Source organism: Pelophylax lessonae (assembly GCF_965119305.1).
Source record: "Pelophylax lessonae genome assembly, chromosome: 5".
Lineage (NCBI taxonomy): Eukaryota > Metazoa > Chordata > Amphibia > Anura > Ranidae > Pelophylax > Pelophylax lessonae.
This window is the reverse complement of record NC_138772.1, coordinates 233,764,007-234,901,339: the sequence shown is the minus strand read 5'-3', so window position 1 is coordinate 234,901,339 and position 1,137,333 is coordinate 233,764,007. Positions and strand designations below refer to the sequence as shown.

The following is a 1,137,333-nucleotide window of genomic DNA, read 5'->3' as shown; positions in this document are numbered from 1 at the left end:
ATCGGGACTCCATCCAGCCGGCGGACGTGCCGGCTGGGTGCTCGGGGCTCCCGGTGGGATGGGAGCCCCGAGCAAAGCCACGGAAGGCGGCGGGACGGGGGGGACGCCCCCAACCCGCTCACCCGGGTAACGATCGAGCGGCTCCCGAGCCGCATTGGTCATTACCGACGGAAAGCCCACGGTACCGCGGTACCGGGATGATGCCTCTAGCTAGAGGCATCATTCTGGTATAACCCCGCAAAGTTACCCGACGTATGGGTACGTTAGTATGCGGTAAGTGGTTAACTATCCATTAATATGCTTGAATACAGCACTCTGTGAACAGCCAGCTTCTTTAGCAATGACCTTTTGTGACTTACCCTTCTTGTGGAGGTTGTCAACGATTGTCTTCTGGACAGCTGTCAAGTCAGCAGTCTTCATCATGATTGTGTAACCTACTGAACCAGACTGAGAGACAATTTAAAGGCTCAGGAAACCTTTACAGGTGTTTTGAGTTAAATACTCCTGGACCGCCTGTAATGATATCCTGCACTGGATATACTAAAAGCTGTCGCAAGCAACCATTTTGTCACGGGCAACCATGTTGTTCAGTAACACAGTCTAGCAGGCCAAATGTGTACTCAGTGATATTTTTCTCCCTCCCTACCTCAATTAACTTAAGGAATGCAGGAGGCTGGCACTTCAAAGAAACCGTTATCTCAGCACAGACAGGAAACCTGGCCAGATGTTGTTCTTCCAGATCAGGCCGGTCGTAAAACTGAGCAAATCCATTAAGGCTGACCAGAACTGTCTCATAAATACCACGCAACCAAGCTGTTCATTAGAAAATGTAAAAATACACACACGATTCATAAATGCAGACAAGAACAAGACACTTTAACAATAAGTATATATTTGGATCGAATTAAGACCCTGCATGACCACCCTATCACATATAGAATAGAAGATAGCGATAAGATATTCCCTGTGTGATAATGTTATTACATGCTGAATGATAAGCTAGCAGTTTAAAGAATTTAACCATTACATATTTCGAGATATTAAGAGTGGTATGACTCTGTCCACAAAGGAGGTCTTGATATTTGTCGTAAACCCAGGACAGCCCATTGGGCCTCTGTTTTAATTGGTCTGGGGTACCCGTCAAAGCCCCTTTGATCCTAGAGAAAAGCTTGCTCAAACTTTGTTATAGGGGTTCTCATGGTAACATCAAGAAGGAACATCTATCAAGTTTGAGAACCGATCACAACTGGCTCAGCTATTGAACTCTGAACTTTGAAAACACTCAGGACATTGAATGCAAGTATTCTTACTTCTCAATTCTACCTTAATTTTCTAATTGCTGAATTGTGTCTTTATTTCTTTGAAACACTTTTTCCTGTAAATATTTTATTTGCACCAATTTCAACCTTTTTATTATTAAACTTTATTTTGAAAAGTTATAAAGAAAAGCCGCGCTAAATTGAGGTGTTGATTATGAAAAGGGATGATCGAACTTTTGAAAAGTTCGGTTCGACCCGAACACCCGAACTTCCCGAAAGTTTGGCCCGGATTTCAGAACCCTATTGAAATCAATGGGACCCGAACTTCAGTAATCAAAAAAACACCATTTTGAAGCCCTAAAACCCAATAAATGCCCCTAAAAAGGGCCTAGGGTTCTGGGTCATGCCCCAGGGACTATTAATCACACAAAAAAAGTTCTTAAAAATTGTCATTTTTGATAGAGAGACAATTATTGAAAAAATTATTGAAAAAAAAAATTAATTTCTTTGGATTTAGTGTCTGGGGGTCTAAAAAGTGTACCTGTGAAGTTTCAGCTCTGTAGCATGTCCAGAACCAGAAAAAAAGTTTGTTTGTATTAGAATTGCAGTAGAGCAGGATAGTGGCTTCGCTATTTTCACACCCGGCTTTTTGTTGTAGGCGTTAATAGGGCTTTTTTGTGGACGTGTTTGGAGGCAGGCATGACATCTGAACTTCTGTGTAGGGGTATATATACACACACATGTATGTATATATACACATACACATTTATAGGTGAGAAAGTAGCAGAACACTATGCCTGCGCTAATGAAATAATTAACAGGCATAGGACTTCGCTCCTATCACACCTATATGTGTGTATGTGTATAAATACATATAAGTGTGTGTGTATATATACCCCTATACAGAAGTTCAGATGTTATGCCTGCCTCCAAAGACGCCCAAAAAATGCCCAAAAAAAACGCCTGCAACAACACACCTGGTCGTTTTTGTAGCAGGCGTTTTTTTGGGCATTTTTTGGGCGTCTTTGGAGGCAGGCATAACATCTGAACCTCTGTATAGGGGTATATATACACACACACTTATATGTATTTATACACATACACACATATAGGTGTGATAGGAGCGTAGTCCTATGCCTGTTAATTCATTAGCGCAGGCATAGGGTTCTGCTACTTTCACGCCTATGTGTATATATACATACATGTGTGTGTGTGTATATATACCCCTACACAGAAGTTCTGATGTCATGCCTGCCTCCAAACACGTCCACAAAAAAGCCCAATAAAACGCCTGCAACAAAAAGCCAGGTGTGACAGGGGCAAAGCCACTATCCTGCTCTATTGCAATTCTAATAGAAACAATCTTTTTTCTATGGCTTTCTATAGCGGTCACCCTGACATGGAAGGGTTTTGTCACCCTGCCATAGCAGTCAGAGTCAGTTAACCCTACACTGCACTACGGTCCCCTGACACTTAACACTTTCCCTACAGAAACTAGATTATTAAATCTAACTATAGTGGAAAATAGTACCCTAACTACACTAGATATCACTTTCCTCACACTAATAATTGCTAAATACCACTTTGAAGCAGGAGTAACAGAACTGCTTCAATCTCTCTTCCACGTCCCTGTATTACAATGTGTAACGGACCGTTTCAGCAGACAAGGGGTTAAAATCCGTTTAGGCGATATGCCCCTTTCTGAGAGACAGGCACAGCTACTTGCAGGACACCAAACTCCCGAACTGCATACAAAATAGCACTCCAACCTGGAACCTCACGAATAGCTGCTAGCAGCTGAACAGGAAAAGCATACATCAGCTTACATTCCTAGCAATCAGTCTCCAACAGCATACAGTGAATCCCCCCAAGAACAAGACAAAGCTCAGTGTGGAAGGTCAAGCAGTGGTCTGTTTATTGAGGGCTACCTGCCCCGGTATTTATGCAGGTCTCCCACCTGGTGGACACTCCCCTAGGGGACCAAATGGAAGACTGTAACACAAACAGACATGTATCACATTACAGACTCACAGAAGCAAAGCATCCCCACTCTAGACAAAAGCACTCAGTTAATCAGTAGACATTTCTCAGGAGGGGGCTGCTGGAAACAATCCCCCCCCTCTCTCTCTGCAGCTAGAACTAGTTTTCACAGCGATCTCTATCCTGGAGACAATGGAAGATATAATTAGGTTTAGCTTCCAGGTGGTCATGTAATCGTTAGTTTGTTCGGTAGATAAAATCTACCGAACACCCCGACAGAAAAGGCACGAATAAGCCTTTCTGTAGGGAAAATAAGTCTTTTAAAGTCTGGTCCATAGTCCAAAGGCAGCAGGCGGGCAACCAGGCTCCTCCAATGCAATGTGGCGAGGTTGGTCTCGTCACACAATGCTAGAGATTTGGCGGGGCTATGTTATATACTGGGGGGCGTATTCACTACTGATTGGCCTCTGGACCCCCTAGTCACTCCAATCACATTCCTAGCATCCTCCTGCCCCCTCAATTGGCTTTTACTGATGGTTCTGGTCCAATTACAGGCTTTTAAAGCCCAGTTCCTGTCCCATTGCATTTTGGTCGGTTCTGGTTGCTGAATTCTGAACTTTTTCAGCAAAAAGTTTGAAATTTGGCCGAATTTCGAACAGTCAATGTACGGGTCGAAGCGATGGTCGACCCGAACCGTTCGATCATCCCTAATTATGAATCAAACTAACAATAAAAAACTGCAGGTGATATAATGATGGTTACTAATCAATGAACTTAAATAGTGAATGTACAAATGATAAATTAATATAAGATGAATGTCCCAATATATTAACGCTAAAGCGTTGAATGGATAATATAAACAAATGTCCAAACAAACTTCCTCTGCTGTCAGTGTCTAGAGATACACTAAGCGCTTACCAGATTACATATAAATGTAAGCATCCAACAAAGAGTGAAGGCATCTTGGATGGATTCTACAGGTGACGTAGTGCCTCTCTCATGGTGGTCCACACAGTCTGCAGAGAGCCACGATATCCACCAAACACCATATAAAGCCAAACCTCATCACGAGCTTGGTATACCCAAGAGGATATGCAAGAGAAAGGGGGCCACAATATAGTAGTATGCAAGGACACTTTATTTCAAAACAAGGTTAAAAAACTCACATTTCAGAAGATTTAATAGCGTTACACAGAGTTCGTTCAATAGCACGCCGCCGCCCGACTTCCGGGTATAACGTGGCGACGTCAGCACGCCCTCATGGCGCGTTTCGTCATAGATGGCGTCTTTCCAGGAAGTCGGGCGGCGGCGTTCTATTGAACGAACTCTTTATAGCGCTATTGATTCTTCTGAAATGTGAGTTTTTTAACCTTGTTTTGAAATAAAGTGTCCTTGCATACTACGCTATTGTGGCCCCCCTTTCTCTTGCATATCCTCTTGGGTATACCGAGCTCTGGATGAGGTTTGGCTTTATATGGTGTTTGGTGGATATCGCGGCTCTCTGCAAAATGTGTGGACCACCTTGAGAGAGGCTAAATGAATATAGTGAAAAAACTATCAGCGCAAGACTAAGTGAAATTCAAATGTGTATAAAATGTGCTAGAATAAATCAATATATAAATCCGGCTGCATACACAAATTGTGTCCACACCTCACAACAAAAACATAAAAATCAAAAAACGTGCTGCGCCAGAAGTGCACAAAAATAATTAGTGATTACATGAATCAACAAGTGTTATCAACAAAATATGGTGTCCATCATATGTGCTCTGATGAAACATAAATGTTCATATAAAGTGCTCCAAAGTAATGATTAGTATATCCAGGTGATGACAGGACAGCCTCAATCCCTTGTGAATCAAGCAGGAACCACCAGTGTGTGAACTCCCTCCACCAGTAAGATTGGCCTCTCACCTTGATACCAGACCCAAACGGGCCAGCATGAGCATATCAGGGGATAAACAGACTATCACAGGTAACCTCTCCAGCCTTCACCTCCGGGGGTCGCCAGGACATAAAATAAAGATAAAGCAAAGATCTAGTGCTCTCTGAATGTAAATAATGAGCTTTTATTGAGCATAAAGGGGTAACTCACATTTGTTGGGCACTCAGCCGTGCCTGCTATTATGGCATTCAGTGTTGGAGAGTAGCACCCGAGCGATCGGCGTCAGGCACGCAGGCTCCGCCTCCCTATACGCGTTACGCCTGGAGCGTGGGCTCCGTTTGGCTTCTTCGGTAGGGGTGAAGTTTGCGTGTCCAGCCTCACCTATTTACCAATGCTGCTAACGGTGGATTGGCCAGCGGTCACATGTCCTCCTCACTCTGAGCTATGCACAGGACACCGGAACCAAAAGATACACTTCCTGTGATCTTCAGTGTCACTAGCTATTATATCGAGGGGGCAATTTAAAACATATATAGATCTACTAAATCACTACCAGAGACCGCGTGACTGCGCCGCCATCCCCCGGGTGTTTCTCCTAAAATCATCGCATAAAAACATCTTTATTACATAAAATCGCATCATAAAATCGCATTAAATCAAATTATTGCCATAATGTTAAAAACTCACAAAATATATTATTGTTAAAAGTGGAATACCTCTAATATATTGCTAATTCTATAAAATGACACAAAAATATAAAAAATATATAAAAAAATATAAAAAAAAAATATATGTATATAAAAATATATAAAAATTAAAAATCTGTATAAAAACTATGACAAAATGTCTATATATTAAAATGATGAATAGTGAGTGAATCTACAGATATTTCAGGGAGGGGGGGCTATCTATCACTAATGAAGCAGTTGAGGTCAAAATCCTTATTTAACCCCCTGGGTGCCAGTACTTTCGTCTCATACACCCAGAAGGACTCTCTTCTGCTTAATTGTCGAATGTAGTTTCCCCCCCTCCAATGTGGCTGGACATGTTCAATTCCCCAAAACTTTAGAGAATGAGGGTTTCTATCATGGACTTCTCTAAAGTGCTTGGAGACGCTGTGTGACACCTCACCCTTTTTTATATTTTTGATGTGTTCTCCTATTCTTATGTTCAGGGGTCGTGATGTGCGACCCACATATTGGAGTCCACAGCCACACTCCATCATGTAGACCACCCCAATGGTGGTACATGTAATTAAATCTTTAATATGGTATTCGTTGCCTGTGCTGTTAGATTTAAACGATTTTCTTTTCTTTATGTTTTTCCTCGTTTGTCGACAGACACCGCATTTCCCACATGCAAAAAATCCGGATAGAAACTGGAAAATAGTATTTTTCATACGCTTAGGGGGATCTACCACTCCCGGTGCTAACCTATCTTTCAACACAGGTGCTCGCCTGTATATGAAACCAGGTTTCTCCGGAAGGTGGGGTCCCAAAACTTTATCTTGTTTGAGGACACTCCAGTGTTTTTTAATGATGCGTTCAACATAGCTACGCCTTTGGTTTGTAAAAAATATTCTCCCGCATACCAAAAATAATTGTGATTGAGGCAAAATTCCAAACTTTCTAAAAGAAATTCTACATGTTCCCCATCTAAATCTGATTCATCTAAGGCCCATGCCGCTGCCTCCATTGCAGCCTCATGGCCGATGATAGTGTAAAGAGAACCTACATCCGCCGTAGCAAGGATGCAGTTCTCTGATATGGGTAAATCCTGTAGCAATTGTATCACATTTTTGGTATCTTTGATATATGCTTGTGTTCGGGTAACCAATGGTTGTAAATAAAAATCGATGTATTGGCCCAATCTTGAACTGAGGGAGTCAATGCCATTTATAATGGGCCTCCCCGGAGGTTTCTCTACACATTTGTGAACTTTAGGGAGGAAATAAATAATAGGGGTTCTACAGGCAATGGGATTCAAATAAAGTGCTTCTTTCTTATTTAAAATAGCATTAGTCAATCCATTTTTGATTTTTTATGCTCAATAAAAGCTCATTATTTACATTCAGAGAGCACTAGATCTTTGCTTTATCTTTATTTTATGTCCTGGCGACCCCCGGAGGTGAAGGCTGGAGAGGTTACCTGGGATAGTCTGTTTATCCCCTGATATGCTCATGCTGGCCCGTTTGGGTCTGGTATCAAGGTGAGAGGCCAATCTTACTGGTGGAGGGAGTTCACACACTGGTGGTTCCTGCTTGATTCACAAGGGATTGAGGCTGTCCTGTCATCACCTGGATATACTAATCATTACTTTGGAGCACTTTATATGAACATTTATGTTTCATCAGAGCACATATGATGGACACCATATTTTGTTGATAACACTTGTTGATTCATGTAATCACTAATTATTTTTGTGCACTTCTGGCGCAGCACGTTTTTTGATTTTTACACCTTGAGAGAGGCACTACGTCACCTGTAGAATCCATTGATGCCTTCACTCTTTGTTGGATGCTGACATTTATATGCGATCTGGTAAGCGCTTAGTGTATCTCTAGCATGCAACACTGACAGCGGAGGAAGTCACAATTAATGGTGGTGGATTCCTTTTCCTGCACTCAGCACCCTGCACTGGATCTTTGCTGTTTGTTTGGACATTTGTTTATATTATCCATTCAACGCTTTAGCGTTAATATATTGGGACATTCATCTTATATTAATTTATCATTTATTATTTGTACATTCACTATTTAAGTTCATTGATTAGTAACCATCATTATATCACCTGCAGTTTTTTATTGTTAGTTTGATTCATTATCAACACCTCAATTTAGCGCGGCTTTTCTTTATAATTTTTCCTTTAGTGATTCCCACTACAGCTGCTGCTTATTAAACAAGTCATTTATTTATTTATTCATTTAATTTTTCACACGATCCTGTGCTTAGCGCGGTTATATTTTTTACATTATTTTGAAAAGTGTTAACCTTGTCCCTAAGCTCTTAACCACTTAAGCCCCGGAAGATTTTACCCCCTTCCTGACCAGGGGGTATTTTGCGATTCGGCACTGCGTGACTTTAACGGACAATTGCGCGGTCGTGCGACGCTGTATCTAAACTAATTTGGCGTCCTTTTTTTCCCACAAACAGAGCTTTCTTTTGGTGGTATTTGATCACCTGTGCGATTTTTTGATCATGCGCTATAAACAAAAAAGAGCGTAAATTTTGCAAAAATAGCAATATTTTTCACATTTTTTTATATGAAATTCCCCCCCAAAAAAAATGTAAAAATCTAAATTTTTTAACATTTTCGGCCAATTTGTTTTATGCTACCTATGTTTGGTAAAAAAATCGCAAAAAGCGTATTTTGATTGGTTTGTGCAAAAGTTATCACGTTTACTAACAAAGGGAAAGATTTTTGTCATTTTTGTTGTTTTTTTTTTTTAACGCGTAATGGCGGCGATCTGCGATTTTTTTTGCGGTACTGCGACATTGCGGCGGACAGATCGGACCCTTGACTGACATTTTTGACACTTTTGGGGTTACCAGTGACATTTCTACAGTAATCAGTGCTATACATATGCACTGTTACTGTAAAAATACACTGGCAGTGAAGGGGTTAACTTTTTTTGAAAGGGAGGGGCTATGTGTGTCCCTAGGGGTGTGCTTTCTACTGTGATTGGCTGTGGCTTCAGATGTATGAACAGTGATCAACGGTTCTACATAGTAGAACCGTATGATCATCCTTCATACACAGGGGAGAATGACAGCCGCCTGACTTTCTCCCTCTCCCCCGACGATCGCAGAGTGACCGGCGGACATCGGGTCCGCCGGTCACACGCGCGCGGGGGGGGGGTGTGACTGCGCGGGAGCGATAGCGCGCCTCTGGCGGCGCGCGCTTGCTCCCTAGACCCTCACAGGCTAGCGACGTAGACCTACGTCGCTTTGCCTGTGAGGGGCTGACTGCCGACGTAGATCTGCGTTAGGCAGTCGGCAAGTGGTTAAATGCAAGCTAACAACGAACCTGTCTCTTGAAGAGTGCTACTGTATAGAATAAATCCTCTGAACATTTATGTCGGTGGTGACAGTGTGTGTTACAGATGATTATTCTAAAATCATAGTTGGTATTTCTAAAATTACGAGCGTCCTCTGGGCTCATAACATAGAGGTGGTGGCAGTGAAAGGGTTAATTGCTTAATTAGCCCGGTGACAATCGCTCTCAGCCTGCTGGCATCTAGATTGTGATCCCGCGAGCTGAAAAAATAGCTGCCATAACCCTGGTATTTTCTTACAGGGCCTGCGGCCCTCTTTCACATAAAAGGGTCCCAGGAGCAGATTCGCCACAGGATCACTTTTATGGGCGTTGGGAGAGGTGCCCACCCCCTCCCGCCGCTTCCTGGTCGTTTTCCAGACTTACCAGGGCTGTCGGTAGCGGGGAAAACAATCCGATCCCCTGTTCTGCTGGGCATGAAGTTGAGCGAGGACAAGATCGCCCCCACTCGACTCTATGCCCTTGGAGGACCAGATCGACATCACTTCCAGCCAACCGCCTTAAAGAGTCAAAAAAAAATTTGAATTAAAAAAATTTCTTTTTTTTATTTTATTGCTTTTAAGTGTAAATGTGAGATCTGAGGTCTTTTTGACCCCAGATCTCACAATAAAGAGGACCTTTCATGCTTATTTAATTTACAAGGTATGTTTACATTTCTTTTAATAGGAATAAAAATGATCAAAAACATTTTTTTTTAAAGGGACAGTGTAAAAATAAAAAGTAAAATAAATAATTGTAGCACCCTCCTAGGTAGGTGCTAGTGAGAAAGTATAGTTTGAGCTCTGTCTGCTTACCAGAAGAGCTGCAGGTAAATCTATATTGTTCTCTACCTACCAGACAGCAGGATCTGTTACTGAGGTCTGCTCATTGTGCTCAGGATACAACTCATTCTGTCTGGAGAGTGTTTCACACTGGTCTAATAGGGAGGCATGTTGGACATTGGAAGGAAACCTGACGAATGGGTGCATGGGCTTTTGATACAGTCCTGATGATTGGCAGAGGGAAAGTGCCTTAGTGCATACTGGGATGCTGTATAAAAGCCAGAAGCACATGTGCTCTGGGTCTTTCGTCTGGATAGCGGAGTCCCGAGGGGAAGGGGGGCGGCTGCCTTCTCCTCTGTAGAGGGGCCATGCGGCCTCAGGGGGTCATCCTGAGGGCCTGGAGAGTAGCAGTGAGGAACTGAACCCAGAGGTCCAGAGAAGCTGACTGACAGGGAGACACTGGAGGATCTGTCTTTGCAGTACAGTGAGTACAGAATCTCATGTCAAGGGGCCTGACCTGAGGGGGGCCACCCCTGCTCCTAGGATAGTCAGTGGACGGGTGTCAGTTGAAAAGGGATGCTAGTGAGAGTATCCTGAAGATAAGTTATCATCCACCAAGTCGTCTTGTCAGAGAGTGAAAAAAGCAAGAGACTTAACCCTTTCTACACTTGTGGCAGCGTGGATTAACAGCCTGGCTGTTTCTAATTGATATGAAAGTCCTGAAGATAGAAGTCCTCAACCAATGTGAATAGTTCAGTTGGAGTATCCCACTCATCCCTTCTCCTATCCCAATTACAAGTAAACACCAAAAAAACCAACACACCTAGACTGTTTATTTGTGTGAAGAGCCAGCAGGAGCAAGGAGGGATCCAGGGACTATATCTAAAGGTAACCATGTGCTGATAATCATGGGACCCCGTCATGACACTATTCAGAAGGCCCTTTGGGGACAGTGCTACATTAGAAAAAAAAAAGCGAACGCATACGCAAGTCTAGCCCACATATGTGAACAGTGTTCAAACCACACGTGAGGCATCGCCACGATCGTTGGAGCAAGAGCAATAATTCTAGCTCTAGACCACCTCTGTAATTCTAAACTGATAACCTGTAGAAAGTTTTAAAGCATCGCATTGGAGATTTTTAAGTACCAAAGTTTGTTGCCATTCCACAAGCATGTGCATTTTTGAAGCATGTTATGCTAGGTATCATTTACCCGGCGTAACTTTATCTTTCACATTTTAGAAAAAAATTGAGCTAACTTTACTGTTGTCTTACTTTCTAATTAAAAAAAGTATATTTTTTCCAAAAAAATTGCATTTGTAAGACCGCTGCGCGAATATGATGTGACATAAACTATTGCAATGATCGCCATTTTATTCTCTAGGGTCTCTGCTAAAAATAAATATAATGTTTAGGGGTTCTAAATAATTTTCTATCAAAAAATACTGATTTTAACCACTTGCCTACTGTGCACTTAAACCACCTTCCCATCCAGGCCAATTTTCAGCTTTCAGCGCTCTCACACTTTGAATGACAATTGCGCGGTCATGCTACACTGTACCCATATGAAATTTTTATCATTTTTTTCACACAAATAGAGCTTTCTTTTGGTGGTATTTAATCATCTCTGGGTGTTTTATTTTTTACAAAAAAAAAAAGAAAAAAAAGTTTTTCTTATTTTCTGCGAGTAAATTTTGAAAATAAATACATTTTTCTCCTTCACTGATGTGTGCTGATGAGGCGGCACTGATGGGCACTGATAGGCTGCACTGATGGGCACTGATGAGGAAGCACTTATGGGCACTGATGAGGTGGCACTTATGGGCACTGATGAGGAGGTACTAATATGCCGCACTGATGAGCACTGATAGGCGGCACTGATAGGCGGCACTGATGAGCACTGATAGGCGGCACTGATGAGCACTGATAGGCGGCACTGATGGGCACTGGGAGGTGGCGCTGCTGGGCACTGAGAGGTGGCACTGAGAGGTGGCACTGCTGGGCACTGAGAGGCGGCACTGATGGGTGGCACTGATGGGCACTGGTGGGTGGCACTGATGGGCACTGGCGGATGGCACTGATGGGCACTGGCGGGTGGCACTGATGAGAACTGATGGGCGGCACTGATGAGCACTGATGGGCAGCAACATCAGTGCCCACACTCAGTGCCCATAGTGCTGCCAGTCAGTGCTCATCAGTGCCTAGATGAGCAGGCACTGATGGGCACTGACTGGCAGCACTATGGGCACTGATTGTGGGCACTGATGGGGGGCACTGATGGCGGGCACTGTGGGCACTGTGTGTATGTTTTTTTACCTTGTGTAATCAGGGCACGGGTGATCGGTGCCCTGATTACATTCTTCTGTGTCCCCCGCGCTGGGCAGCTCTCCCTCCTTCCTCACACTGCAGTCTCCGTGTGAGGAAGGAGCGCTGGCGATGAGAGATGATCTCATATGTTTACATATGAGATCATCTCTCATTGGACGGTCCGATCACGTGGTGAATGACCGCTGTGATTGGCCATTCACCACGATCTGTGATCGGCTGTGTCCAAGGGACACGGCCGACACAGATTTTCCCTGATGCGCGCTCGCGGGAGCGCGCGGGGAGACTGTTTCTGGGAGGCCGTTTAAAAACGGCCTCCCGAAAATGTGAGTCCGCGCTGCAGCCGTACATAGGCTGTAGCGCGGATGGGAGGAAGTTAACTTGTAAACAACAAATGTCAGAAATAGGCCTGGTCCTTAAAGCGAAGTTCCGGCCTCAGGGGTGAAATTTAGCTAAAAATACCCCCGGGACAGTCAGGGCTAGTACATTCCATAATGGATAGCCTCTGAACTGTCCCGGGTCGCACTTACATTTTAGAAGAAATACTTACCTTGAAAACTTCTTCTCCAGCGCTGCCATCTCAGGTGTGGGCAGCTTAAGCCAGTGTGTCCTCTTCTGCGTCCTCTTCTGTGTCCTCTTCATCCCAGAATGCTCTGCAGCTGCCCCGCTCGTCAATTCCAGGGCAGTCGCGTCATCCCTGCACAGCTTCTGGGCATGCAATGCAATGACGTTCAGCAATGACGTTTAGCTCCTAGAAGTCATCGCAAACAGGAAGAGACAGCGCAGGGCGCGGGCGCAGAGGGACGAAGTAGAAGGAAGGTAAGTATACTTTCTTCTATAACAAGGTAAGTAAAGGAAAAAAAAATTTGGGAGCATTCATTTGTTTTTCAGGGCAATCAAAGCAAGCGGATAGGCCAAAGTTGTTTTTGTGCCCGAAACTCAGTTTTAAGTGGTTAATTAGCTGATTAGAGTGTGACACCATGAGTCTACAATATTGCACTTTTTCACAATATTCTAATTTTCTGAAATACTGAATTTTGGGTTTTCACTAGCTGTAAGCCATGATAACCAAAATTAACCACTTCACCTCCAGAAGGTTTACCCCCTTTCTGACCAGGCCATTTTTTGCGATATGGCACTGTGTTGCTTTAACTGACAATTGCGCAGGCATGCGACACTGTACCCAAATAAAATGTATGTACTTTTTTCCCACAAATAGAGCATTCTTTTGGTGGTATTTGATCACCTCTGCATTTTTTTTTTGCGCTAGAAGCAAAGAACGACCAACAATTTGCACTTGCGCTCAAAACCCGGAAGTACAGAAGTACGTATATATATATGTGATTCTGCACAGCGCGGCCGCCCTGTAGGAGTAAATCTATTATGGGGCAGTCAGCAAAATAAAGAGATGCTTGAAATATACTGTATCACTCAGTGAATCTATATAATATATGATTTTCACTTTCTGAATTGAATTACTGAAATAAATGAACTTTTTGATGATATTCTAATTTTTTGAGACACACCTGTAATGGAGGATTTTCTCAAAACAGCATTAAATAAGACATCATTGGCTCTAGACACCATTAACACTGGAACTGACAAGCCTGTGTTTATTGGGGTTTAGGGGACATTTCTGAATGCATTTTTCAAAGGCTAAGTTCACCTTTAGGCTTTATTTAGATGTGCGGTTGAGGGAGCAATAAAAATGCACAGTTGAGCAGCCTTTTTGCAGCTCGGCAACCGCCTCACCTTAAGCTGCAATAGGCAGCAGATGGGGGTGTTTGCATGCCACAGCCTAATGCTTCCATCCGTGGCAAATTTCACCCCACTTGTAGTGATCAGCATTACACATGCGAGTAAATGTTTGTCGGCATAAATGGGGTAAAACAGGCAATGAGGAGGCACCACATTGCTTCCAGAAAAAAAAATGAGGTTGAAGGATTGTAAGAGGTGCATGAAAGTCAGCCAGCCCCCAGTCTGATGTACTCACCCTCCAGTCTGTCACCAACCAAATAAACCTGTCTCTTGGTACAAAGAACAGGGGTTTAGTTGACACACATTTGCAAACGCATGTGAAAGCTGCAGAGCCACTTCACGGCACCCTGTTAAATCTGCAGTCCTAAAACTCTTAATTTAGTGTCCTCACACTGGAGGCACATGGCCGCTAATGGATGGATGGGGGAACAGGTGAGAGGGAGACAGCCCAACCTCCCCCAACCCACCCTCATCCACGACTGGCTGTTGTCTCAAAGACTCAAATAATTAGGTTATAACCATGGTGCAAACTGGAAGAGACCAGCTGAAAAGCATTACACCTCCATCCCCTTGGTGGATGCAGTATATAGATAGGAAGGGATTTTATGTATGGGGCATGGCCTGTAAGGCACACTGCCTTTGAAATCCCTAATTTCCTATTTGGGACTTTATGTGAGACAAGCAGGTCATGCTATTGGTCTCCATCCCTGTATACGGAAAACACTAAGGTCAAATCAAAACTGCATCCACCAAAAACGCACGAAAATCGCACGGTGGGACTTTATATGAGGCATCAAGCTGTAAGCAAGGCGTCTCCATCCCTGGTTGCTTAAACATATTGGACTAGGTGGGACTTTAAATGAGACCCAAGTTGGTGTTGCCCGGCGTCTCCATCCCTATAACAAGAAAAAATCAGGGCACATAGCACTGTTTGCTATACGTGGACCGGGTGGAGGTCCGCCACCCAGATGGATCAGGCCAGGCTTGGTTGATCCGAGTTTGAGACAATCAGGGAAACCTTGTCAAGGTTCCCCACCCAGAGTACAAAATCTAATGGAACTAATGTCCAGGGAAAATTCCTATTATAAAGTACAAAGTATGGCTGGCTAGCCGTCACCAAGAGATGTAATGCTGAAGGTAAAAAGTTTGCAGTTGAGTTTGAGTTGTTATTCTTCATCTGCACAAGTTCACCATTTACAGACCCCTTGGGCCATCGGGCCAGGGTCCTGAAGAGGAACTTCAACCTCTCAGATCCCTTGGGCCATCGGGCCAGGACCTTTGGATTACAAAACAATTGCTTGGGGGAAACTTTCCTGAAGCTATCAGGCAAAGTAAAAGGAACTGAACCAAACAGGTGGCAATTGCGGAGATGGACGGTGCATCTGGGAAGTCTGGGGGGTGCTCTAAGGGCCCCCAATGTTTCCCTGATTTAGCAGGACTATAAGCCACTCAGGCTCCAGTGGTTTATCCTGTTTCCACACAAGGAGAAGTGTCAGCAGGTGACAGCAGGAAGATGCTGTGCATGCATTTCTCCAGAGGACTCTGAAAAAAAAAAAAGGTAGCCAGTGACAGGGCACAGATTCCCTTAGGAGAAAGTGCAATTGGATAGCAGAGGAGTCAGGGACTGGAGTGAGAAGGTCGCCCCTGCGGGGAGGGTCTTCTCATTCAACTTGTAAAATAGACAGAAATGTTATGTACATGTGTAAAGTGTGGTTAACCCCTGCTTTTCTCTACAGGGGGGCTCAGCTTTAGAGATAGTCCGTTAGAATGTATTGTGACAGGAAGTCAGGTAAATCTGTGGGTGTTGTCACAGACAGGAGATACATTTCCACCTGGTTTAGAAAAGTCACCAATTACTATAGGGTGTCGGCTGCAGAGGTAGCAGAAAGGTATAAGGACGTTGAAAAGGCTTCAGCTGTTCAGGATGAGGCAATTAAGGCCTCTATAAGTTATCCAGAGGATTATTACTGATTGCTGCCTCCTGAAGCGATGCGCGCTGAGGAGAGCAGTCAGCTGAAGACTTCTCAAGGTGAGGTCATGGACTTTTTCTGTGTGAAAGGAAAACAAATGGACTATTGATTGCCTGCTGTATGACCAGCAGTGTCTGTTCAGCAGTAGGTTGGGACAGACTCCCTAGGTAGGTTCCTGTGTGTGAAGGTAGACGCCCACAGTGGCCAGGGTTTATTTTATTTTATGTTTGTTTTGAATTATGCTGTTTTTGATGCTTGCACTTGTGTGAAGAAAATTGCAAGTATAAACCATAGACTGTTGTTTTCAACTACTCCTCGGTTATCTCTCTGTGCAATGAACCCCCCCAAGGGGTCACCCTCTCTCGCTACCGAGCTAACCCCTCACAGTATGTAATTTGTTTAAATCTTCACCAAACAAAGTTTGTTTGGTGGGGGTCATCTTTTTCATGCACCTTAAAGTGTATATGTGTACAGTACATGGAGATATATATTTTTGCATTTAATTTAATCAACTGACTGCGACTGACTGTGCTCTGCGACTGACGTGCTCTGCGGCTGACTGTGCTCTGCGGCTGACTGTGCTCTGAAACTGACGTGCTCTGCGACTGACTGCGACTGACGTGCTCTGCGACTGACATGCTCTGCGACTGACTGAGACTGACTGTGCTCTGTGACTGACTGCAACTGACTGTGCTCTGCGACTGACCGTGCTCTGCGACTGACTGTGCTCTGCGACTGACTGGGACTGACTGTGCTCTGCGACTGACTGTGCTCTGCGACTGACTTGCTCTGTGACTGACTGTAACTGACTGTGCTCTGCGACTGACTGTGCTCTGCGACTGACTGCGACTGACTGTGCTCTGTGACTGACTGTGCTCTGCGACTGACTGTGCTCAGCGACTGACTGCGAATTACTGTGCTCTGCGACTGACCGTGCTCTGCGACTGACTGCGACTGACAGTGCTCTGAGACTGACCGTGCTCTGCGACTGACTGTGACTGACTGCGACTGACTGCGAATGAATGTGCTCTGCGACTGACCGTGCTCTGCGACTGACAGTGCTCTGAGACTGACCGTGCTCTGCGACTGAGTACCTGGGAGGACTAGTAAGTATCTTAGCGACTGGTGAGTATCTTAGCGACTGGTGAGTACCTTCGGGTTAGTACCAGGGGAGATAGAGGTAGAGTAGGTAAGGAATAGCAGGTTGTTACTAATTATCCCCATAGAGTAGAGGGTAATAATGTCTGACAGGATTGGGGATGCCACTCAGTGCACTTCTTGCTGCATGTATGTGTTCCTTGATGAACCAATCGAGAGCGAATACTGCTGTGCAAGATGTATGCGACTTGTTTCTCTGGAAGCCCAGATCCTGGATCTAGAAAACAAAGTGGCAGCACTGCGTAGCATCAACAACCTGGAAAGGAGTTGGACATTACCCATCAGGCGATGGCAGGGGCCGGCATAGAGGAGGGAGGAGTAGAGGAGACGCAGGCATCAGAGGTAGGCAGTTGGGTGACCGTTAGGAAGGTTAGAGGGAAGAGTGCCAGGGAGGCCAGTCCTGAGTTGGTACACCCTAACAAATTTGCCAAGTTGCATGTTGATGGGGATATCAGCTCAGGGGTGGCAGTGCTGGAGCAGGCGCCCTCCCCCAGCTGCCAGGGGAGTGGTGGCTCCAGGAAGGGGGGGGGGGCGAGACTCAGGAAAGGTTAAACAGGTTGTGGTAGTGAAGGACTCGATTATCAAGAGAACAGAGAGGGCAATCTGTCGAAAAGATCGCGGTAGCCGGACAGTATGTTGTTTACCGGGCGCTCGAGTTCGGTACATCGCGGATCGGGTAGACAGATTATTGGGCGGGACTGGGGACAACCCAGCGGTCATGGTGCATGTGGGCACTAATGACAAAGTAAGAGGAAGGTGTAGGATCCTAAAGAACGATTTTAGGGATTTAGGGAATAGATTGAGGAATAGGACCTCCAAGGTGGTTTTCTCTGAAATGCTGCCGGTACTTCGAGCCACACCAGAGAGGCAGAAGGAGATTAGGGAACTTAACAAGTGGCTGAGGAACTGGTGTAGGAAGGAGGTGTTTGGGTTTCCAGGAGAAATGGGCTGACTTCTCAGTCGGCTACCGACTCTTTAGTAAGGATGGGCTGCACCTTAATGGGGATGGTACAGCTCTTTTGGGGAGAAAGATGGCCACCAAGTTGGAGGGGCTTTTAAACTAGGAGACGGGGGGGGGGGGGAGGGCTCAGAAGTAGAGTCAGGAGGGAGGGAGCAAAGGACATAAGGCAGTATTAGAGTCAGCAGCGACAGTAGTTCCATAACGTCAATTGGGGGGTCTGTGCGGGAAAACCTCAGACCAAACAGGAATAAAAATAATCACCATTCACTATCAATTTCCACAAAACTAAGAGGGGTATATGCAAATGCCAGGAGCCTAGCTAATAAAATGGATGAGTTGGAAATGTTAGTACATGAGGAGGACATAGACCTTGTGGGAATAACGGAAACTTGGTTCGACCCCTCACATGACTGGCTGGCCAATATCCAAGGGTATTCGGTGTATCGGAAGGACAGGGTAGGAAAAAGAGGGGGAGGGGTATGTCTCTACGTCAAGAATAATGTAAGGATGATAGAGAGGAGTGATATTACGGAAGGGATGAGTATGGAGTTAGAATACGTGTGGGTAGAACTCCATAGGGAAGAAGTAAAGAGAAAAGTAATTGTGGGGGTTTGCTATAGGCCACCCAACCAAAGGGAGAAGGTAGAGCTGGAATTGATATCACTGTTGGGTAAAGTGGCAAAACTGGGATCATTCATCATATTGGGGGACTTCAATTATCCTGACATTGACTGGGAAGATGGGAATACACACTCACAGAAGGCCCGTCTATTCATGGAAACCTTACAGGACAACTACATGTCTCAGTTGTTGGATTCTCCTACTAGAGAAAATGCAGTGCTGGATCTATTGCTCACTAATGACCCAGACCTAATCTCGGAGGTAGGAGTCCAGGACAACCTGGGCTCTAGCGATCACAGAATGATCACATTTTGCGTAAATAACAATATAACAAGGCAAGTGGGGAACATAAGAACCCTAAACTTCAGAAGGGCAAACTTTCCCAAATTGTGCTCAATGATGGAAAGGGTAAACTGGGACCAAACCCTAGGAACACTGACCACAGAGGAAAAATGGAAATGCTTTAGGAACATATTAAACAAATGCATCTCGCAGTGCATTTCTATGGGAAATAAAAAAATGGCCTTCAAGAAATATAAATCAGAGGACACAGTATCGGCTTTCGAGCAATACAAGGAGGCAAATACGACAAGTAAATACGAAATCAAAAATGGCTAAAATCAACTTTGAGAGACAAATAGCGGAGGATAGTAAAAAGAACCCAAAGAAATTCTTTAAATATATCAACAGCAAAAAAACTAGGGCAGAGCATATTGCACACATAATTAACGATGATGGGAAGATGGTTACAGAGGACACTGAAAAAGCAACCGTGCTGAACGCTTTTTTCTCGTCAGTCTTTACACAGGAAAAGGAGGGGTACACTGACCATGACTGTATGGTTAGCAGTAATTCACAGGACTTGCCGCTATGGCTAACAGAGGGTGAAATCAGGGAAAGGCTGGATAAAAATAACACAAATAAATCACCAAGCCAGGATGGCGTACATCCGAGAGTACTCAAAGAACTTAGTAAGACTATATGTAGACCACTGTTCCTGATCTTTGCTGACAGTATTATGACAGGAAATGTACCAGGGGATTTGAGGAAAGCTAACGTGATACCGATATTCAAAAAAGGGCAGAGGCATGTCCCAGGAAATTATAGGCCTGTCAGTCTGACGTCGATAGTATGTAAACTTCTGGAGGGGATGATAAGGGACTATATCGTAGAGTTTGCTAAAGACAACAACATTATCAGCAGTAATCAGCACGGGTTTACAAATGGGCGTTCTTGTCAAACCAATCTCTTAACATTCTACGAGGAGTTGAGCTGTCTACAAGACTCTGGTCCGGCCACATCTGGAGTATTCTGTCCAGTTCTGGGCAACGGTCCTCAGGAAGGATGTGCGGGAACTGCAGAGAGTCCAGAGAAGGGCAACAAAAATAATTAGGGGAATGGAGGACATCAGCTATGAGGAAAGACTATAAGCACTGAACTTATTCTCTTTGAAGAAGAGACGATTGAGGGGGGATATGATATCAATGTAGAAATACTGTACTGGCGACCCTAGAATAAGGAACAAACTATTCAGGGAAAGGGAATACAATAAGACACGTGGCCACTCACTAAAACTAGATGAAAGGCGGTTTAACCTTAAAATACGTAGGGAGTTCTTCACTGTAAGAGCAGTAAAGATGTGGAATTCTCTTCCGCAAACAGTTGTATCAGCAGGGAGCATTGATAGTTTAAAAAAAACTATTAGATGGGCACCTTAAAGACCACAACATACAGGGGTATACAATGTACGATTAACAGCAAACACACACACACATCATAGGTTGAACTGGATGGACTGATGTCTTTTTTCAACCTCACTAACTATGTAACTATGTAAGCTGTGAGCTAGATAGGGAGAGACCAGTGGATGTGGTGTACCTGGATTTCGCTAAGGCGTTTGATACAGTTCCCCACAAGCGCCTAATTTATAAAATAAGGTCTGCAGGCATCGACCGCAAGGTTTGCTCTTGGATACGGAACTGGCTAAAAGGGCGTGTCCAAAGGGTGGTAATAAATAGCGCATACTCAGACCGGTCTGAGGTGGTAAGTGGGGTCCCCCAAGGCTCAGTCCTGGGACCAACCCTGTTCAATTTATTCATAAACAGCATTGAGGACGGAATCAGTAGTTCTATATCAGTTTTTGCTGATGACACAAAATTGGGCAGGGCAATAACTGCACGGCATGAAGCAGACATCCTACAGAATGACCTGGACAAAAAAATAGAGTGGGCAACAGTGGCGGCCGGCCGATAGGGGGCGCAGGGGCGCCGCCCCCCCCCCCCCCCCCGAAAAAAGAAGGAAAAAAAAAGGTTAAAAAAAAAAAAAGTCAATTTTTAGCCCACTAGGGGCGCCGGCCTACTGGTGGGTATGGGGGGGTGGGGTTTTGCCTCCCACATGAGGCAGACAGAAGGCCCGATTGGCGGCCTTCTGGGGGTCATCGGGGCGCAGAGCAATGCGCCCCAACACTCCCCACTTTCCTGGGCTCCTGGCTGTGATTGGTCCAGACTCCAGCCTGGACCAATCACAGGAGGACATGCCTGGGACTGTCCTGTTGTCACGTGACGCGTGGGGGCGGTGCACCGCCCCAGGGTCATGTGACCGTTCTTCCCACCCGCCCTTCTTCACGTGTCGGGCCGTCGGGGTGTCAGGCCGATGTTATGTGCAGAGCGGCCAGCCCAGCCCGCATCGCTGTGTGAAGCAGCTGCGGCAGCTCCTTCAGTCCGGGGCCGGGCTGCTCGCAGGGGGGGGTGGAAGAAGGTAAGTGCCTGCAGTCACAGTGCTGTGCACTTGTGCAGCCCCGTGTCACCGACATCCCTCTGCCTCATGCCCTCAATCCATCCCTCCCACCGCCTTCCCTCTGCCTCATGCCCTCAATCCATCCCTCCCACCGCCATCCCTCTGCCTCATGCCATCAATCCATCCCTCCCACTGCCATCCCTCTGCCTCATGCCCTCAATCCATCCCTCCCACCGCCATCCCTCTGCCTCATGCCCTCAATCCCTCCCTCCCACCGCCATCCCTCTGCCTCATGCCCTCAATCCATCCCTCCCACCACCATCCCTCTGCTCTGCCTCATCCCATGACCATCCCTCCCACCACCATCCCTCTGCCTCATGCCGTCAATCCATCCCTCTGCTCTGCCTCATCCCATGACCATCCCTCCCACCACCATCCCTCTGCCTCATCCCATGACCATCCCTCCCACCGCCATCCCTCTGCCTCATGCCGTCAATCCATCCCTCTGCTCTGCCTCATCCCATGACCATCCCTCTCACCGCCATCCCTCTGCCTCATCCCTTGACCATCCCTCTCACCGCCATCCCTCTGCCTCATCCCATGACCATCCCTCCCACCGCCATCCCTCTGCATCATCCCATGACCATCCCTCCCACCGCCATCCCTCTGCCTCATCCCATGACCATCCCTCCCACCGCCATCCCTCTGCTCTGCCTCATCCCATGATCATCCCTCCCACCGCCATCCCTCTGCCTCATCCCATGACCATCCCTCCAGCCGCCATCCCTCTGCCTCATCCCATGACCATCCCTCTCACCGCCATCCCTCTGCCTCATGCCGTCAATCCATCCCTCTGCTCTGCCTCATCCCATGACCATCCCTCCCACCGCCATCCCTCTGCCTCATCCCATGACCATCCCTCCCACCACCATCCCTCTGCCTCATCCCATGACCATCCCTCCCACCGCCATCCCTCTGCCTCATCCCATGACCATCCCTCCCACCGCCATCCCTCTGCCTCATCCCATGACCATCCCTCCCACCGCCATCCCTCTGCCTCATCCCATGACCATGCCTCCCACCGCCATCCCTCTGCTCTGCCTCATCCCATGACCATCCCTCCCACCGCCATCCCTCTCTGCCTCATCCCATGACCATCCCTCCCACCGCCATCCCTCTCTGCCTCATGCCCTCATCCCATCCCTCCCACCGCCATCCCTCTGCCTGATCCCATCTCTCCCACCGCCATCCCTCTGCCTGATCCCATCTCTCCCACTGCCATCCCTCTGCCTGATCCCATCTCTCCCACCGCCATCCCTCTGCCTGATCCCATCTCTCTCACCTCAATCCCTCTGCCTGATCCCATCTCTCCCACCACCATCCCTCTGCCTGATCCCATCTCTCCCACCACCATCCCTCTACCTGATCCCATCTCTCCCACCACCATCCCTCTGCCTGATCCCATCTCTCCCACTGCCATACCTCTGCAGGGGGCCTGTACGCTTGTCACTGCATTGAAAGGGGGCCTGTATACTAGTCACTACATTGAAAGGGGAATGTACGCTGGTCACTACATTGAAAGGGGGCCTGTATACCCTAATAACATAATTATTTTTACTATAATCACGAGTTTTATCTACAAAAAACGGGCGTTGCAATGGGGGCCAAGTTTGCTCCAAGCTTGGCCAACTTGTTTATGGCCTTATGGGAAGATCGCAATATTTTTTCAGAAAAAGTGAAGGAACTAGTGATATGGAGAAGATATATTGACGACACACTGTTAATATGGCGGGGGGATGAAGAATCCCTTGAGAAGTTTATGAAGAACCTCAACTGTAACAGCTGGGGAATCCGATTCTCATATCAATACAGTAAAAGTTCCATTAATTTTTTAGATCTAACCATTTTTAGAAAAGGTAATAGATTTGCCACCCGTTCTTATTTTAAACCGACAGATAAAAATGGCTTCATTGCCCTAGACAGTTGCCACCACCCTACATGGCTCAACGCAGTCCCTAAAGGGCAATTCAGACGTATAAGAAGGAATTGCACAGAAAAAACAGACTTTCAGGAACAAGCATTGATTTTAAAAGGAAGATTCGTGGAAAAAGGGTATGACCCACAAGAGATGGATGAGGAAATACAGAAAATGAGCCTCATTGAACAATCTGCATTGACAGAACCAGTTAAGAAAACAAAACTAGAAGAAACTCGGTCCCATCACGAGTTCGCCTTCGTTACGAAGTTTTCTTCAGGTTATAAATGGCTCAATCATGTATTTCGAAAATATTGGGGAGTACTACAGAATGATAAGGTCCTAGGACCTGTGATACCCCAAAAACCGAAAATCATCTTTAAAAAAGCGGCGAACATAAAGAATTTAGTAGCCCAAAATCCCGTGGAGAAACCAACAATAACGAAAATCTTCCCAGACATGAATGGGTTTTACCCATGTGGCAAATGCAGGATATGCAAAGAAGCCAATACGGTCAGAACAAAGAAATTTTCATCCTGTGTGACTGGAAAAGAATATCCGATTAAGGATTTCATATCGTGTCATACTAAAGGAGTCATCTATTTGTTACAGTGTGAGTGTAACAAACAGTACGTAGGAAGAACCATTCGCACAGCTAGTATTAGGATAGGAGAACACTTGACTAATATTTACAAAGCCTTCCCAGGACACAGTGTTTCAAAACATTATGCCCAATGCCACCGTAAAAATCCTAAAAAAATGAAGATCACCGTTATAGAAAAATACACCCCACATTGGAGGGGGAGTAATCTAAAAAGGACGATTTCAAAGAGGGAAACTTTTTGGATTTTTGAATTAAAATGTTTCCAACCTAGAGGACATAACATAGAATGGGATATTAATGCCCACATTAACAACAGCTAATATAAATTCCCGAAGCTCTAAAACTTTCATACCCACCTTTATATTATCAAATGATATGATTTTAAGAATTTAAATAAATAAAATGATTTTTATGAAATTTTAATAAATTTTAACATTTTAAATTTTTAGTATACATTTTAATATAGGTTTTTATCTTTTTAGGCACATAATTCAGTATTAAATATATAATTTTATTTTTAATTTTTAATTTTACTGACATTGATTTCAAACATTATTCACTGAATATTTGTGACCGTTTATAATTATGCATACTAAGATGTTTCAATTCTTATACATACTCATTAATTTGTTAATTATAGAAAAGGTTTAATGAAATGGAAACAGGAAGTAGTTGATACCCTCCTCCGGTGTCACATCCCCTTATAAATGCAGGAAAACTGAAGTCCAAGCGCCAAATATCACTTTAATTACAAACATCCCTTGTAGAATACTGTAAGAGTGAAAATATAAGTGATCTTTATAGTATATATACTATCCGTGAAATAAAAGAGACACTTCCGGCGCTCGGGACATTCTCTGCAGACACCGGAAGAGGAGGACAACACTAACCTGTATAAATTGGCGGAAATGACGGCGCGCGCCTATCTCCCATCTCAAGTTGAAGCCCTATTGGAGGAAACGCGTCAGGAGGGAGGCGTGCCGTCATTGCGTCATCGGCGGTCCGTGCTGCAGCCGGACCCGATGCACCTAGAGATCCTCAGCCTGTCAATATATGATTTTCTGCCCGAACTCTCAACCTAACTGTAAGTGCAAATCTGTATATCAATAAATTGCATATAAAAGGTAATGCACTATTAGTCCCATCTATTCTTTTATGTACTTTGGAACATCGCGGGGAGTCTATCACCCCAAAAGGATAGGAGACACACGTTGGTTTATACAGAGGGAAGAAAGTGTGAATGATTTCATCCATCCATGGTGTTAAAGAAGCATCCTCATGATCAGGATATTTAGAGGCTTGATTGTCTCTTACATCTGGTAAGAGGCTTGTATTTATTTATCACCTGGGTGACCTTGCACGTGTGCAGGTGGAAATAGAACACTGGTTTCCATATTAGAATATCATTATCAGGCACTTACCTTCTTTCCGCCAGGTAAGGAGGCATTTCACCCGGTGGAGGGAACACTACATCATCACCTTGATTTTTAATTGGACTCCCTTCACCATTTTTCACATTTTGGATCACATTATTCAATGGACTTTTATTTTAATGTTTATTTGTATAGTCACATTGAGTGTTATTTGACAATTTTGTTTGTTTATTTTACACCTACTCACCCATCACTGTGATTTTGATTGGGTTTTTTTCCCATTTTTGTTATATATTGTTCAATATATGATTTTTCACATTTAAGAAAAGCGCACCATCACTTTTAAACTGTATACTGGTCACTACATTGAAAGGGGGAATGTACACTGGTCACTACATTGAAAGGGGGCCTGTATACTGGTCTCTACATTGAAAGGGGGTATGTACGCTGGTCACTACATTGAAAAGGGGCATGTACGCTGGTCACTACATTGAAAGGGGGCATGTACGCTGGTCACTACATTGAAAGGGGGCATGTGCTGTGTGATTTGTGCTAGGGGGTCTGTACTGTGGGGTTTGTGCTAGGGGGCTTGTACTGTGGGGTTTGTGCTAGGGGGTCTGTACTGTGGGATTAGTGCTTGGGGGTCTGTACTGTGGGGTTTGTGCTAGGGGGTCTGTACTGTGGGGTTTGTGCTAGGGGGTCTGTACTGTGGGGTTTGTGCTAAGGGGCCTGTACTGTGGGGTTTGTGCTAGGGGGTCTGTACTGTGGGGTTTGTGCCACTCTCAGTCAGTGTATCCCATAATAGGGTGTCTCTGACAGTATATCCCATAATAGGGCCCCTGCTCCCTATTATGGGATATACTAGTACTGATGGACCCCTTAATATTTGATATATTGGGAGAATTTGTTCACGCAAGCAAAATACAGGGGACAAAATGGGTGGGGTCTATAAGGGGTGGGGCTTCTGAGAAATGAGAGGGGTCAAAATAGAAGGGCGGGGTCTTGCGCCCCCCCATCTTAAAACTTCACCAGCCACCACTGGTGGGCAGCTACATGGCAAATGAGGTTTAATGTGGAGAAGTGTAAGGTTTTGCACTTGGGGACTAAAAACATAAAAGCACAATACACTTTAGGGGGGAAACTTTGGGGGAATCAAAAATGGAGAAAGATCTGGGAGTCTTGGTAGAGGATAGACTAAGCAATAGCATGCAATGTCAAGCGGCAGCTGCCAAAGCTGGCAGAATATTAGCATGCATAAAGAAAGGGATGTATTCCAGAGATAAAACTATAATCCTACCACTTTATAAAACTCTGGTCCGACCGCATCTAGAGTATTCTGTCCAGTTCTGTACGCCAATCCTCAGGAGGGATGTGTTGGAGCTGGAGAGAGTCCAGGGAAGGGCAACTAAACTAATTAGGGGATTGGAGGACCTTAATTATAAAGAGCGTCTGCAATCGCTTGATTTATTCTCCCTGGAGAAGAGACGCCTGAGAGGGGACATGATAGCAATTTATAAATGCCTCAATGGTGATCTCAGCATAGAAAAAAGGCTATTCAGTCGAAAGGATTGCATGAGGACTCGAGGGCATACAATGCGATTAGAGGAGAAGCGTTTTAACCTCGGGCAACGCAGGGGGTTCTTTACTGTTAGGGATACAGGATTGTGGAATTCTCTACCACAAGAGGTGGTTTCTGCTGGAAGTATGGTGGCTTTCAAAAGACTCTTGGACGTACATCTCAATGATCAGAACATTCAGGGGTATGAGAGATGATTACAGCCACACACACCTACACAGGTTGAACTGGATGGACTATTGTCTTTATTCAACCTCAACTACTATGTAACTATGTAATTTATTTGTACATTTGTTTCTTTTTCTTTTCCCCTTTCCATGTTTGTGGGATAATCCTGATTTTGGTAGATTATTGTAGGGACGGCTGCCCCAGAGCTAATGGGGACATGGCTCATATTTGGTGGGGGGTGAATGTAGCACCCTCCTAGGTAGGTGCTAGGAAAATGCATATGTGGCCCTGTCTACTTATCAGGGGGGCCTGAATTGTTAGCTAGCTGTCACATGTTTCCAGGTGTGTCTATTGAGTCTGGGGAGTCTCCCCACTGTGTCCAATGAGGGATCCTGTTGGTCAGTGGAGGAAACCTAGCCAATGGCACACCAGGGTTTATGACTGTCTCAGTGGGCGGGGGTTTACCGCAATGCATCCTGGGATTGGATATAAATCTGTGGGGAGCATGTGACAGAGCGTCTTTTGGCAGGAGCATCCCAAGAGGAGGTGACGGCTGTCTCTCCTCCTGTCAGAGAGTGAAGGTGGTCCTGGCAGTCAGCCTCAGGGGACCAGAGGTTGAGCTGTGCTGCAGAGAGGGATCCAGTGTGTTGCTGACTGAGTGGGCTGCTGGGCAGAAGTCTTCAGGAAAAACAGTATCGTGAGTACTCAAGATCTGCCCAGGGGTCTGCCTAGGAAAGGGGACCACTCCAGAAGGTCAAGGGGGTCCATGAGCCAGCTAACCAGTAGTATTGGCAGTGAAAGGGTGTGCCAAGTGTTCAAAGCCCTGAAGATAGGGAAGTGAAAGGGGGGCGCCAGTGTGGGCCCTGAAGCGTTTAGCAGTGCAGCAAAGGTGTACAAGTAGCTACCTCAGACGAGAGTACCTCAGGGAGCTAAAAAGGGACTTCCACAGTAAAAAGGGAAGTCATAGCATCAAGTCAGCGTTAACTGGCATCCGGCCAGCATTAACCAGCATCAAGCCAGCGCTAATCAGCGTTAAGCAGCATTTATTCAGAGTCCCTGTCAAGTTGTGTATAGTTCAGGAGTATCTCACTCATCCCTTCTCCCATCAAAGTTCCTAAATAAAACAAAAATACTGGACTGGTCCTTGTCTCAGTGCTCACACTTGGAGAAACATGTTCAAAAGTACTTTTGTTGCACTCAGTGACCCAGGGGCACCCACAGCCAGCACCTATGCTGGGAATTGTGCTACAACTATGTGATGTTTTCAGGCTGAGAAAGTATTTTTATCTTTTTCTCTTTTTGCACTCTATGTTTGTAGCATTTTTCTTTTATCTCACATACTTTTATATGCTTGCACTTTGGCACAGGTGTATTATATCCTTTTGGATGCTTATAGAGTCTCCACAGGCTGGTTGATTCATAAGCAGCAATTGATGATATTGATTTTATATTTTATTCATGGTGTTTTCCACATGAGCCAGCTACAGTTCTGACTGTCTCCACCTGCTGGATTTTCAGGCATTTTTTGCCTACAACTGAAGGTAGATAATAGGATTAACAAATGATAATCTAAATGAAAAAGTGCTAATAATTAATAGTGCAAAGTGATGCGATTCCAAAGTCGCATGAAAGAACAGGAACAGAAGTGAATAAGCTCCAATCAATAGAGCAAGCCCCAAAGAGGGGCAGGTGCAAGTGGATACTAGTAATCTAAGTAAAAAATGCTAATAATTGATAGTGTAAGGTGATGCAATTCCAAAAAATCACATGATACACAAAAACAAAGGTGAATAAATTCAAGTATAAAAAGGGATAAATAATGAGTGTTTAGGGTGGAGAGGTTAGCCTCTTTGGGGCTTGCTCTATTGATTGGAGCTTATTTACTTCTGTTCCTGTTCTTTCATGCGACTTTGGAATCGCATCACTTTGCACTATTAATTATTAGAACTTTTTAATTTAGATTATCATTTGTGAGACTACTCAGTATCTATTTGCACCTGCCCCTTTTAGGCTTGCTCCATTGATTGGAGCGTATTCACAATCAGTCACTATAGCACGTTTTCCCCCCTTTCAATATCTCTTTTATTGTAATTTTCCAAAAAAATAATAATACACATACACAAAAAACAAAACAACAAAATATCAACATAAAATGTTGCAATAAAATTATTGATCATAACATTTTGCCTCAGAAAAAAAAAAAAGAGGGGGGGAAGAGGAAAGGAGGAAAGGACAGAGAAAGAAATAGGAAAGGGGAACCTTCCATCCAACTCAGTTTAACCGTCAAACAATGGGGTTTCCATATATATATATATATATATATATATATATATATATATATATGCTCATTGTCTTCAATCTATCGTCACTAGACATGGATCTTATAATAAAAGAGAAACCTGTTTCCCATAGCCCATTCACGTTTTACCTCATGATCAATAAATTCATTCCTACTAAGCAATCCTTACATTAACACACATACCTTATCTAATCCATTGTCACCATACATCTTAGATTGTTTAGCCATGGATTCCATCCAACTACAAATATTTTCTTCGCCGAACTTATAGTAGCCATCATTTTTTCCATCTCACATTGCTGAATAAGTAATGTAACAATATCAGATGGAGATGGTATCTCCTGAGATTTCCATCATCTTGTGATTAAGAGTTTTGCCGCTAATAAAAGAGGTAAGACCACTACTCGATACTTTATAAGTATCTCATGGATATTTAGATGCAAGATCGCCATCTCAGGACTTGGAATTATGTTTTTTTCCACAACTTCTGAGATCATAGAGAATATTTTGTTCCAAAATGCTCTAATCGATTTACATTCCCAAACTATATGGAATAGCATCCCTTGTTCACCATACTCTCTCCAACATAATGCTGGAGTTAAGGGGTAAAATTTGGAAAGTTTAGTGGGGGTCAAATACCAAAAATTTAAAGTCTTTTGATATAATTCCCAATGATTAGCACATTTTGAGGAAGCATATGTGGCAGCAAAAGCTTTTAGCCAGTTAGTTTCCGGGAAATATTTCCCCAGTAATCGTTCCCATTTAAGAACAGTAGTGGCTTTAGAATAGGTGTTATGCTTGTTCAATATATCATAAATAAATGAAATACCGTTGGCAGTAGCCAAGGGTGCTTGATACAACTTGTATATAGAAATTGGTAATTTAACATATGAAGGAAGGCTATTTTTCCGTAGAAAGGAAAATATTTGATAATAGCTCAAAAAAGCTGACGGTGGTATTCTATACTGGTGAACAAAATATTCAAAGGGATGAATCCCTGTTTCATTATACAGATCTTTCAAGCAATTAACCCCCTTTCTCAACCACAATTTTATATCAACATTTGGGATGAAGTACGTGAGAACTGACAGGGGAGTAGGGAATTCACATGTCGCTCCATATTCGGGAGGCGAACAAAATACTTCTGCCCACATTGTATAGGCAGTTTGCACTGTAATAGATTGGATTTTGGGCACAACAGCTCCAACGATTACAGCTATCATTGTGGTCCTAAGATTTTCTTGATTACAATCATTCGCCGCTAATCCCAGCCACAATTTGTGCTGCACAGGCGTCCACCAATATTTCAATTGATCTAATACAGATGCTTTATAATATGCAGAAACCATGAAGTGGTAAGGGAATTGCCAACATACGAAACAAAGAAAGTAGTTTGGGAAGTATAATCATTTTTAACATAGCCACTCTGCCTGCTACAGTCAAATCTTGAAACTTAAGTTCTCCAATTTGTCGTGACAAAGTGTCCAGAAAGGGTTTATAATTATAATCATAAAGTTGGGAAATAGATGAAGTTAAATTAATCCCCAAAAATGGTATATACAAAGACCATGTAAAGGAGAATTTTCCGGTTATATATTTCTGTACTGACGTGTCTTAATTTCTATTTGAACTTTTACTTGGTTCACAAAGTATATTTGAATTATCAACTAAAGGCACTTAGTCACTTTATATTCTTGCGGAAGGATCACTTGTGTTTATCACTATTGGTTATTTGTTAAACCTGCATTTATTTGATGTTTTATTGATACATTTTATACTAAGTGTTTATAAGTTTTCACCAGCACACTTATCTACTTGGGACAGTGCAATCATAATTTATCAAATTTGTACACCTTCAGACACTTGACAGTGCCATCAAACCCTAAATTTTTTGCGTGTGCTTGCACGTGCAAACACGCACATGATTTATTTATTTATTTATTTTTTGTTCTGGTTGTTCCCAGTTTCCACTTCCATTGTACTTATCTGGTTATTTAGTTTTTTTATAATGTGATGGATGTTATATTATGATCTGTGTAGATTGATGCTGGAATTCATATCATATATTTATCTGTATGATGTTTCTCATAATTATATTTTTACGTTTTAGTGGTGTTAATTCATATCTTGGATCCTGAGGAAGCCCCTAGTTCTGGGTGAAAAGCGTAGATCCGAAATTACCCACACGTGCTCCAACTACTACTTTTTTGCCCAGCAAGGCACACCATGTATTGTTATTGCACCTATATATGTTAATGACTTTTAATGATGACATATTAATAAATTGTATTGTTTTTATAACTATTGTCTACATGTGTATTTATTTCGGGCACCTCTTAGTGTTTCCATCCCTCTTTCTCCCCAAAGGGAGAGAAAGGGGTTGGAATCTCCTCCCCTTTTTTCTACTTTACTTTTTGAGGGATAGGGCCTTGACATGTAATCTTGATTTTTGTCTGATAAGGTGTCAAAACAGAATCTCCCCCACCTTCTCCCCTTTCACTTCATTCACCTTTATTCTGTATATTTTTGGACCATATCAATTTTGAGCCATTGTGGATTATTTGGGATTGTGTCAATACCATCCCCATTATAGACATAAGCTCCCCCATGCTCCTTTTTATACACAGACCTGAAGAATGTATGTAATAAATTTGCCTTCTCTCTTTGTACCCAGTTACCCACCCTAGATTATTTTGTAAAGGGCCTACCTCAAAGATGAGCCACACTGTCCATAGGTTAGCCTTTTCTGGTTTCCCCTACAGGCATATCACATAACAATACCCAGGCAGAGCCTATGAATGGAAAACACTTATACTGGAGGAGCCGCTTAAGTATGATTGGTTCCGTACTCTGCCTCTCACAAAAACACACACGCTATTATAAAACACAGAAATGTCTTTACGATAAGGTTTCTGTGTTATAAAACAGGGGTGGGGAACCTGCGGCCCGCACGATCGTGATGTCCGGCCCGCATGATCGTTACGTCCGCCCCCCCTCCCCGTGCCGCTGTGTCAGAAGGAGCCGATGGCTCCTTCCTGACACTGAGTCACCGAAAAGGGTGGACCCGAGGCGCAGAGCAGTGTGCCTCAGGCCGCCCATTTGTGTGACAATAGCTAATGAAAATTCGCTATTGTCTCACGGATCCTCCTCTTCCTCGGCCAATGCCATTGGCTGAGGAGGAGGCGGGATGCGGGAGGACTCGAAAAGACGCAGGGACTGAAGAGAGGAAGCCGCCGATACAAAGGGTAAGTCAAGTGCACTGGTCTGGGGGGCTTGGCACGCTGTTCACTCTGCATTGTAAGGGGGCACGCTGTTCACTCTGCATTGTGGTCAGTCTGCATTGAAGGGGGCATGCTTTGGTCAGTCTGCGTTGTAAGGGGGCACGCTGTGGTCAGTCTGCGTTGTAAGGGGGCATGCTTTGGTCAGTCTGCATTGTAAGGGTGCACGCTGTCGTCTCTCTGCATTGTAAGGGGGCACGTTGTGGTCAGTCTGCATTGTAAGGGGGCACGCAGTGGTCAGTCTGCATTGTAAGGGGGCACGCAGTGGTCAGTCTGCATTGTATCACTTCCGGGTATTCGGCGCCAGGTTAAAAAAAATTACAGCATTCAAAACAGCCAAACTTGGCTGTTTTGAATGCTTTTTAAGTGCAGAGGAGGGGTTTAACGATAAAACGATAAACAATATCCATCGAACACTAGTACTGAGTGTCTGTGAACTCCTCGCACTCACTGCACAGTGAGAGGAGGAGAAAGAGGGGGGAAAATTCCCTCACAGCTGCTAGCAGGCTCTGTCTCCCTTCAGTGAGAGCCTCGGTCAGCTTGGCATGGCTGTAGGAGATGTGAGGCACCCGCTACACTTGTCCTAGGACAGGGGAGAAACTGAGCACATAAGCCCTGGCTGTACACACACACACACAGCCCACTTCAGTGATAAGTACCATTGTCTCTCATTTAACCGCCCGCCCTCCTGTGCGCGCAGGCAGCTAGGGGAAGCCATGGGGCAGGCTCCAATTGCCCGCTGAGAGAGAAGAACGGTTCGCTGTTGTAAACTCAGCTAATTGTTCTTCTCCCTGGAGTGATCACAGGGCCCATGTGATCCTTCTATATAGGTTTACAGGTCTCTAGGATCATTTAACAAGCCACGCCCCCCCCACAGTTAGAATCACTCCCCTAGGCTCACATTTAACCCCTTGATCACCCACAATGTTAACCCCTTCCCTGCCAGTGTCATTATTAGAGGAACAGTGCATATATTTAACACTGATTACTGTAGTGTCACTGGTCCCCCCAAAAGTGTCAAAAATGTCAGTTAGGGGTCCGATCTGTCTGCCGCAATGTTGCAGTCCTGCTAAAAATCGCAGATCGCCGCCATTACTAGTAAAAAAAAAAACAATAAAAATGACATAAATCCCGTAGTTAGTAGACGCGATAACTTTTGCGCAAACCAATCAAAATACGCTTATTGCAATTTTTTTTACCAAAAATATGTAGCAGAAAACAAATTGGCCTAAAATGTTAAAAAAATTTTGATTCTTAAATTTTTTTTAGAATGTTATATAGCAGGAAGTGAAAAATATTGTTTTTTTTTTTTTTTTTTTTACAGAATTATCGCTCTTTTTTTGTTTATAACACAAAAAATAAAAATCGCAGAGGTGATCAAATCCCACCAAAAGAAAGCTCGGTTTATGGGGAAAAAAGGACATCAATTTTATTTGGGTACAGCATCGCACAACCGTGCAATTGTCGGTTAAAATAACGAAGTGCCAAATCGCAAAATATGGCCTGGTCATTAAGGGGGAAAATCTTCCGGGCCAGAAGTGATTAAGCCCGAAAAAAAGAAGAATACCCTGTCAGCTTCAGATCCAAGAAACGTTAGGCATTCCTTTACAATAGAATAAACATGTCAGTCCTTCCAATTTTAAACAGAATATTTTCCCTCACAGGGACTTTATACTTAGGGTGTCTAAGGGGATCATATATTGTCTCCCAGGGAGGTTACAGGTAATTCTACCTTTCTGTTTCAATATTTTCCTTCAAAGGGATAATCACATAAGGTTTCAAAGTCCTTGTTTCCTGGCTCCCAAAAGCTACATTCAAATGAGTGATTGATTATACACCTTGCGATTACCAGCAGCAAGAATCCACAAATTCCTGCAGCTGGAATGGACACGTGTGTGAATTCAGCCACAACCACCACAGGTAATCACTGGCTGTGCAGAAAGTCGTCCCAAATAGCTGCAGCTGTCGACAGCCTGTCAGTGCATTCGATTTGCTGAATGGCCACAGCTATTTGCACACATCAGTCAGTTCCAGCTGCAGGGATCCACAGACTCCTACCGCTGAAAATCAGAGTGTAAAATACCAGAATGTGTAATCGTCTGTGTGAATGTATCCTAAAAGAATTGTTTCCACTGGGAACACAGCACTTAGGCCATGTTCCCACTGGAGAGGATCCTCTTTTTTGCTCAAATGGTGACAATTTGGCGAAGTTTTGAAAAATGCCACTAGATGTCCCCACAGGACTTTTCCTCTTCCAAGCGAGCTCCTAACTGAATGGTGTTTATTTTGTTGTTCCCCTAAATCAGTGGTGGACAACTTTTAAAGGGGGCTTCAATTGCTGCCCTTGACATTGGCAAAGGGTCATACATAATATTCAGTGGATGTGATGATACAAACATCCTCAGGTTCCTCCTTACCTCTGATGTATTATTTCACATGCATGGGGGGGGGGGGGGGGGGCCTGGGAGGAACAACATATCCTGTGCCAAGCTGTATCTGGGGTCTGTAAGTTCAGGGAGGGAGGGGCCATTATACAGGGGGCAGAATGACCTGATGGGATAACTAAGATTGGTGCTGGGAATGAGAAGATTAGTGCTAAGAGGGGGGATTTGGGAGAGGAGAGATCTTGTTCTGGCGTGGGGTTGTGCTAAGAGGGGTGTGGAGAGTCAGCCTGGGGCAGGTTTAGGAGGGGTTAAATGTAGAGTGCAGGTACTTTCTCTTCAGGCCTGTTTATTAGGCAGCTGGTCAGAGAGGCTGATTGGTGGTGGTTTTGCTGGCTGTAGTGATGAGACCTGGATGCTGCCTGAAAGTCTACTTAATCTGAATTTGTCCTGCTGGGTTTACCTTTACCAGAGACTTTGAAATACTGTGTATGCTGTGGCTGGGACCACATGTAAGACTGTGTTGTACTGATAGGAAGATTTACCTGTCGTGTTTAAACTGAATTTGAAGGCAAAGCCTGTCAGTTTTCTGTTTGGTGATAAACCGCATTTTAAGTTTATTGAACTATATGCAAAAAGCCTGTTTACCCCTCGGGTCCTGGCAAGAAAAAATTAGGCGGAACATGATTTGTGCTTGGGGGGGGGGGGGGGGGGAGGAGTTGGGGGAACAGGATTACTGCTGGGAAAGAATATGTGCTGGGGAGCTGGAACATGGGGAAGAGGTAAATGGATTTTTTCTAGAAGGGAAGGGTGTGGAGGATATGTGCTGAGGAGGTAAATTTAGTGTTGGGAGGGCTAGAGGAGGGGATTTTTACTGGGGGAGAGGATATGTGCTGAGGAGGGGAGATTTGTAGGGGAAGACAATTTGTGCTGGGAGGAGGGTTTTGGGGTGAATAGGGTGAAGGATGTGTGCTGGAGGTGGGGAGGATGTGTGTTGGAGAGAAGGAAATATACTGGGGAGATGGAGTTTGGGGGTAGGGAGATGATTTTTGCTAGAAAGCAGGATTAGGGGTAGAGGATTCATGCTGGGAGGATGATTTGAGTTGGAAGGGTAAGATTTAGATAGGGGACATCAGGAATGGGGGGGGGGAGTTTAGGGGAGAGTATAATGCTAGGGTGAAAGATATGTGCTGGGGGGTGAAATTTTGGGGATAGAAAGGATATGTGCTGGGGAGGTGGAAATGTTTTTTTTTTTTTTGTGGGGGGGGGGGGTAGGGATTTATGCTAGGAGTGGGAAGTTGGGGGGGGGGGGATTTATAATTTATGGGCTAAGAAGAAGGATTGGGCGGGGGGAGGTTTAGTGTTGGGGTAGATTTGGGAGAGGAGAGGATTTCTGCTGGGGGAGAGGATTTGTTCTGGGGAGGGGGGGTATCTGTGCAACCACAACCATTTTATTCTCCAGAGTCTTTTAACTAGTTATCAAGGCCAAAATGTCCAATTTAAACACTTCAAGTCCAGACACTTTCACCCCCTTTCAGTCCAGGCCAATTATTCGTTTTCAGCGTTGTCACACTCTACCCAAATTAATTTTTTGTCAGGTTTTTGAGACAGATAGAGCTTTATTTTGGTGATATTTAATCACCCCTGGATTTATTTATCTTTTGCTATATAAATGAAAAAAATACTTAAGATTTTGTAGAAAATTACTTTCCAAATTTAGGCAAAAATGTATTCTGCTACATTAGTTTAGTAAAAATAACCCAACCTAATGCGATTTATGTAGTCTGTGTGAAAGTTATAGAGTCTACAAACTATGATATATATATATATATATACTGATCAGTCCTGATGAACTGATTGCATCCAAACTCTTGAGACTCTAAAATGCAGGGACAGTACAAATACTCCCCAAATTTTGTCTTTCAGATAATACCTTTGAGTGTTTGCTTTCCAAAACACGGTCATTTTGTGGGTGTTTCCGCTGTTCTGGTGCTCCAAAAATGTGATAGGTAGTCAGGAAATTAGATGTGTAATTTATGTATAATCCATGCCCCTGGAATACTTGAAGGTGCTCCTTGGATTTCAGACCCTTCTATGCATCTAGGCTGTGAAAAAGTCTTACACATGTGGTATCCACATACTCAGGATATGGCATAGCAGAATGTGTTTTGGCATGTAATTGCAACTATGCCTATGCTGTGTGCAATAAATAGCTTGTTAAAATGACAACTTTGTGAAAAAAAAAAATTTCTTGCCACATGTTTTTTGAAAATGTAGGAAAGAAAATGAAAATCTATATTTTTTTACACAAAGTTGTCAATTAATAAGATATTTCTAACAAACAGCATTGACATACTTGAAAATACACCCCAAAACACATTCTGCTACTCCTCATGTGTGACACATTTTCATAGCCTATGCACACAGAGGGCCTAAAATCCAAGGAGCACTTTCAGGCTTTCTAGGAGCATAAATTATGCATCTAATTTCCTGACTACCTCCTACATTTTCGGAGGCTCTGGAGCACCAGGACTTAAGAAACACCTGCCAAATGACCGCATTTTGGAAAGTAAACACCCCAAGGTTTTTTTTTTTTAAGAGACCTGGGGAGTCTTTTAAAGACTTCATTTTTTTGTCACAAGATTTTAGAAAATGAGAAAAACTTTCTTTTGGCACTCCTGGCCTACATCTGTATTGTGTACATTTATAGAAAAAAAAGGGGGTAGGGGAAAAAACTGAATTTGGACTATAGAGGACAAACATGGAGTCACAAAATTATATATAAAATCATAACTTTTTAATTGTAAAACAAAGTTAAAAAAGCTTGTACAATAAGTATGTATCTTAATGATTAAGAACAATTGTAAAGTGATGCTAAATGGGATCAATACCGATCAATATAGCTATGCATTGCAAATTGCAATATTAATAAAGAAGTCTTTATGTGTCAACGCGTTTGAGAACATTATAGTAATCATCTAGGAAGAGATGATCATCTTCCTAGGTGATTACTATAATGTTTTTATGAGTCCTGGTGAAGCTGTCTGGCGAAACGCGTCAACACATGAAGACCTCTTTTTTTAGTATTGCAATTTGCAAAGCATAGCAATATTGATCAGTATATACAACTGATCTTATTTAGCAGCACTTTACAATTGTTCTTAAAGTGATTGTAAAGTCAAATTTTTTTCCTATAAAAGTAAAAAACATATTATACTTACCTGCTCTGTGCAGTTGGTTTTGCATAAAGTGGCCCAGATCCTTTTCTCGGGTCCCTCTTCTGTGATCCTGGCCCCTCCCTCCTGTTCAGTGCCCCCACAGCAAGCAGCTTGCAATGGGGTACCCGAACTGAGTCACAGCTCCCTGTGTCCATTCAGATACAGAGCCCCGCCCTGGCCTGGCCCCCCTTTCTCCTGGTTGGCTAGCTGACTTTGATTGACACCAGTGGCAGCCAATAGCGCTGCTGCTGTGTATCAGCCAATCAGGAGGGAGAATCTCGGACGGCTGAGACACTAGTGGACATCGCTGGGCCGAGGAGGGCTGCTGCACACAGGAGGTTTTTTATCCGAATGCATAGAATGCATTAGGATAAAAAACCTTCTGACTTTACAACCCTTTTAATTATTAAAGGAGTTGTAAAGTCAGAAGGTTTTCTTTTTTATCTTACTGCATTGTATGCAGTAAGATAAAAAACCTTCTGTGTGAAGCACCCTCCCCAGCACCCTCTAAAACTTACCTGAGCCCCACCTCTATCCAGCGATGTCCACGAGTCCCTCAGCCATCTGGGGCTCTCCCTCCTTATTGGCTGAGACACAGCTGCGGTGCCATTGGCTCCAGCGGCTCTCATTCAAAGTTAGTTTGCCAATTAGGAGAGATAGGGGCGAGGCTATAACTACAGCTCCGTGTCTGAACGGACTCTCGACAGGAGGGAGCAGTAATGAGGGACCCGAGAAGAGGAGGATCCAGGCTCCTCTGTGCAAAACCAACTGCACAGTGGAGGTAAGTATAACGTATGGGTAGGCTCCGCCTCCTCTCCTACCCTATAGAACCCCACTCCCATAAATCTTTGCTCCATGCCAGGAGCCGTGTTCCATGATTACTTCAGCAGATGGGAGGGGACTCCTGCTGCCATGGATACCATCAGGAAAGGAAAATTGCGGTAAGTATTGATAGGAAATTTCCAGTTTTCCTGAAAGATTCCATGGCAGCACACGTATGGGAAATAACTAGCCATACACACCTGGGCGGGCAACTGCTGGTCAAACAGAAAACAGGTTTAATTTGCACCGTCAACAGACAAAACTTTTAAACCAAAATAAACTGAGGATAAAGAAGCCGGTTCAACACAATAATGCGACATAAAGGTATTAATCGAAGACCATGAGGCCGCTCTGCAAAAGACATCAGGTGCGACTTAAAGGGAAGCCGCCCACGACCTAGAAATCCCTCTGGTGGAATGAGCCATCACCACCTCCTGAGGAGCCAATCCCTTGGCTCTATATGCCCACTGGATGGTCTGAACTATCCAACTTGCTATAGATCTAGGAGAAGCACGTTTGCCTTTTTTTTTCCCGTAAAAGAGAATGAATAGGTGGTCCGATTGGCAAAAGGGAGCCATGATCCTCAGGTACAACTGAAGGGTTTCACCCACATACAACGGATATGGGCACTCAGGTCATCCTGAGATCTGACTGTAGGTAAAACAATTTTCTGGTTAACGTGAAAAACTGACGTTACCTTTGGATTGTAACCCAGCATCCGAGGAACGGTTCTTTAAATCCCAAGGCACCGATTTCAGAAACACATTTAGCTGATGTAATTGCCACCAGAAACGCTGTGTTCATGGAAAGATTTTTAAGGAAGAACGGATCCTCATGCTCCAAAATCGTTGAAGAAAGAAAATCCAGGACTAGCGGGAGGCCCCATTTGGGGAACCTGGGCTTCCTAGGAGGTCTCAGCCTAGTAGCACCTCTGAAAAATTGGGGAACCAGAGGATGTTTTGTCCATGCAGTCCCTGTGAAGGCAGAGGTGGCTGAGACTTGGACTCGGAGAGAGCAGACCGCTAGGGATAGGTCCAGTCCTGACTGGAGAAAACCAAGGATATTATAAATCTTTGGATCAGTAATGGAGCCAGACACTTTAGCCATGTAATCCTTGAATTTAGACCAAATTCTCTCATAGATTTTGTTGGTGCCTGGTCTTCTAGTGTTCATCATCGTGTGAATTGCGATTCAAGGACAATATCCCCCCGGACAATATCCCCCCTGGACAACATCCCCCGGACAATATCCCCCCTGGACAACATCCCCCCGGACAATATCCTCCCTGGACAATATCCCCCCTCTAACCCTAACCCTCTAACCCTAACCCTAACTCTATGTCCAGGGGGATGTTTTCCGGGGGGATATTGTCCCGGGGAATATTGCCCAGGGGATGTTGTCCCGGGGGCTATATTATCCGGGGGGGATGTTGTCCCGGGGGGATTATGTCCAGGGGGATGTTTTGAGGGGGGATATTGTCCCGGGGGATATTGCCCGGGGGATAATGTCCGGGGGGATATTGTCCTGATACCGGGAATTGCTTTGCTTGGACAACCAAGAGCCTTCAGTCTTTCCCTCTCAAGAACCAGACCATGAGATGTAGTTGTGCTGGGCAGGGATGCAGCACAGGACCTTGAGACAGAAGGTCCGGCCTGAACGGCAGAGGAACAGGGTCCGGAGAGCTCAGCTGAAGCAACAGAGGAAACCAAGGTATCCTCAGCCAGAATGGAAGGATCGCTATGATCTCTACTCTCTCTCCTGAGTCTCTGCAGGAATTTGAATATGACTGGTATTGGGGGAAAAGCATATGCTTTGTGGAACTTCCAGTGGTCCGTCAGAGCATCCACTCCGCAGGCCTGGGGATAACGCCATCTCGTGTAAAACTTCCTCAGTTTGGCATTGTTTGGAGAGGCAAACAGATCTACCCCCAGGAGGATCCCCAGCGAAGTGACCCACCTGAAGGTCTCCGGATGAAGGGACCACTCGTTGTCTAGATCGGTCCTTGACAGGAAAACTTCCTGGACGTTATGGGCTCCAGGAAGCTAGCTAGCTGACAGGTTGGATAGATTCCATTGGGCCCATGACATAATTGGTTTAACTTCTCTCAGAAGGGAGGAACTGCTGGTGCCCCCTTGTCTCTTTACATACGCAACAGCCATCGTATTGTCCAGCCTTAGGAGAACCGAGACTCCGACCACCAGATGACAAAAAGCCCGGAGGGCGCAGAATGCCGCCTGAAGCTCCAAGACATTTGGGACCACCACTAGAGTGGGGAAGTCCCACCTGCCCTGGGCCACCTCAGGCAAGCAGTGCGTGCCCCAACCCATCCTGCTGGCGTCCAATGTCACGACCACCCAAGGAACAGGAACAATCAAGTGGCAATTTAGAAGATTTTCTCATTGGAGCCACCAAGTCAGGCTGTCCCTCATGGAGGACGTTATACGGATAGGAGCACTGGGCTCCCGGGACTCCACTGTTGGAGAAAACCTGTTTGAAAGGGCCTCATCCTCCACTGTGCCCACTTCACCATGGGAGCTGTGGAGGCCAGAGTTCCTATTATTCTTAGGCACTGAGAAGCTTGGAGATGAGAGGCTGACAGCGATGGGTGTATCCTGCTGTGAATCACTGTAATCTTCTCCAATGGTAGGGAGATGGTGCCTCTGGAGGTGTCAAAGAGAGTCCCCAGGAAGAACAAGGATTTTGTGGGCTCTAAATGGCTCTTTTCCATGTTCAAGAGCCATCCAAACTCCTGAAGGGTGGAGATCACTTGAGACCTGTGTCGCAGAATCTGATCTTGGTGTTGCGAAAAAAGAAGCAGATCGTCCAGGTAGTGATAAAGCCGGATCCCTTTTGATCTGATCAGGGCTACTACAGCCAGTAAGATCTTTGAAAAGATTTGAGGTGATGTGGTAAGCCCGAAAGGGAGACAAGTAAATTGAAGATGCACTTGACCCACCACGAAGCGAAGAAACTTTTGAAGTTCTGTTGCTACTGGGACGTGAAAATAGGCATCTTTCAAATCTATGGACACCATCCAATCCTCTGGCTGCACCACCTGGCGAATGGTAAAAAGTGTCTTCATCCTGTACCTCTCTTTTCTTATAAAGGAGTTTAGGTGAGTCAAATCTATGACTAACCTCCAGGGGCTGCTTTTCTTCAATAACATAAATAGAGGAGGATAAAGGCCTTGAAACCTTTCTTCGACCGGAACCGGGATGGCTGCGCCCTGGGCAATCAGGGAATCTACATATGACAGAAGGATTAACTTCTTTTCTTCCGATCGAGGTAGAGTTGTAGGGACAAAACAAAGAACAGGGGGTTTGTCGAAGGACCAAATGTGACCGTGTGAAACGGTTTTGATGGTCCACTGATCTTTGATTGAGGCTGCCCAAACGTGTGCAAACAGAAGTAGGCGAGCGCCTACTCGCACTGTCTGGACAGGCCTGATATCAAAAAGACTTCATAGCCTTCCGGCCACCCGAAGATGTCCCCTTGGCGAACTTTTGACCTGTAGGTTGAGTCCGTTTCCAGTTCTTTCTGAACTCGCGACCAGGCCTGTAAAAACATGCTTCTCTAGATCGCTCCAAGCTCTGATTGTGCTGAAATCTTCTATGGTCTAGCAGACGGCGATCCTGAGGAAGGAACACCGATTTGCCACCAGTGGCACGGGTAATGGCACTGTCCTACTTGTTGCCAAAAAGGGACGAACCCTCGAAGGGAATCCTACACCAAGCCTGCTTGGAGGCAGGGTAAGCCAACCAAGGGCGCAACCATAGGGCGCATTTGGCCATGACAGAGGACAGCATGACCCGCGCCACCAGGTGGATTATATCAATGGAGGCCTCCCAAAAAAAGCCGTCGCCAGCCTTAATTCTTGAACAGCCGAGCCTCTAGCCACTTCCTCAGAGACACTCTGCAGTATGGCCTCCACATTGTCCACCCAGGCCTCCATAGCCTTGGACGTGGCTGCTAGAGCCAAGGCTGGCTTACAGGCCATGCATGCTGACAAATAGATCTTCTTAAGATCTGTATCAATCCATCTGTCCAGACCATCCTAGAAGGAAACTGAATCTTCCAACAGCAAGGTGACATGTTTTACTAACCTCATTAAGGCCGCATCTACTATAGGGGCAGAATCAGGATGTTTTACCTTCTCACCATTGAAGGGATACATCCTGGAGACTTTGGACAACAAGGAGTTCTTCCTCTCAACTCCTTCCCATTCGTCTCTAATAATTTCTCCCAGCTCACCCAGAAAAGGGAAGTGAGCTCCTTCTTTTTTGAGGTGTTTGAAATACTTCCTCTGTTTCGCTGGAGAATCCGCTGGATCTTCCCATTTTAGTGCCTCTTTTACCACCTTAACTACCGGTGGGACCATGGCAAACTCAAACCCCGTGCTTTGGTCCTCCAGGTCATCTTAGCTTCCCGAGGAATCCTCTGAGTAGCGACTCGGTTGGGAAGTACCCGGCTCTAATTCCTCCCTTGGGATGAGACCTGACGCATCAGACACGTGACCAGACAACCATCTAGGATCCCAATCCCTGAGGGTTTCCTGAACAATCCGCCTGACCAGGGTTTCCACTGGCTGGTCTGTGCCCTGTTTCTCCTTTATCGCCCGAGAATAGCAGGCATCACATAAGGACCTGTCCTCAGGAACATGAGCCCAGCAGCCCCAGCAAGACTTTCCTGTGGATTGGTCAGAATGGCGGGAAGGCCAGAGGATAACTGAGCCTGGATTATCCTCATGGCGCCTGGATCTGGACCTGGACCTATGGCGCAGAGATTTAGAAGATCAATGATGGTGGATTGAAGGTAATCGATCCTTTGATCCAGAGACAGGACGTTGATCAGACCTAAATGGGCTGAAAGAAAGAACAGGGGAAAGAAAAACTCAGGCTACAGTAGACCAGCCGGCAGACAGGCAAGGGTTAAATAACTAACTTACCTGTTGCTCAGGGACTGGCCACCCGGGGGCGGAGAAGAATCAATTGCAGATCAGATCAATAGCCTGCAATAGGAAGAGAGTAAGAACCTAATCCTACCTTCCTCCCCTTCTCCACTGCCCCCCCCCACTTTTCCCATCAAGGACTGACCCAGCACAGGCAGAGACACAGCGTGGGGAGGCCACCGCAAAGCCCACAGACATCCCGAGAATAACAGCTCTGACAGCTGTTTAAATTTCCCGGGAGCCGCGAAACCATGCCCCAATGATGCCATCGCGCCATAGAGGACCAGAAATACGGCGTGCGCGCATGCGCGAACCACTGCGGGAGCCAAGCCTCGCCCTAGGCACCCAATCGGAAGCCAGGAGATGCGGGGGAGGAGCCCCCATACCACACCAGGAAGCAACAAAAAGGAATAATCAGAAAATGAAAATGATCATATACATTACTACCAGCACAGCAGCAGGACCTGGAACGCTCCTCAACAGGAGACCGGCGTGCACATCAGGACATCAGGGCCTCCCGCTAGTAGCAAGGACGTTTGGCCAGAGATGCAGCCCACCTCTCATTCAGGATTTACGGCATCTTCCAAGCATCATTTACTATTTCCCGGGCCCACCCAGTTAATACTGGGATTTCTGGACTGACATAGAAGAGGCACGCACCATCATGAAACAAGCTACACGCCAACAGGTTGAAAAATGCATCCTATAAGGTAAGACTTCTCTTGCAGGAGGAGAACAAAAAGGAACACGACTCCTGGCATGAAGCAAAATTTTATAGAAGTGGGGTCCTATAGGGTAGGAGAGGAGGCGGAGCCACTTTCAGTGTGTCTGGGCGGCCTCAATCTCAGACTTCTGGACCATCAAGACAGTGTCTACAGGACACACATGGACTTTCTCAACAGATACCGTTCCCAAGTTCATTCCCACCCGCTTGCCTTATCAAGACTAGAAAAGAGATGTTTTGCTCGACTATGTAAGCACTTTGGTTGCTCAGGGCGCAATAGTTCCGGTGCCCGATCAGGAAAGGTTCCAGGGCATGTATTCGCCTCTCTTTCTGGTACAGAAAAAGAATGGATCATGGAGGCCCATGATAGACCTCACCTATCTGAACAAATTTATAAAGAACGAAAAGTTCAAGATGGAAACTTTATCTACCATCCAGAAAGCAGTACTTCCAGGAGATTGGCTAGCGTCAACAGATCTAAAAGACGCATATTTCCATGTGCCTGTGGCAGTAAACTTCCACAAATACCTCCGCTTCACGATAGAGCATCAGCACTTCCAATTCACTTGCCTCCCTTTCGGGCTGTCCACATCCCCAAGGGTGTTTTCCAAGGTCCTTCTGGCTGTGGTAGCTCTAATCAGGACAAAAGGTGTACGTCTACATCACTACCTAGACGACCTCCTCCTGTTGTCCCAAGACAAAGATCAACTTTTGTCCCACAGGGATCAAGTCACTGCGACTCTCACTGAGTTCGGCTGGTTGCTGAATCTACAAAAGAGCCATCTAGAACCTACTCAACACCTGGTCTATCTAGGGGCTCAATTCAACACCGTTCAAGGTACAATTTCTTTACCTTTACCAATTCCGGTGGTACGAGAGAGGATCCTACCAGCCCTCTCCTCCTCCTTTCTGAGGGCATCTCAGTGTCTCAAGATCATCGGCACTATGGTTTCAACGGCCCCTATAGTCAAGTGGGCGTTATGGCGCACACGGCCTTTTCAAAGAGGCTTCCTTCTTCAATAGAATCCAGAAGAACACGAGCAGCGTATCTTTATCTCCCACAACATGAGAAACAGTCTGTTATGGTGGCTACAATGCAAGAACCTGCTCAACTGTCATTCCTTATTCCCCATCTCCTGGACCATTATCACAACGGACGCCACCAATTCTGGTTGGGGAGCCCATTGTATGGCAGAATTGGCTCAGGGGAAGTGGCCTCCACAAACCCACTCCCGGTCTCCAATAGCCAAGAGCTTCGTGCGGCCTTCTTAGCACTTCAAGCTTTTCATCATCTGGTAGAAGGCAAATCCGTGCTTCTCCGAATGGACAACACCACGGCAGTGACTTACGTGAAGAGACAGGGTGGTACCAGAAGTCTCTCCCTTCTTCAAGAAGTAGACCCAATCATGACATGGGCCCAGACCCATCTGTCCAATATCTCGGCTGTCTACATTCCCGGGCCACAGAATGTTCAGGCAGACTTTCTCTCCAGAGTCCAGTTGAATCACAACGAGTGGTCTCTCCACATCGACTCTTTCAAATGGATTTTGTCTGTAGGGGTCTCACCCGAAGTAGATCTGTTTGCATCTCCCTGCAACCACAAATTGTAACGGTACTTCACACGCAGCAGGTGTCACCAAGCCTGCGGAATAGATGCTCTGACCGACAGATGGGAATTCAGCAAGGCATATGCCTTTCCCCCCATTCCCATTATCCTCAGGTTTCTGCAAAGACTCCAAGCAGAAGATGTGGAGATCGTCATGGTGGCCGCACACTGGCTGAACAGGCTGTGGTTCCCACTTCTCCTGCAGCTCAGTTATCGGAGCCCGATTCCCCTTCCTCCCAGACCAGACCTCCTCTCGCAGGGAACGACATTACCCTCCTGCCCTGCTCTGCTCCGGCTGACGGTCTGGTTCTTGAGAGGGAGAGGTTGGAATCCCTCGGGTGCCCTCCTGGGGCAATCACTACCTTGATAAATTCTAGAAGACCAAGCACGAACAAGGTTTACTGCAGAGTCTGGGCCAGATTCCTAAAATTCACATACCCGGAGGGAAATTAATCCTCGGAGTTTGGAGTACAAGAAGTACTGAAGTTCCTCCAAGCAGTTCTGGATAAGTCTCTCTCAGTTAGCACTCTCAGGGTTCAAATATCAGCCTTGTCTGTGTTTTCCGGTTTTCATTGGGCCAAGCATCCACTTGTCCAACAATTCTTCAAGGGAGAGGTCAGACTCAGAAACCAAGATTCCCGAAATGGGACCTTCCTCTTGTTCTTCTTCTCAAGAACTAGTCCGACAGACTCCGTCTCTATCAGGGATCTTACCAGTAAGACAGCCTTTTTGGTGGCAATCACTTCAGCCAAGAGGGTCTCTGAGATCAGTTCCCTTGGTTACAAAGAACCATTCCTCACGTTCTTTCCAGATCGTGTGGTCCTCATTCCGATGCTCAATTCCAATTCCAGAGATTGTTCTTCCTACCTTTCGGTCCTCTGATGGGAGAGAGGAGGAGGAGAGAGCGTTCCCCGAAGCAGTGTGTGGGCGGAGCAGCAGCAAGCAGCGAGGGGAGCAGCGAGGGGAGCTGTGTGGAGCGAGGGAGCTGGTGGAGGAAGAGCCAGCCGAGACGCGTTCGGGGGAGCCGCACTAGGAAACGGGGTGCGGGGTGCAGAGGACCTCAGGGACCGGGACAAAGAGCGGCGGTAGCGGCCGCGGCGGCGGAGGACGGACACTGCATGGTACTGTGGAGAGAGGAGGTGACCGGAGGTGAGAGGAGGTGACCAGAGGTGACCGGAAGCAGAGGAGGAGGAGGAGGAGGAGGAGACTGCTCCTGGAAGCAGAGACAGTGTGCGAGGCAGCAGCTGCGAGCAAGGCGGGGGGAGAGAGCTGTCTGACTATACTCTGCGACGGATAGTGATCTGAGACTGACTTACCGTGCTTTGCGATTGTCTGACCGTACTCTGTGACTGACTGCTCTGTGACTGTCTGACTGTGCTCTGCGACTGACCGTGCTCTGCGACTGACCGTGCTTTGTGACTGGCCGTGCTCTGCGACTGACAGCACTCTGTGACTGACCGTGCTCTGCGACTGACAGCGGTCTGCGACCGACCGTGCTCTGCGACTGACAGCGGTCTGCGACCGACCGTGCTCTGGGACTGACAGCGCTCTGCGACTGACCGTGTTCTGCGACTGACAGCGCTCTGCGACTGACCGTGCTCTGTGACTGACAGTGCTCTGCGACCGACAGTGCTCTGCGACTGACAGTGCTCTGTGACTGACAGTGCTCTGCGACTGATGGTGCTCTGCGACTGATGGTGCTCTGTGACTGATGGTGCTCTGTGACTGACCGTCCTCTGCGACTGACCGTGCCCTGTGACTGACCGTGCTCTGTGACTGACAGCGCTTTGGTACCGACCATGCCCTGCGACTGACCATGCCCTGCGACTGACCGTGCCTAACTGCGACTGACCGCGCCCGACTGCGGCTGACTGTGCCTGACTGCGACTGACTGTGCCTGACTGCGACTGATGGTGCTCTGTGACTGACCGCTCTGCGACTGACAGTCCTCTGCAACTGACCGTGCCCTGTGACTGACCGTGCTCTGTGACTGACAGCGCTTTGTGACCGACCATGCCCTGCGACTGACCGTGCCCTGCCAATGACCGTGCCTGACTGCAACTGACCGTGCCTGACTGTGACTGACCATGCCTGACTGCGACTGACTGTGCCTGATTGCGACTGACTGTGCCTGACTGCGAATGACAGTGCCCCACAACTGACTGCGCCCTGTGACTGACTGCGCCCTGCGACTGACTGCGCCCTGCGACTGACCGGGCCCTGCGACTGACCGTGCCCTGCGACCGACCATGCCTGACTGCGACTGACCATACCTGATTGCGACTGACCGTGCCTGACTGTGACTGACCGTGCCTGACTGCGACTGACCGCGCCCGACTGCGACTGACCATACCTGATTGCGACTGACCGCGACTGACTGCGACTGACCGTGCCTGACTGCGACTGACCATGCCCGACTGCGACTGACTGTGCCTGACTGCGACTGACTGTGCCCTGCGACTGACTGTGCCCCCCGAGTGCCTGGGAGGACTGGTAAGTATCTTAGCGACTGGTGAGTATCTTAGCGACTGGTGAGTACCCCAGGTTTAGTACCAGGGGAGATAGAGAGAGAGTGTAGGTAAGGAATAGCAGGTCGTTACTAATTATGACCATAGAGTAAAGGGTAATAATGTCCACAAGGATTGGGGATGCCACTCAGTGCACTTCTTGCTCCATGTATGCTTTCCTTGATGAACCAATCGAGGGTGAATACTGCTGTGCAGGATGTGTGCGACTTGTTTATCTGGAAGCCCAGATCCTGGATCTAGAAAACATAGTGGCAACACTGCGTAGCATCAACAACCTGGAAAGGAGCTTGGACATTACCCATCAGGCGCTGGCAGGGGCCAGCATAGAGGTTGGAGGAGTTGAGGAGATGCAGGCATCAGAGGTAAGCAGTTGGGTGACCGTTAGGAAGGGTAGAGGGATGAGTGCCAGGGAGGCCAGTCCTGAGTTGATACACCCTAACAAATTTGCCATGTTGCAGGTTGAAGGGGATATCAGCTCAGGGGTGGCAGTGCTGGAGCAGGCGCCCTCCCCCAGCTGCCAGGGGAGTGGCGGCTCCAGGAAGAAGGGGGGCCGATAGGTTAGACAGGTTGTGGTAGTGGGGGACTCAATCATCAAGAGGACAGAGAGGGTAATCCGTCGAAAAGATTGCGGTAGCCGGACAGTATGTTGTTTACCGGGCGCTTGAGTACGGCACATCGCGGATCGGGTAGACAGATTATTGGGCGGGGCTGGGGATGACCCAGCGGTCATGGTGCATGTGGGCACTAATGACCAAGTAAGATGAAGGTGGAGGATTCTAAAGAACGATTTCAGGGACTTAGGGAATAGATTGAGGAAAAGGACCTCCAAGGTGGTTTTCTCTGAAATACTGCCGGTACCTCAAGCCACACCAGAGAGGCAGAAGGAGATTAGGGAACTTAACAAGTGGCTGAGGAATTGGTGTAGGAAGGAGGGGTTTGGGTTCCTGGAGAACTGGGCTGACTTCTCAGCCGGCTACCGGCTCTTTAGTAAGGATGGGCTGCACCTTAATGGGGATGGTACAGCTCTTTTGGGGAGAAAGATGGCCACAAAGTTGGAGGGGCTTTTAAACTAGGAGACTGGGGGGGAGGGCTCAGAAGTAGAGTCAGGAGGGAGGGAGCAAAGGACAGAAGGTAGTAGTAGAGTCAGCAGCGACAGTAGTTCCATAACATCAATTGGGGGGTCTGTGCGGGAAAACCCCAGACCAAACAGGAATAACAAAAATATCCTGTAATTCTATAAAAGTAGCCATTGGCCGAGCGGTCTGTCACATGATATCCGGTCGGTGAAGCGCACACTGCGGGAGCAGCTAACCACCGAGCCGAGTGTACATTTACATGTCCTTTGTTTTTAACATGTTTGTAAGTATCCCATCGTCTGTATACCTCAATAAATTACAATTTTAAACGGTCTTCACTATGGAAAGCCTTTTGTTTTTATGAGGAAATCTGGGATCACTTAAAAGGAAAAGGAATCTTACGGATTTACAGCAATTACCAAGGAATTTAAGGATTACCATGACCATCACTTTCTGCTTTGTTGAAACCACACTGTGGTAAGTAGATCTACAAAGGGGGTAACCCCACAAGCAAAAACGGATTAAGCACCAGCACTTTTTCTAATTTGAAGAAAAGATTATTACATGGACTTTAGCACAGCACTATTATAATAAATTATTTGCACAAGTTATTTTGCACAGCACAGATATTTGCACTTTATGAAAATATTGTAACATCAATTTTAATTTTAAATTATCATTTTTTATACATATATATCTTTTAAGTATTGTATGCATTTGAGAATTACAGGATATTTTTGTTATTTATGCACGTAAACACTTTTGTAGCAGCGCTGCAATCACTGACCAACACAATTCAAAAAAGCACTTGCACTTTTTTCTTGCAGCAGGCAGCTCACATATATATACATATTTATTTAGAGATCTATTCACCATAAGCGCGAGGATTTTCAGTCCTACAAACAGGAATAGAAACAATCACTATTCACTATCAACTTCCACAAAACTAAGAGGGGTATATGCAAATGCCAGGAGCCTAGCTAAAAAAATGGATGAGTTGGAAATGTTAGTACATGAGGAGGACATAGACCTTGTGGGAATAACGGAAACTTGGTTCGACCCCTCACATGACTGGCTGGCCAATATCCAAGGGTATTCGGTGTACCTGAAGGACAGGGTAGGAAAAAGAGGGGGTGGGGTATGTCTCTATGTCAAGAATAATGTAAGGGTGATAGAGAGGAGTGATATTATGGAAGGGATGAGTATGGAGTTAGAATCCGTATGGGTAGAACTCCATAGGGAAGAAGTAAAGGGAAAAGTAATTGTGGGGGTTTGCTATAGGCCACCCAACCAAAGGGAGGAGGTAGAGCTGGAATTTATATCACTGTTGGGTAAAGTGGCAAAACTGGGATCAGTTATCATATTGGGGGACTTCAATTATCCCGACATTGACTGGGAAGAGGGGACTACACACTCACAGAAGCCCCGTCTACGTTACAGGACAACTACATGTCTCAGTTAGTGCATTCTCTTACTAGAGAAAATGCAGTCCTGGATCTATTGATCACTAATAGCCCAGACCTAATCTCGGAGGTAGGAGTCCAGGACAACCTGGGCTCTAGCGATCACAGGATGATCACATTTAGAGTAAATACCAATATAACAAGGCAAGAGGGGAACATAAGAACCCTAAATTTCAGAAGGGCAAACTTTCCCAAATTGTGCTCAATGATGGAAAGGGTAAACTGGGACCAAACCCTGGGAACACTGACCACGGAGGAAAAATGGGAATGCTTTAGGAACATATTAAACAAATGTATCTCGCAATGCATTCCTATGGGAAATAAATTTAGAAGAGACAAAGCCAAACCTGGCTGGCTAAACCGTAATGTTAAAAAACCTATTAGGGGAAAAAAAATGGCCTTCAAGAAATATAAATCAGAGGGCACAGTGTCGGCTTTCCAGCAATACAAGGAGGCAAATACGAAAAGTAAATACGAAATCAAAATGGCTAAAATCAACTTTGAGAGACAAATAGCGGAGGATAGTAAAAAGAACCCAAAGAAATTCTTTAAATATATCAACAGCAAAAAACTAAGGCAGAGCATGTTGCACACATAATTAACGATGATGGGAGGATGGTTACAGAGGACACTGAAAAAGCAACCGTGCTGAACGCTTTTTTCTCGTCAGTCTTTACACATGAAAAAGAGGGGTACACTGACCATGACTATGGTTAGTAGTAATACACAGGACTTGCCGCTAGGGCTAACAGAGGGTTGTAAGATTCTGGTACCTCCGGTACCCTTAATCACCACTTTCCTCTGTAATGCGTCCCACCTTTCTCTTCAGGTGGTACGCATATACCTTTAAGAACGATGATGTCACTGCTGAGCGCCGCAGAGCGGCTATTTCAACCGCCGGCGGTCTCACTCACATTGTTCGTTCAACCTGCCTTGTTATCCACATGCTTTCAAGCCTGTCTCTCGATCGGAACCTCCAGCTATTCCCTTTACCTGGAGCAGACCGGAACCTCGCTACTGATCCCTGTATCTCGCTACCGGATCATTCCTATCTACTGGACCTCTCTAAACTACTAACATTACAAGTGATAAGTACCCCGCAGGTGAACCCTCCATAACCTTATTGCACTATCTACCTATGCATATTAAGGACTGTTACTACCTATCCATACTATCCTATCATCTGCACTGTTACATAGATTGCTAGCTCTTGAGCCTACTACCATCTATCATCTGCACTGCTGCTTAGATTGCTAGCTCTCCTGTCTACTACTATCTATCCTTGCACTGGGTTACTCTATCCTGTATTTGTCATCTGCTGTCCTCACCACCTGTTAGCATACTCGATATTAACCTATCTGCATTCCTAAATACCATCTTGAACTCTCCTATACAAACCTATCAAGTGATTACCATACTTGTCACTGTTCACACCTGTCCCTTCAGCACATCACCTTCATACTATCATATACATCCTATCACTCCAGGAACATCTCATTGAGTGTGTATATATCTGTATGTTGAAGCTGACAGGCCCACGGTGATGAGTCCTGGAGAGTTGGATCTGGTATTCAACACATCTCTACATGACTACTGAGTGGAGATTTTGCAGCTGCAAATCCAGCCTATACTAAAAACGCAGGAGCGTTACATGGGTGAAATCAGGAAAAGGCTGGATAAAATTAACACAAATAAATCACCAGGCCCGGATGGCGTACATCCAAGTGTACTCAAAGAACTTAGTAAGGTTATATCTAGACCACTGTTCGTGATCTTTGCTGACAGTATTATGACAGGAAATGTACCAGGGGATTGGAAGAAAGCAAACGTTATACCGATATTCAAAAAAGGGCAGAGGCATGTCCCGGGAAATTATAGGCCTGTCAGTCTGACATCGATAGTATGTAAACTTCTGGAGGGGATGATAAGGGACTATATCGTGGAGTTTGCTAAAGAAAACAACATCATCAGCAGTAATCAGCACGGGTTTACAAATGGGCGTTCTTGTCAAACCAATCTCTTAACATTCTACGAGGAGGTGAGCTGTCTACAAGACTCTGGTCCGGCCACATCTGGAGTATTCTGTCCAGTTCTGTGCAACGGTCCTCAGGAAGGATGTGCTGGAACTGAAGAGAGTCCAGAGAAGGGCAACAAAAATAATTAGGAAAAAAAGAGGTTTGAAGGATTGTAAGAGGTGCATGAAAGTCAGCCAGCCCCCAGTCTGATGTACTCACCCTCCAGTCTGTCACCAACCAAATAAAACCTGTCTCTTGGTACAAAGAACAGGGGTTTAGTTGACACACATTTGCAAACGCATGTGAAAGCTGCAGAGCCACTTCACGGCACCCTGTTTCAATCTGCAGTCCTACACTCTTAATTTAGTGTCCTCACACTGGAGGCACATGGCCGCTAATGGGTGGATGGGGGAACAGGTGAGAGGGAGACAGCCCAACCTCCCCCAACCCCTCCCCATGCACGACTGGCTGTTGTCTCAAAGACTCAAATAATTAGGTTATAACAATGGTGCAAACTGGATGAGATCAGCTGAAAAGCATTACACCTCCATCCTCTTGGTGGATGCAGTATATAGATAAGAAGGGATTTTATGTATGGGGCATGGCCTGTAAAGCTCACTGCCTTTAAAATCCCTAATTTCCTATTTGGGACTTTATGTGAGACAAGCAGGTCATGCTATTGGTCTCCATCCCTGTATACGGAAAACACTAAGGTCAAGTCAAAACTGCATCCACCAAAAAACGCACGAAAATCGCACGGTGTTACTTTATATGAGGCACCAAGCTGTAAGCAAGGCATCTCCATCCCTGGTTGCTTCAACATATTGGACTAGGTGGGACTTTAGATGAGACCCAAGCTGGTGTTGCCCGGCGTCTCCATCCCTATAACAAAGAAAAAAAGAGGTTTGAGGGATTGTAAGAGGTGCATGAAAGTCAGCCAGCCCCCAGTCTGATGTACTCACCCTCCAGTCTGTCACCAACCAAATAAAACCTGTCTCTTGGTACAAAGAACAGGGGTTTAGTTGACACACATTTGCAAACGCATGTGAAAGCTGCAGAGCCACTTCACGGCTCACGGTTCAATCTGCAGTCCTACACTCTTAATTTAGTGTCCTCACACTGGAGGCACATGGCCGCTAATGGGTGGATGGGGGAACAGGTGAGAGGGAGACAGCCAAACCTCCCCCAACCCCTCCCCATGCACGACTGGCTGTTGTCTCAAAGACTCAAATAATTAGGTTATAACCATGGTGTGAGCCTTTGAAATCCCTAATTTCCTTTGGGACTTTATGTGAGACAAGCAGGTCATGCTATTGGTCTCCATCCCTGTGTACGAAAAACACTAAGGTCAAATCAAAACTGCATCCACCAAAAAACGCACGAAAATCGCACGGTGGGACTTTATATGAGGCACCAAGCTGTAAGCAAGGCGTCTCCATCCCTGGTTGCTTCAACATATTGGACTAGGTGGGACTTTAGATGAGACCCAAGCTGGTGTAAAAATAATTAGGGGAATGGAGGACATCAGCTATGAGAAAAGACTACAAGCACTGAACTTATTCTCTTTGAAGAAGAGACGATTGAGGGGGGATATAATATCAATGTAGAAATACTGTACTGGCGACCCTAGAATAAGGAACAAATTATTCAGAGAAAGGGAATACACTAAGACACGTGGCCACTCACTAAAACTAGAGGAAAGGCGGTTTAACCTTAAAATACGTAGGGGGTTCTTCACTGTAAAAGCAGTAAAGATGTGGAATTCTCTTCCGCAAACAGTTGGATGTGGTGTACCTAGATTTCGCTAAGGCGTTTGATACAGTTCCCCACAAGTGCTTAATTTATAAAATAAGGTCTGCCGGCATCGACCGCAGGGTTTGCTCTTGGATACAGAACTGGCTAAAAGGGCTTGTCCAAAGGGTGGTAATACATAGCGCATACTCAGACTGGTCTGAGGTGGTAAGTGGGGTCCCCCAAGGCTCAGTCCTGGGACCAACTTTGTTCAATTTATTCATAAACAGCATTGAGGACGGGATCAGTAGTTCTATATCAGTTTTTGCAGATGACACAAAATTGGGCAGGGCAATAACTGCACAGCATGAAGCAGATATCTTACAGAATGACCTTGACAAAATAACAGAGTGGGCGACGACATGGCAAATGAGGTTTAATGTGGAGAAGTGTAAGGTTTTGCACTTGGGGACTAAAAACATAAAAGCACAATACACTTTAGGGGGGGAACATTTGGGGGAATCAAAAATGGAGAAAGATCTGGAAGTCTTGGTAGAGTATAGGGAAAATGAAAGAAGTGATTGGCGCTGCCCAGTGGGGTATTTGGGAAATCAATCTATGGTTGCTGCGCTCCTAAATTGAGTTTTATATAAAAGTCTGTGCAATATATATTAAGACCTGTGTATAGCCTTATAAAATCATAAAACAAGTAACTAAACTGTGTAAAATCAGAGGTGGTCTATACGCATAATCCAAGCATGAAGTAAAAAACCATTAAAATTAGGTAAACATATACATACAATATGTGCAATTGGTGAATATAAAGTGCAAAACAGTGAATATCAGGAGTGGAGTGATAAATACTTAAATAATTAAATAACTAATCATAAATTAGCAACCATGGAATCACAATCAATAAATATAGCCGTAAAAATCGAATAAATATAAGTGCAAAAAATTATATATATATATATATGTAGCTGCAAGTGAATAAGTGCAAAAGTGCAAAGGTGAAAAAAATTTTTTCTTATATATAGCTGTGCAAAAACGGCAGCACAAAAGGTAAAGGTGTCCGTATAGCTTATCAAACAAATAGATCCAAAGACATGTGCAATCTCGGTGATTTGATAGATCCAAAAAAGTCCTATATATTTATATAGTCCGTATATGGTGGTTAAGGTGCTCTTTTCTCTATGCCCAGAGTGTGGTGAGTGGGCGGAAGGAAAAAGTGTTCCCCTGAGCCTTGGGTCCTGCGCTTACCAGATTCCCTTACCCCTACAGGGGTAAACAGCGGGTCGATAATAAGGGATCGCTCCCATACACTGGCAATCAGGATATCCCTAGACCTCGATCTCTCTCCGTTATTGGTAATCAGATGTCAGCTCAGTAGGTATAATAAACTCCAGTGCAGTACCCGGGTATGGAGAAGAAAAGGGAAGGAGCCTCCGATAGTGTGTTATCGTTTTAAAATCAGTGATGGGTTCTCTGTGTTCCAGACCCTCTGATGGGACTCCACGGGGCCTCTCTGCTCCTAGGGTTTCTTGGTAGAGTATAGACTAGGCAATAGCATGCAATGTCAAGCGGCAGCTGCCAAAGCCGGCAGAATATTAGCATGCATAAAGAAAGGGATGTATTCCAGAGATAAGACTATAATCCTTCCACTTTATAAAACTCTGGTCCGACCGCATATCGAGTATTCTGTCCAGTTTTGGTCACCAGTCCTCAGGAGGGATGTGTTGGAGCTGGAGAGAGTCCAGAGAAGGGCAACTGAACTAATTAGGGGATTGGAGGACCTTAATTATGAAGAGCGTCTGCAATCACTTGATTTATTCTCCCCGGAGAAGAGACGCCTGAGAGGGGACATGATAGCAATTTATAAATATCTCAATGGTGATCTCAGCATAGAAAAAAAGCTATTCAGTCGAAATGATTGCATGAGGACTCGGGGGCATACAATGCGATTGGAGGAGAAGCATTTTGACCTCAGGCAACGTGGGGGGTTCTTTACTGTTAGGGCTACAAGATTGTGGAATTCTCTACCACAAGAGGTGGTTTCTGCGGGAAGTATGGTGGCTTTCAAACGACTCTTAGAGGTACATCTCAAGGAGAAAAACATTCAGGGGTATGAGAGATGATTACGGCCACACACACCTACACAGGTTGAACTGGATAGACTATTGTCTTTATTCAACCTCACCTACTATGTAACTATGATGATATTGAACCTCATCCCCTGGATGTAGGTAGAACTCTAAGGGACTACCTTCAGGCAACAGCTCCTTTCAGGCAATCTGACAACCTCTTCATTCTCTTCTCAGGCAGGAACAGAGGGAAGCGGGCCTCGTCGAGGTCTTTCCCAGCCTGGATCTGCTATTCAACAGGCTTACAGTTTAGAGGGTTTGGCTCCTCCAGAGGCGGTGACAGCCCACTCAATGAGAAGCATCTCGACGTCCTGGGCGGCTTCACATCACGTGGCTTCAGAAGTAGTCTGCAGAGCAGCTTCTTGGTCTTCTGTTAATACGTTTATGACACATTATTGTGTGGAGCCAGCCTCTTTGTCTTCAGTTAAATTTGGCTTGACTGTTTTGTCTGCTAATAATTTGAATTAAAATTTCCTTGTTTGAAGCATTCCTACCCGTGTGGTTTGGGCTACTTATTTCCCACACGTAGGCTGCCATGGAGACTGTCAGGAAAACGGAAAATTTGTAACGCTCCTGCGTTTTTAGTATAGGCTGGATTTGCAGCTGCAAAATCTCCACTCAGTAGTCATGTAGAGATGTGTTGAATACCAGATCCAACTCTCCAGGACTCATCACCGTGGGCCTGTCAGCTTCAACATACAGATATATACACACTCAATGAGATGTTCCTGGAGTGATAGGATGTATATGATAGTATGAAGGTGATGTGCTGAAGGGACAGGTGTGAACAGTGACAAGGATGGTAATCACTTGATAGGTTTGTATAGAAGAGTTCAAGATGGTATTTAGGAATGCAGATAGGTTAATATCGAGTATGCTAACAGGTGGTGAGGACAGCAGATGGCAAATACAGGATAGAGTAACCCAGTGCAAGGATAGATAGTAGTAGACAGGAGAGCTAGCAATCTAAGCAGCAGTGCAGATGATAGATGGTAGTAGGCTCAAGAGCTAGCAATCTATGTAACAGTGCAGATGATAGGATAGTATGGATAGGTAGTAACAGTCCTTAATGTGCATAGTGCAATAAGGTTATGGAGGGTTCCCCTGCAGGGTACTTATCACTTGTAATGTTAGTAGTTTAGAGAGGTCCAGTAGATAAGGAATGATCCGGTAGCGAGATACAGGGATCAGTAGCGAGGTTCCGGTCTGCTCCAGGTAAAGGGAATAGCTGGAGGTTCCGATCGAGAGACAGGCTTGAAAGCATGTGGATAGCAAGGCAGGTTGAACGAACAATGTGAGTGAGACCGCCGGCGGTTGAAATATCCGCTCTGCGGCGCTCAGCAGTGACATCATCGTTCTTAAAGGTATATGCGTACCACCTGAAGAGAAAGGTGGGACGCATTACAGAGGAAAGTGGTGATTAAGGGTACCGGAGGTACCAGAATCTTACAGTACCCCCCCCCCCTTAAGGCCGGCTCCGGAAGGCCTATAGGACAGGTTTCTCTGGGTGTTTCGAGTGAAAGTTCCGTATAAGTCTAGGCGCATGAATATCAGAGGTATCTAGCCAGGTGTCGTCTTGGGGTCCATAGTTCTTCCATCTTATGAGATACTGGAGTCTTCCTCTATGGATACGAGAATCCAAAATTTCCTTGATCTCATACTCTTCTCCGCCTTCAACTTGTATTGGAGGTGGAGGCAAGATGGTAGGCCTTATTCCTTGGTTAGGAACATGGGGCTTCAGTAGCGACACATGGAAGATGGGATGGATCTTGAGATCTGCTGGTAGGGTGAGCTGTACTGCAGCTTTTCCGATAAGTTTTTTAATTGGGAAAGGTCCCAAAAATAAAGGTCCAAGCTTCTTGCTAGGGATTTTTAATCTTAAGTTCTTTGTCGATAGCCAAACAAGGTCCCCAATAGCATACTGAGGAGAAGGTCTTCTACGAAGGTCGTAGTACTTTTTTTGTTGACTGTGAGCGTGTGATATAATGGTATTGAGTAAACCCAAAGATTCTTTTATTTGGGTAAGGTAATCCGAGGCTACTGGGTTACTGGATGGCAGGATGCGTGGTGGAAGAAGAGTGGGATGAAACCCATAGTTCAAGTAGAACGGACTTTGCTTCGTAGTACTGTGGGTTGCGTTGTTGTAAGCAAATTCTGCTAGAGGAAGGAGATCCACCCAATCATCCTGCAAGTATGATGTGTAGCAACGTAGATATTGCTCAATGCACTGGTTGACTCTTTCAGTCTGTCCGTTGGTCTGAGGATGGTAGGGAGAAGTGAGCTTTCGCTCAATGCGTAAAATTTGACAAAGTGCTTGCCAAAATTTAGAGATGAATTGTGAACCACGGTCGGACAGAAGAGTTTTTGGAATTCCATGCAACTTAAACACATGTTTCATCAGTAGTTCCGCTGTTTGTTTAGATGAAAGTAGTCTACGGATAGCAATGAAATGTGCCATCTTTGTCAAGTGGTCCACTGACACTAGGATGGTATTAAATCCTTTAGAGGGTGGTAGTTCTACTATGAAATCTAAGGACACAACCTCCCATGGAACCTGGGGTATTGGTAGACTACAAAGTAGTCCAGATGGTTTTGTAGTGTCAATTTTGGACCTTGCACAGATGTCACATGAAGAAACAAATTTTTGTACAGACGTCTTCATATCAGGCCACCAAAACTGTCTGGTGAGCAAATTAAAGGTTTTCGTCATACCCATATGTCCTGCCATGGGCACATCATGCGATAACTCCAAGATCTTGGTGCGCATAGTAGGGGGTATGTAGAGTTTGTCATTGTAATAGAGGAAGCCTTCTGCATCAGTACTTAGTTGTGGTGGAGGTGAATCCATTCTTATACTGTGCAAAATCTCTTCCTTCAAGGAACGGACAACACCAATAATGCGTTCATAGGGTATTATGGGAATGGAAGGGATTTCGGCGCAGTTATCTTCGGTTAATCGTGATAGCGCATCCGCTTTTTTATTTTTGTCTGCAGGCGTGTAGGTCACTAGGAAATTAAATCTTAAAAAGAATAATGACCATCGTACCTGCCGGTGAGAGAGAGTCTTGTTAGTCTGGAGGTATTGAAGGTTTTTATGATCTGTATATATGAGTATTGGTAACTGGGTACCTTCGAGCAGATGTCGCCAATTCTCCAGTGCCAGTTTTTTGGCAAGCAACTCCTTTTCACCCACTGGGTAATTCACCTGTGGGCTGCTTAGTGATTTTGAAAAGAAAGCAACTGGGTGGAGTGATGAAGTGTTTGTTGGTCGTTGGGAGAGAACTGCTCCTACTGCCATATTTGACGCATCTACCTCTAGAATATATTGGAGGGATGGGTCTGGATGGCGTAGTATGGGAGCAGAAGTAAAGCTTGATTTTAACAAGCAGAAAGCTTGATTTGCTTCTTCTGACCATTTGAATGTTTTTTTTATACTTGTCAGTTGTGTGAGAGGTCTCACAATAGCGGAAAAGTTTTTGATGAACTTTCTATAGAAGTTCGAGAATCCAAGGAATCGCTGTAGGGCCTTACGAGTTGTTGGTATAGGCCAGTCTAGAATACAGGATATCTTACTCATATCCATCTTAATTCCAGTTTTGGATATGAAGTATCCTAGAAATAATATTTCTTCTTTATGAAAGAGACATTTTTTTAATTTCACATATAGTCTGTGTGAGAGCAGTCTGGACAACACAAGTCTTACATGTTTTATGTGTTCAGGCATAGATCGAGAATAAATAAGTATATCGTCTAGGTATACTACAACACAGACATCAAGTAAGTCTCTAAAGATGTCGTTTATGAATCTTTGGAAAGCTGCGGGAGCATTACATAGCCCGAATGGCATCACAAGGTATTCAAATAGTCCGTATCTGGTTCTGAATGTTGTTTTCCACTCATCCCGTCACGGATTCGGATTAGGTTGTATGCCCCTTTCAGGTCTAATTTGGTGAAATAAGTAGCCCCACGCACCTGTTCAATAAGTTCAGGGATGAGCGGAAAAGGATAGCGATCCTTTATCGTAATCGTGTTTAATTGCCTATAATCGATAATAGGCCTGAAACTGGAATCCTTATTGAGGACAAAGAAAAGTCCTGCAGCAGTGGAAGAAGTAGAGGGTCTAATGAACCCCTTTGTCAAATTCTCATCCAAGTATTCCTTGAGATGAGAAAGTTCATCCTGTGAAAGGGGATAAACATGACCGAAAGGCAATTTGCTGTTAGGGAGTAGATCGATAGTGCAATCGTAATCCCTATGGGGAGGCAACACTTGAGCATTTTTCTCAAGGAACACTTCGGACAGATCCTGATAGCATAGTGGTGCAATTTCATCTGACACCACAGACAGAATCTTCCCATAAGATGGGAGGTTACACGTATTCTCACAATAGTGAGAAGGGAAAACCAAAGTCTGTTTTTTCCAATCTATGATTGGTTGGTGTGTGTGTAACCAGGGAAGTCCCAAAATAATAGGAAAATACATCCATGGGAGTAGGGTCAACGGCCGAAATCTGAGAAAGACTAGACAATGGCATTCCCATCTTTTCAGCCCTTCTTTCTCGCAGTCGTCTGTCGATGTTGATACTAAGTTGTATCAAGGCCTCCAAGGTGCCAGGTAAATCCGCTCGGGCGAGCTCGTCTTTAACAGCTTCCGATAACCCGAGTCTGAATTGAGTTCGCAAAGATGTGTCATTCCACCCTGAATCAAGGGTCCATCTTTTGAACTCAGATACAAAGTCTTCTACAGGTCTCCTTCCTTGTTTTAAGGCCCTCAACTGAATATCAGCAGTACTCTGCCTATTGGGGTCATCGTATAAACTAGCGAGTTCCGCTAGGAATAAGGAATAGGTGTTGAGAATCTGATCATTATTCTCAAAGAGAGAGTCTGCCCAGGACCGTGGATCACCCGTCAAGTATGAAATAACGGTACAGACTTTTATTTGATCAGTGGGGTATGTACGAGGTTTTAACAAAAAAAGCAATTGACATGCGTTTTTTGAATTCACAAAATTTTTTCCGATCACCTGTAAACACTAGAGGAGAGTTTATTTTAGGTTGAGGAGGCTGAACAGCAGTAAGCCGTGAGAGCTGGGTTACCTGCTGTGTCAGAGTCTGATTCTTTTCTTGTACGTCAGTCAGAGCAAGTATTAACGCTTTTACTTGTTGTGTTAATTGTGTCACTTGAGTGGGTAATTCTGCTGAATCCATTTTTATGGTTCGTTCAATCTGTAACGCTCCTGCGTTTTTAGTATAGGCTGTATTTGCAGCTGCAAAATCTCCACTCAGTAGTCATGTAAAGATGTGTTGAATACCAGATCCAACTCTCCAGGACTCATCACCGTGGGCCTGTCAGCTTCAACATACAGATATATACACACTCAATGAGATGTTCCTGGAGTGATAGGATGTATATGATAGTATGAAGGTGATGTGCTGAAGGAACAGGTGTGAACAGTGACAAGGATGGTAATCACTTGATAGGTTTGTATAGGAGAGTTCAAGATGGTATTTAGGAATGCAGATAGGTTAATATCGAGTATGCTAACAGGTGGTGAGGACAGCAGATGGCAAATACAGGATAGAGTAACCCAGTGCAAGGATAGATAGTAGTAGACAGGAGAGCTAGCAATCTAAGCAGCAGTGCAGATGATAGATGGTAGTAGGCTCAAGAGCTAGCAATCTATGTAACAGTGCAAATGATAGGATAGTATGGATAGGTAGTAACAGTCCTTAATGTGCATAGGTAGATAGTGCAATAAGGTTATGGAGGGTTCCCCTGCGGGGTACTTATCACTTGTAATGTTAGTAGTTTAGAGAGGTCCAGTAGATAAGGAATGATCCGGTAGCGAGATACAGGGATCAGTAGCAAGGTTCCGGTCTGCTCCAGGTAAAGGGAATAGCTGGAGGTTCCGATCGAGAGACAGGCTTGAAAGCATGTGGATAGCAAGGCAGGTTGAACGAACAATGTGAGTGAGACCGCCGGCGGTTGAAATAGCCGCTCTGCGGCGCTCAGCAGTGACATCATCGTTCTTAAAGGTATATGCGTACCACCTGAAGAGAAAGGTGGGACGCATTACAGAGGAAAGTGGTGATTAAGGGTATCGGAGGTACCAGAATCTTACAAAATTCCTCTCAGATACTTAACGTAATTTTTCTTTCCTGATGGTCTCCATGGCAGCCGGAGTTCCCATCCTCTGGTCTTGGATTCGGCTAAGATATGGAACACTGGCTGTACCTGCAAGCTGAAATTTATAGAGGGGGGTCCTATCCCTTGGAGAGGAACTGTAAAACAAACACAAAGAAAGGATGCACCAGCCTAGCGCATTATCCTCAGCAAGCTTTTTAATAGCAATTGTTTAAAATCAACTACTCACAAACATGCGTGGTAGATCAGCATATAGATTCCAATGAACAGCATCCGCCTTGAGGCTCTGAGGAAGAGGCAAGGCCTCGAAACGCGTCAGTCTTCCGTTTATATGAGACATTGGACTTTTCTATTTTGATGCTGTTCGTTGGAATCTATATGCTGATCTACCACGCATGTTTGTGAGTAGTTGATTTTAAACAATTGCTATTAAAAAGCTTGCTGAGGATAATGGGCTAGGGTGGTGCACCCTTTCTTTGTGTTTGTTTTACAGTGTCTTTGACCACCCCGGTCGTAGAGGGCAGCAAGGCTTAGCCATACGGGATGCCAAGCGTAGGTTCCTAGATTGAAACAGCCTGAGGACCTGGCTTTGAGCGCAGGAGCAGGGTGCCTAGCATCACTCTTTTCTTTTTTGGACCATTGGAGAGGAGGCGGGGTTAACCCACACGTAGGCTGCCATGGAGACCATCAGGAAAGGAAAATTACAGTAAGTATCTGATAGGAATTTTCCGTTTTTTTTTTGGACAAAGTTGTCAATTTAATAAGATATTGCTCACAAATAGCATGGACATCCTCCTGAGTAAAAGGATACCACATGCGTGTGACTTTTAACAGCCTAGCCACACAGAGGGCCCGATATCCAAGAAGCATCTTAACCACCTTCAGTCTGGGCCAATTCTGACATTTCTCTCTTACATGTATAAAGCATATTTTTTTTTTTTTACAAGAAAACTACTTAGAACCTCCAAACATTAAATATTTTAAGCAACAGCCCTTGAAAATAAAATGGTGGGCGTTGCATATATTTTTATGTCAGACAGTTTTTGTGCAGTATTTAAACAGCATAAAGATAAAAAGTTGATCTGCGGCATCGCAGCAAGGACCTCCATCCCTGTATCTATGTCGAGACAAAAAAGAGGGGGAAGTCCCACTTTCCTTTCCCCCTCTTTTTTGTCTCTTTTTGTGCAGTAGTTTTTCAAACGCAAAGTTTTTGGAAAAAATACACTTTATTGAATTTTAATGCACAAAAACACCATATAATACCAAATCATTTGTTAAAATATAAAAGATGATGTTATATCAAGCAAATAGTCATGTCATGCTTTAAAATTGTGTCCGCACGTGGAATGGCGCCAAACTACGGTACCTAAAAATCCCCATAAGCGACACTTTAAAAGCCTTTACAAGTTATCAGTTTAGGGTTACACAGGAGGTCTGGAGCTAGAATTATTACTCTTATTCTGACGTTCATGGTGATACTGTACATGTGTGGTGCGATCAACGTTTACATATACACGTGGGACCGACACACCATTCACATTGGGCGGCCCTGTCCCCATTCTCTCCTCACTGACTAACTGACTTTGATTTACAGCAGTGGAAGCCAATAGCACCAATCAGGAGAGAGAGTCCCGGATGGCCGAGTCTCTCCTGCAACGTCGTTGGATAGAGATGGGCTCAGGAAAGTATTAGGGGGGCTGAGGGGGGCTGCTGCACACAGAAGGCTTTTTATCTTAATGCAGTCGTGCGACGCTGTACCAAAAATATTTGATCACATCTGCGATTTTTGTTTTTTGCGCTATTAACAAAAAAAGGGCGACAATTCTGAAAAAGAATATATATATTTTTCACTATATAACATTCCCAAAAAAAAAAAAATGTTACAATCAAATTTTTTCATAATTTTAGGCCAATTTGTTTTCTGCTACATATTTTTGGTAAAAAAAACCACAATAAGCGTATTTTGATTGGTTTGCGCAAAAGTTATCGCGTCTACAAATTAGGGGAAAGATTTATGTAATTTTTATTGTTTTTTTTTTTACTTGTAATGGCGGCGATCTGCGATTTTTAGGGGGTCTGCGACATTGCGGCAGACAGATCGGACCACTAACTGACATTTTTGACCCTTTTGGGGGGACCAGTGACATTACTACAGTAATCAGTGCTAAAAATATGCATGTTACTGTAATAATGACATTGTCAGAGAAGGGGTTAACATAGTGGGTGATCAAGGGGTTAAATGTAAGCCTAGGGGAGTGTTTCTAACGGGGGGGGAATGGGCTTTTGAAATGACCACAGAGACCTGTGATCCTATATAGAAGGATCATAGGTGCTCTGTGATCATTCCAGAGAGAAGAACAGTCAGCTGACCTTTCTCCTCTCTCAGCGGGAAACGACCGTGGGCAGCCGGCAGCAATCGGAGTCCCCGCTGCCGAGTGGCGGCGGGAGCCCCTTAGCAGCAGGCGCGTGGCCAACATAGGGCTACGTCGGTTCGCGCAGGAGGGGGTGCCTGCCGCAGTAAAACTGCGGCGGGTGGTCCTCAAGTGGTTAAAATGTACATCTGTGCACACAGGCACTTTTACCAAGACTACTTTATGTTGCAGTACAGACTGTTTCAACTCTTTTCTGGGTTGCAGGCAAGATCTCTGACATTTCCTTGTCATTTGTCTTAGGTCCTTAGATCTTGTAAGGTTTGTCTGCTGCTGCAGCGAGTACTGATTAGCAGGCAGCACCTCAGACTTGAATAGCAAAATTGCTTTTCGACACACTGTAACACAGAGTGGCCTTTGACATCTCTCATGCTTTAGTACTGTTCTGCAGTCTTCATGGTCCTCACTAGATTGCTTAAAAAAAGGCCTGGATTCTTTCCTAGGTGTACATATTATAACTGGGTACTAATATTTATAGGTAAAGTTGATCCAGGGAATATCCAATTGCCTCTCGGAGGATCAGGAAGGAATTTTTTCCCCCTGCTGTAGCAATTTGGATCATGCTTTGCTGGGGTTTTTCACCTTCAGCAATGAAACGTGAGACCTTTATTATCATTGATAAAAATTGTACCAAACAGTCCCAATCTTGTCCACCATTGCTTGGTATAACTTGCAACACACTGTTACAATTATTGGTACTCAACAGTACCAGACCACTCCTTAGAAGAGGAGATCCAGTAGTATATAGCATCTGAACATTCAACAATCTTCACATTCTGGCAAACATCTCTATGATAAAGGGGAACCCTGAATCCACACTTAAGATCCTATTGGAGACACTGTGTGATTGGTTTACATCACGTTTCTGGATTACCACAAAATCTTTATGTATTTCTTCTGCACATTCACATAAACTCTCTACATTGAACTTTATTTTTAATGATCACCACTTTTTGTATGAATTTAATTGAAATTTACAAAATATTTTTTTAACCATTTATTGTATTATGAATGAATTTTCACATGATTGTTTAAAATTGCATTGTCCTATCTATGCCTTTGGATGAATTTTAATTTTGGAGGGAGCACTAGTCACTTTTTCATAGTATATATAGGTATAGTACTTACATACTACTTTTTGCATTGTATGGACACTTCTATGATCTATTTATTCACCTTTGTGTAGTGACTTTATGCACGATTGTATGCACTATTACTTTAATATGTGATTCACTTTATCTGTGTATTTTTAGCACTGATTTTACATATACAGTGATATACAGTATATATTTTAAATGTAATCATTGCAAGTGGTAACACTGCAAAAAATTGGCTGCTATTAAGTTTTGTTTACACAGCTTTCGTACACTTGTTATTCACTCTCCTATTGGTTAGCGCATTGGTTTATTACTCTTATTTTTTGCAAAAGTCAGTTGATCCAATTTTATCAATATTGCTATGGGCAACTGCACTTTCCTTTTGCTTCAGGGCATCTATTGGTTCTTTTATTGCACTAACAGCTGAATTTACACTGTCTGCAGCTGGAGTCGCTATTACTGGTGGAATATATTTCTATTTCTCTCACGTTAGCAGTTTTCTTTTTGTTTGAGAGCGGCATACTGCAGACACACAGCTTCCAAAGTCCTCAGCAACTTGCACACTTCCAGCAAAGTGGTGTACTGTCACTGTCTCATGTTAAGACTTGCAGGTACACAACACTTGCCACACACAAGCTAGTGTCTTTAAATGGCTCCTTTGTATAGAGCCTAAACAGTTCATGACATAAGAACTTTCATTTAGCAGGGATCACCAGACTCTAATTTTGCCCATAACCTCCACCAGTTGGGAAGATTTAACTTTAAATGTGCGGCTTTAAGGGCTCAGTTCACTCGCCAACTTTCATTTTAGGGCTTTCCGCCTACCTTTGTTAACAATGACACAGCAAGTTTCTCTTGCAGGGGGATTTTAGCATCACATATATACAACAGAAAGTATTCAGCCTACTGGGAGCAGCTACAGTGAAGGAAAAAGGTATTTGATCCTCTGCTGATTTTGTTTGTTTGCCCACTGACAAAGAAATGATCAGTCTATAATTTTAATGGTAGGTTTATTTTATCAGTAAGAGACAGAATAACAACAAAAAATCCACAAAAAGGCATTTTAAAAAAGTTATAAATTGATTTGCATTTTAATAAGTGAAATAGATTTTTGACCCCCTATCAATCAGCGCAGTTTATGGCTCCCAGGTGTCTTCTATACAGTTAACGAGTGCTCCTAATCTCAGCTTGCTACCTGTATAAAAGACACCTGTTCACAGAAGCAATCAATGAATCAGATTCCAATCTTTCCACCATGGCCAAGACCAAAGAACTGTCCAAGGATGTCAGGGACAAGATTGTAGACCTACACAAGGCTGGAATGGGCTACAAGACCATCGCCAAGCAGCTTGGTGAGAGGGTGACAACAGTTGGTGTAATTTTTCGCAAATAGAAGAAACACAAAATAACTGTCAATCTCCCTTGGTCTGGGGCCCCATGCAAGATCTCACCTCGTGGAGTTTCAATGATCATGAGAACGGTGAAGGATCAGCCCAGAACTACACAGGAGAATCTTGTTAATGATCTAAAGGCAGCTGGGACCATAGTTACCAAGAAAACAATTGATAACACACTACGCTGTGAAGGACTAAAATCCTGCAGCGCAAGGTCCCCCTGCTTAAGAAAGCACGTGTGCAGGCCCATCTGAAGTTTGCTAATGAGCATCTGAATGATTCAGAGGAGAACTAGGTGAAAGTGATGTGGTCAGATTAGACCAAAATCAAGCTCTTTGGCATCAACTCATCTCCCTGTGTTTGGAGGAGGAGGAATGCTGCCTATGACCCCAAGAACACCATCCCAACCGTCAAACATGGAGGTGGAAACATTATGCTTTGGGGGTGTTTTTCAGCTAAAGGGACAGGGCAACTTCACCTCATCAAAGGGACAATGGACGGGGCCATGTACCGTCAAACCTTGGTTGAGAAACTCCTTCTCTCAGCCAGGGCACTGAAAATGGGTGGTGAATGGGTATTCCAGCATGACAATGACCCAAAACACAAGGCCAAGGCAACAAAGGAGTGGCTCAAGAAGAGCATTTAAGGTCCTGGAGTGGCCTAGCCAGTCTCCAGTCCTTAAGCCCATAGAAAGTATGTGGAGGGTGCTGAAGGTTTGAGTTATAAAACATCAGCCCAGAAACCTTAATGATTTGGAGAGGATCTGCAAAGAGGAGTGGGACAAAATCCCTCCTGAGATGTGAGCAAATCTGGTGGCCAACTACAAGATATATCTGACCTCTGTGATTGCCAACAAAGGTTTTGTCATCAAGTACTATGTCATGTTTTGCGAAGCGGTCAAATACTTATTTCACTCATTAAAATACAAATCAATTTGAAACTGCATTTTTATGTATTTTTTTGTTGTTATTCTGTCTCTCACTGTTAAAATAAACCTTCCATTAAAATAATCATTTTGTCAGTGGGCAAATGTACAAAATCAGCAGGGGATCAAATACTTTTTCCCTCACTGTATACTGTACTGAACCCCAAGGCGACCCCACACAGCCCAGCAGTCTGGGCCTTTTTTCATATTTTTGGTGACAACAGGATTCTATTCATTTTTAGCATCTGTCTTCAGCATATCATGTGTAGTACCACATAGTTACATAGTTACATAGTAGGTGAGGTTGAATAAAGACAATAGTCCATCCAGTTCAACCTGTGTAGGTGTGTGTGGATGTAATCATCTCGCATACCCCTGAATGTTCTGATCCTTGAGATGTACGTCTAGTAGTCTTTTGAAAGCCACCATACTACCTGCAAAAACCACCTCTTGTGGTAGAGAATTCCACAATCTTGTAGCCCTAACAGTAAAGAACCCCCCACGTTGCCTGAGGTTAAAACGCTTCTCCTCTAATCGCATTGTATGCCCCCGAGTCCTCATGCAATCCCTGCGATTGAACAGCTTTTTTTCTAAGCCTAGATCCCCATTGAGATATTTAAAAATTGCTATCATGTCCCCCCTCAGGCGTCTCTTCTCCAGGGAGAATAAATCAAGCGATTGCAGACGCTCCTCATAATCAAGGTCCTCCAATCCCCTAATTAGTTTAGTTGCCCTTCTCTGGACCCTCTCCAGCTCCAACACATCCCTTCTGAGGACTGGTGACCAGAACTGGACAGAATACTCCAGATGCGGTCGGACCAGAGTTTTATAAAGTGGAAGGATTATAGTCTTATCTCTGGAATACATCCCTTTCTTTATGCATGCTAATATTCTGCTAACCTTGGCAGCTGCCGCTTGACATTGCATGCTGTTGCCTAGTCTATCATCCACCAAGACTCCCAGATCCTTCTCCATTTTTGATTCTCCCAGGGGTTCCCCTCCTAACGTGTATTGTGCTTTTATGTTGCTAGTCCCCAAGTGCAAAACCTTACACTTCTCCACGTTAAACCTCATTTGCCAAGTCGTTGCCCACTCCGTTATTTTGTCCAGGTCATTCTGTAGGATATCTGCTTCATGCTGTGCTGTTATTGCCCTGCCTAATTTTGTGTCATCTGCAAAAACTGATATTGAACTACTGATCCCGTCCTCAATGCTGTTTATGAATAAATTGAACAAGGTTGGTCCCAGGACTGAGCCTTGGGGGACCCCGCTTACTACCTCAGACCAGTCTGAGTATGCGCTATTTATTACCACCCTTTGGAGACGCCCTTTTAGCCAGTTCCGTATCCAAGAGCAAACCCTGCTGTCGATACCTGCAGACCTTATTTTATAAATTAAGCGCTTATGGGGAACTGTATCAAACGCCTTAGCAAAATCTAGGTACACCACATCCACTGGTCTGCCCCTATCTAGCTCACAGCTCACCTCCTCGTAGAATGTTAAGAGATTGGTTTGACAAGAACGCCCATTTGTAAACCCGTGCTGGTTACTACTGATGATGCTGTTGTCCTTAGCAAACTCTACGATATAGTCCCTTATCATCCCCTCCAGAAGTTTACATACTACTGATGTCAGACTGACAGGCCTATAATTTCCCGGTATATGCCTCTGACCCTTTTTGAATATCGGAATCACGTTAGCTTTCCTCCACTCCCCTGTTACATCTCCTGTCCTAATACTGTCCGCATAGATCAGGAACAGTGGTCTGGATATAACCTTACTGAGTTCCTTGAGTACTCTCGGATGTACGCCATCCGGGCCTGGTGATTTGTTTGTGTTAAGTTTATCCAGCCTTTCCCTGATTTCACCCTCTGTTAGCCATAGTGGCAAGTCCTGTGTATTACTACTAACCATACAGTCATGGTCAGTGTACCCCTCCGTTTCCTGTGTAAAGACTGACGAGAAAAAAGCATTCAGCACGGTTGCTTTTTCAGTGTCCTCTGTAACCATCCTCCCATCATCGTTAATTATGTGTGCAATATGCTCTGCCCTAGTTTTTTTGCTGTTGATATACTTAAAGAATTTCTTTGGGTTTTTTTTACTATCCTCCGCTATTTGTCTCTCAAAGTCTATTTTAGCCATCTTGATTTCGTGTTTACACTTCCTATTTGCCTCCTTGTATTGGTCGAAAGCCAATACTGTGCCTTCTGATTTATATTTCCTGAAGGCCAATATTTTTCCCCTAATAAGTTTTTTAACGCTAGGGTTTAGCCAGCCAGGTTTGGCTTTGTCTCTTCTAAATTTATTTCCCATAGGAATGCACTGCAAGATGCCTTTGCTTAATATATTCCTAAAGCATTCCCATTTTTCCTCTGTGGTCAGGGATCCCAGGGTTCGGTCCCAGTTTACCCTTTCCATCAACGAGTACAATTTTGGAAAGTCTGCCCTTCTGAAGTTAAGGGTTCTTATGTTCCCCACTTGCCTTGCTATATTGTTATTTACGCTAAATGTGATCATCCTGTGATCGCTAGAGCCCAGGTTGTCCTGGACCCCTACCTCCGAGATTAGGTCTGGGTCATTAGTGATCAATAGATCCAGGATTGCGTTTTCTCTAGTAGGAGAATCCACCAACTGTGACATGTAATTATCCTGTAAGGTTTCCGTGAATAGACGGCCCTTATGTGAGTGTGTAGTCCCCTCTCCCCAGTCAATGTCGGGATAATTGAAGTCCCCCAATATGATGACTGATCCTAGCTTTGCCACTTTACCCAAAAGTGCTAAAAATTCCTGCTCTACCTCCTCCCCTTGTTTAGGTGGCCTATAGCAAACCCCCACAATTACTTTTCCCTTTTCTCCTTCCCTATGGAGTTCTACCCATACGGATTCTAACTCCATACTCATCCCTTCCGTAATGTCACTCCTCTCAATCACCTTTACATTATTCTTGACGTAGAGACATACCCCTCCCCCTCTTTTTCCTACCCTGTCCTTCCGGTACACTGAATACCCTTGGATATTTGCCAGCCAGTCATGTGAGGGGTCGAACCAAGTCTCCGTTATTCCCACTAGGTCTATGTCCTCCTCATGTACTAACATTTCCAACTCATCCATTTTATTAGCTAGGCTCCTGGCATTAGCATATACCCCTCTTAGTTTTACGGAAGTTAAACGTGATTGGTGGTTATGTTTATTCCTGTTTGGTCTGCGGTTCTCCCGCACAGACCTACCGATTGACGTTGTGGAACTACTGTCGCTGCTGACCCTACAACTGTCTTCAGTCCTTTGTTCCCTCCTAACTGACTCTACTTCTGAGCCCTCCCCCCCCCCGTCTCCTAGTTTAAAAGCTCCTCCAACTTGGTGGCCATCTTTCTCCCCAAAAGAGCTGTACCGCCCCCATTAAGGTGCAGCCCATCCTTACTAAAGAGCCGGTAGCCGACTGAGAGGTCAGCCCAGTTCTCCAGGAACCCAAACCCCTCCTTCCTACAGCAATTCCTCAGCCACTTGTTAAGTTCCCTAATCTCCTTCTGCCTCTCCTTTGTGGCTTGAGGTACAGGCAGTATTTCAGAGAAAACCACCTTGGAGGTCCTTTTCCTCAATCTATTACCTAAGTCCCTGAAATCGTTCTTTAGGATCCTCCACCTACCTTTGTCATTAGTGCCCACATGCACCATGACCGCTGGGTCATCCCCAGCCCCGCACAACAAGCTGTCTGCCAGATCTGCGATATGCCGAACGCGGGCGCCCGGTAAACAACAAACTGTTCGGTTAACGAGATCTTTTTTACAGATTGCCCTCTCTGTCCTCTTGATAATTGAGTACCCAACTACCACAACCTTTCTAACCTTACCTGATTTACGGCCCCCCTTCTTCCTGGAGCCGTCCCTCCCCTGGCAGCTGGGGGAGGGTGCATGCTCCAGCACTGCCACCCCTGAGTTGATATCCCCCTCAACCTGCAACTCGGCAAATATGTTAGCGTGTACCAACTCAGGACTGGCCTCCCTGACACTCCTCCCACTAACATTCCTAACAGTCACCCAGCTGCGTACCTCTGCTGCTTGCGTCTCCTCTATTCCTCCCTCCTCTATGCTGGCCCCTGCCAGCGCCTGATGGGTAATGTCCAAGCTCCTTTCCAGGTTGTAGATGCGACGCAGTCTTGCCACTGTGTTCTCTAGATCCACGATGTGGGCTTCCAGAGCAACAAGTTGCTCACATCTTGCACAGCAGTATTCGTCCTCGATTGGTTCATCAAGAAACTCATACATAGCGCAAGAAGTGCACTGAGTGGCATCCCCAATCCTGTATGGGGAGACACATGATTCTTTACCACAAATCTCAGTGGAAGCAGCAGATCAATAAAACTGGTTGGCAGCAAAATGCCCACACTCTGTCATCTTTGTTCCTCAGTTTTCATCTCTTCCTTCACTCCACAACATTCTCCATCTGCCTCCACTGCAGCATCTGTGGCCTCAAGTGATAGGGAGGGAAGTCTAATAAGGGGTTTACCCTATGGCACATCAAATGAAGAAAAAATTTAGCATGATATGGTCAAGCATAGGCTTCAATCTCTTCATTAGTCTGCTAACCTCATCCCACTGTCTCCAGCAGCATCCTTGACCAGGCAGGTTTCTCTATCATAGCTGCTGGAGCAGAAGAAAAAAAATGTCCCCCAGTCACACCTATGCTCAGTGTCTGAATGCTAGCTCAGCAAAACTGCTGGCTTTACAGCTGCTTTCATTACACCTGTAATAGGTTTATGGCCTCTGCTGTGCCATAGTGGCAAGTACCCTGTTGCCATTTTTGGCAAGAAGGCCATTTCTGCCATTCAGCAACATGTGGAAAGTATTATTTCTGTGTTACTTTTCCCAAAGATTGTTGTAAATATATGTTTAATGACTAATAAATGATATAATTATTAGTGTTACTATGGAAACAGGAGTGCATACAATGCCAACTCCTCTGCTCCAAATGAATCCCTGCAGCAACTTGGTTCTGCAGAGAGATAGCATTTATTGGAACAGATGAAGTCCACAGAGTACTTGCAAATAATACATTGATCAGAAACCTTCAGAGTTCCAATTAAAATATTTAGTCCTTTTCTGTTTTAGAAAACATAGAGGCACTCCACCCATCCAACACATATATCTAATAATCTATATTATGAACATAGGTAACTTCCACGCATGCAATACTGTGTGTTATATTCTAGACATGTGCTTCCATACTACTGTGTCAGCAATCAAAATCAACTAGCACTCAGAATAAAATAAGGTTAGGAAGGAAGATTAACACTAAATTGTAAAAAACAAATCTTTCCTGGACTATCCCCATTACATTAGTGGGTAACATGTCCAACAGGAATAGTGATGCAACATGGTGCACATCCTGTGCCATGTACTCGTTCCTTGTACAGCCGTTCTTGGATAAAAGCTCCTGTGAAAAATATGAGCAAATTGTTTTCTTGGAAACCCATACCCTGAATCTAAGGAAGCAACTGGCAATACAACGAAGTATCGCTTACCTGAAAGGATGTTTTAACCGTACCCGTTCTGGCAGGGGCCAGTATAGGGCAGGGTGGGGATAGGCACCAGAGGGGGTTAGTTGGGTGAATGATAGAATATGGAGTAGGAGAAAAGCATTAGAAAGGCTAGTCCTGAGGTGACACAACCCTATGTGTATACCTAGTTGTGTAATGTTAGGGATATCAGTTAAGGAGTGGCATTGCTGAAGCAGAGTGACTCTCCTAGCTGCCAGGAAAACAACTACTCCACTAAAACTGGGGGCAAAAAGAAAAGGATAGACAGATACTGCTGGTAAAAGTCTCAGTTATTAGAAGAACAAATAGGTAAATGTGCCATAAAGACTGTAATCGCTCAACAGTATACTGTTTACCCGGCAACAGATTGTTTGTTGGGGCTGTCACTATACATATTGGTACCAATAACAATGTTAGAGGAGGATGAGCATCCTACAAAATTATTTCAGGGACTTAGGAGCTGTATTTTATAAAAGGAACTCCAAGGCTATATTCTTAGAAATACTATATGTACCTCGAGCCACAACAGAGAGGCAGCAGGAGCTTAGGGAACTTAACAAATGGCTGAGGAACAGGTGCAAGAAGGGGGATTTTAGGTTCATAGAGAACTGGAGAGCTGACTTTTTGGTCGGTTACCAGTTCTATGGCCGAAGCGGACTGCACCTAAATGGGAAGGTTACACCTCTGTTGGGGGAAAAGATTGCCAAAAGGTTGGATGAACTTTTAACCACTTTACCACCGGAGGATTTTGCTGTCTTACGTCTGGGACACTTTTTGCGATTGGGCACTGTGCGACTTTAACTGACAATTGCACGGTCATGAAACGCCATACCCAAACGATATTTATGTCCTTCTTTTCCCCACAAACAGAGCTTTCTTTTGGTGGTATTTGATCATCTCTGCGATTTTTATTTTTTGCGATATTAATAAAAAAAAGCAACAGTTTTGAAAAAATAACAAATAACAATTTTTCTACTTTGACAGTTAAAAATATCCAATATATTCAATTTTTGTCATATATTTAGGCCAAAATGTATTTAGCTACATGTCTTTGACAAAAAAATTCTCAATGAGCGTATTTTTAACCGCTTTAAGACCGGAAGATTTTACCCCATTCCTGACCAGGCCATATTTTGCGATTCGGCACAGCGTTACTTTAACGGACAATTGCGTGGTCGTGCGACGCTGTACCCAAATTAAATTTCCCCACAAATAGAGCTTTCTTTTGGTGGTATTTGATCACCTGTGCGATTTTTACTTTTTGCGCTATAAACAAAAAAAAAGCGACAATTATGAAAAAATTATATTTTTCACATTTTTTTATATGAAATTACCCCCCCCCCCCCAAAAAAAAAATTTAAAAATCAAAATTTTTTAACATTTTAGGCCAATTTGTTTTCTGCTACATATTTTTGGTAAAAAAAATCGCGATAAGCGTATTTTGATTGGTTTGTGCAAAAGTTATCGCAGCTAATAACTACGGGAAATTTATGTCATTTTTATTGTTTTTTTTTAAACTAGTAATGGCGGCAATCTGGTGGCGATCTGCGATTTTTTTTGCGGGACTGCGACATTGCGGCGGACAGATCTGACCCTTGACTGACATTTTTGACACTTTTGGGGTTACCAGTGACATTACTACTGTAATCAGTGCTATACATATGCACTGTTACTGTAAAAATGACACTGGCAGGGAAGGGGTTAACTTTTATTGGTGATCAAGGGGTTAATGTATGCCTGGTGCTTACTAACGTGTGTGGGGGGAGGGGACTATGTGACACAGGAACAGATCGCAGGTTCAGCTATGCTGAATCCTGCAATCTGACCCTGCCTGTCACTTAGGAGATCCGCCCGCTTTGTTTACACAAGCGGGCGGATCTCCACACTCGATCCCCGGCGATCGGGGAAGAGCGGCGGTGATCACCGCCGCTCCTCCCCTGGCCCGACTCCCGCTGTGACTGAAAACTGCCGGAGCGAGCCTCCAGCGGCGCGCGCGCGCTGCCGAGAGAGGGAAATGTCTGGTGACGTTGGTCTACGTCGCCAGACGATAACGAGCCACTGTGCCGCAGTAGCAGCACAGTGAGCAGTGGGCAAGTGGTTAAAGTGTAGTAGGTGGTGGGGGAGGTATCAGAGAAAGCTATAGCCGGCAGTGAGAAAAAGCCAGAGGGTGCTACTGGGAGCAATATTGGTAGTTTAGCTAAAGTACATAAAACTAATGCCCCGTACACACGTGCAGATTGTCGGCCGAAAAGCTTCGGCCGACGACCGATCGGCCGATTGTAGGCTTGTTAGTATGATGCTTCCGACAGCCGCCAGCGCACTTTCGGCCGAACAGAATCTGTCGTGCAAGCATTAAAATTTTTGTATGCCGACACCAGAGCGGCCGATTGTTCGCCAGTCAATACAGAATTCGGCCGACAGACAGCAGATTTGCAAGACTGGGCATGCTCAGAAAAGAAAAAACACAGGGAAATTTAACCATCACATGACATCACTTCTGCAGTCGGCTGTAGTCGGCGGACAAAATTCTTGTGCAGTCTTTTGCACTTTTCAACAGACACGACAGCCCGGGGACAAAAGACGGCCGATCGTTCGGCCGACGATCTGCACGTGTGTACGGGGCATTAGGTACATAGGTTGGCAGAATCTTATTGCAGCCTCAGAAAAAACAAGGAGAAAATAATATGCGCTCATACAAAATGTTCACAAATGCTAAAAGTATATGTATTGAAATGGAATAACTGGAACTGCTGATACATGAGGATGATTTAGACTTTGTGGAAGTATCAGAAACTTGGTTTGACAACTCACATGATTGGCTTGCGACTGTCCAGGGGTACTTCCTATATTGGAGGCACAGAGAAGGTAGAAGAGAGGGAGGGACGGTGTGCCTGTATGTCAAGAATGATTCACAAGTGAATATGAGGGATAACATTGCTAATGGGGCAAGGAAGGAGGTGGAATCATTATGGCTTAAGCTTCAAGGGGCAAAAACAAATGGGAAATTATTAGAAGGTATATGCTACAGGCCCCCTAACCTGAAGGATGATGAGGAAACCTATCTCCTTTTACAGTTGGAAATAGCAGTGAAGCATGGCAATTGTTATCATTGGGGACTTTAATTATCTGGATATTGAATTGGCAGACTGAACTTCTAAGTTATCTAAGACTCATCTGTTCTTAAATGTTTAAGGATAATTTCATGTGTCAATTGGTGGATACCCTAATTAGAAATAATGCTCTTATAGATCTACTAATTACAGATAAAACAGATCTTATTGCAGATGTGGAAGTAAGGAATAACTTAGGAAACAGTGATCAAAGGGTAATTATATTTATCATAAATTATAGGAAAAGGAGACATGAAGGGGGAATAACAACAATAAATTTCAAAAGAGGCAACTTTACTAAACTGTGCTCCATAGTACATAACATGAAATGGGATAACATTCTAGAAACAATAAACCTGCAATCTTTGCTGTTCAAGTCTCTTGATTAGCCATCTTAAAATATCCTGCCTTGAATCTTGTCCCCCCCCCCCCCCCCGAGAGAGAAAGGGTTCGACAGAGAGAGAGAGGGGGTTCGACATAGAGAGACAAGGGGGGGTTGACAGAGAGTGGGGGTGACAGAGAGAGAGGGGGGGTTACAGGGACGGGGGGGTGACAGGGAAGGTTCACAGAGACAGAGGGGGGGTGACAGGGACAGAGGGGGGATGACAGGGACAGGGGGGGTGACAGGGACAGAGGGGGGATGACAGGGACAGAGGGGGTGACAGGGACAGAGGGGGTGACAGGGACAGAGGGGGGGGATGACAGGGACGGGGGGAGGATGACAGGGACAGAGGGGTGCTGAAAGGGACAGGGAGGATGACAGTGGCAGGGGGGATGACAGGGACAGAGGGGGGATGACAGGGACAGAGGGGGGATGACAGGGACAGAGGGCGGGGGGGTGACAGGAACAGAGGGGGGTGACAGGGACAGAGGGGGGGTGACAGGGGCAGAGAGAGGGGTGACAGACACAGGGGGGGTTACAGGGACAGAGGGGGGAGGGTGACAGGGACAGGGGGGGATGACAGGGACAGAGGGGGGGGGGTGACAGGGACAGAGGCGGGATGACAGGGACAGAGGGGGGGGAATAACAGGGACAGGGGGGAGGATGACAGGGACAGAGGGGGGCTGAAAGGGACGGGGAGGATGACAGGGGCAGGGGGATGACAGGGAAAGAGGGGGGATGACAGGGACAGAGGGGGGTGACAGGGACAGAGGGTGACAGGGACAGAGGGGGGGGGTGACAGGGGCAGAGAGAGGGGGGTGACAGGGACAAGGGGGATGACAGGGACAGAGGGGGGATGACAGGGACAGGGGGTGTGTGACAGGTACAGAGGGGGGGGGTGTGACAGGGATGGGGGTGACAGGGACAGGGAGGGGTGACAGGGACAGAGGGGGGTTGACAGGGACAGAGGGGGGTGACAGGGACAAGGGGGGTGACAGGGACAGAGGGGGTGACAGGGACAGAGGGGGTGTGTGATAGGGACAGAGGGGGGTGTGACAGGGACAGAGGGGGGATGACAGGTACCGAGAGGGGATGACAGGGACAGAGGGGGGGGGTGACAGGGACAGAGGGGGGTTGACAGGGACAGAGGGGGGGGGTGACAGGGACAGGGGGGTGACAGGATAAGAGGGGGGGGGGTGAAAGGGAGAGAGGTGGTTCTCTGGTCACCTTGTCCTGGGAGTGGAGAGGAGAAGAGTGGAGGTTGAATGTGCTGGTCGGCAGTACAGGCTGTGACAGCCTCACTGCAATCTCCATCCCCAGCCTGCCGCTGCTGGAGCCGATTGATAATGTCACGGTCATGTGACCGCTGACCGGCTTCATGTGTGGGCGGAGACAGAGTTCCGGAGAGCCCGAACTGACCCTGCCTGCAGATGACACAGGGGCAGGCTCCTGGAGCCGCAAGCTGCCTGGGGGCGCAGGCTGAGCGGAGGGTACAAAAATCCCTGCTAACACTGACAATTTTTTTGCACCCCCCCCTCGGCCTGCGCTCCTGGCGGGCGCCGGTCTGGCCAACCCCATGGTACGCCCCTGCCTGTTTGGAAGATTATTGTGCTCTCTCAAGCCAATATCTCGCTCTTTTGACACCTGCTGCCATCTGTATCTTCGCTACCACTCATTCTTTACCTTTTCCTTGTTCCTTGACTACACTTCTGCTTGATTCCAACTTGCAACCATTTGTTACTGACCTTTGGCTTGTTTACTGACTACACTCCTGCTTGATCCCTACCTACTATATGTGCTACTGGACCCCGGCTTGCTCATCCCTGGTGGGTTGATCCTGAGGACCGTGACCTGGTGCTAACACACAGAAAAACATATTTCTACCATCAGGAGCTCTGGTGTATACCAGTTAGTGTTTAGACTCCGCACCTCAGATGAGCCTTTATCATTTGCCAGGTTGATCTGCTCGTGTTCCACACAAACAAATAGCCAACCTCCTGCACTTAAAAGTGGTTCTCAGATGTAGCAGACTCCTATCTCTATACTCTCATCCTGGCTTTCATGGACATGCCACGCTTTGCTGCCTTCTCAAGACTGGGGTAGTCTGGACACACTGGAACAATAAAACAAAACAGAGAGCACACCAGCCTAGTGAAATATTATTATATTTTTACATCACATGGGGGAAACATTTAAGTCCAACAGGCTAATGCATTTTAATTGACTTGCCCCTCTTCCTCTGAGCTAATAAAAGATCTGCTTGTGTATTTATCCTGCTGGTCGATGGGAGTCTCTTAACTGCTATAGCTAATGGTCTCCACTACTGGTCTGAGCCTGACCCCAGACCATGACAGAATAATCTGGCCCAAATTTGGAGGCTGCTATAGCAAATACTGCGGCTCCTTTCGGGTGGCTAATTGTAGAGCTGCAGGAGTTCAGTGTTACTTATCAAAAAAAAAATTGGCAAACAGGAAAGTGTGGTGAAAGGGCAACAGGAATAGATCCATACCCTGCAAAAACAATTGCTGGACTTATGTTCCCGAGATGATGCTAACGCACATATGCCTCTACCACTCAAGTTCAATGGAGATCGCTGCCATTACAGAAGGCTCCTTAATCAGTGTTGCATATATTTCAAAATGCAACCTGCTGCATTTACTTCTGGGGAAAATAAGGTATTATTTGTTATCAACCTCCTGACTGAGGAAGCCCTAGCTTACGCCTCGCCTCCCCTTATGTGGAACAAGACAGAGCCACTGTGAATAATTTTGAGAATTTTGTGACAGTAGGGAATTAGGTTTTTGATGATCCCAACCACTATCGTTATTATAATTTTGGATAGGCTGTTGGCTGTCTGTGCTGCATCTGTCTTTGGTTTCACTGGTTCACATTGTATTCACATTAATTTTTTATTTTTGGTGAGCGAGAAAACGCAGCCTTTTTACTTATGAGTCCCTAGTTGTTAGGGCGGTGGGTGAAGTCAATAGACTTGACCCGCCAATGCGATACTGTTCGCATTAGAAATTGCATCAGTGTGGACTAGGGCTAAAAGCTGTGGTGCAAATCTGTTCAAATGTACTGTCTTCATTCAATCTTTGAAAAAAAGCAACATTTTCATGTTTTCAACTGCAATAATGCTCTCTCCCTTAGAAATAGTGGCCTGTCTGAAAAAGATTAAAAACTGTGCAGCAAATCTGTAAAATGTATCCATTTTCAGTTTGTGAAAGTAACTCAATTTGTTTTTGCAAACTGCAGTTTGCATACTCTCTTCCTCTATAAATTGTGGCCTATACAATAGTCTTCAAAGGTATGCTGCAAATATGTACAGTTTTTCTATTTTCAATAAAAAAAAAAAAAAGCCGCTTTTATTTTTTGTTTATTTCAGGATGTAATATGCATGCTCAATTACTCCGAAATTGCATCCTCTCGATAAAGGTTTAAAAGCTGTGGTGCAAAATGATGACATTTTTCTGTCTTTAGCCTCCAAATCAAGACACTTTTTCAGATAAAACACTCATTTTCAATCTCCAGATAGAATATGACTGCTCAGTTTCTTTAAAGATTGAGACCTTTCCCAAAAGGTGTAATAACTGTGGTTTGAAAATTGTAAGAATGTATGAAATTTTTGTTTCCAATTTCATGCAAAAAACATGGTTTTAATTCTCAGGTGCATGTCAAAAAGCAACAAACAAAAATTCCCAGCTCACTAACCAGCCAGCCTGCAACAAACCAAATTGACTCTGAATGTGAAAAGTTCATATTAAAAACAAGGGGTTTAGTTTGCACACATTTGTAAACATATGCGTAAGCTGCAGCGGCCATGTCATGACACCCCCATGTACTGCAGTGCTAACTCTATAATTATGAGAGTCTCCTGAGTTGGATCACATATATATAATAATGGATAGTTTAAGGGCAGGTATGCCTGGAAGGAGCCCACCCCTCCCTAAAGGTAAAGGTAAACCCAGTAATAGCACAATGGCAGCAAAGGTATGCAGTGCATCCCCTCATCAATAGGAATGGCCTTGCGGTTCGCCCGGCGGTCGGTTCGCGGCAAACTTTGCTTGTTCGCAGCCCGCTGATTTTGCAAACATATGGCGTTGTTCGCAGCGGCCATATTAGTTTACATTGGGGAGAACTTTGACCCATGACACAGCCATCAGGTGGAATGGGACAGCCAATTGAAACATTTCAGCACATGGACATACCCCCTACCTTATAAATAGACCTGACCTGGCGGCCATTTTACATTCTGCTTTTTGTCAGTGTAGGGAGAGGTTGGCTGTGTGCAGCAGGGATAGACTGTCAGTGACACAGATCATTCTGTTAAGGTCCACAAAAGTCCTTTTAAGGGCTGGTATTTGGTATAGGTGTACTGTCTCTTTTGTCAGTGTAGGGAGAGGTTTGCTGTGTGCACCAGGGACAGATCGTCAGTGACACAAATCGCTCTGTTAATGTCCACAAAAGTCCTTTTAGGACTGGTATTTGTATTTATAGAAAGCATATTATAGTGGATTTGTATTGTGCACTGTGCAGCATTGTGACTTGTGTGTTGAGCGTTTCTGCAGCAATACTACAAACAGTGACAAAAGCACTTTTAAAAAAGTATTATAACTGGTGTGATAGACCAGTGCCCCCCCCCCCCCCCCAATACCACATATTGAAGTGGGGTGTTATCTCTAAGTATACTTTTATAGGTGTATTTGTGTCCTGCAAAAATATTGCCTCTTTTGCTGTGTTAACTCTGCTACACACAGTGCCAAACTTAATGGCCAATTTTTTTGTACAACTGGTGTGATAGACCAGTGGCCCCCCAATACCACATATTGAAGTGGGGTGTTATTTAACAGTATACTTTTATAACAGTGTATTTTAGTCCTGCAAAAATGTGGCCTCTTTTGCTGCATTAACTGTGCTACACACAGTGATAACAGTTACTGGCCAATTTTTTGTAGAACTGGTGTGATAGGCCAGTGGCCCCCATAATACCACATATTGAAGTGGGGTGTTATCTGAGTATACTTTTATAAGTGTATTTGTGTCCTGGAACAATATTGCCTCTTTTGCTGCATTATCTCTGCTACACACAGTGCCAAACGTACTGCCAATTTTATGTACAACTGGTGTGATAGATCAGTGGCCCCCCAATACCACATATTGAAGTGGGGTGTTATCTGAGTATACTTTTAGAAGTGTATTTGTGTCCTGCAAAAATATTGCCTCTTTTGCTGCGCTAACTCTGCTACACGCAGTGCCAAACTTACTGCCCAATATTTTGTACAACTGGTGTAATAGACCAGTGGCCCCCCAATACCACAGATTGAAGTGGGGTGTTATTTAACAGTATACTTTATAACAGTGTATTTTAGTCCTGCAAAAATGTGGCCTCTTTTGCTGCGTTAACTGTGCTACACACAGTGACAACAGTTAATGGCCAATTTTTTGTAGAACTGCTGTGATAAACCAGTGGCCCCCCAATACCACAGATTGAAGCGGGGTGTTATATACCTTGTTCCACATATACTGCGCTTCTCTAGAGACTTTTGTCACAGGGTAATTTAAAAAATGGCAGGCAGAGGAAGAGGCAGGCCCTTATGCAGGGGTGGTAGGGCAGGAGCAGTAGGCCGGAGCCAAAGTGTGAAGTTTCAGAAGGTGCGTTCGATTACGTCAAAGGATGCACCAGACTTGGTTGAGTGGCTCACTCAGCCTTCCTCTTCTGCACCCTCTTCATCCTCTCTATCTGCACCCTCTTCCCTCTCTGCTGTGTGCACACCCAAAGACACCACCACCAACACCACCACCACCATATACCCTCCGCTTGAGTCACTGGAATTATTTTCCGATCCATCACAAGACATTTGCGATGTGCAGCCATTCTTGGCATCGGATCAGGAAGAGGAGGTAGCAACAGCCGCCACTCAGCAGTCTGACGACAGTATCCAGATCAGCCCAAGGAGGTTGGTCTCCGCTGTTGCTGCCTACTCCGAGATCTTGAATGTTAGTGGTGGGGAAGGTGACGTGAATGATGATATGTCTATAGACGTCACATGGGTGGCCACAAGAGAGGAAGAGGAGGGGAGTTTAGAGGGAGAGACGGACCAGCAGATAGGGAGGAGAAGCAGGCAGAACTTGCATTGCACAGGAGGGACAAAGCAGACTGCAAATGTATCAGGAGCGAGCCATCAACCATGTACAGTCACATCTGGCGCTCCCAGGACGCCGGCATATGGCTCCAAAGTGTGGGCTTTTTTTAATGTGTCCGCTGCTGACAACAGTGTTGCCATCTGCAGCCTTTGCAGTCAATGCATAAGTCATGGTAAGCCCAACACTCACCTAGAGACGACCACCTTAAGAAGGCACCTGAACTCCCATCACCGAGCCCAGTGGGAGCAACGCCGTCAGAACCATCAAAGCCACACTCCAGGCTCTCACCGTCCAGCCTCTTCTCCTTCTCCTCTCTTCTCACAATTGTCCTCCTGTAACGCTCTTGCGTTTTTTGTTAGTGAATGGATTTGCAGCTGCAGAATTATTACACTCAGTAGTCATGTAGAGAATGTGTTGAACAACATATCCAACTCTCAGGACTTCATCACTGTGTACAGCCTGTTATGCAAATATACATACACTCAATATGATGTTCCTGGAGTGATAGAATGTATATGATAGTATAGAGGTGAGAGACAGGCAATAGAATGGTGAGCACTTAGTAGTAGTATTCAGGAGAGTGGTAGGTGATGATAGTATGCAGATAGGTTTTAGCAATCATGTATAGTAACAGGTGGTAGGGGACAGCAGATGAAGTATGCAAGAGAGAGTAACCTAGTGCAATGATAGGTGATGGTAGTCCCAAGAGCTAGCAATCTATGCAGATGATAGAAATAGCTTAGATAGTAATAGTCCCTTCAGTATGCAGTAGTAGATAGTGAAAGTTAGGTTGAGGAAGGAATCCCCTGCGGGGTACTTATCACTAGATGGGTTAGTAGTAGCAAGGTCCAAGAGTAATGGAGTAATCCAGTAGCGAGATACGGGATCGGTAGCGAGGTTCCGGTCTTGTTCAGGCAAGGGGAATAGCTTGAAGCTCCGGCAGCATTGGACAAGACAAGGCAACATGCGGTTTGAACGAGCCATGAGTGAGAGAAAGCCGGCGATTGAAATAGCCGCTCATAGCGGCGCCCGGCGATGACGTCATTGCCCTTAAAGGTATATGCGTTCCATTTGGATAGCAAGATGGGACGCAATATTAAGAGAGAAATGTGGAAATAAGGGTACCAGAGGTACCAGAACATTACACCTCCACTCCACCTTCCATCATGCCATCCTCACGTTGTTCTGGAAAAAGGCAGGCTTCCGTGGCCCAAATGTTGGAGCGTAAAAAAACGATGATGCCGGATAACCCTCTTGCCCAACGTTTGACTGCTGGCTTGTCGGAACTGATAGCCCGCCAACTACTGCCATATGAACGGGTGGACTCGGAGGCCTTTCGGAAATTTGTGGCCATTGGAACACCACAATGGAAGGTCCCAGGCAGGAAATATTTCTCTCAGAAGGGCATTCCAGAGCTGTATGGCCATGTTCAGCGGCAAGTGAATGTATCTCTGGCACACAGTGTCTTTGCCAAGATACATCTGACCACAGACACATGGTCTAGGAAACACTGAGTGAACCTTCTGACGGCCGTCAAGCATGTAAACCGTGGCACCCGTGTAGATTTGGTTTTACCGCCATGGATTGCATGCAGGCCTGCCTCTTCTTCTCCTCCTCCTACTCCATCCTCCCTCTCCTCCTTGGCTGACTCCTCCTTTTCCGCTGCTACCGTCTCTTCCGCTGCATCGCCCAAGATCCCCAGAACCTATTTCTCATGCCAGGTGAGACGTTGCCATGCTGTGCTGCGTCTGTTGTGCCTGGAAGCACAGAGCCACACTGGTCCTGCACTCCTTTCAGCTTTGCGTTCACAGGCAGATCAGTGGCTGACACCGCACAATTTGACAGTTGGTAAAGTGGTGTGCGACAACGGTGCCAATCTGCTGAGCGTGCTGTAACAGGGCAAAATTACACACGTGCCATGCATGGCACACGTCCTGAACTTGGCTGTGCAGCGATTCGTTGCCAAATACCCTGGGGTTCAGGACGTCTTGCGGCAGGCCAGGAAAATCTCAGGACATTTCAGAAGATCTTACATAGCCATGGCTCGCCGTGCTGACATTCAGCGGCGACACAACCTGCCCATCAGGCGTCTTATTTGTGACTGCCCGATGGGATGGAACTCAACCTTGCATATGCTTGATAGGCTGCTCCAGCAGAAACATGCGGTTAACGACTACCTGTACGAACTCTGCGGCAGGACAGGTTCTGGGGAGCTTGGGTTTTTTTTCACCTCGCCAGTGGTTGCTCATGCGCGACGCATGCAGACTTCTGCGGCCATTTGATGAGATCACCAAACTGGTCAGTCACGGCCAGGGCGCCATCAGTTATATCGTACCTTACGCCTTCTTTTTGGAGCGTGCATTGCGTCGTGTCATTGATCAAGCCGTCGAGGAGCAGGAGCAGGAAGATGAGGAAGTCTCAATGTTGGATGAATTCCCAGGGGGTGCTACTCCATCTGAGACAAGTCAACAACAGGAGTCTGAAGAGGAGTCAGAGGGGGATGGTGCCGGGGTGAATGAAGAGGAGCAAGAAGAGAATACTTTAAACCTGTCTGGGATCTCTGGTGTTGTCCGTGGATGGGAGGAGAATGAGGACGAGATTATCCTGGATGATGAGCTGGAGCCAGGCCACTACATGTAATGTTCTGATACCTCTGGTACCCTTATTCCACTTTCCAATTCAGTGTATGCGTCCCACCATTCTCTTCTGGTAGGTGCACATACACCTTTAAGACCGATGCTGTCATCACTGAGCGCCGCAGAGCGGCTATTTCAACCGCCGAAGTTCTCACATGTTCGTTCAACCGTCATGGTTGGATCGTCCCTGTCTGAAGTCGGCATACCAGATGTTACTCGCTCCTGTATCTCGCTACCTGAACTTGTTTCATATCTGATCCTGTGTCTCGCCACCCGATCACTCCCAGCATGCTGCTTTCAACCTTCACTCTTCAACCTGCCTTGAAGCTCATATGCTTACAAGCGTACCTCGCTGTCGGAACCTCGCTACTGATCCCTGTATCCCGCTACCGGATCACTCGCTCATACCGAACCTCTCTACTACTGCTTGCTATTAGTGATAAGTACCCCGCAGGGGAATCCTCCATAACCTTCCTACTAAGCTTACACTATCTAGCTCTGCATATTAACCACTTGCCGACCGCCGCACGACTATCTACGTCGGCGGTCAGCCCCTCACAGGCAAACTAACGTAGGGCTACGTTGCTTGCTTGTGAGGGTCTAGGGAGCGAGCGCGCGCCCCCCGGGGCGCGCTCCCGCTCCCGCGTGGTCACGGACCCCCCCGCGCGTGTGACCAGCGGACCCGATGTCCGCCGGTCACTCGGCGATCGGCGGGGGAGAGGGAGAATGTCAGGCAGCTTGTGTAAACAAACTGCCTGTCATTCTCCTCGCTGCAAAGACACTGATAAAACGGATCTGGTATGTAGATCCGTTGATCAGTGTCCTTACAGCTAGAGCCACAGCCAATCACAGTAGAAACCACGCCCCTAGGGACACACACAGCCCCTCCCTTCCAAATAAAGTTAACCCCTTCACTACCAGTGTATTTTTACAGTAACAGTGCATATGTATAGCACTGATTACTGTAGAAATGTCACTGGTAACCCCAAAAGTGTCAAAAATGTCAGTCAAGGGTCCGATCTGTCCGCCGCAATGTCGCAGTACCGCAAAAAAAATCGCAGATCGCCGCCATTACGCGTTAAAAAAAAAAACAACAAAAATGACAAAAATCTTTCCCTTTGTTAGTAAACGCGATAACTTTTGCGCAAACCAATCAAAATACGCTTTTTGCGATTTTTTTTACCAAACATAGGTAGCATAAAATAAATTGGCCGAAAATTTTTAAAAATTTTGATTTTTACAATTTTTTTTGGGGGAATTTCATATAAAAAAATGTGAAAAATATTGCTATTTTTGCAAAATTGACGCTCTTTTTTTGTTTATAGCGCGTGATCAAAAAATCGCACAGGTGATCAAATACCACCAAAAGAAAGCTCTGTTTGTGGGAAAAAAAGGACGTCAAATTCGTTTAGGTACAGCGTCGCACGACCGCGCAATTGTGCGTTAAATTCACGCAGTGCCGAATCGCAAAATACCCCCTGGTCGGAATGGGGGTAAAATCTTCCGGGGCTTAAGTGGTTAAGGACTGTTACTATCATCTGAACTATTATTTAGATTGCTAGCTCTTGAGCCTACTAACATCTATCCTTGCACTGGGTTAGTCTCTCCTGTATGTCATCTGCTATCCTACCACCTACTACCATACATGATTGCTAACCTATCTGCATCCTACCTGTTACCATCTATACTCTCATGAACATTTCTCTCAAGTGCTGTTCACCTATTGTCACTGTTCATACCTGTCTCTTCAGCTCATCACCACTATACTGCTATATACATCTATCACTCCAGGAACATCTTATTGAGTGTGTATATTTGTATGCTGAATCAGACAGACCACAGTGATGAGTCTTGGGAGTTGGAATTGGTATTTCAACGTATCTCTACATGACTGCTGAGTGGAGTTTTTCTGCAGCTGCAAATCCATCTTGTTTCAGAAAACGCAGGAGCGTTACAGATTGAACAAAGCTAAAATGGATTCAGCAGATTTACCCACTCAAGTGAAACAATTAAAACAACAAGTGACTGCGTTAATACACGCTCTTACTGAATTAAAAGAAGACAATCAGGCTCTGAAGCAGCAGGTAACCCGTCTATCACAACTTGCCGCTGCTCAGCCCCCTGAACCCAAAATAAATCCTCCTCTAGTGTTTACAGGTGATCGCAAAAAATTTAGTGAATTCAAAAACGCCTGTCAGTTACTTTTCTTGCTAAAACCTCGTACCTACCTTACTGATCATATCAAAGTCTGTACTATTATTTCATACCTAACGGGTGATCCACGGGCCTGGGCAGACTCTCTCTTTAAAGAAATATGATCAGCTTCTCAACTCCTATGCTTTATTCCTAGCGGAACTCGCTAGTCTATATGATGACCCCAATAGGCAGAGTACTGCCGATATTCAATTGAGGTCCTTGAAACAAGGTAGGAGACCTGTAGAAGACTTTGTAGCAGAGTTCAAAAGATGGACCCTTGATTCAGGGTGGAATGATACATCTCTGAGAACTCAATTTAGACTCGGCCTATCAGAAGCCGTTAAAGACGAGCTCGCCCGAGCGGATTTACCGGACACCCTGGATGCTTTGATACAACTCAGTATCAACATAGACAGGAGGCTGCGAGAAAGAAAGGCTGAAAAAATGGGAATGCCATTGTCCAGTCCTTCTCGGATTTCGGCCGTTGACCCTACTCCTATGGAGGTAGGAACCATACGCCCACCTTTATCAACTACTGAAAGAGCCAGGAGATGATCCAGTAATCTTTGCTTGTACTGCGCATCCCCGGATCACATGATAAGCGTCTGTCCCCTTGTCCGCAAAAAAGAGGGTGAGTGTTCACATGTCCTCCTAGGGGGATTGACAACTTCATTTACTAACCCTTATCTTTTTGTTCGTTTGACATTGCAATGGGACCAGACTAGGATTACCACTAAGGATCTTGCGGAAATTATATCGATATACGTTTTGCTACTTTAAATAAAGTACCTATTATTTCAAAACCTAAGCCTGTCTCTGCGAGTCTTATTAACGGTATTCCGTTAGCTTCTGGCCCAATCACTAATCAGACACAAGCACTCCTAGTCACCACTAACGAGTCTCATACGGAGACCACTACCTTCGACCTATTATCTTCGCCCCACTTTCCCATTGTTTTGGGACTTCCCTGGTTACACACACATCAACCAACCATAGATTGGAAGAAACGGACCCTAACCTTCCTCTCTTACTATTGCGAGAGTACGTGTAACCTCCCGTCTTATGGAAAGATCCTGCCTGTGGTGTCAGATGAGATTGCACCACTATGCTATCAGGATCTGTCCGAAGTTTTTCTTGAGCAATACTGCCTCCCCATAGGGATTATGATTGCACTATTGATCTACTCCCAATTAGTAAATTGCCTTTTGGTCATGTTTATCCTCTTTCGCAGGATGAACTTTCCCATCTCAAGGAATACTTGGATGAGAATTTGACAAAAGGTTTTATTAGACCTTCCACTTCTTCCACAGCTGCAGGACTTTTTTTTGTCCGCAATAAAGACTCAAGTCTCAGGCCTATTATCGACTATAGGCAATTGAACGCCATTACAGTAAAAGATCGCTATCCTTTGCCGCTTATCCCTGAACTCATTGAACAAGTGCGTGGAGCTACCTACTTTTCAAAATTGGACCTGAAAGGGGCATACAATCTAATCCGAATCCGTGATGGAGATGAGTGGAAGACAGCATTCAGAACCAGATACGGATTGTTCGAATATCTTGTAATGCCATTTGGGCTATGTAACGCTCCCGCAGCCTTCCAACGATTCATAAACGATATCTTTAGAGACTTACTTGATGTCTGTGTTGTGGTATATCTGGACGCTATATTTATTTATTCACGATCCTTGTCTGAACATATAAAACATGTAAGACTTGTGTTATCCAGATTACTCACACTGGATAAACTCACGTGAAACTAAAAAAATGCTTATTTCATAAAGAAGAAGTATTATTCCTAGGATACATCATATCCAAAACAGAAATCAAGATGGATATGAGTAAGATATCCTGTATTCAGGATTGGCCTATACCAACCACCCGCAAAGCACTACAGCGATTCCTTGGATTTTCAAACTTCTATAGAAAGTTCATCAAGAACTTCTCTGCCATTGTGAGACCTCTCACACAACTCACAAGTATTAAGAAAACATTTAAATGGTCATATGAAGCAAATGAAGCTTTTCGCTTGTTAAAAACAAGCTTTACCTCTGCTCCCATACTACGCCACCCAGACCCATCCCTCCAATACATTCTGGAAGTAGATGCGTCAAATATGGCAGTAGGAGCAGTACTCTCCCAACGACCAACAAATACTTCACCACTCCATCCAGTCGCCTTCTTCTCTAAATCTCTAAGCAGCCCAGAGGTGAATTACCCAGTGGGTGAAAAGGAACTGCTTGCTATAAAACTGGCTCTGGAGAATTGGCGACATCTACTTGAAGGCACCCGATTACCAATACTCATATATACAGATCATAAAAATCTTCAATATCTTCAGACTAACAAAACCCTCTCCCACCGGCAGGTACGATGGTCACTATTCTTCCTAAGATTTAACTTCCTAGTGACCTACACACCTGCAGACAAGAAAAAAAAAGCGGATGCGCTATCACGATTAACTGAAGATAATTGCTCCGAAATCCCTTCCGTTCCTATAATACCCTACAAGCGTATTATTGGGGTTGTCCGTTCCTTGAAGGAAGAGATTCTGCACATGCACATACCCCCTACTATGCGCACCAAGATCTTGGAATTGTCACATGATGTGCCTATGGCAGGACATATGGGTATGACAAACACCCTTAATTTGCTTACCAGGCAGTTTTGGTGGCCTGATATGAAGACATCTATACAAAAATTTGTCTCTTCATGCAACGTCTGTGCCAGGTCCAAAATTGACACTACAAAACCATCCGGTCTACTATGCAGTCTACCAATACCCCAGACTCCATGGGAAGTTGTGTCCTTGGACTTTATAGTAGAACTACCACCTTCTAAAGGATTTAATACCATTTTAGTGTCAGTGGACCATCTGACAAAGATGGCACATTTCGTTGCTATTCGCAGACTACCTTCGTCCAAACAAACAGCGGAACTACTGATGAAACATGTCTTTAAGTTACATGGAATTCCAAAAACTCTTTTGTCTGACCGTGGATCACAATTCATCTCCAAGTTTTGGCAAGAACTATGTCACATACTACGAATTGAGCGAAAGCTCACTTCTCCCTACCATCCTCAGACCAACGGACAGACTGAAAGAGTCAACCAGTGCATCGAGCAATATTTACGTTGCTACACATCATACCTACAGGATGATTGGGTGGATCTCCTCCCTCTGGCAGAATTTACCTACAACAACGCAACCCACAGTACGACCAAACAGAGTCCGTTCTACTTGAACTATGGGTTTCATCCCACTATTCTTCCACCACGCATCCTTCCATCAAGTAACCCAGTAGCCTCAGACTATCTTACCCAAATAAAAGACTCTCTGGGTTTACTTAATACTACCATCTCACACGCTCATAGTCAACAAAAAAAGTACTATGACCTTCGTAGAAGACCTTCTCCTCAGTATGCTATTGGGGACCTCGTTTGGCTATCAACAAAAAACTTAAGATTAAAGATCCCTAGCAAAAAGCTTGAGCCTCTATTCTTGGGACCCTTCCCAATCAGGAAACTTATTGGAAAAGCTGCAGTACAGCTCACATTACCAACAGACCTCAAGATACATCCCATCTTCCATGTGTCGCTACTGAAGCCCCATGTTCCTGACCAAGGAATAAGGCCTACCATCCCACCTCCACCTCCTGTACAAGTTGAAGGCGGAGAAGAATATGAGATAAAGGAGATTCTGGATTCTCGTATCCACAGAAGAAGACTCCAATATCTAGTACGATGGAAGAACTATGGGCCCCAAGACGACACCTGGCTGGATACCTCTGATATACATGCCCCTAGGCTGATTCGCAATTTTCACGCGAAATACCCGGAAAAACCAGTTCTAGAGGCCTTCCGTAGCCGGCCTTAAGGGAGGGGTACTGTAATGTTCTGGTACCTCTGGTACCCTTATTCCACTTTCCAATTCAGTGTATGCGTCCCACCATTCTCTTCTGGTAGGTGCGCATACACCTTTAAGACTGATGCTGTCATCACTGAGCGCCGCAGAGCGGATATTTCAACCGCCTGGGTTCTCACTCACATGTTCGTTCAACCGTCATGGTTGGATCGTCCCTGTCTGAAGTTGGCATACCAGATGTTACTCGCTCCTGTATCTCGCTACCTGAACTTGTTTCATATCTGATCCTGTGTCTCGCCACCCGATCACTCCCGGCATGCTGCTTTCAACCTTCACTCTTCAACCTGCCTTGAAGCTCATATGCTTACAAGCGTACCTCGCTGTCGGAACCTCGCTACTGATCCCTGTATTCCGCTACCGGATCACTCGCTCATACCGAACCTCTCTACTACTGCTTGCTATTAGTGATAAGTACCCCGCAGGGGAATCCTCCATAACCTTCCTACTAAGCTTACACTATCTAGCTCTGCATATTAAGGACTGTTACTATCATCTGCACTATTATTTAGATTGCTAGCTCTTGAGCCTACTAACATCTATCCTTGCACTGGGTTAGTCTCTCCTGTATGTCATCTGCTATCCTACCACCTACTACCATACATGATTGCTAACCTATCTGCATCCTACCTGTTACCATCTATACTCTCATGAACATTTCTCTCAAGTGCTGTTCACCTATTGTCACTGTTCATACCTGTCTCTTCAGCTCATCACCACTATACTGCAATATACATCTATCACTCCAGGAACATCTTATTGAGTGTGTATATTTGTATGCTGAATCAGACAGACCACAGTGATGAGTCTTGGGAGTTGGAATTGGTATTTCAACGTATCTCTACATGACTGCTGAGTGGAGTTTTTCTGCAGCTGCAAATCCATCTTGTTTCAGAAAACGCAGGAGCGTTACACTACACCACTTCCAGTTTAGTGTGAATGGGGGCGTTCATGCTTCAGTGTGCGGGTAGCAATTCAACAGCGCCTGCAAGAAGAGGGCAGTTTGAAGATGTGTTGGTCACCTCAGATATGAGATCCTTCTTTCAGCCAACCCATCGACAGCTGTACTCCGGATCCAGCATCAGGGAACGCCTAGACCGACAGGTGTCTGACTACATCGGGTTAACGGCTGATGTGGACGCTCTGAGGAGTGATGAACCCCTGGACTACTGGGTGGGCAGGCTTGACCTCTGGCCAGAGCTTGCACAATTTGCAATGGAACTGTTGGCTTTCCCCCGTCCGGTGTCCTGTCCGAAAAGACGTTCAGTGCAGCAGGGGGGATCATGACCGATAAGCGCTCTCGCCTAGCTCATGACAGTTGACTACCTCACATTTATAAAAATGAATGAGGCATGGATCTCTGAAGAATTCAACACATGTGACCAGTAGACCGTGTTTGATTACAATTCCTCATGACAGGCCAAAAATATCCGCCAGACCGCCATCCACCCACAACAGTTCATGGTTCCTGTCTTCGGTAAATACAGCTGCAGAAAAGGCATTTCATGTCCATTGAATGCCTAATTTTTGGGGCCTTTTATGGCCGACACTTCTGTATCCTGTGAATGCCTAATGTACCTTCAGCCACAGAATACAACGTTCTTAGCTGTCGGGTAAACCCATGTGGGCTAATTTTTGGGGCCTTTTATGACTGACACTTACTTCTGTATCCTGTGAATGCCTAATGTACCTTCAGCCACAGAATACAATGTTCTTAGCTGTCGGGTAAACCCATGTGGGCTAATTTTCGGGGCCTGGAATGGCCGACACTTACTTATTTATCCTGTGAATGCCTAATGTACCTTCAGCCACAGAATACAACGTTCTTAGCTGTCAGGTAAGGCCATGTGGGCTAATTTTTGGGGCCTTTCATGGCCGACACTTACTTATTTATCCTGTGAATGCCTAATGTACCTTCAGCCACAGAATACAACGTTCTTAGCTGTCAGGTAAACGCATGTGGGCTAATTTTTGGGGCCTGGAATGGCCAACACTTACTTCCGTATCCTGTGAATGCCTAATTTTTCAGACTGGAATTGAAAATCAATGGGTCTGTAAACGTTCCGCCAAATTGTGGAATGGATGCAGACCCATTTTACAGATGTGTGAATGGACCCTATATGTATTTGACATGTGTTTACCGGAAGCTGTCAGTTCTGGCTGATTTAGGAAAAAAAAAAACATTTTTTGCTGTAAATAAAAAAAAAAAAAATTTTTAGGGCAACTTTTCCAATTGCAATACTTCTGTTATGACATTGTCCATGTGGTGGGACTATTTGTGCACAGCTAGTAAGACTTTTGTGGCTGCAAATATGACTTCAAGGTTTTTGAAGTTCGCCTCCCATTAAAGTCAATGGGGCCCGCCGCGAACTTGCGGTTCGCGGACATTTGAGAAAGTTTGCGGCTAACGTTTGCAAATTCAACAATTCAATTCAACAATAGTAATTCCTAGATGCAATATGCATTCTCAATCACTCCTAATCACTCCTAAATAGCAGCCTGGCCCAAAAGTCCTAATAGCTGTGGTGCAAATCTATAAATAAGGACACTATTTTTTTCCACTTACAATCTCCTTTCCCACTCCCTCAAAATTGCAACCTATCCAATACATGTCTGAAGGGTGTGATTCAGATCTTTACAGCTTTTCAGTCTTCGGCTTTAGAAAATACAGTCATTTTTGTATATGAAATCTGCCTGAAAACTGTCAAAACTGCTTCAAAAATTCTACTGCAAATATGTACAATTTTTTAGTCTAAAAAAAGACACTGTTATTTTGTTTATTCCAGATGAGATCTGCCTGTTCTCTCCTTCTAACATTGCAAAAAGTGATTTCATACTGTCCGGCTCTGAGAAAGCACCCTGCTTACATGGTGTGCAGCGTGTCTGTGAAATATTTCTGGCTCTTGACTGTGACATATTAAAGTTAATTTTGTTTAACAATAAAATATGCCTCATTGTTTTCTCTAACATAGTGGCCAAGTAAAAATGCTTGCACAATGAGCAGTGAATCTACATATTATGGCTGCTGTTTTTGAAATTTCATACTCGTTAATTATCATTTATTGAAAAAAGTGAACTTGTCTCTACCTCTTACATAGCTGCCCTGGACCCAAATGAAACTGTTTACCTATTTCCCATCCACTGTGCCACATGTTTGACTATTGTCTCTGAAACATTGCACCGTAATTTTTTTTTGATCTGCATAACAGCCTGGTCTCTGGAATATGGGTTTGTGGTTTTTATGTTTTTTAGGTGCACTCTAGGTTCGACACTTTGTTCACAGTACAGTGTGGTACTAACAAAAAGATCTCAAGCTATGCTATGTGACTTGTTTGACACTGGCTTTAGTTTTTTTTTAATTGTATATTTTCCAATAGTTTTTGCTATATTGTCTCTGCTACTTCCACTGCTAAATTTACACTTACACACTAAATAAAAAAAAAAATCACCTCTGTAAAAACAACCCCAAAAAGACTTTTTAGTGGAAATTAAGCATATTGTGTTGCTGTTGCTGTGTGTAATCCAATGAATAATGTAAAAGCAAACTAAATTATTATACATGCAATGTATGTGATGCCACAACACAGCATCACTAATGCTGTCCCTGAGAATTGTAATGTTCTGTAAAACCACATTTACTGCTGCTTTAGGTGGGACAAGGTCATATTTTTAACAATCCACCTTTTCCACTGGGCCTAGATGTTAAAGTAGTTGCAAAGGCACAAGTTTTTTTTTTACCTTCTACATTCTATGCATGAAGGTAAAAAAAACCTTCTGTGTGCAGCAGCCCCCCCTCCCCTAATACTTACCTGAGCCCCCTCTCGATCCAGTGGCAGCTAGGTAGCCAATCAGGAGACAGAGGGGGTGTCTTCTCTTGTGAATGGACACTCAAAAGAGGGAAGAGTCAGGAGCGCCAGCGCGGGACCCAAGAAGAGGCGGATCCAGTCTGCTCTGTGCAAAACCACTGCACAGAGCAAGTAAGTATAACATGTTTGTTATTAAAAAAAAACAAAAAAAACCCAAGGCTTTAATATCACTTTAAGGCCTTTCCGGTGGTGACTAAATAGGGGGTTATATAAAATTGGACATATTTTTACCCACAGTGTTCCTTTATATTACAGTATCGTAAGGAAACCTTAGAAATGCCTCCCATTGAGCGGTTCTTACAGATTGCCCATTTCATTAGACTGGAGGCATGGAAACAGTAGTTGATCAGATTACACTGTATGAAAAATGATGCACACAGAGCTCAGGTGGGGTTGGCATCACCTTAATCTATAGGCTGCTGCTTGGCACCTAAACAAGGTTCTCTTATATGACTGATTGTTCTAAAGATTTCTCTGATGAAAGGGACCTTGATTTGTGACACAGCTGCTTTTACGCTCGTTTACAGGAATACTGAATATTGCTTTGGTAGAGGCTATTCTGAAAGTACACACCAGATGGTATTTGGTTCAGATCTGTCTTGCTTCCTCCTCTTCATTGTGTTTCTGAGGTCGGTTCCATAAATGCCCCAAGTTGTCCTCCTAATGTACCAATTGACAAAACTCCTAAACATTAGTGATGATGGAACTTTTGAAAAGTTTGGTTTGACCAGAACACCCGAACTTCCTGAAAGTTCGGGTCTGGATTCCAGAACCCCATTGAAATCAATGGGACCCGAACTTCGGTAATCAGAAAACACCATTTTGAAGCCCTAAAACCCAATAAATGCCCCTAAAAAGTGCCTAGGGTTCTGGGTCATGCCCCGGGGACTATTAATCACACAAAAAAAAGTTCTTAAAAATTGTCGTTTTTTGATAGAGAGCCAATTATTGAAAAAAATTTTGAAAAAAAAAGAGATTTCTTTGGATTTAGTGTCTGGGTGGTCTAAAAAGTGTACCTGTGTAGTTTCAGCTCTGTAGCATGTCCAGAACCAGAAAAAAAATCATTTGTCTTAGAATTGCAGTAGAGCAGGGATGGGGCTCCGCTCCTTTCACACCTGGGCGTTTTTGTTTCAGGCGTTTATTGGGCTTTTTTTGTGGACGTCTTTGGAGGCAGGAATGACATCTGAACTTCTGTGTAGGGGTATATATACACACACACACATATATGTATATATACACATACACACATATAGGTGTGAAAGTAGCGGAACACTATGCCTGCGCTAATTAAATTATTTGCAGGGATGTGGCTCCGCTCCTATCACACCTATATGTGTGTATGTGTATATATACATATATGTGTGTGTGTATATATACCCCTATACAGAAGTTCAGATGTTATGCCTGCCTCCAAAGACGCCCACAAAATGCACAATAAACGCCTGCAACAACACACCTGGGCGTTTTTGTTGCAGGCGTTTATTGTGCATTTTTTGGGCAGTTCCTGTCCCATTGCATTTTGGTCGGTTCTGGTTGCCAAATTCCGAACTTTTTCCGCAAAAAGTTTGGAATTCGACCGTTCGATCATCCCTAATAAACATTCTCAGTTTTTTTAAAATCAGGAAATGTTTATTGGAATAAACACGTTTTACAATCCAGAGCATGTCAAAACATCAGTAACTGAGTCAACATACAAGTGTGAAGACAGTATTCACATAAACATTGTAAGAATATTTAATAATAAATATCTTGCGCTCGTACTATGTCAGAATATTTATACTGCTCTGAATATAGCAGTGTCTATGGTTAATAAGCAAAGATCTGTGAAAAAGGAGAGTCTTCACCTATTGCCATAAATCAATGTCGTGAATTCTTTTTAATTGATTAATTTCTTTTTAAAAGCATATACCAATATTAGTGAGTACAGTCTACAGTATGGAATATATATAAAAATATTTATTCTCAAGACATGCAAACACAATATATGATCAAACAAGAAGTGACACAAAAATAACTCTACATAAAAATACTAACTTCAAATAATCAATGCAATGTGATGTTTAGCTCAATAATGAAAGTGAAAGTAAAACAAAGTGAAACTAAAACAAAGTGAAAGTGAAACCAAAGTAAAAGCAAGATTACCATTTCTTCCCAGGTATAGTATAAGCCATAAATTAATGTTCTATATAAACAGACTACAATGGTCTGCGAATCACATAGCCCAAAGTCATTCCACTGCAGAAGGAATGAGAATAAGCCATGCAAAACGGAAGACTTAAAATTGCAAATAATGCACTGAATCTGATATTAATAAAAATGTATAAAAACAAAAATCAGCTTTTTAGAGAAAAATATACCATGGCTTATACGGCTGGGATTGTAATCTCATTACCCTTAAATATGCAATATAAAACATATAAGGAAAGAATAAACAATTGTTGAATAAAATCAAATAATACAGCAAGGCATAATTACCACACTTAAGATGGTGTTACCAGAGTCCTAAGATGGATGCCAGTGAGGGAGGAGTTTCCTCCAAGTTTCAGATGAATGATGTGGATCAGGGAGTATGTCTGGATGAGTCTATTGAAAAATGTAATAGCGTGTGTGGTGTAAGTGTGAGGTGTGTTGTCAGTAGTGTAAAGTGTGTATCTCATATCTGGGTTGGTCTTTTATATGGTAAGAACAAAGAGCTATAAAAATTACCATAAGTTAAACCCAGAGGGATGAAACATTATCCCAATTGGTCGGGATATTCTATACCTAAACTAGTGAGGTCAGAGACACACCTCTTTTGATAATTAACCCCATACTGGATAATAAAGTTAAGGATGATTCCTCTATATGTGAGATTAATCATATAACACAACATAAAACTTTGTCCAGACTATCAGTACATACATAAATGTCCACCTGTATTTCCATCATTCACCTTGGCAAGTAATGCCATTTCAATAATTATATTATTTAACACAATATAATATTTTTATATGGGAATATCTGAAATTATCTCAAGACTGCATCTGGTATTTCGCCTCCAGAGGGCAGTATCGTACCGTTCATTAGATTTTGTATTTAACATAATTAAAACAATTTGTTATCTGATGACCTATTGACCTGTCGGCTAGTGAGAAGCCATTACTTATATGACCATGCCAAAGTTGTCAGGCATTTCGTCTAAGTTGGTAATATTTACAACATCTTTGAGCACTTAACTAGTCTAAAGCAATTCTTATATAAACACTCCTACCACATGCCTTAACATGAAGTAATTCGTTTTCACTTTAGTTTTAAGTCTAAGTAAGATACTACTATGAGAATATAAACCTAAAACGTGATACAATATTCCTAAATATATATGTATATGCCTTACATAATATAATGATATGATTATGGCTAATATCTTCTCACATATGATAATGTATCTATAAAAACGTATATGGTTCATCTTTAAATATCTGATGAAAAACACTGAGCCATTGTCTATTGTTAAATACTTATAGACAGACTGACACTACCATCCCCTTAACATCTGTTATCTGATAGAGATGTCAATGTATAAGCTTATTTATGACAAAAGAAAATAGAAATGTCTGCTGACAGTATAGGACCCTATTGTTGAAATTCTATGCTCTCTTGTAAGCTTGTGAGAGACATTTTGCAAGAATACATATATGAACTTTGTTTCACCTTAAAAACAAGATGGACGCCATCCTGTTCAGAATCTCTTATATGCCTAATATGAAATATACATGGCTTTTAAAATCATTTTTCTTTTTACCTATTATTATTTTAATCAACCCCCAATAACCCCGACATATCCCCCCCTTTCTTCCCAGTAGACAAGTGAGAAACTTAGGCCTATCTGGAAAGAAAGCTTTTTAAGGAGTAGTGGAAAAAAAAAAATGTTTTGTTCTCTTTTTGTAAGAGAATAGTTCATATTGGGAATTGTTCATAACTTTTAAGTAAATCGGTAAAATAAAAAATAAAAAAATGAGAAGAGAAAAAAAAACAATCAGTTCAAAATGTCAGTTCGTAGCGACTTTGCAATGTTAGCTATGTCACCAACTGTTCCTTGTTAGTCTCTTTGAATTCTGATCTTCTGGTAAAGAAACTCAAATGTTCCTTGAAATCTGCATCTCCAGTTTGCAAAGTTTTGATGGAGACAGAAATTAACTGCTGCAATGGCATTGGCAACTACCATTCAAAGCGCAGTAAAACAATGTTGGCAATTAGGAATCTGAGAAATCGGTTTGGACATTCAACCTTGGATGTTGGTTGGATAATGAATGGTTTCAGCATGGTCTAGAGTGTCATACACCTAGACTGAGGTTTGCTCACATAGGCAATGCACCATTCTCACATCTCCTTCAATTGAAAACAGGAGGTAGTGCGATTCCTCTCAATGGATTTCCTCGGATCAAATGCACAAAGATCTGTAGAAACAAATCTTCCTTTCCGTCAACAAGAATCTGGGGCGTCTCGCAGCTTGATTCCTGAAGAGGGACCTGATGCAATGAGGGGTTCCGTCCTGAGCTGTGCTCTAGGGAGAGATGACCCATCCGATCGCTGTGTCTTTGGCAAACATCACCGTCTGTACCAATCAACGACCTGGCATGGGAGGTTAATCTCCTCCTATTGGATGAAACATACAGTATGAATATACATTCTTATCAATTGACATTTCAATGCGATGTTGGTACCCTAAGCTTCCTCAGAGTTCTCCTTTAGTCCACCATGTGATCAGCCTTTTATATGACACCAGGGAAGGTGAGACTATATATGCGACCTTTCCTAGGGCGACTGACTTCTGGGGCTTATTAACATGGTGATGTATTTATCGCTATGGATACCAGGCATTGGACAATAATACAATAATACAATATTTTGTTTAAATTTTACCTACTACTTAGGAGAAAAAAATAATAATATCTCCCCCTATGGGGCATCAATGCAATTTATTGTAGGCAACAAACTACCTGGCATTGAGGATTCCTTCTTGGTTACCGTATACAACCTTTAACCTCTTGACCGCATTACGTCATTAGGGTTTGATCCTCCTTGATATCACCGTCATTGGCGATTTTTTGAAATGTGCCCGCTTTAAGCGACCTGTTTGAGTCAGAGGGATGAAGTGACCACTGAAAAATAGGAGGGTAGTTAGTATCTCACAACCAAGATCCCCCCCTGACAGGGATTTCAGGATCCTCAATGCTGTTACCTGGGATAAAAGGGTGTTGGAACCTCTGCATCCTATACCTCTATTCAGTGTATCCCTTCTGATTCCTTACCACTTGGGCATTTAAGGATTTTATGGCCTTTGGCTGGCTACAGGATTTGTTCCCAGAGATGGATTTTATTTTAGTTCTGGGCTGCAGTGCCCTGAGTGAACCAATTGATCAGCTGTTCCAACTTGGCTTCTATTCTGCTGAAAACTTTACAGAGTTAAATTATTGGCTCCGCCTCCTGCGGTGCCTATGTCTCTCGGGTTCAGACATATGGGACAGATCCCCATCAGAACCAGTTACTCGGTTCTGGCGTGAGGTCTGGGCCTTAATGGCTCTTGATTTTCCCGAGGATTTTGGGGAACCCTAGGATGGGGCAAATCCCTATTTAATTGCGGTTGTCCCCCCCCCCCCTTGTTAATGGGATGTCCGGGATCCTCCTAAAGGTATCCGGTGTCCCCTTTGGGGCCTAGGTGGCATATCTTGCTCCTTTTCCAAACTTTTTATTATTATGTGTATGGGCAATGCCTCAAAGCACAGGGATTTAAATTCCAGATGGTTGTACTCAGCTCCTTCATTGAAGGGTGATAGGTACTTTTGAGTACAGCAAAAAAAAAAATATTAAATGGGGCTTTGGTGCTGTGTACATTTTAGATTGTAGATTACAGCTCTAGCAGCAGTAAAGTTTTTTGTATGGGCTGACTTTTAAATTACATCCTGCAGGCACAACACAGAAAGTTGTTTTTATAGGCCTCAGGGTAATCAATAATGTCTAAGGACCTTTTTCATGACAAAAACAGGACAGTACTCTTTTTAAAACTTTTTAATTCTGGAGGTGTATGGTGTCTTTTTAGGGGTGCTAGTCTTTTTGCAGTGACCTGATATGACTCATACCTATTTATGTATGGCTGCCCAATTTCTGCCCTCCTATATTTAGAAGATGGCTGGGGAGGATATGGACTCTATGCCTGACTCCCCCCCCCCCCCCTGTCTGGGTCATAACCAACAGACTGGGAATCATATCTGGGTCTATGAATAATTACATCATATTTAAAGCAGGACTAATAAAGCATTGCCCTTTTGTATGGACACCATGACCTTATGGAACTCTGCTATGTATTTACTTATGAGTTCCTGTCATGACATGAACTGTTACATTTTTATTTATTATTTTTTTTATTCAAATTTTCCACTGCTGATTACTCGGCAACTTTTTGCTAGAAAACATTTTTCCTTGCTCAAAACTTCCTAATTATTGCATTAATCATTTACATTTTCTCTTTCACATGGTTACTTTCATTACAACTTACTTTTGATGAAACTTCTGTCACAATTCTACTTTATTTTGCGGTTTCACGCTACATTCTCTTAACTTATGTGTCCCAATAGAGGTAACTTTCACCTGCTCAAGGAGGTTCCTAATCTCATACTCTCATTTATTTGGAGTGGAGATTGAAACTTTACTAAACTCCTTTTTGCTGAGCCTTCTGGTGCAGTTCCTCATAAAGATACAGTAAGATTGGCCATGACAAAAAGTATGTGATCACACTTCCTGATGTCTTTTGGTGTTAGATAAACTATTGGTGAGTTCATACATACAGGTTGTCCTCTACCCATGTCAGATGCCCATATTTGGCCCGACTTCTGAGGATTTTGATGTATGACTCTAACCAGCATTACATATTCCACCATTCAGACTCAGAGAGGTGTTTCCACACATCTATGATCTGTGCCAAATCTACTGGGGTTGTGGCATTACCATTAGGGACTCACACCTTGCCAGAGTTGGCAGCGTGAACATACCTGCTGTAGACATGTGTAAGGCATTTCTATCAACATTCATAATTATTAAAAAAAAAATTCCCAAAAATTTTTTTTTTTTTTTAAGTTATTGATTATGTCACCTGATCAATATTTATGATTGGCATATGTAAGAAATCAATAATTATCTCAGCAGTGCCTCCATTATATGTAAGAATATTTAATAATAAATCTCTTGCGCTCGTACTATGTCAGAATATTTATACTGCCCTGAATATAGCAGTGTCTATGGTTAATAAGCAAAGATCTGTGAAAAAGGAGAGTCTTCACCTATTGCCATAAATCAATGTCGTGAATTCTTTTTAATTGATTAATTTCTTTTTAAAAGCATATACCAATATTAGTGAGTACAGTCTACAGTATGGAATATATATAAAAATATTTATTCTCAAGACATGCAAACACAATATATGATCAAACAAGAAGTGACACAAAAATAACTCTACATAAAAATACTAACTTCAAATAATCAATGCAATGTGATGTTTAGCTCAATAATGAAAGTGAAAGTAAAACAAAGTGAAACTAAAACAAAGTGAAAGTGAAACCAAAGTAAAAGCAAGATTACCATTTCTTCCCAGGTATAGTATAAGCCATAAATTAATGTTCTATATAAACAGACTACAATGGTCTGCGAATCACATAGCCCAAAGTCATTCCACTGCAGAAGGAATGAGAATAAGCCATGCAAAACGGAAGACTTAAAATTGCAAATAATGCACTGAATCTGATATTAATAAAAATGTATAAAAACAAAAATCAGCTTTTTAGAGAAAAATATACCATGGCTTATACGGCTGGGATTGTAATCTCATTACCCTTAAATATGCAATATAAAACATATAAGGAAAGAATAAACAATTGTTGAATAAAATCAAATAATACAGCAAGGCATAATTACCACACTTAAGATGGTGTTACCAGAGTCCTAAGATGGATGCCAGTGAGGGAGGAGTTTCCTCCAAGTTTCAGATGAATGATGTGGATCAGGGAGTATGTCTGGATGAGTCTATTGAAAAATGTAATAGCGTGTGTGGTGTAAGTGTGAGGTGTGTTGTCAGTAGTGTAAAGTGTGTATCTCATATCTGGGTTGGTCTTTTATATGGTAAGAACAAAGAGCTATAAAAATTACCATAAGTTAAACCCAGAGGGATGAAACATTATCCCAATTGGTCGGGATATTCTATACCTAAACTAGTGAGGTCAGAGACACACCTCTTTTGATAATTAACCCCATACTGGATAATAAAGTTAAGGATGATTCCTCTATATGTGAGATTAATCATATAACACAACATAAAACTTTGTCCAGACTATCAGTACATACATAAATGTCCACCTGTATTTCCATCATTCACCTTGGCAAGTAATGCCATTTCAATAATTATATTATTTAACACAATATAATATTTTTATATGGGAATATCTGAAATTATCTCAAGACTGCATCTGGTATTTCGCCTCCAGAGGGCAGTATCGTACCGTTCATTAGATTTTGTATTTAACATAATTAAAACAAATTGTTATCTGATGACCTATTGACCTGTCGGCTAGTGAGAAGCCATTACTTATATGACCATGCCAAAGTTGTCAGGCATTTTGTCTAAGTTGGTAATATTTACGACATCTTTGAGCACTTAACTAGTCTAAAGCAATTGTTATATAAACACTCCTACCACATGCCTTAACATGAAGTAATTCGTTTTCACTTTAGTTTTAAGTCTAAGTAAGATACTACTATGAGAATATAAACCTAAAACGTGATACAATATTCCTAAATATATATGTATATGCCTTACATAATATAATGATATGATTATGGCTAATATCTTCTCACATATGATAATGTATCTATAAAAACGTATATGGTTCATCTTTAAATATCTGATGAAAAACACTGAGCCATTGTCTATTGTTAAATACTTATAGACAGACTGACACTACCATCCCCTTAACATCTGTTATCTGATAGAGATGTCAATGTATAAGCTTATTTATGACAAAAGAAAATAGAAATGTCTGCTGACAGTATAGGACCCTATTGTTGAAATTCTATGCTCTCTTGTAAGCTTGTGAGAGACATTTTGCAAGAATACATATATGAACTTTGTTTCACCTTAAAAACAAGATGGACGCCATCCTGTTCAGAATCTCTTATATGCATAATATGAAATATACATGGCTTTTAAAATCATTTTTCTTTTTACCTATTATTATTTTAATCAACCCCCAATAACCCCGACATATCCCCCCCTTTCTTCCCAGTAGACAAGTGAGAAACTTAGGCCTATCTGGAAAGAAAGCTTTTTAAGGAGTAGTGGAAAAAAAAAAATGTTTTGTTCTCTTTTTGTAAGAGAATAGTTCATATTGGGAATTGTTCATAACTTTTAAGTAAATCGGTAAAATAAAAAATAAAAAAATGAGAAGAGAAAAAAAAACAATCAGTTCAAAATGTCAGTTCGTAGCGACTTTGCAATGTTAGCTATGTCACCAACTGTTCCTTGTTAGTCTCTTTGAATTCTGATCTTCTGGTAAAGAAACTCAAATGTTCCTTGAAATCTGCATCTCCAGTTTGCAAAGTTTTGATGGAGACAGAAATTAACTGCTGCAATGGCATTGGCAACTACCATTCAAAGCGCAGTAAAACAATGTTGGCAATTAGGAATCTGAGAAATCGGTTTGGACATTCAACCTTGGATGTTGGTTGGATAATGAATGGTTTCAGCATGGTCTAGAGTGTCATACACCTAGACTGAGGTTTGCTCACATAGGCAATGCACCATTCTCACATCTCCTTCAATTGAAAACAGGAGGTAGTGCGATTCCTCTCAATGGATTTCCTCGGATCAAATGCACAAAGATCTGTAGAAACAAATCTTCCTTTCCGTCAACAAGAATCTGGGGCGTCTCGCAGCTTGATTCCTGAAGAGGGACCTGATGCAATGAGGGGTTCCGTCCTGAGCTGTGCTCTAGGGAGAGATGACCCATCCGATCGCTGTGTCTTTGGCAAACATCACCGTCTGTACCAATCAACGACCTGGCATGGGAGGTTAATCTCCTCCTATTGGATGAAACATACAGTATGAATATACATTCTTATCAATTGACATTTCAATGCGATGTTGGTACCCTAAGCTTCCTCAGAGTTCTCCTTTAGTCCACCATGTGATCAGCCTTTTATATGACACCAGGGAAGGTGAGACTATATATGCGACCTTTCCTAGGGCGACTGACTTCTGGGGCTTATTAACATGGTGATGTATTTATCGCTATGGATACCAGGCATTGGACAATAATACAATAATACAATATTTTGTTTAAATTTTACCTACTACTTAGGAGAAAAAAATAATAATATCTCCCCCTATGGGGCATCAATGCAATTTATTGTAGGCAACAAACTACCTGGCATTGAGGATTCCTTCTTGGTTACCGTATACAACCTTTAACCTCTTGACCGCATTACGTCATTAGGGTTTGATCCTCCTTGATATCACCGTCATTGGCGATTTTTTGAAATGTGCCCGCTTTAAGCGACCTGTTTGAGTCAGAGGGATGAAGTGACCACTGAAAAATAGGAGGGTAGTTAGTATCTCACAACCAAGATCCCCCCCTGACAGGGATTTCAGGATCCTCAATGCTGTTACCTGGGATAAAAGGGTGTTGGAACCTCTGCATCCTATACCTCTATTCAGTGTATCCCTTCTGATTCCTTACCACTTGGGCATTTAAGGATTTTATGGCCTTTGGCTGGCTACAGGATTTGTTCCTAGAGATGGATTTTATTTTAGTTCTGGGCTGCAGTGCCCTGAGTGAACCAATTGATCAGCTGTTCCAACTTGGCTTCTATTCTGCTGAAAACTTTACAGAGTTAAATTATTGGCTCCGCCTCCTGCGGTGCCTATGTCTCTCGGGTTCAGACATATGGGACAGATCCCCATCAGAACCAGTTACTCGGTTCTGGCGTGAGGTCTGGGCCTTAATGGCTCTTGATTTTCCCGAGGATTTTGGGGAACCCTAGGATGGGGCAAATCCCTATTTAATTGCGGTTGTCCCCCCCCCCCCCTTGTTAATGGGATGTCCGGGATCCTCCTAAAGGTATCCGGTGTCCCCTTTGGGGCCTAGGTGGCATATCTTGCTCCTTTTCCAAACTTTTTATTATTATGTGTATGGGCAATGCCTCAAAGCACAGGGATTTAAATTCCAGATGGTTGTACTCAGCTCCTTCATTGAAGGGTGATAGGTACTTTTGAGTACAGCAAAAAAAAAAATATTAAATGGGGCTTTGGTGCTGTGTACATTTTAGATTGTAGATTACAGCTCTAGCAGCAGTAAAGTTTTTTGTATGGGCTGACTTTTAAATTACATCCTGCAGGCACAACACAGAAAGTTGTTTTTATAGGCCTCAGGGTAATCAATAATGTCTAAGGACCTTTTTCATGACAAAAACAGGACAGTACTCTTTTTAAAACTTTTTAATTCTGGAGGTGTATGGTGTCTTTTTAGGGGTGCTAGTCTTTTTGCAGTGACCTGATATGACTCATACCTATTTATGTATGGCTGCCCAATTTCTGCCCTCCTATATTTAGAAGATGGCTGGGGAGGATATGGACTCTATGCCTGACTCCCCCCCCCCCTTGTCTGGGTCATAACCAACAGACTGGGAATCATATCTGGGTCTATGAATAATTACATCATATTTAAAGCAGGACTAATAAAGCATTGCCCTTTTGTATGGACACCATGACCTTATGGAACTCTGCTATGTATTTACTTATGAGTTCCTGTCATGACATGAACTGTTACATTTTTATTTATTATTTTTTTTATTCAAATTTTCCACTGCTGATTACTCGGCAACTTTTTGCTAGAAAACATTTTTCCTTGCTCAAAACTTCCTAATTATTGCATTAATCATTTACATTTTCTCTTTCACATGGTTACTTTCATTACAACTTACTTTTGATGAAACTTCTGTCACAATTCTACTTTATTTTGCGGTTTCACGCTACATTCTCTTAACTTATGTGTCCCAATAGAGGTAACTTTCACCTGCTCAAGGAGATTCCTAATCTCATACTCTCATTTATTTGGAGTGGAGATTGAAACTTTACTAAACTCCTTTTTGCTGAGCCTTCTGGTGCAGTTCCTCATAAAGATACAGTAAGATTGGCCATGACAAAAAGTATGTGATCACACTTCCTGATGTCTTTTGGTGTTAGATAAACTATTGGTGAGTTCATACATACAGGTTGTCCTCTACCCATGTCAGATGCCCATATTTGGCCCGACTTCTGAGGATTTTGATGTATGACTCTAACCAGCATTACATATTCCACCATTCAGACTCAGAGAGGTGTTTCCACACATCTATGATCTGTGCCAAATCTACTGGGGTTGTGGCATTACCATTAGGGACTCACACCTTGCCAGAGTTGGCAGCGTGAACATACCTGCTGTAGACATGTGTAAGGCATTTCTATCAACATTCATAATTATTAAAAAAAAAATTCCCCAAATTTTTTTTTTTTTAAGTTATTGATTATGTCACCTGATCAATATTTATGATTGGCATATGTAAGAAATCAATAATTATCTCAGCAGTGCCTCCATTATATGTAAGAATATTTAATAATAAATCTCTTGCGCTCGTACTATGTCAGAATATTTATACTGCCCTGAATATAGCAGTGTCTATGGTTAATAAGCAAAGATCTGTGAAAAAGGAGAGTCTTCACCTATTGCCATAAATCAATGTCGTGAATTCTTTTTAATTGATTAATTTCTTTTTAAAAGCATATACCAATATTAGTGAGTACAGTCTACAGTATGGAATATATATATAAAAATATTTATTCTCAAGACATGCAAACACAATATATGATCAAACAAGAAGTGACACAAAAATAACTCTACATAAAAATACTAACTTCAAATAATCAATGCAATGTGATGTTTAGCTCAATAATGAAAGTGAAAGTAAAACAAAGTGAAACTAAAACAAAGTGAAAGTGAAACCAAAGTAAAAGCAAGATTACCATTTCTTCCCAGGTATAGTATAAGCCATAAATTAATGTTCTATATAAACAGACTACAATGGTCTGCGAATCACATAGCCCAAAGTCATTCCACTGCAGAAGGAATGAGAATAAGCCATGCAAAACGGAAGACTTAAAATTGCAAATAATGCACTGAATCTGATATTAATAAAAATGTATAAAAACAAAAATCAGCTTTTTAGAGAAAAATATACCATGGCTTATACGGCTGGGATTGTAATCTCATTACCCTTAAATATGCAATATAAAACATATAAGGAAAGAATAAACAATTGTTGAATAAAATCAAATAATACAGCAAGGCATAATTACCACACTTAAGATGGTGTTACCAGAGTCCTAAGATGGATGCCAGTGAGGGAGGAGTTTCCTCCAAGTTTCAGATGAATGATGTGGATCAGGGAGTATGTCTGGATGAGTCTATTGAAAAATGTAATAGCGTGTGTGGTGTAAGTGTGAGGTGTGTTGTCAGTAGTGTAAAGTGTGTATCTCATATCTGGGTTGGTCTTTTATATGGTAAGAACAAAGAGCTATAAAAATTACCATAAGTTAAACCCAGAGGGATGAAACATTATCCCAATTGGTTGGGATATTCTATACCTAAACTAGTGAGGTCAGAGACACACCTCTTTTGATAATTAACCCCATACTGGATAATAAAGTTAAGGATGATTCCTCTATATGTGAGATTAATCATATAACACAACATAAAACTTTGTCCAGACTATCAGTACATACATAAATGTCCACCTGTATTTCCATCATTCACCTTGGCAAGTAATGCCATTTCAATAATTATATTATTTAACACAATATAATATTTTTATATGGGAATATCTGAAATTATCTCAAGACTGCATCTGGTATTTCGCCTCCAGAGGGCAGTATCGTACCGTTCATTAGATTTTGTATTTAACATAATTAAAACAATTTGTTATCTGATGACCTATTGACCTGTCGGCTAGTGAGAAGCCATTACTTATATGACCATGCCAAAGTTGTCAGGCATTTCGTCTAAGTTGGTAATATTTACAACATCTTTGAGCACTTAACTAGTCTAAAGCAATTCTTATATAAACACTCCTACCACATGCCTTAACATGAAGTAATTCGTTTTCACTTTAGTTTTAAGTCTAAGTAAGATACTACTATGAGAATATAAACCTAAAACGTGATACAATATTCCTAAATATATATGTATATGCCTTACATAATATAATGATATGATTATGGCTAATATCTTCTCACATATGATAATGTATCTATAAAAACGTATATGGTTCATCTTTAAATATCTGATGAAAAACACTGAGCCATTGTCTATTGTTAAATACTTATAGACAGACTGACACTACCATCCCCTTAACATCTGTTATCTGATAGAGATGTCAATGTATAAGCTTATTTATGACAAAAGAAAATAGAAATGTCTGCTGACAGTATAGGACCCTATTGTTGAAATTCTATGCTCTCTTGTAAGCTTGTGAGAGACATTTTGCAAGAATACATATATGAACTTTGTTTCACCTTAAAAACAAGATGGACGCCATCCTGTTCAGAATCTCTTATATGCATAATATGAAATATACATGGCTTTTAAAATCATTTTTCTTTTTACCTATTATTATTTTAATCAACCCCCAATAACCCCGACATATCCCCCCCTTTCTTCCCAGTAGACAAGTGAGAAACTTAGGCCTATCTGGAAAGAAAGCTTTTTAAGGAGTAGTGGAAAAAAAAAAATGTTTTGTTCTCTTTTTGTAAGAGAATAGTTCATATTGGGAATTGTTCATAACTTTTAAGTAAATCGGTAAAATAAAAAATAAAAAAATGAGAAGAGAAAAAAAAACAATCAGTTCAAAATGTCAGTTCGTAGCGACTTTGCAATGTTAGCTATGTCACCAACTGTTCCTTGTTAGTCTCTTTGAATTCTGATCTTCTGGTAAAGAAACTCAAATGTTCCTTGAAATCTGCATCTCCAGTTTGCAAAGTTTTGATGGAGACAGAAATTAACTGCTGCAATGGCATTGGCAACTACCATTCAAAGCGCAGTAAAACAATGTTGGCAATTAGGAATCTGAGAAATCGGTTTGGACATTCAACCTTGGATGTTGGTTGGATAATGAATGGTTTCAGCATGGTCTAGAGTGTCATACACCTAGACTGAGGTTTGCTCACATAGGCAATGCACCATTCTCACATCTCCTTCAATTGAAAACAGGAGGTAGTGCGATTCCTCTCAATGGATTTCCTCGGATCAAATGCACAAAGATCTGTAGAAACAAATCTTCCTTTCCGTCAACAAGAATCTGGGGCGTCTCGCAGCTTGATTCCTGAAGAGGGACCTGATGCAATGAGGGGTTCCGTCCTGAGCTGTGCTCTAGGGAGAGATGACCCATCCGATCGCTGTGTCTTTGGCAAACATCACCGTCTGTACCAATCAACGACCTGGCATGGGAGGTTAATCTCCTCCTATTGGATGAAACATACAGTATGAATATACATTCTTATCAATTGACATTTCAATGCGATGTTGGTACCCTAAGCTTCCTCAGAGTTCTCCTTTAGTCCACCATGTGATCAGCCTTTTATATGACACCAGGGAAGGTGAGACTATATATGCGACCTTTCCTAGGGCGACTGACTTCTGGGGCTTATTAACATGGTGATGTATTTATCGCTATGGATACCAGGCATTGGACAATAATACAATAATACAATATTTTGTTTAAATTTTACCTACTACTTAGGAGAAAAAAATAATAATATCTCCCCCTATGGGGCATCAATGCAATTTATTGTAGGCAACAAACTACCTGGCATTGAGGATTCCTTCTTGGTTACCGTATACAACCTTTAACCTCTTGACCGCATTACGTCATTAGGGTTTGATCCTCCTTGATATCACCGTCATTGGCGATTTTTTGAAATGTGCCCGCTTTAAGCGACCTGTTTGAGTCAGAGGGATGAAGTGACCACTGAAAAATAGGAGGGTAGTTAGTATCTCACAACCAAGATCCCCCCCTGACAGGGATTTCAGGATCCTCAATGCTGTTACCTGGGATAAAAGGGTGTTGGAACCTCTGCATCCTATACCTCTATTCAGTGTATCCCTTCTGATTCCTTACCACTTGGGCATTTAAGGATTTTATGGCCTTTGGCTGGCTACAGGATTTGTTCCCAGAGATGGATTTTATTTTAGTTCTGGGCTGCAGTGCCCTGAGTGAACCAATTGATCAGCTGTTCCAACTTGGCTTCTATTCTGCTGAAAACTTTACAGAGTTAAATTATTGGCTCCGCCTCCTGCGGTGCCTATGTCTCTCGGGTTCAGACATATGGGACAGATCCCCATCAGAACCAGTTACTCGGTTCTGGCGTGAGGTCTGGGCCTTAATGGCTCTTGATTTTCCCGAGGATTTTGGGGAACCCTAGGATGGGGCAAATCCCTATTTAATTGCGGTTGTCCCCCCCCCCCCCTTGTTAATGGGATGTCCGGGATCCTCCTAAAGGTATCCGGTGTCCCCTTTGGGGCCTAGGTGGCATATCTTGCTCCTTTTCCAAACTTTTTATTATTATGTGTATGGGCAATGCCTCAAAGCACAGGGATTTAAATTCCAGATGGTTGTACTCAGCTCCTTCATTGAAGGGTGATAGGTACTTTTGAGTACAGCAAAAAAAAAAATATTAAATGGGGCTTTGGTGCTGTGTACATTTTAGATTGTAGATTACAGCTCTAGCAGCAGTAAAGTTTTTTGTATGGGCTGACTTTTAAATTACATCCTGCAGGCACAACACAGAAAGTTGTTTTTATAGGCCTCAGGGTAATCAATAATGTCTAAGGACCTTTTTCATGACAAAAACAGGACAGTACTCTTTTTAAAACTTTTTAATTCTGGAGGTGTATGGTGTCTTTTTAGGGGTGCTAGTCTTTTTGCAGTGACCTGATATGACTCATACCTATTTATGTATGGCTGCCCAATTTCTGCCCTCCTATATTTAGAAGATGGCTGGGGAGGATATGGACTCTATGCCTGACTCCCCCCCCCCCCCTGTCTGGGTCATAACCAACAGACTGGGAATCATATCTGGGTCTATGAATAATTACATCATATTTAAAGCAGGACTAATAAAGCATTGCCCTTTTGTATGGACACCATGACCTTATGGAACTCTGCTATGTATTTACTTATGAGTTCCTGTCATGACATGAACTGTTACATTTTTATTTATTATTTTTTTTATTCAAATTTTCCACTGCTGATTACTCGGCAACTTTTTGCTAGAAAACATTTTTCCTTGCTCAAAACTTCCTAATTATTGCATTAATCATTTACATTTTCCCTTTCACATGGTTACTTTCATTACAACTTACTTTTGATGAAACTTCTGTCACAATTCTACTTTATTTTGCGGTTTCACGCTACATTCTCTTAACTTATGTGTCCCAATAGAGGTAACTTTCACCTGCTCAAGGAGGTTCCTAATCTCATACTCTCATTTATTTGGAGTGGAGATTGAAACTTTACTAAACTCCTTTTTGCTGAGCCTTCTGGTGCAGTTCCTCATAAAGATACAGTAAGATTGGCCATGACAAAAAGTATGTGATCACACTTCCTGATGTCTTTTGGTGTTAGATAAACTATTGGTGAGTTCATACATACAGGTTGTCCTCTACCCATGTCAGATGCCCATATTTGGCCCGACTTCTGAGGATTTTGATGTATGACTCTAACCAGCATTACATATTCCACCATTCAGACTCAGAGAGGTGTTTCCACACATCTATGATCTGTGCCAAATCTACTGGGGTTGTGGCATTACCATTAGGGACTCACACCTTGCCAGAGTTGGCAGCGTGAACATACCTGCTGTAGACATGTGTAAGGCATTTCTATCAACATTCATAATTATTAAAAAAAAAATTCCCAAAATTTTTTTTTTTTTTTAAGTTATTGATTATGTCACCTGATCAATATTTATGATTGGCATATGTAAGAAATCAATAATTATCTCAGCAGTGCCTCCATTATATGTAAGAATATTTAATAATAAATCTCTTGCGCTCGTACTATGTCAGAATATTTATACTGCCCTGAATATAGCAGTGTCTATGGTTAATAAGCAAAGATCTGTGAAAAAGGAGAGTCTTCACCTATTGCCATAAATCAATGTCGTGAATTCTTTTTAATTGATTAATTTCTTTTTAAAAGCATATACCAATATTAGTGAGTACAGTCTACAGTATGGAATATATATAAAAATATTTATTCTCAAGACATGCAAACACAATATATGATCAAACAAGAAGTGACACAAAAATAACTCTACATAAAAATACTAACTTCAAATAATCAATGCAATGTGATGTTTAGCTCAATAATGAAAGTGAAAGTAAAACAAAGTGAAACTAAAACAAAGTGAAAGTGAAACCAAAGTAAAAGCAAGATTACCATTTCTTCCCAGGTATAGTATAAGCCATAAATTAATGTTCTATATAAACAGACTACAATGGTCTGCGAATCACATAGCCCAAAGTCATTCCACTGCAGAAGGAATGAGAATAAGCCATGCAAAACGGAAGACTTAAAATTGCAAATAATGCACTGAATCTGATATTAATAAAAATGTATAAAAACAAAAATCAGCTTTTTAGAGAAAAATATACCATGGCTTATACGGCTGGGATTGTAATCTCATTACCCTTAAATATGCAATATAAAACATATAAGGAAAGAATAAACAATTGTTGAATAAAATCAAATAATACAGCAAGGCATAATTACCACACTTAAGATGGTGTTACCAGAGTCCTAAGATGGATGCCAGTGAGGGAGGAGTTTCCTCCAAGTTTCAGATGAATGATGTGGATCAGGGAGTATGTCTGGATGAGTCTATTGAAAAATGTAATAGCGTGTGTGGTGTAAGTGTGAGGTGTGTTGTCAGTAGTGTAAAGTGTGTATCTCATATCTGGGTTGGTCTTTTATATGGTAAGAACAAAGAGCTATAAAAATTACCATAAGTTAAACCCAGAGGGATGAAACATTATCCCAATTGGTCGGGATATTCTATACCTAAACTAGTGAGGTCAGAGACACACCTCTTTTGATAATTAACCCCATACTGGATAATAAAGTTAAGGATGATTCCTCTATATGTGAGATTAATCATATAACACAACATAAAACTTTGTCCAGACTATCAGTACATACATAAATGTCCACCTGTATTTCCATCATTCACCTTGGCAAGTAATGCCATTTCAATAATTATATTATTTAACACAATATAATATTTTTATATGGGAATATCTGAAATTATCTCAAGACTGCATCTGGTATTTCGCCTCCAGAGGGCAGTATCGTACCGTTCATTAGATTTTGTATTTAACATAATTAAAACAAATTGTTATCTGATGACCTATTGACCTGTCGGCTAGTGAGAAGCCATTACTTATATGACCATGCCAAAGTTGTCAGGCATTTTGTCTAAGTTGGTAATATTTACGACATCTTTGAGCACTTAACTAGTCTAAAGCAATTGTTATATAAACACTCCTACCACATGCCTTAACATGAAGTAATTCGTTTTCACTTTAGTTTTAAGTCTAAGTAAGATACTACTATGAGAATATAAACCTAAAACGTGATACAATATTCCTAAATATATATGTATATGCCTTACATAATATAATGATATGATTATGGCTAATATCTTCTCACATATGATAATGTATCTATAAAAACGTATATGGTTCATCTTTAAATATCTGATGAAAAACACTGAGCCATTGTCTATTGTTAAATACTTATAGACAGACTGACACTACCATCCCCTTAACATCTGTTATCTGATAGAGATGTCAATGTATAAGCTTATTTATGACAAAAGAAAATAGAAATGTCTGCTGACAGTATAGGACCCTATTGTTGAAATTCTATGCTCTCTTGTAAGCTTGTGAGAGACATTTTGCAAGAATACATATATGAACTTTGTTTCACCTTAAAAACAAGATGGACGCCATCCTGTTCAGAATCTCTTATATGCATAATATGAAATATACATGGCTTTTAAAATCATTTTTCTTTTTACCTATTATTATTTTAATCAACCCCCAATAACCCCGACATATCCCCCCCTTTCTTCCCAGTAGACAAGTGAGAAACTTAGGCCTATCTGGAAAGAAAGCTTTTTAAGGAGTAGTGGAAAAAAAAAAATGTTTTGTTCTCTTTTTGTAAGAGAATAGTTCATATTGGGAATTGTTCATAACTTTTAAGTAAATCGGTAAAATAAAAAATAAAAAAATGAGAAGAGAAAAAAAAACAATCAGTTCAAAATGTCAGTTCGTAGCGACTTTGCAATGTTAGCTATGTCACCAACTGTTCCTTGTTAGTCTCTTTGAATTCTGATCTTCTGGTAAAGAAACTCAAATGTTCCTTGAAATCTGCATCTCCAGTTTGCAAAGTTTTGATGGAGACAGAAATTAACTGCTGCAATGGCATTGGCAACTACCATTCAAAGCGCAGTAAAACAATGTTGGCAATTAGGAATCTGAGAAATCGGTTTGGACATTCAACCTTGGATGTTGGTTGGATAATGAATGGTTTCAGCATGGTCTAGAGTGTCATACACCTAGACTGAGGTTTGCTCACATAGGCAATGCACCATTCTCACATCTCCTTCAATTGAAAACAGGAGGTAGTGCGATTCCTCTCAATGGATTTCCTCGGATCAAATGCACAAAGATCTGTAGAAACAAATCTTCCTTTCCGTCAACAAGAATCTGGGGCGTCTCGCAGCTTGATTCCTGAAGAGGGACCTGATGCAATGAGGGGTTCCGTCCTGAGCTGTGCTCTAGGGAGAGATGACCCATCCGATCGCTGTGTCTTTGGCAAACATCACCGTCTGTACCAATCAACGACCTGGCATGGGAGGTTAATCTCCTCCTATTGGATGAAACATACAGTATGAATATACATTCTTATCAATTGACATTTCAATGCGATGTTGGTACCCTAAGCTTCCTCAGAGTTCTCCTTTAGTCCACCATGTGATCAGCCTTTTATATGACACCAGGGAAGGTGAGACTATATATGCGACCTTTCCTAGGGCGACTGACTTCTGGGGCTTATTAACATGGTGATGTATTTATCGCTATGGATACCAGGCATTGGACAATAATACAATAATACAATATTTTGTTTAAATTTTACCTACTACTTAGGAGAAAAAAATAATAATATCTCCCCCTATGGGGCATCAATGCAATTTATTGTAGGCAACAAACTACCTGGCATTGAGGATTCCTTCTTGGTTACCGTATACAACCTTTAACCTCTTGACCGCATTACGTCATTAGGGTTTGATCCTCCTTGATATCACCGTCATTGGCGATTTTTTGAAATGTGCCCGCTTTAAGCGACCTGTTTGAGTCAGAGGGATGAAGTGACCACTGAAAAATAGGAGGGTAGTTAGTATCTCACAACCAAGATCCCCCCCTGACAGGGATTTCAGGATCCTCAATGCTGTTACCTGGGATAAAAGGGTGTTGGAACCTCTGCATCCTATACCTCTATTCAGTGTATCCCTTCTGATTCCTTACCACTTGGGCATTTAAGGATTTTATGGCCTTTGGCTGGCTACAGGATTTGTTCCTAGAGATGGATTTTATTTTAGTTCTGGGCTGCAGTGCCCTGAGTGAACCAATTGATCAGCTGTTCCAACTTGGCTTCTATTCTGCTGAAAACTTTACAGAGTTAAATTATTGGCTCCGCCTCCTGCGGTGCCTATGTCTCTCGGGTTCAGACATATGGGACAGATCCCCATCAGAACCAGTTACTCGGTTCTGGCGTGAGGTCTGGGCCTTAATGGCTCTTGATTTTCCCGAGGATTTTGGGGAACCCTAGGATGGGGCAAATCCCTATTTAATTGCGGTTGTCCCCCCCCCCCCCTTGTTAATGGGATGTCCGGGATCCTCCTAAAGGTATCCGGTGTCCCCTTTGGGGCCTAGGTGGCATATCTTGCTCCTTTTCCAAACTTTTTATTATTATGTGTATGGGCAATGCCTCAAAGCACAGGGATTTAAATTCCAGATGGTTGTACTCAGCTCCTTCATTGAAGGGTGATAGGTACTTTTGAGTACAGCAAAAAAAAAAATATTAAATGGGGCTTTGGTGCTGTGTACATTTTAGATTGTAGATTACAGCTCTAGCAGCAGTAAAGTTTTTTGTATGGGCTGACTTTTAAATTACATCCTGCAGGCACAACACAGAAAGTTGTTTTTATAGGCCTCAGGGTAATCAATAATGTCTAAGGACCTTTTTCATGACAAAAACAGGACAGTACTCTTTTTAAAACTTTTTAATTCTGGAGGTGTATGGTGTCTTTTTAGGGGTGCTAGTCTTTTTGCAGTGACCTGATATGACTCATACCTATTTATGTATGGCTGCCCAATTTCTGCCCTCCTATATTTAGAAGATGGCTGGGGAGGATATGGACTCTATGCCTGACTCCCCCCCCCCCTTGTCTGGGTCATAACCAACAGACTGGGAATCATATCTGGGTCTATGAATAATTACATCATATTTAAAGCAGGACTAATAAAGCATTGCCCTTTTGTATGGACACCATGACCTTATGGAACTCTGCTATGTATTTACTTATGAGTTCCTGTCATGACATGAACTGTTACATTTTTATTTATTATTTTTTTTATTCAAATTTTCCACTGCTGATTACTCGGCAACTTTTTGCTAGAAAACATTTTTCCTTGCTCAAAACTTCCTAATTATTGCATTAATCATTTACATTTTCTCTTTCACATGGTTACTTTCATTACAACTTACTTTTGATGAAACTTCTGTCACAATTCTACTTTATTTTGCGGTTTCACGCTACATTCTCTTAACTTATGTGTCCCAATAGAGGTAACTTTCACCTGCTCAAGGAGATTCCTAATCTCATACTCTCATTTATTTGGAGTGGAGATTGAAACTTTACTAAACTCCTTTTTGCTGAGCCTTCTGGTGCAGTTCCTCATAAAGATACAGTAAGATTGGCCATGACAAAAAGTATGTGATCACACTTCCTGATGTCTTTTGGTGTTAGATAAACTATTGGTGAGTTCATACATACAGGTTGTCCTCTACCCATGTCAGATGCCCATATTTGGCCCGACTTCTGAGGATTTTGATGTATGACTCTAACCAGCATTACATATTCCACCATTCAGACTCAGAGAGGTGTTTCCACACATCTATGATCTGTGCCAAATCTACTGGGGTTGTGGCATTACCATTAGGGACTCACACCTTGCCAGAGTTGGCAGCGTGAACATACCTGCTGTAGACATGTGTAAGGCATTTCTATCAACATTCATAATTATTAAAAAAAAAATTCCCAAAATTTTTTTTTTTTTAAGTTATTGATTATGTCACCTGATCAATATTTATGATTGGCATATGTAAGAAATCAATAATTATCTCAGCAGTGCCTCCATTATATGTAAGAATATTTAATAATAAATCTCTTGCGCTCGTACTATGTCAGAATATTTATACTGCCCTGAATATAGCAGTGTCTATGGTTAATAAGCAAAGATCTGTGAAAAAGGAGAGTCTTCACCTATTGCCATAAATCAATGTCGTGAATTCTTTTTAATTGATTAATTTCTTTTTAAAAGCATATACCAATATTAGTGAGTACAGTCTACAGTATGGAATATATATAAAAATATTTATTCTCAAGACATGCAAACACAATATATGATCAAACAAGAAGTGACACAAAAATAACTCTACATAAAAATACTAACTTCAAATAATCAATGCAATGTGATGTTTAGCTCAATAATGAAAGTGAAAGTAAAACAAAGTGAAACTAAAACAAAGTGAAAGTGAAACCAAAGTAAAAGCAAGATTACCATTTCTTCCCAGGTATAGTATAAGCCATAAATTAATGTTCTATATAAACAGACTACAATGGTCTGCGAATCACATAGCCCAAAGTCATTCCACTGCAGAAGGAATGAGAATAAGCCATGCAAAACGGAAGACTTAAAATTGCAAATAATGCACTGAATCTGATATTAATAAAAATGTATAAAAACAAAAATCAGCTTTTTAGAGAAAAATATACCATGGCTTATACGGCTGGGATTGTAATCTCATTACCCTTAAATATGCAATATAAAACATATAAGGAAAGAATAAACAATTGTTGAATAAAATCAAATAATACAGCAAGGCATAATTACCACACTTAAGATGGTGTTACCAGAGTCCTAAGATGGATGCCAGTGAGGGAGGAGTTTCCTCCAAGTTTCAGATGAATGATGTGGATCAGGGAGTATGTCTGGATGAGTCTATTGAAAAATGTAATAGCGTGTGTGGTGTAAGTGTGAGGTGTGTTGTCAGTAGTGTAAAGTGTGTATCTCATATCTGGGTTGGTCTTTTATATGGTAAGAACAAAGAGCTATAAAAATTACCATAAGTTAAACCCAGAGGGATGAAACATTATCCCAATTGGTCGGGATATTCTATACCTAAACTAGTGAGGTCAGAGACACACCTCTTTTGATAATTAACCCCATACTGGATAATAAAGTTAAGGATGATTCCTCTATATGTGAGATTAATCATATAACACAACATAAAACTTTGTCCAGACTATCAGTACATACATAAATGTCCACCTGTATTTCCATCATTCACCTTGGCAAGTAATGCCATTTCAATAATTATATTATTTAACACAATATAATATTTTTATATGGGAATATCTGAAATTATCTCAAGACTGCATCTGGTATTTCGCCTCCAGAGGGCAGTATCGTACCGTTCATTAGATTTTGTATTTAACATAATTAAAACAAATTGTTATCTGATGACCTATTGACCTGTCGGCTAGTGAGAAGCCATTACTTATATGACCATGCCAAAGTTGTCAGGCATTTTGTCTAAGTTGGTAATATTTACGACATCTTTGAGCACTTAACTAGTCTAAAGCAATTGTTATATAAACACTCCTACCACATGCCTTAACATGAAGTAATTCGTTTTCACTTTAGTTTTAAGTCTAAGTAAGATACTACTATGAGAATATAAACCTAAAACGTGATACAATATTCCTAAATATATATGTATATGCCTTACATAATATAATGATATGATTATGGCTAATATCTTCTCACATATGATAATGTATCTATAAAAACGTATATGGTTCATCTTTAAATATCTGATGAAAAACACTGAGCCATTGTCTATTGTTAAATACTTATAGACAGACTGACACTACCATCCCCTTAACATCTGTTATCTGATAGAGATGTCAATGTATAAGCTTATTTATGACAAAAGAAAATAGAAATGTCTGCTGAAAGTATAGGACCCTATTGTTGAAATTCTATGCTCTCTTGTAAGCTTGTGAGAGACATTTTGCAAGAATACATATATGAACTTTGTTTCACCTTAAAAACAAGATGGACGCCATCCTGTTCAGAATCTCTTATATGCATAATATGAAATATACATGGCTTTTAAAATCATTTTTCTTTTTACCTATTATTATTTTAATCAACCCCCAATAACCCCGACAACATTAACATATGAAGGTAAAAGTGCTCACATAACCATCTCCAATATTGTGTCGGCACAGTATGACTGTGAAGCCACCCCACACACACTGAGATACAGTCCCCAAAGTTCAACTGATTTATGCATAAGATATTCCTTTATAGTCTATTCAAACAAGTAAATAGTCCTGGAAGACAAGTTCCCGAAGGCTAATGCCCCGTACACACTATCAGATTATCTGAAGACTTTTGTCTTCAGATTTACCTTTTCTATGTAGTGCAAGGGCCTGCCGGATTGCATACAAATTGAAAGTGTTTAGGTTTGACCTCATATTATATGGTTTTGGTAAGTCTGCAGACAAAAGTCTTCAGATAATCTGATAGTGTGTACAGGGCATAAGATCAGGGGCATCCAGCCACCTTCCCCACACCTCTTCAAAATTGCCAGGACAGTCCCTACGTGTGTACTGTAAATGTGGCTTTCTAAAAGTAATGAATTGCCTGCGAAGGACACCCAAGATTTATGTGTAGGGGTCGGGGGATTTTCACATTAATAGAATTAGCCTACAGGCAGGAAAGAGGGCCCTTCCCAGAGGTATCCTAGGATGTTCCTCTTCTACTAGGATCCAACACAATTTTCACCCTAAATACCATATTTAACGTAGCTACCACCTGTTTACCAATATACAGTAGCTATAACTTAGGGCATTGCCATAGTAGATGGATTAAATCCCCATGGTTTCTTTTACATCTATGACAGTGAGCTCTGTACTGTATCCCATCTTACAAAACCTCAGGGGAGTATAGTGAGATCGCAGGAGAATGTAAAGTGTAGAAAGCTTCTGGGCCACATTTAGGGAACAGGTCAGAGGCGTAACTAGAGCCTTCAGGGCCCCGATGCAAGAAACCATGAAGGGCCCCCCCAGATCCCTGGCCGGGGCCCTTCCCTTCAAGCCCAGGGCTCTTCCCACTAATCCTGGGGCTCTTTACTCTCGTTGCATGGCCTTTTATTACGGTCCCGCAGCAGGATCCTTTCACAAGTTCTGCAGTGGGCTCCCTTCCTGCAATCTTTGGGCCTCCCCACAGTGGTGCAATGCCAGGGCCCGGTCGCAAGTGTGACTTTTGCAATCCTGGAAGTTCACCCACTGGTTTGCTACTGGGCCCCCTGGAGCATGGGGCCCGGTAGCAATCGCAACCCCTGCAACCCCTGTAGTTACGCCCCTGGAACAGGTCACCACAGCCTGGTACGCCTCCTCCCATTGGTCACCTGTCAGTGGTCCCACATCTCTCTCACCATTTCAACATTCTAGACAATGGCATCCTAACAACCAATGATGGTATCAGTTGATCAGAAGGATGTCTGTTGCCTCCACAGCATCCTTGTTTGACCCTCCTCTGCCCCTCTCCCTCAGCACTGGGGTGACATTAGTTGACTGATGGAGAGAAATTGAGGGAGAAGAAACACATTGGAATACTAGTCAGTACCAGTGTGCAAAAGTGTATTTGCATTGGAAGAAAACATCACCTCTAACATTGGGTGTCCTACGTATGTGGATGTAGCTGCATGTTATGTGAATCTATTAGAATAGTTTTTTACATTTTAGAATGGGATGCCTTGACATTGTCTATAATTTTAAAGGGTACCTTGACTGATAAAAAGGTTAAGAAACACTGCTTTAGAACCATCAATTATTTGAATTAGATTGAAAATAGGTGTAGTAGATAAATGCAAATCACCTTGTGCCCTAACTGCATACCGTAATTGAATTATCAGAAAGTCTAGGGTGATATGGAGATGATATGCACATATGCTATCCAATGCAACTAAGATGTGTAATTTCATGTGAACTTTTGTGTTTTGTGCAATTTCTTCTGTATTCTTGTTGAAACTGTATGTTATCTATTTTAAGACGATATAATAAATATGTATACAATTTTTTTCTACATTGGTGTCTTGTCTGCCCTCAAAATGCCAAGCTCCAAGGGGGAACTTTTTTGCTTTGATTCTATATCAGGATGTTGGCAGACAGACACTAGACTCTTTAACCACTTGCCGACCGCCTCACGCAGATATACTGAGGCAGGATGGCTCGGCCGTGTAAAATCACGTAGATCTACATGATTAAGTGCACGTGGTCTTGGCAGCGCGCGTGCACGGCTGGAGCTGTGCTCCCACTGTGATTAGACACAGTGGGAGGGAGCCCGCGGGAGGAGCGGCGGCAATCGCCGCCGGCCTCGCGCAATCATCAGAGAAACTGACAGAAGACCTGTCTGCTTTGTCTAATCACAGTGGAAGCACGGCTCCGGTGGCGCGTGCGCCGCCAAGACCCCGCGCACAAAATCACGTAGAACTACGTGATTTTTCGCAGCCGAGCCATCCTGCCGAAGTATATCTGAGTAAGGCGTACAGTAAGTGGTTAAAGAGTCTAGTCTTCTGTCACACAGGCAGGGAGAAATCAGGAGTTTCAGGTAAGCTGAAACCCCAATCTCTCTGTGCCTGTCACAGAGCCATTCCCCCACACAGTCAGTAAGCACAGTTAGGCATACATTAACCCCTTTGATCACCCCCCAGTGTTAACCCCTTCCCTGCCAGTGTCATTCATACAGTAACAGTGCATATTATTTAGCACTGATTACTGTAATAATGTCACTGGTCCCCAAAAAGTGTCAAAAATGTCAGTTAGGGGTTCGATCTGTCCACCGCAATGTCACAGTCCCGCTAAAAATTGCTGATCGCCACCATTACTAATAAAAACAAACAAAAAAATAAAAAGTCCAAAAATCTATCCCATAGTTTGTAAATGCTATAACTTTTGCGCAAACCAATAAAAATACGCTTTTTGGGATTTTTTTTTTTTACCAAAAATATGTAGCAGATTATAAATTGGCCTAAACTGATAAAAAAAATTTGATTTTTTAAAAAAAATTTTTTATTGGGAATGTTTTATAGCAAAAAGTAAAAAATATTGTTTTTTTTTTTTTTTCAAAATTGTTGCTCATTTTGTGTTTATAGGTAAACAAGAAAATCCCCAATGGTGTGGGACTATGAATGCCACTAAACACTAACAACAAAGTAAAAAATTATAAACTTTATTTATACAAAGAAAAAAGGACATACACATGAGTCATGACTATATATACACACATTGGTGAACAACAAGGCTGGTTAAAAATGCATGCAATGACAGATCATATACCAATCAACATTGAAGACACTTAGGTACACATGGTGGAGTGAACCGGAAAATGACCCTACAAAGAAAAAAGGACATACACATGACTATATATACACACATTAGTGAACAACAAGGCTGGTTAAAAATGCATGCAATGACAGATCATATAGCAATCAACATTGAAGACACTCAGGTACACATGGTGGAGTGAACCGGAAAATGACCCTACAAAGAAAAAAGGACATACACATGACTATATATACACACATTAGTGAACAACAAGGCTGGTTAAAAATGCATGCAATGACAGATCATATACCAATCAACATTGAAGACACTCAGGTACACATGGTGGAGTGAACCGGAAAACCCTAGGGTAGGTATCTACCACTATAATACCTCTAATAAATACTTGTCATATTTCTTTCTATATTTTATTAAGTTTTTCAATCCCTACAGGCACATTGAGTGTTTGGAACTTTGGTTGACCCCTGAAGAAGGGTGTGCTACCTGAAACGCGTAGGGTAATTTTCCGGATCACTCCACCATGTGTACCTGAGTGTCTTCAATGTTGATTGGTATATGATTTGTCATTGCATGCATTTTTAACCAGCCTTGTTGTTTACCAATGTGTGTATATATAGTCATGTGTATGTCCTTTTTTCTTTGTGTAAATAAAGTTTATAATTTTTTACTTTGTTGTTAGTGTTTAATGTCATTCATAGTCCCACACCATTGGGGATTTTCTTGTTTACCTATTAACTGGGATGATGGCCACTAACACTAGGCACTAGGTCTTGGGATTACATTTTTCTATTTTGTGTTTATAGCGCATAATTGAAAAACCGCAGAGGTGATCAAATACCACCAAAAGAAAGCTCTATTTGTGGGAAAAAAAGGACATCAATTGTATTTGGGTACAGCGTCGCACGGCCACGCAATTTTTTGTTAAAGTAATGCAGGGCTGAATCGCAAAAAATGGCTTAGTCATTATGGGGGTAAAACCTTCTGGAGCTGAAGTGGTTAATGGCGAGGTACTAGAGCATTAATAGAAAAGAATAATAAAGGCATTGGATGCCCTGTAAAGGAAACAGACCCATGATATGAATTGAGTTCCGAATCTAATTTTATTTAGCACTAGTCATAAATACTCCCAATCAACGGTATCAAACATCCTATTTGCATCAAGAGATAGCAAACGCCCTGTTGCCCATGTTGTCTGTGGGGGTCCACATGTTAATAAAAAGTATTTTCAAAGTAAATACTGTTGACTTTCGGGGCATAAAATCTGTCTGATCTAGATGCACCACCGACAATACAAACTCATTCAACCTATGGGCTACGACCTTTATCAAAAGTTTTACATCACTCTGGAGCAACGAAACCGGCCTATACGAGCTTGGATCTAAGGGGGTCGTTACCTAGTTTTAATAGGAGGACCATCAAGGCCTCTTGGCATGGACACTGGGAGACGTCTCGCCTTCAGAGATGTGATTAGCACCTTTAAAGGGTTTGTAACCCCCCCCCCCCAAAAAAAAAAGGATGCTACTGTCCCTTTAAGGCATAGTGCTTTTGCCTTGTCAATTGCCCCTTACTATCATCTACAATACCTTGTTGATCCTGCCTGGTCCTGACTTCCCCTCTATAAGCTGACTACATTTAGCCATGAAAGCGTGGTCAGGAAACGTGCCTCCGTCATCCAGCTTCTTTCCTGTGCGTCTCTGTATTTTCCCCTCCCTCTCCTTCCTGTCAGTTCTGTAGTATACAGTGAGAACACAAGCTTCTCACCTCCCCTCCCCTCTCCTCTCCCTACCCTGCACCTCCCCTGTGCTCCCCTCCCCTCTCCTCTCCTCTCCCCTCCCCTCCCCTCCCCTCTCCTCCCCTCTCCTCTCCCTACCCTGCGCCTCCCCTGTGCTCCCGTCCCCTCCCCTCTCCTCCCCTCTCCTCCCCTGCTCTTCCCCTTTGCTCCCCTCTGCTCCAGCCTTTATTGACTGTACTATTTCCCTGAAGCTGCTCCTCTCCCTCCTTGTTGTAAATGCTGCATTGGTTCACACAGTGTAGTATTGAGGGAGAGAGCAGCTGGCAGGTCATTATTGCAGGCTTCCACAGAGAAATAGTTTTAACAGTTCTAAAAGCTATATTTAGACACATAGCTGCACTAAAATGTTTAAATTCAAAATGACTTATTGCAGATTATTTGGTTATATACTTTTTTATTTTATGTAAATAGATCTATATAAGCAAACTGGTTTACAGAATGACCACGCCTGAATCACAAAGGAATGTGCTGTGCGTTTCTGTGCGATTCACATGTGTTTCTGTGCGGTACGATTTCAGTGCATTCATTTAGAATGAGCTAAAATCCCACCGCACCAAAAGTATTGCATTTACTATTTTTTTAAAACTCAATGAAACTGGATAACTTGGTACAAAAAAAACATGTGATCCGTGGCAGGCAGGTATAGGCAAACACATTGTGTTTGTGACCTGCGTTTTGTGAACATTTTATTGATACCTGCTGCAGATAACTGATAATTGATTGTGTTTAGTGCACTTAGTGGGGGGTCTATACTGAGAGAGGGGGGTCTGTACTTAGTGGAGGGGGGGGGTCTGTACTGAGGGGAAACTATAGTTGGTTGAGGGGGGATGACACAATGTTTTTTCCGCACCGGGTGACACCAACCCTAGTGACGCCACTGGCTGTGGGCGTCAATATATTTCCTAACGACACCCCAAACAGAGATCGCAAAGGTGGTGCGTTTACCTACAATCGCAGAACCATGCGATTTGGCGCAGAGTGTTTTTGATGCATGCACTACTTTTTGTGTGATCTAGCATGATTTAAGCCCATTCAAATGAGTGACATAGACCGCAATCCTGTATGAACCAGCCCTTATATCACTTTAAACCCTTCACGCCGACCGTACGCAAATATGTGGCCTCACGAAAGTGGGCCTTTTTCTGTGGGTTCGCATATATGCGTATATCTCTTTGTGCAGGGAGTGTGCCACACAGCACGCTCCCAGCACAGAAACTGGGCTCCCACCCAGAGTCCCGGTCTCCTACTAACGATAGAGACTTGGGACTCCCAGTTCTGTGTCACCTGATCGCTGTGATAGCCTCTGATTGGCTATCACTGTGATCAGTCACTGTGAGCCCACCCTTGTGTTTACTTGCACTTGCTCTTCTGATTGAAGAGAAAGATACATTGAAACTTTCTCTTCTTGCAGGAGGTCACAATCAGCATATTTTGGGTAAGGGCTCTTTCACACGGCCGCTCCGTGTGTCCGCAAATCATCCTATTTTTTTGCGGATGATTTGCGGACATAATGTAAGTCTATTGCATTGCGGATGTCAGCGGAATACCATCCGCTGACATCCGATTTTCTTCCTTTCAGTTCTGTTCCGTTTTTTGGAACGGAACAGAACCCTATTTTTTCATCCGTTCAAAAAACGGAAAAGAAGGAAAATCGGATGTCAGCGGTGTCACCCGCTGACATCCGCAATGCCCATAGACTTACATTATGTCCGCATATCATCCGCAAAACGGATGGGATGATATGCGGGCACACGGAGCGGATGACACAAATGTCATCCGCTCCGTGAAAAAAAAAAAAAAAGTCCCGCAGTGGAGCTTTCACACGGAGCGGCCGTGTGAAAGAGCCCTTACGTTTTTTTTTTTTTTAATTAGTCTTTAATTAGTGTCAGTTAGTGTCAGTGTGTTTTAGGCAGGATAAAAAAAATGCAAAATGCACACCATTGTTTCTGGGTCCTACCTACATTGTTCTTGGGGTACAAACAACAACTAACATACACATATGTGGTGTCGCTGCGATCGTCAGGAGCAGAGTAATTTATTTTGGATTTTTCTTTGGTAGTAAATTATGGTAATAGCAAGAAATATACAGATACATTTTGGATTTTTTTTTCTTTACTATTTTAGGCCCGTTTTCCTTTGATAATAATAAAAAAAAAAAGAGATATCTGTTACAATTTACCACCAAAGATAAAACTCCAATTGTCCTAAAAAAAAAAAAAAAGGTATTAACCACCTGGATACAGTAGTTGTAAAGATATGAACAATTTTAAATGTCAAAGTTGCAAAAGTGTGCTTAGGTATTAACATTTATTTTACCCCTAGGTGGGAAGGGGTTAATCAACCTGAAAAGACCCTCTCCTTGTTTAACAATATTTGTTTTTTCTTTAGCTATGGTACATGTTCTCCTTGGGCACTGCCCAGCTTTCCATGTCCTTTATTTGGCAATCCATTGCCTTTTAACCTAGAAAATGGCTATTATTGATTTCTAAGATTTAGTTCCCATTGATTTCAGTTGGGTTTGAATTTGGCATCTGAACTTCAGTAAAAGTTGCCAAACATACCCTGAGCTGAACTTGTGTACACTCGATTCATCGCTGGTTCTGACTTTACTTCCTGCTTACTTGTTTCAAAGTAGATACTTTTTTTAACTTTTGGATACAGTGGATAGGGATTAGAACACCAGTTGGGTTTCTAATACGGCCTGTGCCTCCGTTAGAAAGATTCCTTCTCTTTTTTTGTCCTTTTTACAGTTATCACTAAGAGTGAAATTAAGAAAAAACTTGATATTTTGGGTTTTTACCAGTGTAGCACCACCCCCGCAGGAGCTGCTGATTAGATTATTGGGTCTACGTCCTGCCTAACAACCCACAGAATTGGCTCGAACCCTCCCTAGGCACAACTGACCCAGAATAGGACTGGAATACCAAATGGCTACACAGATTGGAATATAACACTTCAATAAATAATAATGACCTGTTACCTCTCTCCAGCTGCAGTCCTTCTGGGTAATACAAGGTGACCACACACAAGCTTGCTTTTAAACAGGAAAGTTATTTACTGTGAATCAAATAAACAGTTTCGATACAGTAAAATATGACTTTGTAAAAGGGTATACTAATTAATTAATCAAAGATAAGATAAATACTGTGATATCACTCCTCAAGGGCACATTAATTGTTTCAGGAAATGTCTCAGAGCCTATAGGACCGCCATCTTAATCACTATTATACTTTTGGATATAAGGCTCAGCATTCAGTTAGACACAGTATCAGAATGTCAGACCTATCTGAGTCCGCTGTTTCTTCTCTATATCTTCGCTAGCAACGTTGGTGCACTCGCAATTTGTAATCCACATTGAGGATGGGTGATCAATAGAGAGAATGGCAGCAAACAGTTAGTAATCACCGCGGGGTGTCTGTGCAGGATTGCCGGTAAAACTTCTGTGAGAGATGTACTGGGCCACCTGGTATATTGCCTTCTACTACTCTAAGGCTAATCCTGACTAAAGTTACTTCTTTGATAGATAGAGTCAGTTTTTGGGCAGGTGCCCTCTCACCAACAGGACTGTCTCCCAGGAAGCCTCCGCTGCTGTCTCAGTCTCCGGCCTCTGTCACCAGCCGCGCTAGGTATTTGGGGTGGATGAGTCTGGTCTCTGTAGAACATCGATGGGACCTCCAGGAGGGATCCTCTACTGGAGATGAAACACTGCAACTTAGTCACTTAAGGCCCAGGAGTTTCGGCCTAGCATACAGCATCAGCCCACAGCACTGGCATCCTGCTTGTCTCACTGTGTCTTTCCCAAGAGAGTGAGCCTGGCTCCTCCCTTCCTTTATAAAGCTTCCCCCAGAAGGCTGTGCGGTGCAGCAGTGCACCCTGGTATTCTCAAAGCACTATGGGCGATGAAGACTGCTCAACTTCCTGAAAGGAAAATAACATCAAAAGACATTCCATAGCCGCTGCAATGTGTCCTTTTGGCCACTAGATGGAGCCGAGTTCCTCTCAAATGTCAAGCAGCAGTCTTTTAGAACTTGTATAATGGAAGACCCCGCTACACACTCCCCCCACTTGAGAAACTTTGGTCCCCAAAGAGGACAACAGCATGTACTCCAGTGCATATGTTGGCAGTACACAAAAAAAAACATTAACATATGCATAACAGGGAATCATCTTCCTTTTCATAAGCAGAGTTCAAACTTAACAACTGCATATTACAACACAGGTTCGACATAGGAACCTCCCACCAATTGTCAGGGGAGGGAAGGTAATTCTGTTCACAGACCCCTGACACTTGAGTGGCTTGTACAGATGTGCCTGGGGGTGAGCTAGGGTTGTCCTCCACCAAATCTGCGGTGGAAGAACTAGGCTGATCAAGAGTTCGTTTGGAAGTAAAGATAGCCTCTTCTGAGCATTCACCCAATTGGTCATAGGTCAGTCTTTTGGGCGGGTGAATGACTCTTCTTTCCCTCTGTTCTTTGGGATGCACGATCTCAGAGGTACTAGGACCAGCCACTTCTGGGGATTCTTCAATGTCCTCCTCCTCATGTTCCAACACACAGGAATCTGATGCTTCAAGAGCGGTCAGTTCTTCTTCAGAGGAAGGTGCAACCTCCTCCTCAGGATCTTCATCATCAACTACTTCTTCTGGAAGCATGTGGAAAGGTATGAATTCGGGGGCTTCCGCCCGAAGGGTTCCTCTGTCAGCCAATTCGGATGAAGACAGGGAGGCAGGTGTGGGTTCTGGTAACTGAGACGACCACATCCAGTCAGGTACCTCCTCTTCATCTTCCAGATCTTCAGATGGAGAATTTCCCTCCCTCACATCTGGGAGTGTCGACTGAGATCTGGTGACTGGTCTGGACAGGCGAGAGGTCGAAGGGGTCTCTGGCGAATCTACGACAGGAGGCATGCGAACTGCTTCAGAGAGAGGCAGTAAATGGTTCCTATGCCAAGTCTTCAATGGACCCACACTTCCTTCAGGCCGAATTTGATACACAGGGAGGTTTGGTAGTTGCTTGCAGATAACATAAGGTTGGGACTTCCAGCGGTCTGCCAACTTGTGTTTTCCCGGGACACCCAAGTTCCTCAACAATACCCTGTCCCCTGGTTGCAAGTCTTGGATCCGAACTTTTAAGTCGAAATTCCTTTTATTCCTCAGTCCACGTTGATCAGATGTGGCCTGAGCTTTATCATAGGCCGATTTCAGACTCTTCCGCAGTCGGTCCACATATCCCTTGTGCGATGCTGAAGAGGTGTGATCGGGCGAGATGCCAAAGGCCAAATCCACTGGCAATCGAGCCTCTCGTCCAAACATTAGACGATAAGGGGAATATCCAGTAGCATCACTGACAGTACTGTTGTAGGCATGCACAATGGCAGCTACATGTTTGCCCCAATGCTGTTTCTTCTCTGAGCTTAAAGTCCCCAACATGTCCAAAAGAGTCCTGTTAAATCTTTCCGGCTGGGCATCCCCTTGTGGATGGTAGGGAGTAGTTCTAGTCTTTTGGATGCCTAACAGATCTAACAGTCTCTTGATCAGTCTGCTTTCAAAGTCTCTTCCCTGATCTGAATGGAGGCGTTGTGGTAACCCATAGTGTACAAAGAACTTTTCTACAAGAACTTTGGCTACTGTAGAGGCCTTCTGATCCCTTGTTGGGAATGCTTGGGCGTATCTGGTAAAATGGTCTGTTACCACAAGGACATTCCCTTGGCCACTCAGATCAGGCTCTAGGCAAAGGAAATCAATGCACACCAGTTCCATGGGTCCCTGGCTTTGCAGATGGCCCATTGGGGCTGCTTGACGTGGCAGAGTCTTCCTTTGTATACATCGGACACAAGAATGACAGTATCCTTCAACTTCGGCCCTCATACAGGGCCAGTAGAACCTGTCTCTGACAAGCTGAAAAGTTCTTTCAGGTCCCAGATGGCCATGATTATCATGAAGAGCAGCCAGAACTCTCTCCCTGTATTTAGCTGGTAAGAACAGTTGCCACTTCTCCTCCAGATCTTCAGATGGGCCTCTTCGGTAGGCCACCCCTTCTCGGATCTGTAACCGGGTCCACTCTCTATGCAACAGACGGGCCCCCTGAGGAGAGTCGGTGAGAAGCAACTCAGGGCGCTGGATCTCCAAGGCTTCCAAAAGAAGTTTTCCCAGAGAGTCTTCCAGCTGCTCCTTCCTCAAGTCCCTTTTGGACAGCCGGGGTAAATCTTCCCCTTCAACCTGGGTCACCCTGCAATAGTATTTGGGTACTCCGACAGCCGAAACCCCAATCTCTTCGGCTCTTGATCCTCCTCTGGATCGAAGTTCAGTTCCCTGATATAGGGCACGCACCCCTTCTGGAGCCAAATGGGTCCATTCTTCATCAGGTTCGTGTGGTGCATGCAACCTTCTGGATAGGGCATCTGCATCCCTGTTCCCGATTCCTGGCCGATACTTCAGGCTGAAGTTGAAGCTAGAGAGGGCAGCCAACCATCTGTGTCCTGTTGCATCCAGCTTAGCTGTAGTCAACAGATAGGTAAGGGGATTATTATCCGTCTTGACAATGAATTCAGCTCCGTACAGGTAATCTTTCAGTTTGTCGACCACTGCCCACTTTAAGGCCAGGAATTCAAGTTTGTGGGTAGGATAATTCCTTTCAGCAGGTAGTAGACTCCTGCTCACGTAGGCTACGGGTCGCAGGTGACCCCCATGTTCCTGGTAGAGTACCCCACCCAGCCCATCTCGGCTGGCATCGACATGTAGTTCATATGGTTTCGTGGGGTCTGCGTAGGCCAACACAGGGGCAGTGGTTAGATTCTTTTTCAACTGAATGAAAGCCCCTTCACATTCTGGGGTCCACTGATCCTGGATGGACTCCTTGGCCTTCCGGGGTCCCATGGTGGACTTCATTGGCTTGACCAGTTCAGGAACGTCATCTTCTTCGTTCTTTAGTAACTCATTGAGGGGTCGGGCAATCTTGGCGAACCCCTCTACAAACCTCCTGTAATAGGAGCAAAAACCCAGGAACGACCGAAGTTCGGTCACATTTGTAGGTCTCGGCCAGGAGGCGACAGCATCCAGCTTGTCCGGGTCGGTGGCCACCCCTTCTTCAGACACGATGTGGCCCAGGTAATGGACCGAGGACTGATAGAATTGGCACTTCTCAGGAGAAAGTTTCAGGCCTTCTTCATGTAGCCTCTTCAGGACCTTTTCCAACCTCTCCTCGTGTTCTTCCAAAGTTCTGCCAAACACGATAACATCATCCAAGTATACCAGTACCTCTATCAAATTCATATCTCCAACGGTCCTTTCCATCAGCCTTTGGAAGGTAGCAGGGGCCCCTGACAATCCCTGAGGCATGCGATTGAACTCAAAGAACCCCACAGGGGTGATGAAGGCTGTCTTCTCCCGATCTTCAGGGTGCATGGGGATCTGATAATACCCACTCTTTAAGTCCATCACACTGAACCACTTCGCCCCTGACAGGCTCTGTAGGGCGTCTTCGATTCGAGGAGTGGTATACTGGTCTGGGATGGTTCTTCTGTTCAGTGTTCGGTAGTCGATACAAAGCCTCAGAGATCCGTTTTTCTTCCGGACTACCACTATCGGAGAAGCATATGGGCTCCTGGATTCTCGAATAACCCCAGTCTTCTTGAGTTCCGCCAGCTGCTGACGTAGATCTTCTAAGTCACCTAAGGGAACTCGCCGGACTCTTTCTCGGAAAGGTTTGTCCTCACTCAGGCGGATCTTATGAGTGGCACTCCTGGCGCATCCCACGTCGAACTCAGCCCTAGAAAATATTCCTCGCCATCCAGCAAGTTGTGCCTTGGCCCTCTTCACCCATTCTGGTGGGAGGGCAGCGTTTCCAGAGCAGAGCTCTTCTATAACATCTTCACCCCTTCCCTCCTCTTTAAGATCAGATGGGACAACTGGGGTAGCCGGGTTAACTTGGCCCAACAGCACTCTGGCCGGTACCTTCACCGGTGTAGTAGAGGTGTTTCTGACACTCACTAAAACCCTTCCATGGTTTTTCTGTAACACCTTCAAAGGGATCACTTCAGGGATTACTTCTATCCCTCTCTCCTCTTCCTGTGGACCTGATTCAAAGATGATAAAAGGGCCCGGCTGTTTCCATGTGAGTTTAACGGAAGCTTTCAGACAAGCCACCTCTCCTGGCTGCAAGACCTTTTCCGTTCTGTCCAACTTCCAGAGTCTTCCAACTCCTTCTGCAGGAGTCTCTTGCTCCAATACTAATCGTTGATAGGCCTGCCGTAGCATGGGGTGAATCCTTGGCGCTGGAGCATCCTGTCCCTGGACCAGTTGTGTCAGGAGGCGCCTTACTAGGTCAGTGTTGGTCCCTACGATGAGAGAGCTTTTGTTGGCCCCTGGCGGACGAGGACAGACCACCGCTAGGGTGTCGAAGGTTTCAGCTTCACCAGCCACTGATGGGTCAAAGGTCAACTTGATTGGCAGATACCCGTCATAGGGAAAACTTTGAGTCCCGATACCCCATATCTCCAGATCTTCCAACTTCTGCAGAGGTAGATGGGTAAGGTGTTTATCATAGAAGTCTCTATACAGAAGAGTCACTTGGGCCCCAGTGTCAAGGAGGGCTCTTGTGTAAATTCCTTCTACCTGGACAGAGACTACAGGGGAAGGCCCGACCAAGTTAGTTGGGAATTCTCTTGAAGTGGCCTTGTTGTCTGATTCAGTTCTCTGCACCCAGGCTCTTTTCTTTTTTTTTCTTCTGGACTTCAGTCCCCTCTGGGCCCGGTGTGCATTGATTTTCCTTCTCTCAGTAGCCTGGAGTATAGAACTAGGGGCGTTGTACCTGGATCTGACTCCCTGACTCAGATTCCCTGAATCATTGAGTCTCTTGGATTCCCTTGAAACTGGCGGGCACCCGGTCGACTCCTTCACGGGTGCCCTCTGAAGTTTTTCCGCTGGCTTGCGAGGTTCTGAGGCGACATTTCCTGGGCTGGGACATACTCCTCTAACATGTCCTACTCCCCCACAGTTGAAACAAGTTAGCGATCTCCTAGGTCTCGGTTCCGGGTCTACTCTAAGGTTAGAAGGTTTATCCGGCTTCTCTGACACGTTCCCATCAGGTAGAGTAGATGCCTGACTAGTCAGGATGGACACCATTTCTATCAACTGGGACACCTGGGTCTTTAGGAGTTCAACTTGCGAGTCACTTTCTTTTGCACTTATCACTCTGACACGAGCAGTTGAGTCAAACTGCCGACTCTTCCTTTTGTTGTCTAACATGACCTCTTCTTCTCTGACCATTCGGATCAGGTCAGGGTATTCCAGAATGCCACCATCTTGGCGAGTTCGCAACAGTATGGCAATGGGATCTAAGGGTTGAGCCCCTCTCAGCACCTGCCGTGCACGAGTCTCATCTACCTTCCGGGGGTCTATCCCTTTCTTTATCAAGATCTGGTGGATGATCTTATCTAGGCGTCTAATAAATTCGGACAACTTCTCTTCCTCTTCTTGGTAACAGTGGTCTAACTGGTAAAGAAGTTCAGCCACGTTCTCCGTCCGACCAAATACATCTTGTAGAATGTCTAGATAATCCTGTGCAGTACAGTTCTTTTTGCTTAGCTTGAGATTACGTACGGCCTCTAGTGCAGGTCCCTTTAAACTTTCTGTGATTCTCTGTTTCTTGTGCTGTTCTGGTACCTCCCACTCTTCCAAAGCCTGAGTGGCGGTATCTAACCACTCTTCAAACCCATCTTCTGTCGAAGGCACAGGCTGTTTCCCAGAGAATGTCCTGAGCTTCCTATATTCAGTCATCAGATAGTTTGGGGAGTCCTTACTACATTTTGCTACGATTTCCCCGAGAACAGCACACAGTTCTGAGCTAAAGGTAGACAAAGGTGGTGACTCTGGACTCCCTTCTTGGACACCTTTTTCTTTGCTGGATCCCCCAGGAGTGGTGGATGAGGGACCTTCAGTAAGGACTTCTGGATGTATTAAGAAAAGTTCTGTTTGGTCAGTAGTCTTTACACTGGTTCCCTTAAAGTAATCAGGGACCCCCTTCCTCCACTCACACAATGCATACGTGTGTGGAACGGTGGTGTCTGTCTTTATGTCAGTCACCCAGAATTTCCTGTCTGTGGACAGTGCCCTTAAAACTGGGAGGAGTTTTTCCTCAGTCCAGACCTCTCCCTTGATTTCAACCACCAGGCCATTTTCCACTACGACATTCTCTTCCCTGCACCACTCGGCTGCAGCGGTAGGATCCATTTCTGCGTTGAGGGGGATTCTGTGGCTGAGAGGGTTGTGTTGCAGGACTGTAGATGATCCCGGACGAGCCCCCACGTGTAGCACCACCCCCGCAGGAGCTGCTGATTAGATTATTGGGTCTACGTCCTGCCTAACAACCCACAGAATTGGCTCGAACCCTCCCTAGGCACAACTGACCCAGAATAGGACTGGAATACCAAATGGCTACACAGATTGGAATATAACACTTCAATAAATAATAATGACCTGTTACCTCTCTCCAGCTGCAGTCCTTCTGGGTAATACAAGGTGACCACACACAAGCTTGCTTTTAAACAGGAAAGTTATTTACTGTGAATCAAATAAACAGTTTCGATACAGTAAAATATGACTTTGTAAAAGGGTATACTAATTAATTAATCAAAGATAAGATAAATACTGTGATATCACTCCTCAAGGGCACATTAATTGTTTCAGGAAATGTCTCAGAGCCTATAGGACCGCCATCTTAATCACTATTATACTTTTGGATATAAGGCTCAGCATTCAGTTAGACACAGTATCAGAATGTCAGACCTATCTGAGTCCGCTGTTTCTTCTCTATATCTTCGCTAGCAACGTTGGTGCACTCGCAATTTGTAATCCACATTGAGGATGGGTGATCAATAGAGAGAATGGCAGCAAACAGTTAGTAATCACCGCGGGGTGTCTGTGCAGGATTGCCGGTAAAACTTCTGTGAGAGATGTACTGGGCCACCTGGTATATTGCCTTCTACTACTCTAAGGCTAATCCTGACTAAAGTTACTTCTTTGATAGATAGAGTCAGTTTTTGGGCAGGTGCCCTCTCACCAACAGGACTGTCTCCCAGGAAGCCTCCGCTGCTGTCTCAGTCTCCGGCCTCTGTCACCAGCCGCGCTAGGTATTTGGGGTGGATGAGTCTGGTCTCTGTAGAACATCGATGGGACCTCCAGGAGGGATCCTCTACTGGAGATGAAACACTGCAACTTAGTCACTTAAGGCCCAGGAGTTTCGGCCTAGCATACAGCATCAGCCCACAGCACTGGCATCCTGCTTGTCTCACTGTGTCTTTCCCAAGAGAGTGAGCCTGGCTCCTCCCTTCCTTTATAAAGCTTCCCCCAGAAGGCTGTGCGGTGCAGCAGTGCACCCTGGTATTCTCAAAGCACTATGGGCGATGAAGACTGCTCAACTTCCTGAAAGGAAAATAACATCAAAAGACATTCCATAGCCGCTGCAATGTGTCCTTTTGGCCACTAGATGGAGCCGAGTTCCTCTCAAATGTCAAGCAGCAGTCTTTTAGAACTTGTATAATGGAAGACCCCGCTACACCAGAAAGAGGTAAAATCTTGCAATGGGGACACTAGTTTTCGTGACAGCTAAGGATGTCTTTACTTTTGAGCAGTGGTCTCCAAACTGAGGCCTGGGGGTCAAATGTGGTCCTTGCCTGCTTTTATCTGGGGCAATATTTTATCCTTTGACTCCAACATTGGTGCATAATCCCCTCCACTGACGCCAACGAAGGGGCAATCCCAGGATGCATTGCAAGAATGCCCTCCCACTGGGACTCCCACAAAAGCCAATGTGTCACTGGCTGGGTTTCTTCCACTGTCCAACAAACTCCCTCATTGGATACAGTAGGGACACTCCCTCGGACCCAGTGAATCACACATGGAAACATGTGACAGGCCACCAACAGATCAGGCTCCCCTGAGACAGCTGTCTGCCTCCTCCTGGGACTCTGCTTCCCTCCAAAGAGGCTTCACATGTCCCCCCGACTTTTATGAGCAATCCCAGGATACATTGCAAGAATGCCCTCCCACTGGGACTCCCACAAACGCCAATGTGTCACTGGCTGGGTTTCTTCCACTGTCCAACAAGCTCCCTCATTGGATACAGTGGGGACACTCCCTCAGACGCAGTGAATCACACCTGGAAACATGCAACAGGCCACCAACAGATCAGGCTCCCCTGATAAGCAGAAGGAGCAATAGATGCCTTTTCCTAGCCCCTACCTAGGAGGGTGCTACATAATAATAATAATAATTTTAGTTATGGGACAGGAAATCAAGAGAAATCTCCAAAACCGGACACAAATGACAAAAAAACATAAAAAAAAAACTGACCAGGTTCTAGCCTTCCTATCCTCTATCCAACATGAAAAACTAGTTCTGCTTTTAGTACTAGCTTAGGCCAGAGGCAAGCAATTAGCGATGTGAGAAGGAGGTGAACTAAGATATTTTATGATGGATGTCCTTTATTTGTGATATTATAGATTTATAAGAGCCATGCATGTGCATTTCCCTGTGCTTTTCTCCACATCCCTTCATTGCCCCCACCCCCCAAATTTCCTGCAGATTCCAATGCAGAGAAGACATCTTGGGTCACCTGCAGAGCTCAGTCTTCACTTAGCCCCACTTTGGCCCCTCGCTCATTCTGAAGGAAGTATTGCTGCTGATGTGCTTTATCGGGCATGTCATATCAGACGGGCAGATTATGCAAGTGTGACGTCATCACAGCAGCCTTTAATCAAGCAATGCAGCCACCACAGACGCGCTCGCAGCGCATTGACAATCGTCAAGAAAGGGAGTGTTAGGCACCATTTTCTTGGATTATGTAATGCAGTGAGATTGGTGCTCTGCGCCCACCCTTCAGCGTCGTTGTGGTCTTGCAGCTACGGCATCCATAGTGACAAGACTCGCCCTGAGCTTGGAGCACTTCGCCCCGCCCACTGCCTTGCTCAGAATTTGGAGAAGAGGGGCGGGGGCTAAGGGCGATCTCCTCCAATCCAGAGCGGCGACATCTCCTCATCAGCACCAGCACGCAGAAGCAGACGCATCTTCTCCCGTCTTCGTGTTCTGACAAATATATAAGGCTTGGGATATCAAAGCAGCCCAGCGTTCAGGAGGCGATTCTCCGAGCCGTGTGCCTGCTGGAATCCTGCCATCCTCTCATCCCGGTACCGGAGAGGAGAAGGGGGGTACAGACAGAGGGGCGAAGCTCTCCTAATGAGAGGGAGGATGCAGCTATTACATCTCTGCAAGGTCAGGATCATCGCCCATTGATACATAGACAGAGACACAGACCTTTCCTTTGTCACCACAGCCCGGACACACAGACGGCTTTCGGTGAGAGGCTTTTCTTTTATTGCCTTATAACCTGCTTTTATTTTACTACAAGAGAAAGCCTGCAAAAAAAATGCACATTCTATTTTATTCATCGCTTTTATCCTTCTTATTAAAGGGCAAAGCATTGCAAAGTTGGGTCATGTACCTGTATTAGCACAGCATTGTGTTCTGTGTGAGGATGGAGTTGTGAGACGATCCCTTACCATTTTTCTTTTCAGCCTCCATCAGCTGGGGAATATCCCCCCACCCCCTATTTGTGAAGCAAAGGGATGGATGGGAAGGGAGGAGGGAATCACACTATCTTCTGTTCTTAGACATGCTTCTCCAGACACATTACACACACTGCATTCACTCAGATTTATCACACACTATAACAGACACTGCTATTCATCAGCATTCAGATATATATATATATATATATATACATACACGGTATATACACTGTTTATGAACATCGACTGTAGGTCTGCAGGTCCAGTACAGGCCTGTCCTCCTGCACAAGCAAAGCCATATATATATATATATATATATATATATATATATATATGTGTGTGTGTGTATATATATATATATATATATATATATATATGTTCTTAGACATGCTTCTCCAGACACATTACACACACTGCATTCACTTACATTTATCACACACTATAACAGACACTTATTAATATATATATATATATTTGTTCTTAGACATGCTTCTCCAGACACATTACGAATGTCAGTTGTACTTCCTCTGTTGCTTCTTTGGGAGAGTGGAGATACATTGAAACATGTTTTTGTAATGATAGAATTATGGGAGCTGCCATCATGAATATATTTGTCCTAAACCCAATAAAGAAATAATGTATATAAATGTGAAAAAATCAAGGTAAAGAAAAAGCGGGACTTTATGGAGGCCAAAGTGGAAGGGAAGGGAATGGGAGCTGCCATCATGAATATATTTGTAACCACTTAAATCAGTACTAAACCCCAAAAAAGAAATCATGTATATAAATGCGGTGGCTACATTTATTTATAGCAGTGGTGGCGAACCTTGGCACTCCGGATGTTTTGGAACTACATTTCCCATGATGCTCATGCACTCTGCAGTGTAGTTGATGGGAATCATGGGAAATGTAGTTCCAAAACATCTGGGGTGCCAAGGTTCGCCATCACTGATATATAGCCTGTACCTGTGTACCCATTAAAAAAAATAAAGTACTTTTATTCAAGAGCATCCGAGTTGCCAGCCATCCCCTATTTGTGAAGCAAATGGATGGATGGGAAGGGAGGAGGGAATCACACTATCTTCTGTTCTTAGACATGCTTCTCCAGACACATTACACACACTGCATTCACTTAGATTTATCAAACACTATAACAGACACTATTTTTTTTTTCCATAAGGTTTATTGAGTATAAGTAAAGAAAAAAGGAGTACAGATACATCATAAAAAAAAAGTACAAATGTAGTAATAACAAACATTTGTAGAGTAAATCTTTTTGCGTTTATGTAGTTTTGAATAGGTAGAATGCCAAAAACTTATCCAAAAAGCTGCAACTCAAAACTCAAGGAGATGAACGTGTGTAAAGGTAGAACTCTGAAAGTGTTGAGGTGGGACATCAAAAAATAGGTGGGTATAGACATGAAAGCACAGACACTGTTATTAATCAGCGTTCAGATGTGTATATATATATATACACACTGTTTATGCTTTCATTTAGTACCAAAGGACAATGACTGTAGGTCTGCAGGTCCAGTACATGGCCTCCAGGCCTGTCCTCCTGCAGAAGCAAAGCCAATGATCAGAATTTCAGTTGTACTTCCTCTGTCGCTTCTTTGGGAGTCTGGAGATACATTGAAACATGTTTTTGTAAAGATAGAATTATGGGAGCTGCCATCATGAATATATTTGTCCTAAACCCAATAAAGAAATAATGTATATAAATGTGAAAATATCAAGGTAAAGAAAAAGCGGGACTTTATAGAGGCCAAAAGGGAAGGGAAGGGAATGGGAGCTGCCATCATGAATATATTTGTAACCACTTAAAGCAGTACTAAACCCCAAAAAAGAAATAATGTATATAAATTTGGTGGCTACATTTATTTATAGCAGTGGTGGCGAACCTTGGCACCCCAGATGTTTTGGAACTACATTTCCCATGATGCTCATGCACTCTGCAGTTTAGTTCATGGGAATCAAGGGAAATGAAGTTCCAAAACATCTGGGGTGCCAAGGTTCGCCATCACTGATATATAGCCTGTACCTGTGTACCCATTAAAAAAATAAAGTACTTCTATTCAAGAGCATCCGAGTTGCCAGCCATCCCCTATTTGTGAAGCAAAAGGATGGATGGGAGGAAGGTGGATGGGAAGGGAGGAGGGAATCACACTATCTACTCTTCTTAGGCTCCATTCACACCTGGGCGTTTTTGTTTCAGGCGTTTTTTCAGGCGTTTTTTTCAGGCGTTTTTATGGGCGTTTTTGCAGGCGTTTTACAGGCGTTTTTTGTGCAGGCGTTTTTTGTGCAGGTGTTTTTAGATTGACTAGAGACCAATGGAAAACGCCTGTAATCTGCCCAAAAAGAAGCTCATGTACTTTTTTGAGCGTTGGGCGTTTTGCTTCAGGCGTTAAAACGCTCAGATGTGAACAGGGGCCATTTAAATGAATGGGGTTTTACTTGTTGGGCGTTTTGGAAACGTTTCTTTTGAGCGTTTTTGGAGCTGAAAACGCCCAGGTGTGAATGGAGCCTTAGACATGCTTCTCCAGACACATTACACACACACACTGCATTCACTTAGATTTATCACACACTATAACAGACAGTGTTATTCATCAGCATTCAGATATATATATATATATATATATATATATATATATATACTGTGTTTATGCTTTCGTTTAGTACCAAAGGACAATGACTGTAGGTCTGCAGGTCCAGTACATGGCCTCCAGGCCTGTCCTCATGCAGAAGCAAAGCCAATGATCAGAATTTCAGTTGTACTTCCTCTGTCGCTTCTTTGGGAGTGTGGAGATACATTGAAACATGTTTTTGTAAAGATAGAATTATGGGAGCTGCCATCATGAATATATTTGTAACCACTTAAAGCAGTACTAAACCCAAAAAAAAGAAATAATGTATATAAATGTGGTGGCTACATTTATATATAGCCTGTACCTGTGTACCCATTAAATAAATAAAGTACTTTGATTCAAGAGCATCTGAGTTGCCAGCCTTCCTGATTCAAGAATTTTACCTATGGGACCTGAACGCCCTGGCTAGAGCACCGGATTACAGTTCATAGACTTTCCACATTAGCAGTAGTGCTGGGGTAACAATTTGTTTTCTATGGTGGCTACATTTAGTTTTCTTATTGAGGCTTTTATTTCCCTTATTTTCTGACCAGGAACACACTTTCTGTCTTAGGCTGGCCATACACTATACAATTTTCTTGTTCAACTTTCCTTTAGATTTACCAAAACGATATAATATGAGGTCAAACCTAAACACTTTCAATTTGTATGCAATCAGGCAGGCCCTTGCACTACATAGTTGACGGTAAATCTCAAGGAAATTGAATAAGAAAATTGTATAGTGTATGGCCAGCCTAAAGCCCCGTACACACGCATCGATTATTGGCCGGAAATTCTCGGCCAACATCCGAACTGCCGATTTTCGGCTTGTTAGTATGATGCTTCCGACAACCGACTCCGACTTTTTGGCCGAAAAAAATCTGGTGGGCAGGCTATAAAATGTTTGTTGGCCGTCAACACAGCGGCCGATTTTCCGTTAGTCAGTACAGATTTCGGCAGACAAAAATCTGATGAGCAAGACTGGGCATGGTTAGAGAAGAAAAAATACACGGAAAGTAAACCAACACATGACATCACTTCTGAAGTACATTTTTGTTGGCCGAGAAAATTCATGTGCAGTCTAGAGCACATTCCAACCAACAAAACACTACTTTGGACAAAAGTCGGACGATCGGTCGGCCGATAATCGTTGCGTGTGTACGAGGCATCAGGCCTCGTGCACACTGAACCTTTTTAACACTGCTCCTAGGGGCATCTGTCCTTTTTTTTTGTTTTCTGCCTCTTTTTTTCCCTGCATGTTAGCCTATGTGTCCATGTTTAAGAAGTTTAGAGGCAGGGGAGTCTATAAGCAGGAAAAAAAATCTCTGCCAGTGCATCAAGACGCGGCGGCATTTTGGCAGAAAAAATGTTTGACACCTGTAAAGTCCTCTAAACGTGCTTTAACGCTAGGCATGTTTAATTTCAGTGGCTCGAATAAATGATTAATCAGGCCAATAAATGAATTAATGCCCAAGAGCTTGATGCCCTTAAATGCGTTACACACATTTACAAGTGTCAAGCTTATTTTCTACCAAAACACTGCTTTTAGGAGGAAAGGCATCTAGGAGAGATAGCAAAGCATCCCATGTGTATGAAGCCTAAAGGCCCGTACACACGATAAGAAAATCGGAAGTAAAACTTCATCCGACGAACGATCTGCCGATTTTCGGATTGTTAGTATAGTGCTTTCGACAGCCAATTAGGAATTTTTGGATGACAAAAACTGGATGTGCAGGCTATAAAATTTTTATTATACGCGAACACAACAACCGATTTTCATTTAATTAGTACATTTTTCGTCCAAAAAAAATCATAAAAACAAGACTAGGCATGCTCTGAAAACTAAAGAATACATACAAAACAATTCAACACATGACATCACTTCTGGAGTTGAATTCTGTCGTACGAGAATTTTTTGTATGAAAGTAACCTCTTCACTTTCAATATGAGACTAGCATGCAACAAAAAACTAAAGAAAATGTGTCCGGTAATCTGATCGTGTGTATGAGGCTTTAGATGGACTTGACAGCTTAACAAAGTAAAGCTGAGCTCCAGATAACTCTACTTAAGCAGTTACAGCAACTGGTTTTTTTTTTTCTTTTGGGGGGGGGGGGTGGGAAGTAGGGGGGACATATTTTTTTACATGAATAACCATTGTTATCACCCCTGACAGTGTTAAAGCAGAACTAATGGCTCTATGCTTACCTCCTCTCCAACAATCTGTGTCCCTCGCTGGCATCTTCCTTGGATGCCAGTTTTTGGACATCCCCTTTAGCCAGGGCAGGATGATGTAAGTCATTCATACCAGCACACGGGGACCATGTAGGCGATGTAAGATGAGCTGCACAAGCGCAGCTCAGTTTACATGGCACAGAAGACTGCGAGAAGGCAGGTAGGTGTATTTTATTGTAGAAGAGACATTGCATGTCTCTTCTGTGATATTAGCCTGCATGCTTTCAGGCTGTTGTAAAAAGACTATATTTCAACTTTAAATGGTTTGTCCCAATTCTCAACACTTTTTCTGGACAGTTTGGTCTATTAAGGGAAGTTGAAAAAAACAAGTAAAAATAAAGTCTAATAAATGAAAACTAACGCATACCAACATTGAAAGCCCAACTCAAGCATATTAGCAACTGCCTTCCACCTTCCCTCTAACTATTCATTTGTCAGTCCTTCTCTCTTCTTCTGTTTACTTTCTGGGGTCCTTCTAAAGGTCTCCACATCATTGCATGCGTGATGAGGACACCTGCTATTGGTGGAGGTGATCTAAGACTGAGGAGTAAGGAAATTGATGCACTTTAAGGCAAAACGCCAGGAGTTCGGCCACTTTTCAAAATGTGCTGACTTACTATGAGTTAGGTCCAGCAAGGTGTATGCCACCTCGTGGACCTATGTCTTTTATTTGCAAGTGATAGTTTAAGGCCTCATACACACTGGACATTTTTGCTATCTCTCCTAGACGCCTTTTCTCCTGGCAGTGGTGTTTTGGCAGAAAACACACTTGATGCTGATAAACACATGTATAGTGTTTAGGTACATCAAGAGCTTGGGTGTTAATTATTTTAATTGACAAGAATAATAATTTATTCTGGCCATTGGAACAAATTCACTCTCAAGTGCTAACCATTCCTAGTGCTTAAGTGCATTTAAATGCGTTTACAGGCGTCAAGCATTTTTTCTGCCAAAACTCTGCTGCTCCTTGAGGCTCTGGTAGTGGGAGTTTTGTTCTGCCTTAAACACCTCTGACTCTAAACTCCTCAAAACGTTTACGTGTGCATTGACACATAGGCTAGCATGCAGGGGCGTTTAGAGGCAGAAAAAAAAAACACCAGACGCCCCTAGGAGCAGCATCAAAAACGTCCAATGTGCATGAAAACTTACTGAGACATACTCGGGCAAAACATCCAAGACATACCCAGATGGATTTTTAAAAGGCAGGCATAAAAATCAGCCCCTATACTGCTTCCATGACAGAGAACCTATACTGTATGTACTGTAAGTTTTGTAAAATAACATTATTGGCCCCATTGAGGTCTTTGTGTACTATCAAGGGACCCTATAACAGAACAGTTGGGAGAACTGAGATTCTTCTGGATCTAGCTAAGGATTCCACAAAGATAAGTTTAACATGCATTATACTTACCTCCCTCAAAACTAAAAGTTACTGGAATTATTCTCAAAAGAACTTTGATTTTAAAAAGCTACTAATATGGTGTAATAAGTCGCATCCCAATTACCTCCATTCAAGTGATCAAAAGATCTTTGGGTCCAAAGTATAGGAGCTGGCATGCTTCTGCTGAAGGCACACCAATGTGTAGACAGCCATTTGTTTGCAAATGCTCAGTAGACTTCTTTGTAGAGTTCTGCGGGTCTGCAACTAATTCTGTCTGTCTTCAGAGTGCTGCATAAATTATATGCAAGAAAGAGCCCAAACTTTACACCAGAAGATTCTCTAGGGGAGAAAGTAAGTGTAATACACAAAATTATACTTGTCCAACGAGCTTTAAAACTTGGAGCTTCTTTAAAGTATATGTGAAACCTTACCTTGTAATACAACCCATTCAGTTTAAAATAGAAATGAAAAGCAAAACATTTGTGTATATAAGTGATCACATCACAATCTCTGTTCTCAACTGCGTTAGGAGCTTGGAGAGGAGATAAAAAAAAACACTTTTTTGACTGGTGTTCAATTAACCACTTGCTGACCACCATATCATATATGTGCCACTGTCAGCAACTGGCTATAACAAGCTTATGGCTACAACTGGTGTCATTTTATACAGTCGGGGATCAGCTCTACAGGCATCACTTTTACAGTACTGAATAGGACCACCCCTCCCGCCACCACCGGCAATGGTTTATGGGCTCTCCCATTTCTCAGAGAAGCCTGGGACCACAGTAAATAAGGGCTCTTTCACACGGGCGGTCCGATCAGATCCGCCTGTCAGTTTTTTAGGCGGATCTGATCGGAAGCCCCATTCAGCCCTATGGAGCAGCGGATGTCAGCGGTGACATGTCCGCTGACACCCGCTGCCATCCGCAACCGATCCTGTCCGTGAAATCCGGACGGATGGAAACCCTATTTTCCATCCGTCCTGGGGATCGGATAGGATAGGATGAGAGAGACAGGCGGTCCGCTCTCATCCGATTCCCCATAGAGAGCAGCGGGGGCTGCGACACCTCCCTTTCCGCACTGCAAGCGGAGACGGAGCTTCCGTAGGCGGACCGTGTGAAAGAGCCCTAACTGGGATCGCTAAGAAAGAGGAGACGGAGGAACATATATTCCCTGATCTCCTCTGTGACTAATGAAGCCAGTAGCAACAATTATTTCATCACATCCAATTTCAGAGCTGCCATTTGTGCTTGATTACCTGCTTTGGAGGGTAGAGGAGACTTTAGGGGTCAAATTGACCTCTGATATCGCCATAAAGAGTATCTGTCACCTACCCAAAGCTTTTACATAGGGGACTTGTTACCCTTCTTGTGATAGCAATTAAGTTAGATGAAAAAAATGTAAAACATGTTAAAAAAAATATACATTTTATTAAAATAAATAAATATAATAAAAAAAAGTAAAAAGTAAAAAGTTAAAAGATAATGCAAACACATGCGTAGGTCTTTCATGCTTATGTAAACAGCAGTTGCATCACACATGTGAGGTATTGCCATGAACAACTGAGCGAGAGCAATAATTTTAGGGTCATCAGTCATGATTAACTTTACATTGATAAACTGTAAAGACTTTTAAAGCGCCACCTATGAAGAATTTCAGGTACCATAGTTTGTCATCATTTCATGGGTGTGCACAGTTTTAAGTCTTTTTATATATTTACTCGACAAAACATCATCTTTTATATTTTACCCAAAAATTGGGTATTACATTGTGGTTGTGTGTACTACAGTTCATTTTAGTGTATTTTTTCCTAAAAAAAAATGCCACCAGACAACAAGTAGTTAAAAAAAAACTTCTGGTACAAAGCATTGCAAAGAAGTAATGTTTTTTTCCCAGTTTTGTGCTTTTTCAATTTGAAACCAGAAAAAAAAAAGTTTTAAATGTTGTCTATCAGGAAAATAATAGTTAAAGGGAAAAGGTTAAAAGTGGGGGTAATTTAGCTAATTAGGCTAAACTAAGGGTTGATAGGGGTTAAAGTGACACATTCTTTTAAACACTTTTTTTTTTTACCCATTAGGTTACTTTAAAGTGATTGTAAAAATCTAATAAATAACAAACATGTTATATTTACCTTCCCTGTGCAGTTGGTTTTACACAGGGCAGCCTGGATCCTACTCTTCTCGGGTCCCATGTTGCTGCTCCTGGCCCTTCCCTCCTATTAAATGCCTCCACAGCAAGCAGCTTGCTAAGGGGGCACCTGAGCCGAGCTGCAACTCCGTGTGTCCATTCAGACATGGAGCTGCCATTCTGCCCCGCCCCCTCTCTCCCAATTGGCTAACTGACTTTGATTGACAGCTGTGGGAGCCAATGGTGCCACAGCTGTGTCCCAGCCAATCAGGAGGGAGAGTCCCCAACAACCGAGGGACTCATGGACATCATTGGACAGAGAAGGACCTCAGGTAAGTATTAGGGGGTGCTGGGGGGGCTGCTACACCCAGAATGTTTTTTATCTTAATGCTTTTTATGCATTAAGATAAAAAAACTGAATTTACAACTCCTTTAACTGACCAGATCTGCAAATAGAAGCTCATATCTTTGATCTGTAGCTGAATGAACCAGATTAGATACAAAAGTAGCAATGTTACTTTGTATCTCTCTATTTTGCCTCTCAATAATGTTGATAAACACTGAGTCAGACTGTTCTTTTTTGACAGCAGCAGCTGCCAGAGCTGCTGTATTTACACAGCAACTCCTGGCTTCAAAAGAGCAGAGAATTGCCAGCAAGTGGGAGGGGGGACATGGCAGGGGGGCAGAAGGATTGCTCGTACTACACGCATCCATTGTTCTTAACTAATTTGGTTCCAGGTTTATTTTTTTTTTTTTTATTAAGGTTTTGGAGATCTAGATTTCTCACTCATACATTTTTTGGATTTTTAGTACATCCTAAGATATTTATACATGTTACTTTTTGGAGGCCTTTAATGTTATTATTGGTGGATTAGTTACATACATTTTTATTTTATTGGTAAAGTGAAACTAAAGCCTTTTTTAATATTTTTATTAAAGCAGACAGGCTGTTTATGGCAGAAAAGACATGCAATGTCTCTTCTACAATAATATAAAATTACCACCCTGCTTGCAGTCCTTCTGTGCCAAGATGATTGAACATCTGTGCATGCACAGGTGTTACGTCATCCCAAGCTGACCAATCAAGATGGCTGAAGCTGGGGAGAAGATGCCAGATAGAGACCTTGTGAGGGTCGACCAATAAAGCTAAGGTGAGTATCTCAAATGTTAGTTCCGCAGCATGTAGAGGTATTAAGAAAATGCCACAGAGCTGTTTGAAGAGTAAACACATCTACACTAAACACATGCATATGAGCATACATTTATGCTAGTGGCCAGAATAAATGAATATTCCAGCCAATAGAATGAGTTTATGCAAATACACTTATAAACACACATACAGACACGACATTAGAGGCATTTTTCTGCCAACTTCTGGCAGTGTATTTGGAGCATAAATTCATACACGCATGTGCATGAGGCCTTAGAAACATTTGGTAATCTTTCCCAAATTGTTATTGTTTCCCAAAGTGTTCTTAATACAAAGATGCCTATTCACACTTTTTTGTCCAACAACGTGTACCAGTAAAAACCCCAATGGGGTTCCTGATGATTAGCTACAGGAGGCAGCCCCAATGAAAGCAATGGAATGCTGCCGGCTCATTGAAGCCTTTGGAACCACTGAAGAGCACTTGAGCGGCACTATATTGCATGGAGTGTGTGGAGCACAGTGATTCACTGTAGCAGGATTAATATTGGTGATTTTTACTGGCACTTCATTGAGGAGTCACTGTTTGAAAACATTTTTTTGAACACTTTTGATATTTAGATCTTATTTTGTTCATTTGATTTTTTTAGCATCATACAGCGGGGAAAGTAATTATTTGATCCCCTGCAGATTTTATAAGTTTGCCCACTAACAAAGAAACTAAAGGCCTAAATTTTTTTTATCATAGGTGTAATGCTAGAGACAGAATACCAACCAAAAATCCAGTAAAAAACCCACATAAAACGAATGCCAAGAAACCTTAAGGATTTAGAGATCTGTAAAGAAGAGTGGACCAAAATCCCTTCAGAGATGTGTGTAAACCTGGCCACTAACTACTAGGGATGTAACGTTATTGACGATACTGCGCTATCGCGGTGGTAAACGTGTCTCGATATCATCGTGGTCGTGTCTCGATCATTCTAACCTTCTCCTTTCTCTTGTAATCTGTCCTTTTTCTTTTCCTAACGTCACAGGCGCATGCGCAGATATTCCTCTGTCCATTTCCCATCTACGGCACTGGACTGAGATACTGCGAGATTTCCCTTTCACTAGTTCCTGAAACACCCCATGTGACTCGCAACATCACAGGGGGTGTAAATGTCAGCTGCACAGTACAGCAAATAGGACTCTGTTGCCATAGTAACTGCCACTAAAACGAGGCTTGAATAAGTGATTACTGAGCATGTGCGAGATTACAGCCAGGACAAGAAGAAAGGGCGGAAGTAGAGTCAGAAGACATTTGCTGTCATGGCGCTGGCTTCTCACAAACAAGAAGATTTTACTAAACACTAAAAAACAAGTAAGAGACATATGAAGGGGTATAACATTAATGCAGAATAGTTTCTAAAGCCTTACTGTACTATCTTTATTAAGAAGAAGCTTTTGATGGGCAGAGTTTACTTCCTCTTTCAATACCGTGAGCTTTTCCACAATATCGCAATAAATATCGTACCGTGAGGTCAATATCGAAATTGTATCGTACCGTGAGATTTTGATATCATTACATCCCTACTAACTACAAGAAACATCTTACTTCTGTGCTTGCCAACAAGGGGTTTTCCACCAAATATTAAATCATGTTTTGCTTGGGAATCAAATACTTATTTTACTCACTATACTGTAACTCAATTTATAATGTTTAATAAATATAATACAGTCCTAATAAGCAGAGTAAATGTGATCTCAGGCGATGTGCTCTATAAATAGTTAAACAGTCTTAAAATTCAAAAGTCACATACATATAATCATGTGAATAAGGTGAAATAGTGCTAAGAATGGGCTAAAACCTATGTTTCTACACCTGTAGATAAATTAAGGTGCTCAAGTGACTGTGCAAAAAAGGGGGGTAGCCCCAATGGTGGGCTTACCTCCCTCAGAAGTAGAGAAAAGTGAAAAGGTTAATCATGCAAAAAAAAAATGTGCAGTGAAAAATGGAAAAAAGAATTTTTTTTTCATCTACCTCTCATTCTTCTTGCCTTCATTTTAACTATATATCCTTGGATTATAGTTTTAGAGGTGGGCTGCAGCCAGCACATTGTTGTGAATTTATTATCTTTTATATCCTAAGCGTGGATTTTCTTTTTATAATTTATAATATTTGTACCATATATTTTATTCTGGATTTTGGTTGATATTCTGTCTCTATCATTTAATATACATCTATGATAAAAATTATAGACCCTTCATTTCTTTGTAAGTGGGCAAACATACAAAATCTGCAGGGGATCAAATAATTATTTCCCCCACTGTATGCATTTTTGATGGTATTTATTTTGTCATGGAATTGATACCTAACCTCTTTTGTATTTTCAATTGCATCTGCTCGCATGTAATTGCTATGCATTGATTACCTGCAAGTGATTGGCCCTGGACACAGACAGTCTGCATCCTGGGCCGATTCCTTGCAGGTGATTACTGCATACCCATTACATACAAGTGGCTGCAATTATCTGCAGGGACTGGCAGCCTCCCATTGCTTTCAATGGGGCTTCCTGTTGCAGCTAAGCCCACGTTCACATTGGTCCGATTTGACAGGCGATTTGAATTGTCAAATCGCATGTCAAATCGAAGGCAATTGCTGGAAATGGCACTGTGTGAATTGGTGCGATGCCGCACTGATTCCCAAAAGTAGTTTCTGTACTGGCGGTGCAAATTACATAGACATTTGTGCAGGAACCCACGCAGATGTCTGTGAAATTGCCCCCAAAGGGGACTGAAATGCTGGCTTGAAATCATGCGAGTTCAGCTGAACTTGCACGATTTCAAAACAGCCCTGTGTGAACCTGGGTGAATTTTTAGGATCCCTATTGGGGTTCCAGCAGCTAATGACTGGGAACCCCCCCCCTGCTGAGGTTACCCAGGCACATGGTGTTTGGAAAAAATGCAAGTGTGAATGCGGCCTTATAAGTGTGATTTTGTTTTTTTTTATACAGTATCTCACAAAAGTGAGTACACCCTTCACATTTTTGTAAATATTTTATTATATCTTTTTATGTGACAACACTGAAGAAATTTACTACAATGTAAAGTAGTGAGAGTACAGCCTGTATAACAGTGTAAATTTGCTGTCCCCTCAAAGTAACTCAACACACAGCCATTCATGTCTAAACCACTGGCAACAAAAGTGAGTACACCCCTAAGTTAAAATGTCCAAATTGGGCCCAAATTATACATTTTTTGTGTGGCCACCATTATTTTTCAGCACTGCCTTAATCCTCTTGGGCATGGAGTTCACCAGAGCTTCACAGGATGCAATTGGAGTCCTCTTCCACTCCTCCATGATGGCATCACAGAGCTGGTGGATGTTAGAGACCTTGCTCTCCTTCACCTTCCATTTGAGGATGCCCCACAGATGCTCAATAGGGTTTAGGTCTGGAGACATGCTCTGCCAATCCATCACCTTTACCCCCAGCTTCTTTAGCAAGGCAGTGATCGTCTTAGAGGTGTGTTTGGGGTCGTTATCATGTTGGAATACTGCCCTGCAGCCCAGTCCCTGAAGGGAGGGGATCATGCTCTGCTTTAGTATGTCACAGTACATGTTGCCATTCATGGTTCCCTCAATGAACTGTAGCTCCCCAGTGCCGGCAGCACTCATGCAGCCCCAGACCATGACACTCCCACTCCTGCTTAACTGTAGGCAAGACACACTGTGTTTGTACTCCTCACCTGGTTCCTGCCACACAGGCTTGAAACCATCTGAACCAAATAAGTTTATCTTGGTCTCATCAGACCACAGGACATGGTTCCAGTAATCCATGTCCTTAGACTGCTTGTCTTTAGCAAACTGTTTGCAGGCTTTCTTGTGCATCATCTTTAGAAGAGGCTTCCTTCTAGGACGACAGCCATGCAGACCAATTTGATGTAGTGTAGTGGCGTACCAATAGGGGGGGGGGGGGCGGTCCGCCCGGGGGCCACACATTAGGGGGGTGTCAGTGTGTCAGGGAAGACAAGGTGACACCCGGGGCCGGCCGCCAGACTGCTTCCGCCGCGGAGGAGGAGAAACTGTTTAAAGCAGAGAATGTTCCTCCTCCTCCGCTCTCCTCCTAAAAAGGTAGGGGGGGGGGCGGTTGTATTGTAAAGGGGTTCTTTGGAGGGGGGGGGCTTTGTATTGTAAAGGGGTTATATTGGGGGGCTGTGTAATGTAAAGGGGTTATATTGGGGGGCTGTGTAATGTAAAGGGTTGTATGGGGGATGGGGCTGTGTAATGTAAAGGGTTGTATGGGGGATGGGGCTGTGTAATGTAATGGGTTCTATTGGGGGGCTGTGTAATGTAAAGGGTTCCATGGGGGGTGGGAGCTGTGTATTGTAAAGGGGTCCAGGGGTACGGGGGCTGTGTAATGTAAAGGTGTCCAGGGGTAAGGGGGCTGTGTAATGTAAAGGGGTCCAGGGGTAAGGGGCTGTGTAATGTAAAGGGGTCCAGGGGTAAGGGGGCTGTGTAATGTAAAGGTGTCCAGGGGTACGGGGGCTGTGTAATGTAAAGGGGTCCAGGGGTACGGGGGCTGTGTAATGTAAAGGGGTCCAGGGGTACGGGGGCTGTGTAATGTAAAGGGGTCCAGGGGTACGGGGGCTGTGTAATGTAAAGGTGTCCAGGGGGACGGGGGCTGTGTAATGTAAAGGTGTCCAGGGCTACGGGGGCTGTGTAATGTAAAGGTGTCCAGGGGTATGGGGGCTGTGTAATGTAAAGGTGTCCAGGGGTATGGGGGCTGTGTAATGTAAAGGTGTCCAGGGCTACGGGGACTGTGTAATGTAAAGGTGTCCAGGGCTACGGGGGCTGTGTAATGTAAAGGTGTCCAGGGCTACGGGGCTGTGTAATGTAAAGGTGTCCAAGGGTAAGGGGACTGTTTAATGTAAAGGGGGCCAGGGGTATGGGGGCTGTGTAATGTAAAGGTGTCCAGGGGTAAGGGGGCTGTGTAATGTAAAGGGGTCCAGGGGTAAGGGGGCTGTGTAATGTAAAGGGGTTCAGGGGTACGGGGGCTGTGTAATGTAAAGGTGTCCAGGGGTATGGGGGCTGTGTAATGTAAAGGTGTCCAGGGGTAAGGGGGCTGTGTAATGTAAAGGTGTCCAGGGGTAAGGGGGCTGTGTAATGTAAAGGTGTCCAGGGGTATGGGGGCTGTGTAATGTAAAGGGGTCCAGGGGAACGGGGGCTGTGTAATGTAAAAAGGGGTCTCCATACATTTTACACTTGACACGTCAATGGGCAGTTCGTCGCCTGGGGGGTGCCAGATATAGGATCCACCCTGGGTGCCAAATGCTCTAGGTACGCCCCTGGTGTACGGAGTATGGTCTGAGCACTGACAGGCTGACCCCCCACCTCTTCAACCTCTGCAGCAATGCTGGCAGACAACCTCTGGATATGATGCTGAGCACGTGCACTCAACTTATTTGGTTGACTATGGCGAGTCCTGTTCTGAGTGGAACCTGCCCTATTAAACTGCTGTATGGTCTTGGCCACAGTGCTGCAGCTCAGTTTCAGGATCTTGGCAATCTTCTTATAGCCTAGGCCATCTTTATATAGAGCAAAAATTATTTTTTTCAGATCCTCAGAGAATTCTATGCCATGAGGTGCCATGTTGAACTTCCAGTGATCAGTATGAGAGAGTGAGAGCGATAACACCAAATGTACCACACCTACTCCCTATGCACACCTGAGACCTTGTAACACTAATGAGTCACATGACACCAGGGAGGGGAAATGGCTAATTGGGCCCAATTTTGACATTTTCACTTAGGGGTGTACTTACTTTTATTGCCAGCAGTTTAGTGGTGTGTTTTAGCTGTGTGTTGATTTATTTTGAGGGGACAGCAAATTTACAGCAAATTTACACCGTTGTACAAGCTGTACACTCACTACTTTACATGTAGTAACATGTTACTAACTTCAGTGTTGTCACATGAAAAGATATAATAAAATATTTACAAAAAATGTGAGGGGTCTTACTTTTGTGAGATACTGTATTATGATAGTAGAATGGTAAACACAAAGCCAAAGTTTGTTTTTTTAGTTTAGGCTGTTTTTCTTTCTGTGATGTGTATATTTGAGATTTGTTTAAATCATCAGTATAACATAAAAATAAGATGATGTAGGCTTGTATGGGCAGGAATTAGTGCAACAGTGGTCATTTTACAATTCTTAATGGCAAGTTGGACTGGTGCGATTCGTTTAGATGTCATCCAAAACATCCAATATTTTTCTTGAGACCTGGGGGTTAACATTGAGTATGTATTTTTACATAAAGTCAATAGAACCATAGGCATACGCACAGGGTGTGCCAGGTGTGCCTTGGCACCCCCTAGTCACCCCGTGTGGCGCAGATTCCCCCTGTTTAAACCACTGATTTTTCACCAAAGCCCCCTAACAGAGCTCCTAAAATATTTCTGCAAAAATAAATAAAATAGTAAAAAATCATAAATAAAATAATACAAATAAAAACTACTGACATCATCTACTGCCCTACTGATACCAATCTCTGCCCTACTGACACCTTCAGTATATATACACATGCACACACACATATGTGTGTTTAGGCTTTGAGGTGCACACACACGCTAATGCAATAGGCTGCGCACACCTATAAATAGAACCTCTCCCAATGTACCTAGGCAATAAGAAATTAATATTACCAGTGATATACTGTTCACTGTTTTTGGCTAGCAGTAGATCACTATTGCAGTAATCTGTTACTGTAGGGGTAGTCAGGGCACAGCTGGATCAACTTTGCCTTGCTTAAAGAGGGCCCCCAGAGTATGGTGAATATCCTGATAAATGAAGAGGTGACATCACTGGAACAGAATAATTGTAATTACAAAGTGCTTCTAGAGTGCATTTAAAGACTGCTATGTAGAATAAAATACAATTAAATTATACCTCTTGTGCTTAGTAAAAAAAAAAAAAGTTACTATAATTGCTACATGCACATTTCAAGAATACACTTGATAGACACAAATAGATGTGAAATGAATGGAACAGAAGAAATCTAATAATTTAACTTTTTGGCTTAGTGCTGGGCACTGATTGTTTTTGCTAGATGGCTTTACCAATCCCATACCCTGTCGGACTTGCCTCGTTAGCTACAGATGCCATTTTGGGGCTATTTTAATATGGCAGGGACTTAAGTAGTTAAGCGTACTTGTTTGGGGATACTGTATCATCCTGATCCATGCTTTACTATGTATTAGGTTGCTGACCTTAAAATGCATGGGTCCAGTACATTTGGATAAGTCAAATCGACCATCCTGCATGCTTGTCCCAGGTTACTGACTAATTAGATATGAATTGACAGCTTAAAGTGGTTGTAAACCTCAGACATGAAATATGAACAAAGCATATCCTTCTATAGTGTGTACTTGTCTCAGTTGAAATCACTAATGGTCATTTCTGTTTGCTGCCTTGTTCCTCTGCTATGAGCATGAATCACTTCTGACAAGTTTTCCTGACACCAAAAAAAAAAAGGTGACAGGGGAGGGATCTCCAGCTGACTTACAGTCTCACCTCTGTTCCTGGTGGTTGTGTGTCCCTTTTCCTCCACTCAGCTCTCTGAGCTCTCCTCACTGAGCTCTGCAGAGTGTAACTTCAGCTCTCCGTCCCATTTATCTGAGCGCTCAGATAAACTTTTTAAGTTGTGAACTGTGAACGGATGTATAGTAGAGAAGACTTTAGATAAACAGGTACAACCTATGTAGGAGGTTTTGTTTAATCTCTGTGTATTACATGAGGCCAGTCACTTCACTGGGTATTTGTAAGGGTTTACAACCACTTCAAAGAGGAAGTAAACCCAACTGTTGCTGGATTGGCTTATAAAGTGTTAGCTGGAGTTTGGTTTTAAGTTGTTAGTGTATCTAACATTTCCCTCCCTCCAGACTGACAATGCTGCTGTCCATAGGTATCTCTGTAGATCTTCCACCCAGAATAGTGACACTTTTAAAGCCTAGAACACACAATCAGAAAATTGGACGAAAAATACCGCTTTCGAGGCGATCTTACCATAATCTGATCGTTAGCACACAGCTTTCCAGAGCCGATCACGATAGTTCATGCAAAATTATTCAAAGGGACAAACACAATTTTTTGTCTTGTACGATACCAGAACGAACGTATTTCATTTAATCAGTACAGTGATCGTCTGAAAAAAAGACGACCAAACCACGCAAGTTCGGAAGCAAAAAATTACATTACATAACAGCACAACACATTTCATCACCGAAGTCGTATTCTGCCGTACGAGAATTTTCATAACTAGTAACTGCTTCATTTTCAGTACGAGACTACATGCAAAAAGAAAACGAGCGACCATTTGTCCAATATTCTCATTGTGTGTACGAGGCATTATACGGGAGTTGTGTCACTGGCTGTATCACCAGGTGAAATCAGAGATAAAAAGACTAAAGAAATCAATGGTTTCGGTTTTAATACTCAGTTTTGGCAGACATATAAGCATAAATGCTTTGCGTATAACTGAACATTGTACATAGCATACTTGTTATTGCTGTTTATCTGAATTTTTTTATTTATGAATAACATTTTATTTTTTATCAAATACTTAATGGGCAATTTACCTGATATTCACCTAAAATTCTTTTGTTAACCACTACTGTCTTTATCAAGCTAGATTAGTGTATCTATTCAACATTTGCCCAATTAAACTGTTATATTTCATAACATTCTGCAGCATCTGTTCTTTAACCACTTAAGCCCCGGAAGATTTTACCCCCTTCCTGACCAGGCCCTATTTTGCGATTCAGCACTGCGTGACTTTAACGGACAATTGCGCGGTCGTGCGACGCTGTACCCAAATTAAATTGACGTCCTTTTTTTCCTACAAACAGAGCTTTCTTTTGGTGGTATTTGATCACCTGTGCGATTTTTACTTTTTGCGCTATAAACAAAAAAAGAGCGACAATTTTGAAAAAATAACAATATTTTTCACATATTTTTATATGAAATTCCCCCCCCCCCCCAAAAAAAAAATGTAAAAATCTAATTTTTTTTAACATTTTAGGCCAATTTGTTTTCTTCTACATATGTTTGGTAAAAAATTGCAATAGGCGTATTTTGATTGGTTTGCGCAAAAGTTATTGCGTTTACTAACTAAGGGAAAGATTTCTGTAATTTTTAGTTTTTTTTATTTTTAACGAGTAATGGCGGCGATCTGCGATTTTATTTGCAGGACTGCAACATTTTTTACATTTTTGGGGTTACCAGTGACATTACTACAGTAATCAGTGCTATACATATGCACTGTTACTGTAAAAATGACACTGGCAGGGAAGGGGTTAACTTTATTGGTGATGCAGGGGTTAAGTGTGTCCCTAGGGGTGTGCTTCTAACTGTAAAGGGGTGTGGCTAGTGATGTAAGCACAGAGACATACGATCCTGCTTAGCAGGATCGTATGATCTCTGTTCTTACATCAGGGAGAATGACAGGCAGATTACAGGTGTTTTTGCCCCATAGATTTCAATGCTAACGCTGGAAAGGTGATATAGAGCGTTTTACAGGCGTTTTGTGGCTGCTGATCTGCTCAAACAGCATCTCTCCACTCAGCTCTCCACCCCTTGTCAAGCCTCTGCTTTTGCACATGTTCTGCAAAATGGAGGACAGCACTTTACTTTTGGAAGCTGAAGGCTTCATTTCACTAGTAAGGACATATCCATCCATGTGTGTACAATGCAAAGAATGTGCATTACAAGAATCGTGTGTATTGGAAGAATTTGTCCTCATGCACACGAAGGTCATCATACATTGCCCAGAACTGGTCACGCTGTCGCCGATTAGCGATCACAGGATGGACCCAGTATTGTCGATCCCTCGCTTCCTCCTCTTCCTCCAGCATCAGAAGTGCAACGGATGCACAAAACAGAAATCTGTATTTGTCAGCTATTTTAAAGACAAAAAGCAGGAGAGCACACAGTTACACAACCTCACACAGACACCAAACACCACCACAAAATCCTGAGGAGGAGGTCCCCTTTTTTAGCAAATGTTGTAAAAAAAACACTGCTTTTCATTGGTCACCTAAACTCGTATGACTACACAAAAACGCCTGTAAAAAACGCCAATAAAAACGAATGTAAAACGATTGTAAAAACGCCTATAAAAACGCCTATAAAATAGCAACGCCTAGATGTGAACGTAAGGGTAAATGTTACCTGCACATTCTTGTGAGATGTTTTAACTAAAATTGACCTGGTTGAGCTGCCAAATCATTGCACTGATAAATATTTTCCCACTCCCAATGCACCGGTGTCCAGCGACCCTTCGGCTCCCCTGGTGCCCAGTAGGGAGTATTAGCAAGGTGGGCTTTTGTGTCACCTATTTACTCCCCTCCTGAATGCTCAAGTACCAGTTTAAGCAGTGATGGGGTTTCTACCACTGGAATGGTTTTAAATACCCAGGAAACTGCAAGAAGGAATCTCTCTGACACCAATTCCTCTATTTGGTATTAGTTCAAATATAGGAATTAATGTCACAGGGAGCTCCTTCCACAGAGTTATCTAGGCACTGTAAACTGTGCCAGTGGTATGAAGCCTGCTTGAGTAGTGAGGAGGAAAGGGTTATGTTCCCACTTCTAGGATCCTGCTGCTGGACAACACCCACTACAGGACACCTTCAGGCAGCGATGGAACCCATAAAGTCAATATTCTTAAAATAAGATTTTTTTTTTTTGCGCAATATGCAATGTATTTACTTATATTTTACATTCATAACCACATGCACCAATGAACTGACCAGAGGTCCAAGGGACCTTTATAACCAGTTCACCAAGGAGGGGCAATTATCTAATTTCCCCCCAGGGGCAGGTAGGTGGCATATACTGTAAGTCCTCCCCTTCCTTGCTGACACCCACTCTGGACACTTAGGGGGAGATTTACTAGAACTCAGCTTCTAATTTCAGCAATTGTCTTTTTCAACCTGATTAACTATGTAACAATGTAAGTTAAGCTTTGACAATAAGACCTAGAAGCTGATTGGTTACTACACACAGATTCGCCAGATTCTGTGTGCACCAGTTTTGGTAAATCCCTCTCTTAGTGTATCAAAGAGCTACAGGGCATGAGGGCTACTTTTAACATAGCAGGGGAAATGTATGCTTACTGTCCTCATGCTATGAGATACTAGTCTGTATGTTTAGTGTGCTGGGCTAGTTCTGTGAGGTGTGTGTGTGTGGGGGGTGACTGTGTGTGTGTGTTTTTTGTCAACATTAAAGAAAAAATATCACTTCAACTTAAAATTCTTTTTTGATTCCCCCAGGGGACCAAGTGCAGGTCCAGTCCTGATCCATATCCATTTCCGGACCGCAATAAATATATATATATCTTGCCGTTTGCAAGTGGTTTACTGGGGTTATGGCTGAAGCTGTCAGCCATAACTCCAGTATCTTTTTTTTTTCAGCTGACGGCTCACTTACTCATGAAAGTGATCCAAGCAGCTTATTAGCCACTGGATCGCTTTTCGAAGTGGCAGGATGGGAGGTCTCCCCCTCCGGCCGCTCGCCGGTGTTTCTCAGGCTTACTGTTTTCACCAGCACGGAAATGGAAATGATTCAACGGTGGGGCCTGCTCGTCACAAAGGCAATGAGAGACTAGATTGTCCCTGATTGCCTCTATGGCCTTGGAGGACCAGAGCGATGTCACAACGTCACTTTCGATTCAAGGTGGGAGTAAACAAAACAGTAGGAGTTCTCAGTCCTCCATAAACTGATCACACTTTGGGCAGGAAGATTGGCGCGTGTGGTATATGATCGATTCATTGTATAGAATCTCCATCGCATTGCTAGGGCTAGTTACTATGTAGGGTGCTGGGAGAAGGCAGATCCTGGAGGACAGGGTAGACACTGCAGGGGATAGAAGAACATATACAGGCACAGAGCTGTCAAAGGTATAAGGGGTAGAGATGGCCTTGCGGTTCGTCCGGCGGTCAATTCGTGGCGAATTTTGCTTGTTCGCAAATTCGCAAAAAGTCAGACTTTTGCCGATGTTCTCGAATATGTCCGCGCCGCCATTTTCTTTTTCATTCTGAAGAACTTTAACCCATGACACAGCCGTCAGGTGGAACGGGACAGCCAATTGAAACATTCCATCACATGGACAGTCCCCCTACCCTATAAATAGACCCGATCTGGCGGCCATTTCACATTCCGCTTTCTGCCAGTGTAGGGAGAGGTCTGCTGTGCTCATCAGGGAGAGTTTGTTAGACACATGTAGGGCTGTGAAGATCCACAAATGTCCTTTTGAGGGCTGGTATTTCGTTTTAGGATCTATTACAGTCTCTTTACTATAGGGCCTACTAGGTATCCTATGGTTGCTGTAGGGACAGTTAGAGATCGGCTGCAGTCACAAATTGCTCTGTTAATGTCCACAAAAGTCATGTAAAGGGCTGAAAATTTTTTGGTATTGCTGTGCAGTGCACTAAAAAGGGGTGGGGGGGAGGGGGGTAATCCACAGTATAATATACTTTGTATAAAGCATATTATAGTGGATTAGTACTATTATTGTGCACTGTGCAGCATTGTGACAGGTGTGGTGGTGAGACTGAGCGTTTCTGCAGCAACACTACACACAGTGACAAAAACACTTATAATGTATTTAAACTGGTGTGATAGACCAATTCCCCCCCCCCCCCTAATGCCACATATTGGAGTGGGGTGTTATCTGAGTAAACTTTTTCAAGTTTATTTGTGTCATGCAACAATATTGCCTAGTTTGCTGAGTGAAGTCTGGTACACACAGCGCCAAACTCACTGGCCAATTTTTTGAACTGGTGTGCTACACCAATGCTCCCCCCCCAATGCCACATATTAAAGTGGGCTGTTATCTGAGTAAACTTTTTCAAGTGTATTTGTGTCCTGCAACAATATTGCCTCTTTTGCTGAGTGAAGTATGGTACACACAGTGCCAAACTCACTGGCCAATTTTTTGAACAACTGGTGTGATAGACCAGTGGCCCCCAATAGCACATATTGAAGCGGGTGTTATTTTACAGTATACTTTTCTAAGATTGTATTTTAGTCCTGCAAAAATTTGGCCTCTTTTGCTGTGTTAACTGTGCTACACACATTGACAACAGATACTGGCCAATTATTTGTAGAACTGGTGGGATAAACCTGTGGCAATACCACAGATTGAAGCGGGGTGTTATCTACACAGGCACATGGTCTAGCAAACACGGGAAGGGAATATACAGGCTGACACTTATGGTTCTGTGTACTGTGAACGCCTACCATACCTCTAGCCATCAAAAACTAAGTTTTTTGCTGTCAGTTCAAACCATGTGAGCTAATTTTTGGAGCCTATACAGGCCGACACTTACGGTTCTGTGTACTGTGAACGCTTACCATACCTCTAGCCATCAAAAACTACGTTTTTTACTGTCAGTTCAAACCATGTGAGCTAATTTTTGCAGCCTATACAGGCCGACACTTACTTCTGTATACTGTGCAGCCACAGAATACTACATTCTTAGCTGTCAGGTAAACCCATGTGGGCTATTTTTTGGTGCCTTTTATGGCCGACACTTACTTCAGTTACCTGTGAATGCCTAATGTACCTTCAGCCATAGAATACTATGTTCTTAGCTGTCAGGTAAACGCATGTGGGTTAATTTTTGGGGCCTGGAATGGCCGACACTTACTTCTTTATCCTGCGAATGCCTAATTTTTCAGACTGGAAATGAAAAACAATGGGTCTGTAATGGTTCCGCCAAATTGTGGAATGGATGCGGACCCATTTTACAGATGTGTGAATGGACCCTATATGTATTAGACAATGTATTTACCGGCTGCTGTCAGTTCTGGCTGATTTATGGAAAAAAATATATATTTTTTGCTGTAAAAGAAAAAAAATAAAAATTTAGGGCAACTTTTTCGATTGTAATACTTCTGTTATGACATTGTCCATGTGCTGGGACTATTTGTGCACAGCTAGTACGTCTTTTGTGGCTGCAAATATGACCTAAAGGTTTTTAAAGTTCGCCTCCCATTAAAGGCAATGGGGCCAGCCGCGAACTCGCGGTTCGCGGACTTTAGAGAAAATTTGCGGCTGTCGTTCGCGAAACCCCCCCGGCCGATGTTCGTCCATCACTAATAAGGGGACTCAAGGAAGGTGTGCAGGGTGCAGCTAGAAGGGTATTAGTTGCAGCGCATCCTGGGAAAGTCTTCCACGAGCTGTAATAGGTTAAACCTGCTTAGTTCATCTCTCACTTGGTGTGAAGCGAATATACTGTAAATACAGCATACATTGGAAGTGCTCTGCCAGCCTAGGGTGAAGCCAGAATAATCAGAAATAATAATGTTATTTTCTTGTACAACCACAGCACAGATCAAAATGAGACTACTACATGCATTTTCAGGTGTAGTTTTTTTGGGCATAATAAACTTTGGGGGACATTATTCAAAGAATTCAGTGGCACAGTTAGACCCAAATCAATCTGCCTGTATTTTAGCAAAGTCTGTGTGGCAGTTTTCTTGTATTTACGTCCGTGTGTATGTAATCCTGGTCAGCCAACTGTAACAGATTTATAGTAAAAAAAATTGGAATATGGTATTTATAGTAATAAATATGGTACAGATTTTTACTCTAAACAGACACTTAATTAAAAAGCGGTCAGGTCAGGTTTCATTCTGTTGCATGCAATGTTATAGCAGCTGATGGAGGAATTTATGAATCAAGCTGTAACCTTTTAGTAAATCTGTTGCACATTCTGTCTCAATGCTTCTGTTTAGCATTGTCTTGCTGTGCAGCAGAATCAATAAATGTCCCCCTCTGTATATCTTTTATACCAAAAAAAACTATTTTCCCTTCTGCTGTGGACTGCCATGCGTGTGCAGTACAGTGTAGAAGCTGGGTTAAAGGACAGTGGGGTTGATTTACTAAAGGCAAATAGACTGTGCACTTTTCAAAGTGCAGTTGCACCCTGCAAGTGCAGTTGTTCCAGAGCTTAGTAAATGAGGTAAAGCTTCACTTTGCAAAGAATACTCAATCACATGCACGGAAAATGAAAAGCATTTTTGCTTGAAGTTGATTGGATGATGGAAGTCAGCAGAGCTTTTGCTCATTTACTAAGCTCTGGAGCAACTGCTTTAGCAGAGTGCAACTGCACTTTGCAAAGTGTACAGTCAATTTGCTTTTAGTAAATCAACTGCAATGTAAATCACAGTAATTCTTGCAGTAGACCTCCTCTGTAAGTCTAAAGTGGTAAAGACTTTTAAAGGCTTTTAAAAATGTATGCAGTTTGTTGCCGCTGCACAGGCGTGCACAATTTGTAAAGCATGTCATGTTTGGTATCTATGTACTTGGCATAAGATCAACTTTTAAATTTTACCAAAAAAATTGGAATTTTATAAGGTATTAGTGCATTAAATTAAAAAAAAAATGATTTTTTTTTGCAGAAATTGCATTTGGAAAATCTGTGCGCAAATACCATGTGACAAAAAAAATTGCAACATCCACCATTTTGTTCTGTAGGGCATCTGCTTTAATGAAATATATAATGTTTGGGGGTTCAAAGTAATTTTCTAGTAAAAAAAAAGGCTTGGTTTTCAAGGGGTTAGAAGAGTTGGTGATGTGTGGCTAAGATTGAGCATAAAATGCCAGGACAGTTCAAACAGCCCCCAAATGATCCCTTTTTGAAAAGTAGACACCCAAAGCCATTTGCTGAGAGGCATATTGAGTCCATGGAGTATTTTATATTTGCCCTAAGTTTCGGGAAGGTGACAATTTGTTTTTTTTTTGTTTGTTTTTTACACAAAGTTGTCACTAAATGATATATTGCTCATGCATGCCATGGGTATATGTGAATCGACACCCCAAAATACATTCTGCTGCTTCTCCTGAGTACAGGGATACCACGTGTGTGAGACTTTTTGGGAGCCTAGCTGTGTACGGGACCCCGAAAACCAATCCCCACCTTCAGGTTTTCTAATGGCGTAAATTGCTTATTTTACCTCTGCACTACTAACTGTCACAATTTCAGAGGCCCTGAAATTTCAAGATAGCACAAAACCCCCTCAAATGACCCCATTTTGCAAAGTAGACACTCTAAGTTATTTGCTGAGAGGCATGGTGAGTCCATGGAATATTTTATATTTTGCCACAAGTTTCGGGAAAATTATTATTATCAGACATGCCATGGGTATATGTGGAATGACACCCCAAAATGCATTCTGCTGCTTCTCCTGAGTACAGGGATACCCCATGTGTGAGACTTTTTGGCAGTCTAGCCACGTACAGGACCCCGAAAACCAATCCCCACCTTCAGGCTTTCTGAGGGCGTAAATTGTTGATTTCACTCCTTACTACCTAAGGCCATGAAATGCCAAGATGGCACAAAACCCCCCCAAATGACCCCATTTTGCAAAGTAGACACTCCAAGCTATTTGCTGAAAGCATGGAGAGTATTTTGCAGCTCTCATTTTTTTTGGAAAATTAAGAAAAAACAGGAAAATGCATTTTTTTTCATCTTTTTTCAATTTCCAAAACTTTGTGACAAAAAGTGAGATCTGCAAAACACTCAACATGCCTCTCTGCAAATAGCTTAGGGTGTCTACTTTCCGAAAAGGGGTAATTTGGGGGGGGGGTTGTGCTGTCTTGGCATTTCGTGGTCTCCGAAACTGTGATAGGTAGTCAGGAGTGAAATCCACAATTTACGCCCTTGGAAAGCCTGAAATTGGTGATTGGTTTTCGGGGTCCTGTACTCGGGTAGACTGCAAAAAGTCTCACACATGGGGTATCTCTGTACTCAGGAGAAGCAGCAGAATGTATTTTGGGGTGTCATTTTTACATATACCCATGACATGTGTGAGCAATATATCATTTAGTGACAACCTTGTGTAAAATAACAAAAACAAAAAAAAAAATAATAATAATTTTCCCGAAACTTGTGGCAAAATATAAAATATTCCATGGACTCACCATGCCTCTCAGCAAATAGCTTGGGGTGTCTACTTTCCAAAATGGGGTCATTTGGGGGGGGTTTTGTGCTATCTTGAAATTTCAGGGCCTCCGAATCTGTGATGGGTAGTGAGGAGTAAAATCAAAAATTTACGCCATTGGAAAACCTGAAGATGGTGATTGATTTTTGGGGTTCCGTACACAGCTAGGCTCCCAAAAAGTCTCACACATGGGGTATCCCCATACTCAGAAGCAGCAGAATGTATTTTGGGGTGTCATTCCACATATACCCATGTCATGTGTGAGAAATGTATCTTTTAGTGACAACTTTGTGTTAAAAAAAATTGTAATTTTCCCAAAACTTGTGGCAAAATAAAAAATATTCCATGGACTCACCATGCCTCTCAGCAAACAGCTTGGGGTGTCTACTTTCCAAAATGGGGTCATTTGAGGGGGGGAAGGTTTGTGGTATCTTGACATTTCAAGGCCTCCTAAACCGTTATAGGTAGTGAGAAAATGCAATGAAAAATGTATGCCCTTTGAAATTCTGATGGTGGTGATTGGTTTTCGGGGTCCCGTAAACAGCTAGGCTCCCAAAAATTCTCACATATGTGGTATCCCTGTACTCAGGAGAAGCAGCAGAATATATTTTGGGGTGTAATTACACATATACCCATAGCATGTGTGAGTAATATATCATTTCAATTACAACTTTGTGTAAAAGACAACTGTGACAAAAAAATGAAATATTCAATGAGCTCACCATGCCTCTCAGGACATTCCTTAGGATGTCTACTTTCCAAAAAGTGGTAATTTGGGGGGATTTTTTTACTGCCCTGCCATTTTAGAACTTCATGAAATGAGATAGGCAGTCAGAAATTAAAGCTGTGTAAATTCCAGTATTTACACCATAGTTTGTAGACACTATAACTTTTACGCAAACCAATAAAAATATGCTCATTGAGATTTTTTTTGTCAAAGACATGTAGCTAAATACATTTTGGTCAAAATATATGACATAAATTGAGTATATTGGATATTTTTTAAAAGACACAGTTGAAAATGTCATTTTTTCTCAAAATGTTCGCTCTTTTTTTATTAATATCAAACAAAATAAAAAGCGCAGAAGTGATCAAATACCTTCAAAAGAAAGCTCTGTTTGTGGGAAAAAAGGACGTAAATTTTATTTGGGTACAGCATTGCATGACCGCGCAATTTTCAGTTAAAGTCACGCAGCGCCAAGTTGAAAAAAGGGGTCTGGCTTTTGAGCAGCCAAATCCTCTGGGGCTTAAGTGGTTAAATTGATAGCAAGATGAATGCAGCATGTTATTTAAAAATACTGGCAGATAGTTTGCATTCTTCTGCACAAAAGCTGTGTCTTTGCCGGGATTCGATCTGGTGGGCTGTTCTGGGTCCTCTCCCTGCTGCCTGGGCCATGGGATGATTCCTATTCCTTCTTTTATCAGCTACCTTTTGGTATTTGACTCTTGCTCCACCCAGTGGCCAGCTTTTGGCAGTATAGGTTTTGTTTCCGGTTGTCTGCTGTTTATGTACTTTGTCTTGTAGCTGACCTTTACTTACCTAGACTACTGTACGAATTGCCCCTTTGGATAGTACAGACTCTGGTTACCGAATACAGCTCTCTCTTGACTACTCTTCAGATCTCCCCTTTGTATTGTACAGACTCTGGTTACCGAACAACGGCTTGCTCAGGCCCACTCTACTTGACTTCTGGCTCCCGATCTACTCCAAACCGTGAATCCTTTTCTTACTTGTTGTTCCTTGAGTTTCTGGTTGTACCATCATTTGAGGTCCCAATATTTCGGCTGCAAGACCCTATCCACTCCTCCACCTGATACCGGGATAACAAGACTACCGGTCAGGAAACAGGAGGAGCAGTCAGTGTCTCTGGCAGGCCTAACAGTGTACTAAGGCCAGATGGACCTCAACGAGTTGAAGCAGGCAGTCTCTCTTCAGGGACAACTACTGGGCGTGCAGGTTAACCAGGTAAAGTCTTTGGAGTTGAAACTAGTAGTCATTACGTTTATGTTGTCCTCCATGTCTACTGCACAGGTTCCCTTCCTGCTGCTCCTAAGATACCCCTTCCTGAAAAGTATGATGGTAACCCTTCTTATTTACCGGGGTTTTCTCAATCATTGCCAATTGCACTTTAGGAATCAGCCCCTCTGATTTTTCCTCTGCTCAGGCCAAGGTGACTTTTATCATTTCATTGCTTAAAGGCAAAGCTTTGACCTTTAAAGCTTTCTCCAGCAAAGCTTTCACCCTTTGCTGGAGAAAGAGTCCCCTCTACTTAATGATTTCTCCGCCTTTACTAAAACTTTTGTAAGCATTTTTGATGCTCCTGGCAGGGAGTCTGCGGTGGAGTCTAGTATTCTGGACTTACATCAGGGTAATTGCAGGGTAGCGTCTTATGCTATTGAATTCGGTACTTTAGCAGCGGACACCGCTTGGGGTGATAACGCCCTTAAGGCTCCCTTCCGCAGGGCTCTAGCTGAACGCATTAAGACTGAATTGACCTACTGAGAGATCCCTGAGTCTCTGGAGGATTTTATTAATCTATGTATCCGGGTAGACGCCGGCTTTTCTGAATGTCAAGCGGAGAGGGAGCGCAATAGACAATATAATCCTTGCAAAGTGGATCACCGTCCTCCTCTTCAGCTGGAGAGTCATCCTTTCCGGATTCAGTCTAACAACTCCATGGTAGTGGCGTACACCAACCATCAAGGTGGAAACAGAAATCTGAATGCTCTTCAAGAGAGGCTGTTAATTCCTGTCTCCCTATCCTGGGCAGACCAGTGCTTTTCCACCATGGCCTTTATTGATTCTGGTGCTAGCGGTGTGTTCCTTGATGCAGCACTGGCTAAAAGATTTCAAATTCTTATAGTTCCACTTGGTGTAACCATGCTTGGTGGTGATCCCCTGGGCAACGGGGTTATTACCCACAAGTCCAAACCTCTCTCTGTCCAGTTGGGTGCTATGCATCAAGAAATCTTAACGTTTGACATAATTTCGTCCCCTAGACACCCAGTGATTCTCAGGTTCCCGTGGCTATGTGAACACAATCCATCTAATGACTGGTCCACGGGTCAAATTTCCACCTGTAGCACCTCCTGTCATGCTCAATGTCTCCGTAAGGTAGTACATAATGTTTCCGTTCATGAGGTGTCGTCGGACTCTGTGGTACCCTACGCTTATGCTGAGTTTGCTGATGCGTTTTCGGAACAAGATGCTGAGGGGCTTCCTCCACATCGTCCCTATGACTGTGCCATTGATCTGCTTCCTGGGTATCCCTTACCTAGGGGGAAGACATATCCTCTTAACCTTGCGGAGATGAAGGCTATGGAAGAATACATTGATGAATCAAAGAGTAAGAGGGAATCCACTCTTAGGATAAGGAATTTAAAGCTTGGCTGCAGCCCACTTCAAAATATAGCCCTGGGAAGGGTTATATGATATATGTATAGAAAGGAAGGGAAGTGATTGGCGCTGCCAGTAAGAGGTGTATCAGAAAATGTGTGGAATAAGGTGTCAAAGTTACTAAACAATGCTCTGTAACCAGTCTGGTGTGCAGACTGAACTCTCACTGATGTGGGGTAAACAAGAAAGATAGGTGGCCTGTGCAATAAATATATATAACTAGGTATCACGTCACTTAAAATTGATGTCCTATAAAACATAAATCAGCAGTGCATATCATATACATTAAAACATAAATTCATGTGCAATAAGTGCAATAAAGTGCCAAGTGATAAATATATGAATAGATAGGTGAAACACTAGAAGAAATAAAAAATAACCAAAAAATGGTATAAAAGTGCTATGTGCTGGTGAGAAATTGATCTACCAGATCAATTAGAATAAAGGATATATATAGATAAATAAAGTAAGACAAATCGAACCACCTACAGTGCAGAAGCTTCACACAATCATGTGTGATAAAACCGTAGTGATGTAAATTATCAGTTGATTGAAAAGGTCATTGAGAAAAATTATATATAACCGCAAATAGATTATAATGCAAACAAAGTGCAGGATCAAATAAGTGCAATATAGCCAAAAGATATTAAAAGTGTCTAAAACTAGAATTGAGGATGCTATAAAAATGCAGGAAAAAATTGTACAAATATAAGAATATAAATATGATGTGCAGAAAGTCCCAAGCAATATAAATAGGTGCAAAAGTCCACAAATTTGTTAAGGTGCTCTTTTCTGAGGTGACACGGAGTGGATGTATAGGTGAGGGATCAAGTGCTCCCCTTCCAGTAGGTCCCGCACTTACCAGAGCTAGGTCCCGCCACAGGGGTAAATCACAGGTCGATAATAGGGATCGCTCCCATACAGCAGGGGTCCGGTCCCTGTTCCTCTTTAAATACCTCCACCTGCCCCGGTCACTCTCCAAAGAAGTTGTAAAGGGCTTAAACCGGCATCAGTACTCCAAGTGTAATTTCAAGGATAGTTCCAGGACATGTATGGAAAAAAATGCCTCTTATGTTGAAGGATCGTTTTCCAAAAAATCCTTTATTTATTATCACAAAAACAGGTAGTCACATTGGTAGAGTCAAGCAAGCGTGTCCGTCTGGCTTAGGAACCGCAACTACCTCTCTCGCGGTTTGTATCCGGAACGCCGTGCCTTCCACCCGCCGGATATGCGTCCCAAGCTGACAGACCAAAAGGCGGAAGTGATGTGGTTACGCTCTCTTTCTTGTTTACCCCATATCAGTGTGAGTTCAGTCTGCACACCAGACTGGTTACAGAGCATTGTTTAGTAACTTTGACACCTTATTCCACACATTTTCTGATACACCTCTTACTGGCAGCGCCAATCACTTCCCTTCCTTTCTAAGAATACATTGATGACAGCCTTAGGAAAGGATTTATTTGGCATTCTACCTCTCCAGTGGGTCTGGCTTCTTTTTTGTGGAGAAGAATGATGGTGGACTCAGACCCGTATTACGTTTAAGAATCGTTATCCCCTTCCTCTTATTACCGAACTGTTCGACCGTGTACAAGGATCTAAGATCTTTACCAAGCTGGATCTTCGCTCTGCATACAATTTAATTAGAATAAAGGCAAAATACGAGTGGAAGACTGCCTTTAACACCAGAAGGGGCCACTATGAATGCCTTGTTATGCTGTTTGGACTTTGTAATGCGCCCGCTGTGTTCCAAGAGTTTGTGAATGACATTTTCAGAGACCTTCTTGATTCATTTGTAGTCGTCTATTTTGACGATATATTAATCCACTTCAAGGACCTTCAGCTCCATCGTAGTCACATACGCACGGTTCTCCTACGTCTCAGAATGCATAACTTGTATGCCAAACTTTCCAGGATACATATTCTCTTCTACGGGTTTCCAAACAGATTCCAAGAAGCTCGTAGCCATTTTATATTGGTCCAGACCCTCCACCTTAAAGGAGATCCAATGTTTCATTGGCTTCTGTTACTATTATCAGGAGTTCATTAAAAACTTTTTCAAAATCTTGGCCCTCACTAAGAAAGGAGCGAGCTGTTCTCTGTGGTCTTCAGAAGCCTTTGACTGCCTCAAATCTGCCTTCTGCTCTGCACCCATTTTACGCAATCCACAACCTTCTGCCCAATATTTCTTGAAAGTTGATGCCTCCGAAATAGGTGCCGGAGCGGTATTTTCACAATGAGATCACACTACAAACAAGTTACACCCATTCGCTTTCTTTTTCAATAAGTTTTCTTTGGCCAAACAAAATGATGACGTTGGGAATCATGAGTTTTTGGCCATTGAACTGGTATTCTCCGAGTGGAGGCACTTGTTGAAAGGTACTGAACCTCCAATTGTAGTTCAAACCGATCAGAAAAACTTGACTTACCTTGAGAAAGCCCAAAGATTGAATCCCAGGCAAGCCCGCCGGGCTCTGTTCATCACTCGATTCAACTTTGTTGTGACTTACATCCCAGGCACCAAGAACACCAAGGCAGACGCTCTGTCTCAGCAATTCCCTTGTGAGGTCCTTCAAAGTTCTCCAGATCATATAGTTTCTAATGAACGAATCATTGCAGTTCTGGACACCAACCTGCAAAGGAATCTGTTGGTGGCACAGTCCCGTGTCCCTACTAACCTTTCTATTTCCCCTAATACCTTCTATGTTCCTCGTAAGGAAGTCTTGCAATGGGTTCATGGACAAAGGATTTCCGTGCACCCGGATGGTAAACAAACTCTTGTACGCCTTAAACCCCTAGTCTGGTGGCCCACCCTAAACAAGGACATTTTAGCCTTAGTTAAAGCTTGTACGGTTTGTTAAACCATCAAGACCCCTCGATCTTCTCCCCAAGGTCTACTTCTACCATTGCCTGTTGCCCCTGCTCCCTGGACACATATCAGTATAGACTTCATTGTAGAGTTGCCAGCCTCTAAAGGGAATATGATCATCTGGGTAGTAGTAGACAGGTTTTCAAAACTAGCACATTTCATTTCTCTTCAGGCCTTACCTCAGCTCCTAGTTTGGCTCTATCTTTTTATTGACCATGTCATTCACCTACACTGGATTCCAGCGATTTACAGTAGTTAGCGACAGAGGCCCCCACTTTATATCGACCTTCTGGAGGGCCATTTGCAAGCATCTGGGTGTCAAATATTCCCTCGCCTCGGGATACCATCCTCAATCTAATGGCCAGAATGAAAGGGTTAATCAGGACTTAGAAACTCATTTGCGGGCCTATGTTAACGTGGAACAAGATAATAGAGTACAGACTGGTTACCGAACACGGCTCGCTCTTGACTACTCTTCAGATCTCCGCTTAGGATTGTACAAACTCTGGTTACCGAACACGGCTTGCTCTTGACTACTCTTCGGATCTCCCCTTTGGATGATACTGACTCTGGTTACCGAACAACGGCTCGCTCAGGACCACTCTACTGGACTTCGCTCCCTTGGGGTCTGGCTCCCGATCTACTGCAAACTGTGCGTCCTTTTCTTACTTGTTGTTCCTTGAGTTTCTGGTTGCACTATCATTTGAGGTCCTGATATTTTGGCTGCAAGACCCTATCTGCTCCTCCACCTGATACCAGGATAACAAGACTACCGGTCAGGAAACCGAAGGAGTGGTTGGCGTCTCTGGCAGGCCTAACACATAGGACATTCTTGACAGTCATGACAATGACCCTAAACATAAGGTCAAGTTGACCCTCCAGTTGTTATAGCAGAAAAGGGTGAAGGTTCTGGAATGGCCATTACAATCTCCTGACCTTAATATCATCCTGCCACTCTGGGGAGATCTCAAATGTGTGGTTTATGCAAGACGACCAAAGACTATGCATGACCTGGAGGCATTTTACCAAGACGAATAGCAGCTATGCCACCTGCAAGAAATCGGGGCCTCTTAGATAGCATGCAGTCTTTAGTAATAGTTAACTAAAGGTATGCAGACTTTTGAACAGGGGTCATTTCATTTGTTTACTTGTTGCAATCTTTTGTTTTATCACTGTGCCATTATATTATGGCCTACAGTTGAATATGAATTCCATAAAGAAATGTGTTTTGCCTGCTCACTCACTGTAACTTTTTTAAAAAAATCCACCCATGATTAGGAACATATTACATTGGTACATTGCATATTACATTACTAAGATTTTAGTAAACTTCACTGCACAAATCTTCTAGCTGCTATAAGAATGGCTGTACAGGAAATTATATTGTTCATCTGTGTAGCAAGCCACTGATCAGTTCAGATAAGCTGATGGTACATTACTCCATGCTGAACTACTTTTCAGTTTAGCTCATTCCAAATTTTGGAAACTGACATTTTCAGATATGCTTAATACTTTTTGTCAGTATGTCCAGATCCATTATGTTCCAATTCAGCAAAATATCCTCTGTTTTTTAGCTTTACCTACTTTTCAGTTTGAGTATCAGTGATTATAGGTCTTTTGAAGTATAAAAAGCAGTGCCCTCTCACAAGACTGACTTCACAAACTAACTCCCATAGTTGGTAGATTTAAGGACAGGGTTCTGATATTTGACTTTGGAATTTGAGTTGCTTATACTGCCTACCTAGACAAATTTACTCAATGGTAAATTTGTTATCAAGCTTAAATGGGCATTGCTTCTTTCCAAGCCTATTTTTATAAATATACCCATGGTAACATCAGGTATGTAACAGCAATACAAACAATAGGTATATCCTAGGACTGGTTCACACGATGAATTGCACAGGGACGCAATGTACGTTCCTGTGCAATTCACATGCAATCCGAGTGTAGTGCGGATTTAGCCTATTCATTTCAATGGGCTGAAATTGCGCTGGACCGGAGCAAAAGTAGTGCATGAACTACGTTATAAAATCCACAGCAACTGGATTGCATGATACTACTGTAAAATGAGATCCGGTGCAGTTAACACAGACACCCATTGCTAATCGCAAGTGCAGTGCTTTTTAAATTGGCGCACGGAATGAGGGTTTCCTGCACCATTTTCAGGTGTGAACTGGCCCTAAATCGTACAGTACAGGACACAGGCTGAGTATTCTGGGTTATAGGCTCAAAACTTCAGGTGATTGGACTCTGAACTCCCCTATAATCCTACCCCATTTAGCATACCTTCCAACTTTTGAACTTTAAAATGAGGGAGGAAATTACCTGCGGAGTGTGCCATGGCAACATGTGGGTGTGACCAAACTCTTGACAGATGGGCTTAAGGGGTGTGGTTTAAAAGACCCTGGGCTTCCTTGTTCCTATAAAATACGCTTTCATTGCTTTGTCTGACCTTAACCACTTAAGGTTTTATACCCTTAATGACTAGGCCATTTTTTGCAATTTGGCACTGCCAAATTGCGCATAGTCATGCAATGCTGCAATACCCAAATGAAATGTATGTCCCTTTTTTCCCTACAAATAGAGCTTTCTTTTGGTGATATTTGATCACCACTGACATTTTTATTGTTTGCTATATAAACGAAAAAAGACCAAAAAGTTTGAAAAAAAAGGAATTTTCTACTTTTTCTTATAAAAACTATCCAATAAACTAAATTTTTGTCATACATTTAGGCCAAAATTTATTTAGCTACATGTTTTTGATAAAAAAATCTCAATAAGCGTATATTTATTGGTTTGCGCAAAAGTTATAGCATCTAAAAACTATGGTGTATATAATGGAATTTACGCAGCTTTTACTTTCTGACTGCCTATCTCATTTCTTGAAGTGCTAAAATGGCAGGGCAGTACAAAACCCCCCAAATTACCCCTTTTTGGAAAGTGGACACCCCAGAGCTTGTTGAGCCCATTGAATATTAAAATTTCTTGTCATATATATATATATATATATATATATATATACACAGTCATGTCCATAAATATTGGCACATCAACACAATTCTAATCTTTTTGGCTCTATACACCACCACAATGGATTTGAAACAAAACAAACAATATGTGCTTTAACTGCAGTCTTTCAGCTTTAATTTGAGGGTATTTACATCCAAATCAGGTGAACAGTGTATGAATTACAACAGTTTATATATGGTGCTCCCACTTTTTAAGGGACCAAAAGTAATGGGAGAGATTAACAATCATAAATCAAACTTTCACTTTTTAATACTTGGTTGCAAATCCTTTGCAGTCAATTACAGCCTGAAGTCTGGAACGCATAGACATCACCAGACGCTGGGTTTCATCCCTGATGATGCTCTGCCAGGCCTCTACTGCAACTGTCTTCAGTTCCTGCTTGTTCTTGGGGCATTTTCCCTTCAGTTTTGTCTTCAGAAAGTGAAATACATGCTCAATCTGATTCAGGCCAGGTGATTGACTTGGCCATTGCATAAAATTCCACTTCTTTCCCTTAAACTCTTTTTTCGCAGTATGCTTCGGGTCATTGTCCATCTGCACTGTGAAGTCCCGTCCAATGAGTTCTGAAGCATTTGGCTGAATATGAGCAGATAATATTGCCGAAACACTTCAGAATTCATCCTGCTGCTTTTGTCAGCAGTCACATCATCAATAAATACAAGAGAACCAGTTCCATTGGCAGCCATACTTGCCCATGCCATGACACTACCACCACCATGCTTCACTGATGAGGTGATATGCTTTGGATCATGAGCAGTTCCTTTCCTTTTCCATACTCTTCTCTTCCCATCACTCTGGTACAAGTTGATCTTGGTCTCATCTGTCCATAGGATGTTGTTTCTGAACTGTGAAGGCTTTTTTAGATGTTGTTTGGCAAACTCTAATCTGACCTTCCTGTTTTTGAGGCTCACCAATGGTTTACATCTTGTGGTGAACCCTCTGTATTCACTCTGGTGAAGTCTTCTCTTGATTGTTGACTTTGACATACATACACCTACCTCCTGGAGAGTGTTCTTGATCTTGCCAACTTTTGTGAAGGGTGTTTTCTTTACCAGGGAAAGAATTCTTCTGTCATCCACCACAGTTGTTTTCCGTGGTCTTCCGGGTCTTTTGGTGTTGCTGAGCTCACCGGAGCATTCTTTCTTTTTAAGGATGTTCCAAACTGTTGATTTGGCCACACCTAATGTTTTTGCTATCTCTCTGATGGGTTTGTTCTGTTTTTTCAGCCTAATGATGGCTTGCTTCACTGATAGTGAGAGCTCTTTGGATCTCATATTGAGAGTTGACAGCAACAGATTCCATATTCAAATAGCACACTTGAAATGAACTCTGGACCTTTTATCTGCTCCTTGTAAATGGGGTAATGAGGGAATAACACACACCTGGCCATGGAACAGCTGAGCAGCCAATTGTCCCATTACTTTTGGTCCCTTAAAAACTGGGAGGCACATATACAAATTGTTGTAATTCCTACACCTTTCACCTGATTTGGATGTAAATACCCTCAAATGAACGCTGGAAGTTTGCAGTTAAAGCACATCTTGTGTGTTTCATTTCAAATCGATTGTGGTGTATAGAGCCAAAAAGATTAGAATTGTGTCAACGTCCCAATATTTATGGACCTATATATATATATATATATATATATATATATATATATATATATATATATATATATATATATATATATATATATATATATATATATATATATATATATTACACATAGTTGTCATTGAAATTATACTTATTATTACTCACACATGCCATGGGTATATGTGGAATTACACCCCAAAATACAGTCTGCTGCTTCTCTCTAAGGGCATAAATTGTTGATTTCACTCCTCACTACCTACCACAGTTTCAGAGGCCCTAAAATGCCAAGATAGCACAACACCCCCCCCCCCCCCCCAAATGACCCATTTTTGGAAAGTAGACGCACTAAGCTATTTGCTGAGAGGCATGTTGAGTATTTTGCAGATCTCGCTTTTTGTCACAAAGCTTTAAAAATTGAAAAAATAAAATACATTTTCCTTTACTTTCTCAATTTTTCAAAAGAAATGAGAGCTGCAAAATACTCACCATGCCTCTCAGCAAATAGCTTGGAGTATCTACTTTCCAAATGGGGTAATTTGGGGGGGTTTTGTGCTATCTTGTCATTTCAGGGCCTCCGAAACTGTGATAGGTAGTGTGGAAGTTTAACTGAGCAATTTATGCCCTTATATAGCCTGAAGGCAGTGATTGGTTTTCGGGGTCCTGTAGACCGCTAGGCTACCAAAAAGTCTCACACATGTGGTATTCCTGTACTCAAAGAAGTAGAAGCAGCAGAATGTATTTTGGGGAGTAATTCTACATATACCCTTGGCATGTGTGAGCAATATATCATTTAGTGACAACTGTGTAAAAAACTAAAAAAAAAAAAAATTTAATTTTCCCAAAACATGTGCAAAATAATTATTTTTTTTACTAGAAAATTACTTTGAACCCCCAAAAATTATATATATATATATATATATATATATATATATATATAAAGCAGAAGAAAATGGTGGGTGTTGCATTATTTTTTGCCACACAGTATTTGAGCAGAGATTTTCGTAACGCAATTTAAAAAAAAAAAACTAAAACATTTTTTTTTTAAATATAATGCATAAATACTCAATATATTGCCTAATTGATTGGTAAAATATAAAACATGACATGCTTTAAAATTGCGAACACCCATGCAGCGACGACAAACTACGTACATTCTTAAAAGCTTTAAAAGCCTTTACAGGTTACCACTTAAGATTTACAGAAGAGGTCTACTGCTAGAATTACTGCCCTTGATCTGACATTCGCTGTGATATGCATGGTGTAATTGCTGCATACGTATGACAGGAGAACGATGCTTGCATTCGCATTTGCGGGCAAACACGGGGGGGGGGGGGGGGCAGGGATGCTTTCATTTTTTATTTTATTATTTATTTTGCTTTTTTAAATTTAATTTTACACCTTCCCTTTGTTTTTTTTATTATCACAGGTAATGTAAATATCCCCATTGATAGCAATAAGTAGAGACAGGTACTCTTTTTTAAACAAATTGGGGTCTATTAGACTCTAGATCTCTCCTCTGCCCTTAAACCATCTGACCACACCAAGATCAGTGTAATAAGGTGCTTTCACAATTTAAAAATGGGGCTGTTTATATCTGGCAAAACTGAAGTGATAAAATGCTCGTAGCTTTGGGTATCTTGGGCAATAGAGATAATTGGAGCCATTCTGGTCTCCGATCAGCTCTATGGTCAGCTGACGGTACCACTGGCTGTATTCTCGGGTTACCCGGTGGGACAGGAGGGCTCGAGAAAACCGGGAAAGGCTGCGGGGGGGGGGGGGTCTCCTCCCCCTGCTTGAAATAGCAGTGTAGAAGCTAATTAGCAGCTAGGATTGCTTTTACATGAAAGCTGACTGACGGCTGTAAAAACAATACCAAGATGATGCCTAAACCTGCAGGCATCATCCTGGTATGACCACTCAAAGTCCAGTGGCGTACTAGTACGTTGCTGGTCCTTGTTGGGCATATATGGTAAGGTTCTGTTTTTTTTTTTTTTCATGCAGCCTGTGGACTGAATAAAAAAAGAGAACCTAACAGATTCCTCCAATTACATTGTGGATGAAGAAATCACTGCCAAAAAATGTGTGGTATGCCCACCATTAGACCTTCCAGCATCTACCCACTTCTAATGATGGTCATACATGCAATGTTCTTTTTTTTTTTCATTCAGCCCATGGGGATCGATCAATGTGGATGAAGAAATCTCTGTCAAGAAAAGTGTAGAAAAAATATATGGTGAAGCATAGGGGATATCCGCCCTCTGAGTCCACCCCGTCTGCTATGCTTTGGCATATATGCTGAAACCACCTCCTACAGCACTGCAATCATTGATTTACGTATATGCTGAAAACTGTTGCTGTCAGGATAAACAAATCAGTGCTGCAGCTGATGAGCGTACCTGCAAAGCAAACAATGGTTAACAATAAAACACAGTAACCATAAAACATTACAGTATAATAGTATACCGTAAAGTAAAACAGTAGAATGGCGGTATCAGCAAAGCAAACTATGGTTAACATTGAAAAACAGTAACAATAAAACATTACAGTATAGCAGTATATTATAAAGTACAGAAAATTAACTCAATAAAATGAGAACTATTTTTGGCTTTTTTATTTATTTTTTTAATAATTTTTTTAAAACTTTTTTTTACACTTTTTTTTTTGTAACTGTAAAAAACTTTAAACATTCCAGGCTAGGGTCTCTCAAAATGCCATAGCCATCTAACATTTTTTGAGACCCTGTGTAAAATGGTGCCCTGGACTGTGCCGTTTTTTACCCTATACTAATACTCCACCAATGTGTGGTAGCGACGAAAACAGTTCCCGATGCAGAGACCAGGTTGGCCTGGACAGGAGAGACAAAAATAGCAGTTGTCACGCCTATATCAGCGCTAGTGAAGAACGGAGTCTGCACTAGAGGAAGCAGAGCCGATGCTTCCTGTATAGTACCGGCTTCTGTCACAGGTGGAGTGATATCAAATGTACTCCGCCTGTGACAGGAGTGATACAGGAAGCATCGCCTCTGCTCTCTACTGCAGCCACATGCTTACTTCAGCGCTGCTCTTGTCAGACTCACACTGATGCTCAGGGATGGACGGTGGGTCGGGAACCAGCCAGCAGTACCCACCAGTAGCACCAGCCAATAGTACCAGCCAGCAGTATCCACCAGCAGTATCCGCCAGCAGTAGCATCCATCAGTAACCGTCAGCAGTACTATCCATCAGTACCCATCCAGCAGTACCCACCAGCAGTACACGCCAGTAGTACCATAAAGAAGTACCCACCAGCAGTACCATCCAGCAGTACCAGCCAACAGTAGCCACCAGCAGTACCAACCAGCAGTATCAGCCAGTAGTGCCAGCCAGCAGTAGCCACCAGAAATGCCAGCCAGCAGTACCCACCAGCAGTACCCGCTAGTAGTACCCGCCAGCAGTACCCACCAGCAGTATCCACCAGCAGTACCATCTAGCAGTACCCACCAGCAGTACCAGCCAGCCCGCCAGCAGTATCCACCAGCAGTACCAGCCAGCAGTCTCCACCAGCAGTATCAGCCAGCAGTACCATCTAGCAATACCCACCAGCAGTACCCACCAGTTGTACCAGTCAGATGTACCCACCAGCAGTACCAGCCAGCAGTATTCACCAGCAGTACCAGCCAGCAGTATCCAGCCAGCAGTACCCACCAGCAGTACCCACTAGCAGTACCAGCCAGCAGTAACAGCCATGGAGGACAGTCAGCAGCAGCCACCAGCCATACCCACCTCAGGGACAGCATCAGCCAGCTATACCTGCAGGAATCCTGGGGAATAAGTGAAGGTTGAGGTCAATTGATGTGCAGGTAAACCACAGTGCATGCCTGTAAAGGCGGCCTTTAGGCCCCTTTGACACGATTTGTCTGATCGGGTCTGCATATCTGTTTTTCAGGTGAACCCAATCGGACCATCTATTCACCTCTATAGAGCGGTAGATGTATATGGACTTGTGTCCATTTACAGTCGCTTATCTCCAGTCCGATCCACTTAAAAAAAACAAAAGGGGATCCTTCCCCTTCTCTCTGGGCGGATCAGAGGGCACATAGAATAGAGCGGGGTGTGTCCGTACCTGTTCTGTATACGCTGAGTGGACACGGACCTGTCATCTGCCTGCTCTGCTCATTGTGGCCCGTAACCATTTACCAAGTCGCTAAAGTGGCCCTCGCTCCTCAAAAGGTATATATATATATATATATATATATATACATATATATATATATATATATATATATATATATATACACACACACATACACACACACACGCACACACACACACACTTTTTTTTATTTTTGAGGTGGGGGGGATCTTGGGTGAGTTCCCACACTTTTTTTCCTAGCCGCAGTAAATGTGCGATGGGTGGTCAGCAAGTGGTTAAAGAACTTAATTAAAATAGTCAGGGACTGCTTAGCAACCAGCAACTGTTGAGGTAAGAATGTACAGTGTTGTGTATATAATGCAGATACGCAGATGGGCTTGTGTAAGGCAGAGCACAGGGGGTTGGGGAGTCAGTGTTCTCCCTTCCAGCAAACCCCCCCCCATCCTGAGTCAAATACTCCCCCCCCCCCCATACTCCCCAGCACAAAGCCCCTTTCCCCTAAATCCCCCATGCCAGCACAAGTCAACCCACCCAAATCCTCCCTCCCAGTACTGATCCTAAAAACACAAATCCTCTCTCCTACTAATATAACTCAATACTTCCTAACTATCCCAGTTTTGGTGGGACCTTCCCCCGGATATAAACAAAATTCTGAAAATCTGAACTAAGGGCCTGTTCACATCATAACAGGCTGTGGGAAACCCACGTTCTGTGCTAGTTTACCGCACTGCAGTTGCGATCTGTAGTGGGTGTCAATGTTAACTTAACACCCCAAGCATAGGTTGCAGATCTAGTGCGTTTGCCTGCACCTGATCGCTTGGTACAGTAATACCATGTAATTCCATTGCTGAGCTTCTGGTGCAATTTCAGCTCATTCAAAGGAATGGGCTGAAATTATACTTAACCTGGATTGCATGTGAATCGCACAGCGCATTCCTGTGAACCATCCCTTAGTCCTGGAGCCCAGTGCCAGAACAAGTCCTCTCTCCTCCCTTAGTGCCCTCTGGATCATGTTCATATATAGCTTGATATATTGCAGATATGGCTTATTTGCATGATAGAGCTTTACTTTGTATTTTTGAATGTCACAGCAAACTGTAACCACAGACAGTGATTTTTTTAAAGTATTCCTGAGCCCATGCAGGGTTGTCCATTACAGAATTATGCCTGTTTTTAATGCAGTGCCATCTGAGGGCCCAAAAATCATGTATGATCTCTTTAAGATGTTTCTTTTTTATACCCAATCATATTACTGATCTGCTGCCAATTAATCTAATTAGTTGCAAAATGTTCTTTCATCTTCTTTGTTAGTACAACTTACTTTGCCAGATTCTTATTGCCCTTTGTCAACATTTTCGAGACATGTTGCTGCCATCAATTTCCAAATTACCATATTTTGTTTTCTTAAAATGGTACAGTTTAAATATTTATATTTTTTTATTTTCTATTGTGAACTAAATATGGGTTTATGAGATTTTCAAATCATTGCATTCTGTTTTGATGTAGATTTAACACTGCATGCCATCTTTCTAAATATAATTTTAACCACTTCCCGCAAACCGACATAACTGTATTTCGGCTTGAAGAAGTGGTTGTCCTGGGATGATGCCTGCAGCTGCAGGGATCTATCCGGTACCATTTTTTAGAGCTGGCGGTCGGCTTTCAGGAGAGAACAACCAATGCAGCTCAGCAGCCCCTAGGCCGTTATCCCAGCAAGCGAAGGGAACGTCCACCCCTCCCGCTGTCTTCAGCGGCTCTGCCCGGGTCTCCCATCTCACCAGGAGATCCGAGCAACCAGCTGACACGTCCGCCGGCTGGTTGGAGTCCCGAACCAAGCCACATTCAGCTTTGATCGGGTCTCCAATCATGTAACCCGGAAGGGACGTCACAACGTCACTTCCGGTTTACTTGGCTGCCAATGGATTTTCTGATTGCCGATTTACCGATTGCCGGATTGCCGATTTAAAAAAAAAGTCAGTATTCAAAAATGCAGATTTCTGAGTTTTGAATACTTTGAAGTGCAGTGGAGGGGTCTGGGGTCTTTTAGAAAGAAAGAAAGCGCATACGCATACGCAAATAAAAATGGTGTTCAAATCACACGTGTGAGGTATCGCCGCGATCATCAGAGCAAGAGCAATAATTCTAGAAATAACCTTCTCTGTTACTCTAAACTGGTAACCATTAAAAAATTTTAAAGCGTCGCCTATGGAGATTTTTAAGTACCGTAGTTTGTTGCCATTCCACGAGTGTGCGCAATTTTAAACCATAACATGTTAGATATCTATTTACTCGGTGTAACATCTTTCACAATATACAAACAAATTGGGCTATCTTTCACAATATGCAAACAAATTGGGCTACTTTTTCTGTTTATTTTTTTCTAAATTTAGTGAATTATTTCCCCAAAAAATTATATTTGAAAGACCGCTATGCAAATAATGCGTGACAAAAATTATTGCAACAGCCAGTATTTGATTTTTCAGAGTCTTTGCTAAAAAAAAATATATGTAGTTTGTGGGGGTTCTAAGTAATTTTCTGGCAAAAAATACAGATTTTTTAACTTCTAAACAACATGTGTCAAAAATAGGCTTGGTCCTTAACCTCCTTAGCGGTATTCCCGAGTGTGGCTCGGGGTTAACTTTACCCCGCAATGTTACTCACCTTCCCTGCACTCCCCTGCCGTCCTCCCCAGTGTCCTCACAGTCTCTCCCCGCTCTGTGCACGGCCGATTGCAGGCACTTGCCTTCCGGTTCCCTTCCCTGCGAGCGTTGCGATGCAGGAGGGTGGAACTGGCGGCAAATTCAAAAGTGTAAATACACAAATTACATGATACAAAGCTGTGATCCAAGAATGATTTGTGGACGCCATGGTCGTTCTCAATTTTCCAGGCACAAAGAACTAGAAAAGCACAGGCAGGGCACTGGAAAAGTCACCAGGTGAAATCCTGTGGTGAAATGGCATGATACAGTGTAATCCGTTAGGATCACAACTTTGTATCATGTCATTTAGTGTATTTACAATTTTTAAATTGCCGCCGGTTCCACCCCCCTGCATCGCAATGCTCGCAGGGAAGGGAACCTGAAGACAAGCGGGAGGACGGCGGGGGATCGCAGGGGAAGGTGAGTTTTAAAATGTAAAACAACGATTTCCATGCAAAAAAAATTTACCGCTTTTAACTCTTCCTTTTTTTTCTTTTTTTTTTCCCCCTGCAAAGTAAATGCATAATGTGTTAGAATGCATCCCATACTAGCACATTATGTGACACTTACCTGCAACGAAGCCCGCGTTGTCCCTGCTGCTGGCTGCATCCATCTTCACCCGTCTTCCTTCGGGTCTGCGGACTCCGGCTGTATTACTGGCCGGAGCCGCGTGACGTCACTCCCGCACATGCGTGCGGGACCTGCCAGTCACGGCACAGGACGTCATCGGCTGCAGGCAATGTAAACATCTCCTAAATGGTGCACGTTTAGGAGATATTTACAGCACCTATAGGTAAACCTTATTATAGGCTTACCTATAGGTAAAAGTCATCAAAGTGGGTTTACAACCACTTTAAGTGGTTAAATTATGGCCATATACAGTATATTTTTAACCACTTACCCACTGGGCACTTAAACCCCCTTCCTAACCAGACCAATTTTCAGATTTCAGTGCTCTCACATTTTGAATGACAATTACTCATGCAACACTAAACCCATATGAAATGTACGTCCTTTTTTTCACACAAACAGAGCTTTCTTTTGGTGGTATTTAATCGTCATTGGGTTTTTTATTTTTTGCGCTATTAATACCGAACATTTTGTAAAAAAAAATGCATTTTTCTTTATTTTAGTTTTAAAATTTTGCAAATTTAGTAATTTTTCTTCAAAAATTTTGGACAAAAGTTATACTGTTACATATCTTTTGGCAAAAATAACGGTTGGTTAAACAATGGTGAAAATTGATCACACCCGATGTACTGACGGCCTTTTCATTTTCTTGACAAGTCAGGAAAGTACAAATACCCTCCAAATAACCCCTTTTTGGAAAGTAGACATTCCAAGGTATTTAGTAAGAGGCATTGTGAGTTTTTTGAAGTTGTAATTTTTTTCCCACAATTCTTTGCAAAATTAAGATTTTTTTTTTACAAAATTGTCATTACGAAGTTATTTCTCACATACTGTATAGGCACACTTGCAACTATACCCCAATATACATTCTGCTACTCCTCCTGAGTATGACGATACCACATGTGTTGGAATTTTCCACAACCTGACCACATACAGAGGTCCAACATCCAAGTAGTACCTCCAGGTGTTCTAGGAGCAAAAATTACACAATACATTTCCTGACAACATATCACACTTTTGAAGGCCCTGGAGCACCAGGACAATGGAAACGTCCACAAAATGACCCTTCTTTGGAAAGCAAACACCCCAACACATAATCTAGGAGGCATAATGCGTCTTTTGAACATGTAATTTTTTTCCACAAGTTTTTGTAAAATGTGGAAAGAAAATAAAAAAAATTTTTTTTTTTACACAAAGTTTTCCATTTTTATAAGTTATTTCTAACACATAGCATGTACATAGCAAAAATGACACCCCAAAATACATTCTGCTACTCCTCCTGAGTATGGTGATACCACTCGTGAGACTTTTACACATCCTGGCCACATACAGAGGCCCATCATGCAGGGAGCATCGTCATTTCCTGACTACCCATTACACTTTTGTGGGGCACTGCTAAGCACTGTAGTGGCACTGATGTGGCATGGATGAGTTTGGATGTGGCACAGATGAGTTTGGATATGGCACAGATGAGTTTGGATGTGGCATGGATGAGCACTGATGTGGCATGGATGTGGCACGGATGAACACTGATGTGGCATGGATGAGCACTGATGTGGCATGGATGTGGCATGAATGAGCACTGATATGGCACGAATGAGCACTGATGTGGCATGGATGAGCACTGATGTGACAGGGATGGGCATGATTGAGGCACGAATGAGCATGATTGAGGCACGGATGGGCATGATTGAGGCATGGAGGGACATGATTGAGGCATGACTAAGGTATGATTTAGGCATGGATGGGCATGATTGAGGTATGATTGAGGCATGACTGAGGTATGATTGAGGCATGAAGGAGGCAGGAGATGAGTGATGCTGCTCCCTCCCTACCGATTGCTGTGTACAGCGTGCCAGGAAAGGAGAGAACTGAACTGGACATGCGCCAGTTTGTTGACAACTGACCTCTCCATCATTGGACGGAGCGATCACGTGGTAAAGGGCTGCTGTCATTGGTTCCTTTACCATGAGCCGTGAGGCGCTGGGTGCGATTCTGTGAGGACGTCATTGTACGCCCTCCCAGAATAAGTTGATCGCGCTGTAGCCGTCATTTGGCTATGGCCTGGTCGACAAGTGGTTATAGTAAAGCTAAAGGGCCCGTTTACACCACATGCAATGCAGTGCTTTTTTTTTTTGCATCAAAAACCCAAGGAAGGTAGGTTGTATGGCATCCAATGGCATAGTTCACAACAGCGCAGTACGTTCCAGTGTGTTTTCAGTTCCAGAAATGCTCCTTTTTTCCTGTACAGAACTGTAGTGGAACACGGTTAAAAAGCATAAAAATGCATCAAAGGTGCACTGGACTCCACTACAGTGAAAAAAACAGGAAAAAAGAAGAAAAAAAAATTAACTTAATTTAGATACGTATATGCAATAATGGTTATTGAGAGATGACAACCGCCATTTTATAATTTATCACTTACCATTGCACTTTAAGAAATCATCACGTAATCACTTGAAGGGTAATTTATACACGGACACTAACGTTAGGACGCATAATATTCATTAATTCATTGGTAGTAGCCCTGATTTACACATTGCAGAAGGAGCAGCGCTGATATACATGTATATTTGATCCATCAAGGAACCTTTCCTTCTTTATTAGCAGCAGCCCTAAATTGTATTTTGGTTGTTCACACACCCAGAATAAATAGATATTTTCCTAAGCGCAGGTACATTTCTAATCTTTGTGTTACAGAGAGAAAGCTGAGCGAAGAGATCTCATACTTGGATCTCATACTTCCTGTGGATTCCCGATAGTACTTTTTTAGTTCACTGATGGCACTGTCAGGACTCAGGCAGATTGATCTATTCTGCACATTGTATAGGAGGGCAGCTGCATTTGGTGCCCAGAGCTCTATCAGCATGGGAGAGGTCAGCTCACTTCTTTATGCAAGTTTCCAAACTGAACATCAGTAATAAAAAGATGAAATATAAAAAAAGAAAGCATATTTGTATGCACTAGAATCTATTTGTGGCTGCAGTCATTCGTAGACAGTGTACTTCTGATCTGTACAACAGTGAATACAAATTCTCTTTATGACCTGAAAAATTATGTAAAAAACGAAGTCTTTGCATGAGTTCCTTTGTGCCAGTAAAGCTCCTGGCAGTTCAGGAAACATTTACGCATATGACAGAGAGTTCAACTTGATTAAACCTCCTTTTGGTCACCTCCCATGCTTACAGAAGGGCAATTACGGGTCTGCTATTTCCTAACATGCAATTTCACTTCCTGCTTTTCATGGTTACAGGAAGCATGCTTGTGTGTAAGGCGATTTCTTTTTTGGTTTTGGTTGGTGGGATTAAACAGTAACTGTGAATGGATTAAAATGTTTTACTTTTTATTTTTATGACATACCAAACATGGTCTTACAGAGATTATACCAGCTCCTACCTGGAGTTATGTTACACCATCATCTTACTCTGTTCTGTCCCTGTTTTTGTCCTAGTTATTTAGAAAGGGTAAATATGATGTGAAAGGTTTCATCTCTTAAAAAAATACATTAAAAATACTCTGGCTTTCCAAGTTTGTGAAGCTGGAAGACATGTATTAAACCCAAAACATAATATAGTGCGGTTTACCAATCAGACGTGGTGGCTGTATTTTTATTTTTTAGACTTTTTCCCCTGTTTTCACCCTGTGATCTGACCAATAACACACCTGTATTAGAGTGTCCCAACTCCAAACGATTGAGCTTAGGGGCACCTTTGAACAGCAGCATTGTCTGCCTGGGGAATGGAAGTGTTAGATGGAATAGAAGATTTAAATATAAATCTACAGAGTACACTAACAAATTGAAGCCAAGCTCCAGCTAACAATTTATAAGCAGTTACAGCAACAGGTATTTTTCTTTTGGGATAAAGGTTTTGCATAAATAAAAAATTAAAACGGATAAATACACTATTTGTGTGTGTGTGTGTATAGATAGATAGATAGATAGATAGATAGATAGATAGATAGATAGATAGATAGATAGATAGATAGATAGATAGATAGATAGATAGATAGATAGATAGAGATATATATACAGATTATATGTAATATACGTAATACTCAATGTATTTAAACTGTGCATTACATATGTATTAATTATGTGTTCATTGTCTCAACAGTTGGTTGCAAGTTGTCTCCAGACCCCAACTTTTTTAATGAAGTTCCCCTTTAAGGTAGGCTCATGCAAAGTATTATCTCTGTATACTGTATATTATGTGTGCAAAAACTTACTGTATATAAAGTGGAAATTTGCCGGCGGTGGAAGGGACTTCCCTGCTGGTGTGGGCGCTAATATTTGTGGAAGGGTCCCCCCTTCCGCTGTGTATGTGGCCTGGGCTCCAGGGGTCCCTCCTGGGCACCTGGGAGTCTGGTGAATGCCGTGTTTTTCTCTATACCAGTGGCCATGTTTGTGCAGTCCAGCAACCATTTTTGGTTGGTCCTACGTGCATTGAGAGTGCATTGAGAGTGGGTGCCATGACAGTGGTCTGGGCGGCGATTATGGCTTTGGGGGCTCCTCCTCCTTTTTTCCCTGGATGCCGCACGTGGATACAGGCTATATTTTTTTTAAACTCTTCTTATTGGCAATGTATAAAGAGACAATTTGGTATGACAACTATTGTGCTCAATATGAGCGTTAAGGAATACAAAATATGGTCCACAAATACCATGTAATATCTACGTTTACATATGAATTTTTTAAACTGAACAGTTTTGGCAAGAGAAATAAAAACAATGCCACAGTACTCTCTGATCAGTTGGATCCACACTAGGAACTGAATGTGTCCATATAATATACACACATTTATGCATTTTGACACACATGTAATGAGCTTATGCAATATACATCTCATGTAGTAGTAATAGTGAGAGTAGAGGAGCACCATACGTCCAATACTTTGCTGTATTTATTTGGACAACTGCCTATGCTCAAAAATTAGTTTTTCATAAAGAAAGAATCTGAATCACCATCTGTATCCATTGGCGGTCGGGGGAACAGACTGATTCCACCTAATTTAGATGGCCTTACGGGCCAGAAATAATGTTTCTCGTAGCAAAATTCTGGTCTACTTTGGCCATTGCTCTTCATCTAATAGCAGGCAAATTCATGGGGTGCATGGAACAGTGACAGAAAGGATGATAGACAGTAATGCTCTCATCTGTTGCCAGTATCTGTCTATGACAGGACAGGACCACATTACATGAGCAAAATCTGCCATTTTATGGGTACATCTAGTACATGCAAATGTTGGTAACTGATGCATGGCATGTAATGTACTGGGGTTAAATTAGACTGGTGTAACATATAGAAATGAATGAATTTGTGGTTAATAGCTGGTTAGATAGTTAAATGAGAAGAGCATGCTTCTTCCCAGTCTTCATCTGACAGATCAGGTATAAGAACTTTCCACTTATCCCAAACCGCCAGAGGATTTTTATTGAGGTAGATAATAAATGGGAATATACAGTGGAAATCAAGCCCTTAGGGCCTTGTGACCTTAGTACACCAATCAATGGATAATCAGAAAAATTAGTATCAGAAACACCAAACTGCGTTTGCAAAACATGGCAAAGCTGTAGGTATCTATAAAAAGCTTTACGTGGAAGAGCACATTTATTTTGTAATTCAGTAAAGGAGGCCAAAACGTTAATAGAATACATGGCTTCCAAAGGCACGATATCGCTATGCTCCCAAAAAGCATAATCCACAAATTTCTGTGGAGGAGGAAACATGGGATTATGCCACAGGGGCAGAGCGACATTAGTGTCCCTAAATTCATCCAGCTGTTTAGCTTCCCTCCAAACAGTGTAAAATTTGCAGTGCCCTTGTAGTGCACAGTGGATTTGCCTTTTATAAATCAACCCCTGTTGTGTATATCTTGGAAACTGTACACAGACCCTGCGAAAACAAAGGCAGCATGTAATGTTTGTTTCAGGCACTGGATCCTTTCATTTGGTTCTCACCTTGGTACGTGGTGCAATGAGTGAGATGACTGCAGGGTGCTATGTAAGTCCACGTGATGGGCGAAGCCTGGACCCTGAGAGGGACCAGCAACATGGACAAGATAACACAGGTTTTTCCCTCATACACACCGATTGCTGACTTTCATGTCTTGATGACTTTGTAGCATACACTACATCCCCAATTTACAAGATATTCTGCAGTGCAATGTACACAAGTGGTAAAAAGGCACAGGTATAGGGGGGTTTACGCTCTTAAAGTAGAACTATAGGAAAAACTGTTGTTTTTCATCTTGGATAGAACAAGGGAGGGTTATAACCCCTGTCAGATTTTTTTGCAATCTGTATCCCATTGCGCAGATTTACCTTCACTTCCTGTCCCATATCCAAACAGGAAATGAGAGGAAATCCTTGCAAAATTTAGGGAATTCCTTGGAGACCCCCAGGTCACTAACACTACTGTCCCCATTGGAAGATCCCCCCCCCCCCCCGTTACTTTTCTGAGCAAGAGATGTCACCAGCACACCATGGGTCTCCAATATTGGGTCCAAAGCTTTATTCAGCTATCACATTGTTACAGCAAACAGCAGCATTCCTGAGCCATGCAGGACCCCTTCATCAGGCATGTGACTATTACTTTTCTAGGGACAAACCAAAATCTGGAATTTTCGAATTTCTTTTACTTTTACTTTCAATGATAATGGCAAACAGTACATATAGAGAGGGTGAATCTCCTTAACCACTTAAGCCCCGGAAGATTTTACCCCCTTCCTGACCAGGGGGTATTTTGCGATTCGGCACTGCGTGACTTTAACGGACAATTGCGCGGTCGTGCGATGCTGTATCTAAACGAATTTGGCGTCCTTTTTTTCCCACAAACAGAGCTTTCTTTTGGTGGTATTTGATCACCTGTGCAATTTTTTGATCACGCGCTATAAACAAAAAAAGAGCTTAAATTTTGCAAAAATAGCAATATTTTTCACATTTTTTTATATGAAATTCCCCCCCAAAAAAATGTAAAAATCTAAATTTTTTAACATTTTCGGCCAATTTGTTTTATGCTACATATGTTTGGTAAAAAAAATCGCAAAAAGCGTATTTTGATTGGTTTGCGCAAAAGTTATCGCGTTTACTAACAAAGGGAAAGATTTTTGTCATTTTTGTTGTTTTTTTTTTTAATGCGTAATGGCGGCGATCTGCGATTTTTTTGCGGTACTGCGACATTGCGGCGGACAGATCGGACCCTTGACTGACATTTTTGACACTTTTGGGGTTACCAGTGACATTTCTACAGTAATCAGTGCTATACATATGCACTGTTCCTGTAAAAATACACTGGCAGTGAAGGGGTTAACTTTTTTTGAAAGGGAGGGGCTATGTGTGTCCCTAGGGGCGTGCTTTCTACTGTGATTGGCTGTGGCTTCAGATGTATGAAGAGTGATCAACGGTTCTACATAGTAGAACCGTATGATCATCCCTCATACACAGGGGAGAATGACAGGCAGCTTGTTTACACAAGCCGCCTGACTTTCTCCCTCTCCCCCGCCGATCGCAGAGTGACCGGCGGACATCGGGTCCACCGGTCACATGCGCTGGGGGGTCCGTGACCACGCGGGAGCGGGAGCGCGCCTACGGGGGCGCGCGCTCGTTCCCTAGACCCTCACAAGCTAGTGACGTAGCCCTACGTCACTTTGCCTGTGAGGGGCTGACTGCCGACGTAGATCGGCATTAGGCAGTCGGCAAGTGGTTAGCAGGGGCACAGACACCAAAAAAAATGACAAGCATTCTTAACACTCTCCACTGTATTCAAAATTAAAAAAAAAAAAAAAAAAAAAAGTTTTGCCTTTATTATACTTTAATATTTTTCTCTAAAATGTATATTGTCTTGCTACTGAGCTTTACAAGAAATGCTCCCACAAAGTTCACCTGTTCAAATTTGGCAGGCTTATTTACCACCTAACTACAAAATGTTCCCCATTTACTAGTTGTGTAATGGTCATAAAACTTCTAATTGTGCACCTCTTGCTGCCATTTTGTGCAGGCAACGCAAGCTGGTCATTTGCTAATCCACATGCTTCTAGATTTATCAGACACAGCCATTAGAACTTGCCTGGGTGGTCATGATTCTTCTGTACCAGACATGCTACACCCTGCAGGGGAAGACTCTCATTTGGCAATGGAGGATTACAGGTGCTGGGAAGAAGGAACACATGGGTTGGACCAGGGGTCTTCAAACTATGGCCCTCCATAGTTCATAGTTCAGGAACTACATTTCCCATCATGACTAGTCATATCTGTGAATGTCAGAGTTTTACAATGCCTCATGGGATGTGTAGTTCTGCAACAGCTGGAGGGCCGCAGTTTCAGGATTCCTGGGTTAGACAAAGGCAGGTCTGCTGCAGCCTCCCAGGTTCCTCTCAAGTCGGCTGTCAGCGAGATTCCCTGTTGACAGCAGAACATAAACAAACAAGTGGCAGCATTAAAAAATAAAGAAAAACAGCATGGGGGTCCCTAATGCTAGAATTTAAAATGAAAATGGCATTGGGCCCCCCCCAAAATCCATACCAGACCTAACTCTGGAATGAATTATAAAGAGAAGACTACGCCAAAATTAAAAATAAAAAAATAAATAAACGTAAAATATAAAAATAAATAAATAAATAATAATAAAAATAAAAAATTACATGGGGTCCCTGCAGAAATCCATACCAGACCTTTATCCGAGCCTTAAGCAGGGGAATCATACTCACAGCAGATGAGTCATGGTGGTTAAGCAGCTATTCTCAATGAATCCAAATGAATCTAAATTTAATAAATGCATTTGTTAATTATGTTATAGTTTTTTTGGATTTGTTTACATTTGTTACTATGTCTATTCGGAAATTTGGACACATCCGAATCTCTGAAAATCGAACTTTTGTCCGTAAAACTAATCATAGCGAAATGAAACGCACATGTCTAGTTGTATGTCTTCGTTTTAATAAATTATTGGGAGGAGCTTGGAAAAATATCTAGTGGATATAGGGAATATTCTCCATTCCAAAGTATAAACAATTCTTGTTTCTCTAAGTTCCATTCAACTCTTTCTAGGATAGATTTAGCAATCTAATATAATCCCATTCATTTTTTTAAATTGATTGTATGGATAGGGGTATATCTGATCATTCACCACAATTTAAGGGGAAAATCCAAGGATGCTTTTATTTTTTTTATTTTTATGTTTTAGAAACCCTTTCTGACTAAGATGTTTCCTGTTCCTTACCCTGTCCACCCTTAAAGCCAATCTTCACTGCATCTGAGCACCACAAACCAAAAACACTATTTAATTTATTTTCAATATTCAAATCAAACTTCCCCATCCATCCATGTTTCCAGGTTTTATTTTCTTGAGAAATCACATTGAAACCCCCCCCCCCCCCACTAGCATTTCTAGCCATGGCCTAAGGGTGAATGATTCATGTAGCATTTACTTCCTGGAATCCATCTGCCTGTAGCTCAAGTATGCTTGCACGAGAGTATGCTTAGCTGAGAAAACCCGTTACCCTCTCCTCCCCTGAAGACTTCAGGGATGTATGACATAATTTGTTCATGCAACAAACCAGGAAGTGACTGAAGAATTATCAAAACAAAAAAGTAAATATGATATATACTTTCCTTTCTATTCAATAATGCTAACAGCATGAGGATTAAAAATAATCAGTGTTGATTGGAGGAGTGAAGTTCCACTTTAACTTTACTGTTTACCTTTACTACTTGACCCCCGGAAGATTTACCCCCCTTAATGAGCAGGCCATTTTTTGCGACACAGCACTGCGTTACTTTAACTGACAATTGCATGGTCATTTGACACTGTACCCAAACAAAGTATATGTCCTTATTTCCTCATAAATAGAGCTCTTTTTTGGTGGTATTTGATCACCACTGCGTTTTTATTTTTTGTGCTAAAAACAAAAATTAATAATATTTTTTACTTTCTGCTATGAAACATATCCAATAAAAAATGTAAAAAATAAAGGTCATTATATATTTTGCTATATGTTTTTGTTAAAAAATAAAATCCCATTAGGTGTATATTGATTGGTTTGCGCAAAACACAACTGACACTTTTTGGGAACCAGTGACACTAATACAATCATCAGTGCTAAAATATGTACTGTTGCTATACTAATGACACTGGCTGAGAAGGGGTTAAACATCTAGGGCAATCAAAGAGTTAAATGTGTGCCTAACCAGTGTTTTGGTGTACTGTGTTAGGTGCTTTTACTAGGGGAAGTAATGGATTTTATTCCCTGCTTTGCAGGGCAAGAAAATATATTACTTCCCCGCTGACAGGACAGGGCTCTGCTTACTTTACAGCAGAGCTCTGTCCTGTGTAAATTCATGACAATCCTTGGGTGCCGGCGGTAATCCATTTGTCGGCACTTGGTGACCGACATCTTCTGTTTTTAATCACAGCACTGCCGGGTTGCTGGTGGTGTGCGCGCGATCCCCTACCCAAAAGTGTCAGATTACATACTAGGTACGTGATCTGGCACAGCCGAGCTGCCGTGCCACAGTATATCTGTGTTATACGGTCAGCAAGTAGTTAAAGCAATACTAAAGGTAAAACATTTTTTTAATAACAAACATGTTATACTTACCTGCTCTGTGTAAAGGTTTTTCACAGAACAGCCCGATCCTCTTCTTCTTGGGTCCCCTGCTGGCGCTCTTGGCCCCCCCCCCTTGCCCTGTGCCCCCATAGCAAACGGCTTGCTTATGCATTAGAGCATGCTTGCTCCTAAGCCCTGCCAATGGCTTCCACTGCTGTCTCTGAGCCAGTGAGGAGGTAGAGTGCTGGTAGCGCCATTGCTCTCGTGCGCATCACTTGATTGAGATTGGGCTCAGGAAAGTATTGGGGGGGCTGCACACAGAAGGGTTTTTTTTTTTCCTTCATGCTTAGTATGCATGAAGGTAAAAAATCTTCAGCCTTTAGAACCACTTTAATATTGAATAATACCATGGCCTCTCCTTTAATAGTATGAGATGCCCTGAAGGCATATCTTTGAGGACTTTTAAAACAAACTTTGGCTATTAAAGCCAACACAATGGCGTGAAAGACCTTGACTGTTCAAGTAAACAGGATGTAGAAGGATGTTGTGGAAAATAAAAACAGAGGGTGCAATGGCCTAGTGCATTATCCAACATAAATTTATTAAAGATGATTAAAAATAAAATCAAACTACTCACAAGTGTAGATAGTAAACGTGCACATCAAGCCACTGCAAGTGGCTGCAAACTCCCAACTTTGCCAAAACCTCAAGCTCAAGGGGGGCTCTGATGAAGAAGGGTTAACTTCGAAAGGGCATCAGCCGGCAGGGACCCCGGTGAGATCCTCCTTGAGCTAAAGGTTTTGTCAAAGTTGGGAGTTTGCAGCCACTTGCAGTGGCTTGATGTGCGAGCTTATAACTTACACTTGTGAATAGTTTTATTTTAAATAAAAAATAATACATTTATGTTGGTGTAGTGTATTAACACGCACCAGGCTGTACAGGTTGCTTCTTAATTCACTGAACATCACGCATGCAACTAAACTTCAGCCACACCCAGCTCCCAGACATATACATAATTGTAACATTTTGCAGACAGCAACTTAACCATACTTACCATACTACATTCCCTCCTCTCTTTGAATAAAACATAACATGCACAACGTATTAATAAGATTAACAAAATGCATGGATGAACAACTAGAAATTTAAACTATAAACTCCTGACTATACACATAGTCCTTAAGGTAGGCCGGTGGATTAGTTGCTCGTTTTTCTCTTGGCCATTCCGATGTGGATGGTTGTGGATTGAAGTCTGGATCACTGGCAGTATCATCACTACTCTTTGCCTGTTCGCCGTCTTTCGATACTTGACCTTCTGACTCAATAAATTTCTTCACAAATGAGGAATTACGCACTTTTGTGTGTCCATCTAAATCCTCTAAAACCACTTGAGTACCTCTTTTCTCCTTTACAACATAAGGCTCAGGTTCAAAGGACAGAGCCAGTTTGTTAAACTGATCATTTTGAAGCAACACCTTATCACCCTGTTGAAGGCCACTAGGTTGACACTGGCGGCGGTGGTTTGCATACTGTTCAGCCCGGATCTTCCTTTCCTCATCAACATGCCGAAAAGGTTTCTGACTTGTAGGAGGACCCCCAATGTCTGGCAATTTTGTCCTGAATTTGCGACCACAAAGAAGTTCCGCAGGACTAACTCCAGTGACAGTATGCAGAGTTGTGCGATAAGCCAAAAGAAAACGCCACAGTTCCTTTTTCCAGTCTCTTCTCTCTAAATGAGCAATCCGCAAAGCTTGCAGCAAGGTTCGATTCTGGCATTTCACTTCCCCGTTAGCCTGTGGCCAGTATGGAGTTGTACGATGATGTTCAATAGCATTTGATTTCAGATAATCCTGAAATTCCTGAGAAGTAAATTGGGCACCATTATCACTCACAATCCGTTTAGGCAACCCATGAGACGCAAAAATGCTCTCCAACCCCTCAATTACAGTTGATGATGTAGCTTTAGTGAGAACTACCACCTCTTGCCACCTTGAATAATAGTCCACAACAACTAAAAGATGGTGTCCAGATGGAATGTCACACAGATCAATGGCTACATCTTCCCATGGTCCCTCAGGTAGAACAGTGTGAGTTACTGGTTCTGGTTTAGGTTTGCTGCCCACCAACTGACATGCTCGACATGAAGAAACCAAACGTTCCACATCCTTGTCAATTCCTGGCCACCAGACTTTCTCACGTAATCTTTGTTTGGTGCATACAATGCCTTGATGGCCCTCATGGGCTAAATGTAATGTACATTTCCATAAGTCTTTAGGCATCACAATACGATTGCCACGTAAAACTAGTTGTCCTGCAATACTCAGCTCTTGTTTGATTCTGTGATAGCTTGGGTCACAATCCACCCAAACCCCTTGTCTTACACATTTTCTCAACCGAGCAATTTCCGGATCCACAGATGCCAATTCTTCAACCTCCCGCGGTGTCAATGCCTGAGGCATGGCGTTAGTAGCCACAAAACTAATGTACTCTTCTGCTAGGTTATGAACAGGTGCTGAAGACTGAGGCAATCTGGAAAGGGCATCTGCCGCATTAGTCGGTTGTAACGCTCCTGCGTTTCTTATATGGTGTGGATTTTCAGCTGCAGAAATAGTTCCACGTCAGTAGTCATGTAAGAGATATGCTGAGATACCATTCCCAACCTCAATGACTCATCATGTGTGGAAGGTCTTATTTCAGCCAGTAAATACACACAATTAGCAAGCTGGTTCCTAGAGTGACTTTATGTATGTGGTAACACAATGATGAAGGTTGAGGGATAGGTTGAGTGGAGGTGGTAGGTGATAGACACTTGAAGGTGAGACAGTAGCAGATGGATGCAGGAAGGTTTAGCAATGTTGTATGATAGCAGATGATAGAATAGCAGGTGGACATACAAAAGAGATCAACCCAGTGCAGAAAAGTAGCAGTAGTCTCAAGAGCTAGCAATCTAGTTATGCAGATGTGATAAACAGTCTTTACTATGCAGAGCTAGATAGTGTAAGCTTAGTATAAGTTTATAGAGAATTCCCCTGCGGGGTACTTAGCACTATTAGCGATACAGCCGAAGGGTGTTTCAGGAGAGGCGGATGATCCAGTAGCGGGATACAGGGATCAGCGCAGCGAGGTTCCGTCAGCGAAGTAAGCTTGCAAGCATGGAAGCTTCAAGCAAGGTTAGCATCCAGGTAAAGGTGTTTGAACGAACACATGTGAGTGAGAACCGGCGCTTTAAATAGCCATCTAGTCCGGCGCTGGGTGATGACAGCTCCAGTCTTAAAGGTGTATGCGCACCTTTCCAAAAAGTAAATGGTGGGGCGCATACACTTGTGGAAAGTGTAATTTAGGGTACCAAAGGTACCAGAACATTACAATACCCCCCCCTTAAGGCCTGCTCCTGAAGGCCTCTGGAGCTGGTTTGTCTGGGTATCTCGCATGAAAATTGCGGATTAATCTAGGGGCATGTATGTCAGAGCTGTTTAGCCAGGTGTCGTCTTGGGGCCCATAGTTCTTCCATCTAACCAAGTACTGAAGTCTTCTTCTGTAGATACGAGAATCCAGAATCTCTTTTATCTCGTATTCTTCTCCACCTTCAACTTGTACAGGAGGGGGAGGTGGAATATTAGGCCTTATTCCTTGGTCCGGAACATGGGGTTTTAGTAGCGACACATGGAAAATGGGATGGATTTTTAGGTCCATTGGCAATGTAAGCTGCACTGCAGCTTTTCCAATAAGTTTCTTGATTGGGAAAGGTCCCAAGAACAGAGGTCCAAGCTTTTTGCTAGGGATCTTCAGTCTCAAGTTTTTTGTTGAGAGCCAAACGAGGTCCCCGATAGTATACTGTGGAGAAGGTCTTCTACGAAGATCATAGTACTTCTTTTGTTGACTGTGAGCGTGTGCAATGGTAGTATTTAGTAAACCCAGAGAATCCTTTATTTGGGTAAGATAGTCTGAGGCTACTGGGTTATTTGAAGGAAGGATGCGTGGAGGGAGAATAGAGGGATGGAACCCATAGTTCAAGTAGAACGGACTCTGCTTGGTTGTACTGTGAGTTGCGTTGTTGTAGGCAAATTCTGCCAGGGGGAGAAGATCCAACCAATCATCCTGTTGGTAAGAAGTGTAACAACGTAAATACTGCTCGATGCATTGGTTGACTCTTTCAGTCTGTCCGTTGGTCTGCGGATGGTAAGGAGAAGTGAGCTTCCGCTCAATCCGTAGTATGTGACATAGTTCTTGCCAGGATTTAGAAATAAATTGGGATCCACGGTCAGACAAAAGAGTTTTTGGGATACCATGTAATCTGAAGACATGTTTCATCAGGAGTTCTGCCGTTTGTTTGGACGAAGGTAGTCTGCGAATAGCAATGAAATGTGCCATCTTTGTCAGATGGTCCACTGACACCAAGATGGTATTAAATCCTTTGGAAGGAGGCAATTCTACGATGAAGTCCAATGACAGAACCTCCCATGGAGTTTGGGGTATTGGTAGACTGCATAGTAGACCGGATGATCTCGTAGTGTCAATTTTGGACCTGGCACAGACATTGCATGAAGAGACGAATTTTTGTATAGATGTTTTCATGTCAGGCCACCAGAATTGCCGAGAAATCAAATTGAAAGTCTTTGTCATACCCATATGTCCTGCCATAGGCACATCTTGCGATAATTCCAAGATCTTGGTGCGTAGGGTAGGTGGTATGTAAAGTTTGTCGTTGTAGTAGAGGAAGCCTTCTGCATCGGTATTTAGTTGTGGTGGGGGTGAATCCAAACTTATACCATGCAGAACCTCTTCCTTCAAGGAACGGACAACTCCAATAATGCGTTTGTGAGGTATTATAGGAACGGAAGGAATTTCAAAGTAGTTTTCTTCAGTTAGTCGTGATAGTGCATCCGCCTTTTTGTTCTTATCTGCAGGTGTGTAGGTCACTAGGAAGTTAAACCTTAGAAAAAACAGTGACCATCGTACCTGTCGATGCGAGAGAGTTTTGCTAGTCTGAAGATATTGGAGGTTTTTATGGTCCGTGTATATAACTATTGGTAATTGGGTGCCTTCGAGTAAATGTCGCTAATTCTCCAGAGCCAATTTTATAGCAAGCAGTTCCTTTTCACCCACGGGGTAATTTATCTCGGGACTGCTCAGAGATTTAGAAAAAAAGGCGACTTGATGAAGTGGTGAAGTGGGGGTAGGTCGTTGGGAGAGTATTGCTCCTACTGCCAGGTTTGACGCATCTACCTCCAGAATGTATTGGAGGGATGGGTCTGGATGGCGTAATATGGGAGCGGAAGTAAACCTTGTCTTTAACAAGTGGAAAGCCTTATTTGCTTCTTCTGACCATTTAAATGGTATTTTTATGCTAGTGAGCTGTGTGAGGGGTCTCACAATAGCAGAAAAGTTTTTTATGAACTTCCTGTAGAAATTTGAAAATCCCAGGAATCGCTGTAGCGCCTTGCGTGTAGTTGGTGTAGGCCAATCCTGAATGCAGGATATTTTACTCATGTCCATCTCGATTCCTGTTTTGGATATGATGTAGCCTAGAAAGAGTACCTCATCTTTATGGAACAAGCATTTCTTCAGCTTCACATAAAGATTATGTGCAAGCAATCTCGATAATACAAGTCTTACATGTCTTATGTGTTTAGACAGGGTCCGTGAATATATAAGTATATCGTCCAGATATACCACAACACAGACATCTAGTAAGTCTTTAAAAATATCGTTTATAAATCGTTGGAAAACTGCAGGGGCATTGCATAGGCCGAATGGCATCACAAGATATTCGAACAATCCGTATCTAGTTCTGAATGCAGTCTTCCACTCCTGTCCATCACGGATTCGAATGAGATTGTATGCTCCTTTCAGGTCTAATTTTGAAAAATAGGTAGCTCCACGCACCTGCTCAATGAGCTCAGGGATAAGCGGTAGAGGATAGCGATCTTTTATTGTGATAGCATTCAATTTCCTGTAGTCGATGATAGGTCTGAGACTTGTATCTTTATTGCGAACAAAAAAGAGTCCTGCTGCTGTGGAAGAAGTGGAAGGTCTAATAAAACCTTTTTCCAAGTTCTCATCCAAATAGGTTTTGAGATGGGCAAGTTCATCCTGTGAAAGAGGATAAACATGACCGAACGGCAATTTGCTATTTGGGAGTAGATCAATGCTACAATCATAGTCTCGATGAGGAGGTAATGCTTGAGCATTTTTCTCAAGAAAAACCTCAGAAAGATCCTGATAACATAGTGGTGCAATCTCATCTGTCACCACAGACAGAATCTTCCCTGAAAACGGGAGGTTACACGTTTCCTCGCAATAACAAGAAGGGAAGGTCAAGGACCGTTTCTTCCAATCTATGGTTGGTTGGTGTGTGTGCAACCAGGGAAGTCCCAACACAATGGGAAAGTGGGGTGATGGTATTAAATCGAAGGTAGAAGTCTCCCTATGAGACTCGTTAATAGTGACTAGAAGTGCTTGTGTCTGATCGGTGATCGGACCAGAGGATAACGGAACACCGGTAATAAGACTTACTGAGACAGGTTTGAGTTTAGAAATAATAGGAATTTTATTTAAAGCAGCAAAACATATATCCATATAATTTCCACAAGATCCTGTGTCAATCATGGCCTTAGTAGTAATCCTGTTCTGGTCCCACTGTAATGTCAAAAAAACAGAAATGTAGGGGTTAGTGAATGAAGTTGTCAATCCTCCTAGAGAGACATGTGAACACTCACCCTTCTTTTTGTTGACTAGGGGACAGACGTTTATCTTTTGATCCGGGGATGCACAGTACAAGCAGAGATTTTCATTTCGTCTTTTGGCTTTTTCCATAGTTGATAGCGGTGGGCGTATGGTTCCTACCTCCATAGGAACGGCCAGACTCTGAGAGGAAACGGATAATGGCATTCCCATCTTTTCAGCCTTTCTTTCTCGTAGTCTTCTATCTATGGTAATACTGAGTTGTATTAATGCATCCAGGGTTTTTGGCAGATCCGCTCGGGCGAGCTCGTCCTTAACGGCTTCTGATAGGCCAAGCCTAAATTGGGTTTTCAGAGATGCATCATTCCATTCTGAATCAAGGGTCCATCTCTTGAACTCTGCGACAAAGTCTTCCACAGGCCTCCTTCCTTGTTTCAAGGATCTTAACTGAAGATCAGCAGTACTCTGTCTATTGGGGTCATCATATAGGCTAGTGAGCTCTGCCAGGAACAAGGCATAGGAGTTGAGAAGCTGGTCGTTTTTCTCAAAAAGAGAATCTGCCCAGGCTAGAGGATCGCTTGATAGGTAAGAAATAATAGTACAAACCTTAATGTGATCAGTAAGGTAGGTACGAGGTTTTAGCAAAAAAAGTAACTCACATGCGTTTTTAAATTCGCGAAATTTTTTGCGATCGCCTGTAAATACCAAAGGGGGATTTATCTTGGGTTCAGGGGACTGAGCAGAGGTAAGTTGTGTCAGTCTAATTACCTGCTGCGACAGAGCCTGATTGTCTTCTTTTAATTCAGCAAGTGCGTGTATTAACGCAGATACTTGCTGTTTTAATTGTGTCACCTGAGTGGTTATTTCTGCTGAATCCATTTTTAGGTTCGTTCAATCTGTAACGCTCCTGCGTTTCTTATATGGTGTGGATTTTCAGCTGCAGAAATAGTTCCACGTCAGTAGTCATGTAAGAGATATGCTGAGATACCATTCCCAACCTCAATGACTCATCATGTGTGGAAGGTCTTATTTCAGCCAGTAAATACACACAATTAGCAAGCTGGTTCCTAGAGTGACTTTATGTATGTGGTAACACAATGATGAAGGTTGAGGGATAGGTTGAGTGGAGGTGGTAGGTGATAGACACTTGAAGGTGAGACAGTAGCAGATGGATGCAGGAAGGTTTAGCAATGTTGTATGATAGCAGATGATAGAATAGCAGGTGGACATACAAAAGAGATCAACCCAGTGCAGAAAAGTAGCAGTAGTCTCAAGAGCTAGCAATCTAGTTATGCAGATGTGATAAACAGTCTTTACTATGCAGAGCTAGATAGTGTAAGCTTAGTATAAGTTTATAGAGAATTCCCCTGCGGGGTACTTAGCACTATTAGCGATACAGCCGAAGGGTGTTTCAGGAGAGGCGGATGATCCAGTAGCGGGATACAGGGATCAGCGCAGCGAGGTTCCGTCAGCGAAGTAAGCTTGCAAGCATGGAAGCTTCAAGCAAGGTTAGCATCCAGGTAAAGGTGTTTGAACGAACACATGTGAGTGAGAACCGGCGCTTTAAATAGCCATCTAGTCCGGCGCTGGGTGATGACAGCTCCAGTCTTAAAGGTGTATGCGCACCTTTCCAAAAAGTAAATGGTGGGGCGCATACACTTGTGGAAAGTGTAATTTAGGGTACCAAAGGTACCGGAACATTACATCGGTCCAGGTCTGTACCGCACTGTAAATCGATACGGTAACAATCTGAGAACCCATCTTTCAATTCTGGCGGATGGTTTTGAGCGTGGCGAATATATCACTTCCAGAGGCTTGTGGTCTGTGATGATTTCAAAATCAAGGCCGTAGAGATAGGTGTGAAACCTTTCACATCCCCAAACAACAGCCAAAGCTTCTTTCTCGGTCTGAGAATAACGTCTCTCTACATCAGTAAGGGATCTGCTTGCATACTGAATAGGCCTGTAATCGCCTGTGCATTATCTCTGAACCAAGATGGCGCCCAACCCCACAGGGCTAGCATCGACAATAACTTGGGTGTGTGCAGTAGGATTGAAATAAGCCAAAGTTGTGGCGCAAGTCAGACGTCTCTTAAGTTCATCAAATGCACCTTGTTCCAAAAGGCCCCACTTCCAAGGGACTGCTTTGCGAGTCAACAATCTCAAAGGTTCACTGACAGTCGCCATATCTGGAATAAACTTGGCACAGTAATTCACTAGCCCAAGAAAACTGCGTACTTCTGCAGGGTTTTCAGGATTTCTGGCATCAGACACAGCTTTAATTTTACAGTCCTCCGAAATAATGCCCCTGTCAGACAGCACATGGCCCATAAAAGTCATTTTATTCATTTGAAATGTGCACTTCTTCTCATTTAATGTTAACCCTTTCTCCTTCAAGCGATTTAGCACTGCACGGAGACGTTCATCCTGCTCCTGTGTGTTTGTTCCCCACACAATTATATCATCAGAAATGTTATGCGTGCCTTCACAACCATGTAGCACCTGCTGAATCACATGTTGATAGGCCTCCGGTGCTGACAATACGCCAAACATCAACCTCTTGTATCTAAAAAGACCTTTATGGCTTGCAAATGTAGTGATGACTCTAGATGCTGGGGTCAATTCAATCTGATGATAACCCCATTTCAAATCCAGTTTACTGAAGACACTTGCCCCATTCATTGCATGTAGAACATCTTCAATAGTGGGAATGGGATGTCTCTCTCTCTGCACAGCTTGGTTAGCACATCTCATGTCCACACAAATCCGAATATCTGTGCCCTTTGGTACAACAACTAACGGCGATACCCACGGAGTGAGTCCTTCTACAGGTTCAATAATGTCAAGGTCTAGCAGCTCTGCCAGTTTGTGCTCAACAGGTGATCTCAGGCTATAAGGAAGTCTGCGTACTGGCTGTGCAATAGGCTTTACATGTGGATCAATGTGAAGCTCCAACTGAAAATCCTTTAATTTTCCAAACCCAGAGAAGCAATCTTTAAATTCCTCTGTCAATGCAGAAATAGCAGGAGACACCATATTCACTCTTGCGCTGCCTACATCACGGCCAATCTTTAACACCCCTAGTGCCATTGCGGTTTGACGACCAAGCAGAGGCGACCCTGTGCCATCTACAACATAGAATTCGGTCTGCAATGGAGGACCAGTCTCATGTGTTTGAACAGAGGTATAAAATTTGCCTTTAAGTTGTAGTGGTGTACTGGAGCCATAAGTATAAATCTGTTTAGTGGTGTTACACAATTTAAGGTGATTTTCTCTGCCATTAAGACTGTGCCAAGAAGCTAAGTCCATAACATTGCATGTAGCTCCAGAGTCAATCAACACTGACACATCTGTATTTCCAATCTTAATGGTTAATGTCCCAGCTTGCAGAGAACACAGGGAGAATATAAATTCACAGTCAGGAGCACTCTCTTTATCCTCAGCTATAACATTTACTTGTGCTGATGGTCCTTTGGTTTTGTTATCTCTGGGTGTACTTCTACACACAGCTGCAAAATGACCTGTCTTACCACAAGCATAGCACATTTTATTCTGTACCACAGTGCAGTCCTGACTTGTGTGTCCCTCTCTGCCACATTTACTGCAGGTTACATGTAAAGTCCTCTTTGGAAAACTCACTTTCCTACTCCAGATATTCCTATTATTATAGGTAGGTTTGGAGACTGTATTGACAGATGCAGTGTCCTTGGTTTCAATATGCAGAGCCTGGAGCTCAGACAGTTCAATGGCTCTTGCAATCTCCTGCAGACTAGTAAGTGTGAGACTAGGTTCTCTCAATAATCTCCTCCTGAGGTGCACAGATGTGCATTTCTCTATGACCTGATCTCTGATTATCTCCTCAGTTACAGTCCCAAAATCACACGACTTTGCCAGATATTTCAGCCTAGTCACATAACTGTCTGTGGTTTCTCCCGGCTCTTGCACAGCCTGTCTAAACTTATATCTTTCATAGGGAATATTTTTCCTTGGCTCAAAGTACTCACTCAGTCTATTCATGGCTGTCTCATAGTCTGAATCATCCCCTTTTGCTCCCAGGGTTTCAAAAATGTCCTGAACTTGAGGTCCAGCTAGATGCAGCAGCATGGCTCTCTTCTGCGCAGGTGCAGTCACTCCTGTGGCTATAACATAGAGCTGAAATCCCTTCTTCCACTTGTCCCAGCGCTGCGAGAGACTAGTGTGGTCTCCAGACACATCAAACGGTTCGATAGCCGGTAAATCCAGAAAGCTAGCCATCCTCGTCGCCAAAATGTAGTGTATTAACACGGACCAGGCTGTACAGGTTGCTTCTTTATTCACTGAACATCACGCATGCAACTAAACTTCAGCCACACCCAGCTCCCAGACATATACATAATTGTAACATTTTGCAGACAGCAACTTAACCCGTTGCTTACCATACTACAGTTGGATAAGGCAAAAAGCCAGTGCGTCCTCTGTTTTTATTTTCCACAGTGTTCTAAGGACAACCCCAGTCCTAGACGGCAGCAATATTCACTTGTGACTGTTATATCCTCTCCCGATTTGCACCATCACACCAATGCGGAGATTATCGTTGTGGTTGTAGTAGAAATACAGTGCCTTGAAAAAGTATTCAAAACGCCTTTATATTTTCCACATTTTGTCATGTTAAAACCAAAAATGTAAGTGTATTTTATTGGTATTTCATGTGATAGACCAACACAAAGTGGCATAAATGGTTTTCAGAATTTTTTTACAAATTGTGTGCATTTGTATTCAACTCCCCTGAGTCAATGCTTTGTAGAACCACCTTTTGCTGCAATTACAGCTGTCTTTTTGGGTATGTCTCCACCAGCTTTGCACATCTAGAGGGTGACATTTTTTCACATTCTTGTATTCAAAATAGCTCAAGCTCTGTCAGATTGGATGGAGAGCCTCGGTGAACAGCAATTATCCAGTCTTGCCACAGATTCTCAATTGGATTTAGGTCTGGACCATGACTGGGCCATTCTAACACATGAATATGCTTTGATCTGAACCATTCCATTATAGCTCTGGCTGTATGTTTAGGGTTGTTGTCCTGCCAGAAAGTGAACCTCTTCCTTGGTCTCAAGTTTTTTGCAGACTCTAACAGGTTTTCTTCTAAGATTGTTCTATATTTGGCTCCATCCATCTTCCCATCAACTCTGACCAGCTTCCCTTTTCCTTCTGAAGAAAAGCATCCCCAGAACATGATGCTGCCACCACTATGTTTCACGGCGGGATGGTGAGTTCAGGGTGATGTGCAATCTCAGTTTTGCACCACACGTAGCATATTGCTTTTAGGCCAAAAAGTTCAATTTTGGTCTCATCTGACCAGAGCACCGATTTCCACATGTTTGCTGTGTCCCCCACAAGGCTTCTCAGAAACTGCAAACAGGACTTCTTATGGGTTTCTTTCAACAATGCCTTTCTTCTTGCCACTCTTCCATAGCTCCCCTGCAGAGTTACCATGGGCCTCTTGGCTGCATCTCTGACTAATGGTCTCTTTGCCTTGCCTGTCAGTTTAGGTGGACAGCCATCTCTTGGTAGGTTTGCAGTTGTGCCATACTCTTTCCATTTTACGGATGATGGATTGAACTGTGCTCTGCGAGATATTCGAAGCTTAGGATATTTTTTTATAACCTAACCCTGCTGAATACAAATGCCAGCCACACTTTTCAGATATTTATTTGAAAATAATTATTATTTTCCTTCCATTTTACAATTATGTGCCAAATAGAAATGTCTCTCAGAGTGGAACTTCGTTCTTTCTTAATATCAGATTTATGGAAACCACATTCTCTACAACAACTTCCACCCACATTCCAAGCATCTTTGTTAGCCTGGAGGGGAACATCCATCCTCCTCCATCTACTCAAACCACTATTCCCTTACCTATTACAATCTTAGAAGATCTCATCCCAAACATATCCCTCGCTCACTGGCAGCGGAAAGGTATCTACTTAATCACAGACTTCTTTGCTGACAAGAAAATCAAATCATTTGAGAAACTCTCTACAGAGTTTGACCTCTCTCCCCCCGAAAACACTATGTATACCTTTAAAATTCTCCACCTTTTGAGATCTCTAAAATAGCATGAAATCTCTCTCCCTACTGTGGCCTGGGGGTTCCCAGCGACAGCGAGGAGCTATGATGGAGCTCCTGGAGCTGGATGAAATATGGAGGGTGCGAGAGAGAGGGGGGAATCGAGAGCAGCGCGGAGAAGGAGGCAAGGGTGGGTAGAGAGAAAATGACGGTGGGAGGGGCGAGCAGAGGAGAAAAAATCCTCCCAGCGACAGCGAGGAGCTATGATGGAGCTCCTGGAGCGGGATATGACATGGAGGGTGCGAGAGAGAGGGGGGAATCGAGAGCGGCGCGGAGAAGGAGACAAGGGTGGGTGGAGAGAAAATGACGACGGAAGCAGCGAGCAGAGGAGAAAACACCACTTTCTAAGGGCATCTCCATCTTCTATAATTTACTTTAGGACAAACTCACTTATAATAAATCTGCATCAGATTTAAAATGGGAAACAGATTTTGGTGCATCATATACTTCCATACAATGGCAAGCTGCACTAAAATCCATTGTAAACCATCGGGAACTGTCCCAAAAATTGCATTGAGATGGTATCTTACTTCCCTGTGTATTTCCAAATTTCTCCCATCCTCCTTGCTTCTTTTGTTGGGGATGTGGAGACACTGGACACCTCCTACACATGTTTTGGACCTGCAAAAATCTTAATGGTTTCTGGAGGAATATTTTCCGTTTCATATCTAATATCAAAGGCATCCTCACTCCTTCAGACCCTGGGCTTGTGATACTAATCCTAGGTATCCACAGATTTCTCCCCTTTTCTTATTCAATAGCTACCCACATCCTCCTAGCGGCTAGACTACTTATAGCAAGAGGGTGGAAATCAAATAATGACCCAAACCCTACGGAGGCTGTTGAGATTGTCCACTTACATTTCAAATATAAAATCATGCTAGCGACTAAACATGGTATCAGAAAAAGTTATGACCCACAATGGAAATTATGGACTGATAGATTCCCAGTAAATTGAAAGTTGCAATGTTCTTATCTGGAAAATTTACAGTGAGCTAATTAGATGTAATAACAGCACTATAATTTGGACCTAGCCTTATTCGTACCTTTTGTACTTTTTTTTTTATTTTCTTCTTTACACAAGATGTATCCACTGTATAATGTTTGTATAATTTTGTATTTCTATCTTTGATAATAAAAAAGAATGGAAAAGAAAGCAGAACATAGGTTGTTCTTTTCCAAACAATTTTTTATTTTGAAGATGGAGCTAAAGTTAGGAATTTACTTACAACTGTAGCATGGGTCCAACCAGGGATGTAGATAATGGTCAGGGGGGGGGGGGGGGTGGTTGTGCCGCACTAGGCTCTAATGCATTGTTATTTTAATGCTTCTGCCTGCTGTTACTCCCCCTGACCACCTGGAGCGCCGCCCGGGCTGTAGGCTTGGCTTGGGATGAGGGAGGCTCTGGCTCACAGTGCTTTCGTCTGTCTGCTCCACCTCCTCTCTAGTCCAGACTGAGACTCCAGAGATATGTCTTGACTTGTGAATGTAGAAAAAGGTGCGTGAACCAATAACTAAAGTGTAAAAGCAGCACTATGAAAAATTAGAAATGCATAAAAAATGTACCATATAAATCATATGTTACAAAAGTGTGCTAATGTAAAACAAAAGAACAAAACTGTCCATAATGTGAAAACAGTTGAGATCAACAACTGAAAAGTCTTTGCATCCAAAAGATAGTGTTCTCAAATAAAAGGAAAACCAACTGATGAATGATAAGTGTAAGGAAATGATGAAGGTGGGTGTAACCTCTTCCCAAACAGTAATCCAAAAAGTGATTTTTAGAAAAGCATATAATTTTGTGATGACACCCGGTGATAGGAGTGGACTCTTACCACATTCAAGAGAGATGAAAGCGTGTACTGTAGTATCCAAAAGTCCAATTGGTCAGCTAGATGGAATGGAATCACAAATGGTGTGGATCAATCGTCAGCTTCCCGTTGGGGGGATCTATAGGCTTCCAGGGGTAGGGATACCACCAGAGAGATCGTACCAAAGAGAAGAAGGGACTAATAGTGCATTACCTCCAAATTTATTGATAAAATAAGTGGAATAACACTTACAGAATCCAGAACGAAAGACAGCGATACACTTAATAAAGTCGCGGTCGCCTGCAGTGCGATCAGTGACAAATAGCAGCATGGCTGGCTCCCCCCGACGCGTTTCCACTGATGAGTCGGCTTCTGGGACTGGAGCTGAAGCCGTGCTGCTGTCATCTCTCATAAATACATGAACGAATGGAGACTTCCGGGGCGGCCGCGGCGAGGACCCGGAAGTGTTGTGACGCACTTCCGGTATCGTTATCAGCCTATCATAGCGGTCACTAACAGGAAGCACTTCTCGTGACACCGGGCCATGAAAGTGAATATCCTTCACGATCTTCCGGTGTCTAGATTGTCTCTCAGAGCTCAATCTCAGAAGTCCATCTCTATTTCAGCGTCCTAGGAGGCTCCCAGAAATAAGAAAAAAAACATATAGACCTCCACTCCACAAACCTTTAATATTTAAAAAAGGATCATCTTGGGATAAAAATCCTCCAACCAATGAATGATGTATAATAACATTTAAAAAATAAATAAAAATAAATATAAATAATAAATATAAAGAAAAATAAAAAATAAAAATAAATAAATAAAAATAAAAAATAAAATAGAAAAAATAAATAAAAATAAAATTAAAATAAATCTACAAATCAAAAAAAATATAAATAAAAATGAAACTAAAATGAAAATAAAAATAAATATAAATAATAAAAATAAAAATAAAGAAAAAATACAAAACATTAAAAAAGATGTTAAAAATCTTTAAAACAGGAGTAAAAACTCAGGTGGCGAAAAATAGGTATTCAGAACTGATACCTCGCTTAGGCCAGACAACGAAGGTCTCCATTTGCTGCCATGTGTACATATTTGCTAAAATCAATATTTTAAAACCATATTACTTATACCATACATGTTCTACATGCCTGATTATTCCATGGGCAAAGGGAAAGGGAAGGGTCACATGGGGAAGGAAAAAAGGTGTCTTGGTAGAATGTTTGCATGTCTCTTATGTGGTGGGACTAGTAATTGTTGATATGGGCATTAATGTCCCATTCAACATTCATACCACAAGGCTGATAACATTTTAGTTCATGTATCCAGAAAGTTTCTCTCCTGGAGATACTTCTCTTCATGTCACTCCCTCTCCAATGAGGGGAGTAACCCTCAATCACGACAGCCTTCAATTTAGAATAACTTCTTTGATGACACTTGTCATGATGAGTCGAGAGGCTGTGTCCAGGAAAACCTTGTTGTATGTTTGCATGGTGTTCACCTATTCTAATACTTGAGGTCCTAATCCGTACAGTTCGCCTCACGTACCAGTTCAGTGAGGTATCCATTAATTTCCTAGACCTTATTATATATAGGACAGGATCTAAATTTGGCACTAAGACATTCTTCAAACCCACGGATAAGAACGGGTTTATCTCCCTCGATAGCTGCCACCACCATAAGTGGTTGACATCGGTACCCACAATTAATTCAGGCGGATTCGTCGTAACTGTACGGATCCTCAAGATTTTAAGATACAGAGTGAGGTCCTGAAAAACAGATTCCTGGAAAAAGGATTTAAGAGTGATATTTTAGAACAAAATATTTCTCAAGTTAGAGATTTGCAACAGAAAGATTTGGTGGTCCCTAAACGGAAACAAGAAGGGGCCCTATCCAAATTTGAATATGCCTTTACCACCACTTTTTCTACTGGCTATAGGTGGGTCAATCGCACTTTCCGGAAGTACTGGGACATACTGAGAGGGGATAAAGTACTGGGCCCAACACTTCCTGAGAAGCCCACTATTATTTTTAAGAGGGCTAGGAATTTGAAAGATTTTATAGCCCCTACTCCAGTTGAAAAACCAGCAATTCCAAGAATGTTTGAACACTTACAAACATACAACAAGTTTTTACTGGACACAGCCTCTCGACTCATCACGACATCAAAGAAGTTATTCTAAATTGAAGGCTGTCGTGATTGAGGGTTACTCCCCTCATTGGAGAGGGAGTGACATGAAGAGAAGTATCTCCAGGAGAGAAACTTTCTGGATACATGAATTAAAATGTTATCAGCCTTGTGGTATGAATGTTGAATGGGACATTAATGCCCATATCAACAATTACTAGTCCCACCACATAAGAGATATGCAAACATTGTACCAATACACCTTTTTTCCTTCCCCATGTGACCCTTCCCTTTCCCTTTGCCCATGGAATAATCAGGCATGTAGAACATGTATGGTATAAGTAATATGGTTTTAAAATGTTGATTTTAGCAAATATGTACACATGGCAGCGAATGGAGACCTTCGTTGTTTGGCCTAAGCGAGGTATCAGTTCCGAATACCTATTTTTTGCCACCTGAGTTTTTATTCCTGTTTTAAAGATTTTTAACATCTTTTTAATGTTTTGTATTTTTTATTTTTTATTTATTTTTATTATTTATATTTATTTTTATTTTCATTTTAGTTTCATTTTTATTTATATTTTTATTTTTAAATTTTTTTGATTTGTAGATTTATTTTAATTTTATTTTTATTTATTTTTTCTATTTTTTTATTTTTATTTATTTTTTATTTTTATTTTTATTTATATTTATTATTTATATTTATTTTTATTTTTATTTATTTTTTTATTTATTTTTCATCTTTTATTATTTATTTTGATTTTCATTCATTCCATTTTTTAATGTCATTTTTTAAATGTTATTATACATCATTCATTGGTTGGAGGATTTTTATCCCAAGATGATCCTTTTTTAAATATTAAAGGTTTTTAATCAGTTTTTATCTTTATACAGCGTCCGCAGTAAAGCGGAGGTCTATATGTTTTTTTTCTTCTTTCTAGGAGCCTCCTAGGACGCTGAAATAGAGATGGACTTCTGAGATTGAGCTCTGAGAGACAATCTAGACACCGGAAGATCGTGAAGGGTATTCACTTTCATGGCCCGGAGTCACGAGAAGTGCTTCCTGTTAATGACCGCTATGATAGGCTGATAACGATACCGGAAAAGCGTCACAACACTTCCGGGTCCTCGCCGCGGCCGCCCCCGGAAGTCTCCATTCGTTCATGTATTTATGAGAGATGACAGCAGCACGGCTTCAGCTCCAGTCCCAGAATCCGACTCATCAGTGGAAACGCATCGGGGGGAGCCAGCCGTGCTGCTATTTGTCACGGATCGCACTGCAGATGACCGCGACTTTATTAAGTGTATTGCTGTCTTTCATTCTGGATTCTGTAAGTGTTATTCCACTTATTTTATCAATAAATTTGGAGTTAATGCACTATTAGTCCCTTCTTCTCTTTGGTACGATCTCTCTGGTGGTATTCCTACCCCTGGAAGCCTATAGATCCCCCCAACCGGGAAGTTGGCGATTGATCCACTCCATTTGTGATTCCATTCCATCTAGCTGACCAATTGGACATTTGGATACTACAGTACACGCTTTCATCTCTCTTGAATGTGGTAAGAGTCCACTCCTATCACCGGGTGTCATCACAAAATTATATGCTTTTCTAAAAATCACTTTTTGGATTACTGTTTGGGAAGAGGTTACACCCACCTTCATCATTTCCTTACACTTATCATTCATCAGTTGGTTTTCCTTTTATTTGAGAACACTATCTTTTGGATGCAAAGACTTTTCAGTTGTTGATCTCAACTGTTTTCACATTATGGACAGTTTTGTTCTTTGGTTTTACATTAGCGCACTTTTGTAACATATGATTTATATGGTACATTTTTTATATATATCTTGTCTTGTCCAGCCAATTACAGAAGCTTCCAGGAGGACAGCAGTACTGAGAGCAGAGCAGGAGGGAGCGGGCAGCACCTATCCCACCCACTGACACATACAGTATAATCGGCTCCTCCTCTCTTCGAGCTGCCACTTCCTGCCTTTGGCTGTCGGTTGGGGAAGGAGCTGCCTGAGCACGAGTCTGAGTGCTGTTAGCTCAGCTGAGCCTGCCTGCCAGCTTGCCAGTACCATGTGGAAGGATCATCTCAATTTTCTCTGAAGTGCTGCTGTGCTGGAGTCTGGACCTTAACCTCAACTCCAGGAGGACAGTTCACCAACAACCACCAGGTGTTTCTCTCTCTGTGTGCTGTGTTCTAGATCTGAACTTCAATCATGGATCAAGTTCAGGGCTGCTAGAACAGTTGGAGTTCAGTTTTTTCTGCTTTTATAAACTCTTTCATAATATCTCTTCTTATCCTCCTCTTATTTCATGCTTGCAATTCATACCTCAGTCTCAACATTAGAGTGTAAAATAGGTGTAAGGTTGATGATCTCTTACAAAAGCCATTTTGAATATAAGCATAGTGGGCAGGATGGATTTTTTTTTTGCTCTTGTGTTATCTATTTTATGACAAAGATTGGCTCTGAATAAAAAGGAAGGTGGCCTACAAAGGAACAGGCTCTCTCTCCCCGTGTGTGTACTATCTCCACATTCACATAACAGTAGGAACATCCTGAGATATACCCTTAGCTGTACGGAGTGCTGTGCTACTACATTTGAATGCTGCCCTGAAGGTTATTAATCCCTATTTAAATGTATGCTGCTAGCCTGCTACATTGTAGTCCTGCTAAGGAAGTTGTTGACCCTTTCCATGTGATGCTAGGCCTACTGGTCTCAGCTTAAAGTGGAAGTAAACCACAAAAATCTTCTCCCTGAAACTTAATGGCATAATGTGTTAGTATGCATACATTTTTATTATTATTATCATCACATTATTTTTAATGTAATAATACTAATAATCCCAGCCTTCTGGGATTAAAGGCTGTGTTTTTTTTGTTCATGAAACCTACTTGGTCTGAAAGTATAACCTTGTTAAGACGTAGTGCTAAAATTTTGACACGGATTTTAAAATCCAATTGCAGGAGAGATATGGGGCTGATATTATTCGGGTAGTCATGGGTCTTTACTAGGTTTGGGTATAAATGATAGCTGGTCAAATATATGGGTGTATTATTCTCGAAGTCTAGGGGCAAGAACCTCCCTGAACTGAGTATAGAATTCTAGAGGGACCCCATCCAACCCTGGTGCCTTAGAATGGGGAGATGTGCCATTGCCTCTTCAATTTTATCAATGGTAATTGGGGACTCCAATTGACTAACCTGAGAGGGAGTTAGGTTGGCCATACACTATACAATTTTCTTATTAAATTTTCTTTAGATTTACCTTTTAACTATGTAGTGCAAGGGCCTGCCTGTTTGCATACACATTGAAAGTGTTTAGGTTTGACCTCATATTATATGATTTTGGTAAATCTAAAGGAAAATTGAATAGGAAAATTGTATAATGTATGGCCAGCCCTAGTGTGGGAAAGTCGATACCCTGCAAGAATGCAACCAGTTCACTATGAGAGTGCCTAGCTATAGGAGAGTAGAGATCTGAAATAAAGGTTTTACACTTCCCGGCCACAAGGTCCAAGTCAGTGATCCTATGATCCGAGGCGGTTTGCAAGGTGACTACGAAAGGGGGTTTATAGTCAAGCTGTGCCATATAGGCTAGCAACTTTCCGTCACCCTTTTGCCGTGTTCAAACACACATTGCTGAAAAAACTCTGCTGTTTAGCTTTCTCAAAGTGAACTTCTTTAACAAGTCTGGTCTGCATTCTTACAAGGGAGGCATTGGCTGGGGAGGGGGCATTTTGGAAGACTTGTTCTGAGGACCGTAAGTGATCCTCCGCATGTTGTAGCAACAATTTGGACGAGGCCTGTAGGCGTATTGTGGCCCAGTATAGGGAGTGGTCAGAGAGTACTCGGACACTCAATCCCACATAGATTAAGTTGGGCAATGGGGGGGGTGATACAAACATGTAGTCTATGTGAGACATGGTCGAGTGTGAGAGGGTAAAACAGGGGTAACTTTTAGAGGTGGGAAATTTATGCCTCCAGGTATCAGATGTATCACTTAGGGCAACCTCTGAAATAAACCCCCCGAACCTGTTAACATGTGACTGTACAGGAGTATAGACATTGGGGTTTAGTATGTCGAGACTGGGATTTATAACCATATTAAAGTCCCCTGCCAAATGGCGGGAACTGTGGGATTCCGAGCCATAAAGGCTACACCATCTTGTAACACAGGAAATTGAAAGGAATTGAGGAATATAGAATGCTAGACGTAAAAGTTCCATACCACTATTCAAAACATGCAAGAATAGAAATGGGCACTGAGTGTCTGACTGCGATGTAAAGAGCTGAAATTGTACAGACTTGGCTATTAGTACGTCTACTCCTCGGGAGATGGAAGTGTATGGGGCTTGATATAGCTAATGGACCCAGGGTTTTTTAGGTGCAAGTTGCAATAGGCCTGTGATATGGGTTTCAACCAGTACAAATATGCCTGCCCTCAGGAACTTAAGATGGGATAGGATTGCAGTACATTTGGGTGTATTCTAGGTTACAACGTTAAAGGAGGCCATGGTGGAGCAAGGGAGATGAAAGGGTGCAGTCTGACTGTCTAGGTCCAGTTGAGCGAAGCATACTACATGAAAGGCAAATAGATGATATGCATTTCTATCCACGCAATGACAAATTGGTATAGTTTCTGAGTACACAGTATGTGGTTGTGGTAACACAAAAAAAGATAGTACCATGATTACATTGGTAATATGTAAACTAGTTGCATTAAATCTGTGACCTAAAAAGAAAAACGGCCTGTATGAGCAATCAGGAGGGTTTTTTAAACATTTCAGAAAAACAAAAAAATAGTGTTACTTACTAGCGCTGGACCAGCATAACAAAACAAACTAACTACTGCCCGCTGTAACCATTGAGGCAGGCCAGGAAAACATGATTTGAAACACCAGAGAAAAACAAAAAAGAGCCGGTTGCATAGTTTCAAAGCAACTCCGTGAGCCTTGGGCGTGGTCATTTAGAGAGCACATTAGCACAGGGTGAAACAGGAGTTACAGGAGTAACTTTTAGAGGTGGGAAATTTGTGCCTCCAGGTATCAGATGTATCAATTTGGGCAAACTCTGAAATAAACCCCCCGAACCTCTTAACATGTGACTGTACGGGAGTATAGACATTGAGGATTAGTTTGTCGAGACTGGGATTTATAACCAAAGCAACTCCGTGAATCCCTGGGCGTGGTCATTTAGAGAGCACATTAGCACGGGAAGTTGGGTCCCTGAGAGAGGAAATAGAGATGGGTGGTTGGAGGGGGGGGGGGGTAGGGAAAAAAATTAAGACAAATGGTCATTGTCAGTTGTGGTTGAGACACCTGAGATCACCAAAGTCCCATGGTAGAGTGAGAGGGGAATATCACTTTTATTCCTATTACAAGGATTGTAAAAATCCCTTGAAATAGAAATAAGCAGGACAGGTCCTCTTTAATGTGAGATCTGGGGTCCAAAAAGACCTCAGGTCTCACATCTACACCAAAAAAAAAGCCCTTTAGGGCCCTTGGGTGCAAGCGACGTATGATGTCGCTCCAGTCCTCCAAAGGCCAAAGAGTTGAATAGGGGGGCCATCTTGCCCTCACTCGACTTCCTGCACAGCACCTGAGAGGACCGGATCATTTTCCCCACTACAGATGACTCCAGTAAGCTAAGAAAATGACAGGGAAGCTGTGAGTGTGAGAGGAGATCGTTTTGCTGATCTCCGCAGTCATCTGTCCCCACACTCTGACAGTGGTACACATAGGTGTTGTCATATTTGGATGTGCCTTTGGGCCTCTAAACACCAAGTTGCTTAGGGCTGAATAGAAGTCCAGGATAGCTGCCTATAGATTGACTGTTGGGTTTGTCTGCGCAAACCACCAACGCAGCGTTATTAACACAGCAGCTAAGTAATATTGTTGAAGCAGGGTAGCGCCCCAAGTGACCGGGATAACTGTCATGTAGATTTAGCTATTCTGGGAGTAGATTGCACCCAAATTAATTTACTGATAATCAGGTCTAGTTTAACAAAGAAGGAATTAGGGATAGGGACCGGAGTATTGCGAAAAACGTAAAGGAACTTAGGGAGGAATGTAATTTTTAAAAGATTAATTCTTTCCACCAGAGAGAGTGGTAGGGACTTCCACGCCTGACACTTAAAGTGATTGTAAAGGTTAAATTTTTATTTTTTTAAAATAACAAACATTTTATACTAGCTCCTCCTCTTCATCGGTTGCCCCCATTGAGACCTGCTTTGCATGGGGGCACCCTGATAGGTGGCATTAATGAGCACTGATAAGTGTCACTAATGGGCATTGAGCACGGATAGATGACATTAATGAGCACTGATAGGTGGCACTGATTGGCATTGAGCACTGGTAGGCACTGGTAGGCAGCACTGATGGATACTGATAGGCAGCATTGATGAGCACTAATAGGTAGCACTGATGGACACTGATAGGCAGCCTTGATGAGCACTGACAGACGGCATTCATGAGAACAAATAGGCGGCATTTATAAGCACTAATAAGCTGCTGATAGGCAGCACTGATGGACACTGATAGGCAGCTCTGATGGACACTAATAGGCTGCACTGATGGGCTCTGATAGGAAGCATTAATGGGCACTGATGGGCATTGATGAGCACTGATAGGCTGCACTGATTGACACTGAGTTTCAATGTAAACAATGCACTGACATTCTTGCCGTTTAATGGCTCACCTTTCCTCAGACAGACACAGCGTGGGAGGAAAGGGCTGCTGATAAACAGCAAGTCTGTTTACATGTGATCACCTGATCACATAAAGGGCTGCTGTGATTGACCCTTTACCATGATCTGTAATTATCAAAAGGACACAGCAGTCAGAGTGCGCTGGATGCACGCCCCAGCGGGGATGTAGGAAGCGGGGTTCTGGGAGTATGTCCATGGATGCCCTCCCAAAATTGGAAGCCTGGGGCTCAGATGGAAAGGGGGTGTAAGGGGGGCCCATCAAGGTTTCTTGCACCGGGGCCCTAAAGGTTCTAGTTACAGCTCTGATCCAGAGTGTTCTGGGGGGTACCATTCTTCAAACCATGTTACAAACTATAACCATATTCAGTAGAGACTCAGAGTGGTAGTGTTCCTGACTGGGAGGATACAGCACATAAAGGTGCACTCACTCCAGCCAGGGATCGGAGCAGTCGGGGTTCTTGCTTCCAATAGAGGCATGTGGCACTCAGACCCCATCCTTCCTCAGTGTCAGGGGGTCCGCAAACGCCAGCGTGGCAGAAGTCATCTGCATTGAGGGGGACAAAGTTCCATACATTGTGTGTAACCAGACAACAGTACAGCAAAAGAGTGTAAAAAAAAAGGGAGAGCATAGAAAGGGTGTGGTTTAGTCACTTCAAATAGGAAGTGTAGTGGAAGGTAGAAAGCCCCAAGGGTGCTTACTGGCAGAGGTGGGGGACTTGAGTCACATGACTTGACTTAAGTCAGACTTAAGTCACCAGTTTGAGGACTTGAGACTTGCTTGACTAAAATTAATAAAAGACTCGACTTGACTTTGACTTGGCATTCATGACTTGAGACTTGACTTTGACTTGAGACATATGACTCGAAATGACTTTACTTTTTTAAGTTATTAAATATTTGCATTTTCTCAAGAAGTGTTAAAGCAAAATGAATGTGCCTGTTATGTTTCTGACACCACAGTCACTTAAAACACCTCAGTGTGTTCTAATTTTTAGAACACTGGCTGTTTAACAATGGAAATACGTAACATGTTTTTACTGTGGTGTTGAAACATGATCGGACGAAGGATTTTGAGCTGTTTGGGCATTCAAAGTGTTTCTTTAATATGCCAAGAAAAAAGCACTAAGCAGTTTTGTTAATGTTGAAAATAAAACAAAACCTTTCCTGACCACTGACTTTTAACTGATTTAAAGGTGATGAAAATTGCACTATGTGGACTCTGTGAAACGCCGTTGTGATATCACTACTTCCACTCCAATGGAAAGTCTCTGCAACACGATAGATAAACAGACAGGATATATCTCCTCGATATACACTATCCTACATGATGATGAACTCAAATTGCCTTACATGATATGTTGGGAGAGGGACCTGGGGGAGGAACTTGATAGAGCTGAATGGAATATGTTGGCACAATTTACCTCAAAATCATTGGTTAACACGTCACTAATAGAGGCCAACTACAAAGTGTTCTTGAGGTGGTACATGGTCCGGGTCAGATTGGCTGCAGCAGTCCAAGAGGCCTCCCCGCAATGCTTTAGGGGGTGTGGACAGCGGGGCACGGTCCTGTACATATGGTGGACCTGTCCTACGGTCAGACGGTTCTGGATGAGAGTCTATAATTTTATATACTTTCTCACCCTCATTAACCTGGTCAAATCGCCCCTCCAGACGCTTCTCGGTAAACCAATCGAGAATACCTCAAAACATATGAAACGCCTGGTGACATTCATTTTTACTGCAGCCAAAATAGTTATAGCCCGCTCCTGGAGATCTCCAGTGGTGCCATTCGAGTTGCTTAAGGCTAAGCTGACCTGGATTATGATCAACGAGAGGATGGTGGCCATCCTCCAGGATAAACTACGCCTCTTTGAAAAGACTTGGGACCCCTGGGTGCGATACCTGGCGGGTTCCGGATAAAGAGGATCACCCCCCCTAATGGGGGGACAGGGGCCTGTGTGGGGCTACCTGAGCCCTCCTTCTGTGGGCCTGGACACCAACTTTCTATCTCTTCCTCTTTCTTTTCTTCTACTACATCTCAACCTCTCCTTTGTTTCTCCTTCTTTTCTGTCTCTTTCGTTCTCTACCACACTGTGACTTAGGTTGATGTGATTACCTAGGGCTGTTATTGCCTTTTGCTACCACCTGTTGTGGCTACTATAGAACTTAACTGGTCTGTGATTTAGCTCCATCTATTTCGGATGAGCAGCTTTTCTATATATATAAATGGTGTAGTGGGTTGGAGACAGGGTGTTCGCTTCCTCCCTCGAGGCGCAGTGTGTTCCCTTGGGGGCGCTGGAGGGAGCGGGGCCCAGTCCGGCTGGTCCGGCTCCAGCCCACGACAAGAGCCTTTGACCAACTATTTTTGGGGTTTTTATGTTCAGTTTGCCATATTCATGCTTTCCTCTGTTGACCTTGTTACATATAAGCGGGGTGCCCCGGGGCTCAGTCCTGGGACCAACCTTGTTCAATTTATTCATAAACAGCATTGAGGTCGGGATCAGTAGTTCGTTATCAGTTTTTGCAGATGACACAAAATTGGGCAGGGCAATAACTGCACAGCATGAAGCAGATATCCTACAGAATGACCTGGACAAAATAACAGAGTGGGCAACAACATGGCAAATGAGGTTTAATGTGGAGAAGTGTAAGGTTTTGCACTTGGGGACTAAAAACATAAAAACACAATACACGTTAGGAGGGGAACCCTTGGGGGAATCAAAAATGGAGAAGGATCTGGGAGTCTTGGTTGATGATAGATTAGGCAACAGCATGCAATGTCAAGCGGCTGCTGCCAAAGCCAGCAGATTATTAGCATGCATAAAAAAAGGGATGTATTCCAGAGATAAGACAATAATCCTTCCACTTTATAAAACTCTGGTCCGAACGCATCTGGAGTATTCTGTCCAGTTCTGGTCGCCAGTCCTCAGGAGGGATGTGTTGGAGCTGGAGAGAGTCCAGAGAAGGGCAACTAAACTGATTAGGGGATTGGAGGACCTTGACTATGAAGAGCATCTGCAATCGCTCGATTTATTCTCCCTGGAGAAGAGACGTCTGAGGGGGGACATGATAGCAATTTATAAATATCTTAATGGGGATCCCAGCTTAGAAAAAAAGCTGTTCATTCGAAGGGATTGCATGAGGACTCGAAGACATACAATGCGATTAGAGGAGAAGCGTTTTAACCTCAGGCAACGAGGAGGGTTCTTTACTGTTAGGGCTGCAAGATTGTGGAATTCTCTACCACAAGAGGTGGTTTCTGCGGGTAGTATGGTGGCTTTCAAAAGACTCTTAGACTTACATCTCAAGGATCAGAACATTAAGGACTATGTGAGATGATTACAGCCACACACACCTACACAGGTTGAACTGGATGGACTATTGTCTTTATTCAACCTCACCTACTATGTAACTATATTGCTAATTGTATGCTACTTCCCATGGTGATTATTGCCTGTTTATACCATGAGTGTTTCTCTTTTTTCATAAAATCAATACAAATATTGAAATCTAAAGGTGAAAATTGGGGTAGATCAGTATTTTGACTTGATTTGTGACTTGACCAAAATAAATGACTTGACTTGACTTGCTTGACTTCTAGCAGCGACTCGACTTGACTTGCTTGCTTTTCGCCACAGTAACTTGGGACTTGCTTGAGACTTGAAGGTTAAGACTTGAGACTTGCTTGTGACTTGCACATGTGTGACTTACTCCCATGTCTGCTTACTGGCAGTGTCAGATCTTTTTAGGCGAGAAGGTAGATTTATCATGCTTTAGGGAGAGTCTCCAGCCACTGGGAAACATCATCAGGGGATATGAAGAATCAAACTGTCTCACCATCCTGCACCCACAACCAAGCAGGAAAGAGCATGCTGCATTTATTCTTCCTATTCCTGAGATTGACATGATCGAAGGAGCGTCTTAGCCTTTGGGTGTCAACTGAATAATTTGGGAAAATCATGAGCTTTGCAGCTTCATAGGCTATCCATCTTCCTGTCTTCCCTCAATACTAAATCAGAGTCGCGAAAATTGAGGAGCCACAGGATAACGGTGCATGGGGGCCCCTGGAGGGCGGCTTCGCAGGCCTCCTATGCGCCCTCTCTAACACAAAAAAGGACTAAAATGAGGCCTGTGGAAAGAAGCGAGCGGAGCAGGTATTTCGTGAAGACCGCAGAATCGGCACCTCTGCTCTCTCTGGTAGATCAACTATACAGAAGTTGTTTCTCCTATTTCTGTTTCCTGCATCCTCTGCTCTTGATTCGAGGGCCCTCACCTTCCTTTTCAGGGTATGGAGAGTGGACTTATAGTAATTTAGAATGTCCTCTGATTTTCCCCTGTGACACTTTGTGGATATGGCCAATATTCAATTGTAAAGAGTCAATCTTACCCGTGAGGGTGGTTTGGCATGTGGATATCGCCTGCATGAGAGCAGCAAAATTGGCCTGTTCAAGCAGCGCGGGCTCCAGATCATCTGTTTTGGTCCCCAAGTTTGATTGTGCAGCGGGAAAGACTCCTTGAAAGTGCCTGCCTCTGGTCATGCTATGCATAGGGGTGTTACCCAGTTCCATCAATGGAGGCTTGGGTGTTATATGCAGGGAACAAAGGTCAAATTAGGCAAGAAGGCCGAATCTCTTTCAATGTGCAGGCACTCCAGGGGCAATCTTGGACACGGCCCCGTCTCTTCTATACTTCGGCAGAGAAATGTGCATGAGCACATTACCAAAAGGGATGTTGCCTTTCTCGCGGGTGAGCCTCAGGATGGTGTCTCAATCCCAGTAACTCAAAAATTTAGTGATGAAGGTATGCAAAGGAGCTCCACTAGGTGGGGGTCTTGCAGCCAGACAGTGGGCACGTGTAATGTTCTGGTACCTCTGGTACCCTTGTTCCATATTTCTCCTTTGCTAATTGCGTCCCATCTTGTGTAACAAGAGTCGCATATACCTTTAAGACCGGATGACATCATTGCCGAGCGCCGCTATGAGCGGCTATTTCAATCGCCGGCTTTCTCTCACTCATCGCTCGTTCAACCACCATGGTTGGAGCGTCCCGCTCTCTGAAGTCAGCATGCCAGATCTACATGTTCCTGTATCTCGCTACCTGAGCCTGTTTTCGGATCCTGTGTCTCGCCACCCGATCACCCCTGGCATGCTGTTTTCACCTTCACCACATGTTCACCGCACCTTCTCCTGTGAAGTCGGAGCTGCTGACATTTCCTTTGCTGAACTGACGCCGGAACCTCGCCGCTGATCCGTATCTCGCTACGGGATCACCTCTCTATCTATGGACATTGTTACTACTAACCTATCTAAGTGATAAGTACCCCACAGGGGATTCCTTACTAACCAATCTCCTACTGTCATCTACTGCAATTACTAGGACTATCTATCTATCTATTCCATACCATCTGCATAGACTGTTAGCTCTTGGGACTACCTTCAACTATCCTTGCACTAGGTTACTCTGTCTAAGTATACTCCATCTGTGTCCTCTTACCATCTGCACTATACTAGACATCAGAACCTATCTGCTTCACCATCACCTGCAACTCTCCTAATATTACTCCTAGTAATCACCATACAACCTGTCTCTCATCTATACATTCTCATATGTTCTATCCCTCCACTAAAACATCTGATTGAGTATATGTATATTGCATAACAGGCTGTACACCGTGATGAAGTCCTGAGAGTTGGATAGGTTTATTCAACAGTATCTCTACAAGGCTACTGAGTGTGATAATTCTGCAGCTGAAAATCCATCCATTAACAAAAACGCATGAACGTTACAGCACGCTCCACTACAAATGTGGCAGAGAAGGTCTCCCTTCCAAAGGTGTTGATTAGCAGGGTTTCCAGGAAGGTTAGTGGCTCAGAGCCTTCTGCTCTCTCAGGCAAGCCCACAAAGCGAAGGTTGCATCTCCTCAGCCTGTTTTCCATATCATCTTGCTTGTGTAGTATAGAGTTGAGTTGGTGCTGCAGCCTCTCTGTGGTTATCTATAATGGTGGCAGATCATTCTCCACATGGTTGATGCAGCGCTCGGTCTCTGAGACTTGGGGAAGTTCAAGGGAAGCTGTTTCTCTATGATTTTCTCTGTGACTCAGGCAGAGATCTGATTGGATGCACATGCCCCACATGACCCTGGCAGTCATTTTAGGTCAGGCAGTGTCTGTTTAGGACTTTGCCTCTGGGTTTGGCGCTCTTTATGCGAGTGGTGAGGCTAGGGACAAGTCTGACAGTTGTAGCAGTAGGGAAAAGCTCCAATTGAGTAGGGAGACAGCAGGGCCTAAGTCTAAATCTTTAGGAAGCTGCCCATTTGGGTGTGGACCATTCAAGTCACACTTCACTCCTCGTGGCAGATGCTGTCAGCATTCCAGTCTTCTGACCACTGTCATCCTGTACATGCCTGCAAGTGGCTCTGGACGGTGAGCTCTACGCTGGGCCTGTTGTGTTTTTGACCTACTGTTCAATACAATGTGCTTTGCAAATCAAGATTCTGTGTGTTTACTGCCTGCCACACCATATTGCACCTACGCAACACTCAGCCCCCATATAATGCTGATAAACAAAGTCAGACATGCATAAAGACCATAAAGACAGAGTGTTTTATTATTAGGATTACCAGGTGAAAGGGAAACATTCCTAAAACCATGGCCGTTTCTTGGCTGCAAGGAACATTTGGAGGTTGTGAATTCTAGCAAAAGGGGATAATTGTGCCTAACCAGTATCCCAAAAAAATGCACTTGAAAAGTAGCAGTGCACTTCTTAATACGGAGTGAAGCCTAGGTACTCCTGTGTCTTCAGCCTCTTCAGCCAAATATTGGTGTGATCTTTTAGTCACAGGTACCAGTGTCCATTAGCAAGCGTGTCTCCGATCTGTGCACTACTTCACTAGGGAACAAAGTAAGGCAGCATACCAGTGGTGCACTTCTTTAACCACTTTACCACCAGAGGATTTCCCTGCTTTACGTCCAGGCCACTTTTTGCAACTTGCCACTGTGCGACTTTAACTGACAATTGCGCAGTCGTGCAACGCTGTACCCAAACAAAATTTACGTTCTTTTTTCCCCACAAACAGAGCTTTCTTTTGGTGGTATTTGATCACCTCTGCGCTTTCCATTTTTTGCGATATTAATAAAAAAAGAGCGAAAATTTTGCGAAAAAATTTACATTTTCTAGTTTGACAGTTAAAAAATATCCAATATATTAAATTTTTGTCATATATTTAGGCCAAAATGTATTTAGCTACATGTCTTTGACAAAAAAATTCTCAATGAGCGTATTTTTAACCGCTTTAAGACCGGAAGATTATACCCCATTCCTGACCAGGCCATATTTTGCAATTCGGCACTGCATTAATTTAACGGACAATTGCGCTGTCGTGCGACACTGTATCCAAATTAAATTTATGTACTTTTTTTCCCCACAAACAGAGCTTTCTTTTGGTGGTATTTGATCACCTGTGCAATTTTTGCATTTTGCGCTATAAACAAAAAAAGAGCGACAATTTTGCATGCAGCTCCATGTGTCCATTCAGACACAGAGCTACCGTTCGGCCCGCCCCCTCTCTCTCCTGATTGGCTCACTGACTTTGATTGGAGCCAATGGTGCCTCGGCTGTATCTCAGCCATTTAGGAGGGAGAGTCCCAGGATGGCCGAGGGAGTCGTGGACATCGCTGGACAGAGAGGGGGCACAGGTAAGTATTAGGGAGTGCTTTGGCTGCTTCACACAGAAGGCTTTTTATCTTAATGCAAAGAATGCATTAAGATAAAAAAAACCTTCCTGACTTTACAACTCCTTTAATTTACCTTTATTTAGGCCACATGTATATACTGAAAGTCCCTGCTTGAAGACCACCCCTCATTTATACATTACACCCCTATCTGCTTAATCTTTAACCACTTGCCGACCACCTAATGACTATTTACTACGGCACTCAGCCGCTTACAGGCAAAGTGACACAGGCCTTCGTCGCTCGCCCCCGCCACTCTGGGGCGCGCTCCCGGCCCCGCTGATGATCTGATTGGGTTCAGAACTGATCAGTCATCAGGTCCAGGCCAATGATCTTTGGCCTGGACCTGTTGATCGGTCCTGCCCAATCAGATACTGTCTGTGCCTGTGAAATGTAAACACAGGCTCAGAAAAGACCTGCTCTCTCCTCCCCAAATCCTTTTTGGATTCATTGAGAGGAGAGAGCGGATCTGAACTGTGAGTACTGCACCAAGCACCCACACACACCTAGGCTAGGCACATTTAACCCCAGATCACCCCCCAGTTAACCCTTAGACCCTCTGTCACAACACATACTGTATACAGTATATAGCATTTTCCTTTATACCCGTATAAGTGTGACTTGTGACCAGGTTTAGCGCTTGTGGCCCTTCCTTTTATACTTAGGATACCCTCCCAATAAAGATTTTACCCCCTGATCCCCCTGATCACCCCCTGGTCACCCCCTGATCACCCCAGTTAACCCCTCCCCCCCTGTCACATTGCACATTGTATTAGTGTGATTGTGACTTGAGTTAGCGTTAGCGAGTTCGTTTCTGTCCCAAGGAGGTTTAGGGTCCCCGCCACCCCCCCAGTAAAGATTTAACCCCCTGATCACCCCCATTTAACCCCTACACCCCCTGTCACAACACACACTGCATACAGTATATAGCAGTTTCCTATATACCTGTATCAGTGTGACTTGTGACCAGGTTTAGCGCTTGCGGACATTCCTTTTAGGGTTAGGATACCCGCCACCTCCCCCAGAAAAGATTTAACCCCCTGATCCCCCCCTGATCACCTTCAGTTAACCCCTTCCCACCTGTCACATTGCACACTATACACAGGTAATATAGTGTTTTTTTGTATATCTGTGATAGTGTGATTGTGACTTCAGTTAGCGCTAGCGAGGAAATTTCTGTCCCAAGTAGGTTTAGGGTCCCTGACAACCTCCCACCCCCCCAATAAAGATAAACCCCCTGATCCCCCCCTGATCACCCCCAGTTAACCCCTTCATTGCCCTGTCACAGTGTCACTTTTATAGTGTACAGTTTTTTTTTCTGATCACTATTGTTAGTGTCACAGGTGACATTAGTTAGTGTTAGCGGCAGTCTATGATAGCACAGATCCCCGGCGCATAGTTAGAAATAACCCCTTGATTACCACATACACACACATACACACACATAAACTTCCATTTCTAGTATAGTGTTTGAACAGATATATATCTGATCTGATCAGAACTATACTAGCGTCCCCATAGTTTAGGGTTCCCAAAACGCGGTGTTTGCACGATCAGCACTGATTCCTGCCAGCACCTGCGTTTAACCCCTCCGCCCAGCCCACCCAACCCAGGCAAGTGTAGTAATCAATAGATTACTATCACATACAAAAAACACAAAACACACAAAACAGCTGTGTTAGCAGAGTCAGGCCTGATCCCTGCTAGCATTAGCAGTTTTTTTTGGTAGCGGTTGAAATAGTCCTTGACAACCAGGTGATTTTTTTACCTGCGAGTCACACTACTGTACCGGTAAATTTAGTTGCTAAAATGTCCAAACGGTGGTACAGTAGTGCAGAGCCCTACAGTATACTGACCATATCAGATGAGAGCGATTGAGAAGCCTCACTGACAGAATCAGGGTCAGTATACGAACCTGAAGAGAGCAGCGGCTCCCTGACAGATAGCTCCAATGACGGATGGGTCCCTGTTAGAACCAGGTGTACCCGACCCCATTCTGGAGTTGCTGAGGTGCAGAGATCGCAGCGCTCTCGTATGGAGCAGAGTATCGGTACTAGTGCCGCTCAGCCTTCTGGTGATCTGATAAGCACCAGTGGCCTAGTACACCCTGGACCTAGTACAACCAGCACTACAGTAACACTTTGTGACGTGGCGAGTCCCATAAGTGCAGTTGAAGCTGGTGTGGTGGCTAGCACAAGTAGTGGTTTGCAGCCACCGCTTATTCGAAGACAGGCCCATAGAGCCCATAGTGCTCTCTCTGATGCGCTGGCATATCCTGATTGGCAACCCACTGATACAACAGCGCCCGTACTTCCCCCATTCACTGGCCAACCTGGAATCCACGTGGAAACAGCCAATTTTTCTACCCTGAATTAGCCGCTAGACTACTTACAAGCAGTGGGAGGGATTCCCCCCCCCCCTCCTGCCGCCTTCCGCGGTTTTTCTCGGGCTCCCCTGTCCCACCGGTTAACCCGAGAGTGCAGCCGGTGGTTCGATTATCTAACCATAGAGCTGAGTGGAGACGAGAATGGCTCCAATCATCTCTATGGCCTAAGATACCGGAAGCTACGAGCATTTCATGACTTCTGTTTCGCCAGAAATAAACAGCGCCATTGGGAAATTGGGAAAGCATTTTATCACACCAATTTTGGTGTGGTCAGATGCGTTAAGGTCAGTGGGGAGATCTAGAGTCTAAAAGACCCCAATTTTTTTAAAAAATAGTACCTGTCACTACAAATTGCTATCATAGAGGAAATTCACTGTGATAACAATAAAAATGATTAAAAAAAAAAAAAAAATGAAAGGAAAGGTGTCAAAAAACATAAAAAAGCAAAATAAAATAGAAAAAAAAAATCAAGCCCCCCCTGTCCCCCCATGCTTGCCCGCAAAGGTGCACGGAAGCATTGATCTATTGTCATATGTAAACCGCAATTTCAGCATGCATGTGAGGTATCGTCGCGAATGCCAGGTCGAGGGCAGTAATTATTGTAGTAGACCTCCTCTGTAAGTCTAAAGTGGTAACCTGTAAAGACTTTTAAAGGCTTTTAAAAATGTACGCAGTTTGTTGCCGTTGCACAGGCGTGGGCAATTTTTTAAGCATGTCATGTTTGGTATCTATGTACTTGGCATAAGATCATCTTTTAAATTTTACCAAACAATTTGGAATTATATATTGTATTTGTGCATTAAATTAAAAAAAAAAATGTATTTTTTTTGGTTTTCAAGTGGTTAGAAGAGTGGGGGATGCGTGGCTGAAGATTGCTGAGAGGCATATTGAGTCCATGGAGTATTTTATATTTTGCCCTAAGTTTCGGGAAGGTGACGATTTGTTTTTTTTTTGTTTTTTTTACACAAAGTTGTCACTAAATTATATATTGCTCACACATGCCATGGGTATATGTGAAATGACACTCCAAAATACATTCTGCTGCTTCTCCTAAGTACAGGGATACCCCATGTGTGAGACTTTTTGGCAGTCTAGCCGCGTACAGGACCCCGAAAACCAATCCCCACCTTCAGGCTTTCTAAGGGCGTAAATTGTTGATTTCACTCCTTACTACTTATCAAAGTTTTGAAGGCCATGAAATGCCAAGATAGCACACCCCCCCCCCCAAAATGACCCCATTTTGCAAAGTAGACACTCCAAGCTATTTGATGAGAGGCATGGTGAGTATTTTGCAGCTCTCATTTATTTTGGAAAATGAGGAAGGAAAATGCATTTTTTTCATCTTTTTTTTTAAATTTCCAAAACTTTGTGACAAAAAGTGAGATCTGCAAAACACTCAACATGCCTCTCTGCAAATAGCTTAAGTTGTCTACTTTCCAAAAAGGGGTCACTGGGGGGGGGGGGGTTGTGCTGTCTTGGCATTTCATGGCCTCCGAAACTGTGATATCAACACTTTATACCCTTGGAAAGCCTGAAGGTGGTGATTTGTTTTCGGGGGGTCCTGTACTCGGCTAGACTGCAAAAAAGTCTCACACATGGGGTATCCTCATACTCAGGAGAAGCAGCAGAATGTATTTTGGGGTGTCATTTCACATATGCCCATGGCATGTGTGAGCAATATATCATTTAGTGACAACTTTGTGTAAAAAAAACAATATATAATATTCCCGGAACTTGTGGCAAAATATAAAATATTCCATGGACTCACCATGCCTCTCAGCAAATAGCTTAGAGTGTCTACTTTGCAAAATGGGGTCATTTGGGGGTGTGGGGGGGGGGGGTTATGTGCTATTTTGAAATTTCAGGGCCTCTGAAACTGTGACAGGTAGTGCGGAGGTGAAATGCACAATTTACGCCATTAGAAAACCTGGTTTTCGGGGGTCCTGTACACAGCTAGGCTCCCAAAACATCTCACACATGTGGTATCCCTGTACTCAGGAGAAGCAGCAGAATGTATTTTGGGGTATCATTCCACATATACCCATGGCATGTGTGAGCAATTTATCTTTTAGTGACAACTTTGTGTTAAAAAAAAATAATAATTCATTTTCCCGAAACTTGTGGCAAAATATAAAATATTCCATGGACTCGCCATGCCTCTCAGCAAATAGCTTGGGGTGTCTACTTTCCAAAATGGGGTCATTTGGGGGGGTTTTGTGCTATATTGAAATTTCAGGGCCTCTGAAACCGTGACAGGTAGTGCGGAGGTGAAATGCACAATTTACGCTATTAGAAAACCTGAAGGTGGTGATTGGTTTTCGGGGCCTCCTAAACCGTGATAGGTAGTGAGAAAATGCAATGAAAAATGTACGCCCTTTGAAATTCTGAAGGTGGTGATTGGTTTTCAGGGTCCCGTACACAGCTAGGCTCCAAAAAAGTCTCACATATGTGGTATCCCTGTATTCAGGAGAAGCAGCCGAATATATTTTGGGGTGTAATTACACATATACCCATGGCATAAGTGAGCAATATATCATTTCAATGACAACTTTGTGTAAAAAAAAAAATATTTTTTTAGTCATATTTAAAACACCTGTGACACCTGTGAGCTCAACATGCCTCTCAGGACATTCCATAGGATGTCTATTTTCCAAAAAGTGGTCATTTGGGGGGGGGGGGGGGGGTTGTACTGCCCTGCCATTTTAGCACTTCATGAAATGAGATAGGCAGTCAGAAAGTAAAAGCTGCATAAATTCCAGTATTTACACCATAATTTGTAGACGCTATAACTTTTGCGCAAACCATTTAAAAATACGCTTATTGAGATTTTTTTTGTCAAAGACATGTAGCTAAATACATTTTGGCCAAAATATATGACATAAATTGAGTATATTGGATATTTTTTAAAAGACAAAGTTGAAAATGTAATTTTTTCTTAAAATTTTTGCTCTTCTTTTATTAATATCGCAAAAAATAAAAGGTGCAGAGGTGATCAAATACCACCAAATAAAAGCTCTGTTTGTGGGGAAAAAAAGGACATACATTTAGTATGGGTATAGCATTGCATGACCGCACAATTGTCAGTTAAATTTGAAAAAAGGGGCCTGGTCTTTGAGCAGCCAAATCCTCCGGGGCTTAAGTGGTTAATGAGGGTGATCAAACTTTTCTATGATTTGTAATGAAAGACTCCATACTAGATCCATGTTGTGTTACAAAATGTTTCCTCTACATTAGTATTTTTATGTGTACTAAAAAAATTACATGCAGACCAATTTTCTTACTGTTCTCAGATTCCACGCTATATTGAGTCATGGTTAAAGTAACTAATTCAGGCTGATCTTGTTTGTATCTTTCAATTTTAAATGATGACATTTCTAGCTTTTGCATAATCTCTTTTAACATGGAACTATTTTATAACCATTGTGAAGGTCACTGAGGTTGAGGCCCTTAATGGGTGTTATTTTGCACCAATATTTGGGCTTTGGTCCCTTTAAGGGAAGTATGTGGTCACAGGAAGGCAAGGGTTCAAGCTGTCTCCCAGAGAGACCAGCTCTTAAAGACAGGAAGTAGTATCAATGGGGGTGGGGAGTAGTAGCTGAACATACACCTGGGAGACTGAGCTGCTGAAACAAGTGTGTTTGTGTGCTGCATGGTGGCTGGAGACAAGCTGCTGCTTGGGACTGCTTACCTGGGGTAAACCCCTGCCAAAAGCCGTTATGGTACTGTAATTACCATTTATGCTGAAGTTAAGCGAACTTATTCCTGTTTTCTGAACTGTTTGCTGCTGGAAGCCTTATTTCTGTTATGGAAGAAAATAAACCACTTCTTGTTTAAGTTTACCTGGCTTGTGCACGTGATCCCTTGGAGCTATCATCCCAAATATCACACCATGCACGAGGAATCGATTCTCTACTGCAAATGCCTCCACTTTACACCCTTCTAATGTAGATCGGTTTTGCTTAGCTTGACTGGAGGGGTCCTTATTGTTCATGTATGTCAAAAACTCTCCAGCAATTATATCCTATAAAAATCAGGTCATCAATATATCAGGAAAATAACTTAATCTGATTCCTGGCAGGGTTAGTATTTTGGTGATGTGGTGCTCCTCCCACCAACTCATGAGTTTGGCATATGTGAGAGAAAACTTGGCTTCCATGGAGGCACCAAGGCTTTGGTAATCATCAAGCACAAAAAAATATTATAAGTTAACTAAAATGTATTGTTTTGAAAAAAAAAAAGTGCTTTACTCAGGATTCATTAATTTTTCAAATTAGATTCAGTTAGAAAAGTGAATAAATCTTGGATAAGAGTTGCGTGAATCTTGCGTGACAACCTTGATAAATAGACCCCTGTAACCACTTGAAGACCAGTATGTTAAGACCTCATCCTCTCCAGGACATCTTTCAGTTTTCAGCACTGTATGACTTTTAATGACAATTACTCATAAATGCAACACTGTACCCAAATTATATTTGGATTTTTTGAGACAAGTAGTCTTTTTTTTTTTTTTTTTTGTGGTAGTATTTAATCACTACTGGGTTTTTTTACCCAGAAAAAAGAAAACAGACCAAACATTTTGAAAAAAAAATGCTTTTCTTAGTTTCTGTTATAAAACTTTGCAACTATTTCCCAAAATAACCTTTTATAAAGCTGGAGGAGAGAAGGAAAACACTTTATTACTATAGAGCAGTGATGGCGAACCTTGGCACCCCAGATGTTTTGGAACTACATTTCCCATGATGCTCATGAACTCTGCAGTGTAGTTGAGCATCTTGGGAAATGTAGTTCCAAAACATCTAGGGTGCCAAGGTTTGCCACCACTGCTATAAAGGGTAACTTGAGTGACAGCTTTGAGTCTGCTGGGCCTGCTGAGATCACATCCAAGATGGCGGCACCCAGTAGTCTCAGGGATTTTGAACGTCTGCACAAAAGAGGCTTTTACAGGTATATAACATATGTAATGTAAATATTGCACATATAATTTTATGGGAAGGTTTTTTTTTTTTTTTTTTAAAGAATGGCCTGGCAATGCAATAGAGAACATAGATTAAAACAAAAGAAAGTACCATGTATACCTGAGCTATACTGTATATTGTTGTGCCTAAAGGATTTTGTTATATTCTTATAAAACTTTTTTTTGCTTTACTTTTAGGGATGTACAGTAATATGGTGCTTTCTGTGCATAAGAACTATCTTATGTGCTGGTTTTTGTTCTTAATATATTTTGATGAACTTATGGAAAATGGATATCATGTGTGCTAGATGTACTTAAAGAGTTAATTACCTGTGTAGGAGTATCTACTGAGAAGTCATGTCTGGGTAGAGAAATAAGTGCTCAACTTGTGATTACCATCAGTATTAGGAATGAGGTTTGATTTGCTGCAACCTTGGTTTTGTGGCTTTTCCTTTATTCCAAAATTCAGAGCCACGTTGAATTTTTACCCAAAAAATGCATGGACAAAGATTTTTGAAACCAAAATGCTGTTGGTGAATTTCTACCCAAGCTTGCATGGACACATTTTTTTTTTAAATTAAAATGCTTTGCATGGGAAGCAGGCTTAGAAGGGCCAATAAGGAAGCTTTTGGATAAGCCAACCCCCTCACTATAAACAGTGGGGGGACATATATGGTATGTTGTGTCAGGGAACTAAAATCCCTGCATCTATAGATCTCCATGTTCTAATATTAACCTATCTAACCCTGTAAAGGAGAAATCAGTATACTTACCTTTTTTGAAGCCGATTCGACCCAAACTGCAGCGGCGGAAGCTTTGCAGAGGATGCGGCCAACAATGGCTGTGAAATGAATGGAATGTGATGTCACTCATAGACTTACTATGGGGCTGCAATTGTTGGCTGTCTTCTGCACCCGCCTCCACAGCGAAGCCACAGCTGACAGCTGATTGTGGGATAGAGTAGGATCCGCTTCAAAAAAGGTAAGCTTACTGATTTCTTCTTTACAGGGCTAGATAGGTTAGTGTTAGAACGTGGAGATCTATAGATGCTGGGATTTTAGTTTTAGGGTGGACTTATCCTTTAATAATTTTGAGTTAATTTTTAGCCAAACAGAATTCTTTAGGAACACAAGATCAATGTGAGTACAGACTGTGCTATTGACATAAATTAATATTTATTAGAATAAGTCACATACACACCATAAATAGTTTGATTAACTGTAAGGTATATACTATATACTAATGAGAGAATAATGATTTTCCTCTTCTTTAGATCTCCTAAACCGATTAGATGAAATTTGGCAGATAATAAAATACTTTGGACTAACTTCACCCATGAACCTGCTGCAGTCAAATTACTGGGTGAAGTTCATCTAAAGTTATGCCAATCAGGCAACTTAAAAATGAGCAAATTGTGGGGTGTTAGACAATCTAACGGGGTGGCAAATGAAATAATTGTACACATAAAAATAAATAGGAAATTTGGAAAATATGGTTACCCCCTAAATGGCTATTAGGCAGACACTCCTAAAATAGCTACCGATTACTGGTTGTCGTTTGCCTTCCCAAAATGGTGTATAGCTATGCTGGAGCGGTGTCCTAGTGTCACTGAGGTGTCAGATGATGGGATGTCTCAGATGATGTGTGTAGTTTGATGAAGGTCCCCGTGTGTTCAGGTGATCTGTCCTCATGAGTATGTCCTCTTTCCATCTTATGTAGCAAAACAATACGCTCACAAAATTTGACTAAACCTGGCCCAGTAGGTGAAACCTTCTCCTGACTGGTGAATATTTTTTATCATCAAACCTGTATTTGCTTATGCATTACCTCCCTTGGCCACTGGCTGTCACTCTCAGAATTAACATGACTATTTTGAGTTTAATTTGAAACTGAAGAAACAAATCTGTTATACAGTAGGGGAGAAAAAAATATTATTTCGCTATACCAAATTGGGCCTCAATAATGTACTTTCTGGTGTAACAGTATTGAGAATTGAGAATTTTAACACATTTTTATATAACAATTAAAATAATAGTTGTACACATACAGAGGAAAGAAAAAAAAATTGTACACTAAACTAGTTCTGCAATAATGATAAACTTCGACACACTAAATATATATAATTGAATTACATATAAAAAACATACGATTATATTATGACTGAACCCATTTGAGATAATGATATTTTGGGTGATAATCATATATTTTCATATACTATTATGTCCACGGAGACAGTGAGGTTCCTTTTGGTACATTTTCACCAAAACTAAATAGGCCTCAATGTTAATAGTTCCATGTTCACAGAGAATGAACTTCAAATTTTCTTACTGTAGAGGTTGCAATCATATATAAACATACTAATATTCATAATTGAGTTTTGTGTGTATCAATATACATTGTACATATTTTTAAAGTTAAAGTGGAACTGCAATGCTTCTGATCACCACAAACCAAAAATGCTATTTAACCACTTTACCCCCAGCCCTATTTCGGACACTTTTTGTTCACAAGTTAAAACCAGTATTTTTTCCTAGAAAACTACTTAGAACCCCCAAACATTATATATATTTTTTTTAGCAAAGACTCTGGAGAATAAAATGTCGGTCATTGCAAATTTTTTTGTCACGCTGTATTTGCGCAGCGGTCTTTAAAACGCCATTTTTTTGGAAAAAATTTGAAAAATCACATTTCACTGCATTTAAAAAATACTAAACAGTAAAGTTAGCCCATTTTTTTTGTATATTGTGAAAGATGATGTCACGCCGAGTAAATAGATACCAAACATGTTACGGTTTAAAATTGCGCCCCCCCGTGGGATGGCGACGCTTTAAATTTATTTAACGGTTACCAGTTTAGAGTTAGAGTGTAGCTCTTTTTTTTTAATTATTGCCCACGCTCTGGCGATCGCGGCAATACCTCACATGTGTGGTTTGAACAGCGATTTCATTTGCGGCTCGACTTGCGTATACGTTTTTTTTTGTGCGCGAGCTAACGGTGACGGGGGCGGCTAAATTTTTTTTTTTTTCCTATTTATTTTTTCTTTTTTTTTAACTTTATTACAGGTTTTTAAAAAAAAAAAAAAATCTGATCACTTTTATTGCTGTCACAAGCAATGTAAACATCCCTTGTGACACCAATATGTAGTGACAGGTATACTTTATGGAGGGATCGAGGGTCTAAAAGACCCTAGACCCCTCCACTACACTTCCCTGTATGCAAAACGCCGAAAACGGCATTTTTGCATACAGCCGTTTTCCAAATCTGCCGCCTTTTGCAGCAGAGTAACCCGGATGTGACGTCATGGACGCCGCCTCCAGGTTACGTCATCGGAGACCCGATCGATGCCGTTTCCGGCATTCATCGGGACTCCATCCAGCCGGCGGATGCGCCGGCTGGGTGCTCGGGGCTCCCGGTGGGACGGGAGCCCCGGGCAAAGCCACGGAAGGCGGCGGGAGGGGGGGGGCGTCCCCTCCCGCCCCCCGGGTAACGATCGAGCGGCTCCCGAGCCGCATCGATCATTACCGACGGAAAGCCGACCGTCGGCTTCAAACAACGGTACCGGGATGATGCCTCTAGCTAGAGGCATTATCCCGGTATAACCACTCAAAGTCAGCCGACGTAGATCTACGTGGCTGGTCGTTAAGTGGTTAATTCATTTGTATTATTCAAAGCAATCTCCACCATCCATGTCCCCATGCTTTATTTTGCTAAGAAATCATTTTGAAAAACACCCTCTAGCATTTCTGGTCATGGCAATCTTGAGTAAGGGCAGAGGATTAATGTATTATTTACTTCCTGGAATCCATCTCCCCTCAGCTCAGGCATAGGCTGAGCTGAGAACCCTCTTGAAGACTCCTGGGATGTATGACATGATTTGCCTAGGCATGGAAACCAGTAAGTAACTAAAGAAATGTAAAAAAAAAGTTTAAAACAAGCAAATGTGATATACTTTCCTATTTATTTACTAATGCTAGCAGCATAAGGATTAAAATAGTCCATGTTGATTAAGGGAGTGAAGTTCCACTTTAACAGTTATAATAACTTCCTCAACGTCTTTATTATTTTTTTTTTTTTTCTCATCACATTGGTGTATAGAGAACTTTTTTTTCCCGCTGTCCTTCATTTGGTGAAATACAGTGCATTGCGAAAGTATTCGGCCCCCTTGAACTTTTCGACCTTTTCCCTCATTTCAGGCTTCAAACATAAAGATATTAAACTGTAATTTTTTGTGAAGAATCAACAACAAGTGGGACACAATCATGAAGTGGAATGAAATTTATTGGATATTTAAAACTTTGTTAACAAATAAAAAACTGAAAAATTGGGCGTGCAAAATTATTCAGCCTCTTTACTTTCAGTGCAGCAAACTCTCTCCAGAAGTTCAGTGAGGATCTCTGAATGATCCAATGTTGACCTAAATGACTAATGATGATAAATAGAATCCACCTGTGTTTAATCAAGTCTCCGTATAAATGCACCTGCACTGTGATAGTCTCAGAGGTCCGTTTCTTCATCATGAAGAACAAGGAACACACCAGGCAGGTCCGAGATACTGTTGTGGAGAAATTTAAAGCCGGATTTGGATACAAAAAGATTTCCCAAGCTTTAAACATCCCAAGGAGCACTATGCAAGCGATAATATTGAAATGGAAGGAGTATCAGACCACTGCAAATCTACGAAGACCTGGCCGTCCCTCTAAACTTTCAGCTCATACAAGGAGAAGACTGATCAGAGATGCAGCCAAGAGGCCCATGATCACTCTGGATGAACTGCAGAGATCTACAGCTGAGGTGGGAGACTCTGTCCATAGGACAACAATCAGTCGTATACTGCACAAATCTGGCCTTTATGGAAGAGTGGCAAGAAGAAAGCCATTTCTTAAAGATATCCATAAAAAGTGTCGTTTAAAGTGCCACAAGCCACCTGGGAGACACACCAAACATGTGGAAGAAGGTGCTCTGGTCAGATGAAACCAAAATCGAACATTTTGGCAAAAATGCAAAACGTTATGTTTGGCGTAAAAGCAACACAGCTCATCACCCTGAACACACCATCCCCACTGTCAAACATGGTGGTGGCAGCATCATGGTTTGGGCCTGCTTTTCTTCAGCAGGGACAGAGAAGATGGTTAAAATTGATGGGAAGATGGATGGAGCCAAATACAAGACCATTCTGGAAGAAAACCTGATGGAGTCTGCAAAAGACCTAAGACTGGGACGGAGATTTGTCTTCCAACAAGACAATGATCCAAAACAAAAAGCAAAATCTACAATGGAATGGTTCACAAATAAACATATCCAGGTGTTGGAATGGCCAAGTCAAAGTCCAGACCTGAATCCAATCGAGAATCTGTGGAAAGAACTGAAAACTGCTGTTCACAAATGCTCTCCATCCAACCTCACTGAGCTCGAGCTGTTTTGCAAGGAGGAATGGGCAAAAATTTCAGTCTCTCGATGTGCAAAACTGAGAGAGACATACCCCAAGCGACTTACAGCTGTAATCGCAGCAAAAGGTGGTGCTACAAAGTATTAACTTAAGGGAGCGGAATAATTTTGCACGCTCAATTTTTCAGTTTTTTTTTGTTAAAATAGTTTGAAATATCCAATAAATTTCGTTCCACTTCATGATTGTGTCCCACTTGTTGATTCTTCACAAAAAATTACAGTTTTATATCTTTATGTTTGAAGCCTGAAATGTGGCAAAAGGTCGAAAAGTTCAAGTGGGCTGAATACTTTCGCAATGCACTGTAATAGAGATTTACTGTCATTGTCTGAAATGTCCTAGGATGGTGATCTTGGATCACCTTGGTAGACAGGGGGGGGATTTACTTAACCACATCTCCCGCCCTCCCTATAGCAGAACGACAGCGGTAATGTGGTTGTATTATCCTGACCGGACGTCATATGACAGCGGGCGATCGGTGATGCGAGGTGTCAGTCTGACTCCTTGCATCTCCGATCTCGGTAAAGAGCCTACTGATGTAGGCTCTTTACCATGTCACCAGCCGTGTCCAATCATGGCTGGTCACATAGTAAACAGGAAGAGCCGTTGATCGGCTTTCCTCAGCACGTGCCTGATAGGCACGAGAAAAGGAGCGCCGATCGGCGGCTCCCCTGACAGGGGGGGAGGATCGGCACTGGTAATCAGATCATTGATTACCAGTGCAGACCCTTGGGGGGGTTGCCACGAACCACCAGGGATGCCCACCCATGACCCCAGGGATGCCCACTCATGACCCCAGGGATGCCCACTATGGCCACCAGGGATGGCAATCAGGGCTCAGGGAGCCCCCCATTGCCCTCCCCATCAGTGCTGCCCGCCAATGCCCTCCTTATAAGTGCTGCCCACCAGTGCCCATCATTGCCATCTATCAGTGCCACCCACCAGTGCCCATTATTGCCCACCAGTGCCGCCTATTAGTGCCCATCAGTGCCGCCCCTCAGTGTTGATCAGTGTTGCCTATCAGTGCCCACCAGTGCCGCCTACCAGTGCCTATTAGTGCCCATCAGTGCCGCCTATCAGTGCCCATCAGTGCCGCCTATCAGTGCCCATCAATGCCGCCTATAAGTGCCCACCAATGCTGCATATCAGTGCTACCTATCAGTGCCACATATCAGCAGCTATCAGTGCCACCCCATCATTGCCTCCTTATCAGTGCCTGTCAGTGCAGTCTCATCAGTGCTCATCAGTGCAGGAAAAAACTTATTTATTTACAAAATTGTATAACATAAACAAAAAAACTTCTTTTTTTTTTTTTTTTTCAAACTTTTCGGTCTTTTTTTTTATTTGTTTAGCAAAAAAAAGAAAAAACCTTGCGGTGATCAAATACCACCAAAAGAAAGCTCTATTTGTGGGGGGGAAATGACATAAATTTGGTTTAGGTACAGTGTTGCATGACCGCGCAATTATCATTCAAAATGCAACAGCGCTAAAAGGTGAAAATTGGCCTGGGCAGGAAGGGGGTGAAAGTGCCCTGTATTAAAGTGGTTTTAAACTGGTGCACTCAGAATCGGATGCAGCTGTGCATAGTAGCCAATCTGCTAACTTCAGATTGTTGACTAAAACCTGGAAGCTGGTTGCTTACTATGCAGAGCTGCACCAGATTTTGCACCATGCAGCTTTAGTAAATAACCCCAGTGTCTCTTCATCAATATACATGTGTGTGAGTTCTTAAGTCTCGTAAACATAGACCATGGGTTTTATTTAACTTTTTGTCCTGACACTCTGTGTATCTTTTCGAAGGAGTCTCTTCTAGGACTCAAGTGGGGAAAAGGTGCAGACCAGAGGTTTTCTCATTTTGCATTGAAAGGGAACTTGATTTATCGAGTGGCTGAAAGCCGAGGGGAAACTGTAGAGCAGTTGCTGGTTCCCCAGCCTTGTAGGCGGATGTTACTCAATCTAGCCCACATTGATGCACTGGGAAGACACCTGGGGTCGTAAAAAACAGAGGCCAGGGTAACTGACCGGTTTTACTGGCCAGGGGCAAAGGCCAAGGTTAAAAGGTATTGTGCGTCTTGTCCGACTTGCCAGTTAACTGCCCCGGTGTCCCATTACAGAAACCCCCTGGTACCCTTGCCAATTATTGAGGTACCATTTGAGCGAATTGCGATGGATCTTGTAGGACCCCTGGTGAAGTCAGCAAGGGGGTATCAATATATACTAGTCATCCTAGACTATGCAACTAGATATCCAGAAGCAGTCCCTTTAAGGAAAACTTCCTCTAAGGCCATTACCAGGGAACTATTTCAAATTACATAGTTACATAGTAGTTGAGGTTGAATAAAGACAATGGACCATCCAGTTCAACCTGTGTAGGTGTGTGTGGCCGTTGCGGACATCCGTTTATCACCCGCAGACCGATGGCCTAGTCGAGAGGTTTAATAAAACTTTAAAGTCCATGTTAAAAAGAGTGGTCCAGAAAGACGGGAAAGATTGGGATATGTTACTCCCTGCCCTGTTGTTTGCAATCCGGGAGGTTCCACAAGCATCAACGGGTTTCTCACTGTTTGAGTTAGTGTATGGGCGAAGGCCCCGGGGGTTGCTAGTAAAGGAAGCATGGGAAAGTGAGTCTTCCCCACACAGAACCGCGGTAGAGCATATCTCCCAAATGCGATAGAGAGTGGCTAAGGTAATACCGTTGGTGAGGGAGCATCTGCAGAAGGCTCAGGATGCCCAAAGAAGGGTGTACAACCGGATTAGCTAAAGTCAGACAATTTCAAATAGGAAAAATCAAAAAACGTGCTGCGCCAGAAGTGCACAAAAATAATTAGTGATTACATGAATCAACAAGTGTTATCAACAAAATATGGTGTCCATCATATGTGCTCTGATGAAACCTAAATGTTCATATAAAGTGCTCCAAAGTAATGATTAGTATATCCAGGTGATGACAGGACAGCCTCAATCCCTTGTGAATCAAGCAGGAACCACCAGTGTGTGAACTCCCTCCACCAGTAAGATTGGCCTCTCACCTTGATACCAGACCCAAAAGGGCCAGCATGAGCATATCAGGGGATAAACAGACTATCACAGGTAACCTCTCCAGCCTTCACCTCCGGGGGTCGCCAGGACATAAAATAAAGATAAAGCAAAGATCTAGTGCTCTCTGAATGTAAATAATGAGCTTTTATTGAGCATAAAGGGGTAACTCACATTTGTTGGGCACTCAGCCGTGCCTGCTATTATGGCATTCAGTGTTGGAGAGTAGCACCCGAGCGATCGGCGTCAGGCACGCAGGCTCCGCCTCCCTATACGCGTTACGCCTGGAGCGTGGGCTCCGTTTGGCTTCTTCGGTAGGGGAAGAAGCCAAACGGAGCCCACGCTCCAGGCTTTCCGTCGGTACCGATCGATGCGGCTCGGGAGCCGCTCGATCGTTACCCGGGGGGGCGGGAGGGGACATCCCCCCCTCCCGCCGCCTTCCACGGCTTTTACCGGGGCTCCCGTCCCACCGGGAGCCCCGAGCACCCAGCCGGCGCGTCCGCCGGCTGGATGGAGTCCCGATGAATGCAGGAAACGGCATCGATCGGGTCTCCGATGACGTAACCCGGAGGCGGCGTCCACGACGTCACTTCCGGGTTAGTGTGCTGCAAAACGTCGCCAAATTTAAAAAACGGCTGTATGCAAAAACGCAGTTTTCGGCGTTTTGCATACAGGGAAGTGTAGTGGAGGGGTCTAGGGTCTTTTAGACCCTCGATCCCTCCATAAAGTGTACCTGTCACTGCATATTGCTGTCACAAGGGATGTTTACATTGCTTGTGACAGCAATAAAATAAAATAAAATAAAAGTGATCAGATTTTTTTTAAAAAACTGTAATAAAGTTAAAAAAATAAATAAAATAAATGGGAAAAAAAAAATTTAGCCGCCCGATCACCGTTAGCTCGCGCACAAAAAAAAACGTATACGGAAGTCGAGCCGCGAATGAAATCGCTGTTCAAACCACACATGTGAGGTATCGCCGCGATCGCCAGAGCGTGAGCAATAATTTAAAAAAAAGAGCTACACTCTAACTCTAAACTGGTAACCGTTAAATAAATTTAAAGTGTCGCCTATTGAGATCTCTATTGACCGTAGTTTGTCGCCATCCCACGGGGGGGCGCAATTTTAAACCGTAACATGTTGGGTATCTATTTACTCGGCATAACATCATCTTTCACAATATACAAAAAAATGGGCTAACTTTACTGTTTAGTATTTTTTAAATGCAGTGAAATGTAATTTTTCCCAAAAAAATGGCGTTTTAAAGACCGCTGCGCAAATACCGCGTGACAAAAAATATTGCAATGACCGCCATTTTATTCTCCAGAGTCTTTGCTAAAAAAATATATATAATGTTTGGGGGTTCTAAGTAGTTTTCTAGGAAAAAATACTGGTTTTAACTTGTAAACACAAAGTGTCCGAAATAGGCCTGGTATGGAAGTGGTTAAAGGGTTGTTCACTCAATCCGGTGGAGCTAGAATCCCCAAACTTCACACAGGATAGTGTCAAAATCACTTGTGGGTGGCACTTTATCTCAATCTCTTGATGAACTTAGACAAGCATATATTACAGTAACTCCAAATAAAGCTTACTTTAATGGTGCATACAAACCTGTAGAGAGTTGTCCTGTAATCTTACCAAAAGATCTTATGAGAACAGGCATGCATGTTTAACTACCTCCCACCCATCTTATTATAAAAATATGGCTGAGCGGGAGCACTGTTATCTCGTGAGGACCTGATATGACGTCCTCCCACTTGCGCACCTTGTTCACGACCTAGGGGGCGCACAGTAGAGCAATCTGTCGCCCACTGTGTCCACCGGCCACAGCAGAAGGCAGATTAGATTGTTGGATTCTGCTGACCCTGGTACCATGTGATCGCTATGACCAATCACGGCGATTACATGCCAGTTCTACACAATAGCTTTAATTTATTGTGTACTATCGTGATCTCTGTTATTGGTCCCAGTAACCACATGGTACAGGGGGAAATCACAATGGACCTGTACCATGTGATAGCTCTGGCCGATCAAATCTTTCATAATAGTACGCAATGGCACATTAATAGATGCCATTCATAAAAATGATTGCTTATAACAGTGATCAGATCATTTTTGTAATAAGCAATCATAGTGAAAAACAAAACCTGATCACCTCCCCAGAGCAGTACAGTGTTGCTATGGTGACACTGCACTACTCTGGTCAGAGTATGTAATAAAAATTGTAAAGAAAAAAATATTGTAAACAAAGAAAAAACTAAACAAATCTATTAAAATCTTATTTTTTATTTATTTTTTTAAATACTTTCTCCAGTCAGTGTCCCTGATCACTGTCACACCAGTCATTTTGTCAGTAACAGGTGATACCAGAAATGTGTGGACTGCCACAGAGAATATCAGGCACAAGTAAAGTATAGAATAATATAATTTTTTTAAAAATAAGTGAATAACACAAATGAAAATGCACCTCCAGTAAACTAAAACTGTGTAAATCAAACCAGATAACCAAACAATAGCGACACACAACAAACAACTGCCCAAACCAAGTGTATACAGAAAACAGGATAAATGAATCCTAATCGAAACAGAGCCAGAGTCATACACGGGAGATCAAGCAGAGGGAGCTGGGAACAAGACCGGAAAGGGAGAGGGTAACCGGAGATGGAGTAAGTAGGTAGAAAGGGATCAGGCTGCAGGATTGGGTTCAGGGTCCAGGATCAGGATGCAGGGACACAGGAACACAGGAACACAGGTCAGGGGCACATAGAGACAACACCAAGGCAGTGAGGAAGAGCATGCACAGGGTTTAAATACACTTCATGAAACCAGCTTTAGGTGATGACTGATTGCATGAGATGATGTCAGTTTCTTTTCAAAATTTTATAACAGAAGCTAAGAAAAAATTTTTTTTTTCAAAGTTTTCAGTATATTTACGTTTATACGGCAAAAAAAATCAAAAACCTGGAGGGGATTAAATACCCCCAAAACAAAGCTCTATCTGTCTAAAAAAAAAGACAAAAAGTTAATTTGGTTACAGTGTTACATGACTGAGTAATTGGCATTTAAACAGCGATGATATATGAAATTTTCACTGGGCAGAAGTGGGGTGAAAGTGTCTGGTAATGAAGTGGGTAAACTACCGGTGAAGGGAGGTGATGCACTGAAAAGGTAAACACAGGATGAATAAAAAAGTTTTGGCTGGACATACGGAAAGTATCCACAGTGCTTCACTTTTTCCACATTTTGTTATGTTACAGCCTTATTCTAAAATGGATTACATTAATTGTTTTTCTCAACATCCTACAAACAATACCCCATAATGACAACGTGAAAGAAGTTTGTTTGAAATCGTTGCAACTTTATTAAAAATAAAAAATCTCATGTACATAAGTACACAGCGTTTGCTATGACACTTGAAATTGAGCTAAGGTGCATCCTGATTCCACTGACCATCTTTAAGATGTTTATACAACTTGATTGAAGTCCCCCTGTGGTAAACTCAGTTAATTGGACATGATTTGGAAAGGCATACACCTGTCTATGTAGGGTCCCACAGTTAACAGGGTTTTTCAGAGCTAAAACCAAGCCATGAAATCTAAGGAATTGGCTGTAGACCTCTGAGACAGGATTATATGGAGGCACAGATCTGGGAAAGGTTACAGAAATATTTCTGCAGCATTGAAGGTCCCAATGAGCACAGTGGCCTCCAATACCAATAAATGGGAGAAGGTTGGAACCACCAGGACTCTTGCTAGAGTGGGCTGCCCGGCCAAACTAAGAGTTCGGGGGAGAAGGGCCTTAGTCAGGGAGATGACCAAGAACCCAATGGTCACTCTGACAGAGCGCCAGCATTTCTGTGTGGAGAGGAGAACCTTCTAGAAGAACAACCATCTCTGCAGCGCCCCACCAATCAGTCCTGTATGGTAGAGTGGCCGGACGGAAGCCATTCCTCAGTAAAAGGCACATGGCAACCCGCCTGGAGTTTGCCAAAAGGCACCCGAAGGACTGTTAGACCATGAGAAACAACAAAATTCTCCAGTCTGATGAAACAAAGATTGAACTTTTTGGCTGGAATGGCAAGTGTCGTGTTTGGAGGAAACCATGCACCACTCATCACCTGGCTAATACTATCCCTACAGTGAAGCATGGTGGCTACAGGACAACTCTATGAATGTCCTTAAGTGGCCTAGTCAGAGCCCAGATTTGAACCTGATTGAATATCTTGGAGAGATCTGAAAATGGCTGTGCACCGACGCTCCCCTTCCAACGTGATGGAGCTTGAGAGGTCCTGCAAAAAAGAATAGGATAAACTGCCCAAAAACAAGTGTGCCATGCTTGTAGCATCATACTCAAAAAGACTTGAGGCTGTAATTTGGTGCCAAAGGTTTTTTATTTTTAATAAATTTGCAAAGATTTCAAACAAACTTGTTTCACATTGTCATTATGGAGTATTGTTTGTAGAATTTTGAGGAACATAATGAGATTAACCACTTTACCACCGGAGGATTTTGCATGCAACGCCGTACCCAAATGAAATTTACGTCCTTTTTTTCCCACAAACAGAGCTTTTTTTTGTGGTATTTGATCACCTGTGCGCTTTTTACTTTTTGCGCTATAAACAAAAAAAGAGCGTTTATTTTGAAAAAATAACAATATTTTAACATTTTTTTATATGAAATTCCCCCCCAAAAAATGTAAAAATCAAATTTTTTAAAATTTTTTGGCCAATTTGTTTTCTGCTACCTATGTTTGGTAAAAAAAAAATCACGATAAGCGTATTTTGATTGGTTTGCGCAAAAGTTATTGCGTTTACTAACTACGGGAAAGATTTCTGTCATTTTTGGTGTTTTTTTTTTTAACGCGTAATGGCGGCGATCTGCGATTTTTTTTGCGGGACTGCGACATTGCGGCGGACAGATAGGACCCTTGACTGACATTTTTGACACTTTTGGGGGTACCAGTGACATTACTGCAGTAATCAGTGCTATAAATATGCACTGTTACTGTAAAAATGACACTGGCAGTGAAGGGGTTAATTTTATTGGAGAGGGAGGGGTTAATGTATGCCTGGTGCTTACTGACGTGTGGGGGGGGAGGTGACTATGTGACAGAAGGACAGATCGGATGTTCAGCTATGCTGAACACTCCGATCTGTCACTCCCTGTCACTTAGGAGATCCGCCCGCTCTGTTTACACAGGCAGGCGGATCTCCTCACTCGATTCCCCGACGATCGGGGAAGAGCGGCGGCGATCGCCGCTGCTCCTCCCCTGGCCCGACTCCCGCTGTGACTGAAAACAGCGGGAGCGCGCCGCCTACAGGGGGAGGAGGTCTACATCGCTGGACGGGAACGAGCCACATTGCTGCAGTAGCAGCAATGTGAGCAGAGGTAAAGTGGTTAATCCATCTTGGAATAAAGCTGTAACATAACAAAATGTGGAAAAAATGAAGTGTTGTGAATACTTTCCGGATTCACTGTACAATTTAAAATGAACAAGTGAGCAGGCTATATTCATTTAGGTATTTAAGCAATAAACAAGCTTTAGGCCTCATTCACATGGGGCATATCAACATGTACCCAGCGTGAGGGCCATGCATCCCCGTGCAGGAAGTCCCATTGATGTCTATTGGGATGAAGCACCTGTATGGACACAGCGGTTGCTCTCCCACTTTGATATAAACACTGACGCAATTGACGCACACTGTGTATGGGGCCATACCCCCACACTGTACAGCAGCTGATAGTGATTACATGCGAGTGGCTGCAATTAGCTGCGAGAGTGAGCAGCATTTTATTGCTTTCGGTGGTGCTGCTTTCTACAGCTAATCACTGGGAACCCCAGTTGGGGTTCTTGCATATAAACACTGTCAGGCACATTTGCAAGTGTGAATGAAACCTAAATTTTTTTAGAAACATGGCTGTAGGTCATGTTTATGTCTGTTAGGGCAAGCAATTGAGATAAACTATCACACCAGGGTGTATTTGTCAAATGTTCAGAAACACTTGTTAAATTGTTTTTAAAAAATACCGGTGTATATATATTTTTTTATGTGGTTAATACTCTAGCAGTCTAATCTTATCAGGTCATTATTTGCATGAAGTTTGCATGCTCTTTATGTGTTTGCTGATGTGAATGGATAAAGGTTCTCCAAAAAGAATCTCAAAATATGTTTGAGCTATATACATACTGTAAATAATTAGGTATCATGTTTTTAATCTTGTTTTCTTCCTTTTTAGGTTAGAAGCTATGCCTGTTCCTGATCAACCATCATGCTCAGAAAAATCTAATTCATTAAGCCCAGTGATGAATTCAACAAATGGTGATGGTTCTGAAACTGAAACAACTTCAGCTATACTGGCATCTGTCAAAGAACAGGTAGAAAAAATAATTTTGCCTTACTCTTGCTTTCTGTTGGATAGTTTGATGCTGCTTGGTTGTTTTTCAAACAAAAACCTCATACATGATCAAACTAAAAAATCTTTATTGAGAGTAAACAAGAGCTTTAAGAGCCCATTCACACTGCCGCGACTTGTCAGGCGACTTGTCAGCCTGACAAGTCTCGGTCAGTCGCGGTCCATTGCGTAGTACAGGACCCGTTCTAATAGGAGCGACAAAAGTCGCTCCGACTTAGAAAAAGGGTCCTGTACTACTTTGGGGCGACCTCGGAGCGACTTGCATAGACTTCCATTTTGTGAAGTCCCTGCAAGTCGCGCCGAAGTTGCGGTGCACAGCGACTTCACAGGTCGCCCCCCGAAGTCGTGTCGCATCAGTGTGAACCGGCTCTAAAGCAGTCCTAGTTTGTCTGTTAAGTATATACAGTATGTGTTTCATAAACAATTGTAACACAGGTATTGCTTGCCTTTCAGCAAGAATTTAGTGCTCTCCCTGATAATGCCTTTATCTCCCTTCCATCTTTTTTCAGGCATCATACAGGTTTAGCCTCTGATTATTAGACTAGTGCTTGTGTAGCAAAATGTATATTTCTCTTTCGTTCATTGACGGACACAGCTCCTGTCATTCTTGACCATTGCGTTATGCTGCCCCCTACAGGAGAAGGACACTAGGCAGAAAAAAACTTCTGGCTACATCCATGGGCATTCCCAGGGGGTATACTCCCTCTTCCTGCTATAGTCACTCAGTTTTTTTTGTCTAGTCAGGAGTAGGGACCTAGTTCCTTGCTGGGATCTTTGGTCCTGGAAATTTTTTTTAGATAGAACAGTCTTTCCTCCTGGATTTTTCCAGTGAGATCTACTGCTGGACTGGGCAACGGGCTGGATAATCTAGATCCACTGGTCACCCCAGTATGGCAAACAAGTGCCTGCAGGCCTCAGATCCACGCTAGGTCGGCCGCAACATAGCCCCACTGGACGGGGGCTGGCCCTGCGAGTTAAATGTCTCGCGAGGTTGCATATGACCTGGCCTCGGAGTCGCATCATTCCTTCTGGCCGATAGCCCCCCATTTCGATGAAGAGGAGTATCTGTCTGGAGCAGTGCCCATCTGGTTCCTGGTAGAGTGAGTAGCTGTCCCCCCTCTATCCCTGGGTTTTTTTTGGGGGGGGATGTGAACCCCTCCTTGTTCTCCTCTTTCCCACAGGCACCCCCCTTGTCAAGTCCCTCATCCTGCCACCCTCCCCCTCAACATACGCTGGGAATGTATTTTTGTTGGGTGGTCAGGCCACTTTCCTGGGGTGGGGGCAGGGAGCTAACTGGAGATGGGGGCTGGGGGGTGCGCCGCCAGCGACCGGGTGATCGATTGTGCGGAGGGGGTGGGGGTTGTACCTGGTGGGGGGCTCCTGCCAGGGCCCCTTGTCCTGGTTGGATCTGTCCTGAGGCCTGATCTCCCAATTCTAGGTCCCTGTATGCCTTGTGGTGCTGCGCGGGGCCACCATTTTGTTGTAGCCTTTGTATTCCTATAAACGGCGGCCATATTTGTGTAGTCCGGCGGTCATTTTCTTGTGGTTTGCCATTGAAAATAGCGGCAGCCATGACAGCGGAGCCCTGTGGGTGGCGATTTCGGCGGTGGGAGCCCCTCCTTATCCCCTGGTGCTGACTCCTGGATCATTTAGCTTCCTGATAACCACACGTGTAGTGCAGATTCTCCTGGTGGTTGCAGGTACCTGTGTCAGCGGGTGGTAAGTCTGGTGGGGTCCTCTCCCTCTCTCCTGAGGATCGCTCAGTGCCTTGGGCTTGGCGACCAGGTGGTGCTGCCAGCATGGTGGGGGTTGTCCCTTAGCAGTGTGTTACACTTTTTTGTGGGTTCTCCCTGGTGACTCCTGGAGTCTTTGGAGCACTCTCCCCACCTGATCCCCTCTCTGAGGCTGCGGGGCCCTCCGGATCCCAACCATCTACCCATGCACTGGCGGCGGTCCTGGAGTCCCGGGTGGAGGCGGCTTGCGGACGTCGGGCTAGCAAAAAGCCCCGCCTTCCCCTGGCTCATCTGTCTCACCAGATCTTAAACCTTAATTGGCCTCCATCCTTATGGGTCTGCGACCACGCGCCTGGAATGCTCTGATAGTGAGGATGATTCCTCCACATCTGCGACTGCGCATGAAAAGGTGCTGGTGGATGCACTGATTGTATCTGTGCGTGAGACCCTGAAGATGGAGGTTGCAGCTATAGCTGCAACTGAGGTGCAGGTATACTTTGGCGCTCACAAACCATCCAGAGCGGCAAAGGTATTTCCTTTCCCCGCCTATATTGACAGAATTGTCGCTAAAGAGTGGGGATGACCAAAGCGTCCTTGTGGGGTTCCTAAGTGTTTTACTAGGTGTTATCCCTATGAGGAGTCCCTTCTTAAGAATTGGCCTGTGCCAGCAGTGGTGGACCCTCCGGTTTCCAGATTAAACAAGGCAACCATGATTCTGGTTGAAGAGTCCCCGGCCTTTAAGGACCCAGCTGACTGGAAGGCGGAGGCTGTGGCCCGCACTATGTACACCTTAGCTTGTTCGGCAATGAGGCCGGTATTTACCATTGCCCTGGTGTCGAAAAAAAAATTAAAGGTCTCACAGGGGGGAAGAGTGCCTTTCTTCTGCAGGCTACTAAGGGCAAGGAACCTCGTCATAGACGAGCACATAAGAACTTTTTTTGGTCCCTCAGGGTCGACTGACAAGGGCTTGAAGCCTTTCAGGGCCTCCTCTGGTGGATCCAAACGAACCTGGTCTGGTAAGACGAGAGCGAGCTTCTCCAGACCTGCGGACTATGCTCCTTCTCAATGAAGGTGCGCTCTCACCCGTATCGGGGGTGGGGGGACATCTTCCCTGGTTTCTGGACCCCTGGACTTCCCTGGTACAAGACAAGTGGGTCTACAAAGTCATTCAGTCTGGCTACAAGATCGAGTTTCGCACTTGTCCTCCTTTATCCTGTCCACCTTATATGGTGATTCACAAGGATAAGGTGGTGCTTCACCCCTGTCCATCATTCCTTCCTAAGGTGGTCTCTGACTTTTATTTGAATGAAGACTAGGGAGGATCGAACGGTTCGTGTCGACCATCGGTTCGACCCGAACATTGACTGTTCGAAATTCTACCGAATTTCGAACTTTTTGCTGAAAAAGTTCGGAATTCGGAAACCAGAACCGACCAAAATGCAATGGGACAGGAACTGGGCTTTAAAAGCCTGTGATTGGACCAGAACCATCAGTAAAAGCCAATTGTGGGGGCAGGAGAATGCTAGGAATGTGATTGGAGTGACTAGGGGGTCCAGAGGCCAATCATTAGTGAATACGCCCCCCAGTATATAAGATAGCTCCGCCCAATCTCTAGCATTGTAATACAGGGATGTGGAAGAGAGTGGAAGCAGTTCTGTTACTTCTGCTTCAAAGTGTCATTTAGCAATTATTAGTGTGAGGAAAGGGATATCTAGTGTAGTTAGGGTACTATTTTCCACTATAGTTAGATTTAATAATCTAGTTTCTGTAGGGAAAGTGTTAAGTGTCAGGGGACCGTAGTGTAGTGTAGGGTTAACTGACTCTGACTGCTATGGCAGGGTGACCAAACCCTTCCATGTCAGGGTGACCGCCATAGAAAAAAGATAGTTTCTATTAGAATTGCAAAAGAGCAGGATAGTGGCTTCGCTACTTTCACACCTTGCCATTTTTGTTGCAGGCGTTTATTGGGCTTTTTTGTGGACGTCTTTGGAAGCAGGCATGACATCTGAACTTTGGTGTAGGGGTATATATACACACACATATGTATGTATATATACACATACACATAAAAAGGGGTGAAAGTAGCAGAACCCTATTCCTGCGCTAATTAAATTATTAGCAGGCATAGGGCTACGCTCCTATCACACCTATATGTGTGTATGTGTATAAATACATATAAGTGTGTGTGTGTATATATACCCCTATACAGAAGTTCAGATGTTATGCCTGCCTCCAAAGAAGCCCAAAAAATGCCCAAAAAAAACGCCTGCAACAACACACCTGGGCGTTTTTGTTGCAGGCATTTTTTTTTTGGGCATTTTTTGGGCGTCTTTGGAGGCAGGCATAACATCTGAACTTCTGTATAGGGATATATATACACACACTTATATGTATTTATACACATACACACATATAGGTGTGATAGGAGCGTAGCCCTATGCCTGCTAATAATTTCATTAGCGCAGGAATAAGGTTCTGCTACTTTCACACCTATATATGTGTATATATACATACATGTGTGTGTGTGTGTGTATATACCCCTACACAGAAGTTCAGATGTCATGCCTGCCTCCAAACACGTCCACAAAAAAGCCCTATAAACGCCTGCAACAAAAATCCGGGTGTGAAAATAGCGAAGCCACTATCCTGCTCTAATTCTCTCAATTCTAATACAAACAAACTTTTTTTTCTGGTTCTGGACATGCTACAGAGCTGGAACTTCACAGGTACACCTTTTAGACCCCCCAGACACTAAATCTCCAAAGAAATCTTTTATATAATTTTTTAATAATTGGCTCTATATCAAAAATAAAAATTTTTAAGAACTTTTTTTCGTGTGATTAATAGTCCCTGGGGCAGGACCCAGAACCCTAGGCACATTTTAGGGACATTTATTGGGTTTTAGGGTGTCAGGGTACCAATAGCAGGAGGTCTCTAGGACCCAGTATCCGTCAGAATAGGAGAAGGGCTCTAGGACCCAGCAACTCTGTCAGCCCATTACCTGGGCCTTTATAAGGAAGCCAGCCCTTCTCTAAGTGCTGTTTGATCTTCAGCTTCTACCAACATCCTGTTTCCTGTTTCCTGTGATTTCTGGTTCCTGACTCGGCTTGTTACATCTCCATCTCCAGCTTGCTTCCTGACTTTGACCTCGGCTTGTTTAACGGATCTCCTCTGCCTGCTACCTGTCCAGACCTTGGCTACCACTTGACCTTGTCTCCTCCGCTACCCACCTGGCATTGAACCTTGGCTTGAATCAACCACCCTCTGTCTCAGTGATCCCAAGTACCTGCTTCATCTCACAGGTGCCACCTGCCTGCAGTAACCCCGCAGCACCACAGCGGTATTCCTGAACCCTTTTCTGCAAGCAACTCTGCAGGCGACCTGTGCGACTTTGGGCCTAACTCCTCCTGTCTCATCTCCAGGGGAGTTTGGCACTTAGCTGCAAGGGAAGCCCTCTCTCCATTGGCCTCCAGCACTTGATACCTGATAGGGCTTCAAAATGGTGTTTTTTAATTACTGAAGTTCGGGTCCCATTGATTTCAATGGGGTTCTGAAATCCGGGCCGAACTTTCGGGAAGTTCGGGTGTTCTGGTCGAACCGAACTTTTCAAAAGTTTGATTATCCCTAATGAAGACATTGTGTTGCCTTCCCTGGGTCCCACGCCTAAACATCTGAATGAAATTGCCTTGCATGCCTTGGATGTGGTCCGGGCAATTAGAGTGTACCTGGCAGCTATGGAGTCTTTCAGGAAATCAGACTCTCTTTTTGTGCTCACGGACGGATCTCGAAAAGGGTTGTCCACTTCCTCTATGACCATTTCCAGATGGATCAGACAGACGGTGGTTCAGCCTGTTCCATCAGGGGTCAGGCTCCTCCTTTCCCCGTCAAGGCACACTCTACTAGGGAGCTTAGTGCCTCTTGGGCCTTCCATCATCAGGTGTTCATGATGCAGGTTTGCAAGGCGGCCACCTGGTTGTCGATGCACACTTTTACAATGTTTTATAAAGTGGATGTGTTGGCATCTGTGGATGCTTCCATTGGCCACATGGTTTTGCAGGTTGCCGTTTAAGAGGACCTGATCCTCTTTGAGGGTGTATTGTTTTTTTCAGGTGGGATCCAGTTGTTTTGGTTGAGCCCCTGTCGCCTGGTTGGCTACTGTTTAGCCTTGGGAATTTTTTTGCTGTTTCCCACCCTTCGTGTTTAACACTGCTTTGGGATGTCCCAATGGTCAAGAATGACAGGAGCTGTGTCTGTCGATAAAGGAAAGAGAAAATGGGATTTTTGACTAACCGTAAAATCAATTTCTCTGATGTTTATTGATGGACACAGCACCCACCCCTCTGTGGAGTTATAATTCTCCTGACACTACTTGTAACAAAACTGAGTGACTATAGCAGGAACAGGGTGTATACCCCCTGGGACTGCTCATGGGTGTAGGCAGAAGTTTTTTCTGCCTACTGTCCTCCTCCTGTAGGGGGCAGCATAACTCAATGATCAAGAATGACAGGAGCTGTGTCCGTCAATGAACATCAGAGAAATTGATTTTACGGTAAGTCGAATATCCCATTCTTCAGTGGTATACCGTTCATACAGGTTGCCTACCAACTTAACCTCCTGCTGCTATGTTCTACTCTGTGAGTTGCCATTGTGCCCATCTATTAGGGGGGGGGGGGGGGTGTAATGAGAACTAGCCCTTCTAAAACTTGATATTGTGCTAAACCCGTAGGTGAATTAGAAAATCAGAACTTTTACTAAGTGGAGGAGTGGGTTTGATGATAAGGTTGACAGTACCACCCAGAGAAGGGACTCTGTAAACAAAGGGAATTCTCTTCCTGGGAAATTAATCAGTAATCTAACCAAAGTAATTGGGTGCAGAAGAACTACTGCAGCCAGCATATAACATTAACCATAAGTACACGAATGCACAGCAGTGTAGAAATGATACAAGCTTTATATAAAAGGAAATTAATAGCAATACATACATCCAGTGTACTAACAAGTATCAGCAAAAGCGACCAATGGGAGTCCTAGTGGATTTGTTGACATATACCCGGGTATATTCAGATATCAACAGACACCTACAGATGAATATTGCAGCTAAGTCCAGTTCCAGGGGCTACTGAGGATGATGCAGAGTCTGTCTTTGTGTCAGAGACCTAAATACAAGATCAGCAGTCACAGGGGTGTCCTCCAACTGTTGTCATACCAGCCTGGAATAGGACTCACCGGCAGGAACTGTGGTGTGGCACTGGATCTCAGAGTCAGCCTATTTACTTTATGATTTAGGCCCTTCCTAGTAGTATATAATTGTCTCTTTTAGTCCAGGATTTAATAGCATAGACAGGACATGTGACTGAGATTCTCTCTCTCCACTTTCTCCTTCTTGGGCTTCTAATCCAATAACCCAGGGGCAGGAAGTGCATACATAATATATTTACAGGTATTTACAAATTCAGACAGTAGCGGCAGTAGATCCTTCTTTGTATCTCCTACCAATCATACCTGATCCCTTTACTGTGAGAGCAGTAAGGATGTGGAATTCTCTTCCACAAACAGTCGTATCAGCAGGGAGCATTGATAGTTTCAAAAAACTATTAGATGGGCACCTTAAAGACCACAACATACAATGTACTGTTAACTGCAAACACACACACATCATAGGTTGAACTGGATGGACTGATGTCTTTTTTTCAACCTTACTAACTATGTAACTTTAGTCAGATAGCCGTAGACCTAGTAGGACTGTTACCCCGACCCAGTCCCTCCGGGTAGAGATATATCTTGATGATGATGATAAAATAATCCTACTTGTTATCCAGAGCCAATTCCATGCGGAGGCAGTGGCGGAGGGATTCTAGGACAATATCCCCCGGACATTATTCCCCCTTGACAACATCCCCCCCGGACAATATCCCCCCGGACAATATCCCCCCGGACAATATCCCCCCTCTAACCCTTACCCTAACCCTATGTCCAGGGGGATGTTTTCCGGGGGATATTGTCCCAGGTGATATTGCCTGGGAGATGTTGTCCGGGGGGGATATTGTCCGGGGGGGATGTTGTCCGGGGGGGATGTTGTCTGGGGGGGATGTTGTCCAGGGGGATGTTGTCCTGTCCAGGGGGATGTTGTCCGGGGGGATATTGTCTGGGGGGATATTGTCATGATACCGGCGTAGGCCCTGCTCTGGATCTTTTCCCAGGTGGGTTTCCCTCAGGTGATTATCTCGGACCAAGGGAGCTGGGTTACTGTGGACCTGACCCAGAAGTTGTAAAAGCTCTGTGGAATTAAGCCTCTAGAGAGCTCTCCCTATCACCCCCAGACTAACAGACTATGTGAACGGTCCAATGGAACACTGAAGCAATTGCTCATCGGAATTGGGAAAATGTTGCTTACCGGGAAGTGCCACAGAGTTCTCCCTTTTTGAGTTATTGTATGAGAGACAGGCCACTAGATCTGCTTAGAGCCCACTGGGAAGGAGGGATGGGGTTGCGGAGACCTCTGTGATAGGTTACGTACTAGCACCCAGGGACTGGCTGAAGGAACTCTCTGGCACTGTGCAGGAGAACCTTCAGACCGCGCAGGAGCGACAGAAGTAGTTTTTTGATTGTACCACATGGAACCGCACCTTAGCTGTAGGGCATGAAGTTCTTGCCCTCAGGCCTACCAAGTCGAACAAATTACAGGCCGCGTGACAAGGACCCTACAAGGTAGTTCAGCAAACATTCAACACTGCCTACCTGGTAGATAAGTGCTCAGATGCAAGTGTCCAGCGGACCTTCCATGTGAATATGCTTAAAGCGTACCAGGAAAGACCTGTAAAGATAGCCGTCATATGTGCTCCAGCCGAGGAAGATTCCAAGAATCTTCCCCTGCTGGAGCTACTGGCTAAAGACAGGCAGCTAGGGCCGGAGCAGCAGGACCAAGCCAAGCTGGGTACATTATTATGGTAGTGCACTGGGTGGAAATCTCGGGTCAACCGCCTCTCTGGCAGGCGACTTACCGGGTACCTGAGTTAGTGAGAGAAGATATGAAGAAGGAGATTAGGGAGAAGCATCTTTTAGGAGTCATCGAGCTGTCCAACAGCCCCTGTGCAACCCCAGTAGTGTTAGTGCCGAAGCTGGATGGTACTACCTGCTTCTTTGTAAATTACCGCTGACTAAACTACTGCATGACAACTGATCTGTTAGACCGCATCACCTGAGGTAGTTTCCTAACTACCCTTGACCTACGTATGCAAAGGGTACTGGCAGATTCCTCTGGACCCGATTCTGGATTCCTCTGGACAGTCGGCATTCATCACTCTGTCACTGCTTGTATCAGTTTAAGATCATGCCGTTTGGAATGAAGAATGCTCCGGTTATGTTCCAGATGATGGTAGATTGACTCATCAATGGCTTCCAGGATTATGCCTGTGCATACCTGGACGACATTGCAATCTACAGTAATACCTGCTCCACCTGAGTACCGTGTTAGACCACATCAGGGCTGCAGGACTAACATTAAAGCTGGAGAAATGCAGCATAGGGATGTCAGAGGGTTCAGTACCTTGGGCATGGGGTGGGCTGTGGGCAACAGCACCCCAAACCAGCTAAGGTGGAGGCCATTGCCGGCTGGCCCAACCCCTGCAAAAGAACCCAAGTCTTGGCATTCCTAGGCACTGAAGAGTACTATAGGATGTTTGTCCCCAACTATAGCATGATAGCTAAATCCCTGACTGACTTGACCAAAATTATTCTTTCCTTTCAGGTCCTGTGGTCCCCAGAGTGTGAGAATGTTTTCAAGCACCTGAAAAATGCTTTAATTTCTGTCCCAGTCTTCGCTGCTTCTTAGCCAACCAAACGTTTTTGTGTCTATACAGATGCCTATACTTTCAGGTTGGGAGCAGTGCTAAGCCAAATGGGATCCAACGGCAGTAAGCACCCTTTTGCCTAAAACAGTTGCAAGCTGCTGCCCCGTAAATTGGGGTATGCAGCCGTGAAAAAATAATTGGCGCTGGTGTGGGCCCTGAAAAACTTCAGTCGTATCTTTATGGACAATCCTTCATGGTGTTCTTTGACCACAACCCCTTCTTTTGATTGAATTGTCTCTGGGGACAACAAACCCTTATTGTGGTGGAGTCTTGCCCTGCAGCCCTACAACTTTCCTGTGCAGTACAGGCAGGGTGACAATACAGCAACACAGATGGACTTTCCTTGCAGACCGACCTTTGACCTAGTTTACTTTTGTGCCCATCCGGATTTCCATCTAGCATGGGCACTCCATCAGCGCTTCAAGGGTTCCTAGCCACATTTCTATTGAACTGTATAGTGGCTAGGCCAGTAGGAATACCTGCTAGCTTTAATAGGATTCACTTTGAAGATCTATTGTCCACTCTCTTTTGGGATTATCTTCTCCTTTTGTTGGAGCATGGGCCGGAGTGGTTACAGAGAGGGAGCTGCTTGGGAACCTCGGAATTTCAGTTACAGTACATCTCACCAGGGTTTGGTAACTATGGAACTGTTGCCCGTTTTCTCTACAAATTGCACCCGGGTACCTTTAACCAGCACTCACTCCAGCCCCCTCCATGGAACATGTCTCTTCTTTGGTCAGATCATCTGGGGGTCCAGGGCTATCAATTGGTATTCCGGGTTTGCCGCCACACCCTTGGGATCACCCAAAAAGAAGTATCATTGTACATATGTAGCTTCCTATGTATTCCTGTGTGGACTGTCTGAGTTGGGCATTGTCTGCGATAATGTGATTAGCTCTTATCTGATTGTTTTAAATTCAGTGTGTTTCCCCAATAAAGCAGTTCTTGTTTACTCCAAAAACTGGTGTTGTCTAGTTCTTTGGGGTAGCTACAGCTATAGCTACTTGCCTCATATTCCAGAGCTTGGGAAGCAGCTTCTTGGCAGAGATACCCAGTCAGGGAATTCGGAGTCTGTCACACTTATCAGTTTGGTTGCCCCTCTCTACACCTTCTCTAGTTCTCCGATAACCTTTTTGTTAACTGGTGTCTAAAGCTGAATTGTATATTCCAAATTAGGTCTTACTAATGATTTGTACAGGGGCAAAATGATCCCCCTGGACTCCATACCTTTTTTAAATACAAGAAAATATTTTGCTAGTTTTTGAAACTGCAGTTTGGCATTGCATGCTAATGTTAAAGTAGAACTTAAAGTGGTTCTAAAGTTTAAAGGTTTTTTAATTTTATGCATTCTATGCATAAAGGTAAAAAAAACGTCTGTGTACAGCTTCCCTCTAGACCCCCCCCTGAACTTACCTGAGCCCAATCTCGATCCAGCAATGTTCATGAGAGGCGCTGCTCTCCTGACTCTCTGCCTCCTCATTGGCTGAGACACAGAAGTGAGAGCAATGGGCTCCAGCTGCTGTCAATCACAGCCAGTGGGGAGGGAGCGGGGGCGGGGCTGAGCTCCGTTTTGTGTATCTCATGGACTTTTGGACATAGTATGATGCTTATGAACACACAAGTGGCTGAGGGGAGGAGCCAGGTATGCCGGTGGGGGATCCAGGAAGAGAAGGATCGGTGCTGCTCTATGGGAAACCACTGCACAGAGCAGGTAAGTATAACATTGAAAACTGTAAATGCTGGTTTTCACCAGCTGAACTTCTGGTGAGTCTAATTGGGGGAAAAGGTTGTGCACGGATGGTGGGATCCCCACGTGTGGACACTGTGAACATGCATTGATTGCAAATTTGGCACCTTTTCTTGCACTTCTGCACTTTTTTCACCACTTGGGAAGATTCATATGGACTATATGACAATATGGACTGTTCATATGGACTAATAATATGAGATTGGCATTTGTATATTTATTTTTTCAGAGGTGGTTATTTATATAAAATTTTCTCAGGGATTAAGTATTTGGTTGATACTTGTATAGAAAGTACCTGTCACAATATTATTTATATATTTATTCTTGTCATAAGGTCTCACATGCACTTGAACTTTGCATCTCTAGCACATACTGAATACTAGATTTTCTGTTTACACCTGCCAGAGGGCTGGCGGTATTCTTTCATTGTTTCATATTCCTTTGCACTTTATGTAACTGCCAGTCAGCTTTACACATATTTGCCAGGAAGATGGCTGTTATTTGAAAAAAATATTTTTTTGCACTTTATATACACCTGCCTAGGTAGTTGCTACTTTTTTGTTTACACTAGCACTATACACTTTAATATTAAGGATTGTTGGATTTTATTATCTAAAATTGTATAACATATTAAGGTATGTGGGTGCGAATTTCATATTCCTGCACTTGCACTTTTATTTAAGGGACATTATTGATTTAGTTTGGTTTGGGAGATAGAAGAATCTGCGCTATCATTGTTTCCATTTACACAAGGTTTATTTTTTGCCATCCATGGCCCATTGGGGAGGTTTCCCTTCACTTCCTGTCCTATAGCCAAAACAGGAAGTGGGAGAAAATCCCTCCAAAGTAAGAGAATCCCTGGATGCCTCCAGGGTATCTAGAACTAGTGTGTCCATTGGAAGATAATTTATCTAGGGGCAACCCAAAATTTGGGAACTTTAACTTCCCCCCTAGTTGCACTCTTTCTAGAAAATACAATGCATGTATGTTTTAGCACCCAAGTGTATAACTTTACATTTATCGACAAACAAACCTCATTTACACATATTGCCCAATTAAATAATGTATTAGGGTCTGCTTGTAAATTATAGACACCCTGTAAGGACGCTGATCCATTACATAGTTACAGCTGATCCAAAGCTGAAGCTGATCCATTACATAGTTACAGCTGATCCATAGCTGAAGCTGATCCATTACATAGTTGAGTGTCATCTGCAAACACAGAAATGGTGCTTTTAATCCCAAGCTTTGTCTAATTTGTAAATGGGTTAAAAAGTAAGGGTCTTTACACTGAACCTTGGGGTACACCACTAATAACCTTAGATCATTCAGAATATGAATGCATATGAACCACTACTCGTAGAAAATGGTCTTTATAATATAACTAAAGGCAAAACCTTTTCCTGGTGCCTCCATGGCAGCATACCAATGATAGAGCTCCGCCTCGACTCCTCCCTCAGGACTAGTGCATAGCATAAAAGACAAGAAGGTCCCTTCCCCCAGCATTCTCCTTTTTTTCCTCATACCTCTGGAACTGGTGAAGAGTTAGCAGTATGTCCCTACCTCTGCCTTACTTAGTTTGGCAGCTTCCGCTGGGTTCAGCCTCTCCCAGACGCAGTCCCTGCTCTTGGGTCGCTCATAGCACTAATAAGGCAGGGAACCCCTTCTGTGGATCTTTTGGGGTCAAAGCAGAGTTTCCTCATAGGAACGCAGTCTGCAGTTTCTGGAAAATTATGGATGAGTCGTTTCTGCAAAACAGCCGGGTCAGGTTTTTCCCTTTATTTTATCTGTTTCATTTATATATTTCACTGGTACTGTATGTGTTATCAATGTCTTATTTTCCATTTCTCCCCTTTTTTCAGGTTACTGTCACTAAATGATGTTATTAGTTAGGCATATTTTGTTATTTTTTTCTTCCTTATATTCTGGTAGTAATGCGTTTTTTTGGTTGTTTGTCCTTTTTCCCAAAAAGTTACCTCTTAAGCTGGATACACACTGTGCAACTTTTGTTGTCAGATTTCCTTTAGATTTGTCTTTTCTGTGTGGTGCAGGGGCCTGCCTGATTGCATGCAGGTTGGGGGTGTTTAGGTTTGGCCTCATGTTATATGGTTTTGGTAGGTCTGGAGGAAAAAAATCTAAAGAAAATTGTATAGTGTGTTAGTCGCCGGCCATGTTTGTTGGGGGAAAGCAGTGCTCGCTTTCCCTAAAGCAATCAAAGTAAACTATGAGCAGCAGTTTTGTCCATTAGGCTCTCCCTTTCCCTAATTAAAGATATAAGGAGGCATCTTGCTGGGATCTGCCTCTGAGAAGACCTTCAAGTGCTCCTTTCCCTGCCCTTAGGTAAAGTAAATTTTTATTTAAAATCTGTACAGGTATATCTGTGGGTATAGTTGTGCAGCTATGTATGTGTATGTATGTATGTATGTATGTGTGTATGTATGTGTGTATATATATATATATATATATATATATATATATATATATATATATATATATATGTGTGTATATGTGCGTCTATGTATATGCGTGTATGTATGGGTATCTGTCTTGTATAGGTCTGACAGTTTTATTCCCTCTCTCTTTTCTTTTTCTTCATCCCTATTGTCTTTTAAAAAAAAAAAAAAAATGGGGATTTTTTGTCTCTGTCTCTGTCTCTCTCTGTCTCTCTCTCTGTCTCTCTCTCTGTCTCTCTCTCTGTCTCTCTCTCTGTCTCTGTCTCTGTCTCTCTCTCTCTGCCTCTCTCTCCTGACCCTGCTGCTCGTAAGCCATCATGAGTCACTCATCTTATGCAAAAGATCCTCACACTTCTGATAGGTATGGGACCAACTTTACGTGAGTATTAAAAAAAAATAAAAAAATAAAAAAAGAGAGCATGTGCCTTTGAGTGATGGGAATTTTCCCTCTCTCACCAGCCCTGCCCATTCCAAGAGATCGGAGAAATCTTCAAGATATCGAGATGACGAGAGTCCATATAGATTCCAATCCTCACAACATAGATCTGGAAGATCAAGATCAAGGAGGCGGGACTATTCCCCATCTCCCCCTCCTCATACTTCCAGGAAGAAATGCTGGGCTTGTGGCGCAAATCCCCTCCCGGATAAATTAGTCTGCAAGGACTGCTTGAGAGATTATGCGGCCAATCGGGAGCAGGAAAGCAAACAAGTAGTAGACTTGATCAAACAGACGGTTAAGGATTCAATTTCAGAGCTAGCATTGGCTCCGACCCAATCTGTTTCTGAATCTTCTGCTCATGTTCCTGATACCGAAAGGCCCTGTCCCTCTGCAACTATTACTCCTTTACATCCGGTAGAGCATCCAGCTAGGGAGTGAGACTCGGTGGGATCTTCAGATGAACGGGATCCATTTGGGTTCCAGTATACCTTGGTTCAGCCCTTCATTCAGGCGGTCAAAGAAGCTATTGCCTGGGAGGAGGTAGAAGATCACACTCCTCAAAAATCCAAATCCTATTTTCCATTCCTTAAAAGGAAACAGATCTATTTCCCTTTAATGGGAGAAATTAAGGCGGGACGTCCCAAAGGAGGACATAATGAAAGTCCTGGAAGAGCTCAAGATTTTGGCAGATTTTGTGGGAGAAGCAGCAATTGATACCATCCGCTGCTCAGCCAGAGCTATGCTCCATTCTGTGATGGCAAAAAGAGCTTTATGGCTTAAACCATGGATAGCCGATCCTGCATCCAAACAGAACTGGTGCAAGATTCCATTTGATGGGAAGAATTTGTTTGGGGAACAACTAAATACAGCCATCTCGAGAGTGTCGGGCGGAAAATCGGGCATGCTTCTACAAGACGGAAGGGCTCGCAAGTCAAGGCCATTTACAGCAAGATTCCATCCATCTAATGTACGGGATTACAGACAGCCAAAACAGGCCAGAGAGGGCAGGAGACCCTGGAGAGGCACTCAAGCTTCCTTCCTAAATTCCAGAAAAAATAAAGTCTTTACCGCTCCCCAAGAGGCGCCAACACCTTTTTGACGCGAACTTAGCCTTGTCCCTCCCAGTGGGGGCCAGGCTAAAACAATTTTTCCAATCTGGGCAAGCCACTGCCAGGATCCTTGGGTTCTATCGACTATTCGTTGGAGCCATTTTTTGGAGTTTTTTGGGTCATCCTCCTCAAGATTTGTTCCAACAGACAACGTGGCCGACCTCCCATCAAAAGGCACAAGCACTGTCTCATTTCCTGTCATCTCTCCAGCTTCAGAAAGCATCAGTTCCTGTTCCCTCGGAAGAGCGCTTCAAGGGATTCTATTCCACCCTTTTTCTGGTCCCAAAGAAAACAGGAGGTTGGAGACCTGTTATAGACCTAAAGAAGCTAAATCGACACATTATTCTCAAAGTTCAAAATGGAGTCCCTGCAAACGATTATCCATGCCATCCAGCCAGGGGACTGGATGATCTCTATAGATCTGCAGGATGCGTATTTGCATGTCCCTATTCTCCCCTCTTTCCAAAATACCTGAGTCGCAGTGGGACAATTGCACCTCCAATTCCAAGCCCTTCCCTTCGGCTTGTCCACCTCTCCACGAGTTTTCACAAAGATACTGGTCTCATCCCTGGCTCCACTTCGAGAGAGGTCTAAGAGTCTACCACTATTTAGACGATATCTTGCTTCTGGCCTCCAACCCAAACCAGCTCATAGTCCACAAGGAAATGTTAATGCGGAAATGGGATGGTTGATAAACCTACAGAAGAGCCAGTTAATACCTACTCAAGAGATGATTTATCTGGGCGCCTTATTCAACATGAAACAAAGTTCAGTTTCTTTGCCTCCTCAGAAGAGGGAAGCCATTATTCAGAAAATGATCCAAGTTCGGCAATGTTCTTTCCTGACAGCATCTCAATGCATAAGTCTAATTATGTCGGCCTGCATCCCTTTAGTCCCCTGGTCTCATTGGCATCTGAGGCATTTCCAAGTAGCCTTTCTGGCACAGTGGAAGAGACTACATCTTTCCCAAAAGATCAGTCTGTCAGCATCAACAATCAGAAGCCTACACTGGTGGACAGATGCAACAATTCTTTCCAAATCGCATCACCTCGGCTCTTCCTCATGGATCACAATTACGTCCGATGCCAGCGGACAGGGCTGGGGAGCCTATTGCGGGGAGACAAGGGTACAGGGGAGGTGGCCTTTCCCTACCAATGGGATTGTGTCGAATATCCTAGAAATCAGAGCGGCTTTTCAAGCATTGTTAGCCTTGACTTCCATCATCAAGGGTCAGAGAGTGTTACTGCGTCTGGACAACAGGGCAGCAGTGTCTTATCTCCAGAGACAAGGGGGCACACACAGCAGATCCCTTCTCAGGGAAGTGGAGCCAATACTCTTATGGGCAGAGAAGAATCTCCTCGGCCTGAAAGCTGTGTATCTTCCAGGCACTTTGAATATGGAAGCAGATATGCTGTCCAGGAACTTCACGGACAGCAACAAGTGGTCTCTACACCCCCACATCTTCCAGCAGATAGTCAATCTCTGGGACTATCCTCAGGTAGATTTGTTTGCCTCTCCGAGCAACAACAAGTTGACCCGTTTCTTCTCCTGCTTTCCTCACCCATCGGCCGAAGCAGTGGACGCTCTGGTATGCCCATGGGTCTTCAAGACGGCTTATGCCTTTCCACCTCGCTCACTGATTGCGAGTTTTCTCTCAAGACTTCTGAAGGAAGAAGTCCAAGTTTTGGCAATTCTACCCTATTGGCCGAAGAGACCATGGTTCCCTCTAGCCATGTATCTCAGCCTGGAACCTCCGACGAGGATCCCCTCCTTTCCTCACCTGTTATCTCAAGGCAGGATGTTTCACCCGAATCCCCACAAGCTGGACCTTTGGGTTTGGAAGCTGAAAGGCAGAGGTTTGAAAACCTAGGATGCTCCGCAGAGGTCATCTCTACCCTTCTAGGAGCAAGAAAGCCTTCCACAAACACAGTATACAATAAAATCTGGAACAAGTTTCAAACCTTTGCTTCTGGAAAAGGATTCAACCCCATCTCTCCTTCTACGATTGACGTCCTCAGTTTTTTACAGACGGGTCTAGATTTGGGTCTTAGTCTGAGCTCCCTAAAGGTTCAGGTAGCAGCAATATCGGCCGCATCCAATAGAAGGTGGGCAGAAGACCCCTTAGTAATGACCTTTTTGAGAGGAGTATTAAGAATCCACCCTCCGGCCAGGCGCTCCTTTCCAAAATGGGATCTTTCATTCGTTTTAGAGGTCCTCTCAGATCAGCCGTTTGCCCCAGTAGAGCAAATTTCATTTTGGAATCTTACATTAAAAACGGTCTTCCTCTTAGCCATAACATCTGGAAAGAGAATTTCGGAACTCCACTCACTAGGAATTGGTGAGGAACACATTTCCTTTTTCCCGGATAGGGTAGAACTCCGTCCGATTCATGGCTTTGTCCCCAAAGTGGCGTCATCAGCTTTCCTAAGAGAACCCTGGGCATTGCCAGTTTTTACTGACATGGATTCCGATACTTGCCACGAATTAGACATCGCCAGAGTGCTGAAAGCCTACTTGGCTGCCACCGAATCTTTTAGGATATCGGAAAGACTATTCATCATCCCTCACGGGAAAAATAGAGGGAGAGATGCCACTAGCAGAACTCTAGCCTCCTGGATAGTGAAGCTAATCAAAAAAAACGTACATATCCAAGAAGTTGGTGCCTCCAACACAGGTGAAAGCTCATTCCACGAGGGCTGTAGCAGCATCTTGGGCAGCTAGGGGCAACGTCTCCTTGGAGACGGTATGCAGGGCAGCATCCTGGTCTTCTTGCCATACTTTCATCAGGCATTACAGAATTGATCCAGGATCCCTTTCAACTGTAAACTTTGGAAGGAAGGCACTAAGCTTAGCCATGTCCTCTGTCTGAATAAAATTTATTTTTTGTGTGTGCATTATCCCACCCGTGTCAGCTATTTATTTATCATTGGTATGCTGCCATGGAGGCACCAGGAAAGCGGGAAATTGTATCATACTTACCGTAATTTCCCTTTCCTGGTGCCAATCCATGGCAGCATACGCTCCCACCCTCGGTATTCTAAATTACAGGAGAATGCTGGGGGAAGGGACCTTCTTGTCTTTTATGCTATGCACTAGTCCTGAGGGAGGAGTCGAGGCGGAGCTCTATCATTGGTATGCTGCCATGGATTGGCACCAGGAAAGGGAAATTACGGTAAGTATGATACAATTTCCCGCTTTACTGGCCCCTTCCCCTGGTCTTCATCCTAAAACATCCCCCGCAGCAGCGGGCGGGAGAGAATAGGAGTGAAGCCAGGAGTGTTGCAGGGGGAGCCTGGGCAGCAAAAAAAGGTGGTACCTGGACAGCTGTATTTTTTTCCTCCTGCAGAAGCTGAATGCTGGCAGGAGAGAGGAGAATCTGGCCTTCACATACAATAGAAGGAAAGTGCATTATCCTTTAAAACTTCCTTTTATTGTATAAGACAATTACACTTACATGTATGCGGGCAGAAGACCATGCGTGGTGACGACACGGCTACTCCATCCCGGTTTTAAAGGATAATGCACTTTCCCTCCCTCGGCCTTTCCTTCTATTGTATGTGAGTTTTGAATAGCCCTGAATGTGCGAGAGGCATTTCGATCTGCAGATTGCTGTTACCCAAAATGATTCCATCACCTGCTGGGGTTAGTTAACCCTTAAGTGTATGACAACTACAGGCTTTCTGTTCATGTCTCTCTGGTAAGCAGGCATTTATTTGTTTGATCGCGGTAGGGGTCGCATGCAGCACTGGATAACACCAATCGTGTGAATTCACTTAATAACAAGGAATTGTTTGTTGGGTTTCACTTTTCAAGACCCAATCGTTACTACATTGGACATCATTGACTTTGATTGTTGCAACCTTTTTGAGTATTTTTCACTTTTTGCTTAAAGACACTTATTAAGGTTCTTCTGTGGGAGAAGTGAAGAAGCTGAAAAGCCCTACAGGAGACAGCACAGGGGAGGCACAACTAATATGAAAACCTTGACTGACTGTGACAAGCTGAGTGTAGTGGGGATGCTGGCTGAGTAGGGTGTAGTGTGAGTAACGGAGTACTGCTGTGGAGTGACTGTGTACTGTTGAGCGACTGTGTACTGTTGAGTGACTGTGAACTGTGGAGTAACTGATTACTGTTGAGTTACTAAGTACTGTGGAGTGAATGAGTACTGTGGAGTACTATTGAGTAGCTGATTACTTTGAGTAAACAAGTACTGCTGTGTACTATTGAATAACTGAGTACTGCTGTGCTGAGTGGTAGGGAGTAACTGAGTACTACTGAATGACTTTGAGTAACTGAGTACTACTGAATGACTTTGAGTAACTGAGTAATGATGAGTGACTGTGAGTAACTGAGTAATGATGAGTGACTGAGTAACTGATTACTGCTGAGTGACTGTGAGAAACTGATTACTGCTGAGCGATTGAGCAATTGGGAGTAACTAAGTACTACTGAGTGACTGAGAATTGCTGACTAAATGGGAGTACATAAGTAACTGAGTACTGTTGAATGGCTGGGAGTAACTGAGTACTGCAGAGTGACTAGGAGTTACTGTGTTACTGGGTGCTGAGAAATAAGAGTCAGGAAGCTAGTTAACAGTTAATTGGACAGAGTAAAATTCCTAATCCCCCTAGGAGTATCCCCATTAAATTAGTGGGTACGATGCCTGGCGGGTGTGGAGATGTGACTTGGTGCATATCTTGTGGCATGTATGCGTTCCTCGATTATCTGATCAAAGGCGACTACTGCTGCATAAAATGTAAGCACGTTGTTTCCCTGGAAGCCCAGGTCCTGAATCTAGGGAAGTAACTGGCAACACTAAGAAGAATCCCCATACTAAATGAGAGATGGGAATGTACCCGGCAGGGGCCAGCACAGAGGTGGGTGGAGATACAAGGGTGCAGGTACAAGAGCAGAGTAGTTGGGTGACAGTTAGGAAGGGTAGGGGGAAATAGTCATGGAAGCCGGTCCTGGGCTGGAACATCCCAATAAATGCTCCCTGTTGTGTGATATTGGAGAAACCAGTCAGGGACCAGCATTGCTGGAGCAGAGTGATGCCCGTGTGAGGGTGGGAGTGAGGCTGAGGCTAAGGCTAAGGACAGACAGATTCTGGTGGTAGGGGACTCAATTATTAGAAGGACAGAGAGGGCAATCTGTCGCAAAGACCGAAAGCACCGAACTGTATGTTGTTTACCGGGCGCTCGGGTTCAGCACATCACGGATCTGGTGGACAGACTATTGGGTGGGGCTAGAGAGGACCCAGCTATCATAGTACACGTGGGTACCAATGACAAAGTTAGAGGAATATGGAGAGTCCTAAAAAACTATTTCAGGGACTTAGGTGCGAAATTAAGGAGTAGAACCTCCAAGGTAGTATTCTCGGAAATACTACCGGTACCTCGAGCCACACCAGATTAGGGAAGTTAACAAGTTACATAGTTACATAGTTAGTCAGGTGGAAAAAGACACAAGTCCATCTGGCTCAAGCTATAAAAAACAAAAAACAGTACAGAAAACCCAACCATACAATCCCATATACACAATCCTATACCCGCAGTTGATAGGAAGGCGAAAAACTCCAGCAAAGCATGATTCAATTTGCTACAGTAGGGGAAAAAATTCCTTCCTGATCCCCTGAGAGGCAATCGGATATTCCCTGGATCAACTTTACCTATAAATATTAGTACCCAGTTATAGGGCTGGGCGATAAAACGATACCGATAGGTATCGCGATAGTCCAGTGCTCGATAGCAATAAAAGGCTTCGAACGATAAAACGAAAAGTCCGCTCCAACGGGTTAAAGCTTTAAAAATGGCGCCGCCCGTCGCATACATGTCACCGCGCACGCGCCGCCGCCGCTCGGGAGAGGCCGGGAATAGCCGAAATTACACGAGCGGTGGCGGCGCGTGCGCAATGACGTGTCGGCGCCGGGCGGCGCCATTTTTAAATTGAAGGCGCCTCTGGAACAGGTAAGTGAAACAGCTTCACTACCTGCCATTATGCAGGGCTGCGGGCACACTACAAGGGATGCAGTGCTGCGGGCATGGTCTACCTGTACCATGCCCACAGCACTGCATCTCCTGTAGTATGCCCACAACCCCGGATCCTCTTGTGCCATGCCAGTCACCCTGCATTCTCCTGTACCATGCCAGTACCCTGCATTCTCCTGCACCATGCCAGTGCCCTGCATTCTCCTGCACCATGCCAGTACCCTGCATTCTCCTGCAGCATGCCAGTACCCTGCATTCTCCTGCAGCATGCCAGTGCCCTGCATTCTCCTGCACCATGCCAGTGCCCTTCATTCTCCTGCATCATGCCAGTACCCTGCATTCTCCTGCATCATGCCAGTACCCTGCATTCTCCTGCACCGTGCCAGTCACCCTGCATTCTCCTGTACCATGCCCGCTGCCCTGCATTCTCACCCTAGGGTCCTTATTTTAAATGGGTAATAAAAAATATCAATAATTATCGATATCGACCGATATGAAACACTGATATCGTGATACAGTTTTCAGCCATATCGCCCAGCCCTACCCAGTTATATTATGTACACCTAGGAAAGAATCCAGGCCTTTTTTAAAGCATTCTAGTGAGCTAGCCAGAACCACCTCTGGAGGGAGTCTATTCCACATTTTCACAGCTCTTATGGTGAAGAAACCTTTCCGTATATGGAGACAAAATCTGTTTTCCTCTAGACGTAAAAAGAGTGCCCCCTTGTCCTCTGTGTTGACCTTAAAGTGAATAACTCAACACCAAGTTCACTATATGGCCCCTTTATGTATTTATATGTTTATCATATCCCCCCTTAATCCCCTCTTCTCAAGAGAGAATAAATTCAGTTCAGTTTGGTTGCCCTTCTCTGCACTTTCTCCAGTTCCTTGATATCCTTTTTTGAGAACTGGTGCCCAAAACTGAACTGCATATTCCAGATGAGATCTTAGTAATAATTTCTACAGGGGCAAAATTATATTTCTCGCTCTGGAGTCAATGCCTCTGTTAATGCAAGAGAGGACTTTGCTTGCTTTGCAAACCGCAGCTTGGCATTGCATGCTATTATTAAGCTTAGGATATACCAGAACACCCAGATCCTTCTCCGCTATGGATTCTCCCCAGTTCTACTCCCCCTAGTATGTATGATGCATGCATATTTTTAGCCCCCAAGTGCATCACTTTACATTTATCAAGATTAAACCTCATTTGCCACATAGTTGCCCAATGAAACAGTGCTTTGAGGTCGGCTTGTAAGTTATAGACATCCTGTAAGGAAGTTATTTCACTGCAAAGCTTGATGTCATCTGCAAAAATACTGAAATGGTACTTTTAATCCCAGACCCTATATCATTTATAAAGATATTAAAAAGTAACGGTCCCAACACTGAACCTTGGGGTATACCACTGAAAACCTTAGACCATTCAGAGAAAGAATCATCCATCACTACTCTCTGAATTCTATATTTTAGCCAATTTTCTATGCATTTACAAACTGATCTTTCCAAGCCTGTAGACTTTACCTTACACATTAGCCGTGTGTGGGGAACTGTGTCAGACACTTTTGCCAAATCCAAGTATACTACATCCGCAGCCACCCCTCTGTTCAAGGTTTTACTTACCTCCTCATAGAAAGAAATCAGGTTTGTTTGACAACTTCTGTCTTTAATGAATGCATGCTGTCTGTTGCTTAAAATATTTTTTTCCAGCCAGAACTCATCTATGTGGTCTTTTATCAAATTCTCTAGTATCTTCCCCACTATAGAAGTTAAATGAACAGGTCTATAGTTACTTGGCAAAGACTTTGATCCCTCTTTAAATATAGGCACCACATTGGCCCTACACCAATCCAGTGGTACTATTCCAGTCCTTAACGAGCCCCTAAAAGTTAGAAACAAAGGCTTTGAAATTACAGCGGTCAATTCTTTTTGGATGCGTGGGTGCATGCCATCTGGTCCAGGCACTTTATCCACCTTTATTCAGTCTAAATATTTCTGGACCATATCACTTTTGAAAAACAAAGGCTTTGAAATTACAGCGCTGAATTCTTTTCGGATGCGTGGGTGGATGCCATCTGGTCCAGGCACTTTATCCACCTTTATTCTGTCTAAATATTTCTGGACTATATCACTTTTGAGAAACAAAGGCTTTGAAATTACAGCGCTCAGTTCTTTTAGGATGCATGGGTGGATGCCATCTGGTCCAGGCAATTTATCCACCTTTATTCTGTCTAAATATTTCTGGACCATATCACATTTGAGTCATTGTGGATCATTTGAGGCTGTGTCAATACCATCCTCATTATGGTCATGAGCTCCCCCATGCTCCTTTGTATACACAGAGCTGAAGAAAGTATTTAAGAAATTTGCCTTCTCTTTGTCCCCAGTTACGCACTCCAGAGCTGGTGTAGAAAAGAGGGGTTTGGGTACCCAGAGAACTGGGCCAATTTCTCAGTCGGTTACTGGCTCTTTAGCAGGGACAGACTACACCTAAATGGGGGGGGGGGGGATCAGCCCTCCTGGGAGAGAAGACGGCCGAAAAGTTAGAGGGGGTTTTAAACTAGGTGATGGGGGGCTCCAAATGTTGAGCTAGCCAGCGGGGAGCAAGGTCCAGAAGGCAATATTGGGGGCATTAGCAGTAGGGTGACCAGAATTCCAAAACACAAGGTAAGTTGACAACTCCAAATTGCAGCCTCATAGCATCTAACAAGGATATAGGAAGTGACCAAACAAAATTACGAGGTTTGTATACCAATGCTAGAAGTCTCGCTAATAACATGGGAGAACTGGAGCTGCTAATGTATGAGGAGGATTTAGATTTTGTGGGAATTTCAGAGACTTGGTTTGACAGCTCTCATGATTGGCTGGCAACCATTCAGGGGTAGTCCCTTTATCACAGAGACAGAGAAGGTAAAAAGTGGGGTATGCCTGTATATCAAGAACAATGTGCAGGTAAATATGAGGGACAATATCAAGAATGGAGCTAAGGAGGAGGTAGAATCCCTATGGGTAGAACTTCAAAGAGAAGGCACTATGGGGAAGGTAATATTGCTAACAAAAAATTGGAAGAAACAGGTGAGGCAGGTACACTGGTGCGGGACGTGTTAAAGGCCTATGATTGCCTGGCATCCATATGGAACCTCTATCTTTGATACCTGATATCCGACTATGACTATTATTTTTGGATAACCACCTGCCCAATGTCTATTATATGCTGTATATAGGTCTGTGCTGGGGGGTTTTTCAATTTAAAACCTCTTCCTCTCTCTCCCTCTCCTTCCCGTCGTTTCCTTCCCCTCTTCTATGATATGTGATAGATTGAAACGGTACCTGCCCCATATCAACTATAGGCCACATATAGAGCCTTTAATATATGGGACTTTTTAGGATATCTCTCTGTTGGGATACACCTATATGTTTTGGCTATATATCATTTGGACGGATATGTAAAGTAATTCACTCAGACCTTGGAGATGGACGTATACGCTCATGTGCTGTATTAATGAAACTTCAATATCACTGCTGACATTGGGGGCTATAATATAATTACTATACCCATTTTTGTATCTCTGGACAACTTTTTTGCGCACCCTGCCTGCCACCACCTGAGTCATTTTGTAAATACCGGTCTGTTTTTGGTCTCTTTGGCCCTGAGGAAGCCTTGTGCGAAACGCGTCCGCTTGCAGGGGACCCTTAGACCGTGCTACACCTGAGACCATTCACGTCATCTCCTCATACAGGCTACCAGCTCTCCCTTGTTGGTAAGTATTTCTATTATGTGACACATGTATTTTTTTATTTTAATTATGCTAGATATGGGCAGATATGCTCAATTTTTTAATATGTGTAAATAAAATATTTTTTTAGTCATACTTATGTTGTGTTCGTGATCCTTCTCCTCCCATTGGCCCTGCAAAGCCCCACCTGTCTCTTCCAATTTTTTGTATGATATACCAGGGGTATGGGCCTCCTTACACGGTATTTTTGTGTCTAAGGTAATATTGCTGGTATGCTATAGGCCCCCTAACTAGAGGGAGGAGGGGGAGTCGGACCTCCAAACACAGCTTGGAATAGAAGCAAGGATGGGAAGTGTCATTATAATGGGGAATTTTAATTATCCAGATATAGACTGGGCAGAAGGAACCACACATTCGTCTAAGGCTAGCCATTTTCTAAATGTTCTGCAGGACAATTTCTTGGGTCAGATGGTGAATGAACCAACAAGAAACAATGGGTTACTAGACCTACTGATTACCAATATTACAGACCTGAACTAGGATGTAGAAATACGGGGCAACTTAGGAAACTGTGACCACAGGTAAATTAGTTTCAGTATAAATCTTAGAAATGGAAAACACAAGGGAAATACAAGGACACTGAATTTCAAAAGAGCCAATTTCCCTGAACTGCGCTCTATGCTAGACAATATTAAATGGAATAGAATCCTAGGAAAAAAGAACATGGAGGAAAAATGGGAGTGCTTTAAAAACACTAATAATGGGCAACTACATGGCAGATGATGTTTAATGTTGAAAAATGTAAAGTAATGCACTTGGGTGCCAGAAACCAGAAAGCAAGCTACTCACTAGGGGGGGAACCTCTGGGTGAGTCTAGGATGGAAAAGGACCTGGGGGTACTGGTATACAACAGGCTTGGCAGTGGCATGCAATGCCAAGCCACTGCAAGCAAAGCCAACAGAATACTGGGATGTATAAAAAAGGGGATTCACTCCAGAAATAAAGAGATTATTCTCCCTCTCTACAAGACTCTGGTCCGGCCACATCTGGAGTATTCTGTGTAGTTCTGGGCACCGGTCCTCAGGAAGGATATGCTGGAACTGGAGAGAGTCCAGAGAAGGGCAACAAAAATAATTAGGGGAATGGAGGACATCAGCTATGAGGAAAGACTACAAGCACTGAACCTATTCTCTCTGGAGAAGAGACAATTGAGGGGGGATATGATATCAATGTACAAATACTGTACTGGCGACCCTAGCATAAGGAACAAACTATTCAGAGAAAGGGAATACAATAAGACACGCGGCCACTCGCTAAAACTAGAGGAAAGGTGGTTTAACTTTAAAATACGTAGGGGTTTTTTTCACTGTAAGAGCAGTAAAGATGTGGAATTCTCTTCTGCAAACTGTCGTATCAGCAGGGAGCTTCGATAGTTTCAAAAAACTATTAGATGGGCACCTTAAAGACCACAACATACAGGGGTATACAATGTACGGTTAACAACAAACACACGCCCACATCATAGGTTGAACTGGATGGACTGATGTCTTTTTTCAACCTCACAAACTATGTAACTCTGTAACATACTAAATAAAGGTATTGGCCAGTGCATTCCAACAGGGAATAAGTTTAAAGGAGCTAAAATAAACCCTGGGTGGCTAAACACTAACGTAAAAATGCATATAAAAACAAAAGAAAAGGCCTTCAAAAAATACAAGGCTTGAGAAAGAAATGTTAGAGCGCAATCAAGGCAGGCAAAGATAAAACACGAACGGCACATTGCGGAAGAGAATAAATAAATCCCCAAGAAATACTTTAAGTATATAAATAGTATGAACGCGACGCCAGAACATATCGGCCCCATATGTTGATGAAGGGAATCTGGCAAAGTTTCTGAATAAATTATTTTCCTCAGTCATCACAACCTCATACCACATATTAACCTAGACTGTAATATTCATGTTAATAACGCGTCACAGGAAGCACACTCAAGGTTAACAGAAGAAACTAGAACTAGACTTGAAACTTAACATAAATAAGTCACTGGGACCAGATGTCTTACACCCGAGGGTCCTTAAGGAACTTAGACAGGTGATAGCCAGACCATTGTTCCTAATTTTTATGGACAGTCTACTGGCAGGAATAATACCAGCTGATTGGAGAAGAGCCAACGTGGCAGCAATCTTTAAAAAAAGGGGTGAGGTATATCCCTGGGAACTACATAACCTAACATCAATAGTCTGCAAGCTATTAGAGGGGATGATAAGGGACTATATACAAGATTTTAGTATATTTAGTATTGAAGACTTTATCATTAGTAGTAATCAGTATGGATTCATGAAGGATCATTCTTGCCAGACCAATTTATTAAATGAACTGCCATCTAGAAAAAGGAAAAGGGAAAGCGTGTGGATGTGGTGTATCTGGATTTTGCAAGGGCATTTGATACAGTTTCCCACAAATGTTTACTGTACAAAATAAGGTATGTACTATGTAGGTATAGACCATAGGGTGAGTTCCTTGATTGAAAATTGGCTTCAGTCCAAAGGGTGGTGATAAATAGAGAGTACTTGGAATGGTCTGGTGTGGAAAGTGGGGTCCCCCCAGGATCTGTCCTGGGACCAATCCTGTTTAATTTATTCATAAACGATCTAGAGGATAGGATAACCAGCTCAATCTCAGTATTTGCAGATGATACAAAGCTAAGCAGGGCAATAACTTCTACACAGGAAACCTTACAAGAAGACCTGAACAAAATAATGGGGTGGGCAACTACATGGCAAATGAGGTTTAATGTTGAAAAATGGAAAGTAATGCATTTGGGTGCCAAAATTCCGAGCGCAAGTTACTCACTAGGGGTGAACCTCTGGGGGAAACTTTGATGGAAAAGGACCTGGGGGTCCTAGTAGATGACAAGCTCAGCAATGGCATGCAATGCCAACCTGTTGCAAGCAAAGCCAAAAGAATACTGGCATGTATTAAAAAGGGGATTCACTCCAGAGATAAAACAATAATTCTTCCACACTACAAGACTCTGATCTGGACGCATCTGGAGTATGCCGTCCAGTTCTGGGCACCGGTCCTCAGAAAGGATGTGCTGGTTTTGACAAGAGAGCTGAATATCTGGTACAATACCTTTTCCCCATGGCTGTTTGCATTCTGCGGCCAGTGTTTGCCATAAACTTTTTTTCACAGACATTAACGGAATGGGCTAAGCTCCTGCTTCAGGATTTGGAAGGTGGAAAACCACCTCCTGCCAGGGGTTGAAGTATATCTGTGATGCCTCTCTGGATGCAGCCCCTCAGCCTGCAGGGTGTCTGTGACGGCGGTGACTCTGCGCCGCATGATTTGGTTGAAATACTGGTCTGTGGACCAGGCTTCCAAGAAGGTATTGACTAAGCTCCCCTTTGTAGGAGACCACTTGCTCAGTGCTTCCATGGAGGAGATCATTAAGGGTCTTACAGGAGGTAAGAGTACTCTGCTTCTACAGTCTGCCAGGAGCAAAGAGACTCATCGCAAGCGTGGTCCTTTCTTCTCGGCCCATAAGCAGTCCATTTGCCTTTCTGGATCTAAGGACCAGGGATCAAAATCCACCCATAACCAAGCTGTGGGTTCCAAGAGGCCCTGGCCGGGTAAGTCAAGAGCAGGCACCCGTACTTGGGGTGGGGGGAAGTCTTTACTTATTTCTGTATCTGTGGACCTCCTGGATTCAAGACAAGTGGGTCCACGAGTTGATTAAGTCCGGATACAAGATCGAGTTTCGGTCCTTGCCTCCGGCAAGGTTCTTTCCTTCCAATCTGCATTAGTCCCCAGATCTCCTACAAGGTCTTCTTGGGGCGGTACAGGATCTGCTCTCACAGGGGGTCATTGTACCAGTTCCAGAATCAGAACGCTTTCAAGGGTTCTATTCAAACCTGTTTACTGTTCCTAGGAGGGAAGGCAAGGTCCGTCCCATTCTGGATCTCTAAGCTTTGAACCGCTTTCTGAGGGTTCAGAAATTTCTAATGGAATCCATTTGCACCGTGGTGACATCCCTTTATCAAGGGGATTTCTTAGCCTCTATGAATATCAAGGACGCTTACCTTCATATCCCAATATATGTCGGGCATCAGTGTTTCCTTTGCTTTGCCACAGGCGAGGAGCGCTATCAATTTGTGGCATTACCCTTTGGTCTCGCCTTGGCTCCTCAGATGTTTACAAAAATGTTTGCCCCGGTGTTGGCTTTACTGAGGCAGAAGGGGACTGCGGTCCTGGGGTACCTGGACGATCTCCTTATGCGAGCAAAGTCTCCGAATGCCCTCAAAGACAATCTGGACATTTTGGTGAAAACTTTGCAAGAGTTTGGATGGAAACTGAATTTCCAAAAATCTGTTCTGGTTCAGTTTAAAAAACTGGGCTATCTGGGCCTGACCCTGGACACAACCTTAGCCCGATTGTTTCTTCCGGAGGTGAAACTCAAGAAGTTGCAGGATACGACACAGCTCCTGTTGTCCAACCGGCAATCATTCCTCAGGACTTGCCTTCAAGTGCTGGGCCTGATGGTCTTCACCTTGGAGGTGGTTCCATTTGCTCAGTTCCATACCAGGTCTCTACAGAAGGAGATCCTTGTCAAATGGAACAAGAATCTACAGGCTCTAGACAATCTGATTCTGTTGAGCCGGAGTACGAGGGGATCCCTGATCTGGTGGCTCTGCTCTCCGTTGCTTCAATAGGGAAAATCCTTTCTCCCCTTGTACTGGACGGGGGTCCCAATGGATGCCAGCCTCTCCGGATGGGGAGGTGTCTTTGGTACAGATCCGGCACAGGGGGTTTAGACTCGGGAGGAGTCCAGTCTGCCGATCCATATCCTGGAAATTCGGGTGATCAGGCTTTGCCTAATTCATTGGATGAATTGTCTGCAGGAGCGCCCGGTGAGGATTCAGTCCGACAATGCCATGGCCGTGGCATATGTCAATCATCAAGGGGGCACTAAAAGTGCCTTAGCGGCCCAGGAAGTAGCTGGCATTCCAGTCGCTGGCTTTGATGGCCTGGCTATTGAAAGCCGGGTGTTGAAGGATAGAGGGGTGTCTGAATCGGTGATTCCTACTTTGTTAAAAGCTAGAAAATGTACTTCTAGGAAGATTTATCATCAAGTCTGGAGGGCGTACATTACTTGGTGTGAGTCTTGGGGGGTCCCCCCCCCCGTTTCTTCTCAGGGTCTCCTGTCTTGGAGTTTCTTCCAAAGAGGTGTAGATCAGCGTTTGGCTTTGGGTACCATCAAAGGCCAGATATCGGCCTTGGCAAATTTCTTTCAATGCCCGTTGGCCACAAATTCCTTGTTTCAAACCTTTTTTCAGGGGGTCCACCTGGCTTCCCCTGTGAGGTCTCCGTTGCCTCCGTGGGACCTCAATTTGATGCTGTTGGTTCTTCAGAAACCTCCTTTTGAAAATATTTATGAGATTCCTGTGACACAGAAGTTAGCTTTCTTGGTGGCTATTACTACTGCGCGCAGGTTGTTGGAGCTGGCTGCGTTGTCCTGTCATTCACCTTACCTGGTGGTTCACAGAGACAAGGTGGTGCTTCGTACCTGTCAGTCATTCCTTCCTAAAGTCGTCTCTGGTTTCCTTTTAAATAAAGACATTGTGTTGCCTTCTCTGTGTCCTAAGCCTAAGCATCCTAAAGAGATTGCCTTACATTCTTTAGATGTGGTTCAGGCAATCAGGATGTACCTGGCGGGGCCAGGACGGACGGAACATTACACTGGACTTCTCAAGTAGGCTGTCAGCTGCTGGATAGCAGATTGGGTTGAGATTTCTCACCACACCACCATCGATTCACTTTTTAATATAGAAGGCTTGCTATACAGTGGTGCACTGGAAGCACCTTTTAAATGTGAGTGTTACTCATATTTCTTCAATAAATATTTGCCTTAAGGATGTCAGCACTATGTCAGTTTCTTCCTTTCATATGTAACACACTAGATGGCTTGAGGGGGAACTGAGGTACACAGAAGATCCTCACCTGGAAGCATTAAGGAAGGAGGCTAATTTTCCCTGCATATGACCTGTATCTGAAAGCTTGTGGAAGAAGACGATCTATGTAAAGGATCCTTGTCTGGGAGCAATTAGGAGATCCCACTAAGCGTTATTTGACTATTGCTTAATTGCATAGTCGCAGGCTTTAAGGTGAGCGCCCACTCACAAGAGGGTGCAGGTTTGCTGTGACACTTCATTGCCTTGGCACTTTGGAAGCACAGGTCACTTTATGTGACCTTGTCATTTGCACTGTTTCCCACTATTGGCACTTTTTGGAGGATTCGGATCCATCTATTTGCACTGATTCAACAAGAACTGATTTACCAACAATACAGACCTGCTCACGGATATAGAAATACGGGGCAACTTAGGAAACAGTGACCATAGGTCAATAAGTTTCAGTATTAATTACAGTTATAGGAAGCAGAGGGGTAATATAAGGACGCTGAATTTCAAAAGAGCCAATTTCCCAAAACTGCGCTCTCTGCTAGAAAATATCAAATGGCATAGAACCCTGGGAACAAAGAACACGGAGGAAAAATGGGAGTGCTTCAAGAGCATACTTAACAAGGGGGTTGGCCAGTGCATTCCAAAGGGAAATAAATTTAAAATGGCAAAACTAAACCCTGGGTGGCTAAACTCCAACATAAAAATGCATATTAGTGCTAAAGGAAAGGCTTTCAAAAAATACAAGGCTGAGGGGTCATTGGCAGCATTTAAGCATTACAAAGAGTGTAATAAGAAATGTAAAGATGAAATCAGGGCGGCTAAAATAGAACACGAGAGACATATAGCGGAGGAGAGTAAAAAGAACCCCAAGAAGTTCTTTAAGTATATAAACAGTAAGAAAGCGAGGTCAGAACACATTGGCCCCATAAAAGATGACAAAGGAAATATGGCCACTGAGGACAGAGAAAAGGTGGAAGTGTTAAATAATTTCTTCTCTTCAGTCTTCACAAAAGAATCGGGGGGCTACACGAACCCAGCTTGTAAGGCCAAACTAAACAACACACCTCAGGAAGTGCCGCCATGGCTAACAGAAGATAGACTTAGAACTAAACTTGAGAAACTTAACATAAATAAATCACAGGGACCGGATGGCTTGCACCCGAGGGTTCTTAAAGAGCTCAGCCAGGTGATTGCCAGACCATTATTCTTGATCTTTAAGGATAGTTTACAGACGGGTATGGTGCCAGCCGATTGGAAAAAGGCCAACGTAGTACCAATATTTAAAAAGGGGCCGAGGTGTATCCCGGGTAACTATAGACCTGTCAGCCTAACATCTGTAGTCTGCAAGATTTTGGAGGGGATGTTAAGGGACCACATACAAGACTTTAGTAATGAAAACAGTATTATTAGTAGTAATCAGCATGGATTTATGAAAAATCGTTCTTGCCAAACCAATCTACTTACCTTCTACGATGAAGTGAGCTGCCACCTAGATAAAGGTAAGCCTGTGGATGTGGTGTATCTGGACTTTGCAAAGGCCTTTGACACCGTTCCCCACAAACGCTTACTGTACAAACTAAGGAAGGTAGGTATGGATCATAAGGTGAGTACCTTTATAGAGAACTGGCTCCAGGGGAGAGTGCAAAGGGTGGTGATTAACGGGGAGTACTCGGATTGGGCGGGTGTGGAAAGTGGGACCAATCCTGTTTAATTTATTCATAAATGATCTAGAGGAGGGGATATCTAGTACAATCTCAGTATTTGCGGATGATACTAAACTAAGCTTGCCAATATCTTCTATGCAGGATGTGGAAACCTTACAAGCGGACCTGAACAAAATAACGGGGTGGGCAACTACATGGCAGATGAGGTTTAATGTTGAAAAAAGTAATGTACTTGGGGGCCAGTACCAGAAAGCAAGCTACTCACTAGGGGGGGGAACCTCTGGGGGAGTCTAGGATGGAAAAAGACTTGGGGGTACTGGTAGACAACAGGCTTGGCAGTGGCATGCAATGCCAAGCAGCTGCAAGCAAAGCCAACAGAATACTGGGATGTATAAAAAAGGGATTCACTCCAGAAATAAAGAGATTATTCTCCCGCTCTACAAGACTCTGGTCCGGCCACATCTGGAGTATGCTGTCCAGTTCTGGGCACCGGTCCTCAGGAAGGATGTGCTGGAATTGGAAAGAGTCCAGAGAAGGGCAACAAAAATAATTAGGGGAATGGAGGACATCAGCTATGAGGAAAGACTACAAGCACTGAACCTATTCTCTCTGGAGAAGAGACGATTGAGGGGGGATATGATATCAATGTACAAATACTGTACTGGCGACCCTAGCATAAGGAACAAACTATTCAGAGTAAGGAAATACAATAAGACACGTGGCCACTCACTAAAACTAGAGGAAAGGCGGTTTAACCTTAAAATGCGTAAGAGGTTCTTCACTGTAAGAGCGGTAAGGATGTGGAATTCTCTTCCACAAGCAGTCGTATCAGCAGGGAGCATTGATAGTTTCAAAAAACTATTAGATGGGCACCTTAGAGATCACAACATACAGGGGTATACAATGTACGGTTAAAAGCAAACACACACACACATCATAGGTTGAACTGGATGGACTGATGTCTGTTTTCAACCTCACTAACTATGTAACTATGTAAAAAGAACTGTTTTTTGCAAATTATGAATTTTGCATTTATTTATCAGTATTAGTTTAGTCAGCACCTTTGGCACTTTATAAGAGGTTACTATATATTTGCACTTCTTGGAGGATTCGGATCCATCTATTTGCACTGATTCAACAGGAACTGTTTTCTACACATTATGAACTTTGCATTTATTTATCAGTATTAGTTTATTCAGCACCATTGGCACTTTACAAGAGGTCACTATATATTGGCACTTGTCTAGATTTATTTTGGCACCAATCGGATAATACTTCATTTTTATATATGTGATTTCTATACATTGGGCACAATTTATACATATATATATATATATATATATATATATATTTATTGTTTATTAGTTTTTACCTATATCTAAATACAAAATGATGGGATATTGATCACATGACGGTTACATGATATTTTTGCGCAGCAATTTTATTTATTTATATTAGTTACGCTGTATGAGATAGTGGATTGCTTGGAGCAATTATATTGTTAATTGGTTGCTCGTAGGGTTTATCGTTATAATTGTACCTGGCGGGGACTGAGTCGTTCCGGAAATTGGATTTTCTGTTTGTCCTTATGGATGGACCTCGTAAGGGGATGGCAGCGTCTGCTGAGACCATTTCTGGATGGATCAGACAGACAGTGCTGCAGGCCTTTTCCGTTAAGGGTCAGGATCCTCCTTTGCCTGTTAAGGCCTATTCTACGAGGGCGTTTAGTGCCTCCTGGGCCTTCCGCCATCAGGTGTCAGTGATGCAGGTATGCAAGATGGCCACATGGTCGTCTGTGCACACTTTCACAACATTTTATTAGTGGGATGTGTTGGCATCTGCGAATGCTTATTTTTGCCGCAAGGTATTGCAGGCCGCAGTTGGAGAGGTTTAGTCCTCTTTGAGGGTGTATTTGTTATTTTTGTCAGATGAGCTCCAGTTGTTCCTGGTTCAGCTCTTGTTTTGCCTGGTTGGCTATGTTTAGCCTTTGGGAAGTGTTTTTTTTCTTGCTGTGTTATTCCCATCCCTCATATTGACACTGCTTTGGGACATCCCATCGGTCAAGAACACATGGAGCTGTGTCCGTCAATAAACGAAAGAGAAAACATTGATGGACACAGCACCTGCCCCTCTATTGAGTTGGGTTTTATGTTCTTCTGACACTGCTTGTTACAAAACTGAAGTCCTATAGCAGGAAGTGGGAGTATACCCCCTGAGACTGCCCTATAGGCGTGGTCAAATTGTTTTCCGCTTAGTGTCCTACTCCTATGGAGAGCAGCATAAACCAATAGGTCAAGAAGATATGGAGCTGTGTCCATCAATGAACATCAGAGAAAATGATTATACAGTAAGACAAAAATCCAGTTTTCCTAAAATGCCATTCACTAAAATGAGAGGCGGTTTAACCTTAAAGTGCGTAAAGGGTTTTTTACTGTTAGAGCAGTAAGGATGCGATTATCTCTACCACAAGCAGTGGTATCGGCAGCGAGTGTCGATAGTTAAAAAAAACTATAAGATTATAAATTGTTCTATTGACCATAGACACTTATACACACACACACATAGGTTGAACTAGATGGACTGGTGTCTTTTTTTCAACCTCACTAACTATGTAACTATGCCAGAAATCCAACATGCTGGTTGTACCCAAGTCGATCGATAGATCATCTTGGGTACATTCATGCTGCCCATAGATGGTTTGAATTTCAGCCCGTCCCTGCTGAACCGGCAGAGATTCAAACCACCTATGGCCGGCTTTTCTTTACATTAACTAATTCAGATGTTAACATAACATGGCTGTTGTAAAATGTTATATTTACTTGTCAATTATTGTATTTGTATTAATGCATGTGCTTATTTGTTGATTTTCTAGGAGTTGCAGTTTGAAAGACTTACTCGAGAACTTGAAGCTGAACGTCAGATTGTTGCCAGCCAGCTAGAAAGATGCAAGCTTGGATCAGAAACTGGCAGTATGAGCAGCATTAGGTAAGTGTATTTTGAAAAGAATTTGCATCACAGCTCCTCCCCTGTGACGCCACAATTCTGACGGTGCAGTTCATGAAGCGTTCCAGCCTTCGACCCTGATGACATATGGTCTCAGCTGGTTTCACGTCCTTGACAGTGCTGTACATCCGGACTCCTCCAGCTTCCCTCCCTGTGCAGTGGAGACCATTCCATGGGGTTTTATAATTGATGAGCTTTCCTGTGTTTTACATTATTTGAGTTGCTACAATTATGAGCCTTTTGAACTATATTACAGTCTACACTTAGAGACGAGGCTGCCTAGTTCGCATAGCGGCAGCATCCAAGCTGTAACTGGTGCAAAATGCTGGCTGTGTTTACTTGTACACAGTTGCAAGGACCGTTACATCAAATCCCGCTATGCTCCAGGCTGTAGAAGTAAAAATCGAAATCCTCCCTAAGGCTGGGTTCACACTGATGCAGTGTACCGCATCCAATGTCATTTGTACAGGAATCTCACCTAAAGCAAATTCAGTGTGGTGCGAATTGAGCCATACATAACGTATGGCTCAATTGGCACTGGATCTGCACCAAAGAGGTGCAGGACCCTTTTTTTGTCTGCACTGGAATCAAATCGCTAGGGTGTTCAGACTCTTGCTATCCTAATCAATTTGATTCCATAGTTCGCACTGTATGCTGCGAACCAATATGAGGGTGCCATTAACTTTATATTTACACCCTCAGCCGTTCACAGAGTGCAGGGTGAACTGCGTGTGATTCTGATGCATTACAGGAAACCACACCGGAATCGTTGTGGTTCCTGTACTGCATCAGTGTGAACGCAGCCTAAGGCTGGGTTCAGACCTTAGCCATGTGGTAAAGCCTGTGCCCCAATGCACATTACATCTCATTTTAAATGAGTTACCAATGCACTTCAGCATGGCTTAAATCTGATCCTTTTCTTTCCAAGAGGGAATTCTTAGGCCGCCTATTTATACTGTCGCTTACAGGAGAAATAGACCCCGACAATGAAAAAACTTAAGTCAGCACAGGATAACCCTACCCACTACAAGCATGGCTTAGTTTTTTTGCTAGCCGCGTCTTTAATAGAGTGGACATATTTTCTCCATCACTGCTGTTCTCTATTCATTTGGATGATTTATCTAATAAAAATAGCTGCTAGGAGATTCATGCTGGGTATGTTCAAACCTGCAAATCTCTCCAGTTAGCCAGAGTGCAGGTTTTCCTAATTTATATTGGTAGCAACCCTGAATTTCTGGAAGTTTCCTGAATTTCTTGAAGTTTCTCCAATAATCTGCAGCTACTGGTAAATTTTGTCTGGATTTTCGAAATTCCCTGCCCCCAGCTTTTGGTTCCCATTCTATCAATGACATTGGTTTTTCTACCCCTAAGAATGTCACAAACGTATCCCTTACTTCAGTGACTTAATTATAAAACTTGTAAACATCACACCCTATTTGTAATGGTATCTTTTCAAACTATGGCTAGCTGGTTAAATTCCTTTTAGCCCACATTCACATTGGTCCCGTTTTGACATGCGATTTGACATGTGTGAGGGGACTAGCTCGGTGGCGGGTGTGGATGACCCCTTGGGGGGGTTAGTTACACAGGGAGATAGCCGAGAAGTGGTTGCAAACAGTTTGCTTTAGCGCCGGTTCACATTGCAGCGACGCTACTTCGCACCGCGACCTCGGAGGTCGCGGTGCGAGCAGCGCGCCGCGACCTCGGAGCGGCCGCCACGGACTTCATAACATTGAAGTCTATGGCGGTTGCCTCCGGGTCGTCCCAAAGAAGCTCTTTGTGTCACTCCTATTAGAACGGGTCCGCAGCTTCCCTATGGGAGGCGACCTGCGGCGACCTGTGAGGCGACCAGGTCGCCTCACAGGTCGCCCTAGTGTGAACCGGCACTTATTCATGCAATTTTCTTCACCAGACTGCAAGCGTCAAAAACATCCAAAATAAAATAAAACACAAAATAAATCCTTGCCACTGTGGGTGGCTACCTTCTCACACACAGGAACCTATCTAAGGAAGTCTGTCCCCAACCTACTGTTGGGCAGACTTGGCTGATCATACAGCAGACTATCAATAGTCCATTTATTATCTCTTCACATAGAGAATGTCCCTTTTCTCTTCACACAGCACATGTTCATTGGACTTTCCTTTCACATAGAAAACATCCATTGGTTTTTCTCTTCACACTCTTCACATAGAAATAGTTCATTTTTTTTTCACTTTTTACCCTCCTCAGCGCACATCGCTCCAGGAGGTCTTCCCCTCCCATGCTCACACAGCTTCAGGGGGCACCCATCTGACTGTCCTCCTCTACTCACACAGCGTCAGGAGGCAGCAATCCTTCTCCCATGCTCACACAGCGTCGGGAGGCACACATCTGACTGTCCTCCTCTCCCCAGCTCACACAGCGTCAGGAGGCAGCAATCCTTAGACTTCCTTTGGACAAATTATAGAGGCCTTAACTTCCTCATTCCGAACAGCTGAAGGCCTTTTAACTTCCTTAAGCCAGTTCTGGCTTCTGGCTACCTTTGCAGCCGACACCCTATAGTAATTGGTGAATTTTCTAAACCAGGTGGAAATGTATCTTCTGTCTGTGACTACATCCACAGATTTACCTGACTTCCTGTCACACATGTCTAACACATTTCAAATAGAAGCCAATTGCCGGTAATTGCACCATCCACATCGGCACGACGCTGAGTTTGCACCAATTCCCAAAAGTAGTTTCTGTACTACTTTTGGTGACTTTGGGGGGGGGGGGGCAATTTCCATAGACATCTTTGCATGAACCCGCACAGATATCTGTGAAATCGTCACCGAAGTCGGACTAAAATGCTGGCTTGAAATTGTGCGATTTCAGCTGAACTCGCACAATTTCTAAACGGCCTCACTGTGAACCTAGTCTCAAAGTGATCTCTACACTACAGTGATTGCTCCCTTGCTTATTGTTTGGACAAATGGCTGTAGTTTTTAATTTCAGCTGTGTTGGTCTTCTGAAAGCTTCCGTGGTTTGATTCCTCATGATTCTCCTGTTAGTACTCTTGCACGGGCATCTTTATTAAGGTAATAGACTATGGAATTCTTATGGAAAAAGTGTTTGTTCTCTTACGTCCTCCGACAGTCGCCGCCTCTTCTAAGTCATCACTATTGGGTATTGACTTCCGCTCCGCAGGAGTAGCTAGGCATAAGACTTAGTCAAAAGAACAAAATAATTTGCATAGACACACCCATGGGGGCTGTCCCACTGGTCAATACCCCCCTGCAGTGACACTCCCAGCTCAGTTTGTTTCTGCCTAGCGTCATGAGTAGTTAGGCTTTCCCTGTGCTGGGGCTACAGTCCCAGCCTTTCTAATCTCTTTTATTTGATTTTCTTTAAAAATGTCAGTTTTTTCTTTGATTTACTAGCTGTTTATTTTGTCAGCTTTAGTTTTAGTCGGATCTTCGGATAAGGATGGATTCTTGCGGAGCTGGGATTCGGACTGACCGCCCTGGTTCTCCAGGGCAGAGGGTCAGAGGGCCCCCAGCCCGCCATCGAGCGTTTAGCCATGTGTTTGTCCTGGCATTATGAACGACCCATCCCTGCTCGCAGCAGGGATGCAGCCTGTGAGGTGGCTACCTCACTGGACACATCTGCGGTGCTGCAGTGTTCTGTCCTTGGCAAACGGCATTCCCTGTCAGATGAGGACAGTGGCTTTCCATTCATAGAGGCACCCCACGCCATCTGGTACAGGTAAGTACTTCTGTGTAGGGCCTCTGTCTGGGGTGGCAGTCCTGTGTTGCTGTGTGTCCCCCATGTCTGTGCCTGTGTGGGGCTCCCTGTGGCGATCCCTGCGGGGGTCTTTTTGTACATGCACTGCGGTGCTGTGTATTGTTGGGGGCCCCTTCCCTTGTGTCACTTCGGTGTTTTTTCTGGGGGTGCAGACGATGTGTGTGGCGGCCGCAGCGGGGAAAAAACGCGCGGTCCGCCATTTTTACTGTGGGCATGCATGTCTGGCTTCACTGTGGGCTACATTACATGCTGTTTTGGCGCCATCCGATGCCATCTTGCGTGTGGCAGACTGATCGTTCCGAGCACATGTTCGGCGGCCATTTTCCCGAAGCCTCCCATTCAGTTCTATAGGCAGCCATTTTCCCTGGGTTATTGCAGCTTATAGTTCAGCCTCTTTTGACCTCACTTCCTTTTCCTCTGAAGCAGCGATCAATGTGGTAACACTCTGTGGGGCTCTGCAGACTGTCTCTTCCATAACCTTCTGTTTTGTCATTCCTGGCTCAGTTTCTTCTCCTTTTGGGGGTCTTTAGTCACTGTACATATAGCGGTGGGCTGCGCACTCCGCAGCGGTATTAAAGGGCCAGTACCTTTTATTGCACTGTTGTTTTTTTCTAACTTGGGCAATGGATTCTCAGGACAGCAAATTTCCTCCAGCTCTGGTGGGGGACCCCAGTCCTGCTGGGGCCCCTGTTATACCTGACTTGGCTGCCGTAGTGGCGTCTTTAGTGTCCAAAACGGAGGTACTGATGGCTGAACGTGCTGCTAGGAAAAGACCCAGATTGTCTATCTCTGATTCAGATGGTGATGTGGCTGCGGTGGTGAGCGTGCCCTTTTCAGGGTCTCGCTCATCCTTGGACCCTTTGGGGTCTGAGGGGGAGGCGGAGGTGGAGGGGGTTGATGTTTCTCCCCTGGGGTCGCCTGAAGAACGCGCGACCATGGATGAGTTGATTGTTTCTGTAAAAGAAACACTACACTTGGAGGATGAGCCCAGTCCTCCGGGCATTGTGTCCTCTTTTGGTACACATAGGACACGCAAGTCGCGCAGGGTTTTCCCTGCCCCGCTGAGTTTCATTACACTGTAAATGATCTCTGGCGCACTTTAAAACGTCCATTCGTGGTTCCTAGTCTGTTTAAACTGCTTTATCCCTTTGCGCCGGCTACGGAATCGCGATGGTGTGTGCCTCCACAAGTGGATCACACTGTGGCCGTCTTAAACAAGGCTACCTTGATTCCTACTGAGGAGACCCCGGTTTTTCGGGATCCCACAGACAGAAGGTTGGAGTCTCTAGCCCGCCATTCCTACACGGTGGTGGGTTCCTTGCTCATACCTGTTTTCGCGTCCGTCCTGGTGGCTCAGGCGGTGGCTGATTGGACTAAGGTGCTTAGATGCAACTTCGCATCTGATTCTGCCCCCCCTGCCACGCTGACTATGGTGGATCAAATTCACCAAGGAGTCATGTATTTGTGCGATGCGGCCTTAAATGAGGCCCCTTTGGTAGCACGCCTATCTAGTGTTGCAGTGCTTAACCGTCGACTGATCTGGCTGAAGAGCTGGTCGGCTGACCAGACATCACGGAAAACTGTTGCTGATTTTCCTTATGCAGGTTCTCGCCTTTTTGGCGAGGCCTTGGATACCTTGGTAAAGGGTGTCACGGGAGGTAAGAGCACCATGCTGCCCAAGAACAAGTCCTTTCGTGGCAAGCGGGGTTCCACCTCTCGACCCAATCAAGGGTCCTTTTGTGCCTTTCGGAATCAAACCAAGGGCAAGCCCTTCAAGGGCCAAGGTAGCCAGAAGAAGCCCTAGGCGGGCAAGCAAAAGTCCGGCAATGCCGGTACGGTGGGTCAATCCGCCTCTGCCTGAAGGGGCGCCCTCACCCATTTCAGGGGTGGGGGGACGTTTGCGCGGTTTCCTCCAACCTTGGCTGCTCCGAATTCCGGACAGGTGGGTTCAGGAAATCATTCGATCAGGATACAAGATCGAATTCCTTTCCCGGCCGGCGGACAGATTTTTTCCCTCAAATCTTCATTTGACCCCGGGGTGCCTGCAGGACCTGCATCAAGCGGTGCAGGACCTCCTTGCCCAGGGGGTGATTGTCCCGGTGCCTCATCTGGACAGGTTTCGGGGGGTTTTTATTCCAATCTGTTCACTGTGCCCAGAAAGGAGGGCAAGGTACATCCTATTCTGGACCTAAAAGCGCTGAACCGCTTTGTGCGCGTTCGGAAGTTCCATATGGAATCTCTCCGTTCGGTGGTGGCCTCCCTGAGTCCAGGAGAATTCCTGGCCTCTATAGACCTGAAGGATGCGTACCTGCACATCCCCATTTTCGAGGGTCACCAGAGGTACCTTCGTTCGCAATCGCGGAGGACCACTATCAGTTTGTAGCGTTGCCTTTCGGTCTCGTTTCGGCTCCAAGGGTCTTTACCAAAGTGTTGGCGCCTGCTAAGGGCAAAGGGAATTGCGGTCTTGGGGTATCTGGACGATCTCCTCTTAAGATCGAGTGTCAGCCAGAACCTACTGCGCGATCTGTCCACCACGGTACAGACGCTCCAGGAGTTTGGATGGACCATCAACGTGCAGAAGTCGACCTTGTCTCCTTCGGTTCGTCTTCCCTATCTGGGAATGATCCTGGACTCTGCTCAGGCAAAGGTGTTCTTGCCGGAGGACAAGCTCCGGACCCTGCAGGACAAGATCAGGTCCCTCAGGGACAATCCGTCTTCGTCACTCAGGACCTGCATGCGGTCCCTGGGGTTGATGGTATCAGCCTTCGAGGTGATACCCTTTGCTCAGTTTCACACATGGTCTCTTCAAGCGGAGATCCTGGCCAGGTGGGACAGACTACCTCAGTTCTTGGATCTGAGTGTCTCATTGAGTCGCCGTACCAGAATGGATCTTCTGTGGTGGCTCCAGTCCCCGGCGGTGTCAGAAGGCAAATCTTTCCGTCCGTTACTGTGGACGGTGATTACCACGGATGCCAGCCTGTCGGGCTGGGGTGGAGTCCTGGGCAACCTGTCTACCCAGGGCACTTGTTCGGAGGAGGAATCCTCCCTTCCGATCAATGTGTTGGAATTGAGAGCGATAAAACTTTGTCTCTTCCAATGGTCGGATCGACTTCGGGGCTGTCCTGTTCAGGTACAGACGGACAATGCTACCGCGGTGGCTTACATCAACCACCAAGGGGGCACCAGGAGTGCCTGGGTGGCCCGGGAGGTGACCGACATTCTGTCTTGGGCCGAGACTCATGTCCCGGCGATTTCAGCAGTTCACATTCCGGGTGTGGAGAATTGGCAGGCCGACTATCTGAGCCGCCAGACCCTGGACCAGGGGGAATGGTCCCTGCACCCGGAGGTTTTCCAAATGCTGTTTTTGAAGTGGGGATCCCCGGACGTGGATCTGTTCGCGTCTTGGCTAAACCACAAGGTGGAAAGGTTCGTGGCAAGAATGCGCAATCCTCTGACAGACGCCTCGGATGCGTTGGTGGCCCCTTGGCATCAGTATCGTCTGATGTATGCCTTTCCTCCGATTCAGTTGTTGTCCAGGTTCCTTCGCATGTTAGCCTCGGAACCGCACCTGGTGATTCTGGTAGCACCGGACTGGCCATGCCGGTCCTGGTACGCCGACGTTGTTCACCTGGCAGTGGCGCCTCCTTGGCGGCTGCCAATGCGGGAAGATCTACTGTCTCAGGGACCATCCTGCTTTACAGTCTCTCCCCTGAGGTCATTCCTACTCTAATCAAGGCTAGGAAATCCTCATCTGGTAAAATCTATTACCGTACCTGGAAAGCATACTTCGCCTGGTGTGAGTCCAGGGGGTTCTCCCCTCGCTCATACTCGGTGTCGAGAGTATTGGCTTTCCTCCAGTCTGGGGTGGACCAGCGCCTGGCGTTGGCTACAATAAAGGGCCAGGTGTCTGCACTGGCTATTCTTTTCCAACGCCCTGTGGCGTCTCATTCCTTAATTCACACCTTCATTCAAGGTGTGCGACATTTGGCTCCTCCCAGGAGGGAGCCTTTACCTCCATGGGACTTGAACTTGGTTCTGTCCGTGTTACAGCGTGCTCCCTTTGAAAACATCCGGGAGATATCTTTGCCTCTGCTGTCTAAGAAGGTTGCCTTTTTGGTGGCGATCACTTCGGCTCACAGAGTGTCGGAACTGGCGGCGTTGTCTTGCCGCTCTCCTTACTTGGTAATTCACAAGGATAAGGTGGTCTTGCGACCTCATTCGTCTTTTCTTCCTAAGGTGGTCTCTGAGTTCCACCTTAATGAGGACATTGTCCTGCCTTCGCTTTGTACGAAGCCTAAGCATCCTAAGGAGGTTGCTTTGCATTCCTTCGATGTTGTCAGGGCGATCAGGGTTTACCTGTCGTCTACGGAGTCCTTTCGGAAGACGGATTCCCTTTTCGTCCTTCCTGAGGGACCTCGGAAGGGCATGGCTGCGTCTGCAGCGACCATTGCCAAATGGATCAGGCACACCATTGAACAGGCTTATGCCTTGAAGGAACGGGTTCCACCCTTTCCTGTTAAGGCGCACTCTACCAGATCTTTGAGTGCGTCCTGGGCCTATTGGCATCGTGCCTTGGTGGCCCAGGTGTGCAAGACTGCTACTTGGTCGTCGGTGCACACATTGGCCGCAAAGTTCTCAGTGCGGCAGTGCCATAGGGGACCCTTGTTTTTTTGTGGGTCCCTGGCTGTTGGGGTTGTTTATACCCTGGGTTATTTGCTTTCCTGGGCTGTTGCTCCTGTTGAGCCTTGTTTTCTGTTGCCCAGAAGGTTCTCTTACTGTGCGTGTAAGGTTCCTTTCTCTGATGTGGGTACTGCTTTGCCTTTTCTACGGTTGCGTCTCCCACCCCTCATGTCTACACTGCTTTGGGACATCCCAATAGTGATGACTTAGAGGAGGCGGCGACTGTCGGAGGACGTAAGAAAACTGAATTTTTGTAAAATCTCACCTGTAAAATTCCTTTCTCTGAGTCCTCCGACAGTCGCCGCCCCCGCCCCTCTTTTGGGGTTGTTTTCTTGTTTACCTACTGCTATTCTACCAAACTGAGTTGGGAGTGTCACTGCAGGGGGGTATTGACCAGTGGGACAGCCCCCATGGGTGTGTCTATACAAATGCTTTTGTTCTTTTGATTAAGTCTTATGCCTAGCTACTCCTGCGGAGCGGAAGTCAATACCCAATAGTGATGACTTAGAGGAGGCGGCGACTGTCGGAGGACTCAGAGAAAGGAATTTTACAGGTAAGATTTTACAAAAATTCCGTTATTCCACATGGTCAAGGAACGTGGCTGGCTAATCCGTTATGTAGCAAAACTTATTAGGGAAAACAAAATGGGCTTCAAGCAATATAAATCGGAGGGCATATTATCGGCTTTCCAGCAATACAAGGAATCAAATAAGAAATGTAAATACGGAATTAGAATGGCTAAAGTCAACTTCGAGAGACAAATGGCAGAGGATAGTAAAAAGAACCCTAAGAAATTCTTTAAATATATCAACAACAAAAAAACCCAGTCAGAGCATGTTGCACACATAATTAACGATGATGGGAGGATGGTTACAGAGGACACTGAGAAGGTAACCGTGCTTAATGCTTTCTTCTCCTCAGTCTTTACATAAGAAAATGAGGGGGTACACTGACCATGACTGTATGGATAGCAGTACTTCACTGGACTTGTCGCTATGGCTAACAGAGGGGGAAATCAGGGAAAGGTTGGATAAAATTAACACAAGTAAATCGCCAGGCCCGGATGGCTTACATCCGAGAGTACTCAAAGAACTCAGTAAGGTTATATCTACACCACTGTTCCTGATCTTTGCTGATAGTATTTTGACAGGAACTGTACCAGGTGACTGGAGGAAAGCTAACGTGATACTGATATTCAAAAAAGGGCAGAGGCATATCCCGGGAAATTATAGGCCGGTCAGCCTGACGTCAATAGTATGTAAATTTCTGGAAGGGATGATAAGGGTAACTATATCCAAGAATTTGCTAAAGAGAACGCACGGGTTTACTAAAGGGCGTTCTCGTCAAACCAATCTGTTAACATTCTACGAGGAGGTGAGCTGTGAGCTGTATAAGGGGAGACCTGTGGATGTGGTGTACCTGGATTTTGCTAAGGCATTTGATACAGTTAACCACAAACGTTTCATTTATAAAATAAGGTCTGCAGGCATCGACCACAAGGTTTGCTCTTGGATATGGAACTGGTTAAAGTGGCGTGCCGCGTGTCCAAAGGGTGGCAATAAATAACGCATACTCAGACTGGTCTGGGGTGGTAAGTGGGGTCCCCCAAGGCTCAGTCCTGGGACCAATCTTGTTCAATTTATTCATAAATAGCATTAAGGATGGGATCATTAGCTCGATATCAGTTTTTGCAGATGACACAAAATTAAGCAGGGCAATAACTTCACATCATGAGGCAGGAATCTTACAGAATGACCTGAACAAAATGGCAGAGTGGGCAACTACATGGCAAATGAGGTTTAATGTGGAGAAGTGCTAGGTATTGCACTTGGGGACTAAAAACATAAAAGCACAATACACTTTAGGCGGGGGAAACTCTGGGGGAATCAAAAATGGAGAAAGATCTGGGGGTCTTAGTAGAAGATAGACTTAGCAATAGCATGCAATGTCAAGCTGCAGCTGCCAAAGCCGGCAGAATATTAGCATGCATAAGGAAGGGGATGTATTCCAGAGATAAAACTATAATCCTACCACTTTATAAAACTCTGGTCCGACCACATCTGGAGTATTCTGTCCAGTTCTGGTCGCCAGTCCTCAGAAGGGATATGTTGGAGCTGGAGTGAGTCCAGAGAAGGGCAAACTAATTAGGGGATTGGAGGACCTTAATTATGAAAAGCGCTTACAGGCTCTTGATTTATTCTCCCTGGAGGGTTGACACCTGAGAGGGGACATGATAGCTATTTATAAATACCTCAACGGTGATCTCAACATAGAAAAAAAACTATTCAGTCGCAAGGAATGCATGTGGACACGAGGCCATACAATGCGACTAGAGGAGAAGAAGCGTTTTAACCTCAGGCTACGCAGGGGGTTCTTTACAGTAAGGGCTACAAGACTGTGGAATTCTCTACCACAGATGGTAGTAACTGCAGGGAGTATGGCTACGTTTAACCACTTTACCTCCGCTCACATGGAGGTTACTGCGGCAGTTTGCCACGATCCCGACCAGCGACGTAGACCTACGTCGGTCGCGACACGGCTCCCAGATCGCGCTCCCGCGCGCCGCGGGAGCCGATTACGATCGGATTCGTTTGGGTCACCAGACGACCAATGACCATGACCAATGATTTTTGGTCAGTGTCTGGCGATTTGTCCCTGCCAATAGAAATCTGTCCCCTGTCTGTGTAATGTAAACACAGGCAGGGGAAGTGATGTCACTGTCCCTCCTGGAGTCCTTTCGGTTCCAGGAGAAGACAGAGAGACATCAAAAACGTGAGTTCCACCAAACACTACACTGACACACCTCACATAGGCACATTTAACCCCTTGATCACCTCTGATCACCCCCTGATCACCCCAAACCCCTCACAGTGAACACTATATACAGTGGTATACAGATATTTTACTGATCACTTGTGAGCTTGTAAGCTTGTAACTTGTAACTTGTGAACTTGTAAGTGTCACTTGTGAGCGTAGTTTGCACTTGCGCTAGGCCCAAATAGGGTTAGGACACCCGCCACCTATCCCCTAATAAAGTTTTAACCCCTTGATCACCCACAGTTAACCCCTTTACTCCCTATTACTCTGTGCACTAAATACAGTATATAGGTAAATACTGATCACTGTATTTAGTGTCACTAGTGACCCTAATTTGCGCTTGCGCTAAGCCCAAATAGGTTTAGGCCACCCGCCATCTATCCCCTATAAAGGTTTAACCCCTTGATCTCCCGCAGTTAACCCCTTCACTCCCTATCACACAGTGCACTAATATATACAGTATATCAGATAACTACTGATCACTGTATTTAGTGTCACTTGTGACCCTAATTTGCGCTTGCGCTAGGCCCGAATAGGTTTAGGCCACCCGCCATCTATCCCCTATAAAGGTTTAACCCCTTGATCTCCCCCAGTTAACCCCTTCACTTCCCTGTCACAGTGTTCACTATATACAGTGATTAACGATCACTGTATTAGCGTCACAGGTGACACAACTTAGGCTAGCTAGTTAGCGTCCCACTACACCACTGTTACTTAGCGTAATTTAGAGTCAAGTACACTTACATACACACACACCTCCATTACTAGTATAGTGTTTGAACAAATCAATATCTGATCTGATCAGAACTATACTAGCGTCCTCATAATTTAGTGTTCCCAAAACGCAGTGTTTACACAATCAGCACTGATTCCTGCTAGCACCTGCGTTTAGCCCCCTTGCCCAGACCACCTTACCCAGGCAAGTGTAGTAATCAATAGATTACTGACACTTCCAAAAAACACAAATCACACAAAACCGCTGCGTTAGCAGAGTCAGGCCTGATCTCTGTTAGCACTAGCAGTTTTTTTTTGTAGCGACCAAATAGTCTTCGACAACCAGGTGCTTTTATTACCTAGTAGTCACACTACTGTACCGGTAAATTTAGTTACTAAAATGACAAAACGTTGGTACAGTGGTGAAGAGATCTACAGTATGCTGACCATGTCAGGTGAGAGCGATGGGGAAGCCTCACTGTCAGAATCAGGGTCAATATACGAACCAGATGACAGCAGCGGCTCCCTGACAGATAGCTCCGACAGAGGGGTCCCTGCTAGGGTCAGGCATACCCGACCCCATTCTGGAGTTGCTGATTTGCAAGAACCGGGAGTTTCTCGTATGCAGCAGAGTGCCAGTACTAGTGCCGCTCACACTTCTCGTGATCTGGCAAGCATGAGCGGCCTAGTACACCCTGGACCTTCAACCAGCACTGCAGTATCACCTGGTGACGTGGCGAGTCACCCAAGTGCAGTTGAAGCTGGTGCGGTGGCTAGCACGAGTCGTGGCCCGCAGCCACCACGTATCCGAAGACAGGCCCGTAGAGCCCATAGTGTCCTCCCTGAAGCGCTGGCATATCCTAATTGGCAGCCCACAGATTCCACAGCGCCAGTACTTCCCCCATTCACCGCCCAACCCGGAATCCAAGTGGAAACAGCTGGGGTTAATCCCATAAACTTTTTTGAGCTGTTTTTCACTGAAGATCTTTTCAGATCTATTGTGGACCAATCAAATTTGTATGCTCAACAATTCATCGCCGCCAACCCAAATTCACCCCTTGCCAGACCATTCGCCTGGAATCCTATTACGATTCAGGAGTTTAAAACCTATCTGGGCCTTTCCTTCAACACGGGCATTACAAGAAAGAATGAATTGCGGTTATATTGGTCCACTGACCCAATTCATCAAATACACGTGTTCTCTGCTGCTATGTCCAGGGCTCGATACGAACAAATATTTCGGTTCATGCATTTCAACGACAATGAACTCTGTCGTCCTCGGGGAGACCCTGAATATGATCGGCTCCACAAAATTCGGCCCCTCGTAGACCACTTCAATCAGCGGTTCGCAGCCTTGTTTACCCCCCAACAAGATGTCTGCGTTGACAAGTCCCTGATTAAGTTTACTGGCCGCCTTGCTATCAAACAGTACCTCCCCAGCAAGCATGCCAGATACGGGGTCAAGTTGTATAAGCTTTGTGACAGGGCCACAGGCTATACAGTTAATTTCCGTGTCTACGAGGGAAAAGATAGCACTGTGGAGCCCCCCGACTGCCCAGGCTACATAGGGAGCAGCGACAAGATAGTTTGGGACTTGGTGTCACCCTTTTCGGAAAGGGGTACCACTTGTACGTGGACAACTTCTATACAAGCGTGCCACTTTTTATACACCTCTTTCAATTTCAAGTTGGCGCTTGTGGCACCGTGCGATCTAATCGCCGGGGCTTCCCCCAACGGCTAGTAAATGCCCCACTGAGCTCGGGGGAGAGAGCCTGCTTGAGGTGCGAGGAATTGCTTGCAGTGAAGTGGAGGGACAAACGAAATGTTTACGTGCTGTCCTCCATTCACCCAGACACGGCAGTCCAAATTTCTACGGTCACTGGTGTTGTTGTTGAGAAGCCCCTCTGTGTCCATGACTATAACCGTAAAATGGGAGGGGTGGACTTCAACGACCAGATGATGGGACCGTACTTAATTGCCCGTAAGGCCAGACGCTGGTACAAAAAAGTGTCTGTATACCTATTTCAATTGGCTGTTTACAACGCTTTTGTCTTATACAAAGCGTCTGCCGAAACATTATCCTTCTTTCAATTCCAAGAAGAGATAATCAGAGCCCTTCTGTATCCAGCTGGTGCTCCTGCCCCAATTCACCAACCAGATGCAGTGAGCCGGCTGCATGAGAGGCATTTTCCGAAATTCCTCCCGAGTACCCGTACCCAATGATACCCCCAAAAAAGATGCCGTGTCTGCAGCAAGCGCGGATTTAGGCGTGACACTCGGAATTATTGTCCCGACTGTCCTGACCAACCTGGTCTTTGCCACGGTGACTGTTTCCGTCGCTACCACACACTACTGGATTATTAGCGTAGGGTACAGCACGGCACAGTTTAGGGCACATTTAAACAGGGTCTCAAAAAATGTTCAATGGCTATCGTCATTTTGAGAGACCCAAACCTGGAACCTGGAACTCGACGTTTGAAGAAAAAAAAAAATAGTTGTCGTCTCAGTCATTTTTTATGTTCTTCTACACTTCCTATGTACTTTTAATGTACTTTGTTTGTTTTTTCATTCTTTTGTGACCTGTTTCTCTTGCAGGTACTCGTCAGGCTGCCACGTCATTGATTTTATATATTCTGACACAAACAGTGTTTGCGCTCAGCATATATGGATACCTTTGCTGGGAGCAGCTGTGGTGATTTTCTGATTTCAGCACTGCAGTTAAAATCCTATTTTGGTATACGTGGATAGTGTCGTGTATACCCATCATTAAATTCAGTGGGTGGTTGTTTGGGCGGTTAATGATGAGTAATACTACGCATTATTCCTGTGCTGATTTCTGATAGGTTCTTTTTTTTTTTCGTTCAGCCCACAGGCTGCATGAAAAAAAAACAAAAACCTATATGCCAAACAAGGACCAGCAATGTACTGGTACGTTGCTGGACTTTGAGTGGTTATACCAGGATGATGCCTGCAGATTTAGGCATCATCTTGGTATCGTTTTTTACAGCCAGCGGTCGGCTTACATGTGAAAGCAATCCTAGCAGATAATTGGCTACTAGACTGCTTTTACATGCAGTGGGAGGGGATTCCCCCCCCCCTCCTGCCGCCTTCCACGGTTTTTCTCGGGCTCTCCTGTCCCACCGGTTAACCCGAGAGTGCAGCCGGTGGTTCAATTATCTAACCATAGAGCTGATCGGAGATGAGAATGGCTCCAATCATCTCTATGGCCTAAGATACCGGAAGCTACGAGCATTTCATGACTTCTGTTTCGCCAGAAATAAACAGCGCCATTGGGAAATTGGGAAAGTATTTTATCACACCAATTTTGGTGTGGTCAGATGCGTTAAGGTCAGAGGAAAGATCTAGAGTCTAAAAGACCCCAATTTTATTTAAAAAGAGTACCTGTCACTACAGATTGCTATCATAGGGGAAATTTAAATTCACCGTGATAACAATAAAAATGAAAAAATATATAAAATAAATACCAACAAATGATAAATAAATTATATCCCCTGCGCACACGCTGATTAATTGATGGTTAAATGTGTCCAATTACAGACCTACCGCAGCTACTTAAAAATTGTACATATGTTAAAAGATTACCAGAAAACGTCCAAAAATGAACCAAAACTAGTAACAGTAGAGCTGATAGAACGATATAGTAATGATATTCCTCCACACACAATAGTGTTAAATGTGTACAGTCTCTTTAAATATCATGTGTAAAGTCTCTTAAAATCTCCACTGCTTTGGATAAATTCGTGGGATTAAAGGGTCACCACCACACAAATCCTTCACCCAGGTGCTCAATGAGGGGAGTGGCAACTCACCAGATCATGTGGCCCTCCTATTCTCATAGGAAGGGCTACAAGGTGTAAAACAAAGATCTCCTCCAGTCAAATCACCACCACACGATCCTGTCTCTCCCTGCATGAACTCCTCTCTCCTCTCAATGATTCAGCAATGCACCGTGTTAAAGGCAAAAGAGAGGGGGACACCCACTAGTGTGATATTGTTTCAACTCCACATTTATTCACACAAAAAATCCAAATAAAATGTACTCACAAACAAACATAGTATAAAGCCTCCAACAATATAATCGTATGGGAAGTCTCTCGGTATTACCACTCGGCCCTCCGCAAGGCTGGCTCACCCTCTCCGCGCTGATGTACCAGGCTGCACCGACCTCCGTGGTAGCTCCGATCACTTCCGGACGCCGTAGGATTCACTCCCTGACATGTTTCGTCATATCCGACTTGTTCACAGTGGTAATTTGTTTGTGAGTACATTTTATTTGGATTTTTTGTGTGAATAAATGTGGAGTTGAAACAATATCACACTAGTGGGTGTCCCCCTCTCTTTTGCCTTTAACACGGTGCATTGCTGAATCATTGAGAGGAGAGAGGAGTTCCTGCAGGGAGAGACAGGATCGTGTGGTGGTGATTTGACTGGAGGAGATCTTTGTTTTACACCTTGTAGCCCTTCCTATGAGAATAGGAGGGCCACATGATCTGGTGAGTTGCCACTCCCCTCATTGAGCACCTGGGTGAAGGATTTGTGTGGTGGTGACCCTTTAATCCCACGAATTTATCCAAAGCAGTGGAGATTTTAAGAGACTTTACACATGATATTTAAAGAGACTGTACACATTTAACACTATTGTGTGTGGAGGAATATCATTACTATATCGTTCTATCAGCGCTACTGTTACTAGTTTTGGTTCATTTTTGGACGTTTTCTGGTAATCTTTTAACATAACAATAAAAATGATTAAAGAAAAAAAAAATGAAAGAAAAGGTGTCAAAATACCATAAGAAAGCAAATTTAAAAAAAAAATAAAAAAAATAAAGCCCCCCTGTCCCCCCGTGCTTGCGCACAAATGCGCACACAAGCGTTGGTCTAGTGTCATATGTAAACCGCAATTGCAGCATGCATGTGAGGTATCGCTGCGAATGCCAGGTCGAGGGCAGTAATTCTTGCGGTAGACCTCCTCTGTAAGTCCAAAGTGGTAACCTGTAACGACTTTTAAAGGCTTTTAAAACCGTACGTAGTTTGTTGCCGCGGCACGCAATTTTTAAAGCATGTCATGTTAGGTGTCTATGAACTCGGCATAAGATCATCTTTTAAATTTTACCAAACAATTTGGAATTATATAGTGTATTTCTGCATTAAATATAAAAAAAAAAGTTTTTTTTATGCAAAAATTGCGTTTGGAAAATGTGTGCGCAAATATCGTGTGACAAAAAAAAATTGCAACATCCACCATTTTGTTCTGTAGGGCCTCTGCTTTAAAAAAATATATAATGTTTGGGGGTTCAAAGTCATTTTCTTGTGAAAAAAAATATTTTTTCATGTAAACAAAAACTCACAGAAAAGGCTTGGTTTTCAAGTGGTTAGAGTGGGTGATGTGTTGCTAAAATTGAGCATAAAATGCCAGGACTGTTCAAACACCCCCCAAATGACCCCTTTTTGGAAAGTAGACACCCAAAGCTATTTGCTGAGAGGCATATTGAGTCCATGGAGTATTTTACATTTTGCCCTAAGTTTCAGGAAAATGACAATTTGTTTTTTTTTAGTTTTTTTTTTACACAAAGTTTTCACTAAATAATATATTGCTCAGGCACGCCATGGGTATATGTGAAATGACACCCCAAAATACATTCTGCTGCTTCTCCTGAGTACAGGGATATCCCATGTGTGAGACTTTTTGGCAGTCTAGCTGCGTACAGGACCCGGAAAACCACTCCCCACTTTCAGGCTTTCTAAGGGCGTAAATTGTTGATCTCACTCCTTACTACCTATCACACTTTTGAAGGCCATGAAATGCCAAGATGGCGCAAAACCCCCCCAAATGACCCCATTTTGCAAAGTAGACACTCCAAGCTATTAGCTGAGAGGCATGATGAGTCCATGGAATAGTTTATATTTTGCCACAAGTTTCAGGAAAATTATTATTATTTGTTTTTTTTTTACACAAAGTTGTCAGTAAATGATATAATGCTCACACATGCCATGGGTATATGTGAAATGACACCCAAAAATACATTCTGCTGCTTCTCCTGAGTACAAGGATACCCCATGTGTGAGACTTTTTTGCAGTCTAGCCGCGTACAGGACCCGGAAAACCACTCGCCACCTTCAGGCTTTCTAAGGGCGTAAATTGTTGATCTCACTCCTTACTACCTATCACACTTTTGAAGGCCATGAAATGCCAAGATGGCACAAACCCCCCCCCCCCCCAAATTACCCCATTTTGCAAAGTAGACACTCCAAACTATTAGCTGAGAGGCATGATGAGTCCATGGAATAGTTTATATTTTGCCACAAGTTTCAGGAATATTATTATTATTATTTTTTTTACACAAAGTTGTCAGTAAATGATATAATGCTCACACATGCCATGGGTATATGTGAAATGACACCCCAAAATACATTCTGCTGCTTCTCCTGAGTACAAGGATACCCCATGTTTGAGACTTTTTTGCAGTCTAGCCGCGTACAGGACCCGGAAACCGCTCCCCACCTTCAGGCTTTCTAAGGGCGTAAATTGTTGATCTCACTCCTTACTACCTATCACACTTTTGAAGGCCATGAAATGCCAAGATGGCACAAACCCCCCCCCCCCCCCAAATGACCCCATTTTGCAAAGTAGACACTCCAATCTATTTGCTGAGAGGCATGGTGAGTATTTTGCATCTCTCATTTTTTTTGGAAAATGAAGAAAAAACAGGAAAACGCATTTTTTTCCTCTTTTTTCAATTTCCAAAACTTTGTGACAAAAAGTGAGATCTGCAAAACACTCAACATGCCTCTCTGCAAATAGCTTAGGGTGTCTACTTTCCGAAAAGGGGTCATTTGGGGGGGGGGGGGGGGGTTGTGCTGTCTTGGCATTTCCTGGCCTCCGAAACTGTGATAGGTAGTCAGGAGTGAAATCAACAATTTACGCCCTTGGAAAGCCTAAAAGTGGTGATTGATTTTCGGGGGCCTGTACTTGGCTAGACTGCAAAAAAGTCTCACACATGTGGTATCCCTGTACTCAGGAGCATCAGCAGAATGTATTTTGGGGTGTCATTTCACATATACCCATGGCATGTGTGAGCAATATATAATTTACTGACAACTTTGTGTAAAAAAACAAAAAAAAAATAATAATAATATATTTCCCGAAACTTGTGGCAAAATATAAAATATTCCATGGACTCACCATGCCTCTCAGCAAATAGCTTGGGGTGTCTACTTTGCAAAATGGGGTCATTTGGGAGGGTTTTGTGCTATCTTGAAATTTCAGGGCCTCCGAAACTGTGATGGGTAGTGAGGAGTAAAATCAAAAATTTACGCCGTTAGAAAACCTAAAGCTGGAGATTGATTTTCGGGGTCCCGTACACAGCTAGGCTCGCAAAAAGTCTCACATATGTGGTATCCCTGTACTCAGGAGAAGCAGCAGAATATATTTTGCGGTGTAATTACACATATACCCATGGCATGTGTGAGCAATATATCATTTCAATGACAACTTTGTGTAAAAAAAAAAAATATATATTTTTTTTTAGTCATTTTTCAAACACCTGTGACAAAAAAATTAAATATTCAATGAGCTCAACATGCCTCTCAGAACATTCCTTAGGATGTCTACTTTCCAAAAAGTGGTAATTTGGGGGGGTCTTGTACTGCCCTGCCATTTTAGCACTTCATGAAAAGAGATAGGCAGTCAGAAATTAAAGCTGTGTAAAATTTCAGTATTTACACCATAGTTTGTAGACGCTATAACTTTTGCGCAAACCAATAAAAATACGCTCATTGAATTTTTTTTTGTCAAAAACATGTAGCTAAATATATTTTGGCCAAAAAAAATGACATAAATTGAGTATATTGGATATTTTTTAAAAGACAAAGTTGAAAATGTCATTTTTTTGCAAAATTTTCGCTCTTTTTTTATTAATATCGCAAAAAATAAAAAGCGCAGAGGTGATCAAATACCACTAAAAGAAAGCTCTGTTTGTGGGAAAAAAAGGACGTAAATTTCGTTTGGGTACCACATTGCATGACCGCACAATTGTCAGTTAAAGTCGCACAGTGCCGAAGCACAAAAAGTGGCCTGGACGTAAGACAGCAAAATCCTCCAGTGGTAAAGTGGTTAAAAGACTCTTGGACGTACATCTCAGGGATCAAAACATTCAGGGATATGTGAAATAATTACGGCCACACACACCTACACTGGTTGAACTGGATGGACTATTGTCTTTATTCAACCTCAACTACTATGTAACTATGTAACAATGGTTCTTTGGATCGATTATAGATACTACAGCAGTGACAAAAGCACTTCAGTGAAAAAAAAAGCACTTTCAGTGGAAGAAGCCTAAGAAATAGACCACCCTGACCGTAAGGCCCTATTCTCATCTACAGTATGTGGCTCTGCATGCTATGTTTGTGTGGACATTTATTTGGATGGGCTGTTGTGCCTGCGTTTGCTGCTGGGAAAAGGTCATTGCACCTTTTTTAAAATGCAGCTGCATGGAAATCGCATGGTACTTTTACAACATGCATTTCCACGTGCAGGAATCTGCACCTTGTTTTTTAGTGCATGGGGGTACCATTAAAAGTTAATGGCACCAGCATGTTTTCAAAGCATTTTGTGTCCAGCCACACGTGGGTGCAGGAATGCGTGTGTGTGTGTGTTGTCCTATAGAGGAACAGCTGTGGTGTGAAGAAAGAGGGTGGAATGAATCATATGGGGTGCTATGTACTAGGCTGGGTGTGTATTCTCCTGATCCCAGCACTATATAGGTTCCATACTCTTAACCCTGGCACTCTGGTCACTGGGATGTATGTTACTTTTAATCCTTACCCCTGCAATTTGCACACTTACTACTTTTGACCCCATTCACTTTGTACAATACACACTCCTGACCCCTGCACTCTGTACATTACACACTTCTGACTCCTGGACTTTGTACAGCCATGTGTAATATAGGGACTAAATAATAGTATAGTCAACACAACTTACTTGTAAGGCATAAAAAGTAGGAGGGGGTCCGAGAAAGTTGCAGAACATCTTGGATGTTTATCACAAGGAACTAAGACACCATAAGGCCTCATGTACTCACGCCTAAGCGTACTGCAGCAACACCTCTTACAACCTGTTTTTTTTTAGCTTTTTTGTGGCGCGCACCGGAGCAGCTCATGTACCAAATTTTGGCACAGAGACAGGCGCGTTTGACAGTGTGACTTTAGTGTCGATTTTAGCGCATTTAGTTGCTCGACAATTGTAACAAAATCAGGGTGCCATTAAAAAGCAGTGGCATTTTAAACACGTCCTGTGTTTTGCCACGATGCAGATGATTCTGCCCGCAAATTCCAGTACGCTCAAGTGTGAATGGAGCCTTAACATGACTGGAAAATTGTAAAACGCAGCACAGTTTTGTCTCGACTGTGCCCCATTTTGCTGTAGCACCCTCCTAGTTAGGTAAGTCCTGGGTAAAAGCATCTGTTTCTCCTGCTTCTTATCAGGGGAGCCTGATCTATTAGTTTGCTTGTCACATGTTTCCAGGTGTGATTTACTGGGTCTGAGGGAGTGTCTCCACTGTATCGAATGAGGGAACTTGTTGAACAGTGGAGGAAACCCAGCCAGTGACATATCATGTTTTATGGCAGTCCCAGTGGGAGGGCATTCCTGCAATGCATCCTGGGATTGACCATAAATATGGAGGGGACATGTGACAGGGCTTCTTTGGTGGGAAGTAGAGTCCCAGGAGGCGGCAGACGGCTGGTCTCTCCTCCTGCAGGTGTGGGGAAAGTGGTTCAGGCAGTTGGCCTATTGAACCGGGTGTGGAGCTGAGCTGCAGAGCATCCAGAGTGCTGCCAGTGGAGCTGGTGGCAGAGTCTCTCAGGAAAAACAGTGTCATGAGTACTCAGGGATTTACCACAGGGTCTGCCTAGGAGAGGGGACCACTCCAGAGAAGTCAGGGGATCCAGGAGCTAGCTCACACAGGAAGTTTAACAGTAAAGAGGGTGCAGTGTAGTTGACCCTGAAGAATAGGAACAAAGGGGGTGCCAGCAGGGCTGGGACAAGGGGTGGGCAGGAGGGGAGGTTGCTCTGGGCGGAATGGTTTATTGCAGGGGGGCCTTGACCCCAACCCTAAGGGAAGAGGGGGCGCAGTTTGGCATCTTTGCCCTGGGAGCTGGATGACCTTGTCCCGGCACTGGGTGCCAGGAAGGGTCCTGAAGATTGTTCTGCAGTACAGTACAGTTTACCTCAGGAAGTCCACTCTATTCTATTTCACTACTTATGACAAAGTGAAGCAGCGGCGTAGCCGTGACTAGCATTATACAGTGCTATTTAGCGTTACTCAGGGTTAATCAGCATTAATCAGTCATCCCAAGTGTGCATAGCTATACAAGTTGGAGTATCCCACTCATTCCCTTCTCCCATCCAAGTTCTCAATAAAAACACAGAAACCAAAGCTACTGGACTGTTTCCTGACTGAGCTAAAAACACTTGGGAAAATGTTGAACTGTCATGCTGTTGCCAATGGTAACCCAGGGGAACCTGTAACCAGCAGCTCCCAGGGGAGTAGTGCTACATTGCATTTTCCTTCGGCTGGCAGTCAAAATGTTCCTATCCTGAATGCGATATTTCCACGTTCTGGCAGCTCCTAAACTCTGCTAAAAGCCTATGTGTACATTGACTTATAGGATTTTATGAAGTTGAGTTTAGGAGCTTTGGGAAAAAAAATGTCAAAAGCTCTTAAAAGTTTAGGAGCTGCGAGTGTAGGCTAGTGTAAAGGAAGCCTTACTCTTGATTACCTTAACCCTTTGGACATATGGGTATAATGTAGTCATTATTTGAACGCTCATACTTGAAGGGTTAATTAAAATTAAAAAAGTTTATCTCATTACAGGGTGTACAGGAGAGGAAGGAAGGTGTGCAGGCAGAAAATGTGGGCATTGATTATCTCTTTAGTGGACCAACAGTGATCAGGACTGGTTTTCTAATTTGGCTTCAGCTTCTGCATACTTTTAAAGGGTGCCTTACTGAAAAAGAAACACTTCTCTATACTACACATTTAACTTTATGCCCAACAGACCAGTAACAGACCATGGTTGGATTGTACTCTATACTATGCAGGCTGAGTAACAGAACATGGTCAGATTAGGGAGTTTAGTTTAAAAAGTGTCCCCTACTTGATTTACAACAGCTGTTGTGGATTAATTTGTTCCATGCAGCATCATGCACCCTGATGCAGATGTTATTGGTGCTTTACCTAGTCGCTTCTGAGACAATAGTGGATTCCTTTCCAGAGTTTATCTGTGGCCACTTCATATTTTTAGAGGGCAGGGCACTGACTGGAATTCTGTTACAGGCCTACTTATTGCCTTTGGTACATATGGGCAGTTGGGGGATAGTTTGGGTCTTAACCCTTAGCTGTGTTATGTATGGCCTTAACTTCTATTATTGGCAAGTGGAAGTGGAGTTGCTTTGTGTTTGTGAGCCGCAGGACTTAGTCCCATAAGGTTCTTATGTATACCTGATAAATATGCAAATAGCAGCGCTAAATCCTCAAAAAAGTGATAGTGCTCTACTGTGACTCTTAATAAATAAATGCACTTAGAAATTTAAATACTGATGTCATTCCATAATGAATAAATTAGAAACCATATCTGCAAAGGATAAAAGTTTCTGATGACGTCAATATTGTGATGAAACGCGTCAAGTTGACACGCACGCTGCCTCGTTCTGAACCCGCTCTGGAACGCACACCGATCAGAAAAACTTCCTGAAGCGGTGCGGCGCGGCTCCCTGTACACATTGGGGGTGACCGCAGGGGTGCCCAGCGTTCTACGGGAGACATTGCAGGTCTGTTAATCTGAACAGTTTTGCTTGTTTGCAAAACTTTTTAATCTTTTTAAATAAACTTGGATCATCCGAATTTACTACACAACGAGGAGTCTGCCTTTTTACCTGGCTTGTATCCTCTGAGACCGTTTGCAGGAACCTCATCCACAATGGTCCATGTTTCCAGACCGCGAAGAACTATAAAGCGCATTGTGATCTTTTGTTGACATATGCCAACAAAGATCAACTCCTTCCGGTGAGTTCGTATTTCTATTATTTGGATGGTGCCACCATCACTGTTTGCACGTTTAGAAGTCATACCATTTGGTTGCTACCTTTATTGGCACTTTACACATGGGATTAATTTCTGGACTTTATATTGTTTTTGTGAACATTTTCCCAGGACTTTCATAATAATTATTCTTATGTTTTTTGCACTGTAGCATCTCTTTGCACAGTAGCACTTTTTGCACTGTTAGCACTTGTCATGATTTATTTATGGATATAGCTACTTATTGATATACACTAACTTTTATCCTTTGCAGATATTGTTTCTGATTTATTCATTATGGAATTACATTATCACTATTTAAATCTCTAAGTGCATTTATTTATTGAGAGTCACAGTAGAGCACTATCACCTTTTTGAGGATTTAGCGCTGCTTTTTGCATATTTATCTGGTCCAGTACCCATAGGGTCTTGAGGCAGCAGCAATTTCCTCTCTTAATATCTGCCTTGTTTCCCTGGGAATGGTAGGTTGGTCTGATTAGGTATTTGTCTTATCATGGGGTGGCCTCAGATGAAGCCCTTGCTGTCTATTGCACCATTTGAGTAATGTATAAAATCTAGAGGACTTATTCTTGTATCATACTGACATAGTTTTGTTCTCAAAGTATTGTCAGAAGCAACCCCCTCCCCGTCATCCATAATCATTATACCTAGGGTTTCCTTATATCACCTTTATATAGAAGTTCTCCCTCGCCCGGGGTGATTTATGCTCATTTCCTCTTCATTGGACTAGAGGGTTTCTTTATTTTGACTCCTCTGGAAACTGGTGACAGCTGGACAGTGTTACAACATGAAGGCCACGCTGTGCTTCTGTAAGTTTATTTTTGTTTTTAGCCCCAAATGTGAGGACCTTTCTTCCTCTCTCATTAGCTATATCTCTGCAATTTTTACCCCTCCCTGAGGGGCTTTTAAACTAGGTGATGGGGGGGGGGGGGGGAGGGTACAGGTGTAGAATTAGCCAGTGGAAAGCAAGATTCAGAGGGCACAAATGGGGACATTAGCGGTAGGGTGTTCAGAGCTCCTAAACCCAGGGTGGGTATGGGAAAAAATCACAAGAGCAGCCTAAAAACATCAAATGAGGATATATGTAAACGGTCAAAATGAATAGGTTTGTATACCAATGTCAGAAGCCTGGCCAACAAGATGGGAGAGCTGGAGCTGCTGATGTTTGAGGAGGACTTAGATTTTGTGGGGATAACAGAGGCTTGGTTTGACAGCTCTCATGACTGGATGGCGACCATTCAGGGGTATTCCCTTTATCGCAGAGATAGAAAAGGTAAAAAAGGGGGAGAGGTATATCTGTATATTAAGAACAGTGTGCAGGTAAATATGAGGGATGATATTAATAATGGAGCTATGGACGAGGTAGAATCCCTATGGGTAGAACTTCAAAGGGAAGGCACTGTGGGGAAGGTAATATTGGGCGTATGCTATAGGCCCCCCAACCAGAGGGAGGAGGGGGAGGCGGACCTCCTTTTACAGATAGGATTGGCAGCGAGGATTGGAAATGTCATTATTCTGGGGGACTTTAATTATCCAGATATAGACTGGGCAAAAGGAACCGCACACTCAGCCAGGCTCGGCAGTTCCTAAATGTTTTGCAGGACAATTTCATGGGTCAGATGGTGAATGCACCGACAAGAAACAATGCGGTACTTGACCTACTGATTACCAACAATACAGTCCTGCTCACGGATATAGAAATACGGGGCAACTTAGGAAACAGTGACCATAGGTCAATTCGTTTCAGTATTAATTTATAGTAATAGGAAACATAAGGGTAATATAAGAACACTGAATTTCAAAAGAGCCAATTTCCCAAAACTGCGCTCTCTGCTAGAAAATATCAAATGGGATAGAACCCTGGGAATAAAGAACACGGAGGAAAAATGGGAGTGCTTCAAGAGCATACTTAACAAAGGGATTGGCCAGTGCATTCCAAAGGGAAATACATTTAAAAGAGCAAAACTAAACCCTGGGTGGCTAAACTCCAACATAAAAATGAATATTAATGCTAAAGAAAAGGCCTTCAAAAAATACAAGGCTGAGGGGTCATTGGCAGCATTCAAGCATTACAAAGAGTGTAATAAGAAATGTAAAGATGAAATCAAGGCGGCTAAAATAGAACACGAGAGACATATAGTGGAAGAGAGTAAATAGAACCCCAAGAAATTCTTTAAGTATATAAACAGTAAGAAAGCGAGGCCAGAACACATTGGCCCCATAAAAGACAACAAAGGTGATTTGGCCACAGAGGACAAAGAAAAGGCGGGAGTGTTAAATAATTTCTTCTCTTCAGTCTTCACAAAAGAATTGGGGGGCTACACTAACCCAGCTTGTAAGGCCAAACTAAACAACACACCTCAGGAAGTACCGCCATGGCTAACAGAAGATAGACTTAGAACTAAACTAGAGAAACTTAACATAAATAAATCACCGGGACCAGTTGGCTTGCACCCGAGGGTTCTTAAAGAGCTTAGCCAGGTGATTGCCAGACCTTTATTCTTGATCTTTAAGGATAGTTTACAGATGGGTATGGTGCCAGCTGATTGGAAAAAAGCCAACGTGGTACCAATATTTAACAAAGGGCCGAGATATATCTATAGGCCGGTCAGCCTAACATCAGTAGTCTGCAAGATTTTGGAGGGGATGTTAAGGGACCACATACAAGACTTTAGTAATGAAAATGGTATTATTAGTAGTAATCAACATGGATTCATTAAAAAATCGTTCTTGCCAAACCAATCTATTAACCTTCTATGATGAAGTGAGCTGCTACCTAGATAAAGGTAAGCCTGGGGATGTGGTATATCTGGACTTTGCAAAGGCCTTTGACACCGTTCCCCACAAACGCTTACTGTTCAAACTAAGGAAGGTAGGTATGGATCATAAGGTGAGTACCTTTATAGAGAACTGGCTCCAGGGGAGAGTGCAAAGGGTGGTGATTAATGGGGAGTACTCAGATTGGGCGGGTGTGGAAAGTGGGGTCCCCCAGGGTTCTGTCCTGGGGCCAATCCTGTTTAATTTATTCATAAATGATTTAGAGGAGGGGATATCTAGTACAATCACAGTATTTGTGGATGATACTAAACTAAGCATGCCAATATATTCTATGCAGGATGTGGAAACCTTACAAGCGGACCTGAACAAAATAATGGGGTGGGCAACTACATGGCAGATGAGGTTTAATGTTGAAAAATGTAAAGTAATGCACTTGGGTGTCAGAAACTAGAAAGCAAGCTACTCACTAGGGGGGGAACCTCTGGATGAGTCTAGGATGGAAAAGGACCTGGGGGTACTGGTAGACAACAGGCTTGGCAGTGGCATGAATGCCAAGCCGCTGCAAGCAAAGCCAACAGAATACTGGGATGTATAAAAAAAAGGGATTCACTCCAGAAATAAAGAGATTATTCTCCCTCTCTACAAGACTCTGGTCCGGCCACATCTGGAGTATGCTGTCCAGTTCTGGGCACCGGTCCTCAGGAAGGATATGCTGGAAATGGAGAGAGTCCAGAGAAGGGCAACAAAAATAATTAGGGGAATGGAGGACATCAGCTACGAGGAAAGACTACAAGCACTGAACTTATTCTCTCTGGAGAAGAGAGGATTGAGGGGGGAAATGATATCAATGTACAAATACTGTACTGGCGACCGTAGCATAAGGAACAAACTATTCAGAGAAAGGGAATACAATAAGACACGTGGCCACTCACTAAAACTAGAGGCAAAGCGGTTTAACCTTAAAATACATAGGGGTTCTTCACTGTAAGAGCAGTAAGGATGTGGAATTCTCTTCCGCAAACAGTTGTATCAGCAGGGAGCATTGATAGTTTAAAAAAACTATTAGATGGGCACCTTAAAGACCACAACATACAGGGGTATACAATGTACGGTTAACAGCAAACACACACACACATCAAAGGTTGAACTGGATGGACTAATGTCTTTTTTCAAACTCACTAACTATATAACTATGTAACCCCTTTTCACCCCAGAGGCTCCAGAATGACCAAATTCTGATGTTACGTCATGGGATGTTATATATTGCTACTGTGATCTCTGGACATTGAGGTCACAATCTTCAACTACTATGAACCTAATGAGAGGCAGCTGCCTTTTTTTGTAACAGCTTTTCAATGTGATTTGCACTCCCCCTAAAGGCACTTTCTTACTCTGTGGTCATTTCAATTAAATCTTGAATCCTAAACTTGTTCAATCCTCCACGGGCCAGTTGCATTCTGACACCCCTTCAAAGTCCAATGTTGGTTGATCTGGAGGGAACTCCATCCTATTGCTAGAGATTATACACCATGATCCCACCCTCATGTTCAGTATCCACGTTTTGGCCACACGTACAGTATGTCCAAAGACAATTTGTCTGACCTCGACCCCATTCTGACACATTTAGGTCCCTTCTGCTTAAACCTCTCATCTCCTCATGGAGCTTGAATTAATCCTTATTATGTCAGTCTAGCATTGCGGAAAAATTGTGCATTAAGTCTGAGGAATATTTCAAGCTCACGTTAACTTGGTATACTCTTCAGTCACTTTTTGTGAGGCATATAAAAGGGAAATTGGAGGCAATAATATTCAACAAGCCTCTAAACATAAAAAAGAAAGGCAGATCTATATTGCACATCTAGAATCCAAGCTGGACAGAGCTACTGCTCAGCTGAAACGGCATACTGCAAAACAAAATAGAGCGACCGTTGAACGCTTTGGCGTGGACCCGACGGAGGGCAGAGCACCACCTTTTTGTTTCAACTTAAAACAAAAGTTTTACGTTAACGGCAATAACATTGGAATGATGCTGGCTAACTTAAATAATTTGCCCATAGGCAACCCGCCATCTCTCTCAGAACAAGATTTTAGGAACGCAATTCTAACCCGACTAAAATTTGGACAAATTCTGACATCACCTGGCAAGGTTTTATTCTCTTTCACTTTATTGACCTAGACACGTTCTTAACAGACTCTTTACTCCCCGCCCCTAAGGCGACCCAGCCTGAAGCTTTTGGAATGAGCATTACAGAACGGGAGGTCCGCCAAGTTATCAAGGAATTAAAATTTCATACTGTAAGTCTCATTCATAATATGCCACAGGTCAATATAGCTATGCTCCCTAAGCCAGATAAGGATGCTCAATCTTGGGCAAACTTCCGCTCAATATCCCTACTAAATTGGGGCATAAAAATACTGGCTAAGCTCCCTGCTAATCATCTTAACAAAATAATACATGCCCTGGTCCACAAAGACCAGGTAATTTTGTTCCTCTCAGACAAGCAGCGGACGATTATCCTTACCCGAATCTCCAGGATGTTGATCGGCAACCTGGACTCCTCCCGAGTCCAGACACCTTGGGCTGAACACACTCCCAAGACACCTCCCCATCTGCACAGACTGGCATCTGTGGTGATTACAGTCCAATACCGGGGAAGAAAAGATTTTTCTTGCTAGATATGTGGGCTGTCTCTTGCTGGATATGGTGACTGTCTCTTTCTGGACATGGGGACTGTTTCTTGGGGGATATGGGAACTGTCTCTTGGTGGATATGGGAATTGTCTCTTGGTGGATTTGGGGGCTGGCTCTAGCTGGATATGTGGACTGTCCTATGCTGGATATGTGGACTGTCCCTTGATGAATATGTGGGCGGTCTCTTACTGGATATGTGGGCTATCTCTTGCTGAATATGTGGTCTGTCTTGAGGGATATGGGTACTGTCTCTTGCTGGATATGGGTACTGTCTCTTGCTTGAAATGGGAACTGTCTCTTGGTGGATATGGGGAATGTCTCTTGCTGGATATATAGACGGTCTCTTTCTGGATATGTGGACTGTCTTTTGCTGGATATGTGGACTGTCTCTTTCTGGATATGTGCACTGTCTCTTGCTGGATATTGGGACTGTCTCTTGCTGGATATTGGAACTGTCTCTTGCTGGATATTGGAACTGTCTCTTGCTGGATATGGGAACTGTCTCTTGCTGGATATGGGAACTGTCTCTTGGTGGATATGGGGGCGGTCTGTTTCTGGATATGTGGACTGTCTTTTGCTGGATATGTGGACTGTCCTATGCTGGATATGTGGATTGTCTCTTGCTGGATATGGGGGCTGTCTCTTGCTGGATATGGGGGCTGTCTCTTGCTGGATATGGGGGCTGTCTCTTGCTGGACATGTGGGCTGTCTTAAGCTAGATATTAGGGACTGTCTGTTGTTGAATATTATATTTGATTCCCTGTTCTCTAAAGGCGCTAGGTCTGTAGAGGGTGGAGACAAAAGGTGGTCCTAGGGAGGCTCTAGGTGGTGGGTAGAGGGTGGAGACAGGCATGACCTAGAGGAGGACTCCTGACTGCTCACTGCTAGACCAAGACTACATTGATTTTGGAAATTGATTAATTGTCATTGTTGCCAATGGATGAATATGGGGATTGTCTCTTGCTGGATATGTGGGTTGTCTCTTGATGGATATGTGGGCTTTCTCTTCCTAGATATGTGAATTGTCTCTTGCTGGATATGTGGACTGTCTCTTACTGGATATGGGAACTGTCTCTTGCTGGATATGGGAACTGTCTCTTGCTGGATATGGGAACTGTCTACTGCTGGATATGGGAACTGTCTCTTGCTGGATATGGGAACTGTCTCTTGCTGGATATGGAAAGTGTCTCTTGCTGGATATGGGAACTGTCTCTTGCTGGATATGGGAACTGTCTCATGTTGGATATGTGGACTGTCTCTTGCTGGATATGTGGACTGTCTCTTGCTAGATTTGTGGGCTGTCTCTTGCTGGATATGTGGGCTGTCTCTTGCTGGATATGTGGGCTGTCTCTTGCTGGATATGTGGCTGTCACATGCTGGCTATGAAGACTGTCTCTTGCTGGATATGGGGACTGTCTCTTGCTAGATATGTGGGCTGTCTCTTAGTAGATATATGGGCTGTCTCTTGCTGGATATGTGGACTGTCTTATCCTGGATATTAGGACCTGTCTGTTGCTGGAATCTATATTTGGTTCTCTAAAGGTCGTGGTGCTAGGTATGTAGGAGGTGGAGACAAGGAGTGGTCTAGGGGAGGTTCTAGGGGGTGGGTAGGGGGTGGAGACAGGCATGACCCATGGGAGGGGTTGAGTTCCTGCACCTGTTTTACCATTATCATTGAAAGTAAAAGAAAACCCTACATTTTGGGTTGTCCCCAGAAATGTAATAGAGGGGAAATCTTCCAATGGGGACACTAGTTCTTGAAAAAAAAAAAAAACGTTACTATGAGTTGGTTTTCCCTCTGTATTTAATGCATTTTCACCGGATTGTATATAGAATTGTTATTTTTTTTTCTTCTGTATCTGTGTGTTTTACAATAAGCTCTCTTTTTCCCCCTCATGAGTAATAGTTTGGTTACTCTGGTGTAATCACGTATCTGGTAACACAATGACAACTTCACTCTGTATCCTGGCAGAGGGGTTCCTCACTAATTTTAAGAATACTCACGTTTTAGAGTTACTTTATGGTCTGCCCCCTATGAAATCTTTTGAAACCTGAAGGAGGATGTAACACCTTATAAAAAGTATCAGTAAACAGATGGAAAATATTATTGTTGTTGTAATGTGAGCTTTCAATGAACATATGGCTGATCCCCCAATGGCGCATCAAAAGGTGTACAATCCCCTTTACAACAGGGTTGATAAGAAATCTATAAGACAAATTCCAAACTAAATTTTATGTTTCTTATAAAGAGACTCAAAAACACAGTGAATTATAAAAGTTACCACCTGGGAGGCCAAGGTACTTGAGCTACTATATCAAGTAAATATTTTAAAGAGGAGATTCAATCAGGTTTACAAAAAAATTAAAAGTCAACAGCTACAAATACTGTAGCTGCTAACGTTTAATGACACTCACCAGACCAGGGATCCAGCGCAGTCTTCACCCAGTTCTCGGGTCCCTGTACCCACCATTGGGCATGTGTGAGCTGCACTGTGCTATCTGAAAGGTCTTGCAGCCTCCTGGGCCTGTGACGTGTCAGGGAGGGGCCAAACTTCCGCTCCAATTGCCTGAGCACCCAAAACAGAAGTGGGAGTGGGTACCTGTCAAAACTAGGTACCCGACTCCCTCCCCCTCAAAAAAAAATAAATAAATAATTACAATAAAGAGGAAGGAAGGGGTTGAGGAGGAGAATAAGCAAAACTTCCCTTTTTAGGTAAAGTTACGCTTTGAGGCTCTAATAAACAGAAAACAATCTCTTGATCTCTTGCTGCATAACTATTTTTTCTTTTATCCAAAAGAATTCCTTTTATTTTAAAAGAGACAACACTGAATCCACCCAATCCACAGGCTTTATTATAGCCATAGGAAGAGAGCAGACTTCAGAACTTAAATCGGTAGAACTTAAATGTGCTAAGAGAGCTTCCATCTTCACCCGCTCTTCCTTCCGGACTCCGGCTGTGTGAGTGGTCAGAGCCACGATGACGTCACTCCCGTGCATGCACGCGGGAGCTGCTGCTTACGGCACAGGACTCTAAAGGAACAGCCCAGGTGGCTGTTCCTTCAGAGCGCATGGGCAGGTAACGTCACTGTGACGAACGCCTATTTTCTGGGACGTTCGCCACAGGCTAATGGAGGTGTGTGGAGGCCAGACTCCTGCCCATGGACTATGGGCCCTGGCTTGTAGGGGAGCGCACCTCTGTCTGGGGGTATATGCTGTAGGACCATGGGAGTGGTGTTGCTTTGGACTCAAATCCATGTCACCCCAAGATACAGTCTCAGACTGGGATCAATGTTACAGGCCTAAAGCTGCCTGTTGCAGCAGAGGACTTCTCCACACATTGAGAGACTTAAGAGATGCTAATGATGTCAAGCTCAGCTATTGTCTGCTGTGGGGATGTGTATTGAAATTTTATAGTAAGGTGTTTTGAAAGTGAAGACGGGCAGTCTGTGAGCCTACGTCTTCTGCTGTCATCTGTTTAGAGGTGGTTTTGTCTTTAAACCTCTAGAAATGCGTATTCGGCTTTGTTTTGGGGGCTTGTTGTGCGTTGAGTTAATTATGATAATGTTGCAGTCTCATTCACCTATTGTCTCTTTCCAGATGACCAAGGTATGTTGAATATGTTCTGTATGCAATTGCAATTGCATATGATAATGAAATCAAACACATGAGACTGTATATATTGGAAGTGAGTTGTTGAATAAAGTGTCTTTTGTTTTACCCTTTATCGAGCTTAGGCTGATGTTTGGGGGGGAATTGAGGGGCCAGGTCACTGCATTACTTGAGATTTTGGAGACCTAAGACAGAAATACTTGGTCCAAGTATTGGGGATCTGTTACATTCACCAGCTGTATGTACAGTAAATATATACCCTAAACGGGACATGTTTAGGAGATATTTACAGTACCTATAGGTAAGCCTTATTATAGGCTTACCTATAGGTAAAAGTCAGAGATGGGAGTTTACACCCACTTTAAACACAGATCTTATCACTGGCGTCCCAGTGGTTGAAAACTCTAAGCTTTTCTGTTAATGCTTTTTTTTCTTAACCATGATGTCTGGCACCCTCAGTGTCTTCGATGCCTAAAACAGACTTAAAAGATTTAAATGTGATTTTTTTATTAAGATGGACCAGTTCTCAGACCATCACAGTAAAGAAGTAGATACCTGACAAAATATTGAAAAGACACAAAAAAAGACATACTGTATTTACTCTTTCTAGTAGTTTGACCAGAGTTCCATATTATTATTTTAAAATGAGCCACCAGCTGCAAGATAATGTGCCACTGTACTTTAGCTTTTTTTACTCCCAGCACTTGACATTGGAGAGTATGTGTTTGCCTAAGTAATATAAAATGTGTCAATAGCACCATTAAAGCTGAACTCCAGGAAAACTGTTAAATAGCCAAATGCAGTGCATACATGGGAGGTGTTTTACATGATAAATGATTTGTATTTTTGTCCATCCAGTCCTGAAATTTGCACATCTGTGTCACACAGCTTAGCACTGCCTGGTAAGGCAGGAGATCTGATTTTCTTTACTGCAGGTAACGTTTACAGGTCTTGTCACTCCCCCAGCCTGGGAATTACCAGTGAAAAGAAAAGCAGCAGTGTGATGAGATCATTTCTCTTTCAGTCTGTCCTCTCCTCCTACAATTATGTCCATTGTAAGCACATGAACACAGCAGGGCACATTATGGGGCACAGAATGGTGCATCACCAGGCACACAGCAGGGCACATCTCGGGGTGCAGGGCAAAGGGCACACACAATGGGGCACATCACATGGCACACAGCAGGGCACATCATGGGGCAAACAGTACGGCTCAGGGCACAACACAAGGCACACAGGAGGGAACTGGGCAAACAGTGGGGCACATAGTAGGGCATGGGGCCACAGTAGGACAAATCATGGGGCACACTGCATGGCATACAGTAGAGCACATCATGGAGCACACAGTAGGGCATATCACAGGGCACACAGTAGGTCATGGGACACACCACAGGGCACATCATAGGGTACATCACAGGGCATATCAAGGGACACACATCAGGGCATGAGGACACACAGCAGGGGGGCACACAAAGGACAATGGGGCACATAAAGGACAATGGGGCACACAACAGGGCATTGAGGCACACAGCAGGGCATTGAGGCACACAGCTGGGCAATGGGAACACACAGCAGGGCAATGGGGACACACAACAGGGCAATGGGGGCACACAGCAGGGCATGGGGACACACATCAGGGCATAGGGACACACAGCAGGGCAATGAGGCACACAGCAATGCATTGGCACACACATCACAGCACGGGGGCTCACATCACAGCATTCGGGCACACATCACGGTATTGGGACATACATAAGGGCAATGGGGACACACAGCATGGCAATGGGGGCACACAGCATGGCGTGGGGGCACACAGCAAGATATGGGGGCACACAGCAGGGTAATGAGGGCTTACAGCAGTGCACATTGGGCACACAGCAGGGCAAAGGGGCACATATCAGAGCATGGGGCACACATCAGGGCATGGGGGCACACACCAGAGCAGGGATCAGACAGCAGGGCAATGGGGGCAGACAGCAGGGCAATGGGGGCACACATCATGGCATGGGGGCACATATCAGGGCAATGGGGACACACAGCATGGCAATGGGGGCACACAGCTGGGCAATGGGGGCACACAGCTGGGCAATGGGGGCACACCGCAGGGCAATTGGGGCACACCGCAGGGCAATTGGGGCACACCGCAGGGCAGTGGGGGCACACTGCAGGGCAATGGGGGCACACCGCAGGGCAATGGGGGCACACAGCAGGGCAATGAGGGCAGACAGCTAGGCACATAGCAGGACGCTGGGCAGATAGAGGGACACAGGGCACACAGCAGCATACAGGCAAGCTGCACTTTCCTCCATGCAGAGTAGAACGGGAAGTGGCTGTCATTAAACCTCTCATGCCGCTCTCCTCCCCGCCGTACCCTCCTCTCTTCTTGCTCATCTGAGGTGATGACAAATACAAGCACCTGCTGTGAACGGGAGGGAAGGAGGGGCCAGCGGTGAGGAACGCATCATGAGAGGTCTATTTACACTACAGTCTTAGCTGTCGTGGGGCCCCCTACTGGCTAGGCGCCCTCGGGCAGTGCCCGAACTGCCCAAATAGTCAGTCTGCCCCTGGTATAAGCAACCTTTTTTTTTGCCCAGTGTGCATGGACCCTGAGAGGTATTGATACTTTGTTTTTTTTGCCTCTAAACGCACCTCTGTGCTAGCCCATTTGGCCATGGATGCATAGGCGTTTACAGGTGTATATGATGAGGAGCTCTTAGAGGCTGAAAAAAAAACAAGGCACCCCCAAGTGAGTTCAGGAGAGGCCAATGGAATGAATGAATGCCCAAACGCTTGACAAACCTAAACACGTTTGCAAATTGCAGCATTAGGGGTGTTTTTTAAGATATTTTTTCCTCCCCTGGAGCAAAGGGGAGGGGAAAAAATCCTTTGTGTTTGAGGCCTAAGTGTTGGTGTATATTTAAAGTGTATGTTACCACAAAAGTGAAGATGATTGCATAGGTGTGTGTTTATACTTGTTGGTATTAGAAAATCTATTTTGCAAAGTTTTTATTTATACTTTCTCGGTAAAGCTCTTTTGGCTTCTGATTTCAAACTAACCATGACAAGCACAGAAGCAGATCCATGCTACCGTGGTTAGCTGGCATCCCTGTGATTGCCATTGGGAGGTACAGGGATACCCTGTCAACACACAGCAAGCCTGTTTCTCCCGTGGTCAGTTGTGCGCCTATGCCCCCTCTCAGCTTATTTTAGTAAAGGAGTGGTCTTCTGTACACATAGACAGTGGGGAAGATCACTGTCTTTAGATTGCAGGCGGTGGGTAGTGAGACTGCAGGCTGGTTGATAAGCAGTTTGAGCGTGTGGGCGAGGCTTAAGGCACCCTAGTGGGGACAACACAGCACTACGTTCGCTAATGCCCAAACTAGACAAGGAGCTGCGGTCGTGAAAGCATTATTATGCAAGCTTCCCAACTTTAGGATCTAGCAGCAGCCCGCACAGTTAAACCTTTGTAATCCATGGCTGAACTTATGTACACTGTTGATACTAAGCACTTTGGTCACACTTCTGTTGGAGAACACCACTTTCCCAGGTGTGCAGCATTTCTGAGCTAGTACTGTGGAGCATGTACCAGACTCCACCAACTCAGCAATCCCATTACCTTACTACCAATGACTGGTCCCATTGTTGCTACTGGATTCAGGAAATGCACTTCTCCATACCTTCATGCTTGTTCTCCTTCTTGGGCCTTTCTACTAGACATGTGCAATTGGTTTCGGCATACATTTTTGGTTATTTGGAAATTTGGATGTATCCGAATCTCCTAATGAAATAGTAACAAATTTCTTTGAGATACATTTAATTTAGTTTTAGAATGAATTCCAAATTTTTGGAAGGATTCGAAAAATGATCGACCAATTCGGTTTGAATGATATCACAAGGGAGAATGGTCAGCCGCTTATGTGATTAAGGGGACTATTCGATCCATAGGGAGGACACTCTACACAATTGTTTTTTACTATATTTATGTCAGCGATCATGGACATTAAGGGACATCTTCCCACACACATACGGGACACCTATCTTTCACTTGCTCCCCTTTGGGGTGTTATTTTGGTCTCACGCCTCCAGCTCCCAGACCAGGCCCTCTTTACCGCCGCTGGACGGCAATACTGTTTGTTCATCCCGGCTCAGCCGATTTACATATATATGCGCATCTACTCCTGAAGAAGTGAGCTGTGACTCACGAAACACGTTGAGTTGTAAGATGCTTCTATATCACCATGTAACTTCAATTGCTATTTATAAATTGCTATTTATAAATATGTATTGTGACAGGAAGTCAGGTAAATCTGGGAATGTAGTCACAAAGAGGAGACACATTCCCAACTGCTTTGGAAAGTTCACTAATTACTATAGGGTGTCGGCTGCCAAAGGCAGCAGGAAGGTGTAAAGAAGTTGAAAGGCCTTCAGCTGTTCAGAATGAGGAAAGGAAGGCCTCTATAATTGTCCAAAGGAAGTCTAATGGATTGCTGCCTCCTGTCGCTGTGTGAGCTGGGAAGAGGAGGACAGACAGACGTGTGCCTCCCGACGCCGTGTGGGCATGGGAGAAGGACTGCTGCCTCCTGTCGCCGTGTGGGCTGGGAGAAGGAGGACAGTCAGATGTGTGCCTCCCGACAAGCTGGTGAGCATGGGAGAAGACCCCCTGAAGTGATATGCGCTAAGGAGGGTAACCAGTGTGAAGACTACTCGAAGTGAGGTCTCGGATCGTCTCAAGGTGAGAACAGAAACTATTTCTATGTGGAAAGAAATAAAGGAATGTTTGCCATGTGAAGAGGCCAGCCAAGAGACAAGTAAATGAACTGTGTTGAATGTGAAGGGTGTGAAGAGACAAAGGGACATGTTCCATATGAAGAGGAAAAGGGACATGTTAAATGAACTATTTCTATGTGGGAAGAAATAGATGAACTGTGCAATTGTGAAGAGATAAAACATGGACTATTGAGAGTCTGCTGTGTGATCAGCCAAGTCTGCCCAACAGTAGGTTGGGGACAGACTTCAATAGATAGGTTTCAGTGTGTGTGAAGGTAGCCGCCCACAGTGGCAAGGATTTATTTTGTTTTATTTTATTTTGGCTGTTTTGAAGCTTGCAATTGTGTGAAGTAAATTGCATGAATAAAACAGTGTTGTTTGCAACCACTGCTCGGCTCTCTCTCTGTTAAAACGCACCCCCAAAGGGGTCATCCACGCCTACCACCGAGCTAAACCCTCACAGTATACTATCATGTACTCTGATTGATTGATTTGGCAAATGTATATGCATTTTATGATGATTTTTTTACTCTCAATAAAATTACCATTTTATTTATTATATTTCCATTGGCCATTTGTGCCCTCCTCATTCAAAGTCCCAGGGCTATTTCCTTCCTTTGTATTTTAGGGATGGAGGTGTGTCACTGGCAGTATAAGACCTTTTTTTAATTTATTATGTGATTCAGTGACTCCACCACTTATCTATTTAGGAAATGTCAGGCAAAAAAGCTCGCAGTCGGCGGGAGTGTTCAATGAGGCAAGGGTTTTTTTTTTTTTCTCTTTTCTTTTTTAAGCTCTGACGGTGCCGCGGGCATCGTGATTAACAAAGGATTTACACCGAGGCACATTTTTAACAATTGTTTTAGTAAAAGGACTTGTCAAAAACTTGTGTTGTGTCTTTACTCACTGCCCAGGGTTGTGGGGAAGAGGCCTTTGTCCCCATCAACAAGGTACTTTGGGGATGGAGGCAGAGCCTCCCCTGTCCCAAAGCACCCCACCCATGTTGAGGGTATGTGGCCTGGTATGGTTTAAGAGGAGGGGGGGGACGCTCGCTCGACCCCTCTTTTCCTGGCCTGCATGCTCGGATAAGGGTCTTGTATGGATTTTTGGGGGGGACCCCACACTGTTTTTTTAAAAAATATTTATATTACCGGCATTATTTTGTTTACATTTCAGCTCTCAGCGGGATAGCCTGCTGACTACTGATGAGTCATCTTGTTGACGTGGTGGCCCGCTCCTTAACAACCAGCTATTCTTCACACAAAATTAGAATCAGCCGATTACTTTGCAACCAATCTGAATTCGATTTTTTCTATAAATTCTTAATTTGTTAGAAAATCAATAAAGTAAAAATAAATGAAACGAATTCCAAAACGAATCAACGAAATAAATTAATAACATAACGAATCTATCTGAAACTAAACATTCTGCACATTTCTACCTTCTACAACTCTCTCTCTCCCGTGACTCCAGGCTGGGTCCCTAAGTACTCTATGCTGCGGGTCAGTCTCAGTGAGTGGGGAACCAGCCGCTAGTGAAGGACCTCTTCACTAACAGAGTACTACAGAGTCACCTGAGCCATGTCACTTGTTTCCTGTCTGGTTGGTTGATTTAGCAAGTAACATAAATACGGTAATCATTAGCAATGGCAGTCTAGCTTCCTTTGGACAGCATTCTGCTTGTTAGACCCCTGTACTTTATCTTCTGTAACTTCAGTCCCCTTGTTATAAGCCCTGTTTTTTTTCATATGCAATGCATGCACCCCTTTAAGGACTTTAGACCAGGACATTCTGATGAACAAAGCTTTTACTGAAGTAGTTGCAAGTAACAAGTAACAGTTTTCAAAGATATCTTCCCCACATTTTCCTATACAAAGCTCTCTAGTGCCCCATAAAGTGACTGTACCTCAGACAGATGGCAAAGTCCATACAAGCAATCCTTTCAAGGCAAGAGTCCATAACATGCATTAATCCATAAAGGCAGCAGTAGTCCCCGAGAGTCCATGATTTGGCAGTAATCCATAAAGGCAGTACCCCCTGGGAATCACGACTGGACTCCAACCACCTCCCCAGGGAGTGATACACTCTGACAGAGTAACAGCTACATTTTGGCATTCTTTTCCCAACCTCCCTCAGGGCTTATAGTGAACCCTAGTATATATGATATGACTTGCAGGGGGCAGTGACTCACCTAGGTGGATGCAGCATCGATCGATCTGTCCCCCGCCGGCTCTGCAATGAGAACTGAGCAATTAAACACCTGATCGCTCAGTTCTCCCCCTCTGCTCTGAGCAGGCTCTCTGCTCTCACATCCAGCGCTTACCCCTTCACTAACAGAGTAACTATCACCTTAGCCATGTCACTTGTTTCCTGGCTGGTTGGATGATTTAGCAATTGACATAAATACGGTAATCATTAGCATGGCAGTCTAGCTTCCTCTGGACAGCATTCTGCTTGTTAGACCTCTGTACTGTATCTTCTCTAACTTCAGTCCCCTTGTTATAAGCCCTATACTGAGCAATCAAACACCTATGATCGTTCAGTCCCCCCCCCCCCCCTGCTCTGAGCACAGAGCAGTGACAGCTAGTCAGCGGCTCTCTGCTCTCGCCTCCAGCTCTCACTGGAGCGCTGGGCTGTGGAGGGGGGCGAGGGGCAGGCTTAGACTCTCAGAGGATTGCTGGGAGACTGAGCCAGGTGCCAGTCCAGGCATCTGGATGGATCCCAACCATATGCTCAGGATCTTTCCTGAGACTGGACCAGCTGAGTGATGTCAGCCGACAGTGGGTAATGGGAGTGCAGAACAAACTGCACTCCTGTGATTCATAGGAGAAGTATGGCCAAAAAACCTTTTACTCTTCCTACTCAGACACCACCAGCTCAGCAGGTCAACCTGGGGACATAGTGCAACATTAAGACATTGTGAAAATTTGCACCTGGCTGACCTAATTACCTTGAGGGCATGAACACAGTGAGAGTAAAACAGTTAAAGTGTTACTAAACTCACATCGGTAAAATCAGTCTGTACATGCAGAAAAGCATGCTTGTTATACTCACTGTGGAACCTCACGGGTTAATCCTCTGCATTGTGTAAAAAGGCTGTTTGATCCTGCCCTCTCTGTTGCTCCCCTTCTTCCACTGACCCCAAACCATCTCCTGATAGAACAGAGGCTAGGGGACAAGCTGCACATGCTCAGATTGGTGTGTATTGCTGAAGAGATTTTTTTTCTTGAGAGAATGCATGTGATCAGCACAGGGCCAATCAGCACCATCTAGACAGTGGGTCAAGTGTCCTACAGCCTAATAGGACAATCAGGGGAGAATAAAAAAAAAACCCTGCAAGCTTTAACCAGTGCTCTGCTGGACATTGATAGAAATTACAAGACTGCTGTATACTGTTGATGAGAAAAGGTATTTAGTTAATATTTACTAAAACTTTTGCATTTCCATGTTCTGTGTACTGTGGGAGACCAGATATAGTGAATGCAGGGTCCTGGGTTTAGTACCACTAAATTTTGGAAGCTCTTGGAGGCACCTGCTTACAGGCCGGAATATATGACACAATGGGTAGGCAGATGAGGTTACATTACACACAATGAGGAAGTCATTTTCTGGTCTGTGTGAGCTGTGTTCCACAACCAACCTTAGTTTTGATAGCAACTGTGAGGCTGCAGCTGGTTCTGGAAGAAAGTGCACACAGACAGGGAAGTTTCTTCCCCGCTGTGTGTGTTATGTTAGCCCACATGCTCCCTACATAAAGGCCAGCATTCTCAAAAAGTTTTTAGGGACACTTTTTTTTTTCTATAGGCCTAGTATTATTTTAATTAGGTGTGGGCATTCATTTGTTGGCGTGGTCTAACAGGAATGAAAAAAATGTGGTGAGCGAAATGCGGCAAAAAATTGGCGTTAAAATTAAGCTAAATTTTGGGTGTGGCTTAAAGGGGAAGTGGTGTAATAGAGTCTGAGATGACTTATATAGTGGAGAATGTGGTAAGTTATAGGAAATGTAGATAAGGCAGTGTACAGAGGTCGGTAGTTTGTAGGGCAGTGTGCAGAGGTCAGTAATATGTAGCACAGGGGGTTGGGGTAACTAGAGAAGGGTGGTGAATAGAGTTGGGGGGGATGGAGAAGAGGAGGGGAGGTGTGAGCAGAGTTGGGGTGGGAATGGAGAGGAGAGGGGGTGAGCAGAGTTGGAGTGGGGATGGAGAAGAGGGGGTGGTAAATAGGGTTGGTGAAGAGGGGGGTTGTGATCAGCGCTGGGCTGTTTTGGGCTGCTGGGAGGGAAGACACTGGGACAGGCTATTGGTGGGATAGGCACACAAGTGTACATGGCAGTGACACAGCAGGAGGCCGTGGCTGCGCAGAAAATAAGAAGAAAGAAAGAAAAAGGGAGAGAGAAAGAAAAAGAGAGAGAGAAAGTAAGAGGGATGGAGAAAGGAAGGAAGGAAGAAAAGAGAGTCCCAAGGGAGGAAGGAAGGCATTTCTAGCAGTTTTCGATTACTGTTGCATAATGCAGCTTCTTTGGAGAGCAACTTCATGCCACAACACAGGAAGCTTGCGGGAAGTAATGGACAGCGCACCCATTGGCTGGGAAGCAGTGTAGACCCCCTCCCGCTACCTCCTCCTAGCTGAAGTTTTCTTTAAAAATCCTCCCTCTTTACATCACCCAGAATCTCCTGACTCACAGCTTACTATGTGGGTGGGCCAGTATGACACCTTTTTGGGGGGGCGTAGATCCGGCCATACGCACACCGCACCCCTGCCCATGACAGAGTCTTTTTTTCAGGATTCTGCCAGGAACAGGCTCAGGCCGGGACATCGGCCTGATTTCCGTTAATGTCCAAGGCAAATCGAGACAGTTGGCAGATACCCTGGCAATACAGTGCACTAGGGCCCTACCTACACAAACACCTACGAGAATAAAATTTACATTATAAATAAGGCTATATTTATTGGTACCTCCAACAAAATCAGTTTAAACATTAAATTACTAATTAATTAAAAAAAGGCTAAAAAACCCTAATAAATAATACAAAATTTAAAAAAAAGGCTAAAAAAAATGTTTAAATCATTTTGAAAAAAGTGAAAAAAATAAAATGCCCTGATATCCTTAATAATTTGGGCATCAATTGTATACAAAATGAAAGTGACATGCAGATGTTTTGACTTCTGAACATAAAATGACAATATTAATTTCTGCAAATAATAAACAGTTAGTACTTACCCTTTCAGTCTCTTTCCTTTCTGCCATGCTGGCTTCCACTTTAGGCTTCTAAAGCAGTGCCTCCGCCCTTGCGACTTGCGCTGCGGCTGTCCTGATGTGTGCCTGTCTCCCGGCGGACCTTGGAAGCAGGCAGGCACTCCTACTGCTGTGGCACCTCTCCATGGCCCAATTAGCCTGACAGCAGTGCCAGGCTAATGACAGCTTCCAAGTTCGGCGGCTGGGTTTGGTGAACACACACACGGACGGGAGTCAGACTCAACTGTCCTGTGTGTGCCTGTTTTTGTAGAGGTTGAAAGGCATTCCTGCAGCTGTGGGCTCCCCCTCCACGGCCCAAGTGGCCTCACAGCAGCGCAGGGCCGACAGGCGCTTTCCACACAGACACCCAAACCTGCAAGAACTAATTTCAGGGAGGTGGCACTCCACGCCCCTCCGCCCACCAATTTAACAAAACTAGAGGATGATCACATTAAATGCAATGAGTATACAGAGGTCTATTTCTTCTGATAGATGTTAAAGGAACACTCTAACCACCGTGACCACTTCAGTGAGAAACACTGCACATGCTGGGATATTTACAATTATGTGCTGGGGGCTAGTTAGACCCCTAGCACATGTGATTTTCTGCTGGGTTTACTGCTGACTGGTACTGCTGGTGGGTATTGCTGGTGGTTACTGCTGGCTTGTACTGCTGGTAGGTACTGCTGGTGGTTACTGCTGGTGAGTACCGCTGGAGGTTACTGCTGGCTGGTACTGCTGGTGGGTACTGCTGTGGCTAATGGTAGCTGGTACTGCTGTGGGAACTGCTGGCAGGTACAGCTGTGGGTACTGCTGGCTGGTACGGCTTTGTGTACTGCTGGCGGGGACTGCTGGTGAAGAGTGTGAGGAGCGGCGATGGAGGCAGCATGCAGAGCCGATGCTTCCTGTATTTCTCGGTCTCCTCACAGGCGGAGTGTATTTGATATCACTCCATCTGTGACAGGACAGAGCCGAAACTATACAGGAAGCATCGATTCTGTTCTGACAGCTGACACAGACAGCCGGGATATCGCTCCGCACTTGCGGGTGTCAGGGAGCTGCAGTCCGTATACGGGAGACTCCCGCACCTCACAGGAGACTTGGGATGTCTGTTGCCACCTGCTAAGTTCCGCGGTGGGATGCTCACGGGAGTTGAGACTAATGCCTGGCTGGGGCTGGGTTTCTGGGCAGATGAGGCCCCCTGGGCAAGTGGGGCCCCCGGGCAACTGCCCAGCGTGCCCATGCGGTAAGACGGCCCTGCATATGCTTACATACGTAGTTACATACATAGTAGTTGAGGATGAATAAAGACAATAGTCCATCCAGTTCAACCTGTGTAGGTGTGTGTGGCCGTAATCATCTCTCATACCCCTAAATGTTCTGATCCTTGAGATGTACGTCCAAGAGTCTTTTGAAAGCAATCATACTTCCTGCAGAAACCACCTCTTGTGGTAGAGAATTCCACAATCTTGTAGCCCTAACAGTAAAGAACCCCCTGCGTTGCCTGAGGTTAAAACATTTCTCCTCTAATCACATTGTATGCCCTTGAGTCCTCATGCAAATGTTTTGACTGAAATTTATTGTACTAGATTGGGCTTTTAATACATTGTGTTCACAAATAATCCTATTAATCTATTTTGCAAAAGCATTTAGGTCTGATCAAGTGCCATTTCAGATAAACAGTCGATTAACCTGTTCTATACCATGAGGTTTGCACCCCATGTGACTGAATAGCTTTTTTTCTATTCTGAGATCACCATTGAGGTATTTATAAATTGCTATCATGTCCCCTCTCAGGCGTCTCTTCTCCAGGGAGAATAAATCAAGCGATTGCAGACGCTCTTCATAATTTAGGTCCTCCAATCCCCTAATTAGTTTAGTTGCCCTTCTCTGGACTCTCTCCAGCTCCGATACATCCCTCCTGAGGACTGGCGACCAGAACTGGACAGAATACTCCAGATGCGGTCGGACCAGAGTTTTATAAAGTGGTAGGATTATAGTTTTATCTCTGGAACACATCCCTTTCTTTATGCATGCTAATATTCTGCCGGCTTTGGCAGCTGCCGCTTGACATTGCAGCTATTGCTTAGTCTATCTTCTACCAAGACTCCCAGATCTTTCTCCATTTTTGATTCCCCCAAAGGTTCCCCCCCTAAAGTGTATTGTGCTTTTATGTTTTTAGTCCCCAAGTGCAAAACCTTACACTTCTCCACATTAAACCTCATTTGCCATGTCGTTGCACACTCTGTTATTTTGTCCAGGTCATTCTGTAGGATATCTGCTTCATGCTGTGCAGTTATTGCCCTGCCCAATTTTATGTCATCTGCAAAAACTGATAACGAACTACTGATCCCGACCTCAATGCTGTTTATGAATAAATTGAACAGGGTTGGTCCCAGGACTAAGCCTTGGGGGACCCCACTTACCACCTCAGACCAGTCTGAGTATGCGCTATTTATTGCCACCCTTTGGACACGCCCTTTTAGCCAGTTCTGTATCCAAGAGCAAACCTTGCGGTCAATGCCTGCAGACCTTATTTTATAAATTAAGCGCTTGTGGGGAACTGTATCAAACGCCTTAGCGAAATCCAGGTACACCACATCCACTGGTCTCCACCTATCTAGCTCACAGCTCACCTTCTCGTGGAATGTTAAGAGATTGGTTTGACAAGAACGCCCATTTGTAAACCTGTGCTGATTACTGTTGATGATGTTGTTGTCTTTAGCAAACTCTACGATATAGTCCCTTTTCATCCCCTCCAGAAGTTTACATACTATTGATGTCAGACTGACAGGCCTATAATTTCCCGGGACATGCCTCTGCCCTTTTTTGAATATCAATATCACATTAGCTTTCCTCCAATCCCCTGGTACATTTCCTGTCATAAAACTGTCAGCAAAGATCAGGAACAGAGGTCTAGATATGGTCTTACTAAATACTTTGAGTACTCTCGGATGTACGCCATCCGGGCCTGGTGATTTATTTGTGTTAATTTTATCCAGCCTTTCCCTGATTTCACCCTCTGTTAGCCATAGCGGCAAGTCCTGTGTATTACTACTAACCATACAGTCATGGTCAGTGTACCCCTCCTTTTCCTGTGTAAAGACTGACGAGAAAAAAATGTTCAGCACGGTTGCTTTTTCAGTATCCTCTGTAACCATCCTCCCATCATCGTTAATTATGTGTGCAATATGCTTTGCCCTAGTTTTTTTGCTGTTGATATATTTAAAGAATTTCTTTGGGTTCTTTTTACTATCCTCCGCTATTTGTCTCTCAAAGTTGATTTTAGCCATTTTGATTTCGTATTTACTTTTCTTATTTGCCTCCTTGTATTGCTCGAAAGCCGATACTGTGCCCTCTGATTTATATTTCTTGAAGGCCATTTTTTTACCCCTAATACATTTTTTAACATTAAGCCAGCCAGGTTTGGCTTTGTCTCTTCTAAATTTATTTCCCATAGGAATGCACTGCGAGATGCATTTGTTTTTTTGAAAAATTCTTTTTATTGATTTTTTAAGAAAGAACAGAGTAACACAAACAGACATACACAACAGCCCCAAAAAAAAAGAAGGCAGACAATAACCCAACAACAACCACCCCCACCCCCCCCCCCACCCAAAAACGACCACCAGCACCTTGAGAAGACCAGGAGCGACGAGGTCAGGGGGTCGGCGCAGGCCACCGTCCAAGGACAGCACGACCTACCACCGGCCCCCGGAGTAAACAACCTCCGGTCCCTTCTTATAAACAACACAGCTCCCCCCTCCCCGGGATCAAAATATGTCAATGTAGCATTAAAGAGACCCAGTATCTGGCTGTTCCTGCAGGACTACAAAACTAGAATACAAGATAGCATAAGTACACTTCTATAGAGCGTTCAATCCACCAGTCTCATAACTGTTACACAATATACATTTCAGCCCACAGTGTCTGAGGAGTCCACCCACGCCCTCCAAACCTTGTCAAATTTTTTCGGGCAGCCTCGTGAGACATAGGTGGCTTTGTAGAGGGGTAGCATTGCATTCACTAGGCCTTTCCAGAACAGTAAGGATGGCGGGGAAACCTTCTTCCAATGCAATAAAATAGCCTTTTTGGCATAGAATAGAAGAATGCTCAGCAAAGTCCTGTGTGCCACCGAGGGGACCACCTCCTCCACCAAACCCAGTAAACAGACTCGCTGGGTTCGCGGGATCGGAGTCAGCAGCACCTCGGCGAGACAGGAAGTCACTGCAGTCCAAAACTGCTGAATTTGGCCACAGTCCCAAAAAATGTGAGTTGCATCTGCGGGGGAAGCGGAACAACGCCAACACTCCGCAGACAAAGTCGGGAAGATTCTGGCTAGACGGGCCGGAGTATAGTAAATCCTGTGGAGGAATTTAAATTGTATTAGCTTGTCCCTAGCAGCAACTAAATATTTGAAAGGCTCCGTCCATACATCATCCCAGTCCTCCCCCTGTAGGTCCGGCACCTCAGCCGTCCATTTTTCCCTACATCTAACCATGCCAGGGGGTGTAAGTCGGAACATATCCTTGTACACAGTGGAGAGAGTTTTGAGTGTGGTATCACAGGTCAACACACATTCTAAGTCCGAAGGAGACAGCTCTACAGAGGATGAGGCAAATTGGGCCTGAAAGGCATGACGCAATTGGAGGTATCGGAATATAAAGCCACTAGGTAGGTCGAATTTCTCCCGCAAACGGTCAAACGGTAAGAGAGCCCCCGCCGCTGTTATATCACCCAAGGTTTTTATACCCCGTGTCGCCCACAACATCAAATCAGGTAAGCGACGAAAATGGGGAAAGGTAGGGTTCATCCACAACGGCTCGGAGGGGGAGGATCCAACATAACTGGGGCATGTCAATTTCAATGACTGGGCCCAAGCCCTAACAGTCGCTCTCATGGAGAGCGTTAAAGGGAGATCTGAGCCCAGACCCCTAAACAGCGCCAACCTAAGGGTTTCGAAGGAGCCCAGGTGGGCCGCCTCTAAGATTGTTGCTGAATCCTCCCCGTCCGCCCGCAGCCAGCGCCGCGCAAACACCATCTGTCCTGCCAAATAATACTTGCGCCAATCGGGCAGCGCCAGGCCTCCATTACCCCACGGTTCCCGGAGGGCCCGAAGGCCAATCCTGGGAACCCCGGGCGACCAGAGGAATGAACAGACGAGGCTGTCCAATTTCCGGAAAAATGACAGTGGTACCCATAGCGGAGAATTGCGGAGGAAATATAGGACTACAGGTAGAAATTTCATCTTAAGGACACTAATACGACCCACTAAGGAAAGTTCTAGACGTTTCCAAGCTTGTATATTTTGTTGGAGTTTAGGCAATAGAGGAGCCAGATTCAACGAGAAATAATCCTGGGGACGCCTAGTTATCTTGACCCCCAAGTAGGTGAAGTCATCCACCCAGCGAAGAGGCAGGTCCCCAGCCGCAGCCGGTCGAGCACCGTCATCGAGAGGCAAAATGGAGTACTTACTACAGTTAACGCGAAGTCCTGAGCACTTGCCAAAATCGTTCAGGATGGACAGGGCCGCTCTCAAAGAGGGACCCGGATCCTCCAGGAACAACAGCATGTCATCGGCATATAACGCCAGACATTCTTTAATAGAGCCGACTTTAATCGACCCCACGGCCGGGGAGCTGCGCAGTGCGGTCGCGATGGGTTCAAGGGTAAGGGCAAACAGGAATGGGGAAAGGGGACACCCCTGCCTCGTCCCCCTCCCCACCCGGAAATATGGAGAAGTGAGATAGCCCAACCGTATGGCTGTTCTAGGGCTCGCGTAAAGGAGTCGGATCCAGGTCTTAAATTTGGGTCCGAACCCCATACGATCCAGCGTCTTGTGCATAAAGGCCCAGTCGACCGAATCAAAGGCCTTCTCAAAGTCGATTGAGACCACCACCCGCTGCCCCGACACCTCCCCAGGAATTTGAAGATGGGTAAACAATCTCCTAATGTTAGTATCCACAGATTTACCCGGCATAAAGCCCGTTTGATCCGGGTCTATCAACGAGTGAATAACCCCAGCCAAACGAGTGGCCAGGACCTTCGTCAGGATTTTAAGGTCCATATTTAAAAGGGCGATAGGGCGGTACGAGGAGCAGTCCAGGGGGTCCTTACCCAGTTTCTGAAGCAGCACCATATAGGCATCCATCATGGAGGGAGGAAGTTCCTCCACCTCCAAACAGTGCTGCAACAGAGAGCTAAGTCTAGGCGCTAAATGTTCCGAATATTGTTTGTAAAAGTCAGCAGGGAAACCGTCAGGACCCGGGGCCTTATGTGGTGGGAAGGCCGCAATGGCTCTTGCCACCTCTAAAGTCGTTATCGGAGCATCCATGAGGGCGCTATCCTCCGCCGACAAGGATGGCAAGTCAACGCCCTCCAGGAGGGCATCCGCGTGCACAGAGTCACTATCCGGTAGCGGGGCGTACAGGGCCTCAAAATAGTCAGTAAACGTCTCCAAAATGTCACGATGATCCGACCTGAGCACACCCCCAGCGGCCCTGATAAGCGGGATATTAACCGGCGGCTGCTGGTCAGCCACCAGCAGTGCCAGGAACTTGCCATTCTTATCGCCCTGTGCGAATATAGAAGCCCGTAAATTGTTAGCTTCCATATGGGCAAGATCAGAGACGTGAAGAGAGAGAAGGCGTCTCGCCTCCAGCAATGCAGCATAGCTGGAATCAGACGGCAAAGCCGCGTTCTCCCCCGCACGTCTCCGCTCCTCCTCCTGTAACATCCTCACCTCCTCATTGTGATCTTTCCTAGCGGATTTAATGGCCGATATACACTCTCCCCTCGCCACTGACTTAAATGCCTCCCACACCACTCTCTGATCAGCTGAGTCCTCATTTTCTGTCCAATATGACTGGATCGACTTTTCAAGGTGGGAAGTGACCTGATCCTGTTGGAGCCAGCCTGCAGCCAGGCGCCAACCCTGCACTCCAGCCCCCAATTGGAGGTTCACTGTCAAGAGTAGCGGGTTGTGATCAGACACTCCCCCGGCCCTGTATTCCGAGGCAGTCAAAAGGGATTGCATCCTGGCAGTACCAAACGCCAGATCTATGCGAGCAGAGGAACGATGAGCAGTGGACAGGTGAGAGTATTCCCTCGAGAGCGGATGCTTCCATCTCCAAAGTTCAGTCAAGCCCACTGTGGAAGCCCAGGTGAGCAGATCCACCGAGGGCGGTCTATTGGGGTTGGAAGTATCCAAGGTAGCATCCAGGATGGCATTAAAGTCACCCATAAACAACACAGGTAAATGCATATATTCAGCCAACTTATCAGTTAAATCATATAGCAGTTGTATCTGAAAAGGTGGAGGCACATAAACAGCGACCAACAGCATGGTAACGGAGTACATATCCAAAAGTACAGCCACATATCTGCCCCCTGGATCAGAGATCACCCGCTGGATCGAACATGGGATAGATTTACTAATGAGAATGGAGACCCCTCTAGCATAAGTGGAGTATGTGGCATGAAATGCCCTCTGTATCCACGGCCTACGGAGAGCTAAAATCATGTTCCCATCAAGGTGGGTCTCCTGCAGGAGGATGACATGTGGCTTAATGAGCTTTAAATACTGAAAGACACTGGCGCGTTTGAACTTATTGTTCAGGCCCCTCACATTCCATGAGAGAAGTCTTATATTGTCAGCCATGGGAATCGAGAAAAAAATTACACAGAGCCCAGGTAAGGGCTATGGGCAGGATGAAAGAAAAAAGGGACCCATAAATTACCCCCTCAAAATACACATGAGCAAACAAAAACAGGTGCTGGTGCAGAACTCCCCGTGCCATTATACCAGAACAAACCCCCCCAACAAACAAAGAAAAAGGGAAAGCTGAACAAAAACGAGTTTTCCCAAAACGTGAAATAAGAAAAAAAAAAATGAAAAACGTAGTCTGGTATGCGGCTTCAATCCCAAACTGCCCAAAAAAAACTGTGACGCACGTCAGTTCTCCAATGTGAGCAACAGTCCGGTATAGAAGATGTTCTTACAGTTCCGATGGAGTCTCTGATGAGACCGGATCACCCAGTGTGCAAGGAGGGCAACACGACACCCCCCTCCTCCCATAACCAGTCTCCAGATCGCAGGATAGGGGACCCCAAAAATAGACATCCCTACACCATCAACAAGCCGTAGACATCCAGAAGGAATGGTATGACAGGAGGATAAAATCAACAGGGGCAGCGTACAACAGGAAAACAAAAAAGTAAAAAGAAAAAACGGACCACATCCAAAGGGCAGCTAGCCGAGAGCACTGGCAGTCAGGACCCATCACAAGCCATCCAGCCAGTCAGAAGCCTCTTGAGGAGTGTCAAAGAATTTCACCGAGCCCTTGTACTGCACTCTGAGCCTGCTAGGATATTGCATACTATAGATAAGTTCCTTGGCCCTTAGGCGCTTCCTGACATCAGTAAAGGAACGTCTGCGGCGTTGTGTCTCCGCTGAGAAATCGGGGAATAGCATGACACGTGCATTCTCAAAGCGAAGTTCAGGGTGCTTCCGCGCCTCCGAGAGGAGCATGTCTCTGTCCCTGTAATTGAGGAACTTCACCAGGAACGGACGGGGGGGGGGGGGGGGGGGCTCCAGGGGGCCTGGCCCCAGTTGGCACTCTATGAGCCCTTTCCACCACATACGTGGGGGGTAAATTCTCCAGAGAGAGCAGTTGTTTAAAGAACTGCTCCGCAAATGTGGCAGGCTTTTTCCCCTCCAGCCCCTCAGGAAGCCCCACCACCCTTACATTATTCCGGCGCTGTCTATCCTCCGCATCGTCAGCTCGGTGTTGCAAGGACTTCACAATGTCCTGTAGTTCAGCCAGCTGAGTGCCATGGGAGTGTGAGCTGTCTTCCACCTCCGAGATACGATCCTCTGCAGCAGTGAGTCTCCCCCTGAACTTGTCCAGGTCATGGCGGATGAGCGTGCACTCCGATGCCAGGTGATCTATGCGCACCCTCAACGCCGCTTTACAAGCATCTATGGCTTCCAGGATGGGGGTTGTGATCGCCCGCTGGTCCGCAGCTACCTCCGGAGCCTGTCCCTGAGAAGTGCCGGAGAGCATGGGGTCCGTAGGCTTCTGTGACTCCATGCCTGCACCCGTACCGCCGCTCCTCCGTGAAGACATTGGCGCCAAGATGGCGGAGGCGGAGCCTGAGCCCTGGCTCTTGACGGAGCGGGTCTGGCGCTGGTCCTGTGGCGGCTGCCGGGCCGGTTTTGGGGCCGAGGATGGCATCGCTGGAGACCTGAGAGCTTCCCCCACAAGATGGTATAGGAGAGCAGCCCCACCGCACACCGAAAACGGAGGTAAGTTGCAGGATTAACAGAGAGCTCCGGTCCGGCACGTCTACCCTCGCTCACATCCGGCCACGCCCCCTCGAGATGCATTTGTTTAATATGTTCCTAAAGCATTCCCATTTTTCCTCTGTGGTCAATGTTCCTAAGGTTTGGTCCCAGTTTACCCTTCCCATCATTGAGCACACTTTGGGAAAGTTTGCTCTTCTGAAGTTTAGGGTTCTTATGTTCCCCTCTTGCCTTGTTATATTGTTATTTACGCTAAATGTTATCATCCTGGGATCGCTAGAGCTTACTGGCTAGAATCCCTGCCCACCTAAGCCACGGATGGAGAACTTCCCCACTGTGTATGTGTGAATAAACATGCCACCTTACTAAATAGACATGCCCTTTGCTAGAGTAAAGGGGGTCATGATGGGGTTCTTTGGTAATGTGACAAACAAAAGCAAAAGGTTAAAAAAGGTAAAAATTAATTTTTTGGGGAAAAATAAATGTTTTGACTGAAATTTATTGTACTAGATTGGGCTTTTAATACATTGTGTTTACAAATAATCCTATTAATCTATTTCACAAAAGCATTTAGGTCTGATCAAGTGCCCTTTCAGATAAACAGTCAATGAACCTGTTCTACAGTATACCATGAGGTTTGCACCCCCTGTCAAACAGAGCTACTGAGCCATAAATACGTTTATAAAGCTGAGTGAATAGATGGCAGTCCCAGTCTGCAGAAGGTAGGATCTACCAACCACCAAAAAATTTGTTTTGTTTAAAAGAAACCTGATGGATTCTAAAATAAAATCTCTCCCTTGCTGGAAGAGCACACAATGACTTGAGTGCTTCTTTCACTGTCCAACAATCCTTCTCATGTGGTGTAGCCATATATAAGCAAATGACATGCATAATTACTAAGAGCCAGCCTTTTTCTCGCTTTAAATATGCGTACAATATGTAATGAATCATTCAAGTAGGCTGCAGTATTTTGCACATTATTCTTTAACATACCTAACATAGCTGCATAGGTTACTGGCTGTCCTGTAGGCCTTATCTGATTTTTGTTTTCTTGCACATTGGTCAGGAAATAAAATGCTGGTACACTTCCTAAATTAATTAGTATTTATTTTTTCTAAACTAGACTCTGTTAGAGGCAATTTATTTCTTATATTAGTTCCAGAAAGGACATGCTGGCCACATCATACATAGCAGTAAGACAGGGCTCAAAATTTCAAGCTACTAGCTAGGCCTTAAGGGTTACTTGCCACCCGTTGCCCCACCCCTAATTCTGCCTCAAAACACGCCCTCATAATTTATATCATAAAATTACGCTGTAAAATAGTTTTGCATGAATGCAGAAGTTACAAACATAAATAACAATAACAACTTTATCAGTGCCCATCAGTGCAGCCTCATCAGTGCCCATCAGTGAAACCTCACCAGTGCCCATCAGGGCAGCCTGATCAGTGCCCATGAATGCAGCCTCCCTAGTGTCCAGCAATGCAGCCTCACCAGTGCCCTTCAAGTCAGCCTCACCTGTGCCCATCAATGCAGCCTCATCAGTGGCCATCAAGGCCCCATCACCAGTCCTCATGAATGCAGCCTCAGTAGTGCCCATCAAGGCAACTTCACCTGTGTCCATCAATGCAGCCTGATCAGTGCCCATCAATGCAGCCACATCTGTGCCCATCAATGCAGCCTCCCCTGTGCCCATCAATGCAGCCTCACCTGTGCCCATCAATGCAGCCTTGCTTGTGCCAATTAAGCAGCCTCACCAGTGTCCATCAATGCAACCCCACCTGTGCCCATCAATGCAGCCTCACCTGTGGCCATCAATGTCCCCTCTCAAGTGCCCATGAATGCAACCTCACCTGTGCCCATCAATGCAGCCTGATCAGTGCCCATCAATACCGCCTCACCTGTGCCCATTAATGCAGCCTCACCTGTGCCCATTAATGCAGCCTAACATGTGTTTCTCAATGCAGCCTCACCTGTGCCCATCAATGCAACCTCATCTGTGCCCGTCAATGCAGCCTCACCTGTACCTGTCAATGCAGTCTTACCTGTGCCCATTATTTCAGTCTGATCAGTGCAGGGGAAGAGAGAGGAGAGGAGGAGGAAAGCCAGCTGGATAATTACAGAACGGAGATCGCCCCGCTGTAACAGCTTTCATTTGAATTGCCGGGCGCTCGCTGTCACACACAGTCCCGCCTCTTGTATCGGCTCCTATGATAGACATCACATATCCGGTGTTCTGTCTATCAGAGAAGTCAAGCCAGAAGGCGAGACTGTGTGTGACCGCGAGCGCCCAGCAATTCAAATCAATGCTGTTACAGCGGGGCAATCCCCGCTCTGTCATGATCTGGCCAGCTTTCTTCTTCCTCTCCTCTCTCTTCCCCTGGGTGATCGCTGGGAGAACGGCTCCTGAGGTAGCCTCCCACTCACCCTCAATCATTTTCCACTCCCAAAATGCGAGCAGGCGAGTGAAAAATTTGAGGGCTGCAGTAAGGTACACATAAAGGCTTGTACATATAAAGAGCATGAAGGCACATATGACAGGGATTGAGTAACATGTTACATAGTTAGACTGGTTGAAAAAAGACACAAGTCCATCCAGTTTAACAAATAGAAGGGAGACAAAATGTACACAATCCTATATACACAATCCTATACCCACAGTTGATCCAGAGGGAGATGTCCCTCAACACTTAAGACATTTAGTTATTAAATTTGATAACAGGGTGTTTGGAGTAAAATTCCTGATGCTTCTTGAGGGACGTAAATTTCAAGCTGTAGAGGTTCATGAGGGGAAATGGTAGCAAGTGTTAATCAGAGTAGAGACTGTACATAAGGTGCTACGGCTTGGGAGGAGCTAGAGTTAAGGGAGGGAAACGTGTAGATTCTGTAGAACAATGACTTGGGAGAGAAAATAAAATAAGGATCCCAGAGAAGAAAAGAATCAGAAAAAAAAAGCCTTCCCACATTCATCGCCTATATTATTGTCAACTATACAGTGGTGTCCTTGAATGTACCTGAAACATGTTCATTGAGTGTAGAGTTTATTATTTAACAAATATAGTGACCAAACTCCATATTTATGTCACTCATAACAGTATATTTGATTCTACCTTTAAATGGCATCCTTGAATGTACATTAAACATGTACATTAGGTGCAGAGTTTCATATTTTACAAAACGTATATTTATGTTAAATGATTTGACAATTTTATATATTTTTAATATTTTGTTGTTTTTTTTTTTTTCTCAGCTCAATGGATGAGCAGTTCCGCTGGCAAACACAAGGTAAAATTCTTGACATATAACTTTAGAAATAAAATTATAAAGTTGCTACCATATTTTTCTTACAACTGCTTCAAATATAAATCTAATTAGATTAACCACTTTACCACTAGTGATGTCGCGAACATAAAATTTGCGAACCGCCATAGACTTTAATAGGCAGGCGAATTTTAAAACCCACAGGGACTCTTTCTGGCCACAATAGTAATGGAAAAGTTGTTTCAAGGGGACAAACACCTGGACTGTGGCATGCCGGAGAGGGATCACACAAAAAAAAAGTTCTTAAAAATTTTAATTTTTTGATAGAGAGCCAATTATTGGAAAAATTAAAAAAAAATAAAAAAAAATCTGGGGGGTCTAAAAAGTGTACCTGTGAAGTTTCAGCTCTGTAGCATGTCCGGAACCAGAAAAAAATACGAATTAGGGTTAGGGCTAGGGTTAGGGTTAGGGCTAGGGTTAGGGCTAGGGTTAGGGTTAGGGTTAGGGCTAGGGTTAGGGTTAGGGTTATTTTTACGGCTAGGCTTAGAGAGTTAGGGTTAAGGTTAGAGGGTTAGGGTTATGGTTAGAGGGTTAGGGTTAGGTTTAGTGTTAGGGGCTAGGGTTAGGGTTACGGTGAGATACTTAGGGTTAGAGTTAGTAGCCCTACCCCTACCCCTCTAACTCTAACCCTAAGCACTAAAAATAACCCTAACCTTAGCCCTGACCCTGATTCTATTTTTTTTCTGGTTCTGGACATGCTACAGAGATGAAACTTCACAGGTACACTTTTTAGACCCCCCAGACAATAAATCCAAAGAAATTTTTTTTTTGTTAAGTTTTTTTTTTTTTTCCAATAATTGGCTCTCTATCAAAAATGACAATTTTTAAGAACTTTTTTTTGTGTGATATAGTGTCTAGGGGGTCTAAAAAGTGTACCTGTGAAGTTTCAGCTCTGTAGCATGTCCAGAACCAGAAAAAAAGATAATTTTTCAGTAGAGCAGGGATGGTGGGAACCCCTTTTACACCTATATGATCTTTTTTTCCTGGTTCTGGACATGCTGCAGAGCTGAAACTTCACAGGTACACTTTTTAGACCCCCAGACAATAAATCCAAAGAAATTTTTTTTTTGTTAAGTTTTTTTTTTTTTTTTCCAATAATTGGCTCTCTATCAAAAAAGACAATTTTTAAGAAGTTTTTTTTGTGTGATTTAGTGTCTAGGGGGTCTAAAAAGTGTACCTGTGAAGTTTCAGCTCTGTAGCATGTCCAGAACCAGAAAAAAAGACAATTTTTCAGTAGAGCAGGGATGGTGGGAACCCCTTTTACACCTATATGATCTTTTTTTTCTGATTCTGGACATGCTACATATATATATATATATATATATATATATATATATATATTAAAAAAATACTCAAATACCAGCCCTCAAAGGGGCTTTTGGGGACAATATATATATATATATATATATATATATATATATATATATATATATATATATATATATATCACAGAACAAAAAAAATTACACAAATACCAGCCCTCAAAAGGGCTTTTGGGGACAATAGATATATATATATATATATCACAGAACAGAAAAAATTACACAAATACCAGCCCTCAAAAGGGCTTTTGGGGACAATATATATATATATATATATATATATATATATATCCAAAAAAAACTCAAATACCAGCCCTAGGAAGGGCTTTTTGGGGTGCTGTCCTTACAGCAGGAGTGTACCAAGAACACTGGCTAACAAGACCGGGAACTGTCCCCAGCTATAACAGCAGCAGCACCAGCACTTCCCCTGCTCTCAGTAACACAGAAATGATCTAAAATGGATGCTGCCCTTGCTTATTTATAGGAGGTGGGAGGGTGTGGGAGGGAGGTATGCTGATTGGCCTGGAATGTGTCTGCTGACTGTGATGTTAAGGGTCAAAGTTTGCCTCAATGATAATGTATAGGAGGCGGACCGAACATCGCATATGTTCGCCCGCAGCGGCGAACGCGAACGTTCGAAGTTCGCCGGGAACCGTTCGCCGGCGAACCGTTCGGTACATCTCTATTTACCACCGGAGGATTTTGCTGTCTTACGTCTGGGACACTTTTTGCGATTCGGCACTGTGCGACTTTAACTGACAATTGCGTGGTCATACGTCGTCAGACCTTGTAGGTCTGACGACGTAGACCTACGTCGCCAGATACGCGCCGCCGAGAAAGGGGAGTGTCTGGCGACGTAGGTCTACGTCGTCAGACCTACAAGAGCCACTTTGCCGCAGTAGAGCTCTAGTGAGCAGCGGTAAAGTGGTTAAAAATGAAGTTAGTACACATAGGAGTTGAGGAGAGTGCAAAATCTGGTGCAGCTCTGCATAGTATCCAATCAGCTTCCAGTCTTTTTCATCAAGACTTAATTGAACCAGCTGAAGTTAGAAGCTGCTTGGCTACCATGCACAGCTGCACCATATTTTTACTCACCAGTTTTAGCAAATCAACGCCAAAATGTCATTTGTTACTTGCAATTCAATAGTAAGCCACATTTGCATTTAAGGTTACATTTTTTCAAAGTAGCTTCTCTCATATGGAATATTCTGAATATCAATGGGATAGGGTTTTCTTTTGGGTGACTATCATGTAATTCTTAAGCTGGGTATATACAGTTCAGTTCTTTCATTTACCCACAAACATAGGCTAAGAGGATGCAGGAATCCTCCCCACTGTGCTATTATATTTTTAAAAGGGGGGACTGCCCGCTGTCAGAATATACTGGTTAGCGCTGCAGCTAATTCGCTGAAACCCCCTGATAAGAGAGGGTTTTCCAACAGGACCATTCGACAGAAGCTGATCTAAAGATTGACTTATGTTGAACTGAGAGGGCTACACACAGATTAGGAGCGGACGATTTTTTAATCTGTGTGCACCCAGCTTTAGGGCCATAATGTATTCTAAAGATAATCATTGTTTCCTGCAGCATTCCCACTCATTCCAGTAAAATATTTTTTCTTAAATACACACAGATAAATACTGTATTTTCTGGCGTATAAGACTACTTTTGAACCTCAAAAAAATCCCCCAAAAATGGGAGGTCGTCTTGTACGCCGAGTATAATATCTCCAAGGTAACCTAAGTATAAGATCATGTAATAGGGTGGTCGTCTTATACGCCCAGTCGTCTTATATGCCGGAAAATACGGTAGGTTTTATTTTGCATATTTTAAAAAACAAGTTGTTTTTTGAGTAAAACACAAAGAGTACAAGTGTACAAGTGTACTCCCCTCCGCAAGCAGTACTCTTCCTCACATTACCCTTTCAGCAAGAATTCCCACTCCTTCCCCTCAAAAAAAAAAAAAAAAAAGCACTATCTGCATGCTTTTCCCCACAGCACAAATCCTCAATCTGACAGAACAATCACCCCACCCCCCCTCCCCCAAACAGATCTTCTTTCCCCTTTCTTAGCACATGCCCTATTCCACTATCCCCAAATCCCCAGTTCCAGCACAATTCCCCCTTCCTCCTCATCCCAGGACTTATCCCTCAACCCTTCAATTACACTTACAAACACAAATCCTCTTCCACTCCCAGCACAAATCTTCCTTCTCCCCGAAATCACCCCTTTCAGAATAAATCCTCTTCCATCCCCAAATCCTCTCCCCCAGCACACCCCCCCCATTCCAATACAAACCCTTCCCCACCTGATTCTCCTATAAATCCTCTCCAAATTTATTCTCTCAGCTAAAATCCCCCCCCTTCAAGCACAGATTCCCCAACCTCCCCCCTGAAAACCCCATTTCAGTTTAAGTCCTCCTCCTCCCAGTGTGAATCCTTTTCCCACAAACCCTGTCCCTGAAACCCCCCCCCCCAGCAAAACTCCTCACCCCAGCACAAATATCCCATCCCCAAATACCTCCCCTACAGCACATCCCCCGCCCAAATCCCCCTACCAGCACAAATTCTCTCCCCAGAAGCCCCCCCCCCCTTCCAGCACAACCTCCCCACATTATGGACAGATACTCTCCCCCCATCTTCTCCAGCACAAATCCTCTTTCTCCCACATCCCCCACACCAGCATGCCCCCCCCCCCAAACACTCCAAACATCCAAATCCTCTCCCCCCTTCTAGTACAAATCAATACTTCTCAACTGTCTGTTTAAGAGGTTTGAACAAAATCTCAGTGTCCAACAAATCTGGAATGAGTCCTGAAGCCCAGTGCCAGAACTAGTACCAGCACTTGACTCCACTAACCTGCCTGGCAGGAGGGCACTAGTGTGGGCAACCTGGGCAATTCCCCTGCATCTCTTTTAGGGTGCCAAGGGGTCCCAAAGGCCACAATCATCCCCACTGGGGAAGCCAGGATTATTTGAGGAGTAAGAGAATATGTGCTAAGGGGCACTTTGAAAGAAGAGAGGACTTTTGCTAGAAGGAGGGGGTGGGGGTTCGGATATGTGCTGGGGGGGCACTTTGGGAGGGCAGAGGGCTTGTGCTGAAGAGGGACGGGGGGTCAAATTTCAAATCCAACCCCCACTTCTAGCACAAGTCCTCTCCCATCCAAAAGTGCCCCAGCACATATCCCCCCCTCCTCCAAGTGTACATGTTTTTTTAACTTTGACTTGAAAAGGTCATAGCCAAGGAGGAGTAGGCAGCTTTAGTCTGCTCTGCTGTGAATTAGTGTGATAGGCATCCGGGAGGAAGAGAAACCAGCTGCCATAAAGAGATTCAACTGCCGACTGTGGCACCAGGTAACATGCAAGAGATGTGAAGATGTGGGGCAAGTTACTGGAGCCAAGTGCCAGGACTGATTCCGGCACAGAGCTCTGCTGCCCAAGATTCAGCCTTAATTTTCTGTGACTTAACCACTTAAACCCCGCAAGATTTTACCCCCTTCCTGACCAGGCCCTATTTTGCGATTCGGCACTAAGTGAATTTAACGGACAATTGCGCGGTCGTGCGAAGCTGTACCCAAATTAAATTGACGTCCTTTTTTTCCCACAAACAGAGCTTTCTTTTCGTGGTATTTGATCACCTGTGCGATTTTTACTTTTTGCGCTATAAACAAAAAAGAGCGTAAATTTTGAAAAAATAACAATATTTTTCACATTTTTTTATATGAAATTCCCCCCAAAAAATGTAAAAATCTAATTTTTTTAACATTTTTGTCCAATTTGTTTTCTGCTACATATGTTTGGTAAAAAAAAATCGCAATAAGCGTAATTTGATTGGTTTGCGCAAAAGTTATTCAGTTTACTAACTAAGGGAAAGATTTCTATCATTTTTGGTGTTTTTTTTTTTAACGAGTAATGGAGGCGATCTGCGATTTTTTTTGCGGGACTGCGACATTTTGGCGGACAGATCGGACCCTTGACTGACATTTTTGACACTTTTGGGGTTACCAGTGACATTACTACAGTAATCAGTGCAATACATATGCACTGTTACTGTAAAAATGACACTGGCAGGGAAGGGGTTAACTTTATTTGTGATCAAGGGGTTAAGTGTGTCCCTAGGGGCGTGCTTCTAACTGTAAAGGGGTGTGGCTAGTGGTGTAACAACAGAGACATGCGATCCTGCATAGCAGGACCGCATGATCTCTGTTCTTACACGGGAGAATGACAGGTGGCTTTGTTTACATTAGCCGCCTGCCTTTCTCCCTCTCCGCAGGGAGATCGCGAGTAACCGGCGGACATCGGGTCCGCCGGTCACTCGCGCGGACTGCTTAGGGGACAAGCGGGGGCGGGAGCGCGCCTCCAGCGGCGCGCGCTCGCCCCCTAGAGCCTCACAGGCGAGCGACGTAGTACTACGTCACTTTGCCTGTGAGGGGCTGACCGCCGCCGTAAATAGTCGTGCGGCGGTCGGCAAGCGGTTAAATCATAATGCGGGATTGTCCCGGGAAATCTGTGAGTCACTGTAAGAGATCTGTCCATAAACCCTTTCGCTGCCTCCCCTTTTTCACCTCAGATTTTCATACCATTTTCACTACTTTTCACTTTTTTGCCATTTTTTTTTGCCAATTCCAAATAAAATTCCTACATATTCCTCCTGTATTGAATTGTATTGTAACTGTACTGTTTGCCCTAAACCACTATGTTATATAAATCCTGTATAATTATATTAATAATAATACATAAAAACCGAATGCAATGATTTTCAAACTTCATAAACCCAATATTTACTCACAATGCAAAATATAAAACATATCAAATAAAGCTAATGTACCATTTTAAGAAAAAGATTAGGGTCATTTTGAAATAGATGGCTGCAACACATCTCAAAATAGTTGGGACAGGGCAACAAAAAGCTGGCAAAGTAAGTGGTACTAACAAGGAAGAGCTGGAAGAACACTTTGCAACCTATTACGTGAATTGGCCTAAAAAAGAGCATCTGAGAGAGTCAGTATCTCAAATATAAAGATACGCCCCTAATGGCTATATAATAAGCTGCAGAGACCGGAGAATGGCATAATCACCGGAGACGTCGTCGGAGGAGGACCGGAGGAAGAAGAAGAGCCGACAGCAAAAGAGCAGAAGACCGGAGAGGAGAAGAAAAGAAGAGAGGACAGCAAAAGAGCAGAAGACCCCGGAGAGGAGAACACAAAAAGAGCGGACAGCAAAAGAGCAGAAGAGCGGACAGCAAAAGAGCAGAAGATCCCGGAGAACACAAGAAGAGCCGGATGAAGATTTTTAATAAACTTTCCAAAACGTCTCCTGTCGTTATTTCCATACACTGCCTTTTATGTGGTGAATGAGTAGGGGTACAGTGTACCCCATACCCATTCACATAGGGAGGGGGTCCGGGATCTGGGGGGCCCCCTTGTTAAAGGGGGCTTTCAGATTCCAATGAGCCCCCTGCCTGCAGACCCCCACAACCACCGGCCAGGGTGGTGGGGATGAGGCCCTTGTCCTCATCAACATGGGGGAAAGGTGCTTTGAGGTGGGGGGTGCAGAGCTCCCCCTGCCCCAAAGCACCAACACCCCCCCATGTTGAGGGCATGTGGCCTGGTGTGGTCCAGGGGGGGTGGGGCCGCTCGCTCGTCCCCTCCCCTTTCCTGGCCTGCCGGGCTGCATGCTCAGATAAGGGTCTGGTATGGATTTTGGGGGGGACCCCACGCCAATTTTTCGGCGTGGGGCTACCCTCAAATTCCATACCGGACCCGAAGGGCCTGGTTTGGAACCTGGGGGGGACCTAAACGCAGTTTTTTTCCCATTTTTGGCGTGGAGTTCCCCCTCAAGATTCTCACAGTGCAGGTCGCGCCGCAAGTCGGATCCGACTTGCGGTGCGACTTCCATTCAAATCAATAGGCTCCCATAGGGAACCATTGATTTTGAATGGAGGCAGAAAAACGCTGCTAAAAGCAACGTGGCCAAACGTGCAATAACGCAAATGGAAAAAGCTACTGAAAGCACGTTTAACAGCTGCTTTTTCCCGGCATCAGAAATAGCTTTGCAGGACGTTTTTTCTAACGTCCCGTGTACATGGAGCCTTAGAGTCCTATATCAGTTAAAAATTGGACAATATTTCTCTCCCAAAACTCCAGCAACTAACTGGTCTTATCAGTTTCCAGACTTTTACAGAGTGTTGTTAAAAGAAGAGGGGATCCTACGCCGTGGTAAACCAACATGGCCCTTTTCCAACGTGTTGCTGCAACCATTTTCAAAATTAACTTTTTTTTTTCTTAAAATTATACATTTTCTCAGTTTAAACATTTGATATGCTTTATAATTTTGCATGCTCTTAAACAGGGTTTCATAACCGGGTTGCCGCGGCGCGTTGGGGTGCGATGAGTCCTTAGGGATGCCACGCCAACAGCCTGATCTGAGCGATCCTCTGGTAGCTCCTATGCTACAGGAGGGAGTTCACATGGTTAACTTCTGTGTACAGAGTAGGCAGAGAGCCGTGCCCGCAGCTTCCTCGCTCTGTTCCTCTCTGTGCTCTTGCCCGCAAAAGAAAAAGATGAGCTGGCCGCCCAACCGCGTCCTGCCAGTACAGAGAGGAGCAGAGAGTGGGGGAGGTGCAGGCACAGCTCTCTGCCTCCTCTGTAAACAGGAGTTACCGTGTCCTCTCCCTCATGTTAATAATTAACAGAGGATTGGTCAGATCTCAGGAAGGAGAGGAGCTGGGGGGATAGAAAGCACAACCCACACCTTCTCCTGGCTCTCTCCCCTCTTAGCTACTGTCATTACTGTAAGGAAGAGTGGGGATTTGGGGGGTGATTGTGCTATGTGAGGAATTTGGGAACAGGTGGGGGGGGGGGGGTTGTGCTGGGAGCAGGGATTTGAGTGGTTTGTGCTGGGAGGGGGAGTTGGGTGTTGGGGGTTGTATTAGGAGGGTGGGTTTGTGCTGGGAGGGGAATTTTGGTGGGGGTGGGGGGTTGTGCCAGGAGGGGGGTTTGTGCTAGGAGGGGGATTTGGGTGGGGGGGGGTTGTATTGGGGGGGGGGTTGTGTCGGGATGGGGAATTGGATGGGGGGGGTTGTGCTAGGAGGGGTGGTTTGTGCAGGGAGACGGGGGCTAGTGCTGGGAGGATGATTTGGGTCAGGGGTGTTGCTAGGATTGGGAATTTGGTGGGGTTGTGCTATGAGGGAGGATTTGGGGGTTTGTGCTAAGAGAGGGGTTAGTGCTGGGAGGATAATTTGGGTGGGAGGTTGGTGGGGTTGTGCTAGGAGGGGGGGAGTTTTGCTGGGATGGGGAATTGGGTGGGGGTGGGGGGGTTATGCTAGGAGGGGTAGTTTGTGCTGGGATACGGGGGATAGTGCTGGGAGGATGATTTGGGTCAGGGGTGTTGCTAGGATTGGGAATTTGGTGGGGTTGTGCTAGGAGGGAGGATTTGGGGGTTTGTGCTAAGAGAGGGGGTTTGTGCTGGGAGGATGATTTGGGTGGAGGGTTGTGCTACAAGGGGGAATATGGTGGGGTTGTGTTAGGAGGGGGGGATTTGGTGGAGTTGTTCTAGAAGGGGAACACGCAAAAAAGTGCGTGAGCTCAGATGCACCTCCTGTTGCGAACGAGCCCCTAGATTGGTGTGCCCAGGGATTGTTTGTGATTCTAAAGGGTGCCTTGGCTGAAAAAAGGTTGAAAAACACTGCACTAAAATCATAATTAACACACACAAACACAACATAAATTCTCAAATTCCTACTATACGTAAAAAATAAACTGTATTGAATTGATAAGTAACAGATATATTGTATTGTACATTTTGCAAAAATCAAAGGCATATAAAGCTGTGAAACTTGCGCAAAAAATGTTGAGGATGGCTTTACATTTTTGCCTTTCAGTAACACAAAATCTGCAGTGTGGTGATTTGCAGTGCCATTCATTTTGATGACACCCCAATGCATCTTGCTAGCGTTGTAGAAACATCAGTGTGCTGTGCTGCACTGTGTTAAAAAAAAAATATATTTATGTCTGATTTATTGTGTGTTGTGATATGCTGGCACTTTATTTGAAATAAATAGGCTACCTTAATACAGTGGACATTAATATACAAAATTCTGCATGTTAAGGATACACTATTTTTTGCCCATTCTGGAGGGTTGCGTGGTCCTCTATACTCAGAAGCACTGTGTATGTTGCACCAGCTAAACTAGAGGCAGGGGTAAAAGAGGATCATCAGAAAGATGAGTAATAGTGAGCTTTTTTACAGACACTGTTACTTTTCCCCGAATGGGCAATACAATAACACATAGTAATTCACTAGCCATACAGTATCTGAAGAAGGTCTTACTGCTCACTCTACGGTATTTAGAATTGTGCATTGCTGTTAAATTGTGTACACCGTAGTGCCATCAATTTGGAAAGGCACCCCGAAGCACCAATATAGAAATGGGCAGTGTACCTTTACTGTAGCACTCTACAACACACATGGCATGTGCTGTGGTGCTTTGCCATCTAAGTTTTGCCTTGAAAGGACATTTAAAATGAATGTGCAGTTTTGTTTTGTTTTTCAATTCAATAAATTTAATTTCAAAGGATTACATAGCATACAGGCAATCAGTAGGACATGGTTCTGTCATTGCTTCATATAAAATTATGTGAAATAATCTGGTATGTTAAAGTATTAAAGCGACTGCAGAGGAAGACAATATAGACAAATTGTCTACATGAGGCTAACTAGCTACTGATACAGTGAATCAGATTTGTTGTATGCTTTAACATGTAGGAAGAGCTGGAGCATGACAGACAAGACAAAGAGGGGGTGGGGGTGGGGGGGGGGTGAGTGCATCTGAGTCTAAGGAGGTCAAGTTAACCGCAAACCCTTCTGCCATTCTCTTCTTCACACCACCCCTTACCCCATAGGGCTGTCTCTCCTGGATCAGCTCTGGGTTCAATGTAGCCAATAAAGCAAACGGTGCTGGGCCCTTAGAAAAGCTGTGGACCATTTTTTTAAAATTTGGGCATTGTATTGGATAGTTTTGCTGTCAGTTTCTCATTAAAAATGGTTAAGTGAGGCCTATTTTTCACCTCAGTCAATTTTAATGCAAAATATGTTAATAAATGACGCAACGTGTGTTAATGCATATGTGGTAACACCTGGCTACATTTTAGTCTAAAGGTCTAAATTGTGTGGGATATGTAATGTATGTGCACTAGGTGTTTAATATACATATGTGCATCATAATTATGCGCATGTGTAAGTTATGTGTGTGTGGCTATAATATGTGTATATATTTTAACATTTTTTTTTTTTTTGATTAAGTGCTGTCACTGTCCTCCTGGTGTGACAATTGCCCTGGCAACAGTGGAAACAGTAGGAATACCAGGTCTCCTTAGAGGAAACATTAGAAGTCTAAATAGACTGATGAGCTGGAGAGAGATGAAATATAGTCTTCAGTCCTCTAATCACCTGCCACCCAGCATAACACTTGTTCATTACTGAGCACTTTGGAATTCACAGAAGGTGATCAGTGATTATAGGAATCATGTTGCATTATCTCACCAATCCCAATTCTGAAAAAGAAAACTGTTAGAGGCAATGTAGAAAAGGAAAATGGATAGGCCAAGGGGACTTTTAAAGGGATACTGTCATCGAGACAAATAGCAGAGAATCCACATATATGTAAAAATACACGAATTTTATTGATACAACACCAAAAATAAAGAAGAAGAACATTAAAAGTAACTATTATCGTGTTGACAAAACACTAATAATATTACAGCATACAGAGCAATTGGGTAGTACATACAATATACAGGCTTTGGGAGAGCCAAATATCCACGGAGGGTGGGTGTAGAACACGCTGTCCACTGCAGACCTTTGCCAGAGATGGTAAGACTGGTGGGTCTGGTGTGATGGACCTGGGTGTCTAAACCCAAACCCAGCCCGACATGTTTCGCGGGTGACCGCTTCCTCAGGGGCAAATAACGTGGGTATGTATATCAACAATGCTACTGTATAGCCGGTTCTAAAAGCAACTGGAGACCTAGGGGATCACGACTGGAACTAGTACCCCCCCGGCGGACATGGGAGCAGTCCACACCAAATAGGGGTCCAAATCACAACGTTTAAGGTAACTGTATTCAAATACAGTGTACTTGTATATGTCCCCTGTAGTGTCTCATGACAGGGCTAAGGGGTGGCTGCTGGAGTAGCCAGGACTGGTGAACGGAAGATTGGGTCGATATCAGGACCAACAAACCTAACGCTCCTCGCAGTCCGGTATCCCGTAGCCGAGTCCCTACGGGATACCGGACTGCGAGGAGCGTTAGGTTTGTTGGTCCTGATATCGACCCAATCTTCCGTTCACCAGTCCTGGCTACTCCAGCAGCCACCCCTTAGCCCTGTCATGAGACACTACAGGGGACATATACAAGTACACTGTATTTGAATACAGTTACCTTAAACGTTGTGATTTGGACCCCTATTTGGTGTGGACTGCTCCCATGTCCGCCGGGGGGGTACTAGTTCCAGTCGTGATCCCCTAGGTCTCCAGTTGCTTTTAGAACCGGCTATACAGTAGCATTGTTGATATACATACCCACGTTATTTGCCCCTGAGGAAGCGGTCACCCGCGAAACATGTCGGGCTGGGTTTGGGTTTAGACACCCAGGTCCATCACACCAGACCCACCAGTCTTACCATCTCTGGCAAAGGTCTGCAGTGGACAGCGTGTTCTACACCCACCCTCCGTGGATATTTGGCTCTCCCAAAGCCTGTATATTGTATGTACTACCCAATTGCTCTGTATGCTGTAATATTATTAGTGTTTTGTCAACACGATAATAGTTACTTTTAATGTTCTTCTTCTTTATTTTTGGTGTTGTATCAATAAAATTCGTGTATTTTTACATATATGTGGATTCTCTGCTATTTGTCTCGATGACAGTATCCCTTTAAAAGTCCCCTTGGCCCATCCATTTTCCTTTTCTACATTTAATTGGGACGTGGATACTTGTATTTTTTACTAAATCCTCTTGTTGGCTAGCTGTCCCCTCTGTTTATACTGTTAGAGGCAATGGAACGACCAGAGAAGTTGGGGCATACTGAAGCAAATATCAGTAGATAGAAAAGGTGGGAGGCACCTTAGCAAAGATCAGTGACCAGGGGAGGCAGGGGGAAACCAGAGATGGCCCGGAAGAATCTGCTGGAGGAAACAGTTGGCAGAAGTAGCAGATTCACCGATTGATAAGGCTAGTTGAGGAGACATCAGGTCTACACAGTGGATGCTTGGGTTACTCCATGAGATCACTTTTTTCAGAGCAATGCCTTTTCCTTCTAAGGCCTGGTTCACACTTGTGTGGGTGGTTCCCGCTGTGGGACTGCACCTGTTCCCACAGCCGCAACCACTTGCGTAGAAAAACACAGGAGATGCATGCGGGTGCCATTAATCCTAAAGGCACCCCTACACACTGGAAATCACAGCAGCTGCTTCCCGCACTGGGAACTGCACTGCACTTGCGGTTACCTTTTCTCTGAGTTTTCAGGAGGCACGGCAGCCCATTCAAATGCAGAAGTGTGAACCAGGCCTAAAGCTCTATTTCTCGCTTACCCGGTAGAGTCAAGAAGGAGGGCATTCCAATGATCCTCACTTATCCCTAAGCCTTTAAAAGCTAAGAAATCACCTGCTTGCAAAGTCTACTGTTGCGCCCTGAGGACATACTTTGAGAGGTACAAGGCTGGGAAATTCCATCCCAAAAGGTACCTTATGGGATGAATCTGATCTTTTCTCCATTCTAGTCTGAATCGGCCTTTGACTTTGAGTACCATCAAGGGTCAAATCTTGGCCCTGGCTATTCTTTTCCAAAGACCACTTGCCTCTAACTACTTAGTAAAAGCCTTTTTGCAGAGTGTTGTGCTGACATTGCTTCCCCTGTACGCTCCCCAGTGATATTGTGGAGTCTAAGCCTGGTTTTGTTGGCCCTTCAGAAACCTTTGAACCTCTTTGAACCTATCAGGGATTCCCCTTTCTACACTCACTCACAAGGTTGCCTCCCTGTTTATATCACCTCTTCCCAACGCAAGTCTCAGCTGTAAAGCTGCTTGATCACTTCCACAGCCTGCTAAATGTATCACTTGACCTGAACCCATAGCATGCATTGGTGGGTGGAAAGGAGACCATTCGCTTATCTCCCCTTTGGTGAATGAACATTTAAACAAAATGTGCTATGTCACTTCCAGGCTGTTGACCCCCTATGTAATAACAATACCGTAATTTGTAAAAAAATAAATGTTATAAAAGCACAAAAAAATTTTGAAGTCCCCTTCCCCCACATACAGACACATAAGAACATAAATGCATGCAGCAGGTGTGCCTATGTACAAAAACGGTGATTGCACTACACGTGTTACATATTACTGGGAATGTCAGCGTGAGAGTAAACATTCTAGGGCTATTATTCAAGGTTAACTTTAAAGTGATAATTCATGAAGGATTTTAAAGCGATGCTTTGGACAATTTTGGGTACCAAAGTTTGTTGCTTTTTTAAAGTCTAGTACTGTTTCAGGCTTGATTTGTTGAATAGCTCTTTTTTTTGTTGCAACCTCATCTTTTATACTACACAAGAAATTGGGTAATATATTGTGTTTGTATGCATTAAAATTAACTTTACTGTATTTTTTACTGACAATTTGCATTTGACAAACATGTGCGTTGTAGTACATACTTTTGGGGGGGTTTAACTTATCTTCAAACCTAAAATGTGTATTTTATTGTTTGCAAAAACAGAAAACTGGCTCTGACCACCTGTCCAGCCTGCCTTTAAGGGTCTGGGTGCCCCTTTTCAATGGGGGGGACATGGAAACTCTCCTGTACCATTGACAGCTAGTGGTCTCATCCCAGCCTCCTGGTTTTTGGCTTGTGATAGTGCTTGTTACACATACTTCAAGCTCCCTGTTTGTTTGTACTGCTCTGCAGTTTGGACCCCCCCCCCCCCTGTTTATAACCTCAGATTAGAACATGGAGTATTCTGTGAACCCTGCCTGCCTTTTGAATACGGATTGGAACCTGACTTATGAACCTTGCCTGCCTTGTACCTAGACTGTCATTGAACCACTCTGCCTGCTTACCGCCTTGTACCTGTTCGCTGTGCTCTGTTCAAGTACCTGTTTACTGTGCTCAGTTCACACCTGCCCTGGCGAGGTGGCCAGGCACTTTAGCATTGTGTATAAGATCTGGAGGCAACTGAGTACCAGTAGGCCTGCTTGCCTTATGGGAAAGGGGGTTACTATAGGTGAAAAACACAGAAGCCAGCTATAGTGCCTGACCACCAGTGCTAGGGGTAGGTGTGACATTAAACCACTCTAGTAGATATACAGTATATACATCAATCAGCTGTCTGTTTTTTCAGTTCACATAATACTTGCTTTACGTCTCCAAAGTATCCAGTTCCAATAGGCACGGTACACAACCCAATGCATTTCAATTAATCTTAGATCTTTTTTGGGGGTCAATTTGCAAGGTACTGTGTGAAAATACAAAAGATTATTTCTGTGTTCTGGATTAATACAAAAGATTATATCAGTACAAAACAGCATATCAAACTACTTATACATAATTTTAACACACAAGCTCTATAAAAGGCTTACATGGAACAGGCTTCAGGTGTACATATGATTTATAGACAGCTAAATCCTACAAGTCAAAGCTGATGAACGTCACCACACCATCAAAGGAGAAGACTAGGCACAGGAGTCGTCCGTAGCGTTTCCACCGTGAATGCCTATAAAGACAGAAGGGCCCCATAATATAACAAAAAAAAGACTACCGATTTGTCATCAAGGACTAGTTCCAGCTTGTTCATACATAAATGTCCCCCTCTCAACCATTAAGGTCACAAACAGTTAACGATTTACCACCATATAGCATGAATCAAGAGGGGAGTATGTAGGGGAGTATGTAGGGCTTCAAATTTACCAGTATGAGAGTAACTACAAAAGGAAACAATTTATGCACAAAGCCCCATCATGATCACTTTATTCAATTAGAAAAGTAAAATTCCAACATACAGTATATGCATGTCATTCATTTACTAAAGTATTTGATCCACATCTCGCCTGACTGCTACAATAGCATTGACCAAGAAGGAAAGTTGAAGGCTAAGTTCACCTTTTTGAGTAGAATTTCACTTTTCATAATAAATAGAATGCTTTTGTAATATCATTTCTGCCCCAGCCATCCCAATGTTCTTATACTGTTTCTCGCTTACCCCATCCAAAAAAGGTTTTAAAACATTCTCTGTGTTTTTGCATTACAGAAAAGGGTGCAATAGGAATGGAGACACTCAGCTGTCAGGTCCCGTTCATGCGTTTTGGAACGTTTCCACTTGTCACACATAGGGCAGCCCATTCACTTGAATGGGCTGCCATATGCAGAACAATCGCCTTTTTACCATGGAGCGTGTTTCTGAAACACACAGAAAAGCATGCATTTTCTGTGCAGTTTGCCATATGTTTGGAGACACACACATGTAAATGGAGCCTCATTGTTCTTCTGTAATTACACCAATTTCACTTTCAGGCCCCATTCACATCTACAGTAGTGGGAGTGCATTCTTTTTGGCATGTTTTTTCTGTGACACCTATAGAACAGTCCATTGATTTCAATGAGCTGTCCTACACGAGGCAAATTAGCTCATGGGACATTTTGGCATGGTGCGAGTTTTTTACTGTGTGATTTGCTGCATTTTCCACCTATTTTTTTCAAGTGGCAAAAGGTGTGTTTGGTATGCCAATAATTAATGGCACTGAAAGTGCAACTAGTTTTAGGTGTATAAAGTTGGTCATACACTATACAATATGATTGTACAATCTCTGTACAATTTCCTTTAGATTTACCAAAACTATGGAATAGGAGGACTCACCTATCCATTCACTCTTTTGTGTGTGTGTGTGTCACCTGCACAAACTAAATCTTAAACTAGTAGCCAATATATAGTTTGCTGTGCTTTAAGTGACTCCTTACAGGGGTGTACACAAGTGAAACCAGTATGTGGGTAATTAATACCCAAATCAACATGCAAAAAAAAAAGTACAATATACGTGTTCCAACACCACAAAAAGATGTTAAAGTAAAAAATATAAAAAATAAAGTGTCCATTAATTCATTCCGTGCCAATAATAGTGTATATGGTTACTCATATGGTGATACACCCAACTGCTACGTGCTTATATCCACCACCTTCCAAACTTCACACTCACCAGACGGCAGACGGTAATATGGGCCTTATCAATATAAACATCTCCCAGGTATATGCAACAGCATTCCACTGACCTGTCCATGGCTTCTTGAGGAAGCATGTCTATTGTGAAACGCGTTGAGGCTAGTGGAGTGAGATTCACGCTACTTCCGGTTCCCTGTTCTACATCCATTCACTATCTAATCACTCTGTTTCTAATCAGGAAGGCCCTTGTATTTTTCTTCAATCCTGACAAGTGCTCCGGTCCCTGCTGCAAAGAAACACCCCCATAACAGTATATTACCACCTCAATGCTATACTGTAGGAATGGTGTTATTTGGATGGTGTTATTGGATTTCTGCCAGACATATCATGTGGTGTTGAGCCAAAAAATTTAATTATAGTTTCATCTGATCGCACCTTAAAGATTCTGAGGCCACATAAAACGTGTTATGGTCAGATGAGACTAAAATTTAATTATTTGGCCTCAACACCAAAAAATATTTCTGGCAGAAATGCAATACAGCTCACCATCCAAATAACACCATTCCTCGGCAACGTGGGCATATCTTGCATTATACCACCAGCTTCATCTTTATCTCTGCCAGCCCCCTAAGGGCACGCTTGACTTGACGTTCTGTTGTGTACCTGCAATAGACAAACAAACAGATCCTACCAAGCTAACTACCTAACTTTTTATCAGCGATTTCATCTGGGAACCATATTTTTGACTAGTAATAGGCACAGTCACTCTCAAACCCCAGGGCACTAACTCTCTCCTATTATAGTCAGACCCACAAGTTCAGAATGAAGAAATGCGGAGATCCCCCGACTGGTGTTCACAGCGCCCTTTCTTCCTGTAACCCTGAGGCAACACATCTTCTCCTGATGGCAAGCTGTTTTGCTGGAGCCTGAGCAAACTTGCCTAATTTGTGAGTCTCTGCAAAGCTCTTCAAGGGATCCTTCACTCTTGCATCCCTCTCTCTGAAGAGACAATGAGCCATTAATTTTCTTTCACAAGGTAGCAACTTACATGAACTTCTTTCAACTGGCCCACTGGCTCAAAAATTCTTCGCAAATTGTCTCTGATGACCTTTAGTGATCCTGACCCGTTGGTCCAAAGGATCTTGATGAGGTATCTTGTAGATATTGCTTCTTGAAGAAAACAGTAGTACAAATTGAAAAGTATTCACTAGAGTTCTTTGAATAGGAATTATCTGTGGAATAGAGAGTTAGTCCTCTTCCAGGTAGCAACCCCTGGCTTTACAAGAGAAGCTCTCTCTCTCTTTTTTTTTGTGGCAAGAATCCTTCTCCCAAATGAAGAAACCATACAGATGTTTTGTTGAACCCCATCTTCCTTTGCAAGGATAGAAAGGAAAGGGAATTCGAAAATAGGGCTTTCAGCCCTAACATCAACAATTTTTTAATGTAGTGAAAGGTCTTCGGGCACTGTAGCCCCTTTCATTTCAATTTCATTCAAATAACTAATCGACAGTCGGGCTAACTAGCCTCTTGACAACTCAACTTTTCCTGACAGAAATTAGAACTTCTGCATCTTCAGCAGTAATAGTCAGGGTGTGGTATCTTTCCTGCAGGGTCTTAAATCCTGACGGCCCAAGCTTGGCCTTTTCCATTTGGGCGGCAAACTTCTACCCAATCTATGTAGATAGACTGCTCCAAGTTCCAAATGGCCTTGACAGACAAGGCATTCCACAGTTCAGGCTTCGACTTGTTACGATGTGGCTTGGGAATGTAAAGAAAGTCCCAAACTACCTCTTCACACCAAGCCCCTCTCTTGCCCTCAATCTCCTCCATGATCTTCAGAGGAGCGTATGGATAATCATACCCATAATCATACTCATACCTCCTTATTTTGTACGAGGCGATGGAACCAAGAGAACCTGGGAAGTCTCTGTCTGTCTCCTCTGACAGGTGGGGTGTATAGGGTCTCCTCCTTCTGGATGAGACTGGCATAGGTGTCGTTCTGGTCCTGCGCCTGGTTGTAAGTGCCAGGTGGGGATAAAATGGGACCCTTGTGGCATAGGCCTCACAGAACCCCAAGTTCCTGGCACACTGCATGCGAACGACAGCCCCCCTCAGTCTCCTCATTGAGTGAACTGGGACTTGCAGAGCTGCTTCTCTCATTGGTTCCCCAGTCCCATTTAGTCTCTTCCTCCAACTTCCACACATCAATTCCCTCTTTCAGGGACCCATACTGACACTGGAAGCGGGGTGACCCTATGTCAATGGCTCCAGCCTCCTCCTCACTAGACACACTAGAGGCCTTCCACTCTAGAACCCATTGACTCCCCTCTGCCACTTTAAGAGCTGGACTGCTGGACGTTGCAGTGGTTGCTGAAACATCTTGTGGCCACTGCTCGGCCCTCACAATCTGTGTACATGTCACCTCTGTGATACAGGTCTTCCAGTAGGCACTAATTGCACCCCTGTATCCCACAGGGTCGATTTCGGCAATTCAGTCTGCTCAGCAGGTACTCCACCAACACATAGGATAGCCTCTGCGCTCCAGCTCACTCCGGCATCCGCCATCTTGCTCCTCCACACACGTGTCTGCTCCTCAGCTACACCCGATGGTGGAAGCAATGCCTCAGCTCTCTTCCTCCACTCAGATTGGCAGCTCGTGGGCAGCGACTCCGCCCACGACTCAAGACTAGCTGACTCTCTGGCGATGGCTCCTCCTGCAAGGCAGATCTCTTGAGTGCACATTTTCCCTCGCGGTGCAGTAACCCCATTCACTGCTGCTATAACTCTGCCCAGCTTGCACGCAGGGCACTGCGTTGCAGATTGTGTTGACTGACGCAAACATATCTGTCTTTTCAGTCTGTACTCTATCCTCAGTTGCACTTCTCCCTTTGCAAGCCAACCAATCTCCTTTACTGCCACTGAAAATTGTCCTGCGGTGATCAACTGCAGACATCTTCCTTTGCAGTACATGTACAGACACAACCCCTGATGCACCGATCCCTGCGTCCTGAGCCGCTGCTTTCTCCATCAACACTTGAAGGCACTCACACATTTTCTGTTGTAAAACAGACACAGTTCTCTTGTATCACACAGCACATCTTTCTTCCATCAACATTCCAGCACTTTTCTTGAGAAGAGGTGACGTTACTTTGTGCAATTATTCGGCGTTTACCGGTAGCAACTGTTGCTGTAACCCAGGGGAACATCCCGGACAACGCCCCTAAATGTAACGCTTTCCTCACAGGGCCTGCTGAATAATTACTTGGACTCAGCACACAGTTACCTTGAGATATAGTTTGTTAATCCCTTCTTGCTCCTGATGGCTCGTCACACAAATAAACAAATAGGGGTGTTGGTTTTTTTCATGTTTATTTGGAACTTGGATAGGAGAAGTGAATAGTGCGATACTCCAGTTTGAACTATTCACTTTAGCTAAGGACTTCTATCTCTAAGCCTTCTAGGTTGATTGGAAGCAGCTAGGCTGCTTAATTCACACTGCCACAAGTGTAGAAAGGGTTACGTCTCATGCTCTTCACTTCCTAGCAAACAACTTGGTGGATAATAACTTATCTTCAGGACACTCTCACTAGCAACCTCTTTCAACTGACACCCATCCACTGACTATCCTAGGAACTGACACCCATCCACTGACTATCCTAGGAGCGGCTCCCTCAGGTCAGGCCCATTGACACGCAATTCTGTACTCACTGTACTGCGGAGACAGATCTTCCAGTGTCTCCCCTCTCAGTCAGCTCCTCTGGAACCCGGGTTCAGTTCCTCACTGCTACTCTCCAGGCCCTCAGGACAACCCCCTGAGGCTGCATGGTATCTCTGCAGAGGAGGAGGCAGCTACCCCCCTCCCTCGGGGACTCCGCTATCCAGACGACAGACCTCGAGCACATGTGCCCCTGGCTTTTTTTAAAGTATCCCAACATGCACTGAGGCACTTTCCCTCTGCCAATCATCAGGACAGTATCAAAAGCCTTTGCACCTATTGGTCAGGTTTCCTACCACTGTCCAACATGCCTCCCTATTGGGCCAGTGTGAAACACTCTCCAAAAAGAATAAGTTGCATCCTGAGCACAATGAGCACAATGAGCAGACCTCACCAACAGATCTTGCTCCTGGTAGGCAGAGAACAATATAGATTTACCTACAGCCCCTCTGGTAAGCAGACAGAGCTCAAAACTATACTTTCTCACTAGCACCTACCTAGGAGGGTGCTATATATATATATATATATATATATATATGTATATATATATTTAAATCCATGTAGCACCTGCTAGTGTGTGCTAGACGTGAGAGCAGAAAAATTATTGTTTAGCTCAGGGCTAAGCTTAAGCTATGGAATCTTGGTCAGGGTTTACTAAAGTTCAGGGCTGAGTGACTCATACTGGCAGCAGAGTGGGCTGGTGAAGAGTCAGTCTTGAGGACTGGTGGGGAGATTTAGCCTGGAGGGCTAGTGAAAGGGGCAGCTGCAGCCAGGTGGGTTGGCAGTGTCTAAAGAGGTGGTGCTGGGAACAGTAGCCACAGAGGAGAGGTGCAAGCTGTTTTACTAAATCTGTGCTACACAAAGAGAGGCTATGAGTTCCTGCCTGTAATGGGCTATTGATAATTTGACTGAAAGTCTGTCAGATCATTCAAATGATTCAGCTGGAGCAAACAAGTGTGTGCAGAAGGAAAGTGCAGGAGACCGTATATATGTGTATATAGGACGATGTCCCTGAAGTTTTTCTGACAGTTTTGCCGAAGTCAAGTGGGCATCCCATAACCATCCATCCCTATCCAAGTTTTTAACCCTCTAATAAAAACAAAACAAAGTCACGGCTGTTCCCTGACTCCAGGTGCTGTGAAAATTCAGTGAGCCTGGCAGGAGTGGGAGATCCAATTTATCAGCAGTCCCTACGGGGTGTGTTACATCCGATTACACAATTTATAGCTACACTTATTACAAGGGTAAGAAGGTATTCGATAATTTACTGCTGGTAAAAACAAAACAAAGTCACGGCTGTTCCCTGACTCCAGGTGCTGTGAAAATTCAGTGAGCCTGGCAGGAGTGGGAGATCCAATTTATCAGCAGTCCCTACGGGGTGTGTTACATCCGATTACACAATTTATAGCTACACTTATTACAAGGGTAAGAAGGTATTCGATAATTTACTGCTGGTTATTGAAACATAAGGATTAAAATGTTCTAATTCCCTTTTCACCATTAGATGGAGACAGAGGGCAACAATAGAACTCAACAACAATGCAAATATTTTCTTGCTACCAATTATTTGTGCAGAGAAAAAGCAGAGCAGGTTACATTAGGGTTAATTTAATAATTTTTTCTTTTATTTGTTTTTTTAAATTATATTTACAACTAAATAATGTGCCATGGATGGTAGGTGGTAGATCTGACAAATATTTCAGGGGTTTCCCAAGACCTACACATTTGTTCAAGAAATCCCACAGGTTTGCACTACTGCGGGCGCTGTTTGATCAGTGTGATTATGTTGTGCGACTCAGTTGCTTTTTGATGTGATTTTGACATGCTTTTGATGCAATTTCATGCCTCTGCATTCTTTTAGTTTTGGCCAACAAGCATATCTACTATGACATAAATTAAAGTGGTTGTAAACCCCCAGGTAGTGTTTGTACCTATAGGTAAGCCTATGATAAGGTTTACCTATGGGTACTGTATATACAGTATCTCTGAAACATGTACCGTTTAGGAGATATTTACATTGCATGCAGCCAATGACTTCATCGGCTGATCATGCTGTTCCCTCAGAGCCCTGTGCCGTGAACGGCGGCTCCCGCACACATGCGCGGGGGTGACGTCTTTACGTCTAATAGGGAATAGAAGCCAGTTCTGGGTCTTGTGACCTCTGTGACCGTGAGGAAAAGTTTTTCAGTTACACATGCATGCATGCCAATAATAAGGGGAATACATATTCTTATCTTCATTAGATTTGTTTGAGGAGGGATTTGCCTGGGAGAAGGAGAGTGGATGGGGTATAAAAACAATGTAATTGTATCAAAAAACGTGTCAAATTGCACGTAGATGCATTTTTTGTGCATTTCAATTGAAGTCTATTAGGCCAAATTTGTGCTAAAATCACACCAAATTGGTACAGGACAATTTTCCAAAATCGTGCCATGCTGTACTGCATTTATGTGAACGGCACCATTGAAATGAATGTAATTTTTATTGTCATGCGATGCTGTGTGACTCACGTCAATTTGAATTTTCATTATGTTCATGTTCATTCCACAGCTCTCCAGACACCTTTTTAGTGACACAGAGGGTTCATACTTATCTGTTCATAGTAGTCATGCATGGGGCCATCAAGATTATGGGTTAAGAAAAAAAAAAATCCAAAATCCAGATTCAACTAAATGGCCTAAATGCTTTACTAAAAGTTTTTTTTCCTGACAGTCAGCACAGTATATTTACAGTGGGTACGAAAAGTATTCAGACCCCCTTAAATTTTTCACTCTTTGTTATATTGCAGCCATTTGCTAAAATCATTTAGGTTCATTCTTCTTCCTCATGAATGTACACACAGCTCCCCATATTGACGGAAAAACACAGAATTGTTGACATTGTTGCAGATTTATTAAAAAAGAAAAACTGAAATATCACATGGTCCTAAGTATTCAGACCCTTTGCTGTGATTTGATTATACTGATTGGACTTGATTAGGAAAGCCACACACCTGTCTATATAAGACCTTCCAGATCACAATGCATGTCAGAGCAAATGAGAATCATGAGGTCAAAGGAACTTCCTGAAGAGCTCAGAGACAGAATTGTGGCAAGGCACAGATCTGGCCAAGGTTACAAAAAGATTTCTGCTGCACTTAAGGTTCCTAAGAGCACAGTGGCCTCCATAATCCTCAAATGGAAGACGTTTGGGACGACCAGAACCCTTCCTAGAGCTGGCCGTCCGGCCAAACTGAGCTATCGGGGGAGAAGAGCCTTGGTGAGAGAGGTAAAGAAGAACCCAAAGATCACTGTGGCTGAGCTCCAGAGATGCAGTCAGGAGATGGGAGAAAGTTGTAGAAAGTCAACCTTTACTGCAGCCCTCCACCAGTCGGGGCTTTATGGCAGAGTGGCCCGACGGAAGCATCTCCTCAGTGTAAGACACATGAAAGCCCGCATGGAGTTTGCTAAAAAAACACCTGAAGGACTCCAAGATGGTGAGAAATAAGATTCTCTGGTCTGATGAGACCAAAATATAACTTTTTGGCCTTAATTCTAAGCGGTATGTGTGGAGAAAACCAGGCACTGCTCATCACCTGTCCAATACAGTCCCAACAGTGAAGCATGGTGGTGGCAGCATCATGCTGTGGGGGTGTTTTTCAGCTGCAGGGACAGGACGACTGGTTGCAATTGAGGGAAAGATGAATGCGGCCAAGTACAGGGATATCCTGGACAAAAACCTTCTCCAGAGTGCTCTGGACCTCAGACTGGGCCGAAGGTTTACCTTCCAACAAGACAATGACCCTAAGCACACAGCTAAAATAACGAAGGAGTGGCTTCACAACAACTCCGTGACTGTTCTTGAATGGCCCAGCCAGAGCCCTGACTTAAACCCAATTGAGCATCCCTGGAGAGACCTAAAAATGGCTGTCCACCAATGTTTACCATCCAACCTGACAGAACTGGAGAGGATCTGCAAGGAGGAATGGCAGAGGATCCCCAAATCCAGGTGTGAAAGACTTGTTGCATCTTTCCCAAAAAGACTCCTGGCTGTATTAGATCAAAAGGGGGCTTCTACTAAATACTGAGCAAAGGGTCTGAATACTTAGGACCATGTGATATTTCAGTTTTTCTTTTTTAATAAATCTGCAACAATGTCAACAATTCTGTGTTTTTCTGTCAGTATGGGGTGCTATGTGTACATTCATGAGGAAGAAGAATGAACCTAAATGATTTTAGCAAATGGCTGCAATATAACAAAGAGTGAAACATTTAAGGGGGCCTGAATACTTTTCGTACCCACTGTAGTAGATACAAAAAGTGCCTGAACAATGTTTACATATATGGGCGGGACTTGCGTATGCGTTTGCTTCTGCGCGCAAGCTAGCGGGGACATTTTTTTTCCTATTTATTTTATCTATTACATAGTTACAAAGTTGCATAGTAGTTGAGGTTGAATAAAGACAATAGTCCATCCAGTTCAACCTGTTTAGGCGCGCGTGGCCGTAATCATCTCTCATACCCCTTAATGTTCTGATCCTTGAGATGTACGTCCAAGAGTCTTTTGAAAGTAGCCATACTTCCCGCAGAAACTACCTCTTGTGGTAGAGAATTCCACACTCTTGTAGCCCTAACAGTAAAGAACCCCCTGCGTTGCCTGAGGTTAAAACGCTTCTCCTCTAATCTCATTGTATGTCCTCGAGTCCTCATGCAATCCTTACGACTGAATAGCTTTTTTCTATGCTGAGATCACCATTGAGGTATTTATAAATTGCTATCATGTCCCCTCTCAGGCGTCTCTTCTCCAGGGAAAATAAATTAAGCGATTGTAGACGCTCTTCATAATTAAGGTCCTCCAATCCCCTAATTAGTTTAGTTGCCCTTCTCTGGACTCTCTCCAGCTCTAACACATCCCTCCTGAGGACTGGCGACCAGAACTGGACAGAATACTCCAGATGCGGTCGGACCAGAGTTTTATAAAGTGGTAGGATTATAGTTTTATCTCTGGAACACATTCCTTTCTTTATGCATGCTAATATTCTGCCGGCTTTGAGAGCTGCCGCTTGACATTGCATGCCATTGCTTAGTCTATCCTCTACCAAGACTCCCAGATCTTTCTCCATTTTTGATTCTCCCAAAGCTTCCCCCCCTAAAGTGTATTGTGCTTTTTTGTTTTAGTCCCCAAGTGCAAAACCTTACACTACTCCACATTAAACCTCATTTGCCATGTCGTTGCCCATTCTGTTATTTTGTTCAGGTCATTCTGTAGGATATCTGCCTCATGCTGTGCAGTTATTGCCCTGCTCAATTTTGTGTCATCTGCAAAAACTGATATAGAACTAATGATCCCGTCCTCAATGCTGTTTATGAAGAAATTGAACAAGGTTGGTCCCAGGACTGAGCCTTGGGGGACCCCACTTACCACCCCAGACCAGTCTGAGTATGCACTATTTATTACCACCCTTTGGACACGCCCTTTTAGCCAGTTCCGTATCCAAGAGCAAACCTTGTGGTCGATGCCTGCAGACCTTATTTTATAAATTAAGCGCTTGTGGGGAACTGTATCAAACGCCATAGCAAAATCCAGGTACACCACATCCACTGGTCTCCCCCTATCTAGCCCACAGCTCACCTCCTCATAGAATGTTAAGAGATTGGTTTGACAAGAATGCCCATTTGTAAACCCGTGCTGATTACTGCTGATGATGTTGTTGTCTTTAGCAAACTCTAAGATATAGTTCCTTATCATCAAAATAAAACAGCAAAAAGTGTAGCGCTAATCATAAATGTAAAAAACATGCGTGAATATAAAAAACTACAAATGAAAATTGAAATCACATGGCATAAAAAACGTGCAAATAACTGTTATAAATATTTGGTGAGAACCAAAGAAAGTCCCAAAAAGTGATAATGAGGGTTCAAAACCAATAGTAAAATGGGTGAATAGTCCAAATAAATTCTTCAGATCCAACACCACCAGGGAAGTGTAGGTAGAAGGACACCACGAAGTGCAACTAATGGAGGGCAGCTTACCAGAACACTGTGGTCATTCAAATTAATGAAATTACCTCGCCAAGCCTTTTAATCAATAGGATGTAATCCAGCCCAAACAGGGAAAGCAGGCAATGAAAGAGGAAGCTCCGGTCTCCACAGTAAGTATGTTCGTTAGTAGTCATATATACATGGAGATTGCGTGAATCTTCAGAAACTGGGTCCCACCAGAAGCTGTGCTATGGCTTTGGCTGGAGAGAGTTCTCAGCCGCTTCGCTTCTCCCTCCGCACCTTAGCTCCTTAGCAACGGCTCTTTGGTAGGGACGGATTGCACCTAAATGGGGAGGGTGCAGCCGTACTGGGTGAGAGGATGGTCATAAAGTTAAAAGGGGCTTTTAAACTAGGTGATGGGGGGAGGGTACCGATGTAGAATTAGCCAGCGGGGAGCAAGATTCAGAGGGCACAAAGGGGGACATTAGCGGTAGGGTGTTCAGAGCCTCTAAACCCAAGGTGGGTATGGGGAAAAATCACAAGAGCAGCCTAAATACAACATCAAACGAGGATATATGCAACCGGTCAAAATTACAAGGTTTAGATACGAATGCCAGAAGCCTGGCCAACAAGATGGGAGAGCTGGAGCTACTGATGTTTGAGGAGGACTTAGATTTTGTGGGGATAACAGAGACTTGGTTCGACGGCTCTCATGATTGGATGGCGACCATTCAGGGGTATTCCCTTTATCGCAGGGATAGAGAAGGTAAAAAAGGGGGAGGAGTATGTCTGTATATTAAGAACAGTGTACAGGTAAATATGAGGGATGATATTAATAATGGAGCTATGGACGAGGCAGAATCCCTATGGGTGGAACTTCAAAGGGAAGGCACTGTATATTAAGAACAGTGTACAGGTAAATATGAGGGATGATATTAATAATGGAGCTATGGACGAGGCAGAATCCCTATGGGTGGAACTTCAAAGGGAAGGCACTATAGGGAAGGTAATATTGGGCGTATGCTATAGGCCCCCCAACCAGAGGGAGGAGGGGGAGGCGGACCTCCTTTTACAGATTGGATTGGCAGCAAGGATGGGAAATGTCATTATAATTGGGGACTTTATTTATCCAGATATAGACTGGGCAGAAGGAACCGCGCATTCAGCCAAGGCTTGGCAGTTACTAAATGTTTTGCAGGACAATTTTATGGGTCAGATGGTGAACGCACCGACAAGAAACAATGCGGTACTTGACCTACTGATTACCAACAATACAGACCTGCTCACGGATATAGAAATATGGGGCAACTTACGAAACAGTGACCATAGGTCAATTAGATTCAGTATTTATCATAGTAATAGGAAACACAAGGGTAATATAAGGACACTGAATTTCAAAAGAGCCAATTTCCCAAAACTGCGCTCTCTGCTAGAAAATATCAAATGGGGTAGAACCCTGGGAAAAAAGAACACAGAGGAAAAATGGGAGTGCTTCAAGAGCATACTAAACAAAGGGATTGGCCAGTGCATTCCAAAGGGAAATACATTTAAAAGAGCATAAAAAAACCCTGGGTGGCTAAACTCCAACATAAAAATGCATATTAATACTAAAGAAAAGGCCTTCAAAAAATACAAGAATGAGGGTTCATTGGCAGCATTCAAGCATTACAAAGAGTGTAATAAGATATGTAAAGACGAAATCAAGGCGGCTAAAATAGAACACAAGAGACATATAGCGGAAGAGAGTAAAAAGAACCCCAAGAAATTCTTTAAGTATATAAACAGTAAGAAAGCGAGACCAGAACACATTGGCCCCATAAAAGACGACAAGGGAAATATGGCCACAGAGGACAGAGAAAAGGCGGAAGTGTTAAATAATTTCTTCTCTTCACTCTTCACAAAAGAATCGGGGGCTACTCTAACCCAGCTTGTAAGGCTAAACTAAATAATACACCTCAGGCAGTACCACCATGGCTGACAGAAGATAGACTTAGAACTAAACCAGAGAAACTTAACATAAATAAATCACCGGGACCGGATGGCTTGCACCCGAGGGTTCCTAAAGAGCTCATCCAGGTGATTGCCAGACCATTATTTCTGATCTTTAAGGATAGTCTACAGACGGGTATGGTGCCAGCTGATTGGAAAAAAGTCAACGTGGTACCAATATTTAAAAAAGGGCAGAGATATATCCCGGGTAACTATAGGCCAGTCAGCCTAACATCAGTAGTCTGCAAGATTTTGGAGAGGATGTTAAGGGACCATATACAAGACTTTAGTAATGAAAACAGTATTATTAGTAGTAATCAGCATGGATTCATGAAATCGTTCTTGTCAAACCAATCTATTAACCTTCTACGATGAAGTGAGCGGCCACCTAGATAAAGGTAAGCCTGTGGATGTGGTGTATCTGGACTTTGCAAAGGCCTTTGACACCGTTCCCCACAAACGCTTACTGTACAAACTAAGGGATGTAGGTATGGACCATAGGGTGAGTACCTGGATAGAGAACTGGCTCCAGGGGAGAGTCCAGAGGGTGGTCATTAATGGGGAGTACTCGGATTGGGCGGGTGAGGAAAGTGGGGTCCCCCAAGGTTCTGTCCTGGGACCAATCTTGTTTAATTTATTCATAAATGATCTAGAGGAGGGGATATCTAGCACAATCTAAGAATGTGGATTTCGCTTCCACAAGCAGTCGTATCAGCAGGGAGCTTCGATAGTTTCAAAAAACTATTAGATGGGCACCTTAAAGACCACAACATTCAGGGGTATACAATGTACGGTTAACAGCAAACACACACACACACACACACACACATCATAGGTTGAACTGGATGGACTGATGTCTTTTTTAAACCTCACAAACTATGTAACTATGAGAAAAAATCATTAAGCACGGTTGCCTTTTCAGTGTCCTTTGTAACCATCCTCCCCTCATCGTTAATTATGTGTGCAACATGCTCTGCCCTTGTTTTTTTGCTGTTGATATATTTAAAGAATTTCTTAGGGTTCTTTTTACTATCCTCCGCTATTTGTCTCTCGAAGTTGATTTTATCCATTTTGATTTCGTATTTACTTTTCTTATTTAGTAAAAAAGGGGGGTTGGGGTGCACCTGCGCTATGGATTTTGTGTTTAAACACAAATACTGAACTTATTGAAAGGGGGACAAGATGGTTATGCTGCCTCCAACTTACCACTAGGGTAAAGATATATTGGGGGTTGGGATGTGTTGGTTTGCCCCAGATGACGTCGCAGTGACGAAACGCGTAGAGCGGCAACACAGCGTCATACGTCACTTCCGGTGAGGTGGTTTCGGCCGGTGGAACGCGGAAGCACCGAACGGCCGAACGCCAGGGACACACCAGACAGTGAACTTCCTAACAGTGAGTTGATACTAATCTTTTCCCCTGATATACTACTATACTACGCAATGGAAGCCTTCTTGGTTTTTGTATACTGACTCCCTAGATGCTTTTGCAACAATACCTGCGAATGATCGAAAGCAACCTAGGAGCCCTGCAGGCATCAAAGGGGAGAAACAATTAACCAGGCCGGCTTTGGAGTAAGGGAGAGCCTTTGGTAAGTGCTTTACCTTCGGTATTAGCACTTTCACTCCCAGCACGCGCCATATGGGCGCAACTCACTCACCACTTTATTTTATCAAGATTGTTTTTTTTTATAGTGATCACGGCTGTAAGGTTTCACCCCCGCAAGGGGATGTCACAATAAAAGCTTAAAAATAATTGTTTATTCACTTATTAGCACTTCGGCACTTTTTCACTGACTAGTGTTCAGAAGGTTACAATACAATCTGTATCTGACGATCGATACATAGATGGTCCAACCTACTCAGCACAAGCACACCGTTGAAAGTACAATTTTTGCACTTATTGCACTTTTTAGTATTATATACAGCACGCAGCACCTTATACTTTGTAATATATTTCTTGCACTTTTTCGCTAATTTAAGTGAGCACAGTGCACTTTATGGGACCGCATACACTATTTATTTTGCACACTGGGTAGTGCAAGGTGGTAGCACCCCAAACCAACACATCCCGACCCCCAATATACTTTTCTTATTTGCCTCCTTGTATTGCTGGAAAGCCGATAATGTGCCCTCTGATTTATATTTCTTGAAGGCCATTTTTTTCCCCCCTAATAAGTTTTTAACATTACAGTTTAGCCAGCCAGGTTTGGCTTTGTCTCTTCTAAATGTATTTCCCATAGGAATGTACTGCGAGATGTATTTGTTTAATATGTTCCTTAAGCATTCCCATTTTTCCTCCGTGGTCATTGTTCCTAGGGTTTGGTCCCAGTTTACCCTTTCCATCATTGAGCACAATTTGGGAAAGTTTGCCCTTCTGAAGTTTAGGGTTCTTATGTTCCCCTCTTGTCTTGTTATATTGTTATTTACGCTAAATGTGATCATCCTGTGATCGCTAGAGCCCAGGTTTTCCTGGACTCCTACCTCCGAGCTTAGGTCTGGGTCATTAGTGATCAATAGATCCAGCACTGCATTTTCTCTTGTAGGAGAATCCACCAACTGAGACATGTAGTTGTCCTTTAAGGTTTCCATGAAGAGACGGGCCTTCTGTGAGTGTGTAGTCCCCTCTTCCCAGTCAATGTCGGGATAATTGAAGTCCCCTAATATGATGACTGATCCCAGCTTTGCCGCTTTACCCAACAGTGATATAAATTCCAGCTCCACCTCCTCCCTTTGGTTGGGTGGCCTATAACAAACCCCCACAATTACTTTTCCCTTTACTTCTTCCCTATGGAGTTCAACCCACACGGATTCTAACTCCGTAATCATCCCTTCCATAATATCACTCCTCTCTATCACCCTTACATTATTCTTGACATAGAGACATACCCCTCCCCCTATTTTTCCTACCCTGTCCTTGCAGTACACAGAATACCCTTGGATATTGGCCAGCCAGTCATGTGAGGGGTCGAACCAAGTTTCTGTTATTCCCGGTCAGTGTCTTCCTCATGTAGTTTCCAACTCATCCGTTTTATTGGCTAGGCTCCTGGCATTTGCATATACCCTTCTTAGATTTGTGGAAGTTGGTAGTGAATGGTGCTTATTTTTATTCCTGTTTGTATTCCTGTTTGGGCTGAGGTTTGCCTGCACAGACCCCCCAATTGACGTTTCTGATCTACTGTCGCTGCTGACCCTAATAATACCTTCTGTCTTTTGCTACCTTCTTACTGACTCTACTTCTGAACCCTCCCCCCTCTCCTAGTTGAAAAGCCCCTCCGACTTGGTGTACCGTCCCCATTAAGGTGCAGACCGTCCTTACTAAAGAGGCGGTAGCCGACTGAGAAGTCAGCCCAGTTCTCCAGGAACCAGAACCAATCCTTCCTACACCAGTTCCTCAGCCACTTGTTAAGTTCCCTAATCTCCTTCTGCCTCTCCTGTGTGGCTCGAGGTACCGGCAGTATTTCAGAGAAAACCACCTTGGAGGTCCTATTCCTCAATCTATTCCCTAAGTCCCTGAAATCGTTCTTTAGGATCCTCCACCTTCCTCTTACTTGGTCATTGGTGCCCACATGTACCATGACCGCTGGGTCGTCCCCAGCCCCGCACAATATTCTGTCTACCCGATCCGCAATGTGCCGAACTCGAGCGCCCGGTAAACAACATACTGTTCGGCTATTATTTTTTATTTTTCCAGTTTTTTTTCAATTTTTTTACCTTTTTTTTTCCTATTACAAGGAAGTTAAACATCCCTTGTAATAGAAATAAGCATGACAGGACCTCTTTATTGTGAGATCTGGGGTCAAAAAGACCTCAGACCTCACAACTACACTAAAAAAGAAAAAGAAAAAAAATGAGTCATTTTTTTTTCATACTAAAAAAAAAATTGGCTCTTTAAATCAGTTGCTAGGAGAAGATGTTTGACGTCGCTCAGGTCCTCCAAGACCATAGAGTCGAGTGGGGGCCATCTTGCAGTCACTTAACTTCCTATCTGTGAGGAGCGTGGACCGGATTGTTTTGCCCGCTGCCGGCAGGTTGTAACGTTCATGCGTTTTTGTTTGTGGATGGATTTACAGCTGCAGAATTATTACACTCAGTAGCCTTGTAGAGAATCTGTTGAACAACTTATCCAACTCTCAGGACTTCATCACCGTGTACAGCCTGTTATATACTATATATATATATATCAATAGATGTTTAATGGAGGGATAGAGTATATGAGGATATAGATGAGAGACAGGCTATTGTATGGTGAGCACTAGAAGTAGTATTAGGAGAGTTGCAGGTGATGGTAAAGCAGGTTCTGATGTCAAGTATAGTGCAGATGGTAAGAGGACACAGATGGAGTATACTTAGACAGAGTAACCTAGTGCAAGGATAGTTCAAGGTAGTCCCAAGAGCTAACAGTCTTATGCAGGTGATAGTGAATAGATAGATAGATAGTCTTGGTAATTGCAGTAGATGACAGTAGGAGATTGGTAGCAAGAATCCCCTGCGGGGCACTTATCACTTAGATAGGTTTAGGAATAACAGTGTCCATTGGAGAGGGGTGATCCCGTAGCGAGATACGGATCACCAGCGAGGTTTCCGGCTTCAGTTCAGCAAGGAAGGTATGTCAGCAGCTCCGACTTCTCAGGCGTAGGTGCGATGAACATGTGGGTTTGAACGAGCGATGAGTGAGAGCAAACCGGCGATTGAAATAGCCGCTCATAGCGGCGCTCGGCAGTGATGTCATCCGGTCTTAAAGGTATATGCGTCCTTTGTTATACAAGATGGGACGCAATTAAGAGAGGAGAAATATGGAAGCAAGGGTACCAGAGGTACCGGAACATTACACGGGTCCGGTAAGCAGGGAAAAGGACCGGGAAGAGGTGGCGGGGGGCACCTCTTCTGCCGCACCGTAAGGGTTATCCCACGGTGAATCCACTGCTGGGACCACCCTTATCTGAAAGAGGACCGCCCGCCATTTTGAAAAATACCAGGGTTATGGCAGCTATCTGCAAGGGGGTTCCTTAGCCAATGCACTATTTATTTTAAACTCCAGCCCCAAAACTTCCCGTCTGATTAGGCAAAGGTAGCCTATATTATCTCCCTCCTGTCCAATGAGGCTTTAGCCTGGGCTGACACTCTGTGGGAGAAGAATTATCCAGTGGTTTCTAGCATGTCTGACTTCTTGAATCTCTTTCAGAACATCTTTGAGGAACCAGGTTGTGTCTCTTCAGGGGCCAATACCCTTTTACGTCTCCACCAAGACTCCGCTTCAGTGGGACAGTATGCAATTCATTTTCGTATAAGAACTACTGAGCTGAGCTGAAATGATGAGGCCTTCATGGAGGCTTTTTTACATGGCCTCTCTAACAGAGTGAAGGATGAATTAGTGGGAAGATCCCTCCCTGCTGATCTGGACGATGTCATCTCCTTGTGTAACCAGATCAATATTCGCTTTCAGGAGAGGAGCCCAGAAAAAAGATGCTAGCACTCCTTGGCCCTAAGTCAGCCTGAGCTCCCCTCTCTTTGAACCATGAAGCATCCACTGCTAGCTGAGGAACCTATGCAGCTGGGCCGGACCAGGCTATCTTTTGAAGGAATGTGCTAGACGCAGAACTCTGGGCCTGTATCTCTATTGTGGGGCAAAGGTAATTTTCGTGACACCTGCTCACTTTGTCAGGGAAATGCTCGGGTCTAATACATGTGGAAGGTTGAGTATTGGACCCAGAAATATTACCTTCACCTTCTCGCCTCCTTCTTTCTGTGTTTCTCCATGTTGGCGCTTCCTTTCATTCAGTCTCAGCAAATCTTGGTTCTGGAGCTTCTGGCAATTTTATGGACTGGAAACTGCATCTTCCATGAAACTTTCCCTTTTGCCCCTCACCACTCCACTGGTGGTGTCAGCAATTGATGGCACTGTTCTTCCAGGGGGCCCTATCTGCTTCCAGACCCTCCCTGTTAAGATGTTGATAGGGGTACTCCACCAGGAGTGGATATCCTTCCTTATCCTGCCTAAGGCCTCAAGCCCTCAACCCCTATCATATTGGGTCTTCCTTGGTTACAGCTCCTTTCTTCACATATTGACTGGACTTTTGGGCAGATTCTGGCTTGGGGTCCCTCTTGTTTCTCATCCTGCCTACTTAAGGTTGCCCTAAAGGAGAGATTTCCTGTTGCCACCACATCAGAATCTTCTGCTCTTCCTGCTGCATATAGCGATTTCCGGGATGTGTTCTGCAAACAATCAGCTGAGGTGCTTCCTCCTCACAGGTCCTGTGTCTGTGCTATTGACCTTGTTCCTAGGCCCATCCCAGAGACCCAGGCAATGTCAGAGTATGTTGCTGAAAATATAGAAAAAGGATTCATCCGGAGACCCTCTTCGCTTGCAGGATCAGGGTTTTTTTTTGTTTCCAAGTAATATGGTACTTAAAGACCCTGCATTGACTATCAAGGCTTGAACGCAGTGACAATAAAAAATCAATATCCCTTATCCTTAATATCCAAACTGTTCGATAGATTAAAAGGTGCCTCTATTTTTACTAAAGTGGATCTCAGGGGTGCATACAATCTGACCCGGATACGGGAAGGCGTTGAATGGAAAATGGCATTTAACACTAGAGATGGGCATTATGAATACTTGGTTATGCCGTTTGGTCTGTGTAATGCCCCAGCTGTGTTCCAATATATTGTCAAAGAAATCTTCATGGATCTGCTATATCAATTTGTTGTCATCTATCTGGATGACAGTCTCATCTTTTCTGAAAACCTGGTTGTTCACAGAAACCATGTCTGGATTGTTCTCCAGCGCCTTAGAGAGAATATTCTGTATGCCAAGTTGGAAAAGTCCTCCTAGAACACGCCTTTTGCATGGCCATGGGGGAGCACAGTGGTGTGATCTGTCATTGGCTGTGTCCACTGGACTGATCACTGCACTGGCCTGCTACCAGTGGCATGTGATTGCTATGACCAATCACAGCAGATCACATGACAATTGTAAACAATGAATGGCTTACTTTCATGCCATCCATTGTATACAATTGTGTTGCTGTGATTGGTCACAGGGATCACATGGTACAGACAGGCCGAATTACAGCCCATCTGTACCATGTGATTAGCTTTGACCAATCACAGCTAATCACAACAAAAGACACTGAATGATCCAGCTTCATTCAGTAAAAATGGTTGCCTATACCAATGAAATTCATTGGTTTATGCAATCATAATCTGTAAAAAAAATCCTGATCACTTCCCCAGATTAGTACAGTGTTACTATGGTAACACTGTATTGCTCTGGTCACAGTGTGTAAAAAATAAAACAATATTTATTAAAATGTTTTTTTTCCTTTTTTTTTTGTTACATAATGTTAACAGTCAGTGTCCCTGATCACTTCCATATCAGTTTTATGATAACGCGGTACTGCACTGGTGACAGCATGTAAAAAAAAAAAAAAATACATTTTCTTATTTTCCAAATAATTGTGCCAAAAACTACAACTTACAAAAACTGGCCAGGCCTCTTACTAAATAACTTGGACTGTTTACTTTCCAAAAATGGGTCATTTGGGGGTATTTGTACTGTCCTGGCATTTTCGGACCACAAGAAATGGATCAATTTTCAGAGATATATACTATAGTTTGTGGACTCTATAACTTTCTTAAAAACTAAATAATAAACACTGATTTCAGTTATTTTCACCAAAGAAATGTAGCCGAATACGTTTTGACCTAAATTTAAGTCGTCACTGGGCAAGCAACTATCTTTCCTGTTCCTCTTCTTCCTCTATCTTTCCTTTTCTTCTGCATTTTTTCTCTCCTTACTTTCTCTTTTATTTGGAAGAATTTATTATATTGTATTGCCCTGTTGATGCGGGAGGGGGGACCTTATTTTCTGCTATCATACAGTGCTAGTGGTTCTTGCTCAGGTGGCTGGATGGCAGATACATACTATCGAGCTACCGTTTCTTCAGTTGTCAGTTTTTCCGGGACTACCTCAGCACCTTTTCTTTCTCAGTTTTTTGTATGTTTCTATACATTTGGTACAAGGACTTCACGTGAGGGTATACCTAGGAGTTATCCCATCTTTGAGCCTATCTGAATATATTTTGTTTCACTGGCCCATGTGGCGATTTTCATGCTGTACCCATACTCTTGTAAATCTACTGGGTCGAGCTATGTTTGCTTACTACTTACTTGTACTCTTGCATTTCTTGTTTGAAAAAAATAATAAAAAAAAAAAACAATTGAAAAGAAAAATTAATTTAATAGAGTTTTTGGTTTGTGGTCCTCAGATGCAGTGTAGTTCCGCTTCAATCACTAGTGCAACCACTACTGGATACATCAGTACTTTTTTAAGCCATGAAAAAATGGCTAGTAAAAATAGGTAAACTTTTCTCTGTAGAAAAATATGTCCATCCTCCCAGGACCCTACAAATATCTCATGTCACATATGGGTTCTTGTTGGTATTTGACATACAGATTACATATATAATTAGTAATATACTGTAATTAGTTAAAGCCAAACTTCATTCTCTCAGTCAACATTGACTATTTTTAATCCTTATGCTGTTAGCTTTAGTAAATAGATAGGAAGTATATTATATTTACTTGTTTTAAAACAGTTTTTTTTATAATTTATTCAGTTCTTTCCTGATTTCTAGGTCTAGGCAAATTTTGTTATACACCCCAGTAGTATTCAGGAGGCTAGGAGGGGTTTTCTCAGATATCAGATCCTCCTGCCTGCATACTGAGCTATAAGCAGATGGACTATAGGAAGTAAATGCTACACGAATCATCTTCTCTTACTCAAGATGGCCACTGTCAGAAATGGCAAGGGGGGGGGGGGGGTTTCAAAGTGGCTTCTCTGCTAAATAAAGTATAGACACATAAATAGATGAGTAAGTTTGCTTTGAATATTAAAAATAAAACAGATAGAATTTTTGGTTTGTGGTGCTCAGATGCAGTGTTCATGTAAAATTTTCTCCTGATATGATTTCCTGGTTTTTGTAACCCCTCTGAATGTTTCTGCCAACTGTCCTGCACTTTATACGATACATCAATCTGTTCATTTAAACTGTAGCCAAAGTTTGAACCACCTTTATTCCCTTTTGTTTTGGCTTATGTGTTTTTTTTCTTTATGTCTTTGTTTTAAAACTTTACAACTTCCAATAAAAAGTATCTGATAAAAAAAGTGGAAGAGTTTTGATTATTATTCCAAATTTATAATTCAACACTTATAGGAGTTATATTATATTTATGGCAAGCTTGCAAAATTATTTGGTTTTTATGATTAATCATAATTAATATTAAAATGTGTGAATGACCTTGAACAAATGATAGAGTCAAACTCTGCAGTTAAGACTGAACTAGAAATATTTCTGATAATGTACTTAGTTTGGAGGATGGGCATTGGTATATATATTGTCATGGAGTCAAGAATAGACAAGACCCCTGTAATAGAAGAATAATACATATATTTGTTTAAAAACTGTTAGTTAGGATTAGTGTATTATCAGTCCTAATTAATAGTATCTGTGTTTATTTGCTAAATATTTATATATTATCTTATTATACATAGTTAAATGCCCTTGACCTATGAAGTCACGTCACAGAACAAGAAAAGAGTGTTACGTGTGTACTTGTCGATCAAAGTCCATTTATGACTTTGAATTTTGTACCTCCTCTCGTATAAGAAATTGCTGAAGTTAACAGCATTAATGTTTGCCATACAAGGTTCTGAGCTTTCTGGACTTATTGTCTGGGCTGGTCTCGCAGCAGCTCTCTTCTTTATGCTCACGCTGCTCAGCTGTGGGATAATTGTCAGCACTCGTTGTTTCCACAGTGGCTCACCTGGTTATCATTATCTGCTTTGCAGTCACCTACAGCCAGCCGCCAGCCCCTTCTGGCTATTTAAGCTGCCTTGTTCATTTCTTTCCTGCCTTTGCCTTGTCAAGATATCCTGAGTTTCTCTGCAGTGTTCCTGTTAAAGTCTTTTACCGGCTGACGTCCCTTCTGGTTCCAGGTCCCGGCCTCCTGCTTCCGACTACGCTAATTTTTGGCTCTCTGATCACTGGCTTGTCTGATTTTCCGTTTGGCTTCCAAACCCTGGCATATGTTTTGACTACGTTCCTGATCTGTACTATTTTTACTTTTACATTAAAGGTGTGATTTTTACTGCATTTTCTGTCTCAGTCTGATTTATGGTTTCTGACAGTTATGATGTCTGCATGTAACATAAAAAGACAAAAGAACCATATTCATGGGGGCAAAGAAATACAGACACACAAAGACACATGAAGGCTATACATATACTCTGACACGCTTAAACAGGTGCTTTCTCTCAGAAGTTGAAGATTGCATCACTTCCTACTGCTGCGGGAATATATACTGCACTAAGACAAGACGCACATGTCTGGACAGCCCATGACTCTAATCTTGATACATTTTTATAAGTATTGCTTTATTTCTTGTATTATTACCTACATTGAGCTGTTATACGTTTTACATTGTACCTAAAATGCCAATTGTGTGACAATAAAATCACACTTTGCTTTTAAGTCAGTCTGGCTATCAAACGAATCATCCGGAAACGGCTTAGGATACCAAAAATGATATGTATCTTCTAAAATGCTACATTTATTGGTGAGCCAGCCACTGCCATCAATTCTTCATTTTTTTATGGAAATCTCCATCCTTGATGAGAAGGAAGAGACTAGCACACATTTGTAAATATTCAAGTCTTGGGAAAATGACAGCCCTCAACCTATCAACCAAGATGCATTTATCAGACGTGGACAAGAGGTCCAGTGTCTAAGCCGGATGAAAACAAGAAAATCATCTGATTACGGTGAGTAAATGTTATTACATTTATTGATGAATTAGCTAGAGAAAGCAAGCTAGAGTTAAGAGATGTGTCTTTTTATCCAAACTACAGTCACTTATGGGAATATTTGTATAATGAATGTTTTACAGGCCAATACACACATTGACCAATCCAGGTTTACTGTGCACAAATTATAAAAAAAGATAAATAATGTGTTAAAGTTAGTAAGAATATTTTATACGAGGAATATTAATGTTGACATACCTGCCAAAAATGTTTGTGCACTTAATCAGACAGAGGCTAACAATGTACAGAACACAGGAATACAGGAATGTGTCCCAAGATTCTCTTAATTGTCCAAACTCTGAGATTATTTGTAATTACATAGAGGATCTTGGAAAAAAAATTTACTCTAAAACAAATTTTTTGTTAAAGTTACAAAATGATAGTAGACAGATTGCTTTAATAACAAAAGATGACAAAAAGACTGAATCAAAGTCAAAGCCACAACCTTCTTATATTCTTGAAAGTTCAGAAATAGAGTGTGTTGATGCTGATGACGAAACAGAGATTAAACATAACAATGTATTACGCAGAACTGCAAAACTAAAGTTGCAAATACATGACCAACTAATTAAAGTTTTAAAAGGCTTTCCCGTTTATGACTCAAAAGCAGATGCATTTTGCGATACAAATTTATTTGAGTCCTATGAAGATTATATATTTCATATGTGGGTTCCTGTTAATTTTGCTAAACAAATTAGGTCACCTATTATTGATGACCAAGGTCTGGAGAGATATGGTAATGCGACAGACAGACAAAAACAAGTAAATATAATCTACTTCCCTATCTATTTACTAAAACTAATAGCATAAGGATTAAAAATAGTCAATGTTGACTGAGAGAACGAACGAAGTTTGGCTTTAACTATATTACTTATTATATATGTAATCTGTATCTCAAATACCAGCAAGAACCCATATGTCACATGAGATATTTGCTAGTGTCCTGGGAGGATGGACATATTTTTACCATTGATCACTGTATTGGTGTCAATGGTCCCGAAAAAGTGTCACTTGGTGTCAAATTTATCTGCCGCAATGTCGCAGGCTTGCTAAAAATCGCTGATCACCGCCATTACTAAAAAAAACAATAAAAAATAAATAAAAAGTCCATAAATCTATCCCATAGTTTGTAGATGCTATAACTTTTGCGCAAACCTATCAATATACGCTTTTTGCAAAAAAAAGGACTGAGAATATCGGACCGTAGGACTTATATTTCTCAATCACCCCACGCTTAATGGAATAGACGATATGCATACACTAAAATGATAAATATTGCAAGATATAGTAGATAGCTGCTGCCTTAGTGGAATCAAAATAATAAATACAGATGTGAAAACCCTCAAGTGTCAGTCCTGACATAAAAGTAGTAACATAAGCAGCGCTGATAAATATACATTGGACATCAATATATAATGGTGAGTATAGGTTCATACACTATAAGAATGCACAGTCCACCAAAACAGCTCAAGAGGGATGGCCAATCACCATGGAGTGAAGGGATAATTAAGGAAACTTCCACCTCACCATGTGACCCCCTAGGCAGTCAACACTCACCAAAAAGCTGAGAACAATAAGCCTTAAATATGAGACCATTAACTCCAGATCACTCCACTTGATAACCATACACCAGCAGATGTTCCGAAGTCCCACTCTGGGAGATTATCCCAATGATACACTGCAGCACTTCCAGCAGCATCACATATGTGCATAAAGAGAGGAAAGAACGCTCATAGGGCAGTAGTCCAATATAACTATTTTATTGACTAAAAAAGCCCCATCCCCATCCCATTGCACTCTCATGTTAAAAACCATTACAACGCAAAATCATTCAAATGAGCAGAGACAATTCGAACACTGGGTGGCCAAGATCTCACCAGTACCCACTCCGTCTCCGGCCGGAAAAACCTTGGATGTTTCTGTGACTGATGTCCATGCTCGGAGATTATCGGATACTCACGTGACCGCACAGCGCCGGCACCCGCTCTGTCCTCGCTCGGAAAAACTCGGATGTCTCTGTGACTTCCGTCCGCGCCCTCTGTTGAAGTCTGCCAATGAAGAAACACGTCAGGGCGTGAGCACGCTATCACCCCAACATACTATACGCTGTCAGCGGTTACGGAAACATCCGATTATTTCCGAACGCGGACGGAAGTCACGGAGACATCCGAGTATCTCCGAGCAAGGACAGAGCGGTTGCCGGCGCTGTGCGGTCACGTGAGTATCCGATCATCTTCAAACGTGGACGTCAGTCACAGAAACATCCGAGGTTTTTCTGGCTGGGGACGCAGTGGGTACTGGTGAGATCTTGGCCACCCAGTTTTCGAATTGTCTGCTCGTTTGAATGATTTTGCCTTGTAATGGTTTTTAACATGTGAGTGCAATGTGATGGGGATGGGGCTTTTTTAGTCAATAAAATAGTTACATTGGACTACTGCCCTATGGGCGTTCTTTCCTCTCTTTATGCACATATGTGATGCTGCTGGAAGTGCTGCAGTGTATCATTGGGATAATCTCCCAGAGTGGGACTTCGGAACATCTGCTGGTGTATGGTTATCAAGTGGAGTGATCCGGAGTTAATGGTCTCATATTTAACCACTTAAGCCCCGGAGGATTTTCCTGCTAAAAGACCAGGGGGTATTTTGCGATTCGGCACTGCGTGACTTTAACGGACAATTGCGCGGTCGTGCGACGCTGTACCTAAACGAATTTGACGTCCTTTTTTTCCCACAAACAGAGCTTTCTTTTGGTGGTATTTGATCACCTGTGCGATTTTTTGATCACGCGCTATAAACAAAAAAAGAGCGACAATTTTGCAAAAATAGCAATATTTTTCACATTTTTTTATATGAAATTCCCCAAAAAAAAAAAGTAAAAATCAAAATTTTTTAACATTTTTGGCCAATTTGTTTTATCCTACCTATGTTTGGTAAAAAAAATCGCAAAAAGCGTATTTTGATTGGTTTGCGCAAAAGTTATCGCGTTTACTAACAAAGGGAAAGATTTTTGTCATTTTTGTTGTTTTTTTTTTTAACGCGTAATGGCGGCGATCTGCGATTTTTTTTGCGGTACTGCGACATTGCGGCGGACAGATCGGACCCTTGACTGACATTTTTGACACTTTTGGGGTTACCAGTGACATTTCTACAGTAATCAGTGCTATACATATGCACTGTTACTGTAAAAATACACTGGCAGTGAAGGGGTTAACTTTATTTGGGAGGGAGGGGCTGTGTGTGTCCCTAGGGGCGTGATTCTTACTGTGATTGGCTGTGGCTCTAGCTGTAAGGACACTGATCAACGGATCTACATACTAGATCCGAGTAATCAGTGTCTTTACAGCGATGAGAATGACAGGCAGCTTGTTTACACAAGCTGCCTGACATTCTCCCTCTTCCCCCGACGATCGCCGAGTGGCCGGCGGACATCGGGTCCGCTGGTCACACGCGCGGGGGGGTGCGTGACCGCGCGGGAGCGGGAGCGCGCCTCCGCGGGCGCGCGCTCGCTCCCCAGACCCTCCCAGGCTAGTGACGTTAATTAACGTCACTCTGCCTGGCAGGGGCTGACCGCCGCAGTAAATCTACTTGCGGCGGTCGGCAAGCAGTTAAGGCTTATCGTTCTCAGCTTTGTGGTGAGTGTTGACTGCCTAAGGGGTCACGTTGTGCGGGCGAAGTTTCCTTAATTATCCCTTCACTCCGTGGTGATTGGCCATCCCTCTTGTGCTGTTTTGGTGGACTGTGCATTCTTATAGTGCATGAACCTATACTCACCATTATATATTAATGTCCAATGTATATTTATTAGTGCTGCTTATGTGACTACTTTTATGTCAGGACTGACACTTGAGGGTTTTCACATCTGTATTTATTAATATACGCTTTTTGATATTCTTTTTACCAAAAAAATATAGCAGAATACAAATTGGCCTAAACTGATAAAGAAATTTTTTTATTTTTTATTGGATGTTTTATAGCAGAAAGTAAAAAATATTGATTTTTTTCAAAATTGTCAGCTTTTTTTTGTTTATAGCACAAAAAATAAAAACCGCAGAGGTAATCAAATACCACTAAAAGAAAGCTCTAGGTTTGGGAAAAAAAATTACATAAATTTTATTTGGATACAACCTCGCACGTTCGCATAATTGTCAGTTAAAGCAACGCAGTGCCGTATTGCAAAAATGGCCTGGTCGTTAAGGGGGTAAAACCTTCCGGAGCTGAAGTGGTTAAGCACCTTGACCCAACTATATTAGCCAAAGCATTGGAATGACAAAATTTGAGCGATATAGTAAACTTCGTTGATAAAATTAGAAGAAAGAAGATAGATATCACACGAGGTAGCTATGATACATTGTGATGAAAATTCAAAAGTCATGTCAGGAACTGCAGGTCTCAGTAAGAATGACAACGACAGGTGCAGGTGTGAGACAAGGGGAGTCTATCATATGTTTTTACTGTCATAGACTTGGCCATATGAGAAAACATTGCTGTAAATTTAAAAGAGTCTCACAAATAAAAACAATGGATATGGAGAAAAAAAAAACAGCTTTTGCACAACCTACTTTATTATGTCAAGATAAGTTTGACTGGTTTGCCTTATGCCACCACAGTCAAACAGATCAGTAATTTGACTAGTAAAAGCAGACAATATTACAAAAAGAGCTGTCACTGACAGAGATGGTTTATTTCCATTGCCAAATTACAATCGCATAGAGATTCATCCCCTATACCATTCAAATATGTTGCTCCAATTATGTTGGATGAGAGTGGTAGACTATATATACAAGGTTTGCTAAATGGTAAAAAAAAATAATAAATACATTGATAGCGGACCTGAGATTACTAGAGAAAACATCCCTGTGAAACCTAATTTTCTTATGTGTAATATAGTGGGTTTTAATAATACAGGTAATTCCACTGCTAGACAGGTGTCTAATGTAACATTTGAAGTATCTAGGCTAGTGAAAACTAACAATGACATCTGGTTTTGTCACCGTGCAGAGAATATTTTTGGCATTGATGTAATTAACAAAAGTTGGTGATGGATTTGGCTATTAAAAGTATTTGGAAAGATCTATCTAGGCCCAAATCAGTGCTAATTGATCCTCTGTATACAGTAAAGGCGAACATTTTCGTCAAAAGAAATTTTGTACGATTTTCGTATAGTGTGTACACACCTTTCGACAGCCGATTCCAAATTTTCGTACAAAAGATCTCGAAAGGACTAACTCTCGTACAGGAAAAAACAAATGATTTTCGTTTAATGTGTACTGTTTTTGTACGAGAAAAATCAGAAAAGAAAGACTGCGCATGATCAGAAACAATAAACAGCAAAAAAATTCCTTTTATCGTACGAGAATTTTCGTATGTATTTCCGTTCATCGGATTTGCTGTGAAACAACGAGGAATATTGGACGATTGTTCGCCTGATTTTCTTATGGTGTCTACCCCACTTAATGTTTCCATTACTGATATGTCTACAGAAAAAGATGGCCCGATACTGATGGTAATTCTGCTTTAGCAACTTGAGGACCAGGCCTATTTCTGACACTTGCTGTTTACAAGTTAAAATCAGTATTTTTTGCTAGAAAATTACTTAGATCCCCCAAAAATTATATATACTGTATATATATTTTTTTAGCAGAGACCCTAGAGAATAAAATGGAGATCGTTGCAATACTTTATGTTACACCGTATTTGCGCAGCGGTCTTACAAACGCAATTTTTTTTTGGAAAAAATACACTTTTGTGAATTGAAAAATAAGAAAGCAGTAAAGTTAGCCCAATTTTTTTCTGTAATGTGAAAGATAATGTTACGCCAATTAAATAGATACCCAACATGTCAGGCTTCAAAATTGCGCACGCTCTTGGAATGACGACAAACATTGGTACTTAAAAATCTCCATTGGGGACCCTTTAAAAACTATATAGGATACCAGTTTAGACTTACAGAGGAGGTCTAGGGCTAGCATTATTGCTCTCACTCTAACGTTCGTGGCGATTCCTCACATGTGTGGTTTGAACACCGTTTACATATGTGGGCGCGACTTACGTAGGCATTCTCATCTGAGCGCGAGCTCGAAGAGACAGGGTGCTTTAAATTTTTTTTTCTTATTTATTTTATTTTTATACTGTCCCTTTAAAAAATTTTTTATCATTTTTATTACTATTACAATAAATGTAAACATCCCCTGTAATATAAATAAGCATGACAGGTCCTCTTTAATGTGAGATCTGGGGTCAGAAAGACCTCAGATCCCACATCTACCCTTAAAAGCAATAAAAAAAAAAAAATTTCAGCAAGAAAAAATGGGCCCTTTAAGGCAGTTGGGAGGAAGCGACGTATGAAGTCGATCTGGCCTTTCAAGGCCATAGAGTCAAGTGGGGGCCATCTTGCCCTCACTCGACTTCCTGCCTGGGACATGGACGGATTGGATCGTTTCCCCCTGAAAGCGGCGGGAGTGGGGGGGGCACCTCTCCTGCCTCCCATAAAAGTGTTCCCGTAGTGAATCTGCTGCTGCAACCACTTTTATGTGAAAGAGGACTGCCCGTCCTGTTAGAAAATACCGGGGTTATGGCAGCTATCTGGTCCGGAAGTGGTTAAAGGAAGTAGTACATCGTTTTCCAAGTTTGTGGTCAAAGTTAAAAAATGACATAGGAACTTTGAAAAATACCGAACTGAATATTGAGGGAAAAGATCCTAAACCTTTTCATCAGTATGAGTTACCACAAGAATCAGATGGTCCACTTTCTGCCATTATTAAAGAGATTGTACAACTTGGAATTTTAAAGAAAAAAAAAAAGCTGAAAGCTGATAATTCATATTCTTTATCAGTTGACTTAATCCCTTCAGGCCTACGCCTTTTTCTGACATTTGTTGCTTACAAGATTAATCTGTATTTTTTGCTATAAAATTACTTAGAACCCCCAAACATTATATATATTCTTCTAGCAGAGACCCTAAATAATAAAATGGCGATCATTGCAATATTTTATGTCACACAGTATTTGTGCAGCGGTCTTTCAAATTTAATTTTTTTGGAAGAAATACACAAATTGGCCCAATTTTTTTGTATAATATGAAAGACGATGTTATGCCAAGTAATTAGATGTCTAAAGTTGTGCCCCCTCCTACTCCTTGTAATAACTAAGTGGCTGCTTAGCCGCACCTGTTATTACAAAAAAGCGGACTGTCAGCTCTAAACAACGGTACCAGGGGGGTTGCCTCTAGCTGCAGGCATCACCCTGGTACAACCCCTTGAAGCCGAGGCTGCATATTTGCATTCCGTCGGTGGGAAGGGGTTAAGGCCACTGAATAAACATATCAAAAATAACAAAGTAGTCATTCCTGATAAATCTAACATCAAGTTAAATTTGGATACCAAGGTGTTTTCTGTATTGGGAGTTGCTAATAGTCATTTTTCCATTCCTTTAGCAAAAAGTTGTCAGTACAAACTCACATTCACATTTTAGAAAGAGACCTATGCGTTCACTCGGGTATTACCCGGCTTAGGTATCAGTGATGGTATAGTTCATGAATCTATAGCAGAAATACTGTCAAAGTTTTGAAGGCCAGAATCTATTTGTCAGCATGTAGATATGATTCTGCTGAGTACTGGGAATATTGATGAATATATTGTTCTTTTGTCTAATAACAATAAATTAAATAAAGTAAATAACAATATAGCAAGGCAAGTGGGGAACATAAGAACCCTTAACTTTAGAAGGGCAAACTTTCCAAAATTGTACTCATTGATGGAAAGGGTTAACTGGGACCAAACCTTGGAATCACTGACCACAGAGGAAAAATGGGAATGCTTTAGGAATATATTAAGCAAATGCATCTTGCAGTGCATTCCTATGGGAAATAAATTTAGAAGAGACAAAGCCAACCCTGGCTGGCTAAACCGTAGCGTTAAAAAACTTATTAGGGGTAAAAATTGTCCTTCAGGAAATATAAATCAGAGGGCACAGTATTGGCTTTTGACCAATACAAGGAGGCAAATAAGAAGAGTAAACATGAAATCAAGATGGCTAAAATAAACTTTGAGAGACAAATAGCGGAGGATAGTAAAAAAAACCCAAAGAAATTCTTTAAATATATCAACAGCAAAAAAACTAGGGCAGAGCATATTGCACACATAATTAACGATGATGGGAGGATGGTTACAGAGGACACTGAAAAAGCAACCGTGCTGAATGCTTTTTTCTCATCAGTCTTTACACAGGAAACCATGACTGTATGGTTAGTAGTAATACACAGGACTTGCCACTATGGCTAACAGAGGGTGAAATCAGGGAAAGGCTGGATAAACTTAACACAAACAAATCACCAGGCCCGGATGGCGTACATCCGAGAGTACTCAAGGAACTCAGTAAGGTTATATCTAGACCACTGTTCCTGATCTTTGCTGACCGTATTAGGACAGGAGATGTACCAGGGGAGTGGAGGAAAGCAAACGTGATTCCGATATTCAAAAAGGGTCAGAGGCATATACCAGGAAATTATAGGCCTGTCAGTCTGACATCAGTAGTATGTAAACTTCTGGAGGGGATGATAAGGGACTATATCGTAGAGTTTGCTAAAGACAACAGCATCATCAGCAGTAACCAGCATGGGTTTACAAATGGGCGTTCTTGTCAAACCAATCTCTTAACATTCTACGAGGAGGTGAGCTGTGAGCTAGATAGGGGCAGACCAGTGGATGTGGTGTACTTAGATTTCGCTAAGGCGTTTGATACAGTTCCCCATAAGCGCTTAATTTATAAAATAAGGTCTGCAGGTATCGACAGCAGGGTATGCCCTTGGATAGGGAACTGGCTAAAAGGGCGTGTCCAAAGGGTGGTAATAAACAGCGCATACTCAGACTGGTCTGAGGTAGTAAGCGGGGTCCCCCAAGGCTCAGTCCTGGGACCAACCTTGTTCAATTTATTCATAAACAGCATTGAGGACGGGATCAGTAGTTCGATATCAGTTTTTGCAGATGACACAAAATTGGGCAGGGCAATAACTGCACAGCATGAAGCAGATATCCTACAGGATGACCTAGACAAAAAAACGGAGTGGGCAACGACTTGGCAAATGAGGTTTAACGTGGAGAAGTGTAAGGTTTTGCACTTGGGGACTAGAAACATAAAAGCACAATACACATTAGGAGGGGAACCCTTGGGGGAATCAAAAATGGAGAAAGATCTGGGAGTCTTGGTTGATGATAGACTAGGCAACAGCATGCAATCCCAAGCGGCAGCTGCCAAGGCCAGCAGAATATTAGCATGCATAAAGAAAGGGATGTATTCCAGAGATAAGTCTATAATCCTTCCACTTTATAAAACTCTGGTCCGACTGCATCTGGAGTATTCTGTCCAGTTCTGGTCGCCAGTCCTCAGGAGGGATGTGTTAGAGCTGGACAGAGTCCAGAGAAGGGCAACAAAACTAATTAGGGGGTTGGAGGACCTTAATTATGAAGAGCGTCTGCAAGCGCTTGATTTATTCTCCCTGGAGAAGAGACGCCTGAGGGGGGACATTATAGCAATTTTTAAATATCTCAATGGGGATCTCAGCTTAGAAAAAAAACTGTTCAGTCGAAGGGATTGCATGAGGACTCGGGGGCATACAATGCAAATTGGAGGAGAAGCGTTTTAACCTCAGGCAACGTGGGGGGTTCTTTACGGTTAGGGCTACAAGATTGTGTAATTCTCTACCACAAGAGGTGGTTTCTGCGGGTAGTATGGTGGCTTTCAAAAGACTATTAGACGTACATCTCAAGGATCAGAACATTCAGGGGTATGTGAGATGATTGCAGCCACACACACCTACACAGGTTGAACTGGATGGACTGTTGTCTTTATTCAACCTCACCTACTATGTATGTAAATGATTTATGTTGTTACAACTTGCAGGCCCAAAATTAAAATACAGGAAAAGTTCAGCTGATGAGAAGTCAGGTGAAATACCTTTCCATGCAAATTAGTCAAGGAAAGAGATGATTATTGCAAGGAACAGTTAGAGCTATTACTTCAATTTCAACTCCCAACAACTTATAAGGCGTTGTGTCAAGTTTAGAATAAAATAAATTATTGCAGAGAGTTCATACACAGATTCGCTGAGAAAATTAAGCCACTATTTAATATATTGATGAATAAAAATAATATGTGGACCAATGGGGTCCAAATAAGAAAAACGCCTTCAAAGTGTTGAAAAAAGATTTACAAAATGCTCCAGTGTTAAGTACAATAGAGGTTTGCTCTGAAGCCCCTTTTGTTTTGAAAACTCATGTATCTGAGAATATAATCTCGGTAACGTTGCCTATTTATCCAGAGTTTTATCGTCATTGGAAAAAAACTTTTAAATTAGGTGTAAAGCAACCACTAAGTGTTTATTATGCAATCAAAGAAGAAAGAAACCGAGAGCATAGTGAAATCAAACAAGATCATATTATGGACACCTGCCTGCTCACTAAAAGGAATTCTTGAGGAAGATGGTTTAAGAGAATGTTGTAAAAAATATCCTCAATGGTTCAGAGCATTGTCATCAAAACGCATTCATATAATTAGGAAAAAAAGACCACACTCTGGATATATAAACAATTAATAGGAAAAGGCAGCCAGTACAAAAACAACCAATCAGCATAAAAAATTAAATACAAGTACAGCGCCAATAATGTGTGTGAGGACAAAACACTGTGAAGTAAGAGTCCGACAAATACACAAATGATGATCCTCAATTAAAAGATGGAAAAAGTCCTGCCACCCAAGATGGAGTCAATTAGATGGAAACATCACCACCGCGTGCAACAGATTGTAGTAGATGTCTGCTTACCAGAACCTCCAGACCCCCTGTTAAGGCGGGTCAAATAGGCAGATAGTAAAGAGATCCAAGGAGGGGGTCCTCTGTGTTGAGGAAGCCGATCCTGATATGATCACTCCAGAAAGGGCAAACTTCCAGCATCCAAATACACCAGTGCAGTAAGTGGGGATGATGGCAGACCTCAAAATCAAGAGGGAGACTCCAATGGCATAGTAAACTTTACATCTTTATTATATAGGAAATAAAAATTGGCAACTCACTTTCAGGACAATTCAATGCGCATAAAAGTGGAAAGCAGGAAAAGCGTGAAGACATGCGGGCGTGCCTAAGGTAGTTGGTAATCATCATTTGTGTATTTGTTGGACTCTTACTTCACAGTGTCTTGTCCTCACACACATTATTGGCGCTGTACTTGTATTTAATTTAATTAAATTTTTTATATAAATGTAACAGGAAGACATTTTCAGAAAAGCATACCAAGACATGTTTATACAGCTGTATCTGAGAAGTCTTTACCTCATGTTTTCAGCATAAGAACTGAGAAAAATATGAACCAGTACTTGTTACTTCAGAACAGTCTAACACTAGAATAAGAGCTTCAACACAGAAAACAGTTACGCATATTTCTAATTTTACAGAGATGAGAACAAAGGCATAGTCCATTGTCATCCCTGGAGTGATAATACAAAACCTTTTTTTTTTTTGTAAAGACTAGGTTTTGTGTCATAACCAAAAAGAATTATTGTTTCTTGTCATCCCTAAACTTCACAGTACATTTGTATTATAGTTTAGGCAATGGATAAGCACGGTGCATTGTCATATAGAAGTTCTCTTTGAAGAAAAATATAACGTAGTATTTTTTCACATATAGTTTTACAAATTCATTAAACTATTGTCCCATAATGTTTAACATTTGTTTAAAAAAAAAAAAAAGGTACAATAATAATGTAAATTGTTTATGCAAAGCAATGATACTGCATTTCTTTTACAGAAATTACTTCTAAAACTAAATGTGAAAGATAACAAGCTCCTAAGAAGATCAAAAATAATATCAAGAAATTTAAAGTTAAAGAAGAGATCTTCTCGGGAGGAAGATTGGACAAAAGCTTTATACTTCATATTTTATGACTGTTTTATCTTATTCAACAAGGTTTCTCTAACCTAACAGAACTTGAAGAAGACATTTCATGAAGAAAGAATTCATCAGAAGAAACTCTAATCTACAAATGATAAATAATTTAGGATTGAAACATTGTTATTTGTTCACATATAAATTTTTGATTATCCACTTATTCTGATATTAATGCTTATATTTAGTTAGGATTATCATTATTATTATTTTTATTTATTTTTCCTTATATACTGAATATTTTTTTTTTTTCCCACATGCAAATAGTTATACAATAGAACATTCCGAAGTTGACATTCAGTCATTTTACAAAGTATATGTATTTCACCAACCTGACCTTCCCAAAAGGGTAAAATTTGAATACAGCTACCCCAAATAGAATAAACATTTCACCTTACCTCCGAAAACATACCAGGGTAAGATGAACAGAACAAACAATCCTACCAGAGTGAAACCCACCCCCCAATCCCCACATCTGGATCCAGAGTTATGCAACACCTTATAGTCTTAAAATGTTTTTCCAGGAGATACCAGTATGAAACATGCAGACCACCCTACCAACCACCTGATATTATACCACTAGTGTCCATCTCTACTATTCCTATGGGTTATCGGTCACTGTTGCAGAAGAATCCACCTACCTGTACCATATTTTCCTAAATTTTTTTGGGCACCCTCTCATTTCATTTGTCAAACGTGTCAGCTGTAAATTCTGTAACTTTTGACCACAGAGGTCTAAATTTAGGACACTCCCAAACCATTTGCAGAAAAGATCCCCTGCTGATTTGACATTTATGGCACATGTCTGTATCTCGTTTACCCATTCTAAAAAGGTGTTGCAGTGTATAATACATTTTATGTAAGTAACGTATCTTTATAATTTTGTCTCTGGAAGAAATAACTGTGCCTACATAGGTCACAAACACTATCTACCTATAATTCCTTCGTTAAATCAGAGACTATACTCAACCATCAGTCACGTGCCTTGGAACACTGCCTATTATCTACAAAAGCAAGAGCTGAATAATAGTCAGATAGCAGCTTGGTATGCTCCGTCTGTAGCAAAAGGGCTTCCAATTTGGTGTTAACCAAAGACACATCACCATCACTACTGAGCCAGTGTAGCATGTTTAAGTTGCACATACTGAAAATGCCAAGTCCTAGGTATACCTCATTCTGCCTGCAGTTGAAAAAAGGATTTAAACTTGCCCGCCTAATATAGATGATGGGCATACCTCACTCCATACTGTGCCCATTGTGTCCTCTCATTCAAATTAAAAAAAATTCTCCAAGGTTAGGATTATACCAAAGTGGGCATTTTGAGACATCCATAAGGCAGAGTCAGACATCTGCTTCAAACATAGTGCAAGAATCCATTTGGAGACTGCCAAAACAGCCATACCCCCTTCTAAGGGAACCTCTCCTCGGTAAAAAAAATTCAAAAGTGTCTCATTAGATGGGGCCACACAAAGCATTTTCCAAAAGGCATACACCAACTGTTTAGCAAAGTAGTACACACAAAAGTCAGGCAAGGCCAAACTGCCCCTTAGTACTGGCAGTTGTAATATTTCCCCTGGGAGGTTTAGAGTAGACCCCCGTAAAAAGGAGATAAGGAAATGGCAGGTGGTTGCTGGTATGGGAGTATAACATGGTCAATAGTGTCTCCCCCGGGAGCTGAGAGCGCACAGAGCAAGCAAAATAGGGCCACACACGCCGCACATATGGCGAGTGAGGGCTGGAGTACCGAGAAGTAAAGTAGGTGCATGTGGCAGCGGAACAAAGGATGTCTATAAAAATAATGAGTATATGTAAAAAAAGGGGAGTATATATATATATATATATATATATATATATATATATATATATATATATATATATATATATATATATATATATATATGTAAATAGAGTAGACATATATTAATGCTGCTGCCCAGGTGAGTGATTAAAAATGCAAGGCAAAAGTGAATAGGACAACCCCAGGAGTGTAAGAGGATAAGATGGGAGGGGCTAAATGCCCAAAGAAACAGAGGTGAGCCAAAAGGTGAAGAGTGGGACTATAGCAGTGTGAAAGACCCACACAATGGAGGGACAAACAAGAAAAGCTACAAGATGACCATTTTTATCTCTGAACTCAGATATCTGTCCCTGTCTGATCTATTGGACAACCCTGCCTTGTGTCTTGATTGCTATTGAACCTTTATTACTTGCACCTCCCATGAACTTCCTATATAAGCCTTGCCTCTGCACTTCCTGTTGCCAGATTATTGTGGTCTGATCCTGCTTACTACTTGAGCTACTTCTATTGCTGTTTGGAAATCGACCCAGGCTTGTGAACCCAATAACGAAACTCTCTCCAGCACCGAACTTGGCTTGTGACCCCAACACATATTTTTGGTCTAGTAATTCAGACTTTCCTTTCTCTCACAGACCTCAGAACTGAGCTTGCTTGACGTTGTCGGCCATTGGTCTCCACTCATTACAGGTATTCTTCCAACCGAATATTCTGGCCACAACATGGAGATCGTCGCAACTCAACGAACCCTGAGTGAACATGTTGTTTCGCTAACTGAGGTTGTTCAAGGCTTACAAACACAAGTGGGAGAGCTAAAAGGCAAAGTAATTGAACTGCGAACACAACTTGCCCAGCAATGCCAACCACTAACAGTGATTCAAACCGCTTCCCTTTGCCTGATAAATTCAATGGGGATCCTAAACTCTATAGAGGCTTCCTGAATCAATGTCAACTGCTCTTTCAGCTGCAACCTTACCGATTTGCAACCCCACGCTCCAAGACAGGCTTTATTATATCTCTGTTCGTTGATGAGGCCATGGCATGGGTTTCCCCATACTTGGAGCAAGAGCATGAGATTCTAGGAGATTTTGGAGGGGTTTGTGACAACCAAGAATTTAATTTTCGATGATCCGAATCGCAGCGCAACTGCTGAAATTGTTTTACTGAACTTGCACCAAGGGAGATGTCTTGTTTCTGAATATGCTGTCGAATTTAGACCCTGGGTAACTGATACCACTTGGAATGACAGTGCTAAGTGCTTTCACTTTAGAAAAGGACTTTCTGATAATATAAAAGATGAACTATCCAGAATAGATACGCCCAATGATCTTGATGACTTTATTAAACTTTTATCATAGATATTTATCAAGATCTATAGACGATTCATGGAGAGACGATTGGAGAAACAAAGATTTGTTGACTTTAGTTCCTCGTTCAATCTTCAACCAACAGCTAAATCATTTGCCAGCTATGAACTTGAGCCTATGCATATTGGAGCTCTCAGCTTTGCTGAAAAGAAACACAGATGTGAACTGTATCTTTGCCTCTATTGTGGTCAGTCAGATCACTACGCTCTCAGGTGTCCAAAAAAATCAAGAGGAACAAGATAAAACATTGCAGCGGCTGGTCTAAGAGAATTGTCTGCTTCTAGGGAGCAAGTGGGATCTATTACATAACCCTTGTCTTCCGTAACACCAGGAAAGAAGGACATTGTCTGTCATCATCCACATTTTATTTTTAGCATCACGCCTAAAAAGAAAGACCAGTTCCTCTCCACCTCAGCAATGCTGCTGGTGGCAACTTTATGGATTTGAAGTTTGCGGAAGAAAATGGCATTACCCAAATACCCAAACCATCCCCAGTACATATGGAGACAGAGGACGGTTCTCTACTCGCTTCCAGAGTAATCACTCATGAGACTATTCCTCTTCAGTTCAGTATTAAGTCTGGACACCAAGTGTTAATATCTTTCAGTCTGATTTCTTCTCCTTAATTTCCTGTTATCTTAGGAATTCCATGGCTACCACTATTGACTGGCAGGCCAGAAACCTGGCCTTTCTATCTGAACATTGTAACTTACATTGTCAAAGAAGACATCTCACCTACTATTATCAGTGTGACATTGGCTAACCTGGAAAAATTGCCCCCCCCCCCCCCCCCAATACCAAAACTAAAGACATTTGTGATAAGAAAAATTCCTACCAATTACCACCTCACCGGGCATATGATTGCCCAATAGAGCTTGTACCAGGAGCCCCAATTCCTTTTGGTCGCCTCTACAATCTTTCTGAACCAGAGCTGAAGGTGGTAAGGGACTTTCTACAAGAGAATCAGGCTAAGGGGTTTATCTGTCCCTCAACCTCTCCTGCTGGTGCCCCACTATTCTTTGTTGAAAAAAAAGATGAAACCCTGCGCCCATGCATTGATTGCTTATTTGGATGATATACTTATCAGAATGGCAGAAATGGCTTTGTCACATCTGAAAACCTTATTCACCACTGCACCTGTACTGTTACATGCTAACCCAGAACTTCCCTTTATAGTAGAAGTAGATACATCCAATACAGCCATTGGAGCAGTTCTTTCTCAGAGAATTGGTGAAAAAATTTTATTACACCCATGTGCCTTTTATTCCCCCCAAATGACAACTGCAGAACAGAACTATGATATCGGCAACAAGGAACTTTTAGCAATAAAGGAAGCCTTCACTGAATGGACACACCTTCTGGAGGGCACCACACATCCCGTAACTTACTGATCACAAAAATGTTGAATTTATTAAATCCGCAAAGAGGCTCAAAGCAAAGCATGCAAGATGGCCTACTTTTTTTTTTTTTTTTGAACATTCAATTTTGTAATTTCTTACGGACCAGGATATAAAAATGTAAAAGCAAATGCTTTGTTGAGAATGTCTGGTGACTCTTCTACCAACTTAGAAATAGTAAGTACTTTCTTACAAGACAGACACTTTTTGGGAGTAATGTACCCTGCAGCGCTTTTTTCAAAGATTAAAGAAACTTATGATCAGGACCCACTCTTAAACAATCCACCAGGAAATTTGCACATGGACTTTCATGAGGCCGCTGGACCTTTGAAAAAAGAATGTATGTCCCTGAAGAGGCACGACTTAAGGTCCTTCAACTGGTGCATGATTCAAAATCTGCTGGTCACCCTGGAATTAGGAAAACGGTAGACCTACTTGCTCATACCTCTTGGTGGCCTTCCTATCGCCCACTACCCGGAAGTGCAGGATCATATACAGTGCCTTGCGAAAGTATTCGGCCCCCTTGAACTTTGCGACCTTTTGCCAAAACATAAAGCAAAATCTACAATGGAATGGTTCACAAATAAACATATCCAGGTGTTAGAATGGCCAAGTCAAAGTCCAGACCTGAATCCAATCGAGAATCTGTGGAAAGAACTGAAAACTGCTGTTCACAAACGCTCTCCATCCAACCTTACTGAGCTCGAGCTGTTTTGCAAGGAGGAATGGGCAAAAATTTCAGTCTCTCGATGTGCAAAACTGATAGAGACATACCCCAAGCGACTTACAGCTGTAATCGCAGCAAAAGGTGGCGCTACAAAATATTAACTTAAGGGGGCCGAATACTTTCGCAAGGCACATTATATATATGTGTGTGTGTTATCCTGCACACAGCTGCCGTCCTCTAACAGTAAAACTGCTATAGGGCAGTCAGCAAGGGGTAATAACATAAACAAAATGGAAATAATATAAGAAATGTAAAGTCCAAAAATAAAAGCGAGCATGTGTTATTTGTGGAGAGTTCCGGGTCCGGCCATCCGGAGGTTGATAGGTAATCTGAGTCTCCTTTAGCTGTATACAGAAGATTTCTGTGTCTGCATTGTAACTAAATTACACCCAACAAGCAATGGCGGCCGTCCATTAGGGGCACCGCCCCCCCCCCCCATCCATGCATCCGGCCCCCTAATCTACATGCAGGGCACCGGACGAATGGATTCCAACGATGGCTTTCTTTTTTTTTTTAAGCACGTGATTAGAGCCAGAGGCTTTAATAGGCTTCAAAAAAGGGTGGGCTCGGGGCGCAGAGCACTGCGCCCTGAGCCCACCCAGTTGTGTGACAATAGTGAATTAATATTTGCTATTGCCACACTGATTCCCCTCCCAGCCAATCAGGAAGCGGGTCCTGAGACCTTTTTCCCAATTGGCATCCTATTGGTGGAGTAGGAAGGAGGAGATGGCCGCCGAGAGGGGACATGGAGGTGACTGAGGGGGAAGCCGTCGACGCCTGTCAGTCCAGAGGAACAAGGTAAGTGAACTGGCGCCCGGTGGGGGGGGGGGGATTTGGTGTGGACTGGACTCTGGAGTGATGAGGGGGGGGGTATGGTGTGGACTGGACTCTGGAGTGACGGGGGGGGGAATATGGTGTGGACTGGACCCTGGAGTGATGGGGGGGGTCCGTGGTCAGGTCCATCTGCCCCCCCCCCCCCCCGACTGATGGAGCACCAACTGCCACTGCCAACAAGAGAAAAGGAAAGAGTAAGGAAAAAAGGAGAAGGAAAAAGAGAGACTTTCCCATATACAACAGAATTAGACTATTCAGACAAAGCAGTTATATCGAAGGAATAATTCCATTAGAGATTATCTGGTACATAGCCATTTTTATCAAACTGGGGGACATACTGTACTGGATATAAATATTTTGGTACATTCAGGTGCAGCAATTATTCCTACTGCCAATTGTAATGTTAAACTAAATAATACACCTCAGGAAGTACTGCCATGGCTAACAGAAGATAGACTTAGAACTAAACTAGAGAAACTTAATATAAATAAATCACCGGGGCCGGATGGCTTGCACTCGTGGGTTCTTAAAGAGCTCAGCCAGGTGATTGCCAGACCATTATTCTTGATCCAGTTCTGGGCACCGGTCCTCAGGAAGGATGTGCGGGAACTGGAGAGAGTCCAGAGAAGGGCAACAAAAATAATTAGGGGAATGGAGGGCATCGGCTATGAGGAAAGACTACAACCACTGAACTTATTCTCTCTGGAGAAGAGACGATTGAGAGGGGATATGATATCAATGTACAAATACTGTACTGGCGACCCTAGCATAAGGAACAAACTTTTTAGAGAAAGGGAATACAATAAGACACGTGGCCACTCACTAAAACTAGAGGAAAAAGGGTTTAACCTTAAAATACGCAGGGGGTTCTTCACTGTCAGAGCAGTAAGGATGTGGAATTCTCTTCCACAAGCAGTCGTATCAGCAGGGAGCATTGATAGTTTCAAAAAACTATTAGATGGGCACCTTAAAGACCACAACATACAGGGGTACACAATGTACGGTTAACAGCAAACACACACACACACATCATAGGTTGAACTGGATGGACTGATGTCTTTTTTCAACCTCACAAACTATGTAACTAACTATGTAACTATCGGAAAGATGAAAAGGAGTATGTTCACTCATGTGAAATCTGTGTCCGACGCAAAGTACCATGCTCCTTCCCGGTAGGTCGGCTACAGCCTCTTCCTGTGCCATCGCGACCATGGGGATCCATTTCCATGGATTTTATTGTGGACCTACCCCTTTCCAAGGGATTTACTACCGTCATGGTGGTGGTGGACCGTTAAACTAAGATTGCTCATTTTGTACCCATCACTAGTATTCCTACAGCTGAAGACACTGCTGAAATATTAATATGAGAAATTCACAAACTGCATGGGCTCCCAGATGAAATAATATCAGATAGAGGAGTCCAGTTCACATCACGACTATGGAAAACATTCCATTCTACTCTGAGGGAATCAAAGTTAATCTATCAATTGTCTTTCATCCACAATCAAATGGGCAGACTGAGAGAATGAATCAAACTTTAGAGCAATATCTTTGTTGTTTCATCTGCCATCTTCAGGATGACAGGACCGAATATCTACTGTTAGCAGAATTTGCTTACAATAGCTCCTGCCACAGTTCTATCGCTCAAAGCCCATTCTTTGACAATTATGGATGTCATCCATCTTTAATCACCGGAATTCTAGAAGAGTCCTCTTCACCAACAGTAAATGCAAGGGTGTAGGCTTTACAAAATAATCAGGAATTACTAAAGAAGACTTTACACGAAGTTTAAAAAATCCTTTAAGGTAATTGCAAATAGACACAGACGAACAAATTCCTCCCTATTCATTTGGTGATAAGGTGTGGCTATCCACTAAGCACTTACAACTTAAACTTCCTTCTCAGAAACTTGGTCCTAAGTTCATTGAACCCTTCGAAGTAATTGCACAAATTAATCCTGTGGCTTACAAACTTAAATTGCCAACTTTTATGAAGATCCATCCTGTTTTTCATACGGCTCTTTTACAACCTTTCAGAAGTAATCCTTTTTCTGGTCGTACACATCCCCCACTAGACCGTATCCAGGTACAAGGGGAAGAAGAATTCATATTGGATAAAATTCTTGACTTCCATATGCATTGTGGTAAACTACAATATGTATTAAGATGGAAAGGCTATGGACCACAGGAGGATTCTTGGGAGCCAGAGGAGCACGTTCATGCCCCTAGGTTAATAAGAGAATTTCCTACAGCAATTTCCTCAAAAACCTGGCCCTAAGACGTCCAGAGTACGTCCTGGGAGGAGGGTAGTACTGTCAGGACCTGGGCTTGAACCTGAGACCTCTTCAGTGTCTGGCATTGATTCTTCTTGCTGAACTATCTGGGATGCTGGACAGCTGCCTACCTGATCTATTGGACAATCCTGTCTGATCTATTGGACAACCCTGCCTTGTGTTTTGATTGCTTTCGAACCTTGAACTCCTTGCTCCTCCTATGAACTTCTTATATAAGCCTTGCCTCTGCACTTCCTGTCGCCAGATTATTGTGGTCTCATCCTGCTTACTACTTGAGTTACTTCTATTGCTGTTTGGAAATCGACCTGGGCTTGTGAACCCAACAACGAAACTCTCTCCAGCACTGAACTTGGCTTGAGACCCCAACACATATTTCTGGTCTAGTAATTCAGACTTTCCTTTCTCTCGCAGACCTCAGAACAGAGCTTGCCTGACGTTGTCTGCCATTGGTCTCCACTCATTACAGGTATTCTCCCAACAGAATAATCTGGCCACAACATGGAGACCATCACAACTCTACGAACCCTGAGTGAACATGTTGTTTCGCTAACTGAGGTTGTTCAAGGCTTACAAACACAAGTGGGAGAGTTACAAGGTGAAGTAATTGAACTGCGAACACAACTTGCACAACTATTGCTGTTTGGAAATCGACCTTGGCTTGTGACCCTGACTACGAAACTCTCCTCCGGCATCGACCTTGGCTTGTGACCCCCACTACAAAACTCTCTCCTGCACCGAACTTGGCTTGTGACCCCAACATGGATTATTGGTCTAGTGGTTCAGACTTTCCTTTCTCTCGCAAACCTCAGAACTGAGCTTGCCTGACATTGTCGGCCATTGGTCTCCACTTACTACAGGTATTCTCCTAACAGCTGGTGAAGTTGACCTTTATTCGACCTTTCCGCCATAACTTGGCGATAAGAGCGTATGTACTCTTGCCATGTCCTATAATTGTCAGAGGATGGGTCACTCACATAGGAGCGCTCCGCCAGAGTATATGTAGGATAGTGGTTGCAGCGCTGCTTAAAATATACTGTGCAAAATCACTTACAAATATATACTAGACAATGATGTCTTCAAAATTCCGCCAGAGTAACCTGTTCCTCCAGTCTCTTTGTATCAGCCCCCAAGGTTCTAGAAAAAGCCCTAACTTCATCCATTTAAACCCCTCAGAGGGTTGCTTTAAAAGCATCCTACTGGTTATGCACATTGGTATAATTATTTTCTGTCCAGTAATGATTTTCACATATTCCTCCTGTAGCCACCCAGCATTCATACGCCAGTGTCTAATTCCTGATTGATTGCCCAACCTCAAACCAACTTCCATAAGGGGAGTGGTCTGAAATAGCCTGCGGCAAGTATTTAACAGCTTGTGTCAAGGGGAGACCATCCCTCGTAGTAAGTATGTGTACTAAAATTGTTTCTAACAAACTAGATAGAGGACTTTAAAGGTACCTTAAAAGCACATATAGTGCAATTTTATTGTGCAAGAAAAGTATTTATTAAAACCACAAAGATAAGAGATTTTTAACAGACATTAGACATATACATATCGCTCTATAAAAGAACACTATAATTCCCCAATAGTCGCACTTATCTGTCCACCCTGATGCAGTTGGGTGGTGGATTGTCTCACCATAAATTGCATTTGACGCAGGTGCGTTTCTCGGGGCAACATCCCGCTTCTTCAGGAAAGTATTTGATGGCGAGCTTTTCTATGACAATATGACAAAAATACACATGTAAGGGTCTTTTATAATAAAGTTATACATAGTTACAAAATATCTATCAAATGTTATCACATATATATGGGTGATACATACCCAATGGTATTAGTCCAGTTCTGGGCACCAATCCTCAGAAAGGATGTACTAGAGCTGGAGAGAGTTCAGAGAAGGGAAACAAAATTAAAAAGGGGACTGGAGGACCTCAAATACGAGGAACGACTACAAGTTCTAAATTTATTCTCCCTAGAGAAGAGACACTTGAGAGGAGATATAATAGCGATATACAAATATTTCAATGGTAATCCCTGTGTAGGTAGGAAACTGTTCAGTCTCAGGGAGTGTAAGAGGACATGGAGCCACACGATGAGATTGGAAGAGAAATGGTTTAACCTTAAGCTGCGTAGGGGGTTTTCCACTGTCAAGGCAGTAAAGATGTGGAACTCACTTCAACAATTAGTGATGACAACAGGAAGTAGTAATTGTTTCAAAAGACTCTTGGATGTACAGGGATATGGGAAATAATTTTCTACAAAAACACACTCAAACACACCAACATAGGTTGAACTGGATGGACTATTGTCTTTATTCAACCTTACCAAATATGTAATAATATTATGAAATATATACTCCAATAGGTGTATATTCTTCGCGCCTATGGATGACCTACTTAGAGGGGGTGGTTAATTGTGAAGGAATACATTAAATTAAAGGGAGGGTAGCAGCTGCTATAGAATAGGTATAGGATGAATGAAGAAAACCCCAAAGTAATTGGGATTATTATAGCGCTTTTGCTATTGGGGACCGGGGTGCACAATAATCTAAATAAATGATGTGAAGTCAATATACACATATAAATATATAAAAACGTTGATTTGTGACTAAACAAATCATAGACTGAATAATAGTGTATCACACAATATTGCAGTGTAAAATCAATAAATATTCATAAAATGTCAGACTAAAAATCAAATCACATAAGTGCCATTAAAGTGCAAAATAAGTGCCAAATTGAGTCCAATCAAAGTTCATATGTGATTTAGGTGCAGAAAGGTAAACTTCAGTGCCAAAAAGGAAGAAAAAGTGCAAGTACTGTGTGCTGGGTCCTCCAGTGGTCCGACCGCCAATACTATGAAGTGGCTTCAGGAAATAGTAAAGATGTATACTCACCAGAGATTGTGGGTCTTAATTACCTTATGGCAAAAAGACCTATAGAGCCTGATGGCCTCCTCAGCCGGAGAGATGGCAACTGCTGGGCTTTGTAGTCCCCTGCAATCTGAGATCCCCATACGCTGAATCCTCAGGGTCCGGTTAGGGAAAAAAATAATTGCTCCAAATAGTGCAGTACCATTAAGAAGGATTTTATTAAATGTTGCTGATCAAACAATACAAGAAAGGTTAAAATCTAGAGGATCGCGCCCGCTGTATTGGTGCCTGGAGCGTGGAGAGCGGTAACTACCGGTTTGCGTTCCACCTGGCTTCCGGGCGTGCGGCGTGCGTTCCACCTGACGCGCGTTTCGTCAGAGCGTATGACGTCTTGTAATAATATGTCTGATGATTTGATAAAAGGCTGTGTGTATGAGATATGAATGATGTGTGGATTTATTAATTTCATATGACTAGTCATAATTCAGGGGGAAGTGTTAGATTATTATTCCAAATGTACCATAATTATTATTAAATCGTGTGAATGACCTTGAACAAATGATAGTGTCGGATTCTGCAGCTAAGACTAAGCTAGAAATATTTCTGGTAATGTAACTAGTTGGAGGATGGGCATATCTTGGTAAATAGAATGTCAAGAATAGACAAGACCCCTGTAATAGGGGGATAATACATATATTTGTTTAAATACTGATAGTTAAGAATACTGTATTATCAGTCAAATTTAATAGTATCTGTGTGTTTTTGCTAAATATTTATCTATTATCTTAATATACATCGGTAAAACCATGAGAAGGAAACTTGCAGCTATATCACCTTTAAATCGGGAAGTCATGTTACAGAACAAGAATAGAGTGTCACATGTGGACTTGTTGTCATGGTCTTACCTTCTTGCTGTTCTCCTTCGTTTGACATGTGCTGGCGGCCATCTTGGTTTCTGGGTTTCTTGTAGCCTCCCACCCTGCGGCTCCTCCTTCCCACTGGGAGGAGCTGGATGCCTAGCTCATATATATAGGAGGTCTGTGGCTTCAGTTCCTTGCTTGGTCCTCCTGTGTTCACATGCTTCTAAGACTGCTGCTGCTTCTGGTCCCTGATCCTGGCTTCGTCTGACTACCCTGCTGGTTCCTGATCCTGGCTTCGTCTGACTACCCTGCTGGTTCCTGATCCTGGCTTCGTCTGACTACCCTGCTGGTTCCTGACCTCTGGCTTCGCAAGGACTCTGCCTCGGTTTCGCCATCCGTTTGGACTTTTGCTTTACAGCTTGATTTTCAATAAAGCCTTCTTATTTTCACTTATCTGTTGTTGTACGTCTGGTTCATGGTTCCGTGACATTAGGACCAAGCCATGAATTCTGATGGTACAGGGCCATCCTCGCTACCCACGCTGGTTGCCAGACTTGATCAGCAGGATCACCTGTTGGGTCGGTTCGCCGTGGCGTTGCAAACCCTGCTTGAACGCATGGCTCATTTCGCTCCCGTTGCCGATGGGTCGGTTGTCGCTCCTGGGCCCGCTCCTACTGCCGCTCCGGTTGTTGCGCCAGAGTCTACCCCGACACCTGTTGTTGCGCCTGCGGTGTTTCGGGGTATGACCGGTTCTGCCCCCCTTCCACAGCGCTTTGGGGGAGAGCCAACTCAGTGCCGAGGTTTCCTTAACCAGGTGGGCATTTATTTCGAGTTGCTGCCACATGCCTTTCCTACTGAGAGATCAAAGGTGGGCTTCTTAATTTCGCTGCTCTCGGACAAGGCCTTGGCCTGGGCCAGCCCTTTATGGGAGAACAACAATCCGGTGGTTGCCGAGTTTTCCGGTTTTGTTGCTTCTCTTCGGAGGGTATTCGATGTGCCGGCTCGTGCTGCCTCTGCTGCGAAGCTCCTTATGTCCATCAGACAGGGTTCACGATCCGTAGCTGAATACGCCATTGAGTTTCGTACCCTGGCAGCAGAGGTGGGCTGGAATAATGAGGCTCTGGTCGCTGCTTTCTCTCATGGTCTCTCGGATGCCTTGAAGGATGAGGTTGCAGCTAAGGACCTACCAGTGGAGCTCGAGTCTCTTATTTCTTTCTTTATTTTGATTGACACCAGACTCAGGGAGAGACCTTCCTTTAAGGAGAGTCTGCGGAGGCCTCCTAACAGATTGGCGCCTACCTTTGCTGTCCCACCCGTGCCTCCCTCTCCTCCCACGCCTCCTGGGGATGACTTGGCTGGGGGTGAACCCATGCAGCTGGGCTTTGCTCGCCTGTCCGAGGGGGAGAGGGTACTCCGAAGACGCGAGGGTCGATGCATGTACTGTGGTCTCGGTGGGCATTTTCGGTTGGCATGTCCGAACCGTCCGGGAAACGCTCGCACCTGAGATCCTGTCGGGGGCAGATCTTGGGTGGAGTCTCCTCGTCCCCGGTTTCCAGTGTTGACAAACCACTGATCACTGTTGTCCTCTCCTGGGTCGGGGGCTCAGTGACGACCCAGGCGTTGGTGGACTCTGGTGCTGGTGGTTTGTTCATTGATAGTGTGTTCGCTGCCGCCAATTCCATTCCTCTGCAGGCCCGAGGTTCTCCACTGGCTCTTGAGGCGATAGACGGCAGACCCCTTCTGCCGCCACACGTGACTCATGAGACCCTTCCAGTGGGGATAGCCATTGGTGCCGTTCACAGAGAGTCGGTCTGCTTCCAGGTTATTTCGTCTCCACACTACTCGGTGGTCTTGGGGTACCCCTGGCTCCAGAAGCATAATCCGACTTTCGATTGGAGATCGGCCGAGATCCTCTCGTGGTCACCGCAGTGTGGGGCTAGTTGCATCCATGGGCCTGTCAAGTTGCTGTGTACTTCCTCGGACTCTCTGTTGCCTCCTGAATACGAGGAGTACCGGGATGTATTCGATAAGGTGCGCGCGGTTGCCCTACCTCCGCACCCCCCATACGATTGTGCCATCGAGTTACAACCTGGTGCCGTTCCTCCTCGTGGCAAGGTCTATCCACTGTCGGTAGCGGAGAATGAGGCCGTGGAGGAGTACGTGAAGGAGGCGCTTTCACGCGGACACATTCGCAAATCCTCGTCCCCGGCAGGGGCTGGATTTTTCTTTGTGAAAAAGAAGGGCGGTGAGTTGAGGCCTTGCATCGATTACAGGGGTCTCAATCGCATCACGATCAAGAACGCTTACCCGATACCCTTGATTTCCGAGCTGTTCGATCACCTTAAAGGGGCCACGGTCTTTACCAAACTCGACCTGAGGGCGGCATATAACCTCGTAAGGATCAAGGCGGGCGATGAGTGGAAGACCGCGTTTAACACCAGGACCGGTCATTATGAATCCTTGGTTATGCCCTTTGGGTTGTGCAATGCGCCCGCAGTCTTTCAGGAATTCATTAACGATGTTTTCCGTGACCTGTTGCAGCAGTGTGTGGTGGTCTATTTGGATGACATCTTGGTATATTCTGAATCCATGGAGACCCACATTCTGGATGTCAGACGAGTGTTGCAACGGTTACGAGAGAACAAGCTGTTCGGTAAGCTTGAGAAATGCGAATTTCACCGATCCCAGGTAACCTTCTTAGGTTACATCATTTCCGCTGAGGGGTTCTCCATGGATCCTGAGAAGGTTTCGGCTGTCTTACAGTGGCCCCAGCCCAGTGGTCTTCGCTCCCTGCAGCGCTTTTTGGTCTTCGCCAATTATTATCGGAAGTTCATCAGGGACTTTTCCATGCTAGCCAAGCCTCTCACGGATCTGACCAGGAAGGGCAGTAATTCCCAGGTCTGGCCGCTCGAGGCCATCCGAGCTTTTGAGGCTCTAAAGTCCGCCTTTGTGTCGGCTCCGATTCTGTCGCATCCCAACCCTGGGTTGCCCTTTGTCCTCGAGGTGGACGCGTCTGAGACGGGAGTAGGCGCCCTTCTGTCTCAGCGTAGAACACCAGAGGGTCCTCTGCTTCCTTGTGGGTTTTACTCCCGGAAACTGTCTTCCGCGGAGTGCAACTATCAGATTGGTGACAGGGAGTTATTGGCCATCGTGCAGGCCCTTAAAGAATGGAGGCACTTGCTCGAGGGTTCGGTGGTTCCGGTCCTCATCCTGACGGACCACAAGAATCTGACCTACCTTTCTGAGGCCAAGAGATTGACACCACGTCAGGCCAGATGGGCTCTGTTCTTGTCACGTTTTAATTACGTGGTCTCCTACCTACCCGGTTCCAAGAACATCAGGGCGGATGCCTTATCACGGCAGTACTCCGACCTGTCCAGGGAGGAGTCGATTCCGACTTCGGTCATACCTCCGAATCAGATCCTGGCCGCCATTCGCACCAGCCTGACCTCTCCCCTGGGTGAGCAGATTTTGGCGGCTCAATCTGGTGCTCCCTCTGGGAGACCCAACGGCACATGTTTTGTGCCTGAGGAGTTGCGCACTCGGTTGTTGCGAACCTACCATAACTCCAAGACCGCGGGGCATCCTGGAAAGAATCAGCTGTCCTGGGCTGTTTCACGTCTGTTCTGGTGGCCTTCCCTACGTTCCGACATCGCCGCATATGTAGCGGCATGCTCCGTTTGTGCCCAGAGTAAGTCCCCTCGGCACCTTCCGTTGGGCCTTCTGCAACCCATAGCCACCGGGGAGCGCCCATGGTCACACTTGGGGATGTATTTCATTGTGGACCTCCCTGCATCCTGAGGCCATACGGTCATTCTCATGATTGTGGATCGATTTTCCAAAATGTGCCACTGTGTTCCTCTCAAGAAGTTACCCTCTGCACAGGAGTTGGCCACGATTTTTGCCAGGGAGGTCTTCCGGTTGCACGGTTTGCCCAAGGAGATTGTGTCGGATCGGGGGAGTCAGTTTGTGTCCAGGTTCTGGCGCGCCTTTTGCTCCCAGTTGGGGATTCATCTCTCCTTCTCCTCGGCCTACCACCCTCAGTCCAATGGGGCCGCAGAACGATCCAATCAGGTCTTGGAGCAATTCCTTCGTTGCTATGTCTCCGATCACCAAGACAATTGGGTTGACCTCCTGCCTTGGGCTGAGTTTGCCAGGAACACGGCGGTGAACTCTTCCTCTGGGACGTCTCCCTTCATGGCCAATTATGGATTCCAACCTGCCGTGTTACCGGAGGTATTCTCTCCCCAGGATATTCCGGCTGTGGAGGATCACCTTTCCGTCCTACGTGCTTCTTGGGTACAGATCCAGAAGTCCCTTGAGGTCTCTGCGCAGCGCCAGAGACTCCAGGCTGATCGCAGACGAGCGCCTGCTCCTTCCTACCAGGCCGGAGACCGTGTATGGTTGTCCACCCGCAACCTCAACCTTCGAGTGCCCACTCCCAAGCTGGCGCCTCGCTTTGTTGGTCCCTTCCGAGTGCTTCGCAGGGTAAACCCGGTAGCCTATGCCCTTGCGCTTCCTCCTGGCATGCGGATCTCCAACGTGTTTCATGTCTCCCTGTTGAAGCCACTGGTGTGTAATCGTTTCACTTCCTCGGTTCCTCGGCCTCGACCGGTCCAAGTGGTCAATCGTGAGGAGTATGAGGTGAGCAATATCCTGGACTCACGCCTGGTCCGCGGTCGGGTGCAGTTTTTGGTTCATTGGCGTGGTTATGGTCCAGAGGAGCGTTCCTGGGTTCCCTCCGCAGATGTCCATGCTCCTGCCTTGCTCCGAGCCTTCCACGCACGCTTCCCTCAGAAACCGTTCTTTACTCTGCGGAGGAGGGGCCCTTGAGGGGGAGGTACTGTCATGGTCTTACCTTCTTGCTGTTCTCCTTCGTTTGACATGTGCTGGCGTCCATCTTGGTTTCTGGGTTTCTTGTAGCCTCCCACCCTGCGGCTCCTCCTTCCCACTGGGAGGAGCTGGATGCCTAGCTCATATATATAGGAGGTCTGTGGCTTCAGTTCCTTGCTTGGTCCTCCTGTGTTCACATGCTTCTAAGACTGCTGCTGCTTCTGGTCCCTGATCCTGGCTTCGTCTGACTACCCTGCTGGTTCCTGATCCTGGCTTCGTCTGACTACCCTGCTGGTTCCTGATCCTGGCTTCGTCTGACTACCCTGCTGGTTCCTGACCTCTGGCTTCGCAAGGACTCTGCCTCGGTTTCGCCATCCGTTTGGACTTTTGCTTTACAGCTTGATTTTCAATAAAGCCTTCTTATTTTCACTTATCTGTTGTTGTACGTCTGGTTCATGGTTCCGTGACACTTGTCAATCAAAGTTCATAAACAACTTTGAATTTTGTACCTCCTCTCGTAAAATAAATTGCTAAAGTTAACAGCATTATTGTTTGCCACACAAGGTCCTGAGTTTTGCGGAGGTATGGCATCTACATGTAGCATAAAAAGACAAAAGATGAATATTCACAGGGACACAGACATACAATGAATGACACAATCAAAGTCAGTGAGTTTAGCCACTTTCCGCCCGCCCACCGTCAAATGATGGCGGGACGGTGCGCCCATTGTTCTGGGCGGACGTCATATGACGTCCGCCCATTCAAGCAGGGCAGGCGCGCGATCGCGCCGCCCTGTACTGCCGTTGTCGGCGTGTCCCCGGGACACAGCCCATCCCCGGCAGGGGGGAAACAGCCAATGGGCGTGGCTGTTTCCCACGTGATCGGCTGTGTTCCAATGACACAGCCGATCACAATAGCAAAGCCCGGAAAAAGACCGCGCATGCGCGATCGGGAGCGCGCAGCGCGGTCATGTCGGTGGCTCTGTGTTCCCTAGGAACACAGCTAGTCACCGGCAGTAGTAAACAGTCACTGACAGTGACTGTTTACTATGTGATTGGCTGTGAATCCATTCACAGCCGATCACAAAATGTAAACACAGAGCAGTAATCCACTGTTACTAGCTCTTCTCTCCTCACACAGTTTCCAGTGTGAGGAGAGCAGAGCTAGAAACAGTGAGTTACTGCTCTGTGTACCTGTCAAAATGTAAAATCACAGTAATAAAGGTCCCCACACAGTCCTCAGCCCCCCCCAATTGCACCTGTCACCCAACAGTCACCTCATCAGTGCCCAGAAATTGACACCCATAACGTTCACATGTAAGCGTAGCGATCGCGGGCAGAATCACTGCGATTCTGCCCGCGATCCGGAAATCATTGCAAATCGCGGGACGCCTGTGCGTTGCCCGTGATTTGCAATAGCACCCCAAACACTGTGCGATGTTGCCGCGATTTCCGCCTGCCTAATCGCAGTAACATTGCGCAAACAACGCATGACGCCCAAAAAAGGTACAAGAGCTCTTTGGGGCGTCATGCGTTGTTTGCGTGATGTTACCTCGATTCGGCAGGCGGAAATCGCAGCAACATCGCACAGCGTTTGGGGTGCTATTGCAAATCACGGGCAACGCACAGGCGCCCCGCGATTTGCAATGATTTCCGGAATGCGGGCAGAATCACAGTGATTCTGCCCTGATCCGCTAAGCCCACATGTAAACGTAGCCTAAAGTGCACCTGTCACCAGAGACTGCCATCAGTACCGCCGGGCACCATCGCCCGTCACCTGTCACCCATTGGTGACCATCGCCCGTCACCTGTCACCCCATCAATCACCGTCACCTGTCACCCCATCAGTCATCGTCACCTGTCACCCCATCAGTGATCGTCACTTGTCACCCCATCAATCATTGTCACTTGTCACCCCATCAGTGATCGTCATCTGTCACCCCATCAATCATCGTCACCTGGCTGTCACCCCATCAGTGATCGTAATCTGTCACCCCATCAATCATTGTCATCTGTCACCCCATCAATCATCGTCACCTGTCACCCCATCAATCATTGTCACCTGTCACCCCATCAGTCATCGTTACCTGTCACCCCATCAGTCATTGTCATCTGTCACCCCATCAGTCGTTGTCATCTGTCACCCCACCAGTCATCGTCACCTGTCACCCCATCAGTCATCGTCATCTGTCACCCCATCAGTCATCGTCACCTGTCACCCCACCACTCATCGTCATCTGTCAACATATCAGTCATCGTCATCTGTCACCCCATCAGTGACCGTTACCTGCCACCTATCAGTCACCTGCCACCCATCAGTGATCATCCGCAGTCAACCGTCACCCGTCGCACAGCCCATCACAGCCAGCACGTCAAAAAGGATGTACAGCAACGAGGAGGCCCTTCAGGTCCTCTCCATGACTGATGAGAGCACCGGGGAGCTTTCATCAGTATCCGAATCAAATCCCGAATCCGATTCGGAATTTGAAATCGCTAATAGTAGCGGATCGGAGATGGACTCGGACTATTCCTATACACTTTCCTTTATACAATGTATTTTGGGGTGCAATTTTTGCTATATACATGCAACAACTTACTGACCGCCTAACGACTATAAACATCGGCCATTAAAAGCTAAATACTGGGGTTATGGCAGCATATAGCTGCCATAACCCCAGTATTTTTTTTTAACGGCGAGCGGTCGGCTTTCAGATAAGGGTGGTCCCAGTGGCGGATTCACTGCGGAATTACCCTTATGGTGCAGGGGAAGAGGTGCCCCTCCCGCCGCGTCCCAGACGTTTTATCAGCTTACCGGACCCGCCGGCAGCAGGGAAAACTATCCAGTCCCGGATTCTCAGAGACAGGAAGTCGAGTGAGGGGAAGATGGCCCTCACTCGACTCTATGGTCTTGGAGGACCGGAGCTACGTCAAACGTCGTTGCCTAGCAACCGGTTTAAAGGGCCGCTTTTTTTTTTTTTTCTTTTTCAACAATTTTTTTTTTTCCTTTTTTAGTGTAGTTGTGAGGTCGGAGGTCTTTTTGACCCCAGATCTCACAATAAAGAGGACCTGTCATGCCTATTTCTATTACAAGGGATGTTTACATTCCTTGTAATAGGAATAAAAATGATCAAAACATTTTTTTTTTAAAACTGTGTAAAAATAAAAAAATAATAAATAGGAAAAAAAAAAATTAAAGCCCTGTTCCGTTAGCTCGCGGGCAGAAGAGAATGCATACACAAGTCCCGCCCACATATGTAAACGGTGTTCAAACCACACATGTGAGGTATCGTCACGATCGTTAGAGCAAGAGCAATAATTTGAGCCCTAGACCTCCTCTGTAACTCTAAGCTGGTAACCTGTAGAAATTTTTAAAATGTTGCCTATGGGGATTTTTAAGTACCAATGTTTGGAGCCATTCTGTGAGCGTGCACAATTTTGAAGCATGACATGTTGGGTATCCAATTACTCAGCGTAACATTATCTTTCACATTATGGAAAAAAATTGGGCTAAATTTACTGTTTTCTTATTTTTTAATTAAAAAAAGTGAATTTTTTTCAAAAAAATTGCATTTGGAAGACTGCTGCGCAGATATGGTGTGATAAAAAATATTGCAATGATCTCCATTTTATTCTCTAGGGTCTCTGCTAAAAAAAATATATAATGTTTGGGGGTTCTAAGTAGTTTTCTAGCAAAAAAAAGTGATTTTAGCTTGTAAACACCAAGTGTCAAAAATAGGCCCAGTCTTAAAGTGGATAAATGGACAACTTTGTGTAAAGTGCTACTTGGATCTTAGGCCTCTGTATGTGGCTAGGCTGTGTAAAAGTGTTACACATGTGGTATCGCCATACTCAGGAGGAATAGCAGAATGTATTTTGGGGTGCAATTTTTGCTATGTACATGCTATGTGTTGGAAATATTTCATAAATGGACAACTTTGTGTAAAAAAAAAATGCATTTTCATTTTTTTTCCACAGTTTCCAACAACTTGTGGAAAAATTGACACGTTCAAAAGACTCATTATGCCTCAAAAATTATACGTTGGGGTGTTTGCTTTCCAAAATGGGGTCATTTTATGGGGGTTTCCATTGTCCTGGTGCTTCAGGGCCTTCAAAAGTGCGATAGGTTTTTCAGGAAATTATATGTGTAATTTATGCTCCTAGAATGCGGACGGTGCTACTTGGATGTTAGGCCTCTGTATGTGGCCAAGCTGTGAAAAAGTCTCACACATGTGGTATCGCCATACTCAGGAGGAGTAGTAGAATGTGTTTTGGGGTGTAGTTGCAAGTATATATATATGCTGTGTGAGAGAAATAACCTGTTAATACGTCAATTTATAAAAAAAAAAAAAAAAATTTAATTTTGCAAAGAATTGTGGGAAAAAATTACAACTTCAAAAAACTCACCATGCCCCTTATTAAATACATTGGAATGTCTACTTTCCAAAAAGGGGTCATTTGGGGGGTATTTGTACTTTCCTGACTTTTTAGTGTCTCAAGAAATGAGATAGGCCTTCAGTACATCAGGTGTGATCAAGTAAGGTCAATTTTCAATGATTAGCGCCATAACTTGTGGACTCTATAACTTTCACAAAGACCAAATAATATACACTTATTTGGGTTATTTTTACCAAAGATAAGTAGCAGTATAAATTTTGGCCAAAATTTGTGAAGAAAAATGACTAATTTGCAAAATTTTATGATAGAAACAAAGAAAAATGCGTTTTTTCACAATATTTTCAGTCTTTTTTTTATTTATAGCACAAAAAATAAAAAACCCAGTAGTGATTAAATACCATCAAAAGACAGCTCTATTTGTGTGAAAAAAAAGGACACAAATTTTTTATGGGTACAGTGTTGCATGACTGAGTAATTGTCATTCAAAGTGTGAGAGCGCTGAAAGCTGAAAATCGGTCTGGGCAGGAAGGGGGTGAAAGTGCACTGTAGGCAAGTGGTTAAGGAGGAGAGAAAGGTGGTGGGGCCAGGCAGCGGCTACATGTCTGAATTGGCACAGGGACTTGGCTCTGATGTCCCCATAGCAAGCTGCTTGCTGTGGGGGCACTCAACAGGAGGGACGGCCCAGGAACACCAAAGAGGGACCCTGGAATTGGAGGATCTGGGCTGCTCTGTGCAATACCGCTGCACAGAGCAGGTAAGTAAAACATGTATGTTATTTTTAACAAAAAAAAAAAACAGACTTAAGTATCACTTTAAGTCAGTCTGGCTATCAAACTAATCATCCGAAAACACCTAAAGATGCTATGGTGTAAAAAGAAGGGATACAAAAAGTGGAAGAGCTTGCAGTCCACTAAAGTATACGGCTGGGATACACATAACTTTTCCAGCTTTCTAGAAAAACCTATCAACCTAATGATCTTATTTCTAAAAAAGAACAATGGAAACAAGTCTAATTTTTACTAGCTAGGTAGGTAAAATAGCAACCATTCTTTTGGGTGGAGCTCCATTTTAAGATTTAAAATTAAATGTATTAAAGGTACATATACACAACATTCGACCTGCGCCAGTAAAAAAGTAAAGTACATTCAATCTTATGAAAAAAGTTTCAACTGTGGCTGTAGTTAGTCTTTTTAGGAGGTATGCAGGATAGTTCAATCCCTGGGGTTAGTGGAGATGGATGGTGGAGGTGGCTGCAGGCTTCATACAGAGCTAGAGGGACTCTGCAACAGACAGAAAGGGGTAGGAGAAGAAAAGCAGCGCCACCTCAGTGTAGATTAAAAGGTTATTTATTATATAAAAACAATGTAGTAACTCACACAGAGGAAATAGTTGATGGTCCCCATTTGCTGATCAACTTTTTTATCTGTGTGAGTTACTACATTGTTTTTATGTAATAAATAACCTTTTAATCTACACTAAGGTGGCGCTGTTTTTCTTCTCTTACCCCTTTGTGACAAATGTATTAGCATTTTGTTTACCCCTGTAAAGCAGAACGAGCTGATTGAAAAAAAATGATTAGAATCCTTCACCCACAGGTGGATGGAGGAATTCCCCCTTTGGGACACTGTATTCTGACAGCGGAATGCAGCGTTGTCAAAATACATTGATCAGCAGCCATAGCCTCTGATCGACAAATGTTTTTCAACTTGTCCATTCTAGAGAAGTTGATCTAACTATTGACTACTGTTGAACAGGAAAATATGTCCGGTCCCTGCTGATTTAGAATGTAAAGGTTAGTCAGATATGTATAATTTACATGTGCAGGGGCATTTTATGAAACCAGTGGGCCTTGTGTGCAAGATCATACTTTGGGCCCTTTTGCTTAGGTGTGGTTTTCTGTAGCTTTTGGTAGCTTAAGGTAGTGCTTGCTGGTTATATAGTAAATTAAAGATGCCCGGTGGTCATGGGGTTAATTGCCTCGTGTGACCATTTGGCTCCTACTTAGCACCTTTCTGACAACCCCCCATGACATTTTTTAACTGACTAACCATGGAAAATTTACTGATAGTGTGCATTTTTACTGACAACCTGAAATATGACAGAAACTCCTATTATAGACTGATAGAATTGATATTTGAATGTATAAACAATATGTAAAAATAACAACACCCATAACAAGTAATCTACTTGGCTTTACAATGAAAAAGTCAAAACAGTGTGACAAAAATGTGAGCATGTCTAGTATTATGAAAGACTTAAAGAACCCTAGGACTGAGCAGAAAATAAGACCAATAGCATGCGTAGCATGTCATGGCAAAAGGTGGTCATGATCAGGTTGCGTCTAACAGTGGAAATGGCTTAAAGGGGAATGAATAAACAAAACTTGAGTCTATTCCCTGTATGCATTCACATATTCCACAGTCCTTGTACCCGCAAAATGCTCTTAATTACTGTATCACAACTGACAGTCTCACAGACACACATAAACCTCAGGACAAACGATAATTTAAAAAAATGAAAACATTCATTTACATATGCTTTTCTGCACACAAAAAGATATAATTTTGTCTGACTGAACCTACCTTAAAGAAGAACTGCATTAACACCAACAACTGTTGAGATAATGAACACTTTGGTCAGGACTATGTAACCTACAACATATATAGAGTAAGAGTCAGGATTTTTTAAGCCCCATGATATTTGAGCAATATTTTATCAAAACAATATTTTCTTTACAAATACACCTAAATTGTTATTAGGAGACACAAACACAGCAAAACTTAAAAATTCTGCCTAAATTCCTACTAATTATAAAAGCTAAAACTGTATTGAGTTCATAGATAACAAGTGTCTGCGAATGGAGTTGGAAATTGTATCAGGATCATTGGTGTCCTCAATACTAAGAAATACAGGCAGATACCCCAATCTCAACATCGTGGAGATTGTCTGGGATTACATGAAGAGACAGAAGGATTTGAGACAGCATACATCCACAGAATATCTGTGGTTATACCTCCAAAATGTTTGTAACAACCTACCTTCCGAGTTCCTTCAAAAACTAAGAGCAGGATACTTAGAAGAATTGATGCTGGTTTGAAGCACAGATACAAATCCAAAAGCATTTCTACTGTACAGCATTTCTTCACACCTGCATGCATATGTACAGGGCTTTTTTTCTCATACAACAGGTGCAGGAACTCAGCCATGGCCCTCCATAACCCCCCTCCCACACACACCCTCCAAACCGCATCAAATAGTGTGTGTGGCCAAATGTCACTAACAGTGGGAGGGTTCTAAAGGGGCATTAAATACCAGGAGTGCATAGTACAGTACATAGTAAGTACAGAGTGCAGAGTTTAGGGGGAGTTGCACACAACGTGCAGAGTTCAGAGTTGTGCTACATGCAAAGTTTGGGGGTGCCCTGCGTACATAGTGCAGAGTTCAGGGGGGTGCACTGCATACAAAATGCAGAGATTAGCCTTCTTCTACAGCTGCTTACCTCTGCATACCCAATCCACATCTCACTTTCACACCTCTTCTTCTGTAGTACCAACCCGTACACTGTAGGTGGCTCTGCCTCTGTCACTTGCAGAGAGATCTTCCAGTGGGGGTGTCGGCATCCGCACTGCATTAGCCTTGTCCCAATTCTGTACTCAGTGGGAGCCGTTTAGGAGACAAGCTGTCATTTGTGGACACAGAAGCTGGACTTCTGTGTTTACAAGTGATAGTGAAGAGCAGGGAGGAGAGGGTCTGAGTCAGAGGTGGTGGAGTTCCAGCTGAAAAAAAGCCCTGTGTATATGTGTTCATATAGTTGTGCTACATGCAAAGTTTGGGGGTGCCCTGCGTACATAGTGCAGAGTTCAGGGGGGTGCACTGCATACAAAATGCAGAGATTAGCCTTCTTCTACAGCTGCTTACCTCTGCATACCCAATCCACATCTCACTTTCACACCTCTTCTTCTGTAGTACCAACCCGTACACTGTAGGTGGCTCTGCCTCTGTCACTTGCAGAGAGATCTTCCAGTGGGGGTGTCGGCATCCGCACTGCATTAGCCTTGTCCCAATTCTGTACTCAGTGGGAGCCGCTCAGGAGACAAGCTGTCATTTGTGGACACAGAAGCTGGACTTCTGTGTTTACAAGTGATAGTGAAGAGCAGGGAGGAGAGGGTCTGAGTCAGAGGTGGTGGAGTTCCAGCTGAAAAAAAGCCCTGTGTATATGTGTGTGTATATATATATATCTACAGTATCTCACAAAAAGTGAGTACACCCCTCACATTTTTTTAAATATTTTATTACATCTTTTCATGTGACAACACTGAAGAAATTACACTTTGCTACAATGTAAAGTAATGAGTGTATAGCTTGTATAACAGTGTAAATTTTCTCAAAGTAACTCAACACACAGCCATTAATGTCTAAACCGCTGGCAACAAAAGTGAGTACACATCTAAGTGACAATGTCCAAATTGGGCCCAATTAACCATTTTCCCTCCCCGGTGTCATGTGGCTTGTTAGTGTTACAAGGTCTCAGGTGTGAATGGGGAGCAGGTGTGTTAAATTTGGTGTTATCGCTCTCACTCTCTCATACTGATCACTGGAAGTTCAACTTTGCACCTCATGGCAAAGAACTCTCTGAGGATCTGAAAAAAATAATTTTTGCTCAACATAAATATGGCCTAGACCATAATAAGATTGCCAAGTCCCTGAAACCGAGCTGCAGCACAGTGGTCAAGACCATACAGCAGTTTAACAGGACAGGTTCCACTCAGAACAGGCTTTGCCATGGTCGACCAAAGAGGTTGAGTGCACGTACTCAGCGTCATATCCAGAGTTTGTCTTTGGGAAAAAGACATATGAGTGCTGCCAGCATTTCTGCAGAGGCTGTGGGGGGTCAGTCTGTCAGTGTTCAGACCATACGCCGCACACTGCATCAAATTGGTCTGCATGGCTGTCATCCCAGATGGAAGCCTCTTCTTAAGATGATGCACAAGAAAGCCTGCAAACAGTTTGCTGAAGACAAGCAGACTAAGGACATGGATTATTGTAACCATGCCCTGTTGTCTGAAGAGACCAAGATAAACATTTTTGGTTCAGATGGTGTCAAGCGTGTGTGGCGGCAACTAGGTGAGATTTACAAAGATAAGTGTGTCTTGCCTACAGTCAAGCATGGTGGTGGGTGTGTCATGGTCTGGGGCTGCATGAGTGCTGCCAACACTGGGGAGCTACAGTTCATTGAAGGAATCATCAATGCCAACATGTACTGTAACATACTGAAGTGGAGCATGATCCCCTCCCTTCAGAGACTGGGCCGCAGGGCAGTATTACAACATAACGACCCCAAACACACCTCCAAGAGGACCACTGCCTTGCTAAAGAAGCTGAGGGTAAAGGTGATGGACTGGCCAAGCATGTCTCCAGACCTAAACCCTATTGAGCATCTGTGAGGCATCCTCAAATGGAAGGTGGAGGACCACAAGGTCTCTAACATCCACCACCGTGATGTCGCCATGGAGGAGTGGAAGAGGACTCCAGTGGCAACCTGTGAAGCTCTGGTGAACTCCATGCCCAAGAGGGTTAAGGCAGTGCTGGAAAATAATGGTGGCCACACAAAATATTGACACTTTGGGCCCAATTTGTACATTTTCGCTGAGGGGTGCACTCACTTTTGTTGCCAGCGGTTTTGACATTAATGGCTGTATGTTGAATTATTTTCAGGAGACAGCAAATTTACACTGTTATACAAGCTGTACACTCACTACTTTACATTGTAGCAAAGTATCATTTCCATTTCTTCAGTGTTGTCTAATGAAAAGATATAATAAAATATTTACAAAAATGTGAGGGGTGTACTCACTTTTGTGAGATACAGTATCTATCTATCTATCTATCTATCTATCTATCTATCTATCTATCTATCTATCTATCTATCTATCTATCTAGCTAGCCATTTTTAACCACTTGTCGACCGCTCACATTGAGCGTACTGCGGCAAAGTGGCTCGTTATCGTCCAGCGACGTAGACCTACGTCGCTCGACTCCTCCCCTTGTGGGCGGCGCATATTTATAGCACTGATTACTGTAGTAATGTCACTGGTACCCCCAAAAGTGTCAAAAATGTCAGTTAGGGGTCCGATCTGTCCGCCGCAATGTCGCAGTCCCGCAAAAAAAATCGCAGATCGCCACCAGATCGCCGCAATTACTAGTTAAAAAAAAACAATAAAAATGACATAAATTTCCCGTAGTTAGTAGCTGCGATAACTTTTGCGCAAACCAATCAAAATACACTTATTGCTATTTTTTTTCTACCAAACATATGTAGCAGAAAACATATTGGCCTAAAGTGTTAAAACATTTTGATCTTTACATTTTTTTTTTGGGGGGGGGATTTAATTTAAAAAAATTTGAAAAATATTGTCATTTTTTCAAAATTGTCGCAATTTTTTTGTTTATAGCGCAAAAAGTAAAAATCACACAGGTGATCAAATACCACCAAAAGAAAGCTCTATTTGTGTAGAAAAAGGGACATAAATTTAATTTGGGTACAGCATTGCAAGACCGCGCAATTGTCTGTTAAAATAACGCAGTACCGAATCGCAAAATATGGCCTGGTCAGGAATGGGGTAAAATATTCCGGTCTTAAAGCGGTTAAAAATACGCTCATTGAGAATTTTTTGTCAAAGACATGTAGCTAAATACATTTTGGCCTAAATATATGACAAAAATTGAATATATTGGATATTTTTTAACTGTCAAAGTAGAAAAATATTGTTATTTTTTCAAAATTGTGGCTCTTTTTTTATTAATATCGCAAAAAATGAAAAGCGCAGAGATGATCAAATACCACCAAAAGAAAGCTCTGTTTGTGGGGAAAAAAAGGACGTAAATTTTGTTTGGGTACGGCATTGCATGACAGCGCAATTGTCAGTTAAAGACGCACAGTGCCGAATCACAAAAAGTGGCCTGGACGTAAAGCAGGAAAATCCTCCGGTCCTAAAGTGGTTAAAGCAGCAGTATAATTATACAATGGCCAAACTTGACTGCTATTCTTCTGAACAGATTGGTAGTAAAAAATGTAGTTAGGGATTTCAGCAAAGAGGCAGTGAGGTATCACGGTAGAATGAGTTCATATAAGTACCCATTGAACTCCAATGCTTATTCTTACCTCCTCTGACACCAAAGATGTAGGGCTTATTTTCCTCACCCTGACACCAGTGACGGGGCTTCTTTTCTTCCCACCATCAACAATACAGGGCTTATTTTATCCCACTGATACCAATGATTTGGAACTTATCTTGCACCCAGTGACACCAGTGGGGCCTCTTTTTCTACTAAGGATACCAAAAATATACTGTAGAGTTTATTTGATCCCACTTACAAAACTATTCCCCCCCCCCCCCCGATCCGTGCTAACAACAAAAACAATATGGTGTGTTTTTTTTTTTTTTTTTATCCCACTGGCAACAATGATTTGGCTTATGGTACTTGTAAAATAGGGATAAAGTTGTAACACTACAAGCCATACACTATGAAGCCACATCTACTTGATTGGTCACACACACACTTTCTGGTCACATTCCCAGCTACCTGGGAGGCTTTGTGTATCGCATGTATTTCTTCCCAAGCCTTTCAAGGTGTCTATCCAAAATATAATAAGCAGCCAAGGTTTAGTTGAAAAGTATCCAGTTCCTTTTAAAGCAGAATTTCATTCAGAACTTCTTGTATAGAATGAGAAAGAGTTAGAATCTTTGTAAGATTTTTGTCACTTTTTGGGTTGTTCTTACTTGGGAAGATTTCTCCAAACAGCAAGTGGAAAATATTCACTTTTAGGGACAGAGATAGTAATAAAAGCACTTTAATACAGAAGGAAAGGTTTACAATGTCTGTCAGGTTCTTACTGTCCACTATGTACCCACTATAAAGATTTCCCCTTACTTTCTCTCCTAGTGACAAGGAAAAGAAGAATAGGAAACACTTATCAGGGTGACACAGAAAACAATACAAACCTCACGGGCTATAATGCTTTCCTACTTTTTTAAATGTAAAAATTTGAACGTGTAACTGTTTATCAATAAAAAATAAAATGTTACTAACTTTTTTTCTTTTACAGAAGGACAGAAAGACATAGAAGATGAGCTGACCACGGGTTTAGAACTTGTTGATTCATGCATTAGATCCTTACAGGAGTCAGGCATACTTGAATCACAAGACTTTTCATCAAGTGAAAGTAAGTTTTATTCTTTAAAGCATTTTGCATGTTGTAATAAAAAAAGCAACAGACCTGCATGAGTTTCATCTGAATGACTTCCTCAGGGGCTTCTGAGCAGGGCCGCCATCAGGGGGACAGCCCATACACATGTACGGGGCCCGAGCATCTTGAGGGGCCCAGGCTCAGAGGCGGACTGACATTCAGGCACTGCTCGGGGGTCCCATTAGAGGCTCCTCTCCTAGACTTCACACATGCACACGTTTCTGCTGGCTGTGCCTAATGGCAGACCGCAGTCTGTGAATGACAGTCCTATTTGGACCGTGGCTCCGCCACATAGCAGCCTGGGTTGTATCATCCTTCCTTCCCCCCCTCCCTGCCACCACTGCCTCTGCCTCTGCCACATTCAGTCTTACACAGCAGGTAACAGGGAGTAGACACAGCATGTCCGGACATAGGGCTGGAGTGGCCAACTTTTTATGTTTTCACTACTACCTGCTGTGTAAGGAAGGATTAGTGAGGTTAAAGGAAGGTTGTGATTGGCAGGGAGAAATGTAATGTGAAGGGAGGGGGCATTCACATAAAGGGGACTTGGGTGCAAGGAAAGGGGGTTGTGAAAGGGACAGAGGTGCAAAGAAGTGGGGGCTGTGAAGGGGACAGAGGTGCAAGGAAGTTGGGCTTTAAAGGTTATGAGGTGCATGGAAGGTGGGGCTGTGAAGGAGAGAAAGGTGCAAGGAAGGGGGGGACCGTGAAGGGCATGGAGGTGCAAGGAAGGGTGGCTGTAAAGGAGACAGAGGTGCAAACATGGGGGATGTAAAGGGGACTGGAGTGCAAGGAAGGGGACTGGGGTACAACTGGGGGCTGTGAAGAGGAATCGGGTGCAAGGAAGGGGGGGCTGTGAAGGGGACTGGGGTGCAAAGAAGGGGGGCTGTGAAAGAAACTGGGGTTCAAGGAGGGGAGCTGTGAAGGGAACTAAGGTGCAAGGAAGGGAGCGTTGTGAAAGGGACAGAGGTGTAAGGAAGAAGGAAGCTGTAAAGGGGACTGGAGTGCAAGGTAGGAGGCTGTAAAGAGGACTGGGGTGCAAGAAATGAACGTCTGTGAAGAGGATGGAGGTGCAAGGAGGGGGGGGGGCTGGAGTGCAAGAAGGGGGCTGTGAAGGGGGCAGGGATGCAAGGAAGAGGGGCTGTGAATTGACTTTTTATTTCAATAAACCTGGTGTACAGCTGCACAGCTCCTCCACAGGTGAGGGGTCAAGGGATGAGGAGTAACTGGGATGTCTCTTTGCTTGATATATGGGGGTGTCTGTTTGTTGGATTTGGATGTCTCTTTGATGGATTGGGATGTCTCTTTGATGGATTGAGCTGTCTCTGCTGAATATATGAGATTGCCTCTTTGCTGAATAAATTGGGATGTCTCTCTGCTGAATATACGGAGATGTCTTGTGGCACTGATGTGTGAGTTCATAGTGTTTTGTGGGATTAATGACATGCTGACACTATTTCTGCCTATGTGAGTGTAACCTTTTGGTTTTTAATAAAAAGTTGTTTTTTTTATTCAGAAAAAAGAGTTTATTGATAACCAACGAACAATACACAGTCAAGCCACATTCCGAATAGATATCACACTACTTTGCAGCAGAATATTTGTAAAACAATGCTCACTTAAACTGACAAAATTTCTAAACGTACACATTAAGTCACAGTGTGCGTGTCATGTCAACAACCCACTATATAAATGCTCATAGAAGAAACACCATATAGTAGTGCTCCCTATTCATCCTAACCCCACAATACCTAACAAGGCACATTCCTGGCCCTTTCACACTGATTACTTTTTCCTGTGTTTTTGCCTTGCAAGAAAAACACAGGAAAAATGTTTTTTGGGACTGTTCACACCACTGCGCTGTGGGTGCAGTGCAGTCCTTAATACTGCATCTTTGGTGCAGTTTTAAAAAACACACCAAAAAAGCAGCTTCCTATTGAAATTAATAGAAATGAAAAAACGCACCATAAATGCAGGGGAAACGCATCTGAAACACAGCACAAATTTCGCTACAGAGCAGTGTGAAAGGTGCCTCTGGAGCCAGGTCTAGTACAGCCAGGCCTAAGTCCATTGGAGCCAGGCCTAATACAGCCAGCCAGCTTCCACATATTTTATCAAACCGGGACTGGTTACCCTGATGTTTATGTTAGACCCATTTTGGTTATCCACATCTCAGACGTAGGGGAGACCATGAGATCTAATGCTGCAAGATAAGCTTACGAGCTTGGAAGAGAGCTCTTGAAACTACCTCCCTGACATAAACATCCTGTATTATGTCATCTGGAATGCCCAATACACATGCCTTAGGGTCCAAAGGTATTGACAGTTGATAAGTACTTGTAATGGTTTGTACCACATAAGTCCAGTACCTATGCAACTTTTGGGCACCTCCACAAAAAATGTAAAAGGTCCCCATTATCCTTATTACAACTAGCATATTATAAATTAGGGTGTAGCCCCAGGGAAAACAATTGAAGTGGGGGGTGATGAACTCGTAATATATATTGTTACAATTGTGACAATCTTTGGGTTACATTCAAGGAGTAACTACAGACACCAATGCCTCAGTCCAGTGGTCCCCTGAGATGACGCCTACATCCCTTTCCCATTTCTCCATAGATGTGTTAGGAAATCTTTCCAGATAGTCCTCCAACAGCATTGCATAACCTATAGAGATGGAACCCTTGCTGGAAGTAGAATGTTGCATCATGTTAAATATAGGAGTTGGAAAAAATACAGAGAGACCAAAGAAGGCCGAGCTTTAAAAGCATGCTGCATTCGCATATAAGAAAAATGCATATTTGCAGGCTATACCGTGACTGCAATTGGTCAAAAGTCAAAACCTACCATTTTTAAAAATGTAGCAAAGATGGTTGATGCCCAGAGCGCTCTGAACCTTAACCAGTTCTGGGTAGGCATAGTTGTGCCATATTGGACTGTATGTAGAAAAACCCATCACTTGTTGCAACTGTTTCGCCTTGGAAACAGCAAATCTTATGCATTAACCTATAAGTGGGGTATGATTTGTTAGATTTCAGAAAGAGGTGAGCTTCTAAACCCTCCGGGAGAGTCCGGCACCCCCACAGAGTGCAGTGCCATTGACAACTCACTAGTCACCCCCTCCCTGGAGTTCTAATCGCTCAGTCGTTGCAGCTGGGCCACTAAGTAATACAGCTAGCGATTTGGAAAGGCCTGCCGCCCCCCCCCCCCCATTGTCCTTGGACCGCTGTAACTATTCCAGCCTAAATTTGGCAGGACTATCACGTTAAAACTAAATAAAATACATTTACGTTTTTGGTTGTAACGTGACAAAATATGGAAAATTTCTAGGGGTATAAATACTTTCTCAAGGCACTGTATATCACAACCAGTATACAAGTCAAAGTAAACAGTTTACAATAGATAAATACATAACACCCATCAGGGTCTGAGGCTACTGCCAGTTCCTGGAGATCCAGTGCCATATGTTCTATGAGAATACAAACCCCCCTAGAGTAAGATGTGTGTGATGAGTGGTATATCTGATGTGCCCAGGAGTAGCTCATACAGCCAAGGTTCTCTTTGGTGAGATGTGTCTCTTGGAGACCTATAATAGCTGGATGATACCTGTGTAAAACTGTACTGACCATTGCCCTCTTCAAGGAATCATGCAATCCCCTAATATTCCAGGTAACTAGGGGAACGTCTGTCTTGTAACACAATAAAAAAATCTTATGCAATGTATAGACAGGAAGGCAGGGCCATTGCACAGTACAGTAGAGCAATCTCTGGCGTTCCATAGCATGTTCAGTGCATGCAGAAAGTATTCACAGCGCTTCACTTCTTCCACATTTTGTTATGCTACAGCCTTATGCCAAAATGGATTCAATTTGTCATTTGCCTCAAAATTCTATAAACAATACCCCATTATGACAACGTGAAAAAAGAAAGTGACATTTTTGCAAATTTATTAAAAATAGAAAACGAAAAAAATCACATGCACATAAGTATTCAGAGCCTTTGCCATGACACTCAAAATTGAGCTCAGGTACATCATTTTTCCACTGATCATCCTTGAGATGTTTTTAAAACTTGATTGGAGTCCACCTGTGGTAAATTCAGTTAATTGCACATGATTTGGAAAGGCACACACCTGTCTATATAAGATCCCACAGTTAACAGTGCATGTCAGATCACAAACCAAGCCATGAAGTCCAAGGATTTATCTGTAGACCTCCGAGACAGGATTGTATCGAGGCACAGATCTGGGGAAGGGTACACAAACATTTCTGCAGCATTGAAGGTCCCAATGAGCAGAGTGGCCTCCATCATCCATAAATTGAAAAAGTTTGGAACCACCAGGACTCTTACTAGAGCAGGCCGCCTGGCCAAAACAAGCGCTTGGGGAAGAAGGGCCTTATTCAGGGAGGTGACCAAGAACCTGATGGTCACTCTGGCAGATCTCCAGCATATCTCTGTGGAGAGAGGAGAACCTTCCAGAAGAACAACCATCTCTGCAGCACTCCACTAATCAGGCCTGTATTTTAGAGACGGAAACCACTCCTCAGTAAAAGGCACATGACAGCCCGCCTGGAGTTTGCCAAGAGGTACCTGAAGTACTCTGAGACCTACAGAAACAACATTTTCTGGTCTGATTAAACAAAGATTGAACTCTTTTGCCTGAGTGGCAAGCGTCATGACTGGAGGAAACCAGTCACTTCTCATCACCTGGCCAATACCATCCCTACAATGAAGCATGGTGGGGGCAGCATCATGCTGTGGGGATGCTTGTCAGCGGCAGGAACTGGTAGACTAGTCAGGAATGAGGTAAAGATCAATGCAGCAATGTACAGAGACATCCTTAATGAAAACCCGCTCCAGAGCTCTCTGGACCTCAGACTAGTATACCTCCCAACCGTCCCTGATTGTCCGGGACCATCCTGCAAATTGATCCCTGTCCAGCGATCCCAGCCAATCAGGGCTAAGTCCCGCGATGCCCGCGGCATGTGCGAGATGTCTTGGTTTCCGTACACCGCGGACAACACTTTGCATTGCAGCCGGATCTCTCCAGGGCTGCCTCTGCAGTCAGTGTGTGTATAGGGTACACAGAAGCCGCCCCTCCTCCTCCTCCTGCTGTGATGTTTTCCTGTACATGGGGGGGAGGGGGGGAGGTACATCACTGCCTGACCAGGATTTCTGCCAGAGGATTGGAGAAAGTACATTGCAGGTAACCCTTACACTGCTGGCACATATTCACTGGAAGGATCATTCATGTTCTTTTCAACTTCAAGAAAATTTGAATTTAACAGCCTTTTTATGTTTTAGGAGACAAACACTTATCTATAATATGTCATGTACTATGTCACCAGTCTCTCACATACTACTGAAGCATGTCCACAGTCTCCAACAACCCCTGTATCATGCCCACAGTCTCTGACAATCTATTGTATCATGCACACAGCCTCTGACAATCTCTTGTATCATGCCCGCAGTCTGACAGTCCCTTGTATCATGCCTGCAGTCTGACAGTCCCCTGTATCATGCCCGCAGTCTGACAGTCCCCTGTATCATGCCCGCAGTCTGACAGTCTCTTGTATCATGCCTGCAGTCTGACAGTCCCTTGTATCATGCCCAGTGTCTAACAGTCCCTTGTAACATGCCCGCAGTCTGACAGTCTCTTGTATCATGCCCGCAGTCTGACAGTCTCTTGTATCATGCCCGCAGTCTGACAGCCCCTTGTATCATGCCTGCAGTCTGACAGTCCCTTGTATCATGCCCCCAGTCTGACAGTCTCTTGTATCATGCCTGCAGTCTGACAGTCTCTTGTATCATGCCCGCAGTCTGACAGTCTCTTGTATCATGCCTGCAGCCTGACAGTCCCTTGTATCATGCCCGGAGTCTAACAGTCCCTTGTATCATGCCCGCAGTCTGACAGTCCCTTGTATCATGCCCACAGTCTGACAGTCCCTTGTATCATGCCTGCAGTCTGACAGTCCCTTGTATCATGCCTGCAGTCTGACCATCTCTTGTACCATGTCCGTAGTCTCTGACTGTCTCTTGTACGATATCTGCAGTCTCTGACCATCTCTTGTACCATGTCTGCAGTCTCTAACCATCTCCTGTATCATGTCTGCAGTATCTGACCATCTCCTGTATCATGTCTGCAGTCTCTTGTATCATGCCTGCAGTCCCTGACAGTCTCTTGTATCATGCCCACAGTCTCTGACCATCTTTAGTATGTGGGAGGAATTTTGTCCTTTCCTTACCCCTACACTGTGAGTTATGCAACCGTCTCCTCCCACTGCTAGGCGCTTGATCACGCCCACAATTTATCGCGACGTAGCGTGCCGCAGGTCTTTTCACTCTAGTGTCCCTCATTCTGAAGTTCAAAAGTTGGGAGGTATGGACTAGGGTGAAGGTTCATCTTCCAAAAAGACAATGACCCTAAGCACACAGCCAAGATAACAAAGGAGTGGATACAGGACAACTCTATGAATGTCCTTAACCACTTCCATACCGAGTCATGTAAAATGACGTCGGCAAAGTGGTTGTCTAGATCCGGGCCGGCGTCATATGACGTCGGCCCGTTCTAGCTGCTACTGCGCGCCCCCGGCGGCGCGCAGCGGCGCGATCAGGGATGAGGCTCGTCCCTCGGACATAGCCCATCCCTGATCAAGGTAAACAGCCAATAGAAATTGGCTGTTTACCACGTGATCGGCTGTGTCAATCACAGCCGATCACATGAGCGGCTCCAGCACGAGCCGCTCGTTCTCTCTGCAATGCGCGCCCCCGGGGGCGCGCAGAGCAGCGATCGGGGACGAGGCTCGTCCCTCGGACAGAGTCGATCCCCGATCTAGGTAAAGAGCCAATGAAATTGGCTCTTTACCACGTGACCGGCTGTGTCCAATCACAGCCGGTCACAAATGTCAACAGAGAACACGGTAACTAGCTGTCACCGTGTTCTCCTCCTCACACACTGATCCTGTGTGAGGAAGAGATTGTGGTAACAGCTAGTTACCAACTACAGTGCACCCTAAACACACTGATTGCCCCCCCCCCAATAAAGAGCACCTGTCACTAGCCCATCAAAGTACCCGAGTACCTGTCATCAGCCCATCAGGTACTCAGATGACAGGTACTTGGGTACTCTGATGGGCTGGTGACAGGTATTCGGGTACTCTGGTGACAGGTACTCAGGTACTCTGATGACGGATACTCTGATGACAGGTACTCGGGTACTCTGATGACAGGTACTCGGGTACTCTGACGGGTACTCGGGTACTCTGATGACATGTACTCGGGTACTCTGATGACGGGTACTCGGGTACTCTGATGACAGGTACTCGGGTACTCTGATGACAGGTACTCGGGTACTCTGGTGACGGGTACTCGGGTACTCTGATGACAGGTACTCGGGTACTCTGATGACGGGTACTCGGGTACTCTGACAGGTACTCGGGTACTCTGATGACAGGTACTCGGGTACTCTGATGACAGGTACTCGGGTACTGTATCATCAGAGTACCTGAGTACCTGTCACCTACCCATCAGAGTACCCGAGTACCTTCCACCTGCTCATCAGAGTACCTGACGCCTGAAGTACCCAAGTACTTGCCGCCTGCTCATCAGTACCCATCACTACTCATCAGTACTCATCAGTACCTATCACGTATCAGTACTGATCATCAGTACCCATCAGTACAGTATCACCTATCACCTATCAGTCAGTGAGTACTACTCATCAGTACCTATCACCTGCCTGTCACCTGCCCATCAGAGTACCCGAGTACCTGTCACCTGCCTATCGGATTACCCGAGTACCTGCCACCTGCTCATCAGTACCAGAGTACCTGTCACCTGCCCAACAAAGTACCCGAGTACCTGTCGTCCTTCATACAGCCACCATGTCCAAGTCCAAAAAGGTTTATATGCGTCCTCCGTTTAAACCTAAATACCGGTGTTATGGCAGCAGATAGCTGCCATAACCCTGGTATTTTTTTAAACGGTGGACGGTTGGCTTTCCGATAAGGGTGGTCCCAGCGGCGGATTCGCCGTGGGATCACCCTTCCGGGATGGCGGAAGAGGCGCCCCCCCCCTCCCGACGCGTTCCGGTCCTTTTCCCCGCTTACCGGACCCGCCGGCAGCGGGGAAAACGATCCGGTCCCGAATCCTCACAGACAGGATGTCGAGTGAGGGCAAGCTTGCCCTCACTTGACTCTATGGTCTTGGAGGACCGGAGCTACGGAAAATGTTGTTGCCTAGCAACCGGTTTAAAGGTCCTTTTTTTTTTTTTTTCATTTTATATTATAATTATTATTTATTTTTTTTTTTCTATCTTTTAGTGTACTTGTGAGATCTGAGGACTTTTTGACCCCAGATCTCACAAAAAAGAGGTCCTGTCGTGCCTATTTCTATTACGAGGAATATTTACAATTCTTTTAATAGAAATAAAAATGATCAATTTTTTTTTTTTTAAACGGTGTAAAAATAAAAAATAATAAATAAAATAAATAGTAACAAAAAAAAAAAAAATAATTAAAGCGCCCTGTCCCCGTTAGCTCGCGCGCAGAAGCGAATGCATACAGAAACCCCGCCCACATATGTAAACGGTGTTCAAACCACACATGTGAGGTATCGCCGCGATCGTTAGAGCAAGGGGAATAATTTGAGCCCTAGACCTCCTCTGTAACTCAAAGATGGCAACCTGTAGAAATTTTTAAATTGTCGCCTATGGGGATTTTTAAGTACCAAAGTTTGTCACCATTCCGTGAGCGTGCGCAATTTTGAAACATGACATGTTGGGTATCTATTTACTCGGCGTAACATTATCTTTCACATTATGGAAAAAAATTGGGCTAACTTTACTGGTTTCTTATTTTTTAATTAAAAAAAGTGAATTTTTTCCAAAAAAATTGCGTTTGGAAGACCGCTACGCAAATACGGTGTGATAAAAAATATTGCAATAATCTCCATTTTATTCTCTAGGGTCTCTGCTAAAAAAAAATATATAATGTTTGGGGGTTCTAAGCAGTTTTCTAGCAAAACAACTGATTTTAGCTTGTAAACACCAAATGTCAAAAATAGGCCTAGGCAAGTGGCTAGGATGCATGATGATGCTCCTTGGATGTTAGGCCCCTCTATATGGCTAGGCTGTGAAAAAGTCTCACACATGTGGTATTGCCATACTCAGGAGGAGTGGCAGAATGTATTTTGGGGTGTCATTTTTGCTGTGTACATGCTATGTGTTAGGAATATCCTATAAATTGACAACTTTGTGTAAAAAAAAAAGTTTTCATTTTTTTCCCACATTTTCCAAAAACCTGTGGAAAAAAATGATATGTTCAAACGACCCATAATGCCTCATAGAATATACGTTGGAGTGTTTGCTTTCCAAAATGGGGTCATTTTGTGGACTTTTCCATTGTATTGGTGCTCTAGGGCCTTGAAAAGTGTGATAGGTAGTAAGAAAGTTTTATGTGTATTTATGCTCCTAGAACGCCTGAATGTGCTTCTTGGACGTGGAGTCTCTTTTTGTGGCCAGGCTGTGTAAAAGTCTCACACATGTGGTATCGCCATACTCGGAAGGAGTAGCAGAATGTATTTTTGGGTGTAATTTTTGCTGTGTACATGCTATGTGTTAGAAATAGCTTATAAATTGACAACTTTGTGGGAAAAAAAAGAAAAAAAAATTTTTTTCTTCATTTTCCCAAGAATTGTGGGAAAAAATTACAACTTCAAAAAACTCACCATGCCTCTTACTAAATACCTTGGACTGTCTACTTTACAAAAAGGGGTCATTTGGTCGGTATTTGTACTGTCCTGACATTTCAGGGCCTCAAGAAAGGAGATAGGCAGTCAGTACATCTGGTGTGATCAATTTTCAGTAATTGGTACCATAGCTTCTAGACTCAATAACTTTCACACAGACTAAATAATATACACTAATTTGGGTTAATTTTACCAGAGACATGTAGCAGTATACATTTTGGCCCAAATGTATGAAGAAAAATTTATTTTTTGCAAAATTTCATAATTGAAACTAAAAAAAAAGTGTTTTTTTTTTCAAAATTTTTGCTCTTTTTTTGCATATATCACGAAAAAAAAAAAACCCCAGTTGTGATCAAATACCACCAAAAGAAAGCTCTATTTGTGTGAAAAAAATGATAAAAATGTTGTTTGGTTACAGTGTAGCATGACTGAGCAATTGTCATTCAAAGTGTGAGAGTGCTGAAAGCTGAAAATTGGTCTGGGCAGGAAGGGTGTCTAACTGCTCTGTATGGAAGCGGTTAAGTGGCCCTTAAGATCTGAAAATGGCTGTGCACCGACGCTCCCCTTCCAATATGATTGAGTCTTAGAGGTCCTGCAAAGAAGAATGGGAGAAACTGCCCAAATACGGGTGTGCCACGCTTGTAGCATCATACTCAAAAAGACTTAAGGCTGTAATTGGTGCCAAAGGTGCTTCAACAAAGTATTGAGCAAAGGATGTGAATACATACAGTATGTTCATGTGATTTTTTTAAATTTTAATAATTTTGCAAATATTTCAAACAAACTTCTTTCACGTTGTCATTATGGGCTATTGTTTGTAGAATTTTTGAAGAAAATTCTGAATTTAATTAATTCTGGAATAAGGCTGTAACATAGCAAAATGTGGAAAAGTGAAGCACTGTGAATACTTTCCGGATGCAATGTAAGAGCACATAATGTCTCTGGAATAATGTGAAGCTGAAATTCTCAATGATACAACGTAGAGTCGAGTAAGTTAGAATCAAACACAAAAAGTCTGAGAACCATACGTCTTTTGCATTAAGTAACAAAAACAAAAAACAACCAAAACTTGAGTAAATGCCAACTAGGCAGAGTTCCTTGTAGACCAGCACCCACCTTGTGGGTCCACATCTGGAGGCAAAGAGTGAGGTACATAGAGTCTCTCAAAAAAGGGTAAATCCCCATTGGAGAAAACCATCAATAGCAAAAGAACTATAAGTAACTTTTAGGTCTCAGCGTATTCCTGTTTTCTGGCTCAAAGTGACAGTTAATTGACATCCAGCCAGTCAGCAGCTTCCCTGGCTGTGTTAAAGAAGTGAGCCTGGCCTCTAGTGGTAATCTGTAAGGGACTTGGGTACAACATCGCATATGGTAGATTTAGGCGCTGGAGTCGCTGCTTGACATCCTAAAATGTAGCCCTTTTCTTCTGTACTTCTGCTTAAAAATCAGGGTAGAAAGAAACCCTGACACCATTATAATGTATGATAGATTTCTCTCTTTTCAACTGAAGCACTTTTTCCCTGTCCTGATAATGCAGTAGACATGACAGGATTGGTCTGGCACATTGCCAGGGAGAGCTCTTGTAGGAGTGCAGTGTTCTCTTTCTACCGCAAATATGGGAGTGAATGCATCCTTTCTAAAAAATATCAAGAAGCCACTTTTCAATGAACTCTGTAGGGTCCCGACCCTGCACCCGCTCCGGCAGACCCACTATACAAATATTGTTTTTGTATAAGACGATTTTCAATAGCATCAGCTTTGTCACTTATGGCATTGGCTAGGCATGCTGTGGCACAGCATTCAGTAATTAGTGGAGGCAGCTTGTTCTCTTCTGCAGTTCGCTCTCATATCTTCTCGAGGTCTTGTCGCAGCAAAGTGTGGGCTGAGCATCCCCCTCTATCATGTCATCAGAGCCTGCTTGCTGCTCGCCCGCAATATAGTTTCAGGCTCGGCCCCAGGATCAGACTTCAGGCCCTGTACTGGGTTCAGTGTCCTCCTCCATCTCTGCACTGACACCTGGACCCTGGGCCTTGGAGAGCTTTTGTATATAATAAAGCATGTCTCTAGAGGGATCTTTGCAGTTTGTCTTACCTGCTCTGCTGCCTGAGTCCTTCAATTTTTCTGTGTCTCCTGGTGTTCCCCTGGAAAGCGCCATAGCCACGCAATGTTGGAACTTAAGAGCCGCGTCTTCCTCCTTGTTTTTGCGGGTCATCACGCTGAGAGAAGAGACGTGGAAGGTATCTTCAGAATCCTCTCAGTGAGCTGATCAAAATGCTGTCAAGTATGCTGGATTAACGACCGGAGCGAGGATCAATGAAAGGCTCCTCAGCGGTAGCTCTGTGAAGCCGGCCCACTCGCGTGCCTGGTCCAAGTGGTACTTCATTTGCCTCTTTTTGGGGTTTCCAGCTTGATGTATTTGTCTGTGATCCAAATTCATATATGATGACGGCAGTCTAGAGTGGATTATACAAAGATGTTTTTAAACCTTCAGTTCATTTTGGGGCTCAATTATGACTGTGAGCTGCCCTCCTATGGGATTGTTCACTGGGTGTTTTTGATTTCCATTTTATCAGTACAAGGGTGGCAGGAAGATTTCCATTTGCTTCTTGGGTGTTTAATCATGAACTTATAGATGATTTCTGGACTGTACTTTATTTATGATGTTTGTTTTCTAAATTTCCTGGTATGATATGCACTTGTTTATACAGTATTTGCACAGATTTTAGTAGGCACTGCTTTGCTCTTGCATATTGTATGCATAATATTGATGAGGTAGCTGCAGATTTATCTTTAATAATTTGTTTTTGTTAATTTTTATGTTTATTATTTGGTTGTGGCACATTCATTTTGCATTTATTAGCCTAACACTAACATTCCCCCAGCAGGGGAAAAAAATGTGAGGAAGTCCTCAGCACTGTGTACAGTCTATGGAGATTCCTGTTCAGACGCCTGAACAAATGGGCGCTCGGCCAAACAAACTTTCTTCAGCAGTGTTAAGAGAATCATTTAATAGTGGTTTTATTACCACTGCTAAATGTTACAGCTTCCTGCTCAGGGCTCATAGTTGTTTGGGAGCCAGAACCCACAGGCGTTCTAGCAACCAGTCACTCGCTGTTAGCTGGGGATGCCTGGCTGCCAGTTGAAGGTAAACAAAACAAAAAAATGGCATAGAGTCTTCCCCCAAAATTTATATCAGGCCAAGAAAAAATGTAATGAAGGCGTAGGGTTCCCCCAAAAATTCAAACCAGTGTGGGAGACAAAAACTGTCCTAATGTTTATGAGGACTAGGACCCCATCCTCACAACCCTGCCCTGCTGGTTGTGGAGGCCTACAGGTAGGGGGCTTATCAGAATCTAGATGCCCCATTTAACAATAAAGTTGAACCCAGATACCAACCCCCACAAAAAATGTAAAAAGTACATAGTTGGCAAGGTTAAATAAAGACAAAAGACACCAGTCCACACACACAGTAAAAAAAAAAAAAAATGCAAGTTTTTTTTTTGAAGTTGTTAACAAAAAAAATGTATATCCAGGTTCGTCACAATGCCTTACACCCGCCAATCTGCCGAGACATGTCCAGTCTGTTTGCTTCCATCTAACAGAATGACAGGGTGTGCAGATGAAAGCCTGTGTATATATACACAAGAGGGTCAGGTCTCCCGGGTGACGTCATTGACCATACGTGGACAGTGTATGCAGAATTTTACGGGAGTCAAGCAACATGTTCGGTCATGTCAGCAGATGGCAGGTTTTTTCTTTAGGTAGCGTTGGGCATTGTAATTTTGTAATTGATGTAGATCTGCATCACTGGATGATGTGGTTGACAATGGAATTTAAACCGTGGAGCTTATTTTTCTTTTTAATTAAAGGATTTGTCAAACATTGGGGTTGATTTACTAAAGGCAAATCCACTGTGCACTACTAGTGCACTTGGATATGCAGTACTGTAGATCTGAGTGAAAGCTCTGAAATGAGGGGAAGCTCTGCTGATTTATATCTTCCAGTCATGTGCAAGCAAAAATGCTGTTTTTTTTTTTTTCATTTTCCTTGCATGTTCCCCTCCTATCTATAGCGAGTGCACTTCCAAGTGCATATGTAGTGCAAAGTGGATTTGCCTTTAGTAAATAAACCCCTTGTGTTTATTAACCACTTACTCACTGGGCACTTAAAGCCCCTTCCTAACAATTACTCAGTCACGCAACACTGTACCCATATGAAATTTTCATACTTTTCTTCACACAAATAGAGCTTTCTTATGGTGGTATTTAACCACTTACCGCCCGCCCGCCGTCAATTGACGGCGGGACGGTGCGGCTATTATCCTGGGCGGACGTCATATGACGTGACCCAGGAAATGCAGGGCAGGCGCGCGATCGCGGGCGCCTCGCCGTGCACTGCCGGTGTCGGCGTGTCCCCGGGACACAGCCGGTCACCGGCAGGGGGGAAACAGCCACTGGGCGTGGCTGTTTCCCACGTGATCGGCCGTGTTCCAATGACACAGCCGATCACAATGGAGGCGCCCGGGAGATGACTGCGCATGCGCGATCGGGAGCGCGCAGCGCGGTCATGTCGGTGGCACTGTGTTCCGTAGGAACACAGCTGTCACCAGCAGTAGTAAACAGTCACTGACAGTGACTGTTTACTATGTGATCGGCTGTGAATCCATTCACAGCCGATCAGAAAATGTAAACAAAGAGCAGTAACTCACTGTTACTAGCTCTTCTCTCCTCATACAGTTTCCAGTATGAGGGGAGAAGAGCTAGAAATAGTGAGTTACTGCTCTGTGTACCTGCAAAAGTAAAATCACACTAATAAAGGTCCCCACACAGTCCTCAGCCCCCCCAATGTCACCTGTCACCCAACAGTCACCTCATCAGTGCCCAGAAATTGACACCCATAACGTTCACATGTGAGCGCAGCGATCGGGGGCAGAATCACCGCGATTCTGCCCGTGATCCGGAAATCATTGCAAATTGTGGGACGCCTGTGCGTTGCCCGTTTTTTGCAATACCACCCCAAAAGCTGTGCGATGTTGCCACCATTTCCGCCTGCCGAATCGCAGTAACATCGCGCAAACATCGCATGACGCCCAAAAAAGGTACAAGAGTTTCTTTGGGGCGTCATGCGTTGTTTGCGTGATGTTACCTCGATTCGGCAGGCGGAAATCGCAGCAACATCGCACAGCGTTTGGGGTGCTATTGCAAAAAACGGGCAACGCACAGGCGTCCCGCAATTTGCAATGATTTCTGGATCACTGCGATTCTGCCCGCGATCGCTACGCTCACATGTGAACGTAGCCTAAAGTTTACCGGTCACCAGAGACTGCCATCAGTACCGCCGTGCACCATCGCCCGTCACCTGTCACCCATCGGTGACCATCGCCCGTCACCTGTCACCCCATCAATCACCTTCACCTGTCACCCCATCAGTCATCGTCACCTGTCACCCCATCAGTCATCGTCATCTGTCACCCTATCAATCATCGTCACTTGACACCCCATCAGTGATCGTCACTTGTCACCCCATCAATCATCGTCACATGTCACCCGTCAGTGATTGTCATCTGTCACCCCATCAATCATCGTCACTTGTCACCTCATCAATCATCGTCACCTGTCACCTCATCAATCATCGTCACCTGTCACCTCATCAATCATCATCACCTGTCACCCCATCAGTCATCGTCACCTGTCACCCCATCAGTTATTGTCACCTGTCACCCCATCAGTCATTGTCACCTGTCACCCCATCAGTCATCGTCACCTGTCACCCCATCAGTCATCGTCACCTGTTTGCCATATACATGCAATCACTTACTGACCGCCTAACGACTATATGCGTCGGCCATTTAAAGCTAAATACTGGGGTTATGGCAGCAGATAGCCCCCATAACCCCAGTATTTTTTGAAACAGCGGGCGGTCGGCTTTCAGATAAGGGTGGTCCCAGTGGCGGATTCGCCGCGGAATTACCCTGACGGTGCAGGGGAAGAGGTGCCCCCCCCCCTCCTGCCGCGTCCCAGACGTTTTCCCAGCTTACCGGACCCGCCGGCAGCGGGGAAAACTATCCGGTCCCGGATCCTCAGAGACAGGAAGTCGAGTGAGGGCAAGATGGCCCTCACTCGACTCTATGGTCTTGGAGGACCGGAGCTACGTCAAAAGACATTGCCTAGCAACCGGTTTAAAGGGCCGCTTTTTTTTTTCTTTTTTTTTTTTCCTCTTTCAACAATTTTTTTTTTTTTCTTTTTTTAGTGTAGTTGTGAGGTGTGAGGTCTTTTTGACCCCAGATCTCACAATAAAGAGGACCTGTCATGCCTATTTCTATTACAAGGGATGTTTACATTCCTTGTAATAGGAATAAAAATGATCAAAACATTTTTTTTTTAAACTGTGTAAAAATAAAAAAATAATAAATAAAATAAATAGGAAAAAAAAAATTAAAGCGCCCTGTCCCCGTTAGCTCGCGCACAGATGCAAACGCATACGCAAGTCCCGCCCACATATGTAATCGGTATTCAAACCATACATGTGAGGTATCGCCGCGATCGTTAGAGCGAGAGCAATAATTTGAGCCCTAGACCTCCTCTGTAACTCTAAGCTAGTAACCTGCAGAAATTTTTAAAATGTTGCCTATGGGGATTTTTAAGTACCAATGTTTGGCGCCATTCTGTGAGCATGCGCAATTTTGAAGCATGACATGTTGGGTATCTAATTACTCGGCGTAACATTATCTTTCACATTATGGAAAAAAATTGTGCTAAATTTACTGTTTTCTTATTTTTTAGTTCAAAAAATTGAATTTTTTTCAAAAAAATCGCATTTGGAAGACTGCTGCGCAAATATGGTGTGATAAAAAATATTGCAACGATCTCCATTTTATTCTCTAGGGTCTCTGCTTAAAAAAATATATAATGTTTGGGGGTTCCAAGTAGTTTTCTAGCAAAAAAAATGATTTTAGCTTGTAAACACCAAGTGTCAAAAATAGGCCCAGTCTTAAAGTGGATAAATGGACAACTTTGTGTAAAGCGCTACTTGTATGTTAGGCCTATGTATGTGGCCAGGCTGTGAAAAAGTGTTACACATGTGGTATCGCCATACTCAGGAGGAATAGCAGAATGTATTTTGGGGTGCAATTTTTGCTATGTACATGCTATGTGTTAGAAATATTGCATAAATGGACAGCTTTGTGTAAAAAAAATGTGTTTTCATTTTCTTTCCACATTTTCCAAAAACTTGTGGAAAAAAATGACATATTCAAAAGACTCATTATGCCTTAAAAATTATACGTTGGGCTGTTTGCTTTCCAAAATGGGGTCATTTTATGGGGGTTTCCATTGTCCTGGTGCTCCAGGGCCTTCAAAAGTGCGATAGGTTGTCAGGAAATTATATGTGTAATTTATGCTCCTAGAATGCCGGACGCTGCTACTTGGATGTTAGGCCTCTGTATGTGGCCAGGCTGTGAAAAAGTCTCACACATGTGGTATCGCCATACTCAGGAGGAGTAGTAGAATGTGTTTTGGGGTGTAGTTGCAAGTATACATGTGCTGTGTGAGAGAAATAACCTGTTAATACGGCAATTTGTAAAAAAAAAAAAAAAAAATCTTAATTTTGCAAAGCATTGTGGGAAAAAATTACAACTTCAAAAACTCACCATGCCCCTTATTAAATACCTTGGAATGTCTACTTTACAAAAAGGGGTCATTTGGGGGGTATTTGTACTTTCCTGACTTTTTAGTGTCTCAAGAAATGAGATAGGCCTTCAGTACATCAGGTGTGAGCAAGTGTGATCAATTTTCAATGATTCGCACCATAGCTTGTGGACTCTATAACTTTCACAAAGACCAAATAATATACACTTACTTGGGTTATTTTTACCAAAGATAAGTAGCAGTATAAATTTTGGCCAAAATTTGTGAAGAAAAATGACTAATTTGCAAAATTTTATGACAGAAACAAAGAAAAATGCGTTTTTTCACGATATTTTCAGTCTTTTTTTATTTATAGCACAAAAAATAAAAAACCCAGTATTGATCAAATACCATCAAAAGAAAGCTCTATTTGTGTGAAAAAAAGGACACAATTTTTGTATGGGTACAGTGTTGCACGACTGAGTAATTCTCAGTCAAAGTGTGAAAAGCTGAAAATCGGTCTGGACAGGAAGGGGGTGAAAGTGCACTGTAGGCAAGTGGTTAATCATCATTTTATATTTTGCGCTATAAATGAAAAAAGACTGAATTTTTTTTAAAACAATGCATTTTTCTTCATTTCAGTTTTAAAATTTTGCAAATTTAGTAATTTTTTTTCATAAATTTTAGTCAAAATGTTTACTGCTACATATCTTTGGTAAAAATAGCCCAAATAAATATATATTATTTGGTCTTTGTGAAGGTTATGGAGTCTACAAGCTATGCTGCTAATCATTGAAAATTGATCACACCTGATGTACTGAAGGCCTATCTCATTTCTTGAGACATTAACAAGCCAGGAAAGTACCCCCCCCCCAATTACCCCTTTTTAGAAAGTAGACATTCCAAGGTATGTAGTAAGAGGCAGGGTGAGTTTTTTGAAGTTGTCATTTTTTCCCACAATTCTTTGCAAAATGAATATTTTTTTTAACGAAATTGTCATATTACCAAGTTATTTCTTACACACTGTATAGGCATACTTGCAACTACACCCCAAAATACATTCTGCTACTCCTCCTGAGTATGGCATAACCCCATGTGTGAGACTTTTACAAAGCCTGCCCACATACACAGGCCCAACATTCAAGTAGCACCTCCAGGTGTTCTAGGAGCAATAATTACACATATAATTTCCTGACGACCTATCACACTTTTGAAGGCCATGGAGCACCAGGACAATGGAAACGCCCACAAAAACACCCCATGTTTTAAAGCAAACACCCCAACACATAATCTAGGAGGCATAATATGTCTTTTGAACATGTCATTTTTTTCCACACGTTTTTAGAAAATGTGGAAAAAAAAATGAAAACGATTTTTTTTTTTTCACAAAGATATTTCTAACACATTGCATGTACATAGCAAAAATTACACCCCAAAATACATTCTGCTACCCCTCCTGAGTATGGCAATACCACATGTGTGAGATTTTTACACAGCCTGGCCACATACAAAGGCCCAACATGCAGGGAGCACCGTCATTTCCTGACTACCCATTACACTTTTATGAGGCACTGTAGGGCACTGATAAGCACTGTAGTGGCACTAAAGTGGCATGGATGAGCAGTGATGTGGCATGGATGTTGTAATGGATCAAACGGCACCCCGACTGGGTACCTCCATTGACGGATGCTCCTAGTGCTTCTCGAGGGCTCCAAGCACTCCACCAGACACCATAACCACCTCAGACCCCACGAACCACCGCAGCTTGGTTGGGGTCTCGCCATCTCCTACCCATTCTGGACCTACGACAAGGCTCCAGGTTCCAGTGGGTGAACCTCTCTTTCCCCAGAGAGTGCAGCAGGCACAGGAACAGGAACACGCTCTTACAAGAGCTTAGTGATTATTCAAGGGAGTCTAAAGAGCATAGTAATCCCTTGTAGCAGATTCCACCAATAAGAGACAGGACTCTCGATTGAGGGTGAAATATAACTCAAACTTTAGTGGTACAGCTGCTCTTTTATACAGTTTTCCCCCACAAGGTTAACGCCCAGAGTCACTCCCATACAGTGTACACAATCCTCCCCCTCTGCCTGATTATAGTATCATATGCAGATGAAATTGTATACAGGAACAGAATCAATCTAAACTAATTATCTAGCCATTTGGACAGAACAATGTGAGGTCATTAACATTTAACAATGGAACAGGCACAATCCACATTCCAGCTCAATAGATAGACAATAGGAAGAGACCCCAGTATCAGTCTGTCCTTCTCCTACACTCCAGTAAATGGAATACACATTATCTCAATACACAAACAATAGGGAAAACCTGTCTGACATTGAGGGACATGGAATACACACATTATTTAGGAGTCACAGACTTCATGGCAATTGTCTACAACAGTCTAAGTCTCCCAGTGTAAAGTGGGATTAAATCTTCATATTTCTATATGAAGATATTACTGACAAATATTACTGTCCCACTTGAAGCAATCCAAACCATTAAGTATCTGTTTTTTACTTCCAGTGACAGTGAGTACCATCACAGATATGGCATGGATGAGCACTGATGTGGCATGGATGTGGCACGAATGAGCATGGATGAGGCACAGATGAGCACTGATGTGGCATGGATGTGGCACAGATGAGCACTGATGTGGCATGGATATGGCATGGTTGAGCACTCATGTGGCATGGATATGGAATGGATGATCACTGATGTGGCATGAATGTGGCATGGATGAGCACTGATGTGGCATGGATGAGCACTGACATGGCATGGATGTGGCACAGATGATCACTGACGTAGCATATATGAGCACTGACGTGGCATGGATGTGGCACGGATGAGCACTGATATGGCATGGATGAGCACGGATGTGGCATGGATGAGCCATGAGTGAGCACTGAGTTGGCATGGGTGGGCACAGATGAGGCATAGATGTGGCACAAATGGACATGAATAAGGCATGATTGAGGCAGGGATAGGCATGATTGAGGCACGAATGGGCATGATTGAGGCACAGATTGACATGGATGGGCATGATTGAGGCATGGAAGGGCATGACTGAGGTATGATTGAGGCACGGATGGGCATGACTGAGGTATGATTGAGGCACGGATGGGCATGATTGAAGCATGACTAAGGTATGATTGAGGCATAACTGAGGTATGATTGAGGCATGCCTGAGGTATGATTGAGGCATGGAGGAGACAGGGGATGAGCTGTGCTGCAGCCTTCCTCCTCTCCTCGCACTGTGTACAGCGTGCGAGGAGAGAACTGAACCAGACATGTGTCGGTTGACAACTGAATGCTCTGTCATTGGACGGAGCAATCAAGTGGTAAAGGACCGCTGTCATTGGCCCTTTACCATGATCCGTAATGTGCTGGGTCCAAGGGAGCGCGCGGAAGCGCGGTTCTGGGAGAACGTTTCTTGTACACCTTCCCATAAAAAGCCGATTGTGCTGTAGCCGTTATTTGGCTATGGCCCGGTCAGCAAGTGGTTAACTACTGATGTTTTTTTGGGAATGAGTAAGGGTACTATGCACCCTATTCATTCATGTAGGTGTGGGGGGGGGGGGGGCAGGTCAGTATCTGGGAGCCCCTTATTTTTAAATAGGAATTTCAAATTCTAATAGCCACTGCCCACAGACCCCCACCATCATCGTGCCAGGGTTGAGGGAAGAGTCCCTTGTCCTCATTAGCATAGGGACAATGTGTTTGTCAAGGAGTCCTCCCTGGCAGGGTATCCACCCATGTTGAGGGCATGGAGCTTAGTATGGTTTGGGGATGAAGGGCACTCCCCCTACCTTTCCTGGCCACCCAGAATGCATGCTCAGATAAGGATTTAGTATGCATTTGGTGTGGGGGGCACACTTCCTTTTCTTGTTTTTGCAAGAGGTTCCCCCTAAAACTAATACCAGACTCGAAGGGTCTAAAATGGAATTTGTGGGGACCCCACACCATTTTTTTTTTTTTTTTTACACTATCCCTGCTGTTTGTTTATATTCATCTGTCAGTTGGGAATCCCCGGCTGACTGCTGAATCTGCCAGACAAGGGAAGAGTCACTGGTTGTTAGAATACCGGCAGGTACTGGCTTTCTAACAACCAGGAGAAAGCTGTCACCTTTAACAGTGATAATAACAACACTGCTAAATGTTTCACTTCACACTGAAGCTGGAGGTTCAGTTGGCCAAACACTCATTCGTTCTGCCATTTGCTCAGGATTCTCCATAGACTTTACACAGTTACATAATAAGATTAAACATAGTTTATCCAGAGATAAAGGCAAAAAATGCCCCTATAAAGCATGATCCAGTTTGCTCAAGTGAGAGAAAAATAAATTACTTTCTAATCCCCCAGAAGGCAGTTGGATATTCCCTGGATCAACAATCTCCAGTGTGATTACCTATAAATGTTAAAGTGGTATTAAACCCCAAAGTAAACATGTATTGTTTTTCAGCTTACCAATTCTTAGATGTGATGGCTGCATTTGTTTTCTTTTTTAGGCTTTCTTTTTTTTCACATGGTGATCCAGCCAGTAAGTCTGTTGTGTTTCAAAAGAACAGATTATTTTGCAGATGTATCGGTTACAGGTATGAAAGAAATCATTTAACAATGGCAGGGGTGCTTACAATGGTCAGATTTTTTTTAACTTAGTCTATTGAAAAGAAAAAAAAGGTTCATACAAATTACACAAATCAGATCAATATAAAAACATGTTGTTGACCAAAGTCATGACCAACAACAAATACAAAAGCAAAGAGTAAGCACTTACAGGTTGGAGATCAGAAACAAGCATCAAACGTAGTAGAAGCACTAGACGGATACTTTTGTGTACATGCATCATAAACAATAAGACCAAAACAACTGTTTACATAAAAATGAAAAAAACAGAGTAAGTAATGTTAGATATAATGACCCTGCTCTAATTCGCAGGTAATATACAATTATTCACCTGAAGTACTCGTCATACCCACATACCTGAAGTACTCGTCATACCCCACACCATGACAACTGTTGTCAGTTTAGCAATTTACAGTGGAACTCTGACCTCTCATTCAATACAGGGTAGAGACAGTAATAAAGAGCAAAATCAGCTCTGTAAGGGTTAATAACTATGATGATGAATCAGAAATAAAGCGTAACAAAGAGTCACTCATGTCAGTCTAACCAAGGTCTCCAAATCTTGGTGAATTTAGCTGGGCACCCTCTTGCCTCATAAGTCAACTTATATAATGGGAGTTTTTGGTTAATTAGTCATTTCCATAATCCAATATGCAGGGGATCAGTGCATATCCAATGCAATACAATGGTCTTTTTTGGCATATTAAAGCAATGAATGTAAAAGAAGCTTAGTTTTAGTAGGAAACTCAACAACCCTAAATGCGCCCCAAGAGACACCATTTGGGGCTACAGACATTAGGGAGCTCAAAAGTATCTGAGATAAATGCAGTGACAGCAAACTAAAATGGTCTGACCTTATTACAGGACCAGACCTGTACCATTTTGGAATGGTCAGAGAAGAGAAATGCACATTCAAGCTTGGAGTTACATAGCTGCACATCCCGTAGCTCCAACTGTGCCTCCACCACGTGAAGGCACTGTGAAGGTACCGAACGTGCCATTCAAGGGATAGGTTTTAAATATACCACCATGGTATAATTGGTGATCTATCCTAACTATCAGGTAGAGTAAAAAAGTGAGGTAGACCATAAGGGTTAAACCATAAAGGTTGATTGGGAGAACTAACCTGGGTAGCTTCTTTAAGTGTTTTCAAGCAATTATTTGCAACAAGGTCTTCAAAGTTACATTCCCTGTCATAGTGTTAAATGTGCGTCTGTAAATAGGTTTACCTAAACCTTCGTATGATGGAACAACAGCAGCTTCGGCAGCAGTAGCTGCATTATTCGTCTCAGGAAAAATGCCACCAGTGAATATATACTAATTGGACAGCATAGTAGTAAAAATGCAAGTTGGGAAGCGCCAACCCCTCCTCCCCAGAGACTTCGAGCTGTAGGTTCTCCTAAGAGTCTAGGCACCCTAGGGTGCCAAAAAAATGTAGAGAGGTGGGAAAATGTCCTTTCTGAATATATAACGGGGAGTTACCTAAAAATTTTAGGATAATTAGGCAAGAAAACCATTTTGAAAAGATTAACGTGTCCCAACAAAGTGAAGGCTAACTTAAGCCAATGAGATACTTTGGTGCGAAAGGACAAGATCCATGTAAATACATTATTGTCAAAATATTTTGCCAATGGAGGCTTGATATCAATGCCCAAAAACCTACATTTTTGTGTAACGTGCAAGGGACAAACTGAGCGCAAACAGTAGGGGCAACAAGGAGCACCCCTGCCTCATGCCCCATTATATAGAAAAGTAATTAGAAATGCTGCCGTTAACCCATATATATATGTGCTTGAGGAAGTGTATAAAGGATTTTGATCTAGGCAATAAAGGTATCCCTGAAACCAAATTTCTGCAGCACCTGCAACAAGTAAGGCTATTTGATCAAGTCAAAGGCTTTGTCTGTGTCTAAGACCATAAGCACCCTAGGGGCATTAGAACAGTTGGGGACCTACAGGTTAATAAACAGCCTTTGTAGATTTATATAGGTGGATCGGCCAGGAATAAAACCAGTTTGATCAGATTTGATCAGGCGGGCTACAACAGAGTTCAAACAGTTGGCAAGTATTTTGGAGAGGCTCTTAAGATTGACTAAGTATGACTCACAATATTTAGGTTCCTTGTTAGGTTTGGGGAATAATACAATAAAATCTTCAAGCATAGACTCTGGGAGAGAGTGTGCTCTTCCAAAATATATTTAGAAAGAGAGAGCAAATGGGGTAGCACATATTTTTTATGGGCTAAATACCACTCAGTGGGTATTTCCTCCATGCCTGGTGTTTTATGCTTAGCAAATCTGCTCAAAGTGTGCTCTAGATCATCTGCCAGAATGGGACCATCCAAATACTCTCTATCCTTAGGAGTAAGAGTGGGAAGGCTTACCCGCTGCAGGTATCCCGGAAGTTCTTCAGGGGTATATTGTACCTTGGAGTCATAAAGGTCAGGATAAAATTGAAGGAAGGCTGACATAATAGAATCAGTGGATTCATACATGCTTCCAGTATTGTCTAGTATACTCCCAATAATAAAGGGTTCCTGGGTCAGTTTAGAGAGGAATGTCAGTAATCTACCAGTTTTATTACCTTAATTAAGGATAGAATGTGCGGAATAAAATTTTTTTTTCTCAGTCTTATCTGTAAGATCTACAGTATACGCTCTTGCTGCATGCTTCCATTGTTAAGTGGCTGGAGTTGGGTCAGCAACATTTCAGAATTCCAGTTCAGAGACTCTTTGCCTTTTTAAGCTCCCGAACTTCCATTATTTGGGATCCCTGCATAATAGCCCTAAATGCATCCCAGTGAACACCTTCAGAAGTCCCCTGATCATTTTCAAGCCACAAATGTCTCAAATCCTCCCTACACTTATATAAGACCATGGGGTCAGAGAGCCAAAAGGGGCTCATATGCTAGGTATGCATGCCAGAGGAATGCAAGACTTGGAGGTGCAACTCCAAGGGGGCATGATCAGAGATAGCCTTCGATAAATAGGACATTGGTTAGGACATTTCCCAAGGTCTCTGGTTGTGTAAAACACATATCTACCCTGATAATATAAATATTTAAACCCGCGCGAAGTGAATAAAAGTTACTGAAATACTCATGTCAATAAATAATGCAGGTGCTGTTCACCAAGTAAAAAACTCAGACAAAATGTAAACCGAAAAAAAAGCGCTTGCAAAATACCAAAAATTAATACCTCTCCAATACATGGACTAGTGTTAAGAAAATTACAATACATAAATTGGTATTAAATAATTACTACATAATAAAGTGCACTGGTGCTTGAAAATTAATATATTAAGTATTATACTCTGAAAAGTGCTGGAAAGAGTCCAATATAATGTGCAAAAAAAAGGCCAATATAATGTGCAATATAAAGAAAAGAGCTAGAAGTGCTGCAAACAAAGGTGCTGGGGTGCTCCAAATAGCCAGTGCAGAGTGTCTCCATCCCCTTCAGGAACCCTACTCACCGAAAGCGATGGACCCTCCACTCTCTGCTGCTATGACCCCTTATTGATGGTTACTCTGGGCAGCGCAAATGGTGACCCCTCCACTAAGGGTCAAATTCCTCCAGGCTGGTGCTTTGTAGCTGTGACCCCTTATAGGTGTTTGCTCTGTGCCCCTCGAAGGGAATAAATAATCCACATAGTGAAGCCAGTAAGGTTGTTATTTTATTTATCCAAATAAAACCTACTTAAAAGAGTGTTGAAATGTGCTGCATGTATAAGAAGAATCAATACCGCCGACTAACACAAATTAGTTCCGGGAACGCCAGGCGCGTGCGTTCCACGGATGCCAGGAAGTGACGTCAATGGCTCTGCCGCACCGAAAATTATGTAGCAATTATTTAATACCAATTTATGTATTGTAATTTTCTTAACACTAGTCTATGTATTGGAGAGGTATTAATTTTTGGTATTTTGCAAGCGCTGCTTTTTTGGTTTACATATCTACTCTGGATAATGTTTTATGAGTAATTGAATTACAAAAAAAATCCTTACGATCAGAGTGCTTCCAGCGCCATATTTCCACCCATCCATAGCTCTCGGTCCAATTGTGTAAGGCAATGCTAGTGGTACAAGAATCACCCAGACTTTCAAGAGATGGAAACAGAGTGGCGTTAAAATCTCAGGATATATGCAATATGTGCAAGTGAGTTAAGATCAAATGGAGGAGGCAGAATAAAAATTAACCAGAATATAATAAACATCAAGGTATTTAATCATATTTAATCACTACAATAGGATAACAACCATTAGGATCAGGCATCACCTCCTCAATCTGTACCATCAATGTTTTAGTATATAGAATAGAGACCCTCCCTCAAGTATGTCGAGTAACTGACTTGAAATGCATAGGAAATAGAGGGAGGCTTTAAAGACAAAATTCGAGAACCAGTAAGAGTTTTCTCTTGGAGAACTATAATGTGGGCCTTAGCTATTTTAATTTGGGGGAACCAGAGACCACCTTATTTTAGAATTAAGACATTCCAAGACAGGACATTGAGCGTCATAGCTTCTTGTTAGGTAATAAGGAAGAGGATCGGAGAGCCTTGTGTCATTGGGGTTAAAATTAGACTTAGTATGTATGACAACTGAAGCATATAGACAAGCTTACAGGTGAACCATACTCTGGCAGTAACAATGCAAACCCTAATAAACTCCCACCCCCACCCAGTCTGACCAATGAACACTTAGCAGGCTTTGGCCCATAACCAAAAGGAACCAGTAAGGGAAGTGTCCGTGAAAGTCCCCAAAAGAAGAAAAACAAAAAACTGTAGAAACCTCAATGTAAACAAAAGTCGCAGAGCGCCATGAAGAAAACTGTTGAGAAGTACATTACCAAGGTCCAACTAAAGCACCTGTAGAGCGGATCTTTATGGCACAGCAGGGAACAAAGGTAGAAAGGACCATCTTGGCCAGCTATATGCTAGAGTAAGGCACAAAAACAAAACCAATTATCACGTACCTGGTGGAGACCAAGCTGTAGAGAGGGCTTCTCTTGCACCTCCTGTCCAACACCCCTGGTAGAGATGACAGGCGGTGTAGGACACAGAGTGGCACGAGGGCCGGTATAGCAGGTGGTGCCTTGACAGGAGACTGATGGCTGTGGATCACCGGATGAGCACCTGGAACTGGAACTTGGTGATGCTGGATGAGAAGGCAGGAGCGAAGCCAGAACACAAGCCAAGGAGTCGTCAACAGCCGGGCAGCATGGGTACAGGAACGTGAGACAGAAGAGGAGTCAGGATACAAGCCGAAGTTGGTACACAGTCTGGCAGCGAGGTACAAAGGCATAAAGACAGGAGCAGGGTCAAAAACAGGCCAGGGCCACAGGTAGGCAGGCAGGAATCCAGAGAAGAGTCAGAGGCAAGCCGTGTCGGTATGGGTAATCCAGAAGCAGGTCAGGGCACAGATAAACAGGAACAAGCTGAAAGACCACTCAGCAATATGCTCCTGTCACTGCTCAGTTTAAATAGGCCGTTTGGCGGCAAATACATTCGCGCATGCACATACGCACATTTCTTCCTGTGTGCCTGGGCATGCGCACAAACGCCTGTTTGGGTCCAGCTGAGCATCTCTTACACCAATGTTCACAGACAAGTAAACAATGTGCAAAGCAGTCACTATATGCTATCAAGCCAATCCAAGGCATTGTCTTAAGAGGTGAAGAATTGGTCTTTACCATTGGCAACCACCTATAATTTTGCAGGGTAAAACATGCTATAGGATAGATTTTTATCTCAGAGTCTGCGTGCAACCACTGTAGATGATGCCCTTTACTTTTGAGTGAAAAATGGAGATGCGATTCCCATTGTAGGATATTTCACCTAAAGTTTGAGCCAAGCAAAGTATGGCTTCGTTATCCAGAAAATTCAGGAGTTTCACGGTAGTGGATGAGGGTGTGCTTCTGAAGGTAAGGGGTGTAATAGTAGGCGATGAGCCCTCTCAACAGCAAACAGAGAGGAGAGTGCACCTGGTGGCATGACAGATTTGAACCAATTCTCCATAAATTTCTCAGAATCCTTGCCTTCCGCCCCCTTGGAAAAACCAATAAATCATAGTTTACTATGGTGGAGATATTCTTCCATATCACTCAGTTTAGCAGTATGGTCAGCAAGGTTGAGCAGTGTGAACTTTGGCATTTAAAGGGTCAATAGAATCTTCCACATCACTGATCCACTGTTCTCAGGTCATTTGCATATCATGCTTTAGCACAGAGAGATCAACTTTAACAGAGTCTATCTGTGTGGTTAAGGCAGCCTGACAGGATTGTATAGCTTTCATGACATGTTTCAGGATAAATCATGCTCACCATGGGATTTATCTGAAGCAGTGGCACAGTCAAATTTAGGCTCAGTGAGAGAGCAAACAGCAGCATGACTCCCCTCCTCCTCCCCCCTATCCTCTGCTGGGTCCAGGATAGCAGGCTCTGATGACATGTGGACAGCTGTTTCAGGGGGATCCATGGAAATGTTCCTTAATAGTGCTAAGGGATCTCCGTTTATTGGAGGGGCCGACAGGTGATTTCTTAGAGGCAGCATTCACCTCCAACTTCTTTTGCCTTCTCCCTCAGTGTTAAGGCAGTAGGAGCTGCTGCACCGAGAGCATCTTGAGAGCTCCCAGTGGGACACCCATATGGTGTTTGGGAGTGTGCCTCCAAATCTTCACCATGCCCCCAGTGACAGAAGGGTCTCAGGAGGCTGAGGGTGTGAAAAACGTTTCTCAAAGATCTGCTGATCAGCTCTTACTGTAAAAAAAAAAACTTTTGAATATGGGATGGTTAAATCTCTTTTCCTACAGACTTACAGAGTGACCCTTGTCCCTTGTAATGACCTTAAAGTAAATACACTAAGCTGATTATATCAACCACTTTTATATTTATGTGGTCATTTCCCTCCCTTAACCACCTCTTCTCAAAAAAGAAAAAATTGACTTCAGCTAATCTTGCTTGTATGTTGCTAGCTTATAAACTGCAGCATGGCATTGCATGCTATTATTAAATCTGTGATCTATTAACGAGTCTCTAAAAATAAGAAACAAGGGCAATGAAAAAACAGCACTCAACTCTTTTGAGGACATGTGAGTGTAACCCATTTGGTCCAGGTGCTTTATTCACCTTTAATTTGTTCAAATGCTTCTGGACCATATCACTATTGAGCCATTGGGGTTCTTGTGGAACTATGTCAATAATATCACCCTTATGGACTTAGTATACACAAAGCTTAAGAAGGTATTTAATTAATATGTTTGCCTTTACTTTGTCCTCAGTTATAAACTTTAACCGCTTCCATACAGAGCAGTTAGACACCCTTCCTGCCCAGACCAATTTTCAGCTTTCAGCACTCTCACACTTTAAATGACAATTGCTCAGTCATGCTACACTGTAACCAAACCAAATTTTTGTCATTTTTTTCACACAAATAGAGCTTTCTTTTGGTGGTATTTGATCACAACTGGGGTTCTTTTTTTTCGTGATATATGCAAAAAAAGAGCAAAAATTTTGAAAAAAAAACACTTTTTTTTAGTTTCAATTATAAAATTTTGCAAAAAATTAATTTTTATTCATACATTTGGGCCAAAATGTATACTGCTACATGTCTCTGGTAAAATTAACCCAAATTAGTGTATATTATTTAGTCTCTGTGAAAGTTATTGAGTCTAGAAGCTATGGTACCAATTACTGAAAATTGATCACACCAGATGTACTGACTGCCTATCTCCTTTCTCTGAGGCCCTGAAATGTCAGGACAGTACAAATACCGCCCAAATGACCCCTTTTTGTAAAGTAGACAGTCCAAGGTATTTAGTAAGAGGCATGGTGGGTTTTTTGAAGTTGTGTGAGACTTTTACACAGCCTGGCCACAAAAAGAGACTCCACGTCCAAGAAGCACCTTCAGGCATTCTAGGAGCATAAATACACATAAAACTTTCTTACTACCTATCACACTTTTCAAGGCCCTAGAGCACCAATACAATGGAAAAGTCCACAAAATGACCCCATTTTGGAAAGCAAACACTCCAACGTATATTCTATGAGGCATTATGGGTCGTTTGAACATATCATTTTTTTCCACAGGTTTTTGGAAAATGTGGGGAAAAAATGAAAACTTTTTTTTTTTACACAAAGTTGTCAATTTATAGGATATTCCTAACACATAGCATGTACACAGCAAAAATGACACCCCAAAATACATTCTGCCACTCCTCCTGAGTATGGCAATACCACATGTGTGAGACTTTTTCACAGCCTTGCCATATAGAGGGGCCCAACATCCAAGGAGCATCATCATGCATCCTAGCCACTTGCCTAGGCCTATTTTTGACATTTGGTGTTTACAAGCTAAAATCAGTTGTTTTGCTAGAAAACTGCTTAGAACCCCCAAACATTATATATTTTTTTTTAGCAGAGACCCTAGAGATTAAAATGGAGATTATTGCAATATTTTTTATCACACCGTATTTGCGCAGCGGTCTTCCAAACGCAATTTTTTTGGAAAAAATTCACTTTTTTGAATTAAAAAATAAGAAACCAGTAAAGTTAGCCCAATTTTTTTCCATAATGTAAAAGATAATGTTACGCCGAGTAAATAGATACCCAACATGTCATGTTTCAAAATTGCGCACGCTCACGGAATGGCGACAAACTTTGGTACTTAAAAATCCCCATAGGCGACAATTTAAAAATTTCTACAGGTTGCCATCTTTGAGTTACAGAGGAGGTCTAGTGCTCAAATTATTCCCCTTGCTCTAATGATCGCAGCGATACCTCACATGTGTGGTTTGAACACCGTTTACATATGTGGGCGGGGTTTCCGTATGCGTCGCTTCTGCGCGCGAGCTAACGGGGACAGGGCGCTTTAATTTTTTTTTTTTTACTATTTATTTTATTTATTATTTTTTATTTTTACACCGTTTAACAAAAAAAAAAATGGATCATTTTTATTTCTATTACAAGAAATGTAAACATTACTTGTAATAGAAAAAGGCACGACAGGACCTCTTTTTTGTGATATCTGTGGTCAAAAAGTCCTCAGATCTCACAAGTACACTAAAAGATAGAAAAAAAAAAAATTATTATATAAAAAAAAAAGATAGAGTCAAGCTTGCCCTCACTCGACATCCTGTCTGTGAGGATCCGGGACCGGATCGTTTTCCCCGCTGCCGGCGGGTCCGGTAAGCGGGGAAAAGGACCGGACGCGGCAGGAGGGGGGGGGCACCTCTTCCGCCATCCCGGAAGGGTGATCCCACGGCGAATCCGCCGCTGGGATCACCCTTATCGGAAAGCCAACCGTCCACCGTTTAAAAAAATACCAGGGTTATGGCAGCTATCTGCTGCCATAACACCGGTATTTAGGTTTAAACGGAGGACGTATATAAACCTTTTTTGGACTTGGACATGGTGGCTGTATGAAGGGTGACAGGTACTCGGGTACTTTGTTGGGCAGGTGACAGGCAGGTGACAGGTACTCTGGTACTGATGAGCAGGTGGCAGGTACTCGGGTACTCCGATAGGCAGGTGACAGGTACTCGGGTACTCTGATGGGCAGGTGACAGGCAGGTGATAGGTACTGATGAGTAGTACTGATACTGATAGGTGATACTGTACTGATGGGTACTGATGATCAGTACTGATACGTGATAGGTACTGATGAGTACTGATGAGTAGTGATGGGTACTGATGAGCAGGCGGCAAGTACTCGGGTACTTCAGGCGTCAGGTACTCTGATGAGCAGGTGGAAGGTACTCGGGTACTCTGATGGGTAGGTGACAGGTACTCGGGTACTCTGATGGGTAGGTGACAGGTACTCAGGTACTCTGATGACGGGTACTCCGTTGACAGGTACTCAAAGTACCCGAGTACCTGTCATCAGAGTAACCGAGTATCTGTCATCAGAGTACCCGAGTATCCGTCATCAGAGTACCCGAGTACCTGTCATCAGAGTACCCGAGTACCTGTCATCAGAGTACCCGAGTACCTGTTAGAGTACCCGAGTACCCGTCATCAGAGTATCCGAGTACCCGTCATCAGAGTACCCCAGTACCTGTCATCAGAGTACCTGCGTACCCGTCATCAGAGTACCCGAGTACCTGTCATCAGAGTACCCGAGTACCTGTCATCAGAGTACCTGCGTACCTGTCATCAGAGTACCCGAGTACCTGTCATCAGAGTACCCGAGTACCTGTCATCAGAGTACCTGAATACCTGTCACCAGCCCATCAGAGTACCCGAGTACCTGTCATCAGAGTACCTGATGGGCTGGTGACAGGTACTCGGGTACTTTGATGGGCTAGTTCGGGGATCGACTCTGTCCGAGGGACGAGCCTCGTCCCCGATCGCTGCTCTGCGCGCCCCGGGAGAACAGAGAGAACGAGCGGCTCGTGCTGGAGCCGCTCATGTGATTGACACAGCCGATCACATGGTAAACAGCCATTTTCTATTGGCTGTTTACCCTGATCAGGGATGGGCTATGTCCGAGGGACGAGCCTCATCCCTGATCGCTGCGCTGCGCGCCCCCGGGGGCGCGCAGTAGCAGCTAGAGCGGGCGGACGTCATATGACGGCCGCCCGGATCTGTACAACCACCTTGCCGACGTCATATTACTATGACTCGGTATGGAAGTGGTTAAATTGTCTTGTAAACGGTCTACATGCTCACACCTAATCTTTTTTTGAAGAAGTTTGGGGGGGTTTGTCCTACGCTTTTTAGAAAGCTTTTTTATTTTTTTATTTCTGCAGTCTTGATTTACTTTTTCATAATCTGTAATATCCTTTGTAACTTTCAAATAATGATCATGTTCCTAATTTGTATATTTTTTATATGCCATTTATTGTTCTCTATAGCTTTTCTAACTTTGGGTGTGAGCTATATAGGTTTTTTGAAACTCTCAAAGCCTTTTAAAACTTATCGTCAGTGGGAATATATTTTTCAGTGTGTTTGCATAAAGTTAATTTGAAACATTCCCTTTCTGTTCTGTGTTCTTCAACAACATTATTTCCTCCCAATCTAACTCTTAGTAATCAGCTACACATGGTTTGACGTTAGCAGGTCCAACAGAGCATCATTTCTAGTTGGGACTTCTATAAACTGTACCATAACATTTTCTTGTAATTGGATTATACATTTCCACCCTGTTGCTGTTCTAGCAATGCCATTGCTCCCCAAATTTTAGGGTAGTTAAAATGTCCCATTATTACCACTGTCCCAACCCTTACAGCCTTTCTATCAGTGCGAAGGTGAGTCTTCACCTCCATGCTTGTTGACTGTTCTTAGCCTAGAATGTTAGGCTGTTTTCTCAAATGTTGGATGTTAACTCTCATGGTTGAATTTTATGGCTATTTTTCTTTTAGTATTGAATGTTAAAGAATGTTACATTCACCTGGCCAAAAAGACAACAAAGAAACTATTACTTGAATATTACAAACATCATGGATACTATTCATTACGCTTGCGCAAATGTTTCAACATTCGCAAATAATATTTTTTAAAAATAGACTGCTTTAGCTGGCCATAGATTGATTGATTGATTGATTGTTTTTGTTTTGCTTTTTTTTTGATCAGCAACTGGAAAACAATAAAACCTAAAATGTGGTATCTTAAAAAAGTGGAAATTCTGCACCCAATAACAACTGCTTTATCACAAAACAAACCCTCCAAACATTACAACAGTTTACAATCTGTCTATTCTTTAGGATTTTTCACACAGTCAGTGTACTGTGACTATTCTAAAATACTAATATTTCATCTTTTATTCGTGGAAGTATGGCTGATACTGGAAGTATGCTTTGGATCATTGTCTTGGATATCCAAATCTGTTTTCAACTTCATTTTCTTCAGTAGGACATTAGCCTCCAGAAATTATTGATACTTTGCAGAATCCTTTCTACCTTCTACCCACTCATTATTTCCTGTGCCTCCAGCTGCCACTGAAATGATTTTAATTTGTTTTTCTCAACAGATGCTTTTGTTATTGTTGCTAGATATGAGCCAACCTATCCTTGTAAGTTTGTGGTGAATTTGATGGCATTGTTGGAGGCAATAATGCAATAACAAGTGATTCTTGACACCACTATTGATGTCATTTTGTTGTCATGTGTGCATTTGATGCATCATTGGTAGGCCTATAATCCCCAACATTACCTTTGACCCGTAAAACAGCATTCAATAAACCAACACAAGGGAGCGCCACTAAGTGCATTATTAAAAACAGCTTTAATAAGGCAGCCAAATATGCACTCACATACAGTGGTGGCCCGTCCATTGGGGCTCAGGGGCGCCACCCCACTATCCATGCACCTGGCCCCCTAATCTACATGCAGGGCGCCGGATGCATGGATTCCAATGGGGGATTTTTTTTTTTAAGCATGCGATTAGAGCCAGAGGCTCTGATAGGCTTCAAAAAAGGTTGGGCTTGGGGTGCAGAGCACTGCGCCCTGAACCCACCCAGTTGTGTGACAATAGCGAATGAATATTCACTATTGTCACACTGATTTTCCTCCCAGCCAATCAGGAAGCTGGTCGTGAGTAGGGATGATCAAACTTTTGAAAAGTTTGGTTCGACCAGAACACCCGAACTTCCCGAGGGGTGGTCTAAAAAGTGTACCTGTGAAGTTTCAGCTCTGTAGCATGTCCAGAACCAGAAACAAAAGATAATTTTTCTTAGAATTTTTATTAGCGCAGGGATGTGGCTCCGCTCCTATCACACCTATATGTGTGTATGTGTATATATACATATATGTGTGTGTGTATATATACCCCTATACAGAAGTTCAGATGTTATGCCTGCCTCCAAAGACGCCCCAAAAATGCCCAAAAAAACGCCTGCAACAACACACCTGGGCGTTTTTGTTGCAGGCATTTATTGGGCATTTTTTGGGCGTCTTTGGAGGCAGGTATAACATCTGAACTTCTGTATAGGGGTATATATACACACACACATATATATGTATATATACACATACACACATATAGGTGTGAAAGTAGCGGAACCCCATCCATGCGCTAATGAAATTATTTGCAGGGATGTGGCTCCGCTCCTATCACACCTATATGTGTGTATGTGTATATATACATATATGTGTGTGTGTATATATACCCCTATACAGAAGTTCAGATGTTATGCCTGCCTCCAAAGACGCCCAAAAAATGCTAAAAAAATGCCTGCAACAACACACCTGGGCGTTTTTGTTGCAGGCATTTATTGGGCATTTTTTGGGCGTCTTTGGAGGCAGGCATAACATCTGAACTTCTGTATAGGGGTATATACACACACACATACACACATATATGTATATATACACATACACACATATAGGTGTGATAGGAGCGGAGCCACATCCCTGCAAATAATTTCATTAGCGCATTGATGGGGTTCCGCTACTTTCACACCTATATGTGTGTATGTATATATACATATATGTGTGTGTGTATATATACCCCTACACAGAAGTTCAGATGTTATGCCTGCCTCCAAAGATGCCCAAAAAATGCCCAATAAACGCCTGCAACAAAAACGTATATATACATATATGTGTGTGTGTATATATACCCCTACACAGAAGTTGAGATGTCATGCCTGCCTCCAGACGTCCACAAAAAAGCCCAATAAACGCCTGCAACAAAAACGCCTAGGTGTGACAGGAGCGGAGCCACATCCCTGCTCTACTAAAAATTCTAAGACAAATTATCTTTTTCCTATAGCGGTCACCCTGACATGGATGAATTTGGTCACCCTGGCATACAAGGAGCTGAGCCCCATCCCTGCTCTACTAAAAATTCTAAGAAAAATGATCTTTTTCTTATGGCGGTCACCCTGACATGGAAGAGTTTGATCACCCTGGCATAATAGTCAGAGTCAGTTCACCCTACACTACACTACGGTCACCCTGACACTTAACACTTTCCCTACAGAAACTAGATTATTGAATCTAACTATAGTGGTATATAGTACCCTAACTATACTAGATATCCCTTTCCTCACACTAATAATTGCTAAATTACACTTTTGCAGCAGGAGTAACAGAACTGCTTCCACTCTCTTCCACAGCCCCTGTATTACAGTGCTAGAGATTTGGCGGGGCTATGTTATATACTGGGGGGGCGTATTCACTACTGATTGGCCTCTGGACCCCCTAATCACTCCAATCACATTCCTAGCATCCTCCTGCCCCCTCAATTGGCTTTTACTAATGTTTCTGGTCCAATCACAGGCTTTTAAAGCCCAGTTCCTGTCCCATTGCATTTTGGTCGGTTCAGGTTGCCGAATTCCGAACTTTTTCCGCAAAAAGTTCGGAATTCGGCCGAATTTCGAACAGTCAATGTTCGGGTCGAACCGATGGTCGACCCGAACCGTTCGATCATCCCTAGTCGTGAGATCCCTTTCCCGATTGACCGAAAGGAGAAGCAATGTTATTGGGCAAGGAGGAGGAGTGAGGAGGAGAGGTACGGCTGGAGGAGAAGCACTGGAAACGCAGACTTTCCCACCAGCCGCCACTATCTCCAGGGATGGCTCACCCGCAGCCGTTCAGCCATCCAGCACCCCCCGCCTCAGACAGGAGAGGTAGGAGGAGGGGGAGAGAGTAATCAGGGGCAGGACATCTGCCTCCTAGGCTATGGAGGCCACCCCTCCCCTGCGGGGAGGGGGTTATTTTTGTTGCTTTGCCCCCCCAAATATATCGAGCACCAGCCGCCACTGCTCACATACATCTACGAGGGGAGCGCTTGGAATTACTGTAGCATCTGTAGAAGGATCATCCATACACAGGAAAGGAGTGTCGGCAGCAGCTAACAGTATAGATGGATGAGCCAGAGAGCCGCACGTCAACTGGAATAGGAAGACATCCAAAACCACCATGGAACACCTAAGCAACAGATCGTCCCCTGGCCTGACGTTACTTCTGGTTCCGCATTCCACAGTTTTTTCAGATGTCTTCCTATTGCAGCTGACGTGTTGCTCTCTGGTTCATCCATCTATGCCGCTGACAATCCTTCCCTGCGTATGGATGATTTTTCTCAGTTCCAGGACGGACATCTAGAGCCTAGGGTGAACATGCCAAACTGCGCCTTCCCAAGATGTATGAGCATTATGTGTCAGCAAATATTCCCCCTTCCCCCAAAAAAACTGAGCACTAATCTCTATGCTTTTTCCCTAAGCATAAATTCCCCCTTCTCCCAGTACAAATCCACCCCCCTGCTGAAATCCCCCCTCCCAGTACAAATCGCCTACCCCTAAAATCTTCTCTCCTAGTACACATCTCCCCCCCTCCCAACACAAATCCCCCCAATCCCCCCTCCTAGCACAAATCTTTTTTCTACCATCCCCCCTCCTGACACAAATCTCCCTAAATCACTACTTAGCACACACACCCAAATTTCCCCTTCTAGAACAATACTTGCCTCCTGCCACCCCCCAAATTCCCCCTTCCAACCCAAATCCCCTCTCCCCCAATCTCCTTGCAGCATTCTCCTACCTTACCTGATACCACAGTGCCCAGGGCAGCTGCCTCTCCTGCCCAGCCCTTGTCCTGACCCTGACCCTTTTACAGATGCTACTGTAATTACGAGCGCCTCTCGTGGATTTATGTGAGTGCATATTTGGCTGCCTTATTAAAGCTGTTTTTAATACTGCGCTTTGTGGCAGCCCCTTGTGTTGTCTTACTGTCATTTCAGAGATCCATTCATGTCTCTCGGTGGAGCTGCCCACTTTGTGCTACGGGTTTTATCATGAACTGCATTCAATATTATGGACGATTGTGAACTCACTTAGCCTCCCTTATAACATATGGACTCATTAGGGAGTTATCTGCTACTTTACATTTGGGATTGCACCATATACCCTGTGATTTATCCTATAGCAGCCAATCAGCAGCTTTTAAAGTGTCATTAAACTCATTGTAACACTTTTATATGGAACATCCAATCTAACATTGGAAGCAATAATCTCTAGCTCCCGTGAAATCTTTTTTCCCAAATATTGTTTTTTTGCTGCAATATACTGTGGTCACATGACCTAAAGTAGTTTCTCTCTACTACATTTTGAGATTGGGAAATTAAGCCGGAAAGCACAATGGAGCCTGAGACGTCATTCCCAGAAGCTGAAGTTTCTTGGTTATTCTGATAATAGACAGGCAGCAAAGCTAAGCTCCCTGCAAGAGCTGCTGCCAATTAAACTTGTCCCACTTGAGACCCACCCCTCAAACCTAAACAGTGTGTATCTGTGTTGCATTTGATATAAATATGATTTTATTTTCTGACTTTAGTGCAGATGTGGAACAATCTGTTTGATAGTTTGTCAAAGAAACAGAAATAATGATGTGTTTGAGTGGATACTTCTCAAACTAATGCCTTGGTAACAATTACACAGGCTGTCCTCAAACAAGGGGAACTTAGATACCATTGTGGTATTTCGGTTGACTGGTGTTCAGTCTAATGTGTAACTGTAGTAAACAATAGATTGACAACCTGTTATATATAGCCATTGGCATGTACGATACCAGATTGCCATCTTGAGGTAGAATTTGAGAATGGCTTTCTAATTGAAAGCTCAGTATACCCATTTGGGGATGGTACAGTTGGAGCAGTCTGTTGTTTTGTAACTAAGGTAAACAAGATTGTAATTTGTAACCATTGTTGACAAAAGCTTGACAACCTGAAACCACCCAAATAAAAGACAACAATAGAGACTGATAGGGAGGACTCCATAATGCCTTAAATACCAAGAAAGAAGGTCTGCACCAGTCAGAAAAAGCTATACCTGAAGATGCTTGCGTCCAATCCCAAGACAATGTTTATAGATTAAGCCCGAGTCCTCATTGCTACACGGATCATGAACCCACTCTAACCTGAGATAAAGCGGTGTTCCAGCCTCACCCCCCTCCAAAAATTAAAAGTCAGCAGCTACACATACTGTAGCTGCTGACTTTTAATATTAGGACACTTACCTGTCCTGGACCCCAGCGATGTCAGCACCGCAGCCGATGTTTCCATCGGCTGTCCAGTGCTGCCGCCACCATTGCTGGTGAGGGAACCCGGCAGTGAAGCCTTGCGGGTTCACGGGCGGGTCCCTAATGCGCATGCGCGAAGCGAGCTGCACATTTGGATTGGCTCGGCGGCAGGTGAAGGAGGAGGGGGGCCAAACTTTTGAGCGACTGTTTCCCAGAAGTGGGGAAGGGTACCTGTCAAAAACAGGTACCAGTTCCCCCCTCCCCCCTGAAAGGTGCCAAATGTGGCACTGGAAGGGGGGTGGAAGCAAATGAGCCGAAGTTCCACTTTTGGGTGGAACTCCGCTTTAGGCAACTTAACCACTTCAATACAGTGCACTTTCACCTCCTTCCTGCCCAGACCAATTTTCATCTTTCAGCGCTGTCACACTTTGAATGACAATTGCGCGGTCATGCTGCACTGTACCCATATGAAATTTTTATCATTTTTTTTTTCACATAAATAGAGCTTTTTTTGGTGGTATTTTTTCACTGCTGGGTTTTTTATTTCTTACAAAAAAAAGAGACAGGAAATGTTGAAAAAAAGTTTTTCTTATTTTCTGTGAGTAAATTTTGAAAATAAATAATTTTTCTCCTTCACTGATGTGCGCTGATGAGGCGGCACTGATGGGCACTGATAGGCTGCACTGATGAGGTGGCACTTATGGGCACTGATGAGGTGGCACTGATGAGAAGGTACTAATACGCCGCACTGATGGGCACTGATAGGTGGCACTGATGGGCACTGATAGGTGGCACTGATGGGCACTGAGAGGCAGCACTGATGAGCACTGAGAGGTGGCACTGATGGGCGGCACTGATGGGCAGCACTGATGGACACTGATGGGCAGCACAGATTAACACTGACTGGCAGCACTATGGGCACTGATTGTGGGCACTGATGGTGGGCAATGTGGGCACTGATGGTGGGCTTTGATTGGCACTGTTTTCACTTTTCTGTAATCAGGGCACTGATGATCAGTGCCCTGATTACCTGTCCTGGTCTCCCCTGTGAGGAGGAGCCGCTGATCAGCTCTCTTTGCCACACACTTTGACAGTATGAGACGAGGAGAGCCGATAAATGGCACTTACTCATTTACCTATGACCGGCCGTGATTGGACACAGCCGATCACATGGGTAAAGAGTCATGTCGCGGCCACGATCGCTGCACTGCGGGCACGCGAGAGAGTCAGTTTTGGTGCGCCATCATGTGACGGCATCCCAGAACAATAGCTGCGCTCCGCTCATTTGACGGTGGGCGGGTAGTAAGCGGTTAAGTGTATTTCTACTGTTTACAGACCATAGTTTCTGCTTATTTGCTAGGCATCTAGCTTGTTATATCTGCCAGTCTTGTATTGTATTCATAATGTTGTAATAGTTTTGTATGTACAGCATTTTTGTATAGTAAAAGCACATTTATACACTGCAGAGGTCTGAGCTTCCTTGCTAATACCCCAAAGTAACCTTGCTAGATAGACACCAGCAAAACAATTAGGGGCTCGTCCGTGATTTGCGCTAAAGCTCAACTGAAGCAGGCTTGTTTACTGTGGTGTGTTGTGTAGCTTGTGCTAGGTAAAAATGCTGCATAAGCTGTTTAGGAAAATCAAGGCTGCAGAGGTTTCTGGTGCACAGAAGGCAGTTTGCAGCTTACCTATCTGTGCCAGAGACTATGAGTGGGAGCCTCTTACCAAAGAATTTTCAAAGTATGCTTCTCCCTTGAGTAAGTCTTAGGGTGAAAAAGTCTCAGCTCATTTTGTGGATTTTAGCCTTAAGGGGTTGGATTTAAGTAAAGCAGAGAAGAGGACAGTGTCCACAGTGGGTTGGTACTTTCTTGATGCTCTCTATACTGAATCACAAAGGAGGGAGAAGGTAGAGGCATAAATAAGGGCATTAACCACTTGCCGTGCAGATTAATTGTGGAAGGGTGGCTCGGCTGCGCAAAATCACTTAGATCTACGTTAATTTAGTGCACGCGGTCTCCTCCTGAGGCAGGCCGCAGGAGGAGTGGCGGCGATTGCCGTCAGCCTCCCGCAGTTATCAGAGAAACTGACAGAAGACCCACCTGCTTATGTAAACAAAGCAGGCGGGTCTTCTGTCACACAGGCAGAGAGAGATCAGGAGTTTCAGTTAAGCTAAAACCCCGATCTCTGTGTGCCTGTCACAGAGCTCTCCCCCCCCCCCACAGTGAGTAAGCACAGTTAGGCATACATTAACCCCTTTAAATCAACCCCAGTGTTAAACACTTCCCTCCCAGTGTCATGTATACAGTAACAGTGCATATTATTTAGCACTGAATACAGTATTAGCGTCACTGGTCCCCAAAAAGTGCCAAAAATGTCAGTTAGGGCTCCGATCTGTCCACCGCAATGTCGCAGTCCTGCTAAAAATTGCTGATCGCTGCCTTTACGAATAAAAAACAAAAAATAAAGTCCAATAATCTATTCCGTAGTTTGTAAAAGCTATATCTTTTGCGCAAAACAATTAAAATACGCTTTTTGGGATTTTTTTTACCAAAAATATGTAGCGGAATACAAATTGGCCTAAACTGATAAAAAAAAAATATTTAAATTTTTTTTATTGGGAAAGTTTTATAGCAGAAAGTAAAAAATATTGTTTTTTTTTTTTTTCAAAATTGTCACTTTTTTTTGTTTACAGTGCAAAATCTAAAAACCACAGAGGTGATCAAATACCACCAAAGGAAAGCTCTATTTGTGGGAATAAAAGGACATCAATTATTTTTGGGTACAGTGTCGCACGAACGCGCAATTTTTAGTTAAAGTAATTCAGTGCCGAATCGCAAAAAATAGCCTGGTCATTAAGGGGGTAAAGCCTTCTGGAGCTGAATTGGTAAAAGACCAGCTAGCAGTTACTTCGGAGTGTGTGCATTCAACTGCTAGTCGAGCTGATGATTTGCAAGCCCTCATGACTAAATCAATTAATACCTTAAAGAAAAGGAAGGGCCACAAACCTGTTCGTAATGCCAGGGAACATGCCATTGTCACATCCCAAAATTTGGATTATGAGGATGTGCTCTCCTCAAATGATAGTGAGAATGAGGAGATAGAGTTTGATGTTTCAGATGATGATCTGCTAATAGAAAAAAAGAAAAAAGTGTGCCAGACCTTTCATTACCTAGCATAGGAAAAGGCAGCATGATAGAGAGGTTATGGTAGATGGGGAGGTGCATTATTGCAGTCCCAGAGATGCTTATAGATAAGGCCTGGGTCTCCGTTGCTATGCAGATCATGAACCCACTGTAACCTGAGTTAAGTAACTTTTAAGTGTACTTTTACTGTGTATAGACTAACCTTTTTTTTTTTTTTAGTCAAGGCACCCGTTAAAATTATGGACAGTCTTGAGACTCCCCATTCTAAAATGTAAAAGCTATTCTGATAGTTTTACATAATGCAGCAACATCAATACACGTAGGACACCCAGCATTAAAGGTGATTTATTTTTACAAAGCAAAAACATTTTTGCAAACTGGTACTGACTAGTATTCCAAGGTTTCTCTTCTCCCTCAGTTTGTCTCCATCGCGTAGCTAATGAGATCCCAAAGCTGATGAAGAGAGGCAAGAGAGGGTCAAATAAGAATGATATGTAGGCAACTGACACCCCCCATATCAACTGATGCTGGCCATTGGTCGTTAGGAGGTTGACAGCTAGGAGGTTGGCAGCTAGGAGGTTGCAATGGTGCACGATGAAAACCTGTGGCTTAACCACTTTACGACCAGCGACGTAGACCTATGTTGGCTGGCTTTGCGTGGTTATACCGGGGTGATGCCTCTAGATAGAGGAATTATCCCGGTACCGTTTTTTAGAGTCGGCGGTCAGCTTTCCGGTGGTAATGACCGATGCGGATCGGGAACCGCTCTATCATTACCCCGGTGAGCTGGAGGGGACGTCCCCCCCCTCCCGCCGCCTTAGGCGGCTTTGCCCGGGTCTCCTGTCACACCGGGAGACCCGAGCACCCAGCCGACACGTCCGCCAGCTGGATGGAGTCCCGATCAAACCCGGAAGTGGCTTTGATCGGGTCTCCAATGACGTAACCTGGAGGCGGCGTCCATGACGCCACGTCCGGGTTACTCTGCTGCTAAAGGCGGCAGATTCAAAAAGTGACAGTATTCAAAAATGCTGTTTTCGGCGTTTTGAATACATGGAAGTGTAGTGGAGGGGTCTAGGGTCTTTTAGACCCTCGATCCCTCCATAAAGAGTACCTGTCACTGCATATTGCTGTCACAAGGGATGTTTACATTGCTTGTGACAGCAATAAAAGTGATCAGATTTATTTTTTTTTTTTAAAAAACCTGTGTTAAAATTAAAAAAAAATAGGAAAAAAAAATAAAAATGTAGCCGCCTCCGTCGCCGTTAGATCGCGCACGAAAGAAAACATATATGGAAGTCGCGCCGAAAACAAAATCGCTGTTCAAACCACACGTGTGGTATCGCCGAGATCGCCAGAGCGTGAGCAATAATTAAAAAAAAAGAGCTACACTCTAACTCTAAACTGGTATCCATTAAAAAATTTTAAAGCGTCGCCTATGGAGATTTTTATTAACCGTAGTTTGTCGCCATTCCGCGGGTGTGCGCAATTTTAAACCGTAACATATTGGGTATCTATTTACTCGGCTTGACATCATCTTTCACAATATACAAAAAAAGGGATAACTTTACTGCTTAGATTTTTTTAAATGCAGTGAAATGTGATTTTTCGTACTTTTTCCAAAAAATGGTGTTTGAAAGACCGCTGCGCAAATACCGCGTGACAAAAAATATTGCAATGACCACCATTTTATTCTCCAGAGTCTTTGCTAAAAATAATTAAAAAATTTAAAATAAAATATTAAAATAAATAGGCTTGGGGATAAAGTGGTTAATGTAACTAAAAGGCAGGTTTCATCCACGCAATGGCATTTTTGGGGAAAATTTTAGGCATTTTGCCAAGGCACCCCTAAAGAAACCTTTAAGGCACCCTGGTTGAAAAAAGGCTGATATAGACCATAGTTTCTGTTTAGGTGCTAGGCATTTTGCTTGCTATAGGTATTGTCTCGTACTGTATTACATTCCTAATACTGTAATAGTTTTGTATGTACAGCATTTATGCATTGTAATCTATACACTGCGGAGATCTGAGCTTCCTTGCTTATACCACAAAGTCACATTACTAGATAGACCAAAGCAATACAGTATGATATAGGATGACTGGCAGGGAAGAAGCCTCTATTGTTCATTACTGCTAAAGCAATCACACACAGATAATCATATGGGTGGAGAACAGGGGAGGGGAGCAGATGCTATTCATCTTGCTGGAGCTGTCCCTCAGGTTGATGAGAGAGTCATGTGGGTGTCTAGGTCTTACCTTGCCTTGCTGTTGGCAGTCATCTTGGACATGTGCAGACTGCTGTCTCTTATAAACTCTGTTTGCACCATCACTTGCCTGCTGCCTGGGCGTCACTCAGTGATGATGTTGCACACCTGACTATGTATATCACCTTATAGCTTGCAGTCCTTGCCCTTGTGTTTGTGGTCCAAGGTGCATCACTGCTAGCAGTCTTCTGTTCTCCGCGTTCTTCCATGCATGACCTGGCTTGGCTGACGAATTTCCTGGCTCTCGATCCCGCATCGGCAGATGACCCCGTATTGGCAAACTACCTGCTTCTGGACTTGACCTTGGCTGTTCCTGATTTTGTTCCTCACTTTTGCTGCGCGTTTATTGTTGTTGCCCTAATAAACTGCTTTATTTTACTTGCATCTTTAAATGGTCTGGTTCCTGGCACCCTGACAGTACACAAGGGCCATGAATCCTGACAATGCAGGTGCTTCTACGCTCCACATGCTGGTTACAAGGCTCGATCATTAAGATCACATTTTGGGTCACTTCGCTCAGAACGTTGCAGACGTTGCTTGAACGCACACAGCACACCTTGCTCCTGCTGCTGCTTCTGTTGCTGCTCCTGCAGCTGCAGCTGGAGCCACTGTTACCAGAGGGATGACTGGTTCAGCCTCCCTCCCGCAGTGCTATGGGGGCGAACCAAGTCATTGTCGTTCCTTCCTAAACCAAGTGGGCATTTATTTTGAGATGGATCCTCAGGCGTTTCCCTCTGACAGGACCAAGGTGGGCTTCCTAATCTCGTGGGCAAATCCCTTATGGGAGAACAATAATCCTGTGATGCTCGATTACTGCAGTTTTGTTGCCTCCTTTCGTAGGGTATTCAAGGTGCCTGCTTACTCTGTCTTTGCTGCTAAGCTGCTCCTGTCCATTAAACAGGGTATACAAACCGTTGCCAAGTATGCCACCAAATTTCATACCCTGGCATCAGAGGTGGGCTGGAATAATGCATGATGATGATGCATTGAATGATGCATTGAAGGACGAGATTGCAGCCAAGGATCTCTCTGACGAGCTTGAGGCTCTCATATCTTTCCTGATTTTAATCGATACCAGGCTCAGGGAGAGACCATCGTTTAAGGAGCACCTGCGGAGGCCTCCTACCAGGTTGGCTCCTATGTTTTCTTCCCTACCCATTCCTCCCTCACCTCCCACACCTCCTGGGGATGGTGCTTTTGGCTGTGAACCCATGGAGCTGGGGTTCACTCGTTCACTTCACTTTCTGAGACTGAGCGGGCCTTCAGGTAGAGGGAGGGCCCGTGCCTGTATTGCAGCCTTGATGGGCATTTCCTAAAATCTTGTCCGACCTATCCGCACCTAAGGTCCTGTAGGGGGTAGGTCTTAGGTGGAGTTTCCTCGTCCCTGATTTTCCATAAAGAGAAACCGCTAATCACAGTTGTCCTCTCCTGGGCAGCAGGTTCGGTGGTTACTCAGGCTTTGGTATACTCCGGTGCTGGCGGTTACTTTATTGACAGTACGTTTTGCTGCTGCGAGTTCCATACTATTGCAGCCCCGTGTTTCTCCACTAGTCATCGAGGCCATTGATGGCAGTCCCCTGCAACCAGCACAGGTTACCCACGAGACTGTTCCGGTTGACATGGCGATAGGGGCTGTTCAAAGGGAGTCAACCTGTTTCCAGGTTATATCGTCCCCACACTATTCTGTTGTTTTGGGGTACCCTTGGCTTCAGAAACACAATCTGACCTTTGATTGGGAGTCAGTTGAGATCCTCTCTTGGTCTCCACAGTGTGGCGCTGTTTGTATCCATGGGTCTGTTAAGGTACTTTGTACCTCTTCGGATTCAGTGTTGACTACTGAATATCATGAGTATCAAGATGTGTCGGACAAGGTGCGCGCTGGTACTCGTCCTCCTCATCGTCCGTACAATTGTGCCATAGACTTGAAACCTGGTGCCATTCCCCCTTGTGGCAGGGTTTATCCTCTCTCAGTTGCTGAGAATAAGGCCATGGAGGAGTACGTGGCGGATGCGCTTGCTGGGGGGGGGGCACATTTGTCCACTTCTCCAGCGGGTGCCGGTTTTTTCTTCGTAAAGAAGGGGGGTGAGTTGAGACCTTGCACTGATTATAGGGGCCTCAATAGCATCACAGTCAAGAATGCATATACCATTCCGCTGATTACTGAATTGTTCGACCGCCTAAAGGGAGCAGCGGGTCTTTACCAAGCTTGACCTAAGGGCCGCGTATAACCTCGTAAGGATCAAAACCGCGTTTAATACCAGAATTGGTCATTAAGAATATCTAGTGATGCCCTTTGGCTTGTGCAGTGTGCCTGCTGTCTTCCAGGAGTTCATCAATTATGTCTTTTGTGATATGTTGCAGCAATGCGTGCTAGTAAATTTGGACGATATCTTGATTTTCTCGGACTCCATTGAAGCACACTACCTGGATGTCAGACGAGTGCTGCAACGGTTGCATGAGAATGGGCTTTTTTGTAAGCTTGAGAAATGGGAATTCCACTTGTCTCAGGTTGTCTTCTTCGGCTAGATTTCTGCTGAAGGGTTCTCCATGGACCCTCTGAAGGTTTTGGCTGTTCTACAATGGCCTCTTCCTAGTGGTCTCTGTTCCATTCAGCGTTTTTCTTTGGGTTTGCCAACTACTATCAGAAATTTATCAGGAACTTTTTTCTCTTTGGCAAAACCTATCTCAGATCTGACTAAGATGGGTAGTGATCCCTACAATTGGACACCTGCTGCCATCCAAGCTTTCGAGGCCCTCAAGTCTGCTTTCGCTTCGGCTACCATTCTGTCTCATACCAATCCTGGTTTGCCTTTTTGTCCTAGAGGTGTATACATCTGAGACGGGAGTAGGCACCCTCCTGTCTCAGCGTCGGACACCTGATGGACCCTTACTTCCTTGTGGGTTCTACTTCAAGAAGCTGTTTCCAGCTGAATGCAATTACGAGATTGGAGACAGAGAGTCCTTGGCCATTATCCTGGCTCTCAAGTAGTGGAGACACCTGCTTGAAGGCTCTGTGGTTCCAGTTCTCATTCTCACTGATCATAAGAATCTGACGTATCTCTTGGAGACCGAGACTCACACCCGTCATTCTTGTTTTTCGTTTTAACTATGTGGTCTTCTATTTGCCTGGCTCCAAAAATGTTAAAGCTGATGCCTTGTCTCGCCAGTATTCTGAGTTGTCCAAGGAGGACTCTGTCCCGACACCGGTCATACCTTCGGATCATATCCTGACTGCCATCCGTACCAACTTAACCTCTCCACTTGGGGAACAGATCTTGTCTGCCCAACCTGAGGCTCCCACAGAGAGACCTGCTGGAAAATGTTTTGTGCCTGAGGGGTTGTACATCAGACTGTTGCGCATTTACCACAATTCCAAGACAAGGTCATCCTGGTAAGAACCAGTTGTCCTGGGCTATTTCCTGTCAGTTCTGGTGGCCATCTCTGCGCACTAATGTTGCTGCATATGTGGCTGCTTGTGCGGTCTGTGCCCAGAACAAATCTCTGTGGCACCTTCCCTTGGGCCTACTGCATCCCATTCCAAAAGGGGGGCACCCCTGGTCTCACCTGGCCATGGGTTTTATTGTGGAACTTCCCGCGTCTCGAGGTTACGCGGTTATCCTCATGGTTGTCGACCGGTTCTCCAAAATGTGCAACAAACAAAAGAGAAAACAGGCGCCTCTGAGTTAATACTGCGATTTAATATGGCAAACAAGTAATAAAAACTTACATCAAGGTAAGTATAAGCAAACAAGATGGGTCCTTCCGGTGTCCATGTGGAGGCTGGGGCTTGGAGTCATCACTGTGGGTCTGTAATCATCTCCTCTCTTCCTCTTCCTGTCCAGCAGTAAGTGGGGGGTGTCACGGCAGTGAGATGGAGGCTTGGACAGCAGGGTGAAACCGCAGTGAGATGGAGGCTTGGGCCACACGGTGGCCGTGATGCTCATCCACAGGATCTTCTGGCATAATTACTGGCGCGTTTCCGAGCAAGCGCACTGTGGTGGGAAACCAGTGCGTGCTCCTTTTTCAAAGTCCTTGATCTTCCTCCTGGCATGCGTATCTCCAATGTCTTTCATGTATTACTTTTGAAGCCATTGGTTTGCAATCGCTTTACTTCTTCACTTCCTCGCCCTCGTCCCATTCCTGTGGGCAATCATGAGGAGTATGAGGTTATCAGCATCTTGGATTCTCATCTGTTCTGAGGTCAGGTTCAATACCCGGTGCACTGGAAGGGTTATGGTCCTGAGGAGTGCTCCTGGGTTCCTTCCACTGATGTTCATGCTCCTGCCCTTCTCCGCGCTTTCCACGCTCACTTTCCTTTAGAAACCGTTTTTTTCTCCGCAGAGGAGGGGCCGTTGAGGAGAGGGTACTGTCAAGGTTGTCAGAGAAACGGCCATGCTGCAACTGGCAACTCCGCCAGTACTTCCAATGGCGGCAATGGACTCAGGCCATAGACTCATTGTCAGTGAAATGGCTGTGCTGCAACTGGCAACTTTGCCAGTACTTCCCATGGCCGCAATGGACTTAGTCCATAGACTAATACACTGGCCTATAAAAGGACTCTGCTCAGCCCATCAGATTGCTGGATTGTCTTCAGCTCTTCCTGTTTCCTGAGCATTGCTACTTCCTGGATTCCAGTTTGACCCGGCTTGTTCCTGACCTGTCTGCTCTCTCTCCTGTTATCTGATCTCGGCTTGGCTCACGGACTTGCTTCCTGTCTACCTGCCCTCCAGTACCTGATCTTGGCTTTCCCATGGACTTGTCTGCTTCTGGCCTTCCTGCTATACCTTTGGCTTGTACCTGTTGCAGCTTCCTGCTGAGCCCTGTGTTTGACCCCCGTCTGGTCTTACACCTACTGCTTGGTTGTTCCTGGTTCCTCCTTGGACTGTCCAGTGTATTCCTGCCCAGCACTCTGCTAGAGACCGCCTGTCTACCATCAGGACCCTGCCGGCAACCAGTGCTTCTGTGGGCGCTACGCCCTCTGTCTCAACCCCAGGGGTGTGCCACACTCAGCCGCAAGCGGCACCCTCTCTGCATCTCGGCCTCGGATCAGGTACGTGACAAGGTCTTACCTTGCCTTCCTGTTGGCAGCCATCTTGGACACATGCAGGCTGCTGTCTCTTATAAACTCTGTTTGTATCATCACTTGCCTGCTGCCTGGGCATCGCTCAGTGATGATGTTGCACACCTGACTATATATATCACCTGATAGCGTGCAGTCCTTGCTCTTGTGTTTGTGCTCCAAGGTGCATCACTGCTAGCAGTCTTCTGTTCTCTGTGTTCCTCCGTGCATGACCTGGCTTGGCTGATGACTTTCCTGGCTCTCTATCCCGCATCGGCAGAGGACCCCGCATCGGCAGACTATCCGGCATCGCCAGACTACCCGCTACTGGACTCGACCCTGGCTTGGATGACTACCAGCTTGTGGACTTGTTCCTGATTTCGCTTCTCACTCTTGCTGTGGGTTTATTGTTGTTGCCCTAATAAACTGCTTTATTTTACTTGCATCTTCGTGTGGTCTGGTTTCCTGGGAGAACGTTCAATACTTCCTTTCTGTAAACTGCAGAAGTATGTGCATTACTGACATTGGTAGCACAACAGTCAGAGGATTGGCTACTGTAGAATTGCCACTGACAATAGGCAAGCCCATTGAATTGGAAGGATCAACCAGGTATTTACTAACAATGAAAAGTTACAGGTTGTATAGCTTCTACCCCAAGGTCCAAAAAAATTATTTTAAAGAAATACACGCAATGAAATATTTTGGGTTTAATGTCACTTTAATCTTTTTGCCACCATGGCGCTAATCACAGCCCCCAATCTGCATGGGCTCAGTGCAGTCAATAGACCTTTTACCAGTAGCCTTACACTCATGGGTTAATAGCTGGTCCAGCATACTTTGCCAGATTTTCAAGATAAGTTCTCTCTTCATCCACATCAGCAGGATCCTTTGGCTTAAATTCTGGTCAACAGAACTTCCATTAAAAAAAGCCTTGAACAGCTGTTCTTTGAGGGTGAAGCTGCTTTGATCAGTTTATCAAGGCGATAACTGGGATAAGAGTACTCTCCTCCCCTAGTAAAAAAAAGTCTTGTGCTTTCACAAGTAGGCCTTCTACTCTTGAGGATAGGAAAGTTTAATTTTTTCTCTCTTAAACCTTTAGTTACAAGTTCGTGACAGAAAAGTTCCTTCTTTGCAAGACCTGGCCCTTCAAACCAGCCAAATTTCATGGAGATCTCAGATTACTGGGTCAAGTTTATTTTTTTCAGGGGCTACCAACTAGAGTTTCGAATTTTGCCTTCTTCCCACTTCATGCTCCTGAAAAGTCAGGCAGCTCTTCTTCAGCAGTCTAGGTCCCAGGGGACCATTACCAACTTCTACTGGAACCTCTACTCGACCTAAAATCAAATAGAGAGTTGCAGCACTTTCTGTATCTAGAGATTCTTATCATATTCCTATGCACTGAGAAGCTCTGTATGGAATCTTCCAGATAGGCTATTGCTTTCCTTGTTTTGGAAGACCTTCATTCATTCATTCAGGATGCCTGTTTATACATCCTCATCAAACTTATCTGTGTTTTGTGGTGCAATTCCAACTTGTTGTTGTTCCTATTGGCTTGTCCAAGGCCCCAGGGTTTTCACCAAAGTGTTTGCCCCAGTCTTGGCCCTGCTCCAGTGCTTCATGTGGGGTATCTGGATGATCTCCTGCTGAAAGATAATTCCTCCTATCCATCAGACTAGGGCCAGCAGACATTCCAGACTGCAGGGCTTTGGTTGGATTGTCAACCTGCAGAAGTCATTGGTGAAACCATCTTACAGATTAAAATACTTGGGCCTGACGTTGAATACCATGCTGTCAAGGATCTTTATGCCCTTGAAGAAACTCCTGTCACTCCATACTCATGGCTGGGCCCTTAGTGCCCAGAGAAAACCCTCACTTTGCAATTGTTTGAGGGTTTTTGGATTAAATAGTTGCCTCCTTTAAAGCTGCACCTCATGCCCAGTTTCACTCCAGACTGTTGCAACACAACATTCTGACAGTGTAGTACAAACAGGCTATGACCTTGGACCTTCCCAGGCATCTGATTTCCAAAGCCAGAGTCTCCCTAAGGTAGTGGATGACCAATCCAATGCTGAAGTCAAGAAATCCTTTTTCTCCAAAGTTGTGTATCTAAAGAGGAAGTGGACATTACCCACTCTTAGACAGAATTGTACATTCCAGTCCTATCCACTGTCCACATTCCAGAAGTAGACAATTCGCAGACAGACTATCTCAGTCATCAGTGTCTGGATCCAGGGGGATGGGCTCTCTATCTAGAGGGATTTCAAGCCCTTTGGTTCACATACTCTCAAATTTAGATGAGAAGTTTGCTACATCAGTATTCTCTCATTGAAGCCTGCATTTATGCTACTGTTTGTGGGAATGCTACATTCTGTGTGTTTTCTTTTTTAAAATAAGCTGAAGCGGAGAACATTTTGATCAGGTATGTTTCACTTTGCACTGAAGGAAAAAGTTATATACTGCCTTTGTATTGGGATAGTCTGAAGCCTTAAAATTGGAATACTGAGATCGGCCAGTGTATGGTGTTAAACCTGAGCATGTGCGACCTCCTATAATTTAGTGGTCCCAACCCTGGTGAGCATATATATTGCACAAAGCATAGAAGTGTTGGTGGAGGTTTTGCTCTGGATCCGGAGCATAAAGGATCGAGTGCAGATTGTAATTTTTGCATTCATGCATTTTCAGTGGATCATGGATCATGTTTGCGGCTTTATATATTTATTATATGCTGGATATCATAAGGCTTATTTAAAGGGAGATTTAATTTTTAATAAACATGATGCTCTATGATGGTTGTTTGTGGCTTGTTCATCCTTATAATTGAGGTATACTAAGGCACCACCAGGACTATTCATTGAGACTTGGCCTCAATACTCTATGCTTAAAGCAAAAGTGGACCCTTTTAGAGATAAATGGGTCGTGGTGTTCTGGTGAGTGTGTGATCTATGAGATCTAAGCAAGGTATCATAAGATTAACTGATATACAATACTGTGCAAAAGTTTTAGGCAGGTGTGAAAAAAAGCTGTAAATTAGGAATGCTTTCAGAAATAGAAGTGTTAATAATTTATTTTTATCAGTTAACAAAGTCAACTGGTAGGTTGTTCCAAACATCTTGGAGAACTAACCACAAATCTTCCGTGGATGTAGGCTACCTCAAATCCTTCTGTCTCTTCATGTAACCCCAGACAGACTCAATGATGTTGAGATCAGGGCTCTGTATGGGCCAAAACATCAATTTCAGGACTCCTTGTTCTTCCCTTTAATGTTGAAGATAGTTCTTAATGACATTGGCTGTATGTTTGTTTTTTTTTTCCTGCTGCAGAATAAATTTAGGGCAAATCACATGACACGCCTGTTGGCATGATGGATAGGTATCTGCCTATATTTCTCAGCATTAAGGACACCATTGATCCTGATGAAATCGCCAACTCAATTTGCAGAAATGCAGCCCCCAACTTGCAAGGACCCTCCACCATGCATCATTGTTGCCTGCAGCCACTAATTATTGTACTGCTCTCCAGCCCGTGTACGAACAAACTGCCTCCTGCTACAGCAAAATATTTCAGATTTTGACTCATCTGTCAAGACCTGGCGCCATTTTTCTGCACCCTAGTTCCTATATTTTTCATGCATAGTTGAGTTCCTTAGCTTTGTTTCTACATCAGAGGTATGGCTTTTTGGCCACAATTCTTCCATGAAGACCACTTCTGGACAGTAGATGGCTGTACCTGGGTCCCACTGGTTCCTGCCAGTTCTGTGCTGATGGCACTGTTGGACAGCTTCCTGTGTTGAAGGGAAGTAAACATATGTCTTTTATCTGCTGCATTAGGTTTCCTTGGCAGACCAATGCGTCTACATCCTTAACATTGCCCACTTCTTTGTGCTTCTTCAAAAGAGCTTGAACAATATATCTTGAAATCCCAGTCTGCTTTAAAATCTTTGCCTGGGAGAGACCTTGTTGATGCAGAATAACTTTGTGTTTTGTTGCTGTGCTTAGTCTTGCCATGGTGTATGACCTGTGACATGAAATTGTCTTCCACAACCTCACCTTTATAGCAGAGTTTGGCTGTTCCTCACCCCGTTTTTAAACTGCTACACATCTGTTTCTTTTTTAGTTAATGACTGGGTTTCAACCTACATATTGCTTTGGTATAATTGATTATATATAATATATTATACTTTGGTAGAATTAATACACCAGACTCTAATCCTACAAAATCCCAGACTTTGTTTAAGTGTTCAAAATGACACAAAGTGTAAAAAAGTGACTTTCCTGTCTATAAGCACACCTTTTTGTTAGGCTATGTGTCCATGCACACAGGGCCGGTGCTTCTACTAGGCAGCCGCCTAGGGCGCATTGCAACCTAGGGGCGCAGCCATGAGTTGGCACTCTGTCCATCATGAATGATTCTTGTGAGCTGAGGGGAGGGGGCGGCAGTGGGGGAGGAAGAATGGACAGAGGAAGATGCCAGGTGTCTGGGGCAGTGGCTGAACTACCAGGCCCTGGCTTTCTACCACTGTTGGGGGGGGCAAGAGGCAGGAAGGAAGCCCACAGGAGTGCTGCCTGCATGATGATCCTCTTTGGCTGGAGCTGAATGCTGTAAACCCTGGGCAGTAAGTGACTCTCTGCACTGAGCTGGTGGGCAGCCGTTCATTTCCCTGGGTCGGTATTAAGCAGGGAAGAGCTGAACCTGACCCCAAGCTTGGCACTGGAGGGTGGCACCTTTACTGGAGCAGAAACGACGAGGCACCGGAATGGTCTGAGGAGGTTTGGGATTAGGGACGTGCGGAGTTCTCGGACTGCTGCTTCTCCCTTCACCAGGAGCCGGTTGGAGCTGTGGTGAGCACTGTGGTCCAGAAGAGGAGCATCCTAGAAGAAGGAATCAGCAGGATCACGGTGAAGGAGGGCAGGAGGTGCGGGCCACTCTCTTCATACCGTCCAGTGAGTGTCCCCAGAACAGGGGATCAGGGTCCCTGGGTGTGACACAGAGGTTCCCTGGTGTGAAAGGGAATCGGGGTCACCACGTGTAACAGGGTTTTGGGGTCACCAGGTGTGCAATGAGGAATTGGGGTCCCTGGGTGTGCCATGGGGGACTGAGTTCCCCAGGTGTGACATGGAGGAACATCAGGGTCCCCAGGTGTGACATGGAAAAACATCAGGGTCTCTGGGTATGACATGGAGGAACATCAGGTTCCCCTGGTGTGACATGGAGGATCATCGGGGTCCCTTGGTGTGGCATAGAGGGACATTAGGGTCCCCAGGTGTGACATGGAGGAATATGGGGGTCACTGGGTATGACAGCATAACATAGAGGAGCCATCAGATCAGGGTCACTAGGTATGACACAGAGGAGTTTTTAACCCCTTCCCTTTTTATTTTTTTGGGGGTGGGGGGGAAGGCGCAAGTAGCTGGTCTTGCCTAGGGCGTAAAATAGTCTAGCACCGGCCCTGCATGCACACATAGGCATTTACAGGCATATTGAAAGAGGAGTGTTTACAGGCTGAAAAAAAGCATCATAAGTGTGTTCAGGGGAAAAGCTTTTGGGCAGAAAAAAGGTCTGACACATCTAAACACATCTAAACACACCTAAATGCATCTAAATGGTAAACTCCTTTAGTGCTTGAACGTGCATTCATTCCAAAGGCCAGATAAAACAGATATTCCAGCCAACGGAATCCATAAACGCTCAAATGCTTTATGCGCCTAAACGTGTGTAAAATGCAACTTTGGGCACTTTATCAAAAGAAGAAAAAATCTTTTCTTTGCAAATTAATGTCATAATGTGCTCCAGTGGTGCGCTCTCACTGCTGACAGGGCTTCCATCTTTACCCGGTCTTCCTTCTGGGTTTGTGGGTTGCCGCCGCATGACTGGCCTAACTGCGATGACGTCATTCCCATGCATGTGCTCAGGAGTCACAGCCATGGCACAGCTCTCTCTATGGATGGCATGCTGTCCATAGAGAGCGTGGTGGACATGCATCGGTGACATCACTGGTGCTGCTTAAGTAAATATTTCCTACACGGTGCACATTTAGGAGATCTCTACTTACCTGTAGGTATAAATGAAAAAACTGCCTTTATTACCACTTTAACTATATGTTAGACTCCTTTCATATTTGCAGCAGTGTATACTGCCCCCCTGAGTGTGGATCTCTTTTCAGGGGACAGTGAAAGGAGGTTTGCAGGGTTTCAAAAGGTAAAGCTGCTACCTCCTGATGCCTTTTTTTTTTTTTTAACTTTTGTGCTTTTTTTTTCTTTTTATTCCCAAGTGGCAATTTAGCTTTATGCACAACTGTAAGACAAGTATTCAACTTGTGGTTGCTGCACAGCCCTATTCAATTATATAACAGTTTGACAGGCAGTGCTGTCTGTTAGAGCCGGTTCACACTACTCCGACTTGGGACACGACTTGTGTGCCCTCAAGTCGCCCCAAGTCTTTTGTCATTACAAATTCAATGTAAATGAATGAGAGCCGTCTTAATATGCACTACTGAAGTCGCTCCGACTTCAGAAAAGGTTCCTGTACTACTTCAAGGCAACCTCTATCCGACTTGTGCACATAGACTTCAATGGGACTCGCCTCTAAGTCGGATCCTTATCTATTTTCAAGCGACTGTGATCAGACTTTCCAGGAGGAAGAAAAAGATTAGCCAGGCATTCCCCACAGACAAAGTCGCCTATCATTTAAGTCTCTTACAAGTCTCTTGCAAGTCTCTTGCAAGTCTCTTAAAAGTCGAGCTAAAAAGTCGCTCCTTCATGGGCCGACTTTCTGGTTGCAGTAGTGTGAACCGGCTCTTAGACTCTACATGTAGCACTAAAATTACTTCAACAATGTGTACCTTATCCAAGCAACACCATGTGTACTTGAAGGTAGGCAGTTTATTGGAGGCGGTCAAAACCAGGATCAACCACCTGTTTTTACTATCCCCTGACTGCAGGTGTGAAAGGAGCCCATTTGTATGTATTTCTCTGTCAAATATAAGCAATAATGGATGCAACATATTTTAAAATTCGATCCTATGAGATAATAACATAAGAACATCAAAGCAGTATTAAACCCAAATACAAAAATATAATGTAGTGCAGTTTACCAATTCGCAAATATATAGTAATTGCTGCATTCATATTCATTTAATGGGCCTTTTTTCCTTTATTTCCTTCATTTTCACCTGGTGACCTGGCCAGTAACACACTTCCTGCCTTAGGCTCCATTCACACTACCGCGACTTGTCAGGCGACTTGTCAGCCTGACAAGTCGCGGTCTATGCAGTGCTACAGGACCCGTTCTAATAGGAGCGACACAAGTCACTCCGACTTAGAAAAAGGGTCCTGTATTACTTCGGGGCGACCTCGGAGCGACTTGCATAGACATTCATTATATGAAGTCCGTGCAAGTCGTGCCGAAGTCGCGGTGCACGGGACTTCACAGGTCGCCCCTGAAGTCGTGCAGAAGTCGTGCCACTGCAGTGTGAATGCGGTCTTAGGGGCTATAGTGGCAGTGGATACAAGGATTAGACAACAGTATTGTCAATCTGGGGAGATGGAAGTGTTAAATATAGTAACAGATTTTGATGGACTTGGCAAACAAATTAAAGCCAAACTCCAGCTAACAATTTAGGCAGCTACAGCAACAGTTTTTTTTTTCCTTTTGGGATAAAGGTTTTACATAAATAAAAGTGGATCCTTGTAAGCGCTCCTGTCAGTGTTAAATGTTTTGTCTCACTCCTCTAACTTGCCACCTTTGCTGGACAGTTTGGTCTGTTAACAACTTCAATACCGGACACTTCCTGCCCAGGCCAATTTTCAGCTTTTAGCTATTAAATGACAATTGGGCGGTCATGCAATACTGTTCCCAGACTAAATTTTTATCATTGTGTTCACACAAATAGAGCTTTCTTTTAGTGGTATTTCATCACCACTGGGTTTTTTTTTTGCTAAATAAACGGAAAAGCCTGAAAAGTTTGAAAAAGCAAAAAAGGTGTTTTCTTTGTTTATTATAACATTTTGCAAATAATTGCTCTTCATAATTTTAGGCGAAAATGTATTCTGCTACGTTTCTTCAGTGACAATAACCCAAATCAGTGTATATCATTAATCCTGATGTATTGATTCATTCTCCATTTCTTGAAGACCTAAAATGCCAGGACAGTATAAATACCCCCCTAATTACCCATTTTTGGAAAGTACACAGTCCAAGGTATTTAGCAAGAGGCATGGCAGGTTTTTTGAAGTTGTAATTTTTTGTAAATTTTTTTTCTTGAAAATTTAAGAAATTAAAAAACAAATTAATTTCACTATTTTTTTTTTTTGTACACACTATACATTTTATTTTTATTTTGTATTACATTTTTTTCACAAATTTTTTTTAACACACTGTGACCAGGACAATATAATGTTACCATAGCAACATTGTACTACTCTGGGGAAGTGATCATCATTTTTTAAATTTTTTTAGACAAGTTATGTTTGCTTATAGCAGTGAATTACATTGCTATAAACAAGCATTTTACTGAAGGAAACTGAATAATTTAGTCTGTTTTGTTGTGGTTAGCTGTGATTTGTCAAAGCTAATCACATGGAACAGATGGGCTGCGATTGTCCCTGTCTGTACCATGTGATCAAATTGACCAATCATAGCTAGCAACACAATTGTATACAATGGATGGCATGAAACAAAGCCATCTATTGGACTGTGATTTGTCACTGTGATCACATGGTCCCAGCAGTGAGCTGGTACTCTGATTAGTCATTGGCTGTGTCCCGTGTACACTGGCATCCGCTGGGCGGATGTCATATGACTTTTACCTAGGATAAGAGCCACCACCCAGCAGTCATTTTTCTATAGGCCGAGCGGGAAGTGGTTAAAGTGAAAATAAACCAATAGATTTAACGGTTTTAAAAAACAGTCACATTTCAGGCATGTGCTAGAAATGTAACTGTCCCGTTAGTTGTGCTCGCAACCAAATTGTCAAACCATCCAATGGCTGGTGTTGTAACTGATCACATGTGCAGCATCATGGCAGTTGAAGAATAAACAGACGCTAAGATGGCAGCTTCCTTGACTGAACGCAATAGGAGGGTTTAAAAATAGCCTAACACTATTTGCACAGAAGAAATACCCTAACAACATTCAGTCCCTAGAGAAGATACCCCAAGAACATTTGCTCAAAAGAAAATGTACCCTAAGAACAGTCAATTTCTCCCATTTGCACGACAGCCACAGCTTTATGGATTGTGTGAAAAGTACCTAAATCTAATGAGCTAATGCTGGTTACTTCACATAGAACGAATGTACATGTAGGTTCGCTGGATTAAAATCTATGCACTTTTTTTTATAAATAGACCCCTCATTGTTCTGCTTCTCTTAACTCAGGGCCCAGCCTGCTATCCCAGAGCGCACTTCAGCTCAGTTCTAAACCTGAAGGGTCTTTCCAGTATTCATCAAGCTACCATAGCAACCAAACTCTTGCATTGGGGGAAACATCTACATTGCAATTCCCGAGCCGCAGCAATCAAGCCAGATCAGCCATTCAGAGCTATAACCAAGTAAGTGGAAATGTAAATTTTGTTTGTTTCTGTTAAAACTGTTTAATGAATCACACTTTAATACTGGGTTCATACACTTTTTAATACCTATAACAATGAAATTATTTATTTTTATTATTATAACCAAGTGAACACAGAGGCAACAATACTCAAAACAGTCCTGATTTTATATATACTGTATATGTGTATGTATGTATATGTATGTGTATGTATATATATATATATATATATATATATAGTTAGGAACACTGCCTATTACTGTGATAGTGTGGTACGTGACATGAAAAAAAATGTTCCTTTATTGAAACAACGACACAGTACAATTATTGCGACATGGACGTAATCAGTCAAATACAATGCACATTTACAGTGACTCAAAGCAGCAGAGTATCATCCTCATACTCATGTATATGGGTTACACACAGACATTTACAAAACCTTTATAGTGAAATCATCAACCACCCAATCCAAACATAGTAGACAATGTAATTTTAGGAGGGAGAGGAAAAGAAAAAAAAAAGGGGGAAAAAAATAACAAACCCCTCTCAACCCTTTTTTGGGCAATTCCTGTTAATATATGTCAGTTTATATCGGGGAAGTGCAGCATTAATAGGTTTTTCTCATGAACCTACAGAGGAAGTGGAACAGAAGTTCCATTTGAGAATAATTTATTTCTTAGCATAGTAGAACAGATATAAAAGTAATAATCTAATACATCTAGGCCTCAGTTCATCATCCTGAATCCCCAGTAAGATCAGTTCCAGGAAAACCAGCTGGGATATTTGGAAACAGTGTTTAATCAACTCAACCACTCCCTCTCCAAAAACGGGCCACCCGTGGGCAACGCCAAAACATATACATGTATGTCCCCACAACTTCTCCATACCTTGCACAGCTCAGGGACCTCTGCGGGAACATTTTTTGTAACTTCTGTGGAGTGTAGTATACCCAGTGTAAAAATTTTGTCTGAATGAGTTTGTCTTGGGAAGAGATTAGTAATCTGGGGCTGTCTTCAAAACAGCCCTCCCAGTTCTCCCTGTCAAGGTCAAGTAGGTCAACCTTCCATGATTCTCACAGCCTGACCATCTTGGATAAGTCAATGCCTAGCAGAGCTAAGTAAAGAGTAGAAAGAGGTTTTTCCAGCGACTCTTGTGCCAAGAGTTCTTCAATAGGATCCTTTGCCAGGCTAGGGGGAACAAGGAACTGAGCGTGGGTCACATGGCACAGTTGGAAGTACCGGAAGAACATCCATTCCGGAAGATTCAACTTGGCCCTAAGGTCAGGTGTCCCTGCTGACAGCACATCTCTGAGTTTTGATCCCATACCTGGCCCAAAGTTGGGGGTCAGGCATGGAGCAGAAATGCGGGAGTGTGGGATTCCCCCATAGTGGGCAAAATGGTGACCATCTATTAGTCCGAAAAAATCTACGTCTAGCCACCACCCATACCCTGATTGTCATCCTCGTGGGGTACGTGAGGTTATCATACGCTCACAAACCTCTATATACCAAATTTCACAGCTTATAGTGATGTCGCGAACATAAAATTTAATGTTCGCGAACGGCGAACACGAACTTCCGCAAATGTTTGCGAACCGGCGAACATTGCGAACCGCCATAGACTTCAATAGGCAGGCGAATTTTAAAACCCACAGGGACTCTTTCTGGCCACAATAGTGATGGAAAAGTTGTTTCGAGGGGACTAACGCCTGGACTGTGGCATGCCGGAGGGGGATCCATGGCAAAACTCCCATGGAAAATTAGGTAGTTGATGCAGAGTCGGGTTTTAATCCATAAAGGGCACAAATCACCTAACATTCCTAAATTGTTTGGAATAACGTGCTTTAAAACATCCAGTGTGTGTATACGATCAGGTATGATGTTGTATCGATCAGGTAGTGTAAGGGTTACACCCGCTTCACAGTGACAGACCAAACTCTGACAGACCAAACTCCCCGTTTAACGTACCGCAAACATCCGCAAACAGACCAGAACCGACCAAAATGGGACAGGAACTGGGCTTTAAGGGTTAGGGTTAGGTTTAGTGTTAGGGGATAGGGTTAGGGTTATGGTGAGATTCTTAGGGTTAGAGTTAGTAACCCTACCCCTACGCCTCTAACCCTAACCCTCTAACCCTAAGCACTAAAAATAACCCTAGCCCTAACCCTAATTCTAATTTTTTTTCTGGTTCTGGATATGCTACAGAGCTGAAACTTCACAGGTACAATTTTTAGACCCCCCAGACACCAAATCACACAAAAAAAGTTCTTAAAAATTGTCATTTTTGATAGAGAGCCAATTATTGGAAAAATTAATTTGATTTAGATTAATTGGATTTAGTGTCTGGGGGGGGGGGGGTGTCTAAAAAGTGTACCTGTGAAGTTTCAGCTCTGTAGCATGTCCGGAACCAGAAAAAAATTACGAATTAGGGTTAGGGTTAGGGCTAGGGTTAGGGGGTTAAGTTTAAGGTTAGAGGGTTAGGGCTAGGGTTAGGGCTAGGGTTAGGTTTAGGGTTAGGGTTATTTTTATGGCTAGGCTTAGAGGGTTAGGGTTAAGGTTAGAGGGTTAGGGTTATGGTTAGAGGGTTAGGGTTAGGTTTAGTGTTAGGGTTAGGGTTACGGTGAGATACTTAGGGTTAGAGTTAGTAACCCTACCCCTCTAACCCTAACCCTCTAACCCTAAGCACTAAAAATAACCCTAACCTTAGCCCTGACCCTAACCCTAACCCTAGCCCTAACCCTAATTCAATTTTTTCTGGTTCTGGACATGCTACAGAGCTGAAACTTCACAGGTACACTTTTTAGACCCCCCAGACACTAAATCCAAAGAATTTTTTTTTCTTAATTTTTCCAATAATTGGCTCTCTATCAAAAATGACAATTTTTAAGAACTTTTTTGTGTGATTTAGTGTCTGGGGGGTCTAAAAAGTGTACATGTGAAGTTTCAGCTCTGTAGCATGTCCAGAACCAGAAAAAAAGATCATTTTTCAGTAGAGCAGGGATGGTGGGAACCCTCCTTTTACACCTATATGATCTTCTGGTTCTGGGCATGCTACAGAGCTGAAACTTCACAGGTACACTTTTTAGACACACCCCCCCCCCCCCCCGACACTAATCCCAAAAAAGTAATGCCTGCCTCCAAAAATGCCTGATAAATATATAGAAAAAAAAAATAAAAGCAGACTGAAATACCAGCCCTAAAAAGGGCTTTTTGGGGTGCTGTCAGGATGCTGTCCTTACAGCAGGAGTGGACACAGAACACTGGCCTAGCTAATGATTTCCCTATCAATTCAGCAGCAACAGCAGCACTCTCCCTGCTCTAACTAACACTGCAGCTTCAGAATGAATCTAAGATGGATGCTGCCCTTGCTTTTTTATAGGAGGTGGGAGGGTCTGGGAGGGAGGGTATGCTGATTGGCTGGAATGTGTCTGCTGACTGTGAGGTACAGGGTCAAAGTTTGCTCAATGATGATGTATAGGAGGCGGACCGAACATCGCATATGTTCGCCCCCCCGAGGCGAACGCGAACATGCGAAGTTCGCCGGGAACTGTTCGCCGGCGAACAGTTCGGGACATCTCTACTTATGAAGTGAGCCTAAAACAGCCGCCACCGCATTGGCCAGAGAGAGGAATAATCACAAACTACCACCGGACTGTTACAAGGGCAGCTGCCCAATAATATGTCCGGTAGTCCGGCAGTGCCAAGCCCCGCACCTCACTGGGAGGAAAAGAGTCAACTTTGCCAATCAGGGAAGAGCTCCCCCCCCCCCCCCCAGATGAAAGTCCCAACACATATATCTATTTCTCTAAAAAAATTATTAGGTTTCCAGGTGGGGCAGTTCTGGAAGAAATAAAGAAAGTTGGGGAGAAAGATCATTTTAAGAAGGTTAATACGGCCCACAAGGTTCAATAGAAGGGACTTCCAATAGACACATTTAGACTGGAGTTGGAAGAGCATAGGAACCAAATTGAGTTCAGCAAATTTCCCAATATCCCTCCCCACCTGGATACCCAGATACCTAAATTGTTCGTCCCACACCAAGGGAGTATCAGCCGTATCTGATCGGGACAGGGGGTCCAACGGGAAGATTATCAATTTTGATCAATTGATGCATATCCCTGAAAACCATCCAAACTCCTTAAAGAGCTCAAGGGCAGCCAGCAGGAATGAAGAGGTATTACTCAGGTACAGGAGAACATTTTAGATGTATAGAGAGATTTTCTCCTCCAGAGATCCGATCCGCATACCCTCCACCAGTGGAGACCCTCAACTGAGGAAAGCCAGTGGCTTTAGGGCCAGAACAAAGAGGGAAGGAGACAGAGGACATTCCTGTCGGGTACCCCTCTACAACGGAAAGGATGCCAATAAATTGTTGTTCATCCTAACCCGGGCCCTGGCTGTGTGGTATAACATTTTAACCAACTGGAGGAATTTAGGTCCAAAACCAAATCGATGCAGAGCCTCCCATAGAAACCCCCACTCCACCGAGTCAAATGCCTTTTCGGCATCGAGAGAAGCTATAACCCTATGTCCACTATTAGTATGATCAATGGAAAGGTTCAGGAAGAGGTGACAGAGGTTAATGTCAGTGCCCTTCCCAGGCGTGTATCCGGTTTGATCAACATGGATCAGCTCCTCAAGCACAGTAGACAAACGTTTAGTTAGTACTTTTGCCAAAATCTTGGCATCCACGTTAAGCAGGGAAATCAGTCAAAATGAGGAGCACTCTTCCGGATTCTTCCCTGGTTTGAGCACCAATGCCACCACCACCTCAGCCATAGAATAGAAAACTAATGTGAAGAGTTGTTGAAGGAGAGTAGTTAATCTAGGTGCAAGCAGATCTAGATGTTGTGAGTAGAACTCTGTCAGTAGATCATCAGCCCCAGGAGTTTTCTCAGATTGGAGCTGACCCAAAGCCAGTTGGACCTCCGCCAGGGTAATGTCTTGCTCTAGTCGGGAGCTAACCTCTAAGTCAAACGTGGGGAAATTAACCCTGTCAAGAAAAGACGACAAATCAAAGGGAGTATAATCAAGATTAATACAGCTGTCTATAGTACTGATGGAACCGTTCATTAACAGCACCAGGTGCGCACAGTAATTCTCCCGCAGAGCTCCTAACTCCCCCAATGTAGGTAAAATTAAACTGGCCCTTAGCTAGCCATGCCAGCAAGTGGCAGTTCTTATTGCCAAATTCAAAGATCTGCTGAGCTGTACTAAGGAGAGATTTCTGGGTCAATTTGACTCACAGCAGGGAAACCTTCCGCAAAGGAAATTGCAAGGCCCCAAAATTACTCTGATCAGGGTCACTTACATAGGCAGCTTTTTTCCATCTAGCCTCCTCCTCTAACCTCTCCAAGGTCCTCCCGGATTCCCTGCGGACAGCCGCAATATGAGAGAATTACCCCCCCCCCCAGGCCTTAAATATGTTCCAAGTCACCGGAGGGGAAGATGTCCCCTCACATTCTGTAGCCAGTAGGGACAAACTCCCTCCTGGACAACCTCCTGGATAGAGGGGTCTACCACCCAGTATCTGGACAGTCTCCACAATCTTTCCCCCCAAGGTGCCAAGGACAGCTTTACCAACAGCATGGCATAATCAGAGAGGCCCCTGGGCAGAATTCTCACCTCACAGACTCTGTGGAGTGTAAACCTACTAGCATATGCCAAATCAATTTGTGAAAGCGTTTTGAAGGAGAAGAGTAACATGTGAACTCTCTGGTTGTGGCAAAAAAATGCCTTTAGACATCTGTGAGTGAGAATGTATCCGCCCATTGAGCTAATCCAGGAATCCACCGCAAGGTCGAGTTGAGCCTATCTAGATCTTAACAAGGGGTCAGATTGAAATCCCCCACCACCAACACATCATCAACATCATAACTAATGACCAGCTGCATAATAGTAGATAAAATTGAGACGTCTGCTGGAGGAGGCAAGTATAATCCCACTAAGACAAGGTGGAAGTCAGCGATCATAGTATTTAACACTAAAACCCCAGGGTCAGTCCTGATGTCCAGAAGCCTAAAGGGAAGCAGTCTGTGCACCAGGATACTAACCCCCCTGGAGTAACTGGAGTATGTTGCATGGTAATGGGAGCCCACGGAGGCCCACTTAAGCCCCAAGACACGAGAGCCCAGGAGGTAAGTCTTCTGTAATATACAGATTTGGGGAGTGAATTTCTATAAGTAGGTAAAAACCAATGACCTTTTAACCACGGAATTTAACCCCCTCACATTCCATGAGACTATAGAAATCTTATCCATACGTGTATCTGGAAATAAATGACCACTGCCCGGGGTGGGAGAATGTGTACACCAGCTCTCCGGGGAGCACACCCCCCGCCTCCACTCCACTGGCAACATGTGCATCATAAGCAAACCCACCATGTCATAAAGGAACACCAACCAAATACATACATGGTATAAAATAATAATAGAAAAACTGAAAAAGGAACCCAATTTCATCAGTAACTACTGACTTCCTGTTCCCCCAACCCCGCAGGACTCATATAGCGTGAGACTGCACAAGTCCCCAATAACCAGCCTGTGGGTAACAAAAAAACTCTGGAGGCATGTTATCACGTGCCTGGTGCTAGAGGCCAATGGAGAGAGAGGGCTTCCCTTGCGGCTAAGTTCCAGACCCCCCTGAGGATGAGAACAGGAGAGGTCAGGCCCAAAGTAGCACGGGTGCTGAATTGTGTGCAGGAGGATCCAGAGTACAGCTGGAGTGCTGGAGTGGAATCAGCAGACAGGTGGCGCCCGTGAGGTGTTTACAGGACTTGGATAATGCTGAGACTGGAACGTGGTCGGGTGGATAGCCAAGATCAGGAGCCAGGTGGATATCAGAGCAAGCGTGGTCAGGTGGATAGCCGAGATCAGGAGCCAGGTGGATATCAGAGCAAGCGTGGTCAGGTGGATAGCCGAGATCAGGAGCCAGGTGGATATCAGAGCAAGCGTGGTCAGGTGGATAGCCGAGGTCAAACACAGGAAGCAATCAGGAGACAGGTCAAGGACAAGCCGGGTTGGTAACAGGAGACAGGAACTGGAATATCACAGGGATAACACACTGGAGGAGCTGAAGATCAACCAGCAACTAAAATCACTGGCAGGTTTCCTTAAATAGGCCCAGGTAAATTGCTGGTAGTGCTGCTGGGTCCTAAAGTCCTTCTCCTGCCAAAGTGCTGATAGCGCTGCTGGGTCCTAGAGCCCTTCTCCTGGTGTTTGTGCCCTGACAGTGCCCCCCCCCTGACGGGCAGCCTCCGGATGCCTATTTGAGAAATTTTCTCTGGGTATTTGTCCTTAAACTCTTGGAGGAGTCTGGGGGCATGTACATTGGCTTCGGGTTCCCATGAGCTTTCTTCGGGTGGATACCCTTTCCATTTAATTAAGAATTGGGTTTGTCTCCCTCTCTTCCTGCAGTCCAGGATTGCTTCCACCTCGAATTCTGTGTCCTCACCAATCGTCACTGGCGGTGGAGGTGGCTCCACTCTCCCTGGAAATGGATCTGGAACAGTTGGTTTAAGCAAGGAGGTGTGAAAAACCGGATGGATCCTATATGAGTCAGGCAAAGATAGTTCGTAAGCCACTGGGTTAATTTCCCGTTTGATCTGAAAAGGCCCAATATACCTTGGCCCTAGCTTCCGTGAAGGGCAGGCCAATTTCAGGTTGGCAGTAGACAGCCACACTTTGTCCCCAACCTTGAAGGAAGGATTTCCCCTCCGTTTCCGATCAAAGTGTTTTTTGTAATCCACTTGGGCTTTCTGTATGGACTCCCGGAGGACCTGATAATTGTTTTGAATGAAAACAAGTCTGTCCTGCAAGGTAGGTACAGAAGTTTCAGGCATAATTTCAGGCAGGGCAGCAGGGTGGAATCCATAATTAGCCCAGAATGGGGACTGATTTGTAGCTGAATGGACAGAGTTATTATAGGCAAATTCCGCCAGCGGAAGCAGGGATGCCCAGTCATCTTGGGAAAAAGCTGAAAAGCAGCGGAGGTATTGCTCGAGGGTTTGGTTAGTACGCTCCGTTTGCCCATTACTTTGGGGATGGTAGGCAGATGATAAGCAGAGTTCCACTTCCAAGGCTTTACAAAGGGCTCTCCAAAACCTAGAGGTGAATTGCACCCCCCGATCCGAAACAATGTTCTTTGATAGTCCATGAAGTCTTATGATCTCTTTGATAAACATGTGAGCGGTTTCCGCTGCAGAGGGAGTACCAATCATTGGTATGAAGTGGGCCATTTTTGATAATCGGTCTACCACAACAAGGATGGTCGTGAATCTTTCAGAGGGAGGAAGATCAACAATAAAATCCATAGAAATCATTTCCCAGGGGCGATTAGGGATAGGCAAGGGTCTTAATAACCCCCAGGCTTTGACTTTGTCACTTTTGCTACGTAGACATATGGTGCATGACTTGACATAGGATCTACAGTCCCGACTGAGGTTAGGCCACCAAAAGGACCGCTGAATGAGCTCGTTAGTTTTACGGGCCCCAAAGTGCCCTGCAAGTCGGTGGTCGTGGAATGCCCTGAGAACCAGAGACCTAGCTTCTTGAGGTACAAAGATTTTGTCCTGGTGCCAAAGTAATCCACCCTGCCTCCTTAACGAGTCATGTTCGGATTCAGGGCACGATACAGAAGCTTGTTCAATGGATGCCTTTAGGTTAGGTTGAATCAGCAAAAAATTTTGGGCAGATAAGATAGTGCTTGGAGGAGCACATTCAGCAGATTCGGGGAACATCCTGGACAGGGCATCGGCTTTCCCATTTTTGGAACCTGGGCGGTATGTCAAGTGGAAATTAAATCTCGAAAAGAATAAGGCCCACCTGGCTTGTCGAGGTCTTAGGCGTTTTGCAGATCTTAAATATTCCAAATTTTTGTGATCTGTGAAGATCATAATTGGATGGTTAGCGCCCTCCAGGAGGTACCTCCATTCTTCGAGAGCGACTTTAATTGCCAGGAGTTCTCTGTCACCCACGTCATAGTTTCTTTCGGCCTGATTCAGCTTCCTGGAGCAATAGGCTACTGGGTGGAGCAGGGCCTTTGGGCCCTGACGCTGCGAGAGCACGGCTCCCGTAGCTACTTCGGATGCGTCCACCTCAAGGACAAAGGGAAGAGCTGGGTCAGGGTGTTGCAACACTGGAGCAGAGGTGAAGAGAGCCTTCAGTTTTTCGAAAGCCGCTTGAGAATCTTGGTTCCAGGAGAAGCGTGAGTGCAGGCGAGTGAGCTGGGTGATCGGGGCAATAATAGTTGAGAAATTCCGAATAAATTTCCTATAAAAATTAGCGAAGCCCACAAACCTCTGGACCCCTTTCTTGTCAGAAGGTGCAGGCCACTCCAAGATTGCTGATACCTTCTGAGGATCCATGGAAATCCCTTTCGTGGAGATTATGAGTCCTAAGAACTGGATAGATTGTTTCTCGAACTCACACTTTTCTGCTTTAGCATATAAGCCATGGGTTCTTAAGGTCTTTAACACTTTTCTGACGTGCTCTCGATGGAGTTCAAGCGAGGCTGAGAAAATTAGTATGTCGTCCAGATAGACGATTAAGAACAGGTCAAGGTATTCTCTGAAAATATCATTCACAAAATGTTGGAATGTGGCGGGGGCATTACATAGCCCGAAGGGCATCACAAGGTACTCAAAGTGACCAAAGCGTGTTCGGAAGGCGGTCTTCCACTCATCACCTTCCCTAATACGAACCAGGTTATAGGCCCCCCGCAAGTCCAACTTCGTGAAAACCTGGGCTGTTCGGAATCTTTGGAATAACTCAGGGATGAGAGGGAGTGGGTATCTGTTCTTGATAGTAATTTTATTAAGGTCCCTATAGTCAATGCATGGTCTGAGAGAACGATCCTTCTTCTCGACGAAGAAAATGCCAGCTCCAGCAGGTGACGATGAAGGGCGGATGAATCCTTTGGCAAGGTTTTCATCTATATATTGTCGGAGGGCCTCCAGCTCCACTTCGGATAACGGAAAGATGCGCCCAAAGGGGACTTCAGCTCCAGGTAGCAACTCAATTGGGCAGTCGTAGGACCGATGTGGGGGCAAGGCATCGGCACCTTTTTTGTCAAACACATCAAGGAAGTCAAGGTAGGCTGAAGGAACAGCATGACAGGGATCCGGTGTAGGTTGAACGGAGAGACACACTGAAGAGTTGACAGGCGTAGGGACGCCACAGTGTTGCTGACAATAGGAAGATGAGAAGATGATTTCTCCCTTGGGCCAGTCAATTTGCGGGTTGTGGGCCCGTAGCCAGGGTATTCCTAGGATGGCTGGGAAAATAGGAGACCTGATGACATCAAAGCGGAGGAATTCCCGATGGCCTGCTTCTGTTGTGGCAAGGACAGGGATAGTCTCCTGAGTGACTGGTCCAGAGCTAGGAGCAGTGCCATCTGCTAAATGTACATCAAGTCTTTGTTCCTTCAGTTTCAGGGGTATGCGCAAGTTCTTGGCTAGGTTGATATCCAGGAAGCAACTACAGGCTCCAGAGTCAATGATCGCCTGCAGCTTTACTTCCTTTCCATCCACCTGCAGAGAGATGGGGAGAATTAAATGAGTGGATATAGTCCCAGACAACTGAAGGTAAGAGGGGCGTGGAAGGCTGGACTTCCTTGGGCGAACAGGACAACTGCGAAGGAAGTGGCCCGAAGTCCCACAGTAGAGACACAAGTTATCCTGTCGTCTGCGTGCTCTCTCTTCAGGGGTTAAAGCAGGGCGGAGTAGGCCAGTTTGCATGGGTTCCCCATCGGACATATTCATGGACTGGGGAATAGAGGCTGGGAGTGTTGGTCCTGGGACCTTTGGCATTATCCATGTGGGTCGAAGGGTCTGAGTGCGTTCGGACCTTCGCTCCCGCAGCCGTCGGTCTAGTTGGATAGAGACTTGGATGAGACTCTCTAGTGAGGCGGGAGCCTCAATCCTAGCCAACTCGTCCTTGAGAGACTCAGATAAGCCTTGCCGGAACTGGTATTTTAGGGCGGCATCATTCCACCCAGTATCAGCTGACCACTTGCGAAATTTCACAATGTAATCCTCCACAGGTCGTCTGCCTTGTACAAGAGCATGAAGGGCCGACTCTGCGGTGGCCGTCCGTTGTGGATCATCATATAAGGTAGCCATAGCTTCAAAGAAGGTGAAAACTGAATCCAGGACTGAGTTCTTTTGCTCAATGAGATTATGAGCCCAGGACTGTGGCTCATCAGATAAGAGTGAAATGATGAAACCCACCTTGACAGTCTCAAGAGAAAAAGTCCTTGGTTGCAGGGCAAAGTAAAGGTCACAAGCATTTTTGAAAGCTCTGAATTTCCGTCGGTCACCTGAAAAGCGATCGGGAGTGGGAACTCTGGGCTCCGGAGGGGGTAAACCCATAGCAGGTGCGGCTGTAGCAGAACAACTGAGAGGGTGAAGGCGTCCTTCCAGCTGAAAGTAGCCATCTTGTAAGCTCTGGACTGTTTGTGTAAGAACTGTAATCTGCTGACCTAGGGCCTCTAATGCGGAAGCACCTCTCTCGGCCTCAGACATCTTGGCTGGTTGATACTATCACGTGCCTGGTGCTAGAGGCCAATGGAGAGAGAGGGCTTCCCTTGCGGCTAAGTTCCAGACCCCCCTGAGGATGAGAACAGGAGAGGTCAGGCCCAAAGTAGCACGGGTGCTGAATTGTGTGCAGGAGGATCCAGAGTACAGCTGGAGTGCTGGAGTGGAATCAGCAGACAGGTGGCGCCCGTGAGGTGTTTACAGGACTTGGATAATGCTGAGACTGGAACGTGGTCGGGTGGATAGCCAAGATCAGGAGCCAGGTGGATATCAGAGCAAGCGTGGTCAGGTGGATAGCCGAGATCAGGAGCCAGGTGGATATCAGAGCAAGCGTGGTCAGGTGGATAGCCGAGATCAGGAGCCAGGTGGATATCAGAGCAAGCGTGGTCAGGTGGATAGCCGAGGTCAAACACAGGAAGCAATCAGGAGACAGGTCAAGGACAAGCCGGGTTGGTAACAGGAGACAGGAACTGGAATATCACAGGGATAACACACTGGAGGAGCTGAAGATCAACCAGCAACTAAAATCACTGGCAGGTTTCCTTAAATAGGCCCAGGTAAATTGCTGGTAGTGCTGCTGGGTCCTAAAGTCCTTCTCCTGCCAAAGTGCTGATAGCGCTGCTGGGTCCTAGAGCCCTTCTCCTGGTGTTTGTGCCCTGACACATGTAGTCAGATGCAGGGTATCAACTGACCCCTCATAGACTACATCTCTGAGATGCAAAAAGAAAAAGAAAAATTAGCTGTTGTACATAAAGTTCCCAATAGGAAATGCTGGAGTAGTAGCAGAATTAACGTTCTGGTCATCACCTGGACTTAGCCAGGGGCACAAATCTTGAAAACTAAACACAGGGACATGCCCCTTTCAATGTAGTGACCAGTGTACATGCCCCTTTCAATGTAGTGACCAGCATACATGCCCCTTTCAATGTAGTGACCAGCGTATATGCCCCTTTCAATGTAGTGACCAGGGTACATGCCCCTTTCAATGTAGTGACCAGCGTACATGCCCCTTTCAATGTAGTGACCAGCGTACATGCCCCTTTCAATGTAGTGACCAGCGTACATGCCCCTTTCAATGTAGTGACCAGCGTACATGCCCCTTTCAATGTAGTGACCAGCGTACATGCCCTTTCAATGTAGTGACCAGCGTACATGCCCCTTTTAATGTAGTGACCAGTATACATGCCCCTTTCAATGCAGAGACCAGCGTGCGTGCGTGCCCCTTCAAAGCAGTGTGTGGGCCCCCCAGAGGCATCACTTCACTTACCTTACCCTGGTGCCATCACCGTGCCTGGTGTGCTGCTCGGGACTCGGGAGACTCGGTCGGACCTCGGACGTCTTCTTCCTCCTCGACCTGGATGCGCGCCGCTGCCCTCTTCTCCGGTCGGACCTCGGGCGTCTTCTTCCGCCGCTGCCCGCCTTCTCTCTGACGGCAGGCGGCAAGGTGACGCCGGGACGGTGCGTGACTAACGCACGCACCGCCCCCCACGCGACATCACCCGGGATGTTCTTTATGATTGGTCCAGGCTGGAGACTGGACCAATCAAAGCCAGGACATCGGTAAAGTGGGGAGTGTCGGGGCGCATTTCTCTGCACCCGGATGACCCCCAGAAGGCCGCCAATCGGTGGCTCTGCTGCACGCACGTGGGGTGCAAAACCCCACCCCCCCCCCATAACCACCAGTTAGTCCGGCGCCCCTAGTGGGCTGAAAATGGTATTTTTTTTCCTATTTTTTTATTGGGCCACAGATTGGGGGGGGGGTGGCGCCCCTGCGCCCCCTATAGACCGGCCGCCACTGGTTCTGAGATCAGTGGGAAGGGCTTTGCAGTGGCTCTGCTGCACGCACGTGGGGTGCAAAACCCCACCCCCCCCCCCATAACCACCAGTTAGTCCGGCGCCCCTAGTGGGCTGAAAATGGTATTTTTTTTCCTATTTTTTTTATTGGGCCACAGATTGGGGGGGGGGGGTGGCGCCCCTGCGCCCCCTATAGACCGGCCGCCACTGGTTCTGAGATCAGTGGGAAGGGCTTTGGGCTCGGAGGGAAGGGCCCAGGCTGGAGTTCAGGGGGCCCTTAACGGTTTCTTGCACCAGTGTCCTGAAAGTTCTAGTTATGCCTCTGATGTAGCATACAGTACAGCATACAGTCAGGCTTATGTAATGTGTACGGTGCAGAGTGAATCTGTCAGTGGTACACAATATACAGTGGAACAATCAGGATTATGTAACATACAATACAGTATACACAGTAGACCAGTTCAGTACAGTGGCCAGACCTATGTTCTATACATCAAATTTTACAACACATTTTAGAGCAAAATGCACCCTAAATACAGTGTTATTGCCATATATAGCACACCAATATATCTCTTCATAGCATGACTAAATAAAACATACAGTGGGGATCGAAAGTTTGGGCACCCCAGGTAAAATTTTTATGAATGTGCATAAAGAAGCCAAGGAAAGATGGAAAAATCTCCAAAAGGCATCAAAATTACACATTAGACATTCTTATAATATGTCAACAAAAGTTAGATTTTATTTTCATCATTTACACTTTCAAAATAACAGAAAACAAAAAAATGGCGTCTGCAAAAGTTTGGGCACCCTGCAGATTTTATAGCATGCACTGCCCCCTTTGCAAGGCTGAGACCTGCCAGTGTCATGGATTGTTCTCAATCATCGTCTGGGAAGACCAAGTGATGTCAATCTCAAGGTTTTAAATGCCCAGACTCATCTGACCTTGCCCCAACAATCAGCACCATGGGATCTTCTAAGCAATTGTCTAGAAAACTGAAACTGAAAATAGTTGATGCTCACAAAGCTGGAGAAGGCTATAAGAAGATAGCAAAGCGTTTTCAGATGTCAATATCCTCTGTTTGGAATGTAATTAAGAAATGGTAGTCATCAGGAACAGTGGAAGTTAACCACTTAACCACTTAAGCCCCGGAGGATTTGGCTGCTAAACGACCAGAGGGCATTTTGCGATTCGGCACTGCGTGACTTTAACGGACAATTGCGCGGTCGTGCGACGCTGTACCGAAACGAATTTGGCGTCCTTTTTTTCCCACAAACAGAGCTTTCTTTTGGTGGTATTTGATCACCTGTGCGATTTTTTGATCACGCGCTATAAACAAAAAAAGAGCGTAAATTTTGCAAAAATAGCAATATTTTTCCCTTTTTTTTATATGAAATTCCCCCAAAAAAAAATGTAAAAATCAAAATTTTTTAATATTTTCGGCCAATTTGTTTTATGCTACCTATGTTTGGTAAAAAAAATCGCAAAAAGCGTATTTTGATTGGTTTGCGCAAAAGTTATTGCGTTTACTAACAAAGGGAAAGATTTTTGTCATTTTTGTTGTTTTTTTTTTTAACGCGTAATGGCGGCGATCTGCGATTTTTTTTGCGGTACTGCGACATTGCGGCGGACAGATCGGACCCTTGACTGACATTTTTGACACTTTTGGGGTTACCAGTGACATTTCTACAGTAATCAGTGCTATACATATGCACTGTTACTGTAAAAATGCACTGGTAGTGAAGGGGTTAACTTTATTTGAGAGGGAGGGGCTGTGTGTGTCCCTAGGGGCGTGATTCTAACTGTGATTGGCTGTGGCTTCAACTGTATGCAGAGTGATCAATGGATCTACATAGTAGATCCATGTGATCAGCTCTCATACAGAGAGGAGAATGACAGGCAGCTTGTTTACACAAGCTGCCTGACTATCTCCCTCTCCCCCGCCGATCGCAGAGTGGCCGGCGGCGATCGGGTCCGCCGGTCACGCGCGCGGGGGGGTCCGTGACCACGCGGGAGCAGGAGCGCGCCTCCGGCGGCGCGCGCTCGCTCCCTAAACCCTCACAGGCGAGCGACGTAGACCTACGTCACTTTGCCTGTGAGGGGCTGACCGCCCACGTAGATAGTCGTGCGGCGGTCGGCAAGTGGTTAAGCCCCGGAAGATTTTACCCCCTTCCTGACCAGGGCCTATTTTGCGATTTGGCACTGCGTGACTTTAATGGACAATTGCGCGGTCGTGCGACGCTGTACCTAAACGAATTTGACGTCCTTTTTTCCCACAAACAGAGCTTTCTTTTGGTGGTATTTGATCACCTGTGCGATTTTTTGATCATGCGCTATAAACAAAAAAAGAGCGTACATTTTGCAAAAATAGCAATATTTTTCACATTTTTTTTATATGAAATTCCCAATTAAAAAAATTTAAAAATCAAAATTTTTTAACATTTTCGGCCAATTTGTTTTATGCTACATATGTTTGGTAAAAAAAATCGCAAAAAGTGTATTTTGATTGGTTTGCGCAAAAGTTATCGCGTTTACTAACAAAGGGAAAGTTTTTGTAATTTTTGTTGTTTTTTTTTAACGCGTAATGGTGGCGATCTGCGATTTTTTTTTTGCGGTACTGCGACATTGCGGCGGACAGATCGGACCCTTGACTGACATTTTTGACACTTTTGGGGTTACCAGTGACATTTCTACAGCAATCAGTGCTATACATATGCACTGTTACTGTAAAATTACACTGACAGTGAAGGGGTTAACTTTTTTTGAGAGGGAGGGGTGGTGTGTGTCCCTAGGGGCGTGATTCTAACTGTGATTGGCTGTGGCTTGAGCTGTAGGAACAGTGATCAACGGTTCTACATAGTAGAACCGTATGATCACTGTTTCTACACAGGGGAGAATGACAGGCGGCTTGTTTACATCAGCCGCCTGCCTTTCTGCCTCTGCACCGACGATCGCCGAGTGACCGGCGGACATCGGGTCCGCCGGTCACACGCGCGGTGGGGTCCGTGACCGCGCGGTAGCGCGCCTCTGGGGGCGCGCGCTTGCTCCCTATACCCTCACAGGCTAGCGACGTAGATCTACGTCACTCTGCCTGTGAGGGGCTGACTGCCGACGTAAATAGTCGTGCGGCAGTCGGCAAGTGGTTAAAGCCAGATCTGGAAGACCAAGAAAAATATCAGACAGAACAGCTCGCAGGATTGTGAGAAAAACAATTCAAAACCCACGTTTGACTGCACGATCACTGTAATGTGTACGAGCATATCAAACTTACAAATCAGTGCAACATTGTAACTAACACCTAAGGCTCCATGTACACGGGACGCTGGAAATGGCCGTTTAGGAGCAGTTGGGCGTTTTTTTCAGAAGCCCCTGAACCCATCTACATTTTATCTTATCTGTCCATGTACACCAGGTCGTTTACAGTCATTTGCAGGCAGTTGCGTTCAGGGACTGTTTTTAGAACGCAATTATTTGCGTTCGAACGTGTGTTTCCCGGCGTTTCAAATGCACAAACGCGTCCGAACGCGTCTAAACGCGTCTGAACGCGATGACCCGCGTTTAGCGTTCGCGTTTTTCCATTTTAAAGGGGAATAATTTTTTTGACCTCTAGGAACGCTTCTAAACGCAAACGCCCGCAAACGCTGCTAAACGCCCGCTAAACGCGGGTACAAACGCGACTGAACGGACGTTTCAAACGTCCTAAAAATTCCAGCATTCAAAGGGACTTTTAACAACGTCCCGTGTACATGGAGCCTAAGTCTGTTATGAAGTGAGAAAGGAAACACATCAACAAAGTGTTACAAAATATAACATTACATGAATGAAACAGAGTGACACATAACATAAATCCTTCAGCTGTTCAAAGAAGAGCTGCATATACTGTAGATCCCAGTGCTTCTACAAACTAGAAGGTATCTTTATCCCCTTTACACCTAGGGGTGCAATCTAAATGCCCAAGCACAATTTTTCAAGTTTGACGTGTTAGTAAAACTGCACACATCGTGACAACTACTCAGTGTATCCAGGTGAATTATACCTTGTTTTATTCAGGACAAATTGGGCTTTCTTATATGGTGGTATATGATAATGGATATCTCCTAAGATTTTTTTATCATTAAAGAAAAACTGGACCAAAATAGTATTTTTTTTTAAATTTAAATTAGCTGTATATTTTTTGCTATTATCATAAATTACCACCAATGAACACCCCAAAATAAACTCTCCTGCTCCTGACGATTGCAGCGATACCACATATGTGTAAGTTAGTTGTTTGTACCTACTACAGCTTAGAATCAATGGTGCGCATTTTGCATTTTTTTTTATCCTGCCTAAAACACACTAACACTGACACTCTTAGTATGAGATCTGGGGCTCTCGGCAAGACCCTGGACTCTGTTCTGGGAGTGCGCTGTTACCAGCACAAAGAGAGAGATGTACTGTATATATGCCACCCCACTGAAAAAATCCCACTTCCGTGAGGCCGCATATACAGGTGCATCTCATAAAATTAGAATATCATCAAAAAGGTAATTTATTTCAGTAATTCAATTCAAAAGAGGGCTTCACTGACTTTGGACTTGATAAAACACAGTGGACCAACACCATCAGGTGACATGGCTCCCTAAATCATCACTGGCTGTGGAAACATCACACTGGACCTCATGCAACTTAGATTCTTTGCATTTCCACTCTTCCTCCAGACTCTGGGACCTTGATTTCCAAATGAAATGCAAAATTCTCCACATTCAGTGATGATTTGGGGAGCCATATCATCTGCTGGTGTTGGTCCACTGTGTTTTATCAAGTCCAAAGTCAGCGCAGCCCACTACTAGGAAATTCTAGAGCACTTCATGCTTCCCTCTGCTGACCAGATTTATTGAGATGCTGATTTCATTTTCCAGCAGGACGTGGCACCTGCCCACACTGCCAAAAATACCAATACCTGGTTTAATGATCATGGTATCACTGTGCTTGATTCGCCAGCAAACTCGCCTGACCTAAACCCCATAAAGAATCTGGGTTATTGTCAAGAGGAAGATGAGAGTCACCAATGCAGACAAAATGTCTGCTCTTCTAGTGTTTCGCTAGAAGATATCTCTCTGAGGAGTCTCTTTTGAAGAAACTGTCCGTTCCACCGGTGGTGGACTCTCGGGTTTCCAGATTTAAAAAGGCCACACTTCTTTCGGTTAGGGATATACCGTCTTTTAAGGATTCTGTAGACAAGAGAGCTGAGGCTCTGGTCCGATACCTTTTCATCGTGGCGGGTTCAATTTTGAGGCCGTGTTTGCTATCACCTTGGTCTCCCAGACCTAAACGGAATAGGCAAAACTCTTATGCCAGGATCTGGAAGGGGGTTAACACCCTCCTGAGCTGGTGGATCAGTTGATACAGGGGCTACAGTATATCTGTGACCTTTGGCTGGCAGAGTGTCTGTGACTGTGGTGATCTTTTGCGGCATGATTTGGTTGAAGTACTGGTTGGGTGACCAGGCTTCCAAAAAGGTGCTGACTGATCTACCAATTGCAAGAGACCGTTTGTTCGGTGTTTCTATGGAAGAGATCATTAAAGGTCTTACGGGAGGTAGGAGTACTCTGCTTCCAAAGGTTGCCAAGAGCAAAGAGCATTGCCATAAAAGTGGTCCTTTCTTCTCGGCTCACAAACGGCTCTTTCGTCTTTCGGGTTCTTTCGTCTTTCGGGTTCCTCTAGTTCCGCAGACAAGCCCTCCTCTGCCTGAAGGGGTGCCCTCACCCGTATCTGGGGTGGGGGGGACGTGTTTACTTCTTTCCAAATTTGGGGACCTCTCACGTTCAAGACAAATGGATTCGGTCCGGTTACAAGATCGGGTTTCGGTCCTTGCCCCTGGCAAGATTCTTTTCTTCCAACTTGCGCCTGTCCCCAGATCGTTTGCATGGCCTTTACGGGGGGGGGGGGGGGGGTGGTTACAGGATCTGCTAGCACAGGGAGTCATTGTGCCAGTTCCAGAGCTGGAACGTTTTCAGGGATTTTATTCAAATCTATTTACTGTGCCAAGGAAGGAAGGCAAGGTTCATCCGATCTGAATCGCTTTGTGCAGGTTCAGAAATTTTGGATGGAGTCCATATGCACAGTGGTGGCATCCCTTCATCAAGGGGATTTTCTGGCCTCTCTCGATATCAAGGATGCTTACCTTCAGATCCCAACATATGTAGGGCATCAGCATTTTCTTAGTTTTGCCGTGGGAGAGGAACATTAGCAATTTGTGGGGTTACCCTTTGGTCTCGCCTCAGCTCCTCGGGTGTTCACAAAAGTGTTGGTCCCAGTGTTAGCCTTGCTCAGGCAGAGGGGGATTGCGGTACTGGGGTACCTGGGATTTGGCTCCTGTTGTCCGACCATCAGTCGTCTCTCAGGACTTGCATGCAAGTGCTGGGTTTGATAGTCTCCACCTTCAAGGCGGTTCAGTTTGTGCAGTTCCATACCAGGCCTCCGCAAAAGGAAATTCTTGCCAAATGAGACAAGAATTCTCAATCCCTGGACAATCTGATCCTGTTGAGCCAGGGTGTGAGGGGATCCTTGTTTTGGTGGCTTTGTTCCCCTTTGACAAGGGAAGTCCTTTCTCCCCCTGTACTGGACAGTGGTTACCACGGACACCAGCCTGTCCGGGTGGGGAGGGGTCTTGAGCACGGATTCGGCTCAAGGGGTTTGGACTCGGGAGTAGTCCGGTCTGCCGATCAATATCCTGGAGATATGGGCGATCAGGCTTTGCCTGTCCCTGTGGATGGATCGTCTGCAGGGGTGTGCGGTAAGATTTCAGTTGGACAATGCCACGGCTGTGGCATATATCAACCATCAAGGGGGCACCAAAAGCGCCCTAATGGCCAGAGAAGTAGCCGTCATTCTAAGGTGGGCAGAACGATATGTTCCAGCCCTCTCTGCTGTGCACATTCCAGGGAAGGAAAATTGGCATGCAGACTACCTCAGACGACAGGCCGGGCGAATGGTCTCTTCACCCGGAAGTGTTTCAACAATGTGTCCCCAGTGGGAGACTCCAGATGTGGACTCATTGGCCTCTCGCCTCAACCGTAAGGTTCAGAGTTTTGTGGCAAGATCTCGGGATCCTTTGGCCGATGCTGCCAACGCCGATGCTCTGGTGACCGCTTGGAGTCAGTATCGTCTGATTTACAGTTTTCTTACTTTACAGCTTCTGCAGAGACTTCTGCGCAGAATCGAGGCAGAAGGGATTCCAGTCATTCTGGTGGCTCCAGACTGGCCTCACCGGTCTTCGTAGGCAGGCCTTGTGAGGCTGGAAGCCGATGTTCCTTGGAGACTCCCTCTCAGAGAAGATCTTTTGCCCCAAGGGCTGGTCTTTCATTCTGCTTTACGGTCGCTGGCTTTAACAACCTGGCTATTAAGAGCCAGGTACTGAAGGATAGAGGGTTGTTGGATTTGGTGATTCCTACACTGTTAAAAGCTAGAAAATCTACTTCTAGAAAGATTTATCATAGAGTTTAAAGGGTGTATATTTCTTGTTGTGAGTCTCGGGGGGGTTTCTCCCCTTTCCCTTTTGGTGTCCTGTCTGCTGGAGTTTCTACAACAAGGTGTACATAAGCAGTTGGCTCTAAGCACCATCAAGGGCCAGATTTCTGCCTTGGCAATTTTGCCGTTGGCTGCAAATTCTTTAGTTCACACTTTTGTCCAGGGGTTCCCCACTTGGCTCCTCCGGTAAGATCTCTGGTACCTCCGTGGGACCTCATCTTGGTACTGTTGGTTCTTCAAAAACCGCCTTTTGAAAATATTTGTGAACTTCCTCTGTTTACTTTGTCACAGAAGGTAGCCTTTTTGGTGGCTATTACTTCTGCACGCAGGGTGTCAGAACTGGCTGCGTTGTCCTGTCGGTCACCTTACCTGGTGGTTCACAGAAAAAAAGTGGTGCTACGTCCCTGTCAGTCGTTCTTTCCTAAGGTGGTCCCGGGTTTTCACTTGAATCAAAACATTGTGTTTCCTTCCTTGTGTCCTAAGCTGACACATCCTAAAGAAATTGCTTTGCATTCCCTGGATGTGGTTCGGGCAATCAGGGTGTACCTGGCGAGGATTGAGTCGATTTGAAAATCAGAAAAATCAAATTCTTTGTTTCTCCTTACAGGTGGATCTCATAAGGGGCAGGCCGTGTCTGCTGCGACCATTTCTAGATGAATCAGGCAGACAGTGGTGCAGGCCTTTTCCATTAAGGGTCAGGCTCCTTCTTTCCTTGTTACGGCGCACTCTACAAGAGCGCTTAGTACCTCCTGGGCCTTCCGTCTTCAGACGTCAGTGGTTCAGGTGTGCAAGACAGACATATGGTCGTCTGTGCATACGTTCACCAAGTTTTACAAGGTGGATGTACTCGCAACTGTGGATGCTGCGTTTGGCCGCAAAGTTTTGCAGGCTGTGCTTGCAGAGGCTCCTGCTTCTTGAGGGTGTTTTCTTTCTGGTTGGTGAGCTCCAATTGTTTCTGGTTGAGCTCCTGGTTTACCTGGTTGGCTATGTTTAGCCTTTTTGGGAATTATGTGCATTGCTGTGTTTTTTCACCCCCTCATGCTGACACTGCTTTTGGACGTCCCAAGGGTCAAAGAAGATATGGAGCTGTGTCCATCAATGAACGAAAGAAAAAACTGGATTTTTGTCTTACCGTAAAATCCTTTTCTCTGATGTTCATTGACGGACAAATTTTGAATTTTGGGTTTTCACTAGCTGTAAGCCATAATCATCAAGATTAAAAGAAAGCAAATTCTTTAAATACATCACTCTGTGTGTAACGCATCTATATAAAATATAGGAATTTCACTTTTTGAATTGAATTATTGAAATAAATTAACTTTTTGATGATATAATTTTATGAGATGCACCTGTATGTGTTACGTAGGCATGAAGGGGTTATACACAGTGCTGTATCTTGGCCTAGGGCGGCACTTTGCAGGGGGCAGAAAAAAAGCTGCAACCCGCATGAAAACAAACAACCTCCTCCTGGTTCCCGCATGAAAAGGGTCCCCGCTGGCTTGCGCTACACTTTTAGTATAGTGCCAGTCTTATGGGGTGAATTGGGCCGGAGGGCAGGGTCCAGGAGGCAAATCAGTCTGGCACCCCCATAAAGCGGTCACACTGCTACCTACCGGTATGATAATTCCTTCCGGTGAGGACATTCGGACAGACCGCAGGCCGCTGACCATACTTAATACAACTGGCCCAAAGGCCGCCAATGGTAATAAGTGTGGCACTGCAGCCTAATGCTCCACCTACCCTCCTCCGTCCCCAGGTATGGCAGGCATCATGTCAATAATATAATTTCATTTCTTTAAACATCCTTGTTCTTGAGCGAGCATATTGAATTCCTTCATATACAAATAAGACTTTTAATTGTATATGATGGCAATAATATTTTGGACCTGCTCACCTCCATATGTGCTATCACAATATGTCACTGGATTAGTAAGATTACTCCAATCTTTTAAGATATTTGGACTTGTGTTTGCTGTCACTGATTATTTCACTTATTTATATAATGACTCCAGACTTCCTAGTCATTATACAAATAAGTGAAATAATCCTATGATTACAATCAGTGGCAGCAAACACAAGTCCAAATTTCTTAAAAGAAAGGAGTAATCTTACTAATCCCGTTACATGAGGCTGTACTAATGGGCACTGATAAGGCTGCACTGATGGCCACTGATGAGGTGGCACTAATAAGCTGCTCTGATGGGGCTGCACTGATAGGGCAGCACTGAAATGCTGCACTGATGGGCACTGATATGCTGCACTGATGGGTACTGATATGCTGCACTGATGGGAGCTAATAGGCTGCATCTTTTGTACCTGTTTTCCTCTGTTATGCTGACCTGTGAGTCATGCAATTTTCTTGATGTTTATACAATCTGTTTCTTTCCCATGTTGAAACTCCAATAAAAATTTATTGACATTAATAGGCTGCATCGATGGGCACTAATATGCTTCTCTGATGGCCACTGATGAGGCAGCAGTGGCGTGTACTGATAAACTGCACTGATGGGCACTAATGAGGCAGCAATGATAAGGCAGCACTGATATCTTGCACTGATGGGCATGAGGCAGCACTTATAAGCTTGATTGATGGGGCTCCACTGATATGCTGTCCTGATGGGCACTGATATGTTTCACTGATGGGCACACTGATGCCCACTGATGAGGCTGCACTGATGGCCTCTGATGAGATGGCACTGATAAGCTGCACTGATAAGGCAGCACTGACGGGCACTGATATGACGCACTGGTGGCCACTGATGGGGCTGTACTGATGGCCTCTGATGAGACCGCACTGATATGCTGCACTGATGAGGCTGCACTGATGGGCAGTAATGAGGCTGCACTGATGGGCGCTGATGAGGCTGCACTTATGAGCGCTGATAAACTGTGGTTGCGATCTGTGGTTTACAGATGACAGGGCGGGTAATAAACAGGAAGGGGTGTGGCCTTTACAGTAAGGGGTAGGTCATATTTAAATTAGGGGGTGCCCAAGTTTAGTTAGGCCTAGGGCAACACAAAACCTAAATACACCACTGGTTATACACCCAATTTCAGTGTTTCCCTGTATCACAAATTGGACATTCACTTGCCATTTCCAAATGCCTCTTTTCCTCAAGTTCCGCAGACAAAGTTCTGAACTCTCGTGAAGGTGGCTTCACGTTCGGAGCATGCGTGCTCCTTCTTCAGGCTAACAGGGGAGCCATCTTTGTGTGGGTATTTAAGTCCATGTCAGGGGCGGGATTAGGACATTGATGCCATAAGAGCAAATAAATACAAGGCAACCATAACCACACACTAATGGCTCCTAAATAGAAGTGGCATTATACTAGTTAAAAAAGATATTACTTACTGTTGTTGACACTCATTATAATGGGAACCTTAAGGGTCCTACCCGAATAAATAAATATAAATTAAATGTATTTAGTACAATTACAAAAATAAAATAAAAAATATATAATAAAAAATCAAAAAAGAAATGGTATTGCCATAAAATATGCTGCATAAGTATAGAAATAAATATATAAAATTAGCAGTAGTATGTTGTATATAACAAAAAAATATATTTAACCACTTTACCCCCAGCCACTGTGCTGCTACTGCGGCACAGTGGCTCGTTCCCGTCCAGCGACGTAGACCTACGTCGCTGGACTCCTCCCCCTGTAGGCGGCGCTCGCGCGCCGCCTGAGGCGCGCTCCCGCTGTTTTCAGTCACAGTGGGAGTCGGGCCAGGGGAATCGAGTGAGGAGATCCGCCCGCCTGTGTAAACCGCACGACCGCGCAATTGTCAGTTAAAGTCGCACAGCGCCGAATCGCAAAAAGTGGCCTGGACGTAAGACAGCAAAATCCTCCGGTGGTAAAGTGGTTAAAAAGGTATAAATTCCATAATGACCTATGATGAGGCATATACTACTATACGAGTATATGTGAAAGTCTGAATAGGAAGTCAAATATTTTGTATGGCTGTATACTACATTCCATGTATGGATTGGAAATACTGCATTTATCAGGTGTACAGTACAATGGAATCAGAGAAGAGTGTTGATAGCCACACAAAGATCGCTCCCCTATTAGTCTGAAGAACGGGCACGCATGCTCTGAATGCGAAGCCATGCCGCTCACCCCAGACCTATTTGTAACGTCATCCTCATCCTTCCAAGTTTACACGAGACTACCGTAAACCCCAGGAACCACCAGCGCCACCAGAACTATCGGCATCACTAGCAGGAGTGAATCAGCCACCCCGGAGCAGAGCGGATGATCCTTTTACTCAAGCACTTTACCACTTTTTATGTTGCGAGTGTCTGCTTTTATCACATTAAATGTTATTTATTGCTACACTTAGAAGGTGCTGCTTTGTTTCTCCTTTTATCTTCTGAGTCTCCTCTAGCTCCTTAGAGCCAACAGTCACTAGGACAGCATTACCTCGTACTCCTTCACATGGACTTTTCACATATGGACTTTGCTTTGTCACTTGTTTAGTGTCATATTAGCCTGCGTTTTACCTAGACTTGAAAACGCCAATACTACTGTATGTATTTTGTATGGTTACAATCACTTTATCCTCTCATCTCTCTTGATGAGCATTTCATCTGGGAAGCATAAAAGGATTAAAAAGGACTGTATAGCATAATACATGTATTTACGAAAAGAAAAAGGGAAAATGGGGGGATATGGGTTTGGATTACAGAGTAAGTCTCATCCCTGATATACAATAAAAAAGGAAAAAAGTTCCCCACAGGGTGGGGCTATGGCGACCTACAAGTGGAAGTTAAAATATCAAAAGCATAGCAATATGATGACAAAATGACACAAAGAAAATTGGTTACAAACTGATTGTTGACACGGCAAAATGATGGTGAACATGTATGAAAAATACATAACCTATATATATGAAGACAGTGGCTCACAAATAAGTAAATGCGGTACAAGGCGTTTCGGAATGATATTCCTTCTTCAGGGGTAGCAGACATCTTGTTCATCCAACAAGTTCGTCCAAACAGTTCGTCCAACAAGATCCGAAAACCCCAGAGCAGGGCCAGCATGCATGTGGGGATAAACCAGGACTCATACGTCTATTTCCCAAAAACAACCTCTGGATATGACGCTGAGCATGTGCACTCATCTACTTTGGTTGACCATGGCGAGGCCTGTTCTGAGTGGAACCTGTCCTGTTAAACCACTGTATGGTCTTGGCCACTGTGCTGCAGCTCAGTTTCAGGGTTTTGGCAATCTTCTTTTAGCCTAGGCCATCTTTATGTAGATGAGGTGCCATGACGAGCTTCCAGTGACCAGTATGAGAGAGTGAGAGCAATAACCAAATTTAACACACCTGCTCCCCATTCACACCTGAGACCTTGTAACACTAACTAGTCACATGACACCTGGTAGGGAAAATGGCTAATTGGGCCCAATTTGGACATTTTCACTTAGGAGTGTACTCACTTTTGTTGCCAGTGGCTTAGACATTAATGGCTGTGTGCTGAGTTATTTTGAGGGGGACAGCACATTGACACTGTTATACAAGCTGTACACTTACTACTTTACATTGTAACAAAGTGTAATTTCTTCAGTGTTGTAACATAAAAAGATATAATAAAATATTTACAAAAATTAGAGGTGTGTACTTTTGTGAGATACTGTATACTGTATAGTATACTATATATATTCGATTATGATCACCCAAAGGTTTGCCGGAAGGTCTTACTACCTACCTCCTAAGTATAGCTGATCATCTCAGTCTCCCTTGCCTCTGCACCATCCCTACTACCCAGATTAGAAGCCCCATGGCAGCTAGGTAGTTGTCCTGTAATTTCTACTCAACTGATGTAGTTTTCCTTTCAGCCTTGGTACTTACAGATTGCATGGCTCCCTTCATGTGGCTCCACTTCGCCTCTCCTGATATGGGGTCTACTTACACAGTGGAGAGCTCCTTCCTCTTCACTCTACTGGCCCGTGCTTGTCAGCTGACCTTCTCCTCCAGACAATTTCAGCCACCCGACATGGCATCTGTCTCTCTGTAGCTGAGGACTCAGGTGAAAGCTCCGCTGTGATGAAAAGACAGTGAAAGCTAGAAGCAGACCCCCCTCCCTTCAGTTCCACACAGTTGTGGAATGCCGGCCGCCCGCATTCCGTCAGCAGTCTGGCCACTTTATGGGGGCACCAGACCAATTTGCCTTCCGGCCCAGTCCGCCCCATAAGACTGGCACTACACTAAAAGTGTAGAGCAAGCCAACGGGAACTCTTTTCGTGCCGCCCCCCTGCAAAGCGCCACCCTAGGCCTGGGCCTTGTCAGCCTAGGCCAAGATACAGTGTTGCCGATTATGACAGTTCATGTGAAATTATCTGAAAAGACAAACAGGAAAATGTTTCTCGTACAATACCAGAACAAACTATTTTTGTTTAATCAGTACAGTATTTGTCCGAAAAAAAAATCGTAAGACCAAAACAATGCATGCTCGGAAATGGGAAAAATAAATTACAATACAATATAACACATTTCATCACTTCTGAAGTTTTCCATAGTATTCTGTTGTAGGAGAATTTTCAGAAATTTTAGTAACCTATTGGGTTTTGATATGAGACTAGCATGCAAAAAAAGAAAACAAAATGATAATTTGTCCAATATTCTCAAAGTGTGTATGAGGCCTAAATGTTTCACTTTTGTATGAGTATGTACAACCTATAGGTGCTATACACCAAGGAAATAGAAGGTCTTAAGCTAGCTATTGTTTCCTTTCATATACACAAAGGTTTGGTGTTTTGGTTGCTTAACCACTTAAGCCCCGGAAGATTTTACCCCCTTCCTGACCAGGGGGTATTTTGCGATTCGGCACTGCGTGACTTTAACGGACAATTGCGCGGTCGTGCGACGCTGTACCTAAACGAATTTGGCGTCCTTTTTTTCCCACAAACAGAGCTTTCTTTTGGCGGTATTTGATCACCTGTGCGATTTTTTGATCACGCGCTATAAACAAAAAAAGAGCGTAAATTTTGCAAAAATAGCAATATTTTTCCCTTTTTTTTATATGAAATTCCCCCCAAAATAAATGTAAAAATCAAAATTTTTTAATATTTTCGGCCAATTTGTTTTATGCTACCTATGTTTGGTAAAAAAAATCGCAAAAAGCGTATTTTGATTGGTTTGCGCAAAAGTTATTGCGTTTACTAACAAAGGGAAAGATTTTTGTCATTTTTGTTGTTTTTTTTTTTAACGCGTAATGGCGGCGATCTGCGATTTTTTTTGCGGTACTGCGACAATGCGGCGGACAGATCGGACCCTTGACTGACATTTTTGACACTTTTGGGGTTACCAGTGACATTTCTACAGTAATCAGTGCTATATATATGCACTGTTACTGTAAAAATACACTGGTAGTGAAGGGGTTAACTTTATTTGAGAGGGAGGGGCTGTGTGTGTCCCTAGGGGCGTGCTTCTAACTGTGATTGGCTGGGGCTTCAACTGTATGCAGAGTGATCAATGGATCTACATAGTAGATCCATGTGATCATCTCTCATACAGAGAGGAGAATGACAGGCAGCTTGTTTACACAAGCTGCCTGACTTTCTCCCTCTCCCCCGCCGATCGCAGAGTGGCCGGCGGCGATCGGGTCCGCCGGTCACACGCGCGGGGGGGTCCGTGACCACGCGGGAGCGCGCCTCCGGCGGCGCGCGCTCGCTCCCTAAACCCTCACAGGCGAGCGACGTAGACCTACGTCACTTTGCCTGTGAGGGGCTGACCGCCCACGTAGATAGTCGTGCGGCGGTCGGCAAGTGGTTAAAGTGGGTCATATGCATGTAGGTTGAATATACACTGCTCAAAAAAATTAAAGGAACGCTGAAAACTCATCAGATCTCATTGGGGAAAAATATCAAGCTGGATATTTATAGTGATATGGACTGGGTAATGTGGTAGGGACAAAAGGATGCCACATCTTTTAATGGAAATGAAAATTATCAACCTACAGAGGGCTGAATTCAAAGACACCCTGAAAATCAAAGTAAAAAAATGATGCAGCAGCCTATTCCATTTTGCTGAAATTTCATTGCAGCAACTCAATATGGTACTCAGTTTGTATGGCCCCCACGTGCTTGTATGCATACCTGACAACATCAGGACATGCTCCTAATGAGACGACAGATGGCACGGATCCTCAGTGGAAGCATGGCTGACTGTGTCTATTACAGATTCTGCTGCATGGGGACCATCTAGAGATAGAGGAGGAATAGATAAGGACAGAGAGGGGGACATAAGGACAGAGTAATGGAAAAAGAGAGATGGGCGTAGTTAGAGAATACATGGGGACAGACAGATCAGAGGGTATGGGACAAAATTACATCAACAATAAGGCCCCTTTTACATGGGACAGACGTTGCTTTGCTCAAAAGGGGATCTGTCTACAGATCCCCCCCTGAGCAGAGCAGGAGGTTAGCAGATCTGCATCCACTCCATGAATGCCAAGTAGACACAGCCCACTTTGCTCTATGGGCAGTCGAATTTAAATGGACTGCCTGTCCATTTACACCCAACTGGCATCCATCCTGATCTGCCCAAAAAGAGGGTAACGGATCCCCCTTCCATTTGTTTTTGTCAGATCGGATTGGAGGTAGGATGGTGTAAATGGACACTTCACAATCAGGTGGACTTGATTGGTCCCTCCATTCTCCTCTATGGAGCGACGGATGTAAATGAACTTGTGTCCATTTACACCCACCTACCTCCAATCCGATTTGACAAAAACAAATAGAAGGGGGATCCGTTACCCTTTTTTTGGGCAGATCAGGACGAGTTGGACAATTCGTGTGAAAGTGCCTAAAGGGCGATGTGATGGATATCAAGAATAATATATATACAATGTATATACAGTCAGGTCCATAAATATTGGGACATTGACACAATTCTAATCTTTTTGGCTCTATACACCACCACAATGGATTTGAAATGAATCAAGCAAGATGTGCTTTAACTGCAGACTTTCAGCTTTAATTTGAGGGTATTTACATCCAAATCAGTTGAACAGTGTAGGAAATACAACAGTTGTATATGTGTCTCCCGCTTTTTAAGGGACCAAAAGTATTGGGGCAATTGGCTGCTCAGCTGTTCCATGGCCAGGTGTGTGTTACAGTGCATTGCGAAAGTATTCAGCCCCCTTGAACTTTACGACCTTTTGCCACATTTCAGGCTTCAAACATAAAGATATAAAACTATAATTTTTTGTGAAGAATCAACAACAAGTGGGACACAATCATGAAGTGGAACGAAAATTTATTGGATATTTCAAATTTTGTTAACAAATAAAAAACTGAAAAATTGGGCGTGCAAAATTATTCAGCCCCTTTACTTTCAGTGCAGCAAACTCTCTCCAGAAGTTCAGTGAGGATCTCTGAATGATCCAATGTTGACCTAAATGACTAATGATGATAAATAGAATCCACCTGTGTGTAATCAAGTCTACGTATAAATGCACCTGCACTGTGATAGTCTCAGAGGTCCGTTTAAAGCGCAGAGATCATCATGAAGAACAAGGAACACACCAGGCAGGTCCGAGATACTGTTGTGGAGAAGTTTAAAACCGGATTTGGATACAAAAAGATTTCCCAAGCTTTAAACATCCCAAGGAGCACTGTGCAAGCGATAATATTGAAATGGAAGGAGTATCAGTCCACTGCAAATCTACGAAGACCTGGCCGTCCCTCTAAACTTTCAGCTCATACAAGGAGAAGACTGATCAGAGATGCAGCCAAGAGGCTCATGATCCCTCTGGATGAACTGCAGAGATCTCTCCTGAGGTGGGAGACTCTGTCCATAGGACAACAATCAGTCGTATACTGCACAAATCTGGCCTTTATGGAAGAAGAAAGCCATTTCTTAAAGATGTCCATGAAAAGTGTTGTTTAATGTTTGCCACAAACCACCTGGGAGACACACCAAACATGTGGAAGAAGGTGCTCTGGTGAGATGAAACCAAAATCGAACTTTTTGGCAACAATGCAAAACGTTATGTTTGGCGTAAAAGCAACACAGCTCATCACCCTGAACACACCATCCCCACTGTCAAACATGGTGGTGGCAGCATCATGGTTTGGGCCTGCTTTTCTTCAGCAGGGACAGGGAAGATGGTTAAAATTGATGGGAAGATGGATGGAGCCAAATACAGGACCATTCTGGAAGAAAACCTGATGGAGTCTGCAAAAGACCTGAGACTGGGACGGAGATTTGTCTTCCAACAAGACAATGATCCAAAACATAAAGCAAAATCTACAATGGAATGGTTCACAAATAAACATATCCAGGTGTTAGACTGGGCAAGTCAAAGTCCAGACCTGAATCCAATCAAGAATCTGTGGAAAGAACTGAAAACTGCTGTTCACAAATGCTCTCTATCCAACCTGACTGAGCTCGAGCTGTTTTGCAAGGAGGAATGGGCAAAAATTTCAGTCTCTCGATGTGCAAAACTGATAGAGACTTACCCCAAGCGACTTACAGCTGTAATCGCAGCAAAAGGTGGCGCTACAAAGTATTAACTTAAGGGGCTGAATAATTTTGCACTCCCAATTTTTTATTTGTTAACAAAGTTTGAAATATCCAATAAATTTCGTTCCACTTTATGATTGTGTCCCACTTGTTGTTGATTCTTCACAAAAAATTACAGTTTTATATCTTTATGTTTGAAGCCTGAAATGTGGAAAAAGGTTGCAAAGTTCAAGGAGGCCGAATATTTTTGCAAGGCACTGTATTCCCTCATTATCCCATTTACAAGGAGCAGATAAAAGGTCCAGAGTTCATTTCAAGTGTGCTATTTGCATTTGGAATCTGTTGCTGTCAACTCTGAATATGAGATCCAAAGCGCTGTCACTATCAGTGAAGCAAGCCATCATTAGGCTGAAAAAAAAACAAAACAAACCCATCAGAGAGATAGCAAAAACATTAGGTGTGGCCAAATCAACTGTTTGGAACATCCTTAAAAAGAAAGAATGCACTGGTGAGCTCAGCAACACCAAAAGACCCGGAAAAACCACGGAAAACAACTGTGGTGGATGACCGAAGAATTCTTTCCCTGGTGAAGAAAACACCCTTCACAACAGTTGGCCAGATCAAGAACACTTTCCAGGAGGTAGGTGTATGTGTGTCAAAGTCACCAATCAAGAGAAGACTTCACCAGAGTGAATAAAGAGGGTTCACCACAAGATGTAAACCACTGGTGAACCTCAAAAACAGGAAGGCCAGATTAGAGTTTGCCAAACAACATCTAAAAAAGCCTTCACAGTTCTGGAACAACATCCTATGGACAGATTAGACCAAGATCAACTTGTACCAGAGTGATGGGAAGAGAAGAGTATGGAGAAGGAAAGGAACTGCTCATGATCCAAAGCATACCACCTCATCAGTGAAGCATGGTGGTGGTAGTGTCATGGCGTGGGCATGTATGGCTGCCAATGGAACTTGTTCTCTTGTATTTATTGATGATATGACTGCTGACAAAAGCAGCCGGATGAATTCTGAAGTGTTTCGTGCAATATTATCTGCTCATATTCAGCCAAATGCTTGAGAACTCATTGGATGGCGCTTCACAGTGCAGATGGACAATGACCCGAAGCATACTGCAAAAGCAACCAAAGAGTTTTTTAAGTGAAAGAAGTGGAATGTTATGCAATGGCCAAGTCAATCACCTGACCTGAATCCGATTGAGCATGCATTTCACTTGCTGAAGACAAAGCTGAAGGGAAAATGCCCCAAGAACAAGCAGGAACTGAAGACAGTTGCAGTAGAGGCCTGGCAGAGCATCACCAGGGATGAAACCCAGCGTCTGGCAAAGTCTATGCGTTCCAGACTTCAGGCTGTAATTGACTGCAAAGGATTTGCAACGAAGTATTAAAACATGAAAGTTTGATTTATGATTGTTAATCTGTCCCATTACTTATGGTCCCTTAAAAAGTGGGAGGCACATATACAAACTGTTGTAATTCCTACACCGTTCACCTGATTTGGATGTAAATACCCTGAAATTAAAGCTGGAAGTCTGCAGTTAAAGCACATCTTGTTTGTCTCATTTCAAATCCATTGTAGTGGTGTATAGAGCCAAAAAGATTAGAATTGTTTTGATGTCCCAATATTTATGGACCTGACTGTATACATTCCAACTGTGCTCTGAGAAACTTGTGAAAATCCACTGCAAGCTGTTTGCACCAACTTCAGTGTACCATCGCCAAGACAAAGTACACACCATCTGCTTACCAAAATTTTTGACTCCTTAAACTAATGAAGTGACATGCACTTGTCATCTGCCAGATATTTACAGCCACTTTACTCAAAAGTGACAATGCATGAATAATAGCTTTACCCCAAGAGCAGCCTTTCACCACTCCACCTGGTCAGGTACCAACCACAGGCAACCCCTTATAAAGCATACCTTTAGTGCATTACCAGGAAATGCTGCGCTGCTTTATTAAAGTGATCTATTTACAGTGAACTTTACTAGGATAAAGCAACAAAGTTTTTACTTGCCCTGGTATTGCACTGTAGCGTGTTTTGTTTTCTACATTTACTGGGTTCCCTGCGGTTGGTACTGGACCAAGCTACTATGCCCGCAGTGTTGCTTTTTGAGCTAAGTGGTTGTAAATATCCAGCAGATGAAAAGTGCATGTGGCCTCATAAGTTTAAGGAGTCAAATTTTTTGGTAAGCAAATGGTATGTGGTTTGTCTTGTTGATGGTACACAGAAGTTGGTGCAAACAGCTTACAGTGGATCTGCACAAGTTTATCACAGCACAGTTTTCATAGATTTGTTGTGTGAAATGTATGTTTTTTGCATATTATTTATTGTACTAGCACTTTGGAATGTACATATATTACTGATTCTCAATATCTATCACATTTTAGCACTTTATTGTAGGACACACATATTATGGATGTCTTTTCTTTGTTTATGGTTGCTTACGTAAGTTATTTTGTTTTATTGCGATTTTGCACATTAGAAAGCACCTTAATAGCGTAATAATTATTTCAAGAGACGCTGCATCTAATTTTGTTATAGCAGAGGTTTCGGTTGTTGATGTATTTGAGCGCCTTTAAAAATGCTGCTTTGCCATATGTGATATTGATTTGTTTTTCCACTCATATTTTTATTTTTCATTTGTAGTTTTACATGCACAAAGCACAAAGGTACATACATATATAAAAACAGGGGACATTGTGAGATGTGGACAGAACAAAGGAGATGGGAACAGAGCAAGGGATATGGGGAGATGAGTCTGTTAGAGCAGGAAACATGGTGACAGTCACAGTCTGGGTTGCCAACCATTTGTATTACGGACAGTTAGTAAAAAAAAAGGGCATTTTTCTCCTGTCCATGAATCTCCATAGACAGGAGAATAGCTCCTATAAATTTTCCTGCTTCACCCCAGCTCTGTTCTGCATATGCGCACTTCCAAAGCTGGGCAATTATTGGGCAGCTGAGCTCCGCCCTAATAGGGGCAGCGTGGCGTGTACTGGAGGGTGCATTTGACATGCATTGTGCTTTTAGTCTGTTTCCACTAGTTTGAAGAAGACGGGAGGGAGGGGGAGGAAAGACCAACAGCCAGCCTGCAGTTCCATACAGCCCACCTTCCCACAGTGTCCTACAGCCCACCCTTCCACAGTGCTCTACAGTCTACCTTCCCACAGTGTCCTAAAGCCCACCCTCCAACAGTGTCCTAAAGCCCACCCTCCCACAGTGCTCTACAGCCCACCTTCCTGTAGTGTCCTATGGTTAAACCCTCACACAGTGCTCTGCAGCCCACCTTCCCACAGTGTCCTACAGCCGACTCTCCCACAGTGCTCCACAGCCCACCTTCCCATGGTGCTCTACAGCCCACCTTCCCACAGTGCTCTACAGCCCACCTTCCCACAATGTCCTACAGCCCAACTTCCCACAGTTCTCTACAGCCCACCCTTCCACAGTGCTCTACAGTCTACCTTCCCACAGTGTCCTAAAGCCCACCCTCCAACAGTGCTTTACAGCCCACCTTCCCACAGTGACCTACAGCCCACCCTCTCACAGTGCTCTACAGCCCACCTTCCTGTAGTGTCCTATGGCCAACCCTCACACAGTGCTCCACAGCCCACCTTCCCACAGTGCTCTACAGCCCACCTTCCCACAGTCCTGTACACCCCACCTTCCCACAGTGCTGTACAGCCCACCTTCCCACAGTGCTGTTCAGCCCACCTTCCCACAGTGCTCTACAGCCCACCTTCCCACAGTGCTTTACAGCCCACCTTCCTGTATTGTCCTACAGCTCACCCTCCCAAAGTGTCCTGCAGCCCACCTTCTTACTGTGCTCTACAGCCCACCTTCCCATAGTGTCCTACAGCCCACTCTCCCAAAATGCTCTACAGCTCACTCTCCCACAATGATCTACAGCCCACTTTCCCACAGTGTCTCACAGCCCACCTTCCTACAGTGCCCTACAGTCTGCATGCATGGAATAGACAATGATGTAAGAGGGAACTCTGCAAACTCTGGTGTAAAGAGGAACTCTTATGTAAGGGGGCTCAAAGCCCTCTTTTGTCATAGTTCCCCCTTACAGCGTAAAACTGTGGATTCTGATGAAAAGGCTTATTCAGACAGGCACTGAGTCCTGTCCACCATGCAGAGCTGCTGTCTGCTGAGTGTCTATCCATCTTGGAGCTGCGTGCAGACAGCCCATAGAAGTGCATGGAAATGCAGCACCTGCCTTCAGATGTGTGCATCTGCTCCTGCCCCCAATGTCAAATTTTTAAATGCAATTTTCTCTGTGCAGCCACTGTGTCTGCATCCATTTCTATAGGCTGCCTGCACGCAGCTTCAAGGTGGATGTATACATATCAGACAGTGGCTCAGTAGGAAGGACTGGTCTGAATGAGCCCTATGGGGGAATTCCAGGCACTTTCATGTAAGGGGGAACTCTGGGGACTCTGATGTAAGGGGGAAATCCGTGGACCCTGATGTAAGGGGGAACTCTGGGGATCAAGATGTAAGGGGGAAATTCCGGTGACCCTGATGTAAGGGGGAACTTCGGGGACCCTGATATAAGGGGGAACTCTGCAGAACCAAATGTATGATTGGAACTCTGCAGACTCAAATGTATGATTGGAACTCTGCAGACTTCGATGTAAGGGGAAACTCTGCAGACTCTGATGTAAAGGGGGCTCTGGGAACCTTGATTGTAAAGAAGGAATGCAGGAGAACTCTTTTATAAAGAGGGACTTCTGGGGACTTTGATTTGGGGGAAAATCTGTGCGCTCTCGCGTAAAGGGGAACGCTGATGTAAGAGGGGACACTAATGTACAGAGGGAATGCTGGGGACTTTGATTTAGGGGGAACTCTGTAGACTCTGATGCGAAACAGGGCTCTGGTGTAAAAGGGAGAAAACTGAAGACTCTGAGGTAAGGTGGGACTCTAGGGACACTGATGTAAGAAGGGAATTTGGGCACTCTGATGTAGGGTCGACTCTGGCGTAAAAAGGGATTCTGATGCACAAATAAAGTGTATGCCATATGGGGGAGGGAGGTTGCATTATGAAAAGAAGGGGGTAGTGGGAGAACGGTGGGATGGGGGGCACCAAAATGCACCTTCGCCTAAGTAGACAAAAATCCTTGCACCGGCCCTGGATTTATGTGTATGTTATTATCTCTGGCATAGAGGGGACAGGATCATTTCAGGTTTCCAGTTCTTAACTTTTAGCTTTAACATGTAAGTATGTATGTGACCCTGAGGACTAACAGGGTGTATGAGATCAAGACATAACTAAGTAGAACGTACTGCTTGATTGCTCTACCAAATTTATTTTTTATTTTTAGATTGTTATATGTAGTTTTCTTCTTCAGGTGGATTTTAAGCACATTTCCTAATTAGGGATGATCGAACTTTTGAAAAGTTTGGTTCGACCAGAACACCCGAACCTCCCAAAAGTTCGGCCCGGATTTCAGAACCCCATTGAAATCAATGGGACCCGAACTTCGGTAATCAAAAAACACAATTTTGAAGCCCTAAGACCCAATAAATGCCCCTAAAAAGTGCCTAGGGTTCTGGGTCATACCCCAGGGACTATTAATCACACAAAAAAAAGTTCTTAAAAATTGTCATTTTTGATAGAAAGCCAATTATTGAAAAAAAAAAAAAATTTCTTTGGATTTAGTATCTGGGGGGTCTAAAAAGTGTACCTGCGAAGTTTCAGCTCTGTAGCATGTCCAGAACCATAAAAAAAAGATTGTTTGTATTTTGTCACTTATAGAACAGGTTAGTGGCTTCTCTCTTTTAACACCTTGCCGGTTTAGTAGCAAGCGTTTTTTTGGGCATTTTTTGGGGTCTTTTCAGGCAGGCAAAACATCTGAACTTGTGTACACGGGTATATATACACACATACTTATATGTACATAGAAACATAGAATGTGTCGGCAGATAAGAACCATTTGGCCCATCTAGTCTGCCGAATATATCTGAATCCTATGAATAGTCCCTGGCCCTATCTTATATGAAGGATAGCCTTATGCCTATCCCATGCATGCTTAAACTCCTTCACTGTATTTGCAGCTACCACTTCTGCAGGAAGGTTATTCCATGCATCTACTACTCTCTCAGTAAAGTAATACTTCCTCATATTACTTTTAAACCTTTGCCCCTCTAATTTAAAACTGTGTCCTCTTGTGGTAGTTTTTCTTCTTTTAAATATGCTCTCCTCCTTTACCGAGTTGATTCCCTTTATGTATTTAAAAGTTTCTATCATATCCCCTCTGTCTCTTCTTTCTTCCAAGCTATACATGTTAAGGTCCTTTAACCTTTCCTGGTAAGTTTTTTCCTACAATCCATGTACTAGTTTAGTAGCTCTTCTCTGAACTCTCTCTAGAGTATCTATATCCTTCTGGAGATATGGCCTCCAGTACTGCGCACAATACTCCAAGTGAGGTCTCACCAGTGTTCTGTACAGCGGCATAAGCACTTCTCTCTTTCTACTGCTTATACCTCTCCCTATACATCCAAGCATTCTGCTGGCATTTCGTGCTGCTCTATTACATTGTCTTCCCACCTTTAAGTCTTCTGAAATAATTACTCCTAAATCCCTTTCCTCAGATACTGAGGTCAGGACTGTGTCAAATATTCTATATTCTGCCCTTGGGTTTTTATGCCCCAGGTACATTATCTTGCACTTATCCACATTAAATTTCAGTTGCCAGAGTTCTGACCATTCTTCTAGTTTTCCTAAATCCTTTTCCATTTGGCGTTTCCCTCCAGGAACATCAATCCTGTTACATATGTATATATACACCTAGACATATATAGGTGTGATAGTAGCAGAAATATATGCTTGCGCTAATGAAATCATTTACACGAATATGGCTCCGCTCCTATAACACCTATATATGTCTAAGTGTAAAATACATATAAGTATGTGTGTATATATACCACTATACACAAGTTCAGATGTTTTGCCTGCCGCCAAAGAACCCAAAAAAATGCCCAAAAAAACGCTAGCGCCAAAAAAAAATGCCCAGGTGTGTTGTTGCAGGCATTTTTTTGGGGTTTTTGGAGGCAGGCAAAACATCTGAACTTGTGTATAGTGGTATATATACACACATACTTATATGTATTTTACACTTAGACATATATAGGTGTGATAGGAGCATAACTATATTGGTGTTAATTATTTCATTAGCGCATGCATATATTTCTGCTAATATCACACCTATATATGTCTAGGTGTATATATACATATAAGTATGTGTGTATATATACCACTATACACAAGTTCAGATGTTTTGCCTGCCTCCAAAAACCCCCCAAAAATGCCTGCAACAACACACCTGGGTGTTTTTTTTTTTTGGCGCTAGCGTTTTTTTGGGCATTTTTTTGGGTTCTTTGGAGGCAGGCAAAACATCTGAACTTGTGTATAGTGGTATATATACACACATACTTATATGTATTTTACACTTAGACATATATAGGTGTGATAGGAGCGTAACTATATTGGTGTTAATTATTTCATTAGCGCAAGTAGTGTTTTCTGCTCCTTTCACACCTATATATGTGCAGGTGTATATATACATACATGGGTGTGTATATATACCCCCTGAACACATGTTCAGATGTCATGCCTGACTCCAAACATGTGCTCAAAAAATCCCTATAGACGCCTGCAGCCAAAAAGCAAGCTGACAGGGGCGAAGCCATATATTACTGCAGCGAAAATGACTTCAGAGAAACTAGCTTTTCTCTATAGCGGTCACCCTGATATGGAAGCGTTTGGTCACCCTGCCATAGCAGTCACTGTCAGTTCACCCTACACTACACTACGGTCACCCTGGCACTTAACACTTTCCCTACAGAAACTAAATTATTAAAGCTAACTAAAGTGTAAAAGAGCACCCTAACTACGCTAGATATCCCTTTCCTCACACTAATAAATGCTAAATGACACTTTGTAGCAGAAGTCCACGAACTGCTTCCACTCTCTTCCATGTCCCTGTATAACAATGCTAGAAATTTGGCGGGGGCTATCTTATATACTGGGGGGCGTATTCACTAATGATTGGCCTATGGACCCCCTAGTCACTGCAATCACATTCCTAGCATTCTCCTGCCCCCTCAATTGGCTTTTGCTAATGGTTCTGGTCCAATCATGGGCTTTTAAAGCCCATTTCCTGTCCCATTGCATTTTGGTCGGTTCTGGTTGCCGAATTCCGAACTTTTTGGGCAAAAAGTTCTAAATTCGGCGGAACCTCGAACAGCCAATGTTCGGGTCGAACCGATGGTCGACCCGAACCGTTCGATCATCCCTATTCCTAATATCTAGTTGTAAAGAAGCAAAATACCACGAAACATATTGTTTCATGTTAAAATAATCTATATCTCTGATATATTGATCTTTTATGGTCAAATTTAACTGTATAACGTGATCTTTTGTTTTATTTAACATAGTTACATAGTTGGTAAGGTTGAATAAAGACATCAGTCCATCCAGTTCAAATTGAGTGTGTGTGTGTGTGTGTTTGTTTATGCTGCTACCATTTTCTATATCCCTAAATCTCTGCTGTCTGAGAAACACATATATAAGTTTTTTTAATTTAACTACACTCTCCGCTGGCACCACCAACTGTGGAAGGGAGTTCCATATCCTTACTGATCTAACCGTAAAGAACCCCTTAGGTCAGGGATCTTCAAACTACGGCCCTCCAGATGTCCCAGAACTACACATCCCATGAGGCATTGTAAAACTCTGACATTCACAGACATGGCTATGCATGATGTGAATTGTAGTTCCTGAACAACTGGAGGGCCATAGTTTGAAGACCCCTGCCTTAGGTGGTTTAAGAGTGAGCTACTTCTTGTCCAACTTCAACATTTAAAGATGTGCATATTACGATCATATCACCTCCTAAGCTTTTGTTCTCCAGGAAGAATAAGTTTAATGTTTGTACTCTCATACAATCAAATTGCCTATGGGATTTTATCAAGAGTTGCACCGAAGAAAAAGGTCAGCATATATTAAAAAAGTAGAAACTTTAAATACATGATTTAAATAATATCAAAATTACATAGAATACATCAAAGAAAAAGACGTAGTTATAACATGTATGCATGAAAAATTATTGGTTGGAGTCCTAACACTCGATGCATTTTGTTAAGCAATGTTCATTTATTCAGGATATAAACATGTTTTTTAGGATATCTGTAGAAAGACTACGTCATTAATATACCATAATACAAAAAGACAACTCCATGGCAGAAAAATATTCACCAAGGTAAACTGACTCAAAAACATTTGTCAAAAAGTGAGGGGCATAACTTACCTACCAAATAGATAACAGTTCTAGTCCAGTTTGATTTCTTCCTGGTGCAGACATCTATAGCTACTCTAAAGGTGTACATTGAAGAACTTTTAAAGCTGAATTACATGTATGGACTTTATTGCATAGTTCTGTCTTCTGGATCTGGAGACTGTGGTGGGAGGGGCCTGTGTGAACAGGAGACAGAGAAACAGCTCTACACTGATCTTTCCAGTGAATACTGTAGCTATGCAGTGGGGCATATTAGCAGAAGTCTGACCACTGGAGTACAGGCAGGTTGAGCTCCCAAGTAGATTTTAAAAAAGCACAATGACCATGCTGGATTGGATGTACTACCCTGCCTATCGTGGTCAGTTTAAATTAGGAAAACGGGGACTGGCAGGATCACCAGGTATTTCACACAAAGGAGCAATGCAAAGAGAACAGGATACATTTTATTACAAGTACATGGTAACATAAACACACATCAGAAATATATGAAATGTTGGGGTAACATACACTTTAATAAAATTCTCATTGGGAACTGTTACACAATTACATTTGTTCTTGAAGTCTTCCAGAAACTCCAATCTGCCAAGATTTTACCAAACTGACTCTCTGGGGGGCTTCCAACTTAAAGCGGTTGTAAACCCTATAAAAAAAAAAAATCAAAAAAAAAAACCTGCAAGACAAAGGCATAATGAGCTAGTATGCATCACATACTAGCCCATTATGTGTAACTTACCTTAAAACGAAGCCCCGACACGGACCCCCGGACATCGATGCAGGCGCTGCCATGATCCCTCGTCGTCTCTTCCGGGTTCGGCGGCTCCGGCGCGCTGATTGGCCGGAAGAATCGGCTCCAGCGCGCTGATTGGCCGGAGCCGCGATGACGTCACTCCCGCGCATGCGCGCGGGAGTGATTTTTCCGGCAAGCTCCCGGCAACTTAATTGAAGGTCCCCCCGGACCTTCAGAGCGCATGCGTCGCTCGCGCGAGCGACTGCATGCACTGTAAATATCTCCTAAACCATGCCGGTTTAGGAGATATTATTTGTACCTACAGGTAAGCCTTATTATAGGCTTACCTGTAGGTAAAAGTGTCAAAAAGCGGGATACAACCGCTTTAATAAGAATCAGAGAAGGAGATGAGTAACACAGCCTATCGTACTGTGTTTGAACATTTTGATGAGCTTGTGATGCCATTTGGGCTCTGCAGTGCCCTAGCTACCTTCCAACATTTTCTAAAAAAAAAAAAAAAAACATATTTAGGGATTTCATAGATATTTACCTGGTTATTTACTTGGACAATATTTTAACACTAAGAAGATGTGCAAAAAATCTTAAGCCTTCTGCTTACTCGCTGGCTATATGCCAGGCCTGAAAATTTTAAATTTAATAAAAAACTTCTTGGGACTAATCATCCCACTTGAAGGTATCACTATGGGCCCCATAAAAGTCTTGACAGTTCTAGAGTGGCCAGCTCCTGGCATAAAAAATGGAATCCAGCATTTCTAGATTTTATGAACCTCTATCGTAAATTCAGGGCTTTTCCTCAATTTTCACTCCTCTGACCTGACTCGCTAGCTGACATACTGTCTTTTTCTATTCACCCAAAGCTCAACCGTTTTGGTTGGAGGTATATTTGAAAACACAGCAGAAGCTGTTCTGTCCCAATGCTCTAGCCCTAAGTTACTCCTATACCTGGTCACCTTCTTCTTATGTAAAATGCGATAAGCTGAGAGGAACTCGGTGACATCAGTGAAGGGAGTTGCTGGTCATTTAGGTATCTCTGTAAGAAATTAGTTATCTGTTGGAAGGAGCAGTCTCTACAGTCATAATCATAACTGACCACAAGCATTTTAAGTACTTGAAAGCTACCAATCACCTCGGGCCGTGCCAGGCCAGATGGGCTCTCTCCCTGTGCTGGTTTGATATCCAGGGCCTTTGACCATATTTTATATACTCCAACGATGCTAAACCTGTGCCACCCAATACCATCCTCTCAGATGAGAATTTTTAAATCATCCTGCCCAGCCTGCTAGGTCAGATTCAGGAGACTGTCAAGACTTATCTGGTCCCAGAAGAATTAGGCCTCCACCATTCTGCTGCTGCATGAAAACATTTATTTCCCTGAAAATCTTCAGGCGGTTATTTTCTAGCGCCTGCCATGATCCACCACTCGCAGGGCACTTCAGAATCTTCAAGGCTCGGGACTTCCTATTATGGACCTTCTGGTGGCCAGATGTAGCTTGAGGTTTCAGAGCATTCATTTTGTTCTGTGCCACTTGCACTAATGCTAAGAGCAGAAAGTCCAAACCTTGGGTGTCTTTAAAACCCTTTGCCCATTCCAACTCACCTGTGTTAGTAATGGGGTTCATTGTGGAAATTCCACGATCGGAAGGGTATAACTCAGTTCTGGTGGTGGTAGATCGTCTCTTCAAAATTACATACTTCCATTAGAAACATAAAAAAGCGACAGCAGAAAATAGACTAAGTGGTCCATCGTGTCTGCCCCTTTTTTTTCATTTATACGTTGTTTTTTTGTTTACTTTTTTGTATGAGAATAGATCTATGTTTGTCCCAAGCATGTTTGAAGTCACTTACTGTTGACCGACTCACTACCTCTACTGGAAGTCTATTCCAAACATCAACTACTCTTTTAGTAAAAATAATGCTTTCTAAGATTAGTTTTGAATTTTCCTCCTGCTAGTTTGAGGTCATGTCCCTATGTTCTTGATCTTGGTCTCTTATTGAAAATATTGCCTTCTTGATCCTTCTTCACCCCCTTGATGTATCTAAAGGTTCAATCATGTCTCCCCTTTCCCTTCTTTCCTCTAAACTGATTATGTTAAGTTTCTGAAGTCGCTCCTGATATGTTTTATCCCTCGGACCTTTCACCATTTTTGTTACTCTTCTCTGGACTCACTCTATCTTATCAACATATTTTTGTAATGAGGTCTCCAGAACTGGACACTGTATTCTAAATGAGGTCTAACTAAAGATCAATATAATTGAATCAGGACCTCCTTCTCCTGCTGGTGACCCTTCTGGTGGGGCAATTGAGGCTGGGACCTGGACCCCACTCATAGCAAAGAAAACTGGGGCCATTGGGGTTTCTAGCCATCTTTACTTCCAGGCTTCTCAGGTGAAAAACAAATGGTACTTAGCCTTGGGTGACCCCGTGCTACTTGTCAGGGGACACCATAAGTTATTACACTGAATATTGCAGCTGTACATAATCTATCATGACAGCTATTAAACGAATATTACTATGTACTGTATAACAAAAGCACCAGTCTGCTTTTGATCACTACAGCACTCATCTAAAACATGAGAAGTAGTTTGGAGTGCTCCGCATTTCCTATATTTAAATTTATGTCATTGTCACATCTAAAAACATGGACAGCACAGGGCCGGATATTAATTTTGTGAGGTTGTTGGAAATAGAAAAACCTGCTAAAAAAACTCTTTAAAACCCAGGTGACAAAGACAACATCAGTGCTTGACCTCACAAATCTTCTAGAAGAATGGTCAAACATTTCCATAGACACACTCCTAAACCTTGTGGATAGCCTTCCCAGAAGCTGTTATCGCTGCAAAGGGTGGGCCAAATCAATATTGAACCCTATGGACTAAGACTGGGATGCCATTAAAGTTCATTTGCGTGTAAAGGCAGGTGTCCCAATACTTTTGACAATATAGTGCATTTCTAGAAATGGTTTTAAATACTAGTTTACATTATGTGAAAAAAGTTTTTACAGCCAACATTTTTTAACGTGTCTTCATAAGTCATAGTTGACAGATATACAAGCATTTGTTTCTCTACAGCAGGGGCCTCCAAACTTTTGAAACAAAGGGCCAGTTTATTGCCCTTCAGACTTTAGGGGGGCCAGACTGTGACCATTGGGAGTAAAAAAATTGGTGTTAGTTGACGAAATTGTCCCTCATTGTTGGTGTTAGTGGTAGAAATAGTGTCCCATAATTGGTGTGGAAGGGAAGAACAGTGCCCCATCATTGGTGTCAGTATAAAAAAAATAGTGCCTCATCACTGGTGTCCAGTGGGGGTAAAATTTTCCCCAAGAGCCAGATAAAGGCAAGCAAAAGGCCACACCTGGCCCACCGGCCGCAGTTTGGAGATCACTGCTCCACTTTTTAAATATAAAATGTATATCAATATAAAATAACACCACTAAATCCCTTATTTTATAATTATTTGATTTCAAGGGGGTTTGCTGTTATCTTTCTGCTTTCTAATTTTTACCCTGAACAGTACATTATGTGTATACTGTGTGTAATATATATATACACACACAGTATCACACAAAAGTGAGTACACTCCTTACATTTTTGTAAATTATTATATCTTTTCATGTGTTCATGTGACAACACTGAAGAAATGACACTTTGCTGCAATTTAAAGTAGTGAGTGTACAGCTTGTACAACAGTGTAAATTTGCTGTCCCTTCAAAATAACTCAACACACAGCCAATAATGTCTAAATTGCTGGCAACAAAAGTGAGTACAACCCAAAGTGAAAATGTCCAAATTGGGCCCAAATGGCAATATTCCGTGTGGCCACCATTATTTTCCAGCACTGCCCTATCCCTCTTGGGCACTGAGTTCACCAGAGCTTCACAGGTTGCCACTGGAGTCCTCTTCCACTCCTCTATGATGACATCACGGAGGGATAGGGTTTAGGTCTGGAGACATACTTGGCCAGTCCATCATCTCTACCCTTAGCTTCTTCAGCAAGGCAGTGATCGTCTTGGAGGTTTGTTTGGGGCAGTCTCCAAAGGGAGGGGATTATGCTCTGCTTCAGTATGTCACAGTACATGTTGGCATTCATGGTTCCCTCTGAACTGCAGCTCCCCAGTGGCAGCAGCACTCATGCAGCCCCAGACCATGGCACTCCCTCCACCATGCTTGATTGTAGGCAAGACACACTTGTCTTTGTACTTCTCACCTGGTTGCCGCCACACACGCTTGACACCATCTGAACCAAACAAGTTTATCATGGTCTCATCAGACCACAGGATATGGTTCCAGTAATTCATGTCCTTAGTCTGCTTGTCTTCAGCAAACTGTTTGCGGGCTTTCTGGTGCATCATCTTTAGAAGAGGCTTCTTTCTGGGATGACAGCCATGCAGACCAATTTGATACAGTGTGCGGCGTAAAGTCTGAGCACTGACGGGCTGACACCCCACTCCTTCAACGTCTGAAGCAATGCTGGCATGCATCTTTTTCCCAAAGACAACCTCTGGATATGATGCTGAGCACAAGCACTCAACTTCTTTGGTCGACCATGGCCTGTTCTGAGTGGAACCTGTCCTGTTAAGCTGCTGTATGGTCTTGGCCACTGTGCTGCAGCTCAGTGTCAGGGTCTTGGCAAACTTCTTATAGCCTAGGCCATCTTTATGTAGAGCAACAATTCTTTTTTCAGATCCTCAAAGAGTTCTTTGCCATGAGGTGCTATGTTGAACTTCCAGTGACCAGTATGAGAGAGTGAGAGCGATAACACTAAATTTAACACACCTGCTCCTCATTCACACCTGAGACCTTGTAACACCAACGATTCACATGACACCGGGGAGGGAAAATGGCTAATTGGGCCCAATTTGGACATTTTGACTTAGGAGTGTACTCACTTTTGTTGCCAGTGGCTTAGACATTAATGACTGTGTGTTGAGTTATCTTGAGGGGAGAGCAAATTTACATTGTTTTACAAGCTGTACACTCACTACTTTACATAGCAAAGTGTCAGATCTTCAGTGTTGTCACATGAAAAGATATAATAAAATATTTACAAAAATGTGAGGGGTGTACTTACTTTTGTGAGATATTGTGTTAACTTTTTTAACAATAAACTATGCTTATATTTGTTGATTCAGTATATTACAATATTATGTAGCTGTTTTGTTAATAGTCCTTTTTTACTACAGGGTACAAATAGAGTAACTCATTCATCTGGATCTGAAACCTCCCAATCACATGCTGCCTCTCAGTCAAGAGACTTTGTGCCAAGCCATGGGAGTGCTTTCCATTTGCCTGATTCTCAGCATTCTTCAGCAATTTTTTATTCAAGTTCAACTTTACCGGCACAGAGAGTAAGCTCTCCTTTGTCAATGCATCAAGTAGGATCTCCAACAAAACTCCAGAGAGTGGGTTCTTCCTCCGAGAGTACTGGCTACAGCACCACACAAAGGGTTTCTTCTCCAAAACAGTCTCCTAGTCGTCTTGCCAAATCCTATAGCACCAGTTCACCTATCAACATAGTTGTATCATCTGCTGGACTGTCTCCTTCATCGGTCCGTGTAACCTCTCCGCCAACCATTCAGTCTAATATAACCTCTTCACCTTTGCAACAGTTGAGCTCAACCATTGGTACATATGCTACGTTATCACCTACAAAACGTTTAGTTCTTTCTTCTGATCAATACAATAAGCATACACAAGACCTGTATGCCACAGCTACATTACAAAGACCTGGCAGCTTAGCAGGTACAGTAAATACCTTCAATTTTTACATGTATGTGTTTTCTATTGTTATTTACAATAACATGTTACATTAAATATGTATGTACAACATTGTATTATTGCACTTATTGCAAATCTTCGTTTGAAAAAAAAAAAAATGTTTCCATTTTTTTGCTTCCTCCCTCCACAATCCAAAAAAAGCTGATTTTGTTTTTTATATTTACCTTTGTTATTTCTTTTACATTCCACCCTGCCCCCATCTTCATTATCGCCTAGGTGTAGAACCCTGCTTATGAAGCCTTCTGGGATATACAAGTCACATATCCCAGGAGGCATACCCAGCACTGGAAGAGGTAAGAACTTAAGCGCTGTGTCATCAGGGAGCCAGTTGCAAGAAGTTGAACCAGGAGGAAACAGCCGTCTGCTAAAGATGTAAGTAAGATGAAGGTGCAGGACCCAGCTTGTGGCAGTGTCACAGCAGATTACAGAAGAACAATGCTGGATTCGTTGGGAATGTGAGTATGTTTATGAAGGATAAAAGATAGGAAACTGGAAAAAAATTAACACTGTGGACCCAGCAAAGAAGTTACTCTTTACTGAAATCTTATAATCCTCTTTAACAATTTTTTTTTAATATTTTGTAAAACCAACTAACAATAAACCAAATCTCGTTGACCTTTTTTCTAAATCAAAATGTTGATTTGTATAATCTATACTATATTGCAATATTGTCCTGCGTATACATTTTAGCATATAGCATTTTTTACATATGTAGAAGTAGACATAATGTTTTGATTTAGAAAAATGTTTATTTAAATTTTCTGCAGGTTTCATACAGTATAGGATTACAGTGCAGAAAAGAGCGTATAAGAAGAAGAGAATGTGGACCAATAGGCCTATTATATAAGAGGCAGCTCAAAACAAATTGGTTGATATTGTAGTAGCAACTTATAAAGCAAGTACAACCAAAATTTGAGAGCACAGTTGCATAGAAAACTGAACCTGCGGGGTCTGAATCCTGATACATAATTATTACCACCTACAACCTGCGGGAGGAGATGGCCCAAGCACCCTGTACAAGCCTGGAAGAAAAGAGTTTATCAAGGCTAGGGATGATCGAACTTTTGAAAAGTTCGGTTCGACCAGAACACCCGAACGTCCCGAAAGTTCGGGTCCGGATTCCAGAACCCCATTGAAATCAATGGGACCCGAACTTCGGTAATCAAAAAACACAATTTTGAAGCCTGTGAAGTTTCAGCTCTGTAGCATGTCCAGAACCAGAAAAAAAAAAGATTGTTTGTCTTAGAATTGCAGTAGAGCAGGCTCTATGGCTCCGCTATTTTCACACCTGGCCATTTTTGTTGCAGGCATTTATTGTGCTTTTTTGTGGACGTCTTTGGAGGCAGGCATGACATCTGAACTTATGTGTCGGGGTATATATACACACACACATATATGTATATATACACATACACACATATAGGTGTAATGAAATTATTTGCAGGCATAGGGCTCCACTCCTATCACACCTATATGTGTGTATGTGTATATATACATATATATGTGTGTGTGTATATATACTCCTATACAGAAGTTCAGATGTTATGCCTGCCTCCAAAGACACCTACAACATGCCCAAAAAAACACCTGCAACAACACACATGGGCGTTTTTGTTGCAGGCGTTTTTTTGGGCATTTTTTGGGCGTCTTTGGAGGCAGGCATAACATCTGAACTTCTGTATAGGTATCACGTACCTGGCGGGTGGAGCCTGAATATGCTGAGGAAGGCCTCTCTTACACCTCTGACTCGGGGCCCCTGGTAGTGTAAACAGGAGGCGCAGGAGTACAGAGTCGCACGAGTGCCTGATGGCGTGCTGGTGCTGGTTAATAGCAGAGTAGGATGTCAGGTGGCCACAGAACTCCAGTGGAGAAAAGGCAGCGGGTGTGACTGGGAGCTTCCAGGAACTGAAAGTAAGCAGAGTTAAACAAGCCGGGTCATACACAGGAAGAGCAGATCAGATTAAATCGTTGGAGCAGAAGGATGGTCAAGGTCAAGCCGAGGTCGATGCAGGCAGAAGGCAGGGGTGGTCAAAAGCAAGCCGGGTTGGTATTTCACAGGAGACAGGTAGCAGATGCAGGAACAAACAGGGGAAGCTGAAGACGAGACAGCACTGAACCTGTGTGCTGATCCAGCTTAAATAGTGCTGTTCCTTGATGAGAAGGGTGGAGCCAGGATTAGCCTGTGGGTTTAACTAATCCTCTGCCAGAGCTTTCCTGACATGGCCCCCCCCCAATGGGCAGCCTCCGGATGCCCAACTTGGCCATTCTTGCTGGGTGGGCCCGGTTGAAAGCCTGTATGAGTCTTTTGGCATGGATGTTTTCTTCAGGTTCCCAGGAATTGTCTTCAGGACCATACCCCTTCCATTTAATCAGGTACTGTACCTGATTCCTCCTTTTCCTGCAACCCATAATTGCTTCGACCTCAAATTCCTCTTCACCGTCCACAATTACTGGCTCAGGGGGACCTGTATTTCGCTCAGGAAAAGGATCAGGGGTGGCAGGTTTTAGCAGGGTGACATGAAAAACCGGGTGGATTTTAAAGGAAGCTGGTAGTTCCAATTCATAGGCTACGTTGTTAATTCTCCTTTTTAGTGGAATGGTCCTACAAATCTAGGTCCCAATTTCCTTGAAGGACAGGCTAATTTCAGGTTAACTGTGGATAACCATACCTGATCGCCAGGTTCCAGGATTAACTCCCCACGTCTTTTCTTGTCAAAGTTTCTTTTACTGTATTCCTGTGCCTTGGTAATTGCTTCCTGTAACAATTTATTGTTAGCCTCGAGGAAGGTTACTGTTTCCATCACAGCTGGAACGGGACATTCAGGGATAGAATTGGGAAGAAAAGATGGATGAAAACCATAGTTAGCAAAAAAAGGAGCTTGCTGGGTAGCTGAGTGTTTAGTATTGTTGTATGCAAACTCGGCTAATGGCAGCAGTTTTACCCAGTCATCTTGAGAGAAGGAGGAAAAGCACCGTAAGTATTGTTCCAGAGTCTGGTTCGTCCTTTCCGTCTGTCCATTTGTTTGAGGATGGTAGGCTGAGGAAAAGGATAACTCAATCTTCAGGGCCTCAGATAGAGCTTTCCAGAATCTTGAGGTGAATTATACCCCTCGATCAGATACAATATTATTCGGGACTCCGTGAAGCCTCACAATTTCTTTAATGAACACTTGTGCTGTTTCCAACGCAGAAGGGGTGCCTTTCATGGGTAAGAAGTGTGCCATTTTAGAGAGCCGGTCGACGACTACAAAAATGGCTGTACACCCCTCAGAAGGGGGAAGTTCCACTATAAAGTCCATTGACACCATTTTCCAAGGTCTGTCTGGGATGGGCAGTGGTTTGAGCAAACCCCATGCTTTCGTCCTGCTGCTTTTGTTCCGGATACATGTGGTGCATGCCCCCACATATTTCCTACAGTCTTCCTGTAAATGGGGCCACCAAAATGTACGGAGTACTAATTCGGCTGTTTTGCTGGCCCCAAAATGTCCTGCCAACGCATGGTCGTGGCACAGGTTCAGAACAGAAATGCGTACACCTTCCGGTACAAAGATCTTGTCCTGGTGCCATAATAGACCATCCCTGGTTTGTAAAGGTGTCTCAGGGAGCAAGGGAATTCCTACAGAAGCCTGCTTGATTCGAGAAATTAAGTCTTCCTGCAACAGGAGGAAGTTTCCGGGAGATAGAATGGTGTCCGGGAGATCAGCTTCTTCAGATTCTGCGAACATTCGGGATAGGGCATCTGGTTTAGTATTTTTTGACCCAGGTCTGTAGGTTATGTGAAAGCAGAATCTTGCAAAGAACAATGCCCACCTAGCTTGACGTGGCCTCAGGCGTTTTGCTGTCCTTAAGTATTCCAGGTTCTTATGATCTGTAAAAATAAGAATAGGATGAGCTGCCCCTTCCAGAAGATATCTCCACTCCTCCAGTGCTGCCTTGATCGCTAGGAGTTCACGATCCCCTACATCGTAATTCCTCTCGGCTGGAGAGAGTTTACGGGAAAAAAACGCAACTGGATGCAGAAGGCCCTTGGTTCCTTGGCGCTGGGAGAGTACTGCCCCTACTGCCGTTTCTGAGGCATCAACCTCCAGGACATATGGTAGAACCGGGTCAGGATGCTTAAGAATGGATGCTGACGTGAATAATTGTTTGAGGTTTTCAAAGGCAGACTGGGCCTCAGCAGTCCAGGAGAACCTGTTGCCCTGTTTGGTTAATTGGGTAATAGGGGAAATGATGGTTGAAAATCCTCTAATCAATCTTCGATAGAAGTTTGCAAAACCAATGAAACGTTGGATTCCTTTTTTATCAGTGGGAGCAGGCCAGTCTAGAATCGCAGCAACCTTCTGAGGGTCCATCTCTATGCCTCCGGTAGAAATTATCAGTCCCAGGAACTGGATGCTCAACCGCTCAAACTCACACTTCTCTGGTTTGGCGTATAGACCATGTTGTCGAAGACGAGTTAGCACCTTCCTTACATGTTCCCTGTGAATCTCCAAAGAAGAAGAGAATATCAAAATGTCGTCCAGATAGACAATAACAAAAAGGTCTAAAAAGTCTCGAAAAATATCATTGACAAAATGCTGAAATGTAGCAGGTGCATTACACAAACCGAAGGGCATCACCAGGTATTCAAAGTGCCCAAATCTGGTACGAAATGCCGTCTTCCATTCATCCCCGGCCCGTATGCGGACCAAGTTATACGCTCCTCGAAGATCCAGTTTTGTAAAGATCGTTGCTGATCTGAGTTTTTGAAAAAGTTCGGGTACCAAGGGTAAGGGGTACCGGTTCTTGATTGTGACTTTGTTAAGTTCACGGTAGTCGACACAAGGTCGAAGGGAATGATCCTTCTTCTCAACAAAGAAAATGCCCCCTTCGGCCGGAGAGGTGGAAGGGCGGATGAACCCCTTTTTCAAGCTTTCATCAATATAGTCCTTTAGGGCCAAGAGTTCTGGTTCAGATAAGGGAAAAATCCTACCGAAAGGTACCTCAGCCCCGGGGAGTAACTCGATTGGACAGTCATAAGACCGGTGAGGGGGAAGAGTTTCTGCCCCCTTTTTGCTAAAGACATCCAGAAAGTCCAGGTAGGCAGTAGGAACAGATTTATAAACTTCGGAGTCTGAGTCCATACATAACAAAGGTGAACCAGGGGAATCTGATAAGCAGTGCTGGCAGCAATAGGAAGAGTTGAACTGGATCTCTTGTGTAATCCAATTGATGTGTGGGTTATGAGCCTGCAGCCACGGCATCCCCAAGATGATAGGAAACAAGGGTGAGGCGATGACATCAAGACATAAGAGTTCTTTATGGCAGGAAGCAATGGTGACAGGTACTGGTATGGTCTCCTGTGAGACTAGTCCGGATTTAATAGCGGATCCGTCCGCAAGGTGAACAGAAAGCTTCCGAGTCTTGGGTTGCAGAGGGATCTGATGCTTGGCAGCAAAGGTTTGGTCAATAAAGCAACTACAGGCTCCTGAGTCAATGATAGCTGGAACCTGAATAACTCTTCCTGGGAACTGTAATAGAACAGAGATATTTAGATGAGAAGAGTTGTTAAGCTGAGTGAAAGGCCTGGGAGAGGAGATAGACAGGCACTTACGGAGCTTGGCAGGACAGTTCCTCACGTAATGACCTGGTTCCCCGCAGTACATACACAGATTATTCAGACGCCTGCGTTGGCGTTCTTCCTGGGTGAGCGAGGGACGGAGTAGGCCGAGCTACATAGGTTCAGCGAAATCACCAGCAGATCCTGAATTCTCAACGAGAGCGGGACCAGGAGGACTGGGGACCCGAGGAAGCATCCATACAGGGCGATAAACTCCGGTAGACCTCTCAGACCTGCGCTCCCTTAACCTCCGATCGATCTGAATAGAGAGCTTGATGAGATCGTCCAGGGAATGTGGCACTCCAACTCTGACAAGTTCATCCTTTAGGGATTCTGAGAGTCCCATACGAAACTGGTAACGGAGAGCTGCGTTATTCCAATTTGTATCTGCACTCCAACGTCTGAAATCAGAGACATAGTCCTCGACCATTCTGCGGCCTTGTTGGAGAGAATAAAGCGCAGTTTCTGCAGTGGCGGTGCGTTGAGGGTCTTCATAAATCTGGGCCATGTCCTCAAAGAAGGAGGATAGAGTATTAAGGGAAGCAGCCTTCTGTTCCAATAGGCGGTGGGCCCATGACTGGGGCTCACCCAGTAGCAAGGAAACCACGAATCCAACCTTTGTGGTTTCCAATGAAAAGGTGCGAGGCTGTAGGGCAAAGTACAGTTCACAAGCAGTGCGGAAGGCACTAAATTTGCTGCGGCCACCAGAGAATCTTTCTGGGATAGGCACTCTGGGTTCTGGAGGTAACATCACAACTGATGGAGGTGCAGGGTTTCCGGTAGAGGATGAGGAAGCAGCACTGGGAGCGGAGGTAGTAGAGGAGAGGGATAGGACCCGTTCCTCCAGTTGAACATAACCTTCCTGTAAGCTCTTCACGGCCTGTGTAAGGCCAGCCAGGTGTTGGCAAAGTTCATCCATGGGAGAGGTTCCTCGCTCAGGCTCAGACATGGCTGCCTCGTACTATTACGTACCTGGCGGGTGGAGCCTGAATATGCTGAGGAAGGCCTCTCTTACACCTTTTGACTCGGGGCCCTTGGTAGTGTAAACAGGAGGCGCAGGAGTACAGAGTCGCACGAGTGCCTGATGGCGTGCTGGTGCTGGTTAATAGCAGAGTAGGATGTCAGGTGGCCACAGAACTCCAGTGGAGAGAAGGCAGCGGGTGTGACTGGGAGCTTCCAGGAACTGAAAGTAAGCAGAGTTAAACAAGCCGGGTCATACACAGGAAGAGCAGATCAGATTAAATCGTTGTAGCAGAAGGATGGTCAAGGTCAAGCCGAGGTCGATGCAGGCAGAAGGCAGGGGTGGTCAAAAGCAAGCCGGGTTGGTATTTCACAGGAGACAGGTAGCAGATGCAGGAACAAACAGGGGAAGCTGAAGACGAGACAGCACTGAACCTGTGTGCTGATCCAGCTTAAATAGTGCTGTTCCTTGATGAGAAGGGTGAAGCCAGGATTAGCCTGTGGGTTTAACTAATCCTCTGCCAGAGCTTTCCTGACAATAGGGGTATATACACACACACACATATATGTACAGTGGGTACGGAAAGTATTCAGACCAGCTTAAATTTTTCACTCTTTGTTATATTGCAGCCATTTGCTAAAATCATTTAGGTTCATTCTTCTTCCTCATAAATGTACACATAGCACCCCATACTGACAGAAAAACACAGAATTGTTGACATTGTTGCAGATTTATTAAAAAAGAAAAACTGAAATATCACATGGTCCTAAGTATTCAGACCCTTTGCTCAGTATTTAGTAGAAGCCCCCTTTTGATCTAATACAGCCAGGAGTCTTTTTGGGAAAGATGCAACAAGTCTTTCACACCTGGATTTGGGGATCCTCTGCCATTCCTCCTTGCAGATCCTCTCCAGTTCTGTCAGGTTGGATGGTAAACGTTGGTGGACAGCCATTTTTAGGTCTCTCCAGAGATGCTCAATTGGGTTTAAGTCAGGGCTCTGGCTGGGCCATTCAAGAACAGTCACGGAGTTGTTGTGAAGCCACTCCTTCGTTATTTTACCTGTGTGCTTAGGGTCATTGTCTTGTTGGAAGGTAAACCTTCGGCCCAGTTTGAGGTCCAGAGCACTCTGGAGAAGGTTTTTGTCCAGGATATCCCTGTACTTGGTCGCATTCATCTTTCTCTCGATTGCAACCAGTCGTCCTGTCCCTGCAGCTGAAAAACACCCCACAGCATGATGCTGCCACCACCATGCTTCACTGTTGGGACTGTATTGGACAGGTGATGAGCAGTGCCTGGTTTTCTCCACACATACCACTTAGAATTAAGGCAAAAAAAAATTTTGGTCTCATCAGACCAGAGAATCTTATTTCTCACCATCTTGGAGTCCTTCAGGTGTTTTTTTAGCAAACTCCATGCGGCTTTCATGTGTCTTACACTGAGGAGATGCTTCCGTCGGGCCACTCTGCCATAATGCCCCGACTGGTGGAGGGCTGCAGTGATGGTTGACTTTCTACAACTTTCTCCCATCTCCTGACTGCATCTCTGGAGCTCAGCCACAGTGATCTTTGGGTTCTTCTTTACCTCTCTCACCAAGGCTCTTCTCCCCCGATAGCTCAGTTTGGCCGGACGGCCAGCTCTAGGAAGGGTTCTGGTCGTCCCAAACGTCTTCCATTTGAGGTTTATGGAGGCCACTGTGCTCTTAGGAACCTTAAGTGCAGCAGAAATCTTTTTGTAACCTTGGCCAGATCTGTGCCTTGCCACAATTCTGTCTCTGAGCTCTTCAGGCAGTTCCTTTGACCTCATGATTCTCATTTGCTCAGACATGCATTGTGATCTGGAAGGTCTTATATAGACAGGTGTGTGGCTTTCCTAATCAAGTCCAATCAGTATAATCAAACACAGCTGGACTCAAATGAAGGTGTAGAACCATCTCAAGGATGATCAGAAGAAATGGAAAGCACCTGAGTTAAATATATGAGTGTCACAGCAAAGGGTCTGAATACTTAGGACCATGTGATATTTCAGTTTTTCTTTTTTAATAAATCTGCAACAATGTCAACAATTCTGTGTTTTTCTGTCAGTATGGGGTGCTATGTGTACATTCATGAGGAAGAAGAATGAACTTAAATGATTTTAGCAAATGGCTGCAATATAACAAAGAGTGAAAAATTTAAGGGGGTCTGAATACTTTCCGTACCCACTGTATATATATACACATGCACACATATAGGTGTGAAAGTAGCGGAACCCTATGCCTACACTAATGAAATCATTTGCAGGCATGGGGCTCCGCTCCTATCACACCTATATGTGTGTATGTGTATAAATACATATGTGTGTGTGTATATATACCCCTATACAGAAGTTCAGATGTTATGCCTGCCTCCAAAGACGCCTAAAAAATGCCCAAAAAAAAGCCTGCAACAACACACCTGGGCGTTTTTGTTGCAGGCGTTTTTTTGGGCAAGATTTTTGTCATTTTTGTTGTTTTTTTTTTAAACGAGTAATGGCGGTGATCTGCGATTTTTTTTGCAGGACTGCGACATTGCGGCGGACAGATCGGACCCTTGACTGACATTTTTGACACTTTTGGGGGTACCAGTGACATTACTACAGTAATCAGTGCTATACATATGCACTGTTACTGTAAAAATGACACTGGCAGGGAAGGGGTTAACTTTATTGGAGAGGGAGGGGTTAAGTGTGTCCCTAGGGGCGTTCTTCTAACTGTGCAGGGATGTGGCTGTGTGTGTAACAGCACAGATCAACGGTCCTACATAGCAGGACCGTTAGATCAGTGCTTTTACACAGGGAAGAATGACAGGCGGCTTTGTTTACATTAGCCGCCTGCCTTTCTCCCTTCACAGCGGACGATCGCGAGTGACCGGTGGACATCGGGTCCGCCGGTCACACGCACGGTGGTGTCCGTGAACGACCTGAGGCGGGAGCGCGCCTCCGGCGGCGCGCGCTCGCCCGCTATTGGCTCCCAGGCTAGTGATGTACCGGTACGTCACTAGCCTGGGACCGGTTAAAGAATTTCTTGGGGTTCTTTTTACTTTCTTCTGCTATATGTCTCTTGTGTTCTATATTAGCCGCCTTGATTTCGTCTTTACATTTCTTATTACACTCTTTGTAATGCTTGAATGCTGCCAATGACCCCTCAGCCTTGTATTTTTCGAAGGCCTTTTCTTTAGCATTAATATGCATTTTTATGTATGAGTTTAGCCACCCATGGTTTAGTTTTGCTCTTTTAAATTTATTTCCCTTTGGAATGCACTGGCCAATCCCTTTGTTAAGTATGCTTTTGAAGCACTCCCATTTTTCCTCTGTGTTCTTTGTTCCCAGGGTTCTATCCCATTTGATATTTTCTAGCAGAGAGCGCAGTTTTGGGAAAATGGCTCTTTTGAAATTCAGTGTTCTTATATTACCCTTATGTTTCTTATTACTATGATTAATACTGAAACTAGTTGACCTATGGTCACTGTTTCCTAAGTTTCCCCGTATTTCTATATCCGTGAGCAGGTCTGTATTGTTGGTAATCAGTAGGTCAAGTACCGCATTGTTTCTTGTCGGTGCATTCACCATCTGACCCATGAAATTGTCCTTCAAAACATTTAGGAACTGCCGAGCCTTGGCTGAATGCGCGGTTCCTTCAGCCCAGTCAAACATCAGCCGCTCCAGCTCTCCCATCTTGATGGCCAGGCTTCTGGCATTGGTAAACAAACCTCTTAATTTTGACCGGTTACATATATCCTCATTTGATGTTTTTAGGCTGCTCTTGTGATTTTTCCACCCACCCTGGGTTTAGGAGCTCTGAACACCCTACCGCTAATGTCCCCATTTGTGCCCTCTGAATCTTGCTTTCCACTATCTAATTTTACATCTATACCCTCCCCCCCCATCACCTAGTTTAAAAGCCCCTCTAACTTTATGGCCATCTTCTCACCCAGTATGGCTGCACCCTCCCCATTTGGTTGCAATCCGTCCCTACCAAAGAGCCGGTGGCTGACTGAGAAGTCGGCCCAGTTCTCCAGGAACCCGAAACCCTCCTTACTACACCAGCTCCTCAGCCCCTTGTTAACTTCCCTAATCTCCCGCTGCCTCTCTGGTGTGGCTCGAGGTACAGGTAGTATTTCTGAAAATACAACTTTGGAGGTCCTACTCCTCAACTTAGCTCCTAAGTCCCTGAAATAATTTAGGACTCTCCATCTTCCTCTGCCTATGTCATTGATACCCACATGTACCATGACAGCTGAGTCTTCCCCAGCCCCACCCAGTAATCTGTCCACCCGATCCGCGATGTGCCGAACCCGAGCACCCGGTAAACAACAGACTGTTAGGCGCTCCAGGGATATGTTTAGTATAGCTCTGATCAAAGCCTACACTTGAGTCCAAAAGCAAAGCATCTTGGGGCAAGTCCACCAAGTATTAAGTAAAGTGCCCTGTTCCCTGCCACCCTGAAAACACAATGGAGACACATTAAGAACAAACCAGGATATACGATTGGGGCACATATACCAAAGAAAGAATACTTTAAATGCATTCTCCTGAGCGAAGATATTTTGAAAGCACTTAGAAGAGGCTAGCCAGATGTTGTTCCAAGCTCCCTGATCCAGGGTCTTACCCACATCAGTTTCCCACTTTGTCAGACATAACATTTAGTCCAAACTTATACATATACAGGTGGTCCCCGGGTTACAAACAAGATAGGGACTGTAGGTTTGTTCTTAAGTCAAATTTGTTTGTAAGTCGGAACAGGTAGATTTTTTAAGTTTAGCTCCAGTCAAAAGAATCATTTTTATGTTTTTTGGATAGCATAGGGAAGGGTTAACACCCCTGTGCCTTTTGTTTTGCTGTCTGTACCCCTGTTCAGAAGATTTCACCTCACTATCTGTCCTTATTGCAACTGTATTTTGAACATTTTGGGTTGATATGGAAACAAGGATTAGTGATAAAGCTTAAGTGTAGACACCTTTTTCCCATGAGAACTCTTACAGGAGTGAATTTCCCTTCCTAAAGCCCCGTACACACGATCAGATTATTGAACGATCTGTCGTCCGTTTTTTTTGCATGCTAGTCTCATGTCGAAAGTAAAGAGGTTATTTTCATACAAATTTTCCCGTATGACTGAATTCAACTTCAGAAGTGAAGTCATGTGTTGGATTGTTTTGTATGTGTTCTTTTGACTCTGAGCATGCCTAGTCTTGCTCTTAAGATGTTTTTGCAGACGAAAACTATACTAATTAAACAAAAATCGGACGTTGTGTTGACGTACGATAAAACTTTTACAGCCTGCACATCCAGTTTTTGTCATCCGAAAATCCGTAGTCGCCTGTCGAAAGCACTATACTAACAATCCGAAAATCGGCAGATCGTTCGCCGGACGAAATTTCCCTTCCGATTTTCGTATCGTGTGTACGGGCCTTTAGGCTAGATTTCTCCTCACTTCCTGTTGTCTCTCTCCATTTGTAAGTAGGAGTCGTTTGTAAGTCGGATGTTGGTAGCCCGGGCAACGCCTGTAATGGCATATGAATGTCATTTTTAGAGATGGTTGATTGTATAAGAAATGGGTACCTTGTTTGGCTTGACAGTTTGTCATTACAAAAACAGTAATGTAAAACAGTATTTGATCCCCTGCTGATTTTGTACGTTTTCCCACTGACAAAGAAATGATTAGTCTATAATTTTAATGGTAGGTTTATTTTAACAGTGAGAGACAGAAAAACAACAAATATAATCATAAAAATGCATTTAAAAAAAGTTATAAATTGATTTGCATTTTAATGAGTGAAATAAGTATTTGATCTCCTATCAATCAGCAAGATTTATGGCTCCCAGGTGTCTTCTTTACAGGTAACGAGTTGAGATTTGGAGCACTCTCCTAAAGGGTGTGTAAAAGACACCTGTCCACAGAAGCAATCAATCAATCAGATTCTAATCTTTCCACTTTGGCCAAGACCAAAGAGCTGTCCAAGGATGTCAGGGACAAGATTGTAGACCTACACAAAGCTGGAATGGGACCATTGCCAAGCAGTTTGGTGAGAGGGTGACAAGAATCGGTGCGATTATTCGCAAATAGAAGAAACACAAGTTAACTGTCAATCTCCCTCAGTCTGGGACTACATGCAGGATCTTACCTCGTGGAGTTTCAGTGATCATGAGAATGGTGAGGAGTCAGCCCAGAACTACATGGGAGAATCTTGTCAATGACCTCAAGGCAGCTGGAAACCTAGTCATCAAGAAAATAATTGGTAACACACTACGCCATGAAGGACTGAAATCCTGCAGCCCACGCAAAGGTCTCCTTGCTCAAGAAAGCATGTGTACATGCCTGCCTGTAGCTTACTAATGAACATCTGAATGATTCAGAGGAGAACTGGGTGAAATCGAGCTCTTTGGCATCAACTCAACTCGCCATATTTGGAGGAGGAGGTATGCTGCCTATGACCCTAAGAACACCATCCCCACCGTCAAACATGGAGGTCGAAACATTATGCTTTGGGGGTGTTTTTCTGCTAAGTGGACAGGACCACTTCACCGCATCAAAGGGATGATGGACAGGCCATGTACCGTCAAATCTTAGGTGAGAACCTCCTTCCCTCAGCCAGGGCATTCAAAATGGGTCATGGATGGGTCTTCCATCATGATAATGACCCAAAATGCACAGCCAAGGCAACAAAGGAGTGGCTCAAGAAGAAGCACATTAGAGTCCAGGAGTGGCCCAGCCAGTCTCCAGACCCTAATCTCATAGAAAGTATGTGGAGGGAGCTGAAGGTTTGAGTTACTATACGTCAGTCTTGAAACATTAATGACTTGGAAAGAATCTGCAAAGAAGAGTCGGACAAAATCCCTCCTGAGGTGTGCAAACCTGTTGGCCAAATATAAGAAACGTCTGACCTCTGTGATCCCCCCCAATCTGTGATTGCCAACAAGGGTTTTGTCACCAAGTTTTAAGTCATGTTTTGCCAAGGAGTCAAATATTATTTTAATTCATTAAAATGTAAAGCAATTTATAACTTTTTTGAAATGCGTTTTTCTGGATATTTTTGTTGTTATTCTGTCTCTCACTGTTAAAATAAACCTACCATTAAAATTATAGACTGATCATTTCTTTGTCAGTGGCCAAACGTAAAAAAATGTCAGCAGGGGATCAAATACTTTTTCCCCCACTGTACTGGTAGCCCCATTTAAAAAAGGCATACTTTTAATAAAAATGTATCCTGCTTTAAGATGAATTATAAAAAAAAAAAAAAAAAAATAGTACGACGTCTACGTGCCAATCAGCATGACATTAAATGACACTGAAAAAGACACTTGCCAAATATGAAGATAGTAGATTAAAACCATTTGCTGCTTTTCAAGGTAAACATTTTAAGGCCCCTTTCACACATGCTGTCCGTTTGTCCGTTTTTCATCCATCCGTTGACGGATGAAAAACGGACATCAATGCATCTCTATGTAAAAACAGATGACAACTGATGATCATCAGTTAACATCCGTTTTCATCCACTTCCGTCAATGTCCGTTTTTTTGAACGGATGAATGCCCTATTTTTCATCCGTCAAAAAAACGGATCGGACGAAAAACGGATGACAACGGATGAAAAACTGATGTCAACTGATGACAACGGATGACAACGGATGAAAAACTGATGTCAACTGATGACAACGGATGAAAAACGGACGACAACGGATGAAAAACGGATGAAAAACGGATAACAACTGATGAAAAACGGATGAAAAACGGATAACAACTGACGAAAAACGGATGACAACTGACGAAAAACGGATTAAAAACGGATGAAAAACGGATGAAAAACTGATACATTTGACGTGACTGAACTGATGAACTGAACGGACTGTATGTGTGAGGGGCCTTAAGCTAAAATTCAGCAAAACCCAATCAAGTTTTAGATAGAGCAAGGAACAGCTGGCCATCATTTAACCCATAACTGAGGACATCTTGTGGCCAAAAAAGTATTGTGTGGAGACACCTCTGGATAAAAGGTAAGTATTACAGCCTGAACTTATATTACTTCTTTGGTACCATGCCTGGGGGCCCATTTAATTTAAAAAATGCACAGACTTGGGCTTTAGAGCCTGATCACAGTAGAGTCTGGGCTTTTTGCATTGTTATTAGAGACAGACCTAAGACAGGGTCACTCTAGCATTGTTCAAAAAACCTTGCAGTCAGCCATGACACCTCCTTCTTAGAAACATATAAAAGGTAAGAAATATTTAACTACACACAATCAAGAATATCTGGAAGGTCCTACAAAACCCCTTTTTTATTTAGTACTCCGGAGTCTTCAGTGACTCAAAACTTGTAGACCAAAAAACAAAAAGTCAAACCACCGCTAAATGGGCTACCACAGAGGATCCAATATAGACACCAAAATACTTTTACCAAATTATAATTAGCTCATGGCCAAGTCAAAAACACCTCGGTATTACATACACAAATAAGGATAGAAGCCTGCCATGGTACAAATTAACCCTCTAAAACATAAGCCACCATGCAGTGTATGGGACCAGATACACCATATGCAATAGGAACATAAAAAAAAAAAACATTATACAGTAATCCCCCGCTACATCGCGGTTCAGTTTTTGCGGTCCCGGTAATTCGCGGTTTTTTTTGTAATGTTATTTTACTATATAAATCATTAAAAATGAAAGATTTTTGTGTTTTTCATAGCTCTTGCTCTGTCTCTAAGTATCTTTTATGTGTTTAAATGAGTTTCTATTGTTTTAAAAGTGTGTTTAAAGACCTTAAAATGCTTCTACACGTACAGTGACAGTAAAAAAATCATGCCTACAATGCATTTTAATAGGGTTTTTCTATTTCGCGGAATTTCACTTTTCGCGGCTGGGTCCGGAACGTAACCCCCGCAATGGAGGGGGGTTTACTGTATAACAATAGGGAAAGAAACCCTATCTCAACAGGAACAAAGTTCAGTGTAAACATATAACGGAATGAAAAGCTACTTGAGCCAAAAATAAATAAATGGGTAATGCAGTTATAAAACCCATCCCCTTGTGTGACAGATCACTAGCTAAACTGATTTCCCATCTACTCCTGTTCTGATGACAATCCAAAATTTGGGATTTTGGGGATTGGGGTTTGCAGACAGCAACTAAAATTTGACATTTGTTCTAATCCCTCTCCAGTCTTTCCAAAGTAAAAGAAATCTGTTGCTTGTTGTTATACTTTAAAGATGAATTCCAGATATGGTATATTTTGACACAGTTACATTGATCCAGCGTGCCAATGCCCCAGGTAGCTGGAAATTACTGAAGTAGATACCGCTACTACAGTGATCTCAACTTCCTTGCTGGGTCTGAGTTGAGCCGTGGCCTGATGCATTGAACATAGGAGGTCATCCACCCGCCTCTTCCCCTTAGTTAATCATTGGAAGCATTGTATTAGATCAAAGAATACAAAGCTTTCTGTAAATGGGTGAGCAGTGCTCAGCCCTACTCTATTTTGTTCTGCAAATGGAACAGGAATTCAGCAAATTCACCTGTTAGTGCAGTAAATAGTTTGGGCCAGCTTAACGCAAATAAACTATTTAAAAGAACATTAACATGGACTTAGGGCCTGTTTACACCAGAATGCGGTGCGGGAAACCCACGCTCCATGCTTGTTTCCTGAACAGTGTTCAAAACTCACTGGCTGCATGATCTGCGGATCTGCTGAAGGTGTCAATGTAACCCTAATGACACCCCAAATGCGGATCGCAAATGCAGTGTGTTTGCCTTCACCAAATTGCATGGTACTGCTTACAGTGCGATTTTAAAAGTAGCGCATGCACTATTTTTGGTGTAACCCAGTGCAATTTCAGGCCATTCAAAAGAATAGGCTGAAAATAGGATCGCATATAATCGCCCAGGAATCGCACTGAAAATCAAATCTCACTGATTCAAACATCAATCACGCAAGAACGACCGTCGTATTTTCAGTGGGAACCAGCACTAAAGCCCCGTACACACGTACCGATTGTCGGCCGTAAATATTCGGCCGACGACCGATCGGCCGATTGTAGGCTTGTTAGTATGATGCTTCCGACAGCCGACAGCGCATTTTCGGCCGAACATAATCTGTTGTGCAGGCATTAAAATTTTTGTTGGCCAACACCAGAACGGCCGATTGTTCGCCAGTCAGTACAGATTTCGGCCGACAGACAGCAGATTAGCAAGACTGGGCATGCTCAGAGAAGAAAAAAGACAAGGAAAGTTAACCATCACATGACATCACTTCTGCAGTCGGCTGTTGTTGGCCGACAAAATTCGTGTGCAGTCTTTTGCAGTTTTCAACAGACACGACAGCCCTGGACAAAAGGCGGCCGATCGTTCGGCCGACGATCGGTACGTGTGTACGGGGCTTCATAGGCTTTAATTCCTATGTTGTGGACTACTCCTAAACACCCACCTATGAATAACTGCAGACTTTCAGATAGGTAACACCACCACTTCAGGATCATCAGACAAAACTGAATAGATATGTGATAGTTGGTAGTAGGAAAAAGCATTGTCACAACCAGCAGCACTATCCCAGTAAGACCTGGCCCCACAATTTTCAGTGTAAAACTCTTAAGACCATGCAAGGCAGATTTTTTTTCCAGAAGAAGAGGCTGCATTGGTTCAGTTACAGTAACTGTTTTTACATGAATCATATACAGGAATGTAGCTAGGATTGTCGCATACTTGGTGGTGGAGCCTGACTTGGAAAGGAAGGCAGTCTCTTACTCCTCTCTTAGTGGCGGGCATACGCACACATACTGTATGTGCATGAGCATGGCTCAATGTAATTATGTGATTGTGCACACGAATGTGTCTGGACACACTATGCCTTTCCTGATAGGCACTCAAGAATGAGAATGATTTTGCACGTATAGTGCACTGCAACGAAAAGTTGGTGTGTTCTCACTGTGTTGACATACTTAAATAAAACCTGAGTCTACTCATCATATGTACAGCACACACATGTCACTAAACATGTGCGGGTTTGTTCAGATTAATTTTTCGTCCGAAAACGTAATTTCTCTTTCGTTCATTGACGGACACAGCTTCATATCTTCATTTCATCGCTGGCTTTAACGGCCTGGCTATTGAAAGCTAGGTACTGAAGGATAGAGGGTTGTCAAATTTGGTGGTTCCTACTCTTTTAAGAGCTAGAAAATGTACTTCTCTGAAGATTTGTCATCAGGTTTGGAAGGTGTATATTACTTGGTGTGAGTCTCGGGGAGAGCGGGTGTAGATAAGCGTTTGGCTCTGGGCACCATCAAAGGCTAGATTTCAGTCTTGGCAATTCTTTTCCAATGCCCATTAGCCACAAACTTCTTGGTTCACACTTTCGGGAAAGGAGTTTGCCATATGGCACCTCCTGGGAGGTCCCCGGTGCCTCCGTGGTATCTTAATTTGGTATTATCAGTTCTTCAAAAACCGTCCTTTCGAGAATATTCACGAGATTCGTCTATTGTCTCTATCACAGAAGGTGGCCTTCTTGGTGTCCATGACTTCAGCACGCAGGGTTTCAGAACTGGCTGCGTTGTCCTGTCGGTCACCTTATCTGGTGGTCCACAGAGACAAGGTGGTTCTCCGTCCCTGTCAGTCTTTCCTTCCTAAGGTCATCTCAGGCTTCCATTTGAATGAGGACATTGTGTTACCTTTGCTGTGTCTTAAGCCAAAACATCCAAAAGAGATTGCCTTACATTCCTTGGATGTGGTTCGCACCATCAGGGTGTACCTGGCGGCAACTGAGGCGATTCGCAAATCGGAAACCTTATTAGTACTTACGGATGGACCTCGTAAGGGGCAGGTTGCATCTGCCATGACCATTTCCAGATGGATCAGGCAGACGGTGGTGCAGGCCTATTCTATTAAGCGACAGGTTCCTCCTTTCCCTGTCAAGGCGCATTCTATGAGGCGGCTTAGTGCCTCCTGGGCCTTCTGTCACCAGGCGTCGGTGGTCCAGGTGTGCAAGGCAGCTACCTGGTTGCCTGTGCATACATTCACCAAATTTTACAAGGTGGATGTCCTGACATCTGTGGATGCTGCTTTTGGCCGCAAAATCTTGCAGGCCGCTGTTGTGGAGGCTGCAGCCTCTTGAGGGTGTGTTTTTTTCTGGTAGGGTAACCCCCGGTTGTTCCTGGATGGGCTCTTTGATTACCTGGTTGGCTATGTTTAGCCTTTTTGGTTATTTTTTGCTGTGTGCCCACCCCTCATGATGACACTGCTTTGGGACGTCCCAACTGTCAATGAAGATATGAAGCTGTGTCCGTCAATGAACGAAAGAGAGAACTGGATTTTTGTCTTACCGTAAAATACTTTTCTCTGATCTTCATTGATGGACACAGCACCCACCCTCTGTGGATTTGGGTTATGTATTCTTCTGACACTGCTTATTACAAAACTAAGATCCTAGAGCAGGAAGTGGGAGTATACCCCCTGGGACTGCCCACGGGCATAGTCAAGCCTTAACTTTTGTTAACCTTTTTTCCGCCTAGTTTCCAACTCCTAGGAAAAGCAGCATAACCCAACTGTCAATGAAGATATGAAGCTGTGTCTGTCAATGAACATCAGAGAAAAGGATTTTAGGATAAGACAAAAATCCAGTTTTTTGGAGATTTGGATGTATCTGAATTTCTGAATGGACAAAGTAATGAATCTGAACGAATACGAAAAAAATTATGACATTTTTGTGATTTAATCCGATCGATCCGAATTATTGGGAAGCTGGTTGTTAAGAAGCGCGTGTCAACATGGGGGAATACATTGGGGGAGGGGGTATCCCCCCAAACGACCTTGTCCCCATGTTGATGAGGACCAGGGCCTCTTCCCCACAACCCTGGCCAGTGATTGTGGGGGTGAGGGGGGACTTATCGAAATCTTGAAGCCCCCTTATCAATGGGGCCCCCAAATACCCCATGTGAGTATTAAAGGGTGCTTGCATATTCAGATAAGTCACCCCCCTGCACCCCAACAACCACCAGGCCAGGGTTTTGGGAAGAGGCCCTAATCCACATCCATGAATCCATTAAAAACCAAAGCCAAAATATCTGATTGGACTTTACTGGTACAAAGAGGAAAAACACATAATTGAATAAAAAAAATGTTGCATGAAGTTTATTCCAATTTAAAATCACATTTTAAAAAGAATCCAACTCCTGGGTCCCATATATAGTGGACCCGCAGAAAGCCATATATGTTACTATTTTTGCCCAGAAATTATTTAAGTGTTTAGAGGTCAACGCGTTGCGCAATATTTTCTTCCCTAGGACCTTGCATTCTTGGAAGTAGAGGTGAGTAGCCTAGCTAAAGAGATACACGAATACATACATCAGGGCTCAAAATTTCAAGTCCTGAGCTACTAGCCAGGCCTTAAGAGTTACTCGCCACTTGTTGCCCCACCCAAACCCTACCCTGCTCCGCCCCTAAACACGCCCTCATAAAATATCTCATAAAATGACACTGTTAAATGTTTTTATTCAGAATTAAGTTACAAAAATAAATATTAACAACAACAACAACTTTAACAGTATCAATGTTAGCACACCTCCAAACTCCCCTCTCCAGCACACCTAGGCCTCCAATCCCTCCCCCCTCCCAATACAGCGCATTTATGCTTTCAATATTCCGCCAATCCATCATACATATGCCTCCAATTCCACCCCCCAATCCACCATACCTATGCCTCCAATCCCACCCCCTCCCCCCTAATCCATCATACCTATGCCTCCAATTCCACCCACCTCCTCCCTAATCTATCATACCTATGTCTCCAATCCCACCCCCACGCCAATCAATGATTATACCTATGCCTCCAATTCCACCCCCGTCCCGCAAATCTATCATACTTATGCCTCCATTTTCACCCCTCCCGCCAAATCTATCATACACATGGCTCCATTTTCATCCCTCCCACCAAATCCATAATACCTATGCCTCCATTTCCACCCCCTCCTCCCCAGTCTATCATACCTATGCCTCCAATTCCACCCCTCCTCCCTTCCAACTATCATACAGTATGATAGATTGGGGGGTGGAACTGAAGGCATATGTGTGATAGATTGGGGGGGGGGCGGAATTGGGGGCATAGGTATGATGGATTTGGCAGGAGGGGGGTGGAATTGAAGGGATATATGTATGATAGTTTGGGGGAGGGGTGGAATTGGAGGCATAGGATCGATAGATTGGAGAGGGGGGCAGAATTGGAGGCATCGGATCGATAGATGGGAGAGGGGGGCAGAATTGGAGGCATAGGTAAAATTAATTGGGGGGGGGGTGGAATTGGAGGCAAAGGTATGATTCAGATCTTTGCCTCCAATTAACTCCCCCCCAATCCAGCACATATATGTCCTCAGTCCCCCCCCCACTCCCCCTTCTTCCTCACAGCACACTTCTTTATGTATTTTACCAATGCCTCCACTTTAAATTAACAGTAAAACTCTTTCTGGGACTGACATGCAATTTAAAGAGGAAAGAAAAAAAAAAATAGTCCTTTAAAGCCTGATTGAACATCTTATACCTAGTGAGGCTGCATACACAGTAATTTTCTTCAATATACCCTGCACCACCTAAATACACTGCTTTAAGTTTATTTATGTATATATACCTTGACAGCATTACACTGCAAGAGGAGTCCTGGGCTTTAAGATGTTGAAAACTTGGTCCAGTTAGCCATTGTGGTATTTAACTGTTGTGGAAATTACCTACCCTAGAAGATCTATACTTACATCTTTCTCCCTGTAGTAGCCAACATCAGCAATGTCCACATCATTAGCTTGTGTCATTGAAGAATTCTGCTTTAGATCTATGTAGATAAAGTTGTCATCATGTCCACCGTTCTCCTGCAGCCAAGGAGGGGGGGGGGGGGGTTGTCAGGCATCAGTGCTTATGATGGACTGAGAAGGTTTGAGCCCGCCCACCAGAGGCATGCACCGCCCACCTCCTTGATTATGCAAGAAGAGGGAGGTGGAGAGGGTGGTCACAGGCATCCATTGAAGTTGCGAGCCTGTGCGGGGCGGGGACATTCTTTAGGAGGTAAGTGGAAAGCGGGAGTCTTTTGTGGGGGGCGAGCATGTGTATCAGGTGGGGGGGTGGAGTGGGTAGGTCCCAGGGGCCCAGTTAACTAAGTGTAATGCTCGCGCTGCGAGCCTGTGAGGGGCGGGGACATGTATCGGGTGGGAGTGGAGTGGGGAGGTCCCAGGCGCTCAGTTAACTGAGTGCAATGCTCGCGCTGCGAGCCTGTGAGGGGCGGGGACATTCAGCAGGCAGAGAGGGGCGGTCCCAGGTGCAGGAGGGGGAGAGGAGCTGTACACAGAGAATGCAGACTGCGCTGTGAACAGCGTCGGGCACTGATCTCTCACTACATTCCCCATACAGCACAGCCTTATTTCTTACTCGCCGTCCTCAAAATTCTACTCGCAAAATGCGAGCAGGCGAGAGGAATTTTTGAGGGCTGCATACATTATATATATATATATATATATATAGCGCCAATCAATTTACGTCTCCACAGGAGTTATAATGCAGTTACACCATGCTTTTAGTAGCTTTTTCCATTTGCGTTATTGCAGGTTTGGCCACGTCGCTTTTAGCAGTGTTTTTTCTGCCTCCATTCAAAATCAATGGTTCCCTATGGGAGCCTATTGATTTGAATGGAAGGCGCACGGCAAGTCGGATCAGGATGATCCGACTTGCGGTGTGACTTGCGCTGTGAGAATCTTGAGGGGGAACACCACGCCAAAATGGGAAAAAAAACAGCATGGGATTCCCCCCCAGGTTCCAAACCAGGCCCTTCGGGTCTGGTATGGAATTTGAGGGTAGCCCCACGCCGAAAAAACGGCGTGGAGTCCCCCGCAAAATCCATACCAAACCCTTATCCGAGCATGCAGCCCGGCAGGCCAGGAAAAGGGAGGGGACGAGTGAGCGGCCCCACCCCCCTGGACCATACCAGGCCACACGCCCTCAACATGGGGGGTGTGGGTGCTTTGGGGCAGGGGGGCTCTTCCCCCATCTCACCCCAAAGCACCTTGCCCCCATGTTGATGAGGACAAGGGCCTCTTCCCGTCAACCCTGGCAGGTGGTTGTGGGGGTCTGCGGCAGTGGGCTCATCGGAATCTGGAAGCCCCCTTTAACAAGGGTGCCCCCCAGATCCTGGACCCCTTCCCTATGTGAATGGGTATGGGGTACATTGTACCCCTACCCATTCACCCCATAAAAGGCAGTGTATGTAAATAATGACAGGAGACGTTTTGAAAAGTTTATTAAAAATCTTCATCCGGTCTTCTCCGCTCTGGTCTTCTCCTCTCCGCTCTTCTGCTCTTTTGCTCTTTTGCTCTTCTGCTCTTTTGCCCTTCTGCTCTTTTGCCTCCTCTGGTCTTCAGGAAAAAGGGCCAACATGGTAAGATTAAGTATCCAGTTGTAACAGACCAATTCTCAAAATAATCAAACTACTTACAGTACTTACCACCCTTGATGGCTCAACCACCAGAAGATATATAAGAGTAGGCCTATTGTAGCGAAATTGCCAGCTCAAGTAGATCCCCTCACTATAGTCCCATCTCATAGTAAAACCAGACAACCACAGATTTATCTGGTATAAAGTATAAATCAGCAACCAAGATTATATCTAGGGATATCTAGCTCTTAAAGATCCTAGGGTACTCAGGGCAAAACCTCAACATGCTCCATAAGTTAAATATGGCTTGGATCATCAGCCAACATTAGTGGATAGATAACAAAGATCACAACTTCGCTATCCGAAAGACACCTTTGAAAAAAAGCATTCTGCTGACTGCGGGAAATCCAGCTGACTGCAGATGAGCCATGGTTTTTACCATTTGACCTCCAGGCCTTTTTCTGAAACTTTTGATTAAAATTGTCTAATAATCTGTATATTTTGCTAGAAAATGAGTTATATTTTATTATTATACATTATATTACATACATTATATATATTTTTTAAAGCAGGGGCCCTAGAGAAAAAAATGGTGGGTGTTGCAATTTTTTATGTTACACGGCATTTGTGCAGCAGTTTTTCAAACGCAGTTTTTTTTGGACAAAATACGTTTTTTTTTTATGGAAAAAACACAATATATAACCCAATTTTTTGGTAACATATAAAATATGATGTTCTGCCTAGTAAATAATTACCAAACATGTCACGCTTTAAAATTCAGCATGCCCGTGCAAAGGCAACAAACCTTGTACATTTTACTGTCCATAGGAGGCCCTTTAAAAGCCTTTACAGGTTACCACTTTAGATTTACACAGGAGCTGGTGCTAGAATAGCTACCAATGAATGGACGTTCACAGTGATTTCTCACAGGTTTGAGACGATCGCTGTTTGCATGCGTGTGGGATTTAAATAAATTATAACATGTAGAGTGCAGCGGTGAGAAGTTTGTATTGTACAGAGTGCAGTGGTTAGACGTTTTCATGTACAGCCCAGGAAACCGGTATGGTATGTACCACACAGCACAGCAAACAGAGTATAGTCAGAAGTATGTAATGTACACCGTATGTAACATAATCCTGAATGCTGCAGTCTGTATGCTGTGTGGGACATTCATACTCCTGACCTCTACCCCTGTACTCTGTGCTGTAGACTAACTAATCCTCACTTCTCCTCTCTTTACACTGGGCTGTACTGTATATTACATAATTGTGACCTCTGTCAGCTGTGCTATACATTACATACTTCTGACTGCTGAACTCTGATACTGTGGTCTACTTAGCACATTCCTGACTGCTGCACACCCAGCATACAGGATAGTCAGGATTATGTAATATATAGCTTTGCGTACAGAGGTCAGGATTATGTACCATACAGTCTGCAGGGATCAGGAATATGTAATGTACATCTGTGCCCCTGTCCACAGTTCACATCTGCACCTCTTTACAGCTTATCTCTGCCCCCGTCTACAGCTCACCTTATAGACAGCTCACACCTCTGCACCCAGCCCCCCTCAACAGCTCACAACTGTGCAACTAGCCCCCCTCTTTCAAGTAACCCCTTCTCTAAAAACACTAGCCAGTTATCACCTCTGTACCCCTCTTTCACTGCATACCTCTGCACCACACCTGCACCTACAACTTAACTCTACATCCATTGTACATAGCGGCCCACAACTTATCTCTGCACCTCCCACCTACAGCTCACCTCTGCACCCCCTATCTACGGCTGGGTTCACATATATGTGGTGTGGGACACCGCATGGGATTCGGATAGGAATCCATTTGCATGGCTCAAATCACACCAAATCGGCACAAAAAAGGTGCAAGACACTTTGTTTTCCCCGCACTGGAATCGGATCGCATTGCTCACACCTATGCGATCCGATTCTGTCAATCGCACTGTGTTTTGCAAACCATTTTGGGGTATCGTTAACTTAACATTGACACCCCCTGCGGTTTGCATGAGCACAGTGCGATTTCAATGGGGGGTGGGAAATGCACAGGATTCGCTGTGTTTACTGCACTCAGGGCGACTGATAGGGTGGACCAACGGTCCTTTTGTAGAGGGCCCTAGCACACAGGGGTGCCCACATAAGGAGGGGGATTTGTGATAAATGACATTTACAGAAATCTTCCTCCAGCAGCTTAAAGCTGATCTCTCTCTCCCTCTTGCCATCTTTTATCTGCTAAGAAAGAGACAGTTGTCCCTCACAAATCCCCCTCCCTGTATGCCCCCACCCAGCCCTGGCTCTAATGTTAGCTCTGCTAGGTGAGTTTGTTATCTCTGTAACTTTGTTTCTCTCCCTGCAGTTCTTCCTATACTCCTTGTCCCAGCCTGTATATTTTAAATATCTCTCTCCCCCATTGCTCTGTCTTCCTGACACAGTCACAGCTGATCAGCTGCATTCCCATGGGGTGAATCATTTACTGATACAGTTCCATAGCTGCCTGTTATCTTGTCCCAGTGCAGTTTAGTATATTTTATTTAGCTGGGCTTCCCACTCCTCTCCTCCAGACTGCTTCCTGAGCTATGCAACCTAACTTCTTCTCCCCTACACTGCCAGTTCCCTTTGCATCCATGTATCAACTCCTTCTATTTAACCATTTACTAACTGATCTGGCAGTAGTAAATTATTTTTTTTATCTTGTATCTACAGGTAAGCCTATAATAGGGCTTACCTGTAAGTTCAGTGAATATCTCCTAAACGTAGCAGCCAGCGATAGCACCAGCGCATGTGCATTGTGCTCTCAATGGATGACATACCATCCATTGAGAGAGCTGTGCTGTGACCATTACACCTGCACGCATGCACCATTTGGCCAAACGACTGGAGCCCAAGAAACCAGAGAGAAGACCAGATGAAGATGGAATCCCTCTTAGTAGTGACAGCACACTGCTGGAGAGATCTGTTTTTTTAGGTTAGAAAAATATAATTAAGGGCTCATTCCCACAGGTACTCTGGCTGTGTGAGGGAGGGGTTTGGGCTGGAGCCACCTGTCATTCTATGGGGATGCAGCGCCGGAATGAAACACAGCTGCAGGCCTTAACTGGACAGGTGTGCAGGTGAGCGGTCCTCAAATGCACACTGTCTGTTTCGGCCTGTACACCTGCATCCCCACGCCTGTCAAATTAGGACCTACAGCTGTGTTTGTACAGCTCCAGGTGGCTCAAGCCACATAAATGAACCACTGATTAACACTATACAGACCACAGCACCCATGTGCATGAGCCCCAGGACCTCATTCACACACATATTTATTTATCAACTCAGTTTCATCTTTTATATTTAGCAGGAATTCTGTGATTCATGTTGTATTTGTGTCTGCTAATAATGATTTTATTGTATTTTTATCGAAATATAGCTTTAATAGTTTCTTGGGGGGGGGGCTGTCACGTAGTCTGTATGGGGCCCCGCAATTTCAATTAGCAGCCCTGCCTGCACTGCATATATATGAACTGAGCCTACAGCTTACTTGTGCACCATTACTCCACAGCTTAACTCTGCCCCCCATTTACAGTTTTGCAACCCCCCCATCTTTTCTCTTCCCCCTTTACACATTTCATTTCTGAACCCGTCTAGTGCTCACTGTCTTCCACAGCCCTCACCTCTACACCAGCCACTCTTCACAGCTATCATCTCTGTAATTCCCCTCTGTGTCTTTATCCACAGCTCTCACATCTGCACCCCATTCCCCTTATCCACAGCTTTGGCCTCTGCACTTTCACTCTTCATCCAGAGCTCTCATCTCTGCATCCTCTACCCTTTATTTACAGTTCTCTGCATCTTTCCCCTTCACCTGTGTACCTAGCCCCACTCAACATCTCTCACCTGTGCACCTAGACATTCCCAAACTGTTCTCACCTGTGAGCCTAGCCCTCTTCCTCAGCTCTCACCTGTGCACCTAGCCACCTCCCCCCCCCCAGCTCTCACCTGTGCACCCATCACCCCACCATCTATGGCTGTCACCTCTGCACACCCCATGTTTAATACAGTGCTGCGTGGTCATTGCTCAGCACACTAATTTGGTGGGTTACCTCTTACTGGGCAACACAGCTTGTTAGATGTAGAAACGCAAAAGGCATGTCAAAACGCATCAAAAATGCAACACTTGAATTTTTGGTGCGGGTCCATTGAAGTGTAATACACACAAAATGAAATCTGCTGCCGGAAAATAAGTCCCTGACCCTTTCCAAAAATGCACCGGCTAAAAAATGCATAGATGTGAACATATAACATAGGAAACCATGGTAAATGGACTGTAGTGCGCTTCTGCAAACTGCCAAACACTCTAAAAACACAGGTGTGAACCTAGAGACATGAATGTTTGGTGAGTTGCAGTCTGTTGGGGAGTGGTGTGTGCACTGAAGCTTTTGGTGGAATACATATGAAGATTTGTGTTTTTTTTTACTGAAGTTGTGAAGAACTTTAATTTGAACCAATATATATTTTCTTTACACTGGGTGTTATATGTTTTATTGGACTATTTTGAGCAACTTGTTATTTTTGATGTTCACAGCGCTACATTTGTTTGATGTTTCTATGTAATCACTTGGGATATTAGTATATTGTAGCAGCTGTGATTTACCTTTAATTAAGAGACAAGGGTATTTGTCAAATCTGTTTACCTCAACTTTATTTCCGCTTTTCACGGCATTGAGTAGGGTCATTTTTATAAACACATTGGGGTTGATTTACTAAAACTGGAGAGCGCAAAATCTGGTGCAGCTGTGTATGGCAGCTACTAACTTCAGCTTGTTGAATTAAGCTTTGACATAAAAACCTAGAAGCTGATTGGTTTCTATGTATAGCTGCACCAGATTTTGCACTCTCCAGTTTTAGTAAACCAACCTCATTATGTTGCTGAAAGTCCCTTCCCATAGTTTGTAGGAAATATGAGCATGCATGTAATCCCAAATGATTTTGAATATTACTATACAGTGCCTCAACGTCACGGCTAGCAAAAAGTGTGGTTAGACCAGCTATTTTCTTAGATTACAGTTTTTTCTTCCAGATCACAAGCATCCTCAGTGTATGAGGATAATAAGTATACATGTGGGCAGAGTACTCTGTAAACAAATTTACTTACTCTTTTGTTTAATTCTGGTTGCTGGCTATAATGGGGCGACAAAGTGGGTCCTGTCAGTTTTATGGACCTTTGGTAGGGCATTGAAGGTTGCAATGGTTGGATTAGAGTTAAAAATAGTTACATTCATCCTTGGAGATCAGTTTTTTATCTAGAGCATTTTTTAGTATGTGCTGTAGCTCTTGTGATTATAATTTGTTTGGATCCTTGATAAATGTCACATAATTATTTTCATTGCTGAGAATTAATCAAAACACATTCTTATATAATGACTCTTATCCAAAAGAAACATAAAGAGAAGGAACCCCCCCCCCCCCCCCCCAGGATGGGACTTTAAAGGCAGGCAGTGGGTAACATAGAGTGTCAATATAATAAAAACATGAATTTTATTTTACATAAAGATAAAATTGACAGTACACATCAAGATAAAAACAACAAAGTGGGCCATCTGTATGAGTACAGGTGTACTGTGGGTTCAATCAGGGGGAACAGGAGGGTTTGAGGATGCAATGTCCAACCCAATAGTGTTCACACTGATGTATCCATTTCCAACATGTTTTGGAACATAAAAAAATCCTTCTTCAGGGAATAGGTCTGAAAATAGTACTTAGATCTACAGGGTACAGAGTATAAAACATCATTACAAATATTTTAAAACTTGGTATCTCACTTACATACATACATTTATAATAGCAGATACATTACATTGGTACGTGCATGTTCCCCCTACAGAAATCTAGGGGGATTTTAGATCCTGAATGCCGGTCTCATCAGGAATACAGCACAGATTTAAACAAAACAAACCCATCAGAGAGATAGCAAAAACATTAGGTGTGGCCAAATCAACTGTTTGGAATCCTTAAAAAGAAAGAACGGGGGCGTGGCCGAGCTGCTGATGTGAATGGTCTGTTTCCAGACTTACCTGCCGTTTCTTCTGCTCCCGACTGACTCCGGTGCCTCCCTGGTTGCTGCTGCCGCCTCGGTAAATCCTCTTGTCCCCTTCTGCAATGTCCAAACGATCGAAGGAGGGAAAGTCAGCCGCGGCGGCACAGGCCCAAGATGGCGATCCCGCGCAGCGTGCCTCTCAGAAGGAGAGGTACATGGAGGCTGCTCAAAAACTTTCCGCCAGGCCGACTCCCCGGGACCCTTCTGTCTCCTCCGGTCCGTCTCCCAGCACATCTCCCTGCCCTCCATCTGAGGCAGATGACACAGTGCTGCTGGTTGACCTTTCAGGACAGCTCCAGGATTTGGATCCGGCCTGCACGGATCGAGCCAGGCTGCAGTCCTCCCCCAATTCGGAACCCACACTAAGGGATGTCATGTCTGCAGTTAACACATGCAATTCATCTATTACAGCTCTGACTGCGGAGACTCAGACTGGATTACTAGTTCTTCTGCCACCAAGTTTGCTTTTGGGAAAACTCATGCCACGTTTAATTACCTGGATTGCCTATTTGGATCTATCACACTGCTTACCCCCTTCCTTGAATACCTACGTTCCCGCTCTGTACCCGCGGATGGGGGCCTCAGGCTGGAGCCTTTTATTTTTCGTGTTACTTGCCATGGCTGGAGTACTGGTAGTTTCGTGGAATGTCTGCGGCCTGGGATGCCCACTGAAAAGGGCTATGGTTGCAAACCAACTGCAAAAGTACCACCCAGGCATTATAGGTCTGCAAGAGACTCACCTGCTGGGGGATTCTGTGGGGTGCCTTCGGTACTCATGGGTGGGCTGGGGATACCACTCCACCCACTCCTCATACTCCAGCGGGGTCAGTGTTCTTATTCACAGGTCTCTGGCTTTTCAGGAATTGGGGATGCAGGTCGACTTGAGGGGAGATTTATATTTTTACACTGTATACTATTTCAAGTCACGTGTGTGTCTTAGCGGTGGTGTATGTTCCACCCCCCGTTCTCCTCTTGCACTTTACGATACACAAGCTGGGTATACCGTTACTTGTTATTGGAGACTTTAATGGGATACTGGACCCTGCCAGGGATAGACATCCTCCCTCCTTAGCAGCTGCCAGGGGCACAGCTCTCTCCCGCTTCCTGGTGGAGGTAGACTGGTCTGAGGTATGGCGCCTGAAACACCCTGACACGGTCCAGTTCTCCAGCTTCTCAAAGACGCATTCTTCTTTGTCCCGTATCGATTTATGCGTATGTAATAGGGAAGCCCTCCCCATTGTGGAGGGGATAGAGTATGCCCGGAGAGGAATCTCGGATCATTCCCCGTTAGTGGTCTGGCTCCTGGTAGGGCCGCAGGTGGCTTTGAGCAAGGCCCAGTGGGGCTTGAATGCCTTCTGGCTGAAACTGTTTATGCCGGATAACGACATTTCCGGCGGCCTTCGCCTCTTTCTTTGAGGAGCATGGCCACTCCGGAGACATGATCGTGAGGTAGGATGACTTCAAGTGCTTTCTCTGAGGGGTTTTAATAGCCAACATTAAGAGGGTCCAGACGAAATCAAAACGCTTTGAGGAACAATTGTCACAGTGTGCACAAAGGTTGGAGGGGGAATATATAGCCGATATATGACGATACGAAGGCGGCATGGTTGTCAGCACAATCGGTGTGGGTTGGGGAAATCCGCTCCAAGGCGGACAAGAAACGCTTCTTTGCAAGAACCACCTTTTACGAAGACGGGGAGCGAACGGGCCGCCTGCTATCATGATTAGTGGGGGCGCGCCCTTCGGTTCCCCCCATTGGGGCCCTTCGGCTACCGAACGGTCGCTTGGTGAATACGCAGGAATGTATTATGGCTGAGCTTGTGAGATTTTACACTGATCTGTATTCCCCGTGGGATACTTAAAGCCCGGAGGAATTGCAGGACTATTTAAGTGACATTCCTCTCCCAAAACTGACGGAGGAACAACGGGATCGGCTGGAGGCTCCACTTACTGAGGAGGAGCTGTTGGAAACTGTGGCCCTCTTTCCGGGATCTAAGGCACCCGGGGATGACGGTCTCCCCATTGAGGTCTACCAGCACTTCTCTGGGCTGCTCCTGCCTAAATTGCTGGAGGTGTTTCAGGCCGCTAGGGAGACAGGGGTATTGCCAGACTCTATGTCCAGGGCTAGTATTGTATTACTGCTCAAACCAGATAAAACTTCTACGGACCCGGGATCATATAGACCCATCTCCCTGCTCCAGGTGGATGTCAAGCTATTGGCTAAGGTATTAGCACGGAGAGTAAATACGGTTATAATAACCCATGAACCCACGAAGATCAGGCGGGCTTCATGCCCAATAGGTCTATGGCTCTTAATCTCTGTTGACTATTTGTCGCAATCCAAACACGGGCGTGTAACATGGGAGAGAGGGCACTGCTGTCACTGGACGCAAATAAGGTGTTTGACAGCGTGGAATGGGACTATCTTTGGGCGGTAATGGAAACCTTCGGATTTGGCCCTATTTTTATGTCCTGGGTGAGGTTGCTGTACCATTAGCCACAGGCCTCCATACGGGAGGGAGGCAGGATTTCTGACAGTTTCAGCCTGGGTAGGGGAAGGAGGCAGGGGTGTCCACTTTCCCCACTCATGTTTGCTCTAGCCATTGAACCCCTCGTGGCACACATTAGAGCCCAGAATTCCATCGTAGGGTTTAAGTACGGCCCCCTTCAGGACAAAATCCTGCTATAAGCTGACGATATGCTCCTGACGTTGGGTGACACGGACAACTCCCTGAGGGAAGTTATGACTATTATTACAGAGTTTGGTCGCTTTTCCGGACTCACCATAAACTGGTCTAAATCAGCACTTTTGCAGTTGGATAAGGATGTAGCTCCGTCCTTGGGACCTCTTTGCCCGGTCCCCGTGGTCCATAAATTCAAATATCTGGGGGTGATGGTTTCTGCGGACCCGACTCAATATAGCCTACTCGACATAAGTCCCCTCTTAACGAGATTCCGTGACAAAATCAGAATATGGAATAAACTCTGGCTCTCGCTAGCGGGAAGGGTGAATTATATTAAGATGATCTTGATTCCGCAAATATTATACTTCCTCCATAACTCCCCAATTGTATTTACACTGAAAACCTTCCGCCTCGTGAATACCCTATTCGCGTCCCTACTGTGGAAAGGAAAGGCGGCAAGGATACGCCTGGAACAGTTGCAGAAACCCCGCGATGGGGGTGGTCTTGCTCTCCCAAACCCATGGCTGTACTATCTTGCCTCCCAGCTGCAACACTTGGTGGGCGCGGTCTCAGGGACGTGGGTCGGAGCGGCGTTAACGGTCATGCAATGGTTTACCGGTGCGTGCGGCATACCAGAGGGACTGGAGGCACAGCTTTTTGCCAAATCGAATAGGCGCTACCCTACGTATCGACTCCTTCAAAAGGTGTGGGACAAAACCAAACAGATTCAGCAGGCCTCGGGGTATACCAAGTTCAGCCCGATCTGGTATAATCAATCATACCCTGAATTGCATAAGTTGGACCAGGCAGGTAGATGGCGTGCGTTTGGAGTTACCCACCTAACGCATATTTTACGGGGAGGGTCCCTTTTGCCCTTTGAGCAACTTAAGGACCGCTTTTCAATTCCGGGTACCTTGCGGTTCTATTATTTACAATTACAACACGCGGTGCGGGCACATGCCGCCCTGGGGCAGCTATTCCTGTCCCCGACCCCCGTCTTCTCCCTTATGTAACAATTTACTGACACTAAAGGGTTCATATCCAGTTGCTATGCTTCACTACTAAGTACATTTTTGGAGAAATACCCTGGCAGGGCTTGTGACCAATGGAGCTCTGATATGGGGGAGATCCCGGGTGAGCAGTGGGAGGAGGTCTTGGAGGCGGTGCGCATCTGTTCCCTGAATGTATCTCACCAGGTTTCCCAGCTTCACATCCTACTTAGAGTTCACCATACTCCCTTGAAACTCCACGCCATGGTCCTCCGTGCCGACGACCTCTGTGATCGTTGCCGGAGGGAGGCGGGGGACTTGATTCACTTAATGTGGAGATGCCCAAAGTTGCACAGTTACTGGTCCGCTGGGACTTCCACTATTACCAGAGCCCTGGGGGTGGATATCCCTAGAGATCCCCGACAATGCATTTTGGGCATCTTGGACCAGGTAGTGGAGGACAGATTCTTGAGAGAGGCTGCCACTCGAGCTCTGTTTCAGGCCCGTTTGCTTATCCTGCGACATTGGATAGCACCGGACCCCCCTTCAAACGGGATGTGGTTGGAACAGATGGGTAGTACTCTCCGCATGGAAAAGGTTATTTACCAACAAAGGGGCTCTCCGCAAAAGTTTTCCAAGATATGGGGAATCTGGTTGAACTGCCCGGGCATGGCCCCCAACGACCTCATTATGGATTGTTTGTTAACATAACTTTATGTATTGCAGTGTTAGCAGCTTCATCATAACTGCCTGGAGGCAAAGGGGTGGGGGAAGGCTCTTTTTATTAGTGTGGTGTTATATGGGCTATATGACTTGGATTGAGTATTTGTTTCTTACTGTTGGAATAAGAAAGGTATTGTGTGGGGTAACAAAAATGTTCCAATGTTGACGTTAACTGTTTATTTACTTGTTGTAATGGTGTGAGTTTTTTCAACAGTTTTTCTCTGATTTAAAAAAAAAAATTACTGTATGGTACCCATGGCTTCTGTGCTTTGAGATTTAAAGTGGTAGTAAACTAAAAAAAAAAAAAAATCCCCTTCACGTTAATGCCATAATGTGCTAGTATGCACCTTACAAACGGAGCCCTTCTGTGCGGAGTTGTCACCACTCCCAGCACTTCCATCTTCACTAAGTCTTCCTTCACACTCTCCAGCTGCTTGAATTCACATAGGAATTACCATCACAGCACAGAACTCTCTGCATTCACGGAACTCAGTGTTCCGTAAATGCAGTAAGTACTAAGCATGCACCAGTGACGTCATCGATCAGCTGCAGCTTAAGTCTACTATATGGCGCAAGTTCAAGCCATTTCAAAGGCAACTACAAATTTGAGTTGTATTACTTTAATAGCACTTTAAGATCCAACAGGACTGTATGGGACAGTATATCAATGCGTTGCACAAGAAAGTCTTTTGTAAAACAGGAGGTATTCACATGTCTCATTTCATTGCATGTTTCAAAAAGAAAGCAATTATTCTTCATTTCAATACACTAGGTGGAGCCATGCAAATGATTGATTTTAATCCTTCTGTCCAGTAAGCAGTTTGGAATGAAGATCAGAGAAAGATTTTACCATTAGTTAAAAAGATATTATTTTTTTTTAAATTGTCCACACTGCTTATGCACAATTAGGCACCAGATGCCATGTTCTCTCCAAGACAAAAAGGTGAAATTCTTAGTTTCATTTATTGCTGCTCCAAAAGTACAAAAACAGGTTAGAAAAAATAGAGACTAGGGGTATACCAAGGGACATTAGTAGTTTGACTGCCTGCCAATGCTGTTATATGATCAGGAACTCAACAGTTTGGATTCTGACAATTAGTGTGCTAATGATCATAAGAGCAAGGTTCTCACATTGAAATGCACAGTTAAAAACATTCATGTCTTAGATATACCTGTATAGGTCTGTTAGAGACACAAGTCTTTTTTCCCAGTCTTTTATTTACTGTCTTTAAATCACTCTTTCAACTCACAAACTTATTTACGGTACATTTATATGGGCCTTTTGCCATGGTACGAATCACAATTGCAGGAATCTGCAAAGTGCATCCAACCACCATCACAGTGGGTAATAACTGGCTGTGTGAACAGCTATGAATAACTGTGGCAACCGACAGCCTGAAAGCTGTCAACTAGCCACACATAGATGTCAGCTAGCCGCTCACAGCTGTCAAATCCAACAGCAGAAATCAGTAGATTCCTGCTTCTGAGATTTGCACTATGGCAAAACGCCCACGCGAATGTACCTTTGCACTTTGGCTGCCATTGATATAAAGCTTATGTCAGGACAAGATTGTTTTTAGCTGGCCAGGTCAATAAGCCTTATGTCCAGTGTTAATTTGGGCAGCAAATTTCAATTAGTTTTAGTCTTTTGACTAAAATGCTATTTCAGTTTTAGTCACATTTTAGTCACCTGCAATAGTTTTAGTTTTTTTTTTCTGCATTTTAGTTGACTAAAATCATTTTAGCTGACTAAAATCTCTTTAGTCAACTAGACATGCCCCCTCACCCGAAGGCACCTTGTCCCCAAGGGTCTCCTCCCAACAACCTGTGGGCTCTGGTTGTCGGGGTCTGGGCAGGGGGCTTATCAGAATCTGGGAGCCCTCTTTAACCTCCTTTAGCCCCTCAAATGCTGCCCCCCATGTGGAGTGGTATCGGGTGTATAGTACCCGTACCCATTCACAAAAAAAAGTGACCAAAAAAAAGTTTTTGACAATTCCTTTATTAAAAAAATAAAAAACAATGTCCCCCGATGTACTGTATCTCACAAAAGTGAGTACACCCCTCACATTTTTGTAAATATTTTATTATATTTTTTTATGTGACAACATTGAAGAAATTACACTTTGTTACAATGTAAAGTAGTGAGTGTACAGCTTGTATAACAGTGTAAATTTGCTGTCCCCTCAAAATATCTCAACACACATCCATTAATGTCTAAACTGCTGGCAACAAAAGTGAGTGCACCCCTAAGTTAAAATGTCTAAATTGGGCACAAAGTGTCATATTTTGTGTGGCCACCATTATTTTCCAGCACTACCTTAACCCTCTTGGGCATGGAGTTCACCAGATCTTCAAAGGTTGCCATTGGAGTCCTTTTCCACTCATCCATGACAACATCAGGGAGCTGGTGGATGTTAGAGACTTTGTGCTCCTCCACCTTCCATTTGAAGATGCCCCACAGATGCTCAATAGGGTTTAGGTATGGAGACATGCTTGCCCAGTACATCACCTTTTCCCTCAGCTTCTTTAGGAAGGCAGTGGTCATCTTGGAGGTGTGTTTTGGGTCGTTATGTTGTAATACTGCCCTGTGGCCCAGTCTCTGAAGGGAGGGGATCATGCTCCACTTCAGTATGTTACAGTACATGTTGGCATTGATGATTCCCTGTGCACCACTGCCATTGCTGCCCGCATTGTCTTCTCTGGCCACCTATGCTCTCCTCCACCTCATTGTGTCTTCTGATCCTCCAGTGTCCTCACTTCCCCCTCTGCTGCCTCACTACCTATCAGCGATTGCGGCACTCAGCAGGATTGATCAGGATCAATCAGGTCAGGATGGCGAGTGCTGGTGTGCTGGAGAGTTAATTGTGCCAATAATTTTCTTCCAGATAAAATCAACAACCACAAAGCTAGGCAGCCTAAACAGTCTTTAGAGATTCGAGATCCAGAAAGCACTAAATCAGCGATATCGGCATCAGGGGGTTGATAGCTGCTGCTAATCCAGGACTGATTAATTTTGATAAATTTCAGTCGGTCCACGGAGTCTGTGGACAGACGTGCTCTCTTATTTGTCACAAAACATCTGGCAGAACTAAATGCCCATCTCATGACCTAGTAACCCAGTGGATCATCAATTTCAAAGCTCCCCATGTCTGTTTTGGCCCCTAGATAATCTCCCACCATATGATACAGATGCTGCTGATGGGATGTGGAAGCTAAGAGCCCTGGGGGTGGAGTACTAAAAATGGAAGTCCTCATCTTCCTCCCACTGCTCTGCTCCAAGTGCCTTGTCTATAATGCTACTCAGTCTGCTCCAGCAGGAACACAACAGGGATTGTGCCACTGATGCATGCATTTTCACAGGTCACCATCCTTGTTGCCTCCTCAGATGGTGACAGTACAGTGCATGCATCCTTTATCAACAGTCAAAGTCGAGTTCTACCTGGAGGACATGTCACAAATCAGGCTGTTTATGGGCAGGTGGAATTCTTGCTGAATTTCAGCCAACCGAGTACTGGCTGTGTATGACTGAAATGGCTACAGACTCGCCTGACCTGCTTTAGCAGATCTTTCAACCCTGGGTACCTATTCAAGGAATGCTGCACCACCCAATTGAAGACATGTGCCAGGCATGGCACATGTGTCAACTTTCCCTGTCTAAGAGCGGACAGGAGGCTTGTGCCATTATCGGTCACCACCATTTCTGGCTCCAGCTGGCGTGGCATGAAACACCTCTGGGCCTGCCCCTGCAGAGCTGCAAGAATCTCTGCTCCGGTGTGGCTCCTGTCCCCCAGACAGACCAGCTGAAACACTGCATGGCATCATTTAGCCTGACTTATTGAATAGCACCTTGAACAGTTAGGGGGTACTTGTGGTTCATAGGACAATTCAGCAGAGGAGGGCATGGAGGAGGAGGGGTGGATCTGACAAATCTCACATCATCACCACTAACTTTATGCAGATGTGGTGGCACAACACTAGCAGCACTGAGCCCTGTCCTGCATCCTTCCAAGTTGCAAGCAGAGTTGCAAGCAGTGTGCTGTGAACCAAATATATAGTCCCTGACCATGCTTGCTGGACCATGTGTCAGCAGTGGACCTTGCGGCTGACTGCCTTGAGAGAGAAATTTGCCTGCTAAAGTCTACAGCTGGTGGTGTGCTACTGGCAGATGTTCTGCAAGGACCTGGGACACCCTTCGCTATACCATCATCCCTGTCAGTGGAGGCTGCTGAGAGGTCATGAGGTATAGCAGGGGTAGACGTGAAAGGGGAGGAGGAGCAGAATTGCATCCCTTTTGTGTGGCTTTCAGGTGCTCTTGCCAATGGGGTGAATGGCGGGAGATGTAATGCCTTGTCAAGCATGTGATACCCAAATGGCTGGTGTTTTTGCCATGCTTGATGTTCTTGAGGTAAAGTTTGCAAATTGCAAAAATGTGATTGGCTGCATATATGCTAAAAAGACGGCTAAGCTGTTGGATGTGGACAGCTCCACAATCTGGTGGAATAGGGTGGCTGCTCTCTACTCTTACATGATGACTGCCTCATTTGGGTTGTGCCTCACCCTCACTTTCCTCTGCTGCTCTATCTGACACCCAAGTCGCATCAGTGACCTCATCATCATCTTGCCCTTCATTCTCCTATTCACTGGAGACAACTTGGCAATACGCTGCGGTTGGGGGAACATGACTGCCATTTTGTTGTTTACCAGTGTTCTCCCCTCTATGTAGACTCATGTTCCTACCTTCCTCAACCTCAGAACCAAGATTTGAACCAAGTAATGGCTGTGCATCATAAGGAGCAAGTGGTTGACGCTGGGTTCAAATAACTCAGCTGACTCCTCCATGCCTGATGCTTGGGCTATGGCAGGAGTAGCAGTGGACAAGGAGGCAGAATAAGCCACTCTGGCAGTTGCTGGAGACTGCGCACTAGTCACTTTTGAACAATATGTAATAAAGATGGGGAAATGTGTACGTGGATGCACTTTAAACAAAAGAAAGTGGTGTTTGGTGCACTTTAACCTGAGTACTCACTACACAGACACACTCCACTGATACACTATAATATACTGCAGTAAAACTGCACTGACGCACTGCAATATACTTAAGTAAACATGAAATAACACACTGAAAAATGCTGCAGTGAAATACACTGCGTTAAACATGCACTAACACATTGCAATATACTGCAGTAAACGCGCACTAACCTACTGAAATATACTGCGATGAAATATACTGCGCTAAACGTGCACTAACGCACTAAAATATATTGCACTGAAATATGTTGCATCAAGCCTGCACTATCGCACAGAAATATACTGCATTAAACGTGCAGTAATGCCCTGAAGTATACTGCAGGAAATCTGCCCTGACAAAATAAACTGACGCTAAAGTAAAAATGAATAGTCGCACTACACTCACACTAAGCTATCACTAGATTCACACTAAAATGATACTCTACAGTCACAATAGAATAACAATAGCCCACTATATCACACTAACTCTCTAGAAACACTGAACAGAGCCCTGTTCTATCTCTCTCTCCACGCCAATATCACACAACAAATGTCCGCTATGAGAATAATATTTTTATACTGTGGGCTGCGACTAAGAGCAATGAGCCATGATTGGATAGAGTCACCATGACAGTGTTCAATCAAGGCTCTGACAGTGCTATGTGCCCTGATTGGGCAAAGCTTTTATTGTGTCAGCCAATAAGCTTCCAATGCACTGTGCGCGGCGCAGTGCATTGTGGTTGTTCAGCGGGCCAAACAAATGGTTGAACGCCCAGATAATTCTGGACTAGAATAGTACCACTGGACTGGCATAGGGCCAATGTGGTGTCTTTATTTAAAAAGGGATCAAAGTCTTTCCCAGGTAACTATAGACCTGTTAGTTTAATGTCTATAGTTGGGAAGATACTGGAGAGTATAATAAAAGACCACATAGATGAGTTATTGCTGGAAAAAAAATATTTTAAGCAACAAACAGCATGGATTCATGAAAGACAGAAGTTGTCAAACAAATCTGTTTTTTTTTATTTTTTATGAGGCAAGTAAAACCTTGGACAGAGGGGTGGCTGTTGACGTGGTATACTTACATTTTGCAACAACATGTAGAAATACATAGGTGGTCCATATAGTGAACTTGGTGTTGAGTTTCTCACTTTAGGGTCATCACAGAGGACAAGGGGGCACTCTTTACATCTAGAGGAAAACAGATTTAATCTCCAAATACGGAAATGTTTCTTCACAGTAAGAGCTGTGAAAATGCGGAATAGACTCCCCCAAGAGCTGGTTCTGGCCAGCTCAGTAGATTTCTTAAAAAAAGACCTAGATTATTTCCTAAATGAATATAATATAACTGGATATTAACATTTATAGGTAATGTTGATCCAGGGAATATTGGATTACCTCTCAAGAGATCAGGAAGGAATTGTTCTCCTGCTGGAGCAAATTGGATCTTGCTTTGCTGGGGTTTTTCCACCTTTGCCTAAGATTGTATGATTTTTTTTTCTTCCTTTTATTGGTTGAACTAGATGGAAGTGCAGTCGCTGTAGATTTGAGGGGGACATGCAAGCAAAATAAAAACAGCATTTTTGCTTGCAGGTTTGGATGATAGAAATCAGCAGAGCTTCCCCTCAAATCTACAGCAACTGCACTTGTAGTGCACAGTGTGTTTGCCTTTAGTAAATCAATTGATATACAGTATAGTTAATGTTTGTTCTTGTGTTTAATACTGCTTTAAGGGCTTATGCACACAGGCATAAAAACCATGCTCACATCTAGATAGAGTATGTTTTTTTTTACAGATCCGAACACAGCAGTATTGTATATAATGGTATTGTATATAGAGGCGTTCATTGTATGGAGTGTTGGTTTCTTATGTCCCCCGAATATGTATATGGGCTAATGTAGCATTTAATCAGCAGGCTGCTCCATGTGCACAGCCATGGTTTGACATCTTTGAATACCTTTGGTATATGGGGTGAGGCTGCAGACATATAAATAGTCCAGACATTTGCATATTGTTTTTAAGGTGTAAACAGCACTGAAACCAGCAAAATCTGGACAAATAGAAAATCAGAAATTCTGAGGCAGGGCATTAAGAGCAATGTGCTGCAGTTTGGCAGAAAGCCTGTTCCTATCTAGCTGAAAACTGGAGCATGCTTTCTAATTGTAGCCTATTGATCTTAAGCAACCCCTTTGAATTTTTGATTTCTATCTGCCCAGATTTCTGCAGCCTCAGCTCTAATTAAGCTCTGATGAAGGGGGCCCCAGAACCCTTGAAACACGTTGGCTTTTAATGGACACCAAAAATAATATGCAAGTGTCAACTGATTATTTGATTGGTGCTCCTCTTGTTATACCTTTGCATATACCTATTGTTCAATTTTATCATTTATATTTTCTGTGCAGATCAAGTAGCTGTGCAAGAAAGTTAGAAGTTTGGTTGAAAAAAAAAACTGGTGGGTGTACCTTACAGCTATTTATGTACTTATTTCTGCGTTAAAAATGATTTCTTCTTTTTTATCTCAGCAGGATCTCGGTCATCTTATACAAGTCAGCACAGCCACCTGGGCCCAGAACTAAGGGCCTTACAATCCCCTGAACATCATATAGAACCCATTTATGAAGACCGGGTTTACCAGAAGCCACCTATAAGGAGCCTCAGCCAAAGCCAGGGAGATCCATTACTACCAGCACACACTGGTTCATATTGCAACAATACAGGTAAGCAGTATTTCACAGCTAGTAATTTATACCTTTTTCTTTTTTTTTGCCAGTGACATATGTTGAACATAATTTTATAGGCTAATTCACAGAAATGTAGAGACAGTAACAATGTAATTTATAAAAAAAAAAAAAAAAAAAACACATTAAATACAAATCAACAATTACATAATATGCATTGTTTAAAAAATAAAGCTACATTTATTTTGTTCATTTTCTGTTTTTACTGTTTTTTTATAACTTTGTTTTTTGAGGTTTGAGGTGGAGGTTTGAGGTGGGGTTCTCTGGATGGTAAGCAAGGAGACAGAAAGTGAGCCTCTTATAGCTTCTGCTGGATTAGGTAGCTTTAAGGTATGGGCTGTGGTGTATCTATGAAACATTAGGGGCTTTAAAGGATTGGTCTTTGTGTTTCATTGAGGGTTTCCAAACCAGACTTGGTCAGGTAACTGATAGTAAAATAGAATAAAGATTGGCTCATTTGTATAGCTACGAATGAGTTAATTGTAAGAAAGTTCAGTTTTTTTCACTGTTTTGCAACAGTCCATCTAGCTGTTGCTGAAGAAATAAACTAATTTTTTTCTGGGGCTTATGAATCCCAGGTGTGTACTCACTTTTGTTGACAGCGTTTTAGACATTAATGGCTGTTTGTTGAGTTATTTTGAGGGGACAGCAAATTTACACTGTTATGCAAGCTGTACACTCACTACTTTACATTGCAGTAAAGTAGCATTTCTTCAGTGTTGTCACATGAAAAGATAATAAAATATTTACAAAAACGTTAGGGGTGTACTCACTTTTGTGAGATACTGTATTGCCCAATTGTTTGGTAAAACAGTACCCAGATACCAAACATGACATGCTTTAAAATTGCGCACACCCATGCAGTGGTGACAAACTGCGTACATTTTTAAAAGCCTTTACAGGTTACCACTTTAGATTTACAGAGGAGGTCTACTGCAAGAGTTACTGCCCTCGATCTGACGTTCGAGGCGATACCTCACATACATGGTGCAATTTCTGTTTACAGATGACAACAGACCGATGCTTGCATTTTATTTTGTTACCTTCCCTTTAATTTTTTTTTTTTTTAACATTTTTATAGTTATCACAGGAAATTTCCCCAATGATAGCAATAAGTAGTGACAGGTACTCTTTTTGAAAAAATTGGGGTCTGTCAGACTCTAGATCTCTCCTCTGCCCTTAAAGCATCTGACCACACCAAGATTGGTGTGATAAGATGCTTTCCCAATTTCCCAATGGCGCTGTTTATATCTGGCGAAACCAAAGTCATGAAATGCTCGTAGCTTCCGTGTCTTAGGCCATAGATATAATTGGACATCTGGAAAATGCCTCTCATGCAGCCGGCTCACTGCGTCTGGATTGTGAATTTGGGCCACAACACCCTCTGGATACAGAAGGGCTGTGATGATCTCTTCCTGGAAATTTAGGTAGGATCCACTTCTTCCTGATGCTTTGTATAGCACATAAGCTATCAGCAGAGCCAATTGGAATAAGTATACAGACACTTTCTTGTACCAGCATCTGGAATTACGGGCAATTAGGTACGGCACCATCATCTGGTCATTGAAGTCCACTCCTCCCATGTTAAGGTTGTATTAGTGAACACAGAGGGGCTTGCTGACAACACCAGTCGCCGTTGCAATTTGGACTGTCGTATCTGCGTGAATGGAGGACAGAACGAAAACATTCAGTGTTTCCCTCCACTTCACTGCAAGCAATTTATTACACTTTAAGCTGGCTCTCCCCCCCCCCCCCTCTAAGTCGGGAATCTACAAATTGTTGGGGGGAAGCCCCAGTGATTCGGTTGCACGGTGCCACATGCGCCAACTGCAGAATCAAAAAGGTGACTAAAAAGTGGCATGCTTTTGTAAAATTTGTCCACGTATAAATGGTACCCCTTTCGAATAAGGGTGACACCAAGTCCCAAACAATCTTGCCACTGCTCCCCATGTAGTCTGGGCAGTTAGGGGGCTCCACATTGCTATCTTTTCCCTTGTAAATCCAGAAAATACATGTATAGCCTGTTGCCCTGTCACAGAGCTTTTACATCTTGTCCCCAAATCTGGCACGCTTGCTGGGGGGGAAACTGTTTGAAAACAAGGCAGACAGAAAATGTAATCAGGGACTCATCAACGTGGACAGCTTGTTGGGGCATATACAAGACTGCAAACTTTTGGTTGAAGAGATTTATGAGAGGCCTAATTTTGTGGAGCCGGTCATATCCAGGATCACGCCAAGGACGACTGAGTTTATTGTCATTAAAATGCATGAACCGCAAGATTTGCTCGTATCCAGTTCTGGCCATGGCAGCAGAGAACACAGGCATATAATGAGTTGGGTCAGTGGACCAGTATGACCACATCTTACTCTTTTTTGTAATGCCCCTGATGAGGGATAGGCCCAGAAAGGTTTTAAATTTGGAAACATTGATACATTTCCATGCAAATTCTCTGGCAAGGGTCAAATTTGGATTTGCCTCGATAAATTGATCAGCATATAAATTGCTTTGGTCCACAATAGATCTGTACAGATCTTCTATGAAAAACAGCTCATTGAAATCACGGGGAGTAAAATCAGCTGTCTCCACCTGAATTCCAGGTTGGCCAGGGAATGGGGGTAATACGGGCACTGCAGAAGTGGTGGGCTCCCAATCAGAATTTCAAGTGCATCAGGAAGGACACTATGGGCTCTATGGCCCTGCCTTCAAATTCTTGGTGGCTGTGGGACACTACTTGTGCTCGTCACCGCACCAGCTTGAACTACACTTATGGGACTCGCCATGTCACCAAGTGGTACTGCAGTGCTGGTTTGACTACAACCAGGATGTACTAGGCCACTGGTGCTTGCCAGTTCCCCAGAAGGTTGAGCGACACTCTGCTGCATACGAGAACCCTTTGATTGTTGCAACTCAGCAACAGAAGAGCAGGGTTGGGTACGTCTGACCTTAGCAGGAACCACTACTCTGCACCATGTAGGCCTCTTTACTAGTGTACCTCTTTTTGGACATTTTGGCCAATACATTTATAGGTACCTAGTGTGACTCACAGGTAAAAAAGCACCTTGTTGTCAAGGACTGTTTTTAACCGCTACCAAAAAATGTAACTGCTAGTGCTAGCAGAGATCAGGCCTGACTCTGCTAACGCTGCAGTTTAGTGTGGTGTGTATTGGAAGTGACAGTAATCTACTCATACTGCACTTCTTGGGGGCTGGGCGGAGGGGTTTTAACAATACGTATTATTGAAACACATTGAGGTTTACTATTACCAGTCTTGAATTTGCTTTAAAGGAGATTTATGGGAATCCGTTTTTTCCACCATTTACATTTACCTAAGTGGATGCAGAATCGGTCCGATGGTCTGTCCCCCGACGCCTCTACACCGAGAACCGAGCAATTAAACACTGCCGATCACTCGGTTCTGACATCTCCCCGAGCAGAGAGCTGCTGTCAGTCAGCAACTCTCTGCTCTGCCCCCTCCTTGCTCATTGGAGCGCTGGGCTGTTGAGGGGCGGGGAGTGGCTGGCTCAGGCTCTCAGCAGCTCGCAGAGAGGCTGAGCCGGGAGTTGGTCCAGTGGTCCGTAGTCGTAATGACGCGGTGCCTGGATTGACATCTGTGACGTCAGCAGAGAATGGACTTCAGACCACTCTCTGCTTGAAATGGGTCACAGGAGTGCAGAACAAACTTAAGCTTTGACTGTACATCTCATTTAAAGTGGTTGTTAAGCCATGCAGCGATCCCCTCTGCTATGTTAAATAATATCCCCAGTGCATTTGTTTTTTTTACAATTGCCGCTGTGTATCTAATTTCAGAGTGCCAGTTGGCGCTCACATGACCGGCTGCATCTCTCCTCTCTCGAGCTGACAGCAAAACAGGCGGGGCTGAGAAATGCTGATGTCAGCCAGGAGGAGGAGAGGAGGAGAGAGACGGTCGGTCATGTGGGCACTCTGAAATCAGGTACACAGCGACATTTTTTTTAACCACTTTACCACTGGAGGATTTTGCTGTCTTACGTCTGGGCCACTTTTTGCGATTCGGCACTGTGCAACTTTAACTGACAATTGCGCGGCCATGCGACGCTGTACCCAAAAGAAATTTATGTCCTTTTTTTCCCACAAACAAAGATTTCTTTTGGTGGTATTTGATCACCTGTGCGATTTTTACTTTTTGCGCTATAAACAAAAAAAGAGCAACAATTTTGAAAAAAATCAACATTTATCATTTTAGGCCAAATTGATTTCTGCTACATATTTTTGGTAAAAAAAAAATCGCAATAAGCGTATTTTGATTGGTTTGCGCAAAAGGTATTGCGTTTACTAACTAAGGGAAATATTTCTGTCGTTTTTGGTGGTTTTTTTTATCGAGCAATGGCGGCGATTTTTTTTGCTGGACTGCGACATTGCGGCGGACAGATCGGATCTTTGACTGACATTTTTGACACTTTTGGGGTTACCAGTGACATTACTACAGTAATCAGTGCTATACATATGCACTGTTACTGTAAAAAATGACACTGGCAGGGAAGGGGTTAATTTTATTGGAGAGGGAGGGGTTAATGTATGCCTGGTGCTTACTGACGTGTGTGGGGGGAGGTGACTGAGTGACTCAAGGACAGATCGCAGGTTCAGCTATGCTGAACCCTGCAATCTGACCCTGCCTGTCACTTCGGAGATCCGCCCGCTTTGTTTACACAAGCGGGCGGATCTCCAGACTCGATTCCCCGACGATCGGGGAAGAGCAGCGGCGATCGCCGCTGCTCCTCCCCTGGCCCGATTCCCGCTGTGACTGAATACAGCGGGAGCGAGCCTCCGGCGGCGCGCGCGCGCCGCCGAGTACGGGGAGGGTCTGCCGACGTAGGTCTACATCGTCAGACCTACAACAGCCACTTTGCCGCAGTAGTGCTCTAGTGAGCAGACGGCAAGTGGTTAAAATACAAATGTACTGGACATTATTTAACATAACAGAGGGGATTGTTGCAAGGTTGTTGTATTATGAGAGCAGTTGAAGGGGAGGATTGTGGAGTGGACAGAGCTGTCAGGCAGGGAGGGGAGAAGGCAGAGCAGAGAGGAGGGGAGAGAGGACAGAGAAGAGCTGTGGATGATGGAGGCACGTAAACTGATCACGGTGTCAGGGCTCAGCAGCCATGATAAACTGTGGTCAGTTTACAGGGGGGGAGGGCATAGCCAGGCAAGATCAGCCAGGTATTTTCAGGTGATACAGGGGGCCATATTACACGGCACAAGCACTGTGCTGTATAACATGCTTTAACCACTTAAGGATCGTCCTCCTGTAGGTATACGTCGGTCGCGCACCTGCAGCGGGGACTCCAATGCATGGGGCAGGCGGCTCCGATTGCCGCTTGACACCCACGATCGTCCCCCGCTGAGAGAGAAGAACGGTCAGCTGTTGTAAACACAGCTGACTGTTCTTCTCTCTGGAATGATCACAGTGCTCCTGTGATCCTGCTATATAGGATCACAGGTCTCTGTGATCATTTCACAAGCCCCGCCCCCCATACAGTTAGAAACACTCCCCTAGGCTCACATTTAACCCCTTGATCACCCAGTGTTAACCCCTTCCCTGCCAATGTCATTATTACAGTAACTGCATATTTTTAGCACTGATTACTGTAGTAATATCACTGGTCCCCCCAAAAATGTCAGTTAGGGGTCCGATCTGTCTGCCGCAATGTCACAGTCCCGCTAAAAATCACAGTTTGCGCCATTACTAGTAAAAAAGAAAAAACAATAAAAATGACTTAAATCTTTCCCGTAGTTAGTAGACACAATAACTTTTGCGCAAGCCAATCAAAATAAGCTTATTGCAATTTTTTTACCAAAAATATGTAGCAGAAAAACAAATTGGCCTAAAATGTTAAATTTTGATTTTAAAATTTTTTTTTGGAATGTTATATATCAGAAAGGGAAAAATATTGTTTTTTTTTTTTTTTTTTTCAGAATTGTCGCCCTTTTTTGTGTTTAGCACAAAATATAAAAATCGCACAGGTGATCAAATACCACCAAAAGAAAGCTCTATTTGTGGGAAAAAAAATACATCAACTTTATTTGGGTACAGCATCGCACGACCGCGCAATTGTTCGTTAAAATAACACAGGGCCGAATTGAAAAAAATGGCCTGGTCATTAAGGGGGTAAATCCTTCCTTCCTATATTCTCCGACTACTCATATAGAGGTGACCATTACAGTACATTGGTTTTGATACAATAGGTTAATTTGTGTGATACACAAGATACAATGTCTGGTAAATGAATCAGTCCAAAAAGTGAAAAAGTCTCACACATGTGGTATCGCCACACTTGGGAGGAGTAGCAAAAAGCGTTTGGGGTGAAATACTAAGTATGCCTATGCAGTGTGTGAAAAATATCTTATTAAACTGACAACTTTGTGTAAAAATAATAATTTTCATTCCCCATTTTCCAAAAACGTGTGGCAAAATAATAAGCCTTTAAAAGACTTACTATGCCTCTTAGAAATTACTTTGGGGTAATTGCTTTCCAAATGTGGTCATTTTGTGGGTGTTTCCACTGTTCTGGTACTCCAGGGCCTCCAAAAATGTAATAGGTAGCCAGGAAATGAGATGCCTAATTTATGCCCCGGGTACCCTTAACCTCCCTAGCGGTGATCCCGAGCGTGACTCGGGGTTAATTTTTTCAGTCAGGAGCTGTAACCCTGAGTCACGCTCGGGGTAGTATTGCAGAGTGCCAGCAGAGCCCCCTTAGCTCCCCGGGTAATGCACTTACCTTGTCCCGGCGATCCAGCGATGTCCTTCGCTCCGATCGCCGGCTGACCGGCGTCTGACTTCCTGGTTCCGTTCCCTGCGAGCAGAGGCGGTGCACGGGAGCGGAACTGGGTGGGAATTTCAAACATTGTAAAAATAAATAAAAGAGGTGATACAATGTAATCTGAGAGGATTACACTGTATCACCTCAGATTACCTCAGATCTGACATTTGTCACAGTACAGTGCCCCTTGCCTGACATTATATTGTCATTTGTGCCCAAAAAAAATAAATATTGTGGCATCAAAAAAGCGCCACTTTACTAAAGCGCTTTTGGACCAGCTGAGTGACAGCGGCAGCGACCCGGAGGTGCTCGCGGAAGTGAACGATAGTGAGTCATGGGGTGATTTGTCGTCTGACACTGACACGGATCTGGCAAGTGACAATGCGATGATCCTGCACCTGACCTCAGCGATGTGCGCACTTGGTGTGCTATTGACTGCGATGCGGACCAGGTAGCGCCCCCAAGATTCCTGTTCACTGGATCACCTGGGATGAAGGTAGATGTCCAGCGTGACAACCCTCTGGCATACCTGCAAGTATTTCTCACTGAGGAGGTAATTGAAAAAATTGTCACAGAGACGAATCGCTACCAAGAGCAGCAATCCGCTACGCTGCATGCCAGGTTTTCCAGAAGCAGAAAGTGGGAACCGGTGACGAAAGAGGATATGTGGCAGTTTCTGGGACTCATCTTTCTTCAGGGGTTGGTGGGGAAACCATTCCAGAAATGGTACTGGACCACCAACAAGCTACTGGCCACTCCGTTTTTTGGCATTGTGATGTCTGAATACCACTTTTCCCTGATTATGAAGTATTTCCACTTCACAAGCAATGACGAGTTTGATGAGGCCACGCATCCTGCACCCAAACTCAAAAAAATCTGGGAGGTATGGCAAATTATTGTGGCCAATTTCCAGCGGACATACGTGCCAGAAAGGGACATCAGCGGGGATAAGAGTTTGATGGCCTACAAGGGACACCTAAGCTGGATACAGTACATTGCATCCAAAAGAGCACGGTTTGGCATCAAATCCTATATGCTCTGCGAGTCATCCACGGGGTACATCTGGAATTCGGTAATTTACACCAGTAAAGGCACTAAGTTCAACCCCAGGTACAGCGGCTATGGGGTGGCCACATCATCCGTCCTTACATTGCTGGAGCCATTGCTGAACCAGGGATATTGTATGACCATGGACAATTTCTATACGTCCCCGGAACTATATGAGGTTTTGTTACAAAATAAAACCGACGCATATGGCACCGTTAGGCCAAACCGACGAGACATGCCATCTTTGTTTGCCAAAAAAAAACTAAAAACCGGAGAAATGGTTGCCTGGCAGAAGGGTAAGATGATGGCAATGCGATGGCGAGACAAGAAGGACGTGTGTCTCATGAGCACTGTGCACAATACCTCCACTGCCATGGTCCACACAAAATGTGGGAAAGATGTGCTGAAGCCGCAAGTCGTGATAGACTATAACAAAACAATGGGAGGTGTCGACAGAGCCGATCAGGCCATGACATTCTATCCGGCTATGCGCACCAAGCAAAAAAAAATATTATAAAAAATATTCAGACATCTTCTGGAACAATGTCTTTGGAACGCTTATATCCTGCACAGAGCAAAGAGTGACAAGCCTCTTGCTCATTCTGAGTTTGCCTGGAAGGTGGCTGAGCAGATTTTTGTCAAGCACCAGACACCATCTGGAATTGTAAATAGACCTGGACGTCGTGCTGTTGACGTTGTCAACCCAGAAAGCCTGACCGGTCGTCACTTTGCAGACTATATCCCGCCAACCGCAAAAAAGGCAGCACCTACCAGGATGTGCATAGTTGGCTGCTCAAAGAGAGATGGCAATGGAAATAAAGTCTGAAAGGAAACCAGGTTCCATTGTCCTGATTGTGACGTCGGACTTTGTGTAGTTTCTTGTTTCAAAATGTATCACACGCAGGATGTTTATTGAATTTTCTTTGTTTGACAAATTTCATTATTTACTACATTATTGAATAAAATTATATTTTTTATTAGATTATAATTCATGATTTTGTGTTTCAAAGTTTATCACATCTGGGATGTCTACTAGAGTCTTGTTTGGTCAGGTTTAAGTCAGTAATTACTAAGAATTGTAGGCCTATAATATATAACACCAAATTTCCATGCAAAAAATTGTACCGCTTTTGGTACAAAATTCCAGACATAATCATACCGCCAGGGAGGTTAAAGATACTCCTTGGATTTTGGGCCCTTCTATGTGGCTAGGCTGTGAAAAAGTCACATTCAATACCCATACTTGGGAGGAGTAGCAGAATGTGTTTTGGGTTGTATTTCCAGGTATGCCTATGATGTGTGTTAGAAATATCTTAAAGTGGTTGTAAAGGCCGAAGGTTTTTGTTTCTTAATGCATTCTATGCATTAAGATAAAAAAACCTTCTGTGTGCAGAAACCTCCCCCCCAATACTTACCTGAGCCCCATCTCTATCCAGCGATGTTGCAGGAAAGACTCGGCTGCCCGGGACTCTCCCTCCTAATTGGTTGAGACAGCAGCAGAGCGCCTTTGGCTACCACTGCTGTCAATCAAATTCGGTGTGCCAATGAGGAAAGAAAGGGGATGGGGCTTAGCCAACGCTCTGTGTCTGAATGAACACATAGAGCAGCGGCTCGGCTCGGGTGCTCCCATAGATAGCAGCTTGCTATGGGGGCACTCAATAGAAAGGAGGAGCCAGGAGCACCAAAGAGGGACCTGAGAAGGGAAGGATCTGGGCTGCTCTGTGCAAAACCACTGCACAGAGTAGGTAAGTATGACATGTTTGTTATTTTTTAGCCAAAAAAACAGACTTTAGTATCACTTTAATTGACAACTTTGTGTAAAAAAAAAATACATTTTCATTTTCTTTCCTGCATTTTCCAAAAACTTGTTGCAAAAATGATATTTTCAAAAGACTCACTATGCCTTCCAGAAAATACCTTGGAATGTTTGCTTTTCAAAATGGGGTCATTTTTTTGGGTGCTTCCACTGTCTTGGTGTTTCAGGGCCTCCAAAAATGTGACAGGTAGTCAGGAAACTAGATGTGTAATTTATGCTCTTTGAATGCCCAAAAGTTCTCCATGGATTTTGGGCCCCTCTATGCATTTAGGCTGTGAAAGAGTCTCATCACATGTGGTATTACCATACTCAGAAGGCATAGTGGAATGTGTTTTGGGTTGTTATTCTAAGTATGCCTATGTTTTGTATGGGAAATAACTTGTTAAAATGACAACTTTGTGAAAAAACTTTATATATCTTCTTCATTTTCCAGAAAACTGTGACAAAGAATTAAAACTTTAAAAAACTCACTGTGCCTTTTTAAATACCTTTGACTGTCTACTTTGCAAACAATGTTTTTTTTTTTTTTTTTTTTTTGGGGGGGGGGGGGGGGTATTTGTACTGTCCTGGCATTTTAGGGCCTCAAGAAACGAGAAAGGCATTCAGTATTCATGGTGATATTTTCTGAAATTGGGGGGGGGGGGGGGTATTTGTACTGTCCTGGCATTTTAGGGCCTCAAGAAACGAGAAAGGCATTCAGTATTCATGGTGATATTTTCTGAAATATTGCCTGTGCCATGCCCAACACAAGAAAGACAGGGGAATTTAGAGAACTGCATAAATGGCTGAAAACCTGGTGTAAGTGGAAAGGATTTGGGTTTATAGAGAACTAGGCCGACTTTTCATTGGAGTACAACCTATATGCTAAAGATGGCTTGCACCTCAATGAAAGGGGGTCTGCTGTGCTGGGTGATAGGTTTATGGAAAGGCTGGAAATGTATTTAGGGCTCCATTCACACGTGTGCCACTTGTCATTCAACTTTGGACAACAAAGTCCCATGACATGTCGTTCCCCATGTTTTCCAATGTAAATTATTCATATATGTGCTATTTAAAGTTGCAGCAACTTCAAAATAGTTCATGTACTACTTTGGTCCAACTTGCATGCAACATGAGGGTCATAGACTTCAATGTTAACCCTCAAAAGTTGCATGACAGTGTTATACAATGAAACAGTTGTGCACAAGTTGTCCATAATCACTGGTCAAAGCCAAAGTAGTATCCAAGTTGCACCAATCTATAGTTGCGTCAAAGTTACACCAAAGTTTCACTCCAAAGTCAGCGTAATTTTAGAGTCGTACATGTATGAATGGAGCCTAAACTAGCATTGTGGGAGAGGGTGAATTTGATTTTAAAGGGACAGACAGGTCAAACAGGCATAAGTTCCTATGGTGGGTGGAATAGGGGAAGATGGAGGAAGAGCTATGGCAGGTAATAAGAAAGTTTCCATGTTATGCAAAACCATTGGAAATGGTACTATTTGTACTACACACGAAACAAAAAAATGCAAAATGCATTTGCAAAATGTGACAATAAAGTTAAGTGTTTGTTAACCAATGCGAGAGTCTGCATCACAACAGGGCTGGGTTGGAGGTGGAGCCACATAACCGCGGATCACGTGTAAAGTGACATTGCTTTAGCTATTCCACATCCTCCCTTCCAGGCCATTCAGAATTGAGTGCATTGTCAGTCAGGCATGTGCTCCACCCCCTAGGTAGAACAGATGCTTAACTGACAGCGGACCCTTCAAAATATATAGAATTTGGAGGGGCTAAAGGGGCTAAGCTAAAGAAACATGTATACTATGAGTACTTACAGAGCTTTTGTGTATGTCTTGTCCAACTGCTCTTTTGATCCTACTGTGATCCCAGCCCTTCTCTCCCAAATAATTTTGGGTTCCAAGTGGCTCTTTTGCAATGAAGTTCCATTACCTGCAAAGTATTGTGTATCAGCCGTGACAATATTTTTATACATGTGTTGTTATATTTGTTTTCCGTGTGCTTGTTGAGACAAGTATGTCTTTTTTAACAATCTAATATATATTTTTTATACTACTTGTAGATGCTTGGTTGCCTTTATAGTCCCATCCATAGGGGGTCCACCATTTTGTTTCCATATAATTTAAAGCAGAGTCTGCTGTCAATCAAGCATCTGATTTGCCTCAGAGGCGGAGCACATACCTTACTGACAGCACACTCTGAATAGCCTGAAAAAAAGGGCATCAATTAGCTAAAGTGATGTCAAAGAACATGTGACCTGCTGTTGTTTAGCTCCGCCCCCTCCCATGCCATGGTGAGATTAAAAGAGGAAACCTAATCATGTGACCTAAAGGAAAAAAAGAAAAAAAAAAGAAAGAGAGCAATATTTTCAAAGCCTTATGTTTTTACACATGTGGCTGTTTGTGTGCCCTACCGACCCTTGTGGGGGCTGATATCTGGTTTTAATATCACCTACAAATGTGGATTAAACATTGATATTGCTTTGAATTACTGTAGATTATTAATAATGAATTAAGTGGTTTGGATAATACTTTATGCAAGCCCAAATATACAGTATGTGCAAAAAAGAATGATGGTATGTATGAATTTGGGAATGGGTAAAGGTTTTTAGATAACGTGGTAGACTAGGAAATTATTAAAGTATTGACTGTGTCTAAATGTGCTTGTTTTTGTTTGTTCTTTGAAGCAAGTAGGATTGGTATTAGTTAGTGTATGAATAGAGGCATACTTTGGAATACCAGGTGCTGTAGAGCTTTTTTTTTTTTTTTTTTTTTTTTGGAGGTGTTGAAGAAAAATCATGACCGTTAATACTAAAAGGGTCAGTCAAGGCCTTTTTTTTTTTAAAGTAAATTATCCATTAAATTATCAAATGCTGAACAAAAAGGGAATAAAAGTAGGGTGTGTCATATCTAAACTCCTTTTGGAGCTTCTGTTGAAACAAAAAAACATACAAGTGCCAGGTTTTTATGTGGTGTTTTAACCTCCCTGGCGGTATGATTCTTTCGGATTTTAGGTGCTGAAAGCGGTACCATTATTTTGCATGTAATTCTTGAGAATGAGCAGCCCAAACCAACTATTTACATATTTTTTTTTTTACTGTGCGTTCTTCTTTATAACACCTTGGGTATGATAAAGTTTGAAACACAAAATCATAAATTATAATATAATAAAAAACTATAAATAAGTTAAAGTATGTATGTATGTATACATATATATATATATATATATATATATATATACTGTATATATATATATATATATATATATATAAATATATACGTGTATATATATATATATATATATATATATATATATATATATATATATACGTGTATATATATGTGTATATATATATATATACATAAAAAGTACAGTAAAACTGCAGGAAAGGGCACTGGGGGCAATGTAATGTGAATTTATTTTATTTTAAATGGTATCAGTGTGTTTGGTGTGTTTTACATTTGAATTTGCCGCCGGTTCCACCCCCCTGCGAATGTCACTTCGCAGGAGAGGGAAGCCGGGGCACGGAGAAGATCGGGAGGAAGATCCCCCGCCGCATACCGCTCGCATACATCGCTGGATCCCAGTGACAAGGTAAGTAACCTCTTTTACAGGATCCAGCGATGCTTCTGGCGGTACCCCGCTAAGAAGGTTAATAAATGGTTTTACACAATTCAGTTTATTTCATGTGTTAACTGCTCCATATGCACCATTGTGGAGGTGGGCAGAAGAAGAAGGAAATATCCCATCAACAGGTGAAAGTGAGGTCAACAGTAAGGTTTCTGGAAGGCAGCAAGATGGGATCGCTTTGCAGAGCAGTAGCGAGACCAGAGTGGCAGTATGTGAGTCTTAGATGTAGGTTAAGGCCTTTTACATGAGTGCTATGTATTCACACTGTGAGTGATTGTATCCAATAGCCCTGCTTGCGGGTAAAGATGAAGTGTGGCTTTATTTGAATTTGATATTCAAAGATGCAGCTGAACGACTATATGTATCCCTAAACCAGCCTTTCTTAAGGTGGAACTTAATTCTTCCAATCAATATTCATTCTTTTTAATCCTTATACTGCTAACATTAGTAAATAGATAAGAAATTATATTATATTTACTTGTTTTAAACTTTTTTTTTTACATTTCTTCAGTTACTTCCTCGTTTCCATGCATAGGCAAAGGGTTTTCTCAGCTAAGCACACTCTCCTGCATGCATACTTGAGTTGAGGGCAGGACATAAATCATTTGCCATTACTCAAGATGGCCACAGCCAGAAATGCTGGGGGGTGTTTTTCAAAGAGATTTATCACTATAATAAATCATGAAAACATGGATGGATGGATGGGGAAGTTTGCTTTGAATATTATAAAAATTATTTTAATAGCATTTTTGGTTTGTGGTACTCAGATGCAGTGAAAATCCTCTTTAACTGGGCCTCTGTGAAACCCTAGGTTTCTTCCAGTGGTTGCTAATGGTTGCTTGAGCAATTAGCAATTTCTGCCTCTCAGATAGCTAAAAAGATCATTGGTGTCAGTAGTCTGTAGGAAAGGTATTCTTCCCACTGGCCACCAATATAAAGAGTATTCTTCCTAATGACAACCAATGTAAGTAGCATTTTCCCCACTGACCACCCAGCTAATGTCCCTCAGGTTGGAAATATAGTACTTATTGGTAGGAATTGCCTAAGGTCTTACATTTATTTCAAGTGTGTTTCTATTTTGAAGAAGTTGAGAAAGGCTGCCCCCAAACTAATTCCTAGCACGACGTAACACTTTATGAAACCTAATCTTTCTGACCAGTGCTGGGAGCATATGTCAAAACATAACAATGCCATTAATTTGCTAGGACTTTAGACTATAGCTATACCTCCCAACTTTTTGGGATGGGAATGAGGGACACCTATTAGCAAAAGTATGTAGGCATAGGACACACCCCTGCCACACCTCCCACCTCCCTTAAAGGAGAATTGTACAAATAAAAATGATTGGTTAAACCTGCAAATGCTTTTTTACCACTAATATTCCTTTATTTTGGCTTTTGAAATTTAAAAATGCAGAAATTAAAAAATTGGATGAAAGGTTTAGAACTGTAAAACACTTTTTTTGATAGATCAGTAGTCCATTTTGAATACAACTAGATAGATCAGACTAAAAAGAGGGACAAATAAGGAGGACAGAGGGACATTATTCCGAATGAGGGAAAGTCCCTAAAAATCAGGGAAAATTGGGAGCTATGTATAGTGGCTTCCATCAGCACTCTTATAAATTAGGGAGGTTTGGGCTACATTGGGCTGAGGGAGGTCCTTTGCTTACCCTCAGCCCAATGTATTTATTACTAGACACAGGATAGCATGATTAATGTCAGAGTCTGTACTAACAGAATGTCTCCAAGAATATGGCTGCTGCACCCCATAAGTATTTTTGTTTGTCAGGCAAGTCTAGCTGCATTCCACAGTTTTCTGACAGCCAATCAAATGTTATGGTGTGCTGCCTCTTCTTGTAGAAGCCCTGATGTTGTGGTGTCAATGATAACATCAAAACCTTTCCATAGTCACAAGCACCTAACACTCAGAGTCAAGGCCTGATATATGACATGCTCTGAAACCTGTGCATTTACAAATTCCAGGACCACAGCTTCTGCAATTTGTGTCCATTGCAGCTTCCCTTTTCATCGTTTTAGTGAGACCCTATAGCCGACTTTTCACCCCAAAGCAACATACATATTTTTCTAGTGTATATATAAGCTCTTACTATTTATAGTGGTGAAGGACAATCATAAAAAAGTTAATTTGTGCTATTAAAATCAGGTCAGGCATTGTTTTGTAAACACAAAGGCTCTTATTTATAAAAAAAATGTTCTAAACAGGTAAAACTTTGTGGTCCACAGCAGCCAACCAGAGTCCTTGTGTCATTTTCAACTTTCAACTGCAGAAAATAGTTGGAAGATGTATAATTACTGTTGACAACAAGAAATTATTATTTTGGTGCATTTTTTATACATACACATGTAATATTTTATAGGGTTACTAGTCTTAAATTATACACTATATTACCAAAAGTATTGGGACACCTTCATTTACACGCACATGAACTTTAATGGTATCCCAGTCTTAGAACGTAGAGTTCAATGTTGAGTTGGCCCACCCTTTGTTGCTATAACAGTTTCATCTCTTCTGGGAAGGCTGTCCACAAGGTTTAGGAGTGTGTCTATGGCAATATTTGACCATTCTTCCAGAAGCGCATTTGTGAGGTCAGACACTGATGTGGACAAGTAAACCTGGCTCACAGTCTCCACTCCAATTCATCCCAAAGGTGTTCTATCAGGTTAAGGTCAGGTCTTTGTGCAGGCCAGTCAAGTTCCTCCACCCCTAACTCGCTCATCCACGTCTTTATTGACCCTGCTTTTTCTTCTGGTCTAAGTCATTTGGTGGAGGGGGGATTATGGTGTGGGGTTGTTTTTCACAGGTTGGGCTTGGCCCCTTTGTTCCAGTGAAGGGAACTCTTAAGGCATTAGCATACCAAGACATTTTGGACAATTTCATGCTTCAAACTTTCAAACTTAGTGGGAACAGTATGGGAGTGGCCCCTTCCTGTTCCACAAACAAGGTCCATAAAGACCTGGATGAAAGAGTTTGGGGTGGAGGAACTTGACTGGCCGGCACAGAGTTCTGATCTCAACCTGATTGAACCCCTTTGGGATAAATTAGGACGGAGACTGTGAGCCAGACCTTCTCATCAGTGTGTGACCTCACAAATGATTCTGGAAGAATGGTCAAACATTCCCATAGACACACTCCTAAACCTTGTAGACAGCCTTCTCAGAAGAGTTGAAGCAGTTATAGCTGCAAAGGGTGGGCCAACTCAATATTGAACCCTATGGACTAAGACTGGGATGCCACTAAAGTTCATGTGCGTGTAAAGGCAGGTGTCCCAATACTTTTGGTTATATAGTGTGTGTAGTAACCAGAGATGTATAGTAACGAAGTAGAACTACTTAAGTACTGTACTTAAGTACCGAAATGCGGTATCTGTACTTTCCTAGAGTAGAATTTTTTTCTCCTACTTCTACTTTTACTTCACTACATTTTTTCGATGATTTCGATACTTCTACTCAAGTATTTTTTTTTTGTGCTGCATAGTTACTCGTTACTTTTAAAAAAATTACCACTGCCAGAACAGTAGATGGCAGGTTGCATAAAGCTCAAAAAAATGTGTATAATGTCATTTGTAAATCAGCGCATACGAAAATAAAGGCTGTGTATAATAAAAGCTGCTATACCAAATCTTTCCAATAAAAAGAAAATATGAAACAAACAAATAAATGGTGCTACAGCGCTTAAAGTGCATCAAGAAACTACTAACAAACACAGGTTAATCATTTGAATAAATCATTTGAAATAATAAAAACCAATATGATGTTCAAACTTTTGACTTCTTTCTTTAATAACTACATAACACAGTACTTGTACTTCTACTTTCAGTACTTGAGTAGAATTTTTTTTTCAAAACTACTGGTACTTTTTACTTTTAGTACTTAAGTAGCAAATTTTTTGAAAAAACTACTTGCAATACTTAAGTAAAAAAAAGTTGAATACTTTAGTACTTCTACTTAAGTAACTTTTTCTGCGAGCACTTCCACTTCTACTCAAGTCACTTTTTGATCGAGCACTTGTACTTTTACTCAAGTAGAAATTTCGAGTACTTTATACAAGTCTGGTAGTAACCACAAACAACTACTCAAAATCAACTACATAACAGTAATTCCCTAACACCCAAACCTATGTGGGTAATCAAATTAGTCTAATGCCATGAATAGTAAATCAGTGTTACATAACCAGAAATGTGGATTGCAAAACCGAAGTTGCATAACTAGAACTGCTGTAAAATTGATAGTATTGCATGTACAGTATGTATTTTACCCCATTTAAAGTAAATCCAAATCTAAAAGCAAAAATGTAACAAATGGTAGCTTACCAGTCCTTAATATATAACTAAAGGCAAAACTTTCTCTTTAATAAAAGATAAAAAAGCACCACTTAAGTGCAGCAATAAACAGGTAGAATTGATTAAAACAGGATTAAAATCATTCACAGGATCCAAGAAGATATGTGCTTGTATAGTGTAAGGGCAAATATGCCACTTGCTCAGTCCTGCATGAGCCATGTGTGGTCCAAATTACCCGAGGAGATGGGGCATAGATGCCCTGTGTTACCAGAAAGTCCGCGCGGACCAGCATGGATCGCAGAGAGGGAGTGACATCACTGGGATGAGCGGAGAAGGCTTGAGAATGCTAGGCTACGAGCTAGCTAGCTAACCTAGCATTCTCAAGCCTTCTCTGCTCTTCCCAGTGATGTTACTCCTGCTCTGCATTCCATGCTGGGCAGCATGGACTTCCTGGTGAGACAGGGCGTCCATGCCCCATCTCCTCTTGCGTTTTGCACCACAGGTGGCCCCTGCAGGACTGAGCATGTGGCGTTTTTTCCTTATACTATACAAGTGCATATCTTCTTGGATCCTGTGAGTGTTTTGAATCCTGTATTAATAAATTCTACCTGTTTAATGCTGCACTTAGCTGGCGCTTCTTCCTTTTTTTTCTTATACCTCTGCAGAGTAGGGTTATCTCTGAAGATAGCAGCCTCTAGTACTCCAGCTTTACAGCATATGTACTTTGTTTTTCCAAAAGACATTTTAATGGATCTTTGGTCTTCGTGGACTGTTGCAGCTCCCTTCATTACATATTTTACAGAGCTGTTTCCCCTGTGCTTGCCTAGTCCCACTTTTAGCTCCTGTTCCTGCTCCTTATTTTAGCCGGTCAATCATACCTTCTCCTGGTGTATTGCATAGATGTTTGTTACCTGACTGTTTTAAAGTAACTGTGCCCTATCCTTTTCATTGTCCATGTGCCTGATTTTTTTACCTTTCAAAATATTCTCTTTAGTTTTGGACAGATTTGAGAGGAATTATAACACCTGTAGTAAGACTTGTATTGATGTCTCTGTCTCTGTTAGGGAGATTCACCCTCTCCCAAATTGTGGGTTCCTTAGAAAAGTAATAGAGGGGAAATCTCCAAATGGGGGCAATAGTTCTAGTGAAGTGGGGGGGCCCCAATGGATTCCTTTAATTTGCAGGGATTTCCTCTCACTTCCTGTTTTGGCTATGGGACAGGAAGGGAGGCTAATATCCCAATGGAAAAAAAAACTAACAGGGGTTATAACCCTTTCTTACTCTATTCAAAATAATAAAAAAAAAAAAAGTTCTCTAAGAAACATGTAGCCAGCAACTCCAGAATCCCATAAAAATCTTTATTTTGCTACATGAAGGTAAAGATTAAAAACAACTGACACGTTTCAGCATACACAAGGTGAATGACAGCACAAGGCTGCATGCCAAAACGCATCAGATGTTATGTAATCTTAACCTTCATGTAGCAAACAAAGATTTTAATGGGATTCTGGAGTTTCCGGCTACATCTTTATTGGAGCTGCGTTTTCAATGGCTGGAGGCAATTTGAGCCAAAGCACCAAGTGAAGGACTCCACCCTCAATCTATGAGGTGTGTTCCCTGCTGTGAGCGCTGCATTTTTGCTTTGTTTTCCTAGTTGAAAAAAAAGTTCTGCCTATAGTTCTGCTTTGGTTGAATTTGTTTTCTTTTTTCAAGAACATTTTCAAGTATAGAATTATACTTGCAGATAATAACAAAAATGCAGTGTCTTTGTCACTTCAAGTAAGTTAAAAAGAAAGCACAATAATCCTTAACTATCTTGTGTAAGCTACTAGTCTAATCAATCCACCATGTAATGGAGATGAACAAAGTCAGACATGTTTGAAGTCTAGCCTGTGTTACAACCATGGCTCCTTCAATAGATACAGTAAAGGTAGCCACCAACGAGGCAGGAAGGTGTGTTATTTACAGATTTACCATGTGAAATATAACGGAAAAAAGCAAAAAGAAAAAAATGAAAATCAATAACCAATGTAGCCACCACATCAAAGGACTGGTAAAATTATATTATATTAAATCTATGTTTCCTAATCATACAATGCACAGGCCACTTTTAATCATTATGACTGGATTATATGCAGCTACCTTCAGGTGAATTTACACTAAGAAAAAGTGAGCTGCAGTGACATCCCCTATAAACCCCCCACCTCCAGGTAGCCTCCTTTTTTTTGCCTTAGGTGAGGAACCTCTTCTTTCTTCTGATAGAAGCATACCTTCTTTTAGGAAGGTTTTTTCCTCTTCTCTCTTTGGATTAATATTTTTCAATGTGATTCCTTCATCACTTTGTGGTGACACATCCAGGGACGTCCCCTGAAGGTGTACATTCGCATGAAGTGCATTAGGGCAGGAGCTACGTTTCTCCGCTGACTACTTCCATGACTACTTCCATGACTACTTCTCCGCTGACTACTTCCGTGACTACTTCCATGACTACTTCTCCGCTGACTACTTCCTTGCTTGGAAATGCCAGCTCACTTTGTAAGTGCATGGTTTTACTTGTCATTACAATTGTTTTACTGGCATTTGGATTTTTGGCATGTGGAATCTATACTTTTTAATAAATATGCTGCACTATATGTGGTCCCCTGCTTGTGGCTCCATGTGGTTTGCGCTTTTTCCCCCAGACAGTAGCAAGCAAACCTTCCGACTGTCCCCAGTGGTGAGAAGCGGTACTGCGGGGTGTACCCATTGCGAGAATGGAGCTTGTAGACCACATGTTACATAGTTACATAGTTAGTGTGGTTGAAAAAAGACATCAGTCCATCCAGTTCAACCTATGATGTGTGTGTGTGTGTTTGCTGTTAACCGTACATTGTATACGCCTGTATGTTGTGGTCTTTAAGGTGCCCATCTAATAGTTTTTTGAAACTATCGATGCTCCCTGCTGATACGACGGTTTGCGGAAGAGAATTCCACATCCTTACTGTTCTTACAGTGAAGAACCCCCTGCGTATTTTAACGTCAAACCGTCTTTCCTCTAGTTTTAGTGAGTGGCCACGTGTCTTATTGTATTCCCTTTCTCTGAATAGGTTTTTTCCATATGCTAGGGTTGCCAGTACAGTATTTGTACATTGATATCATATCGTCTCTTCTCCAGAGAGAATAAGTTCAGTGCTTGTAGTCTTTCCTCATAGCTGATGTCCTCCATTCCCCTAATTATTTTTGTTGCCCTTCTCTGGACTTTCTCCAACTGGAGAAAGTCCAGAGAAGGGCAACAAAAATAATTAGGGGAATAGAGGACATCAGCTATGAGGAACTCCAGCACATCCTTCCTGAGGACCGGTGCCCAGAACTGGACAGCATACTCCAGATGTGGCCGGACCAGAGTCTTGTAGAGTGGGAGAATAATCTCTTTATTTCTGGAGTGAATCCCCTTTTTTATACATCCCAGTATTCTGTTGGCTTTGCTTGCAGCGGCTTGGCATTGCATGCCACTGCCAAGCCTGTTGTCTACCAGTACCCCCAGGTCCTTTTCCATCCTAGACTCACCCAGAGGTCCCCCCCCCCCCTAGTGAGTAGCTTGCTTTCTGGTTTCTGGCACCCAAGTGCATTACTTTACATTTTTCAACATTAAACCTCATCTGCCATGTAGTTGCCCACCCCATTATTTTGTTCAGGTCCGCTTGTAAGGTTTCCACATCCTGCCCAGTAGATATTGGCATGCTTAGTTTAGTATCATCCGCAAATACTGAGGGGGACCCCGCTTTCCACACCTGCTCAATCCCCATTAATCACCACCCTTTGCAACCTCCCCTGGAGCCAGTTCTCTATCCAGGTACTCACCTTATGGTCCATACCTACCTTCCTTAGTTTGAACAGTAAGCATTTGTGGGGAACGGTGTCAAAGGCCTTTGCAAAGTCCAGGTACACCACATCCACAGGCTTACCTTTATCTAGGTGGCAGCTCACTTCATCATAGAAGGTTAATAGATTGGTTTGGCAAGAACGATTTTTCATGAATCCACGCTGATTACTACTAATAATATCATTTTCATTACTAAAGTCTTGTATGTGGTCCCTTAACATCCCCTCCAAAATCTTGCAGACTACTGATGTTAGGCTGACCGGCTTATGTGAAGGAACCGGTTGACACAAACACTCATGTTGCTGCTTTACTATGGCAGCTTTAATGTCGGTGAGTGCATTTTTGTTCTGTTGCTCATGCGCGGTGAAAAGGATTTTCATTATCTGGTGGAAGACACTTTCTTTGCGGTAATATTTAGCACATAATTTGGACTCTTTTGCATTGGACTTTATTTACACTCATTTAATTTTGTTATCATTTTTGAATATTGAATATTGTGGATGATTTTTGCACATTATGAATGCTGTGTTGATAGCACATGCTTTAAGTTTGTAATACTTTATATTTGGAGATGCTGCAATATTTTCTTTGTTGATGTCATATAAATGGTTACGTTAGTCCAAGTTGGACCAATGTAACTAAGTATAACATGCCAAGGCCTGGAATTATTCCTTAAATGCTGGTAAGCTTAACTCTCTTTCAAGAGACACCCTTTGAACGTGAGCACCTGTTTGGTCTCTTCATTGGTAGCATATCTAAGAGATAATGCGGGATAAGGGTACTCACGTTCCACAGAAAAAAGCTCACCATTTTACTAGTAGGTCTACTACTCCTGAGGCCAGGAAGGGCTCCTATCATCCCTCTTAGCCTTTCATTGTTATGTTTAAGACAGGAATACACTTTCGCAAGAAGAAAAGGCCCTCCAAACCAGCCAAAACAGAGGCCTCTTCACATCCAAAGTGGGATGTTCACATCCAAAATTCTATTGGCCTTCTCAGCCTTCTAGTGCTAGAATATCTCAGATGCCTGGGTCCAGAGTGTTGTTTGCAGGGGCTTTAGGCTGGAATTTGACACTCTACCTTCACCCTGCTTCATGCACTCCAATTTTTCACCTTCCCTGTCATTGCAGGTGGATCTGCCTTCTGATGTTTAGTATCTTTTAAATCAAATGGTCATTACTCATTTACCAAGATTTCTACTCAAACCTCTTTACAATTCTTAAACCAAATGGAGGTGTTTAGCCCATTTTGGAACTGAAAACCTCAGTTGAATCCACAACCTCCAGAAGTCATCGCTGAACCCATCCCACAGATTGTATTACACACTGAACAAGACTTTGACCAAAACCTTTCTGCCTTAGTTCAAACTTTTCTTTTTTTGTTTTCATGACAGGCATGCTTACATTAGGGCCTTGGGTCACATTGTGGCCTCCTTCAAGGTGGTGCTGCATGGTGCTGTGGTGCTGTATGGTTTTATTCTAGATTCTGGCCATATGGTCTTTTTAGAATTAGGCATCTGTTACTCTGATTTGAAAGGCTGCCATTTGGGCCTCAGTTTACACACTTGTTAGGTATCAGAAGTCTGTGGAGCCCTTCTTGACCTGTTATGTGGGCTTTCTGCCATTGTTAGCTGTGTCGCCCCTTCCTTGGACTGATTTTGGATGTCACAGTCAAAATGATTTAAAGAATTATTAATCCTGATATTTATTGGGAAGTTGGAATTGCTCACTCAGGCCAAGGCTTGTCATTTATTGAATGTATTGCAGGACAATTTCATAATTCAACTAGAAATAATGACAGAATAAGGGTGGATAAAGCGCTAGGACCAGATGGCATCCACCCACGCATCCTAAATGAATTGAACGCTGTAATTTCAAAGCCTTTGTTTCTAATTTTTAGGGACTCGTTAAGGACTGGAAAAGTTCCACTGGACTGACGTAGGGTCAATGTGGTGCCTATATTTAAAAAGGAATCAAAGTCTTTGCCAAATAACCATAGACCTGTTAGTTTAATTTCTATAGTCAGGAAGATACTGGAGAGTTTAATAAAAGACCACATAGATGAGTTCTTGCTGGAAAAAAAGTATTTTAAGCAACAGATCTCATGGATTCATGAAAGACAGGAGTTGTCAAACAAACCTAATTTCTTTTTATGAGGAGGTAAGTAAAACCTTGGACAGAGGGGTGGCTGTAGATGTAGTATACTTGGATTTTGCAAAAGCATTTGACATAGTTCCCCACGCACGACTAATCTGTAAGGTGAAGTCAACAGGCTTGGAAAGATCAGTTTGTAAATGGATAGAAAATTGGCTAATAGATAGATTTCATAGAGTATTGGTTCATGATTCTTACTCTGAATGGTCTAAGGTTATCAGTGGTGTACCCCAAGGGTCAGTGTTGGGACCCTTACTTTTTAATATCTTTATAAATGATATAGGGTCTGAGATTAAAAGTACAATTTCAGTTTTTGCAGATAACATCAAGCTTTGCAGTGGAATAATTTCTTTACAGGATGTCTCCAACTTACAAGCTGACTTCAATGCACTGTTTCCTTGGTCAACTATGTGGCAAATGAGGTTTAATGTTGATAAATGTAAAGGTATGCACTTGGGGGCTAAGAATATACATGCGTCATACATGCTAGGGGCAGTAGAACTGAGGGAATCCATAGCGGAGAAGGATCGGGGTGTTCTGGTAGATCCTAAGCTTAATAATAACATGCAATGCCAAATTTCCAAAGCAAGCAAAGTCCTTTCTTGTATGACCAGAGGCATGGACTCCTGAAAGAGAGATATAATTTTGCCCCTGTACAAATCATTAGTAAGATCTCATCTAGAATATGCAGTTCAGTTTTGGGCACCAGTTCTTAAAAAGGATATCGGGGAACTGGAGAAAGTGCAGAGAAGGACAACCAAAAAAAAGAGGCATGGAGGAGCTCAGCTATGAGAAAAGATTAGAAGAACTGAATTTATTCTTTCTTGAGAAGAGGGGATTAAGGGGGGATATGATCAACATGTATAAATACATAAGGGATCCATATAGTGAACTTGGGGTTGAGTTATTCACTTTAAGATCAACACAGAGGACAAGGGGGCACTCTTTACCTCTAGAGGAAAAAACATTTCGTCTCCAAATACGGAAAGGTTTCTTCACCATAAGAGCTGTGAAAATGTGGAATAGACTCCCTCCAGAGGTGGTTCTGGCTAGCTCACTAGACTGCTTTAAAAAAAGCCTGGATTCTTTCCTGGGTGTACATAATATAAATTTGTACTAATATTTATAGGTAACCATCAGGAAGGATTTTTTTCCCCTGCTGTAGTAAATTGGATCATCCTTTGCTGAGGTTTTTTTGCTTCCTCTGGATCAACTGCAAGTTTAGGATTGTGTATATTGGATTATATGGTTGGGCTTTATTTACTGTTTTTTTTGTTATTTATTGGTTGAGCCAGATGGACTTGTGTCTTTTTTCAACCTGACTAACTATGTAACTATGTAATGCTCTGCTGGTCCAACTGATTACGAACAAAAAGCTGATTGCAGATACAAAAGCGAGGGATAATTTAGGTAACAGTAAATCACATTTGCCATAAACTTTAGGAAAGGGAAACATGAGGGTGGGATAAGAACATTAAAGTTCAAATGAGCCTACTAAGCTGTACTGCATACTACATGATACTAAATTGGATCGAATCCTTGTAACTAGGAGCACTAAAGAAAAGTGGGAGTGCTTTAAGGGCATGTTAAACAATGGCATTTGTCAGCGTATTCCAATAGAAAACAAATATAAATGGACAAAAGTTAAACCTGGGTGCTAATGCTAACATGAAAAAGAGTATTAACAGGAAAAAAAATGTCCAAAGGGTCACCATAAGCATTCCAAAACAAGAATGCAATTATAAATGCAAGAGCATGATCAAGGCAGCTAAAATAAATTATGAGAGACAGTTTTCAAATATATTAATAGTAAAAAGGTGAGGTCAGAACATATTGCCCCATAAAGAATGATCAGGGGAAGTTAGTCACAAGTGACAAAAAGAAGGTAACTATAATAAACACAGTCTTCTCAGTTTATACAAATTGAAAAAGAAGTAAAGAAAATAAGACAGTCAATAGCATTATATTCAATGTACACTTGTGGCTGACAGAAACCAGTGTTCAAAAAGGACTAGAAAACACTTAATGTGAATAAATCACCAGGTTCAGATGGCTTACACCCAACAGTTCTCAAAAACCTAGCCATGTTATAGCCAGACCAATGTTAAGGACAGTTTACTAACTGGAATGGCACCAGCTGATTAGCAAAAAGCAAAGGTGGTATCAATATTTAAAAAAGGGCCAAGATATATACCTGCAAACCTAAGACCAGTCAGCCTATCATCAATAGTATTGGAAGGAATGATAAGGTACCATATCTAAGAATTTGCTGAAGAAAATAGTATTAGTAGTAACCAACATGGATTTATAAAAGACCATTTTTGCAAGACCAATCTTTTGACATTCTATGAGGAGGTATGTTATAATTTGGATAAAGGAAGGCCTGTGGACGTAGTGTATCTGGATCACACTAAGGCTTTTGATACCGTACTCCATAAATGCTTAATTTCCATATTAAGGTATTTTGGCATTGATAACATGGTAAGTACCTGGATTGAAAACTGGTTACAGAAGCACAACCAGAGGGTGGCGATTAATGACATATTTTCTGAATGGTCTAGCGTTGTAATTGGGGTACCAGGACCAATGCTTTTTAACTTGTTCAGATATTATATAGAGGTTGGAATAAATAGTTTAATCTCAGTGTTTTCTGACGATACAAAACTGAGCAAGGAAATACCTTCAAAACCGGATATAGAAACTTTACAAGAGGACCTCAGTAAAATAGAGGGGTTAACACCTGTCTGACAGATAAGGTTCAATATTGAAAAATGTAAAGTAATGTATGGAAAGTAAACAAGGTCCAGGTGTGATAGTGGAAAATGAGGCAAAGGGGTCATGGGAACAATGGATGTGATGTAATCTAGCACACCTGGGCAAAAGGGGATTTAATTGTGCCACATAATTACTAGAAAAGATTAATTAAAAAAATAACAATGTTTTATTTTTACACAAAATTTTTTACACATGAATCATAAAAACAAATGTAGTCAAGATAATGATACATGTATACACACGCATATCCTAATAGAGAAGTATACACTATAGTTAACTGATGGATCAACGCGTTTCGCTGAAACAGCTTCTTCAGGATCCAACAGGTATATCTTAAAAAAAGGTGTACAGTATCACACTATCCATCATTTAAAATCAAACTCGGAGATAGCAAGGCAACACATCATCCGTAAAATGTGACAGGAACTGTCACCGACAATCCCAAAGATACTAAGGATATAGGGGGGATTGGGCAGATAGTCCAGCCTCTTGATAAATAAAACAAATTTTCCATAGGTGAACCCACAGATGGGGGAGTTATCACCCAGTCCAGGGCCAGAAAACAAAACGGCCAATAAGATAGATGTCCAAAGGAAACAAGAGACCACCTTTCTCGTCAGGAATTATAAGAGAATCCCCATCTACAAAAGTACAATGGCCACATACAAATGGATCATCCGCCCTGCACACAACGGAGGGACGTAAAGTGATGTACTTAGAAGCTAAAAATATGAATACATGTTACATGCTAGAGGGAGAATCGCTAGGGGTAATCAAGGATGGAAAATAATTTGGGGGTCCTTGTAGATCACAAGCTCGGAAATAGCATGCAATGCCAGGCTGCAGCAAGCAAGGCTAGCAGACTATTAGGATAAGAAGAGGAGAAGGCGCCTCTAAGTGCAGCATTAAAAGCATTTATTGGCGCACAAGATAAATAGCATTTGCAACATCATAGTGTAAAACAGGCATGTCTGAACAACACATAGGGTTCAGTTCTTGTCCCTGTGGCTCTGTCTCCTTCGACTGTCCAGCAGACGGAGGGGGTGGATGTAGAGAGCCAGACCAGGGAGGTCCTGTTGTCTGAGGCCGCAGTGGAAGGCACGCCTCACTCGTGGACCGCACGGGGCGTAGTGACGTCAGGGGGGCGGTAACGTGTTTTGGAGCATGCGCAGTAGAGCTCCTTCATCAGACCATTCTCGGTAAAGCAAGATTAAGCATCTTGCTGCAAGGAAACAAAAAGCAAATTGCATAACAACCCCTCTATATTATGTGGAAGTTGTATTAACAATAAAAGAGTTCATATGGAAATACTTTTAACTATAATTTTTTTTGTAATCCATTAATATCGTTAATTAAATATTATTATTAATTAGTGTGACAATTATTAAAAGTCAATACTGCAGAGAAATAGGCTTTGTTCTTTTATCATAATTATTGAAAACCCTGTGGAGTTGATTTACTCAAAGCAAATTGGCTGTACACTTTGGAATAGGAGTTGCAATTTGCATGGGAATTTGCCTCAGAGCTTAGTGAATATAGTGGTTTCACTTTGCAAATACCCAGTGACATGCAAGGAAAATAGGAAAAGTGTTTTTGCTTTCATGTGATTAAATGATTACAGCGGGCAGAGCTTCACCTTATCCAGTACAGCTGGCCATACATGGCTTGGTTTTTTTGATCAGCTTGCGTGCTGAACGAAAATAACTGGACAAATTCCCCTATCCACACATTCGTGGTGCATGCGAGAATCATCCCCGCTGTGTCAGAACTGCCCTGCTGTCAGAATATACTGAGCAACATTTTCCAGCAAGCCTGTTCATTAACAGTTGATTGTTAAATTGGCTTATCATGAATGGGAATGACTATAAATGGAACAAAATTCAGCCTGTCCCTGCTAAACCGAGTGAATTTCGATACATCTAAAGTCAGCTTAAATTTGTTGCAACTTCTCTTGCAAAGTGAGCAGCCTAATCGACCCCTGTATATTTAACACCATAAAACCAAATCAGATGTAATGTAAGATATATTTACATGATAAAATAGAGTATGCAATGTCAAATTTGCAATTTTTAGACTTGCATATAATAATATAATTTGATATTATTGGGTACTATGAGGGAAAATGCACAATTACCAGGTAATTTGATGTGTCTGAGTTTGCCCAATGATGCCTTCAAGTCTAGTTATTTTAAGTTCTGCTAATAAAAATCTCATGACTTGGATGAATGAAAATTCTTATAGACTTAACCAACTATTGTAAATATATATCTTTATATATACATTCCCTAAAATAAAAATGTGTAAAATGCATAATGTGTGTGCAAAATGTGCTAATTCTGTACAAATTTTTTTGATTGGCTTGTTCTTTGCAAAATTGTATTATGCAATGGACAGCATTTGCATATCTACAGCCTGCTTCCATACAACTTATATACTGAACTTGAATACTTTTTGTTTTCTAACAGTTTGTTTTTATTTTCCTGAAACAATAAAACAAATCTTGTAGACAAAAATGAATCATACAGCTGTATTTCATATTGTAATATTGCCCATTTGTCTTAATCGATAACGCAATGCTTCTTTTTTTATGCCTCCCTGTATATGTGTGTATTTTTTCCTGCCTAGACCTGGTTAACCATTTCTGTGAACAGATCCTCAGTTTTTTACTTTGTCCCTACTTTCCTGTCGTAGCCCCATGTTCCCCTGGTGTCGACTCCGTACCTTTGCAGCGCACAGGCAGCCAACATGCCTCTCAGAATGCAACAGGGACCTTCCAGAGGGCCAGCTATGCTGCAGGCCCAGGCTCCAATTACGCAGATCCATACCGACAGCTGCAGTATTGTCCATCTGTTGATTCACCGTACAGCAAATCAGGGCCAGCTGTACCACCAGAGGGAACATTAGCCAGGTCACCATCCATTGATAGCATTCAAAAAGATCCAAGGTAAGTGGCTTTAAACATTTATTACATTTGAGATTTTTGTATATGTGTTATTTATTATTTTATTCATACAAACCATCATAGGAGTGAATAGCCTTTGCACAATATCCCAACTGGAGTATTGATCACAGAGGTAGGGTCTCAGAATTCAGTGGCTACAAACAGTTGAATGTAGTTACACAAAGCTTTATAATTAGCTAGACTGAAAAAGTCCTGTGTCCTTCATGTTAAAAAAAAAAATCACATAATCAGAAACCCTAGTTATTTAGAGCACTCCTTATAGTGTACATCTGGTTGAAAAAAAAAATGCACTGGCCTTACCAGGGCTGGCCCAAGACATTGTGCTGCCTGGGTCCAATGCTGCCCCCCCCCCTTTAAAAAATACTGTTATCTTCTTCCTTAACTCACCACCAGACCGGTCCACCAAACACCCACTGTCTATCCTCAGTCCTCCTGTCACTCCTGTGTCTGCCGCGCCCACCGCCCTAGAAGATCCAGCCTGCCCTGTGTGAGATGGAGTGCATTGATGTCTGACGTCATTGCACACACCACGATTACGCAAGGAACATTCCCAGAGGGAGACGCTCTGTCTCCTTATACTCATCAGTTTGCCCTACGGACTTCAGTATGAGATAGGGAAATGGCGCCCCGTAACACACCGCAAACTGATGACACACAAAACTGCTGGGGAAAAAAAAATCTTGAGAGTCAATGTTCTGCCTGGGTCCAGTGGACCCAGTGGGACCAATGGTAAGGCCGGTCCTGGGCTTCACATTGTTTTATGTATTTATTGAAATGTTTGATCTTTTATTGAATAACCCTGCAAACAAACAATTGAATCTGCTTGAATAATTTCCCATGCAATACTATTCCATCTTTTAAAATGCTTTTACAATAGTAAAACCCTTTCTGCAACTTTACGTAAACCTACCTTTGTTCCAGTTAAGATACAGTACCTGTTTGCCCTATGTAATGACCCTAAAGCTGAATTGTAACATACACAAACTGATGCAGCTCTATATGCATTCATGTAGCAATACATTTAGGTTGTTTGTTTTTGGAAGCAGTTTAAATACCTGAATTTGGCCTGGTATCAGTTTCTTGAAGTCTGTTTTATAGCAGATTTTAGACTTGATCTTCAGAGGGAGAAGTAGTACAAGGAGCTGCTTTTTCTCTCACTGGCAAACAGAACTGTGATGTCTTGCTTAGACAGAAAGGGCTGTGCTGTATGGAAGATTTATGTAAATATTTTAAGATTGGATGGACAGAAATAAAAATCTTTTAACAGGTAAATCTGCTTCCATAAAGGTTTTTTTATTTGTACACTTACCTGTTTGCCTGATCTTCAGCTTTAATTGAAGCCTTGAATTGCATACAGAGTATAGCTTTTGGGGTGTCTGAAAGTAAAATTATATCAGAAATTTCTGCCCTCCTTATTCTATCTTGTCCAATATAAGCTGCTACCACCAGCTGAGAAAACACACATTACCAGTCCCTGCGCAGATCCTGGAGATTGATTCTCAAGCTGGGGAATCTTGTAATATGGCCTGTGGTGAAACACATGAATGAAGCGTGGCAGCTCTCCTAACCCTCCATGGGATATGAGGCAAAGCAGCTGTACAAAAAATAAAGGAACAGAGCGCACACCGCCCTAGTGTAACACCATTTATTTGAAGTTAATAGAAGCCATAAAAACAGGTACTCACAAACAGATAGGAAGTCATGCATGGAAATAAATATCCCCCGATGATGTTTACAGGGCTCTCTCCTTCTAGCCTCGGCGGCTCAGCTGTTTGTCCTGCACTAGTCAGAGACTCGATGTGGTGAGCCTGCGCATGGTCCAGCCGCCGCCGCACACCCTCCAAGAGCCAGATGCTATAGCCGCTCAGAGAAAATGACAATGCGGTTAAGCAGAGGGAGACTCCACGATCGGGACCCAGAGCATGACTTGCATGGGGTTGCTAAGGACTTAACGTTTCGGAGGCGTAGCCTCCTTCTTCAGATCTCAACACCCCAGAGATCCTTTGCCCTCATTTATATAACAATATAGCGGCTCCTCCCCTCACTATTTCTTAAAGGGACATGACAATAGAGAGCCTGTAATCAGGGGCAATAATATCCAAACATTCATATATATCCATGAATTGTACATATCTAATAAAAATTTATAAAAGTGAATAAGTTCATAATACATAAAAACTTTAAAAAACTTTAACATTTTTATATATATATATATATATATATATATATATATATATATATATATATATATAATATACATATATAAACCTACATGACACTGTGGAGACTAGACTAACAAAACAAGATAAACACCATATATGTGCGCATATGTATCTCAAAATATTCCCGTATACTGATACTGGGTGCGTATAAAGGAACACACATGCCAACATATATGTACACTGACATAGAAGACCATAAGAGATGAGGAAGATGTAAATATATGCTGACAACATGTAAAATATATAGACTGGTACATACATAAAAACAAAGTTTTAAATCAAAGTGCCAACCTCCAATTCCTCATTCAAGTCATCGGGGGACATAGAGTTAAGCGTAAATATCCAATACGTTTCGCGCATACATAGACGCGAAAATCTTTCACCTTCTGATAATGTCATAGGGATGGCTTCAATACCAAATAACTCTAACCCCTCAGTGCTGCCCCCATGTACTTGGCAAAAATGGCGGGGAACACTATGTTTGTCTTTCTTTTGTTCGATGAACCGGCAATGTTCACCAAATCTGGTTCTCATAGCCCTCACTGTTCTGCCCACGTAGAATAATCCACATGGGCACCGCAGACCATATACAACAAATTGTGTGCCGCAACAGACAAACTGTTGAATATTAAATGTCCGCCCATCTTTTCCAACAAAGTGCTTTTTCCCATGGTGCATGAAATTACAGGCCATGCACCTTTTGAGTTTACATCTATAAGAGCCCACCATATTTAGGAATAACGGGATGTTATTTACTGACCGTTGTTTCTTGTTTTTAGTTTGACTAGGTGGGGTTGCTAATTTGATTAGCAACCCCATGCAAGTCATGCTCTGGGTCCCGATCGTGGAGTCTCCCTCTGCTTAACCGCATTGTCAGTTTCTCTGAGCGGTTATAGCATCCGGCTCTTGGAGGGTGTGCGGCGGCGGCTGGACCGTGCGCAGGCTCACCACATTGAGTCTCCTTGAGTAATCCGAGGCGGTTGGCTTAGCCGTACGATACTCACTGACTAGTGCAGGACGAACAGCTGAGCCGCCGAGGCTAGGAGGAGAGAGCCCTGTAAACATCATCGGGGGATATTTATTTCCATGCATGACTTCCTATCTGTTTGTGAGTACCTGTTTTTATGGCTTCTATTAACTTCAAATAAATGGTGTTACACTAGGGCGGTGTGCGCTCTGTTCCTTTATTTTTTGTACCACCAGCTGATAATATCATGATTCAGACACCATATTTCAAACAAGTGACACACTTTACAATACATTTAAAATCAAATAGGCTAAAAATGTGTAAACTAATAAATCTAGTGCTCAAAAACAATTCACCATTTTGTACTCCACCCCATGTTAAATAAGTGAGTTAATCTCTTCTTAAACTATAATATAAAAATAACCTGACCAGCTGTCCACAAACAGTCTTGTTAGGCTGCTCTCACACTGCTGCAGTGCGATTTTCCCACACTGTGTGTTTGGAGTGCGTTACCTTGGCTTTCCCATAGAGGTATATTGTGTCCTGCGGTTTTGGTGCTCTTTATGAAAGCACACCAAAACTCCTAAATGCTGCATTTTGGTGCATTTTCAGAAAGCACACCAAACATTCAGGACATAATATAAGACCTGGTTCACACTATTGTGGATGGTTGCAAGTGTGGGAACAGAAGGGAAATCGCATGATGCAAAAGCACCATGAGATTTCCTTGGCCGCTGAGTTTCCAAAATAATGCATGAACCTTTTTTCTGCGGGAAATGCAGGCACAGCCACCTATTCAAATGAATAGGAGGCCATACCTGCACAAACGTGGGCCGCAAACCCACAATAATGTGAACCAGGCCTAACATGCAGGAAAAGTGCACTGCTCAGTCAAACTGCACCGCATTAATCTGAAAGCAGCCTTGCAGTGCTGAAGCTTGATTACATGATTATAAATGTACTGTATAATACATAAGCTGCTGTTTTTGATATTGGGTGCCTGTAAGTATCTGTGTTAGGGCTCTGTATTTAAGCAGTTAAATGCCAGACTATCTCCTTCCCCCGGCTTTAGGCTTTATTTCTGATTGTAAGAACTCCATGTAAAACCTGGGCCTACGATACAAAGGAGGTCCACACAAGGATCAGTTTAGCACAGCTTTACTGCATGTCAGTTTTGATTAATTGTATTACACAACAAAGTTTTCTGCCATTTGAAAACACAGAAAGTAAGTCAGTCTCTATGTTTACAGAATATTTAAGATATAGGTTCTGTGTCCTATATGCTCACATTCTATAATTCACATATATTACATCAAGCAGGTTGTAGCCATGAACTTTTTTAGGGCATATAGAAAATGACACCACTTGAACAATTATATAAAAGTACAAAATGTATTATACATAAAATCTGGAAGCACATATAGCACCATATCCATTATAGGGTTCACACATTATTTCATCTAGTATTCCACACGACTGATTTTCCTCAGGAGCACACATGAAGGAACATAGAAAAATATAACATATAGTTACAAATACCATCTCTCACAATATTGCAACTTTTTTTATCATATACTGTGAATTTTTCATAACAATGTCATTAAACCCAGTCTCTTTAAAATCAAAAATGTGTACAGTTTGCTGGAAACTAATAGGTGTGAGACATCTTTTCCGAAAAGGGCCCACAAAGCAGCGAAGGTGGCCTGAAAATAAATAAATCCCTGCCAGGGGACACCATTACCAAACACACAGCCCCATAATATTCCATATGTTCTAAAAAGTCAGCTCTCCTATATGTGTCAACCAGGTAAAGATGTAATGCGGTACTTGAAGACCTCCAACGCAGTCTGGACATTCAATCAGTCATAAGGTACATCAAGTCTCCCAGTGTGTCCAAACAGTATTCCACAGAAAACTTTGTCCTAACATGGAAAAATATGGGGCAGTGTGTTTAGTGATTGTGTCCCCTAGCAGGAATTTGATGCTTTTTAGCCCATCATTGCTCTTTTTTGTCCCCCTTTTAAAACAGATGTATAACACCTATTTGGTTCCAGCAGACTTTACACATTTTTGGTTTAAAAGAGACTGGATTTCATGGCATGATATGAAAAATCGACATAATAAAAAATAGTTGTATTGTGATGGATATTGTGAGAGATGGTATTGGCAACCATACGTTATATTTGTAGATATCCATCTATGTTTATAAACTCAAACTGAGCATGTGATGAACTAAAAATCTGAGCTTGAAACAATAGAATTACCGGTACTATAATATATCATGTCTTCATGTGGTTCGTACACTGCATACATGGATCCCAAGCTGTAGGCTTGGCGTGTTACAATCACACATACTACAATTAGCATGAAGCAAGACTAAGTCTTTAAGAGCCAGAAGCATAATGTTCCAGCCTAAAAGTTGTGGAGGTCTTGGGCTAGCTACCATAATAAATTAGTATTAGGTCCCACAAATATTACAGCTTATATTGCTTTACACCTCCATGGAAACCCTGCTCCGGTTATCCTTAGAAGTATATTTATGCTCTCCTAATGGGATGCATAATTTATTGTGGTTACTCGCAGAACATAGTGGTCAAATATGGACCTCTATATTTCCCATTCATTAAGGAACAGGGCAAACGTTTTGAAAAAAAGAATCTCATGTAACACATCAATGCAATCCATCAAAGGTAACCCCTTATTCCTACAGGTATCTCCAATTCTATGGCTTTGTTTCCTGGTAAATTAAGCATATTCTTACCACTATGCAAAGTCAGGTCCTTTGATTATTTGAAAGACAAAAATAGCATCCCACCATAGGAATTATGTCCCTTCCTTCAAAACACACATTTTATATCCTATATAACGAAGCATTCTGACAGTTCAAGTACTCCCACAACCTTTGAACACAGATGTAGCAAAGACCTGCATGCCCCAGGCACAGTTTTTTACCTATTTTCCCAACTATCACTACCTTAAGCAGCTTCACTTTCCCCTTACACCATTAAAAAGAACTCCAACAAACAATACTGCAATAGGAGTGGGAACCTATAAGTTGTATCTAAAGCTCAGCTAATGTTTTAGCATGAGAAGGCTATCATTAACTAATGTTTAGATGGTATTAGTACCAACCCGCTTTTCTAAGGCTGCCCTCACAAACCCTGGAACTGCTGCTCCTACAGCACTTTTGTGCACATCTGGTGTGAATGCTCCATAATAAAACACACCCAAATGAATCAATTGAAAGCACTCCTCTGTAAAAAAAAAATTCTGCACCAAAAATCAACTTAAGTTAGCGATACACATTTTTACGGTGGGTAAAAAAACCTGCCAGGAAGTTTGGAAATTTGGAAATCACATGCACACCTTTTGCAAGATTCAAGAATATGATTTAACAATGAGTTCTGGAAAACTTACAGTGCAGCAAAAGGATAAACTAGAGAAATTCAAACTGATATGGAGCCCCTATGGTTTCTTGCCAGCAACTTCTAGGTCATGCTTGCTTATTAAAGGTTAATGAACACATTTTGAGGTTACATATACTATTTTTCCTTTGCCCCCCCCCCCTCTTCCTGCATTCAGCTTGCTATGCCCAGTAATCTTTTATTTTTTGCCCTTCCTGTCCCTTAAATGCTTTACCTAATCTTGCCCTCTTTTTACCCCCCCCCCCCCACACACACATACACACACACTTTTTTATCCTTCTTTTTTCTTTCTCACTATATTTTATTTCCTTTCCCTTCCTCTTGTTAATCTCACCCCTCTCTAAGTTGGTATACCCGCCCTCTGTTTTTTTGCCCCCGAGATCCACTGTCTACATACCAAGAGGTTCTCAAAGGTGTTTGTTTTTTTCATTTCCAGCTTCTCAGCTTGCTGCCCTCATATTATACTGATGTTTGATAATTCTGGCTGGAAATTATGATCTATTTTTACTTTATTTTTTAATGTTTTATGTACTGTTCTCTATTACTTATGTCATTAAATTATATAATTGTGATGTAAGAACAATAGATCTAGAGTTATAGACAACTAAATGTATGTGGGAAGCTAGCTTTTTCCTGTTTCCTTGCACCTTCTGCTTCCTGATCCTCCATATTGTTTCAATATTGTGATAGGTGGCCTCATTCACTTATATGCAATAATGGGTGAATAGTGCTGCCCTACCTTTTCAGCGATATAATACAATAATATTCAAAGTATCATAACTTAAATCCGTTATTTAAAATAAATAATAAATATTCAAATTTCTATGTGTAATGAAACCTCTTGCTGACATAAAGTGCATAAAACCACACATGTAATCCTCCAAAAAAATACATTGTGCCATTGTGCAATAACACAAGTGTAAATACTAATATATATATAATGATCACAGACAGTAAATTGAAATATGAACGGAAATTGACATATGCAAAAAGTCCTTAGTATATATCCAGGTGTATCCCTTCACCAATAGAAATATTTGTGTATGATGCTTCACTTCATCCAAGTGACACCAATGTGCTCTCTAGCCTTTTACCTGAGGATTACTTTAATTAAACGTATAGTATTACATCCCCATTGGAGTTGTTATATGTCTTGTTTCCTACTAGATGTCCTCTGTGCTTCTCCCCAATGCTTAGTTAGCTCTGTAGATAATGGGTGTTCCTAGGGGCTTCTCAAGGTACTCTCACCATAAGATGCAGAGTGGGGATATATAAAGGATACTCTTGTGTAGAATTAATAAAATATGTTTTTAACCACTTCCATACAGAGCAGTTAGACCCCCTTCCTTCCCAGACCAATTTTCAGCTTTCAGCACTCTCACACTTTGAATGACAATTGCTCAGTCATGCTACACTGTAACCAAACAAAATTTTTATCATTTTTTTCACACAAATAGAGCTTTCTTTTGGTGGTATTTGATCACAACTGGGTTTTTTTTTTTCGTGATATAAGCAAAAAAAGAGCAAAAATTTTGAAAAAAAAACACTTTTTTTTAGTTTCTATTATACAATTTTGCAAAAAATTAATTTTTCTTCATACATTTGGGCCAAAATTTATACTGCTACATATCTCTGGTAAAATTAACCCAAATTAGTGTATATTATTTAGTCTGTGTGAAAGTTATTGAGTCTAGAAGCGATGGTACCAATTACTGAAAATTGATCACACCAGATGTACTGACTGCCTATCTCCTTTCTTGAGGCCCTGAAATGTCAGGACAGTACAAATACCCCCCAAATGACCCCTTTTTGTAAAGTAGACAGTCCAAGGTATTTAGTAAGAGGCATGGTGAGTTTTTTGAAGTTATAATTTTTTCCCACAATTCTTGGGAAAATGAAGAAAAAAACATTTTTTTCTTTTTTTTCCCAAAACGTTGTCAATTTATAAGCTATTTCTAACACATAGCATGTACACAGCAAAAATGACACCCCAAAATTCATTCTGTTACTCCTTCTGAGTATGGTGATACCACATGTGTGAGCCTTTTACACAGCCTGGCCACAAAAAGAGACTCCACGTCCAAGTAGCACCATAAGGCGTTTTAGGAGCATAAATACACATAAAACTTTCTTACTACCTATCACACTTTTCAAGGCCCTAGAGCACCAATACAATGGAAAAGTCCACAAAATGACCCCATTTTGGAAAGCAAACACTCCAACGTATATTCTATGAGGCATTATGGGTCCTTTGAACATGTCATTTTTTTCCACAAGTTTTTGGAAAATGTGGGAAAAAAATAAAAACTTTTTTTTTTACACAAAGTTGTCAATTTATAGGATATTCCTAACACATAGCATGTACACAGCAAAAATGACACCCCAAAATACATTCTGCCACTCCTCCTGAGTATGGCAATACCACATGTGTGAGACTTTTTCACAGCCTAGCCATATAGAGGGGCCTAACATCCAAGGTGCATCATCATGCATCCTAGCCACTTGCCTAGGCCTATTTTGGACATTTGGTGTTTACAAGCTAAAATCAGTTGTTTTGCTAGAAAACTGCTTAGAACCCCCAAACATTATATATTTTTTTTTTAGCAGAGACCCTAGAGATTAAAGTGGAGATTATTGCAATATTTTTTATCACACCGTATTTGCGCAGGGGTCTTCCAAACGCAATTTTTTTGGAAAAAATTCACTTTTTTTAATTAAAAAATAAGAAACCAGTAAAGTTAGCCCAATTTTTTTCCATAATGTGAAAGATAATGTTACGCCGAGTAAATAGATACCCAACATGTCATGTTTCAAAATTGCGCATGCTCACGGAATGGCGACAAACTTTGGTACTTAAAAATCCCCATAGGCGACAATTTAAAAATTTCTACAGGTTGCCATCTTTGAGTTACAGAGGAGGTCTAGGGCTCAAATTATTCCCCTTGCTCTAACGATCGCGGCGATACCTCACATGTGTGGTTTGAACACCGTTTACATATGTGGGCGGGGTTTCTGTATGCATTCGCTTCTGCGCGCGAGCTAACGGGGACAGGGCGCTTTAATTTTTTTTTTTTTTTTTTTACTATTTATTTTATTTATTATTTTTTATTTTTACACTGTTTAACAAAAAAAAAAATTGATCATTTTTATTTCTATTACAAGAAATGTAAACATTACTAGTAATAGAAAAAGGCACGACAGGACCTCTTTTTGTGAGATCTGGGGTCAAAAAGTCCTCAGATCTCACAAGTACACTAAAAGATAGAAAAAAAAAAAAAAATTATTATATAAAATGAAAAAAAAAAAAAAAAGGACATTTAAACCGGTTGCTAGGCAACAACATTTTCCGTAGCTCCGGTCCTCCAAGACCATAGAGTCAAGTGAGGGCAAGCTTGCCCTCACTCGACATCCTGTCTGTGAGGATCCGGGACCGGATCGTTTTCCCCGCTGCCGGCGGGTCCGGTAAGCGGGGAAAAGGACCGGACGCGGCGGGAGGGGGGGGGGTCACCTCTTCCGCCATCCCGGAAGGGTGAACCCACGGCAAATCCGCCGCTGGGACCACCCTTATCGAAAAGCCAACCGTCCACCTTTTAAAAAAATACCAGGGTTATGGCAGCTATCTGCTGCCATAACACCGGTATTTAGGTTTAAACGGAGGACGTATATAAACCTTTTTGGACTTGGACATGGTGGCTGTATGAAGGGTAACAGGTACTCGGGTACTTTGTTGGGCAGGTGACAGGCAGGTGACAGGTACTCTGGTACTGATGAGCAGGTGGCAGGTACTCGGGTACTCCGATAGGCAGGTGACAGGTACTCGGGTACTCTGATGGGCAGGTGACAGGCAGGTGATAGGTACTGATGAGTAGTACTGATACTGATAGGTGATACTGTACTGATGGGTACTGATGATCAGTACTGATACGTGATAGGTACTGATGAGTAGTACTGATACTGATGATCAGTACTGATACGTGATAGGTACTGATGAGTACTGATGAGTAGTGATGGGTACTGATGAGCAGGCGGCAAGTACTCGGGTACTTCAGGCGTCAGGTACTCTGATGAGCAGGTGGAAGGTACTCGGGTACTCTGATGGGTAGGTGACAGGTACTCAGGTACTCTGATGACGGGTACTCCGTTGACAGGTAATCAAAGTATCCGAGTACCTGTCATCAGAATACCCGAGTATCCGTCATCAGAGTACCCGAGTACCCGTCATCAGAGTACCCGAGTACCTTTCATCAGAGTACCCGAGTACCTGTCATCAGAGTACCCGAGTACCTGTCATCAGAGTATCCGAGTACCTGTCATCAGAGTACTTGCGTATCTGTCATCAGAGTACCCGAGTACCTGTCATCAGAGTACCCGAGTACCTGTCATCAGAGTATCCGAGTACCTGTCATCAGAGTACCTGCGTATCTGTCATCAGAGTACCCGAGTACCCGTCATCAGAGTACCCGAGTACCTGTCATCAGAGTACCCGAGTACCTGTCATCAGAGTACCCGAGTACCTGTCACCAGCCCATCAGAGTACCCGAGTACCTGTCATCAGAGTACCTGATGGGCTGGTGACAGGTACTCGGGTACTTTGATGGGCTAGTGACAGGTACTCTTTATTGGGGGGGGGGGGCAATCAGTGTGGTTGGGGTGCACTGTATTTGGTAACTAGCTGTTACCACACTCTCTTCCTCACACAGGATCAGTGTGTGAGGAGGAGAACACGGTGACAGCTAGTTACCGTGTTCTCTGTTGACATTTGTGACCGGCTGTGATTGGACACAGCCGGTCACGTGGTAAAGAGCCAATTTCATTGGCTCTTTACCTAGATCGGGGATCGACTCTGTCCGAGGGACGAGCCTCGTCCCCGATCGCTGCTCTGCGCGCCCCCGGGGGCGCGCATTGCAGAGAGAACGAGCCGCTCGTGCAGGAGCCGCTCATGTGATCGGCTGTGACTGACACAGCCGATCACATGGTAAACAGCCAATTTCTATTGGCTGTTTACCTTGATCAGGGATGGGCTATGTCCGAGGGACGAGCCTCACCCCCGATCGCCGCGCTGCGCGCCCCCGGGGGCGCGCAGTAGCAGCTAGAGCGGGCGGACGTCATATGACGGCCGCCCGGAACGGTAAAGCCATCCTGCCGGCGTCATATTACTATGCGCCGGTATGGATGTGGTTAAAATAAAACAGCAAAAACTGACATTTAGGTTAAAAACATCCGGTAACTGTTCCCGAGTGCCATGCTTGTATCAGTGTCTATGTCACTTCCGGTAACCTCCACTCATGCCCTACAAGTTATGTCATGCCCACGTGACTTCTTCATCTCCGGAAGAAGTCACGTGGGCTTGACGTAACCCGTAGGGCACAAGCGGAGGTTACCGGAACTAAGGTAGACATATACTGTATATGGCGAGACCTATATATCCCCACTCTGCATCTTATGGTGAGAGTACCTTGAGAAGCCCCTGAGAACACCCATTATCTACAGAGCTAACTAAGCATTGGGGAGAAGCACAGAGGACATCTAGTGGCGAACAAGACAAATAACTCCAATGGGGATGTAATACTATATGCTTAATTCAAGTAATCAGGTGAAAGGCTACAGAGCACATTGATGTCACTTAGATGAAGTGAAGCACCATACAGGAATGTTTCTATTGGTTAAGGGATACACCTGGATATATACTAAAGACTTTTTGCATATTTTGTTTTGACCCAACAACTGAATTAGAATGTCTCCTGGTTTTCAATTATTGTACATACAAGGTGTATATGGTGCTAAATATACTACAAAAACATATGCAACTAACTTGTATCTCACATATACCTCTACTACATATATTTAAACTAATATATTTTACAATGTTTTTATTAGGTGATAGAATAATATAAAAAAAAGTGTAGTACTGTGCAATTTTGTGCAAATCAAACCGAAAAATTTGAATTCCTGTGTGTAAAATGCAGAAATGTATTAAACAGCTTAAGAAATAATTCAGAAGGTGACCTGTGCAAAAAAAAAAAAAGACTGAAATTATATTATATTGTTGTTTCATTATATTATGACATATTTTATAATTATATAAGTGCAAAAAACACAATTTGCAAACAACTGCAATTAGAAAAATGTCCAGTGCATATAACCACTTCTACTCATAGTTAATATTAACTATTAAACTATTATTACTTTTAAACTTGTATTCCCCAGGAAACTGTGGGTAGACAATATGATTTGATGCTATATACAGTGAGGGAAAAAGTATTTGATCCCCTGCTGATTTTGTACATTTGCCCACTGACCATGAAATAATCAGTCTATAATTGTAATGGTAGGTTTATTTTAACAGTGAGAGACAGAATAACAGCAAAAAAATCCAGAAAAAAAGCATTTCAGAAAAGTAAAACATTGATTTGCATTTTAATGAGTGAAATAAGTATTTGATCCCCTATCAATCAGCAAAATTTCTGGCTCCCAGGTGTCTTCTATACAGGTAACGAGTTGAGTCTAGGAGCACTCTCTTAAAGGGAGTGCTCCTAATCTCAGCTTGTTACCTGTAAAAAAAAAAAACCTGTCCACAGAAGCAATCAATCAATCAGATTCCAATCTCTCCACCATGGCCAAGAACAAGGAGCTGTCCAAGGATGTCAGGGACAAGATTGATTGTAGACATACACAAGACTGGGATGGGGTACAAGATCATCGCCAAGCAGCTTGGTGAGAGGAGGACAACAGTTGGTGCGATTATTAGCAATTGGAAGAAACACAAAATAACTGTCAATCTCCCTCGGTCTGGGGCTCCATGAAAGATCTCACCTTGTGGAATTTTAATGATCATGAAAACGGTGAGGAATCAGCCCAGAGCTACATGGGAGAATCTTGTCAATGATCTGTAAGCAGCTGGGACCATAGTTACAAAGAAAACAATTGCTAACACACTATGCTGTGAAGGACAGAAATACTGCAGCGCCCCCAAGGTCCCCTTGTTCTAGAAAGCACATGTACAAGCCCATCTTAAGTTTGCTAATGAACATCTGAATGATTTAGAGGAGAACTGGGGGAAAGTGTTGTGGTCAGATGAAACCAAAATCGAGCTCTTTGGCATCAAATCAACTTGCTATGTTTGGAGGAGGAGGAATGCTGCTTTAGGCCCTAAGAACACGATCCCCACCGTCAAACATGCAGGTGGAAACATTATGCTTTGGGGTGTTTTTCTGCTAAGGGGACAGGACAACTTCGCCGCATCAAAGGGACGATGGACGGGGCCATGTACCATCAAATCTTTCGTGAGAATCTCCTTCCTTCAGCCAGGGCATTGAAAATGGGTTGTGACCCAAAACACAGCCAAGGCAACAAAGGAGTGGCTCAAGAAAAAGCACTAGCCAGACTAAGCCTAGCCAATCTCCAGACCTTAATCTTCTGGAAAATATGTGGAGGTTGCTGAAGAATTGAGTTACCAAACTTTACCCTCGAAACCTTAATGGATCTGCAAAGAGGAGTGGGACAAAATCCCTCCTGAGATGTATGCAAACCTGGTGGCCAACTACAAGAAATGTCTGACCTCTATGATTGTCAACAAGGGTTTTGCCACCAAGTACTAAGTCATGTTTTGCGAAGGGGTCAAATACTTATTTCACTCATTAAAATGCAAACTCATTTATAACTTTTTTGAAATGTGTTTTTCTGGATTTTTTTGTTGTTATTCTATCTCTCACTGTTGAAATAAACCTACTAATGAAATTATAGACTGATCGACTCTGTCAGTGGGCAAACGTACCAAATCAACAGGGGATCAAATACTTTTTTCCTTCTCTCCTCTCTGTAGTATCCACTCTCCAACTCTGTGTAAATTGCACTCTACTCTGTGACTCCTTCACCCATTTGTTCAAAACACTGAGCAGAAAATCAGACTATTTTTAAATGAGTTATTTGCGCTTGTTCCTATACAACTCCAGACAGAGCTAGTCTTCACTCATGGAAATTCCATGTGCATTAGGTTAAACAAAGTATCTTTAGTGTAAAATTGTTTAATGAAAACTCTCATTAAAATAAGTAACACATACAACTTACATTTGGCGGTGTCAGCTAGGCACTAACAAACAACCAACCTAATCTTTCAGGGGACATTTGCTCATGGCGACATCTGAATGACAAAATGCATACGGAGGGTCTAGGCACATGATGTCATTCCACAGAGAATGTTCGCCCTCATCCAGCAGGATGCTCTGATGGAGTCGGCATCTCATGAAAGAAAATATACCTAAGGCATGAATGTATGAAAGAGATGCTCTCAAATGTGTTTACCTTTAGTTTTTGGGAACGAGAATTTAACTGGACATAATATTTGTAAACTCCTAAAAAACCCTTAAATGTCTTTAACCACTTGTCCACTCAGGTACGTTTATAAATTTCATGGTAGACAAGTGGTAAACTCAAGCTCAAAGCTGCTACTGCACTGCTATCACTGAACTAGAACAAGTATTTAGATCAGAAGTGTCAGAGAAAAGTTAGAATCCTTATATGCATACTTTTTCCAGGTCATTGGCTCATCGGGGTTGATTTACTAAAGGCAACTAGGCTGTTTACTTTGCAAGGGAAGTTGCACTTTGTAAGGGAATTTTCCCTACTGCCCTAGGGTTTATTTACTAGGGTTATAGAGCACAATTACTTTCAAAGTGCATTTGTACTTACCATAATATATGATAATTCACTATGCAATCATGTAGGAGGAAAATTAAACAAACAGGATTTTTTATGCACCCCACTAAGTGATTGAAGTCAGTACAACGTTATTTGATTCACTAAGCTATGTAAATGTTCTCTTTGCAAAGTGGGAGAGTATATTATAATTTTGGTCCCTCTGGGACTTTAAAGGATCTATTGTCAAAAACCCACAGGTAGCTATTATAATAAGGAACTTTCCTGTGGGCGGTGCTAAGGTCCATTGTGTGGAGAGATCCCAACAATGACTTTTGGATCCTCCCCACTGGACACTCCTTCCTTGGATTGATGGCAGTCTGCTGCCACAGGCACAGTAAACCTTCACCTCCTCCCCCCCCCTTCCACACTGCTTGATTTCTCTCTGTTCTGCTTACTGAGCTTACTGAATATATACAGTGGTATACAGATTTTTTACTGATCACTGTATTTAGTGTCACTTGTGACCCTAAATCATGCTTGCGCTAGGCCCAAAAAGGTTTAGGGCACCCGCCATATATCCCATAATAAAGTTTTAACCCCTTGATAACCCCCAGTTAACCCCTTCACTCCCTATCACACTGTGCACTAAATACAGTATATAGGAAACTACTGATCACTGTATTAGTGTCACTTGTGACCCTAATTATAAAGGTTTAACCCCTTCACTGCCCTGTCACAGTGTTCACTATATACAGTGATTAACGATCACTGTATTCACTGTATTAGTGTCACGGGTGACGCTAGTTAGGCTACTTAGTGTCAGGGTCCCACCACATTTTTTAACAGTTATTTAGCGTCAATTAGAGTCAATTACAGATTGCCAGTAACAATAACACATATACACATACACACACACACATACACACACTATACACCTCCATTACTAGTATAGTGTTTGAACAGATCAATATTTGATCTGATCAGGACTATACTAGCGTCCCCATAGTTTAGTGTTCCCAAAACGCGGTGTTTGCATGATCAGCACTGATTCCTGCCAGCACCTGCATTTATTCCCGCCACCCACCCCACCCCACCCAGGCAAGTGCAGTATTCAATAGATTACTGTCACTTCCAAAAAGCACAACACACAAAACCGCTGCGTTAGCAGAGTCAGGCCTGATCTCTGCTAGCACTAGAAGTTTTTTTTGTAGCGACCAAATAGTCCTTGACAACCAGGTGCTTTTTTTACCTGTGTGTCACACTACTGTACCTGTAAATTTAGTGGCTAAAATGACCAAACGGTAGTACACTAGTGAAGAGGCCTACTGTATACTGACCACGTCAGATGAGAGCGATGGGGAAGCCTCACTGGCAGAATCAGGGTCAGTATATGAACCTGTAGAGAGCAGTGGCTCCCTGACAGATAGCACCGATGATGGAGGGGTCCCTGCTAAGGTCAGGTATACCCGACCCCATTCTGGAGTTGCTGAGATGCAAGAACCGGATTGTTCTCGTATGCAGCAGAGTGCCAGTACTAGTGCCGCTCACACTTCTGGTGAACTGGCAAGCACCAGCGGCCTAGTACACCCTGGACCTTGACATACCAGCACTGCAGTATCACTTGGTGACGTGGCGAGTCCCATAAGTGCAGTTAAAGCTGGTGCGGTGGCTAGCATGAATAGTGGCCTGCAGCCACCGCAAATTTGAAGACAGGCCCGTAGAGCCCATAGTGTCCATCCGGATGCGCTTGCAAATCCCAATTGGCAGCCCACAGATTCTGCAGCGCCCGTACTTCCCCCATTCACTGCCCAACCCGGAATTCAAGTGGGAACAGCTAATTCTAATCAAAATGAAATAGAGGCCTATGCGCTGCTAATCAGGTAAAAGATATGGGAAAATAAATGATAAAATTCAATGCAGATCATAGGACAAAGTCCTATAGGAAACAAGCAGCCAATTCTGTATTATCACAAATACTAACAATAATCAAGGTATGAGAGAGGAATCGGCGCTAGTTTCATGAAGAGTTAGAAGGAATATGTGAGGTGAAAATGAAACTATATAACTATGCTGAGTGAATAAAATATGTGAAAAACTCATCAATTTCCAATGTGGGTCGGTAAAAAACGCATCAAGTGACATATAATGAAAACTGTGCAAACTTCATCCAAATAGCAGAGAAGAATGGTCAGTGTCTAAGTTGGACTGGAAATATATATATATATATATATATATATATATATATATCGAAATAGCAATAGATAGGGCAATAATAGAGTTCAGTGAAGAACTGGCAAAGTGAAAAATAAAGAAGTCGCACCACTAGGTGGAAGGATAATGAAATCAAATGTGTTCCAACTAGTGAAATCAAGTGCCAAATAAAATAGTGAGTATATAAAAATGCACAAATGTGAAATAATCAATAAACCATAAGCGCAGAATCCATACAATGAATAAATGCTATTGATAGTATATAAAAATATCAATGAACACAATCTTGTGCAATAAGTGTTTCACACTCTGTGAACATAGGTGAATTTTCACACTAAATAATGTCCATGTGCAGCATAAAACTTAAAGTAACTGATGGTGATTTTTCATAAATAAGTGTCTGTTATGTGAAATCCAAATGGTGTCACGCAGGGTGAGCTAGGAATCAAAAAACCAATGGCCGCTCACCTCACATCACACCAATATACACGTTTTTGTAGTGGTACCCACTCAAGGTTGGGGGTGGTGGGTTCCTCCTTCCTCCTTTTCAGATGGGGGTATCCACTCCTTATGTAGGTAGTGATCACCGTACTCACTACCAATCGCTCAAAAAGACAAAGTGGGCTTCCATAGTGAAGTATGTAATGATCTATTTAAAATAAACAAGTATAAACTCACATTTAAGTACGAGACAGCAAGCAGCCGCAAGTTGCGGTGTGGAAAACGAAGGACTTCCGGTTTCGGCCGTAACCGGAAGTGACGTCACCCGGTTCCTCCCGACGCGTTGTGTCACTAATCACGTGACTTTCTCAAGGGTACGTGGGTGAGAAAGTCACGTGATTAATGACGCAACGCATTGGGATGACCCGGGTGACGTCACTTCCGGTTACGGCCGAAACCGGAAGTCCTTCGTTTCCACACAGCAAATATTTTGGTTCATGCATTTCAATGACAATGGAACTCTGTCGTCCTCAGGGAGACCCTGGACATGACCGTCTCCACAAAATTTGGCCCCTCGTAAACCACTTTCACTCAGCGATTTGCAGCCTTGTTTATCCCCCAACAAGATATCTGCATTGACAAGGCCCTGATTAAGATTACTGGCCGCCTTGCTATCAAGCAGTATCTCCCTAGCAAGCGTGCCAGATACAGGGCCAAGCTGTATAAGCTGTGTGGGTATAGAGGCTATACAGTTAATTTCCGTGCTTACGAGGGAAAAGATAGCACTGTGGAGCCCCCCAACTGCCCAGACTACATAGGGAGCAGCGACAAGTTTGGGACTTGGTGTCACCCTTATTCGGACAGGGGTACCACTTATACGGGGACAATTTTTATTCAAGCGTGCCACTTTTTAGTCACCTCTTTCAATTACAAATTGGCGCAGGTGGCACCGTGCGTTCTATTTGCCGGGGCTTCCCCCAACGGCTTGTAAATGCCCCACTTAGTCAGGGGGAGAGAGCCTGCTTGAGGTGTGATGAATTGCTTGCAGTGAAGTGGAGGGACAAACAGAAAGTTTTCATTCTGCCCTCCATTCACCCAGACACGGCAGTCAAAATTACTACGGCCACTGGTGTTGTTGAGAAGCCCCTCTGTGTACACGACTATAACAGTAAAATGAGAGAGGTGGACTTCAATGACCAGATGATGGGACCGTACTTAATTGCCCCGTAAGGCCAGACGCTGGTACAAAAAAGTGTCTGTATACTTATTCCAATTGGCTTTTTACAACGCTTATGTCTTATACAAAGCGTCTGCAGGAACATTATCCTTCCTACATTTCCAAGAAGAGATAATCAGAGCCTTTCTGTATCCAGGAGGTGCTCCTGCCCAACTTCCCCATCCAGATGCAGTTAGCCGGCTGCATGAGAGGCATTTTCCGGAATTCCTCCCAAGTACCCCTACCCAAAGATACCCCCAAAAAAGATGCCATGTCTGCAGCAAGTGCGGATTTAGGCGTGACACCCGTAATTATTGTCCCGACTGTAATGACCGACCTGGTCTTTGCCACGGTGACTGTTTCCGTGGCTACCACACACTAGTGGATTATTAGCGTAGGGTACAGCACAGCTTAGGGCACACTTACACAGGGTCTCAAAAGATTTCCGATGGCTATCGTCATTTTGAGAGACCCTAAGCTGGAACGTTTTTTGAAGAAAAAAAAAGTGTAAAAAAAATGACAAAAAAAGCATAAAATAAAAAAAACGAAAAATAGTTGTTGTTTGATTTATTTTTCTGTTCTTACTCTGCTCTTCTACTTCTGCTCTTCCTACTTTTACTGTTTTTCATTGGTACTTTTCAGATACCAATGTAATGTTTTATGTTTACTGTTCAGTTTGCCTTGCAGGTACACTCATCAGCTGCCACACTGATTTATATATATTCTGACACAAACAGCGTTTGCGCTCAACATATATGGAAATCTCTGATGGCAGCGCTGTACTAGGTGATCTTACCACCACAGTTAAAAAAATATAGGTATACATGGCGTTTGGTCACGTATACCCATCATTAGAAAGTGGGTTTGGATGTTTTGGGCGGCTAATGATGGGTGTACTACACCTTTTCTGGTGGATATTTCTGCATCCACATCGGTCAACGTGGATGAAGGAATCTGTTAGGTTCTCTTTTTTTCGTTCAGCCCACAGGCTGCATGAAAATAAAAAACCTACAATATATGCCAAACAAGGACCAGCAATGTTTTGGTATGTTGCTGGTCTGGACTTTGAGTGGTTATACCAGGATGATGCCTGCAGATTTAGGCATCATCTTAGTATCATTTTTTACAGCCAGAGGTCGGCTTACATGTAAAAGCGATCCTAGTGGATAATTAGCCGCTAGACTGCTTTTACAAGCAGTGGGAGGGGACCCCCCTCTTGCCACCTTCCGCGGTTTTTCTTGGGCTCTCCTGTCCCACCAGTTAACCCGAGAGTGTAGCCGGTGGTTCCATTATCTGACCATAGAGCTGTTTGGAGACGAGAATGGCTCCAATCAACTGTATGGCCTAAGATACCGGAAGCTACGAGCATTTCATGACTTCTGTTTCACCAGAAATAAACAGCGCCATTGGGAAACTGGGAAAGCATCTTATCACACCAATCTTGGTGTGTTCAGATGCTTTAAGGTAAGAGGAGAGATCTAGAATCTCAAATACCCCAATTTTTAAAAAAAAGGAGTACATGTCACTACAGATTGCTATCATAGGGGATATTTAAATTCACTGTGATAACAATAACAATTATTTAAAAAAAATGAAAAGAAAGGTGTCAAAATAACAAAAAAAAGCAAAAAAATAAAAATAAAATTCAAGCCCCCCCTGTCCCCCCCCGTGCTTGCGCACAAAGGCGCTCACAAGCGTAGGTCTAGTGTCATATGTAAACCACAATTGCAGCATGCGTGTGAGGTATCGCCATGAACGCCAGGTCGAGGGCAGTAATTCTAGCTTTAGACCTCCTCTGTAAGTCCAAAGTGGTAACCTGTGAAGACTTTTAAAGGCTTTTAAAAATGTATGTAGTTTGTTGCCACTGCACGGGCGTGCGCAATTTTAAAGCATGTCATGTTTGGTATCTATGTACTCGACATAAGATCATCTTTTAAATTTTACCAAACAATTAGGAATTATATAGTGTATTTGTGCATTAAATTAAAAAAAAAGTGTTTTTTTTCCGCAAACATTGCGTTTGGAAAATATGTGCGCAAATACCGTGTGATAAAAAACATTGCAACACCCACCATTTTGTTCTGTAGGGCCTCTGCTGTAAAAAATATATATAATGTTTGGTGGTTCAAAGTAATTTTCTAGTAAAAAAAAAATGTTTTCGTGTAAACAAAAAGTCACAGAAAAGGCTTGGTCTTCAAGTGGTTAGAAGAGTCGGTGATGTGTGGCTAAGATTGAGCATAAAATGCCAGGACAGTTCAAATAACCCCCAAATTAACCCTTTTTGGAAGGTAGACACCCAAAGATATTTGCTGAGGGGTATATTGAGTCCATGGAGTATTTTATATTTTGTCCTAAGTTTCAGGAAAATTACAATTTGTTTTTTTTGGGGGGTTTTTTTACACAAAGTTGTCACTAAATGATATATTGCTCACGCATGCCATGGGTATATGTGAAATGACACCCTTAAATACATTCTGATGCTTCTCCTGAGTACAGAGATACCACATGTGTGAGACTTTTTGGGAGCCTAGCTGTGTACGGGACCCCCGAAAACCAATGACCACCTTCAGGTTTTCTAATGGCATAAATTGCTTATTTTACTTCCTCACTACCTGTCACAGTTTCGGAGGCCCTGAAATTTCAAGATAGAACAAACCCCCCCAAATGACCCCATTTTGCAAAGTAGACACTGTGTGCTATTTGCTGAGAGGCATGGTGAGTCCATGGAATATTTTATATTTTGCCACAAGTTTCGGGAAAATTATTATTTTATTTTTGTTTGTTTTTTTACACAAACTTGTCACTAAATGATATATTGCTTACACATGCCTTGGATATATGTGAAATGACACCCCGAAATACATTCTGCTGCTTTTCCCGAGTATGGGGATACCCCATGTGTGAGACTTTTTGGCAGTCTACCCGTGTACAGGACCCCGAAATCTAATCACCGCCTTCAGGCTTTCTAAGGGTGTAAATTGTTGATTTCACCCCTCACTACCTTTCACAGTTTTGAAGGCCATGAAATGCCAAGATAGCACACCCCCCCCCCCAAATGACCCCTTTTCGAAAAGTAGACACCCCAGGGTATTTGCTAAGATGCATGGCAAGTATTTTGAAGCTCTCATTTATTTTGGAAAATGAAGAAAAATGCATTTTTTCCCTCTTTTTTCAAATTTCAAAACTTTGTGACAAAAAGTGAGCTCTGCAAAACACTCAACATGCCTCTCAGCAAATAGCTTAGGTTGTCTACTTTCCGAAAAGGAGTCATTTGGGAGGGGGGGGTGGGGGGGTTTGTGCTGTATTGGCATTTCATGGCCTCCGAAACTGTGATAGGTAGATTGGATTTCGGGGTTCTGTACGTGGCTAGACTTCCAAAAAGTCTCACACATGGGGTATCCTCATACTCAGGAGAAGCAGCAGAATGTATTTTGGGGTGTCATTTTACATATACCCATGGCGTGTATGAGAAAAATATCATTTAGTGACAACTTTGTGTTAAAAAAAATAAAAAAGGTAATTTTCCCAAAACTTGTGGCAAAATATAAAATATTCCATGGACTCAACATGCCACTCAGCAAATAGCTTGGGGTGTCTACTTTCAAAAATGGAGTAATTTGGGGGAGTTTTGTGCTATCTTGAAATTTCAGGGCCTCCGAAACTGTGATAGGTAGTAAGGAAGTAAAATGTGCAATTTACGCCATTAGAAAACCTGAAGGTGGTGATTGGTTTTCAGGGTCCCGTACACAGCTAGGCTCCCAAAAGGTATCCCTGTACTCAGGAGAAGCAGCAGAATATATTTTCGGGTGTAATTACACATATACCCATGGCATGCATGAGCAATATATCATTTCATTGACAACTTTTTGTAAAAAAAAACATTTTTTGTTTTTTTAGTCATTTTTCAAACACCTGTGACAAAAAAAAAAAAATATTCAATGAGCTCAACATCCCTCTCACGACATTCCTTAGGAAGTCTACTTTACAAAAAGTGGTAATTTGGGGGGGGGGGTTGTGCTGCCCTGCCATTTTAGCACTTCAAGAATTGAGATAGTCAGTCAGAAAGTAAAGCTGCGTAAATTCCAGTATTTACACCATAGTATGTAGACGCTATAACTTTTGTGCAAACCAATAAAAATATGCTCATTGAGAATTTTTTTGTCAAAGACATGTAGCTAAATACATTTTGGCCTAAATATATGACAAAAATTGAATATATTGGATATTTTTTAACAGTCAAAGTAGAAAATGTAAATTTTTCGCCAAATTTTTGCACTTTTTTATTAATATCGCAAAAAATAAAAAGCACAAAGGTGATCAAATACCACCAAAAGAAAGCTCTGTTTGTGGGAAAAAAATGACATAAATTTTGTTTGGGTACAGCATTGCATGACTGCCCAATTGTCAGTTAAAGTCATGCAGTGCCAAGTTAAAAAAAAGTTGCCTGGTCATTAAGCAGCAAAATCCTTCAGGGCTAAAGTGGTTAAGCGCTTCATTCAAAGCACTTTATTCACTAATTTGCACGGGTTTAGGAGCCAATTAAAGGTTCCATTGCTTTATTATAGGATTTTTTGTTACCCTATAGAATATTATCTTCAAATACATAATAAGACACAGAATTCCCCCCTTCTCGCTTTTATTCCGTATTGCTTGTTACAAAACTGAGGCTTAGTTGCGCTTGGAAGGGTTATGCCTCAGTGACCTAACCCATGTAGTAGTGATCATTAACTCTTCTGTGTCGGGTGATGTACTTCAAGAAAAGGATTTTACAGGTATACCAAAATCCTAATTTCCTGTTATACAACATACAGTGGTTAATCAGTATTTATGACAGTGTTTTGCAAACAAATAAACATAGTTGGATATAGTAACATAATAGTGTTTATATTCTTTTTAGGGAGTTTGGCTGGCGAGATCCAGAACTTCCCGAAGTAATACAAATGTTGCAGCATCAGTTCCCTTCTGTTCAGTCAAATGCAGCTGCCTATCTGCAGCACCTGTGCTTTGGAGATAATAAAATTAAAGCAGAGGTGGGTAATGTGATTTATTATTACAGTTACTTGATATATTGTATGGTATTTATTTTCCTGTTATGGTAAGATACCTAAAATATATGAGCAAACCTAAATCCACATATGTCGATACAGTAGAGTAGCAAAGCCATAGGTGTAAACAAAAATGTAATGTATAGTCAAACCTTTAAATAGCTTAAGTTGGGAGTCATCCATTCTCACCTGTTGGGAGAGCTATATTAATATGGGATCAAAATTTTCTACTTTTTTGGTGAAAAAGTGTAAAGTACTGATAACCTGCTCCCACCCTATATCCTCAATAATTTGTTGTGTGCAACCTCCTTATCCATTTTATTTTTGGCCTGCGAAATTCTGATTTTGTTGCTTTCCACCCTTCCCTTATTTTTTTTTAAATTAAAACTGGTTGACAAGAAATTACATTTAAAAGGTGAACAATCTACACGATAACTGCTATACCTACATTTAATACATTTTAGTACATTTACTGGTGGTTAACAATACACAGGACATGTATAGACAAAATCCATAAACAAGAAGCTTTGCATACAAATTACCATAGAATATATATGTTACAGGCAGTGTGCGTACAGTACAACATGGTTTACCAGCCTGCAGTTTTAGGCAGGTGTGAATAAACTATTAACTCTTCTATTTCTGACAGCATTCTTAATTTACAGCATTTTTGCACACCTTTCTAAAACTTTTGCACAGTACTCTATACATGCAAATACATATACAGTATATTCATGTACATAGTTGTACATAAAAATAGATACACACATAGGCACATCTATGCAGAAGACCTTTGTGAGGTAGACTTTTCTTGCAGTATTCCTTACATCAAATTGTATAAAGGGAAAAAAAAACAGAACCTACAGAAACCCCCCGGGAATCCATTTAGCTCTCTGCCTTAAACGTAATATATTCCAGTCACGCAGACCCCACACCACCCCACTGCATCACCATGCCAGGAGTGGCAGGACTAGAATCACCATTTAGGCATCCAATACTGCATGGTAGTTTTTGAGGATTCCAACCATGTCACTCAAATTTTAGAGAACTTTGCTTAAATGCTTCTGCTTTTGACCCAATCATTTTTACTATTTCATGAGCTTCTTGCTACTACACTAATCTCACAGACTGCCCTGAAATGGTTGTGTTTTGTGCAGGGTTTCAGTGCCAATAATTCTTGCCAATATTTTTTGTTTTTGATATATTACATTATAAATGTTTTTAACACATAATTTAGAACTAGGATCAACTCAGTAGGATTTTTCCTCAATGATTTTTTCTGCGCAGGAATCTGCAACGTGTATGCAGTTTCCTGCACAGGAATAAAAACTGATGTAACATAAACATTGGTGTGAACAGGGCACATAACAGACGTGTATGAAAACTGATGTCAGCATGCATAAAAACTGACTGAAACATGCATGAAAACTGATGTAAACTGGTGTGAAACTGATGTCTCTGCAAATTAAATCTGTGCACATTTACCATACATTTTCATGCAGGTATGGTGTGAACGAGCCTTTAATCAGTGACAACGGCATCAAGGGCTTGATAGCTGTCGCTAATCCAGGAATGATTCATTTTGTTAAATGTCAGCTGGGCAACGAAGTCTGTGAACAGATGCACACTTTTATCTGTCACAAAACCTCTGGCAGCACTAAATGCCCGTTCGGAAAGCACGCTGGATTCTGGGCAGCCCAGCAGCTCAATTACATACTGGGCAAACTCTGGCCAGTGCTCTATTCTCATGACCCAGTAACCCAGTGAATCGTCGACTGGAAAGCTCTCCATGTCTGTTTTCAGTTTTTTTCTGTTTCCCTAGATAAACTCCCACGATATGATGCAGATAGAGAAAAAGAAAAACAAATTGTGTGTTCTGTGGCATGGCAAGAATGGTGTCTGCATAAAGCGGGCCATGAGAGCAAAGAAAGTCCTCCTCTTCCTCCTGCTGCTCCGCTTCGAGTGCCCCTCGCGTGCCCTTCGAGTCCATATTGCCACACGGAGTCTGCTCCAGCAGGAACACAACAGGGATTGTGTCACTGATGCATGCATTATCACCATCTCACAATCGTTGTCACCTCCTCAAATTGTAACAATACAGTGCGTACATCCTTTTATCAGCAGCCTTTGGCGTGGGGAAAAAAGTCAAGCTGCCCTTAAAGCGGTAGTATACTCCGCTTTTTAACTTTTACCTACAGGTAAGCTTATAATATGGCTTACCTGTAGGTAAAATTAATATCTCCTAAACCTGCACAGTTTAGGAAAAAATCACCCTGCATGCAGCCACTGATACCAGTGGCACATGCACTCTGAAGGTCCGGCGTATCTTGCCAGACCTTCAGAGCTCCTTGCCGGCTCCTTGCCAGAAAGTGAACTCAAGTGATGTCATCGCGGCTCCGGACACTCACAGCACTGGTGCCGCCGAACCCGAAAGAGACACCGAGGGAACATGTCAGCTGCCTCAGTGGTGTCTGGGTGACCGTGTCGGGGCTTTGTTCTAAGGTAAGTATTTCATAATGTGCTAGTATGCAATGCATACTAGCACGTTTTGCCATTGTCCTGCAGGGTTTTTTTTTGGGGGGGATACAACTGCTTTAACTTGTACTTGTGCCATAATCACACAGGTACTCATTGTGCAGCTGCTGCAGCATTGCCAAAGTTGAGTTCCACTTAGTGGGCATGTCACAAATCAGGCAGTTTATAGGCAGGTGGAATTCCTGCTGAATTTTAGTTAAACGAACACTGGCTGTGTATTACTGCCTGAAACGGCTACAGACTCTTCTGGCCTGCTTTAGAAGATCTTCCAACCCTGGGTACCTTTTTAAGAAATGCTGCACCACCAAATTGAGGACATGTGCTGGCGTGGCTTGAACCACCCCTCGTCCTGCTCCTGCAGAACTGAAAGAGTCTCTGCTCCGGTGTGTCTCCTGTCCCCTAGACAGATCAGCTAAAGCACTGCACGGCATCTTTTAGCCTGACTCCTTGAATAGCTCTTTGAATGCTTAGGGGGTACTGGTGGTTCATAGGGCAATTCAGCAGAGGAGGGCATGGAGGAGGAGGGGGTGGAGCTGACAAATCTCGCATCATCACCACCAGCTGTATGTAGACGTGGTGGCAAAACAACTCCAGCACTGAGCCCTGTCCTGCATCCTTCCTATTTGCAAGCAGAGTTACCCAGTGTGCTGTGAACAAAATATACTGTCTCTGACCATGCTTGCTGGACCACGAGTCAGCAGTAAGATGGATCCTTGCAGCTGACTGCCTTGCCCAACCATGCCACAACATTGTCTTCCATGTGATGGTCCAGAGATGGAATTGCCTTACGTGAAAAAAAAATAGTGATTGGGAACCTGCCATTGTGGTACAGCACATTCTGCAAAATCATGGAAGGGGTCAGAATCTACCAGACGGAAAGGCAGGAGTTGTAAAGCCAGCAGTGGGCATGTGGGTAGCAGTGACTGTATTTTTTTTTTGCTGCAGCAGCTGGGGCAAAGAAATTTCCCTCCTATACTTTACGTGCTGCAAGGACCTGTGCCACCCGTTGCTATACCATCATCCCTGTCAGTGGAGGCTGCTGAGAGGTCATGAGATATAGCTAGTGTAGACCTGAAAGGAGTGAGGAGGAGCAGAATTTCATCCCTTTTTTGTGGCTTTCAGGTGCTCTTGCCAATGGGTGAGTGGTGCGAGGTTAAATGCCTTGTCAAGCATGTGGTACCCAAATTACTGGTACTTTTGCCACGCTTGATCTGCTTGAGGCAAAGTTTGCAAATTGTGCGATCGACTGCATATGTGCTAAAAAAGGCTCAGACACCTGAGCTGTGTGAAGTGGGCTGGGAACAAACAGCTCCACAATCTGATGGAATAGGGTGGCTGCTCTCTACTCTTCCATGATGGCTGCCTCTGAATGACGTCTTGCCTCATTGAGGTTGTGCCTTATCCTCGCTTTCCTCCTCTGCTCTATCCGGCACCCAAGTCGCGTCAGTGACCTCATCATCATCCCCTCCATCCTCATCATCACTGGAGCCAACTTGGCATTTGCCGAAGCTGGGGAAAAATTACTACAAATTTGTTGTTTATCAGTGTTCTCCCCTCTCTGTAGGCTCATGTTCCTTCCTTCCTCAACCTCAAAGTCAGAACCAACATCAGAATCAATTAATGCCTGTGCATTGTCAAGAAACAATTGACTGACGCTGTGTTTAAAATAACTCAGCTGACTCCTCCATGCATGATGCTGTGGACAAAGAGGCAGGATAAGCTGCAGGGAACTTGGCACTAGTCTCTGCTTGGGTGATAGAGGATGAGGAGGATCAGGATGGTTTAGTAAGCCAGTCCACCACCTCCCCTGCATGCCGTGGCTGGAAAGCAGGGGCAACATCACTAAACAGTGAAAACGATGCCCTGCCTGAGGACGGATTACACAACGTCAGAAGAGAGCAGTGCTACCGGGTGACGTAGCTGGCTGGTCCTGCCCCTTGCCTATATAAGATTTATCAAAGTGGAGAGGAGGCAGGAAGCCTCGCAAAAGGCAAAAGTGTTTCTTTTCTTTCTCTATTTTTTGGGTCCAGCGGTTTCTCTCATAATGTTCGAGTGCCCCCCCCTTTCCTGGCCTACCAGACTGCATGCTCAGATAAGGGTCTGGAATGGATGGATTTTTAAAACAAAGTTTGCATGGAGTTCCCCTTAAAATCTATACCAGATCCAAAGGGCCTGGTATGGATATTGAGGGGAACCCCACGCCGTTTTTTTATTTTGGCATGGAGATTATTTCTTAAACTCTATACCAGACCCAAAGGGCCTGGTATGGATTTTTTTTCTTAATTTTGTCACAGGGTTCCCCTTAAAATCCATGCCAGACCCAAAGGGTTCCCGAGGCTTTCCTACCCCAATTTGTTTAAATATACTTTTTTTTTTAAATTCTTTAATTCAGCGGGGAAGCCTTACCAAACTATTGACCGTGTGCTCGGCAGGTGAACAACCCGCTAAGGGCCCAGAAAGTTAAGGTGTTAGGCGAATATCTGAATGGGTAATTTTAATGCCAAACTTATGCTCGGCCCAAACTGTTCGCCCATCCCTAATGGTGCCTGAACACTGTAAACCCTCACAGTTACTCTTGCTGGGCGCAGGAACGAGCCCTGTTAAAAATTTGAAAAAAAATGAAATTGCACGTCTCTGTCAAACAGGTGAAGAAAAATTGGGCTTTGGGTCTTGGTGGTGCCTGAGCACTGTAACCCCTCACAGTTATTCTTGCTGGCCACAGGAATGGGCCCTGCTGTTAAAAATTTGAAAAAAAAAATTAAAATTGCATGCACCTGTCAAACAGGTGCTTTGTAATTGGGCCACTGTAACCTCTCACAGTTACTCTTGATGGGCGCAGGAATGGGCCCTGCTGTTAAAAATTGGAAAGAAAATTCAAATTACATGCACTTGTCAGACAGTTGGAGAAAATTTGGGCCTTGGGTGTTCGTGGTGCCTGAACACTGTAAACCCTCACAGTTACTCCTACTGGGGGCAGGAATGGGCCCTGCTATTAAAATCAAGAAAGAAAATTAAAATGACACGCATTTGTCAAACAGGTGCAGAAAAATTGGACCTTGGGTGTTGATGGTGCCTGAACACTGTAAGCCCTCACAGTTACTCTTGCCGGGCCCAGGAATGGGCGCTGTTAAAAATTTGAAAAAAAAAATTGAAATTGCATGCACCTGTCAGACAGTTGCAGAAAATTTGGGCCTTGGGTGTTGGTGGTGCCTGAACACTGTAAACCCTCACAGTTACTCCTACTGGGCGAACGAATAGGCCCTGCTGTTAATATCTAGAAAGAAAATTCAAATTACACGCACACGTCAAACAGGTGCAGAAAACTTGGGCCTTGGGTGTTGGTGGTGGCTGAGCACTGTAACTCTTCACAGTTACTCTTGCTGGGCCCAGGAATGGGCGCTGTTAAAAATTTGAAAAAAAAAATTGAAATTGCATGCCCCTGTCAGACAGTTGCAGAAAGTTTGGGCCTTGGGTGTTGGTGGTGCCTGAACACTGTAACCCCTCACAATTACTCTTGCTGGGCCCAGGGATGGGTCCTGCTGATAAAAATTAGAAAGAAAATTCAAATTACATGCACCTGTCAGACAGTTGCAGAAAAACTCGGGCTTGGGTGTTGGTGGTGCCTGAGCACTGTAACCCCTCACAGTTACTCCTACTGGGCGCAGGAATGGGTCCTGCTGTTAAAATCTAGAAAGAAAATTGAAATTACACGCACTCGTTAAACAGGTGCAGAAAAATTGGGCCTTGGGTGTTGGTGGTACCTGAGCACTGTAACCCCTCACAGTTACTCTTGCTGGCCTAGGAACGGCCCTGCTGTCAAACAGGTGCAGAAAATTGGACCTTAGGTGTTGGTAGTGCCCTAAACCAAAAACGTAGTTAGAAGCTAGCATACTCAAGATTCAGGAATAGGATAGGCAGCATAGGCAGTCTTCAAGGAATCCCAGATCCCTAGCAAATTCAATTAGTTACATCAGCATCAGGGGCTTGATAGCTTCTGTTGATCCAGGACTGAGTAATTATGATAAATGTCAGCTGGTCAAAGGAGTGTGTGGACAGAAACACTTTTATTCATCACAAAACCTTCAGCAGCACTGAATTTCCATTCAGAAAGCACGTTGGATTCAGGACTGGCCAGTAGCTTGATTGCATATTGAACAAGTTCTGGCCAGTGGTCCATCCTCAAGACCCAGTAACCCAGTGGATGCTCAGTTGACAAGGTCAAAAAGTCTGCTCTTGCTCCTAGATAATACTGCATCAAATGATGCAGAAGCTACCGATGGTTGCTTAAACTGCTGCTTAAACAGCCCTGGGCTCTGAGGACTAAAGAATTGTTTAAGAGGGGCGTGGCTTGCTTTTGATGGAGTAGGACGCTCTGCCTGCTCTCTCCGCCAAAGCTCTGGCAATTAATCCTGTTCTTATCATCCTGCAAGCGACTTGTGGACTCTTTTCCAATTCACAAACCCTCTGGAAGTTCCCCATCTGTTCTGAGGGGGTAACATTCAGCAGTGCAATGTCTAGGAGGGTTAAAGAAGCCCAGGCAGTGGCAGACCATACGGGCCAAGATGACGGCTGTCCACAATGGTCGGCGAGAGAAGCAGCAATGATGCTCTTTGCCAAGACACCTGGAAAGTAGACCTCAGCAAAGACTCCTGGATTGCCTTTAGAGCTGGCTAGCTCTTATTCCTCAGGTGCTTCACAGGAGGCTGTCTGGCTGGAGGACACAGTGGATTCCCCCCCGCGTGGGACACAGTGAGTACACCTACCCTGTCAGCACTTGACACAGATCCTGAAGTGCCTGATCTTGCAGAACCTGAACCCACACTTAGAGACATATTTACATCATTGACCTCAGGACAAGGAGTGAAGTGATGAAAATGAATAATGCAAAAATATTAATTTTCCCTGATTTCTCTGCGGATGTATAACGTTGCCTGGCAAAGTTCACAGAAGTCAAAAAATGCCTAAGGTGCTTGATGTTACCTATGCAAGGCTTTATCCAGCTAAACTTCGCATTGCAGCCAATAATGAGACTCATTTTGTTGATAACCCCTTAGTGGCTTCCAATTGGTTGGATAGAGTGGAACATACCCTGAGGAAATCAACCTGGCGGACTGGCCATTCATATCTGAGGTGAGAGGATTGACACCATGGCTTATATTACCGCTGTTTTGCCTTTGAAGCGGTTATTCTTAAAGGTGGAATGGAACAGAATGGAGCTTAGGTTTTAGTTTTGAGCATTGCAAGTTCCTTCAGGTCAAGAGCAAGAGTTGTGACCCCCCGAATGTTTGTCCTGCATGGGCATAATACATTTATTCCGTGGAAAGTCTCGTTGAGGTCACGGAAACCAAGTTCCGTTATTTTTGCAGGTATTTTTCTATCCCTAGCCTGTTGCAAGGGAAGACTGTTAAACGTGTTTTTTTTTTTTTTTTTTATACCTGTAATGCTTTATGATTGAATTCTCCCCTTTTGTTTTCTTTTTAGTCCTGCCTACAAGGCCTACATATGCCGATGACACTATATTATATTTGGGTGACATAGCTGGTTCATTGTCATCAGTAATGTAAATTATAGATCAATTTGGTAGGTACTCTGGCCTCTCCATTAATTGGCACAAGTCAGTCCTTCCCTTGGACTCACTGTATACAGGTTTCCCGGACTGTGTAGCTCAAGTGCAGATTGTTACCTCTTTCAAATATTTAGGTATAGTAGTAACGGGTGATCACAAGATTACATATCTGTGAATATAAAACCCATCCTACAGAAATGTAAACATAAGTGTGCTAGCTGGTGCAAGTTACCCTTATCAGTAACAGGATGGGCGAATCTTGATGAAGATTGAAGATGATATGGGCACCGCAGTTATTGTGTGTCCTACAAAATTCCCCTGTATGGATACCCAGCTATTGGTTCAAATGTATTGACTCACAATTTAGAGCGCTTATATGGAAAAATAGGGTAGCCCGTATCAAGCTTACAATCTTGCAATATCCCAAAGATCAAGGGGGTATGGCAATACTACACTCAGAAACCTTTTTTCTAGCTGCACAGTTACAGCATTTTACAGGCTGGGACCTACCTTCGATAACTGACTCACCCAGAGAATTATTGATTAGCATATTTACTGAATGTCCACCTTTGTCCCATATGAAAATGTTTTTCTCTAATATCCCTTCCACCTGTCCAACGATCCAACTATTGATGAAACTATGGGCCACTGTTAAGCAAAGACTAGGATTGACAGGGTTTTTCTCTTCTACGCCTATTTGGCATAACTGTTTTTATGTTGAAATAGCAAAGCTCAGGAATTGTTCTATATGGAAGGATGCTGGGGTTAAATATATCACTCAGCTGGTTACTGATTCTGGGTTAAAGCGATTTGACCAGCTGCGGGAGGAGTTTCGGTTGCCACACACTTCTTATTATCTATATTTGCAACTACATCATGCTACAGTATATCTGTGCAAGGCAGGCACTCTAAAATGAGATTGGTCAGATCCAATTTTTTAGAATCCATTATTAAGGAGAAAGAGAAAAAAGGTATTGTAATGCGTTTTTCCTCTATTTTGTGGGATTTTAAAAGCAATTTTTATAACAATAAGTATTAACGAGTACTGAAAATCTTAAAAACATGATAGATCTTTATTTATACATATAAAAGTAGAAAAGACTCCTCGGAATCTCACATATACACAATGTCCACATATCACTCTGTATTACAACATTGCATGAATATATACAGCAACATGTCATCGAAAAGTAATATTTGTAGCCCTTGAACTAAGTAACTTACTTGGAATCTGCAGGGAGCGTATATAAAAACGTACATAATACGATTCCAAGTAAGTTACACACAGTACAAGGTCAGTAAGTAATCTTGAATGTGTAACAAACAAAGAGCTAAAATTATGGCTATCTTTATTTGCAGAGTGGTAAAATTAATTCCTTGAAAAAGACACTAGAATGTTGAAACGCATTGGAATTGTTCAGTATTACTGTAACATTCACTGCAACTGATGTGATATGGATGGAAACTGATAAAAACTGTAATCACCACAATAGAATCAACTTATTGAATCAACTCAGTTCAAGGGCTACAAATATTACTTTTCAAAGACATGATGCTGTATATATTCATGCAATGATGTAATACAGAGTGATATGTGGACATTGTGTATATGTGAGACTCCGAGAAGTCTTTTTTACTCTTATATATTGTATATAAATAAAGATCTATTATGTTTTTAGGATTTTCAGTACTCAATAATATTGTTATAAAAATTGCTTTTAAAATCCCACAAAATAGAGGAAAAACGCATTTACATAGACTTTAGGGTAATTATTGCCATCATCCCATGTTTATTAGAGAGTAATTCTTTGAGAAAAAGGTATTTTCTCTTTCGTTCATTGATAGACACAGCTCCAGATCTTCTTGACCCTTGAGTTTATGCTGCCCCCTACAGGAGTAGGACACTAGGCTGAAAAATGTTTGACTACTCCTATAGGGCAGTCCCTGGGGGTATACTCCCACTTCCTGCTATAGGTCTTCAGTTTTTTTCTGCCTAGTCAGGAGTGAGGACCTAGTTCCTTGCTGGGATCTCTGGTCCTAGCATTTTTTAATTTTTAAACTGAATTTTTTTCTTCTTTTATTATTTTCTGTTCCTGTGAGAACTACAATCCATTCTCTTCCTGTGAGAACTACAATCAACTGCCGGACTGTATATCCTAGATCCTTACGGTCTTCCCAGTCATGCCAGCGAGCGCGACCCGACCTTAGCTCCGCACTAGGTTGGCCGAGACATAGCCCCACTGGAAGGGGGCTGGCTGGCGAGTTAAACGCCTCATGAGAAGCATAGCCCTGGTCATGGCCCTGGTCACTACCGGAGTCGCAGCCTGCCTCTGGTCCGCAGCACACCCCATTCCAAGATGGTGGTCTGCCTGGAGCGGTGCCCACTGGTCCCAAGGTGTGGTGAGTAGTGTCCCCCTCCCTTCTGGTCAGATCCCCAAGTGCCCCTCCTTCCCTCATGTCGCTCCCCCTAAATATCAGGACCACCCCCATTCACCCACGCCTAGCCCCCCCCCGGGGGCGGTCATGCCTGTTTTTTCTGTTTGTGGATGTCAAAAGGGTGCTGGGGGCAGGAAGGGGGGATTGTCCTGGTGGGGGTCCCTAGCGGGGGGTCCCCTTTACTGTCCAAGTGTACATGGGGGTCCTCTGGGGGTCCCAGGAGCTGCATGTAGCCACCATTTTACTTATGAATGACTGCATGTATAATCGGCGGCCATGTTTGTGTAATCCGGCGCTCATTTTCTTGTAGCTTCTTATTGCTATCAAACAGCAGCCATGTTTTTGAAGCCTATGGAGCAGTGTATCAGAGGTGGGCCTCTTTTGGCAGTTCATATACTTCCTCTTTCTCTTTGATCACCGCACGCCATGCAGCCTGGCTCTCTGGCTGTGCATCTGAGGAGGGGGTGGTGAGTCCCTGTGGGTGCTAAACAGCTACTTCTTTCTGCTGTAGGTATTTGGTGCTCCGGGACTTGTGGTGCAATTTTTACACTTTTTGCTGCCGGTCCCAAGGTTAACCATGGAGTCCCTGGAGCATGTGTCACCACCTGACCCCCTTTTAGAGGCTGCGGGGCCTGTGGGATCCCAGTCCACTTTGTCTGCTATGACGGCGGTCCTGCAGTCACAAATGTCCAAAGTGGATATAGCCCTCCAAAACAGGACGAGCAAAAAGCGTCCTCCACCTTCACCTGCATCCTCTGTCTTCTCAGAATCTGAGGTTGATTTGGCTGCCGCGGACTCAAAACACCCTACTAGGTCTGTGTCCATGCACCCTGAGTGCTCTGATAGTGAGGATGATTACTCTTCCACTACAGCCGTGCATGAAAATGCGCTAGTGCTGATTGTATCAGTGTGGGAAACTTTGAAATTGGAGGACACAGCTACTGTGCCGGTGCAATTTGGTACCCGCAGAGCCTCCAAAACGGCAAAGGTGTTTCCCTTTCTCGCCTATTTCGCCAACATTGTCGTCAGTCAGTGGGGTTCTCCCAAACGCACTGTTGGGGTCCCTAAACGTTTCGTTAGAAGGTATCCTTTTGAAGAGTCCCTGTTAAAGAAACTGACAGTACCTCCTGTGGTGGACTCGCAGGTTTCCGGGTTGAATAAAGCCACCCTACACCCGGTGGAGGACTCTCCGTCCTTTAAGGACCCTTTTGACAAGAGAGCTGAATCTCTGGTCTGATACATTTTTACCATGGCTGGTTCCATTCTGTGGCCGATTTTTGCCATTACCTTGGTTTCCCAGACCTTTACAGAATGGGCTAGGCTCCTGCGTCCCCTTCTGATCTAGCAGGGCTGGCAAACCAGTTGGTCCAGGGGTTGCAGTATATCTGTGATGTCTGAGTGTGTATGTGAGTGTGTATGTGACAGCAGTGACTGTTCGCCGCATAATATGGCTGAAATACGGGTCTACAGTCCAGGCTTCCAAGAAAGTATTGACTAATCTCCCTTTTGTAGGAGACCGCTTGTTCAGAGCTTCCATGGAAGAGATCATTAGGGGGCTTACTGGAGGTAAGAGTACTCTGCTTCCACAGACTGCCAGGAGCAAAGAGTCTCGTCACAAACATGGCCCCTTCTTCTTGGCCCATAAGTGGTCCTTTCGTCTTTTGGGATCTAAGAACCAGGGATCAAAATCTGCCTGTGACCCCACAGGGGGTTTCAATGGGCCCTGGTCTGGTAAGTCGAGAGTGGGCTCCCCAGGGAGCGCAGACAAGCCTGCTTCTGCCTTAAGGGGCACCCTCACCTGTATCTGGGGTGGGGAGATGTCTTTGCTTCTTTTCGGATCTGTGGATCCTTGATTCAAGACAAATGGGTCCATGAGTTGATTCGGTCCAGTTACAAGTTCAAGCCCTGGTCCTGCGTTTGGCCCCAGGTCGCCTACGAGGTCTGCTGTCACAGGGGGTCATTGTACCGGTTCCGGAATCGGAATGCTTTCAGGGATTTTATTCAAACCTATTTACTGTTCCCAGGAAGGAAGGCAAGGTCTGTCCAATTCTGGAGCTCAAGGCCTTGAACCGCTTTGTGCGGGTTCAGAAATTTCGAAAAGGAGTCCATTCGCACGGTAGTGGCATGTCTTCATTAGGGGTTTTTCCTGGCCTCTGTGGATATCAAGGACGCTTACCTTCATATCCCAATATATGTTGGGCATTAGCGTTTCCTTCGCTTTGCCATGGGCGAGGAGCACTATCAATTCGTGGTGTTACCCTTTGGTCTCGTCTCAGCCCCTCGGGTGTTCACAAAGGTTTTGACCATGGTGTTAGCATTGCTAAGGCAGAAGGGGATTGCGATACTGGGGTACTTGGACAACCCCCTTCTGCAAGCAGAGTCCCCAAATGCCTTAAAAGACAGTCTGGACATTTCAGTGCGAACTGTGCAAGAGTTCGGATGGAAACCGAATTTCCAAAAATCTGTTCTGGATCCGTCCACCAAGTTGGACTACCTGGACCTGACCCTGGACACGGCCTCAGCCCCGGGTGTTTCTTCCAGAAGTGATCAAGATATAAGAGATGAATTGGCGCTGATTTCAGAAAAAAACTGAAGAATAAATAATAATAACTGGGTATCATAAAGATGTAGGCAAAATACTCAATGGACGCATCTATAAATGTGATATGTGTTGAAAGAGAAAAAATATATATATCTCTACAGAAGTGAAAGTGACAAATTGTGTCTAAAAAAAGGATGGGTGAAATAAGTGATCCCAGAAAAGGTAGGCAAGGTAAAATGTGAATCTAAAGTGCCAATCACAAAACAATAAATCAAAACTGCACAAATCTTCAATGTTCCTCAAATGCAGAATCCAAACATAGAATAAAAATAAATCCAATCAATAAAAATGTGAATATGCAGATACATATAAATAAATAAATATATACCGTCTTGTGCAATATGTGTTTCAAAATTCTGTGAAAAAAAGGGGGGGTGGATCTTCCTACTAGATCATATCCATGTGTGGCCAGAAATTATATATAAAAAGGTGACTGATTGTGATATTCCAAAAAAACAATATGTGACTGTGATGTGAAGTCCAAATTGTGTTCATGCAGGGTGAGCAAGATATCCAGAAAACATATAGGTGCAATGGCCGCTCACCTCACATCACACCAATAAAGGTGTTCTTTTATTAATGGTAACCACTCAGGAGATTAGGGATGGTGGGTTCCTCCTTTTCTCCTTTAAGGATGGGGTTTTATATTAGGGAGTCCCTCGATATCCTCTCCTTGGGTGGGGTACTCAATTTTGTGAAGCTCACCAAGTTTACTCCCATTTGCTCAAAAAGATAAAGTAAGCTTCCATAGTGAAGTATGTAATACTTTATTATCAAAAAAGACAAGTAAAAACTCACATTACAGTACAGCGGAGGACAACAAGTTGCCGCAAGCTGCAGTATGAAGTAGGGTTTCGGCCGTAATCGGAAGTGACGTCACCTAGTTCCTTCAGACGCGTTGCGTCACAGATCACGTGACTTTCTCCAAAAATAAAATAAAAGTTATTATTATTTATTCTTCAGCGCCGATTTATCTCTTTTATCTTGATAATTTTAGTATTTTGTGATAATACAGAATTAGCTGCTCTTTTCTTCAACTTCATTTTTTTACCTGGGCAGATTTATTTATTTATTTACTTAATATTTACTGCTCTCACATCTGATACCTGATTAGCAGTGCATAGGCTTCTCTTTTCTTTTTGTATTACATCTTCCAGAAGTGAAACTCCAGAAGTTGCAGGATGCAATACGGCTCCTGTTGTCCAGCCGGCGGTCATCTCCGAGGACTTGTATGCAACTGCTGGGCTTGATGGTCTCCACCTTCGAGGCAGTTCTGTTTGTTCAGTTTCATACCAGAACTCTGCAAAAGGAGATTCTTGCAAAATGAAAAAAGAACCCACAGTCTCTAGACAATCTGATCCTGTTGAGCCGGGGTACGAGGGGATCCCTGATCTGGTGGCTCTGCTCTCCGGGGCTTTGACAGAGCAAATCCTTTCTCCCCCTGTACTGGACAGTGGTCACCATAGATGCCAGCCTGTCCAGGTGGGGAGGTGTCTTGGGCACGGATTTTGCTAAGGGGGTTTTGACTCTGAAGGATTCCAGCCTGCCGATCAACATCCTGGAAATTCGGGCGATCAGGCTTTGCCTGACTCAATGGACAGTTCCTCTGCAGGGGCGCCCCGTGAGGATTCAATCAGACAACGCCATAGCCGCGGTATATGTCAATCATCAAGGGGGCACCAAAAGTGTCCTAGGGGCCTGGGAATACTTGTCATTCTAAGGTGGGCAGAATGGTTTGTTCCAGCCATCTCTTGTGTGCATATTCCAGGGGTAGAAAATTGGCAGGCAGGCTACCTCAGTTGGCAGACGTTGGATCAGGGAGAATGGTCTCTCCACCAGGAGGTATTTCATCGACTGTGCCCCCTGTGGGGGACTCCTGATGTGGACCTGTTGGCCTCTCGTCTCAACAGGAAGGTGCAGAGGTTCATAGCAAGGTCTCAGGATCCTCTGGCCAACGCCACAGACGCTCTCCTGGCTCCTTGGGGCCAGTATCGTCTGATGTACGAATTTCTCTTCTGCCAAGACTCCTGCGAAGAATCGAGGCAGAAGGGATTTCGGTCATCCTAGTGGCTCCGGACTGGCCTCGCAGGTCCTGGTATGCAGACCTAGTGCGGCTGGTCGCCAATGTCCCTTGGAGACTTCTTCTCGGAGAAGATCTGTTAGCTCGAGGACGATCTTCCATCCTGCTTAACAGTCACTGTGTCAGGGAAGAACTTCATATAGAATGGCAAAAATGCCAATTTCCAAAATGGCCACGCGGGACTGTCAGGAAATGGCAGATATGCCAATTTCCAAAATGACCACGTGGGACGTCCTAATTAGTGCCAATTATCTACATCCACTTCCTATGTAAACTCAGCACTGGCTGCCATTCATTGCTGGATTATCTTCAGCTAGCATCTGATTTCCTTGTGCCTTGAAACTCCTGCTTGATTGATTACCCGTTACTGACCCGGCTATCCTCGACCTGCTTCTGGCTTTCTTCTGCTCTGAACCCGGCTTGCCTTACGAACCTCTCTGCCTGCTCCTGATTGACTACCTGTGTTTGACCCTCGGCCTGGCTTCTGACCTTGATTTGCACTAACCTGCCTGCACTTCCAGTGATCCAAGTGGCTGTCTTATCTACTGCGGATCCGATTCCTGACACAGCTACACCTGCAGGCAACCCATGCACCTTTGGGCACAGCACACTCTGTCACCATCTCCAGGGGTGCTCTGCAATCAGCCGCAAGGGGAGCCCTCTCATCACCTCAGCCTCCAACCAGGTTTGTGACACACTGGCTTTAACGGCTTGGCTTTTGAAAGCCAGGTTCTGAAAGATAGAGGGGTGTATGAATCGGTGATTCCTACACTTTTCTACTTCTAGGAAGATTTATCATCGACTATGGAAGGCATACATTGCTTGGTGTGAGTCCCCCCCAGTTCCTTTTTGGTGTCTCCTGTTTTGGAGTTTCTCCAAAGAGGTGTAGATCAGCGTTTGGCCTTGGTGTTTGACAATCAAAGGCCAGATTTTGGCCCTGGCAATTTTCTTACAGTGCCCGTTGACCACGAATTCCTAAGATCACACCTTTGTTCAGGGGTCCGCCACCTGGCTCCCCTGGTGAGATCTCAGTTACCTCCGTGGGACCTCAATTTGGTGCTGTCGGTGCTTCAGAAACCGCCTTTTAAAAATATTTGTGAGGTTTCCCTGCTTACTCTGTCACAGAAGGTAGCCTTCTTGGTGGCTATTACTTCTGCATGCAGGGTGTCGGAATTGGCTACGTTGTCTTGTCCTTAACCCTATCTGGTGGTTCACAGAGACAAAGTGGTGCTTCATCCCTTCCAGTCGTTACTTCCTAAGGTCGTCTCTGGTTTCCATTTAAATGAAGATATTGTGTTACCTTCCTTGTGTCCTAAGCCTAAGCATCCTAGAGATTGCCTTACATTCTTTGGATGTGGTTCGGGCAATCAGGGTGTACCTGGCGGCAACAGAGCCGTTCCGAAAATCGAATTCTCTTTTTGTCCTTACGGATGAACCCCGTAAGGGGCTAGCCGTGTCTGCTGTGACCATTTCTAGATGGATCAGACAGATGGTGGTGCAGGCCTATTCTTTTAAGGGTCAGGATCCTCCTTTCCCTGTTAACAAAAAGCACAGAAATCTAAGTGCAGATTGATTTATTGGGATATTAAAAACAAATGTAACAACTCACAAGAGCCAAGGGATGAAAGGCTAGTATTACAATAGAGTCGGTTCTCCTCTTGGTGGTGCCGTCTATCCACATTAGGTACTGTAAATCCATGGGACTTACCTTCCCGGTAAACCTCCTACATCATGGGCAATTATTGATGATCCACCAGTCTGTTTTGTTATGAGGTTCCATTGTCAATATAAGAAAATTGAGAAATTCCTGTACAAACATTGGGATATTCTGAAACAAGACCCACATCTAAATTCAGTTATCCTGGATAGACCCAAGGTGACTTACAGGAGGGCCCCCACCCTTAAAAATAAGATTGCGCCAAGCAAATTAAAAAGCTCCAAGATCCCCAAGAATCCCTTATGCTTGTTCCCCCTAAAAGGGATGTTTGCCTGTCATAAGAAACTTTGTAAAATGTGCAACTTTGTCCAACACGCCCAAAAGGACTTTACATGTAAGGGTAAAACTTACCCCTTGGAAGGATTTTATAACTGTTCAACCGAATACTTAGTATATTGTCTCATATGTCCCTGTACATTGCTTTATGTAGGTCGTACTATTAGACCCGTTAGACAGCGTTTCGGCAAACATCGCCGATTCATTGAGGGCGGGTGCGACAAACCTAGCGTACAACGACACTTTTTAGAAGTCCACAATAAGTCCACTGCGGGCCTTAACATTTGGCTGATTGAGTCTGTTGGGTCTTAATTCCTTTCAAGAATGTGTATGCCCTCTTCATTACTGTCTATATTTAGTTAGATATTATATATAATTTTACAGACGACTATCATGTGTACAATATGCACATGATCCTCATCTGTTAGTTCCCCCATTTACTGTATATATTTTTTGTTTTGGGTGTTCCACATTTTATATGGCTCATATTCATCATTCATTTATCATCATTATTTTTATTTTCAACTCGTCATAATTTATTATTTTTATTATTTTTCATTTATCACTTTTTTTTTAATTTATTAATATTATTATTTTTATTATCATTATATAATTTTTTCATTTTTCTTTTTATTTATTTTTTTTTCTCTTTTATTTATATATATATATATATATATATATATATATATATATATATATATGTATGTATATATATATATATATATATATATATTTTATGTTAATTTCATTTATTGTGATTCATTTTTATTTTCATTCATTCATTCATTCATTTTTTTATTATTATTGTTATGTTTTATCTATTGAGATTAATAGCAATCAATTGGATGACTTTTGCATTTTTATATTTTTATATTGTATTTTAATATTTCTGATTGCCGTACCAGTGTATAATGTTCTCTTCCCCCTTTTTGGGCAATAGTTTTTTTTCGCAATTTCTCCCCTTCCTGGTCATGTATCAGTCATTCACGTATTTCTATTTAAGACCGTCCAGTATCACTACTCCCTTACACCTGATGAAAGAGCGCACATGTCAGTTCGGGACTTTGCGCATGCTCAGAAACGTGTCATGTCCTCAGAAGCTCCCCGGTGACAGTGCATATGGCACTCCACCTCCACTTCCATACTACAGCTCTGCTTGGGACATGAATATCCACAGGAGGCAGCCGGCTTCCTTCTTTCTGTGACGGACGGTTCACCCCGGATGTTTTACCTTATGTGAATGGACGGCACCACCAAGGAGAACCTACTCTATTGTGATACTAGCCTTTTATCCCTTGGCTCTTGTGAGTTGTTACATTTGTTTTTAATATCCCAATAAATCGATCTGCACTTAAGGGCTTTTCTGTGCTTTTTGTATCCTCTCCAGAGTTTTTCCTCACTCCTGAGAAGAGCTGCTTGGTGCAGTTGTTATTACCTACCTATATTGGACTTTTTTATATGGACTTTCCATACAATTCCATACAATTTTATTTGGACTGATCCTTTTTTTTATCATTATTTATAATTATATGTTTTAATACTTACATGTATGTATTTTTATGTCCTTTCCCTGTTAAGGTGCCTCTTGGGCCTTCCGTCATCAGGCATCGGTAGTGCAGGTTTGCAAGGCAGCCACTTGGTAGTCCGTACACACTTTCACAAAATTTTATAAGGTAGATGTGTTGGCATCTGCAGATGCTACTTTTGGCCATAGGATTTTGCAGGCCCCTGTTGGAGAGGATGTTTTTTTGTCAGATGAGCTCCAGTTGTTCCTGGTTGAGCTCCTGTTTTACCTCGCTGGCTTTTGGGTAGTGTGTTTTTCTTGCCGTGTTCTTCCAACACCTCATGTTGACTCTGCTTTTGGACATCCCAAGGGTCAAGAAGATCTGGAGCTGTGTCTGTCAATGAATGAAACAGAAAACTGGATTTTTGTCTTACTGTAAAATCCTTTTCTCTGATGTTCATTGACGAACACAGCACCCACCCCTCTATTGAGTTGGGTTTTTTGGTCTTCTGACACTGCTTGTTACAAAACTGAAGACCTATAGCAGGAAGTGGGAGTATACCCTCAGGGACTGCACTAAAGGCATAGTCAAATTTTTTTCTGCCTAGTGTTCTACTTCTGTAGAGGGCAGTAAACCCAGGGATCAAGAAGGTCTGGAGCTGTGTCCATCAATGAACATTAGAGAAAAGAATTTTATGGTAAGACAAAAATCCAGTTATTTCTCTGAATTATGTACACTTACAGTCCCCTGATCTGTTGCCCTGCAGAGGTAGATGGGAGTGTGATGCAGGACCAATAGATGAGGAGAGATGGGAGCAGATTTTGGCTGTTGCCCCCCTAGTATCAGTATCAGCAGCTCAGAAACTGTCTTACCTATTTATTCTGTATGTATAGAACTCCAGTACAGCTGCATGCTTGGAGTAGGCGTGCATCTCCCATTTGCCCTAAATGCCAGGCTCATGGTGATTTCATACACATGCTTTGTGGTTACGACTATTAACCCTATATATCAAGTTCAGATGACTGTTGACCCACTGACATACTTATTGGGAGGTCTGGAAGAGGAATTATGTTCCATCTATACAGCTATTACCAGGTTGCTCTATTTAGCAAGAAAGCTGATAGCAAGATTCTGGTTGTCCACCAAATATACCAAGTGTATTTCTGGGAAATTAAGAAGTCTTTGGAGACGAAACGTACGTCGGGTTAAAGCGGAGTTCCGGGCACAGATGTAATTTTTTAACAAACATACCCCGGGACAGTCAGGGCTAGCACATTCCACAATGGCTAGCCTCTGATCTGTCCCGGTTCGCACTTACCTTTTAGAAGAAATACTTACTTATAAAATTTCCTCCACGTTTCCATCTCTCTTGTGGGCAGCTGAAGCCGGCGCGGTCCTCTTCTGCGTCTTCTTCCGCGTCTTCTTCTCCCAGAATGCGCCGCACCGGCCCCTCTCGTCACTTCCGCTGCGGCGCCGCATTCCTAAACAGCTTCTGGGCATGCCCAGAAGCTGTTTAGCAGGGGAATGCGGCGTCGCCCGGAAGTGACGTGCGGGGCCGGTGCCGTCGCATTGATTCCTGGGAGCGATGACGTTCAGCTCCCAGGAATCATTGCGAGACAGGAAGTGACAGCGGAGCCGCGGCGCTGAGGGAGGAAGTACCCTGAGGTGAGTATTTACGATCTTCAATTACAAGGTGAGTTTAAAAAAAAAAAACCCTAACTATCCAATTCCTTTTCAGGTTGTGCAGAACTAGCGGACGGGCACAAAAAAAAAACATTGATTTTGTGCCCGGAACTCCGCTTTAAGGGTTACAATGAACCTTCCACCCTATTGCTCTTGTACCAACTGATTGTGATCACTATGCATTGCCGTTATTCATCTTCTACACTGCTTTCTTTTGCTTTCTGAGTACCTGGGTCCTGGGGAAAGGACGCATATCTGAGTGAATTGTTCTACCAGAGGAGAAGGTTATCAGTGATGGTCATTTTCTATGAGACCTTTAACCTATTGCTTGCATAACTCTGTGCCAAAGGCATAAAGAGTCCACATGTTCCGGTAAGCGCTCCTGAGTCTATTGTGGTGGCAGCTACACTGGTGGAGATTTACCTGCTTTTTCACTTGGAATGATACTTGGTGTATTTGGTGGACTTGGTGGACATACACTAGGAGATCAACATTCCCACTCTTTGGACACATTTTCTTCACTAAGTGGACTTTACAATTGCACCTTAATATAAGTTTTTAATTTGTTTTGGTGGAATATCACATTTATACTGTTTTTGTGTGAGCTGTCTCCAAATTGTGGAGGTGGTCCATACTCATTGAGAGGTACAGTGACCCCCACATTGGATTGGACATTAATACTCAGCTCCTTGATGGCTTTGCACATTAATATTTTTTGCACAGTATGCACGAATTACTTTTCTATTCTGTTTACTAACCTATCATCTTTAAATGTAAAAGGGTGACTTCCGATTCAGGAATAGTATACGTTTTTATGCATTGAGAGATCTATGTTTCCTATTATGTGATGATACATATCACATTCGTTTGATGTTTACACTATATGCACTCAGCACTTTTTTAAGCAGTTACACTTTAATTGATATATAAGTGGGAGGAATCTGACTTTATAAATTTTGAGCGCGGCACATATAAGGAAAATATTGTTGACATACATCGATCAGATGCATTCCAGGTTGTTTTTGTTTTTAGTTTTTTTTGTCCTTTCTTGTTCATTTTCCATTATTAATAAGTGATGTAACTGAGCTATATTATGTACGGGGCAATTGCTAAATCAAGGTGGCTGTTCACTGCTGTTAGACTATAATTTAAGTAATTTTACACACTCTTTATTCTGTATTATGGAATCATTGGTTGAACTTCGTGACTATGTACAACTGCGTTGTATTGTATGCACTTTTTTTTTCTTTTTGATTATATTAATTTTTTTTTTTTATTAAAAAAAAAAAAAGAATTGTTTAAAGGCATCGGTCAGCCGGCCACCTTCTCCAACGCTCTTCCTATGACAGAACAAAGCCTCAGAAGCACGTTGTCCAGGAAATGGTAACCTCCCAGTATTTGGAAAGACGTTACACAAATTTTTCTTCAAGGCATCCTTAAGATGTTTCATTCTCTGCTCCATCTGCGAAGGCAGGATGAGCTCTGCAACTTTACCCTTGTAATGTTGATCAAGAAGGGTTTCAAGCCAGTAATGATCCCTATCCTTGATACCATGTATCCTTGGGTCCTTTCTCAAGCTTTGCAGAATCAGGGAGCCTATGCACTGTAAGTTTGAGGAGGCATGAGATTCTGAGTCCTCTGGGTCTTTAAAGATGACATTGTCAGGGACTACCTCCTCCCAGCCATGTACAACTCCTGGGGAATGAAAACCATCCCTTAAAGACTGCTGTATGTTATCCTCTAGATTAGAAAACATGCAGCGCCAGTCTAAGTGTAGCATCAGGTAAAAGCATGTATTAATTTGTGATTACACTCACGGGAAGGTAGAATAATTCAGCATGTAGTAATCACGCCGTGGCCTCCGTCTCGGGGGAGTGTGCAGTCCGCGGTGTCCCACATTGCCAGCCGCGACTGTGGTATTTAGAGCTCTGGGTCTGTGGGCAGGTGAGGCGGACAGCAGTCGTCAAGGAGATGGAGACAGAGACAAACACATAGTGATTTATTCAGAATAACAAAAGGCTCTCCATCTCCTTGACGACTGCTGTCTGCCTCTCCTGCCCACCGACCCGGAGCTCTAGATACCACTGGCGCAGCTGGCAATGTGGGACACCGTGGCCCACGCACTCCGCCGAGATGGATGCCATGGCGTGATTACTAAATGCTGAATTGTTCTACCTTCTTGTGAGTCTAATCACAAATAACTACATGTCTTTATCCGATGCTACACTTAGACTGACTATGCCTGTTTCCTGATCTTTTCTCCACAGAGCTACTTCTTCACTGCCAGCTGGCTGCCTGTCTACAGTTGTGACAATTCTAGTGTTATATGGACTTTTTTATGATATATGGACCTCTTTAAACCTTGGTTTGCCCCTTTTCTCCCTCTTTTATAACTGCTGATGTGGTGTATGTATGCACCACCCCTCTTGTACCTGCACCCCCGCTCATCATCTGCCTGCACTGTTCCCACCGAGCGTTCACCCTATCCCCATGTATGTTTTCCTCTACATCCATGCTGCCACAATCCTCCTCCTCTTCCTCCTGTGTATTTTGCGGCACCACAGGAATGGTATCTGCATAAAGGGGGCCTTGGGAAGAAAGGAAATCCTCCTCTTCCTCCTGCTGTTCTGCCTCAAGTGCACTGTCCATGATTACATGAAGTATGTGCTCCAGCAGCAAGACTAGAGGGATAGTGTCACTGATGCATGCATTATCGCGGCTCACCATCCTTGTGGCCTCCTCAAATGGTGACAGGACAGTGCATGCATCCTTTATCAGCAGCCGCTGGCATGGAAAATAGAAGCCAAGCTCCCCTGAGCCTGTCCTTGTGCCTTACTTACACAGGTATTCATTGATGGCCCTCTGCTGCATGTGCAGCTACTGCAGCATTGCCAACGTTGAGTTCCACCTGGTGGGCATGTCACAAATGAGGTGGGCAGGTTGAATCCCTGTTGAATGTCAGCTAGTCGAGCACTGACATTGTATGACCGCCGGAAATGGCCACAGACTTTTCTGGCCTGCCTCAGAAGATCTTGAAAGCCTGGGTACCTGTTCAGGAAACGCTGCACCACCAAATTTAAAGCATGTGCCAAGCATGAAGCATGTGTAAAGTTTCCCTGTTGGAGGGCGGAGAGAAGGTGCCATTCTCGTATACACCCATTCCTGGCTCAAACTGCCATGGCGTCAACCACCTCTGAACTTGCCCCTGCAGAGCTGACAGAATCTCTGCCTTGGTGTGGCTCCTGTCCCCTAGACAGACCAACTGAAGCACCGCATGGCATCTTTTAGCCGTACTGCTTGCTTAGCCCCTTGAACACTTAGGGAACACTGCTAGTTCAGAGGACAATTCAGCAGAAGAGGCCATAGAGGAACAAGAAGAGGAGGGGGTGGAGCAGATAGATGTGTCTGAATCACCACCAGCATTTTGGAGGCTAGGTGGCAGAACAAGCTCCAGAACCGAACCCTGTCCTGCATCCTTCCCAGCTGCCAGCAGAGTTACCCAGTGTGCTGTGAAGGAAATGTAACGTCCCTGACCATGCCTGCTGGACCACAAGTCAGCAGTAATGTGAACCTTGCTGCTGAACGCCCTGTCCAATGAGGCCATAACATTGCCTTCCACAGGATGGTACAGAACTGTATTGAAGTGAAAAGAAATGTCTTTTTTCCTGCCACTGTGGTACAGCACACTCCGCAAATTCACGAAAGGGGGCAGAGTCTACCAGATGAAAGGGAGCCGTTGCAGTGCAGTTTAGCCAAGCTAGCATTTAGACACTGAGCATGTGGATGGCTGGGACAGTATTTTTTTTAGTTTACGATTCACAACTGGGGGTAGCTAAATTTGGCAGATGTAATCAACCGCTGGTGTACTGCTAGCAGATTGGGTGCAAGTACCTGTGGCACTCATTGGTATACCATCATCCCTCTCAGTGGAGGTTGTTGAGAAGACTTGAGGTATAGTAGGGGTAGAAATCCCAGATGAGAAGCAAGGAGAAGTCTGCATTTTTTTTTATGTGGATCTTTTAGGTGCTTTTGTCAACAGACTGCATGGCAGGTCGTCATATGTCTTGTTAAGCATGTGGTGCCCAAGCAGATGGTGTTCTGGCCTTGCTTGATCTGCTTTAGACAGGGATTTCAAACAGCAACGCTGCGGTCTGCTGCACATGTGTTGAAAAAAGCCCACACCAATGAACTTTTGGAAGTCAGCGGGGAGTCAGCAGCGCTCTGCACCTGTGAAGCTCTGTGGTGTGATGCAATAGGGTGGCTGCCCTTAAGTCGGCCCCTGGAGGAGATCCTGCCTCGTTGGAGATGTGCTTCTTCCTCTGTTTCTCAGGGCACCCAAGTACAGTCAGTGATCTCATCATCCCCTCCGTCTTCATCACTGGAGCAAACCTGGCAGTATGCGGCAGGTGGGGGAACATGACTGCTAGCTTCTTGTCCGTCATTGGCATCCCCTCTCTCTAGGCTTACGTTTCTCCCTTCCTCAACCTGGGAACCAACATTGGAGCATTCAAATTGCTGTGCATCCTCCAACAGCATGTAATTACATAGTTACATAGTTAGTGAGGTTGAAAAAAGAATTGATACTATGATCGAATGATTCAGGTGACTTCTCTGTGCATGATGGTGGCGCTATAGAAGGAGTAGCTGTGGACAAGGAGCCTGTGGAATAGGCCGCTTTGGCAGCTTCGGTGGATGACAAACTAGTATGAGCCTGGGTGACAGAGGATGAGGACGGCTAAGTTATTCGCTCCACCAACTCTTCACCAACTCTTCTGCATGTTGTGGCTCAATAACACAGCCAGCACCGGAAAAAAAGGACAATCGTGCCCTGACTGCAGAGAATGCACCATGTCCGCAACCACCACTTTTCATTGTGGACACAGAGGCTGCTTGCCCTCTTTTAGTGGCCTGTGAGCGCCTGCCTTTCCTTGTTGGCCTTTTGTGACATGATGGGGATTTTTAAAATTTTTTATTATAGAGTGTGGGATAGAAATATGATGCTTGGGTGCAATACTTTTGTGCTTGGTGCACAATAAACCATTTTATTATTGTTCATTTTTTGGGGGAGATTTTTATAACTTTTTATTATGGAGTGTGGGATGGGAATATGGTGCTTGGACACAAAACATTTGTGCTTGATGCACTATAAACCATTTTATTAATTTTTTTTTGTTTAATAAAGAAAAATAGGGTGCAGCAATTGTGGAGAATTTTTTTTTTACTGCTGCAAAAAAAACTAAATGTAAAAAATTAAGAGCCAAAAAAAACCCAAAAGAGTGGTGACGCTAAAGGAAGACCACCTGTGTCTCAGAAGAATAAACAGCAATTATGGAGAAATTTTTATTTGCTGCTGCTGGAATAAAAAAATTAAAAAAGCCAAACTGAAAAAAATGGGAACCACTGCTGATGCAGAGGAGGAATGCCTGCAATGCAGAATGGAGGAACAGCAATTGTGCTCTAAATATTTTTAGTGCTGCTGCTGCAGCAAAATAAAAAAACATATATAATAGTAATTAAAATAGAATAAAAAAAAAAATAAATAAAAAAAAAAAGGAAACCACTGCAGAAGCAGAAAGATCAGCGCTTTCTGCATTTTGCTGTGGGATATCAATACTTCCAATTTTTAGCACTTCCATTCAGTCTTTCCTCTGCACCCCAAGTAATTACAAAAGTGCATGCCTTACCTTTTGGTCTTCTGCGGATCCAGGGCATTCATGTCAGAGTATTTGGACAATCATTTTTTGAAGGACTAGTCAGCTTCAAACTTGTCTGCAAATGTCCAAAGAATGTTCAGTTCCTTGAAACCTTCAACTGATTAAACAGCTTTCCAATGTCTGCCCTCCAGCCCTCACACTATCTAAAGTTCCTGGGTCTATTTTTGGACACAAGCCAGACATTTGTAATCTTGGACACAAGCCAGACCTTTACTTCCCTCATGAAACAAAAATGCTTCTTTAGAGTCCCACTTATGGACCCCCAGATCGAAAAGGCACCCCTCAATTAGCTTCTGCCTGTGGGTTCTTGGCCTAATGGTAGCCCCTGAGACTATGATAGCCCAGTGTAAAGTTTCTCTCCAGGTCAAGGAGAATCAGATCCACAAACAGATCCTCCCAGTCAGGGTGCCGTCAGACATTGCCACGATAGTGCCCTACATGAAGCATGAAGACACAAGAATTTAAGCTGCCCTTAGAAAAACAAATATGACAATTGCCATACAGACTTCCTAAGCCACCGATGCCTAGACCTGGGGGAGTAGTCTCTGCACACAGAGATCTTTAAGAATCTGTCAAATATGAGATGTGGACATCCTGGCTTACAGGTTTAACAATAAACTGGCCAGATTTGTAGCCAAAACCAGGGACACTCTGTCTTTAGCAGTAGATACCCTTATGATTTCTTGGACTCCATTCAGGCTGATGCATGTCTTCCCCCCAGTAGAGGTATAAAAGGATTCTGGTGATCCTCGTAGCACTAAATTAACCCAGAAGCATGTAGTACACAGGCAGACTCCTGACAGATAACCCTTGGTCTCTTCCAAACAGACCAGATTTATTGGTGCAAGGCCCCTATTCCACCTTGCTTCTCAGTCACTTGCTTCATTGGGCTGTTCAAACCCAGGTTCTGAAGGATAGGGGTATCTCTGACTCTGTTAACTCCACCTTTCTCAGGGTGAAGAAAAATCTACCTCCTGCAAGATCTACTATCACACATGGAAGACATACTTTGCCTGGTGTGAGGACAGGAAGCTTAATTCCAGGGAATATCTGTTTCTATTTGTCAGGAGTGTGTAAACACTCCTGTTCTTTAACAAATGCTGGTCTCATTCCAGCATCCTAGTTTTGGTCGTTATACATTTCTAGGCCCGTCCACCTGCAAGGTGATTGATGTCCTCAGTCTGGGTGGAGACCAAACCTGATTTAAGCTAGCCAAGCCTGCAGTCTCATGCTTTTGATAGAGTGTGCAATTCCTGATTAGGCTACCTGTTTGTCTGTCCTGCTAGATTGGACCTCACGGCCTGGACTTGAACCTGGGACCTCGATTGTGTCTGGCAATGACTATGCGTGCTGTGCCACCAGGAATGCTGGACAGTTCCCTGGACAATTCCTTAAATGATCCTGCCTTGAATCTTGTTTGTCTTGAACCTTGAACTCTTTGCTCCTCCCATGAACTTCCTGATTTAAGCCAGGTCTCTGCACTTTCTGTTTGCTAGAATATTGTGCTCTCTCCAGCCAATGTCTCACTTTTGTCTCTCCTGCTGCTATCCGTATGTTCACTACCATTCGTTACCGACCTTTGGCTTGTTCCTCAACTACGCTTTTGTTTACACCCAACCTGCAATTATTCAATACTGTCGTTTGTCTTGTTCCTCGACTACGCTTCTGCTATATCTGCTATTGGACTCGGCTTGCGCGCCTACTGGCGGGGCAATCCTTAGAACCACAACATGGAACTAACACACAGCAAAGCCTCTCTCCACCATCAAGAGCTCTGGTGACTACCAATTAGTACTTAGACCCCCCACCTGAGATGAACCCATGTTACTAGCCAGGGTGGCCTGCGTGTATAAATGTCCCGCTTGTCGGTGGGTGCTGCTCCACTGCTATAGCTACTGGCCTCCGAGTCTGACTCCAGACCGTGACATTGGATTACCTTGTTGACGACCTTGGATCAGATATCGACTATTCTTTGAACTCTGCCTGCCTTTTGACTTTGGATTTTGACCGTGACTGTCCTGAACCTTGCCTGTCTGCCAACTGCAAGTACCTGTTCGCTTTGCTCAGTTTGCGCATGCCCTGGCATGGTAGCCAGGCACTATAGCATTGTGTAAAAGTCCTCAGGCAACCAAGTACTGGTAGACCTGCTTGCCTTATGGGAAAGGGGGATGCTATAAGTGAAGAACACAGAAGCCAGCTATAGTGTCTGACCACCTGTTAGGGATGACCATGACATTTTTATAAGCCTTTAATAACATTTTTCTGTGAAGATAGACTCTACACAGGTTTCTTTATTTACTGAGGAGATTTGCAAACTGACATGCCATATCTAGGAACTGTCTGTGCGTGTACATGCACCTCCAGCAGTAACACTGGAACCAAAGTCCAAGGTTAATCCGCCTGATAATTTTTCTGGTGACCCCCGTATGTTTTTCCCCTTACAGCGGGTTGATCCAATTATTACATGGTCTTGAGCTTTTAGCCTTCTCGACCGAGGGTCAGTTAAAGCATTTTCAAGGCCCTGCACTCTATGATGATGCTCACCGTGCCCACTCAGCTGAAAGAAAACTTAGGTCATTATGTCAGGGTAAACGCACCGCTGAATTTGATTTCCGCCACTGGGCATCAGACTCAGGGTGGAATGATTCAGCTCTAAGAAGTTGATTAAGGTTAGGCTTATCAGACTCCATCAAGGACTCCTTAGAACACTACCCTGAACCAAAGTAATTGAAAATAGCCACCTGTATAGAGCGGCGTTTACGGAAAAGTCATACAGAGAGGTTTGTTTGTTTGCCCCCAGTACGCTGCCTATTTTGTCTTCATCAGACCTTCCTGAGCACTCTCAACCTCTCCAGGAGGAAGAGCCCATGCAAATTGTAAAATTGGCACTTCCCATTTATCCCTTGGGGAAAAGGCTAGGAGAAGATCCCAGGGGCCTTTCTTATATTGTGGTAACTATGACCACTTAGTCACTAGCTGCCCTAATAAGCCAGGAAGCAGCAAGAGTCTAGTGTGGGTGGGGTCTGCTTCTTTAGACTGTACTGTGCCAGGTCCCCCCCCTGAGGCAAACTATTTGTTCCTGCACAACTTTGTTCTGCCTAATTTTCTCACCGCCTCTCGGCTTTTATTGATTCCGGTGCAGCTAGCAATTTCATTGATAGGGACTTAGCATGCGGTCAATGGATTCCCACTGCTAATCCGCTAATATCAGCTTCTACTTGATAGCATCTGTGACGGTACTAACCATCACTATGAGTGAAAGACAGATGAGTAATGGTTTGGATTGCTTCAATTTTTGTCAGAAAAATCTTCATATAGAAATATGAAGATTTAATACCACCTTGCACAGTGTATTCCATGCTTTGCTGTGAGAGAGACACAAAGACTGTCATTCGCAGATTTCCGGAACTATTGTTTGTGTATTGGGAGGGAATGTTTATTGTGATAAAGTTTACCTGTCTGTTCCATTGTTAAATGTTAATGACCTCACATTGTTCTGTCCAGATGGCTAGATAATTAGTTTAGTTCCTGTATACACTTTCATCTGTATATGCTACTGTAATCAGCCAGAGGGGAGGGATTGTGTACATCTCAATGAGTCCATGCTTAATCATCCCATTGTTACCAAGGAAATAGAGTTTTTTATACATACTAGCCTCGTAGTGAAAATGAGGCTTGGAACACACGCTAGGGCGCCATTTTGGCAAGATACGGAAAGATACAGGAAGTGAATTTACACAGGTAAATGGTGTCACTTGTTGTCTATCTTAATTGGGGTCATATTTACAGTACTATTTAAACTACAGTGCCATCAACAGTAGCATACAGTAGATGATGTCTAAGCAGACGAAACACATTTTGTTTACGCATGTCCATGCTACTGTCTGTTGATGCTATTTACAGATCCACTTTGAAAGCCCTTTTTTAACTACTTAACTGTAAGTGTTCTGAACTTTTAATAAAATACCTTCTGTTTATGTGGAGCTTTTTGTTTCTTTTCCTTGATGACTCATTTGTTAAGGGAGATTACGGTATTCATCTTGAGGGCTACATTTATCCATATTGTTGATGGTTAATACAATTTTTCCAACCCATGAAAACGTAAAGGCGATTGGTGTGAAGGGCCATTCATTGTCCTCCCTGGCATATTGGGTATATATACACCAACGCATGAGTTGACCCACTAGGCATATGCCAAACTAAGTCCACTCAGTTTAGCCTCATTATATATATTGGTGGTGGATAGTGCACAGCCAACTTTCGTTTGATCATCTCTGTAAAACACGTTGTAATAATTTTGGTTTCATACTCACTTCAATAAAAATGACTTTTTGTTTATACTCACTTTTTCACTGATTATCACATGTCAGTTATCTATTAGCGCTGAACATTTTTTCTGTCTTCTTTTATAAAGAAATTAGGCGCGGGCCTATCTTCCAGCACATGAAAATGCGCCATACTTACTATACATGCAATACCAAAAAGACCATGGGGACTGTGCGAACTATAGACCCAATTCTCTGATAATCGTAGACTTTAAAATAATGTCCAAAATAGTTGTGACGATACTTAACTCATTCCTGACCAAGCAGGATTTGTTCTGACTCGCCAGGCTTCTGACCAAACTAGGATAGATGTTATCACAGCCATTCATTCCAACTATGATGCTAAGGAACTTCAAAGGGGCATGTTGCTATCCTTAGATGTCCATAAAGCCTTCGACACACTGTTTTGGGACTATTTGTTGCATGTTTTATCTCATTTCGTTTTTGCACCAAAATTCCTTGTCGACGCTACAAATATATAGCTCACCGACCGCATCGTTAATGGTGAAGGGCTATTCCTCAAACCCCCTCGATATTCACAAAGGAACTCGGCAGGGATGTCCCCTATCCCCACTGTTGTTCGTCCTGGCTCTGGAACTGCTTGCTATCAAAATTCGAAACTGCATTGATGTTAAGGGGATTGAGATAGGGAACACAAATGCCCCCTTTTTGCAGACGACATCATGTTGTTCATTTCTTCCCCCATTACCTCTCTACCTAACCTATATACCATACTTTAACCTTTCTCAATGATCTCCTGTCTCAAAATCAACCATGATATATCCCAGACGCCAAACATATTGCAAGAAAACAAAGTCGCAACCCTCAAGAAGTCCTATAAATTCCATTTTCAACCTGAGGCTATTCCATATCTAGGGATAAATATCACGCCCTCCTTGCACACCCTCTACTCCAGAAATGATCCATCCTTTACAAACGCCTTGCAGCCGATACGGCTAGATGGCAACATTAACCCCCCTCATGGTTTGCAGAATGCACTCTCTGAAGATGAATGTCCTTCTGAGGATACTATACTTTTTCCGTACCCTTCCAGTGACACTGGTTCGATCCGATTTGGTAGCTTTCCAACAGAAAGTACTCTCGTTTATCTGGGGAGACAAGAGGCCTAGGGTGAACAAAAGCACACTATTAACCTCTAAACAAAAGGAAGGTCTGGGGGTTCCAGATCTCCTTAAATATTTTTTGCTGCCCAACTGGCTCAGTTGATTAAAATCCATTCCCATCAGCCCCACCAACTATGGATGGAAGCGGAGTCCTATTCATACAATTTGGGACCAATTTTGCACGTAATGTGGCTACCGGCAAAGGAGCGATCACCAATGCTATGCCCCCCCCCCTTTCATTTCCCTTGGGAATATGAGACAGTCTCTCTAAAGCACACGCATTTAAATCTCCCCATAGCCCCTTGGCTCATTTGCTCTAAAATAGAGAATTCACCCCAGGCCTCTCCTTCCAGACTTTTGACTGGTGGACAAATAAGGGCCTATTCCGCATGGCTGACTTTTGTGATCATAAAGGCATATCAGAACATTTGCTCAGATACTCATTTTCTGAGCACATTGTCTCGTAAATCTGATATTGTTACTATGTCGTCTATGGATTATCTATGCCACAAATATGACAAGATTTGGGGTCTCATCTCTACTAAGCTGGGGTACATGGTGAAATGAGAGCAAGATTTCAATGAGACCCTTGAACTTAACACATTCGTTATCGAGGCAAACTATAAAGTGCTCTTGCGATGGTACATGGTTCCGGGTTAGGCTGGCAACTTACAGTATGTCCCGGGTTCTTCAAAGCTATGCTTCCGAGGGTGTGGCCAGGAGGGGACTATGTTCCACATTTGGTGACAGTGCCCCAAGTGAAGCGTTTCTGGTAGTAATGTGCCGAACACCCCAGAATATCTCGAACAGGGGAAAAGTTCTAGCGAACATTCAAACTCTATTAAAGTTTATAGGACACAAACATAAAAAATCAAAAGTCCTCGTTTTAAAGGCTTGTATGCAAGTTATTGCCATAAAAAGTGTATGGGGACATGGGGTACTGCCCTGTGGGACATGCATCAATGCAAAAAAATGTTTTTAATACGATTGCTTTTAAAGAAGCAGTGATTTTAATGATGCTTAAAATGAAACAATAAAATATGAAAATTCCTTTAAATATGGTGCCTGGGGGGGGGGGTCCCTTGGTCTGCCTGTAAAGTGGCGCATTTATATGGTGTATAGATCTTGCTGCAGCAACACTGACATTTCTAAAGGAAAAAATGTCATTTAAACTTACTTGCAGCTGTAATGTATTGTCGGCTCCCAGCAATACAGATAAGAAAACTTCGGGTTTGTTATGGATTTTAAGGGGAAGCCCACGCCTAAATTTGTTTTAAAAAAAAGGGTTCCCCAAGCTGTTTTTACCCCAGATTTTTTTTAATTTACATTTTCTTTTCACAATTATTTTTTTAAATTCAGCTCTCAGCAGGGAAGCCTTAACAACCTGTCGACTGTGCACTCGACAGGCGAACATCCTGCTAAGTGCCGAGAAAGTTCAGGTGTTAGACAAGAACCTGAATGGGCAATGTTTAGGCTAAACTTATGCTTTGCCCAAACCGTTGGCCCATCCCTAGTGGTGCCTAAACACTGTAACCCCTCACAGTTACTCTTGCTGGGCGCAGGAACTGGCCCTGCTGTTAAGAATTAGAAACAAAAAATGAAATTACATGTACTTGTCATGCAGGTGCAGAAAAACTGGGCCTTGGGTGTTGGTGGTGCCTGAACACTGTAAACCCTCACAGTTATTCTTGCTGGGTGCAGGAATGGGCCCTGCTGTTAAAAATTAGAAGCAAAAAAATGAAATTAAATGCACTTGTCATACAGGTGCAGAAAAATTGGGCCCTGGGTGTTGGTGGTGCCTGAACACTGTAACCCCTCACAGTTACTCTTGCTGGGCACAGGAACGGGTCCTGCTGTTAAAAATTAGAAACAAAATTTTTAATTACATGTAATTGTTATACAGGTGCAGAAAAATTGGACCTTGGGTGTTGGTGGTGCCTGAACACTGTAAGCCCTCCAAGTTACTCTTGCTGGGCGCAGGAACAGACCCTGCTGTTAAAAATTTGAAACAAAAGTTGAAATTACATGCACCTATGATACACCTCTAATGGAGGTTACACCTAATTGACAAATATTTTTTTCTGCCTTTGGATTACTATTGGCAATGTGTCTTTTTTATACCTTTTGTCAAAATCTCAAATAAAAATATTGATATAAATAAACCTATCTATTCTACTCTGACTTCTACCTTGCTGAAAAGTGAATCCCGTGTTGTCTGGGCAGCAATGAATGTGCACATGAACTAGATCTGCCTCTCTAACTATTTTGTTTTAAATTAAGCCGTCACAGTCCAGCCTGGCTCTGGTACCTTTCCTGTCCTTAGTCCTAGTGAGAGTGTTGAACTCCCCACTGAAGACAACTTGCTGGGCTGTAAAAAGAAAAGGCTTGATCTTCATGAAGAGGCATTTCCTGCCCCACTTTGTCTGGGGCCCATAAATGTTAGCCAGGTGCAGGCTCCACTCCCCCCCCTCCCATTTAGACGTCTAAGACCATGCATCTCCCCATTTCTACCTCAATAATCTGCCGACAGGTTACCATGCTGGAAAAAAGTACCGCAACTCCAGTGTAAGGCTCGGCCGCAAGAGACCAGAAGGAGGACCCACGCTTCTACTCCCTCTTCACCAGATGATTATCGGCCAAACTACACAACCGGGTCTCTTGGAAAAAGAAAATATCACCATCAAACCTGCTGAGAAAAAATAAGGCCATGTTACGGGCACTTACTGATTTTATGCTGGCAACATTAATGGTCGCCACCTTCAAAGGAGTGGGAACTGCCATCAGGAGTGAGTGAGTGAGTGAGGTGCATGTTTTTTAGCCTGCTTACCCCCTCCCTACTCGGAGACCCTACACGCTTTAATGTTCCCTGTGATTCCTCTTCCATGGAAATTACAGAATCATCACCCGAAGAACCCTCATCCTCCTCAGAAAACACTTCAAACTTATTGGACACCTCCACCCTCCCAGGTTAAGGTACAGGCACATCCTTCTTCTTTCTCTTCCTAGACTTTCTTTTTGCCTCCAACCACACCATATCTTCATGAGACAATTCTGACTGGAAAGCCCCCTCCCCTTCCATTCCACCATCATCCACAACATCACCCTCCCCGCTCACTCCACTCACAACAGTCCCCCCACCCTTCACCCAAGCACCCTCACAATCATTCACTCGACCCCCCCAGCGCCTTGCGCCCTTCAGTCCTTAGATGCTGGGGAGTGGGGGTAGGTGCAACCTTGCACACCGGTCCAGCTCTCTCCACAGGCCCTACTACCTCTTGGGAGACTAACACAGAAAGATCAAACACAACATCCATGGACGTCGACTCAGGGGCATGACACAAGATGATGACACAACATTGGGTGGACCACCAGACACTGATTGCACTAAGACAACAGGGCCAGAGACATTGGGGACCCCTGGCACAGAGCCCCTCTCCTCTGCCTCCTCCATGTCCGAGTGAAAAAACTCTTCCATCAAAGCTGACTGGTTATGCAACTCCTCAGGGCACTGGCTATACGCATGCTCAAACTTATTACAAAGATTGCTTTGATCTTACTGCAATCCTTAGCCAGATGCCCCAGGCCCTGACACAGAGAGCACTTCCTCTCTGGCGAAATGACCCCGAGAACTGCTCTTATTACAGGGCTTGGGCTGCACAGGGTAAAACACGACAACCCTATCCTACCCAATTGCCTTTTTGTACTCATTACAAGCACTTCAGGATGTCAAAGGTGGAAAGCAATACACGTAGCTTTGCGTTATAAATGCTCAATACTAATGTGGTCTTACCTGGAGTTCACTGTTAATGCAAGATTAAATAAGTATTTATTGTAAAATATATTTTTGCACAATAAGTGCATTGTATAATAAATAATTATAGGAGAAATTCTGATTATGCATATCTTACAGTTCACATGATTAATAATGGAATATAACACTGTATATTTCAGATAAGAAGACAAGGAGGGATTCAGTTGTTAGTAGATCTTCTAGATCATCGTATGACAGATGTTCATCGGAGTGCCTGTGGGGCACTTAGGAACTTAGTATATGGTAAAGCAAATGATGACAACAAGATTGCACTGAAAAACTGTGGTGGCATTCCAGCATTGGTACGGCTGCTCCGAAAAACCACAGATTTGGAAATCAGAGAACTTGTAACAGGTTTGTGGCATTTTTTATTTTGTTTTGTTTTGTTTAATTTTTTTCTAAATTAAAGTGGTAGTAAACCGCAAAAAAAAAATCTTTGCCTTGCAACTTACTCTCATAATGTGCTGGTATGCATCACATCTCCGCTGACAGGGCTTCCATCTTCACCTGATCTTCCTTCCAGGTTCACGGGCAGCTGCCGTCTGGTGGAGCCACAATGACGTCACTCCCAAGCATGCTGTCCATTGAGAGCACAGTGCGCATGTGCTGGCGACATTACCAGTGCTGCTAAAGTAAGTATCTCCTAAACGGGGCATGTTTAGGAGATATTTACTGTACCTACAGGTAAGCCTTAATATAGGCTTACCTGTAGGTATAAATAAATAAAAGCCTTTACTACCACTTTAACCTTAGTGGGCTCCATTTACAGAATGAAGTCTTATGAGATATTTAGGTGTCAGGAGGGATGGGATCCTGAAACTGTCAATTCACTTGACAGTTTGTGCAGTATTTACTGAAAAACGCTGAAAACACACAGTAAGTACTGTATGATCAAGCGTTAAAACCCATTTACAGAAGGAAATAATTAAATGCATGTGGAAATTAAGTAGTGGTCTAGACATGTTGAATTCGTGGAATTTGCACCAGTTGTTAAGGAGCGGGCGGCAAGCAGGTCCTTAACAACCAGTGAACACCATGTTTGTTAATGAGTGGGCTACCACTGTGTCCTAAACAACAGATGAGTCATCAGCTGTCAGCTGAAATCTAAAAAAAAGAAATGGCGACAATAAAAAAGTCAAGCCCCCCCACCCCACAATTTTAAAAAGAAAATGACATGGAGTACCCTCCAAAATCAATACCAGACCCTCATCTTATCATGCAGCCCGGCAGGTTAGGAAAGAGAAGGGATGAGCGAGTGCTCCACCCATCCCCAAACCATTTTGGCACCATGTTGATGGGGACGTGGGCCCTTTCCCCACAAGCCTAGCTGTTGGTTGTGGGGCTCTGCTGTTGGGGGGGCTTATCGGAATATTAAAGCCCCCCTTTAACAAAGGGGCCCCCCAGATCCCAGCCTCCCCCATGTGAATGAGTATAGGGTACATAGTACCTCTACTCATTCACCCAAAAATAAATGTGTAGTGTAAAAAAAAAAACAATAGATAGTCTTTTATTTAAAAAAAGAATAAATAACTCATGTGGTTTTTTAGTAGCATTTTTTTTATGAATGCCACAAAACATTTTGAAAAACGCTGGGAGGTATTTTACCGCATTTTTGTAGGGGAACAAAACTGCTTTGTGAATGGAGCCCTGTATCATTGTGAGCAGTTTCATATTCTTCGATATTTAGAGTTGTTTTTTTGTATACTGAGTAAAAAGTAATGGCAAAATCTTGGTAGATCACATACAGTATGAAGTCCCAGGGTTAAGCTGGCAACAATAAAAAAATATTAGAACTCTGTCCCAATACTTAACAAAAACGATTAATTACTAAGGAATAATTTGTGTATGTGCCAAGAAAGCAGCAGGGTTAAAAGATCTATACATTGTGCTATTAGTGCAAAAAAAAAATAAAAGCAGAACATGTAACGGAATTTATTGGAACTTTTTTCCCAGTGTATGGCCACAGCAGGATATCTGCTCATGCAAATCATCAGAGTGGGGATTATGCCTTTTTTACTTTTACATCCTATTCAAACATGTTTTTTTTTTAATATGGTGTATGATGCATTTTAACTGCCTGTTTTGTCGCTTGTTGCCACAAAACAAGTTAACAATTGAAGCTATTCATTTTGAATACCACTCCATTGCACTATTACCTTAGCAGACAACACACCTGAACTGCAGCGCACCACCAATAGACATGCCATATTAGTGGTGTGCTTAATTAAAAACATAGATCGGGTTAATCACTTAATGCATTTAGGTGAGCTACCAGTTCATCCAAAATACAGTAAATGGGTTGCCTTAACGCAGAGTGCCTTTATGCACGATAACATGTTAATACAATGCATACCGATTATTTTATAAAAAAAAATTGCATAGCTATTTATCCAGTGAAATTGCATGTATATTTGTTATGTGCAAATTAACTGTTGTGAGAATGGAAAAAAATTGTATTCATTCTTCTGATTGAATGTTGTGTGAATTCTCTTCTGTAGTAAAACAATAGTTTAAAGGAGACCTCTGCACTCTATTGTGTTTTATAAAACATGTTGCAGAAAATAGTGATCGTAAAACTGTAATGCCTCATGGTAAAAATGTGGAGCTTAAAAAAATCATTGTAATATGTGATTGTGGCACTTATTTCTAAATGTACAGTGGTATAAGCATCAGCACACCATGCATATGGTGTTTATCCCATATAAATGTTTAAAGAACTGTCACAGACTGAGAAAAATAAATAATAAGGTCCCTTTCACACATGCTGTCCATTTGTCCGTTTTTCTTCCATCCGTTGACGGATGAAAAACGGACATCAATGTATCTCTATGTAAAAATGGACGACAACGGATGATCATCAGTTAACATCCGTTTTCATCCACTTCCGTCAATGTCCGTTTTTTTGAAAGGATGAATGCCCTATTTTTCAAAAAAACGGATCGGACGAAAAACGGATGAAAACGGATGAATAACGGATGAAAACGGATGACAACGGATGAAAAACGGATGACAACGAATGAAAAACAGATAACAACTGACGAAAAGCGGATGAAAAACTGATAACAACTGACGAAAAACGGATGAAAAACGGATGAAAAATGGATGGAGAACTGATACATTTTGATGTGACTGAACTGATGAACTGAACAGACAGTATGTGTCAAAGGGGCCTAAAAGTAACAGTAGCAATCAGTAAAGCAGTGATTGCCATCTGCTAACTTCAGGAGATAAAGTAACAATGTATCTGGCAGTGGCTGACTGCATCAGATGTCAACAAATAGAGTGAGTGATGGATCCCATAGATTGGCAGTCCCCAACCTTTTTGGCGCTGGGGACCAGCTGTGTAGAAGAAAATTGTGCCACGGCCCAGGGTGTGGGGGGTGTGGAGGGGCACGTGGGGGGTGCAGGGTATGCGTTTTTTTTTTTGCAGGCAATTTGTCAGAGCAATGGCTGGTGTTAGCGCTTCAGTCATCATGATTGCCACATCGCCTGCCACCAGATGTGGATTATCACTTGCCACGTCGTCTGCTACCAGATGCGGATTGTCATTTGCCACATCACCTGCCACCCACCAATGCGGATTGTCACTTACCACGTTGCCTGCCACTAGATGAGGATTGTCATTTGCCATGTTGCCTGTCACCCACCAGATACGGATTGTCACTTGCTACGTTGCCTGCCACCAGATGTGGATTGTCACTTGCCACATCGCTTGCCACCCACCAGATGCGGATTGTCACTTGCCATGTCACCTGCCACCAGATGTGGATTGTCACTAGCCACGTCGTCTGCCACCAGATGCGGAGTGTCACTTGCTACGTTGCCTGCCGGTAGATACGGATTGTCACTTGCCACGTCGCCTGCCACCAGATGCGGATTGTTACTTGCTATTCCGCCTGCCACCAGATGCAGATTGTCACTTGCAACGCCCCCTTCCACCAGATGCAGATTGTCACTTGCCACACTGCCTGCCACCAGATGCGGATTGTCACTTGCCATGCCGCCTGCCACCAGATGTGAGTTGTCACTGCATTGGTGACAGCTGCCACGCACCTGGTCCTGAAGACGAAATGCTGAGAGGGCTCTCCTTGTGGCTGAGTGCTCGGTGTCTCTGAAGGTGGTAACAGAAAGAATGAAGCCCAAAGTAGTAGGGATTGCCAGCAGTGCCCCAGATGAGGGTTGGTGGCAGGGAGATCACCAGAGGAGGTGAGCACTAGGACCCAGGAGTGCTGAGGATGGTGCAGACTGCACAGGGCTAGAAACAGGTTGTGATGGAAAGTGCAGCAGGCAGGATCAACAGGTAAGTACTGAAGGTGGGTACTGCAGGCTGGGTACAGCAGATGGGCACCAAGGTGGATCACAGCAGACAAGGCACAGCAGAAGGTGTAGTCAGGGATGGAGGCAGAGGTCAGTAAGCCAGTGGTCAGCAGATCAGATAGCAGAGTCGTGGTTAGGCAAGCTGGGGGTCACACACAGGGCAGAAAACAAGAGAAGATCCGAGAACAATCCGAGATCAGAGCTGACAAGAGGAATCCAAGAGCAAGCCGGGTTGACAATAGGTGATTAGAAGCAGCAGCAAACCCAGGAACAGGAAGCTGAAGACCAGTCAGCAATATCCACGAGCCACAGTTATCCTTTTAAAGGCCTGAGGGTGCCGAGTAAGGTTGACACCTCATCCCTTTAATCCAGGACACATATTAATTACACAGGTTCTGAGACTGATATAATGCACATATTGCAAGCGAGTTTAATTACCACCTTAATCAGCCACAGAACCTGTGTAATTAATGTAGTCCTGGTTTAAAGGGATGAGGTGGCAACACTAGTGCGTGTGCCAGCGTGCAAACGTCTTTGCCATGGCAAACGTGCGTTTGCAATACGTGTGTGCATATTAGTGCAGGCACAGCTATATTGAGAATTGGCTAATGTGCCAGGTCTGTGAGCGATTATTCTTCGACTAGTTCCCTGACAGCAGCACTGGTCCATTGAGCACAGAGCCAGGTCTCGGTGGAGTGTTGAGTTCCAAGTGAGGGCAGAACAGCGGTGATGAGGGGCGGGTGGTAAAAACTGATGTCATCTCTCTGCTCCCCGCTGCACCTTTGACATTGAAGCGGCCTGGCTGTTAGGGCAGAAGAGTGGGGATGCAGGACGGCGATGAGAGATGAGGTCATCTCTTCGCTTGTCTGCCGCTGCCGCACATCTGACAGTGTAACCTTCACGGCCCAACTGACACCGGTCCACGCAGCAGGAGTTGGGGACTCCCACCATAAATGGACCAAAATCCAACCAGTTCAGCAGAGACTATGACCATTTCTGCTCGGCAGAATGCGATCAAACAATCAACTTCTATTGAACAGGACTGTTGGAAAATGTTTGTCGATCTGTGGTTTCAGCCAATCAACTGCAGCAGTTAATCAGTGTATTCTGACAGTGGAGGAGGAACAGCGGGGAGGATTTCTCCTTCCACCTCACTTGTGTGTTTAGGACATCCACCCACAATTGAAGCCTGAATCCTCATTTATACCTTGACCAGCACAGATAATCAGACATACAGTAAATACATACAAAAACCAGCCTCTAATGCTGGCATACACTGTTAGACTTTTTTGCTAAGTCTTTGGACTCAATGAGGAAAAAAAAAAACAGATTCTTCCATCTATTCCATATAATGTGGATAGACAAATGTCCTGCTGTGCTTATCAGACGCTGAGAGCTGCCACAGGTGGCTGTCAGAATACCAAACAGCAGCTGTATCTGACTGGATGGAGCTACTGTTCTGTCGAAACTTTACTGTCCAGCTCCTATTATTTGCCAGGCCAAGGATGTCGGGCAGAAGAGAATGAAAGAGTCACCACCAGTTCCTGATGAAGCTTGCATAGTGTATGGCCAGCTTTACCACACTGTTGACATTTGCGGCAGTCAGTCATTCCCGGATACATGGAATGCAATGGACACAGCTACTTTATCTACCAAAGTTAGGAGATGGCAGTCACTGCTTTACTGATTACTATTGTTATTTCTGCATTGGCTACTTTTTAAGCTGGCCATATATTTATATATATATTTATAAATATATATTATATATATATATATATATATATATATTAAATATATATATATATTTTTCAAGCTCTGCATTTTTACCTTGAGGAATTAGTTTAACAATCACTGTTTTCTGTTGCATGTTTTATTACATACAAACAAGCACAGAGGTTGTCTTTGTACATTTTTTTTACAACAGTAAACGAGCCTAAACATTCAATCAGAAGAAAAAATAGCCTGAAACAATAGCATAAGAACATTTAACCAGAAGACAAAATAACCTAAGCTTATTGCCCAAAAACATTTGACCAGAAGCTGGTTAATTCATGCCAAATGGATGCACATGCATGTTTTATTAGAGGAATAGCTATGCACATTTTATAAATGAATTGCATTGTGTTTATGAGCCATTAATGTATTACAAAGTACATTTTAACAATCAGATTCAGAAACTAGACTTTGTTGCTCCTACTCTCCCTCCTGCGGCTGTCAGCTGGAAAGCCGTGCCAGAAGATCAGTGCTCAAAGCTGTCCCTCCCGCTGCACCGATCCCCAGCTGTTCCTGGCTGTTCTCTCCTTCTCCGGCCCCCCTCTGTGTCCTTCTCTGGCCCCCCTCTGTGTCCTCCTCTGGCCCCCCTCTGTGTCCTCCTCTGGCCCCTCTCTGTGTCCTCCTCTGCCCCCTGTCCTTCTCCTCAGCCCACCTCTGTGTCCTCCCCCTCTGCCCCCCTCGTCCCCTGCAGTTGGCTTCTCTCCTCTCCTCTTCTGCCGGCTGCGAGAGGGGAATCTGTCAGGATGGAGAGCGGAGGAAGAGGCTGGTACATATTTCATCTACGGGCCCCTTCCTTTTCTGAATTGGACACAGTGAGTGATCGCTACCGATTGCTGCTGTGTCCTGTCATAACTGAGCATAGTAAACTGTGTTTACTCTGCTCCTGTTCATGAATGAACAGGAGCCTCTGTATCCTGTTTATTAATTTTCAATGCTGAGAAAGTTACTGGGGAATCTCTGTCCTCAGTCCATTTCTCTGTCTCAAAGGGGAGATGTCAGGGGTCTGTTTAGACCCCTGATATCTCACCAAAACCCACCAACAGGGCTGATAAAAAAAAATTTAAATCACCACCCTACCAACATTGTCTACTGCCCCAACCCCCTCCCCCCAAAAAAAGCTTTGTAAGAAAAATGAAAAACAAATTAAATAAAAAAAAAATACATAAAAATAAAAATGTACTGACACCATCCACTGCTCTAACCACACTGCCCACTGCCCCATAGCCCCTCATCCCCACCCTCTTCCCCAAAAGCACTGTGAAAACAATATTAAAAAAATGATTAAAAAATAATAATAAAAAACAAATTGTAAAAAAAAATAGATAATAAAATAATAAAAACAAAAAACATCGACACTGTCATTTGCTTCGCTTACACCATCCACTGCCCTTCTGACACCATCCACTGGCCCCCCAAAAAGCAATTTTAAAAAATGCAAAAAAATAAATTGGAAAATAAAAATAAAGAACTACTGACACCATCCACTGCCCTACTGACACCATCCCGCACATACTACACACCACCGTACACTCCATATTCCTCACCTGCACAATCTATCCACTTCCATACACTCCGCACTCCTTACCTGCACATACTAGCCACCTCCAAACACTCTGTACTCCTCTCCTGTGCATACTATCCACCTCCATACACTCCGCACTCCTCTCCTGCACATGCTACCCACCTCCATACACTCCGCACTCCTCTCCTGTACATACAACTCACATCCATGCACTCCGGACTCCTCTCCTGCACATACTACCCACTGCCATACACTTCGCACTCCTCTCCTGCACATACTACCCACCTGCATACATTCCGTATTCCTTTCCTGCACATACCCACCGCCATACACTCTGCACTGCACATTCCCTATTTAACATTACCACATTCTGCACTATGTAAGGCATCTCAGACTCTATTAAACCACACCCCCTTTAAGCCATGCCTAATATTTAGCGCAACTTAAGCCACGCCCACACTTCCCTGTGGCGCGCTAAGCCTGGGGCCCACTTTTAATCTTGCACACAGGCCTACTGATTTCATGATACGTCCCTGGCCAGAGTAGGAGAAAGGCAGACAGATTGAAGTAGAGAGTTTCAGAGGATGGGAGAGGCTGTGAAGAAGTCCTGGAGATAAACATGGGAGGAGGAGACACTATCTGAACTGAAGGTGAACATTGCAGCAAAAGCTGGTTTTGTTATGTTATCCTTTTATTAGCTATTTCTTTGATATCAGCCAGGTAATATTTAAAAATTCTGGCATTTTTCAGAGTTCTGATACTAATGGAAATAATGTTTAACAAAAATTGGAATTTCTGACCTGCTGCACTGCTGCAGTTTCACTCTAGATCTCCTCTCCACCCCACCTTCTGGCTGGACAGTGAAAGGAGATGCAGTACACTGATAAGCTCATATTTCTTTTACTTAGCTCTCTCCTATCAGCATGCTTAAAACCTGTCGATTGTGCAAGAAATCAATTTAGCGCCTAAATTCTTGTTGAAGCTTACATGTGCCTCTGCTGCACTAAAACCCCAGGTGGTGTTATTAGTATTGCTCAAGTGCTCTTCTGATGGACTATAGAACAACTTCCCTTTATGTTAATGAACACAAAAAAAATCAGGCCTGAGGCCTGTATCTAACCAGTATATAACCAGTCAACATTTCACTGTGTGCCAAAAAGAAAAAACAAGGTAGGAGTGGTCAGTATGTAACTTCAATAATGCAAGCATACTTATATCTGTTTTCATTTAGATATATGTATGTGAATATGAATACAGCCTATGAAGAAGGACGTGACCCCCAAGTAGTCCGAAACACGTCAGGCCTATTGTATTCTCTAGCATCTATGTTCAACATGCATTTCATGTTTTAACCAATCATATACATGTTTATGATCTCCTATGTGTGACATAATCTGTATTATGTATGTTTCATGATTTTATATACCCTTTTGTTTGAATAAATGTATACTTTTTTACACATTGTATTTGTCAATTCAGTCCATGAGGGGAGATACAGGCCTCAGGCCTGATTTTTTTTGTGTTCTTTGTCTATATTTGGACATGAAAAATGTCCATTTATCCCACTCCATCCGCTCTCTAGTATGTAGTTTTTCCCTTTATGTTAAAGAGATGTAGAGAGCAGGGTGTTCTGTGTAGTGCATAGGGTTCTAGACTATGTAATATATTGTACAACATAGCGTTTAAAGTTCAGGGGAGAGGACTATGCAGCGTATGGCATAGTTTATAAAAAAGCAGTGGTCAGGGCTATTTAGAGAACAGCATAGCATATACAGTGCAAAGGTCTGGACTATGTAGCGTACAACATAGCATACAGTATATTGTGCAGTGGTCTGGAATGTGTAGCATATAAAGTGCAGCAGTCATAGTGTAGGGGTCAGGACCATGACACAGATAATGCGCAGAACAACCTAAAGAGTTCAGTAGTCAGGAGTGCTCCCTTACAGTGATTGTCTGTAGTGATTGCCCCCTAAATGATATTGATTAATGTGGTGAGCTCCCTTAAATGTTGGTGGTCAGTTGTGAGTGCCCCATAAGTGTTGGTAGTCTAACTGTTCAGGCAGAAGTGGATTGAATATTCCTCTGCTTGTCTCTGCTTACATACAAAAGAGCAAGTCATTCCAACAGTCTGATTGAGCACATGACCTTGGTGCTTGACTGCAGTTGTAAATTTATGTATTTCTGTTATATATGCAGATTCACATCTGTTGGTTGTAATAATGGCCATATAAATCACCCTAAAACAGCAAGTGTCAAAAGACATCTATTTTTAAGTGTCACGACCAAGCAATATTCACCCAGGTGTGACAGTATTTTGACTCTTTTTTCTTTGCTTCATAGCTTTGTAGAGTCAAAGTGCTTGCAAAGAAATTTTGTAGTAATTTGAAAATTATCCTTTTGCCATTTAGACCCACGCCAGCTGCTGGAATTGCTTGTTATTGGCATAATAATTGTAATATAGTAATGTAATAATATAACTGTTCGTCTGGCTTTGCTCATACATAGACATGTGCAACTTCCCTCTCGCTAAATGTTTGTAATCTTAATATTTTGTTGTCTTTAGAAAAGTCAAGTAAGCAGCAGTAAAAGAAGCTAGAGATAGCACATTTTGCTGCATACTTGTGCAGTAAATTTTTCTTTACCAAATGGCTACATTTTTAGGGCACAGTAGCCTTTTCCTAAATGTACAGTGCAGGATAAAGACGTTTGAAATCACGACTGGATTATATGCATCTACCTTCAGGTGGTTGAACACTGGATAAAAAGGATGGCTGCAGAGACATCACCCTATATAATTCTTCCCATTCCCAGCTAGTCTCAGTGTTCTGCTAGTGTCCTTAGGTGATTGACCTCTTCTCTCTACCTACCTTCTTCCTCTAGAATGTTTTCTCTCACTTACTAGATGATTCTGTTTCCAAGATGATTGTTCTATCAGTTGGCAGCACCATAGCCACTGAGGTTCTTCCGAATCAGTTATGACCTTGGCAGATCTTAGGGGACTGACCTAGACACTGTCTGGTGGAAGACACAGGGCTGGCTTGTACTGCTACCTTTGCACTGGATCCTGTTGTGGGCACTCCTTTTAGCACACAGTGCAAGATGTAGAGTTTATTGTAGGGTCTTTTTACAGGTCCAGAGTCGTGGTCTACATGGTGCAGAGCCCAGGCTTTTAAGACTCCTACTGGGGTATTCCCATTGTATAGGGCAAAGCCAGGAAGGGTAGAAATCCCTATAAACATTCACTAGGGTGCCCGTTCCAGCTCTCTTTTGACGTATGAGAACCACTACTTATCCTTCTGGTGGTGCGTAAAAATTCAGGATGGCCAGGGTAATATTTGGTTATTAACTTTATTTTGGCCCCTGCCATGCATCTAATATGGTAGTATAGCAAGTGGTGCATTTGTACACCTGTGAAAATGGCATTACTGCTCTTGCGTGCCCTGATGTGCCTTCTGTGCCCGAAGTGCCTTATTTACACAAAGGTTACTGTACTTGGATGTCCTATCTCTTCCTATTTGATTTCTGGACTCCAGACAGTCAACATCTTCTGGTTCCTTTGTTTACAGACTCCCCCTTCCATTCTAAAGAGGAATTTTCTGTTACAATGTCAGAGTTTATGGGCAGAGTATATTGATTTTTTGAGGACCCAGATTGAGCTTCGACTACTCTCCCCCACCCCCAAATTCATTTTTTAACTTTGTCCTTGAGTCAAACCTTGAGTCAAACAAGAGGAGGACTTGTCACCCGAGGAGTGACATGTTTAGAGGCCCTCCATAAGGCTATCTTTGCCTTGTTGGGCCCTACCATGCAACCTGCATCTGTATCATGGTAGTCTGTCCGACCAGTGATATTTGGATCAAACTTATGGCACAGAGTCCCAGCCAACATTCAATGGATGCTACAAGCTCTACAGAGCTTCATTTGGATGCTCAACCTGAAGTAATTATTGCTGAACCTATCTCACAGATTGGAGTAGCTGGGTCTACACCAGACATGGCCTTGTCCAGAACCTTTCTGCCTCCGGACATGGCCTTGTCTAGAACCTTCATGCCTCAAAACATATTCTGCCCCTTTTTCCCATTTCCCATTTTTTTTGTGTAGACTTTATAGTGATTTTCTCACTAGGGTTAACAAATGGAGTGGATTCTACTACAGTCTGCCATCCAGTGCTTATACATGTATCTTGCAACTTATATCGCACACATGGCTTTAGTTCAATCCACTCCAGTTGTTAACCCTTGAGTGAAGTTGGCAGGAGACTACATGTACACCATACCTGTATGAGAAGTAGATAATAATTAGGATGTATCTGGATGTGATCTGAAAAAGGAAGATGGGGAATAAAACACTGATGACATGAATAAAGATATATAGGAGGTTGCTTGAACTTAACAGTTGTATGGTATCCTGCATATATAACAAATAAGAAGAGAGACACTTTGGGGGAGATTTACTAAAACTGGAACGTGCTAAATCTGGTGCAGCTCTGCATAGAAACCAATCAGCTTCCAGGTTTAAGCCTAGGTTCATACTGAATGTGGGTTTGAAATCGTGCGAGTTCAGCTGAACTCGCACGATTTCGAACCAGTGTTTCAGTCCGACTTCGGGGGCCATTTGACAGACATCTGTGCGTGTTCATGCACAAATGTCTATTGAAATCGCCCCTGAAGACACTAAAAGTAGTGCAGAAACTGCTTTTGGGAATCGGTGCAGTGCTGCAAAGTTTGTGTCGCACTGATTCGGACGGTGCCATTAATGGCAATAGGCTCTGATTTGGCATGCTATTTAACATGTCAAGGGTTAGGGCAAGTTGCTCATAATCAGTTAATATCAGACTGTGGTATGATGTGTTGGAGGACCCATTTTGTGGCATTTTAATGACAAATCAGTTGTTTTTTTATTGGTGGAGAGTCATAAAGTGTTTTGATATATTTTTAGTAATAATTCAATTCTTTGTTATACTCTTTATAGTTTAGGAGTGCAGTTTTGCCCCTATCTTTCAGCCTTTTTTTAGATTATTGGTTCAGTGTTTGGTGTATACACCACAATGGGATTGTTTCCTATGTCAATTGGTGTAGAGCTAGATTAATTATAGAGAAATAGGATGAGGCAGTGGTAAGTTTTTATATTTATTAGAAAATTATGCTCTTTGGCTATTGTCTTTCAGATTTTACATTGCAGTGTTTATTTCAAGATAAAAACTTGCTCATCTCTTCTTCTTAAATTGTGACCTAACTTAGCTCATTTCATACTCTCTGGCCACTATACAATATGCGTGGCAATTGTCTCTTAAATAATACATTCAGATCTTTAGTTCAGAATAAAAGTTGCCTCATTAATCCCACTTACATTGCAGCCTAACAAAGGTGCTTATGTATGCCTTAGCTGCTGTACAATATTTGTGGCTATTGTCTCTGAAAACATGCACTCTCATTTTTAAATAAAGCACAACTCCACTTTTGTTGAGAGAAAAACATTTTCTTTGGGTGATCTATGTACATTGCAAGGATTTTAACAAACTTTGTTGAAGATTCCTACCTTTTGTTATTCTGAAGAAATCCCTGTTTGTTCCCCTGTGCCCCTGTGCTAAGTGAGTCTCATGGTATTGGTTTCTTAATTATTAACCAGCTGCTGCAGAATCAGGGCTCTAATGAGGAAAGCCCCTGGGCCTGCATCACTTTAGACATTTTTTTCCTATTGGGAGCATCTTACCAAAAATGACATGAATCTTAGTGTAGACGTCTGGGAAAATCAGTGAGCCAATCACACAAGCAGGAAATTATGTTTCTGGGGGGCGTTCTGTACACATTCTATGTACAGAACACCTCCAGGTAAACTCATTGCATTGCACTTTACAGAAACCCACAGAGCTGCAGATTGAAAAGGGAAAGTCATTTTCAATACCATTCAATTACAATATGACTTGTGTCACAATTGCATATCCTATATTATTGTGTTTTAATTGCTATTGCTAGTGGAATTACTCTTTATGTATAAAACCTGCCCTGTCTCTCACCTCTACATTGTAGCCTAACCAAGCTGATTGTGTACCCTCCAGCCTTTGTACAATATGTATGGCACATGTCTCTAAAATAATACACCTACATTTTTATTAAATACTAGGCATTAAGCCCGTTAAATTAACAGGCGCTAGAACATATGTGGTCAAACATTTGTAAAAACAGACTTGTTCCAGTAAGGCGTACTTTGCTACTAAAGTCAGTTTGCTTATAAATGTCCCTTTAATAGCGTGTCTATGTTCTGCGATTTATTTATTTTTTACACTAATGCACCTACAGTCGCAGATTTCATTCAGGCGTGTTTTGCGTCTGCAGTCTTTCTATTTGCAAATGTCCCGTTCAAAACGTGTCTTTACTTTCCATTTTTTTTTAAGGTTTCGCAATCACACTCGCAGATTTTCTGTAGGCGTACTCTGCTACTAAAGTCAGTTTGCTTATAAATGTCCCTTTAATAGCGTGTCTATGTTTTGCGTTTTTTTTTTTACAGTAATGCACTTACAGTGGTAGATTTCAATCAGGCCATGTCCCTTTAACAGCGTTTCTACAGTCGCAGATTTGCTTTGCTGAGTGTGACAGGTTTTTTCCTCTGTTTAAATTATCCTTTTCCTGACAGCAACAGCTTTTTTCCTTTAAAAATTAATCATGGCTCTACAGTATTCGCTTTTTTCACCACAATAATTACAGTCAAAGGGTTTGCCATGTATAAGTTTCCTCATGCAATTCCAAGTATAAGTTTCCTCATACAATGTCCTTTTAATATCTTTAAGTCTCTCCCTCAGCAGCCTCCTTGTTCGACCTGTCACGCACTGTGCACTGCGTCCCTGTTGCTCTAGCAATCTAGCAATCCAATCTAGTGTCCCCATCGGAGTGCCTCCTTACATTAGTGTCCCCATGGGAGTGCTCCCTTACATTAGTGTCCCCATCGGAGTGCCTCCTTACATCAGTGTCCCCATCGGAGTGCCTCCTTACATCAGTGTCCCCATCAGAGTGCTCCCTTACATTAGTGTCCCCATCGCAGTGCCTCCTTACATCAGTGACCCCATCGGAGTGCCTCCTTACATCAGTGTCCCCACTGGAGAGTGCTCCCTTACATCAGTGACCCCACTGGAGAGTGCTCCCTTACATCAGTGTCCCCACTGGAGAGTGCTCCCTTACATCAGTGTCCTCACTGGAGAGTGCTCCCTTACATCAGTGTCCCCACTGGAGAGGGCTCCCTTACATCAGTGTCCCCACTGGAGAGTCCTCCCTTACATCAGTGTCCCCACTGGAGAGTGCTCCCTTACATCAGTGTCCCCATAGGAGTGCCTCCTTACATCAGTGTCCCCACTGGAGAGTGCTCCCTTACATCAGTGTCCCCATCGGAGTGCTCCCTTACATCAGTGTCCCCATCGGAGTGCTCCCTTACATCAGTGTCCCCACTGGGTATACGCTAATGCCAGGAGCCTAGCTAATAAAATGGATGAGTTGGAAATGTTAGTACATGAGGAAGACATAGACCTTGTGGGAATAACGGAGACTTGGTTCAACCCCTCACATGACTGGCTGGCAAATATCCAAGGGTATTCAGTGTACCGGAAGGACAAGGTAGGAAAAAGAGGGGGAGGGGTATGTCTCTACGTCAAGAATAATGTAAAGGTGATTGAGAGGAGTGACATTACGGAAGGGATGAGTATGGAGTTAGAATCCATATGGGTAGAACTCCATAGGGAAGGAGAAAAGGGAAAAGTAATTGTGGGGGTTTGCTATAGGCCACCTAAACAAGGGGAGGAGGTAGAGCAGGAATTTTTAGCACTTTTGGGTAAAGTGGCAAAGCTAGGATCAGTCATCATAGTGGGGGACTTCAATTATCCCGACATTGACTGGGATGAGGGGACTGCACACTCACAGAAGGCCCGTCTATTCACGGAAACCTTACAGGACAATTACATGTCACAGTTGGTGGATTCTCCTACCAGAGAAAACGCAACCCTGGATCTATTGATCACTAATGACCCAGACCTAATCTCGGAGGTAGGGGTCCAGGACAACCTGGGCTCTAGCGATCACAGGATGATCACATTTAGTGTAAATAACAATATAACAAGACAAGTGGGGAACATAAGAACCCTTAACTTCAGAAGGGCAGACTTTCCAAAATTGTACTCGTTGATGGAAAGGGTAAACTGGGACCAAACCTTGGGATCACTGACCACAGAGGAAAAATGGGAATGCTTTAGGAATATATTAAACAAAGGCATCTTGCAGTGCATTCCTATGGGAAATAAATTTAGAAGAGACAAAGCCAAACCTGGCTGGCTAAACCCTAGTGTGAAAAAACTTATTAGGGGAAAAAAATTGTCCTTCAGGAAATATAAATCAGAGGGCACAGTATTGGCTTTCGACCAATACAAGGAGGCAAATAAGAAGTGTAAACACGAAATCAAGATGGCTAAAATAGACTTTGAGAGACAAATAGCGGAGGATAGTAAAAAAACTATAAGTATATCAACAGCAAAAAAACTAGGGCAGAGCATATTGCACACATAATTAACGATGATGGGAGGATGGTTACAGAGGACACTGAAAAAGCAACCGTGCTGAATGCTTTTTTCTCATCAGTCTTTACACAGGAAACGGAGGGGTACACTGACCATGACTGTATGGTTAGTAGTAATACACAGGACTTGCCACTATGGCTAACAGAGGGTGAAATCAGGGAAAGGCTGGATAAACTTAACACAAACAAATCACCAGGCCTGGATGGCGTACATCCGAGAGTACTCAAGAACTCAGTAAGGTTATATCCAGACCACTGTTCCTGATCTTTGCGGACAGTATTAGGACAGGAGATGTACCAGGGGAGTGGAGGAAAGCTAACGTAATTCCGATATTCAAAAAGGGTCAGAGGCATATACCGGGAAATTATAGGCCTGTCAGTCTGACATCAGTAGTATGTAAACTTCTGGAGGGGATGATAAGGGACTATATCGTAGAGTTTGCTAAGGACAACAGCATCATCAGTAGTAACCAGCACGGGTTTACTAATGGGCGTTCTTGTCAAACCAATCTCTTAACATTCTACGAGGAGGTGAGCTGTGAGCTAGATAGGGGCAGACCAGTGGATGTGGTGTACCTAGATTTTGCTAAGGCGTTTGATACAGTTCCCCATAAGCGCTTAATTTATAAAATAAGGTCTGCAGGTATCGACAGCAGGGTTTGCTCTTGGATACGGAACTGGCTAAAAGGGCGTGTACAAAGGGTGGTAATAAACAGCGCATACTCAGACTGGTCTGAGGTAGTAAGCGGGGTCCCCCAAGGCTCAGTCCTAGGACCAACCTTGTTCAATATATTCATAAACAGCATTGAGGACGGGATCAGTAGTTCAATATCAGTTTTTGCAGATGACACAAAATTAGGCAGGACAATAACAGCACAGCATGAAGCAGATATCCTACAGAATGACCTGGAAAAAATAACGGAGTGGGCAACGACTTGGCAAATGAGGTTTAACGTGGAGAAGTGTAAGGTTTTGCACTTGGGGACTAGCAACATAAAAGCACAATACACGTTAGGAGGGGAACCCCTGGGAGAATCAAAAATGGAGAAGGATCTGGGTGTCTTGGTGGATGATAGACTAGGCAACAGCATGCAATGTCAAGCGGCAGCTGCCAAGGCTAGCAGAATATTAACATGCGTAAAGAAAGGGATGTTTTCCAGAGATAAGACTATAATCCTTCCACTTTATAAAACTCTGGTCCAACCGCATCTGGAGTATTCTGTGCAGTTCTGGTCACCAGGCCTCAGAAGAGATGTGTTGGAGCTGGAGAGGGTCCAGAGAAGGGCAACTAAACTAATTAGGGGATTGGAGGACCTTGATTATGAGGAGCGTCTGCAATCGCTTGATTTATTCTCCCTGGAGAAGAGACGCCTGAGGGGGGACATGATAGCAATTTTTAAATATCTCAATGGGGATTTAGGCTTAGAAAAAAAGCTGTTCAGTCGCAGGGATTGCATGAGGACTCGGGGGCATACAATGCGATTAGAGGAGAAGCGTTTTAACCTTGGGCAACGTGGGGGGTTCTTTACTGTTAGGGCAACAAGATTGTGGAATTCTCTACCACAAGAGGTGGTTTCTGCAGGTAGTATGGTGGCTTTCAAAAGACTACTAGACGTACATCTCAAGGATCAGAACATTCAGGGGTATGCGAGATGATTACAGCCACACACACCTACACAGGTTGAACTGGATGGACTATTGTCTTTATTCGACCTCACCTACTATGTAACTATGTAACTGGAGAGAGCTCCCTTACATCAGTGTCCCCACTTGAGAGTGCTCCCATACATCAGTGTCCCCACTGGAGAGTGCTCCCTTACATCAGTGTCCCCATCGGAGTGCTCCCTTACATCAGTGTCCCCACTGGAGAGTCCTCCCTTACATCAGTGTCCCCACTGGAGAGTGCTCCCTTACATCAGTGTCCCCATAGGAGTGCCTCCTTACATCAGTGTCCCCACTGGAGAGTGCTCTCTTACATCAGTGTCCCCATCGGAGTGCTCCCTTACATCAGTGTCCCCATCGGAGTGCTCCCTTACATTAGTGTCCCCATCGCAGTGCCTCCTTACATCAGTGTCCCCATCGGAGTGCCTCCTTACATCAGTGTCCCCAATGGAGAGTGCTCCCCTACATCAGTGACCCCACTGGAGAGTGCTCCCTTACATCAGTGTCCCCACTGGAGAGTGCTCCTTTACATCAGTGTCCCCACTGGAGAGTGCTCCCTTACATCAGTGTCCCCACTGGAGAGGGCTCCCTTACATCAGTGTCCCCACTGGAGAGTCCTCCCTTACATCAGTGTCCCCACTGGAGAGTGCTCCCTTACATCAGTGTCCCCATAGGAGTGCCTCCTTACATCAGTGTCCCCACTGGAAAGTGCTCCCTTACATCAGTGTCCCCATCGGAGTGCTCCCTTACATCAGTGTCCCCATCGGAGTGCTCCCTTACATCAGTGACCCCACTGGAGAGTGCTCCCTTACATCAGTGTCCCCACTGGAGAGTGCTCCCTTACATCAGTGTCCCCACTGGAGAGTGCTCCCTTACATCAGTGTCCCCATCGGAGTGCTCCCTTACATCAGTGTCCCCACTGGAGAGTCCTCCCTTACATCAGTGTCCCCACTGGAGAGTGCTCCCTTACATCAGTGTCCCCATAGGAGTGCCTTCTTACATCAGTGTCCCCACTGGAGAGTGCTCCCTTACATCAGTGTCCCCATCGGAGTGCTCCCTTACATCAGTGTCCCCATTGGAGTGCTCCCTTACATCAGTGTCCCCATCAGAGTGCCTCCTTACATCAGTGTCCCCATCGGAGTGCCTCTTTACATTAGTGTCCCCATCGGAGTGCCTCCTTACATTAGTGTCCACACTGGAGAGTGCTCCCTTACATCAGTGTCCCCACTGGAGAGTCCTCCCTTACATCAGTGTCCCCACTGGAGAGTGATCCCTTACATCAGTGTCCCCATCGAAGTGCCTCCTTACATCAGTGTCACCACTGGAGAGTGCTCCCTTACATCAGTGTCCCCATCGGAGTGCTCCCTTACATCAGTGTCCCCATTGGAGTGCTCCCTTACATCAGTGTCCCCGTCGGAGTGCCTCCTTACATCAGTGTCCCCATCGGAGTGCTCCCTTACATCAGTGTCCCCATCGGAGTGCCTCCTTACATCAGTGTCCCCATCGGAGTGCCTCCTTACATCAGTGTCCCTTTATGTGTCCAGGTATGAGTTCCCCTGTATGAGCCCCGGTTAAAGTGCCCCGGGTCAGAGTCCCTCTTTAATAATGCGGTCGGAGTTCCCCTTAATAATGCGGTCGGTGTCCCCCTTGATAATGCGGTCAGAGTCCCCCTTAATAATGCGGTCGCAGTCCACCTTAATAATGCCGTCAGAGTCCCCCTTAATAATGCCGTCAGAGTCCCCCTTAATAATGCGGTCGCAGTCCCCCTTAATAATGCCGTCGGAGTCCCCCTTAATAATGCCATCGGAGTCCCCCTTAATAATGCCGTCGGAGTCCCCCTTAATAATGCGGTCAGAGTCCCCCTTTAATAATGCCATCGGAGTCCCCCTTAATAATGCTGTCGGAATCCCCCTTAATAATGCCGTCAGAGTCCCCCTTACATAGTTACATAGTTAGTGAGGTTGAAAAAAGACATCAGTCCATCCAGTTCAACCTATGATGTGTGTGTGTGTTTGCTGTTAACCGTACATTGTATACCCCTCTATGTTGTGGTCTTTAAGGTGCCCATCTAATAGTTTTTTGAAACGATCAATGCTCCCTGCTGATACGATGTTTGTGGAAGAGAATTCCACATCCTTACTGCTCTCACAGTGAAGAACCCCCTGCGTATTTTAAGGTTAAACCGCCTTTCCTCTTGTTTTAGTGAGTGGCCACGTGTCTTATTGTATTTCCTTTCTCTGAATAGGTTTTTCCATATGCTAGGGTCACCAGTACAGTATTTGTACATTGATATCATATCCCCCATCAATCGTCTCTTCTCTAGAGGGAATAAGTTCAGTGCTTGTAGTCTTTCCTCATAGCTGATGTCCTCCATTCCCCAAATTATTTTTGTTGCCCTTCTCTGGACTTTCTCCAGTTCCAGCACATCCTTCCTGAGGACCGGTGCCCAGAACTGGACAGCATACTCCAGATGTGGCCGGACCAGAGTCTTGTAGAGTGGGAGAATAATCTCTTTATTTCTGGAGTGAATCCCCTTTTTTATACATCCCAGTATTCTGTTGGCTTTGCTTGCAGCGGCTTGGCATTGCATTTCACTGCCAAGCCTGTTGTCTACCAGTACCCCCAGGTCCTTTTCCATCCTAGAGACTCACCCAGAGGTCCCCCCCCTAGTCAGTAGCTTGCTTTATGGTTTCTGGCACCAAGTGCATTACTTTACATTTTTCAACATTAAACCTCATCTGCCATGTAGCTGCCCACCCCATATAACAATGCAGTTGTTATGGGCTGGCAGCAGTGAATGCTGGCTATTCACTCAGATGCGGCTGTGAGTTGCCACCCACAGTTTGGGAAGTCTTGCCTAACTGACTGCAGAAGGGTGGGGCGAAGTCTCTGCACTTCCAACGGCTGTCTGTGGGGCACATGCGCAGTAGTGCAATCCCACGGACACAGGGACAGGATGCAGAGACACTTGGATTTTATTATTGTAGATAATATACTCTAAGGCTACATGTATACGGGACGTTTTAAAAAGTCCTTTGAACGCTGGAAATTTAACAGCTATGTTAAACGTTTAAAACGTCCATTGTGTCGCGTTTGCAGCCGCGTTTAGTGGCATTTAGCGTGCGTTTGCGCTCAGATCCGTTTTCAGAGGTCAAAAAATCATTCCCCTTTAAACAGAAAAAACACAAGCGCTAAATGTGGGTGATCGCGTTCGGTCACGTTTTGCGTTTGAAACGCCGGTAAACACACGTTCTGAACATCCTGAACGCAAATAATTGCTTTCCAAAAAACGACACTGAACTCAACTGCCTCTAAATGACTGTAAATGACTCAGTGTACATGGACAAATAAGATAACATAGAGGAGGGTTCAGGGGCTTCTGAAAAAAACGCCCAACTGCTCCTAAACGTCCGTTTACAAGTAGCAGTGTACATGAGGCACACTTTATTTAAGTATGAAATCTGCCTCATTCCTCCCATTTATATTTTGGTCTAAAGAAGTTGCTTACATACTCTCTATCCACTGTACATTATGTATGTCTATTTTTTTCTGAAATAAAGCACTATTTTTTTATTTTAAGATAAAACCTACTTTATCTCTCCTCATCAAATTGCGGTCTAACCAAATTTTATGCATACTGTTCAGCCCTCCTACAATGTGTGTAGCTATTGTCTGATATATTACACTCTATTTTTTAAGTAAAGCTATAACCTGCCTTGACTCTTTCACTTACATTGCAGCCTTACCAAGCTGTTTACATTTTGTCCAGTCATTAAACAATATTTGGGGTTATTGTCTCTGAGATAAAAAAGTATAATTTTTATTGCATCACAAAACCCGCCTTGTCACTTTCAATTTGCTGCCTACTAAGGCGCTTGTGTACTGTCCCGAAGCTAGTCAATTTCTACCAAACACGTGCGTGATGTATTGGGAATTATTGATGATACAGGGATGGGAGAGTGTTTTTGTGTATACCGTTTTGATATTGTACTAACCCTTTAAGGCAATATAGTGTGGTACTGCAAAAAAATTACAAACTATACTATAAAACTGTTTTGACACTGACCAATTTGTACAAAATTGTGCTTTTTAGCTCTTAGCTTTAATAAAATTACACTTTCCTATAGGTTTTAAATCTGTTGTAGCTGCTACTTCTACCATTTAAATATTTCCATCTGTCATTGTAGTGGGTGCAAGCCTTGTGGATGGCAAGTTGTAACCAACTCACTGGTGGACTGTATAGTCCCTACTCTGGTAACCCCGTGGAATGGATCCTTGTGCCTCTGCCGCTGGCCCTTACGCTGTTACATGTGCTGGACTGAAGCTCTGATTCGGTTTGAAGGTGTGGATCTAATTTGATCCTTTCCTATCAAGTTTGGTGTCACGCTGTTATACCTGGCCTCTCATCATCGGGACTCCTCTTTCCCTTCACCATCTAGAGATTATAGCTGAGTCCCTCTATCAGGGAGTTCCCCCCCGCCTCATGGGTGGTCTATACTCCCAATCTTATTTTCTGTGTACACCTATATAAAAGTCTCAATGGTTGAGTTGGTGGATCAGACCATGCCAACCGTTGCTATAGGATCTCACTATGAGCGTTTTTTGTTTTATTTTGGATGGATGCCTATGCTCTCCATTATTCTTGTGTATATTTTATGTTCTGCTTACCTGGGTTTTTTTGTTCTTTTTATCTCCTGCTGAATTATGTTTGTTGCAGATATTAAGTGCCGGTTAGTCTTGTCCTGACCTTAGCTGGTTCATTCCCCCATACAGCGGTCTCTTTGGAACCATGCTAACCTTTACCGGCCTTCTGTTCATATTTCTCCCCATTCCCTTATTCCTCCTTTTTAAGTGACTCATTGCTTCTAAGTTAACCTCCGGTGATTTCTCTTTCAACGGTAGAAGTCCCTTCTTTCCTCTTGTCCTTCTCCCTGTCCCTTTTACAGGGCCACTTTAGTCCTTGCCCCCCCCCTTCCTTCTGCTTCCCTCACCTTTCCATCATTCCCCTTCTTTCCCCCTTCTTTCCCCTTTTTTTCCCCTTTTGGCCCTGCTCTCTCAACCCTTCCATCTTCCACTATTATTCTTGCCCCATCATGCTCACTCCCACCCTCATTTGTCCTTGTTGTGGTGGGCCCTCTCATGATTTCCATGGCAGACATGGTTCTGCTTTTCCTACTTCCCAGACTATTTTAAAGCATCTCACATGCCGTATTTTGGTGTCTGGAGACACATTTTCCCTAAAAATTGCATGCAATCCTGAAAGTGTCAATTCACCATACCGTTTGTGGTATTTACCTCAAAATGCTGAAAATACGTCATGAAAAGGAGTAAAAAACTCATTTCGCACAAGGAAATAAATAATTACATGCATGCGGTAATTAAATGGTGGTCCAGGCATGCAGTATTTAGGAATGTAAAAATATAATAGCCAGTTGATCCTATCCCCGAGTACTTCCCGTACTCATCAAAGACAGCAAGGGCCACCCGCAGGGAGGAGTGTGCATCATGTAGATACAGTGAAGTATCATCCGCATACAGCGGAATTTTCTCCTCCAAGGGGCCAACCCACCAGCCCTCCACAAGCCGGTAAATCCGTATTAAAGAGAAAGTGACCTCTTCCTTTTTTTTCCCCCTGCAAAGTAAATGCATAATGTGCTAGTATGCATCACATACTAGCATATTATGTGACACTTACCTGCAATGAAGCCTGTGTTGTCCCCACTGCCGGCCTCATCCATCTTCGCCCGTCGTCCTTCCGGGTCTGCGATCTTTGGCTTTATTACTGGCTAGAGCCGCATGACGTCACTCTCGTGCATGCACGCGGGAGCTGTCGGTCATGGTATGCGCCAATGACATCATCGACTGCGTGCAATGTAAATATCTTCTAAATGGTGCAAGTTTAGGAGATATTTACAGTACTTAGAGGTAAGCCTTATTAAAGGCTTACCTATAGGGAAAAGTCATTAAAGTGGGTTTACACCCACTTTAATATAGACAAAGGCTTAATGGTCAGGGCGAAGAGACTCACAGACTCACAGCGGGTTCCCCGTTCCAAGGAGTACATCTCCGAGAATCATTAGTGCGTACCATGACTCGAAGGGTGTGATATAACATACCTAGCCATTGAAGGAACCCGAGACCCAAAACCGAACCTCCGTAACACCTCCCATAGAAAAGGCCATTCAACAGAATATAAGGCCTTCTCTGCATCTAGGGAGGCCACTACTCTTGTGCCTTCAGTGTCAGGAGGGTTGGTTAGATTAAGGAAGTGGCGACAGATATTAATTATTCAGTGCCCTTCCCCGGCATGAACCCAGTTTGGTCAACATGGATTAGTTCTTCAATTACTGTAGTAAGACGGAGGGCCAATATTTTTGCCAGTAACTTTGCATTTGCATTAAGCAGTGAGATCAGCCTATAGGAGGCACAATCCTCAGGGTCTTTACCGGGTTTGGGCACCAACACAAGAAGTGACTCTGACATAGATGCCGGCAGAGAGTTCTGGGAGCTAAACTGTTTTAGGAGGGCAGTAATTCTAGATGCCAACAGCTCTTGGTATTGGGAGTAAAATTAAATGGGGATACCATCAGGACCCGGGGCTTTACCCCGACTACATATGGCCAAAAGCAATGTGGACCTCCTCAGGACTGATGTCTTTGTTCAAACATTCCCGAGTCTGAGTCAAGGGAGGGGAAGGTGATTCTGTTTAGGTAGCTACAAAGTTCAGAGGCCTCATAGGTAGCCCTAGTGGAATTAGGGAGTCGTAGAAGCTTGAGAATCGCTGACGAATAGCCTCCAGGGCTGTCAACAACCGCCCATCAGAATCCCTTATCCTCCCAATGTGCGTGGCCAAAAACTGGCCATGAGCCAGCCATGCTAATAGTCAGCTATTTTTATCTCCAAATTCAAAAACTCTTTGGGCCGTAGTGAGAAGAGATTTTTGTGTCATTTCAACTCTGAGAAGGGAAACTTCCTGTAGAGCATGCCTCCATGCGTCATAACCAGCTCGATCAGGGCTCACCACATAGATCACTTCTGCCTGGCAGAGGTTCTCTTCTAGATGCTCCATATTGCACCCAGACTCCTTCCTAGTTGCTATAATGCGAGATATATATTCACCCATTAGCCATGATTTAAAGGTGTCCCAGACAGTGAGGGAGTCAGCAGTGTCTTCATTTGCTACCCAGAAATTGCACAGAGCCTCAGGAATAGTCTCCTGTATAGTAGGGTCCTAGAGCCAGAACCTGGACAGCCTCCAAATTCCCCCGATCACCTGGAGCAGCCAACCATAACCTCACTAAAAGCGGGGAATGATCAGATATCCCCCTGGGGAGGATTTCCGCTGAGAGCACCCGTTGTAATGCTAATGGGGAGGCTTAACACAAATCATTATGGGAAAACGTAGGATATGTTGCAGAGTGGCAGGTAAATTCCCTGTCAGACAGGTGGAATTGGCGCCACACACCACTAAGGGAGAAAGAGGATGTCCAATGAGAGTTGTCATCCAGGCAGCAGAGAGGTGGAGCCTGTCCATGTCCCTAGTGGGTGTTAAGTTAAAGTCACCTACGACTAGCACATTAGAAACCCCATATTGTATTACTTGTTGCATTATAAAATATAGTAAGGCAGTATCAACCGGGGGGGTGGAAGGTAAAGACCTACAATGGCAAATTCGACATCAGATTTTGAGGCATGGACTATTACAAATCTGCACCACGGGTCTGTTTGAACTCCCATAAGGTGAAACTGTAGAGATCTATGGACAAGGACACTCACCCCCCTAGCATAAGCGGAATAAGTGGCATGATAGTGTTCACTAACCCAAGTCTTCTTGAGACTCAGTATACGGGAGCCTAGTAAATGTGTTTCTTGAAGAATGCAGAGGTGGGGCTTAAATTTATAGAGGTAATTGAACACTAGAGATCTCTTTACATCCGAATGAGGACCATGGACTTTCCATGATATAAGGAAAATGTTAGCCATAGGATAGGAGGGAAATATGTGATAGAAGGATGATACATAGGAGCAGATCACACCAGTAAGATGCCTAGTGGAGCATGTACTGCATCCCCGCCCAGATCTCCACAGTATAATAATAAAGTACCATACACAATACAAGCAGCAGATAATACAAAAGGTGGAGCAATCCATGTAAAACAAAAAACTAACTAAAAACCATAGAAAAAAACATAGCATGGTTGACAACTGTCAACCACCCCATCCCCGCACCCCGCAGTGCCCCGAGCCCAAGGCATCACTTAGTCCCATAATTAGGCCCCATAGGAGCCACAACATGAGAGGAGAGCGTGAAGCCAAAAAGAAAACAAAATAATAAAACAGAAAAAACGTTTAAAATGCAGAAAGCTTCACGTGCATCCAATAACAGTTACAAACACATGAAAAATAAAAATAGGGGAAGAAAAAGATCCCTTTTTATATAATCTGTGATCCCAAAAAGGAGATGCTGGAGCAGTACACGTACTGATGATTCACTGAATCACAAAAACAAGTCAGGGGCACGTTCTTAAACAGCCATAGATAGCGCATGAGCCACAAGCAAAACATAAAAAACAGTATTAAGAAAAAAATAAAAATAGGAGTTAATAACAAAACATAGAATTCAAGTAGGCCCTCTAAATCCTAAAGGCAATGAATATAGCTTAAAGAAGCAAAAGAGACTTCACCATAGCTGATTTCAACGATGAGGAAGCAGAGTTTCTAGCCAGCTGGCTGCATCCTTAGGAGAGGCAAAAAAGCGAATGGTTTCCTCATCCACAACTCGGAGCTTGGCAGGGAATAGGATAGTATACTTTATGCCCTTGGCCCTCATGGCCACCTTCACGGTATCGAAGGAGCACCCCATCTTCTGTGTCTACAGGTAAACAGCAGCAGCTAAGCATTTTGATGGTGCAGATCCCCGGTGGCTCGGGCTGCCCGCAAAGCTTCATCACAATCCCAGAAGTTCAGTAGCCTTAGTATTAGGTTACGAGTTGGGGAATCCTTTCGGGGCAGGCTTTCGTGGAATCTGGTTGGCCTGCTACACTGTGCAGTGAGGGGAGAACTGGGCAGTAGGCAGCAGAGAATGCAGCAGCTGTTCCACAAACACTGTCGGGTTTAGGCCCTTAGCGCCCTCCATGAGTCCTACGATCCGGAGATTGTTCCTGCAGCTCCTTTTCTCTGCATCCTCCACCCGATACTCTAGGGCTCTCATCTTGGTCTGCAGGGAGTGGATTGAGGAAGCATGCTCTGCCACAGTATTTTCCACGTGGCCAACCCGCTGTTCCGCAGATGCAAGCCGTGAGCGCATCTTGTCCAGGTCCTGGTGAATCAGCCCGAAATCTAGCTGGACAGCCTCAATCTTATTAGTCAGCACCGCTTGACATGCCCTAATAGTCGCCATGACCTCCGGTAACCCCAGCGGTGAGGAGTCAGGCGTCTCCACAGGGTTCGTCTGAGACACCATATTGAAATGGTGTGTGGGAGACTCCGCCGAGGAAGGCCCAGGCATGTCGGCTCTACTTGCCGGAGCTCCTATAAGGCATACAGGAAAAAATTAATATTGGACCTGCAATGCCATTTCATATTGGGGTACACCTCCATCCCAATTAAATGCATACAAAAAGAGAGAATTGCCCAGCGGGACTTTATATGAGGTGGACCCAATAGTCATGACACTCAATGTTGAAATATATCTGGTTTATTGTGTAGAAACAATATACAAAGTAATACAACATGAATGTTTGACATACACAAAACAGAACATAGTCATAAAAATATTAAAATGTCTTGTAACAGTAACAATATGCACATCAATACATATATCTTGGTAACTCGACGCACGTTTCGTGGGTCGCATTGCCCACTTGTCAGGAGTGCAAGTGTGCAGGCAGGTCTGGAAAGAAATTATTATTGTTATAAACATTCAGGGTCGGTGGCTATTGGAGTATGAATACTCAAAAAATAGGACCCATGTGGGGAGATAACATACTCACAAATATAGCCGCGTTATTGTGCTTAAAACCAGTGCTTCCATACAGCGGCAGCCAAATAGTCCAACATGGGAGCTGAGGGGGCAGGATCCAGAGGCATTGCAATCAACTCAAGGAGAGTGATGAGAATGTGTTGTAAATGTATCAAACACCTGGCCAGTCTCTAAATGGAGAAGTATACATGTGGATAAGTAAGCAGTTGCTTCCTGTAGTGCTGCATTTATTTGTTTTATATTGCTTTGGCTATCAATCAATGCCGGTGATCAGTGCTGGTGGGGAGGAAGTTATCAGTGCCGCGGGGGCTGGTGCTATAGCTCTGCTGCTCTCAGGGGATTGTCATCTACTGATTAGGGTTATTGGCTTGTTCAGCAGAGTTTGCTGAAAAGTTTTTCTATAAGCTTATAGCAGAGGACAAGTCTGAACAAGACCTTGCCTGCTGGACGCAGTGCTGTAGGTCCGTACGCCTTATGGACCTGGCAGTGAAAGGGTTAAAGAATCGTTCCTGAGAGTTGATCACATAGCGGAGATGGAGGAATTCCACACTTTTAGGTTCTGTTCTGGAAATATCACTGGTTTACCCGAAGCTCTGTCTTACACATGTTGTGCTAGTATAAAGCACCGTGGTAAGGAATATGCCTCAGCTCCCGTGATGCTAGCCAGACTAGTCAGGTCCACCCTCCCCTTTCTTTTTTCTTTTCTTTTCTTCTTTTTGTTCTTTCTCTCTTTTCCTCACCCCTTTCCCCTCCTCTTCCTAACCACCCCTCTTCCCCCTTTTTCTTCCCCCTGCTTCCACTTTCACTTCATTCTCTCCTCTTCAATCTCTTCTTCTTACCCCCAATTTCTCCACTGTTCTCTCTTGTTTTCTGCATTCTGGGGATACATAGGCCCCATCTTTGCTCTGGCCTACCCACCAGCTTCTTGTATGATATGTGAAAAGTGTGATAAGCCTTTTTTTTTAGGATACTGGGTTCCCCCTTATGGGTGCTTTATTTTTCACACGCTGTGTTCACTAGCCCTGGTCTAGTGACTAAGCAATTGCTGTTCTTTTCCTTGTCAATACAGATGTTTTCCAAGTGTATCTTGTATATGTTGAATGTCAATGAAGCTTTTATGGAAACAAAAACCCTTTTGTTTGTAAAGGCAATAATTCAAAGTGGCGTGTTTTGTGTGTATTTAATTATTTAATTCAAGCTATAAATAAAAATATGAAAACCTATTGAACATTCCAAATATGTGATGGCAGACTACAGCGCCACTAACAGTGTTTGTGAAAATTGTTTGGTTTTGCAAGGTCACATACAGCTTAAAGTACTCTCCCAAGCATGTTATTGAAAAGATTTATGTTTTTGGCATTACAGAGACCACCTCCCAGCTGTAAGTTTATGCATTTTTGTTACATATTCCCCATGACAGGACCAAGCTCCCAATAGCATTTTTGAAAATTCATCAAATTGATTATAAAGTTACACCCCCATAGACTTAGTAATTATTTGAATGTATGCCACTGAAAAGAATTGGCTGTGACTTGTCATGCGACTTTGATGTCCAAAGTTGCATGACAGGCCACACAAGTGTGCATAGAGCCTAATGCCACGGTCTGCATGAAGTTCAATGAACTACCCAGATCTATCAACAGCACCCTGGTAGTTCATTGAGAACTACAAGCCAACAGATGCAAAGTCTGCACCCATAGTTTTCCCATTACCAGAATACTGTGAATGAATTATGCTGCCCAGCAGGCAGGGCCCCGCACAGCCTCATTTTTTTTAGATTCTGACAGCATACAGGGGGGAAGAAGATCTCCTGCTCTCTTTTAAAGCAGGAGAATGAAGGGGTGCATTGTCCAGTGCATTTTTAACATGTTATACCCTGAATATGTGTTTAACATGTAACAAAAGGTGAATTTATCCTTTAGGTTTTCAATTTTCATCCTCCATGGTGGGTTCGACAAATCCCTCATGAACCCAACCCAGACACATTTTTGAATTTCCCATCACTTTTATTTCCAGTGACATTGGTAATAACTACAGAGATAGAGGTTGAAAAAAGAGGCAAAAACAGTGATATGACGTCCCCCAAAAACAATATTCAAACAAAAGAATAGAAAGTCCCACTGGGTTTGAGCGAGGCATACACATGAAGGAAGTAAGAAGTTGACAAATGTAGAAAAGATTAAAATATTACAATTTTATTTTAAACAAAATATTTAAAAGAGAGTGAGCGGAAACAATAACTCCAGGCAGTAAAAAATGACACAATACCTGTCATGGACATGCAATAGTGTCTGGCAGCTTACCTTCTCCTCCATGTCTGCATTAGAGGCCAGACTCGCCTTCTGGCTGCTTTTTATCATCTCTCCTCTCTGTTCGGGCTCCACCCCAGGCCATTCCAGGAAGTCTATATTAACCAGTGCAATGCAGGTCGGCTTTGCTGTTCAACAGTGTTTGTTAGTTTGTGTTCCTGTCTACCGTGTGCTTCATCCATCTTTCTGTGTACCGACTTTGGCTCATCTCTGACTACTCCTGTTTGCCTGTGACCCTGACCTTTGGCCTGTCCCTTGGTTACCTTGTCTGCCTGTTGCCCCAACCTCGTCTTATCCATCACTATCCCTTGTGTCCTGAGTGGCTGCTTCCCCCTCTCCTACGGAGCGTGACCCAGGGGACCCCAGAGGCCACGAACTGGGCCCAGTTGCAGCGAACCCATCCTCACCACTAGAGGCTCTGGTGAACACCTGCTGGGTCTTAGACTCCATGCCCTGGGGAATCTTGGGCTCACGTTTCTGTCCATCCGCAGCAGTCAGATATTGGGTTCACTAACTTGCGGTGCACCCCTGCCTCCAACAGGGTGCAGTTGTCACCTGGCCACAGGTGACCTGACAATACCGGTAGACAATCAATATAGTGCTAACAGTCTAAAGCACATAATATACAGTTCTCATAGGTGGACGAGCATACTGATATTTGTTCAATAAGACATCCCAACATGCCTCAAAATCTTGGATAATTTCTTCATCAGGGGAAAGGAGAGCACAGGATTATTTCTTCTATGAGTGTAATACAAAGGTATTAGTAGGGGGGGTCAGATAGATATATTACAAAAAAACAAACATATCCTTAGTGATGGACGAACATCTGCCGGGACAGTTCGCAAACGTGATCAGCGAACTCGCTCAAATGTTCGCGAACCACAGGTTCGCGGTGGACCCCATTCATTTTAATGGCAGGTGAACATGAAAAAACTCCAGGTCATATTTGCAGCCACTAAATACTTACTAGCTGTTTACACATAGTCCCACACCACCGACACTGACATACCAGAAGTATTGCTATTGGAAAAGTTGCCATATATATTTTTTTTTTTCAGCAAAAAAAATATATATTTTTTTTTCTAAATCAGCCAGAACTGACAGCAGCCGGTAAATACATGTCAAATACATATAGGGTCCATTCACACGTCTGTAAAATGAGTCCGCATCCATTCCACAATTTAGCGGAACGTTTACAGACCCATTGATTTTCAATTCCAGTCTGAAAAAATAGGCATTCACAGGATAAAAAAGTAAGTGTCGGCCAGTACAGGCCCCAATAATTAGCCCACAGGCGTTCACCTGATAGCAAAGAACTTTGTATTCTGTGGCTGGAGGTATATTAGGCATTCACAGGATAAATAAGTGTCAGCCATTACAGGCCCCAAAAATTAGCCCACAGGTGTTCACCTGACAGCAAAGAACAGTCAAAATTTCTGCAGTACCCAAATACACTATTATGAAAGTATATTGTTATATAACACCCCACTTCAATCTGTCATTTTGGGGGGCCACTGTTATATCACACCAGTTATAATACTTTTTTTCCCAGTAACGTTTGTCACTGTGTGTAGCAGAGGGAACGCAATGAAAGAGGCAACATTTCTGCAGTACCCAAATACACTATTATGAAAGTATATTGTTATATAACACCCCGCTTCAATCTGTCATTTTGGGGGGCCACTGGTATATCACACCAGTTATAATACTTTTTTTCCCAGTAACTTTTGTCACTGTGTGTAGCAGAGGGAACACAGCGAAAGAGGCAAAATTTTTGCAGTACCCAAATACACTATTATGAAAGTATATTGTTATATAACACCCTGCTTCAATTCCACTATAATATGCTTTCTATATTAGAAAGTATATTATAAGCAGGGGGGGACTGACCATTCGGGGATTAGGGCACTGCCCGAGGGCCCAGGGTCAGTAGGGGGCCCCATGAGAGGCTACACACTACAGAAAGAAGCCAGGAACTTCCATGCAGGCTATGCTGTGGTCGATATTTTAAATGCCCACTCTATGTGGCTGAGCTGCAATTTGTAGGTGGGGCTTTGTGTGGCTTGAGTGTGGACACAGGGGGCCCCATGAACTCTGATTGCCCGGGGGCCCCATGAGTTGTCAGTCCACCCCTGATTATAAGTGTATTACACCCCTATATACTGCACACCAAACAATAGTACACCGATACCAGTCCTTAAAAGGACTTTTGTGGCCCTCTTTCCTAGCGATTTGTGTCACTGACAGTCTGTCCCTGCTCCACACAACAACCTCTCCCTACACTGACAAAAGACAGAATATAGGCCAAACAATAGTACACCTATACCAGTCCTTAAAAGGACTTTTGTGGACCTATTACCTAGTGATTTGTGTCACTGTCTATTTATAAGGTAGGGGCTATATGTTCGCATGATTAGCGAACAGCGAACAAGCAAAGTTTGCCGCAAACCGAACGCGGGGCAAACCGCAAGGCCATCTCTACATATCCTATATACACGTGAGTTATGCAAACAGATCAACCATACTTAGAATACTGGAATGTGTCATTGGGTTTATAGATCAGCTATGATGTTAGAAGAAAGACCATTCTAGGGGAGTCAGGCAATCAAGTGATACTGGAAGTGTGTACCATAAAGTAGGATGGTCAAAAGGAGCCAACTGGTAATTGGCAACAATTTAGTTAACCATACTACAGCACACATAAGACAGTATTGGATCCAGGTGGTTTTGTGAACAAATAAATGCCACAAAAAAGCCACTGTGTGAACTATGCTAAAAGCCACCCCCAGATTGCTCCCGAGTACTGCCCTTAAGAAAGAAGGAAGCCATCTTGAACTTAGAGAAAGGGAAGGGGAAAGAATTTAAAATGTTATGAGAAAATATATGCCCCCATATATTAGGGACATAGAATATGGCAGCCCAGCTATAGCTTACCTCCGGGAGGAAGGGAGATCAAGAAAAGGATATTGATCCCTCCATGGCCCTACATCTAATGGTCAGCTAGTGGGGAGGGTCAAAGGTGGATCAATTTATATTGATATATATAGCAGTCTCACCTGTGATGAGTAAAAGGCCAATGGTGTGGATAAATAAGGATCCTGGATGAATTATTTGTCAGCTGGGGGCTATCCCATTAGTTCAGGGCCTCCTGTGGTGATCCCCTGATCCTGCAGCATCCTGCAAAACCGTGCATGCGTTGCACGGTGACGTCAGACATCGCGGGACAGCTGACACATCAAGGGGAACCAAGCTTCAGACTGATAGAGAGGTCCGGAACGCAGGAAGGGAAAACAACGTCCCTCCCACGCCAGAGGCGGAACCCTCTACACACACAGGCTCCTCCGCACAGAAGTGCCGGGAGCCTGTGTGTGCCAGGGAACAACCTGTGGGGCGCAAAGCAGCACACACAGCAGTAAAATAGCCCACAGGAAGAATTTTAATAAACAGAAGCAGTGTCACGTACTGGATCCGAGGCCGAGATGCAGAGAGGGCTCCCCTTGCGGCTGAGTGCGGCACACCCCTGGGGTTGAGACAGAGGGTGTAGCGCCCACAGAAGCACTGGTTGCCGACAGGGTCCTGATGGTAGACAGGCGGTTTCTAGCAGAGTGCTGGGCAGGAATACACTGGACAGTCCAAGGAGGAACCAGGAACAACCAGGCAGTAGGTGTAAGACCAGCCGGGGATCAAACACAGGGCTCGGCAGGAAGCTGCAACAGGTGCAAGCCAAAGGTATAGCAGGAAGGCCAGAAGCAGACAATTCCATGGGAAAGCTAAGATCAGGTACTGGAGGGCAGGTAGACAGGAAGCAAGTCCGTGAGCCAAGCCAAGATCAGATAACGGGAGAGCCAAACTGGAGCAGGAATGGTCAGACGAAGCCGAGGGTCAAAGCCAGGAGAGAGAGCAGACAGGTCAGGAACAAGCCGGGGCAAACTGGAATTCGGAAGTAACAATGCTCAGGAAACAGGAAGAGCTGAAGACAATCCAGCAATCTAATGGGCTGAGCAGAGTCCTTTTATAGGCCAGTGAATTAGTCTATGGCCTGAGTCCATTGCGGCCATGGGAAGTACTGGCAAAGTTGCCAGTTGCAGCACAGCCATTTCACTGACAATGAGTCTATGGCCTGAGTCCATTGCGGCCATTGGAGGTACTGGCGGAGTTGCCAGTTGCAGCATGGGCGTTTCTATGACAAGCAGTGAGCAAAGACACGTTACTGCACAAATCCTGTAGATATCGTATAATTATATCCCCCCCTGATAAATGTAATTTAGACTATAGGGGCAACGTATGGAGTGATCATTTAAGTGGATACAATAACACTGATGTTATAAAAGTAAGAAAAGAAAGTATACATAAATCTTAATGGTGATGATAGAATGAAAAAGGCCAACCTTTGTATTGTATATAAATTAGTTCTCTCATCCACCATAAAACAAATAGAGGAGAAGGGGAATGTTCATCTCTCACAAAAAGTCACACTGTAATGAGGTGGAGCAGTTGCAATGGTGGACTAGTGAGCAATGTGACCTCACGTGTAGATATTACATTGGCAGAAAAATCACAATATAAAAACTTAATAGTGGTTATACAAAGAGTTAAAAAAAAAAAGGATATGGAATGTAGAATATAAATAGGAGAAATAGTGAAGACGCAGTTTCAGGATATAGACAGCGAACTAACTATAAATCCCTATCAAAATCCCCTGAGGTAAAGCCCTGAAGGAATGGTTTGAAATTACAGGCCTCATTGAGACCAGGTGGAGAGGTAGCATCCAGATTATAAATCTATTGCAACTCGTGCTGGAGGAGAGTCTTGTTAAAGTCTCCTCCACACGGGCTGGGATGGATTCGATCCAGCACAAGGAAAGAAAATCTGGGGAGAGAGCCCGCATGTACCTGTAGGGTATGTCGTCCCAATGGAAGTTCTGTTTCAAGCTAAGTACGTGTCGGTAAATACATTACCACAGTTTTTGTATTGTCTTGTCCACGTAAAAACAACCGCACTCCCATTGCATGAGGTATACTACCATTGTCGTTTGGCAGTTAGCAAAATGTTTTGCAATGAAGGTGCGTCTACTGGGTAGTCGCACTTGATATCTCCGGTCAACATAACGGCAGTGCGAGCAAGACCCACAAGGAAAAGTTCCCCTGATCTTGCAAGGATCACTGCGTAATTGACCTGAATATTCACTTTGTGTCACCTTATCTCCAATGGAGGAGGTTTTTCTAAAGGTCATGAGGGATATTTTGGGAACAAAGGGGCCCACAGTTGGATCAGATGTGTGTAAGTGCCAATACTTTTTGAACACTGATCTCACTTTTTTATGTTCATTGGAAAATGTGGTAATAATAATCCTGGTCGTGTTGTTGTTCGTAGGTTGAGGTTTGGGAAAGATGAGATCCTGTCTGGGTAAATTTTGAACCTGTTTGAAAGCTTTTTTGAGGCATTTGTGGCTGTATCCTCTTTCTAAGAAAATTTTCCTCAAGATATCAGCTTTCCGAACAAAAGATTCTTGTGTGGTGCATATCCGTTTGGCCCTCAAGTATTGGCCATATGGACTGGATGTTATCAATGGACGTGGATGAAAACTGTTGGCATGGAGAATATTGTTTCCAGCCGTAGATTTCCTTAAAACTTCACAAGAGAGCATTAGATTTGCCGTTTTGGATATTTTGACATCTAGAAAAGTGACCATCTGTATATTGTATTCCATAGTGAAACTCAGATTAAGTGGATTTATGTTGAGGGTTTTGAGACAATCCCTAAGTAAATCCTCCGAACTATCCCAAAGAACAAAGATATCTTCTATATAGCGGTACCACATGAGTATGTGGTTCACAAATATAGAGAAACAGTTGTCACAAATAGGGATGATCGAACGGTTCGGGTCCACCATCGGTTCGGCCCGAACATTGGGTGTTCGAGGTTCGGCCGAATTTAGAACTTTTTGCCCAAAAAGTTTGGAATTCGGCAACCAGAACCGACCAAAATGCAATGCTTCAGGAAATGGGCTTTAAAAGCCCGTGATTGGACCAGAACCATTAGTAAAAGCCAATTGAGGGGGCAGGAGAATGCTAGGAATGTGATTGGAGTGACTAGGGGGTCCCTAGACCAATCATTAGTGAATACGCCCCCCAGTATATAAGATCGCCCCCGCCATATTCCTAGCATTGTTATACTGGACATGGAAGAGAGTGGAAGCAGTTCTGTTAATTTTACTTTAAAAGTGTCATTTAGCATTTATTAGTGTGAGGAAAGGGATATCTAGTGTAGTTAGAGTGCTCCTTTACACTTAAGTTAGCTTCAAATATTTAGTTTCTCTGTCGCTCATTGACAGACGTAGTCCTCCTTGATTAATATCAACTCGGGTTATACTGCCCTCTACAGGAGTAGGACTAGACAGGAAAGAAAACGTTCTGGCCACACCCTAGGGGCAGTCCCAGAGGGTATATCCTCTCACTTCCTGCTACAGCAAATCAGTTTTTTTCTGTCTAGTTAGGAGTAAGGACCTAGATTCCTTGCTAGGATCTTCGGTCCTGGCAGGATTTTTTTTTAGAAATACTTTTTTTAGACAGCTTTTTTTCTCCAGTGTTCCTGTGAGATCTTCAAGCAAGTACGCTGAAACTGGGCGACGGGCTGGATGTTGAGATCCAGTGGTCACCCCAGTTCAGCCTACGAGCGCGTGCAGGCCATAGCTCCGCGCTGGGTCGGCCGCGACATAGTCCCACTGGAAGGGGACTGACCCTGCGAGTTAAACGTCTCGCCTGGACGCCAATGACCAACAGAGTCACGGCGTCCGTATTGGTCTACAGCCCCCCCACCCCGGTGGAGAGGGGTTCTGTCAGGAGTTGGCGCCCGCCTGGTTCCGGTATGGTGAGTAGAATGTTCCCCCTCTCCCCCTGTCGGGTTTGTTGGTGGACGCGGGTCCCTCTCTGGGATGGTCGGACACTCAGTTTCTGGGTCTCCCCTCTATCCTATAACAGGTCACAGATCCCCCAATTTGAGTGTGATTTTTGTAAGTAGAAACCAGGAGGCTTGGTTTGGGAGCTGACTATCTAAAGTCACTATATGACTGTAAGGGTGACTGAAGTCAGTGGCAGACTACTAATGGCGCTTTTCCACTGCATGGAACCGTACCGGTTCGGCACGCTTTTGTGCTTTTCCACTGCGGTACCGCATGGTATAGGGTCGGAACGGTTCGGTACGGTACGGTATAGGTTTGCTTTTCCACTGCATGGAACCGAACGGTACGGTACGGCTCTGAAAAAACAGTACCTACTCGATTGTGGTTCCAACAGGTACCAAACTGGTACCATATCCCACAATCCTTTGCATGCAGTCACTACTAGCCACTGATTGGTCAGAGAATCACACCCACCCCGTTGTTATCCCACCCACTTAACTTTAGTACTACTTTAGTGGAAAAGCAAACCTATACCGTACCGTACCGAACCGTTCCGACACTATACCATGCGGTACCGCAGTGGAAAAGCAAACCGGGCCAAGCAGGGCCGAGTAGAGCCGAGCCGGTACTAGCCGGTACTTGCAGTGGAAAAGTGCCATATAAGGCATTACTATTGAGGTATAGAGGTATCCTACCTGTCTAGTGTGTACACAGGCCGATGCCTATGCCTGAGTTACTGCAGCCACAGATCGCCATCCCTCCAGAAAGCCGGTCACTTCCACAGGCCGCACAGCCTCCCGCAGGCCGAGGACACCTCCCGCAGGCCGAGGCACTTCCGCAGGCCGCACAGGCCGAATGCACACATCCCGCAGGCCGCTGCTAACTTGCAAGCCGCCGCTATCCTACACAGGCCGCCGCCATTTTCCTGCAGATCGCACGAGGCCGCCATATTGGCGTAGCCTCGTGTCTCCAGCATGGGGGCGGCCATGTTTGAGGTGACCAAACACCTCGTGGAGTAATTGGGAGGTGCCGGAAGGCGTGTAAAGGGACGGAGCCGCCTCCTTGGCCCAGGGAAAGCAAGCCAAAGACTTCCTGTCTGTAACAGACAGTGCTGGAAGCAGGTTGATAAGAAACTTCTGTGCATCAGGTGAGCCTTGGGGTCTCTCTCTCTCTTTCTGAGGGGTCCAAGCAGGTAGACTGAGGGGCGCTACTGCGCTGGGGGACTAAGTTAAAAAAAAAAAAAAAAAAGATGTTTTTTTCTTGCAATTAATTTTTTTGTGTTTGCTGGCAAGTGTCTTGTTACATGAACCCTGCCACACATGTATCCCCACCTGATCCCCTCAGGGTGGCCGCAGGACCCTCCAGTACCCCACTTGTGATGATGCATTATCAGCAGTTTTGGAGTCTTTGGTATCCCGGGTGGAGGTAGCCTGTCAGGGACGGGGGTCAAGAAGAGCGACTCCCGCCTACCCCTATGTCATCTGATACCTCAGATACGGATTCTCAGCTGGTCATTGCAGTCCCTTTTCTGGGGTTGTTGTCTCAGGTAGGTCTCCTCAGACAGTAAGGAGGACGCTTCTGCCTCCGCCATAGCACAAGAAGCGTTGGTGGAAGCACTAGTTGTGTCTGCCCGGGAAACCTTAAATCTTGAGGTTACACCGGCAGAGGTAGCTGAGACTCATATTCCTTTTTTGGTACTAGCAAGCCTACCAAAATGGTGAAGGGTTTCCCTTGCCCAAATAGGGTCGTCCGTAAATGAGCCCTGCTATTTCCAAACGCATGGCTAGGCGCTATCATTTTGAGGAATCCCTCATTACAAAGATGGACGGTACCACCAATAGTGGACTCACCGATTTCCAGACTAAATAAAGCCACTGTTATCCCGTTGGATTGACAGAATGGGCCCCACCCATCTCTAGGGTGGGGGGACGTCTTCACCGGTTTCCGGATCCAGGGCTTTCCAGAATCCCGGATAAAGGGGTTCGCAAGGTCATATGGTCGGGATACAAGATCGAGTTTCGATCACTTCCACCGGTGCGATTCTTCCCTTCCAATAGTCGACATCCCCGGGTCGCTTAAAAGCTTTGCGGGGGACAGCTTGATACAACAAGCAGTGGTAGTTCCCATTCCTTGGAGGAGTTCTAGTCGAACTTGTTCACAATGCCCAGGAAAAAGGGCTAGGTGCGTCCAATTCTGGTCTTGGAAGAGATGGAGTCCATCCATACAGTGGTGGCCTCCCTGCATCAGGGGGATTTCCTGGTGTCCATAGACATTTAGGATCCCTATCCTTATATCCCCATCTTCGCAGGACATCAGCGTTTTCGTTGCTTTTCCCAAAGATCATCCCTGGTTCCCACCAGGAGACTGAACTATCTGGGCCTAATTTTGGATACATCCTTGGCAAGAGTGTTTCTCCATGCGGAGAAACTCCAGAAGATTCAGTCAATGATTCGGATGTTGCTGTCCGTCAACTGGCTGGGATTGATGGTCGCCTCCTTAGAGGCAGTACCGTTTGCCCAGTCTCATACCCGAATTCTCCAAAGAGGAGATTCTTCTCATATGGAATCGGAATCCCGATTCCCTGGACAATCGGATCCGATTGAGTGAGCGGACCAGGGAGGCTCTGGTCTGGTGGCTTCGGTCTCCGATGCTCAGCCAGGGGAAGTCATTTCTTCTGATAAATTCCAGGTTACCGATAAATGTGTTGGAACTGAGTGCGATCAGACTTTGTCTGATTTACTGGACCGAGCAGCTCCAGGGCAGCCTGGTTCGGATCCAATTGGACTATGCCACGGTCATGACTTAGGTCGATCACCAAGAGTGCCCTGGCGGCCATAGAAGTGGCCAACATTCTTATTGGGGGAACAGTTGTTCCAGTTCTCTCCGCGATATTTATCACGGGGGTGGACAGGCAGATTATTTCAGCCGTCAGATTCTGGATCAAGAGGAATAGTCTCTTCATCCAGAGGTATTTCACCAGCTGTCCCTTCATTGGGGCACCCCGGATATGGATCTGTTGGTAGGTTGGCTCAACAGGGCTCGCACCCGCGATCCTCTAGTGGACGCAGCAGACGCACTGAACGGCCTGTAAAGGCAGTATCAGCTACTATATGTCTTCCACCCTCTCAAATTGATGCTGAGATTTCTCCGCAGGATAGAGGTGGAGGGAACTCCAGTTATCCTGGAAATTCCGAGCTGGCCTCGTCAAGCCGGGTACGCCGACTTGGACAGGCTTGTCGCGGACGCTCCTTGGAGACTTCCTCTCAGGGAGGATCTGCAGTCTCAAGGACCGATCTTCCATCGTGCTTTACAGTCGCTGGTTTTAATGGCCTGGCTATTGAGACCCAGGTACTGAAGGACAGAGGGTTGTCAGCTTCAGTTATTCCTACTCTAATTAAAGCAAGGAAAGCGACTTTCAGCAAAGTCTATTATCGCACATGGAAGACTTATATCGCGTGGTGTGAATCTTTGGAATTTCCACCACGTACCTATTCGGTGACCCGAATCTTGGCTTTTCTGCAAAAGGGGGTTGAGCAGAAACTATCCTTGAGCACTATCAAGGGTCAGGTTTCAGCATTAGCAGTCTTCTTTCAGAAGCCTTGGGCTACTCATTCCTTGGTGTCCAGGGGGTGCGGCACTTGGCTCCGCCAGTGCGCGCGCCCTTACCGCCCTGGGATCTTAATTTGGTGTTTGTCGGTTCTTCAGAAACCTCCCTTTGAAAATATCAGGGAGATTCCCTTGCTTACATTATCCCAGAAGGTGGCCTTCTTGGTGGCTATCACTTCTGCACGCAGGGTGTCAGAACTGGCTGCATTATCATGCCATTCCCCATATCTAGTGGTTCATAGGGATAAGGTAGTTCTTCATCCGAAGCCATCCTTTCTTCCTAAGGTGGTTTCAGATTTTCATCTGAATGAAGATATTGTGCTACATTCCTTGTGTCCTAAGCCCAATCATCCTCAGGAATATGCGTTGCATTCCTTGGATGTGGTTCGGGCAATCAGGGTATACCTGAAGACTACGGAATCATTCCGTAAGACGGATTCACTTTTTGTGATCACGGATGGCCCCAGAAAGGGGTTGCCTGCATCTGCCGCGACTATCTCCAAATGGATTAGACAGACGGTGGTACAGGCTTATTCTATTAAGGGTGGGAATCCTCCGTTCCCTGTTAAGGCGCACTCCACTCAAGCGCTCAGTACTTCCTGGGCCTACCGCCATCAGGCGTCAGTGGTCCAGGTGTGCAAGGCGGCTACCTGGTCGTCGGTTCATACCTTTACAAAATTTTATAAAGTTGATGTGATGGCATCGGCGGATGCCTCATTTGGCCGCAAGGTTTTGCAGGCCGCAATTTGAGGAGACCGGTGGTCTACCTCGAGGGTTTTTTTCCGTTGGAATTTCAGTTGAGTCTCATCGTGTGATTGATGAGCCTTTAAAACTTCTAGTTGGCACCGGTTGGGCCTTCTAGATTGGATTTTGATTTCCATTTTCCCACCCCTCATTTGTGGCACTGCTTTGGGACGTCCCGAGTTGATATTAATCAAGGAGGACTACGTCTGTCAATGAGCGACAGAGAAAAATTGATTTTTGTAAAATCTTACCATAAAATCCTTTTCTCTTAAGCTCATTGACAGACGTAGTACCCGCCCCTCTGTTTTTGAGTTGGGTTGGGTTAAATTCTCTAAACACTGCTTTGTGACATAACTGATTTGCTGTAGCAGGAAGTGAGAGGATATACCCTCTGGGACTGCCCCTAGGGTGTGGCCAGAACGTTTTCTTTCCTGTCTAGTCCTACTCCTGTAGAGGGCAGTATAACCCGAGTTGATATTAATCAAGGAGGACTACGTCTGTCAATGAGCTTAAGAGAAAAGGATTTTACGGTAAGATTTTACAAAAATCCATTTTTCTGTAGGGAAAGTGTTAAGTGTAAAGGGACCGTAGTGTAGTGTAGGGTTAACTTACAGTGACTGCTATGGAAGGGTGACAAAACCCCTCCATAGCAGGGTGACCGCTATAGAGAAATGATCATTTCTCTGAGTTGCTTCGGGACAGGAATATGGCTTCTCACCAGCCAAGCATTTTTCATGCTGCAGGGGCTTTCACTGCCAGTGCTTTTTTGAGGACATGTTTGATGTCAGACATTACATCTGAACATGTGTATAGGGGGTATATATACACATATATGTCTGTATATATACCCCTAGACATATATAGGTGTGATAGTAGCAGAAATATATGCTTGCGCTAATGAAATCATTTACAGTAATATATTTCTGCTACTATCACACCTATATATGGCTAGGAGTCTATATACATATAATTATGTGTGTATATATACCACTATACACAAGTTCAGATGTTTTGCCTGCCTCAAAAGAACCCCCAAAAATGGCAAAAAAAACGCTAGCGTCAAAAAAAAAAATGCCCAGGTGTGTTTTTGCTGGCATTTTTTGGGAGTTTTTGGAGGCAGGCAAAACATCAGAACTTGTGCACAGTACCACTATACACAAGTTCAGATGTTTTTCCTGACTGCAAAGAACCCAAAAAAATGCCTGCTTTGAAACCGGCAAGGTGTGAAAACCGAGGAGAGAAGCTAACCCCCTGAGCTGAAAGTTTTCTAATACAAACAATCCTTTTTTTATGGTGGTTCTGGACATGCTACAGAGCTGAAACTTCACAGGTACACCTTTTAGACCCCCCAGACACAAAATCACACAAAAAAAGTTCTTAAAAATTGTCATTTTTGATAAAAAAGCCAATTATTGAAAAAAAAAGAGATTTTTTGATTTTTACTTTGGATTTCGTATCTGGGGGGGGGGGGGGGGGTCTAAAAAGTGTACATGTGAAGTTTCAGCTCTGTAGCATGTCCAGAACCATAAAAAAAAAGATTGTTTGTATTAGAAAACTTTCAGCACAGGAGTATGGCTTCGCTGCTGTAACACCTTGCCGGTTTAATAGAAGGCATTTTTTTTGGGTTCTTTGCAGTCAGGAAAAACATCTGAACTTGTGTATAGTGGTACTGTGCACAAGTTCTGATGTTTTGCCTGCCTCCAAAAACCCCCAAAAAATGCCAGCAAAAACACACCTGGGCATTTTTTTTTGACGCTAGCGTTTTTTTTGGCATTTTTTGGGGTTCTTTTGAGGCAGGCAAAACATCTGAACTTGTGTATAGTGGTATATATACACACATAATTATATGTTTATAGACACCTAGCCATATATAGGTGTGATAGTAGCAGAAATATATTACTGTAAATGATTTCATTAGCGCAAGCATATATTTCTGCTACTATCACACCTATATATGTCTAGGTGTGTATATAAATATATGTATGTGTGTATATACACCACTATACACAAGTTCAGATGTTTTGCCTGCCTCAAAAGAACCCCAAAAAATGCCAAAAAAAACGCTAGCGTCAAAAAAAAATGCCCAGGTGTGTTTTTGCTGGCATTTTTTGGGGGTTTTTGGAGGCAGGCAAAACATCAGAACTTGTGCACAGTACCACTATACACAAGTTCAGATGTTTTTCCTGACTGCAAAGAACCCAAAAAAATGCCTTCTATTAAACCGGCAAGGTGTTACAGCAGCAAAGCCATACTCCTGTGCTGAAAGTTTTCTAATACAATCTTTTTTTTTATGGTTCTGGACATGCTACAGAGCTGAAACTTCACATGTGCACCTTTTAGACCCCCCAGATACGAAATCCAAAGAATAATAAAAATCAAAAAATCTCTTTTTTTTTTTTAATTTTTCAATAATTGGCTTTTTTTATCAAAAATGACAATTTTTAAGAACTTTTTTGTGTGATTTTTGTGTCTGGGGGGGGGGGGGGGGGGGTCTAAAAGGTGTACCTGCGAAGTTTCAGCTCTGTAGCATGTCCAGAACCAGAAAAAAAAGATCATATAGGTGTAAAATGAGGGTCCCACATCCCTGTTCTACTGAAAAATTATCTTTTTTTTTTCATGTTTCTGGACATGCTACAGAGCTGAAACTTCACATGTACACCTTTTAGACCCCACAGATACTAAATCCAAAGTCAAAATCAAAAAATCTCTCTTTTTTTTTCAATAATTGGCTTTTTTATCAAAAATTACAATTTTTAAGAACTTTTTTTTGTGTGTGATTAATAGTTAATGGGGCATGACCCAGAACCCTAGGCAATTTTTAGGGGCATTTATTGGGTTTTAGGGCTTACAAATGGTGTTTTTTGATTACCGAAGTTCGGGTCCCATTGATTTCAATGGGGTTCTGAAATCCGGGCCGAAATTTCGGGAAGTTCGGATGTTCTGGCCGAACCGAACTTTTCAAAAGTTCGATCATCCCTAGTCACAAATAGTGTACATTCCCAGGTACAAATTGGCATAGGCCGGGGCACAACAGGTGCCCATGGCCACGCCCTGTATGTGAAGGTAGTGGGAACCTGCAAAGGAGAACATGTTGTGTTTCAACACGTGTTCCAAGGATGCTAGAATTAATTCATTAAAAGGGTGTTCATGATCATTGGTTTGGGAAAGTATACGTTTAACTGCCATCAGACCTAAATAATGGGTTATTATACTATACAGTGATTCACCTGTCTGCAAACAGCAGAAAAGTGCCCGGTAAAGCTGCCCTTGTCCCCAAGCTTCTTCTCCGCACTTCCTCCTTGTGTACTGCCCCCTGCCCATGTCGAGTTCCACAACCGGCCAATTAGTAATCGGCTAAGCTTGGTTCAGCTTGGTCTCGACTGGGCTGGGCTTGAGCAGGAGGTAGAAGGGGCAAGGGGCAGACGCTGGTCAGGTGTGCGGTGACCGTGGTTGCTTTCTTTCTAGCAAATTTGTTTACATATTCCAAGAAAGTGAATTTTGCATTGTTACTGCAGGGGCAATTTAAAAGTAAAGGCAAAAGTGGGATTTGGCTGTTTTACTAATCTGCTGCATCCTAGTGTCATTTTTGACACTTACATTTGGGCTATTATGGGGCTCTGGTGACCAAAGAACCTCTTATATAAAAACCATATAATTACTCTCGCTATCTATGTGATTCAAAAATATATATTTGCAGCTGCTGTCCACATATAAAGTGCTCAGGTGCACCAAACTCCAATCATAAGGTGCTGAAGTGATTCATGTAAAAAGTACTGTGAAGTGTGCCACACTCCCCTCTCGTATCCCCACTCCCCAGAAAAAATGGACCCACAGCTTTTCAGTCAGGGGTCAATCAAAATTGTGTCTGGTGTTGTGGATAATGACCAAGATAACTTCCAAGAATGCAGATAAAAACGGGCACATACAGATCATGAGGCTGTTTCCGGGTTTGCTGCTGATGGCGTGCGTTCCACGAAGGTTCCCCGGATGTCCTTGATGACACCTTGGTGGAGGGGCGAAATGCGTTGATGTATTTCCGGTTCTGTCAAACCAACAACGTCACTTCTGTCCTCTGTGGAATGCATGCCATCAGCGGCGAACCCGGAAACAGCCTCATGATCTGGCTGTGCCTGTTTTTGTCTGCATTCTTGTAACATATCTTGCATTTTTGCGCAAATAAACATTTTTACAGTACTTCACTATGAGCATTATTCTGTCTTTTTGAGCCTGAAGGATATTATAGCCACCCCAAGAGTAATATTCGTGGGAGCTGTCGGTAAACGCCCAGAGGTCGTTAAACACAGCTCCGGACACAGGTTAGATTGACCCCTGACTGAAAAGCTGTGGGTCCATTTTTTTCTGGTGAGTGGGGATACGAGAGGGGGGTGTGGCACACTTCACAGCATGTTTTACATGAAGTACTTCAGCACCTTATGATTGGAGTTCGGTGCACCTGAGCACTTTATATGAGAACTTTGAAAGACTTTACATATGTTTTTCACATTTATTTATTTTTTCAGCACATTATGGTTTCATGTTGTATGGGCAAGCACTGTTTTTTAAGAAGTGCAAAGAACCTCTTATATGTCTTATAATGTTTGTTTGTTTTTTTTATATCTATACACAAATGTTTTGCGTTTCGTTTCAGTTAAACGAAATGGAATGTTTTACAAGGTGATTGTTTATAATCACCTTAAATACAGACTTACGTTAAACCTCATGGCATTCAAAGAGGTCAATTCACACTTTAGTAAATAATCTGAATCTACAGCAGATAACCTCAGTAGCACACCCAGGGATGATGATGTTGCTTGCAAAAACTTGGCTAAATGCAAGATATATAACCACTGGCAGCGCAAAAAAACCCATTAAACTACAACAAATTTTTTAAAACCGTATTAAAAATTGTGGATCCCAGAGTGTGGCTTGTCTGTGGCAGTGTGAGACATGCTTGCTTCAACTCCATCCTTTCAATTACTTTCCTCGGGCCTCCCAGAGACCAGGTGCCAGCGATTTTTTTTCTCCCCCAAAGCACTGTATGTTGTGCTTTGGGGGAGAAAAAAAACGCTGGCACCTGGTCTCAGTCCCAATCCGGGAAGATCAGGACTCTGCTCACCCAGCGATAATCCGTTGATCCCTAGAATAGACATCCACTCTCTGTATCACAGGACTGGACCCAGGTTCATGGCGACAACTGCCCTCCAGCCTTCACAGTTACTCAGCCACAGCGTGAGGAACCCACAGCACTCCAGGAGACTAACTGTGGAACCTAAGCAAGACACCTTGTCCCAATGTCCTCTTGCCCCAGCACTAGCAACTTCATCACCTCCTCAGCAGCAGCATTTTCCCCTGCAACTCCAGACCTGGTACGTCTCTCCTACTGCTCCCACTGACACGCATACTGGGACAGACCATTCTCCTGTAATCCATCCAATGCCCTATTTTCCTCTGGCTCCATCAGTGTCAGTCTCACCCATTGTCACGTACCTGATCCGAGGCCGAGATGCAGAGAGGGCTCCCCTTGGGGCTGAGTGCGGCACACCCCTGGGGTTGAGACAGAGGGTGTAGCGCCCACAGAAGCACTGGTTGCCGGTAGGGTCCTGATGGTAGACGGCGGTAGAAGGCGGTCTCTAGCAGAGTGCTGGGCAGGAATACACCGGACAGTCCAAGGAGGAACCAGGAACAACCAGGCAGTAGGTGTAAGACCGGCCGGGGGTCAAACACAGGAAGCTGCAACAGGTGCAAGCCAAAGGTATAGTAGGAAAGCCAGAAGCAGACAAGTCCGTGGGGAAGCCAAGATCAGGTACTGGAGGGCAGGTAGATAGGAAGCAAGTCCGTGAGCCAAGCCGAGATCAGATAATGGGAGAGCCAAACTGGAGCAGGGATGGTCAGACGAAGCCGAGGGTCAAAGCCAGGAGAGAGAGCAGACAGGTCAGGAACAAGCCGGGTCAAACTGGAATCCAGGAAGTAGCAATGCTCAGGAAACAGGAAGAGCTGAAGACAATCCAGCAATCTGATGGGCTGAGCAGAGCCCTTTTATAAACCAGTGAATTAGTCTATGGCCTGAGTCCATTGCGGCCATGGGAAGTACTGGCAGAGTCGCTAGTTGCAGCATGGCTGTTTCTCTGACACCCATGTTGCCATTTGGGAGCCTGTTCCCCAACGCCAACAGGGCTCACTGCACCTCTGGCCCCAGACCCACTGATGAGGCCTTGCTGCATGATCTCAAGATAGAATCTATGTCAATAATACACCTATAATGGCATTACCAGATCTCTTCTCATACACTCTATGTGCAGAGCCTTCAAGCCTGTTCTAGAACAACTGAAGGCTAACAACATCAAATCCGGCTTGGGATACCCTTTTCAGCTGATTGCCTAGAAAAATGGCATCACAGACATTTTCCACTACCTTGGGGATCTTCCCAACTTCCGAGGCACTCCTCTCCTGCCTCATACAGGAATTCTAGATTGGAAACCTCGGTTACCTGGCTTTTCTCCTCACGGGGACCATCTCCCAAGAAAGCTTCCAGCCATCGCTGGACTCCTACCTGAGAACTCTTGCTTGAAAAGTGCCTTGGTCTTCTCTACCTTCTTCACTTATACAGTATAGACCTGGACCTTATGCTACAACAATGGGTTACCATTTCCCCTGTTTCATTTCTACTTTTCCCTTTGCCCTATAGTTGGTAGTCAGACTACATTTTGTGGCTGTCACGATTAGTAACAAGTTAGAGCCCCCTCTGAGCCAGCTATGCTGGGTTTCACATTGTTTCCTAACCCTTTCCTGTAGGGGCCCAACTCTAATGGGAGTTTCCCTTCAAGATCGAAAGTGACTACATTATCTATTCGGGTACAAGTATCCTGGGGGGACCTTTCAGCTCTGTATTAGCTCTGAATTCTGACAGAAGTCTCCAAAAATTTGGACCAGTGGAATCCTTCACATATCTCATGGTTTGGTCGCATCAACACATTGAAAATGGATATTCTACCTTGCATCCTCTATACTTTCAGCACAATCCTCATAATACCCATGAAAAGTTTCTTCTCTCAGTTGCTGATTTGGATACTGCCCTGGATTACTCTTCCCTACCTGACCCAACATCTTCTCTCTTTATGGGATAGATTTGTCATTCCAGGAGGGCTGTGGACTTCACCCCACTGGAATACTTTCTCTCCCATGATGCTCCGCCTGCGGCCTGACTACACTGTATTCCCATTAAATGGAGTGCCGAGGAGGGGTGAACTCCAGAAGGGAACCACCCGTTCAACTGAAGTGGCAAAAATATCTTGGCACCTCTTTTTCCAAAGAGGATTGGAGGGAATGTTTCATTTCTACATATAAACTGTCAATGCCTTATTTCCTGGAAAGAAAATTACAAGATTGTGTCCCTATAGTACCCGATCCCCATTTGGTGGGGCTGCCGCATGATCTTACTATTCTGACAGAATAAATTATTTTCCTACAACTCCATGTGCATTTCAAAAATTAGGTCCATCTCAAAAAAAAAAAAGGGCATCCTATGGCATTGTCTACTAGGGATGATTGAACGGTTCGGGTTGACCATCGGTTCGACCTGAACATTGACTGTTCGAAATTCGGCCGAATTCCGGACTTTTTGCAGAAAAAGTTCGGAATTCGGCAACCAGAACCGACCAAAATGCAATGGGACAGGAACTGGGCTTTAAAAGCCCGTGATTGGACCAGAAACATCAGTAAAAGCCAATTAAGGGGGCAGGAGGATGCTAGGAATGTGATTGAAGTGATTAGGGAGTCCAGATGCCAAACAGTAGTGAATACGCCCCCCAGTATATAACATAGCCCCGCCAAATCTCTAGCACTGTAATACAGGGGCTGTGGAAGAGAGTGGAAGCAGTTCTGTTACTCCTGCTTCAAAAGTGTCATTTAGCAATTATTAGTGTGAGGAAAGGGATATCTAGTGTAGTTAGGGTACTATATACCACTTGTAAAAAAGGTGCGTACCACTAATGATAAACACAAGCAGCGCTAAATGTAAAAACTCTATATATATAAAGCTCTCCTTATACATAGTCCATGCATAAGATAATAAAACAAGGTCCAGTATGGAGAAAGTCCATCACCCTGACAGGATTCCAATGGGGTTGTGAGGGGAAAGTGTACACTTTACAGCAGATGCCGATCAGCCTCCACCACACCACGTGCTCAACCCAAAGGCAATACTCTTACCAGATATCATAATATCATAAGCCCATCATAGGTGATGTTCTCCCACATAACTCCATCGGACTCAGCATACAAGATTCACAAACACAGCTGCAATGTCCTCCAACTCCGTCATGTGTGTAAGGGAAATAAAGATGTACATAGGGCAATATCGTTCGGATAAAACAAACACCTTTATTTATAAACCTTCTCCCATTACACTTACATGGAAACAGAAAACAAACAGCATATCAACTGAGGCAATCCGAGGCCTGCCGGCCGCTTACCGGACTCCCGCCCGCTGTTCGGTGTCCCGGAAGGTGCCGATCGTCGTGGCTGGACAGCGTCTCGTTGCCTGGGTGACCGCGCAAGTCACCGCCCTAACGCGTTTCGTCAGAGACTTCTACGGAGAGCGTGCTTGCGCGGTCATGTCACTCCCATTTATCTGGTCCGTCCGCCCGGCATTAACCACCTCAGTGCCATCGCTACTGCTGCGGTCAGCCTAACGGCGGCGGAACCAACTCAAAGAAAATCTTCAAGTTGCTAGAGATACCTTTTACAATGATTGCAGTGATAGCTCGGCATTAATTCCTCGTAATGATAAGGTGTTGCCACCCTCACCACACCGGAACTTCCCACTGCCATTGTCCATTGATGCCGCACACATCAGTATCGCTATGTCTATGTGTAAAGAGATCGATGGCCGATGGCAGCATGTTAATTAGCAATACACAATGTTCACATTCTAATATCCTTACACAGTACTGCCCTAATTATACATGTGTGAGGTAGCAAACATACATATGTATCACACCTGCTGACATATTCGGTTTACCCATCAAAGTCTCAACTTATTGAACGTAATATTTCCATACAATCAAAAAAGAAACATATGAACATAAACACACATCAAAATTGGTAATGTTTAACCGCATATATTCGTGCAATGTGCACATCATAACCTATGCAATATCTTAAAAGCCATAATACCATTTAGTGTATCAGGCATGATGTAAAATGAAAAAAAAACGGCTTGAAAACAAAAGACAAATGGCCTAGACACGCTGCCTCGGAGTAATAATACCACCCCTAGGGTGAACTTTCTGATTCTGGCCAGATGTACATATTGAACATATTAAATGTTTTTTTTTTAAAGTTTTTAAAATTATTAAAAATTTTTTTAAAAAATTTTAATACACTATAAAAAGTAGACCACATATTAATACACTATTAGAAAAAATAGACCAAAGCTTGCTCTAAACATATGAACCACATCTGGCTGCAAGGGATCATAACAGAGGTACACCTAGATATCCAGGTTAACTTCTAAAGGCCCCATGCCTACGGTGCAACAGATCTTATCTGTGAATGTCTCAATAGTCACTTATGAAACAATTCACGTCTAGTTCCACGTTCAGGCCTCTCGGTTGTAGAACATCTGTCAGGTAGATCCAATAAGTCTCCCTCCGTGACAGTTCTCTCACCATGTTGGATCCTCTCCAATTGGGGTGTATCCTATCGACTCCCCAGAATTTCAGGCCTGATGGGTCCTTATTATGCTTCTGCCTGAAGTGAAGAGGTACACTGTGATCTTTATCACCCTTAATGATCTTAGCTATGTGCTCAGACACTCTTTAAGTTAGAGTTCTTTTTGTGCGTCCAATATACATAAGGCCGCACGGGCATTCTAAGCAATAAACCACGTGTGTTGTTAAACACGTGATACATTCCTTGATGTCAAACTGCTGCCCATTTGCACTAGAGGTGAAGTTTCTTATTCCACGTACAGGTTCTTTGACTTGTTTACAGGATGTACATCTTCGGCATGCAAAGAATCCCTCACGGTCCAAAAACATTTTAGGCCTCGTGGGGGATCTATGATTTTCTGCACTACTTTGTCACCGAAAGATGTACCTTTCCTGTATATAGTTACATATAGTTACATAGTAGGTGAGGTTGAATAAAGACAATAGTCCATCCAGTTCAACCTGTGTAGGTGTGTGTGACTGTAATCATCTAACATAGCCCTCAATCTCCTGATCCTTGAGATGTAAGTCTAAGAGTCTTTTGAAAGTCACCATACTACCCGCAGAAACCACCTCTTGTGGTAGACAATTCCACAATCTTGTAGCCCTAACAGTAAAGAACCCCCCACGTTGCCTGAGGTTAAAACGCTTCTCCTCTAATCGCATTGTATGTCCTCGAGTCCTCATGCAATTCCTTCGAATGAACAGCTTTTCTTCTAAGCTGAGATCCCCATTAAGATATTTATAAATTGCTATCATGTCCCCTCTCAGACATCTTTTCTCCAGGGAAAATAAATCGAGCGATTGCAGCCGCTCTTCATAGGTAAGGTCCTCCAACCCCCTAATCAGTTTAGTTGCCCTTCTCTGGACTTTCTCCAGCTCCAACACATCCCTCCTGAGGACTGGCGACCAGAACTGGACAGAATACTCCAGATGCGGTCGGACCAGAGTTTTATAAAGTGGAAGGATTATAGTCTTATCTCTGGAATACATCCCTTTCTTTATGCATGCTAATATTCTGTTGGCTTTGGAAGCTGCCGCTTGGCATTGCATGCTGTTGCCTAATCTATCATCAACTAAGACTCCCAGATCTTTCTCCATTTTTGATTCCCCCAAGGGTTCCCCTCCTAACGTGTATTGTGTTTTTACGTTTTTGGTCCCCAAGTGCAAAACCTTACACTTCTCCACATTAAACCTCATTTGCCATGTCGTTGCCCACTCCGTAATTTTGTCCAGGTCATTCTGTAGGATATCTGCTTCATGCTGTGCAGTTATTGCCCTGGCCAATTTTGTGTCACCTGCAAAAACTGATAACGAACTACTGATCCCTTCCTCAATGCTGTTTATGAATAAATTGAACAAGGTTGGTCCCAGGACTGAGCCCTGGGGCACCCCACTTACTACCTCAGACCAGTCTGAGTATGCGCTGTTTATTACTACCCTTTGGACACGGCCTTTTAGCCAATTCCGTATCCAAGAGCAAACCCTGCTGTCGATACCTGCAGACCTTATTTTATAAATTTAGCGCTTGTGGGGAACTGTATCAAACGCCTTAGCGAAATCCAAGTACACCACATCCACTGGTCTCCCCCTATCTAGCTCACAGCTCACTTCCTCGTAGAATGCTAAGAGATTGGTTTGACAAGATCGCCCATTTGTAAACCCGTGCTGGCTACTACTGATGATGTTGTTGTCTTTAGCATACTCTACGATATAGTCCCTTATCATCCCCTCCAAAAGTTTACATATTATTGATGTCAGACTGACAGGCCTATAATTTCCCGGGATATGTCTCTGGCCCTTTTTGAATATCGGAATCACGTTAGCCTTCCTCCAATCCCCTGGTACATCTCCTGTCCTAATACTGTCAGCAAAGATCAGGAACAGTGGTCTAGATATAACCATACTGAGTTCCTTGAGCACTCTCGGATGTACGCCATCCGGGCCTGGTGATTTGTTTGTGTTAAGTTTATCCAGTCTTTCCCTGATTTCCCCCTCTGTTAGCCATAGTGGCAAGTCCTGTGTATTACTACTAACCATACAGTCATGGTCAGTGTACCCTTCCTTTTCCTGCGTAAAGACTGACGAGAAAAAATAATTCAGCACGGTTGCTTTTTCAGTGTCCTCTGTAACCATCCTCCCATCATCGCTAATTATGTGTGCAATATGCTCTGCCCTAGTTTTTTTTCTGTTGATATATTTAAAGAATTTCTTTGGGTTTTTTTTACTATCCTCCGCTATTTGTCTCTCAAAGTTGATTTTAGCCATCTTGATTTCGTGTTTACACTTCTTATTTTCCTCCTTGTATTGCTGGAAGGCCGATACGGTGCCCTCTGATTTATATTTCTTGAAGGCCAATTTTTTTCCCCTAATAAGTTTTTTAAGGCTACGGTTTAGCCAGCCAGGGTTGGCTTTGTCTCTTCTAAATTTATTCCCCATAGGAATGCACTGCAAGATGCCTTTGCTTAATATTGTTCTAAAGCATTCCCATTTTTCCTCTGTGGTCAGTGATCCCAGGGTTTGGTCCCAGTTTACCCTTTCCATCAATGAGTACAATTTTGGAAAGTCTGCCCTTCTGAAGTTTAGGGTTCTTATGTTCCCCACTTGCCTTTTTTTATTGTTATTTATACTAAATGTGATCATCCTGTGATCGCTAGAGCCCAGGTTGTCCTGGACTCCTACCTCCGAGATTATGTCTGGGTCATTAGTGATCAATAGATCCAGGATAGCATTCTCTCTAGTAGGGGAATCCACCAACTGCGACATGTAGTTATCCTGTAAGGTTTCCGTGAATAGCCGGGCCTTATGCGAGTGTGCAGTCCCCTCTTCCCAGTCAATGTCGGGATAATTGAAGTCCCCCAATATGATGACTGATCCTAGTTTTGCCGCTTTACCTATTAGTGCTAAAAATTCCAGCTCTACCTCCTCCACTTGGTTAGGTGGCCTATAGCAAACCCCCACAACTACTTTTCCCTTATCTTCTTCCCTATCGAGTTCAACCCACACAGATTCTAAATCCATGCTCATCCCATCCGTAATGTCACTCCTTTCTAGCACCTTTATATTGTTCTTGACATAGAGACATACCCCTCCCCCTCTTTTACCAACCCTGTCCTTCCGGTACACCGAATACCCTTGGATATTGGCCAGCCAGTCATGTGAGGGGTCGAACCAAGTCTCCGTTATTCCCACAAGGTCTATGTCCTCCTCATGTACTAACATGTCCAACTCATCCATCTTATTAGCTAGGCTCCTGGCATTAGCATATACCCCTCTTAGTTTTACGGAAGTTAAACGTGATTGGCGGTTTTGTTTATTTCTGTTTGGTCTGCTGTTCTCCCGCACAGACCCGGTTCTCCCGCACAGACCCAAAAGCAGCTGCCTAAATATAATAACAGACAAACATCCACTATTTGGATGTAGAAATATTTCTGCAGAATGGTGAGGTGGGCACGAAAGCTTATTTCAAACCCACCGACAGGAACAGTTTCCTTCCCATGTATAGTGGTCATCATTCTAAATGGTTACGTAACATCCCTAAAGGTCAGTTCCTCCGCATTAGGAGGAACTGCACCAAGGACGAAGATTATGTAACACAATCCAAACTCCTAAAAAATCGCTTCATAGAGAAGGGATATTCCTCATCCATCCTGGAAACCACCAGACAGGAAGTGGGTTGTTACTCACAGGAACAATGCTTGCGAGATAAGGCACCATCAGAGAATAACAACCATGAGTGGGGGTTCATTTCTAATTATAGTGAGCAATATAAAGAGGTTGAGGGCATCTTTAAAAAACATTGGGATGTCCTGTGCATGGACAAATTACTAGGAAAGGTGATTCCCCAGAACCCCACTTTCATATACAGGAAAGGTACATCTTTCGGCGACAAAGTAGTGCAGAAAATCATAGATCCCCCCACGAGGCCTAAAATGTTTTTGGACCGTGAGGGATTCTTTGCATGCCGAAGATGTACATCCTGTAAACAAGTCAAAGAACCTGTACGTGGAATAAGAAACTTCACCTCTAGTGCAAATGGGCAGCAGTTTGACATCAAGGAATGTATCACGTGTTTAACAACACACGTGGTTTATTGCTTAGAATGCCCGTGCGGCCTTATGTATATTGGACGCACAAAAAGAACTCTAACTTAAAGAGTGTCTGAGCACATAGCTAAGATCATTAAGGGTGATAAAGATCACAGTGTACCTCTTCACTTCAGGCAGAAGCATAATAAGGACCCATCAGGCCTGAAGTTCTGTGGAGTCGATAGGATACACCCCAATTGGAGAGGATCCAACATGGTGAGAGAACTGTCACGGAGGGAGACTTATTGGATCTACCTGACAGATGTTCTACAACCGAGAGGCCTGAACGTGGAACTAGACGTGAATTGTTTCATAAGTGACTATTGAGACATTCACAGATAAGATCTGTTGCACCGTAGGCATGGGGCCTTTAGAAGTTAACCTGGATATCTAGGTGTACCTCTGTTATGATCCCTTGCAGCCAGATGTGGTTCATATGTTTAGAGCAAGCTTTGGTCTATTTTTTCTAATAGTGTATTAATATGTGGTCTACTTTTTATAGTGTATTAAATTTTTTTTTAAAATTTTTTTAATAATTTTAAAAACTTAAAAAAAAAAAAACATTTAATATGTTCAATATGTACATCTGGCCAGAATCAGAAAGTTCACCCTAGGGGTGGTATTATTACTCCGAGGCAGCGTGTCTAGGCCATTTGTCTTTTGTTTTTAAGCCGTTTTTTTCATGTTACATCATGCCTGATACACTAAATGGTATTATGGCTTTTAAGATATTGCATAGGTTATGATGTGCACATTGCACGAATATATGCGGTTAAACATTACCAATTTTAATGTGTGTTTATGTTCATATGTTTCTTTTTTGATTGTATGGAAATATTACGTTCAATAAGTTGAGACTTTGATGGGTAAACCGAATATGTCAGCAGGTGTGATACATATGTATGTTTGCTACCTCACACATGTATAATTAGGGCAGTACTGTGTAAGGATATTAGAATGTGAACATTGTGTATTGCTAATTAACATGCTGCCATCGGCCATCGATCTCTTTACACATAGACATAGCGATACTGATGTGTGCGGCATCAATGGACAATGGCAGTGGGAAGTTCCGGTGTGGTGAGGGTGGCAACACCTTATCATTACGAGGAATTAATGCCGAGCTATCACTGCAATCATTGTAAAAGGTATCTCTAGCAACTTGAAGATTTTCTTTGAGTTGGTTCCGCCGCCGTTAGGCTGACCGCAGCAGTAGCGATGGCACTGAGGTGGTTAATGCCGGGCGGACGGACCAGATAAATGGGAGTGACGTGACCGCGCAAGTCTCTGACGAAACGCGTTAGGGCGGTGACTTGCGCGGTCACCCAGGCAACGAGACGCTGTCCAGCCACGACGATCGGCACCTTCCGGGACGCCGAACAGCGGGCGGGAGTCCGGTAAGCGGCCGGCAGGCCTCGGATTGCCTCAGTTGATATGCTGTTTGTTTTCTGTTTCCATGTAAGTGTAATGGGAGAAGGTTTATAAATAAAGGTGTTTGTTTTATCCGAACGATATTGCCCTATGTACATCTTTATTTCCCTTACACACATGACGGAGTTGGAGGACATTGCAGCTGTGTTTGTGAATCTTGTATGCTGAGTCCGATGGAGTTATGTGGGAGAACATCACCTATGATGGGCTTATGATATTATGATATCTGGTAAGAGTATTGCCTTTGGGTTGAGCACGTGGTGTGGTGGAGGCTGATCGGCATCTGCTGTAAAGTGTACACTTTCCCCTCACAACCCCATTGGAATCCTGTCAGGGTGATGGACTTTCTCCATACTGGACCTTGTTTATTATCTTATGCATGGACTGTGTATAAGGAGAGCTTTATATATATAGAGTTTTTACATTTAGCGCTGCTTGTGTTTATCATTAGTGGTACGCACCTTTTTTACATGTTATTATATTTAGGCAGCTGCTTTTGGAATTTTATGGTTCTTAATTAAGTTTTACTCACATGAAATATTGCCGCATAACTGTATAAGCGCTGGGTGATTGGGTACTTAGCACTCAGTCCTTTTTTCCTACTATATACCACTATAGTTAGATTCAATAATCTAGTTTCTGTAGGGAAAGTGTTAAGTGTCAGGGTGACCGTAGTGTAGTGTAGGGTGAACTGACTCTGACTGCTATGCCAGGGTGACAGAACTCATCCATGTCAGGGTGACCGCCATAAGAAAAAGATCATTTTTCTTAGAATTAATAGTAGAGCAGGGATGGGGCTCCGCTCCTTGTATGCCAGGGTGACCGAATTCATCCATGTCAGGGTGAACGCCATAAGAAAAAGATCGTTTGTCTTAGAATTTTTAGTAGAGCAGGGATGTGGCTCCGCTCCTGTAACACCTGGGCTTTTTTGTTTCAGGCGTTTATTGGGCTTTTTTGTGGACGTCTTTGGAGGCAGGCATGACATCTGAACTTCTGTGTAGGGGTATATATACACACACACACATATATGTATACATACACATACACACATATTGGTGTGAAAGTAGCGGAACCCCATCCATGCGCTAATGAAATTATTTGCAGGGATGTGGCTCCGCTCCTATCACACCTATATCTGTGTATGTGTAAATATACATATATGTGTGTGTGTATATATATATACCCCTATACAGAAGTTCAGATGTTATGCCTGCCTCCAAAGACGCCCAAAAAATGCCCAATAAACGCCTGCAACAACACACCTGGGCGTTTTTGTTGCAGGCATTTATTGGGCATTTTTTGGGCATCTTTGGAGGCAGGCATAACATCTGAACTTCTGTATAGGGGTATATATATACACACACACATATATGTATATATACACATACACACATATAGGTGTAATAGGAGCGGAACCCCATCCCTGCGCTAATGAAATTATTTGCAGGGATGTGGCTCCGCTCCTATCACACCTATATGTGTGTATGTGTATATATACATATATGTGTGTGTGTATATATATCCCTATACAGAAGTTCAGATGTTATGCCTGCCTCCAAAGACGCCCAAAAATTGCCCAATAAACGCCTGCAACAACACACCTGGGCATTTTTGTTGCAGGCGTTTATTGGGCATTTATTGGGCGTCTTTGGAGGCAGGCATGACATCTGAACTTCTGTATAGGGGTATATATACACACACACATATATGTATATATACACATACATACATACAGGTGTAATAGGAGCGGAACCCCATCCCTGCGCTAATGAAATTATTTGCATGGATGGGGTTCCGCTACTTTCACACCTATATGTGTGTATGTGTATATATACATATATGCGTGTGTATATATACCCCTATACAGAAGTTCAGATGTTATGCCTGCCTCCAAAGATGCCCAAAAAATGCCCAATAAACGCCTGAAACAAAAACACCCAGGTGTTGTTGCAGGCGTTTATTGGGCATTTTTTGGGCGCCTTTGGAGGCAGGCATAACATCTGAACGTCTGTGTAGGGGTATATATACACACACACATATATGTATATATACACACATACACAAATATAGGTGTGATAGGAGCGGAGCCACATCCCTGCAAAACATTTCATTAGCGCATGGATGGGGTTCCGCTACTTTCACACCTATATGTGTGTATGTGTATATATATATATATATATATATGTGTGTGTGTGTGTATATATATCCCTATACAGAAGTTCAGATGTTATGCCTGCCTCCAACCTCCAAAGATGCCCAAAAAATGCCCAATAAATGCCTGCAACAAAAACGCCCAGGTGTGTTGTTGCAGGCGTTTATTGGGCATTTTTTGGGCGTCTTTGGAGGCAGGCATAACATCTGAACTTCTGTGTAGGGGTATATATACACACACACATATATATGTATATATACACATACACACATATAGGTGTGATAGGAGCGGAGCCACATCCCGGCGCTAATAAAAATTCTAAGAAAAAATATCTTTATTTTCTGGTTCTGGACATGCTGCAGAGCTGAAACTTCACAGGTACACATTTTAGACCGCCCAGACACTAAATCCAAAGAAATCTCATTTTTTTTTTTCAATAATTTTTTCAATAATTGGCTCTCTATCAAAAATGACAATTTTAAGAACTTTTTTGTGTGATTAATAGTCCCTGGGGCATTACCCATAACCCTAGGCACTTTTTAGGGGCATTTATTGGGTTTTAGGGCTTCAAAATTGGGTTTTTTGATTACCGAAGTTCGGGTCCCATTGATTTCAATGGGGTTCTGGAATGCGGACCCGAACTTTCGGGAAGTTCGGGTGTTCTGGTCGAACCGAACTTTTCAAAAGTTCGATCATCCCTATCGTCTACTACATTGACTCAGGTGGCTGTATCCTGATATCGGAAATCTACTTCCTGCCCCTTCTCTTAGAATGGGCCCTGACTTTTAATGAGATCATTGCAATGGAAACTTTGACCCAGAGAAAGTACACACCACGTAGATGTGCTGGTGAACGTTTTATAACTCTTCCACTTTCTGAGCCTTAGTGGCGCAGTAATCTCAGAGTTCACTCTCTCTGAGGCTATTAGGTGCGTTTTTTGGTATTTCCTTACCTCTTATAGTCATCCATATTTTTCCTTTTATAAATCTCCCTGCACTGTAACACTAACTGCACATTTAAGATGTTCTTTTTTGGTGATATGTTTCCACTTATTGGTTAATTTGCTGATTTTCAAGCATTTCACTTGTTACTAGGTTATTGTACACCCATGGTATTATTTCAAATATAGTCATCCTGTACAAATGTGTGTTTCTTGTAATAGCTTTGTAACTGCATGCCCTGTGTATGTAAATATTTCAAATTCTTCTTGAATAAAAAGTTGATGTAAAAATAGTGGATACCATTGTTGTAATGCTTGGTAGTCACGTAGATGCAGAATGGAATTACTTCTCTCACATAGGGCTCATTACAATGTTGGATACACATTTTTTGTACCGCATTAAAGGTATCTGTAGTTTTTAACAACCAATTGGATCCACAATAAGATAAGATCTTAATGATTTTATTTTGGATATGTATAGTCATCTCAGATTGCAAGCGACCTTTGTGTTTTTATAAGTGTAAATTAAAGGTGGAGCTTGGGTTTTTTCCTGTTTTTTTTTTTAATCCACGTATGAAAACTAAAGAAGAATATACATTTAAATTGAGATATTTTGTATTATTGTGCACTGTTTTATTGCATTTAGGAGTTCTGTGGAACCTGTCTTCATGTGATGCCCTTAAAATGCCAATTATTCAAGATGCCCTCGCAGTGTTGACCAATGCAGTGATTATCCCTCATTCAGGATGGGAAAACACTATCTTACAGGATGATCGTAAAATACAGTTACATTCATCACAGGTGCTACGCAATGCCACTGGATGCCTAAGGTAGGTTTCAAAATAATAAACAAAAGTTGACGTGTATGTGATTTGTGTTTTTTTTCTTATATATTTGTACCTGTATTTTGTAACCTGCTATAAAAAAAATGTACATAAATAAAAGACATTAAATATTACATACAATATTAATTTGGCTTCATAAAACAAAGATTTTTTTTAAATATTGTTGTCACTAGTAATCTAAAACATGTAAATCAATAGCCTCCGGACTTCAGAAGCCACAACAATGAATGGTGTACAACTCAGTCATACCCAGAGGGCTGCGGTGGTTCATGGGCTTCTGAGATCAGGGGACACAAACAGGACTTCATTTTTACCAGCTTTTTAACAGAGCAGAGAAATATTTCTTTCATTTGCACTTTTTTCCCTTTATGTTTTGTTTGTTAGCACAATTATGAATTGGAAACTTTTTTCCACATTTATTAAAATTAGTACTTATCTACGTTTTTTTATACTACATGGCAGACATGATTCACCCATTCATATCACACTAATGTTAAGAATGTAAGGATATTTGAAAATCAGAATTCTAATCCCAAACATCATATAATTAAAAAATATACTGTATATTCTTAATCCCCAAGCATACTAAGGTGTACCCCACTTACATCGTTTTGACAAATGTAGCTTTCTACTCAATCATATAATTTTTATTTTAAAATCATTACAAAAGCATACCTATGTGGCTGCAGGAAATATTAACTTTTTTGTCACCAGGACCTAATGATGCCTCGATTCCCAGGTCAAACGTAGTGTTGCTCTATAATGGCTCCAGCCTTTCTATGCAAAAGAAAAGGTATACTCCCCTCCTTTCTGGAATTTGTGGTAATCTTTTAAAGCATATGAAAATCAATAAAATTACACTAAAATTAGACTACAACTGTACATATGAAAAATAGGTCTAAAAATCATTGTAACAATGTAACATCAATTATAACACATTTTATTACCAACCACCATGTAAACCTGTCACCTTTTTTAAATTTGATATTATTGTCATTGATGGTATGGGTATGAACATTTCCCTGTGGTACATGATGTTATTTTGTTTTTATGGGGTTTAATATATCATGGCAGTTTTAAAAATTTTGGTGTAGTATTAAAGAAAGGTGACTGGTTTACTTGGTTGTTGGTAATGAAATGTGTTAGCATATGATCACTATACAGCCCAAGTAAAAGTTGTTATTCTTGCTAGCAAAAGTGTACCCATTCCAGAAGGGTACACTTTTGTGTGTGGGTGATTTACTGTATGCCTGATGCGAAACTGGCTGGTTTTGCAAATAAGCCTCTTGTGGGTCTAGATGCAGAGGTAATTCTGGCTGAAGTGTTTGCTTACATATTGGGCTTCCAGGATTTCCTGCTGCACCTCCCCCCTTTGGGGTGACCATTTCTTTGGATCTTTATTGGAGGATATCATGCATATACTAAGCATAGAGGTAAATTTTCCTTCAGAGCTTGCAGGTACTGAATTCAGTCACCTTGCTCCCTTTCCTTACTAGACAAGACTTCCATACCCCATAGATAGCTATGATCTTCTGGCCACCAAGGGATAGGAGACCCTGGCAGACTCAATATGCTGGACCAGCACTCACACCTTTGTTGACATTAGGGTTTGCTCTCACAGCTGAGGTTAATGGGGGGGGGGGCAGTTGTCTGGTTACTAGAACCCCTAATTAAAGTAAACATCTCGTAGATGTAATAGATGTTTTATTTTCAACACATATTAATATTGTGCAGTCTCTCTACTGCTGGCTTCTATCCTCTTCTTTTCTAAGATCCCCAACAGTACATGAGTCTGGCTTTATTTGTGCTGTACAAGTGTGAGTCACCTTTAGGGAGACTTTGACTATCCAGAGGCATTACCTTCTCTCTCTAGTGGATTTCCTTCACCAGCGGACCTTCTGGTTTTTCAATCAACAAACTAGTGACTATAGTTCCTCATCAAACATGACTCCTAGAGAGGGCCTAAATGGTTACTGCTGTCTTTTCTACTGTGTTGGATTTTCCTGTGTTATCAGTCTGGCTGTCCCTCTCTCATATATCCTTCAATTGAAAAAGTACCCTTTGAAACATAGTTTTCGATCCAGGCAAATCCATTTACAACATTGTCTCACTCCTCAATTATCCAACTGGTGCAGCACTTATCCTAAAAAATATCAATAAAATATACACCTAATTGATCATATGTGCATCAAACCACAAAAAATGAAACTACATAAAATATAAAACATGCATAAAGTTCAAATAATATTTGTGCCACCCCTTTATAGCCACATTCTCATTTGTCAATGTGAAATCAGACAACCAAAATATTTTCTTGTCATTGCAAAATGTTATAATCCTTTGACGGACACTTTTACAATCAAACGATGATAACACTTTGCAATGACAAGAATTTTTTTTTGGTTGCCTGATTTCACATTGACAAATGAGATTGTGGCTTTAAAGGGACAGCAAAAAGATTATTTGAACTTTATATCTATATGCATGTTTTATATTATATGCAATTACGTTTTTTTTATGGTTTAATGCACATATGATCAATTAAGTGGATTTTTTATAGATATTTTTTAGGATAAGAGCTGCACCAATCAGACTTGTATAAAGTACTCAAAATTTCTACTTGAGTAAAAGTACAAGTGCTCGATCAAAAAGGGACTTGAGTAGAAGTGGAAGTGCTCGCAGAAAAAGTTACTTAACCACTTAAGCCCCGGAGGATTTGGCTGCTAAACGACCAGGGGGTATTTTGCGATTCGGCACTGCGTGACTTTAACGGACAATTGCGCGGTCGTGCGACGCTGTACCTAAACGAATTTGGCGTCCTTTTTTTCCCACAAACAGAGCTTTCTTTTGGCGGTATTTGATCACCTGTGCGATTTTTTGATCACGCGCTATAAACAAAAAAAGAGCGTCAATTTTGCAAAAATAGCAATATTTTTCCCTTTTTTTTATATGAAATTCCCCCCAAAAAAATGTAAAAATCAAAATTTTTTAACATTTTCGGCCAATTTGTTTTATGCTACCTATGTTTGGTAAAAAAAATCGCAAAAAGCGTATTTTGATTGGTTTGCGCAAAAGTTATTGCGTTTACTGACTAAGGGAAAGATTTTTGTCATTTTTGTTGTTTTTTTTTTTAACGCGTAATGGCGGCGATCTGCAATTTTTTTTGCGGTACTGCGACATTGCGGCGGACAGATCGGACCCTTGACTGACATTTTTGACACTTTTGGGGTTACCAGTGACATTTCTACAGTAATCAGTGCTATATATATGCACTGTTACTGTAAAAATACACTGGTAGTGAAGGGGTTAACTTTATTTGAGAGGGAGGGGCTGTGTGTGTCCCTAGGGGCGTGATTCTTACTGTGATTGGCTGTGGCTTCAGCTGTATGCAGAGTGATCAACGGATCTACATAGTAGATCCATATGATCAGCTCTCATACAGAGGGGAGAATGACAGGCAGCTTGTTTACACAAGCTGCCTGACTTTCTCCCTCTCCCCCGCCGATCGCAGAGTGGCCGGCGGACATTGGGTCCGCCGGTCACACGCGCGGGGGGGTCCGTGACCACGCGGGAGCGGGAGCGCGCCTCCGGCGGCGCGCGCTCGCTCCCTAGACCCTCACAAGCTAGTGACGTAGCCCTACGTCACTTTGCCTGTGAGGGGCTGACCGCCGACGTAGATCGCGTGCGGCGGTCGGCAAGTGGTTAAGTAGAAGTACTAAAGTATTCAACATTTTTTTTACTTAAGTATTGCAAGTAGTTTTTTCAAAAAATTTGCTACTTAAGTACTAAAAGTAAAAAGTACCAGTAGTTTTGAAAAAAAAATTATACTCAAGTACTGAAAGTAGAAGTACAAGTACTGTGTTATGTAGTTATTAAAGAAAGAAGTCAAAAGTTTGAACATCATATTGTTTTTTATTATTTCAAATGATTTATTCAAATGAAGAACCTAAAGGACAATCACAATTCCTTAGGCTGTAACTTTTTGTAAACAAAAAACAGATAAAGTATGTCCCTCCCTTCCCCTTTTAAAGCATCCACCTTTTAAAGCCAGGGGTGGTCTCCTTCCTGAGCTTCCTCACTGTCACAGCCAGGCAGATCACTTGAAGTTGAAGGGCCAGGGGTGGAAGGTGGTGTTTTTGGTTCGTCCATCTTTTCAGCTGATCAAAAGGCAGAACAGGAGCATGCGCAGTCTTCTTAATCGCGGTTTGATTTGATTTGCTCAAATGATGATGATGTGCCAGGCCAGCTTCATCAAACCTACAACGCTTAAAGTGAAAAATGCATCAAAAACTACTAACAAAGTGGCTGTGCTAAAAATGCTAATAAAGTGCCTGCAATTATATATATTCTTCTTGTATTCAAAATCATCGCCCACAGTATCAAAAATAAAGTGACATGTCTGTGCTAAATGCAGTGCAAATTATTCCCACAATGTAAATGTAATTCATATAAAATATATATGACAATACCACAATAAAATAAGTTGTGATTGTGAATAAGTTAGGTGCAAGTTTAAGTGTGTAAACTAAACTTTATAACGAAAAGTCCATAACTGAATTCCAGTGTGCAATCTAAGAAGTGCTTGTCACTTGCTGTCAGATGCTTCCACCTTTCTTCTGTGATCTGCTCAAGTAAAGTGGTGGACTGGATAGCCTCTCTCTCTGCCTCTCACCTTAGTAGCACTGGCACTGCACTGGTTCAAAAAGCTGTCTATATTATTTTCCTTATAAGAACTTGTCAGAACATGCTTCCACCACCTGTCCTTCACACTAGTAGTGCTCATTTGCTTTGCTCAAGTCAAGTGCCACTGCCAGTGGCCACTACAGTGCAGGCACAGCCGCACAGCCAGAGGCAGGCCGCAGGAAGCACAGGCCGCACCACAACACAACACTTATGGTCCATGGACCATGGATGGTCGGATAATCATCATAGCCATCAGTCTTACTCTTCTTGGTTCAAAAAAGCCACCCATGACCCGTGTGTATATAATATATTAATATTTTATATTGATTATTTGATTCTCAAATGGCACATTTGCCATGGCAAGGATTAGGCCCTCTCCACGGTCCACCTCACTCACCTCATAGAGAAGAAGATGAGATAACAAAGAAAATGCTCCGAGTCCTGCTCCCGCGTCCCGCCGCCCGTGTCACAACTCCTCTCAGTAAGGGCCCTAAGGGGTGGAGTCTGAGTGACACACAACACGTCTAGAGGCAGAGACCTCGAGCGGGAAGACGGCAGCATGGCTCCTCCTGTGTGGTCTTAACTTGATGATCATGACAGTGATTCCGCGGGCCGTGGCGCGAGCGAGGCAGTGGGATTGATTGAATTGAGTTGTGCTGCCTACTGCTACACGCTACCTACTACTAAATTGTGAGTCAGTATATTTTATTTCATTTTTATATATAAAAGCGGTATTGTTGAGCACTACTAGCCACTAGATCTCCTGGCTGTCACTTTGTCACATGTTGGGGAATCACAGCGGCTCGGCTCCAGAAGTGGCGGGTGTCCCCGTCATCCTGCCAGGGCCGCCAAGAAGTTCATCAACTAATCTTAAGTTATTAATATCTTATGAGGAGAGGACCTATGAGATAGAGAATTGAAATAATTAAATATATACTGCTTTTTGAACCAGTGCAGTCAGTGCCACAGTGCCACCCAGACGCTATCCACCAGTGCCACCACCATTAAGTGTGTTGGTCGGTCACTCGAGCACTGAAGGAGGTGGAAGCATCTGACAAGTGAAGTGACACTTTAGATTTGCACACTGGAATTCATTTATGGACTTTTCGTTATAGATAGGTTTACACACTTCAACTTGTTGCACGCACCTGACCTAACTTATTTCATAACTTATTATATTGTGATTTATTGTCATATTTTATATGAATTGAATTTACTGTTACATTGTGGGAATAATTATTTTCACTGCATTTAGGCTTTAGCACATTCATGTCACTTTATTTTTGATACTGTGTGGAGTGTGGGCAGGGCACACTGGGGGCAACGATGATATTATATCGATTGCACAGGCACTTTATTCGCACAGCCAAGTTGTGTTAATTGTTAGTAGTTTCTTGATGCACTTTAAGCGCTGTAGCACAATTTATTTGTTTGTTTCATATTTTCTTTTTATTGGAAAGATTTGGTATAGCAGCTTTTATTATACACAGCATTTATTTTCGTATGCGCTGATTTACAAATGACATTATACACATTTTTTTGAGCTTTATGCAACCTGCCATCTACTGTTCTGGCAGTGGTAATTTTTTAAAAGTAACGAGTAACTATGCAGCACAAAAAAAAAATACTTGAGTAGAAGTATCGAAATCATCAAAAAAATGTAGTGAAGTAAAAGTAGAAGTAGGAGAAAAAAATTATACTCTAGGAAAGTACAGATACCGCATTTCGGTACTTAAGTACAGTACTTAAGTAGTTCTACTTCGTTACTATACATCTCTGGCACCAATTAGATAATTAAGTATTTATACACATTGTAAAAGGGAGTGTGTTGGGGTTCTGGCAGTTGATGACACTAATTGCACATAGCAGCTCACACTATTATTACAAATTGTGTGACTCCTCAATGCTGCAGGGATTTTTGGAGTTCATAGTAACCCCTTGACAGTAGTGTCTCTTCAGTCGAGCACACATATCTTTATAAAGATTTCTTTGTCGGCATTGGACATGTCACTTCTGTCCTTGTGCAGAGAGTCTCGGTCGCAATCTCTCTCCCCGGTCATCCTTTGTTTGTTGAAGACTGTTTCCGACTCATTAAATGGACTGGGGCATTTCCTTCTTTTGGGTGGAGGGTGATTCTAGAGGACATATATCTTTTGATCTGAAGAACAGTTCTAGACTGCCCTTGGTGAAGGTTTCTGATCACCAACCTTGTTGTATCCTACTATTATTCTGGAGCTTCCACTTATTTGCTTGTCATATGTTTACTAGACAGTGATGCTGAACAGTGATCCTGAAATTGCTTAAATGTTGTCCAGCAGGTATTTCGCGCTGCCATGCTTGGTCAAATATTAAATATAAAATATGAAATGTTATTGCACCAGACCAGTACCATTTGCCATTGAGCTCCCTTCAGGCTCTGGTCTTTATCCCTGTTCAAACTGTTTTTACCTTTGGGGAATTAGGTTAAAATCTCTTTATCAAGAACAGTTTCTGGTTTTCTGTCTTCTCTGGGGATTTCTGGTTGCATAACTGATGATTACAGCAGTGATGCCCATATGTTACTGTTGTGTAAAGTATGTGCACTGTTCTACTTCACTCATTGAACGGAAAAAAAAAAACAACCTGGTAAAAGGCCAGAGATAATGACAGGAGAACCTTTGTCTTATAAAAAGTTTCCAATAAACTCAATTTTTATCGTACATTTAGGCCAAAATGTATTTAGCTACATGTCTTTGATAAAAAAAAAAATCTGAATAAGCGTATATTTATTACAGGTATATATTTGTCACAGGTGTTTGAAAAATGACCAAAAAAAGTACACAAAGTTGTCATTGAAATGATATATTGCTCACACATGCCATACCTATCACAGTTTCGGAGGCCCTGAAATGTCAAGATAACACAAACCCCCCCCCAAATACCCTCATTTTGGAAAGTAGACACTCCAAGCTATTTGCTGAGAGGCATGTTGAGTCCATGGAATATTTAATATTTTGCCACAAGTATTGGGAAATGCCAAAATGTTTTTTTTTTTTACACAAAGAAGTCACTTAAATGATATATTGCTTAAACATGCCATGGCTATATGTGTAATTACACACCAAAATACATTCTGCTGCTTCTCCTGAGTATGGGGATACCACATGTGTGAGACTTTTTGGCAGTCTAGCCGTGTACAGGACCCCCAAAACTGCCTTCAGGCTTTCTAAGGGCGGTAATTGTTGATTTCACTCCTAACTACCTATTTCAGAAAGTAGACACCCTAACCTATTTGCTGAGAGACATGTTAAGTCCATGGAAAATTAAATATTTTGCCACAAGTATCGGGAATATTACAATTTTCTTTTTTTCACACAAAGTTGTTACTAAATTATATATTGCTCAAACATACCATGGCTATATGTGAAATGATACCCCAAAATACATTTGGCTGCTTCTCCCGAGTATGAGGATACCACATGTGTGAGACTTTTTGACAGTCTAGCCGCGTACAGAACCCCCAAAACCAATCACCGCCTTCAGGTTTTCTAAGGGCGGAAATTGTTGACTTCACTCCTAACTACCTATCACAGTTTCGGAGGCCATGAAATGCCAAGACAGCACAAACCCCTCCAAATTACCCCCTTTCGGAAAGTAGACACCATAAGCTATTTGTTGAGAGGCATTTTGAGTATTTTGCAGATCTCACTTTTTTTACAAAGTTTTGAAATTTGAAAAAAGAAAGAAAAATAAATTTTCCTTTATTTTCTTAATTTTCCAAAACAAATGAGAGCTGCAAAATACTCATAATGCCTCTTAGCAAATACCTTGGGGTGTCTACTTTCAAAAAGGGGTAATTTGGGGGGGGGGGGTTGTGCTATTTTGGCATTTCATGGCCTCCGAAACTGTGATAGGTAGTGAGGAGTGAAATCAACCATTTTTGCCCTTAGAAAGCCTGAAGGCAATGATTGGTTTTCTGGGTCCTGTACGTGGCTAGACTGCCAAAAAGTCTCACACATGGGGTATCCCCATACTCAGGAGAAGCAGCAGAATGTATTTTGGGGTGTCATTTCACATATAACCATGTTATGTTTGAGCAATATATAATTTAATTGACTTCTTTGTGTAACAAAACAAAAAACACATTTTGGCATTTCCCAATACTTGTGGCAAAATATTCCATGGATTCAACATGCCTCTCAGCAAATAGCTTGGAGTGTCTACTTTCCAAAATGAGGGTATTTGGGGGGGGGGGGTTGTGTTATCTTGACATTTCAGGGCCTCCAAAACTGTGATAGCTAGTGAGAAAGCAAAATAAGCAATTTATGCCATTAGAAAACCTGAAGGCAGTGATTGGTTTTCGGGGTCCCGTACACAGTTAAGCTCCCAAAATGTCTCACACATGTGGTATCCCTGTACTCAGGAGAAGCAGCAGAATGTATTTTGGGGTGTCATTCCACATATACCCATGGCATGTGTGAGGAATATATAATTTAGTGACAACTCTGAAAAAAAATTGATATTCCCTAAATTTGTGGCAAAATATAAAATATTCCATGGACTCAACATGCCTCTCAGCAAATAGCTTTGAGTGTCTACTTTCCAAAAAGGGATCATTTGGGGGGGATATTTGAACTGTCCTGGCATTTAGTGCCCAATATTAGAAGCTTATGCCACACATCACCCACTCTTCTAACCACTTGAAGACCAAGCCTTTTCTGACACTTTTTGTTTACATGAAAAAATGTTTTTTTTTTTACTAGAAAATTACTTTGAAGCCCCAAACATTATATATTTTTTTTTTAAAGCAGAGGCCCTACAGAACAAAATGGTGGGTATTGCAATTTTCTTTTTTTTTTGCCACACGCTATTTGGGCAGAGATTTTTTCAAACGCGATTTTTTGAGGGGAAAAAAAAACACTTTTTGTTAATTTATTGCACAAATACACTATATTTTGCCCAATTGTTTGGTAAAATATAAAAGATGATCTTATGCCGAATATATATATATATAACAAACATGACATGCTTTAAAACTGCGCACATCCGTGCAGTGGCAACAGACTACGTACATTTTTAAAAGCCTTTACAGGTTACCACTTTAGATTTACAGAGGAGGTCTAGTGCAAGAATTACTGCCCTTGATCTGACATTCGCAGTAATACCTCACATGCGTTTGCGGTGATACCTCACATGCATGGTGCAATTGCTGTTTACATATGACACCGGACCAGTGCTTGCGTTCGCCTTTACATAGTTACATAGTTAGTGAGGTTGAAAAAAGACATCAGTCCATCCAGTTCAACCTATGATGTGTGTGTGTGTGTCTACTGTTAACCACACATTGCATACCCCTGTATGTTGTGGACTTTAAGGTGCCCATCTAATAGTTTTTTGAAACTATCAATGCTCCCTGCTGATACGACTGTTTGCGGAAGAGAATTCCACATCCTTACTGCTCTTACAGTGAAGAACCCCCTGCGTATTTTAAGGTTAAACCGCCTTTCCTCTAGTTTTAGTGAGTGGCCACGTGTCTTATTGTATTTCCTTTCTCTGAATAGGTTTTTCCATATGCTAGGGTTGCCAGTACAATATTTGTACATTGATATCATATCCCCCTCAATCGTCTCTTCTCTAGAAAGAATAAGTTCAGTGCTTGCAGTCTTTCCTCATAGCTGATGTCCTCCATTCCCCTAATTATTTTTTTTGCCCTTCTCTGGACTTTCTCCAGTTCCAGCACATCCTTCCTGAGGACCGGTGCCCAGAACTGGACAGCATACTCCAGATGTGGCCGGACCAGAGTCTTGTAGAGTGGAAGAATAATCTCTTTATTTCTGGAGTGAATCCCCTTTTTTATACATCCAAGTATTCTGTTGGCTTTGCTTGTAGCCACTGCCAAGCCTGTTGTCTACCAGTACCCCCAGGTCCTTTTCCATCCTAGACTCACCCAGAGGTCCCCCCCCCCAGTGAGTAGCTTGCTTTCTGGTTTCTGGCACCCAGGTGCATTACTTTACATTTTTCAACATTAAACCTCATCTGTCATGTAGTTGCCCACCCCATAATTTTGTTTAGGTCCACTTGTAAGGTTTCCACATCCTGCCCAGAAGATATTGGCATGCTTAGTTTAGTATCATCCGCAAATACTGAGATTTTGCTCGATATCCCCTCCTCTAGATCATTTATGAATAAATTAAACAGGATTGGCCCCAGAACAGAACCCTGGGGGACCCCGCTTTCCACACCCGCCCAATCTGAGTACTCCCCATTAATCACCACCCTTTGCAACCTCCCCTGGAGCCAGTTCTCTATCCAGGTACTCACCTTATGGTCCATACCTACCTTCCTTAGTTTGAACAGTAAGCGTTTGTGGGGAACGGTGTCAATGTAACGCTCCTGCGTTTTTATTATAGGCTGGATTTGCAGCTGCAAAATCTCCACTCAGTAGTCATGTAGAGATGTGTTGAATACCAGATCCAACTCTCCAGGACTCATCACCGTGGGCCTGTCAGCTTCAACATACAGATATATACACACTCAATGAGATGTTCCTGGAGTGATAGGATGTATATGATAGTATGAAGGTGATGTGCTGAAGGGACAGGTGTGAACAGTGACAAGGATGGTAATCACTTGATAAGTTTGTATAGGAGAGTTCAAGATGGTATTTAGGAATGCAGATAGGTTAGTATTGAGTATGCTAACAGGTGGTGAGGACAGCAGATGACAAATACAGGATAGACTAACCCAGTGCAAGGATAGATAGTAGTAGACAGGAGAGCCAGCAATCTATGCAGCAGTGCAGATGATAGATGGTAGTAGGCTGAAGAGCTAGCAATCTATGTAGCAGTGCAGATGATAGGATAGTATAGATAGGTAGTAACAGTCCTTAATGTACATAGGTAGATAGTGCAATAAGGTTATGGAGGGTTCTCCTGCGGGGTACTTATCACTTGTAATGTTAGTAGTTTAGAGAGGTCCAGTAGATAAGGGATGGTCCGGTAGCGAGATACAGGGATCAGTAGCGAGGTTCCGGTCTGCTCCAGGTAGAGGGAATAGCTGGAGGTTCCGATCGAGAGACAGGCTTGAAAGCATGTGAATAACAAGGCAGGTTGAACGAACAATGTGAGTGAGACCGCCGGCGGTTGAAATAGCCGCTCTGCGGCGCTCAGCAGTGACATCATCGTTCTTAAAGGTATATGCATACCACCTGAAGAGAAAGGTGGGACGCATTACAGAGGAAAGTGGTGATTAAGGGTACCGGAGGTACCAGAATCTTACAGTCAATTGGTTTGGCAAGAATGATTTTCCATTAATCCATGCTGATTACTACTAATAATACCGTTTTCATTACTAAAGTCTTGTATGTGGTCCCTTAACATCCCCTCCAAAATATTGCAGACTACTGATGTTAGGCTGACCGGCCTATAGTTACCCGGGATATATTTCGGTCCCTTTTTAAATATTGGTACCACGTTGGCTTTTTTCCAATCAGCTGGCACCATATCGTCTGTAAACTATCCTTAAAGATCAAGAATAATGGTCTGGCACCTGGCTGAGCTCTTTAAGAACCCTCGGGTGCAAGCCATCCGGTCCCGGTGATTTATTTATGTTAAGTTTCTCTAGTTTAGTTCTAAGTCTATCTTCTGTTAGCCATGGCAGTATTTCCTGAGGTGTGTTGTTTAGTTTGGCCTTACAAGCTGGGTTAGTTTAGCCCCCCAATTCTTTTGTGAAGACTGAAGAGAAGAAATTATTTAACACTACCTCCTTTTCCCTGTCCTCTGTAGCCAAAACTCCCTTATCGTCTTTTATGGGGCCAATGTGTTCTGGCCTCGCTTTCTTACTGTTTATATACTTAAAGAATTTCTTGGGGTTCTTTTTATTCTCTTCCGCTATATGTCTCTCGTGTTCTATTTTAGCTGCCCTGATTTCATCTTTACATTTCTTTTTACACTCTTTGTAATGCTTGAATGCTGCCAATGACCCCTCAGCCTTATATTTTTTGAAGGCCTTTTCCTTTTCATTAATATGCATTTTTATGTTAGAGTTTAGCCACCCAGGGTTTAGTTTTGCCCTTTTAAATTTATTTCCCTTTGGAATGCACTGGTCAATCCCTTTGTTAAGTATGCTTTTGAAGCACTCCCATTTTTCCTCCGTGTTCTTTGTTCCCAGGGTTCTATCCCATTTGATATTTTCTAGCAGAGAGCGCAGTTTTGGGAAATTGGCTCTTTTGAAATTCAGTGTCCTTATATTGCCCTTGTGTTTCCTATTACTGTAATTAATACTGAAACTAATTGACCTACGGTCACTGTTTCCTAAGTTGTCCCGTATTTCTATATCCGTGAGCAGGTCTGTATTGTTGGTAATCAGTAGGTCAAGAACCGCATTGTTTCTTGTCGGTGCATTCACCATCTGACCCATTAAATTGTCCTACAAAACATTTAGGAACTGCCGAGCCTTGGCTGAATGCACGGTTCCTTCTGCCCAGTCTATATCTGGATAATTAAAGTCCCCCATTATAATGACATTTCCCATCCTTGCTGCCAATCCTATTTCTAAAAGGATGTCCGCCTCCCCCTCCTCCCTCTGGTTGGGGGGCCTATAGCATACGCCCAACATTACTTTCCCCACAGTGCCTTCCCTTCGAAGTTCTACCCATAGGGATTCTGCCTCGTCCATAGCTCCATTATTAATATCATCCCTCATATTTACCTGTACACTGTTCTTAATATACAGACATACCCCTCCCCCTTTTTTACCTTCTCTATCTCTGCGATAAAGGGAATACCCCTGAATGGTCGCCATCCAGTCATGAGAGCTGTCAAACCAAGTCTCTGTTATCCCCACAAAATCTAAGTCCTCCTCAAACATCAGCAGCTCCAGCTCTCCCATCTTGTTGGCCAGGCTTCTGGCATTGGTATACAAGCCTCGTAATCTTGATCGGTTACATATATCCTCATTTGATGTTTTTAGGCTGCTCTTGTGATTTTTCCCCATACCCCCCCTGGGTTTAGGAGCTCCGAACACCCTACCGCTAATGCCCCCATTTCTGCCCTCTGGATCTTGCTTTCCACTGGCTAATTCAACATTTGTACCCTCCCACCATCACCTAGTTTAAAAGCCCCTCTAACTTTTCGGCCATCTTTGCGCGCAAAGATTTTTTTTAGAATTTTTTTGTTATTATAGGGAATTTAAATTAGGGATTGACCGATTATCAGCAATACCGATATATCGGGGGCCGATATGCACTTTCCCCCGATATATCGGAGTCGGCCCCTGAGGTTACCAATATTGCCAATATTCCAGGAAAGTGCTGTACCGGAGTGATGCCTGCAGCTAGAGGCATCACCCCGGTACCGGCATCCATAGCCAACGGTCGGCTGTCTTGTAATGACAACGGATGCGGCTGAGAAGCCGCTCGGCTATCATTACAAGGAGCGGGACGGGACGTTCCCCCTCCCGCCGCCTTCCGTGGCTTGCCCAGGTCTCCCATCCCACCGTGAGACCCAGGCATCCTACCTCCACGGCCGCTGAAGAGAAGATCCGATGAAAGCCACATTCACCTCTGATCGGGTCTCCATGTAAGCCAAACTTGGCTGTTTTGAATGCTTTTAAGTGCAGGGGAGGGGTTTAGGGACTTTTAGACCCCCAAATCCCTCCACAACTGTACCTGTGAAGAATAAAAACAATTTTCTTTTTAAATGTCCAAAAATATCGGCCAATATTGGCTGATACCGATATCCGATGACCAAAATATCAGTATCGGCACTAAAAAATGATATAATTTAAATAACCCCTATGATAGCAATAAGTAGTGACAGGTACTCTTCTTTCAAAAAATTGTGGTCTATTGGACTCTAGATCTCTCCTCTGCCCTCAATGCATTTGACCACACCAAGATTGGTGTGATAAGATGCTTTCCCAATTTCTCAATGGCGCTGTTTATATCTGGCGAAACCGAAGTCATAAAATGCTCATAGCTTTCGGTATCTTAGGCCATTCTGGTCTCAAGTCAGCTCTATGGTCAGCTGACGGAACCACCGACTGCAGTCTCGGGTTACCCGGAGGGACAGGAGAGCCCGAGAAAGCCATGGAAGGTGGGGGAGGGGGGGGGTTATTTGAAAAAAACAGTCTAGCGGCTAATTATCTGCTAGGATTGCTTTTACATGAAAGCTGACCGCTGGCTGTAAAAAACAATACCAGAAAGTGTGTGGTATGCCCACCATTAGACCTCCCAGCATCCACCCACTTTTAATGATGGGCATACATGCAATGTTGTTTATTTTTCTGCCAAGATAAGTGTTAAAAAAAAAATATAGCGAAGCATAGGGGAGATCCGCCCCCTGTCCACCCCATTCTTTATGCTTCGCCATATATGCACTTTTTAACTGCGGTGGTGAAATCACCTCCTACAGCGCTACAATAATTGATTATGTAAATGGTGGGAGCAAACGCTGTTGCTATCAGAATAAACAAATCAGTGCTGCAGTTGATGGGCGTACCTCCCTGTGTAGGTGGCTCTGCCTCGCTTTGCAGGAGATCGTTCTCTCCATCAGATTATGGAGATGTGTCTCCACTGCGAATGCTTGAAGGGATCTGTTAGATCTGGGGGCCACTAAGAGCAAAGCTGTCCCTTGTAAACACAGAAGGCTTCCAAGGTTTACAAGTGACAGAGATCGGGAGCAGGGGGTGAGAGCCGGAAGTGGCAGAATGGAGTTCCACCTTGTTCCAACTGCAAAACTGGATGCTCTGAATGAAAAAAAAAAATGTGCCAAACATTGCAGAGGAGTGGGGAGAATGAGGAACAGCGGAACTTCCCCTTTTGGGTGATGTCCTGCTTTAAGTTTCTGTAGATTATTTTGTACCTGGTTTTATGTGGGCCACAGAGGTACCTTCAGTAAAATGGTATTAATAGTACTGTTAAGAATATCAAACCCATCCTTTTTTATCTATAAAAACGGAATATAAAAATGATTTAATACATCCACTGATAGGCAGGGTAACTGCATGGGAGATGAGCCTTATACAGAGGGTCAAGTAAGCCGAGGATGGTTGCTTTGATCAAATATTGCTACATTTGGTGCTGGAGCTGGGGCCATGGCCCTTCTCAGGTGCGACTATGTGAGCAGAGGAGCACCACTATGTTGGCCTCCAGTGGTACACTTGAAGGCTGGGCATGTCTGATGGCTGTTCAGGAGGTGAGCCTGGTGCGGCAGATCAATGAGGTCCTAAGTGGTTACTGGCAGCTGTAGGAGGAAAGATGGCCACTACACGTGGCACTGGAGCTGGAGTCGCGATCAGCTAAGCTGTTCTAGCAGAAGGGCACCTCCATGATGGTCTCGGGCGATGCACTGACCGGGTGAGCAGCTCTGATGACTGTGTGGGAGGTGGGCCAGGCACGAAGGATTAGTCCAACAGTGATGGCTGATAGCAGCTGGAGGTAAGATGGCCGCTGCACGCGGTGCTGGAGTTGTGGCCCGCACGGCCGCTTTCGAGCAGAGGAGCATCTCTGTGGTGGCCTCGGGCAGCACGCTAAGAGGCGGGGAAGCTCTGGTAGCTGTGTGGGAGGTGAGGCAGGCATGGAGGAGTAGAGAAAGCTGAGGATGCTAGCAGAATGGCAGGGGCTCTTCACAGAGACATCTTCTCAGGTCTCCATTCAGTCACGCCCCCCTTATTATTGCATTTTTAAATATTTTTGAGCCATAACTGGATAGCTACTCTTTTTGTATTACAGTATACTTAGGGGATGGAATTTCCCTGCTGTGTAGTTTGAGCCTAGTTTAAAAAGCTCCTTGAGCCTTGTGAGTATTGCACATTTACAGTATATGCTGGTACAAGAACATTCTTATTTGTAAGTGGAATATTCTTTTACATGGAGTTCAGGGCCATGGAGGGAAGCAAGTTTGATTCCTTGGAGAGGATATTATGAAGTGCTTTTATACCTTTAAACAAGTGGTTATTTTGATGCTTCAGTTCAGTAGGCAGTGGGATTAGTCCTGGAGTACTGATTCACATCAGTGGATTTATCGATTATTAAAGATCTTTTCTCACCTAGAGTGCAGTGGTCTTGCCTTCAGCCTGCTGGCAGGATATTACATTTCAGGTTGGTGTTATAGCACAATTAACTAAAAAACAAAAGTAAGAAATTAAAACATATTTTTATGTGTACCCTCAGTATGTTTCCAAGAAACAATAATTGGGTTTTACAATTAAATTAATTGGTAATCATTGCTTGTTGCAGGTGTTGTATTCTTTAAATGCAAGCAAGTTGAAACAGTAATTTCCATAATTTTTTTTTATTTTGTAAAGCAACAAACACCATCATGAGCCAAAATTTAAGCCTGAGGCATGGTCCCACCCCCACACCCACACCCACAAAGAGCTTTTATACTTAGGTTTACTGGTCATGCAACATACATAATAAAATATACAACATGAAGTCATAACAAAATGCAACACAATATATAAAATATCAACAATGTGTATAAAATAAATATCTCACACAGAAACGCAATGAAAATATACATTTAAAATAACTATTCAGACTGCCACTGCTTGATTATCTGACACTTTAGCACCATTTAACCCTTTCATTGTTGGATTTAGAGATCAAAACCATTTGAATGTTATGTTAAGTGTTTAATTACCCTGTGATGATATGAGAAAGATGGAAAGAAGTCTTGCTGGCCAGCATAGAAAAATGAAGAAAATGGAAAAAGTAAGAAGGAATGTCCAAACTATACAGGCATTAAACTAAAAGGAAAAAAGAAGGCGGTTAGTTCCAAGAGGGAGTGAGGCTCCCCCCCAGGAATAACTAAGCGGCTATTTGGGCAAGTAAAACTGGACTAATTGGGTTAATTTATAAAACATAATGAAAAATCATTAGATAAGAGTACAATCACTCAATATTGCATGTGGCGCACCACAAAAATTCCACCCCTAAAATCACCCACACATATCTAAAAACATTAGACAATGACACTTTGCTAAAATGTAAAGTAGTGAGTGTACAGGTTGTATAACAGTGTAAGTTTGCTGTCCCCTCAAAAAAATTCAACACACAGCCATTAATGTCTAAACCGCTGGCAACAAAACCCCTAAGTGAAAATGTCCAAATTGGACCCAATTAGCCATTTTGGGTGCCTGACAGGATAGAGGGGGAGGATGTAGAGAAGGATAAAAAAGGGGCGGGGAGAGGAAGGGATAGAACGGGGGGAGGGGGGAAGGGGTGGGAGGAAAAAGGGAGGAAGGGAGGAAAGGAGGGGGAAGGGGAGAGGAGAAGAGAAGAGGAAGGGGGGGGGCAAGAAGGGGGGGAGGGGAAAGGGAAAAAAAGAGAAGGAAGGGGGGTCAGGGAAGAGGGGGCCAGGGAAGGGGGGAGGGAGAAATGGAGGGTGGAAGGAAGAAAGGGGAAACAAAAAAAAAAGGAAGGGGAGAAAAGGAGGACGGGGGAGATAAAAGGTCTCACCTCAAAAAAAGTATACTGATACTGAAGACATTTTTTTACCTGTAATATCAATATTCCTTGTTAGAGAGATGAGTACAGAGAGCTTCAATATGTAATAGCGGTGGGTATTCCCCGCCTGTAGTTGGGAGGACCCCAAGTCTAGTATTTGATATGTTGGCCCAGGTGTATCTCAGGGTGCAGTAGTCTGTAGGGATAAAGGTCCCCAAATGAGAAACCAGAGGGAGGAGGGAAAAAGATGAGAGGAAAGAGAATGTGAGGGAGGGTAGGGATGCTCCCCACACTGGTTTGAATAGGGAGATACATATGGATTTCTCACACCAACAATGAAAGTGTATGTAACCTGTCGAGGAAGTCCACTGGCAGTAAGCTGAAAGCACGAGGAAGGGGCAGCCCACACAGTGTAAGAGCCTTAAATATGTGTCCCAATCAGAGGCGTTTCCTGACCTGGCCGGGATGGGACTGCACCTGCGACATGACTCCCTAACAAGGAAATATCGATATTACTAGTATAAATTTTCTTCGGTATCCATATACTTTTTTGAGGTGAGACCTTTTATCTCTCCCTCCCCCTTTTCCCCCCTCCTTTTTTTCCCCTTTCTCCCCCCCCCCCCCATTTCTCCCTCCCTTTTCTTTTTTCCCTTTCCCCCTTCCCCTTCTCCCCCCCTTCCTCTTCCCTTCCCCTCCCCCCTTTTTTCCCTTCCCTGGTTCTTCCCCCTTTTTTCCTCCCCCCATTCTTTTCCTTCCTTTCCTCGCCCCTTTTATATCCTTCTCTACATTCATAGATATACCCTTTTATGTATGAGTTAATGTGATTCCCATTCACAATACAATAATATGTATCCTTGTTGTTTTTCGCCCCCTCCTTTCCTCCCCACCTCCTTTCCTCCCCCTTCTCCCTCCAGAGGCTCCAGAGGATATTTCTACCATATTACTAGTCCCTTATATAGATATGCTGAACAGTGCTCCAGCTCCTATAAGTACCAATACTACTTCTATCTGAGCTGCCAAGCCCTGATAGGTTGGTAATCCACTAATTGTACTATTACAGCTCTGTCTAAAAGGTGATGGCATTCGCCCTCAACACAATCCCTTTACTTTCAGGGTGATTTTCCCTACCCTTGTGTCCCCCATTTGTACCATCACTGAGTTAGGGGGTTACTTGGTATATTTTTAATCAGGTGTGTCCCCACATCTTCCTCTCTCCCCCTATGCTTGCTGCTCCTGGTCTTCAGGATCCCAGATACGAAAGTCATCCTTTCTATGCTCTCTGTGCTTTCACAGTGAAAGTGTGTTCCATATATGTAAAACAAATGATTGTTGTTTACAATGTATCGATTGTGATTCTTTTTGTAGAACCTAAATGAAAGATTACAAATGGAAATAGGCTCCCGTATTATCACGAAACATGTCGAGCTTAATCTACTATAAACTCTAACACTATTAGGCTCATCGCTCCATCAGCCTGTTGCTGGAGTGGGCTGAGCCAAGTGATTATGTAGTGTCTGTTTGACTATATATTTTTTTATCATGTATATATGTATTTTTAACTTTTTTAATTGTTTTGAATAAAATTTGTACTTTTTTTTAAAATCGTGCCTTCAAAGTCCATGTTTTCCCAACCTATAGCTCTTTTACATCATAATTAGTAGGACGTGACACTATTAAATTTTTTTTCGTACCCACAGTACCACCTTCTGTTTGTGCAATCTGCTTAGTTCATTCCTACTTACTAATCGTGAATTTGAATATCTAAAAGTAAAAGACTTTATTATCCTGACCTTTTACATCATCAAGGTCTTACCTTGCCTTCCTGTCTACAGCCATTTTGGACATGTGCTGACTGCTGTCTTTTATAGACTCTGATTACTTCATCATTTCCTGACGCTTCCTGGGTGTCACTTAGTGATGAGGTTGCACACAGGATATATATATTACCTGTTGGCTTGAAGTCCTTTGCTTGTGTGTTTGTGCTTCAAGGTGCATCTCTGCTTGCTATCTTCTGTTTTCCGTGTATCTCCATGCATGACCTGGCTTTGGCTGACAACCTTCCTGGCTCTCAATTTCCCTTTTGACTGACGACCTTCCTGGCTCTCGATTCCCATTGGCTGATGAACTTCTTGTGACTACGCTTCTGTCAAATCCCTATCAGTTCTTCCGCTCCCAGATCCGAACCTGCTCACCTCATGGTGGGGCGACCCTGAGGAACGCGACCTTGTGCCAACAAGCAGCGAAGTCCATCTCCACCATCAGGAGCTCTGGTTAGCGCTTAGACTCCGCACCTCAGGTTAGCCTGCGTCTTCCACCAGGGTGACCCCTATACACGTTAGGCTCAGCTACGGGAGTCGTGACAGTGCACGCGAGCCATGAATCCTGAGAATAAAGGTACCCCTACGCTCCCCATGCTGGTTTCCAGGCTTGATCAACAATATCACCCTTTGGGTCAGTTTGCTCAGGCATTGCAGACGTTGCTTGAACGCACAGGGCACCTCACCCCAGGTGCTGCTAGGCCAGTGGTTCCTCCTGCTGCTTCTGTTGCCACTTCTGCTCCCGCACCTGGAATTGCTGTTACCAAAGAGATTACTGGTTCAGCCCCCCTTCCGCAGTGCTATGGGGGTGATCCGAGTCAGTCTCGTTGTTTCCTAAACCAGGTAGGCTTTTATTTTGAGATGGTTCCCCAGGCATTTCCTTCTGACAGATCCAAGGAAGACTTCCTAATCTTGTTGCTTTCAGATAAAGCCTTGGCTTGGGCAAATCCCATATGGTAGAACAACAAACCTGAGATACTCGATTACCCGAGTTTTGTTGCCTCCTTCCACAGGATATTTCGATGTGCCTGCTCTCTCTGCCACTGCTACTAAGCTACTTTTGTCCGTCCAACCAGGTATGCGAACCGTAGCCAAGTATGCCATTGAATTTCGTACCATGGCGACCTTCTCTCGTGGCTTCTCCAATACTTTGAAGGACAAGGTTGAAGCCAAGGATCTCCCTGAGGAGCTTGAGGCTCTCATTTCCTTCCTGATCTTGATTAACAACAGGCTAAGGGAGAGACCATTGTTTAAGGAGCGCCTGCGGAGGACTCCTACCAGATTGGCTCCTGCGTTTTCATTCCCACCCATTCCTCCCTCACCTCCCACGCCTCCTAGGGACGTTGCATCTGGCTGTGAGCCCATGCAGCTGGGGTTCACTCACCTTTAGGAGGAGGGAGGGCTGGTGCCTGTATTGTGGTCTGGGTGGGCATTTTCTAAAATCTTGTCCCACCCGTCTGGGAAACGCTCACACTTAAGGTCCTGTCGGGGGCAGCTCTTAGGTGGAGTTTCCTCGTTCCTTGTTACCTGTAAGGATAAACCGCTAATCACTGCTGTCCTCTCCTTGGCGGCAGGTTTGGTGGTTACTCAAGCGCTAGTACACTCCGGTGCAGGCGGTTACTTTATTGACAGTACGTTTGCTGCTGCGAATGCCATACCCTTGAAGTCCCTTTTTTCGCCATTACCCATCGAGGAGATTGATGGCAAACCTCTGCAACCGACACAGGTTTCCCATGAGACTGTCCCAGGTGACATGGCAATAGGGGCTGTTTACAGGGAGTCTATCTTTTTTCCAGGTTATATCAACCCCACACTACTCCGTTGTTTTGGGGTACCCCTGGCTTCAGAAGCATAATCTGTCCCTTGATTGGCAGTCGGTCGAGATTCTCTCCTGGTCCCCACGTTTATATTCATGGGCCGGTTAAGGTACTCTGTACCTCCTCGGACTCAGTGTTGCCTACTGTATATCTGGAGTATCAGGATGTATTTGACAGAGTGCGTGCTTGTAACGTTCGTCCCCATCGTAAGTATGATTGTGCGATCGACTTGCAACCTGGTGCCATTCCCCCTCATGGCAGGGTTTATCCTCTCTCTGTTGCAGAGAATAAGGCCATGGAGGAGTACGTGGCAGATGCGCTTGCGGGGGAGGACATTCGAAAGTCCACTTCTCCAGCAGGTTGCGTGTTTTTCTTCGTAAAGAAGAAGGGGGGTGAGTTGAGACCTTGAATTTATTTTAGGGGTCTCAATCGCATCACGGTCAAGAATGCAGATCCGACTCCCTTGATCACTGAATTATTCAACCCCCTCAAGGGGACAACGACCTTTACCAAGCTTGACCTAAGAGCCGCGTATAACCTCATAAGGATCAAGGAGGGGGATGAGTGGAAGACCGCGTTTAATACCAGAACTGGCCATTACGAGTACCTTGTGATGCCCTTTGGCTTGTGCAATGTGCCCGCTGTCTTCCAGGAGTTCATCAATGAGGTAGTTTGTGATATGTTGCAGCAACGCATGGTAGTCTATTTGGATGATATCTTGGTTTACTCAGATCCATTTAATCACACTCCCGGGATGTCAGACGGGTACTGCAACGGTTACTGGAGAATGGGCTTTTTTGTAAGTTTGAGAAGTGTGAATTTTGCTTGATTCAGGTTGCCTTCTTGGGCTACATAATTTCTGTTGAGGGTTTCTCCATGGACCCCCAGAAGGTTTGAGCTGTTTTGCAATGGCTTCGCCCTAATGGTCTCCGTCCAGGCCTTTGAGGGCTTAAAGTCGGCTTTCATGATGGCTCCCATTCTGTCTTTTCCTAATCCTGGGTTTTCCTTCATACTAGAGGTAGATGCTTCTGAGTGGGGAGTAGAGATGTCCCGAACTATTCGCCGGCGAACATCGCGATGTTCGCATTGTTCGCGTTCGCCTCTGCGGGCGAACATATGCGATGTTCGGTCCGCCCCCTATACTTCATCATTGAGGCAAACTTTAACCCTGTACCTCACAGTCAGCAGACACATTCCAGCCAATCAGCATACCCTCCCTTCCACACCCTCCCACCTCCTATAAAAAAGCAAGGGCAGCATCCATCTTAGATCATTCTGAAGCAGTGTGTTAGTGAGAGCAGGGAGAGTGCTGCTGCCGCTGCTGTTTATAGGGACAGTTGTTAGATAGTGTTCTCGGTCCACTCCTGCTGTAAGGACAGCACCCCAAAAAGCCCTTTTTAGGGCTGATATTTCAGTCATTTATATATATATATATATATATATATATATATATATATATATATATATATCTATTGTGCGGTTGCCTGCCCGCCGTGTGTGAGAGGCCACAGACCCACCACAGACTGTACTGTGTGCACACCACACTCATATCAGGTGGCACAGTACCTCGCAGTGTTTAAAAAAAATATATTTTTTTTCTCTGTCATAATTGCAGTTGCCTGCCGGCTGCCAGTGAGTGTCATGTCCACAGAGTGTACTGTGCCCACTGCAGTGCCCACCACTGATTTATACGGTGGCACAGCACCTTGCAAATTAAAAAAATATATATTTTTTATAATTGCAGTTGCCTGGCCTGCCAGTGAGTGTCAGGTCCACAGAGTGTACTGTGCCCACTGCAGTGCCCACCACTCATATATACGGTGGCACAGCACCTTGCAAATTAATTTTTTTTTTTTTATAATTGCAGTTGCCTGGCCTGCCAGTGAGTGTCAGGTCCACAGAGTGTACTGTGCCCACTGCAGTGCCCACCACTCATATACGGTGGCATAGCACCTTGCAAATTAAAAAAAAATATATTTTTTATAATTGCAGTTGCCTGGCCTGCCAGTGAGTGTCAGGTCCACAGAGTGTACTGTGCCCACTGCAGTGCCCACCACTCATATATACGGTGGCACAGCACCTTGCAAATTAAAAAAAATATATTTTTTATAATTGCAGTTGCCTGGCCTGCCAGTGAGTGTCAGGTCCACAGAGTGTACTGTGCCCACTGCAGTGCCCACCACTCATATATACGGTGGCACAGCACCTTGCAAATTTAAAAAAAAAATGCCTGGCCTGCCAGTGAGTGTCAGGTCCACAGAGTGTACTGTGCCCACTGCAGTGCCCACCACTCATATACGGTAACACAGCACCTTGCAAATTAAAAAAATATATATTTTTTATAATTGCAGTTGCCTGGCATGCCAGTGAGTGTCAGGTCCACAGAGTGTACTGTGCCCACTGCAGTGCCCATCACTCATATATACGGTGGCACAGCACCTTGCAAATTAAAAAAATATATATTTTTTATAATTGCAGTTGCCTGGCCTGCCTACTGTGCCCACTGCAGTACCCACCACTCATATATACGGTGGCACAGCACCTTGCAAATTAAAAAAAAATATATTTTTTATAATTGCAGTTGCCTGGCCTGCCAGTGAGTGTCAGGTCCACAGAGTGTACTGTGCCCACTGCAGTGCCCACCACTCATATATATATGGTGGCACAGCACCTTGCAAATTAAAAAAATATATATTTTTTATAATTGCAGTTGCCTGGCCTGCCAGTGAGTGTCAGGTCCACAGAGTGTACTGTGCCCACTGCAGTGCCCACCACTCATATATACGGTGGCACAGCACCTTGCAAATTAAAAAAAAATATATTTTTTAAAGTTGCCTGCCAGTGAGTGTCAGGTCCACAGACTGTACTGTACCCACTGCAAATGGACTGTTTGCGATTGATTGCGGTGCGTTAAACAGGGAGTTTGGTCTGTCAGAGTTTGGTCTGTCACTGTGAATCGGGCGTAACCCTTACACTACCTGATTGATACAACATCATACCTGATCGTATACACACACTGGATGTTTTAAAGCATGTTATTCCAAACAATTTAGGAATGTTAGGTGATTTATGCCCTTTATGGATTAAAACCCGACTCTGCGTCAACTACGTAATTTTCCATGGGAGTTTTGCCATGGATCCCCCTCCGGCATGCCACAGTCCAGGTGTTAGTCCCCTTTAAACAACTTTTCCATCACTATTGTGGCCAGAAAGAGTCCCTGTGGGTTTTAAAATTCGCCTGCCTATTGAAGTCTATGGCGGTTCGCCCAGTTCGCCGGTTCGCGAACATTTGCGGAGGTTCGCGTTCGCCGTTCGCGAGCGGCAAATTTTAGGTTCGCGACATCACTAGTCGGGAGTAGACGCCCTTCTGTCTCAGCACCGGGCGCCTGATGGTTCCTTACTCCCTTGTGGGTTCTACTCCAAGAAGCTGTCCCCAGTGGACTGCAATTACCAGATTGGAAATAGAAAGCTCTTGTCCATTATCCAGGCTCTCAAGGAGTGGAGACACTTGCTTGAAGGTTCTGTGGTTCCTGTTCTCATTCTCACTGATCATAAGAATCTGACTTTTCTCTCGGAGGCTAAGAGGCTCACGCCCTGTCAGGCCAGGTGGGCCTTATTTCTTTCTCGTTGTGGTCTCCTACTTGCCCGGCTCCAAGAATGTTAAGGCTGACACCTTGTCCCACCAATATTCTGAATATTCCAGAGAGGACTTTGTGCCAACACCGGTCATACTCCCAGATCATATCCTGGCTGCCATCCGTTCCAGCTTAACCTCTCCTCTTGGGGGAGCAGATTTTGGCCACCCAACCTGATGCCCCCACAGAAAGACCTGCTGGCAAATGTTTTGTACTTGAAGGGTTGTGCGTCATACTGTTGCGCATGTACCACAATTCCAATACTGACGGTCATCCTGGTAGGAACCAGATTTCCTGGGCTATTTCTCGTCAGTTCTGGTGGCCTTCTCTCCGTACTGATATTGCTGCGTATGTGGCCGCTTGTCCGGTCTGTGCCCAGAAAAAATCTCCGCAGGTCTACTGAATCCTATTCCCAGTGGGGAGCGTCCCTGGTCTCATCTGGCCAAAGATTTTTTAGTGGATCTTCCCGGTTCTCAAAGTTTCACATTTATCCTCATGGTTCTCCAAAATGTGCCACTGTATTCCATTTGCCGGAGCTCGGTGTTTGCCAGGGTGGTTTTCCGCTTACACGGTTGCCTAAGGAGATTGTCTCAGACCTTGGGAGCCAGTTTGTCTCCAGATTCTGGCACACCTTTTGCTCCCAGTTGGGTATTCGACTTTCCTTTTTCTCGGCCTACCATCCGCAGTCCAAGGGGGCCGCTGAGCGTTCTAACCAAGCTCTGGAGCAGCCCCCCTAATACTTACCTGAGCCCGTCTTTATCCAGCGATGTTGCAGGAGTGTTTAACCACTCAAGCCCCGGAAGATTTTACCCCCTTCCTGACCAGGGCCTATTTTGCGATTCAGCACTGCGTGAATTTAACGGACAATTGCGCAATCGTGCGACACTGTACCCAAATGAAATTGACGTCCTTTTTTCCCCACAAACAGAGCTTTCTTTTGGTGGTATTTGATCACCTGTGCGATTTTTTAATCATGCGCTATAAACAAAAAAAGAGCGACAATTTTGCAAAAATAACAATATTTTTCAAATTTTTTTATATGAAATTCCCCCCAAAAAAATGTAAAAATCTAAATTTTTTAACATTTTAGGCCAATTTGTTTTCTGCTACATATGTTTGGTAAAAAAAATCGCAAAAAGCGTATTTTGATTAGTTTGCGCAAAAGTTATTGCGTTTACTAACTAATGGAAAGATTTTTGCCATTTTTATTGTTTTTTTTTTTAACGAGTAATGACGGCGATCTGTGATTTTTTTGCGGGACTGCGACATTGCGGCGGACAGATCGAACCCTTGACTGACATTTTTGACACTTTTGGGGGTACCAGTGACATTACTACAGTAATCAGTGCTATACATATGCACTGTTACTGTAAAAATGACACTGGCAGGGAAGGGGTTAACTTTATTGGAGAAGGAGGGGTTAAGTGTGTCCCTAGGGGCATGCTTCTAACTGTGATTGGATGTGGCTTTTCATCTAACAGCAGAGATCTACGGTCCTACATAGCAGGACCGTATGATCTCTGCTGTTACACAGGGGAGAAAGACAGGCGGCTTTGTTTGCATTAGCCGCCTGCCTTTCTCCCGGTGTAACCGACGATTGCGAGTGAGCGGCGGACATCGGGTCCACCGCTGACACGCGCGGGGGGGTCCGTGAGCGAGCGGGAGCGCTCCCTAGAGCCTCACAGGCTAGCGACGTAGTACTACGTCACTTTGCCTGTGAGGGGCTGACTGCCGACGTAGATAGTCGTTAGGCAGTCGGCAAGTGGTTAAGCTGCCTGAGACTTCCCTTCTCATTGACTGAGACAGCAGAATGGTGAGATTGATTCCCACTGCTGTCGATCAAAATCATTTAACCAATCAGGAAAGAGAGGTGGGGGCGGGTCACGGCTCCATGTCTGAATGGACAAGCTGCTTGCTGTGGGGGCACTGAACGGGAGGGAGGGGCCAGGAAAGCTGAAGAGGGACCCGAGAAGAGGAGGATCTGGGCTGCAATGTGCAAAACCAACTGCACAGAGCAGGTAGATATACCATGTTTGTTATTAAGAAAAAAAAAATAGACTTTACAATCACTTTATTTAAATATATGTGATTAATGCTGCTTGCAAATATAGTACAGATATATATATGCTGCTTGCAAAAATATATATCCAGGTAATATAGTAGTAGTGGTACACAATATATACAAAGGTTTACATAGTTACATAGTAGTTGAGGTTGAATAAAGACAATAGTCCATCCAGTTCAACCTGTGTAGGTGTGTGTGGCCGTAATAATTTATCATACCCCTTAATGTTCTGATTCTTGAGATGTATGTCCAAGAGTCTTTTGAAAGTAGCCATACTTCCCGCAGAAACTACCTCTTGTGGTAGATAATTCCATAATCTTGTAGCCCTAACAGTAAAGAACCCCCTGCGTTTCCTGAGATTAAAATGCTTCTCCTCTAATTGCATTGTATGTCCTCGCATTCTCATGCAATCCTTGCGAATTAATAGTTTTTTTTTCTATGCTGAGATCACCATTGAGGTATTTGTAAATTGCTATCATGTCCCCTCTCAGGCGTCTCTTCTCCAGGGAGAATAAATCAAGTGATTGTAAACACTCTTTATAATTAAAGCGGTTGTAAACCCAAAATGTAAAAAAAAACAAAAAAAAACTGCAAGACAAAGGCATAATGAGCTAGTATGCATCGCATACTAGCCCATTATGTATTACTTACCTTAGAACGAAGCCCGACACGGACCCCCGGACATCGCTGCGGGCGCCGCCATGATCCCTCACAGTCTCTTCCGGGTTCGTCGGCTCCAGCGCTGTGATTGGCCGGACCCGCGATGGCAAGCTCCCGGCAAGTAAAACTGAAGGTCCCCCCGGACCTTCATAGCGCATGCGCAACTCGCGTGAGCGGCTGCATGCACTGCAAATATCTCCTAAACCATGCCGGTTTAGGAGATATTAATTGTACCTACAGGTAAGCCTTATTATAGGCTTACCTGTAGGTAAAAGTGTAAAAAAGCATGATACTACCGCTTTAAGGTCCTCCAATCCCCTAATTTGTTTAGTTGCTCCAATACATCCCTCCTGAATACTGGCGACCAGAACTGAACAGAATACTCCAGATGCGGTCGAACCAGAGTTTTATAAAGTGGTAGGATTATAGTTTTATCTCTGGAATACATCCCCTTCTTTATGCATGCTAATATTCTGACTGCTTTGGCAGCTGAAGCTTGACATTGCATGCTATTGCCTAGTCTATCCTCTACTAAGACTCCCAGATTTTTCTCCATTTTTGATTCCCCCAAAGGTTCCCCCCCTAAAGTGTATTGTGCTTTTATGTTTTTAGTCCCCAGGTGCAAAACCTTACACCTATCCACATTAAACCTCATTTGCCATGTAGTTGCCCACTCTGTTATTTTGTTCAGGTCATTCTGTAGGATATCTGCCTCATGTTGTGAAGTTATTGCCCTGCCCAATTTTCTGTCATCTGCAAAAACTGATATCGAGCTAATGATCCTGTCCTCAATGCTGTTTATGAATATATTGAACATGGTTGGCCCCAGAACTGAGCCTTGGGGGACCCCACTTACCACCCCAGACCAGTCTGAGTATGTGCTATTTATTACCACCCTTTGGACACGCCATTTTAACCAGTTCCGTATCCAAGAGCAAACCTTGTGGTCGATGCCTGCAGACCTTATTTTATAAATTAAGCGCTTGTGGGGAACTGTATCAAACACCTTAGCAAAATCCAGGTACACCACATCCACTGGTCTCCCCCTATCTAGCTCACAGCTCACCTCCTTGTAGAATGTTAACAGATTGGTTTGACAAGAATGCCCATTTGTAAACCCCTGCTGAGTACTGCTGATGATGTTGTTGTCTTTAGCAAACTCTACGATACAGTCCCTTATCATCCCCTCCAGAAGTTTACATACTATCTATGTCAGGCTGACCGACCTATAATTTCCCGGGAAATGCCTCTGCCCTTTTTTGAATATCGGTATCACGTTAACTTTCCTCCAATCACCTGGTACATTTCCTGTCATAATACTGTCAGCAAAGATCAGGAACAATGGTCAAGACATAGTTTTACTAAGTTCTTTGAGTACTCCCGGATTTACGCCATCCGGGCCTGGTGATTTATTTGTGTTAATTTTATCCAGCCTTTCCTTGATTTCACCCTCTGTTAGCCATAGCGACAAGTCCTGTGAAGTACTGCTAACCATACAGTCATGGTCAGTGTACCCCTCCTTTTCCTGTGTAAACACTGAGGAGAAAAAAGCATTAAGCATGGTAGCCTTTTCAGTGTCCTCTGTAACCATCCTCCCCTCATCGTTAATTATGTGTGCAATATGCTCTGCCCTAGTTTTTTGCTGTTGATATATTTAAAGAATATATTCTTAGGGTTCTTTTTACTATCCTCCGCTATTTGTCTCTCGAAAGTTGATTTTAGCCATTTTGATTTTGTATTTACATTTCTTATTTGCTTCCTTGTATTGCTGGAAAGCCAATAATGTGCCCTCTGATGGTATGTGATCTCCCATAATGTTTTGGTTTCAATTGGAATAAGCACATCCATGTATGGGAAAATATGGTGCTGTAATAATGGTAATTAATTAGATGGCATTGAAATGTCTAAGTCATTGCAGTCCATTCTTCACTTTTGTCTCAGAATCTCACGTGTTTATGCAGTTAGTAAACAAAATGTAATTATTTTGTGTTGATATTTATTGCGGATATGGTTTAATGTGTTTTTTAAGTTTTATCAGAAAATCAGCACAAGAGAAAGTACTTATTATCAGTGTGATAAATCCCTTATGCTGATGGCTCTGCGGCTAAAATGTTCTATCCTCTGATCCCCCCCCCCCATCTCCACAGCAGTAATATTCAGGTGCTGTGGGAGTTAATAGACCTGAGGGACCTGTGACCTGTTAAACACTTAAGCCCCGGAAGATTTTACCCCCTTCCTGACCAGGGGGTATTGTGCGATTCAGCACTGCGTGTTTTTTGTGAAAGGGCACCAACAATTCTGCTTTCAGGAAAGCCATGGGTCTAGTTTCAAGTTTGGTCTGCAGTTTTTTCACCTTGATGCTGTAAGCCCAGACATGATCCTGGAAAAAAAAAATGTAACCCAGCTTTTTCCTAGATTTCAAATATAATTGAACTGTAAAAGATGTAAGTGCTGCAGATGGCATATTTTTTCTTCCCCAGGAATGTGAGTTCTGCTGGAGAAGAGGCACGCAGAAGAATGAGAGAGTGTGATGGACTGACTGATGCCTTGCTGTATGTCATCCAGTCTGCACTAGGGAGCAGTGAAATAGATAGTAAGGTATGGTTTATTTAAATGCACGAAATAGCAAATATTTGTTCAGAAAAAAACAACATTGCTTAATTACAGAAATAATATTTAGACATTTATTAGGATACAGTTTTTTACAAGCTTTGTATTTTACCTATGATTATTGGTTAACACTAGTGAAAAAAAATATTTTCATAGTTGTTCACAATGGTGTGTAAAGTCAACACAGGTACAGGGCTGTCTGGTCAACTCACAGTCATCAATTTACAGTTCAATAAAACAACAGCCTCAGTGAAGTTCAAGTAAGTAAATGTGCAAGAAGAAGGTGACCAGCATAGCAACATTGTTTCAGAGCATTTTTGTGGAGACACATTTAAAAGGTAACCCAAAGAAATTAATATGGAAAAAGAGCATTTAGCTTATGGCATTGCTAAACTACTACTGTATTTTTGACTCCTTTTTGTTTTCTTTTGTAATATGTACAGTATATAAACATGAAGTTTATCATAATCAAATGGATTCAATTAATTTGGGGGCTAACATAGGCAAAAATACATTTTTGAGAATGTAAAATCGCAAAAATGACAACTCAATTGACAATGGCTGGGCATGCACTCTGTTTTGCAGCCGTGTTGCATGATACAGTAACTGACTGATTTAATGCTCAAAAAAAAAAAACAGTCATTGCAGATTTATTTGTCAGGAGGAAAAAAAAATTTGAGTCCTTTCATTGCCAAGAACATATTGTTGATACCATAAGGTCTGCTAAAGTGAAAAAGGTCTCAATCGGAAGTGGCAAGAACCTTTTGTAAGCCTAGATAGGTATTCTTTTTTAAATGTCTATGTATTTATGTGAGCAAACAAGAGATTATTTGTTAAAGGAGTTTTATTGTCACAAAATACACTTTAATTTTATAATATCAGCATCAAAATAGCAATATAAACAATAGTTAGGTGGAAATCCAGTATACGTTTACTTAAAAAATCTCCTTTCATGTTGAGCACTGCCTGACTGCTGGCTATCTCTTTTATCAACTTCCTTGACTTCTTGCATGCTTTGCAGCTTTTCCTATATTGTTTACTTTCAATTTCTAAGAACTAAAAATCCTATGGTACCTTGCTTACTGCAAGCAGTGATTCTTATACTGATTCTGCCTCCTGAAACTCCTCATCTTAGCACCTCTGCAGTTCAGAAGGCAGGCTCACAGCAGTGCCTACTCAGAGGGCATAGTGATTACCGTATGTGTCTCAGAAATGAAGGAAATAAATGTGTGGGGATCTTTACAAAGTAAGTTTACTCAAGTTTACCTCAAGATCAAGAGGAAATTAATATATGATTTTAAATTTTTAACATAGATTTTATTAAACTTTCCCAAACTCAGTGCGACTGTGATGTTCTTGATGTATGTATGGCATGAACTCCCATTTGAATAACTTGCCCTTTGACTTGACTGTAATGAGCCACCACTGTAAGTTTACTTACTGCACACAACTGATGACTTTCTTGCTTACCTGATTCAGGAATTTCTTGCTTTGCAGAAGTTTCTGCTCTTGAAGCTAAATATGACCACCCATTACTCCTTTTTTTGCATTGTATTGTAGAATGATCTGCTCCAGCGTGTCTACACTGTCATCTGGAAGCAATCACAAAGTGTACTCAGTGCTCTGGGACAGTGTCTTAGCAAAGGTATCTTTGTTCCTAATTGAGCTCTTGGATTCTGTCTGGGGTTTACTGCCTTCTATCTTGTGACTTCCTGTTAAGGACCTACATGGCCTTGAAAAAGTATTCATACCTCTTGAACTTCTCCACATTTTGTCCTGTTACAACCAAAAATGTAAATGTATTTTTTTGGGATGTTATGTGGTAGACCAACACAAAGTGCTACATAATTATGAAGTGGAATTAAAAAGATAAATGGCTGACAATTTTTTTCCTTTAATTGTAGAACATGCAGTTTTTTTAAAACGTCATCAGATCTTTAAAACTGCATCAGAAACAATAGATTTTTTTCATCCTTTGTTGCAGCTCATTGCAGCTGATCTTCTACAGCCTGTTTGTGGCCACTTCCTGTCTACATATCTGCATAATTCCAATAATGGTCACATGCATTTTTCAGGGTGGATTATTTTATGGTGACAAACATGAACCATGCATTTTGAAATAATCACCTGTGATCTCCTATGTGACAGAGCGTTGTAACTCTATACAAGGAAGTGGAAGTGCCTGCAGAAGAGCAGGGTAGGATCTCAAGGTATTTTTTAATTAAAAGTCCTGATTTAAAAATACAGGAGGTGTGTTACTGGCTAGATCATTAGGTAAAACAGAGGGAAAAAAGCCTAAAAAGAAAACTAATACACCCACCACATCTAAGGATTGGTAAGCGCCAACATATTACATTTTTGGGTTTGAGCTTATTACAACATTAGGTATAGTGACTAATACTTGAGAGTAATACTTGAGAGCTAACGGGTCTCAAGACTAAAGTCTTGAGACCCGTTAGCAAAATAAAATATATGTGCAAATAACATATTGTATGCATAATTTACCTTTAAAAGCCTCTTATGTAGACATCCAAAAGCCCTGAGACTTCTGCTGGGTGATGTCATCCTTTGATCGGATGTCATCAGCCTTAGCCTGCACAGAACTATCACTAGAGTGACACTCTATAGCAGTGATGGTGAACCTTTTTGAGCCTGAGTGCCCATACTGTGACACAAAACCAACTTTCAAAGTGCCAACACTGGTGATGTCACCTACCTCAAAAGGGATTGCAGTCAGTTTAGCACTCTCCCGGCTTTTGTGTCCAGTGTCAGTGTGCCTGGCAGCAGCTTCTCTTTTTGTTGGTGCCTGTGAACGCCCTCCTCACGCTCGATCGCGTACTCTCAGCACCTCTCAGCATCGTCCTCTCGCTCCTCACTGGCTGGTTCAATTCCAGGGGCTTTTGTGGCTTGGGCTCTCTTTCTCCCTTCCCAACAACATCAGCCTCCTCTCACTCTTGTCTCCACACTCTTCTCACCTTTGCTCTCCCTTCTTCCTCAGCCCTTTTTTTTTCCCGGGCTCCAGGCTGTCCCTCCTCTTGTTTTTGGCATGCTGGGGTTGTAGTTTTCCTTTAAGAAATGAAAAGGGAACCAAAGTTTTCTGGGACAACTTGTCCCATGATGCACTTGTCTTGGCTCCTCATTGGTCCCTGGCTGCAGCCAGCCAGGAGTCCTCTTGTAAGCTCTTTCCTCTACTGTAGTGCAAAACTGAAAAGCAGAAGGCCTGTATTAAGTTGCTATTGGCAACCAGTCAGCTCCTCCCCCCACATTCCAGGCAGCCTTACTGGGCTCCACCCAGAACTCCAGGAAACTTCTGCCCTGGTCTGATAATGAACACCTGGGACACTCTCCCTGCCTCCCCATTGGCTGGCCAGCCTTGTGGTAGATTTTCCTGTGCCCAGCCCACCCACCGAGTCAGCCGAAAGCCATGGATTGGCCGAGGCAGCGGCCACACACTCTGGCCAGGCTCCCATGACTGACACCTGGACTGACTATTTGCCTCCTTGCACTGGACCCTGCGTCTCGGGGAAGCCAATAGGTGAGATGCATAGAGGGCGGAAGGAGGGAGGTCTGCAGGAGGCTGCTGTTGGTAAAGCCTGAGCTGAGTCAGTATACCGAGCACCAGCATATTTTTAACGGGCACTCTTCTTCTGTTATGGACAAGAGAAAAGATGGCGGCCCTGCTCGCATGCCCACAGAGAGGGCTCTGCGTGCTAGCTGTGGCACACGTGCCATGGGTTTGCCATCACTGCTCTATAGTATTCCCCTTCACTCCTTCTGCAGGAGCTACAGTACACAGCAATCTAGTTTTGTGTGTATTTACTGTTGATAATCTTTTGCACATGGTGTGAAAATGTATTTTGCAATATTCTGTATTTTGTAAAACATAATAAATCTGCCATAATGGACTTGTTTGGGGAGTTCCAACTTTGGGGCAGTTATCCTGGTTCTGGTTTCACTACCAAGTGAGTCAGCAGGTCGTTTTTATGTATAGACTGGTTGATTTCTGATCCATTTGACAGTTATTGCACTCCTATTCTTTAACTCCTGGGTGATAAGAGGTTGAGCTTGTCTATCAGTGTATATTTCATGGGAGTCCCATCTGTATTTTTAGTCCCACCTTTTCTCAACTGTGATTGATCTTTCCTATGCTGCAGGAGAATGCTGGAGCATTTTCTAAGTCTATTGAATTTGAGAGCGAACTAGTCTGTTTAGGCTTCAGTCCCCTAAATCCAGTTGTGCTCAAAAGTTTTTATACCCGGGCAGAAATCATGAAATTTTGGCTTTGATATTGAAAATAAGACTGTGCCAAAAAACATTTTATTTAAGAATAGTGATTATATGAAACCATTTATTATCACTTAGTTGTTTGGCTCTTTTTTAAATCATAGTAACAAAAATCATTCAGATGATTAAAAGTTTACATACCCTGGAATGTTCACATACCCTTGGTACAGACACACAAGATGACACATACATTTTAACATGGCAATTAAAGGTTAATTTCCCATATTTGGCTTTTTATATTGTACTTAGGGTCCATGTATGAATATTCAATGAGTTGTTAGCTCTCATGTGGGTGCATTGAGCAGGCTAGATACTGAGCCATGGGGAGCAGAAAAGAACCATCAAAAATAACAAGGTATCAGAACTTTATAAAGATGATATAAAAAGATATCCAAAGCTTTGAATATGCCAGTCGGTACTGTTCAATCACTTACTAGGAAGTGGAAATTTTGGGGATCTCTTGATACCAATCAAAGGTCAGGTAGACTAAAAAAAATTACAGCCACAACTGCCAGAAGAATTGTTCAGGATGCAAAGAAAAACCCAAATGTAACCTCAGGAGAAAAACAGGATGTTCTAGAAAATGACAGTGGGGTTGTTTTAAGGAGCACAATATGAGAATACTTTAACAAAAATGAGCTGCATGGTCGAGTTGCTAGACAGAAGCCTTTACAATGCCAATGCCACAAAAAAAAGACCAGTTACGATATGACAACACCTTGACACCCCTCACAGCTCCTGGCACACTGTAATCGTTGGTGACGAGACCAAAATAAAGCTTTATGGTCACAACTATGTTTGGAAAGGGGTCAACAAGACCCACAGTATAGCGACAAGAATACCACCCCCACTGTGAAGCATGGTGTTAGCTCACTGATGTTTTGGGGGTGGGTAACCTTGTGAAAATGTAGGCAAAATGAATGCAGCATGTTATCGGAATATACTGGCATATATACTGCTCATGCATACCATGGGTATATGTGAAATTACACCCCAAAATACATTCTGCTATTTTTCCTGAGCATGGGGATACCCCATGTGTAAGACCTTTTGACAGTCTAGCTGCATACAGGACCAATCACTGCCTTCAGGCTTTCTAAGGCATTCATTGTTGATGTCACTCCTCACTACCTATCACAGTTTCGGAGGCAATGAAATGCCAAGATAGCACAAACCCGCCCAAATGACCGCATTTTGGAAAGTAGACACCCTAAGCTATTTTCTGAGAGGCATGTTAAGTCCATGGAATATTTTATATTTTGACACAAGTATCAGGAAAATTAAATTTTTTTTTTTTACACAAAGTTGCCATTTAAATGATATATTGCTCACACATTTCATGCATATATATGAAATGACACCCCAAAATACATGTGTGCCTGTTCTGAGTATAGGGATACCACATGTGTGAGACATTCTTGGCAGTCTAGCTGCGTACAGGACCCCGAAAACCAATCACCGCCCTCAGGCTTTCTAAGGGCATAAAGTGTTGGTTATACTCCTCACTACCATAAAATGCCAAGATAGCACATAACCCCCCATTGAATGACCCCTTTTCAGAAAGTAGACGCCCAAAGCTATTTGCTGAGGACCCATGAAAAAAAAATTGTAATTTTCCCGAAACTTGTGACTAAATATAAAATATTCCATGGACTCAACATTAGTGATGGACGAACATCGACCGGGGTGGTTCGCGAATGCCAGCTGCAAATTTTCTCAAAAGTCCGCGAACCGTGAGTTCGCAGCTGGCCCCATTGACTTTAATGGGAGGCAAACTTTAAAAACCTTTACGTCATATTTGCAGCCACAAAAGACATACTAGCTGTACACAAATAGTCCCAGCACATGGACAATGTCATAACAGAAGTATTGCAATTGAAAAAGTTGCCCTAAATTTTATTTATTTTTTTTTACAGCAAAAAATATATATTTTTTTTCATAAATCAGCCAGAACTGACAGCAGCCGGTAAATACATGTCTAATACATATAGGGTCCATTCACACATCTGTAAAATGAGTCCGCATCCATTCCACAATTTGGCGGAACCTTTACAGACCCATTGTTTTTCATTTCCAGTCTGAAAAATTAGGCATTCACAGGATAAAGAAGTAAGTGTCGGCCATTCCAGGCCCCAAAATTAGCCCACATGCGTTTACCTGACATCTAAGAATGTAGTATTCTGTGGCTGAAGGTACATTAGGCATTCACATGATACAGAAGTAAGTGTCGGCCATAAAAGGCCCCAAAAATTAGACCACATGGGTTTAACTGACAGCAAAGAACTTCGTTTTTGATGGCTAGAGGTACAGTAGGCGTTCACAGGATACATAAGTAAGTGTCGGCCTGTGTAGGCTCCAAAAATTAGCTCACATGGTTTGAACTGACAGCAAAGAACTTTGTTTTTGATGGCTAGAGGTACAGTAGGCGTTCACAGTATACAGAAGTAGGTATCGGCCTGTATAGGCTCCAAAAATTAGCTCACATGGTTTGAACTGACAGCAAAGAACTTCGTTTTTGATGGCTAGAGGTACAGTAGGCGTTCACAGGATACATAAGTAAGTGTCGGCCTGTATAGGCTCCAAAAATTAGCTCACATAGTTTGAACTGATAGCAAAGAACTTTGTTTTTGATGGCTAGAGGTACAGTAGGTGTTCACAGGATACATAAGTAGGTGTCGGCCTGTATAGGCTCCAAAAATTAGCTCACATGGTTTGAACTGACAGCAAAGAACTTTGTTTTTGATGGCTAGAGGTACAGTAGGCATTCACAGTATACAGAAGTAAGTGTCAGCCTGTATAGGCTTCAAAAATTAGCTCACATGGTTTGAACTGACAGCAAAGAACTTCGTTTTTGATGGCTAGAGGTACAGTAGGCGTTCCCAGGATACAGAAGTAGGTGTCGGCCTGTATAGGCTCCAAAAATTACACTCCACTTCAATATGTGATATTGGGGGGCATTGGTGTATCACTCCAGTTCCAAAAATTGGCCAGTGAGTTTGGCGCTGTGTGTACCAGACTTCACTCAGCAAACGAGGCAATATTGTTGCATGACACAAATACACTTGAAAAAGTTTACTCAGATAACACCCCACTTCAATATGTGGTATTGGGGGGGCATTGGTGTATCACAGCAGTTTTCAAAAATGGGCCAGAGAGTTTGGCGCTGTGTGTACCAGACTTCACTCAGCAAACGAGGCAATATTGTTTCATGACACAAATAAACTTGTAAAAGTTTACTCAAATAACACCCCACTTCAATAGGTGGTATTGGGGGGCATTGGTGTATCACACCAGTTCAAAAAATTGGCCAGTGAGTTTGGGGCTGTGTGTACCAGACTTCACTCAGCAAATGAGGCAATATTGTTGCATGACACAAATACACTTGAAAAAGTTTACTCAGATAACACCCCACTTCAATATGTGATATTGGGGGCCACAGGTTTATCACACCAGTTCTACAAATAATTGGCCAGTAACTGTTGTCACTGTGTGTAGCACTGTTTACACAGCAAGAGGCCAAATTTTGCAGGACTAAAATACACACTTAGAAAATTATACTGTTAACCGCTTCCATACAGAGCAGTTTGACACCCTTCCTGCCCAGACCAATTTTCAGCTTTCAGCACTCTCACATTTTGAATGACAATTGCTCAGTCATGCTACACTGTAACCAAACAAAATTTTTATCATTTTTTTCACACAAATAGAGCTTTCTTTTGGTGGTATTTGATCACAACTGGGGTTTTTTTTTTTCATGATATATGCAAAAAAAGAGCAAAAATTTTGAACAAAAAACACTTTTTTTTAGTTTCAATTATGAAATTTTGCAAAAAATAAATTTTTCTTCATACATTTGGGCCAAAATGTATACTGCTACATGTCTCTGGTAAAATTAACCCAAATTAGTGTATATTATTTAGTCTGTGTGAAAGTTATTGAGTCTAGAAGCTATGGTACCAATTACTGAAAATTGATCACACCAGATGTACTGACTGCCTATCTCCTTTCTTGAGGCCCTGAAATGTCAGGACAGTACAAATACCGACCAAATGACCCCTTTTTGTAAAGTAGACAGTCCAAGGTATTTAGTAAGAGGCATGGTGAGTTTTTTGAAGTTGTAATTTTTTTCCACAATTCTTGGGAAAATGAAGAAAAAAAATTTTTTTTCTTTTTTTTTCCCCACAAAGTTGTCAATTTATAAGCTATTTCTAACACATAGCATGTACACAGCAAAAGTTACACCCAAAAATTCATTCTGCTACTCCTTCTGAGTATGGTGATACCACATGTGTGAGACTTTTACACAGCCTGGCCACAAAAAGAGACTCCACGTCCAAGAAGCACATTCAGGCGTTCTAAGAGCATAAATACACATAAAACTTTCTTACTACCTATCACACTTTTCAAGGCCCTAGAGCACCAATACAATGGAAAAGTCCACAAAATGACCCCATTTTGGAAAGCAAACACTCCAACGTATATTCTATGAGGCATTATGGGTCGTTTGAACATATCATTTTTTTCCACAGGTTTTTGGAAAATGTGGGAAAAAAATGAAAACTTTTTTTTTTTACACAAAGTTGTCAATTTATAGGATATTCCTAACACATAGCATGTACACAGCAAAAATGACACCCCAAAATACATTCTGCCACTCCTCCTGAGTATGGCAATACCACATGTGTGAGACTTTTTCACAGCCTAGCCATATAGAGGGGCCTAACATCCAAGGAGCATCATCATGCATCCTAGCCACTTGCCTAGGCCTATTTTTGACATTTGGTGTTTACAAGCTAAAATCAGTTGTTTTGCTAGAAAACTGCTTAGAACCCCCAAACATTATATATTTTTTTTTAGCAGAGACCCTAGAGAATAAAATGGAGATTATTGCAATATTTTTTATCACACCGTATTTGCGTAGCGGTCTTCCAAATGCAATTTTGTTGGAAAAAATTCACTTTTTTTAATTAAAAAATAAGAAACCAGTAAAGTTAGCCCAATTTTTTTCCATAATGTGAAAGATAATGTTACGCCGAGTAAATAGATACCCAACATGTCATGTTTCAAAATTGCGCACGCTCACGGAATGGTGACAAACTTTGGTACTTAAAAATCCCCATAGGCGACAATTTAAAAATTTCTACAGGTTGCCATCTTTGAGTTACAGAGGAGGTCTAGGGCTCAAATTATTCCCCTTGCTCTAACGATCGCGGCGATACCTCACATGTGTGGTTTGAACACCGTTTACATATGTGGGCGGGGTTTCTGTATGCATTCGCTTCTGCGCGCGAGCTAACGGGGACAGGGCGCTTTAATTTTTTTTTTTTTTTTTTTTTACTATTTATTTTATTTATTATTTTTTATTTTTACACCGTTTAAAAAAAAAAAAAAAAAATGATCATTTTTATTTCTATTAAAAGAAATGTAAATATTCCTCGTAATAGAAATAGGCACGACAGGACCTCTTTTTTGTGAGATCTGGGGTCAAAAAGTCCTCAGATCTCACAAGTACACTAAAAGATAGAAAAAAAAAAAAATAATAATTATAATATAAAATGAAAAAAAAAAAAAAAGGACCTTTAAACCGGTTGCTAGGCAACAACATTTTCCGTAGCTCCGGTCCTCCAAGACCATAGAGTCAAGTGAGGGCAAGCTTGCCCTCACTCAACATCCTGTCTGTGAGGATTCGGGACCGGATCGTTTTCCCCGCTGCCGGCGGGTCCGGTAAGCGGGGGAAAAGGACCGGAACGCGTCGGGAGGGGGGGGGGGGCGCCTCTTCCGCCATCCCGGAAGGGTGATCCCACGGCGAATCCGCCGCTGGGACCACCCTTATCGGAAAGCCAACCGTCCACCGTTTAAAAAAATACCAGGGTTATGGCAGCTATCTGCTTCCATAACACCGGTATTTAGGTTTAAACGGAGGACGTATATAAACCTTTTTGGACTTGGACATGGTGGCTGTATGAAGGGTGATAGGTACTCGGGTACTTTGTTGGGCAGGTGACAGGTACTCTGGTACTGATGAGCAGGTGGCAGGTACTTGGGTACTCCGATAGGCAGGTGACAGGTACTCGGGTACTCTGATGGGCAGGTGACAGGCAGGTGATAGGTACTGATGAGTAGTACTCACTGACTGATAGGTGATAGGTGATACTGTACTGATGGGTACTGATGATCAGTACTGATATGTGATAGGTACTGATGAGTACTGATGAGTAGTGATGGGTACTGATGAGCAGGCGGCAAGTACTTGGGTACTTCAGGCGTCAGGTACTCTGATGAGCAGGTGGAAGGTACTCGGGTACTCTGATGGGTAGGTGACAGGTACTCAGGTACTCTGATGACGGGTACTCCGTTGACAGGTACTCAAAGTACCCGAGTACCTGTCATCAGAGTACCCGAGTACCTGTCATCAGAGTACCCGAGTACCTGTCATCAGAGTACCCGAGTACCCGTCATCAGAGTACCCGAGTACCCATCATCAGAGTACCCGAGTACCCGTCATCAGAGTACCCGAGTACCTGTCATCAGAGTACCCGAGTACCTGTCATCAGGGTACCCGAGTACCCGTCATCAGAGTACCCGAGTACCTGTCATCAGAGTACCCGAGTACCCGTCAGAGTACCCGAGTACCCGTCATCAGAGTACCCGAGTACCTGTCATCAGAGTACCCGAGTACCTGTCATCAGAGTACCCGAGTACCTGTCATCAGAGTATCCGTCATCAGAGTACCTGAGTACCTGTCATCAGAGTACCCGAATACCTGTCACCAGCCCATCAGAGTACCCAAGTACCTGTCATCTGAGTACCCGATGGGCTGGTGACAGGTACTCGGGTACTTTGATGGGCTAGTGACAGGTGCTCTTTATTGGGGGGGGGGGGCAATCAGTGTGTTTAGGGTGCACTGTAGTTGGTAACTAGCTGTTACCACAATCTCCTCCTCACACAGGATCAGTGTGTGAGGAGGAGAACACGGTGACAGCTAGTTACCGTGTTCTTTGTTGACATTTGTGACCGGCTGTGATTGGACACAGCCGGTCACGTGGTAAAGAGCCAATTTCATTGGCTCTTTACCTAGATCGGGGATCGACTCTGTCCGAGGGACGAGCCTCGTCCCCGATCGCTGCTCTGCGCGCCCCCGGGGGCGCGCATTGCAGAGAGAACGAGCGGCTCGTGCTGGAGCCGCTCATGTGATCGGCTGTGATTGACACAGCCGATCACGTGGTAAACAGCCAATTTCTATTGGCTGTTTACCTTGATCAGGGATGGGCTATGTCCGAGGGACGAGCCTCATCCCTGATCGCGCCGCTGCGCGCCGCCGGGGGCGCGCAGTAGCAGCTAGAACGGGCCGACGTCATATGACGGCGGCCCGGATCTAGACAACCACTTTGCCGACGTCATTTTACATGACTCGGTATGGAAGTGGTTAAATAACACCCCACTTCAATATGTGGTATAGGGGGGGGGGCATTGGTGTATCACACCAGTTCCCAAAATTGGCCAGTGAGTTTGGCGCTGTGTGTACCAGACTTCACTCAGCAAACGAGGCAATATTGTTGCATGACACAAATACACTTGAAAAAGTTTACTCAGATAACACCCCACTTCAATATGTGGTATTGGGGGGGCATTGGTGTATCACACCAGTTCAAAAAATTGGCCAGTGAGTCTGGCGCTGTGTGTACCAGACTTCACTCAGCAAGCAAGGCAATATTGTTTCATGACACAAATACACTTGAAAAAGTTTACTCAGATAACACCCCACTTCAATATGCGGTATTGGGGGGACACAGGTTTATTACACCAGTTCTACAAATAATTGGCCAGTAACTGTTGTCACTGTGTGTAGCACTGTTTACACAGCAAGAGGCCAAATTTTTGCAGGACACCCCACTTCAATATGTGGTATTGGGGGGGCAATTGGTCTATCACACCAGTTATAATACAATATAAGTAGAGTTGAGCAGACACCTGGATGTCCGTGTTCGGCGGGTTCAGCCGAACTTGAAAAAAAAGTCCGGGTCCGTGTCCCGGACTTTTTCCGAACTTTACCCGGACACCGAACCCCATTGAAGTCAATGGGGACCCGAACTTTCAGGCACTAAAATGGCTCTAAAACACCAATGGAAAGGTCTAGAGTGCTGCAAATGGCAGCAAAATGTAGTTAAGAGCATGGCAAGTGCTCTTAATAAAAAATTCCCCTTTAAATTAATTTTTTAATAGCAGATTAGCACAGCAATCTGTAGTGAAATATAGCTGAACGCTGCACACAACAGACTGATAAAAATAGATTTTTTTTCTCCCTCCTCCTCCTCCTCAGTGGGCTCAAGTGAGGGCAAAACGATTGTTCACTGCACCACCCCCCACACAGCAAAATCGATGTAGACTGTCCCTGCCTAATCTCCAGCCTGTCCCTAATATGCTCAATAAGATCGTTCACTGCACCACCCCCCACACAGCAAAATTGATGTAGAAGACTGAAACTGCCTAATCTCCAGCCTCGCCCTAAAATGCTCTAATAACTTTCCCTGCCTGCACTCCGACCTGTCCCTGCATTCTTTTCGGACCCGATTTTTCACAGAATCACTGTCTGTCCCTAATCAGCAGCCAGCACGTATGATGTGTGCTCTGTCCCTAAACTACAGAAGAATGACGCAGCGCGCTGGGGCTCTCGAACTTATAAAGAGATGGTCACATGCTTCAGATGGCCAATCACAGCTACTAATACATTAGTAGAGGGGGGAGAGAGATTGGCGCAATCAGACTGTGCGGGTTACTGCGATAGTCTATAATATGGGCAGATGGTGAAGTACAGTCCGATTGCTGGACACTTGGATGGCTGCAGGCTTGTAGAGGGTGAAGCAACCCTGTGTAAATCCAAGAGAGAGATGTGCTGAATGAACTGGATATTTATGTTTTGGGGCCAATATTGGTTGTAACAGTAAGGGATGGGATATCTTTATAAGGAAGGGTGAGGTGGGTGGAAAGTAATGTATCCATGAAGGGACTAACGTGTATACATCCTATATACTCGAGTACATATATGGAAAGCCCCGTAAGATAAGAGCAACGTTTAAATAACGCACATGTATAAATATATGTAAATAAAAACATATTTTGTGTATAAAAGGTATAATAAAAATGTTAAAATATGTTGAACATGATTAGATTGATTGATGGAAACCAAATAATATGTGTATATGTACTAACCTACGCATCAAGAAAAAAAGGGGGGATATGTGCATGCATGCATATATATCCACACGCACACATGCTGAACCGGACGTAGTTCATGGTTGTGGGTCATACATACATACACATATACATACATGTATACATATATAAATATGTATACATATATATATACATACACATACATAGGGAGTCAGTAGTGTGTTGGTGTATAGGTGGGTGTAGTGTGGGGCATGTGTTAAAAGGAGGTCTTACTATGAACCAGATAAATAGCAACAATGAAGTAAAAAGACTATAAGGACAAGTTTACACTTATATATGGGTACTTACTTTGGAGTTGGCTTGAGATATAGAAGCATATGTCAGGAAGGTTCAAAGAGATCACTGGAAGATGGGAGGAAGAACCTGGGCAGAAAATGATCATGTTAATATACCACAAGAAATGTTAATTTGGGAGATGGGCTACAGCAGCACATTGATTTCAATTTCTTCGTTCAGGCCTCCAGGCGAGAGCGTTTCAAGGGAGTAAATCCAGAAGGTCTCCCTCTGGCACAGCCGCTTGAAATGCTCTGTCCTGGGCAAGGTGTTCGGAATTGCCTCAATTACCCACACCTTGAGTCCAGAGGGAGATTGGTTGTGGAACTCTGCAAAGTGTCTGGGGACACTATGCTTGTCCTTCCCTTTTTCGACCAGCCGACGATGCTCACCAAATCGTTTCCTTAGAGGCCTAATGGTGCGGCCTACATAGAATAGACCACATGGACAGGTTAGGCAATATATTACATATTCTGTGGAACAGTTGTAGAATTATTTGATTTGGTGTTTTTTGCCTTTTACGGTGAATTCTGTCTGTCCGTGTTGGACATGGGAGCAGGTGAGGCACAAGGGTTTACGGCACTGGAACATCCCTATAAGGGGGATGAGGCAGAGGGTTGTGGTGGGATGGGGGGTGGCAGACTTGAGTTTGCTAGGAGCAATGAGATTTTTGATGTTGGAGGATTTTCTGTAGGAGACTTTTGGTATAGGGGGGATGGTGGATTTTAAATGTGGGTCCTCGGATAAGATGGACCAGTGCTTTCGTAAGATCTTTTCCATTTATCTGTGTTTGGTATGGAACTGTGTGGTAAATCGTAGAGGTTGGGGCAATGAATTCTGTGGGTGGGGTGAGGCCTGGGGAGCGCTTGAGTCATATTGTAGCAGGTATTGTGAGTGGGCTTGTTGGACCAGGGATGCGGGGTAACCTTTATCTAGGAATTTTTAGGTTAAGAGGGCACTTTGTTCACAGTAATCCTGTTGTTTGGTGCAATTGCGTTTCAGGCGGCAGAATTGGCTCTTTGGGATGTTGGAGATCCACCTGGGATGGTGGCAACTGTGGTAGTGTAGGAATGAGTTTCCAGCGGTAGGTTTCGTATAGTTTTTGGCTACAATGTTGCCTTCCTCATGATATAGGGTAAGATCCAAAAATGCCAATTGAGCCGAATCGCATACTGAGGTGAAGGATAAATTGAAAGGGTTTTGATTGCAATGCTGTACAAACTGGGTGAAGGTGGATTGGGGACCGTCCCAGATGACGATGATGTCATCTATGTGAGGGGTGAATCATATCATCATATTTTACGGCCGATACATAGATGACATCATCGTCATCTGGGACGGTCCCCAATCCACCTTCACCCAGTTTGTACAGCATTGCAATCAAAACCCTTTCAATTTATCCTTCACCTCAGTATGCGATTCGGCTCAATTGGCATTTTTGGATTTTACCCTATATCATGAGGAAGGCAACATTGTAGCCAAAAACTATACGAAACCTACCGCTGGAAACTCATTCCTACACTACCACAGTTGCCACCATCCCAGGTGGATCTCCAACATCCCAAAGAGCCAATTCTGCCGCCTGAATCGCAATTGCACCAAACAACAGGATTACTGTGAACAAAGTGCCCTCTTAACCCAAAAATTCCTAGATAAAGGTTACCCCGCATCCCTGGTCCAACAAGCCCACTCACAATACCTGCTACAATATGACTCAAGCGCTCCCCAGGCCTCACCCCACCCACAGAATTCATTGCCCCAACCTCCACGATTTACCACACAGTTCCATACCAAACACAGACAAATGGAAAAGATCTTATGAAAGCACTGGTCCATCTTATCCGAGGACCCACATTTAAAATCCACCATCCCCCCTATACCAAAAGTCTCCTACAGAAAATCCTCCAACATCAAAAATCTCATTGCCCCTAGCAAACTCAAGTCTGCCACCCCCCATTCCACCACAACCCTCTGCCTCATCCCCCTTATAGGGATGTTCCAGTGGCATAAACCCTTGTGCCTCACCTGCTCCCATGTCCAACACGGTCAGACAGAATTCACCGTAAAAGGCAAAAAACACCAAATCAAACAATTCTACAACTGTTCCACAGAATATGTAATATATTGCCTAACCTGTCCATGTGGTCTATTCTATGTAGGCCGCACCATTAGGCCTCTTAGGAAACGATTTGGCAAGCATCGTCGGCTGGTCGAAAAAGGGAAGGACAAGCATAGTGTCCCCAGACACTTTGCAGAGTTCCACAACCAATCTCCCTCTGGACTCATGGTGTGGGTAATTGAGGCAATTCCGAACACCTTGCCAGGACAGAGCGTTTCAAGCGGCTGTGCCAGAGGGTGACCTTCTGGATTTACTCCCTTGAAACGCTCTCGCCTGCAGGCCTGAACGAAGAAATTGATATCAATGTGCTGCTGTAGCCCATCTCCCAAATTAACATTTCTTGTGGTATATTAACATGATCATTTTCTGCCCAGGTTCTTCCTCCCATCTTCCAGTGATCTCTTTGAACCTTTCTGACATATGCTTCTATATCTCAAGCCAACTCCAAAGTAAGTACCCATATATAAGTGTAAACTTGTCCTTATAGTCTTTTTACTTCATTGTTGCTATTTATCTGGTTCATAGTAAGACCTCCTTTTAACACATGCCCCACACTACACCCACCTATACACCAACACACTACTGACTCCCTATGTATGTGTATGTATATATATATATATGTATACATATTTATATATGTATACGTGTATGTATATGTGTATGTATGTATGATCCACGACCATGAACTACGTCCGGTTCAGCATGTGTGCGTGTGGATATATATGCATGCATGCACATATCCCCCCTTTTTTCTTGATGCGTAGGTTAGTACATATACAAATATTATTTGGTTTCCATCAATCAATCTAATCATGTTCAACATATTTTAACATTTTTATTATACCTTTTATACACAAAATATGTTTTTATTTACATATATTTATACATGTGCGTTATTTAAACGTTGCTCTTATCTTACGGGGCTTTCCATACATGTACTCGAGTATATAGGATGTATACATGTTAGTCCCTTCATGGATACATTACTTTCCACCCACCTCACCCTTCCTTATAAAGATATCCCATCCCTTACTGTTACAACCAATATTGGCCCCAAAACATAAATATCCAGTTCATTCAGCACATTCCCCCTCCCCTCCCCAACCCCCCCCCCCCTCCTACATATCCACATTTTCCTTCACCTCTCTCTAGCCTCACTACTCCCTGTTCGCCATCTACATCCCTTTGCTGGTTCGCCTTTTTCCAAATTTTGTCCCTTCTGAGCCCCCGTACTTTGTCTCCCGGACTACTGGCATAAATACCACAAAATGGCCCCTGTATGGCCTGAAGAAGGAGCGGAGCTCCGCAACGCTTCGCCGTTTGATTCCCCTGGTGTCTCAGGAAGTGACGTCACAGCCATCCGACCGGCGGACCCACGCTGCATCACCATCACTGAGGATCAGCACGTCCCCCGCCTCGCACATGAGGCCACCGGCTGTCCTCCACAACAACAGCGCTACCGCCTGACCGGACATTCCACCTTGTATGTGACTTCGGAGACCCCCCCTACTGCTTTTAAAGATGCCTGCTTTTATGCACCCCTTGTGAGTAACATTTTTACTTGTGTGTCAATAAAATACCTGCTGTGCTACAATTAGATCGGCGCTTGGCCCTCTCTCTCTCTCTCTAATACAATAGTAGGCATAGCTGTGATATATTGTTGATTGGCTGTTGAAAGCCCGCCATTAAAAGCGCGCCATTACATACAAAACAGGAAATAAAATGACCGAACCCGGATTTTAAACCCGAACATACAGTAAAGTTTTCGGGTCCGTGTTCGGGTAACAAAAATCCAATTATTCAGTATGAACACGAATAATACAGTCGGTGTTCGCTCAACACTAATTATAAGTGCTTTTGTCACTGTGTGTGGTGTTGCTGCAGAAACGCTCAGTCTCACCACCACACCTGTCACAATACTGCACAGTGCACAATAATACTACTAATCCACTATAATATGCTTTCTACAAAGTATATTATACTGTGGATTGTCACTGCTGAAGATCACTAACTGCCCCTACAGCACAGACTGAATAACCTGTCCCTATACTGAAGAGAGACTGAAACTATACCGAAATACCAGCCCTGAAAAGGGCTTTTGTGGACATTAACGGAGTGATGTGTGTGACTGCAGCCGATCTCTAACTGCCCCTAGAGCAACCACTGGATACCTCTCCCTAAACTCAAAAGATACTAGTAGACCTATACCAAAATACCAGCCCTGAAAAGGACTTTTGTGGATCTTCACAGCGCTATATGTGTCTAGCAAACTCTCCCTGATGAGCACAGCAGGCCTCTCCCTACACTGGCAAAAAGCAGAATGTGAAATGGCCGCCAGGTCAGGTCTATTTATAGGGTAGGGGGACTGTCCATGTGCTGGAATGTTTCAATTGGCTGTCCCGTTCCACCTGACGGCTGTGTCATGGGTCAAAGTTCTCGCCAATGTAAACAAATATGGCTGCCGCGAACGACAGTATGTGTTCGCAAATTTGGCGGGTAGCGAACAAGCAAAATTTGCTGTGAACTGCAAGGCCATCTCTACTCAACATGCCTCTCAGCAAATAGCTTGGGGTGTCTATTTTCTAAAAAGGGGTTATTTGGGGGTGTTTGAACTGTCCTGGCATTTTATGCCCAATATTAGAAGCTTATGGCACACATCACCCACTTTTCTTTTTTTTGCTGTAAAAGATGTTTTTTTTATTGTGGTATGCATAATACAAAAGCAGAAAATCTTGCAGTTTAATGCTCATACATCATACAGCAATAGAGCAGTTCCAGTGTACTGTGCAGTCTAGAACAGGGTATCAAATGGAAAGATAAACTGCAATTTCATATGAAAGTCAAAAGATACAAATACGCTCTGTAACCCAACCACAATCTTTATTATTGCAAAAAAGTCTTACCGAATGGCACAAACATAAACAGATCGCAATCACACAACATGGCAGTCCAAGTATAGGAAAACATGAACAAGAAAAGAAAGCATTATGTTCAAACTAATTTATACACCTCAGCAGGAAAGGATTTTGTATGAGTGGTTGGCTTGGGCACTCTTCTTTTCCAGGGGACAAAATCTCAGCTTTTTCTTTGTTACTGTTCCAGCTATGGCCTGTGCTAAAAACAGGAGTACGTTTGCAGGAAAACCAACCCTAGGACTTTATATATGGATCTAGGTTAGATATCAGAGAGATGAACCCAACTTGCTCACCAACATGAGAAAGTTGTCAATATTATAGAATAAATTAGATTTGTTTGTGGGTGTGTTTTGGTGCCTCAAAAGTCCACCATTTTGGTCTTTGTTTAAATTAATTTAGCCTCTGGCTCTACCATAAATCTAGAGTTGTAATGGAATCTAAGGCTAAAGCTGGCCATACATGTATAGATTTCTTTTGTTCAGCCTAAGGGCTGAACAAAAGAAATCCCAACACACTACTCCATCCATGCTAAACAGCATGGAAAGACATATCTCCCACTGCTGACACATGTATTCTGAAAGCCGTCAATGGCAGCTGTCCAAATAGTGCCTGCATCATATTCTGTGTAGGAACTGTGCTGCCAACAATTTCCCACCTGCCTGGACAAAAATCGATCCAGGTGTTGTTACTAAGAGGGCAACCCATGCAATGAATGTCAGCCAATTCATTAGGAGTCGGCTAAAATGTATGGCCAGCTTAAAGCAATTTTAATATTTTTGACATATACCCACTTGCTAGTAGTCACGCCATTGGCCTATACCAGTGATGGCGAACCTTGGCACCCCAGACGTTCCGGAACCACACCTCCCCTGATGCCCACACACACTGCAGTGTGCATGAGCATCAGGGGAAATGCAGCTCCAAAACATCCGGGGCGCCAAGGCTCGCCATGACTATCCTATACCGATGATTTTTAGAAGCTCCGGCATGCAACTAAAATCTCTAATGATGAATCATGAGTAGTAGCAATTGTTTACTAAGCAGCTAGAACAAATAGCTCCTTATGGAGTAAGCTAAACAAGTAGCATCTTGTAGTGATCAAGAACATTGGTGGTATCTTGCAAGACTAATTGCTATTATATGATACTTGTAAAGCTTATGCCATAGTTCTGTCATTTGTTCCAAATACTAATTGCAAGGCTGTCTTGGCTTCAAAACTTTGGAGACCCTGACCTAGAGCAAAGACTTGGATCTGGACAGCAAGGCAGCCAGGCAATTAGCACTTTCAGTAGGAGATATCAGTAATGGTGGCCTCCATACATGTCCTTGCTACTAAGGTTTCCTTGAAGGACTCCAATGGAAAGAGATTATTGACCTATAAGTGGGCTAGTATAGCACTGTCCATTTTTTCTCAGATGGAAGTTTCAACACAACTATAAAATCACAAAGCCTCACTATACTCATCCAATGCAAAGCCGTGAACACAGAAACATTTTATATTTATAGAAGTATAAAAAATGAAGTAATAAGAGATATTTCCCCTTTTCACCAATAAAAAATTATCTTAAAAAAAAAAAAAAGAAGAAAACCCACTTCTCCTTTCTGGAGTACAAAATGGACATAGTTCATAATAAAAGGGTGTTGTACTGTATTTGAGTACTTTAGTAAACCTTGCTGGCTGGCGTGCCAGATACCCCTTATACAGCATAAAAGCATTACCAGCTATGCCTGATTCTTTGTGAAATACTTTATCACAGTGGTATAAAAGTTCACAATAATATAACAGATTTATGCTCCTTTCACATGGGCAATCAAATCAGGCCCGCCTCTCAGTTTTTCAGGTGCACCTGATTGGACCATCCAATCAGGTGGACCTGATTGAATGGTCCATGCATCCCCATGGACAGGCAAGTGTAAAAACGGAAGAGGATCCGTCCTCTTATGTTTAGGCGTATTGGAGGTTAGCCAAGTATAAACAGACAGCAGAGTCCATTTACTCCTGGGAGTAGAGTGGGTGGATGTGCCATCTGCATTCTCTGCTCTGATCAGCATTAGATCTGTTGGAGATGATCCCCTTCTGATCAGAATAGATTCCATACAGAATTTGCCCCATGTGAAACGAGCCATAAGGTTAAACTCTAGGCAGATATAGAAATATCAAATGAACGCAGCTCTATAATCATTAATGCATCATTAAAAGTATCTTTTAAGTGAGTAAGTACCTGCATTTGACCTGGTATCAGCCTCTTGCAGTCCCTTTACAGCAGAGCCTAGCCTGGGAGAGAGAGACAAGCTCACCATTCTGCTGCTGCCCCTTTCACTGTCCAATCACAGTCTTTGGGGGCAATACCTAGAAGTATTACTCCACTGCAGCAGAAAGAAAAAAAAAATCAAGTCTCCTGCCCTGCCAGACCTGGCTGTGCGGTGAGCAAGAGCTGTGTAAATCTCAGGTCTGGTTGGATAGACCCCCCTCTGTGCATTCAATGGTTTGCCTCAAATCCAACTAAGGTTTTTACCCCCTTCCAAAAATGTTATCTTCCTTACATATAGAGCATTCTTTAAAAAAATATAAAAAAAAAAGATGTCTTCCAACTTCAGCTGAGTTAATAAAAAAAAAAAGGAAACTCTGTGGGCTTTCCACATAAGCATTTAGGTTGTCTTAGACATAAAAGCATTCATAAAGAGCATACCTCACAAAAAACTGCAAAACGGTATAAAAAAAGAAAAAAGACAGTGGTTTGTATCTTTACAACAGTGAAACTTTGTAATCACAGTAATTACATTGTATTTTCTTTAACATAAATTTACTCTGCACAACCTCACCATACAGAATCTCAGGGTACTGTAAGGCTAAAACGTTACAGATTTTGTCATTTCTTAATGCACCGTAGACAATTCAAACAATATTACTGACTGCACTTGTACAGCCCTGCGCTGTGTATAACCCACTTTTCTAACCACTTGAAGAGCAAGCCTTTTCTGACATTCTTTGTTTACATGAAAAAAATATTTTTTTTTTTTTACTAGAAAACTACTTTAAACCCCCAAACATTTTAGCTTTTTATTTTAAAGCAGAGGCTGTACAGAACAAAATGGTGGGTGTTGCAATTTTTTTTTGTCACACAGTATTTGCACAGAGATTTTCCAAACGCAATTTTTTGGGAAAAAAAACACTTTTTTTTAAAATGTAATGCACAAATACACTATATATTGCCCAATTGTTTGGTAAAATATAAAAGATGATCTTATGCCAAGTACATAAATACCAATATGACGTGCTTTAAAATTGCGCACGCCCATGCAGTGGCATCAAGCTTAAAATTACATATGACACCAGACCATCACCCTTGCGTGCAAACCCAGGGGGACAGAGGTGCTTGAATTTCTTTTTTTTTTTTACACCTTTCCTTTAATTTTTTATCATTTTTATTGTTATCACAAGGAATTTAAATATCCCCTATGACAGCAATAAGTAGTGACAGGTACTCTTTTTAAAAAAATTGGGGTCTATTGGACTCTAGATCTCTCCTCTGCCCTTAAAGCATCTGAACACACCAAGATTGGTGTAATAAGATGCTTTCCCAATTTCCCAATGGCGCCGTTTATATCTGGCGAAACCAAAGTCATTAAATGCTCGTAGCTTTCAGTATCTTAGGCCATAGAGATGATTGGAGCCATTCTGGTCTCCAATCAGCTCTATGGTCAGATGGCGGAACCACCAGCTGCAGTCTCGGGTTACCGGGTTCGACAGAAGAGCCCGGGAAATCCATGGAAGGCGGCTGGAGGGAGGGGGGGATTGCCCATGTCCCCTCCCACTGCTTGTAAAGCAGTCTAGCAGCTAATTATCTGCTAGGATTGCTTTTACATGAAAGCCGACTGCTGGCTGTAAAGAACGGTACCAGAAAGTGTGTGGTATGCCCACCATTAGACCTCCCAGCATCCATTCACTTCTAATGATGGGCATACATCCAATGTTCTTTTTTTTCATTTAGCCCACCATTACTAGTACAGTATCTGAATGAATTCATATCTTTGATCAGATCAGAACTATACTGGTGTCCCCAATAGTATAGTATTGTGTTCCTAAAATGCAGCGTTATCAGGATCAGCCGTGGCACAATTTTTTGGTAGCGGTTAAAACAGCCCTTGACAACCAGGTTCTTTTTTAGCTGTGAATCACACTAGGTACCTATAAATTTATTGGCCAAAATGTCCAAACACTCCAAACCTAAACCTAAAGGCCCCTCCCATAAAAAGGGTAAACCCCATAATGGAAGAGGCAACAACCAACCACATACACCCCATATGGGGGGTCCTGGGAGGGTAAATTGGTATTCTCACCACCCGACTGGTTCACCTAGAGCAGTGATGGCAAACCTTAGCACCCCAGATGTTTTGTAACTCCATTTCCTATGATGCTCAACTACACTGTAGAGTGCATGAGCATCTGGGGTGCCAAGGTTCGCCATCACTGACCTAGAGGATATTGGCCCAATGGTGATAGTCACCAGAGGAATTTTTCTCCCCCGCCATACAGATCCTACCATCATCCAACTCATACCCCTCCCTCCTCGGTGTGCCACCATAGGAAGTGGGGTTTAGCCTGCCTCCAAAAACCCCCAAAAAATGCCTGCAACAACACACCTGGGCGTTTTTTTTTTTTGGCGCTAGCGTTTTTTTGGGCATTTTTTTGGGTTCTTTGGAGGCAGGCAAAACATCTGAACTTCTGTATACGGGTATATATACACACATACTTATATGTATATACACACCTAGACATATATAGGTGTGATAGTAGCAGAAATATATGTTTGCGCTAATGAAATCATTTACACTAATATAGTTACGCTCCTATAACACCTATATCTGTCTAAGTGTAAAATACATATAAGTATGTGTGTGTACACAAGTTCAGATGTTTTGCCTGCCTCCAAAAACCCCCAAAAAAATGCCTGCAACAACACACCTGGGCGTTTTTTTTTTTACGCTAGCGTTTTTTTGGGCATTTTTTTGGGTTCTTTGGAGGCAGGCAAAACATCTGAACTTGTGTATAGTGGTATATATACCACTATACACAAGTTCAGATGTTTTTCCTGACTCCAAAGAACCCAAAAATATGCCCAAAAAAAACGCTTGCTACTAAACCGGCAAGATGTGAAAAGCGAGAAGCCACTATCCTGTGCTATAAGTGTTCTAATACAAACAATCTTTTTTTTTTTATGGTTCTGGATGGTTCTGGACATGCTACAGAGCTGAAACTTCACAGGTACACTTTTTAGACCCCCCCCCCCCCCGATGCTAAATCCAAAGACATTTTTTTTTTTTAATTTTTTTTTTCAATAATTGGCTCTCTATCAAAAATCTATCAACAATGACAATTTCTAAGAACCTTTTTTGTGTGATTTTGTGTCTGGGGGGTCTAAAATGTGTACCTGTGAAGTTTCAGCTTCAAAACGGATGTACTAGACTGCTGTTGCCAGTTCACCAGAAGATTGAGTGGCACCAGTACCAACCCTCTGCTGCATAGGAGAATCCTGCGGTTGTTGCACTTCAGCAACAGAAGAATGGGTCCTGTACACCTGACCTTAGCAGGCACCACTTGTTCATCGTCAGACCTATCTGTCAGGGTGCTAGCAGAGATCAGGCCTGACTCTGCTAATGCTGCGGTTTAGTGTGCTGTGTATTGGAAGTGACAGTAATCTGCTGATTCGGCACTTCTTGGGGCGGGGGGGAGGGTGCAGGTGCTGGCAGGTGTCGGGCTGATCCTGCTAACACTGCAATTTGGAAACAGTAAACTATTGGGGACACTAGAATAGTTCTTAACAGATCAAATATATTGATCCATTCAGACACTATACTAGTAATGGAGGTGTTTAGTGTGTGTGTGCGTGTATGTGTGATCATCAGTAAATTGTCTGTATACTGTAATTAGTGTACACTGTGACAGGGACAAGGGTTAACCAGGGGGGGGGGGTGATCAGGGGGTTAAATATTTATTAAGGGATATATGGCAGGGACCCTAAACCCATTTGGGACTATCACTAACTGCCTCTCACATTATCTGAAGTCACAAGTGACACTAATACAGTGATTTGTAAATGGTATCTGTACTGTATATAGTGTACACTGTGACAGGGAGCAAAAAGGTTAATTAGGGGGTGATCAGGGGGTAAATGTGTGCCTATGTCTACTGGTATCAGTGTTCTGCTTCTGTACTCACAACAGATGTTCTCTCTTCTCACGCTGGAACGGAAAAAAGTACATCATATCCTGTGCCTGTGTTTACATTACATGGGCACAGGAAGCCATTAGTCAGAACTGATCAACAGGTCCAGGCCAAAATTCATTGGCCTGGACCTGATGACTGATCGTTGCCCCCCCCCCAGCCCCACGCATGACTGCCGTACAGGTACAGTGATTCACGCAGCCGAGCCAGCCTGTTGCAGTATATCTGCGGTAGGCAGTTGGCAACTGGTTAATAAAGGACTTCTCAAAAACCATCTACTGTTTTTCTTAATTTTTGACACTTTTTTTGGTGAATGAGTAGGGGTACAATGTACAAAGACTAGGGTGGGATCTGGGGCCCCCTTGTTAAAGGGGGCTTCCATATTCCAATGAGCTCCTTGCCCACAGACCTCCACAACCACAGCCCAGAGTTGTCAAGAAGAGGTGGGGACAAGGTGCTTTGAGTTGGTCTTGGGGGGAGGGGGGGGGGGCAGAGCAAAATTTAATGGAGTACTAACATCCCTATAAAATGTAGGAAATTTTAGAAAATACTAGGGTGTGGGACTTTTAGGGTACTCACTAAAATTCAATAAAGTATAAGCAATTGTACTTAGAAAAAATGCACAAAACATTCATATAGATATAAAATTATTTGTTTTTTTCACACATATGGACAAAATACTGATTTTGATTAAAAATACAACATCCATGGAATCATACACGAATGAAAGAAATTCAAAATCCGACCGGTTTCGCCGGGTTGGCTTCTCCAGGGATTTGAATATGAACTATAACCTATGTCATACCTATGACACTATCTCCATTGTTATGTGCATTGACTAACTTTGTCCCAACACTAAGGGGATTGTTTAATGCCATATATCTCTGTTTCTTATATATATATATATATATATATATAATATATAAGATAAATATATATTTTGTTATAGTTCATATTCAAATCCATGAAGAAGCCAACCCGGTGAAACCGGTTGGATTTTGAATTTCTTTCATTCATGCATGATTCCATGGATGTTGTATTTTTAATCAAAATCAGTCTTTTGTCCATGTGTGAATAAAATAAATACATTTATATCTATATGAATGTTTTGTGCATTTTTTCTAAGGACATATGCTTATACTTTATTGAATTTTAGTGAGTACCTTAAAAGTCCCACACCCTAGAATTTTAAACTACTGAAAGCTGGAAATTGCTACAGCTACTTCAGTGAACTCCACTTGCTTCCGGGTCCTGTGACAAGTGGCTGCACTCCTACTTACTGAGCACAGGAGGTCGGCCCCTCATGATGGGCACCATTCAGAAAAAGCATTGCAAATTGCAAGTTGTTTGTACAAAACGTTCTCTGATTGGACAAGTCAAAGTTGGGGTGGTGATGTCTTGCTCTGCACCTTTCCAATCAGAGAATGCTTTGCATTCATTCAGAAAATGCAAAGCATTCTCTGAATTGGTGCCCATGCTGAGCGGCTGATATCTTGTATTCACAATGCAACTGGGTGGTCACTTTGCACGGTGCCTGGAAGCAAGAGGAATCCGCCCAAAAGCATGATGCTGACACCACCATGGTTTGTTTTCAGTGTTTGGTTTACACCAAAATATTTATTTTAATATCCTAAAAGTAAAATTTTGGTCTCATCCTACCATAGAAAGCTCTTTCAGGTACCTTGAGGGTCTCTTAGGTTTCTTCTGGCAAACAGTACATAGGATTCATGTGTTTTAAGTAGAATTGGTTTTCTCATGCCACTCTCCCAAAAAAGCTAACTAGTGAAGCATCAGGGAAACAGTTATTTGTATATGTTCTCACAAATCCCAGCCATTGTTGCCTGTGCCTCTATTAGAGTGGCCATAGGTTTCTTGTTGGCCTGTGAAGAAATAGGAACGTGAACAGTAAGTGGTAACTGTAAACCTCAATTATAACTGTCTTTTATTGCCAAGCATCCTAAAAAATGTTTTGCATATTCACCACGTCTAAAAAAAAATTCCTTCAAAAAAGACATTACTAGTTCAGTAACTGTTTTATAACATATTGATCTATAAAAGAAGCGCTGTCCTTTGGAACATTTTTCAGCTTTTTTAATATTCTCGCTTTTATTTACAGACCGTTGAAAACTGTGTGTGCATTTTAAGGAACCTCTCTTACCGTCTAGCTGCAGAAACTTCTCAGGGACAACAGATAGGAACCGATGAACTTGATGGATTACTTTGTGGAGAAACAATCAACAAGGATGCTGAAAGTTCAGGGTGCTGGGGAAAGAAGAAGAAGAAAAAGAAATCTCTAGACCAGGTAACAAAAACACTTTAGTTAAATAGTTTAGACGTTTCTGTTTTTTCCCCCATTGTTTCAAATCAGATCTTTTCTTCTCAAAGAGGATCTATCAACAAGATTAATGTTCCATAATTGAAATTGCACACAGCAAATAAATCTTTGGAAAGAAAGAGGAATTTTGAGGTATTTGTGAATTCTATATCCTGGATTACTGTACAAGACACAGCTGTGGATCCATAGACCATAGGTAACCTTCAAATGATTGGACACTGGCAAAACCTTTGCTGGGTCACTCTGAGGCCCCAATTTTGTTAGCAAGCAACAGAGAGAGCACAGAGAAGATAGGGGAGGGACTCTTGTCTTGTACTGTACTCCCAAGATATGGAACGTACAAGTACGTGAAGATTTCACTTATCCTCAAGCAATAATCAAGAGGGTTCGCAACACTACAGCTAAACAGCACACCAGACCCACAGGAAGAAAACAAGGAGGCCAAAGGACCTCAAAATAAACTGTCAACAGTAGAAACACTTTGCAGAAAGAGCAACAGCGGAGACTGAACAGGCATCTAGCAGCCAACAGCTTGGGAGAAACGTGAAATTAAATTTAGGAAGTGGCTCTGCTTAAAGGAAGATTGCAGAACTCAAGGTGTTGTATATGCCCCAGAAACCATTGCATGAGTTAGAGAATGAAAGAGGGACTCATTTTCAAAGGGTAAATGTCCAGTGAAGGAAAAAAGGGTGTCAAAATGACCATCTGGATGGGTGGCAGCCTAAAAGGAGCTTCAAAGGTTGGTATTCCAGTAAGAACATAGAGAAAGGAAGGTATGACAGCTTTCCATGGGGTCATGGTATAGCCATAGATGTCATATCTGACCCAAAACCCTTAAGGGGATTACCCGTAAAATGCTGTGCCAACCAGCAGGACTCGGCAGGAAAATGAATTTCAGGGGGAAGCAAAAAACATTGTGGAGGTAAGAACACAAGTCTCTAGGCTATCCTGTCCCCAAGTCTAAAGAAGAGGAGTCCAAAGAAGGTTATCTTTGTTGATATGGACATAGGGTGATTGAATCCATTTACAAGGACATTTTGGGATAGCAATGAGGTGACAAGGAAGAAATCTGTTTAGTAAAAATGTTGCACAAGGAGTGCAAGGTGTCGAGAGACAGGAAAATGGTGTACAAGGTTGATCAGGTCAAGGTATATATAGAATGAGGGATGAGTAAGGAACTTAGAATGTTTTTTTTTTTTTAATTGGCCCACTAGGCAGAGCTGTTTTCTCAAAGATAACCATCTTGTGCCTAAATGGGGATGTAAAGGGAGACAATCAACATTGGGATGGAGTGCACTACTATAGAGAATATCCAGGTGGTAAGTATATTAGAAAAATGCCTGCCCTGGTTTTGCTGCATTTATAGGTGGGCAAATGCCGAAGCTACTATGGACCATAGGTGCAGAGGAAGGAGAACCACCCAAGAACCATTGTTGATGCAATTTGGAAAAAGTGTACGCCATATTGGGGTTGAGACCTAGACAAGGGAGGGCAGATTAAATAGCTGATCCCGGGAACAGCAATTGGAAAATTTTAGACTTGGAAGGGATGCCAAAAAAGTGTGTTGGAGCTCAGGACAGGGCCTGACGGTTAAGCCAGTGAAGTCATATTATGACAAAACAGGGTAGGTGGGTCCCATTGTGTAAATAACTCCTTGAGTAGAGGGGATGAGGAACCAGTCACCCAAGAGAAAAAAACTATTCTCTTGCTGTCTTCAGAAAAATCTGCACAAAAGCAAAAAGAAAATATCTCATAAGGGGGAGTTATTTATTTATTTATTTATTTTTTAAATGAATCAGACATAGACAAGATTGTTGTGCTGAAGAGGGTGTCTGAATAGGCATTAGTAACTAGACAATAAAATATCAGAAAAAACTAATTTCCCACAGTGTGTTGGCACAACCTTTGGGGAGAATGGAAAACAGCAGCTGTCTGGTTTTTGATGAAAGAAGTTAGGTGTTTGGAAGCCTACAGTATAGCCACAGAATCTCACTGGTTTACCCAGGGAATAAAAACATTGACAATAGTCAAGCACCCCATGGACATAATGAATGGAAGTAGTCATTCACATCAGTTTGAAAAGGTTTACAGGGAAAATCAGAGAGAGAATAAATTAACCCACACAACGCAATCAGTGGAGGGGAAGAGTCTTTACAAGTTTAACTTTACATTAGACAAATGGTTTTGTCAGGAGGCACCCTGTGAAAGCTTGACTACAAAAATAACTATACCAGTGCATCTTGAGCAATGCGGTATGTAAACTTATAGCTCTGTTACCACCACAGCTGTATGCCACCAGATTGTTTCCACACACTCCAGTAAGTGCTGGACTCCCCCCTACCTCAGCCCCCGCCATGTTTCCCGGGTTTAAAGCGCCCAGTGGCAACCCCATGACTGGTATGCTGAGTTTCGCTGGGTTGTGGAGAGGAAGAGAAGTCAACACCCATTCACTGATCTCCCCTTCCTGCTAATGACCTGGACGCAATGTATAAAACCTTACTTCCAGGTCCTGGTGACTTTCCCCATCTAGTATGGCCGGGAAAGAAGCTAATGGAGCACAATATGCCCTCCATTTGCTTTATTGGAGGACAGGTGAAGCATCAGGGAACTTTTAGAGCCCTAATGTCACATTAAAGAGAACCTGTCACCAAACAAATCATCACCTAAGGGTCTTTTAGTCCTCATGTGATGAAAAATAAAGTTTAGTTAAAAAATAATATAAAAAAGTGTAAAAATTAAGTTACATCCATGCACTTAAATGCTCTCCAAAAAAAAGTTTGAGCCCTCCTTATCCTCACATGTACGAGCATAAATTCACTGGTAGGGGGGTGCATGCTTACGAAAACGTTGTTTGTGACACATATGTTAAATATCCTTGCACACACCACAGTGAGCGGAGCAATTTTACTCCCACTATTCACAGCTTTCTCTAAACTGATGAACTTTAGGGGCTTTTAAATCCTAACCAGTGGAAAATATAAGGTTTTGAAGTTTGTCACTATTTCATGGGTGCGCAGTTTTAAGCCTTGGTATGTGCGGTATCTAATTACTTAGCACAACCTCACCTTTTATATTGTACAACATTAAGTTATTGCATTTGTTTGCCCTAAAATCAACTTTAGTGTAATTTTACCGAAATCTTGCTTTGCATAATGCGTTGTGCTAATATAGTGTGACATAAAAATTGTAACTACCACTACCCTAGGGTGTCTGTATTTCAGGTACATAACTAGTGTCGTCAATTTATGCAGTGCTATATATATATATATATATATATATATATAGTATCTCACAAAAGTAAGTACACCCCTCACATTTTTTTCCCAATATTTTATTTATTGAGAAAGGCAGTACAGTGGGAAAAACAAACATAAATACAACCGTGATCGAAAAATACCCCAGTCAAATAGGGGAAGCATATTCCATACAAAATAAACAGTCAAGAATGGTAGTACATTAATGCAAGAGAGAACTGGAAAAACAAGTCTCCACATCCAAAAGAGGGGGCGAAACACCCCCCCCTCGGGACTCGTCCGAACTACAGTAGCTCAAGACACCCGGAGAGGGATACAAGATATCAGCAGGGTATCAACAACTCTTCCCAAACTGTCACTACCCAACCTTTTATAGAACGTTGAAAATACAAGATAAGGAAGTGCAGAGCAGGAGTTCCAAGGGAGGGGAAAGAGTGAAGGAAACAGAGGGCCGAAGGCGGAGAGAAAAAAAAAAAAAAAAAAAAGGGGGGGGGGAGAGGGGAGGTGGGGGATAGGTGGGGCGCCCGACACCGACTGCGTCACCCGCCAATCAAGCGCCAGCTCAATCCTCAGCTCTAAGTGCCCAGTAGGGACTCACCCCTCACATTTTTGTAAATATTTTATTATATCTTTTCATTTGACAACACTGAAGAAATTATACTTTGCTACAATGTAAAGTAGTGAGTGTACAGCTTGTATAACAGTTTACATTTACAGTACTGTCCCCTCAAAATAACTCAACACACATCCAATAATGTCTAAAATGCTGGCAAAGTAAGTGCACCCCTAAGTGGAAATATCAATATTTTGTGCGGCCAAAGTTATATTCCAGCACTGCCCTAACCCTCTTGGGCATGGAGTTCACCAAAGCTTCGCAAATTGCCACTGGAGTCCTCTTCCACTCCTCCAAAATGAAATCATGGAGCTCGTGGATGTTAGAGATCTTGCGCTCCTCCACCTTCCGTTTGAAGATGTCCTACAGGTGCTCAATAGGGTTTAGGTCTGGAGACATGCTTGGCCAGTCCATCACCTTTACCCTCAGCTTCTTTAGCAAGGCAGTTGTCATCTTGGAGGTGTGTTTGTGGTCATTATCATGTGTGAATACTGCCCTGCGACCCAGTCCCTGAAGGTAGGGGATCATGCTCTGCTTCAGTATGTCACAGTACATGTTAGCATTCATGGTTCCCTCAATAAACTGTAGCTCCCCAGTGCCAGCAGCACTCATGCAGCCCCAGACCATGACACTGCCACCACCATGCTTGACTGTAGGCAAGACACACTTGTCTTTTTACTCCTCACCTGGTTGCCGCCACACACGCTTGACACCATCTGAACCAAATACGTTTATCTTGATCTCATCAGACCACAGGACATGGTTGCAGTAATCCATGTCCTTAGTCTGCTCGTCTTCAGCAAACTGTTTTCAGGCTTTCTTGTGCATCATCTTTAGAAGAGGTTTCCTTCTGGGACGACAGCCATGCAGACCAATTAGAGGCAGCGTATGGTCTGAGCACTGACAGGCTAACCTCCCATCTCTTCAACCTCTGCAGCAATGGTGGCAGCACTCATACGTCTATTTCCCAAAGACAACCTCTGGATATGATGCTTAGCATGTGCACTAAACTTCTTCGGTCGACCATGGCGAGGCCTGTTCTGAGTGGAACCTGTCCTGTTAAACTGCTGTATGGTTTTGGCCACTGTGCTGCAGCTCAGTTTCAGGGTCTTGGCAATCTTTTTATAGCCTAGGCCATCTTTATGTAGAGCAACAAATCTTTTTTTCAGATCTTTAGAGAGTTCTTTGCCCTGAGGTGCTATTTTGAACTTCCAGTGACCAGTATGAGAGAGCGAGAGCGATGACACCAAAATGAACACACCTGCTCCCCATTCACACCTGAGATCTTGTAACACTAAACACATAAAGATGGGGTAGGCTATAAGAAGATTGCCAGGACCCTAAAACTAAGCTGCAGCATGGTGGCCAAGACCATACAGCGGTTTAACAGGACAGGTTCCACTCAGAACAGGCCTCGCCATTGTTGGCCAAAGAAGTTGAGTGCACATGCTCAGCGTCATATCCAGAGGTTGTCTTTGGAAAATAGACGTATGAGTACAGTCAGCATTGCTGCAGGGGGACCTTTTGGGCGCTGCAGGGTTTCAGTCCTTCACGGCATAGTGTGTTACCAATTGTTTTCTTGGTATCTATGGTCCCAGCTGCTTTGAGATAATTGACAAGATTCTCCCGTGTAGTTCTGGGCTTGTTCCTCACCGCTCTCATGGTCATTGAAACTCCACAAAGGGAGATCTTGCATGAAGCCCCAGACCAAGGGAGAATGACAGTTATTTTGTGTTTCTTCCATTTGCGAATAATCGCACTAACTGTTGTCACACTTTCACCAAGCTGCTTGGCGATGATTTGTAGCCCAATCCAGCCTTGTGTAGGTCTACAATCTTGTCCATGGCATCCTTGGACAGCTCTTTGGTCTTGGCCATGAAGAGATTGGAATCTGAATGATTGATTGCTTCTGTGGACAGGTGTTTTTCATACAGGTAACAAACTGAGATTAAGAGCACTCCCTTTAAGAGAGTGCTCCTAATCTTGGCTCATTCCCTGTAAAGATGACACCTGGGAGACAGAAATCTTGCTGATTGATAGGAGATCCAATACTTATTTCACTCATTAAAATGCAAATCTCTAAACTGAAAGCAGATATGCCTTACATTAAAGAAATCTTCACGCTCTTCAGAGCCTGCTCTGGCCTGAAGACACATTTTTTCAAAAGCAAAATTCTCTCTTTATTACAGCCACATCCCCCTCAGTGGGCAGTCGATTCCATCTTCACAATCGCAAAGACTCACATAACTTACCTACACATAAATTGTCGCAGAACTAGACAGGTGGTCAGACCTCCCCCTGTCACTGTTTGGCAGGTGTCATTTGTTTAAGATGGTTTGGTTCCCTAAACTCTTATACCCTCTCCAGACCATTCCACTACTCCTGAAACACAAAGATATTCAAAAGACAAAGCTCTTTCTGCCTTTCTTTGGAAAGGTCGTAAGCCTCGTATATCCCTCAAAAAACTATGCCTCCCCAATCAGGAAGGAGGAGTAAACCTCCCAAAAGTCCATCTATATAATCTATCCTGTCTCCTGAGGGTGGGTCTGGATTGGATATCCTGAACATCATCCCACTCAAATTATGAGTTGGAATCCAAAATGGTTAGCCCACATGATCTGTCTGCCATTTTGCACTGCAGAATAAGTTCTCTACCGCTCCCTTTAAAGTACAGTCTACTCATCCAAGATACCATGGTGGACTGGAGGGAAATTAAAAAGATGCTAAAACTGTCACCTCATGCCACCTTCCCTTCTTTCGGGCCACCCCTCATTCCCACAAGGTAAACAGTACACAGCATTCAAGATGTGGAACTTGCAAGGCTTGTCTAAAATTGGACAATTGTTTGATACAAAAACAGGCAAGCCTCTCCTCCCTCTGCAGACCCTTCAAAAACACAACCTACCTATTCAGAATCTAACACATGCTTATCAGGCAATAAGCTTTGTGTGCGGCACTTGCTCCTCCAGAGCTTTGTGCTTTAAAACCTCCTTCTTAGACACCCTCAAAAAAACACTGATTCAAGATTTCTGACATTTACAGACCCCTGATCTCCTCCTCCATGGAACCTTCACTTTACAAACTTTCTACCTCCTGGAGCAAAGACCTCCCCTCCCCAAGCGCGATGAGCAACATCTTGGCGGGATACCACTCTACATGTGCGTTTGTCACAAATGAATTCTGGCGAGAACAACAATACAAGATAGTCCACAGAGCTTACAAAGACATCTACTCCCTACTCTTTGGATTCCTGGGCTCTACGCACCAAAGACTAACTTTCACACAAGCCAAGGCCACCAGGAACAACAAGGCTTGGATTTCTACTTGCTACATGGTAGTCAGGAGAGGTATCCTCAAACTATGGACTGCGCCAAAGTCTCCTTTGATCAAAGACGTAAAATCTGACTTATTAAACCTCCTGAGGAAAGAATATCTTGACACGGTCCTGCATGATAACCATAAGATAGCCAGATTTTGCCAAAAAGGGTCCCCTTCATCATCAAAGAGTTGGCAACCACAGGCACTACCGTCTCTGTACATCACCAACTTCTGGGATGATTTCCTCTTCACTCTCACCTTTTATCTCTACTTCCCCCGGCCCCATAACAGCCACCAAGGACAATGGAAGTCTATTCACTCCTGCTACTTAAGACCCCCCCCCCCCCAATAATCTCAGAGCCTATTTTCAGTGATCTATCTTTTGGACATCAGACAATCCGAGCTCTCTGATAGCTCATTGCATGCAAATCAGTAGAATCTTCTTCCTCTCTCCGTTTCCCACCCCCCACCCCCTCTCATCCTACAGCAGTCATAATAGTATGTATTTTACACACCTATGCATCAACTGTTTCTCTTTTACTTTTCATTTACCTTTGACAGTTTACCTTTTTGTATCTTAATTGTTAAAATCAAATAAAATCTTTTGAAAAAAAAATGCAAATCAATATATAACTTTTTTAAATGCAATTTTCTGGATATTTTTGTTGTTCTGTCTCTCACTGTTAAAATAGCCTACCATTAAAATTAAAGGCTTATCATTTCTTTGTCAGTGGACAAATGTACAGAATCAGCAGGGGATCAGATACTTTTTTCCCTGCACCGTATATACAGTAGATATAGAAAATAAGCACCCCCCCCCCTTTTAAAATAGTCACATGTTGTTGCTTTGAAGCCTGAAATGAAGGCAGAACACAAATATGTTTTATCCAGCTGTTTTTACTAGTGCATTTTAAAAAATCAAACTGAAAGATATAACACCAACATGTCATGAAAAATAAAAAACAGAATCACTGAATTGGAAAACAAATCACTCCCCTTATGTCAGTATTTTGTTGGACCACCTTTTGCTTTAATTACAGCTATTAGCATGTGACTCCACTTATGTCAGTATTTTGTTGGACCACCTTTTGCCTTAATTACAGCTATTAGCATGTTGGGATATGTCTCTACTAACTTTTCACATCTATATATATATATGTATGACCAGAGCGCTAAAAACCTCCAACACAGGAGATGTGCATGATAAATCAAATGCAAAACAAGGAGGGGGGGGGGGGGGGGGACAAAAAAAGCAAACAAAGGACTGAGCAATAAATGAAACGAATAAAAGGAAATTACTGTATTGTATGGGATCAGCGTGTTGACAAGAGGGGATAGTCCATATGCACTGAGCCCCTGAAGAAAGAGCGCGCCGGGTATACTGACCCCGCGCATGCTCAGAAACGCGTCGTGCCTGCCGTTTTTTCACTGTTGGATTACACCACCCCTGGTGACGGGAGAGCGTCCATCCACCTACGGAACCTTGCAACCGCCGGTCATCTCCATCTGACCGCTTATCGTGCACTGAGGCGGGAGGCAGCCGGCTTTCTTTCCTCCGATTAACACTGACTCAGCCACGGACGGCACCTTGGAGTGGATGGTACACCCCCCTCCCCCCAGAGGATGTCTCAAGATCTAATGGTGTTACACATCCTGACCGTCATTCATGTCTTGTGAGTTACCACACACATTGCCATATATGTATTAATAAACTGTCTGCACTTAGAGCGCTTCTCCTCTTTGTTTCTTTAACTTTTCACATCTAGACTTTGCAATATTTGCCCACTCTTCTTTACAGAACTTCTCAAGTTCAGCTAAATTTGATGGTGACCGTTTGCAGACTGCAATCTTCATGTCATTTCACAGATATTCAATGTGGTTTAAGCCTGTGCTCTGACTAAGCAATGCAAGGACGTTCACCTTTTTCTCCTTCAACCACTGTGTGGTAATTTTTGCCATATGCTTTGGGTCATTGTCATGTTGGAAGATAAACCACTTTCCCATTGACAACTTTCTGGCAGAGGGCAGCAGATTTTTCTCAAGAATTTGATGGTGTTTTGCTCCATCCATTTTTCTTTTATTCTGATAAGTGCTCCGGTCCCTGCTGCAGAGAAACACCCTCATAACAGGATATTACTGCCTCCATGGTTTACTGTAGGAATGGTGTTATTTGAATGGTGAGCAGTGCTGGATCTCTGTTGGACATATTGTTTGGTTTTGAGGCCAAATCCTTCAATTTTTATCCCATCTGACCATTTATTTTTTTAATAAATTTACCTATTGGTTTACGGGATTACGCTATGTGCCTCTGTTTCTTTCTACATATGGCTTTACGTTCAATGGAGTATATGAGAAGTTCCAAGTGTGCCACATACTAATGTGATCGGTTTAACAACACACCGGAAACGGCTTTCGGCTTTTGGAGTCTTTGGAAGCACCTGAGCTTGATATCGGTTGACCTACTGGTTTATTACTAGCTGGGAGAGGCTGTCTCATTAAATTGAGCAGCCACGGAATTTCGGTAAGCTGCTTGTTATACCTGAGCACAAGGGTGTCCCCTTCCTACACTTTTCCCTGGTGTCACTAGAAGAAAGTTATTTTGCACGTGGATTCACATCTCTGCACTTAATATTGGGACTATTCATTTGGACACTATCCCCTCTCCTTTTTTGTTTCCTTTATATGAGCTTTTCAGCTATATAATTGTATACTGATTTCAGCGCTGCACTTTGTGGTTTTTATTGTATTTTTTGAATCCCTGTGCCAGCTGCTCACTATTGTTCTCAATCATTTGGTTTTCTGTCACATCTAGCGCGGAAATTTCTCTTCTATTTATATTACAAAGTCTAAAAGCGCAAAGTTAGTGGAGACACATCCCAACAGACTAAGGGCTGTATTTAAATCAAAAGGTGGTTCAACAAAATACTGACATAAGGGAAGTGATCCTTTTTCTATTTTCTTTTTCTGACATGTTGGTGTTATATCTTTCAACTGGATGTTATACGTTGAACTAGTAAATACACCTGGATAAAACCTGTGTCTCTCTTCATTTTTGGCTGAAAAGCAGCAAAATGTGTATAATTTAAAAGGGGGGGGGTGATTCTTTTCTATACCCCCTAATATATATTATAAATTAACATCAGTCCCTGCCCTCATGGAGCTAACAATCTAAGGTTCCTAAATAACATTCATACATACGCATACTAGGGCCAATTTACCTACCAGCCTGTCTCTGGAGTGTGGGAGGAAACCCATGCAAGCACAGAGAGAACATGAAAATTCCAGACAGGTAGTGCTGTGGTTGGGATTCAAACCGACAACCCTATTGCTGCTAACCTATTAACCACTGTGCTGCCCTAAAATATTAAAATTTTGGGGGGTTTAACTAATCTTTAGGCGTAAAATAATTTTTAAACACGTGTATAAAACACAAAAATGTCTCTAACAGTAAAAGGGTTTAGGACAGGTGTTGGTAAGCGATTAAATCTTTTCCTGAGTTGAGAAAAGAGACAAACACCCTTTTAATGATAAATCAGAATGGGGTTAAGGAATCTTGGTCTTTTACAAATAAGTAGAAAGAGAGAAGAGCTAGAGAGGTAAGGAGAGGACAACGATTAAGAATAACTGTACATCTCCCAGAAAAGGTGAAGAGAAGAAGAATTTTTTTCATCTCTTTTTATGTCAGTGTAAGTGCCCATAGACCACTCCATCACCTCCATAGGAGGGGGTGAAATTTTGGCATGAGAACGGACCCACAGTAGATGATGATTTTGTCTGGGAGGGGCACATGGATGAAAACCACACAGTAGTAGATACGAAATGTGGAGTGAAGTATGATTTTGGATTGTAAGATCTGAAGCCTCTCCCAACAGTAGCTGCCTCAACATATTCATCAAGTGACTTTCCAAAGAGAAGCTCACCCTGAAAGGGCATGCGCAAATGGCATTTTTCTGCCTCAGATCAGTTGCCTAGGCTTTAAGCCAAGGGATTCTGTGCATATGCACAGAAAGTAATGACATTATGAAGATTTGATGATTTAGGTGCTCCATGGCATCCACAAAGATTATTAGGCTGAAGGTAACAGTTACACGCAACTTTGAGTAAACATTTAGGTTCCTGATCTCAGGTAAACATTGATCATGAATTTCTCTGGCCCTGTTAGCCATTGTTTTGGGCAGTCAAAGATGGCAGCAGCCAGCTATTGAGCTGATCTGCTAGCACAAAGGAGGCTTTTAGAAGTGCCTATCCACTGAATCTTTAATGTAGTTGTTACCCTCAATAGAGATGGTAGTGTCAAAATTTAGTGCAAGAATGGCCGGGTCCGCCAAACCATTTTTTGCTAACTTCTGCATGTATATGAAATACAGGGCTTCAAAATTATGAAGAGTGGGAAATATCCTCTCCGAGTTTGGCCAGTCATTGTATATGAGCCAATTTGTCTGATCCACAATAGGAAAGAACTTTCTGCAGAAGGTCCTCTTCCCAAAGAATTTTTAAATATGTGGGAGCAGCACGATGCTAGTTGTATCTATCCATATTCTAGTACGCATTGCCTTGATAAATGAATCCACAGTAACCTGAATATGGCAAGACGATAAGGAAGTAAGCTTAAATTATGGAGTAAAAAAAATGTCAAGGTGCCTCTGGTGGAAAATTTGCATCCTCTTGGGTTTCTGATGCAGCAGGTGCATCAGGCAGTTATATTTACTGAGCAGAATTATAATCAGGAGGAAGTGAGGCAGAAGAGCGCTTGTAGTCAATAGGTCCATCAGATTCCAAGAGTGGTGGTAGCTTTTTAAATAGGTCAGACATGGTGGTTGTAAATTCAGCCTTAGTCATACAGGTCACAAGCTACGCTCCTATAAAAGAGCTGGAGTTATAGGGTTAAAGCAGTGTTAGATCTTGCTCTGGAACAAATGAACCATTAGTAGCTTGAGAGAGACTTGAAGTTTCCCTGGGCCTGCGACAGACTCACCACTGTCTATCCTGTTTCATCTCCCAAGCGCCTGTAATCTTTCATTTCTAAGTAAGGGTATTCCCCTGTGGGGTACTAATGGATTGGACATGAATTAAGGGTGTAAGTATGAAGAAGTGACCAATGTGCTAACAAAGTTCCAGTGGCTGTTTCCTTTTAGAGTCGGGCAACAGATGGTGTGACAAACAATCAACTTGTGCTGTCTGCAAAAAATAGCAACTGGAGATGCACAGGTGCACAGAAGATACACAGGTGTCAGTCGAAGGGATTAGTTCAATCAGGTAAAAAGGTAGAAGGAAAAATGTATCCAAAAGGGGAAGATGTACATCACCTAAGGATACTAGCAAAAAAATGCAGCCTTATAGTTACATAGTTACATAGTTACATAGTTAGTGAGGTTGAAAAAAGACATTAGTCCATCCAGTTCAACCTATGATGTGTGTGTGTGTTTGCTTTTAACCGTACATCGTATACCCCTGTATGTTGTGGTCTCTAAGGTGCCCATCTACTAGTTTTTTGAAACTATCAATGCTCCCTGCTGATACGACTGCTTGTTGAAGATAATTCCACATCCTTACCGCTCTTACAGTGAAGAACCCCTTACGCACTTTAAGGTTAAACCGCCTTTCCTCTAGTTTTAGTGAGTGGCCACGTGTCTTATTGTATCTCCTTTCTCTGAATAGTTTGTTCCTTATGCTAGGGTCACCAGTACAGTATTTGTACATTGATATCATATCCCCCCTCAATCGTCTCTTCTCCAGAGAGAATAGGTTCAGTGCTTGTAGCCTATCCTCATAGCTGATGTCCTCCATTCCCCTAATCATTTTTGTTGCCCTTCTCTGGACTTTCTCCAGTTCCAGCACATCCTTCCTGAGGACCGGTGCCCAGAACTGGACAGCATACTCCAGATGTGGCCGGACCAGAGTCTTGTAGAGCGGGAGAATAATCTCTTTATTTCTGGAGTGAATCCCCTTTTTTATACATCCCAGTATTCTGTTGGCTTTGCTTGCAGCCGCTTGGCATTGCATGCCACTGCCAAGCCTGTTGTCTACCAGTACCCCAAGTCCTTTTCCATCCTAGACTCACCCAGAGGTTCCCCCCCTAGTGAGTAGCTTGCTTTCTGGTTTCTGGCCCCCAGGTGCATTACTTTACATTTTTCAACATTAAACCTCATCTGCCATGTAGTTGCCCACCCCGTTATTTTGTTCAGGTCCGCTTGCAAGGTTTTCACATCCTGCATAGAAGATATTGGCAAGCCTAGTTTAGTATCATCTGCAAATACTGAGATTGTACTAGATATCCCCTCCTCTAGATCATTTATGACTAAATTAAACAGGATTGGTCCCAGGACAGAACCCTGGGGGACCCCACTTTCCACACCCGCCCAATCCGAGTACTCCCCATTAATCACCACCCTCTGGACTCTCCCCTGGAGCCAGTTCTCTATCCAGGTACTCACCTTATGGTCCATACCTACCTTCCTTAGTTTGTACAGTAAGCGTTTGTGGGGAACGGTGTCAAAGGCCTTTGCAAAGTCCAGATACACCACATCCACAGACTTTCCCTTATCTAGGTGGCAGCTCACTTCATCGTAGAAGGTTAATAGATTGGTTTGGCAAGAACGATTTTTCATGAATCCATGCTGATTACTACTTATAATACCATTTTCATTACTAAAGTCTTGTATGTGGTCCCTTAACATCCCCTCCAAAATTTTGCAGACTACTGATGTTAGGCTGACCGGCCTATAGTTACCCGGGATACATCTCGGCCCCTTTTTAAATATTGGTACCACGTTGGCTTTTTTCCAATCAGCTGGCACCATACCCGTCTGTAAACTATCCTTAAAGATCAAGAATAATGGTCTGGCAATCACCTGGCTGAGCTCATTAAGAACCCTCGGGTGCAAGCCATCCGGTACCGGGGATTTATTTATGTTAAGTTTCTCTAGCTTAGCTCTAAGTCTATCTTCTGTTAGCCATGGCGGCACTTCCTGAGGTGTATTATTTAGTTCGGCCTTACAAGCAAGGTTCGTGTAGCCCCCCGATTCTTTTGTGAAGACTGAAGAGAAGAAATTATTTAACACTTCCGCCTTTTCTCTGTCCTCAGTGGCCATATTTCCTTTGTCATCTTTTATGGGGCCAATGTATTCTGGCCTCGCTTTCTTACTGTTTATATACTTAAAGAACTTCTTGGGGTTCTTTTTACTCTCCTCCGCTATATGTCTCTCGTGTTCTATTTTAGCCGCCCTGATTTCATCTTTACATTTCTTATTACACTTTTTGTTATGCTTGAATGCTGCCAACGACCCCTCAGTCTTGTATTTTTTGAAGGCCTTTTCTTTAGCACTAATATACATTTTTATGTTGGAGTTTAGCCACCCAGGGTTTAGTTTTGCTCTTTTAAATTTATTTCCCTTTGGAATGCACTGGCCAATCCCCTTGTTAAGTATGCTCTTGAAGCACTCCCATTTTTCCTCTGTGTTCTTTGTTCCCAGGGTTCTATCCCATTTGATATTTTCTAGCAGCGAGCGCAGTTTAGGGAAATTGGCTCTTTTTGGTCTGAAAAATATTATAGAATGGGCAGAGTTACATAGAGCCAGTAGTGTGTGGACCCAGCAAAGCTTTTGCCAGTGTACAGTCACCTGAAGGTAGCAGCATATAATCCATGGTGTTTGAATCAATCCCTGTGGCCTGTACTGTAGGATACGGATATGCTTTCTTATATTAGAAAGTGCCTACTTTCACAATTACTTACTGTCCTATCTTACTATATTTCTTACTATCAGAATCCGGATTTTTCATGAATTTAACGTTTCTCAGTCCCTGGAAACATTGGGGAAGATTTACTACAGGAAAGACAGACAATGTGGAAAAAAAGATGACACTAAAATAAAGTTTATCACCCCGCGCCTCAGGACAATAATGTGTTCCAAATAAATTGTGTTTTGCAAAAATTATATGTGATAATACAGCAGCAGCTATAGGAAAGGTATGATGTCAGAAAATAGTCTAAAATATGTTAATATTATATGAATATCTTATATTGGTGACAGATAGTATTAATAAATAAACAATAGTGTAAATTGAATGTGCGAACATAAAGTCCATTAAAGTGGCAAGAAAAAGTACCGTATTTTTCAGGATCTAAATCAAAGTGCAGGTGCTTTGTGCTCAATAATCCAATAGTTTGTGACTTTTGGTGGCATGGGTTCCTTTTCCAGTGAAGTGTGGTAAAGGTGGATCACTTACCAGAGGTAGTGGGTCTTATGTGCTGTATAGCACTTAGACCAAACTCACTTGTGGGCCTTCCAGGCCAGAGATACTAGGTTCCCTGTGTTGCTCCTAGTGGGGGTGAAGGCTGGATTCCTCCTCACCTAATTCCACTCCTCGGGGTTTAGGGGCCAGGGTTATGTAAAGAAGCAAATGCTCCAAATAGTGTAGAAAGTTTTTTAAATTTTATTTCCCACATGGGGTAAATTCACATCCAAAAAATAAACTCCAAAGGACAAACAACCGCTGACATGCGGGGTGATGAGCGGAGTGTTCCGGCTTGCATTCCAATGTTCGGTTGCGTCACGACGTGCGTTCCAAGATCTGATGTGTTCCGTCACTTCCTGTGACATTATCCCTACCTTTGATAACGTCACAGGAAGTGACGAAACGCGTCAGATCTTGGAACTTCACTCTAAAGCTACACATTGCAAATCCCCACTAACTCACATTCTCTGTTGCATATCTGTACCTCAATTGCCTTTTTCTCTTACTGCTTTCCCTGCAACCACAGTATCAAAACATTCCGAATACTCATCCTCCTCTCCTGCACACTACTCTCACAGCTGTAAAACCTCCTACCCCCACCACTACAGTATGCAGTGTCTGTAAGAATGAATTTCTCTTAACTCATGTTCCCTGCCTCTACAACCATATTATGTTGTTCTCCCAATGCTGTCACTGGTCTGAAAATACACACAGAGCAGGGCCTCGGTAAACTAGACAGCTTTGTCTAGTACATTACACTGGCAAAACAACTGTCCTAACTAACTGTCATATCTAAAGTGCAGGGCAAAATGTACACTTTGACAGCAGTCCAGCAGTGCACCTCTTTTGGGATACCAAGTGGAAGGAGAATAGTGGACTTTAATTTACTGATCTTTGCACACAGAGAACCTGCTGGTTATCAGTGCTGAGCATGTTTGGGTTCTTCTTTCACTTTGACTGTGCTCTAAGCTTCATCAGTTTTAGATCTGAGGTTCTGAATTAGGGGGTTTCCCATGCAGAGATTTTGCATTCTTTTTTTTCTGGGGCAAAAGAGTACTCTTAACCTGGTGACATCCTTGATAAAGTTGCCCAGGGTTTTGCCGAGGAGGCATTCCCTATCAAAACTCTGTGATGTTTCTTGCACAGATGCTCTACAAAACAATATGTAGGATAGATCAAGAATCCTAGGACATAACCTTGAACCAGACAGCTAAGGACTACGCCACAATGGTAGATTACAGGGAGAATAAGGCCTTTGGGTCTCTTGCCTTTTGTTCACAGGGTTTTGAAACACTGCTATGTATTACAGTCTTATTAAGACATGAAATTGCCCTTTTTTTTTTTTTTTTTAGGAACCCCTCCTACATAATGTAAAGCTTTGCAAAATGTTTTGGAGGAGCAAAGGCTTTATTCAGGTTATGCCAATTAATATGCAAAACTGATCGCATTAGGGTATGTGCAAGAAAAGCTTTTAACAAGGCTAGGGCTTTTTAGAAGCCTCGGGCTGGTAAAATTTGGCAAAGTTGACACAGAAAGCTCAAAGTCTAAGCCAGTTATCATGGCAACAACTATTCCCATAAACTCAGACATGACAAGGTAGCTGATAATTCTTCTCTCGATTAAACGGAGGAAGGAGTTACCTGAAGGGGTTAAAGATGACTCCAAATAGGGGTGCAACACAGATGGGGACAATGATCCAGGTGGACAGTGCAAGAACTCCTGGCATGGCTAGAGGACCATAAACTGGTAAGGCTCCTGGGACTGCTGTCCTTGAGCTTATGATTCATTGTACTGGGTATAAAGGAAGAGACTTCCCACAGGGGTACTCTTAAAATCACTGCTGGCACTGGGACAGGTTTATTACTGTCTGTGATCAGGTCACTGTAAGACACACACAGCTCTTGCTAGTCTTCATACCTCCAGCAGGCATACAGTGTCAGAGGGCACCGCACAGCCCTGGACCTGTAAAGCAATATGCATATCCCTCACACATTGCACCTAGGTACCTAGGCAAAAACCTTTAGCAGGGTCCAGTGCCAAAAGACATATTATAGGCCAGTCCTGCTTCTTATTTCCAGCCATGTTTGGGTATTACTTTCACAGAAATGTTAAGAAACAGCTGATCCCACACAAATCTTGTGAGATTAACAGAGAAAAGCCAGTAGTGTGCTTGATATATTTCTGGAGTGCTCCACATTTATCCACTGAAATAATGGCATGGAATTTTCTTATCATTTCTTTGAGTGACCCTTATATCCTCAGCTGGCAGTATATCAAAGCTGTGAAGCCATTGTAAGAACGATTCAGTGGTAAACCAGACTGCCGTTGCTGAGGAGCTGGGTCTCTGCTTCTGAGACCAGAGAGAGCCTCTTTTCTCATGCTTTTTTAACTCTTATAGTTTGTAGGTTATTCGTTTCTGGTAAGAAGTGAGCACAGATGGTGATGCAACCACAAGTGGAGATGTATTGTAGCACCTTGAGTGGTGGTGTTGAAATGTTCTGAGGCATTAATTTCCATCAGCAATGTTTTGACATTGAAGTTGGGAAGCCATTGTAAGAACCACTAAGTGATAAATCAAACTTCCATTGTTGAGGAGCTGGATCGCTGCTTCTGAGACCAGAGAGAGCCACTTTTCTCATGCTCTTTTGATATAGTTTGTAGGTTATTCATTTCTGGTAAGAAGTGAGCACAGATGGTGGTGCAAGCACAGATGTAAGATGTATTGTAGCACCTTGAGTGGTGGTGGTGATATGTTCTGTTTTCATTTCCATCAGTGTGAACAAAATAAGTGCGCAACCTAAAAATATTAAATTAATAGCTACGCATATTTTAAAAAGTCCATACAAATATATGAACCACAATGTAAAGAAAAGTCCAATTATATACCAGTGCTTCAGATAGTGCTTTCTCCAACACAAATCACTGCAGAAGAGATGGATTCTAAATTATAAGGATCTAATACGCCTTTGTTGAAATAGATCAGCTCTGAGTATTCCACTCCTAGGACTCAGTGAAAAGGCAATCCTTCGTGGTAAGGGGTAGGCTTCCATCAGATAGAGCTTAGATATCCCTGATTTCTTGAATCATCCTGTCATAGATGTTTCTCCAGCAATCGGGTTTAGAAAGGAGGAGACTCCTTGCTGCAGTGTTTTTCAAGCCTGTTTCCTTCACATGTGTGGTTTTGCTGTGAAGGAAACAGAGTTGAAAAACACTGCAGCAAGGAGTCTCCTCCTTTCTAAACCCCCTATGGTGGAGAAACATCTATGGCAGGATGACCCAAGAAATCGGGGATATCGGGGATATCTGAACAATATCTGATAGAAGCCGACCCCTTACCAAGAAGGATTGCCTTTTTATGGAGCCCTAGGAGTGGAATACTCTAGCTGGTCTATTTCAGCAAAGGCGTATTAGATCCTTATAGTTTGGGATCCATCTCTTCTGGTAAGAGGTGTACAGTGATTTGTGTTGGAGAAAGCACTATCTGAAGCACTGGTGTTACTGTGAATCACTTTTTCACCTTCATGAAAGCTCTATAATTGGACTTTTCTTTACATTGTGATATATATATTTGAATGGACTTTTTTTTAATATACGTAGCTATTAATTTAATATTTCTAGGTTGCACACTTATTTTGCTCACACAGATTTTTGAAGTTGAGTGTTTAGACTTTCCATGAGTTGCAGCCGCTTTTTCACACACATATATAACTTTGGGTGAGCGCAAAATATATCTTTTTATACAATTTTTATTTCCGCCAGCAATGTCTTGACATCAAAGTTGTGAAGCCATTCAAAGAACCACTCAGTGATAAACCAGACTGCCCTTGCTGAGGAGCTAAGTCGCTGCTTCTGAGACAAGAGAGAGCCTCTTTTCTCCTGCTGTTTTATTCTATAGTTTGAAGGTTTTTTATTTCTGGTAAGAAGTGAGCACAGATAGTGGTGCAAGCAAAGATGGAGGTGGTGATTTGTTCTGAGGCATTCATTTCTATCAGCAATGTTTTGACACTGCGATATCATGGACTTTTGATGAATTTTTATATGAATTGGTTAACATTGAACATTTATATGAATTGTTTTTCACATACAATATTTTTTATTTTATATATATTGACACACAAGCACTTTTACTTTTAGACATTAATTATGTTATAGAAAATCGAGCACTTTATCTTCAGATATCAATTGATAATGGTATAGACATTATATTGAGCTGTTAATTCATTTATTTATTTGAGCACTCAAGCACTTTTTAAATGTGTTGATACTAAAGGCAGCAGCATAACCCGATGTAACAATTACTTCATCCTGCATCCCTTAATGGACAGTTGAAAAAAACAACCCATGGTTTTTCTGCAACCATGGGTTGCAGGAAAGAAATTTGCCTTATTCCCCCATCAAAACAGACTGTGTCGATGTGGGCATCCTTCCTCCTGGGCCATTGTCTTGTCTCAGCAGGGGGGTGGAGGCAGGGACGGGGGAAGCCGTCCCCGCCAGAAGAAGACAATGATTATTGCTAGCCGCTACAGCAGCTTCTAGCATAATCGCAAGAGAATCCAGCAGGCTGGTTGTACCTAAGTTGATTGATCGATTGATTCACTTGGTACATTCAGCCTGTTCATTAACAGTTGGAATCAGCAGGAACCGGCCGAGATTCAAACTGTGTGAAGGGTCACTGGGTAGAAATAAGAGAAGAAATACCTAAGAAAAAAACAAATGAAGCCACCATATCCTTAAAGGAGTTGTAAAGGCAGACGTTTTTTTTATTTGAATACATTCTATGCATTAAGATAAAAAGCATTCTGTGTGCAGCAGCCTCCCCAGCATCCCCTAATACTTATGTGTGCCCCATCTCTGTCCAGCGATGTCCATGAGTCCCTCGGCCGCCCGGGAATCTCCCTCCTGATTGGCTGAGACACAGCTGCAGCGCCATTGGCTCCCGTGGCTGTCAATCAAAGTCAGTCAGCCAATCAGGAGAGAGAGGGGGCAGGGCCGAATGTCAGCTCCATGTCTGAATGGACACACGGAGCTGCAGCTCAGTTCGGGTGCCCCCAAAGCAAGCTGCATGCTGTGAGGGCACTCGATAGGAGGAAAGGGTCAGAAGCAGCAACGAGGGACCCGAGAAGAGGAGGATCCAGGCTGCCCTGTGTAAAACCAACTGTACAGAGCAGGTAAGTATAACATAGTTGTTATTTATTTATTTTTTATTTTTTTAAACTAGACTTTACAATATTTTTAATCTGCAATATATACATTTTTTTTTTTAGAGTTTAGATATGGTTTACAAAAGATGATGATAGTGGTGTAAATTATAAAGATCTCATTGACACAATTTTGAATACTCCACAGTGATGTATTATTGATTAGGGATGATCGAACGGTTCGGGTCGACCATCGGTTCGACCCGAACATTGGGTGTTCGAAATTCGGCCGAATTCCGAACTATTTGCTGAAAAAGTTTGTAATTCGGCAACCAGAACCGACCAAAATGCAATGGGTCAGGAAATGGGCTTTAAAAGCCCGTGATTGGACCAGAACCATCAGTAAAAGCCAATTGAGGAGACAGGAGAATGCTAGGAATGTGATTGGAGTAATTAGGGGGTCCAGAGGCCAATCATTAGTGAATACGCCCCCCAATATATAAGATAGCCCTGCCAAATTCCTAGCATTGTAATACAGGGCTGTGGAAGAGAGTGGAAGCAGTTCTGTTACTTCTGCTTCAAAGTGTCATTTAGCAATTATTAGTGTGAGGAAAGGGATATCTAGTGTAGTTAGGGTGCTATTTTTCACTTTAGTTAGATTTAATAATCTAGCTTCTGTAGGGAAAGTGTTAAGTGTAAGGGGACTGTAGTGTAGGGTTAACTGACTCTGACTGCTATGGCAGGGTGACAATACCCTTCCATTTCAGGGTGACCGCTATAGAGAAAAGATCGTTTCTCTTAGGTGATTTATAGAACAGCGATATGGCTTCTCGCCTGTCAGCCTGCTTTTTGCTGCAGGCGTTTATAGGGCTTTTTTGAGGACATGTTTGGAGTCAGGCATGACATCTGAACTTCTGTATAGGGGTATATATACACACACATGTATGTATATATACACTTACACATATATAGGTGTGAAAGTAGCAGAAACCTATGCTTGCGCTAATGAAATAATTAACAGGCATATGGCTCCGCTCCTATCACACCTATATATGTGTATAAATACATATAAGTGTGTGTGTATATATACCCCTATACAGAAGTTCAGATGTTTTGCCTGCCTCCAAAGACCCCAAAAAAATGCCCAAAAAAACGCCTGCGCCAAAAAAAATGCCCAGGTGTGTTATTGCAGGCGTTTTTTTGGGCATTTTTCTGGGGTCTTTGGAGGCAGGCAAAAGATCTGAACTTCTATATAGGGGTATATATACACACACACTTATATGTATATATACACATACACATATATAGGTGTGAAAGTAGCAGAACACTATACTTGCGCTAATGAAATAATTAACACCCATATGGCTCCGCTCCTATCACACCTATATATGTGTATGTGTATAAATACATATAAGTGTGTGTGTATATATACCCCTATACAGAAGTTCAGATGTTTTCCCTGCCTCCAAAGACCCACAAAAAATGCCCAAAAAAATGCCTGCGCAAAAAAAAAAAGCCCAGGTGTGTTATTGCAGGCGTTTTTTTGGGCATTTTTTTGTGGGTCTTTGGAGGCAGGCAAAACATCTGAACTTCTGTATAGGGTTATATATGCACACACACTTATATGTATTTATACACATACACATATATAGGTGTGAAAGGAGAGAAGCCATATGGGTGTTAATTATTTCATTAGCGCAAGTATAGTGTTCTGCTACTTTCACACCTATATATGTGTATTTGTATATATACATATAAGTGTGTGTGTATATATACCCCTACGCAGAAGTTCTGATGTTATGCTTGCCTCCAATAACCCCCAAAAAATTCCCAAAAAAATGCTTGCTACAAAACCTGCAAGGTGTGAAAATAGCGGAGCCATATCCCTGTTCTATAAGTGTTCTAATACAAACAATCTTTTTTCTGGTTCTGGACATGCTACAGAGCTGAAACTTCACAGGTACACATTTTAGACCACCCAGACACTAAATCCAAAGAAATCTCATTTTTTCTTTTCAATAATTTTTTCAATAATTGGCTCTCTATCAAAAATGACAATTTTTAAGAACTTTTTTTTGTGTGATTAATAGTCTCTGGGGCATGACCCAGAACCCTAGGCACTTTTTAGGGGCATTTATTGGGTTTTAGGGCTTCAAAATTGTGTTTTTTGATTACCGAAGTTCGGGTCCCATTGATTTCAATGGGGTTCTGAAATCCGGGCCGAACTTTCGGGAGGTTCGGGTGTTCTGGTCAATCTGAACTTTTCAAAAGTTCGATCATCCCTATTATTGATATGGTTCAGAAGAGACAGTATTATATTAACCCATAAATATGTTTACAATGGAAAGCGTGCTCAGTCAAGAAGCATATCATTATTATTGAGTATTCTGAATCTAATTGATGTAATGACTTATGCTTATCTGAGAACTATGTACCTGGCACAATTATTTCAGACAATCTTTGTGTCAGTAGAACTCACCAAAAGAACATGGTATCCACGAATGTATACATTTATTGTAAGCAGATTCAAACCGATACAACATATTGTAAGAGATGGAGGTATTTGGAGGCAATATCAAAGCAATATGCTGGCTTACAGTTGGCACTGCCTTTTAAGCCCTCCCATGTAAGTAAATGAGGCCACCCTTGGCTCGCAGCCGTTGCGCATTCTTACAATGCTAAATTGCCATTTAGTACTAAATATTTTTTAAATCAGAACTCCAGGATCGACAAAACAATCACCCATTAGTACATCACCCTATACAAAACACTAAACAGCTAATCATTTGTGAAATTTCTTACCATTGAAGAGAAAAGTCTAACTATATTTATAGGAAGTCTCTCTAATTCAAAAACTGCCAGCATCGGTTCTGCCAAGTTACAGCAATGATTACCTCATATCCTCACCTCTTTTACTACAGGAAAAGGAACTTTATTTCCCCTAAACTTTTGGAAATTGCAGTGAATGTGGGTGGGTACACTGAGCCTGTACTTGTTAAATCTGAACTCGCCCACTTTAACGTAAATCACATTCCTCATTCTCCAGCCACACTATTCAGCACAACAGAGACAGTGAGGTGACATTCTTAGAAATGTAAAAGCATGCATATGCAAAATGTTTAGTTCATTCTGCATAGTCTGCTTTTACTAAATATTGAATTCTCCTTCCTCTAGGCTTTTTACTGGCTGTGGCAGCAATCTTCACATATGATCTCTCCCCCTCTAGCCAGAACAGCAGATAAACATATTGCGCTTACATGCTTTATTTAATCATTACTGAACTGTAGACACATACCCATAATTCTATATTATACACACTGTGCTCTGCTATAATTCAGTATTAGAAATATTCCCCCATCTGTAGCATTTCTAACATCATTCAGTGCTTGTATGGTGCATGTGAGCACATCCCTAGCTGCAAAACAGAAAGAGAGAGTCAGGGCATGCTGCCTTACATCGGTAACAAGAGCAACACTGTAGCATGAGAAAAAAACAAAAAAGTGCAGCGCTACATTATTAATCTATAACTTAACAATAATGGTGAAACCCTCTAATGTATGGTAATCTCAATAAACTTCAATATTACCACAATACTGGTCTCTGTAATACATAACTTCAGATATAATACACATCAAACTGAAAATAAGACATAAAAAATGAAACATAGCAGGGATAGTGGAAACCTCTCCTGTAGATATTTGCCATACAGATTACCTCCAAGTGCAATAATTCCAATGATATGTGATTTCACATGTAATACGCATCAGAAGGAGAATAAGACATACAACATTTTTAAAACTTAGCAGGGGCGGTGGAAAATTAACTTCAAGTGCAATAATTCCCATTATAAAAATAACAAAAAAGATGTAAAAATTCTAAAATGCCATAATGGCGTCAACCTCCCAAATAAAAAGTTTTTGCACTCTACTGTATAGAGGGGTTTCCCCCATCCCTGCTATGTTTTTAAAAAAATGTATGTCTTATTCTCCATTTGATGTGTATTACATGTGAAATCACATATCACTGGGATTGTTGCACTTGAAGTTAATCTGTATGGCAAATATATATGGTGGGGGGGGGATGGGTTCTGCCAAAGTTTTTTTTTTTTTTTTTTTCAGTTTCATGTGTATTATATGTGATGTTACATATCACAGAGACCGTTATTGTGGTAATATTGAAATTTATTTAGTTTACCACACATTAGAGGGGTCCACTATTATTGTTAAGTTATTGATTAGTAAATTAGCGCTGCACTTTTTTTTTTCTTTTGTGCCATTAATAAACATTGACAGACTTCAGTTGTGCCCCACCAGGCCTCCCAATGGATAATCTGCCTGGCTACTTAGCACCTCTCACCATCCCTGTACTCAGTGCACTGATAGGCAGCACTGATGAGGCACTGATTGGCAGCACTGATGGGCACTAATAGGCAGCACTGATGGGCACTGATAGGAAGTACTGATTGGCAATGCCAGGCAGCACTGGCAGAACTCATGGGCACTGATTGACAACACTAATTGGCACTGATAGGTGGCACTGATTAACAAGCAAAAAGTTGGGGGAGCAAACCCTGAACATGTATTTCTAAAGCTGGTGCAGCTATGAACCAAGTGACATGTATATTAAAAAAAAGGTGGCACTGATTGGCAGCGTTGATTGACCCTGATTGGCACTGATAGGCATCACTGATGGGCACTGATAGGCAGCACTGATGGGCACTGATTGATAGCACTTGTAGGCAGCATTGATGGGAACTGATTGGCAGCACTGATGGACACTGATTGGCACTGATAGGTGGCACTGCTTGGCATCACTGATGGGCATTGATTTGCACTGATATGCAGTACTGATAGGCATTGACTGGCACTGATAGGTGACACTGATTGGCAGCACTGATGGGCACTGATTGGCAGCACTTATTGGAAGCATTGATGGGCATTAATAGGCAGCACTGATGGGCACTGATAGGCAGCACTGATGGACACTAAAGGGCACTAATTATAAGCACTAATGGGCACTGATAGATGGCACTGATGGGCACTGATTGGCTCTGATAGGTGCACTAATTGGCAGCAATGATGGGCACTGATAGGTGGCACTAATTGGCACTGACAGAAAAAAGGGGGAGTTTCACATGCAGCAGATAGTGAGGCTTGCAAAAGGTGCTCAGTGTGTGAAACTGTCGGGTAATATAACTGCTTCCAGGGGGAAGACCAACTAAGAAAGGGGGCGCAGCCACATAAACATAGCGTCCTGCCCAGCCATCATCCCATTGGCTGGTGTTTGATAGCTGCTCAGTCCTGCCCACCCCTGACATCACTGCTTAATTTTGGCAGCTGGTCTTTTCCCTGGAAGCAGTTACATTACTTGACAGTTTCACACACTGAGCAGCTCCTGCACGCCTCACCATCTGCTGCATGTGAAACAGTTTCACATGCAGCGCGGGCTACACACTCCTAGGGGGGCTGACCGGGGGTCTCTGAGTCCTGTCCTGCCCACTACAGCAAGCAGAAACGGATGTACATTGCTGCTTGCTGTAGATAGAATTACAAATGGGATGTGTCCAGACCAGTGGCTAAGGGAATCTGCAGAAAAGCAGCCACCGGTCTTACAAACAGGAAATCACGACTGAGTAAACAAGAAGATAGGTGGCATATTCATTAAAGGTAGGAAATTAGCAAAAATAGTTTTTGCCCGAAGTTCCCCTTTAAAAATCAGGCAGTATCATCTCCTCAACACCTGCAAGCCGCCTTTCACCATCCTCTGAAAAATGACCCAGTGCTTTTCAGACACCACTGCAAGTGTGAAAGGAAACTTAACTCTCATATAATATATAAACATGTTTAAAAGTAATGATCACAAAGCTGAATCATGTGGTACATCTCCTAAAGTCTTAAAACATTAAAATATTTTATGACTACTCTGAATGTAGACTGTAAGACAGTTTTCTATACATTTACAATATTATTATTCTAAGATCTTAAAGTGAACTTTTATTTCTATTTTAAGATCCCAAAAGGAATTTTAGGGTAAACTGTGCTGCTTATTGAAAGACGTACAGTGCACACTTCTTCTTTATAAGGCTTTCTTTTCATTTGATTAGGCTTGTCCCCTAAGTCTAAGTCCTGCCCCTTGTTCCAGTTTTAGGGTGGCTCCTTTCCCCTGCAGTATCCTCTGGAGCCACCCTTCCAGCAGTGGACAACATGGGAACGTGCTAATAGTGACTGTGCCTACGCGCACAGTGGGCCCTAGATTACTACCTAAAATAGAAACACGGGGCGCATGCGCGCTGGCGCAAGGCATGATGGAAATTGTAATTACTTAATGTGTGCGCTCTTCCGACAGGAAGTTCTGGGAAGTGGCACACAGGAGACTGAACGATGTGGCAATACACTGAAATAAAAAGTAAGTGTTTGGAAACTGTTTAGGAGCAAATAGTTTGTGTTTTACTTAGCTTAAGAGTAGTGTTGGGTTGCAGAAATAAAAGAATGAAACTTTAATACTGCATTAACTTACGTAGTAGCTGTCTGTGAAGCTGTTATATTGAATGCTATTGCAAAAATTGTGATACTAACATCAGTGTACCAACCAATACTTCACATTCACAGTAGCGCATAACACCATACATAAACAGTGCACAAAATGAAAAGTGTAGAAAATAGACCATCAAACAAAAAAATGTTTTTATAAAAGATTAGGTTATAAAAAGTCCATGAAAAAAATATTATTAATATAGTCCATGCAATGATATTCAATAGTGCAAATCTTCACAGTGAACAAATCCAGATAGTCATCACACCCCTGTGTGAATATTAGCAGGAATGACAATACACCTTGAATCCATCACCAACGTGATCAAGTGAGACCAACTCTCTTATGGAAATACCCTCACCAGATTAAATTGCATCTCACTTTCATGAGAAGACAAAGGGGTTTAAGTGTTTAATCAATCTCCACTTGAAAACATCACATGCCGATCAGCAGAGTTCATCTCATCGCATGTGTGTGGGAGAAATAAAGAAGAGGCTACCAATAGTACATTAAACCCACTAATGATTATTTAATTAAAAAATATACCACTCACATTTAAAATCTCTTGTGAACAGCATTACAAAAAGAATTGGCTGGTCTAGCGGCAATCCACTCCACAGTCTCACCACCTCTACGCTGGCATTAGCTGTCGTGATAGATTCACCGCTCGTCCTTCCCAACATCAACACTTCATCAACACGAGTTCCACGTAGCCATTTCCCAAAGTGTTTTGTCATTTCCTACGTTTATTTTTCACTAAAAAAAACCTGAGAATTTTGTATCACTTTAAACGCTTTTGCCTTCTCATGAGAGAGGCAATTTGGTCTGGTGAGTTTATTTTATAGAGTTCCATCCCCCTTAAAAAAAATTTAAAGTCAGCAGCTACAAATACTGTAGCTGCTGACTTTTAAATAGTAGAACTTACCTGTCCAGGGAGCCCGCGATGTCGGCACCTGAAGCCGATTTACGTATCTGCTCTCGGGTGCCGCCACCGCCACCATCCAGGGTAAGGGAACCCGGCATTGAAGCCTTCCGGCTTCACTGCTGGTTCCCTACTGCGCTTTGTAATTGGCCCAGCGACGGAGGAAAAAGGAGGGGGCCGAACTTCCAAGGGACAGCGCCGTGGCGCTGTCTCCCAGGAAGTGGGGAAGGGTACCTGTCAAAAACAGGTACCCGTTCCCCCCTCCCCCCTGAAAGGTGCCAAATTGGGCACCGGAGGGGAGGAGGAAGCAGATCAGCGGACTTCCACTTTTGAGTGGACCTCGGCTTTAAAAAGGGAGTTGGTCTCACTTAATCACATCTGTGGTGGATTCGAGGTGCATTGTAACTGCTGCTAATATTCACACAGGGGAGTGGTAACTATCTGGATTTGTTCACTCTGAAGATTTGCACTATTGAATATCATTGCACGTACTGTATTAATATTATTTATTGCATGGACTTGATTTTTTATTATTGTATATCTTTTATAATAAAAAGTTTTTGTTTGATGGTTTATTGTATACACTTTTTTTCACAGTTTATATATGGTATGCACTGTTGTGAATTAGGTATTAGTTGGTACACTGATGTTGATGAAAAAGAAACTGCACTCTTACTTCATAAAATACATATCACCATAGTGAATAAACAATAGTGAATAGACAAATAAATAAATACTGCAGAGGGTTCATACTTTCACATGTTTTGGGCATGCCCATGGGTGGTGGAGTTCTGGGGGGCAGTGTTTGACATCCTCAACACCCATCTCCATCTCTCGGTCATGAGCGCCCCGGAGCTGGCACTTTTGGGCATTGCCGATAAGGTCAGGCGTTCTAAGTATTCTCGTTTGCTAATTTCTCTGCTACTATACTATGCTAAGAAGGAGATCGTCCTTCGCTGGGTTTCCCCCTCCCCCCCATGACGACCACATGGGAGGCCCTGGTTAACGAGGCTCTCACGATGTACAAACTCACCTAAATTAATAGGAATTGCCCCCAAAAGTATGAGAAAATTTGGCAACCCTGATTGGATGGTTCGGCTTAATTCTTGGTCTGCACATTCCTGTTCAACTACAATGACTTTATTGTCTGTAGGATATAAATTTCTTTTTTGTGTACTTTTTATTTTTGTTTATGCTGTAGCCCCCTGGTTGACTGTGTTTCTCTCCCAGCACACCTATTTATCCCCTGTTGTGCGATGTTGTTAGGGGGGACATGATAGCAATTTTTAAATATCTCAATGGGGATCTGAGCTTAGAAAAAAAGCTGTTCAGTCGAAGGGATTGCATGAGGACTCGGGGGCATACAATGCGATTAGAGGAGAAGCGTTTTAACCTCAGGCAACGTGGGGGGTTCTTTACTGTTAGGGCTACAAAATTGTGGAATTCTCTACCACAAGAGGTGGTTTCTGCGGGTAGTATGATGGCTTTCAATAGACTATTAGACGTACATCTCAAGGATCAGAACATTCAGGGGTATGTGAGATGATTACAGCCACACACACCTACACAGGTTGAACTGGATGGACTGTTGTCTTTATTCAACCTCACCTCCTATGTAACTATGTTGTACACTGGCTACACTTATATTGTATGTTGTTATTTACTTCTGTTATTCCCAATAAAGAGCAACCTTGTTTGTAAAAAAAATACATCTTCATTTATATTATAGAAAATACATAAAAATTGTGAAGTACATATATAATCCCACATGTGAGTATAGGAAAGGTTCCCCTCCACCAGCATGCAGATGCAATATACACTGACCAGACTTAATTGACCCCTATTACAGGGAGTCAAATTGCACATATGGGAAAATCCAAAACATCCCAAGATTACTGACCCTCAGGGGTCTGACGTCCTCAAGTAACCCCTGAAGATGTCAGACAAAGACTGATGAAACGGTATTGGGTGGTGTTTGAGATACATCATGTCCAGTCAGCTGGAAGGCAGGAAGAGCGCAAACCAGCGATTCTTATACAATACATGCTGATCCTTGTCTTCTCTGATGTAAGTGCAATACAAACTTCTATTTTAAAAACATGATTTGAAACACTGCCCCATGATAGTGTTTCTTCCTCTCCCTCTCTATATGGCAACACTGGAGCTTTGAATACGCTATTTATATACATATTAAATGGATGACAGCAGTGGTTTGAAATCATTCCTGTGACATCTTGCATTTTCCCATATGTGCAATTTGACTCCCTGTAATAGGGTTCAATTAGGTCTGGTGAGTGTATATTGCATGCTAGTGGGGAGGAACCTTTCCCATACTCACTGAGGACGCTATTCACGTGTGGGATTATATATGGACTTCACAATTTTTATGTATTTTCTATCATTTAACCACTTTACAACCGGAGGATTTTGCTGTCTTCCGTCCAGGCCACTTTTTGCGATTCGGCGCTGTGCGACTTCAACTGACAATTGCGCGGTCGTGCGACGCCGTACCCAAACGAAATTTACGTCCTTTTTTTCCCACAAACAGAGCTTTCTTTTGGTGGTATTTGATCACCTGTGCGATTTTTACTTTTTGCGCTATAAACAAAAAAAGAGCGTTTATTTTGAAAAAATAACAATATTTTTCACATTTTTTTATATGAAATTCCCCCCAAAAAAGATGTAAAAACCAATTTTTTTAAAAGTTTTTGGCCAATTTGTTTTATGCTACATATGTTTGGTAAAAAAAATCGCAATAAGCGTATTTTGATTGGTTTGCGCAAAAGTTATTGCGTTTACTAACAAAGGGAAAGATTTCTGTCATTTTTGGTGTTTTTTTTTTAACGCGTAATGGCGGCGATCTGCGATTTTTTTTGCGGGACTGCGACATTGCGGCGGACAGATCGGACCCCTGACTGACATTTTTGACACTTTTGGGGGTACCAGTGACATTACTGCAGTAATCAGTGCTGTATATATGCACTGTTACTGTAAAAATGACACTGGCAGGGAAGGGGTTAATTTTATTGGAGAGGGAGGGGTTAATGTATGCCTGGTGCTTACTGACGTGTAGGGGGGGAGGTGACTGTGTGATTCATGGACAGATCGGATGTCCAGCTATGCTGAACAGTCCGATCTGTCACTCCCTGTCACTATGGAGATCCGCCCGCTGTGTTTACACACAGCGGGCGGATCTCCAGACTCGATCCCCGACGATCGGGTAAGAGCAGCGGCGATCGCCGCTGCTCCTCCCCTGGCCCGACTCCCGCTGTGAATGAAAACAGCGGGAGCGAGCCTCCGGCGGCGCGCAAGCGCCGCCCAGAAGGGGAGGAGTCCAGTCACGTTAATACTACGTGACTGGACGGGAACGAGCCACTCTGCCGCAGTAGTATTACTGTGAGCGGTACTAGAGTGGTTAAATGAAGATGTATTTATTTATTTGTCTATTCATTATTGTTTATTCACTATGGTGATATGTATTTTATGATGTAAGAGTGTGTTTTCTTTGTTTCCTTTTCACGGTATAGGCATTTTTTAAACTTTACAGCATGCAGCTCTTTATTGTAGTTTATTTGTTTTTTTTTTTGTTATTGATTTGCGTGTGTTTAGAACCTATTGGGTTCTTATATTTTCTTATACACTGATGTTGATATCACAGTTTTTTGGAATTTATGCTCAAAAAAAGTAAAGGAACACATTTTAATAAACATGAGACTGCCTAAAAATTTGTGATTGCAACAATTTTCTAGGCAAAGTGGTTCATTATCCGACAGAAATGTAGGAGTGCCAATATTTTTGGGCATCACTGTATATGTCACATTAATGTCTAATTTCCTCTCATCTCTTTAAAAGAAAAAGTAGTCCATATATTCCCATACAAATCATATATGCTCAAAGTTTAGGAGATTGTGGCAGGTAGCAAAGCCCTTAGTGTTTGTGATAGTAATGGTGATAGTAATAGTATGTGTAATATACTTTTACAGTTGTCGTTTGAAGCTGATGGGAACTTATTTTGTCTAAGGGTTGTCAGTAACCACCTTGCTTGTGAAATGCTCACTCTGAAAGGACTCTAAAGAGTGAGGATACAAGCACCTAAATTGCAGACTTGGACAGTTTAGGGCACTGTTCCAGTCTGTAGACCCAGCAATCTGCGGGGTCATTTGTGACACACTGTGACACCCTAATTTGTATATATGCAAGATTTTGTAATTGCTTGCAGACCCACAATAATTAAATGAGTTGCAATACTTAGACAATACAAAAATGTATAGTAGCAGTAACTGTCTGGCAATGTCATACAAATATGCATACTGTAACACCATAAAATTTGTAATTTGTGTATTGGAACTGCATACAGACACACACAAATGTGTCTATGGCTTCCTAAAAACACAGTATGAGCTCTAAAAGTTTTTAAAAACAATTCAAAGAAACGTAACCACCGCGCGATTTCTGGCACTCCGCTCCTACATGTAAAAACCATAATTTTTTTTGCTAGAAAAGTACTCAGAACCCCCAAACATTATATATATATATATTTTTTTTTTTTTTTAGCAGACACTCTAGGGAATAAAATGGTGGTCATTGCAACTTTTTATAAGAAAGAGGGGGGGGGGGGATATGGTGCTGCCTAGGAAAAGAATGTAATATCCAATCAGGTGCACACAAAATGGGAATCAATATAGGTATGTGAACCATACAATGGAGAATGGTGGTAATTTGTAACTATGCCTCAAAGCGGTAAAAGAGTAACTGTGACTAGGCACATAGAGGAATAATATATGAATAAAAAAATAGCACCTTAAATCTATAAATACATATAATAACATGCACAAAAACACTAATAATTCTCCTCCCACTCTCCACGATGTCACTCCTGAGAAGAGATCTTATTGACGTCCAGTTCTCAGCCAAGTCCAACCGAGAGTTTACTTGGAACTCTTACCTAGCAAAATATCCTCTCCCAATGATTCAGTTACTCAGATTAGGACAAATTTCCATTGCCACTAATATTCTGTTGCCCCCCCCCCCCCACACTATCTCTACCTTCCCCATCAACTCAATCACCCCAAAACCAAACCACGATTTGCCCGCAGACATCTCACGGTTGGTTCTCCCCTCTTGAGACATGAATAAGACAATAATATGGCCTGCAAGTGCCCCTACATGTTTGTACTCTCTTTAACCTTGAGGTCTAACCCATAGACCTCCAGATACCCACCAAAGCCAATGGAAATTCATCTATCTGACTTGTACACGATAAGTTGTTCTATGTAAAATGCATGCTCATGCTTACCTCCATGACCCATTGAAGGTATTCCCTCCCTACCTCCTCTTCTCTTCCCATCCCTTACCTTCACTTCTACCCTCCCCCCCCTCCCTCCCTCGCTTATCACCCCATCCCTCATCCCCCAACCCTTTATGTTTTGTTTCTGTTGGCAGATTGTATCTGCTACTCTTTTTTTTTTTTGGTTTATCATAATTGACATCTGTTGAATTGTTATCCATATTATCGCATTACATCTTCGTTTTGTACTTTACTATTTCTCGGCTATATATTACGCTTGTTTGTAGTTTTTGAAAAATTTTAGTTAAAATTTGTTAAAAAAAAAAAAATGCTGACAACAAATCACAGAGACCGAACATGCTGTGTAAGTCCTGTAATGTGCCAGCCAGGCTATCCAAGGTCAGAAATGCAGTTTATCAAAATCTTATTTATAGCATACAATAAACTTACTCTGCTCTCCAAAAAAAAAAAAAAAAAAAAAACACTAATAAAGTGGCTCTGTGTAAGGTGAAGTGCCAAAAAAATATATGGAATGAGGTGAGTAACATATAGCACACCTAGTAGTATATTCATGAAAAATCCTTATTAAAGTGGCAAATGCTAAATAATAATGTGCAGTATTAAAGTGATGATGTGCATTGAGGTAGTAGAATCATCAGAAATTAATAAATTAGAGGAATAAATAAACAGTGGTATATCTATATGGAGGTATTCAATGGTGACAATAAAAATAAAAAATCAATATACAAATATTCAAATAAAAAGTTCAATGCAAAAAAAGTCTGTGTCTGAAATTGGCCATGCAATCAAGTGAAAGTGAAGTACTCACATACAAGCTAGTAACATCAGGCACAGTAGGGAGGTTGCCGGAACGCAATGCGCTCCAAAGACCCGAAATTGGAAATGACGTAATGTCGCTCTATGCATTTTGTCATCAGACGTCATCAGAAGATGTCACTTTTTTTTGTATATTTTATTTTATTTTTTTTTTTATTTTTACACTTTCCCTTTAATTTTTATTTTTAATCACTTTTATTCCTATTACAAGGAATGTAAACTTCCCTTGTAATAGGAATAGTGAATGACAGGTCCTCTTTATGGGGAGATCTGGGGTCAATAAGACCTTTGATCTCTCCTACAGGCTAGAAAGCCTGAAATGAAATGAAAAAAAAAAATGATCTCGGCTACTCAGCAGAGATCAGTGCAGTATTGAAAACTGCCAGGCCACATTGCGCCCCGGCCTCCGAGAGTCATAGAGACTTGCAGGGACCATCTGGTCCTCGCAGTCTCTATGATGACATTTCCGCTGGCGGTCGATTCCTTCTCCCGCTCGCCGATCGCACGAGCGATCCGGTAGAAGCACCGGAGGGCGGCGGGAGATGTCCCCTTCCGCCGCCTGTAAGAATCATCAAGCGGTTGAACAGCCGATATGATTGTTCTTATGGTGAAGGGAATCACCGGCTGAAAAAAATTATATCTGAATGATGCCTGCAGCTGTAGGCATCATTCAGATATCAGGCAAACAAAGAGAGGAGCCGCTCAGGTGCAAGTTCAAAGCCTGGTGCAGGTCGGATCCGCCGTCCAAGCATAGAGATTTCCAAAAGATAGAGACCGCACTCAAGGTGTTTTAAGATGAAACCAATCGAACTCCTTTATTCTTCATAAATACAGCAGACAGACAGTACAGTGCACGAACAGACGTGTCGGGTTGACGCGTTTCACGATGTAAATCACTTATTCATAACCACACACGATGAGACTGTGGATGCTGGCAAACATTTGTAGATAAAGCAGAGAGGTGGTGGCCGGGAAATGTAATCACTCGCACCTTGAGTTAATTGGTAAGAAAACAGGTGCGAGTTCAGCAATCCACAATCCCAGAGTGAAGACAATTAGTTACAAAAAACTCCCTCCCTCCATAGGGTAGGGGAAGTATACATACAAACAATGTAAAATATAAAATCATATAATAAACATAGTCAAGACGTAGAAAAACACAACAGGCTATATGTAAAAAAGGTAACAGCATAGAAGTGTTATATTCCTATATAGTTTGACCTCTGGTGATCAAGAGGGATGCATGTATAAAAATAGCCGGGAACGTTGAAAAAATCTCTCTGTATGGAGCCTACAGGACATGAAGGAGAGAACACATAGATATCTATGTAGATATTGATCCTGTCAAAAAATGATACCCGTGCATAAGCAAAAAACACACTAAACAAAGAGGGAAAAATGAGAAAGTCCCGAACCTTCTGTAAGAAAAAAACAGTTTATACCAGTCCAAAAAACAGAACAAGTCCCCAACTTGGTTACATTGCAGGGGCAACTTTAAGTGTGGTATGACAGACTGTGTTACTTGTCCTCACATTATTCAAAAAAATACTTTAATTTCTTCTGTTAATAATAACATTTTTCATATGGACAAATTTTACAACTGCAATACACAGTATGTCATATACCTTATAACCTGCAAAGCATGCTCGATACAATATGTGGGCAGGACCACCCGTAAACTCAAAGAAAGGTTCAGGGAACATTTAAGTGACATTAGATTATTGAAATCCACAAATGTGGCACGCCACTTTAACAATGATCACGGAGGGGATGCCTCTTTAGTACAGGTCCAAGTTATAGATCGCATCACTAAACCAATTAGAGGTGGGGATGTCTTTCATCTACTTTGTAAAAAAGAGGTCTCTTGGATATTTAGGCTTCAAACTCGCATACCGCAGGGACTCAACTTTGAGTGGGACGTCACCCATTTCTATGAGTGAACCTCCCTCTAAAAGTTGTTCCCACACTCTTCCTGGTTTGTGCACATATAGTGATCTATATTTATATTTATATATATAATTTTTGAAACATTTTGATCATCCTACAGTGCACGTCCTTATAGTTTGGAAGTACAGTATAGTTCTCAGGGGTTCTGTCTTCCTTCCTCTATTGGACTGTCATGGTTTTCTCTAATATGCTCTCCTGTTCCTTATTCAATCATCCGCATGTTTCTCTTGGAGGTTTCTTGGAGTTCTTTTGAGCTCTCTTTTCTCGTTTTTTGCCTTTTCTGGATGCATTTGCAGTTTTGCACTAGCCATTTTACCGACAATTATTATCCATCAATTGATACATCTTTTGGAGCCATCATGTCATTTGAATGTTAAATTGTTGTATTTTGTAGGCTGTCTGAGTGTTAATGTATTTTAGACTTTAACACTTGACCATTTGGAAGAGGGGGTCTTCCTATTTTCTGACACCGATCTCTTTATGTCATTTACTTTTACATATATAGTTTGCTCTATATTGGTTTTATAACCGATACATATTTATTATTATTTGGCTTCATTATTTGACTTATTATATCAATAACCTTTATGTATTATGAGCACATTTAAATATACATAAAATATACATATATTATATATATTCTTCAGATACACGATCGTGGGGAGATACAAGTATGATTAAAATTTCTGATATATATTTTTCCTCTACGATCGTGATTTGATCTGCATTTTGTTGACATCTATTATTCAATTTCACACATCTGAGATCGGTGCCAGTTCAGATATTACTTACAAATCGAATCCACAGGCTGTTTTAAGTGTTTGTCCTCTGGTGCCATTTCTTTATCCTCTATTTTATTCATCTACATTTACACACTAATGTATTTTCACCTAAATTCCCGTCCTTTCTGTTTTTTACATTTTACATTTATTCACTATTGCCTATGTCACGTATACACTAACCAGGTCCTGTACATTACTTCACAAAGGACGTTACAATGACATACACCTGGTCAGTGTATGTATCTTCTGTACTTTTTGTATATTTTTTCGCAATTTTTACAATTTGTGCATTTTATACATTTCTTGTATTTTTCATTCACCATTACATTTATTCATTTATTTATTCGTTCACCACTTATTCCTTTATCACAACCCTCCCTTAAATACACATATATATGTATTTCCCACATGTATTTTTTACACATATTCTTTTATATACTCATACATGTTTTTACATTCACTATTATATTATTTTCATCATACATCATTGTCAATACTTTTTCTTTTATTTTTTCTTACAGAAGGTTCGGGACTTTCTCATTTTTCCCTCTTTGTTTAGTGTGTTTTTTGCTTATGCACAGGTATCGTTTTTTGACAGGATCAATATCTACATAGATATCTATGTGTTCTCTCCTTCATGTCATGTAGGCTCCATACAGCCACCGATAAATTTGAGAGAGATTTTTTCAACGTTCCCGGCTATTTTTATACATGCATCCCTCTTGATCACCAGTGGTCAAACTATATAGGAATATAACACTTCTATGCTGTTACCTTTTTTACATATAGCCTGTTGTGTTTTTCTACGTCTTGACTATGTTTATTATATGATTTTATATTTTACATTGTTTGTATGTATACTTCCCCTTCCCTATGGAGGGAGTTTTTTGTAACTAATTGTCTTCAATCTGGGATTGTGGATTGCTGAACTCGCACCTGTTTTCTTACCAATTAACTCAAGGTGCGAGTGATTACATTTCCCGGCCACCACCTCTCTGCTTTATCTACAAATGTTTGCCAGCATCCACAGTCTCATCGTGTGTGGTTATGAATAAGCGATTTACATCGTGAAACGCGTCAACCCGACACGTCTGTTCGTGCACTGTACTGTCTGTCTGCTGTATTTATGAAGAATAAAGGAGTTTGATTGGTTTCATCTTAAAACACCTTGAGTGCGGTCTCTATCTTTTGGAAATCATTCAGATATCCCCACTCAAATCCCAGGACGTCATATGACATCCAGCGGTAAAGAAGCGGTTAAAAATTGCCAAAATCTTCTCTGCGCTTCTCTTTTATGTAAATCTGTACGTATATTTGCACCTTCTTAGTTTATCAAAGTTAATTTTACTTTTTTCAGGACCAAGTGGGTCTTCCCTTGGTGTTAGTGTAAATTAATATCCCCTGATTATTTTCTATTATCAACACAAAAGTGGCCCACAATAGTAAAAAGAAAGCATGTTTTAAAGCCTAACTCCAGGTTTATTTTAACCTGGTTCAAGCAAACTATTTCCTTCATTAATACATGCGTCCCTTGTCTCAAGTACTAGGCTTCCTCTAATTGGTCAAGGGGGAAAGGCGGGCGGGCGAATTGAATCATGATTTCCACATCAGCCAATCAGAGGAAGTCTTGTATTCATTCATAAAAATACAAAGCTTCCTTTGAATAGTGGAGCAGCACTCTGCCTCACTCAATTGTTTTACCAGGGAATGAAGCAGGAAGTATCCGCATTGCTGCTGGAACACAATAATGTATACAGTAAGTAGCTGATGCTAAATACAGTTTATACAGTGCTAAAAAGGGGGACATGTATTAATGAAGGAAATAGTTTGTTTGGACCAGCTAGGTATTTAAAGTTAAAACGTTAGATGTATATTTTAGCATTACCATGACCCACCACCAAAAACGCCTGGGGGTGCCACAAATGTGTGCATTGTTTGTTGTTTGTACCTGTACAGGACAAGGGTCCTTTAATCATTATGATTGGGTTATATATTAATTCTGATTAATTTTTTGTATTTGAATAAGAAGGGCGTAGTAGTCTTTGACTTCTGGATTATCAGCCAATTATTTCTGCATTAACATTTTTCTATTATTATAAAAAAATGTACTAGGAATGAAATGGAAACATTTTGCAGTAAATACAGTAAGGTATAAAAGTGAAATAAAATGATTACTACTTATTGTGTTTGGGTTGGATGGAGGTGGATCCATCTTAATCTCCGAATTATAACATAATGAATGAATCCGAAATTAATTTTGTTCCATTTGTTACTTTTGGATGCACTCGACTCCAGTCAATATTATCCATTTAGGGGTCGGACTAGCAGGGATGACTCAGCCTGCATAAGGAATCTCCCTAACTAAAAAATGGACACGTTAACGAATATAGCCAGTCTTTTAAAATAAGAAAAGAATAACAGAACTTCTAAAAATACAAATCGATTCAGAACAATGAATACATATTCTTCCTGAAATAATGAAAACAAATCATTATAACATAACTGGTATGATGAAACAAAATAATTTAATTAATGAATTAAACCAAAACCAAACACATTTTTAAATCGCGCACATTATCCAGTATGGAGCCTTAATTAGTGTTGCTATATCTCCTGCTCTGAAACATGCTAAAAAATGTCTTTCCCTTGTCTTAGCATACTATACGTTGTGAGAGTTTACCTCTCAGGCCACTGACTTTTAAGGCAATTGTATTCCTTCTTTGTGCTTCCTGAGGTTCACATAAGGGCCTCCTGCCTATTGCTCCACAGTTGCTAGGTGGATTAAACAAGGTAACATCAGGATAAGGTTCCTTCATTTCCTGTAAAGACACACTCTACTAGATCTGTTAGTGCTTCTTGGACTTTTCAATATCAGGCATTTATTTCTCAGATTAGCAAGGCTGCTACCTAAGCTTCTGTTCACCCATTTGTTACATTTTACCAGGTTGATGTTAAGGCCTTCTCTGTGTCAGTTTCTGTCGAACCATTTTGACGGTTTGTTTCTATGGATCTGTTGGCATTGTTTGTTGTGTTACCCATCCCTCAATTGGACTGCTTTTGGATGTCCCAGTCATATTTGTTTAAGTTGGGATTGGAAGTGGTTGTAAGTCACAAATCCAATTCATTTTGTTTTTTATCTTACCTAAAACACACTGACACAAACACTGGCACTAACACCAGTGCTGTATCTTGGCCTAGGCCAACAAGGCCCAGGCCTAGGGCGGCACTTTGCAGGGGGGCAGCAAAAAAGCTGAACCCCCTCACAAAAAAAAAACAGCCTCCTCCCTGCTACCACACAAAAAAGGGTACCCGCCGGTTTGCGCTACACTTTTAGTATAGTGCCAGTCTTATGGGGCGAATTGGGCCAGAGGGCAGGGTCCAGGAGGCAAATAAGTCTGGCATCCACATAAAGCACCCATGATATGACCCTGGTATGATAATACCGGCGTGTGAGGACATTCGGACAGACCGCAGGCCACCGGCCACACTGACAGGCTGCACTGATGGCCACTGATGGGGCTGTACTGATGGCCACTGATGAGGCTACACTGATATGCTGCACTGATGGGCAGTAATAAGGTGGCACTAAAAAGGCTGCACTGATGGGCACTGATGAAGCTGAACTTATGGGAATGCTACGCTGATGGGCAGTGATACACTGTGGTTGTAGTCTGTGGTTTACAGATGACAGAATCGGTCTGAAACAGGAAGGGGTGTGGTCTTTACAGGAAAGGGTGGGTCATATTTAAATTAGGGATGCACAAGTTTAGTCAGGCCTAGGGCAGCACAAAATCTAAATACACCACTGACAAGCACTACCCTTGATCAAGCTCCAATCTGATATTGTTAATGAATGAATAATATTTGATCTGTAGAGGAAATAGAAGGAGAAAGAATTAGATTCATGAATAGACCCGATAGTGTTACTGAAAATAAAAAAATACAAATGTTAAAACTAAAATATCATATAGCTACAATGAGAATGGAAAGAAAAATTGATTGGGATTAGCAAGGTGGTTATTTAAAATTAAAACCAATTTTTTTTTCAGTTCTGAGGTTGTTTTAACTGAAAGTACTGTATGTGCAAATAAAACTACACTCCTCTAATCTACACATAAAAGAGCTAATATAAATATGTTGTAACAATATCACTGTTTCAACACATTTATCATTTCATGAAGGAGTCACTGAGGATGAACAGGGTAAATTTCCTAACTTTTTCTTGCTTGTATATGTATAAATGGTTGACAGCGCTATCTCCATTATATTCAAAAAGTCTATACTTACACACTGTGAACTGTGTAAAACTACCATAAACAATATATCAAAGTGCACTATACTTACTGTAAATGTGCAATATATATATACAGCTGTAAGAAAAAGTATGTGAACCCTTTGGAATGATATGGATTTCTGCACAAATTTGTCATAAAATGTGATCTGATCATCATCTAAGTCACAACAATAGCACACAAAGAATGAAATGTTGCCATGTTTTTATTGAACACAATATGTAAACATTCACAGTGCAGGTGGAAAAAGTATGTTAACCCCTATACTAATGACATCTCCAAGAGCTAATTGGAGTGAGATGTCAGCCAACTGGAGTCCAATCAATGAGATGAGATTGGAGGTGTTGGTTACAGCTGCCCTGCCCTATAAAAAACACACACCAGTTCTGAGTTTTCTTTTCACAAGAAGCATTGCCTGATGTGAATGATGCCTCACACAAAAGAGCTCTCAGAAGACCTACGATTAAGAATTGTTACATATAGTTACATAGTTTGTGAGGTTGAAAAAAAGACACCAGTCCATCCAGTTCAACCTATGATGTTTGTGTGTTTGCTGTTAACCGTACATTGTATACCCCTGTATGTTGTGGTCTTTAAGGTGCCTATCTAATAGTTAAGGTGCCTATCTAATAGTTTTTTGAAACTATCGATGCTCCCTGCTGATACGACTGCTTGTGGAAGCGAATTCCACACCCTTACTGCTCTGACAGTGAAGAACCCCTTACGTATTTTAAAGCGGAGTTCCACCCTGGATTTTTTTTTTTTAAAACCCCGGGACAGTCAGGGCTAGTGCATTCCACAATGGCTAGCCTCTGATCTGTCCCGGGTTGCACTTACCTGCAAGACGAAATACTTACCTTGCAAACGTCTTGTCCAGCGCTGCCATCTCAGATGTGGGCAGCTTGAAGCCAGCGCGTCCTCTTCGGCGTCTTCTTCCGCCTTCTGTGGTCCCACAATGCTCTGCGCCGGCCCCGACGTCACTTCCGGGTCGCGCGCGTCACCCCTCCACAGCTTCTGGGCATGCCCAGAAGCTGTTTAGAAGGGGATGACGCGCGCGACCCGGAACTGACGTCGGGGCCGGTGCAGGCGCAATGATTCCTGGGAGCTATGACGTCCAGCTCCCAGGAATCATTGCAGAGCCAGGAAGTGACGACGGGCCGCGGCCGAGGAAGGAGGAAGAAGGAAGTAAGGTAAGTATATTTTCTTCGCTACGAGGTAAGTAAAAAAAAAAAAAATATGCGATTATCCATTTCTTTTTCAGGTGACCCGGAGCGAGAAGATGGAGGTAAGTATAAAAATAGGGTGGAACTCCACTTTAAGGTTAAACCGTTTTTCCTCTAGTTTTAGTGAGTGGCCACGTGTCTTATTGCATTCCTTTCTCTGAAAAGTTTGTTCCTTATGCTAGGGTCGCCAGTACAGTATTTGTACATTGATATCATATCCCCCCCTCAAATGTCTCTTCTCCAGAGAGAATAAGTTCAGTGCTTGTAGTCTTTCCTCATAGCTGATGTCCTCCATTCCCCTAATTATTTTTGTTGCCCTTCTCTGGACTCTCTCCCGTTCCAGCACATCCTTCCTGAGGACCGGTGCCCAGAACTGGACAGCATACTCCAGATGTGGCCAAACCAGAGTCTTGTAGAGTGGGAGAATAATCTCTTTATTTCTGGAGTGAATCCCCTTTTTTATACATCCCAGTATTCTGTTGGCTTTGCTTGCAGCGACTTGGCATTGCATGCCACTGCCAAGCCTGTTGTCCACTAGTACCCACAGGTCCTTTTCCATCTTAGATTCACCCAGAGGTTTCCCCCCTAGTGAGTAGCTTGCTTTCGTGTTTCTGATGCCCAAGTGCATTACTTTACATTTTTCAACATTAAACCTCATCTGCCATGTAGATGCCCACCCCATTATTTTGTTCAGGTCCACTTGTAAGGTTTCCACATCCTGCATAGAAGATATTAGCATGCTTAGTTTAGTATCATTCGCAAATACCGAGATTGTGCTAGATATGCCCTCCTCTAGATCATTTATGAATAAATTAAACAGGATTGGTCCCAGGACAGAACCTTGGGGGACCCCAGTTTCCACACCCGCCCAATCCGAGTACTCCCCATTAATCACCACCCTCTGGACTCTCCCCTGGAACCAGTTTTCTATCCAGGTACTCACCCATGGTCCATACCTATACTCCTTAGTTTGTACAGTAAGCATTTGTGGGGAACGGTGTCAAATGCCTTTGCAAAGTTCAGATACACCACATCCACAGGCTTTCCTTTATCTAGGTGGCAGCTCACTTCATCATAGAAGGTTAATAGAATGGTCTGGCAAGAACGATTTTTCATGAATCCATACTGATTACTACTAATAGTACAGTTTTTATTACTAAAGTCTTGTATGTGGTCCCTTAACATCCCCTCCAAAATCTTGCAGACTACTGATGTTAGGCTGACCGGCCTATAGTTACCTTGGCCCTTTTTTTAAATATTGGTACCATGTTGGCTTTTTTCCAATCAGCTGGCACCATACCTGTCTGTAGACTATCTTTAAAGATCAAGAATAATGGTCTGGCAATCACCTGGCTGAGCTCTTTAAGAACCCTCGGGTGCAAGCCATCTGGTCCCAGTGATTTATTTATGTTAAGTTTCTCTAGTTTAGTTCTAAGTCTATCTTCTGTTAGCCATGGCGGTACTTCCTGAGGTGTATTGTTTAGCTTAGCATTACAAGCTGGGTTAGTGTAGCCCCCCAATTCTTTTGTGAAGACTGAAGAGAAGAAATTTTTTAACACTTTCGCCTTCTCTCTGTCCTCTGTGGCCAGATTTACGTCGTCATCTTTTATGGGGCCAATGTGTTCTGGCGTCTCTTTCTTACTGTTTATATACTTAAAGAATTTCTTGGGGTTCTTTTTACTCTCCACTGCTATATGTCTCTCATGTTCTATTTTAGCCGCCTTGATTTCGCCTTTACATTTCTTATTACACTCTTTGTAATGCTTGAATGCTGCCAATGACCCCTCAGCCTTGTATTTTTTGAAGGCCTTTTCTTTAGTATTAATATGCATTTTTATGTTGGAGTTTAGCCACCCAGGGTTTAGTTTTGCTCTTTTAAATTTATTTCCCTTTGGAATGCACTTGCCATGCCCTTTGGTTAGTATGTTCTTGAAGCACTCCAATTTATCCTCCGTGTTCTTTTTTCCCAGGGTTCTATCCCATTTGATATTTTCTAGCAAAGAACGCAGTTTTGGGAAATTGGCTCTTTTGAAATTCAGTGTCCTTATATTACCCTTGTGTTTCCTATTACTATGATTAATACTGAAACTAATTGACCTATGGTCACTGTTTCCTAAGTTGCCCTGTATTTCTATATCCGTGAGCAGGTCTGTATTTTTGGCAATCAGTAGGTCAAGTACCGCATTGTTTATTGTCGGTGCGTTCACCATCTGACCCATAAAAGTGTCCTGCAAAACATTTAGGAACTGCCGAACCTTGGCTGAATGCGCGGTTCCTTCTGCCCAGTCTATATCTGGATAATTAAAGTCCCCCATTATAATGACATTTCCCATCCTTGCTGCCAATCCTATCTGTAAAAGGAGGTCTGCCTCCCCCTCCTCCCTCTGGTTGGGGGGCCTATAGCATACGCCCAATATTACCTAGTGCCTTCCCTTTGAAGTTCTACCCATAGGGATTCTGCCTCGTTCATAGCTCCATTATTAATATCATCCCTCATATTTACCTGTACACTGTTGTTAACCTCCCTGGCGGTGATCCCGAGCGTGACTCGGGGTTGATTTTTTCTATCAGGAGCGGTAACCCCGAGTCACGCTCGGGGTAGATGTGCAGAGAGCGCAGCGGTGTTCTCTTACCTTATATACACACACACATATATCTATATATAATATATAATGCATGAATTATAATCTAATCAATAATATAATTTTATTATATATATTATATATTAAATAATAAAATTATATTATTGATTCGATTATAATTCATGCGTTTGTGTTTCAAATTTATCACATCTGGGATGTCTACTAGACTCTTGTTTTGGTCAGGTTTAAGTCAGTAATTACTAAGAATTGTAGGCCTATAATACATAACGCCAAATTTCCATGAAAAAAATTGTACCGCTTTTGGTATGTAATTCCTGACATAATCATACCGCCAGGGAGGTTAATATACAGACATACCCCTCCCCCTTTTTTAATTTCTCTATCTCTGTGATAAAGGGAATACCCCTGAATGGCCGCCATCCAATCATGAGAGTTGTCGAACAAAGTCTCTGTTATCCCCACAAAATCGAAGTTCTCCTCATACATCAGCAGCTCCAGCTCTCCCATCTTGTTGGCCAGGCTTCTGGCATTGGTATACAAACCTCGAAATTTTGACAGGATGCATACCATATCCTTATTTGATGTTGTTTTTAGGCTGCTCTTCTGATTTCATACCCACCTTGGATTTGGGAACTCTGAACACCCTACCGCTAATGTCCCAATTTGTGCCCTCTGAATCTTGCTCCCCGCTGGCTAATTCTACATCTGTACCCTCCCCCCCATCACCTAGTTTAAAAGCCCCTCTAACTTTTTGGCCATCCTCTCACCCAGTACGGCTGCACCCTCCCCATTTAGGTGCAATCTGCCCCTACCAAAGAGCCGGTGGCCGACTGAGAAGTCGGCCCAGTTCTCCAGGAACCCAAAGCCCTCCTTACTACACCAGCTCCTCAGCCACTTGTTAACTTCCCTAATCTCCTGCTGCCTCTCTGGTGTGACTCGAAGTACAGGTAGTATACCTTGGAGATCCTGGTCCTCAACTTAGCTCCTAAGTCCCTGAAATCGTTTAGGACTCTTCATCTCCCTCTGCCTATGTCATTGGTGCCCACGTGTACCATGAAAGCTGGGTCTTCCCCAGCCCCACCCAGTAATCTGTCCACCCGATCCGTAATGTGCCGAACCCGAGCACCTGGTAAACAACAGGCAGTTCGGCGCTCACGGTCTTTGTGACAGATTGCCCTCTCTGTCCTTCTAATGATTGAATCCCCTACCACCAGCAGCTGTCTTTCCTTTCCCTTTCTCCCGGGCCTCACTGGAGGGGTTCTTCCCCTAGCAGCTAGGGGCGTCGCTCTGATCCAGCAATGCTGGTCCCTGACTGGTTTCCCCAACATCACGCAACGAGTGTATTTATTGGGGTGCTCCAGCCCAGGATCGGCCTCCTTGCCTTGTTCCCTTCTACCCCTCCTAACTGTCACCCATCTACTCTGCTCTGATGCCTGCATTCACGGCCTGCACCTGTCGGGTACGATCCCAGCTCTCCTTCAGTATGGAGACTCTTCTCAGTGTTGCCAGCTGCTTCCCTAGATTCAGGACCTGGGCTTCCAGGGAAGCAACGTGCTTACATTTTGTGCAGCTGTATTCGCCCTTGATCGCAAGATTGAGGAACTTATATATGCCACAAGATGTACACCGAATCGCATCTCCACACCCGCCGGCAATTGTACCCACTAATCTTACTGATGGGGATTTAGTAATTTAAGTCTGTCCTGTGTGGCTGTTTACTATCTTCATAACTCTACTTTCTTACCCTATGGTACTCCTGTTGACTTGCATAAAGCTGGAAAGGGTTATAAAAGTATCTCCAAAAGCCTTGCTGTTCATCAGTCCACGGTAAGACAAATTGTCTATAAATGGAGAAAGTTCAGCACTGCTGCTACTCTCCCTAGGAGTGGCCGTCCTGTAAAGATGACAGCAAGAGCACAGCGCAGACTGCTCAATGAGGTGAAGAAGAATCCTAGAGTGTCAGCTAAAGACTTACAAAAGTCACTAGCAAATGCTAACATCCCTGTTAGCGAATCTACAATACGTAAAACACTAAACAAGAATGGATTTCATGGGAGGATACCACAGAGGAATCCACTGCTGTCCAAACAAAACATTGCTGCACGTTTACAGTTTGCACAAGAGCACCTGGATGTTCCACAGCAGTACTGGCAAAATATTCTGTGGACAGATAAAACCAAAGTTGAGTTGTTTGGAAGAAACACACAACACTATGTGTGGCAAAAGAGGCACAGCAAACCAACATCAAAACCTCATCCCAACTGTGAAGTATGGTGGTGGGGGCATCATGGTTTGGGGCTGCTTTGCTGCGTCAGGGCCTGGACGGATTGCTATCATCAAAGGAAAAATTAATTCCCAAGTTTATCAAGACATTTTGCAGGAGAACTTAAGGCCAACAACAGAACTTAAATCAACAACAGAATGGCTTAAACTGAAGAAAATACGCCTTCTGAAGTGGCCCAGTCAGAGTCCTGACCTCAACCCGATTGAGATGCTGTGGCATGACCTCAAGAAAGCGATTCACACCAGACATCCCAAGAATATTGCTGAACTGAAACAGTTCTGTAAAGAGGAATGGTCAAGAATTACTCCTGACCGTTGTGCACGTCTGATCTGCAACTACAGGAAACGTTTGGTTGAAGTTATTGCTGCCAAAGGAGGCCAACTAGTTATTAAATCCAAGGGTTCACATACTTTTTCCACCTGCACTGTGAATGTTTACATGGTGTGTTCAATAAAAACATGGCAACATTTCATTCTTTGTGTGTTATTAGTTTAAGCAGACTGTAATTGTCTGTTGTTGTGACTTGGATGATGATGATCAGATCACATTTTATGACCAATTTGTGCAGAAATCCATATCATTCCAAAGGGTTCACATACTTTTTCTTGCAGCTGTGTGTATATATATATATATATATATATATATATATATATATATATATATATATATATATCAATTATTGCATATAAAATCATTAAATGTAAAGAGTGCAATGTGCAAAAATACAAATTAACAATTACATATGAAATGTATGCAAAAAGAAAATGTTTCATATCATAATATGCAAATATTTAAATTCATGTGCAATATCCATGCAGAGATAATAAAGTGACTTTAAAAAAAGTTCCTGCAAAAAATTCATGCAACAAAGTTCATACGTGTTCCATGTAATATCCAAGCACAGAATCTTATGTGATTTGTGAATCTGTGGCACAATTCCGTATACTCTCTTTATTCTGGCTTATGACATACTCATAACAAAATAGGATTTAACCGGTTGCCGACCGCCGCACGACTATATACTGCGGCGGTCAGCCCCGGCCAGGCAGAGTGACGTATCGGTACGTCACTCGCCTGTCACTGACTTGCGAGCCTATCGCGGGCGGGCGCGCGCCCGCCGAGGCGCGCGCCCACCGCGGCTCGTTCACAGACAAGTCAGTGCGTGTGACCGGCGGACTCGATGTCCGCCAGTCACACTGCGATCGCTCCTGTGAAGGGAGAAAGACAGAGCAGCTTGTGTAAACAAGCTGCCTGTCAGTTCTCCCTGTGTAAAAGTGAAGATCTGTCCGTTCTACTATGTAGAACGGTTGATCTTTGCTTTTACACCAATAGGAATGTCCCTACACAGTTAGAATCACGCCCCTAGGACACACTTAACCCCTCCCTGTCCAATAAAGTTAACCCCTTCCCTGCCAGTGTCATTTTTGCAGTAACAGTGCATATGTATAGCACTGATTACTGCAGTAATGTCACTGATACCCCCAAAAGTGTCAAAAATGTCAGTCAAGGCTCCGATCTGTCCGCCGCAATGTCGCAGTACCGAAAAAAAAATCGCAGATCGCCGCCATTACGCGTTAAAAAAAAAAACACCAAAAATGACAAAAATCTTTCCCTTTGTTAGTAAACGCGATAACTTTTGCGCAAACCAATCAAAATACGCTTTTTGCGATTTTTTTTTACCAAACATAGGTAGCATAAAACAAATTGGCCGAAAAATGTTAAAAAATTTTGATTTTTACTTTTTTTTTGGGGAATTTCATATAAAAAAATGTGAAAAATATTGTTATTTTTGCAAAATTTACGCTCTTTTTTTGTTTATAGCGCGTGATCAAAAAATCGCACAGGTGATCAAATACCACCAAAAGAAAGCTCTGTTTGTGGGAAAAAAAGGACGTCAAATTCGTTTAGGTACAGCGTCGCACGACCGCGCAATTGTCCGTTAAAGTCACGCAGTAAAAAATCGCAAAAAAACCCCTGGTCCTTTAGCAGCCAAATCCTCCGGGGCTTAAGTGGTTAAAGATGTCTCATTTATCATTAATAGTGGCAAATTAAGCACCTTCACTTGCAGGATGCAAGTCACAGGTCTGCAGTTCCAGTCATATGTAAGCCAGTTCTCTAAAGCATACATAAAATAATACATAATATAAAGAAAACACTGACATGTTTTAGGCATGCAAGCCCTTTATCACAAAGTTAAAAACTTTGCAACAAAGAAACATTAATTACATATACATAGTTACATAGTTACATAGTAGGTGAGGTTGAATAAAGACAATAGTCCATCCAGTACAACCTGTGTAGGTGTGTGTGGCCGTAATCATCTCTCATACCCCTGAATGTTCTGATCCTTGAGATGTACGTCTAAGAGTCTTTTGAAAGCCACCATACTTCCCGCAAAAACCACCTCTTGTGGTAGAGAATTCCACAATCTTGTAGCCCTAACAGTAAAGAACCCCCCATGTTGCCTGAGGTTAAAACGCTTCTCCTCTAATCGCATTGTGTTCCCTCGAGTTCTCATGCAATCCCTTCGACTGAATAGCTTTTTTTCTATGCCGAGATCACCATTGAGATATTTATAAATTGCTATCATGTCCCCTCTCAGGCGTCTCTTCTCCAGGGAGAATAAATCAAGCGATTTCAGACACTCTTCATAATTAAGGTCCTCCAATCCCCTAATTAGTTTAGTTGCCCTTCTCTGGACTCTATCCAGCTCCAATACATCCCTCCTGAGGACTGGCGACCAGAACTGGACAGAATACTCCAGATGTGGTCGGACCGGAGTTTTATAAAGTGGAAGGATTATAGTCTTATCTCTGGAATACATCCCTTTCTTTATGCATGCTAATATTCTGCTGGCTTTGCCAGCTGCCACTTGGGTCCAGGATAAACAATTCGTTATCCTTGTCACACCACTAGTCACTAGTGCACTTTACTTTGGACCCATGATTCATAAGGTATAATTTTACTCTACTGGCACTTTATTTATTTTATTTATTTTAAGTTGGCACTTATTAACTTACTCACTTTAAAGGTAGCACCGTTACAACCTCCTTTTATTTATTTCACACTTTAACCCCTTGTGGATTCGGTTGTTGGCAGCTTACACCTTCTCAATTGTTTAGGATCTCTTACTCCATAGCGCTGGTCACCCCTATCTTTCTATCATCTACCAAGACTCCCAGATCTTTCTCCATTTTTGATTCCCCCAAGGGTCCCCTCCTAAAGTGTATTGTGCTTTTATGTTTTTAGTCCCCAAGTGCAAAACCTTACACTTTTCCACATTAAACCTCATTTGCCATGCCGTTGCCCACTCTGTTATTTTGTCCAGGTCATTCTGTAGGATATCTGCTTCATGCTGTGCAGTTATTGCCCTGCCCAATTTTGTGTCATCTGCAAAAACTGATATAGAGCTACTGATCCCGTCCTCAATGCTGTTTATGAATAAATTGAACAAGGTTGGTCCCAGGACTGAGCCTTGGGGGACCCGCTTACCACCTCAGACCAGTCTGAGTATGCGTTGTTTATTACCACCCTTTGGACACGCCCTTTTAGCCAGTTCCGTATCCAAGAGCAAACCCTGTGGTCGATGCCTGCAGACCTTATTTTATAAATTAAGTGCTTGTGGGGAACTGTATCAAATGCCTTAGCGAAATCCAGGTACACCACATCCACTGGTCTCCCCCTATCTAGCTCACAGCTCACCTCCCTGTAGAATGTTAAGAGATTGGTTTGACAAGAACGCCCATTTGTAAACCCGTGCTGATTACTGCTGATGATGTTGTTGTCTTTAGCAAACTCTACGATATAGTCCCTTATCATCCCCTCCAGAAGTTTACATACTATCGATGTCAGACTGACAGGCCTATAATTTCCCGGGACATGCCTCTGCCCTTTTTTTAATATCGGTATTAGGTTAGCTTTCCTCCAATCCCCTGGTACAATTCCTGCCATAATACTGTCAGTAAAGATCAGGAACAGTGGTCTAGATATAATCTTACTAAGTTCTTTGAGATCTCTCGGATGTACGCCATCCAGGCCTGGTTAATTTTTTCCAGCCTTTCCCTGATTTCACCCTCTGTTAGCCATAGTGGCAAGTCCTGTGTATTACTACTAACCATATAGTCGTGGTCAGTGTACTCCTCCTTTTCCTGTGTAAAGACTGACGAGAAAAAAGCGTTCAGCACGGTTGCTTTTTCAGTGTCCTCTGTAAGCATCCTCCCATCATCGTCAATTATGTGTGCAATATGCTCTGCCCTAGTTTTTTTGCTGTTGATATATTTAAAGAATTTCTTTGTATTCTTTTTACTATCCTCCGCTATTTGTCTCTCAAAGTTGATTTTAGCCATTTTGATTTCGTATTTACTTTTCTTATTTGCCTCCTTGTATCGCTCGAAAGCCGATACTGTGCCCTCTGATTTATATTTCTTGAAAGCCATTTTTTTTCCCCTAATAAGTTTTTTTAATATTACGGTTTAGCCAGCCAGGTTTGGCTTTGTCTCTTCTAAATTTATTTCCCATAGGAATGCACTGCAAGATGCATTTGCTTAATATGTTCCTAAAGCATTCCCATTTTTCCTCCTTGGTCAGTGTTCCCAGGGTTTGGTCCCAGTTTACCCTTTCCATCATTGAGCACAATTTTGGAAAGTTTGCCCTTCTGAAGTTTAAGGCTCTTATGTTCCCCACTTGCCTTGTTATATTGTTATTTACGCTAAATGCGATCAACCTGTGATCGCTAGAGCCCAGGTTGTCCTGGACTCCTACCTCCGACATTAGGTCTGGGTAATTAGTGATCAATAGATCCAGGATTGCATTTTCTCTAGTAGGAGAATCCACCAACTATGACATGTAGTTGTCCTGTAAGGTTTCCATGAATAGACGGGCCTTCTGTGAGTGTGTAGTCCCTTCTTCCCAGTCAATGTCAGGATAATTGAAGTCCCCCAATATGATGACTGATCCCAGTTTTGCCACTTTACCCAACAGTGATATAAATTCCAGCTCTACCCAGTGGTGTATTTAGGTTTTGTGCTGCCCTAGGCCGGACTAAACTTGTGCACCCCCTAATTTAACTATGACCCACCCCTTCCTCTGAAGGCCACACCCCTTTTATGTTTCAGACCCGCCCTGTCATCTGTAAACCACACCCCATCCTCTTTAGGCTCCACATTTTACTCTTAGAGCTCCATCTCTTCCTCTCTGTACATTAAAAGTAGGTACAAAGTGCCTACTTGTATATTTTGTTGTTTTGTATGGGTACTTCATTTCGCGGGAGTGCTCCTGGGGGAAAGCTTGCGCTCCTGGGGGCCCCCGCTAGGCAACGGGGATGCCAATCCACAGGGCCGGTGGCTGCAATTGCCGCCGGGCCCCCGATCGCTCCACGCTGAGAGAGAGCGGTCAGCTGTTGTACACGCAGCAGACTGTTGTTCTCTCTGAAATGATCACAGAGCGCCTGTGATCCGCCTATTTAGGATCGCATGTTTCTGTGGTCATTTCACAAGTAACCCCCATACAGTTAGAAAACACCCCCTAGGCTCACATTTAACCCCTTGATCACCCCTGGGTTAACCCCTTCCCTGCCAGTGTCATTATTACAGTAACAGTGCATATTTTTAGCACTGATTACTGTAGTAATGTCACTGGTGCCCCCAAAAGGGTCAAAAATGTCAGTTAGGGGTCCGATCTGTCTGCTGCAATCCCGCTAAAAATCACAAATCGCCGCCATTACTAGTAAAAAAAAAATGAAAAATAAAAATGACATAAATCTTTCTCCTAGTTTGTACACTTGATAACTTTTGCGCAAACCAAACAAAATACGCTTATTGGGATTTTTTTTTTACCAAAAATATGTAGCAGAAAACAAATTGGCCTAAAAGGATAAAAATTAAGATTTTTAAATTTGTAATAACAAAAATTAATAAAAATTGCAGAGGTGATCTAATACCACCAAAATAAAGCTCTATTTGTGGGAAAAAAATAACATCAATTTTTGTAGGGTACAGCGTCGCACGACTGCGCAATTGTCCGTTAAAGTAATGCAGTCCTGAATTGCAAAAAATGGCCTGGTCATTAGGGGGGAAAATCTTCCAGTCCAGAAGTGGTTAAAGCTTGGAGCAGTTTGCAGTACATGAACTTTCACTGCCTGTGAACTGTTAAATGCGTTTGCATTGGTTTCAGCATGCATGGGTCACTTTGTACATGCTGAAACCAATGCAAACTCATTTAACAGTTCACATGCAGTGAAAGTTCATGTACTGCAAAGTGCTCCATATTTGTTGAAAATATATTTACTGCAAAAATGTAATGGAATTATTAATTTGTAATTGTAGCAATAGCAGTGGGTGGTAACCTAAAATCGTGATTCCTACCTGCTGTCGGATGTCCTGACCTGGTTGGGGGTTCCCTTTTCCTCCTCTCTCTCCTCCTCCTCGACATATATAGACCCCGCCCCGGGGAGAAGTTAGTCCCTCTTACAGGCCGCGCGGAGGGTGGGTAGGTGGAGCATAAGGCTCCGCCCCCACCCACTCATTGAAGTGCAGCCCGTCTAGCCACTCACTGCCGCTCTATGTGGGCAACAGTCCCTCCCTCCCTGGCAAGTATGTACGCCCCTCAGTGCTGGGACAAGGCCATCCAGCCACCTGGGCAAAGATGGCAAACTGCGCCCCCCCCCCCCCCATGTGTATTCACAGTTCACATCTCGGTGTCAGTGTGACACCCACTGAAGGCACCTTTTCTGTCATCTTGTCTCCAGTCATGTGATATGTCACATGATAAGACAGTCTGCCCTCACTCTATAGTGGCACTGCGCTGAGACTGAGGCATTGCACGCAGTTCCGGGGAGGTTGCAGTGTGGCCCCTTTCACTTGAACAGGTTGCCTTCAGCAGATGGTAGTGCATGCTGAAAGTGACGGGCCTTATAATTCCTGTCACTGCTACAAATCAAAATATTGCAGCAGTGGCATCTGTAAACCTTTAGCTGCTGCCTCTGCAGCTTAAATGGCAGGAGTGATAGGGAGCTGTATTATGAGGCTCAGTAGCATGTTTTATTGCCCGCCAACCGCAAGTGTAAATGAGCCCATGGCTAGGTTCACACTGTTACAGGTGGTTGCATGTGTGGGACAGCGTGTAAATGACACCTATTTCCGCACCCACAACTACCTTCAGGTAAAATCCCCTGCTCTTTTACAGATACACAAGGCTGCCATTTATTCTTATTGGCACGCCCACGCATCTGAAAATGCAGCACGTTTTTTGGTGCGGGAAATTGCATGGTGCTTTTTCACCATGCGATTTCCCTGCGGCTGCGTTTTCATAAAGGTGCAGGGACCTGTTTCCTGCAGGTACAGTAGTCCATTTAAATGAATGTGCTGCTATGCCTGCACAAATGTGAGTCACAGCAAACGCATTAGTGTGAACATATAATAGTCACCTAAAAGGAAAATGCATACAGCAAGGTGCCTCCAACATATTTTACTTAATAGCACAAAGTCACTTCATAAAATACTTCTGCTGAGTACTCCAGTATTTATCAATCATATACACAGTGCTCAGATGAAAAGAGCAGAACATCACTACATTGTACCTGTAATTCATCAGAGTTCTTGGGTTTAATCTGGGCATCTTCTGTCTGCTTCTGTCCCCATCTGAGTGTCCTCCACCTGCACTGCTTTAGTATCCTTAGCTCTGCCAGAGTCCCGCCATTTTCTTCATCTTCTGCCGGCCACTATCCCTGCCCACTGGCCCGCCCACCACGTATAGCACTTCCCTAGACTATTAACTACAGGTCTGATAGGAGGTGGGCGGGGACAGAAGATGCAGAAAATGCCGGGACTCAACCTGGACACAGAGCTAAGAATTCTAAAGCAATGCAGGTGGTGGGCGGGCTGACTGTTGGGGACAGAAGCAGACAGAAGATGCTGAGACTAAACCCGAGCACTAAGCATTCAAAAGCCTTGCAGGTGGTGCTCACATTATCAGCAATTCATCTCCGCTGCGCCCTCCCTCCCGCCCACCCCTTTGTACCAGCCCTGATGTGACGCCCCTTCACTGAAAGCTGGAGACTGTAGGCTAGACTGTGTGTGTGGGAGGAGGCGGCGGGAGGCAGGCAAGGACCAGGGGAGCAGACAATGCAGCGGGACTCGGCACGGAAAGTGACGGGAGCACTGCAGACAAGCAGACGGGCCTCACAGAGCAGATTTTTTTTTATGTGAGGGCGGCGGCTTTTTTGCTGCCCCCCCCCCCCCGCAAAGTGCCGCCCTAGGCCTAGGCCAAACTACAGCAGTGGCTCTACCTCCTCCCTTTGGTTGGGTGGCCTATAGCAAACCCCCACAATTACTTTTCCCTTTTTTTCTTCCCTATGGAGTTCTACCCACACAGATTCTAACTCCATACTCATCCCTTCCATAATATCACTCCTCTCTATCACCCTTACATTATTCTTGACACATACCCCTCCCCCTCTTTTTCCTACTCTGTCTTTCCGGTACACCGAATACCCTTGGATATTGGCCAGCCAGTCATGTGAGGGGTCGAACCAAGTTTCCGTTATTCCCACAAGGTCTATGTCCTCCTCATGTACTAACATTTCCAACTCATCCATTTTATTAGCTAGGCTCCTGGCATTAGCATATACCCCTCTTCGTTTTGTGGAAGTTGATAGTGAATGGTGATTATTTTTATTCCTGTTTGGTCTGAGGTTTTCCTGCACAGACCCCCCAATTGACGTTATGGAATTACTGTCGCTGCTGACTCTACTACTGCCTTCTGTCCTTTGCTCCCTCCTGACTGACTCTACTTCTGAGCCCTCCCCCCCATCTCCTAGTTTAAAAGCCCCTCCAACTTGGTGGCCATTTTTCTCCCCAAAAGAGCTGTACCATCCCCATTAAGGTGCAGCCCATCCTTACTAAAGAGCCGGTAGCCGACTGAGAAGTCAGCCCAGTTCTCCAGGAACCCAAACCCTTTCTTCCTACTCCAATTCCTTACTCCTTCTGCCTCTCCTGTGTGGCTCGAGGTACTGGCAGTATTTCAGAGAAAACCACCTTGGAGGTCCTATTCCTCAATCTATTCCCTAAGTCCCTGAAATCGTTCTTTAGGATCCTCCACCTTCCTCTTACTTGGTCATTAGTGTCCACATGCACCATGACCGCTGGGTCATCCCCAGCCCCGCCCAATAATCTGTCTACCCGATCCGCAATATGCCGAACTCGAGCACCCAGTAAACAACATACTGTCTGGCTGTCTTTTCGACAGATTGCCCTCTCTGTCCTCTTGATGATTGAGTCCCCAACTACCACAACCTGTCTATCCTTTCCTGAATCTCGGCCCCCCTTCTTCCTGGAGCCGCCACTCCCCTGGCAGCTGGAGGAGGGCGCCTGCTCCAGCACTGGCAAATTTGTTAGGATGTACCAACTCAGGGCTGGCCTCCCTTGCACTCATCCCTCTACCCTTCCTAACAGTCACCCAACTGCCTACCTCTGATGCCTGCGTCTCCTCTACTCCTCCCTCCTCTATGCCAGCCCCTGCCAGCACCTGATGGGTAATGTCCAAGCTCCTTTCCAGGTTGTTGATGCTACACAGTATTGCCACTATGTTTTCTAGATCCAGAATCTGGGCTTCCAGAGAAACAAGTCGCACACATCTTGCACAGCAGTTTTCGCCCTCGATTGGTTCATCAAGGAACGCATACATGGAGCAAGAAGTGCACTGAGTGGCATCCCCAATCCTGTCGGACATTATTACCCACTACTCTATGGGGATAATGGTAATGACCTGCTATTCCTTACCTACACTACCTCTATCTCCCCTGGTACAAAACCTGGGGTACTCACTAGTCGCTAAGATACTCACCAGTAGCTAAGATACTCAGTCGTTAAGATACTCACCAGTTGCTAAAATACTTACCAGTCCTCCCGGGCACTCAGTCGCAGAGCACGCTCAGTCAGTCGCAGAGCACGGTCGGTCAGTCGCAGAGAACGGTCGGTCGCAGGGCACAGTCAGTCGCAGGGCACAGACAGTCGCAGGGCACAGTCAGTCGCAGGGCACAGTCAGTCGCAGGGCACAGTCAGTCGCAATACATACATTAAAACAGATGTCTAGTCCCTGCAAACTTCCTATATTTTTAAGATCACAATAAAATCAACACTCTATAGATTGCATTGTAATATTTAGATTATTAACCTTTTTCTTGCTGCTTTATCCTGCAGTCAAGTGACATTATCTCCACGTTCTGCACCTTACTGAGATATCAGTGGGTAGAGTAAGTACAAATCCTGTGATGCAGCCTGCAAGCGTCACTGCAGGGACTTTCCTTTCTCCCCCTGTGACCGCCCAGAGCTGTTTTGCACTATTGCAGTCACTTGTATTGAATTATTATGTGTGTTATACATTAAAACAGATCCTAAGGAGCAACCCGCTCCTGTGCTTGTATCATAAACTAGCAGCCAGGCTCGCTGTAAGAGTTGCTGCCTAACACACTCTATGAGCTGCCTCACAAGCTTCTGGAATGTAAGTAAAAAAGGATGGCTACCAGGCCAAAGGAATCCTCCATCAATCCTCTCTGATAGGTCTGCCTCACTTGATTGTTTTTTTTATCTTTTGTACAGATCCATCACACATTATTTATGGAGGATTCCCCTTGTCTTCTAGCCATCCCACATTACGTTCTCAAAGCTTGGGTGGTGGCTCACAAAGTGTGTTAGGTAGCAGCTGAGAGATAGGATAAGGAATTGTGGGATGCTACACAGACACTTGGAGCCTCCCTTCATGGGATGAAAAGAGTCACATGGGGCAGCTTCAAAAGAATTATTAAGGTGCAGATGGAGCATGTCCATAATGTGTGGCAACAGAGAAGCTGGAACAACTGCTGCCCTAGGGTTGCCACACACAGTAGGGACATGCATAATACCCACAGGATCAACCAGGTATTTACCAGAAAGTAACAAATGGCTGATGAAAAGCTTCTGCACACAGATATAGTGCACAGTTCTAAATAAATATATGATATACTGTACATTGAGTATTGTTTTTGATTTAATTACACTTTAGGTAAAACGCTATCCACTATACAGCAACTACAATATTTAAAGTTTAACAGTTCTACATTTCTGTTTTTTTTCCTAAAAACTATCTGACTTGTTAAAATGCACCCACTCCTATGAAATAATAGGCATACAGTATGTATCTTCTTCTTTTACAGTGGGATGGAGTTGGACCTTTTCCTGATTGTGTAGACCCACCAAAAGGAATCCAGATGCTATGGCATCCATCAATAGTTAAACCCTACCTCACACTTCTTTCTGAATGCTCAAATCCAGACACTCTGGAAGGTGCAGCTGGAGCATTACAGAACTTAGCTGCAGGAAGCTGGAAGGTAAGAGTTTTAGTCCATCTAATGCAATCAGGAAGGCAAAAAAAAATATATAGCATGGTCTAATTCTCTCCAGCTAGGGGGGAAAAAAGTACCTTCCTGATCCCCAAAGACAATTAGCATTCCTTGGATCAACCATCTCTGGTGTTATGACCTATAAATGTTAAAGTGGAATTCCGGCTTAACCCTAACTAATCTTAAAACTATCCCCTTCCCCCCACCCCCAACACCTATGCTAACAAACTTTTGTAATAAAGATGTAAGATGTATATACTCCTCTATTTTCAGGGCAATCCAGTCTGGTCACGTGATCCAGCTCCCCTGTGTCAGCCAGCTCTGGTAACGGATGGGCCATTAAAGCATAAGTGTGAGGTCACCGCTTCAGGCTTTACTAGTCATTTTTCTCCCCTGCAGCCACTGCTGACTGACACAGGGGATATCACATGACCATACTTAAATCAGCTGAAAATAGGTAAGTAGATACATCTTTCTTACACAGGTTAGTAAGCATAGATGTTGGGAGGCATGAGGAGACAATTTTAGGAGTAGTTAGGGTTAAACTGGAATTCCACTTTATTTCATGTTATTTTTCTGTCCATTTAAGAAGCATCCAACTTGAAAGGAATTGTACGGACTCTGAATAATGTATTCCAGGCCTCACTCTCACTTGAACCCAAACAATGCCTATTGGGAATCTTAGATATCCTCCAATTTTCTGCCTACACTAGGGAAGCAGTGGCTAGAGCCTTATTTCAGGCACAGAGAGTTCTCCCAAGGTAATGGAAGTCATCAGACCCCCCTACCCAAAAGGAATGACTGCAATGTATGGGGAACACTTTTTTAGATTATAGAATTATATAAACCAACACAGGGGTTACCCCCACAAGTGTAAGAACCTCTGGGGTCCCTGGTTGGACACTCCAAGCTTGAGCCCACTTGACCTAGCAATGGATAGACTTCTTGTAGGATAATACACAGCCCTGAAGTATATTGTTTTATATGTCTGAAAGGCTACCTAGTTGTACCTTGTTAGCCAACATGGGAGTTCTCTCTGGTATGATGAATGTATGGTCTAATGTCAGTTCTGCATTTTTGGTTTAATATGACATATTACAAAAACTGTTAATTGAGCTGGCCAGAACTAGTTCCTGTGGGAGTCTATTCTACATTTTCATAGCTTTTACTGTCAAGAGGCATGAGAGTCAAGAGGCATTTCTGTATGGGGAGGTCAAATGTATTTTTTCCTTCAGAGTACCCCCTTGTCATTTGTATTGACCTAAAGTGAATAACCCTGCACCAATTTCACTATACTATATAGACCAATTATGTCTTTAACCACTTGCCGACCGCCGCACGACTATTTACTGCGGCGGTCAGCCCCGTGCAGGCAAAGTGACGTAGGACTACGTCGCTGCTTCCCGCTGGTCTAGTGCAGGCACCCGCACCCCCCGCCGTTGGTGGCTTGATTGGGTTCAGAACCGATCAGTCATCAGGTCCAGGCCAATGATTGTTGGCCTGGACCTGTTGATCGGTCCTGCCCAATCAGATTCCATGCTGAGCCTGTGTAATGTAAACACAGGCTCAGAAAAGACGTGCTCTCCCCTCCCATGATCCTTTTTGGATTCATCGAGAGGGAAGAGCACATCTAACTGTGAGTACTGCACCAAGCACACCAACACACACTTAGATAGGCACATTTAACCCCCGATCGCCCCCCCCCCCCAGTTAACCCCTACACCCCCTGTCACAACACACACTGTATACAGCATATAGCATTTTCCTATATACCTGTATAAGTGTGATTTGTGACCAGGTGTAGCGCTTGCGGCCTCCCCTTTTTCACTTAAAATACCTGCCACCCCCCCCAATAAAGATTTAACCCCCTGATCCCCCTGATTACCCCCAGTTAACCCCTTCCCCCCTGTCACATTGCACACTAATACAAACGTAATATACTGTTTTTCTGTATTTTGTGTTAGTGCGATTGTGACTTGAGTTAGCGCTAGCGACTTAGTTTCTGTCCCAAGTAGGTTTAGGGTCCCCGCCACCCCCCCCCAATAAATATTTAACCCCCTGATCCCCCCCTGATCACCCCTACACCCCCTGTCTCAACACACACTGTTTACAGTATATAGCATTTTTACTATATACCCGTATAAGTGTGATTTGTGACCAGGTGTATCGCTTGCGGCCCTCCCTTTTTCACTTAAAATACCCGCCACCCCCCCAATAAAAATGTAACGCCCTGATCCCCCCGATCACCCCCAGTAAACCCCTTCCCCCCTGTCACATTGCACACTAATACAAACGTAATATACTGTTTTTCTGTATATTGAATTAGTGCAATTGTGACTTGAGTTAGCGCTAGCGACTTCGTTTCTGTCCCAAAGAGGTTTAGGGTCCCCGCCACCCCCCAAATAAAGATTTAACCCCCTGATCCCCCCCTGATCACCCCTACACCCCCTGCCACAACACACACTGTATACAGTATATAGCATTTTCTATATACCTGTATAAGTGTGACTTGTGATCGCTTGCGGTCGTTCCTTTTATCCTTAGGATACCCGCCACCCCCTCCCAATAAAGATTTAACCCCCTGATCCCCCCCTGATCACATCCAATTAACCCCTTCCCCCTGTCACATTGCACACTAATACACACGTAATATAGTTTTACTGTATTTTGTATTAGTGTGATTGTGACTTGAGTTTGCGCTAGCGAGTTAGTTTCTGTCCCAAAGGAAGTTTAGGGTCCCCGCCACCACCCCCAATAAAGATTTAAACCCCTGATCCCCCTTATCACCCCCAGCTAACCCCTTCATTGCCCTGTCACAGTGTCACTTTTATAGTGTACAGTTTTTTTTCTGATCACTATTAATAGTGACACAGGTGACATTAGCTAGTGTTAGTGTCAGTCTAAAATAGCGAGATCCCCGGCGCATAGTTAGAAATAACCCCTTGATTACCACACACACACGCGCACACATACACTTCCATTACTAGTATAGTGTTTGAACAGATCAATATCTGATCTGATCAGAACTATGCTAGCGTCCCCATAGTTTAGGGTTCCCAAAACGTGGTGTTTGCACGATCAGCACTGATTCCTGCCAGCACCTGCGTTTAACCCCTCCGCCCAGCCCACCCCACCCAGGCAAGTGTAGTAATCAATAGATTACTGTCACTTACAAAAAAACACAACACAACAACAACAGCAAAGTCAGGCCTGATCCCTGCTAGCATTAGCAGTTTTTTTTTGTAGCGCTTGAAATAGTCCTTGACAACCAGGTGCTTTTATTACCTGTGAGCCACACTACTGTAACGGTAAATTTAGTTACCAAAATGTGCAAACGTTGGTACAGTAGTGCAGAGGCTTATAGTATACTGACCATGTCAGATGAGAGCGATGGGGAAGCCTCACTGGCAGAATCAGGGTCAGTATACGAACCTGATGACAGCAGCGCCTCCCTTACAGATAGCTCCGACGACGGATGGGTCCCTGTTAGACCCAGGTGTACCCGACCCCATGCTGGAGTTGTTGAGATGCAGGAATCACAGGGTGCTCGCATGGAGCAGAGTGTCGGTACTACGGCCGCTCATCCTTCTGGTGGCCTGGCAAGTGCCAGCGGCCTAGTACACCCTGGACCTAGTACAACCAGCACTGCAGTCACACTTGGTGACGTGGCGAGTCCCATAAGTGCAGTTGAAGCTGGTGTGGTGGCTAGCACGAGTAGTGGCCCGCAGCCACCGCGTATTCGAAGACAGGCCCATAGAGCACATAGTACCCTCCCTGATGCGCTGGCATATCCCAATTGGCAACCCACTGATTCTACAGCGCCAGTACTTCCCCCATTCACTGCCCAACCTGGAATCCACGTGGAGACAGCTGGTTTTATGCCCCCAAACTTTTTTGAGCTGTTCTTCACTGAAGATTTTTTCAGATCTATTGTGGATCAATCAAATTTATATGCACAACAATTTATCGCCGCCAACCCAAATTCGCCCCTTGCCAGACAATTTGGCTGGAAACCTATAACGGTTCCCGATTTTAAAATCTTTCTGGGCCTTTCCCTCAACATGAGCATAACCAAGTGAATTGCGGCTATATTGGTCCACTAGCCCACTTCACCATATGCGCATGTACTCTGCCTCCATGTCCAGGGCGAGATACGAGCAAATTCTGCGATTTTTGCATTTCAGCGACAATGAAATCTGTCGTCCTCGGGGGGGGGGGGGGCCCTGCATATGATCGGCTCCACAAAATTCGGCCCCTCATAGACTTCAATCAGCGGTTTGCAGCCTTGTTTACCCCCGAACAAGTTGTCTGCGTTGATGACTCCCTGATTAAATTTACTGGCCGCCTTGCTATGAAACAGTACCTCCCCAGCAAGCGTGCCAAGTATGGGGTCAAGCTGTACAAGCTCTGTGACAGGGCCACAGGCTATACAGTTAGTTTCCGGGTCTATGAGGGAAAAGCCCCCCAACTGCCCAGACTACATAGGGAGCAGCGGCAAGATAGTTTTGGACTTGGTGTCACCCTTATCCGGAAAGGGGTACCATTTGTACGTGGACAACTTCTACACAAGCGTGCCACTATTTAGTCATCTTTTTGAATTACAAATTGGCGCACGTGGCACCGTGCGACCTAATCGCTGGGGCTTCCCCCAACAGCTTGTAAATTCCGGTCTTAGTCGGGGGGAGAGAGCCTGCTTGAAAACGGACAAATTGCTTGCAGTGAAGTGGAGGGATACACGAGATGTTTTCGTTCTGTCCTCCCTTCACGCAGACACGACGATCCAAATTCCTATGGCAACTGGCGTTATGGAGAAACCCCTCTGTGTCCACGAATATAAGCTTAATATGGGAGGGGTGGACCTTAACGACCAGCTTTTGGTGCCGTATTTATTTGCTCGTAAAGCCAGACGCTGGTACAAAAAAGTGTCTGTTTATTTATTCCAATTGGCTATGCTGAACGCCTTTGTCCTATACAGGATGTCAGGACAAACTGGATCCTTCCGAGAATTCCAGGAAGCGATCATCCTTGCCTACCTGTACCCAGGAGGTATGTCTGCCCAACTTCCCCTTCCAGATGCAGTGAGCCGTCTGCATGAGAGACATTTTCCACATGTCCTCCCGCGTACCCCTACCCAAACTCACCCCCAAAGAAGATGTCATGTCTGTAGCAGGCGCGGATTTAGGCGTGACACCCGCTATTATTGTCCCAGATGTCCTGACCAACCTGGTCTCTGCATCGGGGAATGTTTCGAGTGCTACCATACACTAGTGGAGTTCTAGTGTAGGGTACAGCACGACACAGTGTAGGGCACACAAACACAGGGTCTCGATGGCTATCAACATTTTGAGAGACCCAAGCTGGAAAATCGCAGTTCACAAAAAAAAAAAGTGTTACAAAAAAAAATAAAAAACCCAAAAACAGTTGTCGTGTCAGTCATTTTTTATGTTCTTCTACTCTTCCTACTGTACTTTTACTGTACATTGTTTGTTTTTCATTCTTTTGTTAACCTGTTTCTCTTGCAGGTACTCATCGGCTGCCACATTGATTTTATATATTCTGACACAAACAGTGTTTGCGAACAGCATATATGGATACCTTTGCTGTCAGCAGCTGTGGTGATAGGCTGATTTCAGCACTGCAGTTAAAATACCTTTTAGGTATATGTGGAATATTGTCATGTATACCCATCATTAAATTCAGTGGGTGGCTGTTTTGGCAATTAATGGTGTGTAATACTACACAATATTCCTGTGCTGATTTCTGTTAGGTTCTCTTTTTTTTCGTTCAGCCCACTGGCTGCATGAAAAAAAAAAAAAAAATACACTATATGCCAAACAAGGACCAGCAATGTACTGGTAAGTTGCTGGACTTTGAGTGGTTATACCAGGATGATGCCTGCAGATTTGTGCATCACCTTGGTATCGTTTTTAACAGCCAGCGGTTGGCTTACATATAAAAGCAATCCTAGTGGATAATTGGCCGCTAGACTGCTTTTACATGCAGTGGGAGGGGACTCCCCCCCCCCCCCCACCGCCACCTTCCGCCGCCTTTCGTGGTTTTTCTCGGGCTCTCCTGTCCCACCGGTTAACCCGAGAGTGCAGTCGGTGGTTCAGTTATCTAACCATAAAGCTGATTGGAGATGAGAATGGCTCCAATCATCTCTATGGCCTAAGATACCGGAAGCTACGAGCATTTCATGACTTCTGTTTCGTCAGAAATAAACAGCGCCATTGGGAAATTGGGAAAGTATTTTATCACACCAATTTTGGTGTGGTCAGATGAGTTAAGGTCAGAGGAGAGATCTAGAGTCTAAAAGACCCCAATTTTTTTTTAAAAAAAGAGTACCTGTCACTACAGATTGCTGTCATAGAGGATATTTAAATTCACTGTGATAACAATAAAAATGATTAAAAAAAATAAAATGAAAGGAAAGGTGTCAAAATAACATTAAAAAGCAAAATAAATAAAAAAAAATCAACCCCCCCCCCCGCCCCCCCGTGCTTGCGCGTAAAGGCGCACGTAAGCGTTGGTCTAGTGTCATATGTAAACCGCAATTGCAGTAATTCTTGCAGTAGACCTCCTCTGTAAGTCTAAAGTGGTAACCTGTAAAGACTTTTAAAGGCTTTTAAAAATATACGCAGTTTGTTGCCGCTGCACAGGCGTGAACAATTTTTAAAGCATGTCATGTTTGGTATCTGTGTACTCGGCATAAGATCATCTTTTAAATGTTACCAAACTATTTGGAATTATATAGTGTAATTGTACAATAAATTTAAAAAAACTGTATTTTTTTCGCAGAAATTGCGTTTGGAAAATCTGTGCGCAAATACTGTGTGACAAAAAAATTTGCAACATCCACCATTTTGTTCTATAGGGCCTCTGCTTCAAAGAAATATATAATGTTTGGGGGTTCAAAGTAATTTTCTAGTAAAAAAAAAAATATTTTTTCATGTAAACAAAAAGTCACAGAAAAGGCTTGGTTTTCAAGTGGTTACAAGAGTGGGTGATGTGTGGCTAAGATTGAGCATAAAATGCCAGGACAGTTCAAACACCCCCCAAATAACCCCTTTTTGAAAAGTAGACACCCAAAGCTATTTGCTGAGAGGCATATTAAGTCCATGGAGTATTTTATATTTTGCCCTAAGTTTCGGGAATATGACAATTTGTTTTTTTTTTTTTTTGTTTTGTTTTATAGAAAGTTGTCACTAAATGATATATTGCTCACGCATGCCATGGGTATATGTGAAATGACACCCCAAAATACATTCTGTTGCTTCTCCTGAGTACAGAGATACCACATGTGTGAGACTTTTTGGGAGCCTAGCTGTGTACGGGACCCCGAAACCAATCCCCATCTTCAAGTTTTCTAATGGCGTAAATTGCTTATTTTACCTCTGCACTACCTGTCACAGTTTCAGAGGCCCTGAAATTTCAAGATAGCACAAAACCCCCCTAAATGACCCCATTTTGCAAAGTAGACACTCTAAGCTATTAGCTGAGAGGCATGGTGAGTCCATGGAATATTTTATATTTTGCCACAAGTTTCATGAAAATTATTATTTTTTTTTGTTTTTGTTTTTTTACACAAAGTTGTCACTAAATGATATATTGCTCACACATGCCATGGGTATATGTGAAATGACACCCCAAAATACATTCTGCTGCTTCTCCTGAGTACAGGTATACCCCATGTGTGAGACTTTTTGGCAGTCTAGCCGTGTACATGACCCGAAAAACCAATCCGCACCTTCTGGTTTTCTAAGGGCGTAAATTGTTGATCTCACTCCTTACTACCTATCACACTTTTGAAGGCCATGAAATGCCAAGATGGCACAAAACCCCCCAAATGACCCCATTTTGCAAAGTAGACACTCCAATCTTTTTGCTGAGAGGCATTGTGAGTATTTTGCAGCTCTCTTTTATTTTGGAAAATGAAGAAAGAACAGGAAAATGCATTTTTTTTTCCTCTTTTTTCAATTTCCAAAACTTTGTGGCAAAAAGTGAGATCTGCAAGACACTCAACATAGAGAAAACACACATTACCAGTCCCTGCGCAGATCCTGGAGATTGATTCTCAAGCTGGGGAATCTTGTAATATGGCCTGTGGTGAAACACATGAATGAAGCGTGGCAGCTCCCCTAACCCTCCATGGGATATGAGGCAAAGCAGCTGTACAAAAAATAAAGGAACAGAGCGCACACCGCCCTAGTGTAACACCATTTATTTGAAGTTAATAGAAGCCATAAAAACAGGTACTCACAAACAGATAGGAAGTCATGCATGGAAATAAATATCCCCCGATGATGTTTACAGGGCTCTCTCCTCCTAGCCTCGGCGGCTCAGCTGTTCGTCCTGCACTAGTCAGTGAGTATCGTACGGCTAAGCCAACCGCCTCGGATTACTCAAGGAGACTCGATGTGATGAGCCTGCGCACGGTCCAGCCGCCGCCGCACACCCTCCAAGAGCCGGATGCTATAGCCGCTCAGAGAAACTGACAATGCGGTTAAGCAGAGGGAGACTCCACGATCGGGACCCAGAGCATGACTTGCATGGGGTTGCTAAGGACAACGTTTCGGAGGCGTAGCCTCCTTCTTTAGATCTCAACCTGAAGGGTTTGAAAAAGAATTTCTGCACAAACTGTCAGAAACCGTCTTTGGGAAGCTCATCTGCATGCTCGTCATCCTCATCGGGGTCTCGACCTGACTGCAGTTCGTCGTTGTAACCAACTTGAGTGGGCAAATACTCACATTCGATGGCTGCTGGCACTTTGGAGAGGTGTTCTCTTCATGGATGAATCCCGGTTTTCACTGAACAGGGCAGATGGCAGACAGCGTGTATGGCGTGGTGTGGGTGAGCGGTATGCTGATTTCAACATTGTGGATCAAGTGGCCCATGGTGGCGGTGGGGTTATGGTATGGGCAGGCGTATGTTATGGACAATGAACACAGGTGCATTTTATTTATGGCATTTTGAATGCACAGAGATACCGTGACGAGATCCTGAGGCCCATTGTTGTGCCATCCATCCACGACCATCACCTAATGTTGCAGCAAGAAAATGTGCCTGACCCCATGTTGCAAGGATCTGTACACAATTCCTGGAAGCTGAAAACATCCCAGTTCTTGCATGGCCATCATACTCACCGGACATGTCACCCTTTGAGCATGTTTGGGATGCTGTGGATCGGCGTATACGACAGCGTGTTCCAGGTCCTGCCAATATCCAGCAACTTCGCACAGCCATTATATAGGAGTGGACCAACATTCCACAGGCCACAATCAATAACCTGATCAACCCTATGGGAAGGAGATGTGTTGCACTGCGTGAGGCAAATGATGGTCACACCAGAAACTGCACATTTTAGAGTGCCCTTTATTGTGGCCAGCCTAAAGCACACCTGTGCAATAATCATGCTGTCTAAACAGCATCTTGATGTGCCACACCTGTGAGGTGGATGGATTATCTCGGCAAAGGAGAAGTGCTCACTAACACTGATTTAGACTGATTTGTGAACAATATTTGAGAGAACATAGAAACAGTCTTAGATATTTGAGTTCAGCTCATGAAAAAATGGGGGAAAAACAAAAGGGTTGCGTTTATAATTTTGTTCAGTGTAAATCGGTTAAAAGTAGAGGTCCCAACACTTAACCTTGTGGTACACCACTAATGACTTTAGACCATTTTTAATCACTATTTTCTGAATATGATCTTTTAGCCAATGCCTGTTCATTTACAGACTGAATTTTGCAAGCCCGGGGACCCGGGGGTTGGCAACCCTTCGATCGAGATCTACCTGTCAAACACGGTAAACCAACAGGTAGATCACGATCAGGGCTGTGAAGGGGGAACATGTCAATACTTGTGGGGGACAGAGAACACTCCTTTTGGTGCGGGGGCAGAGGAAACAGCTTTAAAGGGGCAGAGGGCAGTACTGTGGTGGGGCAGAGGACACTGCTATTGGGCAGGGGCAGAGCACACTACTGTGGGGGGGGGGGGTGGCAAGGACACTGCTATGGGGGGGGCAGAGGGCACTACGGTGAGAGGAGGGGGAGCAAAGGACACTACTGTGGGTCCCGAAGAGGACACTACTGTGGGGAGGGGGGTGCAGGGGACACTGCTATCGAGGTAGGGTGGCAGAGCACTTTGCTTTGGTGGGGCACAGGAAACTACTGTTTATAGAGGACATTACTGTGTGGGAGGGCAGAGGACATTACTGTGTGTGAGGGGGGGAAGAGAACACTACAGTGTTGGGGGCAGGGCAGAGGACAATACCATGTGTGTGGGGGGCAGAGGACACTACTGTGTGGGGGAGGCAGAGGAGCAGAGAACACTACAGTGGGGGAGTATAGTACATTACTGGGGGGGATGATGTGAAAGGGGGCAGAGGACACTACTGTGGGGGGGGCGAGGCAGAGGATACTCTTGTGGGGGAGAGTGATTTAAAGCAGAGCATAAGACATAATGTGTAGTTCTTGCGGTCTTTTTATTGGGGCCTACCCCTGCTTTAGACTTTAACCTACAGTGAATACAGTATATTTCTGTGCAATACTTGCCATTTAACGCAGTGTATTTCAGTGCGCTACTGCAACTTTAACACAGTATATTTCTGTGCGTTACTGCACGTTTACCGCAGTATATTTCAGTGCATTATGTGCCATTTAATGCAGTATACTGTATTTCAGTGCATTACTGCACCTTTAACACAGTATATTTCAGTGCGCTACGTGCCGTTTAACGCAGTATATTACAGTGCATTAGTGCACGTTTAACTAGGTATATTTCTATGCGTTACTGCACATTTAACATTTCTCATTTTATGTGTAGGACTGCTGAGAATTACACCTTCTGGATTACCCTGGAATACCCTTAGCAACAGTCTGTGGAAACTTATCACTTTAGACGCTTGGCTCAGACAATGAACAGTCCAGGGGATTTGTTTTTTTGTGTTTTATTTAGAACTGGGATAGGAGAAGGGATGAGTGGGATACTCCAACTATGAACTATGCACAAAACTTGAGGACAACTAGCTGTAGTGTGTTCTCTTCAGGGTCCTACCTTGGCACCCCCTTTCACACTTGCTGTGCATGCTAGCCCCTGCCCACTGACTCTGGTGGTCCCCTTCCTGGGCAGACCCCTGGCAAGCTTCCTAGGACTCATGGACACTGTTTTTCCCAAGGTTGCCCTGCCTTCAGCTCCACTTGTCAGCATCTACTTGACCTCCTGGCTCAGCACCACACTTCTGGCTCACTAGGCCGACCGCCCGTGACCACCTTCCATACAGACAGGAGGAGAGACAGCTGTCACCCTCCTCCTGGGACCTGGCTTCCTGCCCAAAGACACCCTGTCACATGTGCCCTTGGCTTTTATAACATAACCCAGGATGCACCACTGTTGTGCCAACCCACTGGGATAGTCATAAGAGCCTGTGTTTCACTGGCTGGGTTTCCTCCATTGTCCAACAGGCTCCCCTATTGGATACAGTGGGGACACTCCCTCAGCCCAGATGAATCACAGATGGACACATGCAACAGGCCTAACTACTGATCATGCTCCCCTGATAAGCAGATGGAGCAGGCTATGGTTTACCTGCTGCTCCCCTGTTAAGCAGGTAGAGCATACTTAACCTCCCTAACTAGCACCTATCTAGGAGGGTGCTACAAGTATAATAAGTTAGAAAGTCCATATAACATTCATAACTCCCAAAGTCCACGCATAAATGGCCACTGTGGGGAAGTGCTTCCAAATCCAGGCATGCAGGTGTCAAAGTGAATCAAATCCCTCCACCAGAGACATAAGCAGCCGCTCACCTCCTTAATATGACAATATGGTCTCAATGTGCCTTCCCCAATGAAGGCACATTGAGGTTGTTGAATCTCTTCAAGATTAGGATTAGACGGAAACCTTTTTGGTTACGCCCCTGGGCAGTCCCAGAGGGTATACCACCACTTCCTGCTATAGGACTCCAGTTTTTTCGGCCTAGTCAGAAGTAAGGACCTGGCTCTCTGCTGGGATCTGCGGTCCTTGCATTTTTTCCTTTTTAAATGAAAATTTTACTTTTTCTTTATTATTTTTGTTCCCGTGTGAACTACAATCTACTGATCCTGTGTGAACTACAATCAACACCCAGACTAGGCGATGCACTGGATATTCTAGATCCTTATGGCCTTCCCAGTCTGGCCTGTGAGCACAACCCAACTATTAGCTCCGCACTTGGTTGGCCGCGACATAGCCCCACTGGACAGTGAAACACCTCATGAGGTTGCATAGTTCTGTTAACGACAGCAGTCACAATCAGAGTCGCACCGTACATTAGGGTGCAGCACCCGCAGTCCAAGAGGGTGTGGTGGACTGCTGAGAGTAGCACCCACCTGGTGACAGTGGTATGGTGAGTAGTGTCCCCCCTCTTTTCTTACGGAATTGCTGGGGTGGTTGCGGACCATCCCAGGGGATGGTAGGCCCCTCCTGTGTCTTTCCTCCCCCTCATTCTTTTCCCCCTACTCCTTAGCGGGGTTCCCCCTGCGTAGGTGCCATCATATGCCCCCTGCCCCCCCTGGCCCCTTTTGGGGGGAATGGGTGCATTTAAGTAGGGGGGCTTGTCTGGTGCTGGGCCAGAGAAGCAGTGGGTGGGAGCCGCTGCCGGCCCCCCTTTTGGGAATTTCTGTACCTGGTGCTGCGGGGGGGGTACCTTCCTGGAGTCTGTGTTTTTCCCTGGGGTGCAGTGGGGTCCAGGGTCCCGTGCAGTGCCGTGTGGTGCCGCCATTTTGCCATAGATTCTGTATTCCCGGCTCGGTGCCCATGTTTGTGTAGTCCAGCGGCCATGTTTTTGGTCTCCCCATAGAGTTTAATGGTGGCCATTTTCTTGTAGTCTGATTCAGTGATGGGCTGCGGGGGCCTCTAGTGTCAGGTCGGCGCTTCCTCTTTCCATCGCAGTGTGGCAGACTGTTTGGCGCTCTCCAGATCGGGCGGTGAGTTTCTGGGGGTACACTTCCTCTGCTGTATTCTGTGCCGTGGGTGCGCTGACTCTTGTGGTGCCCCAGTGGTGCGCGTGGGGGGGGACGGGCTGTTTTTTTTTGGAAAAAGATTTTTTTTTTCTAATTTGTGCACGGCGCAGCTCCAATTAACCCTTTGTTGTCCATGGAGCCTCTGGAGTGCGCATCACCACCTGATCCACTCCTGGAAGCTGCGGGACCCTCTGGGTCTCAGTCTGCCCTGGCAGCCATGATGGCAGCCCTGCAGTCACTAGTATCCAAAGTAGATATGGTCCTGCAGAGGAGGTCTAGCAAGAAGTGCCCCCCATCTCCATCTGTATCCTCTGCTTCCTCAGATTCTGAGGTGGATCTGGCAACCGCAAATCATCCAAGGTGACTAAGGTGTTTCCCTTTCCTGCCTATTTTGACGAGATTGTCACTAGTCAGTGGGGTTCCCCAAAATGCATGGTTGGAAAACCTAAGCGTTTCCCTAGGAGACATCCCTTTAAGGAGTCTCTCCTGAAGAAACTAACGGTTCCACTATCGGTGGACTCTCAGGTTTCCCGTCCTTTAAGGACCCCATAGACACAAAAGAACTGAGGCTCTGGTCCGGTACCACTTCATCGTGGCTGGTTCAATTTTGAGACTGGTGTTTGCTATCACCATGGTATCTCAGACCTTAACAAAATGGACTAAGATTTTATGCCAGGATCTGGAAGGGAGTCCAGGGATCAGTTGATCCACTGGTTACAGTATATTTGTGATGCATCCTAGGCCAGCAGGTTATATGGTTGAAGTACTGGTCGGTTGACCAGCCTTGTATAAAGGTGCTGACTGATTTTACTTTTGCAGGTGACAGTTTGTTTGGTGCCTCTATGGAAGAGATCCTTAAGGGCATTTCTTCCGATAGTTGCTAAGGGCAATGGAACCTCATCATAAATGTGGTCCTTTCTTCTCAGCTCAGACCTTTTGTCTGTCTGGATTTCAGGAAAAGGGTTTAAGATCCACCAGTAACTTTGCGGGAGGCTCAAAGAGACTCTGGAATTGTAAGTCCAAAGCGGGCACTTCTGGTTCTGCAGACAAGCCTTTACCAGCCTGAAGGGGCGCCCTCACCCGCATCTGGAGTGGGGGGACGTCTTCGCCTTTTTTCAGATCCCTGGACCTTGCTCATTTAGAACATATGGGTCCATGGACTCATTCGGTTTGGTTACAAGATCAAGTTTTGATCCTTGCCTCCAGCAAGGTTCTTTTCTTCCAACTTATGCCTGTCTCCTGAGCATCTACAGGGTGTCTGCAGGGCAGCGCAGGACCTTTCAACACAAGGAATTATTTTGCCTGTTCCAGAGTCGGAACGGTTTCACGTTTTTATTCAAACCTGTTTACAGTTCCCTGGAAGGAAGGCAAGGTTTGTCCGAGCTTGAATCTCAAGGCTCTGAACCACTTTGTGCGAATTCAGAAATTTCAGATGGAGTCCATCTGCACAGTAGATATTTTTACTCCATCAAGGAGATATTATGGCTTCTATCGACCTCAAGGACGCTTACCTTCATATTCCAATATAAGTCGGGCATCAGCGTTTTCTTTGTTTTCTTTGTTTTGCTTTGCCGTGGGCGAGGAGCACTATCAATTCTTGGTTTTAACTATTGTTCTCGCCTCAGCTCCTCAGGTGTTCACAAAAGTTTTGGGCCCAGTTCTGGCCTTGCTACAGCAGAAAGAGATTGCGGTACTGAGTTACCTGGATGATCTGCTTCTGCGTGCAGAGTCTTCCTCGGCTCTGGAAGCCGACTTGGACATTACTGTGCGGACTCTACAAAAGTTTGGGTGGACACTGAATTTTCAGAAATCAGCACTGACTCCGTCCACCAGGCTGGACTTCCTGGGGTTGGCACTGGACTTGTCAGCCCGGGTGTTTCTTCCTCAGACAAAACTTCTGAAGCTACAGGTTGCAGTTCCGCTCCTGTTGTCCAACCATCGGTCTTCACTCTGGACTTGCATTCAAGTGCTGGGTCTGATGGTTTCCAACTTCGAGGTGGTTCCCTTTGCCCAGTTCCACACCAGACCTCTGCAAAGATAGATTCTGATCAAATGGAACAAGGTCGCGGCGTGCTGACGTCACCTCTACGAGACGCTCAGGCGGATGTTTGAATCTGTCCGGCCGGCAGCTTCGATTCAGCGCATCTATACATGCTTCTTCTGTAAGTGCATTACTTTTTATCTTTATTTTTAAATAAACGGTTTTACACTATGGACATCTCCATTATTATTTATATGTGAACCTCGGAGCCATATCTGTGGGTCAGCCTCTATACCATCAGGGACCGGACCTGTTCACAGGGGATAGGATAACATATCCAGGGACACCCGGACTCGTGATATAGGCATTTATTTGCTTATTTCTGGTAAGCAGGGTATTCTGGTGACGGTCCCTAGGGGGTCACAAGTTATCAGAGTGATCTTATACGCCTGTTTTATCTACACTATCTGGTAATTAAATTGGGAATAAGGTGGTGGTTTTTCTTATGGCTTGTTTCATTCATTTGGGATTGCTTTGGATTGATTTGCCTTTTTTACCTTTTATCTGGTAAGCAGCCTGTGATGGTGGTGGTCTCTACTAGCACCTTTCTTTTCTGATACACACGGGAGTGGTTTATTTACACCTTCATTATACAGTATCACTCTATGTTTTTGCATTTGTTTTTCACTCCAACATCCACTTAATTGTGATCTGGGACGGCTATCGCTGGTGAGGAATCCTTCACAGATCTTCATCTGGCTTGGCTATTTACACACAAGGCTTATTATACTGCTACATCTGGTAAGCAGTAACTTCATTTATTTTCTGCACTTGTGGATTTTCGTTTGAATATTTGGACTTTTTTTGTTGATTTAATATTTATATACTTATCTAAAAATTTTTTGGGACTTATGTTGGACTCAATCTGATTTATGTTTTGTGTCACCTAGCGCAGCTTCCTCCATATACAAATGGAACAAGGACCTGCTGTCATTGGACAATCTGATCCTGTTGAGTCTGGGTTCAAGGGAGTCTCTTCTATGGTGGCTCCACTCCCCGGCCCTGCATCTGGGAAAATACTTTCGTCCCCTGTATTGGACTGTAATCACCACAGATGCCAGTCTGTCTGGATGGGGAGGTGTCTTGATAGTGTGTTCGGCCCAAGGTGTCTGGACTCGGGGCTGCCAATCAACATCCTGGAAATTCAGGCGATCAGTTTTTGTCTGTCTCAGTGGACAGATTGTCTGCAGGGATGCCCTGTGCAGGTACAATTAGACAATGCTACGGCTGTGGCATATGTCAATCATCAAGGGGGCACAAAGTGTTCCCTTGCGGCCCAGGAAGTGACCGGTATCTTGAGGTGGGCATAACAATATGTTCCGTCCCTCTCTGCTGTGCACATTCAAGGGGTAGAGAATCGGCAAGCGGACTATCTCAGTGGCGACGTTGGATCCGGGAGAATGGTCTCTTCACCCGGAGGTATTTCATCAACTGTGTCTTCGGTGGGGGACCCCCCCATGTGGAACTGCTGGCCTCCCATCTCAACAGGAAGTGCAGAGGTTCATGTCAAGGTCTCTGGGATCCTCTGGCCGACGCAGCAGACACCCTGGTTTGCCCCCTGGGTTCAGTATCGTCTGATTTTTGCCTTTCCTCCAATACAACTTCTGTCGAAACTGCTATGCAAAATTGAGGTAGAAGGGATTTGTCATGGGGTTACGTGGCAGAGCCTGACGTAAGAGGAGTGGCTTACCGGGTAACTGGCATGGCACAGGTTCACCAGAGGTTTTCACTAGGGCCCCAGATGGTGGGGATGGACTTGGCTGCTTGCTAACACCAGGTCGCGGTCCCCCGGATTCCCAGGTTGAGCCAGGATCAGGTCCAGTATCAATAGCCGGTAGCAGATAAACAGATCAGGATAAGGCAGGAGAATAGTCAGGACAAGCCAAGGTCAGGGCGGGCAGCAGGTAATCAGAATCCAAAGACAAGCTGGGTCAGATAAACAGGAACAGCAGACAATAACTCAGAGTGATCACTGGCTTTAAATAGGCCGTTTGGCGCCAAAAGCGGATTGCTTGCGAATGCGTGTTCGCGCGAACGCAAGATAGCCGCAAACTACCCATGGTAGCCTCAGCGCATGCGCATGCGCATAGGCGTTTGCCGGTTAGCGGCTCCAGTGCGCCTGCGCAGGGTATTGAGTCCCTGACATTGCCCCCCCTTTAAGGGCAACCTCCGGGTGCCCAAAAGATTCCTTTTGTGGGGATGGTTGCGGAAAAAATTTTGGATTAAGTCTTGGGCATGGAAATTCTGTACCGGTTCCCAGGTGTTTTCTTCGGGGCCATAGCCCCTCCATTTAACCAGGTATTGTAACTGATTCCTCCGTCTTCTTCAGTCTAGGATGGCCTCATCCTCAAATTCTTCGTCCCCGTTGATGGTGACAGGAGCAGGTGGTTCCGAACTTCTACCTGGAAAGGAATCAGGTACTGCAGGTTTCAAAAGTGATACGTGGAAGACCGGATATATCTTGAGGGAATCGGGTAGAGTGAGTTCGTATGATACCTCATTTAATCTCCTCTTTACTGGGAATGGGCCAATAAACTTGGGTGCCAGTTTCTTGGAAGGGCATGCCAATCGGAGGTTGATAGTGGCTAACCATGCCAGGTTGAAGAACCAACTCAAAGGTCAAAGGCCTCTTTATTGGCGGTCTGAGCCTTGGTCATGACATCCTGTAACAATTAGTTGTTCTCCTTAAGGAACTCCATGATATCCCGGGCTGCTGGCACTGTAGGTTCAGGAACAAAGCATGGCAAGAAGGATGGGTCAAACCCGTAATTAGCATAGAATGGGGACTGACCTGTAGCCGAGTGTTTGGCATTATTGTATGCAAACTCTGCTGACGGGAGTAGCGAGACCCAGTCATCTTGAACAAAGGTGGTGAAGCATAGGATATATTGCTCGAGGGTCTGGTTGGTCCTCTCAGTCTGCCCGTTAGTCGGGGGATGGTATGCGGAGGACATTGACAACTTGATCTTCAATGAGTCACATAAAGCTCTCCAGAAGCGAGAAGTAAATTGAACACCTCTATCCGACACAATGTCCATTGGAACCCCGTGGAGTCTTACAATCTCTTTGATAAAGACCTGCGCCGTCTCGAGCACGGAGGGTGTGCTCTTTAGTAGTATGAAATGAGCCATTTTCGACAGACGGTCCACTACCATGAAGATTGCAGAATAACCGTCTGAAGGAGGAAGTTCCACAATGAAATCCATGGCAGTCATCTTCCATGGTCTGTCAGGGACTGGTAGTGATCTGAGCAGGCCCCATGCCTTGTTTCAGGTTGTCTTGCTTCGTGTGCAGATAGTACAGGAGGAGACATACTGCTTAAACACTTCTCTAAGTCGGGCCACCAGAACGTGTGTTGAACAAGATCTAGGGTCTTGTCCATCCCAAAATGGCCAGCCATCGGGTGGTCATGACAAAGTCCCGGGATGGACACCCGGGCACTTTCTGGAACAAAAATTTGTTCTCCTCTCCATAGCAATCCATTTCTGGGTACCAGTACAGTTCCATGAGGATGGGGAGCATTTATTGTGGCTTGTCTCAGAGAGGTAAGAAGGTCAAATTGTAATAGCAGGAAATTACCTCTAGTTAAGATGGTGTCAGGTACAAGGATTTCTTTAGAACTGTGGTACATTAGGGAGAGAGCATTGGGTTTCATATTCATGGGACCGGGTCGGTACGTTATATGGAACGAAAATCGGGAAAAAAAAAGTGCCCATCGTGCTTGGCGAGGTCTCAGGGGTTTGGCTGTCCTCAAATACTTCAGGTTCTTATGATCAGTGTAGATGAGTATGGGATGTGCCGCCCCTTCCAACAGGTACCTCCACTCCTCCAGGGCGGTCTTGATGGCAAGGAGTTCCCGATCCCCTACATCATAGTTCCTCTCCACAGGAGAAAGTTTACGGGAGAAGAAAGCTACCGGATGGATCAGGTACTTGAGGCCTTGACGCTGGGAGATGACTGCTCCTACTGCGATTTCCGAGGTGTCAACTTCAAGGATGTAAGGCAGGGCAGGATCCGGGGTGGCTGAGGATAGGGGCAGAAGTGAACAGCTCCTTTAGGGTTGTAAATGCGACTTGAGCCTCGGGAGACCAGTGGAAACGGGTACCCTGTTTGATGAGCAGGGTAATAGGGGCAATGATAGAGGAGAACCCCTTGATAAATTTCCTGTAGAAATTTGCGAATCCTATGAAACGCTGAGTCCCCGTCTTATCCACAGGTGCAGGCCAATCCAGGATGGCGGAGAGCTTCTGAGGGTCCATTTTGACCCCTTCAGAGGAGATTACTAGACCGAGGAACTGGATACTTTGCTGTTCAAACTCGCATTTCTCAGGTTTTGCGTAGAGCCTAGACAGGGGAACGTATCTCCTTATCAGTGTCCATACAAAGTAGAGTGCTAGGAGCACTATAGTGTACTGGCAGGCAATGATTCTGGACTGGAACTTGACGTCTCCAGAAGTCCAATTTATTTGTGGGTTGTGCGCTTGCAACCAGGGTAACCCCAGAATAACGGGGAACAAGGGAGAAGAGATGGCATCCAGGCACAACAACTCCTTGTGACCTTCGAAGGGTGACCACAGGCAATGGAGGAGTTTCTTGAGTTACTGGCCCAGACTTGATGTGGGACCCATCCGCTAGGAAGATGGAGAGTCCTTGCGACTTGGGTCGAAGTGGGATGCGTTGTTGTGCAGCAAAGGTGAGGTCAATGAAGCAGCTGCATGCCCCCGGAATCAATTATAGCGGTGACAGGGATCGGGCCTTCTGGAAGCTGGAATGAGATAGAGAGAGCCAGGTGAGTGGTATTGTTGACAGAAACTGGGTAACTTGAGGGAGATATAGAAAGACACTTATGCATCTTTGCTGGGCATGAGCGTACAAAGTGTCCAGCTTCTCCGCAATACAGACACAGATTGTTCTGACGTTGCCGTAAGCGCTCTTCTGCCGATAAGGAGGGACGCATGAGCTCAAGTTGCATCGGCTCTGAAGTATCCGATTCAGGAGTAACCGGAGCTGCGCTGCTGGGACGGGAATCAGAGGAGAAGGTGTGGACGGGATTAGGAACCCGTGGCCTCATCCAGACTGGGCGGGTCTGTTGCGTGGACCTCTCTGCTCTGCGTTCACGGAGCCGGCGGTCTATCCGTATGGCCAAGGCGATTAATGCCTCCAGGGTTTCAGGTATGCCCATTTGGGCCAGCTCATCCTTCAAACTTTCTGACAGACCCAGGCGGAACTGATGTCGCAAGGCTGCGTCGTTCCAGTGAGTTTCCGTACTCCAACGCCTAAAGTCGGTGACGTAATCCTCCACGGCTCTACGGCCTTGATGAAGTGCGGTGAGCGCGGTTTCTGCGGTAGCAGTGCGCTGCGGGTCTTCATATAACTGCGCCATTGCATTAAAGAAAGCCGACATGGTGTCCAGCTGGTTACTGCGCTCTTCAAGCAGGCGGTGAGCCCAGGACTGAGGTTCACCTTGAAGCAGGGATATGATGAACCCCACTTTGGCTGCTTCCAAGGAGAAGGTTCGGGGTTGCAGGGAGAAGTATAGCTCACAGGCATTGCGGAAGGCTCTGAACTTACTCCAATCCCCAGAAAACCTTTCCGGCGTAGGGACCCTTGGCTCAGGAGGCAGCATCACCTCCGTTGGACCCGAGGAATGCCCAGAGGGAGCCATGGAAGCAGCAGAAACTGTAGGGTCTGTGGAGGAGGTTAGGGACTGAACACGACCCTCCAACTGGGTATAGCCCTCCTGCAGAGACTTAACGGCTTGGGTGAGGGCCGCGAGATGCTGGCAGATGTCGTCCATAGGAGAGGCTCCTCTAGCAGGCTCAGTCATGGCTGTGTGATACTGTCACGGGGTAACGTGTCAGAGCCTGACTTAAGAGGAGTGGCTTACCGGGTAACTGGCGTGGCACAGGTTCACCAGAGGTGCGGAGTCTAAGTGTTAGCCGGTTTTCACTAGGGCCCCAGATGGTGGGGATGGACTTGGCTGCTTGCTAACACTAGGTCGCGGTCCCCCGGATTCCCAGGTTGATCCAGGAGCAGGTCCAGGACAAATAGCCGGTAGCAGATAAACAGATCAGGATAAGGCAGGAGAATAGTCAGGACAAGCCAAGGTCAGGGCAGGCAGCAGGTAATCAGAATCCAAAGACAAGCCGGGTCAGGTAAACAGGAACAGCAGATAATAAACAGGCACAGGGTACAGGAGATATAAAAGAAGTGGGGGTAATGCTGCGCTAAAACATCAATATCAAATGTAGCTAAAATGAAATTATACATGATACATATAAAATGCTGTATAAAAATGAGTCACATAGACTAAAATCACATAGACTGAGTACAGCTGCCAACACCTGACCTTAACTTAGAAAATAGGATCATAGAATAACATGTAATATATGTGGTGTAGCGCTCTTAATAATAAAATTGAACTGCACAGTCCAAATAAAAATTCATAAGATCAAACTAATGGAAATCAAGTACATCCGAGAAAAATGTGCTCCCCGAAGTAAATGCCAAACTTTCCACGATCCAAAAGCCCAGTGCATAGAGACCACCACCAAGAGATAGAAATGGCCCCTTACCGCAATGCAATGATCCCCGCCACAGAGATCATTTCCAGCCTGTATCACAAATCAGAAGAACCATGCAGATGGTAGACCAATTCGCAGTGATATCCACATCAGCTCCGCTCGGTATATGTGCATGTATAAAAAAAGGGAACAACTCCCATAGTGAAGTACAGTAGCTAATTTTATTAATGCACGAACTAAACAGTGGCAACGCCACGATGGGACACACGAGGGGACGCGGCGGCCATTTTCTTGGTTGGGATCCAGGTCCCGGGATTACTCCTAAGAGATATACGCTGTATTATCTCCTTCCAAATGTGAGTTGCCACTTTTTAGTTCGTGCATTAATAAAATTAGCTACTGTACTTCACTATGGGAGTTGTTCCCTTTTTTTATACATGCACATATACCGAGCGGAGCTGATGAGGATATCACTGCGAATTGGTCTACCATCTGCATGGTTCTTCTGATTTGTGATACAGGCTGGAAATGATCTCTGTGGCGGGGATCATTGCATTGCGGTAAGGGGCCATTTCTATCTCTTGGTGGTGGTCTCTATGCACTGGGCTTTTGGATCGTGGAAAGTTTGGCATTTACTTCGGGGAGCACATTTTTCTTGGATGGACTTGATTTCCATTAGTTTGATCTTATGAATTTTTATTTGGACTATGCAGTTCAATTTTATTATTACGAGTGCTACACCACATATATTACAGGGTACAGGAGAGCTGATGATTACACAGCAATGACTCAGAGTGATCACTAGCTTTAAATAGGCCTTTTGGTGCCAAAAGCGGATTGCGTGCCCATGCGTGTTTGCGCAAATGCAAGATAGCCGCGAACTACCCATGGTAGCCTCAGTGCATGCGCATGCGCATAGGCGTTCGCTGGTTAGCGGCTCCAGTGCGCCTGCGCAGGGTATTGAGTCCCTGACAGGATTCCAGTCATTATGTTGGCACCAGACTGGCCTCGCCGGTCTTGGTATGCAGGCCAGGTAAGGCTGGTAGCAGACGTCCCTTGGAAACTTCCTCTCAGGGAAGATCTTCGTTCTCAGGGACCAATCTTCCATCCTGCTTTGCGGTTGCTGGCTTTAACAGCCTGGCTATTGAAAGCCAGGTGCTGAAGAACAGAGGGCTGTCAGAATCTGTGATTCCTACATTGTTAAAAGCTAGGAATTCTACTTCCAGGAAGGGTTATTATAGAGTTTGGAAGGTGTACATTACTTGTTGTGAGTCTCAGGGGGGTTTCTCCCCACTCCTTTTCTGTGTCTCGCCAGTTGGCATTTCTGCAATTAGGTGTAGATCAACGTTTGGCTCTGGGCACCTTTAAGGGCCAGATTTCTGCCTTGGCTATATTTGTCCAAAGGCCGTTGGTGGCAAAGTCCTTGGTTTTGGTACTGTCGGTGCTTCAAAAGCCTCCTTTTGAAAAAATATTTGAGAACTTCCTCTGCTCACTCTGTCGCAGAAGGTGGCTTTCTTGGTAGATATTACTTTGTCGATATTACGTCGGGTGTCGAAGTTGGCTGCATTGTCCTGTTGGTCACCTTACCTGGTGATTCATAGGGACAAAGTGGTTTTGCGATCCTATCAGGCTTTCCTTCCAAAGATTGTCTCGGGGTTTCATTTGAATGAAGATATTGTGTTACCATCCCTATGTCCTAACCCGAAACATCCTAAGGAAATTGCCTTAAATTACTTGGATGTGGTAAGGGCTATTTGGGTGTACCTGGCAGTGGCTGAACCGATTAGAAAATCTGATTCTTTGTTCTTACGGATGGACCTTGTAAGGGACCATTTCCATGTGGATTAGGCAGACTGTGGTGTAGACCTATTCTATTAAGGGTCAGGTTCCTCCTTTCCATGTTAAAGTGCATTCTACGAGGGCGCTTAGTGTCTCCTGGGCCTTCTGTCTTCAGGCATCAGTGGTTCAGGTGTGCAAGGTGGCTACGTGGTCGTCTGTACACACATTCACAAAGTTTTATAAGGTGGATGTACTTGCATGTTCGCATGCAGCGTTTGGCTGCAAAGTTTTGCAGGTTGCGTTTGCAGAGGCTTCCGCTTCTTGAGGGTGTCATTTTTTACTGGTGTTGAGCTCCTGTTGTTGTAGTTGAGCTCCTGTTTTTACCTGGTTGCCTATGTTTTGCCTTGTGGGGAATTCTGCATATTGTTGTGTTTTTTCCCACCCCTCATTTTGACACTGCTTTGGAACATCCCAATGGTCTGAAGACATGGGGCTGTGTCCGTCAGTGAACGAAAGGGAAAACTGGATTTTTGTCTTACCGTAAAAATCCTTTTCTCTGAGGTTCACTGACAGACACAGCACCCGCCTCTCTGTTGTGTTATATGTTCTTCTGACACTGCTTGTTACAGACTGGAGTCCTATAGAAGGAAGTGATGGTATAGCCTCTGGGACTGCCCCAGGGATGTAACCAAAAAGGTTTCCGCCTAGTCTTATGTAGCAGGTTTTCCAGGCCTGTAGCCTGATGTGGGTCTGCTATCGGTACTGGTTACCCCTCCAGCCCTTGTGAGCTGCGACCCTGGGTGTGAGCATTGAGACATTGACAACTCTGGCATCTTTGTTTTGTTGTTATATTGTATTTAAGGGGATGGGAGAAGGGAATGAGTGGGATACTCCTTTAGGCTCAACTAAATACAATTGTGGGACTTTCCTGGCAAAAATGCCTGTTAGCGCTGTCTTGACGCCAGCCAACGCTAGCCAACACTTCCTGACGCTTGAACACTGTGTATCATGGAAAACTGTGCTGGATCCTCGACTTTAGTCCAGAAGATCCAGGACTGTAGAACTGCTTGACTTGTAACACTGCTATAGCTCAAAGTCACTGAATGGCTCCCTCCAGCACTGCACTGGCTGAGAAAGAGGAGCTTTCTGTAAGTTCCTGTACTGCTGCCACTCTCAGCTGGCACCCTTTACACTTCAAGCTCTTCAGGGTCCACTGACTATGTACCCCCTCTGTCACTTCAGGGTCCTCAACCTAGGTACCCCCTTTCACCACTAGCTGGCACTGGATCCCCGAACCTCTTCCTCAATGGTCCCCTCTAACTTCAGGCAGACCCCCAGGGGCAATCCTCAGTACTCACCTGTGTAGGCTTTCCTGGGACTGGACCCCTCTCACTCTCCACAGGTTCTCGGCACACCAGATCCCCTCAGCTTAGCTCAGCGCTCTCTGGGTCTTCAGGCAGCACCCTTAGATCATCAGACAGGAGGACTCTGCTGGGACTCTGCTCCCGCCAAAAACCTTGTGTCATGCACCACCCCCAAACTTAAACCCACTCCCAGAATCCTTTGCAGCACAATCTGCCTTCTGGGGTAGTTACAGGCCTGGATGTGTCCCCTGATTGGGTTTCCTCCACCGCCCTATGGGAAGCCTCTCACAGGAGCCAGTGGGGAGACTCCCCCTTCAGCAGGCACACCTAGAAACCATGACACCCGGACTAATAAATCACAGCCCTGCTGTTTGGCAGACAAGGCCCACTATACCTTTACCTAGCACCTACCTGTAGGGTGCTACACTTACTACTGAAGAGAGAGTAGCATAAAGCCCAATGGTCTGAAGAAATGGAGCTGTGTCTGTCAGTAAATCTCAGAAAAAAGGATTTTACATTAGGACAAAAATCCAGTTTTTTAACAAACAAAAATTAAGACTATCCAACAGGAACTTTTTGTGTCTCCTTGTCAGATCTGAATTAGCTAGAGCCCATTCAACTGATGTCAAAGCGCCATCATGGCCAATAATAGTATACAATGAGCTGATATCAACTGTTTCAAGAAACTAGAGGGGTTACTAGTTAAAGTTTCCAAAGTTTGTATAATATGTTTGGTGTCTTTAAGATAGGCATCAGTTTTTGTGACCAAGGGTTAGCGATTAAAATCAATATACTGTCCCAACTGGGCAGCGACAGAATCGATCCCATTCACTATAGGGCAACCAGGGGGTTGTTCTATACCTTTGTGCATCCTCAGCAGAAAATATATAATGGGGGTTCTGAAAAACAATGGCGCAAGATATAAAGACTCCTAATGATTCAGAACTCCCCTTTTCTTACCCTTATTAATGAGAATATGTAATTTATCTTTGAATTTCAACATGGGGTCACTCCTCAGCACCTGATACATTTCTCAATCCTCAGGGAGATGATTAATTTCCTCTTGGTGATAGGTTTAACTTAAAAACTACAACCCCCCCGCTTTGTCTGCCTATCGAATTATAATATCTTTCCTGTTCTCTAGCAAAGAAATCGCCTTTTTATGTACTGATTGTCGTTAACTTTTTTAATATTGAGAAATTTCACATCATATTCCTGAACACTTCCAAATGTTTATTGTCCATGCCAGAGGGACTGAATATGGACTTATTCCTAAAATTTGAATGTAAATCTTCTGGCTAGACAGCGTTCCTCTGTATTGGATTGAACAAAAAATATTTGTTAATACTCAGGCTCTGCATATACTTTTGAGCATTAATATAGGTTTGAAACTTATTGAAATCGCTCACAGGGGCGAATTTGAGACCACTATCAAGGACTCCTATTTCGTCCTCTGTGAGAGAAACCCCACTAAGATTATAAATTCCTGTGCCTAATGAGGTATTTGCCTTTTGTATTCTTCTCCCCCCCCCCCTCTACTTCCTCTGTCTATTCTTTTTTCTCTGGTTTCGTTTTTTGTTTCCTATAGGGCCTTGACTTTGGACCTATATTAATGTTCACAAGTATATGTGGAGCCTGAGTATTAAAAAAATATTTTTTGTCCAATCCAGTACAGAGGAACGCTGTTCAGCCAGAAGGTTTACATTTGAATCATAGGAATAAGTCCGCGTTTAATTCTCCTTTAGAATTAGTGTCTCAAAGCATTTTAGAATCTCCCCAATATGGCCCCTAAGATGCTCAATAGGGTTTAGGTCTGGAGACATGCTTGGCCAGTTCATCACCTTTACCCACAGCTTCTTTAGCAAGGCAGTGGTCGTCTTGGAGGTGTGTTTGGGGTCATTATCATGTTGGAATACTGCCCTGCGGCCCAGTCTCCGAAGGGAAGGGATCATGCTCTGCTTCAACATGTCACAGTATATGTTGGCATTCATGGTTCCCTCAATGAACTGTAGCTCCCCAGTGCCGGCAGCACTCATGCAGCCCCATACCATGACACTCCCATCACCATGCTTGACTGTAGGCAAGACACACTTGTCTTTGTACTCCTCACCTGGTTGCCACCACACACGCTTGACACCATCTGAACCAAACAAGTTTATCATGGTCTAATCAGACCACAGGACATGGTTCCAGAAAACCATGCCCTTAGGCTGCTTGTTTGCAGCAAACTGTTTGCGGGCTTTCCTGTGCATCATCTTTAGAAGAGGCTTCCTTCTAGAATGACAACCATGCAGACCAATTTAAAGCAGTGTGCGGCGTACGGTATGAGCACTGACAGGCTGAACCCCCCCCCCCCTCCACCCCTTCAACCTCTGCAGCAATTCTGGCAGCACTCATACGTCTATTTCCGGAAGACAACCTCTGGATATGATGCTGAGCACGTGCACGTGCACGTGCAACTTCTTTGGTCAACCATGGCAAGGCCTGTTCTGAGTGGAACCTGTCCTGATAAACCGCTGTATGGTCTTGGCCACCTTTCTGCAGCTCAGGCGATCTTTTTGTAGATTGTAAGTTGTAAAAGGCTAGCGCTGAGGATTAAAATTATTAGAATAAAATAGGGTGAGCTGCTGCTCGGTATAAGGAAGGGACGTGCCTTAAAAAGTGTAAAATATAAAACTACCTGCGCTGCTCCCCGAACCAAATAAGTATATATATATATATATATATATATATATATATATATATATGTATAAATAAATATTGTGCTTAAGGTGCTAGTGCTTAACTCAATATGCGTAATACCTATATCAAAATTACCAGTCCATATGTATAAATAACAAACGTGAATAAATAAATATGACACAATAAATGTGAACGGTTGTCTTCTTCTTGTGCTCAAAAGATTAGAAACAGTGACAGTCTTTGTGCATAAACATAAGTCCAAAGTGCTGCGTGCTCATATAAAAAGTGCTGGTGCTCTCTTTACACGAGTAGGTGCTCCCCTCTTGGTCCCCTACTCACCAGAAGCCAAATAATAAAGCGCTTTCAGAATATCCTTTGAAGATAAATGCCTTATTGGACCACCAATTCAACAGCTTTGAAGATATACTGTAGATCACAACATCCAGGTGATGCTCAAAAAAGAAAGAGATGCTGGCATCGTGAAGTATGTAAAAAACTTTATTCGATGCACACAATACAGGTTACACTTACAATTTAGCAGAGGTTCACACGCCTGAAAACCATCCCACGGGTCGCCACTCAGAAGGCTGTACTCACTCCCCGTGTCCCCGTAATCCGGAAGTTGGATGCAGTCAGGCGTAGTATGTATTCGGACGAATAGCTTGACGCGTTTCGCTCCTCACACAGAGCGTTATTCGTCTCGAATGCATACTATATTTATATGGTACACTAATTCCATAATTGCAGACACCTAGAGGAACCGGAAGTAGAATGCCGCCATCTTGGAACTTCCATCATGACATACTTCCTGTTCATTACCATCTGACTATATCCTTAACTTTCTCTATAATGACTACGGATATATTCCTCATTAATCTGATCTTAACCCCCTTCTTTGAATTAAAATCCTGATTGGATATCATATACTCCTTAGGTTCGAGTTTTAATGTATTATGAACTTCATGGCGAGACAGGAAGTAGGGAGGCCGCCATCTTGGGACTCCTATTATGACCCACTTCCTGTACAGCGCCATCTTGCTATACCCTTCTTCTTACATACATAAGCTGCGGACATGTACTGTGTGTTATGCGCCTTCCTCACACTCCTCACAGATCAATGCCACGTTATTAGGGTGCTTTTATATTGTGGGCTGGACTGTTATGTGTAAATTGTCGGTAATGGCATTGCGGCGAAACCGGAAGTAAGGAAGCCGCCATCTTGGGACACCTAACATACCCAAGATGGCGGCTTCCTTACTTCCGGTTTCGCCGCAATGCCATTACCGACAATTTACCCATAACAGTCCAGCCTACAATATAAAAGCACCCTAATAACGTGGCATTGATCTGTGAGGAGTGTGAGGAAGGCGCATAACACACAGTACATGTCCGCAGCTTATGTATGTAAGAAGAAGGGTATAGCAAGATGGCGCTGTACAGGAAGTGGGTCATAATAGGAGTCCCAAGATGGCGAAGATGGCGGCCTCCCTACTTCCTGTCTCGCCATGAAGTTCATAATACATTAAAACTCGAACCTAAGGAGTATATGATATCCAATCAGGATTTTAATTCAAAGAAGGGGGTTAAGATCAGATTAACATAGTCATTATAGAGAAAGTTAAGGATATAGTCAGATGGTAATGAACAGGAAGTATGTCATGATGGGAGTTCCAAGATGGTGGCATTCTACTTCCGGTTCCTCTAGGTGTCTGCAATTATGGAATTAGTGTACCATATAAATATAGTATGCATTCGAGACGAATTCACTTTTGATGACGCTCTGTGTGAGGAGCGAAACGCGTCAAGCTATTCGTCCGAATATATACTACGCCTGACTGCATCCAACTTCCGGATTACGGGGACACGGGGAGTGAGTACAGCCTTCTGAGTGGCGACCCGTGGGATGGTTTTCAGGTGTGTGAACCTCTGCTAAATTGTAAGTGTAACCTGTATTGTGTGCATCGAATAAAGTTTTTACATACTTCACGATGCCAGCATCTCTTTCTTTTTTGAGCATCACCTGGATGTTGTGATCTACAGTATATCTTCAAAGCTGTTGAATTGGTGGTCCAATAAGGCATTTATCTTCAAAGGAGATTCTGAAAGCCCTTTATTATTTGGCTTCTGGTGAGTAGGGGACCAAGAGGGGAGCACCTACTCGTGTACAGAGAGCACCAGCACTTTTTATATGAGCACGCAGCACTTTGGACTTATGTTTATGCACAAAGACTGTCACTGTTTCTAATCTTTTGAGCACAAGAAGAAGACAACCGTTCACATTTATTGTGTCATATTTATTTATTCACGTTTGTTATTTATACATATGGACTGGTAATTTTGATATATGTATTACGCATATTGAGTTAAGCACTAGCACCTTAAGCACAATATTTATTTATACATATATATATATATATATATATATATTTATATATATATATATATATATATATACTTATTTGGTTCAGGGAGCAGCGCAGGTAGTTTTATATTTTACACAATCTTTTTGTAGAGCAACAATTATTTTTTTCAGATCTTCAGAGAGTTCTTTACCATGAGGTGCCATGCTGAACTTTCAGTGACCAGTATGAGAGACTGAGAGCGATAACGCCAAATTTAAACATACCTGCTCCCCATTCTCACCTGAGACCTTGTAACACTAATGAGTCACATGACACCGGGGAGGGAAAATGGCTAATTGGGCCCAATTTTGACATTTTCACTTGGGTGTGTACTCACTTTTGCTGCCAGTGGTTTAGACATTAATGGCTGTGTGTTACTTTGATGGGACAGCAGAATTACACTGTTATACAAGCTGTACACTTAATACTTTACATTGTAGCAAAGTGTAATTTCTTCAGTGTTATCACATGAAAAGATATAAAATATTTACAAAAATGTGAGGGTTATACTCACTTTTGTGAGATACTCTATAGACATGGCATAAAGTCTCCAGAGAAGCAATACAAGAACAGCTTTTAAACAAAATAAAGAGTGAATAATATTGATCAACTTTATCTTAATGGAAGATTAAAGGTCTTGGGGATTATATTTCTATCTGAAGAAGCTCATAGCTGCTTTTGTGTGTGGGTGGGCTGCCTCTGGGATACCTAATAGGCATTGTTGATGACAGCAGGGAGGTCAAAGGGTATCCTATGCTTGCCCTTAATGCGGCTTAGGACGTAGGCTAGGAGAATAAAGAATTGGACGGGCTAGAGGGTGTAAGAGGGAAGACACATGTAGGGAATGGGAGCCAAGCTGAAGATCTTTCTGTGTTTTTGGGAGAGGAGTGGGAAAATAGGGGAAAGACAAAGAGGGTTAGAGGATTTGGGGATGAGGAAGGAAGCAGAGGTAATTAAGAAAAACCAAGAAGAAAAAAAAGGGGGGTAGGAGGAATTCGGGACCTAGTGGACATCCTTCTCCCATGATAAAAGTGAATTATTTATTTATTTTTTATAAAAATGTTGCTTTTAATGGGTTGTTTGGGTATAACCTCAGGAGTTTATGAAGTGCAACCAGCAAGTATATTTTAAGAAATTTGGACGGGGTCTCTCTGGCCTGGTGAATAAGGTCCTCCATTTCTGCTATTTTCTTAACTCTGAATCCATTCAGCTATTGATGGTTGTTTTTTTTTTTCTTTCCAATGTAAAGGAATACACGTTTTGCAGCGTTGATTAGGTGAAGGACTAGGGATTTTTGATAGTGCACTTGGGGTATAGAAGCGTGGTGTAGGAGGTATTGTGCTGGGTTGTAATCAGGTGTGTAGGAAGTAATGTTAGACATCAGAAGATGTACTTCCTTCCAAAATTGTTGTATGGCTGGACATGCCCACCCATTGCAACACCAACATAGGGGTGAGATGCCGGAGTAGTATTTGTGAAGTTTATCAGGTGTTCTGTACCATCTCAAATAGATTTTAAACCCAGTTTCCTGTGCAGAGACATTGGTCAATCCCTTGTGGATATGGGTGTGAATGACTTGTGAGTTTTTTTAACCACTTTTATTAAATTTCTATGTATTAGCAGAGAGCACTAGAGGTTGCTTATTTTATTTCTACATATTTCATATGGATAGATCTCTATCTTTGTTGCTGACTCTCCATCGGTGGATTTATGTCCCCACGTTGGGGAAGGGGCATTGAGACCATATTAAGGGGGTGAGCGGCTGCTTATGTCTCTGTTGGAGGGATTTGATTCACTTTGACACCTGCATGCCTGAATTTGAAAGCACTTCTCCACAGTGGCCATTTATGTGTGGACTTATGGATGTTATATAGACTTTCTAACTTATTATACTTGACTGTGAATGTCTTGATGAAATTGATTTTTTTACTTTTGCGCTACACATTTTTGTTTTATACTTAGATGCGAACTTAAACTCACAACCTTGCTGATGGATACATATAGAGAGTAAAATAATTATTTGGTCGTGTAATCCCTGTTGAAATAGATTATTGGTATTTAAAATGGCTGATCCTCCCTTTAGCATAGATTATGTATTATAATTATGTAACCAAATGCCCACACTTATGTAATAAACATTTAGGGGAGTTTGGAGCAGAGTCTTTTAAGAAAGTTACATAATTCAAACTTTCGATTACACTGTATCTATCACAGAAAGATTATTAATACAACTTTACTGGGTAACTGTACAATTAGAATACATTTAACATTAATTTAATAAAACTTTGCTAATTATTTTGACATGTAATGTGTTTTAAAATAATCAATATCATATACCTGGAGCAGTTACCTTTCAATTGTTTTTTTCAGTGGTCTATATATATTCGTGCTGCTGTCCGAAAAGAAAAAGGACTTCCAATTTTGGTGGAGCTCCTTCGAATAGACAATGACAGAGTGGTGTGTGCTGTTGCTACTGCTTTACGTAATATGGCCTTAGATGTTAGAAATAAAGAACTAATAGGTAAGTCCATTGTGGTTTTTTACTACATGTAAAATCAATTGATGCATATTTTAATCACTTAAATATATCAATACTTTTAATTAAGACTGTAAAAAAAGTTTTCTGTGAGTATACAATTGAGATTTCCTCTAGATATACAATTAGGTCCAAATAAATTTGGACACGTACACAATTTTCATACTTTTGGCTCTGTATGGAACCAGAATAAAATTAAAATTAAACAGTCCAAATTAATTTGAAGTGCAGACTTTCAGCTTTAATTCAAGGGGTTGAACGTAAATATCAAGTACAAATTGTAGGAATTACAACCATTTTTATACACAGTGCCCCCAATTTCAGGGGCTTAAATGTAATTGGACAAATGAATATAATCATAAATAAAATGTTCATTTTTAATATTTTGTTGGGAATCCTTTACTGGCAATGACTGCCTGAAGTCTGGAAACCATGGACATTACCAAAGACTGGGCACCCTGCTTTCTGATGCTTTTCCAGGCTCTAACTGCAGCTGTCTTCAGTTGTTTGTGTTTGTGGGTCTTTCTGCCATCATTTTGGCCTCAGCAAGGGAAATGCATGCTCAATTGGGTTGAGATTACGTGATTGACCCAACTATTGCAGAATATTCCACCTCCTTTTAAAGCTCCTGGGTTGCTTTTGCAGTGTGTTTTGGATCATTGTCCATCTGTACTGTGAAGCGCTTTCCAATCAAGTTTGCTGCATTTGGCTGAATCTGGATTGACAGTATATCTCTAAACACTGCAGAATTAGTTTGGCTGCTTCTGTCTTCTGTCACATCATCAATAAATAGAGATGGCCTTGCGGTTCGCCCGGCGGGCGGTACGTGGCGAATTTTGCTTGTTCGCTACCCGCCAAATTTGCGAACACACGGTGTCGTTTGCGGCGGCCATATTAGTTTACATTGGGGAGAACTTTGACCCATGACACAGGTGGAACGGGACAGCCAATTGAAACATTCCAGCACATGGACAGTCCCCCTACCCTATAAATAGATCTGAGCTGTCGGCCATTTCACATTCTGCTTTCTGCCAGTGTAGGGAGAGGTCTGCTGTGCTCATGAGGGAGAGTTTGCTAGACACAAATAGCGCTGTGAAGATCCACAAAAGTCCTTTTCAGGGCTGTCATTTTGGTATAGGTCTACTAGTATCTTTTGAGTTTAGGGAGAGGTATCCAGTGGTTGCTTTAGGGGCAGTTAGAGATCGGCTGCAGTCACACAGATCGCTCTGTTAATGTCCACAAAAGTCATTTAAAGTGCTGCAATGTCGGTATAGGGTCTATTACAGTCTCTTCAGTATAGGGGCAGGTATTCAGTCTGTGCTGTAGGGGCAGTTAGAGATCGTCAGCAGTGACACAATTCGCTCTGTTAAAGCGGAGTTCCACCCAAAAGTGGAACTTCAGCTTTAAATAGTCCTAACCCCCTGACATGCCACATTTGGTATGTCATTTTTGGGGGGTGGAGCGGGTACCTAGTTTTGACATGTACCCGCTCCCACTTCCGCTCGGAGCGCTGCGGCGCCCTGAGCGGAAGTTCTACGCACTCCCTCCCTCCCTGCAATCTTCTGAGACATGTCAGAGGTCCCAGAAGATTGCCGGCCAAACACGACGCATAGCGCAACTCGCGCATGCGCAGTGCGTACCCGGCTGTGAAGCCGCAAACTGTCACAGCCGGGTGCCCACATCAGTGATGCCGGCGCCGCGGAGCAGAGAGGGAGAAGACGGCGCATCGCTGGACCGTGGGACAGGTGAGTTTGCGGTTAGGCTGGAACTCCGCTTTAATGTCCACAAAAGTCATTGAAAGTGCTGCAATGTCGGTATAGGGTCTATTACAGTCTCTTCTCAGTATAGGGACAGTTATCCAGTCTGTGCTGTAGGGGCAGTTAGAGATCGCTCTGTTAATGTCCACAAAAGTCATTTAAAGGGCTGAAAATGTTTTGGTATTGCTGTGCAGTGCACTAAAAAGGGGGGAGGGGGTAATCCACAGTATAATACACTTTGTAGAAAGCATATTATAGTGGATTAGTAGTATTATTGTGCACTGTGCAGCATTGTGACAGGTGTGGTGGTGAGACTGAGTGTTTCTGCAGCAATACTACGTATAACACAGTGACAAAAGCACTTACAGTATAATGTATTATAACTGGTGTGATAGACCAATTGCACCCCCCCCCCCATACCACATATTGAAGTGGGGTGTTATCTAAGTATACGTTTACATGTTTATTTGTGTCCTGTAACAATATTGCCTCTTTTGCTGAGTTACGTCTGATACACACAGTGCCAAACTCACTGGCCAATTTTTTTGAACTGCTGTAATAAACCTGTGCCCCCCCCCCCCCCCAATACCACATATTGAAGTGGGGTGTTATCTGAGTAAACTTTTACAAGTGTATTTGTGTCCTGCAACAATATTGCCTCGTTTGCTGAGTGAAGTCTGGTACACGCAGCGCCAAACTCACTGACCAATTTTTTGAACTGGTGTGATACACCAATGCCCCCCCCCCCCCCAATACCACATTTTGAAGTGGGGTGTTATCTGAGTAAACTTTTACAAGTGTATTTGTGTCCTGCAACAATATTGCCTCGTTTGCTGAGTGAAGTCTAGTACACACAGCGCCAAACTCACTGGCCAATTTTTTGAACTGGTGTGATACACCAATGCCCCCCCCCCCCCAATACCACATATTGAAGTGGAGTGTTATCTGAGTAAACTTTTACAAGTGTATTTGTGTCCTGCAACAATATTGCCTCATTTGCTGAGTGAAGTCTGGTACACACAGCGCCAAACTCACTGACCAATTTTTTGAAGTGGTGTGATACACCAATGCCCCCCTCAATACCACATATTGAAGTGGGATGTTATCAGAGTAAACTTTTACAAGTGTATTTGTGTCCTGCAACAATATTGCCTCATTTGCTGAGTGAAGTCTGCTACACACAGCGCCAAACTCACTGGCCAATTTTTTGAACTGGTGTGATACACCAATGCCCCCCCCCCCCAATACCACATATTGAAGTGGGGTGTTATCTGAGTAAACTTTTACAAGTGTATTTGTGTCCTGCAACAATATTGCCTCGTTTGCTGAGTGAAGTCTGGTACACACAGCGCCAAACTCACTGGCCAATTTTTTGAACTGGTGTGATACACAAATGCCCCCCCCCCCCAATACCACATATTGAAGTGGGGTGTTATCTGAGTAAACTTTTACAAGTGTATTTGTGTCCTGCAACAATATTGCCTCATTTGCTGAGTGAAGTCTGGTACTCACAGCGCCAAACTCACTGACCAATTTTTTGAACTGGTGTGATACACCAATGCCCCCCCAATACCACATATTGAAGTGGGGTGTTATCAGAGTAAACTTTTACAAGTGTATTTGTGTCCTGCAACAATATTGCCTCATTTGCTGAGTGAAGTCTGCTACACACAGCGCCAAACTCACTGGCCAATTTTTTGAACTGGTGTGATACACCAGTGGCCCCCAATACCACATTGAAGTGGGGTGTTATTTAACAGTATAATTTTCTAAGATTGTATTTTAGTCATGCAAAAATTTGGCCTCTTTTGTTGTGTTAACTGTGCTACACACAGTGACAACAACAGTTACTGGCCAATTATTTGTAGAACTAGCGAACTGACGGACTGGCAGATAGGGAGGAGAGATAGGCAGAACTTGCATTGCACAGGAGGTACAAAGCAGACTGCAAATGTATCAGGAGCGAGCCATCAACCATGTACAGTCACATCTGGTGCTCCCAGGACGCCGGCACATGTCTCCGCAGTGTGGGCTTTTTTTAATGTGTCCGTTGCTGACAACAGTGTTGCCATCTGCAGCCTTTGCAGTCAATGCATAAGTCGCGGTAAGCCCAACACTCACCTAGGGAAAACCACCTTAAGAAGGCACCTGAAATTCCATCACCAAGCCCAGTGGGAGCAACACCATCAGAACCCACAAAGCCACACTCCATGCTCTCACCGTCCAGCCTCTTCTCCTTCTCTTTCTCCTTCTCCTGTCTCCTTACAGTTGTCCTACACTCCACCTTCCATGATGCTGTCGTCACGTTGTTCTGGAAAAAGGCAGGCTTCTGTGGCTCAAATGTTGGAGCGTAAAAAAAGGTGTCCGACAGGTGTCCGACTACATCGGGTTAACGGCCGATGTGGACGCTCTGAGGAGTGATGAACCCCTGGACTACTGGGTGGGCAGGCTTGGCCTCTGGCCAGAGCTTGCACAATTTGCAATGGAACTGTTGGCTTGCCCCCTGTCTAGTGTCCTGTCCGAAAGGACGTTCAGCGCAGCAGGGGGGATCATGACCGATAAGCGCACTCGCCTAGCTCATGACAGTGTAGACTACCTCACATTTATAAAAATGAATGAGGCATGGATCTCTGAGGAATTCAACACATGTGACCACTAGGGATGATCGAACTTTTCAAAAGTTCGGTTCGGCCAGAACATCCGAACCTCCCGAAAGTTCGGCCCGGATTTCAGAACCCCATTGAAATCAATGGGACCCGAACTTCGGTAATCAAAAAACACCATTCTGAAGCCCTAAAACCCAATAAATGCCCCTAAAAAGTGCCCAGGGTTCTGGGTCATGCCCCAGGGACTATGCCCCAGGGACTATTAATCACACAAAAAAAGTTCTTAAAAATTGTCATTTTTGATAGAGAGCCAATTATTGAAAAAATAAAAAAATGAGATTTTTTGATTTTGACTTTGGATGTAATATCTGGGGGGTCTAAAAAGTGTACCTGTGAAGTTTCAGCTCTGTAGCATGTCCAGAACCAGAAAAAAAAAAAGATTGTTTGTATTATGTCACTTATAGAACAGGGATATGGCTTCGCTATTTTCACACCTATATATATGTAAGTGTAAAATACATACAAGTATGTGTGTAAATATACCACTATACACAAGTTCAGATGTTTTGCCTGCCTCCAAAAACCCCCAAAAAATGCCTGCAACAACACACCTGGGCGTTTTTTTTTTTTTGGCGCTAGCGTTTTTTTGGGCATTTTTTTGGGTTCTTTGGAGGCAGGCAAAACATCTGAACTTGTGTATACGGGTATATATACACACATACTTATATGTATATATACACCTAGACATATATAGGTGTGATAGTAGCAGAAATATATGCTTGCGCTAATTAAATAATTAACATTAATATGGCTCTGCTCCTATAACACCTATATATGTAGGCAGGCAAAACATCTGAACTTCTATATAGGGGTATATATGTACACACACCCTTATATGTATTTTACACTTACACATATATAGGTGTTATAGGAGCGGAGCCATATTGGTGTTAATTATTTAATTAGCGCAAGTATAGTGTTCTGCTCCTTTCACACCTATATATGTGCAGGTGTATATATATACATACATGGGTGTGTATATATACCCCCCTATACACATGTTCAGATGTCATGCCTGACTCCAAACATGTCCTCAAAAAATCCCTATAAATGCCTGCAGCCAAAAAGCAAGCTGACCGGTGAGAAGCCATATCAGTGCTCTGAATGTGACTTAAGAGAAACGATCTTTTCTCTATAGCGGTCACCCTGATATGGAAGGGTTTGATCACCCTGCCATAGCAGTCAGAGTCAGTTCACCCTACACTACATTACGGTCACCCTGGCACTTAACACTTTCCCTACCGAAACTAATTTTTTGCATCTAACTAAAGTGTAAAAGAGCACTCTAACTACACTAGATATCCCTTTCCTCACACTAATAAATGCTAAATGACACTTTGAAGCAAATTTAACAGAAGTGCTTCCACTCCCTTCCATGTCCCTGTATTACAATGCTAGGAATTTGCCGGGGCTATCTTATATACTGGGGGCGTATTCACTAATGATTGGTCTAGGGACCCCCTAGTCACTCCAATCACATTCCTAGCATTCTCCTGCCCTCTCAATTGGCTTTTACTAATGGTTCTGGTCCAATCACGGGCTTTTAAAGCCCACTTCCTGACCCATTGCATATTGGTCGGTTCTGGTTGCCGAATTCCAAACTTTTTCAGCAAAAAGTTCTAAATTCGGCCAAACCTCGAACAGCCAATGTTCGGGTCGAACCGATGGTCGACCCGAACCGTTCGATCATCCCTAGTGACCACCAGTAGACCATGTTTCATTGAAATTCCTCATCACAGGCCACAAATATCTGCCAGACCGCCATCCACCCACAACAATTCCTGGTCCTTGTCTTCGCTAAATACAGCGGCATAAAAGCCATTTCATGTCCATTGAATGGCTAATTTTTGGGGCCTATACAGGCCGACACTTACTGTTCTCTGTACTGTGAATGCCTAATGTACCTCCAGCCAAATACTACGTTCTTTGCTGTCAGTTCAACCCATGTGAGCTAATGTTTGGGGCCTATACAGGCCGACACTTACTTCTGTATACTGTGAATGCCTACTGTACCTCTAGCCATCAAATACTAAGTTCTTTGCTGTCAGTTCAACCCATGGGAGCTAATTTTTGCAGCCTATACAGGCCGACACTTACTTCTGTATACTGTGAATGCCTACTGTACCTCTAGCCATCAAATACTAAGTTCTTTGCTGTCAGTTCAACCCATGTGAGCTAATGTTTTGGAGCCTATACAGGCCGACACTTACTTCTGTATACTGTGAATGCCTACTGTACCTCTAGCCATCAAATACTAAGTTCTTTGCTGTCAGTTAAACCCATGTGAGCTAATTTTTGGGGCCTATTCAGGCCGACACTTACTTCTGTATACTGTGAATGCCTACTGTACCTCTAGCCATCAAATACCAAGTTCTTTGCTGTCAGTACAACCCATGTGAGCTAATTTTTGGAGCCTATACAGACCGACACTTACTTCTGTATACTGTGAATGTATACTGTACCTCTAGCCATCAAATACTAAGTTCTTTGCTGTCAGTTCAAACCATGTGAGGTAATTTTTGGGGCCTATACAGGCCGACACTTACTTCTGTATACTGTGAATGCCCACTGTACCTCTAGCCATCAAATACTAAGTTCTTTGCTGTCAGTACAACCCATGTGAGCTAATTTTTGGAGCCTATACAGGCCGACACTTACTTCTGTATACTGTGAATGCCTACTGTACCTCTAGCCATCAAATACTAAGTTCTTTGCTGTCAGTTCAACCCATGTGAGCTAATTTTTGGGGCCAATACAGGCCGACACTTACTTCTGTATACTGTGTGAATGCCTAATGTACCTTTAGCCATCAAATACTAAGTTCTTTGCTGTCAGTTCAACCCATGTGAGCTAATTTTTGGAGCCTATACAGGCCAACACTTCTGTATACTGTGAATGCCTAATGTACCTCTAGCCATCAAATACACTACATTATTTGCTGTCAGTTAAACCCATGTGGGCTAATTTTTGGGGCCTATTCTGGCCGACACTTCTGTATACTGTGTGAATGCCTAATGTACCTTCAGCCACAGAATACTATGTTCTTAGATGTCAGGTAAACGCATGTGGGCTAATTTTTGGAGCCTTTTATGGCCGACACTTACTTCTGTATCATGTGAATGCCTAATGTACCTTCAGCCACAGAATACTATGTTCTTAGCTGTCAGGTAAACCCATGTGGGCTAATTTTTGGGGCCAATACTGGCCGACACTTACTTCTGTATCCTGTGAATGCCTAATGTACCTTCAGCCACAGAATACTATGTTCTTAGCTGTCAGGTAAACGCATGTGGGCTATTTTTTGGGGCTTGGAATGGCCGACACTTACTTCTTTATCCTGTGAATGCCTAATTTTTCAGACTGGAAATGAAAAACAATGGGTTTTTCAGCCATTTTACAGATGTGTGAATGGACCCTATATGTATTAGACATGTATTTACTGGCTGCTGTCAGTTCTGGCTGATTTATGAAAAAAAATATATATTTTTTGCTGTAAAAAAAAAAAAAAAAAATTAGGGCAACTTTTTCAATTGAAATACTTCTGTTATGACATTGTCCATGTGCTGGGACTATTTGTGCACAGCTAGTACGTCTTTTGTGGCTGCAAATATGACCTAAAGGTTTTTAAAGTTCGCCTCCCATTAAGGTCAATGGGGCCCGCCGCGAACTCGCGGTTCGCGGACTTTTGAAAAAATTTGCGGCTGACGTTCGCAAACCGCCCCGGCCGATGGTCGTCCATCTCTATCAATAAACACCAATGACTCAGTGCCACTGGAAGCCATGCATGCCAATGCCATCACACTGCCTCCACCATGTTTACAGAAGAAGTTGTCTGCTTTGGATCTTGAGCTATTCCAAGCATTCTACACACTTTTTTCTTCCCGTCATTCTGGTACAGATTAATCTTAGTTTCATCCATATAAGAATGCTTTTTCAGAACTGGTCTGGCTTTTTTAGATGTTTTTTGGCAAGTCTAATGTGGCTTTTCTATTCTTCAGGCTTATGAATGGTTTGCACCTTGTGGTGAACCTTCTGTATTTGCTCCCATGAAGTCTTCTCTTGATCACCAACATTGTTAACCCCTTCCCTGCCAATGGCATTATTACAGTAACAGTGCATATTTTTAGCATTGATTACTGTAGTAATGTCACTGGTACCCCCAAAAGTGTAAAAAATGTCAGTTTGGGGTCCGAACTGTCCGCCGCAATGTCGCAGTCCCTCAAAAAATCACAGATCACCGCCATTACTAGTAAAAAAAAAAAAACAATAAAAGTGACATAAATTTTTCCCGTAGTTAGTAGATGAAATAACTTTTGCGCAAACCAATCAAAATACGCTTATTGCGATTTTTTTTTACCAAAAATATGCAGAAGAAAACAAATTGGCCTAAAATGTTAAAAAATTTTGATTTTTAAATTTTTTTTTGGGGAATCTTATATGGCAGAATGTAAAAAATATTGTTTTTTTTTTTCAAAATTGTCGCTCTTTTTTTGTTTAAAGCGCAAAAATTTAAGATCACACAGGTGATCAAATACCACCAAAAGAAAGCTCTATTTGTGGGAAAAGAAGGACATCGATTTTATTTGGGTACAGCGTCGCACGACTGCGCAATTGTCTGTTAAATTAACGCAGTGCCAAATCGCAAAATAGGGCCTGGTCATTAAGGGGGAAAATCTTCTGGTCTTAAAGTGGTTAATCAACTCGCATAGTACCACTGGACTGGCATAAGGCCAATGTGGTGCCTATATTTAAAAAGGGATCAAAAGTCTTTAACTACAGACCTGTTAATTTAACTTTTTTAGACGGGAAGATATTGGAGAGTTTTATAAAAGACCACATAGATGAGTTCTTGCTAGAAAAAAGTATTTTAAACACTTAAGGATTGGGAGGTTTTACCTCCTTAATGACCAGGCCATTTTTTTCAGTTTGGCACTGTGTGATTTTAACTGGTCTTGCAATGCTGTACCCAAAACAAAATGTAAGTTTTTATTTTTTGCGATATAAAAACAAAAAAAGAATTTTGATAAAAAATTACATTTTCTACTTTTTCTTATAAAAAAAATATCCAATAAACTAAATTTTTGTCATATATTTAGGCCAAAATGTATTTAGCTACATGTCTTTGATAAAAAAAATCTTAATAAGCATATATTTATTGGCTTGCGCAAAAGTTATAGCGTCTACAAACTATCGTGTGTAGACTGGAATATACGCAACTTTTACTTTCTGACTGCTTATCTCATTACTTGAAGTGCTAAAATTGCAGGGTAGTACAACACTCCTGAGAGCTTGTTCTGCCTAGCCGCCGGGTGCCGTCACTGACCTTGCCCCTCTACTACGCATATCGACACAGGGTCACATGTCTTCATCAGGGGGATATTCCTTTGGACAGATGACTGACTGACTTTTTATCCTGTTTCAGAACCTGCCAATATTTATTTATGACCTGTTCAACGGCTCTATTTTGGATAAAATAGTCTAAAACCATTGTAATACCCCTGCCATTGTCCTCTCTTGTTATTACTTTGTCCACTATTAAATCCTCCCTATTCATATCCCATATTTTCTCCTGCTCCTTTTTTCAAAAATTCCTCCTGGTATCCTTTGTCCTTAAACATTTTTGTGAGTCTTTCCGATTGAGCTTCATATTCATCTATGTGCGTGCAGTTTCTCCTTAGCTTTATATATTGTCCCCTGGGTATATTTAACACCCAGGGTTTGTGATGGCAACTGGTTAATAGGATATATGCATTTCGGTAAGTACTCTTAAAATAAGTTTTAGTTTGTATCTTCTGATTCCTGATTCTGATCTCAAGATCCAATAATGTATACATTGTTTACTAATCTCCCATGTTAATTTGATATTGTGATTATTGACATTCATGCTCGATAATAATGTCTCTAGCTCTTCTTCTTCCCAATTCCTTATAATCAGCAGATCATCAATAAAGCGTCTGTATAATATTATTTTTGGATCTTGGCATGATGATATCCTTTCCTCCTCCCATTTGGCCATATACAAGTTGGCTACACTCCTCCTAGGTCTCCTCATACCAAAAACAATTATGATTTAAGCAAAAGTCCAAACATTTAAGGATAAACTTCCTATGTTTTCTGCTTAACTTCCCATTTTTATTTAGCGCCCATTTTACTCCTTCATGGTTGATATTGGTATAAAGAGAGGCAACATCAGCTGTTGCCATCACCATATCCTCTGTGATCTCACATTCCTGTAACAACTGCAGCGTGTGTATGGTGTCCTTTAAATAAGCTATTGCCTCCTGTACCAGGGTTGTAAATGTATATCTATGTATTCTCCTAAACGGGCGGTGAGTGAATCTATTCTGCTGACAATGGGTCTTCCCGGGGAATAACAGTATCTTTATGAATCTTGGGGATATAATATATTACCGGTATTCTGCAGGCTGAAGGTAATAGATATTTCTGCTCATGTTTAATAGGTTTTTTCCTAACTCCTTCCTATACTGTTTGTTTGGATTAGATACGTATCCCTATCCACTAATAAATTATTCAGTTCTTGCTTATATTGCTCCTTCAATAGGATAATAATCCCCCCCCCCTTTATCCGCCGGGCATACTATACCATATATACTATACTATATCCCTCCTTTTTTCCAGGGATTTAATACCCTTTCTAATATGTTGTTGTTCATATACTTTTTTGATGGGTAGCCTCTCTAATTTCTTAGTTACTAGCTTTTTGAACATATCTATACACTTATTGTCAGTCATGTTTGGATGAAAGATAGATTTGTTCCTGAGCAAAGTATGCGTGCCCTTTGATTGCATTTTCTCCTGTGGATTCTGTGTGTAATACTTTTTAATATTTAATTTTCCAATAAATTTATGGATACCAACATAAGTATCAAACTTATGTATTCCTTTTTTTAGGGGCATATTTGATGCCTCTATCAAGCCTCAGAATCTCTTCTCTGCTATGGGGTGCCCCATGTAAAATGTAGATACCTTTCCCTAATTTTCCCTTCTCTTTTCCTCTACAGCCTCTCCTCTTGAGTTTTTTCGCTCCTGGGTGGGTTGTTCCCACCTCCTGCCATAAAACGGAGTAGAACATGTGCACAATATTAGCATAGGGTTTGTCAAACATTTTTTGTCCATACACTTTGCACATAAACATAATAAAGATTGTAGGGACCTACAATTTTGGGGTATTGAAGCCCCAAAAAAACACTGGAGAGGAGGCAATTTTGTACAGGAACTCAGTAAACGTGAGTCATGGTGGATATATGAATTAGGATATTTGGTGCCGGGAGGCTTGAACAAGGAGTTTGACTTGGGGTGTTTTATTTGTAATCAATAAGAATAGAGGATTGGAGGTGGCAAAATGTGCATTATGATAACCCATAGTAATGTCAAGAATATATGAGACGTTAGGATTATATATTGGGATGCACTTCAGCTGATAGCAGCCTGGACCCCAAACAAGGAGGAGTTTAGGTCACACTTAACTAACAAGTAGGATTCATTATATATTCATTGTTAGCAATACAGTATCTCTATGATATTTTATATTGCTGTCTGTTGGTTTCATATGCACAAGCCGATCAGATGTTGCTCTCCTATATATATAAAAAAAGCGCAGCTTAGCCCTGTATCTCTTTGGCAACATAGTAGTATATATAATTAGCAATGGGAATTTGTACATTTGTGAATTTGATCACACAGAAAATAGCTGCTCTCAATGAACTATAAGAAAATGGCGCATGACCTAGTATAAAAAGTCAGTCAGTCAGTCATCTCTCCAATAGAATATCCCTCTGATGAAGACACGTGTCCCTGTGTCGATACATGTAGGGAAGGGGTAAGTACAGTGACGGCAACCGGCGGCTGGGCAGAACCAGCTCCTAGGAGTGTCAACTGATGGCTTGCAGGCACGAATGAAACTGCTGATGGAGGATATTTTATATGTTTAGACTGGTGCACTGGTAGCACCAGCAAAATGTGAGTATCCATACTATTGTTTTTAATAAAGATATGCTTTTAAGGCTATAAGCACTATTGAATTCTTTCTTCATATGTGGCATTGCAACGGTGCTGTTGAGGAGTAGAGTGAGAAGACAAGCAGCACGTATTGGGTCTAACTGGATGCTCATCTCCAGGTCAGGGAGAGGCAAAAAGGTGTTATTAGACCAAGCTTAGGTGCGAGGTCACCACATTTGAGGTGAGAACCCAACTATAAGGGGGGAGCACTCATCGTGGTGGCACATGTATGTGTTAATTTAACTGCACAAAAGGAGAAGGAAGAGTGAGCACCCTATACAAGATGGATGTCAGTGGTGGGAAGGATCATCACAATATTTTTACATAAAATTTGCATAGTTGTGGACTTTATGGTATAAAGAAGCATTTGATTATATCACAAGTATAAATCATTTTCATGTTATCTATACTATAGCACACACTTGTCACAACTGAGGTTTTAGCAGTTGTGGTTGTTTATTAATTTTTGATTGTTTTATATGATATTATTTAGCGCAGCACTCAGGTTTGTTTTATGTGCCTATGTGTACTGGTGTCAGTGTAGTGCTTGTGTACTCACACAAGATGCTCTCTCCTCTCATGCTGGAACCGAAAAGGGCTCCAGGAGAGGAGATTGCATCCTTTTCTGTGCCTGTGTTTACATTACACAGGCACAGGACATTCTGTGATTTGCCAGAACTGATTAGCAGGTCCAGGCAATAAATCATTGGCCTGGACCTGACGAGTGATTGGTTCTGTAACGCGACTGATGTACAGGTACGTTGATTCGTGCAGCCGAGCCACCTTGCCACACTAAAACTGCAGCAGGTGGTCGGCAACTGGTTAAACAACAGACAGCATGGATTAATGAAAGACAGAAGTTGTCAGACAAATCTGATTTCTTTTTATGAGGAGGCAAGTAAAACCTTAGACCAAGGAGTGGCTGTGGATGTGGTATACTTGGATTTTGCAAAAACGTTTTGACACAGTTCTCCACAAACGGCTAATGTGTAAGGTAAAGTCTACAGGTTTGGAAAAATCGATTTGTAAATGGATAAAAAACTGGCTTAAAGACTGTATTCAGAGAGTAGTGGTTAATTATTCATACTCTGAATGGTCTAGGGTTGTTAGTGGTGTACCCCAGGGTTCAGTGTTGGGTCCCTTAGTTTTTAATATACAGTAAAATCTTGGATTGCGAGCAACTTGGTCTGTGGTTTTACAAGATGAGCAAAATTTTTTTTATAAATTTTAACTTGATAAACTAGCGATGTCTTGCAATACATGTAGCAACTGAGTGGAAGCCTGCAGTCACACTGGCTACAATTTAAAGTAGTGTGATTTAAAGCCTGATTTTAACCACTACTTCATCACTACATCTATGAGATTTGTAACAATTTGATATGACTTCAGTGCTACTTCAGTGAGAGGGGCTGCCCATGTCACAGGGAGGAACAGTGATCTATGTACATTGCAAGGATTATAACAACCTTTGATGCAGATTCGTACCTTTTGTTTTTCTGAAGAATCTGTTTGTTCATCTGTGCCCCTGTGCTGAGTGGGTCTATTTGGAGTGGTTTCATAATTATCTCTCCGCTGATGAGGAAACCTGCTGGGCCTGCATCCCTTTAGAGACAAATTCCTATTGGGAGTATCTCACCAAAAATGACCTTTTTCTTGCAGGGGATGCCTAAAATCTGACTTGTATCCTAGTGTAGACTTCTTGGAAAATGAGTGAGTGAATCACACAAGCAGGAAATTATGGACAGTACACATTCTGTGTACAGAACAACTCCAGGTAGCCATATTGCAATTGCATATACAGAAAATTACAGCAGCTACAGATTGAAAAAGAAAGATAATTTTTAATAAAATTCAATTACAATATGACTTGTGTTGCAATTGTATACGCTATGATATTTTTTCTTTATATGCAATTTTTTTCCACAAAAGTGGAGTTAACCATTAATTAACTTCTTTCAGACTCAAGTAAGAGAGGTGCCTCTAAGTGTAGCAATATGGCTACATTTAATGAAGGTACAACATTTAGCAACTCACATGGTTGGTGAATAAAACAGGCACATCTGTATACAAGTATGCAAGCATCCGGGGTAAAACTGTCTACATACTGTCCTCCGCACCTCCGGCCCTTGCTGTCTGAAATCATGACCGGGAAGACTACCCTGTAGTAGAGTTATATGAAAGTGCTCGAGCTTGAAGTGCTTATGGAGCACAGCATGGAAGGGATGATGTTAATGGTACGGAGGACGGTCTATGTGGCCAGCTTTACCCCGGATGCCTACATACGTAGATGTGCCTGTTTTAATCATCAAACATGTGAGTTGCTTGATGTTGTACCTTCATTAAATGTAACCATATTGCTACCCTTAGAGGTGCTCCTCTAATCTTTTATACTCTGTAGCTCCTGCTGAATTCTGCTTTATCCATTCCCTATTGACCTTTTTCTTTTTTTTGTGGTAGTGGTTGTGGAACAAATCATCTGGGTTTTCATTATTTCTTATGGGGAAATTTGCTTTGATATACGAGTGCTTTGGATTACAAGCATGTTTCCAGAACAAATTATGCTCGCAATCCAAGGTTTTTTTTACTGTTTTTATAAATGATATAGGGTCTGGGATTAAAAGTACTATTTCAGTCTTTGCAGATGACATAAAGCTATGCAATGGAATAACGTCCTCACAGGATGTTTCCAACGTACTAGCCAACCTCAATGCACTGTTTAATTGGGCAGATATGTGGTAAATTAATTACTGTGGTTTTGAACCCCTAAAGCTGAGTTCCACTGGTTTTTGTATTTCTTAAAAGTCAGCAGCTACAAAAAGTGTAGCTGCTGACTTTTAATAAATACACACTCACCTGTCCCACGGTCCAGCAATGTGGCCGGCGGGGGCCTCGGTTCTCTCCTTTTTCTTTCCGCAGCGCCGGCATCACTACTGTGGGGTAAGGAGGCTATAAAGCGGAAGTTCCACTTTTGAGTGGAACTCCACTTTAACAACAAATTACTCATCAGCTGTCAGTGGGTGAATGTTAAAAAAACATACCGTCAATTAAAAAGTATGAAAAAAAACAGCGTAGGGCCCCCATGCCATGCATACCATTTGTAGAATATAAAGAACATGCTGCAGCAAAAATTACATTTGTAAAGAAAAAAAATGAATGAAATAACATTTAGATTGCCAGCAATACAATACCAATATGTTAGAAAAAAAGGCATGGGGTCCCCCCTAAAATCCATACCAGACCCTTATCCGAGCATGCCGCATGGCAGGTCAGCAAAGAGGAGGGACAAGAGAATGCCCCCACTGAACCATACCAGGCCACATGCCCTCAACATAGGGGGGGTGGGTGGCTCTGCCCCCCCACCCCAAAGCACCTTGTCCCCATGTTGTTGGGGACAAATGCTTCATTCCCACAGCCCTGGCCAGTGGTCTGCAGGCAGGGGGCTTATCCGAATTTGGAAGCCCTCTTTAACAAGGGGGCCCCCAGATCCTGGCCCTCCCACTATGTGAATGAGTATAAAGTACATTGTACCCCTACCCATTCACCAAAAAAGTGTAAAAAAGTAATAAAAACACAAAAACAATTCCTTTGTTTAAAAACAAACAGTGCAACTCGATGTACATCCATTGCCAATTAGGCCTGCCGCGCTGACTAACGTGGGGAAAACAAAAAAACTCCGCCAGCTCCCTAATGCAGTTCAGCAGGGAGCATGTTTGAGTTCCTACTCTATTCTCTTAGAAAACAAAAAGCCCTGGATACACTTATATACAGTAGTCTTACAGATACAACAGACCCTTTGAGGGCAACCATAATGCTGATGTGGCCCGCAATAAAATTGAGGTTTTTTTTTGGGTACATAGTTGGGATTGTTAGGCAAATTAAGTTGGACTTCACTTTAGTCTGTGAAGCCAGTTTAATTGCTGTCAAGTGAAGTTCTATGTAGTTCATCTGGCAGGTTCTGCAGGCTGAGTCTCTGCCGCCTCCCCCTGGCTTCTGGAAGCTTCTAGTAAGTTCCAGAACTTAGGTGGCGGGGGTATGGAGATGAGAGACTGAATTTTTAATGGAATTCTGTCAATCCCTGGGGAAGGACAGCACAGAAGGTGGGGAGATGGCCTTTAAATATTGTAGAGCCTGGCCATGTGGGGAGAGATTCCAGGATCCAGAGGCCTGGAGGGGACCCCTGTGTTTGGGGGGGGGGGGCTCTTCCTCCAGGCAAAAAGCAAACAGTGAAGTTGAGAGAGGAAGAGACAGAGAGAGAGGAATGAACCAAAGAGAAACCCGCACCCCCTTCAGTCTCAGCCAGAAAACACCCTGATTTGCAGATTGGGAACTGACCAGCAGGAGGCCCGGCCTGAAGTCATCAGCTCAGGATAAAAAGCGACCGAGTGAGTAAACCCTCACATTGTCTACCTCCCCATAGCCTACAAGGGAGTTTGCAGCCAAGAGAAATTTTCAGCTAGCATAATCAACCAACAGAGAACTGTTAACCTTATCCCTTGCTTGAGGATTCTGCATCAAAGAGTCAGGTGCGCTGGAATTTTGTCATCAGGGAAAGCTGCAGTACCTGCATGTCGTTTTGGAACGGTTTTGTCTAGCCAGAGTGTGTTGGTATTCTTTAGGGAGTAGAGTTTGAGACCTTTGCTAACAAGTCTGAGAGTGTTAAAGTTGTCCTTAAACTTTCTTCAGTGATAAAGTTTTGGGCATCCCATAGATTACCATCCCCTCCAAGTTATAACCGCTAACAAAAATGATCAAAACCAAGCTCATGGACTGGATTAATAATTGTGGAGTGTTGAAAATTCATGTTGCCTGGTTATGCAGGTGAAGGGGGACCCAAAGATCTAGCAGCCCTTCAGGGCTGCTTGTTCCTTGCATGGGCTTAATATCTGTTCACATTTGTGGGGCTCTTTGGCTTCATGCCTGCAACACTGAGAATACCCTTAAGTAGAATTTAATTAATCACCTTTTCAAGGATAGACACTTTTCAGTTTTGCGCTTTCCAAAGTCATTCCAGATACAGTACCTTAGGTGGTCAGAGGGTACACATTTTTCAGCACACTCTGTAGGTGAAGTGGAACAACACTCTTCCACTGCTTCTCCTCTACTTCTACAGCAGGACCCTGTATAGGCGATCACTCCACATATTACTGCAGTCAAACTGCCTGCGTGTTCCTTATTCCTGTGGGACAGCCAGGTGTCAAAGGCCAGGAGCCCGCTTCTGCTCAATGCAGCTCTTCCATACAAGCAAAGAGGCTGGAAACATATGATGTCCTTTAGATCTGACATGATTTATTAAACAGACAGCATATGCTGTTTCCTTCATAATAGAGTGGTCCTAGGTGGAAGTGTGCAGTGTGCGCTATCTGTTTAATAAATCAGGGCAGATCTAAAGGACGTCATAGGTGTTTGGCCCATTTGTTTGTATGGTACCTTGTAAGCATTTAAAGTCCCTGTCCCATTCAGGCGGCAGATATCAAGATCACAAATACTCAATGTGATCTGATCTGCGCAGCCCTCTGTATAGAGTACACCCCCTTGTTTTCCATGTTGGAGGCTATCTGTTGTTTTGCTGGACCATCTGTTTGTGCCTTAGCCTAGCCGTTTTTAATGCTTAGGTTTTTCCCTGTAGCTCTATTCTAAAATTTAAATCAAGCATCTTTCTTCAACTTATTCTGATGAAATTTTTGCACTTTCTGGTTCTGTTTCCCAGAATTTACTAGGTATTTTTCTGTACCCCGATATATGGAATTGCTACACAATTGAAAATAATTTCTTCAGTGTGTTATCACACCTACTCCCACACTCTTCTCTACTATGGAATTTGTTTACATTATTTGAAATGTAATCATTAGCATACTTGACCCTCCTTAAAGTTATATTAAATGCAGATTTAAAAAAAAAGGGGGCATGGCTTAGCACATGGAGGAGATGGCAGCTCAGTGAAAGAGCTTTGGAGCCATCTGCACATCTCCTGGGACAAAACGACCTGTTCTAGGCATAATGGGCATAATGACCATGCCAGGACAGCACACCCGACAACACAGATCAACAGGAGCTCCTGCACGGAAGCATATACCAGCTATTTTCAGGCAGCAGACTCGAGGAAGGAGAAGTGAACCTCCAGCCAAGATGGTCACAGCACAGAGGGGGAGAGAAGAGGAAGAATATGATGATGAGTCTATACTAGCCTCAGAAGACTCAGTTAGAGACCTCTCCCACCCTGGACAACCCTTAACATATGCTAACATGACTGAAATAGCTTCTGATATTAAGAATTATTTTTCAGCAGTCTTGATTCTCCTCTTCTTGGGTCCCCCGCCAGCGCTCCTGGCCCTTTCCTCCTGCCGAGTGCACCCAAGCAGGCTCACACCCAAGCCACTGCTCTGTGTGTCTATTCACACATGGAGCGTGGATCTGCCCCACCCCCGCGCTCTCTTCTTTGCCTCACTGACTGCAATTGACAGTAGTGGGAACCAATGGCTTCCGCTGCTGTCTCTGCCACCTGAGGAGGAAGAGACCCAGGAGAGCTGCTGCTCTCATGCACTTTGATGGATCGAGATGGGGTCAGGTATGTATTAGGGGGCAGCTGGGGGGACTGCGGCACACAGAAGGTTTTTTACCTTCATGCATAGAATGCATGAAGGTAAAAAACCTTGAGCCTTTACAACAACTTTAAGCTCTGTCTATCTCTATTGGAATTGTGTGTCTTCCTATATAAGAAGGAAACACTTTCCTTTACTCCCTGACCAGAATCTTCAGTGTACTCATTCCTTTACACCCATGGCTCAGACCTTTGTGTCCTTCATAGATCCTCCAATTTCCCCCCCCCCCCCCCTTTGTGAAACTCCCTTTAGAATTTTTTTTAGTGACCAGAGTCGTTGTCCCACATTCTCAGTTTTTTGTAAAAAGGGTTTCTACCTTATCTTCCTCAGGTTTATCAGATTCTTCCCATTTTTCTTCTTCAAAGATCTCTGGAATAGTAGGGAAAATCCTCTACCATAGTTCCCACTATCCGTTGCAGTTCTCAGTTGCAGAATCCAATATTACATTATATACTGTACAATGTATGGAAACTGCTGTTTTAAACTTTTGTTTTTTTTTGTAATAAAGTTATGTTTTAAATATTATTACATGTGTCTATACTCTCTTGCCCCATTGCCCTATGTTCTGAGTCTCAGCAGTGCACCTGTGTGAACCCAATTTGTCGAGGAGATTCTTCTGCGCCACTCTCCATTCCGACATGTTGATGGTTCCCCAGAGTTGCCCTGTAGAATACTCTTTTTGTCTCTTTCTACATTGTATTGGATGTAGGTGCTTGTGTTCTATTAATTTCAATATAGCCTTATGCAAACATATTTCTCAACAAATGACACAGTAACAAAAAAAATCTTAGCCTACCTTAAAAGTTATCTTTAGTGAGAAAATTCAGGGGTATGCAAGATGATTATGGCCACGCACACCTACACAGGTTGAACTGGATGGACTATTGTCTTTATTCAACCTCACATACTATGTAACTATGTAACTATTTAAAAATAGGCATTCACTTTAATTCACAATTTTTTTCATGTCTGGAGTGTAATTGGTCGACAAGTCTGTTACAGGAGTCCCTCATGAAGGTCAAAGAACTGACACTGCAAGCTCAACTAGTTTTAGGTCTGGCTGGCCTCAATTCTTGCCTGTATATCTGCTCTGAGTCCTGGCCTAACTGGCTAGTTACATAGTTAGTGAGGTTGAAAAAAGACATAAGTCCATCCAGTTCAACCTATGATGTGTGTGTGTGTGTTTGCTTTTAACCGTACATTGTATACCCCTGTATGTTGTGGTCTTTAAGGTGTCCATCCAATAGTTTTTTGAAACTATCAATGCTCCCCGCTGATACGACTGCTTGTGGAAGAGAATTCCACATCCTTACCGCTCTTACAGTGAAGAACCCCTTACGCACTTTAAGGTTAAACCAGATTTCCTCAAGTTTTAGTGAGTGGCCACGTGTCTTATTGTATATTCTTTCTCTGAATAGTTTGTTCCTTATGCTAGGGTCGCCAGTACAGTATTTGTACATTGATATCATATCCCCCCTCAGTCGTCTCTTCTCCAGAGAGAATAGGTTCAGTGCTTGTAGTCTTTCCTCATAGCTGATGTCCTCCATTCCCCTAATTATTTTTGTTGCCCTTCTCTGGACTTTCTCCAGTTCCAGCACATCCTTCCTGAGGACCGGTGCCCAGAACTGGACAGCATACTCCAGATGTGGCCGGACCAGAGTCTTGTAGAGTGGAAGAATAATCTCTTTATTTCTGGAGTGAATCCCCTTTTTTATACAACCCAGTATTCTAGGTTGAGCTTTGACCAGTGTAAGTAGTATGTAAGGCATTGTTCAGGGGTCATTATTATGTAGGGCAGTATCTAGGGGCCATTAGTGTGTTGGGCATTGGCATGGGCCTTTAATATGTAGGGCAGTGTACAAGGATTAATTAGTAGGGTGTGAGACAGTGTACTGGGGTCAGGAGTTTCTAGCTGTACAGGGGAGAGAGGAGCCATTCAAGCAGTATTAAACCCAAAACCAAAAATGTAATATATTGCCAATCATTAGATGTGGTGGCTGCATCATTTTTTTCTTTGACTTTTTCACCTGGTGATATGGCCAGTAACACACCCGGATTTGGAACAAATAACAAATTAAACCCATACTCCAACTCACACTTTAGACTCAATTACAACAAAACAGTTTTTTTCCTTTTGGAATGAAGGTGAATAATACAATTCTGCTGCTTGTTCTGTGAAAAACAGACTGGCTGGATCACCAGATAAAATAGAAGAAAGAAAGCCTAAATAGGAAACTATTACAGCCCTCACATCTAAGAATTGGTAAGCTGCAATATAATGTTTGCTTTTGGGTTTAATAATGCTTTCAGACGGATGGTTGGCAAGGCGTGGATTCCTGTCTACCTGTCCCTGTCTGGGATCGACAGGTTGCTGACCCCCAAGTCTAAATCCTCTAACTGTTGAAAAATTGCAGAACTACTTCCCGGATAACTATGTGAAAATAAAGTAAAAAAGAATTGGTAAGTTGCAATATAATACATTTCTGTTGTTCGGTGTAATACTTCTTTATTAATTTCCAGTATATCATATGTCTTTTGGTCCAGTGCCCCACGGATTTTACCCTTTTCAGACTATGATCTTTTTCCAAAGGTTAACCTGTCAAAACATGAGAAGCATGAAAAAAAAATATTTTTTTTTTCATACCGAATACAAAAATTAATCAGCCATTTAAAAAATCTCTAAAGGAGCTGGCATAACAGAGTGGGCTGGGTATATACTATATACAGTATATTCAACAACCTAATATAATACTGACAAAAGCTACCACATCCTAAGGAGGAACTTGTGTCTGTGATCCAAAACATACAATAATCAGCCAAAAAACATTTATATTTACACAGTAGATGGACTCCCATGGTTAGGAATGGAATATATGTGCTCCAAAATGGAGTTGCCGAATGGAAGTGTAAAAAGAAAGCCTCTAAAGACCTAAACAGAGGAATTTGTAAAAATAAATAATAAAGCCCATTAAAGGATGAAAAACTGCCAACCACGATAAAAGCTAAAAATATGATTCCATAAGGGCTTACCAGGTGTTCTGAGCAAAATGTTGGTATTTACAGCCTTCCTTGATGCAGACCTGTAAATCATAAGGACAAACCCTCATGTCCTGTAGCTTTTGGAACAAATGTCTAGAGCCCAGCCGAAGTGACTGCGATGGTCTCTTACAAGCATCTAAGCTTGTGTATAGTATAGGGATGATGTCTGTTCATATGCGTAGGGCTCTTTGCCGGTGTGTCTGGAATATCGAGGGTACACCCAAGAAACATCTGATTCACAGGCTGGCCAAACATTGAACAAAATTCAGCCTGTTTAACAGGGACCAGACAAATCAACAGAGGTCAAGCATTTGATTGACTTCTGTGGAAGGCACATGTTATAAGACTTTTTCTGATCAGCTGCTGCAGCCAATCATCTACAGTTGCTGATTAGTGTATTCTAATAGCAGCAGGAGCCACTGTCAGAATACAATGTCCCAGTGGGGGGGGATTTCTCCATCCATCTTATTTTTGTGGATGGACGAAGTTACATATTTATAGTGAAATAAGTCTAGTTCATGAATAGAAAAAAAAAATAAAAAACCTCCATTTACAGATTAGACAAGCTAAAAAACAACCCTAATTAACATGGTCCAATTTGCTCCAGTGGGGAAAAAATAAATTCCTTCCTGATCTCCATAAGGCAATCCAATATTCCCTGGATCAACAATCTCTGGTTTTGTATAGGTGTTTGTTTTTTTGCTTTCTAATATCTGCAGATCTTGAAGCCAGAAGCCCTCAGGTCTTATCTGCTTAGCCTTCTGCCTGGTGCATCTCCACAAAAGTAGGGACCTGTTTGTTCTTTCTACTAGGTCACTTGGTATTTATCGCCTTGCAGTTTGGATGTTCCAGCTTACCCCTGTTGCTTCCATTCTAGACCCATAAATTGGGCAACTTCTTTAACTGCTTCTCTGATCCTTCTGGTATAACTGCACCCCATTGTGCATCTTCCCAGCTTTGTTTGGGTTCCCCTGTACCCTGGGATCTCTGCTTCCCACTCTGGGAGTAGCATATTCTTGGGAATACTACCCTACTCAAACTTTTACTTCTTCCCGAAGAGGAAACCTTTTCCATTATGAATGTTTGCATCCCCTGTGATGCTTGAATCTCCTCGACCTTCCCTCTCCTATCCCTTTCCTGAGGCACTTCTTGACATACAATGTAGACAAGGATCAGTCGCTACTGTTCCTTTTTTTAGTAAATACCTGAATCTTCAGTGTCCTCCAGCAGGTCTGGACTCTGATCACAACACTGACCCTTATGTCAACGCTAGCATTATATGCTGGGATTGCTATTGTGGAACAACCAAAGACCCGATAATAATTTTATTTTATAATAAGGAAAAGTAATTTTCCTAGATTTTAGCAGTTCATGCTAACAACTATCTAGTGTTAGTAATTTTGAGTCTAAAAACTTCTACGATCTGTACACCTTTGACTATGCTTACTTTGTAGCAGGTTTTTTTTTCTATTTACCCCTTCTTGGTTTGTAGGATTGTTGGAGAATTCACTTTTAGCTTGATCCCTCCTTTTTGTGCGGTTTCTCAATCCTCTTTTGTCTCTCTAGAGGGAGTTTAGAATTTTAGCAAAGCACCAAGCTGATCTCTTTGGACCAAGCAGTCCCAGATACTAAGCCACGGTCGGACTAGTCCCTCCCCTTATTCTATGGGGACTGCCCTACTGGATGTGTCCTCTTGCCTACTCCTTCAGTCTGGTTCTCCAGAATAGACAGTTTCTGAGTAATTGGGGGATCCCTCTATTGGTAAATCTTTTTATCTGGAGGCTGCAAGATCTTCAACTCTGTAAAGATTTCAAAACCCTCCCTGCAACAGACCATGTGACTCTCTATGCTGGACATTGTTGAGTGTATCATTCCCGACCAGTGTCTTTTCCTTTTCTGGGGCTTCTGCATGGGAGTGCACTTCCTTTCTCCCTTGCAAGGAAGCATCCATTGCTGGAAAGTCCTGTATGCCCCTAAAGGCTCAGCAGGCAGGGTAAACTGTTATAACAAACAAAGATTTCCCTTCATACTTACCAGCTATCCTGGAAAACAACATAAGCTGCAGTGCTTATGACAAGGCTCATCTGTGTACTGCAGTCCTAACTATAATTTTTTTTAGAGTCTCCCAAATTGGAGCACAAATAGCAGTGGATAGGTTGAAGGAATTTTTGCCTGGAGGGAGCCCACCCCTCCTTAAAGGCACAGGGACACACAGGATACCTAGCAAAAGCACAATGGCAGCTGAAGGCATCCAGTGTGTCCCTGCATCAAATTCAGCCAACTGTACACAAAAGTGGCAACTGCCCCAACCTATAACTAGCCTTTGCGGTAAGTTGTACATGGAAGGACAAACTTTTGTTCTGTAGCAGATTTCCGCTACGTGGGATAGTGTATGTCATAAGGCCTTTGTGGGAATTGAATATACTGGACAGCAAATTTTTCCAAAAGTTTTCCTTCTTGAAAAACATTTGGTGACTAGGATAGATGCCTTTTAAACTGAACACAAATATAATTTCAGAATGACTGTATCACATAGAAATATGAAATTAGCTTTTAATGACTATTATATATATATATATATATATATATATATATTTTTTTTTTTTTTTTTTTTTTTTTAAAGGTACATTTATTGTACATAAGATTTGCAAGTACAAAGTAAAAATAAAGCAAAGAAGATGAGAAACAAAGAGAAAATAGTGTTTAAGTATCACAGTATAAAATGCACAGAATGCCCATACACTTGGATCAGGTACTGAAGGAACAGTTATTCAACACAAACTCATCAAACTCATATACAGACATAGAATGCAGATTGTCAATATATTAAGTCGCAGCTGCATGTCGTAATTAGAGATATCGGAAATAAGCAACGGAGGTAAAGTTAAAGTTTCTACAAAAATCAAAAAGGGAGCGAAAAGTATCCAATAAAGACAGTTGGCAAATTAATTCACTCCACGTCTGAACCAGTATGCCCCATCTATTCTTTGAAAGGATTTTTGCAAACATGGATTATTCCATAAAGGATTGTTAGGGGAAAGTACAGAGGCTGTGCCAGAGGGGAGTACCTTTGAGAGTTTAAAAACTTGCAGTCTCATATTTAGAATACTTGTACTGTCTCTGCCCATCGTGGATGAAATTTTGTAGGGATTTGTAGGAAGTAAGAATTACTGCCCCTATGGCTGAGGAGACATTTTTAACTTCAGGGTAGAACCACTAATGAGCATGGGCCAATTGAGAGGCAATATAGTAGGTTTGACGATTGGGGACTGCGAGGCTTGCCTCCAAAATAGGTAATTGCAGTGTATCTTTAGCGATTCTAACTGCTTTTTCTCCCCAAGATCGTAAGGATAGAGTCAATCTTGTAAAATCTGCATTTGGGAATATATACCGGGGAATTATTTAATATGTAAAGGAAGCGTGGCAGGAAAATTATTTTGAATATTTTTACTCTACCTGATTGCATTAGGGGGAGATTAGACACAATTTTTAGAGTGCTTTTAAGTTTACTAATGGGTGAGTTTAAGTTGTTCTTTAGATATAAGGAAATAGGCTGCATAAAGGGACGTTTTTTCATCCAGCCCATTAATTACCAGACCACTAATAGTGGAATTAGCCCTTATCAATTCAGCAAAGGGTTCTATAGCTAAGGCAAACATAAATGGTGACAGAGGGCATCCTTGTCTAGTGCCTCGCATTATAGGAAAGGATTCAGAAATATAATCACTGTCAGTCTAGCGATTGGTTTACAATACAGAAGTCAAATCCATTGAATAAATGTATCACCAAAGCCAAATGTCGCCAATACTTCCTGTAGATATGGCCATTAGCCCGAATGAAATGCCTTGTAAGTGTCTAGTGTCAAGACAGCTTTAGAAACCATGGTGTCGTGCTGAGCCTGCATATTAGTGAAAGGTCTGCATAAATTGATGGCAGTGGATCGGCCCGGAATTAATTTATGGTTTGATCTGATCGTGTAATAGTGTGAATTACTTCATTCAGCCTATGGGCAAGGCCTTTGCCTAGATTTTGACATTTGAATCAATTAAAACAGTAGGGTGGTACGACTGACAATAGAAACGGTGTTTATGAGGTTTTGGAATAGGTAAAAATATCACTTCAGACATAGAGGGTGGTAACCGCCCCTCTTCAAGAGCGTAATTAACAAATCAGTGCAGAATCAGAACCTCTTTATATCGCAAGCACCACTCTATAGGAAAGCCAAACAAACCTAGCATTTTGTTGTGTGCAAAGGACTGCATGGCCATTTCTAATTCCTCAGTCATCAAAGTGAAATTTCACTTGCTGATAACCTAGAGATGGATATCACATAAGTAATCATATAATTCTACAATGGTGTAATGCGCTCTAGTGGTGTATAAAGAAGAGTAAAAAGAAACAAAGGCATCTACAATTTCATTAGTTTGTTCAACTACAATACCAATGGAGTTTTTAATTCTGGGAATAGTACAGGGCTGGAAATCAGGTCTTGGGAGATATGCTCTTCTTATTCCCAAATTCAAAAATACGCTGGTTTTAATTGAATACATTTTTCTGAGTGCGTTCCAAAAGCACTAAATCCAATTCTCTGACTTTGTCGCCATGTAGAGTAAGTATCAGGAGTAGGAGGAGTAGAATAACAGGTTTTTGTAGCATTAAGCTCTTGTTCCGCATCCATCAATTTAGACTGGGCAGCCTTTTAGGCCATCTCAATAGCAGCAGCAAACATACCGCGCATGGTGGCTTTAAAGGCATCCCAGTCCATAGGTATAGTGGAACTTTGCCCATTAGTGACCCAGTAGAAGTTAATTTCAACAAGTCCCTGATCTGTTACAGCTGAATTAGGGAACCAGAGGGGACTCAATCTCCATATCCTATAGGAGCTGGATATACCCAGAGCAAGGTCTAACAATAAAGGGGAATGGTCATATACTGCTCTTGGGAGGTATCTAATCCCTAGTAAAAGAGGATCTTCAGCCATTTCGAAAACACCATTATTAGGTACGGCTGGATGGTCATAACAGTAAACAACAAGTTCCCGACCAACTCAGGTAACAGAAACAGGAACATCTGCTTATCAGAGTATAGAACACAGGCCGTAGGTGGTATACCAGGCACAAAGGCAAAGTGGGGTTTAAAGTCATCACTGCAGGGGTAGCATACTATAGCAGCCACAGGAGTAGAAGAAAAACTGTATTCCTGAGATATAAACAGGGAGGAAGGTGGTGGGCGTCCAACCCATTGCACCGCATTTTGTGTATCAGTGAAGAAGTGAGCCTTTCCTTAATGAATGATGAGAAGCCGGGCTGGACACAGCATGCTGTAAGGAAATTGCAGTTCATGTAGCCTTTTCTTAATAGAATGAAATGTTGCCCTTCGTAGCAGCAGAAATCTGGAAAAATAGTAATGGTATTGCTATTATAGGATACTCTGCCTTTTTCCCTGGCAGCTCTCAAAACCACCTCCCTATCACGGAAATGTAACACTTTAATGAGCATAGGGAAAGGAGATATGCCTGCTGGTAGATGGCACAAGGGGACCCTCATTCTATAGCAAATAGTTGTGAGAACGTAGATTCTAGAGATGCCATAAAGTGGTTTTGAGTCAGTGTTCCATAAAATAATTCAGGATTTCTACCCTCAAAACCTTCTGGAAACCCCAGAAAGAGTAGATTGTTTTGCCTTAGGCGATCTTCCAAATCGGTCAGCTTATCTATAGTTGTTTCTTGACCATTATGCAGATCAGCGTTGGTAACCCTGTGATGGAGATTATGAACTTCCTGTTTAAGAAATGATAAGTCCATCCGGACTGGATTTGGGTAGTCAGGGCCACCTAACAGTGGTGAATGGCCTCCATTATTTGGGACAAGGCTGGCTCTGTAGGAGCCTCTGTAGGGGACTATTATGTATTTAATTGCATAATGTTTCTGACACACTGCACAAGTTCAATAGGGCTAAAAGAAATTGTGGGCCAACAAAAATGCCTTCTTTTAACTTAGCTTCAGTTGTTCTTCAAAACATCTGTCTTCATATTCCTCGTTCGTCATTTTCACAAAATTTTTCATCAGTCAGATATTTATGTGAAGCGGAGGCAAAAATATCTTTGTTGGTTCAACAAGTGGTTCATATGCCACATTTTTCTGTCAAGGGAGTTCATTTTTTTCAGATTGGTCATTTTATTTTTAATATAATGACTCTCCTGCATGGCTGTATCATTTGTGTATACTTGCGTATAGTTCCTTGTATACAGTACGTACTGTATATATTTGCAACAGAACTTGGTATAACTGAGCTGCATTCCTAGCACCATGGCCACTACGTTTATATCTACACAGATATTCCAGTTGTACTTGGTGTACTGGATGTGCTTCAGCAATATGTTTTTCATGTTTTCCTATGTTTATTTCATATGTATAGCATAGTCAACAGATATTGAAAGGTGTACACTGCCATTGTGTAACAACACAGCTTTGAGGCTTAAAATTGATGAATCAATAAACAAGTGTCTTCCTAGTGGGTCATGCTCAGAATCCAAAGCTGTGGACAAACTGCTGATGTCAGTTCAATAAACAAGGTTGTCAACCTGTGCAAAGGAATTTGTTAAAGATGAATTCTGGGTATGGATAATTTATATACAGTTATATTGGTCTTCTATGAATCTTGCTGATATATATTGTCCTTCTCTGCACTCCCTTCAGTTCTACAACATCCTTTTTGAGAAATGGTGGTAAAAAAGGGGATATTCAGGATGTGTTGTACAGGGTTAAGGCCTTTTTTTGCAAGAAAATACACTGCTCAAAAAAATTAAAGAAACACTTTGAAAACCCATCAGATCTCGAAGGGCAAAAATATCATGCTGGATATCTATACTGATATGGACTGGGTAATGTGTTAGGAATGATAGGATGCCGCATCGTTTGATGGAAATTAAAAATATCAACCTACAGAGGGCTGAATTCAAAGACACCCCGAAAATCAAACCGGCCATGCTGAAAGATAGTTACAGGCAGCATAATGTTCTCCACGGCTTCTCCAGACCCTTTCACTTCTGTCACATGCGCTCAGGGTGAACCTGCTCTCATCTGTGAAAAGCACAGGGCGCCAGTGGCTGACCTGTCAGTTCTGGTGTTCAATAACAAATGCTAATCAAGCTTCATGGTGCCGGGCAGTGAGCACAGGGCCCACTGAAGGACGTCGGGCCCTCAGGCTTTCATCCTAGATAGAGGATCTTTACCAAGGATGTGAGGCTTTCCATTTGTGGTGGAATTCAGTGCACCCTATAAGTGTAAGGTCATTGGTCCCAACAGGAGTCTATCCTTTTAATCATTCTTCTAAAGATTTGGAGAATACAGCTGTCCCTGGTTCACTGGACAACCATTCTGGAAAGACATGTAGTGCAAGTACATTCCAAAAGTGCTATGGTTATGACATATTTTAACCATGATACACGGAAAGTCCAGCTACATCCAGTTAGGTGGAACACATTCTAAGATGGGTGGAACAGCACCTGACTGTTTCTGCAGTGTACAATTTTCATGGTTGTATTTTTAGGGAAGACGGTTACCTTCCCCGGATTTTCTACCTTTCTCTGCTTTACTACAGCTGAGCTATACAGCACATATAAGGGGTATAGGCACTTGAGGGAGCTGGCCCCTTTTTGGCTTTGCAAAATGTCCAGCCCTCCTGTAAGTGGCAGTATGCTTATGAATCTATAGTGTTGTATCCTTCTGTGAAGGATGGAGAAAAATATTTTATAGCGTGTACAAAAAAATCAAATAATATCATGTTGTGTTTAAAATTGTACTTTTAATATATTGTTTTCTTTTTCTCTAACTTAGGCAAATATGCCATGAGAGACCTGGTCCATCGTCTTCCTGGGGGGAACAACTGCAACACCCTTTCTAGCAAGGCTATGTCTGATGACACTGTCACTGCTATATGCTGCACCCTGCACGAAGTTATAACTAAAAATATGGAAAATGCCAAAGCCTTACGAGATGCAGGAGGCATTGAAAAGCTTGTTGGAATTTCAAAAAGCAAAGGAGACAAGTATGCTAAATTGTGTTTTACCAATTTATTGTCTATACAGTACATTATGTATTACTTTGATGATCAAGATTCTTTGGTGGGTTTTGTATGAAAGATATGTAAATTCTTGGTCTGGTATTTAATTGGGTTGATTTACTAAAGACAAAGGATTTTTCACTTTGCTAGTGTAGTTGTTCTCTGCAAGGGAATTATCCCCAGAGCTTAGTGAATGAGATGAAGCTCTAATGACTTCCATCATCTAATTATGTGCAAGCAAAAATGCTGTTTTTTTCCTTGCATGTTATTGGGTGTTTTTTGCAAAGTGAATCTTCACCACATCCACTAAGATCTGTGAACAATTTCAAAGTAAAGGCCCGTACACATGTACCGATCGTCGGCCGAACGATCGGCCGAACGATCGGCCGAACGATCGGCCGTCTTTTGTCCAGGGCTGTCGGTGTCTGTTGAAAAGTGCAAAAGACTGCACAAGAATTTTGTCCGCCAACTACAGCCGACTGCAGAAGTGATGTCATGTAATGGTTAACTTTCCCTGTGTTTTTTTCTTTTCTGAGCATGCCCAGTCTTGCAAATCTGCGGTCTGTCGGCCGAATTCTGTACTGACTGGCGAACAATCGGCCGCTCTGGTGTCGGCATACAAAAATTTTAATGCTTGCATGACAGATTCTTTTCGGCCGAATGTGCGCTGTCGGCTGTCGGAGGCATCATACTCACAAGCCGACAATCGGCCGATCGGTCGTCGGCCGAAGCTTTTCGGCCGAAGATCGGTACGTGTGTACGGGGCTTAAGCAGCAAATTTGCCTTTTAACCACTTCAATAGCAGACATTTTTACCCCCTTCCTCTTCCTGCCCAGGCCAATTTTCAGCTTTCAGCGCTGTCACATTTTGAATGACAATTACATGGTCATGCAACACTGTACCCATATGAAAATTTTTTTTCACACAAATAGAGCTTTCTTTCGGTGGTTTTTATTCACCGCTGTTTTTTTTTTTTTTTTTGCAAAATAAATGATAAAAGCCTGAAAAGCTTGAAAAGGGGAGTTTTTCTCTGTTTCTTTTATAAAATTTTGCAAATAAATAATCATTCTTTATAAATTCAGGCCAAATTATACTGCTACATTTTTACATTTATGTATACTGCTATACTTTCTTTGGTGAAAATAACCCAAATGAATGTATAATATTTCATCTGTAAGAAAGTTATAGAGTCCACATACTGTCACCATTGCAGCACAGCATCATCATTTCACTGGTTTGTTGGTAATCAGGGACACTGACTGGTGACTGTATGTAAAAATAATGTTAATTTCTTTTACATTTTTCTTTTTTTTTTCACAATTCATTTTTTTTTACATACAGTGACCATAGTAACACTGTCCTACTCTAGGGAGGTGATCACAATATGATTGATTATAACTGTGAAATTTACAGTTATAGGCAACCATTTTTTTCTGAATGAAAACTATTCAGTCAGTGTTTACTATTGTGAGTAGCTGTTCACATGGTACACATGGGCTGTTATTTTCCCTGTTTGTACCATGTGATCACTGTGACCAATCACAGAGCTCATCACAATAGTATACAATAAAAGGCATGAATCAAAGCATTTCATTGTGTGCAATTGTCATGTGATCTGCTGTGATTGGCCACAGCAAACACATGGTACCGACAGTGGGCCGTTGCAGAGGAGGGTAATAAATCAACCCCATTGACCTTATTTCCAGCAGAATATTCATTTTAGCAGAGGCCTTTTTTGTTTATGGAAAAGACATATTATTTTGATATTCAAGAGAGAGAAAGCAATAAGTTACCGTAAATTTAGTAAATTGTATAACTCTTATTCTTACAGAAGTATGCATTTAAAGGGTCAAATAATTCAAAATGATATTTCAGTTACAGTATCTCACAAAAGTGAGTACACCCCTCACATTTTTGTAAATATTTTATTATAGCTTTTCATGTGAAAATTATACTTTGCTACAATGTAAAGTAGTGAGTGTACAGCTTGTATAACAGTGTAAATTTGCTGTCCCCTCAAAATAACTCAACACACAATGTCTAAACTGCTGGCAACAAAAGTAAGTACACCCCTAAGTGAAAATGCCCAAATTTGGCACAAAGTGTCAATATTTTGTGTGGCCACCATTATTTTCCAGCATTGCCTTAACCCTCTTGGGCATGGAGTTCACCAAGGCCTCACAGGTTGCCACTGGAGCCCTCTTCCACTCCTCCATGACGACATCAGGAAGCTGGTGGATATTAGAGATCTTGCGCTTCTCCACCTGCCATTTGAGGAATACCCCACAGATGCTCAATAGGGTTTAGGTCTTGAGACATGCTTGGCCAGTCCATCACCTCAGCTTTTTTAGCAAGGCAGTGGTCATCTTGGAGGTGTGTTTGGGATCGTAATCATGTTGGAAAACTACCCAGCGGGCCAGTCTCTGAAGGGAGGGGATCATGCTCTGCTTCAGTATGTCACAGTACATGTTTGCATTCATGGTTCCCTCAATGAACTGTACCGCCCAAATGCCGGCAGCACTTATGCAGCCCCGGACCATGACACCATGCATGACTGTAGGCAAGACACACTTGTCTTTGTACTCCTCACCTGGTTGCTGCCACACACGCTTTACACCATCTAAACCAAATACATTTATCTTGGTCTCATCAAACCACAGGGCATGGTTCCAGTAATCCATGTCTTTTGTCTGCTTGTCTTCAGCAAACTGTTTTCGGGCTTTCTTGTGCATCATCTTTAAAAGAGGCTTCCTTCTGAGATGACAGACATGCAGACCAATTTGATGCAACGTGCGGCGTATGGTCTGAGCACTGGCAGGCTGACCCCCACCCCTTCAACCTCTACAGCATTGCTGGCAGCACTCGTACATCTATTTCCCAAAGACAACCTATGGATATGACGCTGAGCACGTGCCCTCAACTTCTTTGATCGACCATGGTGAGGCCTATTTTGAGTGGAAATCCTGTTAAACCGATGTATGGTCTTGGCCACTGTGCTGCAGCTCAGTTTCAGGGTCTTGGCAATCTTCTTATAGCCTAGGCCATCTTTATGTAGAGCAACAATTTTTTTTTTCCAGATCCTCAGTGAGTTTTTTGCCATGAGGTGCCATGTTAAACTTCCAGTGATCAGTATGAGAAAGTGAGAGCGATAACAACAAATTTAACATACCTGCTCCCCATTCCTGCCTGAGACCTTGTAACACTAATGAGTCACATGACACCAGGGAAGGAAAATAGATAATTGAGCTGAATTTGGAAATTTTCACTTAGGGGTGTACTCACTTTTGTTGCCAGCGGTTTAGACATTAATGGCTGTGTGTTGAGTTATTGTGAGGAAAGCATATGTACACTGTTATACAAGCTGTACACTCACTACTTTACATTGTAGAAAAGTGTAATTTCTTCAGTGGTGTCACATGAAAAGATATAATAAAATATTTACAAAAATGTGAGGGGTGTACTCACTTTTGGGAGATACTTTTGATGTGGAGCATGATTACCTGGGACACCACCTGACATCTTATATCTTTTAAAGCCCAAATGCAAGAATGAAAAGAAAAAATTCTTTCTTCCCCTATCCTTATTGAATATGCTCAAACATTATATATGGGATTAATCAACAAGTCAAAATAATTTTTCCATGAATAAATATTTAGTAGCTGATAGAATTAAATATTTTGTTGGCATCAGTGGACTGGCTATTTTGATAGCTCTAGATAGATTATATCCAGAGGGAATTATAAATATTCTCTATTGCTCATGTATTAAATGTAACCATTCTTATCCTGATTGTAAAACATAGTTACATAGTTACATAGTTACATAGTTACATAGTAGGCGAGGTTGAATAAAGACAATAGTCCATCCAGTTCAACCTGTGTAGGTGTGTGTGACTGTAATCATCTAACATAGCCCTCAATCTCCTGATCCTTGAGATGTAAGTCTAAGAGTCTTTTGAAAGTCACCATACTACCCGCAGAAACCACCTCTTGTGGTAGACAATTCCACAATCTTGTAGCCCTAACAGTAAAGAACCCCCCACGTTGCCTGAGGTTAAAACGCTTCTCCTCTAATCGCATTGTATGTCCTCGAGTCCTCATGCAATTCCTTCGAATGAACAGCTTTTCTTCTAAGCTGAGATCCCCATTAAGATATTTATAAATTGCTATCATGTCCCCTCTCAGACGTCTTTTCTCCAGGGAAAATAAATCGAGCGATTGCAGCCGCTCTTCATAGGTAAGGTCCTCCAACCCCCTAATCAGTTTAGTTGCCCTTCTCTGGACTTTCTCCAGCTCCAACACATCCCTCCTGAGGACTGGCGACCAGAACTGGACAGAATACTCCAGATGCGGTCGGACCAGAGTTTTATAAAGTGGAAGGATTATAGTCTTATCTCTGGAATACATCCCTTTCTTTATGCATGCTAATATTCTGTTGGCTTTGGAAGCTGCCGCTTGGCATTGCATGCTGTTGCCTAATCTATCATCAACTAAGACTCCCAAATCTTTCTCCATTTTTGATTCCCCCAAGGGTTCCCCTCCTAACGTGTATTGTGTTTTTATGTTTTTGGTCCCCAAGTGCAAAACCTTACACTTCTCCACATTAAACCTCATTTGCCATGTCGTTGCCCACTCCGTAATTTTGTCCAGGTCATTCTGTAGGATATCTGCTTCATGCTGTGCAGTTATTGCCCTGGCCAATTTTGTGTCATCTGCAAAAACTGATAACGAACTACTGATCCCTTCCTCAATGCTGTTTATGAATAAATTGAACAAGGTTGGTCCCAGGACTGAGCCCTGGGGCACCCCGCTTACTACCTCAGACCAGTCTGAGTATGCGCTGTTTATTACTACCCTTTGGACACGGCCTTTTAGCCAATTCCGTATCCAAGAGCAAACCCTGCTGTCGATACCTGCAGACCTTATTTTATAAATTAAGCGCTTGTGGGGAACTGTATCAAACGCCTTAGCGAAATCCAAGTACACCACATCCACTGGTCTCCCCCTATCTAGCTCACAGCTCACTTCCTCGTAGAATGCTAAGAGATTGGTTTGACAAGAACGCCCATTTGTAAACCCGTGCTGGTTACTACTGATGATGTTGTTGTCTTTAGCATACTCTACGATATAGTCCCTTATCATCCCCTCCAAAAGTTTACATATTATTGATGTCAGACTGACAGGCCTATAATTTCCCGGGATATGTCTCTGGCCCTTTTTGAATATCGGAATCACGTTAGCCTTCCTCCAATCCCCTGGTACATCTCCTGTCCTAATACTGTCAGCAAAGATCAGGAACAGTGGTCTAGATATAACCATACTGAGTTCCTTGAGCACTCTCGGATGTACGCCATCCGGGCCTGGTGATTTGTTTGTGTTAAGTTTATCCAGTCTTTCCCTGATTTCCCCCTCTGTTAGCCATAGTGGCAAGTCCTGTGTATTACTACTTACCATACAGTCATGGTCAGTGTACCCTTCCTTTTCCTGCGTAAAGACTGACGAGAAAAAAGAATTCAGCACGGTTGCTTTTTCAGTGTCCTCTGTAACCATCCTCCCATCATCGTTAATTATGTGTGCAATATGCTCTGCCCTAGTTTTTTTGCTGTTGATATATTTAAAGAATTTCTTTGGGTTTTTTTTACTATCCTCCGCTATTTGTCTCTCAAAGTTGATTTTAGCCATCTTGATTTCGTGTTTACACTTCTTATTTTCCTCCTTGTATTGCTGGAAGGCCGATACTGTGCCCTCTGATTTATATTTCTTGAAGGCCAATTTTTTTCCCCTAATAAGTTTTTTAACGCTACGGTTTAGCCAGCCAGGTTTGGCTTTGTCTCTTCTAAATTTATTCCCCATAGGAATGCACTGCAAGATGCCTTTGCTTAATATTGTTCTAAAGCATTCCCATTTTTCCTCTGTGGTCAGTGATCCCAGGGTTTGGTCCCAGTTTACCCTTTCCATCAATGAGTACAATTTTGGAAAGTCTGCCCTTCTGAAGTTTAGGGTTCTTATGTTCCCCACTTGCCTTTTTATATTGTTATTTATACTAAATGTGATCATCCTGTGATCGCTAGAGCCCAGGTTGTCCTGGACTCCTACCTCCGAGATTATGTCTGGGTCATTAGTGATCAATAGATCCAGGATAGCATTCTCTCTAGTAGGGGAATCCACAAACTGCGACATGTAGTTATCCTGTAAGGTTTCCGTGAATAGCCGGGCCTTATGCGAGTGTGCAGTCCCCTCTTCCCAGTCAATGTCGGGATAATTGAAGTCCCCCAATATGATGACTGATCCTAGTTTTGCCGCTTTACCTATTAGTGCTAAAAATTCCAGCTCTACCTCCTCCCCTTGGTTAGGTGGCCTATAGCAAACCCCCACAACTACTTTTCCCTTATCTTCTTCCCTATCGAGTTCAACCCACACAGATTCTAAATCCATGCTCATCCCATCCGTAATGTCACTCCTTTCTAGCACCTTTATATTGTTCTTGACATAGAGACATACCCCTCCCCCTCTTTTACCAACCCTGTCCTTCCGGTACACCGAATACCCTTGGATATTGGCCAGCCAGTCATGTGAGGGGTCGAACCAAGTCTCCGCTATTCCCACAAGGTCTATGTCTTCCTCATGTACTAACATTTCCAACTGATCCATCTTATTAGCTAGGCTCCTGGCATTAGCATATACCCCTCTTAGTTTTACGGAAGTTAAACGTGATTGGCGGTTTTGTTTATTTCTGTTTGGTCTGCTGTTCTCCCGCACAGACCCGCCAATTGATGTTGTTGACCTACTGTCGCTGTTGACCCTACAACTGCCTTCAGTCCTCTGCTCCCTCCTGACTGATTCTACTTCTGAGCCCTCCCCCCCGTCTCCTAGTTTAAAAGCCCCTCCAACTCGGTGGCCATCTTTCTCCCCAAAAGAGCTGTACCGTCCCCATTAAGGTGCAGCCCATCCTTACTAAAGAGCCGGTAGCCGACTGAGAAGTCAGCCCAGTTCTCCAGGAACCCAAACCCCTCCTTCCTACACCAATTCCTCAGCCACTTGTTAACTTCCCTAAGCTCCTTCTGCCTCTCCTGTGTGGCTCGAGGTACAGGCAGTATTTCAGAGAAAACCACCTTGGAGGTCCTTTTCCTCAATCTATTACCTAAGTCCCTGAAATCGTTCTTAAGGATCCTCCACCTACCTTTAACTTTGTCATTAGTGCCCACATGCACCATGACCGCTGGGTCATCCCCAGCCCCGCCCAACAATCTGTCTGCCAGATCTGCGATGTGCCGAACTCGGGCGCCCGGTAAACAACAAACTGTTCGGTTCACGAGATCTTTTTTACAGATTTCCCTCTCTGTCCTCTTGATAATTGAGTCCCCAACTACCACAACCTGTCTAACCTTTCCTGCGTTACGGCCCCCCTTCTTCCTGGAGCCGTCCCTCCCCTGGCAGCTGGGGGAGGGCGCATGCTCCAGCTCTGCCACCCCTGAGTTGATATCCCCCTCAACCTGCAACTCAGCAAACATGTTAGGGTGTACCAACTCAGGACTGGCCTCCCTGACTCTCCTCCCCCTAACATTCCTAACAGTCACCCAGCTGCGTACCTCTGCTGCTTGCATCTCCTCTATTCCTCCCTCCTCTATGCTGACCCCTGCCAGCGCCTGCTGGGTAATGTCCAAGCTCCTTTTCAGGTTGTAGATGCCACGCAGTCTTGTCACTGTGTTCTCTAGATCCACAATGTGGGCTTCCAGAGCAACAAGTCGCTCACATCTTGCACAGCAGTATTCGTCCTCGATTGTTTCATCAAGGAACGCATACATGCCGCAAGAAGTGCACTGAGTGGCATCCCCAATCCTGTCGGACATTATTACCCACTACTCTATGGGGATAATATTAACGACCTGCTCTTCCTTACCTACACTACCTCTAACTTCCCTGGTACAAAACCTGGGGTACCCACCAGTCGCTAATACCCTCACCAGTCACTAGATACTCACCAGTCGCAAGGATCCTCACCAGTCGCAAGGATCCTCACCAGTCGCAAGATACTCACCAATCGCAAGATACTCACCAATCGCAAGATACTCACCAGTCGCAAGATACTCACCAGTCGCAAGATACTCACCAGTCGCAAGCTACTTCACCAGTCGCAAGGATACTCACCAGTCGCAAGGATACTCACCAGTCGCAAGGATACTCACCAGTCGCAAGGATACTCACCAGTCGCAAGGATACTCACCAGTCGCAAGGATACTCACCAGTCGCAAGGATACTCCCCAGTCGCAAGATACTCACCCGTCGCAAAGATACTCACCAGTCGCAAAGATACTCACCAGTCGCAAGGACACTCACCAGTCGCAAAGATACTCACCAGTCGCAAGGACACTCACCAGTCGCAAAGATACTTCCAGTCGCAAAGCTACTCACCAGTCGCAATGATACTCACCAGTCGCAAAGATACTCACCAGTCGCAAAGATACTCACCAGTCGCAAAGATACTCACCAGTCGCAAGGATACTCACCAGTCGCAAGGATACTCACCAGTCGCAAGGATACTCACCAGTCGCAAAGATACTCACCAGTCGCAAAGATACTCACCAGTCGCAAAGATACTCACCAGTCGCAAAGATACTCACCAGTCGCAAGTTACTTCACCAGTCGCAGGGATACTCACCAGTGCAAGGATATTCACCAGTTGCAAGGATACTCACCAGTTGCACGGATACTCACCCGTCACAAGGTACTCACCAGTCGCAAGGATACTCACCAGTCGCAAGGATACTCACCAGTCGCAAGGATACTCACCAGTCGCAAAGATACTCACCAGTCGCAAAGACACTCACCAGTCGCAAAGCTACTCACCAGTCGCAAAGCTACTCACCAGTCGCAAAGCTACTCACCAGTCGCAGGGATACTCACCAGTCGCAAGGATGCTCACCAGTCGCAAGGATACTCACCAGTCGCAAGGACACTCACCAGTCGCAAAGATACTCACCAGTCGCAAAGATACTCACCAGTCGCAAGGATACTCACCTGTCGCAAGGATACTCACCAGTCGCAAGGATACTCACCAGTCGCAAGGACACTCACCAGTCGCAAAGATACTCACCAGTCGCAAGGACACTCACCAGTCGCAAAGATACTCACCAGTCGCAAGGACACTCACCAGTCGCAAAGATACTCACCAGTCGCAAGGATACTCACCAGTCGCAAGGACACTCACCAGTCGCAAGATACTCACCAGTCGCAAAGATACTCACCAGTCGCAAAGATACTCACCAGTCGCAAGTTACTTCACCAGTCGCAGGGATACTCACCAGTGCAAGGATATTCACCAGTTGCAAGGATACTCACCAGTTGCACGGATACTCACCCGTCACAAGGTACTCACCAGTCGCAAGGATACTCACCAGTCGCAAGGATACTCACCAGTCGCAAGGATACTCACCAGTCGCAAAGATACTCACCAGTCGCAAAGATACTCACCAGTCGCAAAGATACTCACCAGTCGCAAGGACACTCACCAGTCGCAAAGCTACTCACCAGTCGCAAAGCTACTCACCAGTCGCAAAGCTACTCACCAGTCGCAGGGATACTCACCAGTCGCAAGGATGCTCACCAGTCGCAAGGATACTCACCAGTCGCAAGGACACTCACCAGTCGCAAAGATACTCACCAGTCGCAAAGATACTCACCAGTCGCAAGGATACTCACCTGTCGCAAGGATACTCACCAGTCGCAAGGACACTCACCAGTCGCAAGGACACTCACCAGTCGCAAAGATACTCACCAGTCGCAAGTTACTTCACCAGTCGCAGGGATACTCACCAGTGCAAGGATATTCACCAGTTGCAAGGATACTCACCAGTTGCACGGATACTCACCCGTCACAAGGTACTCACCAGTCGCAAGGATACTCACCAGTCGCAAGGATACTCACCAGTCGCAAGGATACTCACCAGTCGCAAAGATACTCACCAGTCGCAAAGATACTCACCAGTCGCAAAGACACTCACCAGTCGCAAAGCTACTCACCAGTCGCAAAGCTACTCACCAGTCGCAAAGCTACTCACCAGTCGCAGGGATACTCACCAGTCGCAAGGATGCTCACCAGTCGCAAGGATACTCACCAGTCGCAAGGACACTCACCAGTCGCAAAGATACTCACCAGTCGCAAAGATACTCACCAGTCGCAAGGATACTCACCTGTCGCAAGGATACTCACCAGTCGCAAGGATACTCACCAGTCGCAAGGACACTCACCAGTCGCAAAGATACTCACCAGTCGCAAGGACACTCACCAGTCGCAAAGATACTCACCAGTCGCAAGGACACTCACCAGTCGCAAAGATACTCACCAGTCGCAAGGATACTCACCAGTCGCAAGGACACTCACCAGTCGCAAGATACTCACCAGTCGCAAAGATACTCACCAGTCGCAAAGATACTCACCAGTCGCAAGTTACTTCACCAGTCGCAGGGATACTCACCAGTGCAAGGATATTCACCAGTTGCAAGGATACTCACCAGTTGCACGGATACTCACCCGTCACAAGGTACTCACCAGTCGCAAGGATACTCACCAGTCGCAAGGATACTCACCAGTCGCAAGGATACTCACCAGTCGCAAAGATACTCACCAGTCGCAAAGATACTCACCAGTCGCAAAGATACTCACCAGTCGCAAGGACACTCACCAGTCGCAAAGCTACTCACCAGTCGCAAAGCTACTCACCAGTCGCAAAGCTACTCACCAGTCGCAGGGATACTCACCAGTCGCAAGGATGCTCACCAGTCGCAAGGATACTCACCAGTCGCAAGGACACTCACCAGTCGCAAAGATACTCACCAGTCGCAAAGATACTCACCAGTCGCAAGGATACTCACCTGTCGCAAGGATACTCACCAGTCGCAAGGACACTCACCAGTCGCAAGGACACTCACCAGTCGCAAAGATACTCACCAGTCGCAAGGACACTCACCAGTCGCAAAGATACTCACCAGTCGCAAGGACACTCACCAGTCGCAAAGATACTCACCAGTCGCAAGGACACTCACCAGTCGCAAGGATACTCACCAGTCGCAAGGATACTCACCAGTCGCAAGGATACTCACCAGTCGCAAGGACACTCACCAGTCGCAAGGACACTCACCAGTCGCAAAGATACTCACCAGTCGCAAGATACTCACCAGTCGCAAGGATACTCACCTGTCGCAAGGATACTCACCAGTCGCAAGGACACTCACCAGTCGCAAAGATACTCACCAGTCGCAAGGACACTCACCAGTCGCAAAGATACTCACCAGTCGCAAGGACACTCACCAGTCGCAAAGATACTCACCAGTCGCAAGGACACTCACCAGTCGCAAGATACTCACCAGTCGCAAGGATACTCACCAGTCGCAAGGATACTCACCAGTCGCAGGGACACTCACCAGTCGCAAGATACTCACCAGTCGCAAGGATACTTACCAGTCGCAAGGATACTTACCAGGTACTCAGTTGCAGAGACAGTCACACAGCAGTCAGTCGCAGTACAGACAAACAGCTATTGATTTCTTACAGAGTACAGTCACACAGCTTTCCCCCTGTTTGCAGCTGCTGCTCTACTCACAGCTGCTGACACACACACACACACACACACTGGGACGGATGTCTCCTCCTCCTCACTGGGCACGGACGGTCCTCCTCCTCTTCTTCCAGGCACTAAGGAAGGCGGGTTCTGACCTCCGCCGCCGCTCTCTGCCTCGGCTCCCGTCCTCCACCTCCGCTCAGTTGCTGGTCCCTGCACGGTGCACCCGCACCCCTTGTGCGGCTTCCCCCGCACGTGTCCCCGCAGCTCCTCTTCCTTCCTCCTCTCTCCCTTGCCGCACGAACCGCACGAACCCTCACTTCCGGTTCCGGTTTCGGTGTATGCTGGTCACTTACCGCTTCTCTACATCTGTAGACATTCAGTAAGATGGATGGCACTGGATCTATGGTGGAAGAGGAATAATCTGCTATACCATAATCATTAGAGCCCAAAGAGCAAAGGGAAAAACGGTTTCTAAAATTGTTTAGAATGCACTCACATAAATAAATACATTTTTGCTGTCAATGAAGCTAAAAAACATATAACCCTAATTCCAAAAAAGTTGGGACGCTGGGTAAAATCTACATAAAAACAGTATGCAATGATTTGCAAACTTCATAAACCCATATTTTATTCACAATAGAAAATAGAAAACATATCAAATGTTTAAACTGAGAAAATATACCATTTAACATCCCTGGCGGTGATCCCGAGCGTGACTCAGGGTTAATTTTTTCTGTCAAAAAGGTAACCCCGAATCACGCTTGGGGTAGCATTGCAGAGTGCCAGCGGAGCCCCCTTAGCTGCCAGTGAAGTCCACTTACCTTGTCCTGGCTATCCAGCGATGTCCTTCGCTCTGATCGCCGGCTGACCGGTGTCTGACTTCCTGGTTCCGTTCCCTGCGAGCAGAGGCGGCGCACGGGAGCGGAACTGGGCGGGAATAAATAAATAAATAAAAGAGGTGATACAATGTAATCTGAGAGGATTACACTGTTTTACCTCAGATTACCTCAGATCTGACATTAGATACATTACAGTGCCCCTTGCATGACATTATACTGTCATTTGTGCCCAAAAAAAATATAACATGGCATCAAAAAAGCACCACTTTACTAAAGCGCTTTTGGACCAGTTGAATGACAGCGGCAGCGACAGCGACACGGAGGTACTTACAGAACTGAGCGATAGCGAGTCGTGGGGTGATTTGTCGTCTGACACTGACACTGATCTGGCAAGTGACAACGGCGATGATCCTACACCTGACCTCAGCGATGTGCGCACTTGGTGCGCTATTGACTGCGATGCGGACCAGGTAGCGCCCCCAAGATTCCCGTTCACTGGATCACCTGGGATGAAGATAGATGTTGAGCATGACAACCCTCTGGCATACCTGCAATTATTCTTCACTGAGGAGGTAATTGAAAAAATTGTCACAGAGACGAATCGCTACCAAGAGCAGCAATCCGCTACGCTGCATGCCAGGTTTTCCAGAAGCAGAAAGTGGGAACCGGTGACGAAAGAGGACATCTGGCAGTTTCTGGGACTCATATGCTTCAGGGGTTGGTGGGAAAACCGTTTCAGAAATGGTACTGGACCACCAACAAGTTACTGGCTACTCCGTTTTTTGGCACCGTGATGTCTGAATACCGCTTTTCCCTGATTATGAAGTATTTCCACTTCACAAACAATGACGAGTTTGATGAGGCCACGCATCCTGCGCCCAAACTAAAAAAAATCTGGGAGGTATGGCAAATTATTGTGGCCAATTTCCAGCGGACCTACTTGCCAGAAAGGGACGTCGGCGTGGATGAAAGTTTGATGGCCTACAAGGGACGCCTAAGCTGGATACAGTACATTGCATCTAAAGAGCGTGGTTTGGCATCAAATCCTATATGCTCTGCGAGTCATCCACTGGGTACATCTGGAATTTGGTAATTTACACCGGTAAAGGCACGAAGTTCAACCCCAGGTACAGCCGCTATGGGATGGCCACATCATCTGTCCTTACACTTCTGGAGCCATTGCTGAACCAGGGATATTGTGTGACCACGGACAATTTCTACACGTCCCCGGAACTATATGAGGTTTTGCTACAAAACAAAACTGACGCATATGGTACCGTTAGGCCTAACTGACGAGACATGCCATCTATGTTTGCAAAAAAAAAAAACTAAAAACCGGAGAAATGGTTGCCTGGCAGAAGGGTAAGATGATGGCAATGCGATGGCGAGACAAGAAGGACGTGTTTCCCATGAGCACTGTGCACAATACCTCCACTGCCATGGTCCACACAAAAAGTGGGAAAGATGTGCTGAAGCCGCAAGTCGTGATAGACTATAAAAAAACCATGGGAGGTGTCGACAGAGCTGATCAGGCAATGACATTTTATCCAGCTATGCGCAAACAGCAAAAAAAATATAATAAGAAAATATTCAGACATCTTGTGGAACAATGCCTTTGGAATGCATATATCTTGCACAGAGCAAAGAGTGACAAGCCTCAAGAGTTTGTCTGGAAGGTGGCTGAGCGGATTTTTGTCAAGCACCAGACGCCATCAGGAGTTGTATATAGACCTGGACGTCGCGCTGTTGACGTTGTCAACCCAGAATGCCTGACCAGTCGTCACTTGCAGCCGTTGATTACATCCCATAGCTAGCCGGCGGACACTTGGCGTATTAGGTCACTCCCTGTGAGCCGAGCTGGAATTGCCAATTTGCAGGCGGACACACGATTGGCTGTTAGGATATTTCCGGCTATAATAGGACTGAGAAGATGATTGACGGGCACCGTTCCCGTAGACGTCCAATGACGAAACGCGTAGGGCGGAACCAAACGTCAACGTCACTTCCGGTCTGCAGCTCGCCGTGTGTGGAACGCGGAAGCTCCTTCGGCGCTGCTTGCACCTGTCTGAATCGATCTGCTACAGCCGCAGCTTAAGCGTGAGTCACTACTGCTCCCTTTGTGATTTAACATTTCATGCTACGCTAAGAGGTTTTTCCCCACACTCAGATGGGATCCATCGGTCCGTAAGGATAGATTGGGGACAGCTCTGAGGATTTTTTCCATACACCTACCCTATGCAGCCAGTATTACTATCTTGCTAAGGGGTAAGTGTGACCTCTAGTGGTAGTGGGAACACAGTAATCGGAGCTCACCATCACCATCACAATTTCTACTCAATTAATTTTAAATTGGAGTGATCACCATTATTTATTCTTTCACCAATATTTATTATTTATTATTATCTGTACCATACCTTGTCACATTATTAAATATCTTCACCAGCACTTTTGTATCTTTTAATATCCGGCCAGATGTTAGTGTTTTACAATTTCTGCATGATAATCATTTCTGCACATATTTTATCTTTGCACTAGCACTTTTAGTTTGCACATAATCTTATATATGGTCTGGTTTATCACACACACCAAAGGTAGCGCCGTTTCCAACTAAATTCCCCCCTCATATATTACATTTGGCCCCTAATTTTTAGGGGTTGGTTGGTTGGTGGCTGCAACCTAAGTATTTCAAGTCTCTGAGTTCTTATCCATAGCGCTGGTTTCTCCCCTTCTGACCTTTTATATCCCGCCAACCGCAAAAAAGGCAGCACCTACCAGGATGTGCATAGTTGGCTGCTCAAAGAGAGATGGCAATGGAAAGAAAGTCAGAAAAGAAACCAGGTTCCATTGTCCTGATTGTGACGTCGGACTTTGTGCAGTTCCATGTTTCCAAAATTTATCACACTCAGGATGTTTATTGAATTTTCTTTGTTTGGCAAATTTCATTATTTATTACATTATTGAATAAAATTATATTATTTATTAAATTACAATTCATGATTTTGTGTTTCAAACTTTATCACATCTGGGATGTCTACTAGAATCTTGTTTGGTCAGGTTTAAGTCAGTAATTACTAAGAATTGTAGGCCTATAATACAAATTTCCATGCAAAAAATTGTACAAAATTTGGTACAAAATTCCAGACATAATCATACCTCCAGGGAGGTTAAAAGAAAAAAGTGGATTCAAAATTGATGTCAGCAACACGTGAACAGGGCCAGGTTTATCACAGTTTAGCATCCCCACATCTTTTATCAGCACAATGTAAACATCTGGGAATGACCAGTTGCTAGGGAGAGGAATGTTGTCCCATTTTTGCCTGATATAGGATTTTATCTGCTCAACACTTCTGGGTCTTTGTTGTATTTTTTGTTTCAAGATGCACCAAATATTTTTAAAGGTCTGAACTGCAGGCAGGTCAGTTAAGCACCCAGACTCTTTTCCTAAGAAAGCCATGCTGTTGTCAAAGATGCAATACGTGGTTTAGCATTGTCCTGAAATAAGCAAGGCCTTCCCTGAAAAATACATTGGATGGAAGCATATGTTGCTCTAAAATCTAGATATATCTTTCAGCATTGATTATCCTCTACCAGATGTGCAAGCTGCCCATTCCATACACACTAATATACCCCCATACTATCAGCGATGCAGGCTTTTTAACTGAGTGCTAATAACAAGCTGGAAGGGCCCTCTCCTCTTTAGTCCAGAGTATATGACACCCATGGTTGCAGATTTTGATTCTTCTGACCACAAAATAGTTTTCCACTTTGCCACAAACCATTTTAACCACTTCTGGACCGAAAGGTTTTACCCCCTTAATGACCAGGGTAATGACCAGGGGTAAAACAAAATGTATGTCCTTTTTGTTTCCAAAAATAGAGCTTTCTTTTGGTGGTATTTGATCACCTCTGCAGTTTTTTTTTTTTCTTTGCGATATAAATGAAAAAAGGCTGAAAATTTTGAGAAAAATTACATTTTCTACTTTTTCTTATATAAAATATGCAATAAACTCAATTTTTGTTATACATTTAGGACAAAATGTATTAAGCTACATGTCTTTGAAAAATAAAAATCTCAATAAGCGTATATTTATTGGTTTGCGCAAAAGTTATGGCATCTAAAAACTATGGTGTATATACTGAAATTTGCGCAGCTTTTACTTTCTGACTGCCTATCTCATTTTTTGAAGTGCAAAAATGGCAGGACAGTACACATCCTATGCCCCCCCCCCATTAACTCTTTTTAAAAAGTAGACCCCCCCCCCAAGGAATTTCCTTATAGGCTTGTTGAGGCCATTGAATACTTAATTTTTTTGTCACAGGTGTTTGAAAAATGACAAAAAAAACAAAGTTGTCATTGAAATTATATATTGCCCACGCATGCCATGGGTATATGTGAAATGACACCCCAAAAAACATTCTGCTGCTTCTTCTGAGTATGGAGATGCCACATGTGAGACTTTTTGGCAGTCTAGCCACGTACAGGACCCCAAAACCAATCACCGCCTTCAGGCTTTCTAAGGGCATAAATTGTTGATTTCACTCCGCACTACCTATCACAGTTTTGAAGGCCATGAAATGCCAAGACAGCACAAAAGCTAAAAATGTTATACTTACCTGATGGTATTTTTCCTTTCCTGATGCATAAGCATGACAGCATACACATATGGGTAGGCCCTTCCCCCACTTTGGACTGGTTATACTAGATAAATGAGTCGCCTCCCCTAAGTTGGCTTTCTCGTAACTAGACTCAAATGCGAAACCCCCAAGGGTAGGACATGTATGCTGTCATGCTAATGCATCAGGAAAGGAAAATTACCGCCAGGTAAGTATAACATTTTATATTTTCCTGACACAAGAATGACAGCATACACGCATGAGATGTAGCACACCCAAAAGAACCACAAGGGAGGGTATGCTGAAGTTATTAATTTGTTGTTAACTCCGGTCAGTACAGAACGACCAAACTCTTCACTAGTCAAGGCTGCTGGATCCACTTTATAGTGAGTCAAAAATGTGCTATATGTAGACCAAATTGCTGCGCTACATATCACTTCCGAAGATACACCCTTGAATTCTGCCCAGGATGCCGCTAGGCTTCTCGTCAAGTGAGCCCTCACGTCCGTTGGAGGTTCTAGATTTCTTGCCTCATAAACCCTCTTGATGGTCTTGACCAACCACAATGCTAGTGTTCTGGTAAATGCTTCTAGCCCTTTTCTTTTCCCACCTGGGATGACAAACATGTTTTCTGCTATTCTAATAAAAGACCTGTCCTTTGTATGTATACTTCCAAGATAGACCTGACGTCTAAATGGTGCGTCTGATTAGACATGTCTTTCCGCATTGTTGGGAGAAAAAAATGTCCTGTTTCCAGTGAAATGGTTTGTTTACCTTTGGCAGATGTCGAGCAATGTGACTATTTGAATACAGCATCAACTGATCTCGATGGACGGCAGTTTCATCCTCTGTCACCCTTCATGAGATCTCTCTGATGTGATGTATCCACCCACACATGTTATCAATATTTTTGTATAGTCTGTTATTTTGTATTAGTTACTAATCAGCCCCACTGATATGTTGATTTATCAATGCCTTGTTTGAGGCTGAAGGTTCATATTCCGTTGTAAAAACTTTTAAAGAATTTATAAATAAAATTGATTTTTTTTTACTTTGGTGCCTTTAAAGTCCTTGCCTCCCCAACCATTCCATTTTCTACCTTTGGCAGATGTTGTGGTAGAGTTCTTAATATCACCCTATCCGGTAAAAGGCAACAATAAGGAGGTTTGCATCCTAAGGCCTGATATTCTTCTGCTTGATGTAATGGCAGTGAGAAAAACTGCTTTCATCATCGTATTCCACAACGAGGCTTCCTGGTCACCTGAGAAGGGAGGTTGAGACAACATCTGTAATACCACATGTACAGTAAGTCCCATGGAGGAGCAAAAGATCTTTTTTGCAGACGAAGTCTACTGCAAGCTTTCAGGAATTGGCGTACTAGCTGCTGGGTAGCCCACTCCACACCTGACAGGGCTAAAAGGGCTGAGACCTGTACTCTGGGTGTGCTTGCCTGTAGACCTAGTTCGACCTGGGTCGAATCCTCTGGACTCGGCGAAGGTGGAAAACTTTTCCCATATCCTCGAGTAGTAGATACTGTTCGTCATTGCCGCCCTTGCTTTCAGCAAGGTTTAAACAACTGAGGCCGAGCAGCCTTCTCCTCTCAATTTCAATGCCTCAAGAGGAAGCCTGGTAGGATCTGCTTGACACAACTGACCTTGCTGGAGGAGATCTGGTATTCTTGGTAGTAGGATAGGGGGTTCCAATGCCAAGGTCTGCAGTAGTGGGAACCACAGCCTGCAGGGTCAACATGGAAGGATTGCTATTACCACCCCTGGGTGTTTGTGTATTCTGTAGAGTAACTTGGGAATCATAGGTATTGGTGAGAACACGTATGCTATGGTACAGTCCCACTTGGAGAGGAGTGCATCCACTGCTTCCGCCTGTGGGAATTTCACTCTCGCCAAGAAACGCTTGCATTTCCTGTTGGTCGGGGATGCCATCAGGTAGGGTTCTAAGTAACCATATTGACTGCAAATCCATTGTAAGACTGACTGGTTCAGTGCCCATTCATTGTTGTCCAACGTGTTTGGCTCAGTGCATCTGTCAAGTAATTCTGTTGAGCTGGGATGTAGGTGACTGATACATTTGACACATTCTTTTGAGCCCAGTTCATGATGGGTGCGTCCTCTGCGAGGAGTGCTTGACTTCTTGTTCCCCCTTGGTGGCGTACATAGGCGACTGCTGCCCGGTTGTCCATCTGGAGTATTACACTGATTCCTTTGACCTTGCCTAGAAATGTTTTTAGAGCTTGAAAGGGTGCTTTTAGTTCCAATATATTGGATACTTCCTTCTGCCTGTTTCTCAACTTGCCCTGGGCTAGATGTCCACTGCAATGTGCTCCCCAGCCAACCGCTGATGTGATCACTAGTGGTGTAGGCGGGTTGAGTAGGTGGCATCTCGACAAATAGGCTGGTTTCTTCCTCCACTCGAGGGAATGTTTCATTGCTGGTGATAGTCTGATTTGACGTGTGGAGTGGCTGTTCCATTGTCTGAGGAATTCAACCTGGAAAGCCCTCATCCGCCAGTGAGCCCACTTCACCATGGGTATAGTAGCTGCTAGCAATCCTAGCAGTCTGAGGCATTGAGAAGCCGCGAGGTATGAGAGCGTCGATATTTTGTGTATTTGAGCGACAAGCACCATTGCCTTCTCTGGGGGGGAGTTCCACTGTGTTCCTGGAGGTATCCAGGATTACCCCAAAAAACAGCATGCTCTGCATGGGTACTGGTTGACTCTTCTGCCAGTTGCTAATCCAACCTAGGTTCAGTAGGGGTTGGAGTAGAATCGCCTGGTGTTTTGTCAGGACTTGCGGATTCCGGCTTGCGGCTACTAGGAGAACATTGTCAAAGTAGTGGAACACTTATAGGCCTGTTAGGCCTGTTGTAGGCGTTACGTGGCTATGACTGGGAGTATCACCTTGGAGAATATTCTCGGTGACGCCGACAGGCCAAATGGTAGGCAGGTGAATTGAGAATGGTATTCTATTATTGCAAAGCGTAAGTATTTGTGACATTGTTGATGAACTGGGATATGCAAGTAGGCATCTTTCAAATCTAAAGATAACATCCACTCCCCCTGTCCGATGGCTTGCAGGATTGACTGCAGTGAATCCATTCGGAAGCTCTGCACCTGAATGTATTTGTTCAATTTCCAAAGGTCTAATACTGGTCTTAGATCACCTGTTTTTTTCCTTTCTAAGAAAAGAGGAGAATAGAATCCTTGATGTCTTTCTCCTATAGGGACTGGTTCTATGGCCCTTTTCTGTAGGAGCGATTGGACATATTCGAATATTATCTTTCCGTCGACACTGAGGGAGTTTTGTACGGGTAAAGTGGGGAATATCCGGTGGTGCTACATACTTCCAGTGATGACCTTCCTGGATTATCTTTATGGCGCAATGGTCCTTGATCTTCTCCGTCCAGACCGGCCCGAATTGGCATAGTCGGGTACCAACCGGACTAGTCTGGACGGAGGGACCTTCAAAAGGGCTTCGGTGTCGTATTCTGACATAGTTTGTTTAACCGAGCTACCGCCATCTGAGGGTTCTTCCACCTTCTCTTGGTATCTTTTGATATTTTAAAGGGTCTTGTGTCCCTTATCTTGCCCATGAATTGTCTCATTTCCGGCTGGTGCGGGTGCCAGGGTCTCAAATCCTGGGGAATCAATCCTGACTTGCCCCCTGTCACCTTTGAAATGGCTGTTTCCAATTTGCTGCCAAACAAGGCTGCTCCGTTAAAGGGAATGTGCACGTGATGATGCATTCCCCTTGTTGATGGCTTGAGCCATAATGCCCTTCTCGCCATTACTGATGATAGCATTACTCTGGCTAAGCACTGCAGTGTATTGATTGCTGCATCACATATGAAATCGCCTGCCAGTTTGATCTTGTTAAGAATTTTCAGTACTGAGGCATTTCCAGGTCCCTGTGGATAGTTCTGCTTCTGCACGTTCTGCCCACGTTGTTATCGCCTTGGCCACTGATGTCAGGGCCAAAGAAGGCTTGCAGGCATTTCCTGCATACGGATATGTCTTCTTCAGTTCTAAGTATATTCTAAATCTATTCTTCTTTCTTTCTGAGGCATTCTTGAAGGAGACTGCATCATCCATATGTAGCGTGACATGTCTAATGACAGCTGCGTCCACTAATGGGGACACCTCCAATGCATTGTTTCTCCTCTTCCTTGAAAGGATACATCTTCTCAAACCTGTTGGAGAAGGACGGCTTTTTGTCCATCTTCTTCCATTCATCATAAATAATATCCCTCACCTCTTCATTCAATCAACAGAAATGAGAGTACCAAACTTTTCAATTGCGGGTAATACTTTCTAGTTTTCGCGGGTTGTGTGACCTCCTCCTCCCATTCAAGAGCTTCCCTTATTGCTTTTACTTTGATTTGCACTAAGGTGAAGTCAAAACCAGCAAGCAACTCCTCCATTGGCGACCCCGGTAATGGTTCCCTTAAGGAGCTTCTTTGGGCTAATGGTGGGCTGGCTCCAGCTGCCTCTGGTTGGCTGATTTTGGCCGCCATCTCCTGTAGGGAATCTTTAACCCTTTTTTTAATTTGGGAAATTATATATGCCTTTACCGCTTCCTTATCTGTCGCTGCTTCCAGCGGGCATGACTGGCATAATATTTTCTTAGGTAAGGTCTGTAGGCCACAGCCCAAACATTGATCTTCTGCCCCTTCCTCAGCCTGTGTGTTCATCATTTCTTGCTGGCCTTCCTGTTGGGCTTTCGAGTGGCTTGCAGCCATAGAAGGACTTCTGTCTGTATGCCTTAAGTAACGATGCTGGTGTTGAGGGCTAGAAAGATTTTACATCTCATTAGCCATGCGCTCTTTTTTAATGGACTTAATACCTACTTACCTGACCCTCACCTTATATTGTGTGGCTGGTCTCTGGGAGAGCTCATGGTATGCCTTTAAGAATCTGTACCAAGAGGTTGTACTAAGCGTACTGTCTCTACCTCTGCATGTAAACAATAGAACATGTCTTACCTCCACAGGGCTTTGAACAGACATGGCACAATCTGTTCAAATGAGGGAAAATTTTTCAACCTGCATGCCACTTATGAATGTTACCCAGAAACCCTGGATCCTCTCTGCCCTCTTTACCTGGCGTCCGCTGTTTGTGCCTCCTCCTGTCTGCGCATGGTTATGCTCCGTACTCCTCATTATAAAGAGGAGAGGCAGGGGGAGGGGCTCCTGAACCCACTAAGGTGTTCTGATTGCTTATATAAAATAATAACCGCGCTAAACACACTCTGAAATAATATAAAGCTTGTGCTAAACAGTGAAAAATATATGAAAATGTATGAAATATAAATATAAATAAAGCTGCAGCTGAAGTGGGAATACACCAAATAGCAAATATAAAGATAAAGCTGCGCTAACTTGAAGTGTAAGTGATCAAAACATATGCATAAATGAAGCAGTGAACAATTGTTGCAAATAACTTTAACACAACATCCGGGTTAAAATATCATAGTGTTCATAAGAAAAGTAAAGAAAGTCCAAATAAGATGTGCAGGGTGCAGAAATTGAAATTCTTCCACCGCAATAATGTGACTTCTCCTCAATCAGTGACAAAGGTAAAGACCACGCTATGCGCTTACCAAAAGGCAGATGTAATAAAGCCCATCAATATGCATAAATGGTGCGACTCCTGTCTGCTCCAATGGACAACAGTGTGACCCCTCTGGCTGGTTCAACCTGGCGGAAACCCCGGTCAGGAACAACACCGCAGCACGGACCACCTAAGTCCAACACTCCCCGGGGGACCGCCGTACAGTGACACGCACAGATCACATCTACGATCTTCTCACTGAGAAGTTGCTGCGGTGTTGTTCCTGACCAGAGTTTCCGCCAGGTTGAACCAGCCAGAGGGGTCACACTGAGCCACATGCCTGCAAATAATTTCATTAGCGCAGGCATAGGGTTCCGCTACTTTCACACCTATATGTGTGTATGTGTATATATACATAGTATATGTGTGTGTGTATATATACCCCTACACAGAAGTTCAGATGTCATGCCTGCCTCCAAAGACGTCCACTAAAAAGCCCAATAAACTCCTGCAACAAAAAACGGCCAGGTGTGAAAGTAGCAGAGCCCTATGCCAGCAATTTTCATTCATGCAGTATGGCTAATTTTTACACCGCAGCACGCCATCCCCCCTTCCCACAATTTTAACTGCAGACTTTAAGCTTTAATTTGAGGGTATTTACATCCAAATCAGGTGAAAGGTGCAGGAATTACAACAGTTTGTATATGTGCCTCCCACTTTTTAAGGGACCAAAAGTAATGGGACAAGTGGCTGCTCAGCTGTTCCACGGCCAGGTGTGTGTTATTCCCTCATTATCCCATTTATAAGGAGCAGATAAAAGGTCCAGAGATCATTTCAAGTGTGCTATTTGCATTTGGAATCTGTTGCTGCCAACTCTCAATATGAGATCCAAAAAGCTGTCACTATCAGTGAAGCAAGCCATCATTAGGCTGAAAAAAACAAAACAAACCCATCAGAGAGGTAGCAAAAACATTAGGTGTGGCCAAATCAACTGTTTAGAACATCCTTAAAAATAAAGAACGCACCGGTGAGCTCGGCAACACCAAAAGACCCGGAAGACCACGGAAAACAACTGTGGTGAATGACCGAAGAATTCTTTCCCTGATGAAGAAAACACCCTTCAAAAAAACACTTTCCAGGAGGTAGGTGTATGTGTGTCAAAGTCAACAATCAAGAGAAGACTTCACCAGAGTGAATACAGAGGGTTCACCACAAGATGTAAACCATTGGTGAGCCTCAAAAACAGAAAGGCCAGAGTAAGGTTTGCCAAACATCTAAAAAAGCCTTCACAGTTCTGGAACAACAACCTATGGACAGATGAGACCAAGATCAACTTGTACCAGAGTGATGGGAAGAGAAGAGTATGGAGAAGGAAAGGAACTGCTCATGATCCAAAGCATACCGCCTCATCAGTGAAGCATGGTGGTGGTAGTGTCATGATGTGAGCATGTATGGCTACCAATGGAACTGGTTCTCTTGTATTTATTGATGATGTGACTGCTGACAAAAGCAGCAGGATGAATTCTGAAGTGTTTCGGGCAATATTATCTGCTCATATTCAGCTAAATGCTTCAGAACTCTTTGAACGGCGCTTCACAGTGCAGATGGACAATGACCTGAAGCAACCAAAGAGTTTTTTAAGGGAAATAAGTGGAATGTTATGCAATGGCCAAGTCAATCACCTGACCTGAATCTGATTGAGCATGCATTTCACTTGCTGAAGACAAAACTGAAGGGAAAATGCCCCAAGAACAAGCAGGAACTGAAGACAGTTGCAGTAGAGGCCTGGCAGAGCATCACCAGGGATGAAACCCAGCGTCTGGTGATGTCTATGCGTTCCAGACTTCAGGCTGTAATTGACTGCAAAGGATTTGCAACCAAGTATTAAAAAGTAAAAGTTTGATTTATGATTGTTAATCTCTCCCATTACTTTTGGTCCCTTAAAAAGGGGGAGGCACATATACAAACTGTTGTAATTCCTACACCGTTCACCTGATTTGGATGTAAATACGCTCAAATTAAAGCTGCTGAAAGTCTGCAGTTAACGCACATCTTGTTTGTTTCATTTCAAATCCATTGTGTTGGTGTATAGAGCCAAAAAGATTAGAACTCTGTTGATGTCCCAATATTTATGGGCCTGACTGTATATAAACACACACATTATATTGTCAAAAGTATTGGGACAACTGCCTTTACACGCACACAAACTTTAATGGCATCCCAGTCTTAGTCTTTAGGGTTAAATATTTAGTGGGCTCATCCTTTGCAGCTATAACAGCTTCAACTCTTCAGAAAAGGCTGTCCACAAGGTTTAGAAGTGTGTCTATGGGAATGTTTGACCATTCTTCCAGAAGCGCATTTGTGAGGTCAAGCACTAATGTTGGAGAAAAGGCCTTGCTCGCAGTCTGCGCTCTAATTCATCCCAAAGGTGTTCTATTGGGTTGAGGTACAAAAAAGACATGAATGAGTTAGTTTGGGGTGGAGGAACTTGACTGGCCTGCACAGAGTCCTGACCTCAACCCCGATAGAACACCTTTGGGATGAATTGGAGCAGAGACTGGGAGCCAGACCTTCTCCTCCATCATCAGTGTCTGACCTCACAAATGCTCCTCTAAAAGAATGGTCAAACATTCCCATAGGCACACTCCTAAACCTTGTGGACAGCCTTCCCAGAAGAGTTGAAGCTGGTATAGCTGCAAAGGGTGGGCCAACTCAATATTGAACCCTACAGACTAAGACTGGTATGCCATTAAAGTTCATGTGCCTGTAAAGGCAGATATCACAATACATTTGACAACGTAGTGTATATCGTTTAACACATTGTAAGGAATTTTTATGTTTTCTATTTTCTCTAGTTTTTAGCTCTGATGAAGGGGAAATGCTGAGCCCCTAAAACACATTGAATGTTGCCAATCAGCAATGCCCAGACAGAGGCTCAGGGGTCCTGCAGTCTCATAGGACAGTCAGAGTAGAATGAAAACTGCTCCTACAAGCTTTAACCATAAGTCACAAGACTGATATACTGCTGGAAAAAAAAGGTATTTAGAAGTTTATAGTTACTAAAATAATTGCATTTCCATGTTCGGTGTACTGTGGGAAACCAGATACAGTGCCTTGAAAAAGTATTAATACCCCTTGAAATTTTCCACATTTTGTCATGTTACAACCAAAAATTTATTTTATTGGGATTGTATGTGATAGACTAACACAAAGTGGCACAAATTTGTGAAGTGAAAGGAAAACGATGAATGGTTTTCAAAATTGTTTTCAAATAAATATCTGAAATTGTGGCGTGCATTTGTATTCAGGCCCCCTGAGTCAATACTTTGTAGAACCACCTTTCGCTGAAGTTAGAGCTGCATATCTTTTTGGGTATGTCTCTACCAGCTTTGCACATCTAGAGAGTGACATTTTTCCCATTCTTCCTTGCAAAATAGCTCAAGCTCATTCAGATTGGATGGAGAGCTTATGTGAACAGCAATTTTCAAGTTTCGCTACAGATTCTCAATTTGATTTGGATCTTGACTTTGACTGGGCCATTCTAACACATATATATTAAAAAAGAATAGCGCAACCATGCAAAAGAAATGACTATCAAATATGGAGACCATCCATAAATAAAAATGGGGATTTAGTTCCACCATATGGCCATATCGTGCTCAAGCCCACCACTGCGTCAAAGTACCCCATTATCGGTGGGTCCTACACTATCCATAAAAAAGGGGTGAATCCAGCCTCTCTTACCCTTGGAGATAACGCTCCTTGCTGGGAAGGTGTGCTAATGCACTGCAGGGGACTCCTCCTATATCTACTTGATAGAGGACACCAATAGAGTACAGGTGTGTGTGGGGGATGGGATGCTCAACCCCATAAGTCTGGTCAGACCGAATACATAATAAACAAGCAAGTTACATAAACAAGTCCTCTATCAAGTAGATATAGGAGGAGTCCCCTGCAGTGCATTAGCACACCTTCCCAGCAAGGAGCGTTGTCTCCAAGGGTAAGAGAGGCTGGATTCACCCCTTTTTTATGGATAGTGTAGGACCCACCGATAATGGGGTACTTTGACGCAGTGGTGGGCTTGAGCACGATATGGCCATATGGTGGAACTAAATCCCCATTTTTATTTATGGATGGTCTCCATATTTGATAGTCATTTCTTTTGCATGGTTGCGCTATTCTTTTTTAATATACATGTTGCTTGGTCCATAGCTGCACCGGCTTTAGATATACATGTTCAGGGTCTGCTCCCCCAATTTTTTGCTTGTTTATTATGTATTCGGTCTGACCAGACTTATGGGGTTGAGCATCCCATCCCCCACACACACCTGTACTCTATTTGTGTCCTCTATCAAGTAGATATAGGAGGAGTCCCCTGCAGTGCATTAGCACACCTTCCCAGCAAGGAGCGTTGTCTCCAAGGGTAAGAGAGGCTGGATTCACCCCTTTTTTATGGATAGTGTAGGACCCACCGATAATGGGGTACTTTGACGCAGTGGTGGGCTTGAGCACGATATGGCCATATGGTGGAACTAAATACCCATTTTTATTTATGGATGGTCTCCATATTTGATAGTCATTTCTTTTGCATGGTTGCGCTATTCTTTTTTAATATACATGTTGCTTGGTCCATAGCTGCACCGGCTTTAGATATACATGTTCAGGGTCTGCTCCCCCAATTTTTTGCTCATTCTAACACATGACTATGCTTTGATCTAAACCATTATATTGTAGCTCTGGCTGTATGTTTAGGGTCGTTGTCCTGCTGGACGGTGAACCTCTGCCCAGTCTTTTGCAGACTCTAACAGGTTTTCTTCTAAGGCTCCATGTACACGGGACGTTGTTAAAAGTCCCTTTGAATGCTGGAATTTTTAGGACGTTTGAAACGTCCGTTCAGTCGCGTTTGTACCCGCGTTTAGCGGGCGTTTAGCGGGCGTTTAGCGGCGTTTGCGGGCGTTTGCGTTTAGAAGCGTTCCTAGAGGTCAAAAAAATTATTCCCCTTTAAAATGGAAAAACGCGAACGCTAAACGCGGGTCATCGCGTTCGGACGCGTTCGGACACGTTTGTGCGTTTGAAATGCCGGGAAACACACGTTCGAACGCAAATAATTGCGTTCTAAAAACAGTCCCTGAACGCAACTGCCTGCAAATAACTGTAAACGACCTGGTGTACATGGACAGATAAGATAAAATGTAGATGGGTTCAGGGGCTTCTGAAAAAAACGCCCAACTGCTCCTAAACGGCCATTTCCAGCGTCCCTTGTACATGGAGCCTAAGATTGCCCTGTATTTGGCTCTATCCATCATCCCATCAACTCTGACTAGCTTATCTGTCCCTGTTGAAGAAAAGCATCCCCACAACATGATGTGATCACCACCACTTTCAGGGTGGGGAAGCTGTGTTCAGGGTGATGTGCAGTGTTAGTTTTCTGTCACACATAACATTTTGCTTTTAGGCCAAAAAGTTAAATTTTGCTCTCGTCTGGCACCTTCTTCCACATGTTTGCTTTGTCCCCCACGTGGCTTCTCGCAAACTGCAAACTGGACTTCTTATGGCTTTCTTTCAACCATGGCTTTCATCTTGCCACTTTTCCATAAAGGTCAGATTTTGTGGAGTGAACAACTAATAGTTTCCTGTGGACAGAGTCTTCCACCTGAGCTGTGGATCTCTGCAGCTCCTCTAGAGTTACCATGGGCCTCTTGGCTGCCTCTCTAATGTTCTCCTTGCCCAGCCTGTCAGTTTAGGTGGATGGCCATGTCTTGGTAGGTTTGCAGTTGTGCCATACTCTTTCCATTTTCGGGTGATGGATTGAACAGTGCTTTGTGCGATGTTCAAAGCTTGGGATATGTTTTTATAACCTAACCCTGCTTTAAACTTCTACACGACTTTATCCCTGACCTGTCTGGTGTGTTCCTTGGCCTTCATGATGCTGTTTGTTCACTAAGGTTCTCTAACAAACCTCTGAGGGCTTCACAGGACCGCTGTATTTATACTGAGATTAAATTACACACAGGTGGATTCTATGTATTAATTAGGCGACTTCTGAAGGCAAATGGTTCCACTAGATTTTAGTTAGGGGTATTGGAGCAAAGGGGGCCGAATACAAATGCACATCACACTTTTCAGATATTTATTTGAAAAACAATTATAAAAACCATTTATCATTTCCTTCCACTTCACAATTATGTGCCACTTTGTGTTGGTCTATCACATAAAATCCCAATAAAATACATTTATGTTTTGGTTTAACATGACAAAATGTGGAAAATTTAAAGAGAATTAAATAAAATTTCAAGGCACTGTATAGTGAATGCAGGGTCCTGGGTTTAGTAACACTTTAAACATTTTAGCAGACACTAATATGCCCCACAAAGAAAATACAAATGGTAGCATTGATATTTTCTTTTTCTGATAATTCATTTTAGCAGACAAAGTTGAGGTAAATAAAACTTCTTGAATTTTTTTTCAGTCTTTCCAAGGATACTTTTCCAGCAAAAAAAATTGTGATTAGCCCCATAATGTCAAAAACATAATTTTTAAATCATGAGTCACATTGGTTGCTTGATCTAACTTGAGTGTACTATAAAGAACTTTCTCAGCCTGGAGATGTACATCTTGAAGATTTTAGGGATTTTTAGTGAATGACAAGAATCTGGGCTATAAAGCTTTTGGAGACAACCTGAAATTAATAATTACAAGGCTCTACAAAATTAATTAATTTAATCAGAATTAAATCTGGTCAGCTCCAACATTTTCAAATGGCAAACCCATTAAAGGGAAATAGTTACAGTCACACACCCAACATGTTCTAGTCATTTTTTTTTTTTTTTTTTTGCAGCCATGTGTACCATCATTACCTACAAGTTTTTATGAGTAATAAAATATTGGGAATTACTTGGGAACACATCTGTACAATTACTATTATCTGACCCACTTTACAGGGATATGAAGCCAAAATCAATAAATTGAGGCAAGTATTCAGATGCTCTGGAGCTCATCCTGTAGGGTAAATCACACTTTTAAATGCTGTGAAAAAGATTAAGGTCAATAGCCTTTTTAATTTACCTTTTGTATTTTTCACTACTCCTGATTGATTTTTTTTCTCCCGTTTCTCCTTTTAAATGAATATGTGATTTGTCTTCATACCACAGGGCAAAACATTATGATTTAATACATAGACAACTCATGCATGGGAGGCCTAACAGCTCTAAAACTGAATCAAAGTTTCTGGAAGAAGTATACTCTTGAGGGCTCCTGAGTTCCTTTTAAGTTCTTTTAACGTGCCAATATTTATTTACATGCCAAACAATACCACCTTTACTTAGGTGATTCATCCAGTGAAAGGCTTTCTCATGATGGGGTAATAAATATTTGTGCTATCAGTAGCTCTTACACATTCCGAAGGTTTTTTTCATACAACCTGCCTTTCCATCTGGCCCTTGGCATTATCCTTCAAGGATACCTCAATTGGGTCAAATATATTCAATAATTAATTTGAGCCTCAACAACTTTATGGTTTTCAATTTTCACAAAACCTTTAGAACAAACAAAACAAACAAAATGAACAGTTTAACACTGCTAGGCTCTCAGGAAGCTGGACAACTTTAAAGCCATTGCAATCCTTTGCAAAGTTCTGAAACTTTAAAACCATTGCAATCCTCTGCCAGACCGAAAACACCTTTCATAAGTGCACAATAATATAAATACATTCACCGTTTTTCCTTCTGACTATTGCTATGCCCTAGTAGGAACAATTAAGTCTGCAGCCTTGAAAAATGCATCAAATCAAGCCCAGATGATACTGATTTATCTAGGAAATATATGCAAATGTGCAGAATTTCAGCTGCATCAACTTGGTGACCCTCAAAGTGTAGCAAGACAGGATTTAAAGTTTGCACCTCTGGAAAGTTAGAATTGGGTTGGATATACTGTAAATGCCAGCTTTGTTATGGTCAAGTTTTAGAACTAGAAAGTGTTTGGTATGTACATAAGCTGAGTTTATGTACAGTAGTTTATACATGTGCACATGTACAAATGTGCTTGTACATCTGTGTAGTATATTTGAAAAAAATAGTTTAAGTTGTACTACCTTTTGTCTACAGGATATCATACACATCATGTAAGTATTTTCAAATTCCTCATATTCAGTGAATTTAATTTATAAAATCAAAGTCAAGAACCTGTCCTTAGCTGTAATGTATCTGGAACGGTGTACAGGTAGCAGAGCTGAGTAACATTTTGAGACTAACGTGATAATACCCCTGTTTAGTAGTCGTATTTCCAATTGTTTTTATTATACATGAACATTTGTGCTGTTATAGTTGAATATAACTAAATACTTATTTTAAAGTATGTAGCGTGTTTTATTTGCACACAGTTAAAGATATATTTGGTGGAAATTCCAAATTCATCTTTAAGTTGTGGAAAGGATTTAAAACTTCCATCTAATAGGTAACCTAGGAGCTTGATCTTATCTCTTAACACTCTAAGATATAGATTGTTGAGTATTCAGGGAGTAGAGAATTAAACCATATGTAGGACTGTTAGGGGACGTAGTCCAGTTTTTTGATAATAATTAACTAACATTTAAAAATATTTTAACCACTTGCCGACCGCCGCACGACTATCTACGTCGGCGGTCAGCCCCTCACAGGCAAACTAACGTAGGGCTACGTTGCTTGCTTGTGAGGGTCTAGGGAGCGCGAGCGCGCCCCCGGAGGCGCGCTCCCGCTCCCGCGTGGTCACGGACCCCCCCGCGCGTGTGACCAGCGGACCCGATGTCCGCCGGTCACTCGGCGATCGGCGGGAGAGAGGGGGAATGTCAGGCAGCTTGTGTAAACAAGCTGCCTGTCATCCTCCTCGCTGCAAAGACACAGATCACATGGATCTACTATGTAGATCCGTTGATCAGTGTCCTTACAGCTGAAGCCACAGCCAATCACAGTAGAAAGCACGCCCCTAGGGACACACACAGCCCCTCCCTCCCAAATAAAGTTAACCCCTTCACTACCAGTGTATTTTTACAGTAACAGTGCATATATATAGCACTGATTACTGTAGAAATGTCACTGGTAACCCCAAAAGTGTCAAAAATGTCAGTCAAGGGTCCGATCTGTCCGCCGCAATGTCGCAGTTCCGCAAAAAAAATCGCAGATCGCCGCCATTACGCGTTAAAAAAAAAACAACAAAAATGACAAAAATCTTTCCCTTTGTTAGTAAACGCGATAACTTTTGCGCAAACCAATCAAAATACGCTTTTTGCGATTTTTTTTACCAAACATAGGTAGCATAAAACAAATTGGCCGAAAATGTTAAAAAATTTTGATTTTTACATTTTTTTGGGGGGGAATTTCATATAAAAAAATGTGAAAAATATTGTTATTTTTGCAAAATTGACGCTCTTTTTTTGTTTATAGCGCGTGATCAAAAAATCGCACAGGTGATCAAATACCACCAAAAGAAAGCTCTGTTTGTGGGAAAAAAAGGACGCCAAATTCGTTTAGGTACAGCGTCGCACGACCGCGCAATTGTCCGTTAAAGTCACGCAGTGCCGAATCGCAAAATACCCCCTGGTCGGAATGGGGGTAAAATCTTCCGGGGCTTAAGTGGTTAAGGAAGTTGTAACACCATGTGTTGATAGTACTGTGTTTCAATAGGGCAAATGGCAGAAAGTCTACAATGAGACTCCTAAATAACAAACTTTATGGTGACCCAAGTCCCCTTACAGGAGTCACAGTGTTCATGAGTATAAACCTTAATTTTAACCTATTTACAACCAAACCACTTAACAGTTGGATTATCATGCAATGGATTATCATGCAATGATAATCTTAAATCCTGCTTATTATGAAGGAGCTACATTCTGCCTTTACCATTTGATAGAAGATGGTATGCATATGTCCACAGTACATAGTTAGTCAGGTTGAAAAAAAAAACACAAGTCCATCTGGCTCAACCAATAAAAAACAAAAAAAAAAAACAGTAAAGAAAACACAACAATACAATCCGATATACATAATCCTATATCCGCAGCTGATCCAGAGGAAGGCGAAAAACCCCAGCAAAGCATGATCCAATTTGCTACAGTAGGGGAAAAAATTCCTTCCTGATCCCCTGAAAGGCAATTGGATATTCCATGGATCAACTTTACCTATAAAGATAAGTACTAAGTTGTATTATTTACATTGAGGAAAGAATCCAGGCTTTTCTAAAGCAATCTTGTGAGCTGCCGAGAACCACCTCTGGTGGGAGTCTATTCAGTGGCGTCACTAGGGGAGTGCGGTGAGTGCGGTCCGCACCGGGTGACACCCGCCAGAGGGGTGACACCACCTAAGCCTAAACCTTCCTTCCTGCGTGTGCGGGTTGTCTACAGTCTTCTCTTGTCAGTGTCACTGTATGTACGGAAGCCGCCCCTCCCCTTCTTGCTGTGATGTTTACTTTCTATACACAGAGCAGGAGGGGGGAGGAGGCACACCACGCTGCTTGAATTGCATTCAAGCGATAAGAGAAGCTGGGACATGATAAATTGCAGGTAACCCTTCCACTGCTGGCACATTATCACTGGAAGGGATCATCTATGTTCTTTTTAACTTCAAGAAAATTGAACTTCAACAGTATTTTATGTTTTAGGAGAGTGCTGCTGTAATATGTCATGTACTATGTATCCAGTCTCTTGTATACTACAGAAGCATGTCCGCAATCTCCAACAACCCCTGTACTATGTCCGCAGTCTCTGTCCGTCTCCTGTATAATGTCCGCAGTCTCTGACCGTCTCCTGAAAAATGTCCGCAGTCTCTGACCGTCTCCTGTATAATTGTCCGCAATCTCTGACCGTCTCCTGTATAATGTCCGCAGTCTCTGACCGTCTCCTGTATAATGTCCGCAGTCTCTGACCGTCTCCTGTATAATGTCCCCAGTCTCTGACCGTCTCCTGAAAAATGTCCCCAGTCTCTGACCGTCTCCTGTATAATTGTCCGCAATCTCTGACCGTCTCCTGTATAATGTCCGCAGTCTCTGACTGTCTCCTGTATAATGTCCGCAGTCTCTGACCATCTCTTGCATCATGTCTGTAGTCTCTGACCATCTCTTGTATCATGTCTGTAGTCTCTGACCATCTCTTGTATCATGTCTGTAGTCTCTGACCATCTCCTGTATCATGTCCTCAGTCTCTGACCATCTCTTGTATTATTTCCAAAGTCTCTGACCATCTCCTGTATCATGTCTGTAGTCTCTGTCCATCTCTTGTATTATTTCCACAGTCTCTGACCATCTCCTGTATCATGTCAGTAGTCTCTGACCATCTCCTGTATAATGTCCGCAGTCTCTGACCATCTCTTGTATCATGTCCGCAGTCTCTGACCATCTCTTGTATCATGTCTGTAGTCTCTGACTATCTCTTGTATGTGGGAGGAATTTTGCCTTTTCCTTACCCCTACACTGAGTTACACACCCCTGTCTCCTGCACTCTTTTTGTTTTGTACTCCTAATTTTTTTTATACATTATACACTCTTGGGCCCTGCGTTCTGTGTATTATGTACTCTTGGACCATGCTCTCTTTTTGTATCATGTACTCCTAAACCTGGCACTGGCTACAGCCCTCTGTGCGTTACATTCATCGAAATCTTGAACCCATTGCATTACACACCCTGGACCCCTGCAGCCTGCACTATGTATCCTAAACCCGTCACTGGCTGCAGCACTTCCCAACCCCTGTGCTCTGCTTTACACACTCTCACACTATATACACAATATTCTACATTATATACTTCTCACCAAAGACTTCATTGTCTCAACAGTTGCTGGTTGCTATGCAGTCCCTGACTATTTTATTTAATTTATTCTTTAGGTAGGCTCAGACAAAGCAATCAAAGCATATTTTATAGGTACAAGGAAGCCTGGGTTTTGTTTAAATAATATCCCTTAAGCCCCTCCCACAATTTACTGCGACCTAGCATGCCGCAGGTCTTTTCACTCCTCCAGTGTCCCTCATTCTGAAGTTCAAAAGTTGGGAGGTATGATTAAGCGGTGACAGCAGGCTCTTTTCCTCGCTCAGTCACCAGAGAACAGGTAGCGAGCTGCGGGCTGTCAGTTTATCTTCCCCACTCCCCCCCCCTTATTTCTCCTGTCAGCAGTGCAAGACAAGAGAGAGCGGCTCTCATCTGATTGCCGCCCAGCTTACTGCCCGGTCTGTTTCCCTTCCCGCTGGCCACCGCGGAGGGCCAATCAGAAGAGACTAGGGGGGGGGGCATCATTGGACATGTAGTCCCGGAAGATTGGCGGCCCCATTTCTTGTCCACAGGGAGCAGACCACAGTTCCCAGCATGCACTCTGCTTTGGGGAGAGATTGAGGACTGGGAACCTGGGAAAAAGCTGAGGGAGTGAGTGCTCCACCATAAAGAGGACTGTGCTGGGTGAAGTCAGAGAGAGGGCCACACTGCCCAGCACCACCAGAGAGAGGGCCACACTGCCCAGCACCACCAGAGATAAGGCCATGCTGCTGCCCAGCACCACCAGAGAGAGGGCCACACTGCCCAGCACCACCAGAGATAAGGCCATGCTGCTGCCCAGCACCACCAGAGAGAGGGCCACACTGCCCAGCACCACCAGAGAGAGGGCCACACTGCCCAGCACCACCAGAGATAAGGCCATGCTGCTGCCCAGCACCACCAGAGAGAAGGCCACACTGCCCAGCACCACCAGAGAGAGGGCCACACTGCCCAGCACCACCAGAGAGAGGGCCACACTGCCCAGCACCACCAGAGAGAGGGCCACACTGCCCAGCACCAGCAGAGAGCGAAAGACTGCGTCACTGCCAGGGTACAGACGGGCTACACTACTGACCAAAGTCAGCCTGGTTAACCCAGAGGGAGCAAACGTCTAACCGGAGGGATCACTGCTGCATTTTTGCTTGGTCTGGCAAGATGGCCTGTCAGCCATTATCCGTTACCGCTCCTAGGGACTGAGCCATTAGGAAGTGCCTAACCTAATATCCTGTAGGCCTTATTGACCGTCGCAACCTGCTACAAAAAACTCCCAACGCTGAGCTGCTGCCCGGCCCGAATATAGGGGGGGGGGGGGGTGACGCCATATTTTACCGCACCAGGTGACACCAACCCTAGTGGCGCCACGTCTATTCCACATTTTCACAGCTCTTACTGAGGAGAAAATGAAGAAACTTTTCAGTTTTTGGAGACAAAATCTCTTTTCCTCTAGACATTTGTATTCTGCTACATATTTTTGTTAAAAAAAATCGCAATAAGCGTATTTTAAACGGTTTGCGCAAAAGTTATCGCGTCTACAAGCAAGGGGAAAAAAGTATGTCATTTTTATTTATTTATTTTACTAGTAATGGCGACGATCTGCGATTTTTATCGGGACTGCGACATTGCGGCGGACAGATCGGAACCCTAACTGACATTTTTTACACTTTTGGGGGGGGGGGGACCAATGACATTATTACAGTAACCAGTGCTAAAAATATGCACTGTTACTGTAATAATGACTTTGGCAGGGAGGGGGTTAACCTAGTGGGTGATCAAGGTGTTAAATGTAAGCCTAGGGGAATGTCTCTAACTGTGGGGGGGGGGGGTGGGCTTTTGAAATGATCTTAGAGACCTGTGATCCTATATAGAAGGATCACAGGCTCTCTTTGATTATTCCAGAGAGAAGAACAATCAGCTGTGTTTACAATAGCTGCCCGTCCTTCTCTCTCCGCGGCATCCCCTCTGCTAAGTGGGGGCGGGAGCACCCCCGTGCTAGGAAAACTGCGGTGGCCGGTCCTTAAGCGATTAAAATATTTTTTTCCAGCAAGAACTCATCTATGTGGTCTTATCTACCCGACTATAGAAGTTAAACGAACAGGTCTATAGTTACTTGGCAAAGACTTTGATCCCTTTTGATCCCTTTTTAAATATAGGCACCACATTGGCCCTGCGCCAATCCAGTGGTACTATTCCAGTCCTTAACGAGTCCCTGAAAATTAGAAACAAAGACTTTGAAATGACAGAGCTAAATTATTTTAGGATGCGTGGGTGGATATTTCTGGACCATATCACTTTTGAGCCATAGTGGATCATTTGGGGCTGTGTCAATACCATTGTCAATATGGTCATAATTACAGACAAACACCACCACCCCTCCCTTTTACCCTATCTTTCTGAAAGAGAGCATAGCCAGGAATATTAATAGCCCAGTCATGTGAAGAATGAAGCCAAGATTCAGCAATATTAATTAAATCATAGTTCTTCTCGTGCACCAGAGCTTCCAACTCACCTATCTTGCTTGGCAGACTTCTGGCATTGGTGAACAAACACTTTAGTTCATTGTTACATTTTGCACACTTGTTTTGCATATTTTTTTATGTTGGTACAAATAATACCATTTCCAATGTTTGTAACATGGGAACCTTCTTACCCTCTGCCATAGCTCTCCCCCAATCTTTCCCCATTCCACCCACCAATAGGGGCTGACCCCTGTATGACCTGTGTGCCCCATTATAATCGAATTCGCCCTCCCCCCTCAATCTTAGTTTAAATTCTCCTCCAGCCTTCCATAAACCTCTCCCCCAGCACAACAGACCCCCTTCCATTTAGGTGCAAACCATCTGTAGCATATAGCTTGCACCCCACTAAAAAGTGAGCCCAGTGCTCTAGAAACCCATATCCTTCCTTCTTACACCAGGTCTTTAGCTATGCATTCAACTCTCTAATCTCCCCCTGTTTTTCTGTGTTGCGCATGGCACAGGCAATATTTCTGAGAATATCACCTTGGAGGTCCTTCCCTTTAACTTGCAGCCTAGTTCATTAAATTGGTTCGGAAGGAGCCTCCACCTTATATATATTCTGTCATTGGTTCCAATGTGGACAAGGACTGCTGGGTCATGCCCAGCCCCTCTCAGTAATTTATAAACCCGGTCCACCACATGCTGAACCCTGGCACCAGGGAGATAGCAAACCATTCAGTTGAGGCGATCCTGGCGACAAATTATTCTATCAGCCCTGCTAGAGGGGCTGCTCTCCTGGCTGTTAGGGATAGCAGTGACATATAGGGCTGCCACCTCTGAGCTTGCAATGCCCACATCTTCACCCAAAGTGGCAAATCTGTTAGGGTGCTGACCTTCCATTTCTGTGAGCTCCTGCCTTTCCTTCTGACAGTATTACCCATCTTCCTACCTGATAAGCCTGACTTAACCCCACTAGCCACTTGCGCAGCGAACAGAGGACCCCTTTCAGGGTTGTCAGTTCTGCCCAGTGTTGCAATTTGCTCCTCCAGATCTCTAATGTGAGTTTCCAGAAGGGCAACCAGCTCACATCTGTCGCATCGGTATCCATCCTGGAGCAGTTGCTCCATTATTGTATATATGCGGAACACTGTGTACTGCACAAAACCTTCAATCTTGCTAGCACACATTTTCCCGTTTACAACAATTAAACAACTAATAGAACATTTCAGATGCTACACACTGATTTTAAGACTCCTGTTATAATCTCCTGTTTTCAACTCTGGTTTTTAACTTACCACTTAGTCAAGGTCCACTTGGTCAGAGATCCAGCAAGCAAAAAGGTGGCAAGCTCAAGAAAGAGCAAGCTCAGAAATTAGTCCTACAGAAAGTTATATGAAGTGTCAGGGTCCGGACTGGTAGCAGGAGCGATGCAGGGAGTGGATCCGCTGTGTCAGTGAGGGATTGGCGTGGACCGTACCGGAGGATCGGTTCTAAGTAGTTACTGGTTTTCACCAGAGCCCGCCGCAAGGCGGGATGGGCTTGCTGCGGCGGTAACTACCAGGTCGTGTCCTCTGGTAGAGGCTCAACCTCACCGACTGCTGATATAGGCGTAGTACAAAAGGGACAGGCAGAGGCGTAGTCAGACGTAGCAAAGGTCAGGGCAGGCAGCACAGGTTCAGAGGCGATAGTCGTTAGCAAAGGGTTCGGCAACAGGCAAAGGATTACACAAATACAACAAGGCAACAAAGATCCGGCAATGGCTGGAAGGGGCAGGTCACTTATATAGGAAACAGGAAACAGGTCACAGGAAACAGGTCACAGGAAACGGGTCACAGGAAACAGGTCACAGGAAACAGGTCACAGGAAACAGGAAGGGAGGTTTGGACCAGGCACCAATTACTGGTGAACAGGCCCCTTAAATTTCAAACGACCTGCGCGCGCGCGCCCTATGGTGCAGGGGCGCGCGCTCCGGGAACCATGTGAGCGGGGAGCGGAGGAGAGAGCCGGAGCGGGCACAGGTGAGTGGATCTGGAACGAACGCTGCGAGCGCTCCGGTCCAGAAGCAGGGACCGGAGCGCTCAGCGTTACATGAAGCACCTGTGACCAATTAACAACGCCCCTCAAAAAGTAGTCTGAAGAAAGGAAAGAAAGAAAAAAAAGGCTATTTAAAAAGTGACAGAAAATGTGTAAAAAAAAAAAACTCCAATGAAAGAACCCCTAATAAACACCTAAAAGGGCAAACACAACAATCACCAGAAGTCTAAAGCAAAACTGTTTATCACTCTCCACACAAATTTCCCACTCTACAGCCTCCAAACAGCAGATCTGTACCTTAGTATAGTATATTTTACAGGGACTGTTGATATGACCATCCATCCATTGGAAAACCATAAAGCAAAATAGCAAACTCAATCTTAGTCATGTACACTTTAAAAACAATGTTGGTTGTTAAATTCCCATGTTCCTCAGGCCAGTTTCCGTAAAATGTTAGAACTTGGTGGCTGCACCCAGACAAGGATTTTAAAGTCATACCCACTTTTGCACTAGAGAAATATATAGACAAATATGTTGGGTAGCCATCCTGACCAAAACTTTTGGGTCTTTATAGGGAAACCCTAGGTATTGTGATTGGTTTCTGTGTCAAGTGCTGGTTATGGTATCACACAGGTCTCATAAAGATCTTAATTTTGAAGAGTAAAAAAAAAAAAAAATCTGCATTTTAGCCAAAAGTATAATAATCAACTCTCTACTATATATTGTATATGCCTTCCAATACATGTGCCTTTATAAAAATATATCAACAAAATATGTGAAACCCAGTAATAGTATAGTGCAATTATTATTTCTCCAAAAAATATGCAAAAGTATATAAAATATAACAAAAATCAATATAGTGTGTCCAACCCAAGGACACAGTCTGTCATGCAAACATTGTCCAAATCAATCGATCTGCTGTCATCCCAGTAACCTCAGTCTGTGCAATTCCATACTCTCTGTGCACTGTGCAAATTCTTCCGTTGCATCTGTCACAGCCCATATTTTCTGTGTGCACAATCCCCAAATACTCCACCACTTGTGCTTTATAGGTATACTCTCACCTGTTTACATGGACCCCTATAATATAGAAGGTCAAAGCAGCCTAAATAAAGCCACCTGATATCACAGTGCTCCTCAGCAGCATATTGTTGTGTATTTTGTGTATGAATCACATTGAGTGTTGGCTGGTTCTCATAGATATTTATGCAGTGCAAGAGGCAGTGCACTTTATTTTAGTCAAAGTAATTTTCCACCATACATCACTGAAATCTATATAGCTTTATGCTCACAAAATCCACAGCAGTCAGTCAATGAAGACTATGCATTACAATATTAGCACCTTACAACTATTATTAGGTGATCCCTTAATTTTTAGTTTTAATTATTAATTATTATGATATTTGGGAAGAAATGATGCTGTATGCTGATTACATGCTCCTGTTTCTTAGAAGCACAGGGGAATTCCCACATGTAGTAATAGGTATAATTCCCAAGTTTGGACATTATTCTAGACTATCCCATCCTATTACATTAGATTCCATTACCTCTCCTCTCCCAAATGTCAAGTGCCACTTGCCTGTCCTACCAACTGTCGGAAAATGGAGCCTCATGTGATACAACTCCACAATCTAAATGGCACCTAAAACCCATCCATGACCACTCCTTACCATTAAAGGCTGTTTCTCACAGGGCATAAAGTCACTGCATTGTAATACTTATGACTGCTTATGACTAAAGCAAGCAATTACTTCTTGTAAAGCTGTATGTTCGTGCTATTTCACAGATTATCTAAGGTTGTGGTCTTTTTTTGACACTCAATTTATGATAGAATGCACCTTCCTGTGATGCTATTATACACTGCTCAAAAAATTAAAGGAACACTTTTTAATCAGAGCACAGCATCAAGTCAATTAAACTCCTGGGATATTGATCTGGCCAGTTAAGTAGCAGAGGGGGTTGTTAATCAGTTTCAGATGCTTTGGTGTTAATGAAACAACCCACAAAACAGGAATGGTTTTACAGGTGGAGGCCCTGAAATTTTATTTACCTACTCATTTTTTGACTGTGTTTCACTAGTTTTACATATGACTAGGGTTAGTGTCAGCATGAGGCAATACCTGGACCCTATAGAGGTTGCACAGGCACTCAAACTCCTTCAGGATGGCACATCAATAGGTGCCATTGCCAGAAGGTTTGCTGTGTCTCCCAGCACAATCTCAAGAGCATGGAGGATATCCAGAAGACAGGCAGTTACTCTAGGAGAGCTGGACAGGGCTATAGAAGGTTTTTAACCTATTAGCAGGACTTGTATCTGTTCCTGTGTGCACTGAGGAACAGGATGAGCACTGCCAGAGCCCTACAAAATGACTTCCAGCAGGCCACTGGTGTGAATGTATCTGACCAAACAATCAGAAACAGACTTCATGAGGATGGCCTGAGGGCCCGATGTCCTCTAGTGGGCCCTGTTCTCACTGCCCAAGAACATGGAGCTGGATTGGCATTTACCTTTAAACACCAGAATTGGCAGGTCCGCCACTGGCGCCCTGTGCTTTTCACAGATGAGAGCAGGTTCACCCTGAGCATATGTGTCAGATGTGAAAGGGTCTGGAGAAGCTGTTGAGAATGTTATGTTACCTGTAACATCGTTCAGCATAGCCAGTTTGGTGGTGGGTCAGTGATGGTCTGGGGAGGCATATCCATGCAGGGACGCACAGACCTCTACAGGCTAGACAACTCGCCTGAGCTTAATCCAATACAACACTTCTGGTACATTATGTTTCGGTCCATCTGACTCTGCCAGCTTGCACCTCAGTCTGTTTAGGAGCTCAGTGATGCCCTGGTCTAGATCTGGGAGGAAATACCCCAGGACTAGGGTTGAGCGAACACGGACTGTATTATTCGTGTTCGTACCGAATAATTGGATTTTTGTTACCCGAACACTGCCCCGAAAACTTTACTGTATATTCGGGTAAAAATTTGTGTTTGGTCGTTTTATTTCTGGGTTTTGCATGCTTTGGCGCGCTTTTCATGGCGGGCTTTCAACAGCCAATCAACAAGCGTTTAACTGGTGTGCCTAAGCCATCCCAGCCATGCCTACAAATGTATCAGTAGCTGTGATTGGCCGTCTGAAGCATGTGACCAAGTCTTTATAAGTTCGAGGCAGCGCCGCTGCGGCGTTATTCTGCTGTTTAGTTCAGGGAGAGAGCACACATCAACGTGCTGGCTGCTGATTAGGGACAGACAGGAAAAAAAAAACATTTGTGTCCGGATAGAATTGAGGGACAGGCCGGAGTGTGTTAGGCAGGGCGAGTTGTAGGCATTTTAGGGAGAGAGTATTGCTGTGTGGGGTGGGGTTTGCAGTCACCCGATCTACGATCTTATCAATTCTTTTAGGGACAGAGTCTGCTGATTTTTAGGGTCAGACAGTGTGTTCTACAAACTACAATCGATATTGCTGTGTGGGGGGGGGGTTTGCAGTCACCCGATCTACGATCATCATCTTATCAATCCTTTTAGGGAGAGAGTCTGCTGATTTTTAGGGTCAGTGTGTTCTACAAACTACAATCGATATTGCTGTGTGGGGTTTGCAGTCACCCGATCTACGATCTTATCAATCCTTTTAGGGACAGAGTCTGCTGATTTTTAGGGTCAGACAGTGTGTTCTACAAACTACAATCGATATTGCTGTGTGTGGGGGGGGGGGGGGGTTTGCAGTCACCCGATCTACGATCTTATCAATCCTTTTAGGGACAGAGTCTGCTGATTTTTAGGGTCAGACAGTGTGTTCTACAAACTACAATCGATATTGCTGTGTGGGGGGGGGGTTTGCAGTCACCCGATCTACTATCTTATCAATCCTTTTAGGGACAGAGTCTGCTGATTTTTAGGGTCAGACAGTGTGTTCTACAAACTACAATCGATATTGCTGTGTGGGGGGGGGGGGGTTGCAGTCACCCGATCTATGATCTCATCAATCCTTTTAGGGACAGAGTCTGCTGATTTTTAGGGTCAGAGAGTGTGTTCTACAAACTACAATCAATATTGCTGTGTGGGGGGGGGGGGGGGTTTGCAGTCACCCGATCTACGATCTTATCAATCCTTTTAGGGACAGAGTCTGCTGATTTTTAGGGTCAGACAGTGTGTTCTACAAACTACAATCGATATTGCTGTGTGGGGGGGGGGGGGTTTGCAGTCACCCGATCTACGATCTTATCAATCCTTTTAGGGACAGAGTCTGCTGATTTTTAGGGTCAGACAGTGTGTTCTACAAACTACAATCGATATTGCTGTGTGGTGTGGGATAGGAGATAGGCAGGTGTCAGTGGTCCACATCCATTTTGCTGTGTGTAGGCTGCAGTGAACACAATCTTTTTGGGGTGCAGTGAACACAATCTTTTTGGGGTGCAGTGAACACAATCTTTTTTGCCCACTGGGGAGCAGGGAGAAAAGTATTTTTCTATCAGGCACTGTGTGCAGCATTTTTCCTTCAGCTGTGCTGTGCTGAGTGACTGATCATACACTGCTGTGTTCAGTTCACATGTGCTATTGAGTGGTTTCAAAAATCATACACTTTTTTTCTATTCCACTATTCAATATACAGCCTTGGGTTAAAAAAAATGAAATTGTGGCCTGCAGCAGAGCTGAATGATATTTGGGGTTTTTGGGGTTCATCTCATACTTCTGAAGATTTGAGGGTGCTGCCTGTTCCAAACTCCTCCTACTCCTCATCCAGCCTTTTAGGGGTACAAACAATAGTAATTGGGGCCTAGTGTGGTTTTGTACGTTTTTGATACATACACTTTTTTTGATCATATTTTCTATTCCGCTATTCAATAAAAACCTTTGGGGATCAGTTAAATTGCGGGATAGTCTGTGTTGGTACGTGTGAGATCCACCTTTCCAAGTTTTTAGGGTTCATCTCATACTTCTGAAGATTTGAGGGTGCTGCCTGTTCCATACTCCTCCTACTCCTCATCCAGCCTTTTAGGGGTACAAACAATAGTAATTGGGGCCTAGTGTGGTTTTGTACGTGTGAGATACATACACTTTTTTTGATCATATTTTCTATTCCGCTATTCAATAAAAACCTTTGGGGATCAGTTAAATTGCGGGATAGTCTGTGTTGGTACGTGTGAGATCCACCTTTCCAAGTTTTTGGGGTTCATCTCATACTTCTGAAGATTTGAGGGTGCTGCCTGTTCCATACTCCTCCTACACCTCATCCAGCCTTTTAGGGGTACAAACAATAGTAATTGGGGCCTAGTGTGGTTTTGTACGTGTGAGATACATACACTTTTTTTGATCATATTTTCTATTCCGCTATTCAATAAAAACCTTTGGGGATCAGTTAAATTGCGTGATAGTCTGTGTTGGTACGTGTGAGATCCACCTTTCCAAGTTTTTGGGGTTCATCTCATACTTCTGAAGATTTGAGGGTGCTGCCTGTTCCATACTCCTCCTACTCCTCATCCAGCCTTTTAGGGGTACAAACAATAGTAATTGGGGCCTAGTGTGGTTTTGTACGTGTGAGATACATACACTTTTTTTGATCATATTTTCTATTCCGCTATTCAATAAAAACCTTTGGGGATCAGTTAAATTGCGGGATAGTCTGTGTTGGTACGTGTGAGATCCACCTTTCCAAGTTTTTGGGGTTCATCTCATACTTCTGAAGATTTGAGGGTGCTGCCTGTTCCAAACTCCTCCTACTCCTCATCCTGCCTTTAGGGGTACAAACAATAGTAATTGGGGCCTAGTGTGGTTCTGTACGTGTGAGATACATACACTTTTTTTGATCATATTTTCTATTCCGCTATTCAATAAAAACCTTTGGGGATCAGTTAAATTGCGGGATAGTCTGTGTTGGTACGTGTGAGATCCACCTTTCCAAGTTTTTGGGGTTCATCTCATACTTCTGAAGATTTGAGGGTGCTGCCTGTTCCATACTCCTTCTACTCCTCATCCTGCCTTTAGGGGTACAAACAATAGTAATTGGGGCCTAGTGTGCTTCTGTACGTGTGAGATACATACACTTTTTTTGATCATATTTCCTATTCCGCTATTCAATAAAAACCTTTGGGGATCAGTTAAATTGCGGGATAGTCTGTGTTGGTACGTGTGAGATCCACCTTTCCAAGTTTTTGGGGTTCATCTCATACTTCTGAAGATTTGAGGGTGCTGCCTGTTCCAAACTCCTCCTACTCCTCATCCTGCCTTTAGGGGTACAAACAATAGTAATTGGGGCCTAGTGTGGTTTTGTACGTGTGAGATACATACACTTTTTTGATCATATTTTCTATTCCGCTATTCAATAAAAACCTTTGGGGATCAGTTAAATTGCGGGATAGTCTGTGTTGGTACGTGTGAGATCCACCTTTCCAAGTTTTTGGGGTTCATCTCATACTTCTGAAGATTTGAGGGTGCTGCCTGTTCCATACTCCTTCTACTCCTCATCCTGCCTTTAGGGGTACAAACAATAGTAATTGGGGCCTAGTGTGCTTCTGTACGTGTGAGATACATACACTTTTTTTGATCATATTTCCTATTCCGCTATTCAATAAAAACCTTTGGGGATCAGTTAAATTGCGGGATAGTCTGTGTTGGTACGTGTGAGATCCACCTTTCCAAGTTTTTGGGGTTCATCTCATACTTCTGAAGATTTGAGGGTGCTGCCTGTTCCAAACTCCTCCTACTCCTCATCCTGCCTTTAGGGGTACAAACAATAGTAATTGGGGCCTAGTGTGGTTTTGTACGTGTGAGATACATACACTTTTTTGATCATATTTTCTATTCCGCTATTCAATAAAAACCTTTGGGGATCAGTTAAATTGCGGGATAGTCTGTGTTGGTACGTGTGAGATCCACCTTTCCAAGTTTTTGGGGTTCATCTCATACTTCTGAAGATTTGAGGGTGCTGCCTGTTCCATACTCCTCCTACTCCTCATCCAGCCTTTTAGGGGTACAAACAATAGTAATTGGGGCCTAGTGTGGTTTTGTACGTGTGAGATACATACACTTTTTTTGATCATATTTTCTATTCCGCTATTCAATAAAAACCTTTGGGGATCAGTTAAATTGCGGGATAGTCTGTGTTGGTACGTGTGAGATCCACCTTTCCAAGTTTTTGGGGTTCATCTCATACTTCTGAAGATTTGAGGGTGCTGCCTGTTCCATACTCCTTCTACTCCTCATCCTGCCTTTAGGGGTACAAACAATAGTAATTGGGGCCTAGTGTGCTTCTGTACGTGTGAGATACATACACTTTTTTTGATCATATTTCCTATTCCGCTATTCAATAAAAACCTTTGGGGATCAGTTAAATTGCGGGATAGTCTGTGTTGGTACCTGTGAGATCCACCTTTCCAAGTTTTTGGGGTTCATCTCATACTTCTGAAGATTTGAGGGTGCTGCCTGTTCCAAACTCCTCCTACTCCTCATCCTGCCTTTAGGGGTACAAACAATAGTAATTGGGGCCTAGTGTGGTTTTGTACGTGTGAGATACATACACTTTTTTTATCATATTTTCTATTCCGCTATTCAATAAAAACCTTTGGGGATCAGTTAAATTGCGGGATAGTCTGTGTTGGTACGTGTGAGATCCACCTTTCCAAGTTTTTGGGGTTCATCTCATACTTCTGAAGATTTGAGGGTGCTGCCTGTTCCATACTCCTCCTACTCCTCATCCAGCCTTTTAGGGGTACAAACAATAGTAATTGGGGCCTAGTGTGGTTTTGTACGTGTGAGATACATACACTTTTTTTGATCATATTTTCTATTCCGCTATTCAATAAAAACCTTTGGGGATCAGTTAAATTGCGGGATAGTCTGTGTTGGTACGTGTGAGATCCACCTTTCCAAGTTTTTGGGGTTCATCTCATACTTCTGAAGATTTGAGGGTGCTGCCTGTTCCAAACTCCTCCTACTCCTCATCCTGCCTTTAGGGGTACAAACAATAGTAATTGGGGCCTAGTGTGGTTCTGTACGTGTGAGATACATACACTTTTTTTGATCATATTTTCTATTCCGCTATTCAATAAAAACCTTTGGGGATCAGTTAAATTGCGGGATAGTCTGTGTTGGTATGTGTGAGATCCACCTTTCCAAGTTTTTGGGGTTCATCTCATACTTCTGAAGATTTGAGGGTGCTGCCTGTTCCATACTCCTTCTACTCCTCATCCTGCCTTTAGGGGTACAAACAATAGTAATTGGGGCCTAGTGTGCTTCTGTACGTGTGAGATACATACACTTTTTTTGATCATATTTCCTATTCCGCTATTCAATAAAAACCTTTGGGGATCAGTTAAATTGCGGGATAGTCTGTGTTGGTACGTGTGAGATCCACCTTTCCAAGTTTTTGGGGTTCATCTCATACTTCTGAAGATTTGAGGGTGCTGCCTGTTCCAAACTCCTCCTACTCCTCATCCTGCCTTTAGGGGTACAAACAATAGTAATTGGGGCCTAGTGTGGTTTTGTACGTGTGAGATACATACACTTTTTTTGATCATATTTTCTATTCCGCTATTCAATAAAAACCTTTGGGGATCAGTTAAATTGCGGGATAGTCTGTGTTGGTACGTGTGAGATCCACCTTTCCAAGTTTTTGGGGTTCATCTCATACTTCTGAAGATTTGAGGGTGCTGCCTGTTCCATACTCCTCCTACTCCTCATCCTGCCTTTAGGGGTACAAACAATAGTAATTGGTGCCTAGTGTGGTTTTGTACGTGTGAGATACATACACTTTTTTTGATCATATTTTCTATTCCGCTATTCAATAAAAACCTTTGGGGATCAATTAAATTGCGGGATAGTCTGTGTTGGTACGTGTGAGATCCACCTTTCCAAGTTTTTGGGGTTCATCTCATACTTCTGAAGATTTGAGGGTGCTGCCTGTTGCAAACTCCTCCTACTCCTTATCCTGCCTTTAGGGGTACAAACAATAGTAATTGGGGCCTAGTGTGGTTGTGTACGTGTGATATACATACACTTTTTTTGATCATATTTTCTATTCCGCTATTTAATCAAAACCTTTGGGTATAAACAATTAAATTGCGTGATAGTCTGTGTCGGTACGTGTGAGATACACCTTTCCAATTTTTTGGGCGCATCTCATACTGCCGAGGTTTTGAGGGTGCTTCAGTCTGCCTCCTGCTTGTTCCGAACTCCTCCTACTCCTCATTCTGCCTTTAGGGTAGAAAAAATCGTAATCGGGGCCTAGTTTATGTTTGTACGTGTGAGATACACCGTTTTGTAAAATTTTCCTATTCCGCTATTCAATATACACCCTGTTTGAGTGTAAAAAATTAAATTGCGGGATAGTCTGTATCGGTACATGTGAGATACACCTTTTTAAATTTGTTTTGCGCATCTCCTTCTACCGCCGAGGATTGCAGGGCGCTTCAGTTTGCCTCCGGTTCCCAACTCCTCCTACTCCTCTTCCTCATCCTGCCTTTAGGGTACAAAAAATTGTAATCGGGGCCTAGTCTGTGTTTGTACGTGTGAGATACACCGTATTATAAATTTTTTCCTATTCCGCTATTCAATATACACCCTTTTGGAGTGTAAAAAATTAAATTACGGCATAGTCTGTATCGGTACGTGTGAGATACACCTTTTAAATTTGTTTGGCGCATTTCCTTCCCCCGCCAAGGATTGCAGGGCGCTTCAGTTTGCCTCCTGTTCCCAACTCCTCCTACTCCTCTTCCTCATACTCCCTTTAGGGTACAAAAAAATTTAATCGGGCCTAGTCTGTGTTTGTACGTGTGTGATACACCCTTTTTTATCCTATTCCGCTATTCAATATACACCCTTTTGGGGTAAAAAACATTAAATTGCGGCATAGTTTGCATATTTGACTGTGAGATACACCCGTGCGATACTGTTGTTGTTTTGTTCCGCTATTCAATAAACACCTTGCTAGGGCAAGATCTTAAATTACAGAAATATGAGGAGACTGTCAAATAGGGGCCGTGGCCTGGATCGTGGTGCTGCTGGTAGAGCTCCTGTTGCAAGGAGAGGACGTGGTCGATCTGTGCCAGCTACACGCACAAGTGAAACACCTTCCTCAAGTGTTAGTAGGCGACAGAACCTGCATCAGTATTTGGTAGGGCATCATACGCCTCTAGAAGTGATGAGGCCAGAACACAGAGAGGCGATAGTAGATTGGTTTGCTGCTGACAGTGCCTCCAGTTCCTTCACATTGTCTCCCACTCAGTCTACTGCAGAAAGGTCAGAGTTGGCACCTGCAGCCGATGTCCAACCGTCTTTCACCTCACCCCCTTGCAAATCAGGCAAGCAGTCTGAGCCCCAAGCCATACAGCAGTCTCTTGTTCTTTTTGAGGACTCTGTCAGCAGGGTTTCCCAGGGCCATCCACCTAGCCCTGCCCCAGAAGTGGAAGAGATTGAGTGCAGTGATGCCCCACCACTCATTTCTCAAGATGAGTACATGCAAGGACCATCGCAGCACATCTCCGATGATAACGAAACGCAGGTGCCAACTGCTGCGGCGTTCAGCATTGTGGAGACCGACAAGGAGGGCAGGGGTGAAGACTGGGTGGAAGATGATGTGGAGGACGATGAGGTCCTCGACCCCACATGGAATGAACATCATGCAGGTGACCTGAGTAGTTTGGAGGAAGAGGCGGTGGTCGCACAGAGCCACCAGCACAGCAGAAGAGGGAGCAGGGTGCAGAAGCGGAGCGCCCGTGCCCTAGACACTACGCCTGCTACTGCCCAACGCAGCAAGGGAACGAGCGCACCAAAGTCAGCTCAAAGGAGTTCTCTAGCGTGGAAGCGAGGCATAAACCTTCTAAACCTGAGCACAACCTGCATGATCAGGCATCTAAGTGCAAAGCACGAGCTGCAGTGGAGTAGACACCTTCAAAACCAAGAAACGTCTATGGCTCATCCTGCTTCCTCTTCTGCTGCAGTCTCGGCCGCTCCAGCCACATCTGTAATGATACCGGCACCTGCCACCCCGCAAACAGAGGATCTGTCAGCAACACCACCACCTGGGTCACCAACCATCTCCACAATGTCCCGTGGAAGCGTTCAGCTTTCCATCTCCCAAACACTTGAGAGGAAGAGGAAGTACCCCCCTACCCACCCGCAATCCCTGGCCCTGAATGCCAGCATTTCAAAATTCTTGGCCTTTGAAATGCTGTCATTCCGTCTGGTGGAGACAGTTTTAAAAACCTTATGTCGGTGGCTGTCCCACAGTACGTCGTGCCCAGCCACCGCTACTTTTCCAGGCAAGCCATCCCTTCCCTGCACAACCAAGTGGGGGAAAAAATCAGGTGTGCACTGCGCAACGCCATCTGTGCCAAGGTCCACCTAACTACCGATACGTGGACCAGTAAGTACGGTCAGGGGCGTTATATCTCCCAAACGGCACACTGGGTAAATGCAGTGGCGGATGGGCCTGAGGCGGATAGCAATTTGGCGCATGTCCTTCCACCACCGAGGATTGCAGGGCGCTTCAGTTTGCCTCCTGTTCCTAACTCCTGCTACTCCGCTTCCTCATCCTCTACCGCCTCCTCATCCGGACAGCGTAACACCTTCACCACCAACTTCAGCACGGCCAGGGGTAAACGACAGCAGGCAGTTTTAAAACTTGCCTGTTTGGGGGACAAACCACACACCGCACAGGAGTTGTGGAGGAGCATGGAACAGCAGACAAATGAGTGGTTGCTGCCAGCGAGCCTCAAGCCCGGCCTGGTGGTGTGCGATAACGGGCGAAATCTCATAGCAGCTCTGGGCCTAGCCGGTTTGACGCACATCCCTTGCCTGGCGCATGTGCTGAATTTGGTGGTGCAGAGGTTCCTTAAAAACTACCCCGATATGTCAGAGCTGCTGCAGAAAGTGCGGGCCGTCTGTGCGCACTTTCGGCGTTCTCACCCTGCTGCTTTCGCCTGTCAGCGCTGCAGCGTAACTTCGGCCTTCCCGCTCACCGCCTCATATGTGACGTGCCCACAAGGTGGAACTCCACCTTGCACATGCTGCAAAGACTGTGCGAGCAGTAGCAGGCCATAGTGGAGTTTCAGCTGCAGCACGCACGCGTGAGTCGCTCTGCAGAACAGCACCACTTCACCACCAATAACTGGGCCTCCATGCGAGACCTGTGTGCCTTGTTGCGCTGTTTTGAGTACTCCACCAACATGGCCAGTGCCGATGACGCCGTTCTCAGCTTAACTATCCCACTTCTATGCCTCCTTGAAAAAACAATTTGGGCGATGATGGAAGAGGATGTGGCACAGGATGAGGAGGAGGATGAAGAGGTAACATTTCCAAGGCTTTCAGGGCAGTCATTCGCAAGGGGCTCCGAGGGTGGGTTCCTGCACACACAAACGCCAGGGACACAATTGTCCAGCAGGGGCACAGTTCTGGAGGAGGAGCTGGAGGAGGAGATGAAAGCATGTTCACAGCAGGGTGGCACCCAGGCCAGCTCATGGCCATCACTGGTGCGTGGCTGGGGGGATACAGAGGACACGGACGATACACCTCCCACAGAGGACAGCCTTTCGTTGCCTCTGGGCAGCCTGGCACACATGAGCGATTACATGCTGCAATGTCTCCACAATGACCGCTGAGTTGCCCACATTCTAACTTGTGCTGATTACTGCGTGGCCACGCTGCTGGATCCCCGTTACAAGGACAACGTACCGTCCTTAATTCACTCACTGGAGCGCGATCGCAAGATGCGCGAGTACAAGCGCACGCTGGTAGACGCGATGCTGCTGGCATTCCCACCTGACAGCGGGGCCACAGTGGAAGCACAAGGCAGAGGAGGAGGAGGAGGAGGAAGAGGTCGCCAACGCAACCAGGGCACCGCCAGCACCTCAGAAGGCAGGGTTAGCATGGCCGAAATGTGGAAAAGCTTTGTCAGCACGCCACAACATACAGCAGCACCAGCAGCTCATATGGAACGTCTTAGCAGGAGGCAGCATTTCACCAACATGGTGGAGCAGTATGTGTGCACACGCCTACATGTAGTGAATGACGGGTCTGCCCCCTTCAACTTCTGGGTCTCCAAATTGGGCACATGGCCTGAGCTTGCCCTTTACGCCTTGGAGGTGCTGGCGTGCCCTGCAGCCAGTGTATTATCTGAACGGGTATTTAGCAGGGCTGGGGGCGTTTTCACAGACAAGCGCAGCCGCCTGTCCAGAGACAATGTGGACAAGCTCACGTTCATTAAAATAAACCAGGCATGGATCCCACGGGACTTTTCCGTACCTTGCGCAGAATAGCGATGGATACCGACCTTACCCACCCATTGTTCCATTTTTGCTCTTTCTCACTCTTTTGGGGTGTACCCTCATTTAAAATTTGTGAAAAGAAGCAGTGTTGGCTACCTCGTCCTCCTCCTCCACCGCCGCTTCCACCTACACCGCCCATAGGTGTGCGCAGCCTATTGCATTAGGGTGTGCACCCCAAAGTTTAAATACACATGCATGTGTTTGCCTACATGTACATGGCCCCGATACATTACTCTCCCTGCTGGCAAAGTGAAATAGAGCAGAGCAGGTCAGAGGGAGATCTTTCCCATCTCCTCACTGGCAAACAGAGCGATAATGCTAATGTGCCCTAGGTGATTAGGGTGTGCCCAGGTACACCCGGCACACCCTGTGCGCACGCCTATGACACCGCCACATCCACCACCACCTCAACCTCCCTCCTACTCCATATGGGCCTCGTCCTTCACAGATGAAGAACATTGTTTTATTTTTCTTTTTTTTTTTTGTTGTTTTAAGTTATTTCCCTATCCACATTTGTTTGCAGAGCACTTGCCATGCTCTTAACTACGTTTTGCTGCCATTTGCAGCACTCTAGCCCTTTCCATTGGTGTTTTAGAGCCATTTTAGTGCCTGAAAGTTCGGGTCCCCATTGACTTCAATGGGGTTCGGTGTCCGGGAAAAGTTCGGCAAAAGTCCGGGACACGGACCCGGACTTTTTTTTAAAGTTCGGCCGAACCCGCCGAACACGGACATCCAGGTGTCCGCTCAACTCTACCCAGGACATCATCTGTTGTCTCAGGAGCATGGCCCGAATTTGTCAGGCATGCATACAAGCACATGGGGGCTATACAAACTACTGAGTACAATTTTGAGTTTCTGCAATGAAATTTCAGCAAAATGGACTAGCCTGCTGCATTATTTTTTTTACTTTCATTTTTGAGGGTGTCTTTGAGTTCAGCCCTCTGTAGGGTGATAATTTTCATTTCCATGAAACAATGTGACATCCTTTTGTTCCTAACACATTACCCAGTCCATATCACTATAGATATTCAGCATGATATTTTTCCCTATTGAGATCTGATGTGTTTTCAAAGTGTTCCTTTAATTTTTTTGAGAAATGTACTTCCTTTGCAGCCTGACACATCCAGAGAGACCAATACAAAATTTCAATGGGTATCAAATCAAGGCTTTGACTAGGGCAATCCAAAACTCTCTATTTAATTGTCTCTTCTTGAGTCATTCCTTGGTCTATTTACTAGTGTGGGTCAGATACTTATCATGTTAAAAGACTCATATCTGGTTCAACTTCAACTGTTGGACAGATAACCTTACATTCTCGCCCAGCATACTTTGATATAATAAATAATTTATAGTTGACTTGATGGCTGCAAGGTCCCCTGGCAACAAAGAAACAAAGCAACCCAAAACATAACATTTTCCTCTCTGTACTTCACAGTTGTTTTCAGGTTCTTCTCCTGAAATGCTTTCTTTTGTTTGCGGCAAACATGTTTACTGATGCTGTCACCAAGCAACTCTTTCTGCTCGATAGGTCAGTCCACAACTCATTGTTCTGGAAGTCCTGGTCTTTGCCTATATGTTCTATGGAAAATTGTCATTTTGCAGTAATGCTCTTTTTAGACAGCAATGGATTTTTTACTCTAAATTCCTTTGCAAAGCAAACAACCTATTTGCTTTTAGTAAATCATCCCCTGTGTCTGATTTCATGAAAAAAATGTTATTCATGTTTGCCGACTCAGAACGCAGGGACCATGCCTCCTCCATCAAGGATTCCATTGCTGTCCATATAAATGCAGTTCATACATGCCTTTAAACTGGAACCACCTGCATCAGCCGTGCCTAAGATCACCAGCCTGGTTTCTTTAAAAGCCTGCCACAAAGAAAACAAACAGATACTATTTTTTACTATGATACACATTGCACTTTGTCTGAAAAAATGTTATGCAATGTTTTATACCAATTTCATTTACAATGCACTTTTTGTACTGGATCTTGCAAATATGTTAACTTGTGCTGCGGCTTGTCTTTTTTTAAAAGATAAATAAAAAGAAAGTTGTATACAAAAACTCTCTAGCCTTTTAAATCCTTTACTGAACACTCACTTTTGCAACCTGTTTTGTTTAGCCATGGGCCGAATCCTAAAAAACTGTTTAGACCTCCCAAGTATTTAGTCCAGCTATATCTATTGAGGCCCCTTCCTTAAAAAGTAGGCCATCCCCGTAGGGAAGCCAGCATTTTCTTGTCTTAACAAGATTTTGACTGTGCCTGTAGAGGACATTCTGGTGTTTAAAGACCCTGTGGATAAAAGGCTAAATGTTTTTTTTCCCTCGCTGGCTGTCTTCCAGTCCCTGGGTCATTCTCAGGATCTATCCTCATGGATCCCTCTTTCCTCAAACATATGATGATCATGTCTGTGGCCCTACTTTACTGCATTGATGGATATTATTCGCCTAATTTCTAGAATAACTATCCAACCATTTGGCTGAAATGTTGGTTTGTGGATCATCCATGCAAAAAATGCTCTTTGCATATGCCCTTTGATGGGCAATGTCCATGACGAATCCCAGGACTACATTGTGATTAATGTCCCAGGGAGAACGTGCACCATTTTGCATCAACAAAACAAGGATAAACCTTGGAAAACACTCTACAGCAGAGGCTAAGAAGAGTTTACAGGCTTTTAAAGTCAAACACAAACGTGGACCCCCAAATTCTCCAGGCCTGCGAGCAAGTCCTGTCCCTAGTTATCAGAGTGGTTACACGTCTGTTGTCCTGAGAAACAATGTGCTTCCATGACCTTTTAGACATTTTGGTCCAGAACATGTTTTACAGGGTCTACAAGTTAAAATTGTGGTCTTTACTTTTTCCCTTCTACATGTGGTCAAACCTGCAACATTCCTGCAAAGATTGGCAGGCCTCCACACTGCTCTGGTGCAGCTTCTCTCTCAAGAGGACATAGCCATTGTTTTAGGAAGGTAGATGTTTCAGGGTTTCTACTCAAACCTGTTTACAGTTCATAAAGCAAAAGGGGACGTTTCCCTCATTCTGAATCCAAAGGTTTTTAACACCTTCCTTCGGGTATGGAAATTCTAAAAAGAATTTCCAGAATAGTCAATGCTTCCCTCCATCTGGGGGACATTCTGGCCTCTGTGGACATCAATACTTCCTGTGTTGTGCAGTGAGCTTGCAACGCTACATGTTTTTGGCTTGCCCCTTTGGCGCTTCCACTGCTCCTCAGGTTTTCATCAAGGTACTAGCCCATATATATGCTTTACTTTTTGAGATAACTGGATGACCTCCTATTGAATTAGTTGGCACAGACTCTAGCAGTAAATATCTAGCTGACTATTCAAACTCTGAAGATGTTCAGGTGAATCTCTGGAGCTGACTCATTGCTGGGGGTATCCAGGTCTTCTTCTAGATACTGCTCTGTCCAGAGTCTTCTCTTTACAGAACAAACTCTTCACTCCCATGTATGGACAGTACAGTGCAGGAGCCAACCACCCTAGGTGTCTGAGGCTTAAATAAGACAGATACTTCCTGAATAATCCTTATGGTGATTCTTATCACTGGCACTTAATCTGGATCATCAGATTTTAAGATCATGGATTTGAGGTGGTGGTAAATGTAGGGATGTGCATACTTTTGCCATTGGAGAATTATTTTCTTCAATTTAAATCATAAAAAGTAATACACAGTGTTAGATTTATGTGTAATTTGTTCAAGAATATTACTTTTATCTGTAGACACTATTTGAAACAAGATCTAATGTTTGCTTGTTCAAATATGTTGAAAAAGTCAACAATTGCAAAGGGGTGTATTTACTTTTTAACGTGACTTTGTATGCTACTTGTCCTTTTTAGGGATTATATCTCACACTTCAGCATATTTTTTTTTTTCTATTGGTTGAACTAGATCGACTTGATGTTGTTTTTTTCCACCTGACTAACTATGTAACTATCATTAGGGCTCTTTCAAATGGTCTGCCTCTGTCGGCGGACTCCGTGCTGCTCAGCGGGGATCGATCCGCCGATCCCCCCTGAGCAGGAAGTTGACAGCTCCCTCTCCGCTCTGTGTGCAGAGAGGGAGGTGTCAGAGCCTCGCTACTCTCTATGGGGGAATCAGATGAGAGCAGACCGCCTGTCCGCTCTCATCTGATCCCATCTGATCCCATCCCCTGGACGGATGAAAAATAGGGTTTCCATCCTTCCGGATTTCACGGACAGGATCAGATGGGGATGGCAGCAGGTGTCAGCAGACATGTCATCGCTGACATCCACTGCCCCATAGGGATGCATGGAGGATCCGATCAGGTCCGCCTAAAAAAACTGACAGGCGGAATTGATCGGATCGTTCGTGTGAAAGGGGCCTTAGTAGGTGCTATTTTTTTTGTTTCCTTTATTTCTTCATCTGATTTGGAACATTTTAAAATAAGTTATCGCAATGCATAGATGTGAAGCCAGTCTAATGATTTTATTTTAAAAAATTACGATCTGACAAATTGATTTATATAATATTTAGTGTACTAAATCTTTATTGTACAAATTAACATTTATTGCAGGACACATCCATGATGCTCAGTTTGCACAGATTTTCTGTACCTTATAATAAGAAAATCAGTTTGTTTTTCCTTTGCTTTACTTATTCTGCTGTTCAAGTATGTTGGCCTAGGTGGAGATTATGACGTCATCATTGGCACCTCCGCCAATTCGAAAAAATCATTGAAAAAAATACAAGATTTCTTCTAAATAGTGAAGCTGCAGTGTGATTAACTCTGTCTATATCCAGCAAAGGAGGGGAAGTCCCTGATACTGCTGCTGGAGCATAATGCCACTTACTGTGCGTAGCACAAGCTGAAGCTACTACAGTATTTTTTATCCTGAGCAGAAGCCAATTTCTATGATCCTCCTAAAAAAAATATTTTTTTTCAACTTCAAAGTTCAGCTTCATTGCAGAGACCCTGTATTGAGGAAAATATGAGGGCTGTGTTACCGTAATCTCTTTCCTAAACTAGGTGGTCCCATGGGGGGACTCTGTTACTTTAACAGCTGGGCACCCTTACCAGGCATTGTCTTGTTATGCACAGCCTGTGATGCCTTGGCACATTGATAATGTCTCTACTATGTAAATATACTTCTCAGTAATAGGACAAGCCTGCCAGCTCAAAATTACTTAATAGCTTGCTTCTTGCCAGAGTTAATAAGTACTCCAAAAGCCATAGGCACTACTGGAGTACCCACAAAGTGAACAATTGCACAATTTCTGATAGGCCACCAAGGGCCCACATTTTCATGCCTCTCACCAGGTTTCCCTTAGATTCTGCTAAGTAGTCATGTCAGTGTCACTCTCAATAGTTTATGCCTGGATAGGAAAAGTAATGTGCTGAAGGAGACGGTAACTAGGAGAACAGCCTATGTTGCTCTTCTCCCTAGTTACAGCATAGAGTTGGCATGTGAGATGATACTGATGGGAGGCACAGATTTTCATCCTACTACTAACAATTTTTTTTCTTAAATGAATATATAAATCTTTTGACAAAAGTTTTTTGTAATTATGCAAGTAAAAAAGTTATTTATATATGGAATGAAAGGTAATAAAGGTGAAGGAAGCATCCATAAGTAGGATCGTGCAATCTATAGGACTGCTGCTACACAATCAAAATGATTTGATGGCAACTCTCTGGTGCAAACTTTCAAAGTTGTCATCAGATGTATGCAGCCTTCTTAGTCAACCTATTTGTAGACCTTTGCTTCTATGCAGTGTTGCACTCAGATGGCTGCTGGTTTATGTCAAAGTTAGCACAGGTAAGTGGATGTGAAAATTTTGGAAGATAATGCCCATGTTGAGGTATCCATAAGGTATGATCAAATAATACAGAGGGTTCAATAAAGGGTTAGGGTATAAGTGAACCACAGAAGGAGAGGTGCTTAAATATGATTGGTGTTTGAGTACCAGTTGGGGTACTCAAAATTAAAAGAAATGCTTGAAACATATTACTGCATCGATGTAAAATATATGAGTTTCACTTTTTGAATAGAATTACTGAAATAAATCAACTTTTTGATCTAATTTTATGAGATGCACCTGTACAAATTAATAACCAGCACATTTTGAAAAGAAACTATTATATGAGGGTTGTGTACTCACAAATAGATACTGTATATATGACACTGTATATTTAGCGCTGCATCCAACGAGAGAATTCCCAAAGCCATGCCAGAGAGGAGGGAAAACACAAATATTTTTAGCCAAAAAGAAGCCTCTTTGTAGGTGGCCTTAGGCCTAAAACATTGTAAGCATCAGTACTCAGTATTATAGTTATTTATAAAGGGGAAAGATTTTGTAAAGAAATGAGGTGAGAGTGAAAGCCGACTCCTGGTAAACTGAAAGGAAGTACATGACTCGCATTAACTCAGTCAAAGACGTATGACCACATTCTAAAGAGGTAAACTCTCTTCCCAAATGATAACACAAAAAAAAAACCACTCAGGATATGCTGTGGAAAAGATCAAAAAGCTACAAGTCAGCCAAGGAAAAGAAAGCTGACCCAGAAGCTGCCCAAGTCACAGCAACCAGTACCCCAGAACAAGACATCACAGGTAGCTAAAAAGGATACAAATACCACAGTAATCACACAACAGACATAACATACACAATTAACCACTTACCGCATACTAACGTATATATACATTGGCAGACTTTGCGGTAGTATACCGGGATGATGCCTCTAGCTAGAGACACCATCCCGGTACCGTGGTTTAGAGCCGACGGTCGGCTTTCCGTCGGTAATGACCGATGCGGCTCGAGAGCCGCTCGATCGTTACCCGGGTGAGCGGGAGGGGGCGTCCCCCCCCTCCCGCCGCCTTCCGTGACTTTTGCACTTCCGCCGGCTGGATGGAGTCCCGATCAAAGCTGGAAACGGCTTTGATCGGGTCTCCGATGACGTAACACGGAGGCGGCGTCCATGACGTCACTTCCGGGTTACTGTGCTGCAAAAGGCGGCAAATTTAAAAAACGGCTGTATGCAAAAACGCAGTTTTTGGCGTTTTGCATACATGGAAGTGTAGTGGAGGGGTCTAGGGTCTTTAAGACCCTCGATCCCTCCATAAAGAGTACCTGTCACTACATATTGGTGTCATAAGGGATGTTTACATTGCTTGTGACAGCAATAAAAGTGAAACCTGTAACTTTATTACAGGTTTTAAAAAAACCTGTAATAAAGTTAAAAAAAAATAAAATAAATAGGAAAAAAAATATATATTTTTAGCCGCCCCCATCACCGTTAGCTCGCGCACAAAAAAAATGTATATGGAAGTCGAGCCGCGAATGAAATCGCTGTTCAAACCACACATGTGAGGTATCGCCGCGATTGCCAGAGCGTGGGCAATGATTAAAAAAAAAGAGCTATACTCTAACTCTAAACTGGTAACCGTTAAATAAATTTAAAGCGTCGCCTATTGAGATCTCTATTGACCGTAGTTTGTCGCCATCCCACGGGGGGCGCAATTTTAAACCGTAACATGTTGGGTATCTATTTACTCGGCGTGACATCATCTTTCACAATATACAAAATGGGCTAACTTTCCTGTTTAGTATTTTTTAAATGCAGTGAAATGTGATTTTTCAAAATTTTTCCCAAAAAATGGCGTTTTAAAGACCGCTGCGCAAATACCGCGTGACAAAAAATATTGCAATGACTGACATTTTATTCTCCGGAGTCTTTGCTAAAATATATATATAAAGTTTGGGGGTTCTAAGCAGTTTTCTAGGAAAAAATACTGGTTTTAACTTGTAAACAAAAAGTGTCCGAAATAGGGCAGGGGCTTAAGTGGTTAAGATGGAGTAAACCATAGTAATACCTCAGTTTGTAACCCAGTAGGCAAATCTCAGTATTTGCGGATGATACTAAACTCTGGTTCATAGGTTATTATTTGCTCCGACCAAATAACAGTGCAGCTTGGACATCACAAGCCCCATTAGGTATCCCCAAAATGACCGCCAAAACAAAGCTCCACCTTACGTCTGTCAACGCCAACTTCTGACCTCAGCGTGGATGCAGGAAGGTATGCCCCTGAGCATGCTCGGCTGCATCAGCTGCCACACATGCCAGGATGTGGCAGGGCGGAGTCCAAAAAGTGCGACATAACATCCGGGCCAGACTGGCTATAGATAGGAAGTGATATGTCGTGCACACATCACCAAACATCTGCCCACAAACACCAAAGGAATGGGGCAGGGCCACACAAAATTGATCCCTGCCCCACCAAGCACCAGATCACTGCCAACGGCACAGCAACCCCCACACCCAGTAGCCAATTACATAGCACACAAACCTGTGGAGCGCAATCTAAACCAATCTATATCACGCTTGCCAGACCCACATATGTATAAATCGACACACAGTACATCAGCTACACACTCCAAAATAGAACCAACCAAATCCACCAAAAACCCCCTCACAATAACAAACCTAAACAACAACCGAATACCACACAAATCAACATTAAAGTCCAATCAGACCCATCCAATCCAGGCAGTCCCCCAAGACATTATTCCAACCAACTCATCAACAAAATAAACAACCCATTGGGCCATTCCACAAATGTTCATATACCAATACTCCCATATACATTTAACACACACACAAACCACCTTTACAACCCCACAACACCACATACACATACAACACAACTAAAAGATGGGGGAATCATGATGAAAGGACTGGAGCGCAGCCCCTCATACCCAGAGTTTTAACCACAGGAAAAAAAATTAAAATAATAAATGCAAAAAACTAATTAAAAAGTGAAGGAAAAAAGAAACAAAAGAAAAAAAAAGAAGAAAAGACAAGACACCCTTTTCCATGGCAGCTCATAGTCTAACCCTCAGGATGCATGCATATTACGAATCAAATAACAATAATTCCACAAACAATGAGAATGCTCAAAACACCAAATATAATCTGATAACCTTAAGTGGACATGCATTGGTAGAAACAATGTAGTTTATGATAGAGAAATGGTTTATAGCTAATATGCTAATTTAAGACAGGAGTTTTGCCAGCTCCGAGTGTAACAATCCATTTTATTTTCAATCCAAGTAATTGAGAATCAATGTCCCCACCACGTTCAGATTTGGCCACATGTTCCAATTCAAAGGGCATAAAAACAGATGAGTAAAACTAAGGGAGAGGCCTACGTGCCTGCTTACTGTGGTCACAACCTTACCATTTTTTATTAGATACACGTGGCTCCAAATTATTTTCCAAAATGGTCTCCTGGTTTTCCCAATGTAGAATGCTTTACATTCTACTTTACATTTGGATCAGCAGGACAACTAAACAACTAGTATCTTCAAAAAGAGAGGCTAGCAATGATAGCCTAAATATTTCCTTTGTACAGTTTTTTTTTTCAGTTGTTGAGCAGCACTTTTGCTACACAATAAACAGGGATTAGATTAGATTAGATCAGATCAAATCAAATGACAAGGAATAATTACAATTTATTTTTTTTATTGTACATAGGCCTTCAATTAATAATAAAAAAAAGACATAAATAGTTTTAGTATATATTTTAAAACATTTACAAATAGTTCACTGTATGCCATTAATAAAAAGTGAAAATGTACTTTTATGTATTGCTTTCCTTCCAAAAACAGGCATTCACCGAAAGTTGTGAAGGCAGCATCTCAGGTTCTTAACAGCATGTGGCAGTACAGAGACCTCAGAAATCTTTACAAAAAGGTATGTTATACATGTATTATATTTGCAACACATCATTACATGAACACACTAACATACACACTGTGTATACATGTTTTACACTAATGGAATTTATTTTGTATGAAAAGATGTCCTCTTTTATCCGTCAAAACTTGTACAATGTATGAAAATGTGTTGTTGTTTTAAAATGTGTACTGTGGCCAGCTGGGGCTATATTTTATTCAGCAACAAAATATTGATTTCGTTCCTGTGTTTTATTATTTTCTCAGAAAATTGTGCCCTAAAAGCATGTGCACACAGATGTCTTTAAGATAAAGATGGTTATATCAAGACAGTTGGGAGAATGAGTGCTAAAAAATTCTAATATTATAGCATGCCACTGAGTAATCAATAGTTGCTGTTTACCTTTCCAGAAGTAGCGGATTGTGCTCTTCCCTTGTGACTAGGATCAAATGACAGTATTAATCTGACATGGCTGCATGCACTGTTCAAAAGTGAGCATTTACAATACTAACTGCAGAACAGCCATGTCATGTTTGCCAGTGATTTCTATAGCGCATTTCCACTGGGACACCTACTTATTTGTTGCATGTCCCTATTCACACAGTGTAATCTAAAAGAAATAAAAATAGCAGTTTACTATTTTTAAATGATCTATCCTGGGCCTTCAAGCAAGGAAATGCTACATAGTTCTCTTTGTTTGTGAGGGGGCCTTTGCAGCTGTGTTTGCCATAATTAAGGCCCCTTTCAGACGGGGCAGATTCAGTTTTGATAAGCTAGGGATCTGTCCACTAAACCCCTGATGATGGGAGCAGAGCGGGTGGATGACAGGTGCTTGTCTGCTCAGTTAATGGGCGGCCAGGAGTAAACGGACTCCGCTGTCCATTTACACCTGACTTCTCTCTGATCCAATCTGCCTAGATGGAGGAGTACGGATTTATTTGGTGGTAGGTGGGTGTAAACAGACACAAATCTATTTACAATTACCAGTCCGTAGTGGTGAATGGACTGTCTGATCAGGTCCGCCTGAAAAACTGGCAGGTGGACTTGAATGCACCCTTCTTGTGAAAGGGGCTAAACTCTGTTTGTACTGTACAGGCAGATCTTCATCATCAATTGTAACTAGATTTGAACACTGTTTGAGCTAATAAAGGGTTAGATAAGAATCAGCCATGACACCTTGTCCTGAGAAGCATTTAAAAGGTAAAAAATATATATATATATATATATATATATATATATATATATATATATATATATATATATATATATATATATATATACAGATGTTCTCATAAGTTTACATATCCTGGCAGAATTTATGATTTGATTAATTGGCCATTTTTCCAAGAATATGAATGATCACAGAAAACTTTTCTTTCACTCATGGTTAGTGTTTGGCTGAAGACATTTATTATCAATCAACTTACTCTTTTGAAATCATAATGACAACAGAAACTACCTTGAAATGACCCTGATCAAAAGTTTACATTCCCTGGTGATTTTGGCCTGATAACATGCACACAAGTTGACACAAAGGGGTTTGGCTATTATAGGGTAACCATCCTCACCTGTGATCTGTTTGCTTGTAATTAGTGTGTGTGTACAAAAAGGTCAATGAGTTTCTGGACTCCTGACAGACCCTTGCATCTTTCATCTAGTGCTGCACTGACGTTTCTGGATTCTGAGTCATGGGGAAAGCAAAAGGATTGTCAAATGATCTGTGGGAAAAGGTAGTTGAACTGTATAAAACAGGAAAGGGATATAAAAAGATATCCAAGGAATTGAGAATGCCAATCAGCAGTGTTCAAACTCTAATCAAGAAGTGGAAAATGAGGGGTTCTGTTGAAACCAAACCACGGTCAGGTAGACCAAGTAAAATTTCAGCCACAACTGCCAGAGAAATTGTTCGGGATGCAAAGAAAAAACCCACAAATAATTTCAGGTGAAATACAGGACTCTCTGAAAACATGTGGTTTGGCTGTTTCAAGATGCACAATAAAGAAGCATTCGAAGAAAGATGGGCTGCATAGTTGAGTTGCCAGAAGAAAGCCATTACTACGCAAATGCCACAAAGTATTCCGCTTACAATACGCCAAACAGCACAGAGACAAGCCTCAAACCTTTTGCCACAAAGTCATTTGGAGTAATGAGACCAAAATTTAGCTTTTTGGCCACAACCATAAACGCTACATTTGAAGAGGAGTCAACAGGGCCTATGATGAAAGGTACACCATTCCTAATGGGAAACACGGAGGTAGATCAATGTTGTTTTGGGGATGTGTGAGCTACAAAAGGCACAGGAAATTTGTTTAGAATTGATGGCAAGATGAATGCAGTATGTTATAAAAAAAAAAAAATACTGCAGGAAAATTTGCATTCATCAGCCTGGAAGCTGTGCATGGTATGCATTTGGACATTCCAACATAACAATGATCCTAAACACAAGGCCAAGTCGACCTGTCATTGTAGTCTTCAACAGAATAAAGTGAAGGTTCTGGAGTGGCCATCTCAGTCTCCATATCAATAAGCGACTCTGGGGAGATCTCAAACATGCAGTTCATGCAAGACAGCCCAAGAATTTACAAAACTGGAGGCTTTTTGCCAGAAAGATCGAGCAGCTTTACCATCTGAGAAGATAAAGAGCCTCATCCACAAATGCCACAAAATACTTCAAGCTGTCATTGATGTTAAAAAGGGCAATATTAAGAACTGGGGTATGTAAACTTTTGAACAGGGTAATTTGGGTAGTTTCTGTTGTCATTATGATTTAAAAAGTGTAAACACAATTGATAATAAATGGCTTCGCCAAACACTAACCATGAGTGAAAGAAAAGTTTTTGTGTTATCATTCATATTCTCTGAAAATCATAAATTCTGCCAGGGTATGTAAACTTATGAGCACGACTGTTGGTTGTTTATATATATATATATATATATATATATATATATATATATATATATATATATATATATATATATATATATATATATATATATATATATATATATATATATATATATATAATATATATATATATATATATATATACTGAACAAAATTATAAAAGCAACACTTTTGTTTTTGCCCCCATTTTTTTTTGAGCGGAACTCAAAGATCTAAGACTTTTTCTATGTACACAAAAGGCCTATTTCTCTCAAATATTGTTCACAGATCTGTCTAAATCTGTGTTAGTGAGCACTTCTCCTTTGCCAAGACAATCCATCCACCTCCCAGGTGTGGCATATCAATATGCTGATTAGACAGCATGATTATTGCACAGGTGTGCCTTAGGCTGGCCGCAATAAGAGGCCACTCTAAAATGTGCAGTTTTATCACACAGCACAATGCCACAGATTTGTAAGTTTTGAGGGAGCGTGCAATTGGCATGCTGACTGCAGGAATGTCCACCAGAGCTGTTGCCTATGAATTGAATGTTCATTTCTCTACCATAAGCCATCTCCAAAGGTGTTTCAGAGAATTTGGCAGTGCATCCAACCGGCCACACAGCCGCAGACCATGTGTAACCACACCAGCCCAGGACCTTTCAAATCCAGCATCTTCACTTCCAATATCATCTGAGACCAGCTACCCCGGACAGCTGCTGCAACAATCGGTTTGCATAACCAAAGAATTTCTGCACAAACTGTTAGAAACCGTCTCTGAGCAGCTCATCTGCATGCTCGTCGTCCTCATCGGGTACTCGACCTGAATGTAGTTTGTTGTTGTAACCGATTTGAGTGGACAAATGCTCACATTCAATGGCATCTGTCACTTTGGAGAGGTGTTCTCTTCACGGATGAATCCCCCTTTTCACTGTACAGGGCAGATGGCATACAGCATGTATGGCGTCGTGTTGGTGAGCAGTTTGCTAATGTCAACTTTGTGGATCAAGTAGGCCAACGGTGGCCTTGGGTTTATGGTATGGGCAGGTGTATGGTATGAATAACAAACACAGGTGCATTTTGTTGATGGCATTTTGAATGCATAGAGATACTGTGATGAGATCCTGGGGCCCTTTGTTGTGCCATTCATCCACGACCATCGCCTCAAGTTGCAGCATGATAATGCATGGACCCATGTTGCAATGATCTGTACACAATTCCTGGAAGCTGAAAACATCACAGTTCTTGCATGGCCAGCATACTCCCTGGACATGTCACCCATTGAGCATGTTTGGGATGCTCTGGATCTGCGTATACAACAGCGTTTTCCAGGTCCTGCCAATATCCAGCAACTTTGCACAGTCATTGAAGAGGAGTGGACCAACATTCCACAGGCCACAATCAACAACCTGATCAACTCTATGCGAAGGAGAAGTGTTGCACTGCATGAGGCAATACAGTAAAATTGCACATTTTCGAGTGGCCTTTATTGTGGCCAGCCTAAGGCGCACTTGTGCAATAATCATGCTGTATAATCAGCATCTTGATATGCAACACCTGTGAGGTGGATGGATTATCTCAGCAATGGAGAAGTGCTCACTAACACAGATTTAGACAGATTTGTGAACAATATTTGAGAGGAATAGGCCTTTTGTGTACTTAGAAAGTCTTAGATCTTTAAGTTCAGCTCATGAAAAATGGGGGCAAACACAAAAGTGTTGCGTTTATAATTTTGTTCAGTGTATATACAGTATCTCACAAAAGTGAGTACAGCCCTCACATTTTTGTAAATGTTTTATTATAACTTTACATGTGACAACACTGAAGAAATTACACTTTGCTACAATTTAAAGTAGTGAGTATACAGCCTGTATAACAGTGTAAATTTGCTATCCCCTCAAAACAACTCAACACACAGCTATTAGTGTCTAAATCGCTGGCAACAAAAGTCAGTACACCCCCAAGTGACCATGCCCAAATTGGGCCCAATTAGCCATTTTCCCTCCCGGTTTCATGTGACTCGTTAGTGTTACAAGGTCTCAGGTGTGAATGGGTAGAAGGTGTGTTAAATTTGGTGGTATCGCTCTCACTCTCTCATACTGGTCACTGGAATTTCAACATGGCAGTTGGCACCTCATGGCAAAGAACTTTCTGAGGATCTGAAAAAAAAGAATTGTTGCTCTACATAAAGATGGCCTAGGCTATAAGAAGATTGCCAAGACCCTGAGCTGAAGCACGGTGGCCAGGACCATACAGCAGTTTAACAGTACAGGTTCCACTCAGAACAAGCCTCGCCATGGCCAACCAAAGAAGTTGAGTCCACATGCTCAGCGTCATATCCAGAGGTTGTCTTTGGGAAATTTAGGTATGAGTGCTGCCAGCATTGCTGCAGAGGTTGAAGGGGTGGGGGTCAGCCTGTCAGTGCTCAGACGATATGCCACACACTGCATCAAATTGTCATCCCAGAATGAAGCCTCTTCTAAAGATGATTCACAAGAAAGCCTGCAATCAGTTTGCCGAAGACAAGCAGACTAAGGACATGGATTACTGGAGCTGGATTTATCTGGATTTATCATGGTCTGATGAGACCAAGATAAATCTTTCTGGTTCAGATGGTGTCAAGCGTGTGTGGCAGCAACCAGGTGACAAGTACAAAGACAAGTGTGTCTTGCCTACAGTCAAGCATGGTGGTGGGAGCGTCATGGTCTGGGGCTGCATGAGTGCTGCTGGCACTGGGGAGCTACAGTTCATTGAGGAAACCATGAATGCCAACATGTACTGTGACATACTGAAGCAGAGCATAATCCCCCTCCCTTCTAAAACTGGGCCTCAGGGCAGTATTTCAACATGATAACGACCCCAGACACACCTCCACTGCCTTGCTAAAGCAGCTGAGGGTAAAGGCAATGGACTGGCCAAGCATGTATCCAGACCTAAACCCTATTGAGCATCTGTGGGGCATCCTCAAATGGAAGGCGGAGGAGCGCAAGGTCTCTAACATCCACCAACTCCGTGATGTCATCATGGAGGAGTGGAAGAGGACTCCAGTGGTAACTTTTGAAGCACTGGTGAACTTCATGCCCAAGAGGGTTAGGGCAGTGCTGAAAAATAATGGTAGTCACACCAAATATTGACACTTTGGGCCCAATTTGGACATTCTCCCTTAGTTGTGTACTCACTTTTGTTGTCAGCGATTTAGACACTAATGGCTATGTGTTGAGTTATTTTTGAGGGGACAGCACATTTACACTGTTATACAAGCTGTACACTCATTACTTTACATTGTAGCAAAGTGCCATTTCTTCAGTGTTGTCACATGAAAAGATATAATAACATATTTACAAAAATGTGAGGGGTGTAGTCACTTTTGTGAGATACTGTATATACACTGCTCAAAAACATTAAAGGAACACTTTTAAATCAGAGTATAGCATCAAGTAAATTAAACTACTGGAATATTGATCTGGTCAGTTAAGAAGCAGAGGGAGTTCTTAATCAGTTTTTAGCTGCTTTGGTGTTAATAAAATTAACCACCGGTGTACTGATGGGCAACAATGAGACGACCTCCAAAACAGGAATGGTTTTACAGGTGGAGACCAGTGACATTTTATTTCCCAACTCATCTTTCTCACTGTTTTTCACTAGTTTTACATTTGGCTAGGGTCAGTGTCACTACTGGTAGCATGCGGTAATACCTGGACCCTATAGAAGTTGCCCAGGCATTCCAACTCCTCCAGGATGGCACATCAATCAGTGCCATTGCCAGAAGGTTTGCTGTGTCTCCCAGCACAGTCTCAAGAGCATGGAGGAGATTCCAGGAGACAGGCAGTTACCCTAGGAGAGCTGGACAGGGCCATAGAAGATCCTTAACCCATCAGTAGGCCCAGTATATGCTCCATTGTGCAAAGAGGAACAGAATGAGCACTGCCAGAGCCCTACAAAATTACATTCAGCAGGCCACTGGTGCGAATGTCTCTGAGCAAACAATCAGAAACAGACTTCATGAGCGTGGCCTGAGGCCCCAATGTCCTCTAGTGGACCCTGTGCTCACTGCCTGGCACCGTGGAGCTCGATTGGCATTTGCCATTGAACACCAGAATTGGCAGGTCCACCTCTGGAGCCCCGTGCTTTTCACAGATGAGAGCAGGTCCATCCTGAGCACATGTGACAGATGTGAAAGGGTCTAGAAAAACTGGAGAATGTTATGCCTGTAACATCGTTCAGCATGACCGGTTTAGTGGTGGGTCAGTGATGGCCTGGGGAGGCATAGACCTCTACAGGCTAGACAATGTCACTCTGACTGCCATTAGGTATCAGGATGAAATCCTTGGACCCATTGTCAGGCCCTACCCTGGTGCAGGGGGTCCTAAAGGTTTTACATAAATAGAAAAAGCTTATCATTGTAAGAAACCCTGCCAGTGTTATATGGTTTGTCTCATCCCTGTAACTGATACATCTGTAGTTAAGCTTGTTCTGTTGAAGAACAACAGGTGAAATTAGAAGACAGAAAACCTAAAAAAGAAACTAATGCAGACATCATGTCTAGGAATTGGTAAGCTGCAATATAATAAATGTTGGCTTTTGGGTATAATACTGCTTTAACCTACTTTTACAGTTGTGATTCAGCTATGTAATTGATCATTAATTAAATAAAATGGGAGTGAGGTCACTAGAACAAGAGACAGTAATCTAAATGGGGTCCAACTATAATTGTGTATAGTGGAATCAGGAGGACCTGCAATGTAAGGTGAGTATTATGGCATTGGGGGATGCCTTTCCAGAGACACTCTCACCTTGCCATATGTGGGCAACGTGACAAGGTCTCTTTAAGCTTTAACCAAGCTAGTTTATTGGCCATCTCTTCCTCTTAAAATCATGGAAATGAAACGAATATGACCCCCAAACTTGTTTCTTTAATAATATTCACTACTGAAAAAGACTGAACAGAAGTCATTGTTTAAATGATTTGCTAAATCCAGGTATTTATCCCCTTTGTTGATAGTTTAGAATGTACTTCTCTTTCCATTCTTTAGCAACTCTAATGAGATGCTCGGTTACAATTTTTTTTTACACTTTCCTTTGTATCCCTTTAACACTTTTCATTTTCTTATATCTCCTGTATGCTAACCCCCCATATTATCCTACTCTGCATTAAAAAGGTATATTTTTATTTTTCATTTCTAATTTGAGTGACAGACAATCTAGTTGCATCCAGGATTCCAGACTAGTGCCCTAAGATTTGTATTCTAAAATTGTATTAGTCAATATCTTGTAGATCTTTAAAAGGATATATTTATAATATTTTCATGCAAGATTCACACATCCTTTACTCAGAATTCACACAATTTTCAAAGTTCAAACAAATTACAATATGTGTGAATCTTAGATAAAAACCATTTGAATCTTGTTCGTAAACTAATAAATAGACCCCAAGTGTAAGAACAAAAAAAATCTCACGAAGTAAGAAAGTTGAACCCCCTACCCTACAACACTTAAACCTACCAACTTGAGTCAGCATATGAATGTTTAATGTTTTCTACCTGCAGACAGAAGTTTGTAAAATATGGGCAATTCCTTCTATTGCTTTTAACTCATAGCCTGTAATCCATGACAAACAAATCAACTGCATTGAAGTCAATATGGAACACGTTTTGATGGTCATTTGTGGCTCTTTGGTGGGCTTCTAGGTAAGCTATTGTCACCCAGATAGTATGGAAGGCCATGCAACTGCATAAGGACCTTTGCCAATGCAACACAAAAAAAAAGAAACTAACACCTGTTGGCACATTTTATTTAAAAAGGGCTGTTTTAAAGTACTTTTAGCAATAATACATGCTTTTTTATCTAACAGCTCTAGGCCAGCTTTGACAAACAGAAGTTGTAGCCCAAGAGGCCTGAATGCAGTGATGCAGTGGAAATCCATAAAAACATATCATATCAGTACCCTACATTTCCTGGCTCCCTATCCCCATATCAGCTACAACCTTCATGTATGGTTAGGTAGAAGTTGGCCAGCAACACTTCGGTTTGAAAGCAGTGCGAAGAGGCCTACATGCAGAGAAAAAAATGCACAGGCAGCTTGTTTTTCTTATAAAAAAATATAAAGCTATTGCCTGCAGATATGGCTGGATAATAATTGTCTAGCGACAACATAGCTTGATAGCAGTGACAACGAGCCTAAATGTAAGCACTCAAGGCAGTGGTAACCTTCTTCCTAAAAAATTAAAGCTACAGCCCTCTAATAGGAGTGGGTAAAAATATCCAGTCTGGCAGCAGCAAAAACAGGCCTAAATGTGGAGACACAAAGCACAGTGGTATCTTCCTTAGAAAAAAGAGCTTCAGCCCTGGATTTTTGAGAGTATGTTGTTTATTTTGCAAGGAGAGGAGGATGAGAAGTCACAAGGAAGCAGCAAATTTTGGTTCTTGGAAGCACCAATAATCTTTACATAGGTATAAGCACTTGCAGTTATGCCCAGCAAGAGTGAAATTGTTTGGTCTTTTCCTTTGAAAATAAAGCAGAAATTGGCAAATGAATAAAAATATTTAATTCTCTTTTGATCATTGACACACACAGCTCTTCATCTTCATGACCGTAGGGTTATACTGCCCCCTACAGGAGTAGGACACTAGGCAGAGAAAAAAGCTTGAGCACGCCTATGGGGCAGTCCCTGGGGGTTTACTCCCACTTCCTGCTATAGGTATTCAGTTTTTTTCTGCCTAGTCAGGAGCAAGGATCTAGTTCCCTGCTGGTATCTCTGGCCCTGACAATTTTTTTCTTTTAAATGGAATTTTTTCCTCCTTTTATTATTTTGTTCCTGTCAGAATCTACAATCAAGTGCCGGACTGGATGACGAACTGGATAATCTAGATCCTTAGGGTCTCCCCAATCCAGCCAGTGAGTGCGTGCAGACCGCAGCTCAGCGCTAGTTTTGCCGCAACATAGCCCCACTGGATGGGGGCTGGCCTGTGAGTGAAACATCCCCCGAGAGCGCATACAAACTGGTTTCATCCTGAGTCGCAGTGTTTCCTCCTGGCCGACAGCACCCACATTACGATGGAGCAGTGTCCAGTTCGGAGCAGTGCCCACCCTGTTCCTGGTGTGGTAAGTAGCTGTCCCCCTCTACCCATGGAGGGTTTTGGGGTGGATGTGGACCCCTCCCTGGGATAGTCGGCCCCCCGGGCTCCCCTCCCAGTTTGCTTCCAACCCACCTTGGTGGTCTATTGCGGCCTGTGCCCCCCATCTGCCCACACCTCTCCCCCCCCCCGGGGCAGACATACCTTTTTAGGTTAAATGGGGTCCTGCAATGGGGGTGGGGGGAGAGTGCGCTGCCGGTGACCGAACAATCGCTTCTCGGGTGGGTAATGGGCCTGGTGGGAGCGCCTGCCAGGGCCCCCCTTCCTGTTGGAATAATTTCTTGTGGCCCTGGGACCATCCATAGCCACGTGGCGATGCGCGGGGCTGCCATTTTCTTGTAGCCTTGTGTGCTATAGTTTGGTGGCCATGTTTCTGTAGCCGAGGTGGCCATTTTCCTATGGTTTCCCATTGCAATGAGCGGCGGCCATGTTTTGGAGACAGATGGACGGTGATTTAATAGTGGTACAGGGACGTTCCTCTTTCTGATTGCCGCATGGTGTGCAGATAGTGCGAACTGTGCCTAGTGGGATTTTCTCTCCCTGTTACAGTGCTGTGCTCGGCCCTGTTTTGCTGACAGTGTAGTGGGGTGTCCCTTGCAGTGTTTTTATGCTTTTTTTGTGTGAGTTCCCCTCTCCATTCATAAAGTCCCTGAAGCATATTTCACCACCTGATCCCCTCTCAGAGGCTGTCGGGCCCTCCAGGACCCCACAACTGACTGCACTGATGGCGGTCCTGGAGTCCTTGGTGTCCAAAGTGGACTTGGTCCTGGGCAAACGGGCTAGCAAAAAGCGTCCCCTGCCTTCACCTTCTTCCTTTGTCTCATCAGATCCATGGTCTGATTAGGCCGCCATGGATGCAAGTTACCCTTCGGGGTCTGCGTCCATGCACCCTATCTGCTCAGATAGTAGGATGATTCCTCTGTTCCTGAAAAGGCAGTCATGGATGCGCTGATTGTCTCAAGCAATGACTGAATGGGCCAAAATTTTATGCCGGGACCTGGAGGAGAAACAGCTCCCTCCTGCTTTTGTGGAGCTGGCGGATCAGTTGGTCAAAGGGCTACAGTTCGTCCGTGATGCCTCTTTGGATGCCACTCCCCTGATTTCTAGACTGTCTGTCTCAGCAGTGGTCCTGAGCCGCATTATCTGGCTGAAATGCTGGTCTGTGGAACAGGCCTCTAAGAAGGCTTGTCCAAACTTCCATTTGTGGGGGTATGCCTGTTTGGGGCTTTCTTGGATGACATCATCAAAGGCCTCACTGGGGGCAAGAGTACTCTTCTTTCTCAGGCTTCCAAGGGTAAGGAGTCCCGTCGCAGATGGGAACCTTCCTTTTCGGCTCACAAGCAGCCTTTTCGTCCTTCAGGGTCTCAAGACAAGAGATCTAAGCCCTTTAGGGCCATCACTGGAGGTTCCAAGAAGTCTTGGTCGGGCAAACCGAGAGCTGGTTCTGCCAGACCTGCAGATAAAAATTCCTCTGCATGAAGGGGCACCCTCACCCGTATCGGGGGTGGGGGGAAGTCTTCGCTGTTTTCGTGGACCTTCCTAATCCAGGACAAGTGGGTCCACAAAGTCATTTGCTCTGGCTAAAAGATCGAGTTTTGATCATATCCCCTGGAAAAGTTTTTCCCTTTCAACCTGCACTTATCCCCAGATCGCTTAAAGGATCTCTATGGGGCAGTGCAAGACTTCAAGGGGTGATTGTTCCGGTTCCAACATCGGAACGTTTTCAAGGTTTCTACTCAAACCCGTTTACGGTTCCCAGGAAGGAGGACAAGGTGCATCCAATTCTGCACCTCAAGGCGCTACAGTATTTTGTGCGGATACAGAAGTCCTGAATGAAATCCATTTGCATGGTTGTGGTGTCCCTACGTCAGGGGTATTTTCTCGCCTCCATCGACATCAAGGACGCCTAACTTCACATTCCCATATGTGTCGCTCATCAGCGCTTCCTCCGTTTGCTGTGGGCGAAGAGCATTATCAATTTGTGGCCTTACCCTTTGGTCTCGCTTTTTCTCCTTGGGTGTTCACAAAAGTGTTGGCCCCAGTTCTAGCATTACTGTGTCAGTGGGGGATCACGACACTGGGTTACCTGGACGTGAGCAGAGTCTTCGACTGCTCTGATGGCCAACTTGGAGATCACTCTGCAAAGGCTGAGTGAGTTTGGTTGGATTCTGAATCTTCAGAAGTCTGCTTTGGTCCGGTCCATGAGCATGGACTATCTGGGTCTGACTCTGGCCTCGGCCTCAGCCAGAGTGTTCCTTCCTCTGGAAAAACTTCACAAGTTGCAGGAGGCAATTCGGCTTCTGCTGTCCAGCAGATGGTCATCTCTGCAGACTTGCATGCGGGTGCTGGGCCTGATGGTGTCTACCTTTGAGGCAATTCCGTTTGCACACTTCTATACGAGATCTCTGCAAAAGGAGATCCTGGTAAAATGAAACAAGGATCCTCAGTCTCTGGACGATCTGATCTTGTTGAGCCAGAACAAGAGGGGGTCCCTAGTTTGGTGGCTTTGTTCTCTGGCACTTCTTCTGGGAAAAAAATTTCTTCCCCTGTACTGGACAGTTGTTACCACAAATGCCAGCCTATCTGGGTGGGGAGGTGTCTTCGGCACAGAGTGTGCTCAGATGGTCTGGACTCTGGAAAAGTCCAGGCTACTGATCAATGTACTGGAGCTCCGAGCGATCACACTTTGTTCTGTATCATTGGACAAGTCGTCTCCAGGGGTGTCCGGTACAGATCCAGTTGGACAATGCCACGGCCCTGGTCTATGTCAATTACCAAGCGGGCACAAAAAGTTGTCTGGCGGCTCAAGAAGTAGCCGGAATTCTAAGGTGGGCAGAATGGTTCGTTCCAGCCCTCTCTGCTGTGCACATTACAGGATTGGAAAATTGGCAGGTGGACTATCTCAGTCGACAGGCATTAGACCAAGAAGAATGGTCACTTTATCTGGAGGTGTTCCATCAGTTGTGTCTCCGGTGGGGGACTCCCGAGGTGGATCTGTTGACCTCTCGCCTCAACAGAAAAGTACAGAGGTTTGTGGCACGGTCTCGGGATCCTCTAGCCGGTGCCACAGACACCTTAGTGGCTTCCTGGAGTCAGTATCATCTGATTTACTCCTTGCCTCCTGCCAAGACTCCTGAACAGGATTGAGGTGGAAAGGATTCCGGTCATCCTAGTGGCTCCAGACTGGCCTTCCCGGTCTTGGTACGCCGATCTGGTACGGCTGGTCTTGGATGCTCCTTGGAGACTTCCTCTCAGGATGATCTGCTGTTCCAAGGACCGACCTTCCATCCTGCTTTACAGTCACTGGCTTTAATGGCTTTGCTGTTGAAAGCCAGCTGCTAAAGGATAGAGGGTTGTCTGAATCGGTGATTCCTAAGCTTTTAAAGTTCCACGGCTCGAGCTCCAAAGACCGGAAGTGACGTATGACGTAAGGTGGAGTCTATTACGTCATACGTCACTTCCGGTCTTTGGAGCTCGAGCCGTGGAACGCGGAAGCTTCCCGGCTAGCACGCTGATCTATAGCAGCCTACACTGTGAGTCACTACGTGTCTTTGTCATATTGACTGCACTTATATATTGCATCATGGGGCTTCCTCTTCTTCGTTTGAACACATAGATAACCCGCACTCTGCTCATCTGGACTGGAGGGAACCCCGGATATCTTTCCAGCTTTGCAACATTGCCAATCCTAACAAACAGGTCGTATAAAAGGTGCGACGCCTAGTGGTCACACAGGTGGATGCACTCTTTTCATTCTCATTGGAACTCTTTTCTATTTATATTTTACTAACAGTTCCTTTACTAATTTGCACGCAGCACTTTCAGGAAGAATTTTTTATTTATTTTCATTTTTTTTATATCCATTCTATATTTATTTGGAGCTCCGGTGAGCACCATACCCTCACTTGAACCTGCACTGTATACTATTTCTGATTTGGAATAAATTCATCACTGTTCTTGTTTATTTATTTATTGCACATAGCACTTCATTTATTTATGGTACATTGTCTGGTCTAGGACAATAATTTGAGTACCTTCCCCAGATTAGTGGGGCAACTTCGTCACTTGTGCACTTTATATTTATAATTATACAATTTTTGGTCTCAACTTTGTCACTTGTGCACTTTATATTTATAATTATACATTTTCTGGTTTCACCATTGGTTTGGTACACCATTCTTTCTAGCACCTTATTATTTATAGGTAGCGCCTTTATCAACCTTCTTGTATTTTATTTCATCCTAAAGAAGTTGCCTGGCATTCCCTGGTCGTTTCGGAAGTCAGACTCACTATTTGTCCTCACGGATGGACCTCACAAGGGGCTGGCTGCTCCTGCTGTGACCGTTTCCAGATGGATCAGACAAACTGTGGTTCAGGCTTATTCTATTAAGGGTGAGGTTCCTCCTTTCCCTGTGAGGGTACACTCTACTCTGGCGCTTAGTGCCTCCCTGGCCTTCCGTCATCAGGCTTTAGTGGTGAAGGTAAAGCTTTTTTCTCTGCTTAGTGTCCTACTCCTGTAGGGGGCAGTATAACCCTACGGTCATGAAGATGAAGACCTTTGTCCGTCAATGAAAATCAGAGAAATGGATTTTATGGTAAGTCAAAAATCCCATTTTTTTTAAATGTAGTATATGTCAGCTAATCATTGGCATCTGTGTGTGTGTGTGAAAGTGCTATATAATCCAAATGTGATTATTTTTAATAAAAGTGAGCTAGTACACAGTCTCTGTGAGTCACAACTCCTGCTGCACTGAAGGTCCTCCCTGACATGACACTGGCAGCAGGCCAGCACCTCAAATTCATAGTGGGCCTAATCTAGCTAGTTCTCTAATCCTAGAAGCTCAGTGATCCATAGGGTCCTTGCTCCTCTTGGTGTCAGTATCAGGATGCCTGGCAGGTAAAAGTTGCTAATGGAAACAGTGGCGTGTGTGCTGGTGAGTGCTGAGGTTCAAGCCCTTGCTTCACTTCATGCTATTCTGTATGGCCCCTTGTTTTGCTTTTGTTTAAGCTCCCATGCACACTGGACGCTTTGGCCATCTCTCCTAGATGCCTTTTCTCTTGACAGCGGTGTTTTAGCAGAACAAATGCTTGCTACTTTTACGTGTTTAGGCGCATCAAGCTCTTGGGTGTTAAAGAGGAGTTGCAGCACCCCCCCCCCCCAAAAAAAATAAAAATAAACAAAAGTCAACAGCTACAGTATTTTAATATTAGGGCACTTACCTGTCCAGGCATTCAGCGATGTCTTCATCTGAAACAATTCTCTTGGGTGCTAGCTCCGCCATCTTAGCTAAGGGAAACCGGCAGTAAAGTCTTGTGGCTGCACTGCCAGTTTCACGCGCTGCACTTTGTGAATGGGCCGCAGTCTTCTGGGAGCGCTGAAGAAGGGAGCTTGACTCCTGAAACGCGTTAGCGGTCGCAGTTTCCAGGACATGTTTCAAAATACGTGGGATGGGAATTTGCAATACAATTTCAATTCTTCATGTTTGTGAGTATGCATTCAGCATTTTATTAAAACATTTTACACAGTACCACGGGTAATGCACTAGGTGTTTGCGCCTCCTTTTCCTTTCTTTTATGTACCCGTTTTGGAGTTCCCTGCCTGAGGAGAGCAGCACGCCAGTCTTCCCCTTTGAAGTGAGCGCTTGGCTGAAATATTTGTTTTGAATTAGAGCAGAGACTGCGTGTCAGGCCTTCTTGTCAAACATCAGTGCCTGACCTCACAAATACGCTTCTGGAAGAATGGTAAAACATTCCCATAGACACACTCCTGAACCTTGTGGACAGCCTTCCCAGAAGAGTTAAAGCTGTTATAGCTGCAAAGAGTGGGATAATTCAATATTGATAATGGTTTGGATAGATCAGACAAGGACTTTAACCACTTGCCGACCGCCGCACGCCGATCTACGTCGGCGGTCAGCCCCTCACAGGCAAAGTGACGTAGGGCTACGTCACTAGCTTGTGAGGGTCTAGGGAGCGAGCGCGCGCCGCCGGAGGCGCGCTCCCGCTCCCGCGTGGTCACGGACCCCCCCGCGCGTGTGACCGGCGGACCCGATGTCCGCCGGCCACTCTGCGATCAGCGGGGGAGAGGGAGAAAGTCAGGCAGCTTGTGTAAACAAGCTGCCTGTCATTCTCCCCTCTGTATGAGAGCTGATCATATGGATCTACTATGTAGATCCGTTGATCACTCTGCATACAGCTGAAGCCACAGCCAATCACAGTAAGAATCACGCCCCTAGGGACACACACAGCCCCTCCCTCTCAAATAAAGTTAACCCCTTCACTACCAGTGTATTTTTACAGTAACAGTGCATATATATAGCACTGATTACTGTAGAAATGTCACTGGTAACCCCAAAAGTGTCAAAAATGTCAGTCAAGGGTCCGATCTGTCCGCCGCAATGTCGCAGTACCGCAAAAAAAATCGCAGATCGCCGCCATTACGCGTTAAAAAAAAAACAACAAAAATGACAAAAATCTTTCCCTTAGTCAGTAAACGCAATAACTTTTGCGCAAACCAATCAAAATACGCTTTTTGCGATTTTTTTTTACCAAACATATGTAGCATAAAACAAATTGGCCGAAAATGTTAAAAAATTTTGATTTTTACATTTTTTTTGCGGGGAAATTCATATAAAAAAAGGGAAAAATATTGCTATTTTTGCAAAATTGACGCTCTTTTTTTGTTTATAGCGCGTGATCAAAAAATCGCACAGGTGATCAAATACCACCAAAAGAAAGCTCTGTTTGTGGGAAAAAAAGGATGCCAAATTCGTTTAGGTACAGCGTCGCACGACCGCGCAATTGTCCGCTAAAGTCGCACAGTGCCGAATCGCAAAATACCCCCTGGTCGTTTAGCAGCCAAATCCTCCGGGGCTTAAGTGGTTAAGAGCCGGTTCACATTAGCGCGACTTGTCAGGCGACTTGTCAGCCTGACAAGTCGCGCTCCCTTGCGGTCCATTGACCGCTACAGGACCCGTTCTATTAGGAGCGACACAAGTCGCTCCGACTTAGGAAAAGGGTCCTGTACTATTTCGGGGTGACCTCGGAGAACTTGCATAGACTTCCATTATGTGAAGTCCCTGCAAGTCGCTCCGAAGTCGTGGTGCAATGTAATGCACAAGTCGCCCCCGAAGTAGTAAGGAGTCGTGTCGCCGCAGTGTGAACCGGCTCTTAAGGCACAATTAGTGTTTTGTATAAAAAAACAGTTTATTATAAAGTTATTAAAGACCAACAATAATGGTGCATGAGCCCCATAGAGGGGAAACAACAAACGTCAAATTGGTATAGCAATATACACAGAATAAACAGAAAATATATTTGTAAAGATATTATCATACTACATCACAGAGTGGGTCTCATGAACGGTGACAGGGAAGGGACTGCCGTCCGTCAGGATCCCATGGTGCTATATTCAAGTGGTAGGTAGTAGATATTAGCAGTGCTCAACATGTTTCGCTTTTATACAAAATTTCATCGGGAGCCTATAGCATATTTCTGTGTTAGTATTGTGGTTCAGTGGGACAAATTAGTATACCCTAAACATAAAACTAACGAGGAAGGTGTTGGATCTGTAGGCCGGATCAAGGTAAGTAACAGGTGTATAGTTGTTCTCTTAAAAGGAGGTTAATTTGAGAGCAGGCTGGTTTGTAAATCCAGCCGTATCTAGGGGTCACTCATCAGTCCTTAGAGGTACGATATAGGCAAACAGATGTAGAGAGCCCTGGTAGGGCAAACCACTATAGTTTGTATCCAAAGTAATTAATCCGGAAACTGCACTGAAAGAAACCTATCAACCAGATCCTGTCCTGCACAAACACCTTCCCCGGATGGGGAACCGCCACCTTACCTTAAATCTAAAGTGGCCTTAAAGGATTGGAAACCAAACCAGCACCCATAGCGTCATCCATAGAGCTAACTGTAAACTGTAAATAACAGCTTATAAGCTCAAAAAAAATCCTCAAACATCTTATACAAAAAAAATAAGAATATTTTAAAATAATTCACCTGGGGCACAATGGGAGTTGCATTATTCCCCATAAAATGCAGAATACGGCATTTTTGAATACACTCGTTTTTGGAATCTTACATAGTTACATAGTTTGTGAGGTTGAAAAAAGACATCAGTCCATCCAGCCCAACCTATGATGTGTTTGCGTTTGCTGTTAACCGTACATTGTATACCCCTGTATGTTGTGGTCTTTAAGGTGCCCATCTAATCATTTTTTGAAACTATCGATGCTCCCTGTTGATACAACTGCTTGTGGAAGAGAATTCCACATCCTTACTGCTCTGACAGTGAAGAACCCCTTAAGTATTTTAAGGTTAAACCATTTTTCCTCTAGTTTTAGTGAGTGGCCACGTGTCTTATTGTATTCCCTTTCTCTGAAAAGTTTGTTCCTTATGCTAGGGTCCCCAGTACAGTATTTTTACATTGATATCATATCCTCCCTCAATCTTTCCTGAGGACTGGTGCCCAGAACAGAATATGTAAACGGTCAAAATTAAGAGGTTTGTAAACCAATGCAACAAGCCTGGCCAACAAGGTGGGAGAGCTGGAGCTGCTGATGTTTGAGGAGGACTTAGATTTTGTGGGGATTACAGAGACTTGGTTCGACAGCTCTCATGACTGGATGGCGACCATTCAGGGGTACTCCCTTTATCGCAGAGATAGAGAAGGTAAAAAAGGGGGGAGGGGTATGTCTGTATATTAAGAACAGTGTGCAGGTAAATATGAGGGATGATATTAATAATGGAGCTATGGACTAGGTAGAATCCCTATGGGTAGAAGTTCAAAGGGAAGGCACTGTGGGGAAGGTAATTTTGGGCGTATGCTATAGGCCCCCCAACCAGAGGGAGGAGCGGGAGGCGGACCTCCTTTTACTGATAGGATTGGCAGCAAGGATGGGAAATGTCATTATAATGGGGGACTTTAATTATCCAGATATAAACTGGGCAGAAGGAACCGCACACTCAGCCAAGGCTCAGCAGTTCCTAAATGTTTTGCAGGAAAATTTTATGGGTCAGATGGTGAATTAATCTCCATTAATCACCACCCTTTGCACTCTCCCCTGGAGCCAGTTCTCTATCCAGGTACTCACCTTATGGTCCATACCTACCTTCCTTAGTTTGAACAGTAAGCGTTTGTGGGGAAAGGTGTCAAACGCCTTTGCAAAGTCCAGATACACCACATCCACAGGTTTACCTTTATCTAGGTGGCAGCTCAGTTCATCATAGAAGGTTAATAGATTGGTTTGGCAAGAACGATTTCTCATGAATCCATGCTGGTTACTACTAATAATACCATTTTCATTACTAAAGTCTTGTATGTGGTCCCTTAACATGCCCTCCAAAATCTTGCAGACTACTGATGTTAGGCTGACCGGCCTATAGTTACCCGGGATATATCTCGGCCCTTTTTTAAATATTGGTAGCTGGCACCATGCCCGTCTGTAAACTATCCTTAAAGATCAAGAATAATGGTCTGGCAATCACCTGGCTGAGCTCTTTAGGAACCCTCGGGTGCAAGCCATCTGGTCCCGGTGATTTATTTATGTTAAGTTTCTCTAGTTTCGTTCTAAATCTATCTTCTGTTAGCCATGGCGGTACTTCCTGAGGTGTATTATTTAGTTTAGCCTTACAAGCTGGGTTAGTGTAGCCCCCCGATTCATTTGTGAAGACTGAACAGAAGAAATTAGTTAACACTTCCGCCTTTTCTCTGTGGCCATATTTCCTTTGTCGTCTTTTATGGGGCCAATGTGTTCTGGCCTCGCTTTCTTACTGTTTATATACTTAAAGAATTTCTTGGGATTCTTTTTACTCTCTTCCGCTATATGTCTCTCGTGTTCTATTTTAGCCGTGTCATGGTCTTACCTTCTTGCTGTTCTCCTTCGTTTGACATGTGCTGGCGGCCATCTTGGTTTCTGGGTTTCTTGTAGCCTCCCACCCTGCGGCTCCTCCTTCCCACTGGGAGGAGCTGGATGCCTAGCTCATATATATAGGAGGTCTGTGGCTTCAGTTCCCTGCTTGGTCCTCCTGTGTTCACATGCTTCTAAGACTGCTGCTGCTTCTGGTTCCTGATCCTGGCTTTGTCTGACTACCCTGCTGGTTCCTGATCCTGGCTTCGTCTGACTACCCTGCTGGTTCCTGATCCCGGCTTCGTCTGACTACCCTCCTGGTTCCTGACCTCTGGCTTCGCAAAGACTCTGCATCGGTTTTGCCATCCATTTGGACTTTTGCTTTATAGCTTGTTTTTCAATAAAGCTTTCTTATTTTCACTTATCTGTTGTTGTACGTCTGGTTCATGGTTCCGTGACATTAGGACCAAGCCATGAATTCTGACGGTACAGGGCCATCCTCGCTACCCACGTTGGTTGCCAGACTTGATCAGCAGGATCACCTGTTGGGTCGGTTCGCCGTGGCGTTGCAAACCCTGCTTGAACGCACGGCACCACAGGCCATGAATTCTGACGGTACAGGGCCATCCTCACTACCCACGCTGGTTGCCAGACTTGATCAGCAGGATCACCTGTTGGGTCAGTTCGCCGTGGCGTTGCAAACCCTGCTTGAACGCACGGCTCATTTCGCTCCCGTTGCCGATGGGTCGTTGTCGCTCCTGGGCCCGCTCCTACTGCTGCTCCGGTTGTTGCGCCAGAGTCTACCCCGACACCTGTTGTTGCGCCTGCGGTGTTTCGGGGTATGTCCGGTTCTGCCCCCCTTCCACAGCGCTTTGGGGGAGAGCCAACTCAGTGCCGAGGTTTCCTTAACCAGGTGGGCATTTATTTCGAGTTGCTGCCACATGCCTTTCCTACTGAGAGATCAAGGGTGGGCTTCTTAATCTCGCTGCTCTCGGACAAGGCCTTGGCCTGGGCCAGCCCTTTATGGGAGAACAACAATCCGGTGGTTGCCGAGTTTTCCGGTTTTGTTGCTTCTCTTCGGAAGGTATTCGATTTGCCGGCTCGTGCTGCCTCTGCTGCGAAGCTCCTTATGTCCATCAGACAGGGTTCACGATCCGTAGCTGAATACGCCATTGAGTTTCGTACCCTGGCAGCAGAGGTGGGCTGGAATAATGAGGCTCTGGTCGCTGCTTTCTCTCATGGTCTCTCGGATGCCTTGAAGGATGAGGTTGCAGCTAAGGACCTACCAGTGGAGCTCGAGTTTCTTATTTCTTTCCTGATTTTGATTGACACCAGACTCAGGGAGAGACCTTCCTTTAAGGAGAGTCTGCGGAGGCCTCCTAACAGATTGACGCCTACCTTTGCTGTCCCACCCGTGCCTCCCTCTCCTCCCACGCCTCCTGGGGATGACTTGTCTAGGGGTGAACCCATGCAGCTGGGGTTTGCTCGCCTGTCCGAGGGGGAGAGGGTACTCCGGAGACGCGAGGGCCGATGCATGTACTGTGGTCTCGGTGGGCATTTTCGGTTGGCATGTCCGAACCGTCCGGGAAACGCTCGCACCTGAGATCCTGTCGGGGGCAGATCTTGGGTGGAGTCTCCTCGTCCCCGGTTTCCCGTGTTGACAAACCACTGATCACTGTTGTCCTCTCCTGGGTCGGGGGCTTGGTGACGACCCAGGCGTTGGTGGACTCTGGTGCTGGTGGTTTGTTCATTGATAGTGTGTTCGCTGCCGCCAATTCCATTCCTCTGCAGGCGCGAGGTTCTCCTCTGGCTCTTGAGGCGATAGACGGCAGACCCCTTCTGCCGCCACACGTGACTCATGAGACCCTTCCAGTGGGGTTAGCCATTGGTGCCGTCCACAGAGAGTCGGTCTGCTTCCAGGTTATTTCGTCTCCACACTACTCGGTGGTCTTGGGGTACCCCTGGCTCCAGAAGCATAATCCGATTTTCGATTGGAGATCAGCCGAGATCCTCTCGTGGTCACCGCAGTGTGGGGCTAGTTGCATCCATGGGCCTGTCAAGTTGCTGTGTACTTCCTCGGACTCTCTGTTGCCCCCTGAATACGAGGAGTACCGGGATGTATTCGATAAGGTGCGCGCGGTTGCCCTACCTCCGCACCGCCCATACGATTGTGCCATCGAGTTACAATCTGGTGCCGTTCCTCCTCGTGGCAAAGTCTATCCACTGTCGGTAGCGGAGAATGAGGCCATGGAGGAGTACGTGAGGGAGGCGCTTTCACGCGGACACATTCGCAAATCCTCGTCCCCGGCAGGGGCTGGATTTTTCTTTGTGAAAAAGAAGGGCGGTAAGTTGAGGCCTTGCATCGATTACAGGGGTCTCAATCGCATCACGATCAAGAACGCTTACCCGATACCCTTGATTTCCGAGCTGTTCGATCGCCTTAAAGGGGCCACGGTCTTTACCAAACTCGACCTGAGGGCGGCATATAACCTCGTAAGGATCAAGGCGGGCGATGAGTGGAAGACCGCGTTTAACACCAGGACCGGTCATTATGAATCCTTGGTTATGCCCTTTGGGCTGTGCAATGCGCCCACAGTCTTTCAGGAATTCATCAACGATGTTTTCCGTGACCTGTTGCAGCAGTGTGTGGTGGTCTATTTGGATGACATCTTGGTATATTCTGAGTCCATGGAGACCCACATTCTGGATGTCAAACGAGTGTTGCAACGGTTACGAGAGAACAAGCTGTTCTGTAAGCTTGAGAAATGCGAATTTCACCGATCCCAGGTAACCTTCTTAGGTTACATCATTTCCGCTGAGGGGTTCTCCATGGATCCTGAGAAGGTTTCGGCTGTCTTACAGTGGCCCCAGCCCAGTGGTCTTCGCTCCCTGCAGCGCTTTTTGGGCTTCGCCAATTATTATCGGAAGTTCATCAGGGACTTTTCCATGCTAGCCAAGCCTCTCACGGATCTGACCAGGAAGGGCAGTAATTCCCAGGTCTGGCCGCCCGAGGCCATCCGAGCTTTTGAGGCTCTAAAGTCCGCCTTTGTGTCGGCTCCGATTCTGTCGCATCCCAACCCTGGGTTGCCCTTTGTCCTCGAGGTGGACGCGTCTGAGACGGGAGTAGGCGCCCTTCTGTCTCAGCGTAGAACACCAGAGGGTCCTCTGCTTCCTTGTGGGTTTTACTCCCGGAAACTGTCTTCCGCGGAGTGCAACTACCAGATTGGTGACAGGGAGTTATTGGCCATCGTGCAGGCTCTTAAAGAATGGAGGCACTTGCTCGAGGGTTCGGTGGTTCCGGTCCTCATCCCGACGGACCACAAGAATCTGACCTACCTCTCTGAGGCCAAGAGATTGACACCACGTCAGGCCAGATGGGCTCTGTTCTTGTCACGTTTTAATTACGTGGTCTCCTACCTACCCGGTTCCAAGAACATCAGGGCGGATGCCTTATCACGGCAGTACTCCGACCTGTCCAGGGAGGAGTCGATTCCGACTTCGGTCATACCTCCGAATCAGATCCTGGCCGCCATTCGCACCAGCCTGACCTCTCCCCTAGGTGAGCAGATTTTGGCGGCTCAATCTGGTGCTCCCTCTGGGAGACCCAACGGCAGATGTTTTGTGCCTGAGGAGTTGCGCACTCGGTTGTTGCGAACCTACCATAACTCCAAGACCGCGGGGCATCCTGGAAAGAATCAGCTGTCCTGGGCTGTTTCACGTCTGTTCTGGTGGCCTTCCCTACGTTCTGACATCGCCGCATATGTAGCAGCATGCTCCGTTTGTGCCCAGAGTAAGTCCCCTCGGCACCTTCCGTTGGGCCTTCTGCAACCCTTAGCCACCGGGGAGCGCCCATGGTCACACCTGGGGATGGATTTCATTGTGGACCTCCCTGCATCCCGAGGCCATACGGTCATTCTCATGATTGTGGATCGGTTTTCCAAAATGTGCCACTGTGTTCCTCTCAAGAAGTTACCCTCTGCACAGGAGTTGGCCACGATTTTTGCCAGGGAGGTCTTCCGGTTGCACGGTTTGCCCAAGGAGATTGTGTCGGATCGGGGGAGTCAGTTTGTGTCCAGGTTCTGGCGCGCCTTTTGCTCCCAGTTGGGGATTCATCTCTCCTTCTCCTCGGCCTACCACCCTCAGTCCAATGGGGCCGCAGAACGATCCAATCAGGCCTTGGAGCAATTCCTTTGTTGCTATGTCTCCGATCACCAAGACAATTGGGTTGACCTCCTGCCTTGGGCTGAGTTTGCCAGGAACACGGCGGTGAACTCTTCCTCTGGGACGTCTCCCTTCATGGCCAACTATGGGTTCCAACCTGCCGTGTTACCGGAGGTATTCTCTCCCCAGGATATTCCGGCTGTGGAGGATCACCTTTCCGTCCTACGTGCTTCTTGGGTACAGATCCAGAAGTCCCTTGAGATCTCTGCGCAGCGCCAGAGACTCCAGGCTGATCGCAGACGAGCGCCTGCTCCTTCCTACCAGGCTGGAAACCGTGTATGGTTGTCCACCCGCAACCTCAACCTTCGAGTGCCCACTCCCAAGCTGGCGCCTCGCTTTGTTGGTCCCTTCCGAGTGCTTCGCAGGGTAAACCCGGTAGCCTATGCCCTTGCGCTTCCTCCTGGCATGCGGATCTCCAACGTGTTTCATGTCTCCCTGTTGAAGCCACTGGTGTGTAATCGTTTCACTTCCTCGGTTCCTCGGCCTCGTCCGGTCCGAGTGGGCAATCGTGAGGAGTATGAGGTGAGCAATATCCTGGACTCACGCCTGGTCCGCGGTCGGGTGCAGTTTTTGGTTCATTGGCGTGGTTATGGTCCAGAGGAGCGTTCCTGGGTTCCCTCCGCAGATGTCCATGCTCCTGCCTTGCTCCGAGCCTTCCACGCACGCTTCCCTCAGAAACCGTTCTTTACTCCGCGGAGGAGGGGCCCTTGAGGGGGAGGTACTGTCATGGTCTTACCTTCTTGCTGTTCTCCTTCGTTTGACATGTGCTGGTGGCCATCTTGGTTTCTGGGTTTCTTGTAGCCTCCCACCCTGCGGCTCCTCCTTCCCACTGGGAGGAGCTGGATGCCTAGCTCATATATATAGGAGGTCTGTGGCTTCAGTTCCCTGCTTGGTCCTCCTGTGTTCACATGCTTCTAAGACTGCTGCTGCTTCTGGTTCCTGATCCTGGCTTTGTCTGACTACCCTGCTGGTTCCTGATCCTGGCTTCGTCTGACTACCCTGCTGGTTCCTGATCCCGGCTTCGTGTGACTACCCTCCTGGTTCCTGACCTCTGGCTTCGCAAAGACTCTGCATCGGTTTCGCCATCCATTTGGACTTTTGCTTTATAGCTTGTTTTTCAATAAAGCTTTCTTATTTTCACTTATCTGTTGTTGTACGTCTGGTTCATGGTTCCGTGACAAGCCGCCTTGATTTCGTCTTTACATTTCTTATTACACTCTTTGTAATGCTTGAATGCTGCCAATGACCCCTCAGTCTTGTATTTTTTGAAGGCCTTTTCTTTAGTTTTAATATGCATTTTTATGGTGAAGTTTAGCCACCCAGGGTTCAGTTTTGCTCTTTTAAATTTATTTCCCTTTGGAATGCACTGGCCAATCCCTTTGTTTAGTATTCTCTTGAAGCACTCTCAATGTTCCCAGGGTTCTATCCCATGTGATATTTTCTAGCAGAGAGCGCAGTTTTGGGAAATCGGCTCTTTTGAAATTCAGTGTCCTTATATTACCCTTGTGTTTCCTATTACTATGATTAATACTGAAACTAATTGACCTATGGTCACTGTTTCCTAAGTTGCCCCGTATCTCTATTGCTGTGAGCAGGTCTGTATTGTTGGTAATCAGTAGGTCAAGTACTGCATTGTTTCTTGTCAGTGCGTTCACTATCTGACTCATGAAATTGTCCTGCAAAACATTTAGGAACTGCCGAGCCTTTGCTGAATGCGCTGGTCCTTCTGCCCAGTCTATATCTGGATAATTAAAGTCCCCCATTATAATGACATTTCCAATGCTTGCTGCCAATCCTATCTGTAAAATCTGCCGCCTTTAGCAGCCGAGTAACCTGGACGTGACGTCATACTTCTCCGGGTTACGTCATCGGAGACCCGATCGAAGATGCATCCGGCTTAGATCGGGACTCCATCCAGCCGGCGGAAGGCGGAGGGAGGACATCCCCTCCCGCTCGCCGGGGTATCGATCGAGCCGCATCGGTCATTACCACCGGAAAGCTGACAGCCGGCTCTAAACAACGGTACCAGGATGATGCCTCTAGCTAGAGGCATCAATCCGATATAACCATTCAAGGTTAGCCGACGTATGGGTACGTCACTTTGCAGTAAGTGGTTAACACACCTAAAAATTAAATGACATGACATAAACCTTAATATGTGACCTATGAATTCAGTTTTAACTAAAGGCAATTTTTTTTAGTTTTAATTAGAGTAAAGAGGGATTACTAGTTTTTTTTTGCTGTGTGTACCCCCTTTTAGGGAGATCTTCCCTATTTGTCCTGTTTACCAATATCATTGAAAGTGAAATTTACTTCCCAAATCTAAAATTTTTGGTTGTTCCCAGAGAAGTAATAGAGAGGAAATCTGAGCTGCAGCATGGTGGCCAAGACCATACAGCAGTTTAACAGGACAGGTTCCATTCAGAACAGGCCTTGTCATGGTCAACCAAAGAAGTTGAGTGCACATGCTCATCGTCATATCCATAGGTTGTCTTTGGGGAAATAGACATTAGAGTTCTGTCAGATTTGCTGCAGAGTTTGAAGGGGTGAGGGGGGGGGGGGGTCAGCCTGTCAGTGCTCAGTGCAGCACACTGCATCAAATTGGTCTGCATGGCTGTCGTCCTAGAAGGAAGCCTCTTCTAAAGATGATGCACTAGAAAGCCTGAAAACAGTTTGCTGAAGGCAAACAGACTAAGGACATGGGTTACTTTAACCATGTCCTGTGGTCTGATGAGACCAAGATAAAATTATTTGGTTTAGATGATTTCAAGCATGTTTGGCGGCATCCAGGTGGGGAGTACAAAGACAAGTGTGTCTTGCCTACAGTCAAGCATGGTGGTGAGAGTGTCATGGTCTGGGACTGCATGAGTGCTGCTGGCACTGGGGAGCTACAGTTCATTGAGGGAACCATGAATGCCAACATGTACTGTGACATACTGAAGCAGAGCATGATCTTCTCCCTTCGGAGACTGGGCCACCGGGCAGTATTCCAAAATAATGACCCTCAACACAACTCCAAGACGACTGCTGCCTTGCTAAAGAAGCTGAGGGTAAAGGTGATTGACCGGCCAAGCATGTCTCCAGACCTAAACCTTATTGAGCATCTGTGGGGCATCCTCAAAAGAAGGTGGAGGAGCGCAAGGTCTCTAACATCCACCAGCTCCGTGATGTCGTCATGGAGAAGTGAAGGAGGATTTCAGTGGTAACCTGTGATGCTCTGGTGAACTCCATGCCCAAGAGGGTTAAGGCAGTGCTGGAAAATAATGGTGGCCACACAAAATATTGACACTTTGGGCCCAATTTGGACATTTTCACTTAGGGGTTTACTCACTTTTGTTACCAGCGGTTTAGACATGAATGGCTGTGTGTTGAGTTATTTTGAGGGGACAGCAAATTTACACTTTTATACAAGCTGTACGTTCACTACTTTACATGTGAGGGGTGTACTCACTTTTGGGAGATACTGTATATATATATATATATATATATATATATATATATATATATATATATATATATAAATAAATAAATAATATACTGTAAATATATATACCCATATATTGTAAATATATCATTTTGGTGCAAAGGAGAGGAAGCCCAAAAAAACAAAAACAGGATGAATGTTAAAAAATAAATATAATATAAAATAATAAAGGAGGGGCATGGCCTGACCGTGATGGTGTGAGGACTCTCAGCTCCGGAGCTCCCGATTTCCCAGAGCACATCAGCGACCCTGCGGCTTCCTCAGCAATCTCCTGGGTGATCTGACATGCCCACATGGCGCAGGACATCTTCCCAGCCTCCCGGCGGCAGCAGCTCCCGACCCAGTGATTTAAGATCTTGTCTGATAGTGAGGAGGTGGAGGGGGACTGGGACTGGAGTGCTCATATTAAGGCATTCCTTACAAAAGCAGATATAATGCACCTGGATACTACTGTGGCACTGGGACACAGGACTGAAACACTGGAGACTGGTTAGGATGATCTGCCGCAAACTGTTTCTACCTTGCAGGAAAATACTAAACGGCATGAGACAGCTTTGAACTCACTTATGGACCAATTACATGACTATGAAAATGGAGATCGGAGACAAAACATACAGATTCGGGGGCTCCCAGAAGCTACACGCCCCCCTGACCTACTACCTACAGTCCAGGGATTGTTCCTTCAAATCTTGGGGCCCAGTTCACCAGATATTATTGAAATAGACAGGGTCCACAGGGCCCTGCTCTCAGTTCCACAAGGTGGAGACAGACCTTGGGACATCATATGCAAATTGCACAAATCTGTGGTGATGTGGGCAGCACGCGATAAACCTAACGTGGATTTTGATTTTCCCTATTCCCTGACCTATCCAGACCGACACTGATGCCGAGACGGGCTTTGCGCTGAGACGGGCTTTGCGCCTCCTTGATGTGCTTCGTGCCAATCAGGCCACCTATAGGTGGGGTTTTCCATTTCGCCTTACCTCTACCAAAAATTGTAATTCTGCTGTTCTTCGGAACAAGGATGACCTACAGCAGCTTTGTGCAACTTTAGATCTCCTGGAAGTGGTCTTTCCTGACTGGCGAATTCAGAGCACTATACCCTTACCTCAACGTCCAGAGAGGTAGCGCAGAATATCGTCGATATCCGGGAGTCCATGGATTTGGGGTCGTTATCATGTTGGATAACGAAATCCGTGGGCGTCCTAGATCCTCTCCTCCTACCACCTGATCATTTTTCCTGCTAAGTTTGGAAGATTTGACCTTTCCACTCCAAATGTTGGACGATCCCACCTATTTTGCTTATTCAACATTAGTTATTTGTTATGATATTTTTCTCATGCCCTTGACTCCCACCCAGGGAGGTCTATGTTTATGTTATTTACATATACTGCATTGCCGCATGTATGTTATTATTAAGGTTTAGATGTCAGTGTTCTAGATCTATTGCTTGGGGGAGTGTAGCTCACATTCCTCTCGTGTTAAGTCACTTTCCCCCAATAGGCCCATCATCTTACTAAGGATCACTTTCTGCCCCCATTTTAGCAGCCTGTGGAGGATTTTTACTCTTCTTCCTGTTTAGAGTTGGCATCTATGCATATACTTCTGTTTTTTTGTCCTGTTCATGTTTTTTCTTGGTGGCTTACAGTTTTATTGGGGGACACCGAGGAATTGAACTACTTAGTCCACCGGGATGCTTTTAGATTTCTGTGCTGTGGGCGTAAATTATTCTTGTTTGACCTTTGCTACCTTATTGACCCTTTCTTATGGTTTCTAAACTGATGTTATTGTCTTACAATGTGCAGGAACTCAGTTCTCCTCACAGGAGGTTTTGGCAGGAACTGCAGCATTTACACCCTGATATTATATTACTTCAGGAGACACACTTCACTGCTTCTTCCACCTCCCGTCTACCTTTACAAATGTTTAACCAATGGTACCAGTGTTTCCCCCATCCCTAAAGCGAGATGGGTTTCCATTGTCATACATAAAACTTGTCCATTCACTTTACTAGCCTCCAAGATAGACCCAGAGGGCAGATTCTTGTTCCTCAAAGGTATGATTCATGGTCAGAAGTACACAATCGCTGCTCTCTCTTTATGCTCCGAACTCCACGACAGTCGCGCTACTCTGAAGCAACTCCTTGATTTTCGAGAAGGCATGGTTTTGCTCGGAGGTGACTTAATATAGTTCTATATCCAGACCTCGATTCCTCCTTGGGCAGGACGTCTTTATCATACAGATCCCTGAAACACATCGGGAAGTTGCTTAGAGAGTTGCATCTTGTTGATAGTTGGAGAACGTGAGGATCAAGGACTTCAGCTATTACTCCAAGACGCATGACACCTACTCCCAATTGGACCTTATTTTTGTTGACCAGTTCTATCTGAGAAATGTTATCGCTTCGTCCATTGGGTCAATTACCATACCTGATCCCCTGTGATGCTTTCCTTCTTTCCTCCCAATGCACATCAGAGAGAAAGACTTTAGCGACCTAATGAGACCCTTCTGGATGATCCTGTTATCTTGGATTCAATATAACAAGCAAAATGATGCAGCGCAAATCCTGTATACAATGATACATAAAGTAGAGCGTCCCAACAGATGAAAGAGACAGTTCCTTAGGTCCAATCAGTGTTGAAAGAGGATGTAGGAGACAACGACTCCACACAGTGATCTCCCTCCACCATAAAGCACACATATGCCCTCACCTCATGATTTGACCACTGTGTTACCAGTGGTCAAAAATCGCAGTGACAATCTACATCAACAAGCAGGCTTCAGGTACATGAGTATGCACCCCTTGATAACTAAGGACCAGACAGGACTCACAGACCGGATTCCCCAGATGAGGACATTCAAGATGTTCCAAAGTATAAATAAAAGAAAAGGGAACTTAAAGTCAAAATGGTTAAATGGGATAAGGAGGCATCAGATAAAAAGAGAGGAAAATTTATTAGGGACTCAGGTGACTTTGAAAGGGGTGAGGTGTTTAAGTGGCAATCTAGCCCCCAGGTGGCCACCAACTCATTAGACCAAGTAAATGCAGTCCCTGTACGGGCCCCTACTTATCAAGCCCCTAGGATCAAGCCCCTAGGAGACCCAATGCACCTCCAGTGGAAAGGGTTAGTTATCCTCAAGCACCACGCGGGAAGAGAGGAGGGAGACCACTTGGGGGCAGAAATAGAGGGAGAGGTGGCAGGCCCCATCCACACCCTCCACCTATCCAGTCTAACAATGGGGAGATGTACCAGGGGATTGGAGGAAGGCTAACGTGATTCCGATATTCAAAAAGGGCCAGAGACATATCCCGGGAAATTATAGGCCTGTCAGTCTGACATCAATAATATGTAAACTTTTGGAGGGGATGATAAGGGACTATATCGTAGAGTATGCTAAAGACAACAACATCATCAGTAGTAACCAGCACGGGTTTACAAATGGGCGTTCTTGTCAAACCAATCTCTTAGCATTCTACGAGGAAGTGAGCTGTGAGCTAGATAGGGGGAGACCAGTGGATGTGGTGTACTTGGATTTCGCTAAGGCGTTTGATACAGTTCCCCATAAGCGCTTAATTTATAAAATAAGGTCTGCAGGTATCGACAGCAGGGTTTGCTCTTGGATACGGAATTGGCTAAAAGGCCGTGTCCAAAGGGTAGTAATAAACAGCGCATACTCAGACTGGTCTGAGGTAGTAAGCGGGGTGCCCCAGGGCTCAGTCCTGGGACCAACCTTGTTCAATTTATTCATAAACAGCATTGAGGAAGGGATCAGTAGTTCGTTATCAGTTTTTGCAGATGACACAAAATTGGCCAGGGCAATAACTGCACAGCATGAAGCAGATATCCTACAGAATGACCTGGACAAAATTACGGAGTGGGCAACGACATGGCAAATGAGGTTTAATGTGGAGAAGTGTAAGGTTTTGCACTTGGGGACCAAAAACATAAAAACACAATACACGTTAGGAGGGGAACCCTTGGGGGAATCAAAAATGGAGAAAGATTTGGGAGTCTTAGTTGATGATAGATTAGGCAACAGCATGCAATGCCAAGCGGCAGCTTCCAAAGCCAACAGAATATTAGCATGCATAAAGAAAGGGATGTATTCCAGAGATAAGACTATAATCCTTCCACTTTATAAAACTCTGGTCCGACCGCATCTGGAGTATTCTGTTCAGTTCTGGTCGCCAGTCCTCAGGAGGGATGTGTTGGAGCTGGAGAAAGTCCAGAGAAGGGCAACTAAACTGATTAGGGGGTTGGAGGACCTTACCTATGAAGAGCGGCTGCAATCGCTCGATTTATTTTCCCTGGAGAAAAGACGTCTGAGAGGGGACATGATAGCAATTTATAAATATCTTAATGGGGATCTCAGCTTAGAAGAAAAGCTGTTCATTCGAAGGAATTGCATGAGGACTCGAGGACATACAATGCGATTAGAGGAGAAGCGTTTTAACCTCAGGCAACGTGGGGGGTTCTTTACTGTTAGGGCTACAAGATTGTGGAATTGTCTACCACAAGAGGTGGTTTCTGCGGGTAGTATGGTGACTTTCAAAAGACTCTTAGACTTACATCTCAAGGATCAGGAGATTGAGGGCTATGTTAGATGATTACAGTCACACACACCTACACAGGTTGAACTGGATGGACTATTGTCTTTATTCAACCTCGCCTACTATGTAACTATGTAACTATGTAATGGAGGAGGGAGATTTTATCAGGAATATCCTCCTCCATCTGCTAATGGTAATTATTATCAAGAAACATTAAATAGGAATTCTCATGATTATGTTTCTTTTGAGGACTATGGATCTAACTATAATCAGAACTATAGAAATATACCACCCTATTTGAGAAAACCGGTTCCTGTCCATAATAGATTTAGCACACTTGAGGATGTAGAGGAAACCGATGATTCCCATTTTTAGGGACTCCCGGCCCACGGAGGGAGGGGCCGTTCCAACATACTCCCAGAGGAAAAAGAGGGAGGAGATCAGGAAGATGTATCCAGCAGAAAAAGATACCGCTAGGCGCTGGGATTCAGCATCAATCGATCTTGTTGGACGGCAGTCTCATCTTCTGTCACCCTTCATCAGATCCTCTTGATGTGATGTATCTATCCGTACTCTACTATTAAGAGTTTTGTTTGTGTATAGTTTGTTATTCTGTATCAAACATCTATTAATTCTACTGTTACAGTGAATTAGTCTGTGCCTTGTTTAAGGCTAAATGTTTACACTTTATTGTAAAAAGAAACCCCTCCTTGCTTTTATAAGAATTTATCAATAAAAATTGATTTTTGAATACTTTCGTGCCATTAAAGTCCTTGCCTTCCCAATCTTTCCATATTCAATTTAAATAGGGATGTGGCACTGCTTAATTTTTCTTTATATGCTCAGATCGCTGCTATCTGATTGCATATTTCACTCTTTTCTCTAAATTAGCATTTACAGGATTCTCTAGCACTTTATTGTTGCACTCTTATTATCTATTTCAGATTTCACAATATTTATTGCATACTAGTATTGCATTATGCCAGCCTTTTTTTATGTATTTATGAGATGGTTTACTTGATTTTTTTCACATATATCCCTCATATTTAATAGAGATTTTTTTTGGTAATTTATATTTACTATTTGGCATACATTTTATATCACGCATTATTTATTAAGAGGTAGCGCAGCACTACCCCACATCTCCATTTTGAAGCTAACACTTCTGAGGAGGTGTCTACACAGGCGCTTTGGGAGGGCCACAAGGCTGTGATCATAGGGAATTGATCGCTCATGGGGTTAGGGTTAAAAAAGAAAAACAACAGGAGATTTTAGATTTACTAACTAAAATCCATACTTTGGAAATAAAACATAAACGTCATTTTGACCCCACAGATGCTGTGGCTTTGAACACCGTTAGGCAGAATCTGGCCTGATGCTTGGATTGCAGTGCAAAGGATAAGTTGCATTTCTGGGCCCATCGTTTCTATGAGCATGGCAATAAATGTGGAAGTCTATTAGCTCATATGTTAAGCTTTCTTTTGGGGGTATTTGATCACCTGCGCAAAATCTATTTTTCACATTCTGCTATATAACACTCCCCAAAAAAAAAAAAAAATTAAATATCAAAATTTTTTAACATTTTAGGGCAATTTGTTTTCTGCTACATATTTTTGGTAAAAAAAAATTGCAATAAGCGTATTTTGATTGGTTTGCACAAAAGTTATTGTGTCTACTAACTACGGGAAAGATTTATGTCATTTTTATTGTTTTTTTTTTTTTTTTTACTAGTAATGGCGGCGATCTGCAATTTTTTGCAGGACTGCGACATTGCGGTGGACAGATCAGACCCCTGACTGACATTTTTTACACTTTTGGGGAGACCAGTGACATTACTACAGTAATCAGTGCTAAAAATATGCACTGTTACTGTAATAATGACACTGGCAGGGAAGGGGTTAACATTGTGAGTGATCAAGTCGTTAAATGTGAGCCTAAGGGAGTGATTCTAACTGCTAGGGGGGGGGGGGCGTGGCTTGTGAAATGACCATAGAGACCTGTGTTCCTATATAGAAGGATCACATGGGCTCTATGATCATTCCAGGGAGAAGAACGGTCAGCTGTGTTTACAACAATTCCCCGGTGACAAATGGGGGCAGGAGCGCGCTGCCGGAGGTGCGCGCTCGCCCCTTGGCGTCCTGCTCGTGACCAACGTACAATGACGGCGAATCGCGCAGGAGTGGCTGCTTGCTGCAGTATATCTGCGTCGGGCGGTCGTAAAGAGGTTAACTCTGTCTCTATTGTTAGCAAGGGTGAGTATTGCGCTCAGCAATCAGCTCTCACTGTAAAGTGCTATAGTGCATATGTGCTTGGTCACAAACTTGCAATATACAAACAACCTAATTCAGTAAATGCATAAATAATTAAATAAATTGGTGAATAAATAGTGGTTTATGTGATAAATTAAAAGTCCTTAAAGTGCTCAGTGCAGACTGTGTCTTCAGCAAGACTTGGACTTGATGGGAAACCTCCACCATACACCTCCATCCAGTGGTCAGACAATATACTCCTTACCAGAAGAAGATGACCCCTTAATTACAGGGGGTCAAAACCGTCATTTAACTCCGCACAGGCTCAAGACTGTCCTCATCGCTGTCACCACATCAAAGGATTTTAGCCCCAATGCCTTTACAAAGCTCCAGATCTCCGGGCATCATAATGCAAAAGATAAAGGAAACTCCAATAGTGTATTATCGTCATATACTGGGGTTTTAATAAGATAGATTGCACTTACATCATAGCAGTATTTCAACGCCTGGAAGTACAATACATTCGGCTGGTCTGGTGGATGGGACGCCGCTCACGCTCTGCGCTCCACCTCACCGGAACTCTACGGTCTCACGCTCCCGACGCACGTTTCGTCAGCAACGCTGACGTCATCAGGGGATCATGTGACCGTAATTTTCCTCACAATATAAATAGAGGCTGGTAAGCTCACAGCATCCAATCGCTGTCCACCGGCTTCTGTAACCGCCCACTCTCTAATAGACTGTTAGGTTCTGCCCCTTCATAAGGGTGCCTTCCGGGGACAAAATAGGAATAATTTTTTTGGACATGCTTAACACTATTTTTGCTCTTCCGGTGTGCAAGATCACTAATCCTTGGAGCAAACAATTGCAAACTGTGTCAATGATCCGGTTTTCCAAATTTGCAATAAATTAATTACATTAGATGGGATGCTGTTTGCGCTAAAACAATAAAATTTTCCTTAAAATATTCCCAATATATTAATACATTAATATTACACTGCATATTTAATAATAAATAGATCTGAACTGCTACATTTCAAATTTGTAGGAATATTATTACCTTCAACCATAACATATTTTAACACATACTTTTTTACAATTTTTTATATAAATTTTTTAATTTTTAGGATAGGATGTTGATTAAAATATAAAATTTATTATTAAAAAAATGTATTATTAAATATCGTTGCTGACGAAACGTGCGTCGGGAGCGTGAGACCGTAGAGTTCCGGTGAGGTGGAGCGCAGAGCGTGAGCGGCGTCCCATCCACCAGACCAGCCGAATGTATTGTACTTCCAGGCGTTGAAATACTGCTATGATGTAAGTGCAATCTATCTTATTAAAACCCCAGTATATGACGATAATACACTATTGGAGTTTCCTTTATCTTTTGCATTATGATGCCCGGAGATCCGGAGCTTTGTAAAGGCATTGGGGCTAAAATCCTTTGATGTGGTGACAGCGATGAAGACAGTCTTGAGCCTGTGCGGAGTTAAATGCCGGTTTTGACCCCCTGTAATTAAAGGGTCATCTTCTTCTGGTAAGGAGTATATTGTCTGACCACTGGATGGAGGTGTATGGTGGAGGTTTCCCATCAAGTCCAAGTCTTGCTGAAGACACAGTCTGCACTGAGCACTTTAAGGACTTTTAATTTATCACATAAACCACTATTTATTCAAAAAATGTATTTAATTATTTATGCATTTACTGAATTAGGTTGTTTGTATATTGCAAGTTTGTGACCAAGCACATATGCACTATAGCACTTTACAGTGAGAGCTGATTGCTGAGCGCAATACTCACCCTTGCTAACAATTTTTCACGTTTTTACGTTTATATTGCGTCTCGCAGTGTGGAAGAAATTCCCAGAAACAATTTCACATACATTTATTTATTGAAAATTCCTGTTGTCAAATATTAATTCTTTTGCGCAGGTCTTTTTTTGGTTAGCACCAAATTTTTTGCGTTATAACTCTGTCTCTATAGCCAAGGAATTTCAATGCTTTTATGGGTCCCTCTATACATTTAGTCGATTCCCTATCTAAAAATTGTATTGTCACAGGCCTCATGGCCTACCATGAAGCCAGCCTGATCAGGATGAATCAAATCTGTGACATGATCCTGAAGGGGAACCGCAAGGAGCTTAGCTAGGTTCATGGCATCTGAATTTAGGAGAGATATAGGCCGGTAATTTGCACAGGATTTCCCCCGGTTTTGGCAAAACTGTGATGTGGGCCCTAAGAGCTTCATGTGGTGGCAAGGGGTTATCCAGAGTAACGTGACTAAAATAGGTGCACATAGGGTCTGCAAGGCTGGAAACAACTTTTTATAATAGCCATGCATGTCATGCACTGGGCTCAACATGGTCCTGTGCGTGAGCCTTGTGTTGTTCTATCGATAAATGCTGAAAAAGCCTTCAATATGGTGTAACTGGATTTACATGACAGAAGTGCTACATGTCCTTGGGCTTGGCAGCAGGATGCTTGGGTGGATCTTGGCATTATATAGCGGTCCTAGGGCAAAGGTAAAAGTTAATGGAATGTTGTCGGAGCCTTTTCACATACATAACGGGACCAGACAAGGGTGCCCACTATCTGCGCTACTCTTTGCCCTGGTGCTGGAGCACTTTCTCTGGCAAGTTCCCAATAACAAGGATATAATCGGGGTCAAAATTGGGTCTGTAGAACACAAACTATCTGCTTATGCTGACAATCTCCTTTTCTATATCACCAGGCCCCGAACTTCTTTACCTGTGCTCATGGAGGAACTAAGTGGGTTTGGTAGCATATCCAACTTTAAAATGAATTATAATAGGCCGGAATTACTCCCCATTCACGTTCCAATGGAGATGACTAATGCCCTTAGGCACTCTTTTCAGTTCCAATGGCAAACAACTTTCTTACCTTATTTGGGCACCCATATCTCCCCTGACCCAAGGGTTCTGCATGACATTAACTATGGTAAATTGCTAGAGCGGTTTTTTGGAGATTTTAATGCATGGCATGATTACCCCCTGACATGGTTCAGACGTATAAATTAATCAAAATAAATATTCTCCCCCGCATCTTATACTTGCTGCATACTATACCAATCCAATTATCACAGGCTTTTTTTAAACGCTTAAAAAGGCCCTTCTTGAAGTTTGTCTGGCATGTTAAACAACCTAGACTCGTATATGTTGTGGAGGCACAAAAGAGATGGTGGGACAGGATTGCCGGATATATCTTTGTACTACAAAGCTATGACCCTAGTGCGTATCCTAAATTGGACTCATGATACCGCTACAAAAATCTGGGTTCCCTTAGAAAAGACTTTAGCAGGTAGGAATTTGTCTGGGGCTCCATGGATACCGGTGGGTAGCAGAGGACTCTGATTTGACCTCTCCCTTCACTAGGGCAACTCTCACGGTGTGGGACAGATTAAATACTCATGCCGGGTTTGCTGCCAGGACTTCCCCTTTAACCCCTCTCTAAGGCTTCCCATGGTTTTCTCCAGGAGAGGAGATCTGTTTTTTAGATCCCGGGGGGTAGATGGGAAAACGTCATGTGCTAAATTCGCCCCAAATGGGAGAATATTGTCGTGGACACCCTGCGATCCCTTTACGGCAACTTTCTGATGTCATTGTGGGGATACAGACAACTGACAGACTTTCTCTTTAAATTACAGCCATCACTGCGCTCACTGGGTACATTATCTCCCTTCGAGTATCCCTCCTAGTGTGTACGGCCCTAGACTCTAAGCATTTGGTATTCCACATGTACAAGTTGGTGCTTGAGGCAAAGTCACAGACGACTCCATATTATATTAAAGAATGGGAAAGGGAAAGGTAGTTGGGGATTGAATTTTCTCCACCACAGATGCAGAAAATTGTGCATCTGGCCCACATTTTCTCCATCAGTACTCGCATTCAAGAATCCTCATACAAGTTTCTGACCAGGTGGTATAGAACACCCTCTCGCCTCGGTCTCACCCCAATTGCTGGTGCAGCTGCACCCAACATGGTACCTTCCTTCATCTCTGGTGGGATTGTCTAAGGATTAGGGTTTTTTGAGATTCAATAATTCCTTGGATTCAGAAAACATCCATATGGCCAGTTAAGTATGCACCACTTCAGATCCTCTTCCACGAAGTTAGGTCCTCGGTTAAGCGATACAAAAAAAGTGTGACCCCCCCCCCAGTTATTGAACGCTGCCAAATGCCTAATCTCAAGATATTGGAAACAGGCCACTTGTCCCACACTGGCTGAATGGAAAAGAGAAGTGAACCACATCATGGGGGCTGAACGTTGGGTGTTTACTGTTAAGGACCAGTTGGACCACTTCCATGATATTTAGTTGGAGTAGATGTACTACCCCGACGAGGTCCCTGATGCTTAAATATACCTGCCCCAGATTGGCAGCTACCCCTCTGGGCCCCCACTCTAGTCCCAGTTGACACTAAAGGCCCATATGCAGTGTTAGATATAATGATAGCCTCCCTGACTCTTCTAGACTATAACTAACTTTGCTTGCAAAACTTTTTCACTTCGAGGTATTTTTCCCCTGAATTTCCTTCTTTTCTCTTTTACTTTCCTTTTGTTATTAATTATCATTTAGTAGTACTTGTCTAATATTTTACACCTTTGCATATGCTGATGACCTCCTGGATAAGCATGATGTCCTATTTCTGGGTAATGCTGATCCAGTTCACAGGTTAGACTTTGATGAGTGATATACTCTGGCCCATGGGTAAAATCTGTTGAAATGCAATCTACCCTGTTGACTTGTTTATCTTGATATTGATGGGGCAATTGCCATGTGTACTTTTTTCTTATTATACCATTGTTTTGTAAAAATCTTGAATAAATAATGATTATAAATATAAAAAATAATGAACAAAAAATTGGGGACGTTACTTATAAATGAACACATTGATATCCTGGTCAATATTCAAACAATGAGGAGATTATGCTATTGGTTGTAAATCAATTTAGTCTCTAATTGGGACACTTTTCTTCTTGAGGTACTTTCCCTCCAATGTGTGACAAACTTCTCTATCCCCAAGAAGATAGTACTCCAGGGGTCCTTGTTATGCCATGCATAATGCTGGGGGACACTGTGTCCTCTCTCTATTTGTGTATTGTACAGTAATGTAGTGTATTTGTTACAGTGCCCATATGGTCTCCAATATGTAGGTAGGACCACACAGCCACTGAATGTTCCCTTTGGCAAACCAATCAGGAACATAAAAGGAGGGTTCAGAGAACAGTGTCCCCTAGCAATATGCTGCCGTGCGTAACAAAGACCCCTCAGGTATGATCTTCTTGGGGATAGGTTTGTCCCACAATGGAAGGATAGTGCCTCAAGAAGAGAAGTGTCCCAATTAGAGACTAAATTAATTTGAAAACTGAAAGCATACTCTCCACATGGTTTGAATAATGACTGGGATGTCAATGCGTTCATTAAATAATTATTTAATTAATAGTTAATGAGGCCATCTTAGATTCAAAGTAATGCTTGGTTCCCTTTTGGATCTTTGGGAGCCCATTTATATCTGTAATAGGGCTTGGTTTCCAACTCGTTTGATCTGAGGCACTTGGGAAATATATAATGGGTGGTGACCTTGCGTAGCCTCCTTGCCTAGGAAGTCGTCATCTCTGACTAAACGCGTTGGGTGGAGCTATGCTATGTGACATTATTATACACTGGAAGTGTTCCTGGAAATGGTATTCATCTGGTTTAGATGCTTATTACAGCGCTTTTATGCTTTTTACACATGTGAGTGCAACATATTGTTTTTTTAAAAAAAAGGTGATATTTTGAATTTACACTATGTGGAGCGGGATACACATGACCTGTTTATGCATATTTTATGTAATTGTATACCATTCATTTTTGTACATGTACTATTCCATTCTATTAAAATATTAAATGTATAATTGATGTGGTTGTCATTGGTGTTCTGTTGTACATCAAGTACCCTTTATCTGCTGAGATGTTAGTTCCTAACATTGAAAGCTCAGTTCACTAAGCTATAATGCATGTGTTATTTACCATAAAAATCATTATTACCATGTAATAGGTTTTGCAGCTCTCTTTGGTTCTCTTTGCTGAAAATAATGGCCATCATGATAAAGGATGAATGTTATATTTTAGTAAAATTAACTTTTTGTCTGTTACTAACCTTTGGTCTGTTAGACAGCAGTGTTTAGTGTTAAAGTTACATCTGCTAGATTTGACAGGTAAGTCTTTAAAATTGAGTAAGGGGTCCTACAGCATCAAGTTGCTGCTTAATTGTATTTAGGTTGTGTGCGGCTGTTTGGGATGAATATGCTAGTTCCTAATCTGCATAAAAAGTTGGAGAAGATTTAAGCAAGCCATAGATTATACAATTTTATTCCTTCTTATTCCTTCTACATGTAGAAAGAAAGAAAGTTGCTCTATTTCCCCATCAGCACAGTAAGTAAATTCCTCCCGCAGTGTTATTGTGTTCTGCCAGCTTGAAGCTGGCAGAACACAACGATCACTGTCGGCTGCTATAGCTGCCGGCAGCGATCACATGCAAAAAAACTGACAGTCTGGTTTTATTGAAGTTGATCAATAGATAAACTTCATTACAACCAACCTACCCATAGATATAGTAGACTGAATCTTGGCGGGTCGCTGCTGAACCAGCGCAGATTCGGTCCAATTATTGACAGCTTTAGTGCTGAGTGTTTAATACCTGACAGCTGTACACATACTTCACATACACTAAAGAAGAATAGTGTATAAATGAAAGTGAATAGGATAGCAAGGGGGTTCATTGGTAATCAATGTGTTAAGTGATGTATTTATAGCCACAGCAGACCATGCAGCTGCTATGAGACCTGAAAATAAAAGGGGGGCCCGCTAGGGAGGTGGTTGAAGAAAAAAAAAATGCATACCTGGCCAGCTCTGTGATATTAATCATATATATTCCTAACAAAGTCTTCTTAAAGCTAAAAAAATCCAAAGTACAGTATCTCCTAAGCTAGTGACTTAGCGTTTGAAAGTTCAGATTTTTATTTTACTGACTACTGAACCCCAAGACTGAGAATTCACACCAAAGCCCTAAGATGTTATGCTACATAAAAAAACAGTTGAAACTAAAAAATGTTGGTGAGCTACTGAGTAAATATAAAAGTAATTCCCTGTACCGATACTTTTCTCTGATATCTTCTTTCCACGGCACTGGACCCTAATAGGGTCCTGACTGGGCTGACAGCTCTCCTGCCACCTGTCCTTGATTTATTGTACTTTATTTTCGTTAAAGTGTATCTCAAGCCAAAAACATTTTTTTTTCTTTCCTAGTTTTGAAAGGAATGGGGAATGATCAGAACTCCTCTGCTTTTTGCTGCTTTTTAAGGCTCTTTTAGAAAGGTTTTTCCCTCAATGTCTGTCCTTCTGACAACATTTTACTAAACAAGAGATAAGGGGGAACCCTTTAACAAGAAAAAAAAGTTTAGGCTGACAGGATCACCCCGAACGTGTTTGCAAAAGAAAAAAATCTATTAAATAAAGCACTTTTGAATGAGAATCAGATTTAGTCCAGTTTCGTTTTTGTTTGGTGCATGGGCAAAGCATAAGGGTTAGCAAACCCATGTTCAGCTCCAGGGGGTCTACGGCTCCCTGCTGTCATCTTACATGCTGGATTTTTCAACCACAAAATCCTGGAAACAGAATCCAGGTCTGATCCACCTTGTGTCTCCCAGTTGAGCTGTGGAATCCAGTCCCAAGCTTCCTGTATCCCTTTTGTGTTGGTAGGGACTTTCTTAACATCAGGGTGCTCAGCGTTTACATCTGTTCTGGAAGCTGCCATTTATTCACAGCACGCCACTGTGTTGTTACTAAACAGTGCAAAACAGTGTGCACCTTGAGCACTTTACATTACATGCATATTCATTCAACTATTCCCATCCCTACAGTAAATTAAAGTTAGGCATAGATTGGTTAGACACTGTTCTCACTGATGTCAAACTGTGCTGCTGCTGGCTAGTCTTTACACACCTGTATCTGTGGGCTGCCAGCGCCTTGTGTCTTCCTTTTAGAGCTGGTTCTCACTGCTGAAAAACTGCCCTGCCACTGGCCAATTTTTAGACACCGATGCTCTTATTCTTTTGTAGAAAGATACCTGCCTGTGCCTTGTGTTTTTTCATTTGGGTCGGTTCTTGCAGATGCCGAACTGTTATCTTGGCTAATATTTTACACATTTACTGTATATCCAAGAGCTAAAGCTTCAATTTATACCAAAAAAGTGCTGCCTGTGCCTTGTGTCTTAACATTTTGACCTGTTAACTGATACAAAGTTGTCCTGTCACTGGTCAATTATGAACAAACCATGCTGCTAAAACTCTATATGTTTTGAAAAAAATAGGATATAGGAATAGGGGTGTTCAGGGAATGTAGGGTGATGTTACAAAGTGTTTTTGTGCAGTAATTTACCCTTTGTTCTGTAACTATGCCAATAAACTGTGGAAGCACTGGAAATATTTTACTTACCTATACATGGGGGGTTCACGTTTTTAAAAAGATACTTTCCTGTGGCTTTCTATTTTGCATTTGGTTCTGTTGAAGCTGCTACCTCCACCACTTAAAGCAGAGTACTGCTTAAATAAAAAACTAGGGTCACTAATATATCTACCTGTAAAATGCCTTTTTAAACGGATGTGATTCAAATAATAGTGGATTAGAGTACTGTTGCGGTCAGCTTTTTGTAGTCTTGAGCTACTAAATGCTCAGTTGTGAACGGGGCCTAAGGCCAGCAGCACTGTGTGCAGGGGTGTGACGGGTGTGCCTGAGCACTCCCTAATTCAGGGGCAGCTTCAGGGGTTCTAGGTTCACCCCCATCTCTGCGACCATCTCTGTAACCAGGTCGGCAAGGTCTGCCTTTGACTTGCTCAAGTGGTTAAGAGATGTTTTAATACAATTTAAAATGTTTGTTTACATATATTTATAAAAGTGTGCATACTGTATATAGGCTGCGCAAACCTATGGCCAGCAGACAGAGTGATTATCACTGGGATCAAATAACCTTTCAAACACACTAGCAATGGCTGTCACCATGTGTTTTTCATAAACACACCCTGAATGTGTCTACTGTAACCATTCTGAACTTCTGACTGATCTGCAACACCTACTGCCACTCCAGACAGGGATAAAATAGAGCATTTTCCATAGAGGCAGTAAGTTCTTTAAAGGATAAGTCCATCTCAACACTAAAATCTCTAAATCTACTGACATCCACAATCTAAGACTAACCTATCTAACCCTGTAAAGAAGAAATTAGTATACAGTACATACAGTTTGGTCCATATACAGTATATTTGGACACAGGCACAATTTTATACTTTTGGCTCTGTATGCCACCAGAATAATAATTACAATGAAACAATCCAAATGAAGTGCAGACTTTCAGCTTTAATTCAAGGGGTTGAACATAAATATCAAGTACAAATTTTAGGAACCATTTTTATACACAGTCCCCCCATTTTCAGGTGCTCAAATGTAATTGGACAAATTAATATACCGGCAATCATAAATAAAAGGTTTATTTTTAATATTTTGTTGAGAATCCTTTACTGGCAATGATTGTCTGAAGTCTGGAACCCATGGACATTGCCAAATACTGGGTTTCCTCCTTTCTGATGCTTTGCCAGACTTTAACTGCAGATGTCTTCAGTTGTTCTTTGTTTGTGGGTTTTTCTGCCTTTAATTTTGCCTTCAGCAAGTGAAATGCATGCTCAATTGGGTTGAGATCAGGTGATTGACTTGGCCATTGCAGAATATTCCACTTCTTTTCCTTCAAAAGCTCCTGGGTTGCTTTTTCAGTGTGTTTTGGATCATTGTACATCTGTACCATGAAGCGCCGTCCAATCAACTTTGCTGCATTTGGCTGAATCTGGGCTGACAGTATATCTCTAAACACTGCAGAATTAATCCGACTGCTTCTGTCTTCTGTCACATCATCAATAAACACCAATGACCCAGTGCCACTGGAAGCCATGCATGTCCATGCAATCCAATTGCCTTCACCATGTTTTACAGATACTGTTCTGTGCTTTGTATCATGAGCTGTTGCAAGCCTTCTCCACACTTGTTAGTTTCATCCGTCTAAAGAATGCTTTTCCAGAACTGGTCTGGCTTTTTTAGATTTTTTTTTGGCAAAGTCTGACCTGGCTTTTCTATTCTTCGGGTTTTTGAATGGTTTGCACCTTGTGGTGAACCCTCTGTATTTGCTCTTGTGAAGTCTTCTCTTGATTGTAGACTTTGAAAATGATACGCCCATCTCCTGGAGAATGTCCTCCACTTGGATGAAGTGAGTCAGGATGTTGGGAATGGTTTTTCTTTACCATAGAGAGGATCTTGTGATCATCCACCACTGTTGTCTTCTATGGACGTCCAGGCCTTTTTATGTTGCTGAGCTTACCAGTGTGTTCTTCTTTCCTTAGAATGTACCATACTGTTGATTTGACCACTCCTAATGTTGCTGCTATCTCTCTGATGGATTTGTTTAGTTTTTGAAGGCTTTTAATTACCCGTTTCTCTTGCATGGACAGCTCCTTTAAAAGATTGATGTAGGTTCACAGCAATAGATTCCAAATGCAAATACCATACTTAGAATCAATTCCAGACATTTTACCTACTTATTTGAAGAAATAGCCAAGGAGTAGCCCACACCTGTCCATGAAACAGCTTTTTAATCAATTGTCCAATTACTTTTGGTCCCTTGAAAATGGGGGTGGGGGGTGGCTTTTCTTAATAGCTGTATTTCTTAAACCCTTCCTCTGATTTGGATGTACATACCCTCAAATTAAACCTGAGAGTGTGCATTTTCAGCCTATATTCATTATACAAATATAGCTTGAATATTTTTTGGTAAATACCTGAAAAAAACTAAAATTGTGCCTGTCCAAATATACTGTATATGGACCTAATTTTTTTAAGCCGAATCGATCCGGTCCCACACTGAGCTGTCAGCGGCGACTTCACTGTGAAAGCGGGTGCACAGGAGGCAGCCCACAACAGAAGCCCCATAGTAACTCTATTAATGATGTGTCCTCTGCAAAGCTTTTGCCGCTGGAGACCGGACTGGATCAGCTTCAAAAAAGGTATGTATAGTGATTTCTTCTTTACATGGTTAGATAGGTTAGTCTTAGATTGTGAATGTCTGTAGATGTAGAGATTTTAGTGTTTCGGTGGACTTCAGCTCAACACATTTTTGATATGGTTTAATAAAATAGGAAAACAGTGCAAAATAATTTTTACAAAAAAAAACAGACAATAGCAGCAGAAAAATAAATGGAAAGTACCTAAAGAGGCCTGCTTCGTCTTAAGTTCTGGCAGTCCAATTTTGTGCAGCATAAGTCTGATTTGGTATGTCTGGGCATTCGTGCATAGTTTCAGTGGAAAATTAAGATGTCTATTTACCAGTTGCAGCATCTTTTTGTGGACCTTCGCTGACCGTCCTTAACATCCAATGACTTATCAGCTTCCCCACTGACAGCTGAAATTTAAACAAAAGAGTGTTGGCAATAAAATAATCAGAAAAAACAGAGTGCCCCCCCCCCCTCCCTCCATCCATATCAGGCCCTTCGGGTCTCTTATTAATTTTAAGGGGAACCTCACACCAAAAGTAAACAAAAAAAAAAAAGAGTGGGGTCTCCCTCGGAATCCATACCAGACCCTTTACTGAGCATGGAGTCTGGCAGGCCAGGAAACCATACCTGAATCATACCATTCCTGAACATACCAAGCCACATGTCCTCAACATTGGGGGTGCTTTGGGGCAGGGGAGGTTCTGTCCCCCCCTCCACACCAAAGCACTTTGTCCTCATGTTGAGAGCCTCTACCCCAGAACCCTGGGTGATGGTTGTTGGGGTCTGTGGGCAGAGAGCTTATCGGAATCTTTAACAAGAGGGACTCCAGATCCTGCCCCCCTCCCATTTGAATGAGTATGGAATGCACAGTAGCCCTACCCATTCACCAAAAAAGTGTTATAAATGAGTAAAGATACAACACAAGTTTTTGACAAGTCCTTTTTATATGAATAAATAAATTAATTTCCCCCCTGTGTGGATACATCGTCAGTCATGTCCCCCGCTGCACCCGAAAAAAGATTTAAAAAATCTGGTCTTGTCAAAGGCTCCTGCTAACTGCCTGCTCTGCCGTCTGGCATTTATTAAATAGCTAAGGAGCAGAGTCACCCAATTAAGTCATCGGTGACCCCCACCCCTTGTGGCATCATTGACCAGCATGCCTTGGTCGATGACATCACAAGAAGGTAGGGCCACTTGGTGATGCTGCCGGGTGGCCCCCTCCCTTAGCTATTTAAGAAATGGCAGAGCAGGCAGACAGCAGGAGCCTTTAAGGGCTGGTCGTGCAGCAGGCTTCGTGATTGACAACGGATCCACAACGGGGGCTTTTTTTTTAACAAAGGACTTGTCAAAAACTCGTACTGTGTCTTTACATTTTACACTTTTTTGGTGAATGGCTAGGGGTACTATGTACACTAAAACTAAGTTTTAGGATACAGGCACCATTTCAAACAACCACTCCCAGGTATGTGGGGAAGAGGCCCTTGTTCCCATCATCATGGGGACAAGGTGCTTTTGGGTGGGGGGCAGAGCCCCCCTGCCCTAAAGCATCCCATCATATTGAGGGCATGTGGCCTGGTAAAGTTCAGGAGATGGGGCACTCGCTTGTCCTCCCATTTATTGGCCTGCAGGGCTGCATGCTTGAATAAGGGTCTAGTATGGATTTTGGGGGGATCCCACGCCATTTTCTTTTTTACTTTTGGCATGGGATTCCCCTTAAAATCCATACCAGGCCCTTCTAACAACCAGCTATTCTTCACACAGAATTTGAATTGGTTGATCATTTTCCCATCAATCCGAATTTGAATCATATCAAATTTGGAATATATTAGAAAATTAATTTATGAAATGAAATTAAACAAATTTCACAGATTTCATTTGGTGATTCAAATAAATCCAAATCTCTATTTAACCAAAAATTTGTCCGGATTCATATTCAGACGAAACAAATTGCATGTGTCTAATGTATTTGATGCTGACTCTCTATAGAATGTATCTAATCTATCTCCTGTACCTCGTAATTGTACAAGGTTTGAAAGTTACAATGAACATAACTGCATATGTAAAAAGTAAGTCAGGGCTGTAAAAATTAAAAAGGAATGACAGGTTGTAAAAGAGAATAGGGCATAGTTACGTAATTGGTCAGGTTGAAAAAAGATACAAGTCCATCTAGTTCAACCGATAAAAAAAAAAAATAGAAAACCTCCCACATAAGCAATCTTTTACCCACTGTTGATCCAGAGTAAGGCAAAAAATAACAATAAAACAGGATCCAATTTGCTCCAGTGGAGGCAAAAATCCTTCCTGATCCCCTAGTAGGCAATTGAATATTCCCTGGATCAATTATCCAAGTATCTTTCTGACAATATAAGTAAAACTAGCAAATCTGTTATTACTTTGTAAAGACTTTGGTCCCTTTTTAAAAATAACCACCACATAAGCCTTACACCAATCTAGTGATACTGCACCAGTCATTAAAGACTCTCTAAAAGTTATAAACAATTTCTTTGAGATAACAGAGCTCAACTCTTTGAGGACACATGGGAGTAAGCCATCTGGTCTAGGTGCTTTATTCACCTTGTCTAAATGTTTCTAGACCATATCAGTTTTGACACCATTACGGATCATTTGGGGATATGTCGGTACTATCCATTTAAGGATGTATTCAGAAATTTGTGAATAATGCTTCATACTCTGAATGGTCTAGGGTTATTAGTGGTGTATCCCAAGGTTCAGTGTGGGGACCCTTACTTTTTACCTATGCAAAGATGATATACAGTTTAGGGGTAAAAGTAGTATGCAGTGGAATAACGTCCCTTCTGGATGTCTCCAACTTACAAGCTGATCTCTATTTAATTGGCAACTATGTGACAAAAGAAGTTTAATGTTGCTAAATGTAAAGCTATGCATTTGGGGGCTAAAAGCATGCATGCATCATACATTCTAGAAGGAGTACAACTGGGGGACTTAACGGTTTGAGAAGGATCTGGTCGTTCTGGTAGATCAGAGACTTCATCATGGCATGCAATGCCAAGTTGCAGTTTCTAAAGCTAGCAGATATTTTATTGTATTCAAGAGATTGTAAAGTCTCCAGGTTTTTCACCTTAAAGCATTCTATGCATTAAGGTGAAAAACCTTCCTTTTGCTGCTGCCCCCAGAGCCCCCCTTTTTCTTACCGGAGCCCATCCATTCCAGTGATGCGCACAAGCCCAGGGGCTCTAGCCGCTGTCTCTGTCCTCATTGTAAGGATTAATAGATGTGGGAGGCATTGGCTCCCCCTGCTGTCAATTAAATCCAGTGACATGGGAGTGAGGGGGCAGGGCTGTCTATGTCAATAGATGCAGCAGTGGGACTCGGGAGCTTGCCCGCATGGGCGCCCTCATGGAAAGCGGCTCTCCAATGAAGGGGAGGAGCCAGGAGCTACAGTGGGGCACCCAAGAAGAGGAGGTTCAGGGCTGCTCTGTGTAAAATCCTTGCACAGAGCAGGTAAGTATAACATGTTTGTTTTTTTATTTAAAAAAAAAAATCTGAACCCTTTCTCCAGAGAGAGAAAATGGAGAATTTTAAACTTACCTGACAGTAATTTTCCTTTCTTGATACATAAGCATGACAGCATACATGTTTGGGTATAGGCTCCGCCCCTCACCCAGTCAGGACTCGTTATAGTATATAAATAGGTTGCCTCCCTTAAGGCGCATTCTCATAACTATACTCAAATGCGAAACCCTCAAGGGAGGGATCTGTATGCTGTCATGCTTATGCATCGGGAAAGGAAAATTACCATCAGGTAAGTATAAGATTTTTAGTTTTCCTGACACAAGCATGACAGCATACACATACGAGATGTAGCACACCAACAAAAACCCATAAGGGAGGGCCATGCCGAAGTGTTTTAATCAACAGATCCTTGGACTCATTTAGAACTGAAGTCAGCTCCCCTGATTTTAATGTTACTTGATTAACTTTGTAATAGGCTAAAAATGGTTTGTAGTATATGAACCTAGTTGGTATCCTGTAAAAATAATTCTGGACCTATGAATTCTGTCCATGATGGATTCATCTTTTCCCTATAAGCCCCCTAGGTTACTTTGACCCGAGATGATGCCATCATCCTAGTGGACAGTTAAAGTCTTCTTCTGATACTGCCAGGCCTGAAGAGGCCACTGTCTGACCTTCTAGAGAAGGGCCACTTCCATGTATTTCCTCCACATGCAGTCCACTACCCAAGCTTGGGGTGACTTAGACATTTCAGTATGGACATGTTGGAAGGACGATGTCCTGTTCCAGATGCAAGGATGCAGACCTTTGTACGGTGCTAGAGAAGAAGAAACTAGAGCTTTTTTGTTTGATAATGGTAGCAATAAGGTAATTTACTGCTTGACCCTTGGATATCTGAAATCCTTCTCCCAGATGTGACAGCTTTAGGAAATACTGCTTCAGTGTCACGAAAATTATTAAAGCGGTTGTAAACCCGAACAAAAAAAAAAAAACCTGCAAGACAAAGGCATAATGAGCTAGTATGCATCGCATACTAGCTCATAATGTATTACTTACCTTAGAACGAAGCCCCGACATGGACCCCCGGACACCACTGCGGGCGCTGCCATGATCCCTCGGCGTCTCTTCCGGGTTCGGCGGCTCCGTCGCTGTGATTGGCCGGAGCCGCGATGACGTCACTCCCACGCATGCGCGCAGGAGTGATTTTCCGGCAAGCTCCCGGCAAGGAAAGCTGAAGGTCCCCCGGACCTTCAGAGCGCATGCGCCGCTCGCGTGAGCGGCTGCATGCACTGCAAATATCTCCTAAACCGTGCCGGTTTAGGAGATATTAATTGTACCTACAGGTAAGCCTTATTATAGGGATACTACAGCTTTAAGGAAGTCTTACTCAGAAGAATGGAGGAGTGGAACAACCAACACTAGTTGCACTGCAAGTTCTAAGGGAAAAGAACAATCTGTACAGGCCTTTCGGAATTGGTTTACCAAAATGTGCAGCGTTCACTAGATCTCAGGAAGTGAGGATCTGACCAAGACCTGACCACTACTTAATTCTTTTACTTGGCTTACTTGCAGACATCTTAATCTTTACAGTCGGGCACAAAAGATTCTATCCTTAAATTCTGCAAGGTTTCCCATGCTCTAGTATACTATACCTGAAGTTTGTAGCAGGTGCCCTGGCTTCCACAGGGTTTCAAATACTGAAAGTGAGACCCCTAGATGAGCCTTCCATACTTGGTCTCCCAGCTGCTAGATTTAACTTGGGTGAATTTTGATACACTTGGTTCCACTGCGTAAGGTCTGAAAACTCAGGAAGGAGAATAGGAGGTTCTTGGGCCAAGGACATTATTGCCCTCATCACAGCTGGATGACTATGGATCCTAATGAGATGCTTGGAGACCATTGAGTCTGGTGGCTATATAGGCTAACCTGCCAACCCAACTGGATGTTACTAGATCCACTGCTTCAACTTCTGGGAAGCTCCTTCTTGCAGTAATAACTTCCATTCATGACCATAGAGATTATTGTCAGGTTGAGATTCATTTAACTGCTTGTTGGTCTAGGGACACACTCTTGACATCCAAGACTTTGTACCTTACAGTGTCTGACAGGAACTTCTGGGAAGTCAGAACACAAAGAATGATGAGACGAGACAGGTTCTACTGTTGGCAAACCTGAATAGGAAATACATTTGACATAAGCTTAATAACATTGCATTCCTTCTTGCCATGAAGATAGGAGATTACCGTTGTCGTCTGTTTGGAGCATAACTGAGGCCTCCTAGGCTGTGTTGCCCAAACTAATTCAACGCTTGGGAATTAATGCACCCCTGATGTTAGCCACTTAGTCCTCCATTGGCATATGTCATTGACCTTGAACAAGGAGGTCACTGAGGTGAATACCAAGAAAGTGAATAGATTGTGATGATTGGTATGCCAGGAAGCTGATGAAAGCTGAAATATTAACTATCTTTAGCCACCACCAACAAAACTTGTCTCATATCTGGGATCATCTGCTTTGGAGTAGGAGGCGAATTTTCCATTACCTTAGAAGACCAGATTATAATGTTCTCAATCTTCCAGTGAGTCCAATCGAATGCATGGATTACTGAAGACTACTTCTCGACCATTTGAGACCATGTGATATAAACAGATGGGATAGAGCTATGACTTGCCCCAAGTGAGAACCTAATACTGTCACCTTCTGTGAGGGCAAAACATCCAAAATGTCATTATTATAATGAGATGAGTTGGCCTTCCCCAGCTGATGATCTGTCCAATTTTGATCTGAGTCTAAATCAGAATTTGCCAGGACCTGGAGGATGTTTAGCCACCCGCAGGCTGTTGTCCAGCTATGGAACCTGCTGCTCTTCTGAAATAATAGGCTACGGAGGGCTTGAGCGCAATACTACTCAACCAAGAAGTTAAAACTATTCTCACCTGGTTCCACTCTCGCTGATTCCATTCTCCCCCTCCCCCTTCATATTTTCTTGGGGACTCTTTTGTCCTTGCCCTTCCCCCTATCGGTGTGCTTCCATTTAGCGCTGCGGCTTTTTTCAAACCATGGCAGCATTTCATACATGCGGTCACGAGCCTCTGGAAACCTGATATACATACCTTCATGTATTTTCATTATTTTAGAGACAACAAATGCAATGTATATACACATGTATTTTGTTTTCTTATTGTACAAAATTTGTTACTATGAATTTAAACTAATTTGTACTCCATGCTTAGAAGTGTACCCCAACTGACCTTTTGGACAAAGGGTTTTTACCCGAAACGCGTCAGAACTAAACTTGGGAGACTACCTATGCTTTCGCCCCTCAGTTTTCCGCCATGATGTATCTATACCGCATGTATATTGTATTGTTTTTATCTCACACTGTATGTCATTTAGAATACATTTTTTATGTCTTTAATAAATTGATACATTTACTTTTTTACATTTGTGCATACACCTTTATTATCAATTTGATGGTCTTTTGCCCTAAAAGTCCCGAACCCAGGGGAATTTTCTCTTTTCCTGCTTCTGAAAGATGGCCACTACTGGAAGCAATGTTCTGGAAAATGTCTTGACTATGTGGAAAGGCCAAAGGTTGTTGAATGAGTCTGAAGTGAAACTCTCAGAAGCATGGGTGTACCAAAAAGCGTATTTACACATCAGCTAGATCTATAGAAAAACTACAGCTACTTTATCTGATGGTTCGAGTGATTGTTCTCAATGACTACATATGAAGTTTCGGAATTTGATTCTTCATTCCATTTCCTGACTAAATCTGCTTTTCGACTAAGAATAATGGATCGATGGCTCACTGTTGGGACAAGATTTGGTGACATTTGCTTAAAGCTTTAAAGAACCATAGTGGGAATTAGAGGAGCTGGGAGGAGTGGAAAGAAAATTCAAATGACTTCCTTACTGCACTGGCCCCACCAATGCAAAGCATCCTCTGCCCAAATTTGCAATAATTCCTGTAATAACACCTACTGGGCAATTTTGAGTGAAAGGAACTTTGCTGCTCCTAGGGATGACCAGACTTGTATTTAGGTGACCAAAGAACACGATCATGGATATTTTAATCTCTTCTATAGCTCTTCTCAGGCCCTGTCACTAACTCTTTGTTGGGCCTAGGTGGCTAGCCTAAGGGATTAGTCCCAAATCTAGACATCACTAATTCCATCTTGAATAGCAGTCAATTCCCTTTAGAAAGAGGTATATGCAGTGAGTGGGTTAAGCACAGGGCTTGACTAATCATGCAGAATACTAGAGGAACAGCCTACTGCATTGCTGGTCACTTTATTTCACTCAGGGATCATACACCACAGAAACATATTACTATACAGTTTGCCTTCAACTCTTCTGCTGAGAACCATATAGCCTTGGTTACTGAAGTGAACTCCCATGCAGGCTACCCAAAACTACCTAATGGTACAATAAACCTTTATTTCCAAATCCATATTGCTGTTCCAATGCCTCTGCTAAGGATATTGCATCATCCGTTGGCAGACTGGCTTTTCTGGCTAGTCTGATGAAGATTCCTTGGCCAACGGCCTCTGAAGTAAAGCTGGGCTTTACAGAAAGGATCTAGCATCACCTGCTAGCATGAAGACACATCTGGCCAATCTGATGAAAGCTCTTTGGCCTGCTGCTTTTGATGCAGATGTACTCTTTAAACAAACTTAGCAGTTTAATTAGCTTAGTACCTGAGCGTTAGCGACTAGAGATCCACCCAGTCATCAAAACATCTGCCATTTGTTTTCTGCCGCCTGATATTCAACTTGTCATAGCATTTTGGCAGGCACGTCAGCTAATCACACTCCCCATACAGCCCAGGGTGGTCCTTATTGTGATTTCCTTTAGTCTGCTCCTCCTGGCAGCATCTTGAAAATATAGCAGTTTTCTTCAGAGCCAGAGAGGACTGGTCACTGTTGAAGGAACAAATTGCCTATTTTCCTTTGGGGACTGGTGCTGGTATTAAGGGCTGCCCACGCACTTAGTTTTTTTTTTTTTTTAGGATAGTATACCTACCTGACCCTCACCTTAATTAACATGGCTGGTCTCTGGGTAAAATCATACCTCAAAAATATAAGCTGCAAGTTTGTGGTCATAATAAATACCTGGAATTACAGGCTAGGACATTAGCATTAATACACTCTCAGTGGCCATCCACACATCCATCTGCAGACATTGAAGCAGCAAATGGACCTATATGCTATTGTGAGGTAGGATTAACCCCTCAGAAAAAGTGATTACCAATAGATGTGTAATAGACAAATTACTTAAGCAGAGCACTGAACTTCACTCCAGCATTTAGACATAACAGGTTTATGCATAACAATCATTAAACACCTAGCAGCGGTTTATACCCGAACAGAGGGAGCTTCGTCACAGCAGATGCTGAACCTGTGTGGCTGGCCAGATGAATCCGGCAAGGTGAGGGCAAAAATAAAAATCTTTTTTCCATAGTTATAACCAATTGCGCATTTGAGGAACAAAAAGAGAATGCCGCCTTAAGGGAAGCGACTCATTTATATAGAATAACCAGTCCTGATTGAGTGAGGAGCGGAGCCTATACCCATACGTGTATGCAGTCCTGTCGTGTCAAGAAACCTATTTTTCTCCCTGTTATCTTAAGACCACATCTGAAATATGCAGTTCAGTTTTGCGCACCAGTTCACAAAAAGGATATTGAAAAACTGGAGAAGGTGCAGGGCAGAAGGTGAAGGGCAACCAAACTGATAAGAGGCATGGAGGAGCTCAGCTATGAAAAAACAATTAGCTGAACTGCATTAAGACCCCGTTCACACTGGGGCGACCTGTCAGGCGACCTGGTCGCCTGACAGGTCGCCGTAGGTCGCTCGCCATAGAGAAGCTATGGGCCCGTTCTAATAGGAGCGACACAAGTCGCTCCGACTTAGAAAAAGGGTCCGGAGCTTCTATGGGGTGACCCGGAGCGACCTGCATAGACTTCAATGTTATGAAGTCTGTGCCGGCCGCTCCGAGGTCGCGGTGCGGTCGCCCCGGCAAGTCGGATCGCCCCAGTGTGAACGGGGCCTTATTCTTGAGAACTGGTGGGGGGGTCTGATCACCATATATAAATATATAAATATAAATAAATATAAATATATAAATTGTCCGTATAGAGAATCTGGTTTTGAGTTCCTTACAGATGACAGGGGGCACTTTTTGAACCTGAAGGAAAAGAGATTCAACCATTTCAATACTGGGCACTTTCGCCCCCCTCCTTCCCAGGCCAATGTTCAGCTTTCAGTGCTGTTGCACTTTGAATGACAATTGTGCGCTCATGCAACACTGTACCCATATGTATAGTGCAAAAGTATACCTGCGCTGCTATCAAATCAAATACATAAATAAATCCCAATAAATATGGTGTATAAATAATCTGTGTAAAGTGCTAGTGCTCAACTTCAAACACACATTACTATATCATAGATCCCAAACAATATATAAAAAATATTAAAAATACAATAAATACATATTTCATCATGTGTAAATAAATATCAAATAAAGTCTTTCAATAAAAGACGTGCTTCAATAGTGACAGTCTTAGTGCAAAACATAAGTCCAAAGTGCTGCGTGCTCGTAAAACAAGTGCTGGTGCTTTCTCTACACGAGTAGGTGCTCCCCTCCTGGACCCCTACTCACCAGAAGCCAAATAATACACCGCTTTCAGAATATCCTTAGATAGGACGAGCCTTAATGGACCATCAACTCAATCAGCTTTTCTGTAGGTCATATCATCTAGGTATTGCTCAAAAAATGAAAAGAGATGCTGGCATCGTGAAGTATGTAATCACTTTATTCGATGCACATAATACAAGATACACTTACAATGTGACAAAGGTTAAAACGAATCATCCCACGGGTTGCCAATCCAAACGGCTATACTCACTCCCCGTGTCCCCGTATGTCGGAAGGTGGATGTAGTCTGGCGTAGTACGTACTCGGACGAACAGCTTGACGCGTTTCACTCCGCACACAGAGTGTTATCAAAAGCCCGGGGACACGGGGAGTGAGTATAGCCGTTTGGATTGGCAACCCGTGGGATGATTCTTTAGGCGTTTTAACCTTTGTCACATTGTAAGTGTATCTTGTATTGTGTGCATCGAATAAAGTGATTACATACTTCACGATGCCAGCATCTCTTTTCATTTTTTGAGCAATACCTGGATGATATGACCTACAGAAAAGCTGATTGAGTTGATGGTCCATTAAGGCTCGTCCTATCTAAGGATATTCTGAAAGCGGTGTATTATTTGGCTTCTGGTGAGTAGGGGTCCAGGAGGGGAGCACCTACTCGTGTAGAGAAAGCACCAGCACTTGTTTTACGAGCACGCAGCACTTTGGACTTATGTTTTGTACTAAGACTGTCACTATTGAAGCACGTCTTTTATTGAAAGACTTTATTTGATATTTATTTACACATGATGAAATATGTATTTATTGTATTTTTAATATTTTTTATATATTGTTTGGGATCTATGATATAGTAATGTGTGTTTGAAGTTGAGCACTAGCACTTTACACAGATTATTTATACACCATATTTATTGGGATTTATTTATGTATTTGATTTGATAGCAGCGCAGGTATACTTTTGCACTATACACTTTATAAAGGTACACCACCTTTTATACCAGCAGCAGCCCACTATACAGTGGTATCAGAAAAAATAGTAATCCTCAGCGCTAGCCTACAATCTTTACTGTACCCATATGACATTTTTATAATTTTTTTGAGACAGATAAAGCTTTCTTTTGGTGATATTTAATCACCACTGGATTTTTTATTTTTTGCTGTACAAACGGAAAAAGACAGAAAATGTAGGAGAAAAAAAAAGGTTTTCCACGGATGAGCACTGATGAGGCTGCACTGATTGACACTGATGGGGCTGCATTGATAATCAGGGCAATGATGACAATGTACTGACAGCCTTGCCTGTTATCGGCAATCCTTGCTTCACACAGACACTGCATTTGAGGAAAGGACTGCTGATAACCGGCAAGTCTGTTTAAATGTAATCAGCTGCGATTGGACACAGCTGATCACATAATAAAGGGCCGCTTTAAATGGCCTTTTACCGTGACCTGTGATCAGCTGTGTCCAATAGACACAGCTTTCACAGATCGCACCTGTTGCACGCACCAGGGGGCACACTGGAGGTGGGGTACTAGGAGGACGTCCATGGAACTGAAGGACTACGCCGTAGCCATCTATCAGCTATTGTGCGGTCAGGAAGAGGTTCACTACACATACAGAAAGGCTTCTTCACAGTAAGAGCTGTGTTAATGTGGAATAGACTCCCTCAAAAAATGTTCTGCCCACCTTTGTAGTTTGTATTAAAAAATGAGATGGATGCATTCCTATATGCAAAAAATATAATTGGATAGTAACATTTATAGGTAATAACACCAGGGATAGTTGATCCAGAGAATATAAGATTTCCTCCTGAAGGAGGAAGGATTTTTTCCCCTTTGAATCAACTGTGGGTAAAGTCTTGTGTATATGAATAGTGGGGTTTTTTTTTGTTTTTTGTTCTGTTGTTTGAACTGAACCGACCTTTTTTCAACCTGCTTAACTATGTAACTATATTAAATCTGTAATTTCTTTTTAGGCCTTTTTACTTTATTTTCATGATAATCTTGTAAATAACACTTCCTGTGCCTTAGTAGGTTCTATTATATCTGTGATGCAAGCCATTGTCACACAAGCAAATCTGTCTTTACTCATCTCTGTTACATGGCAGGCAATGAGACTGTCAAAACACACATGAAATTGTTTTTGCTGTCTGTTCAGCTTAGACTAAATGACAAGGACACCATATTTTTGTCTTGTTTTGATCAGTGGGTATTTTCAGTACTTGCTGAAAATCTTTTTAGTCTGAAAAAGAAAATAAATGCACTCAATACTTGCTGAAAATCTTTTAAGTCTGAAAAAGAAAATAAATGTACTCACCACATCTTTGCCTATTTTTTAACGATGACTCATCAGCTGTCAGCGGGCTTCCCCACTGACTGCTGAAATATAAAGAAAATAATGACGGCAACACAAAAATGTTAAAATATATGGTATCGGGGGCCACCCCAATCCATACCAGGCCCTTCAAGTCTATTATGGATTTTAAAGAGAACCCCACACCAAAATTAAAAAGAAAACTGTATGGGGGACCCCCCCAAAATCCATACAAGATCCTTATCTGAGCATGCAGCCATACCAGGCCACATGCCCTTAACATGGTGATGGGGGTAAGGGCCTCCTCCTGCCAACCTTAGGCTGTGGTTGTGGGGGTCTGTCAGAATCTGGAAGCTCCCTTTAACAAGGGGGCCCCCAGATCTCGCCCCCCATGTGAATGAGTAGGGGTACATTGTACTCATTCACCGAAAAAAAATTCAAAAATAAAGAACAAAACAGTACACAGGTTTTTGATAATTCCTTTATTTAAAAAAAAATTAAAAAATGTCCCCCGATGTACATCTATTGTCAATCATGACACCCACCGCACCACCTGACCCAAAAAAAAAACTCCGCCTGCGACGAAGGCTGACCACCTAATGCCTACTCTGCCGGGTTCTTAACCGCTTCCATACAGAGCAGTTAGACCCCCTTCCTGCCCAGACCAATTTTCAGCTTTCAGCACTCTCACACTTTGAATGACAATTGCTCAGTCATGCTACACTGTAACCAAACAAAATTGTTATCATTTTTTCACACAAATAGAGCTTTCTTTTGGTGGTATTTGATCACAACTGGGAGTTTTTTTTTTCGTGATATAAGCAAAAAAAGAGCAAAAATTTTGAAAAATAAACACTTTTTTTTAGTTTCTATTATAACATTTTGAAACAAAATAAATTTTACTTCACACATTTGGGCCAAAATTTATAATGCTACATATCTCTGGTAAAATGAACCCAAATTAGTGTATATTATTTAGTCTGTGTGAAAGTTATTGAGTCTAGAAGCTATGGTACCAATTACTGAAAATTGATCAGACCAGATGTACTGATGGCCTATCTCCTTTCTTGAGGCCCTGAAATGTCAGGACAGTACAAATACCCCCCAAATGACCCCTTTTTGTAAAGTAGACAGTCCAAGGTATTTAGTAAGAGGCATGGTGAGTTTTATGGAGTTATAATTTTTTCCCACAATTCTTGGGAAAATGAAGAAAAAAATGTTTTTTCTTTTTTTTCCCAAAACGTTGTCAATTTATAAGCTATTTCTAACACATAGCATGTACACAGCAAAAATGACACCCCAAAATTAATTCTGCTACTCCTTCTGAGTATGGTGATACCACATGTGTGAGACTTTTACACAGCCTGGCCACAAAAAGAGACTCCACGTCCAAGTAGCACCATAAGGCATTTTAGGAGCATAAATACACATAAAACTTTCTTACTACCTGTCACACTTTTCAAGGCCCTAGAGCACCAATACAATGGAAAAGTCCACTAAATTACCCCATTTTGGAAAGCAAACACTCCAACGTATATTCTATGAGGCATTATGGGTCCTTTGAACATGTCATTTTTTTCCACAAGTTTTTGGAAAATGTGGGAAAAAAATAAAAACTTTTTTTTTTTTACACAAAGTTGTCAATTTATAGGATATTCCTAACACATAGCATGTACATAGCAAAAATGACACCCCAAAATACATTCTGCCACTCCTCCTGAGTATGGCAATACCACATGTGTGAGACTTTTTCACCGCCTAGCCATATAGAGGGGCCCAACATCCAAGGAGCATCATCATGCATCCTAGCCACTTGCCTAGGCCTATTTTTGACATTTGGTGTTTACAAGCTAAAATCAGTTGTTTTTGCAAGAAAACTACTTAGAACCCCAAAACATTATATATTTTTTTTAGCAGAGACCCTAGAGAATAAAATGGAGATTATTGCAATATTTTTTATCACACCGTATTAGCGCAGCGGTCTTCCAAACGCAATTTTTTTGGAAAAAATTCACTTTTTTTAATTAAAAAATAAGAAACCAGTAAAGTTAGCCCAATTGTTTTCCATAATGTGAAAGATAATGTTACGCCGAGTAAATAGATATCCAACATGTAATGCTTCAAAATTGCGCACGCTCACAGAATGGTGACAAACTTTGGTACTTAAAAATCCCCATAGGCGACACTTTAAAAATGTCTACAGGTTGCTATCTTAGAGTTACAGAGGAGGTCTAGAGCTCAAATTATTGCTCTTGCTCTAACGATCGCGACGATACCTCACATGTGTAGTTTGAACACTGTTTACATATGTGGGCGGGGTTTCCGTATGCGTTCGCTTCTGCGGGCGAGCTTAGGGGACAGGGCGCTTTAATTTTTTTTTTTTTTACTATTTATTTTATTTATTATTTTTTATTTTTACACTGTTTTTTTAAAAAAAAAATTGATCATTTTTATTTCTATTACAAGAAATGTAAACATTACTTGTAATAGAAAAAGGCATGACAGGACCTCTTTTTTGTGAGATCTGGGGTCAAAAAGTCCTCAGATCTCACAAGTACACTAAAAGATAGAAAAAAAAAAAAATTAAATAAAATAAAATGAAAAAAAAAAAGGGACCTTTAAACTGGTTGCTAGGCAATGACGTTTGCCCTAGCTCCGGTCCTCCAAGACCATAGAGTCGAGTGAGGGCAAGCTTGCCCTCACTCGACATCCTGTCTGTGAGGATCCGGGACCGGATAGTTTTCCCCGCTGCCGGCGGGTCCGGTAAGCTGGGAAAAGGACCAGAATGCGGCGGGAGGGGGGGGGGGGCACCTCTTCCGCCACCCCGGAAGGGTGATCCCGCGGCGAATCCGCCGCTGGGACCACCCTTATCGGAAAGCCAACCGTCCACCCTTTAAAAAAATACCAGGGTTATGGCAGCTATCTGCTGCCATAACACCGGTATTTAGGTTTAAACGGAGGACGTATACTTTGCTGGGCAGGTGACAGGTACTCTGGTACTGATGAGCAAGTGGCAGGTACTCGAGTACTCCGATAGGCAGGTGACAGGTACTCGGGTACTCTTATGGGCAGGTGACAGGCAGGTGATAGGTACTGATGAGTAGTACTGATACTGATAGGTGATACTGATACTGTACTGATGGGTACGGATGATCAGTACTGATACTGATAGGTGATAGGTACTGATGGGTACTGATGAGTACTGATGAGTAGTGATGGGTACTGATGAGCAGGTGGCAAGTACTCAGGTACTTCAGGTGTGAGGTACTCTGATGAGCAGGTGGAAGGTACTCGGGTACTCTGATGGGTAGGTGACAGATACTCGGGTACTCTGTTGGGGAAGTGACAGGTACTCGGGTACTCCGATGACGGGTACTCGGGTACTCCAGTGACAGGTACTCAAAGTACCCGAGTACCTGTCATCAGAGTACCCGAGTACCTGTCATCAGAGTAACCGAATACCCTTCATCAGAGTACCCGAATACCCGTCATCAGAGTGCCCGAATACCCGTCATCAGTGGACTCGAGTACCCGTCATCGGAGTACCCGAATACCTGTCACCAGCCCATCAGAGTACCCGAGTACCTCTCTGTATCCCATCAGAGTACCCGAGTACCTGTCACCTACCCATCAGAGTACCCGAGTACCTGTCACCTACCCATCAGAGTACCCAAGTACCTGTCATCAGCCCATCAGAGTACCCGAGTACCTGTCATCAGAGTACCTGATGGGCTGGTGACAGGTACTCGGGTACTTTGATGGGCTAGTGACAGGTACTCGGGTACTTTGATGGGCTAGTGACAGGTACTTTGATGGGCTAGTGACAGGTGCTTTGATGGGCTAGTGACAGGTGCTCTTTATTGGGGGGGGCAATCAGTGTGTTTGGGGTGCACTGTAATTGGTAACTAGCTGTTACCACAATCTCCTTCTCACAGAGGATCAGTGTGTGAGGAGAAGAACACGGTGACAGCTAGTTACCGTGTTCTCTGTTGACATTTGTGAGAATGTCCTAGATCGGGACATGGGCTCTGTCCGAGGGACGAGCCTCGTCCCCGATCAGCGCGCTGCGCTCCCCCGGGGGGCGTGCATTGAGAAGGGAACGAGCGGCTCGTGCTGGAGCCGCTCATGTGGCTGTTTACCGTGATCGGGGTTGGGCACAGTCCAAGGGATGAGCCTCGCCCCCGATCGCCGCGCCCCAATCGCCGCGTCATATGACGTCCGCCCGGATCGAGAAAGGATTCCTGCCGCCGTCATTTTACTATGGCGCGGTATGGAAGGGGTTAAACAGGGATGAAGGCATGGCCACCTGGTGATGTGACCTGGCGGCCCCACCCCCATGTGACATCACCAACCCAGCCTACCCCGGTCAGTGACATTACAAGGAGGTAGGGTCACCTGCTGAAGTCATCGGGGTCAATTCACATGTTAGTTATTTAAGAAATGTCAGGTGGAGGAGCAGGCGTTTGGGGGGAGCGTTCAATGTTCGATGAGGTTTGTTTTTTTCTTTTAGGTCAGGCGGTTGTGGCCCCCCCTCCCTTTCCTGGCCTGCTAGGCTGCATGCTCAGATAAGGGCCTGGTATAGATTGGGGGGAGGGGACCCCACACCATTTATTTTAACATTTTTGTATTGCCAACATTGTTTTGATTACATTTCCGCTGTCAGTGGGGAAACCCGCTGACAGCTGATGAGTCATCAGTTGTTCAGGGTGCGGCAGCCGACTTCCCGACTCGCTGCTTTACAACCAGCTATTCTGCACACAAAATTTGAATTGGTCGATCATCTTTTGACCGATCCGAATTCAAATTGTTCCAAAAATGTGGAATTCTTTAGAAAATGAATGGATGAAACAAAATTTAACGAAAGCGAATTCAAACGAATTCCAAAAACAAACTAAACGAATTCTGAAATTAAATTAGTAACATAACGCATCTATCCGAAACTAAACCAATTTTTCCGTTCTGCACATGTCTGTTGTTTAGGTTATGCAAACAAGCAATACCCAGTGCCTGTTTATACACTGCCTGGCCAAAAAAGTCGCCACCTGGAATTAACTAAGCAACTAACTAAACTAAGGATGCAATAACTATCCTATTGGATAGTTACTGCATGTGCCCAAAGAAGGAGGTCAGCTGACTACCTAAATATACTGAATGACCAGGTTTTTTCATCAATGGATTTTTTCTTCCCTGATGGCACGGGCATATTCCAAGATGAAAATGCCAGGATTCATCGGGCTCAAATTGTGAAAGAGTGGTTCAGGGAGCATGAGACATCATTTTCACACATGGATTGGCCACTACAGAGTCCAGAACTTAACCCCATTGAGAATCTTTTGGATGTGCTGGAGAAGACTGTACGCAGTGGTCTGACTCCCTCATCATCAATACAAGATCTTGGTGAAAAATGAATGCAACACTGGACAGAAATAAATCTTGTGACATTGCAGAAGCTTATCGAAACAATGCCACAGTGAATGCGAGCCGTAGTGTGTGGAGAAAACTTTTTTTTTGGCCAGGCAGTGTAAATGCCTGGACAAATCCATGAACATTAGCCTGCTTGTGTTAAAATAAATACTGGCAATTTCTGGCATGTTTTGTAGCATTTTTTAACCATTGAATGTGAAGCAAGCATGTGTTGTACTCATCAAATGATAAGCAACAGAAACTGATGGGTCTGTTGCAGATATTTGGTAAATGTCAGGTGGGTTTCCTTCAACTGAGAGAATTCTTCTACGTAATGGTCAGACATATATTGGAAAGCATTGAATATGCTAGATCCGCACAGAAAAACACAAACTGAAAAATTCTTAGGGAACAACTCAGCAGCTCAAGATCCCTGCCTGGTCATGCAGGACAAGTACTCCCCATTAATGGTTTACCAATACAAGAAATGTTGGCAGCATTCCTAGATGTTATCCATAATTTATTGCAGTTGTTTCAACAGTATGGGGATATCAGTCTGAAACATTTTGGAAAAGATCTTTCGTCTTAGCTGACTTTTGCAAATTTACACATCTTAATTGGATGTGAGCATCAGAGGAATTTATAAATGGAGCAAACAGATATGTAGTGAACAAGTGGTTATAATAGAATGAACATTCACCCCACCCCTTGAACTCTGTTTTGTGTAGCTTCTGTTTTTCTGTACATAACTGCTACATGTCAACAAAGCTATTTCTTTTCAATGTGAATCACTACCCAATTTAGAAAATATAACATGTAACATTTTATTTGTTTTACTGCTGATTTATATTGTCCCTTACAGAAAACTCACATTAATATTGTCAAAAAATGTTTTGAAATGTTAGTCTGTTTTATTCATGTACTTTCCCTTTTAAAGACAATATAGATTTTTTATGTCCAGTAATATGTAGGAATAAGGTTAAAACTCCACCCTTTAGTCATTTAAAAAGGTCACTTTAGTCATTTTTGAATGGAAAAAGGTCTACTATGAGGCTTTACAATAGACGTAATAAAGCCCTGCTTCAGTAAGAAAAATATAACCCTCGTACATAGAAAAAAAATGCAGTGTTTACGTAATGACTGACTCAATGACTCATTGATTTGTGGCAACAGGATGCCCCAGGCTTGAAAGTGAATGAGGAAAGCGGATATTCACCTACCCTGCAGTCTGAGCCAGACAACGCTCTGTATACTCTCTCCCAGAGCCAAGCGACCAGAGTCAGTTCCCAAATCCAGGTATTCTGGCTGTTAGTTAACAACTCTTCACTGTTTTAGTATGTTTAATACATAAGCAAATTATTGAATAAAAGTCATATTCTGTACAGTCATTTTAAAATATATTCCTCCAAACCAGTTCTCATTATCACACTGTACATTTTTTTAAAGATTATATAAAATGTTCTAAAACAGTACAGATAAAGGACATCATATCGCAAAGCAATCTAAACATTTTATTCAAAAGTAATTCTTTTGATTATTATGTTGTAGTATAATATGGAATTTAAGAATGGATTCTTTCCAAAATGAAAAAGAGAACACAGTTAGGGCCTGGGTTGATGAGCTTTTAATTATTTTGAGTGGGTTTTGCATTCCCATTCAAGTTTATGAAAATACAAAACTCGCTTAAAGAAGGCCAAATGCAGGTTATAAGGAGGTCGCCTATGGGTTAAATGCACCTGTCACAAATTCCTAATGATTTCAGAGGCATCTTAAACCGAAGCCCTCAACACCAGACCAAAGCCCATCGACACAGGCTCCTAGTTGTAAATCACCATAAAGATAATTAAAATTGCTGGTAATAGCTATACATTGATATGCAACTTTTATTATTTGTTGTTTTTATTTAAACATATGAACTGTAATCACAGACCTTGCAAATCTTTTCATATTTTCCTTAAAGTTTTGTGATATTAAAAAGTGATGTGACCTTATGTTTCTGAAAATTGGGCATTGCATGACTGATCCGGAACATAGAGGCAGTTGTAGAGATCTTTAACAAAAATGGAAAATCTCCTGACACTAATATGCTATAAACCCCTTTGCTTAATAGAAGGCGTTCATTTTCTCAATGTGAACAAGCTTTAGAATGGCTAAAGAGTGAACAAAAGATATCAACGATTTTTAAAGGCAAAAAAGGATCAAGTACAGTCCATCTTTGGTGGTAGGTTATTAGTTTGGGAATGCTGACTTATTGTCACTTGCCTGCTGTTTTTATTTAGATCACTAATGATCGTTTAGTGATAAACTTGGCTGCTAATACAGTATATGGAGCCCTGTGAGTGTAGGTAGACACTTACAGTATTATGATAATTCTAAACATACCTAAAAAGTAACAATTTGGCCCTTATCACAAACAGTGAAGTGCCATGGTCCTGTCTGTACTAAAACTAAAGTTGTTCAAGTTCCATAAGATCCAAATTTTGTTAGGCCAATTCTAAAACAGTTAGTGGTCATGTGCCTATGCCCTGCCTGTAGGTAGACTGGTCTTTTATTGACAAAATGGTGAGAGATAGATATAGCTATTTTAGAAATGCAGAACCACTGGTTCACTGTAACTTGTTTGCTTCATATCTTATTTCTTAACCAATGCACTACCTAAAATGATGTAAGTGATGTTCAAATCAGACCCATCTTTTTCAAATACTGAGTCATGGAAATACAGCTCAAAGTCTTTATTACATAGGGAATAAAAGAAAATTTGTATGATGACCATGTTGTACAGTAATAAAAATGTGGTACAGTGATCTCTCAAACATGTAACAACTTACCAGATGTTTTGACATGCGGGTATTTGCACCTAATCGGAAATGTATTACCAGGTTATTGTTAATCTGGCCCATCAATTAATAGGTGCTCTTAAGGCCTAAATCAACAGGTTTCGATAGAAAAATGCAGCATGCTTATGACATCATGCTTATGCATCATTCATAATTCTTTGAAGGAAAATCTGACCTGCATTTAAGCTGTTTCAGATGTATTACCAGGTTATTGTTAATCTGGCCCATCAATTAATAGGTGCTCTTAAGGCCTAAATCAACAGGTTTCGATAGAAAAATGCAGCATGCTTATGACATCATGCTTATGCATCATTCATAATTCTTTGAAGGAAAATCTGACCTGCATTTAACCTGTTTCAGATGCTTTTGCATTCCCACAGACTTATAGGCAGAAACTGTTCCTTAACCGCTTGCCGACCGCCGCAAGTAGATTTACTGCGGCGGTCAGCCCCTGCCAGGCAGAGTGACGTTAATTAACGTCACTAGCCTGGGAGGGTCTGGGGAGCTAGCGCGCGCCCGCGGAGGCGCGCTCCCGCTCCTGCGCGGTCACGGACCCCCCCGCGCGTGTGACCAGCGGACCCGATGTCCGCCGGCCACTCGGCGATCGTCGGGGGAGAGGGAGAATGTCAGGCAGCTTGTGTAAACAAGCTGCCTGTAATTCTCCTCGCTGTAAAGACACTGATCACTCGGATCTAGTATGTAGATCCGTTAAACAGTGTCCTTACAGCTAGAGCCACAGCCAATCACAGTAGAAACCACGCCCCTAGGGACACACACAGCCCCTCCCTCCCAAATAAAGTTAACCCCTTCACTGCCAGTGTATTTTTACAGTAACAGTGCATATGTATAGCACTGATTACTGTAGAAATGTCACTGGTAACCCCAAAAGTGTCAAAAATGTCAGTCAAGGGTCCGATCTGTCCGCCGCAATGTCGCAGTACCGCAAAAAAAATCGCAGATCGCCGCCATTACGCGTTAAAAAAAAAAACAACAAAAATGACAAAAATCTTTCCCTTTGTTAGTAAACGCGATAACTTTTGCGCAAACCAATCAAAATACACTTTTTGTGATTTTTTTTTACCAAACATAGGTAGGATAAAACAAATTGGCCAAAAATTTTAAAAAATTTTGATTTTTACATTTTTTTGGGGGAATTTCATATAAAAAAATGTGAAAAATATTGCTATTTTTGCAAAATTGTCGCTCTTTTTTTGTTTATAGCGCGTGATCAAAAAATCGCACAGGTGATCAAATACCACCAAAAGAAAGCTCTGTTTGTGGGAAAAAAAGGACGTCAAATTCGTTTAGGTACAGTGTCGCACGTTCGCGCAATTGTCCGTTAAAGTCACGCAGTGCCGAATCGCAAAATACCCCCTGGTCTTTTAGCAGGAAAATCCTCCGGGGCTTAAGTGGTTAAAGTTCTTTTATTTAAAATGAATATTTGAGATTTAGGTAGAAGGTGACCAATGTAAAAAGATTTAGAACAATTTTTAGAATGGATACCTACCAATGGATTTTGTCAGATAAATAAAAAATATAGGAAATGATTTTTCTCTGAAAAGTAAATTCTTGTGTGAGTACATGTTGAAAGCTACCCTTTTCCAACCCCGTGATAGTTCCATGACAGTGGAGAACTTAGCATTAATATTGTCCTTTATTAAAATACATGTAGTTCTTTTTCTGTACTGTTTTGTTTGTTTAGCATTACTGGGCAACTTTTTTGAAGTAGAACTATAGGCACATTTGTTTCCCTTTTGGATAGAGCAAGGGGGGGTTATAACCCCTGTCAGATTTTTTTTCCCCCATCTGTGTCCATTTGTGGCGATTTTCCTTCACTTCCTGTCCCAGAGCCCAAACAGGAAGTGAGAAAAAATACTTGCAAATTAAGGGAATTCCTTGGGGGCAACCAGGTCACTAGAACTAGTGTTCCCAATTGAAGATTTCCTGTCTTTTGCTTTTCTGGGGACAAACCAAAATTTGGGATTTTCTTTTACTTTCACTTTTAATGACAATGCTAAACAGAACAGATATAGAGGGTAAATCTCTTTAACAGGGGCACAAACCGCAATAAAAACTGACGTGTTTTAATCCCCCTCCACTCTATCCAAAAACTAAAATAAAAAAGGTTTTCCTTTAGTTAAACTTTAAAAACAAAAGCCTTTAAACATACATCATGAAACTGTTTTATAGTCTATTCTGAACTGAACCATGCTTTGAAATGGTTGACTAATAACAATAACAATATGAAATAAAATGAAATGTAAAATGTCATTTGTTATATCATTTAATAAACAATAGGGTATGTGTGCCCTATTTATTACTTTTTAATCTTCCTGCATCCTTGTGCTTGCCATGATAACAAATCAAGAGCAGTCTGGCATGGCAAACTATATATTATTCAGTATTACATCTACAGCATATTTTGTTTCTGTTTTTAATGGTGATGAATTGTTATATTTTACACAAAGAATACAAAGAGCAAATTTGCTGCATTATCTTTTTTTTGTGACTAATGGCATTATATGTTGTTCTGTGAAATAGCATAAAATGTTTTGCCATAGTGTGCAAAGTGTTTATGGAATGTTTTGTGCTTAATATTTTTAGTTGGCTTTAGAAGACCTTGCATCTAACCTGGATGGAAAAGAAACTGTTTTAAAGAGGAGGTCCAGTCAAATTTCTTAAAATTAAAAGCCAGCAACTCCAAAAACTGTAGCTGCTGACTTTAATAGACAGACTCTCCCCTGTTACAGGATCCAGCGCTGTGCTCATCCGAGCCTTTTTTTTCCACTGGTTCTCAGTCCCTGGTGCTGGCATCTTAACTGTGAGCACCTGGCTGTGATAGCTTGTTGCTTCACAGCTGGCGAGCCACGCTGCGCAGCGTGAGTGGACCCACAGTTCTCTGGGACCTGTGATGTGTCCCAGAAGACTGCAGGAAGGGAAGGGGGTGGCCCAGGTAGCCACTCCTTTCCCCCCCCCCAAAAAAATAAATAAATGTGCCAAATGTTAGAGCAGAATGTCCCCTTTTCGGGGAAGTTCCGCATAATTATAGACGGCAGAGAATTTTTTGTAGATATCGATTTTTTTTAAACATATTTCAAAGTGAAACAATTTTATTTTATTTCTGTTTTTATCTACTAGTTTCTATAAGTTTTGTTTTAACTAAAAGCTTTATGTTACATAAATATTAGTATAAAGAATGGCACCAGTCTGTTTTTTATTTGCTTGATCCATGCTAAAATTGTATTAATGCCATTATTTCTGCAATCTGTGTTACATTTTGGATCAATGCATGCCCCCTCCTTCTGCTCCCTTTCGCTCACAAACATTCAGAACTCCCTTTTTTTCTTTTCACTCTCTTGCTGTGCACTAGCTCTGCTTTTTATAAGGTAAAAAGACACTTTCCTCCAGTAATTAATGATCAGCACTTTTTCTCTCATGTTACAATGTCTTTTTATTACCCCCTCCAGTTTTATCTGTCCCCTTCTCTCCTCTACGGTCACAATGTGCTACACTGCTCTTCCAGTCCCTTGCTAAAAGCTAGCCTCTTACTACACTAGTCGGATTTTGTGCAAAAAAATTACATTTTAAAAATGTTTGCTCACTTTTCTAATTGTTAGTGGGGTCAAACTGACTTTACTTTTCGGTAGTAGTGTCGAAAAAATTCAAGGGAAATGGATGAAAGTTTTTCTAACAGTAAATACATTTTTCAATCATAAAAGTCTATTTACTCCAAAATTGAGTGTTAAAAGCAAACATGTGATTGAGTGCACTGATGAGAATTTTTGTACGAACCTTCATTTGAAAATCTGGCCAGCTTTACTTATGTTGTCCAGTTTTACTATTTGATCTCCTGCACATATATAGTGCTCAGCATAAATAAATACACCCCTTTTAAAAATGTAAGATTTTAATCAATATCTCAATGAACACTCAAAGAAAAATTTCCAACATTTTGACAAAACTGAGTTTTATAGAACATTTGTTTAGCTCCATTACATGAAAGTAAGGTTAATAATATAACTTAGATTACAAAATCTTCAGTTTTCGAATTAGTTGAAACAAAAATGAATACACCCACAACAAAAAACTACTTCATCCAGTGTTTTATATGACTCAGTGATTTGTAAGGACCGCACCAAATCTTCTAGGCATGGAATGAACAAGTTGGCGACATATTACAACATCTTTTCCATTCTTCAAGAACAACCTCTTCTAGAGCCTTGATGCTGGATGGAGAGTGATGCTCAACTTGTTTTTTCAGAATTCCCCATAGTTGTTTGCTTGGCTTCAGATCAGGAGACATACTTGGCCACTGAATCACTTTTACCCTGTTCTTCTTTAGAAATGCAACAGTGGCCTTAGATGTGTGTTTTGGACCATTGTCATGTTTGAAAAGTGCACGATGACCAAGGGCACGATGGTAGCACCTTCTCTTTCAATATAGAGCAGTACATTTGTGAATTCATGATACCATCAATGAAATGCAGCTCCCCGACATCAGCAGCACTCATGCAGCCTCCACAGAAGGACACTGCCACCACCATGTTTTACTGTAGGCGCCATTCATTTTTCTTTGTACTCCTCACCTTTGCAACGCCATACAGTTTTAAAAGCCATCAATTCCAAAAACATTTATCTTGGTCTCATCACTCCAGAGTACAGAGTCCCAGTAGTCTTCTTTTACAGCATGGGCCCTGGCAAGTTCTAGGCAAGCTTTTTTGTGCATGGACTTTAGGAGAGGCTATCTTCGTGGACGACACCCATGCATGCCATTCCTCTGCAGTGTACGCTGTATTGTGTCACGGGGACAAAATCAACCCAGTTTGACTTTTTACTTCTTTAGCTAACTGCAGTGAACTTGCATGGCCTGGAGGCTCTGTGAGATGGTTGCACTTACATCTTTGTTAAATTTTTGTATCACTTTTGATCACTATACTGACTGACAATGATTTTCTTTCTCAGGCCTTGTTTTTTTTATTTTTTTATTTTTTTTAATACGTTTTTTTGAGATGTATAATCATAGTATACATATTACATAAAGACCATTACACAACTTGTTGTGACATTACATGTCAATATACAGGTCTCAATGCAGAACATGTATAATATCCCTTAGAATATACTGTTTTGTTAGGTAAGAAGGATAAGGGTTAAAGAATATGGTATGGGGAAGTAGGGGGAGGAATAGAATGATAGTAGAAGAAGAGAAGGAGAGTGGGGGTGAAGAAGACTGTGCTTAGTCTAGGTATCTCGGATTGTAATGATTGACAAAGAGGTGTTCATTTACATAACTGAAGTAGGGTCTGAGGAGAGTACATTCTAAGGAGCGTTTAAGCTGAATTCTGCGGTTTAACACAAGAAGAAAGGATTAGGTAGTCGGTAGAATATTCTTTGAAATAGACATTCGCTCTGTGAAGCGGGGTGTGGACCGAAATGTAAGCAAACATGCCCACATCTCAGGGAAAGACGGTTGAGTGTGGTATAGTTCCAAGCTGAGATCTTCCATTGTGTAAATATGGTCCAGAATTTGACACCATTTCTTCAGAGGTGGGGCTTCTTGTTTTTTCCAAAATAGGAGGATGAGGGACTTAGCTGCATTAAGAAGGTGAGGGACTATGCACCTTTTGTATGATCTACAGCATGTCGGAGAGTAATGAAACAGAATGACCCAGGGGTCATCTGGTAGGGGAATTTGGGTTATGTATGTGATAAGGGATCTAATGGTGTGCTAGAATTGGTGGATTTTAGGGCAAGACCATCACATGTGTGCATGAGAGGCCACTAGTCCACACCCGTGCCAGCAGATTGGAGAGTATTTAGGTAACAGGTGTTGTAGCTTTAAAGGTGAATAGTGCCATCTTGAGAGGAATTTAAAGTTCATCTCCATGTACTTAGAAGAGAGTGGCTATAAATGTGCCCGACAAAGTATTTTATCCTTTTTGGGTAGCTGTGTGATTTTGCTGTAGGTCTACTTACCAGTCAGGCAGATATTTAGGATATTCTTTCCCTTCCCAGGACAACAAGGCTGAGTAAAACATGTAAATGCCTCTGAGAGGGGGTTGGTTTGTGGCAAAGATGGATTCAATTGTTAGCAAATCTCCATAATTCTTTATGGGCTTCAGAAGTTTATGTATAAAGCTAGTTTGTTGAAAGTAGCGCCATTCATCCATTTTAGTTATGGCAGATGTTGATTTAAGTTTTTGTAAGGGCAGTATTTTACCATTTTTTTAGTACTTGGTGCAGGTATACTTGGGAAGAGGTGGTCCAAGACAGAAACCCCCTATCCAATTGACCGGGTTCAAAGTGTGGCCTACAAGAGGTAATAGAGGTGAGTTGTAGCCACCGGGGTACTTTTTAGTTAATATTGTCCCATATAGCTAAGGAGGAGTAAGTTAATGGCGAGGAGGTATTGGCTAGGTTTCGGTAAGCTTTCGGCATCCACTGTAAGAGGTGTAATTGAGACTGACTAATGTGGTATTCCAATTGGACCCAGATTTTATCCTACCGACGGAAAGTCCACTCTGCAATCCTGGTGAGTATGACAGCATGATAGTAACGTTTCATGTCTGGCAATGCTAGACCACTGCAGTGTTTGAATTTTTTAAGGACAGATATGGATATACCAGATCTGGAAGGGTTCCAGATGTATTTATCTATGATGGTTTGAAGGACAGTAAAGAATCCTGGAGGGACACAAAATGGAATCATCTGGAACATATTAAGCAAACGCGGCTGCACATTCATTTTGATAACATTTATTCTGCCCAACAAAGTATGTGTGAGTGAATACCAGCGGTTAAGATCTTTGCGAATGGAGTTAAGGAGGGGCATATAATTGGTTTGGAAAAGCTTGGATAGAGATGGTGTTGGAAATATTCCTAAATATTGTAGGGATGACGTTTGCCATGTAAAAGGGAAGGAATCCTTTAGCATTCTTATCTCTGCTTTTGGCACTGTAAGATTTAGGATTTCTGATTTAGTTAGGTTGATCTTGAAGTTTGAGATTGCTCCAAACACAGAGAAAGCCACCAGTAAATTAGGTAAGGAGATGCGTGGTTTTCTAATGTAGAAAAAGATGTCATCAGCATATACCGCGCATTTATGTTCTTGTCGGCCGATGGTAATACCATGGATATTAGGGTTTTGTTTAATGTGGGCTAAGAAGGGTTCAAGAGAGATCAAAGGGGCAATAGGGGACAACCTTGGCGGATACGGTTGTGTAGGGTAAAGGAGTCACTAAGTATTCCGTTAATTCTTATTTGGGCAGTTGGGTTGTAGAGGGCAGCAATGCGAGTGACCATTGTCTTACCTAATCCTAGGTGAGCCAATACAGCCAGCAAGTAGTCCCAGTCCACTCTATCAAAAGCTTTCTCTGCATCTGTAGAGAGCAAAAGGGTGGACTGGGTACCACGTCTAGCATGTGCAATCAACATCAGCGTTCTAAGAAAGTTGTCCTTGGCCTCTCTACCAGGGACAAAGCCCGTTTGGTCTGGGAAAATCCAACTCGGGACCAAAGGGGCAAGTTGGTTCGCTAGGACTTTTGCATACATTTTCACATCAATATTTAAGAATGAGATTGGTCAGTAACTAGTACAGCATGAAGGGTCTTTGCCCTGTTTAGGGATTGTAGTGATGTGCACATGGAGGGTTTCTGGTCTGAATGGGTCGCCCGAAGAAACCGAGTATGTGTAACTAGCTAAATGAGAGAGCAGTGACATTACAGCTACCTCTGTCTATTCCTCCGAGATGGGTACCTCTAGTTGCTGCAACTGTTCAAGTGAGAGTTTAGGGAGGATCAATTTTAATAAGAATTAAGATATAATTTGGGAATGGGCTTGAGGATCATCTAATTGCTAGTCTTTTTGGACGTGATATAGGTCTTGGTAGAAGGTTCTAAAAGCCTTAACGATATCAGTGGAGTAATGCACTAACTTATGGGCATCAGTTTTAATTTAGGAGATAAACACGGATGATTTTTTGGACTGAAGTGTTTTGGTTTCTTAGGCCTTGTGACATCCAGTTAAGCCCTTTTATAATCAACTGTCTGCCTGATACCTATTTAATGAATATTTAGACTCACCTGTATTTTAATTCTTGTTAATTAGGATTTTGTTGTGTAAAATTTTGCTTTGCCTTAAGACTTTCATTGTGTATTAATTTTTGCAACATGATCTTGAATTTATTTGTTGGGAAAATTACTTTTTTTTTTCTGTGCAAACTAACAAACCTTGGTTGCAATCAATGATCGGCATTTGTGGGAGTATTTTGTAGTATAGTGTTCCATAGAAAATATTGATTCTAAAAGGAAAGTAAAGGTTTTCTGACAAATCTGTTGGGGTGTTTTTTAATTTATGCTGAGCACTGTATATGCACAAGTCTGGGGCATAGGAGAGATTTAGAGGTGGTAATACATTTCTGAATATAATTTTTTAAAGTCTCCAATAAGGAAGCAGTGTTGTTTATACCAGGGGTTTAAATAGGCAGTTTTTTTCATGGGACACTTGTACAAAGTTTAACATGTAATTCGTTTTTTATAATTAAAAAACATAAAGGAACCAATCACCCTCTTTTACTCCCCTTGGAGGCACCCCTGCCAGTATGTATTGCTTTATTTTATATTTATATATATATATATATTTTATGCTTACCTTTTCAGAATGCCACCAGTGGTGGGCAGTCTTCTGTTAATGCTGAGATTGGTGCTGATATCAGTGCTTTTTTTTGCACCAATACACTAAAAATGAAGGGGGGGGGGTGAGACTTTACCCCATGGTGTCCTACTTTAACAATATGTTCTCAATCTTCTGGCACTGTTTAACCCAGCAGGTTGAGGACTTTTTTTATTTTATTTTAATTTCAATATCTCTTTATTGTAATTCTTCCACAAAACAATAACAAACATGTACAAAGAAAAAAAGAAAATTATAACAAAAAATGTTGCAATAATATTATCAGTCATAACATCATGCCAAAGAAAAAAAAAAAGAAAAAAAAAGGGGGGGAGGGAAAAGCAAGGCAAAGAAGGGAACAGGAAGGGTTTCTTGCAACTCGACTTAATCGCTAAATAAGGGATTTCCATATGTATATATGCCCATTATCTTCACTCTATCATCGCTAGACGTCAGACTAATGATAAAGGAGAGATTCCCCCCCCCCCCCCATGGTCCATTTGTACTTTACCACTTGATCAATAACTTTCATCAATACTAAACAGCCTCTGCACCAATACACGTACCATATCTAATCCATTACCACTGTACATCTTAAGTTATTTAACCATGGGTTCCATCTAATTCCAAATATTTTCTTCATCGAACTTATAGTAGACATAATTTTTTCCATTTCACACTGCTGATTAAGTAATACAAGAGTATCAGATAGAGATGGTACCTCCTGAGATTTCCATCTTCTTGTAAGAGTTTTGCCGCTAATAAGAGATGTAACGTCACTACTCGTTTTTTTAAAAGGAATCTCATGAATATTTAAATGCAAGATAGCCATCTCAGGGCTAGAAATCATGTCTTCAAGAATTTCTGAAATCACAGAGAATATTTTGTTCCAAAATGCTCTAATCGATTTGCATTCCCAAATTATATGGAGTAGCGTCCCCTGTTCACCACAATTTCTCCAACACAATGAGATAAAGGGGGGGTACCGCGCTTCAAAGGTTAAGTGTATTGTAAAGTGACTCAGTGATAGATATAATAAATAAATAAATAATTTCACTAGTGTATAAATAATTCATATACTCAAACAATCAAGTGATAATGTTGATGGATGTGTAAAATCATACTATAACATGAAATATGCATACAAAATATATATGAATATATCCAAACAATAAAGGTGCTTATGCTGGTATATTATCTAAATAAATAATAATAGTAATAATATAAAAAAAAAGTGCTCTGTGCGTAATTCATGACCTCTTTTAAACTATATATCTCTAAATGACAATTGTGATTTGGATGCCTATATGCATCTCAATATGCAACGATGGTGATTAGAGGCTTGCATGCATCAAAAAGTGCTTAAGTGTCCCAAATATTGAATCTTCCTCTTCTGTGTTTCACAGAAATATTCTTCAACCTATACACTCTGTGCGTACGGGTGCTCTTCAATGCTCACCTCCATGTCTTAGACAATGTGCCTTTAAGATCTATCAGGGGGTTTACTCCTTTCTCCTCTCCTCCTCTGGATATGAATGTTGGATACAGGAGATGGGGGTGGCTGATGGTCTAATCCTCCTTATGGGGGTCCACTTATAAGATCTCTGGTAGTGCTTCGGATCTCAGGAATAAGGGGGCCAATATAGTGAAGTACTGCCAAACTGTTTTATTTATACAAAAAAGTATCCACTCACATAAAGACTGCTACAATGCGTTTCTCTGATGCAGGACTGATCATTCCCGTCCTCCACTACGTCACTTCCGGTGCCATTTAGAGATATATAGTTTAAAAGAGGTCACAAATTACGCACAGAGCACTTTTTTTGATATTATCATTATTATTATTTATTTATATAATATACCAGCATAAGCACCTTTGTTGTTTGGATATATTCATATATATTTTGTATGCATATTTCATGTTATAGTATGATTTTACACATCCATCAACATTATCACTTGATTGTTTGAGTATATGAATTATTTATACACTAGTGGAATTATTTATTTATTTATTATATCTATCACTGAGTCACTTTACAATACACTTAACTTTTGAAGCGCAGTACTCCCCCCCTTTTATCTCATATCTGTAACTGTGTGGTTAACAGCAACAGTACCAACGGCATTGAGGGTTCACATTTTTCAGTTCACCTACAGGACAGCGCGAAAATCACACCCCCTTATATCAGATTCTCCAACACAATGCTGGAGTGGAGGGGTAGCATTTGGACAATTTAATGGGGGTCAAATACCAAAAGTTTAAAATTTTCTGATATAATTCCCAATGATTAATGCATTTTGATGATGCATATGTGGCGGCAAAAGCCTTTAACCAACTAACTTCGGGAAATGATTTCCCCAATAACTTTTCCCATTTAAAGACAGTAGGTGCTTTAGAATAGGTATTATGATTATTCAATATGTCATAAATAATTGAAATACCATTCGCAGTGCCCAGAGGCTCCTGATACAACTTATATAGAAGTAGGTAACTAAACATATAAGGGAAGAATATTTTTCCATAATACTCAAAAGGACAAATCCCTGTTTCATTGTACAGATTTTTCAAACTGCTGACACCTTTTCTCAGCCACATTTTTATATCAATGTTAGAGATAAAACACGGGAGTACTGAGAGGGGAGTAGGAAATTCACATGTTGGCCCTGGTTCAAAAGACGTACGAGATAGTTCTGCCCACATTGTATAGGCGGTTTGCATTGTAATAGATTGGGTAATGGGCGCGACAGCTCCAATCATTGCCGCTATCATTATAATCCTAAGGTTTCCCTGATTACAGTCATCCGCCTCTAACCCCACCCATGATTTATTCTGCACGGGAGACCACCAATACTTCAGTTGATCCAATACAGATGCTTTATAATATGCAGAAACCCAAGGATCTCCCATCCCACCATGCCTCCTATGTCTCCTCATAATAAGGGACGAACATCTGGGAGGTTTTCCTTCCCATATAATTTGATTAAAATGCTTTTGAACAGATGTACAATATTGGGCTGGTAAAGGGATTGTCAATGTGCGAAATAGGTAAAGTAACTTAGGAAGTATAATCATTTTTAAAGTAGCCACTCTACCTGCTATAGTCAAGTCTTGAACCTTCAATTCTCCAACTTGTCGTGACAAAGTGTCCAAAAAAGGTTTATAATTGTAGTCATAAAGTTGAGAGATAGGGAAGGTTAAATTAATCCCCAAAAATGGTATATACGAAGACCATGTAAAAGAAAATATTCTACCAATGTGTTTCTGTATTAATGTGGGAACTTTAATACCCATAATCTGTAATTTTGTAATATTTAATTTATAATAGGATACTGCGCTAAAATCATTTATCATTTTTTCCACTTCTATTAAAGATGACAATGGATTTGTAAGGATGAGCATGACATCGTCAGCAAATAAGCTAATCTTATGTTGAACTACAGCAACCTTCCAACCTGTAATCTCCGTGTTGCTCCTAATACTCTGAGCCAAAGGTTCCATAAGCAACGCAAAGACAACCGGGGAAAGGGGACATCCCTGCCTAGTCCTGTTGGTTATCCTAACCGACTTAGGGCTCTTTCACACGGGCGTTCCTTTTTTTTTGCCCGATCAGGTCCTTTTTCTTTTTTTGTAACGGACACGGATGACACTTGTGTCATCCGGTCCGTATGTCCGTTTTTCATCCCATCCGTTTGCGGATGAAAAACTGACATAATGCATGTCTATGTAAATACGGATGTCTGCGGATGACACCACTGACATCCGCTTTTGCTTCAGTTCCGTTTTTTGAAAGGAAGAAAAAATAGGGTTCTCCTCCGTTCAAAAAAACTGAACTGAACTGAACTGAACTGACAAAAAACGGATGTCAGAGGATGATCATCCGATGACATCCGTATTTACATAGAGATACATTATGTCCGTTTTTCATCCGCAAACGGATGGGATGAAAAACGGACATACGGAACGCCCGTGTGAAAGAGCCCTTAGACAAAATTCCCTATGTGAGTACATTTGCTGATGGACTAGAGTAAAGAGCCATTATGTTTTTTTTTAGCCAACCTTCAATCCTACATTTTTCCAACACCGCCTCCAAATATCCCCAATGGATCCTGTCGAACGCCTTCACCGCATCCAAAGAAAGAAGCAGAGAAGGCGTCCGAAAGGATCCCATCCACGTCAGCAGATTCAAAAGTCTTCTCATGCCATTGGGAGCCTACCGTCCTGGCATGAATCCGACCTGGTCTGCATGTACCAGCTCGGATAGGAACTTCTGCAATCTAGTTGCCAATAACTGGGCAAAGATTTTAATATCTGCATTTAGTAAGGCAATCGGCCTATACGATGAAGGGTCTTTAGGGTCCTTTTTTTGCTTGGGGATTGTTACAATTACTCCCTTCAACATTTCCACTGGAAATGTACTAGTAAAGGCTGCCAATTCAAAGACGGATTTTAAATGAGGAACCACCTCTATGGATAAGGTTTTATAAAATTCATTAGAGAAGCCGTCCTCCCCTGGTGACTTCTGATTGGGAAGCTTATTGATTATCAAGCTAATTTCCTGAGTTGAAAATGGGTGGGATGTTGAGCTTAGTTGGTCCTCTGTAAGTTTAGGTAATGAAATCTGTGCTAGATAGTTTGAAATAACCTCTGAAATAGATTGAGAGATAGCTGTATCCCTTTGAAGATCATATAGTGACTGATAATAATCTGCAAAGGCATTAGCAATATCTCTAGGGTTTACTAACCTCTTATGTGAATGCGGGTGTATGAGTTCTTCTATTTTTCGGCCAAGTTGTTTGGTCTTGACTTTTTTAGCTAACCAACGCCCCACCCTATTGCCCAGGCCATACTCTTTAGCTTTAAGGCCCTTCAAGTGATGTTCCTGTTTATTTAACAATAATAACCTTAATTCTTGCCTAAGTTTCAATATAATCTGTGCACATTGTGGAGTAGGGTTTTTTTGTTTGTTTTTTCCGCTGATGCTATACTATCTAGGGTATCTCCTATCTTTTTTTTCTATCTGGCGATTGATATATGATGACATTTTAATCAAAATGCCCCTCATATATGCCTTATACACATTCCATAGTACAAACTTATTAACTTCTGAGTTATCATTATATTTAAAATATTCCTTATGCTCCCTAATTATTCATTGGTACAGCTTGTTGTTCTGAAGTAATGATGTATTCAATCTCCATCGTGGAGGAGGAGTATTAGATAACTTATCATCCACCGTCAATATAACCGGTGCATGGTCAGACCATCCGGCTGTGCCAATTTCAGCTCTCTGAACATTTTGTAGCATCATCTTATCTGTAAAAAAGAAATCTATACGAGAGTAGACAGCATGCACGGGAGAAAGAAAAGTATAATCTCTTTCAGTTCCATGTATAGAGCTCCAGATGTCAAACACTTCATATTTTGCCATTAGAGGGAGTATAGACTGCGTCATTCTTCTAGTAAGGTTTGAGGTATCGAGCTTTATGTCTAAGATTGTATTAAAGTCCCCTCCAATTATTGAAACGCCTTTCCTCTCCTCCATGGTTTTAGCTATTTTTTTTTTTATCTGCTGCTGGGGGAACACTTTATTAAAAAACTTTTCTTCTTCGTTTTGCAAAGAAATTTTTCCCTAGCTTGGTGAATGAGTTGAGACTGTTTTTTATTTTGCAAACGACTAGGTATTTTGTGTTTAGTGAATTTTTACCACATTTAGTAATTGAAGAAAAAACTCCCTTTGAAAAATGAATATTCCCTTTTAATGTGAACAGTCTATTTGCCTTTAGCAAATCAACCCTATGGTTCCCATGAAAATATGTTTGTAATATTTAAATAGACAGCTGCATTTAAATTTTTAATAAAACACTTCTAATAAGCACAGAGTTGGTATTAAAACAGAAACATTTCTCAAGTAAAATATGCGTCAATTTTTTTCCCTTAATGACTGTCCAATAGTGCTTAATGTTTTTAACTGGCAATGACCGCTTGAAACTTTTACGAGAAGGATAGGATTGTCAGTTAAGGTCAATATTCTTCAGATCGGTACTCTGGGGCAGCTTATTAGAGTGCTGATTTGTACAGTACTTGATGCTTGGAGACATAAGAAGGAGCTGTCAAACTCAGCATGGATTTCTCTAGTGGCGAAAAAAATAAATAAAAATAGAAATGAAATGAATAGCAATTCACTGGTGTAAATAGAATTAATGTGTCATTTTTCATTTAACAAAACTATTGAAAAAAAGAGGAAAGGTAATTAACAAATAAGGAGTATGGTTTTAACCCTTTTACTGCCAGGTCCGTACGGCGTACAGACCTACAGCACTGCGAGCAGCTGGCCATGTCCGTATGCCGTACGCACCTCATTTCTCCTCCTGCTATAAGATTATGGTCACTTCAGTTGTCCATGAAATTATAACAGAATTATTGACTCTGGTGAACAATTCTAAAGCTCTGATCAGCGGATTACAATCTGCTGATTAGATTAGAGTTATTAACCTCAAATGTGATCGCCTCCCCCCCATGCTTCAGCTTCACTGTTCCCAACTTCTCCACTTCCAGCCGATCACTGTCACCTAAAACTACTCCCCCACTATCCTTTTCTATCCCCTTCATCCCCCTTCTTCCCCCCAGCATTGATTCCCCCCCCCCTCACACACCTGATCAGACCTCCCCCCCCCGCAAACCTGATCCCCTGCAGCTACCTTTAGAAGCTGCCATCCCTCCTCTGCCACTCCCGTTGGCTTCAGGTGCTGCAGGGACTTAGAGGGGATCCAGATATGTCCCCCCTGCCAGTCTGATCACCTCCCCCCCCCCATAGTGGCCCCCACACACCTGATCCAGTCCTGCTTTGGTGGCATCCCTCCTTTCCCTCCCCCCACCTTCAGCTGCTGACTGGCACTTTGACTAGCTGTCAGCCTTAGAGTGGAAGGGGGGTTAAAGCTGGGGTTTGGGGGGGAGTGGTAAACATTTACCAGCCTCCTCTCTGTAGTACAGTGGACCTAGGCAGGGATCACTACTGATCGCTCCTAAGTCCACTGACAACTGATCATAGTAAACTGAGTATTTACTATGTCAGACTTTCAGTTTATGAATGGATAAGGAGTAGGGAGTCCCTATACAGACTCCTTATTCATTCATGTAAAGTGGTGCAGAGAAAAGGACTTTCTTAAGTCCCTTTCTCTGTAAAAAAAAAAAAAAAAAAAGATACGGGGGTCTGTTTAACCCCCCCCCCAAAAATATATATATTTGTAAAAAAATGTAAAACGAAAAAAAAAATTAAAAAACATGGAACGGACTCCGTCAAGCAGATCTGCCTGCTTAGCGGGGATCTGTCTGCTGTTGACGAGACCGCGTCCACTCCGCTGAGGCAGAGAACTCAAAAAGAGATATGGGGTTCTGTTTAGACCTCTGATATCTCACCAAACACCCCCCCCCCCAAAAAAAATAGACAAAAATGTGCAATTTAAAATTTACTAATTTTTGTTATTTATTAACTCAGTACAGGTTGAGCTTTTATATTTAGCAAGTATTTAGCAGGATATTTGTAAAATTTTCTGTGTTTGTATCTGCTAATTATGATTTTAGTGTATTTTTAGAGAAAATATTGCTTTGGTAAACATTTCTGCAAATATCGTGGAGCCCTAAAAATCAGTAGCACCTTCCTTTTATTCTACTGGTCCTATGCTTTCAGAAAATATATGGTTTGGTTTTTTTTTAACCAGTTAACGACCACCCGCCGCAGTTACACTGCGGCAGGCAGCCACTCCCAGGCAAATCGCCGTACATGTACGGCGCTCGTTCTCTGGAGGCTAGGGGGCGAGGTCACGCTGCCAGCAGCGTGCTCCCATCCCCGCTCGTCAGTGGGGAAGCCGATGCAGCGGTCAGATTGCCGCCTGACACCTGCGTTCATTCCCCGCTGAGAGAGAAGAACGGTCAGCTGTTGTAAACACAGCTGACCGTTCTTCTCCCTGCAACGATCATAGAGCCCATGTGATCCTTCTATATAGGATCACATGTCTCTATGGTCATTTCAGAAGCCACGCCCCCCTACAGTTAGAATCACTCCCCTAGGCTCACATTTAACCCCTTGATCACCCATAATGTTAACTCCTTCCCTGCCAGTGTCATTATTACAGTAACAGTGCATATTTTTAGCACTGACTACTGTAGTAATGTCACTGGTCCCACCAAAAGTGTCAAAAATGTCAGTCACTGTCCGCTGCAATGTTGCAGTCTCGAAAAAAATTGCAGATTATCGCCATTACTTGTAAAAAAAATCCAAACAATAAAAATGACATAAATCTTTCCTGTAGTTAGTAGACGCGATAACCTTTGTGCAAACCGATCAAAATACGCTTATTGCGATTTTTTTTACCAAAAATATGTAGCAGAAAACAAATTGGCCTAAAATGTTAAAAAAATTCATTTTTAAATTCTTTTTTTTTTGAGAATGTCATATAGCAGAATGTGAAAAATATATTTTTTTTTTCAAAATTGTCGCTCTTTTTTTGTTTGTAGTGCAAAATATAAAAATAAAAATAAAATTGCACAGGTGATCAAATACCACCAAAAGAAAGCTCTATTTGTAGGAAAAAAAGGACATCAATTTTATTTGGGTACAGCGTCGCACGACCACGCAATTGTCCGTTAAAATAACGCAGTGCCGAATTGCAAAATAGGGCCTGGTCAGGAAGGGGGCAGGGCCTGGTCAGGAAGGGGGCAAATCCTTCCGGTCCTAAAGTGGTTAATAAACTCTGAAAGCTGTAAGGGAACAATGAAAAGCTTCAGATTTTTTAGAAAAATTTGTTTTTTTACATTTTTTGCTTATGTTCAATTTTCACTATTTTGCAAAAGGTGTAATTTAAAAATTACAAATATTTGTTATTTATTAACTTAGTACAGGTTAAGTTTTTATATTTAGTAGGAATTTAGCAGGAATTTTTTAATTTTGCTTTGTTTATATCTGCTAAAAATGGCTTTAGAGAATTTTTAGCGAATATATTGTTTTGATAAACATTTTCACAAATATCGCAGGGCATTAAAACCAGTAGACCTTCCTTTTATTTGATAGGTCATGTGCTTTCAGAAAATATATGGTTTGGAGGGGGGGGGGGTCTTAAACAAACTCTGAAAGCTGTAAGGGAACAACCTCTAGATTTTTAGAGAAATGTGGATATTTCCATTTTTTGCTATGTTCGATTTTCACAATTTCGCAAAAAGGCGCAATCTAAAATTTACAAATAGTAGTTATTTGTTAACTCAATACAAATTTGATTTTATATTTTAGTAAGAATTTTGTAAAATCGGTTGTGTTTTTATCTGCTAATAATGATTTTAGTGTATTCTTAGCGAAAATATTGTTTTGAGAATATATATTTTTTCGACTTCGGCGCGGCTTGCAACTTCTTTAAAATATGTCAATGCCAGGTGCTTCAAAGTCACCTCCAAGTAGGGCAGGAACGTTGAGTTGCTCCGATTAGAATGGTTCCATTGCACTGAATGGAGTGCGACTGACAAGTCACCCCAGTGTGAACAGAGCATAACTCAAGTTTCAACAGGGGAGAAAGGGCTATAATCATTTTTTTTTTTTTAAATGAAAAATATGTTATACTCACCTGCTGTGTGCAATGGTTTTGCACAGAGCAGCCCTGATCCTCTTTTCTTGGGTCCACTGCCGACACTCTTCTCCAAATGCCCCATACCAAGCTGCTTGCAATGGGGGCACTTGTAAGTGCTAGACACACAGAATGGGTCCCAGTTTAGTCTAGTTTAAAACTAGAAAGAAGCCAAATTCACAAATTATGGTTATAAGATTTGAGAGGGAGGTAGTATCTATTAGAATTAGTAAGCTGTTGTCAGCGTATAGAACAATCTTTTCTTCTATTTTTCCTTCTAAAACCAACCATCCTAAGAAATTTAGTAATTAATATTGCTAGCCGTTCCAGTGCAAATGAATGGTGCGATAGGGAGCTCCCCATTGGGTACCCTGGTTGGGTATACTGGGGGCTAAGTATTTTCCATTACCATTTAGTTCTTCCGACGGGGGACTATGACAAAAAGAGGAAGGGTTTCCCATAGGTAAGCTTACTTAACACTGTTGAAGGCCTTAGGTTTGTCCAACAAAAAAGCAATGAAAAAATACTGGTGCTGGTGAGGAATACTAAGAAAGACTATGCTAATATATATTGGGCTGATGAACCCTGTTTGATCCACATGTACTAACTTAAAAAAGAGAGGTTGGGACTTTAAATGAAAGGCCGGCAGGGAAATTGTAAACAACATTTATTGGTACATACAAGATTATACACATGACAATAAAAGATGTATATCATAAATATATTCATCAAAAAAATGAATAATGAATAATCCCCCAATAATTGCAAAATAACCAACATGGCTGATACACTGGCATAATACAGTAATGAACAGTATACATGACATCAGAGGAGTACAAATTCCAGATATAGGAGTAATTTAGTGTGTCATAACATCATAACCTCTAAGCGTTTCACGCGAGATCACCGTTCCCGAAGTGCTGTCATTGATACACTGCCGTGACGCTGGACTCACAGTGCAGGGCGAACCCCTGGTGGACACAGGGCACCATCTGCTGGAGACTGGGACATTACTTCATGACATCTGTATACGGCTGCCCCAATCATGGTTCTTTACTCTACTTACTTGTGCCCACTCTCTATGTGTGTGGCGTGTCTCACCCTGCTCGCCAGCCTGTTCGCAGTATCGGCTTTCGAGCAATACAAGGAGGCAAATAAGAAAAGTAAATACGAAATCAAAATGGCTAAAATCAACTTTGAGAGACAAATAGCGGAGGATAGTAAAAAGAACCCAAAGAAATTATTTAAATATATCAACAGAAAAAAAGCTAGGGCAGAGCATATTGCACACATAATTAACGATGATGGGAGGATGGTTACAGAGGACACTGAAAAAGCAACCGTGCTGAATGCTTTTTTCTCGTCAGTCTTTACACAGGAAAAGGAGGGGTACACTGACCACGACTGTATAGTTAGCAGTAATACACAGGACTTGCCGCTATGGCTAACAGAGGGTGAAATCAGGGAAAGGCTGGATAAAATTAACACAAACAAATCACCAGGCCTGGATGGCGTACATCCGAGAGTACTCAAAGAACTCAGTAAGATTATATCTAGACCACTGTTCCTGATCTTTGCTGACAGTATTATGACAGGAAATGTACCAGGGGATTGGAGGAAAGCTAACGTGATACCGATATTCAAAAAGGGGCAAAGGCATATCCCGGGAAATTATAGGCCTGTCAGTCTGACATCGATAGTATGTAAACTTCTGGAGGGGATGATAAGGGACTATATCGTAGAGTTTGCTAAAGACAACAACATCATCAGCAGTAATCAGCACGGGTTTACAAATGGGCGTTCTTGTCAAACCAATCTCTTAACATTCTACAAGGAGGTGAGCTAGATAGGGGCAGACCAGTGGATGTGGTGTACCTGGACTTCGCTAAGGCGTTTGATACAGTTCCCCACAAGCGCTTAATTTATAAAATAAGGTCTGCAGGGATCGACAGCAGGGTTTGCTCTTGGATACGGAACTGGCTAAAAGAGCGTGTCCAATAATAATTAACAGCGCATACTCAGATTGGTCAGAGGTGGCAAGCGGGGGTCCCACAAGGCTCTGTCCTGGGACCAACCTTGTTCAATTTATTCATAAACAGCATTTAGGACGGGATCAGTAGTTTGATATCAGTTTTTGCAGATGGCACAATATTGGGCAGGGCAATAACTGCTCAGCATGAAGCAGTTCCTACAGAATGACCTGGACAAAATAACAGAGTGGGTAACGACATGGCAAATGAGGTTTAATGTGGAGAAGTGTAAGGTTTTGCACTTGGGGACATAAAAGCACATAAAACATAAAAGCACAATACACGTTAGGGGGGGGATCCCTTGGGGGAATCAAAAATGGAGAAAGATCTGGGAGTCTTGGTGGATGATAGCCTAGACAATAGCATGCAATGTCAAGTGGCAGCTGCGAAAGCCAGTAGAATATTAGCATGCATAAAGAAAGGGATGTATTCCAGAGATAAGACTATAATCCTTCCACTTTATAAAACTCTGGTCCGACCACATCTGGAGTATTCTGTCCAGTTCTGGCCGCCAGTCCTCAGGAGGGATGTGTTTGAGCTGGAGAGAGTCCAGAGAAGGGCAACTAAACTAATTAGGGGATTGGAGGACCTTAATTATGAAGAGCGTCTGCAATCGCTTGATTTATTCTCCCTGGAGAAGAGACGCCTGAGAGGGGACATGATAGCAATTTATAAATATCTCAATGGTGATCTCGGCATAGAAAAACAGCTATTCAGTCGAAGGGATTGCATGAGGACTCGAGGGCATACAATGCGATTAGATGAGAAGCGTTTTAACCTCAGGCAACCTGGGGGGTTCTTTACTGTTAGGGCTACAAGATTGTGGAATTCTCTACCACAAGAGGTGGTTTCTGCGGGAAGTATGGTGGCTTTCAAAAGACTCTTAGACGTACATCTCAAGGATCAGATCATTCAGGGGTATGTGAGATGATTACGGCCACACACACCTAAACAGGTTGAACTGGATGGACTATTGTCTTTATTCAACCTCACCTACTATGTAACTATGTAACACCTAGGGCCTTCTCCAGATTCCATGCCACTATATGTGAGCTGCCAAATTTCAACATACATCTACTCCTGATGAAGTGGCGATTTGGGTCCACAAAACGCATTGAGGTTATGATGTTATGACACACTAAATTACTCCTATATCTGGAATTTGTACTCCTCTGATGTCATGTATACTGTTTATTACTGTATTACGCCAGTGTATCAGCCATGTTGGTTTTTTTGCAATTATTGGGGGATTATTCATTATTCATTTTTTTGATGAATATACTTATGATATACATCTTTTATTGTCATGTGCATAATTTTGTATGTACCAATAAATGTTGTTTACAATTTCCCTGCCAGCCTCTCATGTCTTTCATTTAAAGTCCCAACCTCTCTTTTTTATGTCATTGAATAGGGATGGAGAAGCACGGAAAGTCCCACCGCCTCATATAAAGTCCCAAAATCCCCCCCCCCCCCCCTTTTCCACATGTACTAACTTGTGCATGTGGCTAGCTGAAGCAGAGTTCTTAATGGAAGTACAGCTGTCAGGCTCCAGACTGGAATATAAACAACAACAGCTTCCAGAAGTAGAAATACTTTGCCTCCACTTCCTGTCATCATTACCCAGTTGAGTGAAGTGCTGTTTAAAGCATCTTGCTATTTCTGGAAGCTGCTGTTGCTTTTGTTCCAGCCAGAAGCCTGAAAGCTGTTAAGAACTCTGCTTCGGCTAGCCACATTCCTCCAGAGCTCTGGAGCCTCACAGTGATCCTGTGGAGGTCTATATGGGTTTATGACAAGCCATGATCCACTTTTACCTAGTGAGTGCATTTTTATTGTTTTTTTTTTCTTTTTAATAAACTGCTACACCTAGATGGAGGTACCCTCTTGTGTTTGTTTTTTATAAGTACTCACTAGGAACCCTGATTGTTAGGTCTCTAAAAGGTCTGGTGGCCATAGCTAGCTGTGGAAGAGATCCTTTTAGGTAATTTAGTTTTACATAAGACTCACAGTCAGTGCTTTGTAGTCTGGAGAGTAGGAATTTGCTCAGGCATGTTCAGATCCTAGTCTGAACCCATCTGAGCAAGCCTGCCAGGTAGCTGTCATTGTGTTGGTCCAATCAAATAAGCAGGCGAGGCATTCCCCAACCCTTCAGCTGCACATACTCAGTCTGCCTGTAAAGTGGCACATCTGTACCATGTATGGAACCTGCTGCAGAAAAACTGACATATATAAAGAAAAAAAATTACATTTAAATTGATTTTCCCTGCAAGATTTCTTTATTTTGTAAACAACGGCTTGGGGAGCCAGTCTGTATGATGAGACCACAATTTAGTGCACTGGGAACAAGAGTAAAGATTTTTTGGATACATTTTGGTGTCTCTTTGGCAGACTTTGGATGGAAATACCAAAGTTTGCATCACAGTGAGCAAGCCTTATGTGAAAAAGCCAAATTCTAGTACACTCAGGCCCAAGTTCATGACTGCCAATTTGTTGTTTATCAGTGTTCTCCCTGTAGGCTCATGTTACTCCTTTCCTCAACCTCAGAACCAACATCAGAATCAAGTAATACCTGTGCATCATCAAGAAGCAAGTGGCTGATGTTGTGTTCAAATAATTAGGCTAACTCCTCCATGCATGATGCTGGGGCTATGGCAGAAGTAACTCTGGACAAGAATAAGCCACTCTGGCAGCTGCAATTGACTACGCACTAGTCTCTGCTTGGGTAATAGAGGCTGAGGAGGATGAGGATGGTTTAGTAAGCCAGTCCACCACCTCCTCTGCTTGGTGTAGCTGGATAGTACAGGCAACATCATTAAACAAAGGAAATGGTGCCCTGCCTGAGGACAGACCACGTTTACCTTTGCCTTTGGACAAAGACACTGCTGGCCCCTCACAGTGCCATGGGAATGTCTGCCTCTACTTGTGTGCCTCCCAGACATGATTGACATGACTTCAATATATTGCAGCAAAATTTCCCTGACGCACTTCAATATATTGCAGCAAAAGTGCCCTGATGCACTTCAATATACTGCAGTAAAAGTGCCCTGGCGCACTTCAATATACTGCAGTAAAAGTGCCCTGACACTCTACACTGACATACTTCAATATACTGCAGTAAAGCTGCCCTGACACATTAAACTGACACTAAGGTAAACAAGGAAAGTCGCACTACACTCAGGCTACACTATCACAATATTCACACTACACTGACACTCTACACTCACAATAGAATCACTATAGCAAGCCAAAGCACACTAACTCGAGAGTAGCAATGCACATAGCCCTGTTCTATCTATCTACACTTGAATATCCTTCTGCAAATGGCTGCTCTGGGAACAAACCATTTATAGTGTCGGGGGGGGGGGGGTTTATGAGCAATGAGCCATGATTATGAGCAATGAGATATGATTGGACACAGTAGCCATCATTACTTTCTCCAATCACGGCTCTGGCAGTGTTCTGTGCCCTGATTGGGCAAAGCGTTTATTGCTTCAGCCAATTAGGGCTTCCAACACACTGTGCAGCGTGCAGTGCATTGTGTGGTGTTCGGCAGGCCGAACAAATGCTCGGGAAGAACCGAACGCCGAACATTACTATGCAGTTACTGAGTCCAGTTGCTGTTTTCAATTAGCACTGGTAGAAATTGCTGCTGTCCCTGAACAATTTTAAGATTTTCAACAATAGTTCAAATGATTGGTATGGTTTTAATGTAGTTTACACAAAATAAACAGTATTGTCATGTACACATACAGTATATAAAGTTACTCCTACATTATCCTCTGCAATCATTGTTTCGTAGCAAAAAGGTTTCCATGGTAATATTCCATTCTAGGCTATTCGATCAGATGACAACATGAACCATTTGAAACCTAAGTTAAATACCTAAGTTAGGTATTTTTTTTATTATTATATAGGAGTTTTTATAGCGCCAAAAAATTGTGCAGTGCTTTATAGAATGAAGGCAGACAGTACAGTTACAATACAAAGAGAAAAAGTAACACAGAACAGGATAGACAGGGCATATTGAAAGGGAGATAGAGAAATAAAAGACAACATAAAGATCACCAGTTCAACCATTCTTCAATGCCAGGCACACAGCACAAATATCCCAGCAAAAAATTTGGTGTGGAGTTCGTGTCCACTGCCTATGGCTGTACTTTAGTGAAATAAGAGATCGGGTTGGTGAACAGTCTGAAACATGATATCATAGTGGGACAGGACTGTCCACTGTTTCTAGAACTTTGAAAACTGGTACAGAATGGACTTCCTGGTCAGAACTGCAGACTGGGCCTTTTAGGGCCACATTTTTAAGTGTCCAGCCCCAAACCGCCCATAATAAACCCCCTAATGTTGAAGTACACACTGATGGTTATGACATTGTAAATAATAATAATACGGTTGATGATGCTCATGTTCCAGGTCTCTAGACTGAGTTGACCTCTGAGGGTGGGGGAATCCTCTCCATTACAGGTCATGGTAGGAGAGGACAAAGAGAAACTTTTCCCATTGCAGATCCCGGGTGAGGAGGATGAAGGGGAAACTTCTTCTAGTCTGGTGCATCCAGGCTTAGATGTGTCCAGGGGTGGGTTTGGCATGGCCCAAATGCAGGATTCTACTTTGGTTAATGCTAGAGAGCAGGTTTCCTTTATTAATGGGGTCTCCCACAAATGTCTGGTGCAGACAAAAGGTTTCCTCATTTTGTGTTCATCGGGTACTTGCTTTATCCAGTGGCTGAAATCCAAGGAGAGACAATTGCTGGTGCTGAGGTTAAAAGGTACTGTGTGTCCTGTGTCACCTCCCAGCTAACTGACCCAGTGTCACACTACAGGAACCCCCTGATACCCCTGCCAATAATTGATGTGCGATTTGAACATATTTTTACGGATATTGTGGAACCCTTGGTAAAGTCACCATGGGGACACCAATATATATTAGTAGTCCTAGATTACATCACTAGGTATCTAGAAGCGGTCCCTTTAAGAAAAACTTCCTCTAAAGCCATTGCCCAGGAGTTATTCTATGTTTTCAAGAACTGGGTTTCCCAAAGAGATACTGATGGACCAGGGTACTCCTTTTATGTCGAAAGTGATGGTGGATTTATGCAAACTATTTCAGATCAAGCAGTTGCAGACTTTTGTCACCCTCAGACAGATGGCCTTGTTGAGAGGTTTATTAAAACCCTAAAGTCAATGCTAAAAAGAGTGGTCGGGAAGGACAGGAAGGTTTGGGACATGTTGCTTTCTGCCCTGTTGTTTGCCATCTGGGAGGTTCCACAAGCATCCATGGACTTTTTGGCATTTGAGCTAGTATATGGCAGAACACCCTTTGGGTAGCTCGATCTATTAAAAGAGACATGGGAAAGTGAATCATCACTGAATAAAACAGTGACAGAACATATCTCCCAAAAAGAGAGAGCATGGCTAAAGTGATGCAATTAGTGAGGGAGCACCTCCAAAAGGCTCAGTTAAAACCAGACAGTTTCAAGTTTAAGAGCAGATCGCTGTTCTGATGTGATCTACTGAGAGACTTTAGCCTCATCCAAAAACAGTGGAAAGATTAGCTATGTACTGGAAGACAGTGGCCCGCTAGTACCTTACAATAGTGGACTATAGCGGCAACAGATCGGAGACATAGTAGATAAGATCACATCATTCTTATTGTAAAAAGATTAAAAACTATAAGAACAATTCTTATCTAACCCTAATTGTTTGGGGATAGTAGGATACTGTACATATAAATTACATAAAATGAATCCTTCAAGTTAGGTGTGACAATACAATCCATACAATGTATATGGTGAGTTATAGTCTGTTCAGTCGACGTTTCCCAAACATATGGCTTCCTCAGGACCCAGACATAGAAATGATGGATTGCCTAGAACAACATAATATTAGTGACAGACAGTGCATGGTAATGTATCCTGTTTAGCCATTCAGTTCTATATTCAGTATAGCATGCTCCTACCAGCAACTGCGGTAGATGTCAATTTATGAAACCCTGCAGGAGTTGACCTTGTGCGGGTTGCTTCTACCCTGTCCAAGCTTCAAACTCAGCAAGTTTAAAGCGTTTTTACAAAGAAACAAAAGGATGTTCTCAGGATTGCCTGGTCTTACCAATGTCATTGAGTATGACATTATAACAGAACCTAATGTCCATTTAAAGCCCTATCGCATCCCAGTAGCACAGAAAGGCAATGTCTGAGGAGGTGCAGAAAATGCTTAAGCTTGACCAGGGCCTATTTTGCGATTCGGCACTGCGCGACTTTAACGCAAAATTGCGCGGTCGTGCGACGCTGTACCTAAACTAATTTGACGTCCTTTTTTTCCCACAAACAGAGCTTTCTTTTGGTGGTATTTGATCACCTGTGCGATTTTTTGATCATGCGCTATAAACAAAAAAAGAGCGTCAATTTTGCAAAAATAACAATATTTTTCAAATTTTTTTATATGAAATTCCCAAAAAAAATGTAAAAATCAAATTTTTTTAACATTTTAGGCTAATTTGTTTTCTGCTACATATTTTTGGTAAAAAAAATCACAAAAAGCTGGGAAAGATTTTTGTAATTTTTGTTGTTTTTTTTTTTAACGCGTAATGGCGGCGATCTGCGTTTTTTTTTTTTTTGCGGTACTGGGACATTGCGGCGGACAGATCGGACCCTTGACTGACATTTTTGACACTTTTGGGGCTACCAGTGCCATTACTACAGTAATCAGTGCTATACATATGCACTGGTACTGTAAAATTACACTGGCAGTGAAGGGGTTAACTTTTTTTCGAGAGGGAGGGGTTAAGTGTGTCCCTAGGGGCGTGCTTCTAACTGTGATTGGCTGTGGCTTGAGGTGTAGGAACAGTGATTAACGGTCCTACATAGTAAAACCGTATGATCACTATTCTTACACAGAGGAGAATGACAGGCGGCTTGTTTACATTAGCACACACGCGGGGGGTCCGTGACCGAGCGGGAGCGCGCATCAGACGGCACACGCTCGCTCCCCAGAGCTTCACAGGCTAGTGACGTACCGATACGTCACTTTGCCTGTGAGGGGCTGACCGCCGCAGTATATGTACTTGCGGCGGTCGGCAAGTGGTTAAATGGGCTTTGGACTATCTGTGGTATTTTTTTTACTAGACATGAGATTCAACCTTGTGTCGGACCATGCTCTTTGACCTGGATAAGATAAAACAAGCAGGCCAATACTAAAGTGAACAGTGGTTCCTTTCACTCAGGAGTTTAATTATGTGGTGGAGCACAGTCTTGGGTCAAGCTTACCCTCAGCAAGCAGCACTTAAAAGACAGGAAGCTCCTGTGCAGAGGTGGGATAGTAGGAGTTTGGAGAAGAGACACCTGGCTGAGTGCTGCTTGTCTGCTGGAAGCTGCTCAAATTACTAACTAGTCTTTCCTAACTGTGGATAAATCCCTTATGTAACTGTTACAGTGTTATGCTTCATTTGTGCTGAAGATAGTAGACTTCTATTTCCGTTTGCTGAAGTTTGCTGCTGCAAGTTCTGATTTTTTGTTTGCCTTAAAGAAAATAAGGACTTTTTATGTTTATGAGAAACAGCTCTGCATGTGATCCTGAAGCACTATCACTGTAACTATACCCCTGAACTTTACAGTTGTTTTAAACCCAAAACTAAAATCTAATACAGTATCTCACAAAAGTGAGTACACCCTCACATTTTTGTTAATATTTTATTATATCTTTTCATGTGACAACACTGAAGAAATGACACTTTGCTACAATGTAAAATAGCAAGTGTAAGGCTTGTATAACAGTGTAAATTAGCTGTCCCCTCAAAATAACTCAACACACAGCCATTAATGTCTAAACCGCTGGCAACAAAAATGTGTACACTCCTAAGTGAAAATGTCCAAATTGGGCCCAATTAGCCATTTTCCCTCCCCGGTGTCATGTGACTCATTAGTGTTACAAGGTCTCAGGTGTGAATGGGGAGCAGGTGTGTTCAATTTGGTGTTATCGCTCTCACTCTCTCATACTGGTCACTGGAAGTTCAACATGGCACCTCATGGCAAAGAACTCTCTAAAGGATTTTGAAAAAAATAATTGTTGCTCTACATAAAGATGGCCTAGGCCAGTGATGGCGAACCTTGGCACCCCAGATGTTTTGGAACTACATTTCCCAGGATGCTCATGCACTCTGCAGTGTAGTTGAGCATCGTGGGATATGTAGTTTCAAAACATCTGGGGTGCCAAGGTTTGCCATCACTGGCCTAGGCTATAGGAAGATTACCAAGACCCTGAAACTAAGCTGCAGCACAGTGGCCAAGATCATACAGGCCTCGCCATGGTCAACCAAAGAAGTTGAGTGCACGTGCTCAACTTCATATGCAAAGGTTGTCTTTGGGAAATAGAGGCATGAGTGCTGCCAACATTGCTGCAGAGGTTGAAGGGGTGGGGGGTCAGCCTGTCAGTGCTCAGACCATATGCCGCACACTGCATCAAATTGGTCTGCATGGCTGTCATCCCAGAAGGAAGCCTCTTCTAAAGATGATGCATAAGAAAGCCAGCAAACAGTTTGCTGAAGACAAGCAGACTAAGGACATGGATTACTGGAACCATGTCCTGTGGTCTGATGAGACCAAGCTGAGATAGACCAAGATGAGATAAGCTTATTTGGTTCAGACAGTGTCAAGCGTGTGTGGTGGCAACCAGGTGAGGAGTACAAAGACAAGTGTGTCTTGCCTACAGCCAATCATAGTGGTGGGAATTTCATGGTATCATGAATTAGTGCTGCCGGCACTGGGGAGCTACAGTTCATTGAGGGAACCACGAAAGGCAAAATGTACTGTGACATACTGAAGCAGAGCATGATCCCATCCCTTCTGGAGACTGGGCCACAGGGCAGTATTCCAACATAACAACCCCAAACACACCTCCAAGACAACCACTGCCTTGCTACAGAAGCTGAGGGCAAAGGTGATGGACTGGCCAAGCATGTCTCCAGACCTAAACCCTATTGAGCATTTGTGGGGCATCCTCAAATGGAAGGTGGAGGAGCGCAAGGTCTCTAACATTCCCCAGCTCTGTGATGTTGTCATGGAGGAGAGGGGAAGAGGACTCCAGGGGCAACCTGTGAAGCTCTGCTGAACTCCATGCCCAAGAGGGTTAAGGCAGTGCTGGAAAATAATGGTGGCCATACAAAATATTGACACTTTGGGCCCAATTTCGACATCTTCTTTTAGGGGTGTACTCACTTTTGTTGCCAGTGGCTTAGACATTAATGGCTGTGTTGAGTTATTTTGAGGGGACAGCAAATTGACACTGTTATACAAGCTGTACACTCATTACTTTACATTGTAGCAAAGTGTCATTTCTTCAGTGTTGTCACATGAAAAGATATAATAAAATAAAATAATAATAATAAAATAATAAAATATTTACAAAAATGTGAGTGGTGTACTCACTTTTGTGAGATACTGTATATTACATCTTTCCAATCATTAGATGCAGTGGCTGAATTCGTTTTCTTGTTTTAGGCTTTTTCCCCTTTTTTTTTTTTTTACCTGGTGATCTTGCCAATAGCACACCCCCTGTATTAAGCCCCATACACATGGGCTGAAAGTCAGAAGACATTGGTCGGTTAAAAAAAAAAAAAAAACGTCCGACATTTGGCACGTGTATATGCCAACCTGTCCAACAAAAGCCGTCCATTTGGCCGGCTTCTGTCGGACAATCATGCTGGAAAACCGGCAGCCGACCGGCTCCCGATCAGCGCTCTCAGCCAATGACAAAGAACGCTGATTAAAGCTCCACAACAGCTGGAACCAAGCAACGGTTATGCATTTCTGTAAATATTGTATCATTTGCTCAATTTGTTGATCGATGTAGATCAAATAATGTACATTTTAACATATTGTGTATTCAAATAAAAATTCAGTGTTAACTTTTTATATATATTTATTGTCCGTGTCTTGTATAAATATACGCATATACAGTTATTCTGTGAGGCACATTTAAATCCCCCTCGGTATAGTTCTACCAATCCTTTGGTTGATCTATACCCCTCCTCTTTTTTTGCACGATTGTTAGATGTACTAGCAGATTTATGTACACTAAAAAAAAAATTAAGCTGAATTCCAGAAATGTCATAAGCAGTTAACGTTAACAGTTTTTTTTCCTTTTGGGATAAAGATTATACATAAATAAAAAAATTTATTATTGTAAGCACCCCTGTCAGTAGTAAATGGTTACGTCTGCAGGACAGCTTGTTCTTTTAAAAAACAGACTTACTGGCAAGATCCTCATGTGAAAAAAAGAAAGCCTAAAAAAGAAAACGAATGCTGCCCTCACATCTATGAATTGGTATGTAATATAATAAATGCTTGCTTCTGGGTTTAATACTGCTTTAATAAATACGTTTTTCAAAGGCAAATTATTCCTTAGGAAAATATTTATTTTAAGAATGTTGCTTATGAATGGCTAAAATCATAATTTTGTTAGGCAGTCTGGTATTGTTCCTGTAAGTCTGACCCTCGCTCCTATAACAAAGTTGTCTTTATCGTTCCTTTCACTCTTTTGTGGATATTGTGCAATTGACCCAGATATGATGTAAACCCCAATCATGAAATATGAACAAAGCATATCCCCCTTATAGTGTGCACTTCTCTCCTCATCCTTCAGCACACAGCCTGTGATTGACAGACTCAATTTTGATCCTGTGTGCTGTGTGAAAGGGGGGGAATGTCCCTTCCCTCCAGTCAGAGTGTAACTTCAGCTTCCTGCCCCCTGCTTTTTGAAAATTCAGACAAGGTATAATAATTCCTGCCTTTAAATGGATGTAGGCAAGAGGGTACTGCAGATAAATAGGCACAGCTTATGTAGGAGAATATGTTTGATCTGTGTGTATTACCTGAGGCCAGTCACTGGTTATAGTAAGGGTTTACAACCACTTTAACCTGTTCAGGACTATAATGTCTGAAATATTGTGTGTGTGTGTGTGTGTGTATATATATATATATATATATATATATATATATATATATACACAACTGTATAGGGGTTTTGTCGCCTTCCTCTGGATCAACTGCGGATATATGATTGTGTATATGGGATTGTATGGTTGGGTTTTCTTTACGGTTTTTTGCTTTTTATTGGTTGAGCCAAATGCCAGTCTTTTTTTCAACCTGACTAACTATGTAACTGTGCACTGTGGAGTCTGTTTTTAAAAATGCTATTTACATTTTTTAGGATGGATGGTCCCAGTACCAATTTGTAGCATCATCATCAACCATTGAAAGGGACCGGCAAAGACCTTATTCTTCCTCCAGGACACCATCCATTTCTCCAGTTCGCATGTCACCTAACAATAGATCAGGTAATTGTTTTTGGCATAATACTAGCTATGTTATACCTTGTTCTGTTAAAACAAGCATATTTTTCAAAACTGTACACAAAAACAAGCATGTTTAAATATACTGGGCCCACTAAAGAAGATCACATGCGATATTTGGGTCAAGTATCCAAATATTACATGTGATATTGAAAAGCTCAGTTCACTTTAGGTTTATGCTGTATTTACCACAAAAAAAGGTAATGTTCGGTAAATACAACAACCTAGTTAAAAGTCAATTCACTAAAATAAAAAAAAAGTAAGCAAATGCAAAAATTGTGGTCTTGCCATGCGCTATTTAATGAGTACTGCTGGTTGTTAAGGAGACGGCACCTGCTGGTGTTCCTAACAACCAGGGAATAGCTGCTTGTTGACCACTTGTGGACCGCCCACTGTACATATACTGTGGCAGGGTGGCCACTCTGCGCCGGATCATTTACCTAGTATGTGAGCCAACTCTTCCAGGTCTTCAGCTGTGATTAGAGAGGTGATCAAATGCCACCAAAAGAAAGCTCTATTTGTGGGGAAAAAAGGACATACATTTTATTTGGGTACAGTGTCGCACGACTGCCCAATTGTTAGTTAAAATAATGCAGTGCCATATCGCAAAAAATGGCCTGTTCATGAAGGGGGTAAATCTTCTGGTACTGATATGGTTAAGAAGCTGGCATCTGCCATGTCCTTAACAACCATAACGAAATTGCTGGGATTCCCCAGTGGCAGCAGAGTGTAAACAAAAAATGGACACAAGAGCAGGGGCCACCCAGTGACATCATTGACTGATGGTAACTACATTTTTTTTTTTTTTTTTATGTAAGCCGTTGGGAGCATTCGTCGTGAATGACGATGAATCTACATCAGGGGTCACTTATTAACATTTTATTTAATAAAGGACTTAAACTGTCTGCTGTGTTTACTCACACTAGTCATTGTTTCTCTATCGCTCATTGACAGACGTAGTCTTCTTGATTCTCAAGAGCTGGGTTATGTTGTCTCCGCAGGAGTAGGACTAGGCAGAAAGACAAAACGTTCTGGCTCCACCTTAGGGTCAGTCCCTGAGGGTATATCCTCCCTCTCTCTGCTACAGGGAATCAGTTTTTTTCTGTCTAGTCAGGAGTAAGGACCTAAGTTCCTTGCTGGGATCTTTTTGGTCCTGGCAAGATTTTTTCTTTAGAAAAAATATTTTTTAGGTAGTTTTTCTCCAGTGTTTTTTTCCTGTGAGATCTTCAAGCAAAAACGCCGGACTGGGCGACACTAGTGGTCACCCCAGCCGGCCTACGAGCGCGCGCAGACCATTGCATTGCGCTTGGTCGGCCGCGACACATTCAAGTAAGTATGTGGGGCCGGGCGACGGGCTGGATGTTGAGATCCAGTGGTCACCCCGGTTTCTGCCTACGAGCGCGTGCAGACCAGAGCTCCGCGCTGGGTCGGCCGCGACGGAGTCCCAGTGGAGGGACTGACCTTGCGAGTTAAAAGTCTCGCTTGGACGCCAGGAACCAGAGAGTCGAGGCGTCCGGAGTGGTCCACAACCCCCCACCCCGGTGGAGAGGGTATTGTGAAGAGAGGGTGCCTGTCGGTTTGGTATGGTGAGTAAACGTTCCCTTTTTTCTTTCCTCGTTATGAGGCAGTATGAATTATGGGCCCCTCCATACATGGTCAGTATATATCTGACACTAAAAAGTCCCCCTTGTAAATACAGTATGTGTTTGTGGGAAGTGGACTTGGTTTGAGAGCTAACACTCTACCCAGCAGACTGTAGCATTACAGCAGACATAGGAGGTATAATCCTACCTTATTTGTAGTGTATCTCCTGTAGATCAATAAATCGCCACTCAGCAGAGATGCAGGTGGATGTGCTGGGAAAAACGATTTCGGCGGTCCGCCGCCATTTTGCCGTAGACCAGGTGCATGTATGTCCTCAGGTCACGCCGGCCGCCATGTTTTTGGAGTCTAATGTCTCCTGTATGGGGGCGGCCATGTTTCATGAGCCCAGCTACCTCGTGGAGAGCTGGGAACGCCGGAAGGCGTACACAGGGGGCGGAGCCACGTCCTTCTACCCGGGAAAAAGCAACAGCTCCTTCCAGTCTGTAAAAGACAGACGCTGACTGCAGTTGGTGGGAAACTTCACTGCATCGGTTGGTGAGCCTTGGGGGTCCCTCTCTCTCTCTGTGGGGATCGAGAAGCAGGTACTCTGAGGGGCGCTATTGCGCTAGGGGGAGACACATAAAAAAAAAAAAAAAAAAAGTTTTTTTGTGTTTTTCTGGCAAAGGTGTCCTGAATTAACATGGACCCTGCCACTCATGTATCTCCTCCGGATCCCCTCGAGGGGTCTGCAGGATCCTCCAGCACCCCACTGACGATTGAATCATTGTCAGCTATTATGGAAACTTTTGTGTCCCGGGTGGAAGTGGCTTGTCAGGGACAGGGCGCAAGGAAGCGACCCCCGCCTAACCCCTTATTATCTGAAACCTCGGATTCAGACTCTGAGCCTATTTCTGCAGTTGCAGGTACTTCATCTGGGATTGGTGTCTCGTGTACTGTCTCTTCAGACAGTGAGGAGGATGTTTCGGCATCAGCCATAGCCAAAGAGGAAGCGTTGGTAAACGCACTCATTGTATCTGTTCAAGAAACCTTAAGATTACAGGGTATTCCGTCAGAAATAGCTGAAACTGAAATCCCTTTTGGGACTAAAAAACGCATCAAAGTGGCGAAGGTTTTTCCATTGCCCAAATGTTTTGGCAATCCAATCAAAGAAGAATGGAGTCTGCCAAAACGCACTTCTACTATTTCTAAACGCATTAACAGGCGTTATCCGTTTGAGGAAACCTTCATTAAGAAATGGACAGAACCACCTGTGGTGGATTCACCAATTGCTAGATTGAATAAAGCCACGGTTATTCCTCTAGAAGACGCTCCGTCTTTTAAAGATCCAGTGGATCGCAAGATAGAAGCTATGTCTCGCACCATGTTTACCTTGATTGGATCAGCTTTCAGACCAATAATTTCTATTGGTCTGGTTTCGCAGGCTGTAACTGAATGGACCAAGTGGTTACGCCGGAACTTAGAAGAGGTCCCTCAGGCGGCATCAGATTTGTTGGAACAAATGATACAGGGGTTACAGTTTGTGTGTGATGCGGCGTTAGACGCCACTCCATTATTGGCGCGAGCATCTGTCTCAGCGGTGGTTCTCAGGCGTACACTGTGGCTAAAAGGTTGGTTAGCCGACCAAGGTTCCAAAAAAGCATTGGCTGATATCGCCTTTTTAGGAGAGCGTCTATTTGGAGCCAACTTAGATGAGATCATTAAGGATCTCACGGGTGGAAAGAGCACCTTTTTACCACAAAATTTTAAAGGTAAAGGAACTCGTCAAAGACGAGGGCCTTCTTTTTCTGTTCACAAGAGGTTTTTTCGTCCCGCGGGTGAAAAAATTAAGTCCTCCAAAGCTCCTTCAGGAGGCTTCAGGGGACGTTGGTCGGGCAAGCAAAAGCCCGCCCCCTCCAGACCTGAAGATAAATCGTCCAAAGCCTGAAGGTGCGCCCCCACCCATAACTGGGGTGGGGGGACGTCTTCGCCGGTTCCCGGATCCATGGCTTTCCAGAATCCCGGACAAGTGGGTTTGCGAAGTCATAAGGTCAGGGTACAAGATCGAGTTTCGATCTCTCCCACCGGCGCGATTCTTCCCTTCCAATATTCGACTATCCCCGGATCGTTTAGAAGATCTGCGGAGAGCAGTCACGGATTTACTACAACAAGGAGTGGTAGTCCACGTTCCTTGGACAGAACGTTTTCAGGGGTTTTATTCAAACCTATTTACAATACCCAGGAAAGAGGGCAAAGTGCGTCCAATTCTGGACTTAAGGGCACTCAATTCTTTTTGTCAACATAAGAAGATTCAGAATGGAGTCCATTCGCACAGTAGCAGCCTTCCTGCATCCCGGGGATGTCCTAGCGTCCATAGACATCTAGGACGCATATCTTCACATTCCCATTTTCGCAGGACATCAGCGGTTTCTACGCTTTTCCGTAGAAGAGAACCACTATCAGTTTGTGGCGTTACCTTTCGGTCTCGCCACGGCTCCTCGGGTCTTCACGAAGGTGTTGGCCCCAATGTTGGCACTACTGCGCCAAAGAGGCATATCGATTCTTGGTTACCTAGACGATCTTCTGCTTCATGCAGAGTCTCCTCAGACCTTGCTACAAAACATAGAAATTACTATGATTTCTTTACAGGAATTCGGGTGGCTGGTGAACCAGCAAAAGTCATTTCTGGTTCCCACCCAAAGGCTCGAATATCTGGGTCTAATTCTAGACACAGTCAGGACAAGAGTTTTTCTTCCGGTAGGGAAACTCCGAAAGATTCAATCAGCAGTCCAGTTGTTACTATCCAACAGCTGGTCTTCCCTTCGGACTTGCATGAGGGTTCTGGGGTTGATGGTGGCTTCCTTCGAAGCAGTCCCATTTGCCCAGTCCCATACCCGAATTCTTCAGCAAGAGATTCTTCTCAGATGGAATCGGAATCCGGAATCCCTGGACAATCAGATCCGATTGAGCAAACAGACCAGAGAGTCTCTGGTCTGGTGGCTTCGGTCTCCGATGCTCAGCCAGGGAAAGTAATTTCCGCCAATATATTGGACGATAGTGACCACGGATGCCAGTCTATCCGGATGGGGAGGAATTCTCGGTCAGTTATCTGTCCAGGGACTTTGGTCCCCGGAAGAATCCAGGTTGCCGATAAATGTATTGGAACTGAGAGCGATCAGACTTTGTCTGATTCACTGGACCGAGCAGCTCCAGGGCAGCCCGGTTCGGATCCAGTTGGACAACGCCACGGCCGTGGCTTATGTCAATCACCAGGGGGGAACCAAGAGTGTCCGAGCGGCCAAAGAAGTGGCTTGCATTCTTCGCTGGGCGGAACGATTTGTTCCAGCTATCTCTGCGGTGTTCATTCCGGGGGTGGAAAATTGGCAGGCAGATTATCTCAGCCGTCAGACTCCGGATCAGGGGGAATGGTCCCTCCATCCAGAAGTTTTCCACCAGTTGTGCCTACGTTGGGGCACCCCGGATGTGGATCTGTTGGCATCACGATTCAACAGAAAAGTACAGAGATTCGTGGCTCGCTCCCGCGATCCTCTAGCAGAGACCGCAGACGCACTGGTCACCCCGTGGGGGCAATACCAGCTAATGTATGCCTTCCCTCCTCTTGGGTTACTGCCAAGACTTCTTCACAGGATAGAGGAGGAAGGAATTCCAGTAATCCTGGCAGCTCCGGACTGGCCTCGTCGAGCTTGATACGCCGACTTGGTCAGACTGGTGGCGGACGTCCCGTGGAGACTTCCTCTCAGGGAGGGTCTACTGTCTCAGGGACCGATCTTCCATCCTGCTTTACGATCGCTGGTTTTAAACGGCCTGGTTATTGAGACCCAGGTGCTGAAGGACAAGGGATTGCCAGCTTCAGTTATTCCTACTCTAGTTAAAACAAGGAAAGCGACTTCCAGAAAGATTATCATCGTACATGGAAGTCTTATATTGTGTGGTGTGAATCGCTTGGGTTCCATCTACATCTTTATTCGGTAGTCCGAATATTGGCTTTTCTGCAACAGGGAGTTGAGCAGAAGCTGGCCTTGAGTGTTATCAAGGGTCTGGTTTCAGCATTTGCTATCTTCTTTCAGAAGCCTTTGTCTACTCATTCCTTGGTGCGGAATTTCATCCAGGGGGTGCGACACCTGGCTCTGCCAGTGCACGCGCCGTTACCATCCTGGGATCTTAATTTGGTGCTGTCGGTTCTTCAGACACCTCCCTTTGAAAATATCAGGGAGATTCCCTTGCTTACTTTATCCCAGAAGGTGGTCTTCTTGGTGGCTATCACTTCTGCACGCAGGGTGTCAGAACTGGCTGCATTATCCTGTTGTTCCCCAGATCTGGTGGTTCATAGGGATAAGGTTGTTCTTCATCCGAATCCATCCTTCCTTCCTAAGGTGGTTTCAAAGTTTCATTGAATGAGGACAGTGTATTGTCCTTCCTATGTCCTTAGCCCAATCATCCTCGAGAATTGCGTTGCATTCCTTGGATGTAGTTCGGGCGATCAGGATATATTTGAATACTACGGATTCAATTTGTAAGACGGATTCACTGTTTGTGATCACGGATGGCCCTAAGAAGGGGTTGCCTGTTCTGCTGCGACCATCTTTAGATGGATCAGACAGACGGTGGTATAGGCTTATTTTATCTAAGGGTCGGGATCCCCCGTTCCCTTTTAAGGCGCATTCTACTCGGGCGCTTAGAGTTTCCTGGACCTTCCGCCATCAGGCGTCTGTGGTTCAGGTTTTCAAGGCGACTGTTTAGTCGTCGGTTCATACCTTTACAATATTGTATAAGGTTCATGTGATGGCATCGTCAGATGCCTCTTCTGGCTGCAAGGTTCCTGCAGGCCACTGTTTGAGGAGACTGTTGGTCTACCTCGAGGATTTGTGGGGTAGGTCTCATCTGTTTACTCGATGAGTCCTTTGATACTTCTGGTTGGCTCCGGTTGGGCCTTCTAGATTGGATTTTGATTTCTGTCAATCCCACCCCTCATTTGTGGCACTGCTTCTGGATGTCCCAGCTCTTGAGAATCAAGAAGACTACGTCTGTCAATGAGCGATAGAGAAAAATGGATTTTTGTAAGATCTTACCGTAAAATCCTTTTCTCTTAAGCTCATTGACAGACGTAGTACCCGCCCCTCTATCATTGAGTTGGGTTGGGTTAAATTCTCTGTTACTGCTTTAGAACAGAACTGATTCCCTGTAGCAGAGAGAGGGAGGATATACCCTCAGGGACTGCCCCTAAGGTGGAGCCAGAACGTTTTGTCTTTCTGCCTAGTCCTACTCCTGCGGAGACAACATAACCCAGCTCTTGAGAATCAAGAAGACTACGTCTGTCAATGAGCTTAAGAGAAAAGGATTTTACGGTAAGATCTTACAAAAATCCATTTTTTTTTGTTTTTTTGATGAATGAGAAGGAATACTATGTACCCAATACTCATTCGCATGAGGGAGCAAAATTTGTTAAAGGTGGCATCTAGATTCCAAGGAGCCACCCCCCTGAACCCCCACAACCACCGGGCCAGGATTGTAGGGAAGAGGCCCTTGTCCTCATCAACATGGGGACAAGATGCTTTGAGGGGGAAAGCCCCATCCCCCGAAGCACCCCCACCACGTTAAGGGTATGTGGCCTGGTATGGTATGAATTTGATTTGGGATGGGGGATGCTCATTTTTTTTTTATAAAATGTTACTATCTGATTTTTTGTTTGGAATATCTAAAAGCCTCTCGGGGGATCAGGAAAGTTTTGTTTTCCCATGTTAGAGCAAATTGGATCCTGCTTTGCTGGAGTTTCTTGCCTTCCTCTGGGTCAACTGTGGGTATAGGATTGTGTATATGTCATTGTATGATTTTTTTAAAAAGTTTTTTTTACCTTTTTTTTGGGGGGGGGGGGGGTAGCATGTTCATGAATTAAATACCTTATGAGTTTTTTTTAAGTCAAATAATCATGAGGTATTTAACTCTTCGTGAATTGAACCCTCTCTGTACAAAGACATTTAGGTTGTATTCACACTAGGCGTTTTACCTTTAGTGTCATTTTTGTAGTGTGAGCGCTCCGAACTGTGCTGTGGGAGTGCACACCAATGGAGTCATACTCAGGCACAGTTGGATTACCTGTGCCCAGTGTTAGTACACCCTTAAAGAGGGTATAGTACCTAAATTGACAGAACATGCTTAGTTGCATAGTTAGTAAAGTTGAAAAAAGTCCAACTAGTTCCACCAATAAAAAAAACAAATAGAAAACCTTCATATACACAGTCCATTACCCACAGTTGATCCAAAGGAAGGCAAAAAAAAACAAACAAACAATAAATCATGATCCAATTTGCTCCAGTGAGGGAAAAAAAATCATTCCCTTTTTGCCTAGGAAGGAATGCATCTGTTTCTTTTTTAAGACATGGTTTATGCCTATGCAGGTTGCAGTTGATGCATAGTCCAGGTGCATTTTGTGTTTTTTTTCAATACATCTTTTTGATCCGTTGAAGTCTATGGAACTAAAAACACAACCTGCTGGTCCCTGGCCCTTTCCATAAAATGCACAGATGTGAATGTGATCCAAAGGAAACCATGTTAAATGTACTGTAGTGTTTCTTCAAAACTGAAAACACACTACAAATGCATAGGTGTGAACCAGGCCTAAATCAATCTACTGAACCATCCAGAACTAGTTCTTGAGGGAGTCTATTTCACAATTGTACAGCTCTTTTCCGTATGTGGATGTTTTAATTTATTTTTCCTCAGATTTAAAGAGTACCCCCTCGTCCTCATGACCTAAAAGTGAATAACTCTACACCATGTTCAATATATGGGCCACTTATGTATTTATACATAGTAAGCATATCCCCCCCTTAATTGCCTCAAGAGAAAATAAATATAGTTCAGCTAATCTTTCTTCATAGTTGAGCTCTTACATGCCTCTTATCAGTTTGGTTGCCCTTCTCTGCACTTTCATCAATTTTCTGATATCCTTTTTGTGAATATTGAAAGGCATAATTATAAAGTATATAATGATTTCTAGAGTTCAAAAAGGGCATAGAAACCAGACAGCTCCTCTGCCCTCTCTCCCCTCCCTTTTTGCCCTTGTTATCAAGCAGCCATGGGTGGACCACTATCTCCCCCCTCATGCCTCCCTATTGCTCCATTGATGTCTCTCTTCATGGCCCTACCTCCGACGGTGCTTCCTGCTTTCCAATTTCAGGAAGACCCCTGGGAACCCACCCTACCCCTCTTTCCCTCCCTTCCCCTCCCTTCCCTATCCATACATTCCTATTGTGCTACCACTTGGAAGCCTAAATTATTCATACTACTGCTATCTCCAATCTACGTGAGGTTGCAAATACACCTGAACTGCCCATCCCGCATAACATCATATTGCAACTTTACAACAAGTTGTCTAATTGGATATATTCTTTGTCCTCCAAGTGCTTTTTTGCTGACAACAATCAATAAATACATTGAAAAAGAGGAAAAGGGCATAGAAACTTTCTGAAAGTGGTTGATGACTGGTGTCTGGAGTGAATTTGCAATTTGGGTCACCAGTGAAGTATCTTAGCAGTAACACAATGCTGAAATGTGTTGTTCTTTGACATGCAGTCCCTGTGCATTACAGCTTGCGTTCACCATAGGGAAAAATGGAAGCTGTAAAGAATACACAAATGTGACAGTACTATGGATTGTAGAGAAGACCAAGTCATATCTTCAAAGTTCTCAAACACATGTATATGAGCCCCCTTTGTTCTTCAATAACTGGTTTTAAAGACTCTAGTGACCTTTACATTGCATGAAAAAAACTTACACCAGATGACAATATCTCACTTGTTTTTTAAAAAATATCTAATATTTTTAAAGCAAGCGCACCTGCATCCCCCCGGGAAATGATCAACCTTAAAGAAAAGAAAGCAGACTTTGAAACAATCGGGTCAAATGCCACATACAAAGGGGAGCATACGTCTAGAAAGGACACAATGCCAGGTACAGCTAAAGTGTTCTAGATTTATTGTATGTAGAGAGAGTAAAAATGTATCAGCATTTCTAAATAACCATGTCTTAGGACTTTAGGGGAAATGCATTTTTATTTTTGAAAATAGCCATTGATCAGGCTGTTCTGTGGTCGTATTTATATTATAATAACTTCCTATTACATGTGTATATATAGCCAAGGTTTTTTTCTTTTTCTTCTTTTGGACAGTGGATTATAACCTCTTTAAGTTTTTTATTGCTGTCTGTCTTCTGGCTGAGTGGATTCACCCTCTGTTTGTCCTGGTGACCATTGTCAATGGGAAATCCAATGAGGCCAAACCTTAAAATGCAGACATCTGTTTCAGTGACAACTCTCTAGGTGGGGAATTCCCTTCACTTAGTTGAGATCCCTTCTCACTTCAGATTGCTGTATCTCCATTGCAAGAAATAAAGGGGAAGGAAAATTAATTTTAACCATTACCTACTTTATTAAAAGTTTAAAAAAATGTTTTAGATATACTGTACACTATATTGTACAAATGTAACAAAGAGTACATGTGCTGTTTGTACTTCTGTAGCAAAACTTGCTTTGTCATTCGCTGACAATACAAAATGCATTGGTAAATAGGGCTGTTTTTTATGTAAAGGATGTTATTTTGACATGTTATAAGAATGTACAGTAATCTGTGAATTTTGTCTTGTACTACATTGTCTTTAATTCATTTTGCCTACTTTTATTTATGTTTTCTGCCACCCTTTTTTGGGATACATGAACTCTGTCTTACAAAATGTCAGCGTTGTATAAATGCTAATATGGCCATTTTGAGCACCAACGTATGCTGCTTTGTTATCAACATTAATACACTCAGTTTACACCTTATAAACTTTTAAAACACCACAGCACATTTAAACTAAATGCTGGAGGAATTGAAATTTAGCAGGAATTTCTGTATAAAAATACAGTCCAATCTTCATCCAGTAATCCAGGATACCTACAGTATAGTATAAAATAGGCAAAAAGGGTCTTTTATCAGTGTTTAAAGTAGACCAGAACTCAAAAAGAATTTTCTATGTTACTTGACACATGTTAAATGTGTCCTAGCAATACCCTGAAAAATGTACATTTTTTTAAATTTCTCTCGAAATATACAGTTTACTTTCTGGAATGTAAGGGTGCCTATGCACTCCTGTGTCGATAACCTCATAGCTATACGTTTACATGATTCGATTTAAGCCACTGCTGTCTCTGACCCCTCATTTTAGTGAGATTTGGTGAGGTTATTACTGTGATGATCATTGTTCTGCTTCCTCCTGCTTATTGTCTTTTTCCAGGAGGCTCTGACTTGACGAATCAAGGTCTTGAATTTACCAGGATGGCACATACAGAGACAGAGACACAGTTAAAAATAAATTGACAAGCTACTGGGAGCTCTTAGGCAATACTGCCAACAAATTGTTTCCTTTTTTTTTTTGGGTGGGAAGGGGGCCTAACTTTCACAGGTTGATTCCTCTTTAACTTGTGAAGACTATTTTCATTAAGATAACATTTAGGCCCTGTTCACACCTGAGCGATTTTCTGCTTGAAGCTCTAAAATGCTCAACAAGCCAAAATCAATTTTTTCAATGACCGACCCTGTTCACATCTGAGCATTCTGCTGCCTGAAGCAAGACACCTGTTGTTTTTAAAAAGTTCATTTTTTGCAGATTGGATGCAGATTGGGCCCCATAGACTTCAATAGAAACACCCGAAAATGTGCGACATAAGCATTTTTTTTTGCACGTTTTCTGCTCAAACAGCAATTCTCCATCCCTAATCTCCTCTACAGGCGTTCCCCGGGTTACAAACATCCGACTTACATACGACTCCTACTTACAAACGGAGGTAGACAATAGGAAGTGAGGAGAAATCTACCCCTAGGAATGGGAAATTCACTCCTGTAAGAGTTCTCATGGGAAAAAGGTGTCTCCACTGAAGCTTTATCACCAATCCTTGTTTCCACAACAACCCAAAATTTTCAAAATCCAGTTGCCATAGGGACAGAAAGTGAGGTGAGATCTTCTGAACAGTGGTACAGACAGCAAAAAATGGTACAGGGGTGTTAACCCTTCCCTATGCTACCCAAAAAACTTAAAAATGATTCTTCTGGCTACCCTTAAAAAAATATACCTGTTCCAACTTACAAACAATTTAGACTTAAGAACAAACCTACAGTCTCTATCTTGTTTGTAACCCGGGGACCGCCTGTACTACTCCTCCCCCTAGTGCATTCTATTGGCTAAACAAAAACGTCTGAAACTGTAAAACACTTGTAATACGATTTTAAAAATGCTCAAATAAAAGTGGCTGAAAGTCCCTCTGCTCAGGTGTGAATGCAGTCTTACAGATATAAAGACAGTTGGATGTTTTGCAAGCTTTTGTTTGCTCTTTTAAATGAGCTTTATTCCTATTCTACCTTTCTTTCAAAATATTTATACTTATACTGTATAATATACTGTATAGACCAGCGGTCACTAAATGGCGGCCCGCGGTCCATGGGCGGACCACATGATGCTTCCACCCGGACCGCGAGGCCGTATTCAGCCCCCTCCTCACTGCGGCTCCCGGCTCACTTGCAGCCGGTGTTGTCCTGACGGGCCGCGAGTAGGGGCGTGACGTCATGTGCGCGTCCCGCCCCCTGCTCCTGACTGCGGCTCCCTCTCGGGACTCGCACAGCTGTTTGATGACGCGCAGCCGGCGGAAGTGACGGGGGTATAGCAATCTGAGCGGGTATCTGTCAGAACACCAGGCAGCGAGCTAGGGCGTGACACTATGTGCATGCCACGCCCCCCTGTTCGCGGCTTTTGGCTCAGCTCCTGGCTCAAGGTATGTGGAGCACATTTTTAGGGGAGAATAGCTGCACAAGCTTTAACAAGTGTGCAGAATGGCATATTTTGGCATATTTTGTTGTGCTCATTATAGTGCCCCATAAAAAAAAAATGTGCCCATCAGAGTTCTCCCTTGACATAAAATGTGCCCATTAGCGTGCCCCTTATTTTATGCTAAGGGACATGCTGATGGGCATATTTTATGTTAAGGGACACTCTGATGGGCATATTTTATGTTAAGGGGAACTCTGATGGGCATATTTTATGTTATGGGGCACTCTTATGGGCATATTTTATGTTAAGCGCAACGCTGATTTACACGTTTTGTTTTGCCCATCAGAGTGCCCCCTAACATAAAATGTGCCCATCAGCGTTCGCCCTAAGATAAAATGTGCCCATCAGCGTGCCCCTTATTTTATGTTAAGGGTCCCACTGATGGGCATATTTTATTTTAAGGGGCACTCTAATGGGCATATTTTATGTTAAGAGCCATGCTGATTTACACGTTTTGTTTTGCCCATCAGTGTGACCCTTAACATAAAATGTGCCCCTCAGAGTGCCCCCTAACATAAAATGTGCCCATCAGAGTGCCCCCTAACATAAAATATGCCCATCAGCTTGCCCCTTATTTTATGTTAATGGTAACGCTGATGGGAATATTTTATGTTAAGGGGCACTCTGATGGGCATATTTTATGTTAAGGGGCATGCTGATGTGCATATTTATGCTGTGGTACACACTGATGGGCATATTTTATGTTATGGGGCACTCTAATGGGCATATTTTATGTTAAGAGCAACACTGATTTACACATTTTGTTTTGCCCATCAGCGATCCCACCATCATAAAATGTGCCCATCAGAGTGCCCCCTTAACATAAAATATGCCCATCAGTGTGCCCCTTATTTTATGTTAAGGGTCACGCTGATGGGCAAATGTTATGCTAAGGGGCACGCTGATGGGCATATTTTATGTTAAGGGTCACACTGGTGGGCACATTTTGTTCTGCCCATCAGAGTGCCCCTAACATAAAATGTGCACAGACTTGAGATTCGGACCTCGGCCCAATGAAAATTTTAGCGACCGGACCTCCTTGAATTTTAATTCATTACCCTTGGTATAGACAATGAACTTGATGGTAGAGACAGAAGCAAAGCATGGAATCCTTGCTTCTGTCTCTACCATCAACAAATCATGATCTCCTTACAAATAATGGTATCCACAATTCTAATTAATAAAGGCTGTCATGGAAGTGGAATGTTTCCAAAATGTGCAGTGACAGCTCGTGTTTTCCTGCCAAGTCCTTCATGAAATGCCATACATTTTGTCAACAGAGACTAATTCAGCATGAATGCCATACGTTCCCTCATTTACTGTACATGTTGTAGAACATATTCACTAAGCTCAGGAAATAGAATATGCAGACACAACGCTCTAATGGGCCATACACACTATACAATTGTCTTTAGATTTTTTTCCTTTAGATTTACCAAAACCCTATAATATGAGGTCAAACCTAAACACTTTTAATTTGTATGCAATCAGGCAGGCCCCTGCACTACATAGTTGAAGTTAAATCTAAAGGAAATCTAACAACAAAAGTTGTATAGTGTGTATCCAGCTTAAAGCTCTAACATGACATTCATGACATCATTTAAGCGGCCGGGCACCCTTATGAACAGTAAAGTGTGCAGGAGAAAGTTCAGAAGTGTTGTTTTTGGCATCAAAGGGCAGAAAGACTAGGTAGTTGAGAAGACTGCACTGGATATGAACAGAGCCAGGATGAGGCGCACATGCAGGTGGCTTTTGTCAAGGCAACGTGCAATTCTTGCTTGAACTAAGACTTCTCCTCTAGCATTGTCAGCAGCAGCCCTAATAGGAGTTCTGACTACTGCATCATAGACAACCCCACACACTGCCAAACAAAGACCGTGTAAAACCGAAGCCTGGGATCCTCAACTGCGGCCCTCTAGCTGTTGCAGAACTACACATCTCATGAGGCATTGTAAAACTTTGACATTGACAGACATGACTAGGCATGATGGGAATTGTAGTTCTTGAACAACTGGAGGGCCATAGTTTGAAGACCCCTGACCTAAGCCATAGGTAGCAGAATGGACAGCACAGTAACTGCCCACTTGGACAGGCCTGTGCTTCTTTAGGACCCAGCATATAACCACACAAATCATCAGGCTTGCTTACTGCGGCAGCAGGCTGAACTGGTGCTGTCTTCTATGCACATACAGTACTTACTACCTTCTGTATTCTCTCAAGAGCATTTTTAGTGAGTTAGTTACATCATAAACAAGTGAACTAAACAGTAGGCATCAAATGGTTGATGTTCAAAAAATGGGCCTAGTTAACATCATGTTTTTAGCCAACCATTGCTCAGGCTACAGAATAGATTCTTTAACCACCCAAACTGTTATCCATAGTCCCCTACTGCAAGATCATAAATACATTTGTTTTTCTTTTTAAAAAAAATAATGTGTGTTTGATTGGATGGTTGTCAATGGAAAGCACGGTGACTGCCCAGTTGGACAAGCTACCTTAAGGATTAGCAGATAAACCCATGAATAGGGTTTTCTTACTGTGGTAGCAATCTGAACTGGTGCTGTTTTTTATACACATAATTCTTGCCTATTTTTTATGGGCAGTGGGTGCCCTTCTTCACACTGCTGATGGTGCTGGTAACTCCAGCCAAGAATTAAAATGTAAACTCTCTCAGCAGTGCCCCCACAGCCACTACCAATGACTGCTCTAAAGCCTATCTGCAGCAACTATATCAGTCTTTTTTTTTTTCGCCAACGTGGCCTCCCAACTAAACTACATTATCATGGTAATGTAATTTTTGTCAGCAAACTCCATTTTTCAATTGTATTATATGGAACAAATTTGGACAGATGTCCGGTTCTATTGGGCTTTTCTCCAATTTTATTGTCTTTACTTTCTCTGCTTCCAAGTCACAGTAAAGTGATATCAGGAATGTTCATGTATAATTATATATTTTATATACAGTGGGTATAGAAAAGAATGACCCCACTTTAAAATAATCTCATTCTGTTGCTTTGCAGCCTAAAATGAAGACAGACTCAGTTTTTGTTTCATCCAGCTATATTTATTAACCACTTACCGCCCGCCCGCCGTCATATGACGGCGGGACGGTGCGGCTATTATCCTGGGCGGACGTCATATGACGTGACCCAGGAAATGCACGGCAGGCGCGCGATCGCGGGCGCGCCGCCGTGCACTGCCGGTGTCGGGGTGTCCCCGGGACACCCCCGTCACCGGCAGGGGGGAAACAGCCACTGGGCGTGGCTGTTTCCCACGTGATCGGCTGTGTTCCAATGACACAGCCGATCACAATGGAGGCGGCCGGGAGATGACCGCGCATGCGCGATCGGGAGCGCGCAGCGCGGTCATGTCGGTGGCACTGTGTTCCGTAGGAACACAGCTGTCACCGGCAGTAGTAAACAGTCACTGACAGTGACTGTTTACTATGTGATCGGCTGTGAATCCATTCACAGCCGATCATAAAATGTAAACAAAGAGCAGTAACTCAGTGTTACTAGCTCTTCTCTCCTCATACAGTTTCCAGTGTGAGGGGAGAAGAGCTAGAAATAGTGAGTTACTGCTCTGTACCCCTGTAAAAAGTAAAATCACACAAATAAAGGTCCCCCCACACAGTCCTCAGCCCCCCCCAATGTCACCTGTCACCCAACAGTCACCTCATCAGTGCCCAGAAATTGACACCCATAACGTTCACATGTGAGCGCAGCGATTGCGGGCAGAATCACCGCGATTCTGCCCGCAATCCAGAAATCATTGCAAATTGCGGGACGCCTGTGCGTTGCCCGTGATTTGCAATAGCACCCCAAACGCTGTGCAATGTTGCCGCCATTTCCGCCTGCCGAATCGCGGTAACATCGCGCAAACAACGCATGACGCCCAAAAAAGGTACAAGAGCTTCTTTGGGGCGTCATGCGTTGTTTGCGTGATGTTACCGCGATTCGGCAGGCGGAAATCGCAGCAACATCGCACAGCGTTTGGGGTGCTATTGCAAATCACGGGCAACGCACAGGCGCCCCGCAATTTGCAATGATTTCTGGATCACGGGCGGAATCGCAGTGATTCTGCCCGCGATCGCTACGCTCACATGTGAACATAGCCTAAAGTTCACCGGTCACCAGAGACTGCCATCAGTACCGCCGTGCACCATTGCCCGTCACCTGTCACCCATCAGTGACCATCGCCTGTCACCTGTCACCCCATCAATCACCGTCACCTGTCACCCTCATCAGTCATTGTCACCTGTCACCCCATCAGTCATCGTCATCTGTCACCCTATCAATCATCGTCACTTGACACCCCATCAGTGATCGTCACTTGTCACCCCATCAATCATCGTCACCTGTCACCCCGTCAGTGATTGTCATCTGTCACCCCATCAATCATCGTCACTTGTCACCTCATCAATCATCGTCACCTGTCACCTCATCAGTCATCATCACCTGTCACCCCATCAGTCATCGTCACCTGTCACCCCATCAGTCATCGTCACCTGTCACCCCATAAGTCATTGTCACCTGTCACCCCATCAGTCATTGTCACCTGTCACCCCATCAGTCATCGTCACCTGTCACCCCATCAGTCATCGTCACCTGTTTGCCATATGCATGCAATCACTTACTGACCGCCTAACGACTATATGCGTCGGCCATTAAAAGCTAAATACTGGGGTTATGGCAGCAGATAACCCCCATAACCCCGGTATTTTTTGAAACGGCGGGCGGTCTGCTTTCAGATAAGGGTGGTCCCAGTGGCGGATTCGCCGCGGAATTACCCTTACGGTGCAGGGGAAGAGGTGCCCCCCCCCCCTCCTGGCGCGTCCCAGACGTTTTCCCAGCTTACCGGACCCGCCGGCAGCGGGGAAAACTATCCGGTCCCGGATCCTCAGAGACAGGAAGTCGAGTGAGGGCAAGATGGCCCTCACTCAACTCTATGGTCTTGGAGGACCGGAGCTACGTCAAAAGACGTTGCCTAGCAACCGGTTTAAAGGGCCGCTTTTTTTTTTGCTTTTTTTTTTTTCCTCTTTCAACAATTTTTTTTTTTTCTTTTCTTTTTTAGTGTAGTTGTGAGGTGTGAGGTCTTTTTGACCCCAGATCTCACAATAAAGAGGACCTGTCATGCCTATTTCTATTACAAGGGATGTTTACATTCCTTGTAATAGGAATAAAAATGATCAAAACATTTTTTTTTTTAAACTGTGTAAAAATAAAAAAATAATAAATAAAATAAATAGGAAAAAAAAAAAAAAAAAAAAATTAAAGCGCCCTGTCCCCGTTAGCTCGCGCGCAGAAGCAAACGCATACGCAAGTCCCGCCCACATATGTAAACGGTGTTCAAACCATACATGTGAGGTATCGCCGCGATCGTTAGAGCGAGAGCAATAATTTGAGCCCTAGACCTCCTCTGTAACTCTAAGCTAGTAACCTGCAGAAATTTTTAAAATGTTGCCTATGGGGATTTTTAAGTACCAATGTTTGGCGCCATTCTGTGAGCATGCGCAATTTTGAAGCATGACATGTTGGGTATCTAATTACTCGGCGTAACATTATCTTTCACATTATGGAAAAAAATTGTGCTAAATTTACTGTTTTCTTATTTTTTAATTCAAAAAAGTGAATTTTTTTCAAAAAAATCGCATCTGGAAGACTGCTGCGCAAATATGGTGTGATAAAAAATATTGCAACGATCTCCATTTTATTCTCTAGGGTCTCTGCTAAAAAAAAATATATAATGTTTGGGGGTTCCAAGTAATTTTCTAGCAAAAAAAATGATTTTAGCTTGTAAACACCAAGTGTAAAAAATAGGCCCAGTCTTAAAGTGGATAAATGGACAACTTTGTGTAAAGCGCTACTTGGATGTTAGGCCTATGTGTGTGGCCAGGCTGTCAAAAAGTGTTACACATGTGGTATTGCCATACTCAGGAGGAATAGCAGAATGTATTTTGGGGTGCAATTTTTGCTATGTACATGCTATGTGTTAGAAATATTGCATAAATGGACAGCTTTGTGTAAAAAAAAATGTGTTTTCATTTTCTTTCCACATTTTCCAAAAACTTGTGGAAAAAAATGACATATTCAAAAGACTCATTATGCCTCAAAAATTATACGTTGGGCTGTTTGCTTTCCAAAATGGGGTCATTTTATGGGGGTTTCCATTGTCCTGGTGCTCCAGGGCCTTCAAAAGTGCGATAGGTTGTCAGGAAATTATATGTGTAATTTGTGCTCCTAGAATGCCGGACGGGGCTACTTGAATGTTAGGCCTCTGTATGTGGCCAGGCTGTGAAAAAGTCTCACACATGTGGTATCGCCATACTCAGGAGGAGTAGTAGAATGTGTTTTGGGGTGTAGTTGCAAGTATACATGTGCTGTGTGAGAGAAATAACCTGTTAATATGGCAATTTGTAAAAAAAAAAAAAAAAAAAAATCTTCATTTTGCAAAGAGTTGTGGGAAAAAATGACAACTTCAAAAAACTCACCATGCCCCTTATTAAATACCTTGGAATGTCTACTTTCCAAAAAGGGGTCATTTGGGGGGTATTTGTACTTTCCTGACTTTTTAGTGTCTCAAGAAATGAGATAGGCCTTCAGTACATCAGGTGTGATCAAGTGTGATCAATTTTCAATGATTCGCACCATAGCTTGTGGACTCTATAACTTTCACAAAGACCAAATAATATACACTTATTTGGGTTATTTTTACCAAAGATAAGTAGCAGTATAAATTTTGGCCAAAATTTGTGAAGAAAAATGACTAATTTGCAAAATTTTATGACAGAAAAAAAGAAAAATGCGTTTTTTCACGATATTTTCAGTCTTTTTTTATTTATAGCACAAAAAATAAAAAACCCAGTATTGATCAAATACCATCAAAAGAAAGCTCTATTTGTGTGAAAAAAAGGACACAATTTTTGTATGGGTACAGTGTTGCATGACTGAGTAATTCTCAGTCAAAGTGTGAGAGCGCTGAAAGCTGAAAATCGGTCTGGGCAGGAAGGGGGTGAAAGTGCACTGTAGGCAAGTGGTTAAAAACAGAATTGTTGAGTTGGAAAAAGGTTCATCCTCTTGTACCAGTATTTTGTTGAACCACCTTTTTCTTTAATTACACCCTTTAGTGTGTTGGGCTATGTCCCTATACTTTGCACATCTAGACTTTGCAATATTTGCCCACTGTTCTTTGCAGAACTGCTCAAGTTCAGGTAAACGTAATGGTGACCATTTGTGGAGTGAAGTCATTCCACAGTATATTGTATGGAGTTTAAGTCTGGTCTCTGACTAGGCCATGCAGGGGCATTCACCTTTTTCTCCTTTAACCACTGTGTTGACATTTTTGCTGTGTCCTTTGGGCCATTGGAAGGTAAACCTTCTTCCCATTGACAATTTTCTCAGGGGGCAGCAGATTTTTCTCAAGTATTTTGCCTCTTCCATTTGCAGAGAAACACCCTCCTAACAGGATATTACCACCTCCATGCTTTAATGTAGGAATGGTGTTATATAAATGGTGAGCTGTATTGCATTTCTGCCAAACACCAATTGGTGTTGAGGCCAAACAATTACATTTTAGTCACACCTTTTTCCATGGGGCTCTAGAATCTTCATATTGGCTGCATGTGGCCTTACTTGAGGAGTAAGCTTTTTTCTTGCAACCCCCCCCCCCCCCCAATACAAGCCTCATTTGTGTAGAGTGTGTGATATTATTGTCACATGCACACAATAACCACTCTTTGTTGCTCTAGGCCTCTTGAAAGCCTCTCTGACCAGTTTCCTCCTGGCTCTTTCATCCAGTTTGGAGCAACCTTCTGATCCAGGGAGAGTCTGTGTTGTACCAAAAACCTTCCGCATCTTAATAATAGACTTCACTGTGTTTCTAGGCAATGAAAAAGCCTTTGAATTTTTTTTTTGTATCTGTCTCCTGACTTGTGCTTGTTCACAACTTTATCCTGGAGATCTATTGACAGTGCCTTGCCACCACCCATAGTTGACTGTTTGCTTCAGTTGCACTATCAGGGACTGAAATGCTCCAGGAAAGCTCTTTTCATGTGGAGCTATTTAAAACGACTGCAGCTGATCACAGTTAAAAGTCAAATGGCTTTGTGAGCCATTGAGAAGGTGATTATCTACACCTGATAGACCTGGTTTACAAGTCATTTTTAGGAGGGGGTGATCATTTTTCCAACTCAGTGGTTCTGATTTTGAATTTTTTTTCTGACATGTTGGTGTGATATCTAATTTCTTAGTTACATATGGTGTTGGGCCGAACACCCCTTGGTTCGGTTTGCACCAAAACATTTTTAGACCCAAGCCAGAAACTCTATTAAAGTCTATGGGAACCAAACTTGAAAAATCAAAAGTTCCTATTTTGAAGGTATATATGCAAGTTTTTGGCCAGAAAAAGGGTATGGGGGCCTGGGTACTGCACAGGGGGACATGTATCAATGCAAATTTTTATTTTTTAAGAAGATCGTTTTTACAGAAGCAGTGATTTTAGTGATGCTTAAAGTGAAACAATAAAAATGAATAAATATTTTAAATATTGTGCCTGGGGGTGCCCTTAGTCTTCCTATAAAGTGGTGCATCTGTACCATGTATAGAACCTGCTGCAGCGAAACTGACATTTATAAAGAAAATAAAATTACATTTAAATTGTCGGCAATACAATACCATTGTCGGCAATACAAAAATGTTTAAAATAAATGGTGTGGGGGTTTCCCTCATTGCATATCAGGCCCTTTGGGTCTAATATAGATTTTAAGGGCAACCCCATGTCAAAATTAAAAAAAAAAAAAAAAAAAAAAAATTAAAAAAACGTGCCCCCCCCCCCCAAATCTATACCAGACCTATACCTGAGCATACAGCCCAGCAGGTCAGGAAAGGGGGAGGGGGCGCCCCCCTCCTGAACCATACCAGGCCACAAGCCCTCAACATGGGGAGGGTGCTTTGGGGTAGAGGGGGGCTCTGCCCCCCCACCCCAGAGCACCTTGTCCCCATGTTGTCGGGGATAAAGGCCTCTGTGGGCAGGGGGCTTATCAGAATCAGGAAGCACCCCTACCCATTCACCAAAAAAGTGTCAAAAAGAAATAAAAACACACACACCGTTTTGACAATTTCTTCATTAAATATATAAAAAAAAACAATGTCCCCTGATGTAGATCCATTGTCAATCATGACGCCCGCCGCGTCCGTCGGGCCGGAAAAAAGAAAAGAAAACTCCTCCCACGACTTAGCATAACCGCCATCTGCCAGCTCCGCCATCTGACAGTTCTTATTAGGTAAAGGACGGAGCCATCTGGCAATGTCACCTGTGGCACCGCCTCTATGTGATGTCACCATGTTGGGTCGGTGACATCACATGAGGGCGGTGCTATCAGGTGACATCTTCAAGTGGCCCCATCTCTTATCTATTTAAGGACTGTCAGACGGAGGAGCAGGCATTCGGCAGTTAGCCTTTTTCGCTGGCAGAACTTTTTTTTTCTTTTTTCAGGTCCTGCGGTGGCGGCGGGTGGCGTGATTGACGATGCATCTACATCGGGGACATAGTTTTTGACAATTCCTTTATTAAAAACAATGTGTGTGTTTTTTTTTCTTTTTGGCGCCTTTTTGGTGAATGAGTAGGGGTAATATGTACCCCTACTTATTCATATAGGATCTGGGTGCATAACATGTTTAATCTGCACTACATAATGTATAATGTTTCACATTAAGAGCTTCACAGGTTTTTAGTTTTCAAATATTTTGATCAATTGTTATAAGGTTTAAAGAGACAGTGCACTTTATTTTTTCTAAAGATTTGGTGTTGGCCCAGTGTCTGGGTTACTAAGGTTGCAGAAGTCCAATTTTTAGTGTATTACTTTGAGCTTAGCACAAGATTTTTTTCTAATACTATGTCTATTTTAGAGGAAATGATGATCAAATCTGCACGTGTATGTGTAATTTCAGGTGCTAAATATTACTTTGGGTTGGTTCATAATAGTTATAATCAATAATTTTCTTAAACCTTTTCTTAAGATCAAAACACTGGAACCTCAACCTTGTATAGAAATTCATTTGGTCCACCTGCTGATGATATCAAACACAATCAGGTATGTGATGTTTAAATAAATATATATATATATATATATATACACACACACACACACAATTATATATATCATTTGTTTATTTGTTTTATATATTTTTAAAATAGATATATTTAGCTGCTCTTTTTTATTTGAGTCATTTACAGTATATTCTTACAGTATGTTAGGTTGCCTGACAGACATTTTGGTGTTAGAATTTGACATAGACAGCATTTATAGAAATAAATGATTTTTAATGACATCATTGGTATCATGTTTATTCATTTCCATAACCACATATTTTAAGTAAACATGCATCTAAGCAGCTCCATAAACATAATTTTCTCTTCTCAAATCTCAAAGTATATAAAAAGCAAGTGTTCCTAGCTTCCTGTAGATCAGGGGTGTCAAACTCAGTTTCATCATGGGCCGCACTAGCATTATGGTTGCCCTGATAGACTAGATGTCAAGAGCACCCCAAACCCCCTTCCATCAGAAGTCAAGAGCCCGACATTCTCTCTTACATCACAGTGCACCCCACTGAGAGCAGAGCTGGGAAGCAGAAAGTGCAGGGTCCGGAGGAGGATCAGAGGAGGATAGCAGTCAGCTGCCTGAGTCTGCTGAATGCTGAGACCAGGGGAGGCGGAGACAGACATGCAGGACCAGTAGGAGGAATTATATCCTCCCTTTTGCTGCCAACTGCTGAGATGGGGGAAGAAAAGAGCCTCTCCGTAGCTGCACAGAGAAGCGCAGGATCTGGCATTCTGTCCAGGGTTGGAGATGAGAGGGGTGCTGCAGCTGCAGGAGAGGTGTGAGGGCCACATGGAATAGCCTGGAGGGCCAAATTGGGCTCGCAGGCCTTGTGTTTGACACGCACTGTAGATAGAAATTGAAACATCTAGGAGACAGTTCATAGAAGGTATAATTAGAAAAGGTGCTCTGTTAGATGTTTATTTTCAAATAATAGAGGTTGCATCAGTAGTGGAACATTGCCTAATCTTGCATGATGGACATCTCTGCCCTATGGCACAGTCTGGTCCTATTGTTCGAGGAGCTTCAGGAGGACACTGGATTGATTTAATGACTAGTATAGGTAGTTAATGCCCCCTCAAGGTGCCTGCGCATTAGCCTTCCTGTTCCCTTAGTAGGCCAGGCCAGGTTTGCTTTAATAAAAATGTATATTGGACGGACAGAACGGCTCCTGCTGTATGAATTATTGTGTGATACTGTGTTTTATGCCCACTTGTTACTTGCTGTTTCCAATTGCACTTTGTGTCTACTGTTTAATATGTCTGGTATAGGGAGCTGCAACCCTTTCTTTTTCTACACCTCAGTCAATGCCTGATTTAGACTCCTGAGAGTGGAGACTGCATATGCCTTTGGTGCACTTTAACTTTATTATATCCTAAGTATCATTCATGCTTTAAAATCTATGGCAGGCCTACAAACTCTTTATAAACCACTTATGGCCTTCTCTTATTACCTGGTCTTCTGCCTGGCCTTCAAACTCCTATAACTTTTCAGGAGAGGATAGCGCAGGACATGACCAAGTTTTCCCATCTGAATATCAAGGATGGGATTAATCTCTTCCAATAACTTCCAAACAGCAAACTGTTTCCATACCTCAAAATTAAAATTTTCTACAATCTAGCATAAAATTACCAGATGTCCTACCCCTTTTCTTACCTCCTTTAAGCAGAGGTGCATAAACAATCTGCATTTGCCAGGCATGATCTCTCTATTGTATAATATGCTGATGACTCTACCTAATTAACTCGCCAAATATACCCAGAAATGGAAGGATGATTAAGAAAAAGAATCGGATGCCCAGGATTGGACCCAGATAGAAAATGCCACAAAATGTTGCTAATGCAGTGTCCTAGCAGGTAAAGTCTATTATAAGGTCCTGATATGCTGGTACGGTGCCATGTGGGGGACACAGCAAACATGTGGAGAAGGTGCGCTAGTCAGATGAGACCAAAACTGAACTTTTTGGTCTAAAAACAAAACGCTATGTGTGGCGGAAAACTAACACTGCCCATCACCCTGAACACTCCATCCCCCACCTTGAAATATAGTGATGGCAGCATCATGTTTTGGGAATGCTTATCTTCAACAGGGAAAGGGGAAGCAGGTCAGAGTTGATGGTAAGGTTAATGGAGCCAAATACAGGGAAATCTTAGAAGAAAACCTGTTAGAGTCTGCAATAGACTTGAGACTGGGGTGGAGGTTCGCCTTCCAGCAGGACAATGACCCTATAGCCAGAGCTATAATGGAATGGTTTATATCAAAGCATATTCATGTGTTAGAATGGCCCAGAACTAGATGTGGGTGTGCTTCCCTACACACCAAAAGGCCACCTTACTAAAAGGTAACCTTTATTGTAAATCATAAAATGTATGTAATTGACCATAACAAGTATACCTATAGGATAAGGTCAATGTCATTTTATATAATTCAACGTTCCATCTTTATGTGGTAATATTAACATCTACCAAGTTTAAATGGTGAAACGTCTCTTGATATATACATATAGACAATATGAGGGTTATAGTCTCCTCCTACATTCAATATAAAGGCTCCAGGCTGTTTAGATGATGATTTACTCACCAACACCAACTGGTATAAAGAGATGGGGTATATCTTTCTCTCCTCCCATCTATTCGCCACATATAAAAATGAGATAAACAGAAAAAGAGAAACTATACTAGTAAATACTGTCCTACTGAAGATGTGGGCTATCTGTCTTCATGCTACGACTAAGGCTGTTGCCGAAACATGTCAGCTGTTCTGTTTATCACTCTTTGTAACTAGCTATTAAAATCGGACTACAGATTTGCTGGCTCATTCCATTTATTTGTTCTGCTGTTGTTTGTGAGGACACACTGAGCCTGGGCACCTGAAAGAGGATCTTGTAATTGGACTGCGTGTTTCTCGTTGCGTGCGCTGTTTCTTCTCAAACTTACCCCTCGTATGTCTATATGTATATATCAAGAGAAGTTTCACTGTTTAAACTTGGTAGATGTTAATATTACCACATAGAGCTAGAATGTTGATTCATATATAATGGCATTGACCTCATCCTATAGGTATACCTGTTATGGTCAATTACATACCTTTTATGATTTACAATAAAGGTTAAGCTTTAGCTAGCTGGCCTTTTGGTGCGTAGGGAAGCACACCCTTGTCTAGTTCTAGTATATTCTTGTCACAGTTAAGTATTATCAATATCACAGGCTTTTGTATAGATGTAATTAGAATGGCCCAGTCAAAATCCAGACCTAAATCCAATTGAGAATCCATGGCAAGACTTAAAAATTGCTGTTCACAGACGCTCTTCATCCAATCTGACAGAGCTTGAGCTATTTTACAAAGAAGAATGGGCAAAAACTTCACTCTCTATATGTGCAAAGCTGGTAGAGACATACTCAAAAAGACTTGCAGCTGTAATTGCAGTCATGTTACAAATTATTGACTCAGGGGGGCTGAATACAAATGCATGCCACACTTGTCAGATATTTATTTGTAAAAAACAATTGAAAACCATTAATCATTTTCCTTCCACTTCACAATTATATGTCACTTTGTGTTGGTCTATCACATAAAATCCCAATAAAATACATTTAGGTTTTTGGTTGTAACATGACAAAATGTGGAAAGTTTCAAGGGGTATGAATAATTTTTCAAGGCACTGTACATAATGTCTGCACAAATTGCCCACTATGTGCCAGGATATGGTCACATAGACTTTTTATCACATAGACTTTTTATCATGTATAGCAGACCTGGCCAGTTGTTCAGCATTTCTTTATGTAGACATTTCTATCACTGACAAAATTGATTGGCAATTTCCTTATGAAGGCTCAACAGTTTCCTTATGAGTAAAAAATGCACTTCTTAAGCCTGGGTTCACACTGATGTGATGTAAATCAGATCACACTGAATCGCATGACAGGAAATAGCATTGTTTGCTATGGAGCCTGTACACATCAATGCAGGGCAGATGCGATCCAGCTTTGGGAAAAGGTCCTATGCTTCTTTGGTGCAATGCAGTGCGGTTTTGTAGTCCATAGAGCTTCAATGGAAACATTGTCAAATCACAAATCTGTCCTATTGTCATACGAATCCAGCAGGTTTTCTTCCCCAGCACAGAAATTGCAGCTGTATCCAAACTGCATCAAAATCGCTTCAGAAACGCATCAAGTCGTACTGCAGCTGCACTTGAAAATTGCACTGAAATTTTGATCAAATTGCATGGCATCAGTGTGAACCTAGTCTAAAGCTGAATATTTAGATGTTTTCTGGAACACAGCACCAGGAACATAACATAGCATCCTCCGTCCAGCTTTGACAGTGAAGAATCACTCTACTTTTCTGCCCCTCTCCTCTATTTACAAAACTCCTGGTATTATTTTTCCAGAATAAAGAGTATTCTGTGATTGGAGGAGGGACATTTATCTGCCTCAACTCTATTCACATAATGCTTCTCATTCTGGGAAAATAATACAAAGAGTGAGAGGGGCACAAGGGAGGGTAATCGGCATGATCTTTCATTGTTGCAGCGGAAGCAAGTTAACCCATGCAGCGCTGGTAATTCACCACTGTGAGGAGGAGCTGCCATCACTGAAGGAAAGATTTTTCAAATAAGGAGCAGCTGGCAGGAGATAATATACCCTTTATTCAAGGTAACATGTCCCTGGTGCTGTATTCCCCCCCAAATATTTAAAAATAAACTTCAGCTTTAATCTTAACTCCCCTGGTCTTATCAAAGTACATTTTAAGATGTTGCTTTATGTTCTAATGGCAGGAAAACATACTGTACAATAGAAAAGACCTAGAAAACACCTATAATTTCTGTAGCTGAAATTAGGTCCAGAATCCATTAGATACTGATTCACATTAAATTGAAACCAAATTCCCCAATAAAATGGTTGAATATCTGCCAACATAGTATCTCCGGATCTCCCACTTTCTCCATCCTGACTTTCAGGCAGACTTCCTATAGGTAAACAGGTCAGGGTATACCTGTGGCATGCCCCCTTTCTATTACCCTCTTAACCCTCACCCCTTTTCTAGCCCAACCCTGCCCCACTCCCTGGTCTTTATATTGATGGAACTACGCTTTGAGACCCGGTTCACACTTCTGCGTGTGCCGGGTTCGCATGTCATGTCGGAGCGCACTGCTTCGACATGACACGCGATCAGCTGTGCGGTGCGAGTTTAGCCATACAGTTTGTATGGCTAAATTCGCACCGCACCCGCAGCAAAGACGCACAGGAGGCATTTTTGCTGCCGCATCAGGATCGGATCGCACAGCGGTTCACACTTGTGCGATCCGATCCTGTGCGAACTGCACGATCGCACTGCGATATGCGATCAAACTGGGGGTGTCGTTAAGATTACATTGACACCCCCAGCGGATCGCATATGGCAGTGTGAACTGCCGGGGGTGCGTGTGCGATGCGGGAACAGGCTGCGAATTCGCAGCCTTCCCGCATCGCAATAGTGTGAACCGAGCCTTAGGGTCCACTATTCAAGGGAATTGTATCAAAGGTCTCCTCTCTAGATTTACTCCAGTGTGGTGTGTATATTCATACTCATTGTTTGTAATCATTTCAACAAATATTTGCCCTCTTACCTTGATGTTTCTAAGCTGCTATACTTTTTTATTGCATTGTCTACGTTGTAGGCAACCTTAGCATTCCAGCTGTGTTAAAACTATAATTCCCAACATGCATCTGATACTGAGAGTAATGCATGTCGTTGTAAAAAAAAAAAAAAAATATATATATATACACATTATCTCACAAAAGTGAGTACACTCCTCACATTTTTGTAAATATTTTATGATATCTTCTCATGTGACAACACTGAAGAAATGATGCTTTGCTACAATGTAAAGTGTACAGCTTGTATAACAGTGTAAATTTGCTGTCCCCTCAAAATAACTCAACACACAGTCATTAATGTCTAAACCGCTGGCCACATAAGTGAGTACACCCCCTAAGTGACAATGGCCAAATTGGGTCCAATTAGCCATTTTCCCTCCCCGGTGTCATGTGACTCATTAGTTTTACACGGTCTCAGGTGTGAATGGGGAGCAGGTGTGTTAGATTTGGTGCTATCGCTCTCACTCTCTCATACTGGTCACTGAAAGTTCAACATGGCACCTCATGGCAAGGAACTCTGAGGATCTGAAAAAAAGGATTGTTGCTCTACATAAAGATGACCTAGGTTATAAGAAGATTGCCAAGACCGTGAAACTGAGCTGCAGCATGGTGGCCAAGACCATACAGCGATTTAACAGGACAGGTTCCACTCAGAACAGGCCTCGCCATGATCGACCAAAGAAGTTGAGTGCATGTGCTCAGTGTCATATCCAGAGGTTGTCTTTGGGAAATAGACATATGCGTGCTGCCAGCATTGCTGCAGAGGTTTAAGGAGTGGGGGGGGGGGTCAGCCTGTCAGTGTTCAGACCATACGCGGCATACTGCATCAAATTGGTCTGCATGGCTGTCGTCCCAGAAGGAAGCCTCTTCTAAAGATGGTGAACAGGAAAGCCCGGAAAACGTTTGCTGAAGACAAGCAGACTAAGGACATGGATTACTGGAACTACGTCCTGTGGTCTGAGACCAAGATAAACGTATTTGGTTCAGACGGTGTCAAGCGTGTGTGGCGGTAACCAGGTGAGGAGTTTGCTATAGGCCACCCAACCAAAGGGAGGAGGTAGAGCTGGAGTTTATATCACTGTTGGGTAAAGTGGCAAAACAGGGATCAGTCATCATATTGGGGGACTTCAATTATCCCGACATTGACTGGGAAGAGGGGACTACACACTCACAGAAGGCCCGTCTATTCATGGATACCTTACAGGACAACTACATGTCACAGTTGGTGAAAATGCAGTCTTGGATCTATTGATCACTAATGACCCAGACCTAATCTCGGAGGTAGGAGTCCAGGACAGCCTGGGCTCTAGCGATCACAGGATGATCGCATTTAGCGCAAATAACAATATAACAAGGCAAGTGGGGAACATAAGAACCCTAAACTTCAGAAGGGCAAACTTTCCAAAATTGTGCTCATTGATGGAAAGGGTAAACTGGGACCAAACCCTGGGATCACTGACCACGGAGGAGAAATGGGAATGCTTTAGAAACATATTAAACAAATGCATCTCGCAGTGCATTCCTATGGGAAATACATTTAGAAGAGACAAAGCCAAACCTGGCTGGCTAAACCATAACGTTAAAAAACTTATTAGGGGATAAAAAATTGCCTTCAAGAAATATAAATCAGAGGGCACAGTATCGACTTTCGAGCAATACAAGGAGGCAAATAAGAAAAGTAAATACGAAATGAAAATGGCTAAAATCAACTCTGAGAGACAAATAGCGGAGGATAGTAAAAAGAACCCAAAGAAATTCTCTAAATATATCAACAGCAAAAAAGCTAGGGCAGAGCATATTGCACACATAATTAACGATGATGGGAGGATAGTTACAGAGGACACTGAAAAAGCAACCGTGCTGAACGCTTTTTTCTCGTCAGTCTTTACACGGGAAAAGGAGGGGTACACTGACCACGACTGCATGGTTAGTAGTAATACACAGGACTTGCCGCTATGGCTAACAGAAGGTGAAATCAGGGAAAGGCTGGATAAAATTAACACAAACAAATCACCAGGCCCGGATGGCGTACATCCGAGAGTACTCGAAGAACTCAGTAAGATTATATCTAGACCACTGTTCCTGATCTTTGCTGACAGTATTATGACAGGAAGTGTACCAGGGGATTGGAGGAAAGCTAACGTGATACCGATATTCAAAAAGGGGCAAAGGCATATCCCGGGAAATTATAGGCCTGTCAGTTTGACATCGATAGTATGTAAAATTCTGGAGGGGATGATAAGGGACTATATCGTAGAGTTTGCTAAAGACAACAACATGAGGAGGTGAGCTGTGAGCTAGATAGGGGTAGACCAGTGGGTGTGGTGTACCTGGATTTCGCTAAGGCGTTTGATACAGTTCCCCACAAGCGCTTACTTTATAAAATAAGGTCTGCAGGGATCGACCGCAGGGTTTGCTCTTGGATACGGAACTGGCTAAAAGAGCGTGTCCAAAGGGTGGTAATAAACAGCACATACTCAGACTGGTCAGAGGTGGTAAGCGGGGTCCCACAAGGCTCAGTCCTGGGACCAACCTTGTTCAATTTATTCATAAACAGCATTGAGGACGGGATCAGTAGTTCGATATCAGTTTTTGCAGATGACAGAAAATTGGACAGGGCAATAACTGCTCAGCATGAAGCAGATATCCTACAGAATGACCTGGACAAAATAACAGAGTGGGTAACGACATGGCAAATGAGGTTTAATGTGGAGAAGTGTAAGGTTTTGCACTTGGGGACTAAAAACATAAAAGCAGAATACATGTTAGGCGGGGATCCCTTGGGGGAATCAAAAATGGAGAAAGATCTGGGAGTCTTGGTAGATGATAGACTAGGCAATAGCATGCAATGTCAACCGGCAGCTGCCAAATCCATCAGGATATTAGCATGCATAAAGAAATGGATGTATTCCAGAGATAAGACTATAATCCTTCCACTTTATAAAACTCTGGTCCGACCACATCTGGAGTATTCTGTCCACTTCTGGTCACCAGTCCTCAGGAGGGATGTGTTTGAGCTGGAGAGAGTCCAGAGAAGGGCAACTAAACTAATTAGGGGATTGGAGGACCTTAATTATGAAGAGCGTCTGCAATCGCTTGATTTATTCTCCCTGGAGAAGAGACGCCTGAGAGGGGACATGATAGCAATTTATAAATATCTCAATGGTGATCTCGGCATAGAAAAACAGCTATTCATTCGAAGGGATTGCATGAGGACTCGAGGGCATACAATGTGATTAGAGAAGCGTTTTAACCTCAGGCAACGTGGGGGGTTCTTTACTGTTAGGGCTACAAGATTGTGGAATTCTCTACCACAAGAGGTGGTTTCTGCGGGAAGTATGGTGGCTTTCAAAAGACTCTTAGACATACATCTCAAGGATCAGAACATTCAGGGGTATGTGAGATGATTACGGCCACACACACCTACACAGGTTGAACTGGATGGACTATTGTCTTTATTCAACCTCACCTACTATGTAACTATGTACAAAGACAAGTGTTTCTTGCCAACAGTCAAGCATGGTGGTGGGAGTGTCATGGTCTGAGGCTGCATTAATGCTGCCGGCACTCAGGAACTAGAGTTCATTAAGGGAACCATAAATGCCAACATGTACTGTGACATACTGAAGAAGAGCATGATCCCCTCCCATGGAGACTGGGCCGTAGGGCAGTATTCCAACATGATAACGACCCCAAACACACCATCAAGACGACCACTGCTTTGCTAAAGAAGCTGAGGGTAAAGGTGATGGACTGCCCAAGCATGTCTCCAGACCTAAACTCTATTGAGCATCTGTGGGGCATCCTCAAACAGAAGGTGGAGGAGCGCAAGCTCTCTAACATCCACCAGCTCTTTGATGTCGTCATGGAGGAGTGGAAGAGGATTTCAGTGGCAACCTGTGAAGCTCTGGTGAACTCCGTGCCCAAGAGGGGTAAGGCAGTGCTGGAAAATAATGGTGGCCACACAAAACATTGAGTGATAACACCAAGTTTAACACACTTGCTCCCCGTTCACACCTGAGACCTCACAACCCTAATGAGTCACATGACACCAGGGAGGGCAAATGGATAATTGGGCCCAATTTGGACATTTTCACTTAGGGGTGTACTCACTTTTGTTGCCAGTGGTTTAGACATGAATGGCTGTGTTGAGTTATTTTGAGGGGACAGCAAATTTACACTGTTATGCAAGCTGTACTCTCACTACTTTACATTGTAGCAAAGTATCATTTTGCTACAATGTAAAGAGACACCACTGGCTAAATAAATCTACGAAATCAGTCCTTTAAGCGGTTGTATCCTCACAGCATTAAAAAAAAAAAACCTGCTAGACAAAAGGCATAATGAGCTAGTATGCATTCGGGTTCGGCGGCTCCGGCGCTGTGAGTGGCCGAAACTGGGATGACGTCATTCCCGCGCATGCACGCAGGAGTTTACTTTCCAGCAAGGAGCCAACAAAGAGCCGGACCTTCATAGCGCATGCGCCGCAGCTGTCAGCGGCTGCATGCAGGGCGAATATCTCCTAAACTGTGCAGTTTTAGGAGATATTCATTTTACCTACAGGTAAGCCTTATTATAGGCTTACCTGTAGGTAAAAGTTAAATGGCGGAGCATACTACTGCTTTAAGGAAAGTTTTACCCCACTGAAATACAGTTCTCCTGATATTCTCATACATGCCTAACCCTTTTGTGAATTGACTTGAAATGTGAAACTGTGAAATGACCTAGAATGACAGCAAACACCCCAAGTTCGTCCCCCCCCCCCCCTTTTGTTGCACCTTTTTTTGAACTTAGTGAGTTCATTGGCTTTTTGTTGAGAACAGACATTTGGCACCCTGTTGCATTATCTGGGACTCTTTGAAAGCCTTTTTCAGAGACCTATGCATGAAAGAGTTCAAACTGCAACAAGAAAATGGCAGAGGTATATTAAGAAAAGTGCAGCAGAAGCAGAGCTAACCTATCTTGCAACTCCAACCTTGAAGAATAAACAGTTGTGGCTTGATCCCCCACAGTTGTACCTCGCTGCCTCCCTAGATAAAGTGTAACAGAAAATATTTTCAGGGCCCAAAATACTATGAGGAAGGGGGAAATACCAGTCATCTACTGGCCATAATTGGTAAATCACAATCAGGATCCCCACATGGTGCCTCTTTAGGTTCAAACTCGGGACAGGAGTTTACAGATACTCATTCAATCCTACAGGGGTTTAGACATTTCCTTGAATCTTTGTACAATACATAAGTTATTTTTGATCTTTCTAACCTAACTTTTTACAGTGTGCTGCCTTACATGCTTATATCCGTCTTGACCTCTGATTGATAAACTTGCCAGGGTGCTCTCTAACCAATTAGCAAAGATTATGAACTGGTAAATCTGGTTCAAACTTTGTCCTGAATAGATGCACTACTATAAACATTCACAGATTGTATTTGAACTTACAATTACCAACTAATAATTGGGTAAATTGAGCCATACTGCCCTTAAATGCTGTTAAGGCATTTGATAGTGTGGAGTAGAGATACCTCATATTACTATATGGTGTCAATATCGCAACATATTTTGACATGGGGGGTTGTAGATGTCTAACTTGTCTATCTCTAGATGTCAGCTGTTTTTCACAGGGAATTCTGATCCTGAGGCCAGGTGGCATTACTTGCTACCTGACTCACCTATGATATGTATGCAATCTAAACTATGGAAAAAAGTAAAATCTATTATGCAATATGAGGGCTATACTGTATCTTCTGTGGTTCAAAACCCTCAAGATGAATTTGTGATATATAAAAAAGTTTTTTTCAAAGTTTTAGTACAAAGGTGTAGAAAGGAAGATGGATGTGGGTACAATGACAAATTCTGACTGTGCAAACATTTTCAAAAATGTGCCAGCGCAATTTATTTCTCTAACTCAAAAACTCAAGCAGCTTTTTATTACACATAGGTCTTATCAAGCCACTCAAAAATTGATTAATTGAGTCATATAAATAAGTGGGGGGAGGGAGGGGTCTCTCACAGTAATATTTATCCAGCAAATATCACTCCTTATAATGAAATTGAATACTGAAGCCAGGGCCGGCCTTTGGGGTGTGCGAGCTGTGCAGCCGCACAGGGCGCCATGGGCAACAGGGGCGCTGTGCGGCCATCACAGCTCGCAGATGATCAGGCCGCACAGCGGGAGGTAAGTGGCGACCGCGGCCTGGAGGTTCAGTGTGGGGGTCTCTGATGTAAGGGGAGCTCTGTGTGGGGGGGTCTCTGATGTAAGGGGGGCTCTGTGTGGTGGTCTCTAATGTAAGAGGGCTCTGTGTGTGGGGGGTCTCTGATGTAAGGGGGGCTCTGTGGGGGGAGTCTCTGATGTAAGGGGGGCTCTGTGGGGGGAGTCTCTGATGTAAGGGGGGCTCTGTGGGGGGTCTCTAATGTAAGGGGGTCTTTGATGTAAGGGGGGCTCTGCGAGGGGTCTCTAATGTAAGGGGGGCTAAGTTATTAGTGATCATAAAAAAGAAAAGTCAAATAAAGTGCAAAAAAGTCCAAGAAAATGTGCGGGGGGGGGGCACCACAGGATTAGCTTGCACAGGGCGCCTGAACACCTAAGGCCGGCCCTGACTGAAGCAGTAATGTTGTGTTTTTCCTTTGCTGGAAATATTGTAATCCACCAAGACAATAAATTAATACTTGCATACTAAAATAAAATTCTACAACATTGTAATCTAATGCAGAGAAATTGTGATATTTCTTTACTGTTGGTGCTGAAATCCACTTAGATTATGAAGCAGTAATCAAATGCAAATGCAAGAAGTACATGAGATTCGGGATATATGACCACTCTGTAAGAATGCAAATTGCAGTCTATTTATCTTTCCTGGTTCCATAAATTATGAGCTAAAAATTACCACATAGAAAAGTGCAAGTATAACAACCACAACTACTGTAATATTCAGCCCCTGACTTGTAGAAAAGGAACAATTTTGAAGTATGCAATAATATTGATCTTAATCACATTCATTAGATTGATTGCAACCTATGTGTCTGACATATTTTGAAAAAAAAAGTAACAGCTGCAATTCACAGGGACTGAAATGAACATATGAACATAACATATGAAATGAACATAAACAACCATACAGAGTTACGCAAAAGATATGCAAAAATGTATAGAAATCTTGTAACGGTCCTTACATAAAATAGTTCTTGAACACTTTTGTAGATACACCCCAAATATCTGCATACTATGTATGGGAACAATGTCCGTTATAAAGATACCATTGCCATGCCCTTTTTCAATGATTGATCATAAATTAATGTACCTCCATAACATGTTTCTGGCACAGTAAGGACTTAGTCAATGTTAAGCTTAAAACAATAAATTGCATATTGCAACCGCTATAGTAGTTCAAACAAGAATGCCAACCACAATAGCATGCCCTCGCACAGATCTCCACTCACAGCCTCCAGCAGATCATCATGGACCCTCTTACCATTACGCATCCACTTGTTTGCCCTTGGAGCAACAATGGGATTAAAATGTTATTATAATATGCAAGTATTTTTATTTATGACATATTATTTTAAGGGATTTTTCCCATAATTACATTCTCTATATTGCTGTTAATTAGAGCTGGTAATGTGCAATATTATTGACATTTGTGGAGACTTTGGCTTTTAACAGTGTGACATTTACTGATTACATTTTCTGTACAATTTTCTGTACTTTGCTGTGGGTGGTTGACTACATAAGGCTTCAAAAGCAAAATTTCTTGCTACATAAAACCATACAATAGCACTATGGAACATTTAGATCCTTGCAAGTATGACACACATCAAGTACAGCAGGAGAAATATTACCTTCCCCATCACTGCTAAACTCTCCAGGAGTCACTTAGTAACCTATAATTCTTAATGGATTGCAGCTTACTGTCAAAAAAAGACGTAGCTAGGGTCATATTTAGTGAGGTTGCACAGTATAGTATAGTGTAATAACCCAAAGCAACTGCAAATCAATAACTAGCTCTAATGGAATGATCTTATTGACTTGCTATGGGTTTCTGTATTTTGCTTATCTCTATTACTCTTTGAACTGTTTATAGGAGGAACTTGAAGGTATCTTATTTTGACCTGCAGAGAGCACTATAACACCGTTGACTGTTGGTTTGATGCCATGTAACTGCTAATTACAGTGCCTGCCATGTTGAGAAAAGGGGAAACTATAATGGTTATGGACCAGAGTTTCTTGTACAATGCATAAAATATTTTTCACAAATAAATATTTATAATAGGTTAAAGCCATGACACAAGATTCACAGAGCATTATGGTCTACCTAAAGAAAGATAGTTTTAAAATTCCACTCCACTTAGTGGAGTAAGTCCACTTTTGTTGAAAAAAAAAAAATCCCCTTTGGGTGATCAATGTACATTGCAAGAGTTTTAACACATTTTTTGCAGAATTCTAACTGTTTCCTTTCTGAGGAAAAGGCTGACTGTTGTCTGCAGAGCCATGCAGGCCATATATGGGCCAAATTCATTTTCTTTTGAAAATCAGAAATCAAAAAATCAGAAATTTTGTGTGTTTTGTGATCCAATGGTGCCACCATTGATATTGCAATTCAACCATCAAGCCTTCAATTGCACCTTACGTTGCTACAGAAAATTATTTTTGTGGCTGGGAATCCTCTTTTTTTTCTGGGAATTTTCTTTTCTTGTGCTCATGCGCATTTATTTTTCAGTTGAATTTCTCATACGATTCTCCCATCATCGATTTGAAAATCGTTCGTTTTTCAAAAAATTTCAAACATGCCATTGCCACAGCCCACTAATGGTGCAAATTTTAAATATTTTTTTTTTTTTTTTTTTTTAAATATAGATCTTTTTTTATTGAAAAAGCTTTTTACATTACAAAACAACACTGAACACAAAAAAGAAAAAAAACATCATATCATGTGAGCAAGTACAGTATTAAAGTTATACGCATAGAATAAAGTTTCCAGCATTGTTAGTGCCAGGGCTTAGCGACTGCAAGTAATATCCCTGCTCCTCATGCGTAACTCAAAAACCCCATCAGCAGCAATAAAGTACCCCATATGAGGAGGTGAGTCCTGTCCCGCCCCCAGGGGGAACATCCCCTGGGCACTGGGAGAGTGCCCTAATTCCAAGTAAAAGTGGGAAGGTGCTACCGCCTAATTCCAAGGGTTTGGTCCCAATCCTGATGCACTGAACAAAAAAAAAAAAGGGGTCCGGCATAATGGTGAACTGCCAATCAGTGTCACTCCAGTGGAAGTGCCATCCCAGGGCAACTAAGACGAACAAACTGTCCATCTATCGAGACTTCCCCCTACCTGCCCAGGTAAATGCAGTGGTCAACAAAACTCGACGGTGCTTCACTATGTTGAGGTGTTAACCCCCCCCCCCATAATCCTATTTGTGACCAAGTGAAGGGGAGCCAAGCCTGGAACATCCAGCCATGGTCCCCAGATGCTGTCAAATTTCAGAGCATTCCCTCTATGTTTATAAGTGAGATTTTCCCTGACCAAGAGTGCTTTAACTTCTTCTGTCCATTCAGTGTGAGTAGGTGCAGTTGGGGAAGTCCATTTTTTTGCAATTCATTTTCTGGCGAGAAACAGAATCCTAAGGACCGCCCTGTGTACTCCGGGGGGGGGGGGTACAGTTCTTCTTCCAACCATCCCAGGATAACCAGCTTTGGGTCCAAAGGTAGAGTCAATTTCCATATAGCATTAATGGAGTGCAAAACTGCATTCCACTAGCAGTGCAGCTTCGGACACTTCCAAAGCATGTGCAGGAGAGTGCCCGTGTGAACCTTGCAGCGGGGGCAGAGGGGAGAGTCCCTCCTCTGCCAGCTATGCAGGCGCTGTGATGTCCTATACGTCCGGTGTAGGATAAATAATTGTGTAAGCCTTTGAGAAGAGGACAGCGATACCTTGAGCACATTGTCAAGGATACCTGTCCATTCCTCTGAGGAAATGGGTCCCAGATCCTCAGCCCAGTCCTCCCTGCACATTAAATGACATAGCTCTCGAAATTTGATCCATAAAAGATGTGTATAATGAGGAGATTTGTCCCTTTTTTACCGTGGAACTCAACAAATTAATAAGAATGACTGGGTTACACAGACCCCAAGTGGATGTCTTGGACTGTGAACTGAGGGTGTGTCGTAGCTGCAAATATTGAAAGAACAGGGAATTGGGCAGGCAAAATTCAGTGCAAAGTGTTTGGAAGTCCTTAAGAATACCCCCCCTGTATAACTGTGATATAAATTTCACTCCATATCTATCCCAGCTCAGAGAGCTCCGTAGTTTGTCCAATTCCGGATAATTGACATTGTTTATAATGCGAGAGTACCTTGAGAATCCCCCGTAAGCGAAATGTCGCTTGGCACGTTGCCAAATTTTGTCAAGGAGCATGAGGGTGGGATATGCAGGAGAAGTTCTCAGTTCTCAAAGTGCCAGCCTCCAAGGATTCAACCAGTGCTCCATCCATCAGATGTGCCACAAGGACCCGTCTGACAGGATCAGAGTCACCATCCTGCAGCTAGCCTGTAATGTGCTGCAGCTAGGACGCCAGAAAATAATAGTAGGGGTTTGAAACCACCGGTATCTTTGGCCTCCTGCAACATCTCCAGACGAATCCTAGGAGACTGTCTCTTCCAGATGAGAGCACGGTAAACAGTATTAAACTTTTTGAATACATGGATCGGAAACCTAATGGGCGCATTGTGTAAAACGTACAGTAGTTGCGCTTTCCAGATCATCTTGATCAGATTACATCTGCCCACTACCGACAGAGGCAATCTGACCCAGCTGGCCAGCTTGTCTTTAAACTTGTGCAGTAACGGGATAACATTGAGTTTAACATATTGCCCCAAATCAGGGTGTATAATCACTCCCAGATACCGGAATCGCTCCACCACCACAACCTACGATGTCACAGAGGGCAACGCGACCTCGCGAGGGTCCAGCGGCAGCAAGTCAGACTTGTCCCAGTTTATCTGAAGGCCGAGAAGGATCCAAATCTACGAATCAGCGTCATTAATGTGACCAGGGAGCCCAAGGTATCACCTAAAAATAATAGTGCATCGCCAGCATACAACGCAATTTTTTCTTCTCCCCCACCCCTCTGAAACCCGTGGATTGCAGAGTCAGCTCTGATGGTTGCTGCCAGAGGCTCCACCGCAAGGGCAAACAGCAGGGGGGATACAAACAGCAACCCTGCTTAGTGCCCCTGTATACTGGGAATGATTGAGAGAGCGAGTTATTGATCCGCAAACAGGCCGTGGGTGCCCCATATAACAGTTTAATCCAATTAATAAATGATGGCCCCAGGCCAAAGCATTCAAGCACCGCCCACAGATACTGCCATTCCACGCTATCAAAGGCTTTAGGGGTGTCCAGTGACAGTATCGCTCTGTGTCCACATTTATCTGGGGGTATTTGCATGTTTAAAAACAATCTACGTATGTTAGTGGCCGTGGATCTTCCGGGTATAAATCCAGATTGGTCCCCGTGAACGATCTTGGCAACTACTTTAGACAACCGGGTGGCTAACACTTTAGCTAGAAGTTTCAAATCTGTCGGTAGAAGAGAAATAGGGCTGTAAGATTCAGGTTGAGTCTGAACCTTCCCAGGCTTCAAGAGAACCACTACCACTGCCTCATACATAGACTTAGGGAGCCTCCCCGCATCATAAGAGGCCAGGATGGTGTTAAGCAATTCAGGCAAAAGGACCCCGCTAAAGGCCTTATACAGTTCAATGGGAATCCCATCTGTACCCAGCGCTTTAGAGTTAGGGAATGCTGCTAGTGCCTCCTGGAGTTCTTACAACTTAATGGGGGAATCCAGCATCACCCGGTCCCCCGCAGAAATCTGCGGTAGCTGAAGCTCCTGTAAAAAAGCCTGCAAGTCCCCCGGGTCATAAGACACTTTGGAGGAGTACAGATCTTGAAAAAATTAACTGAACCCCTGTAGACTATTTGAAGTGTCTGTGACCACCTGAGCTGTGGGAAGAGCTAACCGATGTATAATCGAGGCCCGTTATATGATCGCAAGCATATGACCGGTTTTCTCCCCCTCCTCAAAATGAGCCTGAGAGGTGAAGAAATGCTTATGGTATGTCTGCGAAAAAAATGTTGCGCCTCCAGCCAATGGTTCTGATTATCAGACGTAGGTGAGTGTAGGTAGTTACGTTCGGCCCGGGGCACCACGTCACTGGCATCCCGAGCCCAACCTCTGTTCCTAGACTTAATAGTCGACACCTCTTTAATACAGAGACCTCTTAAAAACGCCTTCATGGCGTCCCACTGCCAACCCATACCAGGAGCTGCAGAGTGTCTGTTATTGGTAAAAAAATTTCAAGGTGAGTACTGAATTTAGCATGGTCTGAAAAAAGTGGAAGCCAAAAAGGATTACATTTCCAGTGCATAGGCAACCTGGACCCAGGTAACTTAAGGCGTACCTGCACCGGAGAGTGGTCAGATAGGCCCCTGGCTAGATAAGTGACTTCAGGTGCACGCGGTAGAATAAGATCTGAGCCAAAGGCCAGGTCGATACGGGACAAGGTAGAATGGGACAGGGAGTGACAGGAAGACCCAGCCTCCAGGGGGCATTTGCTGCGCCAGAGATCCACAAGACCCAACTCCCACACAAATCTGGCAAAGGGAGTGGGTGTCCTGGACCCCCAGGGGCAGAATCGTTTATGTAGGTCCAGAGATGGATCAAGAACATTATTAAAGTCTCCCAGCACCAAAACCGGTACCTGAGGGTGTTTACCAATAAACCGAGACAGACACTCTAGCACCTCAAAGGAAAACAGAGGAGAAATATAAACAGTTGCAATAATACACTGAAAGATGTCCCACATTCCCAACAAAAAAATAAACCTGCCCTGAGGGTCAATCAGGGTGTCTAGGGACTCAAATTTTGCAGTGGCGGAGACCAAAATAGAAACTCCCCTAGAATACCGAGTGTGAAATGAATGAAACTGAACTGGGTATTTCTGAGTACGGAGGTACCCGACTGTGTCCTTAGTCAAGTGAGTTTCCTGTAGGCAAACAAAAGTGGGACTATGATGTGACAGCAAGGTCAATACTGTCGTGCGTTTGCGAGAGTCACCAAGGCCACGCACATTCCATGAGATAAGGGATTCGTTGGTATTAGCCATGGGGGATAGTTGACGTGATGTCAGGGTTCAGCAGCAACTAGGGAGACCAGACACATATAGCTACACACCAAAACAATATAGATAGCCTTAAAGTGAGATTTATTATAGTGAACCACAAAACAAACATACACAGCAACAGTGAACAAAGCAAATACCAGCAAACAAAAACCAACCCCAAAGACACAATAACTAAAGAACCAACTATCTACAAATATATACAATATAAGAGACAAGGATAACAGGGAAGCAAGGAAGAGGGCAGACTAGACTGGATACTAGGCAGAGAGCAGGAGCAAGGGGTACAGGATAGATCAGGGGATGGATCAGGATCACAGACAACTGGTTCAGGCAGCAAGGAGGCATTCAAAATAGTGACGCGCATGGGAAAGGGAGGAGCAGCCTTAAATAGCCACCTGGCAGCTGAACACAGTTTGGGTGATCATAGAAGTCTGCTGGCTTCTGGGAGACACCTGCTGGTGGACAATGGAAGTGCAGCATTCAGCCCAGGGCAACACAGTGTCACCAGCAGGGGAACTCAATCCTAACATATTCCCCCCCTTAAGGAGCGGCCTCCGGACGCTCCATAAGGCTCCACCACTGGGGTCTGCAGGCTGACTGGGTACCCCACTGCCAAGGTCTGAAGGCTGGCTGAGAACCACACCGCCGGGGTCCCAAAACTGGCTGGGTTTCCTGCTGGTCAGATCCCTAAGAAGTCGCAACACTGAAGGCTTACCATTCTTATAAACAGCCTGTGTCCCAATGTTGAGACACTGAAAGCTACCCGAATGCTTAATGCCCAAGTCCCTGGTCCATGCAGGTACCCTGACACAAGGGTGTCCCATCACAACTGGACCTCTTCTCACACTGTTAGAGACTGCTCTGTATTTTACCTGCCACTCAGGTCTACCCAGGGCATAGGTTACCCCACTCGGGTCCCCAGATGCACCAGGGATTGCAGAGATGACCCCTGGGTCAGGACAAAGTTCATATGGAACACTGCCTTTTCCCATAGGGCCTCTACTACTGGGGCCGTAACAGCAGATGCAGTTCTTATGTTCAGAGTGGATATCTGGACATCCTGGCCTTAGCATAACAGGATCAGCTGGCTGCGAAAAGAACACAGAATGAGCAACAGTAGGGATCTTAACCCACACAGACAACCCATTTGGGCCACATAACGCTGGAAGTTCAGGAGCCTCAGACATATTAGCAAGTGGGAGCTTAACCCGGTCAACAGAGTCCAGTTTAACAGCAAGGTGTGAATTGACAGAGTCCGGCTGGGCAGCGGCCCCGGTATCAGCAGAGTCCGGCTGGGCAGCGGCCCCGGTATCAGCAGAGTCCGGCTGGGCAGCGGCCCCGGTATCAGCAGAGTCCGGCTGGGCAGCGGCCCCGGTATCAGCAGAGTCCGGCTGGGCAGCGGCCCCGGTATCAGCAGAGTCCGGCTGGGCAGCGGCCCCGGTATCAGCAGAGTCCGGCTGGGCAGCGGCCCCGGTATCAGCAGAGTCCGGCTGGGCAGCGGCCCCGGTATCAGCAGAGTCCGGCGGGACAGCGGCCGGCAAGTCACCCGTGGCAGGTTTGGCAACAAACGGCAGGTCCCTATCGGCAGGCGGCAGCATGGAGGAGGTCTGGACACCATCGGCAGGCTTCAGCATGGAGGAGCACTGGATCTCATCAGCAGGCGGCAGCATGGAGGAGGTCTGGATCTCATCAGCAGGCGGCAGCATGGAGGAGGTCTGGATCTCATCAGCAGGCGGCAGCATGGAGGAGGTCTGGATCTCATCAGCAGGTGGCAGCATGGAGGAGGTCTGGATCTCATCAGCAGGCGGCAGCATGGAGGAGGTCTGGATCTCATCAGCAGGCGGCAGCATGGAGGAGGTCTGGATCTCATCAGCAGGCGGCAGCATGGAGGAGGACTGGATCTCATCAGCAGGCGGCAGCATGGAGGAGGACTGGATCTCATCAGCAGGCGGCAGCATGGAGGAGGACTGGATCTCATCAGCAGGCGGCAGCATGGAGGAGGACTGGATCTCATCAGCAGGCGGCAGCATGGAGGAGGACTGGATCTCATCAGCAGGCGGCAGCATGGAGGAGGACTGGATCTCATCAGCAGGCGGCAGCATGGAGGAGGTCTGGATCTCATCAGCAGGCGGCAGCATGGAGGAGGTCTGGATCTCATCAGCAGGCGGCAGCATGGAGGAGATCTGGACACCATCGGCAGGCGGCAACATGGAGGACGGCTGGATCTCATCAGCAGTCAGCAGCATGGAGGATGGCTGGATCTCATCAGCAGTCAGCAGCATGGAGAAAGCTGGATCTCATCAGCAGTCAGCAGCATGGAGGACGGCTGGATCTCATCAGCAGTCAGCAGCATGGAGGACGGCTGGATCTCTTAAGTAGTCAGCAGCATGGAGGGTGGCAGATTTGTAAGAGCAGGAAAAAAGTTCTATTCATTTTTAGGCTTACATACTGGAGTCTTGTGAGCATTTGCATTGTGCTGACCAGAGTGTCCTGCTGATGGAAATGTAGTAACAGTACTGGGAATAATAGAGTGAAGAGCAGCAGAAGTACAGGAAGAGGCCTGAGATGTTGCTATGGGTAACAGTATTGCAGGGGGAGCCTCCAATGGATTACATACTGAGGAAGACTGGTTACTGGTGGCAGGGTACTGATCTACAGGTGGTAAAGAACACTCAGTAGCAGCTGTGGTTGCTAAGGGTAACAGAGGAAAAGATTCTTGATTTATTTCAGCAGATATAACTTTATGTGACTCATCTAGAACAGGGGATAGGATCTCTGACCAAGCTTGTAGCAGAGGGTAAACTAAAGTCAGTTTGTCTTTCCCTAGTTGCCTTTGCTCCATTAAAGCCTGAACAGCAGCAATGCAATCCAACAACACCTGCTGTGAATAGGCTGAATACTGATGGAAGAAAGAACCTGCACAATATTTCAGCAACCATCCCAAAAATCCAGCCTGGAACATAGTAAATGGAGGAGTGAAAACATCATGGCCCTGGGAGATCGACTGAAATACTAGTTCAGAACAGACCTGAATTAAAGGCTGAACTTGTCTAAGGGAGAATCTGCCCTCAACAGCTAAGGCATGTGCTGTCAGAATGTTTTCAAACAGTTCCTCCTCAGTGAGACTCAGCGCCTGCAACAATGAACGACAAAAAGCTTTATCTTCTGCTGCATGCACACGACAAATAACCTGCACTCTAAGCATCTTGACAACAAGAAAATGAAGTCAAAAGCAACTGGCTTCCAGCTCCAAAGTGTAGCTGATCTGGTCGTAGTGGGCGTCACTATTATGTCAGGGTTCAGCAGCAACTAGGGAGACCAGACACATGTAGCTACACACCAAAACAATATAGATAGCCTTAAAGTGAGATTTATTATAGTGAACCACAAAACAAACATACACAGCAACAGTGAACAAAGCAAATACCAGCAAACAAAAACCAACCCCAAAGACACAATAACTAAAGAACCAACTATCTACAAATATATACAATATAAGAGACAAGGGTAACAGGGAAGCAAGGAAGAGGGCAGACTAGACTGGATACTAGGCAGAGAGCAGGAGCAAGGGGTACAGGATAGATCAGGGGATGGATCAGGATCACAGACAACTGGTTCAGGCAGCAAGGAGGCATTCAAAATAGTGACGTGCATGGGAAAGGGAGGAGCAGCCTTAAATAGCCACCTGGCAGCTGAACACAGTTTGGGTGATCATAGAAGCCTGCTGGCTTCTGGGAGACACCTGCTGGTGGACAATGGAAGTGCAGCATTCAGCCCAGGGCAACACAGTGTCACCAGCAGGGGAACTCAATCCTAACACGTGAGTATGGCCCAGAGCGGGCCACAGACAGGCAGGGGAGCCACCGTCCAGAAGGACATCCAGCCGGGGGGGAACTATAGGCCGGTCAGCCTAACATCAGTAGTCTGCAAAATTTTGGAGGGGATGATAAGGGACCACATACAAGACTTTAGTAATGAAAACGGTATTATAAGTAGTAATCAGCATGGATTCATGAAAAATCGTTCGTGCCAAACCAATCTATTAACCTTCTACGATGAAGTGAGCTGCCACTTAGATAAAGGTAAGCCTGTGGATGTGGTGTATCTGGACTTTGCAAAGGCCTTTGACACCGTTCCCCACAAACGCTTACTGTACAAACTAAGGAAGGTAGGTATGGACCATAAGGTGAGTACCTGGATAGAGAACTGGCTCCAGGGGAGAGTACAGAGGGTGGTGATTAATGGGGAGTACTCGGATTGGGCGGGTGTGGAAAGTGGGGTCCCCCCAGGGTTCTGTCCTGGGACCAATCCTGTTTAATTTATTCATAAATGATCTAGAGGAGGGGATATCTAGTACAATCTCAGTATTTGCAGATGATACTAAATTAGGCTTGCCAATATCTTCTATGCAGGATGTGGAAATCTTGCAAGCAGACCTGAACAAAATAACGGGGTGGGCAACTACATGGCAGATGAGATTTAATGTTGAAAAATGTAAAGTAATACACTTAGGGGGCCAGAAACCAGAAAGCAAGCTACTCACTAGGGGGGGAACCTCTGGGTGAGTCTAGGATGGAAAGGGACCTGGGGGTACTGGTAGACAACAGGCTTGGCAGTGGCAAGCAATGCCAAGCCGCCGCAAGCAAAGCCAACAGAATACTGGGTTGTATAAAAAAGGGGATTCACTCCAGAAATAAAGAGATTATTCTTCCACTCTACAAGACTCGGGTCCGGCCACATCTGGAGTATGCTGTCCAGTTCTGGGCACCGGTCCTCAGGAAGGATGTGCTGGAACTGGAGAAAGTCCAGAGAAGGGCAACAAAAATAATTAGGGGAATGGAGGACATCAGCTATGAGGAAAGACTACAAGCACTGAACCTATTCTCTCTGGAGAAGAGATGATTGAGGGGGGATATGATATCAATGTACAAATACTGTACTGGCGACCCTAGCATAAGGAACAAACTATTCAGAGAAAGGAGATACAATAAGACACGTGGCCACTCACTAAAACTTGAGGAAAGGCGGTTTAACCTTAAAGTGCTTAAGGGGTTCTTCACTGTAAGAGTGGTAAGGATGTGGAATTCTCTTCCACAAGCAGTCGTATCAGCAGGGAGCATTGATAGTTTCAAAAAACTATTAGATGGACACCTTAAAGACCACAACATACAGGGGTATACAATGTACGGTAACACACACACACATCATAGGTTGAACTGGATGGACTGATGTCTTTTTTTCAACCTCACTAACTATGTAACTATGGAAGAGCACCAAAGTTTGTAAAAGTAAGAGGACAAAAGTACCTGGAGTTTGGGAGGCAGAGGCACCGGGCAGTTCACAGTAGTGAAGTTCACCAGAGAAAAATCTAGAAAAAAATAAACAATAGGACAAAAAAAAAAAACAACAAGAAAACATTGTGATGGACAGCCAACAAGGCGACATCCATCCATGCCCCGCAGGGAACAGTTAACAAGCCCAGATAGGGCGGGGGGGTAGGAAAAGAGGGCCTGAACTCAGACAATCCCAGAAACAGTGAACATCCTTATATAGGGCTCCAGGAAGTAAGGTAGCAAGTAAGCCACAGTGCTTCAACCAGGTTATGGCATCGTGGTTCCTATAAGGGGAATAGTAGACCCAGTCGTATCGTCAATCAACATTTGCGTGAAGGGATCATCACTCCACAGCCACCCTAAGGTGCCGTTCCTGGCGATCCAGCCAGTTAGACGCCAAGGCAGGATTTTCAAAGAAGTGAACGGTTCCATTCGCCACCACTCTAAGCTTTGCCGGGTACATCATGGAGTATACTAACGGGATGGCTCGCAGTCGTTTCTTGACTTCTGTAAACCTGGCCCGCTGTTTCTGTAAAGCGGCTGAAAAATCAGGGAAAATAGAAATCTTGGCCCTGTATCTCCATGTGAGGTTGTTGTCAAGCAAGTTTCAATATGATGTCCCTGTCCTTGTAATGCAACAGTTTCAGTAAAAATGGGCGATCAGGGCCCCCTGGTGGCGGAGCTCTGAAAGGCACCCTGTGTGCTCGCTCCACAGAGAAGAAGGGGGAGAGATTGTCCTTCCCAAAGGTAGAAAGCAGCCATTGTTCAATAAATTCCACCGGTGTTTTACCCTCCGATTTCTCAGGGATGCCCACCAGACGCAAATTACTGCCGCGCAGCCGGTTCTCCATATCTTCCAACCGGTTAATGGCCTCAGAAACCCCAGAGGAATTCATTCTGACATCTTGAATGAGAGTGGGTAAATCATCCTCAACTGCGCTTACCCTGCCCTCTAGTGCTGTGGCCCGCTCCCTGATCTTTTGCATGTCCTGCCTAATGTGTAACAGGCCGGTTCGGTAATGGACATGCCGTAGGTATGCACCGCATTCAAAACATCCTGGAGGGTAGGCTCAGCTGGGTCAACACCACCTGGAGCTCCTTCCCCCGCCAGCAGCCCCGACTGAGTACTCACTGCGGCCTCCTGTGATGGTGCATCCATTCTCTCATGCCGAGGCGACATTGCTGCCGAGGAAGGTAAGGTACCGGCCGGCGATCCGGGCGAGGAGGCTGCAGATGTGGAGAGAGGCTTGTGCTTAGCGGGATCGTGAGCGTACTTCTCCAACTTAGACAATGCCGTGGGCTGCTTGTAGTGGCCTGCTCGCTGAGGGAGTGGGGTGCCGCCATTTTAGGCCTGCTTGGCCGTGGGAATCCCTTCCTCCTTCCTCTTGGTCATGGCGGAATGGGTAGTCTGGGGTCCAGGAACCATCACTGGTGCAAGGCAGACTCGGGTGCGGAGTGATCGAGCAATTGCTGCGGATTTACGAATCTAAGAATCAGGATAATCGCCGTCAGAATAGCGGAGCCGTTGCGAGACACGTCTGCCTACATGAACAGTTCAGCCATGCCCCCAAATAAAATTTCTTGGATAAGATTTTCGAAAGAAAATTCATTCGAAATATTACCCATGTATGGGCGGCCTAAGTCAGAATGATGGTGATTTATTCATGATTATTCAGCTGATGCACTTGGCAGTGTTCTAATGAGGAAACTACCAGGTCTGCACCCCTTTAGATGTGATTAACCCTTTGGCAGTGTCTCATGAAAAATTACATTTTTGTTGCAGAGGATGCCTAAAATCTCACTTGTATCTTTGTGCAGACCTCTAGGAATATCAGTGAACCAATCACAAAAGCAGAAAGTGATATTTTGGGGGTGTTCCATACCTCTTATACCTTGGCTTTTATTGCATTTACATGTGTTATATATATTTTTTTTATTTACTATTTTTTCCATGAAGTTGGAGATACCCCCTTGAAGTATCTGTCTAAAACTTCATACAGGAGCAGTCTGGGGGAAGTGGAGGAGACGTTGCTCTGACTTTATTTTTTTTTTATAAGGTTTGAGTTAATGAGCTCTGTACACAGCAGACTTTTTGTGTTACATAGTTACATAGTTTATGAGGTTGAAAAAAGACATCAGTCCATCCAGTTCAACCTATGATGTGTGTGTGTGTGTTTGATGTTAACCTTACATTGTTTACCCCCTTATGTTGTGGTCTTTAAGGTGCCCATCTAATAGTTTTTTGAAGCTATCGATGCTCCCTGCTGATACTACTGCTTGTGGAAGAGAATTCCACATCCTTACTGCTCTGACAGTAAAGAACCCCTTCGTATTTTAAGGTTAAACCATTTTTCTGTTTTTTTTTTTTTTTGTTTTTTTCTCAATGCTGGAATGGAATGATATGAAAATATTAAATGTTCTAATGCAGTGTTTCATACTTGATTTTTTTTTTCATTTCCACAGAGCAAACAGGCACATTTAGTCAGAGCATGGGTAGTTTCCCCATCAGAGAAAATGTGAATGTTCAAATCCATCAGAATGGATTATTTCAGCACCACCTCACCTACATTTATTTAGGGAACAATCTGTCTAAAATATGATTGGGAGAACCAGTCACACAGAGCATTCCTGAATGGTGCTTTACAGGCTTTTTCATAAAAGTAAGGGAATAAAAAATGTAACCTCTAATTACTCTCTGCCATGCAAGTTAGTTTGACTGGAGTTTGTATTTGTATTCACTTGTATTGACTTTGTAGATTCTGCTGATCAGATTAGTGTCCTAAAAGTGCTCTGTGCTTTTTTCTTGTTCAGTCATTTTTTATTACATTTTTGATTTTGCACATTCACAGTTGTATCTTACCAAATGATTCAGTTATCAAATTTAGTTTGGTAGACATCAGTAATCCATTTTTGTTGGTATAAGAAGTGCTACTGTTTCTTATATGAACATTGAAGTAGGTTTTTTTCAGAGCTTTTCTTGTGGCTGTAACAGAATATTCAGTTTAGGTGAGCAATCTATGAAGTTGGGAGAAGGATGATATGGTTGGTATTAAAGTTGGGAGAACGGTGATATGTTTAGTGTTGGAGGAATGATATGAACTGGTGATCTAGCACAAGGGAATAATAGTAAGAAAAAAGATAAGGAAGGGGGTAGTCCCCTACATGGGTAATGGGAGTTGGGGGGAGGATGGTCAAGGAAAGGATGCTCAATTATGCAATAGCATATAAATTGTATTGTGTTGGTCGGGGACATCTCTTTTTCTCTCTTTTAATCATGGTTGCCATATATATATATATATATATATATTTTTTTTTTTTTTTTTTACATGTGACAGTGCCTGTTTACTGGCTTTCAATTTTTCATTCATCATTACCCAATTTATTAAAGCCCAAGAATGGACTTAGTTAGGTGTAAACTGAGTTCTTGTCAACATAAGTTGTTTTCAAGTTCAGAAGAGCCTTCTTCAGATTTCACTTTTTTTTCTTAAAGAAGAATTTGAGACTGTGTTAATTATATTGTATAATATAGTGAAAAATGTTTGAGCTACTGGGCATTTCCACCTAGTGTGAGAAAATGAACCCACTTCTATGTGTCCTGTAAAGCAAGCTGGAAAATCATTTGGTAGAGTTGAACCATATTCAGATTCTCATTGCCAATTGAGACTACCTACCATTATTTGGTGTAGGTTGGTACAGATAAGGATAGCACAGTTAATGTATTTGAATAGAGAAGGGAAAGTATGCCTGGGGCATGTAGGTCATTTAAACATCTATATTTGGATGCAGTAAATGATGTTCTGGCACTTGTTGTCTTTGTCAGATGTTAAATGTAGTTTTCGATCTTCTTTGATCTTTTTGATTTTGTTCATACTGCTTGTTCATGACATAAATAGTCACCATAACCAATCATTTTTAGACTGAATAAATCATTTTTCATTTCCAGTGCACAATTCTTTTTAATGAGGACTTTTACATTTAAATGAGAACTAAACAATACATACATAATAATAATACATAATAATACAGTCTGATATATGAATGCACTTAGTTGTTGCACTTATAAATAAGGTTAACTCTACACTTATTGTAGTGACTTGAAAAGATTGACCAAGAAAATGACCATTCTAAAGCTATGCATGTGTAATACTATTTTTATGTATTTCCTAATCTAAACTAAACATGCCAACTGTAAAGAGGAAAGCATTGCAGCTACTCCCGACCATCCCAGATGAATAAACCATAAAGAGTGACCTCAGCCTATGTCTCCACCAAACCACACACCCTTGGGATAAAGTGATGTATCATTAATAAAAAAATGTCAACATGCAATTCAGTCTTCCTTGGTTTGATGTGAAAAGTCAGACATCTGATGAAATCTGAAAGATGCTTCACTAAACCAATAGATACTTGAGTTAATAATTGATATTTGAGAAAATGTATAAAATGGAGACAGATTAGTGTTCTTAAAAATATAAACATACATATATATAGAGTAAAATAAAAAAGAATTCTGTGCTTGGATTAAAGGATAAGTTCACCTTTTAAAAAAAAATAATAAATGCAGATTTTTTTGCAGGTAAAAAAATGTGCATTTGGTATTTTATTTTTTTAGGAGCCTGAAAAGCATTGCACCCATGATCAGCAGAGTGCTGATGCCATGCAGGTCTCCTGCAGACTGTTAGTGTAAGCTGTCTGCATCATGCAGGCAGGCAGTTTTTCATTGACAGAAAGAATCAACGAACTACCACAGCACTTAACAGTGCTGTGATAGTTCATTGAGAACTACAAGCTGACAGCCAGAAGGGGGGGAGGGGGGGGGTTGGTACATTTCTAATATGTTACATGTTACACCCTGAATATGAGTGTAACATGTAGCATATTACAAAAGGTGAACCTATCCTTTAATTCATCATGTGCAAAAAACATGTTACATTTGTACATAGAGCCTTGATTTGAATGTGCAATATTTTCAAATTTTCTGTTTTCCTCACTATTAAGATACATTTACAGAGTTATTAATTATTTTGATTGCTGTTTGAAAAAGTTATACACCTAAATTGAATGTAAATATTTCCCATATATGTAACTTCTTTCATTTTAAATGTTTATATTTAGATTTCTACACAACCAGTTCCACAAGAATCTAGTAGAAAAGACTTTGAAGCCTATCAACCTTTTCAGAACTCAACAAGAAATTATGATGATTCCTTCTTTGAGGATCAGGTGCATCACCGCCCTCCCGCAGCAGAGTACAATATGCATCTGGGATTAAAGTCAACTGGAAACTATGTTGACTTTTATTCTGCGGCTCGCCCCTATAGTGAACTGAACTACGAAACAAGCCACTATCCGGCCTCCCCTGACTCCTGGGTTTGAGACGCCAATCCAGGAAACTGTGCATGTGCATGCCTGACTTAAGACATTTTCCTTGCAAAAATTTAGTTTATTAAGCCTGTTCCTTAGAAAGACCCTAATTACTGTTGTGGAAATTGGTTATGGTGTTTTAGAAGGCTAATGTATTGGAAACTAATACTTCATAGGACATTGTAATTAAGATAAGCTAATGTTTATTAATAACAGGTAAGTTTAAATTTGCAGATGGAAGGTAGCTGCAACTTTGTAATACAGAAGGTAGCTGCAACTACGTAACATAGTTTGCAACTATTTGAGTGGTGAGCTCAGAGTATAATTAATTGACAACTGGGAGTACAAATGCAGGGTATGGCACACAGGCATACAATGAATGAGGATAGGTGGTGGGTGAACGTAGCATAGGTGGCACATAAAGCACAAGGATGAAAGTTTACACAACCTATGGGGAACAGTTCACATTTTGTTTACTATCCTCATTGTGAATTAGGCTTCAAGCTGCATTTACGGTTCCTCTCTACTGCAAGATATTTCTTGCTTTTTGTTACTGCTTTGTTGTAAAGTATTTGATGTACATTAAGATAAAAAATAGTGCATTGTGTATATTACACCAATGCCACAGTGTTTCTTCATCAGTGGTCCTAGATATTGCTTCAGTTTCCAATTTTTAAAAAAAAAGATGCAAGGAAATATTTGTTTTTTCTCTGCCCAGTAAGTTTTAACATGTTACAACAACACCAACAAAAGACTAATGCTATTTAGCAGTATTGTATGGTCTGATATGTGAATTTGTGTGTGGTAACTAAACAAAGCATTCAGTAATTTCTGACAAATAACATCATTCTACACTCTTTGTCAAAAAAAAAAGTGCTTTTTCACTGCCTACAATTTTACATGTAGATATTTGAAATAGATTTTTTCATTTTTACCAGTTTTCTTTATGATGATACAGTGTTAAAATAAATGATAATTAACCTGTCATTCACACTCGCCATACATGTCTATTTACAAAATAGAAACTAACAGAGATCCGTCTGCATGTGCGTGAATGTTTTTCATTGTTTGTGTGACTGCATTATTCTTTGACATTTCCTACATTTTATTTCGTTAAAATGGAATCCACTTATGAACATGTGGTTGAACAATGCTTTAGGCATTGCATTAAAAAAATACTACATGTTCTAAAGCAACTTATATGTCACCTTTTTTTGTACAGTGCATGGATCACATTGAGTAACCATCAAATGTTCTATGTCATTTTCTGTGATCTATGTATATTGGCTACTATGTGCCTTAGAGCTGTGAGTATGTCAAGCATACCTTATTATTGTACTACAGTTATGTTTATTTGTGAAATCTTGTAAATTGAGAACTAACATAGTGGAAATATATTCATTACTCATGACATGGGCAAAATGGTTGATATGTGTATATACGCTTTCTTTTAATGTTCCTTGCATAGAAAGAAAAGCATGGGAACAAAACACATCCATACATCATTTTAATATAAAACATTACATGGTCTATAATCCATCTATGGTTTGTCAGAAATAATTTCTTTAAAAAAAAAGTTCACTGTGTTTAGGGTAATGGCTGATAGAAATGTGGAGCAAAACATGCTATCTTGAAAAAAATATGTAAGTTTTACTTTCTAGTAATTTGCTTGGTTTCTTAAAATGTTAATTGTCTTTGGAAGACTGCATTACAGTTTTTGTGTTTACTTTTCCAGTAGAAGGATGATGTCTATTTTGTGATATTTTTCTACCAAAGCATAACATAGAAAATAACCATTTGTGTTCATATTTTGGGCTTTCAATTCTGGACAAAGTAGATAATCAAACCAAAATAAACCCCACTTAGAACTTCAACAACACTTTCCATTTTCAACAAAGCCCCATACATTTGAACAGCTGACACTGGACAATGCTGGGACATTTATGGCTATAAGAATGCTCAATATTTGCTCTGTCAGAGAGTACCAATCATGTTGCTAAGAATCTAGCATGCAGTGCACTAATGCTACATATTGCTGTCAACACAGTCTCTCTATTGATCTCCTGTATGACCAGTAATATATTGTGCCTTCCTGATTGGAATCATTCCAGTCAGATGGCTTTAAACGATTTTGTTCCTAATCTTTTTTTTTTTCTCTTATTTTTACAAAGTGCTTGGCTGCAATATAGCAATAAATGTAGACAGATACAGTATTTTATGGCTAAGCAGTTTTTTCTTTGCACCACTGCATTGCCGCGTGATTACTGCCAAATGACAGAGATCATGTGCTGGGAGAGTTTGCTTGTTTGCTCCTAGCGTCTTGGGGAACATTTACGGTGAATGTGATTTCATTCAGTTTGCTGTTTTGCAATGCAGGGAAAGGGCACAGTACTTTCAAATATACATTCATGTCAGTAAGCCCTGTTTTAGTGGTAAATATACAGCATGCCGCACTTTCAATAAAGTCCTGTTGAATGGAGACTTTCAAAAACACAAGTTATTGTATCTGAAAACTACAGAATTGTAGTTTTTCTTCCTTTTTAATCTCATTTGGTGTTCAACCCTGTGCGCATTATTAACCTCAATTACACAACAGATTTTTAGTGCACATGAACACTTGCCAGTGTTAGTAATTAGCATATTACATGCTAAGAACAATAACAAAATAATGTAAAATCAATATCTCAAAATTCTATCTAATTTGAAAGCTTGACAGAAAAAAACGTTAACATCTTAGAAAAGATATTACATTTTTATTTTCCAATAAGTTTAGTATTTCTATTTTATCTTTTAGAATTGTATTACTCTATAAATAATGGCATGTGATAATGCTTTATGATTCATTCAATTATAATTTTGTTATTCATATTAAGGGCATATTTACTTATAGAGTACATGAGAAATGAAAAAATAAAATGTGTATGTTTGTACACTCAGGGACACTCAGCCCCGGTTCACACTTGTGCGTGTGCGGGGTTCGCATGTAATGTCGGAGCGCACTGCTCCGACATTACATGCGATCGGCTGTGCGGTGCGAGTTTAGCCATACAGTTTGTATGGCTAAATTTGCACCGCAGCCGCACCAAACACGCACAGGGACCCTTTTTTCTAGCCGCATCAGGATCGGATCGCACAGCGGTTCACACTTGTGCGATCCGATCCTGTGCGAACTGCACGATCGCACTGCGATATGCGATCAAACTGGGGGTGTCGTTAACATTACATTGACACCCCCAGCGTATCGCATATGGAAGTGAGAACTGCCGGGGGTGCGTGTGCGATGCGGGAACTGGCTGCGGATTCGCAGCCTTCCCGCACTCGCATAAGTGTGAACCAGCTCTTAAAGCGGTTGTATCCTCAAAAAAACAAACCCTGCAGGACAAAGGCATAATGAGCTAGTATGCATCGCATACTAGCTCATTATAAAATACTTACATTAGAACGAAGCCCCGACACGGTCGCCCGGACACCGCTGAGGCAACTGACATCTTCCCTCTGCGTCTCTTCCGGGTTCGGTGGCTCCGGCGCTGTGAGTGGCTGTAGCCGCGATGACGTCACTCCCGGGTATGCGCGTGGGAGTTCACTTTCCGGCAAGGAGCTCTGAAGGTCCGCCGGACCTTTAGAGCGCATGCGCCGCTGGTGTCAGCGGCTGCATGCAGGGCGAATATCTCCTAAACCGTGCAGGTTTAGGATATATTAATTTTACCTGCAGGTAAGCCTTATTATAGGCTTACCTGTAGATAAAAGTTAAAAAGCGGAGTATACTACCGCTTTAAGTCACACATACACACATTCACATGCATGCACACAAATAAGCATATACCACTCTCCCTGCATCTGCAGTCCAAGAATGTGTGGAACTGAGGGAAGGTCCATAATAACATGAACCCCTGGCTCTTTCCACTATTTTATCTATAACTGAAAATATTAAAACCTCTAGCCATTAAGGGTTTTTTTGTATTAGAACTGCTTTGCCCTTAAGGCTTCATTTCTACAGCATCAATTCCAACTCTGAACAGTAACAGTTGTTATCAGCTACTTTTTAATGGCAAACTCCAGCCAGAACAAAAAAAAAAAAAATTAAATTAGCTATGTAATAATAAAAAAGCATGACATGTATGCAGCTAATGTAAGTACCTGTTTTTTCTTTTCTGCCTGTCAGACCACGGTTATCTCTTGTACTAAAGACTGAGAAAGGAAGGGCCAGTATTAGGAAAGCATCAGGTTCAGTGGTATGCATTTGCTGACTGCAGGATATAGCAAGGTGATGACTTAATTCTTGTACTGCTGCTCCACTTTTAATGTCTGAATAGCAGGTGTTCAGACAAGAGTTATTGACCAGGCGTTACATCTCCTGCAGTAATGGGGGTCAAAAACATCTAGCTGTGCAGTTTGCCTGAACCTTGGGCTGGTATATATATATATATATATATATATATATATATATATATATAGGACATTTTTTTTCAGCGAGAACATGGGGGAACGCAGTTCCTGCACCTCCAGCACTAAATGTATGTAATGTCAAGAGGTGCTGGAGTGTGCTGCGGTCTATTAATGCTGGCAGGAATCTATTTTTGTGTGGGGGTCTACTGTTGCTAGGGGGTCAGTTGTTGAGGGAGAGGTCCATTGTTGCTGGCTGCTGGAGGGTCTATTGATGCTGGCTGCTGGGAATATGTTGTTGTTGCTGGGGTTATCTTGTTGCTGGGCTGTATCTATTGTCACTGGGTGGGTATTTTGTAACTGGCAGTCCAATGGTGCTTGAGGGGTAGAATGTTATGTGGGGGATCTAGTGTTGCTGGGAGGTTATCTATTATTGCTGGGGTGGGTCTATTGTTGATGGGATCTATTGTTGCTGAGGTGGGGTACATTGTTGGTTGTGGGGGCCTAGTGTTGCGGGGCATCTATGGTTTCTGGGGTCGGGTCTTTGTTGCTGTGGGGGATCTACTGTTGCTGGGTGGGTCTGTTGTTGCTGGGGTATATATTATTGCTGGGGTCTGGTCCATTGTTGTTGGGGGGTCTATTGTTGCTGGGTGCAGGGAATATATTTTACTGATTTTCTTGTTATGATTACCAAAGTCCATACAAATTCATTAGCACCACAAAGTAATACTTGGTTCTGTACTCTCTAAAAGGGCCAGTACTGGGAATAGGGGGTGGAACCAAGGGACCTGAAATGTGGGTAGAGGGAGGAGGCAAGGAGTGACTCATAAGGGGAGAAATCCTGCACCCACTCTCTAAGAAAAAAAGCCCTGTGTGTGTGTATGTGTATATATATATATATATATATACACACACACACAGTTAAACCTTGGATTGCGAGCATAATTTATTCCGGAAACATGCTTGTAATCCAAAGCTCCAAAGCACTCTTATATCAAAGCAAATTTCCCCATTAAAAAAGTAGGATAAGCCTATGCGCTGACCATCAACCAGATGTAGTAAAAGGATAAAAGAAATTAAATAGAGTAAGAGTAAAATAAAGTAAGAATAACTGAAACAATAGGGGCCCAAAGATTAGCAGCGAATATTCTAGCAGTGTCTCCACATACATAAAGGAAAGTAAAATAATAAATAGAAACGACGCTCAATCACCCCCAATATATATAAAAATCACAGGAATAAATATGAATACATATCTAAGAACAAGCAAAGCAACAGCAAATCAATGTAAATAGGTGAACAGTAATGTGCACAGTGACAATAAGTGCAAGTATACCATAATAAAAATAAACAGCAATATAGATAGAATAAATATCACAAAATAATGCTGAAATAGTATCAAAAAGTGGTAAGGTGCATAGTGCAAAAATTGTGTATAATAACCACAATAATATAACGTGATGAAAAAAGAATCACTGAGAAAAGATGTGGTGAAAGTGAACTCATAAAGTGCACCGTGCTATAAAAAGGGGTCAGATCCAATAAATGAGAAAAAAGAGAGAAATTGGTCTGAACCCACTAAAAGTGATAATAGTGCACAGTATAGATGATCACAGTGGTAAACAGTGACAATTTGATAAATAATCAAGATATAAACAATAGCGCCCAAATAAAAAGTTTGGGTGAAAGTATCATAAAAAATAAATATGAATGAAGATAAAAAACGTTGAAAAATGTTCATCAGTTCGTGAAGAACAAAAAAGTTCATAGAGAAAGTGCTGGTGAAGAAATATTGCCAGAAGTGCGAGAAACTCCTATGGTGCGGGAAACTAATTACGCTGTGGTGGTGAGCTAAAATCCATAAATGAGTGAAATGGCCACTCACCTCCAAGACACTCTAAATGAGTGTTTGTACCAAAGGTAACAAGGTCTCCACTGTAGGGATAGGGGTCCAGTGATGGTTCCTTTAAGGCAGACTCTTTATGTCCTTATTGGAAAGCCAGCATCAAAGCATCAAAGGGTGAAATCCTAAGTAGGGTTTGGAGCTCAAACCAACGATAAAAGGAGACACTTCATGGTGTAGTACGTTTAAAAAACATTTATTCAAACCATAAGTATAAATGAATGCACTCACATTTAGGATTAGTGTAAACAGCATATAGTAGCGTGGCAGCGGCAAGGCAATGAAATCCAAGGACTTGCATCATAGCATGAACGTGACTTTCTCAAGGGATCAAAATCATCTCCCTTGAGAAAGTCACGTTCATGCTGTGATACAACGCGTCGGCAGATTCCGGTCTTCGGCCCAGGGTTGTACACCTCCCACAACAAAAATTATACCCCCTGTAAATTTGGCAGGCAGTAATCACTGTCAAAAAGGATGCATTTATGGGGATGGGGCCACACCACATCCACAAGCCAAGACATTTACATGCAAAATGAAAAAAAGTGAAAAAATTCACATTTAGAAGGTGTCAGAATTGCCTTCAGAATGCCTGGCCATCTACTCTAGCACCCTCTGAAAATTATGAGAGGTACCAGGAACCCCTAGCAACCTCTGGAGAAACTCTGGTTAAGAAAGGTTGTATTTAACTCCCTCACACCGTCATAACACATATATGTGGCCTCATTGGACTGGGTTTTTTGCTGTGGGGCCGCATATATGTTCATATACGCACAGCAAGCTTTCAGCACAGAGACCAAGGTCCTACAAGAGCCCCGAGTCCCGTACTAACTATCAATAATCCCGATTCTGGGTCATCTGATCATTGTGGTAGCCTCTGATTGGCTACCATAGTTATTATTATTATACAGGATTTATATCGTTTGTGCAGCGCTTTACAATATAAGGGAAGACAATACAGTTACAATACAATTCAATACAGGAGGATTTAGAGGGCCCTGCTCGTTAGAGCTTACAATCTAGAAGGGGGGTCAAGTGAAACAAAAGGCAATAGCTGTGGGGGATGAGCTGATGGAGAAAAAGGGAGGTACAGTTGTCAGGTGTGGGTAGGATAGGCTGCTATGAAGAGGAGGGTTTTCAGAGATCGTCTAAAAGCTAATAGAATGGGAGATAATCGGACAGATAAGGGTAAGGAGTTCCATAGGATTGGTGAGGCTCTGGTAAAGTCCTGGAGGCGAGCATGGGAGATGGTGATGAGGGTGCTGGAGAGCAGGAGGTTTTGAGAGGAACAAAGAGAGCGATTCGGTTGGTGTTTTGAGACTAGGCTAGTGATGTAGCTGGGGGCTAAGTTGTGGATGGCTTTGTAAGATGTTGTTAGTATTTTGAATTTAATTTGTTGAGTGAGCGGAAGCCAGTGGAGGGCTTGACAGAGAGGAGCAGCGGACTCTGAACGATTGGTGAGGTGGATGAGCCTGGCGGCAGCATTCATGATGGATTGCAGGGGGGATAGCCTGTGTAGAGGTAAGCCAATGAGAAGGGAATTGCAGTAGTCGAGGCGCGAGATGACCAGGGAGTGAACTAGGAGCTTTGTTGTGTCTTTGGTTAGAAAGGGGCGTATTTTGGAGATGTTGTGGCGGCAAGGTTTGGACAGTGATTGGATATGGGGCTTAAAAGAGAGTTCAGAGTCCAGAACAACACCTAGGACCTTGGCATGCGGGGATGGGCTGATAGTAATGCCATCGATATTGACAGAGAGATCAGGGGAAGGAGCACATGGTGGAGGAAAGATTATAAGCTCGGTTTTGGACAGTTTGAGTTTGAGGTAATGGTGTGACATCCAGACTGATATATCAGATAGTAGATTAGTGATACATGAGGAGACTGAGGGAGGGAGCGTAGAGATAGTATTGGAAGCTGTGGGAGGCTATCAGCTGACCTAGAGAGGACATGTAGATTGAAAATAGGAAGGGTCCGAGAACAGAGCCTTGGGGGACCCCAACAGAAAAAGGAAGAGGAGAGGAGGAAGTAGAATTGTAAGTAACGCTAAAGGTGCGGTTGGATAAGTAGGAAGATAACCAGTGAAGAGTACAGTCACGGAGACCAAAGGCGTAGAGTTTTTTGAGGAGGAGGGGATGGTCAACCGTATCAAAGGCAGCAGAAAGGTCCAGGAGTAGGAGTACAGAGTAGTGTCCATTGGTTTTGGCAGTTAGTAGATCTTTGTCAGTTTTAGGAGAGCAGTTTCAGTGGAGTGTTGGGTCCGAAATCCAGACTGAAGGGGATCAAGGAGGCTATTCTCTGCAAGGTGGTCGCACAGTCAGTTGTAGACCAGACGTTCAAGGAGTTTGGATAAAAAGGGGAGCAGGGAAATAGGGCGTAGGTTGTTAAGATCGGTTGGGTCCAATGAGAGCTTTTTAAGTATGGGGCTGACTAGTGCATGTTTTAGAGAGTTGAAGAAGATGCCAGAAGAGAGGGAGAGATTGAAGATGTGGGTTAAAGAGCGTAGAATAGGGCCAGAGGGTGAACGTAGCATTTGCGAGGGAACAGGATCCAGAGGGCAGGTGGTTAAGTGGACGTTAGCAAGTAGTTTAGCAACCTCATCTATAGAAGTGGGGTTGAATGAGGGAAGTAGTGATTGCACCTGTGGGCATGAAGCGTGAGGCATGGAAGGTATCTGAACAGCAATGATTTCCTCACGAATTGTATCAATCTTCTGTTTAAAGTGGTTGGCAATTTCCTGGGCAGTGAGTGAGTCAGTGGGAGGAGGTAGTGGAGGACGGAGTAGAGAATTAAATGTAGCGAAAAGTTGCCGGGGGCGGGATGACAAGTTGTTAATGAGAGTGATAAAATAGGTCTGCTTGGCGGTGTGGAGACTGGAATTGTATTTATGGAGGGCAGATTTATATTGGTGGAAATCTATCTGAGACCTAGTCTTTCGTCACAGGCGCTCAAGAGCATGGCTGTACCATAGTGATCAGTCACTGTGAAGCCCACCCCTGTGTTTCTCTCTCTGTGAATGGAGAGGAAAGATACACTGTATTTTTCTCTCTCCTTGCAGAGAGAAAAAAAAGTGTGTGTAAAAAATAAATAAATATTAAAATAAAAAAAATGCCTAGATCAAGGTTTGATCCAGGTCAGTGTCTGGGTTAGTGTGTGGGTCAAGTAAGGGTCAAATTAGTGTCAGTGTGCTTTAGGTAGGACAAAAAAAAAAAGCAAAATGTGCTCTATTGTTTATGGGCTGTACTACGGGTATAAACAACAAATATTATACACATATGTGGCATCGTTGGGATTGTCAGGAGCAGAATTTATTTTGGGTTGTTCTTTGGTAGTAACAAGAAATATACAGCTAAATTTAAAGAAAACGTTATTTTTTTTTTTTTTTACTATTTCCAGACAGTTTTCTTTGATAATAAAAAAAAATCAGGATATATCCATTAACCTTTACCACCAAATAAAAGCCAAATTTGTCCTGATACAGGACATGGTACAGGAGATGGTACAGCAGATGGCACAGGCATGGCACAGGAGATGGTATGGCCATGGTACAGGCATGGCACAGGAGATGGTACAGGCATTGCACAGGTGATGGTACGGGCATGGCATAGGTGATGGTACGGGCATGGCACAGGAGATGGTAAAGGCATGGCACAAGAGATGGTACAGGCATAGCACAGGTGATGGTACAGGCATGGCACAGATGGTACAGGAGATGTAGTGCTGCGGGCATGGTACAGGAGAATGTCCTGTACCATGCCCGCAGCACTGCATGAGGAAATGCAGGGGCTGCGGAGGAGTCTCACTTACCTGACGGTGAGGCGCCTTACATTTAAAAATGGCGCCGTCTGGCCCCAACACGTCATCGCGCATGCGCCGCCGATGCTCGGGAAAGCCCGTACACGTTCGGCTATTCCCAGGCAGACGCGAATGTGCGGTGACCTGTTGGCGCCGTGCGGTGACCTGTTGGCGCCGGGTGGCGCCATTTTTAAAAGGTAAGAGAGACAGTGAATCGAGTATAAGCCGAGGGGGGCTTTTTCAGCATAAAAAAACTTGTTGAAAAACTCGGCCTACACTCGAGTATATACGGTACCTGAATGCACAAAGTACTTGTGATGATAAGTACAGTTTTAATAACCCATGTCAACGTTGCAAAATTGTGCTTAGGCATAAAGATTTGTTTTACTCTTAGGTGTGGATAAGGATAAGTGTACTTTTAGGATTAATATTCAGTTTTAGTTAGATTAAATCAACTGTGTCTAGCTGTCAGGACTTAAAATAACACCCATCCCCTCACAGCCTGCCATCATTAATTAAATTCTGCTAAACATGAACATATACAGTAAAGGGCTGTCTCTGCTCTGTTAGTGTTACATAGTTATTAAGATTGAATTAAGACACTAATAAATCCAGGTCAACATGAATATGTATGTGTGTGTGTATGCATACCTCCTAACTCTTTGAGATGGGAATGAGGGGCACTTATTTAGCAAATGTATGTAGGCATAGGATACACCCCATTCCACGCCCCTTAAAGGAGAAACAAATTGGAAAAAAATATATATATTAAAATATATATATTAGTTAAACCGACAAGTGCTCTTTTTATCTACTACTATTCCTTTATACTGGCTTTTGAAATTTTCAAATGTAGCAATTTCGAAATGGGATAAAAGATTTAGCATTTGGAACACTTTTTGAAAGATAAAAAGTGCATTTTATTTACAAATATATAGTTCAGACCAAAATGAGGGACAAATGAGGAGGACAGAGGGACTTTGTTTCAAATCAGGAACAGTCCCTCGAAATCAGCGATAGTTGGGAGCTATGTGGATGTTACTACCATCTTCAATATCCCTGTACATTGTGTTTGCTAAGAAGTGTTATTTGAGGTTAGTAGGGATGGACAGTGTGGGTAACTGTACTTTACTATAGTTTTAAGCCTGCAGTACTTTGGAAATGCTGACAATTAAATATAACGGTTACAAAAGCTTAGAATCTGCTCAGCTGGAGCAAAGTATTAAATGAGCAGTACAGTTCAAATTAGATAGAACCCCTAGTTGTAAAGTTGCATAGTTACATAGTTAATCAGGTTTTAAAAAAAAAAAGTCTATCACATTTAAACAATATAAAAAGAAAATGTATAACCATTTGTGTAGTTGCTCATTGGTAATTTTCCATTCCTGACACATTGGCATGGCTGCATATTGATGGTAGCTCAGCCCTTCACTGAACTGACTCTAATAATAAAAGCCTATCTCCCCGAATCTACATTCTTTATAGTCTATCAGACAAAATAAAAGATGAGCAAACGCATAAAAAGGGAGGGAAACGTATGTTGCCATGCATGTGTCAGGAAACAATTGTTGGTTTTCCTGACAGAAGTGTTATAGCATACCGATGGGGCATACCAAGCTAAAGGACTAGGGTGAGTAAGAAAAAGGATAATTATTAACAATATAATTCATTGTATGATGTATTTACTAAACCCCACTATGGTAAGGGCAACAGGATCAGCCCTGTAATGCACCAAGAAGGTTTCATAAAAAGACCAAAATGCAGCCTTGCAGAATTCCTTGGGTGAGACTCCTTTGCATGTCACTACTGAAGATGCCATAGCTCTTCTATGTTTCCGGATGCCAGTGGAAGCTTCCAAATTATTTGCACAGTATGCTCCTATTCAGGTAAGTTTGGAGGCCAAACCCCTCTTCCACTATTTCCTGATTAAAATGAAAGGTGGGAGCGACTTTAGAACAAAAACAGGCTAACTCTGAACCACTCGCTTGTATTTCTGTATGTGGCAGAGTATAGGTTATCCAGGACAATGTTTTAATCCCTGGCTACTGTAAATATTTTATTTGAAGGATTTGTTTCTTACAACCTTTAATGAACTTTATCACCGTAGGATGGAAGGCCCAGCTGGTAGTTGAAAGCGTTAATACGACTGAAATATGATTATTTGGAGTGTTAATCCCTATCATCTGGTTCTACAAGACTGAAATTTAGCATATTCACATATGTGGAGAATTTTTCCAAGACTCTGAAAAAGACAGTTCACTGATTTGCTGGAGTTGAGCATTGCCAAATTGTTGACTGTCCCAGGAAATGCCACCTTTTTCATGGTTCTAGCTGACTTTTCTTGTAACTGATGATCCACCCGTAGGACTCAGGTATCTGTACGTTACCAATACTTTGGTAAATTTGGTCTCACTCTCTCATACTGGTCACTGGAAGTTCAACATGGCACCTCATGGCAAAGAACTCTCTGAGGATCTGAAAAAAAGAGTTGTTGCTCTACATAAAGATGGTCTATATAATAAGAAGATTGCTAATCCCCTGAAACTGAGCTGCAGCACGGTGGCCAAGACCATACAGTGGTTTAACAGGACAGTTTCCACTCAGAACAGGCTTTGCCATGGTCGACCAAAGAACTTGAGTGCTCAGGTTTACATTGTAGCTCAGCGTCATATCCAGAGAAAATAGACATCATATCCAGGGAAATAGACGTATGAGTGCTGCCAGCATTGCTGCAGAGGTTGAAGGGGTGGAGGGTCAGCCAGTCAGTGCTCAGACCATACGCTGCACACTGAATCAAATTGGTCTGCATGGCTGTCTTCCCAGAACAAAGCCTCTTCTAAAGATGATTCACAAGAACTGAAGCAGAGCATGATCCCCACCCTTCAGAAACTGGGCCGCAGGGCAGTATTCCAACATGATAACGACCCCAAACACACCTGCAAGACAGCCACTGCCTTGCTAAAGAAGCTGAGGGTAAAGGTGATGGACTGGCCAAGCATGTCTCCAGACCTAAACCCTATTGAGCATCTGGGGGACATTCCCAAACAGAAGGTGGAGAAGCGCAAGGTCTCTAACATCCACCAGCTCTGTGATGTCATGGAGGAGAAGAACAGGACTCCAGTGGCAACCTGTGAAGCTCTGGTGAACTCAAAGGCCACACAAAATATTGACACTTTGGGCCCAATTTAGAAATTTTTACTTAGGGGTGTACTCACTTTTGCTGCCAGAGGTTTAGACATTAATGGCTGTGTGTTGAGTTATTTTGAGGGGACTGTACACTCACTACTTTACATTGTAGCAAAGTGCACTTTCTTCAGTGTTGTCACATGAAAAGATATAATAAAATATTTACAAAAATGTGAGGGGTGTACTCATTTTTGTAAGATAATGTATATATACTGTATATGCTTTGACCTATACTTTAAGTGCACTGTTCATGAAACACATTACTGTAGAGGAAGCGCACGCACGAGTAATGATGTGTGCAAAGGTAGAAGTACATACTTAAACAAGCACACACTTAGAGAGTCTAGCAAACCACTCTCTAATAGTCGGAGTACGCGTGGAACGCCAATGAACCGGAATGAAAAACATAGCCAGTGATTTGTGATAGTCCTTTTTAGGTAGGGTCGTGTGATGTAGAAGGTATTGCGCAGGCGTATAGTCTAAGGTGAACGTGGTAACCTGTGTAATGATGTCATGGACTTCTTTTAAAAAAAGTTGGAGGCGTTCGCATTCCCACTAAATGTGGAGCATTGTACCTTCTGCTTTCCCACATCTACAGCATGTTTTGGGGATAGAGGGAGAGAATTTATGAGGGCGGGTTGGAGTTTTGTACCATCTAGTTTCAACTTTGTAACAGTGTTCCTGAATAGCTACTTTAGGTGAGCCCTCGTTTGTGTACTCATGAATGGTATCCAACTCCTCATCCGTGAGAGAAGTCTGAAAGTCTTTCTCTTAAGCCACACGCGCAAGGTTTTGGGGATTCTGCTAACAGCAGGGTGTGGATGTAGGAAATTAGGTGTCTTTGTAGTATTTTATGCATACATAAAGATTCAATGGTGTAAGTTGTCTTGTCCATGCTGTTGTTAAGGCTTGGGTTGAATGAAAGCGTCATATCTGTCTATAAGTCCAGAAGGGGAAGGAGTTAGTGAGAGAAGTATATACTAGATTCTCATTTGAGTGAGGGTTTCCTCTTAGGAAGAATTGGTGTGCAAGAATGTCATCATGGAGCCACTCTTGTCACAGAAAAGAGATCGACTCTCCAGGAGGAAAGGCTGGATTACCTCTAAGGGACTCGGGACCGAGGAAAGCGCCTTCATTTTTGCTGCCTGTGTAAAGGCCACTAGGGAGGGATAGATAAGTGGATACATCCTAATTTCTAGTGACCAATTTAGGGGGATAGCAAAGGAAGTGAGTGAATTGGGGGTGCATGTATATGAATGTTCTGGAGTACCCAGATTTTTCTAAATGCATGAACATTCCAATTGACAATTCTAAACAGGTGGCAGGCGATGTAGTATTTATAAAGATCTTGCAATCCATAGCTGCCAATTTTACTGGACAGCTTGGTCTGTTAAAGGATGTGGAAAAATAATGAATCTACTGACAGGTTCAACGGATAATAAAACTATGTTGTGAAAAACAAAAACTGATATGACAATGCTATTGACAGATTGTACTATACTGTATATGTAAGTTTTTATTTCACTCATAGTTCCACTTGACTTACGTTTTACTATGCAACCCCAAATCACTATACATTTTCTTTTATTGTAGACTATTCAGTGACTATACTTTAACTGTTTATTGGGCACAAACCCCACAGTGTAGAAATGATCAGGCTTTACAGCTGCCCAGTTCACTTCTACAGTATATTAAAGAGCAGTGCTCCAGTAAATGTACAATAATGCCTCGTTTGCACTGAGCGGAACGGTTCGGGTCGGTACAGTTTGGAAGGGTTAGAATGGTCCGGTCTAATCAGGTGAGCGTTTCCACTGCAAGTCGGGCCACCAGGGACCATGCGGGGTTCACACCAAATTAGGTGTTTGTTTTGCTCTTTCATTTGACGTGAGCATTGAAGTTTTCCTGTCCGCCAATCAGTGGAATCTATCGTGTGACGACAGTAGCTCCTCCCTAACCGTACCGTACCATTTCCTATGGCCCTACATCTGAAGCAGGACCAGGAATGGTGCGGTTTGGTTCGGTTGTATTGGCCACTTTCATAATGGAAACACTCAAAATAGCGTACCGTACCGAACCGACCCGAACCGATGAGCTCAGTGGAAACGAGGCATTACATTACCTAGCAATTGCTGCATATCAACCCTTCATTATGTAATTTCCACAAACATATATTATACATTTATAATTCAAAATGCCGTTTCCATTTTTATATCTTAGAAATACCATGTCCACCTAATGTACTGCAATGTATATACTCCATGCTGCTTGCTGTGTACACAGTGCTGTAAATTATATTCCGCAGACAGCTTGCTGAATACACAATGCTGTACATTATCTACTCCAAACTGCTCAGCTGCTCACCATGTAGTACATTAAATACTGATCCTAGACTGTGCAATGTTTTATATATTCTGTAGTGTTCAGCTATGTTGTGCTTTCACTGTGCTCTGCATTATATATATATTTCACACTGTTTAGCTGAACACACACTGCACAGTTGACGCTGCTGAGCGGTAATCACCGTGGTGTATTTTATATATTATACACCGCTTAACTTCTTTGTGCTCCGTACTATATAGTTTTTATTTTTTTACAAACCGCCAACATATACAACACTGTTCATTAAACAATAAAATAGTTTACAATCCTAGACAAAAACAAGTACAGAAACATGACGCAGAAAGAGAAGAGAGTCCTGCTCACACAAGTTTACAATTTAAACTGTACTGTATTGTGTACTGTAATGTATGTATATTTCATATTGCACTACTGCTTAAGTTTGCTGTACATTGTATGTTGAATATTGTGCATTGCACAGCTGTGTACACCGTGCTGCTTATTATTGTTCCACTGTGGTTTGCTGTACAAACTAAACTGTACCTTCCTCCTGGAGAAGGGGTGCTTAAAGTTGATGTAAACCCGATTCATGAAATTTGACCTGGGCACATATATCTGTAGTGTTTACTTATCTCTCTTCAAAGCACTAAGTCCCATGTTTTTCTGCTGCTCCGTTCTTCTATTATCATCATGATAACGTCTGACAAGTTCTCCAACACTGGCGATAAAAGCAGCTACAAATTTGTGTCGGGTGGCTGTTATAAATAGATTAGCAGAGAGCTGGTCTATTCACAGCACACTTCCGTATCTTCGTTCTTTTGCCTATGTGGAGGGTGGGTGTGCCTTTCCTCCAATCAGCTGTTAGACAGTGTATGCCAGGACTATACTCTCACAGCTGAAACAGGAAAAACAAATTCTAACACGATGTGCACTTTCTAAAGAACATAGCAAGCTGAAGACAGCAGATATACATGTAAAACTTATGTAGGGAGATTTGTTTCATCCCTTTGAGGCTGTTCACTTCACTGGGTATATGTGAGGATTTACATACACTTTAAGGGGGGATATGATTGCAATACACATACACATCTCTAAATAGTGATTCCAGCATTGGGAGAAAATGTTTTAAGCTAAAGTTTTTAAGGAAGATACAGGGCCACACAATGAAGTTGGATGAGAAGTTTTTCAGTCTTAACCACTTAAGCCCCAGAAGATTTTACTCCCTTCCTGACCAGGCCCTTTTTTGCGATTCGGCACTGCATGATTTAACGGAGAATTGCGCGGTCGTGCGATGATGTACCCAAATTAAATTGTCGTCCTTCTTTCCCCACAAACAGAGCTTTCTTTTGGTGGTATTTGATCACCTGTGTGATTCTTTCTTTTTGCGCTATAAACAAAAAAAGAGCGTAAATTTTGAAAAAATAACAATATTTTTCACATTTTTTTATATGAAATTCCCCCAAAAAATGTAAAATCAAAATTTTTTTACATTTTTGGCCAATTTATTTTCTGCTACATTTGTTTGGTAAAAGAAAATCTCAATAAGCATATTTTGATTGGTTTGCGCAAAAGTTATTGCGTTTACTTAGTAAGGGAAAGATTTTTGGTGTTTTTTTTTTTAACGAGTAACGGCGGCGATCTGCGATTTTTTTGTGGGACTGCGACATTGCGGCGGACATATCGGACCCTTGACTGACATTTTTTACCCTTTTGGGGGTACCAGTGACATTACTACAGTAGTCAGTGCTATACATATGCATTGTTACTGTAAAAATGACACTGGCAGGGAAGGGGTTAACTTTACTGGTGATGCAGGGGTTAAGTGTGTCCCTAGGGACGTGCTTCTAACTGTAAAGGGGTGTGGATAGTGATGTAACCACAGAGACATACGATCCTACATAGCAGGATCGTATGATCTCTGCAGTTACAAAGTAGATCAGGGAGAATGACAGGCGGCTTTGTTTACATCAGCCGCCTGCCTTTCTCCCTCTCCACCGGGAGATCGCAAGTGACCGGCGGACATCGGGTCTGCCGGTCACACGTGCGGACTTGTTAGGGAACGAGCGGGGCTGGGAGCACGCCTCCGGCGGCGCGCGCTCGTTCCCTAGAGGCTCACAGGCTAGCGACATAGTACTACGTCACTTTGCCTGTATGGGGCTGACCGCTGCAGTAAATAGTCGTGCGGCGGTCAGCAAGCGGTTAAACTGTGTAAGGGGTTGTTTACTGTTAAGGATGTGCAACTCCCTTCCACAGTTAGTGGTATTAGTTGGGTGTGTAGATGAATTAAAAAAACTTTTAGATGTGTTTCACAACATACAGGAATATGGAAATGGGTAGCGACATAAACACAGACACAAAAAATAGCGGGAACTGGGTAGACCAATATCTTTATTCAACCTTACCAATTATGACTATGATATGACATATCCAATTCTGCTACACTGTGCAGTTTGTGCTGTACATCACATACCCTGATACTGCAGTTAAGGTTCCTTCCAGGGGTTCAAGGTGTATTTCCACTTGGTATATTAAGTTTATTTTCGCAGGATATTTTAAGTATTTCAGTTCATTATGAAGATAAAGCAAAAGTTTCCTTGCACAGTTAGGGGGTCCTGATATACTGTACCCAAATCCTAATAAAAGGTGATCAACATAAGAAAATTGTTGTGCACTTTTGATACATGATCTTTGTCAATCGTTATCTCTTTACCCAATACTGGATTGCTGAGATCATCATTATAGTTTATGTGCCCTGAACTAGGAAAAATTTGCCAGTATTGATTAACGACTTGCTTTACTGAAGTTATCAATATCTGTTATCCATATCTGTTATGCATATCTGATAAAATATATGATATGAAGTTATACATGTCTGATAACTAGCTGTGAATTTCTGGGCTAATATTGAATTTTGTTGGGACATAAATAAGGAAGGGGAAAGGGTGATGGGGGATAGAGGGTCCCGAAACCCCCCCCTTACCTCCTGGAGCAATGAGCATTGGGCCACATACTTGGGGCTCAAGCCCTGCATCTCTTGTCTCTTGTTTAGTGTTATAGGTTCCAACGCTGCTGTTGCCCTTGTAATGCTGGCCAATATGATGCTTCAGGACAGCCACATTTCTCTATATAGACATGAGATGGATAGCCCTAAAAAACAGGGCACAGCCCATCATGCTGCTTCTTCTCACCACTTCTACCTCCACAGTTCCCTGTAAGCCCGAAGGGACAGGCAGCCATGTCTTAGCCAGAGGGGTAAGTGTTTGTGTATATATACACTGCTCAATACACTCCTGGGATATTGATCTGGTCAGTTAAGTAGCTTTGGTGGTAATGAAATTAACAAGGGTGCACTAGATGGGTAACAATGAGACAATCTCCAAAACAGGAATGGTTTTATAGGTAGAAGTCACCTACTCATCTTTTCTGTCTCTTTTTTGCATTTGGCTAGGGTCATTGTCACTACTGGTAGCATGAGACGATACCTGGACCCTATAGAGGTTATATAGGCAGTTCAACTCCTCCAGGATGGCACATCTATGTGTGTCATTGCCGGAAGGTTTGCTGTGTCTCCCAGCACTCTCCCAGTCTCAAGAGCATGGAGGAGATTCTAGAAGACAGGCAGTTACTCTATGAGAGCTGGACAGGGCTGTAGAAGGTCCTTAACCCATCAGCAGGACCAGTATCTGCTCCTTTGTGCAAGGAGGAAAAGGATGAGCACTGCCTGAGCCCTACAAAATGACCTCCAGCAGGCCACTGGTGTGAATGTCTCTGACCAAACAATCAGAAACAGAGTTCATGAGGGTGGCCTGAGGGCCCAACGTCCTCTAGCAGGCCCTGTGCTCACTGCCTGGCACAGTGGAGCTTGATTGGCATTTGCCATTGAACACCAGAATTGGAAGGTCCACCACTGGCATCCTTTGCTTTTCACAGATGAAAGCAGGTTTACCCTGAGCACATGTGACAGACATGAAAGGGTCTGGAGAAGCTGTGGAGAATTTTATGCTGCCTGTAACATCCTGTAACATCATTTAGCATTACCGGTTTAGTGGTGGGTCAATGATAGTCTGGGGGGGGGCATATCCATGGAGGGACGCATAGACCTCTACAGGCTAGACAATGGCACCCTAAATGCCATTAGGTATCGGGATGAAAACCTTGGACCCATTGTCAGACCCTACGCTGGTGCAGTGGATCCTGGGTTCCTCCTGGTGCACAACAATGTCCGGCCTCATGTGTCGAGAGTATGCAGCCAGTTCCGGGAGGATGAAATAATTGATACCATTGAATGGCTCCCACGCTCACCTGACCTAAATCCAAAAGAACACCTCTGGGACATTATGTTTTGGTCCATCAATCTCCATCAGGTTGCACCTCAGTCTGTTCAGGAGCTCAGTGATACCCTGGTCCAGATCTGGGAGGAAATACCCCAGGACACCATCTATCATCTCATTCGGAGCATGCCCCAACATTGTCAGGCATGCATACAAGCGAATGGGGGGTCATACAAACTACTGAGTACCATTTTAAGTTGCTGCAATTTAAATTCAGCAAAATGGACTAGCCTGCTGCATCTGCTTTTCCCTTTGATTTTTGGGGTGTCTTTGAATTAAGGCCTCTGTAGGTTGATAATTTTCATTTCCATCAACGTGGCATCCTTTCGTATACAACACATTACCCAATGCCCAAAAAAATGCTTGATACTAAACCGGCAAGGTGTGAAAAGAGCGGAGCCATATCCCTGTTCTATAAGTGACAAAATACAAACGATCTCTTTTTTTTATGGTTCTGGACATGCTACAGAGCTGAAACTTCACAGGTACACTTTTTAGACCCCCAGACACTAAATCCAAAGTCAAAATGAAAAAATCTAATTTTTTTATTTTTTTTATTTTTTCAATAATTGGCTCTCTATCAAAAATGACAATTTTTAAGAACTTTTTTTTGTGTGATTAATAGTCCCTGGGGGATGACCCAGAACCCTAGGCACTTTTTAGGGGCATTTATTGGGTTTTAGGGCTTTAAAATTGTGTTTTTTGATTACCGAAGTTCGGGTCCCATTGATTTCAATGGGGTTCTGAAATCTGGGCCGAACTTTCGGGAAGTTCGGATGTTCTGGCCGAACCGAACTTTTGAAAAGTTTGATCATCCCTACACATGATCACAGCTAACATTTGTATACAGAATGAATAAAACTAGGATGTGCATTATACCCAGTAGCTATTCAGACCAAATATAAACAGCTTTAGGGGCTTTTCTTCAATGGGTGCAGTGTGTGTAGGGGTCCCAAGTAGGATGGGACACTTATGGATAGATGCATAGATGCAGCATTGCACAGCGCTGATCTCTTCTCCCCTCTATTCCCCTTCAAATAGGGAAGAGGGGGCACAGGGAACCTGAAAACATTTTTTTTTTCAAATATAAGAAATGCATTAAGGTAAAAAAAAATTTAGGTTTAGTATCACTTTCAGGTTTTTTTGGCTGTCGCTTTGCAACTTGAAGTTTCAGCTCCCTCCATAAATTTTCCATAGGATTGAGGTCTGGAGACTGGCTTGGCCACTCCATGACCTTAATGTGCTTCTTCTTGAGCCACTCCTTTGTTGCCTTGGCAGTATGTTTTGGGTCATTCTAATACTGACCCATCCATGACCTCATCCACAATTTTACAATACTTTACCCCGTCCATTGGCCCCTCAATGCGGCAAAGTCGGCCTGTACCTTTAGCAGAGATAAAGCCCCAAAGCATCATGTTTCCACCTCCATGCTTGACTATAGGATGGGGTTCTTAGGGTCATAGTCAGCATTTTTCTTCCTCCAAACACAGCAAGTCGAGGTAATGCCAAAGAACTAAATTTTGGTCTCATCTGACCACAGCACTTTTTTCCCAATCATTTTCTGAATCATTTAGATGTTCTTTGGCATGACTGTACATGTGTCTTCTTGAGGAGGGAAAATGCTGACTATGACCCTAGGAACACCATCCCTACAGGCAAGAATGGAGGTGGAAACTTTATGCTTTGGGGGTGTTTCTCTGCTAAAGGTAAAGACCGAATTTGCCGCATTGAGGGGCCAAAAGATGGGGCCATTTATCATAAAATCTTCGATGGCACCCTTCTTCCCTCACCTAGAACACTGAAGATGGGTCATTAATGGGTCTTTAGGCATGGCAATGACCCAAAACATACTGCCAAGGCATTAAAGGATTGGCTCGAGAAGAAGAACATTAATCTCCATACCCTAATCCTATAGAAAATTTATGGAGGGAGCTGAAACTTTAAGTTGCCAAGTGACTGGCAAGAAACCTTAAAGATTTAGAGAAGATCTGTAAAGAAGAGTGGACCAAAATCTCTTCTGAGATGTGTGCAAACCTGGTAACCAACTATAAGAAACGTCTTACCTCTGTGCTTGCCAACAAGGGTTTCTCCACCAAGTAGTAAGTCATGTTTTGCTTGGGGATCAAATAATTATTTTACTCACTGAACTGCAACTCAATTTATAACATTTGTATTGTGCTTTTTCTGGATTTTTGGGTGATCTTCTGTTTCTATCATTTAAAATACACCTATGATAAAAATTATAGACCCTTAATTTCTTTCTAAGTTGGTAAACTTGCAAAATCAGCAGGGGATCAAATAATTATCTTCCCCGTTGTATGTGGTGTGGGATCTTTCCCCTGTATTCTTAAACTCAAAAAACCCACGTTAGAGTAAAAACCTAACACATAACCACCATTGCTGCTGTTCAAGGAAAAAAAATCATCAATCATAAATCACAGTGTAAAACAATGTAAACATACTACTAATACCATATGTGACAAACAGTGCAAATAATAATTGCAAGCAAGTGCTCAGTGTAAGTCCAAAGTAAAAAGATCTAACATTGATCCAGATAAAGTGCTGAAGTGCCTCACAACTTTAGACTCATGCAGGGAAATGTTCTCATTGCCCTCTTGTGCTTGCATATACCAAAGGATGTGGACCCCTTAGCGATACTGCAAGTAGATCTATATAAGCTGTTTGGTAGATAAGAAGATGTTAGCTCACATAGATCTTGTAGCTTGGCGCTCATGGATGGAGAGGAGAGAATCCCAATAGTGTAATAAAGCCTTTTGCTGCTGTAGGTCTGCTGGCACCTGTGGTTCAACAAGCGTGTGCTCCGCTCTTGCTGCACTGACTTAGCAGATATTTTCGCCTGTATTCTGCCTACAGTACTCACACCTGGTTGACCGTTACCAATGCCAGCAGCTCATTAGCCAGTTTTCATCCCAGCAGAGTATTGCATGTGCATTACCCCTCAGTAACTAGTGTGTAGTATCTGTACAATAACCTATTAGTCATCAGCCATTAACCCCTCATTACACCTCAGTCAATAAATCCCAGTGTACAAGTGTTTTCTTGTTGGGGACCTGTCTACTGGGTATGGGAATTGTTCTCTCAGTAATAACTTTTAAAAGCATGTCCATTAACCTCTCATCAACAAGTTGCAGTGTGCCTGTGCATTAACCCTTCACTGACTTGTCTCCAGAAAATGCGCATTAACCCCATTAGTGCTCATTCTACAGTGCATAGGTGATAATTATTCACCACACCCTCAGTCCTCAGCCTGATCTACTCAGTGCTCAGTTCCCAGTGCATGAGCCTTAAATAATATACTAACTTATGTACAGTATGTTATCCCTCAACATCCAGCACCCAACACATGTGCAGTAACACCCCTGCAGCTAGTCCCCATCAGGCATTACAACCCCTTGGTTCACAGTCCTTAACTCATGTATGCTAACATCAGCCCCCTAGAATATGTGAATTAACCTTTTAGCATCCATTTCACAAGGTGTGTATTAATTCCTCAGCACCCAGTCTTCAGAACAAGTGCATTAACACCTCAGCACCATTCTCCATTGCATGACTTCCAATGGAAGACTTGTGCAGTCCAGGAGGAAGTTTAAATGTTGAGCACATGCAATGCAATGCATATTGTTTTTAATCATTACAGCAATATTAAAGCAATGTAAATTGAATAAAAAGGTGTTACACACGTAAACTTCAAAAGGTCTTAAGACCGTTAATGTTGGATTTAGAGTTTGAAATACCTTACTTACCTGAATAGCTGAAAACCCAATATGTATTTGTTTTGTTTCTGAAATACAGTATAACAGAATTCTCCTTTTGGAACTGACATTTTCACAATTTCCATTGACCAGTCTTATTGGATTTTCCTACGGTATCTACCTATAAGTCCAAAGAAAGCGATGCAGCTTTCTTACTTCCTCCCCTGTTTTTGTAGAGCAAATAGAAACTTAAATAGATTTTGAAAATATATATATATTTTTTATTATGTCCTTTCTTTGACATATTAAATTGCTTTGTTTTGTTAACAAATGTAATTTATCAAGTTAGCCTAGTGTAAAATTAGTTAATGGGATTTATTCATCTGACGTCTTCATTTTACCTTTTTTGTGTGTAATCAATGGTCTTGAGTGCACATTAAAGACCATTAAAAAGATGCTCCATTGATAAAACTCATACATCATAGCTTTATCAATGGTAAACCTTATGAATGAGATATAATGTACAAACAGCCCATTGATTTCAAACAGGGTAACAAGGTAAAATGAGTATGAAATAAATACATCTCGTGATCATTTTACACTTGGTTTAGTCAAGGTTTAGCCGAGGTCAGGACAGGCAGCAAACGAACATAGATGGAGAAACTAAGCTGGGGTCAGTACACAGTAAATCAGAAAGAATAACCTAGGGGTATACAGATGGGAGCTCAGAGAACAGTGAAGTTGCTCAGGCAAGGAGCACTGCACTGAGCATGTATATATATATATATATATATATATATATATATATATATATATATATATATAGGGAAGCAAACAGGGAGGTGACCCAGGAAGTAATAGAAAGGAAAAGGAAAGAAAGGAAACCCACAGTGGAGCCGGTGACGCCCAAAGGTGAACAGAGAAGCCAAACACCACATGTGAAAATAAGCAAAATTGAAGCATTGCAGCAAGGAGGTAAGAGTATACAAACAAAACTACAGGCTAACTTGTGACAAAACCCTTGCTGTCTTAACAAAGATATGTTGATGTGTGATGGGGGAAGGGGGAAACGCTGATGCAAACATTGCACACTGATTGTCATAAAGCAGCAAAGAGTGCTTAGACTTATTTTAATGATAAGTTCAGTGCATTAAGTTTTCTAGGAATTTACATAGGTATGTTTTTTCTAATGTTACCTTGCGTCCCCAGTCACCAGAACAGAATGTCACAGACATCAATAAAAACATTGTCAGAGGTTCTAACCCTTTCCAACTCTATAAAAAATGAGTTTGTGTTTGTATATGTCCTTCGTATGAGAGATTTATCATCACTTCTTGTTGTCACATGGAATGAGAGAAAATCTGCCCGGTAGGGATACAGACAGCATTGAAAACTGGGCTGGCACTCTAAACCCTAAAGAAAACAAAATGTTGTATGGAGATGAACTTTGACCCTGTCCTCTGCCTCATTAAATGCAGTGAACTTTCAGTGAAAGGTGGGACATCTACTATAAAGTAATTTTATGTTGCTGAACCCTCTTAGTAACATCTCTGTGTAAGGGAAAACCAGTCAACTCAGTTTAGGAGGAAAACTGCAAGATAAATTATCCTCAGATAATATATCACAGGCTGAAAAACAGTCAAACTACTACCATGCTAATATCACAGCCGATGCTAAAAAATAAAGATGTCTGGAGTAGTGATCGACCGATATTGTTTTTTTACCGCCGATACCGACACGGATATTTTGGTCATCAGATATTGGTATAGGCCGATATCTGCTGATATTTTCGGACATTAAAATAATTTTTTTTTTAATGTCTACAGGTACTCTGGTGGAGGGATCTGGGGGTCTAAAAGACCCCAAACCCCTCCTTTGCACTTAAAGCATTCAACGGCAAGTTTGGCTGTTTTGAATGCTTTATGATTTTGAATTCGGTGCCGCCAGTACCTGGAAGTGATGTCATAACATCGCCGAATTCAAAGAAATGGAGACTCAGTCAGACGGCGGCAGTGCAAATGGAGACCCAGTCAGACGGCGGTGGTAAAGGTAGGATGCCCGTGTCCAGGGCCGCTGTTAGAAATCATGGGGCCCCCTACAACCTACCTGACAGGGCCCCCCCCCCCCCCCCCGGAAATATCAATTTGCTAAAATGCCATGGTCGCAAAGGTATGCTTTGCAGCCATGGAAGAAATTAGAGCCTCGCTACTGACACCTGTTTTTTTGTTTTTTTTTACTTTTTTAAATTGCTGAATGGCAATTTTACATTGTGAGACTGCATTGCAACTGTGAGCCAATTATTTGACTTCAAGGTGCAGAGCGACCCTATTGAACTCAATGGGGAGTTTGACAGGTGGTACTACCTGTCAAACTCTGTAGCCTGCGTTTAAAATGCCACAGCTATGAAGTAAAGCATCGCAGCCATGGCATGTACAGTCCTGTCTAACTATATGATAGCTGGCTTCTGTTGAAGGGGCATGACCAAAAAAGGTCTGCCGACCATCTCCGATCAGTCCTCTCAGCTAATGGCCCGAGAGTGCTGAGCAGAGTGTTCTGGTGGGTGGGTGGTCCCCTTGTCAGAACACAATTGAACAGAAGGGGAGATTGCTGTACTGACATTGGGTTGTTAGTACAGCGGCTCTGACCTGAGGTGTAAGGTTTTTTTTTGTTTAGCCAGCAGGGTTGAATGATAAAAAAAACTAGCAGTATATACTAGGGGCATTAGGCTGCATTCACACCTGTGTGATGTTTCCTGAATGTGTGAAAAAGTGCACAGGGTAACGGGCGTTTTGCAGTGCATTTTGGAAATGCACTGCAAATGTGCAAAGCACTTGTGGTGTCATTAATTGTAAATAGCACCCCAAATGCAATTATCAGACCTGCGTTTTGTCATGTGGCAAAGCTGCATGTCTTAATAGGTACTAGAGTCTCTATGATGTGTTTGTCACACATATGACAGCCCATTCAAGTGAATAGGCTACCTATGTACGAAAAGGAAGAAAAAAAAAAAAAACGCAAGCAGGAACGTGTGTTCCTGCTATTTGAAGTATAAAGTGTGCCTTAGGAGTGGTATATAGAAAAGGTTGGGCAGAGATGTCATCTGGAGAGAGAAATGTGTACACTGTCTCTCAGCTCTAGCACCACAGTAGCAGCTACCTGCAGTTCTAGGCTGGGTCCATATTCACCCCTCTCAAAAATCCTGAAGTTTCTGTTCCCTTCACTGCAGCAGGAACCCCCCAACACCCCAACCCCCCACACTCACCCCCTCCAGCAGAAGCATTGGTGCATCCAAACCCTGGAGGTCACAGTGAAACAGAGCAGTGAGAGGACGATCTGGAGGGAGGTGGAGCAAGCTTCCTGCTCATTCATCTCACTGACAGGAGATAACACTGCCGACTACTGTCCAGGGGGAGACGAAGGGGAGTTTCAGGACTCGGCAGAGACACAGACAGAGACTCTGCAGCTGTCTCCTTCTACTTCAAATCGGGACACTTTGCCAGCATGTAGAACTGATCCCCCTGTCGGGCTGCTGGAGGGAGAAAGCTGGCAGTTTTGTAAGTGGATCCACAGGAGTCACAAGGCAGTACAGCCGGCTCTCCTCTCCTGCAGGTGCCCGGGCCCCTCTTCTGAAGTGACAGAGCTCGGGCCCCCTACAGGAGGGCTGGCTGTACTGGCTTATCAGCGGCCCTGCCCATGTCTCCCGGTGGGACAGGAGACCCGGGCAAGCCGCGGAAGGCAGCGGGAGGGGG

The 1,137,333-nt window shown here is 43.3% G+C and overlaps 1 protein-coding gene across 4 annotated transcripts; it reads left to right on the top strand.

The window, feature by feature from the left end:
• The first annotated feature begins 190,365 nt into the window (after positions 1–190,365).
• On the top strand, positions 190,366–1,111,483 carry CTNND2 (catenin delta 2). Of its 4 annotated transcripts, none has more exons than XM_082258172.1 (23): positions 190,366–190,420; positions 250,025–250,163; positions 285,753–285,865; positions 341,621–341,655; positions 422,154–422,270; positions 481,071–481,243; positions 527,800–528,358; positions 569,377–569,568; positions 598,663–598,915; positions 622,950–623,082; positions 658,612–658,825; positions 718,814–718,997; positions 749,599–749,716; positions 776,896–777,081; positions 835,569–835,742; positions 867,918–868,068; positions 898,001–898,211; positions 959,963–960,047; positions 1,024,543–1,024,665; positions 1,057,731–1,057,857; positions 1,067,302–1,067,424; positions 1,080,348–1,080,421; positions 1,109,691–1,111,482. In XM_082258172.1, the coding sequence occupies exons 2-23, from the start codon at positions 250,035–250,037 to the stop codon at positions 1,109,949–1,109,951; spliced, it is 3,735 nt and encodes a 1,244-aa protein (XP_082114298.1). In that variant the 5' UTR covers positions 190,366–190,420; positions 250,025–250,034; the 3' UTR covers positions 1,109,952–1,111,482. The 4 variants fall into 4 exon arrangements, with proteins under 4 accessions (XP_082114298.1, XP_082114297.1, XP_082114300.1 ...); XM_082258171.1 differs by having other exon boundaries at positions 569,374–569,568; XM_082258174.1 differs by lacking the exon at positions 1,024,543–1,024,665 and having other exon boundaries at positions 1,109,691–1,111,483.
• Positions 1,111,484–1,137,333: the final 25,850 nt, after the last annotated feature.

What these genes read in the sequence shown, in the direction of transcription:
- CTNND2 (XM_082258171.1), top strand. Translation starts at nt 250,035, where the DNA reads ATGCCTGTTCCTGATCAACCATCATGCTCAGAAAAATCTAATTCATTA. An exon ending in GCAGTGAAATAGATAGTAAG is followed by an intron (nt 749,717 to 776,895) that starts GTATGGTTTATT and finishes TTTTATTTACAG; the next exon opens with ACCGTTGAAAACTGTGTGTG. An exon ending in TAGAAATAAAGAACTAATAG is followed by an intron (nt 868,069 to 898,000) that starts GTAAGTCCATTG and finishes TCTCTAACTTAG; the next exon opens with GCAAATATGCCATGAGAGAC.